The sequence below is a fragment of the Zootoca vivipara genome, chromosome Z1, assembly GCF_965207765.1.
Source record: "Zootoca vivipara chromosome Z1, rZooViv2.hap1.1, whole genome shotgun sequence".
Classification (NCBI taxonomy): domain Eukaryota; kingdom Metazoa; phylum Chordata; class Lepidosauria; order Squamata; family Lacertidae; genus Zootoca; species Zootoca vivipara.
The window spans coordinates 58,529,944-59,683,376 of record NC_142583.1 but is presented as its reverse complement, the minus strand read 5'-3'; the positions used below and the strand labels follow the sequence as shown (position 1 = coordinate 59,683,376).

Sequence of the window (1,153,433 nt, the reverse complement as noted above, 5' to 3'; positions counted from 1 at the left end):
GCTTTGTCATGCTTGTCACATGACCTGGAAGCTGTATGCCGGCTCCCTCGGCCAATAACGCGAGATGAGCGCCGCAACCCCAGAGTCGGTCATGACTGGACCTAATGGTCAGGGGTCCCTTTACCTTTACCTTTACCTTTACTAACACCCAGAGCTTTCCCCCCCAGATGGAACTCGCCAGAACTTCTGGCACCTCTCAGGTGGGTGCCATTATAAGAGAACAAAGCTGAGTTCATGGTGAGTTCTAGCACCTCTTTTTCTAGAAAAATAGCACCACTAACACCCTGAGTTGGGCCTAACGAGAAAAGACCCAAAGCCAGTGCAGATCTTTGAGGGGAGGGAAATACCACTTAGCAACCTGGCTGCTACTTTCTGCCCTAGCTGCAGTCTCCAGGCTGCTGTGAAGGGTAGCCCCATGTAGAGTCCATTACTGAAGCAGAAATGTAAAGGAACTAAGGATAATAATATTAAAAAGTGTGGTTGAAAAACCGGGGTGGGGTTCTTTGTGGAAATTGTGTCATTATGCAGTTTATTCACTAGGTGGCACTGGACTTGCTTGTATTCTAGTTGAAGTTAGGAGTTCCCTTTTACTGTCCTATCCTTGTTCAAGTGACAATAAAGTTATTGTCTAGATTCTTGATAGGTGTGTCCTCATTTCAGGGTCTACAATGCAACCCAAATCCCCACCTTAACCTCCCTGCCACTATTCAGATTTAGCCAAATCATGCCTCACCCCCACCCTTCTAATAATAATGGAGCATCACCAATGGTAGACAGCCCCTTCTTCTGTCCTGTGGGCCCTGGGATTGTACATGTCTGTGGAATTACGTCCATAATTCGTACAGCTTGCTACTGATGGCTATACCTCATGAACGAAATCCCGACAAACAATAGGGAAATTTCACATGGATGATGGACGAATCACAGATAATATAGCCGCTGCTTTGATAGATGGAGTGAATCAATATGTCCTCTATTGATATAGACTAACATTGTATCCTCAAAACGGACTCCTAAGTCTCCCCCCCCCACGGAAAAAACCCCAATCCTACAAATCATTTGGAACAAGGTTATAACTTGCAGCAGCTTTGGCACATCCCTGCTCATTACATCTCTGCTCTATTTAGCCCTGTCTCATCCCAGGGTTACTTTACAGAGCTGGGATGGCTCAGTTGGTAGAGCATGAGACTCTTAATCTCAAGGTTGTGGGCTCGAGCCCCACGTTAGGGAAAAGATTCCTACATGGCAGGGGTTTGGACTAGATGACCCTCATGGTCCCTCACAACTCTGTGATTCATGCGTAGAAACCCTGGAATTCACTGCCACAAGGTGATGTGAGGGCCACCAATTTGGATGGCTCTCAAAGAGGATTTAGACAAATTAACAGCAGGGCAGGCTATCGGTGGCTGCTAACCCTGATGCATACCGTACTTTTCCATGTATAAGACTATTCCCCCCCCCAAAAAAATAATGTTCAGAGTCGGGGCTTGTCTTATACACGGATAGTGCAGAGGGGGGACGAGTGATTGGTTGCAGCCATGACCAGGAGGTTGTCAGCGGTGATTGGGTGGGTGATTTGTGGCTGCGGCAAGGACTGCTTTGGATTGGCTGATGCTGCAGCAATTGTGTTGTTGATTTTTGGATGCATCACCCCCCCCCCAAAAAAAACTGAAGCTTTTCTATTGGGATTAATGGGACAGGAAATAGTAAAAGGAGATCAGAGATTATTTATGTATGCTACAACCATGGCCCCCTTCATGGATCAATGCCTTGTCGTGGCGAAGGGGCTTGAATAACTCAGAGAAGCTATGAGCTATGCCATGCAGGGCTACCCAAGATGGACAGGTCATAGTGGAGAGTTTTGACTAAACGTGATCCACCTGGAGAAGGAACTGGCAAGCCACTCCAGTATCCCTGCCAAGAAAACTCTATGGACAAAGACAACAGGCATATAAAAGTTATGACGCTGGAAGATGAGCCCCTCAGGTTGGAAGGCGTCCAACATGCTACTGAGGAAGAGCGGAGGACAAGTACAAGTAGATTCAGAGCTGATGAAGCGGCTGGGCCAAAGCCGAAAGGTCGCTCAGTTGCGGATATGCCTGGAAGCGAAAGGAAAGTCTGATGCTGTAAAGAAAAATATTGCATAGGAACCTGGAATGTAAGAACCATGGATGGAGGTAAGCTGGATGTGGTCAAAAATGAGATGACAAGAATAAATATTGACATCCTGGGCATCAGTGAACTATAATGGAAGGGAATGGGCGAATTCAGTTCGGATGACTATCATTTCTACTACTGTGGGCAAGAATCCCGTAGAAGAAATGGAGTGGCCCTCATAGTCAACAAAAGAGTGGCAAAAGCTGTAATGGGATGCAATCTCAAAAATTACAGAATGATCTCGATACGAATCCAAGGTAGACCTTTTAACATCACAGTAATCCAAGTTTATGCACCAACTACCGGTGCTGAAGAAAGTGAAATTGACCAGTTCTATGAAGACTTACAACACCTTCTAGAAATGACACCAGAGAAGGATGTTCTTCTCATTACAGGGGATTGGAATGCTAAAGTAGGGAATCAAGAGATAAAAGGAACAACTGGCAAGTTTGGCCTTGGAGTTCAAAATGAAGCAGGGCAAAGGCTAATAGAGTTCTGTCAAGAGAACAAGCTGGTCATCACAAACACTCTTTTCCAACAACACAAGAGACGACTCTACACATGGATATCACCAAATGGGCAGCATCGAAATCAGATTGATTATATTCTCTGCAGCCAAAGATGGAGAAGCTCTATACAGTCAGCAAAAACAAGACCTGGAGCTGACTGTAACTCAGATCATCAGCTTCTTATAGCAAAATTCCAGCTTAAACTGAAGAAAGTAGGAAAAACCACTGGGCCAGTAAGATACAATCTAAATCAAATCCCTTATGAATACACAGTAGAAGTGAGGAACAGGTTTAAGGATTTAGATTTGGTGGACAGAGTGCCTGAAGAACTATGGATGGAGGCTCGTAACATTATACAGGAGGCAGCAACGAAAACCATCCCAAGGAAAAGGAAATGCAAGAAAGCAAAATGGCTGTCCAACGAGGCCTTACAAATAGCGGGGGAGAGGAGGCAAGCAAAACGCAAGGGAGATAGGGAAAGATAAAGAAGAAGAAGAAGAAGAAGAAGAAGAAGAAGAAGAAGAAGAAGAAGAAGAAGAAGAAGAGGAAGAGTTTGGATTTGATATCCCGCTTTATCACTACCCGAAGGAGTCTCAAAGTGGCTAACATTCTCCTTTCCCTTCCTCCCCCACAACAGACACCCTGTGAGGTAGGTGGGGGTGAGAGACTTCAGAGAAGTATGACTGGCCCAAGGTCACCCAGCAGCTGCATGTGGAGGAGCGGAGACGCGAACCCGGCTCCCCAGATTACAAGTCTACCACTCTTAACCACTACACCACACTGGCTCACAGAGTTGCGTCAAAGGCTGCAGTGTATTGGCTTCCACTGCGGGAATTGCCAGCTTCTGTTGGCGACCAAGCAGATGCTTTGTTGCTTTTGTGACACATGCTTTTCTCAGCCTGATGAGTGATTCCCCCCCCGCCCCCAAAAGCTCAACAACTCTGGGCCATCTCCCCCCATTTTCTTACATCAGCGTCCTCCAAAATAGGGGGCGTCTCATACATGGGGGCGTCTTATATATGGAAAAGTACGGTATGTCCTAACTCCACTGATGGAAGCAGTATGCTTCTGAATACCGGTACCAGTTGCTGAGAACTACAGTAGGGGACAGGGCTGTTGCATTCAGGTGCTGCTCGTGGGCTTCCCATGGGCCACTGTGAGAGCAGGATGCTGCACCAGATGGGCCACCGGCCTGATCCAGCAGAGGTCTGAGGGTTATATGATTCTCTGCACCTTTGTGACTTCGAGATAATTTGGGGGAGGCGAGGGAGAATAGGGAGAGGATGCGAGTGGCGTTTGGTTTGGCCGCAATACTGTGTACGCACAGCAGTGCTGCAGGCAGCCTAATCCGGAAAAGCCAATGAATTTCATTAGACTGACCTTGAGGGTAGGAAATAAATTCCATGGCTTTCTGGCGGAAGGTCCTCAGGATTTAATTATACTTGTTCAGCTCCGCTGGCCAAAAGAGGCATTTATTCCTCAGCTATGACTGTTTGTTCACGTGAGACATTGTTGATAGTCTCTGGATGCAAAGGAAAGAGGCAGCAAGTGTTTTTGGCACCTTTAAATAATGATTGCTAAAGAAGAGCAACCGAGAGGCAGAGATATCTCTCACCGTGTTTCTATCATGAGTCACTATTGGGGCGGGGGAGGGGGAGCGGGATATGTTGTTGTTGTTTAGTTGTTTAGTCGTGTCCGACTCTTCGTGACCCCATGGACCATAGCACGCCAGGCACTCCTGTCTTGCACTGCCTCCCGCAGTTTGGTCAAACTCATGTTCGTAGCTTCGAGAACACTGTCCAACCATCTCGTCCTCTGTCGTCCCCTTCTCCTAGTGCCCTCCATCTTTCCCAACATCAGGGTCTTTGCCAGAGAGTCTTCTCTTCTCATGAGGTGGCCAAAGTATTGGAGCCTCAGCTTCACGATCTGTCCTTCCAGGGAGCACTCAGGGCTGATTTCCTTAAGAATGGATAGGTTTGATCTTCTTGCAGTCCATGGGACTCTCAAGAGTCTCCTCCAGCACCATAAGTCAAAAGCATCAATTCTTCGGCGATCAGCCTTCTTTATGGTCCAGCTCTCACTTCCATACATCACTACTGGGAAAACCATAGCTTTAACTATACGGACCTATAGCGGGATATAAATAAATATAATAATAATAACCCTTAATATTAGCAATTAATATAGGATGTGATCCAGCCAAAATATAAGCGCTCTGAATTCCCATGGGTTTTAGTAGAAGAGTTATATCCAACAAGTGTGAGTTCCCAGGATGCATTTGGCCCTGGACGCATTTTCAGGAATGAGCTCGTCAAAAGGCTAACCATTAAAGGACCATTAAAGAAGCAAAGCATTTTTTTTTTTAAAAAAAGCACTTGCTTTTCTCATTGTTCCTTTGCCGAATGGTAAGGAACATGAAGCCCAGCATTACAGTAACAGAAAACAAAGCAAAAAAGAGGTCACCTTAGGGTAGAGATGGAATTTCCCATTGTTTTCAATTGAAGGAAGGAAAGGGGAAGGTGGAAATGGAGAACAGCAAAACATGTGCTTGACCTTCAATATAAGCCACAGGTGTAAATGGGGACGGGGTTGTTTCTTTTCCATGACTATGTACTGTAATTAAAGTAGCTAAACAGATATTGGGGGTATCCTTTGCACCGATGTCCCTCCCATGTTGAGCTAAAAGTCCCAGCATTCCCAACCACTGACTGGACTGACGGCGGCTGTTGGGAGTTGGATTCAAGCAACAACTGGAAGGCCACAGAGTCGCGACCCCTGCCTTAAGGTGAATGACACTAAACAAGGACTAGTGCTGAGATTCTTGCTTTAGGTGTGAGTTCCTTCCATTTCAAGAAAGGTGCAGATCTACCAAGAAAACAAAAGAAAAGAAAAGAGTCAAGGGGTGTATTCAACTAAGCCCTACTCAGAGTAGACTCATTGAAATGAATAATAATAGACTGGGTTGCTCCAGCCACTCTGGGCGGCTCTCAACAAAAAATAGTAAAAACACAATACAACATCAAACACTAAAAACTTCCCCGAACAGGGCTGCCTTCAGATGTCTTTTAAAAATATCACATAGCTGTTTATCTGTTTGACATACGCTGGGAGGGTGTTCTGCAGGACAAGCGCGATGATTGAGAAGGCCCTCTGCCTGGTTCCCTGTAACCTTATTCTCTCAGTGAGGGAACCGCCAGAAGGCCCTCGGCACTGGATCTCAGTGTCCGGGTTGAACGATGGGGGTGGAGACTCTCCTTCAGGTATACAGTGGTACCTCTACTTACGGACGGGATCCCGTTTCGGGGTGCCGTTTCCTTTCCATGGTACATCTATCGTGAATGATAAAAAGCCAGGTCAACAGGATGCAGATTGCACTGAGCTCACATGGAAGCTTCTTTGATTGGTGCAGCTTAATATTGAGACCTGAGAAATCCAAAGAAATGCTCCCTCGAACTATTATATATCTGTCAAACTTGCTTCCTTGCAGCCGGAAAACCAATAATGATAACACAAACACACAAAAGGTGTTTATGAAGCATTCTTGGTTTGTTGTTCCCACCCACCCTCGATTGTCTGGTGATTCTATCATTGCAAAGGGCAATGACTAGTGTGTATTCCAGAGAGAAAGAGCTTTAAAATGCCACACTTGACAGAGCAGCCACTCGGGCCGTGTAGCTGACACACAAATCATCATTAGGGTCAAGAAGATCAAGGGAGTGACATTTTAATTGCTCGTTATTTCTATCTTTTGACTCATACGTCTCGTTCCCATATGACTGTATACCAAATGTGATTCTGGGCTATTTGAAAAATATCTCTGAACTTGATTGGTCTTCATGTGGATATGAGCCAGACGAGGAAAGACATGGGCGCAGGTTGGTCAAGTCCTAACAACTTAGACCCCCCAAACCTTAAATACAGCCTTCCATCTCTACAGAGCCTCTCAGGTGTTAAGAACCTCTTGGTAGTTCTAGCACCCTCAGACATTCCAGAACATGGTGGTCCAGGAAATGCCTTTCTCTTCTGCAGTTCCTAAATTGTGGAATTACCTATTGTAATGTTCGGAATTGTTTTATTGTACATTATAATTATGTGTGTGCTTGGTTTTTTAAAACTTGCTTTATATTTGTAAATCACTTAGAAGCCACTTGGGGGGGGGGAACAATAATAACAATAGGAATATGTATTATACCCTCTTATACCCCATTCCCATATGCACCAACATTTATCTGATGAAAATGGGGACATCCTATTTAATAATAATAATAATAATAATAATAATAATAATAATGCTCCACCCATCTGACTGGGTTGCCCCAGCAACTCTGGGTGGCTTCCAACATATATAGAAACACAATAAAACATTAAGCACAAAAAATGTCCCTATGCAGAGATGCCTTCAGATGTCTAATAAAGGTTGTATAGTTACTTATCTCCTTGGCTCAGGGATCGCATAACTCCATAGCCCCCAACATTTCTCCGATGAAAATAGGGATGTCCTATTGGAAACTGGAAACAGGCAAAATTCCAATATGGAAACAGCATTGGGAACAGTGAAACCCCTTTGGTGCTAAACGAGCAATTAGGAAAAGGTAAAAACAAAAACAAACTTGACCTTTGGAAAACCAAGCTTCTGAAGTTTGGTAAAGGACTTTTTGAATGTCACCTATCAATCACAATTATACTTTAAATTTTCTATTATCCACCATGTGTAACAACCAATAGGGAAAGCCTACCCCCCCCTTCCCTGGCTTGGTGACCTTCACAGAATAAATATGTATAATCAAAACCTTTCTTTGTAATGACTACAGTACTTTGCAATTTGAAATTCTATCTATCCAATTACTGAAGCTTGCAGCGCCTGAATTTTTTTTATATAAGAAAACAACAACCCAAATCTCTCTCAAATGGTTCCCATTTTAATTATAATCTGCATTTTGAACAGCTTAGCCATAATCCTGCCAGGAATATTATGCTCTGCAAAAAACAACAACTACACACAGTACCTGGAACTCATCATTTGGCCAAATTATAGCTTTGTTGAACAAGAATCTGGCCTGTTCTTAAATGGAAGCCATTTTTCTGATTTGCATTGCTGAAAACACACAGCAGCAACAAATGAACTGTCAGGAGGGGTTGGGGAATGACATTGTGTTGAACTCACTTTGGCTGGGTAAGTGTGACACATAGCAACACATTTGCATGTGTAGACCTTTTAACCACCCCCAAATAAATTCAGACAAGAAAGACTCAAATTTTTGGTTTGGTTTTTGGCAGAATTTAGGCCACAACTTTATTGATTACAATCAAGTGAGTGGTTGCATAGGCTCTGGTTCGACTAGCTCCCTACACCCTTGCAGGTAGCGCTGACCCAGGGCACACCATGGTATGCCTTGGGTGAACACCCGGCACAGTGGAAGGCGGGGTCAAGCCAGTCCACCAGCCTGATGCCCCCTGGACTCAGGCTCAGGGCACAACCCCTATCAGGGTTGACCAACCAAAGAGTCCCTGGACACCAGCCAATCAGCCAAGTGGGAAAAATTCCTGCCGTGCCCCTGTCCCAACGACAGACGACACATGACGGCATAGCAATGTCATGTGTGGAAACCCAAAATATAGGGAGAGGTGGGCGGGTGTTCCGATGCACTGGCCCAAAAGAGGAAGCTCAGGGACATGTGCATGGGCTTATATAGAGGTCCCTCAATAGAATTTAGCTGGCATCCCATTGGTCTAATTGCACCCAGCATCGAGGGACCTCCAATAGGGTGTTGTGGCCATCCAAACATTCCCACCCACAACACAGGGTTTGGTTGTCAGGTCACACCTCAACACGTGTCCTCTTGTTAGGGAGGACCCGATATTCACCACAAAGCCATTTTTTCCTAAAGGGATTCTTTGCATAATTGGATCTTAAGCACGCATGCAGCTGTGCCCATTGTTAGTAAGCAAAAATCATATTTAAAAGACTAATGTTTGCACAGGTGAATACAGTCGTACACAAAGGAGGTACATGCTAGTCCATATCGTGCCAAGGAGTCCAAAGGACTGTTTATTTGCAGGTGGCGGCTGCTCTGGAGCAAGTGAGTTGCAGATTTCAGGTTCTCTTAATGGAGTCCCCAGCTGACAATGCATGGCCTGCTGGACTCCAACTTCTGCCATCCCTCACCATTGGCCACTCTGGCTTGGTCTGGCCATAGAATCATAGAATTGTAGATTTGGAGAGGAACCCAGGGGTCATCTAGTCCAACCCCGTGCAATGCAGGAATCTCAACCAAAGCATCCTTGATAGATGATGGGAGTTAAGAGTTCAGAACATCTGGAGGGGGACTGGGTTGCCCACCACAGCACTTAGGAAACTTATCACTAAAAACTCTCTATTATTTTGGCGCTTGCACAATATGGTGGTGAGACAAATTATTCCCATTTCACAGATGGGAAAGCTGACGCTAAGCGCAGAAATGATTTCCGCGAAGGTGTTCTCTGAACTTACAGCAGAACTGAAGCCCAGACCTGCTTTCCATGCACACCTGTGCTAGGCAAATGGCACAGAGATGGATGATGAAGCTGGTACATGCATCAATTGTGTGATGCCTTCAGTTTTTCCAGTACTGTGCCTAGGGTTGCCGTGCATTCTGAATTTCCCAGACATACCCAGAATACTGCAGTTGGAAGCAGTGTCTGGGTGGAAACCATCAAAAAAAAGCTCAACAACTTTCGTCCACGTGATGACGGCCGCGCTTGCAAAAAGGCCCATTTTCCCTCCACACTGAGAAAGTGTCCACGACATTGAATGAGTCCACAGAACTGCTACTAGGTTCAATAGCTGCCTCAGTTCTGAGCACGTTCTATTGCTCCAGAAACTCTTGTTTAAAACCCTAGTGGGTCTTAAGCTTAGTCACAGCATCTCTCCACCACTAGGTGTCCTCGGGGGATAATGCTCTTTATAGAATCTTGCCTCGTTCTCCTTTCTGATCCTAGTTCTTTATTTTGGCACGGTTGCTCAATTACTGTACTGTATTTCAATTCAAGCTTTTGAGGGGGGTGGGGGAAGGAGAAGGAGATTCTAAATTACCAGTAGTAAATGATCTAACGATAATAATGTAGCAGCAGGGACCACTGCTCTATAAATAGTCAGAATGCGCAACACAGTTTGCTATTCTATTAACATTCTGGTAATGTTTCCCAACATTGTGAACCTCTGATTGCTTCTTAGGCAGGGGGCTAGGCCTTGCATTGCTGTCAAGCTTGGCCCAAGGCATTTTCCTGTCTATACCGGGGTCCTCCAGATGCCCTTTTTCGTTGTGTGCTCACAGTGGTACTGGAGCAGATGTATGTGCTCCTCCTTTCACTACTACCAGCATCTGCAAAAGTTTCATGGGGTGTGTGTTGCTTTGTTTCCAGCCTGTGCATGTCCCATAAGTTCCTGCTGAAACCTTGAAACTTGTTATATCACAAATGTTTTGTGTGTGTGTGTGTGAGCGACCTGCTTTTGTTGGCCTATGAGGTAAAGGTAAAGGGGCCCCTGACCATCAGGTCCAGTCATGTCCGACTCTGGCGTTGCGGCGCTCATCTCGCTCTATAGGCCGAGGGAGCCGGCGTTTGTCCGCAGACAGCTTCCGGGTCATGTGGCCAGCATGACAAAGCTGCTTCTTGCAAACCAGCTCAGCGCACGGAAACGCTGTTTACCTTCCCACCGGAGTGGTCCCTATTTATCTACTTGCACTTTGATGTGCTTTTGAACTGCTAGGTGGGCAGGAGCTGGGACCGAGCAACGGGAGCTCACCCCGCTGCAGGGATTCGACCCTATAGCATAATAATAATAATAATAATAATAATAATAATAATAATAATAATAGTTACAGGTAGGTAGCCGTGTTGGTCTGCCGTAGTCGAAACAAAATAAAAAAATTGCTTCCAGTAGCACCTTAGAGACCAACTAAGTTTGTCATTGGTATGAGCTTCCGTGTGTATCTGAAGAAGTGTGCATGCACACGAAAGCACATACCAATGACAAACTTAGTTGGTCTCTAAGGTGCTACTGGAAGCAATTTTTTATTTTGTAATAATAATAATAATAATAATAATAATAATAATAATAATAATAATACCCTGACCATCTGTCTGGGTTTCCCCAGCTACTCTGGGCAGCTTCCAGCAAAATATTAAAATACAATAGTCCATCAAACATTAAAAGCTTCCTTAAACAGGGCTGCCTTCAGATGTCTTCTAAAAGTCTGGTAGTTGCTGTTCTCTTTGACATCTGCTGGGAGGGCGTTCCACAGGGTGGGTGCCACTACCGAGAAGGCCCTTTGCCTGGTTCCCTGTAACTTTGTTTCTCTCAGTGAGGGAACCATCAGAAGGCCCTCGGTACTGGACCTTAGTGTCCGGGCAGAACGATGGGGGTGGAGACGCTCCTTCAGGTATACTGGGCTGAGGCCATTTAGGGTTTTAAAGGTCAGCACCAACACTTTAAATTGTGCTTGGAAATGTACTGGGAGCCAATGTGGGTCTTTCAGGACCAGTGTGGTGACAAGAGTGACCCTCCAGACATCCATACTACACAGTAACCCAGGGGAGGCATTGCAGGACAGCTAATACAGTGGCACCTCAGTTCTCGAACGTAATCTGTTCCGGAAGACTGTTCGACTTCCAAAATGTTCAAAAAACTGAGGCGCAAAGGACTTGCTGCAAGTTCAGTTGGAGAAATTGAAAAACACACAGCGGAAGCCATTCAAAATTTGGCATTCGAAAACCGAAACGTTCGGCTTCCAAGACACTAAAAAACCAAGGTACCATTGTATAGCAGAATGATACAGTATAGATCCAACAATGATTACTGTGTCAGTTACATGTTGCAGAATACGTCTGCCCAAGAAACCACTTGCTTGGAGTGTTTATTTTTAAAGAAACTAGTGCAATTTTGTGCTTTTACAAAATCATGGGATCATAGAATTGTAGAGTTTGAAGGGACCACAAGGATATTGTATTGTATTGTATTGTATGGTATAGTATTATATTGTATTGTACTGTATTTATTTAAATTTGTTTACTGCCCTATACCCACAGGTTTCAGGGTCTCTAGTCCAACCCCCTACAATGTAGGAATTGTTTTGCCCCAAGTGGGGCTCAAACCCACATTCCTAAGATTCAGAGTCTTATGCTCTACCGATGGAGCCATATTGTTCAGTTCAAGTTCATCCAGATGAATGTTTTAGTTCGTCATAACTGCATCCTTGGCCATTTCCCCCAGCATTCAGAGCATTGTGCTGAAATAGCGGTTCCAAAAGTAAATAATCAACCACACATGATGATGATATATTTATTTACACACCGCCTTTTCCTCTGATGAGACTCAAGGCCACTTATAGATAAACTGCTAAAAACATAGAAGAATCGACCATTAAAATACATTTAAACATGGAAACATGCTCCACTGCTAGATCCAGATTTGGTACTCACCAGCTGGTGGGTACATCTAGCAAGGAAATAGGTACAGGATCTGTTAAGTAGAATATAGCAACCAAGGAATTTGCAAGGTTTTACCTGGCCTTGTTTCTCTTCTCCAGCATGGTCTGCGTTGCAGTCTAGAATTAGCCAGCTCTGGGATGCTTTTCTTCGCATTGTGTCTTTACAATAGACCATTTCCCGCCTCTCCTGGGATGCTGCTTAGACAAATAGGTTAAGTTTGGGGTTCTTTTTCTTGCGATTTCCCTAAGGTCATGTGAGACATTGTTCAGCATTGTGTTTCGGCTCAAGACGGTGACATATTAAGATAAACACTGGACCGCGCTGACAAAGGATGTTTAGAGCTGTAGCATGCCCCCGAGAACAGCTATAGGCAAAACACTGCGAGCCAAATTTAGCACTAGATCTCCAGAGAGGCAAATGTTTCCTGATTCTTACCACTCTGTAAGCAACTGTATTTTGCAATGTAATGTACAACACGCCAGCAGGCACTATGGCTCCCTGCTCCACCGGCTGTTATCACAGGGGACAGATGACAGTGGAACACAGAGTGATTGTAATACATAATAAAAGATCCTTTTCCTAGCTGTTAAGATCAGCAGCTAAAGTGGAGTACGGCTTCTCTCCGCAATGCACAGTGGCTTCTCTGTCATCTATTATTGGTCTTTGGTCAACGGGCTAGATTAGGATTCTTTCCCCCTTTTTCTTATTATAAATGTTGAAATATACATTTCCAAAAAACCCAGCTCTTCCACTTGGTATGGTAGGTACAGTAATTCATAAAAACGATTTTAAAAATTGTTTCTGTATGCGACTACTGCAGCAAGAATACTGTTAGCCCAATGATGGAAGCAGGAAGAAATGCCAACAAAGGAAGAATGGCAAACGAAAGTGATGGACTATGCCAAGCTGGCAAGATTAACAGAGAAGATTCGGAACCAGCAGCACCAGATTTTCCCGAAGGACTGGAAGAAATTCATGTTGTATTTGAAAGACAATCTTAATTATTAAACATCGCTTGTAGGGTTACAGAAAGTTTTGTAGGGAGGATTTTACAAATTATTGTGAATAGGACTAAGAATTGTGGAGGTAAGATTGGAATCATAGCAATAAGCATAGTAACAAAATGCTGAATTAGAAAGGAATTTAGAAAACCATTAGAAGGGGCTGAAGGAAGTCTTAGGCTGTGATAGCCAAAGATTTGTTATGCTGTTTTTGAGTTGTTATGTTGGAAAATATGTGCAAACACACACACACACACAGAGAGAGAGGGGGGGAGGGAGAGGGAGAGGGGGGGAGAGAAACATTCCCCTCACACCATTTTCCTGTCCTAAATCCAAAGTTGCTATTTAGCCTCACTGGGGGGAATCATACGAATGCCTCACAGGAAATGACAACTACAGCTGCCACCACCCCTGACTGTTGGTTGTCCTGGTTGGCACTGATGGAAGTTGGAGTCTAACTATAGTCCAGCTATAGAAGAGACTGCTTCTCTTGATTTCTGGAACTTTATTGGCCTTGTAAGGAAAAGCTTAATTGTCGCTTTCAAGACAGGAGTGTTGATTACACGTATGCTCAAGGCTTCGTTTCTAAATGGAGAGCTAACAGGTTTTGGAGAGGAACACATGTTATACATAAATAAAACTCCTACACACATTACTGGCAGGCTAACAAAACAGGCTGTTTGTGGCTGGTATAATACCAGGCAGGAACAGAAAGGAACTAGAAAAGAAGGTCTAAGGCCCCCTCCAGACATCCTTTCTATTGCACATCCACAATGATTTATGCACATGACGGTATCAAGGTGGCCATGCACAATCCTGCTTTCAATACTGTTCAAGCCCATAAAAGTTGGATGCGTGTGTGGATATACCGCTTTCAGCCAGTGAACACCTCATAATTTCCTGCTGAAATCCTGTAACTTTTTATGCCACAATTATGCCAGGTTTTGTTGTCCCACTTTTGTTGCGCTATAGTGCCTTGGAAAAGACCCTGATGTTGGGAAAGATGGAGGGCACTAGGAGAAGGGGACGACAGAGGACGAGATGGTTGGACAGTGTTCTCGAAGCTACGAACATGAGTTTGACCAAACTGTGGGAGGCAGCGGAAGACAGGAGTGCCTGGCGTGCTATGGTCCATGGGGTCACGAAGAGTCGGACACGACTAAATGACTAAACAACAACAGTGCCAGAGTGCCCCTCCAGATGGCAATAATGCAACAAACTTGCACTAACATCATATTATTGTGTTAATAGCACGTTGGAAAATACACCTGCAAAAAAAACCCCACTAGTCTGGGACCTTAAGGTTGGGATCCTGCTCCATTCCATAATAAGAAGAGGTTCTTCAATTGCTGCACCAGAGATCAAGGCTCTCTGGAAATTCCCACACAGAAGTACTTCTTCTAATCTTAAATAGAAAGGCGGATTGATAGTGGTCACTCAGCAGTGTAGGTCTTGCTCTTTACTGCACACTTTAAGAGGCTGAACTCTGAAATCAGGGGCTCATCCTTTGTGGTGACCCCTCTCACAAAATAAGGCCCTGGTGTGACTAACAGCCTTTCAAATGCCACATAGTTCTTTCCAATCCAGCCCAAAAGGAACAAACTCACAGATGGCAAAGCAGAGAAGAAGAAGAAGAAGAAGAAGAAGAAGAAGAAGAAGAAGAAGAAGAAGAAGAAGAAGAAGAAGAAGAAGAAGAAGAAGAAGAAGAAGAAGGGACTGTCAAAGAAGGATGGTTAGAATATGTCATTGGGCATATTCTTTGCATGAGACAGAATTTCTTTTGATTTCTTTTCCAAAGGCTTTCTCCACTTTTTCACTGGAAGATTCGGGAGAGACAAAAGAAAGTGCTTCTTCACACAGCACATAGCTAAACTATGGAGGTAATAAGGGCCACCAATGTGGATGGCTTTAAAAGTGCATTAGATGAATTCATGGAGGATATGATGATCAATCTCCTGCCAGCCTAGCAGTTCGAAAGCACGTCAAAGTGCAAGTAGATAAATAGGTACCACTCCGGCAGGAAGGTAAACGGCGTTTCCGTGCGCTGCTCTGGTTTCGGCAGAAGCGGCTTAGTCATGCTGGCCACATGACCTGGAAGCTGTACGCCGGCTCCCTCGGCCAATAGAGTGAGATGAGTGCCGCAACCCCAGAGTCGGTCACGACTGGACTTAACTGTCGGGAGTCACCTTTATGATGATCAATGGCTCCTAGCTAGGATGGCTATTTTCGACATGTTGAAGTCAGTAATGCCTCTGAATACCATTTTCTGGGAATTGCAGGTGGGAAGCGGCCACTGTGAGGACAGGATGCCAGGCTAGGTGAACCTTGGGTCAGATCAGGGCCGGCTCTAGGGGAAGGCTGGGTGGTGCGGGGTGCCAGGCCGCCGGGCCGCCAGGGGGGCCGCCGCCCGCCGCGCCCGCCCACCAGCCGCGGCAAGAAACGGGGCGGGGGCGCCAGAGCGATCTCCGAACCACGGCGCCCGGGCGCCCGACATGCTTAAGATGGCCCTGGGTCAGATCCAGCTGAGATCTTCTCATGCTTTTATGCCCTTGTGGTTGTCTAGTCTTTTGGGCTTTGCATTTATACAGGGGAGAACTGCTACGCTGTGCCAAAATGGCAGCCCCCATGTTCTGCTGGTTGGTGTAAGCTACTTCATTCAAGCCATTGGCGTGGGGTTTGCTTATCTATCGGTTACAAGGGCCACCACATTTTTATCATCATCATCATCATCATCATCATCATCATCATCATCATTTTGTATGAGTTTCACAGAAAATGCAGTAAAGAATAAGGAAGGGACCACCCCCGTGTAGCCACCAGGTGGAGACGAAGTGCAGTTATTTAATATTGAAGTTAACTGCCTTTTAATGTAAAAGTTTCCCAATATTTTTAAATACAGTCATACCTCGGTTTACGTCTGCTGCAGTTTGAGTACTCCACGGACCCGGAAGTGTTTACTTCTGGGTTCCGCGGCGCACACATGCGTAGAATCGCTCTATTGGCGCTTGGCGCACGTGCGGAAGCTCCGCTCCATTTAAGTACATTTTGGGGAGTAAACGGCTCCCCGGAACCAATTGTGTACTTAAACCGAGGTACCACTGTAATATTATTGTGTGAAACTGGTACCGTGTGACTGACATGGGGCTGTCACAGAAAATGTTGTGTTCCTCCTTCATAACATGTAGCTGTGCCATATTTACCCTGATGCAAAAAGTGCAAAGCCCTAAAATGTGGTGGGTATGAAAATGAAACCATGGAAACCTTGAATTGTAGTTTTTCGTGATACAGACAACACCCCTCCCCGCAAGCCCAGCTAGCTCCAGTGCCCACCCTCAACCCCCATAACCTCCTTGCCCTCCACACACCCCTCAAACTCCAGCCCCGACAGGTAGGGTTGCCAGACTCAATAGAGGACAGGACCTCTGTGCCTTTAATTGCCCTGCTCTCTTTTGAGTCTGGAAACCTTAAAGAGAAACAGGCAGACCCTTTGCTTGGAAATTAAACAAAGGGTCTGCTGGTTTCTCTTTAAGGTTTCCAGACTCAAAAGAGAGCAGAGCAATTAAAGGCACAGAAGTCCTGTCCTCTATTGAGTCTGGCAACCCTACCCACAGGCCTGCCTGCACCCTGCCAGCTACACCCTTCCCTACCATTCCAGCACCCCAGGGCCTTCTCCTCCCCCAGGGTCTCCTTCAGCTGCCATTTTCTCTTCAGGCTCACTTTCTCCTCCTTGTTTTTATTTGGCATGGTCAGGCTGGAGAGTTGCAGCCTCCCATGGCTGGGACTCTTGTCTCGTTCCCCTTCTTCCTTCTCCTCTTCCTGCTATAGCTACTGCTGCTACTCCACTGGCTGGCTCCCTCCCTTGAACCTGGTGCAAGACTCTTCCTCCAGCACACCTTCTCTGACTCCTGGGAACGGTGGCAGAGGAGGAGGAGGAGGAGGAGGAGGAGGAGGAAGAAGAAGAAGAAGAAGAAGAAGAAGAAGAAGAAGAAGAAGAAGAAGAAGAAGAAGAGGAAGAGGAAGAGGAAGAAGAAGAAGAAGAAGAAGAAGAAGAAGAGGCAGCGACAGTGACGTCAGTAGGCAATTCTTGCTTCATCCTACTTTCCCCAACGGGAAGCCATTTCTGGCTCAACAAAGATGGGAATTCAGGACTCTGTGTGACAAGTTGGAGGCCGTGATGGCTTAAGGTTTTTCAGGATGCCTGATCTGTAAATGAAAGCCCTGGGTGTGCTTCCCTCCACAGCTCAGTGGGAACTAGATGGAACCTTAGCATTTCCTGGGCAGCAAGTCCTAGCGGCTATGTTGAGTTGCTGTTCTTTTGTTCATAAATAAATGAAGTTCTCCTGACTCTTGCTGCTTCCTGGGCAGACCTACCACAATGTTTCCTCATTCAGTGAGTACCCTCTGCACTTCAATCAGGAGAAAGCTGCACTCACAGAGCTCAGGCGATGCTGGTTTTGGGCATCAATGTCGGCCCTTGTGGAAAGATAGCTGCCCAGGTGAGAGAAGTGATCAATATTTTCCAACGTACACTGTTAAGTTGGATTTGTGGCACTGCAGAGGGATTTCTGGTGTTTCTTGGTCTGGTATCCAATAGTTTGTTCACAGACTGCAATAATGGATGTCTTTAGCTTGGTCTAGTATTCCTTGATGTTATCAGGGAACTCCGAAAGCAGATGGTCCTTAAGAGTCGTTTGGAAGCAATCCCGCTTAATAGGATCTTGAAGTGCTTGAGTGTTCATTTTGCACTTTGGTTTCCTTCCTTGAAGCCTGCATTGAGTTATAATCTTGATAGCCATCGTGGAATGCATTAATTGGTGATCTGTCCAGCAGTTGTTGGCACTCGTTATAGCTCTGATAAGGAGCACATTGTAGCGATCTTCAGCTCGGACAATTGCATAGTCTAAGAGGTGCCAGTAGTTCAACCGAGGGTGCCTCCACGATGTTTTAAATTTATTTATTTTGTTGAAAGTCAACAACAGCAGCAATATCACCATCTGAAATGAGGAACAAGTGGATTTTGACAAATTGAATCACCACTTGGGTTGTGGTTTTGCGGATGTTCTGCAAATGCTTCCTTGACAATGCATTTTGTTTTAAAAATCAGTAGCAACAGCATTCTGCTCCGTAGCAAAGAGGCAGGGGGAATTCACAGCATTTACACTCCACAGCTGTTTCCTTTTCCCTCAGGAGAAAGTAGGCTTGGGGAATTTCTACAGGAAACATAAACAGACACACTGCTCTTCCTTTCTATTTCAATACTGTGCTGCATCCCAGAAGAATGTCGCTTTGCCTCTCACTGGCAACCAAACAAAATATTTGCAACACACATAAGGCTTGCTTGGGAATTGGATAAAAACCGCTGACCAAGTGGCCGCACTCTCCTCCTGTTGCTAATTCCATTCATTGATTTTCATGGGTTCATCCAGGGACATTTTACTTAGCTTTCTACAGAGGCAACCCAAGCTTCATGCTTTAGGCCCAAACGAAATGATAGGCTGAATGTGTGGTTGCATTTGTGGCTCATTTTATGCTCCTCTTTTAAATAACAGCTGCAGGGTGGAGTTGGGGGAAAGGGGTCAGGATGCCAGCTTCCTTCATGGAGCAAATATGAGCAGTGCCGGATTTATGTATAAGCTAAACAAGCTATGGCTTAGGGCCCCAGTCTCTTGCCCCCCCCCCAAAAAAAAATTAAAGAAAAAAACTGGATGTACATTTCCAAAATATAAGATAAAAAACAAATAAAATAAAACCCACACAACAGTGTTTTGTGTTGTGTAGACTCCTATGATGTAAAGTAATGGCCCCCGCCTGCTAGCCTGCTCCCTAAAATATCACTGGTTTGCTCATTTCTATATATAGGGTGTCTACATTCTGCTTGTGCAAATGGCTTTAGATACCTATTAGGTCAATAAATTTCCATATAGCATATATTCAACACAAAAAACAGTGACAATTTGTTGTTGACAAAGGACAGCTGGACATATAAAGGGCCCCATTACCTTCAGTAGCTTAGGGCCTCATCAAACCTAAATCCGGCCCTGAATATGAACATGGCCACAGTGGGGAAGGAAAGGGTTAAAATACTTGTCACATGGTCCTGGTTGGCATGCACACCCATCAACCAGTTTTTAGACCCCCACACCTGGTCTTTATTCTGATCAAGCCCTGGAGAGGGCCCAAGAGTCAGATTTCTGTTTTTCAGGTTTATGAAAGTTTATGAAAGGAAGTCTATTATGTCACAAATGTCTTATGACGTTAAGGACTCAGTCTCATTGACTTCAGCAAGAAAGCCATTTATATTGTTCTGAGCACCATTCTTCCTAGATCCCCTTGGCTAGGGGAGCTTGTCAGGCCCAAACTTAATAGCATCTGATCATGAGAAATGAAACCCTGACCTCTTCTTTATTTACTCAGTGAAAGTAGAACAATGCTGAAATTTTGGCATTGATAAAAAAATATTGTTTATAAATTTATAATCTTTAATTACCACATTTTTCGGACCATAACACACACTTTCCCCCTCCTAAAACGGAAGGGGAAAAGTCGCTGTGTGTTATGGAGCGAATGCGAGAGCCAGAGCCTGCGCAAGAGCCAGAGCCAGAGCCACGTGCAGCGGGAAACTGGCCCTCGGGCTGCTTCCATCCTTCCTTCCATCCTTTCTCCCCCCCTCTTTCCTTCTTTCTTTCTCTCTCTCTCCTCCCTCCCTCCCTCCCTCCCTCCCTCCCTCCCTCCCTCTTTCTTTCACTCTTTCTCCCTCCCTCCCTCCCTCCCTCCCTCCCTCCCTCCCTCCCTCCCTCCCTCCCTTCCTTCCTTCTCTCTCTCTTCCCTCCCTCCCTCCCTTTCTTCCTCCCTCCCTTTCTTCTCTCTCTCTCTCCTCCCTCCCTCCCTCCCTCCCTCCCTCCCTCCCTCTCTCTCACCCCTTCCTTCCCTCCCTCCCTCTTCCAACTTAAATAAAATATTGGGGGGGGCAGGTAAGCCCCACCTCACATACCGTATCAGCCTCCTCTGCCTCCGCCGCGTTCAGCGAGCAGCGGAGGGGGGGCGGCAGCGGAGGGATGCTGCTCGTTCTTCCCCGCCAACCCCTGCTGCCTCCTTCGCTCCCCCTCCAGTGCCCCCCTCCCAGCCTTTTAGAGGAGGAAAACCGGGGGGGGGAATTCTTTTGTTTTCCTCCTCAAAAAACTAGGTGTGTGTTATGGTTCGGTGCATGTTATAGTCCGAAAAATACGGTAATTTACAAAAGTATCTAACCAATGAAGAGATTCATACAGAACATTCATAGGGGAATCATAGTTATGTTATAACATTACACTAAATACAAAGTCAGAACAGTTTCTTTGGAGCTCTTTGGATGCAAACTTATGAATTATACAATCAAAACCAGTAAGTCACAGTTTATTGTTTTCTATGCAGAGAATCGTTAGATCAGAGAATCTTTGGACATTGTTGACTATAGATCATTCATTATCCTCTCACCAGTAGTTTCTAACCATTAAACACAGAAGCAATCTGAAAATTGTTTCCACATTTGGAAAAGCTGTCCGATTTTTCTCCTGGAATATTATTTGATGCATATCTTGGTGGCTGAAAATTTCTTTTTCAGGGTGAGCTTGTTTGACATACAGGTGGAAGTGCAAGAGTTCATCGACTAGATTAAGGTCAGCATCCTTTGGATACTTTTGCATCGACATCTCGATGCCATTGTGAATCTGTTCCTTGGTTGCTTGCAGGTTCACCAAAGACAAAAAATTGCCAGCTACACTCCTATACACTGTTGCTCTTCTGTCTAGGTTGGCGTCAAAAGCATCCATAACAGGGATAAATGAATTTACCCTAAACTTGTCTCTTGGAGAAAGTTTCTCTAAGGCTTTGGGTGCTATCCCATCATTGTTTTCTTTTCTTTTTTCATACTCTCTGACTTCTTTCAACAGTTTTGTACTCTACATCTAGTTGAGTAAATTTTGCTTGCTGTTCAATTTCATCAAAATTACCCTGAGTGTTTGATACGATCAGCAATAGTGAGCTGGAATAGTAATCAAAAGCAACATCAGGAACAGCCTGAGCCCTGCCCTGCCCTCAGCCTGAAGTTTGCCTATTGCCCATTCTGGTCTTGCCTCACCTCAGAGCAGGACACCCACAATAAAATAATAATAATAATAATAATAATAATAATAATAATAATAATAATAATCCTTCATAATAAAGTCCCTGTGTCTCTGCGCCCAGAATTCCCTGTGTCCCTGGGTTTGCGCTAATGCGCATGTGCCCCACGGACACAGGGACTGGACGAAGAGGCGGGACGTACACACGCGCGCACGCTCTCTCCCCTCAACCCCCTGCCTCCCGTTCCCCTGCGGCGGAGGACCAAGATGGCGGCATCTTGGTCCGCCTCCTCCTCCTGACAACCCTACCTGGCCCGCCCGTGGGAGGAGCGGCGGGGCCGCGGCCTTCCTTCCCTCTCTGCGCTCGGCTGCGGGACACGACGGGAGAGCGCTTTGTTTAATTGCATTCCTGGCGCGCCCCATGGCCAAGCGCAGAAAGGGAGGGAAGGCCGCGGCCCCGTCGCACCTCTGCCGCCCGTTTTCTTAATGGGCTGAATGAGACTAGTAATAATAATAATGTATTTATTTATTTATCCCCGCCCATCTGGCTGGGCTTCCCCAGCCACTTTGGGCGGCTTCCAACAAAATATTAAAATACAGTAATCCATCAAACATTAAAAGCTTCCCTAAACAGAGCTGTTCTCTGTACATAAATAAAATAAAAGAACAATAATAATGTTATCTATTAATGAACAACAACAGCAGCAGCAGCAATGTAAACTAACAACAACAACAACAACATCAACAATTTATTATTTATACCCCGCCCATCTGGCTAAGTTTCCCCAGCCACTCTGGGCAGCTTCCAACAGAACAGAACATTAAAATGCAATAATCTATTAAACATTAAAAGCTTCCCTAAACAGAGCTGCCTTCAGATGTCTTCTAAAAGTCTGGTAGTTGTTTTTCTCTTTGACATCTGGTGGGAGGGCGCTCCACAGAGCAGGTGCCACTACTGAGAAGGCCCTCTGCCTGGTTCCCTGTAACTTGGCTTCTCACAGGGAGGGAACCACCAGAAGGCCCTCGCCACTGGACCTCAGTGTCCGGGCAGAACAATGGGGGTGGAGACGCTCCTTCAGATATACTGGGCTGAGGCCGTTTACTTCACTATGGCTGTTATATAAAAAAAGAAAACTAGACATTTCAAATGGAATCATGCATTTTAATGTATTGTCGAGTTTGGTCTGGAGTGTATGCTCAACGGAGAGCTACAGCTAATTTCTGCCACCACACTTGCTTGCAAACAGATGTGGTCTCCACATCCAGACACACTATGCACCATCTGCTGCAAGAGAATGTAGACAGAATGTGTATATATCAATTATATATAAAGAGGAATGATAGATACTTTATTATGTTGCTATTTCCTCTTTAAAAAGTTTGCAAAGTAGTGCACAATGGGATCTATTCAAAAGCAAACAGGAGCTCTACCAGAACCAACATCAGGTCGACACGGAGGCTCTCAAAGCAGCATCAAGCACTACAAGTAAGAACAGAAAAAGCAGCAAAAACAGATAAAAGAGCAAATCCAACAGCACATAAAACAACCAAATAGCAGAAAATACCCATAAAAGAAAAAAAAAGAACTGCAGAAGAGCCATCAGACAAAGCCTGAGATAAAACAACTGATCCCATTTGCCTCAGATGAGAACAAAGTTAAATAAAGCGTTTTGCAAAACAACAAAGGGCTCATCCTGGCACCTAAAAATCCTGGTGATATTGAACATGTTTCTCAGCTACAACATTGCTGTTTGGGTAGAGAGCAGCCTCACAGTTGGATGTGCCCTCATTTGGCTTTAATTCACACACGTGATATAACAACTGGCCTTTTTGCTAAAGCTTGCTTTTGTGTCCAGATCTGCCAGTGTGGTGTAGTGGTTACAGTGTGGTGTAGTGGTTAAGAGCGGTAGACTCCTAATCTGGGGGACCGGGTTCGTGTCTCCGCTCCTCCACATGCAGCTGCTGGGTGACCTTGGGCCAGTCACACTTCTCTGAAGTCTCTCAGCCCCACTCACCTCACAGAGTGTTTGTCGTGGGGGAGGAAGGAAAAGGAGAATGTGAGCCGTTTTAAGACTCCTTTGGGTAGTGATAAAGCGGGATATCAAATCCAAACTCTTCTTCTTCTTTTTCTTCTTAGCTTCTTCCCTTGTGAACTGCAGCCTTGCAGTGCTAAAACTCCGAAGCCCCTCTCTATTCTCCACCCAGGCAAACAAGAGTATTATCAAACTTGAATGATGCATCCCAGCTGGGCACAAACACTCCAGGAGGATGTGAAGCCAGGCTGGCGAGGAGTGGGGAAAGAGGGTGCCTAGACTCGAGCCCCCCCCCCTGAATGATGGCCCTGTTCCTAGAAGGTTGGTGTTCACAAGGTCACAAGGAAAGAAGCAGAAAGGAGCCATCAATGGCTTTATCTTCATATGATAATACAGTGGCTCATATGAGAGTGTCCTCATCCTTGTATTTTCTGGGCTTTCACTGATAAATACACTGATTTATGAACATGATATAATTATAGTTGACTGGTCCATCTTGTTCATGGCCATTGGTAGCTGCCACACCTGGTTTAGAAATCCAGTGGGTATAAAAATAGATTCACTTGGTTTTTTTTCTTATCTGTTGGCACACCATTTTGTTATGATTCATGAGCATGATTCTCAGGTTAGATTGAGTTTTAGCTCCGAGGCACATTTATGTTAAACAAATGCTTTCTGGTACCGTTGTGGAAAAGATGAACCCCATCAGTTGAAAGGAAAGCCGGTTCTTTTAAATGACTGATGTTTTCATCTCGCCTGATACAAGGCCAAATTAGAAGTGATGTTAAATATGGGTTTGCATTCAACAAGCAGTCCTTCCCCCCACCCCCACCCCCCACAAAAAATCTGCGTCTGCTGCAGTTCTGAGGAAAATCTTTTCTTTGAAGCTGTTATCTGTACTGAGGGGAAATCCTACTCATTGAGAGGGATTTCTCTAAAGGCAAACTGCACTTTCAAAGGAGGGTTTTTCCTCAGAACCTCAAAACAAGGGAGGGGAGGGTTAAGCACCCCTTTACCCTGGCCTTTTACCCCTGAGATGTGTGCTTTGGGGGGCCAACCCTATGCCCGTGGTTGTAATCTGTTTAAACTGTTTTCTGTGAGAGAACTGAGGTACCACTCTACAGTGGAACCTCAGTTTTCGAACGTAATCTGTTCCAGAAGACCATTTGACTTCTGAAACATTTGAAAATCGAAGATCAATGGTCGGTTTGGCAAAATCCATTGAAAAAAAGGAAAAAAACATGTAGAGGAGGCAGTTCGACTTCTGAGGCGCATTTGAAAATGGAAGCAATTACTTCCAGGTTTTCAGCATTCGCGTTCCGAATCGTTCAGCTTCCAAGACGCTTGAAAACTGAGGTTCCACTGTATATATTTTTTTAGGGGAAATTGCTAATAAAGATGCATACATTAGTCAAAACTGTATACAGTTTCGGGGGAAAGCACACCAAAGCACTTACAAAATCCCATGAAAACTTCTTCTTTTTTAATTAAATGTGAATTGAAGTGGAAATTAGGTGAACTGAAGTTTCGGTTGGTAAAATGAGAAATGAAAAGAAGCAGAAATTGATGTATTCATCCATCCCTAGAATGGAGACATTGGAAGCAGGACTGGTGTACATATCCCTGATCCTTTGTCTACAGACATTTGCCCTTCTGTTCCCAGGCTGAAATGTCTAAAGAGGGCTCTTGACAGTGTCAAAGTAACTCTGTCTCCTTAAGTCTGCCTTCACCCTCTAAACATGACCTCAGACGACTGGCTGAGTTGGTAACAGCAGTAGATAGGTGAGAAACAAAAAAAGGAGAGGACATAGTCCTTAAACAAGAATGAATGGGTCAACGTAGATATGGGAGCAATTGGACAGGGCTTGTTGCAGAGATATAAAGCAGAAGCCAGGGCTATTGATCTTTTTTTTTTTTTTAGAAAGAAGGGGGGGGATCTGTCCCACCATCTTAGGACATCTCTGCCCCCTGTTGTTAAATAGCCTTCTGCTTTGTCACACATGCAGTAAATTAGATCATGTAGCCGGGATGTCTACACCAATATCAGTCGTATTTGGGGGACAGATGGAGCTTTGCCGGAGACATTTGCTGCCACACATATCAAGCTACATTGGAACCACATTCCAAATTCCCTCAAGCTGGATTCTGTTAGTATTTGCTCAGGCTGAAGGCCTCCTTTGGCATAACATTCTGTGCTGACATTTTGTCCTCCTTTTCCAAAGTGAGCTTATGAAGATGGGTCTGGAAGCACGGGGCCGGATTCAATTAATTACTTGCGCTAGTGGGAACCAGCACAATGATTCCCCCGACTCCCACCTGCTAGTGCAATGGGGCTTTCTTTCCTCTCCTCCCCCCCCCACCACACCAAATTGACTCTGGGGGGTTGGGAGAACCCCTAGAATGGCATGTGAGGGGAAAGAGAGGGGACATGGTTCTGTCTCACAAGGAGAAAGGTTTGCACCGACAGAATGATGCCATACCCCTCAACTGCCCCAATTAAATTGGGACATCCAAATCGTGTGAGATCATGACCTCATGCAACAAAACACACGAGATCATGACCTCATGCAAGAGCACAGAGCCCAAAAAGTTATGTATTTTGGCTCTGTGCTCCCGTGGCAGAAGCATGGACAGGAAGATGCACGTCCCGGTTTTCGGCCTTAATGTGTTGGAGGGTATGCATTACACAATGCTGAATTCCATCCATGATTCTGAAAAGGGTTATCAAAATAGTTGATCCAGGGCAGATCCAGGTCATAGAATCATAGAGTTGGAAGAGACCACAAGGGCCATCCAGTCCAACCCCCTGCCAAGCAGGAAACACCATCAAAGCATTCCTGGCATATGGCCATCAAGCCTCTGCTTAAAGACCTCCAAAGAAGGAGACTCCGCCACACTTCTTGGCAGCAAATCCCACTGCCGAGCAGCTCTTACTGTCAGGAAGTTCTCCCTAATGTTTAGGTGGAATCTTCTTTCTTGTAGTTTGAATCCATTGCTCTGTGTCCACTTCTCTGGAGCAGCAGAAAACAACCTTTCTCCCTCCTCTATATGACATCCTTTTATATATTTGAACATGGCTATCATATCACCCCTTAACCTTCTCTTCTCCAGGCTAAACATACCCAGCTCCCTAAGCCGTTCCTCATAAGGCATCGTTTCCAGGCCTTTGACCATTTTGGTTGCCCTCCTCTGGACACGTTCCAGCTTTTCAGTATCCTTCTTGAACTGTGGTGCCCAGAACTGGACACAGTACTCCAGGTGAGGTCTGACCAGAGCAGAATACAGTGGTACTATTACTTCCCTAGATCTATGATTGCCTTTAGTCCTCTTCAGGCATTCAGGGCAAATACATGTGGACCATAAATCCAAATGAAACAAGATCCAGAGGGATAAAAACCAAGCTTCTCTCAGAACTATACATGTCTGTAAGGGTGCTGAAATATAAGAAAGAACAAGGTGATATATGGACTTCTCCAGCTGGCATGGAAAGTCTTTAAATTACACTATGGCTCTTGTGTACCTGAACACTCTGTTGATTGATGGTAAGGAAGAATCTGCTGGGTACCAAATATTTATGAAAAGGGGTTAGTTTCATAGCAGTATGTCAGGCAATTAATCCTGAGATCATTGAGATCAATTCACCTCTGGAGTTTTGTGGGCTTTGGTGCTACAACTTTTATATTAAATTGTTCTTCTGCCAGAAAAAAATAAGTGTTTGAAAATGGTTGAGATATTTTTTTTTTGTAATAAAAATTTCCACAATACAGCAACAGAAATACAAGCATCAGATACAATGCAGAAGTTCAGATATGTCAGTTAATTGATAGTAACAGATGTTAATCCTGTGTGTATTTCTACAAAATAAAGATGGAAACAAACTTTCCTTGCCAACTGGAATCTTTCTTTCTACCTCTAATAAAATTAAGAAAGGGAGCGTGGCCAAGTTTCTAAGAAAGGAGCCACATACTAGGGGTACAACTTTCCCTTAATATCTATCTATCATCTATCTATCTATCAATCTATCTATCATCTATCTATATCATCTATCTATCATCTATAATTTTTTATTGTTTTTACATAATGTAACATATTTTAACTTCAAACATTTCAAACATTGAAATAAAATGTTCATTCAAACCTTCGGACTTCCTTCCCTCCCTCCATGGGTTTTGTATTTAAAATAAAGTATTCTGCATCTTTTACCCTTATCCATCTATTATATATCCATAGTTACCATAGTTGATTCCACATTACAAGTTTCATTATATCCCTGCCAATGATTTTAACTGTTTACAGTGGTCTATTAAATATATTGAAAATTTACTCCAGTCTTTTAGGAATACTTGATCTTCCTGGTTTCTGATCTTCCCCGTCAGTTTCGCTATCTCTGCATATTCCATCAGTTTAGTCTGCCATTCTTTTCTGGTCGCTACAAATTTCCCTTAATCTATGCCAAAAATTTTATGCATCACAAATACGCCCTATGCATCAAACCATTTTGCTATAGATGAGGCTTTGATAGAATCCAACTTCTTGAGTCCCAAATCTGAGGTGCATGTCTTCCCTCCTGTGCTCCCACACAAGTCAAGTGACTCTCGCAAGATCACAGACCCAAAAGATGCGGTTTTTTTCAGGGCCATGCTTGCATGGCATCCCCAAAACTCACATTTTGGGGCACCACATGGGATCTTCGGGATGAGATCTCAGTGAAAAACTGGCACCCGAAATGGCTGCTGTGTTTGTGTGAGAAAAAACAGGGTGTCCTGTTGTTGTTTTTCTGGGACATTTGTGGGGTATGAGATCCCCATTTTAAGACCAGAAGCATTTTGACAGCTGGATAATAGGGGCAGATTCAAATCATTCTGAATAGGGGAGATATAAATTATCATTGTTAGTGTGACATAGCGGTAGGGTCATCTTTAGAATATGTGCCGCCGGGGTGCAAAGATCCACCCAGCGCCCCCAAATTTAGTTTAGCCCCCAAATTAACTTTTATTATGTCTTATGTCACTATTATCATTTGATAAATAGCGCTCATGCCTGGGCGGTTCCAAAAGGATGTGTGTTTTTTTTTGGTGTGTTTTTTTGTTTTGTTTAAAACCAGCTTTTCTAAAGCAAGACAAAGAGCACATTGGGAATTGGTGTAAAGCAACCTTATTTCTAGAGGAGCTGGGAGGGCCCTTGCAAGCACGCATATATGAGTTCTTCTTCTGGAGCCTGTGTGTGCTCCCGTTGCTAGATAGGCACGTTCTCTTTCTGTCTGTCTCTCCCTCTTTCCTGTCACTCCCCCTCCTCCTGGATTTGGTGAGTGAGGCTTTCCAGACAGCTCTCCCTGCAGCAGCATTAGCAAGCAGGCAGCGTGAGATCAGTCGTGTCAAAGGTGCCGCTGCCCCCGCTGCCACATAGCAGCTCAATTCGGCGCCTGGGTGCCCCGCACCCCTTGCACCCCGGGTAAAGACGGCCCTGCACAGCTAAGTTGGGGAGCAGAACCTTCTGTATTACCAGTTCTGTAACATTCAGAGGGGAAGTTGCGTTGATCATTTCCATGCTATTGAATAATTTGTCCAGTTGATTTCTCTCCCTCAGTTCTTTGCCCATTTAGCTCTTGTAAGAAGCCAGTTCCAATGGGCAGGTGGTTGGACGCTGTAAGAACAGAGTCTTTGTTTTTTCAGTCCAATATGGTATGTTAGTTTGGCCATTGCAGCAAACTCCCACACTTTATCAATCCACTTTTTAACACCTAGGGTTGAATCTGGAGATAATGGAGCACAGTTGCCCTTGGCTTTCAGGTGCCTGGTAATAAATGCAGCCGTCTTGAACCATATCACCTGAAAGCCATATCACCTTCCTGGTATGATAAGATGGATTTGCACCGTAAGACTTCTCAGATGGAAAGGAAGGTCTCTGAAAGATGTTCAGTCCCTTGTGGGACATTGGTGTCAGAACAAAGCATCCGCATCCTATATAATAATGTGCAAGTTGTCCCTGCGTCCAAGCTGTCCCGTGTGTCCCTGGGGTACTGCGCATGTGCCCCAGGGATACAGGGATTGGACAGCAGAGACTGCGCGCGCGCACTCTCCCCCCCTCTACCTCCTCCAACCGCCGCTCCCGCCGGACACCGCCTCACTGCAGGGCACGTCAGCAAGGGTGGAGGCCGGCGAAGGCCTCCTCACAACCCTTCCTGGCTGTGAGGAGCGGCGGTTGGAGGAGGCAGGGGGGAGAGTGCGCGCGTCCTTCCTGTCGGCGGCTGGGGGAGAGGAACGGAGGAGGAGAACGCAGCGCTTTCTCCTCCTCCGTTCCTGTCCTCCTGCCGCCGACAGCAAGGACAGGTCCCAGGGTTCGGAGAAGCGCTGCGCAAGCGCTTCTCTGAACCCTGGGAGGTCTGCTTCCTGTCGGCGACTGCGGGAGAGGAACGGAGGAGGAGAACGCAGCGCTTTCTCCTCCTCCGTTCCTGTCCTCCTGCCGCCGACAGCAAGGACAGGTCCCAGGGTTCGGAGAAGCGCTGCACAAGCGCTTCTCCGAACCCCAGGATGTTCTAGCGCCCGTTATTAAACGGGCTGAAATACACTAGTTTAATAAATAAAGTAAAAAGTAACCATTCTCTGCAGTCAGAAGCGAAATGTACAGATTTTCATTTGACTTTGCTTCGTCAAATCTGTATGCAGTGTCCATTTAATGGAATATAAATTGTTTGCCATGTTTAACCATCTGTTCCTGTTCTTCCACAGAACATTCCCAGCTCTTCATTCGCTTTTTATATTTTTTCTGTAGAAATATTTTTTTGAAAATCCAATAGTAGCATCGTGATAATTCAATGAAACTGAAACAGAATAAATGGGTGGTTGCAACCATGCTAAGGAAAAAAAGGGGGGGCATTCACAGCTGGTTTATTGAGTTTAGTGAGCGCAATAACTCTCCCCGTATGCTTAGAAAGATCAAGTTTCGAGGAACATATTGCCTTATACCAGATCAGGCTCTGTCTCCTAACAGAGATGAGCAACCTGTGGCCCTCCAAATGTTGATAAATTCCCATTATTCCTGGTGGTCTTGTAGTTAGGTTAAGGCTTACTGGGAAATTATATATAATGAAATGAAAAGGATGTTTAAAATAATGTTTGTAAAAACACAACCCAGAAGCCTTTCTTTTGGGAGTTATAGGGATAAGACTACCTAAACTGCATAGAAATTTATTTATGTACACGACTACAGCAGCAAGATCGTTACTCGCCCAAAAATGGAAAGAAGAAGAAGTCCCAGCAAAGGAAGAATGGATACAAAAACTTACGGAATATGCAGAAATGGCGAAACTTACTGGAAGAATAAGAAATCATAGAATCATAGAAGAGTTGGAAGAGAACCACAAGGGCCATCCAGTCCAACCCCCTGCCAAGCAGGAAACACCATCAAAGCATTCCTGACAGATGGCTGTCAAGCCTCTGCTTAAAGACCTCCAAAGAAGGAGACTCCACCACACTCCTTGGCAGCAAATTCCACTGTCGAACAGCTCTTACTGTCAGGAAGTTCTTCCTAATGTTTAGGTGGCCATTCCTGGCCATTGACTATGCTGTCCTGGAAGATGGGAGTTGGTTTCCACCACCACCCAGCTTCTTTAGATGTCTGCGAGTTCTAGTTTTATGAGAGAGGAACCCTTTCTCCCTCCGCTTTCTCCATTATGATGGGTCTCTGAATTAAAAACAAAATTACTCCTTATTTTTTAGTTGCCTTCTCATCTGTGTATCGGTATATATGCAAATAAAAATCTTTACTATTTCTATTTTCATTGTCCTTTTGTTATAATAACACACATTTTCGGGGGTCATGCTATGTGACCACTTGAACTTGACTTAGCTCCAGGTCCTCCTCCTGTCATAATCTGGCCGGGCCTCAAGGGAGCCGTCCACTAAAACCGAAGATCTCAGCCATCTCCTAGTTCAGGCCAGGCTATAACCAATGCTCCCAAAATGAAAGGCAATATCAGTTATGTTCATTCCCCGAGCAACCCGGTTCTCCACCAATGAATCTTTAATTACCTTTTATATTAAAAGCCAGGGTTTTTATTATATCTCCCAACTCCCCTCCTCCTCAAACAATCAACAAACTCATTAACTGAATGGGCAAGGCAACAATAAATGTAGCGGGAGAGCTACCGTCAGTAGAGAAATGGTATTATGAAATGGTGTTATTATTATTAGTTTGCAAAAGAGTTCCGTAAAGCAAACAACCCAGTAGCAGGCACACCTACTAGTGACACAGATTTGGAAAGGATGAGAATAACTGTGTATTTCTTGTTGGAAACAGAGTATATGATCAGTTGCTGCATCAGAAAAAAAAACACAAAATATTACATGCATTAAATCAGGCACCCCCAAACTTGGCCCTCCAGATGTTTTGGGACTACAGCTCCCATCATCCCTGACCACTGGTCCTGTTAGCTAGGGATGATGGGAGTTGTAGTCCCCAAACACCTGGAGGGCCGAGTTTGCCTATGCCTGCATTAAATGATGCGGAGGATTTTGTTGTAATATGGCATCCTTTTTAAAAATACTTCACTGATAACCCTGAAGAATGGCGACCACTGAAATCAAAGGTGTAATTCATAGAACTGTAGAATTGTAGAGTTGGAATGGATCCTGAGGATCAACTGGTCCTACCTCCTGCAATGCTGGCTTAAACGCTGCTCACGTTGCATACCAAAAAGGGTTTCAATATGTAACTGACCCTGTTATCCCATGAGTAAACAGTATTCCTATGGAGACTTCCCCTTCCAATATGAACCGAACTGGACCCTGTGATCATCATATGAGGCCGTTCTTCATGTGCCTCCTCCACGAGAGGTCTGGAAGGTGGGAACATGAGAAAGGATCTTTTCTGTGGTTTGACCCTGTTTGTGGGTTGTTCTCCCCAGGGAGGCTCGCTTCGTACCTTCATTGCATATCTTTAGGCACCGAGCAGAAACATTCCTCTTCTCCTGGGCCTTTAGCTAATTAAACAATTTATGGCCTTTTAAACTGTGTGTGTGTGTATGTTCCTACGTTATGTGTTTTTGTGTTGTTATATGGCAAAAGCTTCAAGGCTCCTAATCCTGGAGGGGCCCCAGAAGCGACTTTAGCCTACATGGCTTTAAAATTTTGTCTCTAGTAGACACGAATTGAATTGCACAACTCAATTCGGTTTGTTGCACATATTTCAACAATCCCAGAGTTTGAATGTCAGTAGCACAGATGTTGCAAAGGTGTGGTGATCTGTCGTGGAACAACTCAATTGAAGAAGATAACAGTGGTTACCCAGACCTTGTTGTTGGTTGCAAAGGCGCCCCCATAGCAGTTCAAGCTTCAAGACCCCCCAAATGTAGGTCCACCACTGAGGAATGGAGTGGTTGGAATCCTGAATGACAGCACTCAGCACTGCAACAATGTGTCATAGGTCCCATTTGTATTGAAAGCAGTCATTTCAGCAAAAATGATTGCCAATGTTCCGAATAAACATTTCCTCCGCTTGCAATGAGTTGCAGAAGGCTGCTCAGCGAGTTCCATCTACGGTGCTCAGGACCCTTGGTAATATCTGCTGCTGAGCACCTTCCAACTACCCACATAAATAAAAGTGGTTATTACTGCAAGAATGTGTGTGTGATCAACATCACTGCCAAGGACTGCGGCCTGTGGACTGTGTGAATAATTCAATCTCTGTGCCTGTATATAGCAGCAGCAACACGCAGACACCACTTTCTTCTTCTGTTCATTGCCTTGAGGCTTGTTCTCTGGCCTGTTTAATATTCTAGATTTAGGTTTTAATAAACTACAGCAAAAATCTCCTGTTACGTTTTGGAACTCAATGGAGCTTTAGCATTTTTTAATATGGCAGCTGCAAGGGTTGCTCAGAAATGTTTAGTTGTCCCCAGCACTGGCTTCATGCCACCAGTTCACTGACCCTAGCATGAGACCCTACGTGATCTGGGTAACTCTTATGATGGTCAGTTTCATCAGAGTGGCAGGTCTCATGAGGTCTCAAGCATCACTCGGAGAGCTACAGATCCAGGGCCGTCTTAAGCATACCCGGCGCCTTGGCACAAAGATCCCTCCTGTGCCCCTCCCCACCCTGGTTTCCCAGAGTTGTTGACCTTTTCCCAAGCCTCTGCGGGGATCACTCTCCTCCCGTGGAGGTTTGGTAAGGAAGCTGCCCACCAGCCAGCCATATAGTTGGTGGGGCGCAGCTTCCATCCTAAGCCTCTGCAGGGATCATTCTCCTCCTGCGGAGGCTTGGGAAGCAAGCAGCACGCCTGCCAGCCATATCGTTGACGGGGTGCAGCTGGCAGGCATGCAGGAGGGAAAGGGGAGGCCACCGGCAAAGCTGCACAGCTCCCCCACTTGCTGGGGTGCCCCTGAGAGGCCGGTGCCCTGGCGCAACGTGCCAGTAAGCCCAATGGGAAAGATGGCTCTGTACAGATCTACAACTGGCTACATCCATGTACCACCCAGGTTGCTGGTAAGAGGAGGGGAGTGCAGATAATTTATAGCAAGGGTGGCCAACTCCCAAGAGACTGCAATCTACTCACAGAGTTAAAAACGGGCAGTGATCTACCCTCCTTTTAGGGGTTCAGATCAAAGTTGTTGAACGTTTTTTAGGGAGGGGGAAAGCCACAGTTTTAAGGGGTGCAGGGCAAAAATGATAAGCTTCTTTTAGGGGAGCCAAACTTGTTGAGCTTCTTTGGGGGGAGCCAGTGATCTACCTGTAGATCACGATCTACCTGTTGGATGTGCCTAATTTATAAGAAGGTGAATCTGAATACAGGTTTGTCCTATTTAAACAGGACACTTGGCCAGTCCAGGCCCAGCTCATCTCAATCCTGCTTGTGAGCATTCCTTCAAAGGTGCTAGCTTTTTAAAAGCATCCCTATTTCGAATACTCGCAGCATCTCTGCTAGGCTTCTACTCTGTGCCTGGGTTAACTAAGCTCCAGATTTCTTGCAGGTTTCTTACTGGAGTTAGAAAAACACCCCCAAAATAGCTAACTCTAGTTTTAGCTAAAACATGGGTTATTTGTTCTACAGTTTACAATATTTTACAATGTTTCCATATAATTTTTAATTTAAAAAGTAGTTTTGTTGCTTGTAATTGAAATTGAAAGGCATAACTTATTAAAGGAACTGAATTTTACTCAGTATGCAGGGGCAGAGGTCAACATTTACTGTCTAGGGCAGGGGTCCCCAGACTTACCGCGCGGCGGGCCGGTGCCCGTTGCGCCGACCGCGCGGCGGGCCGGAGGGCAGGGGAGTGTGCGCGCAGCGGGCCGGAGGGCGGGGGAGTGCGCGCCCGTGCGCATGCGCACACGCACACGGTTGGGGAAAAATCGCCGAAAACCGCTTGTGCGCATGCGTATGGGCCTCCCCCGACCCGGAAGTGCATCGGAAATGACCTCTTCTGGGTCGGGAGAGGCCCATACGCATGCGCACAAAGGATTTTTGGCGATTTTTGGCCGACTTTTAAGATCGTCGCCGCGCCGCGCGCCGTAAGAGCGGGCGGCGGCAGCGGGCGGCGGGGGTCATTGCGGGCCGGATTGGGAGGCCGATTGGGCCGCATCCGGCCCAGGGGCCATAGTTTGGGGGGCCCCTGGTCTAGGGGGGAAAAAACTTCTCTGGTCTGGTTCTGGATATTTAGGTATTGTCAGGCACCACATTATCAGGCACCACAGACACAAATATAATCCGGGGTCTAGATTCTAAACCCTTTTCCCTCATATTGAAAATCTCATTGGGGGGGAGTCCTCCCTCCCCTGGCCATTGGGTGAAGGTTAAAGCAATTTAAGGTTAAAGCAATTTAAACAGTTGTGGCTTCCCCCAAAGAATCCTGGGAGCTGCAGTTTGTTAAGGGTGCTAGGAGTGGTTCGGAGACCCCTGAACAGTCCACCTCTCTTCGCAGGGAACTCTGGGAATGGCAGCTCTGTGTGGGGAAAACCACTTCCGCATCACACGGAGGTGGTGTTGTGGGCATGGCCTGACCGAATTCTCGTGATGGGGGCTGAGAGCTCAGCCCCCTCGCGGGATGGGAGTTCCCGCCTCTGTCATACCCGGGCCGACCAATAGGGTCGGCCGGGAGGCGGGGCTTCCCCTCTTTTAAATTAAGCCGGAGGCGGGAACACAGCCTCTTTTTGCCCGGCAACACACGGGTTACAGTCGGATATAGCCAGTTAGGTTCCAATGCCTAAGCCAATACCACTCAACATCCGAAACAAATAAAGTTGTGGCCTTTTTGCCCACTTAAAATTTAATTCACTGTGTCTTGCGTCTTATTTCCTGGGGAGGGAGGGACATTGCCACACAACAGGGGTCTCCCCTCAGCACTCTTAAAAAACTATAGCCCCACCTTTCATGGTAAAAAATAAAGGTGCCATGAATGTACATACATTCCAAAGAGAATAAAAGAAGATATATCCTTTGAAGCAAACATTCTTCTTCATTCATCCTATTTATATGTTTTAATTCCTCTTAAGACATGGCTGCTTCTTCCCTCTGCCTTGCATTCTGCTAAAAAGAATGAATTCCTTTTCTTCTGCTTGCCTTGGCTCTTTTATTGTAACAGGCAGACTTTGGGTCCTCACACAACCCGATTCTCCCCTTTTCATAACTCCCGAGAGGTGTGCAGAGATTTCCTTTTGAGCGGCTCTTTTCTGAATGCTGGCATTGTCAATGCAATGGTATCCTGTCATTTATTGTGAATTCCCTACCTCCAGAAATGTCTAGCACTTGCTCGAGAATCATTTTCAGGCCATACTGAGATCTGGAAAATTTCGGCTCACCAGGGGTGCTAATTAATGTCCATCTGGTTATCACAATAAAGAAGGATGTGACCGATTAGAAAAGATTAAAAAGAACACCCATATCAATAGTAATAACAACAGTAGTAGTAGTAGTAGTAATAATAATAACAATAATAAATTTATGATACATCTTCCACACCTATGTCCCAAGGCGATTGATAGACATATCCCTAGAAACAGGTAAAATAATTTTTAAAACACAACAACAACAACAACAACAACAGTAATAATTTATTACGGTTTCCCCAGCCACTCTGGGCGGCTTCCAGCAGAATATTAAAAATACAATGATTCATCAAATATTAAAATCTTCCCTAAACAGAGCTGCTTTCAGATGTCTTCTAAAAGTCTGATCGTTGTTTATTTCTTTGACATCTGATGGGATGTGAGCACAAGAACAAGTGAATATAGGTTTAAAAACAACATGAAACAAATGCCTGAGGCAGAGACCTTTGCATCCAGCTGGGAAATGAAAATACTTGCACCATGTATTTCAGTTTAATTTACTAAACTGAATTTAGGATGTGATAAGCCTGCTCAGTGTGAAAATGAACTGGGGGCTCATTAAGTGTTCCAAGTCAATGTAACTGAACATCTTGCTATCCTTCTCACACATTCAATTAGTGTGTGTGTGTGTGTGTGTGTGTGTGTGTGATTATACTGAACTGAGAACTCTGACACATGATAAGGCCAGTATGAACCAAAGCAACCAGAGGTTAAAAAAATTACTTGGCATCATTTGTGGGCACACACATCACTGAGCATTTGGTCAGGCCTGGAGGGGGACACTGTCCTCCCCAACTGCAGTTCAGAAGAAGATCATCCCTCTGGTCATTTTTTTTGCTTTGGGGTGAAGGGAATCTCCCTTTGGCAGCAGTGAAAAAGAGGTGGATCTAAACACAGGGGGGGGGGGGGAATGCTACAAATAAGTCAGAAATTAGATCGCTTTAACAAAAGAAAAAAACCCCTACAGAAAATTGCGTTTTTTAAATTTCCTGCTCTCTGGTGCCATCTGGTGATGCTTGTTTATAGTGCATTCAAATTACTGTTTCTTTACTAATGTAGCTGAGTCCAGAGCCAGTTTCAAAAACTGGGCTGATTTTGAACAGTAGTAGCTGGCGGATGATTTCTAGTATGCCAAGCTATTTGTCTGCCTCGCCCAGCCCTGCCCATAGCAGGGATGCCAAAGAGGTGACCACTCTCTCCAGGAGAGACACTTTCCCTGCTGCAATCGGGTTTCTTCTTCTTCTGCCTGTCCCTGAAATTAGGCTTGAAAGACACATTCGGTTGCAGCCAATAGAATATGACACAGGGCTTGGTTGCGGGGTATTTGTGCAGTGTTCATGACTGTTTCTCCAGTTTGTAAACGTGTCCACAGCTCAGCACCTTACCCCAAGTTGGCGACTCCTGATCCACTGACTTGCATTAGGTGGTCTCAGACAGAGGTCTTTTGTCTCAAGGGCCAGCTGACTCTTTCAGCTAAAGAGACCATGGAATTAATCTTGGACTGTTGGCATGAAAAACCTGTTCTCTGCCACAAAGGTATGGTAGAGATGCATTGAAGATACGGTATGCATTGCAGGGTTTTGCCCTAGATGCAGGGGCAGAGGATGAGGCGGGGGACGGGGAGCGTTCTGCCCCGGGTGTCACCACTGAGGGGTGTGTGACAAAATGCCGGGCGGCATTCACCACAGGGCTGCAGCGTGCCTGAGCCATGCTTATCTTCTGAGAGTTACAGGTAAGTAGCTGTGTTGGTTTGCTGTAGTCAAAACAAAATTTTAAAAATTCCTTTTGAATTTGAGAGACTTGATTTGATTTGAGAGCCAACAATGATACACACAGGGCAAGAAATGTGTGATACGTGAAATACACAATAAAAAAATTCCTTCCAGTAGCACCTGAGACCAACTAAGTTTGTCATGAGCTCTTGTGTGCATGCACACTTCTTCAGATACACTGAAACAGAAGTCACCAGACCCTTATATATAGTGAGAGGGTAAATATAAATATAAGACGGTGTCTTATTTTCAGAGAAACACGGTAGAGTTGTGTCTATCTCTCTGCGTGTTCTCTGTGTGTGCAGGGGTCCGGGTTGGCCTCGTAAAGCAATCTCCTCCATCCTAATTATCTAATCTGCCCATGTCATAGGGGACATGAATAGCGATTCTGTGGTCGCTAAAGGATCAGACTCTGCTACAATCTGCCGGCGATTCAGCATGCTCTTTCAATTGGTAACTCATTTCTTATATAACAAGTAAGCAATGATTGGCTTGCCGTGCTGAATTCTGATCTATTGCGCTTTGCCAAGCATCACTGGACAAAAATAGATTAAGACTGTGATCCTCCCAGCCTCTGCTTTGGTGCCTAATGCATCATTTAATTTGGGATTCAGCTACAATGTTTTGAATGCATTATATAAATGGGACACTAGAGGGCGCTGATGAGCTAATGGCAAATTCCATAATACTGTATATATTACAACTTTTTTTAAAAAAGCATTTTCACAGTGTTTTTTATTTCTATTTCTGTAGATCCACTCTTGGTTTAAATCAAGGAAGGGAGAAGCATGACTTCTCCCCCATGAGACAAACAAGTGCTTTAAAAAAAAGAAGGTAGCTCCTTAGATTCCAGGTGAGCCTTTGCGCTAGTGGAATATTTTTGTTGGATGTTGCATAATGCCTTATATGGTACAGCGTGGAAAGTGGAATGAGAACTGAAGGACTGATGCAGCAGGTGGTTAGGAGAAGATCCTGGCCTGTGAGCCAGCACAAGTCAGAAGCAATACTTGCCTAGATGGACAAGTGGTGTGACCAAAAATAAGGCAGTGTTATATGTCCGTGTAGCAAAACCAGTCCTTTACAGTTGATCCACCAGTCCTTTATGTAGCTATATCTTCCTATGGAAATCATTCTCTGAGAGCAGGAGGTCTTTGGGCGGAAGAAGAAGAAGAAGAAGAAGAAGAAGAAGAAGAAGAAGAAGAAGAAGAAGAAGAAGAAGAAGAAGAAGAAGGAGGAGGAGGAGGAGGAGGAGGAGGAGGAGGAGGAGGAGGAGGAGACGAAGAAGAAGATGAAGAAGACGAAGAAGACGAAGACGAAGAAGAAGAAGACGAAGACGAAGAAGACGAAGAAGAAGAAGAAGAAGAAGAAGAAGAAGAAGAAGAAGAAGAAGAAGAAGAAGAAGAAGAAGAAGAAGAAGAAGAAGAAGAATTTATTATTCATACCCCGCCTATCTGGCTGGGTTTCCCCAGCCACTCTGGGTGGCTTCCAACCAAATATTAAAAACAATGCAGCATCAAACATTAAAAACCTCCCTAAACAGGGCCGCCTTCAGATGTCTTTTAAAAGTAAAATAGTTGCTTATTGCCTTGACATCTGCTGGGAGGGCATTCCACAGGGCGGGCACCACTACCGAGAAGGCCCTCTGCCTGGTTCCCATAACTCAGAACCATAACTCAGGGTTAAAACGCATAGCTGCCAAGTTTTCCCTTTTCTCGCGAGGAAGCCTATTCAGCATAAGGGAAAATCCCTTAAAAAAAGGGCAGCTATGTTAAAACGTCCCAGGTTCCATCTTTGTCATCTCCAGGCAGGGCTAAGACTCCTGTCTGAAACTCTGGAAATTTGCTTCCAGTAATTGTAGACTAGGGTTTCCCAAACTTGGGTCTCCAGCTGTTCTTGGACTACAACTCCCATCATCCCTAGCTAGCAAGACTAGTGGTCATGGATGATGGGAATTGTAGTCCAAAACAAGCTTGACACCCAAGTTTGGGGAACCCTGTTGTAGACAATACTGAGTTAGATGCAAGTCAATTATCTTACTTGGCGCAAAGCAGTTTTCCATATAATAAGGTTTGAAGTTTGAAGCCCCTGTTGTGCAAAGACGAGCTAGCTGAAAGACAACGGTTTTGAAATATCATTAATTCTCCAGCTGCACGTTTCCAAATAAAGCTCTGACAGACTTCCAACAGGTACAGTTAGCAGTAAACATGCAAGTCAGGTGTCTGCTGCAAAGGATGCCCATCTGGTCACAAAACATGTGAACATGTTGTTATGAGTTTGTGGGTGCTGGACTCCCCTAAATTCCTGGGTCCAGTAGAATTTAATTAAGGCTCGGGGTGCCAAAAGCTAGGCTAGTCTCCTGCGGGAGGTGATCGCTGTGTATTAGGCTGTGTGCTGGGCGCTTCTGAATCCTCTGGAATCAGCATGTGATAAAGCAAATTTTGCTGTGTGAGACAGCAAAAGCGCGGGGCCCCTTTCACTCTAGAGATAAAGCCAAAGGTTAGAGAAGTAGGGAGGGGAAGCAGTGTGAGCTAGAAGCTTAGAGAGTTAGGAGTGGTGTAACACGGAAGTAAAGTAGTGAGCTGGAGATACAATCAGAGAGCACCATGGCTATGCCTATGAGAGAAGCAAGACCCTTTTGGAGTGTAATGCTGGGAAACCATCCACTGAAGGCCCAGGTTGTATATGTATGTAAATAAACCATCCACCATAAGGACATCACGGTCTCTGCTGTCCTCACTTCCAAAAGGCAACACAGACCCTGGGTAAGTGTGCCTGGCACCTCTGGCATCTTGCACCGCTCAGAGGTCAGGGTAGCATGAAACAATATTTTCTTTATGTTTTCAGCAATATAATTGGATGTAACAAGCAAGGTGTTGTCATGGTTGACTTTGCAGGAAAGAGAAAGATGGAGGGTCGTTCAGGTCTATTTCATTATAATTATCCTAATGAAACGCATTGCTCTTATTTACTTTAAATCATTATTCTAATGAAACAAGTTGCTTTTTTTCCTCCACGGACTGCCAACGTTTGATCTGGACCTTTTAACAGAAGTGTGAGCTGCAGCAATTAGCGGCGATCACGTTTCTTTCAATGCTCTTGGAAAGGCAGAGGAGAGGCCAGGCTATTGGCAACTATAGCGTTCAGTTGCCGCTGTTGGTTTGAGGGGCAAAACAGGTGGCAGGATAGCTTTAATGGGGCCTATTTCTGCTTCTGAAATCACCCGCACAGCTAAACGTTTGAACATTACAGAGTGTTTCAGCTAATGAAGAGCTCTGTATGACTCAGAGGTGGGAAACCTCAGGCCAGGGTGGGGGGTGGGGGGTAAATGCAGCCCTCCAAGCTCCTCAGGACCCTTTCCAGCTACAGCTCCTCCCCACTCGCATCTTCTCTCCCTAGCTTACACCCTTCACCAGCATTACTTTAAACCCTCTTTGAGAGCTTTTGCCTGAATGGAATGTATGTATGTATGTATGTATGTATGTATGTATGTATGTATGTATGTATGTATGTTGCATTTATATCCAACATTTTTCTTCAAGGAGCTCAAGGTGGCCAACATGGTTTCCCCCCTCCTCATTTAACCCCCACAACAACCCTGTGACATAGGCTAGGCTAAGAGGCAGCGACTGGGTCAAGTTCACCCAGTGAGTTCCCTGGCCAAGTGGAGATTTGAACCCTGGTCTACCAGGTCCCAGCGGGGGAGCTTCATGCTCCGGCACCGGGGGGCGGAGAGCAGGCGGGGCGGGGCGCGCCACCTGTGGGGGCATGGCACCCAGCACAGGCGGGTGGGCAGCTGCGATGGCACCCCACTGGGATCGCACGGCTGGGGATGGTGCGCTCCCCCCGCACTCCTCTTCCTCCGCCAGTGCCAGGTCCTAGTCCAACACTCTAACCAATATGCCACACTGGCTGTGTCCTTGAAGCCTGACATTGCCTCTGGCTTGCCTGGATGGGGGAGCTTCTACCTTTTTTACATGTGGCCCCTGAATGGCTTTCCTGAAGGGAATCTGGCTGCTAGCCTGAAAAAGTCCCCCTGCCTCTTGTATATCTCACACACACTTCCATACCAACAGAAGTGTCCCAACATCAATTGCTACCTACCTGTTTTCTATCCCATTCCTAGATACTAGAATGAGTACTGTCTGCACTGAGCAGTTAGGCTTGAGATTTTAGCTTTTTGGCTATGTCTTGATCTTTTATATTAAAAACTTAAGCAGGTTTACTTGGGAATAAATCCTACCTGTTCCAGCGTGCTTAGATAAAAGGCTTAGGAAAACAATTTAATTGCAGTCTTAAGACGGAGAGCAGCAATAAATTGCAGACTTACGGCACAATCCTGTACATGTCTGCTCAGATGTCCCACTGAGGCTTCCTTCCAGCTAAATGGGTTTAGGATTGCAGGTGTTATGCAGGTTTCAGGATTGCCGAGGCAAATAAACACCCCTAGTGGTTGCACTTTCCCCTGTGTTAAAACCCAGCAGCCAACAGGATCTGTCTCCAACTTAAGTGAACCATGCAGGCCCCTTGTTAAGCAGAGAACAGAAGCAAAGAGAAACGTGACAGTTTTTATGTTCGGTGAAGGTGGGTATTTATTTTTGTGTCAAACTAACACCGTATCTCCTCCTCCTTCCCCCGTGGAATTCTATCAGAATGATAGGTCTCACGTCTGACCTACTTTCCTGTCTTTTTGGCTATTTCATCTGTTCATCCCACCTACCGCTTCCCCATCTGCTAGGCATTTTTAGATCACAGGAGCTTCCTTGAATTCTGCTAAATGCCAGGTGCGCCACACAAAGGGGCTATGCCCACTTTTAAGTTCATGTTATTTTCATTTCTTAAAGGGAAGGCGTGCTCGAGTAAGGACTCTATTCTGTTCTTTATGCTGGGATCGAACGCAAAGCTCCAGATTAGACACTTTAAATTGTGCATGTGACTTTGACATGCCAATGGATTATGGAATGTGGCAGCTAGCGTGGAACTTTGCAGCTTGTATGGAAGATCAGGAATCTCAGCCCTTGTTGCAAACAATGGAGGCTGGTCCATTAGAAGACAAATAGGCGGATTATTATTATTATTATTATTATTATTATTATTATTAATATTATTATTACAAGTGGGGCACTGCCTTGCCAAGCTCTCAGCCTATTCTCAGCCAACGCCCACTTGGCTACTTACAACCAGTCCAGGGGGTGACATTGGCTGTGAACTTCCTTCTCCTCCATAGTCTCAGGGTTGCCCCTTGCAGAACTTAGCAGCAGGGAGGAGAAGGATGGATACAAAACAAGAATTAGTTGGCTCCACCTGGCTCTGGTGCCACCTGCTCCATGGCTTCCGCTCCACCGGCGATAAAGGGCACCAGCCACCACCCCTGGTTACAAATAATATTAGGGCCCTAGTACATGCACCCTTGCTGCATGATTACCAAGATAAAATATTCAGGTTGGATGGTCACGGGAACTGGTTGGATGCATCAGAATGGTGGGAGGAACCAGCTGGGGAACCCTAAAGGGGAAAAGTCTCAGAGCCCAGGGATTGGTGGTGGGATAACAATGAGTGGTCAGAAGGAGGAGAGAGAGAAGATTGGGAAGAGGTAACAGGACTTAGTGAGCTGGGAGAGTCAGTGGCAGAGAGAAGTCCAGAATCAGAAGCTAAAGCAGGAGAGTGGGATGGAGGAGGCCAAGAGGAGTCAGGCTGGTGAAGAAGCCAGGGTGTCTCTCCCTCCTGCTGTGACAAGCTCTCCTCCCCTCCCCTCTGATCCCCCAGAACCAGGAGAGGCATGAAGAGGGCGGAGGAGCAATTAGTGTCCCACAGGCACAGTCTCAGATTGCTTGGGGAAAACCCTGAAGAGGAGGGGACTTAGGCAGCTGTGGGGAGGCAGGGATGATCAGTCGCCACAACTGATTCATGGGGACAAGACCTGTAAAGAGCTACTGTGCTAATTAGTCCCGACACTCCTGTGCAGATCCTGTTTTTTCCTAATAAAGAATTAACTCCACTTACTTACAGCTGGTTCGCTCCTGTCACGTACTTATTTCAGGAGAAACGTCCTGATGGAAATGGAAAACAAGAGCTAACTCACATCGAGTCAGACTGACAGTCCATCTAACACAATACTGCCAACTCTAGTTATTCCCTGAGTGTGCACATGTGTACACATGCATTGTCTGTCTGCGGAGGGCAGGCCCGGTATCAGAGCCAGGTAGCATTTTGTAATGCGCTTCATGTCTCCTTCTGTGTTTGACTCCAGGGCAGAATAATCAGGCCTCCCTCCCCCACTTAAGAAAGGACTTAGATTGAATTCAATCTGATAAGAGCCTCTCCTGCCACAGAAATCATTATACCATCACACTTTCCGTGCCTGGAATTAATGAGTTGATTGTAAAAGAGGGTATTAATCTACATCCCTTGGTTGTGTTACTAAGGTTATCCAGGAAGACATACAAGAATTATGAGCATTTGGCTGCTGGGGAGTTAATGGCAGACTTTACTCCATCAAGTGATGCATTCCTTCAGGTATAATCTGTCAGGGGGCATATGCCAGCTATAGATAGGGCTAGAGCCCAAAGTGGCCAGAACAGCCTTTCTATCTCTTTCTGTGATTCCCCCTCTCCTTCCCTCTCACTAGCACACCTCCTCTCTCTATTTTCCACTCCCTTTGCCCCTTCCTTGTCACCAGTATGAAATTAGGCCGCACCCTGCGTGCGACCCTAAGGGTACAGATTGCTCATCACTGCTGTATGGTACTGATTAAAATCATTTGGTGAGGTAGTAGTGGGTGTATTCCAAGAAAATTCACAAAGTATAGAGTACCGCTAATGCAGCATCTACTTCTTCAGGTGGCTCTCAAGCTGCGCAGATTGTCACCGATGGTTGTGGGGTGGTCGGCAACTGGTTTAATGGCTAGGTGTGAAAGTCAACCCCAGGGGAACTCTGAGAATGAGGAAGCTGGGACCTAGGGGAGCCTGAGTTGATTTCAGTACATTTGGCTGGAGATGGGTGCAGGGCCGGCTCATCATAGACCCCCGGTGGCACAGGGCACCATGGCGCCGGCCTGCCAGGAGGGTGCCGCGAGCTGCGCCTGCCCGCTGGCCGGCCGGTCCGCCGGTCCGCTGCGCAGCTGCGCGCGGCGCCCACCTGCCCACCGCGCTGGGAAACGGGGCGGGAGGGCGCCGGAGAGATCGCGCTGTGTCTGCCCGCCCGCCCGCCGCGCAGCAGCGCCGTGCCCACCCGCCCACCGCGCTGGGAAACGGGGCGGAAGGGAGCCGGAGAGATCCGGCACACCATGGCGACAGGGGCGCTTAAGACGGCGCTGGATGGGTGCTACTGTAAGAGCAGGGAAGAACAGCAATTGTGGTAGTAAAAGAAGAGCACAGTTTGCCGAGATCTTGTTCTTCCATGCATAGATCACTGGAAGACAGAAAGGGTGGGAAAGGGATGCCAGAATGGACATCAATTGTGAGAGGCCTACTGTAGCAGGAGGACTGGAAAAAAGACATAGTTTACCACTCTCACAGCCTCTTCACATCCAGTAATCCACACCTCCAAATTGAAGTAGATTTAGGGACTACACTTCAATTTAATGTGGATTGTGAACCTCTTGTAAGAACATAAGAAGAGGCTGCTGGATTATGCCAATGGCCCATCAAGTACAACATCCAGTTCTCGAAGTGGCCAGCCAGATGCCTGTGGGAAACCAGTAAGTCAGATTCAAGCACAGCAAGCAGGATTGTGAACCCCTTGTGCCTTCTTTAACTCTCCTTTGTCCACGTGGCATTCTCCTTCAGTTCCTGCTGTCCCACACTTTCTGCTCCCTAAACCTGAAGATTTCCTGTGCAGTCGATCTAGCTCTCCTGCTTGGATTCTCAAAGCATAGGGTAAAGTATAGGTGGGTTCCCACAAGGCAAGACACAGTGATAATAGCAAGAGCCTTTATTGAAGTAACAGAACTAGACAACAGGGGGAAAGCAACTGCTTATGTACATTTCTAAAAAACTGGGCCACTCCCACTCCCAACATGATTGGCCTTCCAAAGTTCCAAGCTGCGAATCATAACTCAGAGTTTGAGGGTCAATGGCCGAGACCCAAATCCTGAAATGTCCTGTGATTGGATATCATGTAGTGAATCAGAACACAGGAGCTCAGAATCCTTAGTCCAGCCTCAAGCTCAGGCAAACACAGACTCCTGAATACATAACATAGGGAATCTCTGGATTTAGGCAGGAGAAAGTGTGAGGCAGCAGTAGCTGGAGGAAAAACGTCACATGGGGCATAATCCACATTAAGTTGAGGTATGAAGGGGCCTTTAGAAAGAAGAGGCAAAGTGAGACAAGGGGAATGTGGATGGCTTCTCTTGTTATGGGGGGGTTGAGTAGAAGCTGGAAATGAGCTCCAAACACAGCAACTTGCAACGCAGTCTTAAGACGATGGAGCAGCTGCTGTTCCCCTCATTCTTCATGGATGTGCCAAGGGCCACCAGTTTTGGAACCCCAGATCTAGAGGGAAAGTTATGGTACAGAAATCTTACCTCAGGGAAATGCCTGTGTTTCCTCTCTGCAAAGCACTTAAATCCCATGATGGTGTACCACATCGAAACCCTTCAGCTGTGAATATTAAATGACATCCCAGTCTATGAGAAGAAAAGCCTGATTTCAACACATGTAATTAGGAGTCACTAGAACACCAATTAAAGCTGTTGAAAAAGTGGGGGGGGGTGCAACATGTAGGAAGAATAGTGGGATAATTTATTATTAGCTCTTGCTGATTTGAGGAAAGTTTGCTGGCTTTCACTTCTGTGGGAGCTGTTTATAACTTTGGATGAATCCCACTCCCATTCCATTGAAATATTTCACATCATTCGGGAGAGGGCTGGGGGGGTGGAAGAAAAGTGGGGGGGGGAGGTGCAGCCAACCATTTAACCCCCATTTGTCTGCACTCGTGGTGCGATAAAATTCCCATTACCACTTGGTACGATAATAGCAGGCAGATACAGACGGGCACCTGGCAATTGGTAAATAATCACTGTGTGCATGCAACCATTTCATAAACCAATTGACAGAGCACATATTCTCTGATCAATGATTCCAGTCACCAGTGTTGTAAGGCTGATCTGTAAGTGGAATCAGAAAGGTGTGAGGGTAATCAGCAGGTAGATAGGCAACAGAGCAAGCGAGGGCAGGCAGGCAGGCAGGCATAGTCAAGGAAGCTTTTAGCCCAAACACATGAGGGAAAAGCCAGAAGTCACTCTTTAGCCTGGGGGAGGGGGGCATCCTTGCAAGGAGATCTTTTCATTCTGCAATGGGGACCCTGAGGTGGGTGACCGGAGCAAAAGGCATTATGTGGGTTCAAGGACACAGTCCAGGCAGGCAAAAGCACAGAAGGAGGGTGTGATGCAGGGTCAATGAAGGCTGAGAAGAGAGGGTGTGGCTGGGGAGGGTATGTCCTGAGGGCTAGAGAGAGCCACGGAGGGCCACCACATTCAGGCCACAGGACTCAGATCCTGCCCCCCCCAACAAAGATGGGGTAGTACAAGGCAGGACTGAACATTACAGGTTCCAGCTCTAATAGCTCTGGACATACAAGGTACTGGGCCAACTATATTGTCTGCCAAGTGATTAGGAGAATTTCACTAGGTGTTGGCTGCAGACATGTGGTTAAAAGGAGGCTTTTTGTCCCACTAGATTTCCAAGCGGTTGAATGCTAATTTTGGAAAAAAATTACTGGTTGGTAAGTGGCTGTTCATGTCCAAGCAGAGAGAGAGAGAGAGAGAGAGAGAGAGAGAGAGAGAGAGAGAGAGAGAGAGAGAGAGAGAGAGAGACTGGGAACGAGCATTTCTGCTTCTTGCTTCCTTACTTAAGCTCAGTTATTCTTCTCCAACCAGCTTTGCTTATTGCACAGAGCTTCTGGTTGCTTTCAAAACAAAAATGCAGACACTCTGGTCGGCCCTTTGACTTTTGTTCATTCGATCGTTGGAGGATTCAGTTTGGCCAGGGTCAGCTTCAGCTCCGATACCTGAAGTCTTCTGTAGTTCCACAAGCAATAAAGTCCCCCTTTCCCCAAGTGTTTTGTCTACTTGTGTGTGTGTGGGGGGAAGGGCTGTGCAGGATCTAGAGGAATTTCATTGAAATGCAGCATATTACTCGTTCACAGCATCTCTCTCTTTCTCGCATGGTTGCCATGGAAACCATGGCAGCCTATGGGCAGCCGCCTTTCCGGCCATCTGAGGGCAGGTTTTTCGGCAGGCGTGTGAACTGGAGGCTACTCCCACAGTGTTATTGCAGCTGGCCTTGAACTGTGAGTGGTTTGGCTCCTGTGAACCTAGATGAGGAGGAAAATATAACTGGAAGAGACCAACGCAACTGACTCACCTTTCTCAGGTGAATTTATGCGCTTAATATAAGGACAGTGGTTCAGAAGCACAATATGATGGCAACTTGACACAATGCGATAAATAATTAAGACATCTTCATGCACATCTATGAAAAATACATTAATTGTGTGTGTGTGGTGCATGCCTAAGGAGAGGTCTCCTGTTACCAAGCGTGGAAACCAAGATCCTACTTTATAAAGTCCTCTGTTTTGAAGGCACCCTCCTGTAGTTGAAGTCCAAGTCCAGTTTAAAGCTAAACAAAACTAAGGAGAGAAAGCAGGAGGTGCCTGAAAATGGTTCATCCACATTGAACAGCTGGACAGCAGACAAGGCATGCACACAAGTCACCTGGTCATGGAAGGTGGCTGTTGCACATGCTGTAGTGAGGGGCATCAACTGGGAAGGTAGACCATGGAGGAAGAGGAAAACTGATCCTAAACCTCTGCTGCCTTGCGGGATATCTCTGGGAGATGAAAATCCAGAATGGAGTCCCTAAGATGGTTGGACGGCACCTTCTACGCCTCCTTCCTGTAACCAAGCTGGTGCCAAACGCATTGCTCTGTTTTCCTTTGGACCACATCATCCTGTCATCTGGGCAGCCCAGGATCTCCATACAGGCTTGTGCCCCAGGGAGGTAAGTTTGGTGCCGTTGATGCAGCAGTTTGACTTCACCCTTGGAGGTGCACTCTATTGCTTTTGAGACAGACAGATGCCAACAATACTCTAGACACCTGAAATGGCCCCTGTTTTCCTGCCCTTTTGCAGGCAGTGAAATCAGAGGAATTTAGCAAAGTTTCCCTATTGGGCAGTGGCACTCCCTTGACCTCCCGAAATTTGAGTCGCTGTTTACTGAGCTGGAGAGGGGAAGAGGCAAGGGGGGCTCAGAGGCTTTCCTGATGTCAAGGTAAATCCTTAAGGGCCCAATTGCACACTGGCAACCCTAGCTTTTGCATAGCCTCAGGATTTATTTCCTACACCCAGCTTTGTCACAAGGATCAGTTTGCTTGGAAGAAGAGGGACTGATGGGGATTCCAGCAATCTCCCTGAGTTTTGATTCCCCCCCCCCGCAAGGCAAGACAGGGGACAGTGTCCATCGCTGGTTCTTTTCAGGGAGCTGAAAACATGTACTGTATTTGCTGTCATTTAGTATGTGACAGCCGGTCACGACTGGACCTAATGGTCAGGGGTCCCTTTACCTTTACCTTTAGTATGTGACACAACCAAGGGACCCAGGTGGCGCTGTGGTTAAACCACTGAGCCTAGGGCTTGCTGATCAGAAGGTCGGCGGTTCGAATCCCTGTGACGGGGTGAGCTCCCGTTGCTTGGTCCCAGCTCCTGCCAACCTAGCAGTTCGAAAGCACGTCAAAATGCAAGTAGATAAATAGGAACCGCTCTGGCGGGAAGGTAAACGGCGTTTCCGTGTGCTGCTCTGGTTTGCCAGAAGCGGCTTTGTCATGCTGGCCACATGACCTGGAAGCTATACGCCGGCTCCCTCGGCCAATAACGCGAGATGAGCGCGCAACCCCAGAGTCGGTCACGACTGGACCTAATGGTCAGGGGTCCCTTTACCTTTACCTTTAGTATGTGACACAACCCCAACGTGAGAATTTATTGTGAAAAAGGGGGAGCTAATTATTTAACACCAATTTTGAACAGATAACATTTTATTTATTCCAGTTGGACACCGTTATTTACAATTGCAAATTAGTAAAACATTTCACAAAACAAGTAAGATCCCACAGTAAATATTTATAGGTGCATAGTTCATGCTCAATTACTTTATATATATGTATATATGTATAGAAATATATTAACAACTTTCACAATAATGTTATCCTTTGACAGAAAAAGAAAGATCATAGGTAACAGTTTAAAAAAACCTTGTGTTTAACAATACCAAATTACCGACAATCTCTCAACAAAACATGTACAGCATTAGAAAGAAGGAGTAGTAGACACTTAGGTGTTTTTTATTTTATTTTTTTAAAAAAACTGCTTTCGGACTTTTTAGAACTTGAAGCCACAATATCCAGACAACAACAATGGCTCTGAGACCCAGACCTTCGTTTCAGAGGGAGGTCGGTCGCTGAAACGAAAACTGGACGCAGTTACAGATGCTCCGATCATTGCTGATGGAAGACTTCAAAAGACACTGTACAAACTATAAAAAGTAGTTCACGACTGGGCACATTGGAACTCAGCACTTGTACAGGACAGGATGTCTTTGCCAGAAGCTAACAGAAGGAAGAGAGTTGAATTCAAGCCTCGGGTTCATAATCCTGGTATTCTTCCTGTTGGGAACAGCAACATCAGCATTGAAGAAGGAAGAGGAGGAGGAGGAGGAGGAGGAGGAGGAGGAGGAGGAGAAGAAGAAGAAGAAGAAGAAGAAGAAGAAGAAGAAGAAGAAGAAGAAGAAGAAGAGGAGGAGGAGGAGGAGGAGGAAGAAGAAGATGAAGAAGAAGAAGAAGAAGAAGAAGAAGAAGAAGAAGAAGAAGAAGAAGAAGAAGAAGAAGAGGAGGAGGAGGAGGAAGAAGAAGAAGAAGAAGAAGAAGAAGAAGAAGAAGAAGAAGAAGAAGAAGAAGAAGAAGAAGAAGAAGAAGAGGAGGAGGAGGAGGAGGAGGAGGAGGAGGAGGAGGAGGAGGAGGAGGAGGAGGAGGAAGAAGAAGAAGAAGAAGAAGAAGAAGAAGAAGAAGAAGAAGAAGAAGAAGAAGAAGAAGAAGAAGAAGAGAGAAAACATCTCAATATATAATGTGCTAGTTCACACTAAAGTGGTACTTAGTTTCAGGTGGTTGCTCACTAGGGATGTAGGAGAAGCATCATGTCACATTCTTCTGCATCGCTTTAATGCACAGAGTGGGAAAATCTTATGGGAACTACTTTGCACGATGGCAAATACACCATCTTAATGGAGACAGTTCTTCAGAAAATTCTGTAATGCAGTGACATTCACAGTCCATTAAAGGCTAGAATTTTGTATTTAATTTTAAGCAGGTATACATTCGTAGGAACTTGACTGAAGAACGCAAGCTATTAGAGGGGGAAGTGTTTTGCAGGGAGAACAAAAACCTACAATTCTAAAACAGCTTTTGAGAAATGGCGTGGCCAAGGAAGCAGCCTGTGCATGTCTTTTCACACTGAATAATAATATGAATCATGTTTGTGTTTTCGTTGGTACTGGTTTAGGATCTGAAATTAAAGTCCCTTACACTGAATTTACCGGTATTATAAGATAAATCACAAAGAAGGTGGCTCCCCCCCTTGTTTAAATATGAATGCAAATTAAAAAAACACACGTGCTTTTGAGTGAAGAATTTATCTTTGGCAGGCTTCCCCCCTCTCTTTTCTTTATTGTTCTGGTATTGCTTTTGGGCTCTGTCGGCATGAGGGGCATAAAAATGGTTTTCATCCTAAGTAAGTGTTTTCATACCACCCAGGAGTACTGAGGAGGCATTGTTTGTTTGTTTGTTTTAAAAAAAGTTTTAATCATTAATGCATGTTATTTTCCTTCTATCGTGGGGGTTTGCAGTTTGACAGCATAACCTTAGGTGCATTTACTTTGAACTAAGTATCTCTTTGTTCAGTGGGGTTTCCACCTAGATAAATGTGCATGGGATTATGTATGTATGTATGCATGTTTGCTTTTATTGCATGCTGGAGCAGTAAGTAGTGTGGTCTTGTGGAAAGGTGCAGGGCAGTGGGGGCAGGGCCTGCCCACCCATGAGGTGCGATGAACCCACTGCCTCAGGTGGTGGAAACTGAAGAAGGAGCATGCCTGTGGTCACCCAACTGTCAGGGACTAGGCAGAGGAGGTGTAGACCACCTCCCCATCCTGACCCTTCCAGGGAGGAGGAAGAGAGACAGTATAGATTTACAACAGGGGTCTGAGGGAGGTCACAGCTGAGAGGCAGATGAAGGAGAAAGTCGGGAAATCATGGGAGAGCCAGAGCAACACCTGGCCGACATGTTGTCATTAGAAAGCATTCTAGACCCTCCATCTCCCAGAACCCGGCGAGCTTTAAAAGTAGGAGAGCAAAGAGCTCAAAGACAGAGGGCATATAGCAGCACCTGTGGAGGAGGTGATGAGAATGACGAATGAGGAAGTGGGAGAGACGGAGTGTGTGGAGATTCCCTTGGGACAATGCCATTATCCAAGAGACGGGGTTCTATAGCCTCTCTCTGTAAAGAGTGAAATAAAAAAGGACTGTAATAAACTTTTCCTTGTCTTTCTACTTTCCTGGGCAACCAGATGGGAGCTGCTGACAGCATCCTATGGAGACGCAGCACTGGTTTCTGGCGAGATCTCACAAAGAAATTCACGAGAATGTGTGAGATTTCAGTGAGATCTGCCAAGATGTTGCCAGAAACTGGTGCCACTGCCAGCACCACTTCTCCATGGGTGGCAGCATGTGGTGTGCCCACAGGTTTCTTCCGTGAGTGCAGTACATGTTTATTGACAAACTGGTTTCTAAATTTCTCCCAACACTTCAAGCATAAATTACCAGGACGTCTATCATGAGGTGCCCATTAATAGTATACTCTGTGAGAACCCATCAAAGAAAGATTTTACCTCAGGAGGCATTTCGTAGGCCTCATTTTCTGGGTCCGCTGGCATGTCTGTGTTATCCATCATTCCTTCCTGCGGGAGGCCTTCTTCATTCTGCGATTGTAAACCAGAGGAGGAAACAATAGCATGGCAGATTTCTTCTTAGTTTAATTTGAAATACAACCCACCACTTCCCACTTCCAATAAAGCTATTTGTTGCACAGTTGGGTCAATGGAGTATTGAACACAAAATGTTCCATCAGCGCCACAGAGAAAGTGGAAGACAGAAATTTCCCTTAAACGGAGACCTGCTCCTCATTCCCCCCCCATTTTAAATTTTGGTAAACATTTCAAAAATATTTAATGAAACCCGGAAGGCTAATGACAATGTGGGTGCAGCTGTTGTTTCTCACAGGCTTCCATATAAATTATAAATCCATCATGAAAATTAGCACAGTACTTCTTACTCACAATGCTTGTAAAGGTATATTTGTGCCAGCGGAAGTAATTCTGTCCTCTCCCCTCCCCAACAGCCAGAAGGCCCTCATCTTGGTGGTAGGGCTTTGCATGCAGAAGGTGCCAGATTCACTACAGCATCTCCAGTAAAAAGATTCCTTGTCTGAAGCCCTGGAAAGCTGCTTCCACTGAGCTAGGAAGACCCATAATTCTGCATTGCAGGGGATTAGACTGATCCCCCATAGTCCCTTCCAACTGTACAATTCTATGATTCTATGACTCAGTATAAGACAGCTTCCTAACACAATTAATGGCTCTCCCTGCCCCAGCATGCACACTTAGTGCGTGTACCCCATGGACATGTATGTGCTTCAAAAGCAGTTATTCTACCAGGGCCGTCTCTAGGCCTGGGCTGGGTGGCGCAACGCACCAGGGCGCCTGGCCACCAGGGGTGCTGAAGGGGTGCCGAACGGCTGGTGTCCGGCTGAGTGCGGCAGCCTCTCAATACGTCTTTTTACGGTACATTTCTGATGATTTGTGCCCATGATCTTATAGGGACAGTTCTACACAAACCCTCACCGTGATCAACTCCTACCTGGAAACATGTATTCCCCACTGTGGAAGGATGTGTGGATCCAGAATTGGCCTCCACAGTCACTTACGGACTCATTGTTAAAACTGTGCTTATGGAAGACAATCTTACTCGGCTACAAGTGATAGAAGGAAGAAGAAAGAAGAAAGAAGAAAGAAGAAAGAAGAAAGAAGAAAGAAGAAAGAAGAAAGAAGAAAGAAGAAGAAGAAGAAGAAGAAGAAGAAGAAGAAGAAGAAGAAGAAGAAGAAGAAGAAGCCTATAAGCAACTGGTGTTTGGAAGCTTGACTGCCTCCACAGCTGGAGTACAGCCATATGTGATTTTCTGTATGTTGTAAGCCACCTTGAGCATGGTTTTAATTTTGGAAAGGTGACCTACAAATAAAATGATTGACTTACTGATTGATCTTGGCTAGTAGCCATCTCATCTATTAAGTTGTCTGATCCTCCTCTAAAGCCATCTAAAATGGTGGCCATCACTGCCTCTTGTAGGAGTGAGTCCCATAATTTAAATATGTGCTAATTAAAGAAGTGCTTTATGTTACCTGCGCCTTTCTTCCAACAATTGGTTTTATTGGATGTCCATGAGTTTGAGTGTTATGAGACAGGGAGAAATAACATTTTCTCACCAAACAAGCTAAGTCAGGGTTCGACAACTTTTTTTGGCCTGTGGGCACGTGGATTTTTGAGCAGGTGCTGTGGGTGCCCTCAGCAGCAAAAGCGACGGCACTAGCAGCGAGTTGCAGAACCAGCGAGACCATGCGCCTGCTGCCACTCAGGGCCGGAGTCTCGCTGGTTCTGCAACTCTAAAGCTGTCACTTTTGCTGCCTCGCATGGAGCTCCTGGCTGTCGTGCTCACTGCTGCCTGCGCCCTGGACCATGAAGGCTCCGCGGAGAGCGTGGCCAGAGCCCACCCACCCGGCAGGTGAGCCAAAGAGGAGGAGAGCCATTCGCCCTCCAGAGTACAGGGCTCCCCCTTCGATGTTGACCTCGGCTTGCTGCCAGGCTCTAAAGACTTGGGAGCGGGAAGTTCGCTTGTCTTTGGGCCAAATCGTGTGCCCCACGTGACTGCCCGCCCCCTGTAGGGAATATGGGGCAAGCTCCCCTCTGGACTCCCCCTTCCTAAAAAAAGGTCAACAACTCTGGGTCTGGGAAATGGGGGGCATCGGAGGGATCTTCGCACCACGGCGCCGGATATGCTTAAGACAGCCCTGTCTTCTACTGCAAATGTGGTCTGTTGGTGGTACATTGTTGTTTGCCTTGGCATAGATTGATTGATATTGGTGTGCCCGTGCAGCATGTAGATGTTCTTAACCATGGACTAGATCACCTTTCCTGTACGTTGCAACCCTATGATTCCCTGCTTAACAGCTTTAACAAGCGCCAGGTTTGCGAGATGCACGAAGCCATAGATCATTCAAAAGCAGCAATTACTGGTAGGCCAAGACATATTTGACAGTCAAGATGGAGTAAATGGAGCTAACAGGGAAATCATGGGAAAGTGGCCCCTTCGTCCTGGGCTGAGATACCTAATGAGCTACTAGATGCAACATCTGTCACTGACATATAAAACAGGCAGCAGACAAGCAAGTCCTCAGTCATACTTTGTTGATTAACCTGTCTCACAATGTCTTCTGATGGCGATCTTCATTCCAATTTAGATCAAGAACCTTGGCAGCAACATCTGTTTCAGTTTTATGTTCTAAATTCTGCCAATTGGCTGGCTTGGTTTCTCCTATAAGTATTTGAAGCTGCTGCTCTTAAAACTGTTGCCTTAAGCCAATTGAAATGAGATGAGACGACTTTAAACCAGTGCTTTTTTCTGGGGGGACGCAGGGGCACGCATACCCCTAAACATTTTGTGAATCTAAGTTTGGCCTCATTGAGGGGCAGCATTTCAATATGAGTAGGAAAATGAGAGTACCCCTAAACATTTTTTTAAGGAAAAAAGCACTGCTTTAAACTATCACCAGCAATGGTCTTACAAGGGGCCCTGCAACCCAAATATTTCCAAGTAGCCCAGAGATGGGCAGAGGAGATGCGAACAAACATCATTTGAGTACTTTTGAAAGTACAGCATAAAAAATGCAATCACATGTTCATGTAGGTGGGCAAAGCAATAGCTGCAAATAAAAGATCATGCATGTTATAGTTCACTTTATTTTCTTATATAATTAAGGACATGAACCAAAGGAATACATCACTACTTCACTACTTCACCTTTGGAGAATTCAGTCAAACTAGAAAGTTTTGGAATTATAATCATGTTACAGTGGTACCTCTACTTACGAATAACTCTACTTATGAATGTTTCTACTTACGAATGGAGCTCCATCCGCCATCTTGGATGTGGTTTAGATAGGATTTTTTCTACTTATGAATTTTTAGATAGGGTTGCTTCTACTTACGAATTTTTTCTCCCAATGCATTCCTATGGGATTCGACTTACAATTTTTTTCGACTTACAAATGTGCATTCGGAACGCATTAAATTCGTAAGTAGAGGTACCACTGTACGTCTATATAGAGCAGTCCATAGCACATTATCTGTGACAAGCGAGTGATAGAGCCTTCTTTCCTTCCTTCCTATTTGAAATGCTTCCAAAGCAATACAAATTCTACCAAACCTGTTTATTGGAGGTGACTGCGGCAAAGGTGTGTGTCTAAGACATGACCACTCTTTGAAAGTGTCCATCTTTTGACTTTTTTTATGACCACTGCATACCCTGTTCCTTAAAAAAAATAACACCAGATGAATTAACTTTCATTTTCACACACTATCCACTTTAACATCTACTTTATTGATTTTTTAAAAAGTTTTCCTTAAAAAAAAAAGATGTTGGGTTGGATGTAAAGTAAGTTAATTACACTTCAAGCCTCACTGATTTCAAAGGCAACTAAGCGCTACTAATCTGTTCTGTATTGAACCCATAATAATTAAACATTTGTGAATTCCTGATGTTTCCCCCACAAACTGCACAATCCTATGCCCGTTTATTCAGAGACAAGTCTCACAGAGGTTCCTGGGGATGTAGACAAAGAGTTGTGGTCACAAGCGATTTTTGCACTAGTCATGTTGCATCCCTTCGAAACCCCTGGCAAAAATTATCCCGAAGGTGGGTGAATTTGAAGAATTTGGTCTCCAAGGTTACAGATACCAATAACTTAAAATAAGACATGAAACAGCCCCCCTTTTAAGGTATTTTACCCCCCCATCAGAATGCTTATTGACGTTGAGGTTTGTGCTGATCACGAGCTTAACGTTTTGTGTCTGCCTTCCCTTTTCTTTTTAAAAGCAAACTTTCCTTTTGGGAATGAAATGTGTGTCAAGCGAAACCCACTTATAAATGGCTCTTGAGGTTCCACAAGAAAGAACATGTCTGCCTTCTAATGCCGTCTGTAGAAGGAAAGCAGAAAGCATCTGACTTTAGTAAAAACCATTTTTTTCTGGCTGAGTTGAGGGCAGAAAATCATAAACTGCTGGGCCCCACTAGATTTTCTAAACATATGCCTCAGCTACCTGACAGGTTATTCTGGACTGGTCTGCACTGAGCAAATCAAAACGACCAGGGTAGTAGCATTCTGGGGCAGTAAAATGTGTCACTTCAAAGAAGAGGTACTCACATTACTGAATGCTCTCTTACAGGAAAAAGCTCCCTGCAATTATAAAACAAGCAGAGATGTGAATAGGCTGGGCTTGAACCTCTGTCTGTTTTGCTGATTTATTTTTTAAAAAAACTTGTAACAGGCAGTTTGTTGCATGGGGGAACATTCAAAAATGGAATCCACCACATGCAGCCTGAAATAGTACACTCCATGCTACCAGCTCTGTATTACAGTACTGTACCTGTAGACCAGGCCATATTCTGATGCACCTTGTAGACCAGACTTAAGAAAATAAACATATATGTCTTAAATTAGGTAGAAACGTGTGCATAAAAAATGAATATATTCAGGAAAATAACTTGCAAAATTCATATTAGGAGAAATTGCTTGCAAAAGTGCGTACATTAGGCAAATCTGCAAACTAAAATGTTTTTATCAGGAGATATTCATATTGAAATGCTGAAGAATTTTCATGGTTTTTTTTTTAAAAAAAACAACAACACCAAAAATTGTGCTGAAATGTGGAGAACTGAATTTTAGGTTTGAAATATTGAGGAACTGAGATAATTGAAATGGAGAGGTTTTTCCACCCCTACTTTCACGCAGTTTGATCTTATGTTGTGTTCCTGTCTAGCAATACTGACCTTCATGATTGCTTGCTCCTTAAACTAGCAATTACTGAATTAACCCAGATCTTGACTTTTTGGATCCATGCCTAAATGCACTCTCCAACCTGTTAGCTAAGCTCCTCACACTGTTTAAAGAATTAAACCCAATAGCTGCATCATCCTTTATTCTTCTGCAATTATTTATCTGTGCTAATAGAGCCTCTCCAAGAAAGCTTTCCTCCTGCCAATTAACTTTAATGAGAAAAGCTGGGTGTTTTTCTGGCCATCAGTGCAAGCAAATACAGTACACCTGTTGTTGAACATGTTTATCTAGTAAACAATCATTTTAGCGTATTATATTTTAGATTATATTTTTATATTGTATCATTTGAGCAGTGTTATGTTTCTTGATGGCAGAAAGTGAAGAGGAATTAAAGTACCTCTTAATGAGGGTGAAAGAGGAGAACACAAAATACGTCTGAAGCTCAACATCAAAAAAACTAAGATCATGGCAAACTATGGCAAGTTCTTAAAGAAATGGGAGTGCCTGATCACCTCATCTGTCTCCTGAGAAATCTCTATGTGGGACAAGAAGCTACAGTTAGAACTGGATATGGAACAACTGAGTGGTTCAAAATTGGGAAAGGAGTACGACAAGGTTGTATATTGTCTCCCTGCTTATTTAACTTATATGCAGAATTCATCATGCGAAAGGCTGGACTAGATGAATCCCAAGCCGGAATTAAGATTGCCGGAAGAAATATCAACAACCTCAGATATGCAGATGACACAACTTTGATGGCAGAAAGCGAGGAAGAATTAAAGAACCTTTTAATGAGGGTGAAAGAGCAGAGCGCAAAATATGGTCTGAAGCTCAACATCAAAAAAACCAAGATCATGGCCACTGGTCCCATCACCTCCTGGCAAATAGAAGGGGAAGAAATGGAGGCAGTGAGAGATTTTACTTTCTTGGGCTCCTTGATCACTGCAGATGGTGACAGCAGTCACGAAATTAAAAGACGCCTGCTTCTTGGGAGAAAAGCAATGACAAACCTAGACAGCATCTTAAAAAGCAGAGACATCACCTTGCCTACAAAGGTCCGTATAGTTAAAGCTATGGTTTTCCCAGTAGTGATGTATGGAAGTGAGAGCTGGACCATAAAGAAGGCTGATCACCGAAGAATTGATGCTTTTGAATTATGGTGCTGGAGGAGACTGTTGAGAGTCCCATGGACTGCAAGAAGATCAAACCTATCCATTCTGAAGGAAATCCTGAGTGCTCACTGGAAGGACAGACCCTGAAGCTGAGGCTTCAATACTTTGGCCACCTCATGAGAAGAGAAGACTCTCTGGAAAAGACCCTGATGTTGGGAAAGATTGAGGGCACAAGGAGAAGGGGACGACAGAGGACGAGATGGTTGGACAGTGTTCTTGAAGCTACTAGCATGAGTTTGACCAAACTGCGGAAGGCAGTGCAAGACAGGAGTGCCTGGCGTGCTCTGGTCCATGGGGTCACGAAGAGTCGGACACGACTAAGCAACAGTAACAACAACAATGTTTCTTAAAGTATCTTCAACAAAAGGTATTAGTGAATTGGGATGATTATTTCCACTAAGAAGCTGTGCTGAACAGGCAGATAGATGCCTGTTCTCTTCAGTTAAGACCCCAGAATTAGCATAATTATTCCTGATAAGCTTACAGAAATCTACCTCTTTTAATCAGCAGAGTTTATAATAATTTCCTGTCTCCGGTTACTACTGTCTGGTATGCAATGAAATATTTAGCAGCTTTATTCGGTTACAAGTTCAGCATTTTCTTAATGAGACCATCCTGTTAAAAAAGACCAACAGAATTTTCGAATATGGACACATAATGTTCTCAATTGTGTTTCTCTTTCTTATGTCCAGATGCCTGAGCGAGGGACCCTGATGCAGAGGACACCTTTATGAAAGTGAACCAGCTGGGGAGAGAGGGGGAGAGAGAGAGAGAGAGAGAGAGAATGTGGGCGAAGGGGAAGGAAGGAAACTAGAAAATCTGACTGCTCCCCTAAGGCCAGAGATTCATAGATTCGTGGAATTGTAGAGTTGGAAGCAGTGGTGTAGCATGGGTTGCCAGTGCCCAGGGCCATGAAAAGTGTGGGTGGGAGGGAGGAAAATGGATGGAATATGCATGTGCATTCAACTGCCTAACAGTGTCTGTGTCACCCAGGAGATTGCAGCCACAGAGATAAGAAAAGAAGAGTTGTTCTGCTGTCTGGAGAGGTCACTTCCTGGTCAGCATCCTGTTCTCATGGTGGCCACCCAAATGACTGCAGAAAACCCTCAAGCAGGAACTGAGCACAACAGCCCTCCAGTGGTTTACAGCAAGCAGCAATTGGATGTTAACATCAGACCATGGTTTAGTGCTATAGGGATGAGCCTGAGTGAGCCACAAAGAGACCAGAAGCTTTCACTTTCATTTTTGGCTAACTGCAGTTCCTCATTTTGTCCAAATGTGCAATCTGTGTTAGTCTTAACTGGTATAGTGAAACAACCCAGGGTCATTTAAAAATGTTGAGTTATTTTCTAAGCCAGTTAAGACTAACCACAGTTTGTTTGGGAGTAACAAGTGATTGTGGTTAGCTGAAGATGGAAGCGATAGCTTCCAGTCTCCTCATCATGGCCATGCTGAAGGAGGTGGAGGGAACATGAGTCCTGAGGCTTATGCGTATTATGCTAACTAGATCATTGTTTGCGCACATATGCAGGCACAGTAATGACTTCAGTGTTTACAAATAAGCAAGTGAGTTGTATTTTCTAACATGCAAGACTTACTCCATGTATAATCTCAGACCAATGGAATTTCCAGATGAAACATGAATAAATATGTACTAAGGGGTGGCTAGGATTGACAAACTCTCATGCTCTCTGGGTGCATTTTTTGTCTTCTCAAAATGAGGTAAGAGAACTGTAATTGTGCTTACCTATGATTAATGGAGGGAAGTCCTTTGTAGCAGAAAATTCTGTAACCTCAGCTAAATTAGGCTACGGCAGGGAGGATTGTATTCTTGATTACGTGCTTATTAATGTCACTAGAAACACCCACATTTTATGCTGTCTGGCATGATTAACTATTCAGAACATGAGATGTGTATTGCACAGAAATGGATTTATTTTTCTTAAAAAAATAGTAGTATTTAAATAATATTTACAACTTCTCGAACTGTTCACAGTCTCTGTTTTCTGGTACCTCTAGGGATAAAATCAGTGTTCCAATTTTATCCCCATCTTTGTTTTTACAGATGCTGTCTTTAAATGTTATGTGAGTTGCTAGCCTAAGGCTATATTTCTTCAGGGATCAGCCCTGTCCTCTAGGATCTAGATGGGTTTGCTACCAGACTGCTGTGAATAAGGCTGGCGCTATGGGGCTCCATACATACAACATTCTCTTCTAGGACCAGAGGAGACTGAGCACAGCAACCCCCGCCCCCTATCTTGCATGCAGGCAATTTCAACCATACGCAGTTGAAGATGGGCTGGTGAGGGGAAGGAACAGAGGTGGGAGGAACCTGGAAGCCCCAAGCAGACCTGGTACAAAAGGAGCTATTAATTACTCAGTCTTCCTTCCAGGGCAGGTCCCTCTCAGGGTGCCTTTGGCTGGTGGCATGGCAGTTCTGGGACAATCTGGGTGCCACAATTTTAGAAGGATATTGACAAGCTGGAACGTGTGCTGAGGAGGGCCAGGCCCGGCTTTAGGGGTAGTGTCGGTGGCGCAGGGCGCCGGGCCAGCAGGAGGGCGCTGCGTCCGCCCACCAGGACGGGGGCGCTGGAGCGATCTCCGCGCCACGGCGCCCAACCGGCTTGAGACGGCCCTGAGGAGGGCAACCAAGATGATCAAGGGTCTGGAAACCAAGCCTTATGAGGAACGGTTGAAGAAGCTAGATATGTTTGGCCTGGAAAAGAGGAGATTGAGAGGATATATGATAGCCAACTTCAGATAGCTGAATGGCTGTCACATGGAGGAGGTAGCAAGCTTGTTTTCTCTTGCTCCTAAGGGTAGGCCCCAAACCAATGGCTTCAAGGTACAAGAAAGGAGATTCCGACTAAACATCAGGAAGAACTTTCAGACAGTAATAGCTGTTCAACAGTGGAATGTGGTGGTGGAGGACTCTCCTTCCTTGGAGGTTTTTAAGCAGAGGATGGGTGGCCATCTGTCTTGGATGCTTTTAGTTGAGATTTCTGCATCGCAGAGATTTGGATTAGATGACCCTTGGGATCCCTTCCAACTCTATGATTCTATTATTTTAATCTTGGTTTTGGCATGGTTACTGAAGAGAGAGCTTAACCACAAGTCCTGGTTCACTGTGCCAAACCTTGACTTAGCACAACAGCAAAGTGGCTTCAAGCTCCTCTCTGGGAGACCACATAGTAAGCCAAGGTTTGGCTTGCTGTGTTGTGTGAACAAGGACAGTGTATAATAAATGGAGGGGAGCCTTAAAAAACGAGCAGTGATGATGGAGGGAAGCTTAGTGCAGTAATCCTTGGGCATTTCACCTATGTGAAATGTCACACTCCTGACCACCACCCATGCCATTTCACCTAGCATTACTCATTACAGAGAGAAGGGCAGTGATAAGCACAAAAGAATAGCCCTGCCAGATCAGGCCAGTGGCCCATCTGCATCCTGTGTCTCCAATGGCCAACCAGATGTCTGTGGGAAGCGCACAAGCAGGACCTGAGCACAAGAGCCCTCTCCCCTCCTGTTCCAACTGGCATTCAGAAGCATTGCTACCTCTGACCACGGAGGCAGAGCAAGGCCATTATGGCAAAAGATACACGAGGGAGGGGAGCCAACAAGCACTTTGAGCGCTATTCCCTGCTGAACTGTAACATTATGCTGTATAAGGAGAGAGTAACAGCCACAAACTGTGTTTGAAAATCTGCAGTACACCTAAGAAAAGGCTCTTGCTGTTGTTGAAGTGGTTGCCCTGCAGTTATTGACATTGTGAGTTTCTCTCTCAAGAGGTCCCTTAGGTATAATGCATACACTAACGTCTGTCTACCAGGATGGTGTTTAACATTTCTTCCAGTTGAAAGAAAAGGCATCACTCGGTTAGAGAAAGTACCTGCAGTACTTTTGGATTCTCCCCAGCATTGGTAAACTACTAGGGTAAAGTGTGAATATTCAAGGAGATGGAGCATGCAAGCTAACAAGCATTTTGCTTAGCTGATTACCCTCCGGAAGCAGGCAAAACCTTATTATTGGCTTTAAGGGTGCAGGTTACATCTGCTACTAACTTGAAGGATGCGCATGATTGGTGTCAGAGGTTATTACGGCTACTCCTGAGTAACGACTCTCCACATACTTGTCTTCCAGAGTCTTTATTGGTGCACGTTATTTACAGTGTGATGAGCTGTCGGTTTCATGTCCGCTTATTCCGTGTCAGAATCCGACACTGCCCCTTTTCGCCCCTTTGACCAACATAAGAGCCTGGGGACAGCGAATCTCCTCCCTTTTCTCCTCCTCCTTAATTCCGGTGCCGGGGAAAAGGGTCTACCCTCCGTCTTTTCCCTCTCCCCCCTTTCCGTCTCTCTCTCTCTTCCCGCCTGTGGAGCAGGGGCTCTTCCATCCTGCCGGAGCCCTGGCTCTCCCTCTCTGCTTCCTGACTAGCTCCTTCAGACCCTGCGCTTCCATGGCTGCTTGGGGAGGAGCTGCTCCTGATGATAGGGGGAGGTTCTCTATACTCTCTCCCCCTTGCAATTGGCTTTGCCAGTCTTCTTGCTCCAGAGACACTGGGCTTTTTTATTTTGTCATAAAACCATTCCATTCCTCTTCTTGGCATAGAGACAGTGTGGTGTACTGGTTCGAGAGTTGAAATAGGACCTGGGAGACCAGGGTTCAAATCCCCACTCAGCTATGGGGTTCATTGGGTTATCCTGGGCTAGTCACTGCCTCTCAGCCCAACCTACTGCATATGGAGAGGTGGAGAGCCATGAACATCACCTTGAGCTTCTTGGAGGAAAAAGTATACATTAATATACTTCCGCACGTAGTTAGATTAAAGATGCAATGTGACAACCATAAACTTAAGATAGCTTTAAAAGGAAATAAGACAATTCATAGAATCATAGAACCCTTCCCAACTCTACAATATCTTTTTTGAGGTGAGGTGACAAGGGCTATACACAGTACTCCAACTGTGGTTTGTATAACTGCATTATGATCTTGGCAGTTTTTTATTTTCAATTCAAAGGAATTTGCCTTTTCCACAGCCACTACCCCCTACTGTCCATTGCACATTATTGCTCTTCACTCCCAACCAGGATTTTTTGAACACGTGCTGTGGGCAGCAGCGAGAGCAAGAAGGCATTTTCCTAAGTTCACCATAATTATTTGATGGCATTACATAATCTGAAAGATGATCACTGGGTTCCATCAACTGAGGTTATGACTGAAAACCAAATAGGAAGTTAGGCTACACAGACCACAAGTACAGTAGGAGCAGCCTGAGGATAATAATCACAACCCTCCCTCCCACAAGTAACATTTGCGGTTGAGCTAATGAATACTGACAAGCTGTCTAGAATTATGTAGCAATACCAGCTTTTAAGATCATGCTGGCACTGATACAGGACTCCACTTGTGTGCGTTCTCTCACATTTGCATAGATGGAAGAGAGATATAATTGAAAGAACGGGTGGCTTTACACATAATTCCGAAGCAATGCCAGTGACTGACTGTGCTTGGAACACAACATACAGAAACAGGCTCCCTTTTCTCGCTACTATTTGTTACGGACCGGTTGGGCGCAGAGGAATGGTAGGAGGAACCAGCTGGGGAACCCCAAGCGAAGAAGGCTCAGAGCCCGGAAATTGGTAGGTCAACAAAGAGTGGTCAGAGAGAGAAGATTGGGAGGAGAAGGTGTCAGAAGCTGAAGAGGTAACAGGGCTTAGTGATCAGGGAGAGTCTGTGGCAGAGAGAAGCCTGGAATCAGAATCAGAATCTGCAGCAGGAGAGTAGGATGGGGGGGAGGGCGGCAAGAGGCAGAGATGAGTCAGGCTGGTGACGAGACATGGGTGTTTCACACTCCTGCTGCAACCAACTCCTCTCCCCCACTGGTCTCCCATAACCTGAAGAGGTATGACAGGTAAGAGGATGGAGCCTCAGATTACTCGGAAAGGAACCAGGGGAGGAGGAGACTTGGGGAGCTGTGGGAAGGCAGGGACCTTCAGTGGTAAAAACTGGGAGTAATATCTGCTACTCCCTGTTCACTCACTGGCTCTGCTGGGCACAGCAGAAGGTGGACATGACAATGCATCCGAGCAGCAGCAACTACCAACAGCTGCCCCTGTCAGTGAGGAGACTAGGCTCACTGAAGGAGGAGAACCAATCTTGCCCAAGTCCTCCCCCACTCTCCAAAAACTGCCACCCTCTGGGAAGTGAATGCCAATCTCAAGCAAGATACAGTATTCACCGCCACCTTTCCTCCACAGTTCTTTTATTGCTTATAGGAGCGCCTTCTCACTTTTCCAGGCAATTCTGAGCAAAGGGATCAGCGCAGGTCAGCCTGCTGGGTTTCAACCAAGTGGAATTTCCCCTTCCCAGGTACTACAAAGGCATCCAGCAGAGGACTCAAAGGTCAAGAGCTGTCACATGGGCTTCTTCGTGCTGTTGCAATTCTGCCTCTGGTGCATATGCATATTTCCTGAATAATAATGATCTCTCCCAAATATCTCCATTTTTAAGTGATGGAATGTGTATTCTGAGTCAATACCTTGCTGTAGGGAGTCTTCAAACAAGATGGTGAGATGTACACCAATATTCTGGAGGGTATTGTAACAAAAAACAAAAACAAAAGCTTGCATTTTTCTGAAAAACCTCCTTGTCTTAGAAATGCCCTTTGGAGAAGCAATCATTGGCTTCACTGAACAGTTTGACATTAATCCATAGCCTAGTCTTCACTAACTTAATGACCTCTAGCCACTTGGACTACATTCCCATCAGTCCCAGCTGATGTGGTTGTGCTCTGTGAACAGGATCTAGATTGGAACATACAGTTGTGAGGGCCCTTTCTGCTTTCTGTTTTCCCAATGAAAGCTTCTTCCTTCCATGTGCTGTTGACCTCCAACACTGCTATTTCCTACAAACAGTTTTGTGGGGGAAGTCAACAGGGAAATGACACAGAGGCAAAGTGTTAAACACTCCATCTGTGCCCTAGTCCTGACCTAAATCATCACACTTCTGGCATTGCTGTTAAGAGAGACAGAGAGATGAGAGGATCCCAGGACCAGGGTTCTAGCCGGAGCTGATCCTACCATTGGGCAAAGGGAGGAGGCCACATCAGGCAGCTGATTCTGGGTGTCACATAAGGGCAGCAGATGTTCAGCTGTGCATTGCAGGAAGTATCTGTGTTAGAATCATCCTACTCGCGTGTAGGACACTGGCAGAGACACATGCCCAACTGGCATGTTCTCTCCCTCCTGGTTGGTCGTTTGGGAACTTCCAAAGCTTTCTCCATCCAAAACATCACGGCGGCTAATACCAAAAGGCATTAGCACGCTTAGGGATCCTGCAGAGTATTTGCAGTTCGTGTAACAGACTCAATAGCACAGCATTTTGGCTAATCTACTTTTATTTACATTTAATACACTTGGAGCGTTCTGCCTTAGCTCCTTCCTCTTTCTCATCAGACAGCAAAGAGAAGGAACAAAGGGCAATAGTCCCACTTCACAGAACACAGCAACATAAACATCCTGTCTCCATCACTTCCCACACTGTGGAATGAAGACATACACCGTCATGTGATAGACAACAATCTCATGACTGCAAACACGGAGCAAGAATCCTAACAATCTCGTGGATATCATAAGTGTAAAAGAGAATAATAATAAATGTAGGTATCAGAAGGAGAGATTTTGGCTTCAGGGCTCCTGCTGCATAAAAGCAAGAGGAACAAGTACAAAGTTTCCCAAAACTATCATTACTAATCCAATTTATACCCTGCAATGACATGAAGCATCTGAATAATGGCTTGTGGGAAGCTAGATTTATTGCTTTTGATTGCCATACTTATCTCTTCCTACATGGGGGAAAACCAGTGAGGAATCGGGAAAACATTTGGCATTTAAGAGCAATTTCTGAAAGACAGAAGAATGGATTTAGGGAAGCAAAAGACAGGATCGTTTTCATAACTGAGCCACACAGCGGTTGGATCTCCTGTCTCTGTGATTACCTATTACCTATAATTCATTTGTGACATTTCCTCCCCCTTGATGGTGAAAAAGCAGCCGGGTCCTCAACAGGTACTTCATCAAGAGTGTGAAGTAGTATAACAGTGTTCTGATGATGCCGGCAGGATCTCTGGCTATAGTATGCCTTGAAGTGAAGCTCATCCTAAAAAAGTATGGATCACATACAGTGGTACCTCGGTTTATGAACACAATTGGTTCCGGAAGTCTGTTCATAAACTGAAGCGTTCATAAACTGAAGCGAACTTTCCCATTGAAAGTAATGGAAAGTGGATTACTCTGTTCCAGATGGTCCGCAGAGTACTTAAACTGAAGCGTTCATAAACTGAAGCGAACTTTCCCATTGAAAGTAATGGAAAGTGGATTAATCCGTTCCAGACGGGTCCGCAGAGTACTCGACCTGAAGCGTACTTAATCCGAAGCATGGGTGTAATTGGTTCCGGAAGTCTGTTCATAAACTGAAGCGTTCATAAACGGAAGTGAACTTTCCCATTGAAAGTAATGGAAAGTGAATTAATCCGTTCCAGATGGGTCCGCGGCGTTCGTAAACTGAAAATTCGTAAACTGAGGTGTTCATAAACCGAGGTTCCACTGTATACCCTTTGGATGTCTCAGGCTGGCTTATAAATGAAATTAGCTCCTGTTGCCTGCTGCTAATCAGCGTCATTGGCTGTGCCACAGAGTTCAAACATTAGAGGCAGAGACAAAACTGTTTTAGAACATAAGAAGAGCCTGCTGGATCAGGCCAGTGGCCCACCTAGTCCAGCATCCTGTTCTCACAGAGGCCAAGCAGGTGCCTCTCTTTTGGCACCCAAGAAAGAAAATGAAGATAGCAGTTTAGTGGCATGAGAAACTTGTCACAGATTTCAATATTGTGCTGTTTGAAGTGACTGGAAGCACCGACTCCTTTTGGAAGAAATCTTTGTCCATACCCACAAAAATATTATTCAATTTCTTTACTGGCAGAACTCTTCAAAACAAAACATAAGCATCAAAGATACAACCAAGGCCTTTCAAAGACTTGTGCTGCCCAGCACAGGCTCAGCAGACCTATAAGCAAAGTTTCCTCTCTCTTTAACAACATCCATTTCCCTGGAGCTGTTTTTCTGGAGAGCTTCATTTACATCTTCTGTTCCTTGCGGCATTCAGACAAAGAACTAACAGCCACCACCCTTTCAAGATGGTGAATTTGCAACACAGTACCTTTGTCACCTGATCTAAGGTGACAACAGTCTAGGGTAACAGAAAACAATCAGTAGGTAATCACTAACCCATTTAGGAGCTTAGAGCCCCTTGGACAAACTACTGTGGAAAACCCCCAACGTTAGCAATACACAGTTAGCCATTTTCTATTTTAAACCTTCATTAATACACATATATCTCAATTAAATCTATTATACTTAACAAATCTTGCTTAGAGAATGAGCTAGTTGCCCACCTAGGATGTCCTATCCATTCTTAGAGGCTGACCTTTTGCTAATTTGTTGCTTGCTGGTGCAGCAAAGTGGGTACAATCCCAGAAGTGGAACCAGACCTGAATGATCATCAAAGCCAGCTCCCTACACTGGACGAAATCCACCACTGTGCCAACCCTGATCAGTTGCCATGCAGCATCTGCTTAAAAACAATATGCAAGATTTATTTTTATTTAGTACAGTCGTACCTTGGATCCTGAACATAACTGTCAAGTTTTCCCCTTTCTCGCGAGGAAGCCTTTTCAGCTTCCTGAAAAGGAATAAGAGAATTTCCCTTTAAAAAAGGGAGAACTTGACAGCTATGATCCTGGACATTTTGGCTCCCGAACGCTGCACACCTGGAAGTGAGTGTTTTGGTTTGTGAACGTTCTTTGGAACCCGGATGTCCAGCGCAACTTTCTTTGGAACCCGGATGTCCAGTGCAACTTTCACAGCTTCCGATTGGCTGCAGGAGCTTCCTGCAGCCAATCGGAAGCCGCACCTTAGTTTCCGAACGTTTTTGGAAGTCAAACGGACTTCCGGAATAGATTCCGTTTTACTTCCGAGTTACGACTGTATTTATTAGTTGCTTTTTTAAAAAAAAGAAACAAAAGCTACTCAAAGCAACTAACAGCAATAAATTAATATCATATACTTTAAAACCAGCATAAAAAAAGAAAACGGGGGGGGGGATCAAAAACTCATTCATATATTTTTTTTAAGTTCCCTGGGAAGAAGGACTGTTAAGCTACTGTGGGGATTGCAGCTTCTCATCACCCTTAAGAAATAACAGCTCCAGGGATTATTTGGGGGAAGCCCAAAGTGATATAACAGTGCTTTAAATGTATGGATCAGATATGGCCTATCTCTCCCACGTCACACAAGATGTGGCCCTTAGTCATGGGCTGCAGCTGTCCTGGTCTTACTCCTCAGTACAGTACTGGATCTCTTGTGCTCACCCCTTCCCTCCTCTCATTCTCTCAACAGGCCTTTCAAAGATAGGTCTTTATAGCACACAAAGCCCAATAATTACTTATGTGGGTTAGTCACTAAGTAGGAAGAGCATATCAAGCTGTTTAGGTCTCTGTGCAACCTTGCTATTATCTCTTTCAGTGGGACGCCTGGATAAAAAAGAAGGTTGTGTGTCTCCCTCTCTCTGTGTCTGTGTGAAATTAACTTGTGTGGTGTTTAAGAAAAGTGAATTGTGTTTCCTGCTTTACTTGACAACCTTTTTCTTAAAACCAGTTTTCTGATAGTGAACCAAATGAAAACCTAAGAAATGCTTTGGTTCCAATTCCTCAGTGTTTCCACTGATCTGGCAGCAACACTTTCCCCTCCCAGATACTGAAGGGCCAGCGCTCAGTTCGTTGGCCAAGATGCTATGCCTTAATATACCAGATATGAAATAAAGTCTTGATAATAAACTGTACAATGCAGCATTCAGAACTCTGGGCATTCCTTTGCAACAGGAACACAGCAACAGACCCTGAATGGACAAAGATGGCATTTGAAATGAACCCTCCAGTGGCCTTTTGTTACTCTTTCGCTGTGTAATTTTGTAAGGGGAAAATATTGGCTTTTTGCAGCATTCAGCTGCGTAGGGTGTAGGGCTTTATTTCTTCACTGATGTCTTGTTTCATTCTGGCGTTGTCTGGTAAATTAGTGGTTTAATAACCCAATGGCGGGGGAGACCTTATTTTTCAGAAAACATGGTGCTTTTTGAGAATACAAGAAGAGCTTTGCTGGGTCACACCAATGGCCCATCTAGTCCAATCAACTGTTCTGACCCTTAGGAGGTCCTGAACGCAAGAGCACGCTCCCTTCCTGCAGTTTCCAGCAACTTTCGAAACAGAAAGTGCTTCCTTATGCAGAGTCGATTTGGTTTACTTCATACTCCAAATGGAGATTGATCACCAAGGTCTTTCCCATAACTTCTCCATGAGATCCTTTTAAATGCAGACACTAGAAATTAAAGGTAGGGGCTTCCTTCATGAGGGTAAAGGTAAAGATAAAGGACCCCTGGATGGTTAAGTCCAGTCAAACACAACTATGGGGTTGCTGCACTCATCTAGATTTCAGGCCGAGGGAGCTAGCGTTTGTCCACAGATAGCTTTCCGGGTCATGACTAAACTGCTTCTGGCACAACAGAACACTGTGTTGGAAACCAGAGCGCACAGCCATTTACCTTCCCACTGGAGCGGTAACTATTTATCTACTTGCACTGGCATGCTTTTGAACTGCTAGGTTTTGCAGGAGCTGGGATAGAGCAACGGGAGCTCACTCCATCATGGGGATTCAAACTGCCAACCTTCTGATCGGCAAGCCCAAGAGGCTCAGTGGTTTAGACCACAGCGCCACCCGTGTCCCATTTACTTCCAGCAGAGCATCACTTCTACTATTATTTAATGCCCGCCACCTGCAAGCTGGAAAACTAGATGCTTTTGTTTATTTATAACATTTATATCCTGCCCCCCCCAAGCTCTAGGTGACATATATTAGTTCTTCCCCTTCTCATGTTATCTTCACAACAAGCTTGTGATGAAGTTTAGGCTGAGAGAGAGTGACAGGTCCAAGATCATCCAATGAGTTCCATGACCAAGTGAGGATTAGAACCTGAATCTCCTTAGTCACAGCCAGACACGCCAATCATTATACTGCAACTACTCCTAGTGGAAAGGGGCGTGGGTGGCGCTGTGATTACCTACTGATTGTTTTCTGTTACCCTAAACTGTTGTCAGGATGCGGGTGGTGCTGTGGTCTAAACCACAGAGCCTAGGGCTTGCTGATCAGAAGGTCGGTGGTTTGAATCCCTGCAACTGGGTGAGGTCCCGTTGTTCAGTCCCAGCTCCTCCTTACCTAGAAGTTTGAAAGCATGTCAAAGTGCAAGTAGATAAATAGGTACCGCTCTGGCGGGAAGGTAAATGGCATTTCTGTGCACTGCTCTGGTTCGCCAGAAGCGGCTTAGTCATGCTGGCCACATGATCTGGAAGCTGTCTGTGGACAAACGCCAGCTCCCTCGGCCTATAGAGCGAGATGAGCGCTGCAACCCCAGAGTCGTCCACGACTGGACCTAATGGTCAGGGGTACCTTTACCTTTACTCCTAGTGGAGTGTATTCCTCAGTTACACAGAAAGCTGCCTTATACCATTGTCAGACCACTGGACCACCTACCTCAGAATTGTCTAGCAAGGGTAGTCAGTGCAGTGTCCTCCAGAGGTTGTACAACTCACATCACCTCACATTTATATACCAAAACAACCCAAAACTTCCAAGCAGGTTATAGGATGCTAGGTAATCACTGTCTGCTGCAGGGATGCAGATCCTGTGTCTCTCTAGATTGTACTGCACTCCAGTTCCTGTCATCCTGTCCATAGTGGCTGGGAAGGATGGGAACTGAAGTCAAACAACATCTGGAAGGACACAGGTTCCCCAAATCTGAACCACTCCAAATCCCTCTTGGATGTGTGAAAACCCATATCTGGTTCTTTTAATCCTGGCCCACATACTGTGCACTTTTTCACTTTATATTGAGACATTTTCATTCATCGACCAACCTTTGCGCCACAGAGAAGCACAAAAATTTCTCACGAGGAAGGAACATCTTTCCCATGCTACAAAATTGTCGGCATAACTTTTAAAATAAAATTAAAACCTCATCATTTGAACATGAAGTCCATGTGAAATCATTGTGGAAAATACTGGAAAACACAGCACAGCACATTTCCACAGAAAGTGACCTTAGATTCCTATAAATCTGTGTCTTCTTTCCTCTGTGGAAACTAAAAAAAGAGGAAGATTCGGTGATTCTTGATTCTTCTTTTCCCTTTTCTTTGTAACAGCATTGAATCAGCTCTGACTCAGAGTCAAACTACACATTACATTAAATGCATAGTGTGCAGGACCACATCAGGATCGAAGCATATAGGGAGGGGGGAGCTTTGATTCCAACATGCAACAGTTAGCATTTGAAAAATGCCCCTGTAACTTGACCCTCAGGAGTGACTATTAGAAAGACACACTTGGCCACTTAACTATGGTCCTCCAGATTTTCTGGGACTCCTGCTCCCATCAGCCACAGCGTGGCCAGGAATGATGGGAGGTGTAGTCCAACAATATATAAGTGGGGGACAAGTTCCCTGTCACTGCTCTAGCCATATATATTTAACATTACTAATAGTAGGTAGCTTATAATCGGACATGAATAAGGCTTTTTACGTGAATTTTAAACACACACATACTGGTTCCTGAGCAACCTAGCTAATCGTACAATAAGATGCACATTTTAATGGCATTTGACGCCAAGATAAAAATACTTCCAAAATGACACTACAAATCCTCACATTATGAAAATTGACTTCCTGACTTTGCCTTGTTTTGGTAATCCCATCCTCCTGAGTCTACCTCATGGGCTCTGTTTCTATGATGGATCCAGCTCAACCATTTAACAAAACAGTAGCCAAGATCAAAGAAAAGAGGAAGGAAGAAAAGAGACAACCCAGAGATGAGAGACATCTTTTCAAAATGTCTTTTCAAAATTTCCAAGACCTACACCTAAAGACACGTCTGGCACAGTGTTTAAGAAACTAGAAAGCCTAAGGCGACCCGAAACAGCTTAATACAATTTGCCTCTCCTTGTTTGAATTATGTTTGGAGTCTGAAGGAGGAGGGATAGTTGATAGCAAACAAGATATTGCAAGGCAGCAACTGCTAATGGTCTGAACATGGAAAATTGGAAGTCAGCCATGGACAACACAGTTACGTCAACTATTCTTCTGTGCAGGAAATAAAACACTCTCCGAAGAGACTCCAGAATATCGTTGCCAGGCTGCTTTTGCCATCTCCCAATGACTTTAAGCCTCAAAGAGCCCCACTGAAATGAAAATACAAGCTAAAAACACATGGGCCCTGCAAGGTGTGTGTTTACAGGTCCTCTTGTAACACAAGGCACACAATTCCCCATGGAAGCAGACTGGGAAATGACAAAACGGGAACCTACAGAACATAGCTGTGGAAAACTTCTCAGTCTTAATATACTAGATATCAAATTGCAAAAAAATGACAATTGTTTTAAGGAGCATGTGCTGCATATGGTTTTAAAATAAATAAATAAATAAACACATAATAGTTTCCCCAAGTAATAATGTGTGATCTGAAAACGAGAGGGTGCTATTCTTTTGACTCCCCTGCTGCCCTCTCCCGTGATCCAACTTTCGTGGTCTTTACTTCAGTGTAAAGGTCATCCTCCCCTCGTTTAGAATTATCTCTGCAGTTCACCATCAGTTATCACTCAATCTCAGAGAGCAAGTCACGTGCCTGAAAAATTAAGCACCCCCCATCTTCGCAGAGAACTCCAGCAACTCAGAAAGCTCGTCTCATAGCTTGTGTAGGAGGTGGAAAGAAAAAGTGCTAAATATGCATTCAATCCTGTGAATGCTCTTCACACAACATGCCCTAAAAATATATGCTAATTTACTGAATAACATGCTGTACGCAGCTTAAAGAAAGGGTGTCTATCCAGGCCTTGGTTTATGTGCAGCCCAGCTCTTTAGGGTTACTGTACTCTGGTCACATCCTCACTATACATACAAAACACCTAGTTCCCCCCAAAGTATCCTGGGAGCTGTAGTTTGTTAAACGTGTTGGGAGTTGTACCCCAGTAAGGGCTAAACTGAGGGACGCGGGTGGCACTGTGGTCTAAACCACAGAGCCTAGCCTAGGGCTTGCCGATTAGAAGGTCGACGAATCCCTGCGATGGGGTGAGCTCCCGTTGCTCGGTCCCAGCTCCTGCCTACCTAGCAGTTCGAAAGCACGTCAAAGCGCAAGTAGATAAATAGGTACTGCTCCGGCGGGAAGGTAAACGGCGTTTCCATGCACTGCTCTGGTTTGCCAGAAGCGGCTTAGTCATGCTGGACACATGACCCGGAAGGTGTACGCTGGCTTTACCTTTACCTTTAAGGGCTAAACTACAGTTCCCAGGATTCTTTGGTGGGGGGGGAGCCATCCACTTTAGTGTAGATAAGTGGTACCTCGACTTACGAATTTAATCCGTTCTGAAGGCACTTTCGTAGGTCGAAAAATTCGTAAGACGAAAAGCGCCATTGGAAACATGATTTCCCATAGGAATGCATTGGAAACGGAAAAATTTGTAAGTCGAAGCAACCCCATCTAAAAATTTGTAAGTCAAAAAAACCCTATCTAAACCCCCCGCGGTTTCTGTTCGGATGTCGAGAAATTCATAAGCGTGTGGCCATTTGCCCCACTCGTAAGTCGAAAAATTTGGTTGTCGAGTTGTTCATAAGTCGAGGTACCACTGTATGACCTCTCTACTTCTCCATGCTTCAGCTTGACTGCTCTTTCACTTGTGGGTCGCCATTTTGAAAAATGCTAATAGCTTGAGGGCTGAGCCCAATGTGGTTCTGAATCAGGAACCAGGTTCTTCCTTTCTCCAGCAGAGCCCAACCTCCATCAAAGCATGCAGTGTGAAAGGGTGCATGAGCAGATTAGCTAGATGCAGGGTCGCAATCCTTTGGTGGGAGTCTCTAGAGAGTGAGTCAAGCCCTGCGCTTTTTGAATTCAGGCAGTCAGCTTTTCTTCTTTTTTCTTTTGTGGTTTCCCCCCAACACATGGGACTTCAGGATTAATTGGTATTCCCCAGCTATTTCCCCAGAGACACTTGCAAAGGAGCCAAGTTTGCAAGTGTTGGTGGTTGAGAAATGCTGAATTGCAATGGGCAAAGGAAGACAGGACACAAGACAGAATGATGCCAAGCGTCTGCCAGGTGAGTGACCATGCCTACCTGTCAGGCCTGACAAGGGTGGAATCTGGCCTGTCGGTCAGATCTACTTCCCGACCTGTGGATAATACAACACTGAAAGGCTGTTCCTGCTTGTAGGATGAGCGTGGGGCTTATTTTTCTTTGCCAGCCTTCTATGGAAACAGGAATAATGCATGAAAGGATCCAGGATCCTCTTGCAGCCTAACGTGCCACCAGCTATGCCTGGGGACTAAATAGACTCTAAGAGAGACTGAATCAAGCTGAAGAACACACTTGAGTCTCCACAACTGTAAACCTAGCACTTTGAAGTGTTACTGGATGTGGCGATGATGATGATGATGATCCTTCTACTTCCATCTATTGAACGTCAGGACAAGTGTCTCATGGCTGAATCGCCTTTTCAGGGACTGCCCTTTTAAAGCTGTTTGGAGTGGGGTGTGGGAGACGAACAAAATATTCTCAAAGTCTGAAAATAATCCTCCTCTAACTCTGTAATAAATCCTTCTGGTGCTTTTTCAACTCCCTTCACCTCTTCCCCCTAAGGCAGACGTTCCAGTGTATATATTAGAAGCTGATCTGATCTCTTTTAAAAATTATGCCTTGAGAGCTCTGGACGTGGGTTGAACAAGTATTTAATGGAAGATTGGTATAATCCTTAAATAAGTTGTGCTTTAAATGATAACGAATCAATGTTTAAGGGGGGAATCAGTTGCATTTCAGATTCATTTTATCAGTGTTGGGACTAAAGCAACATACCTTCTCTACCTTTCCTGACTCCCCAGTTTGTACTTTTCTTGTCCACATATAGATGTTGGAGGTAATATATGGATACATTGTATCTAAGCACATAATTATTCAAACACCTCTGCAAGGCTGAGCAGTATTACAATTCTCATATTGCTGACGAGGGGGTGGGAGGAATAAGAGACAATAATGATTTGAAGCCATCTTGCAATTTCAGAACAGGAGCAAGCCCTGAGTGGGAACTTCCCAGACTACAGCTCTGTCTCTCAAACATTGTGTGTTTCTACAAAGTGCCCTCACGGCTACTGTATTAACCTAATTCTTTGCATTTTTTATTTTTTCTTCCACTTGCACATTCCCCACTTTATGTTAATATCTTGCTCGATGAAGATCTCTGGAGAACTCAATAGTTTGCCATACTTTTATGACATTTTGGTTGGTAGCAGTAAAAGTATTGCCTGACTACGGCTTGTGGGTTGTTGTTGTTGTTTGTTTGTGTGTGTGTGTGTGTGTGTGTGTGTGTGTGTGTGTGTGTGTGTGTAGGAATTGAAAATGTTACCAATCTTCTTTAGTTCACAACCAATCTGACAAAACATTGAGAATCTTAAACTGAGATGAGCTAAGTACAAATGCAGCTTTAGAATTACGATTCTTAAGATCCTGTTGTAAATTTCCCGCCGCCCCCCCCCCCAAGGATCATGGTCAGCAGAAACAATTTGAGCCAGTGGACAGATATGAGTGAGGCGGTAATGTTTATGCTTATGCCTAGGACACACTTTTGCCCTGGATTCACACAATGAGCAATGTTGGAAACATCCCTGCAAAAGACAGCTAACATGCTAAAAATGAGAGTTAGCCTGGTATAGTGGTTAGAGCAAACTTTTTTCTCAGGGGGCTAGTCCACTGTTCCTCAGACCTTGTGGGGGGCCAGACTATATTTTTGAGGGAAAAATCCCCCCACGACTTTTCCCTCCCTTCTCCACAGCACCAGATGAGCCCCAGTGGCTGCTTACCTGTGCCTTGTGGGTGACAGGGGCTGGTGGCAGTGGCAGCAGAGGGATGATGAGTAGTGCAAAAGGGCTAGCTGCGGAGAGGGGCTGCTTTTTCACAATTTTCAACCCAGTTTTCTTTATTATCATGTCAGCTTGTTTAAGGATTTGGCTTAAGCCCAACAACCTTGAAATGGTCACAATAGCAGAATCTAAACACAATAAATCACTGCCAAAAACAACAACAATAAAATAGCCAGGAGAAGATCAAAACTGATATAGTAGCACAATTAATTTAGCTGTCCCAAAATCTGACTTAAAAGGGCTAATTTTGATCAATAGTCATGCAAACTTCTTTACTGAAGACATACTGGAAAGTTGGGGAGAAACCCACGTTTTCTAGGTAGAGGGAATTTTTAAAAAATGTTCCCTTTCAATTGGGGGAGCCCACCCTACAGGGGAGAGCCCCAGTGAAGGTTGACCACGAAAATGAGGGAGCAATTCACAAACACACACTGTTGTCTTCCTATTTCTTTGCTATACCAACATGAGTATGTTTTCTGAGAGCCATGCAGATAGAATGAATAAAAACAGCCTTCCTGTTTCCAACATAATCTAAAGTATTACTTGTGTGAAAGATGCGCAAGTACAGTAGTGCCTTGGGTTACAGATGCTTCAGGTTACAGACGCTTCAGGTTACAGACTCCGCTAACCTAGAAATAGTACCTCGGGTTAAGAACTTTGCTTCAGGACGAGAACAGAAATCGCGCAGCGGTGACACGGCAGCGGCAGGAGGCCCCATTAGCTAAAGTGGTACCTCAGGTTAAGAACAGTTTCAGGTTAAGAACGGACCTCCAGAACAAATTAAGTTCTTAACCTGAGGTAACACTGTAATAAAAAAAATACAGAGAGAGGCTTTCTTCTTAACCGCGATCCACCAGATTCCCTAGTGGTTTGTAGCTTGTTCATTGTAAATGTTGGAAAATGGCATTAGAAAAGAGCTTAAACCAAATGCACAGTAAAACACAGTTTCCTTTATCAATAATAATAATAATAAAGTGGAGAAGAATTGCAAAAAAGCTCCACACACACCAGAGTTTCCAACTGCACTGTACATTGAAAGAATAACCAAGCCACTTTAAATAATCATGGCTTCCCCCAAAGAGCCCTGCAAAGGTTAGAGCTGAGAGGTCTTGGGAGACTCCTTTCCCCTCACAGAGCTGCAATTCTCAGAGCAGCTTAACAATCCATCTCTCTTCTCAGTGAACTCTGTGCCCTGATGGCTCTGTGAAAGGAACAGGGAGTCTCCTAAATACTTTCAGCACCCTTAACAACTAGGATTCTTTGGCAAAAAGCCATGGTTGTTTACAGTGGTACAATCCTGCTTTAAATGCCCCGTGGGACATCTTCAGGAGAAGAAAAAGCTAAGGAGTAAACCAGGGGTCCCCAAACTTACCCGGCTTCGGGCCGGTTCCTCCGGTGCCAATCATGCAGCGGGCCAGAGGGCAAGGGAACATGCTCCCATATGCGTGCGCACTCACTTTTTCTGGTGCAGGGTGCCACCGAAAATGGCTTCTGCGCATGCGCAGGCATCATTTTTGGTGCTGCACCGACCTGGAGATGGACAACTGCACCGCGGTGTGCCGGTAAGAGCAGGCAGCGGGGGTCGGCCGGGGCCACACAATTGGCTCGCGAGGGCCGCATCCGGCCCCCGGGCCTCAGTTTGGGAACCCCTGGAGTAAACCCTACACAAATCCAGAGCGATGTCGCTAAGACCGTTGGAAAGCGCCTTGTACACCTCACTCTGGCAACTCCTGCAGCCAACCTGTTGTCAAAAGTATTGCTCTGCTTTCCTTTGAACCACATCAGCAAGGATGAGGAAAGGGTCTTGTGGTCTGGGCAGTCCAGGACCTCCATACACACTGCCACGGCTTGCACCCCTGGGGTGGCCACTTTGGTGCTGTTAACTCAGCAAAAACAATGCAAGAGGCAGCTGTCACAAGTCACCGGTCTCTGCAGCCACAGCAGGCACTGCAAATCCCCAGCAGTTTGACTTCGACCCCAGAGGCCCACTCCATTGCCTCTCGAAACAGACAGATGCCAACAACAACAACAAATGTATAGTGCTTATGGGGCCTAAGACTGGGGACACTTTGTTTTAAATCCACACTCAGAAACGACACTCACCTCTGAGTGTGGGTGAGCCAATCGCTATATTGGTCTCACAGAGATCAATGTGAACATAAAACTAGGGCAGAGGGGCAGAGAAGAATCGTGTGTGTTGCCCTGATATGCTTTAAGGGTGAGATATAAAAGTGTGATATATTAAACAAACACATGGTCGGCTATCATAGCGCTGTGCATTGTGTTGCCTCAGACAGAGCATCTTGCGGGGTGAGGTAATGCTTAACACAGTTCTTTGAAGTGAGGGGCAGGGCAACACATAATAGAATGGCATCCATTTGCCAGTGGTCAAGTATTATGGGATTGGTAGCCCAATGCCACAGATTCCCTCGCCTCTGCATTTAAAAGGCATAAAAATACCACAGAAAAATATCAGCATTAAATCCATCCTCAAATTTATAGTAGGTAAACTAACCTGTTTGGCCAACTGGTCCTTCCTGCCAAAGCCAGTGGCAGCAGCAATATTTCCGGCACCTTCCACCGTCTTTTGTGCCACGGCTGTGACGCCAGTCACTACAGCTCCTCCCACGTTTGACACTCCCTCTTTAGTTTTCTCTGCCACTGTGGAAAAGGCAAAAGGCAAATCCCCTCAGGTTTTGGTTTTGAGGTTAAACTTGGTCTGCTCGCAGCTCTCGACATCATATGAAAGCAAGTTGGCTCTGCATGAGTCTCCCTTCAGGAAGGTTTCTCCACAAGACTTCATGGCATGTGGTATTCTCCCCCAGCATCACACGCTGTGGCAGACGCTAGTCCAGACCTGCTAGCCTGAACACAACCCCACCTTTCCTTGGGTTGCAGAATCAGTGACAGAGCTCTTAATTTTGCATGTGGAACCTCTAGGGATAGGACAGCCCATCAATTTTGGTTTCTCTTGGTTTCTCATTTTTTCCAGGTTTGCGCTTCATCGCATTTCCAAACAGGTTTGGGATTTATGTTAGACTTAGCTGATGTGGGGGTGGGGTGGGGTGGAGAAAGGAGGAAAACGTTCCTTTGCAGAGGGAGAAATCCTTGCAGTGAAGGAGCATTTCGCTTAGTGCTCCATTGAATACAACCGTATTTCTTTTAAACAACTGCTTTTGGGAGTGGGGAAATACATGAGCAAATATGTTATGCATGTTATATTTTAGCCTTCTCTAGATGGAAAAGATTTGCAATCCTCCTATCATTGTCCCAGGACTTTGTGCTTTGTGGGACAGGAGAAGTGAGAGTATACAAGATCAGCTACCAGCCCGCTTAACATTTCCCCATGCATGGAGCTGGGAACTAAAAAAAAAAAAGGGGGGGGAACAGGGAAGAATGCAGGATTATTATTTTTTATGCCCACCTGAAAATTCATCAGCATTTTAGTGCAAATTTCTCCTATGAAACGCATATGCAACTTTGCCTAATATACACAATTTTGCAAAGCAATTTTCCTCTACATGCTTTGCATCTTTTTTTCTCTAAAATGTGCATTCTTAGATACGCTTTATCCTAGCATGTGCATTTTTAATATACATTACTGAGCACTGCAAAATGCAGAGAAGTTTGAATTGTTGTGTTTCAGTTCATGTATTGTTTTGGGAAGTGCCCATTAGGTAGGCTCGCCTTTAAATATGAACTGAATTGAATTTCTTCCTCATCCCGATAGGCCAGGAAGATTGTTCCAGGGGAAATGCAGCCATTGACAGAGAAAAGGTTCCCTGCCTGTGCTAAAGTTATAGCTGCAGGCACATTCGTTCCCCAGCAAGACTGAGTTGTGTGCTTTCCAGCATGCTTGATTTTCTCCCACACCTACTTGCCTCCATGAATCAGAGCCTACTCAGAAATAAAGGGTTCTTGAAGGGATAGGTGGGAGGTTTAGCATGGATTTAGAAACAGAGATGCAGTGATGGGCTTACCTGTTGTCACCCCATGAACAACTCCGTCCCTGGTCTTCGAACCTGTTTTTAAAAATAAATATTAAAAAGGAGAATTAATAAGCAGTGGGGCTCAGTAAAACAGTTTTTAGTAAACATGCAGGCAGAGAGTCACACTATTTCATATGCACCCCACTTCCCCAAGGAATAGCAAGCTCGGAGGGCAACTTTTATACAGAGCCAGTTTTCTTATGAAAACTTGTAATAGTTTTCTGTATTTGTTGAGCCAAAGATAATAGAATCATAGAGTTGGAAGGTACAGTGAGGGTCATTTAGTCCAACCCCCTGCAAAGCAGGAATCTTTTTGCCTAATGGGGGGCTCGGACCCCCGACCCTGAGATTTAAGAGTCTCATGCTCTTGTTTCTTGTTGTGAGTGCAAGAGCATGAGACTCTTGTCTGGAAACAAGAGTTAATTCCATCAGTAGAAGACTGGAGAAGGAAAATGGTGGAATATATGGAAACTGCAAAACTAACATCAAGAATAAGACAGCAAGGCAGTGGGGTGTACATGAAAGAATGGGGAAAATTTATAGCATATATAGATAAGATAGTTGAAACAAAATAACACCTTGAATAAGAAATTACTCACAGAAGGAAACAAACCCACAACAACAAATTAGAAATCTTTATTGGTCATACAGATAGAAAATACAAGTACAATGTATAGTAAAAATAAATAAATAAATAAATACGCACACACACACACACACACACACACACACACACACACATATATATATACACACACACACAAAAAGAGGATTAAACAAGAAAATATAAGTACAAAAAGAAAGAGGATGAAGGTTTAAAAACGATATGAAGAATGTTGAAAATAGACTGAAATGATAAGGAATGTTATACCGCGCAACCAAACACATGAATATAAAAATAGCAGAAGAAAGTAGTGTGGAAGTCGATCATCAGAAATTTTGGTAACTTTAGGTTTGAACTTTAAGAGTTGTTGTTATTATTACTATACTAAGTTGAATTTTTATTTGAGAATTATAGAGAATTTGTAAAGATAATGAATGTAATGAGCCCAAATGTTTGATAATGGAATATGTGGTATGCGAAAACTAATAAAAAATATTTTTTTAAAAAAAGAATCTCATGCTCTACTGACTGAGCTAGGTAGATGCGTGGTGGTTTGTATCCACATTTACTTGGGAGCAAGTCCTATTTGACTCAATGAGACTGACTTCTAAGTTGAAATGTATTGGACTGCATTGTCGCTCCCCCAAAGCCCAACAGCAACCCCCCACAATCCACCCACAGAGACTGCTTCTTCTGTTTGCATGTAAACAAAGCAAGTCCCTCAAAACCAATTTCAACAAAACTGGGAAAGTGTTTTCTTTGGTTCTCACTCAGACAAGAAGGGTGTGGCCTGCACTCCATGCTGACATTAACGGACCAATGAACAACAGCCATAGTAACTGGTGGCCAATCACTAAACAGGAAGACATATGTGCTGTGCCCTGGCCCAAGTGGTGAGAAGTTCCAGCTCATGCCATCCTTTGAAGGAAAGAGAGTACTTCACACACATCAGCTTCTCCCCTTACTGTTTGCTTTGGAGATCACCCTCTCAAAACTCTGATGGCCAACACTCAAGATAAATCTCTATATATGTATGAAGCATTCAGCTCTCATTGAGAAAACACCAACCACTCACAACTGAGCCATTAAACAAGCAATCTTCCTAGAAAAGGATGGCCAGATATAACAGTTTCATGCAAGTGTAATGATAAGATAAAGTTAGGGGGGCTTAATACAGTATTGCAAATAGGTCTTTCAGATATCAGAAAGAGGTTGGCAACAGGATGGTGGTGGTTGTTTTTAACTGACTTGATTTGCAACAGAAAGAGTAATTGGGTTAAAATGGGGAAGGAGGGAATGGAAGCTGGCATTTTGATGCCAACAGCATCATGCGCATGCTGTGAAAAACCTGTATGCATGAGCTCCACTGCCCCCACAACACCTGTCTGGAAGCATCCTTAGAACTTAGTTTCATACTCAGGATGCTATCAATACCTGAAGACAGCTTATAGTGCTACAAAGGAGGGCTGTTCTGTGATCTGGAAAAGACTGGGAGAGTGTGGGCTAACAAGAAAGAAGGGAACGTGGTGTTTCATGCCCTGAGCTATCATTTTCCACAAAGAGGATAACTTCTGTTTTGCATATTCAAGACTTACTCTACCTTGGCAGGTGGGAGGGGAAGGACTATACAACACCATTAACATACAAAGCTGCCTTATACCAGATCTGACCATTGAGCCCATTCAGCCCAGTCTAGTCTACTCTGACTGGCAGCAGCTCTCCAAGTCTCAAACTGATATATTTCTTATCACCTGTCTGTTTCAACCAGAGATGCCAGGGATTGAAACTGGGATTTCGTTTATGTGAAACACATATGTCACCTGCTAGCCTGGATAGTTCAGTTGGTTTGCTACCTACAAAGTCAAGGCATCCTGAGGCAAAGTGATGGGGAACTTCTTGAGTCAGTGGGCCAAGGTGGGCTTACCTGGGTGAAGTGGGCTAGAGTGGCCAGTTCTGCATCACGAAGAAGAAAAGAAAGAGGACACAGGCCAGAACACCATGTGCAAATGCTAAATTTATATAGATGCAAATTTAGCAGCGATTGCTGTTATTTAAACTGGATCTCAGCACCTCTCACATTGTCACCACCTGCTATTCAGGTGCTAGCTGTTGATGGGCAGCTTCCAGGGTCCTGCTCTTCCTTCTCAAGGTTCTAAGTCTTTAACCCAGATTTGGACCAGACAGCCTTTCAAACAGAGGTCTCCTTCAAATGGAGGGCTGCTTTCTGAGAACACTTCCAAACAGGGGGTTGTTTGGGGTACACAGCTATCCTAGTGGTGGCTCTGCTCTCTAGACAGCAGCCTGCAGCCAGGTCTAGTCTGTCTTTCAATTTCCCACATTTGCCAGAGAAAATCTAGATAAGGAGCTTTGCAGGGAATTGAATGATTGCCTAGACCCAGCCATCTGGTGCTAGTCCAAGTTCTGGGCCTGGAAACATAAAAGAAGGGGAGGGCAGCAGGTGGGTAACAGCACTGGGCCCTGGCAAGACACTGGGACGCCAACATCTGCCCCAGGGTGATGATACCAGTCCCATCCAAAGAATAGGAGTACTCATTCTTTCTTTCCCGCACACTCCCATTGATTTGCTTGACATATTTTCCTCTCTCTTACAAATCAGTCAAAGAAGAAATAAAGGGATTTCTTTATCCTTTGCTCTGATGGTTGGCCATTTCCCTGATTTGCAAGCAGGGGGTCGATCTCCTACAGAGTCTGGCATCTTCACTAAGCCGGCTTCCTTACGGTTCCGTAGCAGGCATGAAGTCATCTCACATGACAAAGGCAGAGCAGCCGTGACTTTATTAAGTAATCCGGTTTTTTATTTCCATATTTCCCTCCTGGTTACCAAGGGATATTTGTTCAGAGATGATCCTAGAACTGTAAGATGATCCTAGGTATACTGTTACAGATTGAGGAGGGGGGACTGCCTTAAGCCTTAGAAATTGATAAATGGTAGGATTTTAATTTATTTGGGGGCATTGAGGGGAAGATTGGAGGCCAGTGGAAAAGTATAAGCTAAGCCAGGGCCTCACCTGGGATGAAGGCATTAATATGGCAAAAGGTATGGATGGCCCATATAGAAGGAATCTTGGGATCTATAGGAGAGTCTTTAGAGCAAGGTGTACTGGGAAGGAGAAGAAGGGGGAGAACAAAGGGGGAGATAGATCTTGGCAGGCTGGCTAAAGGCTGGGAGAGATGCCTTGCACCCCAGTGCCACACTGCTGTGGGGATCAAGCCTCTCTTGAAGGGGTAAATAGGTGAATAAAACCTAGTTCTTAAAGCTACAACAATATTTGCTGTGTCTTCAATTCTCCAAACCCTAGGTGAGAGCCCGGAACTCCTGGCATCTTGCCAGCGCTCGGCAGAGAGTGGGGGGTGGCACCCAACTTCTGGAACAATACAATATAGAAGGTCTCATGGTTTCAGGCTGAGAGACCAGCAGGACCCGCTGGCAAGCCTGTGTGGGACACAGGTCATGAACCCCTGATGTTGCTGGACTACAGATCCCATCATCCCTGACCATTGACTATGCTAGTGCGGGACGATAGAGTAGGCAGAGTACAAAAACATCAGGAGGGTACCACACTGGATACCCTAGTTGGAGATGCTGTTATTTTCCTTTGTGCGGTTTCATATAGTCAGCTTGGAGTGTGACTCCTCACAGTTGTGCTGCTCCTAGAGAAACATAGGTTGTAGAGTTGGAAAGGACCCAAAGGGTCATCTCGTTCGATACCCCTCTTCCCCCGCAATGCAGGACCCACAACTGTTGTGAGGTTTCAAAACACATGCATATGAAGAAAGTGCCAATCTGGAACACCCAATACAAAAGAAGATCAGCACAAATAAAATAAAATCACCTTCAAAAATAGGTGCTAAAACCCAATATACATATCAGGGGTTAAAAACAAGACCCTTAAGATGGGCACCTGAAAAAGTGGGACTACAAAGTCTACTCAGATCAACATCAACACATTCCTCCCTCAGACCCAAGAACCCCCTGTGTGAATCATTCCTGATTTGATTCTGAAACTTTTTGTATAATGACATGTACATGTGTACATCATCATGCTCTACTTCTGCAATCATATACCTGTCCATTCATATGTAAGCCCCACTGTAGTTGATAGGACTTAATCCTGGTAAGCGCAAATATAGAATTGCAACCTTTGTCACTACTAATCCCTCCCACCTTTCTATTAAATGGCTTGCAATGAATTGGAATAATAATTAAAATTAATGGGAAAACACCAATTACCGAAAAGTGATTATTAATGAATGTTAAGAAAATTAATCAAATAAATAAAAACAAGACCCTGCTGGGTACTTTGAAGTCAGTTGGATGATTAATGTGTTTAAAAATTACGCCATGTGGTTAAATGATCTGCTCTACACTCTGCTTCACTGATTCCAACAAAACCTCCAAGCTTATCTATATGAAAGAGCCAACAAAATGATAAGTTCTATAGAAATGGAACCCAGGAAGGGAAAAAACACAGAAAGCTCCCTTCGCTTTTCTAAAAACATTGTATGCAATAAAGAGTAGATCAGTTGAAATTAATGAACATGACTAAGGTCCATTAATTTCAAAACATCTAGACTGAGTAGCAGTACCACCATAGTTATTGAGTCTCTGGCCACATTCACACCATAGATTTAAATCACTATAATACCATAGCTGCCAAGTATCCTGTTTTTGCCGGGTAAACCCCTTTTTTCCTACCGTTTCCCGGCGGTCTCCCGTTTAGGTTTTTATCCCGATATTCTCCCTTAAATCTGCTTCTGCTGGCGGCCATTTTCTGGTGCCGCTTTGCCCTTCTATGGGCACCAGAAAATGGCAGCGCCGGAAGTCGCTTCTACGCGTGTCCGGAAACGCGTAGACGCAACTTCCGGTGGTGCTTTGCTCTTCTATGGGCACCAGAAAATGGCGGTGGCTGTGCCGGAAGTCGCTTTTACGCACTTCCGGTCATGCGTAGAAGTGACTTCCGGCGCTGGCGCCGCCATTTTCTGGTGCCCATAGAAGGGCAAAGCGCCACCGGAAGTTGCGTCTACGCAACTTCCGGTGTCGTGGGCTGCCGATCCCAGATTTTTCCGTCCAGGACTTGGCAGGTATGTATAATACCACTTCAAACAGTCATGGCTTCCGCCAAATAATTCTGGGAGCTGTAGTTTGTTAAAGGTGTTGAGGGTTGCTAGGAGGCAAGGCACCCTATTCCTCTCACAGAGCTACAATTCCTAGAGTTTCTTGTAAAAAGGGAATGCCATTTGTTAAACCATTCTTGTATTTGTACAAATGGCTAGCATTGTCATTCTCCAGGATTCAACTGCCCTCTCAGAGACTCTTAAGTAAAGTTACATCTCTGAAGGAGGAATGGGTGCACCCTTGATCTTTTGCACATATATCCATGTAAATCAGGGGTGGGGAACCCCAGGCCCGGGGGGTGAAATGTAGCTTGACCCTTGCAACTATTCCCAGGCCGCCCCCTCCACACCTTGAGCGTTTTTTGGCTGGAACATGTCCTTGAATTCTGATCATGTTTCTTCCTTGTCTGGATGGAGGGTAGAGAGGTGCGAGAGTGTGTCCAGAAACTAGCTTTGATTTGCTATCATCTGTCTAAATCAATAATCTCTTGAGTAAAAAGCTGGAATGCTGCTTATTCAAAGAAAGAAAACAGATTATACCAAGACAAAAAAGACAATATACTATTATAATAATCTGTGGGAGAAACACCCATGTCGCTTTTTTTTTTAACAGTGAAAGCATGCATTGCTCTTTAACTGGCAACTGGAGGGACGCTCTATGACGGCCCTCAACTACGAACTCCTACTTTGTAGTAGGGAGGACCAAGCACTTCCCCTCAAGGCAAATCAATTATGAAGCTCTCCAGTTCTTTTCAGCTGCTTGCACACCAGATGGCGAGGGGAGGTTGGGGGAGATGGCATAATAAAACTCAGAGAAAATGCATGTTCTAAACCAAATCTTCTGTGGAAAAGCTGCTTCATGCTAGCTATGAATCATGCAATCACACACGGGTTTTGTTTTTTTGGGGGAGGGGGGAAATCAACTGGCCCTGCACTGATCACGAACCAATCTAGATCGTTTCTAAACTGTATTGCCAAGGAGGAATCTGACATGCATCCAGTTCTGCCGTGCTCTTGCATCCCAAGCAAGCATGATGCAGAAAATGAAGGAACCCAGGGTGCAGCAATGCAGAGAGTGGCTGGGTTGCTTCTGGGCGCCTCCTGCTGAGTTCAATGAGCTCTAAGCAAGAGATGTGGTCTAGGAGGAGAGATGGTTGCATGGGACCAAGCTTCCCTATCAATAGAGGCAGGAACAAGGTGCCACCAACTCTCCACCTTTACTTTTTATATATTGTTATGGTCTGAAGACATGAGACCATCACCTTACGAATACTAAGCAAGTCTGGGTCTGACCAGGGCCTGGGTGTGTGACTGCCTGGGAGAAGCATATGTACACCACCATATGTACTTTCTTCATGATGGAAGAAATTTTAGGAAAGGCAAGATACACAGTTTAAAATGAGTATTCCTGGGGGAGGGGCGGCGAATGAAGAACAGGAGCAAAATCCAGCTACTGAGTTGTTTTTGGAGGCCAACACTATTTGTGAGGATTCAGAAGCGAAGTGGACTGGTAGTTGAATCTGTTAGCAAAGTCAGCTCAATAATGCAGATGGAGAAGTAAGCAGGGATTTTGTCTTTCTTCCTTCAGACCTTATGCATAGCAAGGAGACATTTGACCAAACGTACAGAAGAAAAACTTCCTCAGAACTACACAGCCAATCAGGGCATGTGGTACTTCATCAAACATCATAAGACTCTGACAGGTTGCTAAGCAACATCTTTCCCCTCCCCAGCATGGTTAGTTGACTTCCTGATTAAAGAATTAACCCACTGCAAACTGAATGATCCCTGCTCTTGCATTTTCAGCAGTATGACTACCCCAGTAGTGATGAACAGAATCCTCTGTTGTCTTCTGCACGCCACTGAATGATGGTCCCTCTTTAATAAAACTGCAATATTTTACTTGCAGGATTTTACCTACTCTTACTTTTCACAGTACTCAGAATTTAATGCTTAGAAGGCAAGGCCTAGGTCTGTCTCTTTCACCTTTACGAATCACCCACATGTTCAAACTAGGACATCGAAACAAGTGTGGTGCTGCCACTATCAATGAGTAAAAACACCAAGTCGCTCAGGTGCAGGAGAGGCAGAAATTGGGGAGCCTGTTCCTAAATTGTCACCTTTCCCCCCTCTTAGTCCTTCTCATTTTCTCCCTGCAAGTTCCTCCACTTTTAAGATATGGGATGCTCAGGGAGGCCAAGCAGTGTAGAATGTTTGCTGTTCTGTATTTTAGTATTAGCAAACAAACAAACAATTTTTCCTAAACATTTTTTTTAAAAAAAGGTAGGAAGCACTTTATCTAGCACTAGTGAAGCCAAATTCACATGAAATACTATACAATGGTCTCGAAAAAACGATGGAAGGGATTTGGATAAGCATATAGTAGTGAGTTCATGAGTCATTATCTGCTAAGTGTCCATGACAATGAATGCAGACACCTTCTCCAGAGGAGCATGTGTGTAATAGTCATGCCTGCAGGAGTGAAAAATGGCTGGTGCTCAGTAGCAACAGCTGCCAGTTTCATTGCTGCGAAACACAGCCATTTCACAGAAAAAGGAACCGTTTCCTCCTGCTGCTGCTTGGCTGCTTTAGTAACCTGCAGTGGCTCCACGAAAGGCACCAATTCTGAAAAGGTTGTATGAAGCAACTAATAATAATGTTTGGGCATATACTTGAGGGCACTTCCAGACTCCTCACTGTTCTTAGGTGGGATTCAATCACATACCAGCAAATTCAAGTTGCCCAATAGTGCTGATAATGCCAAGGTTGAAGGTTCAATCCCTGTAAGGGACAGCTGCATATTCCTGCATTGCAGGAGGTTGGACCCTATAATTCTCCAAAAGATTAGGCTTTTTGCAGCATGGAAAGTGATGGTGAAATACACTGGACAGTGTGCAATAACACTCGGTATTATGCAATGTCACCCAACCTTTTCACAAACAAATGAGGATGTATGCTCATTGAACAGATCACCCAGAAGCGCCTCTACATTTAGTTTAACGTTAATTCTGTCCTCCAAAGGAACCCTAGGAATGGCTGCTATTTGAAGCAAGCTGGGCGTCTCTATCAGGCAAAAAATCACCTCAGCCAAGCTAAATTCCCAGGATTCTTTGGGAGAGGCTATGATGGTTGAGATGGTGTGGATCCAATAACTGTGTAGTGTAAACATGCCCTTGGTTTGTTTGCATCTGCAGATGAACACAACAATTCTCATTCTTGCTGAATATACTTATATCTTCAGTGCCCAACTCTCAACTTTCTTTCAAACTTGTAGTAGCTTTACCTCAGGGATAGGGACCTGTACCCTCCAGATGTTGTTTGCACTCCGACTCCCATCCCTGTTTTACACAATTGTTCACAGCTTATGCCTGGATAGCTCTTCCCCTCCTACCTCCCTCCATTCCCATCAGCCTTTGAGACAGTGCAGACAACCAAAACGTCCATGAGTTCTCCTTTCTGGAGAACCTTGGTCATCTTGTTAGATGACTTGCCAAATGGCAATGTGAATCTTACCACACACATCAAGTACAGAAGCCTACTTTGAAATTAAGCAGTACATAAATTAAATAAAAGAACAATAATAATGTTATCTATTAATGAACAGCAGCAGCAGCAATGTAAACTAACAAACAAACAACAACAACAACAACAATTTATTATTTATTATTTATACCCCGCCCATCTGGCTGAGTTTCCCCAGCCACTCTGGGCGGCTTCCAACAGAACAGAACATTAAAATGCAATAATCTTTTAAACATTAAAAGCTTCCCTAGACAGGGAATGTCTAAACAGATGTCTTCTAAAAGTCTGGTAGTTGTTTTTCTCTTTGACATCTGGTGGGAGGGCGTTCCACAGGGCGGGTGCCACTATTGAGAAGGCCCTCTGCCTGGTTCCCTGTAACTTGGCTTCTCGTAGTGAGGGAACCGCCAGAAGACCCTCAGCACTGGACCTCAGTGTCTGGGCAGAAAGATGGGGGTGGAGATGCTCCTTCAGGTATACTGGACCGAGGCCATTTAGGGCTTTAAAGGTCAGCACCAACACTTTGAATTGTGCTCGGAAACGTACTGGGAGCCAATGTAGGTCTTTCACTGAGGTCCAGCTCCGAGGGCCTTCTGGCGGTTCCCTCATTACGAGAAGCCAAGTTACAGGGAACCAGGCAGAGGGCCTTCTCGGTAGTGGCACACACCCTGTGGAATGCCCTCCCACTAGAGGTCAAAGAGAACAATTACCAGACCTTTAGAAGGCATCTCAAGGCAGCCCTGTTTAGGGAAGCTTTTAATGTCTGATGGATTTTTGTATTTTAGAATTTCTGTTTTTTTGGAAGCCGCCCAGAGTGGCTGGGGGAACCCGGCCAGATGGGCGGGGTATAAATAATAAATTATTATTATTATTATTATTATTTCAAGACCAGTGTTATGTGGTCTCGGTGGCCGCTTCCAGTCACCAGTCTAGCTGCCACATTCTGGATTAGTTGTAGTTTCCGGGTCACCTTCAAAGGTAGCCCCACGTAGAGCGCATTGCAGTAGTCCAAGCGAGAGATAACTATAGCACAGTTACCCCATTCAGGACCAGGGAGTCCTCCACACCTGCCCGCCTCCTGTCCCGCACAAACAGTACTTCTGTCTTGTCAGGATTCAACCTCAATCAGTTAACTGCCATCCATTCTCCAACCGCCTCCAGGCACTCACACAGGACCTTCACCGCGTTCACTGGTTCTGATTTGAAAGAGAGGTAGAGCTGGGTATCATCCACATACTGATGAACACCCAGCCCAAACCCCCTGATGATCTCTCCCAGCGGCTGCATATAGATGTTAAAAAGCATGGGGGAGAGGATATCCATCTATTGTTGTTGGCATCCACCTGTCCTCAAAACTTGCATACAGCTTTATATTTCAACAGGAATATCTAAACCAGGGGTGAGAGCAATGGGTCCTCTAGATATTGCTGAACTCCAACTCCCATCAACCCCTGCAAGCATGGTCAATGGGCAGAGATTATGGGAGCTGCAGTTCAGCAACATCTGGAGGGCCAGATTTCCCCCACCCCTGCTCTAAGCAGGTACACCCACACGTGCGAAAACATACAACCCCACTTTTTAGCTTGTATTCTTGTTCAGATGTCAAGGAGATAAAGATAAAGATACAACTTTTAGAAGACGTTTTATTATGTTTCTATGTGTTGGAAGCCACCCAGAGTGGCTGGGGCAACCTGGCCAGGTGGGAGGGATATAATACTACTACTACTATTAATAATAATAATACTACTAATGGTGGTAATAATAATGTATGGCAATATGTATAACAAAATGGTTGTGGGCACCCAATTTATAAACATCACAATGTAAAGCAGTGAAAGAAGAAAACAATGACTGGCTCCGTTTAGATCTTGTTGCCCACCTACCTACATAGAGAACTCCTTCTTTCGTTTTCCCTGCTGCTTCTGCCATGCCCTGCTTGGTCTTCTCTGCTGCCGCCACAACTCCTTCCTTGGCTCTGTTAAATCCTTTCATGAATACATCCATGGCTAAAGACTGTCAATATCCAGCCCTGGAAAGAATGACAAAGAAATGAATGCAGAGAGAGAGAGAGAGAGAGAGAGAGAGAGAGAGAGAGAGAGAATGCCTACCTGTTCATACAGTGCAATATGAATCCATGGAGACAAAAAGATATGGAGCTAATCAAGGCACAATAAGGGAAACAGGATCATGGCCATTGAAACCAATACAGGAAGGGTTGAAGCTCAGTGGTAAATTTGCCTGATCAATAATGGGCCTATCCCCATGGAACGCCCTCCCATGAAAAGTATGTTTGGCTTATCTGTTAACTGATTTTAATGCTGTTTTTAAAAAAGACCTGTCTGAATACATCCACTTTTAGTCGAATGATGTTGCTGGTCTTCGTTCTTTAAACTGTCATTTTAATGTTGCTGCTAAATATTGCCGGTTTGGAGTGAAATGTATAGTTGTGTGTTTTTGTCACAATGAGTCATGCTTTATCTTTAAAACTGTGCAATGATCTGCTTTGAGAATCACCTTCAGGTGGTGGTGGCTGGGTGAGAGGCAGACAGGCTGACAGTAAATGGAGCCAAAAACAATCTCAGGCGGAATCAACTGATTCTGGTTCTGACTTTGTGCTGGCCACCAGGGGATAGCTTTTTCCACCTGCCTTGCCCTACCCTCCAGTCCTAGGAGCCTTCAGAAAGAAGATGCTGACACGAGCAGAGCATCGTGTGGATGTGTCTTTTAATGAACTGAATAGAGTGAAAGATTATGAGTCAAGGAGGTGGAGAGAATCTGTGTATGAATTCAACAGTACTTAGTTTATTATTTAATTGCTATCTTGTTAATGTTGTTAAAATGGTTTTATCGATTATGAATGCTGTAGTACCTGTACTCTGTAAATCCTATATTATTTATTTATTTATTAAATTTATACACCACTACCAGCCCATCTGTAGATCCCTGGGCAGTTCACAACATACAAATACAAGATAAAAGACGCAAAATACATGATATAAAAATAAGAACATATAAGAATAAAACAATTTTTGTTGTTATTGTGCTATTTAGCTTTTCTTTTAGCAGTTTTGTTAATAGTGTTTTATAGATTTTAGTTGTTTTTTATGGTTTGTAATTGTTTTACTGATGATTGGTTAATTGTTCTATATGATCTATATTGTACTTGTGATGTTCTATTATGTTATTGTCTGTTTGTAAGCCGCTTTGCGATACATGTGAATGGAAAGCAGTGTATAAATATAATAAATAGACCAATCACATGAGACTAAGGAGGAGGAAGCTGACAGTCAGGACCACCCACTGGACTGGGTTAAGAAAGAAGTCTGGCAGGCAAAAGCTGACTCAGGGCACGACTGAGTTTGGGTAGGCAATGTGCCATTTGCCCTAACAGATCAGTCTCTGTTGCCTTGAAAGGTCTATTTGCCCAGGAAGCTAGTATAAAAATAAGTGAGTTACCTTGCTGGGGGAGAACAAGGTCTATCAGTGAACACAAAATACCCAATTGTCTTTTTAAAGCTGTTAGTACCTTGTAGCCAACTTGCCTTTTTAAACCAGATTTTAAACCAATTTCAACCTTATTGCTGCCACACTCAAACATCAGAGAGAATGGAACCCCATAGCCACAGCTGAGCACTGCAACAAGTCCTTCCAAACTGTGAACAAATGAGTAATTATTTAAAAATAGGAGTGTGAATCTTCATTACCAAGTCCTGGGAAATATACTATATCCAGCAAACCTAGGAGAGGGAGGTGACGGGGGGGGGGGAGCATTAAGCTGTCTTTATCTGAAGATGCTAACATTAGCCCCTGAGATCATGTTCATTTACATACCAGCCCTGCAAAGGATTTTCTTTAAAAACACCCACATATTGCAAGTGTTCAGGAAAATGCCAATCAATCATGGAATTGCACCAGGATAAGTTTGCAGAGAAGTGGTGTGTTCATCACTGTGACGTGTTGGCTGACCTTGATTCACTTTTGTTCACAGCTGTATGGTTTATAAAACACCACTGCCAAGTTCTTCACTTTAATTTGATTTCAATTTCTCCTTCTCTTACACACACAGGTTTGACTTTCCCCTTTAATCATTGGGTAAACAACAACCTCAGTGCTGTTAGTCTGGTCTATCTATATATTTATAGTCTAGATGATGTAGTAAACAAATCTTGAGAACCATTGCGATCTTAGCTAATCCCTGGACAAGAGCCAAAACTTCACCGGACTTGTCAAGAAAGGCATCCAATTCCCCGGTAATGAAAGGAAGGCAGATCCCTGGAAACAATGGCACATGGTGTGTGTTCTTGCTTGTTCTCTCTCTCTCTCATGCACGCACACACACACACACACACACACACAGAGTCTCTTACACAAGGGAAGATAAACCATTATTCTGTGGGAGGAGGAGTACTAAGACAGTAGACACCATGTTTAATGGTTTGGAAACAGAAAGGAGATGGTCTGCATATGGGAGATTTAGCAGGCAGCAAATTCTTCTAGAATGGATGTTGTTCCATTTCTGTTCTATCAGAGGCAGGCTCTGGATATGGTCTCTCATTTTAGGGTCAGTCCCCTTCTCAACTGAGCACTTTCCACTTTTTTGTGTCTACCCCCCCCCCCAAAAAAAAAACCCTGAGGACAGTCACACACTTCACCGTCTTCTGAAGTGATAGTACTTGTATATATATGGAGACTGAATGTCACAACAAACATGGCCAGGCTGTCTTAGGATTCCCGAGAAAGCTGGCAAATTAAACTGGATGCCTATATAGCTCTGATCTCATGGTGGAACAGGGCAGGGTCCTTGAGTTAAATCAAGGGTGGTGGAGGACAACCTGTAGTTCTCCAACATCCATCAGCCCAAGTCAATCAACATGGCCAATGGTCAGGGACAAGGGAATTTGTAGTCCAGCACCATGCCTATAAGTGCATATCTCTTTAAATTGGGGTAGCTAAACTATATCCTATCATCCCTGTCCTTTGGACAATGCTGACTTGTGCTGACAGGAAATAGAGTCCAACAACATCTAAAGAGCCACACAATTCAACAGTCATTGCTTAGAGAGGAAGGCTTCTGTGCTAGACACCTGCTCTCTTTTGTCCATAAGAAACACAACAAGACAGCTCCCATTGCTGCCTTCCTGTCCCACCTTTTCTAATACAGGAGTTTTTCTTGCTTAGCTAATGATAGACACCTAAATATATTCATTATTGAAATTATAATTTTCCCTTTCCCCCAAAGCCAAGCTTCTGGGTTTGGGGAGTGTGTGTGTGTATATCTGTGTATGTGCATAGACATGATATATTTTGTAGCATGGTGTAATGTATGTTTACTCAGAAGTGAGTCCTGTTCATTTCCACGGGGCTTACTCCAAAGTAAGCAAGCACAGGCTGCAAGCTTAGGCATAGGAGTCTGAGGCTACAAGCTTCTGAACATTTGCAGAGAAGTAAGCCCCCCATTGAGCACACAAGGGAACTTACTTCCGAGTTGAAAACCTACATATGACATCAGTTCTTATCATTCTGCCCATGCCTTCGCAGAAGTAAACCTCGTCGGGTCCAGTGTGATTTACTAAGCGTGCAACAGGACCACCTCCTCCATCACGCACCATCTCCCTCCACCGCCTCACCACCATAGGAAAGCCAAGATAGAGAAATTTCATCCAGGTTACTTACCCTCTTTCTCCTTGCCTCGGTACTTCTCTAGAACTGTTGAGTTTAAAGCGTAAAGGGACGACAAGAAAGAGCGAGAGCGACCAAAAAAAGGGAGAGTTCCGAAGGATTCTCTGTTCAGTACATGGCTGCTGAAGGATACAGGGAGAGAAGAGTGCAGCCGCGTCTAGTGGTACCCAGGTGGTTCCAGTTCCGCAAAGCTGGAAGGAGTTGGAGGGAAAGGACCGGGGGGCGAGATATCCTGTCCTCCAGTTCCAAGCCGCCTGGTGTGTGTGTGTGTGTGTGTGTGTGTGTGTGTGTGTGTGTGTGTGTGTGTGTGTGTCTTGGGTGGGGAAGCAAAGCTTCACTCTCTCGCTCCTTTTCGCTGCCTCTTCTCTCCGCCTGATTTGTCAGGTAAGAAGATAGGCAGCGCCCACGAGCTCAGCCCAGGGAGAGAACACCGCCCTCCCCGCCCTCCCTCTTTCCCTCTGTCTCTCCATCTTCTCGTGGCTCCGCCCGTGAACGAACAGCCTCCTCCAGAGAGAGAGAGCGAGAGCGAGAGCGAGCGAGCGAGCGAGAGACAGCGCTTGCATGATGAGGGAGGGATAGTAGCATCTCCGCGGCTGGAGGGAACGAGATTGCAATGGCAACAAGTGGAGCGCCTTGAGAGTAGGAAGGGGATATTCTTGGTGGAATGGGGGTGGGGTGGGAGTACAGTATTATGCAGGTCTTGATGGTGTTTTAGCCCCACCCCTCTTCCCTTCCCCACGCCCCCTTGCTCCCTGCTCCTTCCCATCTCAGGCCAGGCTCCCTCTTGAATGAAGGTGGTCCAGGAACATTTGGAGCAGGGGCACGCTAACTTGTACCTCCGCATCCTGTTGTTGGTCTTCCTTATAAAAACAAATGCATGCATAAGTAAGTCACCACGGACAGAAAATCTAACAAAGCAAATGGATGTGGTAACCTTTTAATGGCATGTGTGCACCCCATATTAAAAGCTTCCTTGCAGAGAACAGTTTCCCAGCCCGTGCTAGCATCACATAGTCAGGGGTGTGTTTTGTATGGAGATCATTCAAAGATGCCGCCTGTAGTCTGAACTGGTGGAGCCCTGCAAGAGCTGTACCACATGGCAGTTTTGATTTGTGCGTTTTTGCTCATTTATGCCACCCAAATCACCCCATTCCTCTAAAGTGTGCCCTGATTTCCAAAGCTGTGAATGGAAATACACAAAGGCATGGGCTTGTTTGTTCGTTCAATGAACCAAGGGTCATCTATTCCAACCCGCTACAATGCAGGAATGAAGTGGTTGATTAATGGGCTGCACACTTGTTTACCTCTTGCCTCAGCTATGAACTCATGGCTGAATTACTTTAGGTAAGCTGCTTTCTCCCAGCCTCAGTTTTAACTCTCCAATCTGCAGAATGGGGATAAAGTTGACTTATTTTAAGACAGGGGTGAATTGCAGCTCCCATCATCCCTGACCAAGCATTGGTAATGCTGGCATGGAACTGAAATTCAAGAACAGGTGGAAGGTTCCAGGTTTACCAAGGAACTGTTGTACAGGTCACTGAGATAATTGATGGGAAATGCTTTGAGCACATAGCAACATTTATACCACAATTTTCCTAAGTATAACTCATAGTTTTGTGCTTTGCATTTCCATGAACAAAACAAAGTTTGAAGTGCAACCTTTTACAGCAGGCGTGTCCAACAGGTAGATCGTGAACTACCAGTAGATCACTGGACGTCTGTGGTAGATCACTGGTAGATCGGTGGCTCCCCCCAAAGAAGCTAAAAAACTTTGGCTCCCCTAAAAAAAACCATCAACATCTTTGCCCTGCACCCCTAAAATGACCTGAACCACCAAAATCAGGACTTAACTTCCTAAAAAAAGCTCAATGTTGCTTTCCTTCTTCCATAAAGAAGCTCAACAACTTTTACATGAACCCCCCCAAAACAGGACTTTCCTTCCTAAAACAGCTCAACAACTTTGACCTGAACCCCCCAAAAGGGGGTAGATCACTGCCAGTTTTTAATTCTGTGAGTAGATTGCAGTCTCTTGGAAGTTGGCCACCCCTGTTTTACAGGATCCATTTCCACAAGAGTAGAGAGCACTGGTGGGATTTGTTATTTTTACTGTTTATTTAAAAAGATACAGGTTGAGTATGGGAGGACAGATCCTCAGTAGTATTTTACCCCCTTGCCAGGTACTTAGAGATATCAATCTGTTTCCTTCATTGGCAACACGCTGAACTAAACGGTCTCCTTCTGCACTACCAAACCAGGTCAGATGTATTGGTAGCCATCAAAGGCCATCAGTGCTCAATGTCATTTAGATATTTTCAGCGAAGATACTGCATGTCACTTCAGGGCTAAATCACCTTCTGTCTAGATTAGTAGTAAACAAATAATATTCATTTTGGACTCACAGCTGTCCATGGAGGCGCAGGTCAATTCAGTGTCCAGGGCAGCTGTCTATCAGCTCCATCTGGTACGCAGGCTGAGACCCTACCTGCCTGCGGACTGCCTTGCCAGAGTGGTGCATGCTCTGGTTATCTCCTGCTTAGATTACTGCTATGTGCTCTATGCATAGCTGCCAAGTTATCCCTTTTTTAAAGGGATTTTCCCTTATGCTGAATAGGCTTCCTCACAAGAAAAGGGAAAACTTGGCAGCTATGGCTCTATGTGGGGCTACCTTTGAAGGTGACCCAGAAACAACAACTAATCCAGAATGCGGCAGCTAGACTGGTGACTGGGAGCGGCCGCCGAGACCACATAACACTGGTCTTGAAAGACCTACATTGGCTCCCAGTACGTTTCCGAGCACAATTCAAAGTGTTGGTGCTGACCTTTAAAGCCCTAAACGGCCTCGGTCCAGTATACCTGAAGGAGCGTCTCCACTCCCATCATTCTGCCCGGACACTGAGGTCCAGTGCCGAGGGCCTTCTGGTGGTTCCCTCACTGCGAGAAGCAAAGCTACAGGGAACCAGGCAGAGGGCCTTCTCAGTAGTGGCACCTGCCCTGTGGAACGCCCTCCCATCAGAGGTCAGAGAGATAAACAACTACCTGACATTTAGAAAATACCTAAAGGCAGCCCTGTTTAGGGAAGTTTTTAATCTGTGATATTTGATGTATTTTAATGTTTGTTGGAAGCCGCCCAGAGTGGCAGGGGAAGCCCAGCCAGATGGGCGGGGTATAAATAATAAATTATTATTATTATAACGGAATAATTGCAAAAACAGATCTGTTCCCCCTTCTCCTCCCTTGCCCCCCCAAAAAAATCTGTTCTATTTTTTCTTGACCTTCTGGAGCAGGTTGTGGGATAGCATGGGGTGTCTGGAGAGAAAGGGAAGTCCCATAGTGTAAGTGGAATTTGTTCTGCTTGTGCAAAATACCACTCACATTCTTTAACTTCCTCTGTTGTTTGATTATAATTCTTCACATTGCAAGCAAGCAGTCATGCTCTTTTCTACATCACACAAAGTTTAACTCTTTTTCCAAAGAACTCAGCAAAGTTTTCTATGGTTCCTTCTCTATGTTCCTTCTGTCTTCCGTTTTTTAAGCAAAGCAAGTTCTCTTCCCGATAACAAAGTCATCCGGTAGAGCACAGCAACTAATCTTTCAAGCTTTATATAACCACCTCCTGTAGCCCTCTGTGTGTGTTTTTAAAGCAATTGTCTTACATAAATGTGTTTCATCTGGCTCTCAGGCAGGGAAGATTTATGTCTCTCTAACATTCTGGGAAGAGAAAGAATAAGAACTGTAATTTTTGTTGGTAGTTATTAGACAAAAGGGTAGGAATTGGTGAATTTGTTACTTTTAGTTTTTATTGGTTTCTCATTTTTCCAATGTTTAAGTTCAGTTCTTGACATTTCCACATCAGTTTGTGATTTACTTTTTTTTTAAAAAAAGAGTCCTAATGGTAATTCATCAATATTTTGGTATGAATTTCGCCTTACACATCTTGCTCTGCAATTTTGCCCAGTGTACACATTTTGCAGAGTAATTTCCCCTGACTTCTAGGTTAGATTACTGCAGTGCGTTATATGTGGGGCTGCCTCTGAAGATGGTTTGGAAACTATACACACTGACCTGGGAGTAAGTCACACCACTGAACTCTGTGGTACCTATTTCTGATTAGATGTTCCTAGGATCACACTGTTATTGGTAAAGCATACTTGCTTTTCTTGAACAGTTTTAAACTGCAATTTCCATTCTGGAGTATGAGATGTGGGAAAGGGAGAAGAACATATCTCCACAATTCAGCTTAATTTACATTTTATTTAAAGTTCAGTGCTCACAAAACCTCATGTCTTCAGAAAGGTTGAATGCCTAGACTTTAATTATAGCTAGTCTGCCCAGTGCCTGGTACTTCCAGATAGCATCCTTAACTCGTGGGAGATGGTTCTCTTTTATAAAAAAAACCATACAAGATTCGGGCCATGGAAATTTATTTAAATGCAACTAAAATAGGCAGTCCTCCCACCTGGTTTGACATAGGAAGCTGCCTTACTACAAATCATGATTTTGTCCATCAAATTCAGCATCATCTCCAATAGGTATGGAGAACCAGCAGCTCTCTAGAGGTTGCTGGACTACACCCCCAAATGACCATTGACTGTGCTGGCTGGGGCTAATCAGGGTTGGAATCCAATAACATCCAAAGGGGCCACTGGCTGTAAGAAGAGCCTGCTGGATCAGGCCAGTGGCCTACAGCAGCCAACCAGATGCAAATGGAAAGCCCACAAGCAGCACCTGAAATTTCAAGAAGCACAAAGAGGCTATCAGTGGCCTCTCCACCGGAGGGGAGAGTGCTCTAGTGTTCAACCCTCTACTTGAGGGCTCCCATAGATGTCTGGGTGACCACTGGGTGACCACAGGATGACCACAGGATGCTGTTCTTAACAAGTATTCAGAAGCATGTTGTCTCTCACTGTGGAGGCAGAACATAACCATCAAGTTAAGTAGCCACTGATAGTCTTATCTTCCATGAATTTGTTCCATACCCCTGATCTACAATGATCTCCAGGTTTTAGTCAAGGGTTTTCCCCAGCCTAACTTGGAAATGCCAGTAATTGGACCGGGGACCTTTTCTACATAAAGGATGTGCCTGAGGTCTACCCTTCTCCAGTGTCATTGCTGCATGTGGCATCTGCTTACAGGTTACAGCATGCAGGTTCTAGCTGCCACTTACCTTTCTGTCTAGTGCTATTGTTCTCCATGAACATAAAAAGAGGTCCAAATGTCCATTTTTTCCAACATCCCGCTTCCTTCTGCAGCCCTGCAGGTGCCCCCAAAGAGACCAGAAGCAAGTCCTGATGACAACAGCCAAGCCTCTGCTAACCCAGCGCCCAGTTCATAAGAGGTGTGCTGCCTTTGAACACCTGATTCCTTATCACGGCCAGTAGCTGTTGAAATGCCCATCCATCCTCTGTGAATGTGTCCCTTTTGTAAAGTCTCAGTAGCCATCACCATACGTGGTATGACCACACTTGGAATCCTGTGTACAGTTCTGGTTGCCACATCTCAAAGAGGATGCCGTAGAGCTGGAAAAGTTTCAGGAAGTGATCGTTGGGCTGGAAGAACTCTCTGGCGCAGGAGGGTTGAAACATCAGAGGCTTTTTAGTTGAGGGGTGGAGATAAGGGGGAATGGGATAGAAATGTGTAAGGTGGTGTAGAGAAAGCCAACAATGTTCCCCCCCTCCCTTTCTTGTAATACCAAAAGTCATGCAAAGAAGCTGAATAGTGAGAGATTCAGGGCAGGCAGAAAGGAGCATTTCTTCACACAGCACATAGTGAAGACCTTGCAACTCACTGTCACAAGGGGTACTGATGGTCACCCCTGTGGATGTCTTTAAAAGGGGTTTAGGCAAATCCAGGGAGGGAAAGCCTATCCTTGGCTGCTAGACAAGATGACTATGTTCTACCTCCACTGTTGGAGACAAGGTGTCTCTGAATGTCAGTGGCTGTGGAGCTTAAGTGTGTAGAGTGTTTGCTGAAGCTGACAGGAATTATATCTCAAGGCACCAGGCTGTGCAGCAGTGGCTGGCCAGCACAAGGGCAAGAAAAGAGACCTACAAAAAGTTAGAACTCTTTCTGAAATCAGTGACCCTTAATTCCCAGTAACTCTTTAAGAATCCGTGTGACTGAGGCATAAGGGATGGATAATCCAAGCCTCTGCATGTCTATTCAGAAGTTGGTTCTATTAAGATCAATGGGGTTTACACCCAAGCAAGTATGCACAGGATTGCAACCTTACTTCGACCAACTCTGCCATACCACTCCCTCCTTTTTTAAACAATTACCTAACTGAAAACCCTAAATGCCACCAGAAAGCCGATTTGCTTCTTCTTTTTTTGCTGAATTCTATTCTCAACTAACAAGATCTCTAGGGAACTGAGAGAACAATTTACTTTACTGGTTTTTCGGCGTTCTTCCCCCAGGGGAGGAGAAGCATACTCCTTAGCATAGTACAATAGAGAAATCCAGATTGCGCATATAGATTATAGGATTTAGATGTAGATAAGTGCTTGCAGTACCCCTTGTCCAAGCTAAGCTTGTAACTTCTGCATAAAACAGTAGATGAAATATTCAAACATATGAAACAATGTGAAGTGCTGTTAAAGCCATTCAAAACTATGTACATGGCAAATGTGCTGGGCGAGCCCTGCAAATATGTGCATGAATGGATGTACACACTATTAATATTTCCTGCACACCAGGAGCATATCTACACAACAGCATGCAGTAAAGTGGCATAGCACATAGATAAGGTCCCCAGTTCAATCCCTAGCATCTCCAAGAAAGATTCTAATATGAAATCAAGCTTGCAACCAGTGTAGACCAGCGGTAGCCAACATAGCTGTTGCTGCACTCCAGTTCCCATCATCCTTGGCCATTGGCTATGTTGGCTGGGGTTGATGGGAGTTGTAGTCAAACAACAGCTAGGAAGCCCCGTGTTGGTTATCTCAAGAACTCAGTATAGATGACCCTGAACTAGACGGACCAATAGTCTGACTTTCCACAGTGCCAGCTTCCTAGGGATGCCAACTTTCCATTTCAAAAATTCTGGTCCATGAGAAGAGCTATGGGGGGGGGGGAACCTGAAGCTGGTTGGGGGGGGGGGAGAATCCTAGTGGACTCCATAGCAGCAGTGTGAATACCAAAAACTTTCTGATAGATGCAGAGCTCATAGGAAGAGCTTTGTCTTTGCTCCTGAAGCTGGCACTCAACAATAGGATGTGCTGAGTTCTGCTGTAAAATAAGAAGCGTCACAGGCAAGTGGGTTGGAGAGCAACCTCCAGCTGCCATTCTGAGGTGGCCACGTTCTTCCGTCAGCACCACACTTCTCTCACAGCTGTGAGGGTGGGTGGCTGCTGGCTGAGGGAGGTCATGCATGTGCTCTGTTGTCTCATCTCGCAGCAGCGAGCAAAATGCTAAGCTGGGGCTAAACTCAACAACCTTGCTTTTGAGTGCACAAGGGCCCTAGCTCAATGGCAGAGCAGCAGCTTTGCATGCAGAAGGTCTGTGGTTCGATCCCTGATTCTGCCTGGTTCAATCTGCCTGGTTCAATCTCCAGGCAGGATTGGAGACCCTTGTCTGATATCCCGTAGAACTGCTGCCACAGACAATACTGAACCAAATGGACCGTGGATCAGACTTATTAGGTTTTTATGTGAATATGTGAATACTGTATACTGTTGATTATGACCAAAAGAAAATCCAACTTCTTTCAAAAATTGTTGGCAACCGGGCTCAACATATGACCTTTCTTTAAAAAATCCAGGCTATTGTTCCAAAGTTAAAAGCAAAGCAGATCACAAACGACAAACAACCCAGCCAGTCTGCTTCCCTTTCTTCGAGTTTGATGAGAACTTTAAGAAAAGTCCTTTTCCTTGAGATCCACAGGAATGGTCATTCTCAGAGCTGGGGATAAGACTGGGCTTCCAATACTGGCAATAGCTTTCCCCCATAACAGAAACAAAAATGGAATATGGACCCAAAGTGTGATCATAGTGGAGAGACTTTAGTATCGACACAGACAGAAGAATTTAGTCTTATTCAGTGCGGAGTAATGGTGGGTGGGAATTAATAGAAGTAAAAGAAAAAAGAAAAAATATGGTTAAAGTTTATTATTAATAATAACAATTATCTTGGAATTTTAATAGGAAAAAGAAATGAATGATTCTGAGGCACCCTGACTTAAATATTGTCTAACAGAAAGTGGAGAAGATGGATGTTCACATGGACAGAAGGTTTTAAATAACCCTATTTTCTTTTTTTATGTAATTGGCAGATGAAAAACCAGGAGTTCTTTTTTTGAATCTTTTTGGTAACGTTCCTTTTTCTGTTGTTTTCTTTATTTTATTCTTCTCTCTTCCTCTTTTCCCTTTATTTCTATTGTTGCTTCCGTTCCCTTTGCTGTTTCTCTCCTTTGTTTTTTTTATTTATTTCACAGCTGAAGATGCTGCTGAACTCAAACTCCCATCAGTCCCAGGCAGCATGGCCAATGAGCAGGGATGGTGGGAATTGTAGTCCAATGGTTTCAGAGGGCGCCTCAGTGGCTATCATGGGCTTAAGGCATTAGTTGGCCCCGATTCTTACCTTCCACTTGAAAATAGTGACGTTTTGGTCCTTGTGGTTCTCTTGCCTGAATGGACCCACTCCTTTTTTGCTCTCCTGCACATCATGCCCACACGCTGCACATACAGTCTGACAACAGAGTTATTGCAGCTTCTTGTGATGCCAGAGGGAGCCTTCATGATTTCCACATAGCCTGCTCTGTTCCAGACCAGTAGACTATGGACAGACAGAACAGAAAGCTGGCTCTACGTTTAAAGCTGTCCGGGGAAATTGATAGTTTTGAAGAAATGAAAGTGATGCTTCTCAGCCTGATTTTATTCACACGCCAGGAGTTGTGGGAGGTCCCACTTGGGCTTCTAAATTGGTTTTCAGAAACCTGGTTTGAATTTCAAATATCCCTAATGTGAAAGAGTTCGGTGTTTTTGGTGGATAGATGAATGGGATTAGGAGTATAAAGTATGAAGAGTGTGACTATCTGTGATTCTGTGTGCAGGCACAGAAAAATGAACATTGGTACTCAGCAGAGTTTCTAGCCTCAGCTCAGCTCAGCTTTCATTTTGCAAAAACACAAGTTTCCAGCGCCTCTGATTCTAGGCTTAAAGGTATGCATTAAATAAAGATTTGCAAGAAAAACCCCAGAAGGGAAGGCAGAAAAGACCAAGGGAGCAGGCCCACTTGTTTATTTGAAATTAATTTGATAGGTGCAAGGAGGGACATTTCAGCATGTTGCACAACATGCATGACTGACATCAGCATGGCGTGCAATGTGCCTGCACAGCATGTAATGTGTGTACATGACATCAGCACATCGTGTGGTGTACTACAGCCCTGTTCAGGGAGGCTTTTAATGTTTAATAGATTATTGTGTTTTATTTTTCTGTTGGAAGCCGCCCAGAGTGGCTGGGGAGACCCGGCCAGATGGGCGGGGTATAAATAATAAATTATTATCATTATTATCATTATTATTATTACTACTACTACTACTACTACTACCCCTACCCCTAACCCCCCTCAAGGATATTACAGGAGAGGTGACTTATAGCATTCTGCATTATTTGTGTTTATACTCTCCCCACTTCCAGAAGGAGTCTCCAGTTATTTTCTCATCATAGTTTCCAAGGAAGATGGTCACATTAGCCAACAAGCCCTCCAAGAGAAGCATGAAAAGGCAGATAATTCAGGTCCAGCTTATGATGGTTGCATTTTTACTATCAGGGAAGGGGGAGAGGCACATGTGGGGTTTTTTTGTTTTTTTTTGCTTCAGGTGCCAAAATAAAGTTGCAGGCCTTGTCTCTTTTCCGGGGTGGTGGGCAGCAACAATTCTTTGGCCAGCCCTTTTTATGCAACCAAACACCCCTCTTTGCAAATCCCCACCACCACACAAAGAATCCCTGAAAGAGGACCCTTGTTGCCCTCCCACAAATAGGACTGAAGAGTTTAGAGCTATTTTGCTTTAGCTTCGGATTTAAGCTCTGTGTGAGGCACCTCCAGACAGCAGATTTCAAGTTAGATAGAAACTGGAGTATATCCATCCCTATGTATTATGCTTACCTTCCAAGTCCCGGACTGCAGAATCCGGGACCGGCAGCCGTGTGACACCGGAAGTTGTGTCGACATAACTTCCGGTATCGCTTTGCCCTTCTATGGGCACCAAAAATGGCCGCCGCCGGCTTCAAAAGTCGCTTCGACACATGTCAGGAAGTGCGTCGGCGCAACTTCTGGTGTCGCTCCGCCCATCTATGGGCACCAAAAATGGCCGCCGCCGACACCGGAAGTCGCGTCTATGCACTTCCAGACATGCGTAGATGTGACTTTTGAAGCTGGCAGCAGCCATTTTTGGTGCCCATAGAAGGGCAAATAAGAAAAAAATGGCCGCCGGCAGGTGAAAATAACAGAGAAAAACGGGAGCCGAAGTGATACGGGGGACCACCGGGAAAAGGTAAGTAAAAACGGGGGTTTCCCAGGGAAAACGGGGTACTTGGCAGCTATGGTATTATGTAAGGTATTGACCTCCAAGTGTGCGAGACCCATGGGCTGTTGACAGCAGTAGCCCACCTTGGATAGACTTGCCCATGTTTCCAGGACGCTGATGGCATGCCTACTATTTTTATGCTGCTTTCTGATTTTCAATATATTTCCCTTCACCTCCTGGAGGACCTCCCTGGCATTCTGGGATAATTGGAGCGTAGGACTGCTCTGCCCATTATTGATTCCCAAGCCAACTTGCTTGATGATATAAATCAAGTCACCCCCACCTTGATCCTGCATTGTAAAATATTGAATCGGTTCCCCCATGATGCACTAGATAAAATTAGATCGTTGATGTCATTGAAGCTCACCCTGCTCACCCCAGCCGGGATGTTGCTCTGTGATTTACGTTAATCATTTTCATGGAGTCAGTCCAGCCCTTTCGAAATAATGACAGCCTTGCAAGTACATAAGGAAAGCATGTCAGGGAGACAGACTTTATACTGTGAGTGATGTGCTAAGGATAAAGCACCAGACAAACCTCTTGTCGTTTTGCTGGTTAATACTCACCTCCCCCCATATACCCATCCAAATGAAGAGAATAGTCATGTAGCAGAACATAACAGTTCCTGGTTTCTAAAATGAGTGCTGCTGGTGCTCAGAATGACAGTGACATAGGAAGCCCCTTAGCATCACCAGAAAGGGCTCAGAGAGTCCAATTTTAAACCCTTGGGAGCTGCTGCCAGTTACTGCAGCAGAGACTTTGTGCTGGCCACTAGGCAATGGCTTTTTCCACCTGACTTGCCTCACCATCCAGCCCTAGGAGTCTTCATAAGAGAGCTGTTTTCAGAGGAAGAAGTGCGAAGGGAGAGAGGCTTTGTGCTGGCCATCAGGCAATGGCTTTTTTTCCAGCCTTAGGAGTCTTTCCCAGACCATGACAGCAGAAGCAGCTGGGAAGAGAGAAGAGAAGTTCAGGGAGACTTTAAGGGTGTTTACACATTGTGTTCAATGGGTGTGTGAACTTATGTACACCAATAGCTGAAATGGATGCTCATACAGTTATTCTCATGTAACGAATGTACAGTTTGTGCACAATAGCTGAGATGTACACATCAACAAGTGTACACTCTTTCACACAAACATATGAAGAGAATGATTGTGCCTGCATTCAGTATAACACATGAACAAGCCATCTGTTTTAGCTGAAATAGGCTGAAATAGAGACAACCTATAATTCCACCCTGGAGATATTCCAATAGTCTTATGAGAGGGTGTTTTTTTTGTTTTGTTTTTTTGTTTCCTCTTAAAGTTCATCAGATCTAGGGTGGCTTCTTTGCATCACTAAAAGCGGAGGATAAAATAAGATACGGATTTGTATAAAATGTGCATCTGCTAATTTATATGTCTAGATGCAGATTTTGAAACTGTGGACCATGAGAACATTTGCTCATCTTATCGTCAAGCTTGTAGCTTCCTTTTAAATTCCTCAGGTGTTTCACCTGAGAAGAAACCTTCAAATTTGCTTGATGTTTGACTTTTGGTGAAATATGGTGGCAGCAGAAGTGTTATATGGAACACCCCTTATTTTGGATTCCCTTGAAATCCCCATAATGTTTTAACAAAATTAAAATACCCCAAATAGTTCCATTTTCAGTTTATGCAACAATAATAAAGGTCAGTTTATTTCAGTTTATGCAAACAATAATAAAGGTCAATCTGACTAGTCAGGTTGTTCATCTTATTTTTCCCACAGGAAATTCTCAAAGCAACACCCCCTCTCACACACAACAGGTCTGAAAATACAGACAGGGAAATTTCATAAATAGATCTTTTCATTTTGGAGACTATGATTGAGAGATACACCCTAGAGTTTCTTGGAACAACAGTGAAGATACTTCAAGTGAATGGAAAGGTTCTCCAGGGACACTTTAAAATTGACTCCTTTAAAGTGAGTATTGATTCTTTTAAAGCTGTGATGTAGTAAACTACCTTAATGGATTTTAAGGACCAGCAAAATACCAGAGAAATAAAGGTCAAAGGCTGAAATCCTAACCTTGATTACATAGGATTGTAGCTAAAATATGTTAACTCTCCCCACCCGACCTTACAGTCCCTCCATAAATAAGCCTTCTTGGGCCGCCAGGATGATGTGATTAAGGACCAGAACAAATCTGGTATAGCAGATCCGTGATTGGGCTCTCAACCCCTTTTAACTCAAAAGCAGCTGCAACGAGTTCCAATTTTGAACAGAACATTGTTGCTTGAGAAGGTGGTGCTTCCTTCCTGCCGGCACTGTTTTTCCAACCCAGATTTCTTACTGAAACTGCTATTAGCCCAGTTTTTTTTTGTTTTTTTTTTGAGGAGGGTAGAAGGGGTAGGAATAATAGATACTTGTATTATCATACAAGTTCCCCACCCCAGCAGAGCTAATAGAAGCTTTGGATGGGTGGGGTATTTAAATTAGGAAAATGACACACGGGAAAGTGATTAACCAACTATTCTGTCCCCAGTACTGCTACACTAGTCAACATCAAAACCACCACGTCTTCTTTTTCTTCTTCTTTTAAAAAACCACACCCGTGTCTTAGACATAAGACACCATGGGAAATCAAATGTTCTTATTGTGGGGATGATTAAGGAGGCAGGAGAGGATATATTATTTAATGATATCCTTCCTAACTTGTGCTAGTAAGTTCCATATTCTAGCAGAGTTCCAAACATCCCCCTTTTTAAATTATGCTGCGATCAGCTTGTTGCTGACTCACCAGAGTCTTACTATTAAAGATTCCTCCCCAGTAAATTCCCTTCTAATTCCTCTTAAAAAGAATAAACACAAGAATCTGATTAATTTTAATATAAAAGTAATTTACTCACAGATTCATTCAGGTTCACAGACATATCCCTGAAGGCAGGCTTAGCTTACATAACAACTGGAACTATTCCATAAAGAAGTTAGTCCCAAGTGACTGCGACTAAGTAGTCACTTCTCCAAACACACAGCAACATACAAAATGGAGAACACACACTGATCGGAACATGGAGGCCGTGTGCTCCCCCATGCTAGTACTGTTGGGAATTCCATTCCACCCTTGCTGCAGATATGTGGGATTGTTACATGTCACATGTCTGTTTACATTCCAGCACAGATTGCTGGAGTCCCGTGAGCGGAACATCCACTCTGTATTGCTTTTGTTTTTCTCTCCCTCCGAGAAGAACGACAAGGAGAGAAGTCATGTTTTCTTTGTCTTGATTTATGTACAATAAACGTTGTTTGGTATCCCCGCCTCGAGCCTGATCTGTTGTGTGTTTACTCTGCTGAGTAATGTGTGCTCATGCACACACAGCAGCGTGAGTTGCGGATGCATGTCAGAGGTGGATGACCGATGGATCTCCGCAGCAGCAAGGCTGAGAAGGGAGACACTCCGGCTGGGGCCAAGCCAGCTGGCTTTCCATCCCATTGTTCCAACAAATACAACAGACCAGACCCTCTTCAAGTCACATGTAGTGGAAGTCTGTCCCAGCTCAGGAGGAAACAGGAAGTCTTCTCCTGAGTAGCACAAAACATCCCCTAACATGTCCACTGTAGGAATGTTGTACTTGACTGCAGTTTTACATCCCGCACCTATGGCACCTGCAATTTTCCTATGGCACACGAGATCTTTGTATGGATCCTCAGTTTTTGCTTCTGTCAGTCAAGTAAATGGAAAGAAGGCTGGGAGAAACTTTTCTCTGACTCATATTGGAATGCAAGATGCTGAGATTTATAGGAAACTATGAACTTCCGTGACACCAGTAGTACCCAGGTCATCTAGTACAACTCTACTCTTGGCACCTTTGCTTTCTGAATATTGGATTTTTTCTGGCATGGTGCCCACATTGTGGATTTTTCTCCATAGTGGGCACATTCTCTTTTTGCTTCCATTAAACTTCGGGGAATTGAATCCCTTCCCCTGTGGCAGTAATTAAGTCAATCAAATGAAAAGAGCATTCTTACCAGATAGTTTCTTTAATAATCACAGCAAGGGACAAAGGAATGCATATCTCTCTAAAAACGGTGTTGCTCCCAGTAAAGGTTAACCCTCTTTGTCCCCATTAATTGACGTCACTGCTACGTCGGGTAATCTGAGCTTGTTGCCTCTGCGCTGTCTGTTCTATCACTCTCAGAGCCCGTCTAGTCCTAGGTGAAGGGTGGGGGTCAAGAATGCTATCCAAGGACACTGAATCTGCCAGCTGTCTCTCTCCTGGTGTTTCCTTTTCTAGCTGTTCCTCACCCAGTATTTCCCAGCTTTCCCCCCTCCAAACTATGCCCCTCTGCAAACCACTGTTCTAATTCAATACTGTCCTCCTGCCCTTCAGAAGGTTCAGGAGAAGGGGGGACGGCTCCCACCTTTCCTCCTTAGTCCATAGAATCATAGAATCATAGAGTTGGAAGAGACCACAAGGGCCATCCAGTCCAACCCCCTGCCAAGCAGGAAACACCATCAAAGCATTATTGACATATGGCTGTCAAGCCTCTGCTTAAAGACCTCCAAAGAAGGAGACTCCACCACACTCCTTGGTAGCAAATTCCACTGTCAAACAGCTCTTACTGTCAGGAAGTTCTTCCTAATGTTTAAATGGAATCTTCTTTCTTGTAGTTTGAATCCATTGCTCCGTGTCCGCTTTTCTGGAGCAGCAGAAAACAACCTTTCTCCCTCCTCTATATGACATCCTTTTATATATTTGAATATGGCTATCATATCACCCCTTAACCTTCTCTTCTCCAGGCTAAACATACCCAGCTCCCTAAGCCGTTCCTCATAAGGTATTGTTTCCAGGCCTTTGACCATTTGGGTTGCCCTCTTCTGGACACGTTCCAGCTTGTCAGTATCCTTCTTGAACTGTGGTGCCCAGAACTGGACACAGTACTCCAAGTGAGGTCTGACCAGAGCAGAATACAGTGGTACTATTACTTCCCTTGATCTAGATGCTATACTCCTATTGATGCTATTGACTCCTATTGAGTCAGGTCCAGCCCCTGACTCATGCACATTTTAAAAATTGTTCACTACCTGTGGGGGTGGTGTATGAACATGGCAAACGAAATTGATTCTTCGGCTGCTATGCTATGCTGAGATTTTGGTGGTCGTGTTTCATTATTGTATTTTTATTTTTAATTATTTTAATCTGACTTTAATCTTACCATGGCTACACATCACCTTCAGAGATCATGAATTGATTAAACATAAAAGCAATTTAATACAAAAAACCTGCACACCCCTTTTTTTATACAGCAGCTTCTGTGTTTTGTGACAAGTAGAGATTCAGCTGGTGAAGCTCCCCCCATTACTCCTGATCTTATGGTGTGCGGTTTTCAACGACAGAGGCATTTTGGGCTTGTTGGTAGCGTGGAGGTGACAATCCCATTGCCTTGTGGTGTAGATCAGCTCCCTTGCATTTAGAAGCTGTAGGTACAGAAGTGAGCATTGTGTTGTGCAGGGAACAGAGCTTGATGCCAGCACTTGTTGTGGAGTAGCATGACCTGCACCCTTCTAGCAAAATTATCTCCCCTCCAGCCACTTTCTGTTTCATTGTGCCTTCTCCGTGGCAGAATGTGAGCTGGTGGGTCAGAGGAAACATCACAGAGCTGGATGACAGCCAGCGTGGCAGAAGAGCAGATGTTTTGGGAGTACAACTCCCATCATCCCTAGCTAACAGGACCAGTGGTCAGAGATGATGGGAGCTGTAGTCCCAAAATGTCTGGAGGGCCGAGTTTGCCTATGCCTACAGAAGAGGGAAACTATTAAGAAGGCAAAGAGGTTAATTTCATGTTGGATATTAAAAACCGTGATGACCATCATAGAGTTACCCTCTACTCAGTGGCCACACAATCTTTTCTTTGAGTTTGGATTGTCTAGTAGCCGAAATGACATCATCAAAGCAGAAGAGAGAAGTGTCAGCAGTCTTGGAGGAACACAAAGTTTTGTAGAAATATATATTTTTAAAAAAGAAAAACAGGTGAGGGGAGGAAATCCTAATCTAGGGGAGGAAGGAGAAAACCTCAAGCACCCCAGAGATGTGAATATGCACTTTCTGAAACAATATGTGAAGTGGAAGCACAGCTCTCCTTCAAATTTGCACTGGTCTGAATTTTGCAATGCAGTTCTCAAACCAAGTAATGTGTACAAAAATGCATGAACTGGGGCAAAGTGTGCATAAAACTGCATATTATATTAGTGCTATATTAGGAGGAAAGGCTTGCAAAAATGTGTCTATTGTGAATACAAAAATGTGTTTATTGGGAGAAGCTTGAACTAAAATGCTGGTGGATTTTCAAGAGGATTAAAAAAAAAGAATTCACAAATTGCTGCAGAAATGTGGAGAACTGAATCTAAAAAAATGAGAAAATGAGAAAAACTGAAACAGGCCGATTCGGCTATTCCTATGAGGTGCAGTCGACAGTGCAGCATAACCACGCTGTTCTCCATAGGAGCTCCAGCATTGCAAGGCTAGGCAGGATGTCATGGGAAAGAGACAAACAAGCCACTCTGTGAATGTATTAGCGCCAAGTTTGGCTCAATGAGAACTTACCACCACCACCCCTCAAGAGTTCAGACAACTGCAGAAAATTATGATTCCCTCCTATTGAACCTGAACCATATTCTCTATATTCACTCCACTTGCTGTATCTTTTCAGCCTGAACATTGCCCAACGGTCCTTTTTACCCAGACAAACTAAGCCTTATGTTTCACTTCCACTATGTGGTGAGGAGACAGATAGCAGAAGCAGCTATGAATTCAAAAGATGGCAGATCTTTGAAGGCCACAGTCTTTTACCTAGGAGCATGTCCCACCGAATTCTGTGTGATTGACTTCTAAGCAGAAACGCACAGGGTTTCATAGTACTGTACAATATGTTCTGAGCACATATCAGTAGAGTCTGCTTGCAAATGCACTGATCCAAGGCAGCTTCACATTTCCTAATATGGTTGCTGCAATGAGTAATTCATAGAACCATAGAATCATAAAACTGTAGAGTTGGAAAGGACCACAAGGGTCTTCTAGTCCAACCCCCTGCAAAGCAGGAATCTTTTGCACAATGTGGGGCTCGAACCCACAGCCCTGACAAGAGCCTCATGCTCTACCAAACTGAGCTGTCCCTGGTGATCCATTGCTTCGATTTATTATTATGTTAATATTCCACTTTTACCCCCACTATGGTACAATCCTGTGAGACACATTAGGCTTTGAGATGGCAACTGGTCCAGATTTTCCACTGCCTTTTCCTTCCACCTCCTTCCTTTGGCTTTGGACCTTCTGCCTGTCCAAAACTGCCTTCCATTCTAGTTCCAACAGACAACCTTCCTTTCCTATTCTAATGCATGGCAGAAACTCCCCCTGCCCTGGACCAACACAAACTTACTTTCATGTATTTCATTTTTTCCCAGTTAACAAAGCATCCACTCCCTTCTTGCTACTTTCCTTAGCCAGCCACTAATCTCTGCCCTCACTCTTGCCTTCTTCCAAGCATCCGTTACACTAATTGCATGGCTCCCAGCCATGTCAGGGGATTTTAAAGGATTTGATTCTAGGGGTGTGCATGTGGGGCATTGACCGTTGGGGCAGAATTCACTCATTAAATCTGAGGTAGTACATGATGAGTGCAGTGCAGAATGCCTAATGGAGTCCCTATAGTTGAAAGGGGTGCGGAAGCGCTGTGTGAGGGGTTCTCTGTCTGCTCCAAACCAGTACGATTAAAAATAATGGGCTGGCAGAGATGGAGAAAAAGACCCCCTGACAAATGAGTTGCTCTGGAGAAGAGGATGTAGGCCAATGGGATCGAATTAAAGAAAGGGGATGGTAATCAAAATTTGGAGGAAGATCTGGGTGGTGTGAGATGTTTTACATTGGAACCGAACAGAGGGGAGTTTGGGGGAGTGTGACCAGTTTGCTCACATTGGCCATTGAGCTGAGAGGGCACTGCAGGGGGTGCCGCAACAATGATGTAAAATGGAAGCTAAAAGGTGGGGTGGGGCATCGATTTTTGGGGTTGCATAGGATGACGCTGAAATTTGAAAACCCAAAGTCCACCACCAAACAGACTGCCTTGAAAGGTGGTTGGATGGATTCATTAGAATTTGTTTAGCACAGGATGGGTGGTCACCCATCTGGGATGCTAGAACAGCAGATTGCTATATCATATTTTACAGCCTTTTTAAACAAACAATTCCATTTCTTTTAGGTAAGTCTAAAAAGGTAAAGGTAAAGGACCCCTGACAGTTAAGTCCAGTCGCAAACGACTCCGGGGTTGCTGCGCTCATCTCACTTTACGGGCTGAGAGAGCCAACGTTTGTCCACAGACAGTTTTTTCTGGGTCATATGGCCAGCATGACTAAGCCACTTCTGGCGAAACCAGAACAGCGCACAGAAATGCTGTTTACTGTCCCACCGGAGCGGTACCTATTAATCTACCTGCACTTTGACGTGCTTTCGAACTGCTAGGTTGGCAGGAGCAGGGACTGAGCAACGGGAACTCACCCCGTAGCGGGGATTCGAACCGCTGACCTTCCAATCGGCAAGCCCTAGGCTCAGTGGTTTAGACCACAGCGCCACCGTTAGGTTGTTTAAATTGCAGCACACACACACACACACACACACACTTCAGATTTTAAAACAAAACACTTCTGGGACATATCTAGGACATCAAATAATCTGAGCCAACATGCAGAGGATTTTACAACTCAGACATTACAACTCTGCATGGACATCAGGTGGCAAAATACATTAGGCGGTGTTTTGTGAGGGACGGTATCAGAAAAAGGAAATGATACCTGTTTCAAAGGGTGCAATAGACTTCATGTGAAATTAGAGGAGGTGAGCACTTATCCATTCTTCTGTCTACCATTTCCCCCAACTGACATGTCCATCTGGGGAAAGCTTAAGCACACACACCATTTGCTGTGACCTTTGTGCAAATTATTCATAAAAACCTTGCCAACTTTGAAGCGTAGAAGGGGCAGCCTGTTTTTCCTGTTCCTTTCTTGCCACCAAATCAGAGGTGTCATCAGGGCACAAGTTGTGGGGGGCAGAAGTCTGGGGGCCTACTCCGCAGAATGGGGGCCCTCCCCAAAATGCAGTTTGCCATACTTGCCAAATTTATTTTAAATTTACAATCTATACATTGCCATCTCAAGAGTCCCCTTTGCAAGACCAGGAAGTCCAGACGTTATAACTGACCACTGGATCAAACATCTGGTTTCAGCAATAAATATCCGTTTTGGTGGCTACAGATGAGTGGGTTGAAATATGGATTTCAAGGTTAATTTAGACAAACAAACCAAAGCTTCATTCTAAGCTATTTATGGTTAAATTTCACTAAATCTCTTGGGGAGGTGGGGGTAATGAATTAAAACATATACATGCATAACAATTTTTACCCATTTCTGTTGCCAATCTGTGTTTTTGAAGAGAGAGAATTGTGATTGATTTGTTTATCAATCCTGTTGGTTCTGCTCTGTTGTTCTAATACCGATCTAATAAATTAGCTGATGGCTAAATTAAAAATAAAACTATAAATCATTCTGGCAATGAGCACAAGCTGCTTAATGTGCGACCTGTGTTACAGTTTCCATGCCTAATATGTATTGTAACTGTTACTTTCATTTATGAAAAAAATGCCATGGAATGAGCTGCTTTAGCAATATTTTATTACTTCCAAAAAGGAAAGCTTAAAGATGTGTTCTACAATGAAATTGCAGCCTGGAGCAAGAATTTATTTTGATATTTCATTCATTTTTTAAAAATTTCATTTAATAAAATGTATATCATTAATATGCCTGTTGTCTTTGTCCATGGAGTTCACCTATGGCAAGTTCTTAAAGAAATGGGAGTGCCTGATCACCTCATCTGTCTCCTGAGAAATCTCTATGTGGGACAAGAAGCTACAGTTAGAACTGGATATGGAACAACTGATTGGTTCAAAATTGGGAGAGTACGACAAGGTTGGATATTGTCTCCCTGCTTATTTAACTTATATGCAAAATTCATCATGTGAAAGGCTGGATTAGATGAATCCCAAACCGGAATTAAGATTGCCAGAAGAAATATCAACAACCTCAGATATGCAGATGACACACCCTTGATGGCAGAAAGTAAGGAGGAATTAAAGAACCTTTTAATGAGGGTGAAAGATGAGAGCGCAAAATATGGTCTGAAGCTCAACATCAAAAAAACTGGTCCCATCACCTCCTGGCAAATAGAAGGGGAAGAAATGGAGGCAGTGAGAGATTTTACTTTCTTGGGCTCCTTGATCACTGCAGATGGTGACAGCAGTCACGAAATTAAAAGACGCCTGCTTCTTGGGAGAAAAGCAATGACAAACCTAGACAGCATCTTAAAAAGCAGAGACATCACCTTGCCAACAAAGATCCGTATAGTTAAAGCTATGGTTTTCCCAGTAGTGATGTATGGAAGTGAGAGCTGGACCATAAAGAAGGCTGATCGCCGAAGAATTGATGCTTTTGAATTATGGTGCTGGAGGAGACTCTTGAGAGTCCCATGGACTGCAAGAAGATCAAACCTATCCATTCTGAAGGAAATCAGCCCTGAGTGCTCACTGGAAGGACAGGTCCTGAAATTGAGGCTCCAATACTTTGGCCACCTCATGAGAAGAGAAGACTCCCTGGAAAAGACCCTGATGTTGGGAAAGATGGAGGGCACTAGGAGAAGGGGACGACAGAGGATGAGATGGTTGGACAGTGTTCTCAAAGCTACGAATATGAGTTTGACCAAACTGCGGGAGGCAGTGGAAGACAGGAGTGCCTGGCGTGCTATGGTCCATGGGGTCACAAAGAGTCAGACACGACTAAACGACTAAACAACAACATATCATTAATAACATAAATATTATATTTATTAAATCTCTACACCACCCTTCATCCAAAGATCACTGGGTGGTTTACAACATAAAACCACAGAGTTATTACCCCCCCCCCGCCGCCGCCAACAACAATTTAAAAGGCCATAGATTTAAAGAATAAAGCATTACATTTTAAGGTGTGCATTGAAGATGTATTGTATCTGAATGCATGAAGTGTGGTTGCAACAAATTCACATTTGCAAAATCCGTAGAAGTGCATTGAACAGAAAATGGAATTTGGTATGGTCAGCACACCAGTCAAATCTATAGTCGGTAGCAAATCTGGGTTTACAACCATCTACTGTTGGGGTTGTTTTTATTTATTTATTTAATGTTGAGAGTCACACTCAGATGCTACCTGTAAGGACCCACATACTGACCACTGATGTGGCAAAAGCCAGCAGGAATGTTTTCTCTCTATGGTGTTTCCTGCTTGGCAGGGGGTTGGACTGGATGGCCCTTGTGGTCTCTTCCAACTCTATGATTCTATGACTCATCTACATTATACATTTAAAGCAGTATCATACTACTGAAAGGCCATTCTTGGGAACCGTTGTTTTTAAAGTTGTGTTGTAGAAGTTGGCCCTTCAGTTACCCGAGTCCCAAGACATTGAGATAAAAAAAGTGTGCTATAATATTATTATATATCATACTGCAAGGTCTTGAGATACACTACCATATCCACCATCCCTCTTCCTGGATCTTGTCCCCAAAGACAAGACCAACACAAAGCCAGAGACATACTTAAATGGGGGACACCTGATTGCAGAGGCTCCCTAGGTATTCCAAATGAGATGGTGCAAATCTTCTGTGGTGTCTGCCTTTTCCCCCTGGGTAACTTCATCACACTGTGAACTTAGCATTTCCCAGAGCCTTCTCTCTTTAAGGCTCTTTAAGGCTCCATCTCCATGCACACCCCCAGTTACCATAACAACCTAATGCAGCACATTTCCACTCCTTGATCTCAATTATAGTCTCTTTTCAAATCTGATTACCCAGTTTAACTAATAAACTGCTACATCCAAGCTGCTGGCTACTTTTATGTCTACAGTTTTATTCAGTTTGATGGTAGAAGGCCGTCTTTTCATGTCCTCCTGAGCAAATTGGGAGGTGATGCTCAAAGGAGGCAATTCAAATTAAATTTCCATGCTGGCACACACATACACTGGCAACCTAGAGCATAAAAAAAGCTTGCTGAAAATCAGAACTGAAAACAAGCCATGTATACTAGCTTATTTCACATATTGGCTCCTGTGTTGGTTGGTTGGATTTTAACTATTAAATTAAAGGTCTGAACCATAGTGGCCAATTAATTGGTTTAATAAAAGGGTTTTGTACAGCTCCCTTCACTGCTCTCAATTCTTTGCAGTATTTCCATTTCCATTTCTTGTTCTGCTGCACTTTATTTTTTGTTGGTATTGGTCTGTGTAGAACAACCCCACTTCTGACACCATGTGTTGGCTGTTGAAACTTGTCTAATGATTGAGGCTCCACACAGGTGATAGTAATATATTTGGCACCAGCTTGGCTGCAGGAGTTGCAGGAAGGAGGCGTACGAGGTGCCATCCAACTGTCATGGGGCTGCCCTCTGGATTTGTGTAGCGTTTAGTCCTTCGCCTTTACTCCTGAATATATTTTCTCTTGAATAAGTATGGCCACAAGGAAGTGGAGATTTAGGATCAGAGTTTTCCTTCACTAGATGGGTCACATTCCCAGGTTGGTGAGCCTCATCTGCCCACATTTCCCTCAACAGAAAATGCAGAAACTGCCTTCTTGACTATTTAAAGGTAAAAAGGACCCCTAACTGTTAAGTCCAGTCGTGGACGACTCTGGGGTTGCGGCGCTCATCTCGCTTTACTGGCCAAGGGAGCCAGCGTTTGTCCGCAGACAGCTTTTTGGGTCATGTGGCCAGCATGACTAATCTGCTTCTGGCGAACCAGAGCAGTGCACGGAAACACCTTCCTGCTGGAGCGGTACCTATTTATCTACTTGCACTTTGACGTGCTTTCGAACCGCTATGTGGGAAGGCGCTAGGACTGAGCAACGGGAGCTCACCCCGTCGTAGGGATTCGAACCCCCGACCTTCTGATCGGCAAGCCCTAGGCCCTGTGGTTTAGACCACAGCGCCACCCACATCCCTCTTGACTACTTACACTAAAGATAATTAAAAACTTGGTTCGTTAGTCCCAGCTGTATTGTGGCTGCTTCTCGGCTTCCGCAATGTCTCCATCCCATTCACCTGCACTTCACCCTAAGTCTTTTGGAGAAAGACCATGAGGACGCTGGGAAAAGGTTTCTTCCTGAATCAGAATGTGGCATGGCACTTTTAAATGAATAGTGCAGATGGGGCCTAAATCTGCACCATCTTTTGTATCAAAGTCCTTCTCCCATTAACATTCTCTTCAGTGTTTGAGAGGCACCTTCCACTTGCAAACGAAATCATTGTTATCAATTTTGCAATGTTTAAGAATCCCTTGTTCAGAAACTCTCTGCCTGTGTGTGTCAAGATGGAACCCAATATGTGAGGGATCAGGGCAACCGATCTCCTTTGTTCATCCTAGCTCCTAGCAGAAAAAAACAGAATGTGAACCATTGAAATAAGATGGAGGACTTTCATCATTTTCTTACGAGTAGGAGTACAGTACAAACCAATGTATGCTGTGCTTTGCCTTTGTCCTCAGCTTTTACTGCAAGAGGTTTAAAAATACCAAGGAGCAGGTTCATTTAATAAGCTCGCTTTCGTCATTTTATCACACCCCTGAACTTAACTAAGCACACATTTTGCTTGAGGTCTCAAAGAGGAGCTTTTCTGGAAATGGAAAGTAATTTATTGGGGAGGGGAGGATATTTTGCTTGCATATTGCATTTGACATTTCATTGTTAAATTATTTTATTGCAGCAGCTCACTCAGTTTTATTGGGACCTTTCAGTTAATCCTTTGCACTATAGCTATAGACAGCTAGGTGATAGATTTAGGTCATTCAATGGTGACCTCATTATTTTCCTAAAATGGGATCCCCTCAGAACATAATTATGGGCAACGTCTTGTGATCCAGTTGCCACGAAGAGGCCAACATGATTCCCTTCTTGCTGGACTACAACTCCCAGTTGCTGGTCACTGACCATGCTGGCTGTGGCGGATGGGAGTTGTAGCCCAACAATGTCTGGAAGGCAGCACTCCCCCTGAACTCTACGGGTCATCCCCAATCAACATGGAAGGCTTTCTTCCCACCCACCTATCCCGGTCGTCTTCATACTCTGTTGATCAAGAGTGTCTTAACCTGCAAAGTTAGTCCATCCGACAGCTTCCTATATCTCACCATTATGAGAAAAAGCATTAGATCGGTCCAATGTTTCTTCCAATATTCACCCTTAGATGGAGGGTGCTTAGTTAAGAAAAAAAGACATCCTCAACTCTTTGATGTAAAGGCTTAATATGTACTCATCCTCTTGAGTGTGTACCGTTCAACACAGCTACTGGTAGTAAATAAAAAACAACTAAGGTTTCCTGCTAGACCAAAAATATTGATTTTTATAGGCTCTTTGCCTTCCTCGCGGTGATACTGAGAAGCGGGAGGCAGTGATATATGGAACCTGGGAGAGCCAGAATCTCTATAATATGGTTCCTGATTTATGTGTCTGGTAACAAGTGCCGTAACCATGCCAGCGCAACAACCCCATCTTTTATGAAACCTCCCATGCTTCCAGCCACAATCCCACCAGCCCTTAGTGAGATGTGTGTTTTCTTCTACTGTCTCCCCACAGTCAGAAGATGGACAGTGGTAAATCATATGAAGAGAGGCCATCAGTAAATCCAGATGCAGAGCAAATAGGATCCGCTTCACAATGGCGCTTGATTGTATCAAGAAATCACGTGCTCTTTGCTCAGGAGGAATGTGCTTTCACCTGCTTGAAAGAAGAACGGCCAGTTCATGAATAATGAAAAGGAGGAGTCACAGATCCATGCCTTTGTACTCTGCTTTCCATGGGAGAATCTGGGGTTTCTGTTTTATAGCTCCTCCCTCCAATCTTTTCCTTTATGATCTCAAGAGAATTATTTTGCCTCAAGCTTAAAGATGAAGAGTGAGTATTCTGAGTATGGCAGCATCTCTTGTGACACAAAGCAGAAGGCATCACTGCCTCTCATGGGGGGGAAGTACATTAGGCACCATAAACAGACATGAGTGTGAGCTTTTTCTTAATAAAAAACCTAATTTCCCCCCATCAACTTGATTTAGGAATGGGCGAGAAAATTAATTTGGTTCACATTTAAAACCAAATCTATCGAATTTGCCTTTTCCAAAAACAATATGGGAACCGAAACAAAGCTATCCTTCAAAAATGTGCACATACCTGAAATTTCGTGATGCGGTTCTTCCACCAATGTTTACAAAAATGGATATAATAGTGGAAAGGGTGCCTAAAAATGAATGTGTTCACAAAGATAAAAATACAGTATATTAGGGGGAATTGCTTGCAAAAATGTGTACATTAGTCAAAATTGCATACAAAATTGTGCTTGGGAGAAAATCACACTAAAATGCCGGTGAATTTTCATGGAAACTGCAGTGCTTTAGCGCTAACAGTTCTCAGCATTCCTAAGAAAACCCCACAGCTTCCAGGATTCTTTGGGGGAAGTCACAACAGTTTAAAGTGGTATGATACTGCTTTAACTCGATAATGCAGGTGAGGCCTGACTTTACATAGTCTTCTTGAACAATATTAGAAACAAGAGAATGAGCGTGTCTATTATGCAGTCGAATGGCAGCCAAATACTTGGTATCCACTGCACTTTCCCACATTCTGTGCTTCTGAGGCTGATCATATTCAAAGCCAGCATTTGTTACTCCATTAAATATGATTGAGGAAGGTGATGAATGAAGAATAGTCCAGAAGAAAGACTTACAGCATATTTTATCATAGAAGTAACAAATCAGAGGAGGGCAGTGGCAGCGGAGGGGAGGGGAGAGGATCAATTACTCTTGTTATCCTTCCACTTCCAACCATAGGCAACAGTACCTTATTTCTTATAAAGTTTGATGGACTATTCCATTTTATTAGTACTATTCATCTTTCTGATGTTGTTTGATGTCAGCATCCTCACTCCTCTCCTTTGGAAAGTTAGCACTGATTGCAGGATTGTGTGTACATATTGTTGTTACATTTGTGGGGTGTCTTCTAATTCTGGGCCACGCTTCTAATTCCAGGGTGCCAGACATGTTGAATTTAGCATGTTAAATTATGACCAAGGCTGGCTTTCTGATGAAATCATTGCCTGGAGAGATGGACCATTAAAAGAGCACAAAGAAATGGCTGATGACCCATTAAGAGACTCTCTGGTTGAGAAAGCAAATGGGGGAAACCCCTCCCTGAGTTACCAGAGACAAAAGGACAGAGTTTCAGGAGGGAGGGGCAGAATTGCAGTGTGGGATGAGGTAGGCGGAAGGCGGAACAGTTGCATTTTGCAAGCTGGAACGGGGGGGGGGAGAGCATCATTGTGTTGCAGAGAGGGTCAGACCTGATGTTTGGGCTCTCCTGGAATCTGAGGCTACAGCAATGGAAGGAACAGGGCCCTCGTGGGGATGTGAATGCTCTGCACTCTCTCCATTGTAGACTCAGGTTGTGTAAATAAACCATATATCATAAAGACACCACAGTCTCCACTGTGTCTCATTGTCCAAAAGGAAACTCAGCCCCTGGTAACCATGCCTGGTACCCTTGGAATCTCACACTGCTCAGAGATTAGGGTGGCTTGCAACAATATGAAAGCTAAACGATGGACCTTTTTCAATAACTTCAGCTAGTTTGGAGAATCGTATCTCATCTTTTGCTGGCTCATAGAGTTGCTTTACCCCTTTCTTTGCAGAAGCCACAATTAAACCAGGAAGCCTCTAATTAACCATAGTTTCCTGTTCCGGTGGAACCAGGAAATTATAGTTGCCAGCTTCAGAAAAAGCCAGCGTGTTTAAACCAGCTTCACACTGTGCTTTGATATCCTGGCTTGTTTGAAGGCTGGCAACCGTAGCATGCCTCTGAATACCAGTTGCTATTGCTCTCACTTCCTGCTTCCGGGCTTCCCAAAGGCATCTGGTTCACCAGTGTGAGAGACAGGATGGTGGCTTAGATAGCTCTTTGGTCTGATCCAGACGGACTCTTCTTAGATTCTTGTGAACTGTGGCCCATACATTACCATCTTCTAAACAACCTTTGAACCCAGCTACAATACACAACTTTGTTTGTACTCCTTCCTTTCTCCAAACATATGGTTTCATTTTTCGTCATCGGTACTAAGAAATGACGTTGGCGCTTTTCACAATTCCCTTCCATGATGAGTGTGGAAGGACAGGGGAACCCCAAAAACCCTTCCCAGAAACATATTGCACCAGCTTGCATTCACTTCTCTTTTGTAAGCAGTAACTCCATCGTCTTAAGAAATCCTGTGATTTATCTTTTGAGTGTTGCAATGGTGTCCAGCTATAAACTATCTATTTTCTAAACCTCCTGTGAAGACCAAAATGTTCTCACTTCTCTTTTCATAAGAAGGGGGGTGGGTATTACATTACCAAAACATATTACAACAAAACCAAGCCCTGGCACTTTCCCCCAACTCTTTGTGCATATTAAAGAGGATTAGACCAATTCATGGAGGAGAAGGTTATCAATGCCTATGAACCATGATGGCTGTGCTCTGCCTCCACAGTTCGAGGCAGCAATGCAATGTTGTGTACCAAAAATGCAAATAAATGACTATACGCTGGTGAAAATAACATCAAAATGTTAGAAGGAAATGCTTTGCAAAAAATGTTCATGTAAACATAGATATCAAGAAAAGTTTCATGATGACTTCTTTTTTTTCATTAAAAAAAATGCCAATTGATGTGGAAATGTGAACTAAATTTAAAATTGAAAAAATGCAAAGCGGAGAGATCCTAGTACCAAAAGGAACCGAAGCTGTGCTCCCCCTCGTGACTACCCTAATATGTGATACCTACACCTTGAGGTGAGTAAAGAAGGCGTGACCTGCTCTGAAATTGTGTTTTCAATGAAGAGCGGCTAAGAAAATGAAATAAAATCAAAACTGCTCCACAGATTCCCTTGTTGTTCCTCATCTCTTTCAAAACCCACAGTTTCTCTGCAGGAACTCTGAAAGGTCGACACCAACCCTGCGGGGTGGGATCCTAGAGCGTTGAGCTCAGTAATCAAGCTGGCCATCGTCTCCATGTCAAGTCCATGTCTAGGAGACATATGCTGGCTCCACAACACACCAAGCACCCCTTTCCCCTTCTTTTTTGGGGTCTCTAGTCCAATTGTGGGCTCAATTTCCATCCATTCCCTTCTAAAATTGGGGGGAAGCTCTGTCCCCTGCACATAAATTCAGATTGCTATGGCATCTACTTTGAGGTGTGCTTGTAATGAAGGGTAATTGATTGTAGCCTCGACTGCTGATCGGCCACCCTGAAATGCTGGCGCCTGGGCTTTTGCTCCCCTGTCCTATTAAATCCTGCTTCCTATTACTTTTACCTACATAGCAATTACCCTTTTGTGGAGGTGTCTCCCAGGCTCAAAAACCTGAGTGTCTGGCTTCTGAAAGCACAAGGCCACATACGCAGGAGGAATCTGGGGCATCTGGCTCCGTTGTCACTGTCCTGGCTTCCTTCCCACTTTGCCCAGCACATTATCAACCATTACAGCTTTAACTTAGCGCAGCAGCTCTGCCTAGCTAATCGGCGTTGTTTATGTCTTCAGCAGCCTTTGCCCATTCCTGAGAAGTGTCGCTAATGAGATGCTGTCAGCTGCAGTGATGTGAGGAACCTTTTCCACTCGCGGCAGATAATTCAGGAGGCCACTTCAGCAGCTGCCCAGACTTGCTCTGAGAGAAGATGACCGCCTTTCAGTTACAATTAGTTTGTGCACTCCACAATCTTTGGCAGGCTGCAACAAAAAGGCCCGCTTTTTTTTGCAATGACTGCGCCAGATTCTTCACTTCAATACCAGGCTGTATGCAGCTTGGCGAACCTCCATAGTTCAGTGCTAGAGTCCCTGATTTGCATTCAAATGACCTCAGGTTCAATCCCTGGCATCTCCAGGAAGACCCTTGATTAAAAGCCCCAGAGAGCTGCCGCCAGTTAGTGTTAACAAGGCTAGGCTAGATGGACCAATGGTCTGATTCGCTATAAGGCGGCTTCCTAAGTCCTTACCTGCCCTCTCAACACCAGAGGTACTGCAGCATCCCTGGATGGTGATGGAGTGGGGTGAGGAAGGGCAGTGGTGAGGTCAGGGCTGCATGGGTGCACAGAATCATATAATCGTAGAGTTGGAAGGGGCCCCAAGTGCCATCTAGTCCAACCCCCTGCAATCCAGGAATCTCAACTAAAGCATCCATGACATATGGCCATCCAACCTCTGCTTAAAAACCTCCAATGAAGGAGATTCCAGTGGGAGTCCATTCCACAATCGAGTGGACTCCATCAGGAGGTTGTGGACCAGGGCCAGATTTAGAAGCCCTAAACACTTAAAAGATTTTGGTCTCCTCATATATATCTAATTCAAAATATAAATGATAATAAACCGTAAAATAATCCCCCCCCCCGAAATGAAAGGAAACCTACGGTATGATGGAAAATAATTGTTATTTGTGTACACTTCCACTTTATTTATATTTATCTATTTACTTGTTGTTGTAGTATTTTAATTCCATTTATTGTGGGAGCCTGTTTTTGTTCAGCTGCACCATGTGGTCTATGGGGAATTCGGCTATGGAAATTTTCTGTTGTGCCCCCTTTCCCTTGATGCATATTTTGCTTAATGGTTACTCCAGGCCTGTTGTGGACTCTCCTTCACTGGAGGTTTTTAAGCATATCCACTCTGGCCTCAAAAGAGTGCAAAAATAGCTACAGTGGGAGCAGGGCTGCATCTGGGCCATTGTGGCAGAAAAAACAGTTGAGTAGTGACATGTGTTGCTTGGAAGCTGTTTGGCATGTGCTCAGCGTGTGCTCAGTAGGACTTTAGGATTCCATCATATTGGGCAGGTCTCTCATGTTCTTTGCTACTAACCAATGTCAAAAGGAAGTTACTCAGCACTTCTTATTCCCCACCCATCCCCCTTGAAGCAGTTTCATGGACAGTATATTTCCACGTTCGCATTGTGCCATTATTCCTCATCCTGTAGCTCCAACAAAGGCACCCCTCTTTGCTTTCCCCTACAACTTACTGGCTCCAGAGCTCCAAGAGGTCGCAGGTCACAGAGGAATCCATCGAAACAGGAAAGAGAGCTTCCTCGGTCTGGCTTCAAACACTCAAAAACCTGTTTCCTCTCTCCGCCACAAATAAAATCCCCAACCGGGGATTCACTGCAGGTTTATTGTGAAAGCAGCGGCTTTGAGACAGGGAAGCGTCCAGAGTCTTCTATATGAGAGAGTCGCTGTGAAGTTCTCACAAGCCAAGAGAATGAGGGAGGTATTCTTGCTGCTGAGCTTGCTGGCCTTGGGATGCAGCAGTTCAGAAGCCGATGCAACCAGCACACCTGCGGTGGAGAGTGAAGTGGAGAGCAGCCACCTGGGCTTGACTTCAACTGAAACGCAGGACCTCAGAAACATATTGGCAACCTCCCTGCCTCCTACTTTGGAGAAGCCGGCTGCTTTGCTGAATGCAAGCCAAGAGGAAGGTGTAAAGCACAGTTCTCCTCTAGCCACGAAGGAGGCACAGGGATTGCAAACTCCAGCAGAGCAGAAGACACCCTTGGCCCTTACGATAACTCCTAGCCCAGGGAATAACAGTGACAGCGGCTCTCCCAATGGGAAGCGATTCATCCTGCCTAGCAATGCAGCGGTTCCTCCACAATACCATCCTTGGAATCGCCTTCCTCCAAAGGACGTTTCTGGGGGAAACCAAGGGACTATGGTGAGCAGGTCTTCCAGGCACTCAGACGATAGCAGCAAGCAGAATGCAGATCTCAAAAAGCCCAGCTTCGAGACCACCAGAGGAAAGTAAGCTGAACCATTTGACTCTTTTTCCCCTTTCCTCTTTGCTCATTGCACCTAGAGACCCCGACTCAACTCGTGGCATCCTGTGCAAGGCTCCTTCTGATGCTCAATTTGGCCTGAATTCCTGGGATGAAGGCCTGGAAGTGTACTGTAAGGTCATAGCTAAAGAGGGTTGGCTGCTCCAAATTGGCAGAGTACACTGATGGGAGGAGTGGCTGTAATCCTGCAAGTAGTTACACTGTTTAAATCCTGTTGACTTCATTGGGAGACAAAGCTAATCCACCTATGTGCAGGATTTCAGTGAGAGCATGTAGTGCAAGGTATTGCAGTATTAAAATAAATTTTAAAAACCCAGAAATTTAGTGAAGGGGAAGAGGGGTTTAGGAATGTCCTGTCCTGTGGAGCAGCTGGTAAGTGACAAATGCTTTAATGTTGCATTGGCAACATGCAGAGAGAACACAGCAAGTCATTGTTTCGAGGACAAACCATTGTTTAGAACCCTAGATCCAAGTTACTGTGACCGAGTTCACACATTGACCACACCCCTCACAAGCCCTGCTTGGCACTCTTGACTGTATTTGCCTGACTTAAATGCATATTCTTGCTTGCCTGAGTGGAGGACCTCTCCTCCTGGGATGCATGGGGTGTTCGGGGAGGGGTGGTAGGGGTTGGGCATGCGTTGTGCTCCTTCTGGATAATATGTCAACCTTTGGTCCCCACCCAACACTCAGCTCTTGCCTGTGGCTCCCGGAAGCTGTCTGCATGCGACAACAGCCACACCCCGGGAATGGCTTCATTTGGCCGGCTAAACCAGGTGAAGATAGGCAATGGGTTTCAAATCCTCAGTGAGTTAGGGACTTCCCCTGCATGAGGAAACAGGCTCCAGGAGTGGACGAGACCAATAGTGGGTCTAATGGCCAACGGTTTTTGTATGTGCTGTAGAGGGAATTGAGGGGTAGATGGGGCTTGTCACCCTGGGAAGGTGGCAGTCTAGGAGAAGGAAAACTCTGATTCTAAACCTCTGCTGCCTTGAGGGACATCTTTGGGAGAAGTAAAGGCAGATCTGGAGTTGTGTCTCTTAGACGGTTACAGATCTGGAGTAGTGTCTCTTAGACGGTTGTGCACTTCCTTCTGGAAACTCCTGTAGCCAAGTTGGTGCCAAACATATTGCTGTGCTTTCCTTTCATCCACATTAGTGAGGCTAAGAGGGAGGTCTTGTTGTCTGAACAGCCCAGGACCTCCATACACACGGCCCAGGCTTGCACCCCAGAGAGGTCACTTCTCCTAACATTGCGGTTTGACTTCACTCTCAGAGGCACACTCCATTGTTTCTCAAGAGAGATGGATGCCAGCAACCACTCTCTCCTCCAAGAAACTTAAGATATGATACACATGACTGTCCATTTCTTCCTCCGACCTTTATCCTCACATCAACCCTGAGAGGTAGATTATGTTGCGAGGTGGCGATTGGCCCAAAATCATGCAGTGAGCTTCATAGCTGAGTGGGGTGCTTGAACTGGTGAGCAGTCCTAAACAGATGCTCTTATCTAGAATTAGATGGATGACATCATAAGATTACAACTCCCATCCTCCCCTCGCAGCACCGACAATGGTCAGGGATTCATGGGAGTTGGAGTCCAACAACAGCTGGAGGGCACCACATTGAATACCCCTGCTCTAACCACTACACCACACTCCTGGGTGCTAATTCTAAGTTGTTTAAAAATCTGAGTCATTTAGCTGCTCTCAGCCCAGGGTTGCAATCCAACGAATGCTTCCTGGAGAGTTCATTCCATTTGACCTAGTGGGATCTACTTCAGACATGCATGGAACAGCTCCAAAGGAAGATGGATGCAACCCATTCTAATCACCCACTTTTTTATTTTTGGAATGCATTTGCCCAAATTACATGAATAATGACTATGTGGTGAAATTAAGCTATTTGTTCAGATGGTATGTGCAGGGACAATGTGTACAAATTATAGGAGCATTGAAATGCTTAGTGTTTCCCCCATGTGCATTTTTTGTTGTTTTTGCCTGCTGAAATAATAGCATTATATTACAGAAATAAATTTAACACTATGAACCAGACCGGATATTAAAGGACTGTAAGCCTGGAGATGAATCCAGCTTTGGAAAACATATTAAATTGCTCCAATAAGCAGCAGAAGCCCATGGCTTGCACATTCCCAAGTTTTGTAGAGTCGTGGTAGGCTCCACAGGGAAACAGGGCAGGGTGTTAAGCAGGGGTATACAGGACAAAAGATTTTGGTCACTGCAACTTCTTTAGCCCCTGATTGGGGAAAGTGTGATTAATTTAGAAAGTGAGTAGAGAAGAGTTCTTCTCCCTCTCTCATAGCGCTAGAACTTGTGGACATCCAATGGAGATGATTGTTAGGTGTGCAGGACAGATCAAAGAAAGAATTTATTTGCAGAGTTAAACTATGGAACTAAACTACCTGCCACAGGAGGCTGTGACGGCCATCAACTTGGATGGCTCTAAAAGAGGACTAGACAAAGTCTTAGAGGCCAAGGCTATTAAGAGCTAGTAAAAGGTAAACGTAAAGGGACCCCTGACCATTAGGTCCAGTTGTGACCGACTCTGGGGTTGCGGCACTCATCTTGTGTTATTGGACAAGGGAGCCGGCATACAGCTTCCACATCATGTGGCCAGCATGACAAAGCCGCTTCTGGCAAACCAGAGGAGCACACGGAAACGCCGTTTACCTTCCTGCTGTAGCGGTACCTATTTATCTACTTGCACTTTGACGTGCTTTCGAACTGCTAGGTTGGCAGGAGCTGGAACCGAGCAACGGGAGCTCACCCCATCGCAGGGATTCGAACTGCCGACCTTCCGATCAGCAAGCCCTAGGCTCTGTGGTTTAACCCACAGCGTCACCTGCATCCCATTAAGAGCTAGTAGCCAAGATCTATTATCATTTTCGACTGCAAACTGCCACAGTCACAGTGAGCATGATCATGTTGGCTTGGGCTGATGAAGTTGTAGTCAAAACCTCTGGGAAGCACCAGGCTGGGGCAGGCTGCAATAAGGCCCCTTGGACCTCTCAGGTGCAATTACATTACAAACATTCCAGGTAATCTGACAGCCTTTCCTTCCGCCAGCTTTTCATGCACAGGGAGGAGGTGCGATATAACCTGCCGCAGATAAATCAGAGCTTTTTTTTTTTTAAAGGATGTTAATTGCGGAAAACACACACCCGGCGGCTTACAAAACACACACAACCAAATCTAAGTACATGTTTTCCAAGCTTCCCTCATGCGGGGAAGATTACTGGGTATCATCGTGACATCGTGTGCTTGTTGAACAGTGTGGGAAACGTAGAGCCAAGAATCTAATTTGTCTCTCAAGACTCCTTTGACTGTGGAGGTGATGCTTAGCTAAGAGATTATAATCACAGGGGGAGAAATATTTCTTTCTAATCTGGACCATCAATAGAAACCTGGCAGTTTCTTTTTTTCTTTTTACCGTCTTCCTATGTGCTGCTGTTTTAATATGAAAGCAGAGAACTCTTCTCCCTGAAAGCTGCCAGAAGTGTTCCTACTTTTCTTCTTGCTTCACTTCTGGCACCAAATTGCAAACTTTAAGAACTTTTCTGCACACACGCTTCCATTCACACAAGGTACCCTAATGTTAGTGAACGCAAGGCCTTTTGTTCCAAACGCCTCAACTCTAGCAATGCTGCACGCCTCTCCTTGCTGTGCTTTGCAGAAGGCGCACCTGCCTCATCAGATGAGAAATTTAATGAACACTTAAAAAAAAATCAATGCACAGAAAGGCCTGTGATAAAGGCAGTTAGGTTTTTAGAAAAGGAAATGCGACAAGGTGCATCCTTATCTTCTGAGAAGTAGCTTCTTATGTTGCCACCTGTTGGAAGATGAGAGCAATTTTTCATGCTAAGGAGCTCAAATTGAGCAGGTTCTCCTGGTTACGAGTCGCACATCTTAGAGCTAAAAGTTCCATCATCCTCTTTAATAATAATAATTTTATTACCTGTCCTTCACCAACAGGTCCCAGAACCAAGTTACAAGAAGTTAAAGTTCAGTATGAAAAACAGTTAAAACAAATTGCAGTTACAAGGGGCTAGGGAGGGTCCTGAAAACATACTTTTAGAACTTTATTGTCTCGAAAATTGAGGATGCAAGAGGGGAGGGTCAAAGTTTCAGGAAGCCCCCTCCTTATCTGCCTCCATACATCATTGCCTGTTTTGTGGTCCTGTCACTAGGTAAAGGTAAAGGGACCCCTGACCATTAGGTCCAGTCGTGACCGACTCTGGGGTTGCGCGCTCATCTCGCATTATTGGCCGAGGAAGCCGGCGTATAGCTTCCAGGTCATGTGGCCAGCATGACAAAGCCGCTTCTGGCAAACCAGAGCAGCACATGGAACGCCGTTTACCTTCCCGCTGTAGCGGTTCCTATTTATCTACTTGCATTTTGACGTGCTTTCGAACTGCTAGGTTGGCAGGAGCTGGGACCAAGCAACGGGAGCTCACCCCGTCACAGGGATTCGAACCGCCGACCTTCTGATCAGCAAGCCCTAGGCTCTGTGATTTAACCACAGCGCCACCTGGGTCCTGTCACTAGGGATGGGCAAATAGTCAACTTTGGTTTCTCCTAGCTTCACATTTAAGACCAGTGTATCCTATTTCTCCATCCGTTTGTGATTTTTTAAAAAAATAACAAACTCATTAAAATTTGTTAGGATCTGTACATTTCCCCTCTAATGCACACATTTTTGGTAGGCATTTTTGTTTACAAGCAATTCCCCCTAATATGGAACATTTGGGGATGTTATTTTCACTTAACATATGCATTTTAATGCAAGATTTCCCCAAATATACAGATTTGTGTATACTTCTTTTTGTTTGGGAACCACCCAAATTTTGCATTTCTCATAAATTTTGCATTTCTGTCCACATATTGTAATGGGAAGTGCAAACCGGGTAGGTCTGCATTAGAGTGCAAGCTGAACTGAATTTCTCCCCTTTCCTTACTTGACGCAGGAACAAAGGACGCTGCCTTCTATTAAGTCTGACAATTGATCTATCCAGCTCAGTTTTGCCTACACTGACTGGCAGCTGCTCCCTTGGATTTCAGACTGAGGTCTCTCCCAGCCCTACCCTGAGATGCCAGGGATTGAAACTGGGACTTTCTGCATGCAAAGCAGAAGCTGTGCCACAGAGCTATGGCTCTGCCTCTAATAATAACTCCAGAGTGCCAAGGTGAATAACCCATTCTCTTGCTTGGCTTCAAGGCAGCATCATGCCTTGAAAGCTGTAGCCAAATCAGAGTGACGGTAATGCATCCTACTCTGGCTCTGGAATCTTGAACAGGTGAAGAAGTCTTCTAAGTTAATAACTGGCTCCAAGCTGATTTTAGCCCCTCTGCTAATTGCCAAATTAATTCCCCTTGATCTTGCAGCCCAAGAATAGGCTGGAAAAGAGGAGTGGGTGCTCTTATGACCCACTCTTTCTGTAATTTGTGGCCCTTATGGTTTCTGTGGGACGCGGGTAGCGCTGTGGGTTAAACCACAGAGCCTAGGGCTTGCCGATCATGAAGGTCGGCAGTTCGAATCCCTGCAATGGGGTGAGCTCCCATTGCTCGGTCCCAGCTCCTGCCAACCTAGCAGTTCGAAAGCACGTCAAAGTGCAAGTAGATAAATAGGTACCACTACAGCGGGAAGGTAAACGGCGTTTCCGTGTGCTACTCTGGTTCGCCAGAAGCGGCTTTGTCATGCTGGCCACATGACCTGGAAGCTGTACGCCGGCTCCCTCGGCCAATAATGCGAGATGAGCACCGCAACCCCAGAGTCGGTCACGACTGGATATAATGGTTGTAAATTGTTGTAAACTGCTCTGTGATCCTTGAATGAAGAACCGTATGTATATTTAGCCAACAAATACAATCGTATAAAGTAAATCACTAACTAGACATTGTACCCTATCCTAAGATCATTATGATGAAGGGTATTTCAAAAATAAATATCAAGTAAATAAACACATTTATTAACTCAAAACCTGCATGCCAATTCACTGTTTCAAAGCTTCAGCCTTAAACGCCCTTCATGTGTGCGTACTTGTCTCGAAAACAGCAGTGGTTGACTCCCACATTAAATTTAGCAGTAAAGTAATTCCCTGTTGCACTGTTTACATAGTGGGTTCAGTTTGGCTCAAACCACTGCTGTTCCTCTATATTTACGAGCCTGTCAATGCTGAAACCTACAATCACTCCCTCCCACCCAGCGTCACAGTTGCCCTGTAAATGGCTCCTTGGCAGTGCCAGGTGGCTGCTATATTAAATTTCCTGGGGAGGGAAGAGGGAGGAGAGGTTTCATTGCACAAGTGGAAATCCTTGCACTATCAGATCTGATTCGTTGCCTACCACCCTATGTCTGTCACATCAACAGCAAAGTACTCAGAGTCCCACTGTTGAGGCTGGGTCCTGCAATGGGATCTGCTGCCTCCAGAGGTGATGGAAACAGGAAGAGCCTCTTCACACAAACCTTGGCAAAAGAGGTACCCCTAAGAATCTTGTTCTTTGGGGCTAGACCGAGTCCAATACAGAACTCCAGAAATGGCTTGAAAGCAGTAAAGAGATTTGATAGCTGACCACCGATACTTCCGGTATCAAGAGCAATACTGATTGCTTAGAGATCAAGCTTGAGAGTCCTGTTGAACTCATGCTCTGCTCGCAGGCTGCCAATAGGCATCTGGTTGGCCTGTGTGAAAACCTGATGCTTGGCTAGACAAATCTTTGTCTAGCAGGGCTCTTCTGGAACCAAATGGCAATTATAGCAATCAAGGGGATGGAGCAACTACCCTCTGATGAAAGGCAACAGCATTTGGGGGCTTTTCAATCTTGAAAGCAGATGGGTTATGGGAGATTTGATAGAAAGTATATAAAATTATGTATGGCATGGACAGAGAGAAGCTCATAATACTAGAACCTTATGTCACCCAATGAAGCTGTATTTTAGAACATTCAAGACAGGTGAAAGGAGTTTCTTCTTGCAAAGGCAGGTCTAGGGGAGCACAACCAGTGTGGTCACACAGGGTGCAGAGCTTCTTGGGCGCTACAGGGGGGTGGATTTTGGTGCCACACAGAGTGCCACTGAAATTTGAGACCCCGAGGTCTCCATGGTCACCACTGCTTGAGCAAAAGATGGCTACTGTGCTCATGTCCAGCTTGAAGGCTTCCAAGAGGTCTCTGGTTGGTCACTGTAAGAGCAAAATGCAGGATTAGATGGGCCTTTGGTCTGATGCAGCAGGACTCTTGTGTTTTTGCCATGAGGTGGAAAATGTCGCCCTGGGTGGTAAAGTAACCACAATTATTATTTTAAAAATGACAGTATCCTGGACACAGGAACCAGATGATTCACCGTCCAAACATTATAGCTGCTGCGTGGACAGAGGGAAGAGGTGATGAGAGGAAAGAAGCATTTGCCACAATGTAGTACAAAGTGTCAAGGCCTCAAATCCTGCAGAAAACACATGTTATTTCCTTTCCATGTTATTAGTTATGTAGTACAACCTGTTCTGGAGCAGAAAAGCACATTCTTGGCAGGGGACCCTGTGAGGCGACTGATACCTGAAACCTCTAACCACTGCTTATGGTATTCCTAATCTGCCTCATACTGGGTCTGTCAGATATGAGGGATAGATGGGTTTGGTTCTCAAAGCAACATTTAAAGAAATAAAGGCCATTTAAGTTATAGTAGGTTTTTGCTGGATGCTGCAGAGGTCCCGTTGCGAATTGTTGTGCCTGTTCCACACCACATTGAGGTGTTCTCAATGTGAGATCTTCCAGAGGAGACCTGCTAGTTGTTTCTTGTGTTAATAAAGTCCAACTGACCCCAACCAGAAACAAGGCATTTAATGACACTGGTCCTATGCTGGCACCCTCGCTTTCACTTTCTGTTGATGACTTTTCATTCATTTTTTTAAAGCCAGGAGGCCTAAAAAGAATTCTTGAGTAGCTGGTCATTTCGTAGTGTTGCTTTTAAAGGGTATTGTCTATGCCGCTGTACCCCCATCCTAATGTTTTGTGATAGGGCAGTGTTTAAATACTTCTACAAAGAAATATGGAGCAGAACTGCACCCCTTATCCATGTGGTGTGGAAATGCCCAGTTGAAAGCCCCTTTTGATTTAGTTTTGGAAACCACACTACATTTCAAAAGCATGTGTGTTTTTGTTATAAAGATAGGTTAAGATAAAGGACCCCTGGACGGTTAAGACCAGTCAAAGGCAACTATGAGGTTGCAGCACTCATCTCGCTTTCAGGCCAAGGGAGCCGGCATTTGTTCGCAGACTGCTTTCTGGGTAATGTTGCCAGCATGACTAAACTGCTTCTGGCACAACAGGGCACCGTAACAGAAGCCAGAACGCCATTTACCTTCCCACCGCAGCGGTACCTATTTATCTACTTGCACTGGCGTGCTAGGTTGGGAGGAGCTGTAACCGAGCAACGGGAGCTCACCCCATCGTGGGGATTCGAACCGCCAACCTTCTGTGTTTTAGACCAAACCACACCCGCGTCAACAACAACAACAAACATATTATTATTATTATGCCGCCCATCTGAATGGGTTGCCCCAGCCACCTGGGCAGCTTCCAGCAAATTAAAACATCAAACACTGTTTATTTATATCGCCCACTATTTGGAATTAACCTCTGAATCATGGGCTATGGGCATAAGGAAGAGATGCTCTCAGTCGTGTTGTATTTTCCATAGGTTCATCTTATGCTCAGTATCATCAGCATGGTGACCCTTTGGCATGTGCTTTGAATGAACATCAGGCAGGCATATACCACACTGGCATTTAGGCACCTGACTGAAACTCAGGCTTTCCCTGAGAAGTGATCTGTTTATCTTTGGTGTTCTCAGTTGATCTGCTGCTTTGTGATGTATTCTTGATGTTTTCTCTGAATGCAATGTTATTGTTCATCTTACATTTTCATGACTGTGATTTTTTTTGATAGTACAGGGGTTTTTTAAAATTATTTTGCAAATAACTAAATAAATAACAGGGATTCCCCAGAAAGGCTTGCCTGGCTTTTACCGGTATCATGATGCACTGTTGAAAAAGCCATCTCAATTCAGAATTGCTTCAAAGAAAAGAAGCTTCAGTTTTAAGGGGGGGGGGAGGCGGGAATCTTCCTAAGTAGCAAGTGCAATTCTTCCTCATGATCACTTCGCAAATGAGTCCTTGCCTGACACAGTTGCTTTGGCATAGAACAAACACCAAAGACTGCTCCAAATTTTGCTACTGTTGGAAGATCTCTTTTCCATGGCAACCTTCCACATGGAAGCAGAAACTTCTATACACACTTCTTAACCCATGATTCCTAAGGAAGGGGCGCCAGGACTCCACAGACAGTGTGATGCTCCTGAGTGAAGCGCTGTGATTTGCCAGAGAAGCCCACAGCAAGAAGCTTTTATACATTGCTGCTTCTGTGTAATGCGCTGGCAGGGTGACAAGCTTTCCCTCTGTTTGAAACAGAGCTGAGCCAAAGTAGGAATGGATGCATATCATTATTAGTTTTCATATTATTACATTTTATCCCACCTTTCCTCCAAGGAGCTTGAAGCGGCGTACATGGTTCTCTTCTCCACTCTCCAATTTATCCTCACACCAACCCTGTGAGGTAGGTCACACTGAGAGATGGTAACTGGTCTAAGGTCAGCTTCACGGCTGAGCAAGGATTTGAACTCTAGTCTCCAGTGTCCTAGTCTGACACTCTAACCACTACACCACGCTGCCATCTATCCTTTTTCAATTTGTGGACCCACACAAAGTCAGATGTGGGTGCAATAACTGACAGGTGATGGCTTAAACATGGCCACATTATTAGGTTGCAGAACAGTCAGTTGTGGTGTCGCTCTGACGATTGATGTTGCTTTTGCGCTGAGGGCTGGCACCTGCCCCAGACACAATGAGATAACATGATGCATCAAACAGTGGCAAAGCATGGCTACATTTTCTAATGGATCGAGGGTAAGGAGCCTGCAGCCTGGGGGGCAAATCCAGCCCCCCCCCCGTGCTTTGCAGCCTGAATGTTTTTGGGTGATGGGAGCTGTCTTTGAGAGATGTTTGAGAGCATTTGCGTAGAAAGTAGCCTACCTTATGTGCAAAGGTAAAAGTTTCATAATCAGCTCCAACCACTTTTGCCTCCAACCCTGTCCACCACTGCCTTGTGGCCCTTGGGATGTTGCACAGAAGGGAATGTAGCCTTGGATCGAAAAAAGTTTCCCTCCCCCTGTGATAGGCAATGCCCCCCCCCAAGTGCAGCCCTCCCCACAGCCACTTTCATCCAGTGATGTTTGTTCACCGCTTAGAATTCTCTCTGAGCGGTGTGAACAATAAAATTGCATAAGACAGTATAAAAAACAAGAAAAACCCCAGTGCATTAAAACAGCTCAGCAATTAAATTCATGGCAAACACACATCCAGAGCCCAGCAGGGGACAAACGGCGCATGCATTGCGTATCCATTAAAAACTGTGCTTTCCTCCCACATCTCTGCTGCTGTTCAGACAGCAAGTTCAGCCGCCCCATCACACACTATTAATTTATTACTGTGCTTAGCATGGCATTAGGTCTTCTGCAGCTGCAGAGATTACAGGACCTGGTTTGTTTGTCACTTGTTTGTTTTTTGCAAATTCGCCTGTGTTTACATGACATGCAATATCAACTTGCATGCAGGCAAGGTATCTGGGTTATTGAATCGCACCACCGTAAACATGACTTTGGTGTTTCTCCTGCTAAGAACATAAGAAGAGTCTGCAGGATCAGGCCAGTGGCCTATCTAGTCCAGCATCCTATTCTCACCCCTCCTGCGGTTTCCAGCCACTGGCATTCAGAAGCATAGTGGAGGTACTATTAATTGCATTCCAATGCTGTGGGAGTGGAGAACTCAAAAGGAGAAATAGCTCTATAAGACACTACTATGACACCATAGTTCAACTTCCTATTATTATTATTATTATTATTATTATTATTATTATTATTATTAAAACTACAGAATTATAGAATTAAATATAGCATTAAAATATAAGAATTTTTTTAAGAGAGAGAGCATAATATAAGAATATTGAAAGACTGATATGCTTGTGTGTTAGGGAAGGTTGCCATCTGGTGGGTAATTTTAGGAACACATGATCCATGAGTTATAGAATCACAGAATTGTAGAATCGGAAGGAACCCCGAGGATCATCTAGTCCAGCTCCCTACGCAGGAATATGCAGCTGTCCCTTGTGGGGATCGAACCTGAAACCTTGGCATTATCAGCACCACACTCTAAGCAACTGAGCTACTGCGAAGCTTTCCCCACCACTCACCTCACCTGCATGCTAGAAAAAGACCAGCTTGCAAACTTGTAAAAGATGCTCTGAAAGTGCTCAGAGCCTTTGACACCTGAGCTGTGTAATTTCAGAACCCATCCCGTTTTTCTGTGGCTGCATTCTCTGTAATTTGGAAACTTTAAAAGCTGTTTTAATGTTGTGTTTTAAGTTGCTGTGACTCACTCTCTGGCCTTAGGGTGGGTAATAAATTAAAAAGAGGAGGAGGAGAAAGAATAACAAGAATAATATCAGCAACTAGTGCAAATTCATAAAGAGAGCTTTAAAAGGTAAAGGTACCCCTGATTATTAGTAAGTGGGAAGTCATAAGGAATTGCTGGGAGAAAGTAGGGGGAAGTGCTGTTTCTGCTTCTGCCTCCCTTCATTTCCCATACAATGAATTGATTGTTGGGGGTGGGAGCAGGGAAAACTTTATCTGAAGTAAAACTAGGCGAGAACAACCCCGTTTTTGCAGGGTCACTTGTCTCCTGCAAAAATGAGGGGGGTTTCAGAGACCCTCGTGGGGGTTAGCATTAAAATGTTATATGGCTGTGGGTGTTTTACCATGATAGATATGAGTCAATAGAGGGTAGGACTGGGCAAATACATCACTCTTGGGCCAGAACTACAGAGATATAAAAAACGCTATGGAAATGCTATGGGGGGAAAACCCGATATAAATATATATGTACTGTATACAGTATATATACAGTGGAACCTCGGTTTATGAATTTTCGGTTTATGAACGCCGCGGACCCATCTGGAATGGATTAATTCTCTTTCCATTACTTTCCATGGGAAAGTTCGCTTCAGTTTATGAATGCTTCAGTTTATGAACAGACTTCCGGAACCAATTACACCCATGTTTCGGGTTAAGTACGCTTCAGGTTGAGTACTCTGCGGAACCGTCAGGAACAGATTAATCCACTTTCCATTACTTTCAATGAGAAAGTTCGCTTCAATTTATGAACGCTTCAGTTTATGAATAGACTTCCGGAACCAATTGTGTTCATAAACCGAGGTACCACTGTATACAATTAGCCATTGAGCTTTACACCGCCATCTGGTGTCACATTTTTGTCATGCACTTATAATGTTATAATTGCAGCTGTGTAGCTGACTCCCTATTTTTTCTCTTTCTCATTTTCCAAGTCTTAAGTACAGTTCTTCTTTGCGTTTTGTTTTGTTAATTTTAAAAGTCCTCGTGAAAAGCAATCGGCATCTCAATGCATCAATGTGCATCTTTTCTTAAGGTGCACATTTTCCTATGCAATTTTTGTGTCTATATGCAATTTTGTTTTGCACACTTACCACATTGTATGGCTCCTGGCCAACCCAATCTCTGCCGAGCAGTGCACGAGATTCTAAGGTGTCTTGGAACTCAGCCAGGGTCTGTGTTCTGTTGGGGGAAATGAGGCGCGGTGGAGTCTGTGGTGTCTTTGAAATACGATTTATTTACACATATTTAGACTGGAAGCTTTCAATGAAAGTACACAGCATTCACATCTCAGGAGCAGCCCATCCTTCACAGCAGCACAGCACTGGATTCTCAGACATCTCCATGCTTCTTTCCCAGCCTGCCAAGATGGTTCTGGCCTTCACAGCAGCTCAGCCCTTCTTCCCCAACCTCTAAATTTCACATCACACACCAGCCTCCTTGGCAACCTCCTCCCCTCACCAGCAGAGCCTCCTGCCTGGTTGATGGTTTCCATTGATGAATTAATGACTTGTTCCCCCCACCTTTTGTCAGTTTTGAAGACTTCTATCCTTGACCTGGAAGAGAAGCTTAGCCTGTAACTTTCATTGGCCTGGCATCGTCCCTCCCATACTCCAAATATTACCTGAATCCTACCCTTCCTTAATTTCTAACCTTGCCCAACATTCTAACCCTTGCACCCCCAAACTCTGTTACACCAGACCTGTAACAACAGGCATTTTTGGTACACCTTGTTTGCTTGGAGAATTGCATCCCAAAATTGGAAGAAGTGTGGATTTTGAAGGAAGGTTGTGTTTCTTCAGTTCGCAACTTGTTTTTGGAAAGTTTGGATTAGGTAGGCTCACCTTCAGACCTGCAAGCTGGAAAGAGCTAGGCTTTCTTACCTCACAGATGCAGGCAGGAATTCAAGGCATTTGCTCTTGGCAAGAATAATGCTACTATTACTAATAAATCTGGTGAAAGATGTTCTCATGTCACATGAATAAAACTTCGCATGACTGGCGCAGTGGTGGGGAGATGGAGAGAATGGAGGTACCCAGCCAGACTCAGCCAGGGTGGTCTAGGGACGCTGCAGGGATGCAGGCTGAGATCGATGGCTCCAAAACACACCAGCTTGTACCCAGTTAGGGCCTGTGCTGCCAACTGCACCATATGTGCAGAAGGTAGAAAAGTCTAGCCAACCCCTTAAGCCAACAGACGACACTCCCTTTGGATTATAGCACCACAGCCCGCCCTCCTAATATTCTCTTGCTAATGAGCATTTAGATTATCTCATTTCCCCCCTATCCTTGCAAGCTTGCTTTTAAAAAGAAAAGTTATGGGTTGTTGGTTTTTTTCCCTCCCTCCTTCATCGCCTTGCTTTCCCAAATGATCATTGAATGATCAAGGCTGGCTCCACGGGGCAATTTGGTCAAGACATTTGCCAAGGCCCCAAGGCAGCTGCTCCAAAACGCATCAGTGTCATCATGTAATTGATGAGTTATGCCTGCCTTGCCAACTCTGGCATATGCATGGAAGTCTGGCCAATGCAAAGGACCCATCATCAGGACACCATCATCCATTTTTATTGTGTACCCAGGAAGATCAGAGGCAGCCAGAGAGAATTCTCAGGCAGCAATGCTCTGCTTCTTCCAGCCATGTGGGGTTCGTAGGCAGAGCGTTAGGCTTGAACTGGGGAGAACCTGGGTTCAAATCTCCACTTGGCCATGAGGACAAAGTTGAGGTAGTGGTGAAACAATGTTTAATGCCCAAAACTCCTTAGAGGAAGAGTTATGGTTAAAACAGGCATGTGGAAACCTCAGAGTAAAACAAAAGGTTTCAAAGTTCATTCAAAAATGTGCTTTCCTGAGAGAGAAGACATTTGGAAATGTTATTTTGTAAGAAAATATGTTTGAAAATACACATTTAAATATGCATTTAATTGCATGTTCTTGTACAAAGTTTTTTTAAAAAAAGAATTCAGATCAATGTGGAAACAGGATGAAATAGTGAACAGAGTTAAAAGTGTTAGGCACTAGAGATAGATGATTCACGTATTCCAAGCCTGATCCAGCAAAATAAGTATTTTTAATTATTCTAAAATTGCCATACGCTTTTTTCCTTTTCCTTTTCTAACTCCAAGGGAGAGATATTTACCTACCTCCCTTCCCAGCTAAACACATGGAAAGTGTGTGTGTGTGTGTGTGTGTGTGTGCATCTTATCCGCTGCAATGTTAGAACTTTCTCTGAAATGCAACCCCAGTGGTGTGATATTCATAATATTGATGATAATGGTGATGAAGATGATGATAATAACAACAATGGTAAATTATTATAGCGCATTTTTATTTCACTTAAACTGCTTCTTCCTGACAACGCCAGAAGGAAAAAAAGGAGCGAAAGGGACAGGGGAAAAGAAAATTACCGTCAAATCACATCTATAGGTTTACTGCAGGGAAAAGAGCCAAACAAAGCTTCATACAGAAATATTGATTTTTATGTACATGCATACCAATTAAAAAGAATTATTGCCCTGCTGCAGATCCCCTGGAGCCCCCACAAAGAATGGGGGAAAAAAACATTAAAGGGACTAAAGGGGAAATGCCTTGGCTCTGAAAACCATTACTCAATAGCTGAAGAGCGACCTTGTCAGAAAGTGAAAGCACAGCAGTATCCTTGCATTCCAGGGACAAACCCAGGTCAGGGTGGACTTTAGTCTTTCAAATTTAGGGACGTCCTATGCAAGGCTGAAGTTGAGCTCCCACCCACCTCTCACCTTTTGTTCTGCTCAATTTATTCTGTCCTTGTTGAGAGGCCCTGCAGCGCCCCCTAGGCTCAGCACCCAGGTCGCGCTGCCCTAAACCTGCCTTTGCTCTGGGTGGCAACTTTGAATGGGGACTTGGAAGCACCTCCAACTCCTTCCATCTGCATATTGTCAGCAGAGTCATCACAGGCTGTTCCAAGAGAAGGCCAAGCTCTCCAGGCACCTTCCTATGCCTGCCCCATCACTGCAGTGCAATGTATTGCATTAAAAGGAAGGGAGATGCCTCACCAACAAGGAGACAGATTTGCATAAAATTATGCAAACTGCTTATCTAGATAGCCAGATGCAAATTGGGGATAGGGATCATATAATTTAACTAGAAATGCAATACATCTTCCCACACAGAGACCAGGTATCCTCATGCCCACCTAGTTAGTTTGCCCAGGTGATAACTGTTGATGGGCAACTTCAAGTCTTCTTTGACTTTCTCTTCATTTGGTCCTTTTATCTTTTATCCAAACCTTCAAATAGAGAACTGCCCTCTGTAAACGAGGACACACATCTTCTCTCGGCAAACAGCTGCATCCACTGGAAGGCTTGTTGACCTCTCTTGTTTAATCAGACAGTTATCCCTATTTTGTAGGTGGAATTAAGAGCACAGTTTGGACTAGCAACTTGCCCAAGACACTCACAGCATATGTAGCAACAGACATCAAAAAATGCTACAGTCACAGCATGGAGTTCCCCCAATTCCCATTTATCTTTTTTTTTTTTATGATATCAATTGTGTATAATTTTGCTTTCCCTCCTTCCTATTTATGCAGGAACTGGTGCGCCTACGTTCACACAAGACTCCAGCCCACCATCGTGGTTGACAACATAGAAACGTATGCATCGGGCAGAGCCAAGCCATGCACCTGGATTGCAGGACCCTGCGGATCAAGGTATACCTGTCTTCCACCCTACCCGTCCCAATGGACTCTGGTTTTTATAAGCTTGCAAAGTGGTGAATTGGAGGACTGGTCCATTGCAGCACACAGTCCTTTTATCCTCATAAAAGGACTCAGAAATAGCTGAGGCTCAGAAAGTGATTGGCCCAAGGTCATCCAGCTGAACTTCATGGCTCATGATGGACGAGAACCGAGGTATCCCTCACCAACATTCAATGTACGAACCTCCACACAATCCTTTGCCAGCTAATTGTTGTGTAACTTTCAGCTGATCCTAATAAGATGGGTATTTTGTAGCAACTTACTGGTAAGAAGGGGCCTGCTGGATCATAGAATTGTAAAGTTGGAAGGGACCCTGAGCATCATCTAGTCCAGTCCCCTGCAATGCAGTTATCTCACATGGGGATCGAACCTGCAACCTTGGTGTTATCAGCACCACGCTCTAACCAGCTGAGCTATCCAGTCAAAGGCCAAAGGCCATTGAGTCCAACATAGTATTTTCACGATGGCCAACCAGATGCTTATAGGAAGCCCACAAGCAGGACTTGAGTGGGAAAGCCCTCTCCCCTCTTGTAATTCCAGCAACTGGAATTCAGATGTTCTCTCTCTCTCTCTCTCTCTCTCTCTCTCTCTCTCTCTCTCTCCACACACACACACACACACACACACACACACAGAGAGAGAGAGAGAGAGAGAGAGAGAGAGAGAGAGAGAGAGAGAGAGAGAGAGAGAGAGAGAGATCAGCACAGCTGCCTACAGGCTCTCTGTGTGAGCATGACTCCATGATGAATTCCTTGTGCATTTCAAAACTTACTACTGCACCACTGGTGAACTCCCCCCCCCACTTCCAAACCTGTTCCAAACACTCACCATTTCCCACTAGGTGGCAGGTTTGCATATACCTAAGAAACAGCAGAGACATTGAAGCAATTTAAAATCCAGACCATCTCCTCTCATAAAACTCATGCCCTTTTTCCCCCTTCAATTTTCAAGTCTCTCTTGCTCAATTTGAGATATTCTCTGACCAAGATTGAGGAGGGAGGGAGGGAGGGAGGGAGGGAGGGAGGGAGGGAGGAGAGAGAGAGAGAGAGAGAGAGAGAGAGAGAGAGAGAGAGAGAGAGAGAGAGAGAGAGAGAGAGAGAGATTCCAGAGCCATTCTGTATTTCAACTGGGCGTGGATTTGTGTCTCAGAATCTTTTCTTTTTTGAGTCAAGTCAGGCTACAGCAGGCATCCCCAAACTTTGGCCCTCCAGATGTTTTGGACTACAATTCCCATCATCCCTGACCACTGGTCCTGTTAGCTAGGGATCATGGGAGTTGTAGGCCAAAACATCTGGAGGGCCGCAGTTTGGGGATGCCTGGGCTACAGTATTAGTTTTAGCTCAGATTTTAACTTAAAGAGCTGAGTATAACAGATTTACAACCCAAGGCAATCTGAACAGTTTATTTATCCTCACAGAGCAATATATATGTGAAAGGGACTTTAAGGGAAAACCTCTGAAATACTGAGCTGGCAAACGACTTCTCTTAACAATGGCATAGTAAAGGTAAAGGGACCCCTGACCATTAGGTCGAATCGTGACCGACTCTGAGGTTGCGGTGCTCATCTCGCGTTATTCGCCGAGGGAGCCGGCGTACAGCTTCCAGGTCATGTGGCCAGCATGACTAAGCCGCTTCTGGCAAACCAGAGCAGCACACAGAAATGCCGTTTACCTTCCCGCTTGGAGCGATATCTATTTATCTACTTGCACTTTTGACGTGCTTTCGAACCGCTAGGTTGGCAGGAGCTGGGACCAAGCAACAGGAGCTCACGCCATCACAGGGATTCAAACCGCCGACCTTCTGATCAGCAGGTCCTAGGCTCAGTGGTTTAACCCACAGCGCCACCTGTGTCCCAATGGCATAGTACATTCACATAATTTTGCTTACTCATTAGCACATGGTAGTCAGGAGCTTTTCAACAGGAGTTTCAGCATCAAAACCAACACTCAGTTCAAGCATGGTGGTGGGGTTATTTCTTACATCCGAATGCAGGAACAACAACATCTAAGAAGGACCCTCTTTGCACATTATGCTTTGTTCTGCTTATGTTTTTAGGTAACGTGTGAATTAGACTCGACTCTCCTTCACTGGAGGCTTTAAAACAGGCATCCCCAAACCAGCCCTCTAGATGTTTTGGACTACAATTCCCATCATGCCTGACCACTGGTCCTGTTAGCTAGGGATCATGAGAGTTGTAGGCCAAAACATCAGGAGGGCCGCAGTTTGGGGATGCCTGCTTTAAAACAGATGGCCACCTGTCAGGCATTCTTTAGCTGCGATTCCTTTCAACTCTACCATTCCATGATTCTATGAGATGTACATGTGTTTATATCATAAAGATCAGGGCGTTTTTCCAGGCAAGTGTTTCATCAATAAGGGAAAGGGAAGCCCCCTTCCAGCAGGGCTTACGTGGGAGAGCAGGAAGTGAGTCTCCCAGGTCCTGTTACTCTGCCCATGTGAAGATTTCCTGCCAGCCCCAGTGACCTCCCTGTCATCACCATGAAACCCCACCTTCTGCCACAGAAGCCACATTGTAAGAAAACGTCTGTGACTCACCTTCCACACCTATGTCCCTATTATAGGCATATCCTTTAAAACAGCCCCAATAACTTTAAAAACAGTACAAGCACAACCGAACAGAGGTTTTAAAAACAACAACACAAAACAAATGCCTGAGGCAGAGATCTTTTCATTCAGCTGGAAAACCTACTGACAGCATATAATTGCTGTGAGGTTACTGCTGTGGTTTTAGCATGGATTCTAAAGCTACGTTTGGTGTATTTCAGTTTTTAATCAGGCTCAGCATAAATGGATAAAATGGATTATAATGTATAACAGGCATTGACTGGCAGAGTTTCTCGGTGGACAGCAGATGCCCTTCCACTGACGTACAGTGCCTTCCCCAAACAAACATGGCTGCTGTACTACTTGAGCGCAAAGCCATAACTCACACACTGAGATGTGTGGATACCAGGTGCCCACAACTTGTGTTTTGCATTTTGAGATTCACTTGGGGAACTATAGCCTTTCAATATTGACCAGGGATAACTCACTAAGTGCCCTCCAGCCTAACTAACAAGACCCATAGCTGGGGCTGATAGCAGCTGGAGTTTGACAACATCTGGAGGGCGCAATGATGACTACTGCTGGCATGGGCACTATAAGGCAGTTTCACAGGTTCAGATTGATGTCCTGCAACTTCCTTGCCATGCATTCCAGATGTCAACGCCACAAGTGTGTGTGCTTCTGCAGCGAAGGCCATCTTCAGCAGACCCCTTTGGTAAGAAATAAGTATGAAGAAACCTGGGGAGCAGTTTGGTTTCAGGAATCTCCACGTTAATTATGTGTTCCTCTAGAAAACCAAGAAGGTTCCCGGGGACTCACTTGAGCGGAAGCGTTGAGTGGACATGAATATTTTGGAACTGAATTCCATGCTCTTAATGACACGTATTTGCTGGGCTGCTTATTCATAGTCATGCTGAAGCGCAAGGCATAATTTTAGCTACTTAAAAATGAATATTTACCCAGTTTGCCCTTAGCCCACTGCACTCCCAAGCACTCATTTTTGCCCCTGCGACGGGAATGAAAATTCAAACAGAAACCTCTATGGCAAGGATTACAAATAGGATGGCTTTTTATGTAATTTGCTTTTTAATTTAAGTTGTTGTTTCCCTCCTTTCGTTTCTAATGAGATTTTCCTTCAAGTAAGGAATGAGCACAGTCCTTTCCTATGGCATTTGTCACGGTCTTCTGGTTTCTCAAGGAAGAACCTGCACCCTCCTTTCTCTGCTTCATAAAGCAACTGGAGCAAGGAAGAGTCAGACCAACAGAACATGATCCATGCCAGGGATGGGGAACCTCTGCCCTGGGCTCCACAGATGGCCCTCTAAGCTCTCTCTGTGGCCCCTGGGACTCTCCCCAAGCCACACACCCTTATTGGCCCTGCTTCCCACCTGCTTCTTGCCTTCCCAGATTCAAAATCACTGAACATCAATGAGCACATTAACAAGAGGGGTTGATGGCTATGAAACTGGATTTTGGGCAGTGCACATTGGGCTATTACGTTTTGCAGTGTTTAGATTTTATTGTGTAAAAGCAACCAGTGCGGGAAGACTTGGGTTCATGTGGGAAGGTGTCATGGACTGGCAGGAGGCAGAGGAGCAGTGGGAGGCACCAGCTGGGGAACCCCCAAGGTGAGAAGGCTCAGAGCCAGGGGGCTGGTGCTGGGATGACAGTGAGTGGCCAGAGAGAGAGAAGGGAGCAGCCTGGGAGGAGGAGGTGTCAGAAGCTGAAAAGGGAACAGGATTTAGTGAGCAGGAAGAGTCTGTGGCAGAGAGCAGGCCAGAACCAGAGGCAGAAGCTGAAGAGGAAGGGGGCCCAAAAAGCAGTGATGGAAGTCACAGATGGGCAGGGTATAAATAATAAATTGTTGTTGTTGTTGTTGTTGTTACTATTACTATTACTATTATTACTATTATTATTATTATATCCTGCTGCAACAAGCTTGAAGTGGGAGGAGAAAAGACAGGCACACAGGTGCAGTCTCTGATTGCTTGGGGAAAACCCTGGAGAGGAGGTAAAAGGTAAAGGATCCCTGGGCCAGACTATGGGGTTGCGGCGCTCATCTCACTTTCAGGCCAAGGGAGCCGGCATTGTCCACAGCTTTCTGGGTCATTTGGCCAACGTGACCACTGGTGGAGGAAGAGGAGTGCGGGGGTAGTGCACCGCCCCTGGCAGCGCGATCGCGGCAGGGTGCCATCGTGGCTGCCGCCATGCCCATGCTGGGCGCCATGCCCCCACAGGCGGTGCACCACAGCCCTGGGACGTGCGCCAGCCCTGCCCCCACCTGCTCTCCACCCCCCAGTGCCAGAGCATGACGCTCCGCCAATGAGCGTGACTTAACAACTTCTGGCACAACGGAACATCGTGACGGAAACCAGAGCACACAGAAATGCTGTTTACCTTCCTGTCGCAGTAGTACCTATTTATCTACTTGCACTTTGATGTGCTTTCGAACTGCTAGGTTGGCAGGAGCTAGGACAGAGCAACGGGAGCTCACCCTGTTGTGGGGATTCAAACCACCAACCTTCTGATCGGCAAGCCCAAGAGGCTCAGTGGTTTAGACCACAGCGCCACCCACTCTCCTTTGAAGAGAAGGAAGCATAGCTAGCTATTGGGAGGCAGGAACCTTTAGTCTTGGCAACTGTCTCAAAGGGGAAAGCTCTACTGGGAAGAGTGCCTGTGCTCTCTAGGCTTGACGTCCTGAGCTGTCTTGTTTCTTTGAATAAAGAGTTAACTTCACTGAAACTGTTATTGCTGACTGGCTCCTGACACCCCCTTTATTTTATTTTTGTCAGATAAAACCTATATAAGCTGCCCAGGCCTTCTAATAGCTTGATATCTTTTTAGTGGGTTTATATTGCTGTGTTATTGCTCTGTTGTATCTTGTTATCTTTGTGGGATCTTTTTATTATAAAAAATATGGTTTTAATCTTCCATTGCCCAACTTTGGAAGCCGCTCCAAGATCTTTCGCTGAAGAGTGGCTAAGATGTATTTTAAATCAATGCCTACATAAATAAATAAAACCACCACCACCCTCCTGCCTCCTCAACTCTTAATTTCAACTGTGCTCCTGAGGTCTTTATTTTCACTAGGTTTGACGTGAGGCTGTTCTGTAAAAGCGTTTGCTTGTGGTCTTGTACAGGACACGATCAATAGACTTCAAAAATAATCCCTCAGTGGCCTATTACTGATGTATCATCCTGTATCATGTCCATTCATCTGAGACAGAGCCCCGCTAACGTTTGCTTTCCAAATCACCTTGCAGCTCCCAGTCAAGGACTCGCCAAGCTTACAGGGTCAAACATATGATAGTGACATCACTGGACTGGAAGTGCTGCCCCGGATACAGCGGAGCAACATGCCAGCCCAAAGGTATGGGAAGCGACGGAAATGTTAACCCTTCCTGGCGAGCAATCTGACCTGGCTACAAAATGGCTGGAAGCGGGAGGGAATCTGCTTGAAGCAGATAGAAATGGAAGCCCTTCCAGATCAGGTGTGGGGAAGCTCTGGCCCACCAGATGTTGCTGAACTACGACTCCCATCATCCCATGCTTCTCACGCACAGTGGAGGATGCTGTCCCGTTAGCAATGTTGTTGGTCAGTTTGGGTCCTGGATGTTTAATGGGGGTTGCCTTTGCAACAGGCAGCGGAATGCCTTGGACTGGTTCTGTGGGAGTCTTGGACAAACCAGGAAGCATAGCTGCCAAGTACCCCGTTTTCCCCGGGAACCCCCCGTTTTTACTTACCTTTTCCCAGTGGTCCCCCGTATCACTTCGTCTCCCGTTTTTCTCAGTTATTTTCTCCTGCCGGCGGCCATTTTTTTCCTGATTTGCCCTTCTAGGGGCACAAAAAATGGCTGCCGTTGGCTTCAAAAGTAGCTTCTACGCATGACCGGAAGTGCGTCGATGCAACTTCCGGTGTCACCCCGCCCATCTATGGGCACAAAAACTGGCCGCCGCCGACACCGGAAGTCGCATCGACGCACTTCCGGTCATGCGTAGAAGCTACTTTTGAAGCCGGCGGCGGCCATTTTTTGTGCCCATAGAAGGGCAAAGCGACACCGGAAGTTACATCGACGCAACTTCCGGTGTCACACGGCTGCCGGTCCCAGATTCTGCAGTCCGGGACTTGGAAGGTAAGCCAGGAAGAGACTGGTCTTAATCCCAACTGATCCTAAGAAATCAGGCACAGCAAAGGAATAAATCTTCAGCATAGTTAGCATCATAGGCGCCAACTCCTAGGGGTTGAGACACTTTTGCCCCATCCCAGTTTATTTTTTGAGAGAGCTGATCCCCCTCAATGTTCAGAGGGTTTTTGGCTCCACCCCCTGACTCCTCAGGACATCATGCACATGACATCAGGACAGCATGTGATGTCGGCCACATGACGCCAGTACATTGCATTGGACCCCCTCAATCATCCAGAGAAGATAGTGCCTCTGGTTAGTACAGTGGTTAATTTGGCCCTGGCGGAGGAAGCCCGCCTGGTTCAAGGAACAATTTCATAAAGTAATTACTCAGCAAATGCCTCTTGTTTAAAAATTAATAAACCTAGAGTAGCTTGACCCTCCTGACTTTCTAAGGTACGCTGTCTCTGAATGTATTTCAGCCAGAGGGCATACATTTAGACACTCAATCCCATTCCCATTGAAGTCAAAGCAAATTTATAGCCTGGGCTTCATTTGGATTAAGATTGAGGCAGATGGCAAAATGCCATGCAGACTATTGCACCGACCTTGTGTGAAACATTGCCTGCTTGAGACAGGGAGTCCTGTATTTTACGATTGCCCCCATGATCAAACATATGGCAAGTGTGTCGTGGTTTAACAGGCTTGCGACTGCTATTACTTGTTCGTGGCCTTATACGAGCTCCCCTTGAAAAATAAGATATGGCACCCACATACATATTTTAAATGGATGAATATTACAAGAAATGCCATTAGCTGCGGTAGGGAACTCAATCATCGGCGGTAGAGAAGAGGCTGTGATTAAAAATTTATGGGCAAAAATGTAGAGAAGTCACTGCTGTTCTCATCTAAGAGAAGGAAATCTTAATACTGGCGGCGGCACGGGAATCCCCTGTGGAAACAAGAGTCTCTCTTATACATGGCTGAAAGAAGGTAGATGTTTTGGGTTAACTCTAATGGGGACTGTTTGTTCGTCATGCTTTTACATCTAGGATCCCAGGCAACATGGATCTAAAATGTTTTCAAGGCTTCATAGAATCAAAGAATTGTAGAGTTGGAAGGGACCCCCAAGGGTCATCAAGTCCAACCCCCTGCAATGCAGGAATCTCAGCTAAAGTATCCATAAAAGATGGCCATCCAACCTCTGCTTAAAAGCCTCCAAGGAAGGAGGCGTGTTGCTCTTGTTATTATTGGACAATAGTGACAGTTCCATGAGCATGAGTTTGATTGTGGGCCTCAGTTTTCCCTCCCCCCAACCCAAAAGAAAGCCTACTCTGAAGGGTTGGGAGATACTCCAGAAGAAAATAGGAGCATAGGCAACCACCTTACCATTGGTCCATCCATCTCAGTATTGTTTGCACTAACTGGCAGCAGCTCTCTAGGGCTTTAGGACAGGGGCGTACCCAGGATCAAAACTAGGGGGGGCAAGGGGCAGGGCCAAGGCACGGGAGGGAAGGGAAGGGAGGAAGTGCACACGGCGGGGCGGGGGCGGGGGAGGAGCCAGAGCGCGGTGGCTGCCGGGCAAGGGGGTTGCCGGCAGCAGCAGCAGGATCAGCGGCAGCGGGGGAGTTTCCAGAGGCAGGCGGCAGAGGAGGAGCACAGCCCAGCAGAGTGTGAGTTCGGCGTTCCCACCCACCGCGCCCTCCAGCTTCCCGTCACGCTCTCTGGTTCCCCGCCGCGCTTGGCCTTGCCGGAGGGTGCGACGGGGAGCTGGAGGGAGGGTGCGGTGCCGCGGGCGGGAACGCTGAACTTGCGCTTGGCCGGGCTGTGCTCCGCTTCCGCCTCTGCCCACCAGCCCCACCGGCAGCACCGCTCTCGTGCACCGGCCCTGCTTCTAGGGGGGCAGCTGCCCCCCTACCCTGTGCTGGGTACGCCCATGCTTTAGGAAGGTATATTTAGTAACCCTACCTAGAGATACTGGTGGTTGAACCCATGAGCTTCTGCATGCAAATCAGATGCTCTGCTACTGAGCAATGGCCCTTCCCCGTGGGAAGTGGCAGGGGCCAGTCCAAAGGGAAGGGGTAACCAGAGAAAATGGCATTTCCTTGCTTCACTTCCATGTGTTCTGTAGGATGGAAGGTCTGCTTACCTTAACAGAAGGGATGTGCTGTATCCAAGCTATAGAAACCACTGTGATACCCACAGTGGGTAAGCAGTGCCTTGCTGGCAAATTTTATTGGGATCGATGAATCTGAGGTTGTCCTTCAGAGGTTCAGATTGGCTAAGACAGGGATGCAGAACCTGTGGTCCTGCGGATGTGGTAGGACTACAACTCCTTCCAGCCCCAGCCAGTGTGAGGAATAGTCAGCGGGGGTAATGGGAGTTGTAATCCAACAACATCGGGAGGACCACAAGTCTAAGGTCACAGTGCTCCTGAGTAGGCCCACTGAAATGAATGAGGGCTCCACAAGGGTATGGAAGAGCACTCATTTCAATGTGGTTGCTTGGGACATCTTCCTAGTCAACCATTTTTCTGGCCCACAATCCACCTATTAACAAACTGGAACACTAATGTGAAATTCCCTGCATCTGAATGAACCCTGAGGAGGTGCACACAGGCCAGCTAATCAGAGTCTTCCTCACTAAAATAAGATGCATTGGATTTCTATTTAAATTATATAGTGTCTAAAGTTGCATTTATGCATATAAATCAGGTATGAAAATTTTAGGAAAGCCCTCTTCTTTGATGAAGCATTCCTTCTTCTTTTTTGGCAAGGCACTGTGCCCCAATTTTGAAATTTGCTTCCCACCCACCATGTTGGCATCTCTCTCTCTCTCATCCGCATGCAAATCCCAAATGGCAACGGGCCATCAGATTCTGAAAGCCAGCAAAGTTTATTTAAGTGAAATCTCAAGGCAGGCTTGGAAGTTTCTGCTCAAGTGAAAATTTCAAGTGAAACTAGAAAAGAGAAAAGTTGTAGTAAGACAAGTGAAATTTCTTGGGAAGGTTCTGCATGTTGCTAGCCCAAATGTGCTATGGATGTTTCCTGCCTCTTACAGTATTGGGAGTTGGAGTCCAAAATCTGGGCTCCAATACAGCAGACTTTCTCCTTTGGCTCCCTAAAATTTCAGAGGTCTGCTCCATAGTAACTCAGAGAGGGGCTTTCTGTGTGACTATCCCACTTCTGTGGAAAATAATTCCTCTACTTACCGGGTGCAGTTGAATACATGTTTGTTTTGACAAGTTTTTTCAGCTCGATGAAAAAGTCTCTGCCTTAGGGGTTCATGTTGTGTTGTTTTTAAACCAAATCTTCAGTTGTTTGCACTGTTTTTAAAAACTGTTTTTTATTTGTCTTTGTGGTATTTTTGCAAATTGCCTAGAGACCCATATAAAAGGCAAATAATTAACTAATTAAATAGAAATGTTTCTGAAAACCCATGTGGGATTCCTTTCAACAGAACCTGTCTTTGTCAGGTGCAAAGAATTTTCAGTCCTGCGACTAATTCTAAACAGAAGAGGAAAAGCTCAACATTTATAGACTTTTCCCAGTAGATGGCTGTATAATGTTCACAATAACAGGAGGCCAACTGCAGTATAGAACAGCAGACAAAGGAGAAGAATTAAGAGTTAAACCCGTCTACAAAATTCACTGGGGATTTATTAAACCAGTGTAAGCGGTCAATGAAACAACTCCTAAGAGGAATCCCATTACTTTTAGGTGTGCTCCCCATTAGCACTTGCTGTTGCAGAATGAGAGTTCCCAGAGTTCTCCAGGAAGAGGGATGGATTGTTAAACCACCCTGGGAACTATAGCACCCTGAACAAAATACCACTTTCCAGCATTCTTTGGGGGAAGCCATGACTGTTTAAAGTGGAATCCTAGTGCTTAAATGTATCAGAAAGAATAATCATAGAATTGTAGAGTTGGAAGGGACCATGAGGGTCATCGGACTAGATGACCCCCCGCAAGGCAGGAATCTTTTGCCCAACATGGGGCTCGAACCCATGACCTGGAGATTAAGAGGCTCATGCTCTACCAACTGTGCTAACCCAGGTGGTATAGCCTAATATATTTTAAGTGGGACATAGGAAAGTGCCGTAGAACATATCTAGCCACATATCGTCTCCTCTGACCAGCAGCATCTCTCCATGGTCTCGGGCAGGGATATTTCCTGCTACCTAGTCATTAGAATTGGAAATGCCAGGGTTTAAAACTGGAGCTACAGAGGGACGTGGGTGGCACTGTGGGTTAAACCACTTAGCCTAGGGCTTGCCAATCAGAAGGTCGGCAGTTCGAATCCCTGCAACAGGATGAGCTCCTTTTGCTCGGTCCCAGCTCCTGCCAACCTAGCAGTTCGAAAGCACGTCAAAGTGCAAGTAGATAAATAGGTACTGCTCCGGCGGGAAGGTAAACGGCGTTTCTGTGCGCTGCTCTGGTTTGCCAGAAGCAGCTTTGTTATGCTGGCCACATGATGTGGAAGCTCCCTTGGCCAATAACGCGAGATGAGTGCTGCAACCCCAGAGTCAGTCACGACTGGACCTAACTGTCAGGGGTCCCTTTGCCTTTTTAGAGAATGCAAAGCAGGCACTCTTTCTGTGAGCTTTGGCACCTCCTTGAAGAGCGGACCTGAAAAATACGAAGTGCAAGAGGTACAAAGAGGAACTTATCAGATGCATGCCCACCCCAGAGTCACGATTGGCTGCAGCTATTAACTATACACTCTGTGGCAAACCCATGCTTACCTCTGGGTATTATGTGAAATAGTCCACCTTTAAAGGGTACAAGCAAAGCTGAAAGGAAGAGAGGGGATTGTGAAATCTGCATCATATCTCAAAGCAGCCACCTAGCTGATTTAATTAGGAGGGTGCTGCAAGGATTGACTGGGGGGAGGGGAAAACACCATCACATTGGCAGCTGTATATTTGGGAACAAAAGAATGGTAAGCAGAAGAATAAAAGGACATCCATCAGGTGGCCCTTTATCACCGGAGAGTAACTGATTCCCCCGTCAAAGATTGTATCGTCACGCTGCCACCTGATAAATCCTATGTAATTAATTGGGATGAATGCAAGTATTTAACTCCTGTTGACAGCTACGGCCTTATGAAGATAACAGCGGCCACTGAGAATGTGAACCGAGCTTCCAGCTTACATTGCAGCCTTGACTGTTGCTATGATAGGCTTTGAGGACAGCTAGATCTCACACGCCCCTGTGGAGCACCTAATTGTTGCTTTCTGCAGTTACAACAGATAGAATGTCTTTGTGTCATCTGGAAGGCTTATTCATCCCGGGGCTCCTGCATTTTGGATAGCGTCATCATCCTATCTGTCAGTCAGGAAGGACACAAGCCTGGGAAGTACCCGAGAGTCAGCTAGGAGACACCTGCCAAAATCTTGTCTGACCCAGACCCTGAAAACGCCTCTTCTGCCCCATTTCAACAGAGACTTGGAGAAATCCACAGTGGTTCAAAGGCAGTCTGAAGAGCCTCATTGCCACAGGATTGCATCCTCCTGGCCCCTCATCCCACCTGGCTGCCTTAGTAATCAGGGGTCTCCTAAGGAGGAAAGGTCCACATGGGATGAAAAATCTAGGGGCATAGGAAGACAGGAAGCTTCCTTATCCTGAGCCAGACCACTGGGCCACCTAGCCCAGTATTATCTACAATGACTAGCAGCAGCTCTCCAGAATTTCAGACAGGATTCTCTGCTATCCACCCTACCTGGGGATTCAACATGGGACATCAAAACTCATGGACATCCAATGAAGCTGAATGTTGGAAGATTCAGGACAGATACAAGGATGTACTTCTTCATGCAGTGCATAATTAAACTATGACACTCGCTCCTTCAGGAGGCAATGATGCCCACCAACTTGGATGGCTTTAAAAGAGGATTAGACAAAGTTGTGCAGGCCAAGGCTATTAACATCTACTAGCTGTGATGGCTATGCTCTGTCTCCACAGTTGGAGTTGCTGGAAACTAGAGGAGAGAGAAGTGCTCTTGTGACTGGCTCCTGTCTGAAGGTTCCCCACAAGCATCTGATTGGCCATTGTGAGAACAGGATGCTTGACCATTGTGAGAACAGGATGCCCCTTCGGCCTGATCCAGCTGGCTCTTCTTCTGTTCTTAAGCACTGCCAATCAGAGTGGCTAACAGCAGGCAAGATGGATCAGCGGTAAAAGGCATTGCCTCATATATTCAAAGTACTAGAGGAGAAAGCGACAGAGGCAGAGAAAGTGCAAATGTGGGATGCCTTCAGGCAACTTAAAACACACAAATGCTGATTGAATCAGAGCTTTTAAAATATCCTCTTTGGAACTGCTTGATCCTTCAGGTGACAGAGATACTAGATTTTTGAACTGGGTCCCAATATTAAACTGCCTTTCCTATAATAAACAGCAGTCGGAGTTAGAAATCGTATCAACTGAGCGACAAACCTCAGCTCTCTCGTCTCTTTCTTCCTGGCAACCCTGTGACCCCCCTGAGGCATTTATCTGCAAATAGCAGCAAGCCCAGTGGATCTGTTGAAACTAAGATAAGAGGGCTGGGATGGAGAGTCAAACTATTTCCCTTAATCCTTTTGTACCTAGAGAAAGGTCCCCCTCTTTATTTAAATTCAGTTTAAGGTCATAGCTGAGATCCATGGTGACTTTTCTCTTTCTTCTTCCTCCCGTGCCCCCAACAAACTGTTTCTCTAGGCTCTGATATTTAGCAATCTTCTGTGTAAATATGTTGCTGTATGCTTTGCGAAGCACTGTTCACTCACCATGAATGGTGGTTCTCCAGGGGCTCAAACCTTCTGCCTTTGCTTGGGACTGTAAGAAGAGAAGGCTTCTCAGGCACCGGGCAAATGGCAATTTATATCGGGGTGTGTGTGTGTGTGCAAATGCCTTGGATTTGGGGGGTCAGAGGTTGGGCAGGATGGTGTACACTGTAACTTTTTTGAGAGAGAAGAGGCATGGTAACATGGAAAGAGACACAGTGGTATAGCATTTGCCTTGCATGCATAAATTCACAGGATCATTTCCTGGCATCTCCAGGCAGGGCTGAAAAAGACTCATTTTCTGAAAGCCCAGAGAGTCTCTGCCATTCAGTGTAGGCAATACAGAGATAGGACTGAAAAGGCAGCTAACAACAACAACAACAACAACAACAACAACAACAACAACAACAACAACAACAACAACAAATTATTTATACCCCATCCATCTGGGCACTTCCCAACAGAATTAAAAGCACAATAAACCATCAAACGTTAAAAACTTCCCTAAACAGGGCTGCCTTCAGATGTCTTCTAAACGTTAGATAGTTGTTTATCTCTTTGACATCTGACGGGAGGGCATTCCACAGGATGGGTGCCACTACCGAGAAGGCCCTCTGCCCGGTTCCCTGTAACCTCACTTTTCCAGTGAGGGAACTGCCAGAAGGCCCCCGGAGCCGGACCTCAGTGTCTGGGCTGAACGATGGGGGTGGACGTATATTGCAGGTATGCTGCTTCAGGTATACTGGGCCGAGGCCATTTATGGCTTTAAAGGTCAGCACCAACACTTTGACTTGTGGTCAGAAACGTACTGGGAGCCAATGTTCAGGACTGGTGTAATGTTCCTACCTGCTGCTTCCAGCAAGAGAACTGCTGCTTTGATCATTCCATGGAGATCTGCCAATTCCACTTTCTTTCAGCTTCTCAGCTTTCCAAGGTTAGGTTTCATTTGGTCCATTTTCACACCCGTTTGCATTTCTTAAAAACAAAAAAACAAAAGATGTCTGCATGAAAATCTGTACACTTTTTGTGTGCATTTCCAAATTAGACATGCTTATTTCTTAGGATAGCTGCATTGCATCCTGGTTCAGAAGGTGCAAATTAGACAGATCCACATTAGTATCTGCACTGGATGACTTTCCCTCCACCCTCTAGGCTAGTGCACTATATAATTTTTCTCACAGTGACCGCTTTTTCTCCCCTGACCCACCTATGAGGACTGCTTTCTGCCTGTGACAAATGAGTGATCTGACTCTTCTACCATGAGCATAACATAGCATTTTAAATAACAGCACAAGCTAGTGAGATGGTCGAGGTTCAAAACTACAGGACTTCTGATACTGATTTTGCCAGCATGTAATGCTCGTTTTTAGTACGAGGCGAGCCCCCTTCCCTTGAAATCCTTCCTCTTTTCATAATTACAGCTGGGATATATTTCAAGGATACATGGAGGTTTTGCTAGGGTGCAACCTGCTCCGCATTCATCCTGCTCGGTGCTCAGAGCCAGCAGCCGCTGCTGGTGCCTGCTCAAAAGCCGGCTACTCTCAACTGAAATGTGTGTGACTTTGATTGATGGAATTACAAATGGGGATATATTTACAGAAGGATATCTTGCCCCCCGCCCCCGGACAACAAATGTGCTCAGAAATGTCCCGTGTGTGTGGCTGAGGTGGCCCACAGCTCACTGTTAGAGTGCTTTCTTTACAAGCAAAAGGTCGGAAGGTCAATCTCTGATATGTCTTTATATGGTTGGTAAACATTTCTGTCTGAAGCCATAGAGAACTGCTTCCAGTCGGCTTAGAATGAGCTAGTTAATGAGCTAGAACCTGCCCGTCACTGGCATATGGCCCTTGAAAGGTTGTCCCAAAAGGAATGAGGCCCTCAGACTGCGAAATATTCCCTACCCCTGCTCCAGGGCATTGTGGGAAATATATGGTGTTTCCAAGCTGCTTGCCCAGTGCTCATTGGAGCATTGCTATTGCCTATTACCAGATAAGTCCTTCAGGGTCCGTGGGAACCTACCAAAGCGCATTATGTCAACAGATCCCTCAAACTGAGTCTGGCCTCACCCTCCTCTCAGTATCCTGAAACAGCTATAACAGCTGAGTTCTGATTTGCTTGATACAACATGCACCTTGACTTCTCAACTGGCAATACAGAAATCCCAAGTATTGCAGCTTGGTGTCATCCTTACCATTGTAGTGTGATGTGCTGTGTAAACAGTGCAATAGTATATGCACAAATAAATGATAACCCATCTCCATAAAACAGAAAACGCATTGCCAACATTGTGGCAATTTACTGTAGAATCCCTGCTGCTCACACTCACTGGAAAGGGCCTCTCTGACGAGATCAGTTCAGAGTATTCTCAAGTATCTGGAGTGCAATTTTGTTCCTTCGTTATTAAAAATGATATGGTTCTCTTGAATGCCCCTTGGGTAACTGCTGAATACAGATTTAATTATTCTTCATTCTTATCTAGAGCACAGAGAGTGATATTATTAGTGATGATGGGCAAACTCCCCCTGTCTCGATTCAGAATGCGCTTGAGTAAAATGCTATATATATTTTCAAGATTGCTGGATAAATTATAGGAAATGCATCACTTTAGCTTGATTCTGTTCCGAGCTGGGCTCCATCGCACACTTGACAATGTCACCGGAAGCTTTACTAGTCCCACGATGAGAGATTATAATGTATCTCCCTATAGAAGGGAAGACAGGGACAGGGACCAGGTGACCTGTGTGTGCCTATTTGGTCTGCTGTCCAGGTACTGACTGTTGATGGACATCTTCAAGGTCCCTGATGCTCTCCTTTCTTAGGGCCCTTCAAGTTTAAACTGGACGTGGACTGGACTGCCAATCAAGTCAATAGCAACTTGACTTAATCAAACTAAATTTGACATTATTTTTCCTGCCTTAGCCAGGACAGTTGGGTGGATAGTGCCATTTTGTAGTTTAGTCACTAGGTGGCACTGGACTTAGATGCATCTGAGCAGAGTCAGAAATTCTGTTCTCGCTTAAGAAGAGAGATAATAGAGTTCTTATCCATCTTTCAGAGGTGTGTCCTCTGAGACAATGAGAACTGGAGTTTTCAGAATTAACTGTACACTGTCCTCTTAAATATAGACTCCCTTTTCATGTCTTCTCTTAGAATAAACCGCTCAGTTTTCCATATTTGTGTCTGGAACCTGAATCCCACTGTGAACGTTTCACAGACAATACAAAGGTCGGCTAGGTTAGTCCAAGCCTCAGTGAGATTCTGTCTCTCTGTCCCCCAAAATTCCAGCAAATATCCACCCCACCCCCAAGTGTGCTGCCGATTTACATCTAGTGGCTCAGAAATCCTTTGAGTATTGCGAAAGGGCATAGTTGAATTCCAGATCTGAACCTCGCACACTTCCATGGCATTCTTAATACGGGCCCATTACCTGGATTACCCTTCCCCATGATCACTGGAGCTGAGCAATGGGCACGATGTAATTACTATGTGGGGCTTGCTCTATGCCCATCTTTAAGCCTCCACTTCAACATTAATCTCGCCGCTCTCCAAGTGTTCCTAATGATAAGGGAGGGCGAACCTTGCATTAGCACGAGCTCCTGCAAATCACAATCAATTGCAACCTGAAGGAGACACTTATAATCCTCTCTGGTAAGAATTAAAGCCATTCACTATCCCCCGCCAATATGGTGGCATAGCATGTGGTCCAGATGGGCAAAGCAGCTAACTCGGGAATCAGCACAAGCGATTAGGATTTAGCTGACTAAGAGCTGGGGGGGCACTGGAGTGCACCGGCGATGATATTGCCGCGTACTGGGTGAATTAGTCACGCCGAATGTTTCATTCACCCTGATTCTTCTTCCCCGTTTTAGCCCAACAGGATCAATTGCTTCTACACAGCAACCAAGCAGAGAGCAACGCAGCTGTCGGCGGGGGGACACCAGGGAGCCCAGAGCAGCAGCAGCAGCAGGATCCCAGCGACCCAGGTCAGCGGTTGTAATTACTGCAGTCCCTAACACAATCATTGTCAACACTATTTATTAAAACCAGAACAAAAGAAATCCCCTCGGCCACTGAAAGCGATGTGATGAAGCATTGGAGTCTCTTGCAATCTTGTTTTCCTTTGTGGGGTCTGCTCAGAAAGGTGAGGGGGCAAAACAGAATATTGATAGAGAATGGGCTTACACAGGCACCATGGCACTTGGTGGGAAATTCATTTTCTGGGACAACATTATTGGATACAACAGCCCGATAAGGAACAACAAAAGCAATCTAAAGTCAGGGGCTCCGGTGACATATGTTAAATTATTGCTAATGGCCAATCTTTTCTGCTGCTGGTGCCAGGGCCAGGGGCAAGGGCTCACATCGTCAGGCTAGGGAATAGGGCACTGCCCGCTCTCTTCCTCCTTGAGGTCTCTGTCTGTTATCTCCAGGTGTATGAAGGTTGCAGGCAGGGCTACAGATGCAAATCCATGAGCAGAGCAATGAATGGGCATTCATAACGGAAAGGAGCAAGGGCCTCGGCTTGCCTTGTCCTCTCCTTCTGGGTCCTGGTGCAGATTGAGGGAGAATGCAATGGGTAGTGGTGACAGTGGCAAGGTGAGGCCATCTTGACCAAGGGCCCTGCAAACCTTGGAGTGGGCACTGGCTGCTGGTTAACGTTACCATTATTTATTAAATTTGTATGCTACAGATCACAGGGCAGTTCACAACATAAAAACACAAGCCAAAAAAACCCCAATGAAATACATAAGAAAAACAAGAACAAAACAAATCAATAACCCCGCTTGCCCCTACCAAGAAACACATTTGAAAGGGTACGGGATGTTAATCGGCTGAACACCTGATTGAAGAGGAACATTTTTACCTGGTGCCTAAATGAAGGCGCCATCTGAACCTCCCTGGGGAGATCATTGTACAAGTGGGGAGCCACTGCAGAAAAGGCCCTTTCTCGTGTTGCCACCCTCTGGAACTCTTGCGGAGGAGTCAGATGATGATGATAGTCTGGAATGGTGTGCATGGGAGAGGCACTCCTTGAGGTATATACTGCAGTCCTTTACCATTTAAGGCTTTATAGGTCGAAATCAGCACTTTGAATTGGTCCCGGAAACTAATCAGCAGCCAGTGCAGTCAAGCCAGGATTAGTACAATCTGCTCGATCTGTCTTGCCCTGGTAAACAACTTGGCTGTCGAATTCTACACCAGGTGAAGTTTCCAAACCACCTTCAGAGGCAGCCCTGTGCAGAACATGTTGCAGAAATCTAACCTAGAGGTTACCAGAGCATAGACAACAGAAGTTAGGCTCTGGTAGCCTAGGGGAGCAGCTGCGACACCAGCTGAAGCTGGTGGAAGGCACCTCGTGCCACTGAGGCCACCTGAGTCTCAGCAACAGCAAAGGACCCAGAAGGACCCCCAAGCTGATTCCATTCAATGGTCCAGAGATAACAAGCTATGCTTCTTTTTTTGTGGTGCAATGTACTATTTGCAGAAAGACAGCTAGATCATTTGGGGGGGGATGCAGTAGTATAATGTATTTATTTAAACCAGAGTTGAGATAACTCATGCCCAGGGGCCAAATATGGCCCTCATAACTCTTCCTAGGCCATGTCCCTTTCCCAAACCCCTGGCTATGCTCCTCAATAGCCTAACTCTGCCCTCTCCACAAGTGCTTTTGCACAGTGGATATGTCCTTGATTTGTGATGATGCATTTTGCTTGCCTAGATAGAGGATAGGGAGCTGTATGTTGGGTTGGTGTATGCTAAAGTCTCTGGTTTTTACTGTACAGAGGAAAGAGTCTTAGCTGCTGCTTCACCCATTTTTTCCTCAGGTCCCGACCACCATGGGCTTGTGGCCCCCAGAAGATTACCCATGAGGGAATGCAGGCAAAAAGCGGGGGGAGGCTCCCCATCCCTAATTTAAAAAGTAAAACTGAATCCTCCGTAGAAAACTAACTAGGTGGAAGAAAGCGCCACTTAGGCTCATTAAATTTCTCTTAACTATTCCACATACTCTCCTGGAATTATAACTACTCTATAATGAATATGGATTATTCAGCAATTATTTGCTGCTGTGCTTGTATGAATGTCACTCATAGCTGAAGATTCATGACAAAAATCAGAATGGCCCATTCTTATTAATGACTGCAGAAACTTTTCGTTTCTGGCAATTGCTCGTGGAATTTGTTTCTGTGCTTTCTTTCTTTTTGCGATTTAATTTAGTGACTTTCTTCCCTCTCCTTTTATTCCATTCTCCCTCCCACTACCCCTGACCTAGCAGTTGCGCAAAAAATGAATGAGCAGATTAGCAGCCAGGAGATGAGACTGACTTTGCTACAGAAGAAGGTTGACAACATTTCTGCCGTCGTGAGTGATGTGAGCGAGACACTCTCCTCTCTGGAAGGCAAAATCAATGAAGATAAGGGCAGAGACTTCCAGGCTTTTCTAAAAGGTAAAAGAAAGAAATTAATGCAATCACTCACCCAGTTAAAAGTGCCGGGGAAAGAGAAAGAGGAGGGAAAAGAGAGAAAGAAACTATTAGAAATGGACTTAGGCTGTCCTGTTCCATTATTCCACATCCTGCCAGGGAAGTACGTTTCCCTTTGTTCTGTTACTTAAAAAGAAAGAAGAGGAAGAAAAACGTCAGGTGACTGGGCGTACCCCCCAACCCAAAGTGTTGAAGGTGGAACGATAAAGCCTTTAGCGCTCCTGTCATGGATGCTCATCCCATCCCTGGACGAACAGGTTGCGCAGAGTTTCTGTAGTTGTGTGTGCAAGTGCCCCCTCTCATCTTAAAACAGTAAGTAAAGGGACATGACTAGGCATATTTGGGTCAAATCAGGCCACAACTTTACTGACTACAGATGTAAAGAGGTTTGGTATAGGCGCTGGGTAAAGCCACTACTTCAGAATGACCTTAACAGATTAGACACCTGGGCCAAAGCAAACAAGATGAATTTTAACAAGGAGAAATGTAAAGTACTACACTTGGGCAAAAAAATTGAAAGGACAAATACAGGATGGGAGACACCTAGCTTGAGAGCAGTACATGTGAAAAGGATCTAGGAGTCCTGGTAGACCACAAACTTGACATGAGTCAACAGTGTGATGCAGCAGCTAAAAAAGCCAATGCAATTCTGGGCTGCATCAATAGGAGTATAGCATCTAGATCAAGGGAAGTAATAGTACCACTGTATTCTGCTCTGGTCAGACCTCACCTGGAGTACTGTGTCCAGTTCTGGGCACCACAGTTCAAGAAGGATACTGACAAGCTGGAACGTGCCCAGAGGAGGGCAACCAAAATGGTCAAAGGCTTGGAAACAATGCCTTATGAGGAACGGCTTAGGAAGCTGGGTATGTTTAGCCTGGAGAAGAGAAGGTTAAGGGGTGATATGATAGCCATGTTCAAATATATAAAAGGATGTCATATAGAGGAGGGTGAAAGGTTGTTTTCTGCTGCTCCAGAGAAGCGGACACGGAGCAATGGATTCAAACTACCAGAAAGAAAATTCCACCTAAACATTAGGAAGAACTTCCTGACAATTTGCTGCCAAGAATTGTGGTGGAGTCTCCTTCTTTGGAGGTCTTTAAGCAGAGGCTTGACAGCCATCTGTCAGGAATGCTTTGATGGTGTTTCCTGCTTGGCAGGGGGTTGGACTGGATGGCCCTTGTGGTCTCTTCCAACTCTATGATTGTATGAGGGTGTCCTATGATTTACATCAAATAGCATCTCCCTCACTGGATTGTCACCTGGGGAGAGCTGTGGCCCTAGCCCCTATCTGGGTATCTGGACAGAAGCAGCTTCCTTGGACCCCTTTAATGGGGGGTCCAATGATACCCTTTCTTTCAGAGTTGTGATGATTGGTATGAAGATGGGGAAAACCACTAGGTTGGTGCCAATTTGCTGAGTGGTAAAATTCCTACCTGGCCCCAAATCTGGTGGCCAACAAAATCCATAGCAAGATCTTCATCATGAAACACAGCAGCAGAACAGAGGAGGAGGAGGATGGGGGATCCGACGATAAAGTGGCTGTTGAGGTAGGAGGTGGGGCCCTTTTTATTCACAGGGGGCGGATCCAAGAGAAGCCTATGGGCCCAGTTGGGTCAGCCCCCTGGGAATGTCCCACTTTCTTGCCCACCCGCTATTGGCCAATTTTGTGAGTGGGCAGAATCCACAGTCCAGATGGCAAGCTCAGCTTAGAAGAACGTCCTGCCATGCATGTGATTACAAGCGGGCACATAGCATCTGCAAAGGCCCCAAGTAACACACTGGATCTTCATTCTATCCATTCAGCAGTTCGCTTTGTTTGTCGTCAATTGAAATTTGTCCCTGGGTCTTGGTTGTGTTGCATATTGTGTTCGAATGTCTATTGCCTCTGAGTAGTAATGTTTTGCAGAAATAGCATACCTTTTAGCCTCTAAAAGCCCCTTGGAGACGTCTTCATGCATTGCAGGTCCATTCCTTACTTGCCTTGGCAGTTTTTGAGCTCTGGATACTGCTCTCAAATAGCCCTGCTTTTCCCAGTTATATTTAGACCTTCTCTCCCATCCATCCTGTTCCTCCCCCCACCCCCCCATCCTGGTGCATTTTATTGCTATGTGGCATTCTTGACCCTTGGGTATAAGTCCAATATGGCTTCGAACATTTTCCATTTCCTGTCAGCTTCCTTCCCATCCATTTTTTGTGTTCCCTGCGGGTTAATCTATTACTTGCACATATACCTCTGGAAGAACCACTGTGAGATCTTATCCTACTTCCTTGCTGCATTTGGATTCACTTAAATTGTCAATTGCACAGTAAGGTTCTATGCTCACACACAAAAGAAAATTAGTATGATCATATGAAACCCAATCCATTTGACCCTTTGAAGACAGCAATCCATGATCTACTTGCGCAAATTCACAACCCTCTGTGAACCGCTGCTATGCTCTCTCTCTCTCTCTCTCTCTCTCTCTCTCTCTCTCTCTCTCTCTCTCTCTCTGTCAATTATTGGAACCCCATCAAAGAAACATAGAATCATAGTCAGAAAAGACCACAAGGGTCATCTAGTCCAACCCCCTGCAATGTGGGAATAATTTGCCCAACGTGGGGCTCAAACCCACAAGCCTGAGATTAAGAGTTTCAAGCTCTACTGACTGAGCCACTGCTTTATCGTCCTTCCCCTGCACTGCAGGAGGTTGTACTAGCTTATCCTCTGGGTCCTTTCCAACTCTATGATTCTATGACATATTTCCAGCCTTTCCTTGGAAGGTTTAGCACAGTTTATATGCTTCTCTCATGCAAAGATCAGTTCCACACTCGCTTGGTTCAGCAGTGCCCCAGCATCCTGTGTTCCTAAATCATTCACTGATACCAAGCTTCCTTACAGATGGGCTGATAGGTGCTAGATTTGTATCATTGGCCCCATAGAGGCAGCATTTTGCTTTAGATGCTTTTAAAATGGAATTTCCTTCCCATGCTACATCAGCCTTGTCCCAGGCTAACCTCAGATCCACTCCCTGTCTGCTGGCTTTCTCTTTGATTTATGTGAGTTATTTACAAATTGCATTATCCTTCTGACCACTTTGTTTTATGAAAGTGCTACTATTAGCTTCTTTTATTAGCTTTTCATTATAAGCCTGGGGACTTGACGGGACTCGATCCTTCTAGTAGTGCAAACTGTGTGTGTGTGTGTGTGTGTGTGTGTGTGTGTGTGGAGACTGTGCTAGTGAAATAGCATTGTGATTTTTCCTTTGAAAGGGCTTCCTTTTTCTGTAGCATATTTGGGTACTGCTCTCTGCATTGTTCTGCCAGCCTTGCAGAGCAACTCTTCTACCAACAGAAGATTGATTCCCAACCTCAGCATCTCTTTCTCTCCAGCTCCTTATCCCCCAAAGGAAGATTTATTTCCACTTCTCTATATTCTTCTTTCTCCATCTTTATGCCTGCCCCTACAGTCCAGTGATTACTTTCAATTTTCATGCAGTCCTAGCATGATTGCAAAATAGAATCCTGCAATCCTGCAACAACAGAGATGGATAAGTTATGGCTCTTCAGATATTGCTGGATTCCTGTTCCCATCATTCCTTGACCATTGGCCATCCTGGCAGGGGCTGATGGGAGTTGTAGTCCAAAAGAATTGTGGGTATTCCATTGTGGGAATGCCCACTTCTCTGGGCATATGTCCCAAGGTTTAGATATGTGCTTCACTCTTTCCTCGTTGAAACCATTCACACTTCTCCATCCTTCATTTTGGCCTGAGTGTGCCTCTAGTCTAGAATGTAGCCTATTTCATTTACATTTTTGTCTTTGTCTTTTTTCTTCTTCTTCATTCCTGCTCATCTATGAGTTCTAAATTCATTCATTCATTCATTCATTCATTGAACATGATTGATAGAGTGCTCAATCTAAAAATGAATAAATAAACCTCTAAGTGGTTTACATAAAATTGCATAAAATAGTTATACGAAGATGCCAATAAAATCAATAAATAAAATGATCAAAATATAGGTAAAACCAACAGTTTAACAGCAGATATACATAATGAAATAACATGTCTGGAGAAGCTTGCCTGAATGAGAGTGTTTTAGCAGGCATCAGAAACGATATAAAAGCAAAGTCTGCCTGATATTAATGAGCTGGAGTCCAGAACATGGGTGTTTGGTCATTCCCAGAATTGGTGAAGCTCATTTGACAACAGTGAGAAATCAAGCCTTGGGTGTCATCGGCCCAGTCCTGTGGAACACCCTGACAACAGAGATTCAGCAGAGATTAAATCATGATTTATTGTTAAATTGCTTTTGGATTTTTCGTGGGAAGAAACAAACAAACTAATAGTAAAAAAATAAAATTAAAAAAATGGCCCAGTAAATTGTCATTCTGGGCACTCTCTCCCTTTCTTCAAATCACACTACTGTATCTATAAAGTTTAATAATTGGTGTAGCATGATTCTGAGATTCCTGGGTTGCAGAAAGTTGGACTAGATGACTATCCGTATCCCTTCCAACTTTACCCTACCATTCTAAGATTCTATGAGAGCTTGGAAATGTAGCCCAAGCCAAGCTTGGAGGCCTCAATGCCTTTCTTTACTTAAGAGTGCCCTTCTACTTCCTGCCTTCCTGCTTTCCGCCTGTATTAGATTTATGCTGGATCTGTCCCACCTTCTGCATTTGTTTTTTGCAACCTTCCACCGTATTTTCAGAGATGACCTTTGCATAACCTAAAAGGACCTCTGAACCGTCCTCATTCCTCTCCACCCTTCCATTAAAAGTCAAATTGAGGAGAGCTGGGAGAGAGGGGGGGTGATGACTTCTGCGAGCCTTGGTGGGTGGCAGGAGGATGAATGTCTAGCTGTGACATGCCACCATTAAACTCAATGAAGATACATAGCTACCGGTAGGCAGAAAGAACAATGAGATTGCTGCTGAATGAAAGAGCCATGTAAGCTTGACCTTAGTCATAGAATCTCTCACTTGTTTTCTTGCAAAAAAGAAAGAAAGAAGGGAATGCCCTGGCAGTTTAAGAGAATATTCAATATGTGATTTCTTTTCATATGGAAATTAAGAGAGAAGTGGCAACTGTTTTGATTTTCTTCTTTGCATTTTTTTTTAAATACGAAAACACCTTTAATCCACCTTGTTTTAAATGAATGAGTACATGGCCAAGTGATGCTCATGCCACCTTATGGAATCACATCTTTAACAAAATCACCCTCCTCCACCACCTACTTCCCATTATATTACTCAGCTGGAAAAACCCTCTGGCAACCTCTTCATCTAAGCAGCAGAAGAGTTTGCTGGGCTATTTCACAAGATGCAGTATGCATGTCAAGACTTACTTCTCTCCCACCCCCTTTCCCTAAAACTCTGCTGTTATTCTTTGGCTTTGCTAACACATACAAGTGCTCAAAACTCAACTGCATTTCAATAACTAATATTGCTTCCAATGCAGCAGCCCCTTATATAGATAAATTTATTAGAAGAAGATCACTGTGCTGTTGTTGTTTCAAAAAAAAACAAACAAAACCTCAGCAACCTCAGGACTTTCCAAAAGATGCCATCTAGGAGCACATCTGCCACCTGCAAGAAACAGACAAAAGAGGACTTTAGCTGGCTTTGTTCCTTGCCATTCCATGGCTGCTTGCTCCATTGCCACATGCTTCCGGATGACATGCTCTCAGCCCCCTTAACACACTGCAGCTCCCAGAATTCATTGAGGGAGGCCATGACTCTTTGAAGCAGTATCACAGTGCTTTAAATGTATGGTGTAGAAGGGGCCCTGGTCACATGCTGAGTTGTCGGTGTGTTAGAGAAAGGGAGAGGGCAGAGAAGACAAATTCATTTCGGCACAGAAATAAGTCTAGGTATTTCCTGATACGGGTGGTAGTGGTGGAGGGGGTGTCTTATTTCCAAGCTGCTCTGCCTCTCTGAGTCTAAAGATGGGGGAAACTCCCGGGTGTACAGATAGGTGTACAAAGCCCTATGCAACTTGGGTCCAGGATACCTTAAGCATCATCTCAGTCCCAACATATCCAACTGATGTCTGGGGAGTTCTGACTCAGGTGCTACAAACTCAGTAGGTGGCCTCAGGCAAACCCCTTTATCTCAGCCTATATGGGTGAAGAACAGCAGCTGCTGTAAGAATTACTGAGGTGAGGTGCTTAGAGCCCTTGGAAGACCATGAAGCTTCCCTTTCAGACACTGAGCTCGAAGTTTCATGCCTTCCTTTGTGCGCTTTGTTGCACTTGTCAGCTGAAATATTTTGCTGTAGTTGCATTCGGGTTAATGTTTCGGAATAAGGAGAATTGGGCCAAGGGTCTTATAAATCTAGACTGTCTGAACACTGAACACTTTGTTAGAGGAGAGCAGGATAAGTAAACAAGTACAAAGTTATGGGTTTTAATGTAATTCTTCTCATCTTCCAGAGCTTTTCTGCTCGTAGAGCCCCACAGAAACATAATCTTCTGAGGAGATTATTTCATTTTGGTTCAGGGTGGCTTTTACTCTGTTAAACAATTAGTGATTGTTTAAGTTTCTTTAGCCAATTAGCACTGATTTAGGATTTGGCAAGAGATGAGGGAATTCTTTAATTGACCCCCACAAGACAAGTCTTTGTTTCGACATCATGTGGCCACATGCAATTCCTGTCACAAATCCCTCCTTGTATTCTGTTTAGTTAAACCTTCTCTTTCTTCCCCTTTTCTTTTTCTGCCTCAGGTTAGGTGAAAGTTTGCGATTTTTTTGCTCATGTTCTTATACTAATGATTACACCAGCTTAAAACCTCAATTTCTACTTAGTGTACTGTAGAATATTTCCCACGAAGCATCCCAAAGTGATTTACAGTATAATTAAAACATATATTAAACAATTACATCTATAACATTTTTTAAAAAAAAACAGCCCAAAGCAACAGCACCTACATAAAAATCAAATTTAGATATCAGCTGGGATAGACCTCCGTTGAGAAGATGAACATCTTTAGCAGATGCCAAAATGCAATAGAAAAGGCTTCTGTCTGATATAAAGTGGAAGGGAGTTCCAAAAGTTCCAATTTTGATATTGTGCAGAATTATGATTGTATCTGAAGGATGCTTTGTACTGCAGAATGCAGCCATCAGTTGAGTATGTTGGGAGTGGGAGGATATTTAAATTATTCTGGTTCTAAGATGTATATGGCTTTGTACACCAATGCCTAGATAGACAGATAGGTAGATCATAGATGAAAGATATAGATGGATATACAATGTTTTGCATTTTCTTTTCTATGTGATAGAGCATTATTATTATTATTTTAAAAAAAAACCTGCTATTCAACCATATTGTCACTTTAACCCATAATCATTGATATTAAAGATGCAGCTGAATAGATTGAACTCAGACGCCTTTCTAAATCAAAGCTAATTCATCTAAATTATACTTGTTTGTTGTGTACTCTGTATGCTAACTGAAGAGGGTTTTCTCACACAGGGTGGATAAAAGTGTATATAAATACATACATCTGCCACTGCTTTGTTGCATTTAACTAAATATGAGCGGTGCAGGTGCTTGCCACTCATACTCAGAAACTAAATATTCAAGATGGCTACAGTCATGCTGCCTGTTTCAGCCCACACTGAAGGGAATAGTGAAATGTGCCGGGTGCTCATCCCTTATTCCTTCTTATATGGCTTTCTAATTCTTCAGTATGGAGTAGTTGTTGACCTTGGGAGGTGTGGGGGATAATATTGCTCCTGCCACTGCTGCTGCTTCATTGCCACTTTCCTGCGGAGAGTCATTGTGGTTGTTGGATTTTTTGAATACTTTAGAGCCGGTCTAATGTAAATACTGTCTGTTTCTGTTAATTGCTCACAGGCGTGGGCTCTGCTTCTTGTATATAAGGCTCTGCCAGAAAGCCTTCCGTATCTCTTAGTTAGATCTTTCAGTTTGATTCATCTCTTAGTAGAGCACTCTCTCAGTTGTTCTCAGGTTAAGAGATTCCAAGTTGAATCTTAGTAAGAGAGACTCTCGGTTTAAGAGATTCCTTAGTTGAATCTTAGTATGAGAGTTGCTTAGTTATAATGCTAGTTTGCTGTTAATTCTCGGGTAGTTTAATGGGAGTTTTGTGGGAGGTTTGGAAAGTGGGTAGATAACATTGCTAAGAGAGAAAGCATTTATCTTTAGTTTAAAGTCTCTTTAGAGTCAGTTTGTTTTTCAGTTAAAGAAACCCAACCGTTTGTATTTTCATCTGCATACTTTTACAAGTGTGCAGCTAGTAAGGGGTTTCATATAAGGGAGATAATTCCCTATGCTCTTGGTGGTGTTTTCTTAGCCAGGTCAACTTCTGACTGCGTATACTCTGCGTGAAGCGTACTTTAAAGGGCCGCTGTAAAACTGGGATATATTATTTAGATTAAGCAAGTTTCAATACCCAGGTTTCTCCAATGTAGTGCCCACCAGATCTTGCTGGGCTACAATTCATTTTACCTTGCCCATTACCTGTGCTTGCGAGCTGTAGCATCTTAAGAAAATTATTGGATCACAGCCTTTTGTAGTCTGGAACATGCTTCATCAGAACCGTAATAAAACAGGGGTTGGCAACCTTTTTGGAATGGTGGGCACATTTTGGATTTTGAGAGAGTGCTGGGGTAGTGGTGGCATCACAGGACATTAAAGAGACAGCCGGCCCCAGACAACCTTATGCTCACCATGAGAAGTCACCTGTGACCTGCTGGTCCTCTTTGTGGAGATCACAAAAATATTCATTTTACACATGTGTGCATGCACACTGATGCTGTTACTGTCCAACAGCAGCAGGGAGCATTCCCCAGTATTTAGTTCCAGTATCACTGCTTAGAAAGTGCCTGCACATTTTGACCCATAACTTTCTTTCTAGGAGAGCTAGAGACTTGATTTTTTTAAAAATGAAAGTTCATAGTCTGGGCTACCTGCCCAGGGGCACAGTGGAAGACTTTGGCAACACCACGGGGTCCTCAAGCACTGGGTTGGTGACAGCTGATCTAATAAGTAGATTCCAGCCTATTCAATCTTGGGCCACAAAAAATGTGTCTGCCTTTAAGGCATTACAGGATGCTATTGCATCCCCCCCCCCCAAAAAAAGTTCACTTGCACCCTCTTGAAAAGGCAGGGCAGACTAGTTCTGTTTCCTTTTTCACTTTGAAATAACAAAATTCAGGAGGTGCTTTCAGTGCTAATTAGGTGGCTGACAATTAAAATATATTGAGAGCCTCTGCTGTCTTCCTGACAGTCTACCGTTTTCCTGGAAAGTGTATCTGTCTGAGTGATAGGTCTTTTAAATCTATGGTCTACTAAGCTAGAAGCCATGGTTACATTTCACCTTGTCATAGTAGTCTATAATTGCAGGGAACAGCATATTATGGCTTCTCCCTCAGGACAGCAAAACTGATTAAAAGGATGAGAGCAACTAGCACAAGCACTATTCAAACACAGAACCCTCTTGAGATTTAGCAACAGAAATAATCCACCGCATAAGAGGTGGGGAGAGTGTGATTGCTATACAAACATAGATACATACATAATGCTTAAGTATTGAATTTTTGCTTCCCTTTCCCCCCAACCTGCTCTTTATTTATTAAGGCACTGTGTCTTTCCCCCCTCTAGATCTCAAGTCCAAAAGCATTGCTGAGCTAGTGAAAGAAATTGTAAGAGAGCAGGTAAAAGCATCCCAGAGTGAAACACAAGAGACAGTGGCCCAGATTTTCAAGATTACGTCTGGTCTGTCTGCAGATCTTGAGAACATCAAACAAATGATCAAAAGCTTGAATGCTTCTCACCACAAAGTGGCTGCGGAGATAGAAAGCAGGCCCACGAGGGTAGAAATCCTAGATATAAGGACCCAGATCCTCCATATTGAAGAGGATATAAGCATTACATGTGAGAAGCCAATCGAAGACCTGCAGGAACATCAGAGGTCTATAGAGGCAGCCTTGGAGCACCAAAGTTCAAAAAGCAACATATACTATGAATCTCTGAACAAGACTCTGACTCAAATGAAAGAAGTGCATGAGCAGCTGTTGACAGCTGAACGGATCTCAGACCAGAACATCCCAACAACAGGTAACTCAATAACCGATAATCTTACAGATTACATGGTTGGTCTTCACGAGAAAGTGAAAACACAGAGTCTGATGGTTCTGCAGCTCTATGATGACCTCAGAGTCCAAGACAGCAAGATCAGTAATCTCACCGTAGCGTTGGAGATCCAGAGAGATAACTTACATGGAGAGTGCAGCAGCATATTGTCCAAATGCCGCCGGGACTTCCAAACACGACTGAAGGGCATGGAAGAGAATATGCACTCCTTAAATAAAAGCATGGAGAACCTTGTGTTTCCCTTGGATGATAAGATGGACAAGATGAACGAGCAAATTAACGACCTCTGTTATGATATGGAGATCCTCCAGCCCTTGATTGAGCAAGGGGTTCCCTTCAGCCTTACATCAGAATATGAGCAACAGATTGCAACGGAAGCTATAAGCAAAAAGCTGGAAAATTTAACCAGTGTTGTGGCAGGACTAAGTTCGACCACTGAAGAACTCATCAAAAGCAAGAAGGAGCTTAAAGATGAGGCTCAGGCTTACAATGAAATCTCTGAGAGGCGTATTAATGAATGTTTCATTTTAATGGAGGATGGCTTAAACAAGACCATGATGGTTATCAACAGTGCCATTGATACGATCCAGGATAACTATGTGCTCAAAGAAACATTGAGTACCATGAAGAATGAAACGAAGGCCTGCTGTAGTAGCACTGAGAAGATGGAAAGCATATTGACATTAATACCTCGGTTTCAAGAGATGAATGAATCCTTTCAGGTGCTAGTCAATGAGAACAGGAAAGGGGGCTTTACTTCAAACGCCATCCATTCTTCTTCTTCATCTGGTGATCTCAGCACAGTTCACCATAATCTAAATGCAACATTAAACCTTCAAGAGCAACATCATGACATTGGCCACCTGGATGGAAAGGGGTCACGCTCCACTCAGAAAAATGAAGATTATGAAGGTCGCCTGGCAGCAGTGGAAACAAAAATAACCAAGTTTTTAGCAAACAACTGCGTCACAGTAAGAAACATCAAAGCTGCTTCCACGGAAAAGGATAAAGTGGTCTCTCTTCAGGTTCAGGCCTTGAGTTCCAGAATCAGGGCGCTAGAAGCCAAATCCATACGCTTCTCTGTGACCATCCCTGTGTTAAACAAGACTGCCTATGAAGCACGGAGCTTGTGTGAGGTTGTCTCCGGGAGCCTGAAGGGAATGAATGCCAGCATCCCCAGGTTAGTGAAAGCTGCTCATCCAGACAACTTGCTATTTCAGAAAGGCTTGCAAGAGCTCACCGAATCCATGCTGGAGGTCAAAGCAGGAACAATCCTATCCAATCTAACCTGGTATGTAGACAAGTCCCTAGATGGGGCAGTGGATGCTATTACCAAACGTCTGAAGGCAACTCCTCCCATTTCTAAAAAGCCACCGCCAGTGAAAAAGATCCCAGTGGGCACAACCGCAAACCAGGCTGGACGAATGCAGAGAAACACAGACACTGCTTCAGAAGCAGGTAAGGCTTTTTAATATTACTACTAGCGACGTTGCCCAAACTTGCAACTTATCCACACGGATTTCTTTAGGGACATAGGAAGATGCCTTATGGGAAGTCCATCTAGGCCAGTATTGTTGACACGGGTTGACACTGACTGTCCAAGGTTTCAAGCCCTTCTCAATCCCATGTGGAGGTGTCAAGGGTTGAACCTGGGACCTTTTGCATTCAGCGCCTGTGCTCTGCCTGTGAGCCATGGCCCTTCCCAGCTGCATGGCTTGGATGCTATAAGAATGAAATATTATGTTCTTCAAATGCTCTCGTTGTGGAGAATGAGATTCTGCACGTGAGCAGAGAGCCCTGGAAGTCAAAGCTGTAATTTTGCACTGGGAGCCCTGGTCCACTTGGAACTAGCTGGAAGAGGCCATAACTAGTACACATCACACCGCCACCAACATTTTGAGTCCAGTTAAGTCCCAAGTTCAAATCCCCAGCAAATCTAGGTGGCCCCACAGAGCTGCCCTCACTGTCACTTACGGGAATGGTGAAAAGGTCACAATCCCTGCATGTGACATTGGCATCGCTGTCAGGAGGGCAACTCTGTGGGGTCCCGTGGAATCTCTGTTCCTGTGTTGTCGAATGGTGACGGCAGAAATTAGGCTTCACACAGGGGTTGGTAAATTAACTGCTGTTTACGGGGCTTTATTCAGCTCCCTGGTAGGACTCTTGATGTAAGCCTGCAGAAGGGTCTCGCCAAGGGAACAGAGGAAGTGGAGGCTGTGCAAGGTGGGTTGTGCTTAAGGAACAGCCTACAGCTAATTCACTGTGGCTGAACAGTGCATTGTTCCAAGATGCTCTGGGGAAATCTAGTCAAATGGTTATGGAGTGTAAGGATGGAATTTGCATCCAGGTCCCTAATTTAGTAGGAAAGGGTTGAGTGCGCTTTGCAAGAGGACTGTGGAATCATGGAATCCAGGTCAATCCAGACCAAATTAGCACTAGTTTTTATAGCGACTAAATAATCTGAGATCAAATATAAAACGATATTTCAGGAGAGACGCCTTTGACAAAATGACATTGTTTTGTGCACAATAAGGTAAATTGGTGAATGGCAAAGGCATTTTTATTCTTTTATGTCCCCCGTCATCTTTTTCTTTATTTCCATTCCTTCCACCTCGGTGCACACGCTCAAGACATGCCTCGAGTCAAGTGCTTGCAGTTCATCTGATAATCAAGCACGCAGGAAGTTTAAAGTGGATTGGGGCTTCAATAATGTTTCCACTTTATTTCATATCTCGCTGCTTACTCATTCTGCCTTAAACCGCTGGAAGCATTTTCTGCGCAGCAGTGAAACAGCAGAAGTCAGCAGCTGTGTGGATGAAGTGCCTCGGCCTTTTTTGCAGGCTGAACAGCATCTTTCCATGCGAAACTTTGCCATGTTCCAGCCAAAGCTGCTCCTTCACAACAGGCAGTTTTGCATTCAACGCATATATGTGACAAAGATTATTTCCAGGACGGTGGGAAGTGGGAATAGAAATATGTAGCTACCTCTGTCCGCTGGTCCATCTAGCTCAGTATTCCTTATTGGCTTTCAAGGATCTCATGTAGGAGTCTTTTTTCACAACTGATACCTGACATTCTTTAACTGGAGATGGCAAGGGTGGAATCCGTGCTTTTCTATTTGAAAGCCATGTACTTCATCAATGATCCATGGCCCAAGGAATTGTTACGGTGTTTATAGAATATGCTATTCTGTTCATAGATTCATAGAATTGTGGAGTTGGAAGGGACCTTGAGGGTCATCTAGCCCAACCCCTTGCAATTCAGGAATATGCAGTCGTCATATGTGGGTATCGAACCTGCAACCTTGGCTTTATCACCGCCACGCTCTAATCAACTGAGCTATCCAAGTGAAAATAATGTATTCTTTTCTCTAGGTCAGGGGAGCCAACACAGTGCCTTCGAGATGTTGTTGGACTATAACTCTCATCATTCCTGACCATTGATCGTGCTGGCTCAGACTGATGGGAATTGGAGTTCAATAATATCTTCATTGCTTACCCCCATGCCCCATGTTCTTGTATAGCCTGCTGGGTTATGGTTATCCATTGTTGTTGTTGTTTAGTCGTGTCCGACTCTTCGTGACCCCATGGACCAGAGGACGCCAGGCACTCCTGTATTCCACTGCCTCCCGCAAATTGGTCAAACTCATGTTGGTAGCTTCGAGAACACTGTCCAATCATCTCGTCCTCTGTCGTCCCCTTCTCCTTGTGCCCTCAATCTTTCCCAACATCAGGGTCTTTTCCTGAGAGTCTTCTCTTCTCATGAAGTGGCCAAAGTATGTGGAAGGACAGATCCTCAGCTTCAGGATCTGTCCTTCCAGTGAGCATGCAGGGCTGATTTCCTCCAGAATGGATAGGTTTGATCTTCTCGCAGTCCATGGGACTCTCAAGAGTCTCCTCCAGCCCATAATTCAAAAGCATCAATTCTTCGGCGATCAGCCTTCTTTATGGTCCAGCTCTCACTTCCATAGATCACTACTGGGAAAACCATCGGGTTACCCATTGGTGCTTCCTTAATCAACGCTCATGGCCCATTGGGGAAGAAAGTTGTAGTAGCTAGCAAGGTGAAGGTTGAAAGGAGCAGGTTGCACGTTTTAAAATACGGGCAGAGAAGGAAAAAGGGCCATGAGCTTTTGGAGCTGGCTAGCAATAGGCAGTCATGGTGGAGCTCAAGAATGCTATATGCTTTTGAGCAGTCTGCTGCTACTATGTCTCTAACTCTGTGAGTGAGTGCACGCACCTAAGATGGTTGGAGGGCACCTTGTACACCTCCTTCCAGCAACTCCTGCAGCTAAACTAGTGCCAAACATATTGCTCTGCTTTCCTTTGAAACACATCCGTGAGTCATCTGGGAAGCCCAGAACCTCCATACACACTATCCAGGCTTGCGCCCCAGGGTGGTCATTTCAGTGCTGCTAATGCAGCTGTTTGACTTTACCCCTGAAGACACACTCCATGGTCCCTTGAGACAGACAGGTGCCAACAAGTCATACCAGAATTGCCAAATTATCAATCTGGAATCCTTATACCAGAGTTCCAGCTTTCTCTGGGCTTTAGTCAGAACTCTCAGACAGAGGGGGAGAGTGGGGGGCAGCCCTCCAATCTTAGTATTCTCCTGCCACCCCCTCTCCTTTGTCTCTTGCAGCAGGGCTATACCTGAAGAAACTGTCACAGGAGGGGCACACCTCCTGAGCAATTTCTCCCCTGCTTCAACAGACACCTGCTGTCTATCGAACCACCTAGCCTAGTTTAAACAGGTGGAGATTCCCTTTTCTCTGCTCTCTCTCCCAACCCCTTCCCCTCAGCCTTTTCCACTCTAATTCCCCAGCCACACTGCCAGCAGAGAGCAGCCCGAGATTTACATATTCATTCATTCATTCATTAATAGTATTTATGTGCCACCCATTAACCAAGTACCCCCGAGCAGCTTACGGTAACAATAAAAAACCATAAAGGTACCATTGTAAACCGCAAAGTAGAATGCATAATGCAGCATTTAAAATTTCCGGCAGCATAGAATAAAAAGAACCCTCTCCAATGACAATTCTGAGCTTTACCTTGGCAAGCTGATAGGGAAGGATCTCCTCCAACACTCTGCTGCTGTTGCTATAGGTGGTGTTGCTGTGGGGACGGTGGGGGCTGGGAGGTGAGGGGACTGGCCCTCAATGGGTCAACAAAAGCTTTAAGGCAGAGAAAACCTCCTCTTAGCCCGTCTGACACTCTCCCACTCTTACTACATGCTAGGAACTGCTACCAGGCTCCCCACCAGCATGAAGGAGAAAGCAGCCAGTTGGCATTATAAGCAGTGCACTGCCCTGATAGAGATTTCAGAGGATTCCATCAGAAATGAAAATGGGAGCAGAAATTCCATGGGGGTTTGGGGGAACACTACATGAGATGGTTTGGAGGGCTGAAGCAGGAGGCAGGGGCAACAACTATAGGGGGCGGAAGGGGCTTTGCCCCCCCTCAATATTTGCTGGCGGGGGGCCAAGCCCCCCAGTATCAAGGCCCCCCAAACACATCAGCCTCCCGCCTGCAAACACACACTCTACTTCTACTGATGCAACATCGCACATGCATCAAGCGTCATGTGCATGATGTCACATTCACACAACATGTGTCCCCCCCCCCCAATATTGGATGCAAGACGGTGCCTCTGGTACCACACCACTTAAAACAGTCTTGCCTTTCCCCCAAAAAAATCCTGGGAGCTGTAGTGTATTACAAATTCTGAGAGTTATTAGAAGACTCCATTCTCCTTACAGAGCCACACTTTCCTGTGAAGGGGGATTTTTTCTTAAACCACTCTGTGAAGTCTAACTCTGTGAGTACTCTTAACCAACTACAGCACCCAGAATTCTTTGGGGGAAGCTGTTTAAAGTGGCATCACAGTGATTTAAATGTATGGTTTGAATGTGACCCTAAAGTTTCCCATGAACAGCTTGCAGCTGGGCAGCAGACTGAGCAGGTGTATACAGGTCCACACTATGCTGAGGTGTATTTCTATTTAAATTCTAGTAATTCTGTCTAATGTTTGGATGGATAGATATAAATTAACACATGCACATTTTATGTAAATTGGTGTCTTCTCTTTTGGTGATGCCAAAATGGGCACTCTAGTTACCTATTTTCACTCTCTCCCTTCTCTAAAGTAGCCCATTTTCACAGATGTTCTTCCAGCGCTAGTCTTTTTCTCTTTGAGAGAATAAGAGATGGACATATAGGGAGAAAGATAGCAATTGTATGGGAATGTTAGGGATGTGGATTAGGATATATTATTAGATAGATCCTATCCAAGCTTGTGTTAGCAAGCTTCCAATATCAGCAGAGTGACATTCCCCTTTTGTGCGCAGCAAAGCATGTGCGTTAGATTCGCTAGAATCTCTATAACAATATTACACTTTATAGTTCAATATTACACTTCCTGGCAAAGGTCCCCTTTGTCCCTCTTAAAAGAAATACACAACACAGTGTTTATAAAATAAGATAGAGTTTACTTACAGTTTCATCCTGAGTTACAGCATAATCTCAGAAAGGCAGGCTTGCTTAGAAAAGTTACAAGTACATATATATCTAGAGACTACTTAGTAAAGTAAGACTCCATTTGGTCTCACTCTTGGCTGCAGGCCTAGAGTGAGAACCATGCTAACTGGAGATTCTCTGGAGATGTGTCCTCATCGAGGGAGGAAGTAGCTAAGAGAGAGCGAGTGATTGCAGGCTAGGGCTTTTGTCTAATCCAACTCATTTGCATGTCTGAGGGAACAGGAACTGACCTGTAGTCAGGTGTCCCTCCAGGTGAGTTCCTGTTAGTGGACACTCTAGGAACTGTTGTGACTTGTCTGCCCCAGTGTTCCATCCCACAAACCCCTTCTCAGGCAATTCACAACATTCATTACATACAAAACAAAACATAAGCAACTTTATTCAACCACCCAAGAGTCCCAGCTTGACACGCAGGTTCTGGAAACTCTGTCTTGGCAGGGGTTTTGTTAGGATGTCTGCTGTCATCTCTGAAGTGCAGCAGTATGACAGTTCGACAAGTCCATCTTGTATCATCTGGCGAACGTAGTGGTACCTGACCCCAATGTGTTTTGAGCGTGCTAGGAACTTCTCATTCTGCGCCAGCTTTAGACAGCTTTGGTTGTCCTCCAGCAGGCTTATAGGTTCCTTTCTCTCCACGCCAAAGTCTGTTAGGAGTTGGTCCAGCCAGGAAATCTCTCTGCACGCTTCTGTAGCCGCAACATATTCCGATTCTGTAGACGATAAAGCTATACATTTCTGTTTATAACTGCCCCATGTGATAGCTCCGCCCCCATACATAAAGACATGCCCGCTTGTGGATTTATAATCAGAATTATCACCCGCCCAGTCAGCATCAGTGTACCCAATGAGCTTAGGGTCACTGACAGCTGGTAACTTTAATTTACAATCCATTGTACCCTTAAGATATCGAACCACCCTCTTCACACCAACCCAATCATGCTCAGTGGGACTACTCACTTTCCTGCTGAGAATCCCTACTGCATTGGCTAAATCAGGTCTGCATGTGGTAACTAAATACAAAAGTTTACCAATTGCTGAACGATACTCGGTGTTGTTTGGCAGCAGCTTCGAATCCTCTTGGTTCTTTAAGAAGTCTGTAGCCATCGGGGTGTCGACGGGTTTTGCATCCTGCAATTGCATACTCTCCAACAGTTCAATTATCTTTTGCTTCTGATTGAGTAGAAATGAACCATCCTGTTCTCTTTCCACTTGAATCCCAAGGTAATACTCAACTGGTTCTAATTCCTTCACTTGCACTTCCTTGTTGAGGTGCTGGACTACATTTTTATAATCCCTGTCATTTGACGTTGCGATTAAAAGGTCGTCAACGAAGGCAAGAATATAAGAAAATTGTCCATTACTCTGCTTAGTGTACAAACACTTGTCAGCTTCACCTTGCTTGTACCCAAGTTTCACCAGCATTCCATGCAATTTCAAGTTCCAGGCTCTGGCTGCTTGTTTTAAACCATACAGTCCCTTTTGAAGCTTGCAAACCAAATGTGCCTCATTTGGCTTTATAAAACCTTTAGGCTGCTTCATGTAAATTTCTTCAGAAATTTCCCCATGCAAAAACGCAGTAGCTATATCGATGTGTTTCACCTCCATCCCTTTAGATGCTGCGATGCTTAAAAGTAATCTTACGCTACTGTATCTCACTGTCGGTGCAAAGACTTGGTCATAGTCGTGGCCATATTGCTGTGAAAAACCTTGTGCCACTAGTCTTGCTTTGTAACGTTGCACCTCCCCTTCTGAACCCCTTTTAACCTTGAACACCCATTTGCTCCCAATTGCTTTCTTACCAGCAGGTAATTTTGTGAGTGTCCAGGTCTTGTTCTTGTGCAGTGCGTCAATCTCTTCCTGCGCGGCTTTCCTCCAGAGACTGGCTTCGGTGGCTGGCATCTGCTCTACCTCTTCCCAAGTGGAAGGTTCTGGTGGAGACGCCGACCCTGCAAAGTAGGACAGTCGTAGTGGCGGAACGCCCTTGTTGGTTCTGGATGAGCATCTGACCTCTGGTTGTGCAACCGCATCAGCATCCTCATCCTCCTCCAACGCTGGCATGTCCACGTACAGCTCCTCCTCTTCGTCTCTGGTGCCGCCAGGGGTCTGGACCTCTGCATCTTCTGGGGTGTCGCCTGTAGGGGGTGTTGTGACACTAGAAGGTATATTAGTTCCTTGTGCTAAAGGAAAACTTATAAACTCTTCATCTGGTGACTCTCTAGAACAGTCAATAACAGTGTTCTTTGTATCAAACTTTCCCTGTTCATCAAAATGAACCACATGGTATGGGTCTACTCTGCCACTCTTTGGATCTAGAACTCTATATCCCTTTCCTCCAGGAGCATATCCAACCAGGATACCTGCTTTTGCTCTGGAGCCAAGCTTGTGTCTGCGCTCTTTGGGCACGTGGTAATAACAGACACTTCCAAACACACGTATGTGCTGCAGACTTGGGACTCTCCCGTGCCAAAGTTCAAATGGTGTGCGTTCTGCACCCTTTGTAGGCAATCTGTTTTGCAAATAAATCGCCGTATTCGCCGCTTCACCCCATAGCTTCTGTGACAAGTTGGCCTCTTTTAACATGCACCTTGTCATCTCCATAATAGACCTAAACTTTCTCTCAGCAATGGAGTTCTGTTGAGGCGTGTAAGCAACTGTAGTTACATGTGCTATGCCTTCTTGTGCCATGATGGCCTTCATCTGCCGTGAGCAAAACTCTCCACCATTATCCGAAATTAAGGTGGAAGGAGCTCTCTGGAATTTGTTCTTCACCATGTTTAAGTACAGTTTGAACAATTCCGGTGTCTGACTCTTTTCCTCTAGAAAATATCCAACACAATATCTTGAGAAGTCATCTATAAATATCAGAATGTACTTATTGTTTCCTAGGGAAGGTACATTCAGCGGACCACATAGGTCAGTATGAACAGTGTCCATGACTTTTGTGCTTCTCTTCTCTGTACAACGTGGGAAGGAAGGCTTGACTGCCTTTTCAGTTATGCAAGTTGTACAGTTTGGCATTGGTGTACTGCAATTCTTTACCTGTAGACCTTTTACCAGATTTTCCTTCTGCATTTTCAGGATAAGGTTGGTATCCCTGTGTCCAAGCCTTTTGTGCCAGAGTTCCAGATCTGGTTGATCCTTTCTGCTGGGTTGTGCAACCCTTGCAGACTCATTCTCTGAAATATCAATCTCATACACATCATTGATTAGTTTGGCTTGAATAAACACTTCACCATCTTTTATCACATTGCATTGTCCATTTTTAAATATAATTTCAAAACCTTTCTTGTCCAAGCTAGACACACTTATTAGATTACAGTTCAGCTTTGGTGCATACTTAACATTACTCACTGTAGTATCAAAAGACTCATTGTTCACTTTGAAATTCAAGTTCAAAGATCCTGCACCTATTGACTTTATAACATTTCCATCAGCAATTTCAATCTCAGACTGTTTATTATTGTCTATTTCATTGAAATATTCCCTTTTATAACAGAAGTGGCTGCTTGCTGCACTGTCCAGAAGCCACTTATTGCGCTTTCCTTCACAGCTCTGGAAAGCTACATTTCTTTCTTGCAATATCATTGCACGCCCACGACCCCCCTTCTTTTCGCCTTTTGGTGGAAAGGGGCGGGATTCATTCTTTGTAGATGCTCCATACTTGCGCTCAATATCCTTTAAGATTTGCGCTGCATCATCTCTGCTATTAATTGACGTTAGATGCTTATTGCGAAGTCCACTCAAAATTATGTGTCTGGCCTCTCTGTTCATGCGTTTCCAAGTTGCTATCTTTGCTAAATCCTCTTCTGTTTCACCAGTAGGCATAGGATTTTCAATGGCATCCAAAACATTCCTTGCATCTAAAAATGCTATCAGGCGTTGTTTCCAAAATACGTAATTGTGGTCATCTAAAGCCATTAATCCTAGGTTAACTCCACTATCAAAATCTGCAAAAGCCATCTTGGAATCTCAAAATTCTAAAAATTTCTCAAAATTCAAAAATTTGCCAAAAAATCCAAAATCAAAATCTCTAAAAATATCTCAAAATGCAAAATAATCTTCACTGCCTCTGAGTTCTCAGTGCTGTAAACTCTGAGGGAGGGGAGGGGTAGCTAATCCCCTAGGCACACTGGATAACAATAGACCATGTGCTCACCAGGAAGTTCTAACTGAAAAAATCCTACTCAGTTCAAAATCACAATCCAAAGCAATCCTTCAAAAATACACAAAAATACGCAGTCCTGGGCCGTAATAACCCTTTATGGGAATGTTAGGGATGTGGATTAGGATATATTATTAGATAGATCCTATCCAAGCTTGTGTTAGCAAGCTTCCAATATCAGCAGAGTGACATTCCCCTTTTGTGCGCAGCAAAGCATGTGCGTTAGATTCGCTAGAATCTCTATAACAATATTACACTTTATAGTTCAATATTACACTTCCTGGCAAAGGTCCCCTTTGTCCCTCTTAAAAGAAATACACAACACAGTGTTTATAAAATAAGATAGAGTTTACTTACAGTTTCATCCTGAGTTACAGCATAATCTCAGAAAGGCAGGCTTGCTTAGAAAAGTTACAAGTACATATATATCTAGAGACTACTTAGTAAAGTAAGACTCCATTTGGTCTCACTCTTGGCTGCAGGCCTAGAGTGAGAACCATGCTAACTGGAGATTCTCTGGAGATGTGTCCTCATCGAGGGAGGAAGTAGCTAAGAGAGAGCGAGTGATTGCAGGCTAGGGCTTTTGTCTAATCCAACTCATTTGCATGTCTGAGGGAACAGGAACTGACCTGTAGTCAGGTGTCCCTCCAGGTGAGTTCCTGTTAGTGGACACTCTAGGAACTGTTGTGACTTGTCTGCCCCAGTGTTCCATCCCACAAATTGGAGGTCAGTGTGAGAGAGAGGCTTGAGTTTTCTTTTTCCTTTTCTTTTTTCTCCAGGCTTTCTAAACCACCTGCCGCTCTGACCCCTAAACTCCCCCCCCCTATTCCCTTAGTCTGAGCCTCTAGAAACCAAACAACCCTTCTGGGAGAAATGGAGGCCACAGAATATTTATTCATTCTTACATTTGTGTCTCATTATTCCTCCAAAGAGTCTACATGGTTCTCCTCTCCATTTTATCCTCTCTACAACACCCCTGCGAGGTAGTTTAGGCTGGCCAGGCCGAGTGAGCTTCGTGGTTGAGTTGGGATACAAACCCTCATCTCCCACCATCCTAGGCTACCCAATATGCCACACCGGCTCTCAAAAATGTTCAGCTGTAAATGCCAACTGCGTTCGGTGGCGTCCCAAACACCGAGGCGTCCAATGTTGCTTTGTTGTTGTTCGGTGCCCAAGCGCCTTTGTGAACGTCTTCTGCACTCTGAGTTTTAATTGCGAGAGATTGATCGTTACCCTAATTCAGTTTGACTCTTCATGCTTCAACTTTGCATATTCAGTGCAATAGGGCAGGAGACAGATGAAAGGGGTTTTTGTTGTTGCTTGCAATTTAGCGCAGAGGGAAAGCACTGACTCTCTGTCTCGGAGAAAATGGAGTAGCTACAAGAGCAGCAACTTCTTATTGCTGCAGTACCAGCGGCCCTCCCCAAACCGAACTCTTGTCAGCAGGAGAGAGGGCAGTACATGCCATCGCTGCTCATTCAGTCCTTAGGTCCCCTTAGGTGATGGACAAAAATAAGCTGTTCGCCCATCCTGAAACAAATTGAAATAGCTTCCCATCCTTATTAAATTGGTTCACAGACTATTGAGACAGAGGCAATGTGGATCTCTTATTTACACAGAGCTGATATGTGGCACACTGATGGCCTCAAGGCATCGTCACACGATGCACATAGCATACCCTGCAACCTCCCCCCAAAAAGCTCAACTTTTGTGTCTGAATTTTTTACTTGAAACCCTACTCCACCCCCAAAAACCAGACAACATTCCACATTGCCTGAGCTCCTTTCGGATTACTTTTGTCCTCTCTCGCACATCCCTTTTCGTTTCCCGCCACACACACCGCTAAAGAGGATGGCACCATTTTGGCTGTATAAAGATCCACATGAGTCTGGATAGCTCAGTTGGCTAGAGCGTGGTACTGATAATGCCAAGGATGTAGGTTCGATCCCTGTATGGAACAGCTGCATACTGTATTCCTACATTGCAGGAGGTTGGACTAGATGACCCTCAGGGTCTCTACAATTCTATGCAGAGGATAAACTCCTTATTAGTAAGTAGAACGAGTCGGCCCTGCAACAAAATGTTGCAGTATGAAGTCCTCCTGTTCAGTGTTCCAGTCAATCCGCCATGACCACTCCCAGGATAATTTGGTTCATTCCTGCTCCAACCCATTCTCTCTCTCTCTCTCTCTCTCTCTCTCTCTCTCTCTCTCTCTCTCTCTCTCTCTCTCTCTCTCTCTCTCTCTCTCCCCATAGAATGCTTACTGGCAGTATCTCCCCCCCCCCCAGAGTGCCAGTAAGCATTCTAAGGCTACTGAGCATGCCCAGTCTTCATTGGGCTGTCTTGAGATATGGTTCCCCACCTGCTTTTTGGTTTCTCATTCCCCCTGAAAAGGACACATGACCACACTAGAGAGGATAGGCCAAAGAGGGCTTAGAATGATGCAAAGGGGATGTATTCCAGCTTACCATCTCACCTTAGCATGGTATAGTGGTTAGAGTGTCAGACTAGGACCTGGGAGATCAGGGTTCAATTTCCCACTGAGCTAGAAGCTCACATGGGGCGCACATTGTTGTTGTTGTTTAGTCGTTTAGTCGTGTCCGACTCTTCGTGACCCCATGGACCATAGCACGCCAGGCACTCCTGTCTTGCACTGCCTCCCGCAGTTTGGTCAAACTCATGTTCGTAGCTTCGAGAACACTGTCGGGGGCGCACATTATTGTATACAATAAATCTCCGTCCACAGAGACAACTAGACCACTGTTTTGGGTTCCTCTTTATCTTCATCTCTTTATCATATAGAGGTTGCAAGTGCCAGGGGTGTGGCTTTAGGGCGCTGCCTAGGGTGGCAGTTGACACACCGCCCAAAAAAGAGGATATGCACCACTGTAAAAGAGGACCACCAATCTCCATGGAATTTACATGTGCTAATTTATATGCATCTAAATGCAAATTTGAAAATAATTAGTAGAATTTAAATTTCACAGAAGGGAAGCCAATTACTTACCCATGCAAATCACTCCCCTCAAATCTTTAAATTGATTTGCACCCCAATAAGATCACCCAAATAAGTTCTTACTCAATTAATTTATCACCGAGATCATCCAGAAATCAATCTGAAATCATTTCCTCTTTATAAACTACCCCCATTCAATTCAATCATCACATCATTACCCCACTAATAAAATTCAAAATAAATAGGGCACACATTGTGATTCCCTTCAGGTGGTAGGGGGGGATTTTATTGCTAGTCAAGGTGGCCAGTGGGTGGTCTATCTTTTCCTTTTCTGTCCCCACCCACGTTAAAATGGAAGGCAAATTAACTTTGTGTGGGGGCAACCATCTCTCTCTCTCTCTCTCTCTCTCTCTCTCTCTCTCTCTCTCTCTGTGTGTGTGTGTGTGTGTGTGTGTAACAAATTCCCTGGAAAGGAAATGGAAATAACTTGATTGCCCTTCTGAGAGGCAGGCATTGAGATTTCAACTCACAGAGCATCAGCAGTGAGTCTTTCCTCTGGCACTGGACACAGGAAAAATCGATTCCTGGATATCCATTTAAATACAGCCTCGCTAGACGAATGCCCTGTAAGACTAATTTTTCGCTTAACGGAGATATTTTTCAAGCGGAGGTTGCCTCACAAGATGAATTCGTTTTGTGAAAAATTTGTCTAGCGAATCACGGTTTCCCATAGGAATGCATTGAAATTCAATTAATGCGTTCCTATGGGGGGGGAATCAATGCATTCCTATGGGATTCGCTAGACGAATTTTTCACAAAATGAATTGACTCACAGAACGAATTAAATTCATCTAGTGAGGCATCACTGTACTGGGCTATTCGGTAGGAAAGAGGGCACCTTCCCATACAGTGGTACCTTGGTTTAAGAACAGTCCGGTTTAAGAACAATTTGGTTTACAAACTCCGCAAAATAGGAAATTATGTCTTGGTTTGAGAACTTTACCGCAGTCTAAGAACGGTATCCAAATGGAGGAAGGGCACCAGTGGCAGGAGGCCTCATTAGGGAACGCACACCTCAGTTTAAGAACAGTTTCGGTTTAAGAACGGACTTCCAGAAGAGATTAAGTTCATAAACCGAGGTACCACTGAATTGACCCTGGCCCACTCTTCCATCCATACACTTGCAGGAGACTAGAATGCACACTTATGTATCACAATAAAATAGGAAATGCATCGCTGGTGAAGAGGGTGGATATTTACATAAAATTTGTGTATGCTAATCTATGTGCGTAGGAGCAAATTTAGAAAGTTATTTCTGAATAGGCATAGCTGCAAACTTAGAAATGATGCCTGTCATTTAAAGAGAAATATGACAAATCTCCATAGTGGGGAAGATGGTGACTAGGGGGCCCATGCACCTGCTCAGTTCAGTTCTAAAGTCCTTGCACTTCCTTCTTTTGGTGCTTCTTCTTTAAACCAGACTTGGGCTGGACAGCCCTTCAAAGGGACGACTGTCCTACAGGTCACAGTAATGGAGATAAGCTGAAGAAGGGACTCAGAATGATGTCAAGGAGATATAATTTAGCTTACACTTTCCCCATAATGTTGTGTAGTGGTTAGAGTGCCAGACTAGGGCCTGTGAGACCACGGTTTCAGCCAGTGGGGTGAGGACAGTCCAACCCAGCCACTGCCCCTCAGCCTAACCTACTTAATAGGGTCATTGTGAGGATAAAACAAGGCTGGGGGGGGGGAGAACCATGCACAACATCTTGAACTCCTTGGAGGAAAAAGCAGTATATGCATGTCATAAATACATAGATGTGCTGAGATTTTTGTTGTTGCTGTTGTTGTTATCAGGTAGCCTTGACCAAGCATTTTCCTTCCAGATGTTTTGGGCCACAACCCCAGCTGGCTGGAGTTGATGGGAGTTGTAATCTGAAACATCTGGAAGGAAAAGCTTGGTCAAGGCTGGCATGAGGCATCTCTTACCTGCGGCCTGAAGCCATGCTGCCCAAACCTAGGTTTGCCCCCAGAGTGAGAACATGCGGTAGCACCTGGTGTGTATGCTGATTCCCTCCAATCTCTGGGCAGACCCTAAATATGAAGCTAAGTGAGGCAGCTTTTCCTCTTCTGCTCTTGGCACTCGAACTGCACTCCTACATTGCTTTATCCTGAGCCTTATTGTTGTGATAGATGAGATGCAATGTGTTCGCAGGGGGAAAGCGGTGAGAGAAAATAATTACTTAAGTCGGACAGAAACTCCTTGGCGTGTTGCAGTCCATAAACATCATCCGTCTACCCCCAGGAGCAGTGTGTTGTGGGGAGGGGAGGTCCCCCCACTTTGCACAAAGCGCACAAAGCTTTGCATTCAGCCTGGCAAGCTCAAATCCATCACCGTCGAAGTGCTGCGACCAAGGAGCGCCATGGCATCTGAAATGACTGGGCTGGAAATTAAAGATAGCTCAGAGTGCCGATGAAGTGGCTGTGAAAAGAGGCAATTCCACACATCTGCCGGCAATCAGCACTTATTCTGAAACACCCTTTTCATCACCCCACACCTAGCCTGCTTCTTGAGCGTTCCTGGGCTTGCTTGCTTTCAAGTTTCAGAGGCCGGCCCACTTGGTAATCTCATCGCAAGAATGTGCATACCCCTATTGTCACTGCGTAGGACTCTTAAGAGCTGGAATTGTTGAACAGTCTCCGGCAATTCAATTTATCTAATTCCCAGATGACAGAGAGCTGTGATTTACAGTGGACAGTTCAAGGGGAAAGGGGACTCGTCCCTCACTCTTCAGCCTGGTTTAACCATGCCATAGAATCAAGCGATAATCAAGTTTTACTGTGATTGTACCTCTTCAGTCTACGGCAGATGGGGAAAACCTTTGGCCCTGCAGATCTTGATGAACTGCAACCCCCATCAGACCCAGCAAGCATGACCAATGTCCAAGGATGATGGGAGTTGTGGTTCACCAACATATGGAAGGTTCCCCGCACCTGGCCTACAGGTAGAAGCAGAGCCGGCCAGTCTTTGAAGTAGGGTGAGGTAGCTGCCTCAGGTGGCAGAAGTGGCAGAGATGGTGGTCCACCTGCTCCACCGCTTCTGCCATCAGCAGAATTCCCCCTCTCACTGGAAGCATTCCAATGTGTGGGGTTGTCTTCCCCACCCCTCAGTGATGGGGAGGGGGCATTCCAACGCACCATGTTGCCACTCATCTTCCCCACTCCTGGGGCAGAGAAGGTGAGCATCAAAGCCTTGTAGAAATCGCACCGAGTTTGGCAAGCATGTGTATGCTCTGGAATGCAGAGGAAGTGGGGGGCAGCGCATAGCAGCAGTGTGGGGGCAGGAAGCGGTACATTCCTTTCTTCATCTCTACACCAGTGGTGGCCAAACTTGGCCGTCCAGCTGTTTTTGGACTAAAACTCCCATGATCCCTAGCTAACAGGACCAGTGGTCAGGGATGACGGGAACTGTAGTCCCAAAACAGCTGAAGGGCCAAGTTTGGCCACCACTGCTCTACACAGACACCTGCATGTGTTGAGATCCTCCTTCTGCTGAAGTACACAAATGGGGTGATTCAGGTCTCTGTATGTACAGATGCCCACCTCACGCGGCATATTATGACTGGGAAAGCCTTTGCCCGATCTTTAATTTCAAGATGCTTCCAGCTCTTCTCTAGGATAATTGCATGGCCTGGGGCAAGCAACTCAAAGGGAGGTCCCCGTCTGTAAAATGGGAGCAGGATTGTAAAGTGCTAAGTAGCATATAAATGAGGGATAAAAAACTATTTGTCAGTATGTCTGGACATGTAGGCTGGGACTGAGCACTTCCCTCATGCCTTGGATTGGCAGAAATGAGGAGCAATTAGCCAGTCGAGGCCCAGTCAGTGGCAGCAAAACAGTCTCTGACTAAATTCCCCAGTGGCAAATAATATTAAGCAAAAACACCACTACCACACAATCCTGGGAAATAGTGTAATTTATATGCAAATAAACAATGGTGGTTGTCTTTCTCCCCATATCACCTTTAACTTGAGATTCAAATGCAGCTAGGGAGGAGTTGGGGTAGAAGCTGCATTTTGGAAGTCTTTGCAAAGGCTTACCCGAAGGCTCCTTGCTTCTGTGCATTCATGTCACTCTCTCCCATTCAATGCAGGTGATTATCTGAGCTGCAGCAGCTCCCCGTGCCAAAATGGGGGGACCTGTGTCAATGAGAGGAAGAGCTTTGTCTGCGCTTGCCGTTATCCTTTCGGAGGAGCCAACTGCAGCACGAAGATGGTGGCGGAAAATGCTCCTGCAAGTATAGGTGAGTATAAGTACGGCCTAAGACATCCCTTTGCCTGTGCCTCTTCTGCTATAGATCAGAGATTACGAGACCCAAGTTTCTCTCTCCTAGTTCCTCTTGACAAAGGCTCCCCAGTGGCGGAGTCGTGGCTTTCTCTCTCTCCTTTAAAGCACTCGGTTCATGATAAGAGTCCGCAATTCCCTGTTTTGATGCGTCCCACATCACAAAGTATAAAATTTGATTTCTCTCACAAGCCTGTCCATAAAAAATAATAATAATAGCAAGCAGCTCTAAGGCGGGATTGAACAAGGTGGTTGTCAGCCGAGCAGCGCTATCATAAATAGGCCAGAGCAAGCTGGCAATTTTTTTGTTACAGAGGCTGTGAAATTGCATTATTGGGAAATTACGCGTTTGACTAAGGCTGTGCGTTCCATTTCAAAATAGAAATAAATAAATAAATGAAGGCAACGGACATTCGAGCCTGAGGTCTCTGTGTTCGGCAGCAGTTCCTTTCTCACATGGAATTGAGAAAAATGGAATTGTTGCCTCTTGCCTGTGGTTCTTCATGAGTTCAGGAAAAGGTGTGAATTGCACTAGTTTATGTACGGTGAGATGCATGTTGGCTCCATCTGCATAAAAGGGATCTCTGAAAAAGACTCATCCCTTCTTCATGCGGCACAAACTAAATTGTGGAACCCGCTCCTACAGGAGGCAGTGATGACCAGCAGCATCTTGGATGGCTTTAAAAGAGGATTAGACCAATGTAATCATTCCACCATGTTGCTTGTTACATGTTCTCAGCGCCATTGGTGCCGGCTGCCTGGGGCCCTGGGTGCCCAAGCACCCACAAAATTCCCCACGGAGGGGCCAGGCACCCACAAATTTCGGTGCCAGAGCCATGCACGCTGCATGGCACACACAGCCCCGGACACCCACAGTCGTGGGGGCCAATCTGGCACTCCTGCTCAGATCCTTTGGACCATTTTGCACACAAGCAACAACTCGGAGCAGACACTCAATAGGGAGCCACAGGCAGTCTCATGAGGACAGGGTCAGTTCCAAGGTGAAAGCGTCCACTGGTGGATCCCTCCTTCATCACTTGCCAATCCTGGCAAACGTCCCTGAATGCAGAAGCAGCAGTCAGTGGCAGCAGCCCTCCAATGGATCCACCATTTTTCATTTCCCACAGTGACTCCAATGAAGCATTCTGGGAAATTAGAAGAGGAAATTAGACTCAGCTGCTCAGGGCAGTCATTGGGGATGGGGGTAGAATCATAGAACTGTAGAGTTGGAAGGGACCATGGCGGTCATCTATTCCAACCTGTTGCAATGCAGGAATCTTTTGCCCAGTGATATACCTTATACAGGGACCCAGGTGGCTCTGTGGGTTAAACCGCTGAGCCTAGGGCTTGCTGATCAGAAGGTCAGCGGTTCGAATCCCTGTGACGGGGTGAGCTCCCATTGCTTGGTCCCAGCTCCTGCCAACCTAGCAGTTCGAAAGCACGTCAAAAATGCAAGTAGATAAATAGGAACCGCTACAGCGGGAAGGTAAACGGCGTTTCCATGTGCTGCTCTGGTTTGCCAGAAGCGGCTTTGTCATGCTGGCCACATGACCTGGAAGCTATACGCCGGCTCCCTCGGCCAATAATGCGAGATGAGCGCGCAACCCCAGAGTCGGTCACGACTGGACCTAATGGTCAGGGGTCCCTTTACCTTTACCTTTATACCTTATACAGTGGTGCCTCGCAAGACGAATTTAATTCATTCCGCGAATCAATTCGTTTTGTGAAAAATTCGTCTTGCGAATTGCGGTTTCCCATAGGAATGCATTGAAATTTCATTTTTTGCCCATAGGAACGCATTAATTAAATTTCAATGCATTCCTATGAGAAACCGCGATTTGCAAGATGAATTTTTCGCAAAACGAATTTGTCTTGCGAGTCACCATCAGATCACAAGATACATTCGTCTTGCGAAAAATTCATCTTGCAGGGCATTCGTCTTGCGAGGTACCACTGTACCTTGTGTATGATCACAGTCACATCTTCCATTTTTAGGCATTCACCTCAAATTTATTAGACGTCTCCCTCCCAAAGTGATTTGTGAAATGTCCCTTAAGTGAGTTACAACATTTGTAACAAAAATAATAATGTGGGAGGAACTTGTGTCTGGGTTTGAACTCTCGCACCAACAGCCTCGAATGTTCAGTTGAGCCATCACAGTGATGCTTGCCATAAAAATGAGCAAGCTGAGATTTGCATTCGGAATACATGAAATTTGTGTTTTATGCCTCTCTCTCAGCCACAATTTTGTCATTTCTCAATCATTTTTTTACAGTGGTGCAGGCATTGGTTTATATGCTACGGGTGAAGGAAATGAAACAAAGGACATTTTTATTTCCCCATTTTTTTTATTATTATTATTATTATTATTATTATTATTATTATTAAGCTTCCAAATCTCCCCAATCTTTGCTTGCGAGGAAAATTTTGGGCATATGCAAGCATGTTACATTTGCAAAAATCTGTGACACAGCCATGGGGGGGGGGGAGAGAATGGCATGAAAGCTTTTCTTCTTAATAATGCAGCACAGTCAAGACTGAAATTTCCGTGCTGTTTCCGAAAAAAAGAAGCATTTTTTTTCCTATTGGTGCGTTTGACGCTAATTGTGGAGAAAATTGCTTTCTATACAGTACTTAAGAATTCATTCCGCTTTTCTTCTTTAGCTTCTTGAGAACTTGACAGGAGGCCTGGGGGGAAAGTTTACAACCACCCCTGTGTCTGCAATACAGAGTTGATCCCATTTAAATAGGCAATTCCGCTTGAGGAGAAAACAACAAAAGGCAGATCTGGATGTTATGGCAGACGTGGGGTGAACGTCGAAAATAGCAGCCCTACGTGTAGATCTTCCTGCTCGCCTGTACTTACACTCGCTCCATAACATGGCAGCATTGTGCTGGTTTCCTCACCTTTTTGCTTTGTACTATTGGCTGCTGTGGGGCAGGCAGGAGGACGGGGTTGACAGTGAGGTAACAAGGAGGAGAAGGGGAAAAGAGGAGGGAGAAGGTGTCTTATCAGCCCAACGTATTTCAAGTCTTATGACTCTTCCTCGGGCGTAAAACATCTAAACCGTGGATGAGGAACTTGTGCTCTCCTAATGTTGCCCCCCTCACCCCTACGTTGACTCCCAGTACATTTCTGAGCACAATTCAAAGTGCTGGTGCTGACCTTTAAACCCCTAAATGGCTTCGGCCCTGTATACCGGAAGGACCGTCTCCACCCCTATTGCTCAGCCCAGACACTGAGGTCCAGTACCAAGGGCCTTCTGGCGGTTCCCTCACTGCGAGAAGTGAGGTAGCAGGGAACCAGGCAGTGGGCCTTCTCGGTGGTGGCACCTGCCCTGTGGAACGCCCTCCCATCAGGTGTCAAGGAAATAAACAACTATCTGACTTTTAGAAGACATCTGAAGGCAGCCCTGTTTGGGGAAGTTGATAATGTTTGATGTTTTATTTTGTTATTATCATTTCTTGGAAGCTGCCCAGAGTGGCTAGGTCAACCCAACAAGGCATATAAATAATAAATTAATATAATTATTAACCTATAGCTATGCTGGCTGGGGTCAGAGGAGATTTTAGGATATTTCCACTTTGAGGTCTCCTCGACCTTCATTTCTGAGTTTCATTGGATGTTATAGGGGAGAAGGAAAGAAATACACATTTGTCTGGCAATTTCAATACCAGACTCATGATTGCCATAACATCTAGCTTCACCCAATGTGCTTATCTTTGCATTATGCTTGTCTCCCCCCCCCCCCCCCCATTGCAGATTTTGCAAAAGGATCTTACAGATATGCACCAATGGTGGCCTTTTTTGCTTCGCACACCTACGGAATGAATACTCCTGGCCCTATTCGATTTAACAATCTGGATGTCAACTATGGGTCTTCCTATGTCCCAGCAAATGGAAGGTTCCGTGTGCCTTACCTTGGCATTTATGTCTTTGAATACACCATTGAATCAAACAGCCCGCTCCTCTCAGGCTACCTAGTGGTCGACGGAATAGACAAGCTGGGCTTTCGGTCTGAAAACACAAAGGAGAACAAATACCTGGAGAGAGTGGTTACTGGAGATGCCCTACTGGAACTGAACTATGGGCAAGAAGTCTGGCTCAGGCTGGCAACAGGCTCTATCCCAGCCAAGTACCCACCTGTAACTACATTTACTGGCTACATATTGTACCGCACATAAATTCAATTCTATAGAAAAGCGGTCACCCACAATGGAAACTCTTCTCCTTTGCTTCTAAGCTCATTCCACACAATAAAAATAACTTTTGTTTGAGGTTGCCATCTTTTCTTTTAACAGCTGCATGATAGGCAGAAACGAGACATGGAACCTCTTTCCCGAATCAGCATCTTTGTGCTGTAGAAAGCAACATTCTGCCTGCCACACAGATGTTAAAAGCAGGGGAGGCCTCGTGGAAAATAGGTGGTGACGCCCACCTCGTCAGATAGTTACCTGAATGTCGAATTTTGAAAACAGCCAGCTGTCCCATTGCACCTTTGATTGGCAAAATGGAGTTATTTGTAAATAGGTATCCCATATTTCTAGGCACCCCATCAGCTGAATGTCCATTATTTTTATGCAGCTATTTTGCACCAGTATAAAAGAAACGTACAAGAAGTTATGCATGTTATCACCATTGTTTAAGTGAATTTGATTTCAGTCACTTTTAGGATTCGTGTGACGCAGTGTACAATAGTGGCTGGGGGGGGGCAGACATACACTAAGTTTTTAGGGACCAGGTGCCTCTGAATGCATGCTTAACTCTGGAACTGAGCTTTACTGCCCTGTCACACAAGGATCCACTCCTGGATTCCCTCCCATTTTTCTTCAATTTAGCCTTGTGCACTTCAGGGTCTGGAAAGCTTTTTTGTTGCTGCTCTTGTCAAGCTACTGAGATTCCAAAACACATGTAGTGTCTACTGCAAATCACTCAGTAGATTCCTTCTGCCCACCCTGTCCTGGCATAGCCATTTGCTCATGTACTAGAAAGATCATGATGACACCATTTTCCCTTTGGGGAGGAAGCTGCTGGGATGGCGGGTGCTATCGAGCTGGGAAGGGCACCACCTTTGGGATCGGAATGGTCACATAAACAGACCAGCAGAATGGGACTGCATCACTGGGAGCCTTTCCCAACCCAATGGGTCTACTTCTGTGAAAGGGGCCTGCACAGGAAGCTCCTAAGCATTTGAATCCCGGATCCAAAATGGCCAGGTTTCATTAGGTTTCACTCTTCAGTTGGTTACATAGAATACTTAGTTGAAGAAGCAATGTGCACATAGGCCGAATAAAACAATGCCTGCATATATACTCAATTGGCTTCCATTTAGTCTCACATATTTACCACCACCACCCTTTCATTTTTGTTTGTTCATACCAAAATTTGTAGCTGGTCAGACATGTAAGGTATTCACATTTTACCTCAAAAAGATTCCATTTAAACAGCAGAATTCCAGGAAGTGTAACTTCTCTGTAATTGCGAACTTCCTATAATAAATTGTGCGGCACACACTGAACAGATTAAGCCAGAATCAATCAGAGCACTAAAAGAAGTGTGATGCTATGAGGCAACTGAATGAAAGTAGTCAGGGCCTGGCCAAGACATTTTGCTGCCTGAGGCGAAGAACAAGAGAGTGCCCGCTCCCTGGTCCATGTGCAAAAGCCAGCCGGGCTGCCACTTGAACCTTAACACTGGTGATGGAATAGTGTCATCCCATGCCGCCTGCCCAGCACCTCTTTCTTAAGGGGTACACTTTCTTCTGCCTAACAGTAGGGCCGGCCCTGAGGGTAGTTTCTAATGCTTTAAAAATAGCAGCAATAACTGTTGAGGTGGGAATATATATATAGCGCCTATTTCAAGGGAGTTATATGGTTTACGCAGTACACCACTCACAGGGGAGAGCTTTGATGAAAACCTGATCAACAATCCATATATTTAATCTGCGGCTAGTAAATTAGACAATTAATAGCACCAGTTAAGGGGTTAACACATTCATCCCCCTCACTTCCTGCTGGGTCATATTCACTGATAATGAATCCATGATGCCTAAAATGTTAGGCAAAAAAAAAAAAAGTGGGTGGGAGACTGCGGCAAGAGAACTGTATATTATTTACAACTGCTGTTGAGAATAACACCGGCTCAGCTCATGCTTTGCTTTTTTAATCCTGTCTTCTGTTTATAAAAGTAATCTCCAACACACCATGAACTCTGAATATATATATATATACCAACCATTTCTTTCATCAGATGCACCTTATCTTTCTGTAAATACTTAAAATCCCCCATTTGTCACTAACCTATCCTAGCGTATCATTGAATTTTATCAAATGTCGTGCCCACATGGCTAAATCCCTCCCCACCCCTTGTATGACTTTGTCAGTTTAATAACCTGTTTAGCCCTCTTTATTCCTGCCATGGATAGGGCTAAATAGCGTGGAAATTACTCTGCGGATGAAATTCAAATGACCCACCAGAGACTGCGTCTCTCTCTTTAAATATGACTTTCACTGCCCTTCCTGCCCTCCCTGCTTAATCCTTCAAGCCAGGTCTCCATCTTCAGAGTTGCTAATTGTTTTCTTCTAAAGTCCATTTCTTGATAAGGCTCTCTTGTTGTATATTTTCCTCCCTGATACCAACAAATTTCATTTCCCCAGAGCAGGCCTCTGACCTACAGCCCTTTCAAATAAATGCATTTACTGAGAGTACACCTATAATGAAAACCACACCCAATTTGCTTATTGAAAAAATAACACATATGCACACTTTTCCATAGTTGTCCTCTTGAAGCTTGTTGGTTACGAGTAATAATTTAACAGATGGATAGTAAGACAACATAATGTTTCTAAGAGCGATGCAAGTCTTTTGAGAGTTCTGTTGCTGCCGTCAAAAAAAACTATGGACGCATCTTCTTCTTTTATTCTTTTGGAATAAACAAGAATTAACAAAACCAAAAAACAACATGTCTGCAGTCTTTGTCATGTCTGTTTGCGTACAGAACACACACAGAGCAAGCACATTTTTGGACACCTCGAGGACCCCAGCATTAATTAATGGCCCCTTCAAATTAAGGCATCCCCCCAAAAATGAATATTAAGCAAATTGGCTTCTGGCTCCTCCACCACCACCACCTATTAGTAACAAATGTTACGTCTTCAACTCCTCCCAGTCTGCTCCATCTTCCCCCTCTGACTGCTCATCACCTTCTTACCTTGGGGTTCCCCAGCTGGTGCTTCCCACCAGTCCTCTGCATCCAGCCAGTCCATGACAACAACATCCCCTTTGCAGATGTCTCTGCTAACATGCAGTTAGATATAGGTAAGAGGTCCTAAAGCCCCTGGCAAATAGAAGGGGAAGAAATGGAGGCAGTGAGAGATTTTACTTTCTTAGGCTCCATGATCACTGCAGATGGTGACAGCAGACACGAATTTAAAAGACACCTGCTTCTTGGGAGAAAAGCTATGACAAACCTAGACGGCATCTTAAAAAGCAGAGATATCACCTTGCCGACAAAGGTCCGTATAGTTAAAGCTATGGTTTTCCCAGTAGTGATGTATGGAAGTGAGAGCTGGAACATAAAGAAGGCTGATTGCCGAAGAATTGATGCTTTTGAATTATGGTGCTGGAGGAGACTCTTGAGAGTCCCATGGACCGCAAGAAGATCAAACCTATCCATTCTGAAGGAAATCAGCCCTGAGTGCTCACTGGAAGGACAGATCCTGAACCTGAGGCTCCAAGACTGTGGCCACCTCATGAGAAGAGAAGACTCCCTGGAAAAGACCCTGATGTTGGGAAAGATGGAGGGCAGAAGGAGAAGGGGGTGACAGAGGATGAGATGGTTGGACAGTGTTCTCGAAGCCACCAACATGAGTTTGACCAAACTGCGGGAGGCAGTGGAAGACAGGAGTGCCTGGCGTGCTCTGGTCCATGGGGTCACGAAGAGTCGGACACGACTAAACAACAACAACAACAAAGAGGGGTCAGCAAGAGATGTTATGTTATTTCCTGTTCCCTGCACATGAATACTGCATACTTCTTCTTCTCTTCTTTGGCGATCACTCGTAGCCAAATAAGATTATCTTCCATGAACACGGTCTTAACAGTGGGAGAAAATCATAAGCACAGCCTGAATAAGTCTATAGTTTAATATGGTCCCTGCCATCTACTGGTGATTCTGCAACAATACATAACTCCATTAATAAAATAGAGATAGACAATAACTGGGATGGTGTCTGTTACTCTTAAGCAAATTATAGCTGCTTTTGGCATTGCTGTATCCCAAATGGATCTTGACTTGAATTCTGTGCTGATATTCAGCTGGCAGTGCAGAGACACTGGAAGGAGAAACTTCTTTTGTCTGCTGATGTTCCCTTATCTGAAGGAACTAATTGGAGATCGTAAATCGCTAACAGTAAGCTAAGCCCGGCTTGCTGTGTCACCCATCAATTGCAATCCCATTAAAACAGCCCTATTGCAGCACACATCATCAGGTGCATAGAGATGCATTAGTAATGCTGTCTCTGTGGCAGCTGGATAAACCTTAGCATAATGCAAAGGTGATCGTCCCCAGCCCTGTTCCCATCATGATTAAGGGTGGAGAGGAATTTGGTTCACATTTCAATGTGAATCCATCTATTGGCACTTCCCAAGAGCCAAAATGCAGCTGTCCTTCCAAGTTCACACCTCTGAATTTTGCAATTCAGTTCTAAAAGGAGAAGAAGAAGTCTATATTAGAGCGAAGTGTGCAAGGAAATGCAGACATTCATGTGGAAATACAGCACGCCAAAAATGCATTAAATCAGCTTGCAAAAATGTGTACGGTACATTATGACAAAGTTGCATACCCCCAAAAATGTACCTATTAATGAAAGGCACATTGAAATGCTGGTGAATTTTCAGGAGGATTTAAAAAATAATCCACAAACCGATGCAGAAATGAATTGAACTGAATTTAAAATGGGGTAAATGCCTGGACATGCACATTGCTACCAAGCCACACCCAACTGCAGACGTGGCTCCCTTAACACTGTACCATCAATCTACACTGTTGTGCTAGCGAACCATCCTAGATTGTCTCCCAAAATGGCACCACAGCCATATCCTTCATGAATCCGGCTCAATTCTATTACCATTACAGCAAGTCTAGGAATAGGGGAGTGGGGCTACTAGGCCTATCGACACCTTGGTCTAAGGAAGCATTTGTCATTGACCATAGCTGCAGATCAATAAAATCCGTCAGGCTAACCATTATGCAGAAGAGAGTGAAATCAATCACCCCAGCTTCCTGCCGATCTTTCTCTCCACCCTCCCATCTCCCCCATTGCTACTCTCTTGAAGCGTCAGTGCAAATAGCATCTCCTGCAGCACATTCATTTTATGCTTTCCCCGATAATCCAAGTGTGAGCGCTTATCTCTACCCGAAGCTCAAAAAATGGTAGCCAAGTCCAGCATCCGGCACATAGCAAGCTGCCTCCTCTGTATATTTGGATAGTCCAATTACCATGGCAACATTTTTATCTGCTTTGGCTTTGACAAGCCCATCCAATTTATCGTGGCGCTTTGCACGATTCTTTCCTCACTTATGCCAAGTGAGCCATCCTTGAAAGTGTTTGTCAGCACGTCACTTTTCCAAACACTTTGTTGCAAGCTGCAGGTTTTACAAGAAGCCAGATATCCTCTTTCCCTGGCTTAACAGTACCAGTTTCACACTTTATTTACAAGTAGTAAAAAATAATAATAATGAAAGAGAATGGGTGACTTTGAACATCTGGACAGATGGTTACCTTCATGAAATAGAGATGTGCAAATCTGTCCATTTCAGTTTCTCTTTATCTCTCCTTTTTCAACTCTTCGGTTCTCCACATTTCTTGATCAGTTTGTGATGTAAAAAAAAAAAGTCCTCCTGAAAATTAACCAGCGTTTTATTTCAGATTTCTCCTCATACACACATACGCAATTTTCCTAATATACGTGTTTTGCAAAGCAATGCTATTATTATTTGTCGCTTCCCCGCCAAAAAAAAGTGAATTCAAAGTGACTTTAAAAAGAACAACCCTTAAAATCAAGTATGAAAATCAGAGTAGAAACATCCTAAAATGCTCACCAAAAATGTCTATAGAATCATAGAAATGTAGAGTTGGAAGGGAGCCTGAGGATCATCTAGACCAGTGTTTCCCAACCTTGTGCCTCCAGCTGTTTTCGGACTACAATTCCCATCATTCCTGACCACTGGTCTTGCTAGCTAGGGATGATGGGAGTTGTAGTCCCAAAACATCTGGAGGCACAAGGTTGGGAAACACTGATCTAGACCAACCGCCTGCAATGCAAGAATCTCAACTAAAGCATACATGACAAATAAATAAATGATGCTCCATACATGTATGTTAGCTGCACTAGTATGTACATTAGTTAGCACACTTTAACTTGATATATCCATTCTGGTATGCACTGCTTGACTGGCTACTGCACCTCAGAATTCAGAGAAGTACAAATTTTGTAGGATGGCTGTGTTGTGGTTCACCTACTGTTTTGGAAAGCATGAATCAGGTTTACCTTTAAATGTAAACTGCACTGAATTTATCCCTTACCCCTACTATGGAAAGAGTGGAGCCAATTGCAATAAGTGGAGCCCCTCTCAATAACAAAGCTAACCCCCTGAGAAAGAAAAATCTGGAGGCTGCGATTCTGACAAGTAAATAGATGACAATGTGAGACACTAATTTTTGTAGTGAAAGTCGAAATGAACTTGGTGGGGGTGTTTGTTACATTTTGTTAAGAACAGTGTGAAGAGTATGCCAGCAGGGAAACAAATCCCGGTGTTACGCATTCTTACCATTGCAAGAATTCCACTTACTTTCAGCGGTAACGTGGGGTTGCAGCACAGCGATGCCCCCCAATTCTCTGCTGGCCCTTACAGCTGGGTCCCTCAGCTGGCGGAAGATGCAACAGCCTCTCCTGCCAGTTGGGGGGCTTTGAATTTGGCCTGACGGTAGATTAACCAATAGCAGGCGGGTTTTGGGACGGGTATGTTCTGGCGGGGGCAGAGCTGACTTGAGGATTTCACTCAGGTCTGCTCCCCACGGATAAAAAGAGTGCAGCCCCTCAGCTGGCACTCAGTCTGGAGACCGTGGAAATGTAATCAAAGACTCTTTAAGACAGAACTGATTATTAAATGGACTTCCACTTAACAAAGGATTCTGAAAACTACAAAATCTAAATAGCCAGGCAGTTTGGTATATTAGACAAATGATTGGTTTAAAGGTTTAGAAATAGATTCATGGTATTATGGAATGTTAGAGGAAAAGATAAAAATTGTAAGGTAATGCAAGGCGTAGATCAGGCATAGGCAAACTCGGCCCTCCAGATGTTTTGGGACTGCAATTCCCATCATCCCTGACCACTGCTCCTGTTAGCTAGGGATGATAGGAGTTGTAGTCCCAAAATATCTGGAGGGCTGAGTTTGCCTGTGCCTGGCATAGATGACCATGTTCACTTCCTAGTTATCTCCCGCTTGGACTACTGCAATGCGCTCTACGTGGGGCTACCTTTGAAGGTGACTCGGAAACTACAACTAATCCAGAATGCGGCAGCTAGACTGGTGACTGGGAGCGGCCGCCGAGACCACATAACACCGGTCTTGAAAGATCTACATTGGCTCCCAGTACGATTCCGAGCACAATTCAAAGTGTTGGTGCTGACCTTTAAAGCCCTAAATGGCCTCGGTCCAGTATACCTGAAGGAGCGTCTCCACCTCCATCATTCTGCCCGGACACTGAGGTCCAGCACTGAAGGCCTTCTGGCAGTTCCCTCGTTGCGAGAAGCCAAGTTGCAGGGAACTAGGCAGAGGGCCTTCTTGGTGGTGGCACCTGCCCTGTGGAACGCCCTCCCAACAGATGTCAAAAAGGAAAACAACTACCAGACTTTTAGAAGACATCTGAAGGCAGCCCTGTTCAGGGAGGCTTTTAATGTTTAATAGATTATTGTGTTTTATTCTTCTGTTGGAAGCCGCCCAGAGTGGCTGGGGAGATCCAGCCAGATGGGCGGGGTATAAATAAGTTGTTGTTGTTGTTGTTGTTGTTGTTGTTGTTGTTGTTGTTGTTGTTGTTGTTGTTATTCCTTCTTCCCTTACAGGGAAGGGCTGTTGCTCAGTGGCAGAGCATCTGCTGTAGAAGAAGTCAGTCCCAGGTTCACTCCCCAATGCCATCTCCTAGATAGGTCTGGGAGAGACCCCGGCCTGAAAGCCTGGAAGCCACTGCCCGTCCATGTAGACCAGGTTTTCCCAAACTTGGGTCTCCAACTGTCTTTGGACTACGGTTCCCATCATCCCTGACCACTGATCCTGCTAACTATGGATGATGGGTGTTGTAGTAAAAAAAAAAAAAACAGCTGGAGACCCAAGTTTGGGAAAGCCTGATGTAGACACCATTGAGCTGGGAGGACAAATGGTCTGACTCAGTAGAAGGCAGCTTCCTAAGTTGCTATGAGTAATTGACTAATATTGTGTGGATGTGGCTTCAAAAACTAATGGTTGGGGTACGTTGGATGTCGAGTAAGTGGCCATGTGAAAATGCCCATTGATCCATCTAAGATCAGTATTGTCTACACTGAACGTAAGAGGAGGAGAAGATGTTAGGATTCTTGCTCTGATTCTAACAGAAGCTGCATGGTACAGTGGTGATTGTCTCTTTCTTATGTTTTAAACATTTCAGATCTGTCCAATGAGTTGCTAAAACCTCAAGGACTGCCCCTCCCCATATGAGCTGACCGAGACCCTGCACTCATCATCCAAGACCCTCCTTTGTGTGCCTCCTCCACATGAGGGTGGTAACACGAGAATGGGTCTTTTCTGCTGTGGCTCCTTATTTGTGGAACACTCTCCCAAGGAGGCTTGCCTGGTGCCTTCATTACATAGCTCTTAATCTCTCATTTTTCTTCTCTTCAGTTCTCCTGAGACCTCCGCATATAGGGCAGTATATAAATTCAACAAATAGTAATAAATAATATATTTCGGTGCATTTTTCTTCTCCCAAGCCTTTGGCTAATTAAATCTATGACCTTTAAAACTGTGCATGAGGGGGCATTTTTGTGTTTTTACATTGCGTGAATTGCAGCACAGCTAAGGGACCAGTGCCTAAAAATGATTCCTTCAGCCCATTTTACAGCCCAGTCCTGCGAGGGTCAATTAATTAAGTAGTGCCACCAGCACTGCATGATTTGACTGACTCGGCTGGCATAAGCAACAGGAGGAAGACATGACATCCCTCAGCCCTTTTGAGTTCATAATCTGAATTTTGACAGGCAGCCAACAGAGGGAGGGTAGCTGTCTGGCTATAAAGACTGATAACTTTCTGGGGCCACCAAGCTGAGCCCCACAGCCCCAAGACACTGCGGGAGCACAATGGTAATAGCACCTGACTTCCCTCCTCAGGCACAAGACTCCACATTCTCCATGGATAGTTTCCTCTCTCATTCTCCTATCCAGGCCTGCATAATTTGCAGGGTTCACCAAGATAAAGACAGCTGACCAGCGACTTGATCATATATATTTATGCTGCTTTTCTACCTTAGTAAAACCAGGGCGTTCTTCACACCCAGGATATGACACACTACAGCTGAGGAGGCTTCAAGGACAGGATGGCCCACTGACAGAAAACATCCAAAGGAATGATGGCCCACTGATAGAAAACCTCCAACCATGGCTATAGGAAACCACTGCTGGTTGTGTATGTACAGTGCAGGTCCATCTATTCATGTGTGCTTCAGGAAGATGGTAGGAAATGTCGAGCGTGTGAATAGTCCCCATTTGATTCCTGAGTCACCAGTAGAAACTTGGTTCTATGTGCTTTCAAGGAAACGTTTCGAAGGCAAACACTATTTAAACACACACACACACACACGTCTAGGAAAGGCGCCATTTCTCCGAGCCTTGGATCTCTTCTTCATACACAACAAAGCTCTAACAGGGAGAAGGGGAAAGTAGCAAGTATTATATTAGCATTGTTAATTACGTGCTGACAGGGTACTTTGCATTTTACAAGACAAAGATAAAGACGCAGGTTCCTGGCCTGATGAGCTTGTAATGTAAAAATCAAACTCTCATCGACTGATCTGTACTATGAATGTATCACCCAGTTACCTAGCAACTTCCAAGACCTGATTAACCCTTTTTTTAAAGGGTGTGAAACGTACAACACTTCAGAAAGTGAATTCCCAAGTGATTTTTACCTAATCTCACGCATGTCGGCTTTGTGCTTTAACTGTCCTCAACCAACGGTTAACGGGAACTAGCCCTGACTATTATTCGGGATAGAATATTAACACCCGTATGAGCACACACACACCCTCCAATTTTCATTTTCTTCTCTTTTACAAAAAGACCTTGAGATTATTAATTGTTCTACAGATAAGTTTTGTCGTAGTTTTCAGTCCACGCAACTCGCTTGAGTTGGTTCACTCATTCATTTTGCAGCTCTCTCCCCACCTAGTTGCTTCAGGACTGCTTGAATTTCTCCATCTCATGTTGGCCCACAGATTATGTAGATACCAGCATCAGCCGGCAGGTAAAAGCGGCAGAGCTTACCTGTCAGCAGCATCACTGGAAATTACCGGGGAAGAGAAAGGATGAGATGAGGCAGTGGCAAGGTCAACGCAGCATAGAGGCCCTAGTGGTAAGTGGCCTTCACCCCCTGCTGCGAACCGCCTATTTGCATTTTGGGGGAGCTCCCATTGATGGGAGTCAGAAATAGCTTCTGTTGAAATCTCCTCTTTAGATCAGGATCGAAGAGTCATGACTGCTAGGGGCCAAGGTCCCTTCAGCCCCACAAATAAAATATTTGAAGGGGCTGGATGCTTCCCAAAGTTGATGGGCATTGCCATTTAAATTGTGCATGTGCACCGTGTCTCAGGCACCGTGTCATTTTATCCAAGTTGGCACCTCTGACAAGAAGCATTTTCTGGAGAGCACAGGTCTGCATCAAATTCAACACTGAAACACTTACAACCCCACAGGGGCCAGGTGGCGCTGTGGTTAAACCACCGAGCCGAGGGCTTGCTGATCAGAAGGTCGGCGGTTCGAATCCCTGTGACGGGGTGAGCTCCCGTTGCTTGGCCCCAGCTCCTGCCAACCTAGCAGTTCGAAAGCACGTCAAAATGCAAGTAGATAAATAGGAACCACTACAGCGGGAAGGTAAACGGTGTTTCCATGTGCTGCTCTGGTTTGCCAGAAGCGGCTTTGTCATGCTGGCCACATGACCTGGAAGCTATACGCCAGCTCCCTCGGCCAATAATGCGAGATGAGCGCACAGCCCCAGAGTCGGTCATGACTGGACCTAATGGTCAGGGGTCCCTTTACCTTTAAAGGACCCCTGGACGGTTAAGTTCAGTCAAAGGCAACTATGGGGTTGCCGCTCTCATCTTGCTTTCAGGCCGAGGGATCTGGCGTTTGTCCACAGACAGCTTTCTAGGTCATGTGGCCAGCATGACTAAACCGCTTCTGGTGCAACGGGACACCGTGATGAAAACCAGAGTGCATGGAAACACCATTTACCTTCCTGCCGCTGCAGTACCTATTTATCTACTTGCATTGGTGTGCTTTTGAACTTCTAGGTTGGCAGTAGGTACCATAGAACGGAATGGTCCATCCTAAGATGCCCAAGCATGTTGGCCTGGGATACCAGCCCTGCTGGTTCAGGAAGGAGCCTAAGGAGCCTGGCAGACAGACAGACAGACAGACAGACAGACACACACCACTTTTCCTTTCAAGAAAAGTTAGCTGAAGGGAAGGCAGCAGTTGTCTCCAGAAGGAAAACTCCTACAGAATGGGGAAGAAATCTCTATTGAGCTACAGCCTTCCACCTTGTTATGTGGAAGCAAAGGCAGGAAGAATAGCAATTAAAAACTCACATGACAAAATTGATAGACGCAGAGAGAGAGAGAGAGAGAGAGAGAGAGAGAGAGAGAGAGAGAGAGAGAGAGAGAGAGAGAGAGAGAGAGAGAATCACTCTCCGCACTATCTAAGCAATCTGACCTCTGCAAATTGCCTTGCAGAGGTGGGGAGGAAGAGTTCTGTAACTCATTACTGTAGTTCTTATCTATTTTTCAGATCATGTAAGAGCATGTGAGGTAAGGTTGTTTATGATTATAGCCATGCTTTCTGCTTATATACTACCCAAAGGCAACAACACCTATTAAGTCTCAAGATATAGCACTAAATTCTTTATTCAATATGGGAAGCAACTTGTGTATTTCATTGGCATCGAGGAGGGACGGACAAATTTGCCAAGTTTGATTTCTCTCAGCTTCTCATTTTCAGGCTTAAGATCAGCTCGCCTCACTTCCACATAGGTTTGTAAATTCTTTTTAAATGCACATGAAAATCCATACACTTTACTCCTAACATACAGATTTTTGCATGCAATTTTGCCTTATACTGTATATAATCTTTGCAAGCATAGAAGGCTTTTTTTCTTGCATTTGTGCATGTTATTTTCACAAATATATGCATTTTTCTGTTCCCTCTTCCACTAATACATGCAAGTTTGTGTGTCTTCTTTGGTTGGAAAACTGCATTGTAAAATTCAGAGAAGTGGAAATTTTGAAGAAGAGCTGCGTTTTGGTTAGCATATGGGCTCAGGAAGTGTAATTTTTGTAGGTTCGGATTAAAATGCAAACTGAAAGAGCTCCCCCACCTCTAGAATTGACAGCATTCAGCATGTGTGATGTCCCAGGGTCTTATACTAAAACCATTGGTCCACCCAGTTCCATATGGGTAGGTGCTAGCAAGAGGTGGCTGAAAAGGCTGGATGTGCTGCCTGAGGCAACTGCCCCACCTTGCCTCATGGGTGGGCCAGAACTGCTACCACTGACACTCTACCACACCACCTTCCCTTTAAAATATGTTAAGACTATATGGCAAGCACAGATTACCTCCTATTAATAGGATGATGGCATGTGTTAGATACCCACTGCAGCTACTTGATTGGCATCCATTTCTTCAGTATCAGATCACCTTACACATTGCAAATTCTATTTTAGCACTCCGGACCCCGCCAAAACTGCCTGTCGTGGAGAATCTCAATATGGAGCTGTCGCACGAGAGATTAGCCATGGCACAGACTCCTTGGCAAGTGGATGGGTCTTAGAAATGACGGCATCCCTGCCAAGGCACTTAAGAACATCCAGATGGTGATTAGCCAAGGAGTACTTCCATAAGACAGGGCAATTGTGATGCCAACCTTATTACCCTGTGCAAGAACAAAAGGGGCCAGGGAGGCTGAAACACCTCCTGAGAGATCTCCCTTCACAAAACTGCAGAGGATCCATTATGCAGAGGATCCATTATGCAGTGTCACTGGAAGAAAAAATCAACCGCAATCCAGGCAAGGTCTACAAATGCAGAAGAATGAGATGGTAGGATCCTGAAGCAAGATGGAGGATGGTACTACATGAGTGGGAAATGCCACTCGTCAATGCTTCCGCATGGGGGGAAGAAACTCTGCAAGTAGAAAGCGAGGGCACCAGGGAGACGTGTTCTGGTCTTTTCCATGCTGTGCTAATTTTCTACTTGCAGAGAATTATTGCAATGTAGGGGAAGCTACCAACATGAGTCTGACCAAACTGCGGGAGGCAGTGCAAGACAGGAGTGCCTGGCGTGCTCTGGTCCATGGGGTCACGAAGAGTTGGACATGACTAAATGAAGCTCCTTCTTCCATCGTGGCGTTCTACAAGCTCTTTCTATTTCAGGCTTTGGGTTTTTTCTTCAAAATGGCTATGCCTTGTCCAGCCAGGGTCAGCTATGGCAGCAGCCCCACAGACAACCCCACCTGCCCCACGGCCTCTGTTGCTGGTGCAGAAGTTGGCTCCACTTCTCTGTCAGCGGCGGAGGGCGGAGAGTGGCCAGAGAAGTAGCACCGGTGGCAGCTGGTATGGCAATACCGGCAGCAGGACAGGACAAGGTGGTATTTCTTGTTTTGCCACAAGTAACAAAATGGGACACAGCACCCCTGTGTTCAGCTGAAGAACAAGTTGCTCCAGCTGGTGCAAAAGGCTGCAGCTAGATTGTTGATAGCTGCCCATATGCTCCCCTACCGGGATGAAATTTATTGTATTAATTTACAGGGGCCCTTAACAACTTAGGTTTAGGACCGGCTTCCTCAACCTCGGCCCTCCAGATGTTTTGAGACTACAATTTCCATCATCCCTGACCACTGGTCCTGCTAGCTAGGGATCATAGGAGTTGTAGGCCAAAAACATCTGGAGGGCCGAGGAAGCCTGGTTTAGGAGACCTCAAAAACCACCTGATTTATTATATCCCTGCCTGATAATTGAGGTATTTGAGGGAATCACTATTAATGGTACCCCATGGTTGGGATGGACAGCTTATAACAACTAGGAGTCATGTGTGAAGTATTGTAGGTCCAATTTTATGGTACTTCCTTCCAGTCAAAGTCAGACAGACCCTCTCCCTGTTGAACTTCCAATGACTCCTGAAGACCTTTTCTTATTATTATTTCAGCAGGCATTTTAATCAGCAGGCAATCTGATTTTATAGTTTTAACTTATTTATATCCTTATTGTATAAATTTACTGGGATATTCCTTTTAAGAAGCTTTACATTACCAAAATAAAGGGGGAGGACAAAAGAAATAAATGCAAACATGTAATTAATGGATTTCTTGTTGAAAACCAGAGGCACAATTGCTTTTCTCTCTTATTGGCTGGTTTATCCACAAAACAGAATGAAGCTCATGTTAATCCAAGTACTGTAATTCAAAGGGATGGTGCAAGTTGTTTTTTTATCCTGTAGAAAGAATACATTTATCCTATTCATCATGTATATATCCTTCCCAAAGCCACAGTAAATGTAGAAAAAGAATACAAAACATGCCATTAAAATCCAATTAAACCACTTAGGTTTAGAGGTTTAGAACCCAACCTACTAGCAAAATCCAATATAAACACTTCCAAACTGTGTGGGGTTTGGTAGTGGTGCCAGTGTGGTGTAGTGGTCAGAATGTTGGACTAGGAGCTGGGAGACTAGAGTTCAAATCTCCACTCAGTCATGAGAGCCATACCCTCCAACCTATCTCCAAGGAAAATAGGGATGTCCTAAGGAAAAGTGGGACATTTCAGGATCAAATTAAAAACCGGGACGGCTTCTGTAAATCCGGGGCTATCCCTGGAAAACAGGGTCTGGAAACCCAGTAAGATGAACTGGTTCCAGCTCACTCTCTCAGATAACCTGCATTGCAGGGGGTTGGACTAGATGACCGTCAGGGTCCCTTCCAACTCTGTGATTCTGTAAATACCTCGCAAGGTTGTTGTGGGGATAAAATGGGGAGAACCATGTATGCATTTCTTCCTCACTAAGAACTGCAAGCATTAAATGCATATTCCTCATTCATTCACACAACTACTCACACCCCACAGCTTTCTCAAAAGCTATACTTCATTGGGCCATGGCCACTCTTTTGTGCAACTGCATTTTAAAGCTTAAAAGTCAGTTTATTATCCTCTGCCTAGTTGCACTAATAACATAATAGAGGTGGCATGAATAAAGCAAAAGGTGGCATTAGGACGTCAACAGGAGAAGCTAAGGGGAAGTGAAAGAAAATAATAGATCAACAGGCATAAAGAACTTTTATTGAGCACTAAAGAAAAAATGTTGAAGCGGTAAAAAAAATTGCCATTCAATGCATCACTTCCTTTAAAAAAATCTGAATCTCTCTCTCCCCCCCCCCTTCCAATGACAAGACGTGGATGGCTGAGGAGACGTGCAATCCTTTTATCGGGGGGGGGGGGGAGAAGATAAAAAGAGAAAAGTGTTAACTTCTTTTGTAGAAAAAGAAACACACATTTTTGACAGCGGATGTCTTAGCACAGGCAAGGAAAACATTGTTTTTGGTTGCTGGATATAAATCTGTAGAGGTAAAAGCCCATTGCATTGTGAGTAGAGTTACAGCATATCTCTTCTTCTGCTCATTGAACAAAGATAATTGGCATGGCAATTAATTGGTTGGGCAATGTGTGTCTCTGGAGTGTGTGCGTTTGTATACTCTGTGTGTGTGTGTGTGTGCGCGCGCACACACACACACACACACACACACACGTGAAAACACATTCTATTTGTTTTAAAATTAGGGGTGCCACCTTTTCTCCTGGCAGCCCCCCCCCCAATTGATTGATGTAGCATTTTCTTGCATATATATGCACTGATAGGAAGGGGGACTCCACCTGTTGAATTTCCACCAGGTTATTGTATAATCATGCAGCTATTGCATGCAAATGTCAACGGCAGAAGAGCTCTGCTACTTAAATAAAGCTCTTGAAATGGGAGCAGCATCCGTTGCCAGAATAAGAGGGAAACTGCAGGATTTATAGTCCAATCCTAACACAAGAAGTCAATGGGGGGATTAGGAGCTGGCACACAGCCCATTTCATTGGCCTCTGTTGTTGGAGAGGACTCTGTCATGGCAGAGGCCCCAGCTTTGCCCAGGCAGGTGGTAAACTCGTCCTGATGGTCCCCCCTCCCACTGGTGGCAGGCAGCAGCAGCAAACTCTGAAATGGGATGTGGGGTGGAGGCTTGGTATCTGCTGGATTCCACTTCAGTGCTGCAAATCGGGCCTTGCACCCCAAATCTGAAGCAATATTTGAAAAACCGAAGCATTTGTTTCCCCATCACTTTCCTTACTGCATATAGCTCAGCTTTTGATTTCGGAAATCCGTTTGTTGGGGCAAAGAGCCAAACCCATTTTAACGGCGCAACCTGAATGCGCTGGTACGTGGCTGAATCCCACTACAGACAGCCTGGAAGCGTTCAAGGTAATAAAAAATAATAGATTCTAAATATGCAAACGGCACTACATTAATGTTTAATAGCATTCCCATTTGTACAAACTTATTCTCTCCTTTTTTTGGTCTTAATGTTGCCTGGCCCATTTAGAAATATATGAAATGGAATTGCATTATTTTCTAACCGGAGAGGATGCAATGAAATATGGGTCTGCACACATAAAGTACAAAGCTACCAGGGTTGGAGATGCTGATGATTTGGAGCTGGGTGGTGTGTCGTCCCCCCTTCTCTCCCCCTCCCCCCCAAAAAAGAAAAAAAGAAGACATCTAATTTGCTGCTCTTCTAGTTAAAATCATTGGGAAAAAGTGCTGACAATGACAGGCCAGAAACAAAGCTGCTTCTCAACTAACAACCTTAATGAGAAATTTTCTGTCTGGGTTTTGATCTCCCCGCAGCGTGAAGGCTGCCCTTTTGCAGACTTGCATTCCGATCATGAGCTCATGTATGCTGATAACAGCGTGCAGCCAGCCTCGACGTTGCTGGGCTTGTCTATTGTCAGTGATGGTATTGATTGTAGGCACGGTGTCATCCACGAACCTTGATATCTCCTAGAAGTAACGAAGGAAATCTTATTTTGTGCAGCACATCTAGACTTCTGCTCGTAAGTCCCTTTGCAGCTGAGAAAGCGTCACAGAGATCCTTTGGTAACTGTGGGTTATAGCTTGATTGGTGGTTATTCTGGGGGCTGCAAGGCTGGGTTGGAGCACATGGGGGTCCTAAATTGTGCGATCGTGTACGCACTTACCTGGGTACCAGTCCCATTGAATTCAATGGGACTTTCTTCTGATAATATATGCATAGACTTGCACTGTAAGTGGTTAAACGTGGCCCTCTATTAATCAAGCCATGGATTGTATGTAATATATTATTTTACACAATACCATGCCATACCATACCATACCATATATCCTATTTGATTATATTATATGATATTACTATAAGAACTGGCAGGGAGGAGTGGATACCAGGAAGGAAGGGACCTCAAGGGTCATCTAGTCCAACCCCCTACAATGCCGGAATCTCAACTAAAGCAGTGGTGACAGGTGGCCATGCAACCTCTGCTTAAAGAACTGCAGTGAAGGTCTCTATTGGGAGTCTATTCCACTGTCAAACAGCGCTTACTGTCAGAGAGTTCTTCCTGGTGTTTTGTCGGAATCTCCTTTCTTGTCAAAACAGATGTGGTAGCACTAAATGTGGTTATGCATATAAAAGGTCTGTTTTCATATGCTTCTGGACTCCAACTCCCATTATTCCTGACCATTGGCCATGCTAGCTGATGGGAGTTGGAGTCCAGCAACATCTCAAGGGCCACAGGTTACCCACGATAGCAGCTTCAGGGAGACCAAACAGGAACCAGGGGTGCAGCACGTGGAAAGGGGAGAGGTTAATTCTCATCACCTTTACAGAAATGTCTGAAAATATTTCCACTTCAAAAGTTTCTAGGAAGCTTCCAGGAAATGATGCCATTGTGAATTTCCATCCTGGGGTTTACTAGCAGCATGTAGGGAGGGGTTTTGTTGGACCACCTGGAGTGGATGAGGGGAAATAAGTTCGTGATGTGATGTGAATGGATGTTTTGAAGAAAGATCTCCTTAAGACTCACGGAAATCTACGGTGTCCTACTCAGAGCAGACCTATTAAAGTTAATGGACATGGGAAACAAGTTCATTCGTGTAAGTAGGTCTACTCTGAGTAGAGCACAGCCCTGGTTCTCATGCTGCCCTAGTCGCAGGTGGCAAAATGAAAGGGTCATTTTGGCCGTCATCCTCCCCAGTCCATTTTGACCTCACGACAACCCTGTGAGGTAGGTTAAGCAGATGGTGAGAGAGGGGAGGAGAGAGAGAGAGAGAGACTTGCCAAAGTTCACCCAGTAAGCGTGTGGCAGGGGTTGGGAGTCGTGGACTGGAACACCACGCCGCTGGAGTTTTGCCTGTGGCTATTGAATGAACTCAGGGTTGGGGCGAAATTTGAACCCAAGGCTTTCTGGTTCCCGCTCGGAGCGGCTGTGCTACACCCCATCACACTGGCTCTCAACTTTCCGTTTGCTCTGTGATCAGTTACATGCTGCCTGCCAACAATTGTAAATGATCACCAACCAGACGAATCTGACAGACTCTTCCCCGGAGATTCATGAACTGTGCTTTCTAGCAGGCGGATGCACCACACCAGCAAACTCAAAGAATGTAAACTTGGGCGGCGGTGGCAGGGGGGGGGGATGATTGCAGCTAGAGCAGTGTGGAGAGGGAAAGGGGGGGGAAGAACAGAAAGAAACTGGAATAGAATGCATATTCGATTGGCAGCAGCACGGCCAGAGCCAAGGGTTGATGTGGTTGGGTGCCTGCTGAGGGGCGATACCTCAGCTGAGGCACAGTGGCAAAAGTCCCCTCCAACCTGCTTGTTCACCCACCTCTGCCTCTCTCTCTATTCCAGACAATGTTGGTGGTTCTTATGGGGGGAGCAGACACCCCTGCCTGCTTGCTCATTTCATCTCTGTCTGTCAAGCAAGCAGATAGGAACAAGAAGCAAGGAGGAGGTGAAGAGGAGCAACTGGTAATAAGGGTAGTGAATTGGTAGTGAAGGAGGGTCACCCATCTTACCCAAGGACTCTGGAACCCATGTTCATTTACTTAATTCTTGCATTTCCATCCCACTGTTTCTTCAAGCAGCCCAGGGCGGTATACAGCCCATGGTTCTTGCCCTCTCCATTTTATCCTCACAGCAAGGTAGAGGTAGAAAGAGTGACTGGTGCCAGGGCATCCGGTGAGTTTGAGTGGGGATTTCACCCCTGATCTCCCAGGCCCTTGTCCAATACCCTAGCCCCTTCCAATGATGTTGGAGGATTTTCCCTCACAGATATCTGCAAAACTATCCCACAAAACTCCATGTGCACCTGGAAGAGACCTTAAATTAGTTTAATGCAGCAGTGCAGAATTGGATCCGGCTGGCGGACCAGATCCTTATCTCCCCAGGCTCCATGAGCCAGTTTTGACAAGCCCGTGTAACCACCTACCTGTCATTCTGCTGATGTCATGATGATAGCAGGTGAATGGCACCTGTCAGTTCAAAGGAGTTTGCTGTAAGTATCCATCAGCTGATGGATTCATTTGAATCAATTTGAAAATGTACTTTCAGTGCTTATCAGCTGATTTTCGCTGGGAGTGCATCTTCAAAGAGACCCCCTGATCACTGGTTATAGGAGGCCTAATTGAAGTATCTATAGAAACAGGTGGTGCAGGTGGCGCTGTGGGTTAAACCACAGAGCCTAGGGCTTGCTGATCAGAAGGCCGGCGGTTCGAATCCCTGCAATGGGGTGAGCTCCCGTTGCTCGGTCCCTGCTCCTGCCAACCTAGCAGTTCAAAAGCACATCAAAGTGCAAATAGATAAATAGGTACCGCTACAGCAGGAAAGTAAACGGCGTTTCTGTGCGCTGCTCTGGTTCTCCAGAAGCGGCTTTGTCATGCTGGCCACATGACCTGAACTTCCTCCAGTTCTTTGTTGGGGGTTTCAGCTGGGCAGGGCTCTCTTCAAGCACTGACAATCAGCCAATCATTGGTGCTTTCAGAAAGTCCTTTGCTGCATGTTGAAGCCACAACAATAATCTGATAACGGAATTTCAAATACATTGCAATGGGCTTTGCAGGTGCCACCGATCAGTTGATCAATGGTGCCTAAAGCCCCCTTTTGGCAAACCTGTGACTTTATCTGGCACATATCTACCATCATCTAGTAAAGAGACCAACTATTAAAGGCTCAGAGCCCTGACCTCTTTTGTATCTTGCCACTCCGCTGGGCGCTGCATAAAATGAGGCTGAGAGCCACAGGTTGCCTATTCCAATATATAAGAGAGAGGGGGGGGGAGAGAGATCATTGCACGTGACCCAAAGCTTTCCTTCTCCAAAAAAGGGCAGGTATTAATAGTTGAGGCGAAGGAAAGAGAGAGAGAGAAGGCAAGTCCTTTTATTGGAAATTGACTTGCTAAAAAGCTATCTCCTTACTTGCTTACTTGTTTCCCATTTTGTAGGACCTAGCACAATAATAACAACAAATCTGCACCAGAAGAAGAGCGGAAAACAGATGTCGGAGGAGAGAGCCAACAAATGGAATGAAAGCCACTGTGCTATGCTGAGCATTGCAAAGTTCATGGGTTTGCACATGCAAAACAGGAAGTGACAGAGGAAAAACATTGTTTGGCAGCTCTCCTCAAATCAGATGAAGAATGGGGAAAGACTATGGGATTCAGGAGGGGTGGGCAAGGACGACAGGAAACAAACCTAGTTTGCTGCTTAACCGGCAAGAATTTACACCATTTAAAAACTTCCGCAAAGTTCACAGCTTATCATGAGATGTATTGTATGCCTTACTGGGTGAGACCAATGGGCCTTTCCCCCAGTATCCTGTCTCTGTCCAAAACCAGGTGTTTCAGATGAAATGTACAACATTACATACTATTGACAACTTCCTATACATTTCCATCTCTCCTACAGTCATGGGCTTATGTAATTCTTAAGTATGAAGGGGCTGGCAGATTTATTCTATAATGCACTTAATCAGTTTTCATTGACTGACCTCCAATCTTCCCCACCCCTTTCAAAGTATTATAATAAAAATAGTTTCTATTTGTTTATTATTATCATAACTGCATGCATAATTATATCACAGAATGAATAAGAACAAACAACAAAACCTGATCCCTTAATAATCTTTTAAACATGATGTTACTAATCAAGAACTTGACCAAATAGAATGCTTTAATATTTCCTACCTGCTATGATTACATGTTCAATAAATATAAAGCACCCTTTCTACAATTTCCTTGATCTATATTATGATAAATAAAACATATCTATTTTTGTATATTCATGTCTTATTTGATTCAAAACCATAGTTTTCTGCCATTTTGCCAAGAAATTGTCTTGTCTCTGTCCTTTTTTATCTCTTAGGAAATATGTTAATTTGGGCATTACTACACATAATAATAATAATAATAATAATAATAATAATAATAATAATAAATATGAAAAATTATTCAATTCAACATTCTCTAAATACAGAAATATCTACTCTCTAGTCCAAAATGGTTACTCCAACCCAAAATAAAGCAATGTCTTTAAGAAGAAAAATAATTAGTCCATATCTATTATTATTATTATTGTTATTATTTGTACCCAGCCCATCTGGCTGAGTCTCCCCAGCCACTCTGGGAGGCTCCCAATCGAATATTTAAACAATACAGCATTAAATATTAAAAACAGGGCTGCCTTCAGATGTCTTTTAAAAATAGGATAACTGCTTATTTCCTTGACATCTGTTGGAAGGGCGTTCCACAGGGTGGGTGCCACTACCAACAAGGCCCTCTGTCTGGTTCCCTGTAACCTCACTTCTCGCAATGAGGGAACCGCCAGAAGGCCCTCGGCGCTGGATCTCAGTGTCCGGGCTGAATGATGGGGGTGGAGACCGTTACCTAAATCACTTAGTTTATTCATACATGGAACTTCTAATGCTTTCTGCAGCCATTCTCTAACAGATGGAATTGTTGAATTTTTTCCAATATCATGCCAAGGTAATCCTTGGTGCAATTAAAAGGTTGACAATCAAATTTTCACACTCTTCGAAACATTTGCATATTCTGTATTTTCTCTTACATTTTACTTGAATTTTCAAGATGATTTCAACAAATAGACCACATGCATTCTTCCAACAATCTTCCTGTTTATGTGAAATTATTGATCATTGGTTGGCACATTTGCTAGAGAAACACGGGGAGTCTAGGTCTTTGCTTCCAACCTGGCATTCAGCAGATGAGAAAGTAGGAGGATGCTATCTTTAAAAGTCTCCGAACACAATCATTTGAACATGCTTGATAATGGAAGGCCAGTGTGATGCCATCAGGCCCATTTGGTTAAATAAAAAAAAGCAACAGTATTTAAGAGCCCCTGGTGAAGGCTGCCTCAGTAGTCTAAAATGTGCTGATGTTTTTTACGTTCAGATTTCTAATATGACCCAACCTTAGCCCAAGTTAAAACAAGCTAAACCACTGAGCCTAGGGCTTGCCAATCAGAAGGTCGGCGGTTCGAATCCCCACGACGGGGTGAGCTCCCGTTGCTTGGTCCCAGCTCCTGCCAACCTAGCAGTTGCACATCAAAGTGCAAGTAGATAAATAGGTACCGCTACAGTGGGAAAGTAAACGGCGTTTCTGTGTGCTGCTCTGGTTCCCCAGAAGTGGCTTTGTCATGCTGGCCACATGACCTGAAAGCTGTACGCCAGCTCCCTCGGCCAATAATACGAGATGAGTGCCGCAACCCCAGAGTCAGTCACGACTGGACCTAAAGGTCAGGCGTCCCTTTGCCTTTACCTAGCCCAAGGCAGATAACAACATTAAATTCAGACATAAAACTAAGAGAATTAAATACTCACTACAGTGGTACCTTGGTTGTCGAATGGCTTGGCTCATGAACAAATCGGCTCCCAAACACAGCAAACCCGGAAGTAAGTGTTCCGGTTTGCGGGGGGGGAAATGGAAGCCAAATGTCTGACGTGGCTTCCGCGGCTTCCGATTAAGTGCAGAAAGCTCCTGCAGTCAATCAGAAGCTGCACCTTGGTTTTTGAATGGTTCCGGGAGTCAAACAGATTCCCGGAATGGATAAAGTTCGACAACCAAGGTACCACTGTAAATAGAAAATACTATATCAAATTAAAGTGATCCCATGTATGCTTAAAGCATGCCATGGGAAATGTGGGTTTGTCCACCTCCCCCTGAAAACAGCAACTCCACAACGTCTCTCCTGGCAGCAAAAACAAAACACAGGACTGACCCAGGTTATTTTATTTACTGAACAAGATGGTCCCCAGTCATTTCACATACTGAAGCTGTTCGTACTAGCAGCTGAATCTTATTTCAAGACTGGAGATGAAACCACGTTTTCTACCACACCAGAGATCAGAAGGCTGGTTTATGATTAAATCACTTGGAATATATGGCTCTGTACTCCAACATCTCATTGCCACTCCCCAGCATCTGCTGCCTCACCCTGCCTAACGTTAGAGCCGGTCTGGACAAAATATTTGCCATCATAGCATTGTGGCCTGAGTTCCCCCGGTTCCTCAAGCTCCAGCCAATGAAGTGAAGGAGGACAAAGAACTTGGAGCATGACAACATCAAGTTGGACTTTTTTTTGGTAGACTTTTATGGGGAGTAGGAAGCGGAAGGAGAGAAACGGAGAATACTTGGACCTTAGCTGCATCCTTGAACTTGGTTAGCAAACTCCAGCCCCGAGAACAAGACTTCCATGGCTCCTGGGAAATAAAGGACCACAGCTGCACATGATCTCTCTGAAAAAGTGTCCCTCTCTGTGCTCTTTCATGTGGACTTGAAGCATGAAGGGAATAATTAGAGGGCTTCCGCTAGCAGATCTGGGAAGTTGCAGCAGGACATATAGAAGGAGGAGGCAGCCAGGAGGTGTTTGTTTATCAGGAAATTTATATGCCGCTGCTTGCCAGCAGACTAAAGGGCAATTTACAATGCAAGAAAACGGAGGGGTTGAGACTCCTGATATCTACAAGCCATTTGGGGAATGGAGATCCTACTTGAAATGGTCAGTTCAGCGACTGCAGTCCCACAAGAATAGTAGAGATACATTTTCCTCACTTTTGATTTAGTGCTGCAATAAGTGGGAAAAGATGCCATCTGGACATAGCTTAAGGCCAGCAGGACGGAAGCTGTTCAGGACGTTCTAGGCCGAAGCCAGTAGCTTGAAATGTGCCAGGAGGCTAATGGTGATGCTGAAGCATGGGTTCAATGTGATTCCCATATTGTCAACACTTCTCCTTCAAAAGTGAACCGCAGCAAGGGACAGGTGCTAAAATAAAACAGAGGAAAAATTAAAACGTACAAACTATATACAGTCATTCATCTTCTGGCAGCCTGAGCGAAGCACAAGCCAGTGTCAATTTAACGAACTGAAGCTTTAACAGTGCCTTTTGAACTGCTTGAATTAACAAAATCAATCCTCATAAATTAAAGTATCATTGATCTATGATACAATTAAGTCCTATAATCCCCCCACCCACGCAAAAAAGCTATCAGCATATGCCGTGTCACCAAGCTACATCCAACACTGAATTTTAACCACTCTTGGCTACCTCTCCTGCCGCTCTGTGTAAAATTCCCATCTGGCACATGAAATGCTCACATTAGGATACAGTATTCCACTCCCCCTCACTCTCCCCCTCCCATACACACCACCTCCATTTTTCAATTTAGGCTGACATCTGCTGGCCTAAGCTAATGGTTAGGGCAAACAATGCTGAATGCAACCCGGTTTCAGGAGGTATTTCTGCCTTTTGTCATTTCTGCTTTGAAACCACAACCAAACCTCTTAATTACGTAGGAAATTCACATGGAATAATAATTTGGGAAGCAGCAAGGGATGAACAATACCAGCCAATGAAAATGACGTTGACATAAAGAATTATATGCATTGCAAATACAGCGCACTGTGTCCTTAATACAAAGAGTCAATGGGAATCATCATATATTGGCCAATTAAGCCTATACAGAGAGGGGCGATTTAATGGTACCATACTGGGGGTCATAATGGGGAAGTCAGCACACACGCCCCCTCTTTTAACCTTTGCAGTCGGACTAAGGGAAGGGGGAGTGGCCTTTGTGGCTGGCAATGGCCTAGAGAGGTTTGATCCAACAGAGGGTAATTTAGGACAAAATGCTTGCCTTTCAGCAGAGTGCATAGGACATTTCCTGCAGTAATTAGTGGCAGTCTAAATGTAGAGGAACTAACTAGAGAGAGAGGCCTATGGCAGAATGACTGACAGGATGCATTTTTTAAAAAAAGCACAATTTCATGACAAGAAGATTGAGTCCAACACAGCCAATGCTGCTTAGATGCCCAGTGCTAAAAAGCCAAATAAGAAGTTCTTTGAAAAAAACCCAAGTATCATCAGGTCAAGCTGGGATACGTCTATAGGGAACCTACTGTAAGAAGCATTTGCCAGATCAAACCAAGCACATTTCTAGCCCGGCATCCTCTGGGCAACCCTGATGTCAATAAGAAGGCCACAAGTAGAGAGTCGCCCAATGAGAGAAATAAGGGAGAGTCAGTTCCACAGTTCTTGCTTTGACATGAGAACATAGCCCAAGAATAGTAGAACATTGTATTCATGCTGGATCTGGACCTTGTGCACCTTGTCTTGGGGCTCCTTGCCCTCCCTCTGCTGAACCCTCTTGGCAGATGGCCAGTCTCAAGACTTTTTTAAGTCCATGTGGGCACCCCCATCCAGGGGGAAGGTCATGTTGAAACACGCATTGTCAGAGAGGTGAGAGTAACAAGGCCAGAACGCCTTTTTGTAAGAGGTGGGACTGTCCTCTGGCTAAGTGGCTCGTACACTTTTAATAAAGGGAGTTTCATCAGGTGTAGCTCACACTGTTTGTGCAATGCTGAGATAAGAATAAGAAAAATGTATAACGATCACACCCAACTGTATGCTCTCTTTATTTAACTGTTATACATGGAAGCTCTGTTGTTTTAGTTCAGTGGAGGGAGGAGTGGTTGCTCTCAGCCATGCGACTATTCTGCCCAGGAGTCAGCATTTGGTATGCTTTGGAGGCATGTGGCCAATGAAAGACGTCTGCAGCAGTGGGGCCAAAGCTGCATCTTGAGTTCAGTTGGCCACAGATTTACAGAACAATCTTATGAGGACTTTAAAAAAAAATGCAAACTGAAACATGTGGAGAACTGAACATAAGACTGGAAAAATGAGAAATTGAAAGAAACAGAAAAGGACATTCACCCATACTCAGAAGTAAACCTGATTGTGTTCACCGAGGCTTACTCACAGATAAGTATCTATAGAATTGCAGTTTTAGAAGTCAGAATACTAAGACTTCACGGTGGGTCCATAAGCTGAAGTGATCATTTGAGAAAGCCATCAAATATGTCATAAGCCAAGCCAAATGCAAGTGATCAATGTGATTTCTTTTTAATAATAATAATAATAATAATAAATAAGCTTTGAAGCAGCAATACCAGGGATTGATCTGAGGACCTTCTGTATGCAAGACATGTGCTCTTGCACTGAACTGTAGTCTCCATCACAATAGCCAGTCACGAAAAATAAATGCAATACCTCTATTAATGCCTTCTGACTTCATATCATTCCTTGCTTGGTTAGCTATGAATGGGCCACTGAGCAAGCACTTTGAATGCCTCTCGAATGCAACAACACACAAAATGAGCAGGATCTGTTTCAATAGCGTTATTGTCTCTAGGAACGGCAGGAAACAAACGTCTCAGAACAGAAGATCTACGTGGCCCTCTGCTTTGCGGCTCGCTTCTTCCAAAGTGATGCAGGAAACAGAGTGCTTGCCCAGTTACTTTTATGCCGCTTTGCAGACACACATATGTGCTCCCAAAACGGCTCACATCAATAAAAAATAAAAGGAGATACAAGCCCTTCCCTCAGAGTCACAAATGAAAAAGACAAGGCTTCTAAGGGAAGGGGAGTGTGGTCGAAAATGTAGAAGAGGGAGATCAGCTGGACAAGGTCAGAATAAAGTCATTTATGCAGAAGTGGATATTAGAATTGCTGCGAGCGAAATCCCTGATCTGGACCTTGTGCAGAGTAGGAAATGAATTTGCTTTCCACCACAAGAATGAATTACAAAGCTGTACTGGAAACAGTCTTAAAATAGTTACAAATAAACATTACAAAGATATACAATAACACATTGTGCTTAAACAAGTAAGCAATGCTGCCCCATCTTCTTTTAAGGCCTTAAAACAGTTCAGTAACTTTCCTCTCTCTGATCCCAGAGATATATCCTATGCAATCATCTTGTTTGATCATCATCACTGAATTTTGCATCTACTGCTATTGGCATAGCTGCCAAGTTATCCCTTTTTTACAGGGATTTTCCCTTATGCTGAATAGGCTTCCTCGCGAGAAAAGGGAAAACTTGGCAGCTATGTGCTATTGGTTCTGTCGACTAACAAAGGCTTGGTTCACAAGTTTCATTTCCTGCTGTGAGAGATCTGCAGCTTAGAGCGCTCGACAATATAAAAACGCAGAAATAAATAACATAGTAACAAACATAAACAATACCCCCACCCCAACAGTTTAAAGGGTAATAGATTGGGAGGAGAGGAATTTTTTTTGCCTGGCATCTAAAAATATGTAGCGAAGGCAGCAGGTGAGCCTCCCTAGGGAGAGCATTCCAAAAGTGGGGGGCCACTGCAGAAAAGTCCCATTTTCATGTTGCCACCCTCCAGGGCTCTTGTGGAGGGGACACACAAACCAGGGCATCATGTGATGATCTCAGGAGGCAGGGTGGTTCATGGAGGAGAGGCTGTTCTTGATGTATTATGATCGTGAGCCACAATTAGTGAGAAATAATTTTGAAATGCGATTAAGGAATCAAAGAATGGTAAATCTTCAGAACCAGATTGGTTCAGTGTGGAGTATTATAAAAAAAACTTCTCAGAAAATCCTTTCCCACACTTATTGGACTTATTTAGCAATATTCTTTCATGAGGACAGATTCCAGAATCCACAGAATACTACTCATTGCTAAACTAAAGATATTAAGCAATAAAATTCCCATAGGTCAACCACATTGCTTAATGGAGATTATAAGTTATTTTTTACTACAATTCTAGCAAATAGACTCAACATATTTATACCATATCTCTTGCCCAAGGCCAGTCTGGCTTTCTGTTGTGTGTGTTTATAGCAGGCCCTATCTGACAATTACTGAATTTTATTCATAATTGCATAAAAATATATATCTGCCAGGAATTATATCGAGGGGAGGAGCCAGTGGGCCAAATTTGTGGCTCTTGTTGCCCTGCCAAAAATGGATCAATTTCATTCCTTTGGAAGATTTATTCAGTGGTGAGCATATGGGGCCTGTTCAAAGGGAACGTTTTAGAAGATTTTGTAGGGAAGTTAAAATAATTTGACTATGTTTGGTAGTGTGTTTAAGGAAGGTCTCACATGACTCTATTTCTCAGTTGCAAAGCCTGTTACCTAAAGACCTATCCGAGGCAGTCTGTCTGCTGTAGCTGGTATATGATTCATGGGTATATTTCTACAGGTTAAAGACTTCCCTATTATCTATGAATTAAAGCCCAATCAATCTCTACTGTTGCTTTATTCAAATGAGCACTCATCATTCCCCATTGGTTTTTGTCCCTCTCTCCCTGGATATCACACCTGCCACTGGCTCAATATTATCCTAAATGTACTGGTTTACATTAAGCTACTTGGGATGGACAATGATCAGTACGTGTGTGTGTGTGTGTGTGTGTGTGTGTGTGTGTGTGTGATGCATGGCTCCCTCACATTGCTAGTACTTTACCACTCATGTGGACACTTATGTGTTCAGTCCTGCTGTGCCTTCAACGTCCTCCCATCTTCTGGCATTATTACCCAGTATGAAATGAAATATGTCCTCACCCTGCCACCCCAGACACCCAGGACCTATGAATGTCTTCACAGTCAACATGAGTCAACACACTAACAAGAGTACTCATTGATGGTTTCTCATCATCCTAGGGAAAAGTGACAAGTGGGGTACCACAGGCAGGGCCGGTGCTAGGGCTTTTTGCGCCCTAGGCAAAACACCTTTTGGCACCCTGGCACATGCGTCATGACGCATGCGTCGTGCATCATGACGCATTGCTGACGGCCCTGTGTAGGCATTGAGCGAGCGCCGCCGCCACCGCTCGCTCGCTGCAGCCACTGAGGAGCTCACAGCGTCCTCTCCATAGGCGGGAGGGCGCTGAGCTCTCCTTTTGGCTTGCGCTCCTCCCGCCTATAGAGGGCATGCTGTGAACTCCTCAGCGGCGGCTGTAGCAAGTGAGGGGCGGCGGCTGCAGCAGCAGTGCCCATAGCTGAAGGCTTCACTATGGGCGCTGCCACTGCCACCACCACCACTCGCTCGTTGCAGCCGCTGAGGAGCTCATAGCGTGCCCTCCATAGGCGGGAGGAGCGTGAGCACACGCTGTGGGAGGGCGGCGGTGGTGCGGGGGTTTTGCGGGGCAGGCTGCCCAGCGCCTCCTCCATTTACGCGCTCTAGGCAGTTGCCTAGTTTGCCTAAATGGATGCACCGGCCCTGACCACAGGCTTCTGTCCTGGGTCCGTTGTTGTTCAATGTATTTATAAATTACTTGGGTGAAGGAATTGAGGTGGTGCTCATCAAATCTGCAGATGACACCAAACTGGGAGGGGTAACTCATGCCACAGAAGACAGAATCCGAATTCAAGATGACTTTAACAGATTGGAGAACTGAGCCCAAATTTCCAATGCAGACAGTAGTATTCCAAATAAAAATACCACAAGGCGATCATGTGATAACTGAAAATATTATTTCTGTCTGTATGCAGGAGACACCATGGTGAACCATGGAAAGGAGATGTTGTTAAGTCCCTAATTGAACTGTGTGTGCAAAATGACTACAGAGGCACATTAACATTTCTGAAGTTGCCATGGGAATGAAATTAGAAGTTAAGCAGTAAGGTATGTGTAAACACATCCATAGATTTTCTTGGACTTCCTTTGCAGCAGAAAGCAGGATGGTGGGGGGGAGTATTGCTAGCCCATCCATCAGGTTGTATTGACACACTCAGTTGGAGAGAGGTTTGTCTGGCAAGGCCATAAAAGGCAGAGGCTCAAAGGGGTGGAATGTCACGTCTAGGGCATTCCACATTACCCTAGAATCACAGAATTGCAGAGATGGAAGGGACAACACAGGTCGTCTAGTCCAACCCCCTGCAATGCAGGAATTGTTCGCCCAATGTGGGGCTCGAACCCACAACCCATGAGATTAAGAGTCTGAGCTATCTGAGCTACCAGCTGAGCTATCTGAGCTGCTAGTGTCCCATTTACATGAATGTTCTGACATCAATGCAGGAGTCAGTCCAAATTACCAGCTTTTTGCATGGCTCTTTTGGGTATGGCAGTGTTTCCCAACCAGTGTGCCTCCAGATGTTTTGGGACTACAACTCCCATCATCCCTAGCTAGCAAGACCAGTGGTCAGGAATGATGGGAGTTGTAGTCCCAAAACATCTGGAGGCACACTGGTTGGGAAACACTGGGGTGTGGCACGTTGTGTGGGGATCTCATTCTGCTCTCACCAGTTTCCAATGCTCATAAGCTTTCCCCTGCAACTCCTATAATGAGAGACTGTCACCCTCGGCTCCAATCTTTTCTAGACATTGTTACTGTGGATTCTGGTGTTGTCTGTTTGTCAAACATTTGAAATTTCGATATTTGATATTTGACACCTGACACCCAATATTTGACATGGACAATGTGTGACATTTGACAGCCTGCCTTTGCTACATTATAAGTTGACATTTGATATCCAGTGTTGACATTCAACATATGATAATATCGAGGAAGAATATTAGAGAATGGATCAATTCCAAAGAGCACTAGAATGTTCTGCGGGGCAAATATGGAAGAATGAAGAATTCACTTATTCTGGGAAGTGTGACTTCAAAATTAAAATGTGTAAGACTGCATCATGCACCACTGACTGGGTAAATATTAATACCGTAAGTTTCTATGTAGATATTTTTTCTTTAATTGCAACAGCGGGCTTGAGAATTAATATTCAATGCTGGTTACATACCAAGAGGTCACAGTGCTGTAACCATTTTTTTCACTTAGTATAAATCAGTCAGGGGGTATTTATGGATACCTTTATGGATTGCCACAAATTTCCATGGTCAATCCAACTGCCCGGTCGAATTTCAACAAGTCCTGTTTGTATTTCCACACTTCCTTTTATTTGCAATTCTTTGCTTCAGCCTCAGATCTCAGGTGGTTTTTGTACATTCGCATTAAACTCAACACTGCATTGCATCATGGGTCTTGTAGTCAACAGGTGCTCAACAACAGGTCTATTTAGCTTGTAGTTACATAGCATCAACAGTTTTGTGTATATAGCTTTAAGATGACAAAGCAATTTTGCAACTGTGACCCTAAGAAAAATGTGTGTAAAAATTATTCCCTGGGAATAAGCAGCCAGCAAGGATTTCTTCTGAGTAAATGTGCATAGAGTTATGCTATAAATCTTTTGTGCAACCTCCATTTGCTCAGCTGGTGTATTGTAGAAATTTAAAGGAAGCAGCTTGGGCTTCAGTAAGTCAGCCTGGCATTTCAGAAGACAATTCTCTGCTAGCAAAATCCTAATTCCTATCCTGAATCATGCCTTACACAGACTTCGGGGGGGGGGGAATCTCCATCGAATGTCGTGACAGGCACTGCAGTTCAGCGAACAGCTTGTTGTCTAGCAGGGTTCGGATTGCATCTCAGATACGGACTTACATTGCCCTTGAATAAGTCACTCAGCAGCAGTTCACTGTTGTTAAATTGGGGATCACTGGGTCCCATTATTTTGTGATTATGGTATCTCCCCTGCCAGTTTAATACTTATCTGGTCTCATTATTTCGGGGCAAGCCTGTCATCCCACTACCACTTTGCCTCTCTGCCCCAACAGTCGCTTACCAGCACCTTCCCCATAACACATGCACATGCATGCACACGAGGACTGTAGTGACTCCTACCCCCCCCCCAGCCAAAGTTCCAAGTGGTGGGACTCAGGACATCCAGAAGCAGGTGCCATTTTGACCATATGATGCAGAGGAGGGGGCATGGGTGCAAGGTGAGAGTGCAGCACCAAAAACTGTGTGTTTTTTGATCCTCTATTCTGGGATGTCCCGGTCAAATCAGGATGGTTGAAGGGTATGCAGCAAGGCCCCAACCCTGCCTCAGCCAAAGACACACCGGTGTAATTTGCTCATCCCAGTTCACCTGAAACTGGCCAAGCCAATGCCAGAAAGAGACATTGTGTGAATGTGGCAGGGGTAATACCAGAGAGGCAGGATTTAGGCTGAACCCTAACTAACTGTTCATGGAGTTGCTCCCTAAGTGACTTTCTTATAGGGTTGCCAGACTCAATGAGTCTGGTAACCCTACTTTCTTAACACGGTCATTGCAAGGATGAAGCAGATAAGGACTGCAAAACATGTCGAACACAGAAAAAGGAAATTAAGAATAACAGCAGCCATTCCATTAACTTCAGTGATATTGTGGTGAATTATGCATTCACAGGACTGCTGTAGAAGTTTCCTTTATTTTTGGAAAATATGAGTTATAGTCAATTCACTCAGTTGGACTTAAAACCCAAGCCGAATTTGGACCACACTCATGGCCCAAGGCAGCTGAGGTGCTCACAGAATGAAGCCATTTTCTTGGCAGGCATGCTCTGACCTGTGAATTAAGCCCTCTGTTTGCAATGCTGGGTCAACTGGGTGTTTGTGTGCTGTTTGGCAGCTGCAGCAAGCCCACAGGAGGAAAATAGCCTGAGCCAAGGAAGAAAGGAGTGAAATTCCCAATTAAAAGCTCCAACCTGCAACAGCTGCCCTCCCTTCCAAGGCTTTGCAACTTCACAGAAGTGAGAGTAACAGTGGGGTTTTCCTCTCGCAGTTACCGAGATCACGCAGCTCTCTTGACATTGACGCATTCACGGCCCTCGCTGTCTTTTACAAATGACACCTCCTGCAATTATAAAAGCCTTAAGCACAGGTAGATCTTTTCTTCTATAAATATCAATGCAATTTTCTCTCCGGCACGTGGAATGGGGTGGTATTTTCACTCTCCTCTGCCTCGCTGAGCTCCCGTGTTCTGTTTAATTGTTAGTCAAAAGTGAACCGTGCTGGCTTTCTTTAGACTTTATGGCTCTCAAGCTTAAAGGGTTCTTCTCAAAGCCTCCCCTCCGCTGCCCCCACCCCACCCCCACCCTAGAAGGACCCCCCCTCCCCGGATCCACACAAACATTTAATTTACAAAACTGACACATTAGCTCCAATGGCCTGCGAGAATAAATGAATAACGCTGTATGTTCGTTTGCCATACAACAGCAACATTTTCTCAAAGATTGTTTTTAATTGAAACCATTCATCATGTTGAATGTGGAACGTATTCATTAGAAAGCGGTGCCTTTGGAAAGGATGGGAGGCTTAGGAGATCACCAGTAATAGGAAATGAAGGGCCGCCTCACATCGTTACTTCCTCCAACATGGAGATTAATACACATGGTGGGGATGTGTGTAAAACGCAATGCGTTGGCGCTACTCAACTATATCTATTTCACTCTGGGCTGGCGCATCAGGAAGCCCGTTAGGAGCAAACAGTGCAGATTAACGCACTTGGGACAAGGACACCACAGAGCAATGTGAGGTCTCTGGCACATTGCTTTTGCAGGGGTTGGGTGATTGCTTGTGTTTTAAATAATACCCTAGTGTAACAGTAGCTCTGCAACTTTAGGAAGAAATCCCAATTGTACAGCAAATAAGACGAAAATTCTTCCTAGGTTTCTACACAGGTATTAATCTTCATGCAGTAGGCCAAAGCCAGTTGTTACCCACTCCCAAAATCTCATCTGGTGGTCTAAATGACACCCTGGGTAGTAGACCACTAAACCTGTGCTAGTTAAATGCAGTTAAACAATGCATGTAGGCTGGGGCTCGCTAATGCCATCCAGTTCTTTCTCCCTCCTGAAATGTTTGCTCAGAGTACCCAGACAAGCCAGGTGAAAAGGACTGTGATTCAGGAATGGGATAAAACACATAATGAGACAAAGAGATACATATACAGTAGTACCTCTACTTACGAATTTAATGCGTTCCAAACGCACATTTGTAAGTAGAAAAAAATTGTAAATCAAATCCCATAGGAATGCATTGGGAGAAAAAAATCGTAAGTAGAAAAAATCCTATTGAAATATTTGTAAGTAGAAAAAATCCTATCTAAACCGCATCCAAGATGGCGGACGGAGCTACATTCGTAAGTAGAAATATTCATAAGTAGAGTTATTCGTAAGTAGAGGTACCACTGTACAATATGGGATCGTGTGTTCCCAACAGAAATGTTGAGTCAGATATGATTTGTTCCATATCATCTACGCTGAGTGGTAGCGGCTCTCCAGAGTTATTTCCTAACCCCACCTGGAGATGGTAGGGATTGAACGTGAGACCTTCTGTGTGCAAAGCTATCACTGAACTATGGCCCTGTAGCAGTCAGGAATCTTATGCAGCTGGAAGAATATGGTGATAGCTCCACCACTTTGCACATACATGGAAGTGTTCAGATCAGCCTGGACTGACTTTTGAGAAAATGGCCCTTAACCCAGATTCTGAACATCAACTTTTTCCTCCTCCAGTTGGAAGTCCTCATGATTCCTTGATGTCATCCATCTCATGAAGCTCAGGTTAGCTCCTGATCCCTTGCCTGATCCTATTTAGAGATTTTTTTTAATTTATGAATGTTAAACAACCCAGTGTTTAACACTCATCTTCCCTTGACATTCATACCAATCTGCAGTTTGAGCAGGATCCTTCATATCCCCCTCGCATCTCACTTTTGCTGAAGTATGGTTGGTTACCACCTTTCATGTTTCTGAACAGGAAGAGTTTTTGTGAAACCCTAGATGTGCAAAGGGGGGGAAAGTGCTTCTGAGAAATGTCGTCAATTCTATCAAAAGTCTCAATTCTCCTCAACATTCCTTGTAGATGTTTGGCTTGAATGAGGCAGTCCAGATTCTCCTCAAGCAAAAGTTTGATGGCAACTGTAACAGCAGGAATGCTTATGCCAAAAAGAAGAGGGAAAGAGTAATGAGAGATGAAATGGCCCACCGAAAAGAAGAAAATACTAATTCCAACTGAATATAATGACTAATGCTGAAGACAATATGATCCAGAGACCTAGCTAGCATTCGCCCAAGTGATGAATGTGAAGCCTGACTTCAAGGTTACTAAATAAGTGCACTGTGTGAAATGCCTATATGCAATTCATCATGTCAATGAACAGCAAAGAGCCACTTACATCCTAGCCTGTCATGCAATATATTAGACACAAGACACTGATGAACCTAAGCAAAACATAGTTTGTTGAGGATCCCTCGTTGCAAATAACTTTGTCTTACAAAGGTGCAATCGGAAGTAAGGAGGATTTAAGAAATAAATAAAAATCATTGAATTGTTTACACGGTAAGCTCTCCTGAAACAAAGAAAACAGTAATTAGACTTAAATATGGCAGATGTGAAACATGCAGTTTGGGAAGGGGCCATAGTTGCATGCTTTGCATGCAAAAGGTCACAGGTTTGACCTGTGGCATCTCCAGGTGGGGCTAAGACGATGCCCCTCTCTTAAATCCTGGAGAGCTGCAGCCGGTCAGTGTAGACAAGACTAAACTAGATGGGAGCTGGAGTTGAGAGTTGGCAATGTCTAGAGACAATGGAGTACCCTTCTAGGGGCGAAGTCAAACCGCTGTGTTAGCAGCACCGAAGTGACTTCCTCAGGGCTCAAGCCTGGGCAGTGTGTATGGAAGTCCTGAGCTGTCCAGATGACAAGACCCTCAGTCTCAGTGATGTGGTCCAATGGAAAGCACAGCAATATGTTTGGCACCAGCTTGGCTGCAGGAGATGCCGGAAAGAGGTGTACAAGGTGCCATCCAACCACCTTAGGGACTCCACTCTGGATTTGTGTAGGGCTTACTCCTTAGCCTTTTCTTCTCCCAAACATATCCCGCAAGGCAGTGGAGGTTTAGGATCAGAGTTTTCTTTCTCCTAGATGAGCTACCTTCCCAGGTTGATGAGTCCCATCTGTCCCTCACTTCCCTTTACACCACGTGCAGGAACCACCTTCTTGACCATTGGAGCCACTATTGGTCTCATCTGCTCAATCTGCTGGAGCTTGTCTTTGCATGCAGCGGCAAGTCTCTAAGTCACCAAGGGTTTGAAACCCACCAGCTACCCTCACCTGGTCAAAGCCATTTCCCAGGATGTGGCTCAGTATATGGCAGCTTCCTATGTCCCTAAATTTCCAAACTAGCCCAAGGCATCCAAAGCCAAGCCAAGCTAAAAATGTCTTGCAAGATACGATGGGAGGCCAAGAGGTTGAGTCCAGACGGTAGAATTCATACCATGTTTAAGAGACAACTGAAGAAGAAGACAGACAGACATAAGGGTTAGAAGGAAGGGCATGGAAGATCAGTCAGCAATAGATCATGTTTTGATGGCTCTGCTCTGCTTTGAAAGAGGACTGAACAAATGCAAGGGGGAAAAGGCTAGGTGTGGATACTAGGTGGTGCTCTGCCTCCAAGGTCAGAGGCAATAATGCTTCTGAATACCATTTGCTGGGAACCACAGGTGGAGAGAGTGTTCCTGTGCCCAGTGTTGTAAACAAAATCTGCCCTTATTCCCTTATGGGTTACACAAGAGCCCTTATAGAGTCCTTTGTAGGTTCTCCATCGGTAGGAGAAAATAACAGAAGCCAACCAGAGAATATTGAGAAGCAAAGCAGATAGTAAGCCTGATCTTTATTAAAGCTTTTGCAACATGGTGCTCCCCCCACATGCAGGAGAGAGGAGAAGGACCACAAACAATGGCACACAAGGTCTTATATATCCGTTTTGAAATTCCCTGCCCTGGAGCTCTAGACCACCCCTCCATACATCATACATACATCACAGAATGGTGGTCTGGCCATTCCTTTGAGATGGTAATTACTTAATTCTTAAGACAATGGGAAGGTTTTTTTTTTCATTTCCTCCTTCCTTGCAGAGAAACATTTAGTCAGTTTGGGAGTTAAAATGGTTTCAGGACTGTCTTCCTGCGCTGCTTCGGACATGTGGTTTATATATTTATGTACGTGTTTGCATTTATTATATATCTAAGACCTTAAAATTCTTATACCAGGTCCTGCCTGAGAGTTTTCCACACGCATCTGGGTGACCCCTGCAAAAACAGGATGTTGGACAAAGTACACCATTGACCTGATCCAACAGGCTCTTCCAATGTTCTCATGAGATGAATAACATTGTTTTTGGCAGAAGATGAACCGTGGTGGAAAAGAAACAGTGCTGCATGCAACAAATATAGAGTGGAAACGGAATCCCACGGTATATCCCATTCGTCTCACAAACATTTTACATTTCTGTAGCCTGACCAAAGGCCTGTTACATTTGTGTAGCCCATGGCCCATATGAATATTGCTGACTATCTGCTGATTAGGCAGGAAGGTGGCCTCGCTGCCCTGCATTTAGCTGATTAGATGGCCATTGCATGGCCAATTGAATGCAAATGAAAGATAAATCTATAGGACCGTGAAGGCTTTCCTGAGACTAGCTTAGGGGGAAATTACTTTTTGTTTCCTCTGAATCAGAGATGCACCAATGGCTCAAAGACTCAACATAACAGCCCCTGACATTTTTACCAGCTATACCCACTGAGCATAATAATAACACCTAGCATTTATACAAATGTTCAGAGCACCTCACATCCTTTAAAGGATGATCCCCAAACTCTTCTCATCCAAATCTCTCCCCAGATTTTGGAGTTCTGAATTACCCTGTCTTGTTCCCAAAGTGGAAATAATGCATTTAAGAATTTTCCATTGTTCTGTCTCCACACGCTCTAATTTTGTATATGGCATTATGTGTGCACAGTTTGCTCTAATCTTATATTGCTTCAGTTCATTTGATCGTTTTGTGCCTTCAGCATTTCCAGTGTACCTGTGCATATTGGGAAAAACACTCCTCCAAAGCAATCTTAATGGGATCATATACAGTAACTGATTATGTGATTTATTATGTTTTGTTTTTGTATTCCTGTATTTAGACTTTGATTTTTGTGTGAACCGCTTTGAGCACAGATTTACTTGAGGAAAAATGCAGTATATATAAGTAAATGAACAATGACAATGATTGCATCAATATCCTTTTGGTGTGATGGTTTATTTTATTAGATTTTACTGTTTTTAATATATCTGTATTGCTTTATATATTGTGAGCTACTTTGTGAAGGCCTAAGGGCTTGTCACCAGATCTTTTCATGTGTCAATGCACACGTGACCGTGAATTTGTATCTTGCATGTATATAAACAAAACAACAACAAGACGAATTTGAGAAACTACCAATACAACACTTGGGATCTTTATTTCATTTACAGTATATATTTTTTAATTTCACAAGATTTACGGTATATAACCGACTGATTGTAATAAAACTTCAAAGCAGTATACAAAGAGATTAAAACAATAAAATTAGCAGTAAAAAAGGAGTTTAAAGCAACTAAACATTTTAATAAATTAAAACCAAAGGTGAGCCTAAAAACTAGGTTAAAACACATGCCAACATTCTACAGTACAGGTCTGGATAGACCTGCCTAAACAAAAATATTTTGTCAATAGGCAGGGAGTTGAAACACCAAAAGATTGATTTCTTACCAATGTGGAACTAGTATTAAGGGGCTTCTGTAACATTGCCAGTTCAGTAGATAAAACTGCCTGAGTGGGCATATCTGGGGTAAGGTGCCAACTTTGTGTGCTATGGACAGGTTTGCATTAGCTGTGATTGCCTTGTTTACTTTAGAGGCTTTAGTAATGAACAATGAAAATCAATATGTGGAGAGTCTGCAATAACCGGCACTGTTGTTGTAATTGCAATCTTTATTAAAGAGTAAAATGGTCACAGATTTTTTTTAAATGGATTTGTGGCTTTCACTGCTCCTTCAAAAAGATAACAAATTGGAAATGGGTTGATAAATACACAGGCTGCTCCCCAAGTTGCGTGGGTCACAATCGTAGATGTTATTGTGCAGATGAGAAAGAGAGAGAGAGAGAGAGAGACTAGAGGTGGAAAGTTCTTAAAGGCTCAACCTTGTATTGGCAAGACTGACCAAACAAAAAACCCAAGAAGAGGCTTTGCCCCTCTCCCTCCTGGTAAATCAGGTCCTCCCTGCAAGAGAGGGCACGCGTTGCAGTGGGGCCTGGCAATCAGGCCTAGGTGTTGGGGCGAGGACAACTGGAGCAGCCACAACCCCCTATTGGTGGTCCCTCTGACAGGGAGCGATTGGGCTAAGGGCATGCCAGTCAAGGGTCAGAGGGACCACTATTTAACTGCTGCACATGACCTTAGAGATCTTCTTTTCAGGTCACAGTGCATCAGAACACCTGCCCACCTCTCCCTAATTCAGGGCTTGCACTTGACCTTGCTATGCCGTCATGTGTCGTTGGGATAGGGGCACGGCAGTAATTTTCCCCATTTGGCTGATTGGCTGGTGCCACCTGGGTTTCGCCTGCCACATAGCAAACTGTCACAACTTGTAAGGGTGGCAGAAAGGCTCTGGTTCATGCTGATAGGGGTAACAGAATTCGTAGCCAACCCTATCCATGGGTATTGCTGTAAAAGGAATCCTAGAACTCATTGGTTGGTCTTACCCAAGCGGGGTTGTGCCCTGAGCCAGAGTTCAGGGCACATCTGGGGGAACCAGGGCCAGGCACTGGTCTGTCTCCTGTCCCAGGTGTTGACGACCTGGTTGACTCATGGTGCCGCCCAGAGTCAGCGCTACCCTGGGTAGCTTTTGGAACCAGAGCCTATGCAACCACTCACTTGATTTGTAATCAATAAAGTTGTGGCCTAAATTCTGCCAAAAACCAAACCTAAAATTTGAGTCCTGTCTGAATTTATTTCTAGGCCAGGTTAAAGGGTCTCCACACGCAAAACACAGCAACGCCAGTGGAGGGAGGTCAGTTATGGGCCACCAAGCCTCCATGCCAACCATTTCTGGTCCCACCACAATCTGTGAATTGGGTGCATCTGAAAAAGAGCAGTGTGGAGCATGGAACAGGCTAGCTTTTGAGATTGACCAATTTGGAGATGCCAATATACCCAGTTAAAGGAAAATCTTATGAGTGAACTTCAATAGGGATTTGAAAAGAGGTGTTCACAGAGGTCTAAGATAGAACATGAGTTTTGTGACATACCAAAAGGCATTTATTTATTTCATTTATATGCCACCTTTCCTCCACAAAGAACCATGGGACACATATGGGTCCCCACTCCCCATTTTATTCTCACAACAAGCCTAAGAGGTAAGTTAGGCTAAGAGACCATGAGTGGCTCAGAGTCACCCAATGAGCTTCATGCCTGAGTGGGAATTTGAACCCTGGTCTCCTGCGTCCTATTCCAACACTCTAACCACTCTTCTTCTTCTTCTTTGACGATCACTCATAGCTGAGTAAGATTGTCTTCCATAAACATGGTTTTAACAATGAGTCCGTAAGTGACTGTGGAGGCCAATTCTGGACCCACACGTCCTTCCATGGTGGAGACATAGGTATCTGGAAGGGAGTTGATCATGGTGTGAATTTGCCAAGCGTGCCTTCCTCTTAGCACATTTCTCCCTTGCGTTCTGAGTTTGAGTGTCTTCCAAGTCCATGCCACCTTTGGTAAAGGCTGTTCTCCAAATGGAGCGCTCGCAGGCCAGTGTTTCCCAGTTGTCGGTGTTTATACTCCTTTTTTAAAGATTTGCCTTGAGACAATCTTTAAACCGCTTTTGTTGACCACCAGCATTACGCTTTCCATTTTTAAGTTCGGACTAGAGTAGTTGCTTTGGAAGATGATCATCAGGCATCCGCACAACATGACCAGTCCAACGAAGATGTTGAAGAATCATTGCTTCAACACTGGTGATCTTTGCTTCTTCCAGTACACAGATATTAGTTTGCCTGTCTTCCCAAGTGATGTGAAAGATTTTTCGGAGACACCATTGATGGAATCTTTCGAGACGTTGGAGGTGGCATTTGTAAGTGGTCCATGTTTCACAAGCATACAGTAAGGTTGGCAGTACAGTTGGCAATACAATAGCTTTGTAAATAAGCATTTTGGTTTCCCTGCGAATGACCCTAACCACTACGCCACACTGGCTGTCCAAAATGACATGGGTTTTTTCAAGTGGTCATTTGTCTGTGTGGAAGCTTAAACCAAAGAGCCTGCAGGATAGTTCAGTCGGTAGAGACTCTCAATCTCAAGGTCGTGGGTTTGAGCCCCATGTGGGTTTGAGCCCATGCAGATTCCTGCATTGTAGCGGGTTGAGCTAGATGACTCTTGTGGTCTCTTCCAAGTGTACAATTTTATGAATTTATTATTACCAGGCAAGTAATTATGCTTGCTTTTTCTGCGCTCTAGAACTGAACAACTGGTGCAACTCGGAAATTATGGATGTCAGACCTCTCTCTCTCAAAGAGGAAAAAGGGGAAAGCTAGTGTTTCCACACACTTTGATCATAAATGCATCCTCAACAAGCAGCACTAAATTACACTCATCCTTCCCGGAATAAATTTGACGCTGAAGCATTTGTGGGCCTTTTTTGGCACCCTCCAACAACAACTGGATTGCTGCTATGGCATGAGAGGAGCTGTTGATCTCGACAACCTCAGCTAATTGGCCATTCACGCCGGTAGAAAGTCAGCCACGGCCGTCCTCGTTAAAACAGAAAGCCATTCGAGCACCAGGCGCTCCAAACATCTAAACACGGCTTTGGCGGATGGCCCTTGATGAGGGGAAGGAATAAAAACTCAGGCGGGGAGGAGGGTGCGTGCGTCTTGCGCCTGTCTGTGGGAAGTGTTTACGAGAGCGCACTCTGAGAGACACGCATGGCAGGCATCTTTAAGCCAATCCGACTGAACTGATCAAAGTCCTCAGGCAGCCGACAAAAGCAGTCAAAGGGGCAAACGCAGAAACAAAAGCTGCAGAGTACAGCGGCGAACGAAAGGGAGTGGAACAACAGCAATACAATACAACCTTATTAGAGTTTTGAGTTTTCTCTTACATGGGGTGGGGGTGAGGACTAACGCTGCATCCACACGGTAGTTTATCCCATTTTCCCGACATTTCCGCGTTATTTTTTGAGATTTCACATGACATAAAAGCCACATCTATATTCCACTATAATGGAATAAACTGCATGCTGCTATTATTATTATTATTATTATTATTATTATTATTATTATTATTATTAATATACTGCCCTATACCCGGGGGTTTCAGGGCGGCTCACAGAATAAAATCAAGATATAAAACCATGACATACCTAATAAAAACAAAAACAAAAACCCAAAAGCCCCTCCCAAACACAAAAAACCACATTTTTAAAGGGCATAGGATGTAAATCGGATTAACTAAGGGCCTGGTTAAAAAGGAACAGTTTTTGCCTGGTGCCTAAAGGTGTACAATGAAGGTGCCAGGCAAACTTTGCCAGTGCTCATTTTCACGTTATTTGATTCCCCCCCCCTGCACAAATCCATTTGCAGCCTTTTTAAACTGGAAGATTGCGGGAGTAAGGTGGTGAAATTTGGGGTGGTATACCGGCTCTGCCTCGACAGTGGGAGGCAGCAATGCTTTTGAATACCAGTTGCTAGAAATCCCAGGTGAGGAGAGTGCTCTTGTGTTTGGGTCCTGCTTGAAGCTTTCTCCACAGTCATCTGGCTGGCCACTGGCCTGATCCAGCAGATTCTTCTTATGTTCTTAAAGTACAAGTTAATTTCCAAAACCATAATCAATACAGAATGGCTCAACAGATGAGTTAGCAGTCAATCAAAATCCCTAATCAAAATCCCTAAAAGCTTGTGTAAGAAGGCATGCCTCCTAAGCATATACAGAGCTGGCACCAGACACACACCTAAAGATAGGGAGTTTTGGGGTCTGGGTGCCACAGCAGAAAAGGCCCTGTCATATGCCAGCACCTCTGAGGGCAATGTGATTGCTAGCAAAGTCTCCCCTGCTGATCAGAGTGATGCATGCTCTTGTTATCTCCCGCTTGGAATACTGCAATGCATTCTACATCCTTTGAAGGTGACCCAGAAACTACAACTACTGTAATCCAGAATGCTGCAGCTAGCCTGGAGGCTGGGAGTGGCTGCCGAGACCATATAACACTGGTCCTGAAAGACCTATATTGGCTCCCAGTACATTTCCGAGCACAATTCAAAGTGTTGGTGCTGACCTTTAAAGCCCTAAACGGCCTTGGCCCAGTATACCTGAAGAAGCGTCTCCACCCCCAACATTCCAGCTCCGGGGGCCTTCTGGCAGTTCTGGGCCTTCTTGGTGGTGGTGCCCGCCCTGTGAAACACCCTCCCATCAGATGTCAAGGAAATAAACAACTATCCGACTTATAGAAGACATCTGAAGGCAGCCCTGTTTGGGGAGGTTTTTAATGTTTGGTGTTTTATCGTGTTTTAAATATTCTGTTGGGAGCCGCTCAGAGTGACTGGGGAAACCCAGCCAGATGGGCGGGGTATAAATACATTATTATGATTATGATTATGATTATGATTATTATTACTACTACTCCTGGGTTGGCCAGTATAGGAGGAGGAAGTTTTCCGAATTGTGACTGGAAGCAGATAGGCAGCCAGTACACCAGGGCCGGCTCGCCCATTGACTCCAGTGGCGCAGGGCACCAGGGCACCTGGGCGTTCAGGGGGGCACTCAGGGGGGCGCTGGGGGCACTGAGGGGTGCCCCAGCAAGTGGAGGAGCTGTGCAGCGGCCTCCCTTTTCCCTCCGCCAGCTGCGCCGCTCAAGATCTCCGCTCAGGGAGGTAAGCGAGCGGAGCAGCTCTGCAGCGCCAGGGTCATCCCTCACCCCGGTGCTGCGCTTCATTGGCATTCCTGTTGGTGGGAAGGCTCGGATGCCTTCCCACAGTCTAGGACTCTCCCCGCTGCCCGCTGGCTCCATGGCGCCCATCTGGCCTCCGCTGCCGGCAAAAGGGCTCCGGACTGCAGGAGCGGGGCTCTCCCTGCTGGCTCCGCAGGGCTGGGACGCCGGGCCTCTCTGCAGGCTGCACTCTCCCTTCCTGGCCCTGTGGCTCTCGGCTCAGCCAAGGCGTCGCCCCGAGGCCTTCTGGCTCGGGGGAGACGGCGCGCTCCTCCAGGGAAGGTGAGAGCTTTCCTCTTTTTTAAAAAAATGGAGAGTGGGGGCGGGGGGCGCCCGAGGGATCTCTGCACCAGGGCGCCCGATGTGCTTAAGGCGGCCCTGCAGTACACCATCCTTGTCCTTCCTCCTTTAAACAAAATTAGTTTGTCCAAAAAAATGTGCACATTTAAAGCATATTCTTTCCTTCAAATAATTCTGGCCACCTAGAAAGCATGGGTCCAAGCAGTTTTCTACTTAGCACATACTTTGGCACATCGCACGTGACCCTCTCCCTGGAAAGTAGATGCAACCCCCTCCCTAGGGATCTATAGCCTTCCCATTCCTCTAATCTTTGAAATCAGCTGAATGGAAAGAGTGAAGGTCTATGTGCAAAAGCCATAATTAAAATGTCACCTGTTTGGTGATGGTTTGTGTCTGCTTTCTGCGCATATGCTTGACAATGACATGCTATCTTTAGAAAGGAGACTATTCTGCAAATCAAATCAAAACAAAGCATAAACACCAACGCTAGGAGGAGGGAGGGCTCCCTCATGGACGGAATGAAGGATTGATAGAAAAGCTGCTTAAAAAGCAAAGTTATTAAAGCCCAAGATAATTCATGAGACAATTATAGCCAGAAGCCCCCTGCTGCATGGTGACAGCAAGCTGGAAAAAGTAAAACCAAGTACTGGTGACCCAATGGCCTCCCTTCCCCTAGAAATGCCTTGCACTATTATGCTTTGGGTGGCTCTATTTGCATTTTTCATTTGCTTCCCATCAGGATTCCTGTAGAGATCAATAAATACATTACGTGCCGGGAGGGAAAGCACTGGATTCTAGCTTGGGTGGTGTGTTTTGTGTGAGTGTATGTCCCCCCCCCCTTGCCCCGCCACCCAGCTTTTGAAAACCTGTTCAGAAAGAGAAGTAGGAAAAGCTTGTAAGGCAAGAGCATTGTGACTGAAAGAAAGAATAACCAGGACTTGGCTATGTTTGAATTCTTTGTGAAAAGAGGATTTGGTAAGGGTGAAAGAAGTGAAGGAGATCACCACTTTGCCATATAGTGGAAACAAAAGTTCTTAGCTTCTGGCAATTTCGCTATCTTTTCAGGAAGCTAAAGCAACAAATAAGGAGAAAACACAGTGGTCGGATCTGTGCTTTGTATACAGAAGGTCCTAGAATCAGTCCCCGCAATCTCTAAGCTTGAGGATCCAGGTAGCAAGACCAGAAAGATGTGTGACTGGAGATCTCTCACTGGACTGATCGAACAGTCCTAAACTAAATGCACCATTGGTTTGACTTGGTAAATATGAGGCGGTATCATGCCTTTACACTGTTCCCGACATGGCTGTCTGCCTGTCTTTGGCAACATAGCCCCAGATTCAGAATTTGATGCAAGGAGTAGATGGACCAAACAAAGCTGGGTCATTGAACTGTGGCAGAGCATCAGCTTTACATGCAGAAAGTTACAGGTTCAATCCCTGGAAGGGCTGAGAATGTTCCCGGCCTGAAACCTTGGGAAGCCACTGTCAGTCGGTGTAGACAAGACTGAGCTTCTTATCAGAAGATTGGGAGTGAAGGGTCATCGATTTGCAGATGATACCCCATTCTCTCTCTGAATTGGGACAGGTGGTTGAAGTGTTCAGCTGGTGCTTGGAAATGGTGATGGGCTGGATGTGGGCCAATAAACAACTCGGGTTCCAAATATGTGAAAGACATCACCCTTCCTAAAGAACCCGTCAGGTGTTAAGACTGGCAGAGGAGTTTCACCACTCTTAGAATCCCTGGGCATCCCCTGTGGCAATTCCCAAGTTATGGAACTCCCACCCCACAGAGGTGTATCTGACATCTTCACTATACGGCTTTTATACCCTGGCCTTTGACTGTTGAAATGTGCGTGCTTTAGGTCCATCCTAGTCCTGCGACTGATTTGTGGGAGAGAGAGGGGTATTGGTTTGTGAACCACCTTGAGATCTGTAGATGATGATGAAGAAGAGTTTGGATTTGATATCCTGCTTTATCACTACCCTAAGGACTCTCAAAGCAGCTCACAATCTCCTTTCCCTTCCTCCCCCACAACAAACACTCTGTGAGGTGAGTGAGGCTGAGAGACTTCAGAGAAGTGTGACTAGCCCAAGGTCACCCAGCAGCTGCATGTAGAGAAGCGGGGATGCGAACCCGGCTCACCAGATTACGAGTCCGCTGTTCTTAACCAATACACCACACTGGCCGGTATACAAATTTAATAAATAAAATAAATAAAACTGGTTTTAATATGGACTTTTAAATTGTTGTAGCAATACCCTGAGACCTTTTACATTGTATGTCCCATGCCGCAAAAATTCACCGCCCACCGATAAATAAAATAAATCTGGGATGAAAGGTGCAGGAGAGAATGTTGATGTGATTCTGAAGTGGTTTCATTGCATTCTGCTGCCGCAGCTATTTTCTTTAAGTGGGTGTGTGCACTCCTTTGCAAGGCTCACGATGATCAGGGGGAGATGACAACATTGAAAATAAATTCTGATAGAATAATCTCTTTTGTTTATCCAGTTGCCTTTAAAGGGGTGTGTGGGGAAATGCCTCTGTACAGGTAGGAAATGCAAAACAGAGACCTGCAGGTCAGCTATTCTTCACATCTTAGAATCGCGACATTTTCTCCAAAGAGCATCTTCTGACACAATGCTTTCAGGTCAGATAAGAATGGCAACCTGTGTCAGTCAAAATCTTGCAAGGCTTAGAAAATCCCAACTGTTTATCTCCCCCCCCCCACCCTCCACTTCTCTTTTGTTCCTGCACTCATAGCGTGAAAGAAGCAGTAACTTTTTATTTTCTTTGCAGAGAAGAACAATTGCAACACTCCAAAGTGAGATATCCATTTGAAAACACTTCTTACTTAAACAATAGCCAGTGCTTTTGCTGAATTTAATTTTTCTTTAGGTTTCAACATCACCATATAAAAATATCCTCCTAGCACTTCCTTTGCTTTCAAACGGCTTCTTTTAATGTGAATTCTTGTGACTGAAAGGTGGGATCAAGACACTTTGAAATTCAAGCATGTTTTCTAAAGTCGCCACCTCAAGCTCCACGGAGTTGCTATTAGAGACTTTTAGAAAAGGCATGTAGGAGCATTGTAAAAATGACAAGCCGCCTCTTTTTAAAGACTGTGGTTGCAATCTTGTAGCATAGCCACTTACCTGGGAATAAGCCCTGTTGATTTCACAATGGAGTTAAACATGCATAAGGTTCTGTTGTGAAGCAACAACTGCAGAAACAGATGTTACCTTCATTGTCCCTCTTGAATGGGTGGATAGTGTGTCGTTGTGTAGCCCTCAGCTTTGGCCCCTCACACACCCTTGAACCCAATTCACCTCTTAGCTATATACTGTGGCAGCTGCAAAAACTGCCACACTTTCAGGCTCCACCTCCCAGTGTTAGGATAGTCAAAGGCTTATCCCACAGCCCTTCCACTCCCAATTGCCGTGTTTCTCCCAGAGCCAATGGCAATGGTGCAGGATGTAACCACACAATCCTGACAATCTTTGTGCATTCAAAAGAACATGCATGGGCATAAACCCTACAGGGGGAAATGGGTGCCCTGGCTCCCAATCATGTCTTTGCATGCCCCGCAGGCCTCTATGCCATCCTTCTCACACTGAGTTGGAGTGTCTGAAAGAGGCTTCTAACCATGTTCAGCTGGATGTACTTAGAAGCATCTTTGTAAACAAGAGCCCTGACAAACCAGGTTTCCTGATCCAGAGGATGTTCTAAGCCAAATGTGGACAGAAGCCTCTTCAGAAGAAGCTCAATGGAGGGAAGTTGGGGTGAAGTGCATGGAGATGTTGAGGACAGGACTGTCATGCACATTCTTTTGGGTTCATGAATTGGGCTGGAGTTATCAGCCATTGCATATGGTGCAATGGCAAGCTAAGGAGCTCCTCAATGTGGAAGCTACCATGTCACCTAGACATGTCACCTAGATAGAATATGAATTGTGCACCTTTCCTTCATTATCTGAGCTATTGTAAAATAGATGTTAAAGAGGGAGTTCACTCCCTACCATCTCCAGCTCAAGACTCCAGCTGATAATCGACTTGCAAAACCAAAATTTGCTTCGACCTTGTATACCAACAAATGGAAAAGAGCGGGAAGGTAGAGAAGGGCCTCCCACAAAGGACTTGAAAGTCAAGGCAGGACAACAGAAGAGCACTGCGGTGGCCAATGCAAGTTCCATTGAACTCAATGGGGGTTGCTTCTGAGTCAACATCCACAGGAACGCATCACAAACTGATTCATTTGCTGGTTTCAGCTGATTAATGACTGCAGCCTGAAAATAAATACAAAAGATATGGTTTGCATTAAATCATCTGTCGTGAACGTACACAGTACAGTGATGTTTCATTTTTATTTGCAAAACTGATTTTAAAATCATACTGATTTTAAATTATATGATTGGGAGAGGAACTCTGATTTATGCCCCTGCCAAACTCATGAACTCTGGGCTGATACCTACCCAGTTTTCCAAGAAAACCATTCAAGAAAAGGGGTTCTGAAGCCTTAATAATCCCCTCTCCATCCCTGCAAGCTACTAAATTCCAGCTACTGAAGCTATTTGTATTCAGCTACTGATTTGTTTATACATAAGTATGTCTTACGCTGAACATGTTTTAGAAAAAGATTAATGGCTTGACATTTCACATGTTTCTGTGAGCTAATGTGTCTTAAACTGCGTAATTGTCCTTTTCCATAATTATATCACAACTCTGACCATCAATTTTTCAGGGTAAAATGTCTTTGCAGATCTAGCTTTTTCTGAATAGCCATGCTGATCTTTCTCCTTTCTCCTTTTTCTGCTGTTTCCTGCATCTATTATTTAAAACAGTGCCACTTTTGCATGTCTCTCTGTGTTGTGGTGTGTGTGTGTGTGTGTGTGTGTGTGTGTGTGTGTGTGTGTGTGCTGGGGGATGTTAAAAAGAGCATCCACGTATTCCATATCTTAATTCAGAGCCTTTTCAAAAATAAAACCTGTGTCTACTGAAGAAGGAATTGTTGTGTTCAGTTTTAATAAGTGTCAAGCACCACAGCAACCCTACAGTATATTACTAAAAGAACCAATTACATGCCATTGACTCCTTTCATGCTACAGTTTACCTTGATCAGAAACTGATGACTTGCCTACTGCAGACAGGAGAAGAAAGGAAAAGCAAAAACTCCTTTTGAAATAATCCTCATTGATTTCTTCTCTAATAACCATCCATTTATTGCTCAACTCGATTCCTCCATCCTGCTTCCCTGTGCATATAGGGAATGAGAATATATTCATATCCTAGTTTGAGCCTTCTATGTTGTGAACCTACATGCCCTCCCCCTCCACCCTGAATGCTTTCATGCTGACCTTGGAGCAGGGCTGAGTTAATGATACAGCACAGTCTTGAAATTAGCCACTTGCCCAAGGCAAGTAGCAATTCCTTCCAGGTGAGTAGCTTGTCAAACTCATTTGGCACACAGGTATGTGCAAGCTGGTCTTGATACATGTATGTGTTGCTGTTCTCTCTCTCTCTCTCTCTCTCTCTCTCTCTCTCTCTCTCTCTCTCTCTCTCTCTCTCTCTCTCTCTCCATGCTGCCCTTGGGTGACCTCATCAAATTCCATAGTTTCCAGTAGCCCCACCCCCGCCCTGCTCCCATTCATATGAGCCGAGTTTTCACAAGAGAAGTGGCCCAGGGACTTCATCACTCAAATCACTTCCTTCATTTATTAACATGTATTAATTATATTATATCTCACCTTTCCTCCAAGGAGCAGAAGCTGGTGCACATGGTTCTCCCAACCCACACACCGCATTTTTATCCTGGCAACTATCCTGTGATCATGCAGGCTGGTCTATTAGGGCCAATGGAGCACTGATCTGCTAGCCCGCCACCCAACAGTGAGCTGACAGAAAAGTGCCCCATTGGCCCTAATGGACCAGCTTGCACAATTTCTCCACTTCATTGGGTGATAACAGATGACTCCCATGTCTTGACAGGTAACATATTGTTAATGGCCACTCCAATCTCTGCCAAGCAGTGCATGAGATTCCATGGGGTCTTGGTACTCGACCATGGTCTGTGTTCTTTTGGGGAAAGTGAGGCACAGTGGTGTCTTTGAAATATGATCTATTTACACTTATTTACACCAGAAGCCCCTTCATGGATCACTGCCTTGTTGTGGCGAAGGGGCTTAAATAACTTAGATAAGTTATGTTTTCACCAAACGTGATCCACCTGGAGAAGGAACCGGCAAGCCACTCCAGTATCCCTGCCAAGAAAACTCCATGGACAAAGACAACAGGCATATAAAAGTTATGACGCTGGAAGATGAGCCCCTCAGGTCAGAAGGTATCCAACATGGTACTGAGGAAGAGCAGAGGACAAGTACAAGTAGGCAGTGAGAGATATTACTTTGCTGGGCTCCTTGATCACTGCAGATGGTGACAGCAGTCACGAAATTAAAAGACGCCTGCTTCTTGGAAGAAAAGCAATGACAAACCTAGACAACATCTTAAAAAGCAGAGACATCACCTTGCCGACAAAGGTCCGTATAGTTAAAGCTATGGTTTTCCCAGTAGTGATGTATGGAAGTGAGAGCTGGACCATAAAGAAGGCTGATCGCCAAAGAATTGATGCTTTTGAATTATGGTGCTGGAGGAGACTCTTGAGAGTCCCATGGACTGCAAGAAGATCAAACGTCTCCATTCTGAAGGAAATCAGCCCCGAGTGCTCACTGGAAGGACAGATTCTGAAGCTGAGGCTCCAATACTTTGGCCACCTCATGAGAAGAGAAGACTCCCTGGAAAAGACCCTGATATTGGGAAAGATGGAGGGCACAAGGAGAAGGGGACGACAGAGGATGAGATGGTTGGACATTGTTCTTGAAGCTACCAACATGAGTTTGACCAAACTGCGGGAGGCAGTGGAAGACAGGAGTGCCTGGCGTGCTATGGTCCATGGGGTCACGAAGAGATGGACACGACTAAACGACTAAACAACAACAACAACAGAAGCTTTCAATGAAGAGAGAGGTCACAGCATCCACATCTCAGGAGGAGCCTATCCTACGCAGCAGTCCAACATTGGATTCCCATCAATCTCCATCCCTCTCTCCCAGCCTGCCTTCAGCCTGCCTGCCAAGATGGTTCTGGCCTTCAAAGCAGCTCATTGAATTCTCTCTCCCTTCCCCCCAACCTCTAAATTTCAAAAGGAAACTTTTCCTGTGTGACATCACATTGGCAACCTCAGCAGAGCCTCCTGCCTGGTTGATGGTTTCCATTGATGGCTTAATGACTTGCTTTCTGCACCTTTTATCATTCTTAAGGACTTCTATCCCAGGGGAGGCCCTGGCCTGGAGAAGAAGCTTAGCCTGTATTGTTCACTGGCCTGGCATCTTCCCTGCAATGCTCCAAATATTATCTAAATCCTACCATTTATTGATTTCTAACATGCCAAATTCTAACAGTTATGAGTGCCTTTGCACCCTCAAACTCCAGATCTGTCACAATGTGATCTATACTAGTAAAATAAAAAAACTCCTTCAGTAGCACCTTAAAGACCAACTAAGTTTATACCAAAATATAAACTTAGTTGGTCTTTAAGGTGCTACTGAAGGAGTTTTTTTATTTTGCTTCGACTCAGACCAACACGGCTACCTACCTATAACTTGATCTATACTAGGACACTGCCATATTCTAAGCCAGACCTCCAGTCTCTCTAGCTCAGTATTGCTATACATTGGCTAGCAGAAGCTGTGTGGGGTTTCAGGCAGGAGTCTCTCCCAGCCCTGCCTGGAGATGTCAGGGATTGAACTCTGCATCCAATGCAAAAACTACATGGTGTGTCTCCTCACTCCTCTCACCTAAGGGTACAGAGTGGGGATGGGTAAGCAGCACACAGTGTTTATCAGGACACAGGTAAATTTTACTAGATGTAATGCAGAGCTCAATATTTGAAATGCTGTTTTGGGCACGAGACCCGTTTCTTGCAGCAATTAGTTCTGCCTTAATTACCTTTTTTCCTCTCTCTCTCCAAGGTGGCTGATAACAGCATTTATTTGGCTCTGGTAATATGAAATACTTACTAATTCAATTGCCCACTTCATTTATTAATGTATCTGTATTCCTCAGTTATCTCTCTTCTGCTTTTCTGTTATTGCTGTTACCCTTATTAGCTGGCAGTAAGTCATTAGGCTTCTCCTCCTCCTCCTCTCTCTACCCCTCCTCTTGCAAGCTGTTACCCATTTGCTATGTTTATTTTCATTCCCTTCAATTTGCTCCACTTTTCGAATAGTTTTTTTTAATTCTTTCAAATTTTGGTATAATACAAGATGGCAGGGTTGCCTTTAGGTGTGTGGGTGTTTTGTTGATTTTTGTTTATAATCTCCCTTTCCCAACATAGCAATGCATTCTTTTATTTTTATTTATTTGGACACCGCTTAAGATATCGTAACCAAATTTTGCATGATGGTTCCGAGATCAAGGAGCAGGCTTCAGACTATGTTCAGATACAATTAGGGACCTTTTTGAATGATGGGCTGAACCTTCCCAAACTGCACTGATTTTAACCAAATTCTGCATGATGGTTTCTGGCACCAAGGAGCAGGTTTCGGTCTATGTTCAGATGCAGTTGGGCTCCATTTTGAATCAAGATGGTGGACCGAACCTTTCAAAACTGCTCTAATTTTAAATAATAATAATAATAATTTATTATTTCTACCCCGCCCATCTGGCTGGGTTTCACCAACACTCTGGGTGGCTTCCAACAAAAGATTAAAAAATACATCAGTCATTAAAAATTTCCCTAAGCAGGGCTGCCTTCAGATGTCTTCTAAAAGTCAGACAGTTGTTTATTTCTTTGAGATCTGGTGGGAGGGCGTTCCACAGGGCGGGCGCCACTACCAAGAAGGCCCTCTGCCTGGTTCCCTGTAACTTTACTTCTTGCAGTGAGGGAACTGCCAGAAGGCCCTTGGAGCTGGACCTCAGTGTCCGGTTTGAATGATGGGGGTGGAGACGCTCCTTCAGGTTCAAAAGTTCACTCATTTTTTGTTTTGTTTGTTTCTTGGGATCCCTGAAGAAAAGTGGGCATGAGACTGCTAGTTCTCTCAAATATCAACTGGTTGAACCAGAGGAAGAAAGTGATGCAACCCCGTCACTATACTATCAGACTGGAACAATTAAGCAACCCAGATTGAGTCTCCTGGGTGGTGGTTGTTTTTACCGAGGCATTCCTTGTGGCCCCGTCAGTAAATGCGTGGCTGATTGTCTCCCACCGCCACCCCCAAACACTGAATCCTGATTGATGGTAGGTGTCAGGCAGACACAATATACAGGAATACTGCTGGTAAACCTCTAGGGAGTCTTCTCTCCACTGTTGCTAATTCCTTTCTACGACTGTGAGTGATCAGATTGAAACCCAGAAGGAAGACCTCCCTCAAAGGAAATCAGCTTTACCTTCTCTCTTATCTCAAGCCCGAGTGCCTACATTTGACTACAAGTCTGTCTTCTTTTCACTCTGCCTTCTGCAGCCAAGTATAAGTATGTATCGTTGTTATTATTATTATAATAAGTCCTTTCAATCATTTATCCAAATCACAAGGTAATTTCATTTATCCTCCTTTCCAATCCCTTTTCCTTTGGCCTCATGCCTTTCAGATCGTAAGCTTGAGCCAGGGACTGCCTTATCAATATTTGCAAGGTATGTACTCTGAAAGCCTTTTTTGGCTGAAGAGTGGGAAGCAATTGGTACATAATAATAAAAGGCAGACTGCAATCCTAAAGCTGCTCACCTAGGGCGAGTCCCATTGAAATCAATGATATATAGGATCAGGCTGCATTATACTGAGACAAGCTGCTGGTTCATCTACCTCTTTAATGCCTACATTGACTGGCAGCAGCTTTCCAATATTTCAAGCTGGGGTCGCTCCCAGCCCTACCTGCAAATGCTACAGAATAAATCTGGGACCTTTTGCATGCAAAGCATGCACTCTGCTCCTGAGCTATGACCTTTCCCCAAAATGTCACCTAATGGTTGCTGGAGAAATACAGTTCTACCCACAGCCAGGATCCCTACTGCTGTGTAAAAGTCTCATAAATGTATAAGTCTTGCTGTGTATAAGTGTTTGTGCCACTACCATGGGCGTAACTGGGACGTGGGTGGCGCTGTGGGTTAAACCACAGAGCCTAGGGCTTGCCGATCAGAAGGTCGGCGGTTCGAATCCCTGTGACGGGGTGAGCTCCTGTTGCTCAGTTCCAGCTCCTGCCAACCTAGCAGTTCGAAAGCATGTCAAAGTGCAAGTAGATAAATAGGTACCGCTCCGGCGGGAAGGTAAACAGCGTTTCTTTGTGCTGCTCTGGTTCACCAGAAGCAGCTTTGTCATGCTGGCCACATGACCTGGAAGCTCAGATTTTTTTCAATGAATCCGGGAGACACACACCCCCTCCGGCTTTTTTCTTTTTCTTTTCTTTTCTTTTCTTTTCTTTTTTTTTTTGAAGCTAAGTAGCAACAGGGAATCAGTAGTAGGGATGGTGAGGCAAAAGCCCCTGGGCCCAAGCACACATGCATATTGTATAAAGGTACAAAGCTATTCTTTTGCACCCTGTGAAAAAACTGGGCAATGGCCGGCCGCCCACAACTCCCGAGCCTCCCCCGATCAGTCAAAACAAAGGTGGAAGGGGGCAGGAGATCTGTACCACTGGACGTCCTCAGTTCCCCTTCAGCAGTGGCGGTGGCAGCGGCAGTCAGCAGCCCGGAGCCAGCCTAGTAGTGCAGTTTGCTCTGGCTGGCTTCAGGAGCTGCTTGCTGCTTGCTGCCATGGCGCCCACCAGTTTGCCTCCTGGAAGTCCCCATATGATGTGTCTTGTGGGCAACACATCATATGGGGACTTCTGGCGAGGAAAAATGGCGGGCGCCACAGCAGCAAGCAGCTCCTGAAGCCAGCCAGAGCCAACTGTGCTACCAGGCTGGCTCCGGGCTGCTGACTGCCACTGCCACGTTTCCCAGTGACAGATTTGCAAATCTGGAGACATTCTGGGGACAAAATTTGTCCAGGGACAGATTTGCAAATTCGGGGACTGTCCCCAGAAACCGGGGACGTCTGGTAACCTTAACACAAGCAGCTGCAAGATTTGCCTTCTTTCCACTTTTTGGTTGGATGTGTATCACTCAAAAGCAGACAGTTACCAGAATTACTGGTTATAAAGGAACAAATTGCAAAAAAGCAAGCACAAAGTCACCCCCCCTTAAAAAAACAAACAAAAAAGCTCCTGCAAGTCAAAGAAAGGAAAATGGCACGGGAGAAATTGCAGCCATTTAAGCTTTGCATCCCCTGGAACTGTGTCAACCTCTTCAGAGTTGTATAATTACATGCCTTGCCTTTTTGCTGGCACCAGATTTGGGAGCACGATGCTTTAGAGCAGAGCTACATTCAGGAAGTTGTTGTCTCTAATGCCAGAGAGCAGAAGCCAAACAGGTGAGCTGCTGTCTTGCTGTTTTAATGCAGCTTCCTTGCCAGGAATGACCTTTTCTATTCTAAACAGCTTTCGTTTCTTTCCCCTCTCCCTTTTTACAAATGCTTCCACGCACTCCATGACTTATTACAATGGTCTGCACTGCCGATGCTTTGTGGAAGGTATAAATTAGGAATGAGCCAATTTCCCCGAGTCGCCTTGCGTCCTTGTTCCATGCATTCGCTCTGCTCCAGGTTCCAATCCACCTGCCTTCTCATTTAATTTGGATAGTTTATTTGGGAGCTGATGCAGGTGCAATTTGCTACTGTTTTGTATTTGTCTATCTCTCTCCCACCGCCCCATTTTCTGGTTACTACGTAGTATGCTCCAAAGCATATGCACACAGACTGACTCACACAGCACAAAAAAAGGGATTTCGATGCTACAATTGTATGATCACACTGAGATTCTTTTCTTTCGCACTGTGATTAAAACAATGTGCATTATGTCCTAGTGTTCACAGTTCCTTAAAGCACAGCAACACATGCCCTAGTGACATCTAGGTTAGACTGGATTACTGCAATGACCTCTATATGGAACAAGCTCTAAATAGAGTCTACAGAAACTACAGTTTGGCCCAGAATGTGATGGCAGGGATGATAGTGGACGGTCACCATCACCCATGGGATCATATCATAGTTGACCAGCAACACATCTTTGTCTGCCTGCTCCATGAGACGTCCAGAGGGTGGCAACACAAGAACGGGCCTTTTCTGTGGTTGTTCCCCATTTGTGGAATACTCTCCCCAGGGAAGCTCGCCTGGAGCCCTCGCTTTATATGTGTCAGGCAAAAATGTTCCTCTGTAACCAGGCTTTGGGCTGATTAAACAATGTGTTTGTGGGAAGGGGGTTATTGGCTTGCTTTTGTGTTTTCGTTCTGTATTTCAGATTCTCATTTTGTATTTTTATGCTGTCAACCACCCTGTGATCTTCAGATGAAGGGCAGCGTTATATAAATTTAATAAATAATCATAATCATAATAGCAGCTGTGCTGCTTGCTAACTTCTTGTCAGGCAGTGGTTGTTTTTTCCCCTGGGGGTGTTCAAGGGTATTCAGTACATGCACCTATTTTTCTAGAAGAAAAGCACTGTTGCCAGGCACTAGTCAAAGGGTTGGTTCTTGGGGTTTAAAGCCCTAACTTGATTATTTATTTATTTATTTATTTATACCCCGCCCATCTGGCTGGGTTTCCCCCACCACTCTGGGCGGCTTCCAACAAATAGCAAAATACATTAAAATATCACAGATTAAAAACTTCCCTAAACAGGGCTGCCTTTAGGTGTTTTCTAAATGTCAGGTAGTTGTTTATCTCCTTGACCTCCGATGGGAGGGCATTACACAGGGCGGGCGCCACTACCGAAAAGGCCCTCTGCCTGGTTCCCTGTAGCTTTGCTTCTCGCAGTGAGGGAACCGCCAGAAGGCCTTCGGCGCTGGACCTCAGTGTCCGGGCTAAATGATGGGGGTGGAGATGCTCCTTCAGGTGTACAGGACCGAGGCCGTTTAGGGCTTTAAAGGTCAGCATCAACATTTTGAATTGTGCTCGGAAACGTACTGGGAGCCAATGTAGGTCTCTTAGGACCGGTGTTATGTGGTCTCGGCGGCCACTCCCAGTCACCAGTCTAGCTGCCGCATTCTGGATTAATTGCAGTTTCCGGGTCACCTTCAAAGGTAGCCCCACATAGGGCGCATTGCAGTAGTCCAAGCGGGAGATAACTAGAGCATGCACCACTCTGGTGATTGCTTGCGTCCTTCCATTCTGACCAGCTTGCTCAGCAAGATCTATTTGGGAAGAAGCCTTTCCCTCTGCCCCACCTAAAGTGTGGAAGTGGTTGGGATGGGAAATAGGGAATTCTCAGTGGCTACACCATAGAACACTTTGCCCCATGGAATTCAGGTGCCTCCATCCGCGATTGACTTTTGGTGGCTCGCAAAAAACTCAGGCTGAGATGGTTTTAAGGACAAAAGAAGAGCCCTTGCTGGATGAGGCCAAAAGCCTATCTACTCCAGCAGCCTATTCTCACAGTGGTAAATTGGGCCTCTATAGGGAGCCTGCATTCAGGACAAATAACACAAGACCTCTCCCCTCTTGAAATTCCCCAAAGCTGGTATTCAAAGACATACTACCTCTGTAGGCAGAACATAACCATTTGCATACCCTCCAACATTTCTCTGATGAAAATAGGGATGTTCCATTCCATAATGATTAATTGTACTATTCATACCCCACACATCTTACTGAGTTGCCCTAGCCACTCTGCGCAGCTTCCAACACATATAAAACATAATAAAACCTGAAACTTTTTTTTTAAAAAAAAAAAAACCTTCCCTATACAGGATTTCCTTCAGACGGCTCAGGGTCAGATAACTCCACACCCTCTAATATTTCTCCAATGAAAATAGGGATGTCCTAAGGAAAAGTGGGCCATTCCAGAATAAAATCAGAAACCGGAATGGCTTCTCTAAATCAGGGGTGTCCCTGGAAAATAGGGAAACTTGGAGGGTCTGACATTGTGGCTAGTAGTCATTGATACGTTTTAGTGGAAATCTGTGTTTTTCTGATGTGCTTGTCCATGTTTGCCAATGTTGCTGTCACACTTTTAATTTGTGGTTCTTATATTGTTGCTATTGTGGTTGGATTTTGGTACTGCAGTTTTAATGGATGTAAGCAATATTGTGCAATACAAGGGTGGGTGTTTTTGTTTTTGTTTAAGTTATATAAGTCATAAAGAAAGAAGGCATTGAGAGTCATGAAAAGAAAACTGCAACAAACCATGCATACCCAGGGATTTCAACCAAGTCCAGAAAACAAAAGCAGAAGGCTGACAGGTTGTTGCATTGGTGCTGCTACAGAAACAAGGTCAGACAAGTCAGAAACAAACCCCAAACTCCAGAGAGAAATTCAGACGGGGATAATTTCATAAGAAACTTGTGTCAACAGCTCTGTGTTAACATATGAGGTTAATTGGCTCGGTGTTCCTGAATGATAGGTAGGGACCCAGCACTCAGCCTTGGGAGCCTTACAGGATGGGCAATTGCAACCAAGATCAAGGCTCCTGTGTCATTCACTGTTGCATGGAATTCTCATAGCCCCACCTTGTCTCACACTCGTTGGAAAAGCTGCATTTGCAGAAATCGCCCCTTCTACAATATTCAGGAGACTTGATTGTGTATCACTGTGAGGTCTGTGTGAACTGTAGGTGGGTTCCCACGAGGCAAGACATAGTGAAAGCAGCAACAACCTTTATTGAACTAACAGAGGCAAAGCAACTACTTATATACATTTCTGAATGGGCCACTCCCACTCCCAACCTGATTGGCTGTCTAAACTTCCAAGCTGCAAATCATGACTCAGAGTTTAAGGGCCAATGGCGGAGGCCCAAATCCTGAAATGTTCTGCGACTGGCTATCATGTATCAAATCAGAACACAAGGGCTCAGAATCCTTAGACCAGACTCAAGCTCAGAGTCACGGTCCGGGTTACAGGCAGTCGGAGTCCCGGCTTGGTACATCAGGACCGGGATAGAGGTTGGGAAGCAGAATTCAGCAGTCCAGGGTCAGCAGTCCAGGGGTCAGGAAGCCAAGGGTCCTCGAATCAGGAAACCAAGAGTCAGGAAGCCAAGAGTCCGAGGGTCAGGAAACCAGAGTCAGGAAGCCAAGGGTCCAAGAGTCAGGATACCATGAGTCAGGAAGTCAAAGCACAGCTAGGTGGGTAGCATGTTGCTGTGGCAAAGAGCCAGAGGAAAATGCTGGTCTTATATACCCCTCCCGGCCCTTGCCACCAGGTGCTACAAGTCTTCTGTCAAGCCTCACCTGTGTGGCCGCACCTTGCCCTTCCAGGTCAAACTCAGGAAGGCCCCAGTCCTGCGAGGCCCTACCAGTCACAGGGCCCGGGTCCTGCACGCACTCCTGACACTCAGGCAAACACAGACCACTGAATACATCACACTGTGGTTCTTAGCTTACCTTGGCCTGCTTCTTTTTTGCAAATAAGAAAAACCTGCAGGATCAGGCCAGTGACACATCTAGTCCAGCATCCTGTTCTCACAGTGGCCAACCAGATGCCCGTGGGAACCCAACAAGCAAGACCTAAGAGGAACAGCAGTTTCCCTGAGCTTTCCAGCAGCTGATGTTCATGCACACTGCCTTCCACACTGGAGGAAGAACATACCCTAATGAATTAGTAGTCATTGATGGCCTTATCCTCTGTGCACCTTTGTCTCTGATTTCCCCTCAGCCTTTGGGGGATTTTTCCTTTGACCTTCCTACCTGGCCTGAACCTCTACCCTTCTTTCTATCATAGCTGCCAAGTTTTCCCTTTTCTCACGAGGAAGCCTATTCAGCATAAGGGAAAATCCCTTTAAAATAGGGATAACTTGGCAGCTATGCTTTCTATCCATTCACCAGTTTCCTGCCTGTGCTTCTGTTGCACCCGAGCCCAGTCCTGAGGCATCATGCCTCTGAATACCAGTTTCTCAGGAATACACAAGCGGGTATTTGCACCCCTGTCCTGCTTGCAGGCTTTCCATGGGCATTTGGTTGGCCTCTGTGAGAACAGGATGCTGGACTAGATGGTCCTTTGGCCAGATCCAGCGGGGCTCCTCTTGTGTTCTGCATCTGAGCCTTTTTGAGGCTTACGCCCCTGAACTTGCACATGCCATTCACATCACAGCAGCTGGCTGTGAGAACCACAGAGGTACCAAAATGTTTGCCGCCATGGGAGGTCTCGTTTCAGCTGAGCTCCGAAGCTACAGCATACTCATCACAGTGGTAAATCCAGCCTGCTTCCTACAAATATATGTTTTACCCTGTGTTTTTAGCTCGCTTGCCACACTGCATAACCGAGCATATCTTTATGAGAGGCTCCTTATTTGCTTAATCCTCTCCCTTTGATACTCCTTTTTTTCTCTTGCTCTCCTTCTGTTCTATTAACCCACTTGCGCTACCAGCTGTGTCTCAGCATTTGACAACGAGAAACGGGTGTTTGCAAATACAAATTTTTCCCTCAGCCCCAATCATCATAAAATTCCTCCACTGCCTTTTCCGCTTTGACATGCATTTTCACCTTAGAGAAGTCACCATATATGTATGTTTAGCTGGTATGGATGGATAATAAACTATTCTGACCTAGATTCTCCTCCTCCCCCAGTTTTTATAACGGAGCCCGTAAATGGATGTGACAAGATAATATTCTATGACTACAGCTTCCTTGACATCCGCTGTGCAAAATGCCTAAAATACCCACACTTGGACTGAACACTGATGCTGGTGGATTGCAGATGGGAAGTAAATCTACCTTCCTTTTGTTTTTCTTTAATGTTATTGAGATGATGGTGCGTGCATAGTAAGGCACCTGCTTCTTGCCATAGCTCAATTGAAAGGGCGAACAGTTGCAAAAGATATAAAATAGAACTAAATGACAGGGACTGTGCATCTTGAATTGCTGTGTGGAAGGAGGAATTTTAGCAGGTATAGCTTTTCTCCCATTTCTGGGAGGGAGGTCACACACATACAGGCACACACAAACACACAAACGCACAGAGGCATGTTTCCAATCATATAACTAGGGAGTAGGGATGGTGAGAAATTCAGCTCAGTTCCCTAGTCCATATTTTCCAAAACAATATGAATGAATGAATGAATGAATGTTTATTATTACAGCCAAACAGCCAGGGCTTTTTTTTCAGATGGAACTCACTGGAACTGAGTTCCGGCAGCTCTTTGTTGTGTTCCGGCAGCTCTGCATCCCCCTGCATGGTGCTCAGTGCTGTATGACAAGAGGCATCGGGCGGTGTGGCGCTCAGGGCCGCACTGCGGAGGCGGCAGGGCGATTGTGGCAGTATGGTGGCGGTGGGCGGCAAAAGTTTTTATTTCTTCCCTGCAGCAGTGGGGTGAGCGGGCGAAGTCCTCCCCCTAAAAGAAGCTCAACAACTTGGGGGGAGGTTGCTCCTCCCTAAAAAGAGGTCAACAAGTTCAGGCACCTCTTTTTCTAGAAAAAAAGAAAGCTCTGTCCAGAATAATATGAGAACCAGAACGTAGCCATCCTCCAAAATCTGTAGTTCTCTAAATTTTGCTGTGCAGCTCTCCAACTGAGATACATCCACAAAAATGCATAAAAATATGTCAGTGAAAATAACATGCAAGGAGGCATTATATTAGGGCAAACTGCTCTGCAAAAAAATGTGTATATTGGGTAACATTGCATACAAAAATAGGTATATTAGAAGAAATTCACATGAAAATGATTAATTTCCACAAGGCCTTCCCCCTCACTCAACTTCAAAACTTGGAAATTCTTTCACATGACAGACACCTCCCCCCCCATTTGTATACATGTAGTCACAACAGGACAATATGTCTCTCTACACACCAGGATGGGACACCAGACGGACAGGGATGAGCTGCTTACACTTCTTCCCACTCTGCATTGGGCCTGTGTAGACAGACAAGACATCTTTTCTAGCAGCTTCCTGTCTATGGAATGCTCTCCCCAGAGGAGCCCACCTGGCCCCAACTTTGTCATTTCAGCAACATGCAAAGAGGGTTTTTTGTTTTCATGGGCATTTGTGTTGCGCAAACAATTGAGCAAACAATTAGAATTTTTTACTCTTGATTATAGCAGGTTCTGGGACATGGGTGGTGCTGTGGTCTAAACCACAGAGCCTAGGGCTTGCCAATCAGGAGTTGGCAGTTCGAATCCCCGCGACGGGGTGAGCTCCCGTTGTTCGGTCCCAGCTCCTGCCCACCTAGCAGTTCAAAAGCACGCCAAGTACAAGTACAAGTAGATAAATAGGTACTGCTCTGGCGGGAAGGTAAATGGTGTTTCCGTGCACTGCTCTGGTTCGCCAGAAGCGGCTTAGTCATGCTGGCCACATGATCTGTCTACAGACAAACGCCAGCTCCCTCGGCCTGTAGAGCAAGATGAGCGCACAACCCTAGAGTCGTCTGCAACTGGACCTAACGGTCAGGGGTACCTTTACCTTTACCTACAGCAGGTTCACATATTTTCTGTTACAAGCTGCTAACCCTGATGGGTGCTTTGTACATTCACTCACAGAAACAGTATGCCACACACAGCCAGACCTTTTATGCATTCTTGGCTCACCGGTCATTGCTGTGGCCAATGCCCAGCCAGCCAGCAAAGGAACTCCCCAAGACTTGGGCCCTGATTGGCCCATTTGAACCCTCCTTACTGGCTGGGGGATAACACCCCCATGGTCGCAACAGCCGAGGGAAATTCCCCATTGGTCAGCAACTATGCTGGTCTGGCTGGCTGGGAAGGAGGCAGAGGGCGAAGGTCTGCAACAGACGCCCACCAGGAAAGTGGTGGGCGCCTATTGTTGGAAACTGCAGGCGTGGAGAAGTTCTTCCTTCAGGCTGGTTAGCCACGGTGAGAACAGGATGCTTGCCTATATGTGCCACTGGCTTGATTCAGCAGGCTCAATCTTACTGAATTATTATATTTTATTCCTGCAAATTGCTTTGGTTTGTCTGTTGTGGAAAGCAATGGGCAATGGTGATTCTGGATGACAAGGTAAAGGTAAAGGTACCCCTGACCGTTAGGTCCAGTCGTGGACATCTCTGGTGTTGCGTGCTCATCTTGCTCTATAGGCCGAGGGAGCTGCCGTTTGTCTGCAGACAGCTTCCGGGCCACGTGGCCAGCATGACTAAGCCGCTTCTGGCGAACCAGAACAGTGCGCGGAAATGCCATTGACCTTCCCGCCAGAGCAGTACCTATTTATCTACTTGCACTTTGACATGCTTTCAAACTGCTAAGTGGGCAGGAGCTGGGACTGAGCAAAGGGAGCTCACCCCGTCGTGGGGATTCGAACTGCCAACCTTCTGATCGGCAAGCCCTAGGCTCTGTGGTATAGACCACAGCACCACCCGTGTCCCTTCTGAATGAAAAGGTACCATTTCCCAAATTCCTTTTGCTCAGCAACTATCCAAGGTGTGGAAACCTTGCCCTTCTGGTCCCCCTCTCAACTGGAGAGAGATTGGAGTACCCATCACTTGGCAAAATAAGAAGCATGATACATGATAATAAGGCCTTTGTGTAATTAAGATCATTTGTTTGGAACCAGGGAATTTATCCTTCCCTTCATCTGAGCCGCACTTGCTTCCCCACCACTCAAAATGAGGTTACAATTCCTCAATCAGAGTAAACTAGCAAATGAAGCCAGTTGAGGCTTATTATATCCCTCCTTCCGTATTTTTCTTTTTCATCCTCCGTCTGGCAACACTGACATAATGCCTGCCTTCCAAGCTGCAGAAGCTGTCACCGGGAAGGAACGGACAGGGAAGAGGAATTAACTTTTTCAACCCATGCCTATGAAACCATATCTAGAGTTGTAGGACGAGGACAATAAATCCCATCTTATTATCTCACGCATGAAATGTAACTAGGCTAATGACCATATGGATCAGACTAATGCGAGCAGAGTTTAATTTAGTAAAGGCATGAATAAAATTGAAAATTCTTACTTAATTATCCAGCAAAGGAGCACATAATAGCACCGGGTGCAACAGGAGTCATCTTTTAAGCGGACTTCCTAACGAAATGAAGCCTAGGGGAGATGAAAGATATATTTCGCTGCGTGTCTGTCTGCGCCTTTATAAATAAAATGCCTTTGAATTTGAAAAAGCTTTGGCACAGAGGTGTCCAGGAGGACATTTTGAAACTGGCCTAGCCCGGTTGTTTACCACCTGTCTCTTCTCTTTTTCTGCTTGTCCTCAAATTTAGGCAACAGGCCATTTTACATCTGCATATATTTCAATTCATTTACATGTAAATGAAGAATGACAGCCTCTTCTCCCAGCCTTCAGGGGGATGACCATATTAACCTGGCTAAAGGTTCCTGACCACCATCAAAGTAACTTATTTTATATGACAGTAGAGTTGACACTTGATTTGACTCAAGCATTATTTGGAGTTGGGTTTGGAGGTTCTTGCTTGGGTGACCTAGAGAGGACACTTAGAACTCTCATGACACTTAGAAATCATGGTCATTCAATGAAGCTGAATATTGGGAGATTCAGGACAGAAAAAAAGAAAACACTTCTTCATGCAGCTAATTTTGTATTTTTATGTTATGAACCACCCTGTGATCTTTGGACGAAGGGCAGTATACAAATAGAAAACATAATAAAATAAATAACAGCTCATAGTTAAACTATGGAACTCCGTCCCACAAGAGGCAGTGATAGCCACCAACCTAGATGGTTTTGAAAAAGGATTAGATAACTTCATGGAGGAGAGGACCATGATGGTGGTGCTCTGCTTTCACAGTTGGAGTGCTTCTGAATATTCAGTGCTTCTGAATACCTGTTTCTGGGTAACCACAGGAAGGAAGAGGGCTCTTGAACTAGAATCCTGTTTGAGGGCTTCCCACGGGCATCTGTTGGATCAGATGGGCCATTGGCAGTGAAATATTTGGATGTAAGATTTGAAGCCAATTGCCCCAAGAAATACCCTGTTTGTCTTATATGTTTATTAATATAAAATGGCACAAAACCTGTTCAGATTTGCTTCTCCTACTGTGTAAATCATGAGTCGGGAACATTTAAGCCCAAATGCAGCCCTTCAGGCTTTTGTATTCGGTCCCTAAGTGTCTCACTAGCCACACCCAATTCAGACAGTGTGATGAATAACAGTGTTTGGTGGAAGATGAACTGCAGCAGAACAGAAACACTGTTGCATGCAGTGCATATGGGAAGGCAGGGATGGAAAGCAATGCCTCTTTGCATCCCTAGAAAGCATACAGGCCACTTAGTCACAGTCTTCCCCACTACGGTGAGATGTATCACATTTATATTTAAGCAGTTGTAATAATTCCTAGATTTGCACCTATATAAATTAGCATCTGTGTCCTCTTGTGTCCTCTCTCTCTCTCTCCCCCCGAATGATGTATGGACACCCTACTCCACACCTGAATTTTAGAGTAACCATGTCACCCACATGCTAACATTTATTTATAGAACCTTGAGGGCTGGCAGGGAAGGAAGTGCAGCCAGGCTGAAGTTCATTGAAACCCTACGTTTTGTCTTCTCTGCTATGCATGCATAAGTAATTACTGTGTGAATACAGATTAAGGCCTTTGCAAATTCAAGGATTATCAAAGCACTGGATCTTTTGTCGAGAAGAAAAGAGCAATTCCTCCTAAGCCCTATGATAAACTTTCTACGGGGGTTAAATAAGCAGGATCCTAAAACAAGGTCAGGGTCACAGGGAAGGTGGTCTCTGGTCAGGAAATACCATATTTTGGCTTCAAGGAAGGAATTCACATAATTGTTTTTTTACAAAATGTTTGTGCAAACAGGCCTTCAGGCAGCACCCAGTACAAAATTTGTTGGGTATCTCTCACTTCTGCAGGAATGGGGACATTGGTCAAGTCTGGACATAAGGAACAGCAAAGTGTCACATTGTCTAAATTGAATTGCTTGGTGACAAGTGATCGTAGCATTCAGATGCTCCTTGCAGACTTCACCTGAGCCACTCTTGCCTCCCCGTCACTCAAAATGAGGTTACCATTCCTTAATCAGAGTAAACTATGCCATATGTCCTGAATTTCCTGGACATAGCTGGGATTTGGCCATCAGAAACAGTGTCCGACAGAAATCACTGAAATGTCCGGGAAAATCCAGATGTACAGCAACATCCTCCCCCCCCCTTAAAAGTAGCTCAACAACTTTGGGCAAAACTAAAGCGCAACCCTAGCAAATGAAGCCAGTTGAAGTTTATTATATCCATTCCTGCCCTCACTCTACCTGGTCCACAGTACAGCACCACAAATCCAGTTCAGAGTGAGAGCATGAGCGCTGCCCTCACTCTGAATGAGTGGACACTTTCCCCTCTGCTCATGCCTCTCCGAACTGATGAAAGTGGGTGCTTATCACTGTTTGGGAAAGCCATCATAGAAGGTGGCTAAACCCAAATGTGAATTGACCGTTACACATCTAACACCATAGGCAGCTACTTCTTAGCTGTCTCACATCACCTCTCAAGCAACATATTTCAGTCATGCCATTTTACACATTCAGCTGCCAGTCATCAGGTGTCGAGCGAACATGAAATGTGCAAGCACGGGCGAATCAAGCTTTGGGGTGTTTGCAAAGGGTTACATCTCTGAATGTGTTTAGAAACCTCTGTTCTCTAATACAGAGGGGGTTTTTTCTTTCTCTGTACTGCCCAATGTCCTGGAGATCTTGATAGTGCATGAGATCTTTACTTCAAACACTTCAGAATAATTACGCTTATCAATGACCTTGACTAAGAAGGTTAGATCCTTTTCACTCATCTCCTGGTTGAGTGTTATCTTTTTCATGCAGCTTACATTAGCACTCAAGTAATCCATACAGTGTAATTAGCACGGAGTGGCCATAGGTTTTATATCCAGAAGGGGGAGGGGGGAAAATAGAGGTGTGATTTCTCTAGTGTGTTTTGTTTGACTATCGGCTAATTGACTCCGGTTCCATCATGAACACCACATATAGATTACAACAAAGGTAGGACAGATGCATAATACATGCAAAACACCCAGGGTAGTACTCTATTGTTCGGCACTATCAATACTAATACGAACTAATTTGCTCGCCAAACCTTAACTTCAGGGCTTTGCTTTCCTCTGCTACAAAGGCTCCATAAATGAAGGGTATTAAGGAGATCAGACCTCAGGGAGGACTAGATTGGAGAGCCTGTAAAATCTGTAAAGATGCCAGTTAAGCCATCTGTTAATAATGCTACTGCAATTTATTATATTCCAGGCCTGGAAATGCAAGAAACTTGGAGTTGAAATAGCTTTGCCATCTAAACTAGCAGGTGTGGCATTTCAGATCCCATTTGTCAATTGACAGCCAGGAGTGAGGAGAGAGAGAGAGATTGTAGGAAGGGGGGTAAGACGCAGCAATGTCCCTCTCTTGGATTAATTCCATTATATTGCAAATAGTGCAGCAAACACACACACCCAAACATACACACATCAACATATTTAAGAGCCTGAGCTGTGTTTATTTTCTTTATTATACATACCTACAACTACAGTCAATGTTATCAATGGGAAAAGCAGCCACCCTTTTTAAAGTAAAAAGTACATGGATTGTTCCAGTCATTTTTGCATCTGGCCCCGCCTTCCACCAGCATGTGGCCCCCAGAAAGTTGACCAGAAGGAAATGCGACCCATGGAAACTGAAAAATGCTTATTAGCCTTTTTGAAGGATTTGCTGTACTTTCAGCATGCGCATCAAGCACACAACAAAGCTCACCAAAGTGTGCATAACATGAGTTAAATACTCAGTGAATGAGCAGACTACAAAGATAGACGATCTAGAGAAACACACACACACACACACACACACACACCCTCCCTAAGGAGTGTCCTTGCTGCAAGAAAACTGCATGCAGTAAGCAAAGGAGATTGAAATGGAGGGGATGAGTAGCAAACACTCCCTGCCTTTACTTTCCTATTGCCTCCTGAAACTAGACCTAGGCAGAGGCGGAGCTAGGTGCTCCGGCACCCGGAGTGGCATGCACCCGGAGGGCAGGGTGAGCGTCCCCCCCAGGGGGGTGCCACATGCGGCAAACAGCGGCCCACATGGGGTGCCACGCGCGGTGAGCAGCAGCCTGGGGGGCAGCCCAGCAATGTCACCCCCTCTCAGGGATGGCACCAGGAGAGGACTGCACCCACCGCACCCACCTTCTTCCGCCACTGGACCTAACAGAGGCAGGTTCTTTGCACATGAAGTTCTGCCTGCATTAAAAAGAGCATGTGGTCCCACCTCAGTCATTTGGCTGTGCCTGCTGTTACAGTGAACACATTTTGGCTCTTCTTCTGCTTGAGAAAAGGTTAGGGCAGAAGCCCTTGCCTTTGAAGGTGTTCTGGCTACAGCCGAGACCAATATTCACAGCTTCGGTGTTCAGTGGATCAAGTGAGTGAAAACTTTCCGTCTTTTTAAAAAGTTTATCCAATTCTTCAAAATGTTAAGAAAGCAAACAACAAAAACATGCCATGGCAACTAATCTTAACAGGACTTTCAGCTTGGACATAAATAGAAATTGCAGAGTATCCAGATCTCATATCAATCTGATGATTAGCTAGCCAAGAGATACCCACTCCATTGCATGGTATGGGTCCTTGGGTGCTGATAGGAGGTATTATTTCCATTAATAAAGCTGATAAATGGCTACCACTCAGTGTCAAGCTTATCATGAGTGGTCCCTGAGTTAGCCCACCCATGGAAGGCAGCTGAAGGACTCTCCTCAGCCTTAAAAGCTGCTCCATCACCAAACTTGCCTGAACCAGCTAAAGTCAGCTTCCTGACCAGATGGAAGGCCAGTGGTTGTGAGATATTTAAAGTGCAGTCAAACAAGTGATTCATATATTGCTAGATAGGCACATGATGGGAGCTGAAGCTCAGAGCTTTCCTGTATGTTTGCAAGAGAGAACTCTGTGATAAACACTTCCACATTGCATTGACATTCTCCTACCTGCCTGGGCATACCCTCTCTTTCTCCTTTTCCATCTTCATTACCAAGCCAGAAATGTGAAAACATTTGCTACGTCTGAGCTTCAATGCTCAGACACCATTTTAAGCCTGCCTGAACAAAGCTGCTGTGTCTGTTACTCTTCGACAAGTATTCTGAGTGAGTAAAGACCTGGTGGCTTATGGGAGGCCACTGTGAGAACAGGATGCTGGACTCGATGTGCCTTTAGCTGGATCCAACGGGAATCTTATGTTCACAGAACTCACAGTATGATGCCTGGTTTGGACCCTTTCCAGTAAAATAAAAGCAGCCACTTGTGACTTAAAGCAGTATCTTGTGACTTAAAGCAGTATCTTGTGACTTAAAGCAGTACCTTGTGACTGAAGTCCCAAGTTAGAAGCCGAAGAAAACATGGGGCACTTTAAACAGATTTGCCTGAATGAAAAGATTCCCTGTGTATTAAAGATGATGGCATCAATCTTATTTAACTCTTAAAGACAGTGGAGGAGTTGTCTCCTTCCGTGGCCCTTTCCTCAGATCCCAGAGGCTGCTGATTCATCATGAAATGTTCACTATTTATGGGCTAACGCTATGCTCCATCCTGAAGGCTAAACATGAATCTGCATCCCACTGAAGTCCTTTTAATTACATTAAAATGTATGTGCATAAAACCAAACGGGCCAGCATAATTCCCAGAGGCCGAGTTGCATAACATTGAGGCAGTGTGGGGATTTATGCACATCAGAAGGAAGAATGAGATGAAAGACCATTTCCCCTCCTAGTCACCTACAGTTAATGAAGAATAGCCACTGGAAAGTGAAAATTCTATACCCAAGTATAGAAGCAACCATATATGGACTGTGTCTGTGTTCCTTCAGAATTGGGAACAGCAGCCTGAGAGTCTGTTTACATACATCACATGGATGGAATGCAGACTCAGAAACCCAGATTGGATTAACATAAAGAAGAAAGGAGGTTGTTGCATTTAGCTGAAAGCCAACTGAGAATTGGAGGAGAACGGGATCATATCAATATCTTACCCATTGCATCAAATTACCAGTTTTGATACTGGGAACACAATAATTGTGCTGCTACACAAATTGCTATCCTTTACTTATCTCCATAGATCATTCTCGTTGTTGTTTAGTCGTGTCCGACTCTTCGTGACCCCATGGACCAGAGCATGCCAGGCACTCCTGTCTTCCACTGCCTCCCGCAGTTTGGTCAGACTCATGTTGGTAGCTTCGAGAACACTGTCCAACCATCTCGTCCTCTGTCGCCCCCTTCTCCTTGTGCCTTCCATCTTTCCCAACATCACGGTCTTTTCCAGGGAGTCTTCTCTTCTCATAAGGTGGCCAAAGTATTGAGCCTCAGCTTCAGGATCTGTCCTTCCAGTGAGCACTCAGGACTGATTTCCTTCAGATCATAGGAACATGCAATTCACTATTGTCTACACTGGCAGTGGCTCCCCAGAATATCAGACAGGGGTTCCTCCCAGGCCAACTTGGAGATGCCATGGATAGGACCCGGAGCCTTCTGCATGCAAAGCAGGTTGCTCCACCACTAGGCTACATCCCTTACCCACCAAGCCTATGATTAGTTTCTCCCTTGGCTATTCAAAGCTGCAGAAATAGTGGATGGAGCTAGGAATTGTCCAAGCAACATGTCTACTAGGCTTACTTGCTACTTAATCATGGCATCCTAATCTTCCTCTGGTCTCAATTTGGCATGTCCTCCCCACAGCCAGCACTCACCTTGCTAGAATCAGGTGGTTACTGTTTTCTGATGGTTGTTCCCCACCCTTCTCCATTAGCATCAAAACAATGAGACTTGCTGCAGGGCTTGGCCATGTGGTTACTTCCTGCACCCAATCTTCTGTGGCTACCCAATTGGAGATATTTAATTTAACGAGCTGCAAAACAGCACAAAGCTACATTTTATATATGCCTTGCATAGTTCAGCCTGGTGTGTTATGCCCTCTTCTAGGATTCACTATGGCTTTGATCACTGTCATCAGCTCTGTATCAGATGAACCAAGACCAAATCTCTGGGTTTGGGGTCAGCACACAGAGGTTCCAAAATGACAGCTAAGAGATGTCAGATTTAGTGCAAGAAAACGCTCCCACACCTTCATTTATCGTGGAAATGGAGATATTTTGACAGTCAGTTCTTTGGATCACTGAAACACAGTGCTTAAAGAAATTGCATCTGCCAAGTTCTCCATCTTCACAAATGCAAGAGACAGAGAGACCTCTGTCCTCTTGTTAGATGTACTTATATTTATTTTTATTTGTGTATTTATTACATTTATGTCCTCTCTTGTCACTAAAATTATGGACTAGGTGGCAATGAAATATGAAATAAAATGCCAAACCATCAAATACATAAAAACAAGGCAGGGAAACATATAAATAAAATCAATGAAACTGATAAAACAAACAGTTAAAGTAATTGCGGCGTATTTGCAACAGCCATCAGAAGTTGCTTATGGCCAAAGGCCTGTTAGGATAAGACAACAACAATATATGGAGAGCCACAAGTTCCCTCTCCCTGTTCTAAGAGATGCAGGATGAAATACTTTGGGTCCCTCATCTTGGAGAGATCTGCAAGGATGTCATTGATTCTTGATTGGGAAGAAATGCAAGACATACCAATGGATTTCATAGAATCACAGTCACAGAATCTTAGATTTGGAAGGAACCCAAGGGCCATCTAGTCCACCCCCTGCAACGCAGGAATCTCAGCTAAAGCATCCATGACAGATGACCATCCAACCTCTGCTTAAAAACCTCCAAGGAAGGAGAGTCCACTACCTCCCAAGGTTCCACTGTCAAACAGCTCTCACTGTCATAAAGTTTTTCCAGATGTTTAGTCGGAATCTCCTTTCTTGTAACTTGAAGGCATTACCTTGAGTCCTAACCTCCAGAGCAGGAGAAAACAAGCATGCTCCATCTTCCATGTGAAAACCTTTAAGATATTTGAAGATGGCTGTCATATCTCCTCTCAGTCTCCTCTTTTTCAGGCCAAATATATCCAGCTCCTTCAAGCTCTCCTCGTAAGGCTAAGTTTCCAGGCCCCTGATCGTCTTGGTTGTCCTTTTCGTCAAACTGTCCTTCAAAATCAAGGCAACGTGTGTAAAGTAAGCATGAACTCATGTGAAATAAGAGCCAGGATAAGAAGACACTCAATCCTTCTCCCTGAGTCATCTGTCACTTTGTAAGAGCACAACAGTGTGTCACTACAACCCTCCTTGTGTGTGTGTCAGGGACTGGACATCGGAGGAGGAATGGTGGAGACCGACTCCCCCTTCTCCCGAACCTTCCTGAGAAGGGGAGGACAGTATAGATTTACAACGGCGGTTTGCAGAGGGTCTCAGCTCAGGGATAGAAGAGGGGCAAAGCTAGGAAATAATGGGAGAAGCATAGTAGGAAGAGCTGGCAAACACATTATCACTAGAGAGCATTCCAGACCCCCCCTTCTCCCAGAACCTGGCAAGCAATGAAAGTAGGAGAGCAGAGTGCTAAGAGACAATAGGCCCTAGGCAGCCACTGTAAGGGGGGTGGAGCTGTTGACAACTCAGAAGGGAGGGGGGGGAGAGATTACTCAGAGCAACGCCATTGCCAAAGAGGCTGAATTTCTACACCTCTCTCTGTGACTACTGAATAAAACACATTGGTAAGGGCATCTTGTCTTTCCATTACTGGCAGCCTGCCATAAGGGAGGGGGATCGGATCCCCTGATGCCTAACAGTGTGTGTGGCAGTGAGCGGCCACCAGCTGCACACAGATGAGCGCCAGTGCACAGTGGCGCGCAGTGGCAGGCAGGCATGAGCCAGTAAGGTGGCAGGCAAGCAAATGGCATCGGTGACAGAAGAGGGGGGGTTGTGAGGAGGCAAGCAGTGGCGGCGGCAGCAGTGGGATGGAGGTGGGAGGATGTTCCGATTTCTTCTTGGGAAATGTTGGGGCATATGCAAAGGGGATCGGGGATGGACAGCAGCCTTGCCCTCTCTGCTGTCGCTTGATGGAATGGCTGTTGTCATGTTACAGGTGATGTAGGTGGAAGCCTGCCCTCTCAACCTAGGTGATGATGGAGGCTTTACAACTCTTTCCTTGACAGGTACACACACACACACACACACACACACACACACACACACACACACACACCATTGTGATCACTGCACTCTTTGCTTGTCTCTTTTTTCTCTAACATGCTAAAAAAAAGTGTGGGATTAGGGAGATGAAGAAATCAGGCCACACATTCATGTGCAAATCCCAATGTGTCGACATTTCCTTCCAATAGGAGTTTGGGCCTCTGAGATGGGTAAAATCAGCATATGCAACTGCTGATCCACATTTCAAGTTGTCATTCAGGCAGACAGAGGATTAGGGCAGTGGATTCCCCACCAGGCCATAAACGTAGCTGGATTTGCCCACATGGGAAGATGCAAACGAAGGATATATCCAGAAGGCAAAGATTTTGCTCCTCCACATGTGACTAAAGAATAACATTAAACATGAAGTGTGCAATGATTTCTTCCAGGATTTGCAAACGGCCTCAGCGGCATTTTTCTCGAGAATTTCTGCAGCTTTGTGGAGCACTCCCGAGTCAGTGTTGTAGGCCTTACAGCCATTGGGGGGGGGGAGGCTCTCCTTTTTGCTTTTCAATTATTCCCCCCCCCCCCCGTGTACATAGCTAGTTGGATTCTGTTCATCACTTTGGTACCTACAACTAATCCCCATAGGCAGAGTAAGTGGGATCTTATCTTTCAGTGTTTTATTAGACTCAGCTTTTGGTCTCCTCAAGGAATATATAATGAAATGACACCCTGCTCTGCCTATATAGATTGCTGAATTACAGGAAGACCTGCCACTGTTATGTCAATTTGACTCCGAGCTCACTTGTCCCAAAGGCACAGAGGGACAAAAAGAAAAGAAAAAAACAGGTGTAATGGATCAGAAGGGAAACAGAACATACTATGGCTAAACCGCTATTCCCCTCCAAAAAGACTTCTGTGTGTTTTATACCTCTTTTTTTGAGTAGGGATGAAGCAGAGAGTTGATTTTGTTAACATTTAAGGATGAACCTACCTAATTCACACTTTTACAAAGCCACACGAGAACAGAAACACAACCGTCACAATTCCTCCGACTTTTTGCAATGTAGTTCTCTAGTCAAGTAATGTGTACAAAAATGTATATACCGGTACTAGAGGTATGTATGTGTAAAAGTGTACAGTATATATTTAGTGAAAATAATGCACAAAATTGCATTACATTGGGGAAAATCCCTTGCAAGAAATATATGTCTTAGGCAAAACCGCATACAAAAAATGTGAATTTTAGGAGAACTTTGCACTAAAATGCTGGTGAATTTTTTTGATCACTCGAATGGATGAATCTGATTAACCATGGTCTTTGAAACCATTTGGTTCTGTGGCTTGGGAGCTGGAGATACCATAGTGCTTCCATTCTCCATTGTGACATGTCTGCTTATCTTCAGGCCTGGTTGAAAGTGTCAAGGCGTGGAGCTTTCCTGATCTCCCATGTACCCCAAAGTGAGCTTCATGGAAGAAAACCAGGATATAAATATAACAAACACTTACATTCCTGCAAGCACTGCATGATATAGTAGCTAGAAAACGGGACAGCTGAATAGGCTTCCTCGCGAGAAAAGGGAAAACTTGGCAGCTATGACTTTGAATGACAGTAGCCATTTTTTAGTAGTAGCACACCTTGTGGTTTTGGTCACAAGTTCACAGCCACTCTTTTTGAGGGAACTTAGCAACCAGAGCAGTGTTCATCCATATTAATCTGACTTTGTCCATTTCTCTCAAGAAGTTGGTTCTCCTCTTCCACCACTGCTGCCTCAAGGAAAAGAAGATTCCTTAGAAAAACATGTTGGAAGCCCAGACCTTTCATCTCGGGAAAGAATTAGAGCCTGGACCAAACAGTAAAGCAGCAATTAAATATAAAACCTCAGCATTTTTAAGAACAAAGTTAAGGATAACTCACATTGACTCAGGCGCCACAAAGATGGGGAATTGAAAGCTAAGGCCTTAACAGATGTGGCCCATGATCGGTAATGATAATAGGAAACATCACAAATTGTTGCTTCTTTACAATTTACATACAACAATTTTCTTTACACCGCCGTGCTCCAACATTTCAGGCCCAAATCCAGATGGGAAGCAAGATAGGTGACTGAGAGCAGCAAAGATGTCCCACGTTGTCCAGGTCCTGTATTGCTTTTTGAAGCACCTGAGTCTTACTGTACTACTATAGCAGGCATGTCCAACCGGTCGACTGTGATCTACCGGTCGATCACGGGGTGTCCCTGCTCGATCCTTGTCGATCAATCACGCAACAACTTTTGCCCCCCAAAAGCTCAACAACTTGCAACTTTGCTCAATCCAATGGTAGATCACCGCCATTTTTTTTAAATAAAAAAAATAGTGGGAGTAGATCTTGGGAATTGGACATGCCTGTACTAGAGGAATTATCCTATGATTTTGCCCAAGCCCATTTGTTGCTTACATCATGACCTTGACATTGTTTAGCCTTGCTTTTCGACCTCTGACTCTGCTTCTGTCGAAAGATGTCCCGTCCTACCCCTTCCTTGAAAAAGCGAAGCGTTCCATCTGTGGCTACTGCAGCCCATTTTCTTATTCCAAGATCAGACCTGCCAAATGAACTCGTCTCAACAAGGCAGGAGTGGGTGAGCACAAGCAAGAGATATATTCTTCAGAAGGCATTTGCTCACTGAACCAGGAATGGCTGCTGAAGTTTGGGAGTGAAATACATCTTCCACTTGCCAGTGATTATAGTGAAAGCCCCCTACAGTCCCGGGTATGAAACAATAAAGCGGTTTCCCCCTTCAGCAGCCCCCCGCCCGCTTCCTCTGCTACAAAGGTAAGTATTATATTAAGTCTCCAGACACTTACAGCCCTCTGATTCCGGACTGACATATGGCTTAATTATATACTGTTTTGCACTCCCTGTGTCCCTGAGTGGAAGGAAGTTCCAAAGAAGCATTGAATGGAAAGACTCCTGTAGGATTTGTAGCGTTTTGTTATATCTATTTGTTCAGGGTTGTATATGGCGTGGTACACAACAGCGTGTTTTATAACAAACAAACAGGGTGGGAAATGCAGTAGGTGCACAAACTAGCTGTGTTAGGGCCAATCCACATTAGGTTTTTGTAAATAAATACATAAATGGTCAACTTTGGACCCTATCAAACAACCCCAAGGCTAGAGGATTATAGGCTTCAGACATATGGCTCTAGCCACACCCAGAAAGAAGGTACACCAAATGAGGTGCTGAGCTGTGAAGTATCTTACCAATAGGGGTGGGGAGAAATTTGATTCATTTTGCAATTAAAGGTGAACTTTCTGAAACAACAGGCAAACTGAAGCACGGAGATTCTTCGAAATTCACACTGTTCTGAATTTGGCTATGCCAACTAATGTGTACGAAGCTGCATATACAAAGTTAAAGTACACATACAAATGCATGCGTTAGAGAAATCTACAAAAATGCAAACGCAACATACTGGCTAATAACTGTTAGGAGTGTCTCTACCCCCATTGTTCTGCCCGGACACTGAGGTCCAGTACCGAGGGCCTTCTGGAGGTTCCCTCGTTGCGAGAAGCCAAGTTGCAGGGAACCAGGCAGAGGGCCTTCTCGGTGGTGGCACCCGCCCTGTGGAACATCCTCCCATCAGATGTCAAAGAGAAAAACAGCTACCAGGTTTTTAGAAGACATCTGAAGGCAGCCCTGTTTAGGGAGGCTTTTAATGTTTATTTTATTTCATTTTTCTGTTGGAAGCCGCCCAGAGTGGCTGGGGAAACCCATTCAGATGGGCAGGGTATAAATAATAAATTATTATTATTAGTGAATATGTAATCGGTTATGATGTCATAACCGATTATATATTAACTAACAGTTATTAGCCAGCGTGTTGCGTTTGCATTTTTGTAGATTGTTACATTTTGCAACAGGGGCGCGGGTGGCGCTGTGGGTTAAACCACAGAGCCTAGTGCTTGCCAATCAGAAGGTCGGCGGTTCGAATCCCCGTGACGAGGTGAGCTCCCATTGCTCGGTCCCAGCTCTTGCCAACCTAGCAGTTCGAAAGCACGTCAAAGTGTAAGTAGATAAATAGGTACTGCTACAGCGGGAAGGTAAACGGCATTTCCATGCACTGCTCTGGTTCGCCAGAAGTGGCTTTGTCATGCTGGCCACATGACCTGGAAGCTGTACGCCGGCTCCCTTGGCCAATAACGTGAGATGAGCGCTGCAACTCCAGTCGGTCACGACTGGACCTAATGGTCAGGGGTCCCTTTACCTTTTGCAACACAGGGGTTTGTGTTTGCATTAGAGAAATAGCATACAAACATGCATGGTGTTAGTGGGAACTGCTTTGCAAAAATGTGCACATTAAGCAAAATTGTACACGAGAAAGGCTGTATTCGGAGGAATTGGCACTAAAATGCTGATGGGTCTTCATAAGGATATTTATATGTTACCGATGCAGAAATGTGGAGAAGCAAATGTAATACTGGGAGAAAAAAGAAACTGAGAGAAACCAAAATTGATGTATTTACTCATCCTGATTGGAAAGTGGACAGATTTCTACATACACACTATGAGTGGGAACCTACAATAAAATGCCGCAGCATAAATTGCTCCTTGTCAAGGATAGGAGCAATTCCCCAACAGTCAGTATTCCATGGCTACTGACCACAACTCACCTGCATGGAGTCCCTCTTAACTAGACCTGCCGTACATCTGGGAATTGGGCTTGGAAACGGCGTCCAGGCAGATTTTCGGCAAATTGGCAAAAATGCCCTGGAAAAGTCAGGTGTATGGCGGGTGTGGGTGTGTGTGCTAATATATACAGTATACATATTTAAATCATTTAAAAATTCAAAAAAGGCCAAAAGCTCAACAACTTTGACCCGCTCACCCCCTTTGTCCGGATTTTCACTTTGGGGAATATGGCAACCCTCCCTTAATGATTTGTTGTAGTTCCCCCGGCCAGATGATACTGCTCTTGTCTTGTGAGTACTTCTCATTGGCTATATGAGCAATACTTACATCCTGAACATTGGGAACAGAATGGTAAACCTACCTTTGAAAAATTCTGCTAAAATTAGAGATAACCAGCTTTTAAAACAGGAGCTACAGTCACTGGTCCCCCCCCCCTGCGTTTTCTTTTAATGGTATCAGAATGACATCTCAGGGTACCCACACAGACACGATTACCAATAAATATCTGCTTTGTTGTATCTTGCAAGCACTTGAGTTTTCTGGGTGTTTATGATAAAGCAGTTGACATGTTTTTAAGGCATTTTATCACCAGGAAACATTTCTGTATACTTTTCTCCCTTAAAAGCACTGCAGTGCTTCTTAAAGCATTATACCTAAGCACAACATATGTTCAAGATTCTTCTGTTCTGCCTCATTTATTTATTAGTTCTCTCTGTCTGGCCTGCTAGAATTTGGGCCTGGAGTCCTGGAGAAGTCGCAGAATGTGAACCCTTGGTACAAGAGAGGATGGAGCGTTGACCTTATTGAAAAGTTGAACCACAAACTGGGACTAGGAAGAGAAACGAAGCACAAACACACATTTGCTGGAGAAGGGTGGTGCTTTTTTTCTCCATTCACAAAACCAGGCAGAGGGCCTTCTCGGTGCTGGTGCCCACCCTGTGGAATGCCCTCCCATCAGATGTCAAGGAAATAAACAACTATCTGACTTTTAGAAGACATCTGAAGGCAGCCCTGTTTAGGGAAGTTTTTAATGTTAGATTTTTTTTCTTTCTTTCAATTTTTAATATTATGTTGGGTGCCGCCCAGAATGGCTGGGGAAATACAGCCAGATGGGCGGAGTATAAATAATAAATCATTATTATTATTATTATTATTCTAATAAAACCAAGTACCAGTTCCAAAGTTTTATATATTAACTTGTGGATCACTTAGTAGGAACAGGTATAACAAACATATATTGTTATAAGAAGAGATGTAATTTCAGCAATCCTGTATGTGTATGTACAAGAATACAGGTTTTCATAATGTGTTTTTTTTGGGGGGGGGTGTCTCTGAAGAAATTTATTAGCTTTGTTGGGTATGGTTTGCCTTTGTTTCAAGAATATATATGTGATGGTTCTGAAAATAATACTAACACATTAAAAAAGAGAGAAACTAGCAATATAAACTCCTCTATAAGTCTTTCTGCTTTTATTTTTGTTAATAAGAATTTATTCATATAAACACATACAAAATACAGTCGTACCTCGGGTTGCGAACACCTCGGGTTACGGGGGGAGGAACTGAGAATACAATACACTGACAGCATTCAGCTATCACATATTTAAAAGGGAGTTAGTCTTCAGACATGATGAAAGCAGGGTTGAAATCCTGAATAGTGAACTAGCACCCGTTTCTGGGTACTGTATGGCTGAGGGAGTACTGTGTATACACAATGCCCTCAAACTCATTTGGATGTTGAGTTGTAATCCTGTTCTTTCAGTTCTTTGGAAGGAATAGCAAATCATTCTGATGACTGTAGTGGCCATCTGTATTTCCGAGCTTTGGCGGGGGCAGAGACACCCTTGTTCATGATATGAAACACCAGCTGAGCTGTAAAACTGGATTTCCTCTTCTCCTAACCTGATGGGAGCCCTGCTGTGCTGTTGTCATTAGCCTGCGTTGCAAGGACAGGCTTTCAGGCAGTGCGGTTTTTAAACAGGCAGCACCACTCTGCTGCTTTAACTAGTGCAAAATTGATCCATCCCTTTAGCCCCTGAAAGGCAGCACGTGGAAAAATCAGCCAGAATTACTTTCCAGAGCCTCGACGTGAACCTTTTACCCACATGCTGCAATTGAGATCTTTTGCTAATGGTTGCAAATCCGGCTCTAAATAGCTTCTCTTTTCCCCACCAGCAATGGTGTGCGGTGAAATTTTTTGTAGGGGAAAAGTTGGGGCCAGCTTGCAAGGGTGATATGGGGGAGTGGGTGGGCAATGTTGTGCATATGAGCATCACGCCTCCCTAAGCTGGGCAGAAGCTTCCTGAGCTTTGGGAAGGAGACACAAGGGGAACATTTAGGGCAATGGCTTTCAATCCTTTGAGTCCATGGTACCCTTGACCAACCACATTCTTTCTGCAGCTCCCCTGTGGGGCGTAACAAGGGGGTGTGGTAGGCACGATCCACCTGGGTGTCCCCACTGAGGGACATGACAAAATGGCAGGTGGCACTCACCTCAGGGCCTGCAGCACGCCAGAGTCACGCATCTCCGGCGCCTGCAGGCTCCACACTGTCTGCCCACTGCCTCCCTTCCCAGCTGTAGGGTGACTGAGGCCCTGTGGCGTGCCCCACCCCTATGGGCACGCATGCCCCACCCCTATGGGTGGTTCACCCCGCCCCTGGGCGCGCCACCCCAGGTGCCCAAGAGGCTTCCTCCACCGCTGGAGCCACTTACACTGGGATTCCATTGCAGGACATGTTAGTGGGGACTCCCCTGTTCTGCCCCAGCCATATTCTGCCCCTACCCTTTTTGGCACAGCTTTTGGCATGTATGTAAGCGGGAGGCACATGTGTCAACAGCACACAAGAAGGGAGGTTGGCAGGCAGGAGGGGAGGGGGAGAACCACATACTCCACCTTGAGCGCCCTGCAGAACAGATGGGATATTTTTAGAATGATGGACACGAAGTAGTCCTACATGCACAAGACACAACCAAGCAGGAAGTTCTCCTGCACAAGCCCCTTTCAAATCAATGGGAAGCCAAGCAATCACTGCTCTGCAGGGCCAAGCTGACACATTCAACATGACATCCCCTCTATTTAATCCCTCCTTATAGAAGACCCACACACCACGCGGCTGCTTGCATGCACTGTTGGGATTTACTTGTGAGTAGAAAGCAGGAATCAGAGCAGCCCTGCCTGCTGGGCGGGAGGATGCTGTGGTCCAAACCACTGAGCCTCTTGGGCTTGCTGAGCAGAAGGTCGGTGGTTGGAATCCCCACGACGGGGGTGAGCTCCCATTGCTCTGTCCCAGATCCTGCCAACCTAGCAGTTCAAAAGCACACCAGTGCAAGTAGATAAATAGGTACCACTGCGGCGGGAAGGTAAATGGCGTTTCTGTGCGCTCTGGTTTCCATCATGGTGTTCTGTTGCACCAGAAGCAGTTCAGTCATGCTGGCAACATGACCTGGAAAGCTGTCTGTGGACAAACACCGGCTCCCTCGGCCTGAAAGCAAAATGAGCGCCACAACCCCATTGTCGCCTTTGCCTGGACTTAACCATCCAGGGGTGCTTTACCTTTTTTTATTGTTACTAGTTCTGGGCCTTATGGCCACTGGGAAGATGTGCGGTCGCCATCCTCCATCCTGCTCCCTCCCTGCACACCACAGCTCAGTGGTTGCTTTAAAACAGAGCGCAGTGCCCACTTGTTCCTGCCCACGCTCTTCCTTCCACACCACAACCCAGCTGTCACGAGTGGCGCTTTAAAACAAGGCTGGAAAGGCGCCTTTCCAAACTGAGAGCGGATGGGGAAGAGGGAGAGATGGAATCTCTAATATGATTGGAAGACAGCAAATAGCACCAGATTAGGAGGAGGACTCAGGTTGAGCTGGGGAGAGGGAGAGAGCGAGAGATTTGCAGATATCCTGGAAGGACCTGACTGGAAGAGGGAGAGAGGGCCTCCATGGCACCCCTGACCAATCATTAGGGCACCCAAGGGTGCTGGGCCACACAGGTTGAAAACCTCTGATTTAGAGGACTAGCCTAGTGCCCCTGGTCTATTGGCCGCACACCACTGCCTACCAGTACTAATGATACGCCAGTTTCATGGATCACAGCAAACATGCTAAGTTTATTATCAAATGCTGGGTCCCATTGAGTCAGAACGGCATCCCCAGTAAAAGGCACAGGGCAATTTTAAGGGTCAGGCCATAAAGGTAGCAGAGGCAGAAATGAAGAGCAGGAAGGGAAGATATTGTAAAGTGCTCTCTCTCTCTCTCTCTCTCTCTCTCTCTCTCTCTCTCTCTCTCTCTCTGTGTGTGTGTGTGTGTTACTTCCTGGGCACTGCTTTCCTGCCATGAATCTGACATCAGGTTAGGGAAGCTGCAGATGCAGACCCACAAGGTGTCCCTATTTTCCAGGGCCAGTCCTGGATTTACAGAAGCCATCCCAGTTTCTGAATTGATTCTGGAATGTCCCGCTTTTCCTTAGGATGTCCCTATTTTCATTGGAGGAATGTTGGCTGGAATTGGAGTTATGCGACCCCATTGCCAAGGAGATAAGTAACTAAACAACCTTTGGTGATGCAGGAATAAAATTTAGAATTGGAACCCATGGAGGGAAGGAAGGAGGTCTCAAGGTTCGAAAGAACCCTTTTCTTTTTTTTAATGTGCAAAAATGTTATGTTTAAGGTGTATAACCTTTATGTAAAACTAATAAAAATTATATAAAAAACCCCAAAACTATACCACCTTTGGAAGGCATCTGAAGGCATTCTGTACAGTTGTACCTTGGTTGACAAATGCCTTAGCAGTCGAACGTTTTGGCTCCCAAATGCAGCAAACTTGGAAGTGAGTGTTCCGGTTTGCAAACTATTTCTGGAAGCCGACTGCGGCGGGTTTTCTGCGGCTTCTGATTGGCTGCAGGAAGCCACGCCTTGAAAGTCGAATGGACTTCCGGAGCAGATTCTGTTCGTCTTCTAAGGTACAACTGTATAGGAAAGTTCTTTTAAAATAATGTTTAATTTTTATTATTATTACTATATAATGGAAGCTGTCGAGAGTGGCTGGGGCAACCCAGCCAGATGAGTGGGGTATAAATAATAAAATTATTATTATGATGGAATAGGACATCCCTATTTTCATTGGAGAAATGTTGGAGGGTACGACATCCTGTTCTCACATCAGTCAAACGGATGCCTACATGAGGCTCGCAAAAAGGACCTAGCGGCAACAGCTCTCTCTCCTCACCTGTATTTCCCAGAAACTGGTATTCAAAAGCATGCTGCCTCCAAATTTAATTTAATTTACTGCAATCTGATCTGATGCTTCCAATGGCCCCTGGGAGATCTGTGGCATCTTATGGCTCCCCAGGGCCATAGGACTGCAGGGTAAACAATTTCTAAATGTATTTTTATATTTGCTGTGTGCGCACAAAGGAAGGTTGGGGGTTAAAAGTATCCGTTAAATAAGACCAGACCCTTTAATTACAAGTTAGTTTTTGGCCTTGATATTTAGACACGGGTGCTTCCCCCTCCCCCCGACCTTTCTTGGCTGATTTCCTCAAGGAAGTAAATAAAATAATGCTGTCAAATATTGTGCCCATGCAGGGTTTTTGTTTTGGGTTGTTGTTGTTTTTTTGCTTTAGGGTGTAGAGAAGTTAGGGTCCAGGCTCTTTCACCACCCCAACGGTAATTCTGAGCTGAGCATATTAAACCGGGCTTCCGCTACATTTCCTGAAAAGGAATAGTCTGCAATTTTCCGTTTTTCATTAACTGACTATAGTTCTCTGCCGGTATCTTCTTGAGCAGATACGATGAAATAGACAAACAGAGATGAGCAGTGCTGAGTCAAGCGCCTTTCCATTTATACAGCCCATGAATGAAGATAAGTTGCGTCTTAAGGAATTCACGGCACCAGATCCATCACATCCCAGGGATATGCATATACTTGCCTCCTGGATGCAGTGTTTAAATTATAAATGAACTATAACAATTTAAGTATCCCCTATGAATTAATCTGCTATTGCATCCAAACAGCCCTGATTATTACAGTCCCATTTTGTGCATATATGGACACTGCCCATTTGTGTAACATAATCAAGGGGCAACATTCATCACCAGACACTTTAAAATAGTTTATTCTGGATTCACGTACAAGGGTGGCAGACGAGCTAATAAATAAGTGGGCTTCGAAAAAAATTGCTATGCTATGCACCGCCATAAGAAATTGTTCATTCTGCCTGTTTAAATTCAGAATGCTATTGCGCCCTTATCCATACCACCGTTAATTAAAGCTCAATCATTAATTTTAATTATAAACCACCCCGTTTTTAGGAGTCAATGTTCAGCCGCATTTTTTCCCCCAGATGGCCCCTGGCTAAAATCTACAGCTCAGGTTTTCACCTGAATATGTTAGCAAGACGTATTTCTTCTGGGGCACAGCAGTAATGTGTGCAAGACTATAAGATGCCAAGGGTGTGCACATAAGCAAAAGAGAAGATTGTGTTTCTGGTCCTAGGAGCTAAATGCTGCTGTTTTGTTTAGAAGACAATGAGAGCTGGAAAGTGGAGAGAACGGATAAGCAGAGAGACGAGAGAAACCCAAGTCATAAGAGGAGAGGAGGCAAGCAGGCAGTGGAGCATACAGGGCTCTGAAACAGATAGGATTTTATGAGCGGCTGGAGGGAGGGCAAACATTCACAATTGTTGTTGATGGAAGGAAAAATACAGACCTAGCACACCCTTCATTTAACTTCAATGCCTCAGATGGAGGCTGTAGTGTGCAGCAGCATTTAAAGAATTATGCTTGGTGTAGAGTCGGTTGAAGGAATCAAGGGAAGAGGAGAGCAACCTTCAGCACATTGAGCACAAAAGTAAAGAGTAAAGACACAAGTCACATTCACACCATACATTTGAAGCATGATGATACTACCTGATGCAGTCATTTAAGGGTGCTGAAAGGGGTTAGGAGACCCAGATGTTCCCTGGAAAGAAGGACTGGTTGTTAAATATACATTCTAGGCACACTTTGCCTAGTCTATGCATTTTGGTTTAGAGAACTGCACTGCAAAGTTTGGAGACGTGATGTTTGAAGGAACGACTGTGTTTCGGGCCATGTATTCTTTGAAGAATTAGATAGATTTGCCTTTAAATGAGAACTGAATTGACCTCTGCCCCCATCCCTGCCCAGAACCACTAAGAATTGTGACAAGTGCAAGGTTCCATCTCCCTGGCCCATTCCCATGCCACAAACACTGCCAGCAACCGGTAGAAAATAGCATAATTCTAACTTTCTTTGTGTATCAATAATAAGCCACTGTCTCTCCTCATCATGATTCATTTTATACACATGGCTTGATTTAATGATGTATAGAGAACAAGAAGGCTCTAGCATTTTTATGTGATTATATACTCTCTTGTCTGTCTTGGAGTTATTTTTTGCCTTACATATTTTTAACTCGTCCTAAGATTAATCATTGTAATGGTGATTGACATCATAAAGATGTCCAGCACGGCAAATGATGGATTGTTGGTTCAGTTGGGTATGTTCCTATATTTATTTATTTCAAAATCCTGCCCTGTTTTCCTTTCCTTTCTAAATGAATTCGAAGTGGCTTATGAAATTGCAAAAAACAACAAATCGAACACTAAACACAGTGATAAAAGCAAACATTTCGATTGACCAGCCTTCCTATTCCTATGCTGAAAACCCTACCAATGAGGAAGAATGTCCCTTTCAGACTCAGCCAATCACTTGTCAGACTGGGAGCGCTATCAGTCCATATGATGTTAAGGAAGTAGGTCTCTAGCCCTGCACATTTCTGCAAGTTCCTTTGCCTGTTCGGAAATGAACACCTTGCGATCCCATCTTACATACAACAAAAGTAACTTCCTTATACAAATTCTGATCATTGGTCCTTCTAGGCAAGTACTTCCCACAACTGATTGGCAGTAGCTCTCCAAGATTTCAGAAAGGATTCTCTCCCAGACCTACCTAGAGGTTTCAAGAACTGAACCTGGGACCTTCTGCAGACAAAACAGATGCTCTCCTGCTGAACAGGCCCTTCCCCACCCTTTCAGGTTACCTGAAAATAATTATGGTATGTCTGGTGACCTGGCAAAGACCTTTTCAAGGTACAGCTGAGAAATTGTACCAAGGCCCTTTCTTCCTCCCCATCCACAGACATGGTTTCTGATTTATCTTATGTGTAATTAGAATGAAACTGCCTGTGAAAAGATTCATTATCTTTCTCTTTAAGGAGTGCACATGCTAAAGATTATGTGAGTGTATTTTTCCTAGTAGGAGGTCTCATCTTTACACAAACTTGAAGGCAGAGAAGACAACTGTGGTTCTTATCTTAGAAACAAGCCTGGGAATTGCCTTTGGAAGCTGAGATTCTACTCCTTTCTTCTATTCTGGGAGATGAAGTGAGCCATGCTAAAAAGAAAGTTTAACAGGTTTTCTCAGCAACCACCAAGGAACCACCTCTGCATTGCTGACAATTTAAACTCCTGAGTTAAAAAGGTGAGGGGGAAACATTACACTGGAATATTTTTACACCTCAGAGCTGCACATACACATTGTAAATAATGACTACACTACACAGATTTGCTAGGGAGATGCTTGCTCCTGCATAATAAATATCTAAAATGAGATCATTTTTATCCAATTATTTTTGTTCATTATATTCAAGCCGCAGTCGTAAGCACATTTTCTAGGGGCTAAATCTTATTATACTCAGTGGGATTTACTCCTGAGTAAACATGTTGAGGGTTGGCATCCATCTGTCTCTAGAGACAATGGAGCGTACCTCCAGGAGTGATGTCAAACCACTGTGTTAGCAGTACCAAAATGACCCCCCCAGGAAGGAAGCCTGGACAGTATGTATGGAGGTCTTGGGCTGCTCAGACGACAAGACCCCCTCTCAGCCTCCCTGATGTGGTCCAAATAAAGAGCAGTGCATTACGTTTGGCATCAGCTTGGCTGCAGGAGTTACCAGAAGGAGATGTACAGGCTGCTAGGTAGGAGAACAATAGCCAGAGTAGTGTGGGTGAGCTGAGCTGGGACCAAGCTGGAAGATGGAGACACGGAGGCATGCTTGCTCTGTGCTGGAACCAAAGCTGCGATTAACGGAGAAACAAGATCTGTTGGTGTGTTAATGCTATGAGCCCATCCCATCCCACCATATACCCCTGAAGTCTTCGCTGCCCCTCATTCCAGGGAAACCAAACTCTGGGTAAGTGCTGGAACCCCCAGGATCTCACACCATTCTGAGATTTGGGTAGTGCATAACAATAATTTGTTGGTCTTTTAGTTACCACGGGGCTTTCTCTTGTTTTATATATTGTTTATGGATTTGATCAGATTGTTTTATGCTGTATTTGAAGGTTGTTTGCTGTTATCCATCTTGAGCACCATTGTGTGGGAAAGGCAGGCTGTCCATTTAAATAAAACCCACAATAATAAATAAACCTTGCATCTGTCTCCAAGCACAGCCACTGCGGTGGCAGATGTCTATGAGGGAGAGTGCAACAGCCTCCCTTATTTCCATCAACTCCCAACTCCAGAGGCAACTTGACTTGAAGCCATCATTTTTAGTATGTCTTGTTAAAACGATCAATTCAGCTTTATCATTAAACAACTTGGATCTTTTCCCATTGTGAAGTATCAATGGCAGAAACTTCCTCACCATGAAAAGAACCCACATGGTCCTTTCAGATAAGTCTCTCCCAACCCCCCACCCCACTAATTAAAGTGAGGGAGAAATGGGTGGTAATTGCACTCACTCATTACTGGCAAGATGCCATGCGTGGATCATGAAATGACATATCTCCTCCTGTCTATTCTGTGGAGCTTGTTTTTACAAACTCCAGTTAAACTCTCTCTCTCTCATACACACACAACACAACAACCCCACATAATATATGTAAGAATACTATCTGTGTCAGAAAAATGAAAACCAGTGTTGTTATCTTTAGGGAGAGTTATAATTATTTTTCCACTAAAGGAGAATAAGGCCAAGAAGCTTGCTTTTATGCCTTTCTACATCGTTGCACTTCAGCTCGTATTTCCATTCTCATATCCACACTTCAAACAAAATGCATTAGCACTTCTGCCACCATTCCCCCCCTCCCCTTTTCACACCATTTAGGGTGCAAAAGTAAGTCTGAGGCTGACAGTAGAGCCTAACCTCCAGTTTTAGTCAAACACAACCTAGGTTATCAGAGCTAATTCAAAAATCTTCACATGTGTGAGCCCTGTTGGGAAGTTTAGCAATTTCCCTCCCCCAACACACACACTTTTGGTTTCTCATGGAAGGAAAACACAGCCTGTTGGTGAAATGATATGAGATCATGTTTCTGTCTGCAGCAAGGCAGCACAGAGGAAAATGGAGCTATTTCTACTATTCACAGGAAAATGACTTTCTATTGTATGTGATTCTACATTGTGGTCCCATGTGCAATTTTTTTTCTTAAAAAAAATAAATCTCAAGACTTTTTATTCATAAAAGGTCCTGTTAACGAAATTCAGTTTAGCATTTTGTCTGCTATTGTTGTTTCTAATTCTCCGGAAGCAAACAAAATGGGATGTAGGAACAGTGGCTGTAGATATTGGCTTTTCACTCATTTCATTTCAAGCAGTATTTAAGGCAAATGTAAAATAGGCTAATGGCATTTCCACCTGAAAATAAGGTTGCTGTCAAACTTTATAAATAAATGAAATGTGGCAACTTGCAAGGACTCCTGTGGGGATATAACAGCATGCACAGGAAGTGTTGAGAGAAATTGCACCCCACTCTGAGGCCTGGAATGCTCTGAAGTTCTCCTCATCTAAATTGTCCCACAAATTCTTAATTTTATATGAAGCATTGTGCATGTACAGTTTGCTCTTTCAGATTCTATGAATTTGCACATGCACACACTATGGTTGTGTGCATGTGCATTAATAAAACAAAGCACAAATTCTGGGTACAGTTGCACCAAGATTCTTTGAGTGTAGTGTCCCCCCCCCCCAATGCACAGGAATGTACATGCACACCAGGAAAACACTGCAGAATGGGTGGACCTGCAAACACTGGAGTCTGTTTCACCTCCCCTGAGACCAGAGTCCGATGGCTGGTCCTCAGGGAATAAGAGACTCCTGAGAAGAGATCCCCATAAGAGAAACTGAAAGGTACAAGGTTACCAAGGTAAGAAGGTAGCTATTTCTCTAAAATGGGCACATTTCTATATCCCTTTCCTAGGAAGGGATGTGAGGTCAGGTTGCACAACTACATTTAGAACAGGGGTGAGGAAATTGAGGGTTGCATTTCCTTGGGAAAGCGTGAGTAGGGTGGACCACATTCATGATGGGTGGGGCTGGATTTGGTGGTGGGTGGGGCCAAGCCCAAAGTGGGTGGGACCATCTCTCTCTGTGCTAATCTCAGCAGTATAAGAAGGACCTGCACTGCAGGGACTTCTCCCATGCCTTAAATGTCACAGGGGAAAGACGCCCTCAAGAAATCCAAGACCTTTTGTAGCACCATGGAGGCTTTAAACAAACTAAGCTTAAAAAGTTGCATTGCTGGGATTGACTTATATACTCAGCTTTCCTCCTTTTTGAAACAAAGGCATGGCGGCAGTAGCAGCAGTAGCAGCAGCAGCAGACGCTATGTTAATTAGATTAGAAACAGTCAGGTCTTGTTGATAGTATTCAAGTTACAGAAGGCTCTCTAGAGACAAAGCAGTAAATAAGAAATATCTGCTATCTCTTGGCATACAAAACAACCCAAAGGAAAGCATCTCTGCATCTTTGGCTGGGTACCGAAAACTGCAGCAGCCTGCAATCCTGCACATAGTTAGGTGCTTAAATGCCATTGAAACCAGTGGCTGTTAAGCAGATTGAATGTATGCAGGATTGCAGCCAGTTGCTTCTCAGAAGCCAGACATTGGCATAATGCGCTCACAATGGGCATACTGTAGTTCACTTGCGTTTGTTTGTTTGTGGGCACTGTCATATTTGGTCAAACAGATTTTGTACATTTTGAAGCACTAAAAAAACTTGCAGTACCTGTTGAATTGGAGACAAATTGAGGTGGGAGAAATTCCCTGGGATTTTAAAGAATAAATCTTACGTTTTGTTCCCCTCCCCCGTTTTTTTAAGGCATTGAAAACTAGATAGAGCAGCTCAACAGCAGTCTTAATATTGAATATGCTCGATGTGGGGGACCTCAGAGGAAGGCACAAAGACTGATGCTCTAGTGTGTGCTCTCTCGCTCCCCCTCCCTCACCTAGATCACAGCTGGTGACCAGTTTATGTATACTGAAGCGGGGAGCCTGATAGGCTTTGTAATGTCATCCTAGATAGCTTCACCATTGATGTTTCCCCTATGCATAGACATGCAGAGACATCAAACACTGGCTTTCCCTGTGCCGTTATTTTCAAAAGGACAGAAAGTCTTGATGGTTGCATGCTGCGGTGGTAACCTATAGTCTGGCTTCTGGGTTCAAGGGCATTCGCAGGTTTTCAAAGTTCGTCTTGCATGTTACATCCGCCGCATCCAGCAACTCAGAATGCACAAATGCCCTGCAAAATCTGCAGAGCTGCCGGTAATTTATGGCAATAGGGTTGCTTGACATTTATTGCCCCATATTTGCCGTGGCCTAGAATAAGATTTTCATAGTTATCATGACAACCTTGAAATTGCATAAAGATAATAAAACAGCCTTCTTCCATGCTACCTTGCGCCAAACTACGCAGGCGTGTGTCAACAGTCCTGTTTTAACATTTGCATGCCTTCGTTTTTATGCATATATGCCTGGAAGCTTAGTCAAATAACTCCTAAGCATAGTTATTAAACAAAAAAATGGGGACGTGAAAATAAGCATTGCCACTTGTAAGCTGCACCAGCATATTAAATGTGTGTTCATTAACAAAAAAATAAATTAAAAAGCGTGAGTGTTTGTGTCCCTCGGGCAATGGTAAGCTGCATGGATTTGTGCTCCTAAATGCTCTCTTAACTTGGTAAACGTTTCTGTACATGATAGCCATCTTCAAATATCTAAAGGGCTGTCACATGGAAGATGGAACAAGCTTGTTTTCTTCGGCTCCAGAAGGTACAATCTGAACCAATGGCTTCCAGTTAAAAGAAAGGAGATTCCGACTAAACAGCAGGAGGAACTTTCTGATGTTAAGACTGTTTCACAGTGGAACGGACTCTCTTGAAAGGTAGTGGACTCTCCTTCCTTGGAGGTCTTTAAACAAGGGTTCAGTGGCCCTCTGTCAGGGATGCTTTAGTTGAAATCCCTTCATTGCAGGGCTCCTTCCCAACTCTATGATTCTGCCTTAAAACCAAGGTACGTTTCTTTGAGTATTGCAGATGGGATCACCCAGAATTCCAGAGCAAGGAACATAAATATCATATTTGCATGGCTCTAATTTATGTGCTCTTTGTTTATTTACTTGCTTATGAGTCAAATTACAGCAGTACATGGGGAAAGGACCTACGGTAGGTGTTTCAGCTGATCACAAGCTGAACGTGAGCCAGCAGTGCAATGCAGGTGATGATTGCGGGGAGGCGGACAGGTTACACAGAGCAAAAGAAAATTTGGTTTTGGAAACCTGGTTTCCTTTCACTACATCCAGCAGTAGCGAGTCTGACAGAAGTGAATTTTTCACTTGCAGAACGATGATCTGAAAACATTCATTTCCCTGGAACAAAAGGCTTTGCATTTCCTGTTGCAAACATAGAGTTTCAACTGCCATACCGCATTTCACTTGCTCAGTGTATATGTCCTATTTACATGATGGAATGTTCTGTAGCAGGTAGATTTTGCTTCCAGTATGTATTACCAAGCAAAAACCATGATAGTTGTATGATATAGAGGAGTTATGCCTTGTTTGATGGCAAGAGAATACACCTTTCTGTGGGTTTCTTTCTTTAAAAAAATGCTTCTATGAGAGTTGTCATGCCAGCAGATCTACCTGCTAAAGCAGTGGTTCTGACCTCAGCAGGTGCACAAAAAAGTATAGGTAATTACGTTTGAAACAGTTTTTCAAGGCACCTCTTACACACAGCTCACTCCTTCTTGTTGAACAGTGTAATCTAGATAACTTAGGCTGGGCATCAGGATGCTGAGTCTCATAGTTGGATGCAGGGCTGATGCTTACATTCAGGGGGGAAACCCACACAGTACAACCATCTTTGGTATGTACCGTGTCAGAATGCAGATATTTGAACGCTTCCCTGCATTGAAAGCTCTCTGACCATGCTAGGGATCTAATCGGTGCTGCGTTCAGGCATGCTGAATATATTGTCCACTTTTCCCTTAAGGGCAGTTGCTGGACTCTCCCCCCACCCACTTCCTCTTCTCCTATGGTCTAGGACAGAAGTAGGTAACCTACTTGCATTTGGGCTACATTTGACTCTTGTCCTAGTTTCAAAGCCCCTGGAATGCAAGTAGAATCCTCTGCACAGGGGACCCTGATTAGCTCCCGGATCATAGAATGGTAGAGTTGGAAAGGACCCAAAAGGCCATCCAGTTCTGCCCCCTGCAATGCAGGAAGGCATTGCACTCTAGGAAAACTGCTAGGTTGGCAGGAGCAGGGACCGAGCAACGGGAGCTCACCCCATCGTGGGGATTTGAACCTTCTGATTGGCAAGCCCTAGACTGTGGTTTATGGGTAGATGAGTCTAAAAACCCAGGGACACAAGTAATGTTTTTCCCCAATGATACCCCTGAACAGTCTTGTAGAAGTTGGTCTGGATGTGATGTCAATGCCTGGATGAAGGAATCTCCTGGGAATTCTATATATTCTGCCCCAAATTTCATCATGGAAAAAAGGGAGGATTCAATAATGTGATAACTGCAAGGGTGATGCACTTCTATTTTTCACAGAACCATTTCCCTTCCCTGTGTTACTTCCCCTTGCATCCTAACCTTAACCCTTAACTCCACCCCACGACATCTAGAAACAAGCTGTTCATGCTCCTGATTGGATGCAGGAGTAGTCACAAGTGCAGAAAGTCTACCTGGAAGAGGCAATAACCTTCCCCCACATCAAAAAATGGGAGCCTACCTGGGCAGCCCATTGCTGGTTCAGCAGGAATCTCTGCAAATTGTGCAGCTGGGTGGGAGACTAGCATGTGCTGAATTTCCAATACACATAGCCACTGGCAGTCAGATGGGCTGCCTGGTTGCATTAGAACTGCAAAAGAGACCACTTGGAAATAAACGTTTCCCAAAACTTATCTTCATCCGGAACACCAAGCAGTTAAGACTGAAACAGACGCCATTGTTCGACTCAAGAGAGATGCAAGTACGCAACATAAAACCGGATTTTAAACATTCTTTTGCTTGCAATGGGATGTGGGTGGCGCTGTAGCTTAAACCACAGAGCCTAGGACTTGCCAATCAGAAGGCCGGCTGCAGAAGCCACAGTGATCTAAAGTGCGGTTGGGAATGTGCTTCCATGACTGCGACAACCCACTTCTGTTTGCACTTTGAATGCTGAGTAAATGATTGCTGCTGCTGAGTGATATGTATAGTTTTTCTCAGCTGCAGAGTCCATTGCAATCTGGAGCACTGTTTGGAGTATGGCTGCATGGATATCACACGAGAGACACCTTTTACACACTGCTAGCGACAACACTGAGGATGAGCGACACACCACACTGCCATTGCAGTTGCACAAACTGTGTGACTCAAAAAAATCAGTAAACATAGATGGACTGCCGCAGTCTCTGGAAATGGCTAATCTTCCTCCTTTGTCAGTTTCAAATGCAACTCTGCAGCTCATGGAGGAAACTTCAGACTTTGCCTAGAGACTTTAGCTTGAATGGTCGCAGAGCTCTGTGGCTGATAAACAGGGCTGTAGAAAGCAAAATTAAAGCTCTGCAGCCAGGGGAATCAAAGTTCTGAGGCAGGATAAGCTGAATTCAGTGAACATTATAAACCACGCAGCTCGGTACAATTTCCCTGTGCTCTCCTGCACTGAACTTCTACCACTTATTCCCCCCCCCCCGGCCACCAGATGCATCTCACTGGCTGAAGGGGCAAAAATTTTATAGGCATCACCACAAGTGCCACAGAAGCAAAGGGTTATGCAGAGGGAGTACTTGAAAGGACTGGTCTTTTCTGGGCTGGGGATAGGTGGGCAGGGATATTTATGTTAACAACAAAGAGGATTAAGATATATAGTGTGATGTGAGATGATAGGGATGGGTACAGGATCGTGGCAAGAAATGGAGGATGGCCATGAAATGCTGCGGTGGAGTACAAGGTTATTTGCAGAATACCCAGAAACAGAAATACCATATGACATTGAAGCAGCTATTTGAAAGCTTTTCTAATAGCCTGGCTTATAGCTTTGGGGCTTTCTCTTGGAGTTTTCAGGCTTAGGTGTCACCTTCTTATGAATGACAGCATTTCAGGGTCACTGGATTTGAAACATCGTCATTACAAGACAACTGAAATGTACTTCAAAGATTCGCCCGCCAGCAAAGAGGTGAGGCTGAACAGGATTCAATGGCCTAAGTCATTGGGAACTGCAAAGAGAGATGTGGAGAAACTGGGATTTTCTGGTGGCGAGAGGGTGTTTTTTTGTTTTTGTTTTGTGCAAAACATTGAAAAGCACATTTTACATACAAAGTTCACACAAACAGCATACAATGGGGTGGAACAGAATGCAACAAGACAGGATAGAGATCTATGACTGAGTACCAGAGAGACTAAAATGGGGCAGAATAGATGCCCATCCCATTCCTGTATGGGTCTGGTTTGATTTTGTTGCGGGTTGATTTTGTTATTATGCCCTCTGCTTGCTTCCCCATTACTGAAGCGACCTCTCACTTGACCTTGCAAAAAACACAGGGAGAGATGTTCTTGCTTCCTCTTTCCTTCCTCTTGTGTTTTATCTGCCAAGACATACTATCATGTTATTTATAGATATACTACTATGGGATATGTAAGCAAAACATCTGATGCATCTGTTTGATGAATCAGACTTCGCGGTTTCTGGAACTAGGAGGAGGTGTGAAGCAAGATTGTATTTGCCAGACCTGATGGTATGGAGGCCAGAAAGGAGGGAGGCAAGCTGGAAGCAATGAAGTTAGGAGCAAAGTCAAGAGGGACAGTGGAGATCACCTCAGCCTGTTTCCAATCAGCAGGTTCCTCAGGGTTAAGAGCTAGGTTAGAATATTTATAGGACTAGGTGGAACCCTGTTGGCCCTTGGTGTCAGCTGACCACCACTGAGTTTATATCAGCTATCCAGCCTTCTGCTCACGAACAGTTGTGGGGCTGAAGCACTGTGAAAAGCAACCCAACAGGAAGCCTATCACTGTGGCACAGACAATGAGGTTAAGAATGGAGGATTACCCCCGTGGTTGTCCCAAAAAAGTAGTAAGAGCTTTTGAAGTACTCCAATCAAACCAAACTGTTTTTTTATTAAATCATTTGGGATGCTTTATGGGAAGTACTTAATTAGTTACCAATAACTGCCTCTCCTCATATGAACCAATCTAGACCCTTAGATCATCATCTGTAGTCCTTCTTCGTGTACCTCCTCCACAAGACATCCAGAGAATGGCAACACAAGAAGGGGCCTTTTCTGTGGTGGCTCCTCATTTGTGGAATGCTCTCCCTAGGGAGGCTCACCTGGCACCTTCATTACATATCTTTAGGCACCAGGCAAAATCTGTGAGGGTTATAATACGGGTCCTGAAAGACCTACATTGGCTCCCGGTATGTTTCCAAGCACAATTCAAAGTGTTGGCACTGACCTTCAAAGCCCTAAATGGCTTCAGTACTATATACCTGTATAAGTGTCTCCATCCTCATCATTCAGCCTGGACACTGAGATCCAGATGCTTTTATGTATGCAATTATAATTTTATTCCAACAAGACTCCCACCTTAGGCCTCAGACAAGCTCCACATGGGTCTGTCCCCATTCCGTTAGAGCAGGGGTCCCCAGACTACGGCCCCCGGGCCGGATGCGGCCCAATTGGCCTCCCAATCCGGCCCGCGATGACCCCCGCCGCCCGCTCTCACAGCGCACAGCGGCGATCTTCCAAATCGGAAAAAAATCGCCGAAAATCCTTTGTGCGCATGCGTATGGGCCTCTCCCGACCCAGAAGAGGTCATTTCCGGTGCACTTCCGGGTCAGGGGAGGCCCATACGCATGCGCACAAGCGATTTTCGGCGATTTTTTCCGACCGGGAAGCGCGGCAGTGTGTGTGCGCATGCGCACGGGCGCGCACTCCCCCGCCCTCCGGCCCGCTGCGCACGCACTCCCCTGCCCTCCGGCCTGCCGCGCGGTTGGCGCGGCGGGCACCGGCCCAAAGCCCGGTAAGTCTGGGGACCCCTGCGTTAGAGTGTCTCCACCAAACTCAGTTAGTACTAAACCTTTAATATACAGTGGTACCTTGGTTCTGAAACGCCTTGGTTCCCAAACACCAAAAACTGAGAAGTGTTCCAGTTTTCAAACGTTTTTCAGAAGCCGAATGTCCGATGCGGCTGTCCGTTATTGTTTCTGGGGCACCTGCACCAATCAGAAGCTGCGTCTTGGTTTTCAAACATTTTCAAATGGATTTCCAGAATGGATTAAGTTTGGCGCTTTTGTTTTTTGCTATCTATTTTGCTTTTAAAAAAAAAAAGGCTTTTTCGGTTAATTTGTTTTTGTGACTGTGTGGAACCCAGTTCAGGTACTGATTGATTGTGTGACTGCAGAAATGGATTAAAGATCTCAAAGTATCTGTGTTATTACAAAAGAATTTCAGAAATAGACTGGAAAGAGAAGTTGCTGAATTGCAACTTATTACCAAACTTAAAACCATGGAGAGACCTGGCATGAATAGAAACATTGGATTCTTATCTCATTATACATGATAAAGCTATTTTTAGCCATCTCACCCCTTGCTTTTTCTTGTAAGACCAATTGCAGTTGTTAACAGTCGTCAACAGGTTTACCACACCTATCAGCCAATCACCCATTCCCACCATCCTTCTGAGTAATACCCCTCCCCACCCTCTCACTATATATAAGGGTCTGGTGACTTCTGTTTCAGTGTATCTGAATTGTGCATGCACACGAAAGCTCATACCAATGACAAACTTAGTTGGTCTCTAAGGTGCTAATGGAAGGAATATTTTTATTTTGTTTCGACTACAGCAGACCAACATGGCTACCTGTCTGTAACTAGAACTGAAGTGCTTCTCATTCATGGATTGTTTCAAATCTGAAAATAATTAACCTTTGATTCGACTATTGTGAAGTAAGTAGTGACTTTGGTTTTGATATTATGTAGTGGATCAAGTAAGAAGGCCTTTGGAAGGAGGATGCAGGGTGGTGAACCTAATGGTTCACCAAGAAGCTGACCAAGCTTCTTGCGGTCAGTAGATAAAAGGCTCTGGGAACTTCTAATTTAAGAAATGTAATTTCATGTGTGCAAGTTCATTTTTAGAAACTGTTCTCTGTGCAAGTTTCTAAAGTTGTAAGCACCCGGGAAAGGCTTTTTAAAACACTTGTCTCTCAACCTCCTCTTTCATGTTCCTCACATCTTGCATTATGCTGTGCTCCAGCCTCCCACAGTCTGATATGATTCAGTGGATGTTACATAATCTATGTCAGATTTATTATTCAGTAATACAAGGGAGAGTGGAACTGAGCAGCAAAATGAAGATAGGAGAAAGACGGGAGGGTTACTGCAGGTTAAGTACCTCTTAGAAAAGAACAACAGGAACCATTTCAATGGAATCAGTCTCTTTAGAGAGAATTATATGTGTGGAACCTGATTGCCTGGAGAGTGGAGAAGTGAGACCCCGACCCCACCAAAGTCAATGGGACTTTCATGAGCTTCAGTTTCAGTGGGGTCAGAATTTCACTCCACCTTTTAAAACACAATGCATTTTTAAAACCCACACCTCACCTATATTTCACAGTAATTGCAGCTGTTTTTACTCAAGGTTGCTTCTCTTTGTACTTTATAAATGCTGCATTATTAGGATGAGTGACACTTCAGAGTCTACATGTAAACAAAAACCTATTCTATGAAGGGTTTAGTTTTAGAAGCATAAACACAATGGACTCCTTTGGAGACCTGTGAATAGCTGTCGTGTTTCCTTCAGCTCATGAGTATGCCAGGGAGTCACTTGGGTGCACAAATCATTCATACAAGAAATATTTACATATATGCAGATCAAACGGCCTGCATATATGTAATGTATCAAACTTAATGCTTAAACTATGGTTTAGGTCTGTCTTCCACACACTGGTATCCTCCAGATGTTTAGGGCTACAACTTCTGTAAGCTCAACATCAAAAAAACTAAGATCATGGCCACTGGTCCCATCACCACCTGACAAATAGAAGGGGACGAAATGGAGGCAGTGAGAGATTTTATTTTCTTGGGCTCCATGATCACTGCAGATGGTGACAGCAGTCACAAAATTAAAAGACGCCTGCTTCTTGGGAGAAAAGCAATGACAAACCTAGACAGCATCTTAAAAAGCGGAGACATCACCTTGCCAACAAAGGTCTGTATAGTTAAAGCTATGGTTTTCCCAGTAGTGATGTATGGAAGTGAAAGCTGGACCATAAAGAAGGCTGATTGCTGAATAATTGTTTTGAATTACGGTGCTGGAGGAGACTCTTGAGAGTCCCATGGACTGCAAGAAGATCAAACCTATCCATTCTGAAGGACATCAGCCCTGAGTGCTCACTGGAAGGACAGATCCTGAAGCTGAGGCTCCAATCCTTTGGCCACCTCATGAGAAAAGAAGACTCCCTGGAAAAGACCCTGATGTTGGGAAAGATTGAGGGCACAAGGAGAAGGGGACAATAGGGGATGAGATGGTTGGACAGTGTTCTCGAAGCTACTAACGTGAGTTTGACCAAACTGCAGGAGGCAGTGGAAGACAGGAGTGCCTAGCATGCTCTAGTCCATGGGGTCACGAAAAGTCAGACATGACTAAACAACAACAACAACAACAACAACTTCCGTACAGCTGATGAGAGCTCTAGCCCAAACTATATAGGGAGGGGAATCAGCTTGCAAAAGGCTGGTTTAGAGTTACGTGCTCGAACCTCAGACTTTTGACTTCCTCCTTCATCATCAGGTGTGGGCAGGATGCAGATGGGGACAGGCAAATCAGTCAATTTCCATTACTCTTTTTTTTTTTAGTCTTAAGTTCAATTCTCCACATTTCCACACCGGTTTGCATTTTTTCCTGTGATATTGACAACCCAACCATTCTCTTCATGCCAGTTTGTAGTGTTCTGCAAATACTGTTTGCATACCTCCAAAATATCCACAAGTCTTAACAATTCACTCTATTTCATTTATATATGGGCTTGCAGTCCCACTAAATGATTCTCAGCATAACAACACAACATAAACTATATTACAACTCCTTTAAAACCTTGGCACCATTAAGAAACACACACACACACACACACACACACACACACACACACACACACTGAGAGAGAGTCTTTATATCATGTTGAAATTACTGTGGCCAAATGACTACATTCTTTAAAATTGTAGTTTTGAGTGCCATGTTGAAAAGCTACATTTTTAAGGACACTTAACTGCAGATAGAGCCCTGATCCCTTGGACTGGAATAGTCAAAAGGAGCTAGATTGGCTCAGTTAAGTCACATAACTGCATACCTTAGCTATGCATTGTGTAAATCCCTGGTCAGAAGCAATGCATGTGGGCATTTTAGAACAGGCATCCCCAAACTGCGGCCCTCCAGATTTTTTGGCCTACAACTCCCATGATCCCTAGCTAACAGGACCAGTGGTCAGGGATGATGGGAATTGTAGTCCAAAACATCTGGAGGGCCGAAGTTTGGGGATGCCTGTTTTAGAAGAACCAGAAGCTAAGTGAGCAGTGACTTCTGCAATTGGCTTTCAAGACCTTCTTGTAACATTAGAAGAAGATGCAGTATCGAGCATATTTTGGAAGTGGGAAGAATTCTCAGCAATATTTTAAAGACCTTTCTTGGGCGCAATAAATATTAAAATGCAAAACAAAAACAAACAGAAAGGTAGCAGATAAAGGAAAATAGTTCTGGCCTAGCCTTTCCCCTGACACGATACTTTTCTGTGTACAGAGATGCTGTATTTACAAGTAGGTAGCCGTGTTGGTCTGAGTCGAAGCAAAATAAAAAAATTCCTTCAGTAGCACCTTAAAGACCAACTAAGTTTTTATTTTGGTATGAGCTTTCGTGTGCATGCACACTTATTCAGATACACTTGAAACAGAAGAGTCAGACCCTTATGTATATACCGTGTTTCCCCCTTTTTAAGGCGTAGTCATAAAATAAGCCATAGCAGCATTTCTAAGCATTTGAGAAATATAAACCGTACCCCGAAAATAAGCCATAGTGATAGGCGCTGTGCAGAAGAGAGCACTGAGCTCCCTGAGTCAGCAGCAGCAACGCCGGCCGCAGCAGTGTTTGCTGAGTCCTTTCTTGCTTTTGGGACTTGGTTACTGTGCTGGCTTGGGATGGTGTGTGTGCAATTGCTGTTGCTGCTTCGTGTTTTTCAGCTGGATTCTCTGGGTTCTAAGCACTTTCCCCCGTTTGTTTGCGAAGCAGCACTCGGCTGCAGCCCCTGCCTCTCCCGGCGGCGGCTGCAGGAGGCTGGAGTTGATCGCTATCTCCTTTTCCATTTCTTTTGTCTTTGAGCACCCGGCCCCGCCCCCTCTCCCCTTCGTGGAATGAAGAACGGAGTTTTAGCAGCATTTCCTCATTATAAAAAAAAGGTCAGGAACTTTTACTTTAACCTCAAAAATGGGATATTTCCTCTCTCTAAAAACAACTCTGACCAGAACACCAATAAAACAGGGGTAGATCACCTCCAGTTTATAAATCCGCAAGTAGATCACAGTCTCCTGGAAGTTGGGCTCTATACTTTGGCTGATTGCAAGCCTTTGCATCTTTAAAAAACAAAAACCATGCGCCTCTCAGTCTTAATTTTCCTTTAATTCATCCCCCTATACCCTCCTCCAACCATTGCCTCCTTCCATTCCTTACCCCCCTCCCTCTCTCCCCACTTCCCTCACTCCTGTGCGATCTCATTTAGTCATATACTTGCTTTTTCTGTTGTGTTGTCTATTTTATATTTAATATTATTACCCTTTATGATGTTATTTTTTCCCTTGTGATAATTATTTATTTTTTATCTTTAACTAACTTTCCTTTCCATATTTTTCCATATATAACTCAACACTTTCCCATTCCTTCTTAACTCTTTGGATAGAGTGCCCCCCATTATTGTTGTTAATTTTACAATTCCTGGATTTTTTATGGAACCGAACAGCTCGGGTGCTTCAGAATGTGCCTTCTGTTGCTACAGGGCTATGGGGCTTCACTATTTGAACCCCCCCCCCCAGGTTGGGATTTTTAAAGTAGTTCTGTGGGTCCCAGGGCGCAGAATCACCCCCGATCCTTTCCTTTGTCTAAACAGACCTCTTCCCCCCTGACTTTGGAAGGCTGTGCTTCAAGGGTGATACCAGGGGTTTTTTAAGACCTGCGCCTCTTAAGGATTGTTACGGTCCATAACTTCCATTGCTTTCTAAAGGGTTGGGGGTTTAAAGCACTGCCACCCCCACCCCACCCTGCAGGCGCTCGGAACTGGCAGCGCCAACAACGCGCCCAGCAGCGCGCAGAAGAGAGCACTGAGCGTCCTGAGCCAGTGGGTCCCAGTTGTACCAGCACTTTTTTTTAAAAAAAGACACCTCCTGAAAATAAGCCACTGTGTGTTTTTTTGAGGGAAAAAAGTTATAAGACGGTGTCTTAAAAAAGGGGAAACACGGTACAGAGGGTGGTGGTGGTGGTGGGGGAATGGGTGATGGGCTGATGGGAGTGGTAAACCTGCAGATGGCTGTTAACGAGATGCTGTATGTATTTGAGTAATATTCTGCCATAAGGACACAGGGAAAATCCTACTGAATCACATCAACGGTTCATCTGATTCAGCTACCCGTTTTGTAAGTGGCCAACCAGATACCTATTGGAATCCCATAAGTGGAACTTGAGGGCACCGGTGTTTCTCCCTAAGAGTTGGCATTTAATGACATAATTGTCTTCGAACCTGGAGGGCGGCTATATTCATCTTGACTAGTATCATGGGGGCTCCAGCTCACAGCAGACTGACCACCTGGGTGAGAATTTAGCCAATGTCTTCAATAATCACATAATAAATACCTATAAATGTGTGGGTGAATATTGCGGAAAATGATGAAATAGCCAGCAGCGTTGCCACAGGGATTCCATTACTGCTACTTTGCCATGAGGTGAGCATGAAGGTTCATTTTAATTGCCTCTGTTTCTGCACAATAAAGTTGCATGCAATTTTAAATATGCGTCACTGTTGCCAATTTTAAACATCTCTCTTACATTTATTAAACAGATCAAAAGAATATACAAACATAACACCCCCTCCTTCCAGTTGAAAATTCTAGTACAAATATAAAGTTAATGAAGTCACTGGGGTATACTGAGATGCATAAAAGTTAGACATACAATCTCAGAATGATCAGGGCCTTGAGAAATCATACACAGTCATTTGTGGTAAGCAATTGACCCGAGTAGGTGTGATTTTCCTGTGCCAGGAATGATTCATTTCATTCAGGGTTGCAAAATGAGACTCACTCAGCAACTAGCAAAAACAGAGAACAAACAAATATCACTCTTCCTTTTCTTGAAAAAAGAGAAAAAAACTTCCTCCCCTTACCCCCACTCCTGAGTGCAAGAGCTTGAATTGCAAACAGACTGTGTGGAATCTGGAATAATGAAAGATAACATTAATTTATGAATAGTTTTGGATTTGCATCACAATTAAATGAGACTCTGAGTTCATTGTCTTTGCCATCTGCATTCACAATGGTAAAAATATCCAAACTTTGTTTTATTTAAAAACCTTAAATACTTTTCACTACTGCCCTGGTTTAATTATTGCAGTATATGCAACATTTGAGTAGCCTATATGAAACAGAGAAGGCCAAGTTTGCTGAGCATTCCAGGAATCTTCTGCACTATATCAGTTTGGTATAAGGCACTGCTATTAAGTTGTTTTAAGTAGAGGGAAGTGAGGGGCTGATGAAGTTCATCAACCTGGAAAGGTAGCCCCTCTAGGAGAAGGAAAACTCTAATCCTAAAACTCCATTGCCTTGCCAGATATCTTCAGGAGAAGTAAAAGCTAAGGAGTAAACCCTACACAAAAAGACATTTGAATGGCACCTTGTATGCCTCCTTCCAGCAGGCAAGCTGCTGCCAAATGTATTGCTGTGCTTTCTTTTGGACCACATCAGTGGGGCCAAGATGGAGGCCTTGTCATCTAGGCAGCCCAGGACCTCCATAAATACTGCCCAGGCCTGTGCCCCACTGAGATGCTTTAGAAGACATCTGAAGGCAGCCCTGTTTAGGGAAGCTTTTAATGTTCAATAGAAAATGAAAAAAATCCTTCCAGTAGCACCTTAGAGACCAACTAAGTTTGTCATAGGTATGAGCTTTCATGTGCATGCACACTTCTTCCGATACACTGAAACAGAAGTCACCAGACCCTTATGAGGTCTGTTATGAGGTGACTTCTGTTTCAGTGTATCGAAAGAAGTGTGCATGCACACGAAAGCTCATACCTCTGACAAACTTAGTTGGTCTCTAAGGTGCTACTGGACGGATTTTTTTATTTTATTTTGACTACCTCAGACCAACACGGCTACCTTCCTGTAACGAATGTTTAATAGATTATTGTATTTAAATATTCTGTTGGAAGCCGCCCAGAGTGGCTGGGGAAACTCAGCCAGATGGGCGGGGTATAAATAATAATAATAATAATAATAATAATAATAATAATAATGCAGTGGTTTGACTGCACCCTCAGAGGCATACTCCATTCTCTCTCTCGAGACAGACAGACACCAACAACAAGGAAAAGAAAACTGTTCAAGGGTTAAAAGGAAGATTTGCCAAATTTAGCATCTTTACATGAACGCCCCACCCCTGGGGAAAAAAGCTTTTACCTTGGCCATACCTGGGTGCACGTTTTATCGTTGTGAAACTTTTACTGTTAAGCAGCACCCATTTTATTATACACTAGTGGTTTTCAGCCCGTTTAATAACGGGCGCTAGAATCCTGGGGTTCGGAGAAGCGCTTGCGCAGCGCTTCTCCGAACCCTGGGACCTGTCCTTGCTGTCGGTGGCAGGGGGACAGGAACAGAGGAGGAGAAAGCGCTGCTTTCTCCTCCTCCGTTCCTCTCCCGCAGCCGCCGACAGGAAGCAGACATCCCAGGGTTCGGAGAAGCGCTTGCGCAGCGCTTATCCGAACCCTGGGACCTGTCCTTGCTGTCGGCGGCAGGGGGACAGGAACGGAGGAGGAGAAAGCGCTGCTTTCTCTTCCTCCGTTCCTCTCCCGCAGCCGCCGACAGGAAGCAGACATCCCAGAGTTCGGAGAAGCGCTTGTACAGCGCTTCTCTGAACCCTGGGACCTGTCCTTGCTGTCGGCGGCAGGGGGACAGGAACGAAGGAGGAGAAAGCGCTGCTTTCTCCTCCTCCGTTCCTCTCCCGCAGCCGCCGACAGGAAGCAGACATCCCAGGGTTCGGAGAAGCGCTTGCGCAGCGCTTCTCCGAACCCTGGGACCTGTCCTTGCTGTCAGCGGCAGGGGGACAGGAACGAAGGAGGAGAAAGCGCTGCTTTCTCCTCCTCCGTTCCTCTCCCGCAGCCGCCGACAGGAAGCAGACATCCCAGGGTTCGGAGAAGCGCTTGTGCAGCGCTTCTCCGAACCCTGGGACCCGTCCTTGCTGTCGGCGGCAGGGGGACAGGAACGGAGGAGCACTTTCTCCTTCCTTCCTCTCCCCCAGCCGCCGACAGGAAGGACGCGCGCACTCTCCCCCCCGCCTCCTCCAACCGCCGCTCCTCACGGGCCAGGGAGGGTTGTGAGGAGGCCTTCGCCGGCCTCCACCCTCGCTTCCCTGACGTGCCCTGCAGTGAGGCGGTGTCCGGCGGGAGCGGCGGTTGGAGGAGGCAGAGGGGGGGGGAGAGTGCGCGCGGGCAGTCTCTGCTGTCCAATCCCTGTGTCTCTGGGGTACATGCGCAGTACCTCAGGGACACACGGGACAACTGGACGCAGGGACATCTTGGACATTATTATATAGGATTCTAAGCACCCATGAAAGGATTGGAGTGAGCTGGAAAGTACATTAGATTGGTGCCCCCCCCCCCGACCAATCTCTGGAGAACAGAATGGCTCCTGGGGCCGGGGGTCAAATTACATGCAATTTATTTAGCTCAAAATGGCCTGAGATGGTGGCCAAGTCAGGGGGGGTGGAGGGGAAGTTTCTTTTTATTTCTTTTTTAAACAAACAAACATTCATACCCACACTGTTTCTGTGGCTTCTTTCTCCCTCTGATAACCAGTGTGGTAGAAAAGTTAAGCATGCAGGATGAGGGCCTGGTAGACCAGGTTTTTAATCCCAACTCAGCCGTGACCTTGGGCCAACCTCTCAGGCTAACCTACCTCGCAGGGTTGCTGTGGGGATAAAACAGGGAGGGGTGGAGAACCATGTACAGGACACACCGGAGGAAAAAGCGATATACAAATGTTATAGATAAATAGCCTTGTTGGGGGTTAGGAAGTGTCAAGTACAATACAGTTGCCTGCATTCCTCTCAGAGGTGAACAGCAGCTACTGGAGGAAGGAGGATTTTGGCTTGGGGGGTGTGATGCTAAGGGAAGGGTTTTTTTTTAGCCATTTCTTTTCTCTGTCTGGGCTATTTCCCTGACATTAAAGAGCCCAATCCTCTACATGTCTACTCAAAAGTAATCCCTCCTGAGTTTCATGAGGCTAACACTCAGGAAACTAGGAACATGGACTGCAATCACAGTCTTCTCAAGCCGCTAATAGGCTTGAGGTAAAATCAAGTACCGGTAAGTACCTGTTAGAACTGTGCTCTTAAAGGCCTCTTGAAATTCTCTGCCCTATTAGTGAGCAGAGAAGTTGGGTGGGTGATTTTACCACCTTTCTCCAGAGTGAAGAGAAATTCTTCAACCATTTATTTTGTGTGTGTGTGTGTGGGCTCACCATTAGCAGTGGGTGTAGCACACTTTTTATCTTTTTACTTAATTTTTTTTTTGCTGCTGCTGCCAATGGCAAAACAAGCAAAATGGCCGCCATTTTGAATCCTCCACAATGTCCTTGACCTGGAGTCCTTCCAAGGCACTGTGAGGGAAATATGGTGGCCATCACACACACAAAAAAGATGGTGAGGAATGAATACTTGGGGGATTTTTTTATAAAAGAAACAGCTTTTCATGGCTTTCATTTTCTGAGGGGAGGTGGATGAGGAAAAAAAAATTCTCAAAAAAAATTCTCAAAAATCCCCCCAAATATTTTGGGGGAATGGACAGGGAAATGTGTGGGGAAAGGATGAACTGGTCTGCCAACGTCAACCCTATTCCTCCTGACCCCATTCTTCCCTTCCCCCTAGATTTTTAGGCCAAGGAAAATACAGTATATCTGAAGAACTGATCATGGATCCCTCATATCATATTTTGTTTGGCCTGTGAAATGCAGAAATTGCCCATGCCTGCTTTGAAATAAGGGGCAATATTGGTAAGCAACATATACCAATACATTCGTGCCGGGAGCATACGCGGTGATAATTATTGAATGCGCTGAACTAGTGCACTTTTCCTCAGCTGGCGTTTGATTAGCTTTTCTTGCGGCTGCTTCCTGGTTAAGGAGGCTTTAAAAAAAAAAGCACACAACCACAGCAAACCCTTTAACCACCTCACCCCCTCACTTATGTACACACACATATAAAACCCCAAGAGAGAGAGAGAAGACAAGGATAGTAAACATCCAAAGGTCATGCAGAGGCTGTTGTCTAGAAAATTTCTCTTCCCCTTGCATGGCCTACAAAACACACACACACACACACACACACACTTCATTCAACGGTTTTGGAGAGAAGGAGTGGGAAATCTGGTGCATTCAACTCACCCCACCCCCGGCTGCATATTTTGAGACTTTTTGTCCATGCAAAATATGGAAGGGTAAAAAGACCACAGCTTTTCACTCCGTTTCCACACCATAAGCACATTTAACCACCACCACCCTGCCAAAGAATCTTAGTTTAAAGGTACTGGGAACTGTACCTTTGGGTAAACTTAAGCTCCCAAGATTGTTTGAGAGTATGTGTGTGCTTTAAGTGTATGGTGCGTATGCAGTCTGGATGAATTGATTCTTAAAACTCCATTACCCTTCTCCTCCGAGTTTTGAGGCTGTCGTTCATGCAAAAAATGGAACAGGGTGGGGGGTAGAGGGGAAGAATGTAGTTTTTCACTCATTTGATCCCAAACAACTGCTGTGGTTGCTGCACTGGGCTTCATGGTCACAACAGATCAATGCCGGAGAGAATTGCCCCTCACTGCATAAAGCAGTACAATCCTGTGCATGTAAAGCTAGCTCTAGGTATTGCAACCCAGTGTGTGAGCCTCAGCTCCTTCCAGGTGACATTGACTATGAAATGGCAAGGACACAAGAAGGTCATACCATTTTATGGCACAGCTAATTTGCAACAACCAGCACCTTTCAGGTTTACTGGACCAGAACCAATCTGGAATAGCCAGCATCCTCAGGTTTCCCTGGCCACACACAAAATGACCATCTTTTATTCTGGAGGAGCTCACTTACCCCTGCCTAGTCCTCAACTCGCAATCTATAATGTGGATTATTAAGAGTATTTCGTCCAGCATGAACACACCTAAACCCTTTTTATAACCACCCTGACTGGAGCAAGCCTATTAAGGAGCAACTAATCTGCACTAAGTATATTTCAGAGTGCACTCCTCAAGTGAAGCTGCCCAAAAGGTGTTAACCCCCCCCCCACCCCTTCTCTTTTAAGGATTTGCAAAGCTCCTGATTTTATCACGGTAAAAGGAAAATGCAAAGCATGGCAGACAGAGAAAAAACAAACACGCAAACACACACACACACACACACACACACACACACACACACACACACACACACACACACGGGTTACACTGATTTGCTGGTCTTGGTTTCTTCTGCAGCTGTTGAAGCTTCTGCTGTGGCTTCATGAAAAGGGAAGGAGGAGGCTGGCCTGGAAGCAGGAAGAAGAGAGCAAAATAAAAAAAAATAAAAAATGAACCTGTTCCACTCTCTGCTGACTCAGAGCTCAGAAAGGTGAGGCTTTCTTAAATCCTTCCTGTCAATCCCCTTCTTAAGAGGCTGATCCTGCGCTGGCGGCTGCTCTCCCCTCCCAAGCTGGCTCCGCAATGCACTCCCAGCGAGGAGGTGGCACCACGCAACCCCGCATGCAACGCGGCGCGCACAGCCCCACACTCTCTCTCCAGACACACACCACGCACCGCAAGCGCCTCCCCTTTCGTCCCTCCCCGCCGCCTTCTCCTCTCCCCGTCTTTCCTTGCCACAAGCAGCGCCGGCTGCCAATCCGCCTGCTGCTGCTGCTGCTGCGTATCCTCTTCTGCACTCTCAACAGCAACAACATGAGTGCATGGAAAGCTCCGTTGGTTTCTTCTGCTGCAGAGCTTTTGCGCTGCTCTGGCTGGCGCTTGCTGGATTAATTGCTGCTGCTGCTAGCCCTGGACCAAGGCTGGGGTGTGTGTACGTGTTTTTTTTTTTGGCTTCCACCCACCTCTTTTCTTCGTGGGCGCATATGGGAAAATTAAAAGGACCGCACCAACCACCACTTTGGTGGTAGGGAGCGGGGCGGCCAGGACGAGACTTCGCGCCCCCCTCCCCAGCACTCCGTGGCAGGAGCGCCCCCAAGACAACCACCAGCTGCCCAACCAGGTAGTAAATAACCTCCATGCGCCCCTGACTCGTGGCGCCTCTAGGTTTGGGAAGCAGAAGGCACCCTCGCATAGGGCGGTGGGGAAGGGCGGCTAGGAGATGGAAGGTCATGATTTTAGGAAGGGAGAAGGAGGGAGACTGAGCTCCTCTGGGTCTATCAGGCATGCCCGCACAGCCAAGGAGGGCTGGGTTATTTTGGGAAGAAGCTTCCCGTGCTTGCGATGTGGTGGTCGCGATTTTGCCTTGGGTGGGCGGATCGCGGAACTGGGGGAACAAGTGCACACGGGTTCGAGGACTGGAAAGTGGTGCAAAGGCTTGGTTTGTGTACTGTGGTTTTTCTGTTTTTTTAAAAAAGCTCGCTTCGAGTCTTGCAGGTAGATCCGGGGCTGGGCAGGCGGTAGCGGCAGCTGATTGGGAGGAAAGGAGCTGGAGGAGGAGAAGGCGAGAGCTAGAAGCCGGGATGTTTATTGCACGCAGGGCAGCCGCGGCTACTAGGAAGGGCTCGCCGAGAGCCGCATTGCCTTCTTCCTGTGCGCACGAGGCGTGTTCGCTGGGATTGGACCGAGCTGGGCTCTCCTGCAAGTCGGCAGTGGCCGCAGCGGCGGCTGGGATTTGGGCGAGGGCAGGGCGCTTTGTGGCTGTGCAGTTTTGGGGAAGGGGCGAGGAGGGTGTGCGCGCGTGGAAGGCTCTAAGGCTTCATCGTGGACTTATGCAGGGGAAGAAGACGCCTGTTTTCTGGGCAGAGGGTTCCCTATTTTCCGCAGCGGCTGTGCAGCAGTAATATACCGTACAAGCATACATACATACAGTATATATATATAGAGAGAGAGAGAGGGAGGGAGAGAGATTGGCAGCTGGGAGAGCCATGTGGATTCTCCAGCGTTGCCACATGGCACCTTCCCCGCCCCCACTAGACACTGTCACCTCTTGCCCCTGCCATCGCTGCGCCAGCCACACTCATCACAGCTATGGAGCTATTTGCCAGAGAACCGTTCACTGCCCATGCAATAGCACATGCTTGGGGTACATGTGTCATATTGCGGTGGGCATGGGGATGGTGGTGGAAGAGGCAGAACCAATCATGATTTGTTGTGGGTGGCCAGCTAGATGTGGCACCTGGAAGAATGGTCAGTGGAGACTTTGTCACCAGAAGGGCATTGTGACCCCTAGGAAGTAGGGCAGAAGGCAGCATGAAAGAGAGAGAGAGTGTGTGCTTTGTCTGTGGGGCTCACACCTGTTTTGCCCAGGTGTCATTTGGGGCTGAGTCTCAACTCAGTGTCGTGTGTCAAATAAAAGTCCTCACTGCCCAGTTCCAGTTTTTCGTTCTATTTCATTCAACATAACATACAGTAAAGCAAATTCAGGCTGATGAAGTGAGTTCCTGGAATAATATTTGAATGGGGAGACGGTGTCGACGGGTGATGACGCACTTGTTCCTGGATGGTTTCTTTTCGTACTCTGAACTATGATGCTCTACCTGCGTCTTTTCCCATGGAGTATGGGAGCAGCTAGACATTGCAGCAGGCAGGGTAATTGCACGTGCAGTTTCAAGGGGGAAGGGAGACTTAGCGTTACCCAGTGGTGTCTCGTAATGCATCATCTTAACACGAGCCACGAGGGTGTTGCTCTTTGGCGACTGTACTTTCCCAACACCATTAAGGAGAGACATCTTGCCAAGTAGTGGAGAGGATCGGTTTTCTTTTCCCATGGCGGAGCAGAGTTCCACTGAACATTCTTGTGGAACGGATTTCACTCTGCTGGAACCTTGGGAGATATATGAAGCCTGGAGATTCAAAATGACTTATCTATCAAATTTCTCCGTCGCAGTATTGCTCACCCTGCTCAGTATGCAGTAACTGTTGCCAGCCCCTTTGTGAATCAGGCGGCGTGGGGGTGTTTTTCAGGAGGTCAGAAAGCACGTTGGATAAAATGGAGGGGGAGGGACCATTGCTCTGTGGTATAGAAGAGAACATGCTCTGAATGCAGAAGGTTTCAGATTCAATCTCCAGGTTTGCTTGTTTTTAAAGATCACGTACCAGGTGGCAGGAAAGACTTCTGTCTGAGACCTTGATGAGCTACTTCCAAGTGACAGTTCTGACCCAGATGGACAAATGGCTTGCCCAGGTATAAGGCAGCTTCCAGTGCCCTTAATAATGAGATGAAGCAGAGAAGGGACGGGCCTGTAGCTCACTGGTAGTGCATCTGCTTTGCCTGCTGAAGGTCCCAGGTTCAATCCCCAGCAGCTCAGGTAGGGCTAGCAAAGGTCCCTGGTGTAAATTATGGAGAGCTGCTTCCAGTCAGTACTGAGCTTGATGGACCCATAGTCTGATTATGTATAAGGCAGCTGAAATCTTGGGGGGGGGGGGCTTGTGCATGTGCCTTTGAACTAAGAAAGCTTGATTGTAATTTTCTTTCATGATCAAATCAATATTATTTTGGTTCCTTTTTGTGGGGCCCCTGAAAGGTGTGGGGCCCTACTCGGCCTATTTGGTAATCCGGCACTGCTTCCCATCTTCATAGAGAGCTGGGAAAGCGCCCCCCCCCAAAAAAAAACTGGGGAGGAGGGGTTCCAGGTAGATGAGGAAAGCGAGCGCTGGCAATGACCAGGTGACATTCTAAACGGGAGGATGTGGAGATGCAAGTTAATAGGGCTGGGGATTTTGGAACTGCCAGGGCACGAGGCTTACAAACTGCTTCCATTCACAAAGTGTTTTGTAAATTTGAGGCTCTGCTGTATTTGCTACGCTCCCCTTTCAGCCTGACAGCATGTAGTAATCGCGCTTATTTTCGCCGATTTCCTTTTTCGTCATTTTCACAGCTGAATGTGACTACAAAACAATTGAAAAAAGCCGTCTCTCTCGATTCAAAGCTAGACACATTCGTCTCTGTTCCCCCCCCCTTTTTCCTGGTATATGTTGTACTTGAGGTGTTAAAATCCTCAAGAGACTGAGGTGGAGAAAGCAAGTGTGTGGGGGGGGGAGGGGGATGAGGGGGTGGGAAGAGAGACAGACTAGGGGAGGTTTTTTATCAGCACTTACTTCAAACACTTCCTCTTGCTTATATATAAAAAGGGGATAAAAAGGAAGCATGTTCCAAAACCAGTCCAGGGCTATATGAAAGTGAAATATTAATGGGCTGGGAAAGCTTAGACAGCAGATAACTTCGCACAAAACCGTTTTGGAGGGATTCCACCCTCCTTACAACTCCTTGTGGCATATGAAATTGTGTCTCTGTAGTACCAACGCAATTAAAAACTTCAGGGCTGCAGGATTTGTAATTATGGGGGTAGAATGATGTTGGCCAGTGGGTCATGATAGCAGATCTATTAATCTTTCCATTGGAGAACATCTGTGATTTGAATTGTTTTTCTATTCTTGGAGGAAGCTGAAGGCCAGATTGGCATGGAAGCATTCTGAAGTGCCTTACCATGGGATTCCATTGAATTCCTTTGCAGGAAGCGTTTGGCATAGGACTTAGTTGCAACAGAACCCCTTTTTCTAACCTCCCAATTTCCTCAAGAGAGTGAGATGCAGTAGTAACTACAGGAAGCATGAGACTGTCATTCTGGTGAGACTCCAAAAGATTTCTCCCCCTGGATAAATTCCAGCACTACATTTTATGTATTAAAATCCTCCTACGTGCTACTAGATTTATTCACTAACTCTGCCAATTTCAAGATTGCTGCACTCCGTACTTTGTGGAACTGACTCTGGGTTGTATGCAGCTGAGCCCTATTCAGAGCAGACCTCTTAGTCAATGAACCTAAGTTAGTTAGGTACTTCAGTGTGTCTATTCAGTGTAGGACAAGCATTGAATGTCACCTGTTTTGATGGTCATGACCCTGGGGTCGTATTCTCCTTCTTTAGAGGATGAGCGTTTGGAATCAGAAGGGAAATTGCACCCAAGACCAACCCCGGAAGTACTTCCAGAAGATGAGTCCACAGTGCCAGTGCTCTTCTAGTCCAAGGATGTCATAGAGTCATAGAACTGTATAGAGTAGGAAGGGACCACAAGGGCCATCTAGTCCAACCTGCTGCAATGCAGGAATCTTTTGCCCAATGTGGGGCTCAAACCCATGACCCTGAGGTTAAGAGTCTCAAGCTCTACCAGCTGTCACATGGCCACCCTTTGACTCTCTCCCGGAAGCCCCAGTACAGCCAAAGTTTCCCCTGCTCTGTCAGAGTAAAGGACTCCTGGAGCAAGGCTGGGCCTCTTAAACCAAAGAGGCATCTTTCAGTGAAGGTGGGACTTGCAACTGGGACAGAGCTACTGTGCTCTGTCTAAGGCTACTGCAACATCAGTGTGGTGCTTGCCTTGAGGGGTGAGCTGCACTCGCATCAGAACACTGACATCACTTTCACCTGCAGATGTCACATATGAAAATATTATAATGGGAAGTGATCATTACCCCCCCCCCCAATAGAGAATATAGCAACTTAGTGTTCTGGCGAAGCCAATTAAGGAATGGGTGCATTTTTGTCTTAGTGAAATTATTGGATTGGTCTGGCACTGGAGGATCTTGGGGCTATTTCAGAATGCATGGCATCTGTAAATATAGTTCAAAGTGGTAATTGGCTGGAAGGCTGCCACTGAGGTTAATTTGGGTAAGGGTTTGACAGAAACAATAGTCTGGCAGATATAAAATATTGGATTTGAAGTGATGCAGCAATAAAACTGTTGGCACTTTTTCAAAGCTAAGCAGGCTCTGATATGGTTTCACATTGGATGGGGGACTGAATATTGCGATTTCTGCATTGCAGGTGGGTTGGACTAGATGATCATCAGGGGTCCTTTCAGCTCCATGATTCTAGGGTATGGATTCAAAGCTTTTCTATTCAGCTCCACTGTGTCTTTACTCAAAGTTCTTCCATCTGTAAAATGGGAATAATGCCTAGTTACATTCATAGAGTAGTGAAGGTAGGTGAATAAGATAATGATGGAGCAGTTTTGCAACTGAGGTTATCAGAAACGGAGACTACAAGACAACCCCCAGTGGACATTCAAACACAAGGTCTAAAGAGACTAGTGGTCTACATCAGGGGTGGGGCTCTTGATCTGACTGGTGTGCCAGAGACAGACCCTTAACCTCACTCAACTGGCAGTCCACATTTGACAAGTGGGCAGGGCCACACACCTGTCAATCACCTGACATTGTAATGAAGTCAGGTGACCTGCTTCTGCCTACATGTTTTGTAATCGATAGTGGTGTCTGCCCTGTGGAATGCCCTCCCTTCAGATGTCAAGGGAATAAACAACTATCTGACTTTTAGAAGACATCTGAAGGTCCAACAGCCAGCTGGGACTTGCAAAAGCCAGTGGACATAACTTTGCAAGCTTTGATGATCATCGGTGCCTGCAAACTCTCTTTTTGCCCAGCTGCATGCATCTTTACCTGCCCCACACCAGGTGTGACAGCTGTATGCCAGGTGGGCATGACTTGCATGAAACATCTTGTGGGCCAAATGGGGAGGCCAGGTAGGAGTTTATCCCCACTGCTGGTCTCCACTGATGGGCAGTGTCTTTCCAGGGTTTCCAGTGTGAGTCTTCCCCAGCCCTACTTGGAGATTCCAAGGGTTGAACCACTGAGCTGTTCCTGATATGCACTACTAAGTTTGTCTAAAAACCGTCGCTTGTAGACCACAGTTAGGATAGCATCCAGGCTACCTTCATGACCCCTCAGCCTTGCTTGCCAACCCCCAGAACTATCATTGAAGTACCTGGCTACTTTATGGTATTCTGGAGTTCAGGGTCGGCTGCTTACTCGATGGCTTTTCCATTTTCCACAGCAGCAATAACTCAAGCTCCCTTTCGTGCGCCATTGTCATTGAGATGTGCTCAATTCTGTTTCCTTTGGCTTCCCTGACTTCATGACATGACGTGTGAAATGCAGCATGCATAAGCAGCTAGAAGTCGCATGCACAGTGCTGGGTTTGCAGTCGGCCGGTTTCATCCATATACATCAGCAAGGGCCTGTAACGCTGGGGTAATGGAAGCTATAGATGTATATTATACACACAATTGAATAAATAACAGCTTAGCTATTCACTAGTTAAATTTGGGGCCATGCATATGTATTGCTTCTCGCCTGCCTGTCGTACTACATGTCAGAGTGTATCGCTCAGATACGGCAAGCCCGCATGCTCCGTATGAGTGGCAAGCCTAGCAAGATTTCCCTTTTGGATTGTAACAAAATACTTGTGCTTTATGTAGGAGGCTATTGCTTTTATCAGAGCCGTCATCTGTCCTACACATGATAGTCAGTTCATAATAAAGCCTGAGGATTGGGTATGAGAAAGAAAGACTTGTAGGCTGAGATAGAGGAAGCACCACAGCATGCGCAAAGAGGACATCCTGGGGGGAAACGCAAGGGAGAAATTGCAAAAATATCTACATTAAAATCTCCCTGTCTGCATTGTGCGGGTTTTTTTTCCATAGCAAAAATTAATTTAGATGGAGGAAAACTGAATAAGCTGCTGTGTAAGAATTGCAAGAATAAATGGAGTTCAACACACACAATCACCTATCAATGATTTGTCTGTAAATATCTGTACTTCTTTATTTTTTAACCTTGCTCTAGACGTTGGAGCATCTTAAGATGGAGACAATGACCAAATGCAGTTGAATTAAAATCCCAGAGTCCTTCACCAAGCGCACATTAGCAATGTCATTCAGGGAAGAAGTTAAGGACATAGGAACTTAGGAAACTGTATTGTATCAGGATGTTGGTTTATCTAGCTCAGTATTGCCTGAACTGACTGGCAGCAACTCTCCAGGGTTTTAGGCAGGGCACATCCCAAGCTCTACCTGGAGATGCAAGGGGTTGAACCTGGGAACTTTTGCGTGCAAAGCAGGCGCTCTGCCAGTGAGCTACACCCTTTCTAAGTCTGGTTGAAGCTTCTTGTCTTGGTGAGACAAATTCATGAGTACGAACGCACAGCACTAGTTTTGATGTGCTTTGAAAACCTGTGAAACCTGTAAATCACATACAAGAGTGGGCCCCCCAAAAATGATGGTGCACATTGTGGGTCAGTGATGCCTCATAACGAACCATTTTTGTTCTCTTGCCTGTCTCCAGATCTTGAGCCTAGGTAGGGTGGGGATGTCTCTTTCCTGAAACCTTGGAGAGATGTTGCTATGATAATGAGCTCCGAAGACGGACCAATGGTCTGACAGGAATGTGCTGGCTGTGACACTTGTTCAGTTGCTTCCAGTCAATGGGAATGCTTCTGTTGTCTTCAGCAAAGGAGAGGTTTCAGCCTTGGAATCTCCCCTCTATTAATCATTCTGCATTATGCAGCCACCTGTTAAAAGCAGAATCAATCGTCGTCCCTTTGCAAGCCATTTGTTACTGACTCCACCATAGGTTAATGATTGCCAAAAGAAAAAGAGGAAAATCGTTTCTTTCTCCTTTTTTTTGGGGGGGGGGAATGAGGCAGTAAAAGAGTCTGGGATGATGAACAGACTGTTGTGTCTCGGGGAAACAATGGAAGCAGCCTGCCAGTCCGGTTCAGAGTCCAGAATTGTGTTATTTCTAATCGCTGTCATACCATTTGCGTGTGTGTGTGTGTGCGCGCGCGCGCTCAGTGTTCCACGCGATAAGAACATCGATTGAGGTAATTCATCTTCGAGTCATGGGAGACAATATGAAGGCTTTAGATAAGGGTGTGCTGTGCACATACAAGAATGCATGCTGGTCCAGAAGCATAAGATGTTCAAAGATTTTTGGTGCATTGGCACAGAGAGAACCTTTTCAATGGCACATTGTGTCTGCCCTGCTGCAGGAGCTGGAGGCAATATTTGCCTGGCATCAACTTGAAATGTCAAGCAGCTACTTTATCAGTGTGTGTACAAGTTTCTGAAATGTAGTGAATTTGTATCTAATACTGCAGCGTGCCTGCCAGCAGTACCTGTGCAGCTGGCTTGCTGTATAATCCAACTGAAGCAGACCTCAAATGATAACTAATGTGTACTGAATTTTGGCAGTGCGATGCTATTATGTTTCCATAGACATGCAAGCCTGGTTCGGATGTGGCACTGTACCATAGTTTAGTGTTACATGAACGAGCCTGCAAAAGCATTGGGCTTGTATACTGCTCTCTTCTTTCTCCTCCTTCACTATTGTCCCAAGGAGGAGATAGGAAGTTTGCTTTTGGGGATGGTGGTGTGGGGTTGAACATTAAACATAGCTTATTGTCACATCCAAGAAAGACAAAACTGTCTGGCTTAGGAGTGGAAAACATTTTTTTTCAGCCCAAAGGCTGCATTTCCTACTGGGAACCACTTGCCAGAGGTGAGTGGGGCCATTCATGTAAATTGTGTGTTTGTACAGTAGGCTAGTTTCTACACACTCGCACATCTGTCTTCATCCAGGGAAGCAAGAGGCAAGAGTTCAGGGATACTTTTCAGCCAGTCAAAACACTCAAGGAGGGTGCAAAAGAGAATCAGTAGGTTGCATGTGGCTTTTGGAGTGTCCTGACCAGTGCTGTAAGACAGAGGTGTGGACCCTTAGGCCTCTGGGGCAATTGTGGCCCACCAAACAACTCCTTTTGGTCTGCCAGGCCATTTTGGGAAGCCCAGGCCAACCCAACCTACACCTGAAATCATGTGCAAAGGAATGGTTTAAAAGAAACAATTGAGAGCTTAAAGTAGGCTCCCAATGGTTCCGTTGCCAGAGCAAGGTGCACTCCCACCTGCCCATTGAAAATGTTCCTTGATTGACGAGGGGGAAGCAGCAGCCATTCAGTGGAGGCTGCTTCTCCCTGCCAGTGCTGCTCCTTAAACCTCTGGTCTCCAAAGGGCTTTCAGAAAGCCCTGCACAGCATTTTGAACCTCTGGTTTTCAGAGGTTTAAAGCAGGGGTCAGCAAACTTCTTCAGCAGGGGGCCGGTCCACTGTCCCTCAGACCTTGTGGGGGCCGAACTATATTTTTTTGGGGGGGGAATGAATCAAATTCCTATGCCCCACAAATAACCCAGAAATGCATTTTAAATAAAAGGACACATTCTACTCATGTAAAAACACCAGGCAGGCCCCCACAAATAATCCAGAGATGTATTTTAAATAAAAGGACACATTCTACTCATGTAGAAGGCGATTGGGCCGCATCTGGCCCCCGGGCCTTAGTTTGGGGACCCTGGTTTAAAGCAACAGCACAGAAATCCCTTTGTAAGTGGCCTTGTGCTACTCTTTTATTCCTCCTAGGGTCTACATGAACCAAGAAATAGCGCTGAAACAAGCCCCAGGATCTTCTGTTACATGCAAGTGTTCTGTTGCAGATGCCTGGGAATTTGCCGGCGAACCACCTGATGTGGAAAGAGTTCCCTGAACATAAGTCTGGAAAAAGTAACCACCCTGTTAAAGCATTTGGCATCCTGACAAGCAAATCAGTACATAGCTTTTCTTGCCAGCATAGCACTTAAGCATGCAGATATAATTTTGCAGGATTGAGTTTTGCATCCCCTATGATCTTATATTTTGCTGTTTTATGATTGGAGAGTTGGAGGGAACTAAGGAAGAAACTCACCCCACCCCCATGCGCAGGAGCAAGATTAATTAAACCTACATTCTTTCTGACAGATAGGTATCCAAACTAATTTTAAAAACTTGCTGTGTCTGAGGTCCCAGAATCTTTCCCAATAGTATTTTTCAATTTGCAGCCTGTTCTTATGGGTAGAACTTTTCTCCCTGATATTATTTAATCTGAATCTTTCCCCCCCTGCCGTTTAAGCTCATTACTGCCTTTCCTATCCTCAGTAGCGATACTGAGCAACTGGTTACCTTCCTACTTATCACAGCCTGATACATATTTGAAAACATCTGTCATGCCTCCCTAATGCAATCTCTCCTTAAGACGGAACTCTAAACAGATCTTTAAATATGGTAGTTTTCTCTCTGCCATTTGGGCCTGCTCGGAGATGTGTGCTGCTCTTGGCTTCAGACAAACAAACTCAGTTCTGTGTCAAGAAAAAGCAGGATTCTGTGGTTTCTTACTGAGGATGAAAGAGGAGAGTGCAAAATATGGTCTGAAGCTCAACATAAAAAAAAAACTAAGATCATGGCCACTGGTCCCATCACCTCCTGGCAAATAGAAGGGGAAGAAATGGAGGCACTGAGAGAGTCTACTTTCTTGGGTTTGACAGTAGTCATGAAATTTAAAGACGTCTGCTTCTTGGGAGAAAGGCAATGACAAACCTAGACAGCATCTTAAAAAGCAGAGACATCACCTTGGCGACAAAGGTCTGTATAGTTTTCCCAGTATTGATGTATGGAAGTGAGAGCTGGACCATAAAGAAGGCTGATCACCAAAGAATTGATGCTTTTGAATTAGGGGCCTGGAGGAGACTCATGAGAGTCCCATGGACTGCAAGAAGATCAAACCTATCCATTCTTAAGGAAATCAGCCCTGAGTGCTCACTGGAAGGACAGATCCTGAAGCTAAGGCTCCAGTATTTTGGCCACTTCATGAGAAGATAATACTCCCTGGAAAAGACCCTGATGTTGGGAAAGATGGAGGGCACAAGGAAAAGGGGACGACAGAGGACGAGATGGTTGGACAGTGTTCTCGAAGCCACCCACATGAGTCTGACCAAACTTCGGGAGGCAGTGGAAGACATGAGTGTCTGGCGTGCTCTGGTCCATGTGGGTCACAAAGAGTCGGACACGACTAAACGACTAAACAACAAGTGTCCTGCATAATATAATGTGGATTTAACAAATATAGGTGAAATTATTCAACCAGAATAATTTAGGTTTGTTGCTGTTACTCAGAAGTGAGGAATATGGAGCAATTCAGCAGCCTTCTGAAATGTTTGGGTCTGGTCAGCACTTGGATAGGAGACTACCTTGGAATACTCTGTGTGGTGCCTTTAACTCCATACCAGGAGAATGGTGGCATCGATAAAGAATGCAGGCCTGCCAAGTTCCACCTCCAATGATTGGAAATCCTTCTCACTTCCCTCCACCGGACATTGCATGTTCATATACAAGTGGCGACCATTTTGCATGAGGATTGTGTTATTGGCCCCTGTATGCATGCATAAACCCACCCCACCCTGTTGCACCCCATTCCACCCCTGTTCTGCCCTCTTCCGGGTCCAAAAGGACCTGCACATCGGCGGCTGTGCTGCCTGTACCATAAAGTTTATTTTTTGTATCCATATGGGCTAGAAACCTACTTGTAAAAAAGCCACTGAACTATGGCAGATATGAGTATCTGCATTGCTTGGGTGCAATATACACAGCTATTTTCATAATAACATCCAGCTGTGGATGTAGCCTATCTTGATTTCAGCAAGGCCTTTGACAAGGTGCCCCATGATATTCTTGTAAAGAAGCTGGTAAAATGTGGGCTAGACAATGCTACCATTCAGTGGATTTGTAACTGGCTTACTGACCGAACCCAAAGGGTGCTCATCAGTGGCTCCTCCTCATCCTGGAGAGTAGTGACTAGTGGGGTGCCACAGGGTTCTGTCTTGGGCCCAGTCTTGTTCAACATCTTTATCAATGACTTGGATGATGGGCTTGAGGGCATCCTGAGCAAGTTTGCAGATGACACCAAATTGGGAGGGGTGGCTAACACCCCAGAGGACAGGATCACACTTCAGAATGACCTTAACAGATTAGACAACTGGGCCAAAGCAAACAAGATGAATTTTAACAAGGAGAAATGTAAAGTACTACACTTGGGCAAAAAAAATGAAAGGCACAAATACAGGATGGGAGACACCTGGCTTGAGAGCAGTACATGTGAAAAGGATCTAGGAGTCTTGGTAGACCACAAACTTGACATGAGTCAGCAGTGTGATGCAGCAGCTAAAAAAGCCAATGCAATTCTGGGCTGCATCAATAGGAGTATAGCATCTAGATCAAGGGAAGTAATAGTACCACTGTATTCTGCTCTGGTCAGACCTCACCTGGAGTACTGTGTCCAGTTCTGGGCACCACAGTTCAAGAAGGATACTGATAAGCTGGAACGTGTCCAGAAGAGGGCAACCAAAATGGTCAAAGGCCTGGAAATGATGCCTTATGAGGAACGGCTTAGGGAGCTGGGTATGTTTAGCCTGGAGAAGAGAAGGTTAAGGGGTGATATGATAACCATGTTCAAATATATAAAAGGATGTCATATAGAGGAGGGAGAAAGGTTGTTTTCTGCTGCTCCAGAGAAGCGGACACGGAGCAATGGATTCAAACTACAAGAAAGAAAATTCCACCTAAACATTAGGAAGAACTTCCTGACAGTAAGAGCTGTTCGGCAGTGGAATTTGCTGCCAAGGAGTGTGGTGGAGTCTCCTTCTTTGGAGGTCTTTAAGCAGAGGCTTGACAGCCATCTGTCAGGAATGCTTTGATGGTGTTTCCTGCTTGGCAGGGGGTTGGACTGGATGGCCCTTGTGGTCTCTTCCAACTCTATGATTCTATGATCACCAGTATGCATTGGCCTGGGGAATTCTCAGGTTCTTTACCTACATGTTTGATTCCCCGTCAGCTCTTTGCTTTCAGTTAAGTCTTCAGTGCTCTCCCACTTTCCTTCATTTGCTATTTTGAAAATGGAAAATTTGCAAGAGGGAACAGAGGGTTCTATCCAGTGGTGGTTTTGCACTAGTAGAAGCACTTTCCCGAGGTAAGGCAGGCTATTAAAGATCCACTCACTGTGTCATAACTCTCCTCCCACTCCCAGATGAGCAGTCAGAAAAAATGTTTTGTAAACTGGAAGAGAGTTTGTCTTCTCCTTCCCTCTCGCAGGGCACCAGAGTGCCACACAGCAAGTGAGCATTAATGCATTTTTGTGAAGTTGCTAGCTTTTATGGATTTGTTTGCAAGGCTAGTAAATTGTGTATGGAGGCATATGCAGTTCTCTGAATAATGTGAGAAGCAGCTGGCCTAGTCAAACTCTTGTACAAAAGACAGAGAAAGGAAGCTCTGAATCGGGGGACTTTAGAGTGCAGGTTGCTTGTTTAGCTGGAGGAAGGAAAGGTTTTAAGTTTGCTCCTGCATTTTTCTGGAAGGGCTGGTATGTGTCCCAGCACAGCTCCGCTTGCAGCCAGGCCTGTTTTGCTTCCAGAATTTCAATGGCTGGCTTCCAAGTCTACTCAACGCACACACACACACACACCCGTCTCAATACAGCAAGTGGCAGATGGGCAGCATGGAAGATAGGAGTTGACACTACTGTACTGCAGGCTCGTGTCTGCAACCATCCTGCACCAATTAAGAACTCTCTGAAACCCAGAACAGTTTTCTTTTCTTTTTGCAGTGTATTTTCTGACTGAGAGTATGGAAAGAGATTCAGCATTCATGCCCTGGAGAAAACAGGGATAATAAGTAAATAAAAATTTATTTATTTTTTTAAGATGCAGTTGTAATTGTAAATGCAGGTGTTTTTATACGTATTGAGCTGCATCACTGGTAAGGTACCAATGTCACATTCACACCATACATTTAAAGTGATTTAAAGTGCTAAGTGATACCACTTAAAACAGCCATGGCTTCCCCTAATTAATTCTGAGCACTGTAGTTTGCTAAGGACACTGAGAGTTGTTAGGACACTCCTATTCCTCTTCCAGAGTTACAATTCCTAGAGTGGTTTAGCAATCAAACCCTCTTCCCACAGAGCTCTGAGAAGGGAATAGGGGTCTCCTAACATCTCTCAGCACCCTTAACAAACTACATCTCCCAGGTTTCTTTGTGGGGAATCCAGGATTATTTAAAGTGGTATCACTTATCACTTTAAATCACAGAACTGTCAAGTGGGAAGGCACCACTAGGGCTGTCTAGCCCAGGCATAGGCAACCTTGGCTCTCCAGATGTGTTGGAACTACAACTCCCATGATCCCTGACCACTGGCCCTGTTAGCTAGGGATCATGGGAGTTGTAGTTCCAAAACACCTGGAGAGCCAATGTTGCCTTTGCCTAGTCTAGCCGAACCGTGTGCAATGCAGGAATTATCTCTTGCCCAGTATGGGTATCCAACCAATGACCCTGAGATTAAGAGTCTACTGACTGTTATGCATGGTGTGGCTGCTGACCAGCAAAGAATTGTACTGCCTGCCTATTAGCTACCAGGCCATGTGTAAGGTGCCAATGCTGGTGTACAGTACAAAGCTGTATGCAGCTCAGGACCAGTATCAGCTCACCCTGTATATATCCAGTTGATCATTGTGCAGTGCAGGAATGTGCCTCCTTCACATCCCATTTCACAGGGGAGTCCATTCTGTACAGTGTAGGAATCAGACTGTGAGAGAATTGAACCTTTAATGAGTATTCCCATTATATATTGTTCAGTCGCTGTCTTGATTGTCTTTTTAGTACCTATTGAAAACCTTCCTCTTTCAACAAACCTTTAAAGTGGAGATCTTTATCTGAATTGGATTAGAAACTGTATTTACATGTGTTTTACTGACTATGATTTTATTGCTAAATTGCTTCAGGACTTACTGAAGTTTTCAGAAACAGCCCAAAGTGCAAAATATTGCAGGAATCCAAGGGAGAAGTTAGTTTCCTCTGCTTTAGCGCAAACCACAGTTTGCTGTTGCACCAAAAGCGGCAAACTGTGGTTTATATTGTCTAAGCCGGGATTGTCCTCTAGCTTCAAAATGTTTGGAGGCAAAAATATAGCAACCTGTGATTAACTGGTTTGTATGTAATGGCAAGCCGTGGCTTGCACTACAATGGAAGTACCGGTAACAAACTGAAGTGGTGTGTGGCATGAGGTAGGTGGAATAAAGAGCATATGAGGACAAGTCTTATTCTATTAGCTCAAGCTATGGTATGATGCTATATCTGAACTGAGCTGCTAAGTGACTATGCTCTTCAGGACCAGACAATCCCCAAAATGAACAATATCATTGCAAAATAGCATTTTCTTCCAAACAGCTTTTGTTTTGCATCTTGCACAACTTGGCAAACCGAAAGGATACAGCTTTTCCAAGAAGTTCTAAGTCATCAGAAAAAGATATGAGGAAATTAAAGGATAATCATATAATGGTGTGTGTGTGTGTGTGTGTGTGTGTGTTCTAATGAAACAGAAAACTTTATAACCACAAGACTACATCCAAAACTGGAAATGTTGACTGTTAGGGTAGCAAGTTTGGTAATGAGGCCAAGGAAAAATGTTTAATTATAAATAAGAGAAGTGCCTTAATCCTTTTAACCACTTTTAAGTGTGGAGCAATTAAGATGATAGTCAAATATCTCCAAACAAATAATGATGGTCATTTTTTTGAACGTACGACCAATTCAGAAGCCAGTGAAGCTTGAGCAATTAAGTCAATTGGCACATTGCACCGCAGCTCACTCATTTAGAAATAAGCTCCATAGAAATCAGCAAAATTTACTTCCACCTAGATGTGCTTGGGACTCTAGTCTGATTGATTTTGTGCCTGTGAAGTTTAAGGACAAAATTTGGATTTTAAGGTGGCATATCCTGCATGTAGGGTTTCGCAAATAACCCACTATTTTACTACAGCTGGCCTGACTGCCAATAAACGCTTCATCTCCTTCTGTTCTCGCATCACTGGTCCTGTTTTAAATGACCGAGCAGAATTTTCAGCTGTCTTCCCAGGACTGCTTGGTACAAACTGGTTGCTCTCCAACCCTTGCTTTGCAGATTTCTTGAGACACTTTCCACTTTTAATTCATGTGAGGTGCTGGCTAGAGAGGTAAAATTTCTTGAAATTAAGAAGCTCTAGGATGTTGCTGTTGTTATTTAAAGGGACTTTTTTTTAAGGTAGATATATATGCAGTGCTTATTTACGTTATTAAACCTAAACTTGTTTTGTTGCTTTTAACAACATAAAATCCTGGGTCCTCAACCTTTTCATGTTATGGGGTACATATGAAAAAATCTGTTGATGCATCACAAAATAGAACCATTTCACAAAAGAAAAAATGACAATGTTCAGTATCCTCCCTACTGGCATCTCTAGGTAGGACTGGGAGAGACCTCTGTCTGGAACTCTGTAGAGCCTCTCCCAACCTTTAGACTGTGCAGTAGGCCTACTGAGCTATATGAACAAATGGTCTGAGACAACACTCCTTGTTCGTAAGAGGAGCAAAGATCCATCTATTGGCTGCTACCTCCCGCCAATCTTGTGGTAGTGAAGAAATCCATTGTATGAAGAATTCATGTTGTTTTTCCTGGCCTGAATCAAGTGTAATGCCAAGTTCTGATGCTGAGTGTTCTCCTGTGTTCTCCTGCAGTAGAGGATTGGTAATACAGTAGTAGACAATTTAATTTTCCCAAGGTCATTTGCCTGATCTTCTCTTTTAAGAATGTCTGATGAGCTGCTGAGGAGTCCTAAGAACTGTATTGGAAGATTATTTGCTGTAGCGTATTCTAATTACTAAGTTAAATTTTTAGCCTTCTGTTTCAGATTTATAGGACCCCCCACATGCCTGACATTTAATGAAAGAAAATGAGCACACTTGTGTTCAGCAACATATCTAAGACTCTGCCTTGTTCCTGTGTCCTGTTATTAATTTCGACCACCAGCGTGAAATATTTGCACATCTCTCTTAGCCATTGGGTAGCTGCAGAAAAATGGTTCCTGCATAGATAAGCTTTGCACTGTTGCAGTCATCACATTATTTCTTCCTGTTCTACCAGCGCTGCAACTCATATGTTGTCATTGGTACTGGCAATGGGATTGGTCCTTGCATTTGTTAGAACTCTGCTGTGGAGTCCAAAAGTGGCTTGTCAGTTCTTCTCACATCTCTTATGATGCATTAGTCAGACCTGAGATATCCTCAGTCTTGTCCATCGACCTACGTGCCTAGTGGAAGGTGCCTAGTGGTGCAGTTTGGGTGCCTGTCCTTCAGTTTGTAGAACTGTTCATGGGGAAACTCTCTGAAGTCAAAGTCTAATTTATTTTGGAGGAAGCACCCGAGTTTAAAATTTTGTGATCGCTTGATGCCTGGAAAGAAGCAGGTGAGGTTTGTTGAAGGATTTGATTTGATTTCTTTAGCATTTTGGGTGGGGTGAGATGTAAATTGCTTTCATTTGCCACTCCCTGCCATGTTTAATTGGGACATAATACAGATAGGTAGTAATTTCTGCAGGTGTTTTTTGTCTGTTTAACTTGCTGCCAAATGAATTGTCATTTCGGAACAGATCCAACCAGAAATCACTCTAAATTCTTCTAGAAGTGATTCCACATTCTTAGGTCTGAGTTAAGCCCTGGAGACTTAGTCATTTGGCATATATTTACACAAACTAGGCTTGGTTCTTCTTGCTTCTATGAGAAGGTGTAACACCACATTCCTGAAAGATCAGGGTTCTGCAGTTGTCTCCAGTTATGACTTTTAAATGCACATAAATATTGGAATGCAAAGAGGACAGAAACATCACCTTAGGGCAATCTTTGTCAACCAGCATTGGCTGGATCTGACAGGAGTTGTAGTCGTAATCTAGAGTCAGGGGTGGCCCTAGCCTAGAGTTTTCGGGGGCTCTGGGCAAGAGAGTCATTGGGGGCCCCTAAAGGTATGGAAGCAAGCCAGATATTTCACTTAATTCTATACATGAATCTACAATGAAAGTATGTATAAATGTATATATAACATGTACATAATATGTCATGTGTACATAATATGTCATATATACATAATATACATAGCATGTCATGTATACATAACAGATTCTTTGTGTTCAATTTTTATTACAACTGGAGCCGAGAATATGATGTAAACACATGAATAGAAGTCATAAAGGTACCCCAACATGTAATGCTCTTATGTAAACAGAAAGATCCCAAACAAAACAAAAACCCTTAAGAAAGCATATTATATGATATCCTGGCAAGAGGGACAAATAGTGAATTGATGATAGTCAGCTTGCTGATAAAAAGTGATAAAGGAATTCATTTAAGAGTTAATCCTTTGGTACAGAGTTTTCCAAACTTAATGTTGGTGACACACTTTTTTTAGACATGTATCATTTCACAACACAATAAAAAAATTCCTTCCAGTAGCACCTTAGAGACCAACTAAGTTTGTCATTGGTATGAGCTTTCGTGTGCATGCACGCTTCTTCAGATACACTGAAACAGAAGTCACTAGACCCTTATATATAGTGAGAGGGTGGGGAGGGGTATTACTCAGAAGGGTGGTGGGAATGGGTGATTGGCTGATAGGTGTGGTAAACCTGTTGACTGTTAACGAATGCAATTGGTCTTACAGGGGGAAAAGCAAGGGGTGAGATGGCTAATAATAATAATAATAATAATTAATAAGGGGTGAGATGTATAATGAGATAATAATCTAATGTCTCTGTTCGGACCAGATCTCTCCATGGTTTTAAGTTTGGTAATAAGTTGCAATTCAGCAACTTCTCTTTCCAGTCTATTTCTGAAATTCTTTTGTAATAAGACAACTACTTTGAGATCTTGTATAGAATGTCCTGGGAGATTGAAGTGTTCTCCTGCTGGTTTCTCTGTCTTGTGATTCCTGATGTCAAATTTATGTCCATTTATCCTTTGGTGTAGGTTTTGGCCTGTTTGTCCAATATAGAGAGCTGAAGGGCACTGTTGGCATTTGATGTCAACACAGTAATTCAGTTTTCCTAGCAAACTGGAGGTTAAACTAACCTCTTTCCAGCCCCGGGAGGAGCACTTGCTTGACACATCTACACACTGCAGCCAGCACACTAATGTGTCGCGATGCACAGTTTGGATAGCTCTGCTCTAGTAGATCTAGTAGAAGGTAAGAGTCAGTTATCTAGCAAAGGGTGATGATGATGATGATCAAGGAGATGGAGCAACACCTCTTTGAGGAAATTCTGTAATATTTGAGGCTTTTATAGTTTAGGGAAAAGGCAAGGAAGAGAAGACAAGACAGAGGTGTATAAAATTAGGCGTGGTATGGAGAAAGTGGATAGAAAATTTTCTCCCTCTCTCACGACACTCAAACTCATGGACCTCCAAGGAAGATAAATGTTGAAATATTCTTCATGTAGTTGCTCCGAATTTTGCATCAGTAATGGCCACCAAGTGGGTGGCTTTGAAGCAGGAGACAGGTATGGGCAGGCCCTGGTTCGCTGAGGTAAGATTGCACTGGCACACCAGGTTGGTCTGACTCTTCTTTTGATCTTGAGCAAGGTGTGGGCCCCACCTCCCACCTGGTCATTGTAAAAGTCTTTTGTGTAGGCAGTGGTGCGGTTAGGCCATGTTGGACTTAATAATGTTTTGGGGCCTCTGCCTCTTTAGATGGTTATGTGCATCATCTTTCTTGCTCCTAGCCATGATGACTATGTTCTACCTCCACTTTCAGAATTATGCCCCCAAATGCCAATTGCTAGGAATCACAGGTGGGAATAGAGCTGCTGTGCTCAGGTCCTGCTTGTGCAAGTCCCATATGCACCTGATTGGCCACTTCAGAATGTGTTAAATCTGCCCTTCTGCATTGGGGTGGTGCTCCTGGTCGTTCTCCCAAGTGCGGCCCCCGGATCTTGCCCTGAATGACAGCCTGGTGCATAGCTCACCCAAACCACAGCAGATGGGCTTGGGTTGGGTCTCAGACCAAGAGGGTGGGTGGTACCCTTATGCTGATTAGTGCTGGGAGATATGTCGATATATCGTCCAAAGCTGGTTTGAAGTCCATATTGCGATATCGGTTTCATAATTTTGGACCTGGCAATATTTCATGAATCATGATATGTGTGTGTGTGTGTGTGTGTGTGTGTGCTATGCAAAAATCGCAATGTGAAGCCAGTCAATGCTTCTCTTGATTCCTGCAGCCCCTGTTAACTCTGTTGTTGGAGCTCTCTCCCCCTTGCAGGGGGGCAGCAAATCACAAGAGCAGGCACTGGCAAAAATCACGATGCAGGAAAAACCGTGAAGCGAGCCAATGCCTCGCCTCCACATAGCTCCATCTTTAATTCAGACAGCACGATTTATTGGTATATCGTGATGTTCAGCTTGTGATATATCACAGTGTTGAAAACCAAATATCTCCCAGCCCTAATGCTGATGGCTTAGACCATTACATCTCATTCAAGGGCATTTCTCAGCACAATAGCATACAGCATCAAGTTTTATGCCCTTCAATCTATTTACACTGCAGAGCAAAATGTGTGCATTGTGCATTTGTTTTCTCCATCTCTTTCTTCTAATAATAAGAAAAAAAATTCTCTTAATTGCTTAGTTTATTGTAGCTGGCATTTCATTTTGTATCACACAAAAGACAAACAAACCCTACAGTTTATCTCCCCCCCCATCCCCTTTTATTCTTTTTACCATGGGAATTTTAATAAATCAATGACAATAAGAACACTTACTGGAAAGTAGTAGATGCTTGAAAATTACTATTTTTATTTCCCATGGGTTAACACCTGCGCATCAGAATAGAATCAAGGAACATATTATGTACAGTAAAAGGTTTCTGGCTACTGAAATGAAGAAGCCAATCCATTATAAAACAACATTAACTCTTTGTGCGCTGCACTTGCTCTGCTTTCTGTGGGAAGCTGCCCAATGTAGTCAGTGGGTTTTCAGGATTAGGGCTGGTTTCGATTCAAGTCCATTACCCCCCTCACTTGTGGAGGAAGAAAGGAACAAAGAAATCTTAAGTAGAATTTTGAGTCTATAACACTAGTGACTGGATCTCTTCCAGACATTGATAGGTTCCATTTTTTATTTTGCATTTCTTTTAATGGGGGCCAGGTGACCATCTGCCATATCATCTGGGGGTAAGCTATGGCCAAAAGGTGCAGTTTTTATCCTGGACATATGCAGAATTGGGCTATTAAGAAGGTTCCTGGCAGCAGAACCCCTTATGCATAATTTTCCTGGCTTCCAGAGAAACAAAGCTTGGATGTCTTGTTGCTCCTGGCAGCTCAAGTGGTGCACACTTACAAAAGTATCAGTTGGAAAGGGCTCCGTACCTTTTCTAAAATATCTTTCCAGCACTTTAAAGCTGTTGCCAATGGATTTACATAAGAGTGGGGTCTGTCCCATAGGACTAAGGCAGGGGTTCCCAACAAAATTTTCTCGAGGACCCCTCATTGAGCCGCTATTGTGACAAGGACCCCCATTAATTCCTAATCCTAAAATTAAAAAGTGAGAGCCAAATTAAGAGTCTTTTTATATTTTATATTAATACGTTTTTTACAGTTACAACAGAGTACTCCATCAGTATACAGTTAGTTTTAATTTTCAGTTCTTAATGAGATGAACCACTTTTTAACCAACGGTCCATTTTTAACTACGCGAACTGTAGCTTCCGCGAAAAACAACGCTTTGTTTACAAACACTACTGTTTTGCAAAGAGGCAGCGCGTGCCAGGGAGGAGGGAGGGGAATGGAGAAGACAGGGTACCTGTGCAGTAGCACACAAATGAAGCCGACACGCAAAGCATCTTGGGGAGGTGAGCGTTAGTAGAATGTGCGCGCTGCCTCTTTGCAAAACAGTAGTGTTTGTAAAGCGCCACCTAACGGCATACAGCAGAACTACTGCCTCTATCTAATTCTAGTTTTGCGCTAGACTCTGCTCATGCAGGAAGCGGCCAAAACAAAAAAATCTGTTATCATACGAAATATATTTAATATATTTTTTATTCTAATAGCATCTTGAGGACCCCTCTGGCATAGCTCGCGGACCCCTGGGGGTCCCCGGACCACCTGTTGGGAACCACTGGACTAAGGAATGAGCTGCATACCTCAGTGGGTAGAGTGTGAGACTCTTAACCTCATGGACGTGGGTTCGAGCCCCACGTTGGACAAAAAGATTCCTCATTACAGGGGGTTGAACTAAATGACCTTCGGGGGTCCCTTCCAACTTTACCATTCTGTGATTCTTAGAAAGAGCATGAACATACTATAAGAATGTGGGGCTGCCATCAAAGACAATAGGACTGTGGCAGGCTCCACCACCCACTGCATCGGTGTCTTAATGTTTAGTTGCCCCATATCCTAGCACGACAGTATTTTGTGTTTTCCTTGCCCATTGGCTGAGGTGAACAAATAGACCTCATAATAATGTCAGGACACAGAGTATGCTGAACTTTTCATTTTATTATTAGAATTTATGCAGTGCCAACAATGTACATGGCACTGTGCACAATCAAAATAAGAATTCTACCCTGAAGGGCATATAAGAAATACAAACAATAAAATAAAAATTAATAGAATCATAGAATCATAGAATCATAGAATCATAGAGTTGGAAGAGACCACAAGGGCCATCCAGTCCAACCCCCTGCCAAGCAGGAAACACCATCAAAGCATTCCTGACAGATGGCTGTCAAGCCTCTGCTTAAAGACCTCCAAAGAAGGAGACTCCACCACACTCCTTGGCAGCAAATTCCACTGCCGAACAGCTCTTACTGTCAGGAAGTTCTTCCTAATGTTTAGGTGGAATTTTCTTTCTTGTAGTTTGAATCCGTTGCTCCGTGTCCGCTTCTCTGGAGCAGCAGAAAACAACCGTTCTCCCTCCTCTATATGACATCCTTTTATATATTTGAACATGGTTATCATATCACCCCTTAACCTTCTCTTCTCCAGGCTAAACATACCCAGCTCCCTAAGCCGTTCCTCATAAGGCATCGTTTCCAGGCCTTTGACCATTTTGGTTGCCCTCTTCTGGACACGTTCCAGCTTATCAGTATCCTTCTTGAACTGTGGTGCCCAGAACTGGACACAATACTCCAGGTGAGGTCTGACCAGAGCAGAATACAGTGGTACTATTACTTCCCTTGATCTAGATGCTATACTCCTATTGATGCAGCCCAGAATTGCATTGGCTTTAAAATGCACAATTCACAAGGCATTACATCAGCTGTGCTAAAACAGGCACACCAATCTGAACTCTTCCCAGTATAGGGTCAACAATGCTTCATCGGCTGATGGTTGATCCACTGCTGAGAGCTACAGTCAAGAGCCCTTGAGCATGTGCCTCTGGGCGGTGGTACCCATAAATACCTGAGGGGTAGGAGGAACAAACACAAACTCAGAATACAGGCTGAAGTGTTTCCCTTCTCTCACCACTGCCTTCTCCTCCAACAATATCTTATGGAGGGAGAAGGAAAAACTTGATTCTGGGAGTCATAGCTCCGTGGATGGAGGAGTGATTATTCCCAGAGTGGTGTAAAAACCAATCTTCCTTTTTGGGGAACTGGGAATCATAGCTCTGTGAGGTGAACAGAGATCTCAACACCCTCAACAAACTACAGTTCTCAGGAATCTTTGGGGTAAGCTTTGGAATATCATGATGCTTTGAATACATGGCACAGATGTGGCCCTAATCACATGCAAGTAGGCCTGACTAGTGTAACTGGAAAGGATATTTTTTGCTTCTGAAAAGCATTCAAGAGCTTAATAATGCCAGGTTGTTGTTGTTGTTTTTTTGAAGCAGTAGGTTTTGGACCCATTGGAAGGCTGCTTTCATCAAAATCTTGCTCTGTCGGTGTCCTAAAAGTAATAAACAATATGTCATTAAAACCAATAACGGCCTTGCTGGGCTTTTCAGAAACTACTACTGTTACTGGAAAGCTGGGTTAATCTCTTACTAAATCCATGAGTAATTTGGGCTTTTACTGTGCTTTCAGCATTTTTCCCTAGAAAGCATGCCACAGACAAGGGAGGAGAAATGTTAAAATGGGCAGCTTTAGCAGCAATCTCTGGGTTTTAAGTTCTTAGAAGAACATTGCATCTGGTTTCCAGGCACGGTATCTAACACCCTTTCTTGTTATTACTAGATTATAATGATTTATAAAATGGATTTGTTGCACAAAGAGAGGGAGGGAGAGAAAACGAGTTCTGCCACAGAATAGTCTCTTAAAATAGGAGTTGTTTGTTTAGAATATTGAATCCTTCGTGGGACCAGCACATTTTGCTCCAGGTTTATTTTTTCCTAATTCACACTGTGACCGGGGTCTGAAGCATTAGTCTGCATAAGTGAGAACTGTGCCACTGGTTCTTATCTTTGGCCTGGTGGGCTATGATAAATGGCTCACAGATGGTTTATGGACAGATGTTGAAAAGAAGAGGGTGAACAGTTCACTCGCATCCTATCCAGCAAAGGTCAAGCGGGGAAAAAAGAAGTTTAAGCACCAGGCGCGTGCTGTAGAGTATTTGCAGCGAGATTCTCCGTCTGAGCATCTGTCTGTGGGAAACCCAGGTTATGTAGGAAATGGTCAGTGATTGCCAGGTTGCACATCAGAGTATCTTCCCCTCTTGGCTGTACTGTGTCCTTGCTGCCAGCACTCAGCATGCTCAGGCAGGTACAGGGGTGCCAGAACCCCAGCAGCCGCCACCATCACTGTCAACAGGCTGCTGCATCTACCATAGCTCCTCCTGCTGAGGTTGGCCAGGTGCTAGCCAGGTACCTGCCCACAAGAGCATCTTTCACGGATGGTAGGGGGTGGCTTGGTTGCCATGTTGAACAGAGCGAAGCAGGTCTACCTCTGAACTCATCTGTGTGTTAATGCTGCTGGCCACCAAAAGTCGCCTGCTGATTCTAAGGATGCTCAAATCAAGATATTATCCTGCTTTGAGGATAGCACAAGGCTGCCCATGAACATGGGATAGTTCTGATAAGGGGAAGAGGGTCACATTTCCTGCTGGGTATCCTTCTTTTTTAATTTAATTTTATATTTTGTCAAAGTAATATCCATAAATAAATAAATGAGAATAAAAATGTGCACCCCACAACCGAGACCATTCCATTCCGTTGTAACTATCCACTGGGTAACTCTGAGGCCCATATGCCAGTGGTGGGTGGGGCGGTGGGAAAAGGGGTGGAGCAACAGGTGCAAATTTGACCTTTCATTTAATTTTGCTTTTAGTTTGTATTCTGCCTTTCTGTATTACCATGCACAAAGCGGTTTATGAGCTGAATAACAAAATGGACAGCAAAGATCACACACCTAATAATGATCTGATCCAATACAAAAAAGTCATAATAAGAACATAACTTTAAAATAAATTTATATCAAATAAAGCAATATCCAACAATCCATTAGAATAATAGTAACGAGTAAAATTAAATATCAGCAAATAATTATTCAGCTTAGATTTAACAATTACAATGAACTATAATAAATAAAAATAATGGCAAGTTACAATTCATAAAATACTACAAAACTTAGAAATCCATGCAAAAGGATCAAAATGAGAAACAAGGGCATATAACCTCTCTCTCTCTCTCTCTCTCTCTCTCTCTCTCTCTCTCTCTCTCTCTCTCTCTCTCTCTCTCTCTCTCGTACACACACACACACACTCACTCATTCTTTCTTTTGTTCAGCAGGCTAGTTTATTTACACAGAGGTCAAGATAGCATGCATTTTTCTTCCTATTTTATCCTCACAATGACTCAGTGAGGCATGTTAAGCTGAAAGACAGTGAGCGGCCCAAGATGGCTGGTCTAGCGAGCTTCATGGCTGAGTGGGGACTTGAACCCTGGTCTCCCGGGTCTTAGTCCAAACTTCTAACCACTACACCACCCATGCAGGCACTGATTACACCCAGACCTGCTCAGCTTCAGCAAGGTGGTAGTTTCAGGTGCCTTCAGACTGTACCTCCCTTGCACATCCACTTCTTGTATCTATCCTAATTGCTGCCAATTATTGAAATGGACAATAAAGTAGGTCAGCTGCTAGTGTAGAGAATTGGCATCTGTGTCAAAAGAACATGGCAGCAAGACGATCATAGGAACATAGGAAGACATACTGAGTCAGACCACTGGACCAGCTAGCTCAATATTGTCAACCTGACTGGTAGTAGTTCTCCAGGGTCTCAGGCAGAGAACCTTTCTCCTGACCTATCTGGAGATGCTGGGGATCGAATCTGGGACATTCTGCATGAAAAACAGATGCTATGGCTGTTCCCACCAATTGGCTTGCCACTCCTTCATTCCTGCTCAGAGCTGCGCTCTGGAAAAGCCAGCTGCTGACTAAGGACTAAGATGTCTAAGTAAATTAATGTTTTGTAAGTCTATGTAAGTTTTTCCTGAAAAGCTAGTGTGAGAGGATGCTTTTAATTGCTATTTTAAAAATAGATGTGTCAAGCCACTATTTTTGGCAGAAAAACGTTCCCACGCACATGGATTCTAGAAGTAACACCTTCAGGTTAATTAATGATGGCATTAGTGGGGCTTGATGATCCTGAATCTGAGAGGGTTGAACAGGGCCGGCTCTAGGGGTAGTCTGGGTGGTGCGGGGTGCCAGGGCGCCGGCCTGGTAGGGGGGTGCCGTGCGGTGCGCCCGCCCACCAGCCGCGCCAAGAAACGGAGCAGGACGGGGCGCTGGAGCGATCTCCGCACCACGGCCCCAGGGCGCCCAACGTGCTTGAGACGGCCCTGGGGTTGAATTCCTGTCCTGAACACTTGGCTGTGAGCAAATTCAGGACTTTGTTGGCCTCAGTTCCTTACTTGCAAATTAGATCTTTGCTGTTCACTTGGTGCTCCTGTCATGGACTGTGAGGTACATTTTTGTGACTATCGAAAGCAGGAGACCTTCAGCTGAACTACAACTCCCATCAACCACATCTAGCATGCCCAATGGGCGATGTGATGGGAGTTGTAGTTCAGTATCATCTTGAGGGCCAAAAATTACTGACATTTGATCAACAGGAAGATGGAGACAGTGTGCAGTCAAGCAGCCAATTATATGCAGATTGGAAGGTGTTTTTCTGTGTTTTGCACAGCATGTTTGCATGTCTTACCTGAGTGAAGTGTGGTGTAGTGGTTAGAGCACTCAGCCTGGTGCCTTCCAGATGTTTTGGACTCCAGCTCCTAACAACCCCAACAAGCATAGCCAACGGTCGGGGATGGGCAGGAGTTGTAGTCCAAAACTTTTGGAGGGCACTAGGTCAGGGAAGAGTAGATTAGTGTATCAGATGAGACCTGGGAAAACCCAAGTTCAAATCCCTATTTAGAAATGAATCTCACATGGGTCAATCATAAGAATATAATGAGAGCCTGTGGGATCAAGCCAGCAGCCCATCCAATCTAGCATCCTGTTCTCACAGTGGCCAACCAGATGCCTGTGGGGACCAGCAGGCAGGACCTGAGTAAAAGAGCACTCTTCCCTTCTATGACTTCCAGCAACTGGTGTTCAGAAGCATTATGGACCCCGACCATGGACACAAAGCCTAGCCGTCATGGCTAGTAGCCATTGATAGCCTTATTCTCCATGAATTTGTCCAGTCCTCTTTTAAAGTCAAACAAGTTGGTGGCTGTCACTGCCTCCTATGGGAGTGAGTTTCCATTGTTCAATGATGCACTGCATGAAGAAGTGCTTTCTTTTATCTGTCATGAATCTTCCAACGTTTGGCTTTATTGTATGTCCATGAGTTCTAGTGTTATGAGAGAAAAACTTTTTTCTAATCACTTTCTCCAGGTCATGCATAATGTTACTGTATAAACTTCTGTCATATCTTACTTGCCTTTTCTAAAAGCTAAAAAGTCTCTCTCTCTCTCTCTCTCTCTCTCTCTCTCTCTCTCTCTCTGGTCTCTCTAACCTTTCTTGTGGGTTTGCTACACTAGCTCGAACCCCTTACGTTCTTATGAAATGGACATTTTGCCAAAAGGCAGGCAGAGAAACAAGCTGGCAGTCTGACTGGCTGGGACTCTATGCTCAGCAATATCGGGGAGGGAAGAGATTAAACTGGTGAGCAAGGTTGGGAAATGAGCAGTTTCTGCAGACAAAATGCAAGGAAGATGCAACCCATGCAAGGTTACTCATCCAATGAACTGGAATGCAAAATGATTGGATCTGAAGGAAGTGGCTGAAATCAGAACAGGTGTTTAAACTGTGTTTGCTTTTTCTGGCCTCAGAGGTTGGTGGCACATTTGCACGTCAGCAGACTATGTCTGGGATGGAGAATTGGCAGTTTCCTGTTCAGATCTACACCTACATTTGTGTTAAACTGGAATGAAGCATCTGTGTCTGGTGCATAAATGCCAACATGCATTGGCACTACTGGGGCGATTATGAAGGTGCATGCATTGTTAATCCGTCCTCTTTAATAATACTGTAACAATAAATTACTTTTGCTGCTGTTGTTACTACATTCTTTTTCTGGTTGCCAGTACTTGTGTACTTTAAAGGGATAAGTAGGGTTTCCAACAAAGGATGCAGCTATATCATGATTCACATTCAGAGAATGAATTCACTATCAGTGCACAGGATATAAGTGAGATAAAGTAGGGCTTTGCAAAACTGGTGGTAGCACAAACGCTGGAGAAGGAAACAGAAGGGAGAAGTAGCTGTGGAAAGGCTGTTGGACCAGCTTTGTGGTCTGTACTTGCTTCAGCTTTTCAGCACGTGGGTCTTTGACAAAGGAAATTTGTTAAACTGTTGTCATTGTATCACATCAGGTGCGGGGAACCTTTGGCCCTCCAGAGGTTGCTGAACCACAACTCCCACCATCCCTGGCGATTGGCTCTGCTTGCAGGGACTGGTGGGAATTGAAGTTCGACATCTGGAGAGCCTGAAAAACAGACACTCTCTTGCCTTTGCGGAGGTCTTCAACAATACAGTAAAGTAAAAAGCCCATTCCTCTGCACTGCAGCAGGTAAAACACACACAATAAAAACAACACTCAGTTACTATAAAATAGCACAGACATACTGCCTCAGTTTAAACTGACTGATATAGTCCCAGCCTGTCAGGTTGCTATCTTTGTGTATTGTTTTACCTATGGGTTGGGTTGTGACTCATGTGCTTGTTTCATGCTTTGGTTATGTGTCTGTTTAGGTATGGGAGGGACATGCCAGTAAGGCTTATTCTCTAACACAGTTTAAGGGGGAGCATGCCTGCAGTATAAATCTCAGGAATGCAAATGGTTGTTTAGCTCTCCTATGCCTATATTTTGAGTGGGGAAACTCAGAAAAGCATAAATAATGCTTACTCGCCACAAAAAGAAAAGAAATAACTTGTGAAGGGCCACAGGTGGGCTTGTGTAATTTTGGTTAAAAAGCTGTAGAAAATAATGAAGTTAATGCTCTGTGCTACCAGCTGAGAATTGGATTGGATATGTGTAGCTTTCAGAATGTGTCTGATGTAAAGATCTGTGGGAGAGTTAAAGAAATATCATTGATGCTTCAAAAAGTAGTCCCTGGCCTCCCCTCTTTGTGCTCTCCCACCTCCTCTTGTAGCATGAAAACGTAAATCTCTTTGGTTGGGTTCAGACATCACACCAAACCGTAGTTTAGTGTGATGAGAACGAGCCACAGTAATCTTTGGGCTTATGTGCGCCTCCTCCTGTGTATCTGTGAGATCTGAAGCTTCTGCTTCCAGTTCAGTTCAGTGTTGCCTACTGCAGCTTCTGAACCCTAAGTGGTGGCTAATATTGTCAAACAATGGTTTGCTTAAACAAACCAACTTTGCAGCCCATCATTTTTGGCTCACTTGTTTCAAACAAATCATCATTTGTTGTTTTGAATGACTCAACAAGCTATGGTTAATTTAAACTGGAAGCAAAAGCTTCTGAACCTTTCCTTCCTTGCAGCCACAACACGGGGGCAGAAGGCGGGAGCCTGTGACTTACTCTCATCACATTAAACTGTAGTTTAAACACAGCATCGAAGCCAAGCCATTGAATGATGATTTAGCAAAAGCCTTGCTGAATCTTTTGGTATCCAAATCTGGGAGGGAAAAACACCATTTTGAATTGTAACAAGACTGCAGAGGAAGGTTGGTTGCCTCTACATACTAGAGTCCGTATGCTAATTGAGAGACAGGCATACAAGCCTTTTCAATAGGATTTTAACTCCATCCTTCTTTCATCCTGTTGTGCTTCCTTCCTTTCCTTTTTTTTTACCAGAAGCATTATGGGTACCTAAGGACAGCTGATGGGTGTTTGCAGCCCCAGATTTATGGAGCTGTAGTGGTTAACCTTTATTGTATCTGTACCCCGTTTCCCCGAAAATAAGACATACCCATAAAATAAGCCGTAGCCAGGATTTCTAAGCATTTGCACAATAAGCCATACCCCGAAAATAAGACATAGTGATAGGCACAGTTCTGGAGGGCGCCAAGGAAGAGGCGAGGCTGGACGCATAATAAAAAAATAAGACATCCCCTGAAAATAAGCCATAGTGCGTCTTCTTGAGGAAAAATAAATATTAGATAGTGTCTTATTTTTGGGGAAACACTGTATATATTGCCCCATGGCATACAGTAACTTAGTGGTTGCAGTTGGGGTTTTAACTAAGAAAATTGTGCAGGTGAAAGGGTTCAGCCTTCCCTTCCCTCTGCCCACACTGCAGTCTTTTTCAAAACTGGGCCTATTTCCAGGTATATTTATCATTTGATGGTCCAATCACAGGTTGCCCATATAGTTTGTCCTTTTACAGTGAATCTAAAAAAGGTCTAATAATTACAAGGTACCTAGTTTTCACCACTTGATCTGTTTCTGCTGCTCCAGAAGGTAGGATCTGAACCGATGGATTCAAATTACAAGAAAGGTGATTCAGACTAAGCATTAGAACTTGGCTGGTGGCAAGAGAGCTATTTGAAAGTGGAATGGATACCTTCATTGTAGGTTTGGGTTTTTTTAGCTGTGATTCCTGCAGATCAGGGGGTTGGACTAGGTGACTTTTGGGATATCTTCCAACTAAAATAATTCTCTGATTCTATTAGGGTACTACAGTTATTTAAATCAAATGATGGGAACGCTGTATGGAGGAAGCCATAGTGATTCCCACCCCACCCTTTAATCCAAAGGTTGTTTAGAGATAAGAGGGGACTTCATATTTTTGAATGTCCTTTCCTTTCAGAATGTTGGGAAGCAGACAAGACCACTATGTGCCAAAACTGCTTGAGAGTGACATCTTTTTTGGTGGGGGGGAAGCATCGTTCCTAGACAACAGACAACCCATATGTTGTTCAATGCCTTGGTGCAATGGGATGCATTGTCTAGGACCTAGGTGTTGGTCCACTTTGCCAAAAGGAATGGAGGACATATGGCATGCTTAAAACAAGCTGTCAATGAGCTCCCATTTATATTATGCTTAATTTTACAGGGATTTATTTTTATATAGCATAGGTAGGTGTTTTGTTTGCTGTTTGATTTCCTACTATAACAGCGCAGAGTAGCACCATAAAAGTATAATTATGTAAGCTGCAATTAAATTAATATTTGGTTATATCGTCAAGGGTGATGCCTGATATCCTTTTGGACTGAGGCCATGTCTTTCATGTGGTTTCCATATCAGTTCTCTTTTGCTCTTTAGCCGTATGATTAAAAAAGAAGGAAGATAGCGGGTGGGGGGGGGCAGAGCGAAAAAACGCTCGGTTGAAATACACTTCTAATGACACAGCTGAAAAGCTGGATATTTTAATGACTTTGAGACTTAAAAAAACATTACTCCACTTCTCCAAATATTGATTTTAGAAAATGTGGTTTTAAATACTTAATCAAATGAGAATCCGTGCTAATAACAAAAACCCCGAAACTAATGTTAATGGAAACAGCCTTTGCTGTATTCCCATGGAAACTAACTGTTTTTGAGGTGATGGGGAGGGCGTTATGTGAGGGCATGTTGTAGGTGTCAGCTAAGGTGTGTGGCTGGGGTGAGGAGGGGGCGTAGATCCTGCCCTCGTCTTGGTACATTCCCAGAGCTTGTCCTATTTAGATCTGATAACTGAATTGCTTTTATGAAGACACAAAATAACTCCCCCAAGTAACTCTTATCACTAGGGAGTGGGGGAAGAAAGGATGAATAAGCATCCCTTACATGAAGTATCACCAACTTGGTGTCCTCTTGATTCCCTTGAACACCAAGGCAGCACTGGCTGGGGATGATGGAAGTTGTAGTCCTAAGCAACTGGTGCCCGCTAGGCTGGTGAAGTTGTCTTATGTGAATAAGTGTTGGGAGTAGGTATGTTGGAGAATTCCATCAGAAATGGAAATGGGAGCTAAAATAGCCACAATTTGCATGCCTGTTCAAGGCCAGGAATGGAAACTAGGCAAGCCAATGTGAGCAGTATTTGCTATCATTTTTATTTTTATTTTAGTCCTCAGGCATTACATAAATGTAATTTTATGTATCGTTTTTGATGTTTCCCTTCATTGAAATACACTGGGATTTATTATATAATTATGTTAGTTTCGGCCTCTGTAGACAGTGAGACAAATTGTGTAGGTTTTAGCAGAACCCGAACTGCAGCGGAAGAGATACAGCACTGACTGTGGCAAACACAGGAGGGGGCTGAAATTGATGTCTCCTTAAATTCCTAGTGGAGATGTTTTGGGCTTAGAACTGCTTCCTCACTAGGGATGCAGGAAGGCATTGTTCTCTGTTCTGCCCTCAGTGGGTCACATACAGCAATGCTTCCATTCTGCTGCAGTTCACCTTCCGCAAAAAACCCCCAATGTTATTCATCTCACAGTCTTCTATGGCGAAATTATGTAATTTAACTGTGTAAGTTACGTTGTCATTCTGTTACGGTATTTCACATAATTCATTTTAGTCCAAAGGAAACACAGTCCAAATTGGGGGAAGTGTAATCAATTACATATAACTTGTGGACTGAAATCGGCAACAGTGAATTCTGATCGCAGTGAATACTGACTCACCTGTGCTACCTTAATCTGTAGTTTGTAAACGAGGAAGGCAACTTGAGAGAAAATTGTTGTCCTTTCTTTGACTGTACCTAAATGTCAAATTGGAAATTAGTGGGATTACGGTCTTTAATGTCCCCCTTGCACCCTTTTCTGTTGTTACAGTATTTTTAATCACAGTTGTGTTTTGAACTTTGCGTTGCTTGTCTGTTTATTTTATTGTGCTGTTTGCCTCCTTGAACTTAATGCAGTAAGGTGCTATGTAAACCTTATAAATAAAAATTAATTTATTCTTCCAGGGTTTAGAAAAGATGGAAGCCCTATTCAGGTATTAAACCCCATTAGTGCATAGGTAGGGGAGGGGACATTATCCCTATCATCACCCCACTTCTTGCTTCACCTCCCTGCTGTCTACACATTGTGGAAATATATTGGTTGGGAAACTTTCTGGATGAATGTCCATAGGATCTCCCTGTGTTCTGCAGTCAAGGTTTCAGATGATGGGGAGAGGCTATGCTGTATTTCAGAGCACTGATGTAACACAAGGACTAAGAGATTGAGCTTTAAATCAGGAAATTCCTGCTTAAAATTGTGTATTGGATTCAGTGGGTGACTTCCAGCTTATTAGCACCACCCCACCTTTGCAATATGGGGGTGATTTTCCAGGCCTACCTTACAGGGTTGCAAAGGTTACCAAGCTAATGCACATGAAGTGCTTGAACTTGGAAAAGGGGCTCTATCAGTTTCAAAGGGACTCCATTTACTGGGATACAGTTTTCTCTGTACAGCAAGATGCTGCTTAGTAAACAATGAGGCAGGTTTTTATGTTTTTGTTTTTAGAAAGGTGTTGCTCAGTCCTTTTGTTTAAAGCCAGTTTTTTTTTCATTTTTACGGAAGCAAGAGCCTGATTAGCTGATGATGATGATAAATGGTGATCTCCTGGGAAGTCAGTTCTAATGATAATTATTTTCTATCAAATTTGCAAGCTGAGAAAAATTAGTCCTGTGTGTTTATTTCATTCCTGTTCGCAATCATTTCCTGTGCACCTGAGTTAAGTTGGGGAAGGGTTTTTCCTTTGCACACCAGTGTGTTAGTATTATAACTTATTTAGGGTTGCCTAAATGCAAAGTTGTTGAGCTTTTCAGGCAGACATATGGCAACCCTAACTTATTGCAAAGTGCGGCGTGTAACAATCCTGGAAGGCATGACTTGTTTTTGAGAATCCTATGCTGAGTCTTAGTAATCACAGAATCCTTTCTAAGTGTTCATGGACCAACCATTTAATTATTAACTATTTACTGAGACCTTTCGTGGATACCATAGCAGGTACTGTGGCATATGGTATTGTGGATACCATAGCAGGTACCATAGCAGGCACAATGGTGCCCCTGGGTGCCATGTTGGCAACCCCTGCCATCATTCCTTCCTGTGATTTATAGCCTGCTATCCCTCCCAAAGGAGCTGAGGGTGGCACAAAGAAATGCATGAATAGTGCTGATTGTGGTTCTGACTTGGGAAAGTGTGGAAGTGGTATTTATGCTCTCAGGACTCTGCAGCTTAGTGCAAAAGTATTTTAATGGGAAGTTGTTTCACAGCAGCAACTACCATCTGCGGCCAATGGATTGCCTCTGAAACTGCTGAAAACGGCGGGTTTTCTCCAGACGCTTTGTAACACTTACATATAACACATGTCTGGACTTCCAGCTAGTGTCCCTTTTTTATTTTTTTGCTTTCTTTTTGTCTAATGCTTATTTCAATCCAGTTCTACAGCTGCAAGCTCAAGAGATCCTAATTGCTTTTTTTATATAAAAAAAATCATAGCTATTTGTTAGGAGCAAGTGTTTATTTAGCTGTCAATCAGTGTAATGGAGCAATCAATAGGTTTGGCAGCCTTTCATAGATAAAGATAAGCTGTGGGTGGCACTGGCAGTTTTTAGTTCCCATTCTTTTCCCCCTTTTTCTCTTTTAAAATAACCCTCATGAACATAGAGCCTTTCACAAATACATATGGGTTTCCATCCTCATTGTCTGAATAACTGTAGATCAATAGTAATGTCAGGAATTACTGGTTCATGGCACTTCGCCTTGCAGTATTGCACATTGCTAAATGAGTCCTCCACCTTGACTTTCAGGGTGTTCCTACACTATAGACCTAAGCTGGTTTATTACCAGTCATCGTCTCACTACAGGGAACCTTAAGGAAGTATTGTTCTGCAAGAGAGTGAGGGATCTCTGCAATTAAAAAGTGTCAGGAGCAGAGCTTCTTAGAAGGAGACTAGAGCTGAGCTGAGCCAACATTTCTTATTTTTTCCTGGATTCTCCTCCACTTAGATTTCCCCCCCTTCAGATAAAGGAGAGCACTCACTTGGCACAATTTTCTTGCAATATGTTCTACCATCCTGCTTGTGAGGACCACCATTTCCACTCCATAATCAAATGGAGTTAATTTGAGGACAGAGACAGTTCACCTCAGGCCTCAGAGCTGATCCAGCCCTCCAGCCCTCTCTATCTGGGCCTCAGGACTCTCCTAAATCCACACCCCTCATTGGCCCTGCTCTGTAGCATCCTTGAGTGTTTTTGCCTGGCTGAAATCATAGAATCATAGAGGTAGAAGGGATCCAGAGGGCCATCTATTCCAGCCCCCTGTAAGGCAGGAATCTCAACACCCTGTTACCCATCCAATTTGAAACCATACCGGACCCTGCTTAGCTTTGAAAATGTGCTGGCAGTTTTATTGCTGCTCCACAATGCTTCTTGCCTGCCCAGTGGCTCCCAAACTTTTTCGACTCACTGCCCCTTTGGTTCCTTCAACTCAGGAACTACTCAATTAAAAAGCATGATTCACAATAGCAGTTTGCATCACCCTCTAAGGAAGATCCTAACGCAATGATTCGATTCAAGATAGTAATAAGTAATGGCACAGTTACTCAAAATACTATTATTATTATTTTCATAGAATCATATAACTGTAGCAGGAAGGAACCCCGAAGATCATGCAGTCCAACCCCCTGCAGTGCAGGAATCTCAACTAAAGCATCCATGAGAAATGGCCATTCAACCGAGATTCAGTATGCTCTGATCCACACTTTAGTCCAGGAGGTGCTGATGAGGCCAGTTCATGAAAACTGAATTCCTCAAGCATCCTTACCATGCTCATCCCTGACAGGTGCATGGCCAATGTGCTTTGATGACCTCCCAAGCAGCTGATATTCAGCAGCTGATTTATTGCTGTAGATGTAAATTTTACCCTTGTGGTTATATCTGCCTATGTATATTTTGCTTGCCATTTCTTCTCCAGTCTTCTGCAGGCTTGGATGAACAGCTTTTATTTTTCTTGGGATGCTTTTAAATATTTGATGGATGTTTGCATCTTTCTGCTGTATTTTCCTTTTCCCTTAACTAATTTATTTCGTGTTTAGCTACATCGTTTGCTTGATGGACCTTTTAGAGGGGGCAAATGGAAGCAAGGCTTAATTGTGACCTGTGAAGGCTGCACCGGTTGAAGGGACCAGAGCTCAGTGGTAGAGCAGATGTTTTGCAGCAGCGTGGATCAAAATCAATGATTATTTTTATTAAAAAAACATGGATTTTTTTTATTTAAATCAGATTTTTTAAAAATAAAATGCTTTTGGAGGAAAAATCTTTCTAAGGATAGTTTTCTATTTAAAACCCCATCTGGCTCCATCTGGTATGCAGGCTGAGACCCTACCTGCCCACGGACTGTCTCGCCAGAGTGGTGCATGCTCTGGTTATCTCCCGCTTGGATCACAGCAATGTGCTCTACGTGGGGCTACCTTCGAAGGTGACCCGGAAACTGCAACTAATCCAGATTGCGGCAGCTAGACTGGTGACTGGGAGCATCGCCGGGACCACATAACACCGGTCCTGAGAGATCTACACTGGCTCCCAGTACGTTTCCGAGCACAATTCAAAGCGTTGGTGTTGACCTTTAAAGCCCTAAACGGCCTCGGTCTGTATACCTGAAGGAACGTCTCCACTCCCACCGTTCAGCCCGGACACTGAGATCCAGCGCCGAGGGCCTTCTTGCGGTTCCCTCATTGCGAGAAGTGAGGTTACAGGGAACCAGACAGAGGGCCTTGTCGGTAGCAGCACCCGCCCTGTGGAACGCCCTTCCATCAGATGTCAAGGAAATAAGCAGCTATTCTAATTTTAAAAGACATCTGAAGGCAGCCCTGTTTAGGGAAGCTTTTAATATTTAATGCTGTATTGTTTTAATATTCGATTGGGAACCGCCCAGAGTGGCTGGGGAGACTCAGCCAGATGGGCGGGGTATAAATAATAAATTATTATTATTTAAGTTTACAGGAACTAAGGATTTGTTTTTAAGTTTTTCATGTTTGCTAAAACTCCGTCTAAGTTTTTTAAAAACAACAACACATGTTTAACCACATCAGTTAACAAACATGGATACATATGCTATAATGTTATTGCTTTAGATAAATAGTTTAAATAAATTTAGATAAATTGTTTAAATTGTTATTAAGGGAATGATTATTTTTTCTCCCTCCAATAAAGTACAGGTACAGCAGAAAAGTTGTCCAAATATAAACAGTTAACTTATTAAACCTCACAATAATTTCATAATGATCTGTCTATGTATTTCTAATAGTATAACCAAATCAATGATTTTTGATATAACTGTAAAAACTACTCTGAAAATTTATTATTCCAAAAATGAAACCTTCCTCTGGTTGTAAATATTAAGATTATACCACCAAAAATTAGTCTTTCTGTAAAAAAAGAAGAAGATTTGAAAGAGGTCTTACTGACTAGTGATTTACCGTAAATCAAGTCTTACTGAGTAGTGATTTAAATCAATTTGATTTAAATCAAATCCACCCTGCTTTGCAGGCAAAAGGTCCAAATTTCATTCTCCTGCATTTGCAGTTAGGGCTGCAGAACCATTGCCAGTCAGTGTAGCCAGTACTGAGCTTAGATGGACCAATGGTCTGACACTGGTTGGCCATCTCTCATGGATGCTTCAGTTGAGATTCTTTCTTTGCAGGGGGTTGGACTAGATGACCTTTGCAGTACCTCCCAACTCTACAATTCTACAATCCTATGACTTTGTATAAGGCAGCTTCCTATGTTTCCTATTTCAGTGTTCTTGCACTGAGATTGCCTCTAGTGAAGTCCAGTGCACTGTTCCTGCCACAAACATTCTGTTTGCCCCCCCCCTTTTTTAAGAAAAAGATTTTATTGCACTTTGTTGCTGCCTTTCATTGATATTGTTGTAAATCACTCTGCAAATATTATTAGAAATATTTTAAACAAATGGAAAACTACAAACCAGCTTGCATTTCATATTAACCCTTTTCTGCCAGTCAGACTGTGGTGTCTACCTGCAAAGAAGAAGAAAACACTGAGGCAGACTGAAGCAGGGGTTAAACAGGGTAGGGGGATTATTTAAAAGGCTGGATAATTTAATAAGTAGCAACAGCCTGAATAGCGGTGCAAGCAGAAGATCAAGGTTATCGTGCTGCACCATGTCAACCAATAACTGCCTGGAGCCAACAGCTCTCCTCCCTCTCTCCCTCCCTACACCCCCCTTCCATCTTCCTCAGTGTAGAATTTCACAGCACATATCCGGCTATTGCAGGATTGTTTGGACTCTGAGTGAGGCAACACTTTTAGCGGAGAAATATTGAGACCGTAGGACCTACAGTCTAACAGCAATGGGGCCCTGCCCTGCTCTGAACGCATTACACTATCCACCTGTAATCACGGATGGAGATACTTGTTTCGAAAGGATGCAGCTGAAGATTAATGTTTACAAAGCACGCCTGAGATGCAAAGTGCTAAATACTGTTATGCTCATCCCACATCATTGCTGGAAACATCACTTTGGCATGCCCACTGGTGCCGGGGGGGGGGGGAGCCACCGTCTGTTTTTGAAGGCGGCGAGGGGTTTGCAAGTGGATTAAGCACTCTTAATCTCTGTGACAGTGCAGATGGGTACCTGCCTGAAGTTGAGGCAGTGGCCTTTTGGCAGCAGGCTAACTGACTGTCTGGCAGAGGCTATTAGAAGGAGACTTAATCGCACAGCTGAGCAGACTTTCAAGGTAAAAGGAAAGCTGTTTATTCTCCAGCGTGTGAAAGGCCTTTGGATTAGGAAGCCTTGTAGCAGGCGGTCTCTTCTGCCGCCGCCGCCTTGACATGGAGGGAAGCCACCCGTTTTGTAGCATGACAGGGAAGATCTGGGGTGGAAGGAGCCCGAGGCAAAATAGCAGCAGACAGCATTCCAGTTCTTAGTACTCGCCTTGTTGTTTGTGTGGACTGCCGTGAGCGGAGAGGTGCTTTCGCTTGATCTGAAATTTATGAAGACAAACTGGATGGCAGCCCACCCCCCTCTCCATCCTCTGAAGGAATTGCTAGTCGATTATACGGGGCGCAGAGTGAGTCAGCTTTAAAGAGTTTCCCCACGCAATGCAGATGAAACGTGTCACGACTATGTCTAAACCTCTTTTCTTTTCTTTTTGCAATGCTCCCCTCCAAGGCAATAATCGTCAATACTATGATTTTCCACTTCGACTTTATGCATTGGAAGTGAAAGGTAGCTTTGTGGTAGGGGTTATACATGCAGTGTGGTTTATTCCCTATATTTAAAGGGGAGGAACCTAAGCTAAATGTACTGTATACAGTTGACTCACAATTTACACGGATTTAACTTGTGAAACTTTACTAAAAAATTAAAAAGGGCAGGCATCCCAGGACTTGGGAGTCTGCAATTTCACTCACATTGGGAGAGCATTTGGAGGTACAGGGAAAGTGTGTTTATATGTGATTTTTGGCTTTACATGCTATTCCCGGAACATAATCCCTGTGTAAGTTGAATTGACCATATATGTCCCAGTGCAGGGGGAATGGGGGAGGAGGAGAACAATAGGTTAGAGAAAACAAACTGAGATGGAACCAGGTGTCGTAAGGCAGGCATATTGCATATGGTATCTGTTGCAATAGATTCTTCTCTCCCCTTGCAAGAAGGTGAGGAGCCCAAAATAAAAGTGTGTTGCCATTTTTAAACCCTCAGATAGTAACTGCCCTGTCACAGAAAGACCAACCCAAAAGAATCAGATACATCACAAAATGGATTGTACATGTAAATCAGATCATGCTCAGAGTTCATGTTTCTCCCAACATTTTTACATGTCTGTCAAACAAGATGCCTTTCATAGAATCATAGAGTTGGAAGAGACCACAAGGGCCATCCAGTCCAACCCCCTGCCAAGCAGGAAACACCATCAAAGCATTCCTGACAGATGGCTGTCAAGCCTCTGCTTAAAGACCTCCAAAGAAGGAGACTCCACCACACTCCTTGGCAGCAAATTCCACTGCCGAACAGCTCTTACTGTCAGGAAGTTCTTCCTAATGTTTAGGTGGAATTTTCTTTCTTGTAGTTTGAATCCGTTGCTCCGTGTCCGCTTCTCTGGAGCAGCAGAAAACAACCTTTCTCCCTCCTCTATATGACATCCTTTTATATATTTGAACATGGCTATCATATCACCCCTTAACCTTCTCTTCTCCAGGCTAAACATACCCAGCTCCCTAAGCCGTTCCTCATAAGGCATCGTTTCCAGGCCTTTGACCATTTTGGTTGCCCTCTTCTGGACACGTTCCATCTTGTCAGTATCCTTCTTGAACTGTGGTGCCCAGAACTGGACACAGTACTCCAGGTGAGGTCTGACCAGAGCAGAATACAGTGGTATTTCAATGCATGATAATTGCCTTTCCTGGCCTGTCTGAGACACCCTTGAGTGGGTACCTTGATTCCAGAATCTATTGTCACAGACCTGTCCCCATTCATATACTGTACATAAGATACCCTTTGGGCACCTCTGAGCTTGATCATTGAACAGATACTTGTCAAACCAGTTTGTGAAAAGGCTACCTATCAGGAATTTCCTGCTGTGTGATCTGAGTATTTGATATTTTATCGAGAAATTGGTGTGCTTCATTTACTGTATTTAAAAAAGCATTTGCAGGGTGTACATATGTATGAGTGAACATATGTATAATACCAACAGCATTGTAAATAACACAAAACAGTGAAATGGTATTGTGTGGGCAGGTGTGGGGCTTTGCAGGAAGATGTTGCACAGCAAGAGAACCCCAAAGCTAAGGATGATAAAGCAATGGAACAGGTTGGGGGGGGGTGTTGATGCAATTAGTGAATGGAGATTCTGCGGCTGCCTATGATATGTCTGCAACCACATTCCATGTGGCAATTGCTGTCGTCTTGCTTTCTTATGTTTTGCTTTCTTATAGTAACACTTGCATGCCTAGGAAACGGCATGCCAGCTCTACATTTGCTGCGTGTTGTTGTAACAATTATACAGCAGAACAAAAACCAAGACAGAATCCATTGATCTGTGAGGAAATGTACTAGGCAGAAACACAGCTGTTCCTGATTCTCATCTTCTCTGCTTCCTGTGTGTATGTCTTGCCTGCCTTTGTAGAGATTCCTGTTCTCAGACCATCACAAGGGAATGGGTGACTGGTATATTGGTCCCTAGCTGATGCTAACTGCACACTCCCAACTGCTTGGAGACACATACCATCAAACAGGGCTGGCCCACCCGTGTGGCTGCCTCAGGTGACAGGACCCACAGGGGCAGCAGATTGTGATATAAATCTCTCCTCCCCTTGTTCCTGGTGTAGGGCAGGAGGGGGCACCCATTTTGGGGTCTGCCTCAGGTGCTAAAATGTCTTGGGCCAGCCCTGCCATCAAATGTTGTTTGTACACAATAAGCATGCTTGCTCAAAAAAGCACAGGGAAGGGAGATGTGGCCTATGCTTTGCATGGAAGCAGTTCCTAAGAGTGGGGGTGGCGGAGGCTGGCCAGAGCGATAACCCATTCAGTAGCCATTGTTTCTTTGCTTGAGTTAATTTGAGGAAATGCATTTAAGGGCCTGTTTGCTAAGCTTGAAAAGGAAAACAAGAATGACCACACATCAAAACCAAATGAATACAATCTTCACCCCAAGCGCTGGTCCGCACCCAGCTTTTAAACTGCTTGTATTGGCAATCTGGCTAAGTTGTTCTAGTGTGAAAAGTCGCTTTCATCAGCTGGAGACTCCAAAGTCCCTGGCACTTAAATTCCATGCGTAAATTGAAAGTGTGTTCAGACAAACCCATTGAGGTGGGTCTGTGTCAGCTGGTCTTGACCCCTCTCTCAATGCATTAAGGGTTCTGCTTGCATTAGGGGTCTTATCTGTACTTTCCGATTTTTCAGGGTTTCGATAGTGCAACTAGAATAAATGCACATTATGAAGTATGTGTATAGATCCCCCGCCTCTGCAGACAGCACCTTGCATGTATGCAAGATGACGTTCGGGGTCCTTTCATGGGAACAACAGACATAATCTCTCTCACACACACCAATACACACTCCACACATTCATCTGTCCATGCATACAGTCCATGCAAACAGGGTGTGAGCTGCACTGCAAGTAAATGCTTCCTTCTCTCTATGTCTTTTTCCAGAGGTGGCTTTTCCTTAATCTTCATGCTTTCAGCGCCATCCTCCCCAATGTATGAAGCAAATGCTGAGGATAAAAATATATGTGCCTCCCTTGTCACTCTCAAGTAATTTGCTGCTGAACTTTATCCCTCATTAGCTATTTCACAGGAAAAGTCAGCATCAGCTTGAAATGTTCTAATGAGCACGGAAGTCTGATTTCTGCAGGACGGCTGTATTGGATAGATTGGTGCATGCTGGGAGACTTGTTGAGGCATTGCTCTGCTTTGTTGCCCCCATTTTGCTGTTGTAAAGGAAGGCTCCTACCACGGGGCCAGTGCTATATGCAGCTCAATTTAGGAGGGAAAAGTAGGTTTGATGTGATCTATAGCAGCCTTGTATTTAGCAATTCAACCGGTAGCTGTAGGAAACGAGGAATTCCATACAAGTGAGGTAGGTCACACCCACACCAAACATTTAAAGCACATTTAACATACATTAAAAGCATATAGCTTCTCCCAAAGATTCATGGGAACTGTAGTTTATACCTCACAGAGCTAGAATTCCCAGCAGTCTTAATGAACTACAAGTTCCTGGAATTCTTTGGGAAAAGCCATGAGTGCTAAAGGTGGTTTAAATATTGCATGTTTGAGCCTCATAGCTACACCTACATTGCAGTGGGTTGGACTAGATGACACTCGGGGTCCTTTCAAAGGGTACAATTCTATGACTTGTCTGAGTGGGCTGAAGAAGGAGGGAGAGTTTCCCTGCTTCCATGGCCACAGACCCCTATCCTTGCTTTGCAACCAGCATGGAAATGGGCAGCCCAGCAGAAAAGCTTCCCCTCCTCTGCAGTCACCATGCGGAAGCAAGCTACGAGCATAATAGCAGGCTACCAAAATGTGTTGCAAGCTGGTAATTGTTGTGGGCTTATTTGCATGGCTGATCAATTGCTTATCAGGTCCCAGGCCCTGAACCAGTTTTGGTGGGAATGTTGTGCAACTTGTCTTTCAAACATGTGAAATACTAAAAGCAGAAAAGCTGGTGTGGCATTGTGGTAAAGGGCTGAGCCCTCCATCCACACATGCCTATAACATGATTTTCTGTCCTCATGATGTCTCAGTACTTGAGAAGTACTTGAGCAGCTGGAAGTGTGATCTGCTGCAGGTGAAAAGCATTGAGTTTGGAGTGTATGATGTTATTCTGAAATTGGGTTAAGACGTCTAATGATTACTGGTGGCAAGCGTGCCTCCAGACATGTGCAGAGCACACCCCATCATTGAACAAATTCATTTACGGACCATCATTTTCAGGTCAGAAGCAGGACTTCAAAGCAAGCTTGAGCCCCCACACCCCCAACTGCCCCTGTTTCTCACCCTGAGTGTTTTTGCGTAGCTGGCAAATGTCGTTCAACTTAGCAATGCTTCTTGTCCGGATGGTAGATAGAGACAGGTGTGTGAGTCTGTGCAGGAACCAGTCTACTGTACAAAGGTAAAATTTGCACTTCTCACAACACCCAGTTTTGCCTTTGGGAAGTTTTCAAGAAGGCAGTGCAGTCAAAGTTCCTACCCCTACAGTGTATTGGGATTATTGCTCCCTTGGGGTTGACAACATTCTTCTACAGAGGAAATGAGTGCCCAGAGATCATAAGCCAAGGAGTGAGGCTTGAAACATTGGGTTTACTTTCTTTGTGTGGACTGGGGTTATTTTAGAATAACAAAATGGAGATTTTAAAAGACCCCTCTGTATTCAGATTATGCAAACAAACCGTAAGTGTGATCGTGAAAGGAAGCTAAGATTCCTCCTCCTAATTTGCATGCTTTATGTAATTGCTGGCGGTGAGGGCATTAATTGATTTATTGGTGTGATTAATCAATTAATTCATTATTCACCATTTTAAATTGTAGATTTTTAATTGGAGCTGTCCCTTGTGAAAATGACGTTGAGTGCTGATGGCACTGGTCTATATAATTTATGTGCACCAGGCAGTGATTTTTCCAAACAATAAATGCCTTGTCTGGATCATTTAGTCTGAATAAATTGTTATCTTCATTAAATACACCTGTATGGACAGAAAGGCAGCAGCCACATTTTTATTGACAAATTAATCTGTTTATAAGTGAGGCAGTTAATTGAATAACAAAGACTTGGGTGGATGGGTTTCCTTCACTTGCAGTGCCTGTCTGGCTGTGCGCCATATTTTTGGGATCAGAAAGGAATTCCCCCCAGGTCACATTTGATCTTGGATTGTTTATTCTGTTGTGATTTCACCTCTAGCATCTTTTCTTGACAATTTTCACTTGAATTACATGGAATGATGCACTCTCTAGGCAGCTGGTCTTCAGCACACTTTCCTTCTATATACGGCATGCTCAGCTTCTTCTTATGTCATAGTAAACCATGGCTAGTTCCTTACCATGATTACACCTTTCTGGTCTGTTTTTGTTCTTCCTTATGTGTGTAGGAAACAACACATAATTCCTGAATTAGCATTACATCTGAGCCAGGGATCATGGTTTCGTTTTACACAAATGAGCAAATTAAGAACAAAACTTTGGACAAAAGGCTAAGCCAGGGATTGTATTTTGTTTCCTCTAGGCACAAGTGGGGAGGAGCAAGATAAACCTATTAGGAGTACTCACAGTAAACCATGACCTATGGTTTACTGTGACTTGCAAACTGGGCTCATGAGACTGCATATGTAAAAGGTAGGGATAATAATAATAATAATAATAATAATAATAATAATAATAATAATAATAATAATTTATACCCCGCCCATCTGGCTGAGTTTCCCCAGCCACTCTGGGCGGCTTCCAACAAAACAGAACATTAAAATGCAATAATCTATTAAACATTAAAAGCTTCCCCTACAGGATGGGTACCGTAAATGTGTCCGTTTCTGTTTCTTTCAGTTTCCATTTTCAGCTTCAGTTCAGTTCTCCACATTTCCACCTCAGTTTGCCATTAAAAAACAACACAAAAAACTCCTGGTGAAAAATTATCAGTGAATTTCTCTTACACATTTTTGCAAAGCAGTTCCCCTAATTTTTTGCACGCCATTTTCAGTAATATATGCACATTTTATTACATTCATTTTTGTACACGTTACGTGGCTGGAGAACCTCATTGCAAAATTCACAGAAGTGCAAATTTAGAATGGTATCTGTTTTTCAGTTCTTGTATTATGCCAGAAAGTGCAGGTTAGGTTTGACATTAAATGAACTGAATCTAATTTACCCTCCCTCCCTTACACACTAATGGTTTTGGGTCCCATGAATTTTGAGAGAATACTGGGAGCACCATACCCACTGGTTACTCCTCTCTCCTCTGGCCCTAGACAGAAAGATGAAAAGCATGTGGATACACATGCACATTCTTTGCTTTTTCCAGTAGAATTGAAGCGGATTCTCCAGTGTCCGCATTATTTTAAGCAGAGTCCGCTCCAGAAAACCCCACATCATGCGTAGACTGTATAGTAAAACATCATAGAACTGGTGTGTGCCAGCATCAGGAAAGCATTAAGCAATTGCTTTTCTTTCATGGTTTTTACACAGGATGACAACAAAAGCACCAACAAGTCACAGAACACACCCGTGCAATCACCCTCACCCATTTCGCATACATTTTCTGTCTCTCCTGACCCATCTGACTCTCCACCCCACTTCATCCCCCTGGCCACTTAGTCTTCTTCCCTCCAGTCTCCCCTTTCTCTCCTACCTTCTGAGTTGCTCCTCTTTCTGCTCAGCTGCTGATCTGAGCCTCAAAAAAGCACATGGAACTGAAAGAGGAAGAGAGACAGACTAATGCCATTCCCTCTTCCTTTTCCTTTTCAAAGGGGGGTGGGTGCATTGAGCAAGGAGTGGCTAGGAGATCAGAGGCCTCACTGGTTGCGAGGGGAAGTCTTCAAAGGCAGCACACTGGTGACCCCAGGCACACATCAAGTCTCGAATTAAGCGTTTGGGCAAAAAATACTTGGTCCATTAGGCAGTGAAATACCATTTAAAAAAACGACCAAGGGTTTTTAATTGACCTTATTTGAACAACCACAATAAAAGAAGATACATACTTTGAACATCAACAGGTTTGAAGCACATGCTAATTCACAAAAGCAAATTACAAAGCTGTTACTGAGAAACACTGGTTTGTATCCTAACTTGCCCTCTGCAAAACAGAAGAGCTCTGTAACTGGGGATAGGTACATTTTGCTTGGTCTCTCAGTTCCTTGTTTCTTTCCAGTCCTGAGTTTAGTTCTCCACATTTCCACATCAGTTTGTAAATTATTATTTTTTAAAGGCTCCCACAAACATCCCTCAACTTTTTTGTGCAGTTTCCCCGTATTATACACGATTTTATATGCAACGAATTTTTGCATGACATTTCCACTAATAAATGCATTTTTAATGCACACTTTACTGTTGTATATGCAATTTTGAGCACTGGAGAACTGCACTGCAGAATTTGGAAAAATGTGAATTTCAAAAGAGGAGAGGGCTATCTTTTGGTTTGTGTACCATTTCAGAAAGTGAAAATTGGGTAGGATTGCCTTTAAAGGCTGCCTGAACCAAATTTTTCTCTCTCCCCACAACTCCCAGGAACCTATTTGTAAGAGTTCAAAGGGGCTAGAGAGGAAAGGTGAGATTGTTGCCCCTCCTGCTACTGCTGGTGGTGGAAGGATTCTCTTGATGGGACTCCTTTGTTGGGATGCTCCCTCTGCCAGAGTTTGACTTATGGTCTATATACCAATGAAATCAACTTCCTTTAAAAAATCTTTTTGTAAGGAATTATCATAACCTTTGCCATGTTAGTTAAGTTTTCTAAAATGTGAACAATTCACTGAACGGTTCTTCTCTTTCGCTTTTATCCTGGAACACCAGGGTCAGTGGCCTACAATTGCAAAACTGAAAGAGAAAAGTAATTAAAGCAGAAAGCACCAGGATCTCATGTTTTATGCATCAACCAGCATCTCCAGCTTTTCAGCAGCTACTGTTTTTATCTTAGACCAGAATCCCAGCCTCCTACAAAAGTTTGCAGCCAGAAGACATGGTGGTGTAGCGAAAGGGCTGGTTTAGCATAGTGGCTGAAAGGCAGAACTTCAAATCGGCAAGTCCCTGGTTTGAATCTTGCCTCTGCCATTATCTTGTAAGGCAGCCTTAGGCTGGTGAGTCAGTCAAATTTGCCATCATAAAACTGCTAATAATATTATTATTATTTGTTGGAAGCTGGGCAGCTTCCAACAAATTAAAAACATTAAGCACAGTAAAACTTCAAACATTAAAAACTTCCCTTTACAGTGCTGCCTTCAGGTGTCTTCTAATAAACTGAGAGATACATAGATAATCCCACCCCACACACATTGGATCCTCTAAAGCAAACCTAGAAAACTTATATGTAACATATTTGTCCAGTAAATAACAGGTTCTCTCCTGACCATTATATCTCAGCCTGCATCTTTCCATGGTGCAGTAAGGAAGGTAATAATACTGATTTACTTCACAGGGCTGTTATAAAAATTACAACTAGGTCCTGGGTGAGGAATCTTGTTCAGTGCGAGGGCCACAATCCCTTCTAGGCAACGTCTCTAGGACCACATGCTGGGGTGGGCGGGGCCAGAAGCAAAAGTGGGTGGAGCAACCAGGTTTATTTTACCTTTGTACAGTAGGGTTCTTTCTACACCCACTTGCACATCCATCTCTGTTGTCCAGCTGGGCAAGCAAGCATTATCAGAATTCAGTGACACATTCCAGCCAGGCAAAAGCACTCCAGGAGGACCTCGAGGAAGGCTGGCAAAGAATGTGACTTGGAGAGAAGGGGTGTGGGCTGAACTCCTCATCCTTGAGCTAGATAATGCACAATCGGAACAACTGAAAATGCTATACAAATGTTAAGCATTATTTTTTTAATGTTGATACTGGTACTTCCTGGCAGGGAATATAGTAACTGGCAGGTCCTTTGCCACAGGTCAGAATAGCTCATGTTCCTCTTTGGAGATGCTGGCAGTTCTGGAGAGGCTTTGCTTTCCCCCTGTGTGCTGCAGTGTACTGGACCTGCACAGCAGTATATGACAGCAGTGCTGAAAGCTTTGTGTTTGTTGCCAGTATATTACCTAGCTAAGTTCAAGGTATTAGTATATACAGCCCTAAATAGCCTATAACCAGGTTACTTTGCTCTTTATACACCACCCTGATCAGATCATCCAGAGAAGAAGCCCTCTGGAAGAAGCCCAACAGTTATATTTGTTCAGTTTTTACCCAAGCGAAGTCTTTTAGCATAGTGTAGCACCATTGATTTGGAACACTCTTCCTGTTGAAATCAGTCAGGCACCTGGAGTTTATTGTTTCGCCAAGCATTTTTAGAGAATTAATTTGATTCAGTGTCAGCCGTTTGTTCTGCATGTTACAATTCCATTGTACACTGCCGCAATATTTTTTTAATGAGTTGGTGGTTTCTAAATATCCAAATAAAGAAAGAAAAAGGGAGGGAAGGTAACCAGCCACCTACACAACAGCAGTTTTGGCCTCACTGAATATTTAAGAAGATATGACCGTTAATAGGAGGAGGTAGGGTTAAGGTATCTAGCTGGTTGGCAATATTTGATTGCTCAATGGACAAGCATCTCTACTCTTGTCTGGTCCACACACAACAAAGTTGAACGCAGGCAGCAACATCTAACCATGTATAGTTTTGGCCCACCAAATGCTTTACATGCACATTTATGCAGACGTAACCAATTAGTTGGTACAATTCACACACCCCTCTCCTTCTCATTAGGCAACATCCCTACTCAAACTGCTTTCGTTTGTTTTCTCTGGGCCAGACCCATCAGATTCACATCAAATTTCACTTTCAATGAAATGATTCTCTAAGGAAACAGCCAGTGGTCCCTTTCCACCCCAAGGGAACTCTGGAAGTAGTTAGGTAAGGTGCCTCCTTGTCAAGCGCAGGTAACAATAGGCAGGAATAAAGGCTCTTTCGTAGATTCCTTTCACCTTAATCTGTAAGATTGCAGTGACCCCTTCAATCTGCTTGTTTAGATTAGGAGTCTTAAAAGGCAGAAACGAATGTGATTGAGGTCATGCAGCGCAAAACCAGTTCTGCTGTAATAAACCTTTTGTGTTCAAACATTTTTCTTGGTTCAGGTGTGTGTGTGTGTGTGTGTGTGTGTGTGAGTGAGTGAAATGATCTTCTAGTTTTTCCAGTTGGCGATGACTGTTTGAAAATGCTCAGAGAGAACATGATAACTGAAAGCATGAGATGAGGCGTTCAGGCTGGAGATTCCAGTTACCTCACTGGTTTGCCTGTTGCAAATACATCCAGCGGACTTGAGGGGTAGGAGGGAAAGAGTTGTAAAGGGGTTCAAAAGCTGTCAATTCCTTGTGTTGCTGCCAGGGAGGCCTTCCATTGTAAAAAAAATGAGATACTGTAGCTGGATGCAGTCTTTTGAACTGAGAGTGGCAAACGGGTTTTGAAGCAAGAGGACAGCTGCAGGGAAACTTGTGGGATGACAGTTCATTCAATCTGGAAAAGATCAGGTGTTGTACTTTGCCACTCTTGTCAGATATCCTTGGAGCAGCCACCTTAACATGCTATACCAATACTAGAGTCCTTTCATTGCTCCTTCACTATCAAGTTCGAATTACAGGACAGTGTTGTGCAATTGGCTTATCATGCAATCCTGTTTGCATTATAATGCAATCCTGTTTTGCTATTTTATTTTATTAGCTTTTTATATACAGCAAAAATTAAAACAAATACCATTTGCTTTCCTTCTTCTCTGCAACCCCTTGACCAAAGTGTACCAAAATTATCTTTCTATTGTATGCTTCATTAATCCTGAGCTAATCACAATGGAGAGGCATGATTCCTATCCCCTTCCATTTTTTCCAGATGTCACCCTAACTCAGGCATCCCCAAACTGCGGCCCTCCAGATGTTTTGGCCTACAACTCCGATAATCCCTAGCTAACAGGACCAGTGGTCAGGGATGATGGGAATTGTAGTCCAAAACATCTGGAGGGCTGGCGTTTGGGGATGCCTGCCCTAACTCATGGGAAAGGAACCTGTGGTCTTCCGGAAGTTGTTAGCCTCCAGCTCCCATCATCCCTAGCCACCTGGACCTTCTCAGGGCCTCTTGCTACCAATCAGATTGGACCGTGCTGGTCTGGGTGGACCAATGACATGACTCGGTACAAGGATATGTACCGTAGTTGCTTTTGTGCATTCTTGCCTTTAGGTGTTTGAATTACCCTTGATTCCTCACCTTAAGCCATAGGACTGATTTGTGTTCGCTGTTCTTCTTCGTTTATGTGCTGGGATATGCAGTCATATTTAAGGGGCAGTGCACGCCTCCCAAACAGTAAAACCATGCGTCATATGTGGTTGAACCGTGCCTCATTCTCTTTAAAAACAGATCTGTCAAAATCAAGGCTGCTGCTCAACGCTGGCAAAGGAACACAACACCGGCTGTTCATGGTTGCCTGCCTTCGCTTCCCTCTCTCTCCCCCGCCTCAATATTGATCTGAAGCCCAGCTATAAATCATTCTATATTTAAACTAAATCATAGAGCAAATAATTAACATTGAATCTGCCTCTACTGATACAATCTAATGTCTATAAATGAAGCAATTGGTGAAAACCAGAGAAGGCTAGATTTGAACAATAAGTACCGAGACGTCAGGCTGGGAAGCTGTAAAACTTGCTGTAAGGAGAAGCCGCATTGTTTGAAGGCAGGCGTTTATGGGCTTGTCGCGTACGTCTCATTATGACATTTTTAAGCACCTGGGTTGTCTTCAAGGATACTAATTAAACATCTGGTGCATATGTAAGAATTGGCACATTTATGCATAACATATGATAGATGTATTCCCCCCTTCCTTGCATGTCTGAAATATTTTCATCATGATCAAAGTTCTGCATCTCAAAATTGCAAAGCAGCAACAGTAAGGTCACCTACTAGGACAGGGTTATTCACTGTGGTGCCCTCCAGGACTGCAACCCCAATTGTCCCAGCCTACATTTTTAATTTCTAAAATTTATTTAGAGCATTTGTAAAACAAACAAACAAACAAACAAACAAACAAAAAACAAATTTGAACCCAAAAGGCTCCCCCCAGAGTGGCTTACATACAGTCAAACAAGATGGTCCCTGCCCCACAGGCTTGCAATCTAAAAAAATACCATGACACACAAGGGGAAAGGGACAGGGAGGGAGGAGGAAAAAATAAAACTGAGACACCAGTTGTTCTTATAATGACTGATTCGTGAGCAGGAGGTGACTATAAAGCAGGTCTTTCAGCAAAGCTGCTGGAATAAGCCCTGCTTGAATAAGCTGCTTCTTAATTTTTAATTGTATTGTTTTAACATGGACATGTTTGCTGCCCTGGCCTCCTTTAGGAGGCCCAAAGTGGCTAGGGCTGATGGAGAATCGCAGTCCAACAACATTGCGACGGCGCCAGATTGGTTGATCCTGTACTAGGAGGGCGTGCCATTTCAGGGGGTGAAACTTAATGACCTTCGTAGAATGATAGAATTTTTTTATGCAGTCAGGCTGGAGTGGGTTTCTAATACAATTTCATGCACATTTCTAATGAATTCTAATTTCTAATTAATTCTAACTTCTAATAAAAGCTTCATGCACATTTTAACTTTTAAAAATGCCATTATTTACTCTAGCAGCTTCTTGCAGTCCCCTTGATTTCATTTCACGCAACCCAGCACAGAGGAGGGCATGTAAATACTGAGAACAAGCAAGGGCTAAAATGATATTCTAGTATAGCTAATGAAGACACCGCTTAGCAACTCCTGTGACCTATCGGATGGCAGGGCTTACATATATGATCTTTTATCTAAAGTGACATGTGGACATCTACCTCAGAGAGTGGCATGATTGGTTGACAGGAGTGTTATTTGTCAAAGCAGAGTCCCTCTCCCAGTAAAACATACTTCGAGCAAAACAGATCAATTCCTCAACTCTAACAGATGTGCTTGCTCCCTAGCATGCGAATAATTTTCTCTATCACAAAGGAAGGTGGTATCCAATAGCTCTCACTCTTTCAAATATTCACGTAGTAGGTTTGTGTTACTCAACATGAGTGATGTTAACATTTGCAGTAACTCCAGGTCTACAGATATAAATCCCATTCCACATGTATTCCAACCTCCCGCTCCACAACAACAGTCTTACCGGCTGCATTTTGATCCCTTGAACTGCTTGGATTTAAGATAGATATCAATCAACACCTGGATAGTTCAGTCGGTAGAGCATGAGATGCTTAAACTCAGGGTTGTGTGTTAAAGCCCCACATTGGGCAAAGGATTCCTGCAATGGAGGCGTTGACTAGAATTGATGACTCTCATAGAATTCTAGAGTTGGAAGGGACACCAAGAGTAATTTAATCCACCCCCCCCAGCAATGCAGGAATCTCAACTGAAGCATCCATGACAGATTTTAAGCACCCAACCTCTACTTAAAAACCTCCAAGGAAGGAGAGTCAATCACCTTTTGAGGGAGTCCATTCCATTGTCGAACAGCTCTTACTGTCAGAAAGGTCTTCCTGATGTTTTGTCAGAATCTCCTTTCTTGTAACATGAAGTCATTGGTTTGAGTCCTGTCCTCCAGAGCAGGAGAAAATAAGCATACAGTGGTACCTCGGGTTGCAGACATTTTAAGTTACAGACACTTCAGGTTACAGACTCCGCTAACCCAGAAATAGTACCTTGGGTTAAGAACTTTGCTTCAGGATGAGAACAGAAATTGCACAGTGGTGACGCGGTGGCAGCGGGAGGGCCCATTAGCTAAAGTGGTACCTCAGGTTAAGAACAGTTTCAGGTTAAGAACGGACCTCCAGAACAAATTAAATTCTTAACGCGAGGTACCACTGTATTCCATTTTCCATGTGACAACCCTTGACATTTTTGAAGATTGCTATCATATAGTCTGGGAGTGCCTGATCATCTCACCTGTCTCCTGAGAAATCTCTATGTGGGAAAAGAAGCTACAGTTAGAACTGGATATTGAATAACTGATTGGTTCAAAATTGGGAAAGGAGTACGACAAGGCTGTATATTGTCTCCCTGCTTATTTAACTTATATGCAGAATTCATCATGTGAAAGGCTGGACTGGATGAATCCCAAACTGGAATTAAGATTGCCGGAAGTGAGGCAGTGGGAGATTCTACTTTCTTGAGTTCCATGATCACTGCAGATGGTGACAGCAGTCATGAAATTAAAAGACGCCTGCTTCTTGGGAGAAAAGCAATGACAAACCTAGACAGCATCTTAAAAAGCAGACACATCACCTTGTCGACAAAGGTCCGTATAGTTAAAGCTATGGTTTCCACAGTAGTGATGTATGGAAGTGAGAGCTGGACCATAAAGAAGGCTGATCACCAAAGAATTGATGCTTTTGAATTATGGTGCTGAAGGAGACTCATGAGAGTCCCAATGGACTGCAAGAAGATCAAATCTATCCATTCTGAAGGAAATCAGCCCTGATTGCTCACTGGAAGGACAGATCCTGAAGCTGAGGCTCCAATACTTTGGCCACCTCATAAGAAGAGAAGACTCTCTGGCAAAGACCCTGATGTTGGGAAAGATTGAGGGCACAAGGAGAAGGGTATGACAGAGGACGAGATGGTTGGACAGTCTTCTCGAAGCTACCAACATGAGTCTGACCAAACTGTGGGAGGCAGTGGAAGACAGGAGTGCCTGGCGTGCTCTGGTCTATGGGGTCACAAAGAGTCAGACACGACTAAACGACTAAACAGCAACAACAAATCATATAGTCTCCCTGTCTCCTCTTAACCAGGCTAAACATACCCAGCTCCTTCAAACGTTCCTCATAAAGCTTGGTTTCCAGGCCCTTGATCATCTTGGTCATCCTCCTCTGCACACATTCCAGCTTGTCCACATCATTCTTAAATTGTGGTGCTCAGAACTGGACACAGTAGTCCAAGTGGGGTCTAACCAAGGCAAAATAGAGTGGTACTATTACTACCCTTGAGCTGGACACTATACAAGTGCAATTTGCATCTGGATCAAAGGATGGAACAAGTCCAAAATAAATAAACTTGCATTCATCTGGATGTTGTTGGACTCCCAACTCCCATCTGACCTGCTAGCATGGCCAATGGTCAGGAATGATTTGGAGTCTCGGACTAACTGGAGGACCAGAAGATCGCTCTCCCTTATAGTATGATCCTTTGCTGGTCCCATATGTTGTAGTGGTTGCAGCCTGATCGGCTACTGGAAATATTTAGCAAGCATCCTGAGAAATCCAAGCACATCCTGGGAAATCCAGGCTTGCAGGCTCTTCTTGTTGACTTCTGTCCATTCCTCCTTGATTCCTAGAAGAATCCCATTTGTTTGCCTTAACTGCTGAATCTTCTTTATCTGTTTCCCTCTCTGTCACCTTGCTCTACAGAAGCGGTGTATCTGATTCTTGCCCAAAGCGCCCTGACATTGTCTTTGCTGCCTGGATAACCTCGGGCTTCATTATGCAAAGACTATTGGACCTTTCCTGGGTTTTCTTTCCAAGACTGTCTCCAATTCCTGGCTATGGATAGTGTGACCAAAGTATTGCAGAGGCTGTCTCTGTCGGAGTCCTGTTTAAACTATCATGGGGCTTTGAACCTGGATAGGAGATTGAGCAGGTATATAGTGCAATGTGCTATATTCCTATTTGAATTACAGTAATTATTCCTTAATAAATTAGCTTATGCACACTTTATGCAAGTCTGTTCTGCTTATTCCCCTCTTCTGGCTATGCATTTCTTCTTCTTTTTTGTGTTCTGGCCTGATTCCTTCCAGTGTGTTCTCCTGGCAAATACATCTCAGCTGGGATCTGAATTTGTTGTTGCCTTGGTCCACTCTCAGTCTGATCTACTGAACCACAAGGCACATCCTGGCTGCCCCATATATTTTAAATTGCTGTGGGGGTGGGGAGGGTTGGGGGATGTGGTTGGAGAGCTGCAGAGAGCTTTTGCATTTACCGTTCTGGCAGGATATTAATATTGCATTTGCATTAATATTGTAGTACTGAAGCTTTGCCTTCTCCTTTTTGAGGCAAATCTTAATAACCTTTTTCCTAGCCTAGCCTCTGAAAACAGTGGTTGAGCCGCTAAGAAGGTTTTATTTTCAGTTCCAACTCTTGATAGGTTTCTGGGTAATTTTCTCATGTTTGCTTAATTTAAGCCCAATGGCGTCGGCTAAATTAAGTTGCCTTCTCAGCAAATTACTTGCCTCAGCTTCTTTTCCCCTACAGATGCAACTTGGTGACAAGTGAGTGTCATGGGATGACCTTCCAGCTTTGTGTGGACTGATCCGAATCAATCAGAGAGATTTTTTCATAGCAATATGGAAACAGAAATGCAGAAGTCTATTCATTCTGCTGAAATGCTACAGAATCAATACATACCTTTCCCAGTCCTGTTCATTTCCCTCCACATCCATTGTATCCTGCCATTTAAATGACAAAAGGATTCCCAGGGACAGTTTTCCATTGGGGAGGAAACTGCTAGCATTTACAAAATAAAAAACTGTTAAGCTTTCTTCTTGGCAAATCTCAGTCTGTGTTAAATATTGTCAGTTTCTTGGCCTATAACTCTGAACACATTTATTTATAGTAGGCATGTCCAACAGGTAGATCATGATCTACTGGTAGATCACTGGATGTCTGTGGTAGATCACTGGTAGATCAGTGGCTCCCCCCAAAGAAGCTGAACAACTTTGGCTTCCCTAAAAAAAGCTCAACATTTTGGCCCCTCATGCTTCACCCCCCCAAAACAGGCCTTCCCTCCTCCCTAAAAGAAGCTCAGCAAGTTTGACCTGAACTCCCAAAAAGGGGGTAGATCACTGCCAGTCTTTAACTGTGAGTAGATCGCAGTTGGCCACCCCTGATTTATAGGATTCCACCCTGCCTGCCTGCCTCTCTCTCTCTCCTCCCCCAGCAAATAAACATCAAGGAATGACAGTTTTGTTTGGCACATTACTTGGAGCTGTGGAGATTGACCAATTGTGGCGGACTATCCTTTACCTTTACCTTTTATGCAAATTAGATTTTCACTTTGTGGAAGCTCAGTACTTCCCAGGTGACTCTAGAATTATATCACCACAAAAGCACTTTTTCTTTTTTAAATAAGTAAATAAATAAATAAATATGGCAAAAATGATAAATCAAGATGTTGGTTGAAAACAGCAACACATAACTATAACTGCTTCTTATAAAATTCATTTCATGGAACAGGCTTTCTTTTTTCTTCCTTTAAGTTATTTTTTAAAGCTTCTGTGCATTCAGTTAAAAATGTGAACCTGTATGTATATATGCATGTAATGTGATGATGACGAGGAGTAGTTCCTCTGCTGGAGGACACACCATGCTCCTTCTGGGGTAGTTTGTCCACCTTTGGTCTCCTGACTCAGCTGATAACTTGCTCAGGCAGGCACTGACCAAGATGCCAGAGATGGTTCAAGAATGTTAGGTGTTGTCCTACACACGAGTAGGACCCTGGCAGAGACACATGCCCGACTGGCATGTTCTCTCCGTCCTGCTCGATCGTTCAGGAGCTCCAAAAGCTTTCTTCTGCCCGAACATCACAGTGACTGATGTCAACAGATATCAGCACACTCAGGGACACGCAGAGTGTTCACAGTTTGCGTAACAGACCTCTGCAACTCAGCATTTGGCTAATTTACTTTATTTACATATAAACACACAAAGCACTGCAACACAACATGGCTCCCCCTCTCTCTAGCATGAGACAGCAAAAAGAACAAATGACTATAGTCCCATTTCACGGAACACAGTAACACAAACATCCTGTCTCTGTCACTTCCCACTCTGTGGAATGAAAAACATACACCGTCATGTGATAGACAACAATCCCATGACTGCAGACACAGGGAATTAATCTTCAACAGGTAGCCCCCCCATGACAGCGGGGGTTAATGGAAATGATTAATTATGTAGCTGTTGACTAAGGGATTATTATTATAACTGAAATGTAACTGATATTAATTAAGATTATTGAACGCAGTGATATAAAACCGGAAATGCACCCAGTCCACCATGCGGGGAGCCACTTTAACTAAAATGTATTAAGTGGGAGTTGATGGGCATTCTGATAAATGTACAATCTGGGAATGAGTTGTTGTTTTATTTTGGCTATTATTGCGGGTATGATTGAAAACTAATAAAAAAAAATCAAAAACTATATAGTGAGGTCCAACAGTTATTGAAATTGAGACTGCAGTCTTACCCCCCATTTACCTGGGATCAAGCACCATTGAATTCAATAGGATTTACGTCTGTAAATCTGGCTGATGGTGGCTAAGATGGAACTAGCCAGTGTTAGAAACTGGACGTTTGGGGGTTCTTAAGAAAGTTGCTCCCAGTGAGTCCCCTGCTTTCCAGTATTACCAGTGTTTATCTTGCACCTCTCTTTCTGAGCCCAATTTGCACCACCTCTCAAACGGAGAGGATGATGCCCTCGGAAGCTACTGCTCCTTGTCCTTTACTTCTCTCATGGTAACTCAGATAGGGCAGCTGAATGGGCAGCAATAGCAAGGAAGGGGGAGCGGCTGCAGCAGGGTATTGGGTTCCTCCTGTAGCATGGCCATGCCGGCGGATGCCAACCCCTAATGCCAGTTTTATTTAATCTGAAATAAATGACAATATCTTGTCCTGTTGTTCTCAACACTGCAAATGCTCTTCTTCTTCTTCTTTGGCAATCACTCATAGCTGAGTAAGATTGTCTTCCATAAACACGGTTTTAACAATGAGTCCGTAGGTGACTGTGGAGGCCAATTCTGGATCCACACGTCCTTCCACTGTGGGGACATTGGTTTCTGGGCGGGAGTTGATCACGGTGTGGATTTGCCAAGCGTGCCTTCCTCTTAGCACGTTTCTCCCTTGCGTCTTGAGTTCGAGTGTCTTCAAAGCCCATGACACCTTTTCTCCAACTGGAGCGCTCGCAGGCCAGTGTTTCCCAGTTGTCATTGTTTATACTACATTTTTTTAGATTTGCACATGCTCATTATATGCTGAATGATCCTTTGCTTGTTCTTTGGGAAACCTGGTGCTTCATCTTTCGATAAAATGTGATACTCACACAACATCACAACCCAATACATTGTGCAGTGCATTGTGCAATGCTTGCAAGGAGGCATTCACAATTTTGTGTGTGTGTATAAAAGATTTCACATTCACATTTCCTGCTACTGTGACTTTATATTTAGATCACACTGTGCTTGTACCTCCTTGTTCCTCAGCTTTTTTCTGTTAAAGTAGCCTTCCCCAAGCTGGTACCCACCAGATGTTTTGGGGGACCACTCCTGTGCTGGCTGCCTGGGGCTTATGGGAGTTGTAGTCCAAACTGTGTGGAGGGCACCAGGTTGGGGAAGGCTACTTGGAAATGCATTCAAACTGGAATATATTCAGTTGTGATAAAAGAAAAAAAAATCAAATTTTGGTTTTATGTACGGTAGTTAATAAATATATTGGTTAGCTTATTGCTGCCACAAATCTATGACAGAGCCCGAAACCACGTTTATAAAATATTTATTTGAAATCAAACTTTATATATATATATTGCCTGCAAAATGCTAAAACATTTATCGGGCTATTAGGTTTTCCCTCTTGCTTTTAACTGCCAACATAAAGTAATCCTTTTCTAATAGGTGACAGATTCTGACTTTTCAACTACATCTGATATAAAAGGAAGACAATGTTCATTTCTCAGTGTTGATGCTGCTGCATCAGAGGTGTGTCAGGAACTGTAGTATAGCAGACGGATTAAAATGATTTCTCAATCTGCCAAAATTAAGCACAAAATGCACAATAATTACACAATACCTTGGGGTTTTTGTTGGACTCCAAAACCCATCAGATCCAGCCAGCATGGCCAATGGTCAGGGATGACCAGGGCTGTAGTCCAAAGCACTGGGTGTGGTTATATCAAATATGTGTAAAATAATAACAGGTTTGTTGTACCTGGCTTGTGTTCTATTCAGAAGAGAGCACTGAAAACAGTGGAGCTAAGTCATGCCCATTGGTTTCAATGGGTCTACTCTGAATATGACTAATGTTGGATGCAACCCTGAATGTATTTTGCAGTCACTTCCCCTAATATACCGGTATGTCTTTTTGTACCTTTTAAAAAACAAAACTCAGGAGCTTCACTGCAAACTTTGGAGAAATGCTCAGTCTCCTTGATAACTGGTTCTGGTGTAAAAGTCTGGGAGACGTGAAACAAGCAAGTTCCATTCCAAACAAAGACTGAACGAACTTCTTCATCCTTATTAAGATTACTGGTTGTAGAGTGCTTTGTTGAAGTGGGAATTGGCTGGGGGGAATCTGATGCGGGTAAGATGGGTATGATTGTTGAATGATTGGGTATGTGAGGGTTTTGTGTTTAAATTAGTTCTCTACAGTGAAAATGTAAATGATTTTGGTCATGGCGTTATTTACATTTGAGGTTTTTTGTGGGGTATGGATATTGTTTGATTCTGTGTTTTTTATTTGTTGTTCTTATTTTGAGATATTTATCATTGCTTAATAATGTTACATTACTACCGGTACTACTATTACTACTACTACTTTGGTATCTGAAGAAGTGTGCATGCACACAAAAGCTTATACCCAGAACAAACTTAGTTGTTCTCTAAGGTGCTACAGGACAATATTTATTTATTTATTTATTTATTTATTCATTTATTATTCCTCCTCCTCCTCCTCCTCCTCCTCCTCCTCCTCCTCCTCCTCCTCCTCCTCCTCCTCCTCCTCCTCCTCCTCTGTCACTGCCACTCAGTATAATTTTGCCACTCTTATTGCTTTGTGTTTTACTCTTTTTATAAGCCACCTTGAACTATATGATACTATTAAACTCTGCTTGCATAGTACAGTCTTGAACATGTCTACTCAGAACTATGGCCAATTGAGTTTGGTGGGAATTACTCGTAATTGATCGCAGCGGTGTTGGTGGTGTCGCCAGAGGTCCCAAGGATAGGTGCCCTTAAAAGTAAAATGAAACTCTAATTGATTTTAACTGTAAATAAGGGAGAAAAGAAGATCAAACCTATCCATTCTTAAGGAAATTAGCCCTGAGTGCTCCCTGGAAGGACAGATCGTGAAGCTGAGGCTCCAATACTTTGGCCACCTCATGAGAAGAGAAGAATCCTTGGTAAAGACCCTGATGTTGGGAAAGATTGAGGGCACTAGGAGAAGGGGACGACAGAGGACGAGATGGTTGGACAGTGTTCTCGAAGCTACGAACATGAGTTTGACCAAACTGCGGGAGGCAGTGCAAGACAGGAGTGCCTGGCGTGCTATGGTCCATGGGGTCACGAAGAGTCGGACACGACTAAACGACTAAACAACAACAAGGGAGATAAAAGAGGCCAGGAATGTTTTTGATTGCCCATTGTATTCATTGCCAAGCTGGTGCCCCCACCACGAGAAGTTTTGAACTGTGGCTGATGAGAATTGTAGGCACTGAACATCTGGAGGGCCACAGGTTAGCTTGCTTTGTTAAAGTTTCTTTTAACACCCCTGGTGACTGGATCACCTGATTTCAGTAGCTGTGGGGTGAGGTGGATAATGGTTTAGCAGTCAATCCTACTTCACATGGAACTCTGGGAATAATAGCTCTGTGAGGAGTGTGGATGTCTCCTAACAACTCTAAGCACCCATAACAAACTACAGCTGCCAGGATTATTTAAACATGACTGTTTATAGTGCGTTAAACATATGGTCTGAACTTGGTCCAAGTTAGAACATGTTTAACTTGCAACTAAGGTGTGTGTGTGTGTGTGTGTGTGTGTGTGTGTGTGTGTGTTGTTGATAGAATTTATATAGTACAGTTTTCAATGCCTTAACATATTTTCATTTAGGAAAGCCCTTCCGGGCCTTTAATTTGATTATGTATGTTTACTTTTAATTTTACTATGTTTACCTTTTTGAAGTCGGTTTTTATTGCTATTTTTTATTGCTATTTTATACCCCTTTATGTAAGCTGCTTAGAGAGTTTGATTATTGTTAAGTGGGCATATGAATATTGTTAAATAAAAAAAAGCACATTTCAGGCTTAAGTTGATGTGTGTGTATGTTTGCATGAATTGGAACGGACAATTGCACGCTGCAGTGGTTCCTGAGAAACTTGGGGTTGCATTTAAATTGCAGTTGTAAACTTGCAGGTTGTTAATTCTCAGGGGACTTTAACCATAAATGCCCATCTCTTTGTCTTCAGTCACGGCATCTTTGATGTGTATGATTTATAGAACAGGCAGGAGCAAGTCAGATTATTAGAGCAGAGGACAAAGGCTGGGTGATAGCTCAATTGCCTTTCAGAATGACATTGGAAAAGTGATAAAATATTAAAACAGTCAATCCAAAGGGACTGACATCTGGAAGACGTGTTGATGTAGGGGAGAAGTGGCATGTTAAATTCTCATCTGGTGAAACCTTTGCCTACCTTTCTCAACTTGAAAGTATTCCTGGGTTCTTTCTTTCTTTCTTTCTTTCTTTCTTTCTTTCTTTCTTTCTTTCTTTCTTTCTTTCTTTCTTTCTTTCTTTCTTTCTTTTTGATTTAAGGAATGACTGTTTCTGGTTCAGCTCTCAAAAACAGCAAATTAGGTGTCTTAACTGCAGCCTGAGTTGGTACAGTCCTGTGTGTGGACTGTACCAATTCAGATGGCAGGCAGGGAGTTAAATGATTGATTCTAGCTTGGTAATGTCTACACCAGGGGTCCCCAAACTAAGGGGACCCTTGGTGTAGACATTAGTTAATACTGAGCTAGATTGACCAATGGTCTGGCTTGGTATACAGCAGCTTCCTATTGTCCTAACACATCTAATAATATTTTTGAGTCAGCCCCACTTTCGAAAGATGTCTAAACACGCGGTCTTAATAGAAACCTTATGCAGCTCACTCCTGAGCAGCCGAATCGCATTCAGAGTCCTGCCGTTTACTGATCTGCGTTGGATCTATCGACTCTATATTTGCATATCTTTTCAGACCATGGGAATGGTGTTTAGGATTCATTCCATGCTTTTAGAATGCAACATTAGTGATTATTCAGGTGTGAAATTTGGTAGCTGGCACACAAATTGCCATGTTGAGATTCTCACCTTTAATTGAAAAAAAGGAAGTAGTTTCTGATAAGTTTTGAAAAAGCGTGAGAATTTTTAGAATCTGAGAAGGCAGAGGGGCCTTCAAGTTGTCTTTGGTGAAAGGACCTCAATGTTCTGCATAGCTCCTTTTCCTTTTCCTATTCTTCATTTCATTTTCATTTTCTCATTGCATTGAGCATTCTCTAAAACCTTGCTAAAAGTTCAAATTACTTTCAAATCTGGGGTTGGAAGATAGAAGAGGTATGGATGTAATGAGCTTGCGATCAGAGCTGTCTTTCCCATAGGGCTTAGTGGTGCGTCGTGCCAGGGCGCCAGCCTCTCAGGGGCACCCCAGCGAGTGGGGGAGCTGTGCGACTTTGCTGGCGGCCTCCCCTTTCCCTGCACGCCTGCCAGCTGTGCCCCGCCAACCATAAGGCTGGTGGGCATGCAGCTTCACTCCCAAGCCTCCACAGGGATTGCTGTCTTCCCAAGGAGGCTTGGGAGGGAAGTTGCACTCTCCTCCCACGGAGGCTTGAGAGAGGCACAACCTCACTCCCAAGCCTCTGCGGGGATCACTCTCCAGCAGCGGCATGGGGGAGAGTCCCCCCCCCCGGGACGGCTGGCAGCGCGCAGCTACAGCCACCCCAATACTGTCAGTTGTAATTTGGGGGCACTGGGCAGATATCTGCACCCCTGCACTGCATCTGCTAAATACAGCCTTGCCTGTAATTTTCTCCACACAGACCACGTGCTGTATCACTGAATTACAGCTCTTTCTCAACACGATGAACCCTCCATTGTTGCCCATCCAAGTGCACACATTTGCCTCACTGTTGTCTTTGCTTTAGCAGATGTTGGAAGCACTAATGGTCTCGGTCGGGACATGTGCAAGTTATTCTGCAAGTTTATTAGGACTCCCTCATCTTTTTCCCCCTGTCTGCACTTACTGCACTTTATTAGAAGTCAGTATAGAAAGTCCCCCTGAGTTCTTCTTCAAGGACACTGTTGCATTCCTGAACCTGTGTAAAATATTTTCAAGGGGGGGGGGAAACATCTCTTGAGTTAGGAAGGAAGCTTTGGCACCCCCTTTTCAAAAGCAGAGGTTAGCCCTTTGCTTGTGCTCAGATGGATAAGGCAGGTATCTCCCTGCCCAGTGCTCTTCTGAAAAGTGGTGTCCAAAGTTTTGCTGGACAACCTGTGTCTTCCACCATACATCTGATGAGATCCTTATTCCATGCCAGGGATGGGAACCTATGGCCCTCCAGATGTTGTTAGACTAAAACTCCCATCAACTCTATCTGGCAGAGCAAGTGGTCAGGAGCAATGGGAGTTGTAGTCCATCGAAAACTGGAGGACATCCCTGCTTTATGCTTTTTGAGCCCTAGTGACATGGCTATCACACCTTCAAAATAGCTTGAGCAACCCCGTCACATCATTGATAGCAGGTTGTGGCATGATGAGACTCTGCACATTTGTTGTACATGTTGCCGCTTCATTAGACGATCGCTAGAATTAAGCAATACTTTTCCAGTTCATCTCTTCCCAGACCTAGGCTGGCACTGAAAAACAAAACAAAAACCAAGCACACTCTCTCTGCCCACCTAGCCATTGAAGAACGGTTCCATTAATTAGTGGCAGAGTTCAGATTCGTTGTATGTGGAGATCCTTCTAATTGCATACTCAGACCTGCCCACTTTCCTGGATGGTGACATTTATGAATTTATTCATTGAAATTGCCACGTATCATCTCATCCATGGAAATGCTTTGTGTCGGAAACACAGCTGCATTATGATTTCTAATAATACATGTTAATTGATAAATGATAGGCGTGATCTCTTGTTTGTACCTTATTACACTTCTGTATTGAGAACTAGAGGAATATATTTTCCTGGGGCTTAGGAGGTATGGCGTGGAAGAAAAGGTGCTTTTGCGTGGCATTTCAAAGGCTGCGGGGATAAGCCCGTTCACTTCAGAGAGTGGCAGTGAAGTCACCTCCAAGTTAATATGCTTAGTGCTGGGTAACAAGACCCTCAACACTTTATTAAAATATTTAATAGGTGGTTTTGCTCTTGGGTTGCCCAATAGTTTATTTGTTTGGAAAACAAACAAACCGGTTTGATTGTAATGGTACTACTGGGAAGAAGGGAGGGTAAAGTTGGAGTACTTGGGGAAATTTGTCAACCCAACCTGGCATTACATCTGAATGTGGCCCTTGTATTGTTACAAAAGCCCAGTGCCTGACCCTTTCTCTGCCAGAGCGCATGGGGCGACAGGCACACACACAGGGTCTGTGTCCCTTTGGAGAATAGAAGACACGGCGGAGACTGTCGTGCTTTTAGAAATAGGGTTATTTGCCTATTTACACTTTCAGTCTGCATAGAGGGAGTCCAGATCTTACAGCATGGACCACACCAGTGCAGGAGACTCATCTGTCTCCATCTTCAAGATGGATCTCTGCCTTACTTCCTCCTCCTTCTCCCCAGGAATCCCTGCTTCAAAACCCCTGTTCCCTGCCCCCTCAAACACACAGTTACCCTGGCAACCTTTGTGACATCTGACTCCCCAGGCCAAAGGATCCTTCTATGGCCCATCAACACCTTTTTATAATGCTAACAGGTCTGCTCTTCCCCTGCCAGCCAGGATGGTTTGCATAAGCCAGCCCAGGAATTCGCTGAATTCCCTGTCTGGCACAGTTCTGTACTTTAATCCATACCCCATTTAATCAAAATACTGTACTGGTATTTATTCATTGCTAGTGTTTAGGGGGAAATCCACACTCCCACCCCAGTTCTGAATCCCATGGAGATGTCTTCGCGGGGCTGGTCAGAGGATGGCTGGGGATGAATTAGTTTCTAGGGAGGGGCCCAGCGGTTTAGGAGGCATACCCCCCAACGAGAGCCGTCCCTGGCTTATTAGGTGGGTTCTTGCTAGATCAGAAAATTAATACGTAGTTTATTAGCAAGGTACAGAGACCCAGGAGAATATGATGTATCATATAAAATAAAAAGAGGATATGTCTGTACAACATTCTAGCCAAAGCAGAGTGGTGGGCTCTGCACGGTCCATCACAGAAACGCTCCTGGTATGTGTGGGGGTCTCTCATTGATTTCTCTCTTGCAAGGTTAATAATTTATTGGAAATAACTGCCCTGCTACATCCACAGTAAGTGGTTCTTGTTGCTGAAAGGCGATAGGGAAAGAAAAAGAGGCAGGTGCATTGTTCTGCCGCCTGAACATGCAGCACCTATTTCGGATCATTTGAGTATTACCCTATTTACATATGAATCCACCTTCTGATTAATTTTCTGTTAATTTAACACCTATCGCTTCACTCAGCCGAGCCTATTTGACTTCATACCTTATAATCGCACTGTGTGCTGGATGGACCTTTCTATTCAGTTTCATTTTAGCTTTTCCGTTCCCTGGTGGAAACCAGACCTATAATGAAGAGGATATAATTCCCGCCTTTGTTCGGCAGAGATTTTCACCCAGTATTGAACGCTCCTATCCTATGCGTGCGTTTTATTCAGTATAGGTGCACACGCTACTGTACAAAGCAATTAAGTGAAATGCTTTTAATTAAAATGCTCTAGGTTCTGTAGTTAAGGTTTCTATGGAGTTACATATTTTCCCTAAGGCAAATGTCACTTCCATTGATTCTTTGGCTGCAATCCACTGTCTACTCACATTTATAGCACTTAGGCCACGGGTGTCAAACACAAGGCCCGGGGGCCTAATCCGGCCCGCCAGACCTCGTCATGTGGCCCGCGTAGCCGCCGCTGACAGTAGCCGCTGACAGTAGTTCTGGAGCCTGCGATTGGCCGAGGGTCAAAACCGGGGGCGGGGCTGCAGGCGGAGGCCGGGGCGCTGGAGCCGCGCTGACGGCCTTGGCCAGGGAATTTCAATTTTGAATGAGGCTGAGGGAGGCGGTGGCACAGCGGCCAGACGGGGAAGTGAGATGCAGGAGGAGGAAGAGGAAGCCCGCCGAGGAGGTAGGAAAGCCCTATAGGCACCGCCGGCAAAGTTGGTGCCGGGACGGAGCAGCGCTGGATTTTTTTTTGGCGGGCTTTGCTGTTGTCTCCGAGAGCGAGTGAGGGGGCACTGGGGAGCCGCCGCCCGCCGCTTCCCTTCCTCTCCTCGGCTGCATCCGGGAGGTGGGCGAGTGAGCGGGCGAAAGGGACACGGAGTGAGCCTGAGGGGGGAAGTAGGCGAAGTGCAACAGTCGCTCTCTTGATGGAGCCGGGTTTCTCTTCCCGCTTCCCCCGTTTTCTCCTCATAGACACTCGGGAGGGTGTCTGGCTTTTGCTCTGCCCCCCACCCCCGAGCTGCCCTTTGGCTTCTCAGTTCCGGCGGAGCTGCTCCCCGGGGGGCGGCCGGGAGGGAGGCGGCGGCGACGGCACGGGTTCCTGCTCTTCCCGCTCTGCCGCCGCCTCCTCTCAGCCCCTCGTGATGTAGGGCTCCAGATGGAGTCGCCTTGCGGTTTGAGTAGGTGGGAGGGGGATTTTTTTTGGGGGGGGGGTTTCAAGCCTCCTCTGCCTGCAGTCCCGGTAGGGAGAGGTGGCGGCGAAGACGACAACAGCGCGGGTGGGGGGAAGAGCAGCTCTGAGGCGAAGATGCACGTCCGCTGGGGCTGCCGCCGCCTTCCTCCTCGGGAAATCCGCTGCCCCTCCTCGGGAAATCCGCTGCCCTCCCTCAGCGCGAGGGGAAGGGACTCTGGCGCTGAGGAGGGAGGATGCAAAAGCAAAGCAGGGAGTTGGCGCTGCACCGCATGTTCCTGCCCCTCTCCAAAGCATGGGGTGGGTTGCAGCGTGTGGCATCCTGCCTAGCGGGGTTTGGGTGTGCGCAGGGAGGGAGAGGGAAGCCCTCTTTCCATCTGCAGGTTTTTAATCCCAGCAGTGGCTTTCTCCTTCCTGCCGAAGGTTTAGTTGAGGCCCCCCCTGGAAGCCGTTGATCCCCACCTTTTGTTCAAATTTCCCTCGTTTACATCCCCTCCCACACACACGCCACGACGCAGGAATGTGATCCACGTGGGGGCGGGAATGAGCTTACATTATTACAAAAAACAGTAATAATTGAATGCAGTGACAATAATTTATGATAATAAAGAGTGGACACATAGTCCTACAGACACAACTGGCCCTTTGAGGGTGACCTAACTGCTGATGCGGCTCCCGATGAATTTGAGTTTGACACCCCTGACTTAGGCTTATGTTGATTTACACCAGCCTTCCTCAGCTTCCCCAGATGTTTTGCACTCCTACTCCCATCAGCCCCAGCCAGTATGGCTAATGGTCAAAGATTATGGAAGCTGTAGCCCCACGCATCTGGAGGGCACTAGGTTGTGGAAGCCTGCTCTAACCAGTCAGAACCCGCCCCCTCTCCTAGGGATTTTAAAGCCACAACCTCGGAGTAAGCATCTTATTCTGAGCAACTTGCCTTTGAATAGGGGAGCCATGTGTCTTTACAGATGACTGTGTCCTCTATTTAAATGGCTGCCATAAGTGTCAATAGCACATGGACAAATTGGCTTCTAACTTTTGAGAAGGCATTGCACAGGGGGCTGTAAACTCACCAGAGCCTGCCTGGTCTTGTGCAGGGTTTGGTTGTTTCCCTTTAAATCAGTGGCTCCCAACCTTTTTTTTTTTTGCCATGCCCCACCTAAAGGTAAAGGTAAAGGGACCCCTGACCATTAGGTCCAGTTGTGACTGACTCTGGGGTTGCGGCGTTCATCTCACATTATTGGCCAAGGGAGCCGGTGTACAGCTTCCAGGTCATGTGGCCAGCATGACAAAGCCGCTTCTGGCGAACCAGAGCAGCACATGGAAACGCCGTTTACCTTCCCACTGTAGCTTGCCGATCAGAAGGTAGGTGGTTCGAATCCCCGCAACGCAGTGAGCTCCTGTTCTCGGTCCCACCTCCTGCCAACCTAGCAGTTCGAAAGCACCTAAAAGTGCAAGTAGATAAATAGGTACCGCTACAGCGGGAAGGTAGATGCCATTTCCATGCACTGCTTTGGTTCGCCAGAAGTGACTTAGTCATGCTGGCCACATGACCCGGAAGCTCCCTTGGCCAGTAAAGCGAGATGAGTGCCGCAACCCCAGAGTCGTCCGCGACTGGACCTAATGGTCAGGGGTCCCTTTACCTTTACCTTTTAAGGTGCTACTGGAAGGATTTTTTAAATTTTGTTTCGACTACAGCAGTCCAACACGGCTACTTGCCTGTAACTAGAACTAGCTACACCATGTCATCTCAGTGCTCTGCTTCCACTGTTTTATTGTGTCTTTATTGTAAACATTTTGCTGGACCCATTTTTAATAGACAAATATAGCCAAGACCTCGTGATTTCAAAAGTTCATTAGCCAGTTTAAAAGACCGTATGCCTTTGCAGTAAATGAGCTGCACATGTTCTGTTTATCCAACCCCCTTTTTTGTCTTCCTTTATTTTATACGGAAGCAAATAAGATTTTCTTGTAAAATAAATTGGCTATTGTTACAGGAATTGATTTGCTATAAATCCAATCTTTGGAAGCAAGCTATTTAAGCACCTGAGTTTGTGTTGCTAGACAATACAGTTCCAGTAATGCGTGGATTGTTCTTGGGTATTAGCAACAGATTAGTAATTACTTATGCCACAAAACTAATGAGAGAAATGATTGTGCTTGAAGGGTTTCCCCCCTCTCCTTTTGCTAAAGAATTGAGATACAGTAATTTTTCACTTGAGTAAATCCACAATAGTTTAGCCTTTCTGACCACTGTGAATTTAGTTTATCGTCATTGATTCTGTAAACATAGTCCTTATTTACTAAAATTCAATAGAAACGAGAAAGCAAGTCACAAATTGCTGGATGTAAAAAAGAAAATGTTTCTGCTCCGGATAAATTACAGCAGTGTAGATTCTTTCGAGGCACTCAGCCCACTGAGGCTAATAACACTACTCCAGGGTAAGTAGTTTGTGATAGCATTCTGTGGGAGGGATGGGGAAATTGTGATGTTGATGAACTCCCAGTTCTTATGGATGTTGATGATGGAAGATGTAGCTTATCAATGTCTGGAGAAACATGGGTTTGGCACCCTGGGTTATTAAGAGTGCTACAGTGTTGTGGCATTGGCAAAGCTTGTAGCCAGGTGTGTATTTTAAGCAGTGTTTGAAATTAGCCAGGTGCCAGGAGCATTTTGCACCTGGCTTTCGAACACTTGCAACCAAGTGAAGATGCATGGGTACCAGGAAGGCGCCATCTAGAGGTTTGCTTTTTTTGCTTAGCCTGAGCAGGAGCAGTCACCATTAAGAAAAAGAGATTGGAATATATGTGGACTGTCACTGAATCAAGTGACTTTTCTTCTTTTAAGTTCTCAAGGGTTGTCATCTGAACTAGCCAGGTGTTAAACTGAGAATCAATCAGAATTAGTCGATCATTTGAAAAATAAGACTTTAGATCAGTCTTGCCCCCAAATAGCAACTAGCCATTCCATTTTAGCAACTGTAACCTTGGTTCAAGGAGCTATTTGACACTTAGCTTATACTGTATGTATCTGAGTTTCTGGCACTGATTTTAAGAGCCCTCTAACTGTTTTCTTCCTCCAGAAGTAGCACAGTACAGTTTGGCAAAATTGGCCATGTGGTATTGCTTTAAATGCATGAAATGAATCTTCATAAGGAAAAAAAAGTATGATGTGAGGGACCCAGCTTTCACATTTGATTTTATTTTCCTTCATTCATTCTCACTTATAACTCATGCACAAATTGGCAGGCTTTTATATTTAAAATGCACACCTTCCTTCTTTAGTGCAAAATATACCTCCACACCCCAATACACCGTAACATAAAAATGGAGGGGTGGGAGGGAATCTGTGGCCCTCCAGATATTCATAGCTGCCAAGTTTTCCCTTTTCTCGCGAGGAAGCCTATTCAGCATAAGGGAATTTCCCTTAAAAAAAGGGATAACTTGGCAGCTATGCAGATATTGCTGCACTACAACTCCTATACAGTGGTACCTCTGGTTACGAACGTAATTCATTCCAGAGGCCTGTTCTTAAGCTGAAACCGTTCTTACCCTGAGGCGCGCTTTTGCTAATGGCGCCTCCCGCTGCGCGCACGCCTCCGACACGTGACTTCTGCTTGCATCCTTGGGCAAAGTTCGCAACCATGAGCAACTACTTCCGGGTTAGCGGAGCTCGTAACCTGAAGCGTGCATAACCAGAAGCGTTCGTTACCAGAGGTACCACTGTAACCCCGGACTTTTGACCAGGTAGGCTTGGACCAATGGGAGGTGCAGTCCAACAACATCTGAAGGGCCACAGGTTCCCCATCCCTGGCCATTCCTTTATATTCAAGCCCTGCTTGTGGGTTATTTCCAACACGGAAGTTTTTGCTGCATAGGATTTTGCCACATGTGAAAATTAGCACTTCCCAGCTTCAAGTTAGTTACAGGCATTGGTCTCAAGTTACTTCCAGCCTTGCTGATCTTGAAGCCATGGCTCAGAGAGAGAGAGAGAGAGAAAATATGGTTTAGATGCAGGAGGTCCATCTCCAACTCTTAGGATCTCAGAAAGAAACAGCGCTATGGAAGATTGTCAAAGAACTAAGAGCTGCCAGCAGAGTAGACAAAACAGATTGACCAATAGCCTGAGAATATACAACAGTATACAACAGGTGTTGGCAATGTTTTCTGCCCGTGGGCCAAAGGATTCCCACGGACTATCGTCTGTGGGCCGGACATGGGCTGCACAGGCACAGAAGCAATTTCCGATGCCGCATTGCCCATGTCCCAAACACCGGAAACGGCTTCTGTGCATGTCTGCAACTGCGCAGAAGCTATTTCTGGTGCTGTGGACATTTTGGAAATGGGCAGCGCAGCACCAGAAATTGCTTATGCGCATGTCCGCGGCTACGCAGAGGCAATTTCCGGTGCTGGCTGCCCATTCCAAAATGTTTGCAGTGCCAGAAATTGCTTCTGCGGCTGCGTAGACATGATTTCCAGCGCCAATCGGCGAGTCCCCGCCCCGCGCTGTGCTGCGCTGCGCTGCGCTGGTTTACCGCAGCACACAGGGGACTTGCCGAGCAGGCGGCTAGGTTCACGGGTGGCCCGTGGGCCGGATAAATGGCCTCCATGGGCCGGAGGTTGCCAATGCCTGGTATACAACAACTTCATATTCCACAACTTATTTGAAATAATAAAGATTATGTATTTTAAAACACACAACACACATTATGTATGTATGTATGTATGTATGTATGTATGTATGTACCGTATGTATGTAATCTATGCACGTGCACACCACACAAATACATAAAATCTTTGCCTACTAAACTAGCTGAAATATTGTGCATTTACCCAAATGGAGAAAAAATTATCTTTCTGAATATTTTAGCAAACAAAATGAAAATCCTTCAAGCACAAACATTTTTATAATTAGTTTCTAGCATGGTCAATTACTAACTGGCTGCTAATGCTGCTTAACAATCCATGTGCTATTAAAATTCATTTCCAGTTGCAATGTGTTTATCACTGTCCCCAATTCACCAAAGCACTTAACCTCAAGCAGGCAAGTTTTCCAGTTGAAGTAAATGGGACTACTCAAGTGTTCACAGCTGGAACAGTTTTAATTATCTTGCTAAGGGCAGGCAAGTTTGCTATCTTGCATGACTGATCCATTAACAACTGCTAGATTTGCACAGATAACAGTACAAAATTAGGCAGTGGGCATCTCTTTCGACTTGGCATTTATGTATGTAACCTTGATTTGTATGTATATGTGCATGTGTGCCCTCATGCCAGATGACTTAATCTGGGGTCCAAAGATCATCTAATGGCTTTCATAAGCCTGGTGGGATTTTAAACTCTTTTTTTTTACACACAACAAAACGCTCCCACTGTGGAGCTTCCTCACTTTCAAAAGCAGTTTATCATGCTGTTATGTTAAACATACAATAGCTTCAATATACATGGCACTGTACAGAGTTTCACAGATGGTAAGCCACTAAAGAGCTTACAGTCTAAATTTTGACTGTGGGCAAGTCAACAAAGGAAGAGGAAGGAGATACAAGAGAAAATGCAATCACATCGACATAGAAGGGAGGTTTAAAAGGTTAAGTCAGAGTTCCCCATTGCTGTTCTAAGCTGACAAAAAAATGGCATTGCAACTTTTGGAGGAGTGTGCATTGGTAAATGGGTAGCCACATTCCAACTCGCACATTAGTCCAAAAGTTGCAGTAGTCCCAAAGACTTCCTTCCAGCAACTTCTGCAGCCAAGCTGGTGCCAAACATATTGCTCTGCTTTCCTTTGGACCACTTCAGTGAGGTCGAGGGGAGCTTCTTACCGTTTGTGTAGCTCAGGACCTCCATACACACTGCCCAGGCTTGCACCCTGGGGAGGTCACTTCTGAGCTAATAATTTAGAGATGCATTTATTTTTAAAAATCACAGATTCATATGGAAGTAGAATGGCAATATTGGTTTTTTTAAAAAACTCAACAACATGCAAAAGTTACATGGACTGGAGGTAGATTTACCCATTCTGAGCTGCAGATGGTTTGTCTCTTGGTTATTTTATGGCTAATGGAAGCATTGGGCTGTCACAGCATTAGAGCATTAGAGCTTCTCCCTAGCTCTCTGATAAGCCACAGGAGGCCTGGTTGGCCACTGTGAGAACAGGATGCTGGACTTCACAGGCCATTGGCCTGATGCAGCAGGCTTTTCTCAATGTCTCATTAATTTCCTTACAGTGTCTGTGGCAAGGCCTGGGAAAATACCCCTGAAAATGTGCTGCCAAGCACCACCCTATGTAACTCCTGCTTTGGTTTTAGCGAGATCTAATAAGCCAAGGTATGTTCTGGATTGCAGCTTCTGGCTGCAGTCCTAAATGCAATTACTAAGGAGCAAATCCCATTACGCTCAGTGGGGCCTACCTCTCCCTAGTTAAACTTAAATCCTTATGTCTGTGCAACTGTGTGTGCACATATGCAGACTGTGTTTCCAAGGGCATTTCGGGAAGTATGGGCTGCATTTTAAAAATAGATTTCTGTCAAAAGCCCAATTTTGTGCTGGATAAAATGTCAGGTGATGCTATGAATATATTTGATATTAATTATGTCAGATTGTTTGGCGGTATGAATAAAAAAGAGAGCAGTGTGTGAATGCCTCAGCTTTCCCCTCCTGAAAGTCTGGCTGTGACATGTTTTGATTTGCTCACTGACATGATTCATTTTAGGATTCCTGCATTTGCAATGGAAATGAAACCTACACTGAAGTGGGTGCCCACGTAATCTTGTCTTGAGCAGTTTCTTTAATAACCTTCTCTGGACAGATGCCTCTGTTTGTAAATTACTTATGGCAGGATACTGTATAGTGCAAATGTAAATAATGTAGAATTCATAAGGGAGCCTGTTTTGTTTCCTAACAGCATGGCATCGCCATTGCTAGGATTGCGTAGGAACCTTATGAAGACCTATCCCTTCCTCTGCCCAGCATGTTTTAAAAGCTAATTTATGCAAAATGTTGCCATATAATGTCAGACATGTTTGACCCACAGTTTCCTTCTCTTTTCCTCTTCTTGTCTCTTGCCGTGAAGTTCAGTAGTAGTCAATTTACAGGATTCTGTCCTCAGGAACACAGCCTGTATGCTTCATAGCTGATTTGTGGGACAGGATAGTTTATGGTGTAGCATTATAATTAAAGAGGCAGACAAGGGTGGAGCTGTCGTCATCATGAACAAAACTGATTACATCCAAGAGGCCCACAGACAACTTTCCAATAATGCCTTTTACATGAAATTGGACTCAGACCCCACACAAGCATACAAAAAAGAACTGAACAAGATTGTCAAGGAGCTACCCCTACACATCCAAGAACAGATCCTCACAAACACACCAGCGGAACCTCGACCAGGAACTTTCTACCTTCTACCCAAAATACACAAACCAGGAAATCCAGGACGCCCCATCATCTCAGGTATTGGCACCATTACAGTGGGTGTTTCCGGCTATATGGACTCTGTTCTGAAACCATATGCTATCAGTGCTCCCAGCTACGTACGTGACACCACAGATTTTCTGAGGAAAATACAATCTTTGAACAATCTTCCTAACAATACTATACTAGCCACTATGGATGTGGAATCTCTATACACCAACATCCCACACAATGATGGTTTACAAGCCATAAGGAACACCATTTCAGATAAAACCACAGCGGACTTTGCTACCAAACTCTGCCACTTTGTCCTTACCCAGGTGATGACCTGTTCCTCCAGATCAGCGGCACAGCTATGGGCACCCGCATGGCCCCACAGTATGCCAACATCTTCATGGCAGACTTAGAACATCGTTTCCTAGACTCCTACCCACTCAAACCTCTCTTGTACCTACGATACATTGACGATATCTTTATTATCTGGACACATGGACAACAGACCCTGGAAACCTTCCACCAGACATTCAATGACTTTCACCCCACCATCAACCTAACAATGAACCAATCTATGCAAGAAATACATTTTTTGGACACTACTATAAAAATACAGGATGGACGTATAGACACCACCTTATACAGAAAACCAACTGACCGACAAACATATCTACATGCTTCTAGCTACCATCCCAAACATACCAAACAATCCATCGTATACAGCCAGGCCCTACATTACAACCGTATCTGTTCCAACTCTACAGACAGAGAATCTCACCTAAGAGATCTACAGCAAACCTTTTTGGAAGTAAAATATCCACCTGATGAAGTTAAACAACAGATCAACAGAGCCAGACTGATACCTAGGGAGAACCTGCTGCAAGACAGACCCAAAAAAGAAAATAACAGAACACCACTAGTCATCACATACAGCTCCCAAGTTAAAACAGTACAACGCATCATCAGAGATCTACAGCCTCTCCTGGACAATGACAGCTCCCTTTCTCAAGCTCTGGGAGGAAGACCTTTCATTGCCTACAGACAGCCACCCAATCTTAAACAACTACTCACCCACAATAATACAACCACCAGACTTAACATGGACACTGGTACCAGAGCCTGCAATAGACCCAGATGCCAACTTTGCTGCCACATACACCCAGACAACACCATTACTGGCCCCAACAACATCCAACATACCATCTCAGGACTATTTAATTGCTCATCCTCTAACATTGTGTATGCCATCAAATGCCAACAGTGCCCTTCAGCTCTCTATATTGGACAAACAGGCCAAACCCTACGCCAAAGGATAAATGGACATAAATCTGACATCAGGAACCAGAAGACAGAAAAACCAGTAGGAGAACACTTCAATCTCCCAGGACATTCTATACAAGATCTCAAAGCAGCTGTTTTATTACAGAGAAATTTCAGGAACAGACTGGAAAGGGAAGTTGCTGAATTGGAAATCATTACCAAGCTTAAAACCATGGAAGCACCTGGGATGAATAGAGATATCGGATTCTTATCTCATTATGCATGATCAAGCTTTCTTTAGCACCTCAGCCCAGGACTAATTGCAGCCATCAGCAGCCATTAACACCCATCTACAGGTTTACCACTCCCATCAGCCCATCTCCCATTCCCACCCACCCCCACCACCCTCTGTATATATATAGGGTCTGACACTTCTGTTTCTAGTGTATCTGAAGAAGTGTGCATGCACACGAAAGCTCATACCAAAATATAAACTTAGTTGGTCTTTAAGGTGCTACTGAAGGAATTTTTTTATTTTGCTTCGACTCAGACCAACACGGCTACCTACCTGTAACATAGTACTTAAGCAATTGAGCTGTAAACGAGGATGCCCTTTATTCAAATCTTGCCTCTGCCATAAACAGGTTAGGATACCTTCTGCATGCCACTGCCTCTTAGCCTCTGTCCTCTGTCTGCAAAATGGAGACATGAATACTGACCTACCCTACAGTGTTGCTTGTAAGAATTACCGGTACACAGTAATGTATGTGAATTGCTTCAGACACTCAGAAGAACCACGTCAACGCTCAGTATAATTTCTAAGGAAATAAACAGAAGTGGGGGGGGGGAAGGAACCTCCAGAATAGCACAATAAGGATTAAGAAGGCTTAGTGGTCACAGATTGCTAACTGACATTGGGAGGTGGGCATGGCGAATCAGGTCGGAGAGGGGAATGGAATGGCGTATCCTGAAGAAGAGCATTGTAGGCTGACTCGGACAGTAAGCACACTGCAACATTTTGTTGCAGGTCTCACTTGTAATTTCTTATTGGGCAATAATCTTGGCACATGCTCAGTAGAGTTCCCTGTTTGGACATCATTTCATATGTCCCAGGGCTGCTTCCCTGTCCCTGGAAGCAGGTTTCAGGCATGCCTGGCCTGGATATAGAAGGAACAAGTGCACCGGAAACTGATGGGCAGCTGATACAAGACAGAGACAGGCAGGCAGGCAGGCAGGCAGGCAGGCAGACAGACGGACGGGCAGACAGACAGACAGACAGACAGACAGACAGAGAGAGTACCTTATATTCATGGAACTCCAAATCAACGTGGGAGCGACATAGGTCAGAGATAGAAATTATACAAAGAGGTCATTGTGCAAATTGCTTACCAAGTGTCACAAGTTCAAACTCTTGACAGCTCCAGTTATAAAGAATCTCGGAGAACATGGACTAATGCTGCAGGGTGAAATGGACCATTACTTTGACACTGGACTGGTTTGCATCTGGTTATTAAACCAGAGTTAAGCTTAGCTGCAAATGTAGGTGGTTCTCCCATCATCCTGCTTCTACAACTTTCTAGTGACATTTGAGTGTCTTGGTGGACAGAATGCAGAATGCAGAACCCAGCTAGGGAATCTTTTGTTCTCATGTAAATTTCTGCATGATTTAGTAAATTCATGAAGCAGCCCTCAAAGTAAACACATTAGTAAACACCAGGCAACATCAGTGCCTTTCCTGTCCTTTGCGTGTTTGTGTGTTTCTAGTGCTGAAAGGAAAACATAAAGCTCCCTGTAGCTTTATAATCAAAATCAACTTGTACTGTACACCTATGATTTATAGTCCACTGAAGTTGAGAGCTTTACAAAGGGCTGAGCTGAGAACAATTAAAGTCTGAGAAATCCTTGCGTCAACAAAATACTTAATGGAAGTGCATTCTGTAGAGGAGAGGTCAGGAAACTTCCACAGACTTCCTTAAGTTACCGGTAACTTGTCTTATGATCCAAGGCTTTGCCTAAGCTTAGCTTTCCTCCTAAGGAAGGTTGGGATTATAAGTATACGGTCATCGTTTTTCAAAGAATTGGGGGCAGCTGATGGAATATTTAGCTGGGTGGTGGGGCAGATGCAGCTGCATCACACCATAAATGGGGGTTTGGTTCCCGGCAGAGTGAGTATATGCATATAGCCACAATTACCTTTGATAATTACCTTTTGACATCAGTGGAAGAGGGAGAAGGGCTTCCCCACTGGTGGCTGGCAAGTGCAGGGAGTCCTGTGGTGAGTTATAAACTTCTTTCCCAGTTCTCTTGCAGAGAAGTGGCAGGGACGCCATTTTTAATGTGAAACTTTCCCCCTTGGCTCCCAGCAGGAAGACCTGCTCTGCCCTCTCACCTTCTACCTGTTCCTTCCTGCTCACCTCCTTGAGACCCTCTTCCCAGACTTTCGGGCTCTTTCCCCCGATAAACCCATTGGCTGAAACCAAGCACGTAAATTTGTGTAAGTAAGATGCACGACTGTACTGTAACCCACGATGGAAGTTTACTATTTGAGGCTTGAGGTAGATGCGCAGGGTGCTAATCAGTTGAGGGATCTGGTTTGAGAATCTTCTTGCGCCCTTTGCAGAAGCGAAGGAGAACAGGGAGAGCGTTCAGTTGCGTGAAAATTATGGTGTGCATCTGTTAACCTCAAGGCGAAGGTCATGCCCTTGACATCACCTTCAGTTCTGCATGCGAGGGGCTAGGTCAGAGCAGTGCAGGCACGCGTTCCCTCCTACTCCACTAATTGCACATTAGTAATTGCAATATTCCAGAGGTTTATTAATCATCTCTTTCACTGCACTGCTGAATAAGCCCCCCCCCCACTTGTTTCCTTTAGCTTACAGAAAGTTGTTAAAGAGGCAGCACTTGTGATCAGCCCCGGCTTCTGCTCATCGTGTCTCGCATGGGAGCAGAGGCAGCATGCAGCCAGCAACTGAGCACTGTGTCTTTGGGTTACTACACACAAATTTTGATGCCATGGTTGGATTGAATAATCGTATGATTTCCTTTACTAGGCAGAGCTTGCATCTCCAGAGCCCCTGGTATTATCCTTCATAATGGCCTTACATGCCCATATCCCTTCTTGTTGCTAGGTCTTGTGTTTTGCGGATTTAACTTTTACCTAAATTTCATTTAAGCCTGCTTTATCAATTTAACCGGAAACAAACCGATTTCGTTTTCAGTTCCATTATTTATCATGTGTACTGTGTTATTGTCAGAACAATGTGCACTCTGCGCTTAGAATGTAAAAATGCATGCCGTGGTAACTCATTTCTATGGTAAGAAAGGCTACGTTTTGCAAACAACATTAATTAGGAAAATACTGCTTAGCTCCCCTCTCAATACCTGCTATACATGGATCTTAGGGTGTTGGTTTTTGTTCTAGCACTATTGTTTTTATAGACGGGACCTCATGGGTCATGCAGTCAAACCCCATGCGATGCAGGAATCTCATCCATGACAAATGGCCATCCAACCTCTGCTTAAAAACCTCCAAGGAAGGAGAGCCCACTGTTGTGTAGTGGGTATTCAGTGATTTCAGCCCAGTGCAGATAAGAAGCTGGAGGTGGGGATCTGGTACAACATCTCTTTACTTCAAAGAACAGGTAAGAGCCAGAACACAGGAATGGGGAAAACTGGGGCTTATATAATAACAGAGGACTAGCAGGGAAAAGATACTTTTTGGCGGGAACCAATGGCACGGATTCCCTCCCGCGGAAGCCAATCCGGCAGAGGATCCAAATCCTGCACCCTGAACCAGCAAATGATAGACGTTCCTGCTGGAACTTGTACATTCAAATAAACTCTGTAATACAATACAATAAACTCTATATTACAATACATACTTGGCTGTGCTATTGCTTTAATACACAACACCCACCACCTCTAGTGGGAGTCTGTTCTACTGTCAAAAAGCTTTTACCGTCGGAACGTTCTTCCTGATGTTTAGTCGGAATCTCCTTTTTTGTAACTTGAAGCCATTGGTTCTGGTCCTACCATCCAGAGAAGAAGAAAACAAGCTTGCTCCATCTTCCATGTGGTAGTCCTTTAGATATCTGAAGATGGCTATCATATCTCCTCCCAGTCTCCTCTTTTCCAGGCTAAACATACACAGCTCCTTCAACCATTCCTAATAAGGCTTGGTTACCAAGACCTTGGTCGTCGTCCTCTGCACACGTTCCAGCTTGTCAATATCCTTCTTAAATTGTGGTTTCCAAAACTGGACACAGTACTCCTGGTGTGGTCTATATTGAATGAAATATACACAATACTCTTGGTGTGGTCTGTATTGAATGAAAGCTATTTGTGAGCCTCTTAAATTTAACAAAATAAAATGGAAGTTGAGTTACACATCTTTCTTTGTACTCTGTAGTAGGCTCCATTTTAGAATATCATGACAAACTGACTGTCTTACATATTAGAAGCTACATCCATTGAGGAGGCCCTACTTTTTCAGAGCTTGGGCCACATTCCCATGCGGGGGCCAGATGGCAGTGGTGGGCAGGGCCAGGGGGAGAGTGGGTGGGGCAACTAATGCAAATTTTACATTTTGCACATAGTCTCACACTCCTCACTATCTTCCATGCAAGCCGACAAGAGGTTTTATAAGAGTTCAAGAACACATTTCAGCAAACATAAATGCTCAAAGGGGGTGCAACGTATAGCTAATTAAAAGTGCAACCTAGGAGAGTGGATGTAGCTGAGCCACATAACCTGAGAGGCCTAGAGGGCTGCATTTGCCCCCAAGCCTGAGGTTCCCCACCCTTGACATAATGATCCATAGAAGCTGTATTCAGACAGGGCAGGGTTTGCTAGACTTCTGCACATCTGCACTTTGTCTGGGCTCAACCCTGACTCTTGTAAAACAGATATCATAGGAAAATGCTGTGTGGACATGCAGAGTAAAAGAAATGGGGAGGGAAGTAACTTGATTTTTTTTAAAATAAAAAAACCTTGTTGGTTTTCCCTTTGTGCTTGGAATCCCCCTCCTTTTGCTGTCTTACAACAATGCCTCTCACTCAACAAGAAAGTGAGCAATGAGATTTTAGATGTCAGTATCATCAGAGATATTTCTTTTTTACAGTACAAAGTCCAGATGATCTGAATAACTACATTGCTTAGAGGCAAAATATTTCTATCCCTGTCAAGAGTGATGTAGATGCCAATTGACACTTTGTGTGTAGGATTTTTTTTTAAAGAGTTAATATTATAGGGCAGTACAAAAATGAGAGAATCATATTGTGCGGATGCAAGAAACAAAGGCTCTAGAAATTTTAATCAAGATATGTCTCTCTGTCTCCCACTCTGAGGAGTTAATCTTCCTAAAATAGCCCTTTTGATGCTCATTCAGCCCATTATATTGATCACTTCATTGCTTCTGAGACATGGTCTGCACCTCAACCATTGATCTTTGACATTGTAAGACTTCTGTGGAAAGATACACTAGAGTATAACATTGATTTCAGTTTTATTGTTCTGTACCTTTGGATTTTAAAGCACACCCGTAAGTATAAATACTTACAAAAAATAAAATGTTTTGACAGAATTGAAGATTTCTTTTTCTCTTCTTTTTTCCTGTCTCAGAATCTCTAATTGCCAGGAATAAATTTTGGAATAATAAATGAAGTAACATTTTATATCTCAAAACAATATCCCTTCCTTTCACCCCCACCAGCTCCAGGTATTAGTTGGTGCAGAAAGGTACACATTCTCTTTGATTCAGGAGCATTTTTACTGACACATAATAAAAAAGCAAGATGGTAACAGTTATTACTATATTATAGGTTGTTGTTGTTTTTTTAAAAAAACTATATTGCAATATAATCAGGGCTTTTATTCAGTTGGAACTCACTGGAACGCAGTTCCGGCACCTCTCAGGTGAGTGCCATTGCCATTTTGAGTTCTGGCACCTCTTTATATTTTTTAGCTCCTTGATCACTGCAGATGGTGACAGCAGTCACGAAATTAAAAGACGCCTGCTTCTTGGGAGAAAAGCAATGACAAACCTAGACAGCATCTTAAAAAGCAGAGACATCACCTTGCCGACAAAGGTCCGTATAGTTAAAGCTATGGTTTTCCCAGTAAAGATGTATGGAAATGAGAGCTGGACCACAAAGATGGCTGATCGCCGAAGAATTGATGCTTTTGAATTATGGTGCTGGAGGAGACTCTTGAGAGTCCCATGGACTGCAAGAAGATCAAACTTATCCATTCTGAAGGAAATCAGCCCCGAGTGCTCACTGGAAGGACAGATCGTGAAGCTGAGGCGCCAATACTTTGGCCACCTCATGAGAAGAGAAGACTCCCTGGAAAAGACCCTGATGCTGGGAAAGATGGAAGGCACTAGGAGAAGGGGACGACAGAGAACGAGATGGTTGGACAGTGTTCTCGAAGCTACGAACATGAGTTTGACCAAACTGCGGGAGGCAGTGGAAGACAGGAGTGCCTGGCATGCTCTGGTCCATGGGGTCACGAAGAGTCGGACACGACTAAACGACTAAACGACAACATATTTTTTAAAATGATGAAGTGACCCTGTGTTAGATTGCAAAGAGGTAGCTAGCTCACTTTTCAGAAGTGCTATCCAAGCATTTGCTGTATTAGAATATTAGTTTATTTTTTATGCGATCATGCACGGCAATGTTCTCAGTACATTAGAACCTTCATGATCCAGAGCTGCTGTTATTTGAATGTCATTCTGCAACTTTCAGCATTGGCCCTTTTAAGTGCCAAATTGCATATTGCTCCTTAATTGTTTATGGGTCAGAGGCCTTTCTCTATGCTTGTGATCCAGATGGTAGGAGTAACATTTAAGTGACTGCCATTGAGACTACAGCATCTATTAGTCTAAATGAGAGGGACTGCTGCTACGTAAGGAGTGGCACTATGTACTGTGCTCTGGGTGTATTGCCAGGTTCCCACATCATGAAACCTGGTTCCCACATCACATTAGGACATTCCCAACCCCACCTTGCACTCACTGTGGGGTTTCTATTAACAGCAAGCATCCTAACAGGTGAACCGTTAGATCATTGATATGAGGTACAGCTCAAATTCCTCGGGTCAGTTTTTGGGGTTGTAAAAGTTTCTGCTTGAAACATCTTAGCTCAGTGGAAGAGCATCTGTCTTACATGCAGATGGTCTCAGGTTCAATGCCTGGCATCTCCAGGTAGGGCTGGGAGAGAGTCCTGCCTGATACTCTGATGAGTATCAGCCAATGTGCGTTGACAATACTGAGCTAGATGGACCAATGGGCTGACTCAATGTAAGGCAGCTCCTTGTGTTCCTAAGTTCTGTATGCTCACACCTTAAGGTGTTTAGAAGAATGAAGTACCGTAATGTGGGGAAAGCAGTCTAAGGTAAAACCTCAGCATCAGAAAACCAGAGTGAAATCTAGCCCCAAACAAGCTCTTTAAATCAGTTCACTTGTGGTAATGGTTTTATTGTTTTTAGAATCTGTATATTTTGTATACAGATTCTAAATTTTACCGTCTTGTGCATTACTTTCATAGCTTTAGCTCTTAAGCGATTTCTAAATCTGCAAGTAAATAAGGTACTATGATTTCAGACACCTAGGCTGCTTCAGTTTGATTGAATTGTTCTTGTTTCTGGTGGGGGATGTTCCTTCAACTTCTGCCAGCTTTTATCCATAATGCCATTCCAGTTCTGCATTCATCTACATATTTTTTTAAAAAATGGCATCCTTCTAAAATACATATTTAAATATGTATTTAATTGTATATATTTTAATATTTTAAATTTTTATCTTTTATTTAGTTTTAAAATATAAAACTAATATTTTGTTGTGTACATTGATACTTTCAAAACGACAGTAACGTGCAGAATCTTTTGGAAAGGTCCAACTAAGGATGTGGATCAGGTTGTTTTATATAGGAACTCCAGCACACCCCTAAATTTCCAGTGGAAGTTTCAGAATTGTATCAATAACTACTTTTTCAGCTCAAATCTCTTGAGGTATCTCTAGGGCAAGGTATTAAAATATCAAAAATCTGCACCTTAATCGCAGCCCATTTCTTAGCATACACTGTACCCAGCAGTAAGAAAACTGGATTTGACCCATTAATGCTTAACAGTGAGCACCACATCCAGTTCATTGTTGCTAAACTAAATAGCCTTATTGATTTTTTTGTTTGTGTGTCAGGTGCTAGGGGATGTTGTAAACAGTTCAATTTGAAGCCAGCCACTCATTTCAAACATTGATGTTAATACTGGCACTACTCCACTTCAGGTGGAAAAGTGAAGGTGAACTAGCCAAATAGTGACTTACTGTCAGCTGCTGTTACTATTTCTCTGCAAAAATCCCACTCTCTTTGGAATGAACCACTGCAATGACTTGCTGTTTTGAAACTTGATGCAGTCAGAGAATTCTGAATGATGTTGCATTCCCTGCAAAGCTAAAACACTGGCCGCTGAGACTGATCTGTCAGAAATAGGACTCAATCCACCAGGAAGATTAGTTTGCAAAGTCTTGTTGAAAGTAATGGGGACTCTCTTGAGAGCATAGGGGACTACCATACTCAGTACAGGAGAGTACTGTAGAACCATGAAAGTTAATGGCTGTCACTGTGCATTTAAAGCAGTGTGATACCACTTTAAACAATCCTGGCTTCCTCCAGATAATCCTGGGAATCTTGTATTTTGTTAAGGGTGCTGAGAATTGTTAGGAGACCACTATTATCCTCAGAGAGCTACAGATCCCAGAGTGGTTTATCCGTCAAACCCTCTTCCCAAGGAGGAATTGTAGCTCTCTGGGAAAATAGGACAGCAAGGATCAGGATTGCCATTCTATTAAATCTTTGATGTGGCCACTTTTAGACAATGATGTATAATCTCAGGCAAAGAGCTTGAAAAGGCACAGAAAAGGGGGACGGAAAATTTCAGGTATGAGTTGGATCAAATTGCACAAGACAAGGGTGGGACAAACCAGTACTTCTCCCCAACCCTTCCCGTTGCTTGAAGAAAAGACATTTTTAAATATGATTCCTCCCCCCTCCCCCAATAATCGACTTTGCCTCTTCTGTGCCCTTCAGAAAATATATGTATATATTTAAAATTCGCATTCTCATTGGGAGGAAAGGCAAAATCATTTGGGAGGTTTTTGTTTAGGAAAATGAAGTAGGGGCAATTGTGTGGGTGTTTCTTTCTCGGCATACTAGGATGTGTGTTTGTGCATGCTATGAACCAATGAACCTGATTAGCAGAAGGTGCAAGAGAGGGGAAAGGAACACACATTACTTCAAACAACAACACATACATTATAATGCCTTGAATTTACTGCCACATTAAGTGCTGAAGGTCAGTAGTTGAAATGGCTTTTTAAGAGCCTAATACAGTGGAACCTCGGTTTATGAACACCTCAGTTTACGAATTTTCAGTTTACGAACGCCGCAGACCCATCTGGAACGGATTAATTCACTTTCCATTACTTTCAATGGGAAAGTTCGCTTCAGTTTATGAATGCTTCAGTTTAAGTACTCTGCGGACCATCTGGAACAGATTAATCCACTTTCCATTACTCGGCGGCTGCTCCCAGTCACCAGTCTAGCTGCTGCATTCTGGATTAATTGTAGTTTCCGGGTCACCTTCAAAGGTAGCCCCATGTAGAGCGCATTGCAGTAGTCCAAGCGAGAGATAACTAGAGCATGCACCACTCTGGGGAGACAGTCTGCAGGCAGGTAGGGTCTCAGCCTGCGTACCAGATGGAGCTGATAAACAGCTGCCCTGAACACAGAATTAACCTGCACTTCCATGGACAGCTGTGAGTCCGAGGCTGTGCACCTGCTCTTTCAGGGTTACAGTTGCTCTCCATTCAGGATCAGGGCGTCCCCCACACCTGCCTGCCCCCTGTCCCCACAAAAGAGTCTTTCTGTCTTGCCAGGATTCAACCTCAATCCGTTAGCTGCCATCCATCCTCCAACCGCCTCCAGGCTCTCTGAAGTTGCTGCCCTCTGGAAGTTGCAACAGAGTTTTGCTTCATCTTGTTGTTTGTCTGGAGGGGACAAACCATGAGCCAGGGTTCAGATTACATGCTAAGCCAAACCATGGCTTAGTTTACGGCAGCAGAGCAGCAGCAGCATGACTGAAGGAGGAGCAAAGTGGCCATGATCTCCTCCCTGGGAGCCTGGATGCTTGCCGATTGGTGCTAAGCCATGTAACCTGCAAATTGATTCACAGAGTATTTGTTAGAAAATAGAACTGTTACCTAATGAACCCAGCTCTCTCTGCTGAGTTCCACCTACAAGCATTTGCTCGTACAAATACTTCACAGTAGGCAGGGTCAGCTGCCCTAATACATTCTCTTCTCTGCTGCTGTCATATGAGGGTAGGAAGGAAGGAGTATTTTGACTAATGTTTTGAGTGGACCGCATATCCAAGGATGCATTTGTCATTCAGCCCTTGTTAACAATACTTATTAAATACACGTTTTCAATTTGAAAATAGGGATGAGAGTGAGGTGGATCTGTGTGGGGAGAGCTTCTGAACTTCTTAGATGTTCCTTCTGGTGTGCTATCAAGTTTACTCTGTGTGTTCTCAATGAAAATAATCATAAATGCCGCAAACAAGGGGTTCCGTGATTCCTGTGGATTTTGCATTAGGAGAACTAAAATTGATATTCCTTGACAATAGTCTTTTTTGGAGTGCTTCTAAATTTAGCCTAACAAAGGACAGAGAAACCTACGATAATAGTGTGGCTGGTGATTTTACAGCGAGGTTTCTGGGAAGAATTAGGTCTGAACTGACTCAGCCAAACATCCTGATTTGTCCTTGACACTCCAGCCTGGAAACTCTCTTGCCAAAAGACCCACTGCACTGCAACCTTAATCGCATCTTTAGTACCTAGCCAGAATGTAAAGGAATTAGCATATCACAATTGGCCAGAGTCCTAAATGCTAAGCTAATTACCCTTGAGCTCTGGTGAGTGCAGATTAAAGCAGACAATTGAAGCCACAAACACGGTGGCTCTGAGTTCCTCTGTTCTACAAATAGCTTTTGACTGAATGCCTGCCTCTTCTATTGTAGGATACAGAACTTGACCCTGACTTTTTCCTGCCACCCCTTGTTGTGCTAATAGTTGATTTTACACCAATAGAGGGAGGGAAGCTCCACTTGGGAGGTTGTAGTGTGTTGTGGGGTCTATAAAGCTACCGTACCCAAACAAGCCTGCTCAAATCCACAGAAGTCCTACATTTATTTTAAGCTGTGATTTTCATTATTTCCTAAATGTTTCAAACAGCTTTTAAAAACTCTTAGTACCGATAATCTTACCGTTTTGCTCTTTTTGTAAACTGCTTCAGAGGGTGTTTAGTTTTTTGTTTTTGTTTTAACAATTGAGTGGTAAATAAATTGTATTTTTTTTAAAAAAATAAGGCTGTTTCCTCCATTCCTGTTGACATTGCTTTTACAATTGGCATTGGGCACTTGTTGAATAATACTGGCAACATCAAAGCAAGGGGTGTCCACACTAATGTTTGCTACCCAATGTTTGGTGTCTGCTTATTTGCACATTTATAAGCTGCTTCACAATAGCAGTGGCAACAAAAAAGTTATTGAGTGGGCAATCCTAACCCTGGTTGATGTCCTGTTCAGTGGGTGGAAGGAGGAGTGACGAGATTCTGCTGGCAGGGCTGAATGGAGAAACTTATCTATGTATTTATCAAATGAAATATAGCCTTCCCACCATCCCCTTCAGGGTGAGGTGCAGATAAACATATCACACAACAGTCAACTATAAAACAATAAAATACATCATCAGGGACAAATGAAGGCAGCTCAGAATGGAGAATCATTGAGTTGGAGTGTACCCTAGAAGCCATCTATTTCAACCCCATGCCCAATGCAGGGTGCAACTGCCGCATTCCTGATGGATGGCCATCCAATCTCTGCTTAAACATCCCCAGTGAAAGAGAGCCTCCGGTCTGCTGGCCAACTGCAAATCTTAGCTTGTCAGTTTAGGCATAACACCAGATTATACCTAGGAGAAACAATGGTTTAAATACCCGCTTCAGGCCATGGCTTCTAATTCTGTTTGCTGACCGATTGCAAACCACAGCTTGCCACAGTGCCTGAAACACAGCTGTTGACAACTGGTAGACATTCCTGCAAATGCTGCTATACTGTGTCAGTGGCTACGGTATTAGACCAAAAAGCTACAGTATGTGAGACTTCCATATGCAAAGGCAGTGTAGCTTCAAATACTATTTGCTGGGGAGTAACAGCAGGAGAAGGCTGTTGCCTTCACACTCTGCTTGTGCACTTCCCAGGTGCATCTGGGTGGCTACTGCAAAAAAAACAGGTGGTAGGACTGGTTGCTCATTTGCTCTGATCCTATCTTATGTTTATAGCTGTGTCTTATGTTTATAACCTATTTTATGGTTACTGCTGTGACTCTCTGCCTGTGTATGGTCTGGCTAAGTCTTCATTTTCCGTAGTCCATAGGGGAAATCATGTGTAGAAAGGAGCCTGCTTGCAAAAGGGGGTGGTAGTGTAGGGTCACTTGTGCAAGTTAACAGATTATGACATCTGTTGATACTAATCTTCTGCAGAACCAGTCAGTTATATGTTCATGGATAGCCGTTCCATGCATAGAGGGTAGGGTGGCCACTTTCCCTATGTTACAGAAGACATCCTTCTTATTTGAAGAGCTGTCAGAGGGGAGTCCTCTGTCTATTTGAAGAACTAACTGGTCCAAATCTAGTTTAAAGACAGCACACCCTAAGAAGGGAGAACAACAGTCTGAATAGGCCCAGAAGTCATTTGGTCCCAGTCTTCTCCACTAAGGTGAGATGTATTGCATGCCCCTCCCTTTATAGAAACTATTTCTAAAATTGCACCAAAACACACAAATTAGATTATTATTATTATTATTAATTGAATTTGTTAGTCGCTTTATCTTGCCCAGGGTAATGCGACTTACAACCAAACAGACAGAAAACCCACATACTGTTTACAGAGGAATGGTTTTGTTTGGTGCCTAAAGATTGCATTTTTAATGCAAATCCGGGTTTATTTGGTGATGCCTAAGTAGTTACCCTAATAGAAGGCAACCAAGGAGAATGGGGTGGTGGGGTGGGAGTCTATGGAAGTTCTGTTTATTCTTTTTATTGCTGGTCTGTTGACTTTCAGAAGGCTTATTTTTTGCCACTCATCATTGCAGCCATGAATATTATTTGGCCAAAGTTTAATACTGTAATATTTTCCTTTTGGGTGTGGAGGGTGTGTCTTTCTGTCTTTTTTATACTGAGCAAAAGGAGGTGCCACCGGGTGGAGAGTCCACACTGATTAAGCTGGTTTTTTAATTATTGCCTTTTCCTAACCAAATAAGGCTGCAGTCCTGAGCATATGCTTTCCTGGAACTATGTCTCATTGAATTTAGTGGGATTTACTTTCAAGTCTACTTTCCTTGGGGGATCAAGCTATAAATCTGTTAACAAGCATGTTGGCTTGTTTTTAAGACGAAACAAAATAAAGGAAATGTGTGATGATACAGTCCTGACTATCATTTTGAACCATCCATTGGATTGGAGCTGCAACCCATTTATGGCTTCCTCAGTGAGAAACTGTGGAACTGTGAGTCATTACACTTGGCAGAAGCAAACTGTTAACCCTGTCAAGGTGGCATTGGTTATAAATACATGGTGTAATAATGGTAAAGAGAATGTGGCAGTGAAGAGAGTGGTGGATGGGCCTTTTTTGAGTGGAAACATATGCCCTGTTCAAGTGTTTTAGTATCTTGAAAGCTCTGCACTGGAAAAAAGTACACTAGCTCTATTCTCCATCTCCCTCCATGAATCTATCTTGAGCCGTCTTCTAGTTAGTTTTATTGGCTCTGCTGTTGTGAAGGAAAGTAAATAAAAATAAAAATTCTCTGCCCACCACCTCCTCACTGTTCCTCATTAGTACATATAAACCTCTCTCTTTCCCCCTCAAGGACCACCTGGATGCTGAGATCATCCTCTGAGGCCCTTCTTTATGTGCCTCCTTTGCAAGAAGTCTGGAGGGCAGCAACACGAGAACCTTTCTGTGGTGGCTCCCCATTTGCTGAACCCTTTCCCTAGGGATGCCCACCTGGTACCTTCATCACATCTCTTTAGGCACCAGGCAAAAATGTTCTTCTTCAACAAGACTTTTAGCTGATTGATACCCAATGCCCTTTTAAAAGTGTTGTGGGAGGGGGGAATTATTGGTTTGTTGTTTTTCTTATTTCTACTATGTATTTTGTGGTTTTTATATTATAATTTTATGTTGTGAACTGCCCTGAGATCTATGGATGAAAGGTGGTATACAAATTTAATATATAATGCTAGTAATAACAATAATAATATCTGGCTGGCCACTGTGATAACAGGATGTTGGGCAAGATGGGCAATTGGCCTGATTCAATAGTGTTCTTCTTACTTTCTTACCTGTTCTGTATAGGGGAGATGCTCCAACCCGTCAATCACTTTGGTTGCCCCATTTCTGTGCCTTTTCTAGCTCTGAAGAGGAAGAGACTAGATTGGCAGTGCATGCTGTTGAGCAGCAATTTAAATCCACGAGTGCTTGCATGCAACATTGCTGTATCGGAAGCTGGCTGCGAGTTATCAAAGGAATCCAAGCAGGATAAGGAAGGTGGGGTAGTGCCTCCTTATTTCTGTTAAATGTACCCTTCCTTGTGTCTTCAAGCCATTGAATGTTGTTTTCTTCTTCTTCAGGCAGGCAGGTGAGCTTGAGTAACTTACATCCTACCAAGCTCCTCTGTTGTCCGCATCCCCCGACTGTGAAATAGCAGCCACTGTGATGTTCTGTGTGCAGTGCATTAAGAATTAAATAATAGGAGCTTGTGGCAGGGTTCAGTTCTTAGATAAGAAGGTAATTTGAAAAAAGGGGGTGTCCTTTTATTGTATGGGGCAGGAGGATGGAAATGAAAAGCATACCGGGTGCCTGGGTGGTATGGAATCACTCTGCCCGGAGTCGGTGGAGATCAGATAGTCCATGGGGAGCATTTGTTTAATTAACTGTAGCCAGAAGTTGTGGAAAGGGTCAGACGCCATCCGGTGGGGCACGATTACCTTTCCTAGTTTGAAAGAGTTATCTTCATTTATGCGCTTTTAGGCTTTGCATCGCTCCTATGAGGCTCTTGTTTGATGTAATATTTATAGGCGATTATGTTACCCAGGTTATTCATTCTTTTACCACCTCCTGTGCCCTTTTATGATGAAGGCACAAATATACTCTGTAAAGGAAGAGGAATCTCTCCATTCTCAAAGCTGCATCAGTCTGGGCCAAGTTCAAGATGTGAATGTTAGCGTATAAAGTCCTTAACAGCGTGGGGCTGGTTAACTCACAGTATTGCTTTACCCCATATGTGCCCACTTCACTACTTGGATCAGCAGAAATGGCACTCTTATAGGTGCCACATAATACTCTTTCCACATTTGCAAGAAATTGTCTTTTAGCCTGGCACACCTACAATTTGGAACTCATTGCCTATTTACACCAGGCAGGTGCCTTGCCTGTACAGTCATACCTTGAGTTACGGCCGCTTCAGGTTGCACGTTTTGGGTTGTGCACCGTGCCGAATCCGGAAGTCCCGGAATGGGTTACTTCCACGTTTCAGCACTCGCGCATGTGCAGAAGTACTAAATTGCACTTTGCACATGCGCAGAACACCAAATAGTGACCCGCACGTGCACAGATGTGGTGCTGTGGGTTGCGAACGCTGCGGGTATTCTTTCCAGCTCCTGCTGAAAACATAGTTGCTTAGCCAAGCCTATCCAGACTAATGGAGGCTACAGGTATTTTAATCTGTTTCAAGTGTTTTTAAATACCAGTGTATTTAAGTGTATTTTACTGTTAATTTTAATTATGTGGGGCTACCATTGAGGGTGACTCTGAAACTACAACAAATCCAGAATGCGGCAGCTAGACCAGTCACTAGGAGTGGCTCCTGGGACCATATAACACCAGTCCTAAAGGATTGATATTGGCTCCCAGTACATTTCTGAGCACAATTCAAAGTGTTAGGGCTGACCTTTAAAACCCTAAACAGCCTCAGCCCAGTATATCTGAAGGAGCGTCTCCACCCCCATAATTTGGCCTGAATGCTGAGATCGAGCTCCGAGGGCCTTCTGGTGGTTCCCTCACTGCAAAAAGTGAGGTTACAGGGAACCAGGCAGAGGGCCTTCTTAGTAGTGGTGCCTGCTCTGTGGAATGCCCTCCTGTCAAGCAGAGAAAGAACTACATGTATATGACTTTTAGAAGACATCTGAAGGTAGCCCTGGATAGGCAACACAGTCAGAGGGATGGCATATTATTATTATTATTATTATTATTATTATTAGTTTTATTATTAGTTTTATTGTGTTTTTAATATTCTGTTGGGAGCTGCCCAGAGTGGCTGGGGAAACCCAGCCAGATGGGCGGGGTATAAATAAATTATTATTATTATTATTATTATTATTATTATTATTATTATGTAACTGAAATGAGGTTTTATTGCAAACAAGCAGCCCTCTCATATGTTCCAGATGTGCTGCTACTTCTGCAGGAGAACTAAGGTCATCTAAGATCATCTCTTTGCCCCACTGACAGGCAGCAGCTTGCTAGTTTTTGATAACTTTGCCAGCCCCAACACCTGAGATCCCTTTTAAGTAAAGATGTCAGAACTTGAATCAGGAGGTGATAGTTCACGCATGCAGAATGTGTGCACTTGCATCAAGGAACAAACTAGATTTTTGCCTGGGCCACTTAATGTCCTTTTCTTTAGTTTAGGCAATTTAAACTAGGGCTGTGGGACTGAAGTAGTGGTATGGAAAGCAGCGTGCATCTAAATACCAGCTGTTGGTAGCTGCAGGAGGGGAGGGTGCTGTTTTACCTGTCCTGCTTTCGGGCTTCCCATAAGCACCTTGGTGGCCAATGAGATCAGGATGCTAGACTAGATGGGCCACAAGTCTTATCCAGGAGGCCATTCTTGTGGTTAGCCCTTTGCTCTTGGGCCATTTCCCCCCAACTTGAATTGACTGCCCAGAAGTATGGAGTGGGAGGGAAGGAAAGAAGCTAGGTATGTTCCTGTCTAGAGAAAGCTAGATCTGGCTTTAGAGAAAGCTAGATCTGGCTTTTTTTTAGTTCTGGTTCAGCACAAATAGATACAAAATCAATTTGAGTCCACACAACCTGCTCTGTAGCAATTGAATAGGTGCCTCAACCTGATCTGCATCTGGCACAAATTGATACAAATCAGCCTGATTTGGACCGTTTGCATGACCCTACCATTTTCTACCACATGACCTGGCAGCTCACTGTCTTCATTATCAATAAGTCTTGGGATGGTTTCCTGAAATTCCCCTATTCTGTGAGCATCAGGAGACAGGAACAATTGTTTTCTTTCAAATACTTTTGGACAGCTCCTCTGGGCGTATGCCCATCCAAAGCAGCAATAATATCCTCCTAAGGGTGGGGCCTTCCTCCTCCTCTAAAACAGTCTGTTTCCAGTGGAAAAAAGAAATCTTAAATTGGTCTTGGTGATGCTCTGCACCATGTCTGCAAGAAAGGAGCTAGAGCGGTGACCAAGATGTTGTCCCCCCCCTCCTGCATATAACTGTACTGCATTGTAGGATCACTGTGTTTTTTCTAGTACCAAAAGAGAATATACCCTCTTGGTGTTTGCACTGTTGGAGGACTGAGCATTGGAGAGCTTAATGAATGCAGCTGCCAAAGCAGAGCACCCAGCAATATCTTTAGGGTGGAGTGGGTCTGCTCAGCCAATAATCCTTGCTATGGAAATTGGAGAGGTGAAGATACAAGCACACTGCTGTCCCACCCTCCTTTCCGTTGTAAAATGTACAGTAGCCATGCGTTGATGAACACATCCTGTCCTCCTTTTAAAAATTTGTTTGCTCCCCCCGCTCCGAGATCCCACTGCTCTGCTTTCCCTTACTCAGCAATTGCTGATCCATTTCTCCACCATATGTTCAGGCAAAATGGCAGATGTGCCGTGTAACAATTAACAGAGCCTTCTGATTTGGGAGTAACATTAGGATCATTCATAATTAATTTTTATCATCTCGTTCTTTAAGGTGCATTTTGTCTTTGGCTTGCGTGTGCTCAGGCTTGCCGCTTTGGGCATGCAGGTACCGGCACCCTCTAGCCGACATTGGCAAGTGAGCTGCTGTCCCATACTGACAGCTTCTAGGAGCCAGAGGTGAGAGCTGAGTGCAGGGTGGGGACCAACGGTGGACAGACTACTCTAGAAGCAGGGTCTACCCTTCCCCTAACACCCCATACACTCCTGTTTTGGGAGTGGGTGGTGTTTAAAACTAGCACCTGCCAATTCTAGGCCCTTTATAGATAATAAAGAAAAAGTTTCAGTTTAGCAAAAACACAAATCTCTGGAATTGTTTTATGTTTCCCTATGTCTGTGATTAAAAAACAAAACAAAACACAGGAGGGTGGTTCAAATGATCACCCTGGCATGTTGAAGAAGTGCATCATGGGAGCTAGAAGGCCATATGGGATACCCCTACCCCAGTACTGTCACACACAGTGACTGTGCCTTCTCCCTAGCTCTGCATTTAGCGGGTGTGTGAAGTGACAGTTGTATGTATACAGGGAGTTCCCTTTTCCCTTTCACATTGTGGAAGCTTGCTCTGGCCAGTCAGGATCCTGCAGGCCCTTTAAAGGCATAACATTTGACTCTGCTTCTCAGTCTGAGCAGCTTGCCATAGGAACATTGGAAGCTGCCTTGTATTGAGCCAGGCCATTGGTCTATCTAGTTCAGTACTGTCAACACTGACTGGCAGCAGCTCTCCGAGTATTTCAGGAACTAATATTCCTAGCTCTACTTGGAGATGCAGGGGATTGAACCAGGAACCATTGCGTGTGGAGGTCCCCAAACCACCCCTAAATAAATCACAACGTAGACAGGATTAAGTTTAATGGTTTTTGGCATGAATTTGGCCACAACTTTATTAAATCCAAAACAATGTGAGTGGTTGCGTAGGCATTGGTTCCCAACTGTCACCTAAGGACAGAAATGGTAATAAAATAATAACTTGCCTTGTCAACACGGGGAAATCCAAACAAGGAGAGACGGGGACCGGGTGTACAGAACTCTCCCCTCTCCCTTCAGGCTCCCAGAGGCATCAATATGCCGTCCTGGCCCCTACCTAGGGGTTACGGGCACAGCATAGAGCCCCTGTATTCCTGACCAGGATTTCCCCACCACTCAGGCATAAACTTGGGGCCAACTAATCAATAAGACCCTTAATACAACCAAAATAACCAATGCCTAACCGCCAACCTTACAAGTTGTGACTATTTGCTATGCAGTAGGCGAAAACCCAAATGGCACCAGCCAATCAGCCAGATGGGAAAAATTCCTACCGGCCCCTGAATACAGGCGACCAAGAAAAGTCATAGCAATGTCAACACAGAGGCCTAAAAACAGGGAGGGAGGGGGGGGGATCAGAAACGCAGCCAAAGAGAAGGAAAAAACCAAGCATTAAGTTTATATACCCTAGGGGCTTGACTTACAAATTGCTACATACAATTATACCCAACAACAGCCCATAACCAATCAAACGGTGGCCACTCATGCCCCCACCTTTGCCACAGGCATGGTTTGCTAGCCCCCACCGCAAATCGTGCTCTCTTTAATGGAGAACCCGCATTGACACTCAAAGCATATGCTCTGCCACTGAGATGTGACGTTTTGGTATTGAGAATTCCATGTGTATGGAAAGCTAGGATGCCAAGAGGTGCAGGGCAAACTCCCCCAAACTTGACTTGTATTTGGTGTGTGTGCATTGGCCCATTCAGTTATTTTAGTAAGTTGAGTAGTGAATGATGAGTGAATTGTGATGTTGTTGGATGTCTTTGCATATTTGGATCTAAGACCAGGTTGTGTTGTTGTTGTTTAGTCGTTTAGTCGTGTCCGACTCTTCGTGACCCCATGGACCATAGCACGCCAGGCACTTCTGTCTTCCACTGCCTCCCGCAGTTTGTCCAACCATCTCATCCTCTATCGTCCCCTTCTCCTTGTACCCTCCATCTTTCCCAACATCAGGGTCTTTTCCAGGGAGTCTTCTCTTCTCATGAGGTGGCCAAAGTATTGGAGCCTCAGCTTCAGGATCTGTCCTTCCAGTGAGCACTCAGGGCTGATTTCCTTCAGAATGGATAGGTTTGATCTTCTTGCAGTCCATGGGACCACAAACTATTCTACCAAGACCAGGTACTTGGTAGAATAGTTTGTGATGCACCAGCAACTCTTAACATTGTGGACATAGCTTCTTTGAATTGCCTTGTGTCTTGGTGCAATAAACACTTTACACTGAATTATGTGAGAAAGGAGTTTTCATCACTGTAAACTCTGGAAAAGGCTGGTAATGCAAGGAGAAGAAGGTGCTTTGCAGCCGTGCTGATCAAATTGGGGTAGGTGTGCTATCCAAACAAATAATTCCAGTTTTTCACAGTGCCCCCTGCTGTAGCAGCATCTCTCTGGGGCATTATGGGAAACTGAAATGGTACCCCAACCTACCTGTCTTGTACTGGTGGGCCCTCTGGGCAGGCATCTGCACAGTGGTTTGCCCTGCCAAGGTTTGCCCCAACTGCCCAAGGATGCCTGCTGTGTGTTGGCGCTGAGCCTGACACCAGTCTCCTAGTCATCCCTCTGCACCTCAACAGCAAGATGGCACTGGATGCTCCTAAACCGTACACAGCCCCCATCACTCCCCATAAAGCAACTGGGGAGCTGTCTTTTGAAAGACGCTTTGACCTTTGTCTTGCATTTAGAATGGGCAACTCCATGGAAGGTATGTGTCGGGGATTAGAGCAAGTGAAAGCTGGGTTGCTTTTGTGGAAATAAATTAGCTGCCTTATTATTTTTGAATGCAGCTCCTGTAATTCTGAATTTATTCCTGCGGTAAGCAAAGGCGCAGCTAGGCAGTAGAAGGGGGTTAAAGGTACCGCGACTCATTCTCTTTCATTAGGGCTTTTTGTCAGCAGTTGAGCAGCTGTGAGTTTTTGCTGTCCGTCTCTCCTGCCCCCTCCCCGCCCTCAGCTTCAGATTTCCTAATATGCTTCTTTTACGGAAGGCCAGAGGACCGCAGAGTCTGCACACTTTATTTTCTTTGTCATATTTGGCAATGTGGCATGGAGACAAGCTCACAAATATTTCCTTTTATTAAGTGGAAAAGTGGATTTGCTTTCTTTGTCTCTTTCACTCAATTGTTTCTCCCTTTTCATTATCTGCGTCTCCTCTTAAGGCAACTCATTCAGAATGCATAAAACATTGGGGGCAAACGAAATATTTGCTCTCATATTATAGACCTGAGCCGAGCTTACCCCACTTACACATTTGGTCCAAGGCTTCTGAAGAGAAGTGTCCCTCGCTTTCCCCCTGCTCCACTCCACTTTTCATTTGCACTCTTAAAAATGCAAATTTCCTCATCATTGGCATATTCCAAATTCTTCCATACCAGTGTGATTGAATTGCTGCATCCATTGTTTTCCATTAGGCTAAAATTGGACATGGCAACGACATGAGGAAGAGTGGAAGTATTGCAGCTGAGAGTTTTGCTGCGCGGGGGGGGGGGGGGGAGTAGGGAAAGGGTATTTTTTAAATTATTCCTTTTAATGGCCTGTGAAAATTTGCAAATTTAGGAAAGTCACATTATTAGCAGTGTCAGTTTCTTCCACCTCCTTTTCTGCAGCTATTCCTTTAAGTTTCAGATGATTGGTTCACACATTCAGCTAATTCATGATGGAATCAGTGGGGCACAGTGGAACACAGAAACACAGACCACTGACTCATCTAACTCATTTTTGCCTGCACTGTCTGGCAGCAGCTCTCTGGAGTTTTGTGCAGGAGCTTTTCCAATCCTTGTCAGGAGATAAAAAAATGAAGCCTGGGAGCCTTTACAACCCTTCCATTATGAGAATCCCATGGGTAGGGTCTATTCTTCCATAGATCTGATGAATGGGAAGGAGGAAAACACATGAGTTACACCTGCTCATGTATGTCCTTATACAGAGAGCATAAGAAGCTGCCTTATACGTTGCCAGACTCTTTATCCATCTAGCACACTATCATCTAACCTTGACTGGTGCTGGAAGCAACTTTCCAGAGTCTCTTTCACTTGCTGTTTCCTATCACTTGCCGTTTAGCCTTTTAAGTCAAGATTCTGGTGATCAGAAATGCTACCTCCTGAGCTGTGGCCTCTTCCTCTGCATCACACTACTGTGTTAGTTAATATACCACTTTAATTACGGTAAATCTCATAGATTACTCCTCATTTTCTCTCTCTTCAGTTTGTCACAGGATGTAGCTAAGCTGGGATAGTAACTTACCTTGTTGGGTGTTAGCAATGCCCAATTACCTGAATGCAATGGCCACAGCTGTTCATTCCTAGGATGCCTCAGAAGCAGTAATATGAGAATAGATTTTGTCATTGTTCTTTGCCATTGTTGTTAGCTACCTTAGAAGGGTGGGGTAAAGGTAAAGGTAAAGGGACCCCTGACCATTAGGTCCAGTCGTGACCGACTCTGGGGTTGCGCGCTCATCTCGCATTATTGGCCGAGGGAGCCGGCGGATAGCTTCCAGGTCATGTGGCCAGCATGACAAAGCCGCTTCTGGCACACCAGAGCAGCACATGGAAACGCCGTTTACCTTCCCGCTGTAGCGGTACCTATTTATCTACTTGCATTTTGACGTGCTTTCGAACTGCTAGGTTGGCAGGAGCTGGGACCAAGCAACGGGAGCTCACCCCGTCACAGGGATTCGAACCGCCGACCTTCTGATCAGCAAGCCCTAGGCTCAGTGGTTTAACCACAGCGCCACCTGGGTCCCTAGAAGGGCGGGGTATCAATTCGAAATAAACAACACCACATCAACCCCTGATTTTGGGGCACACCTAAGGGGGACCATGAAATCCACCTGATTTTTGAAAGCTGGGAAAGACATTGTGGCAACTTAGGGCTTGCCCTTACTCTTCCTAGCACTTTGTCCCAGGAAAACCCACTGTTTATCTCTGAATCAGAACAAAGGTCTGTTGGGTTTTCTGCAGGTTAACATTTGTTCCGATTCAGTGGCGAGTGGGGGAAGCAGCGGGACAAACTGAAAACCGTTTGCCTCTGTGTCTAGAAAAACAGTGGATAAGCCCCAGGTGGAGAGTGGTGCAGCAGTAAAACTGCTATATATTTGCAAAGCTAAGCAGGGTCCGGTGTGGTTTCAAATTGGATGGGAAACCATGTGTTGATATTCGTGCATTTCAAAGGGTTGGATTAGATCAGGGGAACTTCCAACTCTACAATTCTATGACTCCTAGAAAACATTTCACACCTGTGTTTTCTAGGCACGGGACAAGCAGAAGTGTGGAGGAATCCTTTAATATCCAAAGGGGTGTGTGGGTGTGTAATGGTAGGAATATATTATTATCATTGTTAAAAATGTGCTTCTTCTTGACCAACCACTTTTCTGTGTTGCTCTGGACTGTGTGCCAAGGTGGCTTTAAATGAAACTTGCTTTTTGGGAAGAGCATGCAATAGGAAGGTGAAACAATATCTCTCTATATTTCTGTAAAGGAAAAAAAAAGCAAGAGAGCAGAGAGGGGAAAATTGGTTTTGCAAGGGCTCTTACTACAAAGCACTCAACCTGAAGAACCAAGTCAAGGCAGATGATTGTCAGACCATGCAGCTCATCAGACCATGTAAAAGGTCGATCCTATTCTCGAAGCGATAGAAGGATGAAGTAGATGCTCTGTCTTCACTCTGCTAGTTCACAGTCGAAGAAACAATGCAGGGGCGGGAGGATGATTGTAGAGTACAGTGCTGCTGCTTTAAAGTTAGGGCGTCTTCTCACTTGAGCTATAAATATCGGAGCACAAAATGCATGCTCAAACCCATCAATTGTGAAGGGCTCACGTGGGCATAAAGAGCTGTTCATGTCTTTAAAATACACAGAAGCAGTGACCTGGATGGGATTGGCCCCCCCGCTTCAATCCCTTCTCACCTCTTATGAAATCCTTTATTCACCTTAACCGACTGTTGTTTCTTAAACTCTTCCAACCTGGTGCCCCTTGCTCAACATAGCCTACTTTTTGGGGCGCAGGACTCATGGACAGCTGTCTCAGCCAAAAACACCTGTCTCCCGAGCCTGTTAAATTTCAGGAGTAGCCGCAGTTGTTGCTTCAGCTTGGGAAGTGTTCAGACCTGTGATTCCAAGTGTAATAATCCATTGTGTAATAATCCATTGTAGGTGTGCGAGTGCTGCATTTTATCTTCTTTCTTCATTTCCGTGTAAGGCTGTACATTGTGGTGGCGCTCTGGCGGTGGCGACGGGGAACAGTGTTCAGCCTAAGTGTCCTATGCCCTTCTGGAACATATCTGTAGCGGGTGTGGCCAGAGTAAAAAGTGGGTGGAGCAATATATACAAGGCTTTTTTCCCCCTCTAGCTGGAACTCCCCAGAGCTCAGTTCTAGCACCGCTCAGTTGGGTGGCATTGTCGTTATAAGACAACAAGGTGTTCATGGTGAGTTCTGACACCTATTTTTCTAAACAAAATAGCACTGAATACACACATAAACAGTACAATGGGATAATGTCTACACACTCCCTCCTCAATCCAGGAAGCCTAGAGCAGGCATCCCCAAACTCAGCCCTCCAGATGTTTTGGGACTACAACTCTCATCATCCCTAGCTAACAGGACCAGAGGTCAGGGGTGATGGGAATTGTAGTCCCAAAACATCTGGAGGGCTGAGTTTGGGGATGTCTAGCCTAGAGTCAAGCTGGAGCCAGGCAAAACCACTGAAGGAAGATGTGAAATAAGACCAGTGAGGGATGTGGCTTGTGGAAATAGGGTGTGGTTGGAGGGGGTGTGTGATCTCAGGAGATTCCTAAGGGCCACATAGAAAGCCTGGAAAGCTGCATTTGACCTCCTGGGCTGAGATTATCCACCCCTTCTCTACAGCATTTGAAATTCCCATTGTTCTAGGCGCATTCAACAGGAAATTTCATTAAGGCGAGCAGTTTCTGAGCTCTGGGAGCCGTACTGCGCCTAAGATTTCAGATTAAAACTGCCACTGCTGGAACGAAAGGAGGACCTTTCTCTGCTTCCCCACTTCCAGTCACTCTCTGAGGACTGGAGAAGGGGTCCTTATAAGAGTATCAGCGTACGGTTACCAGACGTCCCCGTTTCCCAGGGACAGTCCCCAGATTTACAAATCAGTCCTTTGAGAAAATCCATTGAAGTTGAAAAGTGTCCCAGGATTCATTGATAAAAATCTGGTAACCTTATATTACTGTAGTGGGGTGGGCAGGGGAAGTATGGCTTAGTTTTTTGCAGTCTTCAGATGAGGATTAGACAATGTGAAAAACGAATATAAGATTTTAGCTGCAGTTCGTTCATTTTCAGCTTTGTTTTCTTCTTATTAAAAAAGTGCACCTAGACATTCCGTTGCAGAACCCATAACCTAGGTTTAAGGTGCCATTTAGCTCCTAGCTTTCATATCTGTTTCTAACACTGCCTCTCTACATGGTCTCTCTTCAAACACAAAGTTGGCTGCATTCACACAGCAGTTTATTCTGCTTCCCAGGCATTACCGGTAAGTTCCACATTATATTTGAACTTTCACACAGTGTCAAAGCTGCTTCCAGAAAATAGCCCAGGCTTGGCGCTCATTCTGTGTTCTTTGCAAATGGATGTTTACAGAAATGAGCTCTTAAGTTGGCGTTCATCTTTATTTCTGGAAATGGCTTCTACGTCGTTTGAAAGCTCAAATCAATAAGTGGAAATTAACAGCTAGGGAAATGTCAGGAAAATGAAGCAAACTGTTGTGTGAATGCAGCCTGTGTTTTGCGTGTGGAGACCCTCTATCCCAGGCCTAGAAATAAAATCAGACATGACTCATATTTTTGGTTTGGTTTTTGGCAGAATTTAGGCCACAACTTTATTGATTACAAATCAAATGAGTGGTTGCATAGGCTCTGGTTCGACTGGCTACCTAGGGTAGCACTGACTCAGGGCACACCTTGAGTCAGCAGCCAGGTACACACCTGGGATGGGGTTACCCGACATGGCATGCGCTAGCCGGGCCCTGATTCCCCCACATGTGCCCAGAACACTGGATTAGGGCAACCCCGCTTGGGGGGAATACCAAACATCGGTCCATGGATTCCCTTAAGAGGAATACCCGAATATATAAATATAGGGTGGTAAGGGATCATACCCCCCTAGCAGCATGAACCAGAACCTAACCTTACAAGTTGTGACAATTTGCTACGCGGCAGGCAAAACCCAAATGGCAACAGCCAATCAGCCAAGTGGGGAAAATTCCTGCCATGCCCCTGCAACATCGGCAGACGACACACAACGGCATAGCAAGGTCAAGTGAAAGCCCTAAAATTAGGGAGCGGTGGGCGGGTGTTCCGATGCAGCTCAACCGGAGAAGGAGCATCTCTACGGTGAGTGCAGCATTTAAATACTGGTCCACCTGACTCTTTGATTGGCAAGTCCTCAGTCCAATTGCACCCCGTCGATGGACCACCAATAGGGTGTTGTGGCTGCTCCAATTGTCCCGCCCCAACACCTAGACCTGGTCTGCTGGAACCCACCGCAACACGTGCCCTCTCTTGCAAGGAGGACCCGATTTGTAGGTCGACTCCTTAGGTTAGAAAGAAGCCAAAATGTGAATGCAAAATATAATTCCCAGACTCTAAGATCACAAAGCTAAGAACCTGTGAAAATTTCATAACCTCTCACCTTGTGTGTTTCAATTTGATTTCACCCTCAATTACCACTAGATTAATTAGCACAACTTCATTTGATGTTTACGGTCACACCCTCTTTCAAAAGTGTTTTCAATAACTTGCCCCTTTCTAACTTTCAATAACTTGCCCCTTTCTGCAAGCATGCCAGCCAATGAGGACCTTCCTTGGGTTGTACCTCTTCCATGCAACACCCCAATCCTCCACTTCCCAGATTGCATAGGTGCTACCTTCTTGTCTCTTTATCAAGGAGGGAATGGATGAATTTGAGTGGCGCTCCTATCTTTATAATGATTGCATTTGAATATAATTAGTGCCTGCAGAAGGTTTCCCAGTAGGACTTGGAAAATCCTTTTTAACTTATCAAGAGCTAGATGGGTCTCCCTTACCTATGTCTTTCACAACAACACATTTTAGGTGAATATAAAAATACAGTACTTAAAAGACATGGGAAATTACTTTCTTTAGCAACCTTTTAATCAGGATTCCATGTTCACAGCCCAAAGTGTGAAATCCTCTTTTATGCCTCTGATTTTGGGAACTGAGAACCATATGGTATCTTGGTTTTGCATTTCTTAGATCTCTTTAATTGCATCTGCATAGCAATTAGGCTGGTGCATAAATTTGAAAAAAAATGCATTCATTTGTTCTTGCTGTGTAAGAGTTTTTGTTTGGAAGCACTTAAAGTAGTATAGTTAGAGTATGACTAGAATTTCAGTGTTTAAATATCTGACTTTTTAATATTTAGGTTTCCATTTGTCTTTCTTCTCTACATTGTGTGCTTGAATGACTGCAACAAATCCTGGATCTCAACACCCACACCCTTTTGAGTTACTTTTAAATTACTGCTTAAGAGGATACTCTGCAAAGTTGTACTAACGTTAGCTGAAGGACTGTGACCCCCACCCCCACCCCCAAACATCCAGTGGATGTGATGCTTTGCCAGAACTCCAATGGTTAATTCCAACACTGCATTTGTGCTTCCTCTGGGCTATGTTTGCTTAGGAGGCGGATGGATTTTTGCCTCAGTGTTGGTTTCAGGTAGATGCTGTATTTCAGAGCAACGCGAACTTGTTGCATGTACATGAATGCAAAATAAGAATTGGCTTTTAGTCGTGCGTTAGTCCATGGATCATAGCAAAATTAATAGAATGTGTGGCATTCAACAAAAGTAATTGGCTAAGTAATTGAAAGTAATGGACTAAGATTAATTGATTTCAGTGGGTCTGCTCTGAGTATGATTCAGTTGAACGTCACCCAGTTTCTTTTCCAACACATGCCAGAGTCATAGAGGTGGTATTCAACTAAGTTTTAATCAGAGTAGACCCATTAAAAGTGATAGTAGTAGTAGTAGTAATATATTATTATTATTATTATTATTATTATTATTATTATTATTATTATTATTATTATTTATTAATACCTCGCTCATCTGGCTGGGTTTCCCCAGCCACTCTGGGCGGCTTCCAACAGAAGTATTAAAATACAATAATTTATTAAACATTAAAAGCTTCCCTAAACAAGCTGGCTGAAGGACTGTACCCCCACCCCCAAACATCCAGTGGATGTGATGCTTTGCCAGAACTCCAATGGTTAATTCCAACACTGCATTTGTGCTTCCTGATAGACCTAGCTTAGTGATGTTCATTCATTTTAATGGGTCAACTCTGATTAAAAGTTTGTTGAATACACTCCTTGGCATTGGCCTACAGGGATGTAAGAATAAAAGATATGCATATTTTGTTTTTTAATGTTTCCAATAACTTGGTCAAATCAAAGCTAATGATCATGAACTACACTCAGTAAATTTTAAAAGCCAAACAAACAAAAAACACCTCACAGCAATCCCAATCCAGCATTTTTTTAAAAACGTTGGGTTATCCTAATAATATTTGAGAATGCAGATGCAAATTTCTGCAAATGCTCATCTGGAGTGCTGTTCGCTCCTGTTGGCTTTTTATTAGGGAGGAGAGGGAATGAAATGGACCTAATGAATCTAGTTTAGACTTAATTCTATTTTGAATAAACCACAAGTGGGAATTGGCTTTTATTCTGTGTTTGAGCTTCTGTGAGCTCCCTTATTTTAGATGTAGTGTGCCAGAGGCGCAATTCCTCCTGATAAATGTTTTTTCTAGGTGAAACTGATGTCCAGTACACTAGATTCATAAGAACATAATTCACCTGCAATCTTTTTACCCATTCCCCCCCTAATCACATTATTAAATGGAATTAAGGTTTTAGATTACTGCTAACCTAGTTAAAAGGTAATCTCAGGAGAGGTGGACCTTGCATTTGGAATACATTGTTGGGTAACGGGGAATTGGAGTTGGTATCACAATCCATTTCACAACAAACAGCCCGAGTTTGAGAAATGGCAGATATATCATAGTATCCAACACCCTGAGAATAATGTATTAAGCCTTGACGAGGCTTGATGTAAATGGTGATATAATGATTCCCCCCCTTTATAGCACCAGATGGATGGAGGCCCTTGTATTTTTCTCTTCAGCTGTAGACATGTGCTGCTACAGCTTGAATATTTATGCTAGCCTCGGCATTATTTTACAGCAATGTGGTTAGAAGCGTCTGCAGTGATATTCTACATGAACCCTACTGTTCTAATCAAAGACTGATCCATATTTTAATTTGCTTAATATAACTAAAGTATGAAGGAAAGATGTGCCTGTCATTACACTACTGAAGACGTTGGACTGCATATTGGCTGTGTTCTTTCTCCGCTTCCAGAAGCCATATGCCTCTGAATGCCATTTGCTGGGAATCACAAGTGGAGAAAGTGCTGTTGGGCTCAGGTCCTGCTTGCCTGGTGGGTCATTGTGATGAGAGGATGCTGGGTGGGCCTTCAGCCTGATGCAGGAGGGCTCCTCTTGTGTTCCTGACAAAGGGCTGGCACAGAGATAATTCCATAACCAAACAATTCCTCCCAGTGTTGGTGCCCAGTTAGGTTGACCGTGAAAGGAACAACTTTTAGAAAGGGTCAAACTTCTTTCCTCTCACCATCAATCTAATTGCACCAGCATTGAATAGAATTGTTTGGTTATGAAATGATCGCTTTGCCAGGAGTTTCAGCCAGAAGAGCAATACAACAGACCCAGGAAAGCACATCTGGGCCCTTTCTTCTCTACAAACAGCCTGTCCTTGCTGCACTGCCAGGTATTTCCGAAACTCCCCCGTGAAGCTCCATAATTGCTTTGGAACTCAGTCAGGGTTTTAGGGTTATTATGTTCATTTATTTACATGTGGGGACCTGAAACAAAAGGAGCACAGTGTGCTCCTTTTTAAGGTGCCAGCCCTACCCCTTTCCAACAAACTCCATTCCAAACATCTTTTTGGTTTCCCACTTCCCTATCCCTCCAACAGACAGCTTGCTTTCCAGGGCCAGCATGCTCAGTATGCAATGAATTGTTTTTGAGGTCCATCCCAGCAGAATCCTATGTTTGTTCAGGTGCAGTTGGAACTCCATCAGCCCCAACCAGCAGGAATGATGGAAGTCATGCTCAAACAACACCTAGAGCAGGCATCCCCAAACTGCGGCCCTCCAGAGGTTTTGGCCTACAACTCCCATGATCCCTAGCTAACAGGAACAGTGGTCAGGGATGATGGGAATTGTAGTCCAAAACATCTGGAGGCCCGAAGTTTGGGATGCCTGACCTAGAGCCACAGGTTCTTTGTCTTGAACCTAAAAGAAGATGACCCAGAAAAAAGCCAAAGTGCTTCTTAAAGATATTCTTTAAGGTTGCTTGATTGGAAACCACTCTTTTGGATCATTTTTGCACCAAGCCACTCTGATCTATTCCCCTTACAGTGTACAGATTCACCTGTCACATCAGTTCTGCAGTGGGGGGGAGAATCATTTGAGCTTCTCAAAGGGTGTCATGTGGGGACCACAGACAGTTCTTTTTACTAGTTGTACCTCATACCTGTCTGACAGTTCATTTCCACGCCCAATTTAGTGTGCTCATGTGAATGTTTAAAGCCCAAAATGACTCAGGTCCCAAATACCGGAAAGACTCCCTTGTTCTCTACACTCTTGCATGTGTTTAGATCAGCAGAAGGGGCCCTCTTGTTGTTCCACTGCCCTTATAAGTTTCTTTTTTCGGGGGGATGGCGGCTTGGGAAAGGGCATTCTCTGTGGCAGCCCCTACGTTGTGGAATTCCCTCCTCACAGTGGTGCGCCTGGCACCTTCACTATATAGTTTTACCTTCACATACGTGTCTTCACGACTACCCTATCCCTGTGACTGTAATTTGTTGTAACTTTTTTAAACATTGAATTTTTAATTGTTGTAATCTGTCTTAAGACCTGATCAGGAAGGGCAGATAATAATGAAATAATAGTAATAACTATTTCTACTACAACAAAAACACTTGCTACCATCTCCTTAAAATTTCTGGCTGTATTGTCTTTCCAAAAACTTGGGGATATTTCTGACTTTCTCTTTTGTGTTCGTCACTACCTATCTATGACTCAGTTCCTTAAATTCCTACAAGATTCCTAGAATATTAAAGTCATTATTAATAGAGGAGGTTTTAGAAGTAATTTATAAGCTTTAGCCTGTAGGTTTTGAGGGTAACCTTTTGATTGCTGCCTTTCTCTCTCCTTTTGAAAACTGGAAGAATTTGCAGATCCATTCATGAGGAAGAATAAATTATCCATGTTACACTTTCTATTCATTATTTTCATCACAGACAATTTTTTATATAAAAGAAGAGGTTTATGGTTTAAGTTAAAAATTTCCTTCCTTTGAATCTTTTTCAATATTTTTAATTTGATTTGAGTCCCGCAGTTAATGCTTGGAGCATTTAGAACAGGTCAGCTAAATCTAACATCACCACTTAGTCAAAGGATTTGTGTCTATTTTTAATTCAAACGCAATCAGTGTGCTTTATCTCTCTCTCCCCCCCTTTTAAAACAGATATTTCTAGCATTGATAGGATATGACATACATCTGGCATTTGCTCATGCCAGGGAAATATGAAGATGACATGCTGTAATGGCCTGGCCCAGCCCCAGCAGGGGAGCTGCCATTAAAATTTCCCAAGTGACGCAATTCAACTAGGACAAACCATAGTTTAGTGGGAACAAACAAATGTATGGGCTGTCAGAAGGTGGTTGCTTTGCTCTTCCCTGGTTGCTTTGCCGATGTGCAGAGCTAAGTCATACAGGGAGGGTCTTTTAAAAGAGGCTCTGTGCAACATGTAATCTGTATCCACAGGGCCTCTTTTAAAGGACTCACCCTGTATAGTTAAACCCCAAACCCGGCACAGCTAAAGCATGAGCCCAGTGTTGGACAACATGCTAAGCCAAATCACAGCTTCATGCAGCAACAAATACAGCCAGGGAAGAGCAAAGGGGCTGCAGTTTTCTCTCCAGGAGCATGTACGTTTGCTTTGGGGTGTGTGTGGCTTAGTGTGTGCAAACTAGTCCTATGTCAGGGACACTGCGATAAAATAGTGGCCCCATCATTACATGGTTTGATTGCAATTGTGCTACCACCATGAGGAAAGCTCATTGGGACCCACTGGCATGGATGAGGGACTACAAGAGGACCCTCTGCTGTGGACCACCACAAATCTGGAGCCAGCAGAAACCTCCCTCCTACCTTTTCTACTCTACTTGTCCTCCATGATAAGACACAGACTTAGGTCATGTTGGCAATAATGGTGGGATGTTGAATAATAATAATAATAATAATAATAATAATAATAATAATAATAATAATAATGGTTTAATTATAATGGTAATAAATTGGATCCTGTACTTGCTTGAGTTCACTGTAGTGTGAGTTGGTCATCAGGAGAAAGGATACGTACATGTACCGTAGAATGGGAAGAAGGGGAAAGAAGGGGAGGGCATTAGAGGTGCAAACGAAAGCTGAACTCAAAGAGGTTGCAATTCTTATGCAGTTGCAGTGGGAGCTAAGATAATGAGGAACGTAATAGCTGTAAGTCTTGGTGCTGGGAATGGTGACCGTACAATACATCCACTTGCATTCTGATGTATACACTTCAGTACTCCGATGTTTTGGAATTCATATTTTCATATTTGTGTGTTCATCAGAATCCTATTACACCCTATTCTACTGTCGAGAAGAATGTGCCTATTGCCACGTGAACTGAAATCAATGAAATTGCAAGTGTGGTTCACAAACCCCAAAGGAGGCTATTACACTGAAGGAACGAGGAGAAGGGGAATGGGGGTCAAGGAGGTGGTGGTGGTGGTGGGGAGAGAATTACACTTCTTTAATCTGAAAAGCCAGGTTGTTTCAGGTATACCATTTCAGCTTTGTGGATGGTGAATTGAATTCATCAAGTGCACATCAATGAATTTACTATCAGGGGCATTGCCAGTGAAATATAGCAAGGAAGCATATTACAGTAAAGGCCACTTTGGATATTTCTGGTGCAAATTGATGCATTAGTTTTCCTTTAACCAAACTAGAGATGGTAGCCGACAAGTAACTTGTGAGCTGTAATGGGACAAGCGGCCAATTTTAGTTGGTTCTCAATAGCCCAACTAAGATGTGGTCGAACATTGCCTTAGATTTCATGCGCAACATGGGAGAAATGCTTTAATGTTCCATATTTCTCTAGTTTTTGTATGTGTCTTCCCATCCAACAACCACATAGTTTGGTTGCACTCACTACAAACCATGGTCTGTTACAAAAATGCACCAAGGTTATGCCCAGGCTCACTCATTCTCCTTTTTCTTGCACGCTGAAGGTCCCAGGTAGGAATGGGAAGGACCCTTACCTGAAATCCTGGAGAGCTGCTTCCAGTTAGTGTATGCAACACTGGGCTAGATGAACCAATGGCTTGGCTTAGTATAAAGTGGCTTTCTATGTTCTTGCTTTCTTCAAAAGTTAAAGGAGAGACTGGGAGCTTTCTTTCACAGATCACAATGTAGTGTACAATCTCATCTGGGTCATGGGCAAGTGCGGTTTGTGCAAACCATGGTTTGTGCACACATTGAAAAGGGGGAAAGATCACTACCAATCTGCCAAAGGGTATAAATCAGAGATATCCAGTGGGTGGGGCTTGGGGATTCCTTGCTTCTCACTTGCCCTTCAGTCATGGTGATTGCTTTTTGCTTTCCTCCTCATATCGAGCTGCAACACCTCTCTGACAATGATGTCATCAGGTAATTTAATAATCAGGAATGCAATCTAGGCTGCAGCCTGACTGTAAAATTTGGCACACCAGCCATTGGGTGCCTAATATGGACCATGCACAATAAAATGTATAATGAGTTGAGTTCACATTGCACAGCTTATTCCAGGGCTGAGTTAATGACATTACAGTTGTGCTGCAGGCAGATTTTTGGGATCTGTGTCTTATTGCTCATTGACCCATGTGCAAGAAGAATGCATGAAGGGCAATGAAGGAGCTTCTAGCAGCATGTGTGAAAGTGCTTTGCAGCTTCTGTATGACCAGAGTTACATTTGAAGATGTAATTGAAGCAGCATGAAAGTAGCTCTTGCACATCAAGGGTGAAATTTAGTTTGTCCCAGTATTACCTAGCAGACGCTAAATAATTTGAGTTGTGGACAATTGAGTGCTGGCTTGTTTTAGCACTTGTCCCGTATATTATACAGTGTTTTAGCAAACTTTAAAAAACAAGCAAACAACAATGTTGGTTCTAAGGCAATACTTAAAAGTGTTTGTGTTCAGGAATGAAATCATTTTTGTATTGTCTGCTGGTGCAAGCCCAAGCGGATGCAGTCTGTTGGCTATATCCTAAATATTCTATAGACCCAAATACTAAAAATTGCTTTGTAATATTAAAAGTGCTAAGAAAGGGATACCACATGTTTGATTATTATTTTTTAAGAAATGGGGAGAAACTGGAGCCACTGCTCCACCTGGTGGTGCAGAAAAGCACAAGCAAGTCTTTAAAGTTAACCTGAAAACAGTCCATAATAGCTTATGCTGTCAGAAATGTTTTAATCTTTAAGGTGTCAGAATACATTCTGGGTTGGTTTGTTTTTGGCAAGACTTGAATGTGATCCGATTATGCTGCTTCACCTGTGGTGGCACTTTCTCACAGCTATCTATCTATCTGAAGGGAAATAGTCCCTCTGGCTGATTGGACACAGAGGAATGGTGGGAGGAACCAGCTGGTGAACCACCAAGGGAAGAAGGCTCAGAACCAGTGGAGTGGCAGTGGGACAACGATGAGTGGTCCGAGGGAGAAGAGGGAGAAGACTGGGAAGAGGAGGTGTCGGAAGCTGAAGAGGCAACAGGGCTAAGTGAGCAGGGAGAGTCTGGGGCAGAGAGAAGACCAGAATCAGAAGCTGCAGCTGAAGCAGGAGAGTGGGGCGAGGGAGGTCAAGAGGCAGAGGCGAGTTAGGCTAGTGAAGAGTCACAGGTATCTCCCGCTCCTGCTGCAACAAACTCACCTCCCCCTCTGACTCCTAGACCCAGGAGAGGTATGAAGCAGGAGGAGCAAAGACAGGCTACATGTGGGCTTCGTCTTTGGTTGCTTGGGGAAAGCCCTGGAGAGGAGGGGACTTAGATGGCTGTGAAGAGGTGGGGACTTTCAGCCTCAGCAGCTGATTTTCATGGAGGAAGACACACTAGAAATGAGCTGCTCTGCTCATTGGCCTGACATTCATCCAAGCCTGTGGAAATCGTGTTTTTTTGCTAATAAATAGTTAACTCCATCTTTGAATGGCGTGATTACTGACTGGCTGTCACATACCAGGCTCTGGGGAGCCCCTTGCATATGTGGGGCTTGGAGTTGTGGATGTGGCAATGTCTCCCGATGGCATAAAGCTCTGATTTTGCTAGTTCTGGGCCAATCTGTCCATTTATGTCTTGGCAAGAGGAGGCTTCCTTCTCATCTTCTTTGTTAGCAACTCTGTGACATGCTCTGGCACCCGGAGGCAGCTACGCTCAGCAGTATGCATGGAGTAATAGTGGATTGATTTGTTTGACAATGTACAAACAAGCATGCACTTTCCCCAGCCAGGAAACAAAACCAGAGAACTCATTGCAAAGTGGGCAAGGGATGTTGCATGCCCTTGAAACGTTTCTCCTGCTTTAATACACATTTGTCCAAATTATGTATTTATTATTTCATTTTTAAGCAATAATGTTTTAAAGGTATGGAATTCATCAGGAATATCGAAGCACTGAGATTGGTGGAGAGGGGATTTACACCGACTGATAAATGGATTTGAATAATCAGATTTCTTATACAGGGGAGATTCTGCAGCAGCATAATGTAAATTGGTTTCTTGAACTATCACTATTTTCCCATGCGAGTGTACATGTTTGCAGATTCAGGGAAAATAAATAGGGAGAACTTGGGGGGGGGAATAGAAAACAAAAAAATAAAGACATTATGAATGGGTCTTCCCACTTCTGTGATTCACTGCCCAAGTAGGAGACTTAGCATTGGTTCTGATCTGGCCTGTAGGAAGGGGGAACTGTGTCAGAAAGGCCTTTTACATGCTCACCCTAAGGCCCTCCCCCCAATCACCTCTTCCTTCCTGTTTTGTTTATGTTACACTGTGAAGCAGCCTGCATCAACTCAGTGCTTCCCAGAACTCCTTGAGGGTGGCTGATTAGCAACCCCTGTTGTGAAATGACATGTACGTCATGTCACTGCGTCATGTCACTGGTTGGCCATATCTCAGTGGCAGAGTATCTGCTTTGCCTTGCATCTAAAATGATGTGGGTGTGCAGACTGCATTTGTGGCACACCAGCACAAGGATCTTCAGCCAGACTTCGACAACTTTGAAGGGCCGCAGCTCAGTGGTAGAGGAAATGCCTTGCGTACAGGAGGTCCCAAGCTCAGTCCCCAGTATCTTGGGGAAAAGCCTCGCCTGAAGCCCTGGAGAAACTCTGCCAGTCAGTGTGTTCAGTATTGAGCTTAGATAGACCAATGGCCTGACTTGATATAAGGTACAGTAGCTTCTTAGTCCAGCATCCTGTCCTCACATCCTATCTAACCAGGTGCTCGTGGGAAGCCTGGAAGCAGCTCTCTGCACTCCTGCTGTTCTGAGCAACTGGAATTCAGAAACATGCAACCTCTGACCATGTAGGCAGAGCACAGCCATCATGGATGGCCTTTACCTCCATTAAGAAGAAGAAGAAGAGTTTGGATTTGATATCTCGCTTTATCACTTCCCTAAGGGGTCTCAAAGTGGCTAACATTCTCCTTTCCCTTCCTCTCCCACAACAAACACTCTGTGAGGTGAGTGGGGATGAGAGACTTCAGAGAAGTGTGACTAGCCCAAGTGGAGGAGCGGAGACATGAACCCGGTTCCCCAGATTACCACTACACCACACTGGCTAATGCTCTGTTAAAGCCATCCCGGTAGGAGGGCATCACTCTCTCCTGTGGCAGCAAATTCCATAGCCTAACAATGCAATGTACTTTCCTTTTTCTGTCAAATACTCATGAGTTCTAGTGTTGTGAGACAGGGAGAAGAGCTTTTCTCTTTCCACTTCCTCTATGCCAGGGGTCAGCAAACTTTTTCAGCAGGGGGCCGGTCCACTGTCTCTCAGACCTTGTGGGGGACTGGACTATATTTTTTTGAGGGGAAAGAACGAATTCCTATGCCCCACAAATAACCCAGAGATGCATTTTAAATCAAAGGACACATTCTACTCATGTAAAAACACACTGATTCCCGGACCATCTGTGGGCCGGATTTAGAAGGCGATTGGGCCGGATCCGGGCCCCGGGCCTTAGTTTGCCTAGCCATTCTCTATGCCATGCTGAATTTTACAAACTTCTGCCATGCCTCCTCTTACCTTTTCTTCAAACTTAAGGTACCCCAAATACTGCCCGAGGGTGATAGAACTACCCTTCTTAAGCAGAAAATATATTGGCCACTCTAATAATAAATAAAGCACTTTAATTTATTTCCCTATAGCAATTGCATTTGGTTTCTTCTTGTATAGAAACTGAAAAGGGAATGATTTTTGTGTGAATAACACCTGAAATTGCTAACCAGGTGGAGAAACTATATATTGTTCATTTGTTTCGCACCCATTTACATTAATTTAACATTGTATTGTGCTCAGACTGAGCGCTAAGACATCAGCAGCGTATAATCCTTCATTAATCATACTCAGCAATTAAATGCTCTTTTAAAAATACTGTGTTTTGCTCATTATTTGTCTTTCTGTAGATGCTTCCAGTATCATCATCACAATGGCCTGATCAAAATCAGCCTCTTCTCCCCCGCCCCTTAGCCGCAAACACAGACAATTAAGGGCACTTCTGAAATGCTGCCTGCCAGAGAAATTAATGAATTAAACAATGCACTTTAGCTGCTTTTGTCCCTTTATCCAATAAAAAACCCGGAGTGACTAGGGAATCAGATCCATTGCTTAAATAATTTGTGGGCAGTATTGAAACCTGTAAGAACAATGGACGTAATGAGATTAGAGGTGGTGCCGTGGTCCATTGCCTTCTATCTGCTGCAGTAAAAAAAGCAAAGTCTTTGCCACTTTGAGAAAAGGGCATCGCAGTTCTGTAAAGACAAAGGAATGAAATAAAAAGACGGCTTGTCTCTCAACCCTTAGGAGTCCTTGATTCCCAGAAGTGGCTCTCTGCAAACAGCTTCACAGTCTTAAAACTTAAATATCACATTCAGAACAGAGCAGAAGCCTTCCCACTTAACTTGAACTAACCGTACTCAGGTTGGGTGACCGGAGGGAGGAGGGCATGTCCACCCTCTGAGGCTTATGGTAATGAGGATGCTGTTGAGATTGGCCACCAGCCCTCTGAGTGATGCGGGAAGACCCAGAAGTGGGAAAGCAGCCAGACATTGGTATTACAGTGGTACCTCTACTTGCGAATTTAATGCGTTCCGAACGCACATTCGTAAGTCGAAAAAAATTGTAAGTCGAATCCCATAGGAATGCATTGGGAGAAAAAATTCGTAAGTAGAAGCAACCCTATCTAAAAATTCGTAAGTAGAAAAAATCCTATCTAAACCGCATCCAAGATGGCAGACGGAGCTCCATTTGTAAGTAGAAACATTCGTAAGTAGAGTTATTCGTAAGTAGAGGTACCACTGTATTGACCATAAGAGGCTGCCAGGTATAAGATGGAAGGAAAGAGGAGAATGTAGGGTAAACAATGGTGAATAAGGAACCAAAGATTGGAGGGGAACCACCCTAGGATCTTCAGGTGAAAGGCAGTATACAAATTTAATATATTTTTTTTAAAAAATAGACATTCCTTTGGGTATACCATGTGTTGGCACGAGGATTTAAAGTGCTGTTACTTTCAGGATCCATGACAAGAGGCGACTCAGAAAACCTTTTAATTTTTTTAAAAAATATATTGGTTCAATGTTAGCATTGCAATTTCAATTTTATTGCAACTTCAATTTCAGTTTCTTTGTTCTTTATTCTAGAAGAAGCAAATTCAAGACAGAAATCAATTTTCATGCCTACTCTCTTTGTAGGTTCTGGTGTGCTGAAATAATTTTGATGGAGATATTAATGAACTGAGACACCACACCATGGTCACCATGCAAACACTCTGTGACTCTAACTGTGGTAATTTAAATAAAAAAAGTTGGAGAACTACCGTTAACACAGAATCCTTTGGCCCCATACATAGTTAACATATGATTGCACAGGAGCTGCTTCTCTCCTGGTGTGATTCCCTTGCTGCTCAGAAGTAGGTATGTTTGAGACAACCATGTAGGTTGCAAGGGCCAGTCATCTGTGACTTTCCCACCTGATGGCTGCCTTCCATCCTTACTGCTTTCTTTGTTCAAAGGATGTCAAGAAAGTAGGAAAGTGTTCACATCCTGTTTTCAGATTGTTTCTTATGCACCAATTGGTGCATCTGTTTTTAGAGCTCTGGGAGCAAGGGAAACCAATCCTTCTCGCCGCTGCTTCATCCTCATATTTCTTCCCAGCGGCAAATAGAGCAAGCAGGGTTCAGCTTTCTGCTCATTCAGCCAAGTCATTTTTCCAGTTTTCGTGTGAAACATTGAAGGTCTTCCCAGAGAGATTCTGTCGGGATTGCTTGTATGATGATAAAAGCAGAGCCGGTGGCATTATCTGCTGTATTATGCACGTTCCTTTGCTTCCTACTGGAATGGAGAGAGATTTCCATTCTGCCTTGGATTGCTGAAGGATAGCTGGGATGGGCAATATAGAGAATACAAATGGGTGAAGAATGAACTGTCCAATGCATCTACATGGCAACTGAGGATGAAAAATAAATGGATATTCAGTTCCCTCCCTGAGCTGCTCCTTTTGCTCGATTTTCTTTACCATTTTGGAGACAGCTGAATAATGTGGTGAAGGTCAGGGAGGGGGAGAAATTGTTGAAGATTCATTCCCCGTGTCTGCTGTCATGGGATTGCTGTTTATCACATGATGGTGTATGTTTTCATTCCACAGTGGGAAGTGACGAAGACAGGATGCTTGTGTTACTTTCTTTCCTGAAGTGGAACTATTGTCCTTTGTTCTTTCTCTTGGCTGTCTGATGCGAGAGAGAGAGGGAGCCATGTTGCAGTGCTCCCGAGTTTATTATATGTAAATAAAAGTAGGTTAGCTAAAATGCTGAGTTGCTGAGTTCTGTTACGCAACTGCGCAAAGTTTCTTGGCATCAGTCCCTGTGATGTTCGGGCAGAAGAATGCTTTTGAAGCTCCCAAACAATTGACCAGGAGGGAGAGAACATGCCAGTTGGACATGTGTCTCTGCCAGGGTCCTACTCGAGAGTAGGAGATCCTAACAGAAATATGTAATATTCTATTTGGAGTTTGGGAAATGTTATTATCTCATAATTCTGAAGGTATATCTATTTCGCATGTCTCTGTGTTCGCATGTCTCCAGGGCTGTTCGATGTGGTGACCTGAAGAAGTTGCTGACTTCAGCTTCTGTGGGAGCCTTTTCTGCTGCACATCAGTTCTCTGTAGCAAACATCTGGATTTCATGGGGTTGAGTAAGGGTAACCTGGCGGGTTGATCAGCCATCAGCTGGGAATGATGGGAGTTGTAGTCCAACAACATCTGGCGAGCACCTGCATTGACTGCCTTTGGCTTACTTTCTCAAACAATGAAACTTTGCTTTGTAACCTGTTCTTAAGTGATCAAACAGCATTACAGTGGTACCTCGGTTTAAGTACACAATTGGTTCCGGAAGTCTGTACTTAACCTGAAGCGTACTTAACCTGAAGTGAACTTTCCCATTGAAAGTAATGGAAAGTGGATTAATCCATTCCAGATGGTCCACGGAGTACTCAACCTGAAGCGTACTTAACCCGAAGTATGAGTGTAATTGGTTCTGGAAGTCTGTACTTAACCTGAAGCGAAATTTCCCATTGAAAGTAATGGAAAGTGGATTCATCTGTTCCAGACGGGTCCGCGGAGTACTTAAACTGAAAGTACTCAAACCGAAGTGTACTTAAACCGAGGTATGACTGTATAATCAAATGCTTGTTTGCTTTTGATAACTTTTGAAAGCTTGTTTTCTTTAAAGTTCTATAAAAGCCGGAGGGGGGGGGGGGGAGAGAATCAACTTTGTGTTTTGCTGCCAATGAAGCTGAAACCTCAATAGAATCCACCTCAGGCTTTATTCAAACATCACCAGTGGGGTTTTTTAAAGATTAGCCGCCATTTCCAGCCTTTGCCTTTCATCCGAAGCTTCAAAATTGCTTTACCCATTCTTGAGCTTTGTAAATCCTGACACTGTCTGCTTATTAGAAGGAAGCACATAGATTGGGATTTACAGACATTTAACTCAGGATCAAGGAAACACACATCTCTGTGTGATTCAAAAATGGTCTGCTTTATCCTTGTGACTAGCATTTTGAGGTGAGATCCCGCAAAATTAATTCAATGGTCACAGCCCAGAATTTGAGATTTCCCCCCAAAACAGCATACAGCCTGTTATGTGTGACTATACATTCCAAGTAGGGATGCAAGAATTTCCTTTATGTGCCCCCAAAGGAATTCAAACTTTTGCATATGCTTCAAGGAAATGCACATGCAGGATCAGTGCTTTCTATGGCCTCCAAGTGAGCTCATGCAAAATCGTTGGGGGGTGTTGGAGTACCTGTTCCTTCTTCTGCCACCACCATTGCCAGGGACCTCCCAACCTGACCTAGGGCAGAGGAAGCGGGAAATCATGATGGCGGCTCCAGCTGTTCAGCAAATCCTTTCTCCCCACTGCGGACTGGGTTGGGATATGTCCTAGTATCTTGCTAAAGGGGGTTACAGTTTTAGATTTGTAAGCTCTCACAAGCAAAGTCACCAGTTTCTAATGCACCATGGTGATTAACAGAATAATAACGATGGTTAGCTGAAAAAGACGCTTCTCATTGTGAAGATATGCTTGTTCTGACTGAGGTTTGTGCTGTGCAACTATATGTCCATGTGTGCGGAAACTTCCCTGTCTATTTCAGTGTCGGGAAAATTGCCCTTTGTCAATACAAATATCAGGAGGGAGCAAAGTTTTGACTCCTACAAGCCTTACCTTTCATTACCTCCCTAGTGCATAGCCTTCAACTATACCTATTTTAACAGGTACGCTGCTTATTTTCTCACTATGTGCAATGCTTGCTGGTGTGCACTGAATTCTCACCTTACACTGCAGCTGACCTGCAGTGTGACCTGACCAAGTGTGGCTACACTGCTTGTCACAAAAGATAATTTTGAATGAGTTGTACTGGGGTTGTGTGTGTGTTTTGCAAGTGTGATCTCCTCGAATGTTTAAAAAAACTTTCCATTTGTCAGAGACACATTACATCACACACAAATTAGCTATTTGTAATGTGTACATGAAAACATGCTTTCTGAATTCCAAAGCAATGGAACAGTATTTCAAAAATGTTCTGTAGGAGCAACAATGTCTCAAGCATTGGCCTGTGTATTGTGTGGTCTTGTTCTCTCTGGATTGTACTACCTCAAAATACAAGTGAAGGAATCACATACTGGAACGTTTCCCACATAAAAATCTATCTGGATGTAGAAAAGTAGTGTGTCAGGGAAGATGCTGCATTAGAGGTTTTTCTCCCCCTGACACTCTAGCATTCTACTGGCAGAGACATTTTGATGCTGTGTTGCATCTGCATTTCCTGTGGTACAGGCAGTGCTAAGAGGTGGCATATGATATTTCTGAACACGTTGCTTGGCCCTCACTCTAAGAAACTTAGTGGAAAAGTTTGGAACACGTTATCTGAGATCACTTGTGTGCATGTTTGAAATATACAAGGAGAGAACATGTTCTCCCTCTCCTGGCTCTTCTTTTGTCTGCATTCCTGATAGATGGTGTTTATCCTCCATAAAATCTGTGCAGCTCTGTCTCAACATATGGACAATTCATTAGAAGAGTAAAATCTTCTGTGTAAAGTGCTTTGCCAGCACAGGCAGCATCTATTTTATGAGTGGAATAGAGACCTCTGAGGATCAGCCTTCCCAGTGTTATGTTCCTGTAGGATGTAACATGACACGGTGCGCTCATAAGTCCTGACAAAGGTTGGAGCTGCAGTTTTCTTTCCCCTTGGGGCTGCGATTCCAACTTCTGGTTCTGTATGCATAAAAATAATTATGTTCTTTTTTAAAAAAGCACACCAGAGGGATTCCACAGTGTCTTGCGTATGCTGAATTAAATCCTGCAGTGTCAGCAGTTAAAATAAAGAAATAAAATCTTTTGTGGCCTTTTTTGTGTGTGCTGAAAAAACAGCATTTGGGGGTGCTTTTTTTCAACCAGGATTGTAGCATAAGCTGGAGAGCTGATGCAGTATATCATAAGAGTTAGCAAGCCCCTGGTTCAGGTTATCCCTCAGGCAGGTCTTTATTTTAGGTGGTCTCATGTGAGCGCATGTCTATGAAGCTCGATATCCCATCTTTATTTCACGCATTAAGGCTGACTCCAGGTTGCAGTGAGAGTGTAGCAAAATCCTAGAGTACCTAAATGTTACATCACTTAGGGCATTAGAAATTAAAACTGCAGCTTGCACTGGGCTATGTCGAGAGCCAATGTGGTGTAGTGGTTAAGAGCGGTAGACTCGTAATCTGGGGAACCGGGTTCGTGTCTCCGCTCCTCCACATGCAGCTGCTGGGTGACCTTGGGCTAGTCACACTTCTCTGAAGTCTCTCAGCCCCACCTACCTCACAGGGTGTCTGTTGTGGGGGAGGAAGGGAAAGGAGAATGTTAGCCGCTTTGAGACTCCTTCGGGTAGTGATAAAGCGGGATATCAAATCCAAACTCTTCTTCTTCTTCGTCTTCTACCCCAGGGCAGGCAGCAGTGCCTGTATGTCCTGCCAGGACCATTGGAGGACCCAGTATTTGCCCCTGCGTCCTGGGTTCCCCACCAGTTTTGATAGGGATAAACACAGGTTAATGTTTTGGCTGTTTAACCCAGAACTCTTACCAAGCTATTGATCAGCATCCTTCCGTTTCTCCATCTCTCTTTCCCTTCCCCTTCTCTGATGCAATGTCTCTGCTGTTATGCTCACACCATAAAGCAGTATGATACCAATTTTTAAACAGTCGTAGCTTAATCTAAATAATTCTGGGAACTGTAGCTTGCTATGGGTGCTGAGAGTTGTTAGTAGCTCACAGAGTTACTTTTCCCTGCGAAGAGGGATTGTTTGTTAAACCACTCTGGGGAACAGGGGTCACCTAATAACTCTCAACTTCCTTAATTCATCATAGAAACAGAAAGCTGCCTTGAAATGCTTACTGAAACAGGAAAGTGTTTGTCAAGTGGCTGGAGTCCAGCAGGGAGGGAGCCTGTCAATTCTCGGTCAGGAGTGTACAGAGTTCTGTCTCAGTTTTATGCTTACTGAAGCACCATCAGAGCTCTACTCTCCTGTAGCCCGACCTGCCCTTGCCTGAGATCAGTGCTTTTGTAAGGTCCACAGAAATCACCTATGAAGTGCATGGAAGGCTTGAAACAGCTACATGAATGCTGATTATCTGATGCACGCAGCAAACACCCATCTCTTTCGAAGCTGAAATGCTGCAGATTTATTTCAGCAAAAGTTACAAGATGAAATTCCTGGAATGAAAAAGGCTGTGGAAAAACGATTATGTTCGAATTAGCAATTATTCAACGGAGGGGAGTGCACTCTTGCAGTAGATAAATGAGTCACGTTTGAGGTGTTGGTTGGTGTCTGGTGCTCATTCAAATCCTTACTTGGCTGGGAAGCTCCCTAGGTGATCATTGGGATACCAGGGCCTCTCTGGTTCTAGCCTCCTCTTAGGATCATTTTCAAATAAGAATATTTAAGATGAGAATTGCAAAGCACTGTGCACAGTGAAAGCCACCATAAAAATGACAAATAACAATGGAAAATTGGAATATGAAAAGACCTAACATAAAGTTAATTTCTTCAGTGGGAAATAAACAGACTCCAAAGCTTATGTGTGATTATCGAGGCAATTTCGTTTTTTTAGCTGTGGCGGTTTGGGTAGGATATTATTGTTATGTGTTTTTGGTTGCAGAGTTTGTGGGTGCCTGGATTTTGCAACTGCTGAAATTTAATCAATGCTTGGAGAAATAAACTGGAAGTCAGACCCTTAATAGCCAGCCTGATAATGGCCAGAGTTGTTAAGCAAAAAAAAAAAGGGGGGGGGGACAAGGAGATGGGTGATTAAGAAAGCAGAGAATCTGTGTCAGCTGGGAATTGGGTGAGCTCAGAGTCAGGTAGAAGAGCAAAGGCGAGTAGCAGAGTTTGAGGACTGCAGTTTGTCTCGTGTGCTCTAGGAAAAGGTTTTCAGTCAGTAAGCAGTGATGTAACTGAGAAGAAGAAATCTATCCGGTTGCCTAGTGCAAAGTTAGGCGTTATGTGACTGGGAAAACAAGGCAAGCTGCAGGGCAACAGGCAGGAGGTTGGATGTCTGCTTGAACCCAGAACTGAGCCTATGGGAGAAGTAGGACCCTCTTGGAGTGCAGTGCTCAGGTTGTATTCATGTGTAAGCAAACCATATATCATAAAGGCACCACAGTCTCCTGTGTCTCATCTCCAAAGGAAAAATGAACCCTGGGTGTCCTGAAATGTCTCACTGCCGTGGAGATTGGGGTGGCATGCAGCATAAATTATGTTTTTAAAGCTGGCCTTCACAGCTTGTATTCAGCCAGTCGAAACAGCCCACCAGACATGTACTGTGGCCCATCATCCACTTGACAATGTCTCTAGTTTTGCAATCCTAGGGAGGTATCAAAAACAGGAGGTTTATTGAGCCCTGGTATGGCCTCCATACAGTACATGACTGGTGGGGTAACATCTTGTCTACCAAGGTTATACAGCTTGTTTCTGGCTTTAGTTCTCAGATTTAGAATTGACTGGGGTTCCTAAGCCATTTTTCTTTGAAGATCATTGGGTTTGTTTACATGGGCATTTATTCCGAGGTAATAGTTTTGTCATTTTCTTTGACCTGTGGTTTCGCTCTGTCATCCTTGTCAACCTGTGGTTTGTTTAGACAATTGAAGAGAGTAAATAGATAGCTTAATCATGTAAAGAAATAATGTTCATTTAAATGTACGCTGCAAAAGCCCTGTTGTACAAGGGATAAACCAAGCCTTATCTAAAGGTGGATTTCATATCATGACAAATTGTGGTAGTATGTTTGGAATAAGTAGTTGAAAAACAGATTTTTATTTTTTTTATTTTTTAAAACCCTTGTAAAATAAATTGCTTTATTAGAAAGATTGGGAAGATTTCCTAGTTGCATATTTTGTTTTCTTTTTCAAAACATCAGTTTGATTAATCTGTATTCAGATGTACCTGTCAGAATTTAATGCTGGCTGGGGAGCAGCTCTCAGGGGCGAGATGAAAAATGAACTTACAGTACTTAGGTAGAGACGCACACCATTTAACTTTATAGAGCCTAGTTTGCCTGGTTTCCTCAATAACTCCCTTATGGGTTCTCTCTTCTATAGGCCCGTTGAAAAAGTACAAATGGCTCTAAACAGCCTTTGCAAACTGCCTGCTGAAGTTTTAGACTACAACTCCCATCAGCAACACCCAACACAACTGGGCAAACAGAACAGAGCATCTGGAGGGGAGCCTGGTTGGCAAAAGCCGCTCAAGAGAACCAGAGAGCTGGAGTCTCTCCATTGCTTATTTGGTTCTCCATGGATAGCTGCTCATTTTTTGTTTGTTTTGGCTGATATGTTAAGTTAACTCAGTGTTTCTAAAACTTGGGTTGCCTGCTGTTGTTGGAATACAACTCCCATTGTCCCTGATGACTGGTCCAGTTGGCTAGGAATGATATAGTCCAACAACAGCTGGTGACCAAAGTTTGAGAAACACTAAGTTAACTGTAGACATACTTTTGGGGGGTAATATCTGAATACAATTGTACCTCGGTTCTTGAATTTAATCTGTTCTGGGAGTCTGTTCGACTCCCGGAACAGTTCGAGAACCAAGGCATGGCTTCCGATTGGCTGCAGGAGCTTCCTGCACACAATTGGAACCTGCTCCGGACATTTGGCTTCCAAAAACCGTTTGAAAACCGGAACACTCACTTCCGGTTTTTGATCGTTCGGGAGCCAAAACGTACGACTTTCAAGGTGTTCGGCTTCCGAGGTTCCACTGTATCTGAATTTCGCTGTTTTCTCCTGAGTCTGAAAGCAGTAGTAACACGTGTCTCCTCTTCTCTACTCATACAGATTTTGACATAGGCTGGCCAAGAAATTGAAGTCCTGATGGGGGACTCAGGATCGAGGCGTTCGATCATTGTGTCCCGGCTGCCAATATTCAGGAGAAGTATTAGCCGGCGGCACGATTCCCTCCCGTCCTCGCCAACTTCTAGCAATACCGTTGGTGTCCACAGCTCTTCTCCCTCCAGCACCAACTCCAGCTCAGGTAGCACCGGCAAGCGCAGGAGCCTCTTCCGCACACCTTCCATCAGCTTCCACCACCACAAGAAGGGGAGCGAACCCAAAGCCGATTCTCCAGGGCAGAACGTGAGCATTTCGAACGGTGCTCAGCCTGGCCACAGCACTTTGCAGAAGCTCGGTTTGGAGGAGCACGTGAAGCACAGAGGGAGGCATTCGGTCGGCTTTGGGAGTTCTCGGAGCAAGAAGATCACCAGGTCTTTGACGGAGGACTTTGAGAAGGGGAGGGAGCCTTCAACCCATAAAAACGTCTTCATAAATTGCATAAGGTCTGGGAAGAATGAAGGGGATGACTCTGGCTTTGCAGAGGACCAAAGCAGGGCCTCCGTTAAACATTCCTCAAGGAAACTTCTCCCCAAATCCTTCTCGACACACTACAGGTTTTCAAAGCCAGTCCCTCAAAGCCAGTCCATTTCCTGCGTGCAGCCATCTTCTTGCTTGTTGGACATTAAGCCCAGTGTTGAAAGTGAGCCTGTGTCGGCGAAGTCTTCCTCCCTGTGTTCTGCTGACATAATAGAATGTGCAGGCAGCTCTTTGCAGTCACCACTGCTCTCTGCTGACCTGACCACAGTCCAGACGCCTTCCGAGTTTCTAGCACTGACAGAAGATTCCGTCTCGGAGGTCGACGGAATGCCCAACTGCGGGAATTTGCACGGGGAAGCCTTTGCCCACAATGTTTCTACCTCTCAAATCTTCCTCAATCCCATTGCTGCTGCTGCCACTGCTCCTCCTCTTCCTCCTCCTGTTCTTTTAAGGAAGATGGATCATGCAGAAAGTGTTTCTCATTGTGCCGTTCTATCGCCCAGAAGTCACAGGGCCAGAAATGGACTGCTCAATGAAACTAGTGCCATATCTGAAACCCTCGATTCTAATCGAAACCATGCAAAAGTATTATTGCAAGAGCTTCCTGCTAAACAGACCCCCCATCCCGAAGAAGCAAACTCAGGAGCTGAAGCACAATTAAAACCCTTTGTCTTAAACCAGGGGGAAGTAACTGAACGTTCCCCCAAAGCACAGGGACTACCTAGAGACCAACAAGAAGTTAAAGCACCGGAACATATTAGAGAAACCATCCCAGTAATTGAGTCGAAGATTATTCCTTTGTCTTCAGAACCGCAGCCTTTTCAAGCCCAGCAAGCATATGAAATAAAAGGTATAAATAGTAACTTTTCTGTTGTCTCCTATATAAGCGGGTGGAAGTTTTGAAGTATATTTGAATGGCATTCAGCTAGGGGCTGTCGTCTAGGCCTTTGGCGTCTGTGGGCTAAAGTTCCTGGAGAAATGTCAAATGAAGGAATTATGGTAACTTCCACCTAATATGGCCCTGGAAGAGTTGGCATGCTGCACTTTTGAAATGGCACAGAGTAGTGGATCAATATTATAGAAAGGCTGATTTGCAGCCCAGGGCCCAGATGGACAAAATTATTGTGCAGTGCTGGGGTGGAGAACCTGTAGCCTTCCAGGTGCTGTTGGACTCCAGCTCTTGCCAGCCCAAGCCAGCATGGCAAAGGGTTGGGGAGGCTGCTGGGAGTTGTTGACCAGCACCATCTGGAAGGTCGCCGGTTCCCCACCTCGGATCTCGTGTGAAAGGGTACACATTCAAAATAAGGCAAAATACTTAGGGGGAGCATGGGAGGGGAAGTAAATTACTATTCCTATGGCTTTCACCAGAGTGGACATTCTCTGCACAGCACACTTCTTCTTCCTCTCCTTCCTCTCTCTCTGTCTCTAAGACGCTCTGAGTTTGCATTACCCCTTTCTCCTGATTATCACTGGAGTCCATTTTGTCACCAGTTCCTGTCAAGATACAGGCATATTTTATGAATATTAATGTGTAGAATTTAAAGAAGCATTTACTTGATTTACTAGCATTTTACAAAAATCACTGCGGGGAGGGAAAGGGTTTTGCAATACTTTATTTTCTTACATTTATACATTGCTTAGGGAAGAACAGAGGAAGTTGCCTTATCCACCAGCTGAATGGCAGTAGCTATTCAGGGTTAGAGACAGGGGTGTTTCCTAGCTGTACCTAGGGAAGCTGGGGATTGAACCTGGGTTCCTTCTGCACAAGAAGTAGATGCTTTACCACTGAGCTACAGCTGTTCCCACTGAACCAAGGAGGCATACATGGATGTTTCTTGGGGGTCACCATCCAGGAACTGGCCAGACCCGGACCTGCTTAGCTTCAACAAGATGGCAGCCTCATGTGCCTTCAGACCATACCCTGGGACCAGTACAACTCCTCTTGCTTCTTGTTGCCTTCTCAGGAAGTGAATTATGTAATTGGCCAATTCACCCAATCCTTCAGCATGTATTGGTGTCCTTCCTGTGCATTTCTTGTCTGAATGCAGTGCTGTGGGCCTCAGTCAAGGTTCAACCTGCCGCAGCTAATTTACTTTAGAGAAACATGGCTTTGAGTTAAAGAAATGTTCAGTAGCTTTTGTGGCATGTGTGCTGACTGGATCTCTCTCTCCCCGCCCCCCTCATCCCACAGTGAATCTTGCTAGTAGTTTTAGTCCATACCGAGAAGGAAGATTCATAGAAAAACGCCTGAGATCCTCCTCAGAAGGCACTGCTGGGAGCAGTCGGATGATCTTGAAACCAAAGGATGGCAACCCAGAAGAAATGAACAGCTTGAGAAAGCAGAGAACGGGCTCCTCCTCATCTAAAATGAACAGCATGGTAGGTTTGCAGTACTTTAGCATTTGGGGGCATTTTCTTCAGGTGATCATTGCTTCTTTGCCTCTTGTTCTTAGTGACAAATGGGAAGTGGGGAAAGTGACAGCTAACATGGTATTGACGTATACAAAGGAATGGCAAGATCAGGTAGTGCCCAATGAAATTTTCACAAGACGTAAAATACAAGTGGAAATCTGTAACGAGGTTGTGAACTCCCTTTGTCTTTGTTTGGTATGCATGTTTTAAGCTACCATCCATTCAGGTTATAATGCTGCCAGCTCCAAAGTTGATTTTGCCACTGTAACTGGCTCTGCTCCAGCTCTGAGGCTGACTCTGTCTGTGGACCACCTGCCCAATTTCCTGAATAGGAGTGTGAGGCTGGGGAACACACCACATGAGATCAGATTCTTCTGCTTTATTCCTTTAACAGGTACATGTGCCACACAGAAAGGTGCCACATTTGTCAAGGTTCAAAGGCCAGTAAGGGACCTATCTATCCAATAGTGCAACCATGCTTAGTTCAAACACACAGAGGTATTACATGCTCCGAATTCTCACATATGGGAGGTGGGAAGGTGGCCGACCTTGGAAAGGGGTTGTGCTCCCCTGGAAGGAGCAGGATCAGAACTTGGGGATGCTCCTGGATTCAACACTGCTGGCTAGGAGCGTGTTTTTTCAGCTCTGCCTAATTTGCTAAGAGACAACTCTGTCAGGCAGAGACAACACGACCAATCTGGTAACTTCCAGATTGCATTACTGCACTGTGCTCTACGCTTTACCTTGAAGCAACACAGAAACATTAATGGGTTCAAAATGCAGCAGTCAGATTACTAGCTGGGGTTCCTTCACTGCACTGGCTCCCAGTTAATTTCCAGGCCCAATTCAAGGCATCAAACGACTCAGACCCCAAATACCTGAAAGACTGCCACTTTCCCTACAGACCCTCTTGGGTGCTAAGATTGGCAGAGGGGACCCTGTTGGTAGATCCTCTGCACTCAGAGTCTCTCTCTCTCTCCCTGTGTGTGTGTGGGGGGGGGGGGCTCAGGATAGGGCCTTCCTTGTGGCAGCCCCTAAGTTGTGGCACACCCTCTCCACAGTGGTGTGTCCGGCACCATCACTGTACAGCTTCTGGTGAATGCTGAAGATGGATTTTACACTTGAGGAGTGTATATTTTTAGGTCCCGCCTTATTTCTGTGGTTGTAAGTTGTTTTAATAAATGTGTTTTAATGTTCCAACTCTCCCAGGGCCCTCAGGGTGAATGGTGGGCAGTGTAGCAATAGTGGTTTATTAATGCTTGGGCCATGGGCCGTTCACATATCAGATAAATAGGTACAATACAAGAACCAACAGTATAAAATACTACATAAAATCACACTGCCACCTAGAACCGTATAAAAACCTACATCATAACGATACTACGTAAATCACATGTAACATATATAAGCCTAACATATTGTAATATATATATATATATATTGTATATACACATATTGTAAGGGTGAAGTTTAATACTGTACAGATAAAAACATTAGTTATTTAAAAATACTATGGTTAAATAAGAGTACCCCGAAAGCAGCCAACTGCAATCTCATTAATAGCTCTATCCTGGATTTTCATTGCTGCTAGGGCAAAAAGTTTGTGAGTTACCCTAAGATCAGTGCCTGACAAGAGGTACAAAATCTTTTCTGGAATGGTACTGGAATATAAGTGGGTAATGCAGTGGTACCTCGGGTTACAAACACTTCAGGTTACAAACACTTCAGGTTACAAACACTTCAGGTTACAAACACTTCAGGTTACAGACTCCGCTAACCCAGAAATAGTACCTCAGGTTAAGAACTTTGCTTCAGGATGAGAACAGAAATCGTGCAGTGGTGGCACGGCGGCAGCAGGAGGCCCCATTAGCTAAAGTGGTGCCTCAGAACAGTTTCAGGTTAAGAACGGACCTCCGGAACGAATTAAGTTCTTAACCAGAGGCACCACAGTATAATAATAACAACAGAATACAATAACATAAATAAGGCTGGATAAGACCAGTGATCCATCTAGTACAGCATCCTGTTTTTCATACTGCCCGATGTCTCTGGGAAGCACCCAAGCAGGGAATTAACACAATAACCTCTCATTATTGCTCCCCGACAACAGGATGATTTGGAGGCATGCTTGTACTCTGCCTGCAGGTTGCCTGTAGCTATCATTAGTACCGTGTTTCCCCTTTTTTAATACGTACTCATAAAGTAAGCCATGGCAGGATTTTTAAGTATCTGCGAAATACAAGACATACCCCGAAAATAAGACATACCTTGTTGCTTTCCTTTAGAGCCTCAGAGAGGCTTGAGACCAGGTGGGAGGGGGTGCATGAATTGAGCGCGTTGCCAGGCGAGCCGCGCTAGGAGGACTCCCCCCCCCCGCTCTTCCCAGGACTTTTTTCCACTCCGGCCGAGCGCCTGAACGGGGAAACCCCTTGGCGTCGGGAGGCCTGCCGGCCTCTTCTGTGCCGCCAGAGCGTCATGGGCTGCATGGCCCAAGGCTGAGCGGCGGCGGGAGGCCCGTGGGCCCTTCCGCGCTGCCGGGGCGGCGGATGGCGGCGGGAGCGCTGCTGGCCCCTTCCGCGCCGCTGGAGTGTCGTGGGCTGCATGGCCCAAGGCTGAGCGGCGGCGGGAGGCCCACGAGCCCTTCCGTGCTGCCGGGGCGACAGGAGCGCTGCTGGCCCCTTCCGAGCCGCTGGAGCGTCGTAGGCTGCATGGCCTGAGGCAGAGCGGCGGCGGAAGGCCTGCAGGCCCTTCCATGCTACCGGGGCGACAGATGGTGGCGGGAGCGCTTCTGGCCCCTTCTGCACCACCAGAACATCGTGGGCTGCATGGCCGCCGGGGCGATGAACGGCAGCGGGAGCGCTGCTGGCCCCTTCCGCGCCGGGGGCGAGTTGGCAGCTGATTGACAGGCGGCCTCGCCAATGCCTGGAGGGAGAGGGGCGGCGAGGAGCACGTGAGGGAGACCCCACCCCACCCCCTAATGGAAACGGCTCGGGGTGGGGAGGCAGGAGCACTTCAGGGAGCGCTGCCGTGGCGCTGCCGCCGCCGCTTTGCCCAAGAAACCCGGGGGGGGGTGCTTGTCGGGCGGGCCATGACGAACTCTCCCCGTTCCCTCTGGAGACAGGGTGCCACCGCCACCGCCTCCTCCTGGGGCAATTCTGCGGGACTTCAGCATAAAAGCACATTTCCTCAGAGATGTCGCGTGTGTGGCTGGCTGGCTGGCTGGCTACTTGAGTTTAAAGGCGCAGAGGATTCCCGAAGGGGTTCCCCTCGCGTACCCTCGCCCGCCTCCGCACGCGTTCAAGCGGGAAAGGAAGTTTGGCTCCTTGAGCTGCCGCCCCTTATGAATGCGTGTTTCGGTGTTGTGGACAAGGGTCTCGTTTCCCCCTCATGGGACCGGGATTACGCAGGCATCTTTCCGACGACCTACTTGCCATTCACCCCGGAGCCTTTCGCGTCTCTCTCATCTCCCCCCCCCGCTCTCCCGCCTCCATTTCGCGCCCGTCGGCTCCCATGTTAGCGATGGGATGGATGGCAGCACCCCGAGCCAGTAAGGTACCGTACCGTAATAAAAACCTAATAAAAAATTAAGACATCCCCTGAAAATAAGACACCTTGTGTTTTTTTGAGGAAAAAAAGTTATAAGACGGTGTCTTAAAAAGGGGGAAACACGGTAGTAGTCGTGGATAGACTTTCCCTCCATGAGTTTTATTAATATGTCGTTTGTTTGAACCATTTAAACTCGTGGCCATCCCCCACATCTCGTGGAAGCAAATTCCATCACTTCGTTTTGTGTGCACCATGAGCACCTTCCTACATTGAAGCATTTGTTCAAGCCAGGAGGGAAATGTTGAATACAAAATGGACTTGAAGACCGTTGGAAAGTTGGGAGAAACAGGAGGATTAAACTAGCCCGCAGTGGAGTTTGATGTTTTTCCTGAAGAGGGCAGCATTACCTTTATTTTATTTTATGTTTACTTTTTATTTTATTTAATAAAGCTATTTTTGTAAAGATAAATACAGTAGCTGGAGTTATCCGGTTCTCGGTATCTCTGAAGAAGGTGTTTTGTGCTACAGAAGCTTTGCAGCAAGTGCCCTTCAGGCACAAAAGAAAGAGAGCCCTTTAAGGTCCTTTTTGTTTTGTTTTGTTTTGTTTCGTTTTCTCCTTGTCACTGGCAGTAAGGGGTGGCTTCTCTTTGCCTTGAGCGGTGAGGGAATAGCTGGATCCAGAAGGACTGATAAGATAGCAGGTTTTGTCAGAATGTTAATCCAGAGAGCAAAATGGGACCAGTGTTGGATTGGAGAAGACATGAAACAGTGTCTTATGTGTTCTTTCTCAAAACGTCTAACCGATTGAAGTATTCCTTCAGGAGTGCCAGCCTTTTTGTATATAGCCTCGGAACTCGAGCTTGGATGCACAATCATCGAATGAGAGTGTGTGTTTGCAATAGAGCCCTCTGTGCTTGTTGTCCATCGTAACCTAAGCTTATTGCTAGGCGATCAAGAGATGGATTTAGTCAATTTCTATGCCGCCTTTCCACAATGATCCATGCCCAAAGCAGTTTACAACAAGCACTAAGGAGTTTAGGTTGGAGGGGAGCCAGCAGGAGAAAGCAGTTCACAAAAAAATCAATAAATTAAAAGAAGACAAGAACCAACATTTTAGCAAACATAAATTCAGTGTTACTGATGAAACAAACCTGACTTACATATATAAAAAGAAAGTTAAAGTTGATTGATGTGGGTCTTATTACATTTCAGGGAGCCTTGGCAGCTTGGCTTAGATATGGTTCAGAGGTGGGAGAGATCCCTGTAGCAATAAATTTACGACTCCTGTGCAAGAAAAGACCTTAGGTACCATGAGATACTGCCCAATTCCCTTCACTCCCACTCCCCAATTATTCAGTCTATTTATTGGAGCCTTTTACTTCCTGCTTGCTTTTGGTCATTATATCACGTGGATGGTGGCAACACCTGTTTTCAAAAGTTTCCTCCCTGCTTCTCTCCAAATGGTCATCCCTGCAGTAATTTACCTATTCCACAAGATGTCAGTGTTACTCTTATTTTCTAATGCACATCTCTCTCAGACATCCTCAGCATCAGAGAGAAATGTGTATGAATTAGTTAGTCCAGGCAAGCACAAATGTTATCAGTATGAGCTTCTCCACACACATGGATTTGAGCTTTATTCCAGTTATTTCCTCTATCTGTTTATTTATCTGAAGGTATGAGTCAAGTTTGCTTCCACAAACTGAGGAGAGAAGGATTGCTACTTATTTGAGCTCAGGCTTTGCAGATCCAGCAGGGAAGTAGCTAATGGGGTCCTCCCAGCATGGATATTTTTCAAAATAAAGGCAGCATACAGGCCCGGCATCAGCAGGTTTGCAGGTTTAAAAAGGAAATAAAAACACACAACTGGCTCCATCCGGCCGCCATATTTGTTTTGGCCAAATAAGTTAGCTTAATGTAATTGAGGAATGTAATGTAATCAAGGAAATGGCCGCCACCTACAGCAATCCGAGGACAATCTGAGGGCCACATGCTCTCCAGGAGCAACAAGTCAGAGGTGGGCAGGGCCAGCGGTGAAAAGCAGGCAGAACAAAGGATATAACTCTCACCTCTTGTACATTCCCGCAGATGTGAACAAGTCAGAGGTCCCCCCCCCATCCTTCCCTCCACCCAGTCAAGCAAGTGACATTATTACAATTCAAGGACACATTCCAGTCAAGCTAAAGCACTTGGTAGAGGGTACAAAGTAGGATTGATGAGGAGTGTGGCCTGGTGAAGATGTGTGGTGGGGGAGAGCACTGAGGGCTAGACAGAGAAGCTTACAGAGCCACATTTAGCCTGAGATGCCCCACCTTTGACACTGAGTCACTGTTGCCACCAAGACACTGGGCAGCCTGTCAACACAGGAACATAGGAAGCAGCCTTATACTGAGCCAGGGTATTGGTTCCTCTAGCTCAGTATTGCTTACACCAGGCATCCCCAAACTGCGGCCCTCCAGATGTTTTGGCCTACAACTCCCATGATCTCTAGCTAAGAGGACCAGTGGCCAGAGATGATGGGAATCGTAGTCCAAAAATGGCTGGAAACTCAAGTTTGGGAAACCCTGGCCTACTCTGACAGACAGTGGCTCTCAAGGGTTTCAGGCAGGAGTTTTTCCTGCCCCTGTTGGAGATGTCAGGGATTGAACTTGAGACCTTCTGTGTGCAAGGCAGATGCTCTACGTTGCAGCCCTTCAAATGAAGAGCACATTAAAATAGAGGACTGTCCCTCTGCTCCTTCCATCAGAGGATGCTCTTCTGTAAAGGAGGGCACATGGCCACCCCAACATAATTTAATTTCCCTGCCTGCAGCCAGTCTACTTTCTTTCAGAGAGGGTGCTGTGGTTCCTGGTTAGGATGCAAGCTGTCACAGCTGCTTTGCTATGACAGCTGTATATTATCTGATTGAGAACAATGCAGAGCTTGTAGGTAAGCAGCACTCTGGACCTCATTTATTTAATTCAGCACAGGGAGCACTAACTTTCAGGTGTTATTAGCATAAAAACACTGCAAAACAGCGGCCTGGGACTTGAGTGTTCTATGCACTTCTAATTTTAAGGTCAACTCAGCCAGCAGCATTAACGCTGAAATGCACTCTCAGGAAAACAAGAGCCTCTAGCCGAGTAGTGTTGTTGTCAAAAGTCAGATCTGAAACACTTTGAACATTACAAAATTCAAGGTGGTTGGAGGCATTATTTGATGCGGGGTTTGTACTCTGCGTGTTTTGAAACGGCAACAGGAAGGCTGTGGTGGAGAAGGGCTGGAGTGGAGTGGGAGAACGCATGCTTTGAATGCGGATGGACTCAGGTTAAATCTCTGGCATCTTTAGGTAAGGCTGGGAAATACTCCTGTCTGGAAACGTAGAGAGACATTGCCAGTCAGGGTGAAGAATCCTGGCCGAGAGGGACATATGTTCTGACTGGGTAGAAGACAGCTCCTTAGGTTGAGGATTTCGGCACAATTCCATCTCTAATTCAGATTAAATGTAGTGTTTTATGTTTCGTTAGCTGTGTAGTCATAGAATTATAGAAGGGATCGAACCTGCAACCATGGCGTTATCAGCACCGCGCTCTAATCAACTGAGCTATCCAGTCCTGTTTTCAGCTTCTGCCAAGTCCTCAATGAGGGCTGCACACACTGGTGGTTTTGTTCCTGAAAGGAATCGCAATCCAACCCATCCCTGAGAATAATCAGGAGAATTCATTTCGGCATGGCCAGTGGTACTTTCAACACATATGCTTTGCTCATAATTGGTTGGCATCTGGAGCATTTTAACCCAGAAGAGGTGTATAAGCTGTTAGTACGCTTTTGTTAGGAGCGTCCTACTCTCATGTAGGGCCCTGGCAGAGACACATGCCTGGCTGGCATGTTCTCTCCCTCTTGGTCAATTGTTTGGAATCTTCAAAAGCTTTCCTCTGCCTGAACATCACAGCAACTAATGCCAAAAGGCATTAGCACACTTAGGGATCTGCAGAGTATTCACAGTTTGTGTAACAGAACTCAGTAGCTCAGCATTTTGGCTAATCTACTTTATTTACATATAATACATTTGGAGCATTCTGATTTAGCACCTGCCTCTTTCTCATCAGATAGCAAAGAGAGAAAGAAACAAAAGACTATAGTCCCACTTCACGGAACACAGTAATACAAACATCCTGTCTCTGTCACTTTCCACACTGTGGAATGAAAACATACACCGTCATGTGATGGACAACAATCCCATGACTGCAGACACGGAATGAATCTCCAACAAATTTATGCAGCTGTAGTGGATTTCCTCAATAAGCATACCACTGTGATGTTTGTAGTGATTTTACTTGATCAAACAGTGGCCGCTGTGTTGTTGTTGTTGTTTAGTCGTTTAGTCGTGTCCGACTCTTCGTGACCCCATGGACCATAGCACGCCAGGCACTCCTGTCTTGCACTGCCTCCCGCAGTTTGGTCAAACTCATGTTCGTAGCTTCGAGAACACTGTCCAACCATCTTGTCCTCTGACGTCCCCTTCTCCTAGTGCCCTCAATCTTTCCCAACATCAGGGTCTTTTCCAAGGATTCTTCTCTTCTCATGAGGTGGCCAAAGTATTGGAGCCTCAGCTTCACGATCTGTCCTTCCAGGGAGCACTCAGGGCTGATTTCCTTAAGAATGGATAGGTTTGATCTTCTTGCAGTCCATGGGACTCTCAAGAGTCTCCTCCAGCACCACAATTCAAAAGCATCAATTCTTCGGCGCTCAGCCTTCTTTATGGTCCAGCTCTCACTTCCATACATCACTACTGGGAAAACCATAGCTTTAACTATACAGACCTTTGTCGGCAAGGTGATGTCTCTGCTTTTCAAGATGCTGTCTAGGTTTGTCATTGCTTTTCTCCCAAGAAGCAGGCGTCTTTTAATTTTGTGACTGCTGTCACCATCTGCAGTGATCAAGGAGCCCAAGAAGGTGAAATCTCTCACTGCCTCCATTTCCTCCCCTTCTATTTGCCAGGAGGTGATGGGACCAGTGGCCCTGATCTTGGTTTTTTTGATGTTGAGCTTCAGACCATATTTTGCGCTCTCCTCTTTCACCCTCATTAAAAGGTTCTTTAATTCCTCCTCGCTTTCTGCCATCAAGGTTGTGTCATCTGCATATCTGAGGTTGTTGATATTTCTACAGTGGCCGCTGTAGAACTCACAAAAGTGGAGTTGGGTGGGTTTGGCTTAGCAAGTCAGTTTCCCCCTGTCAAAAACAAACAAAAAAGTAGTAGGCAATTGGAGTTGAAGAGAGGCAGTGTTAAGAAAGAATAACATCCAGAAGGGAAGTTACATAAATATAGTTTGTCATGTATTGCTGGCTACCTGCCTGTATTCTTTACAGGTTTGTTATTTGGATGGACACAGCAGACCAAAAGAGCTAGAGAAAACAGTTTGTAGAAGGGCCACTGAGGCAGACCAGATTTCTAGAACTGAGAGGCAAAAAAAAAAATATCTACCAATTGCTCAGCAGATTTTGTAAGTGCAACAAGCTAACACTGAGCAGGTTAATATTTCATCCAACAGGGAAGTCTGAGGCCCATTTTCCCACCAGCTGGTAATATATGCACTGTTTGCAATAAAACTTGACAGTGGCTCCTGCAGGAAGCAATCTGATTTTGCTATGGTGTGCATATATACCTTCTATGTTTTCATTATTCACATCTGAAATGCTTTCTCTTGGAATGGAATAGAGATGTGCTGTTTCTGTCACCCCTTCGCAGGAGAGATCTGACAGGTGAGGCAAATAGATCTCATTACCAGAGACAGATTTTAAAGAATCATTCAAAAGGGAAAAAGGGTGAGGTGGGGATAGAGATGGTAATGTAATTTCAGAGAAAATTTTGTACCACCTCACCATGGTCTTCCTCTATGTCTAGTAAATGTAGAACCCAGCTCCCCCAGAGGGCTTCACACAACACATAAACAACTCATGGAATTTAGTAAAAAAAACTTCTCAGAATTTTTTTTTCCAGAAGATTTATGAGCTTATTTGGGGTGTGTGTGTGTGTGTGTGTGTGTGTGTGTGTGTGTGTGTGTTTATCTATATCTATATGTATGTATGTCTTGGGAGAAAAGCAATGACAAACCTAGACAGCATCTTAAAAAGCAGAGACATCAGCTTGCGGACAAAGGTCTGTATAGATAAAGCTATGGTTTTCCCAGTAGTGATGTATGGAAGTGAGAGCTGGAGCATAAAGAAGGCTGCTTTTGAATGGACTGCGAGAAGATCAAACCTATCCATTCTGAAGGAAATAAGCCCTGAGTGCTCACTGGAAGGACAGATCGTGAAGCTGAGGCTCCAATACTTTGGCCACCTCATGAGAAGAGAAGACTCCCTGGAAAAGACCCTGATGTTGGGAAAGATGGAGGGCACAAGGAGAAGGGGACGACAGAGGATGAGATGGTTGGACAGTGTTCTCGAAGCTACCAACATGAGTCTGACCAAACTGCGGGAGGCAGTGGAAGACAGGGGTGCCTGGCGTGTTCTGGTCCATGGGATCATGAAGAGTCGGAAACGACTAAACGACTAAACAACAACAACAATGTATATATGTACGGGGGTGAGCTCCCGTTGCTTGGTCCCAGCTCCTGCCCACCTAGCAGTTCGAAAGCACATCAAAGTGCAAGTAGATAAATGGGGACCGCTCTGGCGGGAAGGTAAACGGCATTTCCGTGTGCTGCTCTGGTTCGCCAGAAGCAGCTTTGTCATGTTGGCCACATGACCCGGAAGCTGTCTGCGGACAAACGCTGGCTCCCTCGGCCTATAGAGTGAGATGAGCGCCGCAACCCCAGAGTCGGACACGACTGGACCTGATGGTCAGGGGCACCTTTATATATATGTATATCCTGTCATAAAAAATAAAGTCAGAAACCACAATATAAAGCAATCCACAATTCAGCTAAATCAAAATATTTGCAAAATGCCAAGACTGGCACAATAACAATTACAAAACAGCCATCAGAATTAAAACATCAAAATACCAGAAAGAGGAAATATTCAGCCTAAGGCCTCTTTAAGTAGTCATCTAAAACAGTGAGGGAGATTTACAGCTTAGTGGCAAAGCATCCCACAAAGTGAGCACCAGTACAGAAAAGACCCTAGATATGGTCACTATCAAGCAGGCCTCACAGAGTTGAGGGATGTTTGATCCAGACCTCAGATGGCATGTGGGGAGCCTTATGTTGAAGGTGGAACCAAAGATATGCTGTTCCCAGCCATTAAGTGCTTAACACATTAAGTGTGTTAACATCATTAAGTGGTTAACATCAGCACCTTGAACTGGGTCTGGAAGCAAAGTGGCAGAAGACTGTTGATGGCTGCTAACCATGATGGCTGTGGCCTCTGCAGTTGGAGGCAGCAATGCTTCTGAATACCAGTTGCTGGAAACCACAAGAGTGCTCTTGTGCTTGAATTTTGCTTGTGGGTTCTCCCCAGTCATCTGGTTGGCTGCTGTGAGAACAGGATGTTGGACCAAATGAACAATTGGCCTGATTCAGTAGGCTCTCCTTATGTCATTATGTTGAATGTTAGACTAGGTGAACCAACTAGTAGGTGAGCCAACTAAATTGAGGTGTGTGTCCCCACCACACTAGCTACCTGCACATCTGATAAGAGCACCACGTCAAGGAGTACCCCCAAGCTATGAACCTGAACTTTCAGGAGGGGTGAAACCCAGAACATTTTGTACAACAAACCAAAATCAGTTAGTCCACCTAATAGCTTGTTCTGCCCCATCCTGTCCTTCACAGCCACCAAGCAGCAGTTCACTGCTTTGGCTGCCTTCCTAGGATCAGATGAAAATGTGAGGTAAGAGTTGGGTGTTTTCTCGTGCCAAACTAATTGGCACTGAATTTGGTGGCTCAATAGTCTGAGATACTATGATACCATCTTTAGAATGAAAGAAAGGTTACTTCAAGGACCAGGTTGAGAGGTTCTGAACAGCAAGTAGTTTCACGTGCAATGCTCTTCCTTGCCTACAAGGGAGAAGCGACCTCAAAACCAAATTGGTTCCAACTGACTCTCCAACCAGACAGATTTGAGATGGGGGGATGCTGGCTGTCAGATGCTGCCAGTACCAATAAGCTGTGACAGCACTGCTTAGCATGCTGGTCCCTTTGCTATGCTTATTTTTCAGAGAAGCAGAGATACATGAATACAGATCTAGAATAAAAAAATTCCTTCAGTAGCACCTTAAAGACCAACTAAGTTTATATTTTGGTATGAGCTTTCGTGTGCATGCACACTTCTTCATGGTATCTGAAGAAGTGTGCATGCACACGAAAGCTCATACCAAAATATAAACTTAGTTGGTCTTTAAGGTGCTACTGAAGGAATTTTTTTATTTTGCTTCGACTCAGACCAACACGGCTACCTACCTGTAAACAGATCTAGAATGTACATGAAATGAAGATCCACCCATCCAGCTATGGTTCATTAATCTTCATAAGCTCTTTTCTTCTTTTTCCTTTTTAAATAAGAAGGGGCATGGCATGAAGCTAGGATGTTGAGTGTCTGGGCTGTGCTGAATATGATGCTTTTGACTTGGACTCCTTGCCATTTCTACAGGTGACAAAAAAGAACCAAAGCAGGGGTGCTGTGCTTACATATATTGGGGTGGGGGTGGGGGTGGAGAAGCTCCATTAATGCACGATGTCTTGCATAGTGTTCAGCGTTCTCAAGGGCTTTGCATAACAAAAAGTGATTGTGGCATTATAAAATTTTGTCAAGTGTTACGCTGGTTTCTTGAAGCATCTTTATTACAGCACTGTAGGAGGCCTGTAAGGTCTGTTGACTAAAAAAGTTCAAAGACATGCAGTTTTTCAATGTTATTTATTTTTATATCCCTTCCAGCAGTGTGTTGGATAAAAGGGCTTTGAGATACTCTGTTCTCTGGTTTTGTGTTTGTGTTCCGTTTATGTATAGAGCTAAGCCAAGGTTCTACTTCCTTGTCTTTATCACTTCTCTGCAAGCTAACAGAAGGAGCTGCCAGTCCCAAGTACTGCACTGGGCTACCTGGTGTGCCAAAACGGAGACATGAATCCATGACAAAATGCACCGCAGATGCTTTGAGAGGAATGGTGGTGCGTGTTTTGAAGTGTGGTGAACCAGTTCATTGATTCGCACTATATTGAAATGGAAATGTGTCTTCTGTTTCAGTAGATCATTGGCTACTCACGTATTGAGCAGTGGCTTAAATTGCTTTATGCTCGGTTCATTGTTTAGGGGATATGAATACATAGCTGGGCTCCTGTTAGCCCTTCAGATTGTGTGGCGAACTTTTGGAAGAGTCTTAAGGACCCTGTTAGTGGAGGCAGACTACAACTTATTTCTGCATCAGGAGAACAGATTTTCAGGAGGAAACCTTTGAAATTTTGTCCTGTTCTACTGCCTTAGAAGAATGCAGCTCTCAGTCACTAAACCCTGCAAGTGTTTATAAAGATGAAGTACTCTTAAAGTACACAACTAGTCAATTCAATATATATGTGCGGAAGTCTTGAGACATAAATGTCCTTACTTATTTCAATTTAGTTAGAATATTATATTTATATATCCCATCTCAATGCAATTTAGCGTAATGAAGTACAAAATGTGAAATGCATAAGGAATTCAATAAAACATTAAACATATAAAACACTAAAAGTTTTTCAGACCTGGGAGCGGATTATAATATAGCACCAACATAAAAGAAAACTGGTCAACAACAGTTGTGTTAACTAGTATCATAAAAATACTTCGATTGGTATTCAAGTAAGCTGTACTCAGAGTAACACCATTGAAATTGATGAGCATGACTAAGATCCATTTATTTCACCATGTCTACTCAGAGTAAAACTTCATTACATGCCACCCTTTATACCTAAAGCAGTTTGGAGCAGTGGCAAATTTTGAATTTTGAGATAATGTTCTGGGCACCCATCATAATATGGCTACCATGGGAGACATGGTGCAACACAAAAATAGAGAGGCTATAGTCTTCTTCCCTTGCACCCAGACACCCTCACACTGTGTGAAGTCACCGTTGTCCTGCTAATCCTGATTGTGGAGATCCCACAATAATGATGTGCACACTCAATAATAACAGCAGGGAGCCTTTCCCAGTTCTAGGAAAAATAAACAAGGTGGACACACTACACTCTCTCACACAGACAACACATACCTAGAGATCACAGACACACTTGCATCTCTCTTACTTCTCACTTCACATGTACATCTCTCCCCCTTCCTCTGCCAAAGGGCATCTCCCACTCCCTTACACAGATCAAACATACACAAACCATGTGCCTCCATCTCTCCCTCTCGCACAGACTACACATGCATCCATGCCTCCCCCTACCACAGGTGGCAATGAAGGCATTTGCTGGCAGCAGGCTGACAATCCCTGAACTAAACAGAGCTTTTAAAAACAGTTTACGATTTATAATACAGCAGGTGATGCACCATAATAGCACTGGGAAAACCACAGCTTTGAAATGCCTGAGAAGGAAGCTGCGTTTTTCACTGGTGCCGAAAACTAAGTAAAGTTGGCACCAAATGCATCTCCAAGGGGAGGTCATTTTAGAGGTTGGGTGACACCATAGAGAAAGCCCTTTCTTGGGCCACCACACTATAGACTTCCCCTGGTGGTGGAACAACAAGAAAGGCTTCCCTGGCCAATCTTAAAGCATGGCAGAGCTGGCCCACCCACGAGGCAGAGTGAAACAGCTGTCTCAGGCGGCAGAAACAGAAGAGGTGACACCCCACCATTTATGTCGCTGGAGAAGCAACTCAAGTAAGGGAGGCTTCAGCAGTGGCAGAGCGGTGCAGCACTGCTGCTGTGCCATGTTGCTGCTGGTCTCTCCCTGCCCCTAGGGGTGGAGGGAAGCCAGTGTCAAAGCACTCTGGAACAACTCAGGAGCCAAAACATCTCAGGCTGCCACTGAAGCATGGGGAGGTTGGCAGAGAGAGCTGTGTTCCACAAGGCTTTGAATTGGGCTCAGAAGCATAAATTATAGGCTTTTGAATCATATAGTTGGAAGGGACCCTGAGCGCCATCTAATCCAACCACCTGCAATGCAAGGATCTCTGTTAAGCATGCATGACAAATGGTCATCCAACCTCTGCTTTAAAACCTCCAATGAAGGAGGGTCCACAACCTTCGAAGGGAGTCCATAATTAATTTCCATAATTAGCATTTCTGGAGTTACTTTACTTTTTAATGTTTTTTGAAATGGTAGAAAATGGCTGAACATTGTTTTTTATGGTTCCAGGTTAAAGCTAGTCAATGCCTTGTGTGCATGGCAATGTTAGTGGCTAGCCAGGTTTTCCCTAGTATCTCTTGTTCTTTCCCAAGCTTAATATTGTTATTTCCTAACTTTGCTTATAGGGCAGGAACTTCAAACCACCCTGTTGAACACCATCCAACCGATACCATCTATGTCAGAGCCATATAAATCAGCACTTGCCAGCTGTATGCAAAATTTATGACATGGGTCTGTTCTACGGCCTTGTTTATGTGTTTGGTTTGGTTTCCATTTTTGATATTGCCACTTTCTGGCCTTAACCTAAGGCCAGTTTAGATACACCACCCGTGATTAATAATAGAATGGGTAGCAGATGCACTGCTTAGCTTCATTATTGCATGCAGACAATGAAAAGGAGCACAGGGCATCCATACTGAAATTGAGCTCTTAAATATCACTTGCCAATTTTGTGACATCTTAACCGCGTCGTGAAAGCAATCCAAGTTCTTTTGGCCTCTCTTTCCAGTTTGATGACATTTAAGGCTAGCTTTTTGAAGGGAACACAGATCTAAAGCTCTGATCAGGACATCTTGGGCCTTTTGAGAAGGGTCAGGACAATGAAAGGCTTGTGTATACCAGTAATTTCATTTCTTTTTTTACCACCTGGGGGCATTTGTACCTGTTGTTTTCTCACGATCTCTTAACACTATTCCTACAGATCAGAATAAACATAGGTATTGCATGGTTGTTCACATGCTATATTCAACGGGTGTACAATTTGTGTAGCTGTGACATGAATACTTGAGCTGTGCACTTGAACAGGTATCAACATGAAATGTTCAACAAATGTGCACTGTGATACTTGCATACTCAATACCTAAGCCATACGAATCTGCAGGTGTATACTCTCACACAAACACTTTTGTAGAGAAAGTGGGTGCCTGTTTTCAGTGTCATGTGTGAACCTGCCTATAGTTGAAGCAAAATGCAACTGATTTGTTGTGTTTTTAGTTATCTATTCACTTGTCGCAATGTCATGAATATCGTGTCCTCCCTAAAAGAGGGCACGTGTAGTGGTGAGACCTGGAGACTGACCTCCTGGTTGTGGGTGGGTATATTGGATAGCCACAACAACTGATTGGTAGGTCCCTCGTTGCTGGGTGTAATCTGGCCAATGGGGTGCAGTCTAAATCGATCAAGGGACCTATATATACCTATGCATGTGACCCAGAGCTTCCTCTTTCGGATCGTGCATCGGAACACCTGCCCAGCTCTCCCTACTTTTAGGGCATTTTGTGATTGACCTTGCTATGCCATCGTGTGTCATCTGTCATTGGGACAGGGGCACAGCAGGAATTTCCCCCACTTGGCTGTTTGGGTTTCCCCTGCCGCATAGCAAATCGTCACAACTTGTAAGGTTGGGGATAGGCACTGGTTCAGGTGATAAGGATGGGAGAATGGTCTCACCATTCCTATGTGAAGGGTACTCCATTAAAGGAATCCAGGGACTCAACTTGGTTTGGTCAACCCCCAAGAGGGGGTTGTGCCCATGCCTGAGTCCAGGGGAGCATCTGGGGAGTGAACAGAGTCTGTTCCCAGGCTTTTCACCTACCTCAGGTGTTTACTCTTGGCTGACCTATGATTGAGCTCTGGGTCAGCGCTACCTGCAAGGGTGCAGGGAGCTTGTCGAACCAGAGCCTATGCAACCATTAACTTTTCTGTAATCAATAAATTCTGCCAAAAACCAAAACTAAAATTTGAGTCAAATGTGTGTTTATTTAGGGGGGAGGTCTCTGGGTCTGAGCACACAAAATTTAGGGACAATCCACAGTGCTGCTCCCTGTGTTTCATGAATATTTCTGACAACGTTTAACAACATTCACCCCCCTCATTCAGTTGTTTAGCAATCCCTTCAAAAGTGTTATGTTTCTAGCGTTTTGCATCAATCTCTGAAGTGGGGCCCCTAGGCCTGTCCAAGGAAAGGGCTACAGACTTCCTTTGGAACCAAATACAACCCCAGGTAATGGGCAGAAGGGTGAGCCATTTGGGGGTGGGGTGGGACTGATCCTTCACTCTGGGAACATTGAGCAGGTTAGGAGGCAGTGAGCTTCCTAAACAGCCAGTGACCATAGCAGGGCAGAGTGAAACAAACTTTGGAACACCAGCTTGTGAAGCAAAATAAAATAGTTTCTTACTATTACTCAGCTGAAATCTGTCTTCCAGCTTCTCAAGTTTACTTCCCCTAAGAAAGAGGCTTATATTTTTCTGCCTCATTCCAGTGCACCTTAGGTGTAAGGTGTAGACTTTTGAACTTACCTGGCTGTCAAAAGGTTCCTAAGGGTGGTGTATATATTTTTCATTCCAGCAAACATTTATTCAACACTCTGCAGCCTTCCTGGCTGCCCATGCTTCCCGATCTGAAAAAGCCCTATGGAAGGAGGTACTCCATGATGCAGACACCCAGGAAGGCTGTAGAGTGTAGACAACCAGAGAGACGATTTGCAGAATGATGCTTACAAATAAACCCTGGACATCTTCTAAATACAACAAAAACCCTACACTCCATATAAATCTCCTCTCCTCTTTGATAAATGCAATTTCTTTTCTAGTTATTGGATGGAGAATGGTTGTGGGGCCAGGGGGTGGGAATTCAAGAGAAATTTCCAACGCATAACTACTTACCGTAACACAATGGGGATTCAAGGGATTCCTTTGATGGACAATTGCTCCCTGAGGCTACTGTTCAGGTAGTGGCTATAGCTCAAATGCAGATCATCATATTTGCATGCAGAGGTCCCAGGTTCAGTTCCCACTAGTGGTAGGGAGTAGCAGGTAGAGCTGGGAGATAACCATGTCTGAAATCCTGGAAAGCTGCTGCCAGGCACCGTAGACAGTTCAGAGCTGAATAACCCAACAGTCCAGCTCAGTCAATCAATCAGTCAGTCAGTCAGTCAGTAACTTCCTGTTATTCCAGTGCTACATCCCTGGCTCCTTTTTCTTAAACCTCATAAGGTTTTTATACAGTAATTGGTTTTGCTAACAAATCTTCAATCTGTTTATTTGAAGCAGCTGCCCAACCCTGGGGCAGAACTGCAGACACATGACTTTCTCTGCCCCCTGCAGTAGTCCTTGTTAACATATAAGCTCTCTGTCCACACACACCCTTATATTATTGGGTGTTTTGCTAGCAAGTTAACTGCAGAATTCAAAAACACATTCTCACCTGATTTAGGGCAGCACCAAAATATATCAGCACTCCAACTCAAACTATTGATCAGGCCATGAATACAAAGGAAAGCTTAGTCCATAAAGGTCAAGTATGATTTCTTCTTGCGAGGTTGCAGTAAAATATTTATTTGGTGTCAGACAGATAATGTACTCTAGCTGCTTCGATAAACACAGGGAATTCAGAAGGTTGTTTTATAAGCATGCTGCAAATGAATGACACTTTTCAATTCCTGTTCTGTGGCGAAGGGCCAACTTTTATTAATCCAAAATGAACAACTCCTACAGATATGGAACGAATACAAAGAGAAATGAAGCACAGATTTCTCTTTGTTACCTTTGAGGGATGCTCACATGTTATATTCAGCAAGTATATGGTCTGCGTACCTTGTTTACGCAAGTAGTGTACTCATACTGTTATTCACACATAAAGGTCAAAGAATGTGCAGTGTGTGTACCTGTGTGCATGACTAATTGCAAATGGGCACCTGTGAACATAGAAATTAATCTCTCTAAAGCTGGGAGGTTGGATATCTCTATGGTTCCAATTCTTCCAGACAAGGAATTTTGATTTAGAGGAGTTAGATCCTAGTACTGTGTTAAGAGGGACGCGGGTGGCACTGTGGTCTAAACCACAGAGCCTAGGGCTTGCCGATCGGAAGGTCAGCGGTTCAAATCCCCATGATGGGGTGAGCTTCCGTTGCTCAGTCCCTGCTCCTGCCAACCTAGCAGTTCGAAAGCACGTCAAAGTGCAAGTAGATAAATAGGTACCGCTCCGGCGGTAAGGTAAACGGCATTTCCGTGTGCTGCTCTGGTTTCACTGTGCTGCTGGCCACATGACCCAGAAAAACTGTCTGTGGACAAACGTTGGCTCCCTCGGCCAGTAAAGCGAGATGAGCACTGCAACCCCAGAGTCATCCGCGACTGAACTTAACGGTCAGGGGTCCCTTTACCTTTACCGTGTTAAGAAGGGCAACACTTTGGAAAACAGCAACCGCAAATAAACAGGTTAAATATTTGTTAGCAAAACCAATTATAAAATCCATACAGGATTTAGGAAGAAGGAGGCAGGGATGTGGTATTGGAATCAATAGCACAGAACAAAGATTGCATGTGATTTGGTGCTTGGTAAAGAAATCATTAGCAAGCTTATTGCTACAAAAAACCCAATATAAATTGTTGTTAGGTGGTTAATTTCTACTAGACTTAATACATTTATTCAGGGCCTTTTTTCCCCAGCCGGAACTCCGTTCCGGCACCTCTCAGGTGGGTGCCCTTAGCATTCTAAGAGAACGAGGGAGGCGTTCATGGTGAGTTCTGGCACCTCCCCCCCCCCAAGAAAAATAGCACTGCATTTTTTTTTCCATTTAAAAAAGCAAGTTTATTAATCAATTTAAAACATAACATAGAACAGAGGCATAGACGGCAACAGTGTAAGACAAAAACATCCAATCTTATAAATCATGACCATAGCCTATATCTATGCATATCTATGCGAATAAAAAAATACCCCTTCCCCCCTCCCCCCTCCCCTCTTTCTTTCTAAACCTTCCCTTACCATCATCCCTCCCTCCCCTCTGTTACCCTCTTTCCATATCGTACAATATGTATGTTATATATATATACAACAATTTCAGAACAAGAAGAGAGAGAGAAAAATCAATAAGAATCATCGAAACTATAAATGTTAACTCCTTCCTGCCATTTTCTAATGTATTCTTAAACTTATGCGAACGTACTACACCCAGTATATTTCTCTATTATACATGTCTAATACGTTCATTTTTCTTCATGCATCAAAAACCATATATATAAATTCAATTTTTCTTTCCCCCTTCTTTCTGTTTAATCAGTTATTACCAAATTCAGTGCACCTTTAGTATAGTTTTGAACGTATAATTTATATTTTATCCAATTTTCTGAGAAGTTTTTTTGCGATTTGCCTTTCAGGTTGTTTGTTAATAGGGCCATTTCTGCCAATTCTTGTAATTTACTCTGCCAATCCGTCAAAGTGGGGGCTTCAGTCTCCTTCCAGCTTTTTGCTATCAATAACCTAGCGGCTGCGGTTGCATATAAAAATAATTCTTTCATTGCCGTTGGAATTTCGTTTCCAATTATACTTAAAATAAACGCTTCCGGCTTCTTAACAAAGGTTGTTCCTAGCATTTTCTTAATTTCCTCATAGATTTGGTTCCAAAATGTTTTGATCTTTTGGCAGGCCCACCACATGTGAAAAAGGTCACCCTTGTTTGCCCCACACCTCCAACAGGTGCTTGATGCATTTTTATATATTTTTGATAGTCTATAAGGGGTCAAGTACCACCGATGCTGGACTTTGAGCATGTTTTCTTTAATAGTATAACTCGCTGTAAAATTCATGTTAACCCTCCATAGTTGTTCCCAGTCTGCCAACATAATGGGTCGCCCAATATCTTGCGCCCACTTTATCATATTGCTTTTTACAGCCTCCTCCATTACGTGGTAATCCAGTAATAATTTGTACATTTTTGATATATTTTTGTTATTATTATTTATTAAGTTGACTTCTAATTTTGATGGTTTTTTCTCGAATCCTAATTTCTTATCCTTTATGAATAAATTATAAATTTGATGGTACTCCAACCATGTTGTGAAATATTTTTTAACTTCTTCATATTTTTTAATTGTTATTTGCTCATCCTTTTCTATTAATATGTTGTTATATGTTGTCCAGCATCCGTTCATGTTTCTTTTCTTGACCGCTGTTGCTTCCGTTGGGGATATCCATTTTGGGGTTTTTGGTTCTAAGTATTTTTTATATTTCCCCCATGTTTTTAGTAAAGGATATCTTATTATATGATTATTAAATCCTGTGTGGGACTTGCATTTCTCATAATTTAGGTAGGCATGCCACCCGAATCGGGTGTCATGCCCCTCCAAATCTAAAAGTTCTGTATTTTTCAAAATGAACCATTCCTTTAACCATACGAAGCACACCGCCTCAAAATAAATTTTTAGATCCGGGAGCCCGAACCCCCCCCTTTCCTTAGTATCGATTAATACTTTATGCTTTAGTCTGGGTCTTTTCCCGGACCATATAAATCTTGATAATTCTTTTTGCCAATTATCTAAAAATTCTAATTTTCGTATGATTGGAATTGTTTGAAATAAGAAGAGTAATTTTGGTAACACATTTAATTTAATTGCAGATATGCGCCCCAGAAAGGAGAGGTGAAGTCTATTCCACAGTTCTAAATCCTTTTTTATTTCCCCCCAAGTTTTCCGATAATTATCTTCAAATAGGTTTAAGTTTTTTGGAGTGATCCAGATCCCCAGATATTTTATTTTCGAATATATCTTTAAATTTGTTGCTTTTTCTATATTCAATTGTTCTTCCTTTGATAAATTTTTAACTAATAGCTTTGTTTTTCCTAAATTTAATTTAAATCCCGAGACTTTCCCATACTCTTTCATTACTTCTAATACTTTATTCAAGCTTTCTTTAGGCTGTTCCGTAGTAATTATAATGTCATCTGCGAATGATTTAATCTTATATTTATTTTTCCCTAAAATTATCCCTTTAATCTCTTCTTCATTTCTTATTTTTTGACATAATACTTCCAGTATTATAGCACTGCATTTATTATTGATTTATATATATATATACTAGCAGTACCCAGCGATTTGTTGCTGTGGCTCATCCATGTGACTCCCCCCACCCCGTCCTGACCCATGACCTATCCCGATCCCATCCTTCCCCCACACCCCACCCAGGCGAGCCTGTACCTCCACTCAGCCCAGTCTGCAAACCTGAGCTGAGCTGCTTTGGAGAGGGAAGCAGTACCTAGCTGCAGTACCAGTGGTGTCACCGCTAGAGGGTGATGTTTTGCAACCTCTCCTGTTCCTGTTTTTCTGGTTTTTCCAAAAAAATTCCAACAAAGCATGTTTTTACCTGTGATAGGTATGACATCTGTACAATCTAAGTTTATACAAACACTCCCATATTGGACTGCAACATTGTGTCAAAATTTCAACTAATTCAGTCAAGCAGTTTCGGAGCAAGCTGAGCACACACAACCTGGCATTTTACATTTATAGATGATAGATAGATAGATAGGTAGGTAGGTAGGTAGATAGATGATAGATAGATAGATGATAGATAGATAGATAGATTAGATAGATAGATAGATAGATAGATAGATAGATAGATAGATAGATAGATGAGGAACTGGTTAAATGACAGGAACACCAGGGTTGGTGCCACTTGCTAGGGTGGTGGTGGTGGGGCAGGGTAGCAGCAAGATTGCATATACAGTGTAAGAGCCAATCCAGCCTTCTTGGCAGTGTGCCTACACAGTCCTGAATTTGCTGCCTCACCCTTTCACCTTCCTCGTGAGCAGCAGCCATGCAGGTGGCAGAAGAGTGGTTCTGCAGCAGCACTCCACCATGTCAACTGCTTCTGTGTGCAGAAAGGTGAGGTGGGCAGTAGAGACTGCTGCTGTTTACATTTCTCTTGGTCTCCCATTCACGTACCTAGAACTCTTTGGAAATTTAAGGATCTCGGGAGCAACCTAATCAAGAGAAAAATTGTATGTGCTAAGGCTTCAGACTTTTCCTGAGACACATGAAAGCAGCCTTGTGCAATCTGGTGCTCCCCAGATGCTGTTGGACTAGAACTCCCATCATCCCCGACCAATGGCCGCACTGACTGCAGCTTATGGGAACTGGAGTCCAAAATACTTGGAGGTGAAAGACTTCACTGAAGGCATATGCCACTTCATACCCCTGAACTGGCCAGGTTATACGTAACATGAGGCCCCTAGCTTTTTGCCTGTGTCTGGTCTGAAGACCAGAGCAGTGGTTGCCGGCTGCTGCAATGCCAAGCAAGGCCCAGGGTTAATTTTCCAGGTTCAGCAAGTGCCTGCATGGATTCTAGGTGACTGGAGGGCCCCCACAGTTTGGTCTTGCCCTGGATGACATGGGGAAAAATGGTTGGAGGCACTCCCAGAACTAACCACTTTGCTTGTTGTCTTCAGCAGTGGAATCAGCCATTAAGGATTACAGAACTGTGTGGGAGAACTTCGCAGGCAAAGACTTCAATTTTGTAGCCTCTGAACTAGCAATCAGAAGCCTGTCCAATGAAACAAGGAATTCACAATGGGTAACTGATACTATCAGATGCAGAAATCTTCCTAGCCTGGAGTGTTCCGTTGAAACCCCTTTGCTTGTTTCCAGGCTTAAGATTATAGGTTTCTCTCCCCCCCCCCAGTCCCTTCTATAGTATTTATCTTGATGGAAATCAGTTGCAAAATTAATTAATTCTTCCAATCTTCCTAATTTAGAACCAAAAGAACACATGTGTGTGTGTGTGTGTGTGTGTGTGTTGTGTGTATTTCTGTGTTACCTTCCTTTTTCTGTTTTTAATGGGTTTGCATCCATTGTGTTTCTTCGAATGAGTAAGAAGGCTGAGGCTTGATTCTTAATCATGACTGATGCCTTCATGATTAGCAAAGAAGCCTGCAATCAACCCAGGGAGATTGGCCGGCTGCTCTTTTGTTCATTTCTGTCCAGCCTTTTTAGTCGAAAGCAACCTGCCAAACGTGCTTGGCCGAGGAGGTAGCTGTCTCTGCAGCGATCACACTGAGAAAATACAAAAGCGTTGCTAATTACAATACAATCAAAGCACAAGTCCCCAGGCTCACCATGTTCACGACGTACAAATGAGATTTTCTTTTACCATGAACTCTTTCTATTAGCGTATGCCACCTCTCAAAGTGAACCCTGTACACCGACGGTTGCGAGAGCACTTTTGGGTTGACAGTTTGCATTAGCAAGCATGGAAAGAGGATCGGGTGGTGGCTGTGTCGTGAGTGTGAGCTTGGAGCCTAATAAAACCTGGCAGCTTTGTACCTAAGGAAAAAAATTCAAATGACCTGGAGAAAGCAGGTTCTCCCCTTAAGGAGAGCATGGGTTGCGGAAGGGTTAACAAGACCTTCCCTGGTCAGTAGGGGCGGGTCAGTTTGGATGGCCACTGAGGGATTGTTGCTGGGGAGAATGTTATGTTGCTAATTTTGATTGACAGCCACAGCCTTTAAAAGGGTGTAAGCAGGTTGCGCTTTCACTTTTGGGTGCTTTCAAACGGATCTCCCGCCCGCCCGCCCTATATTAAGGTTTGTTTTTTTTTGCTGTGCTTGACATTGCTGTGCCTCTCACAGGGCCGTCCGTATTCGGGGGCCTAGTAGGAATTTTGCCATCTGCCTGGTGCCAAGTGGTTTTTGCCTACTACATAGCAAACTGTCACAGCTTGTAAGGTTGGCGGTTAGGCATTGGTTCGAATTGGATGGTGGAGGGGTAAGGATTTGGCTGGGCCTGCCCCTAAATTGCTGCTGCCTTTAGGAGTATTCTGTTAAAGGAATCCTGGGGCTCAACATGTTTGTCCGTACCCCCGCAAGGGGCTAGGACCGCGCATGAGCTTCAGGGAGCACCTGGGGAAGAGGTCATAGGGCACGGTGCCCAGCCCCAGCCTCTCTCAGAGGGTGCTTACCTATCCTGACATCCCCAGTATGCTGGGGAGTCAGATCTGTCTCAGGCGGGGGACAGATGGCATGGGAACCAATGCCTAAGCAACCACTCACATTCAGTTGTATTTAAATAAAGTTGTGGCCAAAATTAATGCCAAAACCCAAAACTTAATTTCCGTGTGATGTGTGAAATTATTTGGTGGGAAGTCTTGGTACCTCGGCACGCAAGTACTAAAAGGTCAGGCTGAGAGAGCCTGGCCATCTATGAAACCAGTTCAAGAAGCTATTTGAAATCTGGTGGGGGAGCTGGCGACTCCTGGGCTGAGTCGGGCATGCACAGCTTGGAATCTACCATGCTTAATGGTGTCCATCAGTCAGACAGTGTGCTCTGGCAATCCCATTTTCCCATCTTTGAAAGACAGGCAGCAAAACCAGGGAGACGATCAAGCTGTACATGGCTGGTAAGCTGCGTTCAACTTGGTTGGGGTGCCCAGCACCAGTTATAGGAATCTGGTGGCTCCTTCTGGCTCCATCAGTACCAATCCTCTTACATAAAAAGAACATGGAAGCTAGAAATTCAGTGGTAGCCGGGTCAAAGTGAATGTATGGGAGAGGCCTACTAGATTTATTCTAGGTGCGATTCCATAAGGAAGTGAGAGATTGCCCAGGTCACCCTTGCATCATTGACCTTCCTCCAGTGCCCCACTGTTATACACCTCTTATCAATGAGATGGACAAGGATGTCAAACTCACATGATCTTGGAGTGTTCTTCCTCTTCCTGATCAGGGATGGTACAGATTGACAGTAGGGAAGCAATAATGTTGCTCTGTTGTGCATTCTTTGGACTGGGCATCTCTCCCATTGCAAAACAGGAAATTATGCCAGACCCTTCCATTAGCAATGGCTTCCCTATGACCACAGCAGGTCCCTGGCTGTTGATGCTGGGCTTGGTTTGCAAATGTTATTTATGCATACATCATTTTATTTGTATGCCTCCTTTCAATAGTTCAAAAATACAAAAGCAGTCATAAAGAATTTATAAAACATCCAAAAGTACACAACCAAATTGAATAATTTCCCCATAAATCAGAGTAAGATGTAAAATAAAGGTACAAAATAAACAAATAACAACAGCCTCCTCCCAACAAAACCCCCTAAATAATACCACAGCCCAAGAATCTGTCCAGCAGCCTCAGCTTTTGTAGCTGGAGTCAGTCAGCTCCCAGGCCGGGTTGAAGAAGCATTCAAGGCAGTGAGCAGGTCTTCCAGGACTCACAGCCAAGATGTTCTTGATTGGCGTTTCAGTGGTGAGGCATTTGTGTGTATAGTGGTACCTCAGTTTACAAACACAATTGGTTCTGGAAGTCTGTACTTAACCTGAAGCGTACTTAACCTGAAGCGAACTTTTCCATTGAAAGTAATGGAAAGTGGATTAATCCGTTCCAGACAGGTCCGCGGAGTACTTAAACTGAAAATACTCAAACCGAGGCATACTTAAACCGAGGTATGACTGTATGTGGGTGGGTGGGTGAAACTATATGAGCCCATTCTAAAATACAGAATAAGAGTATTCTAGTTTGCTCTGCAGTCCCCAGGCAGCACTCCTCTCCTAGGATGCTAGCCTACCAAGCTGTTAAGCTGGCCAGCTGTGCAGAGCGGGACAGGCGATCCCAAATGCAGCTCTGACCATGTGGATGGTGTCATTGTACTAAGTGCAAGTGAAATGAATACACTGTGAGTATACCTGCGTGTGTATGTGTGTGTTTTGTCTGCCGTGGCAAGAAATGAATATGCATATACTTGCCTCACTCGTGTCAAACGATTGTGGCTCCTGAATTTTTAACCAATCCAGGTATTGCGAAGTGCTATGATTGGTGACCAAGCATGTCAAATATATCATTAGCGTTCCCCTCTCCCTCCCCCAAGTGATTCCCTGAAAGATTTGAAAGTATTAAAGTATGTTGTCAGTGATGAATTGCAGAGCAAAGTGCAGATGAGATGGTCAAAGGGCAATCGTAAGCTCTGCTTCTGACATGGAAATTGCTGCCCCACCAGACCATCCATGAGAAATGCGTTTACATTAATTAGTTTTTAAGCAGGTGGCTCACATTTCTTTTTGTAACAGAGCAATTCTCTGAAGTGTATTTTCTCCAGTGATGAAGAGCAGAAAGGGATGTTTCCTTAAAGCATTTTTTATTTCAACTGAGCTTTCTTAACAAGCAAAGGGTATGTCCCCAATAGCACCCCAGAAAGGACTATATCTCCCTAACCTCCTTTCAAGGCATTATCAAAATGGCTGCTGGATCCAGTTGGTGTCTCTCTGTTGATAAGAGGTGTCTAACAGTGGGGCGCTGGAGGGAGGTCATTTCGGTGATTCCCCCTTTCCACTTCAGCCCCCTGCTCTCTCCAAATCCCAGAACTCTTGCTTCTTCCCTCTAGTGAATGCCTTCAGTCAATGGAGAAATACCAACTGGATATCACCTAATACAATTACTGTTATTTTACTTTTAAAGCCCTAGGTAGCTGGATCCCTGACCACTTGAGGAACATTGTCTTTCATACATATCTGCTTATTTGCTTTTTGGAGCTAGCCCAAACTTTTGCTGCTGCTTTAGCGAAATTAAAAACCCCATGGAATTTTGTGTTATTTCAGGTCAAGTAGTATAACAATACAGTGGAACCTCGGTTTATGAACACCTCGGTTTATGAATTTTCGGTTTAGGAATGCCACGGACCTGTCTGGAACGGATTAATTCACTTTCCATTACTTTCAATGGGAAAGTTCGCTTCAGTTTAAGAACGCTTCAGTTTATGAACAGACTTCCGGAACCAATTACACCCATGCTTTGGGTTAAGTACACTTCAGGTTGAGTACTCCGTGGACCCGTCTGGAACGGATTAATCCACTTTCCATTACTTTCAATGGGAAAGTTCACTTCAGTTTATGAACGCTTCAGTTTATGGACTTCCGGAACCAATTGTGTTCATAAACTGAGGTACCACTGTAATACTTTAGATTATCAAGTGATTTCCAGGATAGTACTTCCTTGTTTTCATTTTTAATATTAGTAATTTCAACTGCTATTGGTTGTTAGTAAACCACATATATTAATAGTTCTCTCAGTTCTGAGTGCTGCTCCTTCGGAAGGCAAAATGTTACGGATCAGAAATAAGAAGGAAGTATTGCCAGGCTTGGAGTAGAAGTACCAAAAATGAAAAATAAAAAACTTTAGGAAAAAAGCCCTTAGTGGACAACTGCCCCCCAAATGCAGCTTGGTGAGGACTGAGCATGCTTTAATGGACAGAAAATACTCACTGCCTATAGAGAGGAGATAAAACGGAAACACAATAGGATGATTAGAATGGAGTATCATAGAAGAATACATGGCTGAGTGGATGAGACCCTGAACAGCAGCACTTCACACGGCAACATTTTGTTGCACACTCATCTTGACTGGACTAAATCTTATCCTCAGATTCCTGGCCACCATTATGGACATGAATTTGTGTGATTTAATCACACAGTGAATGAGGTGATGAAACTAAAAGTGTCCCAAAGACATTCTTTTGCTGAGGTAACTGCCCCTCAATATTTTGTCACCTCAGAGGATTAGCTACTTTGCTTTAATGGTTGAGCCAATCTTGCGCCTTGGAGCTTTTAGAAAGGCCCTGTGCTGTCCATATCAGAGATGAAGTGAACTATATCTTGGAGCACCAACTCCATAGCAGCACCATTTCCATGGGATTCCCTTTCCCAAGAAAGTCCCACATACCCAATGAATTCAAAGGTTTCTGGAGATTAGTGAAGCTTCTCCTGGTCTTCTTATTACAAAAGGCAAATCAGGCAAATCTGCCCCCCCAGCTTGCTGAAATCTATGGTTTGGGCATGTTTTTTTGTTTTTTGTTTGCTGTCATCTTGTTGCTTTTTGTTATATTTTGAAATTTGTCCTCTGTCTACCCAAATTGGACAAAGAGGAGATATAAATTTGAATGAATAAATAAAACCGATGTAAACTGTTCACAGTTTTAAAGGCAAAAAACCATAAAACACTGGCTGCATAGAAAACTTTTTTATTATAGAAATGCTCAAAACTCCTGGAGCTTGTGAATTTATCGAGTAGCTGGCAGTGAAGTTAACTGAAAGAACGCATTATTCTTCACTGAATACTTTCGCTGTGGTGTGTGTGTGTGTGTGTGTGTGTGTGTGGAGATCTTTACTTCTTCTTTTTCCAGCAGAGGATAGCTCCGTTAAGATTTCTCCCCTCTCTTTTCACACATTTGCCACTTCATTTTATATTCTCTTTATCTTTCTACAATGATTAAATACTGTGTTGTGGCACTCATGAGAATAATTTGGATGAGCAAAAGCATTACTAATAGGGAAAAATTGCTGCCTCCAGCAAATACTTTCCCTTATTATTCAAAGTGCCACCTTATGAGAACACAATTAATTTCAGATCAGAACCTTCCTTTAACGATGCACTCATGTAATGGTGGGCATGGGTCATTTGCTCTCCCAGCCCAAAATATCTGATGGGCAATGAGGTGGGTTTTCTCTGTTGCAGTTGCTTTGCAAATCCCATTAATTATACTGTATGCTGTTTGTTCCAACCTTGTGGTGGTGTGTGCTTTGAGGGCATTTCAACGAGATGGACAAGGATGTCAATCTCACATGAGTTGGAAACCCAAACTCCCTACTTGGCAGATTCCCTCCTCCTTCCCCATTGCTAGGGAATCCCACTGATCTGTGGACTTTTAAGGGCAAAGGAACGTGTGGTCCATTCTGCCTCTTGGGCTGCATCCTGTTGATGGTGCCCTCCACATCCTCTTCCCCATCAACTGACAGCAACCCCAGTCCTGAGCCAGTCGGGATTGTGGGGCTCACAGCAGGTGTGCCCCTATGACCCCTGATCGTCTTTTGGTCCTGACAAACTATTTTTGCTCTGGCTACCAGCTTCCCAAAGCCTCCTAGCTCAGCTGTCACAGGAGCACTGACATTTTACACAGATCAGAGAAAGACAAGGTCACAACAGCTCGCTTACAGTTAGTAGATTTTTATTAAGGAATAATATTACAGGAAACATAGGAGACTCATGAAATATGATAAAAAAATTCCTTCAGTAGCACCTTAAAGACCAACTAAGTTTTTATTTTGGTATGAGCTTTCGTGTGCATGCACACTTCTTCAGATATGAAATATGCACCCTTATAGCGAGCCATTGCCCAGACTGTCTTGCACCTCCCTCTTCGCTGTATTTCCTCCGAGTCAGGCTCATCCCTCTGTGGCGAGTCCCAAGGGACCCTCTCTGTCCCTGTTTCACTTTCTGCTTTGTTATGTGAAGCACATGTCTAGTTCTGGGAGTGGAGGCTGTCAGGGGTGGCTTGTGGTGAAGCTACTAAGTCTGACTCCTGTCTTTGCTCTGTGCTGGGGCACCAGCTTGTTTACCCGTTTGCCTCACCCCCCAAATTCCCAGTCTCCAGTACCTTCCAGCTCTTCCCCTCCTCTGGGGTATGACCAGTTGTCCATCACCAGGATCCTAGATCTAAATCATCTTCCCCTGTGCTTTTTCCCTGAGGGGCTCTTGGTCAGGCAGTTTCCACCACTCCTCCTCATCCAGCCGGTCCCTGACATCAGCCCAGACAGCTGCCCACAGGCCAGCCCTGACCACTGAGCAGCCCTGACCACTGAACAGATAACCTGCTGTCCTTTTCCAGTTATACTTTCCTGCCCCGACCAGACCCCTATCAAAATGCAGGGTGACATCTTTGCTCATCAATCACAGTTTGGAACATATGTGCACCCATATGGGCACATGTTGTGTTGACATTGTATTTATTTTTTGTAGCAGGTACCAAAGATATGAAGACAGTTTCCCATTAAAAACATGAAGATAACATAAAAATTAATGTCATTGTGTCTTGTACAACTACCAATGTATTGCCAGGGAGCAGGCACGAATTGTTTCTCTGAAGTGCTGCTGCTAACAGTGGCGGTGATTTGCAGCTTTTAATTGTGAGTGCCAATATTTAAATTTTTACACCTTTGCATTGCAAAACAATTTTATGATGCAGAACCCTAAGGCTTAAATTGGAGGCAATTATCTTTAAGATACAATCACACTACCCTATTTGTCCATGCACAGATCTGTGAAAATTGTCCTTCACTTGTCGTGGTGCTTTGAGATGAATTTTTGATTAGAGTCCCCCTCCCCCCCTTTAATACAAACAGACCACTGACTGAAAATCAAAATAACTCTTTGTTGGGAAATGCATCAAGGTCAGGACAAAACAGGATTTCTGCAAATTGACATGGGATATTATTTATTTCCTCCGGGAGGTTAATGCACCTTTTCAATCACTGGATGGCAGCAAAACCCTTTTGTGAGACTGGAAACTTTAGCAGGGAAAATGTATCTGTATAACAGAAAGACAGCTTGATTCTTTTTAAGAAACATCATAGTGTAACTACATCTTTCAATTAAAGCATAAATTATGAGTTCCTTTATTCTCTACTAATAACTGAGAGATAATGCTTTAGGAGCATTTTAGCCAGAGGAATATACGGTAGCAAACTGGTTCTGTGTGTAAATATTCCTTTGCAGTGGATGGGGTGAGGGGAGAAGGTATGGAATTCAAATATTATTAATAAGAGTAAGAATAGTTCATTTGCTTCCTATGAAATATATTCAGGCAATTTAACAATGGAATAAAAACATTTACAAAACGATTGCACATATTAAAACAATTGCATATATTAAAAACAATTTCGAATCACGTACAGAAATGGACTGAAATTAAAAAACCTGACTCCACTTAGAAGGCTTGTGAAAAGAGGAAAGTCTTCAACAGGAACCAGAATGGCAATAGAGGTTGTGCAATAGAGATACAGTATTGAGAAAAAGAGAAAGGGCAGGTGCTGCCACAGTGAAGACCTGATTCGTACAGAAGAGACGTTTTGATAAGATAGTACCTGCAAATTAGCCTCTCCTGTGGAACACAGTGATCACTTTGGTGTATAAGGGACAATATGATATTTTAGTTATTAATATTAATATTAATATACCACCCTATACCCTCAGGTCTCGGGGCCATTCTGGGCTCAGGTATCCTGGTCCCGATGTATAGGGTTTTATACACCAATATTGGCACCTTTAACTTAGCCTGGCAGCCAGTTGGCAGCCAGTCCTCCAGTGCTAGCAAAATAAGATGGCAATATTTTGACCCTGTGAAAAGTTCAGCTGACACATGTTGTATTAGCTGCAGCTTTTGGGTCATCCTTAAGTGCAGCCCCATGTAGACAGCATTGCAGTATTCCAATTTAGAGGTTGCCAGTGCATGCAATATAATGGTTAGGCTAGCCCAGTTCAGAAATGGATGTAGCTGTCTTACCAACTACAGCTGCTAAAAAGCATTCCTAGCCACTGTGGAAACTTGGGCCTATAGTGACAGAGATGGATACAGGAGCACCCTCCATCTATGAACCTCCATCTAAAGCAGGCAATTAACCAGTTACCTGCACTTCAGAACCACTCACACACAGTGCCACTCACCCACATGATCCAGGGTTGGCTTGTTGGCCCTCATCCAGCCCACAACTGAGTCTTCTCCTGGACCCTAAATTACAGAGAAGTAGAGCACATAGCTGCCAAGTTTTCCCTTTTCTCACGAGGAAGCCTATTCAGCATAAGGGAAAATCCCTTAAAAAAAGGGATAACTTGGCAGCTATGGTAGAGCAGGATATCACCAACGTACTGATGACATCTTGGCCCAAAACTCCTATTGCTCACACTCCGCTGGCTTTATGTAGGTGTTAGAGATGATACCCTGTGGCAGTCCCCCTGCTCAACTGCCAGGGGGCTGAGGGATAGCCACCCCACATCAGTTCTGAGGATGCCATGGCCAAAAGCTGCTGAAAGAGCAAATAAGAATAACAGAGTCACAATGTCCATGTCCTTTTCCCTATAAAGGTCATTCGACAGGGTTACCAAGGCTGATTCAGTCCCATAACCAGGCCTGAAGTTGGATTGGAATGGATCAGTTGGGGCTTCCTTATTGCATGAAGTCCAGGAAAAGAATTAGTGTGTGTGTGTGTGTGTGTGTGTGTGAGAGAGAGAGAGAGAGAGAGAGAGAGAGAGAGAGAGAGAGAGAACACTTTTATTTCTGCTGATAATAATATTGTCATAGCAAGGATGCAACAAACCTGTGGTATTATGAAAGTGCCACTATCTCATCCCAGGGATTGGAAATGTCTAAGATTGCTCAGCGGTAAAGAACCCTGACAGGTAAATTACCATGACAAGTGCAATCTGTATGTTTAAAAAAAAGATGTGGCAAAATGCTTAAAGAGCTGGTAGTGTGGAAACAGAAGGAAGTAAGACTTGCAGTTGTTAATGTTTTTTTTTTCCGGATAAAGACACACACACAGGAACATGAAGTCAAGAGAAATGAATGGCAAGCAACTGAGACCCATCCCAGTTCACATTGATAAACATCTGGAGCACGGTAGAACGTTACACACCCACACCCACACCCGTACCCTTCTCTTTCAGATTAGCAGCCATCATTCCTGATTTTTCAATAAACCAAACTATTGAAGGAAGGGTAGATACGCAAGTCACTCACTTTGTGGCTGGCTAGTGTGGTAACCAATGAAAAAGCTTTCAGTTTGTGTTTTCATTTGATTTTTTAAAAAATTTGACCTGCCTCCTGGACAATTGGTATGCTGCATATAAATAAATCTGAGCCATATCAAAACCTCAGTTTAGTTCTTGTGCAATGCTCATCATTAGAAGGGAAATTTAACTTCAGCATTTAATTTTTAATTCCCTATTAAAAATAACCCATAAAATAAAATAAAGCATGTCCCTAACTCACAGTTCCATGGATTTCGAATTTTCTTCTTGCTGATTAATTAGGTTAAACTAATTAATTTAATTATCTCCGAGGTTCAACTGACTGACCTACTAACCAAAGTTTATAGCTCTTTATATGTTAAAAGGCATGATCCAGTCATAGTTAAATAACTTTCCACCCCATAGATTTCAGTTATACCAGGGGAGGGGGACTTCTGGCCTGTGGGCCAAATTTGGCCTGATAGTGTTCCCAGTTTGATTCGTGAAACCATTCCTTGCAAGCCAATCCCCTTTCCCAAACCTAACATCATATGTGACATCTGGTACGGGGCAGGTACCTGAGTGGCTACAAATGAACAATTGGGAGCTTAAAGTAAGCTTGTTGTGCTGCTTCTGCCCATCAGATTATGGGCAGTGGAATACGTCTTGTTCCAATAGCCCAAAGCAGTTTGCATTGCAATGCATAGCAGCCGTTCCAATGAACATTTTGACAGGTGGAGGAGACAACCCTTCTCTTTGCATGCAGAAGATCCCATGTTCTGCCTCTGACATCTCCAGGTGGCGCTGGTGAAAACCCGTACCTCTGCCAGTAATTGTTGACAACGCTAAGATAGATGGACCAATAGTGTTAGGACTCAGTATAAGGTGTCTTCCTGTGTGTTCCATTGTGCTCACTTTATAGACTTTTGGAGGAAAGACGTTTCAGAGGCTCCCAGAGCACATTCGTTTGCCACCACCAGGACATAAAACATGGTAGTGACAGTGAGGTGCATTCTTTCTGCTGGGTGTGTCTCCATTTTTGACAAAAGTTCTTCAGCCATATTTAAAACTACTTAGCTTCAGCTAGGCATATCATTTTCAAAGGAAAAGAAATGTTTACTTTCAGTCTTGATCCTATCCAGTTTGACTGCTCTTGATGATAATGATGATTAAAATCCTACTGTGCCCATCATTTGCAACATGGGCATCATTTTCTGTGGCTTGGGTTTGTTTATTTATTTCAGGCATTTTTATCCCTACTTGTCAGCCAGGGGCTTATAGGATTGGGGCTAGGGACGGGTCAGATGCAGTGATTTATGCTCATTTGGAAGCTGAAATTAAATCTTTCTGCAATTAATTGTCTTGATCCAAGTTGATAAAGGCTGGTCTGTGCTTCCTGAAAAAACAGCAACACAGAAATGCAATCAGCTGTTAAATATTTGAAACTGGAAAATAAGCAGGCTTCATGTTGACTTATAAACATTACATGGACAACATTCAAATGAATATCCTTTTTTAAAAGTGGTTTGCATAGGAGTTTCTATTAGTTTTCCTGTATCTTGGAAGCCACTCTTAACAGCTATGAAGATGAAGTAGAGTGTTTAGTGGCTCTCTTTTCTAGAAATGCTTATGAATTATTTTTGAGAGTATGGGACAGTAAATAACTTTCAGAGATGCAAAAAGCTACTGAGCTTATCATTTAGCCCAAGCATTTCAAGTAAAGGGCAGTAAACATTCCAGTTAATAAGACGATGTTCCCCATCTACATTTAATCTTCAACCAGACATGGAGTTTTTATGCTTGTGGTTGTACAGAGGATGACTCAATTGGAGTAAAGATGTGATATGTTATTCAGTGGCAGTCTACAGACCCCCTGGCAAGGACTGCAATTCACTTGGATGTATATTTTCATCTGCCTTCTTGTAATGGAAAAAGATTATGAGTTCCTCCCCTCACATTTTTTTTTTTTAGCTTTATGCAGTTTTGCTAGGTGGCAAAGATTGTGTCACTCACAATAAAAGGTGCTCCTTAGTTTTGAGCAACTGAATTAAAATGGCTTTAGTTTAGTGCAGGCATCCCCAAACTGCGACCCTCCAGATGTTTTAGCCTACAACTCCCATGATCCCTAGCTAATAGGACCAGTGGTCAGGGATGATGGGAATTGTAGTCCAAAACATCTGGAGGGCTGAAGTTTGGGGATGTCTGGTCTAGTGCATGGGTTTCTAAAGTGTGGTCTGTAGATCACTAGTGGTTCACAAACTTCATCCAGGTGGTTTTTTGGTGGTGACTTTGCAGCCCAGTGTAGTCATGTTGTATGTGAAGAATGCTGCGTGCTTTTGTGTGTGTGTGAAGAATGGCAGACACAGGAGCTTCTCTGCCCTTCTTACAACCCAGCAGTCCACAAGGAATATGAATAGACTGGAACATAAGGGACAGGGGGAGGTGGCTCTGCCTTAATCAGAGGAATAAAACCATTGCTGGTGTCAAAACACAGAAAGATACCAAGCAGGGAAAAGAGACAACCTTGGGTTCCCAGATGCTGTTGGAGTACAACTCCCATCATCCCTGACCCCTGGCCCTGGTAGCTTGGAATGATGGGAGTTGTACTCCAACAACATCTGGGAACCCAAGGATGAAAAAGGCTGCTATAGACTGTACTGAGCTAGATGGACCAATGGTCTGAACCAGGCACATGCAGCCTTGGCTTTCCAGATGTTTTGGAACTACAACTCCCACGATCCCTAGCCAACAGGGCCAGTGGTCTGGGATCATGCGAGTTGTAGTTCCAAAACATCTGGAGAGCCAAGATTGCCTATGCCTGTCTGAACTGTTATAATGGGACATCCCTATATTCCCAGTATTCTCTAGCCAGACTGGCAGCAGCTCTTCCTGGTCTTTCCCGTCAACTGCTACCTGCTGGCAATGCAAGGCAATGAAAGTGGTCTCAGCCAAATTTTCACGGACTTACCGTAGACCCCCTCCCCCCAAAAAACCCAACAACAACAAACCTGCATATAAAAAGGGGGAAGTTGTTGTCAAACCACTATTTTGTGGGCATGGAACCTTTTACAGTTTGAGGGGCACATTTCCAACCAAGCAATCTTTCGGGGAGCACAGGCCTGTAGTGTGTGGTGTCAGATTCAAAAGTGGGCAAAGCAACAAATGTATATTTTATCTTGGTACAGTAGGCTTCTCTCTACACCCACACAGAAACACCTCTGTATCCTCTATCTAGGTAACCTTGAGACATGAGATTTCAAGAACACATTCTAGCCTGCTTGCGAGCTTCCCACAGGCATGTGGCTGGCCACAGTGAGATCCTGATGCTGGACTACATGGACCATTGGCCTAATCCAGCAGATTTGGGGCGCCATGATCTTGTGCAATTTTGTACTGCGATCTCCCCTTGGAAAAAGTGCGTTTTGGAGCTCTACGCAGGATTGCTGCCTGGAAAAAGTTGTTTTTCTGGGGGAAATTGCGGTGCAAAACCGCACGAGAACACGGGGCCCAATATGGTCTCCAAGCTCTCAAAAGAAAAAAAGGGACACATTAAGGGTATGTAACTTACCTGTGTAGGCCTTTTTTGAAGTCTGGTTGAGCTCTTAGTTTTCAGGTCTGTGGTCCATTGGAGTAGACCCTTTTGCACATTTGGTAAACTAGCTTGAAGGGGAAATAACAAAATTTTCCCTGGGCAAAAACTGGATCCATCCCACGCCCTTCCCACCGCTGCTTTTAGACATAAGTGGGAGGAAGCATGTCCATAAGATGATGTGGCATGCAGCATATAGATAGAAGGCACAGAAATGAATAATCTGTGTAAGAGCATAAATTCACAATACAGCTTTCAAATGCTGAAAAGAATATCCAGAATGTTAGCAAACACACAGCCTTTGAATAGTTTGGGGTATGTGCCTCTGGGTATGTGTGCACCCACATGATCCATTATTTCCAACAGTTGAACAAAAATGTTATGTATGTTTGCAAACAGACAGTAATAACTGATTTAAGGCTGACATTCATTTGTAACGATAATTTCCTGTCCTTTACATTGTTTGCTTTGCTAGTTAAAAACGGAGCTCTGTAAATGAAATTTCAAGTGACCCTTTCGCTAGAGAATTATTAATGCAATGTTATAATAGATACACTATTACTTAATATTATTGGGATTCTGTCTGTTTCCATAGCAACCATGGGCCTATGTCTGCTCCACTGGTAAACATGGTATTAAATCATTCCTTGATAAAGGCTTCTTTTCCTGAAATGTCAGACTTTCATCCTTTACCACACTCCCCTCTCTCAAATGGCCTTTTGTGTGTGTGAATGTGATGTTTGTAAAGAATGAGATAACAAAATTAGTGTGGAAAGGACTCTTGTTACTGGCCTTGTCTATGTATATATATGGTAATAGGAGTTGGGGGAACAGACTGTACCACTGCAAGTGGGTGGGTGTGTCATATTTTTGAATTCTCTATGTGAGAAACAAAAACAAAGCAAAAAACAACAACAACTTTACAAATATATATATAAAAAACAGGATGACAGACAAATGTCTGGGATAGAACTTTTCTCCCTGTCATGTCAGTTTCCTGTCATGATTTTAAATATTTTTTTTATTTTTTAAAAAATACATACATAAAATTACATGGAACATTCCAAGCTGAGGCAACTGCCTCAGACAACAGATATTATTTGGGTGTCATAACAAGGCAGTAAACCACTAGCTATTTACAGCGCAACATATATTTGCCTAAGTAAGTCTAATTGCAATCTTACTGTTCAACAGGATTGTACCCTTACTGTTGTACCCTTACCCCTGCTTTGGTTTGTTTGTTTCTTTGATTTGTTTGTTTGTTTATGCATGCTTATGTTTATTACTGTTTTTGAGCAGTTCCCTAGACCGCATGGTTGGGAGGCTGCCTGCTCTTGGTGGGGCTACACTCCCTCTAAAGGAGCAGATGGATACACAGTGTGGGGGTCCTTCGGGGTCCATTGCTGTTGCTTGAGGCTCAGGCGGCCTCAGTGTCCCGTGCCTCCCATCCTCTTTGGCTGATAGCCCAGCTGCACCCCTATCTGGAAAAGGATAGCATAACCTCCGTTGTCTATGCCCTGGTAACCTCTAGGCTAGGTTACTGCAACATGTTATACATAGGGCTTCCCCTGAAGACGGTTTGGAAGCTTCAGCTGGTGCAGAATTCAGCGGCCAGGATGTTCGCCGGGGCAAGGCGGTTTATGCATATCACACCAAACCGGCACTGGTTTCTGGGCCCAATTAAAAGCGCTGCCTCTGACCTATAAAACAGCACCTCAAGGACCACCTCTCACCCATATGAACTGACCCGAAACTGGCGATCGTCATCTGAGGTGCTTATTCGTGTGCCTCTTCCACAAGAGGTCCAGAGAATGGCAACATGGGAACAGGCCTTTTCTGTGGTGGCTCCCTATTTGTGGAATGTTCTCCCCAGAGAGGCTTTCCTAGTACCTTCATTACATATCTGTAGGTGCCAGGCGGAAACATTTCTCTATAACCAATCTTGTGGCTAATTCATCAATCTATAGCCTTTTAAACTGTGTGTGTTTGAGGGGGGGGTGTTATTGTATCCTTTGTTGTTATGTTACTATTTTGATGTTTTTATAGTGTAAACTGCCCAATCCTCAGAGTGAAGAGTGGTACTTAAATTTAATAATTAAAATAAATAATAAATAAATACTAGACGTCTAATGATGTTCACCTGCTTGAATAATTTATATTCTGGTTTCCCCCTACACACACGGTCGAGATCCCCATGTGCCCCCTGAAACTGCCCCAGAGGATTCCCAAACTCTCCAGGTCATATTTTGAGGGTGCACTGGAGAAGGAAGAGGAAGACGTTCTGCTCATTCTATGTTGGATCGTTAATGTTGTTGTTGTTGTTGGATCGTTAATGTTGTTGTTGTTGTCAGGAAAGGAAAGAAGTGTTCCTGCCTCTCGGGTGTCAGAATAATTTGTCTGCCAACAGCAGTAGTACAAAGCAGGTTGTAATAAAAAAAAGTGACCCAAATATATATTTTAGAGGGCCTTGTCACAGATCAAGTAGCTGCAAAACTGGGTTTCTGGCTGAATGTGTTGTTGGTTTATAAATTACATTTTGTTATGAAAAGAATAATAGCACTGAAAAGTGTATGTGTTTCATACATATGCTGTGAAATAAAATAAATATGCTCAACAGGGACTTGCTACCAATACTGGCTCTCTGATGACTATATCTGCATAATACATGTACTTGCCTCATTTGCATGTCACATTCTTAGATGGGCATATTTTATATTTAATTTTCAGTAAGTATTATGATTAAAGGCATACGAGAATACAGAGAGAAGCTGCTGCCAGATCTCTTGGGTAATGATAACGTTTATGACAATCGCTTGACATGAAGTGGATGAGGTACAATGGCAAGTTCATGAAATGGATTGCTATGGACAGTTCACCAAGCTCCCCATTTGTCACAGTCAAAAAGCAGGTTTGTGACATGCTTGTCACTTCTGATATGTACTGAGAGACAATAAAAAGCTGTCATGGGTGGTTGACAGTATGAATGGATGGAGAATTTAGAAGAGGGCAGACAGGAGCTGAGACCGAATGGAGATTAATTTTCTTAAACAATGTTACTTGACCTAATCTATCCCCTGAACAATATTTTGGCTCAACAGTTGTTGGTTTTCTTTCTTTCAATATAGAAAGAAAACCAATATTTTCCTCAAATGAAAATAATATTTCCAATAGGCGGCTTTGCAGGAAACTCCTTGTTCTGTTTAGCTTTGAATTTCTAAATTCTTTATAGTGATGGTGGTTATGATGATATCTGTAATCTTTTAGACTAGCACAATCTATTTACAGTAAAATAGCAGCTTCTGCATGCCTCCAGGCAGACAGATACCTCTTTAAATTAATGTTTCAAATCGGTGAAATAGGGCTAAGAAATAGCCAGCTGTTGAGGTGTGATGCTAGAAGCATTTATTTAATGCTGTCCCATCTGTTTTAGGGCACTGGATTAGTGCAAGGTGTGCAGTTTAGTTTCCGTGTGTTTATAAAAAGGGTTTGAATTGATATAATTATTGTGCAGTATATCTACTGTCAGCATCTTCCAAATGTAGGCATAGAGAAAACAAGCCAGCCAATGCATAGTAGTTGTCAGCCTCATTGATTTCATGAGGGTTTTATACCCACTTACTTGGGAGTAGCTCTATTGAACTAAGTGAGAAAGAAGATTTAATGGAAGCTCTATGTGCATGCATGAAGTGGAGGCTGGTCCATTAGGGTCAATGGGGCATTGCCCTACCAACCCTACCCTGCCAGTTGCTACGAGCAGTTCAGGGGGTGCTCAGCAGGGAGGAAGATGCAAACAAAACTAGAATGAATTGGCTATATTGATCTTTCCCTCCAGGTATGCCTGTCATTGACTCTATCTATTATTTGGGCTCCCAGCTCGCCCACCTCCCCAGTCCCAATAGGTAGCAGCAGCAGCTTGTTGTTGTTGTTGTTGTTTAGTCATTTAGTCATGTCCGACTCTTCGTGACCCCATAGACCAGAGCACGCCAGGCACTCCTGTCTTCCAGTGCCTCCCGCAGCTTGGTCAAACTCATGTTCGTAGTTTCGAGAACACTGTCCAATACCCTCCAACGCCTGGTAAGAAAAAATCTGGGATCAGCAGCAGCGCTGCACCGGAAGTCGCTTCTACACATGCCTGGACATGCGTAGAAGCAACTTCCGGTGCTGGCGTTGCCCGATTTCTGGTGCCCAGACATGGGCAGAGCGGCACTGCGTAGAAGCGACTTCCAGTGCCGCTCTGCTCGATTTCCGGTGCCCAGAGATGGGCAGAGCGGCACCCGAAATCAGTTATGTGCATGTCCAGTCATGCACAGAAGGAGCCTCCCTGGCAGGTAGGAAATCCGGGGGATTTACGGGATTTTTCTCTATTTGGGATAACAGCGGGGAATGAGTTTAAATACGGGGGTTTCCCATGAAAAACGGGATACTTGGCAGCACAACCATCTCGTCCTCTGTCGTCCCCTTCTCCTTGTGCCCTCAATCTTTCCCAACATCAGGGTCTTTTCCAGGGAGTCTTCTTTTCTCATGAAGTGGCCAGAGTACTGGAGCCTCAGCTTCAGGATATGTCCTTCCAGTGAGCACTCAGGGCTGATTTCCTTCAGAATGGATAGGTTTGATCTTCTTGCAGTCCATGGGACTCTCAAGAGTCTCCTCCAGCACCATGATTCAAAAGCATCAATTCTTCGGTGATCAGCCTTCTTTATGGTCCAACTCTCACTTCCATACATCATTACTGGGAAAACCATAGCTTTAACTATATGGACCTTCGTCGGCAAAGTGATGTCTCTGCTTTTTAAGATCTTGTATACGTTTGTCATTGCTACTGCTGAATAAATGGGTCTTCCACTTTGAATGGTGTCCCTTATCTGTGTTAGGAAGAAAGCAACACTGCCTCTTTGTAGTTATTTAAAGAACAATGTTAAGACTTTGCCAATTAAATTTCTCTCCTAGCAGTGCTGCAATGACAATTTGGATAGTGGGGTTAAACAAAACAAGAAAATGCATACTGTATTGGAATAATAATAATAATAATAATAATAATAATAATAATAATAATATATTCTGAGATTAAACACAGTTTGGAAAAGCTTTTCGGAGCTCTTCAGAGTTTTCTGCAGCTCACTGAACAAACACATTATTTTAAAAATCAACAAGCAGGAAATAAAGTAGCATGCTTCTATACAGCCACAGCTAATAGCTGGGAATGGCTGGCTGGAACCCTGAATAGAAGCACTCCTTTCAATAGAAAGGATACAGGCAGATCCCTCTTTCCAAACATAATGCATTCCCAGGAAATTGTTCATTAGGCAAGTGTTCACATAACGAGCTGACAATTTTTTATCATTTCCTATGGGAACATTTCTAATGCATGATTTGTCCAATCCCCCCCCCCCCCGTTTCTTCCTGAACCACGAAAACAGAGACAAAGGGGCGTGCAGGATGACTTGGACCAGTCTAATATCTACCATGGTGTGTAAGAAGAAATGCCATTGAGGTGGCTCTGATGACTTCTTTGCTCCTGCAATGAAGCAAAGTACAGGCGACTACCAAATCACACGAGGTTTCCGTTCCTGGCACCCCCACACGTGTCGGCAGAGTGCACAGAAGCGCCCCCTGCCTTGTTACATCTTGCCTCTGTTACGTTCTTGTTCCATCCCTCTTCTTCCCTCTTCTGGGTCCAAAAGGACCCGTGTTTCAGTGATCACACATCATATGGACATGCCTAAAATGGTCGCTTTTGCATGGGAGCTTTTGAATGGAAGCTTTTGCATCATCCAATATGCTCCACCTCATGATAATCAGATCCTTTTACCTAATCTGTATTTTTGGCTAAATTCTGGTGCTATTTTATATTGTTCTGATCAATTTATTGCCTGCACTGCACTTTTATTTTATTAATAAATATTAAAGTTGGGGGGACATTGCACCAATACTTACGGTGCTTACTTAAGCCACATCATACCATACTACCATAGCATATTTCTCTTTCTTCTGGGCCTTTGCACTACTGGAATGAATTTTATTTTATTTTATTTTTACTCTTAAACTGTTTGTCTACAGAAACAGCAATGTTGAGTAACCAAGTACTGCAGGATTTATATTTTTCTTCTGACAACCTCTCATACATTTCACTAGAAAACATGATTATTTGATGGCTGCATTCAGGAGCCGAATACATTTAATCTGGTTACAGGTAGGTAGCCGTGTTGGTCTGGATCGAAGTAAAATAAAAAAATTCCTTCAGTAGCACCTTAAAGACCAACTAAGTTTTTATTTTGGTATGAGCTTTCGTGTGCATGCACACTTCTTCAGATACAGTGAAATGGAAGTTTCCAGGCACTTATGTAGAGAAGGGGTGGGGAGGGGTGGGGATGGGAAGGGGGGATCACTCAGAAGGGTGGTGGAAATGGGTGATTGACTGACTGATAGCTGTTGATGACCGCAAACGACTGCAAATGGTTTTGCATGAAAAAGCAAGGGTTGAGATGGCTGAAGATCGCTTATCATGTATAATGAGATAAGAACCCGATATCTCTGTTCAAACCAGGTCCCTCCATGGTTTTGAGCTTGGTGATAAGTTGCAATTCAGCAACTTCTCTTTCCAGTCTATTTCTGAAATTCTTTTGTAGTAAGACAGCTACTTTGAGATCTTGTATAGAATGTCCTGGGAGATTGAAGTGTTCTCCTACTGGTTTTTCTGTCTTCTGGTTCCTGATGTCAGATTTATGTCCATTTATCCTTTGGCGTAGGGTTTGGCCTGTTTGTCCAATATAGAGAGCTGAAGGGCACTGTTGGCATTTGATGGCATACACAATGTTAGAGGATGAGCAATTAAATAGTCCTGAGATGGTATGTTGGATGTTGTTGGGGCCAGTAATGGTGTTGTCTGGGTGTATGTGGCAGCAAAGTTGGCATCTGGGTTTATTGCAGGCTCTGGTACCAGTGTCCATGTTAAGTCTGGTGGTTGTATTATTGTGGGTGAGGAGTTGTTTAAGATTGGGTGGCTGTCTGTAGGCAATGAAAGGTCTTCCTCCCAGAGCTTGAGAAAGGGAGCGGTCATTGTCCAGGAGAGGCTGTAGATCTCTGATGATGCGTTGTACTGTTTTAGCTTGGGAGCTGTATGTGATGACTAGTGGTGTTCTGTTATTTTCTTTTTTGGGTCTGTCTTGCAGCAGGTTCTCTCTAGGTATCTGTCTGGCTCTGTTGATCTGTTGTTTAACTTCATCAGGTGGATATTTTAGTTCTAAAAAGGTTTGCTGTAGATCTCTTAGGTGAGATTCTCTGTCTGTAGAGTTGGAACAGATGCGGTTGTAACGTAAGGCCTGGCTGTATACGATGGATTGTTTGGTATGTTTGGGATGGTAGCTAGAAGCATGTAGATATGTTTGTCGGTCAGTTGGTTTTCTGTATAAGGTGGTGTCTATACGTCCATCCTGTATTTTTATAGTAGTGTCCAAAAAATGTATTTCTTGCATAGATTGGTTCATTGTTAGGTTGATGGTGGGGTGAAAGTCATTGAATGTCTGGTGGAAGGTTTCCAGGGTCTGTTGTCCATGTGTCCAGATAATAAAAATATCGTCAATGTATCGCAGGTACAGGAGAGGTTTGAGTGGGTAGGAGTTAAGGAAACGTTGTTCTAAATCTGCCATGAAGATGTTGGCATACTGTGGGGCCATGCGGGTGCCCATGGCTGTGCCGCTGATCTGGAGGAACAGGTCATCACCAAATTTGAAGTGGTTGTGGGTAAGGACAAAGTGGCAGAGTTTGGTAGCAAAGTCCGCTGTGGTTTTATCTGAAATGGTGTTCCTTATGGCTTGTAAACCATCATTGTGTGGGATGTTGGTATATAGAGATTCCACATCCATAGTGGCTAGTATAGTATTGTTAGGAAGATTGTTCAAATATTGTATTTTCCTCAGAAAATCTGTGGTGTCACGTACGTAGCTGGGAGCACTGATAGCATATGGTTTCAGAACAGAGTCCATATAGCCGGAAACACCCACTGTAATGGTGCCAATACCTGAGATGATGGGGCGTCCTGGGTTTCCTGGTTTGTGTATTTTGGGTAGAAGATAGAAAGTTCCTGGCCGAGGTTCCGCTGGTGTGTTTGTGAGGATCTGTTCTTGGATGTGTAGGGGTAGCTCCTTAATAATCTTGTTCAGTTCTTTTTTGTATGCTTGTGTGGGGTCTGAGTCCAATTTCATGTAAAAGGCAGTATTGGAAAGTTGTCTGTGGGCCTCTTGGATGTAATCAGTTTTGTTCATGATGACGACAGCTCCACCCTTGTCTGCCTCTTTAATTATAATGTCTGGGTTGTTCCTGAGATTTTCTATGGCTCTCCTTTCAGCATGGTTTAGATTTTGTTGTAAGCGATGGTGTTTTCTGGTCACATCCGTTTGGATTCTGTGGCGGAAGCATTCGATGTACAGATCTAGTGTGGTATTGCGTCCATCAGGAGGGGTCCATGTGGAGTCCCTTTTTGTGTAACTTCTTTTCGGTGGTAGTTGGTGGTCAATGTTCTGTTCATTGATGCGTCATTGATGCGTCAATTGATGCGTCAAACGCATCAATGAACAGAACATTGACCACCAACTACCACCGAAAAGAAGTTACACAAAAAGGGACTCCACATGGACCCCTCCTGATGGACGCAATACCACACTAGATCTGTACATCGAATGCTTCCGCCACAGAATCCAAACGGATGTGACCAGAAAACACCATCGCTTACAACAAAATCTAAACCATGCTGAAAGGAGAGCCATAGAAAATCTCAGGAACAACCCAGACATTATAATTAAAGAGGCAGACAAGGGTGGAGCTGTCGTCATCATGAACAAAACTGATTACATCCAAGAGGCCCACAGACAACTTTCCAATACTGCCTTTTACATGAAATTGGACTCAGACCCCACACAAGCATACAAAAAAGAACTGAACAAGATTATTAAGGAGCTACCCCTACACATCCAAGAACAGATCCTCACAAACACACCAGCGGAACCTCGGCCAGGAACTTTCTATCTTCTACCCAAAATACACAAACCAGGAAACCCAGGACGCCCCATCATCTCAGGTATTGGCACCATTACAGTGGGTGTTTCCGGCTATATGGACTCTGTTCTGAAACCATATGCTATCAGTGCTCCCAGCTACGTACGTGACACCACAGATTTTCTGAGGAAAATACAATATTTGAACAATCTTCCTAACAATACTATACTAGCCACTATGGATGTGGAATCTCTATATACCAACATCCCACACAATGATGGTTTACAAGCCATAAGGAACACCATTTCAGATAAAACCACAGCGGACTTTGCTACCAAACTCTGCCACTTTGTCCTTACCCACAACCACTTCAAATTTGGTGATGACCTGTTCCTCCAGATCAGCGGCACAGCCATGGGCACCCGCATGGCCCCACAGTATGCCAACATCTTCATGGCAGATTTAGAACAACGTTTCCTTAACTCCTACCCACTCAAACCTCTCCTGTACCTGCGATACATTGACGATATTTTTATTATCTGGACACATGGACAACAGACCCTGGAAACCTTCCACCAGACATTCAATGACTTTCACCCCACCATCAACCTAACAATGAACCAATCTATGCAAGAAATACATTTTTTGGACACTACTATAAAAATACAGGATGGACGTATAGACACCACCTTATACAGAAAACCAACTGACCGACAAACATATCTACATGCTTCTAGCTACCATCCCAAACATACCAAACAATCCATCGTATACAGCCAGGCCTTACGTTACAACCGCATCTGTTCCAACTCTACAGACAGAGAATCTCACCTAAGGGATCTACAGCAAACCTTTTTAGAACTAAAATATCCACCTGATGAAGTTAAACAACAGATCAACAGAGCCAGACAGATACCTAGAGAGAACCTGCTGCAAGACAGACCCAAAAAAGAAAATAACAGAACACCACTAGTCATCACATACAGCTCCCAAGCTAAAACAGTACAACGCATCATCAGAGATCTACAGCCTCTCCTGGACAATGACCGCTCCCTTTCTCAAGCTCTGGGAGGAAGACCTTTCATTGCCTACAGACAGCCACCCAATCTTAAACAACTCCTCACCCACAATAATACAACCACCAGACTTAACATGGACACTGGTACCAGAGCCTGCAATAAACCCAGATGCCAACTTTGCTGCCACATACACCCAGACAACACCATTACTGGCCCCAACAACATCCAACATACCATCTCAGGACTATTTAATTGCTCATCCTCTAACATTGTGTATGCCATCAAATGCCAACAGTGCCCTTCAGCTCTCTATATTGGACAAACAGGCCAAACCCTACGCCAAAGGATAAATGGACATAAATCTGACATCAGGAACCAGAAGACAGAAAAACCAGTAGGAGAACACTTCAATCTCCCAGGACATTCTATACAAGATCTCAAAGTAGCTGTCTTACTACAAAAGAATTTCAGAAATAGACTGGAAAGAGAAGTTGCTGAATTGCAACTTATCACCAAGCTCAAAACCATGGAGGGACCTGGTTTGAACAGAGATATCGGGTTCTTATCTCATTATACATGATAAGCGATCTTCAGCCATCTCAACCCTTGCTTTTTCATGCAAAACCATTTGCAGTCGTTTGCGGTCATCAACAGCTATCAGTCAGTCAATCACCCATTTCCACCACCCTTCTGAGTGATCCCCCCTTCCCATCCCCACCCCTCCCCACCCCTTCTCTACATAAGTGCCTGGAAACTTCCATTTCACTGTATCTGAAGAAGTGTGCATGCACACGAAAGCTCATACCAAAATAAAAACTTAGTTGGTCTTTAAGGTGCTACTGAAGGAATTTTTTTATTTTACATTTAATCTGCTCACAGCATATGAAAGGCATCCAGAAAGCTTTACATTAGATACACAGAGGTTCTTGGTATGTCAGCAGTGAAATCAGCATTTTGTAAGTCTTCTTCCTATTTCCTGGTTTCCATGTAATTTTATTTTCTCTTTGAAGTCTGTGGAAGAGTCCAGAAGGGGAAGCCTTTCATTATGCCCATGAATTATTCAGTTATGGTTCTTAGAGTTAACATTGCCTTAAATGGCTTAAAGGTTTTGCTTTTTATGACTGTGTGCCATGCTTCTCAGTTAAAATCTTTGAATTAGTTGTTGCTAGAAACACTTTCAGTCTTTAATTTGTATGATTCTGTTCTTAAAAAATATGTTCAAAACATTTCTGTTATCTGCGGATAATTTTTAGGCATATACTGTAATATAGCAAGTCATGTGTTTGTTCTCATGGGCTTGGCCTGTAGGTAAAATAGTTGAAGGGAAGGTACATCTGTTTTCTCTTTAAATTCTGCAATCTTCTTTATCTTCTTCTTTTTGAAACATATAGCACCGTGTGTCACTGCTCTCTGGTGAAAGACTAGATGGAGTTAGAGAGATCATGAGAGGCTCTGCGAATCTCCCACTGTGCAAGATCATGACATATATCAGGGATGGGGAACCTAATGCTTAAGGGTCAAAATTCATCTCTCTAGACCTCTCTATCTGACCCTCAGGGCACTTCCATTATCCCCAGGCCACCCTTCCCCCTCACTGGCCCTTTCTTCACTCCAAGTGTTTTTGCCTGGCTGGAATGTGTCCTTGAACTGTAATAATGCCACTTGCTTGTCTGAACGAGTATAGAGAAGGATGTCTGAGTGTGTCTAGCATAGTGTAGAAAGCTAAAATTTACAGTACAGTCATACCTCGACATCCGAACGCTTCGACTTCCAAAGGTTTCGACTTCTGAAGTCGACAACCCCGGAAGTCTTTTCACCCCACGCGCCCGGCACGCGCGGTCTGCGCATGCGCTGAATGCGTGAAACCGCTCTTCGCGCATGCGCGCAAGCAGCACTTCGACATCCAAAAACCTCGACTTATGAAGACGGCTGCAGAACGGATCGTCTTCGTAAGTCGAGGTACCACTGTAGTTTATCTTCAAGTGGGGATAGCTCAGTTGGTAGAGCATGAGACTCTTAATCTCAGGGTTGTGGGTTCGAGCCCCACATTGGGCAAAAGATTCCTGCATTGCAGGGGTTTGGACTAGATGACCCTTGTGATCCCTGCCAACTCTACAATTCTAGGATTATTTGAAATATACTTAATTTAAATAATTACCCTGGCTCCTGCTGGGTTCCAGGCCCAATTCAAAATGCTAGCTTTGTCACCGAGAGCCTTTGTTAGAATACAATTCTCATCATCCCTCACAACACTTAGAGGACCAGGAATTCCCCCATCCCTGCCCTAAACTGATTGGGATCAGGGTATCTCTGAAAAACTGCCAGTTTCCCTTCAAACTTGCCATTGCCCATGTTGTCATCGGAAGTCCTGTTCCAGATACCCACATCTTGAGAGTAGAGGTTTGTACAGCTTCTCATTGGTGTTACTGTGTCTGGAACTTCTTTCCCCAGGAGGTCTGATCTGAATGACATCTTTTCTCCTTTCATAGGCAAGTACCTGTAAAGACATTCAGTTTGGGGAAAGCCTTGAGGGGAAATGCGTCACAATGAAAAAAATTTTTCTCCTTGCTACTAAACTTGTTGATATTGATAGAAGAAACGTTGGTCTAATACCGGTACTTGTCATAGTTCCGATCTTATGTCTGGCCTTTTAAGATTTTACAGTGTTTATTTTATTTTTATTTTTATTCTGCTCGTAAGCCTCTCTGGACACCTATTGCCAGCAGAAAGGTGACATTTTAAACAAACATACAAATATATTGATGTCTCCACAGATTTTTACCAAATTCCTAATTGTGGCATTAAGATGAACATAAACTGAAATCTCCTTGCCTGTGGTTTTAAAAGGAAGCTCAAGTTTGACAAGAATTATGATATAATGATACAGATTATTTATCCTTGAGGATAGCAAATTTGAATATGAATATAGCCAAAATTTGCTGCCAAACAAGGATCCAGTTAAAAGCCGAATAACTTGTTAATAAACATCTAGTATTAATGGGATGTAGATTCATTATAATGTTTGCAATCAGAGCACAGAATGTCACAAGCATTAGTCAAGACTTTGTAACAATATTGCTGTAATTGGATGGTAATTTGCATCATTTGAATAAGGGAACATTGAATCATAGGAAGGGACAAGAAATATTTTGTCTGTTGACAATAGTAAACAAGAAGCAGCTGACAAAAATGGCAGAATAAGTTCGAGACCGTATCAATCACTGAACAAATGAACAAGATCTGGATCAAAATTTGTAAACAAAGTTGTTGGAAGACCTACAGCATGTAAGTTAAATAAATGTGGCTCCATGCTGTGGCATGTACTGTTTATAGAAACAACAACTTTAGTCTCCAACATATCTAACGATTGCACAGCACTGTCAGTGTCCATGACCAGCACCTACCGGTAGTAAGCAGGGACTACCAATATGGAGCAAGTGAGGTGCTCAGTGCAAAATCAACAGCATTGGATATTTGTGTTCAGTTGGTGTGTCCTGGGACCAACTATCAGATGGGTTGTAACAGCAGCACTACCACAATACGAATGTATGCTTGGGTTAAAGGTGGGTCCCAGCCCTAAAAATGTTGAATCTGCTGTTTTAGAGGATATTGAAAGACCTCATCACTCATCACCCCCAGCTTCTCCTCTCTCTGATCATCTGCTGGGTCCAAGTCTTCTCTTTTACCCTGAGTAGACTATTCTTCCTGAAAACACCTCTGGTGATAGAGCCCCTCCTGACAGCCAAATAAGCAATCCTATAGTGACTCTATAGTGACCAAAGGGCCCCATGTAAATGAAATTGTACGTGTGTGTGTGTGACATGCAAAATATTCATTCTTTCCTTTTCATTTAGCTGTTTTACCTTGATATTTGGGCACATGCATGGTAAAGAGAAGAGCAAAGCGCATGCACATACACTGTCCTGGAAAACGATATTTCTGGCTTCAAAAAGTGCTTTGCTTGCTTATGTTGTATTAAGCCTTGCTCATACCATTGTTTAGCCCTGGTTGTGCTACTTGTTGATGGGGATTCATATTGGAATCTTTGTTAGGATGTGTATCCCATTGAAAGCAATGATGTGCTGAAAAGTACTCATATTCAGACCACTTTCAGCCTCTGTTTCAACCCCTCTCCACTTAGCTTGGGCAAAAAATTTGGTCTTGTTTTTGACAACATGTTCTATTCTAACATGGGCTAGCTAACCTTTTTGGACCTGCGGCCACATCTGCAAGCCAGTAGGTGTCACCTACTACCATAGGTGATGGGGCACTACCTTATATGGGAAGCTGCCTTATATGAGTCAGGCGACTGGTCCATCTAGCTCAGTATTGTTTACTCCTGAGCTTCATATAGGGGTCTCTCCCAGCCCTACATGGCGATCTGGGGGGCTGAATCAGGGATCTTTTGAACACAGAGCATGTGCTCTACCACTGAACCACAGCCCTTCCTGAAGCAGTGGTGGGTTTTCTTAAAGCTAGATAGCTCAGTTGGTTAGAGTGTGGTGCTGATAACGCCAAGGTTGCAGGTTCGATCCCCGTAAGGGACAGCTGCATATTCCTGCATTGCAGGGGGTTGGACTAGATGATGCTCAGGGTCCCTTCCAACTCCATGATTCTATGATTCAAGAAGGGCATGGCTGACTGGCTGGAACCTTGAACAGGAACCCGGAGAGTTAAAAATGTGGCTAATAATTGTAGAACCCTTGTAATCTGAACCCAGAATTGGGGAGGGGGGATTTCACATCAGAATTGGACAGTTACCAAGCTTTTTTCCAACTGCCTTGCACTCTGTAGGTGTAGCACTATGAGGCAGAAATGAATGGCAGCCTTCCTTTCTGCAACAATGAACTGAGATACACACACACACACACACACACACACACACACACACACACTTTGTATACACATTCTTTGTTTGACAATTGTTTTTGTTTGAAGATCACACTTTAATAAAAGGGAACTGTCCCAAGATAAGTTGTTGAGAAGAAGGGGCAAAGCAAAATTTGGTTTCATTCTCTTGCACCACAGGGGTTAAATGCAGTTTTATGTGCCAAAGGAAGACACTGGGAGGAAGAAAGCTGTGTTTTTAAAAGTTTCTAAGGGGCTATTCCAAAGTCAATGGAGAGTTTTATTAAAGCTTTTGCTGAAGCATTTGTCTGCAAGCAGTGATTAAGTCTTCCAAGGGAAAAAGAAGAAGAAGAAAAAAGGAAAGAAAGGACATGTCAGCATTCATCTGTCAGCGTTTCTTTGGAACACAGAGAAATTTTGTTTCCTTTTCTTCCTCCTTAACTAACAAAGCATTTTAATGGGAATACTTTGAATTAAGGCATTGTATGGGCTTCTTCCATATGTGCTTTTTTTAAAAAAGGAGGAAAATAGAAATTGTCTTGTAATTCTCTCTGAATGTGTTTGACAGCAATAGTTTGTGTGTGGGGGGGGTTGTTTTTTTTTTAAATAAATAAAGCAAGTATAACAGTTTTTGGAGTTCAGAACAAATTATTTTGTTAACTGTGATGAATGGAGGTGGCAGCATTGAGTGGGTCGAGAAGGCAGACCTCAATAGCCTGATGGAAATTTTGCCAACCATGGCCTTGGGGGGGGGGTCAATGTGGCCGCAGAGGTGCTGATAAAGGGGTGTGAGCCCTCCCCCCCCAGCTGAAACTGCACAGAGAAGGTTGAGTAATGTGCTGGCACACTTTTTGACGGCCAAAGGTGGCTTTGTTATTAGCTACTCCTCAATCCGCTCACAATGCATGGTCCTCTTTTGCCCAGACAGGGTTCCCTTGTCTGAGGCGGGCATTAGTTGTTGGTTAGAAGGCCTGTTCTCCAGTATATTAGACTGGCTGCAAAGATAGGTGGAGTTTTGTGGTGAGTGCTTTGCTGCATGCCCCTCATGTAGCAGAAATGGCATTGGGTAGGATATAGGTATAAAGAAGCATAAATACGAAAGAAGCATTACTCCATGTCCCACAGTGTGTGACAAAATTCTGGACTGGAAACCATAGCCTGCAGTGCCCTTTCCAAGCGCAATGTGACCAGGCTACTGGGTCATGCTTTTCAGTGCCTGAATGTGAATTCATCCAAGATGTTTCCTGGTATAGTTGTGCTAGGTCCCACTGAAGAAAGAATGCAAAATTAGAAAGACCCTTTGCCTGATCTAGTAAGATTTTTCTGAAATCATTATTTTTAGCTTCCCTATCAATGCATCTAAATGCATTTATAAGTTGCCTGGTTCATGCACAAGTTCAGAATGCAGTTTATGCATATTGAAGGGGCAATTCTGAAAACACCATGTTAATGCTATCTATCTGTTTCAGATTGGTACTTATTCTCCTTATTCACCATAGATGTTTGGTGTATGATGTATCTTTTTATTGAAAAAACATTTCTAAAAAGCAACTTTTAATGCATTTGTGTTTTAATCCATTTTAAGGTTATTGCTATTTTAACTTTTTGAAAGTCTGAAATTATTGTTGCTAATTTATCTTATTTTTTTATCATCGAATATATATATAATATTTCAGTTTTTTAAGTTTTAAGACAGAAAACTAATGGCACACAAAGATCACATATACACATTGTTTTATCATTTTTATAAACCACTGCAGAGTTGTTGCTTTCTTCATAATCAGTTAGGGATAGAGATGGAATCTGTTCTAAATAGATTTAAATAAATTTGATGATTCTGACCCAATCAAGCTTTGCCTGCATCAAACAATTCCTGCATCAGGCACCTTTTATGCTTGTGCAAGTTTCATTTTTTCTTTAGAAATAAACTAATTATATGAAAAAAATGTGCATATATTATACACATAATACTTATAAAAGAGTGAAGCCCAATGTAGCACTATATTTTCGTAGCTTAATTGTATAGGTATTAATACCTAAGTATTCTTATGCAGTTATATGCATTGTTGTCTGTATCTAGTTAACTTCAGGAAACCTGGAGTTCATATGTGTATAACATGCATATAATACTTTTCAAGTAACAATGTGTAGAATAATAATGAATATAATATGATATTATTGTTCACATTACATAGTTCTTATCGAGATCAGGAAGCGAGATGGCAATTAGATAAAAAGGATGTGGATAAGCTTATCACTGAGATTTTCAGAAAATTCCACCCACACATTCAGTCATCTTCCTAAACTATTATTTTGTTGGCATACTACAGGATGTTTTGAATAACTTGGGCTCCTGTGACCTGGATGAGGATGACCTCATGCTCGACTTGGAATTCCTGGAAGAACAGCATCACAGGCGTTCTGGTAAGCCAGCCTGATGGGCCACATTTACAACTTAACTGTTCTTTTTGAATGAGATTTTGCTGAGTGCACTTTTCAGGAAGTGTGTAGTAAAATACATTATTTATTTATTTTTTAAAAAAAGAAGGGAGTGTGGATTATATATTTAACCATTTTATGGTCTGAATAACCTCTAGCATTTGCTATATAGGATATCATTCTCTTCACTTGAGATGCTAATTTCTTGCTTAACCCTATTTATAATGATGCAATTACTGGAGATCAAGCTGTTTTTCTATGGATCACTTCCATAGGCCAGTTTTCAAATGGTGGACTTACTTACCTTATTGAAGAAACCCAATTGCTTGGTAATTGGAGGCACATTAGTATTCCATATGTTTTTAATGCCCAATGTCTAAAGGTCAGACCTTGAAAAGCCATCTTTCTTTGGTCAACATTGTTATGTTGCTGAAACTTTTTTCTAACCTTTTCTAACCTTTTTTCTAATTAGGGGTCGTAATATTTGAATTTCTGCCTCCCATTTAATTCTTGTTTTGTAACATTCGTTAAATTTTACCTGCTGTCTGTCGCTTGGGCCATCTCATTGAATGAATAATTCACTGACACACAAGCTCCCAAAATAACATTCACACCCAAGCATGCCAGGAAGCATCTATTCTTATTTGAATGTTGCATTGAGCAATAATCTCCGATAGATATATTAGAATCTTTTCCCAGTGGGCTGGTGACTGTAGAGCTACCAGCTACCCCTGACAAATCCTCAACAAAATTGGCTCAGGTGGTGTTTGCTGGGCATGCACAACCACACAGTTTGTGTCTGTTTTCTTTCTTTAATGGGTTCTAACTATATTACACCCAGGGTCACATAAACATGTCCAGCAAAAGGTAACATTCCTTTGAACCTGTAAGAGGGAGAACGGCAAACACAACCCTACCCATTTGTTCTGTGCAACTCTCTTAGCATCCTTCTTGTCTGGAAGGAGTTGTACTATGATAATACATGGAGCCTCTTTTGATAGTAGATGATTGTTCTTCATCTCAGCACCATGAGTGATTGAATGCTCCAATCACACACCTGTCACAGAGATGCAGCAGAGGAATCTACTTCAGCAGAGGCAGAACCAGAGTAACAATACAGCTTGCATTCCATGTCTCTACAGGACCACCTGCTTCCACCTTTATTTATTTTTGAGATTGAATACCCCAGGGTGGTTTTTACATTCTGGCCATAAAAACAACGTAAAGCACAAAACAACGTAAAGCACAACTAGGCCATAAAAACAACGTAAAGTACACCTAGGCTGCACAGAACACAAAGAAAAGCATAGCACAGACTCGACAAGGTCTAGGAAAATAACAATGTTAACTTGATGCCGAAAGGTTAAACTAGACTCCAGGTAGGCCCCCTTGATGTTGCATTTCCCCATCACTTTCCTTACTGGAAATAGGGTGATCTTTTGGGGAAGTGCATTGTACAAAGCCACCCAATCAACTTTATTTGTGCAACCTGAATTTGCCCATATGTGATTGATGCCCACCTGAAACTCGTGACAATCTGGAAGTACCCTAACTTTTGAAGTGCACAGTAAAGATATAAATGTCAAAAAGTAGAATTCCTTATGTATTAAACTTAAATAGCTATCTCTCTTGCTTTACACCTCACTGAAACTTTCAGCTCAAACAACAGCAAAAACATTTGGCTTGCATTTTGACTGGGTGGAGACTTTGGAACTCCCTCCAACTCCAATAGGGATATTTCAAGGGGGAATTAATTTAAAACTTTGGGGGTGGGGCATGCCATCTGCTGGGGCAGCAACATACCGTATCTTTTCCCCCAGCTCTGCCTCCTGTGGTTGTGAAGCTTCTCTTGGCACAGGCTACTTTTGAGACTTCCTGCAAACAGGGCATTGATTTGGTGGGAGGCAAGGATTTTTATTCAATGATAGGCTGGTCTTGTCCTAAAGAGAAAGCCTGTTAGGTGGCTTGTGTGTGCTTTCCCCCCAACAACTTTTAAATGAATAGCCTGCATTTTGCGGTCACCTACCTTGCATGACTACTGTGGAAATTTAACAGTCTATTTTTTGTAAAGTTCTCTGCATGTGGCGTGGGGGGAAATGCTGCTATGAAGTGCTAAATATTTACTTGGAATCCTTTGGCGCTTCCCACATTCTGTCAATACCGAAATGCTTAAAATTGAGCCTAATATAACAGACATGATCTGCCTTAGGGAGTGCCTGTTTATTACACCACATAAATTAGAAGCTTACATGTTTCAAATGCACGAAAGGAATTGTTGTGACAGCTTCGTACACAGGTTACTGCTTTTATAGGGTGGAAACCCATCAAGTGTTTATGCAAAGAAGCCTAGCATTAGTTTAACCTTGTTTGTTCTAGTCCCCCTTCCTATTTAAATGTGTCTTATATAATGCAAAACATTGATTTCTGAACTGTGCCTATATAAATGAAGAGCACATACCTCAGTGCTGAAAGGAAGGGACCATTGAAACAATTGTGTAAGGGTGGATATCATTTGTGCATGGCCACAACTCAATTACTATGCCCTCAAGCTTCAAAGCAAAAAGCTCCGGGTTCTCCTTATATGGATTAAAGTAAAATAAAGTTAGCTGAAGTGCAGGTCCAACCTGCAGTTCAGGGTCTATGTGCCAGGAAAGGTAGGGATCAAAAAAGGGTTCTGGGATATGTGGACTCAGGTATTGTTGGACTACAGCTCCCATCATCCTTGACTTTTGGCCATGCTAGATGGGGCTGATGGGAACTGGAGTTACTTGGAGAGCCATGGATTCCTCACTCCTGAAACAGATCTACGTGAGGCATGATCACGGTAGATATTGCCTCTTAATGCACTTAACAAAAAGTAAAAAGAAGTCGTTGAACAAATCTGCCCTGCTCACTGTTTTGTGTTTCAAACTGGTGGTTAGTTCAAAATTAAAGCAAAAGCTTTTGATTTCCAAAAAGGCATGAGAAAGGGGGAAGAGGGGAAGGAGAGTTTGCTAGCTGAGGCTCACCACAGCCTCTTCTCATAGCAGAAAATAATTATTTCCCACTGTAGCTCAACCTGGCCAGAACCTCTTAAGATGAAAGGGATATGTTCAAAAGGGAAGCTTCTGGGATTCTAAAAATCCCAGGGGGACTCTAAAAATCTCTACTGAATTGCCCAAGGGTTAAATTAAGCTTCAAGTAAAGGGGAATCAGTCTTTTTATAGTGGATTGTGTATCCAGCTAAATAAACCCTATTATCTTCTGATCCAGCTCTACCTTTATGCTATCAGATATCAGGGAGGGGGGAATAATATGAAGCTGTGCATGCAGTCTAATTGATTAAACGTATGTTTTCTAGTCTTGGGCAGCACAACTGAACCCAGTACATGAACAAAGAATTGCAGGGCATGCTCACAAGCACTGGAATTGCAGTCAGGTTTGCCTGTGGAACTTGTGTATAAACTTTTTAGCGCTCTTTGTGGCATTTTTAGAAATGACAATTAAAAATAAAATAAATTAATTGGGGGTGGGGTGTTACTTGCTTTAAAGTTTAGTGTTGTGCCACTGTGTCCATTTAGTAATACAATATAATGAGTTGGCAGTGTAAAATGCCAGTGAAATAATTAAGGTCTCTGGGTTATTCTTCTGCCAGGTGTTCATATAATAGGTTTCTCCCACTCCTTTAGGCACATGGAAGGACAGAAATGCTGGTTTTTTAAAAAAGGTTTCTGTTGTCCAGCGCAACGAATTCCAGCAATTTCTTATTAACATATTACTGAGAGATTCATCAAATAAAGGATAATAATAATAATAATAATAATAATAATAATAATAATAATTTATTATTTATACCCCGCCCATCTGGCCGGGTCTCCCCAGCCACTCTGGGCGGCTTCCAACAAAAGAATAAAACACAACAATCTATTAAACAGTAAAAGCCTCCCTGAACAGGGCTGCCTTCAGATGTCTTCTAAAAGTCTGGTAGTTGTTTTCCTTTTTGACATCTGTTGGGAGGGCGTTCCACAGGGTAGGCACCACCACCGAGAAGGCCCTCTGCCTAGTTCCCTGCAACTTGGCTTCTCGCAACGAGGGAACCGCCAGAAGGCCCTCGGTGCTGGACCTCAGTGTCTGGGCAGAATGATGGAGGTGGAGACGCTCCTTCAGGTATACTGGACCGAGGCCATTTAGGGCTTTAAAGGTCAGCACCAACACTTTGAATTGTGCTCGGAAACGTACTGGGAGCCAATATAGATCTTTCAAGACCCGTGTTATGTGGCCTGTTTGGTGGCTTTGAGGACATTATGAAGCACTAAAATTGCATTGCAATCAACTATTCCTTTCACCTTGCTTTGGACCATATTTTTCTGCGGCTTGTTTCGAAGGGCTCTCAGTGGGCCCAACTGCTCCTCACTGCGGCCAGCTCTCCTTCTGAGAGAGCCAGTGACTATCAGGGGCAGCTGATCATTCTCCTTAGCTGTGGGTGCTTTATTTCCTGCAAGAGCAGGTGGATGAACAAGAGGCCGGACTGGGCCTAATCTTCATTGCCACCAATAAGGGAAACTGAGCGGTTGTGGACTTTGCTGCTGTTTTCTTCAATGCTGCTCGCTCTCTTTCTCCAGGCCAGGAACCCCCAAACTCGGCCCTCCAGATGTTCTGGGACTACAACTCCCATCATCCCTAGCTAACAGGACCAGTGGTCAGGGATGATGGGAGTTGTAGTCCCAAAACATCTAGAGGGCAAAGTTTGGGGATGCCTGCCATAGAATGTGTATCATCAGGCAACTGCTGGGTCCCAGTATACCAGCAGGGTCCACTGCTAATATCTGCTCAGGGCCCACCCTTAAAGCAACATTTTTTCAGTGGTCAAGCTAAGTCTGGGGTCCCTTCTTAAAGTTTAGCAGAATGCCGCAGAATGGTTCTTCATTGGAGTCACTGTGAGAAATTATAATGGCGGCTACATTGGAGGGCTGCTATTGCCACCTGCTGCTCCCGTCTCCAGGTAAGCCTGTTGGATTTGCCAGCTGATGAAGAAGGGACTCACCAGAGAACACTTTGCTGAGGGTCCCCTCAACTTTGAACTGGCTCTGCACTCATCAGAGAGCTGACCCTGTCTGCAGCCCTACAAGGAGTGCCCCACTTAGCTTTCTTGCTCTGTGCTGTATGAAATAGTTGGATGTTGTTGGAAACATGTAAAAAATAATAATAGTTGATTGACTAAACAGCAAAATACAGTAACTCTCCCATAAACTGCAACTGTAGTTTGCACTACTGCAGAGAGCCACATTAATCACCAGGCAATAACTATCTTTGATCTTTTAGAAGTGGGTGAGATATTTTAAATGTCACACACACACACACACACACACACACACACACACACACACACAGTTTTAATGCATCTATGTGGGGTTGCTTGTAAGTTGCTTTGAAAGAGCACACCTATATGTTTCAGCCCAGTGACACAAATAGCAGCTGCAGTGAGATGATTTTATGTTACACTGTTATGTTAAACATAATCTGATCCTGCATTTAAAAATGAAACAGTGGGAGGTCCACAGTTATGAACCCCTCCCCCAAATCCCCTTTTTCGATCAGTGGAGATTTTTAAAAGTAAATTTGTTTAGGATTTGGATGTTATTCAGTTAAATAACTGGCAGCAACAATAGCAATAAATTTTACTTTTGAAAGGAAAAGTTTTATTGGACATCCTGGGAGATATCTTATAAGCCAAATATCCCCTAGGCCGCTGTCTGTTGGTATACAGCCAAATGAAAGTGTTGGCGTAATGACCCAAGGATGTCAATTAGGAATTAATTAAGGAGTTGCTAAATTATTTTTGAGTCTGATTAACAAGGCTGGGTGGAGAATGCTGCAGTGATTTAGGGGTTCCTTCTGCATCTATAAATTAAACCTGGCAGTATTTGTTAATGTTTCTAGTGAGGAAGAGCGCAACTGAACTGCAACGGAACCCCAGTGGCTTTGACTATGAAATGTGTCTTCAGAAGAAAACATTCCAGTACTTAATAGATTGCTTAAAATGACAATTGAGTTATGTTGTTGAATAAACAGCAGAATGGGATATGTGGAGAGAGAGTAGAGTTATGAACAGTTGAACAAGATTTCATCAAACTAGTGTGAAAAAAGACAAATTTGGAATGCATTTAATAGGTTATGGGGCAGGACCATATAGACAGAAGAAGGCTTTGGTAAGCCCCATTATCCCTTGGCCTAAACAACCCTCTCCCATGTGCAGCTTGGGGAATAATATGAATAGGGTTGGCTGGCAGTGTATATTATGGACTTTAAATGCTATAAAGTGGTAGGGACCATTAAGACTCACCTTGTTATGCAGGACTTTGGGAAGGTTTGCTGTATGGAGCTGCTCAGATAATTTTTATTGCCTGCTTTTACATCTTCTTGAGGTTCTGTTTTATTATTAAAATCACACGGTGCTTTTTAAAAAATGATTTTTATGTAATATATTTCTGTTCTGGGACCATATGCTGGAGGGCAGACTGTAAACAAGGTAATGCCTGAATGAATTGATCTCATTTATGTCAAGCATTTCTTCTTGTCATGTCAAGCCAAAATAGCCACCTGTCAGAGGGCCTGGTATGGCTACTCTAGAGTAACGACTCCAGCATGGTCTTTTAAGGCTTTTATTAAGTGCTGATTATTTACAGTGTTCAGAGCAATGAAAAATGCATCCTTAAGGTGAGGTGTCAGAACTCCCGAATGGCGATTGGCGCGTTTTCTTCCAGCACCACAACTTTGGCAGACCCAACCTCTTCCCCCTACGTTTGCATCGCAATTCGGGAGTTGGGGGGATTGGCCTCCCCCCCGTGCGTCCAACTTCCTGTCCCACCTGAGGCATGGGCTCCACAACCCTGCCTGAGCCTCGGACACCACTTCCTGACTCTCCGCTGGAGGCAGAGCTCTCCTTACTCTCTCCAGCGCTTGGTGATGGGCTGGAACTTAAGATGGGAGGGACTTCCCTGTATCCCTTGTCCCTCACATCCACCCCCCTCCCAGGCTCCTCTCTCCCCCTCCCTAGTGGCTCTCTGCTTGCTGGGGACGAGTGAAATCCCAAGAAGTCCGTGGCATCCGAGCCTGTGGGTGTGAAAATTTCCCCCCAATCCTGCGATCTCTCTCCTTCCCCCTGAGAAGACGGAAACCCCAAGAAGTCCGTGGCATCAGAGCTGGTGGGAGTAAAAATGTTCTGCCAGTCCTCTCCTGCCTCTGACGTCGTCGACCTCGGTGAAACCCACACCTCTTCTTCCGTGTCCTCAAATTCCGCTTCCCATCTCCATGGGGAGCTGCTACGTGCTATCCCTTCCTCCTGCTCCTCCCCCTCTCCCTCCCTTTCCATGTGCCAGGGCTTGGGCCTGTGGGGGAACAGGGCGTGGAACTCTTCCACTAAAAATTCCTCAGGTACTTCCGTGGCTGGTATCCACTCATTGTGGGATGGCGGAGTGTCCTCCCATGCTATCAGGTACTCCAGCCCTCTCACCCCTCTCCTTGAGTCTAAAATCTCAGTTGCCTCATTGAGCTGTCGGGCGTTTCCCGTCTCCCCCCCTCCCTCTGGAGGTTGATCGCTGTCCCTGAACCTGGTACTTTCCCTGTACGGCGACAGCAGTGATCTATGAAACACTGGGTGCACTCTCATGTCCTCCGGCAGTGCTAGCCTGAAGGCTACCGGGTTGACCTGTTGCGTGACCGTGAAGGGGCCCAGCCTCCTGGGTGCTAACTTTTTGCATCGCCCCCTGGTGGGAAGACCTTCCGAGGATAACCAAACCTTGTCCCCCACCCTGATGACCTCTCCCGGCCGCCTGTGGCGATCTGCCCCCTTCTTGTACGCTTCCTTGGCCCTCTCCAAGTGTTCTCTGAGCTGCTGGTGCACCGTCTCCAGGTCCTCTGCCCAATCCTCTGCCTGTGGGCCCTCTTCCTCCTCCTCCCCCTCCCTCTCCGGGAAAGATCTGAGGTCGCGCCCGTAGTTGGCCTTAAAGGGCGACACCCCTGTGGAGACGTGCACCGCATTGTTGTAGGCAAATTCTGCTAGTGGCAGGCGATCCACCCAGTCCGTTTGCCTCTGGCTGACGTAACATCTCAGGTACTGCTGCAGAATGGCGTTGACCCGCTCCGCCTGTCCATTGGTCTGCGGGTGCCGAGCCGTCGACAAGCTGACCTCCACCTGCAGGAGGTTCATTAGCCGTCGCCAGAACCTGGAAACAAATTGGCGGCCACGATCCGAAATAACTCTTAAAGGCAATCCATGCAGTCGGAATACGTGGTCCACAAACAGTTTGGCCGTCTCTTCTGCCGAGACCGCCCTGGCACACGGTATGAAGTGGCACATTTTGGACATGAGGTCCACCACCACCAACACTGCGGTCTTGCCCCTGGACGACGGCAGGTCTGTGATGAAGTCCATGGACACTACTTCCCACGGCCTGTGCGGTGTGGCTAATGGCTCCAGCAAACCTGCTGGTGGCGCTCTGACCACCTTTGCTCGCTGGCAGGTGTCACATCCCCTGACATAATCCCGAACATCCTCCCGCACCCCTGGCCACCAGAAGTGTCTCATGACTAGGTGAGTGGTTTTGTCCCTTCCGAAATGACCCGCCGTTGGGTTGTCGTGCATCTGCTTGAGAACCTTACCTCTCAGCTGTTTGGTTGGGAGGTACAGGGCTCCCCTGTAAAAAAGCAAACCCCTCCTTTCCTCAAAGTCTTTGGCCTGCTCCCTCCCCCCTCTCAGGTCTCTGAAGATGCGGGTGGCAAATTCATCCGCTGCCGTCAGTGCTGTGAGTTCTGCCTCGCTCACCACTGCTGCACCGCATGACCATGCAGATGGGGGGAAAACGTGCCTGGGTGCTGGTGGCAACTCCTCCTCCATGTACTCTGGCTTGCGGGAGAGGGCATCCGCCCTGACGTTCTGCTCCCCCGGGATGTAGTGGATGGAGAAGTTGAAGTTCGAGAAGAACTCTGCCCACCGTATCTGCCGCTGGTTGAGCACCCTGGCCGTTCTCCAGAACTCCAGGTTCTTGTGGTCTGTGCACACCTGGATGGGGTGCTTGGCGCCCACCAGGAAGTGTCGCCAGTGCTGGAACGCAGCGTGGATCGCGAGAAGTTCCCTATCAAACACTGTGTAGTTGCGTTCAGGCTGGGTCAGCTTCCTGGAGAAGAAGGCACAGGGTCTCCACTCTCTGTTGGTGTCCAGTTGCAACAGAATCGCTCCCACAGCTTTATCAGAAGCATCTGTCTCCAGGCGTAGGGGCGCATCCTGCACCACGTGGAACAGGTGCTGGTCTGAAGCGAATACCCTCTTGAGGCTTTCGAACGCTGCTTGTGCCTCTGGTGTCCACCTGAACTTCTGCTTGCCTCTCAGGCAGTCGGTGATGGGAGCCGTGACACGAGAGAAGTTCTTGATGAACTTCCTGTAGAAGTTAGCGAAGCCTAGTAGGCGTTGGGCATCTTTGCGCGTCCTGGGGCTGTGCCAGTCCAGGATGGTCTGCACCTTGTCCTTGTCCATCGCCAGCCCCTTGTCTGACAGCTTGTAGCCCAGGAAGTCCACCTCCTTGGTGTGAAACTTGCACTTCTCCAGCTTCACATACAGGTGGTTGTCCTTCAGGCGCTGCAACACCTCCCTGACATCCTTCACATGCTGCACTGGGTCATTGGAATAGATAAGGATGTCATCCAGAAAGACCAAGCAGTTCTTGAAGAGGAGGGACCCCAGGACGTGGTGCATGAAGGCCTGGAAGCAGGCTGAGCCCCCTTGCAACCCGAAGGGCATCACCAGATATTCAAAAGAGCCCAGAGGCGTGAACATCGTGGTTTTCCATTCATCGCCCTCCCGGATCCTGATCAAGTTGTACGCCCCTCTTAGGTCTAGCTTGGTGAAAATCTTGCCCCTGCGTGCCGCTGTCAGAAGATCATCCACTCTGGGCATGGGGAAAGCCACTGGCTCTGTCACTGAATTCAGCCGTCTAAAATCCACCACCAGACGGCGCTGTTGCGTGTCTTTCTTGTCCGCCCAGAAGACCGGGCTGCCCCCTGCTGCCTTGCTTTCTCTGATGAACCCCCGCTTGAGGTTCTTGTCGATGAAAGCGCGCAGATCCTCCAGTTCCTGGTCTGACATGGCGTACAGCTTGGCTGGGGGTATCGTTGCCCCAGGCACCAGGTTGATCTGGCAGTCAAAAGGCCTGTGTGGAGGTAGGTGGTCGGACTCCGCTTCGCTGAAGACCTCCTGCAGGTCCCAGTACGGCTTGGGTATCGCCTCACCCCCTTTGACGTGCATGGTGGCCACCGTGGCTATCGGAGGCCCCTCCCCTGGTTGGTGCTGCATGCAATGTTCCAGACAAAAGTCCGACCCAAACGTGATGCATCTCTGGTGCCAACTTATGGAGGGGTCGTGGCGCGCCAGCCAGCTCATTCCCAAAACGATGGGGGGGTCTGAGATGGTCGTGACGTTGAAAGCCAGTGTCTCTGAGTGCCTTCCCACTGTCATTCTCATGGGGGGGGGTTTGATGAGTGATGGCCCCTCCCAGCAACTCTCTGCCATCAATGGTGGCCACATGCAGGGGAAAATTCAGCTGCAGAAGTTGGATCTGGTGCTCTTCTGCAAAGTTTCTCGAGAAGAAGTTGGCTGAGGCACCACTGTCAATTAAGGCGAGGACTGTCAGGGGATAGCCATTTGGGAGCGTCAGCGTGACTTCTAGAACCACTCCTGCTCTGGGAGGGGTGGGCTGGCTCTGCTCCTCTCTGTGCGGGTGGGCGGGCTGGGGCTGTTCACTGCTGACTGTGCCTGGCTGCTGCCCCTTGTCTCCTGCAGCCAGGCTGTCTCGTTTCCCTGCTGTGGTGCTACGTCAGTGGGGGAAGGTACAACCGTTCCCGCCTTTCCTTGCCACTCTCTGCGATGAGGGCAGTCTCTGACGCGATGCCGGGGGGAGTTGCAGAGAAAGCAATTCCCGCCTCTTCCCTCCTTGCGTCTTGGCGCCGCCGGGGTTTGAAAAGCCCGCGCGCGCGCTCCCCCGATCTCCATCGGTTCCGGCTCTGGGCTTGGTCTGGGCGGGTCTGGGGGCGGTCCCTGGGGTGGGGTTTGGTGATGTGGTCTGTCCTGAGAGCGTGGGAACCAAGGTTTTGCTGCGCGCGTCGCTTGTTTGTCATACCATCTGGATTCCTGTCTCACCCCCACCGCTAGCGCCGCTTTGCTGAGCTGATCCATAGTCTGCGGTCTAGGACCTCTTGCCAGCTCATCCTTAACGTCTGCATGCAAACCCAGGTAGAAGGCTGATTTCACTGGCTCACTGTTCAGATCCCACCCCAGTTTGTGCACCAGCATGGTGAATTTCGCCCAGTAGTCCCTAACTGTCGATTTTCCTTGTGTTAAGTCATGAAGCTCCTGTTTAGTGGCCTCCATTTCACTGTCGCTAGCGTACATTAATTTTAAAGCTTCTAGAAATAAAGTTGCGTTCTTCATGCAAGGATTTTTTTGCGCGATGAGCGGTCTTACCCATTCCCGGGCGGCCCCCGTCAAATGCTCTATGATAAAGTAGACTCTGTGCGCGTCATCTGGGAATTCTGCTGCATGCAATTCCAGCGCATAATTTATTTCTGTCTCGAATCCGAGGTACTCCCTCGGGTCTCCGCTGAACTTGGTGACTAGGCTCTGTCCCCTTCTCACTTGGACTAGCTGCGGCTGGGGTGCCCCCCCACCTCTAGCGGCTTTCTCCTCTTCCAACTTTTTCTGCAGGTCCAATACCATCACCCTTAGCTGTTTCTCAGTCTCCTCTTTTGTCCTCACCTGGTCCACCAGCTTGTTCAGCTCCTCCTGCGCCCCTCGCGCCTCCTCCTGAGCGGCATGCAATTGCTGCTGTGCGTGCGCTGTGAGGTTCTGTAGCTCCTGCTTCGCTGCTTCGGCCTCCAGCCTCCAATGCTCAGCCTCTTGAGCGCTCATCGCTGCACTCCAAAGTAGCCAAAAAAAGATTCGGGAGTTGCTGTCAGAGGGCCTGGTATGGCTACTCTAGAGTAACGACTCCAGCATGGTCTTTTAAGGCTTTTATTAAGTGCTGATTATTTACAGTGTTCAGAGCAATGAAAAATGCATCCTTAAGGTGAGGTGTCTGAACTCCCGAATGGCGATTGGCGCGTTTTCTTCCAGCACCACAACTTTGGCAGACCCAACCTCTTCCCCCTACGTTTGCGTCGCAATTCGGGAGTTGGGGGGATTGGCCTCCCCCCCGTGCGTCCAACTTCCTGTCCCACCTGAGGCATGGGCTCCACAACCCTGCCTGAGCCTCGGACACCACTTCCTGACTCTCCGCTGGAGGCAGAGCTCTCCTTACTCTCTCCAGCGCTTGGTGATGGGCTGGAACTTAAGATGGGAGGGACTTCCCTGTATCCCTTGTCCCTCACACCACCCTTGGGCTAGAGGGTATCCTGTGGCCATCTAGACCAGGGTAGGCAACCTAAGGCCCATGGGCCGGATGCAGCCCAATCGCCTTCTCAATCCGGCCCGCAGATGGTCTGGGAATCAGCGTATTTTTACATGAGTAGAATGTGTCCTTTTATTCAAGATGCATCTCTGGGTTATTTGTGGGGCCTGCCTGGTGCTTTTACATGAGTAGAATGTGTGCTTTTATTTAAAATGCATCTCTGGGTTATTTGTGGGGCATAGGAATTCGTTCATTTCCCCCCCCCCAAATATATATATTCCGGCCCACCACATGGTCTGAGGGACAGTGGACCGGCCCACGGCTGAAAAAGGTTGCTGACCCATGATCTAGACGTTGGACTACGGATCCCATCAGCCCCAGCCAGTACGGCCAATGGTCAAGAATGGTAGGAGTTGTAGCTCAGCAACACCTCTGCTCTGTATCCTAGCATATCTTGACCGTGACCTATGCAACACAAGCAAGAAAATTTAATTAGGGCCACTCAGATTTAACCCATTTTTTAGTAATCAAGGTTGTACTGCCTCTGAATCTGGAAGATCTATTCTAGCAATAAAAGCTAATTGCTATTGACAATATTTGGCATAGGAGTAGATGCGATTGTAACTTCTTTTCACAGTTTAAAAACAGTGATATTCTAGATGGAGACAGTTACTTGGCTGATGATGAGTCTAGTTGCATTCCAATACTAGATACATGAGCCTCAGTCTATGACATCACTTTCCCAGTCATTTTTTGAATTATAGGGTTGCCATATTTCAAAATGTAAAAACCAGGACACCCCCAGATCCAGGACAAAGCAGACATTTTCCTTTTGGATATTCCAGATGTTTGGCAGCCCTAGGATACAAGGTCCAGCAAAATTGACCAAAGTAATAATTTCATGCATAATTCATCTGGATGCTCTTCTAAGAGAGCATCATTCGTAGTGCAGCCATTAACATTGCAGTGAATGGTGATATACGGTAATAATTCCACTATTCACACAGAAGTACTTTAAGCAAGCTATAAGGATAGAAGGAGTAAAGACATATCACAGGTCAGAAAGCAATACAGCAGAAGGAAATAATCTGCCCTGGTTATTGTGGTGCAATTAGATATGAAATATGCATCTCAATATAAAAGTTTCATGGGCTTTTCCAATTATAATTTGACTTCATGATGCAGTATCTTGATTAACACCAGTATTATCACCTGTCAATTATGAAAAAGCAATGCAGTAATTAAGTCAAGCAAATGCTCTTGCATCCTTCTGGAGGTATAGTATGCCTGGGTATTTTAAGGAGTTCAGCAAAAGCAAAGACCCATTGAGATGAAAAAATATAATCTTCACAGGTGCCCTGGGGCAGAGAAGAGAGACACTATAATGAGCATCTCCCTCATTACGACAAATTAAGATACAACCACATTTGCTTAAAACAATTGCAAAGAGTTTTCAATTTTTTGGACAATAAACTTTTAAGAGCGTACCAGGTGCTAATACTCTTTGTATCTTTCCCAGCTTGGGGATTTATAAAGAGCTAAGACAGACTTTCTCATCTAAATGGAAATGCCCAGAAGCTGATTTGGTACTAAAAAGTCGGGTATCGGTTCTCAATAGTATGTATAACTAGAGAAGTTAAAATATGAACTTCATAGTTGCTAGAATTAATTTGCTTTTTACTTTCCAACACAGTCATTCTTAATTTATGGCAAAACATTCTGTTATCCCCTTTCTGCTTCATACTCTTCCACTCGTTTGGGAATATCCAAAACTCTGCTGTGCTAGGGGAAACATTTTGTGATAATGGATTAATAATAATGTTGTTATTTCATCCTGAAGACACCTTGCAATATATATTACATATTCTGAAGAAGGGTTTTTTAAAGTTCTAGTAAGAAAGTCCTGGGGTAAGAAACCATGGTCTGTCTGGATACAAAGCAGCTTTGTGTGCTCATATGTTCAGCATTAAAATAAATAAATTATTATTTTTCTATGAATAGGCTTTCCCAGATGTCATTGGGCTACAGTTACTATCATGTCTGGCCATTGGTCCAACAATATCTACTGATCATAGGTTCGAGAAGTCTGCTCAAAATGCACAAGCTCATGAGTGATAATTAGGAAGCACTTTTTACACAACTCACTACATTACAAAAAGGTGTATTGCTTACCTGCTGGATTTTTTTTGGGGGGGAGAGACAAATTCATAGATGATAGATCTTTTTTGGAGCAATCTTATCCATGTGTTCACAGAAGTGAGTTGTAAGTGTGTAGGAGTGCAGCCTTAATTAATTTTAGCTGTAACCACTAGACACCAGAAACAGGTACAGGAGATGGCTGTCCCTGTCACAAGCCACTTGTGAGCTTCCCAAGGGCATTCATCATCGTCAACCCTTATAAGACTTAAAGAGGAATGGGATAAAAGCTAATAGTTAAAAGTGATTATAACTCACATAAAATTAAAACAGATAGAAACAAAAGACAAGCCGTTAAAAGCGACTATAAGGAAGGGGCATTTGATTGGCTACCTGCTTTAAGGCAGGTGTGGGGAACTTTTGGTCCTCCAGATTTTGCTGAACTACAACTCCCATCAGTCCTAGCAAGAATGGGCAATGGCCAGGGAAGATGGGAGTTGTAGTGCAGCAACATCTGATGGGCCAAAGCCTTCTGAGAGGTAGTATGGTGTAGTGGTTAAGAGCGGTAGACTCGTAATCTGGGGGACGGGGTTCGTGTCACCGCTCCTCCACATGCAGCTGCTGGGTGACCTTGGGCTAGTCACACTTCTTTGAAGTCTCTCAGCCCCACTCACCTCATAGAGGTTTGTTGTGGGGCAGGAAGGGAAAGGAGAATGTTAGCCGCTTTGAGACTCCTTAGGGTAGTGATAAAGCGGGATATCATATCCAAACTCCTCCTCCTCCTCTTCTTCAACACACCTATTTAAAAGGCTTATGTTACTTTATGAATGTATGCATTTTTATCTATGTGTATGTGCCTGTTGTAAACCACCCATGACATTTGCAAAGTGCTGTACCACATATAAATGAAGTAAACAAATAAATCTGTCTACTGGTCTTAGATTTTAGAGGTTCTGTCTATAATAATTGGTCTTAATTAGGCTTGATTCATTAACTGTTTTGCTGAATTATTTGGATGGCAGTTTCTCATTTGTTACTTATTAACTCATTTAGCTATCAAGATCATTGTGTCTTTGTGCAGTTATTCCTACAATCACAAAGTGTCTGACGGAAGACTTAGGGTTGCATCCAACAAATTCATATTCACAGTATGAATTAGTCAAATGCTATCCCTATAGTCTGATGAAATGTGCAAACATATGGATTAGTTTTTTTGAAGGAATGAATTTCATTCTCTTGCCTTATAATGGCAGGTGTTTTTTTTCCTGAAACATTTCTTTTTCAAAAGAAGAAGCCTGATTTAATAGTCAGTAGAATGCCTGCTGTCTGCACCTTAACTACCCACATGAATGCATGTACTTCTGGCAAATAATAATTTCTACATCGAAAGTCAACTCATTCTCATCCAGTAAATATTTGAGGGGGAGAAATATAGTCAAGCAACTCGCTTCACATAGACTAGGCAATGGCTCATTAAATATCAACATGGTACAGAGTTTGTTTCAGGAAAGAGAAAGGGAAATATTCTTGTCTCCATTAGAAAGAACATAATGGAAATCTGTATAAAGACATGTTAAAGCACCGTAACTGAATACTGCCAACACCGTCAAAGTGAAATAAGCTGGAAAAACATCTCAGTAGTAAAGATTTAATATTTTATTTACACAGATACCCACACACTTATATAGATATAGATTATATATACACACATGGGAGCTAGCTAGATGCAGAGTGTCACTGGTGCAGCAAGGGACTCCGGAACTATTTTGGTGTGAAGCAGCCAGCAATCGACCAGAGAAAAGACTCCCCCTGCCTCAGGAAGTTTATGTGGGTAAAAAGAGGTTTTACATGACATTCATATCCCAGGATGACTCACCTGAGCCTCAAAATGTTGAGTTTCTAATATGTGAATGGAGTTTCTAGGATGTGAATTTCATGTACCGGTAAGATCTCTTCCTACCAATATATAACCTGTAGGGGGAGTCTTGGGTGTTGATTGGGTGCCTGGTCAATTGCTGACTGATTTGCAATAAATTGGTTCCCAATACTCTTGTCATACCACTGACACTCTGCATCTAGCTGGCTCTCTTGTTTGTATACTGTATATATCAGGCATGTCCAACAGGTAGATCGTGATCTACCAGTAGATCACTGGACGTTTATGGTAGATCACTGGTAAATCATTGGCTCCCCCCAAAGAAGCTGAACTGTGGCTCCCCTAAAAAAAAGCTCAACATTTTACTTTCTCCCTGAAAAAAACTCAACAACTTTGACCCAACCCCCCCCCCCCAAAAAGGGGGTAGATCACTGCCAGTTTTAACTCTGTGAGTAGATCGCAATCTCTTGGGAGTTGGCCACCCCTGGTATATACCTATACCTAATCTAGGTGTGTGCATAGGTCTCTGTGTAAATAGAATATTAATCTCATAAGCATGCTGGAGGTAACACCTAGTACTACAGGTAGTGCTTTTTTCCCTAGAAAAATAAGCCCCACTACTCAGCATGAAGTTGTTACAGTAAGTGCCACACTTTTAACAACAAAAAAGAGAGGGGCCGGTACTGCGTACCCTTGAGCAGCCCCTAAAAAACCCACTGACTACAGGTATGATTTGTTATGATACAATGTGTAGTTTTTTGCCTATTGTATCAAAACAAATGATTTTTTGTTATGATTTTGTTATTATTTCTTCCACTTATATTTATGTTAGATTAATGATGCTTCAATGATTTTTTTTTTGTGCAGGGTCAAACTTAAATGCATGAACTTCTATCCCTAAATTTAACTTGATAAGAATCCAAGGTGCAGATTGTGCATGAAGGCAAAGCTTGGGAAGGTGGCTGTCCTCAATTTGTCTGAGGAAGAACAGGGGGAAGCAGATTCCCTTGGCCAGTTGCAACAAGCTAAACATCATGTGCTCCCTGGGTGATTTCCTCTGCTCTTGCTTATACTAGGATAGCCCCAGTGGTTTCCCTGGGTACACTGGGTCATGGCTAGTGGAACTATGGCTTGTACTGGGTGTACACCCAGGACACTGGGTGACATCCGATGGAAATTGTCCACCAGATCAAAAGCAGGTGGTATGTACATATATGCATGGCCTAGATTTTGAACTTTTCCCATGGAGATGTTTTCAACAGTAACAGAAGCATTCTATGTAATGAAAATATATTTATTTTGAAATAAAGAAAGACATGCATCTTTTATGTAGAAAAATGGCATTATTTTAGATCCATAAAAGAGCGTACCTTGTAATTTTAGAGGGGATATTGAACATATTAACCCCAAACACTAATATTCAATTCCTTTCTTATATATCATCTCCTAGTAGCTTGATATTATATTATATTAGAACTATAATAATGCTTGCAAGCTATTGCAGTTTATATTTGGATTATGTTTGCTTTGACTGTAAAGGGTTTGGTATAGACTGCTTGTAATACTAGTGGGTTATGGACCAGACACAATAATGACTCATTTCCTGGGATTCCTGCTTTTGAGACTTCACTGCTTGTCTTGTACTCTAAGTCTCAAAGTGTAATATCCACTTGTATGCAAGGGTTGGCAAATACCTGGAATAGATAGGTAAGGGAAGTCAGCAACAGATTAGAGTCTGGTTAGCTAATCTGACAGTGAAGGAAAAGGGGGAGGCAGAGGGAGGGAGTTTCTCACATTGAAAGTGCATGTGTGCACAATCACATAACTGATCTAGAAGCTCTGTAGCAGACAATAGCATATAATTGTTTGTCTGCTATTACCTAATTTTTTTGGTTAGACACCTTCCCACTTTGAATTGCATCTGAAGCTCCACATGGATGACATAGACATCAGGAAACCAATTCTGGGCCTCCAGGGCTCCTTGTCTCCTACATAGCACATAACACCAAGTACCTGAGATGAATAAGACAACACCTCCACTATTGCTAGCCCATCACCTAGCTTTTCTCGACTTGAGTAACTTGATGTTAAGAGCAGCACATTTTCAAGTTTGTCTTCATGTGTGTGCTGCTTCAAGCCCATTGATCCTACTTGGAATGGAATTCCATTCAGTTTTTCTGGTAAGATTCTAGAAGTCATTGGCCCTTCTCCGTGTTCTAAGTCTCTCACCACCCACTTCTACAGCTGTGGATGTGGCCAATAATGCCTGCTGTTTCCCATGTGATCGTGATTCTTTATTCTCCGTTGGGAACCTCAACCTCGTAAGTAGCCGTTTCGTCATAAGTACTGGCTGCACTTTTAGACTCCATATTGATGATGTAGTTCTGTGCATACAAACTGAACTGGCAGAGAAAGACCTGTATTAGGGAAACAACATCTGCTTTGATGGTGGAAATCTGTGAGTACTTGGACTGGAGGTATTCACAATCTAGGATTTGGTCTGCTGACACCAGCTAATGACAGCCAGTCATTACCTGCACACTTGCTACCTCAGTCATCATAATTGTACAAGTGTGTAGTTCAGGCATAGGCAAACTCGGCCCTCCAGCTGTTTTGGGACTACAACTCCCACCATCCCTAGCTAACAGGACCAGTGGTCAGGGATGATGGGAATTGTAGTCTCAAAACATCAGAGAGCGAGTTTGCCTACGTCTGGTGTAGTTACTAACTGGTGAACTGCCCTTTGCTGATAATCAGTTACTCACATCTGTCTGCTTGCACAGTGCTGCCTCAATAATTGTTTTCTGTTGGTTTCTGGTGTGGACAGGAATTCCATTCCCTTTATGACTTCTCTGTAGCGAAAGCAAATGGTTTAATGGCTGCTGTTGGAGAAAATTGTCTTTCCCCAATTGCCAAGTCTTATATGTGTCTTAATTGTATGTGTTGTAAATATTGCCCATAGTTGAAAGCATTAAAAAAAAAATCCTGCCTTTTGAAGTTCATGGGAAATCGCTATAGCAGATGAAATGTCTCTGTGCAGTTATGAAATAGATGAATGTAAGTGGGAGGCTCATATCTACATTGAGGAAATGTTGTGAGCAAGTAAGCATAAATGATGAAGCAAAAACTGCTCTTTTTGTACAGTAGATTTATGCTCTGGTAGTGATGGTGAAACTGTCTTGCTTTGAATGGCTGTTGGACATAATCTGTGAATGTTCAAAAAATAGTTGTTGTTGTTTTAAAAATTGGCTCTCTTGTACTTTTGGAAGGACAATGTATTTTATCATGTTGTTGGAAACAGATACCTCCCAGCCCTGATGAGGAACAATTGAGGGAGTTAGGCATGTTTAGCCTGGAGAAGTGGAGACTGAGAGGAGATATGATAGGCATCTTCCAATATCTAAAGGGCTGTCACATGGAAGATGGTGCAAGCTTCTTTTCTCTGACTCTGGAGGACAGGACCTAAACCAATGGATTCAAGTTACAAGAAAGGAGATTCTGACTAAACATCAGGAAGAACTTTCTGACAATAAGCTGTTTGACAGTGGAACAGATTCTCTCGAAAGGTGGTGGACTCTCATTGGCAGTTTTAATACAGAGTTTGGATGGTCATCTTTTATATATGCCTGAGTTGAGATTCCTGCATTGCAGGGGCTTGGACTAGATGACCTGGGGAGTCTCTTCCAACTCTACAGTTCTCTGATTCTTTAATCCACTCCACCAATCACTCATCATAATACCTGGGAGCTGCTGTAGATGGTGTTCCAATGCAATCAAGGCTTATTCACTGCAGTTAGATTTTGATGGGTGGGGTGAGGGGCAGAGATCACATGCAGGGTCTGAGAGACGAATAGACCACAGCATTCAAGAGAGCACATTTCTTTCATATTTTGAATTATCTGCAAAAGTCTGTTCATAATCCTGAAGTCCCAAAGTGATGGTTCAACAGCATTCTATGCACATCTGGTTTTCTAAATACAGGTATACTATATCTATAGCCATTTGGCTTCTTAAATGATGGGATACTTGCATTAATGCTGGAAGATGCCAACACACTGCCTGGTATAGGTAAAGGTAAAGGTAAAGGTAAAGGGAGCCCTGACCATTAGGTCCAGTCGTGACCGACTCTGGGGTTGCACGCTCATCTCGCATTATTGGCCGAGGGAGCCGGCGTATAGCTTCCGGTCATGTGGCCAGCATGACAAAGCCGCTTCTGGCAAACCAGAGCAGCACATGGAAACACCGTTTACCTTCCCGCTGTAGCGGTTCCTATTTATCTACTTGCATTTTGACGTGCTTTCGAACTGCTAGGTTGGCAGGAGCTGGTATAGGTATGTTAGTACAATTGTCTATGTGGTAGTTCCAAGCTTAGGCTGGTTGTTATCAGGTTGCTGTTCCTGTTGCCTGCCATGCTAGCTCCTATGGCAGTGCACTGTAGTGCTTGTCAGATAATGAGCTAAATGTTAAAAGGCCAAGAGTCCTCCTCTCTGTCCAGAGGAAAATGGCTCTATTATCAAACCCTAGTAGTGACCTTATCATGATTTTCTCATAAATATTTATTGGTGTCCTAGTGGTATTCTGAAAGGATTATCTCCTGTCACATTTTTAATGCTGTCTGCTGGTGAACACCTTTTAATTGCAGATATTAATTTGCATTCAAATGGGAGGCATCTGGTTCAGCTTTGAAGTAAAAGACAATTTACAAGCTTTCCAAATTGATAATCTGGCACGATTTCATGAAACTTTATTTATTATTTCAGATAGGTGGAGGCAAGATGAATACAATTGTCATATTATATCCTCCTTGATTTCTAATTAACTAAGTTATGTTTTTATTTATTATTATTATTATTAGAGTTGCACTGAATGTTCTCCTTGAGCCTGAACTTGAGTTTTGGAGGGAATGTTCCCCATTCCCAGGTTTAATCCTTCTGTTGGCAAGTGTTTGTGGTCAAATGGTTTTTCATTCTGCTGCTGATTTTCAGCCAATTTTTTCCTGCTTGATTTCTCTCTTTACTGGGATTGCTGTTTAGGAATCATGTACTGAATGTGATGGTGTTACTGCGCAACTTGGCCAATCAAATCCGACTGTGTTCTGATGACAGTATGGGCAAATGAAACCAACGAAGACTGAGGGCAGCTGCTTTTGAAGGCCCCCTCAGGGATCACACACCTTCACAGCCCGGTACCGATCACATGGGTGAATTTTCTGCACAAGCAAATTTTCACAAAATAGGCCCTCCTTTGGACTCAGTCCCATAATCTCCAACATGATGCAGTGGGAAACCAGGACACCCATCTTTTGGAGCACACTCCCGTGCAAGAGTATTGCCCCCCCCAAAAAACCCCCAAGATGTTCCAATTTAATTTACGTAGTTGAGGGGTATGCAGTCCTGACCCATTACACTGCGAAATTAAAATGTATCCATTCTCTGTTCTTTATAAGCTTCATGGCTTGTAATCCTGAGTAATTGATTCATTTGATGCAACTGCAAAGTTTGACATGCATGTAATTGTATATGCATGTATAATTGCAAATTTTTTTGGGGGGGGGGATAACTCACGGTATCAGTTCATGAGATTTCCCTTCTCACACTTCAGGCTAAGTGCATCTAAATTATCGCAATTTACCATATGCATCATTCCACCCCTCTGCGTAACAGCCACAGATAACATTTGTAAGTAGAAATAGGCAGCAACTATCAAATATACAAATACGTGCTTTGCCAAGGAGCATGCAGATGCTTATGGTAATTTAGTTGCTTAATATGCATTGCAGGGATTTCAAAGGAAATATAGCCAGTGATGAATTTTGCAACTTTAACTAAGGGTAGCAGGAGACAAAGTTATCTGGAAAAATCAAACCACTTTGCAAATGATGAGTTTACCAGTATCAAATTATACCTCACAGATCACCTATACTGAGGCCTCATCAGATGGTTCATATACGTACCCATCATGTATATTCTAAATCTATCATACTAATTTTCCAAACCAATGACCAAATGCAGACATTACATTAAATCAGACATAGGGAAACTCAGCCCTCCAGATGTTTTGGGACTACAACTACCATCATTCCTAGCTAACAGGACCAGTGGTCAGGAATGATGAGAATTGTAGTCCCAAAACATTTGGAGGGCCGGGTTTTCCTACCCCTGCACTAAATCATGGTTTATTGTTACAGGAACAAGTCTGCCGAAGCCTCAACCTCACATGCTTTCCCTTCCCCTCTGTGCACTTGATAAGGAGTCAGAGAGCTTCCTTACTAATCAAAGTTCCCTGTGACATCCAAACTTAGATAATTGAGGTTTGTTCTAATTATGATTACTTCAGTTCCCAGAATCTCCAGACAGGGCTGGGAAAAACCCTTCCTGAAACTCTGGAGAGCCACTGCCACAGCATAGACAATATCCAGCTAGGTAGATTAATGGGATAACTCACTATCAGGCAGTTTGCAGTGCTTCTGTTCTATGCTGTTTTAGTATATCTCTGTTGACTGTGGTTTTTGTCATGAAAATAATTGTGGCTTTATTTTGTTTGTAACATGCTTTTGGAAATGTTGATTAAGGAGCATGAAAAACATTTTGAAAATGCATCAGTCAATATAAATGGATGACTTTGATGCATGCTGCGGTTTGAAAAACGAGACCTCTGAAGATATGTGAAGGGTTTCAGCTCAACTTCAGGAACAGTTGTTGAGCAAGCTGTAGATAGCAAGTTTGATTCAGTGTGTGAGATATATATATATATATATATATATATATATATATATATATATGTGTGTGTGTGTGTGTGTGTGTGTGTGTGTGTGTGTGTGTGTTTATTTATTTTTAACATATGCTACATTATTGTGTCAGGGATTGTATAAAAAAATGTGAAATGCACAAAACATATGCCTAATTGGGCATATATATATTTAGATCAGACCACACTTTCATAACAATGGCTGTCAGGAAGCATGAAAAAGTATTACTCTGTTGCTTAATTAAGCCTTGAGCTTTAGTAGTCAAACAATTAATTAATGATTAAAAATTAACTGTGTGTTCTTTCTATTGATTTATGTGGATAATTAATATAGCAGCATTATAAGGTGTACACTGTCCTTTGCATAACTGTTGTAACAGATGAATGTTTTGCATGAAATTAGTTAAAATCGGCATTAATATTTCTGGTACAGAATCATGGAAATGACAGCATGTAAGTGCAAGGTGCCATATGCTTCATTTTATGTCTCTGTGTGCATCAAATATGCCTTAATATTGTGTGTTGAAGAATTTGAAAGAGGAAACTGCTTTCATTTCTTTAAAGACCTGTCATACTTTTTCATGAGGATAAATTATTCGGGTTTGAAATGCTACTTAAAATTCCCCAGATGATGAGAATATTTCTAAGAGGCTAGGGTCAGGTGTTTGCTGCATCACACCAGTTAATATCATCCAGAGGTTACAATTCTGTGGAGCTGAAGACTATGTAAGTTGATGGTAGATAATACTGTTTAAAAATAGATGTAGAAAGCTGAGGAGAAGTTATTGCAAAGGGGGGGGGGCAAATCAATAGACAGGAAGGTTGGTTTGAAAATCTCTTCTATTTTAAACTTTAGTGACTTCCCAGATTCGATCTAATACACCACAAAGTATCTAATAACAGCAAAAATTGTCACAATGGTATTGCTCAGCACCTGAAATGTAATTGCACTGCAATGTTCAGCTATGTGGGCATAGAAAAACACCACACACACCACACGGACACAGCTCTGCTTAGGGCAGAGCTTCCTCAACTTTTCATGTTGGTGACACTTTTTAGACATGCATCATTTTGCGACACACTAACTCAGTTTTACTAGGAAGCCGGAGGTTAAACTAACCCAGGCTTCCTCAAACTCGGCCCTCCAGATGTTTTTGGCCTATAACTCCCATGATCCCTAGCTAGCAGGACCAGTGGTCAGGGATGATGGGAATTGTGGTCTCAAAACATCTGGAGGGCCGAGTTAGAGGAAGCCTGGTAAACTTTTTCTAGCCCCGGAAAGCGCACGGGGAGCGTTCGTGCAACACACCTACACACTGCAGCCAACATACTAATGTGTCACGACACACAGTTTGGAAAGTTCTGGCTTAGGGCCTAATTAAGGAAATTTCTTTTCTCTTACGCAGGTGCTTAAATTTGATATTTTCAAGGCAGGATGAGCCCATGAGTGGCCTGTCTTTGAGTACATTGGCTGCTTTCTCACATTAGTACTAAGTCATTGTTTAAGTATGGTTTCTTCAACAAACTATGTGTCATCTCATGGATGGAGCAAGCAAGCCATGACTTGTTTCTCCAAAGGTTGTTATCCCACCATTCTTCTTTCTTTATGCCTTTGCAGATTGGTGAGCATCCGGGTTCACTTCAGTCTGTTTACCCCACAATACACATTGCATAGAATTACATCTAATGGGAAGCTTAGCTTTTACTTAGATGGCCTTTACCCTACATTATGAATGATAGTCCTCTGTTCGGAGCTGTCTTCTATTTGAAGGGCTGTGCAGTCTTGTTGGGCCAGATCATTCTGTTTCCTTTTTATATCAGTTCTACATGTGCTCCATCATAGCTGTCCTGTAATGGATTTCTTTTTATAAAAAAATGCATGAACAATTTGCAATTAGATTGAACACCTTGTGTACACATTCTTCCCCTAAAACACACATTTCATATGGTTTTCCATGCATTTCCCCTTAAATACACATTTTTATCAGCATACTGTATTAAAATACCAAAACTGAATCACAGAATTCAGAGAACTTCATAAGCCTATTAATAGTTGGGTTCCTATCTGCATATAAGTCTGTTTTATTTAAAATGTAAACTGAACAAATTTATCTTCTCTACACAGCCCAACCCAACTCCATTTTAAAGGTAAATTATAAGGATTGCCCCTTATTTCTGAATATTCTAGCCTATTATAAATGAGCACCCAACTTCTTTCAGAAGAAATCAACTCCATAGAACCTGCCAGATTGCTGCTTAGGATCAGTTTGAGTACACAATGACAGTGAATTATTATTACCAGTATTATTTACTTATACCCTGCCCATCTGACTGGGTTGCCCCAGCCACTTTGTGAAAGTGAATCTTCACACGGTTAATAGGTTTGTCACTAAATATTTCCGAGCCCACACGCCCACAAGCACTGTTTCCAGCCAGGAAATTGGGAAGTATTCAGTGCAACTCTAGCTGTAATAAGATGTGTACCATTTCTAGAATTTGGAATTTTTGCAATCACCTTTGAATATTTTCTGTTAAGCTGCTGCTCCTTGGACAAATGTCAAGTATCAGTTTTAGACATGTTCCTAAATTCCAATCATCTAAAATGGTAATTGCACACTAGAGATTAAATCATGTTCTTATAAGTAGAGGTTTAGTTAACTAATTAGTAGTACGTTACTAAATAAGTTCAAATAATGTGTGTGATCATGCGCTCCAAAATACAGCTAAATGTGTTTCAATGAGGTCCAGTTTAATCTGGGCAATTAAATTGTTAGTAAATTCAGCTTGTGCATTATAAGCAAAGAATGTTTCTGGTTGCCCACTGGAAATCTTCTCTCCTTGAGACTGGGGAAGTATGTGAAGTCACATGTATTTATGGCTTGGCTCATTTTCAGATTCATAAAGGTTTGAAAAGTGGTACAACATGTAAAAAATAATGTGTCTGTGGTTTCTTTTTCTCTTTCTGATGATAGGCAAATGGGCTTGAGCAATAAAAAAGAATGATTTCTAGTAACCATTAGGCACAGTTGCAGGAAAGTCCTGAGAAACAGGCCAAAATGGGGCAAGGGGAGACATTTCCCAAGGCTAAAAAATACATAGTTGCACCACAGAATCATGATGTCCACAGCAATTTGGCAGAATTCCTTCTTATTTGGGCTCAGAGCTTTAATATACCATAGGCACATATAGCTCACTGGCGGGGAATATCCCCCCCCCCCCCGATTTTTATAATGAGCAGGCCACAAAACATCTCATAGAAAATGATGCTGGAAACATTAAACTGTGACATCTTCCCGCATAATAATAGCTTGATGAAACGTAATCAGGGTTGTCTTTTTCCTATGCTGCCAAACCAGAAGCACCAGCATCACATTATCTCAAGACCTACCAACCCTTTAATGATATGTCTGCGCTAAGCTCCATTACATAATGATGTGACATTTTGATAGTTTAATGCTAAGTTGTTCTTCTGTACAAGCTGAGTATTGAAGGGGGGAAAAGCCCTTTTGGTTGTGTGCAATCAACTCTCAATGTGCATAATGTGGGTGTGCTTCACACCATAGAAATGTTTTTAATGAATTCTTGTGCAATTGTATATTACCCCTTGTAAACCTGCTGGCAAAGAGCTGAGCTGCACTGAACTGGGGCAGCTCCTAATGCTTTCTGTCATGGCTGCAGTGTGGCCAGGTGTGTCACAACCTCATGTGTGGTTGACTGCACAAGTTTCCTCTACCTGATTGGCAGACTTTCTCCTGATGGGGTTTTGATGAAAGGGGAGAAACCAAAGCAATTGCTCCACGTCACTGTATAGTTGAGGTACTGAACTGTATATGTGTGTGTGAGTGAGTGAGAGAGAGAGAGAGAAAGGGAAAGAGAGGTACTACTATTTCAGTAAGTAGAAAATGACTGCATCCTTGCACCCACTTCTTTCCTTCATATCAAATTTCTTTCGCAAATTAGTGTTGGGAATCTGAGATTAGATACCCATGCAGTGGAAGTCACCCCCAGTTCCAGGCACCACACTGAGGCAGCTTAAGGTCCAAAATAGCAGAATATTTTTGCAAAATATAATGTTTAAGTAATACAGTTCTGGACATTGATATATACATACAACTTGTAGGCTTTGCAGATATACGCATACAAGTATAAAGTATTTCTGTTGCTCCAGCAAATCAAGACTTCGTACAGACAGACTCATTCACTTCACAAGACTGACTCCGACACACAGACAGACTCACTCACCGATGAGCTGACATGCCCCAATCACGTACATAGTTGGCAGTGGGCCATTACCATAGCAACTGGCTTGGCTGACCATGCACCTGTTGGCTTTTCTCCTGCATGGGGTGCTCATGAAGGAAATTAACCTCCACATTTAGTTCCTTCAACAATTAGCACATCATGTCGAAATAGTGGGGGGAGGGGTAAAAGAGGAGGTTATTTTTTATACTGAAAAAAGTTGAATTAAAATAAAATCTAAAACCCACTAAACAAACAAAAAAACAGACATCCACAACTATAGGGAACTGCACTGTATACACAGTGTGTTTGTTTTCTTTTGTAAAGTAGAACCTCTTAACATCCCTAGAGGTGTTTGGATTCCTTTGATCCTTGTAGTTTTCAAAAGGGTCTGGCCAAAACGGTAGCTTTATGAACATTTGCTTGCATTGCTCAGTTGTGACAGAAATGTCAGCAAAACCTAAGTGTCAATGTTAAAATAAATAATTTGCATGTATATTTAAGCTTTCCAGGATAAAGGTCATAGAAATATGCAGAGCAGGATATTAAAAATTGCATTACTTACACATTCAGGGGCAAGTATTTTTCTATATCAAGTATAGCATTGAGCAGCTCTGATTTCTTTATGGATTCCACCATGATGATGGCAGCACAAATCAGTTGTCCTTGGTATCATTAAATCCAACTATCAGGATGATGTAAGTCAGCATTTTCTCCATTGGGATCCTTTCTTGACAATACAAAGTAGATATAACTGTATTCTTTTGTGACTATTGTGAAAGAAGGCGGGAAAACAGATAAAGCTTCATGGGATGTAATTCATTTGGTAGTAATGGTCCTATTACAGTAATTACAATTTTGTCATTGTGACTGCAGTGTTTAAAGAACCTGGCCTGTGGCTTAATTGCAGATTTATAGCAACTAACCCTTTGGGGATCATTGTCGCCTGTAATCGCATTCTCGTAACTAATGTTTTAAAAAACAGAAGTTCTGTAGCAATTGCGCTGCTGCTAACCACCATCAGTTTCATTTGCCTCTATAATGTTGAAATGTAAGATAAAATATGGGCCTGTTAAGGGTACTATGTATGTTTGTATGTATTATATTTTTACCTTGCAATGCTCAGCCCACATAGGGGACTGGCCTCCAGCTGCTTAAAGCAGCAGAAGAAAAACAATAATATTAAATGGCATCTCTCTCTCTCTCTCTCACACACACACACACACACACACACACACACACACACACACACACCACCACCACCACTGAAATATCAGTGTTTTTAATTAAAGTGCTTTGGTACCCAGTAATTGGAAAACCAAAGGTCCTCCTCAAGGGCCATTTCCCCTGTCTGTCTCTGAGGGGGAGATGGGTCAGCAAGGCTCCCTCCATCAGTTCAGCTGGGGCGGCTGTCATTTGACATATTTGCTTTCCCTTTTCCCTTTCATATAATGTATTTTAGATTGTAAACTGTGGTTTTAAACTAGAAACAGCTTTGAGTGCTTTGGCTGAAAAACAGCACTAAAAAGTAGGAACTCAATAAATTGCAGCTCTTTATTAGTCTGGAAAAATTCTTTCATTTGGCATGGGTGCTGGGAGAGAGCCTCAGAGAATGACCTTAGAACCCAGGCAGATGTACATCAGACAAGACCCTCCTTCATATGTGGACTAAGGTTGGCATACAAACCTGAATGGTGAGGGTAACCTCACTGAATGAGGTGAGGCAGGTGGCTCCTAAAGAGAGAGCCAAATCACAAGTGGAGTTTGATATGCTGGGAATCAGAAGTGGAGAGGGGCCTATTGCACTCATATCCTGCTTGTGGGCATCTGATAGGCATCTGGTTGGCCAACATGAAAATAGGAGGCTGGACTAGATGGGCTTTTGGCCTGATCTAGCAGCCAGGCACTTTGTAAGTTTTAATTATTTTATAACTTTTTCAGTGGTGCAGTGCCCTCTCCATAGAGGCTCCCGTGGCACCCACACTGTGGTCTATTCAGTGCCAGTTGAAAATCTCATTTCCCAAAAAAATTAATTTTTATATTTGGACCTTTTATTCCCCAGCCTTCATCATATGATCCCATTGTGTGTTATAATACAATAAAAAACAATATTGTTTTAAACAATAAAGCAACAAACCAATAGAGGGCATTCTTTTTGACAGCCTCTAAATTGTCCTCCTCTTCACAGAGGTCTGTCTGACACTTTCATTATATACGTTAGCTTTCACCGTTTGCTGATAGCGCACATTACCCTGACCTTTGACTCTATCCAGCTATTCATTCTGATTGAAAATAGTTTTAGCTGATTTTAATCTTGAATTTTTATATGACTCTTCCATGCAACTCTTTCATCCCTGCTTGTTGTTATTTATTACATTCATATCTCACCTTTCCTCTAATGAGGAAGCAGTTTTTCTTTTCGACAACACCCCGAGAAGTAGATTAGGCTGGGAGTCAGTGACTGGCCCAAGATCACCAAGTGAGCTTAATGGCTGAGTGGGGATTTCAAACCTGGTCTTCCATGTCCTAATTCAAGACACAGCTGCACCTCACTGTTGTGAGGGTAAACATCTGCAGCAGGGAGCCTTTTATATCAGTGGAGGCTGTACTGTATATGCAGTTGAGAACTACAGTGACTGGCAGAGGCTTCCCAGGGCTTCCCAACCCTACTTAGAAATGCCAGGGTCCTTCTGGGCTGTATTCAACTCATTATCTTCAATGAAACTACTCTTAAGTAGAACTACTGCTGAATACCACCGTCTGTATGCAAGGCAGATGCTCTGCTGCTGAGTTATGGCCTTTCCCCACCAGTGTAATGCTGGTGTATTAGTGGTGTCAGTATTTGGTACATAAACTGTGGAGCCATGAATTTTGAGGATGAAGAAAGGCTGGCTGAGTTGCTATTTGCGATTGAACCTGATGCTGGAGAACAGTGATAGCTAGAACATAAAGGTCAAGGTTTCCTGTATGTTTGCAGGGAGATCATGTTTAACAAATAGCAGAGCACTGTGAATGTTGCTCGTAAACCATCTTTGCCCCGGGGAGGTGACTCAGTAGGCAAAAGCTATAGTTAAGTACATGATAAGTAAGCAATGATATAGTTATCCCAGCAGGGTTGCTAATTAGTATAGGTTGCAATGGTTTTTATTATGCTACGTACCTGACTACTGGGAACTGTGTGGAATCTCCCATCTACTTTCAGATACATCTAACAGCTGTCAGGTAGTTATGATTCCCATATGTCTTTGAAAGAAAGAAAGAAAGAAAGAAAGAAAGAAAGAAAGAAAGAAAGAAAGAAAGAAATGGTGTTAATAATGCTAACCCCTTCAATCACAAGTTCACCTTAGGGGAAATTTTCATGTTTGTGCTTCATGTTTATGTTTTTAAAAATAGGTTTTCCTTGTTCACAGTTGATTATCCGAGATGCTTTCATAGTTTGGGCCTTACTGGAAAAGACTGAAAAGAAGGCTATATACTTCATAAATGAAAACAAAAATAAGCATGGCATTAGTGCTGACCTGGAGAGCTTTTGACCCTGTTGTTGCCATACAGCTCCCATCAGAGCAAGTCAACATACCCAACAACATCTGCAGAACCACAAGTTAGCCACCCCTGCTTTAGTGTCTTAGATATACTTTCACACACAAGATTTATAATACTGTACACAAGTTCCTTATAACTGCAAGGATAACAACCTTTTAAAACCCAATGTCTTCCATGATTTTTGGTATCTTGCATGCTGAAATGGCATCTGAGCTCTGAAATGTAGCATTAAAGGGTAGCTGAGGCGTTAATGTGGACATCAGGCACTAAGAAGCTACATATGTCAGGACTGCTTAAACCTCCCATTCTCCCACTAATTCAGAGATGAAGCATGCAATCAGCAGACTTGTGCAGTGAACCTTTTACACTAACTTCAGACAGTTAGTGGAGAAGCCCATATTCAAAATAATGTCAGGAAGGAAAAGCCAGAAATGCATTGGTGGTAACCAAATTACTGTTATTTTGCAGTTTGCCGGGAAGATTCACACCAGTCTATAGTCTCGTGTGCTGCTCTGCTGCTTACTCCCATTGAACCAACTGCTGAAGGAAAGAAGAAGGAACAGCCAAAAATGCCTGAAGTGACCAAACAGTGAGTGAGATGTTACAATATACTTCTGGTTTGCTTAGCAAAAAGTGAGAATACGTTCTGCCTATCAGGATTTGTGTGCTGCATCTTCCTCCACTTACTTCTCAGATAACTGACTTAACAAGCACTTCTGACTGTTGCTACTGGACAGTAACAGAGTGTCTTAAGCCTCAATCTCTGGATGCTTGCCTTTTCTGGTTTATAATACTATGTGCCAGGAGAAGCTTGACAGAAGATGGCAATAAACACCCTGATTTCTTGAAGGGATGTTTCAACAAGGAAGGGGGTGGCTTCCCAAAGCTGGTGCTCCAGCTTTTAAACAGCCTCCCCACCAAGATTTGGCAGAGCATATGAACTGTGGCGTTTTCCTCCCCCTGGCAAGCTAAATAATTTTCCTTTAGACATCTCTATAAAGTTGTTTTATGGGTGCATTGTTGTCAAAAACTTTTGCAGAAGAAATGGTTTTTATATGCCTATGGTATATTTAGTTGTGAGCAAACGTAGGGCATAAATTAATAAATATAATAAAATATTAATATTCCCTGCTAACATCTTTCCCTTTGTGTTAAGCTTTTTTTCTCCAACATTACTATTCCTTTGATTATTTTACTTGCCCCTTTTTGGTGAAGACATTTTTTGATGGACACTGTTTTAGATGGAGAAACCAAAAATACACACAGTGTTCTGAATTACTTAATATAATTACAAAATGACATCTAGAATACACCCCTATTCACGTCTACTCAGGAGAAAACCCTCCTGTGCATCTTAATGACGTGTGAGTGTGTGAGTGTGTTTATGTGTGTGTACACACACACACACACACACACACACACACACACACACTACAAAAGCACACTGAGCTGACAGTTTCAATGAACACCTACCTATAACCCACAAGATCTCTTTCCTAAATAAATACAGTCAGATTGGATTTTACCAGTGCATCCATGGAGATAGGAATTTGGTATTTGGCCACTTAGAGCTCCCTTTAGACTGGTGTAATACTCAAAATGTATAGCCTCTAATCGAAATGTGTAGCCGCCTGATCTTGTATTCATGCAACAGATCGAACTACTGGGTAGATAATCTGGGAATAAGCACAATGAACCACTGGAAGACGAAAGCCCAATGAATGATGTGAGAACCATGAATATCTTGTTTTGTGTAGGATCAAGTACCTTGGCAATGCAGAACAAGTCATACTTGTCTCTCTGATCTCCCATAGCACTTACTTCCCCCTAGTGTAAATTTGTATTATATTTCTCCAATAGCATTTACAAGTGAGTTCAGAGGAAGATGAAGCGGAAAGCTAATAAGCTTGAGACTTTGAACACTTCAAGCCTAGATTATTATTTTTTTCACACACACTACCCTGCTGTATGACATTTGTTCAGAGCTGATTTGTTGTTTGAATTCATAGAAATAAAACAATTTTAAAAAGCGCACTGACATTTGGGGCAAACATTCCAAGCCTCCTTGGTGTTGCTATGGTGACAGTTCAGCAAGCCTCTGTTGAAGGAATGCGGATGCTAAAACTTATTGTGAACTTTATTTTAGTTCGGTAGGAAGCGGCAAACATATTAATAAAAAAAAAAACACAAAAGCCCTGAGACATGTTGAGATGGCTACATAATGGAAGGGATGTGTCCTAGCTGAGAACACCAGAAAAGGAAGCTAGTTTGTGTTCTGGAAAAGAAAGCACTTCTAAGTGTGGCTGATCACAGGCTGCCAGATGAAAGCTCATGCTGCCTTGCAAGGAACAATATAAGGAATCTGGAGATACGTAATAAAGGCCTCTTGTATGCTGAGGATTTCAGTTAGTCTATGCTTTGTTGCTTGATGCCAGCAGTGTTGACAAACCACAATAATAAAATGTCAGTGTAACAGAGTACAACTCCACTGAGAACTGATTCACACAATCTATTTTTGTCTCCGCCGTTTCCATGTTTATTTTGAGTGAGCTGTTGTTGTTATGCTGCTGCTTCTCCCTGTACCAGCCTGCCCCTCTCAATATCTCTGAGAGAGGGGCATTGCATGCGGATGCAGGAAAGGGCCTTCTCTTTGGTAGCGCCCTGCTTTTGGAATGCCCTTCTATCTCAGATACGGCACCTACTTTACTTTCTATTTGGTGCCAATTTAAAATGTATTCATTTGCCCAAGCAAATTTGTGACGGAGCTGGGCATTTTGTTTAGACTCAGGATAGAGCAGCCTATAGTATTAAAGGAAATACAGTAATAGAAAACGTTCCAGCGTTCACATATGAAGGGATGAGGTAAAAAATCATAGTTCTGCTGCTGTAGGAAATTAGGGGTGAGAGACTGGATTCCTGGACATTAATCAGGAAAGGTCTTTTTAAATTTGAAACTTTATGTCTTGGCACTTCCGTAGCACCACAGCACTACTTTTGGTACGTTACAGTAACTTTCATTTGCAGTTCTGCAAGTAACAGTGATCAAGCATATATGATGCAATGGTAAATGGTGCAGAGGTTTAAAAAGACTGGCAAAATTAAATATCCTGGGAAGAATTAAATGACATATTATATTCACCATAAAACTGGCGACAAGGCTGAAAAGCAATTCCAGAAAGTTTAGATTTTGTTTCTCTTAATTGGTGCAAATAACATAACTTAACTAGTTGAGTTGAAACAAAATAGAAAAATTCCTTCCAGTAGCACCTTAGAGACCAACTAAGTTTGTCATTGGTATGAGCTTTCGTGTGCATGCACACTTCTTCAGATACTTATTTAGATACTTAACTAGTTGAGTTGAGTTCTTCAGATGCCCAGTTTGGGAGGATCGTGTAGAGGGCCCTAATGTTGTACATTGCAAATCCCATCAAAATGGAGTTACACCCAATTCAGCTTTTCTTCCTGCGGCTGCTGTTGTCATTAAGTTTTTGTCATTTTGGTTGTCACTGGTGAGGAATCATACACCATAATGATGTCAGGACATAGGGCAGGTTGGGGAGAGGGCGACGCTTGATACAGAGCTGCCATTTTTTAATAGAAAACTTGAGAGATTTGCACCTCCTTGAAAACTTTATCCCCATTCTCCAGGGGATATGGTGCATGCTGTTTCTGTTTGTAATCTAAATTGGTTGTATTAAGTCTTCAAGTGTGTGATTGATAGGTCCTGGGTTGCAAGGTGAGATGGAAGGAAGTAGATAATTAAGCTGCTTGTGCATTATCTGGGCAGATACATCGAAAGAGCTGCCTTACTGAACAGGAGAGCACCTTATCAGATTTGTTATTGTAATGAACTGGTGATGCTTTTTATTATGCTGTGTGGCAGCTGTTAACACTCTCATAAAACATATTGCCAACCAGAATAATGCTAAATTGCTGTTCAAACACAACTATCTGGGAAGCCAAGGTTACCTTGATGGCACAACAGAAATAGTCCACTCATTTACTCGGGTAGCACATTTCCTTCTGCATGGTATTGACTTTGCTACATCTAATCTAGCTCTATACCCAAGAACTTTAGAACATTTTCACAGCCTTCTGGTTTTTGTGTGTGATTGTCCACTGCCAGATGAACAGCTGACTGCAAATTTACCCGCCACACCCTTAAAGTCCTGTATTAATTTTCAGCATGCTCTTGACCTTGGCATGGTGAGCAGCAAGTCTAGGTAATGCTAAGCCAATTTTACACAGATATTTTTAAACAATGTTTTTTTTTGACAAAATGCAGTATACAGCATAAAGCAGCATGGGAGAACACACTGCAGAATTTTGTGCACAAAATAAATTTCATTTCCCCTGTTAGTGTGGTCACTAAAGCCTAATCTCCTTGGAAATTAATCTCAATGTGCATGATTTATTATTAAACACAGAATTTGGGTTAAGAGAATACATGCAGTTTTGTTCTTTATTTGGCAAAGGCAATCCTTTGATTAAATCAAGAACCTATAATTGTATTTTTTTGATTTGCTGAGTGACAGACTCAGCTTTACTAAGGATGCTGATAAAGTTGGTTTGGCTGAGGTCCTGGTATGAGTTTTGAGGGCTCATGAAGCTGACCTCATAGAAGAGGTGAACATTACAGGGTCCCTGAATTATTTTCCAGCTTGGATTAAAAAAAGCTGCCTTACAGAAGAAAGATGTGGAATGCTATGGTTTACGACTCCATATCAGGTTTTCTGGGAAATTGACCAGTGGACTTGGCATTTATGGATATTTTGACAATTTGTCATCAAGTTGATTTAATAACATTTCCCCTCTGCCTCTCTTTCAAAATACAGAATACCTAGGTTGTGCCCACTGGCCCAGCCACACTATTCATCCAGCCAATCTACCCAATTCCCTTTAAGCAGAACTCACCTGACTGGGCTGCATGATGGTTATCTAGTCCCAACAGAGAAGTAAGAAAGTGAGGAAGGTGTCTCTCTTATTTTTCCTCTAGTGTGCTTGGATTGAAGGCTTGACAGGGGCATGGCAAATTCATTTGGAAAAATAGACCAAACTATTTCAGATTTTTTCACCAATTAGTTCCCTATGAGTCAATCCAGTGGAAGTCTGTGTATAAGTTTTGAATGCTTATTTGTCTTGCTAAGAGAAAAAAGTGAATTCCTCGAATATTTTTTATTTTTATATGTATTACAACATAGGTATAGAACACAATATTCATTTAATAATAAAGTACCTAATCTTGCAATAAAGACTAAATTATTACAATTTAGGAGGGAAATCTCAATATTTATTGTATCAGTTCCAATAATTAATGAATAACTCAAAAGTATGGATATGTAACACTTTTGCTATATTTATGTTTCAAACTTTGCACCGTAAGGCTACAGTCCTTATGCATACCTGCCTAGAATTAAATCCAATTGAACTCAGCAGGGCTTATACTTTTAAGTAGATAAGTAAAGGATTGCTATGTATATCTATATTTTGTTTTGGAATTCAAAGTGATTGGTATTAATGCTTTTGATCATATGCTCATAATTAGTCACAAATTTATTGTTAAATTTCTTAAGAGAACAAGGGAATTCCAACACAAAGACCTAATAATTTCCCTGCAAAATGTAAAGCCTCTGAGAAGCCAACTAAAAAATGATGTTCAATACAAACTGAGCCCACCCTTTGTAAACCACGTAGGAATATCTGGATAAATTTAATGGACTACAGGAAAGAGCAGAAACACTTAAGCACTAATGCTATCTGTGAAAGTAGACAAAATTAATGTAGCAATTTGGAACATTGCAGCATTTGAATTAAAGTTCCCTCTCAATAATTACAAATTAGGTTGCAGAAACAGATTTGCAACTCAGCTGTGAGGATTAATCAAGTATGTACATTATTACAAGAGACTGTTTGTGAGTAATAAAACATCATAAAATTGAAATAAATGCAATATGTGCACGTGCGCACAAATAAAACTAAGACAGCTCTTTCATGAGATGGATGTGTAGTGGATTAACAACACAAACTTGTGACCCATTGAGTTCAACAGGACCTACTTTGTCAAGTAAGGGGGCTTGTACCATGAGGCTAATTATCTTGCCATGTTGGATAAAAGGTAAGTTCCCCAGGCAGCCACAGCAGCACTGGAGCTGCTTGTGGTTTTACATTTTATTTATTTGTAAATGAAAAGATTTCTACACCGCTTCTTACGAATCTGATTTACTAAATAATAGAACAAAATCGAATAAAAAACAATAATTTTCATTAAAAGCAATAAAATTCCAGTTCTTTACTGGACAAAGTTCAAGGAAGGACAAAAATGACATGCTTCTTTATGTAATACATAGTTAGACTTATGCTAGTAATGGTCACCTGCCTGGATGGCTTAAAATCATGAAGATTAAAGGAATCAATGGCTCCTAGTTATGACTGATATTATGCCACTGCCAGGACCAGGCTCTGAACAACAGTTGTTCTCCCAGACCATACACGTTCTCTGTTGACTTCTCATGATAAGTTGTAAAATATAAATGCAGAACACATTTCCAAATTGTCTGTGAAAGTAACAAGATGCTGAGTTTAAGGATGTTTAGAAAATATATTTTTGTTACTGAACGTTTAAAAGACTATGCAAATGATATTAGATACCATTCAAATAAGAAACAATTAGCAAAGGACACAAAAGGTCAGCATCTGTTATTAAGATAATATGTTATGCCAAATGGTTTACATTCCATGGAGATATTCTAGCTAATCGAATTCTGCTGTGTTAGTTCAGCTTTTGATCCCTTGAAAATAACAAATAATAATCAGCATTGTAATATTAGGACTAATCTCAACTAATCATTCTTTCAGAAAGTTTCTTTTTTAAGTTATTCCAGTTGCTACAAAATGGCCAATATTCTTTTGTTTTACATTACTGGTTAATTGTTTGGACTTTTCATATCAAGTATTCTGTAAAAGTCTGCTGTGAACATGCATATATTTGCACAGTGGAAAAAAATAGTTTTCCTATAATTTACAGTCATGGGAATAATAAAGTATGCTCTTCGAAGTCTGTGGTTTTGCATATGAGGACATAATAACAATAGTCTGTTCCTTAGCGGATCTTAAAATAGGTGTATACACCCTCCCATGAACATATTGCACTGTGTCATGATTTATTTAACCGCCATGTGTTGTTATCCCTTAATACAGCTTAAGGTTTGGCCTTTTTACTGATACTACATACTGACTAACCATTTTTTTTAAGGAATTGGGTACTGTATATGGTGCAGAAATGGCTGCACCATTATAAAATGCCAACATTACAATCTTGGCATTCCATCTTGCTTCACTGTGGTTTAAAGTATTCTCTTCCGATAATGTAGCCTTTTGCCAGGTGCCACAGCAAATGGATGAAGGGTCCACTTTAAACTCTGTACGTAAGTGAGGACTGGTTTGGCACACTATTGTACTGCAAATCCCCTAATTAGTGACAGCAAGCAAGGGTTTTACTTATATTTTTGATATCCTCTTCAAAAATGAAATGCCCAAAAGTACTAAAAGGAAATAATTTTGCTTCATGTGCATATTATCCAGTAAGAGACAGTGTACAGTGGTACCTCAGGATAAGTACTTAATTGGTTCCGGAAGTTCCGTACTTAAACTGAAGCAAACTTTCCCATTGAAAGTAATGGAAAGTGGATTAATCTGTTCGAGACGATGAAAAACACCCCTTAAAACAGCAATTTAACACAAATTTTACTTTGTAATGAGACCATTGATCCATAAAATGAAGGCAATAATCAATGTACAGTGGTACCTCAGGTTAAGTACTTAATTGGTTCTGGAAGTCCGTACTTAACCTGAAGCGTACTTAACCTGAAGTGAACTTTCCCATTGAAAGTAATGGAAAGTGAATTAATCTGTTGCAGACGGGTCCGTGGAGTACTTAACTTGAAAGTACTGTACTCGACCTGAAGCGTACTTAACCCGAGGGATGACTGTACTCCTAACTTCTTCCTTTCACTTTCATAAATGAAAAGCAACATGCTCTGCTGTCATTGACTACTGTTAAACCAATCACTTCCATGCCTGTAAAACTAAGCAATGTAATAGTAGGGTGTAGGTGTTTCTTTTAAGGTGCTTAAAGTGTTTGGCATCTAGTTACTTTTTGTTTCCTTAAATCCTGTTAAACATATTATGTTAATAGTAGATGTATTTCTGTATGGCAGGTGGAAGACCCAAGACTGTAAACATAGTATCTTGCATAAGGCCATTTAGCGAGTGAGGTAGGATTTGAACCAGGGACTCCTGATTTCTAGCTCAGCCTCTTTGCCACATGTGGTCCACTTGTTTACCTCTATATCTGTGCACTAATTTCTAAGTTAAAAAGGTAAAGGACCCCTGGATGGTTAAGTCCAGTAAAAGGCGACTATGGGGCACAGTGCTCATCTTGCTTCAGGCTGAGGGAGCTGGTGTTTGTCCACAGACAGCTTTCCGGGTCATGTGGCCAGCATGACTAAACTGCTTCTGACACAACGGAACACTGTGATGGAAGCCAGGGCACACGGAAACACCGTTTACCTTCCCGTCACAGCAGTACCTATTTATCTACTTGCACTGGTATGCTTTTGAACTGCTAGATTGGCAGAGCAATGGGAGCGCACCCTGTTGGGCGGATTTGAACCGCTGACCTTCTGATCGGCAAGGCCAAGAGCCTCAGTGGTTTAGATCACAGCGCCACCCGTGTCTTTTTCTTCCATAGACAAACACAAAAGTTGTTATTGCAAATGAACCAAGAACCATATTGGTTGTAAAGCTTCAATAATTCATGTAACATGGAGAGATAATAAATCCTTCGTTTTCCCCATGCTCACTGTAAATATGAAGGTATGATCTATGATCAGTTATGTATGTATCACTATGTAGTATCTATGTAACAGTGTAAATATGTAAACAGTCAGGGTCAGCAAACTTTTTCAGCAGGGGGCCGGTCCACTGTCCCTCAGACCTTGTGGGGGGCCGGACTATATTTTGGGGGAAATAAATATATGAAGGAATTCCTATGCCCCACAAATAACCCAGAGATGCATTTTAAATAAAAGGACACCTTCTACTCATGTAAAAACATGCTGATTCCCGGACCGTCCGCGGGCCGGATTTAGAAGGCGATTGGGCCGCATCCGGCCCCCGGGCCTTAGTTTGGGAACCCTGGTGTAAATACTTAGTATAGCACAATGCTTCACAAAATATAAGAGTGCAGATCCATTGTAGTAGCCATCGGGAAAATTAAATTTCATTCTAGTGCACTGCCAATGCCAGAATCTCTGCTGCAGCCATAATATTTGTAAGGGGCACACTGAAGAGAAGACAGTGTCACCAGGGACACTTTGGTCAGGGCCTTTGCCCTTTCCTCCACCCCCATTTTACCATCTTGCCTGAACACTACTATATTCTTTTCCACTTTTGTATTTAAAACATAAAGAAAGCAAAAGTCACAAGGTGTTTGGTTCGAGTGCTCACAACTCTTTCAGAAGCAGCATTTACCTCCTCGCGTGGGCTTAAGCCACTGATCATTTCACTTTTAAACAAAATAGTTGATCAATGGGAGCTGAAATCAATTGAGGTTGCTCAGGCATGTCTGAAGGCAGAATATGATCTATCTATATTTAATTAAGCAAATTGGAATGGAACCAAAGTAGATATAAATTGTTGGTTGCACTGTCCAGGCAAGAGCAATAGTACTTCAGAAGTCATTTAGCTACAGCACTGTAGAAATCTAAGATAATAGAGCTATTGTTGGGGTTTCAACATTTATACTGCTCATTGAAGTCCAAATTGAAAACCAATTTTTCATGGGCAAGTTGAATGGGGACAGGAGCATGGACATTGATTCCAGTCAAAAACTATTGCAGGGGCACTGCCTTTAAATACAAACCATCTACTTTTGTGACACAGCACCTCTTTGATTAAAATTTCATTACCGGTATGTTTGAAAGATAATTATCCTGCACTCAGTAAAGAGGAGAGTTAATTTGCATTTTACAGGGAGTTCATTTGTATTTTTTGCCATTAAGCATATCATCCTGACACTTAAAAAATGTAGGGCTAAAATTAATGCACCTTAAAACTTTTTGATTCGTAACAACAGCAGAAAGTACTGAGTTGTGCACGCAGATTTTCCACGTGGGAATTCTGAATTTTGCCTCCAGTCTATGTAGCTGAATAAGAGCTATTTGAAGATAAAAACTTTCCTTGTGACTGCAGATGTTGCTGGAAGTCCGCCTTCCTTGACTTGGAATAGAAATTTTTGGTAAATTGTAATGGTAAGCTCCTAACAGTTTATAGCAAGTAGTGCATTCCATGTGTAAGGATTAGGGTCAGCAAGGCTGCATTCTGCAAGGCTGGGAGCATCCCATCCCCTTGCTATAAGAGGAGATTTCAGGAGGATGGGGGAGAAGGGACATGTTTCTTAGCTGTACTTAGCTCTACTTTATAACTCAGATTAAGGGCTGGCTGCCCTTGTGGGGAGTATTATTAATGTGAGCTCCTAAAATCACTCCAAGGCTAGCTGCTTGGAGCACTCCTCTTAGTGACTGGGGATACACAGCAAGAATTTGTTGTGTTTCAACTTACATAGAGTAATATTCAAATAGTGCCAGGCACTAGAGTTCATTAAAGAAAAAAAACACACACCTGAAATGTATAGTGTACCATCATTTCAGTGCGGTGAAGTGGTTAAGGGTGTTGGACTTGGGCCAAGAAGATATGGGTTCAAATTCCTACTCGGTCATGAGGCTCACTAGGTAACTTTGCCCTATGACTCTCTCAGCCTGGTTGTTTTGAGGATAAAATGAAGAGGAAGGAACCCCGTACACTGCCTTGAGCTCTTTGGCAGGAAGGAGAGACATAAATTTGTCCCTATTCCCTTCCCCCATGTTTACGTAACTGTAAAAGTAACATCTGAAAAGTGCTTAGGTTAGTTAGCTGTTAGAGAGAATGACAAATGTGATATGGATCCATTAGATCAAATCAAGTAATGTTTACATCCTTTTTTGTAATTTGTACAATTTCAAATCATATTTTTCTCTGTGAAGAATTTGGCTGCATAAATCAGAGTTTTGTTTTTATTTTGTTTTTGCTTTCGGGCTTGCATTAAAAAATATCCCTGGTAACAATGTTGCTGCCATTGTTACTATAACAAGAATCTATAATTAAATTTATCTAAATGTTCTGTGCCCATGACAGTAAGTGAAGGACGAGAATAACAATTATTTTCTACAATATCTCTTGAGATTCAGTCAGCTAAATGTATGCTTCAATTTTGCCTGCATTTGTCTTTGTAAAGCTGAACATAACGTGGCAGGACAGCATTTTATTGGGGGATGAGGGGGGAGAATTCCCTTGATGAGTTTTCTGGATGATAGGCCTATCATTACACACTATTTTCTCCTTTGTTTCGTTTCATTATGACAAGTAATCAACAGTCCTCCATTTGGCATCTTATGTGCTTAGGGATGACTTGCACAATAGAAATACCTTAAAATGTCACTTACATAAAGGAGCACAAGGATATAATTCCAGTTAAGGAAGTGAAATGGAATTTGTAGCAGAAAAGATGCTGAATCAAATTACATGGTATCTAATTTCCAAAGATAGTTGTTGCAGCATACTGAGTAGCTGCACTGTGTTAGCTGAAGCAGAATCCGGACAAGTCCATCTTCCTCCTCCTCTTCCATCTTCTTTTGGTACCAGTAATTACAGCTGACTGTATGTACTTAAAACCATAGTCCTTGTCACAGTTTGCAAAAGGGCAGCATGGATACAAAGGAACTGGGGGGTTTTGTGCTTAACCCTGCTTTTGATGCTTCCCCAAATGCTGGGTTCTTATATATTAAACAGAATCCCTTCTCTAAGTGCCTCATCTGAAGGAGGCTTTGGGGGTGATAGCAAGGAAGAGTCCAAGGACACATTGCAGCCTGACAAAAGCACTTGGGGAGAGTACAGAGTAGGGCAAAAGAGGGTTTTTTCTTGCAGAGTGGACATGGCATTGGAGAATCCTAAAGGATGGGTAGAGGGCTACGTTTGGCCCCTGGACCTTTGGTGCATCAACCCTGCCTTACAATTTACAATGCAATTTAATCCTGATGCCAGGCACCATCCTGGTTTGTACCAAATGCTGCTTAGAATGTTAACTGTACTAGCTCCTTGTTACATTTTTGAGAATAGCACTACTGGGTTTTGCATTATAACAGTGCTCTGATTCACATAATAATTGATGCTACTTAAATGTTTCCATACAATAGTTGCTAGATAATATTATTTATTTATTTATTTATTTATTTTTAATACCCCACCCATCTGGCTGGGTTTCCCCAGCCACTCTGGGTGGCTCACAGCATATATTGAAACATACTAAAACATCAAACATTTAAAACGTCCCGATACAGGGCTGCCTTCAGATTTCTTCTAAAAGTCAGCTAGTTGTTTATTTCCTTGACATCTGAAGGGAGGATGTTCCACAGGGAGGGTGCTACTACTGAGAAGGCCCTCTGCCTGGTTCCCTGTAGCTTCACTTCTCACAGTGAGGGAACCGCCAGAAGGCCCTTGGAGGAGGAGCTCAGTGCCTGGGCTGAATGATGAGGGTGGAAACGCTCCTTCAGGTATACTGGGCCAAAGCTGTTTAAGGCTTTAAAGGCCAGCACCAACACTTTGAATTGTGTTTGGAAACACCCTGGGAGCCAATGAAGATCCTTTAGGACCGATGTTATATGTTCATGCTCCCTCTCTCTCTCTCTCTCTCTCTCTCTCTCTCTCTCTCTCTCTCTCTCTCTCTGTGTGTGTGTGTGTGTGGTCTGTCTGTCTGTCTGTCTGTCTGTCTGTCTGTCTGTCAATTCTTGAACTATGGATAAGCAGATATATTTTGCAGAGCTTTTCAACAATAGAATTTCATGCCTAGCATTATGGAATAAAGTTCATAGTTCCCCAGACATAACTGTGGAGGGAGTACTGTATGTGTAAAACAATCAGATAGGCAGCAGTGGAGAAAATAAAGAGAGAAAAGGATTCTATGTACATCTTTTATTTTGGTCAGGAACTGGGCCAGAAGGATTGAATTTTTCACCTTTTTACATTATTCATGTCATTGCTCATATAGGCAAACCTGCATAGCACATAGATTATGGATACCCATAATCTGTCGGGGGGGGGGGAAACCCCTGCTTTTCCAGCATCTCTTTACTGGGGTCACTTTTACACATTTCAGCATACTGTTTTCTTTGGAACATTTCAACCATGTGTATAATTCTACATCCATTGCGACAGCATTCTTATTCTCTTTATTATTTTGTTATGCTGATGATGTTGCCTTTTAATATTGGCATCATCCAAGAACTCCCATGAATGTCATTGAGAGTTCTGCAGAAAGTGGTACGGAGTCAAAATTGTCATCCATTTTAGTTCATTTTCGCTGCTCAACAATAGGCTTTGATGTACAGCAGAGCACAGTTTGCTCTAGCCCATGGTTCTGCAAACCTAGCAGGGTCCAGTTAAACAGAGTGATTTCCTGAAATCAACCCCCCCCCCCAAAAAAGAAAAAAAACCCCTCACCATAAGCACCACCCATGTTGTGGTATTGGCTTCAACAATGGCGAACAGCATTCTCTCCCCTCCCCCCCAAAGTAAGGGCAGAACTGAATTGACTTCCCTCATTCACTTATGCTTCCTCCCTCACTTTAGAGTCTTGTGGGGGCAAATGGTATTCACTAGCAACTGGGAGCATAGTTGCCGTTTCTGGTAAGTTTGATCAATACTTTCCATCCGTTCATAACCCTGCCCTCCAGTTTGCCAAAATGCCCCCTTCTAACTTTGCATCCTGTGAACAGCTGGATAAGTTTGGGAACATTTTGGATCAGAAGTACTACTACTATTCCTGCTTTTTTTAAAAAAAAAAAAGAATTCAATGTATAAAGCAGAAAGTAATTAAATGAACATCCAGAAATACAAGTGTCTAAAATGACTCTGAATATATAAGACTAGATTTATCAAATGCAGAAAGCTAAGCACTTGTAAAATTCCCACTTGGCAAAGTGTGATTTTACACATAATGAACTGTTGCGTTTATTGTACTTTTTATTCATGTACAATAAATGAAAGCTGTTGCTTCCATTTGCCATGATTTCCTTTGGAAGCAACAACTCCCAAAACAGCAGAACACCAAAGAAATTGACGTTTATAATTGATTTTGACACTGTCTCTTTTACAATATTGTAATGTTTTCAATTTCTGTCTATGTAAATTTGAAATGCATGAATGTGTTTAGCATATTGATTATGAAATTCTTTGTAATCTTTCCCCCCATAGTCTGAAAATTAGGCAGCAGTATAATAAATTGATATTTGTGTTTTTAGGATGATTGTGTATTATCTTCAAATAATCTTTGCACAGCGAAGTCTGGAAAGGTAGTGTCTACTGCTATTCGAGTTTTAAGTACTGTATTACTTTTTGGTAGAAAACAAGTAATAGCCCCACTGATTTTACTTCAATGTAAGTATTTCTGCCCACACTTTGACAAGTGGCAGCTACTAGGTTGATGGTTTTTCACTTGTAGTACAATCTTAGGTATATCTACACAAAAGAAATTCTATTTGTTTTCATTGGTACTCACATTATAAAAGCAGCAGCATTGAACTATTCATAAATTCCTATACTGTAGTCACATTTCCCTTCACCCAAATGCTTGCCAGAAGAAATGTGTCTTCATTTGTTTCTTAAAATAAAATAATAAAAGGTGGCTGCTACCGGTAGGTGCACCTCTGTGGGGAGAACAGTCCACAGGTGTGGGGATACCACAGAGAAGGCACTTCCAATTTCACCGGGGCTGCACATTTTATCCTGTGCTGAGACCACTGGTTGGGTCTTCTCCACTGACCTTAAGGTGCAGGCAGCTTGGTTCCAAATATTGGGAGGCTTCCAAAGTTTTCAGGCAGCAATGCTTCCAAAGACCAGTTGCTGGAAACCACAGGAGGGGAGAGTGTTCTTGTGCTCATGTGGTGCCCCATATGCATCTGGATGGCCACTGCGAGAACAAGATGGTGGACTAGAATGGGCCATTGGCCTGATCCAGCAGCTATTCTTATGTTCTTACCTGGAATATCCTTATGGTGTGTATAGTGAGGTGAAGTAAGAATATTCTCCAGAGAATATTCTTGAGAATATTCTTACTTCACCTCTGCTAGAAAATTCTCCGGAGAATATTATCCACAAACTGTAAATTCTAATGTAAGAACCAGTTTTGCAACCTACATTTAAAAAATCTAGTGAATAATAAGTCAAGCTGTGATATTGCCAGTGTAAGTAATGAATAATGATTATTATTATTTTGATCCAGTTACATTACTGGCCATTGTGTCACTCACCATTGGCAGTTCTGAAATGTGAACTACAGAAAACATTTTCTTTTCTTTTTTAGTTTTAAAAATGCTATTCATTTAATTCGATGAACATTTGAATTTGTATGTATTTCAACTACAGTATATGTAATAGCCTTTTTCTATTTTGGTGTGACCTTATTCTTAGCAATTCTATATACAGTGTGATCTGCCCCCCACCCCCCACCCCCGGAAAGTAGTTAAAATGCTTTATACACTTAAAGTACCTATGCCTGCCTATACAATTATGTGTAACAGCATGTGAGGTGGCCTTGATTTAAACAGTTGATGTTTCTATATTTTTATATAGTGCCAGGAACTGGTTTTTGCAGTGCCATTCAATGGTACAAGGTGCCATTTACCAGAGATTGACATACTGAAATATGTCATATAATAATAATATATTTAATGTTAATGGGTTCTTTTTTATATGTATGCATATAGTTTTGTTTATCAAGCTGTGTTTTAGTCACCAAAACAGTTATTAAGGGTTAGAGCTATTAGAAGAACAAGATAGCCTATGCATTAAAATTATATCATTTACAATGCATTAAAATGAATATTCTCCTATTTTAAATGAAAATTCTCTAATATTATCATTAATCAAGAATATTCTCCAAAAGATTATTCTCGGGAATTTAACACCACTAGGTGTGTATATATCTGTTTCTGAACTTCAAAAGTTAGCATAGTCAAAACTCTGCTGCTTTAAACAAGAATGAAGTTTGAATCTTTGACTTCTTTTTAAATAGCGTACACCTAGTGTCAAATTTCAGATACTACAAACTGTGTTTCAAAGTCCCCTCAGTCTGAGAAGTGGTTTGGTATGTGCCACAGGTGTGGGGTAGAATCACAGAGTTGTAGAGTTGCAAAGAACCCCAAGGGTCATGTAGCCCAACCCCTGCAATGCCAGAATAGATATTCTCAGAGGGTTGTCGTGGCTACTCTAGAGTAACTCCGCTTAGAGTCTAGTTTGTCTTTAAAGACTTTTATTGTGCAAAGTATTTACAGTGCAGAGACAGCTTAAAACATGACCTCAGTCCGAACCAGAATCCGGCAATGGCGTATGTCTGTTCCTACGCCAGCAAAGTAGTCAGGGCACCCCAAAATGCCTCCCCCTTGACCTGCGTTGCGGTGCTCTCCTTAACTCTTGCGCCGGAAGGAGCGATGCCCTCTCAGCCTCCTCCCGGTCAGGGCAGTGGAAGGGCTCTCCAGCATCCTTGAGCCCTTGCCTATATCTCTCCTCCCCTAAGCTTTCCCATCGTTCTGCACGCCGGCTTCTCTCTCCCTCCGAGTCTCTCCTCTCTCCCCTGGCTGCTTCAGACCCACTGCTGTTCCCTGTGCTTGGCGAGGTGGATGTTAGGATGATGGGGGCTGGCTCCCTGTAGGGAGTCACCCTTACAGATGTTGATTGAGAACTTCAAGCCCTAAGCCTTCTTGGGCATATTGAATTGATTGCACAGTTCTTTGGACCTGGTCAAATTGTGAATTTCTGAGGGGAATGTAAGAGCAACGTAATCAGAATTTCATCAAAATAGTTTCCTGACTTCTATAAATGATCATTGAAAGTCTCACATATCAGATATGTGGTGGGTATTTTTCTTTTATTTTTGGTCAAATCCTTTCCTTTCCTGTGTCTTTGACCTTTAACCTGTGATTTAAAGAAAAACCATTACGGGCCTTCTGAAATTTTGCATAAATACCATTCTTTCTATTCTGCTTTGCCAAATCTGGATTTTGAGACATAGCTGAAGGTGCTGACTGAAGTGTTTTTGTCAAACAGTGGCAGCTGTTCAGCAGTTCCTATTGCTTGGCTAATGCTTCGGGACCAGCAGATTATTTAGATTTCATTAACATTTAATTAGCCCACAGCACCTATGTCTTACCAAGTGACAGATGGAGGAAGAGAACATAATGGCCATCTTACCGTTGTTTGGTTTTTTAATTTACTATTTACAAACTGTTCTCCTGAGTGTTGCCCCCGTATCATAATTTGCAATGAAGCTATTTTATACCTTAATTTAATTGGCTAATGGACAGCAAAGCTTATGCTAAAAAATAACACATCTTTGTAACACTTTTTTTTAGAAAAATGCTTGATAATCAGTTGGGTGTCCTTCAACATGTCAGTTCCTTGCTAGGAAGATATAAATGATAACCAACCAACCCCCCTTCAAATTACATCTAAACATACAAATTATTGTAAGTTTCAGAGCCAGTGTGGTGCAGTGGTTAAGAGCGGTAGACTCATAATCTGGGGAACCGGGTTCGCGTCTCCGCTCCTCCACATGCAGCTGCTGGGTGACCTTGGGCTAGTCACACTTCTCTGAAGTCTCTCAGACCCACCCACCTTACAGGGTGTTTGTTGTGGGGGAGGAGGGGAAAGGAGATTGTTAGCCGCTTTGAGACTCCTTCGGGTAGTGATAAAGCGGGATATCAAATCCAAACTCTTCTTCTTCTTCCAAACTCAGTGTGTGGATTGAAATAATATTGGTTACCTATGTGATCTGATCAGCTGCATAGTTAATATAGATAAGAGTAATGAGTTTCGGGTTTCAGAGAGAAATGCTTCCTGGTGTAAATTTGAAAATTGCTAACATTACTTAGGAGTAGTTAATTTCCAAAGCAATACATAATTTGTCTGTTATGTAGAACAGCAGGAAATTAATTCCCATGAACAATTCTGCCGACCCTGTAGTAATTAGAGGGTGGTGGAGGAATGTAATTGTATTCCTACTTGGGTTGCCTGAATTCCAGGGATAATAATCTCCAGTTTCTGTTTTTTTAGACTGTACATTGGTGGGGTAGAAATATTTCTTGCAAAACACATTGTGCAGGTAGTCATCAGGTTTTGTTGTTGTTTCCTCAAGACTCACAGAAGCTTCCAGAAATATCCTCTGCTGTCCTAGGGGGAACTCTGAGGTATCTGATCATTCATCATATATTCAAAGAATGTAATAAATACAAAGTACTGGTCCCTTTTAACTGGCACTGTCCCTTGATCTGTTTGCCATCTCCCCAACAAGAGCAATCAACCAGTCAATCATATCTGGAAACAAAGAGTGCATAATCATTCTGATAGGTTTGGAAATAAGACATTTCTAGAAGCTTGTGGAACTTGCTGAAAGTAGCCTTCCCAAACTTGATTTTATCAGTTAATTGGAGTCATTTCTGCTGTAAGTTACACTCATTTCCATCCCATTATTTTTGGCAATTAGTTGCAACAGCAGGTAAAATCTGTGTGTAGGGGAAAATGATTTTTTTAAAATGAAATAGCTATTATTTTCTTTGACTGAAAATGGGTGACATGAAGGTTCAGGTCCCTGCAGGTAAACAGATAAAAGGTAACAAGACTCCAAACTCTGTCAGCACTTTTGGACATCTATCAATCTATTATTATTATTATTATTATTATTATTATTATTATTATTATTATTATTAATAATATTATATGTTTTTTGTAAATGTGGCAGGCAACTTGGGGGGTTGTGGAGGAGGGAGCCTGTTAAGACAGGTGCTGCCACTATTCAGCGAAGTCCAGCGAAGTGAATTTGACACTCTTCTCTCATAACACAAATGGCTACCCGATAAATCAGTGACAGAAACAACAGTCTCCTTGCCACCTGAACTCAGGAGTGAGCTTCACTGTGGTTAATTTTCAAAGCCAACTTCATGCCATAGTTTATGAAGCTGATTTGCTTCAACTAAATTTAGTTAAAGTTAAGTTCAAAAGCTTCAGAAAACACTGGAAGAGGGGGAACATGTGAGTCTCGGACTTGCTGCGGCATAGTACCATATTGAACCATGGTTTAGCAATTACATCCAAACACAGGCACACTCTGCAGTCTGAAAGGCAAATGCTTGTAAGTACTATCAAAAATAGGGTCCACTAAATCAGTGAAGGATTTATTCCATCTGCTGTTGTGGGGGACAGGAATCAATCCACCAACTTAAATGGTAGCTCTGGCGCCTTCATGGGACTGTGACACTTCCATTCAGTAATTTGGGAACAGGATAGCAGTCGATGCAAATTTAGGCCATAAAAACACACACACACACACACACACACACACACACCTCTTCAGTTCCTTCCAAGGATTTTTGTGCATTTGAATGGTATATTCAGTGGGCCTGATTCATTTTCAGGGCAAGCAGTATGGCATTTCTATTTCCATAGTTTAAAATTATTTGTTTTGTTTTTTACACAGTAATCATATGCAGTATGCCAGGGTAGCAACATGCCATTATCAGTTTTTCTACTTAGAAAAACAAAGCAAAAATAAGAATCACAGTTGTTCCAATTCAAGCGAGGGGTGGGGGTGAAAAAAGCAGTAGCATGATGTGTGCATAGTGGCATGGAATTCCTTCCATCATGAAAGAAACAGAAGTCACTGAGATTTCTGTATAAAAGAATGTGACCACAAATAGAAGAAGACGCCTTCACCCCGGTATGGCTCCCCTTTATCACATACACAGCCCAATAAGATGACAAGAATCCACCAACAGCATACAAATCAATATGGCTAACCTGATCCAAAACACCCACCTACCCCACTCACACATGAAAACAAAGCTCACCACAGCCAATCACAAACAAACATCCACACCCTAGGACACCTGCAACCTCCCTCACCACCAAAGGAACACAAGAGAATAGCAGAGAACCTGCACAAGCGACACTTACACAAACCCCCCCACATATATTAAGTAAAATAGAAACATCGCCACCCGACCCCATCCCCACTCGCCTTTCCCCCCTCCATCTCTCTCCCCCTTTTCTTCCTAATGTAACACTAATGTCTCAACAAATGAAACTGATCCGTAAAAAATGTTACTTGGAATAAAAAATTACAAAATAAAAAATAAAATAAAATAAAATAAGAGAATGTGACCAGCCCAAAATTGCTGTCATTTCTCTAATATGAGAAAATAGGATAACAGTATCCCAACTGAGTCCTCATCCTTTTTCATTATTTTACCTTTCCCAGTTATTTTCCTTCATCCATTGCTAGGCTTGGTCTAAAGAGATTATTCTATCACTGAAAATATTATTATGACAACTCATAGCTGTGTCCCCTGGAGCATATTTGCACATAGAAATTCTCTGTTTTTCTGAAATTAATCTCTGTAAAATTGGATAGTAAACAGAAGCGGGAACGCTCCTGGAGAAAAAGCTGTTGACTCTAGCAATTACATGTGCCATTTTAGTACTGCCAAAAGGATGATCATGTCTCAAAGCTACAGTCTATAATATGTATTATTTCTCTTTCGGAAATCCTTAAACACAATAAAACTCTTTGCTTTTTCCTTTGTTCAGCAGCTGGATTTTTTTGTTTTATAGAAATGCTCATCCACTACCACTTTATGCTTTTATTTGACAAGCTGATTCGTAAAGCAGAAGCATTTCCGTTGGGCAGGAAATAAATGACTTTTGTTCTCAGTGACTCCCATGAAGTTCACACGAAGGCAGAGGACCTGGGAATGCATGGGTGTAACTTGTGTGGCAATGCCCCGACCCCCACCCCAATAAATAAAGACACAGAACACATTGCATAAGGTTAATGGGCGTATAATGCCACAATTTCATTGATTACGGATGTAGAGAGGTATTGGCTTAGGCACTGCATCTAACCGTCTATATCCGACTCCAGCCCGCTCTGCTGGCAGTCAGTGAAGGATTAACCACCGTTGGGTGAGTCCTGTGATGCAGATCAACTGGGAACTCACCCTGGGGCCACCGCTAGGGGTCGTGCCTTAGGCCCTCACCTACCACAGCTACGGACATGACCACGCCCCGGACTCCTTAAGGGAGTACCCTTCAGCGTTTTGGGGGGAGGTGATGGCAGGAACCTCTCCCCTCCCACCTGTACCCTTTCCGAGATAATCCAATGCCTACCACCAAAACCAAAGTTGTGACGAGTTGCTATGAGGTAGGCAAAAACCATCAGGCCAGAGCCAATTTGCCAAGTGGGAAAATTCCTACCAGGCCCCTCAACGGCGACCAACTGATGTCCATAGCAATGTCAAGAGAGCCTTGCCTACGTGGAGGGAGGGCGGGAAAAAAAAAAACATTGCAGCTGGTGGTCAAATAAGAGAGGCTGTTTCCCGGACGCGGGCTTGCTTAAATCCACAAGCCACACGCCCCTGGAATGTCCTGATTGGACGCGCCAAGGGTGTGCCGTGTCCAGGGGCCTGCCAATGGGCTGGGAGGGAATGGCATCCATTCCCCCAGCACAAGGAGTGCACGTGGCCACCCACAACCTCCCCTCCTCCTACGGCGGAAGGGACTTTAGTTGAATTTTTGGCATGATATATTTGATCACACACACACACACACACACACACACACACACATTAATATAACTATAAAAACAATCAAAATTACAATCACATGTTTAGCCATTTTCTAATTATTTAATTTAAATCTTCTCCCTACTCATATTAAAAACAGTCAGTGACAAATGACTGATAATTGGTTGTCCACATCCTCTTACTGGCCCTCCAGATTGTATCCAAATGGTTCTAAGTGATACAATATATAGTCACACACATAACCTTTTGCTTTTAATTTTACAGTACAATTTTTAACTTACTGGTAGGTTTTGATTACACCAACAACCCCCCAATGCCTCACCAAATAAGAATCCACCCATCTGTAGTCTTGCTTGACAATATGTAAGGTTATGAAGAGCCTAGTTGGCTTTGTTACCTGCCTAGTTTAATGTAAAATGCCCGTTGTCTCTGTGAATTGTACAGACCTATTAAAGCCAAACCATGACTAGGTGTGAATGCACAAACGTGGACTCCTGGAGAGGAGATTGTGACCATTTTGCAACTTAGGTCAAGAGATCAAGGAAATGCCCATGTAAACAAGTGTGGCTTCTAAAGGTAACAAACCAATACAGTTAGGGACTCTCATATTTCTGCAGAATGCAGCCTCTGCATTACCACAAGCTGATAATCATTAGACCACGACAACACTTACCAAGTTCTGTTTGTTGATCTTAATGTCCTTAGTATTTCAGATGATCTGAACCAGAGTTATTTGTAAGTAAGACATTAAAACTGGCTCAGAGGCTAACAGGCAGCCGGGGCAGATCCCTTGTGCTTAAAATAAATCCATCGGTCTGTTTTGAGTTGGCTGGCATCCTTCTCTCTCAGGAGACAGTGGAGCAGTGCACTGTTGGGGGTGAAGTCAGACTGTTGAAAAGTTGTAGTGCCTGCTGTGACTGTAGAGACTGATAAAGGAGAGACATGTTTTCTTGCAGCTGGGGCAAATGAAGGCATCCAGTTGTGCTGCTGCAGATGCACTACAGCTTTTTTCTCTCTGCACTTTTCTCAGCAGTCATTCTTCTGTTCTGAGTACTACTGTAGGATCTTGAATGCTATAGAAATGTTCTGTTATTAGCCATAGTGACTTATGTTTAACAACAAGCTACAAATAACTACTTGTTTGAAGTGCTAATTTAAAAAAAAAAACCAAAATTGGCAGTATTGAGATACATTTGCAGGTGTCGGACAGCATGCTGACATTTTATTGTGTAAAGTTAAATTCCCCTGTCAAGATTGAAGAACAGAGGTTTCATTAAAATGTCACAAATGGCTATCATCTGTTTGACCAAATTAATGGCATTGTGCAAGTATAAACTTTTCAAACCCACTTTGGAATAAGTGCATAAAATTATACCAGTCTCTTAAAAAGCAAAACATACTATTTTTTTCATCAATTTTCTTTATCACCATATTAAATCTCCCTCCTGACAGCTAAAAGGAAATTACAGTGATTTACAGAGTGAATCTTTATCAGTGGTCGACAGGCAGGAGGGAAAAAACCGTGATAAGACCATACAAACAGTTATTTATAATAGCATTTAGCTGGAAAGTGGCAGTCGCTCAGTATTTGATTTATGTAATTTTTCAAGGCAGTGGCAATACCTTCTGCAGTCCATCAGGCACCTTTTTATGAGTCTGTTGCTGAACTCTTAAAAGTGCATTGGCTCACTCCAGAAAAAGCAAACATGGAGTACTTTGGTTGTACTGCAGTCTTACATCTGGTGTACTATAGACACTCTAAGTCAGCAAGAGTGATCAACATGTGGAATAGGGTTTCCTTGAATGGATACATGGGGCTCAAAGGTTTATGGCACGGGGAACAACTTCTGCCTTGCATAGTCTTCCAGCACCTGCCTATTTTTCCAGGTATGAACTGCTTGCCTTTTTGCTGCAACCCAGCAACTGGAGGAATACAAACCCGTGAAGAAGCCTTCTCCAATTGGTGCTTTGGCTCCCAGCCATTCCTTTTTTCTGGGGTAACACCATAATCTGCCACTTCCAACTTTTACTGCCATTCAAAGCCAGGCAAAGATTTTGCTGCCTGAAGCAAAGGGCAAGATGGTGTTCCTTTTGTTTCACGTGCAGAAGTTAAGTGGGCTGGTGGTTGAATCTTAATAAAATACAGTTAGTAGCATAACACACACTGCTGCATCCAGGGGCAGCAGGCTACAGTAGCTTAGGGGTCAAAATACATTTGTAAACATACTAGATCTTCCTGTTATTCCCTTCATCTTTTGGGGGTTTACCTACCTAGAATGGGACCGTCAAATGTGGTTTGGAGGACATGTCATTTGGGGAAATTGACTCAATAAGCTGCAAAGGAGACTACAGGTTGCCACCCAACCCTGAAAAAAGCTTTTAAAAAATACATAGGCTAGAGCAGAAGGTTGTGTGACCATGCCTGACCACCATTGACTGAACAAGTGGTTTGATTTAACTACCAAGGGGATTTTTATTTCTGTTCTTCCATGGCAGTGTCCCATCCTTGCCCTTGACTAGCCTTGCCTGATGCACATCCCCAACCTGTTTCCTGTCAACATGGCTGAGGCATTTTAAGGTAGTTTTCTGTTTTGTGATAATAATAATAATAATAATAATAATAATAATAATAATAATAATAATAATAATAATAATTTATTATTTATACCCCACCCATCTGGCTGGGTTTCCCCAGCCACTCTGGGTGGCTTCCAACAGAAAAATAAAACACAGTGATCTATTAAACATTAAAAGCCTCCCTAAACAGGGCTGATAAATATTTATTGTTGGATTGTCACATTTTCTGTGCATTGTCTTTATGAACACGACTTAGAAATGTGACTAATTAAGCATAATAGAAATGTCTTAAATGTCTGGTTCTGCATTATCTTCTCCACACGACACACCAGGGACACTTCCAGACTGTCACTATTTTCAGGTGGGATTCAATCAAATCCTGGAAAATTCAGATTGCACAATTAAAGTTGATTTGGTGCTCTGCAAAATAAGACTGTCCCCCCACACCAATTAGGATGGTTGAGATAAGGAAAACCATGGAAAAATTCACTGGAAAGTTCTAGGTAACACTTGCTTTACACAACACTGGATAACCTCCCTACAATGCTCAGAATGAGTGCTCAGTAAATAGTTGAAAGCGTCTAACTTGCCTGCAAAGTTTGTGCAAACAAATCAGGATAAATGCTTAATAAGGAGGTCATCTAGCATCAACCTGGGTCTTTCTTTCCTGCCTGTAAGATGTTATGCTGCTTTAAACAAACCTATTAGTTTGCATTTCTTTCGACACCTCAAAAAGGACATACTGCATATCCTTTGTGTATATTCATGTACCAGGTCAAGTAAACAATAATAATAACTTGACCCAAAGTTTATTGAAGTATTATTGTTGTTTTTTAGCGAAAGAAGGTTTAAATGTTGGTGGATTTATAGCTAGAATATTTTAACATTCTGATCATGAGATGACTTTCTTACAATGTCAGTTCATGCAGATTTCTTTTCAGATGTATCTCCTTGTCTTTCCCTGGGAGGCCAAAATAAAAAGAACCTGATCAAATTCAGAATAACACCCTTAGTAACATGGCTTCTTTCAGACACAATTTGAAAGGTGGAGGTAGCAAATATTGGCCGTCAAGGAGTATAGCGGGATTAAAGAAAGACTGTTGTTTCTTTCTCATTTTCTTCTGCTCACTTGGGACCATTTAAGCTGGATGAATGCAAATCACTGATGGTGTTTTCTGTTTCTTGAACTTAGACCAGCAGAATACATTAAGGGATAAAGAAGCAGATGGGCTAAAATAACTTCAATGTATTTGTACCTTCGATTTCCCGAGGGAAGTAGGAATTGTAAGCATTGAACAGGCAATCATATACAGTAACTTATTTTGTGATTGCTTCTTATGCTGGATCACTGTATTGAATTAATTTGGTTGTTGCTGATTAGGTTACAGTAGGATTAGACAGAATTAAATTTCTTGCCTAATGCCAGTAACGACCAGTGCTTCATAACCAGTCAGTGAAGTGTAACTTGTTGTCCGCAAGCCCCTCTAATGAAGTTTAAAGCGATCGATCTGTACAGGTCTTGCAAAAAACCTGCCAAATCGTTAACAGGTTATTTTGGTGGATTATATTTTCAGATCATGGAATCATAGGGCCACGACCTTCAACAGGAAGTAGTGATGAAAAGGCTACCTGTGCCCCAAGTCTCTTCAGCTCCCTGCCCAGTGTCTCATAGTCCCTTGCTATGTGTTGCAGGCTATGTGTGGCAGTATTATTTGTACCCACATGAATCAGAAAGACTTTGCAACTTCTCTGCCATATCGTGAATCTTTGCATCCGGAAGATAGCACACCTCTTGTGACTTCTTGTTTCCTCCATACACTACTGCCTCTGATCCCCTCAGTAGGGAGTCACCTATCACCACCACTCGCCTCCTCCTCCTCTGGGGAGTAGCAGGAATCATTCTATGGGCTATGCCTTCTAAAGGCTGCTTGGAATGTTCTGAGGTCTGCTTCTGTTGTTCTCGAGTCTTCCCCTCTTGTTTATTGGAGCTTATTTTGATATTGTTGGGATAAAGGCCAATATATAAAATATATGGGAATTTGCTTCTGTCTGGAGAGATAGGAGAACGTATCTGAAATTTTAGAGGTTTAGGCCTCTAACAGATGTACATACCAGGAGGGGTGAGCATATTGTGAGTACTCACAGCCACCCCTTTCAGACAGATGCTTAAATCGGAGGTGAGCCAAAATGTCTCCCAAAACATGGTTGTTGTTTTTCTGAGAAATAGTCTGAGATTTTTCTAGTGCAGGATCTACAAATTTGCTATGGGGGGCAGTGGTCTGCACTGCTGCCCCCCCCCCCGATTGTGAACTACAAGCAATGGTTTTTATACACTACACCACTCACATTGCAAAACACACATTACTGTCACAAATGCACATTACACATGCATTCCCTCCACCATGGCACATAATCCTCTTCAGCTGAGAAACTAGCCACCCCAGACATGATTATAGTGCAGCACGTAGACCCAGTTAAACATTACTTCCATCTTGAGAAACACAAACACTCCCATTGCAGCTCTACCCCAGGAGACAAACATGGGTGACATACAGTCGGTTCTGATACAATCTATGCAGAAACAAATCCCACTTTGATCAATGGGACTTACTTTTGAGTATATGATTGCAGCCTCTCTTGCATACTTTCCTGCATGAATTCCAGAAGGACAGCCTGCTTGTTTTTTGTTTGTGCTACCCTAAAGCTCAGCAGATTTAAGAACATAAGAGGAGCTCTGAGGGGTTAGATTAAGGATCAGACCTTTCATTAAGGTAAAGGTAAAGGGACCCCTGACCATTAGGTCCAGTTGTGACCGACTCTGGGGTTACGGCACTCATCTTGCGTTATTGGCCGAGGGAGCAGGCGTACAGCTTCCAGGTCATGTGGCCAGCATGACAAAGCTACCAGAGCAGCACACGGAAATGCCATTTACCTTCCCGCCAGAGCGGTACCTATTTATCTACTTGCACTTTGACGTGTTTTCGAACTACTAGGTTGGCAGGAGCTGGGACCGAGCAACGGGAGCTCACCCCATCGTGGGGATTCGAACCACCAACCTTCTGATCAGCAAGCTTTAGGCTCTGTGGTTTAACCCACAGCACCACCCACCTTTCATTAGGCACGGCTAAAACAGTGTCCGTTTATTCCATATTTGGTTCAGAAGCAGGGTGCATTAGTAAACTGAAGATAAATGAAACCTCAGTACTATAAGAATATTTAATTGAATGGATGCTTGGAGATGAAGGTGAGCTAAAAGTTCTCTTTGGAGAATGCTTGTGTCAAAATGTGGTGACAAAGGTGCACAGCTACTGTTGGTTCCACCATCTCCTTTGGGCCAGGTTGTAAAAGGTTCCATGGTAACTTAGAAAAGCTCTGCTGGGTGGCACAATGCAGATGGAATGGAAACAGTAAAACAGGTCTTTTTTGTCACCTACCTTCACTGTCACTGAGTAGGCTGGATAATGAGCAATGTTCAACCACATTCATCTGGATTCAATCTGTCTCCCAGCTTGTTTCATTGCCCTAAGCTCTGGTGTATACTGAGGAAGGAAGCAGGCTCCTCGGAGTGGGAGACCAATCATGCTCCAGGCCATCCACATATTCCACAAATCCACCAGGGCTTTGATATGAGCACCAGTTATATCAACCCAGAAAACACCACAGAGCCTGGTGGGAACCAATTGGATCCATCAGCCTCTGAGTCCAAGGGCAGGTCATCTTCATAGGTCCCCTGCCTCTGCATAGTGGTAAAGGTGTTGAAAGCCCTATTCCCCCCCCCATTGTCTTATTTAGCCTCATGATGCCAGAGTCGGCAGGTACCGCCTGAAAAATAGTTTGCTCCCTTCATTTCCCTATTGTTGGGGTTAATTGAAGGTAATGTATTTTTTACCTCCAAGTTATAATCACAAAATGAAAGCTGCAATCCTAAATATATTTTCTTTTAGAGTTATTTCAGTGGAAACCCATAGCACTTCCTTCAGAGGAAACATGTTTAGGAGGGTTGTGTTAATGTGAAATATACTCTTATTTCTCTTTCGTACAAAGCTTGTCCCCCCCCCTTGCCACTTTTCTCTTCTATTCCTTCCCCAGAATTTCAATAATCTTTTCACACAACTTCATTATTTATCTTTACTAATAATGAACTAATGCATTATATAAAGTCGTAACATCATTTCTATATATCTTACATTAGCTTACGTTATCACAGTCCATTTCTTATCTGGCGCTGCCATTTGTTTGGCCTCCAGACACCACGTTATATCGACTCTGAACAAATATGGACAATTACAGGCACGAGTCAGCTCTGTAAACAACAATTGTAATTTAACTGCAAAATTGAGCACAACCTTATGCTTAAAAGCACTAGGCTCCTTTCCTCCCCCTCCACCCGCCCCAGTTTTTGTAATAACACTATTTAAGATTGTCTGTCAGATCACATTAACATCACTGGAATATTATCCTGTACAGACGAGAAATGGGCAGTGGGAAGGAAGTGAGAAATTCATTCATTCCAGTTAAGTGGAGGAATGCTTGTTCTTTTTTCTTTGCCCCCACCCCCAGATAAGTTATAACAATTGTATCAATAACTGTGAAGCCGTCAAGCTTCATGCTGCATAATCAAGTTGTTTTGATGCAAATTAGAGCGCTGCTACTTTGGATGTACAGTTGTTGCCAACTGAGAGAGCGCTTGGGTGTAGCGATCAACGGTGTGGCGTGCGCACACACAGCGAAAGCCAAAAGCATCCTTTTAAAGAAATGAAATAAAACAACATCTGTAACAGCAAAGGCAATTATAATTTGGATAGGTTTTTATATTTATAATAAAATCAGAAATACTGGAATATGGCAGTTGAGAACTTTTGTGGGAATGTTACAAATTAATTGTGGACATTAATACAAACCCAGAGTCCTTTACTGTGCCTGGTTTATGGTCTACATGTCGGCAGTGGGGTCAGTCATCTTTCCCCAAAGAAATGCTCATGGGACCAATGCAACAAATGCAGTTGATTACAGAAATTGCTGTCCAAAGCAAGCAATACACTAAACAAATAAAAAAGGCACATGAGCTTTGTTTGTAGCATCATTCCCAAGGGCTTTCTGTCCAAGGAATGCACTCTGGCAGCTGAGAGCAGTGGCAAGAGTGTTGTGTATGTGTGGGTAGAGCATTTACGGTAAAATAAAGGTATCCTTAGCTATCTCATATCAAGGTTAAGACCAACCCCCCCCAATGCAAAACAAAACAAAAACAAAATATGATTTTTTTTTTGCATTTGGGGGGTGAGTGGTCCACACAACAACAACACCTGTCCCCAAAGACTGGGGCAGGATCTGCACTCACTTTTTAAACGTTATTAGAACAATATTAAAAACATAGTTCTAAAATGTCAAGAGGGGAAAAGTCCTATTTGGTTTCTCTTTCGCTACAGTATATCTCTTTCTCGTTCTATCCAAATGCAGTCTTCCTAAGACATCCTTTGCACAGTGTTTTGCATGTCAACAGTGTTTTGCACTTTCACACCACTAAATGAGTTTGCTTATTGAGCATACAAATGGAATGTTTACCTGCTTTGGTAAGGGTAAAGGAGCATTGTAAGATTTGATAGTACAAATACTTTTGATGAATGGATAAATTAATGATAGAACATTAAATATAAAAACAAAATCAAGTAATCCTTCTTAGTACAGTGGTATCTCTGGTTACGAACTTAATTCATTCTGGTGATCTGTTCTTAACCTGAAACCGTTCTTAACCTGAGGTACCACTTTAGCTAATGGGGCTTCTTACTGCCGCCGCCACGCGATTTCTGTTCTCATCCTGAAGCAAAGTTCTTAACCCGAGGTACTATTTCTGGGTTAGCGGAGTCTGTAACCTGAGCCGTCTGTATCCTGAACCGTCTGTAACCCGAGGTACCTCTGTACCTTGCTGCTGTTTGTCATAGTGAAATTTTAATTAACATTGAAAATTGTGCAACTGTAGTTTTTCTGCTTAAACTTCAACCCTTTTTATGAGTAAACCGAATACCAGGCAAAGGAAAAAAGAAAGGCAAAGGGTAGTGGTTAGAAAAAAAAATCATCTGTATATATTACTGTAGTGATGTTGAAACCCTTATTTACTTGTTGTGGAATACAAATTTACCCAGTTTATGATGCTCACTATGATGAATCACTATTGTCTACAAAAATTTTCTATAGCTTAGAATGAAAACCGGGAATCTACAAGTGAGCAGGGAATGACATTTGAATTAGTCTATTTTCAGTCCAAGTCCTAAACACCAATTGTTGCTTGCAAAGAACACAACATCTTTTCTTGCTCAAGGCTGGAAGGTATTATTGCACTGGCACCAAAGGGACTGAGCACCTGCACCATTATGCATCTTTGCTTAGCTCTGCTTGTACTAAAATTGGTGCTCAGAACTTGAACAAAACATAAAAGAGATTTTAAATCAATTTAATATATTACTACTGGCATTACAAGTCAATTTAGATCTCTCGGGGTGGGGTGGGGGCATACTTCTTAAAAAATACTAGTAACTGGTGAAACATTTCTGAATGGAGACCAGATGGAGTTTGCTGGGCATAGATAATAATTTGTAGTTGAAGCGTGTTTCAATTTGATAGATCCACAGGTTTGGGACAAATAAGAACATTACTAAAACTCAATTTACAGTGATTAAAAATGGTGTGTGTGTGTGTGCACGCGCGCAGCAGATTTCAACAAATACCATATCCTGACCCAAAGTGGGATGTTTAGAGATATGATAACTACTCTGAGGCATCCCAAACCAAAACAGTATGTTTGTGATGCCTTGATGATTTGGATGTTTTTTAAAACAAGAACAACAAAAAACTGCAGACAAGTGCCTTCTAAAAGGGGGTGGGGCAACAGACTTACCATCTAAGTAAAATACCAAGGTGGGGTGAAGGTTGGGAGGTTGGGGAGGGGAGGGAAACACTCTATTGTGACTGATAGGTCAAGCTTGTAATCCGAGAGATTGGTTTACCCAGACTATCCAGTCCCAATGCTTTGAAGGAGGGATATTTCAATTAAATATTTAGCCTTGCTCTCCCATGTTTCTTGTCCAAGTTTTGTCACAGGCACACCATCTAGAACAATAGGATTGTAGAGTCAGAAGGTTACCCAGAGGTCCTCTAGGCCAACTCCCTGCAGCTTGCTGGACAGGGGAGAAGGTTCCAGGGCACTACAGCACCAGCAGCAGCAGCATCATGCAGCTGCACAGACAGCCCCAGTCTCTCTTGGAGAGTGAAGGGACAAAGAGGTCAGGCAGGAAGAGCAAGGGGCAGATGTGGCAGAGTGAAAGCAAGAGGTTCCCCCCCACCTAAACCTTTCCCCTCTCCCCAAGCAGGAGCTGCTTTTAAGTAGGTGACTTTGGGGAAGGGAAAGCATGAGTCAACAGGATAGAAGTTTAACACCCATGCCAGCCTTTTCCTCAAATTGAAACACTTTGTTCTGTGCTCAATACATGAGCATAGCCAAGGGGGGCAGCTGCTCCCTTTAGATCAGGCATCCCCAAACTTCGGCCCTCCAGATGTTTTGGACTACAATTCCCATCTTCCCCAACCACTGGTCCTGTTAGCTAGGGATCATGGGAGTTGTAGGCCAAAACATCTGGAGGGCCGCAGTTTGGGGATGCCTGCTTTAGATCAAGTGAAACAATAGAAATACTTAACTGACAAATCACGTTCGGATCTGCCCCCCTAAATCCTGGCTACACCCATTGTACCATATAATGCCACTGAATCGGTGCTTATGAACAAAACCACCAGAAGGAAAGATAAAAAGCTTTTTCTCTCACCCCTTGAAACATCAACTTTCAAAGTGCTTAGCACAAGAATCCCTGGACTTACTTTTCTGAAATCTGTCAGGTTTCTTTTCTAGGGGCACTGATAGAAGCACATTGGTATTGCTTTTGTGAGTGCTGCCCACTCTGTTTTATCTCTTGCAAGATGTTTTATAGAACTATGGAAATGCATAAGGAACATTATTAACGTTTTCAGAAGTAACATTTTTTCATTCCTAGAATAAAAGGTGATGACAGTAGACTGCTTTTTAATGTCTAACATACCGGGTTTGTGTGGGCTGGTTCTAGTTACTCATTAATGAGGCAAAAGCACGCTGAATATGCAAGTGTATTTAAAAAAATATTACTCCACAAGACCCAGGCTGAACCGTACCACCGAAGGCAAGTATCCGAGATAATGAGCTGTGACTCCAATTAAGCCTTGGAAGTGGTTCTCTCTAAAACTACACTTTGGAGTGTCTGTAGTTTTTACTTTCAACATCCAAATATTTAAGAGAAGATAATGGAGCAATTTTTAGGAAATATATCCAATAGTTGGATGATAAATTGAAAATAGTGTCAATTTAAATTAATTTCCCATTGTGTCATGTTAACTTTAAAATACACTATTATTTCGTTTCTAGTTTACATTATTTTTAAAAATGCAATGCATGAAGTAAAGACTCTATTAAGATATAATTTTAGAATAATTTCCTCACTTGCTCATTGTCTTATCTGCATTAGTGCTCATTAATTGGTTTCATGTTGGCTAATTATAATATTTCCGTCTCTTAAGACCCATTAAACACATTCTTGTAGTCTCTCTGCATCTCACATATACAAATGCATCCCCCCCCCAAAAAAATCACTTGCATAAGTTTAATTTATACTAAACAAATCCCATGGCTGTGAACCAAATTACATTTTTCTCATCCAAATTACAGGAAAAAAAGACAATTTATCTATGAGATCTTGTCTCAACATGCCAGTCACTTCTGCCCCCTTACAAGTGCTTAAAACATCCAGTAGAAGTAGACATACATGAACGCTTCTGCATGCAGCACTGGTAGGAAGCAGTACCTGCACAAATCGTCCTGTTTGTAACATCAATAAAAATTGTTACCCCTGGGTTTGGAGCATTGTTGGAATGGTGGAAGTGGAGGAACTATGTATTGTTCCTCCTTCAGGCCTTCAGTCTTTGTGAAAAGGAGAAGAAACAAATATATTTTGAAGTCTTGCATCAGCCTCTGTTGCTGGTTGGTTGTGAGCTGTTGCCGGACCCCTTGAATAATCAGTAGCTGGAACGCTAACATGAGTTACATTAAACATGGTAAAGTTTTGCATCCTTTTAGATGAGTTCAATCCAGCAATCAACTTTATCTGGATTGACGAGACTACATGAATATTGTATTTAACAATACTGCACTCCCTTTTACAGCAGTTTTGACAGTCTGCCACGCTGAGCTTTTTCTAGTGTGATTTTAAAGTTGGCATTTTGTTTATACACTGTATAAAAATGGCATTGTTTCATTACCCTCTCCTTTATAAATTTTATGTGACTTGCCAGTGACTTTACCAGATGGGCTGAGAGAGTGGCTGACGTAAAATGACTGAGAGCGTTTGTTAGACAGATGAAAGGTGCCAGGTCCTTGCAGATCCCAACTTGGTCCTCAGCAGGACAGCTGATGCTTGTAGGACAACACTGCAGCATAGAGGCCTCAACTGCTTGTATGAAGCCTTCCTCCTGCCTCTTGAAGAGAACCCAGAAACTGGATAGCTGATATTACCTGTGGTGCCTTTCCATGAGCAACCTAATGGTTTTTGCAAATTGCTTCTGATTTAATCATGCCTTTGATTCTAAGTATATTTCTTAATACCACTTCTTGAAAGGTTTTCAAAAACTATTTCTTTCCAAAGATTTCCCACAACAGAATTATTACTCAAAATAAAAATAAAAATGAGTGAGCAGCAGTGCATTCATTGCAAGGGGTAGAGATGTTAAGAAAGGCCCCAATAAATAAAGGTAATAAAATTGCTGTAAATGAGTTGATTTGTCTCCCAGTTCAGTAAATCTGACTCTCTTCCGTTGATAGCTAGTTCACACAGAAATATTGGGTTTCCTGCCTGTATGTGGAAAACAAGCTAGGGGTACTGAGCATCTTTAGATCATTTGTAAATAGGTCGTGTCTGTGAACTTTAATTATATGGAAAGATTTATTAAGAACATAAGCACACAAACACACATGAGAATTCCATGTACAACCTGCATTGAGCAAATGATTTAGTTTCCATTGGTACTTTCTCAGATACAGTATAGTTCTTTTTAAATGGCTTATATGTGTGTAGCAGTTTTGCCCAACACAAGGAAAACAAATGATAGAGGCAGAAAAGGCAACAAATGAGGACACAAGGGTTGCACTCCAGATTGTTAAATCAATAACAATATGGCCATTGCTTTCAAACCTGTTTAGCTGATGGTCATATCTGTTTCCTAATGGGGTCAGGTATCTAATGGAGCAAAATGAAACACTTATCCTTTGCTTTTATCTGGCTTTTATCTGCTTCTTGCTTTATGAGCCTTTAAAAGTCACAGGTCCCTACTTATTTACCTTTATGACTGCCATTCTTAGGTTCCTATCCTTTGAATGGCTGCTTTACCTTGAATAGTTATATGGCAGTCCAAAGGCAAAGTGGACTACTACATGGATAGCCAATAAGAGACTCCAGGAGGACAGATTTTCCCAAGCCAATAGGTCTGAGGCTGATTCAGCTTCCTCGCTATGGCATCATTTGCCATCATTGTCAGCACCTTGTAGGAAATACCTCACCATCCTCCACAAGGCTCCAGGAATTGTCAGAAAGGGGTGCTTGCAAAGTCAGAAGTAGGAACAGAATACAGTCACACTGCTGCTTACCTTGCAAGCCTGGCTCACATCAGGAAATTAGAAACTGATTTGGCCTCAATTTCATTGCAGAAGGTTCGGGAAGTGACCACCCATTTTCAGCCTGCCACCATTCCTTGAACGGGATTGTGCTTCATCACATGGTGGTTCTTCTGACTTACTTTGTTAGTGCTACTCCCCACAAAAAGGAAGGGTGCTTGCTCACATGGGAACTTCATGCAGATTCCACTTTACCCCAGACAAGTTCAGAATCCCCCCAGAGCACCCAAATTCAGATTGGGATTTAGTATGAAGAAATTGTTTGTTGCATACAAAATGAGTGTGCTATTATTATGGTCATTGTACATCAGAAACAGGGTGCACGGCTTCTTTTGTATTAAGAAAGGACTGGGCTACTGGTAGTAACATTTTCTTAGCACAGATAATTAAATTATTGGCCAGTATATGTCCTGAATACTACTTGCACCCAGTGCATGAAGCAGTCCAGTTCTTCAACATATCAATAAATAAAATATGAGCTTTTGGATATGCAGTCTTTTAAAATCATATGCAATCTCATAAGGAAACATAGGAAGTCAAGCAAGTACTGAACATGCTCTGGGGAGAGAGTGGGTTGTGTTTATGTAGAAAGGAATTTGGATTTTTGCAGTTCATTCCACCATGTATGAATACCCCCCCTCCGAATATTAGCATTGCCCTCATATAGGATGAGAAAGCGTTCCCAAAATGTAGTAGAAGCTAGTTTGTTAAGAAGCTTAAAGCTTGCTGCACAGCTAGTAAATCATTATTGTACACTAATTGTCTAGTGCTGTATGCCCCATAAAACCATTTCCCTTCTTTGGGAGAAAAGTTAGCCCATTATTGGAGTACCACCATGCATAAGGAATTGAGCTGGTGTTAGTGGCAATTACTCTGTGAAGAGCTTAATTATCACTAAAGACACATTGTGCAGTTTGGCCAATTGCAAATTTTAACTGCTGTCAGTAAGAGTGGGAAATCTGTAACATTAACAAAAATAAGTGTTGCTCTTTGCTCCAAAGAAGTCCAGCTGAATGTTAAAAATCTAACAATACTTGCCACTAGTTTTCCTGGGACAAATATTAAACCAACCAGCCTGTCATTCCCCAGATCCCCTCCGGATTCCTTTTTCAAAATATCTGCAAGTGTGGCTGGTAGAGACCCTTGCCTGAAACCCTGGAGAGCTGTTGCCAGTTAGTGCAGACAAAACTGAGCTAGATGGACCAATGGTCAAGTTTATTATAAGGCACCTTCCTCTATTCCCTGAAGTGGAAGTGAAGAGGCAGAATATTCTTGGATGTGTAGGCAAACTTGGGAAGTTGTGGTATTCTGTAAATCTAACCAACATGGATTACCCATATAATCCTTTGGTCTAGAACAGGGGTCCCCAGACTTACCGAGCGGCGGGCCGGTGCCCGCCGCGCCGACCGCGCGGTGGGCCGGACTGCAGGGGAGTGCGCGCGCAGCGGGCCGGAGGGCGGGGGAGTGCGCGCCCGTGCGCATGCGCACGCGCACACGGGCGGAAAAAAATCGGCGAAAATCGCTTGTGCGCATGCGTATGGGCCTCCCCCGACCCGGAAGTGCACCAGAAATGACCTCTTCCGGGTCGGGAGAGGCCCGTACGCATGCGCACAAAGGATTGTCGGCGATTTTTTGCCGATTTTTCAGATCGCCGCTGCGCCGCGCGCCGTGAGAGCGGGCGGCGGCAGCGGGCGGCGGGGGTCGTCGCGGGCCGGATTGGAAGGCCGATTGGGCCGCATCCGGCCCGGGGGCCGTAGTTTGGGGTCCCCTGGTCTAGAACATAACATAACTGCCCAGCTTGTGACTACCAGCGGTGGTAGAACTTGTACTGTCAAATTTCAGGGGCACCCTGTGTAATGCTAAAATTCAGCACCCCCGCCTCTTGCCTTCCATTCTGCACCATAGTTGCAGCGTCCCTGAGGCTCCACGCCCAGTGCAACCGAACTGATTGTGCTCCCCTAAATTCACCTCTGCCACCTTGTGCAGTGACAAACAATGGGGTCTGCATACACCCTGTTTCTGCAGCCTGTTTTGGAACTTCTCAAGAACTGAGCTGGCTTGTGTTTTGTGTTCACCATTGTGCAGGTTTCTCAGTACAGTATGATATACTTTTGGTACAGACCCTTTGTACAGCTCCGTAAATACGTGTATATGCCTAAAAATCAAGAATACTACCCTTACCTTGCCCTTGCCCCCTTAAAAAGGATAGAGTTACACCACCAATTGCTTGTCATCTAAGGAAAACATATTGGCTTGCCAGTTACCATTTTTTTTTTTTTTTTTTTTTGTGAATCATCGGTGCTTATGGAGAGTAGTGATGTGAGAAATGTCAAGGCACCAATCACTTGGTCTTGCTGAAAGGTTTTGCTCACAGTGGGAAATCATTTTCCTCTGTAAAGCATTTTTTTTACTGCATAGTCCTGTGCTGCTGTCAGCATGCTGGCTGCTGGTTCTCCCAAGTTCAAGGCTTGCCTACATTATCCTGTAAAAATCATCATCTTAACATAATTTTAAAGGCAGACACAATGGCTCCTTAACACTGCCCTAATGCATGAGTTGTACTTTGGAAGCAAGACATTGGATACATTCAGACATAGGCATTAATGCATTGGCTTTCCTAATTATAATGCTAGTGCTTCTGTCCCGATTTCTAACATTTCTTGTTGCATTATTAAACTGACTTTTTGATAAATACACTGCCATGTCACACTAAATTTCATTCATACCAGTAGGTGTAATGTACACAACAGCAAACAACATTAGACCTCTTGCTACCCTTTATGCACATGCATGTTTCTGTTGCCCCATGATTCATCCATGAAAACAGCGGGGGGACAGGGGCGGGACTGCTGGAATACTGCCCAATAGTGTGACCTATGAAAATTGTGGGGAAAGTACAGTGCAAAACTCCTACGATTTTCCAACTTAACGGGATTGCAAACAGGTTTTTTTTTTTTCTGTAAGCAATTAACATTGAAAAATCCCTGCTAAACCTCTGCAAGATTCTACTACCAGTGGATCCTGTAAGCAATTAACATTGAAAAATCCTTGCTAAACCTCTGCTAGATTTCCAGAAGTGGTTTTTACAATATGTGAAAGTTATCAAGGTAGGAAATGGGAAACTGGAATAAAGTGCTGTCTGAAGGCAGCCTGTGTGATTCTGAGCTCTGAAATTCAGGGTGAAATTCTTATGAGGATATTTTTGGAAGCATGCTAGCAATCGCTCATTGGCAACCCATCCTTCAGGATGTACAGGAGGAGCAGAAATATTTTCCTCCATTCCTCTTCAACCAATCTGGCTTTTGGGAAAAGGTTCTTTAAACTAAAGTTAAAGACAGATTAGCTTTGTGGACAACTGCCAATTGCATGTGCCAGACTTATCTTTGGTAATTCTGATTTCAAAGAATTGGTGTTTAGCCATTTTCTCCTGGCTTCTTTACTAGCATTTTGAGGGAGAAGTTGTGCCTTCTGAATCAGTCTTAGCACAGCTACTTTCCTGGAATTTGCCTCTGTGGAAAGAAGCAAAGACCCATATATTCAAGTTGTTGCCCAGGGCACAATAGGGATGGATATGCTGCCACAGATCACGTTGCAGTTAATTAAGTAGGCCCTCTGAGGCTGGAGTTATTTAGCCAATTAATAAGTGTGAAGCACAGTGTGAGTCTGCCTAGAATCATTTTAATACATACAGAGCCAGGAACCATCACCAGAACATGCTTCTTTGAATGAATATGATACAGAATGCATTTTTCATTTAGACTTAAACCTCCTGAGTCCTTCACTGTTCCTTGTCACCATTGGCCTAAAGCAGTGCCTGAGGATCTGTGAAAACTGTACAAAATTTAACATGAGTGTTTGAGATACTTGCAATATGCAGGGAATTTGTTTCGTGAATGGCCTGTTGTGAGAGGCATATGGAGATAAAGATAATCAGACAAGTCCACTACAGGAATCCTCCCACTTATGCGGAGCTTACATTATGGGGCCCCATGCACACAAGTGAAATTGCGTGAAGTGGGGAGTACCCTCAAAAAAGCCAACTTTCCCCTGCTCTCCAGCGCTCTCTCCAGCTCTCTCTCTCTCTTCCAGACCTTACTGCAGAATTCAGGTCTTTGAACTGGAGCACTGATGTCCTACTTCTTATGTTCCTCTCAGAAAAGAATAGCATCATCCAGGCTGAGGAAATTAGGTGACACCAGAGTGTCAATCTTATTTCACTATCTGTTATAAAGTTCCCAGATCTACTGCGTCCTCTAATTCTGTGCAGTTTGTGCTGCCAGGATACTGGGTGCCTGCCACAATGTACATGAGACTCTGCAATGTGCATAAGACTCAGACTATTTGTCTGTTTGGCCTAGTACCAGTATTTTCTATATTAACTGGCCATGGCCAGAAAGAAGTCTTCTCTGTCACTTGCTGCCACCTGATCCTTGCAACTACAGATGCCAGAGTTCAAACCTGGAAACATTTTGCATGCAAAGCATATGTTCTTTCATTGAGCTATGGTACTTGCTTGTCCTTGGACCCGCACATCTCATCCTTGACTTCCAGGGTCAAGCCACTGTTCTCTTAGCCTCACACCCTCCTCCCATGTGCAGTATTGGGCTAACCCACCCCTCTCTTATGAAGTTATTGTTAATGATTGCTAATGTACATGGAGTGCTTTGAAGGCATGAAGTGTTGCAGTAATAGTTGCTGTTTACTGAAATGAGAAGGGAAAGGAGGAAGAGAAAAGGACACTGAAGAGTGATCATTAAGAGTTAGTTTGACTCAGCTTTGAGTCGGGAGGATTCAAGGACAATACTTGATATCAGCCTTGCATGCTCCTTGCAACAGTGTGGTATCGTCACATTTATATATAATTTGCTTACTTGTGTATACTCACTGGAATCAGTTGCATGTGGTCATGGAGAAGATAAGAAAGGAGGCTAAGTTGTTGTAAACAAGTATGTAATGTCCTACGTTAGGTACAGCTGTTTAGAGAGTAGGCATGGACCATGCATGCAGAAATGACAGATCTCAGTTGTCAAGTAGGCAGTTCAGCTCTACTGGCCTTGGATTGATGAGTATTTGGTAAGGCTCCACTATATGCACACTGTCTTTATTCTACTTAGTGACATGAAATCCTTTATGGGAGAAAGACTGAGTGATTAAGCTAGAGAGATTCAGCATGGATAAACCTGTGCAACTATGTTGCTTACTGAGATAATGGTCTATCTCCACTGTCTACTTGTGGTGGCTTTTGTGTTTCAAGGATGAATAGTGAGGGCACATAGAAAGGCATTTTGCAGCTTGCTGTCCAGCTTTAGCGATTCACTGTCTCCACTGGTTCTTCTAAACTGATACCTCTATTGATGTAGCATTTGAGATAGAAGTAATTTGGGTGATAAATATTTTATTTCCCTCCCATAATTAGATTGGGAATTATTGTTAACTGCAGATTAAGAAGCTCAGTAGATCATAAATATAAAAAAGTGCAAAGAAGGAATAAAATTGCATGCTAATATTCTGGGATGGATGTTACACTAAATTTGCAACACATTAAATGTGCAACACAGGAAACTGGATTCTGCAGTAAGGGTAGTTCATGCAGATTATTTTATAATAGATTGCTTAGCATTCAGGGTAGAACGACTTCTTCCAGAAACTGCAGTATTTTGCCACAAAAATCAGGGGAGGAGGGAAGCCATGAATTTTGAGGAAAGTGGTAGGATACAATTACCAACTTTCTTCTTCAAAAGTAGTGTCTCCTGTAGATGGGGCTAGAGCCAGGTGGAACAAAGGCAGAATATGAAACGTCAAGGAGAGAGCAATGGCATACCATAATGGTCTCTGCTACTGCATGCTCTCCCCTTTTTCTGAGAAGACCTGGAAATACAGAGCCAATTACCAAGCAAGCTGGGAGGAGCTCTCACATCACTAAATATAAGCCACACTCTGCAGTGAGTGGCACATACCATGCTGAAAATTTGGCTTCCATTTCTCTTCATACTGTGAAAAGCTTCATCCTCACATACTGTGATTTCTGACCTCGGCCTCTAAGTAATTTCAGTGAGAAAAAGCTTATAGCTTTCTCAGACAGAGAGAAAAGAATATACATTTATGGGTCACTTGAAAAGCCCAAAATCTATTGAGTGCGCCACAAATCTCCCTGATGCCCCTTCATCCTAAATTTTACATTGGATTTCTGAATTGGCTGAAGGGTGTTGTTACACTCTATAGATTCCAACAGGCTTTCCTTGCCACATGCAGAAGTAGCTTGGGAACAGAAGTGGTTGCTGCTTGGGTCAATTGCAATTTATGCTTCTTGATTTTCTGTCACATCAGGCTCTCACAGAATGTAGAGCAGGCATGTCAAACCTGCGGCCCTCCAGATGTTTTGGACTACAATTCCCATCTTCCCCAACCACTGGTCCTGCTAGCTAGGGATCATGGGAGTTGTAGGCCAAAACATCTGGAGGGCCGCATGTTTGACATGCCTGATGTAGAGGATGAAGAATGTTGTTTATTGCTCCCTCCCTCCCCCTTCAAACTTTCTGAAGAAAATAATTTCACTACCTGAGTGGTGAAAGATGACCAATTTAAAAATAAAAATGACAGACTGGGCAGCCCTCATTTCTCTTGCTACAGAAAACTTGCAGAGCAAAATGGGAATACACCTCAGGAATACACCTAGCGTAAAGAAAAGTGGCCTGTTATTCATGAACACCTTTGGAAAATTGAGGACAGTTGCAAGGCATGGCTATTAGGCTATTATTTTATTTATTTTTATATTGATGCACATTGGTGCACAGTTCGTAGCATAATATAACAAATGGGATGAATGTGAGTTTATACCTTGGTAAATGCTAGCATCTGGCATCAGCACTAGTCAGCAGAAAATGCTGCAAAGTCTCTGTGAAGACACATTGCATAGCTTATACTTAATGAATTTAAGATGTTTTTTTATCATGGGCCAGAAAATCCAAATGGTGCCCTATGGAACTAAACATATACGTGGAAGCCTAGTTATTATGTTGGATTTAGATGGAAGCCTAGAAACAATGAGTATGATCGAGTCAAATTTAAGCACTTTTGGGCATCATGAACTGAAAATACACCCCTTCACCATGATGTCATGTGGAGGCTGCAATGTTGGAAGGCATCTGGGCAAATTTGGTGGAGTAATGAGCATGAATGGCGTGTGGGTGGCAATCAAACTTCTGGTTGTGGTTGATGCCATTCATTATTAGTTTAACCAAAAACATAGCCGAAAGCATGTATTCTGGAATCTTATCGACAGCCGAGAACACAAACAGCCATGGAACCACAAAATGATATTCTCTTCAAACCTAAAAAGTTGTGAAAGCAACTTTCATCTCAGGTCTACTTTTATGCCCTGTTAACTTTAATCAGAAGTTCAGTCTGTGCTTCAGTGTGTCCTTTTGAAATAATTGTGGGTAAAGTGTTTTCCTTTAGCTGGCTGTACTTCACATTTACTTACATAGCATTGATGTAATTCCAGTTTAATTTACTATGGATAGGCTGTACCTTAAGATTTTTTTTCCAGAATGCTACTTGGTATTACCTTGCCAAGTTGCTGCTTGGATAAACGTTTAAATTGGAAAGCACAAATATATCTACAAGTAATGGGAAAAGCTAAACAGGGGCTGGTGGCTTTCTGATAATAATAATTTGTCTGAAGCAAATATGTTATCCCCAAAGTGTCTGGAACTTAGGTATGCTTTTTATCTAAGTTGTGGAGCAGTCAGAAGTCAGCAAAAGGCATAATTCCTTTTTAATTTTGTGTTGCACTTTTGATTTCCCCCCATTTGTGTACTGTATAGCACTGCATCAAGGACGCGGGTGGCGCTGTGGTCTAAACCACAAAGCCTAGGGCTTGCCGATCAGAGGGTTGGCGGTTTGAATCCCCGCAACGGGGTGAGCTCCCATTGTTCGGTCCCAGCTCCTGTCCACCTAGCAGTTCGAAAGCATGTCAAAGTGCATGCTCAGGCAGGAAGGTAAACAACATATCTGTGCGCTGCTCTGGTTTGCCAAAAGCGGCTTAGTCATGCTGGCCACATGACCCAGAAGCTGTCTGCAGACAAATGCCGGCTCCCTCGGCCTATAGAGCGAGATGAGTGTGCAACCCCAGAGTCCGCGACTGGACCTAACGTTCAGGGGTACCTTTACCGTTACCTTTATAGCACTGCATTAGTTCATCACTTTTGTGACATAACCAAATAAGGCACATGTAGTGTGCTGCTCATTATAGGCTTTGAATCAGAACCAAACCTGGTTTACTAGAGCACCTGGTAAAGGTAAAGGGACCCCTGACCATTAGGTCCAGTCGTGACCGACTCTGGGGTTGCGCGCTCATCTCACATTATTGGCCGAGGGAGCCGGCGTATAGCTTCCAGGTCATGTGGCCAGCATGACAAAGCCGCTTCTGGCAAACCAGAGCAGCACATGGAAACACCGTTTACCTTCCTGCTATAGCGGTTCCTATTTATCTACTTGCATTTTGATGTGCTTTCGAACTGCTAGGTTGGCAGGAACTGGGACCAAGCAATGGGAGCACACCCCGTAACAGGGATTCGAACCGCTGACCTTCTGATCAGCAAGCCCTAGGCTCAGTGGTTTAGCCCACAGCGCCACCTGTTAGATACCTGTTAACAGAGCACCTGTTAGATATTTATATTTATATTCTGTTATTAAAATATTAGTTTATCACTAACTCACATATAATAATACCAGGGCACGTTTATTATTAATATAGAACAATACCCATAAAGCAACAATATCTTTCTGAGCTCTGATTTCTAACCCATCCATTCAATCAACTATTATATTCTGTTTGCATACCAAGATTCCCCAAGTCTCCACAGCTCTCTCAGCCAAGGGAGACTTAATTATTGAAGTGTTTTCCCCAACTTCTCACTGCTCAGGTAGAGATGGACAAATCGGACAATTGTAGTTTCTCTCAGCCTCACATTTTCCCAAAGTTTAGTTTACCCCATTTCCTCAGACATTTGTAATTTTTAGAAAGTCAGAAGGAAAACTCACATGCATTTTTATGTTCAATTCTCCTAATGCATAAACTTTTGCAAAGCATTTCCCCATGAAAACTTAATTTTTCATTAAAATGCACACAGGGCAATTTTACCCACCAGCCCTACTCAGAAGTCAGAGTGCTCAACAGCAGAATTCAGCTGCTCAGCTCAGTAGCATCTTGTAGTAGGTAGTTTGTGTCATGGAATCCAATGCAAGCATTTTTGTTTGATTAAAAAAGAAAACTTTGTTAACATGTGGCAGACTGAAACCCCTTAACCCAATTCCAGCTAAAACTCAATGAGGAAAATAAACCTTTGGTTTTTTTTTTTTTAAAAAAATGCAATTATTTATAAAATCCTATGCATGTTTACTCAAAAGTAAGCCCCATTTAGGTCAGAGGGGTTTGCTCCCAGTTAAGTGTGCATAAGATTGGAGCTGTAGGTGTCAAATGGAATGCAAAGCTGCTTTCACAATCTCCTCCCAAATTTTACCCTATTTTGTCCACACATACTTGCCATTTTACTACAAAATGTCAGTGCTTCTTTATAAATATTCATAAGTTGTTTGCTCTGAGCACAGAACTTCGCCATTTTCAGTTTTCAAAAGCTACCTGTCATTTTCAATGGGAGAAATCAAAATTTCACAAACACTTCCAAAATATCACATTTTACATATGAATATAAAATGTTTGGGAGGCACACTTCATAATGGATTTATTTAGAGATATGGTACCTTAAGAAATGTGAGATCTGGCTTGTCTTAATGTATAAGAATTGGAGAGGGAGAGTCTATCTTGCAATAATAATTTGTTATTGATTTCCCTCTGCTTCTGACATTTTAGCCTGATGTAAAAGATAGGATGTTATGGTCTGATTAGCTTTTTCATGAACCAGACTTCATATCTAAAGAAACCACAGAAAGTTTGTCTGAATGCCATCAAACATTGTTCATTCAGGAGCTAGAACAAAAAAGTCTATTTGACTTCTCAATTTTCCTGTTGCTAAAAAAGCAATGCACTAACAAAAAGCATGCTTTCCTCTCTAAACCAAGAAACATGTCTAAACAATAAAAAGTACCGTCTGCCCACCCATGTTTTAAATGGGTACCGTGTGGAGCCCCCACCCCACTATCCCCAGCAGGGATGGACAGAGGGAAGAGCTGTCCTGTTCTATCTCCCTCAGGGATTTAAGATGGCTAAACCCATTTTGGTTATACTTTCTAAACACTTCTGAAAGAGATGTGCAAACCTCAGGGTACCTCAGACTGATTTGAAGGGCATGTGCCTGTTGCATCCTCCTCACGCTGGCCCCCCAGCCCCCCCAATGTACATGGGGCTATCACCCTGGTACCCCCCACAATGATATGCCCCTACACAGGGACTGCAAATGTGAGCAATGGATAAAACTAGTTACTGGTTGTCTTGGATCTTAGAAGTAGGGACTTGGCAGAGATGTCAATCATGCTTTGAGCTGTTGGGACTTTGGGGTGCACAGATTCTTCCTTGTGATTGCTATTCTTCTTTTGCTCCAGCATAATTATTTTATTGAAAACTGCCTTGAAACTGCCTTAAATTTCTTAACACTCTTGGAAGAGGAAGCAAAACAGGGTTAGTGTTCTAGGCCAATGCAGCCCCTGAACAGCCACTGGATCTTTCATGAAGAAAATGCCTTTAGGATTACCTTACTCTGTATTCAAGCAGATAATATGGAAATATTGTACCTGTTGCTCTGTGGATATTTGAAACATTCTTGAGCTAAATCATAGGGATTTGGGCAGAAGTACTTACTCCTTCAGATTCAGTGCAAATATCCAAAGGAACCAAGTCTACACCAGCCCACACAGGGCTCACCCACACTTCCACTTGTCTTGTGCCTAGAAAGCATTGGTCTGAGGGGGTTTTCTGCTTGTAATGTGGTTTCTAGGCATGGGTCAAAGAGGTTTTGCATTTGCTCCAACGTTTTCCCATGGAAAACATGCTCCTTACCACCGAATCAGAGCAAACAGCACTCTGTGGAATACCCAACTGCTGTTTGGTCTGGTTCAGCAGTAAACCATGGGTTTTCCCAGGGAAGAGTGGTGGGGCAAATGGAGGTGTGGGACAAGCCCTATGTTCAACTGCTACAATTGTAAAATAGTGGAGAACATTCTCTTGGTCCATGCACCCTGTGAGCTAGACCTCTAGCTTGCTTTCATGGCTTTCCCTCTGCCTGCTTTTGTTAACAGTGTCTCATTTTGTTTTGCACATTCTTTCCATGTGAAGCATTTCTGTATTCCCCACACAGACACACCTCCACCATATAACCAGCCTCTGCCTATAGCAGACCACTTTGGCTCCCCGAGCTGTTCCTCAAACTTCACATCACTAATGGCATAATTGGACTTGGTCCTTCCTTCCTTTTGTGTGCAGGTAAGCCCGCCACTTCAGAGGGAATAGGCCAGAAGCACGTGCCATTAGAAACGGAGTGGTGGCTTCACCTGCCACCATACTGCCTATATCTCCCTTTAATTACATGGTTTGTAGAACATATTGCTGAAATGCAAGCTTAGTACGTGCATGACAAAAGATCACCCATTGGAAATCCTGGCGGACTTCCGTCTTCCAACTGGGTGGGCAAATCTGCTGTTAATTGTTTGCTGCTATCCTGCATTTGTGTTACTTGATATTTTCCCAGTTGTGCTACTTGATATTTTCCCAGTTGTTTTCCCCTGCTTTTGAGCTAGAGAGTTCCCACTGCCAGCCTGCTAGGAAACCCTTTTTTATTGCTAAATTGATGACTGCATTTTAAAAGAGTGCAGCGTTTAAATATTTAAGCATGAAAGAAATGTACTCAAAAGTTTCCCGTGACAAGGGAATCCTTTAAAGTAGATTACAGAGGGAGGCAGCCTAGCAGGGCTTTCTTTCTTAGAATCTCAGGAACAAAAAGAAATGAAAAATTGGCTTTTTTTAAAAAATGGACTGAACTGTGGTTTATAGCCACCCGACAAACTCAGGCCCCTTTCTCTCTCTTCTGGATGACCCTAGAGAATGCCAGAGTGACATATCTGACACAACCCTTAACATTTAGAAGAATAAATGCATTTAGAAGTGCTTCACAAAATGGCTTTACATGAAACAAACATCTCAATATTTTATTTAGACTGTCTACCAAATCGTGAGCTGCATCCTATGCAAGGCTTCTTATTTTCTGTTTGCTTCCAAAATTATCTGTGAATGACAAGCACTTTAGAAAAAGAGAGAATTTTTTTTCTTGGTTCTGTTTCTTAATAAGTTGCATCTAGTCACTTTATATTGTAACACCTTCTGGCTGACATCCTGTTGTTATAAATCTTATTCAAGAGTATTTTCTATTAATAGCACAAATTGGTTGGACACTAATGGTTTAGGAGATAGTTGGACTTGTGTGTTGTTGAGTGGGAAAGCATCTGAGCTTGAGAAGGGTGAGATACCACACCTCTTCCAGCTAAAAAGGAGGAGCTATTACTTCCCTTGATCTGGACACTAGACTCCTGTTGATGCCTAGAAGAGCAAGTTTTGCCTAAGAAGTCAAAAGCAGCAGTAAAACAAACAAAAAAACCCCATAAAGCTACTGCTAATTTAGTATTACATCTATGCCTAGCTGGTACATTTGCTTCTTAGCATCAGTCTGGAGGTGGTTTACAATCTCATGGTGACATGTGTGAGTACACACAGGAAACAAATGTCCACATTACCCTTACAGTACATACAAACGGGAGGTGCATGATAAATCACTTTGCTGTTTCCTCTCACTGACCTTTGCAACATCACTAATTCCTTCTCTCTTGCTTGATATAATCAATATTGTGGGTGTTTGGAGGAGGGGAAGAGAAATGAAACCCCTATGGATGTTATCCACAAGTATAATCCACTTTGTCTCTTTCTTTGCTTTCCACTCCACCAAATGCAGGAGGATTTTTTTTTTAAAAAAAACCCACTTGGATGAGCAAGTACTCCACTTTAGTTTTATGTATTAATGGGACAGATTTGTTAGATTCTAAAAAAAAAGTTTGTGGGACTTGAAGGTGACATTTATTAAATGATACCAGGTGTTCATAGGGTGAGCTCCTTTTTTCTTCTTCTAAGCCATTGGCTGGAAGCACGGGAGATGAATGACCTTGCCAAGGTTAGAGTTATTGATTCAGGCAGGTAATAAGGGTTTCAGCCACAGTCTCACTAACATTTGTTTCCATAGAAACAGGTCAGGCTTACTCTGCAAGTCAGATGAGATGATACTGACACTTTCAGGAAAGGAAAAGAGATAAAAGCTACACAAATCAGGATTTTTTTGGGGGGGAGGGGAGGGGTGTAAATAATTCTTGGCATGGGGATGACTTTTGGAGTTTACATGGGACATGAAGGTCATGTAGGCAGACCTTGGCTTTTTATGCATTAGCATCCACCCAAACCACAATATATGCACTGTAAGAGATGTCTGCACACCACTGCAAGCAGCAGAGACTAGGAAATAACCTGATGTAGGCTAGAATTTCCCGTGCAGAGCAACAAGTGACTTAGTTAAGCAGAAGACGGTCTGGAGGGGGGCAACATGAGAGCAGGCCTTTTCTGTGGTGGCTCCCCGTTTGTGGAATGCTCCCCCAGGGAGGCTCACCTTCAATATATCTCTTTAGGTGCAAGGCAAAAACATTCCTCTCCTCCCAGGCCTTTGGCTAATTATATGGCCTTTACTGTGTGTGATGATGGGTACTGTTTTTATTTGTTACTATGTTTTATATCTTTGTGTTTTTATATTGAAAACTGTTCTGTGATCTTTTGATGAAAGGTGTTATAGAAATTTAAAATAAATGAATGAATAAATAAATAGCTAAATAAATATGAAGAGGCGGCTGGATCAGGCCATTGACCCATCTAGTGTCTTGTTCTCACAGGACAGATTCACAATATACATGTAAAGCACATTTGACATACATGGCTTCTTCCAAAGACTCTTGGGAATCACAGTTCAAGAGTGTTCTTTGATTGGCAAGCTGCAGTGCCTGAGAGTCTTTGGGAGTAATCATGTGCTTTAAATGTGCATTGAATGCTCTTTAAGTGAATGGTCTGTTTCTGCCCACAGTGGCCATCCAGATGCCTATTGGAAGCTCGAACGCAGTACCTGAGTAGAAGACAAACCAAATGCCTTAAGCAAGTGGTCCAAGCAATAGGCATTGGGCAAGTGGCGACACAGAAAACTAGACTATGGGAAGGATATAGTGTAAAGTAAGAGAAAAGGAATTCTTTGGGCTTAGCGTGTCAAAATTTAGAAATATTGGCAGTAGCTATTTACCGAAGGTGGGCCACTGATTATTACTTATAGGCAAATCAGAATTTTTTGCCCTCATAAGTATTGCAGTTGACGTTGCAAACCATGACTTAACATGAACAAGCAAACACACAGGTTCCTGGAGTGACGATTGTGGATGCAGCACTTTTCCTCTGGTTGTGTCACAGTTAAGCCCCAGTCTATTTAAGTGTTATGTTAGACCCTCCAAGTGTCCCTATTTTCCAGAGACGTCCCTAGTTTAGAGAAGCTGTCCCGGTTTCTGATTGATACTGGAATGTCCCACTTTTCCTTAGGATGTCCCTAATTTCATTGGAGAAATGTTGGAGGGTATGAAGTTATTCAACCCCCGAGCTGTCTGAAGGCAATCCTATAGAGGAAAGATTTGTTCATGTTTAATGTTTTATTATGTTTTTATATATGTTGGTAGCTGCCCAGAGTGGCTGGGGCAACCCAGTAAGATGTCTGGTATATAAATAGTGAAATTATCATTATGAAATGGGACGTCCATATTTTCATTGGAGAAATGTTGGAGGGTATGTTATGTTTGAAATTGGGTTCATGATTTGCCTTGCTCCAAAGAAACCATCAGCAGTAAACCAAGACCAAAACCTTGATTGTCTGGAGTGAAAAACTATAGTTCTAGGTTCAGATGTAACACCGAACCAGACCCTAGCTTAACTCTGGGTAGAGTGGCCGCAGCAGAAAGGTGCATCGTGGCCACTATTTTCACGCTGCACACCTGTATGTTTGCTGATTTGCACTAAGCCATTGTTTGGAGCTGCAAAAACACATTCAGATTTCAAGGCCTGAGTTTGGGTTGTTTCACGTTGGGTAATTCAGAATCTTCAAGTGCTGTAATAGCTTCACATAATAAGATGCCTCAGATTGCTGGCAAATGACAAACTGGGAAGAACGGGCAAGAAGGATTGCATTTATCTGAAGAATTCCTTGGGGGTGATCTCAAACAGAACTCTGATTTTATTCGGCTTGATTTTTTCCCCTGAATGTTCTTTTGAACCACATTGAGAGGGGATCTCTAAACAGACATTTCTTATGTGCTAATGAGTTTGCTTAAAGTGAACTGCTCATAAGGCAATAGTTGGCTCATTTCAGCACAGCTTCTTGTGGGGAAGGAAAGTCCAAGAACAATTTTATTTTGCTCACATAGTTCTTGTTTTTCAAAGAGAGAAAAGTAGATGGTAAGCTCTTGTATGCTATTAATTCTCCTCCTTTGTATTCAGTGATGCAGGAACCTCAAGGAAAGGCATTTCAGCCAAAGCATTAAAAGTTACAGGAAAACAGGTGTCTTCAGTACACCAGTTATATCTTCTGATCGTTATCACTTTCCTTGGCCATCTCATTTTCGGATTTAGTTGAACACTTGTGTAGCTCTAACTCAGTCAGTGATCTGGGACTTGAAACCACTGCTCTTTAATTTGCTCACACCATCCTATTCAGCCATCTCCCTTGCAATCATTTAGGACTTTGTTGCTTTCCAGTGCTGCGTTGCCCAGAAAGCAACTGTGATATCTTTTGTTGAATGCTGGACATTTTCTGAGGAGAACAGCAGAAAAAAATGTCTGTCAACAATTGCTGTCCTTTATGGGAATACTGATTTATTAGTCTTTTAATACTTGGATGTGAGCTGCAATTTCTTTGTGGGTATACTCTGTCTAGCAGTCAGGAGGACCATGATCTTAAATTAGACTTAGCACTACTGTGGAAATATTGAGAAGAGTTGAGTTTAATGGATATCATACAATTACAGATGTGTTCATATCATCAGCACACCTGTCTTTGGTGATGTGTGTGTGTGTGTGTGTTTGCTTGCTTGCTTGCTTGCTTGCATGTGTGGGTGTTACAGGCAGCAGAGGTCTGGAGGAAATTATAGGGTCACAAACTGTTTTAGGTTCTAAAACTAAATAAATTTAGTCTATATTTCTTCAGTTGCCCACACCACCATAGAATTGTGGTGTTTTAATTTTTGGTAGTAGCAAATTAGTAATCCATTCTATTTTTTAGAATAGGTGTACCACTTAAGCTAGTGAACTATTACAAGTATATATCTCTGGCCTCTGCATACCTCTCTTCTTCCAGCTGCTTTGATGGTGGGAGTTGTAGTCCAATAGGGTCTGCAAAGCCACAGATTCTCCACCTGTGGAGTAGACAATACATGGAGAAATAGTCTAACTGCACAGCTTTATTAATTTATTAATTGCATTATTTGCATTTGTCTGCCACTTCTCAGCAACATCCAACAATTAGGTTTAAATCAGTAAATTAAGGCAGCAAATATAAAACCAATGCAGTCTAAAAATCCCAGGAGAAACATGTGAATGAAAGCTCCACAACCACTCACATAAAACACACCCACACCCTAAGATGAACTAAAAATGGACTGGCTGCCATGAAAACACAGATTAGTAGTGATATAACAAATATTCAGACGCTAAGTGGCCTGCATAAAATTTGATGAGATACAAGATGTCAAAAGACCCGAGATGATAACAACAAGAACAACAGCAAACTTTCTTGACTTGGTGCTGAAAGCAGATTTATGTAGGCACTATCACCATAAAGAGAATCCCCTCCAAAACCCATATTGCAGGGGAGGGCAACCTGTGATCTCCCACATGTCCAGGAGTCAGAGATGATTGAATTGTTGAGGAACATCTGGAGGCCCTTGAGAGGGTTGCTGATGTACTACCCATGGCCCTACGGCAGGCATCCCCAAACATCGGCCCTCTAGATGTTTTGGACTACAATTCCCATCACCCCTGACCACTGGTCCTGTTACCTAGGGATCATGGGAGTTGTAGGCCAAAACATCTGGAGGGCCGCAGTTTGGGGATGCCTGCCCTACGGTGTCCATAATCTGTTGACAAGGTTGGGCTGTTTGTAGCCTGTATGTGTCAAAGGTTACTCATCTGGCACAGATGGTTTTAAGCTGTGTGCTCATTCCCTGTAGTTATTCTAGAGTTGGGCACACCGTTTATGCATTCCTTTCATCAACTGAATTTTACTGCATAAAGGTTGTGGAATTAAAATGTATAACATGCTTCCATTTTAAATGCATTGCTTTCAGAGAAGAATAGTTAGAACTGATCTACAGCATTACTAAGTCATCTTTATCCATTCTCTTTTGGATTTATATTGTTATGCAGCTGACGGTATGTCTGTGTTGAGTAAATGTTCTTACTTTTTCATTGTTATGAATTTGAGAAAATTATACTTCCTGATATGTAGCATAAATGATTTCTTATTACTTTTATTCTTGGAGCACTGTGCCTCATTTCCCATCAAACCAACTGCGTGGATATGCTGCAAAGGTGGCGGGGAGGGAGGGGAACACATTGCGGAGTTAAAAAAAAGAATTCTAATTTGATGGTTCATTTCCTGAAATTATTATGTGTCTCGGAGGTAATAATGATCAGTGGTGTATGCATTGCTTGTTCAGGAGCGAGACAGGGGGCATCTTAAGATGCGTGGGTTAATATGCTGCTCAAACAGATAAACTCAGTCATAATGCAAAAAGTATCATGACTGACATTCTTTATACCAGGCAAGGTAGAGAACCTGATCACCCAGCATAGTTTCAGAACAGACATTTTGGCAGATAGAAAAGCCCTGGCCACACAGGCATAGCTGTCTCACGCTGCAATCCTAACTTACGTTTACTCAGAAGAACATCCTATTGAATTTAATTGTTTTTGATGCAAACGGAGAGCAATATTCCTGAATTTCCGTAGCAAACTCATTCCGTCCACCAGTTGTTCTTTCCCTGGCAGGTTTCATTTTCTGGTATCTGTATTCTGTATTCTCTGGATCCAATCAATCTTGAAATGACATTGGATTATATGAACCTTGCCGAGTGCTTATGGACACGATCCTTAAAGTAAACTGAAAAGCTTGCTCAAACCAGAGAAGTAGATGCTCTTCATACTGATCAGCAGAATTCAGAATTTTGGAAGTAATGCATGTGTGGATTTCACCATGCCATGTTCAGTTCACTGAGGCTTGGGGTGGGACAGGGGCAGTGTTAAAAAAATACCTATGTGCCTGGTGAAGCTGCCACGTTAGGGCATGTGCCCAAACTCAGCATACGTGTGCTGCTGGTGTAGCAAAATGTTTGAAAGACTGAGCCATGAATGCAAGAAATCCCCAGTTCAAATCTTGCCCATAGCACTGGTGCCTGCAATCCCCTTCTTTGGTGGAACCAGGTTTCTACCTGCCCCACACCCGATGATATCTACGATATCAGGTATAAGACAGGTCAGCATGGCTTGGCCAAAATGACCTATTGGGCCAAATGGGGAGGCCTAGCAAGCCTAACTAGGCAAGGCAGAGAGCCCCCATCCCTGTGCTAGAAGATGCAAAGCACTCTGTTAAAGCCAAAATTGCCTCTTGTAGTAAATGAAGCTGGCCTTAGTCTTCACATAATTTCATTTTACACCCAAATGCAGTCTTAGTATGAAAACAAATCTCTAGTCAGCCCCCCACTGTTTCCTCTTCCTTTGTGAAGAATTGTGCTCTCTTTTTAGCCTTGTGAGGCCCTCTAGCATACAATGTCGAACAGACAATTTTCATGCTGCAGGAGGTGGAGAGAATAGGGTCCCTCAATTTGAATTTCGAACTTGCATCCTTTATTCAGGGGAGTGTGTTTGGCATATTTTTCCACAGGGAGCAAACTGAACCACATTGGCTTTATATTAATCCATTAAGAAACACACCTTGATGGGCTCTTTGATATTTATTGTATAGAGTGGAATGAATGAAGTTGAACATTTTATTGCTGCTATTTTTATTATAGTTACGCTGAACTCTGCTTTAAAAAATGCAGAGGGATAGAAGTAGGCTGTGGGAATTGCTCTAACAAGCCTAGGAACCCTTTCTATTGAGCAGTAGGAAATGACGTTTGCAACACTGGTTTGGAAGATGTTTATAAAACCGAAGGCTCGTGGAGTTCCAAACACAGAGGCTATATTGTATGTTAAAACATTAGCCTAAAGGTAATTCAAAGCATTTATTGGATTTTTCACATTCATCAATACTCCTTTGGATACTTAACAAGTCGAGAATCACATAATTGTTCACGTTGGCAGCAGTTCTCCTTATAAGCCTTGCCTACCCACCCCCACCCCCTGGGTGAGGCAAGCATAAATGAGGCAGGCAAGAGTGAGAATGAGGCAAGCATAAATGACAGAAAAGTACAGTGTGCTTAGTTTCTAAAAGTGGTTAAATCTTGAAATAGTTGAGCTCAGATGGCCATCACAGTGAAATATAGAAGGTTCCTGAGGCTGCTGTTTGTTTGTTTGTTTGTTTGTTCATTCATATGAGATAAAGTCTACTTCATATTTCTACTTCCCATGTACCACTCAAGGTGGCTTACAACAATTTAAAAGCATGTTGCAATTAACATTTATTTAAATACAGAAATTACGCAAAAAAATACATAAATAATATAAAGCAACACTGAAAGAGAGAAACTAAAAGACTGATGGAATAAAAATGTAATTGTCAGTTAGCGAAAGACATCCAGAGAGGGAGCCATAATGCTTCATGGGGGCAGGGTGTTTTATAGTATTGGCGTAGTCATTCAAAAGACCTGTGTCTTGTCATCAAAAACTGTATCTTCATTAGTGGGGGGGTCTCACCTTCTGATATTCATTCCTCATGCATCTTAGACCTAAGCCATTTAGAGTTTTAATATGGCCCCATGATTCCTGTGCTAAAACAAAAACAACCATCACCCACCCATAATTGTGGGAAAATTAAATGATGCAACTTATCTACATTGTGCAGATTTATGTCACCTTTTATTCATTCTTCTGTCTGTAGTGCTGGAATGGGATAATATCTGCTCACCTGGGGCTGCGGGTGGGTGGCATTTACTGCATAACGTGGCCACAGCTGGTCGGGGGAGCCCACTATCTTCCTGTGGGAGGAGATGGTCACCTGGGGCATTAAAGGCCACAGTGCAGCAGCTGCATGGCCAATCAGGCAAGGACATATGGGCTGCACCCAGCCCACCTCTGGCCTATTTAAGGGCATGGCCAGGTGTAGGACTTTTTAGAGGTAAGGCCTCTTCATCCATATATCCTGGATGTTATTCATTCTATTGTCCATAGTCATGGAAACAGATAAAGTCCTGGACTTATGTGCCAAAGTCCTTCCCTGACAGCACCACTGAGTAGAGAGATTTCTGTATATTCATGTTTTGTGGAGTTTTTTTAAAAAAATAAAATAAAAATAATCTTATAATAATGAAGCAAGGAACAAGTAGGTTCTGTATTCCCCTCTTCCCTCATTTGGCACTTAATATACTGCACATGGGAAGAATCTGAGTGTTCAGTGGCTTCTCCCAGTTGTTCCTTTTTTAAAAGCTGTCATGGTCTGTGTTAGATGCAGTTAAGTTGCTTGTACTGTAAATTTCATTTCTGTTCCTCTTATCGATTGTCTTTTCCTTGAGTGCTTTGTCTTTTCCCCTTTCCCTTTTTTAATGGCACTGTGAGGGGTTTCTTTTTTTTATTTATTTCAACTTCCACGCTCCAGTTCATTTTGAGAAGCCTGTTTTCCTGTTTATTTGTCTTTGCTTTCCAGTGATTAATTTTAGAAGGAAGCAGCTGTGAATAGTAAATTGGCAATACAGAGTGGCTCTGGGGCTTTGGCAGTTGGTAGGATTTTCAAAGTGTGGAAATAACAGGTGTCTCATGTCATCACAGGTTTGGAAAGAAGTTCTAAAGCAAAACAAAACAAAAGCACCTACCCTGCATTATTTCTCATTTTTTTCATACTCAGAGGCAACAGTTAATGAGTTATAGTGCTGTGGACATCTGCATATAGATGACCTCCAGCTCCAAATGTAATGCATTGATTACATTTCCCTCTCAGGAACACATGGTGTTTCTTCCCATTTTGTTCTCACAGCAAGCATATGTGGTAGATTAGGCTGAGCTATTGTAACCAAGGTTAAGCAATGAACTTCAGGGGTGTGTGGATATCTGAATCTAGGTCTCTCTACAGTCCAAACTCACCACTCTACCCATCACATAATAAATGAAAACTAGCCTTTGGACTACAGATTCCCTAGTAGTGTTCATTCTGCATGAGGAAGGACTGTAGCTCAGTAGAGCACCTGCTTTGCCTGCAGAAGGTCCCAGGTTCAAACTCTGGCATTTCCAGGTAGAGCTGCCTAACACCCTGGAGAGCCACTGCCAATCAGTGTGTAGACAATTAAGCTGGGTGAACCAATGGTCTGATTCAGGGCTTATCCATACTTCTTTTGTCCTGTTGTTTTCCCCCAGGAAAAACCGCCCTTTAGTGCTCATCGGAGCAGTCGGCAATTCAGGTTTCTCCTGGATGCCATTTGTTCCGATCTATCACTAAAGAATGGGCTTTCCCTTGGAAAGGAGCAGGGCAAGGAGAAAACCGCTCAGACCTATGCTTTCTAGGAATGCCACAAGCAGGGACCCTCAGTATAACGTGGTTTCCTATGCTCCTGTGTACAAATATATAATTAATAATGCAATAACAAAGGTTTGTGTGGCACATGAATTGCAGTAACTGCCCTCACTTTAAATAATAATAATTGGCATCATCTATCATGGTATATACCATAGACTGTCAAATGTAGATCCATGCGTTTTCTGTGGTCTGTGCCCTTAGGGGTGATAGTGTGACGACTTATCCTTCTGCTACTCCCGGTAGGATCAAGGGAGCTTATATAAATCTCTGCTCTTGGAGATTTACGAGCTAAGCAATCTTCATCTTTGATAAATGATTCAACCCTTCTGTTTTGAGCTGAAAGAACAACTGGAGTGAAAGGCAGTTCTTTCTTTCTTTCTTTCTTTCTTTTAAAAATCACAGTTGCGCTAAATGTTATCAAAGCTCAGTACTTTCCCATAAATAGACTGTCAATTTCTAAATTTCAGAAATATTGAGATATATTTCCATAATCAGTGATGAACCTGAATGCTGTTCGTGTCTCCAGATGGCAAGGTGGAATGCTGCATACCCAATGGCATATATTTTGCAGGGAAGCAGATTTCTCAGAGAGTACTAGTGTATCCTATATAATAAAGTGCAAATGTCTTTGCGTCCAGTCCCTGTGTCCGTGGGATTGCGCTACTGCGCATGTGCCCCATGGACAGCCATTGGGACTTGGAGCGCAGAGACTTCGGACGGGATAAACCAGGACTGTGAGAGAGATTAGCTTGCATATACACAACCGTACCCCCCCCCCAAAAAAGTGTGCGGCTTCCCCTTGCCTCTGCTGCACTATGGAAGGATCTTTCTCTTTCCTCCTGGTTTCTTCTCTGTTAGAGGGGAAGGAGCGGAGGCAGGCGTGTGCCAGCGAAAGGGAAAGGGAGGGTAGGCGGGTGTGAATAGAGAGTGTGCGCAAGCCGCGAGTGATGCAGCTGCTGGGCTGAAGGATCGTTTAGCCGTTACTGAGGGGCGAAAGCAGGGGGGCGGGCGCACCCGCGGGGGAAGGGGGAATTAGTCCCTGGAAGTGTGTGTGTAATTTTTTTTGGGGGGGGGGGTTGGAAGGCCTTCTGCAACTGGGACCAGCGAGGAGAGAGAGAGAGAGAGAGAGAGAGGAGTAGAAAAAAAGAGGGTGGAAAATGGGGAGGGAGAGAGGAAGCTGAGGAGGCAGCTGGCTGGGGTGGGGGGCAGGGAAGGGACTGAGTGAGGGGCTGAGGTGGTGGCGGTGGGTGAGTCACTGGGGGGAACCCCACTAATTAATTCTAGCACCCGTTAATTTAACGGGCTTCATGATACAAGTTAGTATGATATTATATGATAAACACAGTACAATATGATGTGGGAGTACACTAGCCACTGCAGTTGGTTTTTATTGTAATTGAGATAATTGGAATTCAAACAATTTAACGGCAGGAATTCTGCCTCGCTTACTCCATGGATTGTGCCCCCATCGGAAGATAAAATAACTTCTTTTGGTCAGAGTATTTGAGGAGATTGTGTAAGCTTCATAGAATGGTTGAGGCAGCCCCCCCCCCTCTTTACTGGAAGAATGTTCCAAGAAGTTCAAAATCTTACGCAAGCTCTTAAGTAGTAATGGATGGGAGAAAAGTATCCTCCCTCACCCTGGGCACTTTTTATCTCTAATTGGATATTACCTGTTCATAATCTCAGATCTCAAATTCTGCCTCTCACCTTTGGAAGTTAATAGATGGATCTTTGTTTTATAGATTTCTTTTATATAAATAAGATGATTTACACTCATAAGCACTTCAGAACTGTGGAGGTCATTGCCTTTTCATAAATTAGATATACTGTAGGTTTAAGAGCTGAACTAAAAAGTATAACATCATAAGAACAATGTTTATTATTCAAGCAATGCAACTAGTTGATACCTTTTAATCCCATTAGCAACTTCCCTCATAGGAAAGAACCACAAGGCTTGAAGCTCTTATTTTTACGTCATTTTTGGACTGATCAATTGAGATGATGCTTCCTTCTCTCCTAATCAGATCATTTAAAATCTGTCAATGTCTTCAGTGGAGTATCTTGGGGTGGCAGGATTGGTGTTTTTAGGATTTTAAATAAAACATCAATACTTTCCTTCCAGACTATGTGGCATCAAGATAATAAAAAAGGTTGAATTAATTTGCTATTTGCAATATCACTTTCATCATCTATCCACAAAGCAGGTGCAAAACAGTATACTGTATTTAATATATTTGACAGCCTTATCTTAAGATTTGAACTTTCTCCCTTAGTGGCAAGTGTCTCTCACAGAATTTGTCATTCGTTGGGGGCTGACCTCCTCTTGGGGAACTGATAGCAGAATAGGATTTTTATCATTTCCCCCCTCTTTGTGTATCGCCAGACTTTGGCATCCTTGGTTTTTGTTTCAGAGACAATTGAATACAGATTGGGATCAGTGTTTATGGCAACAAGTATGAGGGAAAACCTTCCCCTTTGCTTCTAGGCAGCTTCTGTTATCTGGTTTGAAATGTCGAGTATTCTTCAGTGAGCTAAAAGTGAGAGCAAGAGATAACATTTATGGTGACATAAAGATGGAGCCAGATATTTGCACCAAGGACATTCTTTCCTCCATATTCTGTTTGGTGATTTTAATGAAATATCTCCTAAAACGATCGTGGAAATATATCTCTAAATATAGTATTGTTATGCATTGCATATTAATATTGCAGTTTCAAGGGCAAGATTCAGGCTGTTTTTACACAGCGGTTCTTGTACCTATTGTGTTTTTAATGAGAGTATGAAAGTTACATTGGTCAGAATGTACATTTGCATTATTCAGCCTGCTGCCTCTTCACAGTCTCTTTTGCATTAGCAACATGGCAGGTTAAAGCAGAGTAAGAAGAAAACAGTGCTTCGCAGGCTGGTGTGCTCCAGAAAGAAATAATAAAAATATGATTTCTAAACCAGGCAGAAAAATCATTAAGTCGTCCACCAAGACCCTCAGCAATTTTCAAGTGGTTCATGGGGAAAGGAAAGTTTGGGTACTACCAATTTAGAATATTCTTCTTCACAGTAATCTTCTATAAATTAGAAGAGTCTGAAAACATTCAAAAAGCCTAAACACCACCAGCGCTACCCCTCCCCCCTCCCCCACTCCAGCTTGTTTTTTCTAGGTATTGTAAAATATCATCATTATGCTCTGGCCCTGGGTAATTGTGTAATATGAGAACAAAGCAATTAGGTTAATTTACACACTTAATTAGTTTATTGCTTTTTTTTTGTCCCCTAACATCTTTGCTGAAAATTAAGCTTTGATTTCATTAATTAATAAGCATGTGCACATTTTGCAACACCTGTCTGAAAGAAATGCTCAGAAACAAATAGGACAGGGTTTCATTTCCCACTCTAAAATCATTCCATACAAAGAATGATACCATACTACTTTTTTTTCAAAACCACTTGGACCAGGTTGGTGCAACCTTCAATGAGCAGCTCACTTTATTTCCAAGTTGTGCAGTGAGAAATGGGTTATCTTTTTCATTGCACAGCATGGAAATGTAGTGATCCACTCATGGAGGAAAAGAGCAGGCTGCCTCATGGACAGCTTGGCAGCAGGATTGAGCAGGACTCAGGCGTACTCTGTCTTCCTCTCTCCTGAGCCATAATCTCTTATCAGAATCACAATCTCCCGATTTCAAATTTATCAAAAAGTTCACAGCTGTTGCTGAAGGAAATCAAGTGGGGCAGGCTGTGAAAAGGGCTGGAGGTTCCCAATCCCTGAGTTAGATGTTTCTCCTCATTGCTTGTTTTTTATTGATTAGTGGTACTTATGATTTAGAAATTCTGCAAGAAAACAGAAGAGGCCATTGTATTTTAGCTACCCATTTGTAAGAACTCGATTGCATAGTGTGACTGCACCTACACTTTGGAACTCCTTCACAGTATTCTTTTCGACACATACTAAAAACATTATTGTTTTAACAAAGCTTCCCAGATGCTTTGAAATGCTGGTGCAAATTTTAATCAGTTTTAGTCTTTTAACTCCTGGTATGTTTTAATGTACTGTATTTTTTCTGATTTTATGGTTTAATCTTTTTGTAAAATGCTTTGAGGCTTTGTTTTTTAAAGAACCACCACCACAACAAAGTGGTGTACCCTGTTTCTCATATTTTAAGACATACCCATAAAATAAGCATAGCAGGATTTTTAAGCATTCAAGGAATATAAGCCATACCCCGAAAATAAGACATAGTGATAGGCGCAGCAGCAATGCCGGCCGCGGCAGGAGGAGGAGGAAAAAAATAAGACACCCCTTGAAAATAAGCCATAGTGTGTTTTTTTGAGGAAAAAATAAATATAAGACGTGTCTTATAATATGAGAAACACGGTATACATTTTATGAAACAATAAATAAAGTTATTATTTATATGCCACCCATCTGACAGGGTTGCCCCAGCTACTCTGTACGTCTTCCAGCAAAAGATAAAAACACAATAAAGCATCAAACACTAAAGGCTGCAGATTTTGGAGGGTCCTTGAGCAAAAACTCTCCACTGGCCTCCTTTCTTCAGTGAGCCTTCCTCTTCATTGCAGCATGTCCAGGGAGCTCTTATTTATGGTCCTCTTGCTGAGCTGGAGACCCTCAAGAAGTGCCTGACCATGCTAGTTCTGTGCATCATCTGAAGCTATCACATCTGCAATGGATGAGACACAGAACTAGCTGTCTGTCTGTTCATCATACATTTAAGTGGGGTAATGCCTATTGACTGGTAAGAAATCCAGGTCTAATCTTTATGATTTATTACAAATTTTGCTTTTAATTGCTACCAAAAAGTAGCTCTTTGTGAGTTCTCTAACCCCCCCCCCTCCAAAATTATAATCCAGGTGTATGCAAGCATTACTTCAAAGCAAGGGGACTTTAAAGAGAGCTGTTCAATGTGCCATTGCATGTGGATCAGCTCACAGAATGAGACAGCGGAAATGGTTGCAATATTATTTGAAGTAAAAAAAAAAAAGTGGGGTTGAGCAGCAGATAATCGGAGTAATGGGTGACTGCAAATGGTTATGAAAGAAGCTGCAAAATAGTAGAAGGCAAGTTTTTTTGTGGACCTTTTTGCATCTTTGAAATGGTAGTTTTTGCATTTAAACATTGAACATCATAATAATTTGATGCACCACTACAGAGAACACCCTGCAAGACAGTTTGTCTGTAATGTCAGCATTGTTGACACTTCAGACAGGAACATTCCTGTTGTCATTCATGCTGCTTCCTCTGCTCTTTAAACTTTCTGAATCCCTAGTTGTTCATTCATCATTTTGTCAGCTGCTTGCTCCAGAATGTGCCCTCTGACCCTTTGTGGGTGGGCGGGCACATCTCCTCTGGACTAACTTGGGCTACACTCCGCAACAGCCCTGCAAGGGCAATGATGGTGATGTTTTGGCAGAAGGTTTAATGATTTGACATTACAGACAACCTTTCTTTCGTGGTGTTCTGAAGGGTTGCGCCACATTTTAGTGATGCTTGATCTTTCTTTCTTTCTTTCTTTCTTTCTTTCTTTCTTTCTTTCTTTCTTTCTTTCTTTCTTTCTTTCTTATGTGGAGGTGACCATTTCCAAAGGATGAGGAAAGATCCTTAGCAAAATTCTATTAGCAGAAAGCTTTTCTTGTCATTCTGTTCTGAAATACGTATTCTGAAATACGGTAAATTCACAATTCTTATGGATTTTCAGATATCCGAGATGCTGTTAGATTTGTGAACAGCAGTTTGTATTTGTGTATTTTTTAAATAAATGTAAAGTGGGAAGTTTTGGGAAAGTATAATAGCTTAGTGGTGGAGCACACACTCTGCAAATATGATGTTTGATTTTCATTTTTTAAACCTGCGGTGTGTAACCTCTGACCCTCTAGAAGTGTTAAAAACTGAGATATGAAAGCTAGGAGCTAAATGACACCTTAAATTTAGCTTATGGGCACAACAACAGAATATCTAGGGACAAGTTTTTATAACAAGAATACAAAGCTGAAAATGAATGAACTTTAGCTAAAATATTATGTTCATTTTTCACATGGTCTAGTCCTTCCCCTGCCCATATTCTTAAGACGGTGTCTTCTGCAGTCTGCAGAGAGTAGCTGGAAGTGGGGAGGCAGAAAAAGGTCCTCCTCTCCTTCCACTCTGTAGTTTTAATCTGAAATCTTAAGTGCAGTACTGTGACCAGAGGTCAGAAACTGCTCACACTAATGAAATTCTGTCGCAAAATGTGCCTAGAACAATGAGAGTTTCAAACACCGCCCTCTAGATGCTGCTGGACTACAACTCCCATTATCCCTGGCCATTGACCATGTTGAATAGGATTGATGGGAGGGCTACAGATTTTCCATCACTGTTGAAGTATTTTAGATTGCAGGGCGGGGAAAGATCTGTGCTTGAGACCTTGTAGAGGCTGCTGACAGTCAGGGTGAACAGCATTGAGCTAGGTGGACCAACGGCCTTTACTGGATACATACAGTTACCTATGTCCAAAGCCTCAGCTACACTGTAGGAAAATAGGAAATGCATATATTCCATTTTTGATACTGTATCAATGTTAGGAGAGTTTACTTTATAAAAAAGGATATACTGTACATAACTTGTGCTTCTCCATATAACATTTATTTCCATCTTCCCTCTCCCAAAGCTAGAAAAGATCAACTAAACAATGTCTTTTAAAAAATCAGTTTATCTGAATTAGATTTTGGTCTGTCTCTTGGTCCCTTCCAGCTCCACAATTATATGATTCTATGATTCTTGGGAGTGACACACAGTCCTAGGTTCTGTCCTCCCCCCCCCAAAAAAAAAAGCCTTACTGAGATATTCTCAAGCAGGCCTCCTTCATTTTTCCAGGTCTTTCAAACTCAAAGGCTACCTTTTTAGTCTATATTGCATTTGTGCCTGTCTGAAGTCCTTTGTGTGATATTTATTATCTATCCACAGGTGCCCTGTAAATATTGCTTCCTTCAAAGTATATCTGGGTGGCAATTAATAGTTATACTACAGGAGCCAGTTTGAAGGGACATGTAGCAATATAGGCAGCAAAACCTGTTGGGTTTTATTAATAGTGTCAAAACCCCATGTTTTGCTAGCTGTTTTATTTAGCAAAATATGGCATACATTATGCAAATTCAGATGCTTATTGATAGGACTGCATGTTTCCTGCATGCTTTGTTAAATAATAATCAAAGACTAATGCAAACTATGAAGTTGCTCCATTGGGGGAGAGAGCCAGGTTTCAATCTTTTGAAAAAGAATTGACAAGTTAGCTGTATTTTATGTCTTCAAATCCATTAATGCTCCTCTTTAACTGACCATAAAACAGGACTTCACATAAAAGCTCTTTTAACAATAATATTATCTTCTTACTTTTTTATACGATCATGAAATAGGATGGTTTTTATAGATGCAGTTTTCTTCCTCACTGATTAATCAAATTATGGATGTGAGGAATCTTCAGCTATTAGACACAACTCTTCTACAGTGAAACCTGTCCCTTTTATTTTTACCGACTTTTCCATTCCATAGTCTCAGTTATTCATAAAAAAACTTCACATGATGTCTTGGATATTTTTGAGGGTGTGAACAGGAATTTCCACCCAAGTGCAGATTCTACTACCCTTCACTTTAAATGGGTTGCACATTTGGGCTGTAATCTTGCACTCGCAAGTAAGTAAATCTCATTGAACTCATTGGAACTTACTTCTGAATAAATAAAATATCATTGCAGTACCTATTGGGTTAGGCTAGGCTAGGTTAATTAAATTTATATATTGCATCCTACTACAAAACATCCTGAAGCTTTTTTATACCAGAGTAAAGGTACAATAATAATAATACATAAGCATGTTCACAATCTTGTCAGAATGCAAAGCATTTGGTTGCTAGTGCTGCTCAAATGCCTTGGAAAACAACAAGAGAAACCAATCTGTGGATTAGATTTTTGTTGTCAGTGGAATGTACATTGAATGAGCACCCTCATTTTTTACTTCCACTCATAGAAGTGTTTGTGCATCCAGTTGTTAACAATCCCTCCGTAATAGAAAGTAAATTGGATAGAAATGGATAAAAAGTGGATTTAGGATAGGGAGACATGAGTCAGTCAATTTTGGTCAGTTTCACTTTTACCCGTTTTCAATCATGTTTGTTCCATCCCATTTTGTGTAATAATACAAGCACAATTAGAATTGTATTCATTTATATTACAAGCATTTCTTCCCTAAATATGGATGTTATATGCATTTCTTTGTTTCTATTCATATCTCTCTAAATATTCATGTGGTACACATGATAAATATACAGTTTTGTATGCAGGGGTGTGTGTGTGTGTGTGTGTGTGTGTGTGTGTGTGTGTGTGTGTGTATTTCAAATGATAACTGCATTTGGATACATGCATTAGTCTGGGAACTGTGAATTAGGTCAGTTCTGCTTTGAAATGCAGACTCAATTTGGGATAACCAGTGGAAATACAATATCTATGGTGGAAAATGAACCATGCTGGAAATAGTTTATTTTACCTCTTGAGTGAAGTACGGTAAAGGGCTGAAATAACTTGGGCCTATTTACACAGAAATATGTGCCACTGAAGTCACTGCCAATTCAGATTACTTTACCTGTTGATGAAAAGCAAACTGAATTGAAAGAGAATCATCTCTGGCAAGACCAAGAGTTCCTGACATTACCTCTTTTCTGACCCTGAGTAAGCAACCCAGTTTTTATTGTTTTGATGGTTAGAATTCATTGCCATCAGAGGTAAGGCAAGTGGTGTCCATTTCTCCAGTTTAGGAAGGGTTTTTTTGGAGCTTCAGCAGTGAAGCAGTTCAGACCAAGAACTTCTATAATTGCTGGAGGCTCCACCTGTTATTGGCTCACAGACAGGCCTTGATTCAGGTGGGTGCCTACATGTACTTCCCCTGCCTCCCAAAAAGCCATGTGCAGTTGGCTGAGTATTTTGCTAGTGACCAAAACACCTTCTTCTGGATTACCATCAGCCCTGATCTTCTTGCCCTAGGGAGAGAAATTAATTATTTCTATACAATTTTACACACGCATTTTACTTACCAAGCAAAACCAAATTATATTAATTTAACCAAAATAGCTTTTGAATTCCCAAGTCATATCACAATTTTAGCATCCCTCATTTTTGAAGTTTGAAAGTTGAAAAATTCAACACACACTAACAATTCAACAGTTCCTCAAAGTTGTTGGCAGTCCAGCAATGTTTTTGAGGGCCCTGTTCCCCCTGTTTCTCCTCCAAAGAGAACCCAGGTTTCAGGCTGGCTCAGGACTGATCTCTGGCAGCCTCTTTGGATGTGGTGCCCATTTATGGAATTCCCTCTGCAGTGAAATAAGTTTGTGGCACCAAAATTAATGTTTTGGCATCAAGCTATTTAATGGATTGTTATTTTATTATGTTTGTCCTGTAACCATATAAACGAAATAAATAAATAAATAATGTGTAGAAAGAGAAGCATGAGAGCTTCCAAATAACCAAGATAGTCAGCAAGAATGGATGGGTGAAACAGTGAAATTTATTCTAAAAAGGAGCAGTTATTTCAGAACAAACATGTTAGCGTGAAAACCAGAAACCCCAAACTCTGAATCGGACAAACCAGAGCATGGTTTACTTTCTGCCATGGGAGACTCAAAGGTGGATTTGGATGCTGATAAATGGGAAGGAATAGAAAGTGGACGACTTGCATTGCTTGTTGTTTGTGTTTCTTGGTAACGATTACAGAATTGGAAAACGCAACACACACACATGCCTCTTTTCGTGAGATGCATGTTCCTACTTTTGGAATCATTCGTCTTGATGTGTCCTTGCTGTTCATTCCTGTTCTTTGGTTTTATGGATTTTTCTACTCCATCCATTCAATTGCTAAGCAAGCCTAGGCATTTATTTCAGCCTGTATATTCCTTCGGACAAATGTTTTCCCAGGTTTTTCTCTCTAGCAATGGATCCACTTAATTAATTTCTGGTCTGTGTTTTAAATCGGACCACGAAAAGGTCATTGCAGCACTTAGAGTCTAGAAATAGAGTCTAGACTTAGAGTGTAGAAAATGTGTGTGGACATTTTAATTAATGCAGTGGACACCGTTAAAACAATAGACTTTAGTTCCATGGATGTATTGAAAGAATACTTAAACAGATTAGGACCAAGTAGAAGGTTTTTTTTAAAAAAAAGAACAAAATGTTCCATATCACAATCTGATTAGAGCAAGAATGGCCAACAAGTTGCCCCACTGAATACAAGTTGCTGGGATTCAGAAGTGGGGAAAGTGCTGTTGCGCTCAGTTCTTGCTAATGAGCAACTGGGTGGCCACTGTGAGAACAGGATGCTGGACTAGATGGGCCTGATCCAGCAGGTCTCTTCTTATTTACCCAGCCTTCTTGTCTGCAACCAGTATTCTGGGCTGAGTTCTTTGTCATCTGGGCTTCCTCTGATGGGTGAGGAAATAGGACTCTTCCAACTCACACATGCTGGAACAATTTTCTGCTTCTACTTCAATACGATGAAAGTCAGATCAACCAGTATAGTGTTTGATATTCAAGATGATTGGAAATGGAAAGAATTGAAGTACTGGAAAGCTGGAACTGTGGAGTGCAGAAAGTTTTCTGTTATGCTCAATTTAAAGTTGTTTCATCAAGGCCTTTAAGAATGTATGATGTGGAAATTCTTCCAACTGTTTGGACATTTCTTTCCTCATGCAAAGTATTTGATTGCAAACTTCAAAGTATTTGATTGCAGGAGGATTTCATTATTGGGTGGAAAACTGCACAACAATTTATAAGCAACCCTTGCTTGGGCCATTATAGAGTGTATGTTTGTGTGCAGTGTGTGTACATGCATGCAGGCATATTCTTCTTTTTTTAACCTGATTTTCCTCTCAGAGGTGACTTTGAAAAGTCACAGCATGAAAATTGGCAATAAATGATGCTCAGTGCTAAAAGCTGTAAAATGTCAAATAACATGCACCTTACCCCATACTATGCATTTTAATCATCCAGCCTGTCTGTCATACACATTTTCAAAGTATTAGCCCTTAACAAAAAGGGAAGTGTGGAGAGCTGGGAAAGCTGATACACAAGCTAGTTAGACTTGGTTATTTGGACTTGGCTTGATTTAACTCCATTGACTTCAGTCAGTGGGATGAAATCACCATAATTGAACTTGAATTGGTTTCTGGATCAGAATGTAAATTGGCTTAAATAAAATTTAGTATTATGGAAATCCAAAGACCTGCAAGGGAGAATGAGGGAAGAGGATTCCACAGTAAAAGATGTGAGGTTTGTTGATAGTGTAATATCCATTAAAAAAAAATCACATAACTGGACCCATTCTAGCAACATTTGTTTTGTGGGGTTGTAGTGGTGGCTTGGTGAATGTGAAGTCCTTGTAGGGTGGGGGAGATTTGTGCCATGGTGTAAAATCAGTATAATAATTATAAGTGTAATATAATTATAAGTGTAATCCTATACAGACTTGCTAGGAAATAAACCCCACTAAACACAGTGACCCTTTCTTCTGACTAAACATGAAGATGTTTGCACTGGATAGTTAGGGAGTTGTGTCTGTCTAGAGAACGAGACTGCAAACTACTGCCCTTCCTCATTGCAAACATGGAAGACTCTGACTTCAGACAGCCCTTGCCCACAGAGAACACTGTACTTGTATGAATCACTTGGAGTCACACCATGCTCATATAAAGAACCAGTAGAAGTGTGGGAAAGAGAACTTTTCTCGTTGGAACAATCAGAACTGACTGAAATAAATTACTCATGGATGATTAAAAACCTGGACCCAGACACTGGCATACTGCAATTAAAGTGTTGCAAATTGAAATTCTTCATTCAACCCATGACAGCCATCCTGTATGCAACTTGTTGATTTGCACTGCCACTTTAGAATGCTGTAGAGTCTCCTAATTGGCTATTTGCAGCCATTCTTAACCCCACAGATGTCTTACTTAGGCATCTTTTTTGTGGCTCAGTCACAGAGTTAATCTGCAGACATATGCCACTCAAATTCAAGAATCGCAAGGTTTAGAACAGTGCAGTATTTTCTGTGAAGATTGGTTTTGTGGATCACCTTGCTGTGGTGCATAATTTTAGAAAAGAAAAGTAGACTGCCATTATGAGGGCAGGGCCTCTGTCTGATTTTACCTTGTGCAGCCCTTTGATTTGAAAGCTCTTTGGAAATAATAAATATGCTTCTTATTAAGTTGTTGGTTCGGGATTTTATCATCAGGTTACTGTTTAGGATTCACTGCAGTATTCCGAATCTAACTAAGATTTTGTCTAAAGTTCTGTTTGAGAATGAACATCTCTGACATAATGCCCACTGTGGCCTTTTGATCTGCTGGTAGAGGTTTTCTGAGGCAGACTGTTTTGCTTGTCTCTTACTTGCTAAGCTGGTGTCAAGAAGTGAAGGCACTAGGAGCCCATTGTTTGTACTCCTGCTAATTCTCCTGTGGCTTTGTTGCAAGCCCTGTTGATGGGAACTAAGAAGATTAAACTAAGTAATCTTTGAATCTTGGTGTCAATGAAGTTTAAATTCTCATAAACTGTCAAACCTCATACATATGAGGATCAGTAAGAAGGAAATAAAAATCTAGAAAGAGTGGCTTACTTATTTACCTATACACACACATACACCAAAAAATAAATCTGTAAAAAATTCAGCAATATGATCTGATGCTCAGGTTCATGGCTGACACAGGAAAGCCACTGCAATGTAATTGTCATCTCATATATATCCATTTTCCACCCCCATTTACTCTACCTTTGATTATCCAGTTTTCCACTCCTTCAAAAAAGCACCTACAAACTTGTGTCAGCTATCTTTTTGCATGTTGAGTATGTGGCAATGTGCAACCGCATGCATCTGGTTAGGATGCATGAGAATATGTGCTTGGCAAGAGGTCATGGGTGATTGTGCTATGAATTAACCTAAAGAGCAGAAACAGATAATCTACTTCATGCAGCTCTTGGTGGGATGAGGGGTGTAGGGAGAGGAAGAGAATGGATCAGAAATACAATATAGGGTGGCCGTCTGTCTTACTTTACAGAAGAGAGTCCTCTAGTTGAACTGCTGTCCAAAGAACCTCAAGAAGGGAAAACAGGGTCCTTGAACTTGCCTATCAGTAGTCACCCCCATGGAAAGCAGTGAGCAAGAACACAGGTCACCTTACTGAGAATCATATAATCACATAATTGCAATGCAGGGATAAGCAGTTGTTCCATACCGGGATCAAACCTGCAAGTTATCAGCACCACACTCTACCTTGTCTTAGTCTTCCCTGCTATGGTGAGATGTCTGGTTTGTTTTTTAAAAAACAAAACAAAAAACCAAAACAAAACAAAACACTATTAGTATATATGCATGTAACTTGGCATGTGCAAATATGTGCCCACTTTTGTTCTATAGTTATTAGATATTTCATTTGCTTATGGAACCAGTGGTAGGCATTGCCCCACCCCTGCTTAAAACATAAAATGTGGAACCACAGTAGTAAGGAAATACTGTACAACTGATGACATACAATTAAGCTTCACCGACACAAAGATTTTCAGATTATTTTGTGTTTAATCTTCTTAGTTCATATCAACTGTACTTGCAACACTACCTCAGTATAATAAGAGTTTCATAGTGTGATTAATATCCATGCTCTTGAGGATCATGCTGGGGTGGGGTGGGGAATGTGCAGCTAAAGATTGAATGAGGGACATTTCAATAAATCCTTGTACACACTTTACCTCTAAACTTCTGATAGAAAACCAGCACTTATTTAACATTATTATTACATTTATATCCCACCTTTCCTCCTTAGTGTTCAAGGTGCCATACATAGCTGTCCTTCTCCCATTCTTCTCTCACACAATAACTTAAACTCTTGTCATGCTTTTTGTCCTTAAAACTCAACACCACTCAAGTATTCCTCTCTTCTTGTCCATGGCTTAAATGTTTACTTTTAAGGACTCAAAGTATAGAGATATCTTTTAGAGTGCATAAATGAATTATGTTGTGCTCTTTGAAGACAGATCCAAGTTCAAGCAAATTGAACTGGTATCTTCTCTGGGTCTTTCACATCTCCTTGAACAAAACTTTTCACTGCACTGATGTTTCATCTTACCAGGTAATAGAGCTTGCTTTACTTTAAATAATTGGTCTTAAAATAGGGTCACAGGCAACCTACATTTGGTCACACCAGGGGACACCACCTAATATTTTATTTTGTACTTTATGAGGAAGGATGTTATAAGGTAGGATGATAGAGGGCTTAGGTAGAGATTGGGAGGGCAAAGAAAGACATATATAATAAAAGAAGAAAAGAAAAGTGGCTGTTATATTCTGTTTTATCTTGACTTGAACATATTCCCCTTTGTTGGCCTTCCATTAGGCAATGTTTTACTGTAACTGGGAGCCGGCCCACCCTTGTGGTGGGCTGAAGCAGCCTCCTCAGGCAATGGAAGCACAAGAGGTGGTGCCCCACCTGCCCCTGCTGCCAGAAAGCCCCAAGAGGAAGGTGTTCTGGCATGTGGCCTTGCCACTTATCTTCCTTGCCCCTTGCAGGACACCCCCTGCCTCTTTCCAGCTTTGGCAAAAGGGTGGTGTTCCAGTGTTCAGCATTGCTTGCTCACCTTTCCTACTCCTAAGGTAGGGGAGATGAGCAACAAGACCTTGCAGAATGTCCCCTCTCACTGTGTTTTGGTGAGAGGGGGCTGTTCTGCTGGCAAGGGAAGTGGTGGGTTGGGTCTAGTGTTGTGGGAGGGGAGATGGGGCTGATGGTGTAGTGGTTAAGAGCGGTGGACACGTAATTTGGTGAACCGGGTTCATGTCTCCGCTCCTCCACATGCAGCTGCTGGGTGACCTTGGGCTAGTCACACTTCTCTGAAGTCTCTCAGCCCCACTCACCTCACAGAGTTGCTTTTTTTTTTTTGCAAGCCTGCTAGCAGAGTTTTTTGTGGTTAATCTTGTTACATACTGACAGCCCCTTAGTTTTTTATTTAGATGCTTAAGACATTAAGATGGTGTAGCAGGTTGGGTAACCGGTGATCTCAGATATGAAAAATTGAAGCTAACTGATTTAAATTATGACATTCTCTCCTGAAAACATTACTATTACAGCTAATGATCTTAAATTATATCTTGACAGGAATCTTTCTCTGAAGTTGTCAAAGGAAGTGGATCGAGGAGAATCGAGGTGCCCTCGTGTCAGCCAACTGGCTAGCAGCCCATCTGTGGAGTGGCCTTTTGCAGCCATCGAAGATGGTGGAGGGATGGAGTCTTTGCCCTTCCGACTGATGATGCAAGACTGTACATCTGTCAAAACATTACTTCTGAAAATGAAGAGGGTTCTCCAAGAGGTAAGAGTTTAAATGACTGAAGGAAAGGGAAAGGAAATTGGGAGAGGGGTTAAGATTGGATAGGAATTTAAGGAGAGATTAACTGGTAAATAAAGTCTAATGGAAGCAGGCTGACTTGACTGACAATGTTCCCTGGCCACATGGAACATTCATTGTACATTGCTGTTCGTCACAAGGCAAAGCAGTCATCTGATCACTGAGCCATGCCACTAGATTGATATCCATCTGGCTCTGATGTGGCATTGTTTTTAAACAGTCTATCAAAGAGCTTGAAATAGATCTAGCCACTCATAAGAGCAATTGGTGAGCTTTGTTGCAACAATTGGAAACTATTGTGCGAAAGAGATGGTGTCTTGTTTCAGCCATATGGTTAATGTTATTTGTATGAACCTACTTGTGCCTCTTCTCTCCATGTGGCCAAAAGATCTGCTTCTGTTTTGTACTACGCACAGTTTCTTGTTTCTTCTCAATCAAGGATGACAGTCACCCATGGTTTATCCAAACTAGCCAGAATCAGAAACCACAGATGAATCTTGAGTTGTTCAGTCATACCATAGTTCAAATTCACTGCATTTTTGTTTCAGTTTGGACAAAACAACAAACTGTTATGAAAGTGGATGTTTCCAAACCCTTCCTTATGTCATGCCAGAGGAAGACAGAGAAGGTTGGGGGGAGTAAACAAGCTTAGTTTCGTTCATGCAGAACTAAGCTTTCATTTAATATACAGCCGATAGGAAATCTCTTTCTACAGAGGTAGATAGCTGTGTCACAAATTAAAGTCAACACTTGATATTGCAGTTATTGTCAGTACACCCTGTTCAGCCTACGTCTTAAGCATGTGCATGGGCTAGGCGACTGGAGCACCTTCACCGACATTCCGATCATAGGAATGTAGACACAGCATTCCCGGAGAACAGGTCCTGGTGCAATGGACTCACATCTGCTCGTTGTGAGCACCGAAACTCAGCAGGGTAACAGAAGCGAAGCTGTGGAGGTTTTGAAGTATACCCTATTTATTTCTAACAGTCACTACAAAACACTACAGACGTACATGAGAAGAGCAGTTCCCATGCAGCCATCTTATCTCTACATAGATAAGAACGAAAAACTTTCCAGGCAAGAGACGGAAGAACCAAAGAGCGGCTTCCGCCCCTCCTTTCTCATAACATGAGAGCAAAACATAAGATCAGGCGATTCTTGCAATGGGAGGGGTGAAATGCCAACAGTTATTACATGATGAACATACAGATATTGAAACAGTTTATATTGTGGATTTCCCCTCCATTATTCATATTTTACAGCACATGGAGAAATTACTTTTATAAAGTTTCCTAAGATGATGTGAAGTGGGTGTCTAAATTCTGCTTTGGAGCATTTAATCTTATTCTGACTATATGAGTTCAGAAACAACTCAGTTTTTCAAAATTAAAACAAAAGTAGAACCAATATCTAATACTTTGTGTGGATGTTATCAAAAGAGTCTCAATACTTGCATGGTTGTATCAGGATAGTAGCAGAAGGAGAGTTAAAGGAGGACACAGACATTATGCTGCCATAAAGCTATGAGAAAGGACACTAGTGCTCCAGTTCTACAACACAGCAGGTGGTTTGTTTTTGTTTTTTGCCACCATAGCTTACTCATGATCAAGAGTATATTCATAAACATGAGGGCTAGTATTATAAAAAGAGAGGCTCTCTAGATTCTGAACATGATCATAGATTCAACAAGATCAAGGGAGCTTCCCAATAGCTAGACAGGTGTTTATTGTGGGACTGGTGTTCCTCATTTATGCAAGTTTTTCACAGCATCCATTTGACGTCATTATCATTAGAATGCCAGCCTGTATTTTGCCTCCATTTAATATTGATTTACCCTTTCCTGAGGAAAATCCTATATATATAAAGAATCAAAACCACCTCTTGCCACCTACCCGTTTGCAATATCAAAACCGCCTGTTTACCGTATTGAACTCCTGTCCAGAAGCACCTCAACAGCTCTTTATTTTGGTGATAAGATTTGGCATTTTCTATGAAAGGAGCTTTAAGAGATTGGTACATCTCTCTGTCAGCTCAACAAATATCACAAATGACTGGCAAATTAAGAGGCAGTTATCAATTTATTAAATCTCTCCAGGTTTCTTTAGCTAACCAAGTTTGTAATTAACCAGTATAGTGTTACTGATTTATTCAACGCCTGCATTTAAAGTAGTCGCTTCTTTTTTTAATCAAGTAATTCATACTGGAAATGGGTAATTCCTTCGTTACATGCTGCTTTAACATGCATTGAGTGTGAATTTTACATAAATATAATAATAATAATAATAATAATAATAATAATAATAATAATAATAAGGCATCAGATTCTGATACCGGTAGTAGTGTAGAAACATACCTTTGGCAGTCAGTTTATTTCTTTTTAATGTTTGTCTCCCATTTACAAACCAAACAATTTGCCAATATATAGTTCACTATTGTGGCTGATGAATGATGATTGTGAAGATTTTGGGGTGGGCTGCAGTATCAACCTTTTTGATACTGCAGACATTCCTTGTGGAAGTTAAAGATCTTCCAGCAGAATTCAAACTATTGTAATGGTTTGTGCTACTTGTTTTTCTGCCAGGCAAAACTGTCTGAACAAAATATCTATTAAAAGAGACTTAGCTGTGGGTGCATTACAGTGCCTGCACCAGCAATTACTTCTTCATGAACTGCCCCAGGCAAGTGAATATGACCACAGAATCGATCCACAGGGGTAAAAATAAACCCAAATATGAAACTCTGTTTTAAATCTGCTGCCCATCTCCTTGTAGTCTACTGGAACTTTGTTGGTAAGAAGTGAGGATGAACTAGATGAAGTGATGTCTTGCACAATCCTTTGCATGCTTACTCAGGAGTAAGTTCCACTGTGTTTAAGGAGGCTTCGGCCCTGAAAAGTGTGCATAGCATTGTAGTTTTAACTGAGTATGTGAGCTATAAGATAAAGGAGAAGCAGTTGTGTGTTTGAAGGAGTGAGAAACAAGAACATCCTTGTCATCACCCCATCCTGAAGATACCAAGACTTTCATGGGTGCAGTGCAGGGTTTTTGTCGTGCTCACCTTCCTTTTGAGGTAGCCCTGGGGTCCACCAAAATGTCCTTTGTCCATACAACAGTCAGAAAAGATGCATAGGCAGTAAAACATTGCTTAGTTACAAAAAGTAAAAGTCTCTAAATTATTGGTATAGAAAAATACTAGTTTCAGACTCTGTTCTGGTCTGAAATGAAAAGGGCTGGTTAAAGCCATGTCTTGGAACAACCAGCTGAGAGCTCTTTACATACTGAAATACACATGGAGAGAGAGAGAGAGAGAAATAACAAAGTGGTGGCCCATTTCCTCACAAAGTTTGAAGTCATGACATTGGCTAAGCCTGGCAGGACAACTTAGTCTATGGTTTATTCTCTCCATGCACTAATTAGATTCAAGCATGCTGCAGTTGTATGATGCTGGAACCCACACCTTTAAGCATGGTTAAACCTAATAGGGGACATGCATGGAGAATTAAAGCTTGAGAGTAGCAGGTTGAAAGAGAACGATACAGCAACATCTGCCTGCTAAATGCCAGGCTCACACCTGGGTCTTAACTTCTGCTCCAGCCCCTTTGACATATATCTAAAGGTAGAAAGCATAATGATGTAGTTTTTGCCTACTTAAATGCTTAAGTGGCTAGAACAGCACTAAAAAATAAAATAAGATCAGCCCAATTAATTCCAACCATCATTATCTCAATTGTCCATTATTAATTTGCTATTGTTGGCCATAATAAAGCAAACAAAATGAGCCAATTCTCCAACTGAGTTTGCTGTGCATCTATTGTTGCCTCGGGCTCGTCATTTCAAATACACCTGAGCTTTCTTGCCAAAAAGAGCTGATTGTCCCAATAAATTGGCATATGTTGGAGACTGCATTGCAAATAATCCGCAAGCAACTGAAGGATGTTCTACACACACAAAAGTCCAGGAAAGTGTGGATTACACTCTGTCCTTTCCATAGCCTGTGAGTAATTTTGAGCTAAATGATGTGCTGCTTAATGACAGCAGAGATAAAAATGTTCCTGATAATGAGGAAGACAAAGTTTAATAATGTTAATGATAACAAGGCTCCTAATGAGTTCTCCAACTCTGTTAATAAAAAGCAATAGAAAATAGAAGTGGGATAAGAAAGGAGGGCACCACAGACAGAGGAGTTCCCGACCCATGTTATGCAGTAATTGAATCTCCTAACAGCTTAATGGGATTGAAGGAATTAAAATGTCAAGTTGTCAAACATAATTTTCTAATGTGCAAAGCAACACTATGCAAGAACTTAAAAGTAACTCTGTCCCCTTTTTGGACTTCAGCCATATCTGCTGTACATTTCAAATGGGATTGTGCCACATGTTAATATGTTTCACTTGTTCTCTTGTTTTGCGCTTCCCTTGTTTTTGGTCCAGAAGCTGCTGTGTATGCAGAATGCAGCCTCCTGGCTGCTACTGGGAGATTCCCATCAACACCTGTTTAAGGATCTAAATTTGCTGTTGGATTTCATTCCCTATTACCATTTAGCTAGTATCACTGGTGCTTTGTTCAGATGCCTGCTCAAGATACTTAACTCTTCATTACCTTAAGGCCTTTCTGCTTACACAGGACTTTTCTAATGTGTAGCTCGACCATCAATTATTGTGTACCACTGTCCAGATGTTGACTTAAATATTTATATTCTGTTTTATGGTTGTGCTATGTTCATCACCTAAATCCTTTGTTTAATGTACGGTATATAACTCTATAAATAAACAGGCTTACTTTAAAGTAGGCATGGGGACCCTGTGGTTCACCAGATGTTGTTGGGCTCCATTTCCCATCAACCCCAGCTAGCATGGCAAATGGTTAGGGGTGATGGGAGTTGTAGTCCAACAACATCTGGAAGGCACCAAGTTCTCCTTCCTGGCTTTATGGGGCAATGTTGGAAAGTGACATAAAAGGGAAAGAGAGAAAATCTGAAGTAGAATAATCTGCCTTTCTCCCCTGCAGATGAAATAGGGTCAAATAAAATAAATCACAACTTTTAATGTACAGGAAAATCTCAGGCAAGGCTGGAAAGAAAAAGAGCAGGAGACACAGTAGAGTCAGAAATCCAAGGATCCTCTGGAGCAGCATTAGGAGAAGCTATGATGTAGGGGTTAATGTAAGGTTACCAGATTTTTTTTCAATGAATCCAGGGACACACTTCAACTTCAATGGATTTTCTATGGGGACTGATTTGTAAATCCAGGGACTGTCCCCGGGAAACGGGGACGTTTGGTAACCTTAGGTTAATGTGTTGTCCTAGTTCTATAGAGAGAGCCAGATGAAAATCCCTTTCTCTATCAAGAAGCACATTGCATGACCTTGGCTATTCATTATCTTTCACCCAAACTTACAGTACTACAAAATGTTGTTGTGAGGCTAAATTGGGACTGGGTTGGAATGGCTAGCTAGTAGCTAAAATAACTCCACTTTGCTATGTTACATTTAAAAAACTGTGCTTGAGCAAGTTATTGTAGTATGCAGATAAGCTTACTGGTCAATAAAGCAGTCCTTATTTATTACCAGTAGATAATCTAGCTCCTAATAAGTAGACACTCATTAGCGGTGTCTGCTGTCTAGTACCACTCATTAATTCTCTGTGCATCAATGCCAGTTACCGAACAACAAATGAGAACTGGGGGGGGGGGGACAGAGTTAATCTTTGTTTAATTTCATAATATGAACACTTCTTCATCCAGTGTCTAAATTCCTGTTTCATTTATGGCAGATTGCCAAGCAAAAGTATTCTTCTTCAGCGTTCATATCTGAAAGACAAGATTCTTCCCCCCACCCACCCATGTCTTATTTCAAATCTGAAGGCAGATAACCCACATGGATACAAAGATACTCTGAAGTATTGCTCCTGTTACCTTGACAGAGTCTGAACACCACAAAGCAAGTTACCAATGATACAGCTAGATGACTACCAGTTCGCTTATCTCTGCAGAGCAGGACTGAGATAGCTAAAATAACTATCTTCCCATGAATCTCTCATATCCTTGAATTCTTTCTTCTTTGCTCTTTTGCTATGAAGAGCACTGTTATTTTTTATGCTAGAGAAAAGAAGAAAACGGTGCTGGTTCTGTCTTTAAAATATATACAAAGCATATTTTTATGCCAGATAGAGAGAGAAAGGCCTAAAGTGGCGATTTTGTTCTTAAATATATAAAGTGTGGCTGTCTGGCAATAAGGAGTCCATTACCTTTTCCTCTCAGACCCCATTACTCATAATTCTTTTAATCTTCCCAGGTTGTTTTTGCATACTAATTTGGTTCCTTATTGAGATTAGCATTTCATCACCCTGGGACGAATATTTGTCCTAATTACTGCACCATACTAAATCAAAACAGCTAAACTTTCTCATTTCATGTGTGTGTGTGTGTGTGTGTGTGTGTGTGTGTGTGTGTGTGTGTTTAGGGTGCTCCACACAAAACTGCATGCCACTGGTGGTAGCATAAATGTAACTGGTAGCATTTGTTTCCTTCACTGTTTGTGATTACAATCAGGGCCGGCTCTACATAGACCCCCGGTGGCGCAGTGTACCATGGCGGGGGGCTGGTAAGCTGGGCGCCGCCCTGGCAAGGAGGGCGCCGCACGGCAATTGCGCCCTGCGAGGGCAGGGCGGGCGGCGGAGCGATCTGCTCAAGACGGCCCTGATTACAATTTCAAAGGCATAATTGGGGGGAATGACTATTGTACAAACAGTTTGCCCTTAGTATCCCATCAGTGACAATCTGCTGCCAGATGACTATTGGCAAAAATAAAATGTCTTTATCTCCTTACAGAATTGGGTTAGATGGATAAATATTTGTGAGGCAATTTCCCATTTCAAATCTAATTCTTGTACATAGGAAAACACAGGTTCCCCCTTCTTGAAGTCTGAAGAAATAATGCCCATTTTACCACCTCATTCATCTGCAGCTATAGATGAAGTTTACTGATACAAGTACCATGATCCAAAGGAACTTCTTACATAAGGGTAACAGGATTTCACATTGCACTGTAATGTTTTTGTAGTTTTCACTGCTTTAGCTTCCACAACCTGTGAGGCAATGAGTATTATAAATTATTAGCTTTTGGACTGTGGAAACTGAGCAGCACAAATAATGATGAAATACCTGGTTGAATCATAGAATTGTTAAGTTGGAAGGGACCCCAAGGGTCATCTAGTCCAACACCTGTGATGCAGGAATCTCAACGAAACCATCCCTGACAGACGGCCATCAAACTTCTGCTTAAAAACCCCTGGGGAGAAGAGCCTACCACCTCTTGTGGGAGTCTCTTCCACTGTTGAACAGCTCTTACTGTCAGAAAGTTCTTCCTGATATTTAGTCAGAATCTCCTTTCTTGTAACTTGAAGAAATTGGTTCAGGTACTATCCTCTGGATCAAAAGAAAATAGTAGATGTACTGCAGATATTTGAAGATGGCTGTCATATCTTCTCTCTGTCTCGTCTTTTCCCGGTTAAACATTCACAGCTCCTTCAACTGTTGGTTTCCAGTCCCTTGATCATCTTGCTCACCCTCCTCTGCACATGTTCCAGCTTGTCGATATCCTTCTTAAATTGTGGTACATAGAACTGGACACAGTATTCCAGGTGTGGTTTGACCAAGGCAGAGTGGAGTGGTGCTGTCAATTCCCTTGATTGGGACACTATACTTCTGTCAATGCAGCCTAGAAAGCTTGTTTTCTTTTGCTCTGGAGGATAGTACCAGAGCTGGTGGGGGCAAAGAAGCATTTATCCAATGTTACCTTCTTGAATGTGAGATTGGAGTGCTCCTGATACCCATTTTCTATAGGTGAAGTATGAGGAAACTATGGTCGATGGTATCAAAAGCTGGTGAGAATTCTACTAACAACAACAGGGTCCCTCCCCTAGTAAAGGTCATCCATCAGGCTAACCAAGGCCTATTCAGGGTCGGGTTGAATTTCCTTGATCAGATTTAGCCCACATGTTTTTATTTTTTTAAAGCCATCCCAGATCAAGACCACAAGCAAAGAAGGTCCATGAACTACAGTATTTTTGGTCCATGGCAGGAGTACTAAAATCTAATTTGCCAATAGATACTCCATATGATCCATTGTTAATGTGTGGGCACATATAGTGTTAGAGGCTTTTATGTGCCAATATAAATTTTGGCAGCTGTTCAGATGCAACTTTAAAAGTGTTTTTTGCTGGTGGCTGTATCAAAATGTTCTAAACAATTATACTGTGGGATGATAAGGAAGCCCATTATAATGCAAATTGTGCTGCCGTTTTGTGACAAACTACTCTGTGTTCTTGTAAGAAAACGATTTGCACATTATCTGCTATTAAATTAGCCTTTCTAATTTAAAGCAAATATGATTACATTTCAGTTTGTGTTTCAAATAATTATTTCTGAAACTAGCTGCACTCCTTTCAAAAGTGCATTGCTTTAGAAGGTGGTGTTTCTTTATGACAAGTGTAAATGGAAAATAAATAATAATAATAATAATAATAAACCCAAATGGTAGATAAAATTAGTTGCACTAATAGGGTGAAGAATCAGTGATGACAGGGACTCAGTGCTTCTGAGGCCTCAATTACATGTAAATGTCTCTTTAATGCTAGCAAGGGGAAATATATCCAATATGCTTATTTCAGTAGGTTACATATACATGTTATTAAAATTCCCTGAAAAAGGCTATAGTTACATGATGCTAGAAAGAAACAACAAAGCCAGGGTTACATAAAACTTGCAGCTTCCTAATTCACACACAAATATTTATCCTTCCCTACACCACACTAAACCACATGGGGGCATTGAAATAAAGGGGGCTGGCACACATTTGATCACTTCTCTTTCTCTTTCCAGAGGTCTGTTTTATTAGCACCCACCTATCATAGGAAAGTGGGGAGGGTACTGTTGTGCTCATGTCCTGTTCGTGGCCATCTGGGGTTGACTACGGTGAAAACAGGATTCTGGACTAGATGTTGCTGAAATATGTGAAATTGTTCACGAGGTTGCTGAAATTTGCATCCTGCCCTCTGCACCACCATATTTGTTTCTTGTGCTTATGCAAGAATGGGAACACCCAATTCACTGTATATGGGCCCTCCTACTGCACCCGTTATTCATAGAGCTCTCATTGGTGCCAGTGGGAGCCTTCCTCCCATCAGGAAAAGCTGACATGGGGATGTTTGATTCTGACTGGGACCAAAACAAAGTGTTAAAGGCCCTTCCCCGTTGAGCATTTCCTTTCCCTCTCCACCATTTCATCTGCTTTAAGAAAAATAAGGTATGCAAGGGCACACCACATGATAAACCTCATGACTGGTTTGGCCCTTAGGGGTTGTGGAACTGCAATAGTCTCCTGATATTCCTTGGATGTTTTGCTTGTAAAGCCATGATGTGGCCCTCCAGATGTTGGTGGGCTGTGACTCCCTGGCTATTGGCCATAGCGGCCCTGAGCTGATTAGCCACAGCTTCTCTACCCCTGCTGTCAAGGAGCCTCCAGTTTCATTAAGGGCAAAGCGTTGTGGCATACCCAGTTCCACCTGAGGTGCTTCATCTGTGAATAATCTCCAAGTGAGGGAATTATTATTTTTACCCATAATGGGAAAGCTGTCTGTAAAGGCGCAGTGTGCAGGTAATGTCACTCCTTGACAAACCTACTTGTGCCTTTGGCATTTGCTGCAGCAGGTAATTCATCCAGACACTGACCTTGCCAACACGTCAAGGATTCCATTTCCTCTAAGGTTAACTTCTTCTTATATTCATTTAGCACAAATATGCTTTCTGCCTTATAGCGGCTTTGTATGTTGTTAGGAAGCACAAGTGACATTGGGCACACTCCTTTCACAGTCCTGATGCAATGTGTGGAAAGACCATTCACACACTTCCCCCACAGTGACGCGCATGAATCATAGAATCATAAAATCATAGAGTTGGAAGAGACCACAAGGGCCAAAATTAAATGACAAAATGGAATGCGGAGAGCATCCAGCTTTTGTGCATTGGTGGAGCAGTGATACAACATCAGTCTTGTCTGAGGCATATATTACAAAGTGGCTGGCAATGTTTGTCACTGCAGAATTATACTCATAGAATCATAGAATCATAGAGTTGGAAGAGACCACAGGGGCCATCCAGTCCAACCCCCTGCCAAGCAGGAAACACCATCAAAGCATTCTTGACATATGCCTGTCAAGCCTCTGCTTAAAGACCTCCAAAGAAGGAGACTCCACCACACTTCTTGGCAGCAAATTCCACTGTCGAACAGCTCTTACTGTCAGGAAGTTCTTTCTAATGTTTAGGTGGAATCTTCTTTCTTGTAGTTTGAATCCATTGCTCCGTGTCCGCTTCTCTGGAGCAGCAGAAAACAATCTTTCACTCTCCTCTATATGATATCCTTTTATATATTTGAACATGGCTATCATATCACCCCTTAACCTTCTCTTCTCCAGGCTAAACATACCCAGCTCCCTAAGCCGTTCCTCATAAGGCATTGTTTCCAAGCCTTTGACCATTTTGGTTGCCCTCTTCTGGGCACGTTCCAGCTTGTCAGTATCCTTCTTGAACTGTGGTGCCCAGAACTGGACACATTACTCCAGGTGAGGTCTGACCAGAGCAGAATACAGTGGTACTATTACTTCCCTTGATCTAGATGCTATACTCCTATTGATCTAGATGCTATACTCCTATTGATGCAGCCCACAATTGCATTGGCTTTTTTAGCTGCTGCATCACACTGTTGACCCATGTCAAGTTTGTGGTCTACCAGGACTCCCAGATCCTTTTCCCATGTACTGCTCTCAAGCCAGGTGTCTCCCATCCTGTATTTGAGCCTTTCATTTTTTATTTTATTTTTTGCCCAAGTGTAGTACTTTACATTTCTCCTTGTTAAAATTCATCTTGTTTGCTTTGGCCCAGTTGTCTAATCTGTTAAGGTCATTCTGAAGTGTGATCCTGTCCTCTGGGGTATTAGCCACCCCTCCCAATTTGGTGTCATCTGCATACTTGCTCAGGATGCCCTCAAGCCCATCATCCAAGTCATTGATGAAGATGTTGAATACGACTGGGCCCAAGACAGAACCCTGTGGCACCCCACTAGTCACTTCTCTCCAGGATGTAGAGGAGCCATTGATGAGCACCCTTTGGGTTTGGTCAGTCAGCCAGTTACAAATCCACTGAATGGTAGCATTGTCTAGCCCACATTTTACCAGCTTTTTTACAAGAATATCATGGGACATCTTGTCAGAGGCCTTGCTGAAATCAAGATAGGCTACATCCACAGTATTCCCTTCATCTACCAGGCTTGTAATTCTGTCAAAAAATGAGATCAGAGTGGTCTGACATGACTTATTTTTCAGAAATCCATGCTGACTTTTAGTGATCACAGAGTTTCTTTCTAGGCGCTCACAGACCGTTTGCTTAATGATCTGCTCTAGAATCTTTCCTGGTATTGATGTCAGGCTGACTGGGTGGTAATTGTTTGGGTCCTCCCTTTCCCCCTTTTTGAAATTAGGGACAACATTTGCCCTCCTCCAGTCATGAGTTTGATGCGCATCTGGAAAGACTATCAAAGTTGTGTAGTTGTGATGACTGTGCACCACCTCCAATAGTGGAGCTGGCACGCCTTTGGATACCAGCTGCTGCAGAGACGAAGTTGTGTTCATGTCTTGTTTGTGAGCTTTCCATGGGCATCTAGTTGACCAGGATGCTGAGCTAGATAGGCTTTTGACCTGATCAAGCAAGGCTCTTCTTAGCACTCAGATCTCACATAGGGGTTTGAATGAGGAAATTCAGATGTGTGCATGTGCACACGGACATTCTTGTGCCCTTAGCTGTCCAGGACTGTGCATCTGGAGAGGATTTTAAGCCTGCCCTGCTGTTTTTTGTTTGTTTAAATTGTGCCTCTCCCAACCTGGTATTTTCTCGGGGGGGGGGCATTATGCATTTAGGCGTGACCCTCTTTCTCAAGGAGAAACAATTAACCTCTCCTTCCCCGGTACTACGACTGATCCAATTGAGCAGCGGTGGTATATATAATATATACCCACGCTGCATCACTGAGACTTATCATGCAAGCAGGACAACCAGAGGTGTGGTCTATGAGATGTCCCAGTCCCAGGTTGTGAATGGCTTTGAGGGGGGAGGGGTAGACAAATGAATAATTTGCATTTGGACCTGGTATTTGGCACACTGGTACTAAAGTAAACATGTCATAAGTCATAAAGGGGAGGGGGGAGAGAAAGATAGTAGCATATTATTTATCTGCATGCAACATTATTTCATTTCAACCGTGTCACCTGTGTGGACATCACTGTTTCTTTGGCCTGACATATTGGCCTGGGCACTTCTCCAGGGGCTGGCTATTGGGGCTTTGCATCTTCTGGATCATGGGTGCAGAGGCTTTTTCCCTTCAGATGTTGCTTGATGATGACTCCCATCACCCCTTACTTCTGTCTGTGCTGGCTGGGGCTGATGGGTCCAACAAATCTGAAGGGCCACAGGTTCTCCAATGCTATTGTGGATGCTGTCAGGCAAAGATGAATTGTGAATGAAACATGGCTAATGTAGCCAACCTGTTTTTATTATTAAATGTGATTCTCAATTTTGCTGCCGCTGATGTGTGTCATTTTCAATTGTTAATTTAGAGGGAAAACACATGCAGAGAGAGAGAGAGCCAGGTTACTTGATTGCATGCTACAATCAGCTATTTTTGTCCTGATTATTTTCAGTAATTAATCAAATAACCACTGCAATACAGTGCTTATCAAGCATGTCCAACTTTCAATTTCCTCTATGAATCCAAGATTGCGAACTCCCTTGTAGTACAACTTTGTGCTCTTTCATCCAATCAAGAGCACTGCATAGAGAGGCTGACAGGTTGAAGTGTGAGTTGCAGTATAGCAGATGGCCAGCAGGTGGCACTCTTCATGCTTAGACAGTTTCTTAACTATTGCAGCATTTAGCTTCCTGGCTTGAAGACATAACTGCAGAAGACATTGCACAGAAAGCCATAAATTGCTTTTGCCAGGGATAGTCACTTACACTGACAAAATGCCTGGTTTTTTTATTATTATTTAAACTTGCAACAGAAACACAGCTCAGACACTTAAAACTAGGAAAGTGTTTTGTCACATAACACAAAAGCTCCTTACATTTCTGTAACACAAGTAGCATTTTGCTGGCTAACGTGCAGAGATAAAACTCTCGTGAACCTAATTTCTAATTTGTTTATCTTTAAGGGGGGGGGGATAGCATTAAGTGGACTACACAAGCAGGGAACTATTAATCCCGACCAGCAGTGTGAAGTGGTTTTGGATAGCAAGTCCCCTGTGATCAGGCACAGCTTATTAAGAGAATATGTTGTGTTTTGAAAACACAATGCCAGATTCCTAGGAAAGCAGCATAGGACCAGAAGCTGATGAATCAAAATGTGTTTTTTGGGGGGGTCAGTGGGTGATATCAACCAAAGTCAGGCCCAGAACATTTTAACAGTTCTCTCTTTTAATACATTAAGTGTGATGTAATTAAGCAAGTTGTGATTCAGAAATGGTATACCTTTCAACACTAGGTGCTGAGCATAGGGATGTAGTCAAGGCATTGGTTGATCTAGCTGTGGGGCTCCACTTCAGGTTGAGACAGAAGCAGCAGCCAGTACACAATGCTCTATAGGGCAGAATATTGCCATCACATTACACCGCTGTTGAAAGAATTCTACTAGCTGCCTATTAGCAACTTGGCTAAATTCAAGGGGCTACTACTGGCATACAAAGCCCCATATAGCTTGAGACTGGGATACCCAAAAGATTGCCTCATTCCTTATACGCCCTGGTGATCACTGTGTTCTACAGAAGAGGAAATCCTACAGATACCAATCAGGAGGTCCATTCTGCACAAAGTCAGGATTAGGCCTTTATTGTGTGGCACCTACTATTTGGAACGCCCTCCAGGCAAATAATACATTGTCTTTTCAGCATCTGTTAAAAAGACTTTCCTCTTTCAACAAACCTCCCAAGGGGAGATTTTGTATGTATCTCAGTTGGTATCTGTATTGGATTTGAAATTGTTTTTATATTTGTCTTTTATTTTATTTTTATTTTTATTTTTTTAAAAAACCTGTTAATATATATTTTATCACATTATGAAAGCCTATTGAAATACAGTGGTACCTCGGGTTACAAACGCTTCAGGTTACAGACTCCGCTAACCTAGAAATAGTACCTCAGGTTAAGAACTTTGCTTCAGGATGAGAACATAAATCGTGCTCTTGCGGCGCGGCGGCAGCAGGAGGCCCCATTAGCTAAAGTGGTGCTTCAGGTTAAGAACAGTTTCAGGTTAAGAACGGACCTCCGGAACGAATTAAGTTCTTAAACAGAGGTATCACTTTACTTCATAGAAAGTGATTAAAAATGAAATTAATAATATTAATTTACCTGGAGATGCTGAGGATTGAACCTGGGACTTCCTGCATGCAGAACAGATGCTCTACCACTACGCCACAACACTCCCACAAAACTATAGGGATGGCCTGTTGTCTCCATGCCTTTTTCACAAACCTCCCGAAGCATCCAGCTGCCCACTGCTGAAAACATTGCTGGAGCCAATGGAATTTTGAGTTTATCTGGAAGGGATGTTCATACATTTAGATTTAGATTTTTACTGCAAGGTTTAGACAATGGCTAGGGTAGCACATCAGAGAGTCCTTTTTTGCATGCAGCTGATGAAATAAAAATGGAGAAAGAGGTTCTTCATAGAATAATTATTTTATTTTATTTATTTATTTCACAAGAATTACATACCGCTTGATTGTAATGAAGCCTCAAAGTGGTTTACAAAAAGAATGAAACAATAAAATTATCAGTAAAAAAACAAAAACAAAACAGTTAAAAGCAACCATTTAAAACATTCAAAAAATGATTTAAAAAAACAACAACGATGAGGTAAAAGCCTGATTAAAACACATCAGCATTCTATTTCTGGACAGGCTTGCCTAAACAATAACAAAATTTTAGCCACACTAAAAGATTGATTTCTTACAAATGCGGAAATAATATTATGTGGCACTTGTAACAGTGCCAGTTCCGCAGATCAAAGTGATTGAGTGGGCAAATATGGCGTAAGACGATCTCGCAAATAATCATATAGCTGGAAGACTCTCAAAGGTCTTCTGATTCAACCCTCCCGCTGAATCATTCATCCACAAGCTCACTTCAGTTCAAAGAGAGCAGAGGTGAGCTGGAGGGAATTTCTTGCAGTCCAAAGAGCTCAATATGACTCTTGTGTGAGTGTCTCTTGTGTCTGTGGATTGTGCCATTTTTACTACGTAAGAATTCCCACTCGGGGAATGCTTTTGCTCTAATACAAACAATGCAGAATTACCCTCACCCCTAAAACACGAAGTTCTTCATAACTCAAAGTGCCTGTGTCTAAAACTTGCAATGAATTGTCAAGTGATAAAATATAGTGCTGTTTCCCCCCCCCCAATGCTTAAATCGGAGGTTAAATGCTGCTAAAACTGGATTTATGGTACTTTTATACCTCCCCTTTCCCATGCCTTCAAGGTGCCATTGCCAATCCAGATAAATTTTTGGGACAGTTGCTCCATTAGTGTCTGCTGTTAAAAAATATAGATGATCTTACCCTTGATCTAATTCTGTCACTTATTCTAGCCACATTCTCCCCTTCCCCATTTTAAAAACATTGCTGGGACCCATCACTGATACACAGAATGGCATCCATTAAGTTATAGTCTCTGTCACAGTGGCCTGGGTGGGCTACTTCAGAGTAACGACTCCACACAGCTCTGCATTTTATCCTTTTATTGGTGCTGTGTATTTACAGTGCTGAAAACAGTGCTATTTACAGATAGTGGTACATGTTGTCAGTCTTCCGCAGAACCTCCGAATGGCGGTTCGCGCGTTTTCCTCCAGCAAAGTAATCTAGGCATACTGAATCTCCGCCCCCTGCGCTTTTTACGCAATTCCGGAGTAGCTGGGATCGACCTCTTTCCCACCGTCTCCCTGCTTCCCTGTTCCTTTCCCCGGCGGTGCCTGTGCTCCGCTAAGGTACTCGAGCTCCTGTTTCCACTTCCTGAATCACCACTCGAAGTCTCCCCCTCCCCGCTGGGGGAGGAGCTGGTATTCAGGATGGGAGGGGGCTGCCGGTACCTCTTATCCCTCACAGTCTTGGTGTGGAATTGTGTAACCATTTCATCCAATGCACCTTCTTGCAGCTAATGCTGCCCAGATCCTGCCACACACATGCATACAGCACATATGACTTTTAAACTTTTTTGTCTCCCATTACTTTTTTTTTTGTTGCTAGAGATTAGCAGCTATTAAATTTTGTCAAACACATTAATTGCACAACTGACTGCATCTTTAAGACATTTTCTTAAATAGCAATTCCTTTTTCCTCGTGGCACAAATCAGGCACCTTCTTGATTATTTATACACACTTGCTTAGTGATGAGTAAGTGCTTTAAGGTGAGCTTCTCACCCAGGGCCAAGTTATCTGCGCTGTCATTGAGGAAATGCTCAGGCTTTCTCTGGTGGCCATGAGGCCAGCAGCATCATGCCCAATTCAAAAGAGTGAATCCAGAGAGAGCAAGGAGGCAAGGCTGCAGTGGCAGAACTGGCATGGGCAGTTCTTGACCGTGTCTGCCCCAAAGGCTTAAATTGGACCTGCAACTTGCCTCAGCCTGCTCAGATCGTCACTGAATTCCCCACACTCCCCCCTGAGTTGGTTGTTCCAGCCCAAAGGTAAGCAAGTCAGTGCCGGTCATAGGAATTGTTACAATTTACAGTGGGATTAGGGGACGCGGGTGGCGCTGTGGTCTAAACTACTGAGCCTAGGCTAGGGCTTGCTGATTGGAAGGTCGGCAGTTCAAATCCCCATGACGGGGTGAGCTCCCGTTGCTCAGTCCCAGCTCCTGCCAACCTAGCAGTTCAAAAAGCACATCAAAGTGCAAGTAGATAAATAGGTACTGCTCTGGCGGGAAGGTAAACAGTGTTTCCATGCGCTGCTCTGATTCACCAGAAGCAGCTTAGTCATGCTAGCCACATGACCCAGAAGCTGTCTGCGGACAAACGCCGGCTCCCTCAGCCTATAGAGCGAAATGAGTGCGCAACCCCAGAGCCATCCGCGACTGGACCCAACGGTCAGCGGTACCTTTACCTTTACAGTGGATTATGCATTGGGTTGGAATTTTAGCTCAATGGGGGTACCCTGCTAAAGGAGGGTGTTTCTGTCTGGGAGCCCACATGGGTCCTATGAGCCATAGCACCCTTCCCATTGGTGGTCTTGAGGACGGGCAACCTCAGCTCACTCATCAGCCAGCAGAAGAGCTGTCTGAAGCAGAATTCATACCCAGTGCCTTTGCCCAAGCTTGCATACACCTGCAATTGATAAAGTTGTGGCCTATTTCAGCCCAAGTACTGATTTCCTGAGTCTTATTCCTTCCCTGGGCTTCCCTGACTAGGCTGGGCAGTTCTGTACCTGGGCACACAAATACAGCTCAGTGTGAGCAAATGTAAAGCAATGCATCTTGAGGGGAAAGTCCCCCCCCCCCCCGGACTTAACTCGTATTCTTCTGGGGTCTGAACTGCCAGTGACTGTCTAGAGAAGAACTCTTGGGCGTCATGGCACCCAATGAAAATATAAATCCACTGTGCAGCAGCTGTGAATTCCATGTTAGGTATCATTATATAGGGATTTGAAAATAAAACAGGCAATATCATGTCATTACCGTATACAAATCTGTTGTGTGACTGTATTTGTGATGTTCCATTATGCTATATCATGTTGTTGTTATTTATTGTTTGGAAGCCTCTTTAGGATTCGTTTGATTATATTCCTAAGCCGCTTTTCATTCAATCAATGAATCATTTAATCAATCAGTCAATGAATTCTGTTCCTCCACGGTGAGAGACAGTATACCAACTGCTAGGTAATTGCATGTAGAGACCCTTTAACCTGGCCTATAAATAAATTCACACTGGACTCAAATTTTTGTTTGGTCTTTGGCAGAATTTAGGCCACAACTTTATTGATTACAAATCAAGTGGGTGGTTGCATAGGCTCTGGTTCGGCTAGCTTCCTGCAGCACTGACTCTGGGCACCAAACATAAGTCAGCCTTGTGTGAACACCTGGGACAGAGGCAGGCAGGGATGCCTGCCACGCCTCCACCCAGATGAGCCCTGAACTCAGGCTCAGGGCACAACCCTGCATGGGGAAGACCAACCATGAGTCTTGGATTCCTTTTAAAGGAATACCCAACACATAGGGATGGCTAGGCATCCTGCCACCCCTATCAACAAGAACCAGAGCCTATCCGCAACATTACAAGTTGTGACGGTTTGCTACGCAGCAGGCAAAACCCAAATGGCACCAGCCAATCAGCCAAGTGGGGGAAATTCCTGCTGTGCCCCTGTCCCAACGACAGGCGACACACGATGGCATAGCAAGGTCAAGCACAAGTCCTAAATATAGGGGGAGGTGGGTGGGTGTTCCGGTGCACTGAAACCTGAAAGAGAAGCTCAGGGCCATGTGCAACGGTTAAGTAGTAGTCCCTCTAACTACTTCGATTGGCACCCCAATAGCCCAATTGCTCCCTTGTTAGAGGGACTGCCAATAGGGTGTTGTGGCTGCTCCAATGATCCCGCCCCAACACCAGGCCTGATTGCCGGGTCTCACCGCAATGTGTGCCCTCTGTTTGGGAAGGAGCTGATTTACAAGAGGGGAGAGCACTGTTGCATTCAGGTCCTGCTTGCAAGCTTCCCATTGGCATCAGGTTGGCCCTGTGAGAACAGGATGCCAGTCCAGATGGGCCTTTGGTCTGATTCAGCAGGGCTGTTTCCTACAGAATAGACTCCTGAAATAAACAAAATCTGTGCTGGAAAGTGCCGTGAAACAAGTCACGCTCTTCATAGATGTTGCAGCTTTTACACGTTCTAATGAGAGAGATAACCAGGGATAAAAATCCATCACCTTCAATCTGGCGAAAGATTGATACTTTGAAAAATGTGTCTCATCTTGCCAAGGATCATCTTCATGCTAATAAGAATAGCTTATAAACATTGCCTATACGTAATTAGAAATTATAGACCGGGGGGGGGGGGGGAGGCACAACCTTCAGTTCACATTAATACAGTAGTACTGAAAGCTGTGTGTTGCTTCAGAGAAACAGTAAGAGAGACAATTTACTGAAAGGGTATTTAATAATGCTGAATTCTTAATTGGCACAGTGGGTGGGAGGGAACTGAGTGCTTCCTTTATAGAAACATAGAATTGTAGAGTTGGAAGGGACATGGTGGAAATCTAGTCCAACCTTCTGCAGTGCAGGAATCTTTTGCCCAACATAGGGCACAACCCCACGACTGAGATTCGGAGTCTCATAGCAGTAAAATGGGTATCATGTTAGGACAGGTGTATCTCATGTGGTGCCCTCCCATCATCCCCAGCCAGCATGTGCATTCCAGCCATGTGCAAATTTCTTGTATCAGCTATATACCATGGTACTACAAAGATTACTGGGTCTGATTTCACCACACTCCCTTTAGAGAGAGACATAATTTTCAGATATATTATCAAACATGGTTATTTGGAATCAAGGGGATACAAGTCATAGTGAAACATTGCAACTCTCATTGTTAGAACAGTCGTCCCAACCTGGTTTCCTCCAGATGTTGTTGTGCTACACCATCATTCAATTCTCTAATGGAAATTGTAGCCCAAACACTTCTGCAGGTACCAAGTTGTGGAGCACTGAATGAGAAGGAAGGAAGCTAATTCAGTTGTGGTCTCCAAAATCAAGAGATGTTATGTTCTTAATAGGTTTCAAGAGTTAAGAAATTCTGGAAACAGGCTCATTTTATTCAGTTAGTTTAGCAGGCCCTTGTTGACTGTTTGCTTTACAGGAGCTTTAGAATGAACAAACCTTCTGCAGGAACAGTGTCAGGTATAGCACGATGTGAGTTAGCTTGACCTTGGGAATCATAAACTGGTCATTTAGTCCAATTGGTAGAGTGTTTGAAAGTACTTCCAAAAGGTTGTTCCTGGCAGCTGTTTGAATCACGGCCTAGACAGTTATCAAATGTATTTTTTGGAGATCTGAAGATCAGGGTAGTAAACATTGGCCGATTACTGCCTGTCTGGAGATATATCCAAAGATCTACCAGTATTATTTAGAGATTACCCAAATACCCAAAGGATATATCCAGATATCTAAATGAGTGTGTTATAAAGATAAGGGGCTGTATCCACTCTCATCATGCTGAAAAATAATACAACAGTGCATCTTAAGTATTTTACTTGATATCTCTCCCAACCTATGGAGAAATGACCATAGCTCAGTGGCAGACCATCAGCTTCACCTTGGTTCAATCTCTGGCATCTCCAGGCAGGGCTGGGGATATTTTATGTCTGAAATCCTTGGAGAGCCACTGTCAGTCAGTGTGGACAGTACAGAGCTAAAAGGACAGCTTCCTGTTGCTCATTAATCACTGTTTTCACAGATGTTTTGAACCTTCTAAACCAGCCAAATGTTATTAGACTACATCTCCCCACAGCACCAAGCAGCCAGTGTTCAGGGACAATGTGAGTTGTAGTGGGGAAGTCTGTTCTAAACTTAACCCATCTGCTAGACCATTTCTCCTCCTTCCCAGCGCTGGAAGATCTTCAACAACTCATGCCCTTCCCGGCCCTACATTCCTCCCATCACCACTTGCTGTGTGACAGGCCTGGAACATAGTTCAATTACAGCAGTTTGGGGAGGGAATAAGCAGAATGAGTGCTCACATTTTCTCCTACTTCACTGGGAGTTTTGGGTTGTAATTGTGTGCTGTAGTTGGCTGCGGCTGAAAATGCCAATGGTTCTGCATAACACTGATGTGGAATGTGTAACTTTTAACACTTTTGTTGTTGTTTTTAATCAACAACAAAATGAGCTGCATGTTATACCCTCTACCCCTACTATAATGAGGGCTCCTGGAATTCCTTCTTCCACACAACTGTTCGAGATGCAGGAGTCCTGTCCTCTTTTCCATCTGGCCGCCCCGCTTGTGACTTAGCAGAAGCAACTTACATTTACAGACAGAGGGTTCTGTCTGCTGCCATGTTCTTTGTCCCTTTTAATTATAGTTAAATCTTCACTCAAGAGATAGACATAACATGATTTGACAGAGCAAATATTTCAAGTAAGCATCCAAAGAAGTTCAAGCAGCCTATTTTACACAAACACAGCTGATGATGTAGCACTGCAGATTAAAAGCAGAATATAAAGGCACTGTAATATTTGATCTGAATGTGTTCAGTGCTGTCAAACTACTCATCTGGAAGCATTTGTTGTTCTTCTTTTTTTTGCAAACATGGAATAGAAAAGGATAATAGGATTTCTTAATGTTTCCATCTTTGATGTATTCTTTCTGTTTGGAGAAAACCTAAATAGACATTGAAGACATAGTGCAAAATTAATTTTTATTCTTTTTTTGAAAACAACAACAACAACGTTGTAGCAAACAAGCTCCCTTCTACCTTTCTCAGATAATATAGTTTACAACTCCCTTCTGCGAGACGGCTAAGGATGCCATGAATAATACAAGTACAAGAGTTAATGTATCCGGTATTAAGGCCTCACAGCTGTCTCTCTTAAAAGAAAGGGTTTCGTGTGATGCAAGAGTGATGCTGAAATGAAATGCCCCCATCAGTGCTTGCCTGGAAAGTCTAATCTTTGAAGTTGTCAACCATAACTTCTGTCGCTCAGATTTTAGCTGGAGCGAACTGTATGGTTTAATATAAAAGGGGTGGATCTGCAGTGTATTTTAAGATGTTACTAGGGACAGAGAACCACCCCCTGCTCTGTTTCTCTGTATTACCTCTTGCCTGCAATGACCAATGCAAACATCTTATGACATGATGGAAGCACACAGTGTGCAATGTATGCATTCTCAACTCTGTATATGGCAAGTGTGCCATTTATTTATTTTAATTAAATTTGTATAGCACCCATCATCTGTAGATCTCAGGGAGGTTCACAACATAAAATTGCAATATAAAAACCACAAAATACACAGTAAAAATAAGAGCAACAGCAAACCAATAATTGGCCCTCCATCAACACATTTGAAAGGGCATCGGATGTCAGTACAGTCATACATCGGTTTAAGTACGCTTCAGTTTGAGTACTTTCATTTTAAGTACTCCGCGGACCCGTCTGGAACGGATTAATCCACTTTCCATTACTTTCGCTTCAGGTTAAGTACGCTTGAGGTTAAGTACGGACTTCCGGAACCAATTACACTCATACTTTGGGTTAAGTACACTTCAGGTTGAGTACTCTGCGGACCCGTCTGGAACGGATTAATCCACTTTCCATTACTTTCAATGAGAAAGTTCACTTCAGGTTAAGTACAGACTTCCAGAACCAATTGTGTACTTAAACCGAGGTACCACTGTATTGTGACAAGACAGTAGAAAAACCATGACATCAAAACCACAGACTATGATCTTATTACCGTAGAGTAGGCCAGGGAGAGTAATATGTCCAGCAAGAAAGTGCCTTGAACATTTTACATGCAGCCGATGGCTTGGCAAAACAGCAAGCCACCCTTCCTTGTCAAAACAGCTTGCTTATTCAGCCGGGTGATTGGCTACAGTAAAACCTTTAAAAACAACTCTGGCTGCTTGCGGTCTTCTCTAGTGCATGTGCTAGGGCTTCCTTGGAGATTATGCAGGAGACAACTTCATTTTGGATTGTATGGAAAGGTTTGGGGAAAATGTGGGTTTAAAATGCAGAATAACTTGCAACCCAAACCTGCAGGTACAGGCAACGAAGCTTGTGAGTTTTTGCAGCACAATATTTATAGATGCAGGAATTTATTCCCAATATTTGTTCAATGCACTGACAGATAGATGTTAGTTTATATTCTCAATTGAAACCATTTTACCTTCTCCCAGAGTCCAAATAGGAGAGTTGCTTGTGTTGAGCTGTGTGTGTGTGTGAACCTGTTTCAGGGAAACATGCCTGCTCACTCTGGTTCTGTGTGTCAATTTAAAAATCAAGATAAAAAAACAGGCTGAAACCTACTGCTCCTGACTGGCACATGCATCAAAGTTTATCCAGTTGTTTCTCATTCAGCAGGTTCTCCTGGCAGCTCCTCAATATGATCAATGGCAAGATCAATGGGAAATATTCCTTTATTGAGAGTAGAAAAGCGTTGGCATATATCCATTAGGCATTGGCGGAAGATTGAACTTTCTATTTCTGACACCAATTCTGTGACTTCCTTTCCACAAATAAATTGCTATAGTCCTTTATTAGTTATACAGGGGGCTGTATCAGTGCTTTCAGAGGCACAAATTTATTCATTGTTATTAATGCAGTTGTCATTCACGTACAACCAAAGATATGTCATTCTGTTGACAGGTATTAAAAAAGGAAATGTTCTATTTTTTTCCCCTTTACAGTGCTATGCAGTTTTTCCAATTTAATTTATTGTCTTTTCTATTTCTGGAAAAAACAACAACACACTGACACACTCTGACCAATTTTAGAATTATGCTTTTAGCAAACTCCATTAAGTTATTTTGTGTATCTGTTTTGTATGCGAGTGCAGTTTAGTGTGTGGATAAACAGAACCAGTACATAAAAGTATCAAGACTTCACTTGCCTTCTCCATTCAGTGATGCTAGAATCCATTGCTTGCAGCTTTGGAACTTGGAGGAAGAAAATGATCAAGAGAAGTTACAGGAGTCCAAATGCATGGTATATAATTATGCATGGTCTGACCATGATAGTTAAGCATTCAAATTCAAAAGGGAACTCTAGCTCACAATAAATATATTCAAATTTTCAAAGACATATTGTCTTGTAGATGCACTGTGTTCGGCAATATTTTCCTTCCATGACTCCTGGTTCTCAAATAATTGGATCGCTAGTAGCTGATGGGTTGTTGACAATCTAGTGTGGGGTGGTATTATTTGGACCCAATAATAGATTTATGTGTGGCAGAGCCAGCCCAAGGCTCTCTGCTGCCTGAGGCAGAGCAGCAAATACTCCTCCCCACAAGCACCTAAGTCTAGCCAAGTTATTTTGGCACCTAAGGCAGAAATCCTTACAAACATATCTCCTTGGCATTAAAAGTACAATAATAAATTAAATATTTATTTGCTGCCCTTTCGTGAAACTTCAGATTAGCTCCCTAAAGCAGTATGCCTAATGGTAGAGCTGGACATATCAGTGTAGCTATGCTACAACGATTGTACTTTGCTTCTGTGGTTGGAGGTACTATGCTTCTGAATACCAATTTCTAGAAACTGCAGGAGGGAAAAGTGCTCTTGCACTCAGGTCCTGTATGAGGGTTTCTCACAGGCATCTGGTTGACCACTGTGATAACAGGATGATGAACTAGATAGGCCAATGGCATGATTGAGGAGTGTCCTTTTGTGTTCCGATGTTCTCTAGTCATTGGAGATAACTAGAATTGCCCTGAGTCAAGGGATGTACAGAAGTACACCCCATCAAGTCAAAAAGAGCCCATCTTCACCTCACTCCCCTGAACTAGAATGGAGAAGGAATTAATTTGGTCCACTTTTCACAACAGGCCAGCCCAATTCAGTACAGTCATACCTCGAGTTGAGCACACTGTGGGTTGCGTACTTTCAGATTGCGTACTCGGCGGACCCGAAAGTGTTTACTTTCGGGTTCCGCTGCACATATGCGCAGAAGCGTTCTGTGCACGCATGCACATGCACTAAAGCGCCACTTGGGTTAAGTACTTTTCAGGGTGTGAACGGCACCCCGGAACGGATTGGGTACTTAACCCGAGGTACCACTGTAATCTAGAACTTGATTGCAGATTGGAACACAACTCCCAATCAGATTATACACTTTCCCAATTTTTCTGATGATTTTGTATTGGTTTTTTGTTTTGTTTTTGTAAATGCAACAACAACAATAAGCTGTATGAAACAAAATCTGTCAAGGGCAGGAGAATTTCTATTTTATTCTCCCTAGACTCCTACCCTGCCTCATTTTCTCTCGTTGAAGCTTTGCTGGATTTGCAGTGAATGGTGGTGGCCGTGCTTTTTTCCTACAACAATAAGTGCTGGTACTAACCATGAACAACCAAAAGAGGTGCCAGTACTGCATACCATTGAGTACCCCCTGAAAAAAAGCAGTGGGGGTGGTGTATTGGCAACATTGTATATGTCATTTCACTATAAATGGAGTGTACTCCAAAATGCATAGCTCCCCACCACCACCTGCTTTGGATTTATGTCTACAGCTGTATTTGAAATCAACTAGAGATGTCTATTGAATATTTTTAATGGGTCCCTAAGGGGATTGTTTACCAGCATTAGGCCACAGTAGTAGGGACAGATGCTTCAAACAGGTGCTCATCAAGAAGGCTCTGTTGATAATGGATGAAAAAGCAACTTCACTCACATATTATTTAGAAAGAAGCAAGGAATTAGCAAAGGATTCCCCATACGATTGAGGATTGCAGAATGGTTTATTGCAGGCATCCCCAAACTTCGGCCCTCCAGATGTTTTGGACTACAATTCCCATCTTCCCCGACCACTGGTCCTGTTAGCTAGGGATCATGGGAGGTTTTTGGTGGGCTGCTATTGAATACGACTCAGAGACTTCAATGGGTTCAAAATGCAGGGGCCATATGATTGGCTGGGGTTCAATTAGATCACACATAAGCCTGTTTTAAAACAACTGTATTGGCTACCACTTCATTTCTGCTCACAATAGTGTTTAAGGCCCTAAATAACTAAGGGCCTGAGTTTGAAGGGCCACCTTCTTCACTACAGACCCTTAAGATTAGCAGAGTAGGGCCTTCTTGGTAGTTCCACTGCCCTCAGAAGCTTGGGGTGGTGGCAGCCTGGAAGAGAACATTCTCGATGGCAGCCTCTAAGTTATGGAACTCCCCACAAAAATGTGTCTGGTAAATTCATTACAGTATACAGTTTCCAGCAAATGCAATAGGTACACCTCTTAGCCCTGGCCTTTGAAAACAGAAATATATATTTTCTGGACCCACCCTATTTTTTGTGATTGATTTTTTAAATTATTATTTGTAACTGTAAGTTTTTAAACTGTTTTAATGTTGCATTTGAGACTGTTGTAACCCAGCCTGGAACCTTAGGATGAAAGTGATCATCATCATCAACTGACTTTAAAAAGACATCAAGAGATTTGGCAAGTAGATTGTTCCACCCACCTGTCAAAGTTGGCCCATGCAGATGAAGTCAGATAAGTGATCTGGCCCACTGGGCCAAAAAAGATTCCTAACCCCTGGACTGAATCACTTTGTACACCAATTGGCAAAATGTTTAATATGAAAATGTGAAATTTGTCTCCCACCACAGTTTTGTTAGTGGTAGGGACCCAACCCTTTCCATTATGAGTGAAATTGTAGGTCATTTTTACCACATTTGGCAGTTTCCAAGGCATGGGATGAATAAAATTACTCCATGTGATATACAGAGTATCCTGGGGAGTGCTGGCCAGCTGCCCCATTATTGTTCTAGTTTGCATTTTTATGCAGAATACTATATAAAACACTGGATATTGTGCAGGGGTGCAGTTATCCCTCCCCTGAGGTCTTCCATTCTACATTACTGATTAATTGTTACTACTTTTATCTTTTGAAGTTTCAGCATGATATAGAAGAGTAGGTGAAGTTTTTCTCAACTGAAATGTAACATTGTTTATCTCTTCTTTACAAATAAATGAAAGCAATTTCAAGGTCAGTCATCAAATGAGCTAGTGTGAAAAGGGAAACTATGTGTTTGTGGCTTCAATCAAAATAATAGTAATAATAATAATGAAAATTCCAAGCAAGCATTTGTATTTCTAGTAGGAATGAAAACAATGGCAAATATTTATGATGGATGAGTTGCTCATATTAGGAATGTAGTAACTAAGACAATATATCATTTTTGAGGTTTGCTCCAATTTAAACAGTAGTGCTGTTTAGATTTTTAGAAAGCACACATATTAATTTCATTCTGAACTACTCTATACTGAAGATGAGAAAAATAAGCCTTGCAAAAATTGACAATTCTGCCAGAGATTGCAAGAGCATCTGTTCTTGCCCTCTTTACCTTGTTTTAGTAGTTCACTAAAGAAAGTGCTAAGTATATTTTCACTAAATTGTCTTTCATGTTTCTTTTTATTTGGGGGACAACAGATCCAATTTCTGTGTTCCCAATCTCCACTTACATTCTCAGTCCATTTGACTAGTGTACAATTGACCATCTGTCTAGGTACTATTACTTGGAATGTGACTCAGCACCACATTAGATGTGGGCACGGATAGTTTTGCAAATATTATTTTGTGGTTTTCCAAATCATAGCTAGTAATGAAAGCAATCCACCTGCCATATGGACCTTCGTCAAATGTACTTTATAATGAGCTACCGCACAAGAACGTCCATTCCAGCTAATTCCAGAACACTGGGAGAATAACAAGTACCATCCTTTCTAAAATGAAACAATACAAAAACTCCTCTGCTGCAGTTTTCATCCCCAGAATTGAAAGAAACATAAGCAGGAAATAAATAACAATTAAACTTCACAGATAGGGCAGAGCAAAGTGATTCAGCTAAAATGTGTGTGCACAAAGCTGATTCTGCTGAATTAAATCTTTAATCTGTTACGTGAAATCCCAGCTCCTATTGCTGTCTTGTGCAGGCAAAGAGCTATTGCACAGAGAAGTTCATTAGTTTATGTGGTGTACTGGTTAGAGTAGGACCGGCGAGACTTCCTGTTCCAATCTCCACTCCACCAAAAAGCTCACTGGGTGAACTTGAGCTAGCCACTATTGCTGCGTACGTACCATAGATTTAAGCAATGTGCTTTAAATGTATATGGTGTGTGTGTATGTCCCTCAGCCTAATCCACATTGCAGGGCTGTTTTGAATATAAAATGTTGGAAGATCATTGATCAGAGAAAAATGCGAACACTTCTTTTACATTACATGGATATTAACTATTTATAATGGTAGATATCCAGGTGATATGCCGTGGATCAGCAAAGATTTCCAGTTCCCAGTGATTAACAATTACCACCACCACCCCACCAAAAACTAAAGCATTTCTCCCTCCTAAATTAGGCTAAGCGGGGTTTTTTTGGCAGTAGGCAGGGGGTGTCATCGTTGGGAAACAGGAATGGGTGTGTATGTATGTGTAGCTTCAATTCTGCAATTAGATAAAAAGAAATCCTGAGTGGAGCAAGGTGAAGCCTATGCTCCATTCTATGTCTACATTCATGAGCTTCTATTTTGCAACTGCTTCCAGTTGGTGTATCTCAGGGTTGTAGGGGAAAACCAATGTAGATCCTGCACACCTGCCCTAGGTTCCTAGTCCAGACAACACCCAACATTGTTGTATAGTCCATTTGTGGTTCTAGCAATATGAGTTTATATCTGAGCCTTGGACAAGGGCATTCTTTCACTTTGTGTTGGGGCCAGGCAAATTGGAAGCAACATGTCCTGATTCTGGACCATGTGGCATACTGGACAAAGTGAAACTGATCTAGGTTCCTCTGGAACAGTGCATGGGATTCTGGTTCAGGTTATCATTTCAGGCAAGGCTCTAGACAGGTAAGATCTGAAACAGCAAACTTCCCTTTGAACTGGAGATAGTGTTGCCTAAGGGCAAAGGCAGCACGTGAATAATCTCAAAATGTTGTGCTTCAGCAAGTTAATCCATAGTAAAAAAAAACAAAACCTCAGCTGTAATTTTTTCCATAATAATTTGCTTTTGTAAGACTCTAAGCTTTAAGAAACTAAAGAACATGGCTTCAGACTCAAAGCCTCCAATTCATTTTAAGCAAGGACCCAGTTGGCACTATCAGAGATTTACTATAGTAGCAGATATTTACTCTCATTAATATGGTAAATGTTTCCAAGATTTTACTACCAAATGTCTTCATGCTGCATAGGAAGCCACTTTGCCCAGCTGGGAAATTGGTGGGATTATGTTACTATGACAATTGAACAATTACTGGGTACTGATACAAGTACTGTATATATGTCTTATTCTCTCCTATCCTCTTGCCTTAATAAGCTTTTACTGTTGTTTTAGTGCTGTACCCCCCAGTGTAAAAAATAACTTTTGTAGCTGGTGCAGTTAGTTGTCAATAGCTACCAGAAAGAAAGTTAGCAAGTTGACATGTGTTTTAAAGAAAATTGCATGATGCTTCACAGGACGCCACTGGCCCTGATCAAACATTTATGCTAATCATATACAGAGAGAAGAGGAGAGAATTACCGTAGGTAGCCAGATGTGCCCACCCATCCACCCCAACCAGATGACTGCAGGTGTTAAAGCTAATCATGTGAATAATCACCCTGATGTGAACATACACCACTGGTTGATCAATGTGTGTTTTTCTTCTCCCACACAATGGTATTTCCCATTTATGGGACTACATCCAGGAGAAACACTAAGAGGCCTCTTTCCCCACATTGGTTACTTTGTTGGTTTAAGGCAGGCATGTTGAATAAGTATGTCCAAAAAGCTCAACAACTCTGGTTCCCCCCCCCCCAAAAAAAACCTCAACATCATTCACTCCCTACAAAAAGTTCAACAATTCTGGGTAGATCACTGCCAATTGTTTTATACTGTGAGTAGATCGCAATCTCTTGGGAGTTGGACGTGCCTGGTTTAGGGCAATGCTTAGGGGACATAACTGCAAAAGTAGATTGCTAAGATAATCAAGCAGTTACTGAATATTTGTCTGTCTGTATGTTCATCTATCCATCCAAGCAGTGCTTTTGTTTCAGGGGGTACTCAAGGGTATGAAGTAGCGGCACCTGTCTTCTTTTGGGTTGCTGTTAAAAAGTGTGACACTCCAGACTTTTTTCAGCTGGAACTCACTGGAACTGAGTTCCAGCACCTCTCTGGTGTGTTGTGGGACCTCCGTAGCGTTGCAGCATGGCAGCTCGTCGCTCGGTGCTGTGCGACGGAGGCTACAGGTGGTACGGGAAGCAGGTGTAGAGGAGAAGCTTTTTTAGGGGCAATCTATGTAGATAGGAATGTTTGAAGTTTATGTAGATATGAATGTACCGTATGAAGTGGGTGGATCTCTTTAGTTGCTGACTGACTTAGTTCTTGGTGCTTGATGGGAGAACCCTACTGGGTCATAATTTTGAACACAGATGGGGCAGGACAAAATCTGCTTCTGATACGGAGGCTATTGAGGACACTACTGAGATTATTGACATTCTCCCATATAATTGAATGCCATTCTGTCATGGGGGAAAACTAATCTGCTGCACTCAAGGGCAACACAATGATCAAGAAGCCATTTGGAAAGTGGCTGTAATGTACATTCCAGGGGGTGCACACATTTTGTAATATTTTTTTAATAATTAGAGAGGACCTGACCCAGATAAAATAAGTTAAATTTAAATCCAACTAATTTGATTTACGTACCCTATCATTTTCTTTGGACTGAGTAGGGGGGCATAATGTTTACGGGCAAATTAAAATTTCTAATTATGCATTATGATAATAAAAAATATATGTAAAAATAGTGTCTCACACCATGTTTAAATCATATGTGGTATTAATGAATGCAATGCAGCATTGCAAGGTTGATTCTGCAGCCGTGAAATTGTCCCTCCCAACTCTATTATTCTGTAAGCAGCTAATTAGATCAGTTACAAACAGAATTTGGCCAAATTTTCATGGGGATAAACTCTCTGTTTACTTTAATGTATTTGCATGTCTTTGTGCCAGCAGTGGTTTGTGTTTTTCCACAGAATTTACTCTCTCTACAAACTGGCATCTGTACATTATTAGTAGATGTTAGTCATGTGTGCCAGTCTGGAACATGCAAAATGCTAATTGCACTTTCCATGGCTACTAGGTTAAAGGAAGGAAATTCTCTCTTTAAATGAACCTGTGGCCCCGCAGATGTTGTTGGGACTCCAACTTCTATCAGCCGCAGCCAAAACATTCAAGTTCAGGAATGGTGATAATTTTTAGTTCAACAAGTTTTGGAGAGCAGCACGTAGGCTATCCCTGTTGTAGCACAAACTGGATGTGATTATAATCACACAACTGAGAATGGGGATTCAACCCTTTGCCCTCACTGCTATTACAGTATGAATCCCCTCCCTGTGGTGGATATTTCCATTGGAAGGAAAGTGGCACCAGTAAAAAATTATTCCTGATCCAGATATCAACCATGAGGCTCTAGAGTTTAAATCCCCTTTTCTCCCTTATTATGGCCTTAATCTAGAGTAACTTCCCCTCCACAGCTGGTATTTGTTTGGGGTCTATCATACAACTGCTGTTTGTGTGATTAAAGTGGTACCTCCGGTTGCAAATGGGATCTGTTCCGGAGGTCCGCTTGCATCCTGAGGAATTCACAACCGGAGGTGCCGCTTCTGCAAATGCGTGGGGTGTGGTTTAGCACTTCTGTGCATGTGCGTGTGGCAAAACTCAGACAAATACTTCCAGGTTTGCCGCGTTTGCATCCCAAAGTCTACATAAGTGGAGGTACAACTGTACTGCCATGTTGTTTTTATTTGTTTTTCTTCCATTGCAAGCTACTTTGAACACTTGTTGAAATTCTGATATATAAAGGTTTAAAGCAGAAAATACCTTCCTCTTCACCCTCTGATTTTGCAGAACTGTAGGTAGTTCACTGAATGTCCCAGGACTTACAAAATTCCATCATCAGACCACTGAATCTTCACAGAGCATCACATTCATGTCCTCTAACAGCCTTCCCTTGTGGCAGAGAAGGGTATTACCATCCAGGCTCCAACTCCCATCGGTCCCAGCTAGCTTGGTCAGGGTTGATGAGAGTTGTGTTGCAGCTACATCTGGAAAGCCACAGGTTTCCTATCCTTGCTTTATACTTACTTGGGTTAGATTCCGATTCTGTGTGCAGTTGGGATACTTAATTTTCACTGACTTCCTGGCTTAGATCACAAAGTCTTCCAACCATAGCTGCCAATTTTTCCCTTTTCTCGCGAGGAAGCCTATTCAGCATAATGGAATTTCCCTTAAAAAAAGGGATAACTTTGCAGCTATGCTTCCAACTAGTACTGTAGAACCCTGAGGGGGTTGTACTTTCAGTTGTACCATCTGCTTAAACTTGGGAAAAGGAGACCTCAAAATACCTGCTTGTATTTTGAAAAACATACCATAGCCAATCTGTTTTGTGTATTGGAAGAGTACTTGTGAGGCAGGCAAAATGAGTCTGTTAATGATTGAGCTGGATCATATTAAAGCTTAATAGCAGAGCTTTATGATTATTCTTATGCTTTTTTATTTTTACTGCATTTATTTATCTCTGGTGAGCACTCCCTCACATCCAGCCTAGTTTATTTACCCCAGTACTACTGGGGACCAGTACTACTTGTAAACACTTTAATATATGTCCATGTTTAATAGTGAGACAAGTTTAAGATTTGGCATATCCAACAGGAATTCAGCATGATCTCTATGAGCATTTTGTTGGTCCCAATTCTCATAATGCTGCAAAAGGTTACTGTGGAAAGCCTGTATGTTGAATAGCGTAAAATAATATATATCCATTCTCTTAGTTCCATTTGTTTTTGCTTATAGAATATCACAGGCATTTCCTTGCAAACAACCCATTTCATCATTTTTTATTCATGTAAATATTTTCTTTAACTACTTGAACAACTTAAAGTTACTCTGTCTGTTTGGTGGGATTAGTTGATTTCTTCCATCTTTGATGGCCTTGCCATCGGTTAACATAAGTACAAGGAATCACACACCTGTGTCCATGAGCTGAATCTGACTGGCCCTCAACCCGATTAGGTATAGACCCTTCTATGTTTCCCAGCAGTGAAATGTTCCTTAGTCCTTATACACTGGCTATGGCCCAATTTTTACTGGGACCAGGTGGCATTTGCCACAACCATTGCATATAATTTTTGCTTCCCATAGTTTATGTGCAGAGCCAAGGGATTTAGGTTAAGCAATTCCACTTAACTTCCCAGCTCTCTCACACAAAAATCTGCAAGAGGCAATGCACACACGATACCTCCCTTGTTTCAAATAGCATGATATTTCTCTCCCCACTGCCTGCAGCAGATACCATTTTGGTGGTCTCTGAAATATTATTCCTTTCCTCCGAACCTTTCATTATGACTAACATTTTACTAGTCTTTCATCAAGCCCAGTGCCCGCATTGCACACTATTCTCTTTGATTTTATTCTCTTTGATTCTCCTCTCCCTCTGTATTATTTGATATCTGTGTTCTGTGGCAAGGACTGTGTTAATTTGCATAGTGCATCAATATCTGGACAAATAATAATTAGGGTCTGAAGTTTCAATATAAACTAGAGCTTCAAGGCACTTGCTTTTCTCTCTGAGCTGCTCTTAATCAGCTATCTAGCCTCTGAGATTATGTGGCTTTCCAGTTTTCAGTTTTTTTTTTTTTTTTTATGAACACATTTACTTGTAAGTCACGAATCAGTGGTCCATGGTGAGAAAGAAATCTTTGTATAATTATCTAGTTAATTGTGGTCATGTACATGCCTATATTGGGTTCTCCAGTGTCTCATAAGTCATAACAATAGAGATGCACGTCTTTTTAAAATTCCCCATTCAGTGGTGTAAAAACATTTGTTTTACTTTGGTCAGACATCAATGAGCAACGAAGCAGATCTGCTTCATAGAGCACTCTTTAGTAGGCAAGAGCTTTGGGCGACAACGCTGTGCATATGTTTTCAATGCATGCTGTTTACCTTTCTATTATTAGAACTTTCCACTTCCTCTCTGCTGCTCCAGGCCAGGAAAGAGGTTTCTGCACTACCACCACTGCTGAGCCAGAATCTTCCACCCCATTTACCACTGAAATATTGAAAGAAGAAAGGAAATGGTCTGAGACTGTTTAAGACTGCCAAAGCAGATCTCTTTCTCCACCATTGACTATTGCTCTGGCCCAATCTTCTAACTATCATCCCTCTGTAGAGGATGCATCAGGCAATATTTTCCCCTGGTCTGGTTCACATGCCTAAAGGGGAGTGAAAGTAAGCATGCCCCCTTACCCTGTCTCTGACATCTTGGGACATCGATACATGTGTAGACCCAGATCACGTATATAGACCCACATTACACAGTCAGTGACTAGACCTTATCTGAGAAATTGAGCGTTTGAATGCAAAAGCCTTGCACTGAAAGTGTCATAACTCATGACCTGGGGATCTTGTAGTGCACTACATAGGATGCTGATGAGGACATGTTTCCTCAAGGGAGGACCATCAGTATCATTAGAAACCCTCCTCACTGAAAGACACAGCTGACATAGAGGATGGGTTCCCACATTACCTATATCTCTCTAGTAGAGATGTAAAATTTCCAAAAAATTTGAAGCTCAGGGGAAAAACCCCTGGAAAAAAGCGAAAATTTTCAGGAAAATTGAAAAAAAAAAGCTACATTAGCACTTCTATTTTCTTTTCCAGATTGAAAGTCATTCTGTTACTTTAGAAAATTATCACAACTAGCATATTAAAAAAATATAGTGTATCCAAACAAGAACTGAAATTTATCTGTCATTCATCACTGTTTGCTATGCAACATGCTTACTCCACCTCACATGTTTTGCCCATGAGACATTATGTATTTCCTCACACTGATGTGTGTGGTCTGTTAACCACTTTAGCTACTACTATATGCTTAAATTAGTTTATTTCACTTTTTTAAAAAAGACTGTTTTACAGCATTTAATGTTTAAAATATTTTCATTTCTTTTTTTCTTTCATGAACACATATACTTTCAGGCCCTTTTTGTTGCTCTATATTTCTTCCAGTGCTTTGAAGCCTAGTGAAGAGGAACAGAACCAATGCGTACCACACGTATGCAAAAACAAAACTGAAAACTTTTCTTTTCTGGTGACAACAGCACCTCCTAAAGGAAGAAATGTATCTTGTTCTTGCATTGGAGAGTTCAGTTTGTAACCTAGGACTTGCTTGTCCTCACAGAAATTAGAATAAACTGATACCATACATATTTTTTTAAAAAAAAATATTCATAAAATATTTGAACCCTTATCTTAAAATATTTTATTCATGTTAAAATAAAACATTCCACAATCTATTCCCCCCCCCCTATTTTTCCAATTTTTCAAAAAAAAAACAAAAAAGGCTTCAGGAAAAAAACGGGGGGGACGTCGTCCCCCCTAATTTTTCTGGTTTTTTTCCCCCCCGGGGCTTCACATCTCTACTCTCTAGACTCACAAGAGAACTAAAAAATATTTTTAGGGTATTTCATCCAGTCAACTCCAGGGAGGGTGGAGCTAATTCAACCAAGAAGACCCACTTGGAGCTGTCCAAGGCCCTCTTTTTGTCTCCTCTGCTTGACTTTGACCAGACACAACCCACTTCCATGTGAACCTCAAGCTCCCAAGGAATTGGCAGACTTCCCAGAATGTTGGAGGCAGGGCAGGCATAAACAGCATTGCTTTCCTCCACACCTATGGGCTCAAATGGGAGAGGTATTGTTGCATGTGGCTCAGCTCAATCCATACTGGAACAGGGCATTGTTGTTTATTTATTGCACTCTCAGAGACCAAAAAAGAACAAATTGAGAAGGTGATCGGGGCATACGCCTACTAGATGCAACCGATGCATTAGTTGCTGACATCTTTCAAAACTGTGATAGTTTGAAATACTGATCAGAAATAAACCACAACAAAGACCGCTGAACTAGTCATACTCGGGAGAAGTGGAAAGGCTTGAAGCAAATGGTCATTAATTCACAGACACAGGGCTCTGAAGGAAGACAGGAACAGGTTATTGTTGTGTGTCACTGCAGTAGAACCAGTGGAGCGGAGCAAGTGCTGAGCCCAGGCCTGCAGCAGCAAACAGGTTTTGTTCTGCTAGGCAAGAGTAGGTAACCAGACCAGTGCTGAAATTCCACACAGTTTGCCGATTAGGGAGTCTGATGTTGTACATGCCTCTTTCCTTCTCTGTTTGAAGTGTGTGCTGTGTAGCCAGAGCTTACACCAGAGGTCAGAAACCTTTTTCAGCCATGGGCTCAGACCATGTGTGTGTGTGTGGGGACTATCTTTCTTTTTTTAAAAAAAGAAACGAATTCCTATGCCCCACAAATAACCCAGAGATGCATTTTAAATAAAAGGACACATTCTACTCATGTAAAAACATGCTGGTTTCCACACAGTCTGCGGGCAGGATTGAGAAGGCGATTGGGCCACATCCGGCCCCCGGGCCTTAGGTTGCCTATCCTTGGTTTACACTGTCCTAGGCAGCTCTCATGAAATGGGTTTCATAGCTCAGGTCCCAGATGCCCTGTCACAAGGAAGTCTGTAAATAAGGCACAGGAGCAGTAGCCTTGTTTTCTGCAAATGAATATATGTGGGTCTAATATGTTAGAAGACCTCACATACTGGCAAATTATTTTCAATGTGTCTCAGTGCTTTTAAATTCAGAGGAAATAATTTGGGGGGCGGAACCCTCACGTGCCATTTCATAGAATAAATTTTAGGGAAGCTGCAACATTTGTTTGTTCGTTGTAGGTATTTATTATTTGCTCTACAGACTTAAGCCCTCATAAAGCAGTATACAGAGAAAAATAAAAACAATATAACTGCAGGTAGAACATGAAGCACTGGTTAGATACAGATAGAGATGCATGAGAGTAGGGATGGAGGAGGAAACCATTTAAAGCAGATTTATACATGGATTTTGGCAGTTCCAGCTGAATCCATCTTAGTTTGCATTGGATTGCCTCTTGCAGCAAACACCTGCTCAAGTCTGAGCCACTTATGCGTTGCTGTTTTAAAAAGCAAACCAACTACCTGAAAAATACAGAAATATTTTATCGTATACATATAACATATAAAAGAATTGAGCCTCACTATATTTCTGCAGTATGATTTTCTATTAATGTAAATTGATTAATTTAATTATATAAGTATATAAATTTAATTAATTTATATACCACTACATGCCAAACTAGACCTGTAAGCAGTTTAGTCGGTTATATGTCCTGTTGTCTGTCTCTGTTTATGTGCTAGACACTATAGAAACCAATTGCATATAATCATAGAATTGTAGAGTGGGAAGCTTTTCTGCAAGAATACCATGACAGACTCTGTCAAAAGCCTTGCTGAACGCAAGATACACTACGTCCAGGGCATTCCCCTGACCCACCCATCTTGTAACTTGGATGGCAGAGCAGCACTTAACATTGCTTCCAACCCCCTCAGCCATAGCTGCCAAGTTATCCCTTATTTTAAGGGATTTTCCCTTATGCTGAATAGGCTTCCTCGCGAGAAAAGGGAAAACTTGGCAGCTATGCCCTCAGCCAACTTTAAGGTTGCTCAATTAATTTAAAATTATAGTTCCAGTGACAAGCGGTAAACACTATACAGAAACTTCTACGTTATTAATGGATTTTTAAAGAGCCTCAAAAACACATTCCTCTTCAATACATTTGAGAAAAGTTTCTTAATGAAGGTCTTTTTGGTATGACTTACCAGGGGGGAAGCTGGTTTTTAATCCCTTAGATTAACATAATGAGTTTGTTTATTTTTAGGCGTGGGATGGGGAGTGTTTTCCGAGAAATCACTGACAGAGACTGCAAGCTGTACAATTTTAAACTAAGTGATAATTATGCTTTTCAGGGATTTATTTTGAAGTTTGAAACATTCTTTATTATAGCGTAGCTTCAGAGTTAATTGCGGGAGGAGAATAGTTAATAGCTCTCTCCTAATTTTATCCACACCAATAGAACACTGTTGTGATAAATTTAGCTTAATGCCAAATATTTGATTTTTTTTACATGCCACAACACTTGCAGAAAACCATAATAATATATATAAAGTGTAAAAATGTGATCATGTTGGGTATCTGCAGTTGAGGGGGGTAGTATAATGTAAAATCTCATGAAAAATGGTCAAACGTGCAATTTTTATTAATATATTTCCTCTACTACTGTTTGGCTAACTGGTACCACCCACTTGCATGTACTTTCAGTGTCTCAGAGGAGTTGTGTGAACCCTCCTGCTGTCACTTGTAGTTGTGAAATGCCCAGCCACCAATGCAATGATTCACTCAATCCTAGAAACGAGGCCTTTCTGAATCATACCAGTACTAAATGTTGAGGGGAAATTTAAACTAAATGAATGTTTTCAATCCTGTTCATTTGTATGCTCGGGGTTTATCCCTGTCTTATTGGACTGGTCATCATCATCATCATCATCATCACTTTTAATTTGTATACCGCCTTTCTATCATACAATACTCAAGGCGGTTTACAAGCTGAAGAAACAGAATCTAATGAAATACAAAACAACCTTATAACAATCTAATGCAATACAAAAATGTGATAATAAAACATAGCTTTAAAATAAGCAATCAAATAATGTAACATTCAACAATCATTACAATAGTATAGAATAATATCAGCATATGAAAATTAAACAGAAACCCACTCTTAACATTTACAATAAATAATTTCAAAACAATAATCAATAAAACAACAGCAAGCCACAGTGCATAAAACAATACAATGCAAATTGAAAAATAGAGACTGGAGGGGGTGAGGCAAGGCAGGTGGAAAGAGGCCTTGCCTGATGGAGTCTCTCCCCTCACAGTTCTTCCTCCAGGCACAGCTTCCTTATGAGGAGTCCCAGGGCCGGAGGGGGCGAGGCAAGGCAGGTGGAAAAAGGCCTTGCCTGATGGAGTCTCTCCCCTCACAGGACTGATGGTTTTCTTTTTTCTTCTCCTCCCCTTTTTTCTGTAGTCTACACATAAGTGATTTATGTTTATATTGTGATGACCATTGGCTGTAGATGATAAAACTTGAAATGTTTCTACACAGTTCTGGAAGCCTAGAACCACTTTTGTTTATTCTTTTTTAATTCTGATTGTGTAGAATTAAAGTTATTAATTGAGAGAGAGATCTTTCCTTCAACTTCATAAGTGGTATGAGTGGTTCTGCCAAATTTTGAATAAGACTTTAACTAGCAGTAATGGATTCTGTGGCAATTACATGTTCAGAGGAATAATGTGAGAGTTTCTGAAACAGTGGTAATTCAATTTCCTTTCTATGTAGACAGCTTTGAGAAGGTGAGATATTAGGGACAGTGTCGGAAATTGGAGACTCAAGCTGTGAACGTCAAATGCAACTGCTGGAATCCTTCATTTACTTGCATGAGTTCTCATATCAGTACAATATCTTGAAAACTTAGCTGCTGACATGGTGATTACCTTTGAGTCTCTTGAAGAATTCATACAATGCATGAACGAAAAAAAAATGCATGGAATGGTGTTAATCAAGTTGATATATCACAGGCAAGAAATCTCCAGCTCACAGACTCCATTTCTAGGCCTCTTCTGCCTCAGGGTAATTTTTATGCGAGTGGCATGGTTGCTACTTCCTACAGCTCCATTTCACACTGCTCTGCTAACAGCACAACGGGGGAAAGGTTTATAATCTGGTTACTTCTCACAGGAACTTGCCCCACCAATTTAGGGGCCAGTAGAAGATGATGCTGTGGTGCAACTGTGCCACCTTCACCTTCAGTAGTTGCTTTGCTGATGTTTAGCATCTGGTGGCAAGGCAGTAGCAAGGTTGGTACTGTGCAAATGCCCCAGCGGAGGCAATATGATGCTCCTTCCAGTGCTTCTGCCTCAGCAACCTCCCTGCCCCCTCACCTCTCTGCCTCCTTGAAGCAGCAGTGATGCAATTGACAAGAGATCAGGTGAGCGCTATGACCCCACCTCACTGTCCAGTGCACATCACTTGGGAAGACAGGCAAACTAATGTCAGTGTACTGGAAGAAGTAAAGATCACCAGTGTTGAAGCAATGATTCTTCAACATCAACTTCTTTGGACTGGTCATGTTGTTTGAATGCCTGATTATCGTCTTCCAAAGCAACTACTCTATTCCCAACTTAAGAATGGAAAGTGAAATACCAGTGGACAACAAAAGAGATTTAAAGATAAAGGTAAAGGGACCCCTGACCATTAGGTCCAGTCCTGACCGACTCTGGGCTTGCACGCTCATCTCACATTATTGGCCGAGGGAGCCGGCGTACAGCTTCCAAGTCATGTGGCCAGCATGACAAAGCCGCTTCTGGCGAACCAGAGCAGCATCTACTTGGACTTTTTGGTGTGCTTTCGAACTGCTAGGTTGGCAGGAGCTGGGACCGAGCAACAGGAGCTCGCCCCGTCGCAGGGATTCAAACCGCCGACCTTCTGATCAGCAAGCCCTAGGCAAGCACTGATAACTGGGAAACATTGGCCTATGAGCACTCCAATTGGAGAACAGCCTTTACTGAAGATGTTGTGGACTTTGAATAAGCACGAATTCAGGGCAAAAAGGAGAAAAGAGCTAAGAGGAATATACGTTTTGCAAACCCTCACTGTGATCAATTCCTACGGTAGCTGGAAACCTATGTCCTCACTGTGGAAGGACGTGTGGATCCAGAATTGGCCTCCACAGTCACTTACGGACTCACTGTTAAAACCGTTTTCATGGAAGACAATCTTACTCGGCCACGAGTGATCGCAAAAGAAGAAGAAGGAACTATCTGGCGACACTGCATCATTGATTTCTCCCATGACATTTCCTGCCTTCAGACATTGCCAGAACGGGGTAAGAATAAATCACAAGAAGATGGAGTTTGTCTTGGGAAGCAGCTTCTTTCACCTAGGACAGGACTTTGGGGGCAGACATCCTGGCCCCGTTCAACATGATAAACAGCAGGAACCCTAAATGCATCAGGGCTACCTTACCATGTTTAAGAGTAAATGACGTGAAGTAATATGCATTTCCAGCTAAGAAGATGTGCCTCCAAAAGTCCAGTGCCTTAAAATTACCAAACATCACCACTGTTTTGCTTTGTAGTCACTTTCTTACATCCTCAGTAAGTCTGGTTCTGTGTTTCCTATAAACATATGGCAGTTTTGGCTAGTAAAAAACTAATTGATTCTAGCATGAGAGCTTATATAAATAGCTCAATTGAATTTATGATTTGTTCTTTATGATTTTGTAATTTATTTAATTTTTTGTCCTATTTTTCCTTGGATTTGTACATTTTATAAAATTGAATAAAGATTTATTTATAAAAATATAAATAGCTCAATTGATTATGCATTATGGTATTTTTGAGTGGAAATACATGGGTTTCCTGAGCATGTGGCAATAAGTGACATCTATGCCTTTTCATATTAATCCTATCTGTCACTGTTGGCTTCTAAATGTAACAGTGTTTTACAGCAATCCAATAGTGTCTCTGACTAACTGATTATGTTTATTAAAAACACATCAGTCACTTTTTCTCCAAATGGTAAATCCTACACCGAGTTATCAATAATAATTTATAAGCAATGCAAATTAGAGCCTGGTTAGCTTCCTACTGATCTTTACTTTATTATTTTCAATTCAACATAGCTGAAAGCACATTTGCTTCCAGAAGAAATGTTTGATACACATTATCTCAACATACACCTGTTGTTTAGTGTTAATTTCTCCTGTGCTCTACATTAGGTCATTAGCTCATGTCAGGAATTTTAAGTATAATTATCATTTAAAATGATTGTCCCACTCTAGTTGGCTTACTTAAATCAGTTATGATGCCAAGATAGGTCTTGATTCTGTTTTCACCAAAGAAGCTTGATTGGTGTCTGCTTTAAAAGAGATCCAAAGCACTAGTCTGTGGTGCTTGGAGCCACCCCCAATTCCCTATAATAATTAGAGTTGCCTCTGAGCAGTTCACATTTATGCCATCAGTGGAAGGTCTGTAATGGAGCCTACCGCTCCTTTGTAAGGCACAAGAAGTACACATTAGTCATTTTGTGTGTGTGTTGCATTAGCCACCAGCCATCACCCCAAACCACCATCACATAAATCAAAACTATAAGCATGGCAATTTAAATGAAGGAAGATGTTTCACACCTGCACAGCTCCTGGGTCTTGGAGACCAGTGAGATCTCCTGCTTCTGTTATGATCTTGGAGCTGCCGGGGAGGGGGGGGGGGAGTCTGAAGCTGCCACCTCCATACCAGCAAGAACTACATAGTGAAGGAATAATATTGATTAATTGCCTATACATGGAAGCTTTGAGTTTATTATTCATTTTGATGAACTGCTCCCCCCCCCCCCGGAGAAATGCCCAAAAAGTGAACTCTGTAATAGATGCTCTCCCCATTCTTTCCACCTTGCCCTCCCTCCAAGCTCCTCCCTCCACCTGCATGGAATTAGGCAAAAGGGTGCATATTTTCCATCCCTGTTGTATGGTGCCAATGAGTCTTAAGGAGGGATTCCCAGAATCTGGGCTTTGACAGCTCCCCTCTTGTATCAACAACAATCTTTTCCCACTGCAACCATGGCAAACTGAGGCTGGGCCAGCATACCTGAGAACTCGGCTACCCCCAAAAGACCAAGCCCCATCTGTTGGGCCCTATCACTGTTTTATATATACATGTATCCTGCTCTTCTAGTGTCTATATACTTACTTAGAGTGGCTTGCAATAATTTTAAATTGCTTATTCAATTACCTTGAATAAGCCACCTTAGGACTACCTTTAAATAAAGATTTGCATTATTTTAGGGCCTTCCTGAAGCTATTCAGGCTTGCAGTTGTGAAGATGTATGTCAATACATATCTCTCAATAGATAGCTATTACTATTTCCCCAACATTTTTATTTGTCTCTGTACTGGTAATTGTTTCTTTATACATATGCATGTGTGGGCAACAACCTGCCGAGACCAGTATTCAGCCTGGGTGGGCTGCAGGTGGGTGGGAAAATGGTGCAAGATGCCAGACACTACCTGATGGCTCTTAAGTCTCAAAGCAAGTCAAGCGAAGAAGAAGAAGAAAAGACTTGGAAGAAGGTGTCAGTGGCATACTGAGGGAGGATAAAGGAACTGGTAGGTTATCTCCTTCCTCCATGGTAAGCAGGCCTTCTCTGTTTACGTGGGAAGTGGAAAAGTGACTGCAATCTGTGTGCCTGGTGGTTTTCATTTCATTGGCGAGGAGCAGCTGCCCTAAACTTTGAGGTGTCTGGGCCCCTGGGACTACAAAAACGTTGCAAGTTTCATGCTGCATTGTGAAAAGGTATATACTGGTATATGGGAAAGAATCCTATTGAAATAAGTGCAATATACTTTTGAGTAAGAATCAGTACTGAAAATCTTGCATTCGGATAGAAATTTCATAGCACATTCCAGAATACCTGGTGTGTGTATTTCTGTGCTCTTGTACTCTGTCTCTCTGTATATCTATAATTATATATCTCTATATATTACTCTGTGTTTACCTTTCTACCACACTGCTGTACTGCAAATTTATGTGTAGGCATGCACTCATGTATATAATACATACATTTTCTCCTGTTTTCATTTTTGAAGTTCGGGAATGAACTTCTTACATATTTCTGTTTCCAGGAGTAATGTCCCTGCCTTTTAAGACAAGAAAGAAATGTAGAGTAGAGGTTATTCAAAACAGAATTAACTTGCTGAGGTTGCCATGTATTTCACTAAAGCTTTTAATAAGCCATTTTGCACGTTTTAAATGTTGTGACTGCAATTATTCTCACTGCTTCATCTACTCTCCAAAGGACTTTTGTAATTTCAGTATGGAACCACTTTTGACAGGTCATTTTAACTTATTTAGCTATGGAGGTTTCAAGTCTGAATTTTGTATTACTTAAATATGTTCTCAATGAATGTCAGCATGTTAGACATTTGCACGTGATATTTAGCTCCTGCACAGAATGAAAGGTTCTTGCACCAGGCTATGGATAGCACCCTTCTCTGTGAATATTGGGCAACTTACAATTTTATTGGCCATTGCCCAGATCCTTCTGTAGCATATTGTGCATATAAAATGAATAGATATCACAAATCATTTTCTGTGTAGTGTTTTATTAACAAGTGCATCACTTTGCAAACCTTAAGGTATTTACTGTGGAGTTGTCCCATAAGCTTTCATAAAGAAATTCTTATCAAGATCAGTATGGTTATAAGTTACCATTGATCAGATCCTAGTACTCAACAGATGTTCTATTTTCACTGATACATTTAAACACGACCCCACTTCCTAACTACCCCAAAAAGCCCATGCAAAACTTGGTATACAAATGAGAGGATTTCTGCCTGCACTAAAATAAATATGTGCCACAAGAATACAAGAGAATTGTGACTGGCTCTTTTACTGTTCTTTAAATAGTCTAAAATTCAGAAATATTTATTCAGTCATATCCCATCTGCTTGCTGTACTCAACTTCCAGGCTGTGAACTTACATTGAACTAAATGACCAACAATATAGTTGAAGCAATCACCCTGAAAATAAGTTGAAAATGCACTTCCTCTCTTTAAATAGCTATAAAATACACAGATTGTCTTCTCCTTTCTTTAGTTATCAGGATTTATTTGTTCTCTTGGTTCTAATATCCACTGAAGATATTTTCTGCCAGTATTAACTTCTTGGATCAATAATTTTTGATGGCAATCTTGAGGGAAGTTGGTGTCTGGCAGCTATCATAGCACTGTAGTCTCTTTGTTGGAAAGCAGTTACCACAAACAAAATTGGCTCTATCTTTGGGAGTGATGTTCACAAGACTGCACATATTTTATAGTACAATTATCTAGGGTGGCTGTCGTGCCCTCTCTGTTTAGAAAAATAGGGTCACAGCTTGAACATTCCAGTTTTATGAGTTGGATCGAGAGGCAATCAGTTTTCACGTACAGTTTACATCAGGGATGCCGAACCTGTGACCCTCCAGTTGTTACTGGACTACATAAGGTAAAGGTAAAGGGACCCCTGACCATTAGGTCCAGTCGTGACCGACTCTGGGGTTGCGCGCTCATCTCGCGTTATTGGCCGAGGGAGCTGGCGTACAGCTTCCAGGTCATGTGGCCAGCATGACAAAGCCGCTTCTAGTGAACCAGAGCAGCACACAGAAACGTCGTTTACCTTCCCGCTGTAGCGGTACCTATTTATCTACTTGCACTTTGACGTGCTTTCAAACTGCTAGGTTGGCAGGAGCTGGGACCGAGCAATGGGAGCTCACCCTGTTGCGGGGATTCGAACCACCGACCTTCTGATCAGCAAGCCCTAGGCTCTGTGGTTTAACCCACAGCGCCACCCGCGTCCCTACATACAACTCCCATAATTCCTGACCTTTGACTATGCTGGCTGGGCATAGTGGGAGCTGGAGTCCAGCAACCACTGCAGGGGCACAGGCTTCCCATCCTTGGTTTATATTTTCTGAAAGAGGGGGGAACTGCTGATACACTCAAATAGATTGTCCAGTGTGTGTGATCTACCATCCACATCTTGTGCTTGACACTGCCAGCTAGGGTATAAATTAAACATAAGGCCTGATGCTTATCAGTCATCCGCCTTATACCCCCACAAGTAATAAGCAGGATCCTGAAGTTTGCCCTCATTCCATATATTACATTTATTTTTTTATGTTATATTGTTATGAGGTGGGGTGGGGGTGGAGTAAACTGTTTGTCAAGACCCTTCCAACCCTTGGATCCAGCAAGTGTTAAAATACATTTATAAGCCAGGCTAGCTTCCTGATGAGGTGATTGCCTGGGGCAGGGACCATTAAGGGAAACAAACTGTTTCTATTGTGTTTGCTAAAGGTGCTTATTAGCTTGTGCTTTGAAGATCTTAGCCTGCAGTCATAACCCTACTTAAGTGGGAGCGAGACCCATTGAATTCAATATAGGACTTACTTCTGAGTTGATATGGTTAGGATTGTGTTGCTCATTGTTTGCTACTCCAGATGGTGTTAAAATGCACAAGAAAAATGCTCAAAGTAGAATGCTTGCTTCAGTTACAGTTTTTTGTATCATTATTTGTTTTCTCTTCATTGTAATAGATGGGGTGCTCTCCTGGTCAAAGTACCACAGCTACACCAAGCACTTAAACAGTGGATTTGTCACAGGCTAATCTAGATTTTATTTTTATTTTCTTGTAGAGTGCAGATATGAGTCCTGCAAGCAGTACCAACTCGCTTCCTGTCAGCCCACTTACTGAAGAACCGTTGCCATTCAAGGTAAATATGTTTCATCACAGAGTCAATGATACTTGCGGTATTTGACTTAAACAGGTGCATGCTTCTAAGTACCCTGGCTATAATTGCATGTTTGCAAAAATCATGAGGAGTTGACTGATATACAGAACAGCAAGGGATATGCTGAAAGCAGACTTGCACTCTTGGTGAGACATTAATGTTAGGCAAAACTTTAAGCCCTGTTTTGCCAAGACTCCAGGAAATACCCTTTTGTTTCCTTGATAAATAAACAACAACAACTATCTCAATTTCCTTATGTTTGCTTTTAATCAGTATGTATCGGCATCTTTTGAAACTCCTGTTTGCCTGCTCAGCAAGCAGATGGGTGTGTGTATAGCTGTTGTGATGGGGCATGTATCCTTCTCTACATCCAGAGAGGAAGCTGCTTCTCTTATCTACAGGAATAGCTGCACCTTGTAAAACTACTGTGTGAGCAGAGACATCCTAATCAAAAACCTTTATTCTTCCTGACCAGCCAAACAGCCCTGGGTTATGTCTCCACTTTGTCAATAGGGCATGTTAGGCGAACATGGCATAATGCATGGCCCACAATTAATATTTTATGACATCTGCTGAAGCCATCATACTATCCAAAAGTACTTCTATCACCCTGGTGACATTTCTCTCTATTCTCTCTGGCACCAGGGTTGCTGCCTGCAGATGGGGATTGCAAGTGGTTCAAGTCAAGTACTAACCTTATAGACCACAGTCCTCTTTATTTATTATTATTTATTTAGTCCTTACATTTATATACCACCTTTATCCTCCCAAGGATTTCAAGGTGGTGTACACGGTTCTCCTCCTCCCCATTTCATTCTCACAACAACCTAAGAGATAATGACTTCATGACTGAGTAGGGATTTGAACCCTGCTCTCGTAGGTCCTAGCTCAACACTCTAATCATTATGCTACACTAGCTCTCTGTCACTCCAGGTTCTGGATAACTTATTGGTGGCAGACTAGACTAGAGAATCTGTGGTCCTCCAGATGGTGTTGGACTACAGCTTTCATCTTCCCTGACAATTGCTCATGTTGACTAGCACCAATAAGAGTTGAAGGACAACAACATCCAGGGAGCCACAGATTCCCCATCCCTGCTCTAAGTTGCCCCTTTGGGAATTTGACACTGATTCTTCTGGATGGCTGCTTTTTTATACTCTCAGTTTTATGGTACTTGTTGCCTTTCCAGCCATTGGGGCATGGACCTTACCACCTGAACCTAGATACTGTATCTGACAGGCACATAGTATGCATGTATGTACAACCTAGGTTTCCCTTATCCCTCCATTCTTCCATCATGGAACTCAAGGTGGCATGTCTTCTGTATGTTTGTTTGGCTTCATCTCAACTATGGTCCTCCAGTCAATGTCATGAATTTATTTAAAGAGTGACTTTATATAAAGAATAACTTGTGAGAAGGTGGTGATTTGTTGGCATCTGTTCATTTGAAGAAAACTGAGAAGACATATGACAACTGTGTGTAGGCATACAGAGACACATTGTTGTATGGCCGTTTTTTTTTTTTTTAAAAAAAAGGATATTACAAATAAAATCAGGGATACATTTGTTTTGGCTTTTGAAAGAAAGACTTCTAGCTTTCCTGTGGAACTCATGTTAACATTGAGGGTCAGGCTCAGGGGAGATTCATGTGCAACTTCCAGCCAGCATCATTGAAGGGAAATAAAAGTAATATAAAATGCAACCCTTTCTGTTATTGCTTGCTGACTTGCTCCAGGAGAGAGCAACATTGTTTCAGCAGTAACGTGAGTGAGTGATTTCATATGCAATAACCCTTTCCAAATACTGTCAGTCTATAATAGTGGTTTGTGATGACAGGGAATGTATTACTCTGGCCAATTTGATAATCATACTTCCCAACTTCCTATGAAGTGAGCAGTAATGTTTAGATGTTTAATTTGATTTGTTTTGGGCAGTTCTGAGAAAAGCAATTGTCACTTAACAATAGGTAGACAAATTGGGCCTCTGTGGGATAGTAAACTGTGGTTTACTTTTGAATTTGAAATAAGTTATAGTTGTCTCTTTGGAATATCAGTTCTGACTTAAAGAAATGGGGTGCCCTTTCAATGTGTTTGCTGTACAAATGTGGTGCTGTGGTCTAAACCACCAAGCCTTCTGGGCTTGCCAATCGTAAGGTCAGCAGTCTGAATCTGTGTGACAAGATGAGCTCCTGTTGCTCTGTTCCAGCTCCTGCCAACCTAGCAGTTCGAAAGCACACCAGCGTGAGTAGATAAATAGGTACTGCTGCTGTGGGAAGGTAGTGTTTCTGTGTGCTCTGGCTTCCATCACAGTGTCCTGTTGCATCAGAAGCAGTTAGTCATGCTGGCCACATGACCCAGAAAAGCTAACTGCAGACAAACACTGACTTCCTTGGTCTGAAAGCAGAGATGAGCGCCATAGTCGAATTCAACTAGACTTAACTAGACTGACCTTTACCTTTACCTGTACAAACTAACCTCATCACAGATGACCAGGCTTTCTAATAAAGCTTATATGGACAGGCAGTATTGGATTCATAGAACATGTGAATTCTGGGACATCATATCTGAAATCCAAGGAGAGAGAAGTGTGTGTGTGTGTGTGTGTGTGTGTGTGTGTGTGTGTGTTATTTACTCTTTCTTTCATACATTACTTGTTGTTGTTTTTTCCTTACAAGAAAACCTGTTCAAACTTTTTACAGCATATTGATTAAGATTTGGTAGGAACCTGATACATTGATTTTGGGGCTGGGTCTGTCCCACCTCAGCAGGTCCTGGGGTGAGTCTGTGAGCAGATAAATGGCCTTTCCCTCTCTAAAAGAAGAAAGGTACATATGGCATTAGGAGGTGGGTTAAATAGCTTGCTCCTGATATAAAATGTACAGAGCAAATGTGCGGCTGAGGCATAGAGGGACAAAGGTCAGCTTTCATATCTATGAATAGCACTAAAGCTGTTGCTCTTGCACATTAGGCCTGAGGACTCAATCACAGGAAATTTGGAATTAAAATCACCACTGTGCCTCCTACTGTGCCATTTCCTCAGCAGCTCATAACATCCTCAGTGTTGCTGCATACCCAGCTGCCATCTATAGGGGGTCCTTCAGGCTTTTTATGTGGCATTGTTTTTGACACTCAGTCTGAGAGATTTTAAAAAAAATGATATGAGAACAGTTTGGGGAGCAGTCAGAGGCGGCTCCATCCCTAGCTCAGTGCAAGAGGTGCCAGCTGGGCTAAAACTTTATTGAATGAATTAGCAGATCATTTTTTCTGTGACTTCAGGTGGTAGTAAAAATAAGAAAACAATGGTGGGGGGAATGTCACAGTGTACATAATTAGCAGCAGCAGCAAATAGAGACTGAAGACTCGGCCTCCCACTTACCGTTTTTGAGGCGAGTCAATCAGAACTGTACACAGTACTTCAAATGCAGTTGCACCATAGATTTGTGTAACATAAATGTGATATTGGAAGTTATATTGCCCATTCCTTTCTTAATGACCCTAGCATGGAATTTGCCTTTTTCACAGCCACCACACACTAGGTTGACATCTTCATCAAGCTATCAATGTCTCCTGGTCCATCAATATTGTATACACACATACACAATAAGTTAGTTGACAGAAGTCCTTTAACAACAAACAAAACACAAGCTACTATGGATCATGGCCTCAAGTTCAGAGTCACAGAAAGAGGAGCCAGTCAAGTCCTGGGCTGATGTACCACCAGATTCTGATGTTGGTTTTTCAGAGGTTACAGTGGCCAAGGCTGGTTTAGTACTTCAATGATTATTAGCTTTATTTACCAAATTGTTATTGAAATTGACAAAGCTTTTTCTGATTTATAATAATTTGGGGGAATTGGTCATTCTTTCCAGTTTTTGCTAAGTTTAGTTACTCTGTTCTCGCCTCAGTATTTAGCTGTGGTGATACTAATCCCCCAAATGAGAAACAGCACAATTAATAAAAGGAGATAATGCTTAGAAAAAGTGTGGAAGTCTGCTGATAAAGCTCTCTTTCATCAAGGAGATCCCCACTAGATTCTGTCTTTGTGGCTGTTGTAACCAGGTTACCAGCTTCAAATAGCAACTTCTGAAAAGAATAATCTAGCAGCCAGGATCACTTGTAGTAGTCTAGACCCTGGACTACACTATCCATTTGGAAAGAATCTTTCCCATCAAAAGGGAAACGATTCATAATATGTTTGTTGGTTTGAGAAATAGTTACAGGTAGGTAGCCGTGTTGGTCTGCCGTAGTCGAAACAAAAAAAAAAATTCCTTCCAATAGCAGCTTAGAGACCAACTAAGTTTGTCATTGGTATGTGCTTTCATGTGCGTGCACACTTCTTCAGATACATTTCAGAAACATTTCAGATGAGAAATGTTTACCCATGTTTCCACTAAAATAGACTCAACGAGGAATTCTAATCAAATAAAAAACTGTCTAGATAAGGAAACTGTAAACTGGGGTAAATATTATCTTACCCATTAGGTTTCAAAAAGAAAGAATACTTAACATTAATTAGCCGTATGTACCATTGAAATCAATGGATTTAAAGTGTATAGTTGAATGTTTACCAACATGGTGCCTTCCTGCTATTTTGGATGACAAATCCCATCAGCCCCAGTTAACACCTTGGAGTTGTAGTCCCAGATAGCAGGGAGGCACCAGGTTGGGGATGGCTAGCTTAAGAAAATGAAGTGATTTCAGTAGAATTTAGTTGTGGGAAATTTTTTTATTGCTTTCATCCTACATCAGCTGAAAGTCTGTCTTATCAGTGCATAATGCGAATGTACAAAAACAATGCAGTGCATTCTTGGTACATTAATTGCAGACAGAGAGCATAATATTAAACTTGTTTTTTTTCTGTATCAGGTGATTACAGTGTTACAACACCACACATACACACACATGATTTTTCCTGAACAAGGTATTACAATAAATGAAAGGCATACATAAAGTCAGAATAGTCTGACTTTCTCCAGTAATCAATAAAAGTAGACCAATTTTCTTTCTTTCTTTTTAAAAAAATACTTTTTGTTCTCTTTCTTTGCCTTGAATATAATTAGTAAGTTTTGACATCACTGTCAAGCAGTTTATTTTCCCATTCAGAAGCCGACAGAAAATTATTTCCTGCATCTAGCATAACAGACTGTGGCTGTAACAGCCATGTATGATATCATCTCCTGATATAGTATGCAGTGTTCCCGTGGTGGTGGTGTCTTAGTAGTGCCAAAGATCCACTTTCCCTACAGACCCTCTTGGGTGCTAAGATTGGCAGAGGGGACCCTGTTGGTAGATTCTCTGCACTCAGAGTCTCTCTCTCTCTCTCTCTCTCTCTCTCTCTCACACACACACACACACACACACACACACACACACACACCCCTTTCCAGTGCAGTATACAGGATGCATTCCTATAGTCCCCAGGAGTGTGTCACAGAAGCGATAGGATTTTTTTTAAAAAAAAATGAGGTGGGAACTCTCCTGCTGAAGGTGTGGGGTCTGACCTCACAAGTCTCCTACCTGCAGCTATGACAATGTCCACTGTTGGTGCTTCTCTGGCCCAGGAACTTTGGCACAACTTACAAACATAAAAACAAAATGGCTCCTAAAAATCTACATAGCATCATGTGGAGAAGGCTGAGCACTCTGAGGGAGTCGGCTGTTGAAGCTGTGATGTGTGATGCACACCAGGCCCCCCTCCCTGCCCATTTCCAACAAAGATGGAGGGGGCCGAAGGCACGTTGACCCACTTGCCTGCTATTGTGAGCTCAGCAGGGTTTTGATACTTGGTAGTTTGTCAGCATTTGATTCTCCATTTCCTGACTCAGTCGGATTGTTCTGCCCATGTTCTAGGCACCATACTAAGATATGTGGGTAGAATATACCACCTGTGCACAACTTTAGGACAGGTCTCCCTGAGGTTGGTATATAAAATGAAAAAGTCACCTTCCTTTTGTATGCATTCTCAGATGTCCTGAAATTTGGAGAAATGTGGTTTCTGTTGGTCTTGTTTTGGTTTCGTTGACTGTTCAAGACTTACTTCTTAAGAAGGATGTGGGAGAAAGGAGCAGAAATGTAATTCCACTTTATATCATAAACTCTGCATTACAACTTTTGTATTTTAGAACATAGAGGAATTAGTAAAATAAAGATCAGCATGCACATGGCAATAGGTGGGCAGGAAACCAAGGGCCCACAACAGAGGTGGCATAATAAGAGAGAAGAGCCAAATATTGTTTCTGCCTGCCTGCTTCTGATTTATGAACTTCAGCATATTATGGTTAATATACATTTGGCTTTCCTCAATCCCAGTTTCATCATCAATCATTATCCTGTGCTTGCCTTTCCAGTCTGGATTGGGAATCATCAGTAGCTTTATTGTTTTCTTTTGCCATCCCTGCCGTACGAGGATGAATGGAAAATTTGTTTGCAAAAAAATGAAAAAGGTAATTTGTTATCATGACAAGACAAACAGAATTATCTTTCCATAAATTAAAATGAAATTATTATTGGATTTTATCTCTTTATAAAGCAGTCTGTGCCTCTCATTCAGAGAGGTCCTTGGTGTAAATGGGAATTAATTGGGAAAAAATTACTGAATATTATGAAGCTGTCACTTCAGCTTTCTAGATAAGCACTGCAGATATTAGAGATGCTGGGTGCATACTAACCATGCAGATGATTTCAGCATATAAATTTTGAGGCGGGAAGTTGATCAGCATCCATATTTATTTACTCTGCAAGTGCCTGCCACTCTTTTGCCTTGAAGATCATGCTTTCTTGAGGTTTTTGCCGTGTCCTTGAATAAAAATGAAGCACTATTATCCGCCTTTAAAAATAAACAAACTAGTGCACTAACAGGTTGGTTATTCAACATGAATATTGATTATTTTTTAAAGTATAGATAGTTTAGATTTAGATGCTTTTAGATGTTTTAATTGTTTCCTCTCCTGTGTGTTTGCCGCCCTGGGCACCTAGTTCAGGATGAAGGGAGGGATATAAATTTAATAATAGATAAATAACAAATGAGATGCTTCTTAGAAAATTGGGAGTAAAAACAGCCATGAATAGTGGGCAGATGAGCCCTGGGGATGTGAAGAATGACATGGCAACATTGATTCTCGCTGGTTCCTGAGAATTCTGGGTGCTTGCTTTTCCAGGAACAGCAGTGAGAGAGGGAAAGGGGTGTGTGGCTGGAAAACAGGACCAAATGATGTCAGCTAGTAAGCTCTGGGATGCTGATCAGCCAGTCAGCTTCCTGTGATGGAGTGTGCCCCGTGCTGGTTCTGGCCCCATGAAGTGAAGCTTCCCTTGTGCAAAAGCAGCTGGGACTGGTGGGCAGAGGAACCCCAAGAACAGGGAAAAGAAAAATGGTAACATCTGCCCTGTGAGAGGGGACATGGTTTCCAAGACTAATTGACTTCAGCCAGTGAGCCATGGACACTCCATGGAGCAGTGACAGCAAGGCTTCCTTTCTTTTCTAACCCCCACAGACTATTGCTTCCTGATGTGAGAGTGCGGGAACTGGAGGACAGGTTTACATGTGCGGCAGGCTAGAAGTGGTATAATTGCCTTATTCACACAAGAGCTTGCCTGAGTGAGTGACAGGGAGTTGATGTGGAACGTAGTAAGATGAATGGGAGAGGTCACTTGGGCCTCTAGTGGCAGAGATGGATCAAGGCATAATGGGAGGTTCAACAGATTAATGCATTTTTCAGCTCTGGTACAAGGTAGGTCCTATTAGGTTGAATAAACCTCCTGAAGGCTAGAAGCAAGAACAGCTTGCTTTATGGTTATACAAGAGTGATGCAACTCTGCAATAAATAGCAAGCATGGGGCTGTGACCAAAATTAAGTTACCTGGTGTTTATATATGTTGTTGGACTACAACCTTCAACTTTCCTGACCTTTGGATATGCTTATTGGGGGCTGCTGTGAGTTCCAGTCCAACAATACCTGGAGGGCACCACATTGGCAACCCCTGGCTAGGAACAGGTGCATTGGCATACTGTTGGATTTTTACTTTTATAAAGGAGAGGTCTGATGTATCATCTCTATGCCAGCTCCATCTTATAATCAGTCTCCCTCAATCCTGAAGATAACGGAGCTTTCAGCAGACTGACAGCTTATATTATGGGTAACATGATGTTTTAGTTCTACTTAATTTCATGCATATGAGGAATCATGACTGGCTGACAGCTTCAATGAATCCAGAAAGCACTGCCTTAAGTGACGTTTTGCATAAGAAAAAAAAAAAGGAATAATAAAGTTGATTATAGGCAAGCAGAACTAATGAATGTAAAATGGAGACAAGAAGAACCAACCACCTCCTCTCTGATTCTGATATTGTGGCTGTTTCTTTTTTCTTTTTAAATTTTCCCTACCTAACCTACTCACATTTTGGAATAGTAATGTCTAAAGCAGGCATCCCCAAGCTGCGGCCCTCCAGATGTTTTGGCCTACAACTCCCATGATCCCTAGCTAACAGGACCAGTGGTCAGGGATGATGGGAATTGTAGTCCAAAACATCTGGAGGGCCGAAGTTTGGGGATGCCTGGTCTAAAGGGACCATAAGATAAAAATATAAACTATTGTTTTCCTGAGTATGCTGTTGGTAGTGTTAATGTTGGAAATTACTGACTTGATACAGAAATTTTGCCTAAACTTTTAAATAATTGGGGGGTCTCTTCTGACACAAAACTTTGGATGAATTTTGAAGGGAACTTAATTATGTTGTTGTTGTTGTTGTTGTTGTTGTTGTTGTTGTTGTTGTTGTTGTTGTTGTTGTTGTTGTTGTATTCAGCTAATTTTTACACCATTGAAATAATGGCCATGGCTAACTTAGGTCCATCAATTTCACTCAACCTACTCTGAGTAAATCTTAGTTGAATATAACTCTGTAATACAACTGTTTAATGAAAACTTACCCAAGCAGTGAACAATATAAGAATCTAAAAGCAAAAATTAAAATTAAGATTAGAACCCCCCCACCCTTTTTTTAAAGCTACCAAATGCAAAGCAAAACATTTTTATCTGCTTTTAGAATGAAAGCAGAGACATCAGTTCATCTTCCCTCTGGGAAACACTCAGCTATCATCTTTGAGTCTAGAGATTCCTAAAAACAGCAAAGTGTGTGCTGGTCTTGCTTTTCTAGTTTATGGGTGGAAAGGGGACAACACCATGCTATTGCGCTAATGATTGGAAAGAGCAAGCTGAGGCACTTGCTTCTGTTAGGAAAGGTGGCTTTTGTTCCACACCAAAACCCATTGGGAATATCACCATTGCCCATTTTCACCATGAGAGTACTCCACAAAAAGCTTTTGTCTGTGAATAAGGGAAGGAGTAAAGGAGTAAATTACTGCTATAGCAATTCTCTAAGGGTGCTATTATCTGGAACAAGGGAGCTCTGTGGCATTCTTTTGTACTGAGTTCTCAGGAGAGAGGAAACAGACTGTTCTAAGCTATCCACTGGCACCCTGGGAAACCTTTTTTTTCAGGTATCAAGGGAGATTTGTCATCAAGCCCCTAGAGCCTTCCCATTGCCCCAAGGGTTTGTATACTTCTGGCAGTTTTCCAGCAACTATTGTGAGGGCTTCTCTCTCTCTCTCTCTCTCTCTCTCTCTCTCTCTCTCTCTCTCTCTCTCTCTCTCTCGTGTGTGTGTGTGTGTGTGTGTGTGTGTGTGTGTGTGTGTGTGTGTTTCAACATGGTTCCTGTTCTTACTAATAGATACATAAATTGGCCTTTGAATAAAAATGTGCTGTATTCTGTACAATAAGATCCATGGCAGGTTTTTTTTTTTTAAGGTTAAAAATGCAAGAGAAGAAATTGGTTGTTAATATATATATTTGAGGTGTGGAAGGTTGCTTATAAGTTTCTACCTGTATGCATGTTAATGCAGGGACTTTATATTGGTAGCAGAGCAGTCCTACAGCAGGGGAAGGGGAGAGAGAATATGAGGTGCAGGAACTGCTAAATCTATAGCCCTGCCAATCTCAACCAGTTACAGCAGATTTGTGGTGTGTGGGTGTATGGAGGGGAAACAAGTATTCCATCTTAAGTATTGACATACTGCAACCCACCCACCCCCAACAGCAGGAGGGTTTGGGATCTGACATACCCAAGGAGTCCACCGATCCATTCTGGGATGCCCCCTTTTCACAATTACCACCTATGATAGAGTGACAAGGGCAATCAAAGTTTCCACACCTGCAAGGCAAAGCTTGTGAGAGTGGACTTCCCTCTTTGCAGGGAGAGAAGGAGATCCATTATATACTCTTGCCCCTGGTATACTGTTCTGTGGACCATGGGATTGCATCCTTTCTGTAAAAAAATGACATACTGTATTGGATAGACTTCAAAGTAGCACTAAGAAGATTGCTCTATCAGCACAAGCATTTACCTGATGGAATGATCTCTGTTCACCTCCCTCTGCACACTTAGCTGAGGATTTTCCTGATCTCGCAGAGATTTAAGGAGGGGTGCACAATGGGAGGAGCAGGGTCAGCCAAAAACATTTTGGCACCTGAGGAGAACCACAAAATGGTGCCCTCCTCCCCACCAGGAAGAAGGGGGGAGTAAAGAGTGACACCAAGAACAATGGGGAATAAAGACCAACATTGGGACCCCCTGCCTGTGTATATTCTGCCACCCGAGGCCATTGCCTCACCTTGCTACATGAGTGGAGTGGCCCTGGGGATGAAAGGCGGAGAAGCCCCATTGTGCTGATTCCTGCTAGCACAGCTACCCAGCCCCTTGAGTTTTGTGTAAATTAGTGTGTAATAAATGTCCTCTTGCAGGGCCAACATGTACAAAAGCTTTCCCAGTGATTATGGTGTTAGGAACGGTTCTGTGGTGGTTGTATTGCATAAGGATACCTGTGGGGTTTTCGATCATGCTATCTGGTTCAGAGAGTCTTGATTTCATATTTGATGCTACAAAAACTAAATCAATTTCCATCTAGCAATGTAATCACTCTGTTATGGGAATGGTGACGCCATACCCTCTGCCATTTAGTTGACCTAAGAAATAAGCTGCCCTTCAGGTTCTCCTCTAAAACATGAAAGCTGCTCCTCAATTAATGGGAGGTTAGTACAGATCTGGAATTGTTTTCATGAACTTCACACTGCCTTTAGATGTGCCGCCTTATGTAAATTAATAGGCTTATCATAAAACAGAAGAGACAAAAGCTGGTCAAACATGTGTGCGTGGATATGTTGCAGTTGTTCACATGAAACAAAGTTAAGTACTGTAGAACCCTACTTCGGGTCACTGTTCTGGCAAGAGCAAAACACACACACAGCCCAGCCCTCAGTGACCTAAATCTCACTTGAATGTATTCCCCAGGGTTTCCTGAAATACACATACCCTCCACAACACTTCATCTGTCACAGTTTAAAAAAATGTTACTACTGCCCTCATGTTTTAGATTCATTATTCCATTTTAAAAGAAGAGGATGGATAAGTCCCTCTTGATAAATGGTGTTGATTAGATAAACTTTGTGATCTTTGTGATACTTTCTGTGTTCATTGTTGTGTGATCCTGTGAAGTCATGGCATCTATCAGTCTTCTGAATCACTGCAACTGTTAGGCAGTTAATACATGAATGGAAGGTTCATTTCCTGCACTTATTATCTATGTCAAACAGGGAGTAGCAGTTGCAATAATCCTGTCATCTTCATCAGCCATTGATGATTTTATCTTAAGGATGGGAGTTTTGAGGAACATGCAAATGGGATTAAGAGCTTCCCTGCTGGTTTCAGGAAGATGTCTAGTCCAAGTTCATTAAAACAGCAGCAGAATTATTTAAACAGATTTTGACGTCATATTTAATAGTCTTCCCAAAGTAATTAGATGGTTATGACATTATGCATCTGTCAGGCCAATGCATGACAATGGCTGCCAAAAGAAGGAAGCTCCTATGGGACAAGATAAATATTTGATGAACAACATGACCACCTTTATTTTCACTAGTAAAATCAATCTGCTGCAATCTTCATATGCTTGCCACTGCAGGCAGTTTTGAAACATGCTAACATTTATTTTAATCGATATTTAAACTACTGTGTGAATGGGTCTTCAAAATGTAATAATGTGTGTGTGTGTGTAGCTGTTCTATCATATATTCTGCGCCATTATGGAGGGCAGTAACATTTATTTAAGTTATTTATATCCTGGCTTTTAGGGGACAAACATTCACAGGACAGGTTACAACAGCCAGAAGGGACTGTTGTTGTTGTTTAGTCATTTAGTCGTGTCCGACTCTTCGTGACCCCATGGACCATAGCACGCCAGGCACTCCTGTCTTGCACTGCCTCCCACAGTTTAGTCAAACTCATGTTCGTAGCTTCGAGAACACTGTCCAACCATCTTGTCCTCTGACGTCCCCTTCTCCTAGTGCCCTCAGTCTTTCCCAACATCAGGGTCTTTTCCAAGGATTCTTCTCTTCTCATGAGGTGGCCAAAGTATTGGAGCCTCAGCTTCACGATCTGTCCTTCCAGGGAGCACTCAGGGCTGATTTCCTTAAGAATGGATAGGTTTGATCTTCTTGCAGTCCATGGGACTCTCCAAGAGTCTCCTCCAGCACCACAATTCAAAAGCATCAATTCTTCGGCGATCAGCCTTCTTTATGGTCCAGCTCTCACTTCCATACATCACTACTGGGAAAACCATAGCTTTAACTATACGGACCTTTGTCGGCAAGGTGATGTCTCTGCTTTTTAAGATGCTGTCTAGGTTTGTCATTGCTTTTCTCCCAAGAAGCAGGCGTCTTTTAATTTCGGGACTCCTGTCACCATCTGCAGTGATCAAGGAGCCCAAGAAGGTGAAATCTCTCACTGCCTCCATTTCTTCCCCTTCTATTTGCCAGGAGGTGATGGGACCAGTGGCCATGATCTTGGTTTTTTTGATGTTGAGCTTCAGACCATATTTTGCGCTCTCCTCTTTCACCCTCATTAAAAGGTTCTTTAATTCCTCCTCGCTTTCTGCCATCAAGGTTGTGTCATCTGCATATCTGAGGTTGTTGATATTTCTTCCGGCAATCTTAATTCCGGCTTGGGATTCATCTAGTCCAGCCTTTCGCATGATGAATTCTGCATATAAGTTAAATAAGCAGGGAGACAATATACAACCTTGTCGTACTCCTTTCCCAATTTTGAACCACTCAGTTGTTCCATATCCAGTTCTAACTGTAGCTTCTTGTCCCACATAGAGATTTCTCAGGAGACAGATGAGGTGATCAGGCACTCCCATTTCTTTAAGAACTTGCCATAGTTTGCTGTGGTCAACACAGTCAAAGGCTTTTGCATAGTCAATGAAGCAGAAGTAGATGTTTTTCTGGAACTCTCTAGCTTTCTCCATAATCCAGCGCATGTTTGCTATTTGGTCTCTGGTTCCTCTGCCCTTTCGAAATCCAGCTTGCACTTCTGGGAGTTCTCGGTCCACATACTGCTTAAGCCTGCCTTGTAGAATTTTAAGCATAACCTTGCTAGCGTGTGAAATGAGCGCAATTGTGCGGTAGTTGGAGCATTCTTTGGCACTGCCCTTCTTTGGAATTGGGATGTAGACTGATCTTCTCCAATCCTCTGGCCATTGCTGAGTTTTCCAAACTTGCGGGCATATTGGGTGTAGCACCTTAACAGCATCATCTTTTAAAATTTTAAATAGTTCAGCTGGAATATCATCACTTCCACTGGCCTTGTTATTAGCAGTGCTTTCTAAGGCCCATTTGACTTCACTCTCCAAGATGTCTGGCTCAAGGTCAGCAACCACACTACCTGGGGTGTACGAAACCTCCATATCTTTCTGATATTATTCCTCTGTGTATTCTTGCCGCCTCTTCTTGATGTCTTCTGCTTCTGTTAGGTCCTTACCACTTTTGTCCTTGATTATGGTAATCTTTGTACGAAATGTTCCTTTCATGTCTCCAATTTTCTTGAACAGATCTCTGGTTTTCCCCATTCTATTGTTTTCCTCTATTTCTTTGCATTGCTCATTTAAGAAGACCCTCTTGTCTCTCCTTGCTGTTTTTTGGAAATCTGCATTCAGTTTCCTGTATCTTTCCCTTTCTCCCTTGCATTTTGCTTGCCTCCTCTCCTCCGCTATTTGTAAGGCCTCGTTGGACAGCCATTTTGCTTTCTTGCATTTCCTTTTCCTTGGGATGGTTTTCGTTGCTGCCTCCTGTATAATGTTACGAGCCTCCATCCATAGTTCTTCAGGCACTCTGTCCACCAAATCTAAATCCTTAAACCTGTTCCTCACTTCCACTGTGTATTCATAAGGGATTTGATTCAGATTGTATCTTACTGGCCCAGTGGTTTTTCCTACTTTCTTCAGTTTAAGCTGGAATTTTGCTATAAGAAGCTGATGATCTGAGTTACAGTCAGCTCCAGGTCTTGTTTTTGCTGATTGTATAGAGCTTCTCCATCTTTGGCTGCAGAGAATATAATCAATCTGATTTCGATGCTGCCCATTTGGTGATATCCATGTGTAGAGTCGTCTCTTGTGTTGTTGGAAGAGAGTGTTTGTGATGACCAGCTTGTTCTCTTGACAGAACTCTATTAGCCTTTGCCCTGCTTCATTTTGAACTCCCAGGCCAAACTTGCCAGTTGTTCCTTTTATCTCTTGATTCCCTACTTTAGCATTCCAATCCCCTGTAATGAGAAGAACATCCTTCTTTGGTGTCATTTCTAGAAGGTGTTGTAGGTCTTCATAGAATTGGTCAATTTCACTTTCTTCAGCTCCGGTAGTTGGTGCATAAACTTGGATTACTGTGATGTTAAAAGGTCTGCCTTGGATTCGTATCGAGATCATTCTGTCATTTTTGAGATTGCATCCCATTACAGCTTTTGCCACTCTTTTGTTGACTATGAGGGCCACTCCATTTCTACTACGGGATTCTTGCCCACAGTAGTAGATATGATAGTCACCCGAACTGAATTCGCCCATTCCCTTCCATTTTAGTTCACTGATGCCCAGGATGTCGATATTTATTCTTGTCATCTCATTTTTGACCACATCCAGCTTACCTCCATTCATGGTTCTTACATTCCAGGTTCCTATGCAATATTTTTCTTTACAGCATCGGACTTTCCTTTCGCTTCCAGGCATATCCGCAACTGAGCGTCCTTTCGGCTTTGGCCCAGCCACTTCATCAGCTCTGAATCTACTTGTACTTGTCCTCCGCTCTTCCTCAGTAGCATGTTGGACGCCTTCCGACCTGAGGGGCTCATCTTCCAGCGTCATAACTTTTATATGCCTGTTGTCTTTGTCCATGGAGTTTTCTTGGCAGGGATACTGGAGTGGCTTGCCAGTTCCTTCTCCAGGTGGATCACGTTTAGTCAAAACTCTCCACTATGACCTGTCCATCTTGGGTGGCCCTGCATGGCATAGCTCATAGCTTCTCTGAGTTATTCAAGCCCCTTCGCCACGACAAGGCATTGATCCATGAAGTATGTGTTAAAACCCCTATCATTGTTGTTGCGATGAGTAAGCTCAGCGGCTTAGCAGGTGACATAAGAGGCCAATGAGATTTCACCTGGCAGTATGAAACCTTGTTTCTGGTCAGGCTGCTCAGTCTCTACAACTATTCTCTTGAGTAAAGACCAAACTGCTATCATGAGTGTCCATACCTGCCCATACTTACATTATGGTTCACCGGCTCACCTGCTTGTCACCATGAAGGAACTGTGACTCATACTTTGCATACGGAAGTTCCCAGTTTCAATCTCTGCATCTCCAAGTAGGGCTGGCAGAGGTCCCTGTTGGGAATCCTGGAGAGCTGCTGCCAATCAGTGCAGACAGTACTAAGTTAGATGGACCAATGGTCTGACTCAGTATAAAGCAGCTTCTTGTAATTATTAAGCCTGCCCAGCTTAGCCTCCTCATGCCCATTTCTCTGGTGATGGCAGCACATGGCATTGCCCAGCTTCCACACAGAGGTCCCTCCAGACCACAAACATGGTCATATGAACTTTTCAGGGTACTGCTTAGGTTTTAATACAATATTTGTATACCTGCAACCGGCTGCCATTATCTTAATTTCTTCACACCTAGTATGAACTAGGTGATGTATCACAAAGTGGTGGCTGCTGCTCATTGGGCTTAGTAAGGAGGCCAGTGGAACCAATAATAGGCAGAGCCAACTAATTCAGATTTTTGTGCCCATCCTTTTCCCTGCTGAGTTCTACAAGGGCAGCAGTGAGACTGAGGAGGAGGAAGCTGACTGCCAGTGCCTCCCCCTCAATTGGTTGTAAGAAAGAAGGCAGGCAGGTGGAGGCCTCATTTGTCCTAATATACCAGCCTCCACTGTGAGCACAGATTTAAACAAAAGGGCACTCCAGCAGGTTTGCAATGTAATAAAGCATGGAATAAAAAGAAAACAAACATGGAGAAAAACATCAGGCTGCTAGTCCTCTTAATGAGAAAACTCAAGGCAATGGATTTTTAAGAAGAAAGGATAGAGCCATTCCCTTGCACCGCTTTATGAAGTAAGAGAACATATCAAATTCCCATTTATATCACACTCTTTTTGTATATTGGTCTAACACTATACCTAACACCTGCTTTTGCTTCAGGGGTTACTTAAAGGGTCAAAATAAATACAGATATTACATTGTAACTGTGAGATTCCTCTGGCTGATATTGATTCCTGCCACGAAAGCTACAATTTCAGGTTAAGGAGGATCAAATCTCTGGGTTTATCACATAATGATTGCCTGGCTATTGTGTTTATCTTGACAGAATCCTGGAATGCCCAGAGAACCACACTAAGAAAATCCATGTAGAATACACTATATTGTTTTTCGCATCTAGTTTTCTTGCTGCTAGTGTTTTATTTGTTCATTTCATAACATTTTTCTATATGAGCAAAAGTTAGGCATGCTTTTTAGACCAATTTCACTGAAATTTTTATTTATTTTGACTGGGATTGGTAAGATTTCAGTCTTTTCTATTTGAACAGAAGATCTCTGTGCCATATTACTAACTCAATTTTAAAGGCCTGACCCCAAAACTAAAAAACAAACATTATGGCTTTGCTATGCTATGCTAATCCCCATCTAGATTTAATGTTGAATCTCTCTGTTGTATCAAATCCAAGGAAAGTTTTGTTATACTTCATGCCATTTTCATCTCAATATGCACACATTCTTCCAGTAACTTATAGTGACTCATTTGCCATTCCATCGATACTGAAATAGGTACAATATAAAGTTATAAAACATTTATGAAGTCTAACTACTTGGAGCCAGTGCAGTGAAGCTCGTAAGAAATAGTAATTCATCTTCTTTGTCTTCGGAGGATGAGCTGTTTTAAGGATCATGTCGAATTCAATAGACGTTGCCTGCATAATAAGACTGCACTATGATGAGTTGGATGAGTGCCCTATCAGTTGACTGTAAGCTTCCCTGTTTTGCAAGTGTCTTACCTTCTCATCTGGACCTAAAGAAGATAACATAGCTGTGATTACAGCATTCTCCAGAGGAGCAGAAAGCCACACAAGGATCTGATGGCTAAAAATGAAACCTCATCACCATTGTCCATGGTCCTAACGTGGTTAACACAGTACAAAAATTAAAAGTAAAGCAGGCTGTGCCTGCAGGATTTCAATTTGAAAACAAAGACAAGATACCATAGTGAAGGAAGCAAAGGGGAAGGTGGTTCAACTGGGAAAAGGAAAGGAAAGGTTGAAAGATGTACCATAAAGGGGCACTCAAATGAAAATATAGGCGTCAGGTGTCATTTCAAAACAGGGGTCCAGATACAGCAAAAACAGAGATGACTGTGGAGTCATTTTTAGTAAAGAATCTTAAGATGGAGACGGGTGGAAACTATTGAAGTAATTGGTAGAAAGGCATAATATGTTGTGAACAAGTAAAATAAAAGATTTCAGACAAGCAGCAGCATTTCACAGGAACATAGGAATAAGTTAGACTATTGATCCATCAAGTTCAGTATTGTCAACACTCACTGACAGCAGACAGAGGAGTTTCACAACCCTACCTAGAGATACCCTCAGTTGAACCTGAGACCTTATGCATGCAGAACAATTTCTCTAACCACTAAATGGCAACCCTTCCCTTTAATATGGGACATAGAACAATTCTATTTCTTTTACTGAGCAGTATGTTACTCTGCTTATACAGTGTGCCTCTGATTACCAAATACTGAAGACAAATTACTATCACTACAAAGTCTCTTTCTTGTGAGGTACAGTTCAACCTGTTCTTCATGGGGTTGCACTCTCCCTAACTGAGTGGGCACACTGTTTGGGGGCACTGTTATCACTAGGCAGAAGTGGTCTTGGTGGCATGGGATGGCTTCCCTCCGCTTCAGCTGGTTACCCAGCTACAACTTTCTCTGGACAGGGATAGCCTAGCTTCTGTTTATGCTCTTAACCTCTAGACTAGATTACTGCAATGTGTTACATGTAGGACTGCCTTTGTAGAAAGTTCAAAAAAATGCAGCTAATGCAAAATTCATCACGTACGTTGCTAACTGGGACCAGGACATACTATACTGATGTTGGCCTGACTTCAATGGCTGTCAACTGGATTCTGAACTCAGTTCAATTCAGTATGCTGATTTTAACCTATAGTGTAGCGACTGCATCTCCCCACATGAATCTACCCAGACCCTGCATTCATCACCAGAGGCCTCCCAAAAGAGGTATAGAGGGTGGAAACATAATAACAGGTTTTTTGTTTTGTTTGTTTGTTTTGCAGTGGTGTTTCCATAACAGTAAAATGGTCTTTTTGGAGAGATGTGCCTGAATCCATCATTATAAACGTTTAGGCACCAAATGAAGATGTTCCTATTTACCAAGACATTTAGTTTTTAATTGGGGTCATATGGTATGGTGATGCCCTAGCCTGTTGTAGTGTTCATATTTAAGTAGGGCAGGGTAAGAGCCATTATTTTATTTTCATATTGCAGGATGAGCACATTTAGTAAATAGTGTTGCTTATTCTTTTGCTGTTGCTTTAAACTGTTGCATTTGTATGTTTCTGACAATTGTAAGTCACTTTGAGACATTTTATGTAGTTTGTGATAAATTTATATAAATCATGGTAATTACCTATAGCTTATTTTATTGCCAAAACAAAAACAAAAACACTTTTGTTACCAGGGGTTTTTCTTTAATGCCTCCTTTCCTTATTTTAGTTCATGGTTGCTAGGCTGTTGCCTCTTCAGCCCTCTGAAACTTTTTCATTGTGATATCTCTTTATCTGATTCTCCTTTTCAAGTACAGAATTCAATGATTCAGCATGCTCTAAAGAAGACCTTTGTATCTGTTTGTGTGGGCGACTGTTTGCAACTCTGAAGGAGGGGTATGGGAAGCGCCTTCACACATTTTTTGCAGAGCTTCCGGTTACTAATTAACATTTTCGTTAGAATATTTGAGTCATGGATGCTTTGCATTAGGATTTATTATCTGACCTGCTAAACCTTCAGAAGCTATTACTGTCAGCGTGTGCCATAATTACAGGAAGTGCCGTCTCTGTGCCATATCAACACCTCTGTTGTACTAAATCTTTTTCTTTAGAATCATTGCTGCCCATTTCATCGCAGAATTATTAGATGTGATAAATTATTTTATGTCAGATGCTGCCATGTCCATCTTTTTAAATACTATCCTTGCTCCGTAATATGTGCCTTTAGCCATACAGACTAATGAACGGTTCCTCGTATCGTCTGATTACTACTTTAATGTTTTCCAGGCATGCTTGTCGATGAGCTTGGCATATGAAGCAATTTCCTTCAGTAATAAAACTAATTAAAGTAGGCAGTCATCCACACAACACTCTTTAATGAATGATAATGAGCTCATTAATCCAGCTGCTCTTGCTCACCAAGTCCACTAGCTGGACCTCTTCAAAGGTCTGTCAATAGAGAACTCTATGCCTGAAGAAAGGGCAGTTACCTCAGGGTTGTTTAAAAAAGAAAGAAAGAAAGATCACATTTATTGTGGGTCTTATGAGTTAAAATTAGAAAGCATTGAGGCACACTGTATCTTAGATGATATATTAAAAAATTAAGTGTAAGGTGATGCATGCTGGCTCAAATAACTAAGAAAGAGAAGTAATAAGCTGATTTTTGTTGGTAGCAATAAAACATATTAACAGTGTGTGCCATTTTGTTGGCTGCACATATTGAGATGTGTAGAATAAGTAAAAATTATGTCTTTGTTTGCCCCAACTAGTAGTTTAAACTTGCCTTTTGTAAATTAACCTTCAATCTTACACTTTCAGCACACACAGACACAAAAATAAGATTTATGGAACAGGTTCCTGCTTTAGCTCTTGTTTATCAGGAGGACAGAGGCAAACTCTGAGCTTCAGTCTCTTGATTAAATTACAGTTTGGCACACATTATTGGAGAATGAATAAGCACCAAATCAACTCAGGAACTAAATATTGGGTGTCTGCATGTTTGAAATCTATTGTTCTGTTCACTGGTTCTATGCACCCTAATCAGCCCATCCTTGTTGGTTATGTAACACTCTCCTGACACAATCCAATGTATGATGTGCTTTTTCAGTTGCCACTTTGGAACAATTCTTCAACATTGTTTTTCAACATTGTCCAGTTGCACAATTCCTGGCTTGCTATAGATACTTTAGCAGTTAGAAACGAGTGAGAGTATCTCATTGTTCCTCCTTGCCTCTCATCTTACTCAAGAATCTGGTGGAGGTCCATTTGAGACCTTGGAGGAAGCAGTTGACAGGTCTGATTGTAAGTAAGGAATCAGTTGGGGGCTGGCTGGAGACAGACTGAAGTTGGTAGGGCAGTGGTCCACACACCCTAATCAGCCAGCTTCCATTGACTAGTGCACGTACCCAAAAATAAGTCCCATTGCATTTGATTACAGGTAGGTGAGTTTAGGTATGGTGGGTAGCGCTGTCGTCTAAACCACAGAACCTAGGGCTTGCTGATCAGAAGGTCAGCGGTTCGAATCCCCGTAATGGGGTGAGCTCCTGTTGCTCAGTCCCAGCTCTTGCCAACCTAGCAGTTCAAAAGCACTCCAAAAGTGCAAGTAGATAAATAGGTACTGCTCCGGAGGGAAGGTAAACAGTGTTTCCGTGTGCTGTCTGTTGCGCCAGAAGCGGCTTAGCCATGCTGGCCACATGGCCCGGAAAAACGATCTGTGGACACTCCCTCAGCCTGTAAAGCGAGATGAGCACCGCAACCCCAGAGTCGTCTGCAACTGGACTGGACTGTCAGGGGTCCTTTAACTTTACCTTTTTAGGTGAGTTTAGGATTGCAGCCTCAGTGTTAACAGAAACTGACACTGGACTTGTTTTACAGTTAAGATGGATTCAAAATTAAGGAACATAATCACATTTCTGTCTCAATAAATTATTACCTCTCCTTCCAACTGAAAGTTTTTAAAATATTGTATCATTGTAAAAGTCTTCATTCAGATTCTAGTGATATATAGATTAGATAGATAGATAGATAGATAGATAGATAGATAGATAGATAGAGACACACACACAAATGATTGTACATAGCAGCTTTTTAAATCCAAATATATTAATTTTCTCTTCTCCTTTTTAAATATAGCTTTTTAAATCCACATATTTTATGATGTAATCATCTTCTTAATGACTGTGTAGGAATTACATTGTCTACATTTATCCAAAGTCAGTGGTATTTAAAGATTGATAGAGCTGTACAAAATGTAACAGTGAAGTATTACATTAGCTTAACAAAAGTATACTTTCCAATGAAAAATACATTTGAATGTAAGGTCAGGATGTAATTGGAGTGCAGTTTGTGAAGTGTTGTGCACTGGAAAGTGTAGTCTCACCAGGTATTGTTATTATTCTCTAAGCCAATAGCTAGTGGAATTACAGTACATGGAAAGTTCGTAAATTGCATTTTATTTACAAAATCCAACCAGTACATTGCTTATTACTCAGTTATGTTAACTTTCCATGATAGATATTTTTTGGGGGGAGGGGGAATAGAAAGAAAGATGTTGTGTTGCTGTCATTTGCATAAAACAAACAAACAAAAAGCTGCAAATATTGCCCATCCACTTCTGCATACCTATCATAATATGTTCACATCTATATCTATATGAGTCCCGGTTCCAATTGCAGTTAAGAACCTAGGGTGGCAGTGGAAGCGCCTCATTGCACAGGAAATTGTGAGGTACCAAACTCTTTACTCTATTGGGCTGTCCCACGGGTGAAACCAATGAGAATTAGTGTAGTGTCCTAAATAGAAAATTGGACTGAGACCCTGATCACTCATACTAACATCAGTCATGATCACTCATACTAACTTCCTTCAAAGTTGTTGATTAGATTAAAAAATAATAATAAGATAACTCCATCTAGGACATAGGTTCTCAGAAGAAGGATGGGAAGGGATGAAGGGAAGGGAATGTAACAGATGGGAACAGCTAACTCAGCACATTCATGTGTGTTTCTTGGCAAAAATATAACTAGTATAAAGCAACAGCAAAACAATATGTAGAGGTTTTTTATGCACAACATTAAAACCAACATTTCTGGGTTTCCCCCCCTAAGTAATATTGTGTTTTTGCTTCAATTTTTGTCGTTCTAACATGATGCAAGTCTTCATTTGAGCAATAGCTTCAGAATCTGACATATGTTTAGATTTCAGAAGCTGCTATAGTCATAATGCATTGCCCCTGTGTATAGGGATGTGTTGGTTTTATAGCAATTTAAGTGGAAGCTTATTCTTTTTAGTGTGTATGATAGAATAGTTTTACCACTTCACATTACCATACATATGAAGGACCCTGGGAACATTTCCAAACAATATTTGTGTCGGCATTTTTGAATTTTAAAACATAGGCGTGCAATGTTCCCAGTCTTCTGGTTCCTATAATATGAAGGCAGGTTTTATTATTTCATGACAATGCATAGAGTGTGTAGAAATTGTACAGCCATTTGTGCCATATAACCACTGACTATCACATCTGAGCTAAGGACACAGTAATTAGATTAAGTATAAGATTGATGTTTGCCGGGCAAATGTTATCTCATTTCAGGCGGTGGTACTGTTAGCATTGGACTTCTGAGCAGAGGACTAAAGTACTTTTGCCCCGGGTCTAGGAGGGCTAGGCTAAACAAGGGGCCCCACCAAGGATTGACTGTTTTTTTTTGTTTAGTTTGAGTTTATAACTTTATTCTAACAAGACTCCTGCCCTGGGCCTCAGACAAGCTCTGCATGTGGCTGCCCACCCAGGCGAAACACCTAGGTACTAACTCTGTTCCTGTGCCTACTCTTGCATTATTATTATTATTATTATTATTATTATTATTATTATTATTATGTTTAGTCGTTTAGTCGTGTCCGACTCTTCGTGACCCCATGGACCATAGCATGCCAGGCACTCCTGTCTTCCACTGCCTCCCGCAGTTTGGTCAAACTCATGTTCGTAGCTTCGAGAACACTGTCCAACCATCTCGTCCTCTGTCGTCCCCTTCTCCTAGTGCCCTCAATCTTTCCCAACATCAGGGTATTTTCCAGGGAGTCTTCTCTTCTCATGAGGTAGCCAAAGTATTGGAGCCTCAGCTTCAGGATCTGTCCTTCCAGTGAGCACTCAGGGCTGATTTCCTTCAGAATGGATCGGTTTGATCTTCTTGCAGTCCATGGGACTCTCAAGAGTCTCCTCCAGCACCATTATTCAAAAGCATCAATTCTTCGGCTATCAGCCTTCTTTATGGTCCAGCTCTCACTTCCATACATCACTACTGGGAAAACCATAGCTTTAACTATACGGACCTTTGTCGGCAAGGTGATGTCTCTGCTTTTTAAGATGCTGTCTAGGTTTATCATTGTTTTTCTCCCAAGAAGCAGGCGTCTTTTAATTTCGTGACTGCTGTCACCATCTGCAGTGATCAAGGAGCCCAAGAAAATAAAATCTCTCACTGCCTCCATTTCTTCCCCTTCTATTTGCCAGGAGGTGATGGGACCAGCGTCCATGATCTTGGTTTTTTTGATGTTGAGCTTCAGACCATATTTTGCACTCTCCTCTTTCACCCTCATTAAAAGGTTCTTTAATTCCTCCTCAATACTATTCCTCCGCAATACTATTATAGGGCCTAATAATGCCATCCATAATAGTATCAGGGCTTCATTCGCCTTCTCATCTTCCAGTGTGTTTTATGTCATCATCGGCCCATCTGTGCCCATCTTCATGTTACATGAAGACCAGCCACTCTTCACACAAAAGGATGAATGGACATAGATCTGACATTAGAAATGACAGTATCCATAACCAGTGAGAGAGCATTTCAATCTCCCGGGACACACTCTGCAACTGACATTAAAGTGGCCATTGTGGAACAGGAACTTCAAAGGAAGAATACAGCATGAAACAGCTGTGTTACAGTTCATCAAGAAGTTCATTGAGGTTGTACCTCCTGGATATGCTACTGTCCCCTCTCTCTCCCACCTGTTGTATAGAATCATAGAATTGTAGAGTTGGAAGAGACCACAAGGGCCATCCAGCCCAACCCCCTGCTGAGCAGGAAACATGTTTGAATCCTTACAATGGGAACAGAACACTCCTGACACAGAAAAATAGCATGCTAAGAAGATTAAGGAGCATTAAGACCTGATGTTTCCTAACACTAGAGTGGTTCACTCTAGAAAGGTTTTAGCACTGTATCCAGCTGAATACACTCTAAACTACAAATAATCTTGTGGCACCTTCAAGACTAACACATTGATAATGGCATAAGCTTTTCTGAACTAAACTCACTTCGTTGGATGCCTGTAATTAAATCTTCGTAGGCAGGTGTATAAAGGAGAAATTTGTAAGGTTGGAGATGAATGGCTAGGAGATGCAAAAAAATGTAGACAAAAAAACTGGCTTCGCCAACTCGGGAATGTTCATGCCAAATTTGGCACCTTTCAAGAGGTACCTGAGGTGCACAAACCACTTTACACAATATATAGTAGATATAAATATATCTGTATACATACATATATTTGCCCCATTAGAGTTGGGTTGTTTTTTTAGTTGTTTTTTTTTTTTTTTGTACTTTGCAAACTTTGTAGCCCTCCTGAGCTTACTGAGCCTTCTCTCTTGTTTCTCAGTAGCCCTGTTTTAGCTACATCACTGTTGTAACTGAGCAACTACATAGAATGATGTTAAACAGGATGTAAGACAGACATTCCTTCTCTAGCATCTAAAAGAAGCATCCTGGTCTAATGATGTTCATGAAGCCTGTTACTTTCTATCAATGATAGATTTGGGGATAGATTTAAATAACAACTTTTCCCTCAGTTATTGAAGTTTGTTAGCATCTTGCAGCAATCATACGTTCGGAATTTGATATTTTCAAATTTTTATACAAAGTGACGTGATCAGTAACATACTGATTGGAACATAGTTACCCCCCAGTATACCCACCAACCAGAATGTTGTGGTGCAGTTCTTTGCAGTTTTCTTTTTGGAAGAAGGCACATAAGAATGTATTTTGAGGGAAAATCCACATTGAAATACTTGTTGTAAATACTGTACACAGAATTCCCAGCTCTACATTTCAGGGAGATGCACGTGACTCTTGAACTCATGAAAAGAACAGCATCCTTCCTTTCCTCAGCCTGCCATCAAATGAATTAGAAGCCTAGAATATTAGAAGCCTTAAAATATTTAGCCAATTCCATTATATATGTGTGTGTGTGTGTGTGTGTGTGTGTGTGTGTGTGTGTGTGTATATATATATTGGAATTGGCTAAATATTTTAATTTTCTTGGTAGCCGGGTATTAACATATGTGTTGAAGCATGCATTTCTTTTGCAGTGCCAAGCTTTCATAATGCACAGTAAGAGGTAGCAGCGGTGTGAATTCAGTGCAAAAATGAAAAATAAAAAGGTTACATTTGGCATTCTGGGCTTCTAGTTTTCAGTGGCAAAGGTTTCAGTGGGATTCTTTTCCATCCAGTGAATCTGTGCTATTTCTTCCCCCCCCTTCTAATAACACTTGTTTAGTAAAATCTGTTCTCAACAGCAGGGATTCCACAAGCCGGTAAACAGTCTGCTTAACAGTCTATATTTTAAGGAATGTTGTTCTAAATTTACTGTTCTACTTTGGCAACAGAATTGTAGTAAATTTGTTTCCTGTAGCACCAGGTTAAGTCTGCTTATGCTACTTTGTTGATTATGGTGTAAGCACAATATGTTTGCTTGTCCCCAAGTATACAGAAAACTTTAAAAAGAGCTTAGGAAATTAAAACGATTCCTCTTGGTGATGCATATATAGAATGTGCTGTCACCAGCCCCATTTCAATTTGATGTGAAACAACCATCACCACTCACAATTAGATGTGAAACATTCGAGCACACTTCTAGCTCGGCAGAATTAGACTGATGCAATAGAGCACTACTTGAAATCAGGTGCTATAATAAATGTGTGAATTTTTAAAAGGTACATGGAAATTGTCACTGTGCCTGCCTATTGAAGCCCCTCCTGGTCCTGAGGGATAGTGGGGGTGCGGATGGAAGGAATTCCGCCAGCCCCCTCCCTTCAGGCATTGCCTCTCCCTCAGTTCCTGCCCTTCTTCCATCTCCTGCCTTGCACCCTGCACCTTCACCCCCATCTCCGACTGCTCAGATCCCTCCCCATCCTCCAGCTCTGGCTCCTGCCTTGTGGCAGGCACAAAACCCCATAAATTGCTGCCCCCTTCCTCTGGATCAGCCTCTGGCCCACCTACCTCTTTCATCCACTCCTTGGAGCCCTGTCAGTCCCTGCCAGCTGGTTAGTTGCAGGAAATGTATCTGAACTTGTTGTTCTCACTAGTCTCTGTAGTAGAATCAGGGCCAGATTTAGGTTTGATGAGGCCCTAAGCTCCTGAAGGTAATGGGGCCCTTTATATGTCCAGCTGTCCTTTGTCAGCAACAAATTGTTACTGGTTTTTTGTGTTGAATATATGCTATATGGTAATTTATGGACCTAATAGGTACCCAAAGCCATTTGCACATAACAAATAGGAGCCTACACAACACAAAACACTTTTGCTGTATGTAGGTTTTATTTTATTTGTTTTTTATCTTATATTTAGGAAATGTACACCCAGTTGTTGTTGTTTTTCCTTTAATTTTTGTTGGGGCCCCCAAGAGAGTGGGGCTCTAAGCTATAGCTTGTTTAGCTTACATGTAAATCCGGCACTGAGAAGAATTGGTGGTGGCCAGCAGGTCCGTCACCCCCACTCTTAATATGAATCTATTTGCTTGTGTCTTTCTTTTCCCCTTCACCTTAAAAGCTTTTGTAACATATTGTGATGCATTTGACAGTAATGGTCCAGAACCAGCAAGCCTTGAAATGATGACCTGTTCTTCACCTCAGGTTTCCTGGCATTTGCTACTTTTAGGCCATTCAAAGTACATGACTAGCTCTCATGCGTCACTGTTGCCTTTTAACACTGATGTTGCTGCTTTGTACACTGTGCATATTATCATTTTGCACACTGTCGACGCTCATCTCATTATGCCCTTGCTCTACTGCTTTCCTGTTGATGGCATTTCATTGGTGAAATAAGTGCTTCTTAAAGTAATTGCATTCCTTGACAATGTTTTTCTTGGCTAATATCCAACTGTCATAGAGTAGACCCATGGAAGTAGAGAGAGAATGCAATCTGAATTTCAAAGGTTTCCATCAGAAGGTTTTTATTAATGAGAAAGGTCACTTAAACATGTGATGTCACTAGCATTAGGTACACTATACCACATAATGTTGCGGCTCTTAATAGATCTCTCTTGGAAAAAGAATATTCCTCTGATTTTCTAGGTTGAATAGCTAATATCAGTACACAGTCTGAAGGCACACAAGACCTCCACTTTGCTGAAGCTAAACTTGTCTTGGTCTGGTCAGTTGGGAATCACGAGCATGTCACCTTTGGTTCCATGATGGTAGATTAGGTGGAATACAGATACTGTATATGGAAATAAATAAAACAATGCACTTGTTTGTAGTAAACCATTGTAGTATTCTGATGGTATAGCTTCAGACTTATATAGATTTGATACCAGTTTAACTGTGATAACTTTTCCCACCCCCTAATAATCATTGAAAATGTATTTCATTTCATTATGTTTATTGAGGAAGGGCAATCACTCAGTAGAGCATTTGTTTTGTATGCAGAAGTATCCATGTTCATTCTCCAGTATCTCTAGCTAGGGCTGTGAATGATCCCTTCCCAGAAACAATGGAGATCTGCTGTCAGAGTAGACAATACTGATCTAGATCAGTATTTCCCAAACTTGGGTATCCAGCCATTTGTTGGACTACAACTCCCATCATCCCTAGCTAGCAGGATCAGTGCTCAGGGATTATGGGATTTGTAGTCCAAAAAACAGCCGGATACCCATGTTTGGGAAACACTGATCTAGATGGATCAGTGGTCTGACTCATTTAAGGCAGCTATGATTTATAACTCACTTTTCATTTCCAAGGGAAGGCCAAAGCTGCTAACCACCAGAAAACAACAAAATTAACACAAAATAGGGCATGTGTCAAAATATAAAACAAGTGCAATTTGTTGATGGTGTGGTGTATTCTTCCTTAGCAATATCCAGTCCCATCCCATACCCCTATAGAAGAGAGGGAGACAACAGAATATACAGGTTAAACTTGGAAAATTAAAATATCGCCGAAAAGTGCATTTATTTCAGTAACACAACTTAAAAGGTGAAACCAATATATGAGATACATGCATGACATGCAAAGCAAGATAAGTCAAGTCTTTATTTGTTGTAATTGTAATTATTTGTCGTTAGGCAGGTCAATTATAAATGGAATGTAATTAATGAAATGTAATAGTGATGTTTATTTTTGTATTATTGTAACTATTTGTTTTATTACTGTGGAATTTCCAAAAGAAAGCATTTGTAAAAATTAAAAGAAAAAAAATAAGTTGTATTACTGAAATAAATGCACTTTTTGACGATATTCTAATTTTCCGAGTTTCACCTGTACAGTGGTACCTTGGTTTACAAAGAGTCCCGTTTACGAACACCTCAGTTTATGAACGCCGCAGACCCGGAAGTGTTTACATCCAGGTTCCGCGGCATTGGATGCGCAGACGCGATCTGCACAGCTCGTGCATGCGCAGAAGCGATCTGTGCAGCGTGCACATGCACAGAAGTACTCTATTGGTGCTTCGCGCACGCACAGAAACATGTCTTCGGGGAACGAATGCCTCCGTTTACGAACGCCTCCGTGGAACAGATCACGTTCGTAAACCGAGGTTCCACTGTACAGTATAGCATACTGGTCTTGAGATGGGATAATGTTGGGTCTATATGTCCAATAAAATAAATCAATAGAACAATGTTTCCCAATGTTTCCTATGAAGAGGAAATTATTGCCGGGCCAGTTTAGGTCTGTAGTGCAGATATACCCTGATAGTTAAGAACCTTGCTTTCGTTTCTAGCCTTTGCACTTTCATGGATACCTTCTTTCAGTTTAATTTCATGCCTTTTGCCCAACCCAGCCCATGACATGTGTTGTTTGAATCTCATTTAGAAGAAAACTAAATCAGCCACTGCTCACAACATCTGACTTGCTAGCAATATTGTTGCCTGTCATGCTGGTTTATTTCCTTTCATGGAAGGGTTGCTTCCTTCCTGTTTGTTGAATGCCTACATGTGGATCTTCCTGCTTTTTTCCATCTGCAGTCTGGGTTTTTTGTTTTTTTTTAAGGAATTCCAATAATGCATCTGAAGTGAAACTTCTGTAGTGTTGTTTTGTGTGAACAGAACTATGAAATTTTATGGCCATCTGTTCCTTCACTAAAATAAAGAGACGCCTGACAGGAGCTTCAATAAAGGGCTTAAAAGAATCAGACACTAACAAAACGGGCTTAACACACAGGGAGCTGTTCATATTTCTGTGCGTATAATATCTTTGGATGCATTAGGTTGTTTACCCTGCAAACTTAGAATATGTTATTAAAAATATTGCACATGATAGAGGGGCATTGACTTTCATTACTTGGATGTAATTATCTTGCACTGTGTGAAGCTGCCTTTTCTTGTCAGGAGCAAAGGAAAAGCACAAAGTCTATTATAACATCTCTTTTGATGTTTTTTTATAGGATATAATGAAAGATGAATGTTCAGCACTGAAGCTGCAACTGAAGGAGAGAGATGAACTCATTTCCCAACTGCGCGAAGAGCTGGTAAGCGAGAGGCAATGCTTGTTTGACAAGGTCACTCGCTGGGACCAAGTAAATAAATAAATAAATAAATAAAGTTGGTGGTGTCTGTTACAAAGTGGATAGCTTGGAGCCCACTTAATCATTCACTTCTGAATCCTGCAGGTTTTATGACCCTAAATATCTGGGGACTTGCCAGCCTTTGAAAGGGCTACTTACTACCCGGCCACATAAATAGTGGTTGTCTGTTTTAGAAGATTGTGTTGACAGTTGTCTTGCAGTATCAAGATGCATTAATCAGTGGTGAGAATAAATCTGCAACTCTGTGTGGCTCCTGTATGGCAACAGTTCTGATGTGACTGTGCATGCTCAGTGGTGCTTCCTGGTGACAAAGTCATCCAGCAAAACGTATAAGCATGCTTTTATTTTCCCTGTTTCCACACATTATTAGCTTTATTTGGGCTTGGATTCAAACTTTGTCATGCTTAGAGCATACCCAGTGATATCAATGGCACTGGAATTAGTCATGATTCAATTGGTTTCAATAGGTCAGCGCTAAATCTGGATCCGTTGTATCATAAGCAGTGCATTTTAAGATGAATATAAATTGACTTCAGTTAGGGTTACCACACTGGACAAATGTGGAGGGTCTTGGACACTGGCAGCTGTTCACATCAGGGCAATTCCCCACTAAGCAGCCATGTGCTTGCATGGTGTTGCATGAGCTTCTAGGGCTTATGGCCAACTCTCAGTGGCTAAGGGCAATGGTAGGCAGGCTCCTACCGCTAGTGTCAACTCTTGGGGTTCCTTTTCTTTTTGTCTCAGCAGAGTTCCTCAGAAAGTCTTCATCTTTGCAGCATCAGCAGCCGCAGCAGCAGTCCAGCCCTCTCTTGGTGAATTCCCTTGACAGGAATAAACACCTCACCCATTCACTTATAAAGTCTTCATTATTTACAAGCTGCATTACAATACTGGTCTACATATAGAATAACTATATACGGATCTCTGCTTTCTTCAGCCATCCAGCCAGAGAGACAGGCTTTCAAACTTTCACATATTATTTCAGCCACTCTGACCATCATTGACACACACACATACACACACACACACACAGAGAGAGAGAGAGAGAGAGAGATAGATGGTCTCACCCTGCCACATGCCCCAACTCTTCAAGGTCGTGCTTCAAGGCTCCTTACAAGTTTCTTTTGGCAATACACCAACACCTAGCACCATGGTTGGTTACCACATTGTGGAGATCAGAGAGTTTTTCTTAACAGGCAAGCTTACCAGGCATGGACCAATTATTATTTTTTTCCATTTGTGTTCTCTGAGTAGCTGGTGTGGGCTGTTGGAGGACTCCTTAGGCAAGTGTATGATGTGGTGTGAGGGTCTGCAGCTACAGGGGGGAGTAAACAGCAAAATAAATTGCTAGCAGACGTGTGGTTTTCACAGAGGATATTTAAGTGTTACCTCTAATTTGTGACCATACATAAACTTAACTGGCTATTTGGTTTCATCCTACATCTACAAAATATACATATACAGGATCTATACATTGTTTTAATACAGGGGTGTATGTGCACACACGTAAACATTTTTCTATGCAAATTAATTTGAACTTAATATTATGCGCACACACAGAAAAAAATTCTTTGCGAGGATAAAAAGAGACTTCCCTCTACAATAAATACTAGTTATCTGTGTTCTGTTTTCAAATGTGGATACATTAAGGAATGATATATGGTGTTATTAGTATATAAAATTAAATGACAAAATGGAATACGGAGAGCATCCAGCTTTTGTGCATTGGTGGAGCAGCGATATAACATCAGTCTTGTCTGAGGCATATATTACAAAGTGGCTGGCAATGTTTGTCACTGCAGAATTATATTCTGTTGTTACAGTGAGCTTCGGCTTCCTTGGCATTGGTATCTGCTCATTGGGTAGAGAATCTGTTGTTTGTCACAGGCATGAGAGCAATGTGCCAGAGTTTCATATTAGGCAAAAACCACATAGCTGAGGCCTGAAGGCGCATGAGCTCACCACTTTGCTGATGCTAAGCAGGTTTGAGTCTGGTCAGTGCCTGGATGCTGACTGTCTGGGAGCCACTGGACTTATCGATTGTGCCCCCCCCCAAAAAAAGTGACCCAGAGTGATTTATAAAGTGAAACAAAACTTATAACTAAGTAGGTTTTGATACCTTAGGAAAGCTTTTTTCAACCATGGGTCCCCGTATGTTGTTGGACTACAACTCCCATCATCCCTGACCACTGGCCCTGCTAGCTGGGGATGATGGGAGTTGTAGCCCTGCAACATCTGGGGACCCAAGGTTGAGAAAGGCAGCCTTAGGATCCATGAAGGATGAAAGGTGGGATAGAAATGTAAGAATTTGTTTATAAAATATGTAAAAAAAATCATTGCTTGTTATTTTAAAGTTGCTTTTTATCCATAAGCCTCCCTAAGCAGGTTATAGCCAAACAAGAGAGGGTGACAATGTATTTAATCAATAGCATGTAAAAGTAAAAGGGAAATGATGCAGAACATATCAGATGCTACAAAGCATTTGTTTGTTTAATTGCTGTATTTATTATTGTTTTTCTGTTTTTATATAAGAAGCTTTGAGAGGTGTATGAATAAAGAAAAGTCAGATTTAAATATATAAAAGAACAAACTCTCACACAGTGTGTGTGTGGGTGTGTGCGCGCATTAACCAGTTGGCATAGAGAAAATGAGTTTTTAAAAATAAAAGCCATCACTAAGAAGGCATTCTTATTATTTTATGTCAGTTTAGCCTCCTAACTTGGTGGAACCTGACAGTATGTGTTCAATCAGGGGAAAGAGGAAGGTGTCAAGTGCAGAGCATTTATGGCTTTAAGGTCAGAATGGGCACCCTGAAGCTGAAAAAAATGCTGAAAGTCATTGGTGTATTGACCTGAAAGTCAAGAGGTAGTTGCAATGTATTTCTTCTAAGCAATGCCAGAAAACAAACAGACCTATGTATTCTGGACAAGGTAAAGCTGTATAAAAGAAAACTTAGTGCTATGCAGTGGCCTTTCAATAAAATTCTGATGGCAATATTTTTCAGCCACGGGTCGGTCCACCGTCCCTCAGACCATGTGGTAGGCCGGACTATATTTTGAAAAAGAAGAAGAATGAATTCCTATGCCCCACAAATAACCCAGAGATGCATATTAAATAAAAGCACACACTCTACTCATGTAAAAACACGACGATTCCCGGACCGTCCACTGGCCGGATTTAGGAGGCGATTGGGCCGCATCCGCCCCCCGGGCCGTAGGTTGCCTACCCCTGCCCTAGATTCCTTGAAAAAGGGGCTCGCTTTGCATCACAAAATAAAATTATGGGAGGAAATGTATGCTGCAGCCAATTAGATTCTGAACATTTAATAGATTCTACCGGAACCACCGTAGCAGCTGGGGATATATTGTGGGTGTCGCTGTCTTACAAAATAATAAAATAATATTGAGAAGTTGCACATTACGAAGGCTATTTGGGAATAGGCATCACTGGGTACCTGCCTAGACCTACACCCCTGTAGGGGACCTACGCTCATCCTCCAGAGACTTATGATCCTGCCCTTCATCCTCTTTGCTGTGGCTGCCTGTGCTCACCTGCAGTCTCTGGGCATGCAGTTAATAACTAGAGTGAGATACTGCAGCACTGTCTACTTGCAGCACCATCTACATTCCCTCTGTGTGGCTGTATGGCTTGGGTCCAGGGAGGGAGGATAAACAAGTAGGCAGGGGTAACTTGGAGAGGAAGAGGAAGGACACAACTGGAGGAACCACCAAAACATGGAGCCAGTATTGATTGCTACGGCAGTATATTGGCTGAATAGTAAAAAGCCACCAGGCATTGCTGGAATCGAGCTGGATACACTCCATCTCCTTTTGCAGAACATGAAAACCAGGTCCCTCACACTGACAGGAGGAGGTAAATGAGACCTTTCTGCCTGAAACCTGGTCTACAGAGAATAGGCATCCACTGCAGCTGCTTCTTTTGAGAAGCTTAATAAGTCAAGACAAGCTGTTGGAACATATGCAGTAGGCTGGGAGGTCCTAGGATTAATCTTAGGTGATTAAAAAGATGGCAGGCATTAACATCTTTTAACTTGGCAATTTATCAGAGATCATGGGTATTAAAAATATTGGATAAGTTTCTCTTGAGAGTATATACGATAATCTCAGGTTACCTTTGCCCCCCAACCTTACAGTATGCTGAGGGTAAAAAATTAGTTTAAAACAGTTGGTCAATTGGTCTTTGTACTACTGGTATTTTGAGCTATTTAGTATCGGAGTTGCACATGGCTGAGTGTCATAAAATTCAAAATATACTACGTTGGACGATTAACTTGTACTTTTCCAAACTAATCAGGTCTTTGTGTGTGATATTTAGGACCAAATTCTCACTGGTGCTAGCAAATCTACAGTAGTTTGCATTAACTGTACCTCTACTTCTCTGTAGCTTTATTAGTTTTAATATTTGTTAGAAGTGAAGATTGTAAAAACATAGAAAATATGTAGGTACATGCTCTTTGAAGCAAAGTAGATAGAAATAGAAAAGTAGTTTTAATTCACCTCCAAATACATCTTACAAATTTAAATTCCACGCCCTTGAAACTTTAATGGCATGATAATATATGTTTGATAAGAGTAACTGTTGTATCCAATAAAATCATATTGTGCATTCATCTTTTTGATAATTCCTTACTAGTTCTGCATTCTATTATAATTTTTGATCTTATTTCACGTTGGCTATTTTATGATCGGATATTAGAGGTCCATGGATGATTTACATAAGAAGAGACAGCTGTAAGTACTTTCAAATCTTCTTTCTTCCTCATATTTAGGAAACATCTGAGCAGAAAAGAAATAGATTAGGTGTACTTAAACATTATTAAAGTGTCAGATTCCTTTCCCTCTTTTTACAGGGAGAATTAATTGCACGTATTCCAGAAAAAGGCTTATCTCAGCAGTAATTACTCTTCAAGTCAACTCAGCAAGGCAGCCGTAGAGTGTGAAAATGACAGTATCCAATGATACACAATGTGGATTAGCCTCCCAATATCTCGCATTCTCTGAAGCCTTGATGAAAAGCTGTCAGCAAGATAGAATCTTTAATATTCCCTTGCACTTGTGGAGGTGATTCTGCATATTAGTTTAAGTCTCTATCACAAAGTGGCGTCATTTTGCACCACTCGGTGCCGGATGCAGATAAATGATTGTTGTGGCACCGCTGCAGGAAGAGGTTTCTGGTCTGATGCTGATTCCCTCAGACATGATTTGCATGGGAATAATATGGCAGGAGTGGAATGTGTCGGCAATAAAACTCTATCCTTAAGTGTCTCCACCTAGAGATCTTACAATGTGACTTAAAACCCCTTTAATAATAATGCACCACATATGCTTGTCTTATGTCAAGGTGTCACTGGTAGACGGCTAGCTTCAGGAGATATGCACGATTTTACTGACAGGTCTCCTTGCAGATTTAGATAAATATGACCTGGCTTTACTTTGAAAGTGCCTTCATCTTTCTGTCACAATGAGGAAATGGTAAGCGAGCTGCGTGCAGATGAATGGGGTGGAGAGGTTTGACACGTCTCTCTTTATTTCCTGATGGTTCAAACCCTATTATTAGATTCTGTTCAGAAATTGCTCACTGTATTACTTTTTCACGTTAGAACAAATAAATCATTTCTGACTTCCTTTTTATCCCACCTTTCTTTATTTGTACCCCCTCATTTTACCCTCTTATTTTACCCAACCTTTTGAGGTTGTTTAGGGTGAAAGAGAGTGATTCACTCAAGATTGCCCACTGAGCTTAGTGGCTGAATGGGGATTTGAACCCGGCCCTATGAAGCCCTAGTACACCAGCACACCATTCTGGTGTTTCAGTTTTCTTCTTCTTCCTCACTACTACCTTACAATCTGCATTTACCCAGTTTTATATATGAGAAAGTGAGGCTGTGATCTAATGACCTGCCCATGGCTATTCATTCTGCCCATGGGTTAGATCTCAGCCACATTCTCTTGTGTCTGAGGAGTTCTACATCCTGGCATGTTGGATCCGCATATTGTAGGAATTGGAAGCAGGGTACAGAGAGATAGTGGTGGTTTGCAGGATTAGTGTGAATGCATCCCTGCTTGTTTCAAATGAAGTTTAATCTACAGTTCCCCAAGTTTTAGAATACAAAAATCCATGTTACAGGTAGGTAGCCGTGTTGGTCTGACGCAGTCAAAACAAAATTAAAAAATCATTCCAGTAGCACCTTAGAGACCAACTAAGTTTGTCATAGGTATGAGCTTTCATGTGCTTGCACATTGAAGAAGTGTATCTGAAGAATCTGAAGAAGTATCTGAAGAAGTGTGCATGCACACGAAAGCTCATACCTATGACAAACTTAGTTGGTCTCAAAGGTGCTACTGGAAGGAATTTTTTATTTTGTTTTAAACATCCATGTGACACTGATTATTATTATAATAATGCTGATTGCTTCCAAATAACACTAACATGTCTGCATCCGAGCTCTTGTGCACTTCCATTAGCCTTTGTGACACACACAACACATCCTGGGGCTTTATTTGTGGTGCTTGTGGAGGAGTCAAAAAAGTTCTGTGAATTCATATACAATGTCAGACCCAGAGATTATTTATCTCTGCTTCTTATCTGAACACCTTTTTGCAATTTTGGATGGATGCAATTTACTCCTAATTTCAAACTGCTGCATTAAGCACCACAGGATCTATTCCAAAGATAGGTGCTTTGACACAGGAAGCAGGCTTGGTTAGATCTGAACCTTATTTCCATACAAATGTAAATATATATATTTTTTTATCAGTGTTAAAATATGAGGGTATTCTGTGCAAAGATAAACCATCCCTGAGGAGATGTAATATTATGGGCCAATCAGTCTGCAATGCTGTTGGCCTTAGGGATGGGAGAAAATATGATAAAGCTGTAGAGAAAATTAGAAAGTGATTTTGGCCTCCCTCTAAATGGGTTTCCTGACAAGCACTGGAATATTCATTAGAAACTGATGATACCATTTCACAAGGAATTCTTCCTCCCTAATAGTCTCTTTTTCATAATGTATTATTTCCAAACTTGGTTGCTATTTTGTTTCTGTTTCTACATAGTATATAAATAATCTCCATGACAAATGGAGCTGCTTGAACAATAAGGATACTAAGGGAGCAACACCAAGTGTTTGTATTTCTCTATAAATTTGACTATGGGCTGCATTGTGTAAATCTGTAATTTTCTTCAACCTGAAAAGCCCTGGCTGGGGCACACATTCTACTACGTACTTTCAGGCTATGGTCTGGTGGTAAAGAATCAGAGGTTGTTGTTGGCCTCCTTCTGTCACGGAAGACAAAGGAGGAGTGCACTTTTGGGGGTAAAGTCAACCTGTTGGAAGGTTGCATCGTCTGCTTTGGCTGTAGAGACCAATACAGGATCCAGGGTGTTTTTTGACTCTGACTCTGGGAAAGGAAATCTTACAATATCATATATTCTGTGTGCAGTGATGGGACCCTGTTGTGGTATTCTAAAGCATGAGCAAGTGTGCACACGAGGCAGTGTGCTTCACTCCTTCCCTGGTCTTGCTGCTACCTCACTACACCCTGAACTAAAATTCCTTTGGTTTAACATTTTGAGAGGTTGTAGTGCTGCAAACGTATGTACATTTGACTCGGCAGTAAGTCTCATTGAACTTGGGGTGTGTGTGTTTCTACTTAAAATCATACAACACAATGGATAACATGGGATACATGTTAATCTTTTGTTCTGTTAAAGCTCCTTCGAACATGGTTGCTCATTAAGGTCTGTGAGCTGAATGGATCATTAACTACTGCATTACATGTCCTTTCAAAATCATTAACTCAGTAGTCATTTCATCTATTGAACAGGGTGAGCAGGGATTGTTTTGGAGTTCCTTAATAACCAGATGAATATGTCTCTCTCTAAGGCAGTTTAGAAACAATCATTTGGACCTATATATGTATTGGGTATTCTTTGTGGGTCCTTCAGATTTATGTAAAATAAAAAAAATTCCTTCAGTAGCACCTTAAAGACCAACTAAGTTTTTATTTTGGTATGAGCTTTCGTGTGCATGCACACTTCTTCAGATACAGTGAAATGGAAGTTTCCAGGCACTTATGTAGAGAAGGGGTGGGGAGGGGTGGGGATGGGGAGGGGGGATCACTCAGAAGGGTGGTGGAAATGGGTGATTGACTGACTGATAGCTGTTGATGACCGCAAACGACTGCAAATGGTTTTGCATGAAAAAGCAAGGGTTGAGATGGCTGAAGATCGCTTATCATGTATAATGAGATAAAAATCCGATATCTCTGTTCAAACCAGGTCCCTCCATGGTTTTGAGCTTGGTGATAAGTTGCAATTCAGCAACTTCTCTTTCCAGTCTATTTCTGAAATTCTTTTGTAGTAAGACAGCTACTTTGAGGTCTTGTATAGAATGTCCTGGGAGATTGAAGTGTTCTCCTACTGGTTTTTCTGTCTTCTGGTTCCTGATGTCAGATTTATGTCCATTTATCCTTTGGCGTAGGGTTTGGCCTGTTTGTCCAATATAGAGAGCTGAAGGGCACTGTTGGCATTTGATGGCATACACAATGTTAGAAGATGAGCAATTAAATAGTCCTGAGATGGTATGTTGGATGTTGTTGGGGCCAGTAATGGTGTTGTCTGGGTGTATGTGGCAGCAAAGTTGGCATCTGGGTTTATTGCAGGCTCTGGTACCAGTGTCCATGTTAAGTCTGGTGGTTGTATTATTGTGGGTGAGGAGTTGTTTAAGATTGGGTGGCTGTCTGTAGGCAATGAAAGGTCTTCCTCCCAGAGCTTGAGAAAGGGAGCTGTCATTGTCCAGGAGAGGCTGTAGATCTCTGATGATGCGTTGTACTGTTTTAGCTTGGGAGCTGTATGTGATGACTAGTGGTGTTCTGTTATTTTCTTTTTTGGGTCTGTCTTGCAGCAGGTTCTCTCTAGGTTGATCTGTTGATCTGTTGTTTAACTTCATCAGGTGGATATTTTAGTTCTAAAAAGGTTTGCTGTAGATCTCTTAGGTGAGATTCTCTGTCTGTAGAGTTGGAACAGATGCGGTTGTAACGTAAGGCCTGGCTGTATACGATGGATTGTTTGGTATGTTTGGGATGGTAGCTAGAAGCATGTAGATATGTTTGTCGGTCAGTTGGTTTTCTGTATAAGGTGGTGTCTATATGTCCATCCTGTATTTTTATAGTAGTGTCCAAAAAATGTATTTCTTGCATAGATTGGTTCATTGTTAGGTTGATGGTGGGGTGAAAGTCATTGAATGTCTGGTGGAAGGTTTCCAGGGTCTGTTGTCCATGTGTCCAGATAATAAAAATATCGTCAATGTATCGCAGGTACAGGAGAGGTTTGAGTGGGTAGGAGTTAAGGAAACGTTGTTCTAAATCTGCCATGAAGATGTTGGCATACTGTGGGGCCATGCGGGTGCCCATGGCTGTGCCGCTGATCTGGAGGAACAGGTCATCACCAAATTTGCAGTGGTTGTGGGTAAGGACAAAGTGGCAGAGTTTGGTAGCAAAGTCCGCTGTGGTTTTATCTGAAATGGTGTTCCTTATGGCTTGATTTATGCTTCAGATTTATGGTTCGTCTTATAAATGACATGGCAGGGGACACAGTCAGTATTACATTCGAAATCATGAAACTGATTGATGAATTTATTTTTTTAAAAAAAACAAAACTTCAGTGATTTGCTAGCTGCATATATAGCCTATCAACCTTCTAAGCTACAATCCTAAATACACTAGGCCATGTTGAATACTTCTGCATAGGCTTCACTGGTCTGTATATTAAACTGATTTTGAGGTTTCCCCTCCTTGGATAATTGGACTTCATGCAATTTTGATATTCTAGTGTACATCAGTTTGTAATAACCTAATAACAATCTATGATCATTTTCTGAAAATCTGATTAAAGAACATCAGATCCTGCTTGCTAATTTTTAATTGGGCACTACGTTGACTTTATAAAGCAGGACAAAGCCTGAACCACTGGCTAATGGCAAATTATGAGATCATCTTGCTAATTTATTGGCTTTATGCATTTGGTTGGATTTGTCTGGGGCATTAGCCTTTGATGTTGCATTAATTCTGTTCTCCAGGGCTGCGGAAAAGCAGCATCCAATGGATATGCCGCTCCAAGAAAGACCTCTCTGAGCAAGGAGATGGAGTGAGACCACATTGTTTTGCATTAAATTTTGCTGTATCATTTTAATAACTCTACATTTGGGGGGTGGGACTTAGAATGGTCACAATTTGCTAGCAAAATGCCCATAATAATGACAGGTGGGTTGCCATTACAACTGAATGGTTATATGTTATCTTGGGGTGGGGGAAATGGGGGAGCAATCTGTAGTAGTCCTGTTGGTGCCATTGAGAGCTTTCCTTCCAGTGCAAAGAGCAGAAGTATTGTGTATCTAGAGGGAAACCCAGATTGGACCATAGTGGGAATGAAGGACTCCTCTCCCTATAATGAGGTCTTGACAAATATCACCCCAAGTTCTGTATACTTCTTTATACATATTATAAATCATATAACTGCTAACTGAGCAATTATTATCATGTCCTGTGAGCAAGCCCCATTGAACACAGTTACTTACTTCTAAGTAAACATGCTTAGGATGCTGTTGTCATTTATAGATACTTATTTTATTTATTTTTGTTGCATTGCAACCTATCCCAGCATAGAACCGGATCTGCCATGACTAGCAAGCATCATTGGGCAGCTGCTGAAGCAGTAGCAAAGCTTGTGCTGTTGTGCAAAGAATGTGGGGCAGAGAACTTACATGCTGTCCCATGTAAAGCTCCCAACCCTCAGTAATTAGAATTGTTGAAAATAAGTGCTATTATTCTGCAGCCTTTCAGAGTCGTAACTAAAAGTGCAGACAGAATGGATCAACCTAGCACCTGTTTTGCCAGGTTACCTAGGGCAGATTCATAGGACCAGCCAGTAAGAACAACATAACATTCCTTTATCTCTTCTTTTCATCCAGACAAGTGTTGCTAATGCATACACTTAATGGGAGGGCTGTTAATAAATCATTGGACCTGCTTCAGGTCTGGGTCTTATCTATCAAACATGGAATCTAATTCTCTGGAGCAGAGTTTGCCCCATCTTGTTTTATTTATGAAAATAGTATTCTTCCCTTAAGGGACAAAGATATTTGCTTTCTTTCTCCCTGTGGTTTTTGAAACAGTGGGAGGACGTGGCTCATCAACACTCTTCTGCCAAATTTCTTAATAAATTGTGTTTTTTCTATCTCTACCGCTATTTGATCTTTATTTGCCCTAGGAAGTGTTAATAACACTGCAACTTTCTTTATTGCCCTCAGTCATAACACCAGTTGCTATACAATCTTTAACCAAGTTAGTGTGATTAAACTTAGGGCTCCATAGGAAATGTTGATGTGAAAAGGGACTTGGGGGTTGACTCTAAGCACTCTCCCAAAGCCCCCTAACCTGTTTGGTTTGGTTGCAGTTCACTCTTCTGCTCTGCCCCTCTTGATAGCTGCTGCTTCTCAGCTATGTAATCCAGGCAATCAGGGGCCACACAGCCTATATATTGACACCATACACTATTTGCAAATCAAATTTAGCTGTGTGAAAATGTTACAAAACTACACCAGAATGAGGACAGCACTTCTTCCCTTCATTCTTTAAGAGCACCAATTGCTGAAGCAGGGAGGACATGTTTCATATCTTTGTGTGTAATGTGTGCCTCCCTATTTTAGTTCAGTGCTTAAAAAATGAAAATCCTGTACATAAGGACAGTTGTGGAGAAACAGGTTAATTGTCCATTAGCTAAAAAGCCCATTAGCTTGCAAAATGATATCCTTCACTGTACAAATGAGGGAAAGACAGAGAGTTTTGACCCTGTTGGACTTAGGCTGCCCATTCTGTGCCCATAGCAGTGATGGGGCTGAATATAGAATTGAGAAGTTTGGAAGGTCTCACCTCATTATGAAGCAGCACCAAGGCTCTCAGGATTCAGGTCCAGTTCATGCTGGGATTGTCCCATCACTAGCCTGTTTCCCCTGCTTGTCCGCATCCTTTCAAGTTAGATGCAAATAAAACAAAACACCTTGTATTCATGAAAAGGAAGAGGAAACTGGTGGTGTAGAGAGAGTTTGGATTTGATATCCCGCTTTATCACTACCCGACGGAGTCTCAAAGCGGCTAACAATCTCCTTTCCCCTCCTCCCCCACAACAAACACCCTGTGAGGTGGGTGGGGCTGAGAGACTTCAGAGAAGTGTGACTAGCCCAAGGTCACCCAGCAGCTGCATGTGGAAGAGCAGAGACGCGAACCCGGTTCCCTAGATTACGAGTCTACCGCTCTTAACCACTACACCACACTGGCTCTCGAGGACAGGCTAGAGATAGCAGAGGGCTTCTTAATTACACATGCTTCATTATTATCCTAAAATGATAACCTTAAGCATGCTTAGAAACATAATTTCCAGTTAAGAGACACTTCACCACCACCAGTTATGCTGCCTTGATGTTCCTTTGCTTAAAAACAGGAGGGGGAGGGAGTTGACATAGAAGAGCACATTTCACCCAATTTGCCCTTGTGTGCTTTCTTGGAAAAGCCTAAGAGCTACAAAGGTGTTACAAAGGTGTCTTGTGGGCATTCTCTAAGAAAGCTGAGAGAAACATTAACAAACACAATGAACAGTTTCTAAGGCCAGCCGGTGGGAGTGTGCCCATCGCTATTTCAGAGGAAATATATATAGTGTCATATATATATATATATATAGAGAGAGAGAGAGAGAGAGAGAGAGAGAGAGAGAGAGAGAGAGAGAGAGAAGCATCAAGGAAGTGTAGAATGCTGAAAGTTGTTTGGCTGGTTTTAGTCCTGGTTGAAGAATGCATGCAGGCCACAAAAGTAGGTGGTCTTCCTTTCAGTGACCAGTGGGAGCTACCAGTACCATTCCCCATCCCCACACAACACATCTGGACCAATGCTACATCACAACATACTTAAATTTCAACTAGCACATTGCGGGAAGAAGAAACCATCCTGTCTGGTCCCTGATTGCTGCAGTAAAAAGAAATGCACTATTGTAAAAAAAGAAAAGAAAAAGGCAGTGCTGCCTCACTTTTACTGGAACGCCCCCAAGCTTCTGAATATCTTAAAACTTTCACTAGGACCCTGGAAAAAGTCTGTTTCACCCCACTTGTATCCACTATCTTTCCCTCCAAATACCTCCACCCCAGGCATGTGGTTTGTGTCTGTGTCTAATCTGATATATATGTCATCCTATCACCCTCATGAATCATAGAATTGTAGAGTTTGGAAGGGACACCAAGGCTCATCTATTCTAACCTGCTGCAATGCAACAATCTCAGCTAATGTGTCTGTGACAAATGACCACCAAACCATAGCTGCCAAGTTATCCCTTTTTTACAGGGATTTTCCCTTATGCTGAATAGGCTTCCTCGCGAGAAAAGCGAAAACTTGGCAGCTATGCACCAAACCTCTGCTTAGAATCCTCCAGTGAAGAAGAGTATACAATCTCCCAAGAGAGTCTATTCCACTGTCAAACAGATCTTACTGTTAGAAAGTTCTTCCTGATATTTTGTCAGAATCTGCTGTTTTTTGAAACTTGGAAGCATTGGTTTGGGTCTTACCCTCTGAAGCAGGAGAGAACAAGTTTGTTGCATCTTCCATGGGACAGGCCTTGAGATATTTGAAGATGGCTATAATATCTCCTCTCAGGCTCTTCTTTACCAGACTAAACATACCAAACTCACTCTACCATTCCTCATAAGGAATGGCTAGCTTCCAGACCCTGGATCATCTTGGTTGCCCTCCTCTGCATACATTTCAGCTTGTCAGTATTCTTAAATTGTGGTGCCCAGAACTGGACAAAGTGCTTCAGGTCTGGTCTGACCAAGGCAGAATACAGCAATACTATTACTCCCCTTGACCTGGACACTATACTTATGTTGTTTCAACCTAGAGAAGCATTAGATTTTTATGCTGCTGTTGCATCACACTGTTGACTCATGTGAAGCTTGTGGTCTACTAAGACCCCTAGATTCTTTTCACATGTATTACTGACTTCATGTTTTGGAAACATACAATACAGAAAACAATCACTTGGTGATTGATGGTTCAGCATTGGAAAGGAAATTTTGGACTAGATGACCTTGGTCTAACCTCCAAAACCGTGTTTGTATTCCTTAGTACCACTGGGTTCTCTGTTTCCTTCAACTCTAAAGTACATTTTATGCATCCTAGACAAAGTGGAGACCAAGGGATTGTCACCCATGTTCATTTAGAAATATGCAGCATTTCCCAGTCATATGTATCAGGTCTTTTGAAACTTGTGGCAAAATATTTATTAACAGGAACTTAAAACCATTATCAGATTTTGCCTTTTCATGGGAATTTATGTGGCTGATTTCAGAGGTATGAATCAGCTGATTGCCTTTGTCTCGGGTGATTGATTAGTTTTGAAGTATTAATGTACTATGCTGTTAGCATTAGCACAAGGGCTGCTGCTATTTTTCATCCTTGTACATCTTTTTAATAGGACCGTGAAATTACAGTACCTATGTTATGTATCGTCTGCCGGACAAGCTTCTTTTCAGTTCCTAATGTACTCATTCTTGATGAAAGAATCTGCCATTAGAGAGAAGAATGAGCTCTCACAGAAGGCTATTAAGGCCAAATGATGTGTTTTTAAATTCAGAAGGCATTCTAAAATATCCAATTTATTTGGACACTGCTTTAGAATGTGTTTATTAAACGTTGCACTTATTAAGTGCAAAATCTCTCCCTCTGCTGTTGTATTGGCATCAATCTGAAGCCTGCTTGCTTATTTAATTTCAATCATTTTCTGTTTTTGGATCTGCATCTGGGCTACACTCTGCTAAAAATCAGAATACAAATAAATCCTAGAAGCTCAGTCTGTATTCCTTTGAGCAAACAAGCTCAGTATTAATATCCAATTTTAAAGAGCTCATAAAATGATTGATAGCACATTGGAGCAAATTTGACTAAGGCGATTAAATAATGGGAAAGAGGCTTCGCTTGAAGCTCCAGTGTTTCATTTATTACATTGATTTGGTAGCTGGGTAAAAAGTTGTTTTTATTATTTCTTTGGCTCAATTAAAGTTGCACTTTTAAAGTCGTTCTTTCTTCACTGCCCAGACCTAGTTGCAAATAGGTAGAGCCACAAATTGAATAATAATAATCACTACATTACACATCAAGCATTCTTCATGTTAAGAGCTATTTCCCAGATGGGTTAGATTCCTTGTTTTTGAAAATGTGCCCTGTGCTGTCATAATGTCTTTTACTGTGACTTTCCAGAAAGAGAGAGTTCGCTGTGTGTGCTAGAAAAACAAGAACACTGTTTAGCAAGAGAAACGACCTAACTGTAGTTAAACACAATGAAATCCCATGGTTTTCAGTGGAAGAAAGCTGAACATACCTATGTTTCTTAACTCAGAGAAACTTGCAACCTATCCAATGCATGTTTGCTGAATCTCATGCTCTGTTGGAGCTTGCTCAATGGGACTTGCTTCAAAGTAAGTGTCCATAGGGTTAGATCCCAGGTCTTTGGCTGAAAGTGTCTGTCACAACAAAAATGCCTATTAATATTATTATTAGTTAAACTTTGTGATATTTTGAAATGCACAATGTATATAAGGGTCTCAAGACTTACTAGATAATTATTTGGTATAATTCTGCTTTTGGAAAATTCTGTTTAAACCAAGAGTTTTCAGGAAAATTTCTTCTTTATACCTTACCTTACTATTATCCTTTACATCCTCCCACTTGACATTTGATGGAGCAGACTACCTTCAGAAATGTTCTATAAATAGCACAGTTCTTCTCAAGGAGCTTGGAAGTGAAGTTTTTACTCTTATGACTAATTAAGCATTTGAAAATGATCACATATAAAGACGATGTCTTTCACACCTCATCTGTTTTATGTGAAAATAAGTATGATCCTCCCTGCCTCAGTCAGGTGTCTAGATATTAAGCTAGTACTGGCAAGTCCATCATATAGTCTTTGCAATTTCACTCCCCCGCCCTAGATTTATTTATTTATTTCATTGATATACATCACACCTTTCATCCATGGAGCTTGTAGTGGTATACCTGGTTATTTCCCCCCTGGCAGATTTATCCTCCCAACACCCTTGTGAGGTAGGTTAGGCTGAGTAACTGATCTTCCAATGTGTATACTGAAATAAACTGTGTGATTGATCCTTCCTTCTATAGGAGCAGTACAGTGATTAAGTATTTATTTATTTATTTGCATTCAGTGTGGCCTACTCCCAGGTAAGTGTGTGTAGCACTGCAGTCTTACTTCGGGAATAACATGGGAATTGGGAATAAGCCCAATTGAACGAAGCCATATTTTCTTCCAAGGAGGAATGGGGGATAAATTTGGTTTGGTTTGCATTTTAATTCATTTTAATTTGTTCTTTCTAAAACAGTGCACAAGCCAAAGTGCAGCTACCCTTCAATATGCACACTTCTTCAAATTTTGATATCATTTTGCAAAAAGTATGTATTTGAGAAAATTATGCAAATAATTTCAAATACATGATATTGAACATACATTAAATCAGGCAAAGTTGCTTGCAGAAATGAAACTTCATGAGCATTTTTTAAAAATAATAATAATAGTAAATTGACAAATGGATGGAGATTGATGACTGGAGTAAATGACAAACTAAGAGAGAGAGCAGAATTGACAGATTCACCCATCCCTACTTCCAAGTAAACATGCACAGGTTTGTGTTGCTAGCCAGTCAGGAGCTAATGAACTTCATTAGCACTTCACTGTTTTCAGCTAGAGTTCAAATGATGACGTAAGAGTTTCCCAACCATTTTAAAAGATGCTAAAATTACTTTATTCTGTTCCATAGCTATGTATGTTGTTCAAACCATAAGAAATGGTTCTTCAGTTAAAATGAATTCAGTTACCTGAGCAGCTTCCTCTCTCTCTCTCTCTCTCCTGCCATGGACTGTAGACCAGAACTGAAGGCTTTGTACTGTAAGAAAGCATTTCTTTATATCGACAAACAATGAATAGTGAGTGGGATGAATTATACTCTCTGCTTAATGCCTCCTGCTTTGTGCCAGCTACTTTTAGGAGAAACTGATTCAGCAGACTTTTAAGATGCTGCTTTATGGAACCAGAAGTTTATGATGAGTAATTATCTAAATCAGCAATATCTGTCATTGCCATTACCCTTCTGAGCTTATTCCAGAGGGAAAGGACTGTATCTCAGTGGCACAGTATATTATTTTCATGCAAAAGTCGCTTGGTGGAACCCCTGGCAGCTCCACTTATGAAAACTCAAATAACAGTACTATTTATTTATTTATTTATTGGGGGGGGGAGACCACAAGAGATTAAAAAGTGTGCAAGTGAGATCTGTAACCAAATGTTGCAGTATGGAGTGTTCCCATTCAGAGTTTCAGCCAGCCAGGCTCTCTTCTAAGATGCTATATTCCACCCCACCACTCATTTTCCATTCCTCACACTCCAACAGAGCATGCTGGGTCTCCATTAGACTGTTTCTAGCTCTCCCTTCCGTATTAGATTTCTAGTCCCCAAAATAGGTTTTACTTCTGCAAATCTAGTGATCTCCCCAAGCCTGCCACTGTCTTCCTCTTGTGCACAGACAGCATCTATTAGGCTACCAGGACCGGTGCAGCGAATTGGTGCCTCATGGGGATTCCTTACACTGGCAGACATGGATTGGGGGTTTAATTCTTCCAAGGCAAATATCAGTCCCTCTCACAGCACAGTTGGGAATCAGTAAGATAAACATATAGACTCAGTCTGCTCATTCCCTGCCCCTTTTGCACCATAGATGGATGGGCAGGTGGGAAGTATTGCCTGGCCAGTAAGATACAGACTCTGGCAATGTATTTAAGCTGAAAACACACCTCCCTGGCCCACATCTCCACACCTGGGTCCACTTCCTCAATGGTGTGTGGGACTGACCGATTTGTTTTACTTTAAGGAAGCTGTGGACAGATTTTAAAGCTCTGTCTGTTGTTGGAGGATGTGTGTTTAACTTTAGCCCTTCTCCATGCACTCCTTCTTGCTGTAAAATCCTTCCTCTTGGCTGATCTTTGCCACAGTTGATCAGGGGAGCTAATCACAGGTTGTTGGGGTTGTGTGTGTGTGTGTGTGTGTGTGTGTGTTTTTTGGGGGGGGGTAATTTTAATCAGGGCAGTGGTACAGGGAAAGGGTTAAAGGCCTCCTCCTCTTGCAGCGCCACCTAACTGATCAAGAACGATCTTTGTTTTTCTACTGCTGCAATAGTTAATATACATACATGTGAGCTGATTGTTTTCAGAGAGTCTTGAAAGCAGAGGAGAGGGCTTGGTTTCTGGCTGATATATGTATTTTTTAATGAAAGAAGAGCACAGCTTTGTTTGAAATCTGATAGTGGAACATTTCATTATGGGAAACTACCAGCGTAAATATTACTTGTGTTCAGTTCCAGCAGCATGTTGTTGACCTTTCTTGCTGAGTCGGTCAGCTCTGCTGTGCTGCTGTTTCAGGGCTGGTCCCCCCCTCCCAACCTTCAAACCATTCCATGACAGTGGGCTGCAACGCATTGTTAATGAAGATTATTTGTCTTTGTGTATGTTGGAGGTAATATAATCAGTGTAATTGAGAAGTAAGGAAATCTACGCTCTGTGTTCTGGTTTCTCCTCAGGGTTTCTTTGTAGCTTGCTGTTCCTGTAAAACAGATTGTAATTCGACCTTCTGTATACAGATTATTTCAACTGGCAGGCAAAAAAGGAAAAAAAAAATCTGTCATTATAAGCGGAGACCCGTAAGACAGCCATATTGTAGCACAGTAATTGGAAATGTTCAGCACTGCTCAGAGTCCGAACTACTGGAGCAGAGAAAATGAAATTGTACTATGAAGGTGGCTAAGTGACCTGCAAGTGTCCAGCCCAGTGGTAGCGTTTAATCAAAACTTCTTGTTCTACCTTTCACCTCTATTCCTTGGCCTTCCTGCAGACATGGATGGGAGAGAAAGCATATGCAAAGGGGATCTTCCTGGGGGATCTTCCTACAGGCATGGCAGAGAGATCAGATGACAGACAACACTGTGTCTAGGACCTGCAGTTTCCTGAGCCCTATCCAGATATTGCGCACCTGAAGAAGAGATCCAAGTACAAAGGAGCTGTGGGACCCTGCCTTTAGTGCCCATTGTCATACAGTTCCCTCTGGCTTAGCTCATGCTCAGGTGAAACACCTGTAGCAGGGAACTTGCTGCATAGAATATTGATATGTTATATGACCCCCAACCCCCTTTTCTATGGTATTATGTATTTATGTGCCCCCCATGTACTGTAAGTTGCTTGGAGACACTTTGGATGACAAGCAACTAATAAGTAAAATAACAAAGACCAGATGGGGATACGGATTCAGCCTGTTTTAGGACTGGGTTGTCTTTCACATGAAATCATCCTTCCCAATCCATAATATCAGAAGGAGAAGCCTTTCACCTATGTGGAAGCACAGTTGATGACAACAAAAGATACTGTAGGTCATTCTTAATGGCTGCACCATAACTCTGAATACTCTCTCTCATGAAGTGCAAATAGCCCCCTCTCTAGCCACCTTTTGCCGACTGACAATTTTATTTTATTTTTAATTCCAGCAGCTTTTTGTGTTTCCTGCCAGTTTTGCTTTTTAAAAGTATGTTGATGTTGTATATTTTGTGTATTTCTATATATTGTGTTTTTAAATTGAGGTAAACCACCCTGAGTGATGTGTGGGACATATTTATATAAATAAAATAAAACCATTTGTTGCTTGGTTTTTTTTTTTTGTAGCAGTGTATTTTTAGGGAAGAGGGACAATTCACCCCCACCTCCAAGGAGTCTAGTGATACCTACTTCTTGGCGGTGGATAGTAATGGCACTTTTAGTATATATACACTAATAACATTTCAGGAACTTTATGTTCAACAGGAATCAGAATTGTTGAAATAGTACCTTTTATAGGATCAGCTATGAAGATATCATTTTCAAATTGCCAGGAACTCTACTTCAACCCACATAATCAATGCAGCTACTACACATTTTCTTTTTCTTAGACAGAATGTGCATTTTTGCTGTGCATAGATACTTGTCAAAGGTAGAGTGAAGTTTTAGCTACTGCTAGATAGAACAAAGAAGATTGGGTTAATGAAAGTTCTTAGAAAAGTGATTTTGATGAATTGTACATGCATTCCACACAGCTAATTGTGTGGAAGTAACAAATGTCAAGTAATTCAATGAACTGAAACTTCTTCATTATGGCATAATTGTATATACATGAAAATTAAAACATTATAAAATACTTCTTTATTTCAAGCAGTTAATGTGAATTAATTATAATCTTTTTGAATCATTTCTGAAAATCTGTAGCCACGTCTATCTTCACCAGACATCATCTGATATATTCAGGCATAGATGCAAGGCTCCATGTTTGGGTTATTTCAGCTGGAAAATAATGTGTAATTCATTAGTATTTTATTTATTGGTGTGACTAATTTTAAGTAAAATACAAAAAAAAATACATGTGAGATCCTCTGATAATTGAGGCTAAAGAGGGGTATGTGAGTGTGCATGGAAAGCAGCCTACTGTACAACAGTTAAATTTACATGCATTGTTCCAGTCACATTTGCCTCACCCACCACTAGTAGCCCCAGATGGGAATGTAGCGCTCAAGGTGAAAAGGTTTTCTACCTGAGTAGTAGCTTAGGAGGTACTGCTGCATTTTCCATGGTTGGATTGTGATCTTCAGTTTGATGGAACATTGAAAATCATGACCCAGAAGCTTGTGTGGCTTTATATATACTTTTCAGTGTAATTAGCATATTTTGCATACAATTTGCATCGGTGTGGAAGATATTGGTTCAGCTGTTAGGGAAACTGCCGTTTTTATGCCGCCTGCTAATTTGCATGATTTTCTATTAAGAAAACGTTGTTGAAAAAGTTTGCATAATGTTAGCAAGAGCGTAGCAGGACTTAGCTGGTGGATTAACTTGCTTTTCTTTTGTGATGCTATTTGTGCAATTTCCAGAGCGAGATTAAAAGTGGCAGTTTTCAGGATGTTTTGGAGATGATCATCTGTCATATGAGATCTCATTTTACACTTGTTAAGCTTCTGCAGTGAAAATATTTGCTGACAAATGTGCACACGTCCACAAAGAAGCATATGTTGCCGAAAGTGTGTGTATTTGAATGTGGCTGAAGGCCAGTAGGATAGAATTGCAAGAGTGGACCAAGCAGCAAACTGTCAGATAGAATGCAACACCGTAACTTCCTATGAGAACTTTGCCATTGATTTCAGTGATATGTGTATTGTACCTCCAATGCCTGCTATATGAGTTGATCAGCTTTCCAGCATCCTTTTCAACTTCAAACAGGGGTGGAAAACCTCTGGCCTGGGCACAGATGTGGCCATCTACACCTCTCAGTCTGGTCCTTAGGACTCCCTAGTATCTTCTTCCCAGGCCACATGCTGACTAGCCCCGATCTGCACCCTCCTTCAGTGGTTTGGCCTGGTTGGAATGTGTCCTTGAATTCTGATAATGCCAATTTAAAGGGGTGTGTGGGTGCCTGTAAAAACTAACCTATTGCATAAAGGTAACACACACACACACACACACACACACACACACACACACACTCATTGTTCTGTCCAGTTTTGCCTCAAGTCACCCCCACGACTGGCAGGAAACCTACAAAAGGTTGCTCAAAAGTGCATGTGATCCTCAGGCTGAAAAGGGTCGCCTTCTTCGATTTGAAATGTTTACCTGTTGCCCTGGTGTATTTATGCTCCCAGGCTGGATTTCACCCCCCTCAATTTAATTAATTTATTATATAATGTAGATTAGAAAAATTGGAAGGCCACTATAGCCAGTTAGATTTGTTTTCTGGCACATTGGACAATGATCTTAAACTGATTTTCTGTCTGGATTCTATTCCATTTGCTTTGTTTTGCACATACACAAAAATGTTCAAAGTAGCTGGCATTTTAGAATGGACCATTATATATAAAACACACCTAAGCATTCACATTCCTATGTGCTGTTTTGGGTAAAGATCTTTCTGGGAAAGAGGTATATAAATTTCAAATAACGATAAGAAGAAGAAAAGGAACCTCAATGGGGAATTCTTTAAACATTAAAACTTAAATCAATAAGGTTTAAAAGCAGCCAAAAACATAAAATCAGAATAAAGCACAAGCTCTTAGCTGAGTGACTATGCCTGGGGCTACCAGGATGCAAAGAGCTTTTGTCCCTCTAATGATGTTGTAATGTAAACAAACATACAAACAAAAACCAAAATCATGGCTACCTTCATGTGACATTTGTAGCCACAATTTGAACTGGGGTGTATTAATCTGTCTATTTCAGATCTCTAGCTTTCTAATGCTTTCCAATATTAAATTCAGGTCTCCACATTTCTGCAAAAAGTTGTGTTGTTGTTCAGATCTGCATAGAAATTTTTCAGCATTTTGACCAATGTGCAGATTTTTGCAAGATATTTCCCCTAACATTTGCAATTTTTGTACATGTTGCCTGGTTGCAGAACAGTATTGCAAAATTCAAAGAAGTGTGAATTTAAAAGCATGCCTCTTTTTAAGTTCACATAGTGGTTTGAGAAGTGCAAAGTAGGTAATTTCTCATTTTAAGTGCAAGCAAAATTTTGTTTCTCTGCCATTCTTATGTGGCAGGCAGGCTTTGTAGCTACTTGGCTACAAACTTGTTGAATTGTTTGTTTGTTTGTTTGCTTGCTTGCTTGCTTGTTTATGCAACTCTCAGACCTCATCATAATATAACTTGGAAAATCTTAAGACTAACTACATTCCAATTCGCACATGCATTTAGAGATATGGGTCAGGGTTGTTCAATTCGAAATGTGGATCAATTAAAATATTCAAGCATCTTTTCCTATTACAGAACTATAGGCAGCTATAACTCATTCCATTTGTATGTATTTTTTCAAGGAAAAAGAAATGTTTTAAATGACATTAACAAACTATGGGTGTTAGCAAGTAGACAATCTGAAATCAATTGAGCTAAATAACTTAACCCAGTCAATTTCAAAGGGTCTACTCTTAACTGAATATCTTCCTGTGAGTTTAATGATAGAGGCTGTTTACCTCTTCCTAAACCATTAGAAAATAGAAGTTTGGTATATTTGTATTTAATCTCTATGAAAATGTTCGTAAATTTTATTCGGTGATTAAGTACTTTGTACCTTCCTGAAGCATCCTTATCTTTAGTTACCAAGACCATATGTTTTTTGCTTCCAGGAAAAAAAAATGAAATCTATAATCTGAATTGTTGAAATTTAATAAGCATCCTAATAAGGGTGATAAGAAAATTGATGTTTTCTGTATAATCTTCTACAGAAGAGCAGAGATAGGTCCCTTTAAATAGATTTATATTTTTAAAAGAATATATTTTTCATTTGTTAAAATGCAGTTATGAAAGAAATCCTAAAGTTGTGATTGAATTATCCAGATTTTGGACCAAAATACACAAACTTGCTTCATTATTGAAGTGCTTGATGGTTGAAGACTTTACTATATTGCTTCTGCTGTAGATAGCAAGTAGGCAGTTGATGTATGTAGGGTGTGGACAAGCCCCATGATTTCATAAACTCGGAAAATGTAGAGTTGTATGGGAAAAGAAACAGAGTTTTTTGGGAGGCACTCATCTGACTCAGGGTTAGGGTTGTTGACACCACACTTCCACACTTCAAGTTGGGGAGGGCTGCAATCCACATCTGGAAGGCATCCAGTTGGGGTAGGGGTAGGCTGGTTTATCATTAGAATTGTAAAACTGTGGGATCCAAGAGATGAGTGGAATAATAATAATAATAATAATAATAATAATAATAATAATAATAATAATAATAATTGTTGTTGTTGTTGTTGTTGTTGTTGTTGTTGTTGTTGTTGTTGAAATAGATACAAAATGATTCAATACAAAATCCAAGACTGTTTCCAAGTACTCTTCCCTGATTTGTATAGTTAAAGCTATGAAATATCTTTGCAATTTGAACAAGTGATGTTAGTGGGAAATTTGCCCTTCAGCATTCGTTTCTGTTGGTTTGTTGAACCATTTTTTTTCCTTCACCACATGCACAGTCAGAATAAAATATCTGTCTCCATTGACCAATCAAGTGGGGAACAGATCAAAAATATCTCCAGGGCAAAGTCTTTATTTACTTGGCTCATTAATAAGAAAAGATTTCACAAATGGGGGGGGGAGTGTCAGGAAAAGGTAATTTATAATGTGGATAATTTCTTATAAGTTATTTTATATCAACAACTACTTGACTATGAGCAGTGTTATTTATTTATATGATTATTTATTGTTTCTGGTTCTCAGCTACTAGAGAACTTACTTCTTTCTTGATTCTTATGTAGCTCAAGGCCACTGATCTATGAAACTGGCAGTTCATTAGCCAGACAGGAAGCAATGTGTTTCAAGAAATTCTTAGGTGATCTCTCAAGACTCAGGCTGTGTTTATGCCTATTCCCCTTCAACATTAGTTTCTGATTTGTTCCTGATGTCAGAGATTATACTGCTCCTCTTCCATCACAATAGACTTCTCTTTTTCCTTTGGATTTTGTTGATGCAAGCAAAGTAAGACGTTAAATCCTGGTACAGGCTACATCCTTCAAAGGAATAACATTTTCATCTGCCAACTGGAGTGTCATTGAACTGTTCATCAGAACTCCTCAGAAAGGTGATACAAATCTGTGAAAAGGATTAGATCCATATACACTCCTGAATACATCAATCTCTCTACATGCACTCACTTCTCTCCTTTAATCTACCACAAGCAACCTAGTTATTCTGAAATAGCACATAGCAGGCTGTATCACAGTGTTTCTCCAGGTCTGCGAGAAGCTTGGACAGGGTGTTAGAAGCTGCACGTCACAATTTCAGCGGTCACAACTCCCTCCGAGAGGGAATTCTTAAGGAGATTGTCACAGGTAGTTCTGCCTTTTTACTGCTGGGTGTAATAGTTGGGACCCTCGTACTTACGGGACCGCCTCTCCTGGTATGCCCCGCGGAGGACCTTAAGGTCCACAAACAACAATATTTTGGAGATCCCGAGCCATAAGATGGCTAGATTGGCCTCTACTAGAGCCAGGGCCTTTTCAGTACTGGCCCCAACTTGGTGGAACGCTCTTTCCCAGGAGACCAGGGCCCTGCGGGATTTGTCATCTTTCCGCAGGGCCTGCAAGACAGAGCTGTTCCGCCTGGCCTTTGGGTTAGACTCAGCTTGACCCCTGTGTTTTTCCTCCCTCATGGCTTGGATTTATGGAATACTTGAAATGAGGCTGCACCTTAAATTTTAATACTGTATTTTAATCTGTATTTTAATTAATTGTTTTTATGTTTTATTGTAATTCTGTTGGTGTCAGCCGCCCTGAGCCCGGTTTTTGACTGGGGAGGGCGGGGTATAAATAAAAATTTATTATTATTATTATTATTATTATTATTAGGAAAGAGGTTGCATGTTTGAATGCGTTCCAATTTGGCCACCTGACCCAACACTCAAAAGGACTTACTCTCTAAGACTAAGTTGTTTACAGCTCAGTCAGTAGAGCATGAGATTCAATCTCAAGGTCATGGGTTCAAACCCCATGTGAAAGATTCCTGCATTTCAGGTTAGGCTAGATGATCCTGGTGGTTCCTTCCAACTCTTCTATAATATTGATTGATTGATTGATTGATTGATTTGATTTATATACCACCATTTCATGCAAATCTCTATCTTATTTAGTCCCCTGTTCAGGATAATTTGAAGAGAGACTGGTTCCAGGGAAGTTTTACTAGTGGTACTAATTCATTACTTTGCCACACCTCAACATATTTTGAGGAAAAAGCATTTACAGGAGTCTAGCATATTGGGGGGAAGGTAGGATGCAAATTATCCCCCTTGTTGCCTTGTTTGCTTTGTGAATGTCTGGAGAGAATAATGCAGTCTTCCATATGTAGTCTGAAGTGGGACATCCCAGAAACAGTTTTACACCCTCATCTGCTGCATGTGTGAAGTAGAGTGAATTTGCTGTATATTTCATCCTTAGAACCCCTCTAAGTTAGAATCATAGAATTGTAGAGTTGGAAGGGATCCTGAGGGTCATCTAGTCCAATCCTAATATGCGGTCACCCATCCAATTTGAAACTATTCCAGACCCTGCTTAGCTTTGCAAATGTGGTAGCAATACAGGTCCTTCTCACATTGGCAGAATAATATGGAAGCTCTGGACAATGTGGGAGGAGCCGCAGAATTAGAGACCCTCCAGGTTATGAAAGGGACAAAGCAGGAATTAGGGAACCCAAAATTTAGATCTTCCCCATGGACCAAGGCTTCTTACTGTGGTTGTGGGGGGAAGGAGCCAAACTGTTCTGGTTCCTCCTTCAACATCTTCATTATTATATACCTAGGAGTGGGGGGATAATGTTGATGTGGAGAAGAGAGGCAGTGTATACTTCTCCTCCTTTGCCCCAGCAAAATAGTGGAAAGGAACTTATGCAATAAGGATAATGTAAGAGAGGGCTTTGGTAATAAGTAAAACTCCGTGGCTGTAACTCATTGGTAGGAAATGTGGAAAGATCCCAGGTGACATTTCCAGTTAGAGCTGACAGGGGGACCCTGTATAAAACCAAAGGACAGAAGCAGTCAGTGATGCCCTCCAGATGTTGTAGACTGTAAAATCCCATCAGCCCCAGCCAGCACACCAAGCAGTCAAAGATGATGGGAGTTGGATTCCATAACATCTGGAGGGCACCACACTGGCTACCCCTGTCCTAGGGGGTCAGTGCAGACCAGGCTAGAGGGACTGGTGGTGTGACATGTTATAAGGGAACTTCCTATCTTATTTGGGAAATTGTTTTCTTGGTTGAGGAAGCTCAGCTACAATTATTGTTCGGAAGGCCCTTCAGTACACCCAGAGACAAAAACAGGTGGAAACGTGATATTGTTCCCTGATCGTGCTGTGTAGGCTTTGAGCAACTCCAAGGTATGATAAAGTAAGACATGGTCTGTCGGGTTTATTGAACAGAAGTTAAAGCATGTGGAGCATGTGAGAAATTAATAGATGGAGCTAACAACAAAATAACTCTTTGCCCATCAGCAAAAAAAACAAAAACTATGCTTTATGTGCAGCATTATCTAAACTCTCAGCATGGAAAAAATAAATAGATTGTTTTCTCAGCATGGAAGAAATTATATTTCTGTCCATTTTGTTTTCTTCCACAGAAACCCATGTTTCTTTTGGTGGTGGTTGTTTTAAAGAATCTCTTGCATTCTTTGGGGCCAAGCAACACTAAATAAAGTTGGCAAGCTACAGGGGGTTGTTGGTACTAATGGTCTTTTATTAAAAAGTTGTGCTAACTTCTACATCCATTTTGATCTTTCCTTCTGATGCATTTCTGGCCCTCAGAGAAAAGACTGATTATATCATAAAACCATATTGTTCTTAAATGTATCTGTGTTAGCACTGGAGAAGGGTAGTGGTATAGCTAATAGTGCCACAATCATAAGTCAACTCAGAATCTAACCCTACTGGGTTCAGTGGGTCTTACTTCAAGGAAAGAGGGCAGAGGATTTCAGCCTGAGCTTTAATGGGCTTTTGTTAGCACTTACCATTTCCACATTTTCCTTATTGTGCCAGTTCTAGGTTTTGAGAGACCCTTGGGTAAGATATTTTCAGTGGAACCTGAGTAAGTCCACCTTGTCCTTTCTGCTTTTGTCAGATTTACTTGCCTCTCCAATTGGTGCCATATCCCAGAGAGCGGCAGAGGACAAGGCCTGTTGAGGTTCGCTTACTCCCTCCTTGCTCTGTGCACTACTGACTGAGGCAGCAACAAGAGGAGGAGAAGTCTCCAGGGATGGCTAGCGGCAGAGACAGTTTTGGGGCAGTGCAACTGGTTCCACCACATGTGGCACCGACAGAGGGTGCCACAGGGCTTTGCAACTATAATGTAATGAATTGAGCAGAATGGAAAACAAAAGGCAGTGGGGGCACCAGATTTTGGTCTCGCAGAGGGTGCCGCTGAAATTTTAAAGGCCACAGGTAGTGGTCCCTAATATTGCAGTATGGGCGTTGGCAGATAGCAAATGATGTGGACCCCTGATGTCATCCCTGTTCCTGTGTTTACTCCTTCTCCAGGGATGGAGGCTTTGATCCAGATCTCTGAGATGAGGTGAGGTATTTGTTGTTAAGCAGCAGAACTGGGGCTATGGTAGCGATGGGTAGATTGGTCCATTTCAGTTTCTTTCCTTAACACATTTTCCCATTATTAAGTTTGGTGTTCCACATTTCCACATTAGTTTGCAATTTTAAAAAAATGTCATGAAAACTAATCAATGTTTTGGAGGATTTCTTATTTGTGAATTTCAACCTTGCTTAATACACACATTTTTTAATAAGCAACTTTCTGTTGTGCCTTCTTCACTGTGGAATGCCCTGCTTGACCAGTTCTACAGGGACAAAGGTTTTATACTGTGAGATTGCTGCTGCTGCAACATTATTACTATTTATTATCATTATTTTTGTGGGTCTTTACAACTCTGCCCTGCAATTAGATTGTTGTTTGTTTGCACAGTTTTAATTTCAGGGCCTTGCCTGGGGGGGGGAACCTAAGGGTTGCATAGTCTGATATGTGATTTTTGTCCCGTCCCCCCAGGGTTGTGCCCCTAGGTATGCCTCTGCAGCTATGAGCAGACTTATTTCTTAATTCTTAATGACAGGGACCAATCACAGACAGGGAACAAGCTCAGAAACCCTGCTTGCAGTGGTGTCCTGAAATGAACCTTTTCATTTCTCTTTCTTCCATAGGAGTCTTCTATGGGTTGAGGCCCTTTCACCCCTCCCCCCCATAAAATTATTGAAGGGGCAAGCCCCTGCAAAATTGATGGGAATTGCCATTCAAATTGTAAAAGGTAAAGGTAAAGGACCCCATGGACAGTTGAGTCCAGTCAAAGGTTGGGGTTGCGGCGCTCATCTCGCTTTCAGGCCAAGGGAGCCAGCGTTTGTCCACAGACAGCTTTCCAGGTCATGTGGCCAGCATGACTAAACCACTTCTAGTGCAACGGGACACCGTGACAAAGCCAGAGCACATGGAAATGTCGTGCAGTACCTATTTATCTACTGGCATGCTTTCGAACTGCTAGGTTGGCAGGAGCTGGGACTGAGCAATGGGTGTTCACCCCGTCACAGGGATTTGAACCACCAACCTTCCGATCAGCAAGCCCAAGAGGCTCAGTGGTTTAGACCCCTCTCATTCAAATGGTATATGCATGTTCCATGTCTTGTGATCAATTATGCCCTGCCCCCCCCATTTTACTCAAGTTGGCATCCCTGCTTTCTTCCATCCAAGTATATGGATGTCATTCACTCCTATTGGGAAAAGTTAAAAGTGCTACATCTGGGGGGACTTTTGCAGTGAAGGAAAAAACTTGCTCACCAACTCAGATACTGAAAAGAACCCTGCAGGGAGCTGCAATCCTCCCCAGAATCCTTGCAATATTTCCTCCTTCCTTTTATATATGCTCACTTTCTATCATAATGAAGGACATTTTGCTAGAAGTTTATCTATTTTGTATTTAAACTTCATAGCTTTCAAAAATGATTGTGATATTGTATTAGTACTACCAAAGGAAAAATTGCCAGGCAGCAGCCTTTATCATATATTTATACATTTTCCCTCGACTGGTATCTTTTCCCGCTTCCATTGTGTTGACCTAACATGGGGAATACAATTTCACATAATTCTCAAAGTGATAGGCAGCCTTTCCATCAATTATACTTTATCCAAAGACAATACTATGAAAGAGATTGGAATTTTGCTTCAGTCCACTATGTAATATGAATTTAAAATGTTTAGATTCTGCATCAGATTATAATAATGAAGTCAAATATGTGGTACTTACTTAAGAAAGAAATGGGAGTTCAGAATGCTGCACATCTATTTTTAGACAAGCACTGAAACAGACACTTTTCCACAGCACACATTTTGTTATACGTAATAGCCAGTAATGACTAAGGACCATTCACATGAAGCAGGATAAAGTTTTCTGAGCACTTAGTTCCACATTTGGGTACTGCTGTAACATACAGAACAAGTAATTCCCAAAGATATTATGTAGTTGTAGATCATAAACTTTTAGCTTAAATTAAACATCACAGCTGGTTGCTTTAATGTGATGCATTATAGCACAAATGTTTCAGCAGCTTGAATAAAATGAACCATGCCGCCAATTCAAAAAGAAGAAAAGAGCGAAGGTCAGTTTGCATGATGTCCAATGACTTGCATCATTTGTTTGCTTGCTTGTTTAGCAACATTGATGTATCCCACTGAGGGATGTTTAATGGAAAACAGAAAGTTGCAGTTCAACAGAGAATGTTCAGGTAGAGGTTTCACATACCAAAATGATTCCTCCAGCTGGTTGTTGTTGTTGTTGTTGTTGTTGTTGTTGTTTTACTTTATCAACCCAACTTATGTAGAAATGGCAAAAATGCCACAGTCAAAACTTTTATTGTAACTTTACATGCTCCATTTCTGACTGTTAATAGGCACTGTAAGTATCATTACAAAATGCAAAACAGCCCTTTGCATCTCTCTTCCTTTGCAAATTGAGCTTGCATTATAGGATAAACCGTTTGATTCTCTGGGCCTGGGATGGAGAGCCATTTTCAGTCCAAGGGCCCCTTTTCCTTCTGAGGTCCACAAACCAATGGTGGGTGGAGCCAGAGGCAAATGTGGATAGAACAACAAATTTCACCTTTGGACAATAAGAACATAACAAGAGACTGCAGGATCGGGGCCCATCTAGTCCAACATCCTGTTCTTGCTATCGCCAGCCAGGTGGCTGCGGGAATCCCCAAAACAGGATTTGACCATAATACCACTCTTCCTTCCAGTGGTGGGCAGCAGTGGAGGAGGAAGCCGTGGCAGCAAGTGACTGCAGAGAAGGCTACCACCTGAGGCAACTAATGGGTGGGCCAGCTCTGCTAGCAGGCCATGCCTGCATCAGGTTTTTCCAGGAATCTTTTGCGAACATCAGAGTGGGTCCCAGGAAGTGGTTTTTGCAGGTTGCTCCTAGATGTGACTTTCCAGATGATCTACGAAACAATATTTCGCAGAAGGATTTTGTGTGCTGAAACTTATTTTCATTGTTAACTCATTGAATTGCCATAGATAGGATGTGGAGCTCTTCTCTTTCTGCCGTCCAACACCCCTCCTCACATCATGATAGTTTACCCTAGTTGGAGAATTTGTGCTCCTGATACTTACTACTCCATCAAAGGAGTGTCATTTCTTGGAGTCAGACTTAATCTGCTAAATGAAATGAGAAGTACTGGACACAGTCCCTGGACATGTAACTATCATGCAGGCAAAACAGTTGTGGGGCAGAGCAGGGGAGTTACTCCAATGTGACTCATTTTCCATAGAAAGAAACTGTAAGTCATAAAAGGGATAAATTAACAGGAGACTCCACTTACAAATGTTCAGTGAAGCTACAGCTAAACTTAGAATTGTCCAGTAACATCTGTGAGCTTAGTTGAAACAATTTCCCTGCCTCCAAACATGACAAATGGCTTAAGAGGTCAATGCAATATGAAAAATAATAAAATTTGCTTTTGGGCCTCTGGAACTGTATTGTAATGCAAATTGCATACCAATCACCACAGATTGTTAAAAGTGTAGGTGGCTTCAAAAATTACAGCACTGAACTACAGATTTTTGGGCTTGTGGCAATTAAACCACAAAAGGAAGAATGATACAGTTCTCCACAATTGAGAATGACGAGAAAAGGACACTTGGGATGCAATTCCTCTGGGAAAACCTCAAATATAAATATCAACCATTATCACAGGGCTCTTTTTTTCCTTAGCCAATAATTTTTAATACAGGGGTAGACCATTTGCAGAAATTCATGGCTTTGAAACTGCATATATATGTCAGTTGCCCATTTAAACAAGTCATCTGAATCGAGCAAGGGGCAGGGGAAATCAGAACCAGACATTAAAGGTTATGCACTTAGTATCAACACATTCATTAATAATCATGCGGGATCACTTTTGTCCTTAAACAATAAATGGAACAAAGGTATTGCTCATAGCTGACATTATGAAAGGCAAGAGAATTTAAAATATGTGTATAACAGACCTTAAACTATGCCTAAAGTGGTTCACACCATGTCAAAGGAACCATACATTTAACGATCCAAAAACATATCATGAAGAATTACAAATAATTATTAGGGAGATCAAGGTTCAGATCCCCATGGGGCTATGAGGTTAACTGGTGACCCAGTCACTGCCGCTCACGGGCCTGTTGTGGGAAGTCAATTAGGAAGAGGAGAACCATGTATGCAATACACAAAGCTTTAGAAAAATGCCTTTGGGGTTTGTTTGTTTTAACAATATCTAAAACATACCATAGTTGTTGTAAAATAAAATAAAATTTGTGACTTTATGCCAAACCATGAGCATGCCTGCATGCTCCTTGACTTTGGACCAGACCCTTTAGGAGTTTCTGTAAGAAGCATTGGCTTGAATACTTTATATGCAAATCTAATGTGAAATAGAGCAAAAGGTCCTTGGAATGAACATTTGATTGCTGGGGCCCCAGGGACACACAGCATCTGCCAGTGCTTTTTAAAAATGTGAAAATGTAAACAAAAATTGTGCATATGTTTAAAATCGGTTATTTTGTCCTTGCAACTTTCATGCTTACAGAAATGTTCTAATTAGAGGGGTTGGGGGTGATCTCAAAGGGTTCACCACTTTGGTTGAAGAACTGGGCAAAGTTTAATTCAGGATCCATTTTTACTAAGCTTGTTTTCTCATCTGTATTATGCACAGCTGGACATAACACCGCTGTCTGTTCCTCCCCTCTTCTGAAACCGGGCATGCTAAGCCTGCCAAATGAGTTTCTGTATTTCAGCTCCCCAGATAGTTTTTGTTTTTATCTCCATCACTGCAAAAGTTTGCTCTTTACCAAACATAATTAAACCTCTCAGTGAGTTGCTCTTGTAGAGAGAGAACCCAATCCTCTTATGCTGAAAGGGGATTGCACTTCCAGGATGCACACAAACATTACAGACTTGGAGCTGAAATGACTTTTTTTGCACATAGGCAAGAGCTCTTTTCTCTCATTGGAAGAGCCATTGTGATGCCAGTTGCAGCCCCACCCTCCCCCAGCAGTGACCAAAGTAAGGTGTGACGGAAAAAACTCAAGCAGACAACAATATGCATTCAAAATGGCCACAGCTTTATTCCTTACAGATGCAGGTGGATTTTTAGTTCAGGCATTGGGTGTATATCCATTTTAGCCTCCTGCCAGAGGGCTGAAACTTTTCAGGGTTGTGCCAAGGATTATGGCCTCCACAAGATGCAGATCTACGGAGGTGACCATCCTAAGGCCACTGCTGGAAGCTCAATGTTAAAACAGCAGCCTGGAAATGAGGTGTGTTTAAAATACACAATAAATAATTGACCAGGAATGTAATAAACAGTTAATGTTAAAGGAGAGAGGGAGGGTTTGCTCTTCTGCTGACTCTGCTGCAGGAGTCACATGCAGCCGGCTTTTATGCATCACAATATGCAACTAATGCCTGGTCAGCCAGCAAGGCCCTGTCTACCAGGTGATTCTGATTCACCAATTTAACACACACACACACACACACACACACACACACACACACACACACACCCTGGGCAGGCAGATTCGCTCAGCTGAAAATTCCCAAATAGCCAGCCTGACATCTGGGATGTGGCTGCCTGGGATGGTGGCCGAACATAAAGGGGTTGCAAATGCTGCCCACCCGGGGAAGAGGTAAGCGGCCATTTTTATATGGTCATTTCACATGTATGTAGAATGAATGTGTGAAGGGAGTAGCAGGACTGTAAATGCAAAATATGGGTGGAATTCAATGTCAAACATTCCATCTACACAAGAGTTTTACCTTGCTCAATAAAACAGTCCCCCTCGCTCTTCCCCCAGTGTGCTGTTCTTGGGATTCCCCCAACCACCCCAAACCAATTTGGGGTGTATTAAAGAGGGGGAGAATGACCTGTTTTGCACAAGGTTGTGTTTGTGTGTGAGTCTTCTAATCAAAAGATTTTTGCTTCCGGGCATGGGGCAGGGTATCTAAGCAAGCCATGAGATCTTGCAAGAGTGAAACAGACTGCCACTCATGCAAAAGAATCTCACTTTCCTCTCTTCCCTCCTCTAGTTTCCTGCACACCTTCAGCATCTTCTCTGGGGTGTTGTCATACCCTCTGGAGCAAATTTTGGGAGCATCCACTCATACATCATAATGTAATCTTGTAGCATTAATACAGCCATGTTCTTAAAATGGGCTGGTAGCCAAAGGAAGCTTTTGGTGTGGGTGAGACAGATGGTTCTGTCCCTATTCTACCAGCCTAGTTGGTTTCCATGCTAGGTGCATAGAAAAGAAAGTTTATTTCCCTACAACCATCACAGAAATGCAGCAGGCCTGCAGAGGAGATGGATCATTCCATCTTTCCAACACCCATCTGCTTTGTAGAAGGCATTTCTCCCCACTAGCCTGCCGAAAGGTCATATGTTGCATTAATAATACTTCCATTTAATATATTTGTTACTGAATCATAGGAAAATCACTAATGTTTGAGGGAGAGCACATGACTAAATTCAGCAGAATTTCTGTGTGTCCTAGGAACACATGCATTTTTCATGCGTGTTCCATCCATCCATCATTATAATTACAGTACCCCGTTTTGGTATCAATTGTACTTGTGTCCTTCCTGGTAGACTTTCATAGAAATCTGTCATTAGTTTTGCATGAACAACACTCTTTGGTACCATCAAGTTAATAATATGCTGGACATTCATAGGCATGAAACTCAATGCCAATTTGCCTCTGATAATGAAAAAGATACACCAGTCTCTACTATATCCCCCCCCCCCACACACACACCTATTTCAAAGCTAATGATTGAATCCTGTGGCCTGTGGTCCATTGTTAGTTAGCTCTCAAGCAGTGCTGCTTGTTTCAACCAAGGCTACTCCAAAATAATGGGGTATGGATAGCCATCTGTGTTTCTGCCTTTTCCACTTTGCCTTTGAGAATAAATATGCTGACTCTATGACCTTAGCAAAGGATTTAAGTACAAAATCACATTTTGTTCAGAAACTCTTATATCTGATCCTACACTGAATCAGTCCACTGGCAATAAGTGTTACCTCTTTCATTAGTAGTTGTAAAAACATGAGTGAATAATATCTTAATATATTAACTATATTTAGCCCAAGCAGAAAATGAAAGTGAACATGTAATTAACTACTATAATCTAATGCAAATAAAGAGGGAACAAAATTAAGATTGCCTGGATAATTTCAGGTTATATTAATTTTAGCAGCATTGTGTCAGAATAATCTAATCCAATAAATGTTTATTATCAGCCTCATTACATATTTGTTAAAATGAAAATATGGACACATGTTTTTATGTTAAATGAGAGATGCACCCAAAAGATCCAGTTGCTGGGATCTCAAGAACCATGACACTCAACTAATTAAATAATGCTTAAGTTATTAATTGCCTGCCTCTTAATTAGTCAATTGATTAAATTTAAGCCATTTTGGAAATTGCTGCCTCTTCAGTATAGGTATTTTTGGTATACTGAATATGAACATCCTCTCTATGCAATTTTCATCATGGGATGGGGGAGAGTGGAGTTGTGCCTCCTTATAAGTTTTCTGCTGACCCCACCACACCTTGTCTCTCCATCTTGGGGGGAATGTCAATAAAGGGGAACCTGCTGTCTGAATGTAGGCTCTCCCTGTGATTGAGAACCATTTGGGATCAGCCATTGCCAATTATGGAGAGAAACTGTAGACCATGTGTATTGTAGGCTTCACTTTCCAGACATCCTTCCAATCTTATTCATGGGTGGCAGGTGCAATGCTCTTACCTGTGAGGGTGGGGCACAGCTCAGCTATTAGAGTTTCATGGAGGAGAACACCTACCGGTAAGAAGGATTTAAAAGGTAACAGGATGCTGGACCAGATAGGCCTTGGTTCTGATCCAGCAGGATTCTTTTCTAATAAGAAAGAGTAAGGAATAGATTGGGAAACAAGCCAAGTGCTTGAAAGGTGCTGTTAAAGGAGCTGAGGACTCTGCTTAGTAATAGATAAGGGTACAAAGGGAAAGGAGACAGGATTATCTGGTTAGAGGAGTAATTGACTGTTTATGATAGGTTGCAGGTTGATTGTGTTTTAGACATGGCAATCATTCAGTATTTTGCTGGCTTGGGTTTAACGAACTGATGTTGGGGCAAACCACTGTTTCCCAAGTTCAGATGCAACAACAAAGTGCCAGGAATGGTAGCTTCATATCTCCCCACATCATGTGTGAAGGGGAGGGGTGGAATGTGCCAGCCCAAGCTCATCCCTCCTTGTTCATGCAACAATGAACCATACACTGATAGAAAGCTAGATCTGTCTTTTGAGGACTATTTTTTACACACAGGCCAATGTTTCCCTGTTGAATGTTGTTAAAATTAACAGCGTTTTGCTTGCCATACATTTAGTGCTCCCATGTCCTAGTGCTTAGAAAGACAGAATGGATGGACGTAAATTTTAATGGAAACTTTCATTTTCTTTCGCTCTCCTTCATAATTGAGCTTACCGCGTCTTGATACCCTCCCGTCTCTGAGCTAGGTAAGCAGTAAAATATTGGAAGCACAGAACAGTGAGATTTAATTAATGTCAAGAGTCATCAATAAACATTAGTTGCAATTGGAATAAGCTTAGTGTAATGATTTCTACAATCTAACTGACTAATGCACCTGCCACTAAAATCTATCTGGAAAGTGACTGGCATTGGCCTCACTAACATTGCAGTCAGAGATTTGTACCAAATGGCCAAAAAGGCTTATGGACCCAGCATGCCACTTTGGCTAATGTCATTACCAACATTACCTCTGCTAGTAATGCATTTATTTATGTAGCTGGGAACATTGATGTTCCACCTTTTTCATTGAGTTTATTAAGCAACGAAGGCTTCAGTTACTATCTATCTTTCTATCCTTAGGCCTGATAAACACCCCCCAGGGGGAAATTATTTGAAAAGTCTGGGGTGGAACTTAGCATTATTGGTGCAGTTTTCTTTCACCCCTTTTAACCATATTTCTGCTGAAGATTCATTCTCTGTGTCTGCTGTCATGGGATTGTTGTTTATCACATGATAGTGTATGTTTAAATTCCACAGTGGGAAGTTATGAAGACAGGTTTGTGTTACTGTGTTTCCTGAAGTGGGACTGTTGTCCTTTGTTCTTTCTCTTTGCTGTCTGATGCTAGAGAGAGGGGGAGCCATGTTGCACTGCTCTGTGTGTGTTTACATGTAAATAAAATAGATTAGCCAAATGCTGAGTTACTGAGGTCTGTTATGCAACTGTGCAAACTCTGCGGATCCCTGAGTGTGCTGGTGTTTCTTGGCATCAGTCGCTGTGATGTTCGGGCTGAAGAAAGCTTTTGAAGCTCCCGAACGATCGACCAGGAGGGAGGGAACATGCCAGTTGGGCATGTGTCTCTGCCAGGGTCCTACTCGTGTGTAAGAGATCCTAACAATTTTTGCCGTCTGTTATTGATGGTTGTGACCTCTTCATCAACCACTTTATTATGATTTGAACTTCTTCAGTAAGCATCCAGGCAGAAAAGGGATTATAACTATATATGTACTCTTGTAACATATGCCTTGTATATGGCTTTTTGCCTCTTTTTAGCCTGCCCTTTCTAATCTTCACTTTATTTCCACTATGATGATGTTTCGTATTGCCTTTTTGAGTTCCAGTTATCCAACACTATTTATTAAAAATTGCTTCTGCTTTCCATCTCTTCAGAGCTATGATTCAGTAATTACAAAACTCTGCAAGTCATATTCAGTATTCGGTCAACTCCTGGCATGCTCTCCCTTCCCCTCTCCCACACCTCTTCTACTAAATATCTGTCCTTCAATTACCTGGAACAAGTATAGCAACGTCCATTCAATCATCCTGAAGTATGGTTGTGTGAAGGTGCAATCATCAACAAAACAAAACTCTGCTTTAATGGAATGCATAATGTTGATACCTAACCCAGAGCAGACCCATGGAAATTGACAGACTTAAGTAATTTGTGTCCATGGATTTCAATTGGTGTACAGTACTCTGACTGTGACTTAATTAGTTATCGTCCAATAATATGTGCTAGTTTCTATCAATGTGATCTGCTCAATATTCTGAATGAAACAATAGAGAATTAAGAGCATTGTTTCAGATAAGCTCCTGTAACTAAAAGTGCAACTCATCAAGCAGATTAAAACTAATTTGTCTGACTGAAAATATTACCACAATTAATTGATCAGTAGTTAAATGTATTTACAAAAAACAGTTGGATGTCTCTGTTAGAAACCACACCACATTCCCAAGGCCCATAAGTCAATGGTAAAGTGCATAGTTTGTATGCAAAGGGTTCCAAGTTCAGTCTCTGGAATCTCCAGATAGGGCTGGGGAAGGGTTTCCTGTATGAAACCCAGGAGAGCTATTCTGAGCTCAGTGGGCCAACTATTACACAGTTAGGAAAAGCAGCACAGTCCCCAGGAGGATCTGATGCTATGGCTTTCTCTCGTTTACTCTGTGCCCTACCCATATTTGGACTGGGCACATAAACAACAGGTATAGGAAGATCCTTATGTGTATAATGATTTAGAGCAGGCATCCCTAAACTTTCGGCCCTCCAGATGTTTTGGACTACAATTCCCATCTTCCCCAACCACTGGTTCTGTTAGCTAGGGATCATGGGGGTTGTAGGCCAAAACATCTGTAGGGCCGCAGTTTGGGGATGCCTGATTTAGAGGTTTAAGCAGCTCTTTAAGTGCACCCTTGTTTTCTTATGTTCCTGGTGTATTTTGTTTCTTGTGTTATCTTCTTGCTTGGTACACCTAAACTTAGGGAGTAATTTCAAAATAGATTCCTCATCAGAAATGTGTGTGTGTGTGTGTGTGTGTGTGTGTGTGTGTGTGTGTGTGTGTTTAGGAAACGTTGAATAAAATCATGTTCAGGTAGAAGCCATTACCCATGAATATAAATAGTAAAGGAAGTATTCCATGTATAATTCATCATAGAGAGCAGCTGCTGCTATTCATAATGGTCATAATGAGAGACAGGCATTCCCTTCCAATGGTCATCTGATGCCAATAGCCACTCTGCCAAAGCTACACCAGCATTACTTGATATACATATATGTACTGTAATCCTGTGTTCTGCCAGGAGCAAAGCAGAAAGCAAATTAATATAAGCAGGCCCAAGGGTTACTACAGCAATAGCAACACCAATGACTGCTCTCATATATAACATGTTTGAGATCACACACTGTTGTGTTCCTATTGTGCCTGTTCAGGGAACACTCCAGCTATCAAATGGCAATGGCAAGGAAGCCATGATGATGATTGATCATTGAACCCCTTTTGTGTACTCTTCCTCTTACAATGTACATGTGTATTCCCAGGAAGAGCCCAAGACAGGGACAGAGAAGAGAGAATTACCATCCTCAGTTGCCAGCCATCTCTATAAATCTATTTGGAGGAGGCCAGCATGTAAGACTCGAAGGACACAGGCCCAGCATGAGAAGGGTTCAGGTTTTGTTGAAATACCAAGGATTCAACAGAGATACTATAATGTTCTCTACAGCAGGTGCTGGGAAATACTTCTGCCTGATACCTTGTAGCATCACTTCCAGTTATAATAGATCAGGTATGGGGAACCTGTTCCTCTCCAGATATTGTTGGATCTCAGCATCCTCCATGACCGACCAACATGGTCAGTGGTCAGAGATGACAGACACTCCCTCTCTTGGGGATTTTTCATGTTGGTACAGTGTGTTTGGTGTTTTCTGTCTTTCTGGCACACATACATGAATGTGAGTTTCTCTGTTGTTTGTGCTACAAACCACTTTCGTGAAATCTGGTTATGATGAACTGGATATTAGCTAGTCTCATCACTCCCTACAGCCCACCTCTGTCCATGTGTTGTCATTATACTGTCCAACTAGTGTTGACGATTGGCCTTTTGGTTGTACTGGAGATGGGTAGATATTAGTGATTTGCCTTCCTAGCCAACTCAAATATTTGCTGCAAGTAAATAGGATTAAATTATCATGCTCCCTTCTAAAGATGATTCTGGTGTGAGACTCTAGCACAGCACAGAGCTTTCCAAACTGTGTGTTACAACACATTAGTTTGTCGGCTGCAGTGTATAGGTGTGTCATGTGACCACTCCCTGCACTTCTCCCAGGGATGGAAAGGGGTTAGTTCAGGGGTCAGCAAACTTTTTCAGCAGGGGGCCGGTCCACTGTCACTCAGATCTTGTGGAGGGCCGGACTATATTTTTTTGGGGGGAATGAACAAATTCCTATGCCCCACAAATAACCCAGAGATGCATTTCAAATAAAAGCACACATTCTACTCATGTAAAAACACGCTGATTCCCGGACTGTCCGCGGGCCAGATTTAGGAGGCGATTGGGCCAAATCTGGCCCCCGGGCCTCAGTTTGCCTACCTTAGTTTAACCTTTGGTTTGCTAGTAAAACTGAATTGCTGTGCTGTGAAATGATGCAGGTATAAAAAGTGTGTCACCAACATGAAAAGTTTGGAAAGCACACTCCTAAACATGTTGACTTGGATGCACATCTAACGAGCACTGAATTGTAATTGTACAAGCTGCAAAATACAAACTTCTTGGCATTTAGAATAGTGATTCCCAAAATCTGAGCCACAATAAAAGCTGAAGTGTGCCTTGAAAAATCAAGACACTTTGTAGACACATCTGTCATTCAGCGCTTTGGAGAGCAGAAATGTTGCTATTTTAAGAGAGGATTGAGGAATATTTTTTTGAGTAAAGTGTGAAACTTTTGGTTTTAATTTATGCACCCACAAAACATGTGCCTCAAGATGCTGGTTCACAACATGTGCTCTAATTTGTGGGGTAGGGGGGACCTGTTTTAGTATGTTATGAAGCTTAGCATTTTATTAGCCCTTGATTGATACAGGGCCTGTTACAGAAAATTATACTTGCAGGCCTAATTGTCACTTTTATGAAGTTCATTTACGCCAGGGAAATGTTTTATGACTTTGTTTAGAACCCATGATACTACTCAATGTTTCAAATAACCAACACATGCCCTGTAAACTTGTTGCTGCAAGTTTGTATTCAGTAGTTAATAATTTAAGAAGCCAAAGCTACAAAAGTGACAAGGCTTAACACATAAGAAGAGGTTCGTGTGTGTGTGTGTGTGTGTGTGTGTGTGTGTGTGTGTGTGTGTGTGTGTTTTTAACAAAAATAATAGCCTGTAGTTGAAAATTTCACAATAGTGCTAATAAACCAATTATCTGATATTAGAGACGAAGGTGTTCCCTGTTCTTGGTGAACAAATCTACTTCCCTTATTGTGACCTCGAGATTTACAGCAGCCACACAGTCCTTCCTCCTCCTGTGGACAGAGCTGTAAACCCAGCACTCATCATGGTTCACCAAGAGCAGAGAGGTTGTGGGGGCTGGGGAGAGTTCTGAGGGCCAGATAGGAGAGGTATGGAGGGCCTCAGACCTGAGTTTCTCCATCCCTGGTGTAGAAGTACTTTCTTCTGTCTTTCACTATTTTCCTGCCATTCAGTATCCTTTGGATGACAGAAGTTGAGGGTTGATCGAAGGGAAGGAATCTGATGAACTGGATTTGGAACAAGCAGACAGAAAAGATAGCTCCAAAAACAAGAGTCATGAGTATGACAAGAACTGGAAAATGGTCTGGAAGCATTTATAGGTAGTGCTGACTAAGCAGAAGTCAAAATAAAAATAAAAAATCCTTCCAGTAGCACCTTAGAGACCAACCAAGTTTGTCATAGGTATGAGCTTGGTTGGTCTCTAAGGTGCTACTGGAAGGATTTTTTATTTTTATTTTGACTGCGTCAGACCAACACGGCTACCTACCTAAGCAGAAGTCAGTAAGGAAAGCAGGAGTTTAGGGTAAAACAGAGCTCAGGGTACCAAGGACATCTCAGAGTTATCTGCATTTTCCATTTTTTTTAAATGCATCAAAATATGTTTGCATTGTATATTTTTGAGAGAAAATGTGTTCGCAAATGTGTATTTTGAAAGAATGTACTAAAAATAGAGAGTTTGTGTTCAAATGGAACTATTTGACATTAGCAGACTAGCATAGAGGCAGGATAGGAAAAAATTATTTATTAGCGAATGCATACAAAAGTGACAGACAGAAAGCAGGCTGATTCATTTGCCCTTAGATGAGATGTCAATGGAACTGAGGTTGATTAGAGTCCGAAATGGATAATGCATTTCCTAATCAAAACAGCTGAGAAAAACTAAGGAATCCATATAGGGGTTAGATAAAGGGGGAGAAATAAAACCTAGGAATAATAATAATAATAATAATAATAATAATAATAATAATAATAATGTGCTTTCCCCCTTATGTACCATGGAAACATATATTTCTCCCGCAGTTTTCATCTCTGCAATTTTGTTGTGTTTTTGTATTCCCTTGTCTGAACAAATGGAAACCAAGAGTCCATACATCTTTGCATTATGTAACAGATGGTTTAGTGTATAAAATTCCTGTAACTTCTCCAGAGAATAAGATTGCAGTTTTTTATTTTTATTTTTAAAAAATGTTTCTAAGTCTTAAATCAGTTTACTGTGAAATGGTCCTTTGCAAATCATGCCAGTGGTGGTCTCCCTTTAACATTGCATCTAATATATGATCTCAGCAGCTGACTAATAAATGGACCAGCAAAATCATCAGGGGAACAATTTTTACCTTGAGAATAGTACTATAATATCTCCTGTTTCCCAGCAACTGTTACTGTATGATATTTGGACCTCTTGTTTTTGGATGTTGGTAGCTGAAGAACCAAGGAGGAAAAATATGACTAACCTGGAGTGTTTTGTCTTGTCTTGTTTTGTTTCACAGGAAAAAGCCCAATATTTACAGAGGACTCTTGCCTCTCAAGTAGATAAATCCACACAGACTGAACTTGTAGGCCACGATGTAAGTAGCTGTTTTAAACAGTTTTTCTTTTATCTTCTGTATTGATATTTAAATCTCTACCAGCTTATTTTCCTTTGCTACTGCTGTGTCTGCGTATTGATGTAAAAGTGCAACACCATTCATCTTTCACTCTTAAATGATGCTCAAATGCCTTCTGCAACAGAAAAAAAAGAAGATAATTACAGCTACCTGCCAGCATACCAATGTCCTATTAATTGCTTGTTTTACCAACAATTCCCTTATACTCTCTAGAATTTGTGCAGGAATGTTTGTGGAGAATATGTATTAGTAGAATTTGAAGTCTTTCCCTATTTTCAAATATTTTAAAAAGCATTTACCTACTTATTAACAACTTAATGAACGTATTATGCACATAATCACCAAAGACTAAGCCAGTCTTTTCTTTTCTTTTAAAAAATTGTATTACAAATGAAAGCTGAAGAAGTTTGCAGAGAAGTTTGCATTAATATTTTAATCACTGGGTATCAGCAGGGGATGTTGCTAGTAATTTAATTGAAAATTACAATTTTTATCCTGGTGTGATTATGAACTGTGACTATCAAGAAAGTACTCCAATGTATTGGAATGATTAATAGAGCTGGCTTGTATGTTATATCATTCCCATTACAACCTCCCTTGAAAAGTATATTGGTAATCAAGGTTTGAAAGACAGAAGCACAATTATTATCTACCGGAATGAACATGGTACTGTTACCTTTTTCAAACAGCATCCTCTAAAGTAGTTTCCGATTTTTGATGTAGGCTCATATGTGCTTTTGGTCAGTTCCATTGGTATTGAAGTTGTTGTGCAATTTCTGTTTCTCAAAGCAGAATTAATGAATAAGATAGCCGTATTCTGGTAGGTGTGCTGGACATTAACCTTAAAGGAAGTCATCTTTTTGTTTTGTTGTCTTTCAAAGAAGTGGGAATCCTTGTTGTGACCATATGTGAATGGATGGCTCTGTGGACTAGCTCCCTGGCTTGCCCACTTTCCATTTGGAGTGGGATTCTGATTTGTGGCTGCCTACAAACAAGCCAGAAACCTAGTGTTCTTGGGTGAAATGGCCAAATGAGAGATCTGTAGAACCTGCATTTCCATCTCTGCATTCTGTGATGGTACTGTTGTCTGTCAGGACCGTAGGCCAAAACATCAGGACATTGAAACTGATTCTTATGCTTATTTATTTATCACATCATTTGTGTGTTTATTACATCTATATCCTGTCTGCTGATCTACCCGAAGGCATCAAGGAGACTAAATTAAAATTACCAAAAGCAAGAATAAAGCAGTTATTAGAAACAGTATAATGATTCACCAAGGGAAACCTCTCATAAGGGCATATATTCTAAGAAAGTTATTACTGGTGAACTCCCATTGAAATCATCCTTTGGGTCAGCAACAATGGCAGGTGGGAACAGAGAGTTCTTCACCACAGAGAAGAAAGCCCATTGTTCTTCATGACCTTGCCTGTTTCACCCAAAGGATGCACAAGTTTCAATAGGAGAACTAATTTGCGCAATTTTCAGTACTTGTTTAATACTTCCTGGGTGTCAAGCTTGGTATTTGTGACAAGCCTTCCTATGAGAAAAAATAGCTGAAAGGTTATTGGGGTGGGGTATTTTTTACCTGCATAGAAGAGACAACTTTCCAGGTTAATTAAATTAACCTAAAAGTTTCAAAGTAAAAAAAAAATCATTATTTTGAGGGTTTTACTTTGATTTGTGGCTAGCAATGTTTCCAACTATTTGTACCAGCCAAGTTTCAAGATTTTCCAGTGCCATTTCCCTAGGGTTTCACAGTGAGGAGCTGCAACTGGATTGCCATATGTTTTACTCACACAAGTTAACAAATATCTGGAGATGCATGCACCCTGATGTCACCAAGCTTAGCCAGTTTATATTATAAAGACACCTTGGAGAAAAGAAAGTGAACAGATAATGGGGAGAAATAAAAAAGCACATTTCTAGCATAAGCAAGGGAAGTAAGCATTGATAACAGATTGACAACGCAAATGTCATGCAGCTAAGATTTAGGTTTTTTGGTAAATATATCTCCAATACACTCCACCAATTCAGGGCTTTAATTTTAGCAGGGGAACTTAAAGGATGATATTCAACTAAATTTTACTCAGGGTAGACACATTGAAATTAACAAACATGACTAAGTTATGTCTATTAATTCTAATAGGTCCACTCTGATTCAGAGGCGTAGGAAGGTCAGGTGGTACCCGATGTGGAAAATTTCTTGTCACCCCCCCCACACACACATTGATATATAATTATTTTTGCCTGCAAAAAATGGTTTTACATTATTTCATATTTTCTTACAAAGGAATGTGGATTCTGAGCCTCTGATAACAATTAGGTGACCATGGACAGATACTTAAATCTACAGGATGGATTGTGTTTTGGGTTGTGTTCTTTTATTTATATTTATTATTTATTTAATAACATTTATTTTTTTAAAAAAACTGCATAGTGGTTTACCAAAACAAAAACACACCGCAGCAGTAAAATCAAGAAAAATTAACAATCCTACTTTAAAACATACAAAAGCTAAAATATTAAGATTAAAATTACTTCAACTTCCTAAGCATCAAGGTATGCTTGCCTAAAGAAGAATGCTTTTAGCAGGTGCCCGAAAAAAGTCTAGCACAGGCACGTGCTTTGTTGAAATTTCAGCCTTCACAACATAGGGAAACGGCCAAATAAACAGCTATTTTTTGTGGAGGAGGGACAAGATATTAACTGATATGCATGAAATTTCATATGTTGCTATATAATCCCTAGTGTAGTAAGATAAGATATTTGGAGCAGGCATTAAAAAAAAAGTTTTTTTATGAACTGCCCTAGTAGGGCAGTAATTGTTCCTTGATAATTTGTCACCCCCCTCCATGATGGTACCTGGAGTGCCCCCCCCTTTCCTATGCCCCTACTCTGATTTAAACTTAATTGAGTACCACCCTAAGTAAGGAATTATGTTGCTATAATTACTGTAGGAACACAGCATTTCTTCCTGCATTATAAATTGCTGTTCTGTTAAATTGTGGTTCCTTGAATATTTGACTACTATGGAATGCAGTACAGTGCAGTTTTGATTTTCCAGAAAGCTCTGAAAACATTTGTAAAGTGGCTTCATAAAATTGGTTTTGCCTATCACTTGTTCACCTCTTGTTAAGACTTCACTTTGGAATTATGGAGAACTTTGATGTCTTATTCTCAACAGGTTTCCTTGAACTACAATTTTGGTCACCTCTGTATTTACTAAGCTCATTTGTGCCCCAGGATTTAGATATTTGGCCTGCACATAGCATACTGATAAAGAGGGGGATTAATTAAAATAGGTTCAAATGAATGTGTTCAAAGGTTGCAAAGGTTGTCAAGAGACCTCGGCCAGAAAATGAGGTAAAACAACATATTGTAAAAAAACAACAACAACATGTGCCGAGTTTGGTGGTGATATCTCAAGAGGTGGCCTAACCTATAGAGAACAAATGGACAGAAACGTGACTTTTGATGTGGAGCTTTAATTAACATGCATTAGCATGCCTTCTGTTGAATTGTTCATCACTTATCCCAGTACAGTGAACACCAGAGTGTAGGGTTTCTTCTGCTGTACCTCATCGCTGAACACCAGCTTTGTGCAATTTGCATTGGTCCCCAACTTTCCTACAGTACAGATAGACACAGCTCCATCTTATGCGGCCTCCACAACTGCAACTGTTGGTTGCAATATTCTTTCTTGATGTATCTTTGTCTGTCCAGTTATCGTGCTATAGCTGAGTGGTAGAAATCTGTCTATGATGACACATTTTGCTCCAGATGAATACGGACTCTTGGGTGCTGGCATTACTTTCAATCCAGAATGGTCACCTTAATAATTATTAGAAATGCCATCATTAATTCTTTCACTTCTTTCAAAATCTGATCATCTTGTATAATTACTTTTTCCATTCCAGATAGTTGTATTCTTCCTCTTATTCTCTCTTCCTTTGGTGATCTGGAGGACTATATTTGTATTACGTCTCATTCTTTTATGCTGTAACATGCAGCATATTATGCACCATCTTCAGCCTTTATCCATTTCAGCAATTTACAAAACAATGCTGAGATGTGGGTACTGAGAAGCAGACTTTAAAGCATGACCATCATGTGCCAAGATGGGAGTTGCACCCAGTCAAAACATTATAAGCTGCACATGGTGGTATGAGGAGGGGTCACTCGTTTGACATGGCAGCTATAATCATCACCATGTTGTTGCAGTGGGGTAGATGCAAAGGCAAGAAGGAAACCAGCTGGCTACTAACTGTGAAAGCTTGCACTCATGAGCAGCTCTCATGGCTATGCTTGGGCAAGATGAACTACATTGTTGGTTTCATTTGCGACATTTCAACGAGGTGTAAAGCAGCCATTCCAAAAGTGGAAGACACCTGCATTTGGAAAGCCTGAATGGATCCAACTCACTATTTGAAAATAACTGCTCTTCATGGTGTGATGGAAACCACTTTATGATCTCTTCTCAAATGGTTTATTGCATGCTTACAGCCACTGACTTTTCCCCAGACTCAAGGCGACTTACAACTAAAATAGAAACAACTATTGGGGGGTGGGCGGAATCAGTAAAAATATTTTGAAGACTGCTCAGTATATTCCACTTTTTGTATTTACCCTCCTCCACACCCATTTTTCACCCATTTTCTACAACCCTCTTGTTTATTTGTTTGTTTTAGTTTTTTAGCTAGCAGACATAGTGGCAAAATAAATATATTTATATGGATAGATATTGCTTTGGACATTGAAGCATAAATCACTTTAAGCTAGTGAATTATTTTACACAATGCACTGGGCAGTTCTGTCTTCCACTTATGGATATTGCTACAGCACATTCGTGGTAAACTCTTTGTTGACAGCATTTAGGGCTAAATGCATTGATGCACAACACTCCCTTGTGGCTTCCTGGAAAGGAATGGAGTGTCTTGTCCTTGCCACCTGACAGAAATTCTGGCTCTGGCAGTTTGTTGCCAAAAATACCATTATGTTTACATAGGAGAACATCTGTTCCTGCCATTGTTCATCTCTTCTGCTGTTGTGGGTGCTTTCTCCTTCTGTGTCTTCCATATTTATTATGATAGTATTTGCAACATCTAAAATATGGTCCATATCTCAAAACGTATTAGCAATGCATGAACAATTTGCACTTACTGATTGGGTTCATAATTGCATGCCCATGTATTCATCTGCATTATTTCTGGATTTTATGTGTAATATATGATTGCAGGTGAGCAAGGGAGCATGTGCACATTTTTAATTCTTCTTCCTTGTTTTCCTTTTTGCATTCACCATATTACAAAATATTTTCCCCAAAAAAACTTAAAGGTATTTTAAAGCTATTGCTTTACAGAGGTAGCTCTCTCTGTTGACCTTTGAAGCAGAGCTGCATTCGGATGAAATGCAGTCATTCCAAGTGGATTATTTATCAGAATCTCACAGTGCTTCTACTCAGTGTCTAATGCTAGTCAACAGTGGTTTTATTTTTTAAAGAATAGTTAAAAAACGCGGTTAAGGTACAAGATGTGGCTTTCAGTGAAAACATGAGTTATCTTTAGTGGAAAAAAAGCCCAGTGATGTCTTATCTGTATTATTGGAAAACCAATAAAATCTTAACTGCACAATAAAACAACAATAGTCATATCTTAAATCAATGTCAAAACATTTTTGACATCCTTACAACAATCCTGTAAGATAGGCCACTCTTCTTATTTACATATTGAAGAATGGGAATTGTACCTGGAGGGTTGCAGGTTCCCCACTCTGGTTAAAGCTAATATAATTTTGTTAATTCTCCTCAGTTCATCTTGTTTGTCTTTGGTACTCAATTCCCCCCTAATCTGATTCTTCGTATAGATGCTGGATCCTTCTTCATTGAGATTCTTTCTCTAAATGTGCAGTGTTTTAGTTAAAATATATGTATTGGAGTATTTCACTGATTATAACAGTAAGCATGGTTATATTTGTTTTAATCATTATTATGCTTTGGCTTAAATATTTTAATACAACTTTTTAGGGCACAAGGCACCTGTAACACAAATACCAGTGATGCATGCAACTTAATCTTTGAGACTTCATTTATCATATTTTCTTCTTCTTCTTTTTTTAAAGGCCCTGTGGAATTCTTCATGTACTGAACGTTCAGTTTACAAACCAATCAGCATCTCATTGGTACCAACATTATTTAATTAAAATAACATATCATTGGACACACGCACCACATAGACAATTAGTTTCACTTTGTTGCCTGTATAAAGATGATTCTGCCTTTGCCTTTGGGTGTTTGCTGGGACAAAATGCCTTGCTCATTATAAAAACAAGCATTTTTCACTATTCTCATTTGCATTAACAAATATTTGATTAAGTTATTACCAATAAATTATTACAGGCATTTGAAAAATCAAAATAAAGTATAATTTTATCTTCCATAACTTGTGTACAGTTGTATTGTCCTTTGGGGTCAGCGGTAGTACACCTTGGTGGTTACCAAGAGCAACATTCAAGGCCAATGTTCCTGTTTTAGGTAGGAAACGGTTTTGGGGCACACTGAGTCTATTGTGACTTCTCATGCCAAAATAGGCTACTAAGCAGTTTACAAAATATAAAAAGCCAGTTAGGTTATTGTACACATTTCCTGTAAAGTTCACATTTTGTGCACTTTTTTGTTTGTTTTTTACTGAGACAGTCACAAAATTTGGAGAAATGTAATCCAATGGATAAGTTTGGGACTAGCAAATTAGGATGGTTTGGTTTACATGGACCAATACATGGATCTCTGTTGAGAAGCACTCTCCCCAGAATTTACTATAACCAGGCAATATTAAGTAACTACAGGAGACATCACATCATCTAGTTTTATATTTACAGTTTAGCATAGGTGCAATAAAACACCAACCAGTCTTTTCTTCTATCTTTTTATTCTTACTTCTACATCTTTTGTTGCTCTGCTAGCTGTTGATTCTCATCTTGAGTCTATTATTTTGTAAAGAATTTATTTGCATATGGAACACAATTTTGAACTCTCTCACCCCCCCCATTTCTCCTTCTTTGCATAGCCAAACCTAATCCAATTTACAAATATTTTACCTCTTTCTCTTGTACTACTATATCAGGAGTAAGGTAGCTGTGGCCCCTCCTGATGTGGTACAACCCCCATTATCCCTGATCATTGGGGATGCTGGCTGAGGTCAATTGATAGGAGTTGCAATTGAATAATATTTGGAGGACCACAAATTTTCCATTCTTATACTATATATTGCAAATTTATTCTCTTCCTCTGTTCTCATTTTCTTCCCTGAAATTCTTTTCTGGTATCTGCTTCTGATTGCATCTGTTATCGTAGCTGATAATACACCCTCCAATGAGCTAAGGCAGGCTTTCAATGAACTCAATGGGGCTTGCTTTCAAGCAGACATGCATACGATTGCATATGTAGAATCCAAGGCAATGCAGATTTCTCGGAAGTGATATAAAACATGACATGACTGCATCACATCATACTACAGGTAAGAACATCAGGAATACTCCGTTGGCTGAGTCCAGGATCAGGAAAGAAAGGAATTATACTGCAAGTGCACCTTGTTGACTATTCCTGATCTAGAAGAATGACTTTATGGAGGAGAATTAAGTTTGTACAATCCCACACCAGCAGTCTGCAGTGGTACATTCCAGGAAAGGTTTTATAGTTTGATGAATTATTATTTGCCTAGAAAGGCTGCACTCTTGTGGTCCCTGGGAGGGCCATAGAATTTTGCAGAACTCCCACTCCTCAGGCAGAGAGGAAGAACATTCTGTCTAGCCAAAGAAGTATTCCCACTATAGCCAAGGAAACATCCACAGTGGCCCCTCCTCTGCTGTTGGTGCTCTGACAGGAGGTGAAAGGGGACCTGTTGGGGGGGGGGGTTATATCTGTTTAATCTAAAGCCCTCCTGTTCTCCTTGTCTGCTCCAGAGAAGCGGACACAGAGCAATTGATTCAAACTACAAGAAAGAAGATTCCACCTAAACATTAGGAAGAACTTCCTGATAGTAAGAGCTGTTCGGCAGTGGAATTTGCCGAACTCCTTCTTTGGAGCAGAGGTTTGACAGCCATATGTCAAGAATGCTTTGGTGGTGTTTCCTGCTTGGCAGGGGGTTGGACTGGATCAGGGCCGGCCCTACGTATAGGCTGGGTGGCGCAGGGCACCATGGCTCCGGCCTGCCAGGAGGGCGCCATGAGCTGCGCCTGCCCGCTGGCCGGCCGGTCTGCCGCGCAGCTGCGCGGCGCACCCACCCACCCACCGCGCTGGGAAACGGGGCGGGAGGGCGCCGGAGAGATCGCGCTGTGCCTGCCCGCCCATCCACCGCGCTGGGAAACGGGGCGGGAGGGCGTCGGAGAGATCTGGCGCACCATGGCGAGAGGGGCGCTTAAGACGGCGCTGGACTGGATGGCCCTTGTGGTCTCTTCCAACTCTATGATTCTATGGTTCTATGATTCCTTAAGTGCCCCTGAGAAAAGGGGAATACATCAGATTGCATATTTTTGTGTGTCCTCTCCAGCCACTCCCCCACAAGTCAGAACCCCCCACACCTGCTCTGGCTGGCAAGAGACTGGCAGGGCTCAGAATGGGGTTGCTTCTGCCAGCACATGTTATTTCCACACATACCCTCCTGGGAGTGCTCTTCTAGCTCCAAATATGCATTTATTTTTACTCAATGTAAAGGGCCTTGTAGCACCACTTCATTCTCCTTTGTTATGGTTGACAGTATCATTGTCATCATTGCCATCTTTGCATGCCTCTACTAGATGTGGGCAGAAAAGAGTCTGGAAGAAGAGTCACCCCCCCCCACACACACCCTTTTATTGATGTGGGAAAGGAAAGCAGTTTGCTGGTATAAGTGGAAAAAAGTCATTGACTTCTGCTTTTACTAGTGCACCCATTGATCATGAGAAGAAAAGCTTGCATCCAGATATTACATACTGTAGATGTAATACAATGGGGGCGAGGAGACTGAAATGATAGACTATGGTGCAATTCATGCATTGCTCCACATCAGTGATGCATGCAATATGTGAGCAGCTGACCTTGCAAACAGTAGTCAGCAGAGAGGCCCTCTGCAACAGTAGCTTATCACACAGGTGCTGATTATTTGGAGTAACTACATGTGTTCACCTGCTGGAGCCGCTAGGGGTTGCACTGTTCAGGGGAGCAAGGACAGCTGATTTCTCTTACTGCTCCATGTGATAGCCGCACATGTAACATAAATAATGTGTGAATAGGGAGGATGAATAGACTATAATAGCCATCATTGTGTCATATGGACAGTACCTGTGTAAATCTTGCTGCATCTGCCAGTTACCAGTACAGGATGTTTTCAAGTAAGTACATCAGTTTCAAGTACTGAAATACTGTGGGTTAAAAAAAAAAAACCTACCCTACTCTAAAGATATTAACATTGTGGATGTCATTACAATGCAAAGCTGGATATAATATTGCAGCTTTACTGTGATAATGAGCTTACATGGTATATTTTCTACACTAACCAGAAATCCCATAACAATTCTGATATACAGTATTTAATTCCATACTTATACACATTAAACCTTTTCAGATTCACACAAATGCATAGGGTATAACTCAGATTTTTCCATTCCATTTTTTTCATTAAATTCAGGAGATAGTCTATTTTATGGTCTAAATACCTTGATGGATGCTAGTGATATTCCAGCTTCAGTGGTATTCTCATAATGGTGCATTTGAGAAATACTGACATAACAAGACACCTTAATATTTTTTTTAAAATAAAAAATACATATTTTTTTTTTCAAACTCAGATGTACAAAATGTAAAAAAGTGCCTTGGGATATAACATTCCTTAGAACAAAAGAACTCTTTTTTTTCCCTTTATTGCTTGTAATGATTCTATATGGAACACTATTGAAATAATGTTTTAAGCATTAATTAAAACAGAGAATAAGCAGAAAGAAAAATGAGTAAGTTAAAAAAAAACAGAAAAGAAAGTAGGGAAGGTGTATGGGTGGGTTTATTGGCCATTTAAAAGTGCAGGTCTCTTCAATTCATGGCTGAAAAACCACAGATAGTAAGAAATCACTGGGCTAATGCTTACACTTATGTAAGTATTTTATTTATTTTATTGATTCTTTAAAATGTATTATTTTAACATATCAGCCAGAGGCTTCAAGCAAAATTGTAAACCTAAGTCGCCAGCAACAATAAAAATCAAGGGTTCATTCACTGCATTGCAACGAAGCCAATAGGTTGTCTTCAGCTCCAAATCCCAGAAGAGAATCCCATCACCTAAGCATCACTACCATAAAGGCCCTGTGTTTCAGAAGGTCACAGACTCTCCTGCATTGGAGGTTTTTAAACAGAAGTTGAATGACCATCTGTCAGTGATTCTTTGTGTGATATGTGCATTACAGGGGGTTGGATGAGATGACCTTTGGAATAACTTCCTACTCCACAATTCTATCATTCTGGTGATTCAAGGCCACCAGCCGCATAACAGGCAGGGAGAAGACCCCAAGTCGACCCTCAGGGGAAGGCCAAAGTGAATTGGTAGACACATACGGGAAGAAGATGTCCTAACATACCCTAGATATGATCCCAGATCATTAGAGCTTAAAAGAGCAAAACCAACTGTGAATTAAGCTAGGAAATAACAACTGATAAAATTAAATATTGATTAACTTTCCCCTCTCTGTTCTATTTGAGTGTTTAAGTGGAGGTTGTGGTTTGTTAATTTTGAAGCAAAGGGTTGTATAGCAGACTTTTAAATGACCATGCACTGATGACATATTCCATTCAGTTTGGGACTGTTAAAATAATATGATGTAATAGGATTTGACTGGGGCAAGATCCTACTCAATGTCCTTTAAATGTACATATGTGGTTATCTCCAGAACACCCCAAACAAAAGTGGGACAAAAGTGAAGGGGGGGAGCCTTTTAAGGTGAGAGCCAGTGTTGGGAACAATTTGTCTTCATAAAATGATATGTTTAAAAGTGCCTCTGGGTGACTTGGATTACATCAGAATACATTTCGTTTGGTGGCCGGAAAGGCTGTAGAGGTGAAGGTGAGAAGTATACTTTAAGATTTATGGATGCAGAAGTTTCTGAAGACATAAGCAGAAGCAGAAAATTATTCAAGGTTGGCAATTTGTCCCATATGCACATACACATCAGACTCTAAACTTCAGAAAAAGTCTGAGGGATGAAGTAAGGTCTGGGAGCTGGGTTCACTTACAGAATAAGAAATTCATTGAGCTGTTTCTATTTGTTTCAATAATGTGTTTTATTGTTTCATAGCTCTTTTCTTTTTGTGCACTTGTTTTATGTTTTGTACCCTACTCTGGTACCCGCAGATGAATGGTGGGTTATACAGTAAATTTTTAAATAAATAATAAATAAAAATTCTAGCAACTGTAGTCCAAACCAATTAATAGGTTTCAAAATACAAGTATCAGTTTATTGTTTATTTTTCCTTGCATCTGGAAACAAGCAAACAAGCTCTTGGTGACAATTCATGCCTTTTAGTAGATGAGAACTCTTATCCTCTTTGTTTATGTTGAAAAGGGAATAGTATGAGTGAAACAGAAATTTCCTTCCTTCCTTCCTTCCTTCCTTCCTTCCTTCCTTCCTTCTTCCCTTCCTCCCCATATTTTCCTCAAATTGTGGCTGAAGGGAGGAGAGAGATGTTTCCTCTCCAGCGATGGAGTTTGGGCTCTCATATTTCACTGGCACCCTGTGTGACGCTAAAAATAAGGGCCCCCCCTGCCCCCATTTGTGCTCCTTTCTACAGCATTGTTTGTGGCACCCACTACAAAGTTGTGTCCACCGTGGTCACACATTGGTCACGCTACCCTAAAACCACCTCTACTTTATTTGCTGTTCTAGATTGTTGCTATTCACTCTTGGAGATCTAAGGGGTTTTTAGTAGGGTAGGAGCTAAAAAGAATTTCACATCTAGCAACCAATGTGCCCCTTTGGTTTCAGATAGACCAGGGGTAGACAAGTATAAAAAGCCCAGGACACAAATTTCAACAGCCCTCTGGTGGCTATGGTGGCTCATTTACCAGAAGTAAATTCAGCATTAACTCTGGAAGTGTATACTCAGTCCTGATCAAACTTAGCCTCTTGGTGCATATTTTGCTCTGAATCGAGTGTGAACTCATCTGGTAACAATACAGAGGTATTGTATTTTGATTTAAATTATAGTCATTATTTCTAAGTTTGCATCTGTACATATAAATTAGCTTCTTCTTCTTCTTCTTCTTCTTCTTCTTCTTCTTCTTCTTCTTCTTCTTCTTCTTCTTCTTCTTCTTCTTCTTCTTCTTCTATTCCATGTCCTCTTCTATCCTCTTTTTATTTCCTCTTTTTTGGCAAAGGAAGCCTGGAACTTGATTTGATGGCTCAGATGCACTCAGCTCCTGCTGTCTGCAGTGAGAACAGTATTATGGACCTGATGGGCTTTTGGCTTATCCAGCAGGGTTCTATGTCTCTTGAGAAGTGCAGTGCGTTTTTTGTTAGCTTTTATTTAACTCTAATATTCCAGACAGTTCCAAGGAAGGCTAAATAACTACACGTTCCATAATTTCTGTTTAAAGTGAATGGCCTTAGAAGAGAGTTGGAATCTCAGCAAGAGCTTTAGACAGATGTCTCTTTTTTTACAGATTATTAAGTTTGGGAAAGACACAATTCAAAGTGATTGTGTTTCCTTTTAAAACCCTACATGTCTTAGGACCAAAGTACTGAAGGAATGCCTGCTCCCATATCAACCTGCCATTGAAATAATCCTAAAAGTCTCCTCCTTTATGGAATTTCCTCCCCAGAGAAGTCCATCTGTTACCAACATTGGTTGGTGATGACATTTTTAAAAAAAATATTATTACTTTCCCAGGCCTTGTATTAATGATTTTTGTGGTTTTATTCTTATAGCTGGATCTTTTAAATTAAATAAAAGAGCTTGGAATGAACTCCACTTTGGAAACCCTGCAGTTTGATTCAAACTCTTAAACCAGGTTATGATTTTGGGCAGAGCAGTTTAAAAATCTACATTCTGGAACTGTAAAGATAGTTTGCTGTTCAAATTACATTTTTGATTTTAAAGTGTTTCTCTTAATCTGAAATCTGAGGACACTGCAAATCTAGTCAATAACATTGTATTATATGAATGTTAGAGTCAAATCTAAAGAAATAATGGAAGAAAAATGAAATTGGAACTACAGAGAGAACATACAGAAAAGGTGAGTACCCAGAAAAAGACAACAAGATGAATGAAAGGCTTTGAAGAGATCTATTATGGTAGTACAAGTCTAAAATAAATTATTTTGGTCTTCACTATTATTACCTTTTCATTTATGAACTGTCATTCCCTGTGTTTTTTTAAATAAAAAAAATCTCTAAGATTAACTTCGCTGAGAACTTCATCGGGTGAGTGAAACATTATTTTTTGTATTGCTGCTTTTGGTTTCTGAGAGTAAGGATAAATAACGATACCACCAAATTATAATGCAGTTGGTTAATATTATCTTTCTCCAAATCTAATCTAAGCACCAGAATGAAAATGTATGACTTTAATTAATGCTACTCTGCCTATCTAGGCTTGAAGGCTGTGAAGAGTTTATGATGCATCATAGCATATTTAAAGCTCCATAAAATAGATTCTTACTGTTTATTTGAAAACAGCAAAGAGCGCCATGAGCACAAATTGTACTCCACATGTGAAGAAATCATTGCACTGACAACAAGAAAAGGCATTTATAATGCCATTCAAAAAATATTTTCATAGTTAATGAGTTATGTTTTTTGTGGTTTATTTAAAAGGGGAAAACATAGCTGGATATACATTACTGTGGCCTTCACAAAAACTATGTAAACCGAAACAAGACCAGGGAAATGTAATACTTCTAATACGTATCAACATCATTAGAGCCTGCTGGATCAGACCAATGGCCCATCTAGTCCAGCATACTATTCTTACACTGATTAGCCTATGGAAACCCACAAGGGAAATCTCTAGAGCTATTGTGTCAGGTTTACTTGAAGAACACAGAAATGGCATGGTCCGTACTCAGAGTCGAATAGACAATTGCTGTAATAAACTGCAAGCCCAAGGGACCTAAAATATATGATAAGGCAGGAAAGTTCAAAGCCATGATAAATTTTAAGTGTGGACGGGTTGCATGAAGCATGGTGGTACACAATGGAGAAGGTAACAGAAGGTCAGTTTGTTTTAGAAAATGTTTGGGTTATTATTGTTGTTAGTGAAATTGAGGATAGTGAAGGGACAATTTCACTGAATATTCTCCAGGGTAGATCAGACGTTCTGCCCAACCATTTAGGAGAGCATGAAAAAACATAATAATAAACGGTCAGATGTTTTGCAGTTGAAAATTTGGATGTGACCTAGCTGAAGAATCTATGCATGAAAGATGGAACAGTTGTCATCACTGACCATTGTCCATGCTTGCTGAGTCTGATGGGAGTTGGAGTCCATCTCTGCTATAGATGGAAGGATATGTCATCCTCTAGGATGGGTTAGAGGTTTGTCTTTTCCTACTTGACCTGAATTGTTGGAAGTCAAATCCAGCATATTTATTTATTTATTTACTTTCCACTCTGCAATCTTCCGATATGGCTTAGGAGGACCAGTCTAGTGTTACTTCAACTGAAATTGACCAACACAAGTTACCATATTGCAGTCATCTTTGATTTCCCAACCTGAGGAAGTGTTAATAAAATATTTTATTCTCTGATGTATTGCCTTTTATGCATAGCTGCCAAGTTTTCCATTTTCTCGCGAGGAAGCCTATTCAGCATAAGGGAATTTCCCTTAAAAAAAGGGATAACTTGGCAGCTATGCTTTTATGATGCAAAGTAGGTTGAGCCAGAACTTAAAACAGGATTTGTATTGGGGATATGATAGGGATTTTTTGTAAATTAGGCAGTACTTTATGCTTCTCAATGCACCTTAGATTATAAGCATATTTAAACTGTAAGAGCTTAGAAGGGTGTTATGCCATTAGCATACATCATACACTCTGTGACATACATAATGCAAATAATGGAAGCTAGATAGATTATCTTGATTTTTATCCTTGACCTGCTGCTATCTATCTAGTTATCTTAATAGAAATATATATGAGGACTGAATGCTGACTGTGTTCTGTATATACATTTTTAATATAGTGCGGTTTTAGAATTCATTTATTCATTTTGGGGGTAATGGAAGTTCCTGCTTGTTAAGAACAAAACAGAACATTAACATTAATGATACAACAGGAAGATGAAGCATGAAGGTAACTGATTATAAAAGGGATTTGGGGACAATAATGCATTGTTTTGGAGGAAGGAAAATATATTGCACTCAAATATCTGCAAAAACATTGCATGGAAATGCCACATCATACAGAAGATAAAATCCAAAAAAGGAAGATGGCAGTTTAAAGCTTTATTATGCAGTGCCCGGTTTGTAACTTGTGGGACAAATCTGTAAAGTCATTGAACAAAGACTTAAGGCTGATTCACAGATGTTTACTCAGCAATGACCGGAATTGTCAAGTTTAGAAAGAATTATGTTTAAGCTGATGTCAGATATTTTCAGAAAGTTCTCTCAGTGGTATTTAATTAGTGGCAGCTATTTACATCCTTCATGGATCACTGCCTTGTTGTGGTGAAGGGACTTGAACAACTCAGAGAAGCTATGAGCTATGCTGTGCAGGGCCACCCAAGATGGACAGGTCATAGATGGAGCAGGAACCGGCAAGCCATTCCAGTATCCCTGCCAAAAAAATTCCATGGACAAAGACAAGAGGCATATAAAAGTTATGATACTGGAAGATGAGCCCCTCAGGTCGGAAGGCGTCCAACATGCTACTGAGGAAGAGCAGAAGAAAAGTACAAGTAGATTCAGAGCTGCTGAAGCGGCTGGGTCAAAGCCGAAAGGTCGCTCAGTTGTTGATATGCCTGTAAGTGAAAGGAAAGTCCAATGCTGTAAAGAAAACCATATTGAAATATGAGGAGGATGTGGAACAGGATCAGCAAGGGGTGTGCTTGGAAGGAGTCTCTAAAGTCAACAGAGTGACTTGGAGGACAGCAGTTAAACCCCAGGCCTCAGGTTCCCCATCCCTTTTGTGGAAGATCCCAAGCTAAATGGGTCAATATAAGGCAGTTTCATATGGGTTCAAAGCTGCACCAACTTGTGTTTGATCGGAGTACCCCCAGGTAAAAGCTCATATATAACCTGGCTTGAGATGAGGATTTAGGGTACTATTTGGAGATTGTGCAATGGTACAAATCTGGAGTTCCAGTTTTAGGCTAAAAAATCAGCAGAATTTTCAGAAGCCAAACACACAAATCTGAGGTAAAATCTGAATACATGACCTCCAAACTACTGCAGAGAAATGAAGAGGCAAATACAGTATTAAATGTTGCGTGCAATGTGGGAAAACTGATATGTGTCTTCATTGCTGTGGTGGGAGCATCTTGTAACCAAAAGATGTTGAGATTAAATATGGCTACATGCAGTAATAACACTGTCCTGTTTGCAAGAATACCAAACGACTGCTATTGACAGTGTAGCCCTGGAGCATCCCTTCTATAGACAGAAAAGGACGTTTGCCTGCCACTATCAGACAGGTATGAGCTAAAGCATGTGACCTCATAGATGAAAGAAATTAGATTCCAAAATAAGACTCTCTCTTGTTATTTAGTGGTCTCCTTTTATTTTCACATGTTCAATCCCCTGAAGAAAGGAAACATGCTCTTAATATTAATGCTAGGTGCATAGCCTTATGTTGGTGCTAGCTAAAACCTTCTCACACTTTATCATTTTTATGATGTATGTGTACATTTCTTCTGAGGAATAAAACCTTTGAACATTAATGTTTTGTCTTCGTAACTGTTTGTATGTGATACATAGACTGCAAATTCTATTGATTTTTTTAAGCTGAGTGATTTTATTTATTTTCTATTAATTAATCATTTATCTTTTGCTTGCTATGATTCATTTGATATTTGTTTTCTGGGTACACTGTGCACCAATGATATGCAAGACTTTTGTATTTGCGTAAAAATGAATAAACAATGTGGTGGGTTTGGGTTGTGGAGTTGTCCTGCAGTCTGTCAGGATAATTAGCCTAGGCAAGTGATTCAAAGTTTTTCAGAAAGGTTACTATGAACTTTAAATATAAACCCAGGCAAAATATGATATCAGGAGTATCTCTCTTTCCACAAGGAACAGTGTTGCTATACTGGTGCCAAATAAAGTTATGATGCTGCTACATGTACCAAGTCAGTCAACCAGCATCTATTCTGACTGGTGGAAGTTTTCCCTAGTTGTACTGCCTAAGTTCTGAATTCCAGTTGGTAAAGAATGCTGTGCTCATGTCCGGCCTGGGGTTTCCCATACACAGAGACAGGACATTGTGTATCACCCCTTGAGGCAAAACAGGAAAGTGCACACACACACACACACATACCACTGCTTCCATGCCAAAGGCTCTCTTACTGGGGTCACACGGCTGTGGCGGTTTCTGCCAATATCTTGTGGAGTTCTTATGAGATCTCACGAGAGTTCCCTGAGATCCTGTGAGATCTCGCCAGAAGCCAATGCAGCACAACCCCTGCAGTAGCAGAGACAGGCCTGTGGGGGGCACTGTTCTGTACAATTCCATTGAACAAGGTGGCTGGTTTAATCCATCTATTTTAAGGTGTGCAGGTGGACCTTTGGCTAAATCCAGCAAGGCTCTCCTGACATTCTTATTCCATGCTGCTTTAAGGTGGATGAAACCAGGGAATGAACACATATAAATCATGGACTGTACCTAAAAGCTCCAGCCTCTCTCCTATAAATTCACCAGTGTTTGGCAGTCGCAATCTCAAATAGCCATCTGAAACAGCTTTGGACAAGTATCTTATATAGATGTGCATAGAAGTTCTTGCATGACAGAATCCAACCAATACATTTTTGTAAAAACAAAAAACAAAAAAACTAACTTCTGCAATTGGTAGGCCTTGAAAGTTACCCAGAGCAGTAAAGAGTTCTAAAACTCTGTGTTAGCTTTCTGTTCATTCCTCATCCCTTGCCAGAACAAGCATGCTGACCTCTCTCAGATCTCCTTAGCCATCAGAATAAAAGAGTGTCATTCCAATGCACTCAAAGCCAGCAAGTCAATAGTTATTGCAAGAGAAAGATATAGTTTATATCCCACCATGGCACAGTTGTCTTGTTCAGTTATGGACTCCAACATTGCACATTGATTGGTTTTGCCTCTATGCTTTGAAGTCGCAGAAGCAGCAGAAAAGAAAGTCTTCCATGAAGTTCTGGTTTGTACCCGACTTCCACATTCTAGCAAACAGTTGTGTGTCTGTGTGTGTTTTACTGTTGCTATAAAAATCCCAGCAGTGCAATGACACAGTTCAAGCACAATATTGATTTTGGGTTTATTCTAAACAAAGCTAAATGTTACATCTGATTAACAGTGCATTGGTCAATTTTAATTTGTAGGTGTAGTTTTAAACTCCATGTTTAAGAAGTTTCTCAATCCAGAGAAGTTGATGGAAGTTGGGAGTATAATAATCATAGGGCTATTTTTCCACCAAAAGTTATATAACTTACTCCAGACATAGGTCAGTAATCAGGATTCTTGTTCCCATCCTGCAGTGTTTCCTCATTTTACTAGTAGTTCTTGGGGTTATCTGGTGTGAGACAAAAGATCACCAGAGAGCCACAGGTTAGGATGTGTGTGCCACTCTACTGTATAGTTTTAATAGCATCACTCCTTCTATTAGCAAACTCAGGTGGGGAATGCCAGCATGACTGAAGCCAGAACAAGAAATAAGAGGGAGGCATCAGCAAGGGAGCTCTGTGGTTTGCAAAAGCGTGTGTGTGTGCGCGCGCCCTCTTAGGGGGCATTCCCCCTCAAAAACAAAAAGCAGCCCAAGGAGAACTGAAAATGCTTGGTTGTCACAGAATGCTAAGTATTAATTGGTGAAGAATATTGGAAAACTGGAGAGGGACAAGATGAAAGTATGTAGAGGAGAACATGGCTGGCTTGCTGGAACATTGAATAACTGTTAGGTCATGACAATATACTGCAACGTTTTGTTGCAGGCCCCACTCGTTTCCAGATAATTCTTATTGTGTGGCTACGGAGTAAGCACACTGGCTTTCTTTAAAGGTAAAGGGACCCCTGACCATTAGGTCCATTCGTGACCGACTCTGGGGTTGCGGCGCTCATAGCCGGTGTACAGCTTCCAGGTCATGTGGCGAACCAGAGCAGCACACGGAAACGCCATTTACCTTCCTGCTGTAATGGTACCTATTTATCTACTTGCACTTTCGAACTGCTAGGTTAGCAGGAGCTGGGACCGAGCAACGGGAGCTCACCCCGTTGCGGGGATTCGAACTGCCGACCTTCTGGCTTTCTTTACTGAGTTTTTAATACTGTACTCTGTAAGTAATTAGGACCAGACGCATAAGTACATAATAATGTGTAAGTGTCTCTGCGTCCAGATTCCCTGTGTCTCTGTGTCCGTGCTACTGCGCATGTGCCCCACGGACACGGACTGGACGAAGAGACTGCACGCGCGTGCGCTCCCCCCCTCTGCTTCCTCCAACCACCGCTTGCGCAGCGCTTGAGTAAACGGGCGCTAGAACATCCTGGGGTTTGGAGAAGCGCTTGCGCAGCGCTTCTCCGAACCCCGGGATGTCTCCTTCCTGTCGGCGGCTGGGGGAGAGGAAGGAAGGAGGAGAAAGGGCTGCTTTCTCCTCCTTCGTACCTGTCCCCCTGCCGCCGACAGGAAGGACAGGTCCCGGGGTTCGGAGAAGTGCTGCGCAAGCGCTTCTCCAAACCCCGGGATGTTCTAGCGCCTGTTTACTCAACGGGTTGAATTACACTAGTAAGTACATAAAACAGTGGTTGCTGAATGTAAATAGAACAATATTTATAGTGTAGCTAATAAATAAATAAACACATTGGTTCATGCAAAGTCATTGCAGAAGTGTTTACATTCTGTGTTTTTACTCCAAAAACATGTAGAAGAAAACTGCATTGGCATTTGTTTCTGTCATATTCCAATAAACACAGAGTACCTGTCCTTCTGTGTTGATGGCAGATTTCATGCACACACATAGTGAGCCAGCGAAACTGCGTTACCAGCACAGCAGGCCCTGGCACATGCATAAGCAATTAGACACAGAAATGATCATAATTGAATATCTCAACACTTTCTCCTACTATAGCTGACATGTCCCTCGCTAATTTATCTTCTTCTTTCCTTCCTAGAGAAATAGTCAACAGCTGTGGCATCAGACAGAACTTAATTTGGCAGCTGGAAAGCCCAGATGCCAGGCTCTGGAATTTACCTATAAACTTTTGGAAATATATATTTCTGGAAACCTTGTTGGGATCTGATGCCAATGGCCCTACTTGGCTTTATAAAACAAGCCTTTGCTAGTTAAATGCCTGGCTTCCCTTCTGGAAGCCAGGCAGTTGTCCAAGATGGTAAATGCTGGTGTGTGCATGTAGGTTTTAAAACAAGAGAGAGAGGTGCAAGTGAGAAAGACTAAAACTGCAATCCTCTGATCAGTTGGGAATACATATTCAATGTGGTGGGACTTCTTACTTTTGAGTAAATACAGATGAGACTGGGTTGTATCTGCAATAGCAGCTTACACAGGTATGGAGTGTGATGAAACATATCACTGCATAATAAAAATGTGCATATTTGATGGGAAAATGTTTGATCTAATAAATATTCCCCTTGCCCTGCTTTTGGGTTTTCCAGCAGCTCAGTTAAGCAGTGATTTCTGTCCTGGACTTCGATGGAAAAAAGGTGAAACTTTACCAGGCTGAAACACACCTAAATGGAAATGCTTTACAATAATGAACTGGTGAAAATGAACTAATGGAGAATCATGGCTCAGTCACAGACAATTTTGTACTGGGTTTGCAAGTTGAATATGAAAAATAAAGTGTGTGTTGACTTTCTGTTCAATTATAACTGGAGCAATTCATGGCACTGAATTGCTCCAGTTTGTAGAAACCTCCAAATGCACATGTGTCACTGGATTATAAAAATATAGGAGGAGACCCCAACCTCTTTTTATATGACCCCTGCCCTCCCCAACATCTCCTGACGTTGCTTAGATCTAAGACAGAGGATTCTGCATTGCTTGTTACAGGATCAGCTTTTTGAAACAATGTTCTAGTCCATGTTTTTCATTTATTTTATGGGAAACTGTAATGAAAGAGGTGACATTGACTTCATCCTGCCTATTACTGGAGCAAGCAGGATTCGCAGTTTATCTGTGCTTGCATATGTTATTACTTGCGCTAATTAATCCCATTTGCAAAGGCAAATTATGATTGGCATTTATCCTTAAAAATTAAGAGCTAATTACACAGAATATAATCTTCAAATTTGTATAAGGGGGAGCTCTGATTTTGTATGCGGAAGAGAGAATGTTTAAGTAAATTGGCTCAATGTATACAATATTTGCATATGCTAATTAGTCACTGCTTCATTGTATTTGCCCCAGCAGGCGGGTTAAGTTCTCATTACTCAAGTTGCTGCCTTGTGAGTAAAGGCTGACAGCAGATCTGCTCTGAGGCTGGTCTAGAACACTAAGCAAGCTGTGAATCTGTTTAATCCCACTGGTTGGCACTCAGATGAAAGAGCACCACTTTTATGATTAATGACCTTGATAGATTTTAGTGCAAACACTGTTTCTTTCAAAGGACTCAGATGTTTCTGAGTATGACTTTCAAAGAAGCAGGAGCTGCAAACTATTTTTAGGGAACCAATGTACCAGTCGCTGAGATGGAGTACCTTAGGTTAAGCAAAAGTTTCTCAAGATTTTAAAGTTCACCCCAGCTCCTCATCGATTGTACCTTCTGTGTAATCAATCCAGTGTTGAAAACTAGCGCTATATATTCATGAGTGGAACATGTAGAATTTCTTGTAAGAGTGACAGCTTCATAAAAGGAGCAATAGGTTGTGGCCTTAAGTGGAGTAGGGTACAACAACTCTGACTCCTCTTGAAACAATACAGAGAGAAACAACATTGAAACAAAGCCGGTTTTATTAAACTAGGTTGGATCCAATGTGGGTCTGTGGGGAACTTTTGAGGTGGTCAATACACCTTTGTCTTATCTGGTGGGGAAGCAAATGTCTTCTCTTTCCCTCATATGCTGTGTTTCCCCCTTCAGTGAAGGAGCACATCACCTCATAGTTTGAAAACCACTGAATTAAGCCACTGAGGATGAGTTTCTATGTGCCCATCGTTGAATGACTGTGGCCTCAAGTGTTGCTTTGCATGACTGAAACAGCCATCACAAGTCTGGTTCTAGGCAGAATTCTCAAGCCCTCATGTGTCACCTCAGTGCTGTAGCCTTTTAAATGGGGGTGGGGAAATTCTCTGTGTTTGTTTTGTCATTGCTTTATGCATTTTTGTGTCTTCATATTGTAAAACTCTGATCTTTGAAGGAAGAGTGGTATAGAAATATAATAAGTAATAAAAATAACAACACTTCTCTTTCCCACAGATACTGGATTGGATCCAGACTTAATAATGCTGAAAGTAAAGCCATTAGAATCAGTGGGACTCATGACTATTAAGTCCCAGTGATTTCAATAGGTCTATTTGGAGCATCCAAACCACTTTCAGTGCTTTTAGGTTATGTTTTTCCATGATTGTGCTGTTGTAGCCTGGTTTATAATTTCAAAAGGGTGAGAATTTATTTAAATGCCTTGGTACAATGTAACTTGCTCAACATTTCTTGGTGATTTCCCCTTTATTTAACAAGTCATTGGTCCATCAAGCCCAGTATTTTCTTTTCTAATAACAGTTCTTCAGCGCCTCTGGTGAACATTTTCCCAGACCTTTTACTGAGATGCTGAATCCTAGACCTAATGAATGCAAAACTCATGTTCTCTGCCTAAACTATGGGCTCTCTTGCTATAATCTCCCTTTCCATCCACCTATTTTGGTAGCCTCCCAAATAATATGTTTAAGTCAGATCTGGTTTTGGTGCAACTTTATGTTTTTTTTTGCACTTCCTAAAATCATTGAGTATAGCTCTAATAAGAAAGGTGAGCATACTGATTTTTTTTTAAAAAAAAAAACGTCAGCTGGCTTTTCCAGCCTCCCTACATAAAAGGACCTGAAAATAATTTTAGTTCAGAAGTCTGCATCTGTGGAGTTCTCATTGACATCATAATGACTTTGAATTTCACCTGCATGCATTCTTTTAAAAGGGACTTATAAAAATTTCTCTCCAAAGGCTTCTTACTGAGTAGGTTATTATTTGCATAATATTTTGCTGCCAAGCCTTCGGGGTTACACAAATTTAATCACGATGGGAAAAGACTAAGACTTCAATAGGTATTGGCAAAAATCTAACACTCCTGCACTTACTGAAGCTTATCTAAGAGTCCCAGGACAGATTCTTAATATTTTGGATCTGCTCATGAATATTGACACCTGGTCCTGCACATTTTTATCTATTCTGAGTTTCTTCTTCTTTTTTAGAAAAAATATCTCCCCAGTAAACTCATTTAGTCTGAATTAGAATTTAAGGTCAAATGAATTCTTTCCAAACTTTCATTAAAAAAAGGCCTTTTGTTGTGGTTTAATTAAACAGACAACCACACAAACAAACAACATTGACTGTTCTGCAGAGAGACGTTTAGGTCACTAGATGTAAAGATGGCAACCCAAAGTCACTTTTACATTTCTAAAGTTGCAGGTACCTGTAGGTAGCCGTGGTGGTCTGCCGTAGTCAAAACAAAATTTTAAAATTCCTTCCAGTAGCCCCTTTGTTTAGTCGTTTAGTTGTGTCCGACTCTTCGTGACCCCATGGACCAGAGCACGCCAGGCACTCCTGTCTTCCACTGCCTCCCGCAGTTTGGTCAAACTCATGTTTGTAGCTTCGAGAACACTGTCCAACCATCTCGTCCTCTGTCGTCCCCTTCTCCTTGTGCCCTCAGTCTTTCCCAACATCAGGGTCTTTCCCAAGGATTCTTCTCTTCTCATGAGGTGGCCAAAGTATTGGAGCCTCAGCTTCACGATCTGTCCTTCCAGGGAGCACTCAGGGCTGATTTCCTTAAGAATGGGTAGGTTTGATCTTCTTGCAGTCCATGGGACTCTCAAGAGTCTCCTCCAGCACCATAATTCAAAAGCATCAATTCTTCGGCGATCAGCCTTCTTTATGGTCCAGCTCTCACTTCCATACATCGCTACTGGGAAAACCATAGCTTTAACTATACGGACCTTTGTCGGCAAGGTGATGTCTCTGCTTTTTAGGATGCTGTCTAGGTTTGTCATTGCTTTTCTCCCAAGAAGCAGCTTAGAGACCAACTAAGTTTGTCATCGGTGTGAGCTTTCATGTGCATGCACACTAAAGAAGTGTATTTGAAGAATCTGAAGAAGTGTGCATGCACACGAAAGTTCATACCAATGACAAACTTAGTTGGTCTCTAAGGTGCTACTGGAAGGATTTTTTTTTATTTTGTTTCTAACGTTGTTTGCATTTCTGAAACATTCTCCAGTATCACAGTTCATGAATGTTATTAGAACATGAAGACACTTTAACAGGCACCAATGAAAGCCAGGAAAGCAATTTGCTTATGACAACTCACCACTTTTTCTTTTCTTTTTTTACCATTGTTCACAAGCAGACTGAAACTATACCATTGTGAGTTTCCATGCTGGGTCCTTCCAGAGGCAGATTTAGGGCATGACTGGTTCTGCCACAGTGGGTGCTGAGCCTAAAGGACACTGCAGGTGGGGAGGGCACCAAATTTTGACCTCACACAGTGCGCTGCTGAAATTGAAATACGAAAGTCCACCATTGGTACTTCAGTTGCTGGAATGTGGAGTAGAGATGTGAACACTCACAGTGTGATGACACCTTAGGAAGGACCTAAGTGAAAGCCAGGAGTTACAATATAGCTGTGTAGCAGATTCAGTTGTTGTGCAGGCAATGGTCAAATGCAGGCAGCCCCAAACTTCGGCCCTCCAGATGTTTTGGACTACAATCCCCATCTTCCCCGACCACCGGTCCTGTTAGCTAGGGATCATGGGAGTTGTAGGCCAAAACATCTGGAGGGCCGCAGTTTGGGAATGCCTGGTCAAGCGTGACACAAAATGAGGGACCTTTTTCAGCCTGAGGGCTGCAATGCCTTATGAACAACCTTCTGGGACCACATTGGTGTGTAGGGCTAGGGGCAAAAGGTTTCACCTCAAAATATTCTTGTGGGAAATATTACACTGCAAAATATGTAGGATAGCATTCCCTTTCCAAAAAAAGATCATGGACCTGAGCAGTTATATGAGTTCCTCCACACTGCTCTATTAAAAGGGAATATTCTTGAGAGTTCCATAAAGTCTAAGACCAACTTTTCCTTCCCGGAGGATGGGTGTTTTGTAGCCAATATTTAAACATATGGAAGGAAGAAAGGAAGGGGTTATCATGGAGACTGCTTACAACATACTATTGTGATACATCTATCACCATTTTACAAGGCCCCAGTTTATTATTTAAAAAGCAATATAATCTGCACAATCTGTCCCAATCTGACTTTCATGAAATGAACCTAGCCGATCTAAATTCATTTTTCTATTCTTTGAGTTTTTCCTGGAATTTTCATTTTGTGGTAATGCTCCAAAAGTACAGCTGGTGTTTAGATTTGCTTTTCAATAGAAAGAAAGAAGAGCCATGTTTCATTCAGAGAGTTTGTTTTCACTTGGGTCATTGAGATCCTACATACAGTATTTTGGGTTCCGGTTTCCGCCGGCAGGAATGGTGGACCTGTTTTCCATCCCTCTGACCTTCGTAAGGAATTTGGCGGTTGCTAGGGGAGTAAATGGCAACCCCCTACCCTCTCCGGGGGTTACGGAGAGGGGCCGCTGGCCCGCGATGCCCCCAGACCCACTCCGACTGTTTATGGAGTGGGGGGAGCTTGGGCTGAAAAGCACTTACGAGGGCCAGGACTCCCGGACGCTAATCTGCATGGCGGGGATTTCCATGGTTAAAGAAGATAATTAGGCTTAAATCTATGGACATACTTCAGAAGGAGGGGAAGAAGCGCTGTTTACTGCTGAGAAATTTATGCTGCTGAGGGAGAGGAGTCAAAGGCTGTATTTCATCTGGAAGAAGGATTGATGGGGACGGAGCGATAAGGGAAGTGAGTTTTTTTTTTATTTTTCTTCATATGAGTTACTTCGTACCTCCCCAGACGCGATGTCCTGGCTTGTTTGGAGTGAAAGAGAAGCAAAAGACTGTGTGAGTTGAACTTTATAAACTGTTGTTACTGAGCATTTTTTTAAAGATGTGGAGTTGCCGATGAGAAAAGCCCCCCCCCCCCTAGTCGGACGGAAGGAGTGCCTAGACGCGTTCGGAGGATTTATGAGCTGTGACGCACTTTGAATTGGAGCAGCGACCTGAAGCTAAGTTCAGCTATAGGGCAAGGAGATCCATTAATTTACCAAGAGTTTATGGTTTGATGTTTGGGTCTTCTGCCTGGAAAAGCTGTAAATTTTATAAAGATCGTTAATCTACATGGCTATGAGAGAAAACGAAAGTGATTTGAGCTTTTTAAGATGGCGCTGCTTCGACGCAACAGGGAGCTCCAGACTAAGAAGATTTATGGGGAGGCTGGACTGATTAACCCACACAGGAGAAAGAATATCTGTGAAACCTTGTTTGATATTTATCTCAGCAGCTGGGAAACAATCGGTTGAAAGTGGAAAACATCTATGTGACTGTAAGGGGAAGATCTGGATTATTATGAACTTGGAGAGACGATTTGAACTTTAGAAAAAAGACGGCAGTGGACGGTTGCGAGGAATCCCCAATTTCTTGAAGCATGGGAACCCCCCCAAAAAAATTCTCTAGATGATTTGGCATAACATTCGGTTTGATTGATATATATATGTGTATAATTTGAAATAATGAATGTGATATAATTGGTTTTAATTGGAAAATTAATAAAAATATATTTTTTTTTTAAAAAAAGAGATCCTACATACAGTATTTTAAGCTTTGCAGCTCCTGAAATGGAAATATTGAGGCTGTTGTATAATATCTGCTAGCAAGCAAGATGGCTGATCCCCACTTTATGGTTTATACTTGCCAAATTGCAAAATATACTGAAGAGCATGTGAACATAATGTTCTGTGCATTCCCTATGAGAAATTAAGTGCTGGGGTCACCACTTCTGAGTATTTAAAGGACACACAGGTTTGCTTTCAGTTGAGTTTCTCATTCTTGAGAAGGTTCTATGTTGTTAAGAATAAGTGTTAATTTTCTTAGGTATCTTCAGGAAAGCAAGCAACATAAAAATATACAAAGCAGTAGAAAGGCAAGCAATATAAAATATGCAAAGAATAAAAACAAAACTAGCTTCTTTTTTTTTTTAAAAAAATATTTTTATTAATTTTCCAATTAAAACCAATTATATCACATTCAATATTTCAAATTATACACATATATATATCAATCAGACCGAATGTTATGCCAAATCATCTAAAGAATTTTTTATTTGGGTTCCCATGCTTCAAGAAATTGGGAATTCCTCGCAACTGTCCACTGCCGTCTTTTTTCTAAAGTTCAAATCGTCCTTCAAGTTCATAATAATCCAGATCTTCCCCTTACAGTCACATAGATGTTTTCTACTTTCACGATTGTTTCCCAGCTGCTGATATAAATATCAAACAAAGTCTCACAGATGTTCTTTCTCCTGTGTGAGTTAATCAGTCCAGCCTCCCCATAAATCTTCTTAATGGAGCTCCTGTTGCGTTGAAGCAATTCGAAGTAGCGCCATCTTAAAAAGCTCAAATCACTTTCGCTTTCCTCTCATGGCCATGAAAATTTACGATCATTATAGAATTTACAGCTTTTCCAGGCAGGAGACCCAAACATCAAACCATAGACTCTTGGTAAATTAATGGATCTCCTTGCCCTATAGCTGAACTTAGCTTCAGGTCGCTGCTCCAATTTAAAGTGCGTCACAGCTCATAAATCCTCCGAACGCATTCAGAACTCCTTCCGTCCGACTAGGGGGGGGCTTTTCTCATCGGCAACTCCACATCTTTAAAAAAATATGCTCAGTAACAACAGTTATAAGGTTCAAAAACAAAACTAGCTTCAAGCAATAGTTTAACAATACAAGTGTACAAACAGTACAACACAACACAACACAATAGAACATATGAACCACTTCTTACATCCATCCAGAACTGGTTGAACATCACTCCTCTGATCAGAATATTCTCTCACTAGGAGTATTTCTGCCTTGTCTCGATTGAGTTTCAGTTTGTTGGCCCTCATTCAATTCATTACCACGATGAAGTACTAGTTCATCACATTTACCACCTCACCTGAAGAGGGTGGAACAGAATAATAGAATTCATTGAAAAATAAAAAGATGTGTGTCCCCAGCATACTGATGACAGTGCTCTCCAAAACTCCAGATGACCCCACTTGAAAATTTCATATAAATACATGGGGAAACAAGCCCAAACCCTGCAAAACCCCACATTGGAGAGTCCATGGGATAAAACAATGCCCCTCCCCCATGGGGAGTCATCCCAACAAGTAGAAGCAATACCTCCCACTCCCAACTCAAAAAGTATCTCCAGAAGTTTGTCCTAGTCAATAGTATTAATAGCCACTTAGAGATCCAGGAGAATCTACCAGTCACAATATTGTCTCTCCTGACAAAGGTAATCAAACAGGACAACCAAGCTGGTTTCTGTGCCAAAGCTGGAACACGACCATGACTGAAATCAACCCAGAAAATCAGTTTCATTCCAGAGTACCGGAGTCTGGTTAGCAACCACCCACTCAAGGAACTTGTGCAGGAAGGGGATATTTGTCACCAGCATATAATTATTAAGGTCTTCCAGGTCCACGGTGGTGTCCCCCACCCTCAAAGAGCACTCTTACCACCACCCTTTAGTATTGATAATCTCTGGGCAACCAGATGTCTGTGTCCTGCCAATTGTTAAAAGATATGAAGAGCAAGTATCTAGTACACAAGTAGTCACCCAGGCACCCTGTCTATGTCCTTGAACTGTATCAGCTCAACTGAAACTTGTCTAACCATACTGAGCAAGCCAATGTTCTGGATACCTCTGTGGTTTACCTGCTGTGGTGATAAAGCCCAGGTTCCAGTAAACGAAATATATTTTATCCACAAAAAGGTTCACAAATGTATCACAGTGGGCCTTTGATGGCTCCAATGCTTCATATGAGCCAGCATGTAATAGGTCCAGAACAATCCCCCCAAAAATCACTACTGTGTGGCATAAAGAGGATGGAGGGAGAGGGGAACTTTTCTCTACCTCCTTCACTGCCACCAAATAGGCTCGAGAATGAGCATATAAAAGTGTTCACTTGCATTTAGTAGGAGTTTTCCTTCAGTTGTGTTCCAGCCATCTCCTAGTATGGCTTACTGTTCCACCCTAAATGACCAAACCATGGAATGGGTTTGGGTTATAAGACCCTGAAAAATACCTAAAGATTCTCCTGGTTGGCTCCTGCTCATATTATTAGGTCATATAAGCATTCTTATTAGACATATGCACATTTGTGTGCATTTCAGATTTAATGAGATGCATGTAAATATTGATGTAAAGTGTGTGTGTGTGTGTGTGTGTGTGTGTGTGTATAAAGAAATTAAGTAAGACTCAGTTGCATCCCCAAAGGCACTTCCTTGAAGGAGATTTGCTTCCAATAAAATGCTTTTCAGATTGCTCTGTTGAACTGGTAGGGATAAGATACATACAGATGTACATCTCTTAATCAATATTTCATTGAGGTAGATAAATCTCAATTTATCTAAAGGGATTCCTCATTAGATTGATTCCCAATACTCAGAAAACATAACCTGCCTCATTGCTAATTCATCAAATTGTGATCTCTTGGGGCTTGAGGGTAAGAGGAGCTTGATATAGTGCATCTTTGCTAGCTATCCTCTCTTTTTTATGCCAAATGAAATAAACTATTCTTTGTGAGGTGATCATTTCTGGAATCACTTGCTGTTTAAAAATTGAAGGCTTCATCTTATAAACTGTTCTTGTCCAAGAACCTATCAGCAAAGTTACATTTTGCCAGGAAGTCTAATGATGCCGTGTTTTCTGCCCATTTTTCCTGTCAGAAATTGGCTCGACTTAGCAGATGCATCCTGTGTTCAGATGCAGAAAGTGTTGTGTTGTTAGATTGTTAAGAACATGTACCTTATGCTGCCCTTTGACTCCTGCTATGGTCAAATCTGTACATCTGACAAACTTAGTACATCATGTCAGCTGGTTGTCTGGAGGCAGACTGTCCAAGGTGTGTCAGCCAGCAGTCAGGCCAGAATCAGCAGCTTTGTAGAACCAGGTGGAATCCTATTTGTCCCTTGTATCACCACATCCCTTCTGTACTGGTAGCTGCATCATACAACCTTTACCACTGTATTGGTGGTACTGCAGAGAGCTGGGCAGCTTCCACATTGTATGGCTCTGGTGTGGCAAAGAGTAAGTGAAAGGGCTGTAGCCCACTGGCAGAGCATAACATGCAAAAGTGTCCATGTTCAATCCCCAGCCTTTTCAATGTCTGGCTGGGAAAACCTGGAAAGTTGCTTTGAGTCAGTAGACCATACTGAGGTAGATGGACCATTGGTCTAACTCAGCCCAAGGCAGTTTCCTATGTAGATAAGGTACTTGGGTTTTCCTGCCATAGTCCTTAGCTGCCAAGTATCCCATTTTTTCGTGGGAAACCCCCGGATTTTAATGGAGAAAAATCCCGGAAACCCCCCCCCCCGGATTTCCTACCTGCCACATAGCCTCCATTTTGGGTACTGCTCTGACCATGTGTGGGCACCGGAAATTGGGCAGAGTGGCACCGTAAGTTGCTTCTATGCATGCCCGTGCAACTTCCAGTGCCGCACTGCTGCTGATTCCACATTTTGCAGTGGGAGACTTGGCAGGTATGCCATAGTCCCTAGTTTGAGACTCCCACTGTCTTTACACAGTGGGCCAAAGTACTCTGTTTTTGCTCCACTAGAACACAGTAAGAGCTGAGGGCAGCAGTTGATTTAAGGATACAGAAGGAATGCTGCCAAGATTAAACCAGCCATCTACAATCTTGGGTCTCCAGATGTTTTTCGACCAAGGCCACGCATCCCTGAACATTGGCAACGCTGACCAGGGGTGATGGAAGTCTAACTACATCCTGAAGAACTCTGCATTAAACAAGTGTATTATGCCCATATTTCATGTTTAGGTTTGCCAGTCAACAAGAAAGAAAACAGTCAGGATAGTTTATTTTACCAGATTTTTTCTTTTTTTAAGTGTGGTAAAGCTTTGAGTAAAACGCAGCGGCATAATTTTCACATAATCTTTGTGCTTGAATTGTGTGCAATCCATACATATGTAGCAGGGAGTAAGGTGTTGCTGTAGGCTGCAAAATGTTTGCTTTTATATTCAGGTTGGGCCATGGCATATCGGACACAGTTGGGAAAAGCAACTTCGCGGATTGCTCTTCTGCCCATTTCCGTATGTAGCTTCTTCATTTCACATGAGTGCAAACCTGGGTACCTCTGGTACCGCTGCCAGGGCCAACCACAGTTGAAAACAGAAGTTGATTTAATGTCAGCATGGTAGTCTCCAGAGGTTGCTGACCTACAATTTCCACCATACCTGTCCATTGGCCATTATTGGCTGGGGCTGCTGGGCGTTTCAGTCCATAATTTCCAGCTGGCACCTTATTTGCTACCCCTCCTTTATGGTTCATTGCTGTCTTTCTCTAGCCCTGCCCTGCGTTCCCAACCCACCCCCCAATCAGAATTTGTGAATTTAAGCAAATTGTGAATCCATTCCTCTTGATTCTATTAACTATCTATTTATTTCATGTGCCAGGCCAAAAGAAGATCCCTCTTTCTGCTAGTAAACCAGTCTGATGAATAAGGCTTGTAGCTTGCTCCAAAGAGGCATATTACAGGACCCCTCTGAGAAAATTACACGCCAGCTCTGACTGAAATGTCATATGAGTCATTGATGAATGGGGCCTTTAGTGTGCAGTTGATGGCAATCAGACTGCCTTTCTGACAGCCCATAAGTAAATCATAAGTCAGCTTGGAAACTTTTTTTTTTTTAATGTGCCCTTCAGTTATGGGCAGCTGTAAAGAGTAAAGGGCAACAGCATAATTATGGGCTTTCAAGGAATATAGAGTGGGACAGGGAAGGGGAATTGTCATCTCCAGATTTAGAAGCTTAACATCAAACCTCTACCTCCAAAATGGCATGAAAATTATCATTTCCTGTAGGAGATCATTGTAAATAATGATAAGTGGTCAGCAGGAAGAGGAAGGGAGGGGTTTTTTTTTCTTTTAAGGGGGGAGCTAGAGCTTTGATTGAAGCTGAACTCGAACTCAAGAGGCTATCTTTCCATCTCAAAGAGATGCTGAAGTGCTGATCAGCATATCACAACTGTAAAGGAGACAATGCTTGAGCTATAAGTGCAGTTAGAAGTGCTTTGCACAAACACACGAAGGCTGTTTCCTTCCTCTCTGCATTTCCTCCCCTGAGCTTTGTGACTGAATGGATTAATACGAGGTGTCTTGTATGTGTGTGTAAAATAATTAAGATCGAGGTGTTTGCAATAATGAGACACATGGGGTGAACCATTTTCATAGCTGCCAAGTCTCCCGTTTTTCGTGGGAAACCCCCGTATTTTAAACCGTTTCCCGCTGGCAGCTCGGATTTGAAAAAATCCCGTAAATCCCCCAGATTTCCTACCTGCCAAGGAGGCTCCATTTTGGGTCCTGGCACCGCCCGATTTCCGGTGCCCAGACATGGGTAGCGCAGCACCGGAAGTCGCTTCTACGCATGTCCGGACATGCATAGAGGTGACTTCCGGTGCTGCACCGCTGCTGATCCCGCATTTTTCAGCGAAAGACTTGGCAGCTATGCATTTTTTTTCTGGCTGGTATTCAAAATGCTGCTTAAGGTTAGGTAAAGGGACTTGCACTCTCCATTGTGTTTCCATAGCATATAGCAGGGATGGAGTACTCTTCCTTGAAGCCCAAGGACTATGTTCCCTGGTGATAAACTTTCTATGGGGTGCATTCCAGGGGAGGAGAGGACCATAGGCAAAAATGGATAAAGCAACAGATGTAATACTCATCTATGAACAATAGGCTACATTTCAGCCACTTAAAAGGTCAGAGGTTTGTAGACACACATTTCGGTTCCAGGGCACAGTGCAGCCAGGAAAAGGCACCCAAGGAGGCCAAGGAACAAGACTGTGGTGGGGCCCGAAGATCATTGCACTCCCTGACCATTGTGTGCAACTTTACACTTGCTTACTTTGAAGCTTATTTGGCATTTTAATATTTCCCAAATTTGAAGAAATTCCTTTGGAGCTCTTTGTTGCCTGTTTTTTTCTGTCATACACAAACATGACCACTTCACTACTCACCCACTTCGCTAGGGCACCCATTGACAGTCCTCCATTACGAGAACTATCAATTTTTTCTTACTCTTTCTGCTTCTTGTTCTTTCTCCATAATACCACTCCACTCAACCCATGACTACTGAGTATACTCAGGAATTTTGGTGAGGACGTGTGTCAGAATCGAAGATCGTTTAGGTAAGGGAAATAAAAGAAATGTCAAAACCTGCAAGATGGGGTGGGGGGGGGGAATCCCTACTTAGTCTTGCTGATAGTGAAATCTGAGGAAAATCTGGAGACTCCTACTCTGTCGAAACATTCAAGAAGAATTTATCAGAGGAAATATTCCTCCTTTCCTACATGCCTACCTAATGCATGTAAGGAATATGTAAGGAAGTAGTCCAGTATTATTATCCATAAATCTTCCTTTATCAACATTTGTGTCACCTGATCTGGGCCAAATATTTGATAAAGATAGGTTGGTATATATATATTGGGTATGATTCTATGTATATAATTTTTATCTTACTTCCATACTATTGATGGGAGAGCATCATCTGCTGCTTCAGAGCTACAGGAGAGGCTTTGTGAGCATCCACTGCCCATCACTGCTCCCCTTCACACAACCATAATCCTCTGCCTGAGTCAGCCACCTCACTCTGACTAATGCAAGAGCTGGCCCTGTGTGCATGTGCACGTTATATTCTAGAGGACAGTTTAGATAGTTAAAGGGACTATGAAGATCTCTCTTCCTTTCCCCTGCTTTGTGCATGTTCTGTTTCCTTCCAGTGCCTTTCAACTCTTCCAAAGTAATGTGGGCTGGAGGCCATTAAGTTTGTTGTGGATGGAGCAACTACAAACAAACAGTGTGCTGAGGCAGCAAAGTGTTCAGTTTCATTTGAGGTGCACAGTGATAAATAGCAAGAATTAGCTTACTAAGTGTCGCCTACTGACAGCATTCAGAATGGCAGGGCCTGGAAAAACACCTGAGGCCTTCTTGTGCATCTCCCGCTGTGCTCAGTGCAAGAAGGCTGATAAGAACGAATTTAGTAATTACTGCTGCAGGTATCTTATTAAAGCGAGAGACTCACTTCCAGCCTAATTGCTCAGACTGTAGGGTTTTTTACATGCAGAATGTGGGTCTTTCAGAGCAAACACCACTGTGATGTAGCTTAGTTCTCACTTAAAAGGCTACTTATGCTTGCTATAATTGGCTGGGATTAGCTACATCACCCATTCCAAATGATTTTTTAAAAAAACTGTTTTGCTTAATCATTAAGTGCAAGTCACTTTAAACAGTTGCAATAGCGCTCCCTCTAATAGCAACCTCAGGAGGTGTGTGCCAACAAGTAAAGCTCAAATGGGTCTCTTCGGAAAGCTGCGACAGGGTGGGACCCTGAGGCTTGGAGAAGTATAATTTAAAAACAAAAGTGAAGAAGCAACAGTCCCCAATCAATTTAATGAGGACTGAGCATGCTCAGTGGCTGCCGGAAGAAGGAAAACAAAGCTGTCGGTGGGGGAGGCATGCAATGCCCTGATCCAACCCCTTACAGTTTGTAAATTCTGATGGAGAGCAGAGCTGGCTGGAAACCTGAGCAAGATCTCTCCTATTTGGAGGTGACTTTTAGGCCACATTCACAGCCCACATTTAAAACACCACTCCAGTCATGGCTTCTCTCAAAGAATTCTGGGAGTTGTCATTTGTTAAGGGTGCTAAGAGTTGTTTGGTGACCCATTCCAGAGTGACTATTCCCAGAGTTCCCCGTGAAGAGGGATTGACTACTAAACGGCTCTGGGAATTGTAGCCCTGTGAGGGGCTATGCTCAGCACCCTTAACAAATGACAGCTCCCGTAATTCTTTGGGGATTTTAAAGTGGTACCATAGTGTTTTAAATGTACGGTGTGGATGTGACCTTAGAATGCAATGTTTTGCTGCAGGCTCCATGGCATTTATAACCTCTATTCAAAAGGTTTGTGGGTGGGAATTATAAACAGATCTACCACAGTCAGCTAAAGTTATTTAAAGCTAGACTGGGGAAAGCGGCCTTAGCTATTGCTTTTCTCTCTCTGCATTTAGCCAAACTAAGATCAGGTTGATATGGGTTAATGTATCGGCAATGTTTTCATATAGACATCCTGCCTCTGTGCTGTGAAATGGCCTGGGTGACCTTCTGGCTCTCCGTCTACACCTATCTATCTGCAGGAGCATTGATCTTCTTAAAAAGAATGCTAGATTTCTTAATGGGAAAAAGAACTGGAATAAATTGGGCTGTTTATTCTCCATGAATATAGTGCCCATGCTCACTTAATTGGCATATGGGCAGGTAGACTATTGTCATACCACATGCAGCAACCTCCTACATCATTCTTAACAGAGACTTCAAACTGATAAACCAAATCATTAAACAGGAGGATTCAGGGGTGGAAACATCTCTTTCCAGTTCTTTTTATTCTCTCTTCCACAATCCCCTGCTGTGATACGATTCTTTTTTAGATGAGGCTCACGGGTTTTTGGAAGTTTCACTAATGTATTTTCTCCCCCCCCACACACACTTTTTTTATCTCTGAACATTGATATTGCAGTAGCAAACCTCTTTTTCTTAGCAAACCACATTACCTCTCATTCAGAGCTAAAACATAAGCAAGATTCTGTGCTCAGTTTCCTCAAAAAGCATCAATAGAAGTTCTTTGTGCTTTTCAAACTGTGAATACACCAGCCCTAACAAATTTGCCACACACTTTGATTTATGGTAAATGTCAGAAATAATCCACAGAAAGGTTAAGATCAAATGAGTGTATTCATTAACTCAGTTTTATATAGACATCTCTGGGTACAGGAAATAGACAATCTTTAGCACTCTATAACATAGAAAATGAATTTTTGGAGTTTGTGGATGGTCTTGTTTTCTTGCAGAAAGTGGTACTTGGTGTATTTTCATGTCTACAAGGGGAGAAAATAAAATGAAGCTTACATACACATTGGGGCACATACATGCATAATACTCATAATCCATAACATGCTTGCTTTATTCATGTTATAATTTTTGCAGTGTCTACTGTCTTCCAAGGGACCCAGGTGGCGCTGTGGTTAAACCACTGAGCCGAGGGCTTGCTGATCAGAAGGTCGGCGGTTCGAATCCCTGTGACGGGGTGAGCTTCCGTTGCTCGGTCCCAGCTCCTGCCAACCTAGCAGTTTGAAAGCACACCAAAGTGCAAGTAGATAAATAGGAACCGCTACAGCGGGAAGGTAAACGGCGTTTCCGTGTGCTGCTCTGGTTTGCCAGAAGAGGCTTTGTCATGCTGGCCACATGACCTGGAAGCTATACGCCGGCTCCCTCAGCCAATAATGCGAGATGAGCGCGCAACCCCAGAGTCGGTCACGACTGGACCTTATGGTCAGGGGTCCCTTTACCTTTACCTTTTACTGTCTTCCCATGGAGAAACATTTGCTTTAGTCCCATATTGATCCCATTCCAAGTGACAATTCCCTCAAGCAACCTTGAATGCACATATTGGATAACTGCAGGATACTGTTATTTGAGTTACAAGCTCCTAGTCCTAATTTGCACTGTTGTTTCTAATAGCCTTTATGATTCTATTGCCCCGCATGTTATGATGTATGATGGGGGAACTTATACCAAGTTTCTCATAGAACTGTATTTAGATTTTCATCAAATGAAATTTGATGCAGCCCTTGAAGAGGGAGTAGTGTGAATGTGTTTACGAAAAAATGCTATTTTTCCTCACTCCAACCCAAATTTTGAAATGTACATAAAAGATCTATTTTGGTGGGCTTAGAGAAAATTCTTAATGTGCCTCAATTACACCTCTCTGTAGCATTTTAATGTTAGTTCTGTAAGTACTTTCAGAGTGAATAGCTCAGCATAAAGTTTAAGGGGCTATTAAGTTGATTGAAATTCTATTGTTTGCACCTGGAAGCCGTGTTGTTGCACATTGTTAGTTATAAAGTATTAATAAAAAGGACACTTTATTAGGTAATAATGAGGAAAATAGGAAGCATTTTAAGGGTAGCTTTAGTTTTGCTGGCAAATGCTCTGAAGAAGAGGACCAGGGCAAATAATTCTTGAAGATCCTATCTGCTTTCAGTCGGCTAGCAGGATGTGCTTTCACGCACCATCTTTGACTGCTATCCATTGATCATAAAGGCAAGTGTGGTGTAGTGGTTAGAGTGTTGATCTAGGACCTGGGAGATCAGGGTTCAAATCCCCACTCCCTGGGTGAATTTGGGCCTGTCACTATTCCTCAGCCTAATCTACCTTGCAGGGTTGGGGAGAATCTTCAACGTATTGTATGAAAGATGAGATATGAATGTAATATTAAATAGAATAGTTTATAATATGGAAGTATTCATTAATGATGGGAGTAAGTCAGAATTTGTGTGTCATGAACTGGCAGGACAAAAGGGAGGAGGAAAAGGATCTTGGTGAGGGGTGTAGCCAGGACTGGGACACACTGGGGCAAGCGGAGGATGGGGAAAGAGAGGTTGGTGTACCCACGGTGTGACAGAGGATGGCAAAGAGATGGAGGTCAGTGCACAGGAACCTGAGCGGCAGGACCCAGCACCAGAGCCAGAGGGGGGCTTGTCTACATGAACAGGAGGCTGAGGCAGGCAAGGGCCCAGAGCTCAGCTCCTTAGTTGGCCAGGTGGGGCTCGCTAGCTCTGGGAGAAGGCTTGGAGCAGGTGAGGATCGCATGCCTCATCAAGCCCAGATGCTGCAATCAGCATTCAAAGCAGAGGTGGTCTGTCTGCTCAGCTGCCCATGTTGAGGGATCTCAGCTTGGATGCTGCAGGATCTCTGCAGGACTGTGCTTCGGTTTGGACTTTGGACACATGGCTTGACTCTGGACTGGGACCTTGACATGCTGACTTGCTGCCAGGTAGGCCAGGGGTTCATGATATCGTGTAGTGGTTTGTGTAAAAGATGGGAACTTTTTTATGTAAATAGTTTCATTAATCCCTGGATTTTTACTTTGCAATATCAGCTTTGAAACATCCAGTCAGGTTTCTTGTATTTGTCATGAAACAAAGAAAGGCAAACTAAAAAATGGCCAAGGTTGTTGTGGCTGCCAGATAGTATCAGATAAACACCTACACTTCCTATAGCTCAGGCTATAGTTCAGGCAGCTCAAGTTGGCCTGAGGTGCAATTCAATTAGGATAGTTGACTTGTTGCAGATATTAGGGATTAGTAGATTTTCCTCATTCTGTTTCTTGTTCATTTTGTGAGTTCCCTCTGCTATGTATTTTGGATCTCCCAAATTCTGTATAATGATGGAATAAGAGCAACCTTCACCACAACATTCAGGTCCTTCATTTCCTTTCTATCTCCTCTTCATGTTAATGATTTCCATTGATAAAGCACTGCAAAACTACATCCTTGATTTGATTGTATGCACAAGGTTCCTTTTGTGTTGTGTTTTACTGATGGATGTATGCATTAGTAAAACACCATACAAAGAGAACCTTGATTTACCAGACATGTAATAATTCCCCAGTGTTTTGTCAGTGTATACCTGCAAGCCCATAATTTGCAGAGAGGAGGACGATATGGATAAAGAAACAGAAGGCTATAGAAACACGTGAATACCTAGTGTTATCTGCAGAAACAAAAAAAGACAGTTGAGGACACCTGTTGCATTTTGGAAACAAAACCGGGTGATTCAGAACTCCAAAAACCAAGGAGTAGTTTAAAGAGCAGAATTTTGGGAGCATCTCTTAATTCATCGCAGTTGGGCTTGGTGAATGATACCCACAAATGTGCTGCCAAGGTTGGCAGAGATTGGGTTTCTTAGATTTGCTGTACATTTCTTTGAATAATAGTTAAAATTACTCAGGAATAATCAGTAAGGTGTAGAGAGGAAAGAGAACTTCCAGGTACCGCATCACATGAAAAAGCAGTGTCCCTAATGAATTATGCATATTCTGAGCATTGTTCTACATGCCTATGGCTATTTCTGTCAGATTACAGGTACTTCATTTTTAGTCTGTACATCATCTGTTGGTTTGGGTGTGTTTTTAGGAATTGGTTAATCATATAGTGGCCTGTTATTTTGCAGAAGTCCAGTGCTCCTTCCTGTCTAATGGGAAGGGATTTGACAAATTCTGCTGTGGCATATTAGGTAGTATGCTAATTCATGCATATAAAATCTGTAATTACAGTGCACTTTTGGAAACTGATGATTTTAAAAATAGATACACCTTCTTTCACAGTACACCTTTACAATAGCAACATCTGGGGACTATAATAACACAATCTCACATCCTTTATGCTTTTAATCAAATTCTGCCTTTTGACAAATGGCCAAAGTATATGAGAGGCACTTGGTTCTCCCAACTCATGAAATGTTCCAATATGTACCTCTGATGCTTCAGTGATGCATGATGGTGCACATCATTGCTCGGACACAATTTTGTATATTCTCTCATCGAGCTTGTTCTAAGCAGGCTTGGCTCTTCTGCACCAGCAATGTGAACATCAATGCAGATGGATATTTTTATTTTTATTTATTTCTATACCACCTTTCATCTGAGGTATGCAGGGTGGTTTACAATATAAAAACACAAAAATACATACCACAGGAGCAAACAAAAACAATACCCCCCCCCTGCACACACAGTTTAAAATGCCATAGATTGGTTAATTAGCAAAAGGCCTGGGTGTTTTTGCCTGGTGTCTGAAACTGAAGTTACTGATCTTCTGTGGGTACTTGTTGTCAGGGTTCACCAAACTCGGAGGCCAGCGTTGTGTCATTTTATTGTGTGGCATTATCCATGAATATAGCAAAAGAAGTGCCTTAGCCAAGTTTCTGATACATAGGTCTATGATCATAAGTCAAAAGGACTTGGACACCCAGGATCAATGCTAGCTGTAAGATAGCTGGCAAGAGCCTGAGCATCAAAGAAGGAATGAAGGCAAAGTAAGGAATCAATAGTTCATGGCATGCTCCCTACATTTGCTTGATGAGTCACTGTTTTTCAAGAGCTACTGGGGCTAGACCTGGAAGCCAACATCTCTCTATGCAGAACTATCCGGTGTGATGAGTTCCCAAGGCTATGGATTGAAGCATTTTCCAAGGGTAGTAAAGGGTTTCCAAGTGAATGACTCTGCCCACCAAGATTAGCTCACCTTACTAGAACAGCTTCCTGTTCAGGCTGGGACTTTCCTTGGGCTTTTTCTTTGGTTCTGAGTACTAGCCGACTTGACTTCCTCAGATAAGTCCCATCTCTTACCCCAGTGCTTTGGTTCTGAGTACTAGCCGACTTGACTTCCTCAGATAAGTCCCATCTCTTACCCCAGATTTCAAGCGAATGGAGGGGTGGGGAGAGGCATGGTTTTGCTACAGTGGGGAAAGTTGGGACTTTTGGGTTTCATTGAGGACCCTTTAATTTTTTCCATTAATTTGAGCCTTGTGCTACTCTTGACTCCCACTCAACAGCTGAACTCAGCCTGGACACTTCTTATTTTAAGATGCTTATGAGTTTGGAAAAAGTGTAATTCTGACAAGTCTTTACTGGTGAGGGAATTGGCTGCAATGTGAGTAAAGCATGTAAGGGTCTTCTGAAGACCGGAAGTTGATAAATAAAAACCTTGGCATGCACATCACTCCAGATCAAGGATTCTGGGATGCTCAAAAGAACCCAGTTGTTGTGGAATATAACAAAGGCTGTCTCTTATTTTGATGCTTTCAAAAAATTGCCAAGTATGATAATGTTGAGCTTCCAGATGGAGACATTTTCCAGGTCAGTGATTTGAACTATCACTTCCGATGGACTAAGCACACCTACAGAACAAAATTGTGATTGATGGGAGGCTATCATTTTTATATATATGGTTAACTTACTTTTTTACCCTTCCCTCTAAAGCGACTGATTTTCTTTTCACAAATTCACATCTATCTTGAACATTTTCCCCTAGTGCCTCCGCTTGTGCTACTTGCCAGTGATTCCTTTTCTTCCAACATACTGATTATAGCAAATCATGAGTACTCAAGATTGCCATTATGGTAGCTGTTGGCTGAGAAGCAAAAAGCCCATCGTTAAAGCGCAAACCCACAGTTCATAAACTTAGCCATATTCTGCCTCGGGGAAAGAGGAACCTAGCCCGAGCCTTTCAGTCTTAAATACCTTTAAGTGTGCCTTCAGAACTGGTGCATCTCTTTAACTATGTACCAGATACACTTTCAGAATTAAAGTCATCTTTTGACATTTTTACCTGATATCACTTTCCATTTGAAAATGGGAAATCCTTCCACTTTGCAATCAGAAGTTCTGCCAAGATTAATGCTTTCAGAAATATCTACAGCCCAGTTGGCTCATCCATCTTTGTGGAATGAGAGAGGAAGCTGGCCCCTCGATTTCCCAAAGGTGAATAGAGCAAGGCTGGCTCTACCATGTAGCAGAGTGAGGGAGCGGCTTCAGGCAACATATGCTGATGGAGGGGGGGGGAGAGTTGTGACAAGATGTTTGAAGACAGAGCTGTGTAGCATACACCAACGCTAGACAGCTGCTCTCAGGGGTAGTGGAAAACACTGTCCCAGCATGGAAGTAAGATTCAACTTCTGTACATGGAATGGAGCCATACTAAGGCTGAGCTAGAATGTGTGAAGTTTGAATTAGGGGAAGCCACCCCTCTATCTACATAATGTTTGCTGCCACTGCCAAATTACCCCTTAAAAGTCTCCAAAATGCACTACACATGAATGTGACTGGGGCAGCGCGAAAGGGGAGATTTCATCATCCTTAGCCTTCTTAGCCAGTTCTCAGGGATTCTGGGAATTGCAGCCCAGTGACACTGGGGACCCTGGGCTTGAAGAACCCTGATTTGTGCCATATTCTTGTAGACTTTGTTGAGATTTGGGCAAAAACATGTATTTGCAGGACAAGGCCACTGGCTATCTTGCTTCCCCTTTCATTAAGAACTTATTTTTCAGTTATTTCAGCCCCCAAGGCTGAAATAATAAAAAAGTACATAATAAATTTGTGTCATTGATAATTATAACACCTGATGTTATAATCTGGAGCAAAAACAAATTAATCCATAGCAGCAGGGTTTTGATCCAATGTGTGGTCAAATAGACTGGCATTTGCTAGTTGCCCAATGAGAGAGACAGGTGGGGAGAGGGAGAGGCATCTAGGCATCCCAAATGAAGATGTTCCAATTTTTGGTGTCCCCAGGAGGAAAACATTGCCCCATGTCCTACTCAGCTCAACCTCTGAAGGTAAAGGGCAAAACTTTATAAGCCATGCCAAATGCACATTTGATTTGTGAATGCTAAAACGTCTGTTATGGACTCAGTTGATTATGAAGCCAAGCATGTACAGGGACCTGTGCAAGTGAGGATCCCTGTTCTGTAAAATGATCCTAAAGGGATCCTGGATCCCATATGCTATGCCAGTTCACCATCGTAAAACATGAAGGGCACTTCAGGCAGTTAGACCATCAAGGAGAGGGTTATGACTGGAGATTAATTCACAGAGCTTGCAAATATCATCATTTGCTGTAGTTAAGAGATGTTTCTTTAAAATTGTATATTTTAAGTTACAGCTGAGGGAGTTGGGAAGAAATTGTGTAGGCCTGATGTTCTAGAATCCTGTGAATATGAAGGAATAAAGAGTCTTTGGAGAGCCATCGGGCATGGGGTGGGTTGCCTGTCCTTGACTGTTAGAAGCACTGTGCTCCTTCAGTTTCTGGTGTCTGAAAAGTTTATCAGACACTACTATTAAAGCATAAGACATAAAATACGCCAATTCTCCTGTGAGGAAAAAAAACCTAGGATCAGAACACTCTGTTTGTCATTATACCCTACATCTCTTGGTATAGATTATGCCGTAGCCTGAAATGCATCACTGGGACATGACAGTTGCCAGGTGTTCCTTCCCCGTTTGTTTTCATACAAAGAAGGCCTATGAGGGACTATCTTAAATGAAGCAAAACTGATTCTGCCAGGATAAAAATTCCTGTTTAGAAAAGTAAATCCCAGCTGTTGTGTAGCTGAGGGTAAGGTAAACTGGCTCAGTGCAGATTTAATGTGAAGCTGCAAAAATGACTAAAAGAAGCAACCACCAAAGCAGGTGTGTGTGTGTGGCCTTTAATACTACAGAGAATCTTGGAAAGTTCTAAAAATGAAGTCAATTTCTGATTATAATAAGCAGTAAGTGGAGATATCAGGAAATAATTGGAGGGGCTACAACCGGGGCCGGATTTAGGTTTGATGAGGCCCTAAGCTACTGAAGGTAATGGGACCCTTTATATGTCCAGCTGTCCTTTGTCAACAACAAATTGTCGCTGTTGTTGTTGTTGTTGTTGGATATATGCTCATAGCCTTGGTCTGTGCTGCCTGATCATCAGTCTACAAGCACTCTTTAATATTAGATAACAGGTACAACAGCTTGATATACATTCAACTGTGCTGCACTGCATTCTGCAGCTGCATGCCACATGTTGCCATGCGGCCAGTCCATGCAGAATGTAGGCACCCTATATAGAGAAATGAGCAAACCAGTGATATTTTAGGGAGCAGGCCGGCCCCATTATTTACTTCATAGGAGCCTACACAACACAAAACACTTTTGCTGTATGTAGGTTTTATTTTATTTGTTTTTTTATCTTCTTTTTTGGAAATGTACATCCAGGGTTTTTTTTCTTTAAACTTTTTTGGGGCCCCCAAGAGAGTGCAGCCCTAAGCTATAGCTTGCTTAGCTTATATGTGAATCCGGCAATGGCCACAACTCAATGAATAGCGAGATGCATGTTCCAGCTTCTATCCACATCATCCTCACTGCAAGGGGCCTTGGGAAAGAGCCCTGCCTGATAGCCTGGAGACCTGTTGTCAGTCAAAGTAGAAAAGAGTTTAAGGGACTCTCTAGATACCATTCTTATTGTGCATTCATGATGATTTGTGCACATGATTGTATTGGTATGTGTATTTCAGCTTGTTGCTAAAATGTTCTGGGAGCACTTTTGTCGCGCTTTAACACAAGAGTCCACCCTGCCCTCTGTTTTTCTCATTCTATTTCACTTATATCTATCGTTGTGATTTGATGGTTTTATTGTCTGAGCATTGATGTTACTGGCTATTCTTATTTATCAATTCTATTGTTATGGCATTGTTCTGGTTTTAATATTATTACTGATTAAGTATTGTGGCATGCTGATGCAAGTTATCTTGGAAGAGTTTGAGCCTGAAAGATGATCCATGCATTGTTTAAATAAATAAATGTGTGAAATATAAAAAAGAGCAAGAAAAATAGCATGGCAGAATCAATACCGGTTTCCAGTGAAAATATAGTTTCTTCATTTTTTGGAAAAAGCAAGCCCTGTTAAAGTGGATGATATCTCTCCCAGTGGGTGTGTTTCAGGGACAGATATACTAACTGAGCTTTGATATATATATAAGATCCAGTAACACAATCTGAGCTGGTTAAATATTGGAGTCCATGTTTTTTTCTCCATTGCTGCCCACGGGCAAAATTCAGTTCCTGACCTCTCCTGAACTGCTCTCGTATGTCTCGTGCTTTTCCTGTGTTTGAAAGCAAACTTGTCCTAAGGCCAGAAGCATTTCAGGTTTTAGCATTCTTCATACTTCTATGTTTATTGCTACTTACTTTGAGAAAGATATTTCTAAGAATTCTTTTTTGAACGAAACTGTGCTAAGCTTCATATAAAGGCAACTGATGTAACAATTTCTAAGCAAATTTCTTTTCATTATTAAACAAAAAGGTGCTATTTATTCATAGATTCTTAGGAAACCTCTGTTTTGAGAGAAGTCAGTTTGGGATGAGAAAGTGTGAATAAATATTTGTGTCACTGAGTATGGATGGATTTATGCATCTGTAGCAATATCAACCAATTCCAAAATATTTGAAGGTGATGCCATTTTCCCACCACTGACTTGATTGGCCTTACCTTCCTATTATTATTATTATTATTATTATTATTATTATTATTATTACTATTATTATTATTATTAATACCCCGCCCATCTGGCTGGGTTTCCCCCGCCACTCTGGGCGGCTTCCAACAAATACCAAAATACATTAAAATATCACAGATTAAAAACTTCCCTAAACAGGGCTGCCTTTAGGTGTTTTCTAAATGTCAGATAGTTGTTTATCTCCTTGACCTCCGATGGGAGGGCGTTCCACAGGGCGGGCGCCACTACCGAGAAGGCCCTCTGCCTGGTTCCCTGTAGCTTTGCTTCTCGCAGTGAGGGAACCGCCAGAAGGCCCTCGGCGCTGGACCTCAGTGTCCGGGCTGAGCAATGGGGGGGGGAAGGAGACGCTCCTTCAGGTATATAGGAACGAGGCCGTTTAGGGCTTTAAAGGTCAGCACCAACACTTTGAATTGTGCAAAGGACAGAGGGTAGGTGTCCAGGTATGCAAGAACTCATTAGGAAGGCAGAGGACTCAGCTATACAGCTGCAAATAATACATTTTAAGTGTGTTTTTAGTGCAATATACAATGTGACAAGTAGATAAATAGGTACTGCTGTGGTGGGAAGGTAAACAGTGTTTCCCTGCGCTCTGGTTTCTGTAACTGTATCCTGTTGCGGCAGAAGCGGTTTAGTCATGATGGCCACATGACCCGGAAAGCAGTCTGTAGACAAACGCCGGCTCCCTTGGCCTGAAAGCAAGATGAGTGTTGCAACCCCATAGTCGCCTTTGACTGGACTTAACTGCCCAGGGGTCCTTTACCTTTACTTTTTTACAATGTGACACTAGATGGCAATGGTGTGCCTTGTGGAAAATTCAATGTATTTTAAAAAACGCTACCAGGTTCAGTACGAACTTAGGCCATGCTGAGAAAGTAGATTCTGGGACAGAAGAGCATGATCAAGCAATGGGTTTTAAGTTATGCTACCATTCAGTGGATTTGTAACTGGCTTACTGACCGAACCCAAAGGGTGCTCATCAATGGCTCCTCCTCATCCTGGAGAGTGGTGACTAGTGGGGTGCCACAGGGTTCTGTCTTGGGCCCAGTCTTATTCAACATATTTATCAATGACTTGGATGATGGGCTTAAGGGCATCCTGAGCAAGTTTTCAGACGACACCAAATTGGGAGGGGTGGCTAATATCCCAGAGGACAGGATCACACTTCAAAATGAACTTAACAGATTAGACAACTGGGCCCAAGCAAACATGATGAATTTTAACAAGGAGAAATGTAAAGTACTACACTTGGGCAAAAAAATGAAAGGCACAAATACAGGATGGGAGATACCTGGCTTGAGAGCAGTACATGTGAAAAGGATCTAGGAGTCTTGGTAGACCACAAACTTGACATGAGTAAACAGTGTGATGCAGCAACTAAAAAAGCCAATGCAATTTTGGGCTGCATCAATAGGAGTATAGCATCTAGATCAAGGGAAGTAATAGTACCACTGTATTCTGCTCTGGTCAGACCTCACCTGGAGTACTGTGTCCAGTTCTGGGCACCACAGTTAAAGAAGGATACTGACAAGCTTGAACGTGTCCAGAAGAGGGCAACCAAAATGGTCAAAGGCCTGGAAACGATGCCTTATGAGGAACAGCTTAGAGAGCTGGGTATGTTTAGCCTGGAGAAGAGAAGGTTAAAGGGTGATATGATAGCCATGTTCAAATATATAAAAGGATGTCATATAGAGGAGGGAGAAAGATAGTTTTCTGCTGCTCCAGAGAAGCGGACACGGAGCAATTTATTCAAACTACAAGAAAGAAGATTCCACCTAAACATTAGGAAGAACTTCCTGACAGTAAGAGCTGTTCGGCAGTGGAATTTGCTACCAAGGAGTGTGGTGGAGTCTCCTTCTTTGGAGGTCTTTAAGCAGAGGCTTGACAGCCATATGTCAAGAATGTGTTGATGGTGTTTCCTGCTTGGCAGGGGGTTGGACTGGATGGCCCTTGTGATCTCTTCCAACTCTATGATTCTAAGTTCATACCATTGGTTTCTGAGTCTCATGACCAACTAAGTCAGCTTGACCATGGCCAAATGGAAAAATATTAATTGTCTTACTTGGTAATGCTCCAGAAATTGAAGAATTGGCATGCTGTATCTGCAGCTCCATCTTTCGGCCAGTTGTCACAGCGGCATAAGTAGCTAGGACCTGGCTGCTGGGGCCATTGGTTTTAATCCCAGGATGTGTAACATTCAAGGATAACAACTGAGTTAGGCAACATCAACAAAAATTCAATGAATACCGTAGCATCCTGAATACAGTACCAGCTAGTTTATTGATGCATATGCGATATGTTGCTAAGTTTTAGGGGGAAATGATTTCATGCATAGTGCAATGTGATGATAGTCTCTAGTTATATATGCCCACATGGAATTACAGGGCTTTTCTGAACCTAAGTGTTGCCTTTTCTTATAAAGACATGGGGCTACGGTAGTGACTAGTCAATGCATATATATATATATATAAGTTTTGCTGTTCATATTCATGTCTTAAGGCAGGGTCCCCAAACTACGGCCCCCGGGCCGGATGCGGCCCAATTGGCCTCCCAATCCGGCCCGCGACGACCCCCGACCCCCGCCGCCCGCCGCTGCCCGCTCTTACGGCGCGCAGCGCGGCGACGATCTTAAAAATCGGCAAAAAATCGTCGAAAATCCTTTGTGCGCATGCGTATGGGCCTCTCCCGACCCAGAAGAGGTCATTTCCGATGCACTTCCGGGGCGGGGGAGGCCCATACGCTTGCGCACAAGCGATTTTTGGCGATTTTTTCCCGACCGTGCGCGTGTGCGCATGCGCACGGGCGCGCACTCCCCCGCCCTCCGGCCCGCTGCGCGCGCACTCCCCTGCCCTCCGGTCCGCCGCGCGGGCAGCGGCCCGCTGCGCGGTACGTCTTGGGACCCCTGTCTTAAGGGGAGGTGTCTCCTTTCGAATGGTTGCTTTTATTGCTCTCTTTACAGTAGAATAACATTTTGTGAATTTCAGCTGGGTGGTGAAAGGAAAGGAATGGGTGGTGGTGCAGAAGTAGGGTTGGGTGGACTGTGCCCTGTGTTGTTGTTTTTTTGAAACAGACCACCAGTATTGAGCATGTTCTTGATTGCTTAAGATTGGCTGCCCTTAACAAGGTCTTAAATAAAATGCACTGGTGAGATTTATAATTTCCCAATACCATCCCTCTTTAAATTTATTAGGACTATTACCATGAGATTATTAAAATACATTAGTGCATTCATTGAAATTGCAATCCTTTGTGGTAGTTTAAATACAATAAATGTTTCTAATTAACTAATGCTCAAATAGCATGTAAATTTTTCTTATATCTTCTATTTTTTTATTAAATGAATTGGTTGTCTTGTTAACTATCATTATAAAATATATATTAAGGGTTAACAGCTATATTCTGGCTGCCCATTTATTAGCTAATTTCACAGTCTGTGTGAGTAATTTAATTTATACCACAGAAGGAAACTCCAATTTAGAAAACTCCACCGGTTCCCATGTTGCACAGTGCTGTCTAACGGAATGTATAGACGGCAGCTCAGAGGAGCCCAGTTCATTTACACTCAAGTAGGTTTACATGCACAGACTTTGCTGCATAAAAGTATGTGTGTCCCCCCCAACCTGGGCTGCATTGGGTGTGCTATAGTGGGAGATTGTGTACCCTGCCCTTAACAGGATTGTAAGCAGAAAGCATGGTCCACTTGTAAATGCAAAGGGTTCCCAATGAATTTTAGTGGGGAGAAGGAAGACCAGGCTGAAATCCCCACTCAGCCATGAAACTCGGTGTCTCTCAGTCTGATCCACTTCACATTTTCCACGTGGGAATAAAACTGGTATAAAAGTAAAAGGGAAGGGTACCATGCATCCAATCCTGAGAAACGTGGAGAAAAGTCGGATAGGAATATAAAATTTTTTTATGGTGACGATGATGATAAAGAACAGTAATGTTTGGCCCCTTCTCTTAAGCTGTCATGATTCCATAATAAAATGTCTGACTTGCAATAGCCCTCTTCTGGAATCGCGGCTGCACAAAGGGACAAGTGGGGTGAGCCCTGCCCCCTTGACAACATACTACTCCTTGTAGTGATTGGTGTTAGTCTGAAGGGAGCTGCCTTCCTTATACATAGCACAGGAACCCTGGTCAGTCAGACGATGTACAAAATGGAATAAAAAAAGCCAAAAGACCCAGTAGCAAACCGGGGGGGGGGGAATAAGAGAATCATATAATTGTAGAGTTAGCAGGGACCACAAGGATCCATTAAGAGTCTCATGCTTTACTTACTGAGATATCCCTCCATTTTAAAAACAAAAACACCTTCCTTACAGCCAGTGCACAGGACCACAGCGCCTGCCAGCTTTCTCGTCCTTGATCTCAGTGTTGCTGCTTGTGGAATTCAGTAGGGAAAAGGATAGGGATGACATTAGAACTGGTTGACTCTGCCTGCCATTGGCTCTGGCTCCACCTTTTGTCAGTCTTCCTGCCTCCCCACTCCCTATATTCCTGCTTGTACCTGAAGAGGGTTAATGTGGAAAATGTAACCCTGAACACATCTTTGTTCTTTGTTGGCCCAATGTTTTGCCATTAATTGTTCGCAGCTGAGAAGGAGCCACAGCTTAGGTATGGAACACCAGCATTGCATTCGCAAGAGTTCCAGGTTCAAATCTTGTCATCTTTGTAAGTTGTTGGTTCCTGCCTAGCATTGCCTACACCAAGCTTACACTTTGGCCAGTGTTGACCCATCACCTTTAGACTGCCGTGTTCTTGCAAGTTCCTCAGCACAACACAATAATTTTGCAAATAAATAAATAAAACATTTTCTAGGTCAGCACTCCTTCCAGAAGCTTTATTCATTTATTTATTGCAGAATTCTTATATAAGCTCATTTCGCAGTGAAGACTTGAGCTGAGTCCGTGGTTTGACTGTTTTACTGCTAAATACTAAAAAAAATTGCCACGTCCAGCTTGCTTAATATAATATTAAAAATTACAGATGAATGTTATCAAGTTTCTGACATTTTTTGCAATGTATTTATTAAGGATGGTTGAAGAATAAAACCTGTGAGTTCTAATATGAACCGATTGGAACTGCAGTTTCAGGACTAATGTTTAAATCAAAAAGTAGTTACCCACAAGCTTTCATGCTTTATGGATGTTCTGACACTATTCTCAACTGCAAAATACATGAAAGTATATTTCAAAACATTTGTTCTGAAAGAAAACACATATAGATGTGGATTTTAAAAGAAAATAGTTCACAGCCGCATATTTTGGGAGAGAATATATTTAAATACATATTTTAATGCAAGTGTGAATGCAGCATTTTAAAATCCTTACATTAATGCAGAAATGGGACCAAATGGACTTGTGAATGACAATCTCGAAAAAGTCACATAGAATAAAATGTGCTTCAGCAGGTCAATTGCTCCTTTGCCCTCTTAGGCTGCTCCCCCCCATATTAGAATGCACATTCATGCCTTTGGTAAAATGCTCCCCACCTAAACTGGCTTCCCAAGGTTTATGTAGTGAGAAGACTGACCTGCCCATCACAGAGGATTTATACAGTCAAACAATTCTCATTGACTATTTTTCCTGCCTTTCTTTCCTAATGTCACTTATGGTTAGTACTGTAAGCATTAATCAGTTTGATCAGTAAATGAATCAACTAAAGCGTCATTTGATTATCCGAGGAAGCCAATTTTAATTATCGGACCTGTGAGATAACAGCATCCTTGCTTATTTCAGAAGCCTTTGTGCTTCGGGTAAGTAAACTGCTGCTGCAGATGAAGAACAAACCACAAAAGATGGGCTTTCTTTTTTAACAAGCAGTCACATTTCATTATAAAACTACAAATGTCCTTGCTCTTTCTTCAGTATCTCACAAATGAACTTGTGTTGAGGATTTTGTAATGTGCACATCTCTTTAAACCTGGCTTAAATCAGTCAAAATATCTGTCAAGATACTCAACTAAATAAAAATAATTTAGTTAATAATAAACTGGTTAACAGTTCTGCTTTTGTTAACCATAGTGTAAATGATTAAATCTCACTGTGTGTTTTTCCTCTCAAGATTCTTACCACTTATAATAAATAGTTAATTAGCAAAATCTCTTCCATAACATAATGAGCCTATGCATCATAAAGAAAAACTTTAATTAGGGCAGGTTGGACACAAATATTACCATTTTTAAAGCCAAATTCATTTCTGGACTTGTCCACCTGCTGCAGATTCTGCAGTCAAAGATTAGAGGATTTTCTTTTACAGATCCATTATATCCCTCCCAAGATGCATGCAAGGGCCTAAGGTTACGTGCATAGTGTTAAAGGGAAATTATTATATCAGTGTTATGAAACCTTAATAGGATAAGGATGACAGGTTCACATTCAGGGATCAAAGGAGCTCCATCTCTCAGCAAGTCAGTCTCCAAACCTGGGAGGCAAAGAGAGGGGGGGGAGAGAGAGATCAGACACACTTTTGTTAAACAAAAGTTAATTCGCTTAGATCTTGGATAAATTTAGGTCAGAAAGATGTGTTCACTTTGGTGTTACTATTTGCTTACCCATTGCCAAGAGGTGCGCAATGGAAAGCTATCAATCACCCAGGCATAGAACAAGCAAAGCTTTTTAAAAAAACAAACATTGAATATAATCCTTACCTCTTGGGATACAAGCTGGAAGTCTTACGTTTCTTTTTCTTTTTCTCAAACATCCCACCCCCCACATGCTTTTCAAACTACTAATATTGAGCTAGGATTGAGAATACACTCAGTGTTGTGCACACAGAATGGCAGGGCTGTTCTGATTTAAACAGGTGTGGGGATACTTTGACCCTCCAGATGTTGTTGAACTGCAGCTTCCACCATCCCTGGCCATTGGCCATGCTGTGGGAGTTACAGGCCAGCAAAGTTTGGAAGGCCAACAATTCCCCACATCTGGTTTAAATTGTGAGAAGGCTTTATTTTATTTTATTTTATGGTGTGTTGTCTATCTACAGTGGTACCTCAACTTACGAACGACTCGACAACTGAATTTTTTGACTTTCGAATGGGGCAAATGGCCGCACACTTATTATTTTCTCGACATCTGAATTGAAACCACGGCGGTTTTAGACAGGGTTTTTTCGACTTACAAATTTATAGATCGGGTTGCTGCGACTTACGAATTTTTCTGTTTCCAATGGCACTTTTTGACCTATGATTTTTTTGACCTACGAAGGTGCCTTTGGAACGGATTAAATTCGTAAGTCGAGGCACCACTGTATACTGATGCCCTGTTTAGAGTATTTAAGCAGATCAGGGGGAGCACTTTGTGTGACAGGCAAAGTTGCCAGCATCTTCTGTGTTGTGCAGACTTTTCAATATAATACAACTCCCAAGGAGGGATCCTCCAGCATGTGTGACAGTTGCATAATGTGATGACTCTCCTTTCTGTCTCCCTAAAATTCTCACATATCTTAGCAAGAAACTAATTATTTGAAAGTCTGAGTAGATTGCAACAGCCAAATGGTCTCACAGTTAGCGACCCAGTATATAAATTAAAAAGAGAGCACGCAGGGCCTGCAGGGGTTTGCCTGCCCTCTTTTTGCCAGCCAGGTTTATTCCCTGAATGTCAGATAACAACTAAAGGAACTAAAGTTGGTGAAGTGTGGAGGGTAAACTAAAGAGAATAACTTGCCTAACTGTGTCACTCTTTATCATGTCAAGGCAGAGGGGAAAAGGGAAAAGCTTTCCTCTCGGATATCCTGAACGGCCTAGACACATATTTCATGTTTAGGGTGCATCTACACTATAGATTTAAAGCAAGATCATACTACGTTAAACAGCCATGACTTTCCCCAAAGAATTCTGGGAAGTGTAGTCTGTGATAGGGGGTGCTCACCTGTGTTCTTTGAGTCTTGCTTGATTCAAGTAGAAGGCAGATATCAGTAAATCTAGGTATATTATTAACTCTCTTTAAATTACATAGTTCCTTCCTTTCTAGAAGATGTTTAATGAGAGAATGAATTTTTGTCATCTTAATTTACCAGGTCCATGTTCTCATTACAGTGGTACCTCGGTTTAAGTACACAATTGGTTCCGGAAGTCTGTACTTAAAGTGAAGCGTACTTAACCTGAAGCAAACTTTCCCATTGAAAGTAATGGAAAGTGGATTAATCCGTTCCAGACAGTCCACAGAGTACCTAAACTGAAGCGTACTTAACCTGAAGCGAACTTTCCCATTGAAAGTAATGGAAAGTGGATTGATCCGTTCCATACGGGTCCATGGAGTACTCAACCTGAAGCGTACTTAACCCAAAGTATGAGTGTAATTGGATCTGGAAGTCCGTACTTAACCTGAAGTGTACTTAACCTAAAGTGAACTTTCCCATTGAAAGTAATGGGATTAATCCGTTCCTGACGGGTCCGTGGAGTTCTTAAACTGAAAGTACTCAAACCGAAGCGTACTTAAACTGAGGTATGACTGTACTTCCTACTGCTCTACATTGGCTGGTGGGTAGGGGTGGGGGAGAAATTTGAATCAGTTCCCATCTAAAAGTGAAACTCCCAAGTCCACACTATGAAAACCAAAACATAGCCATCTTTTGAAATTTGTACTTCTCTGAATGTTGCAGTGTAGTTCTCCAGCCAAGTAGCATGTACAAAAAATGCATACAGTAGACTGGAGTGTGCTTAAAAATGCACAAGTTCATGAAAGAAACATGCAAAATGCACCATATTAGAGGGAATTGCTTTGCAAAAAGCGCCTTGGGCAAAATTGCATATGAAAAACTGCAAATTAGGAGAAAATCACACTGAAATGTTGATGAATTTTAATGAGGACTTTTTTAAAAAAATAAATCACAAACTGGTGTGAAAACGTGGAAGGCTGAACTTAAGATTGGAAAAAGGGGAAACTGAGAGACAGTGAAATTGACACATTCGTTCTCCACTAGAGGTATAAATGGTAGGATGTTTGGGTTGTTTTTTTTTTCTGGCACATCTAGATGCTAATGGAGCAGAAACAGCATGGTAGTAATTGTGGGCCTTAACAGAGCGCTTTCCTTCCTGAAAGGTATCTTTCTTTGATTCTGTGTAGGGTGTTTTACCTCCACGGCTGTGGTAATTGCTGCATATGCCTCAGACAGCTCAGCTGTGCTCCTTTTGAACACAGGTTGCCACAGCAACAGCTAGCAGCAGAGAAAGGTCTATTTGGCAAGCATTTAACAGCAGTGTTTGCTGTATAAAGCTGTTTACCAAGGAATTAGCAAGCTCTTAACACTGCAAATAGAAAGCAATCACCTGGCCTTTCCCTGCTCTTCTGCCCCCTGTGCTAACCTCTGCTACTGGATATGGTCTTCTATAGGTGCACATGGGTTAGAATCTCCTAAGGAAACGCTTAGTTGTTTCCAGAGGAAACCTGTGAAAATTGTGAAGACTTCATTGTCATTTGCACTCATTGCCCTAGGCAACATGTCCACTTTTCTTCATAGGAGGGAGGCTTTGTCATTCCTACGTAAAAAGAGTCCTGCTGGATCAGATCAGATGTCCATCTAGTTCAGGGGTGGAGAACCTCAGGCCGGGGAGCCCACTGTAGCCCTCCAGGCCTTTGAAAGTGGCTTTGCAGGCACCAACAAAAACTATTTTGGCTGGGACAGGTTTTAGGGCAGGTGGGGTGTGACTTGCTTAAAATGGCCTTGGGGAGCCCTGGCAGAACTAATTCCCTGAGATGGGCTGGAGGTTCCTCACTCCCCTTACGTTTCATCTCTGTTGAACTACTACAACCAAAGGATGTTAAAGTTGACCAAAGGATGTGAAAGTTTTTCTGTATACAGTATAGCTCTTCGTGATATATGCATTACTACAATGGTTTTAAGATACTAGTCAGTGCTCAGTAAGCATGGAGACATTGAAGGATATCCAAAATATAATAATCCTTTCCCTGTTAAAATAGGAAAGAGTTCCCATTAATGACTTTCCCCCTTCCTTCCTTATATACACACATAGCCATTATTAAATGAAATGCACTTGTGTTACATTAACGTGCAGCTCTAATGGAACCCTAAATGTATATTCTTCCATAGTCTGATCAGGTTCTTTACCTCGGCTCATTTTTACCTTTTAAAAAAGCTTTTACTGTAATTTTTTATTTGCCGTTGTTTCTCAACCCTCCTCCAGCTCTATAGCTGTTACAAACTCTCCATATTTCCTTGCTGAGTTCATCCATTAGCCACATAGATGCTTGCACTGGAAGTCAGTCTCCCCTCTCTCTCTCTCTCTCTCTCTCTCTCTCTCTCTCTCTCTCTCTCTCTCTCTCTCTCTCTCTCTCTCTCCCTCTCTCTCCCCCTCTCTCTCTCCCTCTCTCTCTCCCTCTCTCTCTCTCCCTCTCTCTCTCTCTCTCTCTCTCTCTCTCTCTCTCTCACACACACACACACACACACACAGAGAGAGAGAGAGAGAGAGAGAGAGAGAGAGAGAGAGATATTTTCAAGTAGCAAAATCTGTTCATGGCTGACATGTTGAATTTTTCATATTACTTGTAGAATTAAAAGTGGTTAGGAGACTTACACAAAGAGAAGGCTGTTAACGTTCATGCTATGGTTCAGCAGGTGGCAAGGCTTCTGTTTTGTTTTTTTAAAAATCAAAAACCAAACGTTACAAAGGTAGCATAGGAAGGGCTCTATGTTCTTTCCAATCAGTTACATCTACATTAGCTTGCCTTTGCTCAGTAATAGTCAAAGTTAGAGCTTCTCAGAGGTAGTGATTTTGACTCATTGCCTGTTATAGATATATGGAATAAAAGCAAATGGGAATCTTTTTGTGATTCATCTCCCAAGCCATGAGGGCCATGGGCAGCAGGTTTTACAGCTGATGCAGTTCCAACAGCCATTTGCACCTTGCATTATTAGATTCCCCCCCCCCCAATAGTGACATGAGTTTCTGAAGTGAGAGGAAGCGATTCAGCTTACATTAAAATTCGGCGTTTGTCAGTGCGTCCTCATAAACAGAAGTCAATTCACACATTGCAAGTCTTTGGCAGGTTATTTATGCACTTGCTCTGGATTACAGATACAGCAGGACTCCCTGTACTTCCATATTTTAACACCCTTGGTTCCTTATAGAATCTACTGAAAGGGTATTCCATTTAGGGAGTAGCTGTAGTTCAGTGAAAGAGCTCATGTTTTTCAAACTGAAACAGCAGTGACCAATTCAGTGGGGTGGGGGGCGCAGCATCATTGCTGCATACACATCCAGAGCAGCATGGTGGCAGGATCAGGGCTGTGTGGGCACAGCAGCTGGAGTTGTGCATTGGCTGGCATCTCACAGTAGGGGCCAGAAAGACCCCCGCGTGAACACTCTGAAGAGCTGCTGATTATGCTGGCATTTAGATAATAAGACACCCAATGATTTGAAATTATTTAAAAGCAAAAACATCCTACTACAAGAACTTGTCGTTCCACCACAGCTACTTGTGTGACTTAACAAAAGGCTTCGCACCTAAAGTGAAAAATTCCCATCTCTGCTTTCACTTGTTGGCAGAGGGCCTTGGTTCTGGATTTTCCATAGTGGTTGCATGCAGGACATAAGGGACAGAGGCGATCAGGTGGGGCGGCTCCAGAGAGGCAATCTCCCAACAGCAGTGCTTATCAGGTCACGGCTGGAGAGGTAGGTGGCCAGGGCAGGGCAGGGCAGGCACACCAGCAGAGTCAATCGTGTGCTCTTTCCAGTGCACCTGTGCTACCCTGACCTTGCACCCACCTTACCTTTCAGAAAGCAACAGTGAAATAGCTGTTGGGAGGCTGGCTCCATGGCTCTCCCACTGATCACTCTTTGAAACTATTCTTCCATTTCATAGTGCACGGCCAATCAAGAAGTGCCACCAGGTGAAAAAAATCCAATGGGCCTTAAACCAGGTTCTACTGGATCAAGTCCCTTCTACAGAGGATCTGCTAAGCTTATTTTCATACTGCCTGCATGTGAATCTAAAGCTCCTGAACACTCAGCATGGTGAAATTCTATTGATCACCATGGGACTTCATGATGACTAAGCATGCTTAAGACTATGTGTTTAATTGGAATATACCAAGTAAGTTTAAGGTAGTGGAAGTAATAACCTTTGATTACCGAGGAAAGCTTTTATGGTAAAGGGAAGACAGATCCTATAACGAGCAGGTATGCTATGGTAACAAAGCTGACATGAAAGAAAAGAATATGTTTTGTTACTGTGTTATAGAATCTCTTTTCTATTTCTATACCTTAGAGAACTTGAGCCTTTTATTTTATGTCGGTAGGTAATTTAAATGAGATTAAAGGATTATTCCAGATAGGCTTCAGTGGGGAGTTGATAAAATTAGACCTGCTAAGTGCTTCTGAGATATTGCTGAGTTCCCCCAATTTGCACTAAAGATTGAGCTGTTTCTCAAAGGTGTAGATATTAGTTTTTCAGGTGTAAAAAAAATTATACACCCGAGAAATCTGCTAAATCAGTCTATTAAGCAATAAAAGAATAACAGTCAAAACTGTGTGGATGTAAAGTGTGTAATCGTAGTATCGATAAACAGAAAAGAGAGAGAATTCATTGAATTCAGACCACTGAATTAGATATTCTGAATTCTTCAATATATAATGCTGTTTTATATTCAGTGAGCAATTCTTCAATATATAAGGCTGGTTTATATTCAGTGTGCAATTACATTGTATCTATGGGCCATTGCACATGCTTTGCTATCCTGTTAATCTCCCATTTCTGCTTCCTGAAATCATTCAACTCGGGGATGGACAACTTGCAGCCCTCCAAATGTCGCTGGACTACAACTCTCCATCATCCTTGACCATTGGGCATGCTGGACATGGCTCTAGTCCAGCAATAGATGGAGGGCCACAAACTCCCTATCTCTGCTTTAACTTGATATGCTTAGCAAGCAGGCGCTTACAGTCATAACATGTGCTCTATTGTCAAGCTGTAACCCTTTTCCAAAATGTGCTAAAGGAAAAGCTGCTTAAAACTGCTTCATGTGGCAGCTATCATCACGTGAATGAAATTGTTTTAATCAATACTTTTGCAGAGATTGTTTTAATTATTACATTTAGAGGAGTGTGGTTGGTTCGGTCACACTTGGCACGGAGCCTCAGGGACGCCACAGGGGGTGCTACAACTATGATTTAGAATAGAGCACAAGAGTGGGGGGTGGGACCGAATGTTGGTATCACATAGGGTGCCACTGGAATTTGAGGGCTCCACTGACATTTATAATGTTACACACACCCAACCTCTAAGCACTCCAGGGCTCCCAGTTGTTGCTCATGGCTCAGTTTCCTTGGAACGAAGGTCAATGGAGACTGTGGAGTCTTTGGGATTTATGGATTTATTTCCACATATGTATACAATGCGGGTGGCGCTATAGGTTAGACCACAGAGCCTAGGGCTTGCCGATCAGAAGGTCGGCAGTTCGAATCCCTGCGACGGGGTGAGCTCCTGTTGCTCGGTCCCAGCTCCTGCCAACCTAGCAGTTCGAAAGCACGTCAAAGTGCAAGTAGATAAATAGGTACCGCTCTGGCGGGAAGGTAAACGGCGTTTCCGTGTGCTGCTCTGGTTCGCCAGAAGCGGCTTAGTCATGCTGGCTACATGACCTGGAAGCTAATTATGGATGTAACCCCCCCCCCCAAAAAAATGGGAATGATGCCCTGATCAGTTGGCTGATCAGTAGTGTGGTCAATTAGATAGACCTTTGGTCTGAACTGTCACACCCTATAGATGGGGGGGGGGGCAACTAGCATCCATTTACAGACACAACAGGGCTTTTCTTGTTATTAAATACCTGGGTACTCCACATGCTTGGAGGCATGTGTTTGTTGAATGAGATAGAGGCACCACCTGGCTGTGTTGGGCTCCACTAGTGGGGAGACTCTACTATTGCAGAGGTCTCTGCTCCAGCCATTGGAAGTATGGGCATGTGGAAGTTGTTACCAGCTGTATCTGCTGGCAGAAGGGACAGAGCTGTGAGATAAGCCAGCCAAGGATCTACCGTGTTTCTCATATTATAAGACACGTCTTATATTTATTTTTTCCTCAAAAAAACACACTATGGCTTATTTTCAAGGGATGTCTTATTTTTTTCCTCCTCCTCCTGCCGCGGCCGGCATTGCTGCTGCTCCTATCACTATGTCTTATTTTCGGGGTATGGCTTATATTCCTTGAATGCTTAAAAATCCTGCTATGGCTTATTTTATGGGGATGCCTTAAAATATGAGAAACAGGGTACTGGATCCTAAATATCAAGTTGCCCAATCCAGACCAGTATGTTGTGTTATCCTGAGCTGCAGCAGCAAACAACCAGCCTTTTCCAGCCCTCCTAATTTTGCCCTGGTCGAATGTGACAACTGGGACTTTAGGTGCAATAATGATTCTGCTGCTCTGTTAAACCCATCAGTGGTTAGGACTACACTCTTCCATTGAATTTAATCCACTCCTGTCTTATAAACAATTGTCTGTTAACAAAGCAGTGACATTGAGCATGTGTGGTCCATTGCAGCATCACATTGTTAACTTTTGGATGTCTTGACACTGATTTTGATTGATTTTGCATGGATTCAAAGGAAGTTCTTTCCATCTTCACGTTTTGCTCATACTTGAACTGGCAAATTAAAAACCTGTTTTCATGAACTTTCCTTGTATTTTTCTTTACAATTATTTCATTTCTTACGGAGGCTGCTGGTAATGAGGAGAGCATGTCTTTCCAATTGACGCACTTCAAGAGGTGTTTTTCTCCTAATTTGTACAGCAGGAGTGACAGTGTTCCATATCTATCCATCAGGTGTAGAGCAGAAGGACTGAAAGTGATAGGCATCTTCACAGAAATGACTTTGTTGACAGCCTACTTGCATAACTAGAATATTCTTTACCAGCACAAATGCTTGGTTGGTGGCTAATTAGCATACCAGGTGTGATTCCACTGGAAAATGGAAAAAGAGGCAAAATATAGGCCCTTTTCCAGGTTGGGGTCAAAACAAGCAAGTCAGCCAACCAACCTATTGGCTGCTAATATTTTGAGATACTGTTTGGAACTGATAGAGTAAGCCCTACCTCATTCAGTTAGTTTTATGACTGAACATAGAAAAAATGAACTCTTCCCCCCCACACTTAGTCCAGTCCAGCATCCTGTTTCTCACCATGTCCAATTAGAATCCATTGCCCGAGTCAGCCATCTTGTTCCAGCCATGATGGCTATGTTCTACTGGCAGTGACAATATGCTACTGAATACAGTGGCTGGGAATCATAAGCAGGTAGAATCCTATTGCACTCAAGTCCTGCTTGTGACTTTCCCATAAGTATCTGGCCACTGTGAGAACAGGCTGCTGCATTACATGTGTCTTCGTCCTGATCCGCCAGGCTCTTACTTATTATTCTTTATTTAATTTATTCTGCCTAATGGTGAGGCTGTCCTTTATAACTATAGTATCCAATTTAAAAGTTGGTCCTTTTTGTACTTTTAAAATGCTCATGTAGGCTACTACCCAAACTACTTTATTCTCAAAATTATTTCCAGTCCTCAAACCAAGGCTAATGTTTTAGAATGTGATGAAGTCTGAATACGCAGAGTTTAGTTGTAGTGATTGCTTGTTATAATGGACTCATTTGCTGCACTTCAAACAGGGGATATTTCCCATTGGGCATCTCTATGGATGTTCTTTAGTGTTTATTATTGAATGTTGATAATAAAGCAGTGCCCTGTGTCAAGGGGAAAAACCACACATATATGCCATTTAATTACTGGAGGTAATGACAATGTCTGGAGTTGGTTGGCAGCTATATGGCATTTAACAAACTAGTAAATTCTATCAGGGGGGAAAATGCTTGGGTTGGGTGACAAACTTTGAGTATTTGATTTCTTTAAAAAGGACCAGAGGTTGGATCCTTAATATTATTATTATTTTTTTAAAAAAATCAAATTACATTTGTTTAATGCCAAATACAGAATAATCGTAAGTTTGTCATTGCATAAGGTGTCACTGAATTTCAGGAACTGTTATGAAAATGCTTATCATAGTATTGAGTGCCTTAAAATACTGTATAGGGTGCTTACTGAATCAAGTTTACTTTAATTTTGTGGATAGGCTTGTTAATACCTTGAGGTCTTCATTGTTTTCTTTTAAAAAGCAAACCTACCCATGACAAATCACAGCTTGCTATTTATTGCATTCATGTTATTCTTCACTTTTTTCTCTTCCTCAGCTTTTATATTGGTGACTGAACCACCCTGTGTACTGCCCTGAGACCTCTGGGTATAGGGTGGAAAATGCCATTTCTGTGCGTTCTGGTTTCCATCACGGTGTTCTATTGTGCCAGAAGTTTAGTCATGCTAGCCACATGACCTGGAAAGTTGTCTGTGGACAAACGCCAGCTCCCTTGGCCTGAAAGCGAGATGAGTGCCGCAACACAATAGTCGCCTTTGACTGGATGTAACTGTCCAGGGGTCATTTACCTATAAATTCAATCAACAACAACAACAACAACAACAACAACAACAACAACAACAACAACAAAGAGTTGTATATCTCAGTGGGGAAGCATGGTCCATAGAAGGTCCCAGGTTTAATCCCTGGAGAATGGCTGCCAGACATTATGGGTAGTCCTTAGTCTGATGGGTCAACATAAGGCAGCTTTGCATGTTCCTGAAATTTAAGGCATACTACTACGTGTGTGTGTGTGTGTGTGTGTGTGTGTGTGTGTGTGTGTGTGTACACCCTTCACCATAAGGTTCTAGGGCAGGTTCTATAATATACAGTTCTTAAAATGAATAAAACTGTGTTGTTGCCCAACAGGGCTGCCTTTCTTAGAAACAGTTCAGGCAAACTCGGGCACGAACACCTTAGCCTCTGGGTACACACTAGCTTCCTTTTGCTGCTTACTTCTACAGGAAGTTCCCTCTCCAAGTGCTTACACTTTCATTCTCTCTCAGATGCAAGAGTTCTGTTCTTACTGATCACCAGTTGGTGATGTGTACAGAATTTGTGCTTGCTAATGAGGCATCTCTTCCAAATGCAGAAACAATATAGTACAATTCCTTCTGTCTTGGATGGCCCAGTTTCCAGTCTGTGTGGGTGGGACCAATTGTTCTGCACATTCATCTGAGAGGTGTGGGTCAGGTCAGTTAAAAGTATCTGAAATTCTTCAAACATCCCAAGCTGATAGTGCCATGCTAGCAAGTATTGCTCTTTAATCTGCCCTGCATGCCTATCTTCTTCTGCCAAAAGCTGGAAGGTACACAACAGGGAAATATTTTTGCTTAATATTTCAATATTGGTACAATGTTTTTTTTTTTTATTAAAAAAAGGAAGATTTGGGGTAGAAACTGTTAGCAATTTTCAGTGCTTGCAATCCCGGCACTTTGGAGTTAACTTCTAGGAAATGTTCAGTGTGCCAGATTGTGTGTGAGATGGGCATGCTGCTGCTGTACAATTTAAAACTGGAATCCTCCTGGGGCCTTGTCCTTCCCATACCTCTGCCAGGTGAACAAGAGCAAAGTTTGCCTTTAGCGAAATCAGTGGGGGATTCTGCATGGCCAGTTCTGGAAGTTACTTTGCATATCTGACTGTAATCACAGGAGGATAATTTTAAAGGGAAATGTTCTTTTGGACATTTAGAAAAAGGGTAAGAGAGGATCTTGGATATTTTGAAATACTTGATCTTTGGCACTTTAGTTGCTAAATAGACCGTACTGTGTAATGGATTGCTCTGGTGTCCCAGTTTAAAATGAGACCAGGAAGTCTCTCCCATCCATTCCCAATATGGTCCCATACTTTCTGAAGCCCTATTCTGAAGATTTAGTCATGTGTTGGACTAATGTGTGAGCAGGGCTGAACTAAGTAGTCATGCCCCTGATGTTATGCATGCTGACTAGCCATATATTGCATGATACACCCAAGAACATCTGTGGAGAGGGAGCCTTCATGAGGACAAAGACTTCCACGTGTTCAGGAGTCCCGATTGTACAGAGCTCCAGATTTCCTGCACAATCTGTGTGAAGGCTCCATCCCTGCAGACATTCGTGACATTCATGCTGTATTCTTGGGCACAAAGAGTTAGGGCCAGGCAGTGCATGTGTGTGACACAGGGATGTGTAGCTACATAGCACAACCCCACTATTGTGTCGGTCAAGTGCAAGGAGACGGCAGTAACCATGAACAGATTTTTGTGTGGCAGGACTGTGAATTGCCATCCTGGGCTGCTTGGACGAAAGTCTGGGGTATAAAGCCAATGAATAATAATAGCTTCATCTGCTTTTTTGAAACTAATTCTTGCACTCAGCAGCTGCTCAAAGGCACTATATTCCTTATTGACCTGGTTCCATTTGCTCTATACTGAGGTTCTAGGAAAACATAATAGATTCTGCAAGCCTAAAGTCTGTTTTCCCCTGAACCTCACACTATTTTTGACATTCCCCACTATGTGTCATCTGTTCTGAAGCACTCAGTGCTCTTTGACCTTCTAAGTGTGTCATTTTGGTTTAAATATTCTATTTATATATTTTAGAAGTTTGACCAGTTTTAGGCACTGATTCCTGAAGAACTGACCTCAAAAGGTGTTTCATAAAAATGTGAATAAGTACACCAAGGACTTTTTAAAGTTCAAATATCTGATTCATTGAAAACCCTCTGAGGAAATTCAGACCTCAATAGCCACTTAGGAAATTAGAAGTATTTCTGATGAATGCCAGAGGGATAGAGAGAATGAGTGAGTTGTGGAGGAGTTGGGGATGTCATAAAAATAGTTATTAAACCAATTACCCTGCTCTCCAAGTGTTACCATGTGGGAGTTGAATTTTAGTAGCAATCTCAGGCTAGGTAGAAAGACACAAGCTGCCATTGAATTAGATAGTGTTCTATATCCTGCCATTCTATTTCTGACTTTTTGAGCTGGAAACATTGAGTGGGCAGATACTACCCATCTAAATGTTTTGGACTCCATTTCTCATCAGAGCCAGCCAACATCCCCAGTGCTCAGGGATGATGGCAATTGCAGGTCAACAACATCTAGAAAGGTTGGGAAGGCCAGTCTATTGGATGAGAGAGCCAAGAACAATACAGTTCTTGCCACACTCTACCTGGGAGTAAGCCCTATTAAATTCAGTGAGGCTTATTTCTGATTAGAGATGCTTAGGATTACTTTATGCATGCAGAAATCAAACTTTTGAGTAAAACTTTTCCTTAGCTTTAAATGAAAAGGAAAAACAACCCAAACCTAATCAAAAGGTGATATTTTTTTCAAGACAAAGGGGAGAAGCAATTGCCAGATTCTATAAGCCACTTTGCATATTCCCCAGAAGTTATCCATGTGTCTTTCCCCCTTCATTTCTGGGTCCCATAGAAAGCAGAAGATGCATATTTTTCCCCCAATGCAGGGACAAAATACTTTTCTCCCCGGAAGGGACCACTGAAAAATGGGGGAGAGGAGGTGCAAGTTGCTCATACTTACTCCTTGTTTCTTCTATGGATTCTACAAGGAAGCTGCATGTTTATTCGATCAAGCACATGCTGAAGAAAAGGATTTGAGTTACAAAGGGCCCTCCAGAGTCAATGCTATAAATGAGATATATATGTTTCCTTTAGGAATATAACCACCAAAAGCCAACTCATTTGTAAGTACCTGGAGGGAAATGGAGTGATTGATAGCAGTCAGTATAGCTTTATAAAGACAAATCATGCCAGACCAACCTAGTTTCCTTTTTTCTTGATACTGTTAACATGCATGCTTAACCAGAGGAATGCAATTGGATTCTGGCAAATTGTTTGACTAGTCTCACAGTTCAGTATAAAAACTCAGTGATTACGGAATAGAAGAAGGCTCCCTAAGGTTGTTTAAGCCATTGCTTGGGCAATCTTATGTGTTTTTTTTAAAGGTATTGTAGAGTTTTAAATCAGATTCTTTTTCTTCCCTTGAAGATTTTCAATCAAAAGTTGAGTAAAGTGTGTTTGATACTTTGTGAGGCTAGACATAGTATTATTATTATTATTATTATTATTATTATTATTATTATTTTATTAAAAATTGGCATTAGGAGGACCAAAAGAAACTGCTTTATACTGAGTCAAACCAGTATTGTCCCAGTACCATCTAGAAACCGGGCATCCCCAAACTGCGCCCCTCCAGATGTTTTGGCCTACAACTCCCATGATCCCTAGCTAAAAGGACCAGTGGTCAGGGATTATGGGAATTGTAGTTTAAAATATCTGGAGGGCTGCAGTTTGGGGATGCCTGATCTATACCAATATTGTCCACACTGACTGACAGCAGCTCTCCAGGGTGTCAGCAGGATGCCGTTCCCCAGCCCAGAATTTAAATCTGGTACCTTCTGCACGCAATGCAGAGGCTCTACCACTGAGCTGTGGTAATGGAAGAGTGAAATTGCTTTCAATTATTGCAAGGTGGCCATTCAGATGTCCCAAATAGGACACTAGCAACAAGTTTACTTTGTTATTGGATTTTCTATAAAAAGGGTACGTTCAAATGAAATGTGGTAAAATACAGGCTGGCATGTATGAGAAGCATCGATCCCACAACATGCAGTTGCTTGGAATCACCCTCTGTTATATACACTTGACTAGGCACACAAATAAAGAGCCTCGGATGAGGATTGCAAAGTTTGGGTCTGTTTATACAGAGAGTTAGGAATGTTTATCAGTGTAATTTCCACTCATTGGCTCTAGTTATGCCCATTGGAGTGGCAGAGAATCAGTCTGCTCCATCTTCTGCCCTTCAGGTATTTGAAGACTGCTAACATGTCTCTCCACCCCACCCCACCCCGCCTTAATGCTCTCTTCTCCTTGCTAAATTTACCCCATTCTTCCAGCAGTTCACCATAAGACTTGGTTTCCAAACTCCATCCTTTTTCCTCTCTTCTATACTGTATATGCTCCAGTTGGGCAATGTTATTCTTAACATGTGGTGCCTAGAAATAGACATGGTGATCCGTGTGTAGTCTGACTACAGCAGAAGAGAGTGGAACTATTGCCTCTCATGATCTGGAAGCCATGCTTCTGTTTATGCAGGCTAAAGCTGCATTTTTATTTTTATTGTAACTGCTCTTTTACATTGTTGGCTCAATTTTAACTTTTAATCAATGAAGACACCTTTGTACCCCTGGTTTCCTCCACCAATGGCGAATTGCCAGAAATAACCTGTATTTAGGAAAATGATTGTTGGTTCGATTGCTGAGAGATATGTAGGCCAACCCTCAAAACCACAGGTTAGTATTCAAAGCAATGCTTTCTTCTTCTTGGCATCCTGCTGTTAAAACAACAACAAATGCATTGCATTACTAAGGTGGTGGGTTTTTTTTATATACAGTTATAATATTATAAATCAATGTGTGTGTGTAGATAGTTATCAACCCTGAGCCTTTGGGAATAGGATGGGTTTTTTAAAAAATCTCAAGAACTCGTACAGAAATGCAAAACAGGGTGCTCTACCAGAGAGTTTTTGTTTGTTTGTTTGTTTTTTACATGATGAATCCCTAGGTATAAGAAACAAAGGCCAAATTCATTTAATTGATTTTTAGTGGTTCTATCCAGACTTAGGGCTTGTCAATACTTCTGCTTGTCCCATACCAAGAAAGCATGGGTCCAAGTCATTTTCTGTTTGTCACATGTTTCCTAGGCATGGATCTGAACCCTGCCACTTTCCCCTGGGAAACCCTCTCTTTAGCACTAAATCTGAACAAATTGTGGCAAACTTAATTTCTGTTGGTTCTAATTCAGTGCTAAACCATGATGAATGATGGTTTAGCAGGGAGCGAATGGAATGGTTTTCCCAGGGAGCAAATGGAAATGTGAAAGAGCTTAGTTTTGTTTAGAGTGGGTGACCTGAAATCAGTGGATCTGAAGTTAGACATTAACTTATCTTGTTGATATCAGTGGGTCTACTTTAAGCATGACAGTGTCTAACCCTAATTATTCTAGAGGCAACTTAACCTCGGTTTAAAACTTGTGTTTCCAAACTACTCCATTTTTTGTCCATAAAGAACCCCATTTCTCATTAAATTTTCCAGAGATCTCTTTCCTTTTCATCTTACATATCATTAAGAAGAATCGACTCTGCTTAGTGGATTAGCCAAGGGAACATGTATTCCATCTTCTTCATCTCCTCTCATTAGCCTAGTGAGAAACTCAGGATGTTTTAGTCTCCCTCCACTATAAATGCAGACTGAGGAAATTTCACTTACAACTTCTCATATCTCATAATCAATCAAATGATTGTGTGTTACTTTACTTCCCCACCCCCACCCCTGATATTAAAGCATGGCAAGGGAGACACTTCGCTCATGTTAGCATAAGAAAAAGTTTATGTGTAAACAGATTTCCTATTGGTGTGTTTTGAAGAATTAAAAACCAATATTCTATTTCTGATAGCATTGAAAGGTATGGGCATGTCACTCTGCATCACACATAGTGGTTCCAAGCTTAAAGGAAATCACATTCTCTGTAAATGAACAAACAGCAAAGAATGACCATATGGACAAATAATGTCTTCTGAAGTCCACAAACGGCTAATAGTTCTTCTTTAAGGAGACATAGCTATTGTCAATAGCATAAGTGTGATGTCTGGAGGAAAGCATCATGTTTTCAGATTTAGGTCCCATAAATTAGTCCTAAATCTTCATGCACTTGAGTAAAAATATACTAATAATGGAAATGATGCACATCCAAGATGAGGCAAAATGCACACATAATAGGTTTTATGTGTTTGACCAGAAACACAAAAAGTATAGATCTTTCCAATTCAGGTTACTGGGTAATGAAGAAATATGTGTATACCAGCATTTTTCAGTAATCTAATGAATTTAGCATTCTTTTTGGAAAATATTATATGTGTCACATTAAGGCAGGGTTGGCCAACCTGGAGCCTCTCAGATGTTGCTGAATTACAAATCCTGTCACCCTTAACTGGTGGCCAGGCTAACTGGGTCTGATGGGAGGTGTAGTCCAACAACATTTGGATGACACCACACTGGCCACCCCTGATGTAGGTGGCTCCCAGAGGCCATCCATCCACATTCTTATCAGGTCCATACCTCCTTAGGTTCAGCCATTCCATAGAATCAGATGTTCCCAAACCATCTAGAGGGCCCCATAAAGCATGGATCTAGATAGCTCAGTTGGTTTGGGCGTGGTGCTGATAATGCCAAGGTTTCAGGCTCGATGCCTGTATGGGACAGCTGCATATTCCTGCATTGGAGGGGGTTGGACTAGATCAGACATCCCCAAACTTCGGCCCTCCAGATGTTTTGGACTACAATTCCCATCTTCTCAGACCACTGGTCTGTTAGCTAGGTATCATGGGAGTTGTAGGCCAAAACATCTGGAGGGCCGCAGTTTGGGGATGCCTGGACTAGATGATCCTCAGGGTCCCTTCCAACTCTACAATTCTGTGATTCTACTTCTCTGGTTTTTGTTTTTTAAAGCAAGAAGGACTGAAAAAAAGTTGAAGCTGGGAATTATCGATGTTCTTTAATGAAAAGGAGGAAGAAATTCTTTAATCTGACTGGCACTAGTATCTTTTCAGTAATTAATGTTCAACATCACTGCTGGGACATATGTCATGCTGCCCATGGCCATGATATTTAGTGATTTGATAAAAGCTCTTCTCTGACCCTGCCTCAGATATTGATGCCATGGTAATGCCCTGACATCTTTAATAAAAGAGGGAAGTGTCAGAAATAGGTTAGTGCTTGAAATTGAGTCAACTGAAGCTTTCAACGCAAGGCAGCGATTCTCCCTTTCATCAGTACTGTGGGAGGCCTGAGAGTGTGGGCCCTGCCTGCTGAAAAACCTGAATCATACACTTTTCAGCCGTGTCCCCAAAGAGCTGCGGTCAAAGGAAGTCAAGGAGCATTTTGGCGAAGTGCTGTGAGGGTCAGTGGAGGGGCAGATCTTCATGCAGAAGCTACCTCTCAAAGGGGGTGAAAGTCCAGGTGAAAAAAATGCTCATTACCCTTGTGAATTCCAATAGGGCATTTTGATTCATCGTGCTTCTGCAGATAAGGCAATAAACGGGCCTTGGCAACTGCTGCCACTTTTTCCGCTGGATTGTTTCACTCTGCACCGGGACCTCCAGAAATGCGAGCCCCGAAAGAGAGTAGTCATTCATCATGCATGAAAGAATGATATATTGCCTGGTTTTAAAAGCTTATTGAAGACAATGGGAGGCTTTTTATTGCCTTCAACTCTTTCTAGTTTCCTAGGCTTAGGTTACTCTCTAATTGTCAAATGCCTGGAGGGCCAATTTCTTTTGTTAGAGTGATTTAAAATAAAAATCCAGTACTGCTTGGCTGTAAAAGGGTGAATGGGATCCCCATTAACTGGCAGCACTGGGTTGTGCGTGGAAACCATATGCAGAGGGGCATTTCTGGATGGACCACAGCCCAGCAGATTCAGCAACAGGTATGGCAGGAGAGCTCTGGGTGCATCACTCTCCTTTCCCACTTTATTATAGCAGGTGAATAATTTCACTAGTGCGGTGGGGGGGCATGTGGAGTACATTTTAACAAGATCCCTTTGAGCAACTCTTTCCTACTCATATTTCTTCAGACAAGAAATTTCTTGGAGCAAATCGTTCTTCTGGTATTGTCAGCCTGTGACTAATTGCTCTGACTTTTGGCTTTTTCGGTTGGTTTCTTCCAGGGAATACTGGTGAGCTGGGGCCAGCGGCAGCTGTTAAATAGGACCAGGCGAGGAAGTGTTGTTGTTTATCTTGCGAGAAACAGTTTACAAACCGTTTACATTGGCTTTTAATATACACCTTTATTCTTCCAGTTGCCCAGAAATCATAAAACCAATAAAAACAAGGAAGAAACAAGCAAAAAACAAAAGCAAACCAAACCACTAGGAATAAAAGGTGATAGGATGGAACAGAAAGGGTGGCGGCGATGAGATGGAAAGCTGTATCGTGTATATGTATTGATGTGTGAAATGATATTGTAAGGAGAAAGAGATTAAATTTAAGCATTTATTTAGTTCCTAATGGAACATAGGCCACATCTGCACCATACACTGGAAGCCGTATTATTCCACTTCAAATAGTCATGGTTTCTTCCAAAGAATTCTGGGAACTGTAGTTTGTTCAGGGTGCTGAGTTAGGACACCCCTATTCCTCTCACAGAGCTGCAGTTTCCAGAGTGGTATATCTGTCAGTCCTGGGTTCTTCCCAGGAACCTGTATCTGAGGTGTCAAAGGCGTACAACGAAGGAACCAGATGCATTTCTGTGGGGAGGAAATTCCATATCCTTAGGGGTTTGCCACAGAGGAATACCCTCTCCTGGACTAATACCCTCCCAAACTTCTGAGGGTGGTGGAACTACCAAGCGAGTCCCCTCTGTGGATCTCCAGGGGAAGAAAGTGCTCTTTCATTTGGGGGCATACATTGATAGAGGAACATCACAGAGGAGGTGTGGCTTCACTTTTCCTCTCGCAGAACTCGGATCGCATAAGAGTGAGTCCCCACGCAGGTCTTTTCGGTATTCAGAAACTACGTTGCCTTATTGCATCCTCATACCAGCCCCTTATGCTATTCTTAGTTATACAGATTTCTCTTGTTGACTGAGGAGAGTGTGTCAACATGTTAGGTGCATAATCTATCTCACCTGTCACTTGGTAAAGTGGCAATAATCACTTCGGTGTTTGTTCTCTTCTGGTGTTCGCACTCACTTGGTCATTAACCATTCATGCCATTTTGTTAGGGTGCCTAAGTGATGAGAAAGCTTAACTACCAAAAATGTAGGCTGGGGTGAAGGCAAGGGGTGTGCAGGTGCTTGGAAAGCGCAGGATGGGTCAACATCTAGACCAACCATCCTTGAAAATATATTAATTAGCCATTAGCAGTCTTCATTGGGAAGTTTGCAACACCCATTATGTAAATAGGGTTTTAATAGCATTCTTACGTGATAAAAATGGAAACCAAGTCAACAGTGTCAATTTCAGCTAAGCCATGTGTGACAGTTTATTAAAATGTTTGATTGAATTTCTATGCCACTTTTCATTCTAATGAATCTCAAAGCAGCTTACAAACAATACATAGCAAAAACATAATAAAGTGTAATAGAACATTTACAATAATTTAAAATATTTGATAAATCATCAATAAAACTATTGTAATCTATAAAACCCTTAGGAAAACAACAACTAAAAATAAACTAAATATCACAATTACAGCAAAACTCATATTATTTGATTAACAAACCATTACTGCATGTATAATATATAAAGGAATATTATACAATACATTACAAATACCTTTATTGGCATTACAAGTTAAGACATTTCAAATCACTGGGATAAGTTTAAAAGGGACAGGAGTGAGGCTGTCGAGGGTCACAAGGTACTCGATTGTTCTGCTTCACCCTATCTATTCCCTAGAGGGATGATTCATTAAGAACCCTTTCGGGTAAGATGGAGATTAAAAAGGAAGCCACCAAGGCAGTAACGTCCTTGTCCCTATCCGCTAGGGGGAACCGCATTTGGCTTTCTCTCGGCGCCGTGGGTCACAGGTGGGTCATCTTGCTCAGCATCTGTTTGCGGAGTCTGCTGTGCAAAGGGCTGTCCAAGAGAATATGGTCCAGTGAGTCTGGTACTCCTGATTGCAGGCACACAGGCGGGCTTGATAAGGAATTTGTGAGTAACTACCTGTGGTCACTACGGAGCGGAAAGCATTTAGTCTTGCAAGCATAAAAGCTCTTCATTGGGAAGGAAGTAGTAGGTCTTTTAGGTAATTGGTGCAAAATCTGCAAGAAGTAGTTTTGCCTAAGGCCTCCGGAGAACAGGGTCTCGGAGTGTGAGGAGAAAACACTGTTTTCCGTGGTCATAAAGCTGCTGCTTATAAAGCAATATTACCATTAACAGAATAGCAACTAAGGTGTGCCCCGTTTTGGCACGGATCCTCCCCCATGTGATACAATCACTCATTTTGGTTGAGATGACAAGACTGCTTTCAGCTCTTTTCTGAAACTTTCCCCTAAATACCAACAAATCAGTACACTGTCCACAATGCTATGCACATTTACTCAGAAGTGAGCCATATTCTGTCCAAAGGGACTTAACTCACTGATAGCTCTCTAAGTATTCAGAATTGCACACTTATATTAGTTTGAGGATTAAAATTGCATAAATAGAAGTTTTTAAAAATAATACCGTAGCAGATTTGAATTCCTCACACCCAAAAACATATTTGAAGACTCCTCACTGAAGAAATTTGCCAAAATTAAAATTCACCCCCTAAAATGACACACCCTGGCAGGATATACATTTCATAAAAGCTCAATTAAATATGCAGATGCAGCATTCCAGCAGTGAAACCAAGGAGCAAAAAAAATGCAGAAAAGAAAATGTGTCTTGGATTATAATGAATCATTGAGGACTACAGAAAGATTTGAATAGCAAATAGGAACTGGTTGAAATCTGAATATGAAAATTGACTTTTTTTTAAAAAAAAATGCTTTGGACATGTGGAAATAGAACTGGAAAACATCCAGCTGGTCCTGCATGTGAAGGCAGCTGTGTCATATCAGATCAAAAAGCCCAGGTGTTGTGCCACCTTCACTCCTGGTCCTTCATTACTAATTTCCCTTTCATTTAATGACTGTTACAACCTGGGTTATGGACATCAGGCTCACACTGGCCTTCCAGTAGCTCTCTTTCCTGCCAGGTGATCTCTCTCCAAGGGCCACTAGATCCTTCACCCATGCTGCCCCAACCATCTGCGGAACATTGTGCCTAATTAATTCATTGACTTTTTCAGGAGCTCATCTTATGAGACCCTGCCTAAACTCTGACACCAGACTTTGAAGAAATCAAAGCCTTTTCCCCAAAGGCTGCTGACCTGCAAAGTTTAGCAACTGACCACAGAATTCAGTACACTGCCCTGGCATCGCTCTCTGCAAAATAACATCTGAGCAGGATGCAAATCTTGACCTGGTTGCCACTCACTTGAGTTTTGCAATTAAATGCTGCAGGTTACAGACCTGCACACCATTTAGAAAAGGTACTCTACACATTAAGTACTTATTTGATTCACAGCTGAAGGCTGAATTGACCACATAACAATCAATTGCCCCATTTATAAGGAATGAAGTTTCCATTTGGTCGGCCAGAGATTTTAGTTTGTTTAGAGAAAATAATTTTATTTTATTTTTAAAATGAAAAATGTCACATTACTGTTACTTAAGACTTGGGTCTTAAGTTAACTTAAGGAAGTTTACAGAACTTCTCCCCCTGCAGTCACCTCCATTCCCCCAAGAGTCTCTCTCAAGGGTTCATGGGTCCCTCTAAACAATGTAAAAGCAAGAGCCAGGTGGCTGGAAGGCAGGAGAAAGGAAGTGAGAGGAAAGCATATAAAACAAAGGTCCAGGTGTGACAAATGTGCGAGTGAAAGATAAGAAAGTTAAGAAAGAACAGTCCAAGATGAGAAAGAAAATGGAAAGAAATGGACAGAGAAGAGCTCATGTAGCTAGGAATGAATTGATCTGAAATGACCAACACAATGTTAGGCTGTGACGTGCAAAGGATAAACAAAGAACAAAAAAACTTGTTTTTGCAAATATTGCTATTTCTGTGCCACCTTTCGGCCAAAAGGGCCCACAAAGTTCTCACACAATTACAAAATTCAAGGGAGAAAATAGAACTTATAAAAATGTTAGGCAACAAGTCCCTACATTTTTTTAAAGGCTAAAAGCTAAATAGATGCATGGTCCTGCCAAAACGCATAAGGGTGTTTCCAAACAAACAAGCAAAAAAAGGCAGAGAGAGCAGGAGCAAATCCTTAGGCAGCAGCTTCTCTGTATAATAGTCATGGGTGGGTAACAGGGCAGGTGGACAACCTTGCTGCTTGATGGTCCAGTACAGCCTATCCTCTTCCTTTGTGTGTGTGTGTTGATATTTGTGTGTGTGTGTGTGTGTGCGTGCGTGCGTGCGTGCGCACATGTCTGTGCACCAGGGAGCTAGACTTGACGGCAGTTCTCTGTCCAGTGTTTTGATTCTGTGTACTTTGGCTCCTTTGGCAGGAAGAAGGACAGGATATCATTTTATTAATAATTTTAAAATGCATTTGGATTGATGCCAAGTGTGAAACACCCATTTCTGAGGGTGGGGTCATTAGATTTAGATGCTAAGATGTTTCAACATGCATGGCTGGGATCTCTGTTTCAATTTTTACAGGTTACAATACAACATTGTCTACTAAAGGCTGCCTGAGGAGGGGGGTGTCAGGGAGCATATAATATCTGTACTAAATAAATAAATAGAATTGTTCAAGTCCTATTTTGTGCCCCTGGATCTCCGTTTCCCATTTCATCTGGAACTATCTCTCTCTCGCTTTCTCCTGTATTATATCTGAGAGAGGTGTGTGTGTTTTGCATCTAAATTAAACCCAATGTACATGAAATGACATCAAAATCCTACTATTGTAAATGAATTCAGGGCAGTAAGTATGTGCAAGAGCCAATGTGTGTGACACCTACCCATCCTGAGGTTACTGGTTGTTGTTTTTCTGGGTGGGGTGGGGGATATCAGTTTTATGTGCACCAAAACTGAACACACTTTAATTTATTTTTAAATTGCAGCCCCTCCATAAGACATCACATTTTCATTTTTGAGTAAGGAAAGCATAGAATGTAAAATGGGGAGCTGGTGCCATTCTCAAATTGCAGCAGTCCCTTGCGTTTGAGAGGGGAAGGAAACCTAATTCATTTCCACAGACTATGAACGAAAGTGTGGCCAGTGAGATTTCGGCACCCCAGCGCCTGCAAGCTGTAGAAGGCATAACCATGTCTTATCATCGGCATCAACTTCCCAGTCCAATAAGCCCTTAAAAAATGTAGGTCATCCAATTTGTGCACAATAGGCACAATGTGTTTAGAATGCTTATTACAGAGTGGAAATGCAAAAGACCGTAGTCTTTGGGAAGGATTTGTGCCTGTGGATTTTGACACTCGGGTAACCCTTTCATGGCTAATTGGTTTGCTGATGAAATCCTACACATTGACATAAACCTGGGGTACTCAACGTGGTGCCCTCCAGACTGCATCCTAAGTGGCTCTCTCAAATGAACAATAAGCATAACCATTAATATTAGAATCATAGAATCGTAGAGTTGGAAGAGACCACAAGGGCCATCCAGTCCAACCCCCTGCCAAGCAGGAAACACCATCAAAGCATTCTTAACATATGCCTGTCAAGCCTCTGCTTAAACACCTCCAAAGAAGGAGACTCCACCACACTCCTTGATAGCAAATTCCACTGCCGAACAGCTCTTACTGTCAGGAAGTTCTTCCTAATGTTTAGGTGGAATCTTCTTTCTTGTAGTTTGAATCCATTGCTCCGTGTCCGCTTCTCTGGAGCAGCAAAAAACAATCTTTCTCCCTCCTCCATATGACATCCTTTCATATATTTGAACATGGCTATCATATCACCCCTTAACCTTCTCTTCTCCAGGCTAAACATACCCAGCTCCCTAAGTCGTTCCTCATAAGGCATCTTTTAGATAGAAACAAATCTAAATCTAGTTTCAATAAGTACAAAAAATATAAAAATCCATGCAATTTTGTGTAAAACAGTTATGAGGAAGCTAACCTAATTTAACGGCATAAACTAAAAAAACATTTTATTTAACAATACAAATAAAGGGAAAGGTCCCCTGAAGTCCACTCATGAACAACTCTGGGGTTGCGGCACTCATCTTGCTTTACTGGTCAAGGGAGCCAACGTTTCTCCGCAGACAGTTTTTCTGGGTCATGTGGCCAGCATACCTAAGCCGCTTCTGGTGAAACCAGAGCAGTGCATGGAAACGCCGTTTATCTTCCCGCCAGAGCGGTACCTATTTATCTACTTGCACTTTGATGTGCTTTCGAACTGCTAGGTTGGCAGGAGCTCGCCCCGTCACAGGGATTTGAACTGCTGATCTTTCGATCGGCAAGCCCAAGGCTCAATGATTTACACCACAGTGCCACCCGCCTCCCAACATTACAAATAAGCAACCACAATTATCTATCTGAAGCTAAGCAAAAGAGGAAACGATACCAGTACAAAACCGAAGAGTAGCGCACAGAACATCATTGCCTTATGCCACCGTTATCATTGCCTCTTACCCCACACAGCAGCCAATACTTTTCCTTCCACACTCTCCCAGTAAACATACATCAAACCAGACTGGGGACCATCAGCAGGGTCTCAAAGTAGTGCCTCACCCTTGTGGTGATCCCTGAAAATGCAACCTCCAAATGGATTTTCAGTGTTGGGATACTGCCACGATGCCAACACTTCTCTACTTCCATGAACTAGTTCTGTTTGTAAACAAACATGTACTAAGTAATGTATGTAAATCCTTTTTTAAAAAAGAAGAAGGCCTGTATGGAGACAGAAACTTTTTTTTGGGGGGGGGAAGGAAAATGAGGATGTTTATGCTGATAATGTATCAAGATCTAAATCTGGAGCCCTGTTCAGACAAGATTTCTCTTTAGAAACAATGGATGCAAATGGAAATTTGATTAAAATACCGAACAAAGTGAGATATAACTGCAGTAGAACCATCCAGTATAGTGTATCTTGAATAACTCATGTATGTTCATGGTTACTGTTGATGAGAATTTTGCTTTTGCCAAGAAGAGCAGATTTCCCCAGTGGCTTTTGATATTTATTTTTGACACATCTCTACATCACCCCTTTTGTGTTGCAACAGTTCTAAGGGGTAGTGTGACGATAGGTAAAATCCTGTACTGGTGGGACGAAAAAGACCTGGCCACTAACTTAAGTAATGATTCCCAAGAGATCAGGCAATGGTCTTAATGTCCATTTAATAAAAAAATTGTAGCAGAAACAACTAAAAATTCCAATTAAACTTTTAGAAAAAGCTGTATTTTAAAATATATATTTATGAAATAATAGATCAGAAGTGATTTTTTAAAAAATAAATGATAATCATATAATAATAATAATAATAATAATAATAATAATAATAATAATAATATATTTATACTCCACCCATCTTGCTGGGTTTCCCCAGCCACTCTGGGCAGCTCCCAACAGAATATTAAAAACACAATAAAACATTAAACATTATAAACTTCCCTAAACTGGGTTGCCTTCAAATGTCTTCTAAAAGTTAGATAGTTGTTTATTTCCTTGACTTCTGATGGGAAGGTGTTCCACAAGGTGGGTGCCAGTACCGAGAAGGCCCTCTGCCTGCTGGTTCCCTCTAACCTCACTTCTTGCAGTGAGGGAACCTCCAGAAGGCTCGGAGCTGGACCTCAGTGTTTGGGCTGAAAGATGTGCAAGAAAGAAGTGCAACCCTGAAACCATCCCTGCTCATTGTTTCTGTCTCTAACATTGATATGAGCCAGATGTCTCATTGTCTCAGACAGATTTTCCTCCTTGGAGTGGCCTTTCACGTACTAATTTATGTGCTTCCAGAAATAAGTAACGTATGGTAGTTCACAAAGATGAACGTAATGTACCAGCAAACCATAAGAGAAAAGTCAGGAGAGAAAATTACAAAGCATTCTTTTCCCATTTATTTCCTCTGTGTACTTGTAGGATTACATCAGAACAGCTTTAAAAGGGAAGGGGATCAATTCCCCTTCAGTATTTAAAGAACTAAGAATATGTTCCTCTTCATTTGTTATTCCTGTCACCTGTACTGTGTTTAGGATTCTGTTCTTTGTTGTTTGAATAGAAAGGGGGTGGGGGGGAGAATCAAATACCACCTGGAAGGTGGAGGCAGAGGTACACTGGAATGCTAAAATACATTGGATTTATTATAAGGCTTTTAAAATACATTGGATTTATTATAAGGCTTTTTTAAAACAGTGATTCAGGTCTCATTTAAAGCCAAACCTTTCAAATTTGCTCTTTTCTAAACAAATTGCCAGCCAAAACAGAGTGATTCTTTGAAATTCTCACATCCAAATTTTGCTATGCAGTTCGCCAACTAAAACATGCATATTTGGGGGGAGGGGGTTTGATGTCATCAGGGAAGTTGGTGGGTATTGCTCTGACCCCAACTACCCCTTTTAGCTTCTAAAAGCAATGGAAATTCAAGGTAACATCCATTCCCTGTTGTATTTGGTGCAGAATAATCACCGCTTTGTCTGGCGCGAAAAAAAGATGCTGGAAAGCGATTTCATCATACAAAAGAACCCCAAAGGGACCATGGGCAATGGATATACAGGGCCAACTATGATCCAGAAATCCATGGTCCTCTCCAAGCAGAACACAGGCATTTAGTTAAAGGCGCTAAGAGTTGATACTGGCAAGCTGGAACATGTACAGAGAGTGACCAAGATGACAAAGGGTCTTATGAAGTTGGGTATGTTTAGACTGGAGAAGAGAAGGTTGAGAGGTGATATGATAGACGTCTTCAAATATCTGAAGGGCTGTCACATGAAAGATGGAGCAAGCTTCTTCTGCTCCAGAGGGTAGGACCTGAAGCAATGGATTCAAGTTACAAGAAAGGAGATTCTGAATAAACATTAGGAAGAACATTCTGATCAACAGTGGAACGGACTACCTCAGAAGGTGATGGACTCTCCTTCATTGGAGGCTTTTAAACAGAGCTTGGATGGCCATCTGTCAGGGATGCTTGGGATCCCTTCAAACTCTATAGTGCTATCATTCTAGAAGTCCCCTCCCGGAGCTACAATTCTCAGAGCGGTAAAAATAAACCCCTCTTCCCAGAAAACTCTGTGAAGGGAATATGGGTCTCCTAACCGATTAGGCATGCAAAGAAATACATTCCTAGCACACCTACCTCTGGATCACTGGGCGATGATACCCCCAAACTATTCAATCTGTGTGTAGATTTCTTTTTCAATCCTGGTGAAATCTCTTTCACGTACTAAAACTTTTTGTAGACTTTAATTGTGAATGGTTGCTGATTTTCAGTCTTTTGCTGTTTTGCCTCAGTACCCACACTGTGTTTTACATTGGCTTTATTCTTAGTTAAGCTGCCTTGAACTACCATTTAAGGGAAAGGCAGGGTAAAAAAGAGAGAACTACAAAACTTAAGTAAACCCAAGTTTCTTTGTATAGGGTTGCCAGTGCCTCTTAAATGCAAACTGGAGTGACTTTGTGTGGCTATGTCCCTCCTTCCCACATAATCAAGACTCGTGACACAGAGATTAAGATTTAATTGGGTGGTTAAGGCCACAACTTTATTGATAAGCATGTTGAGCGGAATTGGCTTAGGCGTTGGAACCTAACAGACTATATCCGACTCCAACCCGTGTGTTGGAGTCCTTGAGAAGTTAACCACCAGCAAGGAGCCCCGCGATGTAGATCTACTAGAGCTCCTCCTGTGGCCACCGAAGGGGCGTGCCCTACGGCCCAGGCAACTCCAGGCTCAGGACCAAGCGACGCCCCCGGAATCCTTTAACGGAATTACTTCTCCCAATTTGGGCAGCCGTTGACGTAATCTGCCCCTCCTCCTTCTATTGTTATGCAAATTTCCAACGCCTAACCGCCTAACCTAAGTTGTGACGACATGCTACGGGGTAGGCGAAAAACCCATCATGGCTAGCCCAGTATGGGAAAAGTCCTACCCGGCCCGCTGACTAACCAGGCAACCGACTCCCGTCCATAGCAGCGTCCCCTTACCTCTTTTTAAGGGGTGGGTGGGCGGGTGAACTGTTCGCTCCGGCGAACAAGGGAGAAAGAGGTCGGCTTCCCGCCTGCGGGGAGCTTTAAAACTGCCGGCTCCGCCCCGACCATTCTCATTGGCTGGTCGGGGATGACGCAGGCGGGAAGCCACCAACGCGTAGGGGCTGAACTTGCAGCCCCTACGCGGTGGTGCAGTCGGTCGGCCCACAACACCGCTTCCGTCGCAGGCGCGGAAGCGGCTTTGTGTGGCTATGTCCCTCCTTCCCACATAATCAAGACTCGTGACACAGAGATTAAGATTTAATTGGGTGGTTAAGGCCACAACTTTATTGATAAGCATGTTGAGCGGAATTGGCTTAGGCGTTGGAACCTAACAGACTATATCCGACTCCAACCCGTGTGTTGGAGTCCTTGAGAAGTTAACCACCAGCAAGGAGCCCCGCGATGTAGATCTACTAGAGCTCCTCCTGTGGCCACCGAAGGGGCGTGCCCTACGGCCCAGGCAACTCCAGGCTCAGGACCAAGCGACGCCCCCGGAATCCTTTAACGGAATTACTTCTCCCAATTTGGGCAGCCGTTGACGTAATCTGCCCCTCCTCCTTCTATTGTTATGCAAATTTCCAACGCCTAACCGCCACTCGAGCCCCCCCCTGGGCTCGCCGCCAATCCGCTCTCATGCCTTAACCAATAATTTGAGATTAATTGGATTATTTAGGGACTTCATATACTGTTTAAGGGGCCGTGATCCTCCTCTCTTATTCACCTAATTAAATTCTCTAACACGTAACCAATCTTTGATCCCCATTATTACGTTCTCAAGCCAGACATCATTCCCTCTGGGCGACAGATGAACACCATCATGACGATAAAGGGCTGCTTCGCTCTGTTTTAAAGTTGGATGCGAAATGGCACGTCCATTCAAAGACAGGACTCTACGGATCACGAAGGAATTCAGGAGCCGTCTGGCTCTGTTCAGGGCGATAGGGCAACGTCCATCGCGCCAACTGCGTCTCTCAAGCAAGGAGGACCAAAGCAGCGTCATCCTCGGGCAAGTGTCCAAAAGGGTATCGAAGTCTCTGAATATTTGTAATTTTAAGTCCACGGCATTGCGATAGGCAAGATCATTCTCTCCAAGCTGGACCACCAGTAGGTCAGGGTAGCCGAGTGAAGCAGCCCGATCTTGTATTGCCGGCAGCAACTCGTCCCACAGCATGCCTCTCCTCGCAATCCAAGACACCTGGACGAATTCTGGAAGGCCCAGCCTGTTCCCTAGACCCAACTCGATGGCCCTTTCACGAGCCCAATGGACTATGCTATGACCGGCTATCCAGACCCGCACGATCCGAGAACCTGAAATTCAAGAATGACAACCAGGGATCAGCCAGGCCACCGTGTCGACACTACGTACGAATATACCTTTTGTACGCATTCGATTTCCACCTCCCCAAGTCCTGAATTCTTTCGGAGGAGAGGCCCAGATGCATGGCTGACGTAGCCGCGCCAATCCTAAAGGAGTGTGCAGAGAATTCATTGGGATTATAACCGCAGGAGGCAATGGCCTTGCGCAGAACCCTAGTAAATTGGTGGCGGGTGAGCCTAGCGCCATCCTGGTGGATCAGCAATGGACCTGGGCCGGGGGGCCGGAGATAAAGAAACCGTCTGGTATCTTTAACCGGACATGGACCCGGGGAACCAGTGGCGGGGAGCTTAATAGTCGCGCCCCTTCCCCTCTGGTCCGTTTTGGAACACCGTATGAGCACCTGCATTTGGGAGTCAACCAGTGACACGTCCTGCATGAGAATGCCGTGTGTGATGCCCTGGGGGGAGTCCTCACATACCACCTCGCCCACTCTTAGCGCTCCAAAGTATGCTATAGAAAAGGCTGCGGAGAAAAGGCGCGCCTCAAATTTGGACCAACAGAGGGACCTCAACTGCCTGTGTACCTGAGCCAACATGTCAAAGGTAATGGGACGCCTGGGGTCGCTGGCAGGCGGCTGGAGCCTGCGCCAGCCCTCCATAGCTCTACGCAAATGGAAATTGTCACACGGGTCTGTAAAATAGAGTGCTTTTGAAAAGAATGTGATGGCTGCTGTGTGAATGTTAAGAGTCTTAGGTGCGCGCCCCAGGTTCCTCAAGTGCACTACATACTGCATGACCTCCTCCGGGGAAGGTGGGGCCCGAAGGGAAGCAGAGGTCTGTCTCTGCCTGAACTTAGTGAAGTCTGACCAAGCCCGTTTATACGAGCTCAGTGTAGACGGGGCAACGGAAGCTAATACTCCCTTTAGGATCTCTCGCTCCCAAGGTTCCATAGATGTTCCGGGAACGGCTCCGGCGACTGGCTTGCCTCCGGTGCCAACGATCGGAAGCGATCCATCTGGAAGCGAGACAGAGCATCTGCGATATTATTATTGACCCCTGGCACAAATTTGGCAGAAAAATGCATATTCAACTGCAAACTGAGTAACACGAAGTGGCGTAGGAGGGAGGACACCCTCGTCGACCGCGTGGATTGCCGAGATAGAACGCTGACCACAGCCTGGTTGTCGGTTCTGAAGCAGACCCGCCGGTTCCTGAAATCCTCGGACCATAGGTGTACGGCTACTACTATAGGAAAAAATTCTAAGAATGTTAAGTCGCGTGTGATGTCTGTACCCTGCCACCTGGCCGGCCAACGCTGCGAGCACCATTTACCTCTGAAGTAGACCCCGAAACCTAAAGCACCTGCCGCATCGGATTGCACTTGGAAATCAGCCCGCAGCAACATGGTGTCCTGCCATAGTGACACCCCGTTGTAGCTCTCCAGAAACATCAGCCAGGATTCAAGGTCGGCCCTGACCCCGCAGGGGAGGCGCTTCCTATGATAAGGTTTGGTTAGGCCTACCGTGAGCCTAGCTAAGCGCCGGCAGAATGGGCGACCCGGTGAAATAACCCTGCAAGCAAAGTTGAGGTGCCCTAGCAGTGATTGCATTTGTCTAAGGGTAAGCTTTTTAAGGGGAATGAGTTGCCTAATGGTCTCTTTGAGGGCGAGTAGTTTATCAGACGGCAGGCGTGAGGTTTGTGCGACCGTGTCCAGTTCTATGCCTAAGTACGTAAGGCGTGAGACGGGCCCTTCGGTTTTTTCGGCGGCCAATGGAACCCCTAACTCGTCTGCGAGAGCTGAGAAGGCCCGCATAAGGCCTGCACACTCGGAACTGCGAGCCCCAGCCACGAAGAGAAAGTCATCCAGATAATGCGAGACCCCTGGAAGGCCTGTCCTGAAGCGCAGGGCCCAGTCCAGGAATGTGCTAAAGGTCTCAAACGCGGCACATGCCACGGAGCAACCCATCGGCATGGCCTTGTCGATGAAATATGCCTCATTGAATCTGAAACCCAACCATTTATAGTCCTGCGGGTGAACTGGGAGTAGGCGAAATGCTGATTCAATGTCACATTTCGCCATTAACGCCCCCTTGCCAAATTGCCTCACTAACTTCACCGCCTGATCGAATGAGGCATATTTCACCGTGCACAGCTCCTGGGGTATTCCATCATTGACTGACCTGCCCATCGGGTGGGAAAGATTGTGTATGAGCCTGAATTCCCCGGGCGCCTTCTTGGGGACTATTCCCAATGGGGAGATGTGGAGATCAGGTATCGGTGGTGACGCGAACGGGCCAGCCACACGTCCTGCTGAGATTTCCTTGTTAATTTTCTTAATGGCTATATCGGGCCTTTCCCTAATGGATTTTTGATTGGGGGGTTCACCCGTGCTAGGTGGGGTACACACGGGAATACGGAAACCTGTTGAAAACCCTTCCCAAAGGTATTTTGCTGCATCTCTATTGGGGTAACAGTCAAGCAGTAGTTTCAGAGGGTGAAGCTTTACAGGAGAGTGGGCCAGAGCGAGTGATCTATTAATATTTATTAGTCCCCGAGATTGATCCCTGGGGGGCACCTGAGGTATTTCTGGGGCCCTGGTGCGAGCTGCCCCTGGCGCCCCGAAAGGACTGCCTCCCCTTAAAACACGAAACTCCAGGGTGCTGACCCAAACACTTTTCGCATTCGTGGGAGTACTTACAGTTGGGTCGCTGACAAAGGCCCTTGTTATATTCCCAGCAAACCCTGCGTCGCGGGTCCCTCTTGGGCTCAAACCTGGTGGACCTAGGTGGATCCGTATGTTTCCTTTCTACATATGGGACTACGTGATTGCTCCAAAAATGCTGGTGGCGCTGATCCCACCTGGTTTTGGGGTTTTGCGAAGCATTCCGACGGAAGTCTTCATCGTAATTCAGCGCTGCCGCCTCCCCGGCCATCCTGTAGGCCATCCTAACATCAGCTATGTAGGCCATAAGGTGCATGGCCCTTTTTGGATAAGCAGCTGTTATCACTGCAATCCAAATATGCATTCCATCCAGCCAATTTTCGAATGTGCGGTCAGCCCGCGGCGCCCTATGCCTGCGCCTACCATACTCCTTTCTCTTTTCGCCCTTTCCCAGCGTATGGGACAATGGTAAGAGGGTGAAAATGTCTATAAAATCGCCATTCAAGATTTTTTCCCTTGTTTTATTTGATAAATGGGATCCTAGAATGATATCCGTGTCTGAGTTGGTAGAATACTTTGAGTCCGGTATCAAAGCACCATCCCTCCACTCTAACGTCCCCTTGAAACCCTTACGGTGGGTGCTGGCTCTCCTCTTATGCACCCACAAAGGAAGACCCATCTGATCCTCTGCGATCCCCCAATAATCCTCCATTGGGATCTCCTCATCCGAATCGGACGTACCTGAGTCATAGGAGTCGTCATCCCTAGCTCTCTTACGCTTGTTGGTTTTCTTCTTCGCCTTTCCGCTCCGCTGACGCTCTTCTCCGTCCCGCGACGCCGCTTCGCCACTTCCTGCCGGCCTGGAGTTGTCATCGTCCCCTGATGTATCGGAACCCCCAGCTTCCCTTTGTGCCACTGGTTGCGCAGGCTGGGCCCCTGGGAGACCTGCAATAGACTGTGAGGACTGCCCGGGCGAACCTGCTGCTTGAGCCCCGGCTCCCAGGCTATGGGCATTGGGAGCATTAGATCGCGCCTTCTGCCCCCGTGTCCGTGGGGCCTGGCTCGCAAAGCTTCCAGGCTCGGAGCTAGAGCTGGCGAATAAGGAAGCCGAGGTGCCCGGCGATCCGCCCTCTGAAAAATAAGTATCTAAGATACAATCCTGAGACTCGGCAGGCTCGACCTGGGACTCACGAGGATCATCCTGTGTGGCCTCAGCCGCGGGGGCCAAAGATTTTGCAATGGCCGCCAGCTGTTTGCAAACATCCAGCTGGGTCTTCTGAAGCGTGGAGACCACACGTACCAAGGCCTCAGTCTTGTCCTGTGCTGCAGGACTCTTGGAGGGGGCCGAACCTCGCACACGCTTGGGTGCCATTATCAGATTGCAGCTAAACAGTATTCAGTATTATTATTATAATTATTTATAATTTGCTTATTTATTTATTATTATTACCCTGTTTACCTCTATATATTATTATTTATAATTATTTAATTATTTTATTTATATCTTTGTTTACTTTAGATATATAAATATACGGGCTTATAATTGTCAGGTTACCGATTTAATGCTATTATAATGTATTATTGCTAAGCCTCACCACAGAGGGATGAATGAGCTATTTATATAAGCGAAAGACAAGTACCAAGTCACTAAGCTTGCCCCGGCAGCGGGTTGGACCGGATGACCCTTGTGGTCTCTTCCAACTCTATGATTCTATGACCCTAATTAGTTGCTCCTAGATACGCCACTGGCCCGCACACAGCTAAATGCTTAGCAGAGGGTTGTTCTGGAAGGCCCCCTTGGACTCTTCCAACTCTTATGATTCTAAGATTCTATTATTATAATTAGTTGTTCCAAAATTCCACTGGCCAGCGCTCAGCTAATGCTTGGCGAGGGGGTTGGACTGGATGGCCCCTGTGGCCTCCTCCAACTCTATGTTTCTATGGCTCTAATTAGTTGTTCGCAGATATACCACTGGCCACAGGCGCTGGCCGCAAGCTGCAACGGGTCACCAATCAACTTTAATTGCTCCCTATTAATCGTTAACTAGCTTATTATCTATTGAAAATTTAAGTTCCCTATGAAAAACTCGATTGTGTACTGTGAATATTAACCAGTAAAACCCGGCCAGCCAATAGGGTGCACTAGTTCACCATATAGCACAGAAATAAATAGCAGTAAATGTAGCCAGGCAGCACAAGCGGCCACTCTCAAGATGGCCGCTGAAGAAGGGACAGTGTTTGCCCACACCTAAAATGGCTGCCGGGACAGGGTTTGCCCACACCTAAAATGGCTGCCGGGACTGGGTTTGCCCACACCTAAAATGGCTGCTGGTACTGAGTTTGCCCACACCTAAAATGGCTGCTGGGACTGAGTTTGCCCACACCTAAAATGGCTGCCGGGACAGGGGTTTGCCCACACCTAAAATGGCTGCCAGCAGGAGTACTACGCGTGGCCACTCGCAAGTGCCCCTCTCAAAATGGCGGCTGAAGAAAGGACAGGGGCTTGCCCTCAACCAAAATGGCTGCCGGACAGGATCACAACAAACACAGATAAGTAACCAGAGCCCAAGCAAAGCAACCTAAACAGGGTACACGTGGCAAAGCAACAAGTATGGATAACTAACCACAGCCCTAGCAAAATAATATCCACCTTAAGCAGGACACCCTCCACCCGATTCAAGGAGATAAGGCAAGGAACCACCAAGATCTATGACGGGGGGGGGGCCCACGTTCACTCACCCAGCTGTAACGCGATGAAAACAGAAGCAGGACTCCGCGGTGGACGGGATACTCCTCTCGGCTGTAGGGGGAGAGGGTGGCAGCCGCCTCCGCTCTCAGCCACCCAGCGAGCTTGCCAGCAGGAAAAACAAAAGGGGAACAGGACTCCGCGGTGGACGGGGTGCTCCTCTCGGCTGCGATAGCCCCAGCGCTCCCTCGGTGGCTAACTGCCTTCAGGCTGCAGCTGGATGTCGTATATTCCTGGCGCTGCACCTCCGTGAACAGCTGGTGAGCGGACAAGGAACGATCCGCTGATCAGCGGGGAGAAGCTTGAGCCCACGGCACGGCTCCGCGACGTGCCCCCCGAGCCTGCGAGGTCGTTGGCCGCTTCTCCGTTGAACAGCTGATGGGCGGCTTCGATCCTAGATGTGGAGGAAAACAGCGAGGCCCCAGAAGGAAAACTAAGAACAAGCTAACTGGAACAGGGCTATGCTGAACTGTTCGCTCCGGCGAACAAGGGAGAAAGAGGTCGGCTTCCCGCCTGCGGGGAGCTTTAAAACTGCCGGCTCCGCCCCGACCATTCTCATTGGCTGGTCGGGGATGACGCAGGCGGGAAGCCACCAACGCGTAGGGGCTGAACTTGCAGCCCCTACGCGGTGGTGCAGTCGGTCGGCCCACAACGCCGCTTCCGTCGCAGGCGCGGAAGCGGCTTTCTCTTCCATCCCTACTCAACCCCACCCTGCCCAGTCCCATCCAGGGATAACAGTGTCAGAAGCACATCTGCACAGGCTGAGTACTAAGCAGTGTGGAAGCCAATGTCCTTGCAACTACCTATCACACTTCAAGGACCCTGACGTCAGTATACCTGAAGGAGCGTCCCCACCTCTATTGTTCTGCCCAGACACAAAGATCCAGCTCCAAGGGCTTTCTGGCAGTTCCCTCACTGCAAGAAGTGAGGTTACAGGGAACCAGGCAGAGGGCCTTCTTGGTAGTGGCACCCGCCATGTGGATTGCCCTCCCATCAGATGTCAAGTAAATAAACAACTATCTGACTTTTAGAAGACACCTGAAGGGAGCCATGTTTAGGGAAGTTTTTAATGTTTGATGTTTATCATGTTTTTAATATTCTGTCGGGAGCCGCCCAGAGTGGCTGGGGAAACCCAGCCAGATGGGCAGGGTATAAATTATTATTATTATTAACACATGACTTATTTTTAGTGGATTTTTTTTTAAAAAAAACACACACCTGTGCATTAGGCATGAGATATGAGAGGCTGGAAAAGATTATGACCAAAGTGCTGGCATCAACTGATGCTGCATTCATTGTTGTTGTTTAGTCGTTTAGTCATGTCCGACTCTTCGTGACCCCATGGACCAGAGCACGCCAGGCACTCCTGTCTTGCACTGCCTCCCGCAGTTTGGTCAAACTCATGTTCGTAGCTTCGAGAACACTGTCCAACCATCTCGTCCTCTGTCGTCCCCTTCTCCTAGTGCCCTCAATCTTTCCCAACATCAGGGTCTTTTCCAAAGATTCCTCTGCATTCATAATCTCTTGCAAATGTGTGTTATTTAAAACATCCGGGTGAAACATGCCAAGTTTCTTTCCTTTTCTTAAGGGAAACCCATTGGGCTTTTAGTGCACTGAAATATGGGGAAGCATCAAGTAAACACAGGAAGATGCTAAGTAGCTCTTGAGAGACAGGGAGAACAGTTCTTGTTGACTACATCTAGGTGTTGAGAAGTGATCAGCTGCTCACCAGAAACATTCAGTGCTTTATGCAGGATGAGAGTTTAAATGCCCTTTAAAATAATCCCAGTGGAAACATTTAAATGCAGAGGTAGCCTTGAGTTGTGGCAAGGAGAGAAAGAAAGAAAAAAACATCTCCCTTCCAAACGCTCTGGCATCCTAAAATAGACACACTTGAAAGACAAGATTTTAAAATGGAAGAATGTGGCTCTTACATTGTTATTGATTGTGGGTATTTGAGTTAGCATAAAATCCAATAACCAGCTTTTGTACAAAGCAATTTGTGTGCAGCGATAGGGGGGAAATGCTTTAAAAATTGTACCAGTGCAGGTAAAATTCAGTGCACTTCCATATGCCTTCTTTTATATGGTAAAGAGGGAATCTGCATTGCCCAGCAACAATCCTCAGTCCATTTTCCACTTCTTTTTCTGCAACAGGAAATCTGTAAGCACTTTGAAATGAATAAATTTGGAACTCACTCAGGAATTAGGGGGGGGGGATGAAGATGGGTGATGAATGCTAATGCATTTAGTACACTTAGATATAAGTTCCAGGAAATCAGACAGAAAATGTTCTGTAATAGAAATGGAGTGTGTGTGTGTGTGTGTGTGTGTGTGACAGAGAGAGAGAGAGAGAGAGAGAGAGAGAGAGAGAGAGAGAGAGAGAGAGAGAGAGAACTCTTAACCAGGTCAAGGTAGTCTCTGTAGCATTTTTCCAAGTTAGAGAAGTGCTTTCCCATCCCATCCTTAAATAAAAATAATTCTGCCAAAGTCTGGAACAAAAAGGAAGCTGTAGGGTTTTTCTCTCTCTCCAAATGATGAAGTTAAGGTCTGAAAATAAGATAGAAGTTGGTCTAAGTACAGTCTTCAATGGCTAAGCTATCTGATGCAATAGCCAAGGAGTCCTTTAAATAAGTATTTCCCAAACTGTTCCAGCTTCTCTGATGCCACGAAATTCCTCTGAGCCATACATATTTATCTTGGGGCAATGGGGATGATTGAAGAATTTGATCTTTGTGGATTCTGATACTTAACTCCTGGACTAATGCCAGGAGATTTCAGAAGATAGGTGTCAATCCGATTTTGCACTTCTCCACATATTGCAACACATTTTTTTTTTTTTTAAAATGCATTTTCTATTAGAAAATACACCACAGAAGCAATAAGAAGCATTGGAGAGTTAAGAGAGAGCCCCAACCTTGGAGATAGAGATCCAGTGTCAGCTGTCCCAATCCTACATGCCTACAAAGGTCAGAGCTTCAGCATTGCTATGGCTGAGAAGGGGTCATGCTGGGCTAGGTTGGGGGTGTGGTATGGCTTGGATCTGAAGGATCCTTCCCAGCCCCCTGACATGCCCCCAAACAAATGGGGAAACTACAATAAATTGTGAGGTGGCCCAGTTTCCTCCCCTACCATTGTTCTCAGGGGTGTGAAATTGTAAAACAAAATAAAGGGAAAGGATGGGGAAATAAAACTGTGGGTCCTTTGCCTTCATTTCTGCCCTGCCAGCAAGAATGTGACATGGTGGTTCAGCTGCTTTCAGTCCATTCGTCTCCACCTTGGGTTTTCCCTGTTAGAAATGTACATTTTAAAAATGTTCAAATTAATACAGAAGCAGGGTGGACTGCACTAATGAACAGATGCATGCAAAAGTGTCCTGGACCAGAAATAGATTGATTCATCCTTAAAGGGCAAATTCATGCTCAAAATGATGAGCTCGCCACTCAATGATTACAGCATCAACTGATGATTTTTTTCTGTGTGAACATCTCACATCAACCACCTTAGACTGTGTCTCCATATCACCTCAGATATAGTAGTTTTTCAGTGGAAGAAGTTCATACATTCAGCTGCAAGTCACTGAGTGATAAGACACTAATTGATGTACCTATATGCATGATTCAGGCCTTAAGCAGATCTTTGAACATTTCCTAGTCATAAAGTCATAAAAAAGTGTTTGAGAAAGCCTGTCTCTAAATGATTTAGTAGTCCAGAAAATACATCGACTTCTGAATCACATCTTGTCTGCTTACTTTGGGTAAATAAGACTAACACAAAGCTTAGAGAAAGTCACAGAACTTGTCATTACAGGGTACAAATTCTGCACTGAAGATGCTTTGAGTGACATTTCTATTCTAATTTCCAGTGCATCAGAAGCGAAGCACGGATCCTGCTAATGCAAATCCTTTAAGAGAGAGAGAGAGAGAGAGAGAGAGAGAGAGAGAGAGAGAGAGAGAGAGAGTTTGGAATGTCCATATATTAAGTTTGATTTGCCATTAGGAAAATTCATACAATATTTCATTGTTGCAATATTTCAAACTGTGGCTTCTTTTCTCTCTGCCAGTAGTTTTCCCTGACTCAGAACTGCCTGTCTCATAATGAACTTGACAATGTGTAAACTGACAAATGCAGACTTAAATCTTTTCACAAATTAAGTTCCTGCCATCTGAATTCTCTTGGTTGTTTTCTTGCAGACTCAGCTTCACTGTGAAAGTCGGGTTATTAGAGGAAAAGTAAATCATAAAGGAAGAAAATGTGGACTTTGGGGCTTGAGAGTTCTCCTTCATTATAAATCTGACTACACTAACAATGTTGGTTTTAAAACCAACCTTACCCAACTTGGTGCCCCCCAATGGGGAAAGGCTGTAGTCCAGTGGTTGAGCCCTGCTTGGCATGCAGAAGGTCCCAGGTTCAATCAACAGCATCTCCAGGTAGGACTGGGAAGGATTCCCTACCTGAAACCCTGGAAAGCTACCACCAGTCATTGTGGACAGCACTGAGCAGGCTGGACCAATGGTCTGAATACAGCAACTTCCTATAATCCTCTCCACCATTGGCCATGTTGGCTAAAGCTAATGAGTATTGTAGTCTAAACATATCAAGGACATCAGATTGGGGAAGGCTGGCATTCAGATCTTTCCCCCTTTGAAATACACATTTCTGTGTACATTTTTCTTAAAAAAAAACAACAACAACCCTGAAGCTGCCTAGTAAAATTCAGAAAAGTCCAAATTGGGTGCATATAAATATGAGAGAGACCAGAAAATTAGGTTGGTTTGCTGACTGACAGATTGCAAAATGAATGAAATTCTCTTCCATCCTTATATGCATGGCAGCAACTCAGTGGGCAAGAGCTATACTCAGTTTGTGGGGCATTTGCAGCCACTGCTCGATAAACATGAGCCAAGTAGGAGAGCTCCCCATGTTCCAAAGAAAGCAAATGCTGTCCTTTCAAAGATCGCCCAGAGTTTACTTTGTAAAAGGAAATCTGTTCTGATTCTGACAGTTTTCCTCTCCCGTTCCCACCAACTCCACCTTGGCATTTAGCACTTCCATGTTCAGGTCCAAAGCCATCTAGCAAACTAAAATATATTTCACATTGCCTGCAAGCATTTATTTACTTATTTATCACAAATCTGTATCCGTGTCACTTTCCGCTTGTTTGAGTGTTCCCTGAAGCATTGCCCAATAAAGTGGTTCAAATTATTAAAAATAAACAAAGGAAAACCAACACAAACAATAACACAAACCAGTCGGCGAAAACCACATTGCATAGCAAGCTCACTATCAAAGGGAATAGGAAGAAAACATTGTCAAGCAGGGTAACTGAACAAGATGGAATTGAAATACACTGGCAAATCCCCTAAGGGTGCACAAAGAGGCAGTTTACTAAACTTCCACAACTTTGGTGCCAAAGTTCACAGCACCATGCTGTGGAAGCTCACCAAATGGGCCCACCTAGCAAGGAAGCTGTCTCCTATCAGGTGCCCAAATGCCAATTATCAAGGTGATAGAGTGACTACTAGCCATGATGGATGTGGTCTGCCTCCACAGTTGGAGGCAGTAATGCTTCTGAATACCAGTTGCTGCAGATCAGAGGATGGGAGACGGCTCTTGTGTTCAATTCCTGCTTGCAGGTTTCCTAAAGGCACTGTGAGAAGAGGATGCTGGTCTAGATGGGCCATTGTCCTGATCTAGCAGGCTCTTATGATGTTCTTAATTGCTGAGTAGACAGTGTTTCCCAACCTTGTGCCTCCAGATGTTTTTGGGACTACAACTCCCATCATCCCTAGCTAGCAAGACCAGTGGTCAGGAATGATGGGAATTGTAGTCCCAAAACAGCTGGAGGCACATGGGAAACACTGGAGTAGAAGAGATAATTTCAGTAGAAAGAGTAAGAAGGAAGAGAGTTGTACTTGCTGAAATTTGTCCATCTGCACAACTGTTAAATGTGCCACGAGCTCTGATCTCTTTTGTATCAAGCTATGCTGATCTTCAACAAGGATCCTCAGTCTCTTCTTTGTTGCGTGTGAATCTCCATTTGATTTATCCTCAAAAACCACTGAGAGAGTATATAAGTTCTACATTACTAATTTTACAGAGCCGTATTGTTATATACCCTCTACAACTAAAGGTATTTGAGTTTGATTCCCCCCTCCCAAAAAAGGATGGCTTGTATTTAATAGCTCACTTCAGTCTGCGATTAGAATTTGATATACAAGTTAACTTTGTAACGAGCATTTCTGAAACAGAAATGTATTTAAAATGAAATAATAGGTTGGGTAAAATAGTGGGGTGGGTGTGATCAAAGTTTCACTTGCATTGTGCTCATGCATGAGTCTTTGGTATAGTTCACCCTTCTTTTGAAAAGTCAGACTGTTAAAACACAAGGGCAAGATAATAGCTGTGACAAAAAGTGGGGGGAGGATACACCATTTATGCCTAGCAGGTCAGTGGTGAATATTAGCATACATTCCCCTTGAAAGCTTGATGATAACTGCTTGGGTGGCGGGAATACCAAGGTAGAGGGAAGGTTATGCCACTGAAAATTACTCGAGACAGCTTTTCATCAATTATCTGGTGAGAATTTCAGGCAATTGTGCTAAGGCACTTCATGGGTCAAGTAGCAGGAGAAGTAAGAAATTAAGAAAGAAGGAAAGGAGCAGAAAGAACGCAGTGGGATGTTGGGTCACCTATTGTAGACAGGATGAGTGGAAAGAAGTTATCGCTTTGCTCACAGGGGTGAAGAAAAAGGCATTAGAAAAACTGTAGGCCATATTTCCCCAATCCAGGAAGATCCAGCCTAGAAATCTGGTATCCCTAAACAAATATATCTATATCTATATCTGGAATTTATAAGTTGAAGAGGAGAACATTAGGCTTGGATGTACCTTTTCATTAGCTCACCTGTGTTTATGTACACACATGCAACATACGCCACAAGCATCAGGGTACCAGGTGTCCTTCTGTCCTCATTATTGCTCACTACTTAGGCATGTGAGCTAGATCAAAGGTAGCCAATGTCATGCTCTCCAGATATTGTGGGCTACTGCTCCCATCAGCCTCAGCCATCATGGTCAATAGCAAGGGATGATGGGAATAGTAGTCCACAATATCTGGAACGCCCTCCCATCAGATGTCAATGAGATAATAACTATAAACTTTTAGAAGACATATGAAGGCAGCCCTGTAATGGGAAGTTTTTAATGTTTGATGTTTTATTATGTTTTTATATGTTTTGGAAGCTGCCTAGCATGGCTGAGGCAGCCCAGCCCTATGGCAGGGTATAAATAATAAAATTACTACTACTGCTACATTATTACTACCATTACCACTATTACCTCTGAGATAGAGGGTATAATATCTTTAATAGTGAACTCAGGTAGTGAGTCCTGAAAGGACTGGGGCCAAGACACTTAGAGACAGGAGCGTGTGAAGCATGCTCAGAAGGACCCTAAGATTTGAAGTTATACACAAAAGTTTAGAAACAAGAAAGGGGGCAATCCCATCAACCAAGGGTTGGTCAGGTTGGCCACCGTAAAGGGTGTAGCCCCAGGAAGTCCCCCAGGTGTCTCTTCTTCTGCTCTGGGCAGCTGGGCAAGGTGACCAGGCTTCTCTAGGTGCCTCAGCGGAGGAATCTGATGAAGCATGAAAGGCAATGACAAGATGTGCCCACTGATACAGTCCCTTGCCAGGGGCACAAGGGAGCCTAGGTATGCCTCAGCCATCAACCCAGTGAGGGATGAGCATGTGCTGTAGCCTCAGAATGTCTAGCCCAGGCATCCCCAAACTTTGGCCCTCCAGATGTTTTGGACTACATTTCCCATCTTCCCCGACCTCTGGTCCTGTTAGCTAGGGATCATGGGAGTTGTGGGCCAAAACATCTGGAGGGCCGGAGTTTGGGGGTGCCTTGTCTAGCCTGAGGTGAAAAGGGAAAAGGAAACTGGGTTGGGGGAAAATAATGGAGCTCCTTGCTTGAAGAGAATGGCTGGAATTCTGAATACGTGCAGTTCCACCCTGTTAGGAGTGAAAACACCCTGTAACATTTTGTTGTAGGTCCCACTTATGTATGTGTGTAGATCTAGCTGTGATGATCCAAATTGAAAAAAAAATGTTATTCAAGCATGTATACTGTGGGTCAGTGTTGATATCACTGTCAACCGCCCAAAAGAAGACTGCACCTGAAATAATTTAATATGCATCGTTAAGATTGTGCTACATAACTAACAGTGACTGCCATTATTTATATTGTGCCATCAATGATGGCATTTTGTTGCCTAACATAAGAGGGGGGGGAAAGAAGGCGACAAAGGGGCTTGTCTCCAGGAGCTTACAAAAGTTGACAGTAAGGAAGCAACTAGAAGGAAGGATAAGATGACTTGAGAAGAAACTGTGTCCTTCTGTGATGGGTGCATTGGTGGGCAGGTACGGTTAACCCCATCCCATGAAGCTGGTAACAGGAATAAATCATGATATAGTTCTGAAGGAACATTGTCTCCAAAACTAACCTATAGTTAGCTGAACTGGTGTTTGCACTGGGGAATGTCACTTTTAAGAGTTGACATGATGAAGCACAAAATTCAGATGTTTCCCTTCCCCTGGGTTTACGACATCAGCACTAACAGTCGGAAGTAACTCAGCAGAATAAACAAAAATGTACTTGCGGTTCTCTTTGCATGCCTCTATTCCTAGCCTGTAATACGCTCGCACTAAATAATACAGGATGAACACTTGGCATCTGATTGTTCAAGTGCCCCTGTTCTTCTTTTAGCAAACATTTGAATCAAAACATCTTTATCTTCCCACTCTTAGCATTACATAAACCACTAGACTGAAATGTCTTTCATGGAGGTCAAAGCCGAACATTGCACTCTGGTACAACATGCCATAATATTTTCTTTAACCTGTAATAACTGTCTTGAGCTGATCCAGCTTATCGTGATGAAATGGGCTCAGACAGCCCCATTACACCTCCATATTGCTGTGCATTAGTAAAATGCTTGCAAGGATGGCCTCGTAAATAAACCACAACGGTAGTTACAAGTGAAAAGTTCAGGGAGCGTCTTCTAGGAAAACGTATGCTGGGATTCTGCTGTAAAAAAAAGTCTCTGTACTTGGAAATTTAGTCTGGCGTGGATGAGGGAACAGAAGCAGGAGGCAGATGTGACTATAATGTCACAAGACTTGGAAGGAATCCAAGGCATCCAACATTTTCTGGGTGTGACATTTTCAAATTGCAGTTCTCCAATAAGTCCTTTAAGTGCAGTGCATATATTTATGTCCCCAGTTAAAACTTCCGTGTGTGACAGAAGGCCTGAATGGTTGTATGTGTGCATTCCAGATTATCATATTTGTAAGTTCCCTCTCGGAGCATGATAGGTGTTGACATTGGTAAATTTGTGCAAGTCATTAAGGAGCGGTGCTAATGAAAGGCAAATCCTGGTTCTGGTTTTGCTTTCCAGTACTGTCAGCCAAAGGCTGAGGTGAGGCCGAAGCGTTTATTTTTCCAGCTGCTTCAAATTGTTGCTGGAGTGAAAGCTCACATTCTATTAACGTTATCACGCTGCCAGCAGATGGTAAGGTTTCAAAGCAGCTAGGCAGGATCCCTCCCTCCTTCCCTTGGAAGTTCCCACATGTATCTGAACATCTCCAGTTTGCTATTCATAATTTTTAATGTTTGTAATTTTATTTTTAAAATGTGGCATGTAGCAAGGAGAGTGACTATGGTAGCGGAGAGGAGAATAATGGTAGCACAGAGAAGAATAAAATCTGGTACTCAGTTATAGAGCATTGCTAAATATTCCTCAGATTCTGGGGGTTACTCTGCTATTACGTGGAGTGAGGCATCTGCCTCAGACGGCTGATGTTGGGGAGCAGGCAGTGGCAGAGACAGAAGGGCAGAACCGTGGGTTTCACATGACCTGCCCTGAGTGCCCTAAGCTAACCTGCTGGTGGTTGGTGAGGAGAGGACATTGTCCCATTGGCAGGATTGATCTCATTGTAATTTTGGATTTTGTATACCACCTTGCTATATTTTTATGAAAGTGGAGTGTATACATAGAGAAATAGTAACATTTAACTGCCAGACTGGTTAAAATTGAGAGGAGGACCTGCATGATGTCTTCAGAGACCCGTCCCACTACAGTGGTACCTCGGGTTACGAACGCTTCAGGTTACAAACTCTGCTAACCCAGAAATAGTACCTCAAGTTAAGAACTTTGCTTCAGGATGAGAACAGAAATCGTGCTCTGGCAGCATGGTGGCAGCAGGAGGCCCCATTAGCTAAAGTGTGCTTCAGGTTAAGAACGGACCTCCGGAATGAATTAAGTTCTTAACCAGAGGTAGCACTGTATATGAAAGTTTAGGAAGCCACACAAAAAAGAATCCAAGTTTTTTTAAAATACATGTTTATGTTTTCATGAAGTCCACAAACACCATGTACCAGTATGTGAGGCCGCAGATACCAATAAACACTGTTTTCTGGATATTTCCCCCCACTAGGAATGTTGGAAGAATTGGATATTTACATAATCTTGTCCAAAGTGACCAGATCTTGCTTGATCAATGAGTGGGTCAGGACATGGTTATCCACCAACTCTCACACTTCCTAAACATTCCCACACAGTTGTACGTATTAGTGAAACTGATGTGCCATTTTATTAGGTGAAATTCGCGCAGAAATGCAGACAAATTTTCATGGGGATATTACACACACACACACACACACACACACACACACACACACACTGCTGTGGAAATGTGGAGAAATGAATTTAAGATGGAAAAGAATGAGAAATAATTAGTTCAGCCCTACTACTGAGCAGGGACGCAAGTGGCACTGTGGGTTAAACCACAGAGCCTAGGGCTTGCCGATCAGAAGGTCGGCGATTCGAATCCCCCCCGACGGGGTGAGCTCCCGTTGCTCGGTCCCAGCTCCTGCCAACCTAGCAGTTCGAAAGCACATCAAAGTGCAAGTAGATAAATAGATACTGCTCCAGCGGGAAGGTAAACAGTGTTTCCGTGTGCTGCTCTGGTTCGCCAGAAGCGACTTTGTCATGCTGGCCACATGACCTGGAAGCTGTACGCTGGCTCCCTTGGCCAATAATGCGAGATGAGCGCCGCAACCCCAGAGTCGGTCACGACTGGACCTAATGGTCAGGGGTCCCTTTACCTTTACACTACTGAGCAAGGCAGTCACAGATTTTCTGTGTAAACTGATTAATACCCGCAGCCTGTTTCAATCGTTCACAAAACAGGCTGAAGAAAAAATAGAGGTGTGTGGTTTGAGAGCTTTAATGCACTCATTTGTAAAATGCCACATTTGTTAAGAGGTTACAAAACTAGGTTTTTAAGTGAAGAGGCAGTTCAATGTTTCCTAGCTGCACCACATCATAGGAAAAAGTTAACAAGCAGCAATACTGTGCCCCCTTCCCAAAAAGGCTTTGTGTTGTAGACTTGAACCTGGCAGTAAGGGTGGCTTCCTTCAAGCAGAGTGAAATTTGTTGTTATACTTCGTAAAATGAATGCTTTTTGGTGAAATAAAAAAAATTCCTTCAGTAGCACCTTAAAGACCAACTAAGTTTTTATTTTGGTATGAGCTTTCGTGTGCATGCACACTTCTTCAGATACAGTGAAATGGAAGTTTCCAGGCACTTATGTAGAGAAGGGGTGGGGAGGGGTGGGGATGGGGAGGGGGGATCACTCAGAAGGGTGGTGGAAATGGGTGATTGACTGACTGATAGCTGTTGATGACCGCAAACGACTGCAAATGGTTTTGCATGAAAAAGCAAGGGTTGAGATGGCTGAAGATCGCTTATCATGTATAATGAGATAAGAATCCGATATCTCTGTTCAAACCAGGTCCCTCCATGGTTTTGAGCTTAGTGATAAGTTGCAATTCAGCAACTTCTCTTTCCAGTCTATTTCTGAAATTCTTTTGTAGTAAGACAGCTACTTTGAGATCTTGTATAGAATGTCCTGGGAGATTGAAGTGTTCTCCTACTGGTTTTTCTGTCTTCTGGTTCCTGATGTCAGATTTATGTCCATTTATCCTTTGGCGTAGGGTTTGGCCTGTTTGTCCAATATAGAGAGCTGAAGGGCACTGTTGGCATTTGATGGCATACACAATGTTAGAGGATGAGCAATTAAATAGTCCTGAGATGGTATGTTGGATGTTGTTGGGGCCAGTAATGGTGTTGTCTGGGTGTATGTGGCAGCAAAGGTGGCATCTGGGTTTATTGCAGGCTCTGGTACCAGTGTCCATGTTAAGTCTGGTGGTTGTATTATTGTGGGTGAGGAGTTGTTTAAGATTGGGTGGCTGTCTGTAGGCAATGAAAGGTCTTCCTCCCAGAGCTTGAGAAAGGGAGCGGTCATTGTCCAGGAGAGGCTGTAGATCTCTGATGATGCGTTGTACTGTTTTAGCTTGGGAGCTGTATGTGATGACTAGTGGTGTTCTGTTATTTTCTTTTTTGGGTCTGTCTTGCAGCAGGTTCTCTCTAGGTATCTGTCTGGCTCTGTTGATCTGTTGTTTAACTTCATCAGGTGGATATTTTAGTTCTAAAAAGGTTTGCTGTAGATCTCTTAGGTGAGATTCTCTGTCTGTAGAGTTGGAACAGATGCGGTTGTAACGTAAGGCCTGGCTGTATACGATGGATTGTTTGGTATGTTTGGGATGGTAGCTAGAAGCATGTAGATATGTTTGTCGGTCAGTTGGTTTTCTGTATAAGGTGGTGTCTATATGTCCATCCTGTATTTTTATAGTAGTGTCCAAAAAATGTATTTCTTGCATAGATTGGTTCATTGTTAGGTTGATGGTGGGGTGAAAGTCATTGAATGTCTGGTGGAAGGTTTCCAGGGTCTGTTGTCCATGTGTCCAGATAATAAAAATATCGTCAATGTATCGCAGGTACAGGAGAGGTTTGAGTGGGTAGGAGTTAAGGAAACGTTGTTCTAAATCTGCCATGAAGATGTTGGCATACTGTGGGGCCATGCGGGTGTCCATGGCTGTGCCGCTGATCTGGAGGAACAGGTCATCACCAAATTTGAAGTGGTTGTGGGTAAGGACAAAGTGGCAGAGTTTGGTAGCAAAGTCCGCTGTGGTTTTATCTGAAATGGTGTTCCTTATGGCTTGTAAACAATCATTGTGTGGGATGTTGGTATATAGAGATTCCACATCCATAGTGGCTAGTATAGTATTGTTAGGAAGATTGTTCAAATATTGTATTTTCCTCAGAAAATCTGTGGTGTCACGTACGTAGCTGGGAGCACTGATAGCATATGGTTTCAGAACAGAGTCCATATAGCCGGAAACACCCACTGTAATGGTGCCAATACCTGAGATGATGGGGCGTCCTGGGTTTCCTGGTTTGTGTATTTTGGGTAGAAGATAGAAAGTTCCTGGCCGAGGTTCCGCTGGTGTGTTTGTGAGGATCTGTTCTTGGATGTGTAGGGGTAGCTCCTTAATAATCTTGTTCAGTTCTTTTTTGTATGCTTGTGTGGGGTCTGAGTCCAATTTCATGTAAAAGGCAGTATTGGAAAGTTGTCTGTGGGCCTCCTGGATGTAATCAGTTTTGTTCATGATGACGACAGCTCCACCCTTGTCTGCCTCTTTAATTATAATGTCTGGGTTGTTCCTGAGATTTTCTATGGCTCTCCTTTCAGCATGGTTTAGATTTTGTAGTAAGCGATGGTGTTTTCTGGTCACATCCGTTTGGATTCTGTGGCGGAAGCATTCGATGTACAGATCTAGTGTGGTATTGCGTCCATCAGGAGGGGTCCATGTGGAGTCCCTTTTTGTGTAACTTCTTTTCGGTGGTAGTTGGTGGTCAATGTTCTGTTCATTGATGCGTTTGGAGGGTGATGGTTGTTCCCCAGTAAGTTGAGAGGTGTTGTGTTGTGGGGATGTAGTTTGTTCTACTTTGTCTTGTTCTTGTGTGTGATGAAAATACTCCTTCAGGCGTAAAGTCACAAGAACTCAGGCTTTTTGGTGAGTTCTTTTGAAACCATGTGTGTTGGTGAGTCACCCACTGCATTTGGCTGTATTGGCATTGCATTGCTGTTTTGACATGCTTTGTTCTTTAGGGATACCTGGTGTTGCCAAAGAAATATCAAATATTTCCCCAGAAGGTAGAAGATGACACACACAGAGAGAGAGAACAGTATTAGTAGTTGCAATGGTGGCAGAACAGAACAGAGAATCAGTGCAGCATATGACCTGGGTTCAAACTTCAATTCTGCCATGAATGTCACTTAAGTGAACTTGGGCCAGTTGTTCTCTCCCTGCATAACCTACCTGTTAGGGTTCTTGTGACTTTATTCTTATTTTGCCATCCTTAGTTCCTTGGAGGAAGTTGCTTTATCTACAAATAGGCTAGATAAAGATATATGAATAAATAATATTGGAAGAGTGGAAGTATCTTTTACTCACATTTTCCATTCCTTCATGGCAATGACAGAATCATAAAATCATAGAATTGTAAAGTTGGATCATCTAGTCCAAACTAGTTCAATTCAGGAATCACAGCTAATGAATCTCTGACAGATGGCCATCCAACCTCAGTTTAAAAAACCTCCAGTTTAAAAACTTTCAACAGCTCATACCATCAGAAAGTTCCTCCAAATGTTAACATTAGGAACATGTTAACATTATCTATTAAAGATTTTTCTTCTGTGCTCTGGATAATCCCTTGTCTGTAACCTGCTGCTGTCATGTTTGTATTTCTTCCGCTGTGGCCTGATGAGGCACATGAGGAAAACCACCGTACTGAAGTTAAGCACATCTGGGGGTGGTCAGGTCTGGATTGGTCCCTTCCTGAGGATGACATGGACACTGCTTTTGATTCTGTGATGGAAGAAGGGCATTATATAGAAATCCAGATGATGTCTCCTCTAGATACAATTTCTAGGTGTACCTTATGTTGTGGTGGTAATTGGTTCACCCCAGTATATGACATCAGTTATGAATTTCTACAACCCAGGACACAAGACCAAACCCAGAGCTCTTCTTGCTATTCTTTAGTTACAGTGGAATTTTCCAGTTAGACTCTTTCACCAATATATATAGCCATTTCCATTTCAGTGTGAATTAAATTAATTATACTTAACACCTAACACCAGGACTGGAATGTTTTCTAGCTTAAAATAATGTTTGGCCATCTTTTTGCCTAAGCATGACCATGGTTCAGCATTTTATTCAATGATATGAAATGTATAAAGGAGAGATATATCCACCCCCTGGACATCCTGATACCATTGATTTTGATGGTTCAGGTGTTCTTGAGACATTCAAAAGGAAAGTCTCCTAAGATTAATCATATTTTGTTACATTTTATAATATTTCTATTGCTAGGGTTGCGGCGCTTAGTGGAACAGTGGCATACAGATATAACAAAAAAAATTAATTTTCACTTTCTTGTAGGAATAGGCATTATAAGATGAAAGGCAGCCTCCACTGTTGGAAATGGAAGAAGAAATTTGTGGCATAATATTAAGTGTATTTTCTTGAAACTTAATCCAAATTTAACAGGTTTGACTTACTTAAATCCATAACTGCTTAAATTTCAAACACTTAGATCCTGAACACAGTTCACTTAAATTTTGATGCAACGCTCTTTTTAAATAAATTTTAATGTTGCTCCAGCATGATTTGTGCCTCTATAGCTTTACTTGTCATACCCACCATGTAGCACAGGAAACTGAAAAATCTAAATGATTATAGCATTTGTTCTTAAATTAAATATTGGGTAAAAAGATATTTAACTGCTTTGGTCGATACCTCTGCTCTTTGAAGAAACCTGAAGTATTTTGATTTAATTATCTCTCACTTTTGCACATGTAAAAGAGAGACACATTTTCAGAGCCAAACGTCTATTTGTTGTGATGATTACCTCCATCATGTCATATTTCAGCCAATACTTTAATATCCAAAAGGTCATCTAGCAAGCACGGATTTCCAAATAGACTTGCTGTACTTTGAAATGCAATCTACTTAAGCTCCCAAATTGTCTAAACATCAAATAGGATTTCATTCAACAGGTGTGTGGTGGTTCATTTATATTTATATCTCAATTTATATGGTAATGTCACAAGCCATACTTAGCACCTTATGAGAGCCAAGTCCCCTTTGAATTAGGCTGGTCTTTTTCAGCATATGTAACATTTAGTGCAAATGAAATGTCAAGTCAGATGGGGCATGGTACGGATCCTAGCCTTGGGTCATTGTTCCACTCAGGTGATTTTTTGCTCTTTGAGATGAGTATCCCTTTCACTCTAAGATTAAAACCTGCTTGTAATTTTCTTAAAAGGTAAGCCTAACTTTTCCATTATTCCTGTACCTTATTTCAGGAAGATAATATAGTAAGCTTGCTGAATAGAGGAAAATAATCTTCAGCGTGACTTAGATAAGGAATTGGAGTTCCATAAAGAATGAATTTGGCTCTCCCTAGTTCAATATTCTGTAACACTGCATGGGGAACACAGTGGAATGGAAACAATCCATTTCTTCCTCCAGACACTCAAAACTGTGTAGCTGAAGGTCTGTTTATTCTTGATTCAGAGAATCTGAAAAATGCACAGACTTCACAGGAGGAATGCTAAAACATTTATATGCCTTTGCTACATGCAACCGTTTTCAGTGCCCTCTAATCCTCTTCTGTGGAAACTGTCCTGTTTGTCTGGTATAAACAAAAAATGATATTGTTGACAGTTGATATTGAAGGGATGATATTGGAAGATGCTCAGGTGAAAAAGCTCTTGATGGCTGGCTGATGCAATGGGCTCCATTAATAGCGTTGCTAGAGTAGATTTAAAGTATGGTTGACACTTAAGTCTATTATAGGGCTTGACACCCTAGGTCACTGGTTGCACAGAGCCATTGAGCAGCACACAGGTGCTGCTGAATAGCTTTAAGGTTGTGGACAAAGGAAAACGACAACTCCCATCACCCTTGACCCTTTGCCCTACTGGTTGGGACTGATCGCATTTGGACTCCCAACAATCTATGGGGCTCTCTGTCTTGGCACAGAAGGACAAACCTCCTCTGAAGACCTGCATGACAGGATTGCAATTTGCCAGTGATGCCAAGCTTAGTGTGCATATATCAAACACCACAGACAGCTTAGTGGTAGAGAGTATGATCTGCATGCAGAAGATCCCAAATTCAATATTCAGCAGTTCCAGATCGACAATGCTGAGCAAGATGGCCTCACTCGGTGTAAGGCTGTTTCCTGCATCATATGGCAGAGCTTTCATATCACCTTCTTTTGGGTCAGCCCCCCTGTACAGTACATTTCACACATCACAGGTGGAATGGTCAAGAGGTAAGGGTGAGTTGATGTTCACATGTGTGTGAATCAGCCTTAAGTCATCATTTCTACGTCTTATTAAACGGAAATATTCTACTTGCAAAGTATCGTTGCGCAATGATAAAGAGTGCGGCAAAATTACAAATTAGCATTGGATCTTTCCCAGAGTCTGATTCAGTGGAGAGTGATAGGAAATGATTTGTTTAGTCTCTGTGGAGAAGCATGCCAGATGTCTCACTGTTTCAGCTGTCCCAGGCAATTAGAATGTGCAATGGTACTATTTCCAGCATTTGTTTAAAAAGCTGTACTTCTGCCCCCACTTGCCATAATGCACACAGGTACTTATGTCCTAAAAGTGTCATTGTGATAAAAATGTAGGTGGTAGCAAAGTGTAAATATGCTCTTAAAACTAAAGATTCCGTTTCTCATTTTCCCAACAGCCTGTGACATTTATGCATCAATATATCATGGAATAATAATAATAATAATAATAATAATAATAATAATAATAATAATAATAATTAATACCCTGCCCATCTGGCTGGGCAGCTTCCAACCGAATATTAAAAACAATATAGCATCAAACATTAAAAACTTGCCTAAACAGGGCCTCCTTCAGTTGTCTTTTAAAAGTAAAATAGTTGCTTATTGCCTTGACATCTGCTGGGAGGGCGTTGCACAGGGCAGGCTCCACTACCGAGAAGGTCCTCATCCTGGTTCTCTGTAACCTCACTTCTCGCAGCGAGGGAACTGCCAGAAAGCTCTCGGTGCTGGACCTCAGTGTCCGGGCTGGACGATGGAGGTGGAGATGCTCCTTCAGGTATACAGGACCGAGGCTGTTTAGGGCTTCAAAGGTCAGCACCAATATTTTGAATTGTGCTTGGAAACATATTGGGAGCCAATGAAGATCTTTCAGGACCAGTGTTATATGGTCTCGCTGGCCACTCCCAGTCACCAGTCTAGCTGCCGCATTCTGGATTAATTGCAGTTTCCGAGTCACCTTCAAAGGTAGGCCCACGTAGAGCGCATTTCAGTAGTCCAAGCGGGAGATAACTAGAGCATGCACCACTCTGGCAAGACAGTCTGTGGGCAGGTAGGGTATCAGCCTGCGTACCAGATGGAGCTGATAAACAGCTGCCTTGGACACAGAATTAACCTGCGCCTCCATGGATAGCTGTGAGTCCAAAATGACTCCCAGGCTGAGCACCTGGTCCTTCAGGGGCACAGTTACCCCATTCAGGATCAGGGAGTCCTCCATACCAGGCTGCCCCCTGTCCCCCAACAAAATTACTTCTGTCTTGTCAGGATTCAGGCTCAATCCGTTAGCTGCCATCCATCCTCCAACCGCCTCCAGACACTCACACAGGACCTTCACTGATTCTGATTTAAAAGAGAGGTAGAGCTGGGTATCATCTGCATATTGATGAACACCCAACCCAAACACCCTGATGATCTCTCCCAGCAGCTTCATGTAGATGTTAAAAACATGGGGGAGAGGACTGAACCCTGAGGCACCCCACAAGTGAGAGCTCAGGGGTCTGAACACTCATCCCCACCACAACTTTCTGAACATGGCCCAGGAGAAAGGAGCGGAACCACTGTATAACAGTGTCCCCGGCTCCCAGCCCCTCAAGACGATCCAGAAGGATGTTATGGTTGATGGTATCAAAAGCCGCTGAGAGATCCAGCAGAACTAGGAGACAGCTCTCACCTTTTGTCCCTAGTCCGCCAGAGATCATCGACCAGCGCTACTAAGGCAGTTTCAGCCCCGTGATGAGCCCTGAATCCCATTGGAAGAGATCCAAATGGTCCGCATCCTCTAGGCATGCTTGGAGTTGTTCAGCAACCACCCGCTCAATCACCTTGCCCAAGAATGGAAGATTTGAGACTCGGCGATAGTTGGCCATATTGGCCGGGTCTAAAGATGTTTTGTTTTTTTAGGAAGCTGTTTAATGACTGCCTCTTTCAGTGGGCCTTGGAAGGCTCCCTCACAGAGGGAAGCATTCACCACCCCACAGAGCCCATCGCTCAGCCCTTCCCGGCTTGTTTTTATCAGCCAGGATGGACAAGGATCAAGAAGACAAGTGGCTGGTTTCACTCGTCCAAGCAGCCTGTCCACATACCAGGAGGTTACAGACTGAAATATGCATTTTTATGCACACCTTTCTCTGATATTCTCATTTCTGTACACATTTTCAGCACAGAATCCCCAGAGTGGTTTAACAATCACTCTCTGCCCCTGCCCCCTACAGGGAACACTGGGAATTGTACTTCTGTGAGGGGCAGTAGGGGTCTCCTAACAACTCTACACAGCCTTAACAAATTACATTTCCCAGAATTCTTTGGGGGAAGCCATGGTTGTTTTAAGAGGGGTGATACTGCTTTAAGTGTGCAGTGCAGATGGAGCCCAAATATTAGCTTTCTTTTCCAAGGGTTCTGTTTGTGCAGCCCAGCTGCTCTGTGCACACCTCATTGGATCACGTTGTCACTTGTTTAATATTAAGTGGTGTTGGGTGTCACGTAGCAATTAAAAACATGAGCTATAAACTGTGAAGTTCTAGTTCATTAAGTATGCGTAGCAGCATTTGCTCATATTATTCCCCTTACTGCCCCTCCTTCTGTTTTCTCTCTCTCTCCACTATTCATTTTTATGTTAATCAGTTTTTTTTTAATATGGTGGGTCATTTAGTCATGCAATCTTCCTGTCTGATGTCTGCAGAGGTATGACCCCGAAACAATTTTGGTTGACCAGGCCTATAAGATGGTAGCGATCCATGACAAGTCACCACATGGTGGCTCAGGTTTTCAGGGCCGCAGGTGTTAATTATCATGTTACTGCAATGTTCCCTAAAAGGGTGAGCAATGCCAGGGCCAGAATTACCCAGGTTTGGCTTCCTGGGAAATGAAAGGACTAGAGACTTAAGGCATTTTTGTATTGTTTGATTTTCTTATAAATACACACGTGTAGTATAGCTGGAAGGAGGAAGCATTTGTGGGCAGCAGATCTGCCACCCCAGTTGCATCAAATCTGAGGAAGAAACATTCGCAAGCTGCCTTCAGCCAAGTCTCAGCTCATGTGATAGGAATGGATCTAAATTTCTATCACTATATATTGTTCATTGAACATGAAAATGAAATGCATGTTAAGTACTGAGCTGCAGGTTCTACATAAGCAGTCTAGTTCTGCCCTTTCTTCTGACCTTTAGTTCTGCCCCAACTCAAAATGGGCAGCCGTATCCTTTTCTATCAAGCCTTCCAGGTCCTCGCCTTCACCATGAAATTCATTGTCTTCCTCTAATGTAATCTAATCTAGGTTAGATTATTGCAACACATTACAGTAGGGCTGCCTCTGAAGATGGTTCAGAAATTTCAGCTGGTGCAGAATTTGGCAGCCAGGTTGCTCAGCGGGACAAGATGGTTTGCGTGCCGAGGTACCAAGACATCCCCCCAACACATACAACTGAATGTGAGTGGTTGCTTAGGCATTGGTTCTTGCCGTCTGTCCCCCGCCTGGGACAGATCTGACTCCCACTAGCCTAGTAGGGGAGCCAGTAGGTGAGCACCCTCTGGGAGAGATAGGGGCAGGGGCCCACGCCCTTGACCTCATCCCTCCGATGCTCCCCGAGGCTCATGTGCGGCCCTGGCCCCTAATGGGGATAAACGGACAAACATGTAGAGCCCCAGGATTAGAGGAATACCCCTAAAGGCAGCAGCAACCATGAGGGGCAGGCCCAACCAAAATCCGTACCCCTCCACCATCCAATTTGAACCAATGCCTAACCACCAACCTTACAAGTTGTGACTTATTGCAGCGTAGTAGGCAATAACCACCTGGCACCAGCCAATCAACCAAGTGGCAAAATTCCTACCAGGCCCCTGATCCAAAACAGGCGACCCCATGAGAGGCGCAGCAAGGTCAATGCAAAGACACCTAAAATTAGAGGAGGGCGGGCGGGAGATTTGTTGCGAGCAGCAAAAGTGGAACTGAAGCTGCTCTCTAGGCATATATAGGGTAAGGCTGTCAATCAATCACTTGCTACAAGCAAATTTCCCCAGCAACAGCACACCCATCAATCACGCATGTGGCCATCCAAACTGACCCGCCTCTCCCACCCCTGGGATGCCTTGTTAACCCTTCCACAACCCATGCTCTCCTTTATGGGAGAACCTGCTTTGTGTATATGATACAGATCCTGGCCCAACGGCAGCGGATGCCAATCCAAAGTACTGTTTTTGACCTATAAAGTCTTAAATGGCTCTGGACCTCAAGGGCTGCCTCCCCCCCCCCCCCAATATGAATTTATCCGGACCCTGCAATCATCATGTGAGGCCCTTCTTCTTGTACCCCCTCCATGTGAGGTCTGGGGAGTGCATACCCTCCAACATTTCTCAGATGAAAATAGGGATGTTCTATTTAATAATAATAATAATAATAATAATAATAATAATAATATACTTCCAACATATATAAAACATAATAAAACATTAAACATTAAAAAAATATATACAGGGCTGCCTTCAGAGGTCTTCTAAGCGTTGTATAGTTACTCATCTTCTTTGCTCGGGGGTTGCATAACTCCATACCTTCCAACATTTATTTGATGAAAATAAGGATGTCCTAAGATTTTTGAGATCAAACCAGAAACCAGGATGGCGTCTGTAAATCCAGAACTGTCCCTGGAAAACAGGGGCACTTGGAGGGTCTGAGAGTGACAATATGAGAACGGGTCTTTTCTGTGGTGGTTCCCCTCTTGTGGAATGCTCTCCACATGAAGGCTTACTAGGTGCCTTCATTAGATATCTTTAGGCACCAGGTGAAAACATTTCTCTTCAGCCAGGCCTTTGACTAATTAGAATTCTATGGCTTTTTAAGGGAGACTAAAAATTGGGAAAGGAGTACGACAAGGTTGTATATTGTCTCCCTGCTTATTTAACTTATATGCAGAATTCATCATGCGAAAGGCTGGACTAGATGAATCCCAAGCCGGAATTAAGATTGCCGGAAGAAATATCAACAACCTCAGATATGCAGATGACACAACCTTGATGGCAGAAAGCGAGGAGGAATTAAAGAACCTTTTAATGAGGGTGAAAGAGGAGAGCGCAAAATATGGTCTGAAGCTCAACATCAAAAAAACCAAGATCATGGCCACTGGTCCCATCACCTCCTGGCAAATAGAAGGGGAAGAAATGGAGGCAGTGAGAGATTTTACTTTCTTGGGCTCCTTGATCACTGCAGATGGTGACAGCAGTCACGAAATTAAAAGACGCCTGCTTCTTGGGAGAAAAGCAATGACAAACCTAGACAGCATCTTAAAAAGCAGAGACATCACTTTGCCGACAAAGGTCCGTATAGTTAAAGCTATGGTTTTCCCAGTAGTGATGTATGGAAGTGAGAGCTGGACCATAAAGAAGGCTGATCGCCGAAGAATTGATGCTTTTGAATTATGGTGCTGGAGGAGACTCTTGAGAGTCCCATGGACTGCTAGAAGATCAAACCTATCCATTCTTAAGGAAATCAGCCCTGAGTGCTCCCTGGAAGGACAGATCGTGAAGCTGAGGCTCCAATACTTTGGCCACCTCATGAGAAGAGAAGAATCCTTGGAAAAGACCCTGATGTTGGGAAAGATTGAGGGCACTAGGAGAAGGGGACGACAGAGGACAAGATGGTTGGACACTGTTCTCGAAGCTACGAACATGAGTTTGACCAAACTGCGGGAGGCAGTGCAAGACAGGAGTGCCTGGCGTGCTATGGTCCATGGGGTCACGAAGAGTCGGACACGACTAAACGACTAAACAACAACAACAACAAATGGCTTTTTAAATGTCTTTGTGAAAAGGGGCTATTGTCTTGTTTTTGTTTTATTATGTATTTTGTATTCTCATTTTGTATTTTTATGTTGTGAGCTGCCTTGTGAGGTTTGGCTGAGGGACACTATACAAATTTAATAAATAAATAAATAAAAATTCTGCATGGAGTTGGTGATTTGGAGGAGTTAACTTGCCACATTACTCTGGGCAATGGGTAATTAGAGCATTGTGCCTGGTCTTCTCTCTGTTATGTTCTGTTATAGTTCAGCATCTCTCTCTCTCTCTCTCTCTCTCTCTCTCTCTCTCTCTCTCTCTCTCTCTCTCTCTCTCTCCCTCCCTCCCTCTCTCCCTCCCTCTCCCTCTCCCTCCCCCCCCCCCGCTTCATTCTGTTTAAGAAGTTAGAAGTGTGAAATATTGTTTACACAATCAGTGCTAATTGTGTAGTGTAAATAATTGCTCTGCAGACACTCCCTGCAGCCAGCTGTTGGCTGAATCTTAGAAAGCTTCTCATGTGTAGTCAGTGCAGATTAACAAGGAAATGCCCAGTGAGCAAACCTATTTTACTTTTGTTTTGTTTTTAATTCGTGGGAGGAAATTGCTGAAGTATTAAGCCTCACTAGTTGGAGGATTGTCAGATAAATTTTAAGCCCCACTATTCAGATTATTGTCAGATAAACTAATAAAGCATATATGAGAGGAAGAAAACAGACACAACTTGAATAACTTTGTCAAGAGCTGTCTGTCTTTTATTACTGTTTGCAATGACAATTGTATTTCAAGTGCAAAATGTTTTTTAAAAAAAATAAGTTAAGAGACTAATATATTTTAGATGGTTTTAAAACCAAACAATTCACCCAGCTCTGATTCTGCATAAACCTTCATTTATTTACTAGGAGGTCAACACTGGATGCATTGAACTCAAAGCTAATGTACCAGTATTCATATTTAGTTTCCTCTTGAGAAACATCCTGCTTAAGTTTCCTCTAAAGTTTGAGACTTGCTTTCCTCGATTTTTTATATTTCCTTTTATGCATGTTTGTTTGAAACTTTAGTGGGAGAGACTGTGTGCCTTGTGCCTTCTCTCTATTTTTATTAAATTTTTATTAATTTTTCTTTTTCTATCATTACATACATCTCATATACATAACATTTATATTGCATTCCCTCTTCCCTCCCCTCCTGGGCTTCCCCCAACTTCCACTTCTGGTTTGTTTCTCCCTTATTACACACTGCTGTTTCTTTAAAAATACACTATATTGTGTAAATATATATTGTGGTGGAGTCTCCTTCTTTGGAGGCCTTTAAGCAGAGGCTTGACAGGCATATGTCAAGAATGCTTTGATGGTGTTTCCTGCTTGGCAGGGGGTTAGACTGGATGGCCCTTGTGGTCTCTTCCAACCCTATGATTCTATGATTCTATTGTTTCTTTATCTTCTACATATTCTTTGTTAGTAAAGGTGTGAATGTTTATTTAAAACCTGCCATCAAGTCAATACTCTTCCTTTGTTTCTGCAAATATACTATAAATTGTTCCCATTATCTTTCGAAGTCACTGTTGTCTTTTTCCTGAAGTCTGTCTGTCAATTTTGCCAATTCTACATAGTTAATCAGTTTTTCTTGCCATTGTTCTTTGGTTGGCATTTCTCCAGTCTTCCAATTTTGTGCTATCAGAATTCTCGCCGCTGTGGCACTGGCGGAGCTTCATTCTCTGGCGCCGGGGGGCGGAGAGCAGGCGGGGGCAAGGCTGGCGCGCATTCTGGGGGCATGGGGCGCCACCTGTAGGGCCGGGGTGTGCATTCTGGGGGCGGGGCGCCCAGTGCGGGCTGGGGGGGCAGCCGCCATGGCGCCTTCGGGATCACGCTGCCTGGGGCCCCTGCGCTGTGGTAGCATACATGAATAGCATCCTCTTCTCTTTCGGTATATCTTGGCCTAAAATACCTTGCAAAAAGGCTTCTGGTTGATAAGCAAATGTTATTTTCAATGTTTTCTTCATTTTATATATATATCATTTCCCAGTACATTTTTACCTTCTTGCAATCCCACCACATATGATAAAACGTACCTTCTGCCTCACATCTCCAATGCTCCTTCTTTTCATTTTTATACATTTTTTGCCAATTTAACTGGTGATATATACCATCTATACATCATCTTCATATAATTCTCCGTAAATTTCAAGTTTACTTTCCACAATTTTAACTAGTCTTCAAATTGTATATTGTGACCTATGTCTAGTGCCTATTTAATCATTACCCATTTTACTTCTTCATCTTTAGTTTCCCATTCCAAAAAGATCTTATATGCCTTTTTTAGTAGTTTCAAATTTTCTTCTATCACTTCCTTTTGGAATTTGGAAACTGAATATGAAAAGCCTTTCTTATTGTCCTCTTTAAAAATATCCTTTAGCTGTTAATGGTGTTCTTTTATTTCTTCATATTCCTTCAGTTTTAGTTTCTCCTCTTGTTCAACCAGTAGTTCTCTATATGTGGGTCATTCCCCCCCCCCCATGTTTTAAGTGACAATGCTTCAATAATTGATAACCACCAGGGTGTGTTAGGTTCTAGTAAGTCTTTGTATTTTTCCCACACTTTGAACAATGATCTCCTTATTATATGACTATGGAAACCTTTTGTGTATTTTTGCTTTTCCATACCATAGAAAAGCATGCCATCCAAACCTGTTTTCATGTCCTTCCAGTTCTGTTATTTCCTCCCTTTCTGACTTGATCCAATCAGGTATCCATATTAGGGATGCAGCTTCATAGTACAATTTTAAGTCTGGAAGTGAAAAGCTGCCTCTTTTTTCACATCTGTTAGTATCTTATTTTTTTAATCCTTGGCTTTTCCCCATTCCAGACAAATCTTGAGATCTCTCTTTGCCATTCTTTGAAGCAGGCATTCCCTGTTATTACTGGAATAGTTTGGAAGAGAAATAATATCCTTGGAAGTAAATTCATTTTTATAGTTGCAATTCTTCCCATTAGAGAGAGATTCATCCTATTCCATATTTCCAAATTTCTTTCAATTTCATGCCAATTTTTTTTCATAATTGTCTTCAAAAATGTTTATATTTTTTGTTATCCATACTCCTAGATACTTTACTTTCTATATGCTTCTATCTCTACCATCTCTATTATTTCTTTCCTTTCAGGTTCTTTAAAAAATTTTAATGCTTTTATTTAATTTAAAGCCTGCCACTTGACCAATCTCTTGTATTATATTCATTACTTTTGGAAGAGAATTTTTTGGGTCTTCCACAGTTATTACCAAATCATCCGCAAATGCTTTCAATTTATGCTCATTTTTCTTTACTTTTATTCCTACTACTTCTCTATCTCCTCTTATCCTTCTTGTCAGAACTTCCAGTACCAGAACGAACAACAGCGGTGACAATGGACATCCTTGTCTTGTTCCTTTTTGTATATTGCATTTATCTGTTATCACCCAATTTACAATTATTTTTGCATTTTATTCTGAGTAAACAGCTTTTAAAATTTTAAAATTTATTCCAAACCCCATTTCCTCCATCACCTTCCTCATGAAGCTCCAAGAAACATTACCAAATGCTTTTTTTGCGTCTATAAACATCAATGCTGCTTTTTTCTCATTTCTCACTTCCAGGTATTCTATAATATTCACTACATTGTATATTGTCTTTAATTTGTCTGCCTGGAAGGAATCCAGATTGATCATGACAAATAAAATCTTTTTAAGATTTTTTTTCAATCTGTTTGCCAAGACAAATGCAAACAATTTGTAATCATTGTTTAATAATGAAATTGGCCTATAATTTTTTACCAATGTCACATCTGAATCCTGTTTTGGTATCAAAGTTATATAGGCCTCTTTCCATGTTTCCAGAACTTCCCCTGTTTTCAAGGCCTCATTCATAGTATCTTTCAAAGGATTCACAAGCTGCTCACTCATTTTTTATTTTTATTTTGTAATATTTGGCTGTTATTCCATCTGGCCCTGGGGACTTCCCTACCTTTGTTTGGCTTATTGCTTCAATTACTTCTTGGGATAAAATTTCTATATTTAAAATCCTCATTTGTTCCTCTGTTATCTTTGGTAGCTTACTATTTTTAATATAATCTTCGATCATCGTCAAATTTTCTGGTCTTTTTTTTTATAAAGATCAGTAAAATATTTTACAAAGGCTTCCCTTAGTTCTTTTGCTTTCTCAGTTGTTCTGCCGAAAAAGCTTTATCCGATTCACATAGTTGTTATGCTCACTTTTTCTCAATTGCCATGCCAAAAGTTTCCCTGGTTTATTGGCATTAAAAAAAAACACCTGGGATGCCACATTGCCATCTGGTGGCACAATGTTATATCGCGTATACAATGCATGTAAATCGCTTTTTCTTTACCAGTCTAGCTGAGTCCCTTACGTGTGTGGAATGGGTTGCATGGTTGAGTGGCCCTAAGCCACTCTTTTTTAGACTACTCTCCCTCCAAAGTGTTCAGAATAGTTTGCATTGAGGGTTTTTTTCCCCAGAGCAACCTTGTTGTGCAGGTTTAGGTGAGCTATAATGAATTCTCTCCAGGGCCCCCTAAATTTGACTTCAAAGTAAGCATCTCTTCCCTCCACCAACCCCAGCACTTGGGGGAAGTTCTCTCCAATAGCAATGAATAAGTATGACAGTTCTGCAGGGATTTGGAAAGGGCTTCCTGGTCCATATCCAGCCCAATGCACCACACTGAATCTTACCATAGCTTCCTTGAGTGGCCTTGGTTTTGTATCTGTCTTTAAACTCCATTTCCCCATCTGCCGAATATTAATATAGTACTAGTACGACTCACTGGGATATGGAGATCCCTCATCTATGGTGAAAATTCCTTCTAGTGAAGAATCCAATTCCATATGAAGTCCCCTTCCTACAAATGAATAGCCTCTTCTGTTCTATAGAAGAAGAAAGTCACTAACTTAAAAAGAAAGATTTTGATGAGTATTGGATACCCTGTATTTTTTTTTTTAAGCTTTCTGATACATCTAATTATTTTCAACCTAAGCCTCATAAAGTTTTCATGAAAGGAGAAGGAACGGGATTGCAACTAGAAATTGTATTTTAATAGAACATTGTTATTTAAATCTGTCTTTTTGATAATTGAAACACTAGTTATTTTCCTCTTTCTTCCGGTACCTCGGTAGCATTTGTATTATGATTCTTAGCTTCAGTTCCTTCATTTTCCTTAAAAAGAGAAAGAAAAAAGTCTGTATTGGTGGGGGTGGATAATTTAGGCTAAATTAAGAAAACTTATTTATTTTGCATATAAGCTTGATTTGCGTATTATGTTTCGATTGCAGGATTTTGATTTGCACAGAGCTTACTGGGGTTTTCGGTAGGATCTTGGGAGGTTGTGTGAACTGTAAGTTCATCCAGCTCAAAGCATATTTCAAACAGTTCTGTTCTGGGAGTACTTTGCAAACATCACTGAAGCAGCAAGCGGGTTGATGGATTTATTATGATGATGATTATTTAGGGCTGCCATACATCCTGGATTTCAAAGGCAGAATTGAAGTCCTGGGAAAATTTCAGAAAGGCGGTGCTTTGTCCTGGATCTTAGGAAGTCAGTCAAAAAATCATGGTTGTTTGGGGGTTGTTTGGCGTTTTTGGAAGAAAAAAAAGCTCACCAACTTTGGGGTGCCCTGGTTTTTACTTTTTGAAATATGGAAGATTATTGTTGCTTTTACTTAGGAGACACAAAGCTTCCATTTTGGGGATGAGGGTACTGTCCCCAGATTCCATCTTTAGCAATATTATTCCCTGCTTTCATTCCCATGTAGATTTCTTTCCAAATCACTCTACTCCAGAACCTCGGACATGCTCCTTTGCATCCATGAAGCTCCCTGATCCACAAAGGACCTTGTGTTGATTTCAATGGAAGGTACATCTCTGTGCATGCACCTCTTTATGTGGTGCTCTGGGTGGGTCAGGGAGCCCCTATGCATTCTAGGAAGTCCTGGGTCAGGGTGAGAATGGCAGTCAATCTGCCCATGATTCAGTCATTCCTTTTAGACCGTCCTTCATCCTGAAGGATCCCAAAAGGTTGCCTCCAAACAGGGCTGGTCCGTCCATATAAGCGAGCTAGGCAACCGCCTAGAGCGCTGTTGTGGAGGGGGCGCTGGTAGCCTGCCCGCCGCCCTCTGCTCGCCGCTTCCCCTCCTGCTGCTGCTGGCTGCAGAGGCGCTTCCCTGCAATGCCCTGCAGGGGGCGCAGGGCCACGCCACACGACGTGGAGGCAGGGCAAACTGAGCGCGCGCACACCCAGCACAGCAGCGACAGTGCCGTCCATCTGTCAGAGCGCCATGAGCCAGCCAGCCAGCCAGGTGGCCACCGCCAGCGCGCCTCATAGCCTGCATGCCCCAAGGCTGAGCGGCGGCGGGAGGCCTGCAGGCCCTTCCGCACCACCGGGGCGACATACAGCGGTGGGAACGCTGCTGCCCCCTTCTGCGTGACCGGAGCATCGTGGGCTGCATGGCCCAAGGATGAGCAGTGGCGGGAGGCCCGCGGGCCCTTCTGCGCCGCCGGGGCGATGGACAGCGGCGGGAGCGCTGCTGGCCCCTTTTGCGCCGCGAGCGAGTTGGCGGCTGATTGACAGGTGGCCTCGGAGAGCTGCCTGAAACCACTGAGTTTGGCGCCCCTTCTGCGCCCCTGATGGCCAGGTAAAGAGACTGCTTTTTACCCCTTTCCCTCACCAGCAACCAAGGAACTCTCTTTTTATTTTATTTTTATTTTTTCATTTTATTTTTTATTCCACTTTTATTTTTTTCTTTAAAAAGTCAACAACCCTGGGAAAAGGGGGGGGGTGGCAGAAGGTGATCTCGCCTAGGGTGCAAAACACCCTAGCACCGGCCCTGCCTCCAAACCAATAAAACCACTCACAAATTCAGCAGCAGACACAAAAGGAGCTATACCAGGTTTCATAGGTACAGTTGGCAAGTAAACCAAACTAGGATTCCCAGTATTAAATGCATTTTTTCCCCTATCACACAGAGCCGTGCATTGCATCTCTCACAAGCACTGAGCGTCAGTGCACTTCATATAAATGTTTTACAAAGCATAAGATCGAAAGCTAACACATTTTGTGGGGTTTGATTTTGTATTGATTACAGTACACTAGCATTTACGTTTCTGCTCCTTTGAGCACTCAGCATGGGCTCTTATTGACAGTTTTGGCAGAGGAAGTCCTCTGCTCAGATAGAGAGAGACTCTTGCTTTTTTTTTATTTAGCTAGCACCAATTAGGAAAAAACCTAATGAATTTTCCCATCTGCAAAACAGGACAATTCAAATGACTCGCACTCCAGGATAGAAAGTGCATAGCACTTGCCCCATGGAAATAACCACTCATTTTAAGGATCGTTCAGTACTGTTTAAATGATAATAATAATCAATGCTGCTGTACAGTAGCCTGTTGTTTTTTGCAAAAGAGTGGTATATGAATATATTTTTAAAAAATATATAGTTAAAATAAATAATGGAAATTGCAGAAATTATTTTGACAAGCACTATTAATATCGGTAAAAAGATAAAGGTAAAGGACCCCTGGACAGTTAAGTCCAGTCAAAGGCGATTATGGGGTGCGGTGCTCATCTCGCTTCAGGACGAGGGAGCCAGCGTTTCTCCACAGACAAACTATGCTATATAAATACTATTAATATTATTTATATAGCATAGGGAGCACCAACCTTTTTAGGTTGGGGGCATAGACGGGTTCTTGAGCAACTGCAATGAGTGCCATGTGCTCTGGTCACTTCTGTCTCATCCCAGATCAGACCCACCCCAGAGACAGAGAAAGAGAAGGCAGACAAACACAAGTCACTTTTCCAAGTGATCCAGTTAAAAGTCAGATCCAGTAGAATAAATCGGAGCCTTGAAAAGCACATACAGTATTGCTGAAATCGGAAAGTGGGAAGAGGGCCACTCTTCCAACCTCCTCCTCTAGCTTTATGTACCTCACAAGTGACAAGTTAAGCACCCTCATCACTTCAAGGCCAAGCCGGGGGGGGGGGCGGTGCTCAGAGACTTCAGGGACACCGGGGGAGGGGAGGGACCTCAAAGTTGCTGACTTTTGATAATACCATCAGTGTACATGACAGTTTGTAGAGAAGCATAAACAGAAGAACATAGATTCCCTGCCTTGATTTTAAGAGATCTTAAAATCTAATCTTGATGTCATCAGAGGAAATGAGAGAAGAGGAAGTGAGAGGGAGAAGTTTAAATATAAGCCACTTGACTGTGTGTTATGTACTGAGCTGAATTCTAGAACAATAGGATCCAGAATGCAGCAGTGTGATTGGGCTGCAGGAGCCACCCAATCCAGCTCCAGGTGGAAGTGAATCAGCGGCCTGATTGGCCTGCAGGAGCAGCCAATCAGGCTCCTGGAGGAAGTGAATCCGCAACCTGATTGGCCTACAGGAGCAGCCCGGAATTAGCCAATCACGTGGGGGCCATTGTGTAAATAATGTATATATATAGCAGAGGTTTTGGGGAAAGATTCATTCACCGTTTTACAAGCTGCAATAAAGAGCATGAAATCACTACAGGACTCTGAGTATATTTCACTATGCTACATTTCCATTGTGAGTAAAGCCCAGGAGGCCAAACCAAAGGCTTCAAGGAAGGAGAGGCTTTTAATGAAGGATTTTGAAAGAATTCATAGATATGGTGCTTGACACTCTTCTCGGTTATCCCATGTTTAAACAAAAGTCTCTGGGGTGAAATTGAGTGTCCTCAGTGTTGCTGCATCTATTCTAATGACTTCTCAATATCAGAACTATTAGGGCTCTATTGAAATTGCACATATACAGCACATAACCACTCATTCTCCCTTCTAACAAATATTACTTATGTGGTTGAAGCCGGCAACAAATGAAACAGAAAGGACATGGGAATGCCCACTTTTAGGAAGTTAAAGTCACAACACTTTCATTGTATGCTTAATTCGTTTCATTTTATTTTTTGAAATAGTATTAAATTTTTCAAGATAGAGTAAAATGTGAAATTCTTGTTACATATAATATTGCAGGGCATTATTTGCCCTGTTGACCTCATTGTACAGCTTTTTGACTTCCAAGTGAGTGTATTAGTTAATTTCTAAACTTGCTTGCATTAAAATTCTTTCCATTTTCAGCATACCTATCAGGTACACGAGTACACCCTTGACCTCTCTCTCCAATTTGGCTACTGGTTTTATTGCTCGAATCAATGAACACAAGCACCATTTGCCAGCTTGTGCTCGGTTATTTCTTGCAGAGACAGCAACCCTGTACAGCTACACGATATTAGAAGTAATTGCACATTTCATAAACAAGTTTAGTTTGTGCTTTAGTGGATGTACCAATAAAGGTAAACTCAATGGGTGCCTCTTATATCAATAAATCTTGATGACTCCACTTGGGAAGTCAATATCTGCTGAGAGATGCAATTCTGTTTGCACATTGCAGTTTAGAAATCCACTTTTTAAATACAAAGAAGGGCAATAGGGCTAAGTGTAAAAAAATTAAAAAATGGTGGGGTTGGGGGCAAATCAAAAGCTATTTGTTGCATTTTCAAATGTATTTTGGGACCTTAGCAAAATCACCAACAAAAACAATGAAGCGGAAGGATCTCATTTTTGATCCATGGGCTCTAATGTTCACATGTGGAGTCCTATCTGAGTGATAGCCTTCCCTGTTCACTCTCCAAATTGGATTTCAATTGCAATCAGCCCCAGCCCACAGGGCCAATGGTCAAGGGATAATGGATCTTGTAGCTGAACAACATCTGGAGAGTCCCACATTGCTTACTCCTGAAATGAGGCCTGTGCAGAGCTTGACTGAGGACCGGGGCAGGAGTCTTGTTAGAATAAAGTTATAAACTCAACTAAAAATCAGCCTGTCCCTGGCAGGGGCCCCCAACCAACTTACCCTCCTAGGCCCGAGGCAAGTGTACCCGGCTACCCATCTGCATGGGCCTGCCGGCAACAGAGAATTACCATAAGCACGTGCAGGAGAATAGGATGTGTCTCATCACACAAGGCTATACTGATGTCCAAAGATAAGGAACAACTCAATGGAATGTGAGAGCATATGGGCTACCTATGAAACAGCCAATATGGAATATGCATGCAGAAGGTCCTAAATTCAATTCTTGGAATCTCCAGTTTAAAATACCATGAAGTGAATGGTGGGGAGATATCTGTCTAAGACCATGGATAACTATTGCCTATCAGACCATATTGGATAAATAGTCTGATCTGGTATAAGGCAGCTCCTTTAGCCTTCCTATGTGTATGATCCAAGTCATAGTGACCAAGGACAATCTTACTTGGCTATGAGTGATCGCCAAAGAAGAAGAAGCCCACAACAGTCACCAAAGAACAGCTGAATCTCTCTGGAATCCCTTGTTTTCCCAGACTTGACTATGCAAAGGACATCTACAGCCCATAAATCAGTTGCAGAATTTGTAGATTTTGCACCAGATCTTTCATTCCCAAGCTGATAGTATCAACAGTTCCATCTTACTTAATTTATTTGCAAAACTTTCTATACCGCCACTGTTAAGTGAACACACACACACACACACACGGTGCTGAATGGCATAAAATCAGCAATAGAGTAGGGAGCACATTCCAGTCTTCACCTCTGTAAGCAGGTGGATTATTGGATTTAAAACACATGCCTTGCAAATTGTATTACACTGCATTATTGTGTTATTTGCCCATTCTTTCAAAGCACTATTCAGAGGCACAGATCAATTGAGGAACTGTTTACTCTTGGTATATTGTAGAAAGATTAATGGTATTATTATTTTTTTACATTTATCTTCAGCGAGGAATAAGGTGCATAATAACTTCCACCTTAGGCAAGGAAAATCCAATGTGCCAAGTAATTGTAAGGCAGGTGTGCAAACTGTGCTGTGCCATACTTTTATCATACATTAGTCCATATTTTACATCATGTACAGGGTCCAAAGCATTCCAGCACTTTAAAATGTTATTCTTTGTCATCATCATCAGAAAGGAATGCCAGGCTTGCTGTGTGTGTTCATCAGCAACTGTCCACAAAGTATTCCTTGTTTTATCTCAGTTGTTTAGAGTTGAGCCAAAATCACAGCCAGCCCCTTTTTGACCTTTTGTTGGTGGGGTATGAGCAAAAGGAAGATTCCACCCCCTAACCAAAAACAGATCACCTGGGGTGAGTAGAAAGAAATTTACCCCCAAATTACTGATGTGCGTGCAGCTTACCTTTCAATAATCTTATGTGGTGGCCAAGCATTTCCCATTTTTTCCTTCTGTTTTATAATTTTTATTAAATTTTATAAAAAGTATTTTGACAAAACATTCATCTTACATATAATATATAAAAACCACTTGGCCATCTTGGCCTGAGACTTCCCTCCTCCTCAGCTAATGGTTTTCCTAATTATACTTCCTAATTATACTCTGATATTGCATTTTGTTGTTGTTATTATTATTACCCTTGAATCCAAATCTTAAATACACCATTTAAACATCATATTGATAATAATTGATATCTCTAACCTTACAAAACTTCTTGTAGCCCTACTAATGATGTCATTTTCCCTTTCCTATGAAAGGGAATATAAAGTGATGTAGTGTCACTTGGGAGTGACACTACATCACTTTATATTACACTGAGGATGAGTGACGCTGTCAATTTTGGTTTCTTCTCGCTTTCTCATTTTCCCGCTGTTTAGTTCAGTTCTCCACATTTCCACATAAGTTTGTGGGTGTGTTTTTCTTCTTCTTTAAAGACCTCATGAAAATTTATTTCCATTTTGGTGTGAATCTCCCTCTCTCTCTCTCTCTCTCTCTCTCTCTCTCCTGCATTGGTTGTAATATGATATTGTAAGATGATACATTCAGCTGCATAGATCAGTGTTCCCCTCCCAGGACCACTTAAAATTGCTGAGGGTCTTGGCAGATCACTAAATGATTTTCCTGCCTGTTATTTAGCAATAGTAAGATGATGCATTCACTATCCACTCCTTTCAAGTACAAAGTCAGCCTCTTTTCTTCACTTGGGAACATCCCCTGTCTCGCTGCCAGCTGTGATTATATTCCTCTGAGGAAGGCAGTGTCTTCCCCGCCCCCATCACTTCCGGTCTGTTCCACTGAACTTCCAGATGGATTGTTGGTTTCTAAGAATGATGGAGTATCTGCTGTGCCCACTCTTGTTCTCTCAAATGTAGCTGTTTTCCACACAGTCACTGCTGTAGACTTGAATGAAGCTCATGGGTCACTGGTCCATCCTCAGACCACACTTTGGAAACCCCTGGCATAGGCTCCATGTACCTAAACAGAGTTGGTGTGCCTAAGCCCACTGAAATCAACAGGCTTGGCCATGCGTGTCACTTTGTACTAAGGCGAGTTGACCATAGATATTGTTCCTCATCATAAATTGTATTGCTTTATTAATAAATAATGAAATAGTCACTGTTGGTAATAATAATAATAATAATAGTTTTATTATTTATACCCTACCCATCCGGCTGGGTTTCCCGAGCCACTCTGGGTAGCTCCCAACAGATTAAAAACAGAATGAAACATCAAATATTAAAAAAAAGTCCCTAAACAGGGCTGCCTTCATCATCCCATAGACTATAATGGGTATATTATTCTTCCCATGTTCAAAATGGAACCCAATGCAGCAAATAGAGTCAGAACTCACTGTTGTTATTCTCGCTTTCGGTCTGCAAATTGATGCTTTCGGTAATTGATGACACACCACCCTCCATTAGCATTCAGTTTCAGTTCCTTTGCGTTGAATTAATGGGCTGTGACAATATAAAGACAAAATAACGTACATAATTAATTGCATAAGTTGGATAAATTTGCAGCGGTGGCGACAAGATGAATGACATAGTTTTTGGCTGAAGTCTAATTGCAAGGGAAGAGAAACAGTGCTGCGTGTGGCAAAACCAGGGTGGAATAGAAAACAAAGCCATCTTGCATCTCTAGGGTATATAGAGAACAGAACAATTTCAAGGTGGGTATTATTCTGCTCATCTTCACCAGTGTCCACTACTGACACCTTTCCAACTGTAAAATTATCAGAGCTGCTCCCCTTATCTTTCCCACCTGGTTTTTATTTAGGGATATCCGGAGTTTTGCTTCATTCTTCTACCCCTCATGGGATCTGTAGGTTTCTGTGAGGGACAGGGGATATCGCGAAGTCCCTCCCCTCCTGAGTTCAAGCCCGTCCCCGAGCAAAGGGGAAAGCAGGGAGAGTTCCGATTCCAGTGGGGAAGCAGGAAGTCGTGTCCGAGGCTCAGGCAAGGTAGAGGAGCCAGGGTCCCAGGTGGGACAGGAAGGGGCAAGTAAGGGGGGAAGACCCATCCCCCCAACTCCAGAATTACGCAGGAAGAGGAGGGGCAAGAGGATGGGTCTGCCAAAGCTTTTGTGTTGGAGAAAGACGCGCCAAAAGCCATTAGGAGGTTCTGAAACCGACTGACAACATCGCTCCGTGTAAATAGCAATGACTTGAGCACTGTAAATACGCAGCACCAATAAAAGAATAAAATGCAGAGCTGCGTAGCGTCGTTACTCTGAAGTAGTCCACTCCGGCCACTGTGACAGCAACCTCCTAATCCTTTTTGGGCTACTTTGGAGTTGCCGGGATGAGCGTGTCAGAGGCGGAGAAGTGGCGGCAGATCGCTGAGCAAGCCCAGCTAGAACTGCAACAGCTGTCGCTGCAGGCGCAGGGAGAATTGAAGGCAGCTAAAGAGGAGACTAAGAAGGTCCAGGACGACCGGCTACAACTTGCGGAACAGGTGAGAGAGCTCCAGGAAAAAGAGCAGCATTTAAGGGCGGTGGCGGTAGACCTCCAAAACAAGCTGGATGCAGAGAAAAACAAGGCGGGAGGGGCACCCCAAGTCCAAGTGCTGCCAGGAAGGAGAGCCGGGACCCTAGTAAGCAAGTTCAATGGAGACCCGAAGGAGTTTCAGGGCTTTGAGACTGAGATTGTGTATGCTCTTGAGCTGCACCACGATGAGTTCCCTGATGATGAGCACAGAGTAGCGTTTATTGTGGAGCACCTTACAGGGGCGGCCAGGGAGTGGCTAAGACCGTTAATTGCAACAAGGAATCCTTGCATGAAGAATGTCAAACTATTTCTAGAAGGTTTGAAAACGATGTATTCGTCCGATAGTCATATGGACCAGACTAAGGAGGAACTTCATAATTTACGCCAAGGAAATATGACAGTTCGCGCGTATTGGGCGAAATTCACCATGCTGGTGCACAGATTGGGGTGGGATCTGGAGTCTGCCCCAATGCAAGCGGCGTTTTACTTGGGGTTGCATGAGGAGGTGAAGGATGAGCTCTCGAGAGGTCCAAAGCCCAGTAATATGGATCAACTGAGCAAAGCGGCTCTGGCGGTGGGGGTGAGGCAGGAATCCAGATGGAGCGACAAGCAAGCAACGCGCGCAAAGCGGGCTTGGTTCCCACGGTCGCAGGAGAAGCCACTCCCTCAACAACCCTTTCAAGCCACGCCTGGGGCCAGTCAGGACCAGGAACCCATGCAGATTGATAGCGCGCGCGCGCGGGCTTTTCAAACCCCAGCGGCGCCAAGACGCAAGGAGGGAAGGGGTGGGAATTGCTTTCTCTGCAACTCCCCCCAGCATCTCGTCAGAGACTGCCCACATCGCAGGGAGTGGCAAGGAAAGGCGGGAACGGTTGTGCCCTCCCCCACTGACGCAGCACCACAGCAGGGAAACGGGAAAGCCTGGCTGCAGGAGACAAGGGGCGGCAGCCAGGCACAGTCAGCAGACAACAGCCCCAGCCCACCCACCCGCACAGAGAGGAGCAGAGCCAGCCCACCCCTCCCAGAGCAGGAGTGGTTCTAGAAGTGACGCTCACGCTCCCAAATGGCTATCCATTGACGGTCCTCGCCCTAATTGACAGTGGTGCCTCAGCCAACTTCTTCTCGAGAAACTTTGCAGAAGAGCACCAGATCCAGCTTCTGCAGCTGGATTTTCCTCTGCACGTGGCAACCATTGACGGCAGAGAGCTGCTGGGAGGGGCCATCACTCATCAAACCCCCCCCATGAGAATGACGGTTGGAAGGCACTCAGAGACACTGGCATTCAACGTCACCACCATCTCAGACCCCCCAATCGTTTTGGGCATGAGCTGGCTGGCGCGCCACGACCCCTCCATAAGTTGGCATCAGAGATGCATCACTTTTGGATCGGACTTTTGCCTGGAACATTGCATGCAGCACCAACCAGGGGAGGGGCCTCCGATAGCCACGGTGGCCACCATGCACGTCAAAGGGGGTGAGGCGATACCCAAACCATACTGGGACCTGCAGGAGGTCTTCAGTGAAGCGGAGTCCGACCACCTGCCCCCACACAGGCCTTTTGACTGCCAGATCAACCTGGTGCCTGGGGCAACTATACCCCCAGCCAAGCTGTACGCCATGTCAGACCAGGAACTGGAGGATCTGCGCGCTTTTATCGACAAGAACCTCAAGCGGGGGTTCATCAGAGAAAGCAAGGCAGCAGGGGGCAGCCCGGTCTTCTGGGTGGACAAGAAAGACACGCAACAGCGCCGTCTTGTGGTGGATTTTAGACGGCTGAATTCGGTGACAGAGCCAGTGGCTTTCCCCATGCCCAGAGTGGATGATCTCCTGACAGAGGCACGCAGAGGCAAGATTTTCACCAAGCTAGACCTGAGGGGGGCGTACAACTTGATCAGGATCCGGGAAGGCGATGAGTGGAAAACCACGATGTTCACGCCTCTGGGCTCTTTTGAATATCTGGTGATGCCCTTCGGGTTGCAAGGGGGCTCAGCATGCTTCCAGGCCTTCATGCACCACGTCCTGGGGTCCCTACTCTTCAGGAAATGCTTGGTCTTTCTGGATGACATCCTTATTTACTCCGACGACCCAGTGCAGCACGTGAAGGACGTCAGGGAGGTGTTACAGCGCCTGAAGGAGAACCACCTGTATGTGAAGCTGGAGAAGTGCAAGTTTCACACCAAGGAGGTGGACTTCCTGGGCTACAAGCTGTCAGACAAGGGGCTGGCAATGGACAAGGACAAGGTGCAGACCATCCTGGACTGGCACAGCCCCAGGACGCGCAAAGATGCCCAACGCCTACTAGGCTTTGCCAACTTCTACAGGAAGTTCATCAAGAACTTCTCTCGAGTTACGGCTCCCATCACTGACTGCCTGAGAGGCAAGCAGAAGTTCAGGTGGACACCAGAGGCGCAAGCAGCGTTCGAAAGCCTCAAGAGGGTGTTCGCCTCAGACCAGAACCTGTTCCACGTGGTTCAGGACGCGCCCCTACGCATTGAAACAGATGCTTCTGATAAGGCTGTGGGCGCCATTTTGTTGCAACTGGACGCCAACAGAGAGTGGAGACCCTGTGCCTTCTTCTCCAGGAAGTTGACCCAGCCCGAGCGAAACTACACAGTTTTTGATCGGGAACTTCTTGCGATCCACGCGGCGTTCCAGCACTGGAGACACTTCCTGGTGGGCGCCAAGCACCCCATCCAGGTGTGCACAGACCACAAGAACCTGGAGTTCTGGAGAACTGCCAGGGTGCTCAACCAGCGGCAGATACGGTGGGCGGAGTTCTTCTCGAACTTCAACTTCTCCATACACTACATCCCAGGAGAGCAGAATGTCAGGGCGGATGCCCTCTCCCGCAAGCCAGAGTACATGGAGGAGGAGGCGCCACCAGCCCCAAGGCACATTTTCCCCCCGTCGGCATGGTCCTGCGGAGCAGCAGTGGTGAGCGAGGCAGAACTCACAGCACTGACGGCAGCGGATGAATTTGCCAACCGCATCTTCAGAGAACTGAGAGGGGGGAGGGAGCAGGCAAAAGACTTTGCAGAACGCAGAGGGCTGCTTTTCTACAAGGGTGCGCTGTACCTACCCACCACCCAGCTTCGACGTACGGTCCTCAAGCAGATGCACGACAACCCTACAGCGGGGCATTTTGGAAGGGACAAGACCACTCACCTAGTCATGAGACACTTCTGGTGGCCAGGGGTGAGGGAAGATGTTCGAGACTATGTAAGGGGCTGTACCACCTGCCAGCGGGCGAAGGTGGTCAGAGCAGCGCCACCAGGGTTGCTGGAGCCCTTAGCCACACCACACAGGCCGTGGGAAGTGGTGTCCATGGACTTCATCACAGATCTGCCTTCGTCCAGGGGTAAGACTGCAGTGTTGGTGGTGGTGGACCTCATGTCCAAAATGTGTCACTTTATACCGTGTGCCAGGGCAGTCTCGGCAGAAGAGACAGCCAAACTGTTTGTTGATCACATTTTCAGACTGCATGGATTACCTTTAAGGGTTATTTCGGATCGTGGCCGCCAATTTGTTTCCAGGTTCTGGCGGCGGCTCATGAACCTCCTGCAGGTGGAGGTCAGCTTGTCGACGGCTAGACACCCGCAGACCAACGGACAAGCGGAGAGGGTCAACGCCATTCTGCAGCAGTACCTGAGATGCTACGTCAGCCAGCGGCAAACGGACTGGGTGGATCGCTTGCCACTAGCAGAATTTGCCTACAACAATGCAGTGCACGTCTCCACAGGGGTGTCGCCCTTTAAGGCCAATTACGGGCGCGACCTCAGATCTTTCCCAGAGAGGGAGAGGGAGGAGGAGGAGGAGGGCCCACAGGCTGAGGATTGGGCAGAGGAACTGGAGACGGTGCACCAGCAGCTCAGAGAACACTTGGAGAGGGCCAAGGAAGCGTACAAAAAGGGGGCAGATCGCCACAGGCGACAAGGGGAGGTCATCAGGGTGGGGGACAAGGTGTGGTTGTCCTCGGAGGGCCTTCCCACCAGAGGGAGGTGCAAAAAGCTGGCACCCAAATGGCTGGGCCCCTTCACGGTCACGCAACAGGTCAACCCGGTGGCATACAGGCTGGCACTGCCAGAGGACATGAGGGTGCATCCAGTGTTTCATAGATCGCTGCTGTCGCCGTACAGGGAAAGCAGCAGGCTCAGAGACAGCGAACAAACCCCCGAGGGAGGGGGGGAGAGGGAAAGCAGGGAGCAACTCAATGAGGCCACGGCCATCCTGGATTCAAGGTGGGGGGTGGGGGGCCTGGAGTACCTCATGGCATGGGAGGATGCTCCACCGTCCCAGAATGAATGGGTTCCCGCCACTCAGATACAGGAGGAATTCTTGGTGGAAGAATTTCACGCCCTCTTTCCACACAGACCCAAGCCCTGGCACATGGAAAGGGAGGGGGAGGAGGAGGAGGCACGGGAGAACAGCTCACCATGGCGCTGGGAAGCGGAGTTTGAGGAACCAGAGGATGAGGTATGGGTGTCGCCAAGATCCACCCAGTCAGAGGAAGGAGCAGATTGGCAAAACATTTTTACCCCCACCAGCTCTGACGCCACGGACTTTTTGGGATTCCCGTCCTCCCAGGCGGAAGGGGGGGGCTCGCAGGACTGGGGGGAGGTGTTCACACCAACGGGCTCGGAGAGCACCGAGTTTTTAGGCTTCCAGTCGTCACCGACACATGGGGGGGGCCTGGGGAGGGGTGAAGGAGAGCTTGGGAGGGGGGTGGATGTGAGGGACAGGGGATATCGCGAAGTCCCTCCCCTCCTGAGTTCAAGCCCGTCCCCGAGCAAAGGGGAAAGCAGGGAGAGTTCCGATTCCAGTGGGGAAGCAGGAAGTCGTGTCCGAGGCTCAGGCAAGGTAGAGGAGCCAGGGTCCCAGGTGGGACAGGAAGGGGCAAGTAAGGGGGGAAGACCCATCCCCCCAACTCCAGAATTACGCAGGAAGAGGAGGGGCAAGAGGATGGGTCTGCCAAAGCTTTTGTGTTGGAGAAAGACGCGCCAAAAGCCATTAGGAGGTTCTGAAACCGACTGACAACATCGCTCCGTGTAAATAGCAATGACTTGAGCACTGTAAATACGCAGCACCAATAAAAGAATAAAATGCAGAGCTGCGTAGCGTCGTTACTCTGAAGTAGTCCACTCCGGCCACTGTGACAGTTTCTGTGTTTTCTCCCCTGGGATCAAGTTAGTTTCTTTCCTGAACCAGCTGGTCTCCTGTTGCCTCAGGTGATTGTCTGTGTGGCTTTCTGGATGAATGCTAAAAATGCAAATGACCATGGGTTTGTTTAATTTACAATAGGAACACTTTATCCAGTTTCCCCTCTCCCTTTCTCTGTTTTATTCTTTGGACTTCACTGCCTTTTTGTGTGAAGGATTGCTTCGTTTTGAAAATGCACTTTAGGAGATATAAGGTGATTTGACACACTGTAGCAAGAAATATGAATTATGAAGAAATATTCATTTACCAAGCATGAATGTGATATAACACACGAGTGCTGAATTCCACAGCTGTATTTTATTAAAGCTGAAAGATAAAGTATGTCATATATACATAAATCCATAGAGCAAATGAATGTAAAATGTGTATTAAGAAAATATGCTTAGAAATGAGTATTTTGACAGAAAATATGATTAAATATAAACATTTACATAAGTCTGTAAATACCAATTTTTGTACTTTTAAATGTACGGGTGAATGTGAAAATGGGATAGACATGAGCAGATGTAGCACAGACTGGAAATGGATTGATTTACCTATTCCTTGTCTTGTGGCATCCATTACATTGTGCAAATATAATGTCAGAACAAATATCCCAGGCGTTCCAGGAAGAAAACCAAAGTGCTATATTCTGTGCTTACAGAATTTTGCACATTCTTTTGTAATAGATGCATATGTAAATTTTCATATTCAATGCCTTCAAAGATGCTGTGAGGGTACGATCCCAAGTCTTTCCAAAGTGACAGGCAAGCAGACCTAAGCATTACATGAAATAAACCAAACATCTCAATCCTATGAATTTTAACTTTTTTAACTGCACAAATGAATAGCCAGAGGGGTGGGGGGAACTTATTGATATAGGCATACTGGAATAGGCTTAAGAAAATGACTTGCTTGGAATTGTCTATCAGGTGTGGGAATCTCAAACAATTTCTGTTTGCAATGGCTTGGGTTAACCATGAGCCTTGCAGTGACAAAGATAATTTACATTGGTGATACCGGGTTATCTCATGACGGCTTAGTTATTGATGTGTAATGCAGCTGCAAGGGACAAGAAGTTCAGCTCTGGCAATGTAATGAGATGAGCGATAAGAGACAACATGATTAAAAAGAAGCAGTGGGCTGTGCAAATGTACGGGAAACTTGCAGGTAATCTCACCTATCTCCAAGGCCTGCACTGACCTAGATGTCTGTGTGCATGCACAGCCAGACAGATTATGGAAGGGTGACTGTTCTAGTCAGTAGACCAGACAGGCTAAAATCCTCTTCTCTTTCCTTTCCTCTGCATCCTCCACCACAATGAGGAAAGGTTACAGCATCACAACTTTTTAGTTTAGAAGAAAAGCCCATAATTAAAAGTGTGTAGGAATCTTCATGGTGTGGAGAAAGTGGACAGAGAGATGTTTTCTCTCTCTCATAATACTGCAGCCCAATGAAGTTGAATTCAGGACAGAGGAAAGATTGTTTGCCCCACACAGTGCCTAGTTAAATTGCAGTTTGCCCTGACATGATACCATGGAGGCCACCAACTTAGGTTGCATCACAAGGGGATTAGACAATTTCAGGCACGCTAAGGCTATGTGCTGCTTCCACTGCCAATGCAGTATGCCTACGAATATCAGTTGCTGAGAATAAATAATTGCAGAGAGTGCTGTTGTCCTCAGGTTCTGCTTGTTGGCTTCACACAGGCATCTGGCTGGCCATTGTGAGAGAGCAGGGCTCGTCTCATGTCCTCCCCTCTGTCTTCTGGACCTAGACACGCCATCTTTCTCTACTCGGAGCCAATTCTTGTACTTTCTGCATCCCTTGCCTTCCTTATTGTGAGCTGCGTCCCTCTTATTCCCCCTCCTCCATGAGAAGCAGGCTTTTTGGGTGTGCTGCCAGCAAAAATAGTTCAGGGCAGCTGCCAATTTAATTTCCCAGAGTGAAGCTACACCAGGGGATTATGTGCCACCTGATGCCAATTAGAGTGTCCCTGCTGCTGCTGCCGCCGCCACAGATAAGCTTGCCAGGGATCACTGATACAGGATGTGGGAGGAGGTCCTCCAGAGGGCACGTTGTGGAGGAGCTAGTCCTGAGCATTGTATCCACTGTTGCCCGTCAGCTTTCTACGGCAGTGGTATAGAAACCACAATGTGATTACATTCCAAAGTAGCACAAAGCTGTATTTTGGGCATGAACACCAGTATGAAAGTGAGAATTAAAACTTCTGAAAGGGGGGGAGGGACTTTTGTGTGTACAGGAATCTAGAACCCTGATGCATGGTGAAAATTGTATTAATACAAAAGAAGATACAATAAATGTCCAATCAATAAATCAAAACTATATTTATTTATTTATTTATTTATTTCATAAAATTTATATACTGCTTGGTTGTAAAAGGAAATTCCCCAAACAATAGCAAGATCACAAAAAGCATTTCGGATTGAAATGCTTGAGTGAATGGAAGGAATACAATTAAAGGCACAATGCTAAAAATCCTTTAGAGTTGGAAATGTTGTGCAAGATATGCTGATAAAAGTTGGGCAAGATTTTCTGTGTTGCTCAAACCAGTGAAGTTGGTGCTTGTCCCCTAGTTTATTTGAGACTGCTTTACAGACAAACCGTAATCCTCCCCCTTTCTGCCGTTACTCTTTCTGACAGCATCTCCTGTGTGTGATGAGCTTGTCACTACACATTCCTTGGCTCTCTGGAGTGTTCGTGTTGCTCATGTTGCAGTCTGTGCGGTAGGTTTCCTGACACTTGTCCCCACTGGAAAAGTGAGAGAATTAAAAACATAAAATATTAAGCCAAGCACTGAACAAACAAATCTGTATCAGGTGGCCAGCATTGTCTTTTTTTTCCCCTATCGCAATTTCCTTGTGTGTTAGCTTAAGAATGAACACGTTCCTCTCAATGGGATGACCGTATAGAGAGAGTGTTGAAGTTATTGGCAATACAAGAACTTGAGAAATAGCTGGTAGGATCCTCCCTGTCTGTGTGTCTCATAGTGCTGAGTGAAAAGTTCATATCTGAGAACTTTCAGCATGAATTTGGGCGGTACAGTTGAATGGTGCTGGCTGCAGCAGCAAGAAGGCCACTCAAAATCTCCTGACAATTTCTAGCATCTATGAATGTGTCAGAAATTCATGGGAGTGCATCCTTCTTGGAGCTCCTCCTTGAAATGCTTCTCCCTATGTGAATGATTGGCTCTCCACCAGCCAGAGTGAGCAGTGCACCTTGATTTTGTTGCCACCAGGGGCAGTATGTCCTGCTTCGCCACTTGAGGCAAAACAGGAAGTAGTGCCTTTCCATTCCCCGCTGCTCCCACCATCCATGCCATACCTGTTGCTTCTCTTCCCGCCCTGCTGCTTCCGCAATTTTGGGCGAATTTCTCATGAGATCTTGTGTGCTTGTGTATTATTTTGACTGAAATCAGTGTCAATACCAGTGGCATGCCAGTGCCAGAGGCAGCAGGGCACTCGCCAGGTTGCCACCTTGGGGGCTTCTGCTGCCTGAGCTAGTTGCCTTAGTTTGTCTAATGGCAGAGCTGGCTCTGTTTGCCACCATGATAGCATTCCAGAGGAGAGAACTGTTGTCCAGCTCTCTGCTGCCCTCCTGCTCCTCTGCTGCAAGTGGACAGAGGGTGATTTTGCAGCTACCTGCTCAGCAAGGGTCAGGTGGCACAACAAGGGACCATCAGGCTCCACCTTGTACCATGAAGTGGCTGGTCATCTCTTGGTTAGTGCCCATGACCTGCTTTGCAGGCTTCCTATGGGGTATCTGGTTGCCCTATGTGAGAACTAGATGCTAGATTAGATGGGCCGTTGGTCTGATCCATCTTATCCATCAATTTGTCACTCAGACACAGCCTCTTGGATTGTCCACTGTAGGACAGTCTGTTGGCCTGTTGATTTGTATTCAACCTGCAGCCCTGTCATTCACACAGGGCATTATGTGGCCCTCCCTGCCATCAAGTTTGCCACCTCATGTAACCACTACAATGGCTAGGGATGCAGATTCCCTGTATACAGCTAACAGACCTCACATACATAGTAGACAGTCCCACTACTGTGACAGCTTTTATGTTTCCTGTCACAGAATAGCACTCATTAGTGATGTTTAGTTTGGGTATGCTGGGTATTTTATTCCTTTTAGTTGCAGATTTTGTAAGTTTAAGTTTAAGAGTGAGGTGTGTGTGTGTGTGTGTGTGTGTGTGTGTGTGTGAGAGAGAGAGAGAGAGAGAGAGAGAGAGAGAGAAATAGGTCGTCCTTCTGTTTCTTCTCTTTTATGGAGAATCTACCATGATGATATGACACAGTGTGACCTGTAGAGTGTATCAGAGAGTTTTTAAAGGAAAGCAAGAGGCCAGCATGTGACTCCCCCCAAAGCAGATGCCAATATATTGTTAATACGAGAGAACAGTGACTGATCTGGGAATTCGCAAATCAGAACAGAAAATGATTCTACTTCCATGGAAAGATGATGAATTGTGAATGCAGGTTTTGTTTTGTTTTTAATAGTCTTGCAATACACCAGCCACTTTTATGGAAGTGCCAATGCTCAGATTAACTCATTCTGATTTTCTTGAGTGAATGAAGAGGATATTTCTGTCAAATTGTATTGTGGGGGAGAAACAGAGGATTTTTTTTTTTTACTAGATATGAAACATCTGCAGTCATAATTGCTGATGCTTGCTTCCAGTAGCAGAACTTTGTAGAATGCTACTTGTGGAAAACAATAGAATGAAAGCAGAAGTTACTTCTTTTCATTGATGCTTTAGTTGAGATCCCTGCATTCCAGGGGGTTGGGCTAGATGACCCTCGTGGTCCCTTCCAACTCTACAGTTCTAGGATTCTATGGTTCATCTGGGTATAGTAACACGATCTTTAGCAAGTTTTAGACACTATCTGTTTCATATAGTGATTTTGCCACAACCCACTGTTGGGGTTGGTGGATGCTTTACTGCAAACTGCTTGAAAAATTCACTTCCACCTGGCAGAGACTCCACATGAACATGTGTGCAATGCAGAGAGGTATTTATCATGAAGATGTTATGATAAGCACAAAGTCTGAATTGCATGGAGAATCTGCATGCAGCTGCCCACTTCTGTTGGGAATGTATTGCAGTGAAATCTCACTCACAGTGTTGCCTTTAGCCATTTGAGGGGAAAGGCAGGGGTAGGGTATCTGCTTTGCATGCAGAAAGTTCCAGATTGAATCCCTGGCATCTCCAGGTAGGGCTTGGAATGTCTCCTGCCTGAAACCTTGGAGAGCTGATGCCAACTAGCTTGGACAATACTGAGCTTAGATGGACCAAAGTTCTGACTCAGTATAAGGTAGTTTCTTTGTTCCATCTGCAGCTTGCCTTTGAGGATGTTCCCTTTCTCTCTGGGAGGCTCCCCCCTTCTCATGAAGCCTATGACTAATTCCCACTCTCTGCAACTTCTTTAGGAAGAAAGATGACTGCAGGGTGACAGGGTGTAGGAGAAAGCATCTATCGCTCTCATCCCACTCCAACCCAGAAGTTCCAAAATGGGAGAACAGAAAACAGAGAACAGAGAACCAAATATGTAACTGTGGGGAGAAGAGTCATAAGACTAATACCATCTACTGCCACTGGTGATGGCCCTGATACCACAGCGAGGGGTGAGGCCAAAGGCAAGCTCTTGCTAATTCTTGGGCTGGATTTGGACAATAAGGCAAAACCCCGGTATTAAGCCTGGTATCAGGCCACCAGTGTGTTGGCAGCTTATTAGACCATGGAACCACCACTTTTAAGGTGAACTACAAAACTGAGCAGAGTTTAAATTGTTTTCGTCCCAAAAGATTCTGAGTTGAACTCTTAGAGGATACATGCCTAGTCATCTGTTCATAACAGCCTTTGCATATACGAGCATCTGCAACTAAACCATGACCAGAGCCAGATGTTAAGTAGCAGGGAAGTATTGGTGGTTTTTGTTTTCTGCTATAAGCTCTTTTTCTTTTCTTTTTACCCCTCAAAGCACATGTTCTGCATATTAATCAACATACTGCAGCCAGCCACAAGAGAAAACTGGAATCCCTCTTTGCTTTTTGCACATCAGTATCTTCCTGTAAATCAGTATCTACCATCGAATGTGATTCTGAAATTTAATAAATATTCATCCAGTTTAAACATGGTAGACTAATGGGTTGTCGGGCTAAAATATGTCTCTGTTCTGTCATCTCCTAGTTCAGCATCCACCAACTTCTTTGGCTTGCTGGGAGGCAGGAGGTCAACATCTCCCTGGTCAAACAGTCTTCAGACATCTGGGCTATGCTAAATTGGAAGTGGAACTGCCAGCAGAATTAGTGGTGGGGAGTTCCATAGACTCTGGCTGCCCTTGAGTATGTGGGTTAACTGTTGGTCACCATGTCTCTTGCCAATCTTGCAGAGACCACAAGAACACTATTCCACTTCGCCTAATTTCTAATATATGATCCACCTAGTTTTGCGCTTGATTCTATGATTTAAAACCAAATCATACTCACCTCTTTGATAATGAAATTTCAAAGACTCTGGATGAGTGTTTGTGTTTTGCCTAGTGGTTTACCTGTGTTAGTATTCAATACAGCTTGCAAGTAGACTTTGAAGAATGATAGAGAATGGAAATTGATAGCATTATGATGTAGTAGGAATGGGAGACTCTTGGATCTCCCATCATTCATTTGTTTTATTTGTATGCTGTTTTTACACACACACAAACACACATCATAGTTGATGGGAGGTTAAATTCTCTGGTGGGGAATTCATGAGGGCTAGAGCAGGAATTTCCCCTTTATTTATTATTATTATTAATAATTTTCCCCAAACAGGGACAATGTACCTCAAACATTTTAAATTTGGGCCATGTGACCTTCTTTACACCTTTGACTGTGTGTGTGCTTAAAAAAACAAGATTCATACTATCTGTTACTACTATCAAAGAATTTTTTTTAATCATACACATCGTGTTCCTTTATCTCACTAATATTATGTTTAATGCCTTGCATTTCTCTGACTATTATTACCCCACATTTATGCTGCCATCTGGCACTGTTCTTCATGTATAATAGGGAATTAATGTATATCATTACAGATTTTTGAACAGCTAGTTATAGGCAATGGCTTAATGCACGAAATAAACTAATCTCTAAAGGTCTCTCTCTCTCTCTTTTCTCCTTTCCCCCCCAAAATAGCTCTAAGTCCTTCTGCCAAAATGTCTTTTGAAAAAAAGAGTATTCTACTCTTCAGATAATAGTCTGTGAAACCTGTTTCCTAGTTATTTTTTTACAGTCAACAAAACTGCATTCAAAACAATAATTAAGGAGACTTTTTGGCATGCAAGCACTTTCCTTTGAGTATCTAACTATGGTAAGCAGATGTTGATTTTATGTCATTTGATTCCCCTCTCCGGATTAACAATGATAGAACTTCTTTGTTTTCCATTTTTAAAAAACACTTATAATATCATGTATGTATAAAATAGGATTACAGATATGTTTCTTAGATGTGCAAAATGGCAAGCTCTTAAATATTCCAAAGGTAGTAGGCACTTTTCATGGTAATGCAAACTGAGACACAATCTAATTACTGGTGGAAGAGGTTCTGGACTGCCCAGACAACACAACTCAGTGGTGTGGTCCAAAGGCAAGCAGAGCAATACATTTGGCACCAGATTGGCTTCAGGAGTTCATGGAAAGAGGTGTACAAGGTGCCAACCAACCATTTTAGGGACTCCACTCCGGATTTGTGTAGGGTTTACACCTTAGCCTTTTCTTCTGAAGATATCCTGCAAGGCAGTGGAGGTTTATGATCAGAGTTTTCCTTCTCCTAAATGGGCCACCTTCCCAGGTTGATGAGCCCCATCTGCCCCTCATTTTCCTCCACAGCTCACAGGGGGAAACCACCTTTTTGACCGCTGCACCCGCTATTAGTCCTGTCTGTCTGCTCAGTCCACCAGAGCAGGGAAAGTCACTAGCTCACTAAGGGATTGAGACCCATTAGCTACCTTCACCTGGTTTAGCCAGCCAGTTGAAGCTTTACTGGGGTGTGGCCACTGTTACCTGCCAACAGCTTCTAGGAGCCACAGGTGAGAGCTGAGTGCAGGATGGGGACCAACGGAGGACAAACTACCCCAGAAGGAGCACAATGTGTCCCCCACCAGAGGTATTACCCCTTGCTGGACACCCTAAAGAAATACATAAATACTATTAGTAAGGTTTGAAGGAACATGGGATGGTAGTTTTATTTTGGCTCCAGGACTGCCTTGCCCCCCCCAACTCCCTGCTGTCTGAGTTTGCTGTACAGTGGTGCCTCGCTAGACGAATTTAATTTGTTCCACGGGTCTATTCTTATAACGAAAAATTCGTATAGCGAATAGGAATACATTGCATTTTTTGAATATATATATTTTTTTGCCCATAGAAATGCATTAATTGAATTTTAATGCATTCCTATGGGAAACCGCGATTCGCTAGACGAATTTTCCATAAAACGAATTTGTCTAGCGAGGCAACCTCCGCTTGAAAAATCCTTTCTTTAAGTGAAAATTTCGTCTTACAGGGCGTTTGTTAAGCGAGGCACCACTAAGCTTGCAGGCTTGCTCTATGTCTTGTACAGGACCAAACACACAATTAATCTGCTACCAGGAATTCATATACTTCCAATGCCACTTACTTGCAGTTCAAAGTGGAACTGAGGAAACCAATTCCCTCTTAACCTTACTTTGGAGGGAGAGGTGAAACACCAATAGTTAGAATTCTAATCTCTGCTTTTTGTCTTTCTGCCATTCTGTTATATTGAAGCCCAGTCATTTGCGTTTGAGAATTCTTCCTGCTGGTGTGCCCATCTGGCCCCTCCAAAATGTCAGCATCCTGCATTGCCCCAGTTCTATCCATGCCAGTGACAGAAGGGTGGCTTCATAGCTCTGCCCCACTCCACTGGCTGCTGCTGGAAACTACCCCACGTAGTTGCCCTCTGGAACCAGCCCTGACTGATCATCCTCCAGGGCAGGTTGTTGTTGTTTAGTCGTGTCCGACTCTTCGTGACCCCATGGACCAGAGCACGCCAGGCACTCCTGTCTTGCACTGCCTCCCGCAGTTTGGTCAAACTCATGTTCGTAGCTTCGAGAACACTGTCCAACCATCTCGTCCTCTGCCGTCCCCTTCTCCTGGTGCCCTCAATCTTTCCCAACATCAGGGTCTTTTCCAAGGATTCTTCTCTTCTCATGAGGTGGCCAAAGTATTGGAGCCTCAGCTTCACGATCTGTCCTTCCAGTGAGCACTCAGGGTTGATTTCCTTAAGAATGGATAGGTTTGATCTTCTTGCAGTCCCAGGGCAGGTAGAACCCTCCAACTACATGTAGGTTATGATCTGAGCAGTCAGTCAGTATGGTAAGGTTCAGGGATAAGGCCTCCAAATACTTTTTTCAAAACCCAACATATTCTAGTTCTGACATTTTAGTGCCAATTTCCTTCATCTTTCACTGAATGAAAAGTTAAATAAGAAAGAAATCTGACATGTCATGGATGCAAAGAAGTGTAAAGAGGAAGAAAGAGTGTGTGGCAAGGGGTGTGTGCAAGGCATCATCCAAAAGGCTTCAAGCATCTGACAGTGCAATTGCCTTTTGTTTCAATTTGAAGTCATGTCAGGATATCATTATGACTTGTCTTGGTGATGCTAAGACTCAGAGTTGCACTCACGATGATTTTTCAAAACAACATTCATGAAGACATCTGCATTGTTACAAATTGTCAAGACTACCAAGGAACTATGTTCAGGGCACCTCGTCACAAACCACACAGGAAAGGCCTTACTTCAGACAGTCTCTCTGCCATGTGGAGGAAAATCCATTTAAAAAACAACAACTATGTTACACTTATATTATTGAATTTCTCCTCCTCCCTTATCTTCAGCTGCTGCTTGGCATGACAACCAGGAAGTGTTTTATCCCACGCAAGCTGAGACTGATACAGAATCACATAATTCGGGGGGGGGGATTCTATAACTGGAGTGTCTTCAAAATGAAATTCCCAGTTTAGGGGGGAAATTATTATTATCAATTTTCTTTACAATCATCATCATGTTGGTGAGAGCAAGATGTGCTACTTTCCATGGTAACCGGTCAAACCCGTCTTTTTCAATAGCCACTTCATTGTTTAAACAATGACCTAGAATGATCAATCAACATATGCTATTTGCCATCCTGGGAAATAGTTTAATGTTCTAGTGAAACACTCCCCCCAATAAACCCCCACAAATCATTTACTAAACTTGCTCTATAGCCCCCCATGCCTCCTGGAAAGCCTTTCCTAAACTTCTCTTGCAGAAAGCAAACACAAAACCTGTTACAGTATATCTGCCTGCACTTATAAAGGTAAAGGTAAATAACCAACCCCTGGACGGGACAAAGTCAAAGGTGACTATGGGGTGCAGTGCTCATCTCACTTCAGGCCGAGGGAGCCAGAGTTTGTTCACAGACAGCTTTCTGATTCATGTGACTAGCATGACTAAACCGCTTCTGGCGCAACGGAACATCGGTACCTATTTATCTACTTGCACTGGTGTGCTTTCGAACTGCTAGGCTGGCAGAAGCTGGGACAGAGCAACTGGAGTTCACCCTGTTGTGCAGATTCGAACTGCTGACCTTCCAATCCACAAGCTCAAGAGGCTCAGTGGTTTAGACCACAGTGCCACCTGCGTCCCTTTGCTTGCACTTATACCATTTCAGCGAACAGCACAGGCTTATGCAGTCTGAGGTCTATTTTACTTTTAACTCTCAAGCATGTTGCTGAAGTGAGATCATTCTGTAATTTCACCCCTTATCAAACTCTTTTAATAATGGCTTGATGAAAGGGGGGTAAAAGATATAGAGGAAGAGAGGAAAGTAGGACAATTATTCAGACAATTATTTTGAGCAACATGCTAGAGAGTGAAAAGTGAAATAAATTTCAAACTGAACAGCCTTGAACAGTTAGCTGAAATGGACAAAGGTAAGCTATACCAGGTTTAGCGTCTTTTTTCATAGAAAGATCAAAACCTAACATCTTCTAGGATAATGCGGGGGGGGGGGAATCAAGGCTATTGATTTTCATTAGGTGATTACCTAATGATATTCTTCTAAAATAGGATTGCTATTCCGTTCCTTGCAGGAGTGTAGCAGTACAGAAATTGATTAGAAAATGATGATACAGGTTCACTGGATTAATTCAGTTTTCCACCAACAGTTTCACAAGAAGGCAATTTATGTACCAGTTGTTTCATAAATTGTTTGTATTGCACTGAATAACATTAGTGTATAGTATAGACCCTTGCAGTAGAGAACCTTATACTACAGAAAATAGGAACATTTCTCATTCTTCTGCAAGTGACCCTCCGCAACCCTCCTTTTTTCAGGACTGCCCCTGGAAAATCAGGACACTTGGAGGCGTATGTGCCTATGAGCTGATTCATGCGACATACAAAGGCAAACTGCTTTAGGGAGACCACACATAGGTGTGGGTTCCTGGGAAGGAGCTTGCAACTAATTTGCTCCTTCCTAGTCCTCTTTACTGCCAAACTGCACTAAGCTAAGTCAAGATTTGGTTTAGCATGTTGTCAAAACTGGGACTTGTGGTGGTTACGCTCTCTCCTCACCAAACATGAGCTGTAGGTGAGATAGAACCTTGGTGACCGCTTGAGAGAGCTCAACCAGGAGTCCCAGTTCTACCTAAACCTTGACTTAGCCTTAGCATAGCATGGTACAGCTACAAAAAGGACCAAGAGGAGCAAAGCAGCTGTAAGCTCCTCTCCCGAAGTTCATACGTTCACATGGTCTCTCTAAACCAGGGTTTGGTTTACTGTGTTGTGCAAACTAGGCCTACATCAAACTGAAGTCTTTACTGGCCTGTAATGTTTTTAACCCATGCAGAAAAGGTGTTCATACATCTTCATGCCACTTTCCAAGTGCCCTACTTGACTGCTGGCAGTCTTAGCCATTAGCAACACACTGTGTTTCTGTTTTCACCCCAGATATGTCAGATAAACGCCACCTTCCAAAGGTGAAGTGAAAGTGAAATTCTTAATGAATTTTTAATTTTTAAACCAGTTCCCTTGTACAAAGGAGTCCCCTTGGATTTCACAAGCAATATCTTGGCAAGGTTTGTTATTTGTAAAAATTATCCAAGGGAACACATTACTGAGTCTCTTGAGCACAAAACACTAATATCTAATTTTAAAGCACATTTTTGCAAAATGTTAATTAGGCCATTTACAAAAATACACTATTAAATTTCCATTAAGGTTTTTTTTTTTTTTTTTAGGGTGGGAGAGTTGCTCAGCCTTGAATGTTTTATATTGGCCAATATTTCCTTCCTGGGAAAGTGATTTGTAAGGTGAATGACTCCTTTTTCCTCACCGGTAAAGATCACTGGATCCCTTTTCAGATCTAAAAAGGAAGAAATAAATGTTCCTCTTGCTCCCCAAAGATGGCTTAATTAGTTTATACCTCCAATTTAATGACCAGTGTACATAATTTAAAGTGCAAATTGGGTTTATCTTCATCTACTGCTCTTTGACATTTAATGTACTACATATTAGATTATAAACTGGGTGGTGACTCAGTTGTTGCACCCCATACTATGTGGACTCCAGTGGAGAATAAATAATTCTGAATGGTGTGAAATGTTGGGGGGGGGGTGAATTATGAAACATTCCCCATCCCTACCTCCAAAGAAACTCAACTGTGCCTTTCAAATCACTTCCTCCATGGCTTCTTCGTAGACATCACAGTCATAGAAGAAATGGGGTGTAGTACAGAATCCTTGGGCAATGTGACAGCTTTTCCCATGCTGTGCCAATTTTGTTGTTTTTAGTTTTCTGCCATTTTGGAGAGGAGGAGTGAAGACTGTAGCTAAGAGATGTTGCTCTTGACTTCTAGGACTTGCTGTTCCGTCCTCCCTCCCTGTTGTTAAGAAGGGTTGCAAAGGGTGCTCTGGGCTTCTGGACTCATTGGTCCTTCCTTCTTCTTTTTCCTTCCTTCTCCATTATTGGAGACACCAGGTCCATTTATTTTTTAAAGGGCAGAATTTGTGACTATGCAGAGACAGGCATCCCCAAACTGCGACCCTCCAGATGTTTTGGCATACAACTCCCATGATCCCTAGCTAAGAGGACCAGTGGTCAGGGATGATGGGAATTGTAGTCCAAAACATCTGGAGGGCCGAAGTTTGGGGATGCCTGTGCAGAGATGTAATGAAATCAGAACAGAGGTATGATGGGTGATGGCTGTTTTTTGGTGGGCTTTTTTCTTTTTCTAATAATAACAGGGTCATTTTGGCAATAAATGGAAGTGTGCAGCTCAGCAATTGAAAACTCTAATGAAAAACTGGCCATGGAAGTATCATGGAAAGAAGGGGAGGAGGTGTGAGGAGACTACCTCTGCCTGCAGATTCATGGAAACTTTGAAGAATGCTGTTCACGAGCCCTTCCAAAATCAGTTCATCAACCAGGCCAAATGTCCCTTTGGATTTTCCATGCATCTGGCAAGACCCGATTTTCGCAAAAAATAAAAATAAAAGCCATGGAACTACATAAATACAAGGAGAATCAAAAGGTGTCGAAAGTGAAAGTATGGCTGGGTCCTTACATTGACTCATAGGTTTAGGCTGTGAGAGATGACTGTTGGTATGAGAAATGATTAATTTATCTATAAGTCAGTGGAACATGGGAGTTTGCAGGTGTGTGTTTGCATGCATGTTGAAAGTCAATTGCAACAATCTGGAATGACTTTCTCATTTGGAACAGCCCCATTTGCCTTTTTGACACCAATGATTCAATCAACTTACCTTTTTAATTATACCAGCACCTGTTTGTTTCTCCTTAAGGGCAGGACATTTTCCATTCTCTGGCACAGACGAGGTGCTGACTACGTTTAAAATTAGCTTCCGTCCTCTGTCCTCTGTGTTTTCTCCATAATGAAATGATAGCAGCCCTCTTCAAGAGCCATAACTTGTATGGTAAAGGAGCACAAATTGCTGTGCACAGATTGAAGCTACCAGTATGCTTTTTACTTTCCTTCTGTTCCTTTCCTATCTCCTACTTTCTCTCTGTCTCTGCCTCTTTCTCACACATATACACACCAGTTACAATGGGGTATTTCAATATCCTCCCAGTTTCAGAAACTGAGAGAATATTATTTGGTTCCCTTTAAAAGTATTTTTCTCTATTTGTCGTATATCACCTTCTTTAGCTTTACTCAATCAAATAATTTGTAAAGATGAGTTTAAATTATGTATATTTTTATGACAGTAATTTCTGATGCAAAGATAAATACCTGTTGCTATAGCATCATCTCTCTTTTTTATCCACTTCATTGATTGTGGTATTTTTCAGCTGCTGCTTATGTAGATAAAAATGAAATCATTCAAATAAAGCTTATGTAGAGAGCAATCCTATTTGTTCTCTTTTAATTTTTATTTAGCAAAATGTATATGCCACTTGATTGTGAGAAAAACTATAAGAGACTTACATTTTTTGATTAAAAAACAGTTAAAGCAGGTATGCAGAAACATTCAAAAGATGATTAAAACCAGCAGTAGCTAAGAAGAGATAAAACACATGTTGATAATATCGATAAGATATTATCTGTTGTGTTTTGAGTCAAAGGATTTTATATCTGTATTACTGTTGTCTGCATTTGCATTAGGGTAAAGTAACTGCCTTTTGGTTCCAGAAGGTACAGCTACTATTGGTTCATTTAAGCTGCTGTATTTGGATCCTCTGTCTTTTTGGTTTCCTCCAAAAGGCAGCACTGTGATTGCCTGATATTGTTCCCTCCAAAACGTATCCCTTTCTAGCTAGTCCCTATAAATGTAGCTTTGCTCTCCTCAGAGCTCAGTCTTGTTTGCTTTAATAAAGAAGTGTTACTAGAGAACTGTCTCCAGCATATTATGTCAAGAGAGCTGAAATCATGAACCCCACGTCACAACATTATCAAGGTCGCTTCACTGATGGAAACGGCAGTGGTGGAAACATTATGGAAAGTCCAGCAGAGGAGGCACAAATAGGGTGGTTTGTGGGAGGGGTGTCAGGGTGGGCCAAAGATGTGCAGGTTCTTAGGACATATCCCCAGAGTTAGAAACTACACCAGCCCAAGGACTGGTAAATTCCATCTCTTTGGAAGCAGGGACGGGGCAGGGGGTTTCTGCCTCCCTCCATCTTGCACTGGCTGGCATGAACCAGCAGAGCTTAGGCAATGATAGTAATTTTGCCCTGTATCTCGCCTTGCCCCCCATGCACATATGTGCTTACACACTGGTAGGATTGCTCTGGAAATATTTGCACAAAATGCAGTGTCCAGGGGTGAGTTGGCACACTGTTGTAGATCCATTAAGGTGATGTGCACACTCTGCCCTTATCTCCAGCCAACAAACGGCTACAAATGGATGGATGGCAGCTAACAGATTGAGGTTGAATCCTGACAAGACAGAAGTACTGTTTGTGGGGGACAGGAGGCGGGCAGGTGTGGAGGACTCCCTGGTCCTGAATGGGGTAACTGTGCCCCTGAAGGACCAGGTGCGCAGCCTGGGAGTCATTCTGGATTCACAGCTGTCCATGGAGGCACAGGTCAACTCGGTGTCCAGGGCAGCTGTCTATCAGCTCCACCTGGTACGCAGGCTGAGACCCTACCTGCCTGCAGATTGTCTCGCCAGAGTAGTGCATGCTCTAGTTATCTCCCGCTTGGACTACTGCAATGCGCTCTACGTGGGGCTACCTTTGAAGGTGACCCGGAAACTACAACTAATCCAGAATGCGGCAGCTAGAGTGGTGATTGGGAGCGGCCGCCGAGACCACATAACACTGGTCTTGAAAGATCTACATTGGCTCCCAGTACGTTTCCGAGCACAGTTCAAAGTGTTGGTGCTGACCTTTAAAGCCCTAAACGGCCTCGGTCCAGTATACCTAAAGGAGCGTCTCCACCCCCATCGTTCTGCCCGGACACTGAGGTCCAGCTCCGAGGGCCTTCTTGTGATTACCTCATTGCGAGAAGCCAAGTTGCAGGGAACCAGGCAGAGGGCCTTTTGGGTGGTGGTGTCTGCCCTGTGGAACGCCCTCCCATCAGATGTCAAAAAGGAAAACAGCTACCAGATTTTTAGAAGACATCTGAAGGCAGCCCTGTTTAGGGAGGCTTTTAATGTTTAAGAAATTAGTGTATTTTAATGTTTCTGTTGTAAGCCGCCCAGAGTGGCTGGGGAAACCCAGCCAGATGGGTGGGGTATAAATAATAAAGTATTATTATTATTGTTGTTGTTATTATTATTATTACAAATGCAGCATGGCTCAGTTTCAGGACCACATTGCTAACCTTTGGAGCCACTTCCACTCTGCAGTGTCACCTAGTCCTCATCGCATCTTCCTTTCCCTTTATAACCTCTCAAGGGTCAGATCTCTCTCTAAATGACAATAGCTGATGTCCAACCTGAACTTCTCTTTTAACACAACAGTTTTTTTGTTTTTGTTTTTTGCTGAGAGGCACTTTTATTTTTGTGGACTATTCATTTATCACTCTGATTCTCTCCATTCCACAACACTTCTCAGAAACCATAATTGATTAGTTCCACCATTTCCTTAAGAAAAGATTATTTGCAGCCACTCATCTTCATTGATGTCACCTTAGTATAAAGCACTAATTAATCTGTGTCTGCCCTGCTAAGTTTTTAACCTAAACCCATAAATAAAGACAATGGTGATTAAAATCATTTGCAGTTTAAGTCTCTGATCCTATAAATACAGATAGTTGCAGTGGAACAGGGGAAAAAATCTATCTCTCTGTCTCTTTCTTGCCAGTGTGAGCCAGTGTATAGTACAATACATGCTTTATCTTCGTAACATAGTAGGTTTGATCCATGAGATCTCCAGTTCAAAGGATCAGATAGTTGGACAATGCAAAAGCTCTCTCTGCTTGTGTTCCCCAACAACTGGTATTTCATGGTAGTACACAGACATCTTGACAAGTGACCATTGAAACCCTGACCCTCCATGAATTTATCTCACCCTATTTTTAGAAAGTTGTCAGATTCTTTAAAGGTCAGCAGCAAGACAACTGGTGACAAAAAAAAGCAAATCTAAGGAGCATTCCCATTGTACTTGTCTCCCGTTCAGCAGTGGGGAGCATGAGATGGAATGGGGCAAGAAATCCCTGTGGTTTTTGGTTGAATTCTAGGAAACGGAGGGCAGGAATAGTATGCCCTGAAGCAAAATGAAAGCTTCATCAGTGAGATAGCACAGAATAAAATGCCAGGAGAAGTACTTGGGCAGCAGCACTCAATATCTTACTTTATGGAAGAACACCCCTCACCACCATATAGGAGTATTATTCTCGTGCGGGTGTGATTTCTGGTTTGTTTTGCTTTTCGTTCTGTGTTTTGCGGTGACCTCTTGCCACAGAAAATGTGTGACTTAAACTGTTTGCTGAAGGGCATTTCTGTAGGAGAGTGGGCAGCCTGTTGTCTGAAAGATCATATTCAAAACACTAGAGGAAAGATAAGGATTCTGAGAGAGAAATCAGTCTTCAATAATCAAGCAAGGGCTGAAAGGAATGTATTAAGAGCAGATTCAGACAACTGCTAATGACGTGGTAAATCCTTAAAAGCTGTCGGTTGTAGGTGCCATCTGTGGATATCAATCAAGAAGTAGGCCTTGTATTGCCAAGGGAACACACAAGAAGCTGGGTATGTTTAGCCTGGAGAAGAGAAGGTTAAGGGGTGATATGATAGCCATGTTCAAATATATGAAAGGATGCCATATGGAGGAGGGAGAAAGATTGTTTTCCGCTGCTCCAGAGAAGTGGACACGGAGCAATGGATTCAAACTTCAAGAAAGAAGATTCCACCTAAACATTAGGAAGAACTTCCTGACAGTAAGAGCTGTTCGGCAGTGGAATTTGCTACCAAGGAGTGTGGTGGAGTCTCCTTCTTTGGAGGTCTTTAAGCAGAGGCTTGACAGGCATATGTCAAGAATGCTTTGATGGTGTTTCCTGCTTGGCAGGGGCTTGGACTGGATGGCCCTTGTGGTCTCTTCCAACTCTATGATTCTATGATTCTAAGCTACTTTATGCCAAGTCAACCCATTGGTCCATCTAGTTCAGTATTGTCAACACTGACTGGTAACAGCTGTCACGATATTTAGCTGGTGATACATTGTGATGTTGAAAACCACATACTGTATTGCCCAGCCCTAACCCCCATTCATGCAAATGAAACCCCAGCAAATGTTAAAATCCTAACCCCTGTGGCTCAGGCCCACATAAGCAGTCGCTGTATGGGCATTGTGGAAGATTCTTAAACTCAGGCGTGCGATCAAAGTATATTTTTAGGATCTTTCACCTCAACTTTGCTAGCAGATTGCTGAAAACCGATGCATTTTTTTTCTGAAAACATGCCAAGAGACTGCTAGTAAAATATTTACAACTAACTTTAAGATGGAAATATGTCTTCCTTATTGAGCTGTAACTTTGCTTTGAAATAGATTTGTAGAAGGAACAGATTTATTTTAGTACAAATGTCAAGCTGTTTTTGCTGTACATTCTCCAGGGGCTATTTTGTATTAATTTTTATTCAAAAGTGTAATTCTTTTTTATAAAAAATGAGGGGAAGAAGAGCAGCTATCTGTCATTTCTCCTATATTGTGCCCTTTTATTATGTGCTGTGACATATGGACGTTATTTATTTTGAGTTATTTATTACAAACTCTGCAATTCAAATATATAGGGTGCAGTTTTTCAGGCACTATATATGGGCTGCAGTTTAATGTTTTTCTAAAGATATGTCACTTTGGAAGATATCTATATCTATATGGCAGTTATTGAAAGTGTTTCGGTAGCATCTGCAGGGGAGAAATTATGGGAGAAATATTTAAACACTCCTGTGCAATCTGGCTCGCAGAATCCACCCCCAACCCCCCAGCCTTACTTCCAGTCTTAGGACCACAAGGGGGAAAGAAGTGGGATTTGACTTTGAGGAGAGGTTGCGGAGGAGAATCGGGGCCCTCCAGATGTGCTTTTTTATTCTGCAATCACGATCATTTGTGCACCTAATGTTAGCCATATCTGCACTATATATTTGAAGTAGTATCATACCACTTTAAACAATTCAGCCAAAGAATCCTGGGAACTGTAGTTTGTTCAAATCCCCGCGATGGGGTGAGCTCCTGTTGTTTGGTCTCTGCTGCTGCCAACCTAGCAGTTCGAAAGCACACAGTGCAAGTAGATAAATAGGTACCTTCCGGCAGGAAAGTAAATGGCGTTTCCGTGCACTGCTCTGGTTTCACCAGAAGCAGCTGGCCACATGACCTGGAAAAACTGTCTGTGGACAAACGCCAGCTCCCTCGGCTAGTAAAACGAGATGAGCGCGCAACCCAGAGTCGTTTGCGACTGGACTTAACTTAACCTTTACCTTTACTTTACCTTTAGGTAGTGCTGGATTTTTACTCCTATCATTCCTGACCATTGGCCATGGTTTCTGGGAGTTGATGTCCAACAATATCTAGAGTACTACAGGCCCTGATATTATTGTCTTCCTCTAGGTCTCAGTTGTATTACATTATCATTTATGCCTCATAACATTAATTTCCTCAGAGAGCCATTTTCTGACCAGTATAGGTGATCAGTCCTCTGAAGCCAAGCTTCATTGCTCCTGATCTTGGAGCATTTCCAGTTAATCATCTCCTTCCTGTTTTCAAATCTATGTTTTACAAAACATTCCTTGTAATGAATGTTCATTTCAATAATATTTTAAGAAAGCAATCTGTTGCCTTTGATTCCCCCCCTCCTTTACTGGATATCCCTCTCATTGTGTGGGAAGAAGCTTCTTGTTATATAAAGATATGCGGACATTTATTCATGTATCTTTTGTTATAAGCAAAAGGGTTAAGAGTGAGGCCTTTGTCTTTTCCTCAAAGGCCTGTTTTATCTCATGTCAATAAATGTATTTTTGCCAACCCACCAACATTTGTATCAATACTATTCCATTGGAGTGTGTCGATTTAGAACCATTGGTTTGATGGCTTTTTATATTGCTGCGCTAATTGTTTGAAGAGTCCCAAGGATACAGATATATTGTATGCATGGTGTAGAGTAGCCATTGCTAACCTGGTGCAGTCCGGATGTTTTGAACTGCAACTCCATTAGCCTCAGCCAGCAGTTTCCTAGAATTCCACATTTAAAATTTGGGCTATGTGGAATATCACATTGTGGCTTTGTATTTTTAGTAATGCTCCAATCACTGCCCTTTCATTGCAGGGGTATTCTCCCTACCTCCCCAAACTGACCCTCCTTGACACCCCATTTTTGCCCCATTCCCACCACCGCTACACCAGTGGGACACAGCACACATGCCCTTCATGGTCATGAAAAAACCCCTTGTTCCCAATTTAATTTAATCTAATTCTTTGGTAGATTTACAAAAAGAAAAGCAGACACCAATAAATAGTAGAGGGGGGCAAGATTAGACATGGATGCACAAAACATTTTTTTTAAAAATAAAATAATTCAAGATTCTCTCTGCTCTGCTCTGCTCCGCTTCCCCTTTCTTCCCACCTGGCCGGGGGGGGGGGGCGACTCTGATTCCTCTCCCCTTCCTTTTTTGCCTCAAGCCTAAAAAAACCCTGAATCAAAACAACTAGCTTTGATGTGGGTGAAATGGATGAGAATGGGTCCTTCTCAATTTGGTACAGAGTCTCTCTCTCTCTCTCTCTCTCTCTCTCTCTCTCTCTCTCTCTCTCTCTCTCTCTCTCTCTCACACACACACACACACACACACACACACGTTTATAAGCTATAGAATTGTAATTTTTGGAAATATAGAAGAGCTTACACACATGCCACAATATTTTGCTGACAGTCACCAAAAAGCAATATACTACGATCCATCTTTAAAACACAAAACAGGGTCATTTTTATATTGTTTCCTCCCCCAGAAGAGCAAGAATCTCCATAGCCTAAGATAGACGGCTTATTAAATCACTTGTGCAAAAAAGCAACCTATTTGGATGAAAGAATAAAGCTTGAAATAACTTGGTGAAATAGTGGTGGCCCTCTTGGCGGTTTGTCTGAAGCATTAAGCATTCTATCTTCAGATATGTGAATATAAAATAATGCCATGCTTTAGCTTGACATGGATTAAAAATTGATACTGTTTTCAAGAAGATGATCTGAAGTTTGTCTTATGCCAACTGCTTTATTTTATTTTTTTTAAGTAACAAATGACTGACTGGATGAATGAAGCTGGAGAGAGAAACAACATAACCTGCTGCTTTGGTGTATAAAATCCTCATTCAGTCTGGCATGTCTTGGGCAATCAAACATACTTGCTTTAATATCAAGTGTCTGCTACATGGAGAGGAAGTACAGTTGGTTCAGCATAATTAAGCTCAGAGTGAAGGAGAGTGAGCATGCAGACAGACACTTGTAATGCTTAGAGGGCCTTTAACAAACACAGCCATTTAGTTCCTGTTGGAGAGGAAATGTTAACGGACATTCCTTCAATCCCGTGCATGGTTATTGGAGATTGAGTTCCATTATCATCATCATCATCATCATCACAAACAAATCCGGAAAAGTAGAAAACTGAACATAAGGTTGCAAAAATTAGAAACCCAGAGAAACTGAAATTGACATGTTCCCTCATCTCTCTAGATTCAGAACATACTGTACAATGAATTCACGCCTTTGTTATACCTATATATGTGACTTACATTTACTTATTCACAAATGGTTAGTTCATACTTAATGTACTCAGAGTCACTAATTAATCTGTTCTGTACTGATTTTGTACAAAATAAATGGTCAGGGCCGTCTTAAGCACCTCTGGCGCCCTTGGCGCCGTGGTGCGATGGATCCCTCTGGCGCCCCCGTCCCATTTCCCAGCGCGTTGGGCGGGCGGGCGCAGCGTGCAGCGCAGCTGCAACAGGCACTGCTGCACGTCAGGTGGGTGGGCTCAGCGCGCAGCGCAGCTGCCGAGGACGCTGCTGCGTGGCGGAGCGGCGGGCGCAGCTGCATGACGCCCCCCCCCCGGCGGGCTGGCGCCATGGCGCCCTGCGCCACCCAGCCTGGCCGTAGGGCCGGCCCTGTAAATGGTGTCCAATCACACCTTTGTTGTGACAAAGAAGAATTCAAGGTTGCAGAGAGCACAGGAGAGGGACAAGCATGGGGTGCAACATTGGTGAAAGAACCAGGCAGCGCTGGTTAACCATATGCACTGAATCCCCAAATAGGACTAAAATTAGGAACCAGGCATTCACAATTTCAGAAAATGCCATGACAGATGATCTAAGATGGGGGCACTCCCTTGTTCATTTCAACAAATATTTTCAAGGAGAAACGTTTGTGTCCTGAGTCCTGACTCAACAGATCTTGCAAGCTAACCATTTCTAAAAAACGAAGAAATTTTGAGCTATGGTAATTCAAATGTGGGGAAAACACAAAATACGTACAGGCCCTCTGCTGCCTTCCAGCAGCATATCCACAACTGTTTGTTGAACTTCAAGTTTAAACAGCTGTTAATTAAGTTCAAAGCTTAAATCAGGGTTTCATGAAGGACTGTGCAATATGTGTTTCCCCTGTGGCAAAATGCATAGACAACTGTGGCAAAGCAAGTGAGTTTGAGTGAGATTGTACAATGGTTGTCAGCAGCCAAAGCCCAGCAGACAGAGATTTTAATAGCAGATCTGCCACTATCTTAGACTGTTGCTCCATAGCAGTCTTTATCGAAAAGGACAATTGATCAGCTAACGAAGAGCACCAGCTCAGGTTCTGGCACTTCAGTACATATTACTGCATCAATAAATCTTCGGCTGTGTGCAAATAGACTAAAGTTGTTGATTTCACTTGCTTAATGCTTGTACTCCACAGAAGGCGAACACCGGCACACACTGTAGAAAAACTAGCATAGTATTACAAGTCACTTTTGCTGTCTCCATCTGTCACAATGGAGCGTATTGAGTTTAAGAGGCTGAGTCATGTGACACCATATCTAGGCAAGGACTCTGGACTCACTCATTTGGAGGGGAGAGTCTCCTCTAAACTTTCAGAGTATAAACGATTCTGAAAGACATCTCTTTTGTATTTTTAAATCTCCTTTGTATAATTAAATTGTAGCCTAATCCATCCATGTTACTTTTATCATTCAGGTTTCAAGTTGGAATTGTTTAATTTTCATGCCTTCCAGTTCCCAGCCCACCAAGATCCTTAATTTCCCCCAAGATCTTTCATATATATGATTTTATTAAGACTTTTCATAATACATTGCAATAAAAAACAAACTAATCTAAACCCAAAAAGGAGAATACAAAGTCCTCTTTCACAAGGTAGATCTTAATTGGTCAGACACAGAGAAAGGCGAACCCTCTCAGCTCTCACCTGGGAGCTTCCATTTCTCCTCCCACCCTGGGCCAGGAAGCAGCAGGTTATATGGAGATGAGTAGGGATTGGTACAAAAAGGGAGCTTGAGAAAATGTAAAAAAAATATTGTGGGAGAATAGGAGAGCTGGGGCATTAAGGGAACTCGTGGTGGCATCTCAACAACCAGAAATCATTCTGTCCATTATCTCTATCTAGGCTAGTTCTTTAAACTCCAGCAGCTTCTTCCAGTCACAAAGAGGATAAGAGACAGGACCAGCTCGTGAGTTTAAATAATATCCACTACAATTCCTTGAAAAACAATGTGGGGCACTGACCATTGGGATATTCCTCTGGGCAAGCCAGAAATGTGAATTGGTGATGCATAGATGCAGACAGCAGTGAGTTTTGTGCCTGAAAAATCTGCTGCTATAATTGCAGAAATGGCTGCTGGTGGTTATATTCTTGTAACACCAAATCACACAATATATTGCTCTGCATGAGTGGTCCTCGATAGGTTAGGGTTACTTGCCCTCCCTGTAAAGCTTGTTTCGGTTTCAAATCCCTTGCAACAAGACAAATCGATTTGTGATGATGCAAAGTTCAACGTGGTCAATGCAGCCTTTCTGCAATGAAAGAAAAAAGAAAAAAAACTTTCTCTAAACTTTAGCCTAAAGCATTTGCTGTACTTTGTTAAACCAGCCTGGTGGTTACACATCCAAGTTTTGTTGGTCACTGAAGAGACATCCTACTGTATGCTTATTACAAGTCAATTACTGTAGCTTCAAGACACTGAATAAAAATAACTTTTAGATGGTATCAATTCCATAATTCTTTGCATCAGTGTTTATAGCTTGACTAGTTTTCAGCTGTGACCAGGCAATGTATGGGGCACAGATGAAGGTAGAGTTGGAAGAAATCCAGGTTTCTGACTTTTTGCAGAATTTGCATCTTCTGAACTTGTGAACATGTTATCTTTCTTTTGGAAAATTTACCCCAGGGTACTTTTATTTCCTCCAGGATTCATCTCTATATTCTTCTAAGCGTTCTCCTCCTAGTACTTTTCTATTATCTGAAGCATATTAAGTTTTAACCATATGCAGTCTTTCTGTAGCAAACTTGCTATGTCTCTTGCTGTGTTACCCCAGCCTGAGGACTATCCGGTATGTGCACAAGTCACTGCGATACCAAGCCATGCACCTGTGATAAAAATGAGTCACACAACTAACTGAGATAGTTAGCTAACCCAGGTTTAGATATCATAAGATCATAGAGTTAGATGGGGCCCAGTGAATCATCTTTTGCAGCAGTTTTCAAACTTTATGCCTTCGGGAAATACTCTTGGTATCAGCTGGGCAGTCTGCAATGAATGCCCAGATGCTGAAGTAGATACAGAGTATATTGTAAGGCATCTTCCATTCTTCATGCTTAGGGACTTCAATTATGTTTAACAGTAGTTTAAAACCATAGTCTTCATTTGAGTGGTTAGGACAAGGGTAGCCAATGTGGTGCCCTCCATATGTTGTGGACGCCAATGCCCATCTTGCATGACCATTGGTCATGCTGGCTGGGACTGAGGGAAATTGTAGTCTTCCACATATGGTGGGCACCACTTCGATGTTTTATTGTGTTTTTAATATTGTGTTGGGAGTTGCCCAGAGTAGCTGGGTCAACCCAGTAAGATGGGTGGCATATAAATGTTGTTGTTGTTGTTGTTGTTGTTGTTGTTGTTGTTGTTGTTGTTGTTGTTGTTATACTCTTGGGTTAGGATAATGAACACTGCCTATTCTTTCTGTATCTTTTCAACATTTCTTACATGCTAGGATTCTTCTTCTCCACTGTACCAACCCGTCTCTTTTCTCTGGGCAAATCACAAGCAGTCCCTTTATCTTTCCTATCTTATTGCAACAACAAAAATTCACCTTCTAGACATTTTCTGATCTTTTGTATCTCCTCTGGCATTATTCTTGTCAACCTCCTTCTTGCACTGTGGTGTACTCTCCTCAACTGGCCTGGACTGAAAAAGTCATGACCCTTCCTGTGATCAGAGCAAGCTCTGAACTGAACTGGACAGGATTCAGATATGTGTGGTTTTTTGCCACAAGATAGGGGGGAAGAAACAAGGTGGAATTTGGCTTGGCGACTCATTCTTTCGTGAATGTTCAAAATATGGTCACTGTCAATGTTAACATGTGACTACTGAAAACCACACGTGAATTGTATGATTGCCTATTTGTGGCTGCATTCACACAGCAGTTTATTCCATTTTTCCCAATGTTCCCTTAACTGCTCATTTCCTCATTATACATGAGCTGTCACATGGCATGAAATAAAGCAGAATATAGTGCAAGTTTAGCATTCATTTCCATGTTATTTGCCAGTGTGCCCCCCCCCCCCCCGGGAAGCATGTAACAGGAAATGGGCACCAAAGATGGACTATATTCTGCTATATTTCTGGAAGTAGCTTTTATATTGTGTGAAAGATGGAATATAATGCAGGAATTAATGGTTAGGTAGACGCCAGGGAAACAGAACAAGCTGGCATGTGAATGCAGCCTGAGTCTATGCTAACTCTACATGTCCTGGTTTTCATACATGCACAAATGACTACTTAGATAGCTGTCAACATCCACTCAGCCATCCCTGACATTTCAAACATTCACAGAAACTGAATTCTTGTGAAATGGTTGATGGTCACAAAATTTAAGGCATTCATATAACACATTCCCCGAAAACTCTGGAAGACTGTGGGAACCTGATTCTTGTTTTACATAAGCACTTGTGGACTATTAGAGAACCTGGAAACAAACAGCGCTCAACAACTTCAGTTAAGCATCTTGGGTAAAGGAACTTGTTCTCTTAAGGAGGCCACATTAATATGTAATCCATGCACTCTCCTTTTCACTCAGCCTGATTTCTGACAAGTTTGAAAGTGCCTGTCATATGCTGTAATTTCTTTCCCTCTCTGGTAAACAAGATGCGTTATTTGTCGGAAGTCTCTCTTTCTCTTCCTCTCTTTTAGTGCCATCATTTCCTTGCCATTTTTAATTTGCTGTGACTATTAAATGCTGACACCCCTTGCTCCAAAAAAAATGTGTTTTATTTACAGGGCACAGCTTATGGAAGTGCTCCTGTTCCTTCTCGCAGGCAATTATGTGAGTCTCTTAAATTCTGCTCTGTGTTGTAAAGATGACTATATGTGTTCATGTGCTGTATAGCATGGCATGCTGATAGAGATGACACACCCCAAGGTCTATATGCAACCAGCAGTGTTGCATATTGCCTGTAACGTGTTTGCAGCTAACAACACACCCTTCTTTCCTTATTCGGTCTGTCCTTCGTCCAGTGCAGCTGTCAATGAGGGCAACCCCTGTGCTCCATAGAGCTATGATGAAAGTTGGAAAAACTCCACGATGACTCAAAGTCTGAAGAAAGATGCTTGTTTGGCTTGAGCCATCATGCATTCTGTTGAAGCTGGTGCCATACGAAATTGAGGCTAGTTAAGGACCTTGTTTCTAGCTTCTTGTTAAAATTTCCTGTCCAATTACCCTCAGTCAGGCAAGCAAAATCTAAAACAACTTGTTAGGTCTTTTTTTACTATTATTTTAAAATGCAGTTTTAAGCAGCTTCCAGTCAAGGCTACGCCACCTTGGCTGCTGTGCGGCCATTGCTTCTGATTAACCTGCAGAGAGCACCTGAGACATCTAGGAAGTTGCAATAATAAGCTACCTACTCCGTACGAAAAGGTAGAATTTTGCAAGATCATAGAATTAGTTTTTCAGTTCTAATGACAGTGCAGAGTGAGTTACCTGCCAACCAACCTGCTTGTCTTAAGATCAGTGTGTTACAAATGAGATCGGTGTAGGTTAAACATGCAGAACCTCCAAAGGTAGTCTGACTTTTAGAACTTTTTCTTTTTCCGAATCCCACTTCTGCCTCTTTCTTCCTCCCACCCTCCCCTCTCTTTGCCTTTCCCCATTAGCGTGTCCATTTGCGGGGCATCCATTCTGTTCCACATGCACATAATATGCTACAGCAGTGCACTGCATCAATTATGGTTATCGCACAATGCATCACGGCGATGAATGCCAATTTGCCAATTCATCATCACATGACATTGCTGGCTTCTTCACCAAGTGCAGTCCAGTTGAAACAATGCTTCTATTTCATTGTTGCCAGTCTTGTTGCTTGCATCACATTCACCGAGGCTGATAATATGGATCAATTGGGGTAAAAAAAGGTGCTTAATAACATTTGTCTGCTGATACGGGTCTTGTGAAAACAGAAGTAATGTAATCTGTGTGATGACGGTCTCTCCCTTGTGACACAATGGGAAGAGTTTGACTTTGCTAGATGGAATTACGGCTCCTGAGAAAGGATGGAAGGATTAACTGTGCTATTATTAATGAAGGTAGAAGGAGATGAGGAATTACTCCTCGTTAATACTCTTGCTTTCTGAATGCCTGGATTAATTAAAGGAGAGCAGCTTTCTGTGAGGTGGTTGATGGGAACAAGATGTCCTCACGGTGGTGGAGGAGGAATTTAATAAGAGCTGGATTTTGAGATGTCGACACGCTTTTCATCCAAAGCAAACATGCCTGTCTAGATCTTGACACAGGATTTCATGGTCCTCAAAATTATTGGTAGATGCATCCATGAGATTTCCCTTCACCTGATATTTCCTCTAATGGAATGATGCCGCTATTGTATCTTTACTTCTGGTAAACATGCAACCTCCTTGGTCCTGAGAAGATTATACAGTGAATGACAGTAGCTCAGAGCAAAGCTCTTGAGAGACACTGCAAGTCGGCTCCAGCCAGCCTTCCCCAGCCTGTTTTAGACTACTATTATTGATAGGAGTTTTGTGGCTTTTAGCCGGGTTCTGTCAATAATTTTATCACATACACTGCTTAAAGAGTCCAGTGATTAAATGGTCAATATTTCTAAATGAACAAATATGTTTTCCATCAGCCCTGTCTACTGGCCATGCTGGGTGGGGCTGATGAGAGTTACAGTCCAAGACATCTGGAGGGCACCTGGTCTAGGTAGTACTGAACTAGAAGGAGCAGTGATCTGACTCATCCTGCTTCCTATGATCTTGTGGATCCTATGATCATTAGTGAACACAATGAAAGAGCCAGTACTTGTAGGTAAGCAGAAATTGCAGGCTGGGGGGCAGTGACTCAAACTTCTAGGTCACTTACACATGCAAAAGAAAGTTGAGAATTGTGGCCCAAAAAGCTGTTATAATGGAGGCTATGAACAAATTGGCATTGAACTGATACTCAAGGTAGATCCTAGAAGGGTAGATTCACCCTACTGTGTAGCAGAAGATTGCACACTCCTGGTATAGAGTGGCTGTGGGGTTTTTTTTTTTCCCCGAGAAGAGGTGAAAGGAGGGGGGAAGTGTCCAAAAGGAAACTGCATGGTTCATTCCAGCCAGAGGAGGCTTGATTGCAGAAGGGGATGAGGTGATGAGAATTTGCAGAGGGGGTCAGAGAACAAGATCTCTTGACTCGTATAGGCAGTTTGACACTTCCACAAGTTGTATTCTCTCTCAGCCCTAGCCCACCGAAACACCGCCTAGCTGCTATGATCTTTAGAAGAAGTCCTGCACTGCTGCCACTGAACGAGTGTGAGGAAATCTCTTGTGTTGTTTATTTACTGGTGCTTGCCTCCTATGTGCTTTGAGTAAAAAAAAAGCAGGCGTGTACATGCTCAGTTACACAAAAGGAGCATTTGCGTGTGGAGACCTTTTAACCACCCCCAGAAATAAATTCAGACAAAACTCAAATTTTTGGTTTGGTTTTTGGCAGAATTTAGGCCATGACTTTATTGATTACAATCAAGTGAGTGGTTGCATAGGCTCTGGTTCGACTAGCTCCCTGCACCCCTGCAGGCAGTGCTGACCCTGGGCACCAACCATAGGTCAGCCTTGGGTGAACACCTGGGACAGACGGCAAGCCCTGCTAGGCCTCCACCCAGATGTATACTGGACTCAGGCTCCGGGCACAACCCCTCACAGGGAAGACCAACCATGAGTCTGTGTATTCCTTCTTAAAGGATGGCTAGGGATGGCTAGGCATCCTGCCACCCCTATCCACCTGAACCAGAGCCTATCTGCAACCTTACAAGTTGTGATGATTTGCTATGCGGCAGGCAAAACCCAAGTGGCACCAGCCAATCAGCCAAGTGGGGGAAATTCCTGCTGTGCCCCTGTCCCAATGACAGGCGACACAGGATGGCATAGCAAGGTCAAGCGCAAGCCCTAAATATAGGGAGAGGTGGGTGGGTGTTCCGATGCACTGAGCCCAAAAGAGGAAGCTCAGGGACACGTGCATCGGCTTAAATAGTGGTCCCTCGGTCACTTTGACTGGCATCCCGCTTGCCCAATTGCACCCAAGATCGAGGGACCATCAATAGGGTGTTGTGGCCGCTCCAATGTTCCCACCCACAACAGGGCCTGGTTGCCAGGTCTCACCGCAATATGTGCCCTCTTGTTAGGGAGGACCCAATTTGGCAAAGTTTTACTGAGCTTGTTGTTTGTCACTGGGACAGATATCTTTGGAAATGTCAGAAGGAGTGCGCCTGGAATTATGAGTACTTGCTGGTGGTTTTAATTACCTGAACTTGTTTGTAAATGGTATAGTGAAAATAGTTTCTGTAGTTCACTGGCCTAATGATTTTTCCAGGGGACAAATGATGATGTCTTTCTTTATATTGCCTCATTTTATTGTGGGTCTTATCCTTGCACTTCCCAAGCTCTTTGCTCTGATCCTCAAAATATGGAGGCTCTTCATGTTTGAAGCCTGCTGGTGGATACAGAGCATACTACTCATGCTCTGAGGTTATATTCCTTTGACTGAGATACGGCATTCAAAATAGGTTCTGTTACCAAGACCTGTTGAGCTCTGGTCCTTGAGTCAAATTTTGTCCTTCAGAACTGATGCCATACAGAATTTAGTAACTGCTCTAGAAAACACTTAACCTGGGAATAAACTAAAATTAATGAGATTTACTTTTGACTAGATGTGCATAAGAATGTGCACGATATCATGCTTCTGACCTGTTCCTTTAGTGCACCATACTTGATATTTTATGTAAACCACTTTAGAGAACGGTCACGACAAAAAACCCTGTGCAGAAATGAGGCACACTTTTAAATTTTGGTCTGCAGGAACTTTTTCTGCTGTCACCTTAAGACTGAACAGACTGCAGGCAGAGCTAAACTCTGCCCTCTCCCAGCCAGAAACATCTATTTCCCTGTTTTTAATTACATTCAGCCAGAGGAAAGACTTCTGTTTAACACAAAAGCTCACATGACACATTGTAAACTTTCACCCCTATAAGTGCAGATGTCTAGATCAGAATTTATTAACGAAACAGAGTACAGTGGAACCTCAGTTTATGAACACCTCGGTTTATGAATTTTCGGTTTATGAATGCCGCGGACCCATCTGGAACGGATTAATTCATTTTCCATTACTTTCAATGGGAAAGTTTGCTTCAGTTTATGGACGCTTCAGTTTATGAACAGACTTCCGGAACCAATTACACCCATGCTTCAGTTTATGAACGCTTCAGTTTAAGTACTCCGCGGACCCGTCTGGAACGGATTAATCCACTTTCCATTACTTTCAATGGGAAAGTTTGCTTCAGTTTATGAACGTTTCAGTTTAAGTACTCCGCGGACTGTCTGGAACGGATTAATCCACTTTCCATTATTTTCAATGGGAAAGTTCACTTCAGTTTATGAACGCTTCAGTTTATGAACAGACTTCCGGAACCAATTGTGTTCATAAACCGAGGTACCATCGTAGTCTTTCAGTCTCTTATTCAGCCTTAAAAGGATGGTTGTATGAGGTGTCTTACAGGACTTCTTTTTAACTTACATTTGGAGACAGATAGATCTGAGCAAATGTTTTCTGTAGGCATGAAGTAATCAAGGACTGAGGATCTGAGGGTGAGGGGAAAGCGCCTCCATCTTATTCCTTTTTAAAGTTGGTTGGTGCATAATGCATGTGTGTGTGACTAAGAAAATACTTCTTCATAGAGTGCACAGTTAAACTATGGAATTTGCTCCTACAAGAAATACTAATGGCCACCAACTTGGGCGGCTTAAAAGGAGGATTAGACAGATTTGTGGAGAACGAGGCTAACTGTAGATGCTAACCTTGATGGCTGTGTTCCATCTCAACTGCCAGAAATAAGATGTTTTGGAATATCAGTTCCTGGAAACTGCAGGTGGAGAGAGTGCTTTTGTATTCAGGTCCTCCTCCCATGGTTCCCATCTGCACCTGGCTGCCCTCACTGATGTCCTCTTCAGGCTCCAGGGAGAATCTCCTTGTGAGCCACAAGGACTCTCCAGTTCTTTCCCACCATTTCCAGGTTTGAATGGAATTATTTTTATATATTTCCCTGCATATAAGAGGTTGTGCGTGAGTCAATCACATGCAACTGGGGGTGAGATTCCTGTATAGGATTGCAACCTCAATGGAGTTTTTAATTGTCCATTCCTAAACTTGGGACCCAGGTGGCACTGTGGTTAAACCACTGAGCCTAGGGCTTGCTGATCAGAAGGTCAGCGGTTCGAATCCCTGTGACGGGGTGAGCTCCCGTTGCTTGGTCCCAGCTCCTGCCAACCTAGCAGTTCAAAAGCACGTCAAAATGCAAGTAGATAAATAGGAACTGCTACAGCGGGAAGGTAAACGGCGTTTCCATGTGCTGCTCTGGTTTGTCAGAAGTGGCTTTGTCATGCTGGCCACATGGCCTGGAAGCTATACGCCGGCTCCCTCGGCCAATAATGCGAGATGAGCGCGCAACCCCAGAGTCGGTCACGACTGGACCTAATGGTCAGGGGTCCCTTTACATTTACCTAAACTTGGAATGTGTGGGAAGCTTTTAATTGGGATAAGGAGTGGCTATGTCTCCAAGCTGAAAAATTAAATTTCCAAGTGTTTTTGTTCTTCCATGCTCCCACATAAATCAAAGGATATTTTGCCATTAATTTGGAGCATGGCCTCTTATCTTCCTTATAGTGGGCTAAATATATAGATGCCTCTAATTCTTCTCCCAGTGGTTGTGGTGTTCTTTCTTGTTTCCATGGAAACTGCTATTAGCAGAATGAAAGTTTTAAAAAACAGCATTCATTCTAAAACACTGGAAACATACATGAGAGAGTACCTGAAACTGACTTAGAGCCCATTTGTAAAAAGTCATGCCATGTACCTTCCGTCTGATCTTTGGCGTGTATATTTGGTTTTGTTCATTATCTTATTGCTTTGGTTTTTAAATCCCTCTCATTAGTCCTAGAGGCAGGCTAATTTAAAAATACAATTGTGTTGTATTCATCAAACAGATTTTCATTTAGCACTTCATGCTTCTTAAAATTAAATTTCCCCAGAAAAATCAATGATTCGTATGAAGGGAAGAGACAATATTTGTTAACCCATGCAGTATCAGATTCTTCTTCCCTGCCCCTTCCTGGTAATTGTTGAACAAGTTTCTCTGTCAGTCAAAACAGAAGTAGGAATAGGGTTTAGAATCTGCCAGCCGAGTTCTGCATTCTCACTGCTCTTTCTGTTTCCATGGAGACAGATATTGCCTGGGTGAAAACGAAGTAACCCTCAAGAAGGAGTCCTAAACAATTTAGGGGGGTGAAACATATGTCTCCTAGACTTTGATAGAAGAGCACAAACCAATCACTTCAACCCAGTCATTACATCCACTTCCTTCTAAAACTTCTGAACCATCATGTTTAGTATTATGAAGAACGTAGACCAGAATCCAAAGCGCCATGTGCAGTGTTCCATAAACAAACCACATCTTTTCAGCCTCCCTCTCTCTGTGGCAGCTTTCCTTTACCCAATGAAAAGCCTCCTCAGTGTCCGGAGGAATTCTGTTGCAGAGGTACAAGCCACCGGTGTCAGAAATAACAATAACAGACCACCTCATCTGTATGCCAAACTGATTTGTGCATGGGCCTGCATGGGCCTCCATGGATCTTAGCTTGCAAAGATTTGTCCCTTTCCAGTGGGAATTCACTTGTTAGTTGAAACTGTGAAGTTTATTAAAATGCAAATATGTGTTTCATTACGTCTCATGAATAAATCAGTGTTTCCCAGGCTTGTCCACCTTCAGGAAACACTAGCTATATTGATTCAAATTTATGGCCAGCCCGGTCTCTGCCAAGGGGTAGCAAGAGATTCCATGGGTCTCTGCATTTAACCAGGGTTGGGTTTCCATTTGGAAATCAAGGCGCCAAGAAGCATGGTTTATTTTACACGTATTTATACTTGAAGCCTTCAGTGAAGAGGGTGAAGAAGATTATGTCCCAGGAGGGTCTCTCATTGCTCCTCTCATAGCTTCAGCAAGTTTGGGCCCAAAGTGGCAGCCAGTCTTCGTGCTGTCTCTCCCAGCCACAGCCGCATGGAGTTCTGCCTACTTCCTTTTCCTTTTCCCCAGCAGCCTTTGAAGAAAACAACTGCTCCCTTTCTGCTTCCAGCATCCCCACTTTGTCTTTGTATCCTCCGTTTCAAAAGCGTCCCTCAAAAGGCATTTTTTTAAGTGCTTTTGCAGGACACAAATATTTTCACCCAATATTTTCCAATTGAATTACATCATTATTGTGTAAACACAAGCTAATGCAGTTCCTTTAACAACATGCTCCACTGCAGTCATCACAAGTCTGTAGCCTCCAGTTGTTTGGACTACAGCTTGCATCAGTCTTAGCTAGCATGGCTGATGGGATTTGCAGCCCAAAACACCTGGAAGGAACAAGGTTGGCAAAGGCTGTTGTACTGTATTGGCAGGTCTGCAGAAAATTAAATCCACACTTCCATGAAACTAGCTAAGGAATTCCGTGTGTGTGTGTGTGTGTGTGTGTGTCCATCAGTCAAGTTTTTTCTAGGCAAGTAAAATTGTTAACTACAGTGCAGAAACAGATGAGGTACTTTCTAGTCAATTTCTGGGATTCCTTAATATTATGCACAAAGATATGTCAGCTAGGAAGTAATCTAAAAGCAGCTGTTTTTTAATAACACGGGAGGTGTACCTAAGTGGCACAAAATCAATATGACTTAATACCCAGCTTTGCCTGGATTGTGCCCCTAATGTTCATTGCCTGCCTTCTTTGGAAATCTTAATATCTCATCATGCAAAATTGTGCACATTTACTGCAAGTCTAATAATACATGGCTTGATCTAAATCTTCATTTTGAAAATGTTTCTGGATGTCAGGCAAAATAGAGAGAAGTGACTGGAATTATCCTTGGAGCTTCTGCATTCCTGGAGCTTGTGTATATGGGAGCATGAAGGAATATGTGAAAGTGTCTACTTCGTGGGGAGTATTTTTTATGTTGCTTTCACATAGATTCACAAGACAGCAACTTCACTGACTCCTCTCCAAAGCAACCTTGAAGTGCTTGCAGTCCTTGTAAGTAGGGTCTGTGGACAAACATATTGACTTGCTAAAACTCAAACCGAAATTTAACCAGTAGATCAAATGCCCAGTGGTTATTCCAAAATAACCTCATGCATAATAGTGTGATGTTCTGATAGTGTGATATTTGGAACAAGCGAAGGGCCATCTTATTTATTCTTCAGGTGGATAATTTAAAATGTTTTCATTTCCTTGGCCATGTGGCATAGGAACCTTCCCCAACCAGCCCTTGCCAATCTGGTACCTTGCAATATCTGCTTAAGATTGCAATTTCCAACAGCCCCAGTGTAATGTCTGGAACTGTTGGGAGTTGTGATCTAAAACATCTGGAAGGTGTCAGATTGGCAAAGGCAATTTTAAATAGCTATGATAGCTGCTGATTTATTTATTTTTAACTGTGATTCTCCAATATTATCTTGTTTTCCCTTTTTGTTTCATAAGTCATCTTGGGGCTCCATTGAAAACAAAAGGTGAGATGTGTTGGATAAAGCAAAAGATGCCATGTTGGGACACCGTAGAAATGATGTTTAATCATGTAAATAGCTGGTGCTTTGCAGCCATCTTTCCTTTGATTCAGGCAGGGGTACATATAGTTTGTGTAACAATCAGCCTATATAAGCAGCAAAGTATGTGAATTTCAATGTAGCCCTTTTAATAAAGTAGCCCTTTTAGAACAAGGATGGAAGTCGTGTTTAGAACACCAGAAGGCACCTGGAACCCTGTGTACTGTCATTGGGAAAAAGCTGCTGGTGCTCTTCCGTCATTGAGAAAAAATTATAGGGGAAAATCCTAACACAGATACAAGGAGAAACCTCCAGTTGTGAAACTTTATGAAATTCAATCAGGGAAAATGAAGCATTAGCTTGTTCCCGCTGTGATAACGTTTCTATGAGACTAGAGGGACTGTGTGGATTGTGATTGAAGTTATCTATACTTTCAGTGAAAAATACTTCAGAGCTGAGCCCAGAATCTCTTCCAGTGCAAGTCTGCAGCTTTATTCAAGGGCTATGAAAGGGTCCCCCCAGAAGGGTCTCCCTTATTTGTAGAGAAAACTGAGAACAGGGCCCTATTCAATGTTATAGGCATAGCTGCCAAGTTCTCCCTTTTTTAAAGGGAAATTCCATTATGCTGAATAGGCTTCCTCGCGAGAAAAGGGAAAACTTGGCAGCTATGGTTATAGGCGGTGTGGAAAATGTTGTGATGATGATGACCCCCCCCCCTCCCAGCTGCACCATGCCATAGGGAGTGCAGCAAGCAATGTGTAGCTGCTCTCTAATTCTGCTTCGTAACAGTGCCAAGAGGCCAATCAGATATGGCCATGTGGCAGAGTGACAAAGCCAGTTCAGAGCAACAAAAGAAAACATTGCCTCACTCTTATTTGGAGTTACGTCACCATCACATAGTCAATCAAGATTGCATCTGAAGGCCAAATGAGAGCTGTGATTCCTGCCCTTGTTCAGCATCTTGCAGTAAGCCGCTCAGGAAATTAAAGCTAATGTTAGGTACAGTAGTGGTGGGGATAATATTTGTGAAATGCAGCAGCCATGAGCAAAGAAGGGGAAAACAAGATAAGAAGAGTGTGTGTGTCCCTGTGTATGTGTCTTCATGTGTGCGCATATTTTTCTTAGGTTTTTGAAGCCCTTGGGTGCCCGCCATGCATAAGTTGTATTTTACTTCATATATCTCAGGTTTGGGGCCCTATTCTAACATGATCAAGAAATGCAACCCCAGAGCTGGGTTGTTCAAATGAAGCAGTGAAGCTGTGTATATAGACATTGAATTTGAATCACACCATATGCCATAAAATTCTATGGCACAGGATGCAGGCGAGAGGCAAAACCTCTTTCTCAACCAAAGAACTCCCAACAAAAACACCCCCTGACATAGGAACCTGCCATTGGCCCCTCTACTTCAGTACTGTCCATACTGGCTCACCAGGGTTTTACAGGGGTCTGCCATGGATTGAACATGGGACCTTCTGATACAAATCAGTTGTTCTACCACTGAGCCATGGCCCTTCCTCCTGGACTCAGCTCACCCCACGGACACCAATGTTTGCTGAACATGTTGTTCTTTCCCCTGTGAGATAATGAATGGCACCCACTTCACTCCAGCAGCTGAATAGTAAAACTTGCATTGTGAACTGGCAGCAGGTAGTTACCGACAAGTATTCCCCGTGAGTTAGGCAGCTGGTATTCATCTCAACCTATATGACATTTAGATTTTAGGGTGACAGATGTGTATATTTTTGGTTGCAATGCATGAGCTTCTTCTCATTTTTTTTCACAGATCAGGAAAATATATATGATACACAATTTTGCAGTCAATTTCTTGTTTCCCTTTGCAATGTCTTAAACACAGTGAGGAAAATAGAGCAGAAACCGCCGTCTCAAGCGAGCTGGGTTGAAGTTCATAGGCTGTTAAATGGGTCCTGAACCTTCTTGAACCTTACCTTTTTCTAAGCAAGGCAAGCAAATGCAAACATTAGAACTCAGTTTGATCCAATCTGGGAGTATTATATATTACATCAGTTTTCCTGTTTTATAAATATTACTATCTCTAGTAGGCACAATTGCATAAAGATGTAAGATAGATATATTTAAATATGCATGTACTACAGAGATAGATAAATGTTTATGACCAGTACCAGATATCACAGAGCATTCAAAAGTGCATTACTATGCAATCAAATGTGCAACAGTCTTTGACGTGAGGGAATAGCAAATCTGTATAAAGTGAATGTCCTGTCAATATAAGAGAGTGAAATTCCAATGCTATTTCTGCCCTTCATGCTGGTTCAGCTGCCTCTTATTGTCTACAATAAAACAGCAATAAAATAAGCAATAAACTAGCTGTGTGTCTTTGACATGAACAGCAATGGTGTATAAAGTGAGCCCATGCTGTCAGTGGTAATATAAAGAAAGCCCAATTGCAAATCTGTTCCCCCCATTTTTATTTATTTTTTAAATTTGCCCTTCATGCTCCTGAACTGCATCATATTGTGAAGGATATCCTTTTCTCAGCATGTAATGAGATGCATACAGAACCCTGTGAGGCATGATGTTTATTTTCTTCTTTTTCTGGACTTGAGACAAAGGAGTTTAGATCAGGACAGCCGTGTGTATTGTAAGACAGTGGTTGTCTGGGCATTTTAATAAAGAGCCAGCCAATGGCCTTTTGCTTCTGTTCCATCCTTTATCGGTAGGTCTTGACCCTTGGCCTGGAAATGAAACCACAGTTGTTGCCACCAGCACTGTTTTGAATTCTAGTAGTTAAGATTAATGGAACTCTGTATTTTAGATAATGGTACTGGGTCTAGCTCCAGTCGTTATTTTTAAGGGTGCTTCTGTGAAAAAAGTCACACACAAATGTAGATGGAGACTAGGGATGGAAGTATCTGAGAAGTCAAGCTTTTCTCATTTAAGTTCAGTTTGCCAACATTTTCATATTGCATTTAAAAAGAGTTTTCATGAAAATCTGTCAGACTTTTTGTATGCATTTATCCCAATACACCACATTTCTAATTCAATTTTTCTTAAACTACATTTCTCAAGGGATGCGGGTGGTGCTGTGGTCTAAACCACAGAGCCTAGGGCTTGCTGATCAGAAGGTCAGTGGTTCGAATCGCCGCGACAGGGTGAGCTCCCGTTGCTTGGTCCCTGCTCCTGCCAACCTAGCAGTTCGAAAGCACGTCAAGTGCAAGTAGATAAATAGGTACCGCTCTGGCGGGAAGGTAAACAGCATTTCCATGTGCTGTTCTGGTTCGCCAGAAGCAGCTTAGTCATGCTGGCCACATGACCCGGAAACTGTACGCTGTACGAGATGAGCGCCGCAACCCCAGAGTCGGTCACGATTGGACCTAATGGCCAGAGGTCCCTTTACATTTACCTTACATTTCTCAAAGCAACTTTCTTTAACATAATGTATTTCTAATGTTTCACTCATATAGTAACATTTTGATACACACATTTAAGGCAATTTTATATGTTTTTGTGGAGGGGGCAAGTTGTAAAACTGCATCACAGAATTCAGGAAAGTATGAATTTTGAAAGCTAGCTGTGTTTTGGTTTGAATGATCCTTCAGGAACTGCAAACTAAGTATCTTCCTTATTCCCAATGGAGATAAATTTCGGAATTGTCCTTGACATGTTTATCCAGTCCTGCACAATGCAGTGCAGATATACCTGGGATGGCCAACCTTTTAGGGACCATGGGGACATTTCCAAACTGGAGAAACTCTGCCGGGCTTCCTGTGCATGCTGCAGCTATGCCTACACCTCAACCTTGCACACACGTATGCTCAAACTTCCCCCCTCACCAGCAATTCGGTTTGGAAAAAGCCTTGTGTTGTTTGTAATACAAGACTTGTTTCACGTGAATTTCAGCAGATAAACTTGTTGGGTACCAAGGAAGATATCTGCAAATGGGTGCCAGAAATCACACTCAGGCCCAGGATGGCCATACTGTATGTCCATGGTCAGAGGCAGTACCCTTCTGAATACCAGTTGCTGGAAACTGCAAGAGAAGCAAATGCTCTTGTGCTTGGATACCATTTGTGGGCTTTCCACAGGTTGGCCACTGTGAGAGCAGGATGCTGTACTACCTGTATATTCATACCCTCCAACATGTTCTGACCCAAAACCTGAAAGCACATCTTCCAGGCTGCACTCCTGGATGAGTCATGTGACCTGTGCGAGATTATGGCTCTGAAAAAAAGTCCATAAGATCCACTCTCTAACAATGTGCTTTGTGACTTTTTGCAGCCATTATTCCTAAAATCATCTACTCCCTTGGCACTTCCCCTCCCCTTTCTCAAACTTGAAAGGACGTTGCTCATGCCTTATACATCTTTTTCTAAGTCGTTGCTGTGTGCTGACACACATGCTAGAACACATTAAAATAAATTTTAATACCTTTTGCTGTGAATTAATGTGCATGCTAATGCGCATTAAGACACTCTTTTAAAGCTGGGCACTGCTGCACATTAAAAGAATTTTAAATCCCTGCTGATGTGCACTGATGAAATTCCCTGCTAGCCTTTTTGTATCTTTCAAGTGCACTCACCCCATGTTTGTCCAGCTGGCCCCAACCAGTTCAGGTCTGCACACTTAAAACAATTATAATTTGTTTTTAAAATGATGGTGAAAGGGAAGTAAAGGGGGTCGGTTGTGCAACTCTTGAAAGCATTTGGGAAACGAATAAGTTGTTTGGTGCTTTTAAGGAATTTAGTAGGAAAGTGGGGGGGAAAGATGGAAATCTAGAAGGAGAAATGTTTTCCATACTGAGAGGTGTGCCAATGCCATAGCAATAAAGATTAGCAGTGCAATCCTAACCCCCTGATATTTACTGATGGAGGGAGTTAGGCTATGGCAGAAATGACTGGCTGCTGATTTTTGCTAGCCTTTGCTGGTGTGTGTGTGTGGGGGGGGTTACCACTGCAGAAACCCCATGGCGCATGCAGAAAATGGAGTAATTAGAATGATACAGCTGGTGCTATTAATGGCAGCAGTCGGAAGCATGGGGCCATGGAATGGTGCTTAATGACAGGTGGGAGGGGGCAGGGCAGAACTGGCTATTGTCATTAGATCCGCAAGTGTTACATCCCCATGGGAGCACTGGCGTAGCAAGGGGGGCGATGGGAGCGGTCTGCCCCAGGTGCCACCCTGGAGGGGGTGACACTCGGCGCAGCCCCGACTTCCAGGCCGAGCGGCAGCGCTCCAGCGCTAAGTGGGGGTGGCGCCAGGACCCTCCACTTGCAGCTGCAGCCGCGGGCGGAGGGTCCTGGCGCCATCCCCACACGGCGCTAGAGCGGTTTGCCGATGCAGCAAGCCGTTCCAGCGCCATGTGGGGACAGCACCATGGTCCTCTGCTCGGAGAGAGAGAGAGAGAGATATTATGGGACAGGATAGCCATAATTACTTTAATTGGAGTTTATGCAGGAGCAAAAAATTTTCCTCTTATGGCAAAATGCATGGCAAAAATATAATGTGTATTTTCATAATTCCACCTGATGCTTGTGGACTGTTAGCATCTGGTCGAGAGCAAAAGTTCTAGGTCTACCTCTGCTTCTCATACTCATTTGCTTTTCTGAAATACTGTCTGGTCATCTCTTCCTGTAACACTTCACAGATTTTGGATGTACGATTTCACATTAGTAGGCAGTAGTTGGGGGGAAAGGGGAAATTAGGCTAATGATATTGTTGCCTAATGGACTGGAAGGTCATGGAAGAATAATAGATGGTTTTTCATCAAAAAAATGGGTGGAGGAAAGAGAAAGCTTAATTGCAAATTTATTGAGTAAAAACAGAATGGACTCCTCAGAGCTGTTACACTCTATCAAGTATGGGATATATGGTTTAACAACCTGCCTCATTAAGGAATTGTGCAGTAGGTAGAAATGATGGCTCTGGAGCCCTTGCTGACAATGGATATTTGTTTTATGACTGGAATGCTAAGGCTAGGAGACAAAAGAAGCTTAAATTTCTTAATTTATCTTGGACACATATTGTCTTTTCATTGCATTCAGAAATTACAGTGCCATATGGAATCCATGTTAGGAGAGACCTCTTCTTAACTGAACACAGCTCCTGGTCAGTGCTATTTTTCTAGAAAAAGAGGTGCCAGAATTCACCATGAACGCCTCACTTGTTCTGTTATAATGGCAATGGTGTCGGAATTGAGTTCCAGTGAGTTCTGGCTTCTGTACCCTGAAGAGCAGGATGGTGAATCTTTGGCCTGGCTGACAATCACAGTCCTCCAGATCTTTCTAACTGGTCCTCATGATTCTCTGAAGGCCACATCCTCACTCCCAGGCCACACTCTTCATGAGCTCAGAACCACATCCTCCTTGAGTGTTTTTGCCTGGCTGAGGTGTGTATTTGAATTGTGATAATGCTCCTTGTTTGCCTGAATGGAGAGGTGTGTATGGAAGTGGGTAGGCAGAATCCTCTGACTCTTGCATGGCTAGAATATAGCTTACATCTAAGTGACATCTCCATTGTACTGGTCAGTATTTTTCTCTGGTCAAATCAACTTTTCCCCCTTGCCCTGCTAAGCACTGGCACATGGCTGCAGAAAGTTTTCTATCAAGAATGTGCCCTTGGGCTGAAAATGACCCTCTTCCCGTTTAAGGTCATTGTCCTTCATTTGTTTCACTTCTGTGGCTGCAGAATTACATGTCTAATATGCCAACTTCTCTAAACCACTCTGTTGTCCGGCCAGTTACTTAATTGTGTTTTTAAGGTCTAGGGTTGCTGAAGGATAAACTTGAATGATTTGTTCATCAACTTGCAATTTGGTATGATATGTTTCTTAATGTTCTTTCCTATCCTAGAGCTGTATAAACCCCTTTCTCATAATAATTCAGTGGGCTGCCGACAGAGTCGGCAAATCCAGTTTACTTGCCAAAGCTTCTCACTTGTTGAAGCACGCTTACAAACTGCCTTAAAGTGGAACTTTGGATCATATCATGAAAAAAAAACATGTCTTTTTGGTGTGTGCATATACCAAAGCCTTTATCTTGCATTGTGTGCATATACCAAAGCTAGTATTGCCATCTCTTTTTGAGAATTGACAGGATGCTTGGTACCTCAGCCTTGGGAAAGATCTTTGCCTTAATGATCTTATCCTGCTAGGAAATAACAAGGAAGTGGCATAAAGTGAGTAGGTGAAAACTGCTGGATTTCTTCTTTTGTCAGCTGGAAATGGCTCATATCTTAGGCAGGATATTGAAAAGGAGATCTATCAGATCAGCATTTTCATTTCTGCAGTTGATTTGACTTTACTCTGGGCATCCTGCACAAACCTGCCAAAGTGGGGTGGTTGTTCTCTCAATATAAAAGGCAGACTCTTCAGTTACTATGGATTAGAGAGAGCAGAATGGATTAAGAACCTAGAAAGAGACGATTATTATAGGCTTGCACCATGATTATAAAAAAATTCCTTCAGTAGCACCTTAAAGACCAACTAAGTTTATATTTTGGTATGAGCTTTCGTGTGCATGCACGAAACTTAGTTGGTCTTTAAGGTGCTACTGAAGGAATTTTTTTATTTTGCTTCGACTCAGACCAACACGGCTACCTACCTGTAACTAGAACCATGATTATAGTTTTGTTAAGTGCTGATCCTGCAAATGAACATCGAGCATACAGTGAAAAATACTCAATTCATTCTTTAAAAAAAATCTTTTTGCTAACTTTGTCAATTTATAGAGCACTTAATTACAATAGTCTCTAACTGGTGATTGTTGTCTCAATACAGTGAAACTAAAAATGAGTTAGAACTATAAAAACAGAGTTCAATTCCAGAAGCCTGCTGGGATAAAAGTCTTCAGTAAGTGCTGGACATTCTGCAGCAAGAGGGCCAGTCTGATCTCAACTGGAAGGGAGTCCCATATAATTGGGCACACAATACTGAACATGTGACTCATGGTAGATATTAATCATGCATCTGAACTGTGGGGGAACCACTCACAGTGATTCCCCTGAAACTCTCAGTGAGTAGGGATATAAGGGATCAGGCGGTCCATGGCATATTCTGGCCCTGTAAATTATGTATTTCTACTTACTAAATGTATAAATCACTTTATCTTGCCCAGGACAACCTAAAATAACTTACACCCATGTTTGTCATATTTCATGAAGTGAAAATCTGGACGATCGGCGGCACAACAAAAGTTAGAATCATAGAATCATAGAGTTGGAAGAGACCACAAGGGCCATCCAGTCCAACCCCCTGCCAAGCAGGAAACACCATCAAAGCATTCTTGACATATGCCTGTCAAGCCTCTGCTTAAAGACCTCCAAAGAAGGAGACTCCACTACACTCCTTGGTAGCAAATTCCACTGCCGAACAGCTCTTACTGTCAGGAAGTTCTTCTTAATTTTTAGGTGGAATCTTCTTTCTTGAAGTTTGAATCCATTGCTCCGTGTCCGCTTCTCTGGAGCAGCAGAAAACAATCTTTCTCCCTCCTCCATATGACATCCTTTCATATATTTGAACATGGCTATCATATCACCCCTTAACCTTCTCTTCTCCAGGCTAAACATACCCAGCTCCCTAAGTCGTTCCTCATAAGGCATCGTTTCCAGGCCTTTGACCATTTTGGTTGCCCTCTTCTGGACATGTTCCAGCTTGTCAGTATCCTTCTTGAACTGTGGTGCCCAGAACTGGACACAGTACTCCAAGTGAGGTCTGACCAGAGCAGAATACAGTGGTACTATTACTTCCCTAGATCTAGATGCTATACTCCTATTGATGCAGCCCAGAATTGCATTGGCTTTTTTAGCTGCTGCATCACACTGCTGACTCATGTCAAGTTTGTGGTCTACCAAGACTCCTAGATCCTTTTCACATGTACTGCTCTCAAGCCAGTTGTTGAGCTTTTTTGGGGGGCGATTGCCATGAGTTGTTGATCTTTTGGGGGGAAATCACCTGCTCACCTCTCCCCCCTCCCCCTGCTGGGCACAACCACTGATCACACTGATCCCCCCATCGTCACGCTGATCGCACAACAGGGAAGAGGCAGCGGAAGCTCCTGAGAAGTGGGCTCTGGCAGCTCCAGTCTGGCACAGCTCCCGAATGCTGTCTGGGTCTCTCATCAGGAGGCCCTGCCACCACCTCCTCTAGCGCTCCCAGCCCCACCCCTACTCACAGACTTCAGGCTCTGGAACCATGGAATAGAGCAGGAACAGGAAGCGGCGGTAGCAGTGGCTTCCTTAGTGTCCGCTGCCAGCCTGAGCTAGGAAAGACATGCTTGGGTCTGGTAGCAACGCTGGTAGCGTGCGGGCCTCACCTCCAGCTAAAGCGACTGCTTCCGCTTCTGGGGCATAGTTAACCCCCCCCCAACCCCCCCTCCAGGTATTTACTATAAACTGCAAAAATCCCCAACCTGGATGGGAATATAGGCCCCCCCAAAAAAGGACATGCCCAGGATTTCCCAGACATATGGCGAATCTATTTCTACCAAACAGACAGACACACAATTCAGCCCCACAATAGATACATTAACACCAAGAGGAAAAATCAATACTTTGTTTGCCTATTTGTTATATACCGCCCTTTATCAAGAGATCCCAGGGTTGTGGACGACATTTAGAACATATTTTATGGAGCGCAATAAAAAGAAACATAATACAGAGCATAATAATAGACAGCATACCAATAAAACGTTAAAACATCCCACCCCCTTCTGAAAGGCCGTGGATAGTTAAAGGCCTTTTCAAAAATTGCAAACTGATGCAGGAATGTATAATGTAAGCTGTCCTATGATCCTCAGGGGAAGGGCAGCAGATAAATTAATTAAATAAAGGGGGTGGGACTGAGGGCTGGAAAATGAGAAACTGAAATTTACAGATCCACTTATGCCTGTCTCTGAGTGATAGATATGGTGTCCTCTGCAGATATCAGTTCTTTAATAAAGATGTGGTGCAATTTAGTTTTTAAAGTGTGTGTGTTTTAATGAGTTTGTCATCATAGAATTTTATGGATAATCCATAAAGTTTTGTAGCTGCCTGGATCTCGTCATGGGCAACAAGTACCAAATCATTCACAAAAGCAGTTCCATAACTGCTCCATGTTCCTTGACTTCTGTTGAGCAAGATGACGTATCTTTGGGTTGTAGAAATGGGAGGTTATTGCTGTATGATGGTCATTGTAATTGCTACTCTGGCATGATGTTTTAACTGAGCTGGTTCCCTAAAGATGAATAATCCTACCCCTCCCAAAAATGGGTAAAGAAGATCAGAAATATGAAATGCATAGGGAGCTTTGTTTTGTTTGTTTTTTTAGAAAGCAATATTTGTCCATTACTGGTATAAATGCAACTCATATTTCCACATATATTGAAAAGAGCTTTCCATAAAATGTAAAATGAAATGGAGCTGCTCCATGTTTTATTGAGTGCTTACTGAATTTTAACCGTGGCACTAAAACATTTCATTTCAAATTTCTAACTCTAAATTCCCTCAGCTAAAATGCAATAGTTCTCAGCTATTGCAAAACAGCCATTCCCCATCTCAGCCACTTCTTTAAAAATAAAAAATAAAAATAAAATAGAGAGAGAGAATACTGGGATCAAGTCTATATTAAAATTCATCCCAGTCCTATTACTGAAGCAGTTTAACAGAAAATCAGGCAAGGAAATTTCTATCTCCTTCTAAATGGGAAAGAGAAAGGAAAGCGGAAAGAAAGCGGCTGTGCTGATGCAAAAAGGCCTTCATGGTGCTCTCAGTTACTTTCCATCACCCCTCACTCAATTCATTTTAGAGAAGCCAAGAGGGCAAAATCTCTTTAGAAAAAAGATGGCCTTCTAGGTGTTATTGTGGTTAATTTATATTTATCATTTTTTATCATTAATCTATTAATTTATGTTGAAAGATTCAGGACACAGAAAAGCATGTACCTTGCCTGTCAAACTTAATCCGTTCCGAGAGTGTGTTTGACTCCCGGAACCATTCAAAAACAAAGGCGTGACTTTTGATTGGCTGCAGGAGCTTCCTGCACTCAATCGGAAGCCGCAGAAGCCGCATTGGACATTTGGCTCCCAAAGAACGTTCAAAAGCAGGAACACTTACTTCCGGGTGTTCAGTGTTCAGGAGCCAAAACCTACGCGTACCAAGATGTTTGAGAACCAAGCTACGACTGAACTTCTTCATGCAGCATAGAGTTAAACTCCCAGAGAAAGCAGTAACAGACCCTATTTGCCAGGGACGTCCCTGATTTCGAGAAGCTGTCCCGGTTTCTGATTTGATCCCAGAATGTCCCACTCTTCCTTAGGATGTCCCTATTTTCATTGGAGAAATGTTGGAGGGTATGGAGTTATCCAACCCCCGAGCCATCTGAAGGCAATCCTGCATAGGGAAGGTTTTTCTTATAATGTTTAAAGTTCTGTTGTGTTTTTATGTATGTTGGAACCTGCCCAGAGAACTAGGGCAACCAAATAAGGTGTGGAGGGTACAAATAGTTAAATTATCATTACGGAATGGGACGTCCCTATTTTCATCAGAGGAATGTTGGAGGGTATTCTTTAAAAGAGGATTGGAGCTATTTGTGGAGGATAAGGCTATCTATGGCTATGCTCTGCAGTCTGAGGCAGTAATACTTCTGGGTACCAGTTGCTGGAAAACACAGGACAGGAGAGGGCTCTTGCGCTCAGGTTGCAAACTTTCCATGGGCATCTGTGAGAACAGGATGCTGGACTAGATGGGCCATTGGCCTAATCCAGCAGCCTCCTAACGTTTGTTTACAAAACAGCTTCTAAAGAGTTTACAAGTATGAAATCAATAATTTCCATTCCATTCCACAAATCAATAATTTCCATTCCATTCCACAAGAGTTGACATAAAAGGGTTAGCTTGTGGAGTTCATCAGGACTCTTCCATGGGTTGAATGCAAGAGGGATATTGTGGCAGATGAGAACATTGGTGTGCAATGTGAGAAAGCTCCACCCTGCAGCTCTCAGGCCAACTACAGTCCTCCAGGTCTCTAAGTCTGGCCCTCAGGACAGTGCGCAGAGCACATCCCATTTTCCAAGGCCGCAGCCTCAACAGCCCTACTCTGCCCTATTTCCCTCACAGAGCTTCAATTGCCAGAGTTCCATGTGAAGAGGGATTGTTTGTTAAACCACACTGAACTGCAGCTCTGTGTGCGAAATAAGGATCTCCTAACAACTCTGGTTTGGTGTGAATGTGGCCCTACTGCAAGTGAGTCTCCGTGTTAGATTTGTTTGTTTGGCAGAGTCATATGCAAAATGCAGTGCAAAGGTTTATTTTGCCAAGAGCAAATGGATTGGGCAGTAAATGCTTGCACCAGCTGCCCAATCCATGTACTTGCACCCTTCAATAAGTGCCATTGTCCATCTCTCCCCCGCCCCACCTGCCAGCATGGAGATGATCTCAGTATGCCACATGCAAAGTTTCTCCCTGCTAAGCTTCACACCTGCTGGCTTGAAGTCTTCAATGAAAAATGATGACTCCTGCACACTGAATGGTATTGGGAATGACAGAGTCATCATTTTTCAGACTTATCGTAAATTCTCACATTATTTTACTGTCAGAGATTGCAGTTGTGAGCTTTTTCCCTGCTCTGTGCCTCCAGGGTTTTCCTAGGTGAGTTTCTGTAAAGAAATGTAAAAGCATAAAAAAGAAAACAGCAGCAGTGTACTTTTCAGTGGCATTGGTTAGCTTCTAAGATACTTTTTTTCATATATAGGGCCAGACAGAGGTGAAACAGGGGAGAATGTGTAGGTCAAGATTAGGGACAGGTGAAACTGTCAATTCTTTTACCTCATTTGTTGTTGTTTTTCACGCTTAAGTTCAGTTCTCCACTTTTTTTTAAGGGGGAGGCTCATGAAAATTCAGCAGTATTTCAGTGAATGTCTCCCAATATACAGATTTTGGTATGTAACTTTCCTCAATAAAATGCATGCTGTGTGTTATTTTCACTGATGTATACATTTTATGCACACTTTACCAACTAAATGCATTTGGATAATTGATTGGAGAACTGCACTACAAAATTTGGAAGGGTGTGAATTTCAAAGGATGAGTAAAGCTATATGGCATCAGGTCAAGCTATTGTTTCACACTTTCCAGTGAATTTTCTAGTCAGAAGTTTGATTCTGGGGGAAAGCAGTGGTGACTAGTGTCCATTGGGACTGGTAGGGCAGAAGGCAGGGAGACCAACAGCAGGTGGCGCCAAAGCCAATGGCAGGAGGAGCCAACTAATTCTAGCCTTGTCTCCATCCTCCCTGCTGAGTTCTACCAGAGCAACACTGAGACTGAGGAGGAAGCTGACAGTCAGTGCCACCCCTTGGACTGGTTGTGCTGAAGACAGGAGTGCAGGAGGCTGTTGGGGCGATGCCCCATTCATCCTAATGGACCAACCTCCAGTGGTAAGAGGGCCAATTCATTGTAATTATGCAACCTGTATTTTTGGCATGTGATTGAATCCCACCCTCAGAATAATGACAGCCAGCACACTGCACATTCTAATGACAACAGTACTTGCCCTACCCTGATCTACCCAACTCACCTTGGGTTGGCATTGGACCCAAGTGGGGCCCTGAGGTAGTACTTGGCTGGTATATAGATAAACTCAACATGAGGTTCAGGACATTTCAGACCTGGACTTGCGTGGTGGTGGATTTAAGCTTCTAATGAAGGTAATCTTTGTAGGCATTACTGAAAGTTTTGTTGTCTTAAGGACAAAAGCTTTAAAACAGATACAGTGTAGCAGGCATTGATTGATGTCTGCAGTAAGTCAGTATCAAGACTGCATAACCCTCAAGGTAGATATTGATTTTCCTTTTTTTCTCCACAGACAATATTTCCTTCTTGAAATTGACTCAAAACACAAGTCAATAGCTGCTTAATATACAGTATTACCAAGTATGTGCCGTTAAGGTGTATATCCCTGAAAGTGTTTGCTATAATTATGCCATATAGGGGGAAATCCCCTTTATACCATACAGAAGTAAAATTAATGAAAGGGGAAAAAAAGATAGCTCTTTACTAAAAGTAAATTATTTTGGTGGCCTTGCTAATTAAAAAGAGGCTAATTTTTCTGTCGCTTTGGAAGACTCTATAGGTTATGCATTTCAGAAGAAACTCAAGGCATCTGCTGCTTGACATTTCTGCTGCCTTAGTTCTGATATGTAAATGATAATCTATGAACTTCAAGCCTTCTTTATAATAAGCCAAAGCATCTTATGGTTGGGATAATAACCAGGACTAGTCAAACTGGAACCATGCCTGCAATTAAGTTCCCTGATCTTTTTCTCCAGAATGAATCCCTTTTAAATTGCCTGCAGCAATTCCTGATCGCAGCATGGGTGGGGCTCACCTTACATTTGCTTATGTAAGCTTCTAAAGTATGGACCATAGAAAGTTGCCTTATCTTGCCTGACTCTTTGGTCCGTACAGCATCACTCCAGGACTGTAGCTCAGTAGCAGAGCTTCTGCTTTGCGACAGAGGCATAGCTAGGGAGGCAGGGGCACTAGGCGCCACACTGCGGGGGTAGCACTTAGCGTGGGTCCTGCAACACACCTGAGCCAAACGTCTCTTCTGGGAGTGACGTGGTGGTTCGAGCACCTGCAGGCTCTGCGCTGCCCGAAACAGCAGCGTGGGACTTGCGTCTGCCCACCGCCTTGCCCTCAGTCGCCCTACAGCTGAGAGGGAGGCGGCGGCGAGGCTGTCCCGGGCGCAGGGCAGCTAGCTGCGCCACTGCTTTGCATGCAGAAGGCCCCAGCTTCAATCCCCATCATCTCCAATTAGGACTGCGAGACAACTCTGCCTGAAATTCTGGAGAACCACTATAGAAAATACAGAGCTAAGTGGACCAGTGGTCTGACTTAGTATAATAAATATTCCCATGCTCCTAAGCCTTTCCTGCTACATGATTCTTTCAACCGGAGATACCAAGCAATGAGGGCACCCAGTGAGTTTCACAGCTGGGTGGGGATTCGAACCCTGCTCTCCCAGGGCCTAGTCCAACAATCTAACCAGTATACCACACTAGCTTCTGCTTTAACACTGAACTCTGGTTCTTCTCCAAATATGGACAATAAGGAAACAATGGAAGCAGCATAGCAATAATATCTCTACTGTGGCAGATCTCTGGGGCTGGTGTACAAATTCCGTCATCAACCTGTATGTCCCCAGTTTCTGCTGGAAGGATTTTTGCCCTTCTTTCCAGATCATGTATTCCAACTCCTCCATTTCCTTAGTCTGCACAATTTCCTTAGTCTATGAAACATGGGAAGTCAAAGGAGGGACACTCACCCAACCCCAACTTCTTCTTTTTTTAAAAAAAAAATAGTTTTTATTAAGGGTTTTCTTGGTTTACAAAGATAACCCACCAACAGCATACGAATCAATATGGTTAACCTGACCCACAACACTCACCCCCCCTGCTTACAAACAAAACAAAGACCACCACAGCTAACCACAAAGGAACAACCATATCCTAGGCCAACCCCAGCATCTCTCACCATCAAAGGAAAACAAGCGAACAACAGAGAATCTATGCAAGCGTTGCCAACCCCAACTTCTGGCTTGGTTTGGCTCATGCAATGCATATGGCCGTTTACCAGAAGCGTAACTCTGGTCTTGTGGTGGGACGTCTATCAATGGTGTTAACTGCAGCAGCTGAAAAGAGCTACTCCAGATGACCTGTTTATTGATCCTTCATCTTGATTTGCTTACATAAAGTTTATGCAGTGTTTAGATGCTGCTGCTGAATATTTATATACTGCTCCTATTTAAACAAAACTCTCAGTTTTTCAATCTAAGTTAGAATAAACAGCAAGAAAAAAAACAAATAATTTTTTTACATTCTGTAAAACACAATAAACAACTAAATAGAGCATCCTTTTTAGTATCCAAATTAACATTACACATAAAAATCAGCTCCAAAAAATCAGTGAAATGTACCCAGTCTTAACTGAGCATTCAACCCCGATTTCTTTGCAGGGAGGCTATAAAACAAGCATTCACCCTGGTTTTTCTTCTGTGGTGTTTGTTTATACATCTTCCCATACTTTTCTGTGCGTTTCCTCCATACTTTCTTAACCACAACATTGTTGTTGTTGTTTTCAGTTTTTCTTTTAATTAAAAATGGGTTTGTTATGCTAGGGCGCCATGGCAATTTAATCCACTTTAATTATACAAACCTAAATTTCTGGCAAGCATTTGATTCCTTCCCACAAAAATAGTGGCGGTCAAGAGGTGCTCATTGTCACTTCTTTAACTTCCAGCCACAGCATTTATTCAAGGACCTTCAAACCTTACAAATTAGGGGAGTTTGCATCCCATGTCCTATTTCAGCCTCTAGGTCGCAGGGCCTGTTCTGTCGCTATCCATAATTGAGCCCTGACCACAATTAACTTCCTCCTCTCCGGTTCCCAACTGTAGCCAGCCAGCAACAATACTGCTGGACCCAGTTTGGATAGAAAGTAGAATGAAAGAGTACTGAAATAAATGTAAGGTTTGATTTTAAAAATGTGGAACAAAGAGTGACCTAAGCTTCAGGACTTTCTAAACAAGGACTCTTGCAGATTTTCTGGCTGTTGCGTGTCTAGGACATTTCTGACCCTGCTTGAATATTAAACTGCCATAATAGTAACTTCCCTTCTGCACCCATGGCATGGCTTCTGCAAATGAGGTGTTCCTTAATATGAACCTGCTCTTGCAAATAAATTGCACATTAAATGCAGTCTGAAGTTTGTGCTATAAGCGTGGTAAATGCAGCAGGCAAAAGGAGAGCTTAAAATAATACACATTATTACTTTCACAGTAGCTATGTCGGCTTTTTAAAAATGCCATTCAGACTTGAGAAATGATTTGATTTTACTGGTGTATATAAACACATCAGTGGCTTACTTAGGCTCATCCATAAATAAGATGCGATGTGGTTAGCACAAGAAAGTACTAGCTTCTGAGAACATGCAGCCCTTAGCTATTAACAGTGTGATATTCCGAAAGAACTGCTGAACTTCTTTGATTATGCATTGCCAAAAAGCCACTGGGCACTTCATTGTTTGAGGGGAAATAGCAATTACTGGTCATTGGCATGCTGCTGAGAAGTAGTGCCCCCTTAAATCAAACATGCATAATATAGGGTAGCTGCTGGTAGCACCTACATTTTTAAAATTAGCTCCATGTTCATAGAGCAGGAAAAAAGAGGAAGGTGTATATATTTGCACAGTGAGTCTCTGTAGGCTTCAGGCATAGAATATGCAGCGAACCTATTGTAGTATTCTAGTCAAACACTTGAGTACCTTAATTGGCAATTATTGCACTTCAGAACATTACTGGCTTTTCCCTCATGAAGCCGCTGAAGTGTTATGGCATTCTAGCCTCACTTCCTCCAGATGAAACAACCTTCCTTTGGCTCATTGAGGCATCCCATCGTGTCACCTACCTATTCTGCTGCTATTCTCACTTCCACATGGATTCCCAGAGTTTTGTGTAACCAAACTGCTGGCGACATCTGTCTTTTGTGAGCCAAAGTCCCATATGCAAATGTACCCGTTCTAAAGAGGTTCTACAATAGAAATGATGGATTTAGGAGGAAGACTTCAATAATGACTAAGCAACAATGTTATCAGTTCAGAAACAGACACGTTGTGCGTTGCGTGGGCACTGCTGTGGTTGCATGATGGCCAGAACTAGCAATGGTTGACACTCATCTTCCTTTGGGTGGGGTATAAGGGCTGGATTCACTGCCACACTTTCACATCCATCTCAAGCAAGTTGATTCAGTGACTGTCTCTTGGGCCCCACAACCAGTTTTTGAGCAATGTTTGCAGCTGGGTGCACAGATCCAGTGCTGGAAATGATGTTCATATCACATTTTTTGTATGCTAATCAATCTTACGGGAGCGGGATAATGGTTTCAGCATTTCTGTATCAAGCCTAACAGTTTCAGAATTAAGAGTATTGTGGAATTAATGCAGCACACTCATTATGTGATAATTCGGATGAGCTATAATTTAAAAAAAAAACCAAATTATTTTAATTGCATGCACTTAAAATATGTGGCCTTCAGGGCCAGGATTATTTCTGGCATGGGCCTCCATGGTGAAAATTATAATGGCCCAACCCTGCTTGGAAAGCAATCAACCTGATCTACTTTCAGAAAAAGAGGATAGGTAGTCCAGCTCTCTTATCGCCTCAAGCTGTATCTCTCTCTCTGTGGGTATATTAGAGGCAGTCTGGCGCAGTACAGCCTTTATGATTTTATATCTGGTGCCATCCAGATGTTTTTGACTAAAGCACCCATCAGACCCAGGCGGCTCGACTGTTAGCCAAGAACCAAGAGCCAAGAATGATGGGACCTGCAGTCCAGAAACATTTAAAGAGAATTAGGTTTGAATACAGCCTTGAATTCATGACTGGTGTAGTCAATTTGGGATACCTGTATTCAAGTTCCTCCTTTGCCATTGACTCATAGTATTCTTGTCACCAGTTTTCAGTTTTGGGCCCCCATCTTTCAAACTGAAATGTAAGGGTATTGGCGCGTTATGATACATAGCAGTAAGTTATGGTAGTAAACATCACTAAGTGTCACAGAGATACAGGGATATCTGTAGAACCTTATACTCTACTGACGGAGCTATCCATACCTTTCTCTGTGTGCTGCTGCACACCTCATAAATCTGTTTTGGAGGATTAGGTTCCAACCCAGAACAGATTTAGGGGGAGAGGTGAGTGGGGAAGTTTGATTGCGCAGCTAAGGTTCCTTGCAAAACTGTTAGGTTGGATGCAATTTACGGTTTTGCTCATCCCTACTGAATGAGGAAAATACATAAGTTGCACGTGAATTTCTCTTAGGGTATATGCAATTGAATTTAAGTGGTAAATAATGTCTTAAACTAGAGCATAATTACATAAAATAAGCTTGTGGAGCATGAAAATGCAGTACACATACTTTTGTCCTGATGACCTTTCCTTTGTGTTCTGTTTTATGCAGACATTACAAAGGAAAGAGTCAAGGAAGGGGGGCAGGAGAGATGAAAAGGGGATTTTCAGAATGAAATGAACAGAGTTTATTCCTTGTCAGCATTTTTTTTTTAAAGTCTAAAATAATGTGTCAATGGAAGTTAGTTGCAATTTTAAGACACAATCTTCTGGGAAGTCCTCTCTGCTGCAATGAAAGGAAAATCATTCATTTCAGTGAAAGTTGCATTGCAGAACTTCCCAGAGGAATGGGCCTTACCATTTTAAATATATCGCCAGGAATTATTTGTGCATATTAAATCTCACTTTGGCTTAAATAAAAAGTTCATAAAAGTTTCCCTAGCATGGTTCAAATGATATGAACTTGGTCAATAAATAATTGCGTGTTCAGACCCAGAGACCTCCCTCCTAAATAAATTCACACTTGACTCAAATTTTAGTTTTGGTTTTTGGCAGAATTTTGGCCACAACTTTATTGATTACAGAAAGTGAGTGGTTGCATAGGCTCTGGTTCGGCTAACTCCCTACACCCTTGCAGGTAGCGCTGACCCAGAGCTCCATCATAGGTCAGCCAAGGATAAACACCCGAGGCAGGTGAAAAGCCCAACAACATCAAACATTAAAAACATCTCTAAACAGGGCTGCCTTCAGATGCTTTCTAAAAGTCAAGTAGTTGTTTATTTCCTTGACATCTGATGGGAGGGCTTTCCGAAAATGAATGTATTTACTAAACAGTTATAAATGTTATGTCTGAGGTGGCTACGAAAGGAAAAACCCTTAGTGTGTGCACTTTTTCTCTTAAGAAAGGAATTTAACATTCTGCTCCAGTTGATGGCCTGGAAAAATATTTCTTCACTGTAACATAATGTTTTCTTCAGCTGTCACCGCTGATCAGACAAATGCTTGTTCTTCATAATAGCATCGAAATTAAAATATGGTTTGTTGTTATAGTTGCATCTTGGGATATATTTCTCTCTCTCTTTCAAATCAACCCAGCTAGTGGAAACAGCTTAGAGTATATTGAGTGTACTCAGACATTTAATAAGAAATGCGCTTTGGAAACCATTTCTGCAGCAAGGGTGATGTTGCTCAGGGATGCTTGAGACAGATTCGGGTTTTTTTGCGAATTCCAAGTGGAAGTGAGTTGACCTGCACCTCTTTTAGACTAATGGGTGGATTGGATTTTAGTTATTGCCTGGCTTTTGCAGTTCTTAGTGCAGAAAACGTATCAACATGTTACCAAATGCACATCTTGGGAGAAAATATGCTTTTAAAAGTTGCATTTAATTGCATTTTATGGGGATTTTAATATTAATAATCATTGTGATTATTATTTCACTGCTTGATTGTAATAAAACTTCTAGGCAGTTTATTTACCCCCAAAAAATCCACAAAGGAAACTTACAAACAGGTATTTAAAAAGATTCAAAAGATAATCAACAGTAAGCAAAAAGAGACTGAAACACATGTAAGGTCTGCATGTCTGGATGGGCTTGCCAAAAGAAAAGTGTTATAAGCAGGCACTGAAAACAGTACCGTGAAGGCATCTTTCTGATGTCTCTAGGCAGAGTTGCAAAGTGTGTTGGTACTGCCACATTAACGATCCATTTCTTACATGTATTGACCGATTATTATGTGGCAACTGTAACAATTGCAGTTCTGCAAGTCCAACTAGTTAAGTGGACATATATAGTAAGCCATAATAATAATAATAATAATAATAATAATAATAATAATAATAATAATAATTAAAGCAACACTTCATGGAATAAAAATTAAAAGTAAAAATTGTGAAAAAAGAAAAGAAAGGTATACTATATCCCTATAAGCATGAACCATTACAATTCCACAGAATCATAGAATTGTAGAGCTGGAAGGGACCACAAGGGCCATCTGGTCCAACCCCCTGCAACGCAGGAATATGCAGCTGTTCCATACGGGGATTGAACCTGCAACCTTGGTGTTATCAGCACCTCTAACCAACCGAGCTATCAGTGTACTTATCTAATATATAGTTGCTGTTATTATCCAAACACACACACACACACACACACACACACACACACTTTTGTCCATGTAAAATCTACGTTTATAAGCAATCTGCTCATAAGTGGCAAGTGCAGTCATGTCTTCAATCCATAGATTAAATGGAGCTGCACATTTATCTTTCCAGTGCAGCAATATCAGTTTTTGGGTCATAGTAAGGGCATAAAGAATCCATTTACCTTGTCCTATTGTCAAATTCCATATTGTAGGCATGTAATTCAAAATATTATTATCCTCTGAAAATTGTAATTTTGTGAAGTCATACTTATATAATGCAGATGAATGTAGGAACAGACTTATGGGTTACAAAAGCGTCAGGGGCTGGACTACTTTCTTTATTCTTAATGTCATTTGGTTCTTCACTAGCCTTTTTATTGTCCCCTATTGAAGCAGAAATGTAACATGTAATTGCATTTTTATTCATAATTTATTTCTTAGCAGTTGTTAATATAGTTATCCACAAGGCCTATTAAAAACCTTGGGTATAGTTTACTTTTCAAGGCAAATGAAATGCACAACCTCTCTCTTTAGTCTTCTCGGTTTTAGAGATAAAATGTTTTCCTCCTTAAAGGATAGGAGATTAATCTAATCTTATTTTCTTTTAAAGTGGAGGCTGCTAACATGATACCTGGAGAGTCATTCGAGATGATAAAAGTGCTTTTATTAGCACTACATTCCTGCATGCTCACATCCAGCACCAGTAGTGCATTGGAAAGTTTTCTTCCTTCTCTCATAATACTAGAACCCAGGGACATACCGGTAGAAATGAATCCAAGTCCTGGAAGCTTCAGAACGGATGAAAGAAAGCAAATCTTCACACAGTACATGGTTAAACTATGGAATTTGCTCTAACTTGATATTGGTGGCTACCTACCTAGGTAGCTTTAAAAAAGGATGGGAAGGGAGAACCATGGGGGATAGTTATCAATGGCTAGAAGCCTTGTGCTGTAGGCAATATGCTTCTGGATCCTGACTGACTGGAATTAATAATTGCTGTTGTGCTCAGGTCCATACGCATCTGGTTGACCACTGTGAGAACAGCTGGACTAGATGCTAAACTGTCAGACAGGTTACTTTGTAAGACAGTGACCTTAGCTGGCTACTTTAGTACCCTCATGGCTAGGTTTCAAGACTAAGTGACGGTGCCCTCCACCCAGGCTAATGGATGCGCCTTTCCTCCACCCGTTCCACCCAGCTACTACGGTATGTAGGTCGGAGAACAATAGCCAGCGTAGTGTGTGAGAGCTGAGCTAGAAACAGTCTGGAAGCTGGAGACACAGAGTCATGTTTGCACTCTACTGGGTCCAAAGCTGAGACTGGTGGGAAAGCAAGACCTTTTGGGGGTGTTAATGCTGTGATCCCCGCCATCATATACTCAGGTTATATACTCTATGTGTAAATAAAACTTTATACCCTAAAGGCTCCACAGTCTCCACTGACCTTCCATTCCAAGGAAACGTGGCAAGCACTGGAACCTCTGGAGTCTCTCACCACTTGGAGAATGGGGTAGCATGTAACTGTATGAATCATTTAAAATATTACACCATATTGTAAGTTCCTGCTAGGTTAATATTGCCAGTCGACCTCTGCACACAGGCACAGACACATGTAATGGAAGGCTGCATGATAGCCCTGGTGCAGTGGGGAGATTATCTTGCCATTGTAAAGCTAGCCTATTCCTCTCCTTTAATAAAAGGATGAGCTGCACCATCACTGCAGATAAAACAAGTAGCAAATTGTTGGAATTTAAAAGGGGCTTCCTTGGAAGTGGCAGTGTTGGCTGGAGCTGATGGGAATTGTAGTCCAAAATAGCTGGAGGATAGCAGGTTGATGAAGGCTGCCATGTATTGTCTCATTTTCGACCTTATGAAAACCTTTATACCTTACATAAATTGCTCTATGAAAATAAATATATGATAGCTATAAGATAGCTGCTTAGGCTCCCTCAAGATTCACTTGGAATTCAAGTGTGTGTGTCTCATTAACTGCTGAGGATTCTGAACTGAGCAGTTTAAAGATTTCATTAAGCCACTTCTAACCCTGCAAATCTTTCTTCAAATAACAGATAGATCTGTAGCTGAAGCCCACTGACAGTCAAACACTGAGTATTGCTCCCATATTTAGATCGTCACTTCTTTAGTATGACCTACACTCAATATGTCCCCATGTGGACACATTTATATTTAAATAAATAGTTTGAATAAGGTTACCTGTGGATTGTTCTTCCTGACATGCTGGAATATGTAAAAACACAAACCCCTGTGTTGTGAAATATGACTCAGCAATATCAAAAGCAACACAATGGCCAGAAACAATTACAATATGAAATACTTTCTGGAATAATGCAAAACATGAAGATTAACAAACTAAAATCTTTGAAAGTCCTGAATGAATCGCTATGTCGGACTTTACCCGACAGAGAACAAAGCTGTGAAGCTTTGTAATCGACAATGTCCAATATTGATGCCCAACTCTGAACTCTTCTGAACAGTGTTTCTGGATAGCAACTACTGTTTTGTTGAATTCATTGAATTCTTCATCAGCCAATTAGTTCAACAAACACTCATAAGTAGAACGAGATGCAAGAGATTTTAGTGTTTAAAATGTATGTTGTTATATGCTCCAAGGACTATAGCATGGCATTCAGAAAAGGCAAAAGTGGTTGGATAGCTAAGTTTGGATTCACACATTAGTCCGAGAGCATTAGTTCAAGCCAGCATTTCATGTAAGAATTGCCAAAGATCAAATTCCTCAGACACCCCTTCATTTGAATATGTGGTGCTTTAAGTCGACTAATAAAAGGGATGCGGGTGGTGCTGTGGGTTAAACCACAGAGCCTAGGACTTGCCGATCAGAAGGTTGGCGGTTCAAATCCCCCCAACGGGGTGAGCTCCTGTGCTCGGTCCCAGCTCCTGCCAACCTAGCAGTTCGAAAGCACGTCAAAGTGCAAGTAGATAAATAGGTACCACTACAGCGGGAAATGTAAACGGTGTTTCCGTGTGCTGCTCTGGTTCGCCAGAAGCGGCTTTGCCATGCAGGCCACATGACCTGGAAGCTGTACGCCGGCTCCCTCGGCCAATAACGCGAGATGAGCGCCGCAACCCCAGAGTCGGTCACAACTGGACCTAATGGTCAGGGGTCCCTTTACCTTTAAGTCTACTAATAATCCACAGAACTTCTTATTCCAAAAACATATATTTGATTCTACAGCATGAGGGGAGAAAAACGTGAAAGCGCAGGACAAACCACTAACAAGAAGGAAAGCTCACAAACATAGTTTATTTCCCCCCCCAATAAACTTTATTAAGATTCGAATTAAAACATACATCAAATTTAAATCATACTAAATAAATATAACACAATACTGTTAATATATACAACTTTCCACTATAAATTCCAAATCACATATCACGCCTAGCATATCCATCTCTTCAATTTGTGACTCCCCCTTGTCTGTACCTTGGTTACCTCAGTTTCTTTCTAGAAACTGCTTCCCTTTACATGCTATGTCTACCTTTCTTTTTACTTCCTATCCATCTTGTTTCGGTGCCGATCATTAGAAATGGATCCAGGATTTTATTGTGGGGCATTGTGATTTCATGTAATTTCCAAATTTTTCCCAATTTTGCTCTAATTTTTGCTTATTACCTCCTCTTATTACATTTGTCAATCTTGCTAGATCCATAAATCCAAATAATTTTTCCTGCCATTCATTTATTTCTGGTACATTTTGTTTTTTCCAATATGATGCAATTAGTAATCTTGCTACTGCTGTGGCGTACCATATTATTCTTTGATCTTGTTTATTGACTCCTTTGTCCGCCATCCCCAATAGAAAATTTCCTGGATTTTTCTTAATATTAAATTTTATTATTTTTTTAATTTCCTCTATGACTGAACTCCAAAAAGGTTTTATTTTATCACAATGCCACCACATATGTAAAAATGTTCCTATTTCCGTTTGGCACCTCCAACATAGATTACTTTTAGTTTTGTACATTCTCTTGATCTTAACCGGCGTCATGTACCATCTGTGAAACATTTTGATCATGTTTTCTTTGATATTTTCTGCTGCCGTGAACTTCCAGGCATTTTCCCACAACTCCTCCCATTGTTCAACTTGTATTGTCTTCCCTAGGTCCGTAGCCCATTTTATCATAGTTTCCTTGGTTAGTTCGTCCTTTACTTCCCACTCCAATAAAACATTGTACATTTTTGAAATAAGTTTGTTGTTATCTTTAAGTAAATTTCCTTCTGATAATGAGGGTTCTTCCAGAAAGCCTTTTCTGCCTTTTATCTTTGTTAAACTTGCTATTTATTTGGTGGAATTGTATCCACCCTTTTAATAGGTGTTTCTCTTCCTCATACTCTTTCATCTTTAAGTCCCCTTCTCTTACTTCTATCAGATCTTTGTATTTTACCCATTTTCCTTCTGAATTTCTTTTTTTGACTGTTAAAGTTTCAGCTGGTGACAGCCATCTGGGGGTCTTTGGCTCCAATAGGTCTTTATACTTTTCCCAAATTTTAATTAACGATCTCTTTATAACATGGTTGTTAAATTCCTTGTTCACTTTCGCTTTATCCTCCCCCAGGTAGGCATGCCATCCAAACCTATTCAGATAGCCTTCAAGATCCAATAATTTATGATCTTCTAATATAATCCATTCCTTTAACCACAGGAATCCCACCACATCATGATATAAACTCAACTCAGGCAGCGCCAATCCCCCCCCCCTTTTAATGTCGATCATTATCTTGTATTTAATTCTTGCGGGTTTATTATTCCAAATGAACTTTAGGATATCCTTTTTCCATTGCTTAAATATCTCTCTTTTGGTTCCCAAGATTGGTATCATTTGAAACATAAATATTAATTTTGGCAGGACATTCATTTTAACACAAGCTATTCTTCCCAGGATTGATAGTTGTAATCTACTCCACAAACATAGTTTAAAGGTTCAAACACAATCAGAACAAAATTAAAAACCAGTACCCCTTAGCAATCATGCAAAAGCTGCTAATGCCTCTTTACAGCTTGGAATTCAAGCTTTGCAACTGATTCAGTTACACGAGCTTGTATAGGCATATCAATGTCCACTCTAAGACCTCCCTGGGAAGGTGTCTTCTTGTTAAGGGGCAAATAAATCTGGGTACAAGTAGCAATTTAAGACTGAAAAAAAAAGAAATATTTGAACTCTAGCAGACATGAATGGATGTGCTTTTAAGGAACAACCATTCATTTTATTAATGCAATCAATACAATTTGAGACACATGAGAAAGGAGTTGTATAGGTGAGTAATAGCTTTGTATTTACATTTATACACTCAATTAGCACACAGATTTAAAAATGACATTCTTCTCTTTTATAGGTGATTAAATAAATGCTACAAGTTTTATGTTCAGACCCCCTTTGCACAAAATCAGCCTATGGGGTTCTCCAGTTAGCCAATGTTGTACCTCTCTAATACTATTTAATCTTGCTTAAACTGGACATTTTGAACAGCAAAAGAGAAAGAGAGAGCATGCAATCTCTCCAGTACCAGGTCTGCCAAGTCAATGAGAACTCCTGAAGTTAAATTACAGTGACAGCTAAAACACAATATATTGAGGAAAAAACACAAATAAGTACAGAATCATTCAGGTATTCACATGGACTATGAATCAGTAGGGACAAAATAGAGGATTCCATATCCTAAATCCTAAACCTCTGATCATCATGAAGTTAACACTCTATAATCCACAGCAATCATTTATGACTATAAGCCTATAATCTTCTGAGAACGTACTTACACACAAAGATATGGCTTTTCAGAGCCTAATGTACACACATATACACAATGCAGTAGATCCAGAAGCTTAGTCAGGATACTGTTGAAGAAGTAAGCCTAGTTCTCATAAACAGCTCAAGGGAAACCTGTGTCTGGAGGGGACGGTACTATTTCAGGTGAATAACAGGTGAAGGGCCATGTTATGGAATGCTTCATCACAAAAAATAAATTAAAATGTTCCTACATGCAAATGTTCCTTCATGGATCAATGCCTTGTCGTGGCGAAGGGGCTTGAATAACTCAGAGAAGCTATGAGCTATGCCATGCAGGGCCACCCAAGTTGGACAGGTCATAGTGGAGAGTTTTGACTAAACGTGATCCACCTGGAGAAGGAACTGGCAAGCCACTCCAGTATCCCTGCCAAGAAAACTCCATGGACAAAGACAACAGGCATATAAAAGTTATGACGCTGGAAGATGAGCCCCTCAGGTCGGAAGGCGTCCAACATGCTACTGAGGAAGAGCGGAGGACAAGTACAAGTAGATTCAGAGCTGATGAAGCGGCTGGGCCAAAGCCGAAAGGACACTCAGTTGCGGATATGCCTGGAAGCGAAAGGAAAGTCCGATGCTGTAAAGAAAAATATTGCATAGGAACCTGGAATGTAAGAACCATGAGTGGAGGTAAGCTGGATGTGGTCAAAAATGAGATGACAAGAATAAATATCGACATCCTGGGCATCAGTGAACTAAAATGGAAGGGAATGGGCGAATTCAGTTCGGGTGACTATCATATCTACTACTGTGGGCAAGAATCCTGTAGCAGAAATGGAGTGGCCCTCATAGTCAACAAAAGAGTGGCAAAAGCTGTAATGGGATGCAATCTCAAAAATGACAGAATGATCTCGATACGAATCCAAGGCAGACCTTTTAACATCACAGTAATCCAAGTTTATGCACCAACTACCGGTGCTGAAGAAAGTGAAATTGACCAATTCTATGAAGACCTACAACAACTTCTAGAAATGACACCAAAGAAGGATGTTCTTCTCATTACAGGGGATTGGAATGCTAAAGTAGGGAATCAAGAGATAAAAGGAACAACTGGCAAGTTTGGCCTTGGAGTTCAAAATGAAGCAGGGCAAAGGCTAATAGAGTTCTGTCAAGAGAACAAGCTGGTCATCACAAACACTCTCTTCCAACAACACAAGAGACGACTCTACACATGGATATCACCAAATGGGCAGCATCGAAATCAGATTGATTATATTCTCTGCAGCCAAAGATGGAGAAGCTCTATACAGTCAGCAAAAACAAGACCTGGAGCTGACTGTAACTCAGATCATCAGCTTCTTATAGCAAAATTCCAGCTTAAACTGAAGAAAGTAGGAAAAACCACTGGGCCAGTAAGATACAATCTGAATCAAATCCCTTATGAATACACAGTGGAAGTGAGGAACAGGTTTAAGGATTTAGATTTGGTGGACAGAGTGCCTGAAGAACTATGGATGGAGGCTCGTAACATTATACAGGAGGCAGCAACGAAAACCATCCCAAGGAAAAGGAAATGCAAGAAAGCAAAATGGCTATCCAACGAGGCCTTACAAATAGCGGAGGAGAGGAGGCAAGCAAAATGCAAGGGAGATAGGGAAAGATACAGGAAACTGAATGCAGATTTCCAAAAAACAGCAAGGAGAGACAAGAGGGTCTTCTTAAATGAGCAATGCAAAGAAATAGAGGAAAACAATAGAATGGGGAAAACCAGAGATCTGTTCAAGAAAATTGGAGATATGAAAGGAACATTTCGTACAAAGATTACCATAATCAAGGACAAAAGTGGTAAGGACCTAACAGAAGCAGAAGACATCAAGAAGAGGTGGCAAGAATACACAGAGGAATTATACCAGAAAGATATGGAGGTCTCATACACCCCAGGTAGTGTGGTTGCTGACCTTGAGCCAGACATCTTGGAGAGTGAAGTCAAATGGGCCTTAGAAAGCATTGCTAATAACAAGGCCAGTGGAAGTGATGATATTCCAGCTGAACTATTTAAAATTTTAAAAGATGATGCTGTTAAGGTGCTACACCCAATATGCCAGCAAGTTTGGAAAACTCAGCAATGGCCAGAGGATTGGAGAAGATCAGTCTACATCCCAATTCCAAAGAAGGGCAGTGCCAAAGAATGCTCCAACTACCGCACAATTGCGCTCATTTCACACGCTAGCAAGGTTATGCTTAAAATTCTACAAGGCAGGCTTAGGCAGTATGTGGACCGAGAACTCCCAGAAGTGCAAGCTGGATTTCGAAAGGGCAGAGGAACCAGAGACCAAATAGCAAACATGCGCTGGATTATGGAGAAAGCTAGAGAGTTCCAGAAAAACGTCTACTTCTGCTTCATTGACTATGCAAAAGCCTTTGACTGTGTCGACCACAGCAAACTATGGCAAGTTCTTAAAGAAATGGGAGTGCCTGATCACCTCATCTGTCTCCTGAGAAATCTCTATGTGGGACAAGAAGCTACAGTTAGAACTGGATATGGAACAACTGATTGGTTCAAAATTGGGAAAGGAGTACGACAAGGTTGTATATTGTCTCCCTGCTTATTTAACTTATATGCAGAATTCATCATGCGAAAGGCTGGACTAGATGAATCCCAAGCCGGAATTAAGATTGCCGGAAGAAATATCAACAACCTCAGATATGCAGATGACACAACCTTGATAGCAGAAAGCGAGGAGGAATTAAAGAACCTTTTAATGAGGGTGAAAGAGGAGAGCGCAAAATATGGTCTGAAGCTCAACATCAAAAAAACCAAGATCATGGCCACTGGTCCCATCACCTCCTGGCAAATAGAAGGGGAAGAAATGGAGGCAGTGAGAGATTTTACTTTCTTGGGCTCCTTGATCACTGCAGATGGTGACAGCAGTCACGAAATTAAAAGACGCCTGCTTCTTGGGAGAAAAGCAATGACAAACCTAGACAGCATCTTAAAAAGCAGAGACATCACTTTGCCGACAAAGGTCCGTATAGTTAAAGCTATGGTTTTCCCAGTAGTGATGTATGGAAGTGAGAGCTGGACCATAAAGAAGGCTGATCGCCGAAGAATTGATGCTTTTGAATTATGGTGCTGGAGGAGACTCTTGAGAGTCCCATGGACTGCAAGAAGATCAAACCTATCCATTCTTAAGGAAATCAGCCCTGAGTGCTCCCTAGAAGGACAGATCGTGAAGCTGAGGCTCCAATACTTTGGCCACCTCATGAGAAGAGAAGAATCCTTGGAAAAGACCCTGATGTTGGGAAAGATTGAGGGCACTAGGAGAAGGGGACGACAGAGGACAAGATGGTTGGACAGTGTTCTCGAAGCTACGAACATGAGTTTGACCAAACTGCGGGAGGCAGTGCAAGACAGGAGTGCCTGGCGTGCTATGGTCCATGGGGTCACGAAGAGTCGGACACGACTAAACGACTAAACAACAACAACACATGCAGAAAACTAACATGCTACTTTTCCAAGTGGTGAGAAGATTATTTGTATGGAGCAGCATTCATTCATGTGGACTCCCATCTGTAGACTGGAGTGGTACTGTCCAGGGAATGTTTATTCTTTCTGATGCCATTTAAGACAACTAGACCTAAGTTAGAGCAACATTTAGATGATGATGATGAAGATAGATAGATAGATAGATAGATAGATGATACTGTAGATGATAGATTGATAGATGATAAATAGACAGACAGACAGACAGACAGATTGATAGATAGATAGATGATATATATAGATAGATGATATATGATAGATAGATCTGCTTCATCTTAACAGAAGAGGTAAATCACTTACAAACTCACTCATGCATTAAAAGAAAAGAAAAAATGGGAGTTGCAAGTTAAAGCACTTCGGCTTCTTTTCCATGTCATGTGAGCAGCAATTTTATTCTTTAGGTGAGGAACCTTGGGCAGTCAAACTCCAGCTCCCATCATCCTGACCGTTGGCCATGCTAGATGGGTCTGAAGGGAGTCTAACAACATCTGAAGACCACAGACTCCCCAATCTTGTTCTAAAGTCTCACATACTGTGATTGCTTCCAACTTAGCTTCCGTTCACCACACTTGTCCTTGGTCTTTCACCCTCAATCCTCTCCTCCTGCAGGAGGGGCAAGACTTTTCCAGTTTCCTTAAATTTTATGATACAGTGATAAGTCAAGAAAGACACACACATAATGCTAGTATGTTATGCCTGGCAAATAATAACTACAAAGGGAGCAGAATGCAGAAATAAAAAAAAATGATTATTTATCTAGGCCATTTCTCAATAGATCTGTGTGAAGTTTGGCCAGCTTACATCACTTAGCATATGCATGCCAATGGGCAAATCATTTGGATTTTACTAGTATTTAAGAACATTCAGATTTTTAACATGATTGAGTGGAGTTTCATCTGTCTGGCTTAACTGTACAGCTTGCTACATTTCTGCATCTGTTTGTAATTTCTTTTTTTAAAAAAACAACACAAAACCCTCTCAAAAGGTCTCAGCATGTTAGCGCACAGTTCTGTTATACACATTTCTGTATGCAGCATTGTGTGATATACATATTTTGGCAAGCAAATTTTCCTAATATAACATTCATTGCTGCTATTGTTTTCACTGACATACGCATTTCTTTGCACTTTTTTTTGTTGGAGAACTGCATTATAAGATAAAATCTAAGGGTAGATTTTGAAGGATAGCATTAAAATGCAAACTGAACCAAATTTCTCCTTCACCTCTAGTCATGACCAGAGGGAATACAAATTTATAATATCTATTACCTGCTCTTCACCCTAAGGTCCCAAGTTGAGCTGCAAGAATTAAAACACAATATTAAAAATCATTTCAAACAACTTCCTATCTTATATAAAGATTGTGGTCATGCCTTCAAAGGAAGTTCTCCGCAGTGTATCTCTTACTCCTGATGTACACAAATGTATTGTTATCACTTGATGGCTGTACAGTGATGTACAGTGACTGAAAAAGTGACTAACCACTTGCATGTGTGAATGAGGAACTGCAGATGTAATACCACAGGTAGAACTTTAATGTCATCTAGTACCACAAGGCTTTTCAGTGGAACCTCTTCACACGTTCAGCTTCAAGTCATCAAATGTACAATAACTAAGGGCAGCATAATCCATCGATGTACAAGCATGTGTGAACCATTCCGTAGATTGCACTTTTTCTTTCGACTTTAATTCTCCTCCCTTATCTGAGGCACCACCAATTCCCTTGTGCAAGACCTTAATCTATCTGTTTTGTCTAATGAGCTGGTGAAGCTGCGAAAGAAATGGTACTAACCTTTCTTTTATATGCAATTATTGATCTGAAATAAAGCAAATACCTGCAATTGCAGAGGGAGAAGAACGGGACTGAATTAATAGCAGAATTAGAACGGGAAAACTCATAATTTGGAAGACTGGAGAATAAAAACGATTTATTTGCTCTATGCCACCATAGGAACAGATGTGTGTGGAGAGGGGCTGGGTTAACTATTGGAAGTACTCGTTTGTATGGGTGTGTGCGCGCGTGCGTGCATGCGCACCAGCCATATACACACTGGAAGGAAATAAAAGTATATATTTTGGGGTACCATTGGGGTACCTTCTACCAGATGACAATGTACAACCTGTTTTTCAGCACAATCTCACCCTCAGTTCAGAATTGTGATGGAATGTTGACAACCAGCTTTTTATAGATAGATGGATAGAAACTCTAGCACTATCATTTCCTTAGATTGCTTTGAATTGAGTGCACTTTTCAGGTGTGTGTATGAAACTTTCCATCTGTGCCTAATGGGAGATGGTTGATTCTCTCTCTCTCTCTCTCTCTCTCTCTCTCTCTCTCTCTCTCTCTCTCTCTCTCTCTCTCTCTCTCTCTCTCTCTCTCTCTCTCTCTCTCAACCTTCAATACATATTCTCATTTTAAAGACCAAATTTAGATTTGCAATTCCATTATTATTTCCTTTTGACTCTGCTATATCAATCACATCCCATAATGAATTTTGAACAAGCTTTCACTTTCCTTACATTTGGACTTGGCAATTGATTCTAGGCTCAGCTGGAGCAATACATTTTCCTTGCTGTGTACTTAGTGAGATCATATCAAGAATACTCTGAAAATAACCTGTGGTACATCTTGGTAAATCACAGCATTAGTCCTGTGTACTGTAGCTACAGTGAGCAAACACTAAATAACAAGGGAAGAATTCACTACAGACCTGTAATAAATGCAGAGTGCCGACAATTGTCACATAGAAGCCACAGGCTTGAAATGAATATCAGAGCAAGATAAATGTCATATGGAAATTTCGCAGGAAGCCTGCCTGAGGTTGACACAGTCGAAGAGAGGAAAATACCCAAGATGCCCCCATGTATAAGACTACCTTTATATTTTTGAACTCAAAATTAAGAAAACAAAACCCTAAAATAGAAGTGAAAATCTGGATGATCTGCGGTTGCAAGTTTATCTTTTTTGGGGCAATCACCTTCAAAGTTTCCAGCATGAGCCGATGGTGGTGCAGAAGCAAAGGCAGTGGTTGGGGCACCACATGCTCCCCCTCAGTGGCAGCTGCTGCTGCTGCTGCTGCTGCTGCGGGGAAGCGAGGGGAAGGAGGCATCCAAGCAGGTTACCAAGGAAGAGCCGGGGGGAAGGCAGCGGCCACTCTGTGCTGGGCCATGCAGAGCAAGCTGAGCTGAGGAAGGTGGTGAGCGGGCTGGGGGCAGGGTGGGAGTTTGAGAGGGGAAGAAGGGGGAAGAAGGGCAAGGAGAGGTACTGTAGCTAAGGCAGCTCTCAGCAGCAGCGGTGGCAGCTGCTTTTGCTCCCATGGTCGAGCCAGCGGGGGCTTTGGGAGGCAAGCCAGTTGCCAGCATGCAGCCCAGAGGGGGAGGAGGAAGGGGGATGGCAACAGGAGGGACTGCCTCACCCTGCCCAAGCCAAAATCCCGGACATTTGCTTAAATATTTTTTTTAAAAAACCCTGGGTGCCCATGTTCCGTGTACAAGATGACCCCCAATTTTTTACTTATTTTTTAAGCAAAAAACCTCATCTTATACATGGAAAAATATGGCATGTTTGTTTAAAAAAGACATATAATGCCATTCTATTTACTTTAGAACTCATAAATGTATTGTCATAATGACGAGTGAATAATTTAATAGCAGATGACAAAAGTGTAAATTGTTACATATTACTGAAAAAAGGTGGTTTTTGAGCTTACCCTTGATCAGCCCCCAAGATTATCCCTTCATGGCATAGGTTGGAACTCTGACATCAGTTGGACCAAGGGCGGACTTTGGTAATATGGCATCTTGAGCGAGGATAAAATCCCCCCCTCCCAATATTTCTTATTTTTGTCCCCTCCTCTCTCTTGCCTTGTGTGAGGGAACTGGCCGTACTGCCCTAAATCTGGTGGTGAGTTAGAACAGAGCACCTGAGATTTCCATGGCTTGGAGGAGGAGTGATTCAACATCCTCCAGTGTTGGATACGGAGATCCAATACATCCAATACTCCCTGGGATGCCCTCCCAGGGAATGTAGGTTTGTAGCCGTAAGAGGTTTATTGACAGAATGCTTAGAATTTTAAGCATTCTTCAGAACGGTGTTAAGAACTGGTACATATGAAATGCAAACCAAAGTTGCCACAAATAATTTGTTTATGTGACGACAACATGGTGCCTCCACGGTGAAGCTGTGATGCAAGCAACATGTTTATTTTTAAAAAGTTGGAAAATAATTTCATCACCTAGGGTGATTCCACAACACAAAGAACTAATTGGTGGTCATTTGTAATGGGGAAAGGTAAACAGAGAAATTTCCTGTCAGATTCTCGTATGTCAAAGCTTTGCAGTATATTAACTAGAAATTATGTGTTTGAGTATTATTTGACTTCTGTTCTAATCTTCAATTAATATGGTAAGATGCAGCACCATTTGAATTAAATGATCTCAGAAACTTATTTCTGTGAGCATTCCTATCCTAACATTATAAATCACCATCTGAGTGCCCTACCCCAGATGTGGAGAATATTTGGCCCTCCAGATGTTGGTGAACTGCAAGCCATTGGCCATGTTTGCTGGGGCTGATGGGAATTGTAGTCCAGCATCAGCTGGAGTGCCAAAGGTTCCTCGCACCTGCTCTACCCTATAGTTATATATTATACAAGTGTCTTATCCACCTTCTGCCTTTTCCTTGCTTGTGCAGGGTGGTGGTGGTGGTGCTTGTGTCCCCTGGCACTATCCATGCGCAACGGGTTAACATGGGAAAGAAACCAGACAGTGGGGTTGCTCCTGGTAAATTGTTGGAGCAGATGCAACTATCCTTATTTCTCTCTGTCTGCCTGATATGACACAATGGGGAAATTTTGAAGCCACATGGCAGCATACGATTCATGGCTGCTGGGCTGTGCTCAGGTTTATTTATTTTATTCATTTCATAAATTTTATATACGGCTTGATCATTAAAAAACCCCTCAAAGCAGTTTACAAAAAAAAACACCAAACGATAAAATTATTAGTAAAAGCAATTAAAACATTCAATTCATTAAAACAGGCAGGTTGGTAGCTCACAGATTTGAAGGCCTGACCTTCGTTTCCATGTGCAACAAAATATTAACAATGGGGAAAAGAATAAATGGAAAGAACTGGTATCTACAGCCTTTTTCAAAAAATGCACTTAATCCTCCTGGAGCTGACTAATAAGACATTTTTCTATATAGCTAATTCCACTCTATCTGTACTGTTTCTATTTGAAATTTTGTTGCCATTTTGTTCATTTGAATTTCCAGTGCAATTTATACTATTTTCCAATTCCTCTCCCTTTGTTTCTCATTCCCTCATCTATTATGTCTTGTTATGCAATCGTGGCTACAGTTTGTGTAATCGTTTCTACCGTCTAAATCGTGGAGCTCAGGTATGAAATGGATGAATGCTTATTTGGGCCAATCATGAATGGCTTCTCAAACTGCTTCATGGTTTAGCCTATATCAATTTGCCTGTTAGGTATTGCACTAGAACAGGGGTTGGCAACGTGCGATTTCTAGCACTGCGTGAATTCCAGTATTGCGCTGCGTCGGCCCGGCCCATGGATGATCTCCGCAGGAGTGATCTGGCTCATAGCTGGTAAGCCTTGCCGTCCCCTGCACTAGAATTTGCAAAGCAAACCTTGGAAAAATTCCCTTCCATATTGCTGGTTTATGTGTGCATGAATTGGTGCAGCAGAAAGGGTGGAGGAAATTTTCCCCTCCCTCTCCCAAAATAGTTCTGAGGAAGGGAATTTAGATGGCAGAACCCATAACTTTTTTTTTTTACTGATACCATCTCAAATCCAAATTTCAGGCAAGGCTTGAGTGGAATTTCCAAGCATGGTTTGCATAACTACGATAGACTAAGCCTACTAAGTGATGATGATTATTATTTCATTTTTCTCAACCCATTCTGACTAAAAATGGCTATCCAGCCATGAATATTGCCTGCTGCAACAGAACTGGCCCTCCTGTTAGGCAAAGTGAGGCAGCTGCCTCAGACTGCTGATTTTGGGTGTTATGAAAGGGTAGTAGATGGGTTGTTTATGTAATTGATCATGGTTGCATTTTTTACCCCCATGGGGAGATGTTTGTAGATTTATATGCTTCAGGTGTCAAAATAACTCAGCCAGTCTTAGGTATAATGCACCTTCACTTAGGGTGTCAGTGGGGTGTCCAATTTACTACCCATGTAATAATGGGCGTATTAAGCAAACAAAGCTTTAATGCAGGAATAGCCAATATGGGGCTCTCCAGATATTTTGAACTACAAACCCCATAATCTCTGACTGTTGAGAAAGCTGGCTGGGCCTGATGGGAGCTGTGGCTCAAAACATCTGGTGGACATTGTGCTTCAACTGTTGACTAAAGTTCTGCCCTCAATATATTGGTTAAATGAAACTGGGTGGTTTATGACTTTGGAGGTCACATTGACATATCAGCTGTCTTCTCATCTGTCTTTGATTTTTAAAATGATATTTAAAGGTAGTTTGTTTACAAAGCTAACAGATAGTTTGCTTTTCAGGCTGAAATTAATATGCCTTTCCTCCTAGCAATATGAACCACAGATAAACTGAAGCTGACAGTTCTTAGTAGAAATCAATGTCAATGCATCCTTTAAATCTGGATCTTCCAAGGTACTGATGCGATTTGTTCATTTCTAAAGAGTTTTCTTTAGGTTGCATCCAGTACCAGTTAAATTGTATATACTCTTGGCACTAGTTCATTTCTGAAGCAATTTCGGCATAGGTGTTAATAGGGTATATTTTGCATTGCTGGAAAGACTATTAAATGTGGCTTTTACTTCTTGCAGTGAGCTAAAGCTTTTGCTTAATAAACTGAAGGTAAAGGTAAAGGACCCCTGACAATTAAGTCCAGTCGCGAATGACTCTGGGGTTGCGGCGCTCATCTTGCTTTATTGGCCGAGGGAGCTGGTGTTTGTCTGCTTCCGCAGACAGTCATGTGGCCAGCATGACTAAGCTGCTTCTGGCAAACCAAATCAGCACACGGAAACGCCGTTTACCTTCCCGCCAGAGCAGTACCTATTTATCTACTTGTACTTTGACATGCTTTCGAACTGCTAGGTTGGCAGGAGCAGGGACCGAGCAATGAGAGCTCACCCCGTCACGGGGATTCGAACTGCCGATCGGCAAGCCCAAGGCTCATAATTGAAGTTGCCTCAAATTTATGAGGAACTGTGCACTCCATTCAGTATCCATATAGACAGGGTTAAGTAACCTGATTCAGGTGGCACCATTCAGCTGAGGTGGACCTCTGGCCTCATCCAGCCAGGCACTTCTTAGTTCAGAATCCTACCACCATAAATGTCCAACATCTTTACTTAAACTCATCATGAGTTTTGTTTATTACATTTCCTGGAGATCTTAACATTATGTTTCTAGTTGTGCTTCAATGTTTTTTTTGTTCCTCAAAATGTATTTTTAGCTATTTTTCCCTGTAGGGAAATAAGCATTATTATTGATTGCTTAAAGGACAAAGAAGAATCATTATTATTATATTGTTGTTCTGTCCCTACATCTTTCTGAACTATCTGCAGCAACTGAAATGCCACTTATGAGTATTATCTCTGTATCATTGTTCTTTCAGAATTTTGTCATACCAGTGATGGGCATAGAGCTAATTAGTTATGCCTTTTTTCCACGATATAATTATACTGTCTGAAAATAACTGGAGCTGTGGGGGTGGAGAAACAGAGATTATTAACTTGATAGTTTTGAGAAACCTTTTATTTAATATTAAAAGTTTGGGTGTTAGTGACCATAGGTTGTGTCCAGAACAGATCCATTAAATTAATGGACCCATTAAATTAAAAAGTGAGCTGAAGTTATTATGTAGCATTCATGCACATATTTTTTTCTTTGCTGGAATTGGGCTCATAATTATTTGTCTCTGCATTATTGGAGTTAAGTCAAAGCTATTGCTTTTGCCTGCCTTCGTGCTTTTTCAAAGCTAATTTTTAAGCAGTTTATTAAATCAAAGTGAGTTTCTCCCAGATCAATGTATTCCTATGAGCCTTTGATAATTGGAACAAACACTTTCCCCCATTTCTGCTTGCTTGTGCTATTTAAGAGGATTATGCTATGCATAGAGGGATTAAAAATGGAACTCACTGAAGCTTCATTTTTCTCCTTGCAATACAATATCAAATTTCCCACTATTCATTAGTTATTAAACAACACTTCCCCAATCCTGGATGTGATTGATTGATCTTGTCAATGCAAAACCAAAACTGACCAGTGAAAAACAGAAATACTGACAGAGGTGTTGCGTGTTCAGACCTTTAAACCTCCACTTTAAATAAATTCACACAAGACTCAAATTTTTGGTTTGGTTTTTGCCAGAATTTAGGCCACAACTTTATTGATTACAGCAAGTGAGTGGTTACATAGGCTCTGGTTCGACTAGCTCCCTGCACTGTTGCAGGTAGCGCTGACCCAGGGCTCTACCCTAGGTCAGCCTAGGGTGAACACCTGAAATGGCGGAAAGCCAGGGACATGCTATGTCCACCACCCAGATGTCCCCCTGGACTCAGGCACGGGCACAACCCTTTGCAGGGTTGACCAAACCATTGAGTCCCTGGATTCCTTTAACGGAATACCCCTTCACATAGATATGGCAAGACCATTCCCCCATCCCTATCACCTGAACTAGAGCCTATCCACAACCTTACAAGTTGTGTGACGATTTGCTACGCGGCAAGCGAAACCCAAATGGCACCAGACAATCAGCCAAGTGGGGGAAATTCCTGCTGTGCCCCTGTCCCAATGACAGATGACACACGACGGCATAGGAAAGTCAAGTGTGCAAGCCCGAAATACAGGGAGAGGTGGGCGGGTGATCTGATGCACTGGCCAAAAGAGGAAGCTCAGGGACACGTGCATTGGCATATATAGGTCCCTTGATCCATTTGGCTAGTGTCCCAATGGTCAGATTAAAGCCAGCATCAAGAGACCTACCAATTGGGTTTTGTGGCTATCCAGTCGTACCCACCCACAACACAAGGCTTTGGTTGCCAGGTCGCACCGCAACATGTGCCCTCTATCATATCTGACTGTGGACATGTTTATGCTGCATATTTAGAGTGGTTTAATAATAATTCCTTCTTCCCAATGAACCATGGGAACTGAGGTTCCAGAGGTGGGGCTGTGGATCTCTCTCAGCATCTTACCAAACTACAATTTCCAGGATTCTTTGGGTGGAAACTTTGTTACATAAAACTTGACAAATGTTTATAATGCAGATACTCTGGTTGTCTCACTTTCCTGAATTGTTTGGGCTCAGCTGCTTGTATCACATCTTGGTGGTTGCACAGATGTTGCTGAACTACAATGAACACCCATCAATCATCCTTGACTATTGCCCATGATGGCTGGGTCTAAGACAACTTGGAGTCCAACAACATGCAAAGGGTTACAGGTTCCCCACTAACTTGTCACAAACTGCTAGAGGAGGAGTCACATTAACTGAGGCACAAGACTTTTCTGAACCAGGAAGTATTAATTCACACAGCACAACTACATGATGCAGTGACAGCCACCATTTTGGCTGGTTTTACAGAGGGAATGGGACACGAGTGGCACTGTGGGTTAAACCACAGAGCCTAGGGCTTGCTGATCAGAAGGTCAGCGGTTTGAATCCCCGCGACGGGGTGAGCTCCCGTTGCTCTGTCCCAGCTCCTGCCAACCTAGCAGTTCAAAAGCACGTCAAAGTGCAAGTAAATAAATAGGTACTGATACAGTGGGAAGGTAAACAGTGTTTCTGTGTGCTGCTCTGGTTTGCCAGAAGTGGCTTTGCCATGCTGGCCACATGACCTGGAACCTGTATGCTAGCTCCCTCGGCCAATAACGCGAGATGAGTCCCGCAACCCCAGAGTCGGTCACGACTGGACCTAATGGTCCTTTACCTTTACAGAGGGATTAGACAAATGTATGCTGGCTGCATGCTACTTTCAGGTTCAGAGACAACATTCCAGGGACATTCCCAGCCATCCTGGTTTCTGATTTGATCCTGGAATGTTCTGCTTTTTCTTTGGACGTCCCTATTTTCATCAGAGATATGTGGAGTTATGTGACCCTTGTGCCAAGGAGATATGTAGCTGTACAAACTTTCGAAGGCAGGCAGTATTGGGAAGTTTTAAAAAATATTTTATTATGTTTTTATATATGTTGGAAGTTTCCCAGAGTGGCTGGAGCAACCCAGTCAGATGGGCAGAGTATAATAGTAATAATAATAATAATAATAATAATAATAATAATAATAATAATATACGGTAGGTCATTCTTATTTTCATTGGAGAAATATTGGAGGATGTGTAGCTGGGATTCACAAAGGAAAGAGAGCTACTGCCATGGGTTTCCAATTAGTACCTGGTTGGCCAATGGGAACTAGATGAACCTTTGGTCTGAGAAAAGCAAGGCTGTTGTATGTCTGGGACCCGTCAATAACATTTCCTAATAAATCTGTACATGACAGGTTTGCCAAGTTTAATTGATTCAGCTCTATTTCCTCAAAAAACCTCTTGCATTAGAGCTGCATTCTTGTCATGGGGATTAGGACATAGTAGGCATTGTAAATGAAATCCCTACAGAAGCTATGAATAGCAATTCTCCAGAGAGAAATGCCTTGGTAACCAGAAAGCGGTGGGGTAATGAGGATAAAGGTGTAGGCAGTTTTGATACAATTAGGTCTTAAAATGTAAAAGATGTGTGCCGTGTGGGACCATAATGGGAGGAAAGTATTCAATACTTCCAGAAATTCCAGAAATAGCAATATTCTATACACAAGTGGGGAAAATATAAGCAATTTTCTTATGCAGGGGTACATAATAGAAATGAAACAACTAGACAGTCAAATAGTAGCAGCAAAAAGTGAAGAGGTCCCTTTCAATCACACACATTCAAAGTCTGGCAAGCCACATAAAAGTTCACCATAATTTATCATTAGGTGAGGGTCATCACAATGCATTAATTCAGCTAATGGGTTTGTCTTCAGCTGCAGAAGATTACTGTTATTTTCTCCATTTTCCTGAGGCTGGGATTCCTTCCCTTTCATCAAGGTCCGGGAGTCTGTCAAGGAACCTAATTTTGGTCCATAATTCCCCCAATGACATGAGCAGAGCAATCCAAACTATAGGAAGCCAACATGATTCACAGTGGGATAAAATTATGCTGGTGTAACCTGCCCCTATTCCAAACTCTGTTTTCGAACTAGGCTTCCAACAGGTGAGAAGCCCAGAGCCTGATAGAGGGAAACAAATTTTTTTATTTACACAACCCTTTTTGCCAGCTGGGTTGCTCAGTCTCAGGCCAGTGTATCTCTGGCTGAGCCAGGACAAGAGACTTCAGCACTGCAGGCATGCAGAATGAACAACAACAGCAACAACATTTAAATATGCCTCCCATCTGACTGCGTTGCCGCAGCCACACTGGCTTTTAAAACCACAGCAAAACATAAAACATTAAAAACTTCCCTAAACAGGGCTGCCTTGACATCTGATGGGAGGGCATTTATATTCCCTTCCCAAGTTATACAATGGAACAAGAACACTGACTTACCTAAGCCATCACAGGCACAAATACTTGAGCCTAATTTTCTGCAGTTGCTGCTGTTTGAGCACAATTCAGAGAAACTAAAGTGTAATTAAGCTCCACTAAAATCAATGTGATTTAAGAACTTAACAGGATGCTAATGTCCCATTGATCCAAACGCACCTAACTTTTTCTGGTTTGTTCCTGTAGTCTCCGCAAAAAGGCATCCAAGTCTAAGAACCTCTAACTTCAGCCAAGAACCCAAGATCAGATGTTTCAAATAACATTGAGATAGGGATGGAATGCCAACACATCAAAATGGCTAAGCCACAGCAGCGTGAGATCCTAGCTCTGTGGTTCTCAACCTGTCACAGCAGTGGGATCTTTTGTGAGCAAGCTTTTGCAGAAAGTCTGCAAAAGGATATTGGTTCAATTCATAAGGCTTACTGAACTGTGTAAATGTAAAGTGAAAAGTGGAGGTTTATGGAAAAGTCTCAGAACAACTCAGCAGTATTGATGGCCGTTAGCTAGTTATTTCAGATACTCAGCAGCCTTTTTAACTGTGCAGTCAACCAGAATCTTAAGAAACTGTGTGCAGTTCTTTAAAGGACGGCGAGAGGTCTGGAAACTAAAAGCCAGATTTACATTTTATTGCAGCTGGAGGCAAAATTTGCTGAGCCACCAAAGGAAGTTTAAAGACAATCAATAGAATAGATTCTGTCATTAAGTCAATGTAACAAGACATTTGTGGCACTGAATTTTAGAAGGCCACAGTCATCCCAGAGACCCTTTGTGACTTAATGTGAACTGTATACACTGTACAGTGGTACCTCGGGTTAAGAACTTAATTTGTTCCAGAGGTCCGTTCTTAACCTGAAACTGTTCTTAACCTGAGCTAATGGAGCCTCCCGCTGCCGCCACGCTGCCACACAATTTCTGTTGTCATCCTGAAGCAAAGTTCTTAACCTGAGGTACTATTTCTGGGTTAGCGGAGTCTGTAACCTGAAGCATCTGTAACCCGAGGTACCACTATACAAACCTATTTTCTTCTGGATGTAATATAAGACTATTTGTATATTGGGCTATAATGTCAGACTTGAACAAGTAGGGGTGGGTGGATCAGTCTAATTTTAGTTTGTGGAATAACTTTTCAATTTTGAGTCTGTTCCATCACATTTCTGCAGTAATGTGTGAATGTTACAAAAAGAGAAATACACAGGAAACTGTGGCCTACTCAAAACAAAAGGAAATATTCACTGTTATGAGGTGACCCAAAGGCTGCCTTAAATTTTTCAACCACACAAGAGGGACAAGAGTCCAGAGCACAAGTGGTCACCTTGACAGATCTAAGCACCTTGTCCACATCCTTGAGCCTTACTAACTGAAACACATCCAACATAACAGGACTAGACAGTGCGCTGAACACCTCTTTATATTAATCAGCTCTAACAGTGGAGTCAAGGTCCTGGCAGATGCAGCAATGTTATCCTCTAAATGCTTTGCAAAGAAGTCACAGCAAGCTGTTGTTGGTTCTGTCACTGCCTTCAGGCCAGCCTGTAAAAAGCCCCACTCCAGGTGACATAGTGAGGATGCAATGGAGGCAGCAGCGTACGCCCTCTTTCTTGCCTTTACTTACTCTAGGTAGGTTCAGTGATGAGCCTTCACCAGTGTTCAATTGCATTCGACTGGAGTTTCCCTACACTCACATTCAAGTTTTCTCCCAGCTTGTATCCTCGCCCTAAGGATTGCAGTAGGGAGCCAAATGGGCTTTGTGAGCAGGAGACTGTGCCCAGGAGTGATTGTTTCAAAGGAATGAGCCATTCAGATGTTCCAGAAGTCAACCAGGGTTTCACTATGTTCCCTTTCTGCCTTGAAACGGGTGACTTATAGTGCTGCAAAATTATGAAACCAGGAATCCAAAGCTAGAATATATGAAATGTGTTAACAGTTTTAAGGCAGGCTCCATCTCTCTGGCTGGCTGTGGACATGGCCTCTTTATCTTGTTCCCTTTTGAGGCACCCAGGCTTACATTACTGAAGCCAAGGGCTTTGTGGCATTGCCTCCTTGATGAAATCAGAGCTTCATTGCTTAAAAATGATAGCAAGCTGCAGTTCATCAGACTAATTGGAGATACTGTACAAGAGGTGAATACTGGAGGCATAGAAGAAAAGTGCTAATAACTCTCTGAAGTGCCCTTACCGAAGTCCCCAACCTCTGACAACCCCTGGCAATGGATTATAGCCTTGCTGCAATTTGGTACTCAGGCTGAGAAAGTGGGTGGCAATTCACAACTATGGGACATGCCACTAGCACCTGCTGGCCTCTTTATCACTCAACCTCATCTAGTCCTGATATTCCCACTTACCATTTATACATCAGTTTTTGTCCATTTAAAGAACAGACAGTGCATACGTTGTCGGTAATCATTGTAATGGTCCCATTAGGTTATTCAGTATTATCTCCTTAGGCGGATAGGGCTTGAGGCTCAAGGGGGGACAGAAAACTAATTCAGCTTGTGACGGGACAACATTTGAACAGGAGACTCCTGGTTTACACTCCACACTGCTAGCCAACACATGCCAAGCTCGCTATATAACATTCAGTGATTAATTTGCATATAGAGTATGTTATTTCTTATTTTGAAGATGTATATCCTGACTTTTAATTGAATGACCCTCCAGATGAACATAATGGCATCATCACATAAGAAGAGTCTGCTGGAACAGGCCAGGGTCTCCAACTGCAGTTTCCGGCAACTGCCATTCAGAAGATAGAACATGTTGCAGATATTAATACTGCACAATTAGAAGAGACTGGAAGCATAAGAACTGACTCATTTTGGAAATAAATCATTGTCTAGGCCCATAAAAATATTAGTCAAACATAACCATCAATGATACATCCAAAAATATCCATACAATATATTGTGCTGTCCAGCACAGGTTCAGCATCTTAGGAAATGTTAAATAATCCAAACAGACCTATAAGCAAAGATTTCTCTCTCTCCCTCTCCACAGCCGGCATTCCAGCCCCTGTTTGCCATCTTAGGTGTTTACTCTCCCTTCAAGACAGCTTCATTTACATCCTTACTCCATGGAGTTTGGGAAACAAAGACTCAAAGGCAATGCTCTTCAAAATGGAGATTTGCAACCTCCATTTCATCACATGATCTAAGGTTACAGCACTTACATTTAGCTGCCAGGAAAAAAAGAATCAGTTAGTTAATCATTAACTCAGCAAGAGCTTAGAGTTCTTTAGAAACAACATGGGAAAAACCCCAATGTTAGCAACTGTTCAGCAATACAGATTTAGCCCTTTCCCATTTTAAGCCTTCATTAATAGCTATACATTTTTCATTTCTGTGTGAATTAAATAAATTATACTTAACAGAACATAGCTATTGTGGATCATATAAAAACAAAACAAGCAAACCACTTCCTACACACATACACACTCCACATTGGGCTTAGCTTTCTGGCTAATAGATATGACCAGGTGTGCTTCTGCAATGCGAGGGCAATTAGCAATTAGGGCAGTTTTTTCTTTCTGGCATAGAGATGGAAAAGTAGCCTCCTGCATCTGCTCCTTCTCTGGCTACTGGCTGGGTCCAGGCTGGTCCTCCTGTTGCTGTGATGATCTTCCTAGGAGGCACGGGGGAAGTGCAACATCACAGTGACCTTTAGTCCTCTGACTGATGAACATGGCCGATGTGTCCTTCTACTCATTAATCCTAGGTCAACGGGCAAATTCTATTTAGGCCATGAATATGAAACCTAAGCACGACCACATAGTGTTTCTTGAATGCAGCTTTAGACAATAAAGTGGCACAGAGGTTGTCATTGATGAACGTTTCTCATGGGGCTGCTTGAACATCTCTTTGCCTCCCACGCAGAACTTGACTGTGGCCAAATGAAAAACAACTGAACTATACTCTCTAGTGACTTTCAAGGCTCAGCAATCTACAAATCTCTATTTTCAGTTTGTTTTAAGGCAACAAAGTCTTCCTGTCAGATGGTATTGGGCTCACTCCTGGCAAGTATTTTCTCATCCTGATACGCCATGCTCTTTCAAGTTTGAATACTCCTGTCTTATTTTTTTCTGATGTGTGTTGGGTGGGGGAGAAGAGCTTTGATCTGATGTCTTTAATGGTTACAAAGGCAGTGTGGTTTTGGGTGAACTTTGGAAATGCTTTTCATTGGGGGCAGATTAAGGTTAAACATGACTTGGAACTACTGAAACAAGGAAGACACTTAACATCTTGTGTTTTTTGAAGATTAGTCTCATGGACATGTCCTACTTGAAAGGACATCCTAACCCCCTTTCTAGATATTATGTGCCATTACTAGAAATACGAAGTTGTATACCAGCTAATTACGATTGGAATGTGTTTTTTGATCATGTAAAGGACTGTGCTTTAAGGGTGAATTCACACCTTCAATTTGTTTTCTCCCATTATTAGATAATTGTCTGTCTTAATAAGAGACAAAATGAACCATGCGAACTGATGTGTGACTATAGACTCAGGCAATCAAGTTGATGATGATGGGCTAATTGGAAGGATCCGTTCAGTGTGCTTTTTGAGATTTTTGAGGGCTTTGGGTGTGACTATACATTTTTGAAGATGCCAGCCAGCAACAAAAAATAGAAATCCTGCATTGAGTTCTCCCTCTGGGTGTCAGGGACTGGCTGGATAATGAGGAATGTTGGCAGGCTCCAGCCAGGGAACCTCCTAGAGAAGACCCACAGGAGGAAGGCTCAGAGCCTGGGGAATAGTGGTGGGAGACTGAGGACAGGTCAGAGTAGGAGGAGTGGTTGGAGGCTGAAGAGGCAACAAGTGTTGGTGAGCAAGAAGAGCAAGGGGCATAAGAGCAAGAAGAGACAGAGGCTGCAGAAGCATCCATGGAGCTTGTCATTTCTACTGTAGGAAGCGCCCCTTCACCCTTGTCTCCAAGGACACACAGAGCTTTACGAGTAGCAGAACAAAGAGCACAGGTGGCCACTCCCTAAAATAGTTTAAGGCTGCTTGGGAAACATCCGGCTGAGGAGGAAGAGACTTAGGGGGAAATAGGAGGTGTGGATCGTAAGCCTTGGCAACTGTTTCATAGAGACCAGTCCGATTCAGAGGCATTGCTGCCTTGTATGCTGCTTCCTGGAATAAAGAGCTAACTTTTCTGCTCGTCTCAGCCTCTTGAGTTCCGACCTGCATCTGAACCAGCCCTGACACTGGCTAACCTAAAGAATCATACTATGCTGCGATACCATAATATTCTGCAGCAACTTGGTCAGTAACCTGGATGACTTTAAAAACGATCAGACAAATTATCATTGGCTACTAGTAGCCATAGTAGCTATGCTTCACCTTCACTGTTGGAGGCAATATGCCTCTGAATACCAATTGCTGGGAATTGCAGGTGGGGAGGGTGATTTTGCTCTCGGGTCCACCTTGCAGGTTTCCCATAGGCATCTGGTTGGCCACTGTGAGAATAGGATGCTGGACGAGACCAGCTACCGACCTGATCCAGCAAAGCTATTTTATTCATTTATTCATTTATTGGAATATTTATAGGCTACACTTCCATAAAAATACAGCAAGGCAGTATACAGCATACAGTAAAACATCAGTAGAAGCATCACTGCATGCTGGTTGGTAAAAAGAAATTCACATCACAAAGACCTGCCTCTTATTCAGACAGGCCTTTGCAATGCGAATTTCTTTGCTTGGGAGATAATAAAAGAAGGCAGGAGTGACTCCTGATGATGCTTAAATGGCAGGGAGTTCTACTGGGAAGAGCCTGTTCTGCCAAAGGCTTGGTCCCCAGCAAAGGCTGACAGAACCTCAGGCTGTCAAGAACCCCAAGAAGTTCCCCATCAAAGGATTGCCGGGTTTGAGGCAGAACACAAGGAGTTACGCTCTTGTGAGAAGTGAGAACACAGCACATGGATGCTCTTCCCTGTTGCAGCCAGGTGTCTCCTCTGCCATGTACTTCTAGCATTAGATGGTGCCAACAAAGCATCCTCTTGAATCTGGATTCTCATTGAACGATGCCTTTGGGTTGCATGTTTGCTTGTTTAAATCTGCTAAGATCTCAATTTGCCAGTGTAGAAGTGATTTGCCAATGGAAAAGTGAAACTTGCTTTGAATGTTTAGCCCCATAATCCTTTCTTTTCCCTACTGCCACAGTGACCTGCTTTTTTTGACAGGCAGCAACACAATAGTTTTTGTGGAGAAAGTCCTAGGTGCTGGATATGAATTTTTAAACCGTTTGCTGCTTTCCCTCTTCAAGCTCCTTTGTCAAAAGGCTGCTCTCAGCCTTGCTACAGCCTTGAAAAATGGAGATAGCCCAGCCCAGCCTGAAAACAGTGTCATTCCTTTTCACACTTCTCAGAGGGATGCCTTTTGTGGGCATTATTATTGCAGGCTGCTGTTCCTCCCCGACTAAATAATGCTGGGTTTTGTATTGATCTAAAGCTACAGTTCATGAGTTGCAGGTGCAGCAGAGAGATGGCTTTGTAGAGAGTAAAGTGTTTTTAATGCAGTTAGCTGTGAACTGCTTTTTCATTTGGCAGTAGATTAAAACGGAAGTCTTGATTTATCACGCTGCCCAAATGGGTGGCCCCGTTAGGGAGTCCTCCTGCGTAAGCATGGAAAAGGACAGCGGAAGAAGACGGCTCTCTGGCAAACTTGCGTTCACCCACAGAGACACATGTGTTAAGTGCTAGGAAGTGTTCCAGCAAAAGCTTTCCCCAAAGAAGGCAGCAGTTAAGATAATTGTTAGCCTTGTGAGATTTCTCAGGGGGAAGTCATTCTTCACCATCCCCATGCATTCCGTAGGGAAAACGAGTTGTCTTTATTTAAGCAAAACAAAACACACCCTCCATATTTCTGATGATATTTGGTTGCAGCTATATTCCACCCTGAATAATTCATACTTGCTTAATTTCCTTTCTCACACGCTTTGGATCACATTAGATCCATGTGCACTATCTTCTTGCTAAACAATTTTGGACTGAACAATTTAGGGGAGGCAACATTTCACGATCGGCACGGCAGGATAAATCTACAAATTTGTGCGAAAAATGGGCTCAGGTGCAATTTATGCTGATTTGGATGCATCCTTTGCCAGAGTGTTTATGAGAACTTGTTTAAAGGGTGTATGCATGGGGCATGTGTGTGTGTTCACGTGCACACAATACCAGTTAACCTGGCCTGAGGGTTAATGCACTATAATTCAGTTTGAAATCTGTGGTTGGGCCTTGCATGCAGGAGGATTGCTGCCAATATTCATTCTACCGATATTTATTATTTATGCCTGTGGAAGGTAAACGGCGTTTCCATGCGCTGCTGTGGTTTCACCAGAAGCGGCTTAGTCATTCTGGCCACATGACCCAGAAAAACTGCCTGCAGAAGCGGACAAACACTGGCTCCCTTGGCCAATAAAGCGAGATGAGCTCCGCAACCCCAGAGTCGTTCATGACTGGACTTAACTGTCAGGGGTCCTTTATCTTTACCTTTTAAGTGAGGACCACAGAAGCTCTTGACTCCTTGTGTCTTTGCCTTGTGTAACTGCAGCTCTGTCTTTTAAAAATGCACCATGGTTTATTGTTATGTCTGAACTTTGGCATAGTTCTTGTTGGCATCTGTCTGTACTGAGAGACAATGGAAGAGTGCACCACTAGGGGTAAAGTCACATCATTGGAGAGTTAACAGCGCTGCCTGTAGAGACCAATACGGGAGAAACACATTTTATTGCAGCTAGGGCAGATGATGTCTGCTTTCAGTGTTGCAGATGCACCATGGCATTTTGTCTCTCTGCACTCTCCCCAGCAGTCATTTCTCCTCTGGTCACTGCTGTGGATACATGACCATACTACCTGTCTCCAGGATCTCCTGTCATCTGCAAGGGGTTACCACACAGTGGAGTTAATATTGTAAAGCACACCCTTGGGGATCCTGCCATCTTCCCTACTGTTGACATCAGCAAGCCAATGTAGATATCACAGGGACAGAATTGTGAACATGCTGGGAATGTGGGCTTGGGAGAGCACAGCTTTGTTTGAGACTCTATTCTGCCATGTGATGCCCAAATCTTCCTGACACGGCGCATATGGAAGACATTGAGGCATCGCTCTTGGTGGGTTTAAGTTGCCCATGGCTCATTTCCATAAAGCGGTGCACGCAACATGCCATGCCTTCATCTTGGTATTGGTCCTTAGTATCACATTCCCCCATACCCTTTTGGAGAGGCAAGCCTATGTGGTTGTCCAGCTCAGCATCAATGGAAAAGTTGCTGGTTATGGTGGAGCCCAGGTGAACAACATTGTCTACCACCTCAATTGTGTGCTCACAAATGCTGATGTGTAGAGTGCTGGCACATCCTGACCCAAGATGTTGCTATTCGTCAGGCTAATGGCGAGGCCAAACTCCATGCAGGCTTGGGCAAAATGGTTGACGAGTCTCTGTAGAGCTTTCTTGGAGTGCCCTGCCAAGGCTACATCATTTGCAAACACATATCCTGGATAAGCACCAACAATACAGAAGCATTCACAGGGATAGTAGTTACAGCTCACATGTATAACAAAATACATTGTGAAAAATTGGCCTTTGAGTGTTTTATTTGCTCCTTTTAAGCTGATTTTTTTTTGTTTTCTGCTCTGCAAGAGCTTGTTGGGATATGCTATCATCTATCTCTCTTTAGTTCTTCAATATTTATATAGCCCAATGTTTGCGTCTGTTAAAAATTATGCTTACAACAAATTCTCAATGGCCCATGTGCATTTTCCCCATCTAACATCTACCAACGCTCATATTGTTTTCAGTCATGCTGTCAAGATTTGATAAATCAGGAGAGAGAGCAGAAAACTACTTAAGTGAGAGAATTTACTTTTGTTCATGGAGGGTGTATTGGCTCCACATAATGTTCAGAGATAAATTCATTAGGTTAATATGCTACCATGAAGGGAGTAGGGAGGAAGAGATCAATGAGCAACAAAATTAATCCCATTCTTTCTTGCATTTTAAACCATCTACTCCTCCCTGTGTAAAAGCTTTCTTTGAAAAAGCTATCCATTAGCAGTAAACAGATAATGGCTTCAGAAAGCAAACCTTAGAACCCCTTCGATTTCTATCTGCAGCAATGACTGAATCACCGCAGGATGCAAATAAACAGAGCCTTGCATCAGCCCCCAAGGCTTCATGTGTAACAATTTTATATCAAAAGTTAACAGTAGGACAATATCTTTCTTAGGCTCAACAAGAGTCACAAAGACGTGAGCAAGCTTTCAAGTTAACAAAGACTCTTCATTAGGGAAGAGTAAATCTGTCACTTGTGCTTTTTCTCAGTTTTTCAGTCTTAAGCAAAGTTCTGCACATTTCCACATCACAGTTTTTGATTAAGATAAAAACTTCCTCATGAAAAGTCATCAACATTTTAGGGTGGGTTTCTTATAACAAACACATATTTTAATTTTGCCTAATACACACATTTCCCCGAGCAATTTCCCTAAAAATAATGCATTTGTGTATGGAATTTTCACTAATATATGCCTTTTTATGGACACTTTGTCATAATACAGTCATATCTTGGAAGTCGAACGGAATCTGTTCTGGAAGTCCATTCAACTTCCAAAACGTTTGAAAATCAAATTGCAGCTTCTGATTGGCTGCAGGAAGCTCCTATAGCCAATCAGAAGCCACGGAAGCCCCGTTGGATTGCGGGAGCCGGACCGGGCCCAGGATTTACCTCACGCTGGGTTAGGGGAGGGGTTGGAATGCGGCGATGGGGTGGGGGTGGGGAACGGCGACGGCAGGGATGCGAACGCATGTGCTCCATCGCACGCTCACATCACAATCCCTCGCGGTCCCTTTCCCTCTTCCCCTTGCGCCGTTAGTCGGGAGGCGAGGCGCGGAACAGCGGTTTGGAGGGGAAGCTGTTGAGGGAGAGAGAACCACATTCCGCCGCCCCCCCGCTCGAGGGCGCTAGTGAGTGCGCGGGGACGGGGAGTGCGCGGAGGCAGAGGGTTGGGGGGAGCGTGCGCGTGTGTGTGCGCATCCAGTCTCTGCATCCAATCCCTGTGTCCGTGGGGCACATGCGCAGTAGCGCAGACACAGGGACACAGGGACTAGACGCAGAGACACTTGCACTTTATTATATAGGATTGGGTGGTGATTTATATAGATGTTTCTTAATGGTTTTAATGAGTCTAGATATTTAAAGGCTTGTTAATATCACCACAATTCTAATACATTAGTTTATAAATTGTTTAATGCTGTTGTGAGCCACTCTGGATGGATTATTTTTATTTGCAAATATATCACTAATATTAAGAGGGAAAATATAATGGCAGTAAACAGCAGTAATATTATGTTCATTAAACAAGTATATCACAAATACATCAACACAAAGGAATCAGGTGAAATTTAAGGTGGGGCCTAGATGTCAATAAAATAGGCATGCAGTACTATGCCCAAATGATGACTTATATTTTATATTCTTAAATAAATAAAATAGTAGCCATTGCATAGCAGAAAAGCATGTGTGTTAGAAAATAAAAATAGAAAACCAGGTAGAAGGTAAATGGGATGAAGTAGCCTGGAATAAGTCATGGCTGTATTTGAAACCAGATTTTTCTTACCACACCTCAATTTTTAGAAATTTTACTTATCTTTTTGTCAGGCACAAGGCACCATTCAGATGGCCTTTTAGAGAAGTTCTCTTTAGCATTGACACATGTGGAGAGTCACTGGTGATGATAAATAGTACTTTGCCTTTTCCCCTCTGATAGTTGATTCCCCCAAACTTACTTTCATCTCTGCTTACAATTATTCCTCCATATTAAAACACATCTGTAGATCTTTCAGAAAGTTGCATTGCTGAAGAGTGAGAATGACAGCAGGGCAGAAATGGGGGGGGGGAACTGTTCTCAACAATTCCCTTTGGAATTTAGTCACATGTTTTTCAAAGCTTAGTTCCACGTTTGTCAAAGTTTAGTCCCAAAGGGGATCATTTTTCCTCCTACCCAAGCTTGGAAGGAAACTCAATGAGCTGATAGGGAAGACAATTAATTTACTTATTCCAGCAGCAGCACCTATGACCCAACATACGTACAAATTGTATCCTTCCCTCTATTCACTGTACCACTGAGCCAAACATTTCTCAGAGACGTTTTCCTGAGAACACTTTGAGCTTTTTCTTCTCACTCACCTATCAGAAAAAGGCCACTTTACGGAATTTTCTCATAACATTCTGCATTTTAAAAAAATGTGGCTGCAATTTGACACACACAATGCCCAAGAACAGGCATCCCCAACCTGCGGCCCTCCAGATGTTTTGGCCTACAACTCCCATGATCCCTAGCTAACAGGACCAGTGGTCGGGGAAGATGGGAATTGTAGTCCAAAACATTTGGAGGGCCAAAGTTTGGGGATGCCTGCCCTAGAATGATGCTTTGTGCCCATGTGTTGTGGAGGATGAAAAATATTGACCAGGCTCCCCAAGGAGTTGCTGCTTCTGGAGCAGCAGCAACAATGAAATCGTGGTTGGGTTTGGAGTGGGAGAACCTGTGCTATTGCCACTGCTAATGGCTCTGCTATCTGGAACTGGCGGCACATGGAATCTAATAGCATCGAGACAGTCACAGGTTCCTCATCCCTGGAGTAGGGTTTTGCATCTGAATGTCCACTTCTTACTAGATTACAGTGGCCTGGGAAGCACCTGTGCATGTTTGGTATAAGTGGGCAATAACATAGCCCTGGCAGATTCTGATGAATCTTCTGTGCTGTTCGTGATTTTTGCAATCTACACTGGAATAAATTTGGTAATCGTAGTCTTACTGCAGATCTACTTTGCTAAATTTTTAAAATGTGGGTTTTATAAAAGAGCTGTCAGAAAAAGAGAGTGTGAGAGAAAAGCAGGTTTTACCATCCAGTGCTTTTTCAGATACCTTAATTTATGCATGTAAATTCCAGCTCTCCAATTCTACGATTCTGCCCTGCATTCTGCACAATACATGCCTGGAACCTGTTCTGTTTAATTAGGCTCTCACTTGTGTTGGTTGTCCGCCACCCCCACCCCCCAAATGACTGGATCTAAATTCTTTCTTTTATACAGTTACATTGTTTAGTCTGTATATTCAAAAGTGTGTGTGTGTGGGGGGGGGGAGAGAATCCTCTCTTTTTTTAAAAAGCCCTAAAGGGAACTGTACTTTTGTTAGTCATTCCTGTGAACAGATGTGCACTGGTGAGCTTAATTGGGCTACAGCTGGTGTTGATGATGTGTGGCGAGAATAGACTGGCTGGAAATCTTGACATTGTGTATGTCATTGGCTTTTCCGTGTGTGTGTGTGTAAGTGAAAGGCATATCCAATGTAATATGGGCTATATTTCAATTTGGGAAAGGACTGTGGCTCTAGCTGCCTTCAGGTGTTAATCCATACCTGAGTGGGGACAGTGGCGCAAGCATGCTAGCTCTGCCCTCCTCTGATGCTGTTTCAGTTGCCTTGCAGCTTTTGGATGATGGCTGTCCATCACAGGGAATCTTTTGTAACCCCGTGTGACAGGGGATGGGGCAGAGCTTGTGTGCTTGTCCCTGCAGCCCACCCTACTTCTTCAATTGACACCTGGAAACACATCCTAAAGAGGGCTATGACCAGTTGAGAAGGATCCTTCTTGTGGAGGTGCTACAAGTTAGATTATTATTCAGGCTTCAGTTATACATTTTATTCCAGTAGAAAGCTGCTCCCTATGTTGTACACTTGGATGAAGGTTTTGGATCCTCATGGTGGATCCATGGTAGATGAGTGGCAAACTCCTGCTGAGATGAGTGACTGGGGTCCCCCCACCAATCTAAGACATCAGTGCAAAATTTGGTGCCTGGTCTCTGACCATTCCAAATTATGGGTGAACCTTTCTTGATAGTTATGTGAGTTAAAAGGGCAAACAAGTATGTAGATGCAATTAGTTTCCTTGGAATTTCAGCTTTAATTCTTTTTTTAAAAAAAGAAAAGAAAGAAAGATATTAAATAGTGTGTAGACGGCACAGCGATTCTTCAAAAAGCTCTTTATTCGGAAGCCAGAACAGAACTGAACTGCATTGCCGAGCTGGCCTGCTTTTATAGAGGCTGGCTCAAACAATGTATCAAACATAATTCAAAGTTCCCTCCTAAAGTTCCCTCCTAAAACAACTGTCAAGGACCTGAGGGAAAACTATATACAGTACACTAATACATAACAAAGGAAAAGCTTGTAGCCCTTGTGGTTGCAAAGACAGACCACAGAAGCAGAAATACAGGGGGTGGTTAAATAACATTTCCAGAATCCAAAGCTGTCACTTCCCAAAGCCGCTAGCAACAGAATAAATTATGCAAATATTATATCAGGCTTTTCTTGGTGTTGAGTGCCAACTACCTTGCCAAATTTTTTTCTCTTTTAGCACAAGTTACACACAATTATTTGGATCGGTAAAAAATGTTGCTGTGTGGATTGCTCCCTGTTCAGGACTCTAAACATTCTATTCCACCGCCTGTTCCCCTGTTTTATGTTTCCCTCAAAAAGCATCAGCCAGTATTTTGAGCCCACTGAGCATGCTGTTTTTGGAAGAAAGCTTCTTTCTCAAGGGTTCCTCTATGTTTACTGATAGTCCTTATTGTGCAAGGATGCCTACATGGCTTAGACATACAACTAAAACCAGCTAAACTCCTGACTTTTCAATATTCAGCATCAACTTATACAATTTTTTTCTGTACAATTCTGTCAAAAAACCACCTTTCTGTGGTCTTTTTTTTGATCATCTCTCTTACTTGACACCTAGATGAGAACTATACTGTTACATTCCTTGAAGAAACACAGTAAAAGAAAGTTTCAATGACTCATTAAAGGAAGGTACAGGTGGTGTCTGAGCAGGAAAGCTTGCCCCAAGTTAAGTCTCAAAGAAAAACTGCAGTTAATCTGAGAGAATAAGTGTTGAAGTTTTGAGGTTTGTAGGAGTTATGCAGAAGTATCCAAAATGCAAAGTAATTTTAAATGCTTCAGATTCAATACATTGTTTTGAGTAACACCCTTGTTGGCATTCAAATACACACAGTGGAAAGAGGACATTAAACTTAGGGTGTGAGCTTAACTAATAATGGGATTTGAGTAGGTGTATCTAAAATAGTTGATGCTTTTGATGCTTTTGAATTGTGGTGCTGGAGGAGACTCTTGAGAGTCCCATGGACTGCAAGAAGATCACACCTATCCATTCTTAAGGAAATCAGCCCTGAGTGCTCCCTGGAAGGACAGATTGTGAAGCTGAGGCTCCAATACTTTGGCCACCTCATGAGAAGAGAAGAATCCTTGGAAAAGACCCTGATGTTGGGAAAGATTGAGGGCACTAGGAGAAGGGGACGTCAGAGGACAAGATGGTTGGACAGTGTTCTCGAAGCTACGAACATGAGTTTGACCAAACTGCGGGAGGCAGTGCAAGACAGGAGTGCCTGGCGTGCTGTGGTCCATGGGGTCACGAAGAGTCGGACACGACTAAACAACAACAACATCTAAAATAGTGGAGCCAGAATGAACTCCAGACACTTCTTTTCTGTCCTCACTACATTGTGTTAGGTAATGTGAAATTGACAGAGCTTCCTCCAAGTCAAAAGTTCAAGCTGTTGCTATCAGAATAAAAAGCACTAAGGTTCGCCTCTCCACACACAACCCAGCCGAAGATCTTTTTTTGAAACATGTCAGGCATTCTTCGAAAATTCATTGTTCCTTTCTTAGTCAGGGACTTTGCCACTACTTTTTAATGCTCTCCTTCCAAGTAACATTTCTACAGGGAAATCTGTGCCCATTCAGAAGCTGGTAGTTCATTCAGGGAGAACCTAACACAAGAATTCTATTCCTGCTTGCTATCTATTTTATGTACAAAGATCTACCCGCCGCTTAATAATAATAAACCCCTAAAGTAACCCGCTATATATTTTGTATGCTTTTCATTATCTGTGCATTTGGACACCTCTTAAGATATCATAATCAAATTTTGGACATTTGTTCCTGAGTTCAAGGAGCAGATATTCTTATGATCGGATAGAACGGGACACAATTTTGAATCAAGATGCCACACTAAACCGTTCAAACCTGCTCTGATCCCCCCCCCCTAACATTCCCAGCTCCTCATGAGACATGTGTAAAATAAAATACTTTTAAAGTATATTTTTATCACACTTTTAGAACAACTCAGTAAGAAGTGTACCAATTTCACTTAAACTTCACATATTGCTTTACAAAACACCTTTTAAGATGAGCAGAAAGCATGTCAAATTTCTGCCCCAAAGGAGTTTGCTTTTGAAATTTAGCATCTGTGCTCTGAAGGGAGATTGACTCTCTGCTGTGTTCTCCAGCTACAATACACATCAGCTTGCAAGATTGTGCAACCAAATATAAATTCCTATTAATATTACTACTGCCTTACTGCAGCTATTTGATTTCGCAGGCTCTCCCCTTCCTCTTTTTTATCACATTATTTTTTCATCAGGCTTGCAAGTTCCCTTTAGATTTTCCCATGTTAGATCTGCAGCTTTGGAGACAGAATACGAAATGCTAAATAAAAATGAAATCCCCATTCCTTTCGGTAAATAACTTGTGTATTGTGTTTTCCTTCAAGAATTACCAGAAAACCACCCGGGCCATGTTTATTGTAATGTTCTCCTCTAACATGTCCATGAAACATCGATTCTCTTTTATGTGCACACTTCACATCTACTGTTGTGAAGTAGGTATTCCTCACTGAAAGTGGTATTTGTTGATGCTTAAAGGTGCAATGAATTATTCAGCCCCTTTACCCTTCCTGCTTTGCTGCACACCTATTGAGCCCTCAGCCGCAGATTCATATCAATAAATTCTGACTCGCTTTGCGGCTCCAATTTCATGCTTGGCCTTTCCTAACTACATAATAGGAAAAAATAAATAAATGAAAGAAATAGAATGGGTACACAAATTGTGTTAAGTAACCACTTGCCTCACTCTTTGCAGCCCTCCTTCACCAAAGTGGCAGGAATAAACCCGTGAGGGAAGGGGAAAGAAATCAGCAGAACATCGTTGGCTAAAACCTCTTTTTCACTTAACTCACATGTGTATTTAGGCTGGAATCCAGTCAAAACTTGCTTGGGAGTAGGTGCTACTGAACTCCATAGGATTCTGTTCCCATACCATCCAAGTATCTCTATTTTCCAGGGACGGTCCCTTAATTACAGAAGCTGTCCCAGTTTCTGATTTGATCCCGGAAATGTCCCGCTTTTCCTTTTTCTTCCCCTCCATGTCTTGGAGAACAATTAAAAGTGGTGTGTGTGTGTGTGTGTGTGTGTGCAAAAATGGAGTCTTGTTTAACCTGAAAATAAAATGCATGCACCAAGCACCACAAGAAGCAAATGGTGGCACTGGCATTACGAAGCCCTCCCTATAATTTTGTAGGAAAAGGTCACCAATCCACTTTAAATTATTTAATTGCAATGCTTCAGCAGCCAACCATTTCTTAGGGAATGCAGGGCGTGTTGATTCCTTTGTTGTAAATGGAGACTTACACTGCCTACTCAGAAGTAAGTCCCACTGTGGAGGTTACTCCCAGGTAACTAGGTAAAGACTGGGCAGCCTTACACTGCAGTTCAAAGCATTTTTACTCAGAAGCATTCTCACAGTTTCTATTAGTATTAGTATTATTAGTATTTATTAGTATATCCCACCTTTTTCCCTGACAGGGACTCAAGGCAGCTTACAGCTAACATTATATTTCATTAAAAAAAATTCCTTCCAGCAGCACCTTAAAGACCAACTAAGTTTTTTACTTTGGTATGAGCTTTTGTGTGCATGCACACTACAAAAAAAAAAACTTAGTTGGTCTTTAAGGTGCTGCTGGAAGGAATTTTTTAAATTTGTTTCGACTACGTCAGACCAACACAGCTACCTACCTGTAACTATTATATTTCATTCTATTTATCTGTGGAAGGTGTTGTACACAAGGAGGAGAGGCTTCCGCTACCAAGGCCCAGCGCTAGCTCTGAGGGGCAGGCAGAGGGCAGGGCTGTCCTGGGCAGAAAGAAAGGGGGAACAGAGCGGAGAGCAACGAGTCTTAAATATTATTGTTGTTGTTGTTGTTGTTATTTTGTTTTTTAAAAAAATGTTTTGTGCATCTGTGTCTAATTTTGCCCCTTTCTAACATTTATTTATTGGATTGTGTTTTTCCTTCTGTAAATCTGTTGTTGTTGTTTAGTTGTTTAGTCGTGTCCGACTCTTCATGACCCCATGGACCAGAGCACGCCAGGCACTCCTGTCTTCCACTGCCTCCCGCAGTTTGGTCAAACTCATGTTTGTAGCTTCGAGAACACTGTCCAACCATCTCGTCCTCTGTTGTCCCCTTCTCCTAGTGCCCTCCATCTTTCCCAACATCAGGGTCTTTTCCAGGGAGTCTGTAAATCTACCAAAGACTAAAATAAAATAAAATTGGGATTAAGGGGTTTTCTCTGGACGGTGTGTGTGTGGCGGGGGGACATGTGTGCTGTGTCCCATTGGTGTGGTAGTGGCAGCATCCACCCTCCTTCTGATAGGAAATGCTCAGCAGGAGGAAGGGGGTCAAGGAGGGTCAGTCGTGGGGAGTGAGAAATATCCCTATTCTCATCTGAATATTGAGGGTGGGGTTAAGGCAGTTAAAACAATTTGTAGCAGCAGCTGTCTCTGCTTTGTAGCTGGCGCTTCTTGTTGTTTCTTGCCACTTGTCTCTTGATTTGTGGACCAAATTTTGAAATGCACCTGTGTTTTCATTTGCACCTTAGGTTGAGAAGTGTGAATCTGATAGTTTCTCATTAAAATGGAAACAAAATCACATTTCTTCCTTATCCTTAGTGATATCATATGCCTTATCAGATCTTGATTACAGATTGGTCTGCAATCAGGTCCATTTCATAAATATCTCTGTGGAATTTGCTTTACTCTGTGGAATTTACTTTTGACATAGCACTCTTAATGAGAAACCATATGGCGCTATGATTTTTGGCACAATGGACGAGCAATAACTCTGCCACTTCATCATTTAAATCAAAGTTCTTGCCTATCTTCAGTAAGGCCTAACAAGTCTGCTTGGCAGGGGGTTGGACTGGATGGCCCTTGTGGTCTCTTCCAACTCTATGATTCTATGATTCTATGATTCTATGATTCTAAGTCTTAACAAGTTAATATACTAGGGAATAAAATTGACCCATCATAACTCTAGATTACTTTTCCTCCCTTTATTAATTTTTATTTCATTGGAGTAATAAATGAACAGCGGGGTGTGTCCTTTGCAGAAGTCTCAGATCTGCGGGAGTTTTACACAGAAACATTCATTCCCTCCCAAAGCACTAACAGACTTGTCAGGCAAATCTTTTAAAACTGGAGTTACTCAAGGGGAAAGACAGTAAGCCCTTTCAAAAAATGCCAGTGTTTTGGAGGAATGGGAATTGATATTTTTTAAAAAATGGAAAATAAACAGGAAGTACTCAGAACTTGCTTTGATAAAGTACCTCTCTTACATATTAATCTTTGGAAAGAAGAAGGAGTCCTGTCCCCCTCTAAATAACTTCAATGATTCTTTCCCAATGAAGAAAGACTTCAAATTAGGTCATTCTACAAAAAGCAGCTTAACTAGGAATGCTATTTTAGTGAGGGATGAGAACAAAATTCCCAAGTTCTAAAACCAGTATAGTTTAAGAGCCAGGGGTGCCAACTTGAATAAAATAGGGGGGGGCACACAAACCATGAGGGGGCAGCCTCCTCAAATATTTTATTGTGGGGGGCCAAAGCCCCCATTGCCCTTAGGAGTTGGCTCCTATGTTAAGAGCTATTGGGTGTTAGTATTTATTTTTTTATTTATTAGATTTCTATACAGCCATTCATCAAAAGATCTCAGGGCATTTCACAGAATCAAATACAGGATAAAAACAAGTAAATAAGTAAAACAAAACAACAAAGCAATAACCCCTTCCCTTCCCACAGACACATATTAAAAGGAATATCAATCAGTCAACGGTCTATATAATAGATATATAATGAAGCTGCCAGAGCATTCCACAAATGGGGAGCCACTACAGAGAAGGTCCGTTCTCATCTTGCCACCCTCCAGACCTCACGTGGAGGAGGCACACAAAGAAGGGTCAAAGTCCCTGGTTGATCCATTCTTTATCCTCCATCTCTCCCCTCTTTTCCCCTCCTCCTTACCAAATATTGGCTGTCACCACTGCAGCATCATTCTTAAAATAAAAATGCATCAAGCAATGGTCCAAACAGTTGTGCCTATCTCTTTAGTTCTCAAAGTGCCTCTGGAACCATGTGGGTATGACTGTTCCAAGTGCAGCAACACTTTCTTACAAAGAAAATCAGATGTATCGCCTGCCCCTTATGATGCTGTCATTTAGTATTATTGGGCCTTGTGCCTGGTATTCTTGCCCAAGCAGATCCACTGGATATTATAAATGCTTTTCTAAGATTTATTTATTATTTCTATTATACCCCCTTTTTTCTTTTCAAAAAAAGGATTTGTGACTTCTGCTTAAATTATTATGCATACAAACAGGACTCGTAGCATTCCAGAAGTTTGAAAAACTCAAACATAACATTGGAATGATATGAGCAATCCATTTTTATTTTATTTCCCATGGGAAGCTTCTGTTCAACCTATTGTTTTCTCCATAAGGTGGAAGAACCTCCCCCTCCCTTCCAATAATGCTGACTATCCTCAGTGTTGTTGGCCAGAACAAATATATCTGTCACAGAAAGCTAAGGAAAGGTACTTAGAAAAAATCATGTTCTGTGCTACACTGGGTCTAGTGAAATAAACAGCATTCTGAAGCTAATGATACAAAACAGCATGTTTCAGAATTAGTATCATTACTGCTAACATTGTTCCTGTGGACAATATAGATTGCCGAGTCACCATAATAGCTTCTTTTGTAGTGATAGCTCTGCCATGGCAGGTCATTGTAGTCTCACACACTTGAAGAAATGCGCTACTTAACACACTGGAGCTGTTCATGCTATTATGATAACTTTTCCTTCATCTTCCAGATCAATCTCTTACTGGATTTCATTGTTATTAAGTAAATAAAGGCTTAGATAGAGTCGCTGTCTATTTAATCCATGACAAAATCCCAGCTCTGAAACAATAGCCCATCAATACGGCAGGAAACTACTTGCCAACCCTCTCTTGTACTAGAAAGCTTTGCTGGTGTGAAGTTGTTGTTCCTAAAGAGCTTGGCAGTGCAGGAACCAGAGATGTGTACACCAGGACACATGCACATATCCAAATGTACCGGTCCCTACACCAGGGGGTAGAGACATTGTGGACTTCCAGATGTTGCTGGATGCCAACTCTCATGAGCCAATCCAGCATGGCCAGTGGACAGGGATCGTGGTATCTGTAGCCCAACAACATCTGGAGGACTACTGGCTCCCCACCCCTGTCCTGTACCAACAACATTGATGCTTGATACATATAACCCAAGGGAGAGGAAAGAAGGAGAGGGGGAAAGTAACACTGCTAAATTGTTCACCTATTTAATCAAACCAGAGCAGCACAAGGGTCTAGAGGCAGGGGCCATGATTGCTCTTGACCAGTGCTACCACCTTTAAGCATTTCCATTTTCATGAACCTATCAAGTGTTGTATAACATCTCCCTTCCTTATTTGATGCATGTCATAGAGCAGGGATGTCCAACCAGTCTATCACGATCTACCGGTAGATACCTGGCTGATCCTGGTAGATCGCGGGATCCTTATCATGTACAAAAGGTTATTGGGGGGGAAGCTAAAAAAACCTCTGTGCAATCCTCCCCCCAAAAGCTAAACAACTCTGGGCAATCCACCCACCCCACGCACGCTCCTCCTCCCTCCAGTGACAATGGGTAGATCACTACCAGTTTTTTTTATATACTGGGGGTAGATCACAGTCTCTTGGGAGTTGGACATACATGTCATAGAGGAGACCTGACTGCTTATGTAGCTTCATATCACCAAATGCATTGAATGCACAAAGACCACCTTTAAGCACTGTAACAAATTTTTAAAAGTGTTGGGTTTAGAGCCTGTAAATTAAGGTTTAGAAATGGCTCTCCATTCTTTTTCACACTATTTGTATCAGTTGGTATTACATTCAAATTTCATATTATATACTGGAAATGCTATATAACTATATTCACTGGGATGGCAGACAATCAGCATCTCTGATCTTGTGCTTAAGCAATGGCCTGGTTCATACATAACCCTAAAACATGGTTTATTAAACTATGGTTATGTGTGAACCCAGCACAGCAGTTTAACTATAATTTATTAATTAGAATTAAAGGTTGCTTGTTAATAAACATTTTTAGATAGTTTATAAACCTTAATGTTAATTATAGCTTAGCATTTGGTGCAAACTGAGTCTCCTCCTTAAGGAGTCTTCACTACCCAAATGCTACAGACATAAGTGAAGAGCAGTTCTTCCTGGCTTGTGTCTCCTTTAATGGGAGATGTAATATACCAAGATATGACGTGATCTATTTCCAGATTCTTCATATTTAACCATGGTTAATCTTAATTAACTATGACCAAGGTTAACCATGGCTTAAGCTTATATGCAAACCAGGTCAATGTGGTGAGATTTGACATTCTGAAATGTATTTTAGAAAAAAAATAGACTGAAAAATGTACATAGATGGAAAATCAATATCTGAATGTATCCAGGATGCAAGGAAATGTGATGTTTGCAGATAAGGTTTCCAAATCTCTTCAGTTTACTCTGCTTTCAAGTTAGGGAAGGACAAATTAGTCTATTTCTAGTTTATTTCCAGTCTGTGTCACTTTTCCATGTGTCCATCCCATCCTGTTTCTGCATTAATTAGGATCTTTTCAAAAACAAAATCTGCATGAAAATTTATAATTAAATTTGCATTTTAAACTTGACATCTTAAATTGCATTGGCTGTCAAAGTATACATTTTAAATTAGGATCACTTTGAATGGTTAAGTTAGCCATCACCAGGCTGTTGACCTGCAGATGTTGTTGTTGTTGTTAATTTAATTTGTATACGGCTCTATACCTATAGATCTCAGGGTGGCACACAGACTACAAATCCCACCATCCCTGTCCATTGGATATTCTTATGGAAGTTGTAATCCACAACCTTTGGAGGGCACCCAGTTGGGAAAGCCTGCCTTAAGCTACACCCCCCAAGGATTTTGCAGTTCCTCCCCGGTGCATAGCATATACACATCTGAAGGCATCCTGTTAGCTGGTTCATAAATGAAGATGCTGAGTAGCATCAATCACAGGAATTACCTCTTTTAAACCTTCTATTGATACAGGGCAAAGCCAGAGAACCTTAGACAGAGCTTTCTTCCATTCTCCGAGGCACCTCTATTTACAGCTTCCTAGGCCTAGTTCTCATGCATGTGTTAAACCTTTGTCTGGGCTGGACTACCTCAAACTACAGGCAGAGGCTACTCCAAACCTGATTCTCTGTAGAGATGGTGAACTCTCCTTCTTTGGAGGTTTTTAAGCAGAACATAGGATAGCCATACGTCATGTATGCATTAATTGAGACTCCTGCATTGCAGGGGGTTGAACTAGATGACCTTTGGTTACCCCTTCCAACTCTACAATTCTATGAAATCCATTCACACAGAAAACTATCTTGTCAGGCAGGTTTCTACTCTAGCATTGTCCTTTGATAGCCCAGACTTCAATGAGAAATTGGCTATAGATTCATGAAGAATTCTTACCCTTGTGGTTTGTGTAGATGCTTACCAGTATTTCTCTTCAAACCACATTTCTGAAGGTGTGTTTAATCAAGACATATTGCAAGGTTTAAAAAATTGCTTCAGAAGTGAGTCCTTGCCGCTTCCAACTTTCTTTGCACATTATGCTTCCTAGAACATGAAGATGGCATTAAATTCTACTTTTGGAACATTAGTAGAAAGGATTGATTGGAGTCACATTCAATGAAGCATCCCAGTTGTAATCCTATAACCCCGAAACAGAAAATGCAAAAGAAAATAACATGCCATGCTTCCGTAGGTCGTAAGTATCTTAATTGCCTGCATTCATGGCTTAATGGTGCTTTGGAGAAATTATACAAGTACCTTTCTTTAGTCCAGTAAAATTAAAATACATCTGACTGTCACAAGATGGTATTGTGCGTAGCCGAAAATAATCTCAGTGAGAATTCTACATTGCTTGCCTTGAAAATGCTTAGAGCCTCACTAACCTTTGAAAGTCCCTAAGGGTTCAGAATATGCTACTTGCTTGATGCAAATGTATAACTGTTGTTAACATCACTAAGAGATGTGCATCAAAGGAGAATTACTATAGGCCCCTAGTAAAGCTGAATCTTTCCTCCTGTCAAACTCTACAAGTGCAGGGCATTAGGCTGCAGCAGTTAAAAGCTCCCCACAGAGCTTATTAATAGCTTCTCCTTAACCCCATCAATCACTATCCTTTTGGGAATATATATTATAGTGGTAGCCTAAACTCAAAGTCTCTTACAATATGCAACACAACTGTCATGCTGTCCGGCCACAATCCCCCATCCAGTTCAGAGGGGGAAAGGTGGCATCACCTGGGAAGCCACCCCCCCCCCGAAAAAAATCCAGTTCCTGGACAATTGAGACAAGACTCTCCCAGTTCAGAGGACACCTTTCCAATTCATCCCTTCCTGCATACAGGCCAGCAATTGCAGAATAGTGTAATTGCCCTTTAAAAGAAGATCACTCATTTGATGGGGCTACTAGGAGGTTGAGGATAGCCAGCCTTCAGAAGCTACCAACACACTGCTGAAGCAACTACTCTCTCTAAATAGCATTGCCTGCTGTGAGCTCTCCAGGGTGCTGATAAGGTGCCTTGTCTTGCATTAAACAACCAAGCCCTCTTCCTAGGGAAATCTGGAAATTGCAGCTCTGTGAGGGGAATAGGTGTCGCCAGCACCCTTACCAAACTATAGTTCCCATGATTCCTTGGAGGAAGCCACAACTGTTTAAAATTATATGATACTGCTTTAAATGTACAGTGCAGATGGAGCCCATCATTATGTTCCAGCCAGATTCCTATGGAAGCCCAGAAGCAGAGCATGAATGCAACAGTGCTCTTCCCTTTTGCAATTTCAAGCAACTGGTATTCAGAGGCAATATACAATTTGTAGGCATGTAGACTGTGTGCATGATGAGCACCCTGGGATTAGGAGAAGGCAAAGCCAGTGTGATTTTTCCTTCCTCATCTATGTGCTCAGCCTACCTGTTTTCTGACCATGTGTGAAAAGGTTTGCATGTGGGGTGGTGGGAACAAAAAGCACAAATGAGATGAGGGAAGGCAAATGAGAAATGGTCAGATTGCAAGGCAGCACCAATTACATTAATAATATCCTCCTCCCTATGTTATTAGCCATATTAGTACACAGTAATTGCACATTCCTTCTCACAGCTTGGCATAATGTGGTTGTTTGCAGCCAGATTCTCCAAATATTTGAGCAGCTGCATGTTGTCTCAGTGTCTCTGCTATGGCAGCTATGCATGCAAATTTCGAGTACGCACCAAGCCACAAAAGAGCCTCTGATATAGTTTTACCATAGGCAACGGCAAAGTTCTATTTGTACTTATCCCACAAAGAAAATTCCAATGCAACAATTGGTCAAAAACCCAATTAAACATGTTTCCAACAACACTACACAGTACTGGAAACTGAAAAATTCTTTGCTAGCTATTGGGCATGGGCATGTGTTATAGGTTACATGCTGCTTTGATCAGTGTTCAGTTCAAGAATAAAAAGCAGGGGCAGTACAAGGTGCAAAAGTGAGTCATAAGCTCAGATATTGGCTGTTTGACAACGCACATCTTTTAAAGAGTTCCAGCTTGCGTTGTCAACCGACTGTGTTTTGCTTGTGTGTTTCTATGTGCACTTCTGTTCAAAGGTAAGTTTTGACAGTGCATTTGAAGGGTGAGAAATGCTCCCTATTTACATTTTTAAAATATTCATTATGTAAATGCCTGAAGCCTGTGGTTTTCAATTGCCTTTCTAGCAGTGGTCAAATGATGAAGGCAATCTGTTTAAACAAACTGGCATATAAGATAGCTTTTGCCGTATGTCGCACATTTGCCACTCCATCTGCTAGGTAATAAAGCAAGCAAAAAAAAAACCCCAGCCTGACCAGTCCCTTGGGTGTTCTTGTTGACTTTTAGAAACCAAACACCTTCTTTAACCCAATTTATTTATTTAGGGCTTTTTATAGCTATTGCTACTTTGCAATCCAAAGCAGGTATGTGAAAATAAACCAAGGCCTTTGGAAAAAATTGCCACACCAACTTGCTTCTCTTGGTTCTTTGTCCTTTCCCTCATTTGTTTCTTCCATTCATGCACAGTTTCACAAATGATTACCAATTTGTGCAGTTAGCAGGTGATTTTTTTAATGCAGAAATGTTGATACTATTAAGGCCTGGTATAAATGACCATATGTATCATTAGGAAGGGCGTATAGAAAGCCATTTCTCTCCACGCTGCAATTATTTTATTCTTCCGGTGAGTGAAATAACTACTGTCTGGTTGTGGGTGCAAGTTGTCAGGCATTGAAGTGGGAATAATGTGATTATTCCCATTGATGAGTGTTTTAGGAGATCCATTGCTTTAAAGGGGGAAATTTCCCCATCAAGAGTGTTGTTGTGAGTTCTTCAACCCCTACCCCATAGACATAGCTGCCAAGTTTTCCCTTTTCTCGCGAGGAAGCCAATTCAGCATAAGGGAATTTTCCTTTAAAAAAGGGATAACTTGGCAGCTATGCCCATAGAGGTTGGTGTTTTCATGCTTTAGACACAGATTTATAACATTTTCATTATCATTTAAAACAATTTTCCATGTTTCTAAACTTGATTGTAAGTCGTCTGGAGACTGCCTTGTGTGAGGTGACTGACAACATCAATAAATGAACAAATCATGTTAAAACCCTAGCTCTCAAATTATAGCTAGATACGATATATTCTGGTGCTGATAAAGAGTATTCAGATGGCAGGAAAAAGCGCTTCTGAAAATGGCTGAACTTCTCTGGCTCCACCCAAACAGCTGGCCTGTGTTCAGTGATTATCTGGCCACACACAGTTCCGGCTGCTGCGCAGTCAGATTAGATTAGCAATGGAAGTTAGAGAGGAGCTGTTGTGTTTTACACTTGTGCTGACATGATTTCCATTGTCTTTCTATGTCTGTTTAATGTAACACATTCCATGTTCAAACCTGGAATCGTAAACCTTTGTTTTGTCTGCAGCTTTGCTTTGGAGCAGAAGCTCACAAAAGAGGAAGCCACTAACTGCGATCCATCACAATGTATTTCCCCCACCCTTTTTTATATTACCTCTATTGTACTTGAGATTGTATATTGTTGCTTCATGCTGATCTGTGTTAGGTTTAAATGTGCTGCATTTTATTTTGTCATGCTGCTCTGCAGTGAAAGGGAGCCAGCCAAATAGAGCTTTGTTCTATATTTTTGTTTGTTTATATACTACATTTATGTTCCAATTATGAAAATGGACTAGTAAAGAAAAACCCCAAATCTCCGTTCCCCTCTAGTACAGATGCTTTCTGCCCTCTGGCACCAAGTAAAAAAGGATCTTAAATGAGTATACTCCTCAACTTATTAGTTATCACCTAATTACAAAGCTGTGCAGACATATCAATAAAACCAAGGTTCAGTTCATAGCATTTTTCTAGGCATCAACACAGAAGTTCATATTCTCATTAAATGACTGTGCAGTTGGGCATTCTAGCTGGGCAAAATTTCTATTGAAGAATAGTTGTGTATGTTATCTTTTGTAATGAACCTGAAGAGCCTCAGATGAAAGCTGATGGATAGTAATATAGTAGTGGATCATCGTCGTCGTCATCGTCATTTATTAGAATTTTAGCCAGCAGTGTGTTCCCATCTCAAACTTATGTGGCACTAACTGCACAATTAATTCTGCCATCACTTTCCAGCACCTTGCTGTGTGAATGATACATAGGTAGTATTAGTCCTTTTCAGACGTTCTAATGAGCAAAACTAAAGCTCTCTCCATGACTGGGAATTCTGATAGAGCACAGTTCACAGATTCATAGAATTGTAGAGTTGGAAGGGACCCCAAGTGTCATCTAGTCCAGCCTCCTGTAATGCAGGAACCACAGTTAAACAATGTCTGACAGATTGGCCATCCAATCTCTATATAAAAACCTCCAGGGAAGGACATTTCACCATCTTCCGACATAGTTCGTCAAATAGCTCTTACCACCAGAAAGTTCTTCCTAGTGTTTATTCAGAATCTCCTTTCTTGTACTTTGAATTCATTGGTTAGGGTCCTACTCTCTGCAGCTGCTACATTCCATAGGACAGCCCTTCAAATAGTTGAAAATGGCTATCAATCATCTCTCAGTCTTCACTTCTCCAGGCTAAGCATACCCAACTCCCTTAAACATTCTTTCTCAGAACACACTTTCTATACTTCCCTCATCAGAGCACACTATGTCATGAGCATTGTGAGAAATGCAAATGGTTGCTGGACTGAGCCACGTGATGGCCAAGAGCAACATATATATATATATATATATATATATATATATATATATATATATATATATATATATGTAAAGGTAAAGGGACCCCTGACCATTAGGTCCAGTCGTGACCGACTCTGGGGTTGCGCGCTCATCTCGCATTATTGGCTGAGGGAGCCGGCGTACAGCTTCCAGGTCATGTGGCCAGCATGACAAAGCCGCTTCTGGCAAACCAGAGCAGCACATGGAAACACCGTTTACCTTCCCGCTGTAGCGGTTCCTATTTATCTACTTGCATTTTGACGTGCTTTCGAACTGCTAGGTTGGCAAGAGCTGGGACCGAACAAAGGGAGCTCACCCCATCACAGGGATTCGAACACCGACCTTCTGATCAGCAAGCCCTAGGCTCAGTGGTTTAACCACAGTGCCACCTGGGTCCCATATATATATATATATATATATATATATATATATATATATATATATATATATACATACACACACACACACACACACACACACACACACACACACATACAAATCTTGGTAGGGATTTCTTTTTGATTAATGCAGAAGCAGGAGGCCTTGGACTTAATCGTGGACATGTGCGAAATCGACAGGGACTGGAAATGGTCTGCTCCATCCATCCCTACCTTGCATTGATCTAGCTGGGCTTTTCTTCTGTTCTTACTCTCCACTTAGAACATAAAAAAGATAAAAGTGTCTCAGTTCAAATGCAGCGCTGAGGTAATACTTGTTCACACAGTTGTTATCAAGGCATAAGGCCAAAATACTGTCCCTTCTCATCTGTTCATCAAATAAGTCTTTCATTTAGTAGGATTCAGAGCTGTCTTTGAAACTACACAAACAATGTTGTTGTTTTTTTTTTTGCCATCTCCCCTCATTTCTGTGCCTCAACGCTTCACTGCCATGGAAACAGTGTCCACAGTTCTGGAGCTTGTGCAGAAATTTGTGTCCCCCTGTCACCCAATGGGATTCTCTTGCACTGCATTTCAAACTCTCCCACAACTCAGTATGTGGTAAATTGGTTTGCAGCCAAGTACTCAGTCTCAACAAGACCATGGACTGCAATGTCAGGTGGTTTGTTTTTAATATACTTAGTTCACCATTTAGAAACAGATGGAATTGTGGTGAAGTATTTAAGCGTAAAGTATTGTCTTTGAGCAAAATACTTCAGTCTGACACTCTCTAACTATGGCTCAGTATCTTTCTGAAGGATTAGATGATGATACCAAGACAAGATATCATAATCTAAGAGGTCTGCTGCCACAGGGAGGAATGTATATAAATACTTAGAGAATGTCACCAAGGTGCTACTTCAAAAATAATAGCAGAATGCACAGATCATGGAATGGTCACATGCCGATAAAGTGTTAGAAAGAAGTTACTAGGAAACAGATGGGAAGAAAATTCCAACAGCACAACCCCATTATATAAAACTATAATATGTGTAAGGCTGAAATACTATATCCAGTCCTTCAAAAAGTGATTTCACACACACACACACACACACACACACACACACACACACACACACAGAGAGAGAGAGAGAGAGAGAGAGAGAGAGAGAGAGAGAGAGAGAGAGAAGCCCATTTTTCTACATGATGTTTTACAAAAGTAAGGTGGGTTGTTGCCCCAAACACCTTACAACAGAGGAAAGGGGAAAGGAAATGAAAGCATAGGTCAACATGGGGAGAATATGTGACAATTACATGTACTTTGACTTAGTTACGGCATGGAAGGGGTCGCCAGTTTTTTGTACCGGTGGACACATTAAGAATGTTGAGAAAGTGTCACAGGCACCACTCACAAGATGGCTGTTATAAGCTGTATGGCATAATACAAAATGGCTGCCACAACTAAAAAAAGAGCAAGAAAAGAGACACAAATTCAAAATACCATGGGCATGCCCCCATCAGTAGGAGGGGGGAGAGGAGGAAGAGGCAACAGTTGCTTATGTATTATGGATTTTTGAGGGGATATTTACTGAGACTTTATAAAAGCACCATGGGCCACCCATGGGCACCCATTTGGCTACAACTAAGCCATGTTCTTTGGCTTACTTATAATTAGGGTGACAATATAAAGGCTTCCCATAAAAGGTGAGATTTGACAATGGAGTTTTTAAAAAAATCAGTGAGGTGGTTGTACAATTCGCTTCCAGGAGGCTGCTCCAGGCATAAATGAGAAAGGGTAGAATCATTTCAGAGGAGACATTTGGATGCCTGATGGAAGGCGAACTGCAGTGGACGGGAAACGCTGCTGCATGCAAGTGAATTTGGGGGGAAAGGAAACAGTCTTTTAACAGCCCAATGGTCATGGAATGTTGAGGAATGAAACAGCCAGGGAGTAAAGGAAAGAGAATGGCTGGAATCCTGAACAGCAGCACACCACACTTTGTTGCGAGCCCCACTTGTATTCTTTAAGTAAAATCTCGCTTATCGCTTGATGCCATGTACTTTATTAGTTGCTTGAAATAATACCATGGATCCTGCAGCCTAATCACATTTTAGTACCATATTCATTCCAGAAACAATTAACACTTTCTTGGTTTTGTATAAGCCCCATAGTGATTGCAAATTAGATGCCAATTGAGTAGTGACGGTGCAGTATGAACTTAGCGCAACCTTAATGCTTTTCCTCCACTGCAGTCATATTTCATACTTAGTGTTTGAATTATTAAGCTTAATTGTAGTCTTGCTAAAGCCACCAAAGTCATATTTATGGGATTTATATGTGTCATGGGCTGCTGACAGCTTTATGAGTGGAATTGATCAGAGCATCTTGATACATTTTGGTACTTTCTTTCCCCTTTATAATGAAATGATGGCTTTTGCAGTAGGCCTTCAAAATTTTAATGGCCGTTCTTCTGTGAAAACTTATATTTTATAAATCTGCATAGCTTTAGATTTTATTCCACTGCTCATTTCCTAATGGGGTGATAATCCAGAAAATATTTCTCCCCCCCCCTAAGGTTGTTGAGGCAAAGGAGGAGACGAAGTTTATGTCTTAAGTTTACTGTGTCTTCCTGTGGAATCCAATCATTAATAATACTGGGCTTGCATTGAAGCTAACAACAATGTTCAAGTTTGTTACCTATATACATAATATATATATGGAGGTGTTCACAGCATTAACACCCTAAAAGGGTCTTGCTTCTCCCACAGCTGAAGCCTCAAGTAGAAGCCAACCGTGGCTCCCCCTTTGCCTTTCCAGCCCACCACTTTTTTCCTCTAGGTCACATCACAGCAAGCTCTGCCCTCTCACTCAGGCTTTGTTCTTTTAACTATCCAAGAGTTGGAGGAGGGGCCTAACACATTTTGTGTCTGGCAATATTCCCCTTTCCTTTATTCTCTTAATGGCCCATCACTCAGGTGATGACCTCAACACAGGAAGTTAGCTTGGCTTGTATTTTAAAACTTGCTGGATCCAGGGATCAAACAGCTTGATTAGATTTTAACACCCACAAACTCATGGCAATATATATATATATATATTATTATACTCTAAATCGCTTCATGATGAAAGGTGAATGCAGGGGAGGATGGCTCCAGGATTTTATTTTATTTTATTTATTATTTATTTTGGAGCAGGAGTGATTATAACATCTGCCAGAGCACCAGGGACATTCCTTGCAAGTGAATGAGGCTTTCTGATTTCTTTGTGGCATAGGGGAATTCAGAGAACAAACAGAGACTGGGAACATCTTCCCTTTTCTTTGATGGCTTTCCTAGGTCCTAGTTGCAGTTTAAATGGTAACACTGTTTTACAGTATTGTTTCCAGTCACTATGCCACTTATCATAAACCATTATTTAGCACAGCAGCGTGGAACAAGCTTCCCCGTGAAATTAGGCAGGCATAGATGACTTTCCATGGTATACTAAAATTACTCGTAATATTGAGCATTTATTGTATTTTTTGCTTTGAAAAGCAGGGTATAAGTTCCTTAATTAATTAATTAATTAATTAATGAAATAATAAATCAGTTGTGGATTTTTGTGCACGAATAGCCTGATTTCCACCACCCCTCTAGTTCCCCACCACCACCTTCATTGTGAGCGTCAATATTTCTTGCTCCATTTCCCAGCTTTGCTCTTCTAATCCTTTACATATTTGTAATTTTTCAGCTAGCTGTACTCCCCGCACCCCCTCCAAACGGATTCCAATGTACTGCACATTATGACAGTCAAGGAGAACCTTTGTATCCATCTGTTAACTCTGCCGGCTGAGGAAAATTACCGTGTTCATTTCAAGAAGTGATTTCTTTGCTCCACTGTATCTGGAAATTACACCTTTTTTCCAGGTCATTTGTATGTGGAGGAATACAGAGTTAGCCTAAAAGCGAAGCAAGGCGGCATTAGCCAACTCAGCTTGTTATCTCTCTTGGATACTGCTAATAATGGAGGCTTCCCTTTTCTCTCTCTGCATAAGGCCCCTGATTCATAATTCGCTCATCTCACATTGCATGACATTTGCAATTAAAAGAATGCAATGTGCCAGCTCCCAGGAGTAAGCCTTTGTGTGTGTGTATTTCTACCCTTTCCCCCTTTGGTCAGAGTGTATCCACTACTTCACCTCTTTCCTCCAGTTCAGTAATGCCCTGAAATGAATTCAGATTTGTCAGACAAGCCTGTTTCTCCTTTCATGAAGCTGTACTGACTCACTCACCCTTCCGGCACTGTGAACTTATTAATATTTTATACTCCTAATCCCTCCACCCCAAAGAGAGAGAGAGAGAGAGCCATAGAGCACAAAGCTTGGTAATGTGTGGGCAGCATGAAATCCTCCATCTTTTCAGACTTTCCTTCAGAAACAGGAGTGGGGAGAAATTTGGGAATGTTTGGAAAGCTGCTCCAATTTTGTGTGTGCATGTTGTTGTTGTTATTGTTGTTTAGTCGTTTAGTCATGTCCGACTCTTCGTGACCCCATGGAGCAGAGCACACCAGGCACTCCTGTCTTCCACTGCCTCCCACAGTTTGGTCAGACTCATGTTCGTAGCTTCAAGAACACTGTCCAACCATCTCGTCCTCTGTCGTCCCCTTCTCCTAGTGCCCTCAATCTTTCCCAACATCAGGGTCTTTTCCAAGGATTCTTCTCTTCTCATGAGGTGGCCAAAGTATTGGAGCCTCAGCTTCACGATCTGTCCCTCCAGTGAGCACTCAGGACTGATTTCCTTAAGAATGGATAGGTTTGATCTTCTTGCAGTCCATGGGAGTCTCAAGAGTCTCTTCCAGCACCATAATTCAAAAGCATCAATTCTTTGGAGATCAGCCTTCTTTATGGACCAGCTCTCACTTCCATACATCACTACTGGGAAAACCATAGCTTTAACTATACGGACCTTTGTTGGCAAGGTGATGTCTCTGATTTTTAAGATGCTGTCTAGGTTTGTCATTGCTTTTCTCCCAAGAAGCAGGCGTCTTTTAATTTCGTGACTGCTGTCACCATCTGCAGTGATCGTGGAACCCAAAATAGTAAAATCTCTCACTGCCTCCATTTCTTCCCCTTCTATTTGCCAGGAGGTGTATGTGCATAGGACTGGGTTATATTGCTTACTGTTTTATGGGGTGGTCTGAGACCTGGATACTTTACTTTAGGGAAGGGGATAAATTCAATTCAGTTCACATTCCAAGGTGAGCCTACCTAGTTCATACTTTGAGAACCAAAACACACACGTCCTTCAATATGTACAATTTTTGGCATTTTGCAATGCAGTTTGCCAGCCAAATATGCTAACACATATTCAAGGGTAAAGCATCCACATAAATGCATAGATTCCTGAAAGTAACACACAATAATACACTTTTTTAGGGGACAATGCTTTGCAGAAAGCTGCATATTGTGCAAAATTGCATACAAATATTAAGAGAAATTAACAATAAAATGCAGTAAATTTTCATGAGGATTTTTTAAATAAACATGTAAACTGACGTGCGAAACTGAATAACTGAATTTAAGATTAGAGAAATGAGAAAATCACATCTTCCCCCTTTATAAGCCTCAGCCTAGTCACAGCATACCCAGCAGAGCTGCTGCCGTGCCCATATGGAATGGGATCACTAACACTCCTGGGAATGTTATCACATGATGATGTGACATTGTTACCTAAGGGGATAGGTGGCTGGCCATCTTTTTCCATACAGAGCCCCTGGTAATGATAATGTTTCATCAAATAGCTATGTTCCTGGAGAATTAGTTGCCTCATTTCCCAAGTGTGTGACATTTGTGCTGCTAAGACCTCTGCCTCCATGCCACAAATGTATACAAAAATTAATGGAAAAAGGACCCTATCTTCAGACTGCTATAAGTACTACAACACTCCCTCCTTTGCAAATGTTCATCGTTCCCCCCATTTAAAAAAAGGCCTTACAAGTACATGCAAAAACATTTGCACATGTGTATTTTGCACAGCTGGAGTGTGGAGTCTGAAGACCCAATCCAAATGCCTACTTAACCATGTAGTTCATTGCCTGTTTTTCATTCAGACTTGAGCCTGCAGCAGATCTTGGACTGGCACCCCATGAGTACTCAGGAAAGGGATTTGGCTTGTATACTACCACTGGCCAATTTGGCAATTGAAAGGAGACCAGCAACATAGGCCAAGGAAGCTTCCCTGCACAAATTGACTAGAGCAGATAGCATAATATCCCCTATTTACTATAAAGGCTTCCGAACAAGGCTTGCTTGCTGAGGCGAACTTCTGTTGAGGCTTCAGTCTCCATTGTTCTCTGCTTTCAACTCTTTGACTTTGCAACTCTAGCCCTAACTCTGGCTTTACTTTCAACTTAACAAGACACAGTCTTGATGCTTCCTAACCTACTTCAAGGATAAAAATGAGATAATACCAAAATGTCATCCTGAAACATGGGTTGCAAAAAATACCTAAAGCCCGTAAGCAAATTATGGTTTATCTCAAAATGTATGGAGAGAAGTCTGCAGAAACCATCAGCTTTGTGGCAGTTATGTAAAGGGTTAACTAGATTCTGGAAGGCTCAATGTGGTGCCTTCCCTAGTTCTAGTTACAGGTAGGTAGCCGTGTTGGTCTGAGTCGAAACAAAATAAAAAAATTCCTTCAGTAGCACCTTAAAGACCAACTAAGTTTTTATTTTGGTATGAGCTTTCGTGTGCATGCACACTTCTTCAGATACACTGAAACAGAATCTGAAGAAGTGTATCTGAAGAAGTGTGCATGCACACGGAAGCTCATACCAAAATTAAAACTTAGTTGGTATTTAAGGTGCTACTGAAGGAATTTTTTTATTTAGATTCTGGAAGAATATTATTCATGAGATTTTCAGGCATCTGCTGGGTTTTGGGAAACACTCAATGTACTGTTTGTATGCACTGTTTTTGTTTTGAGTAGGAGGCTGTTTAAAGTATTGAAAATAGATCATTGGAATGGCAAACATATCAATAAGGAGTAACATTCCCTGTACCTTCTAAAATGGAGGAGGTAGTGTAAATGGTTGTGTAGATTGCAGGAAACAAGACTTTCAAAGACCCTCTACAGCAGACATTCCCAAACTGCGGCCCTCCATATGTTTTGGCCTACAGCTCCCATGATCCCTAGCTAACAGGACCAGTGATCAGGGATGATGGGAATTGTAGTCCAAAACATCTGGAGGGCCGAAGTTTGGGGATGCCTGCTCTACAGGCATTTGTCTGAACATGCAAGGGTTAAATGGAGGGCAGGGTATGTATTCAAGCCAGTGCCCCTATGAGCATGGCTCCTCTCAGATCTTCACACGTGGAGCATGAAGTTCTGAAATGGACTTCCACGTGCATCGAATTGAACACTCTTAGAAGCCTCCAAAACAATCAGGAACCCGTCTTTACTAGGATTCCTGACTGCGTAAACCAAGGATAGAGCATCTCAGCCTCGGGGGCTAAATATGAACTTCAAGGCTCCTTGGACCTGCTTTGCACCTGTGTATTTTAGAGGGGTTTCCTGGCTGGAATGCATCCTTGAAATCTGATGGTGTGTCTTGCTTCTCTGGATGGGGGGGGGGGGAGAGAGAGAGAGAGAGAGAGAGGGAACTAGACTACTGTATAAAGGCAAAACGTGCATTGGTTTCTCACATCCTTTTGTCTCTGGCCCTGTCCATTTAGCTCTTGGAAGGGAATATAGCCCTTAGGATGGAAAAGCTTCCCCTCCTTTGCCATGGAGGTTTCCAAGCTCATACAGCTGAGAAACTCCTTTCCAATGTTTGCATTTAAGATGTTGAGAGTTCAGAGGAGTTCCCCACCCCCAAATGGGGATTTTGCTTGTCTACACTTTTATCCCTTGTAAAAAAGGTAAAGGGACTGCTGACCATTAGGTCTAGTTGTGACTGACTCTGGGGTTGCGGTGCTCATCTCACATTATTGGCCAAGGGAGCCGGCGTACAGCTTCCAGGTCATGTGGCCAGCATGACAAAGCCACTTCTGGTGAACCAGAGCAGCACACGGAAACGCCGTTTACCTTCCCGCTGTAGTGGTACCTATTTATCTACTTGCACTTTGACGTGCTTTCAAACTGCTAGGTTGGCAGGAGCTGGGACCGAGCAACGGGAGCTCACCCCATCGCGGGGATTTGAACCGCCAACCTTCTGATCAGCAAGCCCTAGGCTCTGTGGTTTAACCCACAGTGCCACCCGCATCCCTTGAATGTACCTTAAAAGTCTTTGTGATGTATTTTTGAAGGTTTGCATTTACCCAATTTGATCTGCTTGCAAAGCATTGTAGCCACTAAAGTGTTCCTCAGGCACAGATTATAGGCTGAGTTGGAGAAGTTCTGTTCCATCCTACAAAGGGTGCACCTGTCCCGCACCTACAAAGCCCCTCACCCTGTTTTCCCACCTGTTCACTAACTAACTTCCTTGTACTTTCAACTCTGGTTAAAGGAGGAGGGAAGAGGGTCTCTTTCTCCCCTGTCAGTGGCAGACCTTGGGGGTCTCAAATTTCAGTGGCACCCTCTGTGATGCCAAAATTCAGTCCCCCTCCCCACCTCTTGCCTTCCTTTCTACCTCATAGTTGCAGAGCCCCCTGCAGCAGCCCCGATGCTCCCCTAAATTTCCCTCTGCCTCTTTGCAGCTTGGCATGCCTGCTGGTAGAGCAACGTAAGCAGGTGGCTGAAAGAGAGGATGGCAGGTGGGAAAGGGTTGTTTCATGAGGATTTCTGGAGAAAGTTGGGGGAGTAAGCAGACATTGTCATGCCCCGTGTGGCATCATTCGGGACATTGAAGAATTAGGCTCTGAAATCTGTATCTCACCTTGAATTCTCTAATATCAGTTCTGAGCCTGAACAGGGCAAATGGCTCCATCGCTATATCCATTTACTACTTCCTTCTAAAGAAATAGGCTGCACATTGCCACATTGCTCAGTTTTGTGACTCTCTCTGTGCCTCTGTGCCATCTCTGTTTCCAGATAGCAATTCTCATATTGTTTCCTTTCTTGTTATTTGATCGTTATTCTGAATTGGGTCACGTATCAGTTGCTGGCACATTGTACCCCCTGGTCTTATTGCTTCCAATCGAGGTAATCTAGCTTTTATCTATCTGGATAATTTAAATCGTACATTACTCACACTCTAGCCTTTTAAAAGGCTGCTTTATTAGCAAAACCATTTCATAGTCCAGTTGTTCTTTCCGCAGTAGAAGAATCCTGCAATCTGTCCCGATACCTAACTTCTTATCCAGAGCATATTGAGTTTCTCTACATGATGATTTTATTCTGTTTTACTTTTATTTTATTTTTTTACCCTGTGTCCCTTTTTCAAGGACTTCTAAATTCTCCTTAACAAAGACAGGGACTTCCTTAGCAGTGTGGCCTCTCATCTGCTCCTGTGCGGTGGCTTAATTCCAGTTACCTATGTGCAGCTCATGACAAATGTTTCATTTTCAAGTCAGGCCTCCAAATCAAGTCACATTCCAAGGGGAAGGACAGACTTATTTCCCAGAAGCTCACAACTAAAGCTCAGTATGTATACCGAGGACAAATCTTGGAGAAAAGAGAAATAAAGGGTGGGGAGGAGGGAGTGTTTTCTCCAATCAATGCAATATTTTCTGACCATTGGTTTCTGCTGGGAATCAGAGTCTCTGTATATGTATGCTTCTCATCTCCTTAGAAGCCAAGTGCAAGTCTGTACTATCAAATACAGTGGTATATCGGTTTAAGTACACAATTGGTTTCGGACATCTGTACTTAACCTGAAGCGAACTTTCCCATTGAAAGTAATGGAAAGTGGATTAATCCATTCCAGACGGGTCCGCGGAGTACTCAACCTGAAGCATACTTAACCCGAAGTATGAGTGTAATTGGTTCTGGAAGTCTGTACTTAACCTGAAGCGTACTTAACCTGAAGCGAACTTTCCCATTGAAAGTAATGGAAAGTGGATTAATCCGTTCCAGACAGGTCTGCGGTGTACTTAAACTGAAAGTACACCAACCAAAGCGTACTTAAACCGAGGTATGTCTGTACCTTAATACAGGAGTGGGGAATGGATGGTCTCTCCAGTGTGGTTGTATTCCATCTCCCAGACAGCATGGCCAGTGATTGGGGATTATGAGAGTTGTAGTCCACCAACATCAGGATGATCACAAGTTCTGCACTTCTGCCAGTGGAAATGTCTACCTGTCTGAACTTCCAGTGGATACAAATATATTTATTATTTAATCTGGTAAGAACAGATAGCCCAAGGCATTTTGGGTCCTAATGCAAAAAAAATCCAAACAAGGCCCATCGCAATGATAAACCAGAATAAGATTAAACATTTTTTTTCCTGGTGTTCATCCAAAGAACCATTGCCTGCTCATCTATTTCTTTATACATACTGTTTGACCATCCTGTAACAGAGGTTCACTGGGCATGCTTATCATATAAAACCAGAAACCATTTAAAATAATCAGCTACAATTTGGGATAAAAATGCAACCCAGTGGAGCAAAGAAAACACAACTTTAAAAGGACCACTTTAAAAACAGAGAGAAGCAGCACACACACACACACACAGAGAGAGAGAGAGAGAGAGAGAGAGAGAGAGAGAGAGAGAGAGAGAGAGAGAGAGCGCACATTAAGTAAATTAAAAATGGAAAGCAGAGGAATAAAAAGAGCAAAAACATTAAATCAGGCATCCCCAAACTCAGCCCTCCAGCTGTTTTGGGACTACAACTCCCATCAACCCTAGCTAACAGGACCAGTGGTCAGGGATGATGGGAATTGTAGTCCCAAAACAGCTGGAGGGCTGAGGTTGGGGGGGTCATACCTGCCAAGTCTCCCATTTTTCGTGGGAACCCCCCGGATTTTAATCCGTTTCCCGCTTTTGTCCCAAATAGAAAAAAAAATCCCGGAAATCCCCCGGATTTCCTACCTGCCAGGAAGGCTCCATTTCGGGTGCCGCTCTGCCCATGCGTGGGCAGCGCCGGCACCGGAAGTTGCTTCTATGCATGTCCAGTGCTGCGCCACTGCTGATCCCGCCTTTTTCAGCGGGAGACTTGGCAGCTATGTTGGGGGTGCCTGCATTAAATGGGGAAGTTTGAATCTTTGCCTAGTGCTGGAAAGACCTTAAAGGATTTGCCAGGCTCTTTAAAGAGGGAATCCCACAGGTGAGGTGGGGGCAGTGCTGAAAAGGCCCTTGCATGTAGGACCATGTGCCCAGTAGCAGTGGGCAGGGTGAAGCTGGTCACTTGACTTCCTGTCACCAGCATCACTGCTGCTCTAGAAGGCAGAGGAGAAGAGGTGGTGGTAAGGTGGAGCCATTGATGCTTTTGCATTATGCCCTGCCTGTCTGTATCTCTATCTCTCAGTAGGCATATGCAGTGCAAATGATGGGAGGTCAGGTAAGCTCCTGAACCCCATCCCTCCAAGCACTACTGCAATGTGCCATGCAAGGGCACTCAGAGAAGCGTTTGAGATGATGACCTCAAGGCACCAAGAGGGGCATGTGCAGCCCCTCACCTGTGGAATTCCCTCCCTAAAGAAGTGTGTATAGCATGTTCATTGTATCAGTGTAGCTTTCGTCATATGCTGAAGGCACACCCCTTCACCCTGGCCTTTGGCACCCAACTCATATACAACTACCCAATCGTTTTGATTATAAATTGTTTTAACTGATTTTAAAGTTAAAACAAAGCCTCTTCCCCATGGGGTTTTATGGGGAAATGCAGGAAAGAATCACAGTAATACAAATTATAATAACAATGATGATTCTATGGTACGGAAAGGAGTGATTCCAATAGTGGTGTGAAATAGGGTCCTATTTCACCTTCCTAACTTGACCTGCACAAGATATATCAATCAATTAGTAATAATGAAACATAGGTTTTTTCACTCTATTGGGTTTTGTTATTTACAAGGTTTTTTTTAAATAATACGCTGAATAAGATATAGTGTTATATATATGCACACACTATTTGTGAGGGTGAGATAAAACTTCTTCATGTTGAAATAGCACTGGATAGACTTTGAGGTATAATACAAGTCTGTAGGGGGCATAGACTAGACTCCAAAAGAGTTATAGATTACAAACTTAGATTGCCTTGTCAAGTGTAGCCTAGAGCAAGAGATCATCTTAGACTCACCCTTGCCTGTGGCCATGAGATCATAGAGGAAAATGGGGAAGAAAGACGTCTGTTTAACATGGGAGTATTTTTCTTATTCCTAGCTGTGAGTCCGGAATGACTGTTTTCACCAGCATCACTCAGACTACAGGAATAGCAAGAAAGCAAATATAAAAGCAGCCTTACTTTTTATAGGACAATATTGTAGCCACCATTTCCTAATGTACCATTTTTCCATTACAGATTTTTCAGGTACAGAAGTGTTATTCATCTTACCATCACATTAAATTCTGAGGTACCTGAGTGAGAAGTCCATGACCTGCAAAGGACAAAGAAAAATAGTAATTAAATTCTGGTATTTGCTGAAACACCTACTAAGAGCTGCTTGAACATTTAGCTGCTCACAGAGTGATGGGGGTCAGCTTTTTGAAATGGCATTTCTGCTTGCCTTTTCCATAGCACTGTGTTTTGCTGAGTTCATTCATGCAGACACGGTTCTTTAAAAACCTCATCAGCCTTTATAATTTATCACATAAAATTTGCACTAATAAAGTGGAAGGTTCCCTGTGCTCATATCTTACTTCCTGGGTATTTCTGGGATGGCAGTGAGAGGAGGGGCTGCAGCTCACCCACTTTTCACGCAGAAGGTTCCAAGGCTAACAGTCTCCACTCATCAGTAAAATGATGCTGCCATAATGCTTCCTCTTGGGCTGACTTTATTCTTCCCCTTAGATAAATGATTTGGAAGGAAGTGTATCTTTTCAGCTTTCATTACAGTTGAAGAAACACCCCATAGATAAGAGGTGAGGAACCTGTGCCCCTCCAGATGTTTCTCAACTTTCACCAGCCCTAGCCAGCATGGTCCATGATCACTCATAATAGGAGCTGTAGTCCATCAACATCTGGCTGGCATCAAGTTCCTCATTTCTGTGATTATTCCACGCATATGACCTTTCCAGCATAACACAGTGATGCAGGTGTATTTTGTCCTTGGGTATAAGAACCAAGCCGAAAGAGTGGCCCTGAGCACATCAACTATGGTTTTTGTTGTAGATGGGGCAGAGTTGAAGCAAAAGTTCAAGATGAGTGAGCTTTCAAATTCAATATGGGTTTGAAGAATCTGAGGATAAAGAACCCCCCTCAAGACTTCACCTGTAACCTGGGATCTATTTCAACCTGCCACATTGTATGGCTTAAAACAACAACAAAAACCCACCATGGAAGAGGCAGTATGCCTCTGAAAACCAGTTTCTAGGAATTATATAAACCTGGAGAGCACTGTTTTAGTCATATCCTATGTATCCTGTGGGCTTCCCTGAGGATACCTTTTATTCCAACCCCCTGTTATGCAGGACTATCAATTAAAGCACCCATGGAAGTTCTTCCTGATAGTAAAGGCTGTTCAACAGCAGCACAGACTCCCTCAGAATGTGGTGGGCTCTCCTTCACTGGAGGCTTTTAAGCAGAGGTTGGATGGTCATCTGTCATGGTTGCTTTAGCTGAGAATCATGGGCTTTTGTTGTTTAGTCATTTAGTCGTGTCCGACTCTTCATGACCCCATGGACCATAGCACGCCAGGCACTCCTGTCTTCCACTGCCTCCTGCAGTTTGGTCAAACTCATGTTCGTAGCTTCGAGAACACTGTCCAACCATCTCGTCCTCTGTCGTCCCCTTCTCCTTGTGCCCTCCATCTTTCCCAACACCAGGGTCTTTTCCAGGGAGTCTTCTCTTCTCATGAGGTGGCCAAAGTATTGGAGCCTCAGCTTCACGATCTGTCCTTCCAGATCATGGGCTAGATGGGTCTTTGACCTGAATCAGAAGAATGTAAATTATTCTGTTAATCTCTGGGTCTGAGGTTGTAGCCTTACACTTATCTTTTTCTGAAAAACCAAAGAGCATCTCAAGAGAATAGGGGGGAAATACACGCATCAGGTCTGTGTGGCTAACTATTCAATGATGTTTGATGTAGGTTTGCTTGGCAAAAACCCACTGTTTAAAAGCTCATGCCACATTTCTAAATATAAAATAAATTTTCCCCCAACCAAAAAAGGGTAGAACAATTAGTAAATGAGAGGTTTCTTTAAAAAATAAAATTCAAAGAGGTTATTATAGTCAACAGTGGGTGGGAACCCATTTGTATAAGTCAGTGTGCCATGTGATTCAAGCGCAAGTTTTCAGTCTGTGAATAGTATGAATTTTAATATAATTATACCCTTGATAACCTCTCTCATTTTTTAAAACACCTAAACCCTTGGAAATAAGTCCCTATTGATTTCAAGGTAGCTTACGTCTAAATAGATGTGTTTAAGATTATTATCCTCCTTCCTTTCATTCCTGAGCTTTAGCTATCCTTGAACAACTTTGACTAAACATATTAGCTTACATCTCAATAACTCACCTTATAACTGAAGGGGGGGAGCATTCTGAATTTAGCAAACGGCATTAACTCAGCGCATTACAGAATTAACATTGTGAAAACTGTCTATGTCATTGTGTGCGGATGAAGTTCTTTATCGTAGTGCCGTTAATTGCAAACCTGGCATTCCAGTTCAGGTTTCCTGGTGATCTGACACCAAGTAAAGTTAAAATAGTGTGTTGCTTGTAGAAGTTAATCACAGAAACACTCTATTCCAAAAAGAAATGGAACGCATTGAAATTCCAAGTGTGTTTTGGAACAAATGATGGTATGTGCGTACAAGACAGTGAGCTGGTGCCAGGAGAGAAGAAAGATATCACCTAAATGAGTTAAGGGAAGAAAAATTATCGGGCTGCAGTAAGCCATCATTTAAAGGGAATGGATTTGGCGTGTATGTCTTACACAATTGTAAGGGAATGGTAAAAGGAAATTATATTTCATTTGCAGTAACTCAAAGTCAGCTTACCCTGCTCAGCTTTTGCAAAGACTATAATACATATGCCAGATCACAATTAATCTAGCTTTCAGTGGTAAAGGATTGCTCATTTGGACTATTCTTTGTACTTAGCATCTACAACACAGTCTTGTTGCTATATCCAAAGAAGCTGATGATTGACAAGAAACTTGGCAAGAGGTTCTGGGTGCCTGGGTGTTAAATTGAGGTGGACTTCAAGTCAGCACCTGAAATGAAAGGCCAACTCATTGTTTGTCATTACACTGATATCCCACCTTTCACCCTTGGAGTTCAAGCTTATGTGTGTGCATGGTTCCCCACCCCCACCCCACCCCCCATATTATCCTTAAAACAACCCTGTGTGGTAGGTTAGGCTAAGAGACAGTGACTGACCAAGGACACCCACTAAACCAGAGCCGGTCCAGCCATTAGGCAGGGTGAGGATGCTGCCTCAGGTGGCAGAAGCTCCCCAGGTGGTATGGTCATGAGTGCCCTGCCTGCCGTGCTGCCTCCATCAGAAGAAGTGCTGGTGCCAGCCGCACTGATTTGGGACAAGATCATGTTCATTTTGAGCAAGGCATTACCCACAACCTGCACAATCTCGCGTGAAATTAGTGGCGACACATAGATCCATGCAAAAAATGAACCTGAGACTGCACTCCTTTTCCAGGCATTCAAAATATAAGAATGGACATGTCAGGGAGAGGTGGCATTGCAGTGAAAGGCGTGTCTCCTGAGCTATGCATGAAACCATGCGCAGAAAGTCCCCGAGAACACCTCTTCCCTGCACACCTGTAAGAATGGATGCATACCCTCCAACATGCTGCAGAGGAAAAAAAGGGACATGTGTATTTGGGGGTTGTGCTCTCGTGGAAGCCAGGTGGCTCACACAAGAACATGACTCCCCAAATCATGTGTCTTTTGGGGCCACAGTTCTGCAGAAGCCAAAACAGGACAGCCCAGGTCCAATCAGAAGCCAGGATGGCTTCTGTAATTCTGAGGTGTCCAGCTCAAAGCAGGGCAGTTGAGGAGAATGAGTGTGTCTCTTTCTCAGTGCAGTACAGTGGCCAAACACTGGCTGGGGTTATCTTCAGATCTCATATAGCCTCTGTTTTAAAACAGTTGCGGGCCTAATTCAAGGTGTTCACATTGGTGTTTAAAGCCCTAAATGACTCGTGCTTCGAATACCATCCCCTTCCTACAGACACTCTCAAGTGCTAAATTATTTTAATTTTTATGACCTACCCTGAGACCTTGGGGTAATAATAATAACAATAAAATAATTGAAAAAGGCAGGAGCTGTCAACCATTTTGGGTCAGTGAGGTGATTTGAAATTTTAAGGAAGTGTCATGGATAGCGTTGCCATCATAGCTGCCAAGTTATCCCTTTTTTAAGGGAAATTCCCTTATGCTGAATAGGCTTCCTCGCGAGAAAAGGGAAAACTTGGCAGCTATGGTTGCCATACGTCTGGAATTTCCTGGACATAGCTGGAATACTACAGTCAGAAGCAGTGTCCTGGCAAAATTCGCTAAAATGTATGGGAAAATCCATGTCAGCAGTGTCATTTTTGTTGATTTCCCTTAAAAATATCTCAAAAACTTAAAAAAAAACTTTTGCATTTTTGCAAAAAAAAAAAAAAAAAAAAAAAGCCCAACAGGGCAAAACTAAAAGAAAGCTCTACAACCTTTGTGTCCGGATTTTCACTTTTAGAAAAATTCACCCTGGCCATGGACAGCAGTCACTAATTGACTGCCATGGGAATGTGGCATAACACAAAATGGCCGCTGCAGGGGCATGTGAAAGCATTATCCATGTAGGAAGGGTGGAACTGAACTGAAGGAGCCAATGGTCTCTTGTTACTGTGTGTCTTTGGAGTGGATATTTACTGAAGCTTTTCGCGGGCACCATAGGAGGTACTGTTGGGCATGCTGGCATCCACTGGCGTTGCACTGGCACCTCTTGCAGCAATATTGTCTCTACCTGAAAGGGGCTTTTATAAATAGGTCAGTGTAGCCCTACATCCTAGTGATGTATTCTGCAGTAAATCTTGGCTAAAATATAGTTGCTCTGGCTTGGAGGCATTTAGTGATGGATAAGAGCTCTCTGCAATCAGGGGTTGCTGTCGGAGAGTAGCTGTCCCCTTGCTGTGATGCTGAAAACATATCACACAATCATGTGAGCTGCTATCAGCTGTGTCAGGTTGAAATGGCAATGTGTTTTGGTTACAGGTGTAGTCAGGGTTTTTATTTTTTAAAAGGGAACTCGCCAGAACTCAGTTCCTGCACTACTCAGGTGGGCGCCATTGCCGTTATAGGAGAACAAGGGAGACATTCATGGTGAGTTCCAGCACCTCTTTTTCTAGAAAAATAGCACTGGGCATAGTGAATACTGTTACCTAAATTTGTGGGTGTTTACATCTACTGTGAAATCAAGAGGGTTCCTTAAGCTTTCAGGATAGTTTTGGTTTTTATTTTATTTTTGCACTTATTAACTGTGTGAGGTTGTTGATGTGTTCTTATTGCCCTTAACACAGTTTTTTAAGCCCTGCATTACTGGGGGCTCTTTGCAAACAGGCTTCCAACACACTTCTTCTTTGAACACCCTGGAGACTCTGCAACAATGGCACTATGAGCATGTACAGAGTTTTAAGAAAACAATTAAGGACAATAAAACCCCTTAACCACCTTGTTGAGTTAATGTGGTACGTGCAACCCCTCCCCGCTCCATGACATTTATCTGAAAAAGCTATTGAGGGGGGGGGAGCTTTTTCTTCACTCCCACCCTCTTTTGAAAAGGTTGGTGAAAAGGTTCAGCCCAGAAGCAGTTATAACTGACTATCATTTTTGCAGTTGGGGCGGGGGGGGGGGGAGATCTTTTCTAAAACAATTCAAGCGTATTTCTGTTATATTTGTGATTTGAATTGGCACTGTCCCAAGAACAAGATGCCTTTCCAAACCTGTCATTTATCTTCCTAGTAATCTTAGGCATTTACAGGGAGCCAATTACCTTGATACCAGTGATAAAAATTTCCATTTGCTTTGAAGATATATCCTTAGGCTCACAAAAGTATGTGTATGCTGCAGGAAAGCTCCAACTTAATTTAATGGCATGTGTGTGTTTGCAGGAGGAGGATTGTAGTAAAATCAGTGGCTGCCAGTTTCCCAATGCAATATGACATTTTAACTATGCCTGACTCATATGGCAACAGCCCCTGCTAAACTGATATGTGACTCTCCAATACAGCTTTCAGATTTTTCAAATAGTATCATTAGGCTAAGGAGAATGGTATATAGAATGGGTTGATGAAACTAGTTTCCAAAATAGGTAAGGCTGGGCCACCAAAAAAAATGTTAAATTAAAACGGTCTTATTGTGCTTTTTACATTGTGCCCTATGCTGCCTTGTGGTGTATAAGTGAAAAGTTGTGTGTGTGTGTGTGTGTGTGTGTGTGTGTGTGTGTGTGTGTGTGTGTGTAAAAGGTAAGGGGACCCCTGACCATTAGGTTCAGTCGTGACCGACTCTGGGGTTGCGGCGCTCATCTTATGTTATTGGCCGAGGGAGCCGGTGTACAGCTTCCAGGTCATGTGGCCAGCATGACAAAGCCGCTTCTGGCGAACTAGAGCAGCACACGGAAACGGCATTTACCTTTCTGCCAGAGCGGTACCTATTTATCTACTTGACTTTGACGTGCTTTCAAACTGCTAGGTTGGCAGGAGCTGGGACTGAGCAACGGGAGCTCACCCCATCGCAGGGATTCAAACCGCCAACCTTCTGATCAGCAAGCCCTAGGCTCAGTGGTTTAACCCACAGCGTCACCCACGTCTCGTGTGTGTACATCAGCTTAAAAAAAAAACATTCAAAGAACGATATGAACGTGTTGTTGCTGTTGTTGTTTTCAAAAAAGAAATGCTCTTAGAGGTGGAAGAAAATGTTAGTAGGCATCTGGGGAATCAATTCATGCAACAGCATCAAATCACTGTCTGATAAAGCAGAAGAGGCATGAACAGCAGGAATATTGAACATAAAATAATGTGTAATTCTTTTTTCACAAAATGGCAGTATTCAGTTGATAAGTTTCTCTGCACACTAGTAATTCATTGCTTATAAGACTTTGAAACTGCAGGCCAACATACATTCCCACTGAACTGAATGGTATTTACTTCTGAGTAGACTTTTATGAATTATGGTGCTGGAGGAGACTCTTGAGAGTCCCATGGACTGCAAGAAGATCAAACCTATCCATTCTTAAGGAAATCAGCCCTGAGTGCTCCCTGGAAGGACAGATCGTGAAGCTGAGGCTCCAATACTTTGGCCACCTCATGAGAAGAGAAGAATCCTTGGAAAAGACCCTGATGTTGGGAAAGATTGAGGGCACTAGGAGAAGGGGACGACAGAGGACAAGACGGTTGGACAGTGTTCTCGAAGCTACGAACATGAGTTTGACCAAACTACGGGAGGCAGTGCAAGACAGGAGTGCCTGGCGTGCTATGGTCCATGGGGTCACGAAGAGTCGGACACGACTAAACGACTAAACAACAACAACAGACTTTTATAGGATTGTGTTGTAAGGTGTGTTGTTTGTGTAGGAGTACCGTACTTATTTTTTATTTCCCAGAAGAAGAAAATAAGTGGCTCCAAGACTACTAAATGCTTAAAAAAAAACTTATAAGATAAGAACTGCATCCAATGTCCCAGATCAGAGGTCAGCAACCTAAGGCCCGTGGGCCGTTTCCGACCCATGAGCTTCCTGGAACCTGCCCATGGCCATTCCATGGATTGGCCGTGGGGGTTCCGTGCTTTTATTTTTCGTGGCACCATTTTTTTCTCTCGTCATGGGGACTGACTTCTGGGTTGGAAGAGGGCCGGAAATAGCTTGCGCGCACGCTCCAGCCCACCAAGAGGTGTGCTGGGGAGTTGACTGGACTGGCCTCAAAAAACGTTGCTGGCCCCTGTCCCAGTTCCATCCGAAATGAATAAATCTGCTCAACAAAATGGTCTAGCTTTGGAATCAGACTGCCATGATAAATGTACTTACAGGCCCTTTTGACAAGAGTCTCCATCTCTCTCTTGCTCACTCCTAGCCATCCAGATCACATTATCAAGCTTAAGAAGATAACTTTTGTGTTTCCGCACACCTTTGTTGGTGGAAATGGCAAACATAACAAGCAGAGATGAGTCCATGAATGAACCAGACTTCTGGCTTTTAAATGTAGCTTTCCCATTATAAACATCTTGTAATTTTTGTTCAGTCCCAAAGTTTACATGTACATTGTTAGACATTTAAACAACTGTAGCCAATGTGGTGCCCTCTAGATCAGGCATCCCCAAACTTTGGCCCTCCAGATGTTTTGGCCTACAACTCCCATGATCCCTAGCTAACAGGACCAGTGGTCGGGGGAGATGGAAATTGTAGTCCAAAACATCTGGAGGGCCAAAGTTTGGGGCTGCCTGCTCTAGATGTTGCTGAACTACAGCTTCCATCTTTCCTGGACACTGGCCATTCTAGCTGGGGCTGATGGGAATTTGAGTCCAGTAACATTTTTCTCCACTGAAATATGTGGGTGGATACTCTTTGCCATGAGTATCTATTTTTTATTGTTTTGTTCTGTTTTAAATGCACTGGCTGTTTCTTTGTGTTTTTAGCTGCTTTTTTGTGCTGACTTTTTTTACTGCCCATCTCTTTGAGGCAATTGTGTAGCTGGTGATTACTCAATTAAGAACAACAATGGAAGAAGAATTAAAGATACAGGAGTGTTGCTTCCTTTTGAAGTTGTGCAGCCAGCATAAATTATTATAATGAGAGGGGGGGGAGCTATGTATCCCTTAGTGCAGGGATAAGGCAACTTTTCAGCCCAAGGATCACATTTGATGCTAGTAGTAGGATGCCTTTCTATCCTCCAAGCAAAAAGCATTGTCAGAGTTCAAGGTCACATAACCAAACAAAAACACTCAAGGAGTGTACAAAGTGAGGAGGTGAGGGGTGTGGCTTGAGAGGGAATGTGACCTGGGGAGAGGCCTGCTGGACCACATACTACTCCTTGAGCTAATGCCCCCCTCCCCCACTTTGGTGTGTGTTTACTATTGCTTGTGATGATTTTGAATCTTTTCGATAGTGTGCCTACAGCTGGGCATCACAGCAATGGGCAGTTGCTTCAAAAGATGTACAGTTGTGGCCCCAAATCAATACTTCCAGAGCTTTGTCATATGAAGGGGACCATGTTTGTTTTCCCCTACTGTACACAAGTCTTCACCCAATGGGGGAAAAATGCAAAATGGAACTGCACCTAGATATGGTGCCTTGTCCCTTTAAAGCAGCTGTGGGGAACATTTGGCCTTCCAGAGGTCGCTGGTCTACAACTCTCATAATCTCTGGCCATTGACCATGCTTGCTAGAGCTGATGGGATTTATGGTTCAGCAACATCTGAAAAACCAAAGGTTACCCACACCTGCTTCAGTAGCAGACTTTGGGGTCTCAAATTTCAGTGGCACCCTGTGCAACACCAAAATGCAGGAAATCCACCTCTGCCTCCATTAAAGAATGCCTAGTACCCTCCGTAATTGCAACCCAGCCTTCTGAAATTTCATATGCAAAACGCTCGCTTGCCATTGAAGAGAAGGCCAATTCCTGCTCTCATGCCCTTACAGATTCATTGAGACCACTACCTCCGGTAAATAATATGTGATAAAAATATTACCTATAAACTTTTTGGGTCCTGTTGTTCTACCAGTTTGCATTACATGATTTTATTTTTTGAAAAACAATATTCCTCTAATGCAGTAGAGCTACACTGACTTGGGCTGCCGTCCACAGATCTAATTAATGTCACGGCACAGCTCCAGTTTATTTGAATGGCTGCAGACAGGCCCTTTAATCAACACTTTATTGTGTTGCTAAAGAGAGTATATAGTGGCTGAAAGGTCCCGCCCAACCCCGCTGAAGCTTGTGATCTCCCTTCCAATGCGTTCATTAGTTTTGGATAGAATTACAGTGAGAAAACATTGTTAACAAGTAAGCAGGACTGTTTTTAGCTGCCAGGTCCTGGCTGCGGCTTCCAAAATGCACCTCCCCAGTTATAATTATATATCTGTTTTAACCAATAAATTTGCCATCCAACGTAAGCTGCAACAGCAGTACAGTTCCAAAATATTGTCTGGCATGGCCTCTTGGCATCCCTAAGCTCTCCCCTGTTAGCTGTCATTAAAAACCCTTCTTCCCAAAAGGAAGAACTGAAACAACATTTAGACATTCCATCTGGAGCACCTTAGTTTGCATTTCTCATAGGCGTTTCCTACCTTTCTCAGCCGCCAAAGTTTGATGTATCATAGGACCATTGCCAGAGGCAGTCAGGACGGAGGGTTAATAAGCCTCTAACAAGAGTATGAGGAAGAGTCTTGGAAGTAGTGACTTCGAAAAAGAATCCCTCAAACCCAGGAGCATGGAGAAAAAAAAGCATGCCTTCCATTTTGCCTGAGATCTATTGGGCCCATGAATGCCCGTCCATGGGATAAATACAAGATTATGCAAAGGACCACCACCTTCTTGTACAATCACAAAGTCCTATGCCCTGTATCTACACCAACAATCCCTTTGTAGCTGCTGAAAAGGAAGAAAATGGGTTAGGACAACTAGGATCAGGTTGGAATGCAGACCAGAAAGGATCATAAAGACCTCACCCTTTCTTTGTGGCTGTCATTGAGATATGGTGTGTATGTGCAGAGTCGGCATGTCAGGTATGTAGGTGCAATGAGCTGCTACAATCATGCAGCTCATTAATTTAAATTGCTGCACCAAGGGAACATTATTACACTGGAAAAGGGCTGGAAATCAAAAACTGAATCTCAACAAGACCAAGGTCTTGTGGGTGGCTGGTCCCCAGGTCCGGAAATTAAGTAGGGTTCACTCTTTTGAGTGGGATCACATTTGTCTGGACCGAGATACCAAAAGTGGACCTGCACAAGGCATTGCTGAGGCTGTCACAATTATACGGATCAATTAACACCAGGGAAGAAAGGACATTGAAAGGAGGCTTTGAAAGACTATTTTCAGCAGCAAAGATTGAAGCCAATCAGTTATTTCAGTTTTGTTGTGGGCAATGAGAATTGCTATTAGGGAAGAAAAGGAGAATAGGAAATGATAGTAAACCAATAAGAATTTCTTGGGCTCTGTGTTATTCTCCTATTTCACTGCCACCAAGAGATATGATTCCGGAATACTTTTAGAGGACAAAATGATATTTTGGCAGGCTCAGGGAAATCTCTGAAATATTGGGAGAGAAATTGCATTCCAAAATTGTGGCATATTTATGCTTTGAATAAATGTTTGAGAATCATTTAATGTCTTTTTGGCCTCCTGCGTTTGTGTCTCCTGAATGTAATAAATACATTTACCCCTCCTTTTATTTTCTGGCCTTTTGAGACCCCCAGAAAGATATTTCCTTCCTTCCTGCTCTTTCAAATAATTTGCCATTGAGAAGTGAGGGGACAAGGACTGCTTATTTGCTTTTTTCAAATCTCCTTTATCTTATTGAAATGCCTTCATGCATCCCAGCTACCCTTTAAGTATACCTGAAACAGTGTTGCAATTACTACCCCTTTGCAAGCAGTCTGAGTTGTCAAAACATCCTTGCACAGTGGAATCCTATCCTCAAAATAGACAAAATTATATGCACAGTAAAGAACTTGTCTTTTGTTACAAATGCAAATGCTGCCTTAACCTGCAGGTAATTCATCTAGAGTTGATGTTCCCATTTCATATTAACTTGCCGGTGCTTCTTTAGTGTTTTGAAACGGACTTCTCCACAAAACAATTGAAGCAGATACCACGGGGTTGTTGGGTGTCTCAGCAATGCCCATCTTCCTGATTGTCCACACATGAGTCTGGAGCAGACTTCCTCAAACTCCATATGATGTTGGACTACAACTCACATCATTCCTGACCATCAGCCATGCTGGCTGGGGCTGGTAAAAGTTGTAGATCTTGTATTCATTTACAAAGCTCTGAACAACATAGCTACAAGGTACTTCAGGCACTACCTGTCTTAGCTCGATCACTGAGATAATCTGCAGGAGAGTCAATGGTTGATCCCCAAGTTGGTGAGGCTCATTAGACCACAAGAAGAAACTGAATCTTTAGTGCCATCAGGCCAATATTGTGGAATACTCTGCCAATAGATATTCAACTTTTAAATGCTTACTGAAAACTCATTGTAACGCATCAGGCTTATGTGGGCAATTAAGAACACAGAATTTCCATAACAGTTACCATAACTTTTTATATGGTTTTAGGCACATCGACCACTGGTAACTCTCCTTGACATCAACCACACAATTGTACATTTATGACATTTAATAATGTGTTTTGAGGACTTTCTTCACAAAAACTTGGCTCATGAAAAAGACTCATGTCATCATTCAAGGAAACACTATAGGGAGGCTAGGGAAGAAATAATGGCAGAGCCCTTGAGCTTTCATCACATTAAGACAGCCATAAACCTTTTCATTTGAGAAAATAGTAGTTGCTATTTCCATTCCGTGAATTGGAGTGCCAGGCAATGGTTTCATAAATATTTTGACACATTTGGCTCTTTCTTTTGTTCTTTCTTTTTGGCATAGAAATAAGTATTCATATTTCTCTCTGAAATTAAAAAAAAGAAGAAACTATAATGTGGAATGTTTTGTACCACTATGACATAAAAGCCAGTGTTCTGCAGAATTCATGATGTTGAAAGAAATTGATGATCCAGAGACTAAAAATAATGCTGAGCCAAACCTATTTTCCTTAATTTTGCATTCTTTTTCTGACATCTCTCATTTTATGTGGTTATCAGCGCTTACTGGGGCATTTTTCAATGCTACTCCTCTCTGGGCAAATCTTCATCCTCCTCTTGCATTTTGGTGGCAGGAACTCACATTATTTTGTCTCTGATGTCACAACAATGCTTGTCTGATGCAATAATGTCATGGGCTTATGTAAACAAAATTACAGTGGCCAATACTGTGCCCTCCAGCTGTTGTATGATGACACCATGTTCGCTATCCTTGCCCTATGTGATTTTGTTTGCACAAGTCCATAGCATCATTACATCAGACGGTCCCCATAAGCCCTGGTGGTTAGTGAATCAGAGTTGGCATCTAGCAACATCTGGAGTGCACCAAATTGATTACTCCTGACAAAGGTGACCCAACCAATAAATTTAAATCCCAGTGTGGGCAACACTGAGAGAGTTGGGCAGGGTTCCCAATCACATGATGGAGTCTACAGCTTACATGGTGGAGCCAATTACTGGTGAAGCCTGCACGTGAGTCCTCCTTTAGACCTTCCACTCAGTATGCAAAGATTTGGTGGTGGAGCATTGAGGGCAGGGCAAGTGTATGTATGTGTCTCCACTTCTCCTTCTACCTGTGCTTGAAATGCTCCAGATGGTAACTTCTGAAGGCATCTATAGATGGAACATTTTCATGCCTTCCTCAGAACTATGGAGAGAAACTGGTTCCCATGTGCAGTGGAGGCTCTGGATATTCTCAGAAGCCTTCATTGTATGGGGAAGCCATGGGAATATAGGGCGAGCCCCCTACTGTCACTGGTCTTTAGTGCTTCTGGTTTCTCTCCCCTCGCATTTGGACTTAATAAGTTTGGGAAAGTGTGGAAAAGACGGTATCTCTGGCAGCAGAGGATTGGTGTGGCCAAAAGGCTTGCCTTAGGCTGAGCATAGAAAACTTGAGGTAAAACTTGAGAATTCTCCAGGAAACCCTGAGAAGGCTATGCTGATTACAAATCAAGATGGAGTAATTTCACTCATTGCTAATGCTAAGGAATAAATTGAAACTGAAGCTTATTTGTGGTGGATAGGGCTCTCAGTGGCCATAAGCCTCAATTGCTGTGTGCTCCCTCCACTGTCAAAGGCAATAAAAACCCTGAATGCCAGTTGCTGGGGTTTGCTTGAGGGCATCTGGTTGGCCACTGTAAAATCAGGACATGGTCCAGGTGGGTCACTGGCCTGATCTAGCAAGGCTTGTGTTTTTCAATGCATTGCGGTAATTTGTCCTTTGCAGTAACGGATCAGAATTTTGTGCACAACTATTTCCCTGACTTAATTAGAAATGTTGAACAGCCATCCCCTTGAAGTCTGCAGTTCAGGTGTGCTTTTTGTAGCATCAGCAGCTCCCAAACACAACTCTGATGATGTACTAACAACATGATCCACAACGCACTGACCTAAATGGGACTAAGTGGGTTTAAAGCAAAGCATTTGGGCTGATGTTTGGGAGTTTAAGGTTGCAGTCCATCATGCACCACTGTTAGAAATCTCAACAGGAATATTGCCTTTAATGCACATCCCTCAACTTAAGAGGGTTATGGGTCATGTCTTTGGGCTATTAGTGTGTGTGTGTGAGAGAGAGGTCACATTTCCGCCCCTGCTTCACTTTCTTGGATCCTTTTTCACAGCTGTCTCTTTTCATGGCTGTAATGCAGAAGATGCTTACCAAGGATGAGATATTTTGAAATCTGCCAGAGGGAAATGGAAGGCATAATATTGTAGTGCCTTTGCTGCAATCATTACATTTTTAAATGTCTGCTAGTGAATAACAAATACCCTCCAGGAAAGCTGTAAATCAAGGATGGGAAACATGTGGTCCTCTAGATGTTGTTGGACTCTCATAAGCATCAGCTTGATTGGCCAATGGTCAGGGATTTATTTTATTCTCGATTGTTTTATTTGATGTTTTATTTGATGTTTTAATGTATTGTAAACTGCTTTGAAATTTGTTCTTTAAAATATAAAGCGGTATAGAAATGATGATGATGATGATGATAATCAGTCAATCAGCATTAGGAAGGCAACAGATTCCCTATCACTGCTGAGAGATGGAATGTGAAATGCTAAGGGTGAAGTCATGTAGAATGAAACATGAACCTGCTTTTTCTATAGATTTGCAAGGATCTGGCTGATTATTGTGGAGACCTTGGATGTAGCCACATCCACTCTGATCCTGTCCTCTAATCACGCTGCCTGCTTCCTTCCAACAGCCTGCTTATTGTCAATCTTTTTGATTCCTGGAAATTCCTCACAAGTTTCTCCTGAAGAAGAACCCCAAATTCAAACCAAAATTAGTTTTAGGAGATACAGTATATTATGGCAACTCTATTCCCAAGTATTATAAACTTTGCTTAGTTTTTCTGTCTCTTCGCATAGCTCAACTGCTCTTAGACCCACAGCTCTGAAGGAAAGATTTCCAGTCTAATTACTATTCAGGGAGGAGGGGATGCATATAATCCAGATGGGGAGGCCTCATGGGCCACATCTGGCTCACGTGCCAGTGCTTTCCTCTCTTTGATCTATGTCTTTAACAGGCAGAAACCAACAGCTGCAAAGCTTTCCTCACTTGTCAGTTTCTCTATGATCTGCATCTGTTAGATGTTCCATCCTTCAGAAAGGTGGCAAGCCCACCAACCTTTTCGAAAAGGGGTCCTGTGGTTAGGTTTATTAGGCTGAGAGCTGGATGACTGTTGTGTTTTCTTTTACACTGTCAGAAACTCCATGGAATGTGATCAGAGGGTAAGCTGTAAAACTCCACCATTCATCCACCCTCTCCAGGTGGTGTTCCCATATTTAATGGCTTAATGACCTATTTGTTTCTTCAAAGGAGACAAGCACCTCTATTTCATATTTCCCCATGTTCATTAACTTTGACAAACTAATCATTCTGCAAGGGTTGTAAGATGGGCCAGATCATTGTAAAGATGAAGATTTCAGTCAGGTACATAGATAATGCGATAAAATGAGTCAGGAATGCATTGGCTGTGTCTATGGGGTCGTAAATTGTGTTTACTTGGTTTCATTATTAAAAGAGGTGTTTGCTTGTACCTCTTCTGCACTGAAGTATGCTACCCGACAGCTTGTGTGCTCTTTCTAATGATACACAAAACAAAATTGTTCAAATGGGATAGGCCAGATTCAGCTTCTGTGTTCCACAGGTGGGTGATTAGTGTGAGCTAATTATCTTAACAAGTTGTCACCTGATAAGCAAGAGGATGGCAAGATGCCCATAGAGGTCGGCTTAACATATCACTAGCTCATTGCTAGACTTCTCATTCACCATTTACAGCTTTTTTTTACTACATGCTCCAGATACAGCATATTCCTCCTAGGTACACATTGAAACCTGCATTTGTGTTATATTTTACAACATGAAATACTTATTCTTCCCATAAACTTACGTAAGATACTCATAGAATATGATCAGACTTTAAATATATGTGTCCTTCTAGTAGTAGAAACAGATTATGGTTTTATTGTCCCATAATGGTACCTTCCCCCCTATCCAAAGTTCAAATTCTGTTTTGGAAAGCATTCTGTGCTGATATGGCTATGAGTAATTTATATGTACATCTGTCAAAGTGCATCTGGACCCTTTTCCAACTCATCAGGCTAATGCAGTTAAGGAAGCACACCCGTTCTCTTATGTACTACATTTTTTAGTTGAACACCCAACCATCCTCGCTTCCTGTCACACTCTTTAGTCATCAGCCTGAATGTCAATGGCTGGGTGTGGCAAGTATTTGGACATTTATCTGCACAACAACTGGCCTAAAGACCAAAGTGGTGTGCCAGGAACTGCATTTTGAATGGGCCACAGATCTCCTCAACAGCGGGGTAGGAGATACCTGAGCAGTCATAGATTAACAGTCACCACTGTAGTAAACAGAAAGATTAAAGCTGCATTTTCCGGCCTTGACATTAGAACGTTCTCCTAATAGTAGAAGGAGCAAGGAAGATACAGTGGTACCTCTGGTTAAGAACTTGATTCATTCCGGAGGTCCGTTCTTAACATGAAACTGTTCTTAACCTGAAGCACCACTTTAGCTAATGGCGCCTCTTGCTGCCGCCATGCCACCGGAGCACGATTTCTGTTCTCATCCTGAAGCAAAGTTCCTAACCTGAGGTACTCTTTCTGGGTTAGCGGAGTCTGTAACCTGAAGCGTTTGTAACCTGAAGCGTTTGTAACCCGAGGTACCACTGTACCTGGTAGCAACTGTCATAGGGAATAGTGGAAGGGCTGGGGCTCAGTGCATTGCAGAATGTCCCAGGGTCAATCTTTCACATCTCCAAGTAGGGACAGGAAATATCCATCTGAAACCTTGGAGAGCTTCTGCCACAATGAACTAGAGGGACCAATGGTCTCAACTGAGTATAGGGCACATTCCTATGTTCCTTAACCCTGCAGATCTGATTCCTGGTTCAAACTTGAGAGGACAAACCATCATTTACTGGTCCATGGCACTTTTGCACCTCTGTACCCATGAATCCATTCTATTTGCATAATAATGTGTGGATAAAGTCCTACTTTGTTGTTTAACATTATTTTTATTATTTTTATTATAGGCCACCCATCAGACTGGGTTGCCCCAGCCACTCTACATAAAACTGAAGCCCACAAACCTGTTCCATGTTATCAAGTGTCCTGACTCTGAGTATTGTGCAATATGAACCTGTATTCTTATAAAGGTGGTGTTTCTTATTTAGTTGTCACAAGTCTTGCACTTTCCATGATACGTTTACAACACACTGACCTTTTCTCTGGTCTTTTTTCTATACATGAGAAAGGTGGGTGGTCCAGTCAAGCAAGCTAGTGCATATGTTATTTGAAAGGTTACTGTGTTGCAGTAGATGATTTGACCTCATTGAGTATGGAAAGTGAGGAAGAATTTCTCCTGGAGCAGAAAATGCCACATTTCTCTGTCTTGAAAAAACTACTAATTTCTAGCTTAAATTGGAGATGGGTGATCTTGAGGTTCATTTCCAGGAGGCAATCCAGTTGATATTGTTTGCCACACTTGGAGCAGGTACATGCACTGATATGAGAGAGAGAGAGAGAGAGAGAGAGAGAGAGAGAGAGAGAGAGAGAGAGAATATTGCTGGGCAGAGAATTTACAAGTGTTTCCCTCAGCCCAACCACTCACAGGCACAATTTCAAGTGAAGGAGAATTTCTTTGGTAAATGTCTTGGGAGCACAGTGGTAAAAACTGTCCACTAGGTGCTATATGTTTCCTACATATTCCTGTGCTATCTGTGACCTGAAAGCATTTGCCTGTGGGATTCATCCTCCCCCCCCCCAAAAAGAGAGGTCTCTAATATTTTCTCAGGATGGGAGTTAGGATTCATGTATTATGAATCACACAGTTATCTAGCCTCTAAGGAACTCAGGGCTGTGTGCATGGTTCTGTTTCCCCCATTTAATCCTCACAATGGAAAGGTGATTGGTTCAAGGTCACCTAACAAGGTTTGTGACTCAGTGAGGATTTGAACTCAGGCCTCTTTGGTTTAACTTCCACACTACACTGCTGTTGGTTCTGGTACCACTTCAAATGGTAGTGAGGGTAGAATATTTTCTAATTTCTCTAATGTAAAAAACCCTCTCTGCGTGTAATAAAGCAACACATTTGATTATTACTAGTTTGTTTCTGGGCCCAACAAAGTTGCTCAAGGTAGTATTTAAAGCCCTTAAATGACATAGGCCCCAAATGTCTGAAAGGCCGACTCCTTCCATATAGACCAGGAATCCCCAAACTTCGGCCCTCCAGATGTTTGGGACTACAATTCCCATCTTCCCTGACCACTGGTCCTGTTAGCTAGGGATCATGGGAGTTGTAAGCCAAAACATCTGGAGGGCTGCAGTTTGGGGATGCCTGATATAGACCCTTCCAGGTGTTAAGATCATCACTGGGCAGCTCATGGTCGTTCCTCCATCTTTAGAAGCTTGGGGTGCTGTTGGCTGTTGAATTCCTTCCCCGCAGAGGTGTGTGTGGCACCATAATCATCGAACTTTCATCACATGCTGAAGATGTTCCCTGGCCTATGATACATATTTTTAGGAACCACTCTAGTTCTGATTGTAATTGGTTTGCAACTGGTTGAACAACTGGGAACTCTGGGAATTGTAGCTCTGTGGGAGGAACTAGCAGTCTTCGAACAACTCTCAGAACCTTTGAAAGAAATTACAGTTCCCAGTATGCTTTGTGGGAGCCTGTGGCTATTTAAAGTGGAATGATACTGTTCTAAGTGAAAATGTGACCTAAATATTGAACCAGGTTTATCCTGTGTGTTTCTTTTTAACGTTGTAATCATTATACACACTGTGTACTAGCACGCTTATTCCTCTCCTTGAACAATTCAGTACTCTAAATATCCCTTATTGCACAGTTAATTGTGTTTTAAAGTTTCAAATTATTATTTAGAAAAGAAAAGTCGGAAAAACCCACTCGTCCTCTTCCTTCAGGAATTCTCCTGAACCCATTACAGTTAATTCTTGGGGCAGTTTTATGTTTTCGTCTTCTCGTTTTTATGTTAGCACATATATAGTCTAACATAAAAATCTGCAGGGATAAACATAAAGTTGCAAAAGAATAAATACAAGGGGCAAACATACCCAAATTTAAAAATGACCTTTTTTTCTCCAAACTACTAAAACTGCCAAAGTGGTGAAATAATAGAAGCTTATCAGTGCTGGAGGAAAAGAAAATAAATAAATAAATAAATAAATAAATAAGGAAATCGATGCCCATAGTTTATATCAATTCTCTAAAATAACTAGGCTCCAGTTTGCAAATAGCTGCTCTTGCAAGAATCCCCATTCATTTCAATATGGACTGAGCTTCCCAACCATTTATAATGATATAACATTCCCTTGGTGGTATTGAGATGCTGATGGCAGATAGCATCCAGGAACTAATCAGGGGCTGAAGTGAGCATGAAAGTAAGTACCTTTCTATCTACCTATCTTATTTATAAAACAAAACAAAACACGTTCTTATCCTGCACTTTACATCTTAATGGGACCCTCAGGGCAACTAACTGTCAGATGTATCATAAAATGAAAAAAAATAAAATGAAAAATGCAATCAGTTTAAAATATCAGTAGCACAATATTAAAGCAGCAGGGAAAAGCTAAAGAATTTTCCCTAAAGAGGAGAATGCAATGATAAATGGGGATCTAGATAGAAACATTTTGACATGGTTCTCAATTTTGGACTTATCCGCACTTAGCTTTCCTCTGCGCTTTGGGAGGCAGCAAATATTTTATTGTGGAGGCCAAAGGGACCTCAACCCCTAGGAGTTGGCTCCTATGTTCTGCCACATGTCAGAGCATTTATATAATGATTAGCAACACCAGGGCCGTCTTAAGCACCTTAAAGCACCATTACAGATCATTCATATTTTGGAGAACTGTAGCAACTTTTCCTACGACAGATGCCTCACGTTCAAAGTCTATTGTAGCTCCATTCCTTGATCCAGACCAGGATTCCAGAATGCTCTGGGCTAGGGATAGTGAAGTCCACTCCAGGACTTACAAAGAATCCTGGAAGGAATAATCTTTGCAGCTGTACAGAAAGGAAAAACTTGAGAATGAGTCTTCTTTAGTTTAGCTTTTCCCCCATCTTTTGTGTGTTCATGCAATCCCCCTGCCTTTGCACAAACAGACTTGTATGAATTGTGCCATTCCTTGGTGTGCCATGTTTCTGTCAGCCTGAGATAAGAGTAGCTGGCGATTATCTCCCCTTAAGAAGCCCTGGGGTAACTTTAATGGCCTGCCTGTACCATCTTCGGTGCTCAACCAGAAAAATATATTGTCTCACAAAGAGCATCCTCCTTTCTTCATAGAACTCAAGAGTATGATGAATCTACTGATCTATGGCACTGATGGTGGAGGGAGAAGGAAAGCGCAGGAGAAAGTCTGGCTGGCATTCTGGGACAAAAAGATAGACGAGAGAAAGAGGATATTATAGAAAGAGAACAGGGAACCTTATGGTTTGAACCAGCTCTTATTTAATACTATGCAAATCACTGTATCTGTCAACTGAATATTACATTCGCTTGTAATGAAGGAATTGACATCTTGATAGAAGACAAGAAAGCACAAGGCATGTTTACAGTAATTTTAGCAGTTCACTAAATTAAACCAATTAAAACTTAATGTGTTGATCTACATAGCCAAATGCAACTGCTTCTTTTATGTCATTTGGCGTCTTAAGGGCTTCTTATATTCACGATTCAACAGCAGTTCAGCCAGGGGCCATGCTGTCTGAGGGTGGCCTTTTCTTATGCAGGGATGCTTTAGGGGTCGGATGCTCTACCTTGGTGCAGCGGGTTAAATCCTAAAACCTCAGTGGTGGTAGAAATCTTCCAGAGGCCTGAGCCAAAACAATTTACATTGCCTTGTCTCTGTTCAGAGGACCTTCTCCTTGTTCTCCTGTCTCTGGAGGAGAGGATGGTGGCTGGTGGCAACAGGACTAGCTTGGTGATAGCAACCCATACTCTGGGTGCCTTTCTTCTTGGTCCTCTTCCCAAGATTGATGAGCAACATCTCACTGCAGAACGTCTCATGCAGTAGGTCCCAGATTTGATCTTTAGAATCTCCAGCTCAAACCATTGAGTCATGGGAACTCATTCCTTACTCATCCTTTATGCCGGTGACCCTAGAGAGCCACTGCTGGACAGAGCAGACAATATTGATACGAGTTGGCTTTCTATGCTCACAACCGCACCATCCATTTAAAGCACTCTTCTTCTTCTTCTTCTTCTTCTTCTTCTTCTTCTTCTTCTTCTTCTTCTTCTTCCTCCTCCTCCTCCTCCTCCTCCTCCTCGGCGATCACTTGTAGCTGAGATTGTCTTCCATAAACCCAGTTTTAACAGTGAGTCCGTAAGTGACTGTGGAGGCCAATTCTGGAGCCACATGTCCTTCCACAGTGGGGACATTGGTTTCTGGGTGGGAGTCGATCATGGTGACAGTTTGCCAAACCTGCCTTCCTCTTAGCATGTTTCTCCCTTTCATCCTGAGTTCGGGTGTCTTCAAAGTCCATGACACCTTTGGTAAAAGCTGTTCTCCAGTTGAAGCTCTCAGGCCAGTGTTTCCCAGTTTTCAGTGTTTATACTACATTTTTTTATATTTGCCTTGAGACAGTCTTTAAACCTCTTTTGTTGACCACCAGCATTACGCTTTCCATTTTAAAGTTCGGAATAGAGTAGTTGCTTTGGAAGATGATCATCAGGCATCTGCACAACATGACCAGTCCAACGAAGTTGATGTTGAAGAATCATTGCTTCAACACTGGTGATCTTTGCCTCTTCCAGTACACTGGCATTAGTTCGCCTTGGGAAAAGTGATGTGTAATATTTTTCGGAGACACCGTTGATGGAATCTTTCAAGGAGTTGGAGATGGCGTTTATAAGTGGTCCATGTTTCACAAGCATATAGTAAGGTTGGCAGTACAATAGCTTTGTAAACAAGCATTTTGGTTTCCCTGCAAATGTTGCGTTCCTCTGCACTTCAATCGGGAGAAAGCTGCACTCGCAGAGCTCAGGCGATGCTGCATTTCGGCATCAGTGTCCGCCCTTGTGGAAAGATAACTGCCCAGGTAGGAAAAATGATTGACATTTTCCACAACCACACCATCCATTTAAAGCACTCTTATACCACTTTCACAGTCGTTACTTCCCCCAAAGAGTCCCGAGAATTGTAGTTTGCTAAAGGTACGTATCACAGAGCTACAGTTCCCAGCCTCCTTAACACACTACAGTCCCCTCGATTCTCCATGACTGTTAAAGGGGCATAGGAGTGCTTTAAACAAATGGGGTAGATGTGACCTGCGTTCAAAACATCCTTCAGGAAACTTGTTCAAGACCTATTGCAGAGTCAAGTCCTGACACCTCCCCTCCCTAATCCTAACAGCTTATTTTCAGATCCCAAACACATTACAGTTAGCACCTCCATTTATTTTATCTGCCATGCCATTAGTTAATGGTGGTGCGCTTGTTTGTCACAAAGTACAGCGGATTCAATTTCCTCCCTCCGCCCTCTGTCGAGACACAGCCAGGCAGCTTCTATCTCTCTTGCAGCTGGTGCTTCAGGTTTCTGAGCAGAACTTTATCTCCCTGTTGCAAGCGAGATCTGTGTTGACAAGAAAGACCACTGCCATTTGTTAGAGTCTCTGCTGTCAGCGCTGACTGAGTATTGCTTTCCCATTCTCCCCTTAAGCAAAAGGATGTGTGCGAGTGAGCATTTGTGTGTTTTAAGTAAACAGCAAAAGAGGTTTTTATAGATATATTTTGGGTAGATGATAGAATTTGTCATTCCCCCAACCCCTTAGTTTTGAAGCAGTCAATCAGCACATTTATCTGTAGACTTTGATATCATTCGCCTTCTGGTTGTTGTTACAGCAAGTATATTCATCAGATGAGTATACTTCCTTCGGAATATATGGGTTGTGGTTTTTAAAGCTGATCAATGATAGTTTACAAAACCTCCCCCCTCCCAACTCCCATATTTGAATGTTATTTATTATTATGCTTGTATCCTGTCCCTTAATCATCAAAACAACTTTGTGAGATAGGTTAGGCTAAGAGATTGTGACTGTCCCAAGGTCACTCAGTGAGCTACATGGGTGAGTGAGAATTTGAACCTGGGCCTTCTACATCCTAATCCAGCACTCTAACCACTACCCCACATGGACTCTCCTCACTGCTATTCTCTTATTTATGGGCTCATTTATCCATTGTTCCTGTTATATTTCATGATTAAATATTGTGACTAAATTCATTCCTTCTTTAGTATAAACAACTGACACACAAAGGGTATGTGTCAGGGGATCAGTATTGTGGGGCACCTGCCAATCCCCACACCCACACCCACATGTGGGTGGCGCTGTGGTCTAAACCACTGAGCCTCTTGGGCTTGCCGATCAGAAGGTCGGCGGTTTGAATTCCTGCGACGGGGTGAGCTCCCGTTGCCCTGTCCCAGCTCCTGCCAACCTAGCAGTTCAAAAGCATGCCAGTGCAAGTAGATAAATAGGTACTGCTGTGGCGGGAAGGTAAATGGCATTTCCGTGCTCTCTGGTTTCCATCACGGTGTTCCGTTGTGCCAGAAGTGTTTTAGTCATGCTGGCCACATGACCCGGAAAGCTTTCTGTGGGCAAATGCTGGCTCCCTTGGCCTGAAAGCAAGATGAGTGCTGCAACCCCATAGTCATAGAATCGTAGAGTTGGAAGAGACCACAAGGGCCATCCAGTCCAACCCCCTGCCAAGCAGGAAACACCATCAAAGCATTCTTGACATATGCCTGTCAAGCCTCTGCTTAAAGACCTCCAAAGAAGGAGACTCCACCACACTCCTTGGCAGCAAATTCCACTGGCGAACAGCTCTTACTGTCAGGAAGTTCTTCCTAATGTTTAGTCGCCTTTGACTGGACTTAACCATCCAGGGGTTCTTTACCTTACCTTTTTTTACACCCAAATAAGGGCCCATAGCCAATCCTTGGGGCCCTCTGGCCCTGCTCATCTGCCTCCTCACTGACAGGAGTGGAACTTGGTCATATACCACACTGTATGAGGTCATTTGACACCCTCCCATCAGACCTTGCAGCGCCAAAGATGGGCTTTGGGAAAGTGGCTTCAGGGCTCTGATAGGGTCCTAGAGCTCTCCTACCTCCTTCCTAATGCCTGATTGGCACTTGCCCAGCTTGGGGAAGGAGGAAGGAAGACTTTTTAAAAACACCACCACCACCACATTTATCAATATTTATCACAAACTCTCCTATCATTGCACTGAAATTGTCTCACCCACCTGCATATTTGCCAACACAACATTGCCATTTTGATGGGCAAACTAAGTTCAGTTTGGAAATAGGTTGAATAAACTTGACTATTTAATCCAAAGGATGTCAGACAGAGAAATCCAAACCCCCGACCAGCAGATCTGGGGTGGGTGGGTCATAGAATCATAAGAGTTGGAAGGGACCACAAGGATCATCTATTCTAGTCCAACCCCCTGCAATGCAGGAATATTGTGCCCAACATGGGACGTTTGTATGGGTGTAGGTGTCCCTCTGATCAGAATTGCTCAGTGGCACCAACAAAGAAGTGCCCCAATATTCCTGCCTGTGAACACAAGCTATGTTGAAAGTACTATTCCTGCCAACAAATCATTCTATGATTCTACCAGTGCAGAAATCTTTCAGTGTAGCTGCCCCTGTTCTGTGGAACAGGATCCCTGTTGAGATATGACATGTTCTCTGTTTGTACTTTCCAGAAATATTTCTGATTCAACAAGCTTTCCCAGCTGGGTTAAAAGGTCTCTCTGCCTTAGGTGCTTATTGTTTTCAAACCTATCTCTAGTTGTCCTTTTTTTTAAAAAAATGTTTCAGTAGCTTTTTTTTAGTTGTTATTATGTAAATCACATTTAGACTCGTGTGGATGGCGACTTACAAATTAGCATCACTGCCAGATGCTAAGGCTTAAAGTCTTCTGGACAGTTTAGTTAAGCTCGGTATCCCAAATGCTGAAGCTGTTCACAAGGCAAGTGGCATGATTTGTAAAGGCAAAAGTTATTAACGGCATCTATTCTGTTAAAAAGTTGATTAAATCAAGCTGATCTGTCTTGCTAAGTGAGGCTTGATGCTTTCTGAACTGAACCGGCAAATAATTTAGACTGCAGTCATATGAACATCTACTCAGGTCTAGGGATGGAAGAACCTGTCTATTTTGGCTCTTCCAGTTTTTTGTTTCTGCAGTCTTAAACTCAGTTCTTCACATTTTTGCAGCAATTTGCCATTAAAAATATCTTCTTGAAAACTCAACAGCATTCTAGTGCAGATCTATCCTAATAATCACATATTTGTATGCAATTTTGACAAATATATCCATTTTTGCAACCAGTTTCTCCTAATGTGATGAATTTGCATGTTATTTTCACGGACACCTTGCCCTAATACGTGGATTTTTGTGGAAAACTGTGTTGCAAGTTTGGAGAAATATTAATTTTTAAGGATGCTGGTGCTGTGGTTCGATTATTGTTTCAGAAAGTATATTGAATTCCATCTCCATCCCTAAGATGTGAGTGTCACTGAGTTCAGGGGGTAAGTGTATATGGGATTACAGCCTTAATCCTATGTGTATGGCTTTCGTTTCATTCAGGCCTATTTAGGGGGAAAGAATCACTATATGATTCTACACTGCAAGAACACTAGTATTAACTATAAACTTACCTCTTTAAAATAATAATAATCTGTATAAATATAGCCCAATTTCAGTCAAAATCAAGGAGGATCTCAGCATCCGAAAGCAGAGGATGTAATACATACATCAACTGACCAAGAATAAGGTTTGATATCAGTAGAAAAATAAGTTGCAAATCTTGTTTCCTGGAACATAAGTGAGGGCACACACTTCAAGGTGTAACTAATCTAAATCCCTTTTACAATAACAGAAAAATAACAGCTACAGAAGTTGTGCTCTGGGTGTTGCTAATGGCTATGAAAATTGCCTATTCTTTGAAGATATTTGTCTCGACTGAGAGTGAGATGTGAGCAGGGAAGAGCTATAGATGATTAAAAGAGGAAAATGCTGAAGAGAAGCATGTTAAAAAGAAAAGGGGGGGAACACATTATATTATAATGGGAGGATTTGATTCATTAGCGCATGAATCTCTTATGCTCTCTTGGTATTCAGACCAATCATACCTCACAGCTGGCATTTAACACAAGTCATAGCTCTATTTGGTGAACAAAATGTGAAAATAACTTTTCTGAGCTCTTCCCTAACATTTCAGTTTGTGTGGATCATTTATTATTGGCTCCCTTGGTACTCTTGGCTTGGTGGAGAAACAGGCAGTGGAAAGAGTAGATCATTACATTTTATTGTGTAGATTGCGGAGAGCTTCGCCAGCCACCATGAAACAACACATAACAATTATGCAAGCTGAATGGACCATAAATTAGGAACAATAGCATTCCCCTCGTGCATGTGCAGCCTTCTGAGTTAAGAAATCAGTTTCAGGTACCGGTAGAATCTTCTAATCAACGCTCAACACAAGGTGAGAAATTGATTCACCCAAGTGTCCTCCTATTGAAGTCAGTTGGATGGAATTGGGAGTAAGTGGGATATGCCTCTTTCAGTGGGTGGGATATATTACACTGCTTTTGCTTATTGATGTTTTTAGCTTTTATTTTGTTTTAGCTTTCAATTGGTCTTTAAGTTGCCTTAAGTTTACTTTTCGTAAAACAAGAAAGAGAGAGACTAATACATCCAATAAATAACAACAGCAACATGGACTGAAGCCCAAATAAACAAGCTGAAAGGACTCCAAGTGTTGCCTGATGGATGGATGGATGGAAGGAAGGAAGGAAGGAAGGAAGGAAGGAAGGAAGGAAGGAAATGTTTTGGGACTGGCATCTAACTTAGGAGTTTGATCAAAAAAGATGCTAGTTTCAGCAGTGTGTGTATTGCAGAGAATGTACAAAAGTTGATGAATGTAGACATTCACATGTAAGTGCTGCCAATCCGCAATAACTTTGAGGAATGTCATAAAATAGATATGTATTCCTCACATTCCAGGCATATGCCGTGGAATGCCAGCAACAATACTAAGGTAGGTGTCATCATCTCTGAGTTTTTGAACATTCATGAAAGTCGCCTGGTATTTTCAGTGCTGTCCAAATTTCTGACATCTACTGCACCATATGTGTGCATAACTATACTTGGTTAGGGAATGTGCAACCTGCTTTTAAACTTAAACATTATAAAAGCAATGAACAATAACACAAGCAAAATAAAAATAAAATGCAACAATAAAATAAATCTAGAACTACAGAAGCAGGTTGTTAAAAACAGCAGAAGATGCTAAAACAAAAATGTGAGCAGCCATTAATTTCAAATAAATACACCTCTTAAATAATATATAGAAACAACCAAAACTGCATATAACTAATGATTAAACAACATGTTTCATAGTCCAATACTTCAACAAATTATTCATGAAAATGCACTGAAAAATAAAAAACAGCCTTAATCCTAGTGGTCAAAACTCAGCAATGAAAGTGCCTGGTGACTCTCTCTTGGGTGTGCTTTCCATAAATGAGGATGTGGGGCCATTCAGAGAATGAGTTCTGATGCCTGGTATCCAGTTCATGCATACAAGGAGTGAGCAAAGTGACTTTGATTACACATGAACAAAGGATAAATTGGAGGAGTTGTCTTTCAGGAATTGCCAGTGGGTCCAGGTAAAGGTTTTGGCTATGAAGGAAACAGCTTCACTGAGGGCTCTCTGTGCCAGCTGTCTCTTGCCACCACTTAGCTCCCTAGAACACCAGCTTACAATGTGCCAGGTCAGAGGGCTAGGCACCCATTTAGTACTTTGAGGTCTGACTGATCTTCCTGGGAAATCATAGAGCGTGGGTAGGCAAACTAAGGTCCGGGGGCCAGAACTGACCCAATCGCCTTCTAAATCCATCCTGTGGACGGTCCGGGAATCAGCGTGTTTTTACATGAGTAGAATGCGTCCTATTATTTAAAATGCATCTCTGGGTTATTTGTGGGGCATAGGAATTCGTTGATTTTTTTTTCTTTCCAAAATATAGTCTGGCCCCCCAGAGGGTCTGAGGAACAGTGGACCGACCTCCTGCTGAATGAGTTTGCTGACCCCTGTCATAGAGCTTTGACAAAAATCAAGATCTCTTTGAGCATCATCAGGCCAAGCTTGGAGAAGATGAACAAGAACTGTTCAAATCCAACTGTTCCACTTGGAAATTGGAAGTTACTGGTTTGGCAAAGATCCAGAGCCCCAGCCATTTATCAGGACAGCCTATAGCCATGCCCAAAGTCTGTTTTGGGGGCTTAATCCGGCCCACTGGTTGGTTTAATCCAGCCCCTGTGGCAGTTCATTTCTTGGGCTAAAATCCTAAAAAAAAACCCTCAACAACTTCAACCCCTAAAAACAACTTCAATCCTAAAAAAGGTCAACAACTTTGGTTGGCCCTTTGCGTCGGCCCTCACAGCCTTTCACTTCATCAAATCTGGCCCTCTTTGAAAAAAGTTTGGACACCACTGCTGTAGAGTGTGTCCCTGCATTCAGCACTTGATTGCTGCTCAGATTTGAGCAATATAGTCATATCATCTCTAAGACCAAATAATATAATTGATGTTGCAGTATGTCTGTGTCTTAACGTAAGATGTTGTGGACTCTAAGCCAGGAAACCTCAGGTTTGGGTACAACTGTCACCTGATGGATCTCCCAGTTCATTAATGTAAAGCAATGAACAGGATATGACCCCACTTTGCACAGCTCCTATGCCCCAAACTGTATACGTCCACAAAAATTAAGGTACAGTAATATTTATCCATGATAAATACAAAATAGGAAGTACAAAGCACAAGGGGGCTCTTTAATAGTTACTTCTAAAAATAGATGGTCTCTATGGCAATATTCCACTATGCCCTTGAAGGTGAAAGCAGTTTTGCTTAACAGAAGCATTTCAACACAAATGATGGCTCTTTACTAGCTTGATGCAATTGTTATTGTCAAAGCTTTACGCTCTTAAACACACAGACTAGACAAATGGTGTTTAACACAACAACAACAATAACAACAACTTGCAGTAGACCATTTAAAATGCATTTAATTTATTCATTACATTAATGGTAGCATGTTTTCAGCCCATGTATTAGCAAGGTTTTGCTGAAGAGTTAAATCACAACTAACTGATTCTCAATTTCAGGAATGTTCTGCTATGAAAAGTGGTTTAGCTTTAGAAAAAGCAAATGTAGACGGACAGACAAAATGGAGAGGCTGCAAACAAGTGCTGCAAACTTCTTTCTAAACCTAAAGCACTGCTGTCCTCATAGAAATGGATTCTGCGCCAATTTCCGACTCAAACAATTTTGAAAAACGTGCAATGATAGAACCTAAAATGTGTCTCTATGCACACCATGACCTCCAATATATGTTTCAAAGAGCTGGCAAACTCTGTCACAAACCCCTGGAGATGCCACTCATTAGGGCTCCACATCCGGAATTTGTTGCTGAGAAGTACATCATTAAACCAGAATTCACTTCTTCCACAATGATGCTTCCAATGTTCTGGTAAACATTGTATGGAACATCTCCCATGCTATATCACAGAGAGTGGGAATCTGTAGCCTTCCAGTTGTTATTGAATTCCATCATCATAGCTGATGGTCAGAAATGAAGGGAGCTATAGCCCAACAACATTTAAGAACCATAGGTTCCCCATTCCTGCTTAAGAAGAGACTTACATCCACTTACTTAAGAAGGGGCAGGTAATAATTTTTGCCTGCATCTCCTTTTCACTCCTCCTTGTCACTTAGCAGATGTTTATTTAGAGTTTCAAGCCCAGATTAAACATATAGTTGTGTGACTACCACCTATGTTTGGCAGCCCTGGATCCATCAAAGTGGATTGGGGAAATCCTGGGCTGCATTACACAGCAACTCCACTTTGGTGGAAAGAAGAAGAAGAAGAAGAGGAGGAGGAAGAGGAGGAGGAGGAGGAGTTTGGATTTGATATCCCGCTTTATCACTACCCTAAGGAGTCTCAAAGCGGTTAACAATCTCCTTTCCTTTCCTCCCCCACAACAAACACTCTGTGAGATGAGTGGGGTTGAGAGACTTCAGAGAAGTGTGACTAGCCCAAGGTCCCCCAGCAGCTGCATGTGGAGGAGTGGAGACACGAACCCGGTTCCCCAGATTACGAGTCTACCGCTCTTAACCACTACACCACACTGGAAACATGGAATCAAATTAGGTGTGTGCAACAGAACTGTCCAGATAAATTTTTACTGGCCTTATTCAAATTCTTTAGGCTTCCTGCAAAATTCCCCAAGTGATTCACCTGATGGAGAACTCCTAAATTCACATCACATTTCAATTTTAGCAAAATGTCAGTGTTAAGCACCTTTTATAAAAGAAATGCTGGTGCTGAAAAGACTGGAAAAAGTAACAAGAGCCAGACAGTCAAGAGGTGTAGGAACACTAGACAGGTTTTATATGGAAAATTGAGAGATTGAAGAAGGCCACTCCACCCGCTACAGTCACTCTCATTGCCTAGGAAATACATTCCTTCATTAAACTGACAAATACCCCATCTACACTATGCATTTAAAGCAGTATCATACCGGGGAATTGTAGTTTGTTAAGGGTGCGGAGAATTGTTAAGAGATCACCATTCCCCTTAAAAAGTTTAGTTTCCAGAGTGGTTTAACAGTCAATGTCTCTTCCCAAGGAACTGTAGGAACTGTAGCTTTGTAAGGGGAATAGGGGTCTCCTAAGAACTCCCAGCACCCTTAACAAGCTACAGTCACAGGATTCTTTGGGGGAAGCCATGACTGTTTACAGTGGTATGATACTGCTTTAAATGTATGGTGCAGATAGTACCTTAAGGGTTAGAGATCAAGGGCACTGAACGTCTATCATCAGAACATCATCATGACTGTGGGAAAACTTTGTTATTGCTTCAGAATATTGATCCATTATCCGAAGTGAGGGGTAGCTTAGATTGCTGTGCCCAAGTACACATCAAACCAGCTATTTTGTCCATTAGAATAGTTTTCTCCCTGCATAACCTCCCTGCAATATGGAACAAGTTCAACCTTGTCCCCTTCCCCTTTCAATATATATTCTCAATATGTATTCCAAATTACATCACATCTTTAGATAAATGTTCTGAACATTAGTATTGACAGAGCAGGTTGCAGGTATTTACAAGAACTCATGATGGGGAGAGGGGGGGGAATTTATTTACCTTCTGCATTTCTGTGACATCTCTTCCCTGCAGCACTTTGATATCCCAAGAGCTCTTCCTCTCCATTATGAGACATTTTCATATCGGCTGAACACTGTTAAGTCTTTGACAGATTAGCTAAGGCAAAACAAAGTCTCTGAAGTATGTTATGTTTTGAAGGCGACGAACCTGCAGAACAAAGAGTGGCATCCGCTGCCAAGCCCGGCTGAATCATTACATGCCTCAGCCTTCGGTCCTCCTGAAAGTGTAAAAAGCAGCGACTGCAGACTTTATTATGCAAAATGCATGCTACACCACTATTCACTCTGAGAACAGAAATGCAGGTTTCCTGTTCTTGGTTATGTTAGCTGACAAAACTGTTAGTATTTCTCCACTTCTCTTTTGCCATTGGCTTCAGCGCTGGGAAAGTTGTACTCCTAATTGTGAGTGTAGGTGAGGTGCTTCACGAAGTCCAGAGCCTTGCGAAGATAAACCTGTATGCCTGCAGGTGTACTTGTGAGTGCATGTAGCAGGGGAGGAAGAATCGGGACTGTGCTTACTTGATCTACCTACACTGTCACTACACCGCAGCCTCTTCCAATGTGCTGCTCATTATATTACTTGGACTACAATTCCCATAATCCACAGCCATGTTTTTGACTATAACTCCCATCATCCATTACCATTGCCCATACTGGAATGGAACTAATGAGAGCTGTAGTCAGTCTATAATATCTGAAGGACACCAGATTGGGTATGGCTCCTGTACCCTCTAACTGTCACTCAAAATGTCTTATTAGCTTCTGGTCCATTAAAACCTACTTGGTGCCATGACTTAGAAGTAATATTTAACACTGCCATCACCAGTCATGTTCTGATTTTATAACTATTGAAGGGGTGATATTTTAGTGTTTCTGTGCCTATACTTCGGAGCTCTCTTCCTGTGGCCATTAGTCAGGCACCTCCACTATCTTGTTTTAGACACCTGTTTTTATTTCAGCAAGTCTATCCTGCATATAGTTTAGTTTTTAAACATTTTGCTAATTTTATCAGTGTTTCATTGATAATTATTTTAAGTATACTTTTTTTAAAAAACGGTTTGGAAGCTTTTAGCTGCATTTTACAGAAATTTTTGCTGTGTCTCATGATTAAATGGCCTATAAACCTTTCTAAATAAATACAAATAAAATAAATTGATCACATGGCCACCCTAAGTGTCCCAGTTCCCGGTATGATTCCATTTACAACTTTTTGACATGGGAAACTACAATTGCCAGCTCTTGAAATAAAAGCTTCTGACAACTGGGCAGGAAGGGGCAGAACCCGAAGCCTAGCTATTTTGGTGTGTCAAAGGATAGCACAGACACCACGGTGACACAAACCCTGTCAGTGGCAAGTCAAGCAAACAATTTGCCCCTGCATCACACCTCCAGAATTACTGAAATGGCCCCTGACTTCACAACCTGTAAGTTTTCAGGGACATTTTGATTCTCATTTTTATCAGCAGAATGCTGCAAAAACCTAGCAATAAACAAGCAACAACAGACTGATGCAGAAATGAAATGGGATTGGATTAGGGCTGGTGATACAGAAATGGGTGAGACTAAGTTATGGACACTGGCTTCATGAATGGCTTTATTGGGGGGGACGGACGGTTGGGTTGGTCTACTTCCATTTCATGTCAACTTTAAACAAACTGATCTACCCGCCCCTTTTTTCCCATTGGGATTCATGTCCTGATGAGCCAGGAGGTTTGGGTTGGCAAGCCGCTTTTAAATCTGGACCAGTTAATGGGAAGACAGAGCTCTGAAGTTGGACTCTGCCTGCCAAGTCTTGAGATAGAATTACTGAAGGCAGAGAATATCTGAAAAGGACCTGCTAACTCGAGAGGTGGTGGGCTTAATCACCACCAACTTCTATGCATTTAATTCTTTCTGCTGCTTGAAGGGGAAATGCTTTGTGGTTTTGTGGGAAAGAAGAGGCATGTAACAGCTCCCCAAGGCACCATGTTTCCTGGGAGGTGATTGGGTCAGCAGGCTCTCAGGTCCTCTTGAGGTCAACTTTAATATAGAGAGAACGAGTGTATGAAAACTGTAATCGAGAGAGCTTTTCATCACAGCTTGTATCATGGAAAATTGACCATTACACTGAATAAGGCAACAGGGGTATCTCCTTGCTGCAGGCTTTCCTGGAAAAACTTATTAGGAAATATTGATTAGAAGTAATAATTACAATATGTTGGTCATAATGGTTTGTCTATAGGGAAAATAACAAAACAATTCATCTTTGGATTCCCTTTAAATTATTGTCCAGAAGAAGCAGTGAGGGAATTGGGGGGGGGGGACACAACCAGATTCATTTTCTTGCAAATTTTACTTCAACCTAGTGCCACAGAGCTGCACCTAGTGTTTTCTACCTTCAGTTTTTTTTAGTAAAGGTAAAGGTAAAGGGACCCCTGACCGTTAGGTCCAGTCACGAACGAATCTGGGGTTGTGCTCATGTCACTTTACTGGCCGAGGGAGCCGGTGTACAGCTCCCAGGTTATGTGGCCAGCATGACAAAGCTGCTTCTGGCAAACCAGAGCAGCACACAAAAACGCCGTTTACCTTCCCACCAGAGCGGTACCTATTTATCTACTTGCACTTTGACGTGCTTTCGAACTGCTAGGTTGGCAGGAGCTGGGACCGAGCAACGGGAGCTCACCCCGTTGCGGGGATTCAAACCGCCGATCTTCTGATCGGCAAGCCGTAGGCTCAGTGGTTTAGACCACAGCCCCACCCGCATTTAGTAGAAATGAGCAATTTAAGTTGAGTAGGAATTCCCCTGGTCAGTACAATTCTATGCATGTTTACTCTAAAGCCAGTCTTATGGGGATCGAATAAGTATGCATGGAATTGCTTTCTTAAATTTTATAAATGTTCCCCTACAAATATATCTCATTGGGTGCTGTTCTTTATTTTTATTTCAACAATTTATGTACTGCTTAATTACAATAGTCTGTAAGGTAATTCAGAATAATGAAGGGGGGGGGGAGAAACCAGTTTAAACTATAAAATCAAACTTCAATAAAAATTCCCAGTGGCATTAAAAAAAGGTCTTCAGTAGGTGGCGGACATTCACTAGGGAGCTACTCTGTCCAACCTCAACTGGAAGAAAGTTCCATAAAATTGGGCCCACAATACTGAGCATACATTTTTGCTGGGCCATAAGGAACCACTAACAATAATTCCCCACAAGACCTCAGGGTTTGGGCAGGAATATAATGGATCATGCAGTCCTTGAGGTATCCTAGACCCAAGTCTTATGGAATTAATTAATACCTTGATACAAAAGCTACGTCAGTAATATTCTGCCCCTCTCAACAGTCTGATGCAGCATTTTTCACCAGCTAGAGCTTTAGTATCATTCTTTGGCTGCTGTTTCTCCCCGGGTTAGTGACATGGGTGTTCTCACCCAATTGGGGACTATGCCATGCTGTGAACAGGATGGTTGTTAAGCAGATTTCCTCACGTGTGTGATGGTCCAGTGAAGGACTATGAGGGCAATATCAGGAATGCTGTGTGGATAATAATGGGGTTGCCAACCTCTTTAAGTCCATGGGCACCTCTGAGGTTTCAAGCCAGTACTGTGGGCATCACCCGCTCCTCACATCTCTTCCTCCAGATGAGCTCTCCTCTCCAAGAGTTAGAGAGAGAAAGAACTCACACTCACATACACTTCATTTTCTAAGGGATCTGGGGAAACATCAGCTCCAGTAGAATTAATCTGAGTCTTGAGCAGCTCAAGGAAGTGGGAAAGAGTATCACTCTTCCACCTTCTTCCTGCAGCTCTATGGACTTTATAAAGCAGAAAATGTAACTCCCCTCATGACCGAGAGAGCAGTGAGTGGGGTCAGGGGATCAGGGCTGTGAGTGGGGCCATTTCAGGCACCAAGGGAAGACCTCAAATTGAAAAGAAAATTACAGATTGTAGCTGAGAGAGCATGGAGCGACTCAGAAAGAGACTGGCATTTTTTGAAAAGCAAAAAACAAAACACCCACAGAGAGAAGATGGATCTTGGACCCCAATCACACCCCTGGTATTTATATGCTGCCCAACAGCTAAAGTACAAATTTAAGAGCAATCTGCTAAAATGAGCTATGGAGTTCATACATCTAACTATGGTGGATATGTGCTTGCTACTAACAGTGCAAACCAATGCTCTACTCAGGAGTAAGCCCCACTGAGTTGAATGGAACTTGCAGGTAGCTGTCTAAGTAACTCCTCTCTCACACACACAAAGCTGCAGGTGTGTGTAATTCTGTCCTGCTCTCTAAACACAAAAGTGCCAAATGCCCTTAGTCTGCAAAGTTACAAATATATTTCAGAAAAGAAAATGCTTCTTTGTAACAAATTAATTGAGGTCTTTCATTAAACTTGAATACACCTTTTGAAAAAAACAACTGCATAGGCACTAATTGCTAAAATGAAGTGCATTACAATGTTGCCTTCCTTGCTTTTTTGAAATTAAAAAAACCCTCCCTTTTTTCACTTTTTGCCAAGGGATATGGTGACTGTACTCCCTTTATGAAAAAGTTAATTAGAATTAATTCAGAATCTGATTGAAATTATACCGAGGCATTTGTAATTCTTTCAGAATTTTTCATAAGGGTTGGCCCTGAACATTAAAACCACACTTTTCTTAATGCACAAACTAAACCTTTTCAGTAAGAATAATTGTTTTAGATAATCATTTCATATAATAATGTCAGTGGGAATCTCCCCTGCTGTCCTGCCTCATGAAATTGATAAATTCAACTAATAAAGAATCAAAAGACTTGGCTGTGAATTTTCAGTAAAGCTAAGGTGGGGGCTTTGTTGTGAAAGGAGGTTCACAGCTTTTCTCATAGAGTGCTTCTTTCTTTTCTTTTTCTTTTTTGCAGTGCAATGGTTCTAATCAGCCATGAAGCTCTGTACACGCAGGGGCTCCCTGGCGCTCTTCAACGTCAGAGGATGCTTTAGGTGCCAAAAAAAGGGTGGAGGGTAGATTACATGTGGCAATTCAGACTTCATTTAACATATATTCCACAGATCTTAATACTCAGTATAAATACCTAAAACATCATTTACCTCAAGTAAATATTGCAGAGCAGAGATTCCCAAACTTTGGTCTGTGGGCCATGAGTGGTCTGCGAGCTTCATTTAGGTGGGGCATGGCATATCTGTGGGTGTTGCACACCCATCACATTGGATATTCATAGTGATTTTAAGTTGTATTTCTATTGCTTCTTTTATTTCTTATATTGCATTATTATTTGAATTCTAGCTGCACCTACACTGCTGGCATCATCATCTACGTTGTGTGGCACTAGTGTGTGTAGGCAGTTGTGTGCCTTATTTTACAAAGTATTGGGTTGTCTCTATGAACGACTGCCAGAGAAAACTCCTCTAATTCAAAGGAAGATGGCCACGTGGCCCTACAGATGTGGTTTAACAGCCTCAGCCAGCGCGGCCAACAATCAGAGATGATGGAAGTTATAGTACAACAACATCTGGAAGGCCTCGGGCTTCCCACCCCTGATCTGATTAAAGTAGTCCTTTATTTATTACTTGGGTCAAGCTTGGTTTAAAGAAGAACCATCTCAATGGAGAGTAGAGTCCTTTGAAGCTGCCTATCAACAGTTAGTACCTGTCTAACAGAATGATAAAGACACCTGGTCACAGTCTTTCCCACTTTGGGGAGATGTAGTTATATTCCAATTTTAGTAATTATTTCTAAATTTGCATCTATACATATAAAGTAGCACATACAAATGTTACCCAGATCTCTGTCCTCTTTTTTGGGTGATGTATTCCCTCTTTTTTTGGCAATGTGTAGGCCATTGGGCACATGGAGTCAGCACGGGGCCTTCTGGGTATTTGTAGACTCCAACTCACAGCAGGCCTAGCCAACGTGGCCAATGATATGCTACTGATGAATGCTTGCCTGCTTCATTTAGATATTGTGAAGGTACTGACGGTTGTTGGTCATTTGATTACTGAGAGAAAAGGAGCTGGTAGAGAAGAAGAAATATTAAGCCAATTTCAAATAAAAGGCATTGGGGGGGAGAGACAGAAAAAGAGAAAAGTCTCAGGGCTGATTGAGCTACTGTGCTGCGTGTATATTAATGACATTATCCTTGCACAGTGACACATCCCATAGTACAAGAAGCATTTTGCATCAATCGTTGTCAGCCAGGTTTTCATTACAGTATTTACGAAAGCACTGCGTATCTTGAGCTGAATACAATTCATATTTTATGTATTCCTTTTTTTATGATCGTAGGCACTGGCAATTATTAACATGCAGTGTCTCAGCACAGGAAATAGAAGAGCTCAATGTTGATTTAAAAGAAAGGGCTACTGTGCCATGTTCTCTTATCTGCTTCTGAGCAGATAGAAGGAAGGCCCACGCAGTTTAATCTCAGAGCAAAACCAATCCTAGTTTCCCCCTCAGGTGCTGCAAGCACAAAAAGGCAATAAAACAGAATAAAATGCTCCCACCCACCGAAACACCCATCCAAATAAATTGATGTCAGTATGAAATGTTCATTACTAATGTGATGCTAAATGAACAGACTATTTCTTTTTACCAGACAGGTGAGGATACACCATGGAAATAAGAGCAATGCACACAAAAATACGAGGAAATTATGATCAACTCCTTTACCAGTCTTCCCACTCAATGAAGGAAGTCAGGTGTGGAGCCAGTAGGGGTTGTGGTTGGTGGAGAGGCTGGCACATGGCGCCCCATGTACCCTCCACACTCACCCACTCCCATTTCTTAACGCCTGGACAAAGCCTCCCTATCTTTCTCAAGATAAGGATTTTCTTCGCAGAGGAGGTGAAGTTGGATGGTGAAATGGAAGGAAAGATGTAGGATAAAAGAGAGGCTGTTGACTCACCTGGGAGAGGCTAATCCCGGCGAGTCTGGCACGATGAAGGGTTGGTTGGTTTTAGCATGTCAGTGGCTGGGGCCTAGGGATGTGGCATGTGGAGCCAACTGAAGTAAAATCCTAACTGTCTACTGTATAACTTCCTCTTCCCTGATATCTCATTATAATGTCTGGCAGAATGTGACTAACCTTTAACAATGGGGCCATGACTGTGACCTCATAATGTAGGTGTCTGTCAAATATAATTTCAGGGTTTGTTATTTTTTTCATCAGCTACATTCTACTCTCAGTGCTTTCTGGTGGAAATATATCCGGAGATTTAAATGCAGTTAGGTTTAAAGCTTAACGGATATTATAAGGTAAATTGAAAAGAATATTCTATCCAAGATTTGAGGACATTGACTTATTAATAAGACTTTGTAACGAGACAGCTTTGCACTACTTTCTGATTCTCCTGGCTGCCTGACTTGGGCGCCTGACATACATTTTGCTAAATCCAGTATTAAAGCTTCAAAACTGTGTTCTTTCATTTCCAAATGAAAGGTGTTAAATGGAGGTTATTTTTCAATTAAGCCATTTCTCTTTCGGAGAAATGTATGACTGGGAGACAGACCAGTATAATCTCCCTCTCTCTCTCTCTCTCTTAAGGGACAACTTTATAATGGCCAGAGCCTGCAGAAAGCAGAATCGAACTCTCTGCTCATCAGCTGATGAGCAATCTAAATTCAGTCTTCAATTTTGCAGAGATTGGCCGCACCAGTTATCTCCCCATGGGAAACTCACTGATGTGTGGGGAGTTCAAACCTGCTTTCTCTGGAGATTGGCTGCATAAGCAGCCACCCACCTTCATCTCTGCTTACCCACAGACACCCAATGATGTCAGGTATGCGGCAGATGGGCATTATCTGGGCAAGGGCAGATTTGGGGCAGCATGTCTGGTTCTACCACACTGAGTGCTGAGCCTAGGGGTTGCTGCAGGGAACTGCAACTATAACATAGTGAATTGAGCAGAACAGAAGGCAAGAGGTGGCGGGGGGGGGGATTTTCGCTTTGCACAGTGCACTGCTGAAATTTGAAAAACCAAAGTCTGCACCTGATTTGGGGGAAATGACCTTGTAGGCAAAATTGAAAGGCAGAGCAGGTTAAATGTGCCCCACAGGCAGAGGCTCCCCACCTCTGTCCTACAAGGTGGTGTCAACTGAGAATCTTTTGTATTGCTAGTGAATGGCCAGCTGGCATTTCCACAAATCACTGAAGATGCATGTCCAATGGATTTTGATGACTAGAAGTAGTAATGGGGTTGATTTTTGAATTGGGGGGGGGGTATGGAAATGAATGTTTCTGATTTGGAATCTTCAAGCCCTTGGGCCTTAGTTTTCACCTCTTCCCTTACCACTAAGATATACTCGGCACCAGCAGTGATGAGAGAGTTGGAAAGGGCCTTCCATTGCCCTAAATGCTACTGCAGAAGCATCTTATGCACCCCTGGGAATATTTGATGTTAGTCATACTCAAGAAAGACCCAAATGACTAACTTTGGTCCATTAATGTCAGTTGGTCTATTCCGAGTACAACTTTGTCTAGTACAACCGTTTATTTGTTTTGATAGGTGCAGTGTGTGTGTGTGTGTGTGTGTGTGTGTGTGTGTGTGTGTGTTTTGGCTGCTGATTAATCATTTATATCTGAAAGAAGGCAGGTCATAATGCCAGTATTATTATTTTGACAGCTGCCATTAGATGATTGTACATATTTTATGCCAATACGCAGGAGAGATGCCCATGCCTTATACCGATTCAGACCACTGGCTTCTGTCTCAGCATTCTCCACACTGACTTGTCAGTGGCTTTCCAGAGTTTCTAGACAGGAGCTTTTTCTAACCCTACATGGGGATTGACAACTATGCTTCCTTAAGAACATTTCCCCAAAAAATCTAAAGTACTTGCCAAAAAATCTAAAGTACTTGCATGCTAAAATAAGTTTTCACATTCAACATGTAAATCTGATTTTTTTAAAAAAATTAAAATATTGCATTCAAAATTTGGGTTGTGAATTGGGAAATTTCAGTAAATTTAATTTTTTTTAATATTTCTTCCAATTTTGGTTTCATTAGTGTCTAAATAGCCTAACTCTGTTATTCAGGGGAACATGCCTTGCATTTTTTTCCATTAAGGCTCATTGTACGTCCTTGCAAGATAGCTTTAGTCCAGTAATAGGAATTCTGAAACCTGAAGCCTTGTTTTAGCTTGGGAAATTCATGCTACTTGGTTAAACTTTGCTCATAAAGCATTTGCCAGAGGATGATTAAATGGTCAGATTGTTTTCATTCTTTCTTCAGGGATGTCTTGCTCTCAGTCATTTTGTCATAAAAATTAAGAGCCAAATCAATTAAAAGATAATTAGGGGGTATTATTTTCCCCTTTCTTGTCATAAGCACACAACTTGCCCTTTTTGTAGGTCTTCTGATTTCAGAGTTGTGGAATTGAACATTTGAGCTGAGGGATAGTTCCACTGATTAACATGACAGCTAATGAACAGGTCTTTGCCAGCATATTCCTTTATCTGGATCCCAACAGTTGTTCTCTGTCTGGGATGAGAAGCATGAATATCGGCAGTCCATCAAACCATGTTTAGAAGGACAAAGGGGGAGAAGGATGTTTTAATTACACACACACACACACACACACACACACACACACACTATACTAGGCAGGGGTGAGTATCATAGCTGCCAAGTTATCCCTTTTTTAAAGGGATTTTCCCTTATGCTGAATAGGCTTTCTCGCGAGAAAAGGGAAAACTTGGCAGCTATGGTGAGTATTTGGAACAAATCTGTTTCTTCTAACCCCACTTTTTCAATAATCGGTAGCTTTCTTTCCAAAGGTCATTCTTTGAACTGTTACAGGGATTTGATTTTGGGGATACAGTCCTTGAAAGTAGGTTAATATCATATGAATAAGTGCATTTGGCTATTATCATTTTCTTGAAGTGCTTTTAAATTATAATAGCAAAAACAAAGGGCATGATCCACTGTATTTTAAGGTCATTATTGATCTTGTTAATCTCACATAAAGGAGACTTACAACTGCCTTAACTTTGGGTGGGTTACACTAATACCCATACATATGGGGCTGAGTCAATTGTTTAAGAAGACCTACAAATGTCCAGCTGAGAGGCTTAATCCCTAGTGTCGCTCTTAAGCAGTTTGGTGAGGGGGAAACATCTGAAGATGCCGTCTACCAAGTCAGAACATTTGCACGTCCTTTGGATGTTCGTACCTCACCAAGGTCTCGGGCAAAATGTCTTTCCCAGGTAGTTGTTGATACCAGGGAGAAACCCAGGGGCTTTCTGCGTGGAGAAGCACTCACCCTACCACTTAAATGTGATGCAATGCAAGGAGGTCAAATTGATAAACAGGGCATTAGAGTTTGTGTCAGTGATGATGATATCAATGAGTTACGTTGGGCTATTTTTGAGAAAAGTGGCAGATCTGTTCCTCACTCTCACAACATTCTGATCATGCCTCTGACTGCTGGTGGATTTTGTAAAAAAATATTATTACTGCTTCTCTTTCTTGCCTCTTAAATTCTAGTGCAAGACATAAAAATATTCTAATCTTTCTTTGAATGCTGGGATCCGACAGAGTTTGGGGATTTGCAGTGTGACGAGTTACGAGAAAGTTAATTTGAAATGTGATGACAAATAGCAGCAATAACATCCCACAAAATTTCCCCATTTGCTTCAAACGGTGAAAATAGTAGGAAAGATCTCCAGGTGCCTCAAAGAAGTCAACGTATATTAGTGAAAATACAAATAGCAGTGCATTTTTAATAGGAAATATATTAGAGCTTTCAGCATTAATCCTTTAAAGTCCTTGCTGTTTCTCTTGGTATTTGTTAGAGTAGAAGCAGGGGACCTTTGAACCAGTTGCATGAGACCTACTTATCTAGGAGAGGTTCCTGTGCACCTGGGGCCATGTTTAGATGACCAGCTCCTACTGGTACGGTTGAATTTTCTGCATGGTTGCTTGGACAAAACTGGCTCCATGGCTCCATGTGCCAAAGAAATGGCTCTCCCAATGCATGCATGTGTTAAAAGTGGATCCTGGGGCTGAAATACTATTCCTGTAACCCACTTTGTGCCTGGTGAGTTTTGTTAGGTGGTGAATCTGCCATCTCCTGGCACACGTCCAGTGCTTCACCATATGTGATTTTGATGTACTGCATTTTCTTTACCAAGCATGGAGGATATTGCTGTAAGGCAGTGTTAGCTGATCAATAGGAGCAGAATTCAGGTTGTTGTAAAAAATGCAGTGACGGTATAGGTGCATCCTAAAATCAATAAAGAAGAGTGGTTCTTAATAAACTAAAATGAAGAACCATTACCTACTCCAGCTAAATTACATTCTGTATTGGATCGTTCGCAGCACTGGGAGCTGGTGAGCATGAAACCAAGATGGTGCAGAAATCAAGCAGTTGACATAGTAACAGATGGGATATAGACCAAGGAGCTGATTTTACTGACTGGTAAATGAGAACGGCAGTTACATAAACTGCCAGGGCCACAAAAGCTTCTTGAAATCATATATGTATGGGAAAGTGTTGAATGGTTTCAGTTTTCTCTCCTTTCTTGGAAACATGTTAGATACTTCGCTTAGCAGCATGCTTAGCGATTTTTTTGGATTCAAGAAGTAAGTCAAAATGCATGAACTTGGAAAGGTATGGTTGAATGTACTTTGGTGCTTCTTTGGGGGAACCCTATGAGGGTCACATGCCAGTGGTGGGCAGAGTTAGAGGCACCAATGGGTGGCACAATAAATGTAAGTTTTACCTTTGTATAGTAGACTAGTTTCTACAGACTCTCTGTATCCCCCCATCCAGACAAGCAAGAGGTATTATCAGAGCGCAAGGCTACATTCCAGCCAGGCAAAAGCACTCAGGGTGAGAGGCAGGGCCAGTGGTGTGTGTTTTTTTCCTGGGAGAGTAGGGGAGAACTCCATGGTCCAGACAGACTCACCTGGAAGACTTTGTTTGTCCCCTATGCTGACGTTTCCCCAGTCCTGTTCTACATATTAAGCATTAGGCTCTTTATAAGTCACTGCTCCACTAAAACATACCCAGCTCTGCAATGAGTGTGTGCCCTTCACTTGCCCAGTGCTTCCAAAATAAATAGCTGTTAATAAAAGCTAAGAAACTATAGAAGTAGAAAACCTACAAAGCATGCAGCTTAGGGGAACTCTGAACTGCAAGCACCGCAGATCAAAGAAGCTTTTGTGGCTTCCTTAGATTTAGTTTCAAGTGGCCGTATCTGAGTTCTTAAAAGAAGCAGAAATGAACATGTCAAAAGACATCCACTGTGCCGGTTTGCACTGAATCTAGGCTAATATTAGTTGGGTTTTTGAAGTATATGTAAATGCCAGATTGAAGTAGCAAACAAATTGGGAAAGGATAGAACAAACGTTTAATTATAGTCCCGAATAACTTAAAGGACGTAGTACAATGGACTCCTGTTACAGCTAGTTCTTACACATGAACTGGAGCTTTAAAATGGTAACGTTACTCTAGCTACTGAAAGGAGACACACCGAAATGTGCTAATTGTGGTGCGAGTTATGACATACCTTTTAAAGAACTCCCTTGAAAGTTTGCATGGTCTGCATCTGGGGAACGAAGCATATTTAGGCTTCTCTCTGTCACTTCTTTTTTCTCTCAGCCTTTCATGCATGCATAGTTTAAGAGATTAGCATGAATAGATTTTCGAGTTGCGTGTATGAGAACCTGACATTGTGCATTGTGCTGTGTCTTTACAACAGAAGAGAAGCTTTGCTGGTTGAATTTTACCTTTCAGCAGATGAGTTTTCCTCTCTAAAAGGAAGGTTTTTAATGTGTCTTCTCTTTGGGGGGGGGTAATAATTGCAGGGACGGGACAGAGATTGCATCCTGGTGCTTCTTTATAATTTAATATGGGTCAGCTTTGTGTGCAAGTGAGGGTTTTCCCTGGAGAACATGGTTGGTACTCTGATCTCAGCTTTGGACCTCTTTTATGTTACAAGAAGGAGGGTGGGCCCCCATTTCACTGTGGCTCAATTTTACTCCTCTTCAAGAATTTATCAGACTGATAATCATGTCATCATGAGGGTAGGATGACTGGTGAGAGTACTTTCTCTAATAATGTCACCGGTACCTGGGGGAAGAGCAACATTGGTGTGAGAAGTAGCCTGGCCTACCTAATTACTTTCCTTAGGAATTCCATATAGGAAGCTGCCTTATATCAAGTGAGATTTTTTTATTGTCACTGAGCCTGTATTATTTCTGTGACACAAACTTTGGGAAGAGGCATAGTTTAGTGGAAGAGCATCTGTTTTGCATGCAGAACGTACCAGGTTAAATCCTCTAGGAGAACTGGGAAAATGTTGCAGTGCCACTGCCAGTCAGTGTAGACAATGCTGAGCTAGATGGACCAACAGTCTTGTTCAGCATAAGCCAGTTCCCTGTGCTCCTAAGACTTACCAAAAGGTCCCCTGTGTCTGAGAGGGAGATATTTCACATGTTACCTGATCCTGGAGTTATAGCATGCTCTCTACCACTGAACTATCACAGTGACTGCAAAAGTCCTCCATCCTTTGCTTAGTATGCCTAAGGATTTCTGACAGCGTTTGATATTTGCCTCTGTCTAAATCAGCCATCGGTGAAAATGCCTAGTCTGTTGCAAAGCTGCAGACATTACAGGGAACATTTTGCACCCTCCAAGCTGCCTTGCTGTTAATACGTTCTGTTACTAATATTTCTCCTCCCTTTTTCTGTTTTCTTTGCCCCAGGCTACATATCTAAACAAAACGGTGAGCCAAACTCTCAACACAAAGGACAGAAAGTCAGCACATACACCCACCGAGGACCATTTTAGATATTTGCCGGGCAACCAAGCAACCTCCCACGAAAGCAAAAGCTGCCAGCTGTCAAGTGTGTGCCTCAGCAGCCTCCTGAAAGAAAAAGAAATCGTGGAGGTTCTTAAGCACACAAGAGAGACTTATGAAGCCCTGACTTCAGAGGTCAGCCAGAACGGCTTAGCAGGAGAAGCGCAAAGTGGGTTGAAGCCAACAGCCAAAGCCGAGAATCTCCCTGTTTTTCCTGGGGCTCCGAAAGATCAATCTCCTGTCCCTCGGCAACATTCAACTTTCATAGGGAGGCTGGGACAGCCTCCGAGAGGACCAATCTCCTTACACATGTACAGCAGGAAAAACGTTTTTCTTCACCACAACCTTCACACATCTGAGCTTCAGACTTTGGGCCAGCAAGATGGGTAAATGGAGTTGGCACGTATTTATTGAAGACAGAGCCCTACATCTGGCTTAAGGGGCCACGATGCTAATTTAAAACTGACTTTTTAAGTTCTCATCAGCTGCTACCTACATACAGTTTTGAAATTAACTATTGTTGTCTATGAAATCAAAGGCGATCCCTGTAAAGTAAGGACTGGGAGTGGGGAGGTGGGAGGCTGGGTGGGGGCGGGGAAGGCTAGCATGACTTAAATGAGTAGTTGAATGTCTTGCGGAATTCACCCGAGTGTGAAATCCTGGATTTAAGGAAGTTGGTAACAAAAGCTCTATTGGCTTCATAGTGAATGGATGGGACCATCTCGATGGAATGTCCAAAAGACGCCCAATGTTTGTATGTGTGTGTGTTTCTCTACCGTCAATCACTTGCATACCTAACATTTCTGAACGCTATGTCAAATATAACATTCTGTTCTTTTAATAATGTTACTGTGAAAGTAGATGTGAGGAATGAATAGAGAATTAGTAAAAGGGAAGGAAAAGAAATTCCCCCAATGGTACAAATTCAACCGAGGAGGTTTCAATGATCTGTTTGGTTGTATTTTGGTTTCATTTTGTACAGTGAAGCTTTTCTCATTCATCATCAGACACAGCCTGTTTGCCCTTTCCATTTTGGGCAAGAAGCATAACAGTTTATTGGGATACTTGAATGAGGTGATGAGCCTCCTCCCCACACTTAGAAACCTTTTGAAAAAACCTAATGTAATTGCCAGCAGTAGGCAGAAAGTGTGACAGAATGTCCCCATCCTTCACACAGCTTATTCCCTTACATGAGATGCAGCAGTGGCCACCTACTAGAATGGTTTTAAAAGAGGATTAGACAAAGAAAAGCAGGGTTATCAATGGCTGCTAGTCATGTTGGCCATGGTCTCTTTCCACTGTTGGAAAGAGTTGCTAGGAATCACAAGAAGGGAGAGTACTGTAGCACTCAGGTCTTGCTTGTAGAAATTACTTTACCAGGGTGAATGAGTGGATTTCCCACACTATTCTGAGTATGGCTTAGTTGGATTATTACTCATTATTCAGGGATTGATATAATATCTGTAGTGGGATACTACTTCGGTATTTGAGGCCAAGTTCTAGAGTTAGTTTGCCAGGCTTTTTCAGTATCCTTTTATTTACACTTGTTTTGCTAAATCAGTATGTCAGTAAATGGAAATGGAAGAACTGGATGCCATCAAATTTAAGAAAACAGTGGATTTCTAAATCTGCATTTGCCATTGATAAACCAAAATGCTGTAAGAGAAGAGTGCTTTGCAAGGAGCCACATAATTGTCTTTTTAGCATCTTATCATCCTAATGGCATACAGAACACTGATCTTAAAGAAACAGAAATGATTCCACAATAGCATACAAGGCCTTTGTCAATGTCTATCAGGCTATTTAAGCGATTAGCTTAGCTAATGTGGCCAAAGGTGGCAATAAGGAATGTTAAGCTTTGTTGAAAATATTGCATTAGATTCTCACCCCAGCTGCTCTACATTCTGTGTTGAGAAGCAGGTGTGCATATTCAGATCCCCTTACATATTCTGAACTGTGAGCAGAAAAGCAGTACGTGGAATTTAAAAACACATACACATCTAGAACCCAGTTTTCCGGCTGACATAACCTGTGCTGCATCGGATTGTTCTTTGTACCTTTTAAATGTGGGTCAGAATATTCAGTTTTGTCAACTCCAATCACCACTTGAGAATGGAAATGGGATCCAGTTCATCCTTTCACCAACACCACTCCTGGCTAGGTGATTGGTGCTAATAAACCTGCTCTGAGTATATTTCGTGTGGAGCTCCTTATACACCACAGTTCTATTCATGTGTTTGGGTGAATGGGGGGGGGGGCTTAAAGGGGCGTGAGAAAGCGCACACACATCTGCTCCCTCCATGGCTCTGCACATGCTGGCTCATCTTCTGAACTTTGCATATTGTGCATGAAGAGGCAAAGGGAGATTCTAACAGTGTTTAGCTAACTGTGCTTGGAGGTTTCCGTGCCACCGGGGACCCTTCATTGTTCCATATGCTTAGTATCAGAACACAGGAAGATCTGCAGTAGAGCCAGCAAGAGTTGGGCCACTGGGGGCAGACCTTATACTCATGCCTGCTTCCCACTTTAAGTGGTCATGCATTCACTCCAAATACATAGAGCATCATGTGCATATCCTCAGTCTGGGGATCTGGAAATTGGGATCAATGAGCTTTTATATACCTACACAACTCAAGAGCTCAAATTGGAAAAGTTTGCTGGAACCAAGAATCATATGAACAGATTGGCAAGATGTTTCTAATTCTAAAAAGCAAATTTCATGAAATGAAACAATATGAATAATGCTGAAATTAATGTTCCAAGGCTGCAAGGCTGTGCCTTGGAATGAGTCCCATACAAAAAAAAAGTGATGTGTCCTTTAGACTAAGTCTGTGTAGGGTCGGTGTGAGAATATGCTTTAAAATACCTGATGACAATTCAAGTTACATATTGTTTTATCAACTTAATGGGAGACATTCATTGTAGAAAACCTGGCAATTGCTGTGCAGCAGAATAATTTAAATATTGATAATTCTTTCTTACATAATGTATTTCTCTTGGTCACATTCTGGCTAGGATTGTTAAATACAACTCTATCATATTTACAAGGATGCAAGTCCCATTTTATTGAATGGAGGTTATTCCCCTAGTAACTATATCTGGGACTGTTGCTTTTGGACCACCAACTTACTAGGGAATGAATGCCACTGAACTACTTGAGAATAATTTCTGAGTTATATGCATTAAAATGGCGCTGTGAGAATATGTACGCCCTTTGGGTTTTCAGAGATGAGAGAGAATGGTTCAAATATTGGAAGAAAAATCACTCCTTCTTGATCAGATGGTATGTTACTGTGTGGTTACCACATGTTCACTTGATAGTATTTCTGGAGTCAGAGTGGCATAGTGCTTAGAGTGTTGAACTTGGACCAAGGAGGCCAGAATTAGGACCTCTACTTATACGAAACTCACTTACAAGCCTTGGGCCAGTCATGCATTCTCAGCCAATACAACCTTGCAGGGTTGCTGTGGGATAAATTGTGGCATTCGTTATAAACAAATAACACATTCTACAAAATAGAGTGCTGCAAAAATGCAAATGCGGTTTAAGCAGACAAAGTGATTATGATTTAGATTCACCCATCTAGTTCAGAAAGGCTGGCCTGGTCCATACCTGTCATCACGATGCCACTCTGCTCCACAAGGTAGCATAAAAAACAGTAAGTGTATTTTTCTATCAATAGCATGATTTCAGTGTTCAGTTTCATGTTTTCCTCTTCTGTTAATGAAACAAGTAGACTGAAAAATATATTGGCCTGCTGTTCATTACAGATTTCAATCTCGGTTGTGGTAAGAGTTGCCCTATTTCAATTCTGCCATTTTTTTTAAAAAAAAAATTAATTCCATAATCAAAGCAATTCTTTCCAGGATTCAAATGCACTATCCTACAATAAAAAATAAAGCTGCATCTTCCATTTTATACAAAAATGCTTGTTTATTTCTCGGCTAGGCACTGTTTGGATTACGTTTTGTAAGCCGGGGGTGGGGGGTAACCGTCTAAAGCTATGAAAATGAAATTTCAAAATGCTACTATTTTCTTGGCGGAATTTTTTTTAAGCTAAAAATTATTGGTGAACAATTAAAGCAAGGGATAGCTGCTAGGCTTTTATCCACTTGTAGCTGTTTTGTATCAATATTTTTAGCATTGTTATAGGACTTCTTGTAATACAAACAGGCTGTTTTCCCTCCCACAAGGGTGGCAGCTGTGTACAGTGTAACGGTACCTAAAAAGCAAAGGTGCTTTTGCAACATCCTCTTGTGTATATTGTAACTCATAAGACAAACTTGTGGAGGCATTCTTTCAATGAATGGATTCCTTTGTACTGAAATCTCTAGTTTTCTAAGACAGTTCTCTGTATAAAAATGATTTATACATCTTTCCAAGGCTGTACATATCCAACCTTCTGACATCACGCAAGGGAAAAGGACTTCTTATTTTTTGGCAGATATGTCTCTCTCTCTCTTTTTCTTTTTTTTGGAATATGTCTATAAAACAAAAGCTTAAGTCTTGTAAAACCTCTAAGGCAAATTGCTTCTTCCAGAGCTGCTATCAGTGAGTGTGACTTCCAGATCACAATGGCAATGTAATTGATATTTTAAGGAGAAGGGAATCCTTCAGGGAGAGAGAAATGGGTTTCACTTCAGTCAAACACCCTGCATTCCCCCCCTTTCTAAAAGCAAGAAAAGGTACTGTGCAGATTCTAAACAATCTTTATAAATTAGAAGAGCCGTTTTCACAGAAGTAAATAAATAAATTAATAATAATAATAATAATAATAATAATAATAATAATAGGAGTTATTCAGTAAACTCTATGGTGCTATCAGTAACACGCTGTTATAATGGCTTCTAGGGTGGCATACATCCTTACTGGAAAAGTAAGTTTATCCTGACCATATCCGATTGAAAAGACCTTAGTCATGACCTACTTATATCCCATTGAGTGACTTCTGTTAGAGCCTGCCCACTGAAGTATATATGTAAGCAGAGGGTCAAGAATAGTTCATTCATATTTAGCTTGCCAAGCAGTGCACTGGCATACAGGTGAATTTATTCTGGCTACTACAACTAGGGTATGCATAGCAATTGATAGATCAAGCTAGGTCCTTTTCATGTCATGTCAGCTTTGCTCAATCATCACTTCCTTCGGTCCCCATTTGCTATGCAAAAGAAAGCACACACAAAAACCCACGCACACAAACCCTGCATGCAAATTGTACAATTAGTATGCACTTTCCCTGATTCTTCACCTGGAGGAGAAACAATGGACAGATCATAATAGGCTGTGTATCTGCCAAAGGTAGGCCTCTTTTTTCAGCATTCACAATGAGCGACTATTTCCCAAGTTTCAAGCCCATTAAACATCACTTTCCAAGAATTCCAGATAATGTCTCCAAAGCAAAATAAAATAAAATAAGGCATGTTATTCTTAGGTGACGTACAGGCCTCATATGATCTCATGTTTATTTCAACCCATCTATCTTTCCCGAAAAGCCTTCTGCCTAATTCCCCAGTCCACATCCAGAAAACGAAACCAAGTTTCAGTATGCGATACTGCATATACTTGCATTCATTTCTTATTACCTTTAGGATTCCCTTTTCTCACCTGCTCTGTTGCCTTCCACTACTGTCAAAATAAAGAGATTGTAAGCTCCTTGAGGGCAGGGATTTTTTATTTTTATTTTTTGCTTATGTTACCCTGTGAAGTGCAATGTAGATTGATGGTTGTGCATAAATATTAAATGATGCTAATGTGGAGCCACTGAGGGGGACTGATTGTTTCAAAGTTTGTTCAAGCATTACCTGCATTTTCATACATATAGCAAGAAAATAGATTTATACCAGGGTCAGAGTATTTGTCCAGTATTGTCTTTCCTAGGGGTGCAGAGGCCCTTCCAATGTTGCTGGATTACAGCACCCATCATCACTGACCATTGACCCTGCTGGCACAGTTGGAGTCCCACAAACATCTGCGAGGACACAGGTATTCCCAGCCCCCGTTTATTCAGACTTGCCATGGCGCTCCAAAATCTCAAACACAGCTCTTTTTTGTTGCGTTACACCTACTCCTTTTAATTGCTAAGGACTTTCTCAGAGACAATCTGAATGCAAGGCATGTGCTTTACCACACACCAATGCTCCCAGCCCCCCCCCCCCCCGGGAAGGTTATAGATAAAAAAGAATCCTGTGCAATCTAATTGCATGAGCCATCTTGCAGATAAATTCTTAGACTGAAATATAATGGCTGCTCTGGCATCATGACCTGCCACCTCACACTGAGCTCTGCAGCTCATAATTGGACAGATGATTTCTTAATTATTACAAACATTGGTTGGATGAGTGTTTAACTATCACGGCTGGCACTTTAGAGGTCACGAATGCTCCCCGCCATCACTGTGCTTGCCTGTACCATGGAAGGTCTCCAGCCCTGCAAAGAGCCTAAGAGAAGAAGTGTGCATGCACACGAAAGCTCATACCTATGACAAACTTAGTTGGTCTCTAAGGTGCTACTGGAAGGATTTTGTTTGTTTGTTTGTTTCGACCACGTCAGACCAACACGGCTACCTACCTGTAACTAAGAGACATTTGTCATTCAGATTTAGACTTCCCTGATGAACATTTGCTTTCATGTAGGGTACCAGGCAACAGCAGAGACCCACCATACATTATAGCAGCATTTCCTATGGAGATTGTATTATACTAACTAAGCCTACTAATTGATTTGGACAGCTTACCCTATGAGGATTTAAAATGGTTTGGTCACCACCACCCTTCACAATCTTCCTTTCTAATAGTAATTAAAAAATGGCTTGGGTGATGTTTTGCTGCACAGGTGCAACACGTCTCTCCACCACAGTTTCTCCTCAGTAAAGGTAAAAGTAAAGGACCCCTGGATGGTTGAGTCCAGTCAAAGGCAACTATGGGGTTGCAGTGCTCATCTCACTTTCAGGCTGAGGGAGCCAGCGTTTGTCCACAGACAGCTTTCCAGGTCATGTGGCCAGCATGACTAAACCGCTTCTGATGAAACAGAACACTGTGAAAGAAGCCAGAGCACACGGAAATGCTGTTTACCTTCCCACAACCGTGGTACCTATTTATCTACTTGCACTTTCGAACTGCTGGGTTGGCAGGAGCTGGGACGGAGCAATGGGAGCTCACCCCCGTCGCGGGAATTCGAACCACCAACCTTCTGATTGGCAAGCCCAAGAGGCTCAGTGGTTTAGACCACAGCGCCCCCTGCATCCTCAGTACATTAACCTCAGCACTAGATGCTGTTTTGCTTTTGTCTTCTGCAGCTAACTATAAGATTGGGCCTTTCAGAGGGTCTTTTTAAGTAGTTCCCCCCCCAAAAAAATCTGTCATTATGTACAAAAAAGGAGGCAAAAAGAGCTGGTGGGCAATAAACACGCAGCCTTCTCTCTCCCCCCCCCTCTCTCTCTCTCACACACACACACACACATACTTACTCTTGTCCTGCTAAATTGTCAGGTTTTGTTTTCCACTCCATCAGTTTCCTTAAATAATTCCCTACACTTTCTTTTCATGCTTATTATCTTATTATAATAGCAGTGCTATACCTTGACACAGTTTTTCCCCATCCTCTTACCCATAATATTCTCCAGGTTGCAAAAAATAAAGAAAAAGAATCAGAATAAATACAAGTGGGTAACTACTGACATTTCCAGCGTCATTAAATCAAGAAACAAGACAAAACATTGAGCTTGAAATAAGTGAGCAACAGATGTTTTGCAGAAGCCTGATGGAAGGGATAAGAATGACAGATTGGTAGTTTGTTCTCCCTTCTGATGGTAGCAGCACAGCATTGTTCTCAGTCATATGCAATCAAGCGGAGCTTATGAGACATCATGTTCTAGTAAATTAAAAGAAGCAAAAGAATGCTATGACTTAAGGTGGGCAGTTATCTGTAATAGGGGTGCATGAGCAATTTGTTGTCACCCAACCTTACTCCTATCTGGGAGCAAGGAAAGAGATCTTCAAACGGACACTAATGATAGGTTAGCTTTAGGGTTGGAAGGGAGTTACTACAGCCAAAGCTGTAGTATTAATCTTCTTTCCCTACTGAATTTGGTGTTTTTGTGAAGTTTCCTTCAGGAACCAACTCACTGAGAACAGGATTACCTTTTCACTTTATTTGATACCAAAGCATCTGAGGATAGAGTACATTGGATAAAGGGAAGTTGCTTTGGGGGGGGGGGGGTTAGAATCCTCTCCACCAGCACCTTTTTTTTTACTTAATTTATTCGTACTAAATTTGTATCCTGCCCTTCCTTCTAAAGGAGCCCAGGATGGCAAACCTCAAAGTCAAAGGTATACAACAGAAAACAAACAAAAAACACATTTAACTCATTTTTGAAAACAATTTCAAACCATCTGAATTTAAACTATAGATTCTTAGAACGTCTCAAAACATGTAAAAACAATAACATACCCTCCCAGTTCCTAATTTCAAGGTTGCCATGGCCATCAAATGCCTGGGTAAAACAGAAATGTCTAAATCTCTCCTGGGAGTCAGTAGTGAGGAAAACAGACAGACTTCACCAGGGGCGGCATTTCACAAATGGAGAGCCATCACTGAGAAGGCCCTGTCACAGGTCAATGACAAACAGGCAGCAGCCAGAGGCAGCACCTCTGAGTGTGTTGATCTGTGAAACAAAAATTCATGTCTTGCATCATCTTTAGTTGAGACCTCAAGCCACATATTCTTCCCACCCTCCTGGTTGTGCAATGCAGGTTAGTAAAACGGTTAGCAAAAAGTTCTATCCTTTGCCATGCCTCTTACTTTTTCCTTTTCGCTTCTGCCTTACTCTGTAGAAATCTTACTGTGGAGTATCTCATGTGCAATTGTAGCACTGGTGGGCAATGTAAATAGCTGCTAAACCAAAAGCAACCTGAGAACAAGAATAGCCAAGATTGGATTAGGCAAAAGGTTTATCTAGTCCAGTCATGACATAGGCCAATCAGATGCCTAGGTGAAACTCAGAGGCAACAACATTCTCCCCTCCTGTGATTTCCTGAAACTTGCATTCAGAAACATACAGCCTCCAATTGTGCGTATAAAAGGTAAAGGTAAAGGACCCCTGGATGGTTAAGTCCAGTCAAAGGCGACTATGGGGTTGTGGCGCTCATCTCTCTTTCAGGCCAAGGGAGCCGGCATTGGCCACAGACAGCTTTCTGGGTCATGTGGCCAGTATGACTAAACCGCTTCTGGCACAACAGGACACTGTGACAGAAACCAGAGCGCATGAAAACACTGCTTACCTTTCTGCTGCAGCAGTACCTGTTTATCTACTTGCACTGGTGTGCTTTCAAACTGCTAGGTTGGCAGAAGCGGGGACTGAGCAACGGGAGCTCACCCCATTGCAGGGATTCGAACCGCCAAACTTCTGATTGGCAAGCCCAAGAGGCTCAGTGGTTTAGACCACAGTGCCACCAGCAAACGTAGCTATCTAAGGGCTCATCCACACCTCTTTGTCGCATGACTTTCTGTGGGAAAACCCACAATTGACTGCTGAAATGGAACATACATCAGTTGGGTTTTCTGTGGATTGATGTTTGTTCTGATTCAGCAGTAATCCATGGGTTTTCCCAGGAATAGTAGCAAGAGCAAAGAAAAACCTCCCAAACCTGTACCTAGAAATCACTAATGGAACTAATTGCGGGACAAAGGGAAGTGTCCTCTCGGTAGCTAATAGCCACTGATTCCTTACCTTCCATGAAACACACAGCACAATCCTATACATGTGTACCCAGAATACAGTCCCATTGAGTTCACTGAGCTTACTCCCAGGTAAATGGGTATAGGATTCCAGCCAATGGGACTTGTAACACCTTAAAGACTAATGGATTTATTATGGCAAAAAAATTGGCACAAACATTTAAGGACTGGACTTTGTCAGATAAATTATGTGTTAGCCTTGTTTTGTTAAAAGCATTTTCTGCCTGCCAAAGTTCTACCTCCTGCACTACCGAAGGTTGAAAAGCAGTGCCTTTCTTTGCATATGATCACTTTAAACTTTCACACAGGGTACATACTGTTGGGATATTTGTTCACACCGAGCTTCTCAAGCAGCGAGGCTAGTGTGATTTGTGTCTGTGTTCCCAGGAGAAAGGAAAGTATCTTATCTACCTTTCTCCCCATGTGATGTTTTTCACTGTACTGTACTTTACTTTCTGTTCTGGTTCCAGCAATGCCGGATGTTGTTACATGCAGCTCTGACTGTCTAAGCTGGGCAAGCAGAGACACAATCTGCATCTTGCCACAATAAAGTAATTTAGCTCTACTTTTTGGTTTTTTATGTGTTGTTCTTTCACGCTGGGAACAATCACAAATTTCCCGTGCCACCGGACTCATTTTGTAGCCAGGAATGAGCACACAGGTTTTGTCCTGGCCCCAGGCGGCAAATGCCAACACATATAACAGTGATATATGGGTGTTCTGTGTGGTCACTTGGGTATATTATAAGACATTTTAAAGGAGGGGAGCGGAAGGTCAAACAGATTTCTTAAGCCACATCACAGAATGGTGTGAACAGTAGAGGTTCTTTTGAACACTTTGATTTGACAATATTACTTCATATTTATTTTCTTTAGAGATTTTTAAAATAAAAGATCTAAGGGTTTTCCAACATGTTTCATTAGGAGCACTTCCACAGAAGTTATCTGTGGACTGCAGTGTTGCAAGCATCTACTGTAAAGTAAAGATAAATTGCTTAAAATTGGCTACCCGAAATGGTTTTTACTTTTTTTAAATGGTTTTGCTTTTCTTGATTAACATCACACTTGTCATACTAGTCATGTAAAACTCTGTCAGGATTCTCAGGGTAGTGTGCATAGGATTGCAGCCCTAACTTATCAGTGCTCCATGTCTTTGCTCTCTCATTCCATTTTAAAACATTATAGTTCTTAGCTGAATGCTATATAAAAATTAGGAGCAACTCATTCCATTGACTTTTAGATAGCATGTTCCTGCATGGTCTATTCAGTTCTGCAGTGAGCTAATACTCAGCCAGACTGTTTTCATTTTCAGCATGGCTGTTCTATTGATTTAACTGCGTTTGAGCACTACACACAGCAATGGACTCTCAACTTACTGCTCAGGGGTAGCCAGAAATCTAAGACCTTCAGGAAAATCCTCTACAAATACACAATGGAAATATATGACTTCTTGAGAACTCTGAACTACAGTACATTAAGGATTTGAACTGCTAGACAATGACCCACTTCAGATATATAATGCCAGATAATTCTAGTTGTGGTTATTCCACAGAGTGAGAAACAAGGATGTGAGAGAGGGGACAGGAAGTGCAGTCTTGTCCTTCAACCTTACATGATTGCAGTTCTATTAGGGGACAATGCCCAGATAGGACTATTCAGGGTTTTGTTTTTTGTAAACCTCTTTCAAGCTTTCCCCCTACAATCAAGTGGTATATAGATTTCACGGGATAAACAAATGACTATGGCACAGAAAGTGTAAATTGTCCAGAGATGGAAAGAAGATAAAGTCCCTTACAGTGAAGAATGATAGATTAAATTGATGGATTATGCCGAAATGGCAAAAATGACCGGAAGAATCAGAAATTTTAATAAGGAATGGGGATATTTCATAATTTATCTTAAAAACCATTGTAAACAGCTGAAAATTTTAGTAGGATTGGAATAACACTTATAGTTTAAAGGCGATTCTTTGACATAATGGAGATGTAAAAGAATTGGATTATCATAAAAGATGCAGGAGGAAATTATTAGCAATAGGACCCACAAGGGGGAGGAGGGAATTCCAGGAGATTCTTTGGAATCTTGTATTTATGTTGTATGTTGGATATGTGATTGTAAAACTTTAATCTGAAAACCAAATGAATAAATTTATAAAAAAGAAGAAGTGCAAATTGCTTAAGGACCCATGACAGAAGTGGGATTTTAATCAAATACCAAAGACCAACATTGCATTTTATAAGTTCTCGAGACCCAGGGAAATTTAAGAGATGCTCAAAAAGATGATAGCCTTGGTCTTATGCTCTAGTTACAGGTAGGTAGCCGTGTTGGTCTGAGTCGAAGCAAAATAAAAAAATTCCTTCAGTAGCACCTTAAAGACCAACTAAGTTTATATTTTGGTATGAGCTTTCGTGTGCATGCACACTAGAAGAAGTATCTGAAGAAGTGTGCATGCACACGAAAGCTCATACCAAAATATAAACTTAGTTGGTCTTTAAGGTGCTACTGAAGGAATTTTTTTATTGGTCTTATGCATCATTCATTCCACTTCTCTCCTTCCTGTTTGACACAAGCTGCTCTTCATTATGCAGTTGTGCATGGGTGCTTAAATAGGATGACCTGTCTTAAATGGATATCTTGTACCCATCTGCAGATAACTGTAGTAGGGATACACATATCCATCAACTTCAGTTTCACATTTTTTAAAATATTTAGTTCAGTTCTCCACATTAGTTTGTTGTTGTTTTTTAAGTCCGTACGTAAATTCATTTCCCCCTTTTTCCCCTTTAGAATGCTGCGTCATATTATTTTCCCAGTCACATGCATTTAATGCCCCTATCCCCCTAACACATCCATCTTGATACATATTAACTGCCTGGAGAACTGCATCAGAAAGTTCTGAGAAGTGCAGATTTCAAAGAATAGCTGTGTTTAGGTCTGTAATATTCCCTCAGAATTATGAATGGGTCAAATCTTGAACACAGTGGACTATTAATATATGAAGTGAAGCTAAAGTTGACTTTCAGATGTCTTCCTCTGAAATGTTGCATCCTAACATTATCAGTATGATAAGCTTTGCCCTTTTAAATCTGTTTTTGAACCAACATTTAAAAAATGAAAAAAAAACAGGGGTCTGGCCTGGCACAATGGTTCGTAAAAAAGACTGAGCAGCACCATATTGAATTCCTCTTCCGCATCTGAAGAAACAGAATTAAATGAGTTGTTTTAAACTTTTAGTAAAATGATAAAACTCTAATCATGGATTTCTTTCCCTGGCATTATTTTATGGATCATTTAGTTGTTATTATTAACAGTTGGCATGAACTTGTAAGTAAATGATTATCTGTCAATTATAGTCTATTCATGGTAGGTTTGAGGGGAGAAAACGAAGATGCTATTTCTGGATGTTCAAAAACAACGTTTCTGTTATGATAATACCTGATTGTCAAGCAGAACTCTGGCATTCATGTATTAAAGCGTGGTTGTTGTCATTTTTCTGTTTTAAATGGCTTTTATTTAGTTATTTTTCTTTTATCTCAGAATGAAAACTGTTTAATAAAAATTCTGTACTACTATTGTATTGCTCTCCTTTCTCCCTTTCAAATAATTGTGATTGCAGAAGCAAAGCTTCAATGAGTTGTGATCAGAGGCATTGTGTGAAGTTTGGTTTTAACTTTCAGCAATAATTAATGAAGGAAAATGAACAAGGGACACCATGGATGATCCCAAAGGGGGCCACTCTATAAATGAGGCTGTCCATTTATAGTATATATATACTCTGGTTTCACCTCAGATCAACAGCACAATATTATCCATGTCTACTCAGAAGTCCCACTGAGTTCAATGGGGCTCGGTTCTAGGCAAGCGGGTATAGGATTACATCTTAAATATAATCAAAGTGATACCTATCTCTCTTTGAAATGGACCTTAATTACTCACAACTGAAAGTGTTATCTGACTCCATTTGAAATACTTGTGCCTGCGATGATAACAGGCATATGAAAGTTCTATGCAAGAACTTTACACATGGAGAAGGAAAACTCTGATCCTAAACCTCCAGTGCCTTGTGGTTATACTCATCCATGAGAAAGGCTTTGGGAGTAAAAGCTGCAGAAAAAATTGTGCCCGCTGCCTTGCAGGACAACTTTGGAAGAAGAAAAGGCTAATAAGTGAACCCTACACAAATCTGGGGACGGTTGGATGGCACCTTGTACACCACCCTCTGGCAACTCCTGCAGCCAAGCTGGTGTTCCACGTATTGCTCTGCTTTCCTTCACATCACATCAGCAAGGCCAAGAGTGGGGTCTTGTCATATGGGCAGTGCCTCCACACACACTTGTGCTTCGGAGAAGTCACTTCAGTGCTGCTAATGCAGCAAAGAACAACGTGGGTGACAGCAGTTATGTGTTACTGGTCCCTGCAGCCACAGCATCTGGTGTGATTCTCCAGGAGTTTGACTTTACCCCAGGAGGTGCACTCCATTGTCATTAGAGACAGACGGGTGCCAGTGATGACAAGACCACATGTAAGCCACCATCTCATAAAGCAGTCATAAATTTGCAGGTGTCAACCCAACCTAATTCAATAGGCTCGCCACTCTTGAGATATAGTAGGGGTAGCCAATGTGGTGCCGTTCAGATGTTGCTGTGCCTCAACTCATATCAGCCCCAACTTGCATGATCAGTTGTTGGAAATGATGGGAACTGTCGTCCAACAACATCTGGAAGGCACCGTATTAATTACCCCTGAGAGACGATATATCCCAATGGTGCATGTATGGAGCCCTACCAAGCAAAGAGCTCCATTTGAGCAGAAGCTGCCCTAGGACTCAGCTACACAGCTGCAAATAAAACATTTTAGTGTGTTATAAGTGCAATATACAATGACACACTAGGTGGCGATGGTGAGCCTTATGGAAAATTCAATGTATTTTTTAAAACGCTTTTTTAAAAAAAGCCTTTTCAAAGCGATTTTTATATGTGTCTAGATTCCACCCTGGTCTTCCTCCTTCAGAACACTGAAGCATATAAAAATGGTTGTGATATTGATTTGTTTTTATGGTTCGAGGACAGCACCTTAAATAACCCACCAGTCCTTTTTTAATAAAGCAAATATCCAGGCTAGATATTAATCTTCACATTCTACAGCTAGTAGGCAGCTGTCTAGTAAAGTGACATTTCAATTAATTGCTATATTTATGGGAACTTTGGGGGGGCACACTTTTAATACAAAGGGATTTGGGTTGGCTTATTTTCCTCACTTGTTTGTGTTAATCTTCATAGTAAGGTTACGAAACATTGGCTAAGTTTATAAGACAATGTTAATTGGTCCCCCCCCCCAATTCTCTTTTATTCTCCACTATAAATAACTATGGGTTCATTTTACAAGCACTTTCCATGTCTAAGTACTCAATTGAGCGCTGCAAAATGAACCTGCAATTTAAGTGTGAAAATCAGAGCCCACTCAGAAAATAAGGCCTCTAACCTATTGTTATGGTTTCTGATTTAGTTCCCAGTTACATTGTGCTCATTTGAAATTGTTGTGTTGCTGGAGGCACATAAATCATTTGGTCTCACTTGTGAATATTGTTTAAACTAGAGGTGGGAAAACGTTTTTCACCCCAAGGGCTGAATTTCTACATGTCAGTGGGCATGGAGTGAGAAGCAAAAGCAATGAATAATAATAATAATAATAATAATAATAATAATAATAATAATAATAATTTATTTATACCCCGCCCATCTGGCTGGGTTTCCCCAGCCACTCTGGGCGGCTTACAACAGAAAAATGAAATAAAACAATTAAACATTAAAAGCCTCCCTAAACAGGGCTGCCTTCAGATGTCTTCTAAAAATCTGGTAGCTGTTTTTCTCTTTGACATCTGATGGGAGGGTGTTCCACAGGACAGGCGCCACCACCGAGAAGGCCCTCTGCCTGGTTCCCTGTAACTTGGCTTCTCACAATGAGGGAACCGTCAGAAGGCCCTTGTTACTGGACCTCAGTGTCCGGGCAGAATGATGGGGGTGGAGACGCTCCTTCAGGTATACTGGACCGAGGCCATTTAGGGCTTTAAAGATCAACACCAACACTTGGAACTGTGCTCGGAAACGTGTGGCTCGTATCTTTATATAGTAGATCACATCCAAGCAATGCAGAAATTAGAGGTGTGTCTCTACGTGTCTCCATTCCCCATCCAAGCAGCATTGTGTACAGTCATACCTCGATTTAAGTACGCTTCGGTTTGAGTACTTTCAGTTTAAGTACTCCGTGGACCCGTCTGGAACGGATTAATCCACTTTCCATTACTTTCAATGGGAAAGTTTGCTTCAGGATAAGTACGCTTCAGGTTAAGTACAGACTTCCAGAACCAATTGTGTACTTAAACCAAGGTACCACTATATATCAGTGTCCAGCTCCATCGAGCAGTACATAGGACCACCAGAAACCAGGATCAGTAAAAAGTATGGGGCTCTCTTTTAAAGGAGAGCCCCACCTTCCCTGGAAGTCTCATGATGCTCTGGAGATTTCCAGCGAAAACTGTGAGACCTACGAGCTCTGGATGTCCCCACCATCTGCCCAGGTCTCGTTCTGCAGTCCACACAAGATGTGTGAGTTATCACAGTTCCAAACTGGCAGAAGCACTTGAGTAGGCAGCTCAATTACTTCTAATGGACTTAGCTTACTCACTTCAAAATGTGGCATTCCAGCCCTGTGAGGTTTGGTGGCTGTTCTGCTGGATGGGGCAAAGTACCACTTGCCCTGAAGTCCTGGACTAAGGACACCACTGTTGGTGGAGGTAAAGTAGCCTTGGAGAAGAATCGGCAAAGGGAAATTGGTAAGCAGGGGAAGGGTCCTTTGCATCCTTGTGTCTCAAGAGACATAGGACTTCACTTCCATGGATGAAGTCAAACCACTATGTTAGCAGCACCAAAGTGATCTCCCCAGGGCAGTGTGTATGGAAGTCCTGGGCTGCCTGGATGACACAAGCCCCCTCATGGCCTCACTGATGAGATCCAAAGGAAAGGAAAGCAATACATTTGGCACCAACTGGACTGCAGGAGTTGCCGGAAGGAGGCATACCAGAGAGCACCCAACCATCTTAGGGTATCTGCTCCAGATTTGTGTAGGGTTTACTCCTTAGCCTTTTATTCTCCCGAAGATATCCTGCAGGGCAGCGAAGGTTTAGGATCAGAGTTTTCCTTCTCCTAGAAGGCTGACGAGTCCCATCTGCCCCTTCAAAGCAGTGAAGAGCATGTGAATGGAAGACAAAATAAAAATAAAACAAACACAATGTCAATCAACACAACACAAAATAGCAAAATCATGAAATACCTGCCAATCAGATTGGACGTAGGCTCGTGAGCTGCATTCGTAATCACAACACAGGTGCAGCTTCCTAGAATTCCACCTCTCACTTGGAAACCAGTTTAACTCACACACACTCTCTTTCTCTCTTGCTCCAGCCTCTCACCTAGGAGCCCATCACTCATGGAGGAGTTTTGGGGAAACCAGCGGGAAGAACTGTAGTACAGTGGTACCTCGGTTTAAGTATACAATTGGTTCCAGAAGTCTGTACTTAACCTGAAGCGTACTTAACCTGAAGCAAACTTTCCCATTGAAAGTAATGGAAAGTGGATTAATCCGTTCCAGACGGGTCCGCGGAGTACTTAAACTGAAAGTACTCAAACTGAAGCGTTCTTAAACCAAGGTATGAAGGTACTGAGACTCCTGCTTCAGTGGGAAAACTGCAGTATGGCACCAGTCTCCAGCATAGCTGCCAAGTCTCCCGTATTCCCCGGGAAACCATTTTTCCAGCTGTCCCCAGCCAAAAAAATGGATTTTTTTGTTTTTCCCCGGTTTATTCTGGTGCGGCGGCCATTTCGGAACTGGGCGGAGCATGCTCAGAAGCAACTTTTGATGCTGCTTTGCCCAGTTCCAAAATGGCTGCAGCGCGACTTCTGGTGCGGCGGCCATTTTGGAACAGGGCAGAGCAGCATCAAAAGTCGCTTCTGAGCATGCTCCGCCCAGTTCCAAAATGGCGGCAGCGCCACTTCCGGCCTGCTACTTCCGGTCCAGTCCCTTATTTCTCAGGCCGGAACTTGGCAGGTATGGTCTCCAGGTTACAACCTGACAACCAAAACTGCAGCTAAAGATTCAGCCATTCCCTCCAACCTGCCATCAGTGGAGCAAATGACCTCAGTGGGGAAGAGCTGTAGCTCCAAGTATTTGCTTTGCATGCAGGTCTCAGGTTCAATCCCTGGCATCTCCAGGTAGGTCTGGGAATCCTGGAGAGCTGCTTCCAAACCACACTGACCTAAGCTGGACAAATGGCCTGATGCTGTAAGTCAGAAGCTTCATCTGTTCTATAATGTTCACGCCACACAGTTTTCTCAGTACTGATAATTTTGTCAGTGCTGTTGATTTCATCTGCTTAGTCCAGCATCTTACTTCCTCGCATGAATTGCAAATTACAGCATCATCAGGAGAGAAAGTTAGCAAGCTGGGGAGACGGAGGAATATACCGTCTTTCCCCTTTTTAAGACACCGTCTTATAACTTTTTTTCCTCAAAAAAACACAGGGTGGCTTACTTTCGGTGGGATGTCTTATTTTTTTTATTACCGGTACAGTTTTTACAGCTCAGGGCGCTGGCTCAGGGCGCTGCTCGGTTCTCTTGAGTGCTCGGCGCTGCAGCAGCCACTGGTTCCGGGTGGCGGGGCAGCAGGCATCCTAGGCCGGGCCAGGCAGAGGCCGCTGGCTCAGGCGCTCCGCCTGCCGCTGCAGGGCGCTCCAAGCTCCTTGGCCAGGCCAGGCAAGGAAGAAGCAGTGAGCCCAGCGGTGGCGACAAGCACAGAAGCGGCAGGGCGGCGATGGACGAGAAGGCGGAGCGCGGGGATGCAGCCAGCAAGGCGGGAGCGCGATCAGCTGTTAAGCGGAGCTCTTGGAGCGCCACTTCAGAGCTGATCGCGCTCCTGCAGTGCCAGCTGCATGGAGTGACTCTGTGAGTGGAGGTGCCTGTGGGGGTTGGTTTCCGCGGAGCGGAAGTATGGCTTATTTTGGGGGTATGTCTTATATTTCTCAAATGCTTAAAAACCCTGCCATGGCTTACTTTCTGACTACGTATTAAAAAAGGGGAAACAGGGTATAACTCTTCCCAGCCCACCCCTCCTCCACACAGACACATCTGTTTTAAAGTTAGTTACCTCTTTTCCCAAGTCGTGCATCTTACAGTCACGCATGGTAATGTCATTTTAACAATAGATGTAAAATTTAATATTACTCTCCTCAAACTGCTTCAGCAAGTGGGCGTCTTTTCTAGAAGGCTCTATAATCACCTTCCTTTTCTGAAGACTTTTTTTAGCAACTGTTGGACAGTTTGTCTTCTTCCCCGTGAACTAGCTTTTTTATTTTTATTTTTGCAGTGACAGGTAACTTTCTAAAAAGGCTTTCTGCTGTCCATTGATCCTGTACCAGTTAACAAAGTAGAAGCATCAGCAGATCTACAAATCTCATGAGTGAGGAACCTGTGGCTCCCTCCCCAAGGCGATGGACTCCCAGCTCCCATCAGCCCTAGCCAGCAGGGCCAATGGTCAGGGATGATGGATGCTGCAGTTCTGCAACATCTAGAGCAGGCATCCCCAAACTGCGGCCCTCCAGATGTTTTGGCCTACAACTCCCATGATCCCTAGCTAAGAGGATCAGTGGTCAGGGATGATGGGAATCGTAGTCCCAAAACAGCTGGAGGGCCAAAGTTTGGGGATGCCTGATCTAGAGGGACACAGATGTTAACACAATTTGCATCTGTCTGGATGCTTTTCCATTGTCCTAAAACAAAACAAGAAGCGAGAACATTCTCAAAAAAGTATGCAGCCTTGACTGCTGTCCAAAGATCAAGGGGAAAAGGAAATGTATGGTTTCCTGAAATCATTTTCTCTAAAGGACCCCCCCCCCTAGAGTTTCATAGGATCAGTGAAAGCTCCAGGCAATATGATGCTCAGGACAGCAAATTGCAGTAAAAATAAAAATGAATTCAGGAGCTGTAACCTGAAACTTGGGTTTGTTTTGTTTTTCCTTGTTTTTATTATTTTTTATTTTTATGCTGTGAACCACCCTCAGATTAAAACTTACTTTACAAAAACCCCAAACGAAACACCTTTACTTGGAAGTAAGCTTTGTTTCCAGGCAAGGCTGCAATCCTATGCCTAATTACCTACCTACCTGAACTCAAAGGGACTTAACAGCACAATCTTGTACAAATGTTGTATTTAAAATCACTGTTTTTAAGACAAAGCCAAATGAAAATGAGAAAAAGCTCCTGCACCTTTAATAGCTGTGTAGCAGCAGAGAAGGAAATTTCTGCAGGTGTAGATTGCAAGACCTGCTAACCTACTGAAATACCTACATCTCCTGCTACACAATGATTAAATGTTCAGGAGCCTTGTCCTTGTTGCATCTGCCCACTTTACATACCTAGGCTTGCCTCCGATGTCCCTTTTTAAAATAAGTAAGGTGTTCTGCAAAGCTAGCTTTTCAACATGAAAACGACAAGCAAATGCATGATCAGCACCCATCTCCCAAACTAGAAACATGGCATTTCCAAGTGACATTCCACATATAAAACTCAACTATATGAAGTGTGATTATTCAGTTAGTAATGCCACTCAATATCCCTGCACTGTCGGCCTCAGGAATAATTCAAGTGCTTTTCACACAGTACAGTATCTGTGTAAAACTTCATCAATTTCATTCATTTATATTATATTTATTGGCTCAGCAAGTCAAGAGAAATCTTGCCAATGATACAGGTACTTCTTTGAAACTGAGGTTTTCCCTCCCCTCCAAATAAAATAAAATTGCAATCCCATGATGACCGAGTCAAGATTTGAACATGGGTCTCCCCAGTCCTAGTTTGACACTCAAATATCACTCTCATTCCACAGTAGGTAAAGGTAAAGGGACCCCTGGCCATTAGGTCCAGTCGTGACCGACTCTGGGGTTGCGGCGCTCATCTCGCATTTCCAGGTGGCCAGCATGACCAAACTGCTTCTGGCGAACCAGAGCAGCACATGGAAATGCCGTTTACCTTCCTGCTTGGAGCGGTACCTATTTATCTACTAGCACTTTGATGTGCTTTCGAACTGCTAGGTTGGCAGGAGCTGGGACTGAGCAACGGGAGCTCCCCCCGTCGCAGGGATTCAAACCGCCGACCTTCTGATCGGCAAGCCCTAGACTCTGTGGTTTAACCCACAACGCCACCTGGGTCCCTATTCCACAGTAGAGTTGCAGCTAAATACAATCAGGTGCTTCTATGAACTTACACAATCCTCAAGTTTTAGAAATGGAATCTTGGAGTGGCTCTTTTATTAACATGCATGCTTCAGAAGTCAGCTCTGGGTAGACTGCTGAATGCTAAATAACTACAGAACAATATAAGTGGGGATAGGTTCTTTTACAAGCACACACACTTGTCTGTAGACATTGGACAGTATGCAAATGTCAGTTTCCACATATGCTATTTATATTTCATTATTTAATAGAAGCAAAACAACAACAACCCACACACACTACAAAACCTATCAGGTTTTTTTCCCCAAATAGCCACCAGAAATCATGTTTTGATTCATAAAGGAGAATGACCTCTTCAAGTTGTGATTACAAAGACTACAGTTCCACTACAGTATAAATTCCAAACACGCCCCCATCCCTTTAGAATAAAGGACATTGGGACTAATACTTCTTATTGGGCAAAGGGGAAACAAAATGCATGTTATCCAAACTCAACTCTCCAATACTAGCATCATAATTTATTTATTTTTTATTTTAAAAAAAACTTCAGAAGTACTCCCTGTCAAACACTCTAAATCAGTGTCATCATTATTGCTGGTGAAAGATGGTTTGGGACAGATTAGAAAACTTCAGCAATTTCTCTAAGACATTAAAGCACTAACAGGATTCGGCAGTCCCAGGGAGAGATGGCCTGAGGGTCGCTATTAGACACATTTGTTTCAAGAAAGCCTGTGAACCGCAAACGTATTCTAAATGCGTAACTGAAGCCCCGGCAGACACGTATATCTCTGGGCTTAGTTTAGTTGTGTAATGGCTTTTCGTAATGGCATGAGGAGAAAGGGCTATCATCTTTCTGAGAATTACTACAGTTAGTTTCCAGAAGCACCAGCAATTCTTCCGAGCTTTCATCTTTCTCTTAACATAAGGCTTAGATTCCTTGGTGAATTAGTAGCGCCGTAATAGAGACTTGAACCTTGGCATAGCAGTCATGGACCCTCCTGTTAGGGCATACCCGGGAGAATACTGAATCTGTAGCCTCAAAGAAAGTCTGTTACTATTTCGGGCATCACAAAAATTAGGTGTGCGAGAGTGCAAAAATATTCTTGTATTAATTTTAGGAAATAGAAAAGGCTTAAGTCTTGTACTTGTACTTGAGGGAAAAGTTACAGATCTCAAACTCATCGTTTGGCAGGGAGGTGACCTGCTTTTGTTCCTACCAAGTCTCATTGCATGGAGACTTGGAATAGGTAAAAGGTAAAGGACCCCTGGACGGTTAAGTCCAGTCAAAAGCGACTATGGGGTTGCGGCACGCATTCCTCTTGCCTTCAGGCCGAGGGAGCCGGCGTTTGTCCACAGACAGCTTTCTGGGACATGTGGCCAGTATGACTAAACTGCTTCTGGTGCAACGGTACACAGTGATGGAAGCCAGAGAGCATGGAAACGCCATTTACATTCCTACCACAGCAGTACCTATTTATCTACTTGCACTGGCATGCTTTCGAACTGCCAGGTTGGCAGGAGCTGGGACAGAGCAACAGGAGCTCACCCCCTCACAGGGATCCGAACCGCTGACCTTCTGATCAGCAAACCCAAGAGACTCAGTGGTTTAGACCACAGCGCCACCCACGGCCATGGGGTGGCATGGATATCTACAAAAGTAATGAGTTTCCATCACACAGTGAACACCCCCTTGCTCTCCCAAGCTTTTGGAGATCACATTTAGATGATTTTCAGCCTGTAGTGTCCATTTGCATTTTTATTTACATCTCTATTCTTTTATTACTTACTTACTGATTTATTGCATCTATATCCCACTTTTTTGTTCAAGGAGCTCAAGGTGGAACACATGGTGCTCTTTTTCCTCATTTACTCCCCACAACAACCCTGAAAGGTAGGCTAGGCTGAGAGACAGTGATTCACCCAAGGCCAAGTTGGGATTTGAAATCACATCTCCCAGGTCAAAGTTTGGCCTAGTTGACCACTACAGCACACAGGCTTTTATTGCTGCTTTTAAATGTATTATACAGGTTTTGCAGCTGATATTGTCACTGTCACATGTATCTTTCTTTTGACAAAGCCTTGGATTGCTTGCACCCTGGCACAAAATTAAACCTTAACACTGCAATCGTGGCATGCTCTATTGCAGCAACCTCAGGGGTCTGCCTGTATATTACTTTGAGAGTACTTGTGATGGAAAGGGTAACAAGAGCATCACATTAATAAAGCTGCAAGTAGAATGCAGCTCTTGCTAAACGTGTTCCACCTTTTCAAGCTGATATCAAATGAGAAATAAGCTAACTCCAGCTACAAAAGCTGAGGCTGCTGAAGAAGCCAGAGACAATCTTGGCTGTGAGTTCAGGAAGACCTGAGACTCAGAGGAAGACCTGAGACTCAGCTACATTTGTAAAAACAAAAAACCCAATGTTTTGAATTCATTATAAACATGCAACACTAGATGGTGCGAGAGAGCAAAAAATATATATGTGATTTTTTACATAGCGCTTTTCTTTTCTCTTAGCGATTTAATTTCTGACTTATTTATAGGGTTCTTTCCTGCGTGCAAATCCACCATTGCTCTCTGCCTTGCAGGTCTCTCCCCCCCCCAATCAGGCCTGGGAGGGCGGGACCCTGATTGATTCCAGCTACAAAAACTGCTGAAGAAACTCTTAGGCTGGGTTATTGTTCATGGGTTTTTGTCAGGGTTTGTTGCTGCTGCTGCTGTCGATTATTCATTTTTGTATTGTTAATGTTAGATCTTATAATGATTATGTGGAAATTATGTCAATTTAGTTGTGTACACTTTCATGTGTTTTATTTATTGTTTATGACTTTTGTTATGTGCATAATTATGTAAATCTCATTATGGTGTAAGCTGCCTTGAGCATGGTTTTAACTATGGGAAGGCAACATACAAATAAAATGATGGCGATGGAGCTCCATACAATTTGTTTGAAGTGCCATTTGCATCTAAGAAACCAGCCTTTATAAGAACTTATAAACTTTGATTTGTGTTGTCATTAATTTTTTTTTAAAAATATTGGAATTATGGGAAACTGGGGGAGGGGGGGAGGACTAATTCCAGTATACCTAGAATTAGAAAATGACATCATTTCCTATTGCAGATTTTCTCTTTTTTATGCAAGGGAAATGAAAACTATATACAACAATTGGAAATTATTGGAAAATTTGATATTTGCAAATTCCAGTTTGAAATGACCGATTTGCACATGTCAGATGGATGGGGTATTATTATTGGATTGCAACTTATTGATCCAGTTTTGCTGTCCTTTAAATGGTGCATCACAGCTTAGAATATATATAACAATCCATTTAAATATACATTTTGGAAAAGGGCACATTTAAATACATATTGTGTGAGAGAAAGTAAACATCTGAATCCAACTGAGAAAATGCACATTTTAATGTGTACTTGCATACATATTTATGTGTGCACCTGTGTTAGTGCATGCATGATGTGTGCATGTTTATATATACTGTATCCCCAAATATTAATGCAATAGAATTATACAGGGAAATATGTGAAAGTGAAGCAAACCAGAAGCACATAGATTTGTCCATCTCTATTGACAAGACATATTTGCTTTGAAGCTGCAGTTTTATCTAGCAGGGCTCATACCTTTAGAGTGGCACAATATATACACCCATCTTTCCCTTCCTCTATCATGGCCAATTCCACACAAATTCAGACAGAATAGAACTGACACCTCATCTTCACTAACCCTTTGGGCAAGCCTGAGAAAACTTCGGCAGAACAGCACCCAAACTCGCCCTTTTCAACTTTTGTGTTTAAGTTGTGCTTTGTGGGGATTCCTGACTGAAAGCCTTTGATAGCCTAATTCTGACCATTTAATAAGAAAATGCTTTCCTTGGACCCAGCAGGCAAAGCTGGGAAACCCGGCCATCTATCATTCAGAAGTGCCCTCTGTCAGCAACCGCAGCCTACGGATTCTGCTGCAGTGTGTTCAGTCCTCTTATGACTTGCATGATAAACGGTCTATTGCACTTCCTAAACAATATATAGTTTATCTGAACAAATGTGTTAGCTCTTAACACTGCACTGCCTTTAATTCAGTTTCATGTCTTCAGTGAATGTAGGGAACTGAGTGTCACTCCATGCTAGAACACACACTTTAAGTTCTGTTCAGCAGTGCAATGGGTCAGAGCCCAAGGACGCATGTGGACAGGATTCCTGAATTGCAGGGGGTTGGACTAGATGACCCTTGAACATACCTGTCAACTCCCGGATTGAAAAATCCGGGATCAGCAGCGGCGCAGCACCGGAAGTCGCTTCTACACATGTCCAGACATGCATAGACGCGACTTCTGGTGCCGACGCTGCCCGTTTTCCGGTGCCCAGACATGGGCAAAGCGGCACCCGAAATCGGTTCTGCACATGTCCAGACATGCACAGAAGGAGCCTCCCTGGCCGGCACGAGCTGCTTTAAAAATCCAAATTTAAAGTGAATTTATAAGGTAAGCGATGTGAAATGACTGGGAAGGTAACCTTTTTTTCTCTTATTGGCAAGCATATATTTTATAACAAGATCTATACAAATGTTGTGATTTTTATGATTTTATGTTGTTATATTTTATGAAATTCAAATAAAGATGATTTTTAAATTTAAAAAAAATATCCAGGGGAATTATGGGATATTTCACCATTCAGGACAACAGTGGGAAACGGCTTTAAAAACAGGGATTTCCCGTGAAAAACGGGAGACTTGTCAGCCTTCCAACATCACAGGCTTCTGTTGAAGAAATGTGGATGATGCTGGGCAGGATGACATAGTTATGGAAACTAAGGTCCTTGAGTATATCTTGAGAAGGCATAGTAAACTCCAGGATGCAATGCCAGACCCTCCAAGTGTTCCTATTTTCCAGAGATAGACTGGATTTACAGAAGCCATTCCGGTTTCCAATTTGACCCTGGAATGTCTTGCTTTTTCCTATTTCTCCCTATTATCATCGGAGAAATGTTGGCAGGTATGGAGTTATCTGACTTGAGAGCAGTACATGTGAAAAGGATCTAGGAGTCTTCGTAGACCACAAACTTGACATGAGTCAGCAGTGTGATGCAGCAGCTAAAAAAGCCAATGTAATTCTGGGCTGCATCAATAGGAGTATAGCATCTAGATCTAGGGAAGTAATAGTACCACTGTATTCTGCTCTGGTCAGACCTCACCTGGAGTACTGTGTCCAGTTCTGGGCACCACAGTTCAAGAAGGATACTGATAAGCTGGAACGTGTCCAGAAGAGGGCAACCAAAATGGTCAAAGGCCTGGAAACAATGCCTTATGAGGAACGGCTTAGGGAGCTGGGTATGTTTAGCCTGGAGAAGAGAAGGTTAAGGGGTGATATGATAGCCATGTTTAAATATATAAAAGGATGTCATATAGAGGAGGGAGAAAAAGTTGTTTTCTGCTGCTCCAGAGAAGCGGACACGGAGCAATGGATTCAAACTACAAGAAAGAAGATTCCACCTAAACATTAGGAAGAACTTCCTGACAGTAAGAGCTGTTCGGCAGTGGAATTTGCTACCAAGGAGTGTGGTGGAGTCTCCTTCTTTGGAGGTCTTTAAGCAGAGGCTTGACAGGCATATGTCAAGAATGCTTTGATGGCGTTTCCTGCTTGGCAGGGGGTTGGACTGGATGGCCCTTGTGGTCTCTTCCAACTCTATGATTCTATGACTCCAAAGCCATCTAAAGGCAGCCCTGTATAGGGAAGGGTTTTTTATGTTTAATGTTTTTATGTTTATATGCATGTTGGAAACTGCTCAGATTGGCTGAGGCAACCCAGTGAGATGTGTGGGGTATAAATAGTAAAACAACAACAACAATAATTATTATTGAATAGGATGTCCCTATTTTCATCAGAGCTACCAGGATAGCAGACTGGCTACACAGAGGGTGCTTTTCTGTATTTATATGTGGGAGATGCTTGCTAATGGCTTCTGAAACCTAAAGCTGTGACTACACAACACTATTGTAAAGAAAAAGAACAGAAATCAAAACCTTTTTAGCCCTCTATTCTTTCTTCATTAAACTTACTGAGAAATGGCCTCTTTTAAAAAGAATTTCTTTAGAATCTACACTAAGGCAGTTTGGGATACATTTACCAGGTTCCCATTAGCAAAAAAACAAACAAACCACCCTGATTTCATTCCTCCTCATTAGAGACAGCGAGTTACATTGCAGAATACAGGGAAGGATTAAAGAGTGAAGAGAAGTGGAAAGAAATGGAAACTAAAGAAAATTAATGCACTGCTGCAACCAGAGTGATCTGAGAAAAGTTGCTTAAATTGAATTTTCCTTACCCATCCTGTCATTTGTTTTTAACTTCACATGACATTTTGAATGGCTAAAGAAAACAAGCAGTAAAATTGGAAAGAGCAGTACAGTACAAGGGTTTTTGTGGCAAGGACCAATTAATGGGTTTTAACCACCAATGTCAAACAGCGGTCTGTAGAAAATTGGCACAGTACAAACCCAGGGACTGACATCCAACTATGTCGTACTCAAAATAGATCAACAAACTTGAGTTACTTAAGTCCATTTATTTTGATGGGGCTACTCTGAGTACGACTAACATTATAATTTGATTTGATATAATTTAATGTAATTTAAATTTAATTAAATTTAATTAATATATTAATTAATTTAATTTAATTTAATTAATATAAATTTAATATAATTTGATTTGACTAACATTATAATTTGAACATTATAATTTTTTATTATAATTTGAGTTACAGGTAGGTAGCCATGTTGGTCTGCCGTAGTCGAAACAAAATTTAAAAAAATTCCTTCCAGTAGCACCTTAGAGACCAACTAAGTTTGTTATTGGTATGAGCTTTCGTGTGCATGCACAATTCCGATACACTGAAACAGAAGTCACCAGACCCTTATATATAGTGGCTGGGTGGGGAGGGGTATTACTCAGAAGGGTGGAGGGAATGGGTGATTGCCTGATAGGTGTGGTGAACCCGTTGGTGATTGTTAACAGCTGCAATTGGTTTTACAGGAAAAAGCAAAGGGGGAAATGGCTACACACACACACACACAGAGTGGTACCTCTACTTACGAATAACTCTGCTTACGAATGGAGCTCCATCCGCCATCTTGGATGTGGTTTAGATAGGGTTGCTTCTACTTACAATTTTTTTCTCCCAATGCATTCCTATGGGATTCGACTTACAATTTTTTTTTGACTTACGAATGTGAGTTCAGAACGCATTAAATTCGCAAGTAGAAGTACCACTGTATGTATATGTGTGTGTGTGCGCATATATATATATATATATATATATATATATATATATATATATATATATATATAGGCATTGCGCACGCGGATGAAACAGCCTTTCTCCGTAACTGCTGAACCGTAATGTAACAAATTTGGTCACAATGTTTCATGCCCATCAGGGAGAGATCTGGCATAATTTCCCCCCCAAAAAACCACACCTTTCACACCTAAAATAATGATTAAACACAAAAAGTGGCGCCCAAATTAGATGTCACCACCAGAAGTTCTGAAGACTCCAGCAGCTGCGCTGCCAGATGACATCACAAAATTCCAAAGCAACCAATTGAAAACAGTCCTTTTGCAGCAACAAGGCCAGCTTTTTTAATAGGCCGCAGCATTGGCAGGCAGGGAAATGGCAGGAATAGGGCCTTTCACAATGGGGGGGGCACAGGGATGAGGCACAACAAAGGGAGGGGAAAAACACATAGCCATGGGGGGGGGGGGAGGACCCTGAGTCAGCCAAAGCAGTGGGGGGTGGGTTGGGACAGGGAAAAATGAGTAGGCTGACCGCCAAAACGGCCATTCCACCTCCAAAGCCCAAGCCCAAAGCCTCTCCTGGCAGCTGCATTAACAAATGCCTGGCAGCATTAGGCAGTCGTTCATCATTTCCCCTAACACGCACCTGGGGGCATGGCGAGGGGTTTTTGCCTTTTAATTTAGTGGGTGTTGTGTCACATGCGAGGCTACGGCGGCCATTTTAAGTAAGGGCAGTCGTGCCCCTTTTAACGTAGGCTTTATACTATGACTGATTGCCAGCATCTGCATCTTTAAAAAAACAACCATGTACTTTCTCTCCCCAGTTTAAGTTCTCAAACCTACACCACATACTACATTCAAAACACCTACTCCAAAATTAGAAAATCCAAATAACCAAAACAAACAAACAAAACCACAAAACACACAACGCCCAAATCATACAATACCCACCAAAATAAATGACAACCCCAAAAATAAAATTAAGCAATAGTAACTTCTGCTTCTCATGTTCTTATTTTTTAAAAATTATATATATATATATTCACAATGCATGCGCAGTAGCCAATGTATGGAGTCACAGGGGGGGACAACACTCCCCGGGGACAACAGAGGGCTCAGACAAAAGTAAATACTGGGAAATAGAACCCAGAAACTGACAGTTCCTTCTCCAAGGGTGGGGGCCAATGTAGGAAGATACCATGGGGAGGAGACAACAACACTCCCCAGGGACAACAGAGGGCTCAGACAAAAGTGCATGCTGGGAAATAGAACACAAAAGCTGACAGTTCCTTCTCCAAGGGTGGGGGCCCAAGTATGGAAATACAGGGGGAGGGGCCAACACTCCCCGGAGACAACAGAGGGCTCAGACAGGGGGTGGGGGGAGGAGGGGGCTCGATAGCTCATGGGTCAGGACAGAGTGGGGCCAGTCACATGGATGTGCCGTGGGGGGGGGAAGGGGGCTCGATAGCTCATGGGTTGGGACAGGGTGGGGGCAGTCACAGGGATGAGCCAGGGGCTGGGGGAGGAGGGGGCAGGATAAGTCATGTGTCTGGACAGAGTGGGGGGAATCACAGGAAAGAACCACAGCAATGCGTGGCCGGGCCAGCTAGTCATGTATAATGAGATAACAATCCAATGTCTCTATTCAGACCAGGTCTCTCCGTGGTTTTAAGTTTATAATTTGAGTGTAAATACTCAAGTTATTTAATGGTGGTGGTTAGAGATTTGCAAATCTGTCAATCTGAGTTTCTCTCAGCTTCTTGTTTTTGCCAATCTTAAATTCAGATCTTCACATTTCCCCATCTGTTTGTGGAACTTTTTTTAAAGAAAAGGTACTCATGAAAACTCAACTGCATTTTAGTACAAATTTCTCATTAGATGCACATTTTTCAATGCCCAATATTAGGGTTACCATATACCTGGAATTTCCCAGAATACTGTAGTCAGAAGCAGTGTACAGACAGAAATAGCTAAAATGCTGTATGGCAACCCCTGTCAGAAGTCTAGATTTGGGTGAATTTCTTTAAAAATAGCTCAAGATTTTGCAAAAAATGCTCAACTTTTTTTTTTTAAAAAAAAGCTCAACAACTTTTGTGTCCAGGTTTTCACTTTTTGAAATATGGCAACCCTACCTAGTGTTCTTATTTTTCACAAATCTTTTTTCCTTATGTTATTTTCACAAATATATGTGTTGTAATGCAAATTTAATCTAACATCCATTGATCAGGATACTAAACTGCAGCCTAGAATAGCAGTAGCTTTTTTTGGCTGCTGCATCACACTGTTGACTCATGTGAAGCTATATGCCAATAAAGGTTTCAGAATGAGAGAGACTCATGTTAAGTTTGTGGTCTTAGATCCTTTTCACATGTACTACTGGCAAGCCAGGTGTCCCCCATTTTATACTGGTGCAGCTGGTTCTTCCTGCCTAAGTGCAGAACTTTGCATTTGTTCCTATTGAAATTCATTTCATTAGTTTTGGCTCACTTCTCCAATTTGTTAAAGTCATCTTGAATCCCGAGTCTGTCTTCTGCCGCATTAGCATATTGCACTGCATATTGAAATACAAAAGGGACTACAGTATACATTTTATAAGGAAAAGACTTGCTGTCAATTTAAGTTACAAATATTCTAGCAAGGGAGTTAAGCCACTAATCCAATTTAAAGTCAACTTGAGCCAATGCAACATATCTAAGAGTGACATTTATAGCATTAAATAACCATTCAATTCGTATCACAAGGTGCACATATGGGAGATTTAAGTGGGGGACTGTCATGACTAATCCCATTAAGGTGCTTTCAAATTATTGACAAAATATAGGTTGTGTTGTGTGCATAAGAATCTCATGTATCAAGTGTGTGAAAGGCAAAAACACAGATAGTATTTGCAGTCAGTTTGCGGGGAATAAACCTCAGGTTGCAAAACACAAGGGGTACTCTTGTTAAGTCGATTTTAATTGGTTATCAAAGACAGAAGGCAGAGTCCCTTTCAATTCTCCCTTCTCTGCTCGTAAGATGTGGCTTGCATGTTTAGATGCTTTGCATGTCCAGATTTTGCTGAGCATGTGTGAAGGATTCAAGTATATTCAAAGTGTACATTCTGAGGAGGTACAGTCCCACAGGAACTAGACAGATGTAGAGAGTTGCCCAAGGATTATTTCATGGTTAGAATTTACCACTTGGCCCACTCACTCTTGGGAGGCATGACAGCATTTTCAAAGCCCATGGAAATTACTGCTGTCATGTTCTCCTACGTCATTTATTTAAGTTATTTTTGAAACTCCCAATTGTATGTGGAATATGACTCAAAATGAAATCTGGCAGCCCTTAAAAATAAATCAAGATCCAATTCATACACAGTGGTGGCACCGTTTTATTAAGGCTTTCTTTTTTTAAGCTGGCCCATACTGAAATCCTTTTAACTACAATTTCTTTCTCTTACCAATATTGCTAGAAAAGAGAACGGAGGATGTAATTTAATACCAGAAAGATTTTGGGAAATGCCTCAACCTGAAGAGAGAAGAAAAAAAATCTTTCGTAGGGAGGTTAAAATGAGCAAATAGCTGTTGAAGGAGCATAAGGTCAGCTTTCAGTGTGAATCAGAAAAATGCCTCCAACATAAACCGAATATGTACCAAGCCAGCTGGGAAATCAGAGCTATCCACAATAATCAACCAGGATCGCACAGGGGCTCAGCAAACAAAATACTTTAGAGTTAAGCCTTGTAGATATATCTCCAGTGCAGCAATAGGCCGAAGCTGTGGTGGTCAATGCAACCACTTTCTTATTTATTTCTATTATTGGCTATTCTCATCTTCAGCGTCATGCATTTGGTAGATGTATGGTGGGGAAGCAAGATCATGTAGGCCAGAGATGGGGAAGATGTAGCCCTCCAGGTGTAACTGGACTGCAAGTTCCATCATTCTTTTTATTAGAGTTGCAACAAACAGGCGATGGGGTGATAGGTAAAGGTAAAGGACCCCTGGATGGTTAAGTCCATTCAAACTTGACTATTGGGTGTGGTGCTCATCTCACTTCAGGCCAAGGAAGCCGGTGTTTGTCCGCAGATAGCTTTCCAGGTCATGTGGCCAGCATAACTAAACCACTTCTGGCACAACAGGACATCGTGATGAGTGCCAGAGCACAGGGAAACCTCATTTACCTTCCCGCTGCAGCAGTACCTATTTATCTCCTCCCGCTGGTGTGCTTTCGAACTGCTAAGTTGGCAGGAGCTGGGACAGAGCAACAGGAGCTCATCCCATCACATAGTTTCTGCCAACCTTCTGACCAGCAAGTGCAAGAGTGGTTGAGAGTCGCACAGCACCACCCTCTCCCTACAGGGGTGATAGGCCACCTGGAAATTACACAAAGTCTGTAAATTAACAGAGGCCATCTATAAAATAGTAATTCAGCAACATCAATAGATCACCAAAATCTGGGCAGTAGTTCAAATGAATAAAATGTGTACCATGAAAAAATGAGAATATTGCCCAGTAGTATATTTGATCTAGGGGTGTTAGTAGTTTAACATAAGCTTAACATGAGTCAACAGTGTGATGCAGCAGCAAAAACTGCCCACTTACCAGCGGCAGAGGAAGCCGCTTGGGCACCTGGGGCGGCATGCCCAGGGGCGGGGCAAGCAACCTACACCGCTGGGCCTCTGGAGTCTGCCTGCCTTCTCCCACTCAGCTGCCCTAAAGCTGGGGGGAGGCAGCGGGAAGACCGTTTGGGCAGCACAGAGCCTGCATGCGCCCAAGGCACCGTGTCTCTCCCAGGAGAGATGTGTGGCTCGGGCATGCTGCAGACCCCACGGTGAGTGCCACCTGGCATTTTGTCCCCCCCCCTCTGCCCCTGCCACTCACCAGGTTCCAAGCAGTGGGAAGGGTTTGCTGCCTAGCATGCGGCACCGCCATCTCCCCAGGGCATGCTGCGTTGGTTTGCTGTTGCTCCGCCCCCTGGGATGACGCAGGGGTTCCTGGCTTCCCTCCAGAGGCCAGCTTTTGAACTGGCCAATTGGCATCGGGTCAGGGGGCGGAGCTACAGCAGACCATGCCTGCTAAGGCTTCACTCTGGTCCTCTCCCAGGCCTTAAAAGGGACCTGGGGCTGACGGATATTGACAAGCTGGATCATGTGCAGAGGAGGGTAACCAATATGATCAAGGGGGTTAGAAACCAAGCCATATGAGGAATGGTCAAGGGACTTGAATACTTTTAGCCTCACAGGAAATAGGATTGCCATCTTCAAATATCAAAAGGGCTGTAACATGGAAGACGGAGCAAGCTTGTTTTCTCCTTTGTAGGGTAGGGCCTGAGCCAATGGCTCCAAGTTACAAGAAAAGAGATTCCAACTAAACATCAGGAGGAACATTCTGATAAGAGCTGTTTGAAAATGGAATGGACTCCCTCAGGAGATGGTAGCCTATCTTTTACTGGAGGCTCATCTGTCATGGATGCCTTATTTGAGATTCCAGCATTGCAGGGGGTTGGACTAAATGACCCTTAGGGTCCATTCCAACCCTAAGATTCTGTAATTCCTCCAAAAGCATCATTTTTATGAGAGCAGGAAGCCTCTAATATTGTAATGAAAAGCATATGTTAGATTCTCAAATTGTATTTTAGTGTACTATGAAAATCTGTATTACTATTCCATTTTGTACTTCTGTGGACCTGCTTAGTATTTCTGAAACATATGAAAATAAAAGAAAATGAGGAAAGAAATGTGTGGTTTTTTTTAAAAAAAAGTAATAACCCCAGTTTTGCTAAAAATGTGCTATAATTTTCAGGTGCTAAATCCACTTTTCGCTTAGCACAAATTAAACATGTCTATCAAATGCGACAGGCCAGTGTGCTGACTCCTGATTAAACGCGACACTTTTTCAATCAGTGACAGTATTCCTTGGAGGGCTAGCATGTTAAGGTCAAGCTCTGAGTCACAGGCTAGTGGCCCAACATGAATTGTTACTGTTGCCTCATATAACTTTTGACAGTGAGAAAGTACCGGGAAATCTTGGCACCAAGAGCAGCAGCAGACTTGTCATTTTTGCTCCATCCACCAGAGTAGATATAGTCATGGTTGAGGAAGTGACTCTATTGAGTTTGACATTTGTAAAAGTCTGCTTGCCATCAAAACGAGCCTCCAGAAAAGACAGAGATTGCATTAATGCCACAAGGAAAAGTTTGCAAGTAGAAAATCTGTGCAAATATAAACAAAACTAAATCACCAGTAACTATGGGTGGTATCTGAGTGAATCATACTGAGTGGGTATGCTCCGACGTATTTGGAGACCACCCAATATTCTTTTTTTAAAAAAAATCCCAGTTCAGCTAGGAGATTCCAAGCAAGTGTGTCAGCAGGGCAACTTCTTCCTGCCAGGGCTACAGTCAGTGTAAATCCTACTTGGCAGGAGACCCATTGGAAGATAGTGGGGCAACCTTGACTCATTGACCCCAGTGGGTTATACCCTTGAGCAGGACTTTGCTGTGTGAAGCCCATCCTCATCATTATTGGGTTGTAGGCAGTGTTGAGTCCTGCTTGAGAAGAAACCCATTGAAATAGGTGGGTAATAGATGGACAATGAATGGTAATAGTAATAATAATAAAAGGTAAAGGTAAATGAATATCTAAGAGGAGACCTATTGAAATTGAGGGCTGTGACTGAGTTGGGGGGTCACTGGTCTCCAATGGGTCTTTCATGAATATGAAAAACCTGCTCATATTAGGTTGTAGCCAGTGTTAATCTTACTCAGTGTAGGCCCATTGAAACTGATAGTCATGACTGACCGTGCCACTGATTTCCAGTGAAGCCAGTCGGGGGTTAGAACAAAGCAAGACAGCAACCTTGAAGGGGGGGGGCATCCCGGTGATGCATGCAGTGCCCCGGAATGGAACTTCCGTTAAGTGGGGATTCCCCTGTTCCCTACAGGGGAGCTATAGAAAGAATGATTGATCAAGGGAGCCATTGGCTCTAAACGTTTGAAACCCTTTGCTCTAAGGACTCAAGAGTGACTTGTGAGAGCACTGTGATTGCCATGTTTGAAGAGCTATTTTTGTAAAAGTTGTTAAAAGCTTTTTTTAGTTTTGCTCAGTTGAGGGCTTTTTTGGTTGTTGTTGTTTTTTGCAAGATCTCAGAAGCTTTTGAAGCAATTTTTTAAAGAAATTCACCAAACTCTACGCTTCCAACATGGATTGTCCTATGCCCAGATTTTCCTGGACATTTCAGTGATCTTCACCCGGACACTGTTTCCAATGGTCGAATCTTAGCTATATCCAGACATATGGCAACCCTAAGCTCAAACTTCTTCACACATAGGTTCTCAGGTAGACTGGAAGAACCACAGGCCTGATTACCCATTTCCTCTCAAGGTAAGGGAAATGGACATAGCAAAGCATAGCTAAGTCTATGGTATTAACCATTCTGCAGGGATTATCCCACACTGCAGAGATTCTATGTCCCCGCATTGTGGGAGATTCATAATGGCTCGTAGGCAACTCCAGAAGCCTGCTACTCAGGGAAGGAATGTAGCTCAGCACACGCTGTATATACAAAAGGCCTAGGTTTGATCCCTGGGATCTCCCAGTAGGGCTGAGAAAGATTCCTGCCTGAAACCCTGGAGAGCAGCTGCCAGTCAGTTTAGGCAATACTGATGTTGTTGTGCCAATAGTATGAATTGTAAGTTCCTATGAGTGCTCTGTCCATGGAGTTTTCTTGGCAGGGATACTGGAGTGGCTTGCCGGTTCCTGCTCCAGGTGGATCACGTTTAGTCCAAACTCTCCACTATGACCTGTCCGTCTTGGGTAGCCCTGCACGGCATAGCTCATATAGCTTCTTTGAGTTATTCAAGCCCCTTCACCATGACAAGGCAGTAATCCATGAAGGAAATTAAAAGACACCTGCTTCTTGGGAGAAAAGCGATGACAAATCTAGATAGCATCTTAAAAAGCAGAGACACCACCTTGCCGACAAATGTCCGTATAGTTAAAGCTATGGTTTTCCCAGTAGTGGTGTATGGAAGTGAGAGCTGGGCCATAAAGAAGGCTGATCACCGACTAATTGATGTCTTTGAATTATGGTGCTGGTGGAGGCTCTTGAGAGTCCCATGGATTGCAAGAAGATCAAACCTATCCATTCTGAAGGAAATCAGCCCTGATTGCTCACTGGAAGGACAGATTGTGAAGCTGAGGCTCCAATACTTTGGCCACCTCATGAGAAAAGAAGACTCCCTGGAAAAGACCCTGATGTTGGGAAAGATTGAGGCCACAAGAAGGGGACGACAGAGGACGAGATGGTTGGACAGTGTTCTTGAAGCTACTAACATGAGTTTGACCAAACTGCGGGAGGCAGTGGAAGACAGGAGTGCCTGGTGTGCCCTGGTCCATGGGGTCATGAAGAGTGGGACACGACTAAACAACATCAACAACGAGCACTCTGAGAATAGCTACTGAATTAGTGGAAAGGGAACTGACTTGCTTCTGTCTTTTCCACTGCATGCTCTGATGATATAGAGGAGTAGGAAAATACCACTGGAGCATCAGAACTTCCCAAGAACACCCACAGATCTGGACCCAGTTCCCTACAGACTCTTCGAGCCGATTTCCATGGGAACCTCTTCATTGGCGCTGTATCGTTCTACATAATCAATAGATCACTGCATTCAGCTATTCTGAACACAGAGCACTGAACACTGAGAGAAAATGATTTTTCAAAAAGCATGCTTAATGATTATGCTTTTGTAGGAGTAACATAACAAATCATTCACACATTGGTTATTGTGCCGTAGGTAAAAGCGATAGTGGGTACAATACACACTTCAGTTGTTCACGCCTCAGTTGTTGTGTAGGTGTGTGTGATACCATATATTAAACCTACAACATTTGAAAGGTGGGAATGATTGCTGGAGTTTCTCCCATGCAAAATATTTAAATAAACCAGGCCATTCTGCTACCAGCATCATCAGACGCTGGAAGACTTTTCATCTTGCAAATAGATTTTCATCACCTTGGCAAACCTATTTGCTGTGTCCTGAACGGGCTGGTTTGCAATATGCTCCTTCCTCGGAGGAACCTTTGCACAGAACCTAGTTTTCCAGAAAGACAAGCAGAATGAAAACAAAAGCCTATACTGTAGGCAGTAATCTAACTGTGAATGTGTAAGACTTTGCGGACTGATGTTAGCAGATCTGTAGGAAGCCGAATAATCCTGACGGGTGAAGAAGCCATTTCAGTGGAGTGGAGAGTATTTTACCCCTGTTAAGATGTGATAGCAAAGGCGATAGATGCTGAATTCTAAACAGTTTAGCCTATAAACTATACATCTGGTTTACTAGGCCAGAATTCAACTTTGAAATAAACAGGGTAAAACAAAAACAAAGAATGTGTCTGACTCCTGCCCTTGCACCATATAGTGTACAAATAATACGCACCTCAGTGAACTGTGCCGAATTATTTAATAATGCCATCTTCAATATTTAGGGCCAGAGTGAGGCAGCCCTCCCAAGCAGCTGATGCTAGAGATGTGAGCCAGCAGCAAGGTGTGGAAGGAACTGTATGTGCTCCAAAGCCTGCCCTGTGCCATCTAAGCTAGCTTGCTGCCTTCAGGTGTGGTGAGGGATGCTGCCCAATTGCCAGTGTTGAACTAAGATTCAACTTCTAGTCCAGTTGAGTTCCATATGTGGTGTGGGGGGTGTTTCAAGTGGTGTTAATTATCTTTAAGGATCAGGTGGGAGTATTAGAAAACAATTATCTTTATTTAAACAAGCTTTCTTTAACCCCTAACTCCCACTGACCCTCCTGCTCTCTCTGTGCTCATGCAACCTGAGACTTCTGCATGGAAGTCGTCACAGCTCTTCTCTCTTCTAGTACCAGGAGGGGTTTGGAGACAGTGGGGCAGGAGATGGTGGGGATTTGACTGGCCTGCTCCTTGTCTGACTGTTCTGACTCTTCCTCTTCCCTTTGCCCTGGGTCATACCTTACGGGCAGCACCAAACCCCATAAATCCATGGCCCCCTCTCCTGGGTCAGTCTCTACCCCCCTTGTCTCCACCACATTGATACAGGGAGTGCCATCTTAACTTTCACCTATAGCAGCAAATATTTTGAACAGATATTTCACGATTTATTATTATACCTGAAGGAGCGTCTCCACCCCCAGCGTGCAGCCCAGACACTGAGGTCCACCGCTGAGGACCTTCCGGCGGTTCCCTCACTGCGAGAAGTGAGGTTACAGGGAACCAGGCAGAGGGCCTTCTTGGTGGTGGTGCCCACCCTATGGAACGCCCTCCCACCAGATGTCAAGGAAATAAACAACTACCTGGCTTTTAGAAGACATCTGAAGGCAGCCCTGTTTGGGAAAGTTTTTAAAGTTAGATGCTTTGTCATGTTTTTAATGTTCTGTTGGGAGCCACCCAGAGTGGCTAGGGAAATCCAGCCAGATGGGCAGGGTATAAATAAATAAATTATTATTATTATTATTATTATTATTATTATTATTATTATTATTATTAGGATGGTTCTAAAAGCCAGCAGTAAACCACACTGTTCTAAGTTGGAGTTAATTAGCAAAAACATGATCTCTACAGATTTGGTTGAGTGTCAAGCCTATTGAGCAGAGCAGCTCATTCCCAGTGGTCTTACTCCATAAAAATCAGCTGTCAAGACTGAAAGTCCCCACCTTCTCAAAGCAGTCTAAGTGCCTTCCTCTCCAGGGCTTTTCCTAAGCAATCAGACTGCGTCTGTGTGCAACCAACCACTCTTCTGCCCTTTTCATGCCTCTTCTGGTTCTGGGAGACAAGGTGGGAGGGGAGCTTGCCACAGCAGGAGGGGGAAAACCATCTCTTCACCAGACTGACCTATCTCTGCCACTTGGCCTCCCTCCTCCACTTCACCTGCTTCTGAACTTCCCAGCTCACTAAGCCCTGCTACCTTTTCAGCTTCCGACATCTCCACTTCCCAGTCTCCTCTCTCTTCTCCCGCTAACCCTTCATCATTGTCCCACTTCAGGCTCTGAGCCTTCTTCCCTTAGGGGTTCCCCAGCTGGTTGCTCCCACCATTCCTCTGTGCCCAACCAGTCCACGACAGGGGAGGAGCTCAGCAGTCTATGGGAAGTGGGTGGATTCCCAACAAAACAAGCATTATTTAGGTTTCTTAAAAACAGCATCAAACACCTTGCACTATTGTTGATCCATCTAGCTCAGCATTGTCTGCACTGACTGGCAGCTACTATCCAGGATTGGCAGCCATTTTCTTTAACACCCAGTGTGCCAAAACAGGAACTTCTGGCATGTCAGATTCCAGTAAAATAAAACAGTAACATCCAACCATGGCTTCTTTCTTGCCCAGGTGTCCACATAGGAGAGATCCCGTACCCCAACCTTCTAAGGGCCACCAAATCTTGAAGTGACCCTATGTGCAAGTTGGCGCCCTTACTGCGCACCCTAGCTCAGTGACCAGATTGAATTTGAAATACTTAAGGCTTCAAAACACCTAAATCTGGCCCTGTGTTTAGCATGAATATTTCCTGTGTTGGAATGACTGTTTCATTCCCCACCCGACCGACGCCCTTTGCAGTGTGCATCCTGCAGGGATTCTTTTATTCCCCCAGATAAATTAGTGGCATTGTTTATCATTGTCTTTTTCATCTGACAGTACATTTTTAAATTTAATAGTCGTTCTTTTATTTTTCCAAGACAATCTTTTAAGAGGATTTTCATGTTTGCAGGACTGACATGAGTTGATTCTCAGTAGAACTTTGATAAATGAGTTTAGTCATGCAGTATTTAGAAAGTAAGATGTTTTCCTACTATATCTTTTACCATTTGACCTGGCAGGGAAGAAAGCAGAGGCACAAGTTTACTTAAGTAATCAAAAGAAACTGGCAGTAAATGCCAAAGAGCTGATTAGCTGAAGAAAGGCTACCGCCAGTGGTGAAAAAAGAAAGCATGTTTCAAGCCGAAGGCAATAATCATTAGTATAGCTATGACAGTGAGGCAAAATTTACAACTCCCGACTGGCAAATGAGTTCGTACTTGGCGTTCTGTAATGTGCTAAGCCGAAATGCCCCCAGCGATTGTGCTACTGAATTCACAGGGAATAAAGTTTTTTGGGGGGGATTCTCTGTGTAGATGTATGCTGGGTGGGGGGAGGAGTGCAGTCTGTGGGCCACATTAGGCCTGTCTGGCACCCCGATTTGGCCTGTGAGGCTGTTTTGACCAAGCCATGCCCATTTAGCCTACATCTAATGTCACAACACACCGTTAAAGATTCACCCATACCCTCTAACGTTTTTGTCCCCCAAATCGGGATGTCCGGTGCTCTGGTGATCGTCAGCAGGGTCACTCCAGAGTGCTGGATCAGAAGACGCTTTGGCGCACCCCTACCAAGGAGCACCACCAGACTGGAAGGCACTCTGATGTTCATCTGCAGGATTGTGGCAGAGCACCTTCTGGTCTGGCACAAGGACTCATGCTAGAACACTGGAAGAAAAAAACGGGAGACCCCACAATCCAAAAAGAAGCCAGGATTCACTTCAGTGATCCAGGATGTCCCACATAAAATGTCCCCAAGATGTAGGCCAGGCATCCCCAAACTACGGTGCTCCAGATGTTTTGGCCTACAACTCCCATGATCCCTAGCTAACAGGACCAGTGGTCAGGGATGATGGGAATTGTAGTCCAAAAATATGGAGGGCCGAAGTTTGGGGATGCCTGATGTAGGCCATCAACTCAGATAGATTTAAGACAGGATGAGACAGATAAGGTTATCTGTAGCTACTATCCCTTTTGTCTATGTTCTAGCTCTACTGTCAGAGGAGTTATGCTGCTTAAAGGCTGGTTACTGGAAACCAGTCTACAAATTTATTGCTGGGAATGTTCTGCAGTGGCTCCCAGCTTATGGAATGTTCTCCCCAGGGAGGCTTGCCTGGCACCTTCATTACATACTGTCACAGTGGCCGGAGTGGACTACTTCAGAGTAACGACGCTACGCAGCTCTGCATTTTATTCTTTTATTGGTGCTGCGTATTTACAGTGCTGAAGTCATTGCTATTTACACGGAGTGATGTGATCAGTCGGTTTCAGAACCTCCTAATGGCTTTTGGCGCGTCTTTCTCCAACACAAAAGCTTTGGCAGACCCATCCTCTTTCCCCTCCTCTTTCTGCGTAGTTCTGGAGTTGGGGGGGATGGGTCTCCCCCCCTTATTCGCCCCTTCCTGTCCCACCTGGGACCCTGGCTCCTCTACCTTGCCTGAGCCTCGGACACGACTTCCTGCTTCCCCACTGGAATCGGAACTCTCTCTGCTTTCCCCTGTGCTCGGTGATTGGCTTGAACTCAGGAGGGGAGGGACTTCGCGATATCCCCTGTCCCTCACATCCACCCCCCTCCCAAGCTCTCCTTCACCCCTCCCCAGGTCCCCCCCAGGTGTCGGTGACGACTGGAAGCCTAAGAACTCAGTGCTTTCCGAGCCCGTTGGTGTGAACACCTCCCCCCAGTCCTGCAAGCCCCCCCCCTCCGCCTGGGAGGATGGGAATCCCAAAAAGTCCGTGGCGTCAGAGCTGGTGGGGGTAAAAATGTTCTGCCAATCTGCTCCTTCCTCTGACTGGGTGGATCTCGGTGACACCCATACCTCATCCTCTGGTTCCTCAAACTCCGCTTCCCAGCGCCATGGTGAACTGCTCTCCCGTGCTTCCTCCCCCTCCCCCTCCCTTTCCATGTGCCAGGGCTTGGGTCTATGGGGAAAGAGGGCGTGAAATTCTTCTACCAGGAATTCCTCCTGTATCTGAGTGGCTGGGACCCATTCATTCTGGGACGGTGGAGCATCCTCCCATGCCATGAGGTACTCCAGTCCCCCCACCCCCCACCTTGAATCCAGGATGGCCGTGGCCTCATTGAGTTGCTCCCTGCCTTCCCTCTCCCCCCCTCCCTCAGGGGTTTGTTCGCTGTCTCGGAGCCTGCTGCTTTCCCTGTACGGCGACAGCAGCGATCTATGAAACACAGGGTGCACCCTCATGTCCTCTGGCAGTGCCAGCCTGTATGCCACCGGGTTGACCTGTTGCGTGACCGTGAAGGGGCCCAACCTTCTGGGCGCCAGCTTTTTGCATCGCCCTCTGATGGGAAGGCCCTCCGAGGACAACCAAACTTTGTCCCCCACCCTAATGACCTCCCCCGGTCGCCTGTGGCGATCTGCCCCCTTCTTGTACGCTTCCTTGGCTCTCTCCAAGTGTTCTCTGAGCTGCTGGTGCACCGTCTCCAGTTCCTCTGCCCAATCCTCAGCCTGTGGGCCCTCCTCCTCCTCCTCCCCCTCCCTCTCTGGGAAAGATCTGAGGTCACGCCCGTAATTGGCCTTAAAGGGCGACACCCCTGTGGAGACGTGCACCGCATTGTTGTAGGCAAATTCTGCCAGTGGCAGGCGATCCACCCAGTCCGTTTGCCGCTGGCTGACGTAGCATCTCAGGTACTGCTGCAGAATGGCGTTGACCCTCTCCGCCTGTCCATTGGTCTGCGGGTGTCTAGCCGTCGACAAGCTGACCTCCACCTGCAGGAGGTTCATGAGCCGCCGCCAGAACCTGGAAACAAATTGGCGGCCACGATCCGAAATAACCCTTAAAGGTAATCCATGCAGTCTGAATACGTGATCCACAAACAGTTTGGCTGTCTCTTCTGCAGAGACCGCCCTGGCACACGGTATAAAGTGGCACATTTTGGACATGAGGTCCACCACCACCAACACTGCGGTCTTGCCCCTGGACGACGGCAGGTCTGTGATGAAGTCCATGGACACTACTTCCCACGGCCTGTGCGGTGTGGCTAAGGGCTCCAGCAAACCTGCTGGTGGCGCTCTGACCACCTTTGCCCGCTGGCAGGTGTCACAGCCCCTTACATAATCCCTCACATCCTCCCGCACCCCTGGCCACCAGAAGTGTCTCATGACTAGGTGAGCGGTTTTGTCCCTCCCAAAATGACCCGCCGTTGGGTTGTCGTGCATCTGCTTGAGGACCGTACGTCTAAGCTGGGTGGTGGGCAGGTACAGTGCACCCTTGTAGAAAAGCAGCCCCCTGCGTTCTGCAAAGTCTTTTGCCTGCTCCCCCCCCCTTCTCAGTTCTCTGAAGATGCGGTTGGCAAATTCATCCGCTGCCGTCAGTGCTGTGAGTTCCGCCTCGCTCACCACTGCTGCTCCGCAGGACCATGCTGACGGGGGGAAAATGTGCCTGGGTGCCGGTGGCGCCTCCTCCTCCATGTACTCTGGCTTGCGGGAGAGGGCATCCGCCCTGGCATTCTGCTCTCCCGGGATGTAGTGTATGGAGAAGTTGAAGTTCGAGAAGAACTCTGCCCACCGTATCTGCCGCTGGTTGAGCACCCTGGCAGTTCTCCAGAACTCCAGGTTCTTGTGGTCTGTGCACACCTGGATGGGGTGCTTGGCGCCCACCAGGAAGTGTCTCCAGTGCTGGAACGCAGCGTGGATCGCAAGAAGTTCCCGATCAAACACCGTGTAGTTTCGCTCTGGCTGGGTCAACTTCCTGGAGAAGAAGGCACAGGGTCTCCACTCTCTGTTGGCGTCCAGTTGCAACAAAATGGCGCCCACAGCTTTATCAGAAGCATCTGTCTCCACGCATAGGGGCGCATCCTGAACCACGTGGAACAGGTTCTGGTCTGAGGCGAACACCCTCTTGAGGCTCTCAAACGCTGCTTGCGCCTCTGGTGTCCACCTGAACTTCTGCTTGCCTCTCAGGCAGTCAGTGATGGGAGCCGTAACGCGAGAGAAGTTCTTGATGAACTTCCTGTAGAAGTTGGCGAAGCCTAGTAGGCGTTGGGCATCTTTGCGCGTCCTGGGGCTGTGCCAGTCCAGGATGGCCTGCACCTTGTCCTTGTCCATCGCCAGCCCCTTGTCTGACAGCTTGTAGCCCAGGAAGTCCACCTCCTTGGTGTGAAACTTGCACTTCTCCAGCTTCACATACAGGTGGTTCTCCTTCAGGCGCTGCAACACCTCCCTGACATCTTTCACATGCTGCACTGGGTCATCGGAATAGATAAGGATGTCATCTAGGAAGACTAAGCAGTTCTTGAAGAGGAGGGACCCCAGGACGTGGTGCATGAAGGCCTGGAAGCATGCTGAGCCCCCTTGCAACCCGAAGGGCATCACCAGATATTCAAAAGAGCCCAGAGGCGTGAACATCGTGGTTTTCCACTCATCGCCTTCCCGAATCCTGATCAAGTTGTACGCCCCCCTCAGGTCTAGCTTGGTGAAAATCTTGCCCCTGCGTGCCGCTGTCAGGAGATCATCCACTCTGGGCATGGGGAAAGCCACTGGCTCTGTTACTGAATTCAGCCGTCTAAAATCCACCACAAGACGGCGCTGTTGCGTGTCTTTCTTGTCCACCCAGAAGACTGGGCTGCCCCCTGCTGCCTTGCTTTCTCTGATGAACCCCCGCTTGAGGTTCTTGTCGATGAAAGCGCGCAGATCCTCCAGTTCCTGGTCTGACATGGCGTACAGCTTGGCTGGGGGTATAGTTGCCCCTGGCACCAGGTTGATCTGGCAGTCAAAAGGCCTGTGTGGGGGTAGGTGGTCGGACTCCGCTTCGCTGAAGACCTCCTGCAGGTCCCAGTATGGCTTGGGTATCGCCTCACCCCCTTTGACGTGCATGGTGGCCACCGTGGCTATCGGAGGCCCCTCCCCTGGTTGGTGCTGCATGCAATGTTCCAGGCAAAAGTCCGATCCAAAAGTGATGCATCTCTGGTGCCAACTGATGGAGGGGTCGTGGCGCGCCAGCCAGCTCATGCCCAAGACGATGGGGGGGTCTGAGATGGTTGTGACGTTGAATGCCAGTGTCTCTGAGTGCCTTCCCACCGTCATTCTCATGGGGGGGGGTTTGATGAGTGATGGCCCCTCCCAGCAGCTCTCTGCCGTCAATGGTTGCCACGTGCAGGGGAAAATCCAGCTGCAGAAGCTGGATCTGGTGCTCTTCTGCAAAGTTTCTCGAGAAGAAGTTGGCTGAGGCACCACTGTCAATTAGGGCGAGGACCGTCAGGGGATAGCCATTTGGGAGCGTGAGCGTCACTTCTAGAACCACTCCTGCTCTGGGAGGGGTGGGCTGGCTCTGCTCCTCTCTGTGCGGGTGGGTGGGCTGGGGCTGTTGTCTGCTGACTGTGCCTGGCTGCTGCCCCTTGTCTCCTGCAGCCAGGCTTTCCCGTTTCCCTGCTGTGGTGCTGCGTCAGTAGGGGAGGGCACAACCGTTCCCGCCTTTCCTTGCCACTCCCTGCGATGTGGGCAGTCTCTGACGAGATGCTGGGGGGAGTTGCAGAGAAAGCAATTCCCACCCCTTCCCTCCTTGCGTCTTGGCGCCGCTGGGGTTTGAAAAGCCCCCGCGCGCGCACGCACGCTATCAATCTGCATGGGTTCCTGGTCCTGACTGGCCCCAGGCGTGGCTTGAAAGGGTTGTTGGGGGAGTGGCTTCTCCTGCGACCGTGGGAACCAAGCCCGCTTTGCGCGCGTTGCTTGCTTGTCGCTCCACCGGGATTCCTGTCTCACCCCCACCGCCAGAGCCGCTTTGCTCAGCTGATCCATATTACTGGGCTTTGGACCTCTCGAGAGCTCATCCTTCACCTCCTCATGCAACCCCAAGTAGAACGCCGCTTGCATTGGGGGTGACTCTAGTTCCCACCCCAATCTGTGCACCAGCATGGTGAATTTCGCCCAATACGCGCGAACTGTCATATTTCCTTGGCGTAAATTATGAAGTTCCTCCTTAGTCTGGTCCATATGACTATCGGACGAATACATCGTTTTCAAACCTTCTAGAAATAGTTTGACATTCTTCATGCAAGGATTCTTTGTTGCGATTAACGGTCTTAGCCACTCCCTGGCTGCCCCGGTAAGGTGCTCCACAATAAACGCTACCCTGTGCTCATCATCAGGGAACTCAGCGTGGTGCAGCTCAAGAGCATACACAATCTCAGTCTCAAAGCCCTGATATTCCCTCGGGTCTCCATTGAACTTGCTTACTAGCGTCCCGGCTCTCCTTCCTGGCAGCACTTGGACTTGGGGTGCCCCTCCCGCCTTGTTTTTCTCTGCATCCAGCTTGTTTTGGAGGTCTACCGCCACCGCCCTTAATTCCTGCTCTCTTTCCTGTAGCGCTCTCACCTGTTCCGCAAGTTGTAGCCGGTCGTCCTGGACCTTCTTAGTCTCTTCTTTAGCTGCCTTCAATTCCCCCTGCGCCTGCAGCGACAGCTGCTGCAGTTCTTGCTGAGCTTGCTCCGCGATCTGCCGCCATCTCTCCGCCTCTGACACGCTCATCCCGGCAACTCCAAAGTAGCCCAAAAAGGATTAGGAGGTTGCTGTCACAGTGGCCGGAGTGGACTACTTCAGAGTAACGACGCTACGCAGCTCTGCATTTTATTCTTTTATTGGTGCTGCGTATTTACAGTGCTGAAGTCATTGCTCTTTACACGGAGTGATGTGATCAGTCGGTTTCAGAACCTCCTAATGGCTTTTGGCGCGTCTTTCTCCAACACAAAAGCTTTGGCAGACCCATCCTCTTTCCCCTCCTCTTTCTGCGTAGTTCTGGAGTTGGGGGGATGGGTCTCCCCCCCTTATTCGCCCCTTCCTGTCCCACCTGGGACCCTGGCTCCTCTACCTTGCCTGAGCCTCGGACACGACTTCCTGCTTCCCCACTGGAATCGGAACTCTCTCTGCTTTCCCCTGTGCTCGGTGATTGGCTTGAACTCAGGAGGGGAGGGACTTCGCGATATCCCCTGTCCCTCACACATACCTTTAGGGGCCAGGCAAGAACACTCCTCTCCTCCCAGACCTTTGTTTGACTAATTAAACAAGCTATGGGCTTTTAAACTTTTTTTGGCGGGGGGTGGGGTTTAACAAATACATGTTATGTATGTTGGCGTTTTTATATCCTTTAGCACCCCCCGTGATCCTCAAATGAAGGGCAGTATAGAAATTTAATGAATAAGTAACATCACAAAAGGGGAGAATGCTCAGGTTCTGTTTTCAGGCTTGTCATAGGCATGTGGGGCAGTAAAGGAAATGGCTGGGCTAAACAGGGTTTGCTCTCCAATCAGTGTCACTAGCAGAGTCCAGTGCAAAACATTTTGCAAGTGTGGACAATGTGCTGTGAAAGAACAGGTATAATGTAAAATAAAAAAATTCCTTCAGTAGCACCTTAAAGACCAACTAAGTTTTTATTTTGGAATGAGCTTTCGTGTATGGAATGTCCTGGGAGATTGAAGTGTTCTCCTACTGGTTTTTCTGTCTTCTGGTTCCTGATGTCAGATTTATGTCCATTTATCCTTTGGCGTAGGGTTTGGCCTGTTTGTCCAATATAGAGAGCTGAAGGGCACTGTTGGCATTTGATGGCATACACAATGTTAGAAGATGAGCAATTAAATAGTCCTGAGATGGTATGTTGGATGTTGTTGGGGCCAGTAATGATGTTGTCCGGGTGTATGTGGCAGCAAAGTTGGCATCTGGGTTTATTGCCATACCACTGGTACTCTGGGTTTATTGCATACTGGTACTCTGGGTTTATTGCATACCACTGGTACTCATCACAGCTTCCCACTCTTAGCCACTGCCTCTTCAAGTGTTATTTTGCAGGTGAATTTTATTCCGTAATTATAAAATAGAAGATTATAGCTTGCAACAATTTTTAAAACATACAATAAAAAAGTAAAAGAAGACAGAATATGGATATTAACAGTTGACAGGTGGGAACATCCTAGCCTACCTCTTGTTGGGAGAACATTGGAACACACTGGCAGCCATGAATGTGTTTAGGATTAAGTTACCCATTTCATGACAGCCAATCAACCAAAATCAGGAAAATTATGTGGTTTATGGACCAGGCTGGCTGCAATCAGCAGTACATATTTTCAACCTTCTGCAACTGCAGTGCAAAGGTGGAACACCCTATGATTCTAAAGCTCATATTTTAAAAGCAAGTTTCTAGCCCCCTGCATCTGAGAAAAACTGAGCAGTGTCATTAAAATCTCAAGACTGTGGGTTTTAGTGTCTTCCCACATATATGTCTAGCAAAAATTCTGCATATATAGCATGTTTTATTCAGGCTGTAGAACCAGTGCTTCAATAGTGGAGAGAATTTGGATATTTTCCCTCGTACACACAAACCAAAATATTATAAGGGAGCTATCATATGATCCACAGACTGCTTATTCTGAAGTGTCTCAATCACAGCTTAAGGGGTGCAGTACTGTAGCATTCATGCCTTTAGGATTGAAATGGAATGTTCTTGTAAAGCCTATTTACCACAATGGGATTTATTCATAAATAAATCATTTTTCAAGCATGCTTACAAGAAAATGTGTTTAGGATCACAGCCAAACATCATACTAGTGTAGAGGGCTTGAAATGTTGGCCTACTCTGCTTCCCAGAGCCAAGGGGTGATCTTTTATTTTTAATGTAACTAGCAAAGGGACAAGTCAATTTTCCAATATTCAAAAACTGTCATAGATCGTGCAAAATACTACTTCAACCTCCACTGTAGACTAACTACTATTACAGTTTCTCAGTGTCAAAGTAAACTGAAGTGATCAGTTAACTACCCTGGCTCCCACCCCAAACACTCAAGTAGGGTTTCTTACATGGATAAGAAAAGGAAGTTTATTCAGGAAAGTAATAGTGCAGGTAACATAGTTTATAAAAATGTTAAACAACAAGAGGCCCAGGACAGAACCCTGCAGCACCCCACTTGTCCCTTTTTTCCAGGCATATGAGGAAACAGTAAGTGAGCACTCTGTGCATTAGGTCAGTCCACCAGCTACAAAGCTACCTAACAGTTACCTTGTGTGGTCCACATTTTACCAACTTTTCTGCAAGAATTGCATAGGGGACTTTGTCAAAAAGCCTTACTGAAATCAAGATACATTACATCCTAAGCATTCCTCTGATCCACCAAACTTGTCGCTATCAAGAAATGAGATTTGGCTGGCATTACTTGTTTTTGAGAAGCCCATTGTCCTACCTGGCAGCAAAACAGTACATCAAGTCCCCAGTCCAGGGTCAATCCATACGTCCAAAGGAAAGCAGTCCTACAGAGATCCTGGTATATCCAGGCTGAGATCCATCAACACAGGCAGCTGAACAGACACAGCACCTCAGCTCTGCTGCCCTTTTATACTTTGCATGCTGATTGAGCACCTGGGCTTGATGAAGTATGTGACCCTCATCTGCTCCAAACATCCTCCTGCTGAGGAATCACACATCTCCACCCAGAGCTAGCGAGCCCCACCTGGCTAAGCTAGTAAGCTGAGCTGTGGGCCCTTGCCTGCCACAGCCTTCTAGAGCACCCTGCCTGCTGCTTCCTACACTTCAGAGCCCACTGTGTTTGTGGAGACAAGGGCTACTCTGGCAATGGATTGCCCCAGCAGTTTGTCCAAGCTTCAGTTAAGAACAAATGGAAGCAAGAGCTTCTGAAGCACTCCTTCTGGCTGAACTAGAAGAGGTTCTTAGCCTCCCGGGAGAGACTGGGCTGATTCTCAAAGCACTAAACTATGGTAGAACTCCTGTGGCTCTCCAAATATTGCTGAACTATGGACCATGCTGCCTGAGGCTGATGGGAGTTGAAAACCAACAGCATCTGGGCAGCCACCGGTTTTCTACCCCTGGTTTAGGCATTACATCCAAACCGGCCCCATGTCTGTCTATAGATGGAAGACAAAGAAAATATGTACATACCCAATGACAGCTTTATCAGTAAATCTGCATCCTTCACGAGGACATGTAGTATAAGATGGACTGTTCAGCACAGAAGCAGCAACATGTTCACCTCCATGTTCACCCTGCTCACTTATTTGCGTGTTCGGACCCAGAGACCTCCCCCCTAAATAAATACACACTTGGCTCAAATTTTAGTTTTGGTTTTTTGGCAGAATTTAGGCCATAACTTTAATGATTACAGAAAAGTGAGTGGCTGCATAGGCTCTGGTTCGGCTAGCTCCCTACACCCTTGCAGGTAGCGCTGACCCAGAGCTCTATCATAGGTCAGCCAAGGATAAACACCCGAGGCAGGTGAAAAGCCTGGGAACAGACTCTGTTCAATCCCCAGATGCTCCCCTGGACTCAGGCATGGGCAAAAACCCCTCTCGGGGGTTGACCAAACCAAGTTGAGTCCCTGGATTACTTTAACGGAATACCCTTCACATAGGGATGGCGAGACCGTTCTCCCATTCCTATCACCTGAACCAGTGCCTATCCACAACCTTACAAGTTGTGACGATTTGCTACGCGGCAGATGAAACCCGAATGGCAACAGCCAATCAGCCAAGTGGAGAAAATTCCTGCCGTGCCCCTGTCCCAATGACAGACGACACACAACGGCATAGCAAGGTCAATCGCAAAATACCCTAAATATAGGGAGAGGTGGGCTAGTGTTCCATTTGCACGAGCCGAAAGAGAATCTCTGGGTCACGTGCGAGGGATTAAATTGGTCTCTTGATCCATTTAGACTGCGCCCCATTGGCCAGATTATACCCAGCAACGAGGGACCCACCAATCAGGCATTGTGGCTATCCAATAGACCCACCCACAACCAGGAGGTCAGTGTCCAGGTCTCACCACAACACGTGCCCTCTTTTAGGGAGGACACGATAAACAGTAAGGATCGCCAACAGTTGACCAACATATTTATCAGAGCTAAGCAGAAGGTTACAAAATACAGGTAGTGGCAACATTTGGGACTGTCCAGGACTCCTTATCAGGCAAGATGTTGCCCACTGGGTGTGGGGAAGAAGAAATAAAGGACGTAAAAATTAGGCTAGGTCAGTTTTTAGATTCAGTTCCAAGATTGAGATTTCAGACCGAATTAGTTTCTGCTAGGTGCTACACATGCCAAGTTACACACCTAGGATGCTGGGATAATTACCTGAATGCTGATGCTAATGAGATCAGTTCATAAAACTATTCCAAAACACCTTAAAATGGTAATTTCTAGTCTAAGGCTTAAATATGAAGCAGCACATTATATGTTAACAGATTCAACTTTAAAATCTCACCGTTCATTTGAGGCAGTTTTATTGGAATTATTTGGTATATTACTGTCAGCCTATTCACCTAAAGATATACCTTTGACAATTACTCTATTGTAATAAAATGCTATGTGTGGGGAATAGCTACAACTTTAGAACTGCTTTATTGTACTGAGCTACATACCATTTTTATAAGAGAGAGAACTGCCTTTGTGAAAGTTCTATTACGCTTTCAAATGAATTCATGGAATAATTCAATGAATAATGTATTGCTAATGGTGACTTGTAAATGGGGAAACATCAGCATTTTTTTATGTTTTACTCATTGTCACTAAGGGGGGGGGGAACCATGGTATGCTTTATGGTATTGAATAAACTAAAATACCTAAAGCCATCCACTGTTAACCTGAATAAACCCACTTTGCACAATTGTTTCTGTGGGAATGAAACATGACGTAACCTTCAATATTCTATGTTACACATTAGATTATTACTTGAATATTTCATGAATCGGAAGTTTCAAGTAGAAAAATAAAATACTATTTCAGGTGTTGATTGGATTGCAATGTTTCTGGATTTGGAATCTTTCTTGGCATCAAGCAGCCATTTGGCTACATTAAGGCAACTCTTTAGATATGGGTATGGATTCCCATTGGGGCTGATGACTGACACACCCACTCGGGACCATGATTTAAACTTCCCGCAATGATCTGCAGCAACACTATGCAGTAATTTTTAAATCATGGCTCATAGGCTAGCTGCCCATCATTGGCACATGATAAACCTGTGGCCACTGTTTGGGTGAATTCTCCCATTTCAGTTTCTCTATGTTTCTCATTTTTCCAGTCTTAGCATCAGTTCCCCACATTCCCACATCAGTTTGTGTCTTTAAAAAAACACACCAAACCCCCACAAATTTATCAGCATTTCAGAGTGTGTATCTCTCCTAATATAAACATTTTTGCATGCAAATTTTATTTGCATATTCATCGTTTGTATTTATAAGCACACCCTTAACCAAATGGTCCCAGGGTGGGTTACAAAAATATCACAGTGAAAAGGAAATACAAATCACACTGAGGTCATAAACAGCAGCACAGAGCAGCAGTGCCTAATAGGCATACATTATGTTATTGTCACAAGTATCTGTACTGTTAGGAACACTTCCCCATAATACACACACACACACACACACACACACACACACACACACACACAGAAGATGAAGAGCTGCGTCTCAAAGTTTGGAAATGTGTGAATTTCAAAGGATAGCTGCATTTTGGGTCATGCATTTTAAGTGTGAAATAGATTCACATTAAAATGCAAACTGATGTGAATCTCACCTCCATCCCTGGGGGGCAACCAATATAGGATAAGCTGAAACCCATGGGCATTGCTAGAGAGTAGATCCACAGGCCAGGATCATCTATATTATTATTATTATTATTATTATTATTATTATTATTATTATTATTATTATTTTAAAAAACTTTGATCACCAGGCACATTACAAACCACAGTTTCCATGAGACCTTAAACATCCACTATCTTAATTTGTACAGAGGGATCTATACATGTAAATGAGCATATGCAAATCCAAAATCACTGGCCTCTGCAACTTAGAGTGTGCAGCATCCCTTGCTACATCCTCTGAGCAAACAGGAGTACTGTGTCCAGTTCTGGGCACCACAGTTCAAGAAGGATACTGACAAGCTGAAACGTGTCCAGAAGAGGGCAACCAAAATGGTCAAAGGCCTGGAAACTATGCCTTATGAGGAACGGCTTAGGGAGCTGGGTATGTTTAGCCTGGAGAAGAGAAGGTTAAGGGGTGATATGATAGCCATGTTCAAATATATGAAAGGATGTCATATGGAGGAGGGAGAAAGATTGTTTTCTGCTGCTCCAGAGAAGCGGACACGGAGCAATGGATTCAAACTTCAAGAAAGAAGATTCCACCTAAACATTAGGAAGAACTTCCTGACAGTAAGAGCTGTTTGGCAGTGGAATTTGCTACCAAGGAGTGTGGTGGAGTCTCCTTCTTTGGAGGTCTTTAAGCAGAGGCTTAGGCATATGTCAAGAATGCTTTGATGGTGTTTCCTGCTTGGCAGGGGGTTGGACTGGATGGCCCTTGTGGTCTCTTCCAACTCCATGATTCTATGATTCTAAGCCCAGTGTTTGAGGGGTACCAATTTTGGAAGAACAGGTTTGACGGGGAAAACAGGAACAGATTGGTAACTTTCAGAATGATACAATGGCTCTTTCACCAGGGTAAGTATCACTGAGCTGGGATTTACATGGGTGCAGGATTTACACAGGTGCAAGGTCTACAGATGCCAGTGGAGAAACTCTCACTGATACAGGGTGTAAGCCACAAATAAAGCATGCTTTGTGTTCATGTGGCTTTTTTTTCTTTCTTTTAGCGTGGGGTGTCTGGTAGGGAATTTATGCAACTGGAAAAAAATCTGTTTCTTTATTTCTATTTAAATTCCTATACTGCCCTTCATTCAAGGATCACAGGGCAGTTTAAAAATTAAAAAACACAAAAATGTGCAACATAGTAACCAACATAAGCAATAACACCCTTGATTATTCAGGTGGCGCTACATGCACATAGCTCAGACAATGGACCGAGCAAGAATCACATGCTTTTATTTTTCAAAGCCCTGTAATTTACAAAAAAAGGACTTTGCATTAACTACTGTATTCCATTTGCTCCCCCAAACAACTTTGTGAGTGGGTGATTACTACTGGGGTGTTACAGATGGCAAACCAAGATCAAGAGAACGTGCGTTGATGAGAGCCAACCAATGAGAGATTGTGATGCAAATATGTCAGTCGTGGAATACATAACTTCATTCAAACTCCACGATAAGGCAAGACAGGTTTGCATCCCCACAGCAGATGGATTCCTTAATCTGGCCTACATCTTGCAACTGCACTCTTAATGTTAACACATTCCATTTTGAGCGATTCACTTCATTTGTCAAGCTGAGGTTCCGATAGCTTTTAAAATCATTAACGCGTTCATCTCATTTTTTATCCCGTCTAAAGTGCATAAAATTCTGCTCAGCCTGTAGTGGAAGCATTTCTCCTGCCGCACTCATAATCAACGCCATCGTCACTGGAAGCACGGCATAAGAAATAGGTTCAGTCTCCTTTTTTGTCACTTAAAAAACACACTTATTAGGTGATCAGGCCCATAATAATCTCTCTTATCATTGTCTCCTGAAAAGAAAAGGAAGAGAGAGAAAAAACTCCTCTCAGGGGCCTGATTCATCCATCACCATGGCAACATCATTGCTGCTGAAAACTCATTTCCTTGTGGACGGGGCTTCCCACTGCAGCGCTCTTTAATGCAACCTGCAGCTATATGGGTCACCCCATAGAGTTTCCAGCCCAGGAGCTCCAAACAGAGGTTCAGCATTGGTGTAGGGCCTAACCACCCAAATTCAGGTGATCCATATGGCGGCTGTCAGCGTATATTACTGTTGCGACATGAGGAAGCGAGCTTTGGCTGACACCCTATCACCATGGTAACTTATGGACTAGGGCTTAGAAGCACAGTCACACATTACATTCATAGGAAGACTGTCATGATTTATTACATGAAGAACCTTGTTCTTTTCACATTGCATTGGTGGTAATTCGGAGGGAAACGCATGGCTCAGAGCTCTCGTCGATCTGCAGGGGGGAAGCCGCTGACGCTTCTGATGAGTTAATGTTGTGACTCACTGAGGAGAGAGGTTGGGGGGGGGCTTTTGCAGAGGAGTAGAAAGCACACTGGGATTGAAAGTCAGCACACCTTTGGGCCAGGATGAGCTTAAGAGCTATTATAAATGAGGGAAAGTGTAAATTATATCATGAGAAGAGAAAGATGGTAAGCCTGAGCCAAAATAGTCACCGACTGACCATTAGAGTTCGGTGAATTGGGCAAGGTGCTTCTGCATCCTGGTTTGGGGGCTGTGGTTGAACTCTGACCCTTCTTCTGGGAGATGACTTGCTATGGTGGTGGCAGGGAGCTCTCTCTCTCTGTTTTCAACAAGTTCAGCCAGTAGTTTCTGTGGTGTGGCAACAGGAATGAAGCTCTGCTTTTGAGTTTCACTGCCACATGCAAAACCAAAAATGAAACTGTGGCTTTGCTTTATTTATTTATTTATAGTGGTACCTCGGTTTTTGAACAGCTCAGTTCCCAAAGAACTTGGAACCCGAACGCTGCAAACCCAGAAGTAGGTGTTCCGGTTTTTGAACTTTGCCTCAGAAGCCGAATGTGCTCCTGAGCTTCTGTTTTTACTGTTGCGCAAGCAAATTTGAGTCCCCCGCATAGTAATTAAGGCTTTCTTCCTCCCATTTAACACTTAAGCAGCAAATGTAAGTGTCCCCCCCATCGTAATTAAGCCTTTTTTCCTCCTGTTTAACACTTAAGCAGCAAATTTAAGTCCCCCCCCATCATAATTAAAGACTTCCATTTCTGATTGCAGTGATCTGAGGTGATATTTCGTGCTTTTGTTTTTGCTATTTTTTGCGTTTTTGTTTGTGTGGCTTTTTCATTTTTGTGTCTGTGGTTGTTTTTCATTTTATGATTGATTGATTGATTGTGTGACTGTGGAAATGGACAGAAGCCCCCCATCCAAACAATGACTATCAACAGTGCAGGTAAGAATTTTTTTTATTATTATTTTTATCATCTACAATACTGTCTTATTTATTTTATAGTACAGAACATTGATTACTGCTTTCATGGATCAACGGCCTCGTTAGATAGTAAAATTCATGTTAAATTGCTGTTTCAGGGGTTGTTTTTAAAAGTCTGGAATGGATTGATCCGTTTTGCATTACTTTCTATGGGAAAATGTGTCTTGGTTTTGGAACGCTTTGGTTTTGGAACGGACTTCTGAAATGGATTAAGTTTGAGAACCAAGGTACCACTGTATTGCATTCCTAACTAAACATTAGGAAGAATGTTTTGATGGTAAGAGCTGCTCGACTCCCTTGGAAGTTGATGGGTGGATTCTCCATTGCAAAGATTTCTTTTAGTACAACAGACCAATACAGTCATAGAATCATAGAGTTGGAAGAGACCACAAGGGCCATCCAGTCCAACCCCCTGCCAAGCAGGAAACACCATCAAAGCATTCTTGACATATGGCTGTCAAGCCTCTGCTTAAAGACCTCCAAAGAAGGAGACTCCACCACACTCCTTGGTAGCAAATTCCACTGTCGAACAGCTCTTACTGTCTGGAAGTTCTCCCTAATGTTTAGGTGGAATCTTCTTTCTTGTAGTTTGAATCCATTGCTCCGTGTCCGCTTCTCTGGAGCAGCAGAAAACAATCTTTCTCCCTCCTCCATATGACATCATTTCATATATTTGAACATGGCTATCATATCACCCCTTAACCTTCTCTTCTCCAGGCTAAACATACCCAGCTCCCTAAGCCGTTCCTCATAAGGCATCGTTTCCAGGCCTTTGACCATTTTGGTTGCCCTCTTCTGGACACGTTCCAGCTTGTCAGTATCCTTCTTGAACTGTGGTGCCCAGAACTGGACACAGTACTCCAGGTGAGGTCTGACCAGAGCAGAATACAGTGGTACTATTACTTCCCTTGATCTAGATGCTACTGTTCCGGAAAACAAGTTAATGCAATACTTTTCTGACTGGGGGGGGGGCACGGGTTTAAGCAGTTTCCCTCTTGCTCTGCTCCTTTCCCAGGGAAATCCCACTCTTTCCTTTAAATCAGAACAAACAGCAACCATCTGAAAACCCAGCTGCTGTTTGAGTGCTAAATAGTGGGTTTCCCCAGGAGAAAGCAGCAGGACAATAGGAAATGTGAATAAGCCTTTAAGGATGGATGAAAAGTTCAGTTCAGTTCATTCACATTTCCCGAAACAATATGTGAACTGAAACACAGCCATTCTTTCAAAATTCACACTTCTTTGAATTTTGCGATGAAGATCACCAAAAAAGTAATGTGTACAAGAATGCATACACTAGGGTAAAGCATGTATAAATATGCATATATTAATGAATTTAATAACATAAAACATTATGTCAGACAAAGCTGCTTGCAAAATTTCTGAGAAATCTTCATGAGGATTTCTCATGGGGGAGAGTATCACAAAATGGAAATATAGCAAACTAAACGTAAGACAGGAAAAAAGAGAAACTGATAACAAAAACTGAAATTAACAGATTCACTCACCCCAACACACACAACTTATGGCAGAAGCCCGTCCGACAGTTGAAAGAAAACTGTTCCCCAAGCTATACAACCACAAAAAGGAAAAGAATAAATATTAAAAGGGTGGGTGGTGGTGGGGAATACTTTAAATGCCAGGAGAAATAAGGAGGAAATGAACAGGAAGAAAGACACTCTGATGATACTGAAGAATGGGGACATCTCAGGCACTGCCGGGAGCTATTTTAAATGAGGTTAGGGCCCTAGAGGTGTGGAACCTCAGGTCTGGGGGCCAAATGTGGCTGTTCCCTAACCACATCCCTCCTCCTCAGGTCACACTACTTACCAATGCTGCTCTGCAGCCTCATCAATTGCTTTTGCCTGGCTGAAATATGTCCTTAAACTTTTGTATGCTTAGATTGAGGGATGTGCGTACATGCATAAACCTCAGGCTTTGTGTGGCTGGAATGTGGCCTGCTGTACAGAGGTAAAATTTGCACCCATCCCTCTGCCCATTTTTGCCTCATGCACCACTGGCCTGCGACCCTCAGAAGGTTGCACACAAGGGAATGTGCCCCCCACCCATAGGAGTATAGAATTGCAGTCTAAGTTACCCTTTCTTCTTTCCTATAGAGAAATATCACAATGAAATGGAAGGAAGTGTGGCTTCTCCTGCTTCTTTTATTGTTGATTTTAATGAATCCAGGAGTTCACTAGCGGAAATGAAGCAGACTTTAAAACAGATGCACATAAATTTGAGAAGGGTAAATGTGATCTTGATTGCACAATGAGTAAGCTAACATGGCTTTAAGCCGAACAGTTTTATTAGACGACATGCTTGCTAACAAAAATATTTCCAAGTCTCATAAAATATCAATGTAATCAAATAATTATTCCTCTTTATTGGAAATGTTCACCTAACAATGTTGTTATCTCCAAGTCTATTTGTCATCCCAGCACAAACACGAGAGCAATAATTAAACGTCTTTATGAGTTTGGTTGAGTACAAAGTCACAGGATAATTCTGAATGATCTATTTATAATTAAGGTTTGTCCCAATTAAATCCTCAATAATATATGCCATTGTCATAATGGTTTATATGTTTGAATCCTGAATTTGAGGTTCTGATTAGAAGAACAAGTGAGGTTCCGATTAGAAGAACAAGTGGCTTCTAATAATAATGATAATGATGCAAATGTTAACAAAAGTTATTTCTTTAGCAATGGCTAGGTATTGTGCGTTTTTGAAATAAGTTGAAATTGTGTTCTTCAAGTACCGGTATGTTGCTTTTCAGAGCTGTTATGGAGCTGAATGGGTTTCTAAATTTGAAAATCAAAATGGAGCACTCATTTCATTTGTCACACATTGAGATTTGTACCGGGCAAGAGGGAAGAGTTGGAAGTACACCCTTGTGCAAATTAATTGAAACAAACATTGTAGTTTATTGTACAAAACTCACATATACATGTACAAAACTCACATATATGTACATTAGTAACAGATATGACCTTTGCTATTTTTAAGCAGCATTTGAACACGGTTTGGCATGGAGTCTACTAGTTTCGAACAGTCACTGTTGATTTTCGCATCCCTGTACCACACTTGAATCAGCGCCTGAATGAGCTTCTCCATAGTCGCACGGAGACGACTTTTGCATATAGCCCACAAATTCTCAATGGGATTTATGTCCGGGGAATTCCCTGGCCAACCAAGTTCCTGTATTTGCTGCTCTGTCATGAATTACTTCACCACTTTCGATGTGTGACAGAGGGCTAGGTCCTGCTGCAATATCCCAGTACCATCAGGATACCCTCTTTTCCAGCTCTCGAATAACTCTCATAGAATCATAGAATCATAGAGTTGGAAGAGACCACAAGAGCCATCCAGTCCAACCCCCTGCCAAGCAGGAAACACCATCAAAGCATTCTTGACATATGGCTGTCAAGCCTCTTAAACTCTCTTTCGTAGAACCTCAATATATTGTGGCAAGTGCATCATTCCTTCTATTGGCTGCAGGCTTCCGACACCATAATGATCAACTGACTTTTCGTTTTTGTTTTGAGTACAGAATGACGAGTAAGATATAAAACATGCTTTGTTTCAATTAATTTGCACAAGGGTGTAGGTGTTAAGATACCGTCCCAATGCATTTTCTCCTTTATATTTAATTCCTATTATAAACATAGGTGGCACAATATGCCACTCAGGAAGGCATTTCAAAGAGCAGAGGCCATGCTGCAAACCAGCTACTGAACAGCAATAAAGGGTTGCGAAAAAGATGGGGGACAAAGAATTGGTATCATATAGAACCATGCTATGCTGCTCTCTCCATCAGCCTTTGGGATGTTGTAATATCATTCAGGTTACTAATCCAGGGCTGGATAACCTCCTCCCTGTGGGCCTAATCAGGCTCACCAAGCCTCCAGATTTGGTGCATCAAGCCATTTTGGCCAAGCCATACCCAGCTGTCTCACAGCTAACACCATATATGTCATTTACAGCTAACATCGCATATATATCTCCAGCTCGGGGGTCCCACTGGTAGCTCCTCTGAATGGAGCCAGGAGGCCACCAACAGGTAGCATGTGACTGCCACATTAAACTTGACAGGATCCTCTGGAACAATGCAACTTGGGTTCTCCAAGGCACTGTGAGAATTTTAAAATGGTAGCTTGCTGTGCATGCCAAGGAGGCCCAGGGAAGGCAAGAGGGCTTATGGGTTCTGCTGGTACACATGGGCAATAAACTGATGACTATGATGATGTGTCTAAAGATGCCAGGTGCTAATGATAAGCCTGTTATTGTTAATTCATTCATCACAATTGTCTCAAGATGATGTTCAATAAAAACAGCAAAAAAAGTTAAAAGAGCACACACCCAAAACCCCAGATACATTTAAAACAATACTAAACAAATACTCATGGCAAAGACCAACTGGGAAAGCCTGTCAGAATAAAAAATATAATTTAATTGTTTCCAGAAAGTTCAGGTAGTGGGTTCCTGTCATATCTTGACAGGAAAACTAGTCCACAGAACAGGGGCAGACACATTAAAAAAAACAACCCTGTTATGAGTTGCTGCAGAGCAGGCTTCTGATATCTTGATCTCATCCTTGAGGACATATGAAATATTGGTCAAGGGAGAAAGTTCTGCCTGCTGAATCATTCAGAAGCCCAACTGATTTTCTAAATAGTCAGCTTGAGGTTTATTTATCATGTAATCATCAGTGTTTCTTTTCTTTTTTAAAAGGCTATGTGATTTGCCCTTGTCTTCAGTTCACACACAAATCTCCAAAACAATTAAAGACCTTTAAACATGAAAGTATTATTCATTAATGAGAAAAGCTCTGTTAATTTCAACCCTGCTTGTGTCATAATATCATGCTGAATTGTGGTTAATCTTGATTATTTACATGTAAATCACAGGAAATAAAGAAGCAATAAATCTTCTCTAAGGAATTATGGACTAGCAATTATGGAGCACAGGGGGGAGACTAATTAATGGAGTGGTACATCTTTAGAGAAATATAACTACCAGCAGCGTTCCCCCTACTAGTAATTGCATGTATAAATACCACAACCCTCGGCTTGTTAGTCAGTTGTAAAAGACCATGGGATCTCTCACTAAAAATCAGTTCTATTGCAGGCTATTTGAGATTAGAAGACTGGTGCAATGATTTGCAAAGCAAGAGAGAGTAGCTTCACAATATACTATAATAATAATAATAATAATAATAATAATAATAATAATAATAATAAATTTTTATTTATACCCCGCCCTCCCCAGTCAAAAACCGGGCTCAGGGCGGCTGACACCAACAGAACCACAATAAAACATAAAAACAATTAATTAAAATACAGATTAAAATACAGTATTAAAATTTAAAGTGCAGCCTCATTTCAAGTAGGCCATAAGTGGCTGACACCAACAGAACCACAATAAAACATAAAAACAATTAATTAAAATACAGATTAAAATACAGTATTAAAATTTAAAGTGCAGCCTCATTTCAAGTAGGCCATAAATCCAAGCCATGAGGGAGAAAAACACAGGGGTCAGGCTGAGTCTAACCCAAAGGCCAGGCGGAACAGCTCTGTCTTGCAGGCCCTGCGGAAAGATGACAAATCCCGCAGGGCCCTGGTCTCCTGGGAAAGAGCGTTCCACCAGGTTGGGGCCAGTACTGAAAAGGCCCTGGCTCTAGTAGAGGCCAATCTAGCCATCTTGAAAGAAAATACTGAAAGAAAAGCTGGCATATATATATAGAGAGAGGGAGAGGGACAGGGACAGGGACTGCCGTCTTATGCATCAAAGGTGGGAAATCCACCTTTTTCAGCTCGTTTCTGCTCCACCCAAAATGACCAATAGCTATGGATGATGGGAGCTGGAGTCTCACAACATGGGCCACAGGTTGCCTACCTTTGCTGTACATACTTATTTGGGAGTAAGATCCCCTGATCACAGTGAAGCTTAATTCTGAGTAAGCATGCACTGGGTTGCTCTTGCACTCAACATATGAGGTGGGGGATTTTAAAAACCCAAAGCCACAGTTTTCACTGCTCAAAAGCTGAATGTCAAATGTGATGGTTTTTACTCCGCATTTTGAAATTTAAGTACTCTCCCAAATTATGTTCTGTGCATTGTTTCCATCTGAGATGGTGGACCTTATGGTTCAGCTGCATCATCTCTGGAGGGAAAATATTTTTTTTGCTAGAGAAATATGAGGCTGTTTTCCTTGGGGAAAGACAGGAGATAGACTGGTCAGCACTGTGTTATTCAACTGCTACAGTAATAGGAAGTAACATATGACGCTGCCATACTGAACCAGACCATTGGTCGATCTGAGTCACTATTGTCTCCACTGACTAGCAGCACTTCTCCAAGGCACTAGACAGGGGTCTCTCCCATACCTACCTGGATGCCTTACCTAGAGGCAAATGCTTGGTGAACCCACTCTAGGGTTTCTTAACTTTCAGCTGTAATGCTTGATGGATGGAACAGATTTTTTTGGACCAGTATATTGGTGTTCCCCCTCCCCAAGTCATGTTGCTTACTGCCATTCTGAATAATGGCTTGTTGCATATTCAATCTGAAATAGATTTGATGTTGAGATAATGGTGTAGCCAATATGTCAAAATGTAGCTCATTCCTTCACAGAAGCGAAAGTAAGAAGCCATTTTTCTAATCCCAGCAAGCAGTTTCTTGAAAAATTGAGAAACATTTATCATTAATAAAAGGAAGAATTCATTGAGGTGTGCAGAAGGGGAAGACATAATTAAACAAAACATTCTGGAATCTATATCTTCAAAAGCAAATTACAATAACTCATTAGAGAGACGTCAGAATGCAGTGGTGGATCAAATAAATGCCAAAGTCTTAAAGGATTCTAAGCAGGAATCAATTTCTGACCATGATATGACTCCAGCTAATCAATATATGTAATAAAGAAAAATAAATTAATGCCAAAGAACCAATTAAATTTGTTTTTTATTCTCCTCCTAATAAATGAGGCCCTAAGTACATCCACTTTCATATTTACATACATGACACCCCACCCAAATATATTCATTTGTGAAAGCCTGCCAGCAACAAATAACATTGTTTAAGGCACCTCTGTTATAACTACAATTTGCTAATCAATCTTTATGTTATTACAGAGTTTTAAAGTCAGTGGTATCTTTGTTCCAGGTGTAAGGGAGGTTGTAGCTGTGCTAGAGGAGTGTTACAGAACTGTATTGTTCCTATGGACTGTATCTGTGGGGGATACACCAGTACCCTGCATATTGTGAAATGTATATGACAGATGGAGAACCTGTAGCCCTGCTCTATCCAGGATGGTCAATGCTAAAGGATGATGGGATCCAATGACATCTACAGGGCCACAGAATCCCCAACATCAGGTATATCACTCTCTGTGTACTGGTCCATACCTGTAGACTTAGAGCAATATAGACAATAATTGAGATTTTCCAGATTGCTTTGATCTGATCAAATATTTATTTAATAACCTTTTGGCTCACTTTGGAAGGGCAAACCAAGCTATTTTCTAAGAATAACTGGGTCTGACTTAATTTTTTGCATGTTAAATTCAGAACACATTGCACTCCTAGTATAGGCCCCAATGCATAGTCTGATTACATGAGACCACCACTTTGTGGAAGCTAAACCGGTCTGGTCAGTGTCTGCATGGAAGCTTGCCTGAGAACCACATTGCAATGCCTTGGGTTCCATGGTGGAACATGAGTGGTGCAGCAATAAAACCGCTAGCACATTTGTAAAGCTAAGCAGGGTCCTGTACAGTTTCAAACTGGATGGGGAACTGGGTGTTGAGATTCCTGCAGTGCAAGAAGTTGAACTAGACGACCGTCGGGGACACTTCCAACTCTACAATGGTATATGATAATATCATCACTAGGAATGTGATGAGATCCAAGTGCCTTCTCCATCCCACCGCCATGCATCCTTGAACAGACTGGTGGGCCATATATTACAGAATCCTGTTCTCTCAGTGTTTTCTCTCAGATGCTTCTGAGAAACCCACAAGCAGGACCTGTGTACAATAGCACGTTCCTGCAGTTTCCAGAAATGGGTACAGTATTCAGAAGCATTACTGCCTCCAGCTGTGGAGGCAGAGAATAGGCACTGTAGCTAGTAGCTTTTAATAGTCTTATTCTCCCATGGATTTGTCTAATCCTCTTTTAAAGCCACCTATCTCAGGTGGCGCTGTGGGTTAAACCACTGAGCCTAGGGCTTGCTGATCAGAAGGTCGGCGGTTCGAATCCCTGTGATGGGGTGAGCTCCCGTTGCCTGGTCCCAGCTCCTACCAACCTAGCAGTTCGAAAGCACGTCAAAATGCAAGTAGATAAATAGGAACCGCTACAGCGGGAAGGTAAACGGCGTTTCCATGTGCTGCTCTGGTTTGCCAGAAGCGGCTTTGTCATGCTGGCCACATGACCTGGAAGCTATACGGCGACTCCCTCGGCCAATAATGCGAGATGAGCGCGCAACCCCAGAGTCGGTCACGACTGGACCTAATGGTCAGGGGTCCCTATACCTTTACCTTTATCTCTGCCTTGTATCTTCCAATATTCAGCTTCATTAGATGTCGATGAGTTTTAGTAATATGAGAGAGGGAGAAAAGTGTTTCTCTATCCACTTTCTCCATGCCATGCATAAATTTATAAACTTCTATCTTGTCTCCTCTTGCTCACTTTTAATTGTACTACTTGCAATTAATTTAATTCATTTAGACTGCTGTTGCATTGCATGGTTTGGGCACAGTCTGTGGATTCATTCCAATGGGGCAATTAGTGATCACAGTAGATACTTTCCATTATTACCACCTCTTCTGATATTGGTTAGAATTCACAGCCATTTCATAGGGCAGACCACATATTGTCTCCAGTGAAAGGGTGCCTTACACTGCTGTAAACTGTGATCACTGACTTCACACAAATCTCAACATAGTGCCTGCATCTAAGGAATCATGTCTAGGGTCTTAGGAATTCCTCTTCCCCTCCTTTCAAATGCCCTCAACCTTGTGTCTCAGAGCTTCGGAGTTTTGCCCTTTAGAAACCTCTAGCAAATGGAGCATAAGGGCATTCAGAACTAAGTGCTCATCAGTGCTTGACATGAACATTCACTTCACTTCCGTGGCGTCACAGAGAGATCTGTCATAGTTCAGTGCTGATTTGAACAATGCAAGAGCCTTCTTGTAATTCCATGGATCCTGCTCTTCATTTTCTCTTTTTGTATGCTTTTATAAAAAGTGACATTTTACTGAGGCACTTCATAGTTCCTAGGAAACACAAACTTTTCAGCATTGAAAGAGGACAGAAATCAAAATACAACAGAACATTCCTGGGGTGGATACATCAGGTCAGCCAATATTTCAGTCTCGAGCATAGCAGAATCCCAGGGGGTACTGCACTGTTGCCTTGTGATATGCTAAGCTGCAGGAAAATAATAATTAGTGATGGTGCTGAAATTATTTCCTGTCTTAGAAATATGAATTTGGCCAGATCATAATGATCAGCTCAAATAAGAGGCTTGCATTACAATTCCAAAAGTAATCTTACCAGCTCTGATTGCGATCTGAGTCAGGGAAAACCTTCGGTCTACCTTGCTTTGTCCACCCTATCCCCAACACTCCTACCTCTCCACCCTCCCACCCGCCAGGCCTGAATTAAAGCAACTGGATGGCCTGGACTAGGAGACCTTATTGTGAGAAGGAAGACCCTCAAACTTCTGATCAAATTCCAACCAAGTGCAGGTGCATTTGTTTTCCTGACCATGTATGATTTGGCTACATAAAGTACACATGCAGACTGTCTCAAACTGTTTCACTCTAAATTTAGGCCTGATATAGGGATTGGGGAGAAATTCAGTTCATCTTGCATTTAATTTACTAAATTCTCATTTCCCAGAACAATGCATGAACCAAAATATGGCCATCCCTTGAAATCTGCACTTCTCTGAATTCTCCAGTCCAGTAATGCGTACAAAAATACATAAACTAGGATAAATTGTCCATAAAATCAATATATTCATTAAGTTAATGTACAAAAATGCATTACAGTAAGCCCACAACCGATGCACATTTAACTTGTGTGCATTCAGCTCTACAAGCTTGGCAAAAAAAATAAATCTAAAAAATTAAAAAGCAGTGGAAAGGGAACGGGCATCCAGGAAAAAAGATTTGTGGCAATCTCACCCACCATTGAACCCAATGGGTTTTGACTATATTCAATTTTGGTTTTAGGTGCTATCACCGGAATGTAATCCCCATGTAATCCTCACTATGACATATTAGTGAAAAGTGGAATAAATTAATTTATGGATTTTCATGAGAACTTTTGAAGAAATGAGTGACTCATACATTAATGTGGAAATGTGGAGAAGTGAATTTAAGATTATAAAAAAAAGAAACTGAAATTGATGGATTTGCCCATGGCTATCCTGACACATTAAGGACTATAGTCTGTGAGTCTCCTACTCTCCCCGCCCACGGCTCCAAATTAGTGGTCTTTCTGTTTATCTATGTTCTTACCTATTTTTCTAACTTTTCAAAACAAGGGTTCACATAAAAAAGCAAACTTGAATTACAATTAGCTTTCTCAACATTCCCCCATCAGAGTGGGGACATTGTTCTTTTTCCTGCATTGGGTTCCAAATTCATCATGCAGCAAATTCTTAATAACTTGGCTCAGTGAACTTTGGAGCAGGCTCTTCTATCTGTGAATTTTAGGCTCACAGTACATTGAAGAAGGCATAACGGACGGTTCAAGCTTGGGAATGAAGGCTGAACTCCTCTAAGCAGCCCCAGCGGAGGCGATGCTGCTCAGTGAATATAATCAAAGTCCTGTATTGTTATGACGATGTCAGTATCTTCTGACATATTTCACTTCAAAAGCCCTCCATCACCATTCATCCTGCACAAGCACTGACATCTACTCGTATACACTATTATTCTTCAAACAAAAGAACATAGACTGCAGATATCCAATTGCATAACAGAGTTCAAATAGAGAGACACATAGGAATACCTGTAGCTTTCAGTTCTAACAGAACAAAAAGTGGAATGCAGATCCATAGAGTTGGTGCCCCCAAACCATAGCCTGTAAGAAATTATAACAGTTCCTGAATGTTGTGGAGAAGTAGGAGGAAGCAGAACCCTAAAGAATGTCAGAGGCTCTGTTGATCAGGCAAGGACAAAAGCCCAGGCTCCTAGTACTTATATCAAACATGGCCAATCCACAGGCTTGATATTACCTGCAAAACACAGCAACTGATATTGTACAACACAGTTCATCCCTATGCAGAAAAGTTGTCTGAATTCATGGCTGGATTATCCCAGGAAGTTTAAAGCTAGGTTCCAACATCATACTACAGAGTTTCCACTTCAAGTCCTGACTCTTGGGATTAAGACTGTTTGAGCCATGGATGCAAGTATATCCCCCTCCCTTCTCCTCCCCCAGTGTGCCCACAAGGAGGAGATGAGAAGCATCTAGTTTTCTGGTTTAAACTAATCATTGTTTCTTGTTACATCCAAACTGGGAACTAGAGTTGGTTTAAACAATGGTTTATTGGAACAGGTCAAGATGAAAAAATCATGGTTTGATCTTGGCTTGCAATCGTAAACTGTAGTTAGTTTAAATCAGGAAGCAGGCACTTCCAGTCTTGACCTCACGGTCATGCTGGGGAGGGGGAGATAATGCTCACTCCTAATGTTCATAAAGGATCATTCCCACAGTGTCACTAGGTTTGAACCAGGCCAGAGTAACTGGATTCATTTTGCTGTTCCTACTCCATTATCTCCATTTCTTTCACTACAACCACTGATCTTAAAGAACAAGGTGTGTATGTTATGGAGTCCTGTAGATGGATGCACATATCTAACTTTGTGAAGTTCTAAAACGTTTGGTTTTCATTATGCCGAAGAGACTTCCATTACCTTAATCACCTTGCAGCAGCAAACCAAGACAAAAGGTGTTTCTGTTTTACTGGGAGGCAGAAATACAGGATGCATGAACTGATGCAGCAACTATGAAGAAGCCTCACATTGGCGATGTTTATCTCCATGCTGCAGGTGAGAGAATATTGGTTAATTGATCGTCATTGTCAGAAATATTCTGTATTCTTCAGTATTATATGCAAGCATACATGCTATGTGAGAAAATGCATTAAAATAAACAAGTAAGACCTTCAACAAAATGTTGCCATGTGATGTGCTCCTTTTCTGTGGCCTTCTCCAGGCTATGCCATTCCATTATTTCTCCCATCAATCAATCAATCAATTAGCATTTTATGGCTACTGAACACACTCAGCCCTCAGTGGGCTATTTTAGGTTTTTACCCTCTTTGGTTTTCATATAAAATACAAATACATACATACATACACCTCTCTCTCTCTGTGTGTGTGTGTGCGTGTGATGTGTGTGTGTGTGTGTGTGTGTGTGTGTGTGTGTATTTCTGAAAATCTTTGGGTTTCCTTACAACACCTCCCTCTCAATTGAGAGCAATGCCAGTGTAGTTACATAAGCAGCGACACTTGTGCATGAACGTTTGAAACAGAGGGAACTGTTTTAATCACCTCAAAAACTTTCCTTTCCAGGATGACACCAAATGTCTGCCTAGTGTTCAGCGTTCTGTCTCCAACTGCAAGCACCCCGATACCTCTTGGATGCTCACACACAGTGCATTATGGAGAAAACATGTTGCATGCTTAGCATCTGGGATACTGCTCTTGAATAGGAAGGCTTCATTTCAGTCTATTGTGGATAAAGCCATTGGTAGACCTAAGCTGTGTAAATTTGTTGAATCCTTTTCACAAACCTTTTCGCGGAGCCTCATGATAAGAGCAGCTAAGGGGAACTCATTGGTGGGAACTATAGAGAAAAGTATAGCTTTTCTCTATAATTGTCCATAGCTTTGGACAGTGTTCTCGAAGCTACGAACATGAGTTTGACCAAACTGCGGGAGGCAGTGCAAGACAGGAGTGCCTGGCGTTCTCTGGTCCATGGGGTCATGAAGAGTCGGACACGACTAAACGACTAAACAACAACAACATAGAGAAAAGTGCTTAAAAGAGGCTGTTTTTGTTTTGTTTTCAGCCTGTTGTTGTTTAGTCGTTTAGTCGTGTCCGACTCTTCGTGACCCCATGTACCAGAGAACGCCAGGCACTCCTGTCTTCCACTGCCTCCCACAGTTTGGTTAAACTGATGTTGGTAGCTTTGAGAACACTGTCCAACCATCTCGTCCTCTGTCGTCCCCTTCTCCTTGTGCTGTCAATCTTTCCCAACATCAGGGTCTTTTTCAGGGAGTCTTCTCTTCTCATGAGGTAGCCAAAGTATTGGAGCCTCAACTTCAGGATCTGTCCCTCCAGTGAGCACTCAGGGCTGATTTTCTTCAGAATGGATAGGTTTGATCTTCTTGCAGTCCATGGGACTCTCAAGAGTCTCCTCCCACACCATAATTCAAAAGCATCAATTCTTCGGCGATCAGCCTTCTTTATGGTCCAGCTCTCACTTCTATACATCACTACTGGGAAAACCATAGCTTTAACTATATGGACCTTTATTGGCAAGGTGATGTCTCTGCTTTTTAAGATGCTGTCTAGGTTTGTCATTGCTTTTCTCCCAAGAAGCAGGCATCTTTTAATTTCGTGACTGCTGTCACCATCTGCAGTGATCATGGAACCCATGGAACAGTCTAGTGCTGTTTAATTATTTCATTCATAAATGATTTGGAACTGGGGTGAAGCGTGAGATCCAAATTTGCAAATAATGACAAATAATTCATGCAGGATCTCTGGGACCCAGGTCACAGGATGGCAGATGTAATTCAGTGCAGAAATCAATCAAGGTACTGCTTTGTCCCAAATTGCAATCAAATCCTGACAGCGAGTGATGTCACTGGAGAAGGATGTCCTACAAATACTTAATCCTTCTTTGTAAATGGTGGGGTAATCTTTTCCTGGCTTTCAAACAGAGCAAAGGCATAGCAAGCCTCATTAGGCTAAAAGCCGCAAAACGTATTTCTACCCAAGCTCTTGGATTAGTGGCTCGATTCATTGTAATAGTGGTGCCCATTAACAGGTTTCCAATCCAACAGTCTGGCGCTCAGTTAATTCCGCTGCTGTACAACCTTTTGTACAATGTATGTTCCTTTCACAAAACACTTTGAATATAGAAGTGTGATGCATTTTGTTTCCTCGATTTTTTAAAAAAATGCAAGGCTTAGGCATATGATTCTATGGGTGCATGTTAGCAGACATTGTCTCCTGCATGTTGGTAATGCCTCCACTGGTTGGTACCTGTCACAAGCAAAATTTAAAGCAGTGTGATACTACTTTGATACCACTACCGAGAAGGTCCTCTGCCTGGTTCCCTGTAGCTTTGCTTCTCGCAGTGAGGGAACCACCAGAAGGCCCTCTGCGCTGGATCTCAGTGTCCGGGCTCAACAATGGGGGTGGAGACGCTCCTTCAGGTATATAGGACCGAGGCCGTTTAGGGCTTTAATCGCCTCCATGCTTGGATTGCCTCCATGCATTTCTTTGTCTAAACCAGGCATCCCCAAAGTGTGGCTCTCCAGATGTTTTGGCCTACAACTCCCATGATCCCTAGCTAACAGGACCAGTGGTCAGGGATGATGGGAATTGTAGTCCATCACATCTGGAGGGCCGAAGTTCGGGGATGCCTGGTCTAAACTCTATTGAAATCCATCCAAGTTGGTATCCATCACTATATCTTATGGGAGCAAAGTCCACAGCTAAACTGTGTGCTGTCCTGTATTTTCCAAAATTCAGCAATGTGGGCAAGACAGCAATACATTCAGTCTGCAGACTGACTATGAACAGAAGTGTTTGGGGTGACAGTGTAGGCAAGGCCTTCTCCATGGCTTCAGTGCATACAGAGGTTCATTTCATAAGACCCTAGTTCAGAAGCATTACTGCCTCTGACTGTGGAAGCAGAGCAGAGCCATCACGCCTAGTAGAATTTATAGCTTTATCTTCTATTAATTTGTCTAATCCTCTTTTAAAGCCATCCAAGTTGCTTGCGATTGCTGCCTTCTGTGTTGAGCGAGTTGCATAGTTAAACAACGAAGATATATTTATATATTTAGTTTGATGGATAGGAATTACAGCAATAATTCCAGCAGACCATTCTATTCCACAATGCAATATTAGCCAATTTTGATCCCAGTATCAAAATGCTCATGCTCTAGGGTGGCAGACTGGAATTTATCAGCCATCCTTAACTATTAGCTCCAAAATGATATAATATTTGGGTCAATCCCCTGCTATTATTTAATAGGGGAGGAATATCAGCTGTCTATTCATACTTCAGGAATTTTAATAAGTGCCACAGAACAGTTTATTTTATTAGTCTCAAAGTGAACAGAAGTGGCTGCTCTAATATCAGACCTTCAGATTAATAACAGGCTTTATAAATATGACAGGGTCATACGAATATGCCATCAGAACAAATGAAAGTAATTTATTCTTTGTGATACATTCTTTTTTTTTTTACAATTAAAAGGCTGCCAGAGGGCTATCCTTTAACTCATTTATTTTTTTTGCAAGGGGAGGAGATCGGATATTCACCACTTTGCATATTTGATGTATATAAAATAGTAGATGGGAATACTTATGTTTGAATTATTGTTATTATTTCAGTGATGGAACTGTATTACAAAGTGGAGATGATGACTGTCCCTTCTTCTGGCATCCTATAGTTGCAGCCAGAGCGGGGGTAGTCAAAATGGTGCCCTCCAGATGTTGTTGGACTACAGCTACTATCAGCCCCAACCAGTAGTGTCACTGGCCAGGGGTGATAGGAGTTGTAGTCCAACACCTAGAAGACACCAAGTTGTCTACCCCTGATCTAGAGACCCACCAGAACCTTTGTGTTTTATGTCATGTTCTATGATAGTATATGTCTCTCTCCATATAAGAGTCACAAGAGTGGGGGTGGTTTGCATCTTACTTTTACTTAGAGTACATCCACTCTAAGTACATCCACACATCCACAATAAGCATGACTAAGTTGGGTCCATTAATTTCAGTATGCCTACTGTGAGTAAAGCTTAGCTGAATAATAAATAAATAAATGCCACTCTATATAAACTTACCCACCCAAGCAAATATCCACCACTGATTTATCCTGTCAAGAAAGACCAAAAAATTAGTAGAGTGGAAGCAGAAGCTGTTGAGTTTCTCTTCATAGGCTGCCATACAACAGGGAACTGAGATCTCCAGCCTGCTGATCTGCATCTTTTTTTATTTAGTCTAGTGACAGCACTCACTATCAATGCATGCTTTGTAAGTCTGCCAAATGTAGTAGCTGCTATCTCGGTGTGAGCACTGAGTTCCTGTTTGAGTGAAAGATTAAGGGTCACTATGGATTTGAGGTACCAGAGAGTATTAACTACCTCTAGAGAAATATTGTTTGTGTAGCATTTTGTCCTATGCCTGTCATTTTCTTAATGCATTACTAATCATGAAGGAGAAGTATGCATGCTTCATGGTATAAACTGAAAATAGCGGTTCTTTAACTATGGACCAAAGTAGACAAGAGATGGGAGAATTGCGGTTACTTCTCTTTCTTTCTTTCTTTCTTTCTTTCTTTCTTTCTTTCTTTCTTTCTTTTTAAAGCAGCTGTGGTCACCCCAAAATTAGAGCAAGAACATAGAACTGGGGGTGTATGTGTGTTAATTATTTGTATTTCTTTAAAAAAAACAACCATATTCCCCACATTTTGTCAAAAGACCCCAGGCTAAGTTACACCAAACAAATAACACAATAATGGTGCAATGTAACGCAGTTTACTAAAACATCATCTACTTGCCCATAGATTACAATATTAGACAAACATTAAGATTTAAAAGCTGTTTAAAGATACAGATCTTTAGCTACTCAGGGTAGACCCACTGAAATTACTGGAAATGATTTGTGAGATCTATTGATTTTTAATGAGTATACTCTGAGTAAAGCTTACTAGAATATCACCCAACACTATTTTGTGGTAGGGCGATCCATATTCTCTGCCCTGAAAACCAAGACCTCAAAACACACAAACACAAAAATAACTACAGTATATGATTATATACCACTTGCTTTTAAGGTTGAAATAAATCATATGTATACCATGTGGTCTGCATGTAACACAGAGGAAGAATAGGATTTTCCTTTATTTCTACACTACACAAGAGATGTTGTTGTTGGGCATCTCTTGTACAGATATGGCAATCACTAAAGATGTCCATATTGATTTTGCAGGTGCACATCAAAAAAATTGCCTTCATTTTTCTCTTTGGACATTTTTGGGCTCCCATGCTTTACATTGGGAGGTTTGGGGCACACATAAACTTTCCATGTGACAGCTTTATATTCTTCCCCTGAAGGTAAGAAAAAATCTGATTACCAGAGAGCCTTAACCAAGAAAAACAGTAACACAGAATACTGTGGAAAGCAAATGATTCTGGGAGCCATTGAGGATTACTTATGAACACAAAGAACCCCAGAGACAGCTTCAAGCCTTGAATTTCCAGGTGGAGATTTCGATCCTCAGCCATCTCTTGCAAGCTTCTAAATTATTGTAGACTGAATTAGTCTACAGTGGTAGCAATATATTTCCTCAGTAAGGGACAGCTCAATGTTGAAGTCGATAGGAGTTCAGCCATTGACTTCAATTGAAACAAGCTCTGCCAAGCCTTGAGGCTTTAAAGCCAGATAACTAGGAGTTTAGGATGAGTGATTTTCAAGTAAACTAATGGATCAGAAGCAGGGCTTACACAAATTATTTGTTCTGTAACTTAGACAACCGCCCAAGTCCAGCACCTGTTCTGTATGTGAGTGTTGCTTGGCCTGATGAACATTAAAGGATTAATAGTTTGTGTGAAGTGACTGGTTGCTGGATGGAAAAGTTCTCACCCAAACAATATCCTATTCTGCTTTTAGATTATATCTGCAGGGCAAGGAAAACTCCTGATCAAATTAACAAATATGGTCAATGCAGCAGCTGGTAACATAATGTCATTGTGGCTAGGCTATAGATGCAGGACCTTGGATAGCTCCATGACTAGCAACTTGCAGTGTGGCAGGTCAAAGCCAGACTAAACTCACACTGAAGCAAATCCTGGTATGTTCTACCTCTCTTGTAATATGAGGATTGCCTCAGAGTTCTTAAAGGGCTTGTACTCAAAACCTTGAACTCCTGTGACACTTCAGGACCCCGGTGGGCTTCCAGGCAACTCTGGAGAATGTTGTTGAGTTATTTCAGTCTCTAGGGCAAATTGCCAGAGAACTCTATTTCACAGCTTGGGGTGAAGGACTGCCAGGCTTAGCAACTGAGTCAGAAGATCTTTTTAACCCCCTAAGATGAGCTGTTGATTCAACAAGGCAATGCACAGCATCTCATCTGCAGAAGGTCCCAGGGTCAATCCCCAGCATCAACTGAAGGAACAATGGTCTGACCCAGTATAACACAGTTTCCTATGTCCTTATGTTCCCCTGGTACCTGGGACATGGTGTCTGCTTTTCTTTGGAGTCCATTTCTGACTCACTGAGTGCAGAGATGATTGCAAAGTTCTCCCAAACCAAAGTCAGATATGAACTTCAGTATCTCATGAAAGGCTGCATCAAATGAGAGAGAACCTCCGTTGTTCTTCAGCATGGATCAACATATGTGCAGGGAATAATACCCAAGTTTCTCCCCACACATGTCCACCAGCCCTTGCCCGAGACACCAATAGCCTCTTCACCCTAAAGAACATCCCCTGCCAAGTGGCAGCGGTGTTCCTACCCTTTCCTTCCTTCTCTCTTCCCCTGATATGTTGGGTAGCAACCTGCAGGATGCAAAACCCAGGGGAACATGGGAGAATGTAATTTCCATACAGCCTCCTGCATTTCTATGTGACAGCTATTAGCAACGATAATTATGCAAAACTTCCATGCTCAAAGGCAGCAATCCTTTGAGTACCAGACATTAGGGATAAACAAGAGGACAAGGTTTTAATGCCATCATCCCCTGCTAGTATATGTCCGGAGGCATCCAGCTGTCCTACCTGGAAATAAAATGATGGATTCAATGAAACTTGGTCTGATCCAGGAAGATAGTTCTTAGGGTTTAAAGTTAACCTGTTGCTGCTTTTGTGCTGTGCCCATCAGCAGGAGGTGCAAATGCCTAGGAGGTGCTTAGGTGTTCCAGATTTTCAAAGGCTTCATGTAGTGTTGGCATAAAAGTTCCATGCATCTAAGAAGCTATTCTTGCTTGCAGCCTGCACTCTGCTATTGATTCACTAATGTAACTGAAAATCCATAATTCTCAGCATGCATCCTTTTTCTGTAAGCAGTGCAGAAAGGTGATTCAGTTAGCAGAATGGCATCAAGTCTTCCAGAATGAAATGGTCCGTCTGAATATTGGAACATCTCCACCCCCACCCCCACCCCCCACCCCGGTGAATTTCTTTCATTATAAAATGCTTCTGCTGTGTCCGCTGCAAAAGGGCACTCAAAGTGGCATTGTGCGTAAAACAATTACGAGAATAAAATAAAGGCAAACAAAACTCAATTATATTAATTAACACAGCTATTTAAAAAATCTAAATAAAGCCATTGGAGAAAATTAAACAAACTTCAGGTATGTAATTCTAAACACGTACCTATTGTTAATAAGTATAGGTGCTACCACACTGAAAACTCAACTCATCACTGATGCAGATTGTACATTTTATGGGACTTTTTGAAGCAGTCCAGTAGGCGTGTATGGGGTACGACAATGAAATTGGTCACAAGCTGTTAAGGGCTTTACATACTAATATTAAAACCTTGAACTTGGCCCAGTAGCACATCAACAGCCATGCCAATCTAGTATGGTAGGTCCCCTTACTGTCAGCAATAATGCTACAGCATTCTGCACAGCCTGCAGTTACTGGATCAGCTGTAAGGGAGCCCCACACAGAGTGCATTGCTATATAATGGTCTGCAATAATCCAGCCTTGAAGTCAGCAGTTATGCCTGGACTACTGCGGTCAAGCTATCCCAGTTCAGAAATGACCACAGCCACTGTACCACTGTGCCTCCAAAGACATTATTGATCCAGGAGCATACTGGCTCATTCAGAGAGGAACCACTCACCTCTGAGCCTCTGCCACCCCAGGATTCAAATTCCATTTATTCCCCGTCATCTAGCCCACCTCCACATCTAGCATCAGTCCAGGACTAGCACAACCTCTCACAATTCAGATTTATGCAGAAATAGAACCTTCAGCACACTGATGACATCTTGCCCTGAATTCTAGTAGCCACTCCCAATGGCAATTGATTACTATTGATTATTAAATAGCAATGGGGGGAAATTAGAGCCCACAGAACCCCAATATCGGGGGGGGAGGTACTCTCCCAATGCTATTCTTGGGAGTTGGCCACATAAGTAGGGCTACAGCCACTGTGACACAGTGCCACTGTTACCCACCCCATGGAGCAGGTCCCGTTACCATGGTCAACAGTATTCAAAGCCCCAAAGACATAAGGAAGAAAGAGCAATGCTGCCCTCTCTTTGTTGTGTTCTCAATAAAGGTGATCTGTCTAAGCCTGAATCCAGACTGGAGTGAGTCTCAGCATTATCTTGCAGTGCCTGCAGTTGAGCCACCATGCTCCTCTCCACCACATTCCCTAAGAGGGGGTATATGCAACTGGTCTGAATAATAGCCATCCAGCCTAGACCAGGGGTCAACAACCTTTTTCAACAGGGGGCCGGTCCACCGTCCCTCAGACCATGTGGGGGGCAGACTATATTTTGAAAGAAAGAAAAAAAGGAATGAATTCCTATGCTCCACAAATAATCCAGAGATGCATTTTAAATAAAAGCACACATTCTACTCATGTAAAAACACCAGGCAGGCCCCACAAATATCCCTGAGATGCATTTAAATAAAAGGACACATCCTATTTATGTTGATTCCCGGACCGTCCGCGTGCCGGGTTTAGAAGGCGATTGGGTCGCATCCGGCCCCCGGGCCTTAGGTTGCCTACCCCTGGCCTAGACTCTACAACTTCTCTAGAAAAGACTAGAGTGCAGTGCAGAAGTAATTTATGCTTTCTCTAATGTGTATGTGCTGCACTTAGAAACTTGAGGAACTGAGTGGTATGTAAGTAGCTAAAGTAAAAATAAATTAAGTGTACAGCTTTGTGTTCAAAGACATGTACACTAGTGTAATGAGTATAACAATCATATTCATTAGAGATTTATGGCATGAATGGAGGAATGAGTGTGGGCCTGTTTTTAGGCTGAAGAACACCACTATAAAATGGAGTCTCCTCAAGACTTGTGGGACTGATAAGGTTGGCAAGCAAAGTGAGGAAGAAGTGCTGAGCTCATGAGACCTGACTACAAACAGGCTGATAACAAAGGATGTACAAAAGAACGGGTGTTGAGAAAGATTGACTAATGAGGATGTGATGAACTACGTAATAAACAACTTTGACAAGGAGCAGATGGCGATGAATCACCAGAGCTGGAAGGTCTGACAAAGTATATAAAGAAGGGACTTTCCAGTGTGCCAGGTGTGCCAGGTGTGCCTGCCACCCGTCCTCTTGCCATGGCCTGATCAGCTACTGGTGTAGAGTTGGTATGATTGTGTGTGTGTGTGTGTGTGTGTCCGTGTGTGTGTGTTAGGGGCTGCAATTTTAATGTGTACAATAAAAATGTTTTGCTAAGTTGCAACTCCCTGGGTGTACTTGTGTTTCTTTCTCCTAAAGAACCAGCTAAAAATGGATCCAAAAAGAACCTCTTGTTTGTAACACTAATGCAGGGTCCCCTCCCCAATCACATGGGAGATGTTCCACGCACAGATTACGCCCAGTGGCTTCCCCTTGCAAACTTCCATGTTATTGGGCAGATGTGGGGCGAGGATGGCTGGTGGAATGCCCAATGGCAGGGACACGCTGGCAGGGGCAGCACAGATCTCTTCTGCACACTCTAGTTAGTGGCAGAAATTGGCATATCAAATTTCATTGTCTCCCTGCATAATGCCAATATCCAGCACCCCTACTGCCTTTGGCCTTCCATTGGACTTTAAAGTTGTGACTCCTGCTGCAGTATCCCAGAAGCTCTGCCCCTGTTGCAACCAAACCAGTCATTTCTCTAGTGCTTGAATGGCAGTGAACACCCAAGTGGGACTTGCATTACACTTTAATCCTGCCCTTTCTCCAGCACACACACACATACAACTCAGAGCATCATGCAGAGTTCCCTCCCCTGCCTCCATCATTTTATCCTTCTCACTGAGAGAGAGTTCAAAGCCACCTAGTGAGCTTCATAGCTGAATGAAACCTGGGTGCCTCACCACTCCTCATCTGGCACTCCAAGCCCTCCATCTGAACTCCAGAAACAAGCATGTAATAATGGAGAAAATATACAAACAAATATAACACAAATAAAAATCCACGATCTGTTTTGTATACAAATACTTCCTTCATACATGAATTCTCCTGCTCCAAAGGCATAGCTGCCAAGTTATCCCTTTTTTAAAGGGATTTTCCATTATGCTGAATAGGCTTCCTCGCGAGAAAAGGGAAAACTTGGCAGCTATGTCCAAAGGCCTTAGGATATTAGCACTGCTAAGCTGGAGCTCTTATGAACGCAGTGAATATGCATAGGTATTTTAACTTACACTTTACATATTTATTAAAATACATATTTCAATAAAACACATGATAAAAATAATTGGATACATTTGAGGAAGAGCACCACTATTTATGAAACCTCAAGAGGAAAAGATTAAGCATTTTAATTTCTGAACCGATGAGCAGAAATTCTAAGGGATGTAATGTGATAAATGTTCATGAGACTTTCAGAGCAGATTATTTAGCACATCTATTTATTCATTGATTGGGCTTTTTATAAGATAAAAATGAATCTGTTCTCTGGACCCATTTCGCAAATATGCTTTCATAAAATATGATGCACGTGTGTTCTTTTTAACTTTAAAATGAAGTTCTGCTGATGATTGATTCGCAGAGCATGGCTGAAAGTGGCAAACACTGGAAAACAAGAGCCTCTCTGGATCAGACAAAAGGGCTCACAAGTCAAGAATCAGGGGCCCAGGGGCCACATGCAGCCCTTTGGGATTTCTCCTGTGGCTTCCCATGTGTCCCCCTGCTGCCTCCCTTCCCTCTGTGGACTTTCCTGCACTGTGATGGACACATCACATATGGACACCATAAAGGTAAGGAACGTACCCTCCAGCATTCCTCAGAGTATTCACTCCCCGCAACGGCCCCTCCTCGACCCCTTCCCCACAGAGCATTACCATCACCACTACATCAAAAGGACATGGCACACACACCTTCCACTATCCTGAGAAAACCCCTTAATCCCAATTTTATTTTATTTTACTCTTCAGTAGATTAAAAGAAAATAAAAAGACACACCGATACAATAAAACCTATGTTTGTGAGCTCAGAATGAAATAGATGTGGCGGACCTCAAAATGGCTAATTTACACCTTTAATAGATCTACTTAAATATACTTTTGCCTCGCATAGCTGTACCTAAGCGAAGTAAGGTTTTTTCAGTGACATCCAATGGAAGGTGTGAGCATTTTCGTTAGCTTCCTGGGGAAATGTTGGGGGACCAAGTTTTTGACTCGCCTCCTCCTGCTGCTCCCGCTGCAGATATGCAGCCTAGCTTTGACTCACGCTTAATGTATCATAGGGAGAAAGTCACTTCTAGCTAGGGGACGTGCCCTGTGGACAGAACCAGATAAGGCTCCTTCATGGCCTGTATGTTTTGCACTTCCTCTGAAGTTGCTAATTTGCTCATCGCTTGCTGTTCCATTGCCATTAAAGCCAGGGTGTATGATCTCATGCCACACAATATTCAATGGAGACAAGAGGGTAAGTAAGAGCAAAGGGGTGGGGGAGGAAAAGGCAAATATGCCCCAGGGTGCCAGGCCCCAAGGTTCTGGCACCTAACGCTATCTTCACACCCTTCACATGATTGTAATTGCATAGGCAGCAGGGAGACTGAATGAAAGGGGATAAAATTCTGCAAGCATTTAAGAGGAGGTTTCGGCTCTGGTTCATTGCATTTGAGATTTACATTTGTGGACATTTGGCAGCAATTTGTAAACTATTGAAATAATCAGAATGTAATTGTAACTTGGAATTCTTTGTGCTATTTTATAAGCATAATGGGAGCCCATTACAGCTTAATTTGCTCTCTAATTCAATCTAAATTGTTATGCACATTTCCGCATCCCTCCCTCATTCCTGCCATTGATTTGCCAGGATTTGCGTCCCAGTCCTCAGACCCACCAGCTGTACCTACGTAGTTCCCGTGGCTGAAAATGGAAGGAGAGGGGACTAGACCAGCTTTGCCAACCTGGTATCCTCTAGATATTTGCGACTGTAGCTTCCAGCAGAGCCATGCTGTCTGGGTACAGTATTTGGAAGGCTGGACTGCACTGTGCACCCACCTCCAACAGGAGGAAGATGCTGGTGGATAGCCACATATACTCCGGATAGGGTCCTGTTCTGTATGCAGCTATGCTAGGGTTGCCATATTTCAAAAACTGAAAATCCAGACACAAAAGTTGCTGAGCTTTCTTTGGCAAAATTGTTGAGCTTTTTAAATTTTGCCCAAATTTGTTGAGCTATGTTTTGGGGGGAAATCGGCAAAAACAACACTGCCAGCATGAGTTGCCCTACGTCCAGATTTTTGCCGATTTTTGCTTCCGACTGCAGTATTCCGGTTAAGTCTGGGAAAACTTCAGGAAGCACTTCACTTATTTAAATGACCAGTTTGTGTAATTTGCTGGCCATTAGCATTAGTGGATTCAAAAGTGTATAAGGCATATTCATGGACAAAAAGTCCATCTCCACCTACCACTCATGGTGCTATTTGCAGCCTGTGATGTGCCTCACCATACCAGTTGCTATTGCCTTCATGTCCTGCTTGTGGTCTTCTCAGTAGCACTTGCTTGGTCACTGTAGGAAGCAGGATGTTGTATCCAACTAAATTTTACTCTGAGTTGACCTGCTGAAATTACTGAACCTAAGTTAGTCATACCCATCAATTACAGTGGGTGTAACATCAGAGGCAACCAATGATGTTCAACCTGATGGACCTCTGGGTCCTCTTATGGTAGTGGGATGTGGTTGTGCTGGTCTCACAAGCATCTATTGGATAATGCTTATGATGTAATTCAAGTCGTCCTTTAAGAAACACAATGTCAAATAAGCGAAAATGCATCATTAAAGAGGACAAAAGAATTTCAAACAGTGAAAATCTGGATGTATGGCAACCCTAGCTAATGTATTTGAATAGATGTCAATTTTAGACATAATTGCTGTGATTTAAAATTAATTTTAAAAGAAATACAATGCATCTCACCAGAGTGATGAAGTCTGTGACCAGGTGAGTTATGTGCTAGCTCAGCCTACTGTTCACAGGGTAACTTTGAAGCTTTCTCTTCTTATGCTTCCAGCTGGTATTGGACCAGACAGCTCTTCAAATAGCCTTTCAAAATAAAACAGAGAATTGCTTTCTGTAAAATATAACACATGGCCACCTTGTTTTCCTCCCACACCCCTGTTGATTTGCTGCATGTTACTTCCCAATTATTGCTAAGGAGTGCTCCCTTGCTATAATACTGAAGCGTGGGGGTGCCAATAGAGCCATTTTTAAAAGCTGCGAGTTTGAACAAGGTCATCCTCTCCATAGTTGTGCTATGACATTTTGGGGAACCTCCATACCAATGCCTATATCTTATCTAGCTAGCTATCCACCTATCTCTCTATATCTTTGTCTGCCTGCCTGTCTGTCTGTCCATTGTTCTTTATATCCTCGCACACCCACCTTCCATCCCACTCCTAAAACGGGCAGCCTGCAATTTTATTTGTAAAATATGAATGGCTGTGCAATCATATGCATGTTTGTATGAAAGTAAATCCTACTCTGTTCAAGGAAGCTTATATCTAAGCAGTGGCAGAGGAAGGGAGTGTCGCAAATTCCTTCACAGTGCTTTAGCAGAAATGCTCAGAGTTCCAGGTTCTTTAGTGCAGTATAATTAGTGTGAGCTATATACAAATATCTACAGGCTATGATACACGAGCAGTTCATACAAATAAGCAGGGTACCTGACTGCACCTTAAGGCATGTAGGAAGACTTCTCTCTCTAAACCTCTCACTGACCACACCCTTCTACACCACCCTCACTGCTGGAAAGGTTTCCCTTTTAAACCGATGACAGCCAATCATAGAATCATAGAGTTGGAAGAGACCACAAGGGCCATCCAGTCCGACCTCCTGCCAAGTCATTCTGACCCAGCGCTCCTATAGAAAGTATTGCATCAGCTAGTTTCACTTTACTAGTATCCTCAGGCCTGCAGACTCACATAGCATTCTGTGGATCCCGACAGGGGGCAGGGGGGCAGACCGCCCCGGTGCCATCTCTGAGGAGGGGTGACAAGAAGGCACCCCGCAGGGCTCGTGCCACTGCAGCCGCAAGCAGAGGACAGTGCTGCCGCTGCTGTAGCCATGAGCCAAGGATCCCCCTGCCATCCATACGGCGCACACGCAGCACCACTGTACATAGCGGTGCTGCGTATGCGCCACTGGGTGGTTTGCCCCACCCTGCTGCAGCCATGAGCAGAGGATCCAGCCGCTGCTGCAAGCGGAGGATCTCGCTGTCGCCTGTACACTACACGTGCAATGGCGCCATACGTAGCGGTGCCACACATGCGCCGTACATAATGGTGCTGCACATGCGGCACTGGGCAGTTTGCCCTGCCCCTGTGGGCGGTTCATCCTGCCCCAGGTGCCAGAGAGCCTTCCTTCACCCCTGTATCTAAGGTACATGACATGAAGGAGTGCTGCAGCATCTAAATCCCATGTGCTCCACAGCAAGCCTGCCCCATCTACTGAAGATGGCTCCCATCCCACAAGTGACTACACATGATGAACTAGTAAATATGTATACACGTCACAAGGCCATTCCAGAATGGTTGGGACATGCTTAGACTGATAAGGCTACATGGGGGCTACTTGTCTCTTTGCCAATTCCACTTGTGAAGGGTGTGCTAAGGGCTAATCTATTCGCACCCAGAAAGCCACATGTGTTTGCTTTCCTTCTCCCCTTTCAAGCAATTTTCAAGGGGGAGATGAACAGACCTGTGATATATTCCCCACCACCACTCACTCAAATAAAGCCTCTTTCCCACCCATTCTATCATAGTTTTTATCCCTGTCTTTCTGACCCCAGGAAAGAAGAACATAAAACACCTTTGTTGAAGTGTCTGCCTCTCCACTAGCCTGATCCTGCAGTGCTGGCTTCCTAAGGTTAGAAGCAAAAGCTGCTATCTTAACACAGGGTCTCATGTGCATAAGCACATGCACATGCACCTTTCACACACCCTCCAGATCCCTTCAGCTGGAAATGATTGGTTTCCTGTCAGAATACATGGGGAGGGTGCATTGTTTACTTTCCAAAGACGAGGGCCATTTGACCTTGGGCGATCAGTCCGCAGACAGTTCTGACTGCAAAGCTGACAAAATTAATGCCTCTGGGAGAGCTTAGCTCTAAAATCTAATTGACAGCTGCTTTCTTCTCCCTTCTCCTCCATAAAAAAGAGAAAATAACTCATTTTGAAAACAAACAAACAAATGCAACCCAAAGGATATCAGAGAAACAAGTTTTAATCTAGTCAGAAACTCTAAGTTTATTAATAAGCCATAAAAATGAAAAGACAATCCCCATTGTGTGGAAACACTAAAGAGAAATGTTGGTTTGGGGGGGGGGGTTGAGAAAGCAGGATCAATAAACAGCACTGCTAATAAAAAGAGATGAACTAAAACAAAGGGCGAAAAAATATTTATATGCGTTTCTACATAAGATATTAAAGGGTAGCTGCATCCTTTGCCTACAAAGTGGGATGGCAGTCTATATATTGATTCATCAAGTCATGAAGGAAAGGAGTGCCACAATCTTCTGTAGGCTACTTGCCTTTTTCAGTACATTTGTACATAGAATGATCATTAGTGTGCTTTGCTTCTCTGTCTTTAGATTTCCCTCTTAGGAGCTTGCTCTTGCACACAAAGTTTACCTACTACCAGATAAAGGTAGAAACAAATGGCAGGCAAAGGGGTAAGCTACAACTGGCACACAAACTTGTTTAATGAAGCCCCTCTGGCCCAAACTTTGGCAAAGAGAACAGTATTAGGAGAAGGGGGTGGATGCTTAACCCTTAACCAGCCATCTCCCCCATTCCAAAGGTCGGCAGAGGTCGGCAACGTCCAGCCCATGGGCCGGATGTGGCCCATGAAAGCCATTTATCCGGCACACGGGCTGCCCGTGAACCGAGCCACCCACTCAGCAAGTCCCCCGTGCACTGCGCTAAACCGGTGCAGCACAGCGTGGCACAGGGACTTGCCGAGCGGCACTGGAAATCACATCTGCACAGCCGCAGAAGCTGCGGACATGGGCAGCGCGGCACCAGAAATCGCTTCTGCACATGTGCGGCCCATGTCCAGCCCATGGATGAGAGTCCGTGCAAATGCTCCGGCCCACGGCCAGAAAACGTTGCTGATGCCTGGTCTTACAATATCCAAGGAGAGGAGATACATCGCAAGTATTTATTCTGAGCCCCTGTCCCCACCCAATCAAATTGGCTCCAGCAAAAAAGGCTGGGAGAGATCTCGGGTCATTTCTAGGTCAATTGGAGGCCAGCTTCAGAGAACTCATATATCGCTATTGAAAATATCAGGGAGGCCTGAACATTTGGGTTCTCTGGATTTCCTAGAGATCAGTCAGAACACATCTGAACATTTGGGTTCTCTGGATTTCTTGGAGATCAGTCAGAGCACATCTTCAGAACTTTCCCAGAGTTATCCCAAGGCTGCAATGCTGTTCAACTCAGATTAAATCCTATTTAATACACTGGGACTTACTTGCAAGTATATAATGCACAGAACTGGGGTGCAGGAATTGCAACCAATAGAGATTTATTTGGTTGTGTGTTGAATGTTATTTTACTTTCTGGACCCCAGTGTGGTTTTGATTTAACATATTCATTCATACACACAGGAAGATCACATCAGACAGGCATTGAAGGCTACAGAGTTGGATGCCCCAGAATTCTTTCTGTGTTGTAAAAGTCACAATCTGATTTTTTGAAAAAAAAAACCAACACCTGCATGTCAATGGTTACAACAGAATTTAAATTATAACACTATACTTTCATTCATATTTGGAGGTGAACTGGATTTCCTTTATCACAATGTGATGCACGGTAGGTTTAATCTGATGAAACGTCAGCAAAATGTCAGTTTCCTCTGAGATAGCAAGGATCATTCAATCACATGGGGGACAGAGAGAGGCAGATTGAGATTTTCATCTACAGCTTCTTGGAAGTTGATTTTAATAAGCTTTCTGTTGTCATCCAGAACCTAAATATTTAACTGCTCCTTCTAATATATAATTTAGCTTTGTTTTTAAAGTGTTTTAAGTAATGGGCTTTCTGGTTCCTCTCTTGATAGTAATTTTAGGTTAAGACCCACTTACACATGCATACATTATTTAGTGCATGTATACCCCACCTTTCTTCCTTCTTGGAACTCAAGGCAGCAAACAGAGTTGCTAGGTCTCCCATTCAGCCACTGACCAGACTCAGCTTTACTTAGCATCACCAAGGTACATGCTTGTGTGTCCTCAGATCATAACCTGGTGGGGACCCCCAACTTGGAGTAATGTAGTCAGTGGTACAGACATTGCAAGTGGTTCTCACATTGCTCTGAGAGCACTGAAAGGGTTCTTTCCATGTAGCTTCACTGATGATAGTTTACACTGGGCTCAGTCACAGTATGGTAGGGCACATGACAGTGCTGGACAATGCTGGAAGTTGCTACCACAGTTGATGTGGCTCATTGGGAGGGAGGCAACAAGCAGAGTGTGCATGTACTGGTCCCTGTCATTAACATGGCAGGGCTGGGACATCCCTCACTGCCTGGTACTGTTCAGACCAGCATGACAGAGGCCCTTTACACTCAGGCTAGGTGACAAGAAAGACAAGCCTAGCCAGGCTAGAGGCAGAGGTTCAAGTTTATGGAGTCCAAGTTTGGGGTAAAGAGTGCAGAAGCAGCGGACTGTGCAGATGCAATGGAGCTGTCCCAATAGGGTGACATGCCAACTCACCAAGCTTTTAAAGATGGGGCAAGGTGAGTTTGCTCATGAGACTTTCAGGCTTTGTGAGACTGTGGACCGAGCTCATGGTCTGTTCCCAGTGATGGGAACTGTGCCCTCCACCCCTAGGGGATTGGTTGATACCCTCTCTGGAATCTATTGCTGCACTCTTCTCCCTGCAAGGGAAAAGTGAAGGTGTGTGTCCTGCTTCCCCATCCTGAGCTTACCCCATCCTGCCTTTTTGGTGGGCAAGACTGCACTCCTCTTAAAGAAGCAGGTTCATAGTTTGGGGGGACTCCTAGAACCATGATTGTTGCCTAAGGCCCAGGTTTCCTTAATGGGAAGGAGTACCTATACCTGCCTTCAACTGGTGGATCAACTAAGGCATTAGGGGTGTGTCCCTCACCAACTCTGTATCCTTTCGGATGCCATTAGATAAGCCATATTTTCCACCCAGCTTTTAGCAGCTAATTGGTTTGGTTATTTTTATGGTGTTTTTAATTATGCTGGTTCTGTAATTTATTATAATTGCTTTGGTGCATTTATTATGTATTCTGTGTTAACTTATTCTTTGCAAAGCACCCCATAACCATTTTTTGGTGGAAAAAGCTGTAAGTAAGTAAGTAAGTAAGTAAGTAAGTAAATAACACCCCCCCATACACACAAAATACCTATTCATGGGCATGGGGTACAATCACTTTCAATGCCTTCCCTATTCAGTTAATAGATCCACAAACAGATTGATCTGCAGTGCTAGGATTAAAATGGATTGAGATTTAGACAATTAATTTAGAGAAAGCAGCTTTAATTAAAGGGATCAAGTTTATTTGTCCTTTCTTCTTTTACTCATTATCACAGTCCAAGTCATATTTGAAATACAGTGGTACCTCTGGTTAAGAACTTAATTCGTTCCCTTGGTCCGTTCTTAACCTGAAACTGTTCTTAACTTGAGGTACCACTTTAGCTAATGGGGCCTCCCGCTGCCACCGTTCTGCCGCCACACAATTTCTGTTCTCACCCTGAAGTAAAGTTCTTAACCCGAGGTACTACGGTACTACTTCCGGGTTAGCAGAGTCTGTAACCTGAAACGTTTGTAACCTGAAGCGTTTGTAACCTGAGGTACCACTGTATTGTGCTGCAGTAGCCTGATCCACAAAAACAGTTAAGTCAGAGCCAAACTACACAATAAATTTATGGTGCATTCCATGGTTGGGTGCCATGGAAGGCTTGAAGGACACACCACCCAGAAACCCCCGGTGAGAACTTTATTGCCTCTCTCCAGCAAGATCAGAATAGTAATAGAAAGCTCCTGACCTAATCCAGAGACAATTAAATCCAGTTTCAGCTAATGGCTAAACTGTATAATGGCATCCTACATACAAAGAGATAGCATCCTATGCTCATCAGAGCTCACCTGCAAGGCCTCACTGGGACAGGGAGAAACTATTTCTCTCTTATTGATTTATATTCTGCCTTTCTGCTCAACAAGAGTCCTCACATAAAAAGCAAAACAAACAATATAAAACCTTCTAAACAGTAACATTAAAGGCAACCAATCAACATTAGCAACCATAAAAGGCAGCATAAAACAACTAGTAAAACAACTTTAGAAGGAGAGGAGTAATCAATTTGTCAATGGTTGTGAAGAACCAATAAAACTGCAAACAGTGGCAGCAAACTTACCCTACAGTATGGAGTGTGGAAGTGGCTTTTGCCCTCCCCTCCCCCACCTTTTCCCACTTAAGACAACTTTTCCATTGACCTTTGGTTTTGGTGGACCTAGTCCCAGTCCCCACAAGCCTCCAACATGCCCTTTCATATACCCATGCCCACTGGCAGCCTATGCATGCCCACAGAGAATTACATGGCCATACCAGGGACTCTTCTGGAGATGTCGCCTTGCATCTATTCCTAAGACCCCCTTAAGGGTCCAAAGGTACTAGCTGGATGGAGGAATGTTTCTCTGGTTCAGGACTTGATTCCATATCTTTTATACTGCTTCTATTGTGTGAGCTGCTCTGAGAATATTTATATGGAAAGTACAGCATAGACAACAGGCAGCAAAACAAAAACAGGGTATGTATATATAGAAGTGTGTTTGGCTATGGTCAGTCAGAAAGCAAAATAACATGACCAAATTCTGCAATAATAAAACTGTTTCACTTTCCCAAATTTGAAACAAAACCTCACTCCTGTATCTCAATAAATTTCTACAAGATCGGCTCAATAAAAATATATCCAATTTCTGCTCTGCAGAGTCTCAGAAGGCCACAAGAGCTGTATATATTTTATTGAATTCTGCCTGAAGCATAGATTTGTAAATGAGAAATTATCTGTTCTTGAAACCCTCCAAGATGGTACCATTTTATCTAGCAAAATATGATGGTCTGGGATGCCCCCCTCCCCCCCTTTTAGCTGGAATCTGAAGACTAAAAATGGCAGAGATTTCCCTACATGGAGGATCTTAAAGGGTAACTAAATGCTGCAGCATACCAATGACAAGCAATGCAAATGGCTTTTAAGAATGTAGATTTGCAAGGTTGTGGGAGAATATTACTATTTACTATTTTTGCAGCATTAATAGACAAGGTTTGGGAACACACATACAAAGAAACTCATATACTACTGTACCATATTCTTGCTTTTCTGTGCTGTTTTCATATGGTAATAACAGAAAGGCTTGTAAGATGATATTGCCCTGTTCTGTTGTCAGAATAGCCAAACGGCTGTATTCAGGCTCCTGAAGCTATGCATGAATATCAATAGGAATAATGCTTCATCTATTCCTGGAACAAATAGGTGTTACATATACAAACAGGCATTACATATATTTGAAACATACATTGGCTGGAATAGGGATAGGAATACATTCAGCCTGATCTGATTTTAATGTGAATCCACCTAATTTGCACATCCTGAACCAATACGCAAACCAATACCCTTCATTGAAATGCGCACTTCTCGAAATTTTGCAATGCAGTTTGCCAATGGGGGTGCGTGGCTATATTAAGGGAAAGTGTGTACAAAAAAAATGTGTTTATGAGGAGAAATGTGAGTGAACACAAATACAAATTTTGTGTGGCTTTTAAAAACAAAAATGTGCAGACTGATGCAGCAATAAGTTGAACTGAATACTGTATTGGGAAACACATAGAAAAGGAAAAAAGTTGAAATTGACAGATTCCTCCATCCCAAGCTGAGGCAAAGATATGGTATTATCTCATGGCATGCACAATATACAAATAAACAAGTAAAAATAAAAATAAATACCGGTAGCATTGGAGCAGTAAGAACAATTGGGACAATGGCATTGCCTCTACCACATACTGTACCTCCTGTTTGCAGTGAGAGAAAAGGTCCCATTAGCACAAATGGGAATACAGCCAAATGCAAGCTCAAAGTTATTCAGAAGGAGGAAATTAAAAGTAACCCTGCAGTAACTGTGGTTTTGTGGGGAGCATTTGCGTTAGAGATACCTGACCTCTTTGCAAAACTGCAAATCTTGGCTCAGAGTCATCATGGCACAACAGGCCTGAAATTACTGTTCGTTGTTATGATTTGTTTAAAATATTTTAGGTGGGCACCATTGCTATTGGAATAGAAGAAGGGAGGTGTTCGTGGTAAGTTCGGGAACCCCTTTTTCTTAAAAAAAACAGCACTGCATATAATATAATGTATTCTGATTAAATATATAATATATCTATAAAATGCAATTAATTAATATAATATTGCATAACATTGTATAACAACATATTTATGGACCCTTGCTTCCTTGTTAAAGTGCTGTGTGGAAAAAGAGTACCTGTAATCTCTTTTTTCCCCAGCCTAAGCATCTCAGGTAGAGTAGACTACAAATCCAATAAATAAATAATACATCAAAAAGCAGATTTTTTTCATGTGACCTAATGCGATGCAACATTCCGGAGCACCCACACACTTGCTTCATAACTGGAAAAAGCTATAGATGGAACACAGCAGAATATAAGAGGAGTTATAGATTGCTACAGCCTATGCTTGCCCCTGTAGCTTTCTCCAACGGGCTGTGGAACTGAACCTGCAAGGAAGGGAGAGCATATCCAAGTCAGATGATCAGTGGCTCCCTGTGGAAATGTCACTACACCTCCCAGACCAAAACTGCCAGACAGCCGCTATCATCAAAGGCAGGCCTGTCGACTGATGTTTGTACACTGGAAAAAAGAAGGCCAAGCACACTTGCAAGCAGGCATACTGGAGAAAATCAAAGAAGTTCAAGGGGAAAGAGATACGCAAGGCTGGCTGTTTTGATATCTCTCTTGGAAAGCATGGAAACGGCCAGAGACAGGACAGTGCTAGCAGCAGCCTTCTAGAACCTGCTCATATTTTTTATATATTCCTAGTCGGCTGTACTATCCTGAAGGCTGGAGAGCGGGGAGTGAGAGTTGACAATACAAAGTGAGATGATGCAACATGTACATTGCACATCTGTTCACATGACAGAATGCGCATTTGGATGTGAGTCATCTAGTGAAAGCAATGCAGCGCAGATCAATAGTTGAGAGACTTTCCTGCCTGAAACCTCGAAGAGCTGCTAGACTAATGTTCTCAGCACAGGACAGCTTTCTATATTCCTATACTATATTGTAACTAAGTCAAACCCTGCATAATTGAAGTATTCACCTATTCTTCCCTTGTATTTCCTCCCTTCCTTTTTTGTTTCCCTATATCTAATCTAGATAAGCTCCCTGGGGTAGCTTCATGTCATGGCTAATTTTTGTAAGTTTCTGTTATGTACTGAGCTGAATCCTAGAACAATAGGATTCAGAATCAGCGGGAGCTACCCAATCCAACTCCAGGTGGAAGTGAATCCGCAACCTGATTGGTCTGCTGGAGCAGCCAATCAGGCGGCTGGCAGAAGTGAATCTGCTACCTGATTGGCCTGTAGGAGCAGCCAATCAGGCTGCAGGCAGAAGTCAATCCATAATATAATTGGCCCACAGGTGTAGCCCTGAAGTAGCCAATCACGCAAGGCCCATTGTGTAAATAATGTATATAAGCAGATGGTTTGGGGGAAAGAGCCATTCGTCTTCTCTTCTCCTCCTTGATGACTATGAGCTGAATAAAGAGCATGAAATTCACTCTTGACTCCGAGTATATTTCACTGGCGACGAGGATGGGATCCTGCTGAGCTGACCGTCACCACGCACTGCACCGCAGCACCGCCACCTGCTGCACCGCTGCATCGCACCGTGCATCCAGGCTTCAGCTCCAGGACCCAAGGAACCCAGAATGGCAACCGACAGCAGCTTCTCGCCATTCAAACCAGCATCAGGAGACTGGGAAGGGTACGCCGCCCGTTTCAACTTCCTCCTGCAAGCGAAAGAAGTCACCAACGATGCCATGAAGAGGGCGACATTCTTCAGCGTCTGTGGAGAGGAGACGTTTGAAATCGCCCGGGCTCTCCTTGCACCTAGAGATGTCGCTACCGTCTCTTACAAAACAATAATGGAACGGCTGAAGGAGCACTTCTCACCACAGCCCTCGGTGGTAGCTTGCCGAAATGCCTTCTACGCAAAGCGGCAAGCCCCGGGGGAAACAATAACGGGGTTTGTGACCTCCCTCCGCCAAGCCGCCCGGTTATGCAACTTCTCAGAATTGGAGAACATGCTTCGTGACCGCCTCGTCGGTGGCCTGAGGGACGAGATGTTGCAACGACGCCTCTACGCCAAAAAAGACCTCACGTTCCAGATTGCTCTGGAGGAAGCCCTGGCAACCGAAGCCGCCGAGAGGTCAACGCAAGAGGCACGACCGGCCCCGCCATCCCAACCGAGGGTCTACCACGAAGACCTCACCGACGAATCCGAATCTGACAGGGAGGAAGTACACCGAGTACAGCGGCGCACTCAAGCAGCACACACACCACAGCAGCCTCGACGAGAAGGAGGGAACTGTGCAAGCTGCGGGGAGAACCACGAGAGGAGGACCTGTCGTTTCCGCAACGCAGAGTGCAGGCAGTGCAGAAAATTGGGACACATCGCCCGGGTGTGTCGGGCTCGACTCACCCGTCGACAAGCATCAGATGACCGACCCAGGAGCCCCAGGTCACACGGCACCATGCACCAAGGCAACTCGACGGAGATCACGGACTACCAGGTATTCCAGTTGCCCCATCCCAGCACAGAGAAAATTTATATAGAGGTACAGATAGAGGGAGCCCCATGCCGCATGGAGCTGGACACGGGTTCAACTCTATCCATAATCTCGGCCCGAACATTAAGGGAACTGTGCCCTAATGGGGGTCCCAAACTAAGGCCGGCCCCATTCACCCTCCGGGACTTCCAGAAACGTAAGGTCCCTACTATGGGGGTGGGGACCTTCAGGGTGCAATATCGAGGGCGAAAGCAACAATTGGACTTGCTGGTAGTTAAGGGCCCCTACGTTAGCTTACTGGGACTGGCATGGTTTGGACCTCTGGGGCTAGCCGTTACCGGGGTGAACCGCACTAGCTTACAAGTGGACGTGGACGCCATATGCAAAGAGTTTCCAGGGGTTTTCGATGGGGCATTGGGACGATATACAGGACCCCCCATTGCCCTACAGCTGGACCCCGCTGTACGACCCATCAGGCACAAGGCCCGCCGGGTCCCGTTCGCCCTGAAACCCCGCATAGACGAGGAATTGGACCGGCTCGTGGAGCAAGGAGTGCTGGAGCCGGTGCCCAACGCCCCCTGGGAAACTCCAATTGTCACACCCGTCAAGCCTAACGGTTCGGTCCGCATCTGTGCAGACTACAAATGCACCATAAACAAGGCTCTCACGGCCCATGCATACCCAGTGCCAGTGGTCAGCCATGTCCTCGCCACCCTGGCTGGGTCAAAAATCTTTGGCAAACTGGACTTGGCCCAAGCGTATCAACAGTTGCCTGTGGACGAAGCCACAGCAGAGGCTCAGACGATTGTGACGCACAGAGGGGCATTCAGAGTTAAGCGGCTGCAATTTGGCGTTAGCGTGGCACCAGGCATATTCCAGAATCTAATGGACTCTCTCCTTAAAGGGATTCCTGGCGTCACCCCCTTCTTCGATGATGTACTGATCGCCGGGCCCACACCAGAGGAATTTGAGGACCGCCTCCGCTCCGTCCTGCACCGTTTCCAGACGGCGGGCCTCAAGGTGAAGCGGGAAAAGTGTTTACTGGGAGTGCCGCAGGTGGACTTTCTGGGATTTAAGGTGGACGCAGAAGGGGTCCATCCAACCGGTGACAAGGTACGGGCCATTTGTGAGGCCCCAGCGCCCAAGAGCAAGCCCGAACTTCAGTCATTCTTGGGACTATTGAACTTTTACCATGCCTTCCTTCCTCATAAGGCAGCGGTAGCGGAGCCCCTACACAGACTCCTAGATAAAAGGGCCCCTTGGGTGTGGGGCCAGCGACAAAGGGCCGCATTCCAGGCAGTCAAGGACTTGCTCGTCTCGAACTCGGTCTTAGCACACTTCGACGAGAGGCTGCCAGTGGTGCTGGCATGCGACGCCTCTCCCTATGGCATCGGCGCTGTCCTGGGACACCAACTCCCGGATGGAAGAGAGGTGCCGGTGGCATACTTCTCCCAGACGCTTGCTGCAGCCGAACGAAACTACTCACAGATTGACAAGGAGGGTCTGGCAATCGTGAAGGGCGTAAAAAAATTCCATGATTTCTTGTACGGGCGGCCCTTTACCATAGTGACTGACCACAAGCCGTTGCTTGGCCTGTTTGCCCCTGAGAAGCAGACCCCCCAAGTGTTGTCTCCACGTGTCCTCAGGTGGTCAATTTTCCTTGCCGGCTACCAGTATGCACTAATCCACCGCCCTGGGAAGGCGATGGGCCACGCAGACGCCCTCAGCAGGCTACCACTACCAGAAACAGGCCCCGACCCAGCGCCTGCGCAAGAGGTTATGACCCTGGAGCTGCTTCCCGACCGACCCATTCAGGCACAAGAAGTTGCGCACCATTCCACAAAAGATAGGGTCATCTCCCGGGTCCTGGACTGGGTGTGGCGAGGATGGCCCAGCAGCAGCCCCGGGCCAGAATTCGCTGGCTACACAAACCGCAAACATGAACTGTCGGCCCACAAGGGGTGCCTGTTATGGGGAAGCAGGGTTGTTGTTCCCCAGCCCCTCCGCAAAAGGGTCCTCACAGCCCTACACGAGACACACCCAGGGGTAGTGAGGATGAAGGCCCTTGCCAGGAGTTATGTGTGGTGGCCGGGGATTGACAGAGAGATAGAGGCCTGGGTCCAACACTGCCAGACCTGCCAAGAATCCCGCCCGGATCCCCCAAGGGCCCCAGTCCAGCCCTGGGAGTCCGCCCGACATCCATGGTCACGCTTGCACGTGGACTTCGCTGGCCCCTTCCAGGGAAAAACATTCTTCATAGTGGTGGATTCCTACACCAAATGGCTGGAGGTCGCACTGGTACCATCCACTTCTACGGCGGCAGCCATCCGGGTACTACGTAAGCTGTTTGCGACCCACGGGCTCCCTGACACCCTCGTCTCGGACAATGGAACCGCATTCACGTCAGAGGAGTTCCAGACCTTCACAGCGCAGAACGCCATCCGCCACATCCGCTCAGCACCATTCCACCCTGCCACCAATGGCCAAGCGGAGCGCATGGTGCGGACCACCAAGGACAGCCTCCGCCGCATGACACAAGGGGACTGGGAATACCGCCTTGCCGCATTTCTTCTAGCACAGCACAGCACCCCAAGCACAACGACGGGCCGGAGCCCAGCTGAATTACTAATGGGCCGGCGCCTTGCAACTAGACTGGACCGACTTCACCCCGACAGAGCTCAGGATGAGGTAGTGGTGGGGAAAGGCAGGAACCCCCGGACATTTGTGGCCCAGGACCCAGTGTATGCAAAGAATTTTGGGGCAGGCCCAGCATGGGTACCCACCACAGTCACCAAGGTGACCGGTCCCGTGTCGTACGAGGTACTAACGGAAGGGGGGCAATGTTGGCGCCGCCACTGCGACCAGCTACGACGACGATTCCCAGGAGGAACCCGGGAGGAGAGCGGGACAGAGGGGTCCCAAGGGGACAGCAGGGCAGTGAGGCCTGTAGAGCGAGAGGGGTGGGCAGGGGAAGCAGAAGCAGTAGGCACAGAGGGGCGCCCCGAGGCTGGAAGGACACCGGAACCAGAGCTACAACCTAGTGGTTCAGTGGCGCCAGACTAGACAGCCCTGGCACAGCCAGCAGCCTCGGAACACGAGCCAGAACCAGAACCCCTGACCAAGGAACACCCCAGGCCACAACGCACACGGAGGCGGCCAGCAGACCTTGGGGACTACGAATGCAACTTCCCGGGCAGGACTGGAACTTAGAGGGGAGGGGTGTTATGTACTGAGCTGAATCCTAGAACAATAGGATTCAGAATCAGCGGGAGCTACCCAATCCAACTCCAGGTGGAAGTGAATCCGCAACCTGATTGGTCTGCTGGAGCAGCCAATCAGGCGGCTGGCAGAAGTGAATCTGCTACCTGATTGGCCTGTAGGAGCAGCCAATCAGGCTGCAGGCAGAAGTCAATCCATAATATAATTGGCCCACAGGTGTAGCCCTGAAGTAGCCAATCACGCAAGGCCCATTGTGTAAATAATGTATATAAGCAGATGGTTTGGGGGAAAGAGCCATTCGTCTTCTCTTCTCCTCCTTGATGACTATGAGCTGAATAAAGAGCATGAAATTCACTCTTGACTCCGAGTATATTTCAGTTTCCATGTCCAATAAGTAACGAACAATAATATATGGTACCCAGAAAAGGCAAACGAACCATCATTTTCACTTCAGTGTTGCAAGACGCTGAGGCCAGAGTTGCTGTAATTGCATTTATATATCACTTCTCTATTTATCGTGGAACTCGAGGGAATGAACATAAGAAGAGCTGCGATCAACCATATGCCTGTAAGAAACCTGCAAGCATGACCTAAACACAAGAACACTCTCCCCTCCTGTGGTTTTCAGCAACTTGTATTCAGAAGCATTGCTAGAATGGCTAGCAGCCTTCAATCGCCTTCTCCATGAATTTGTCTAATCCTTTCTAAAAGCACTCAGATCGTTTCCAGGCCTTTGACCATTTTGGTTGCCCTCTTCTGGACACATTCCAGCTTGTCAGTATCCTTCTTGAACTGTGGTGCCCAGAACTGGACACAGTACTCCAGGTGAGGTCTGACCAGAGCAGAATGCAGTGGTACTATTACTTCCCTAGATCTAGATGCTATACTCCTATTGATGCAGCCCAGAATTGCATTGGCTTTTTAGCTGCTGCATCACACTGTTGACTCATGTCAAGTTTGTGGTCTACTAAGACTCCTAGATCCTTTTCACATGTACTGCTCTCAAGCCAGGTGTCACCCATCCTGTATTTGTGCCTTTCAATTTTTTTGCCCAAGTGTAGTACCACTTTCTTTAATCTGCCCTGAATTTTCCAGTATTCAGCTTCGTTGGCTCCTTTCTAAAAACCATCCAAGTCGGTGGCCATCACTGACTCTGTTCATGACATGGGAGAGGGAGAAAAACTTTTCTGTATCCACTTTCTTCACATTGTGCATAATTTTTGTAAACTTCTATCATGTCGCCACCCGATTTCCTTTTCTCTAAACTAAAAAGTTCCCTAACGCCGTAACCCGCACACACAGGTCCTGCAGTCTGTTTCTGAACCAGATCTGCTTAGTCTTAGCAAGGTAGCAGATGCCTACAGACCAGCCACACTTTGGGACCAGTTACCTTCACCCAAGCTCCTAAAGCACACTTACACCCCAAAATCCTACACAGAAAATTGTATCCTTACTGACACATCCACTGGGAAAATAGGGTGGTCACTGGAAACAGAACTGACCTGCCTGTTTTAAAACATTGCCTCACTGTAATATCATCGTGTACCCTTTTATAACTACAGTTATAAAATAAGAATGAATAATGGTTGCTGTGGGAACTGTAACCCTGATTAAGCATAATGCTGAAGGATAAGGTTCTTTAAGGTGGTCAGCTCTGAATACTCAACCCTGAATTTGCTTCATTTTTAGTTTCTCTTGGGCATCTAAATGCTGCTGTTCTTAGTCCTTGCACATGGTCTTCTATCATATGGTATATAACAAGAAGGCAATGCAGTCAATGAGGTCATTGTGATAGATCTTCCTGCTCTAAGATGTTATGGTTCTAGAAAGCATGAAAAGAACAAGCCTGCTGTGTCTGCGAGTTAGAATCATCAAATGCAGCCCCAGAAATGTGTAGATACGTTTGAGTGGAAAGAATGTATTGGGGGGGGGGACCAGTAGGATCCCTATTAGCAGAATATTGATCCTCAGGAACTCCTAGTCATCAGAGTTCACTGCAATTTCAGAATATTGTTCCATTGATGCAAAATTAAACAGTGTACATTGTGAGGAACCTTCAATTACGGAGAAAGGCAGGTCATGTGGCTTATTTCATATTACACTTGAACAGAAAGGTTGCAACTTCACCATGCTTGAATCCAAGCAACACGGCAATATTTGAAGACCAGAAAATTATTCACTCTCAGAAAAATGTTAATTTCTTTATGTATGCTACAACGGCGGCAAGAGTATTATTAGCTAAGAACTGGAAGACCCAAGAATTACCAACAGTGGATGATTGGCAAATGAAAATGATGGAGTATACGGAACTGGCTGAGATGACCGGGAGAATACGCGACCGGGGAGAAGAAGCGGCTGAAGAAGAGTGGAAAGATTTTAAAGTTTATTTTAAAAAAACATGGTAAAATTGTATATTAAGATTAAATTTAGAAGTTTATAGAAACTGCGGGTTTAAGTATTATGTTAAGTAAATTGATGTATGAGAGAATTGAAATTGCAAAGAGTTTTAAATAATGAATTGGAAATTGCTAAAGATGAATGAGAAATGAACTCGAATGAGAATGAATGAATGAATGAATGAATGAGAATGAATGAGAAATGAACTCGAGGAAGTCCCCTCTTACAATGTTAAGGGGAAAGGATTATGGTATTTGGACTTTTGTGTTTTTTCTTTGTTTTGTTATTCTTATAATGTTTTCTTTTGTTATTTTTGTTTGTATTTGTTGTGTTAAAGTGTTGTGTTTTTCTTTCTGTAAAATTAATAAAATTATTTTGTTGTTGTTTAGTCGTTTAGTCGTGTCCGACTCTTCGTGACCCCATGGACCAGAGCACGCCAGGCACTCCTGTTTTCCACTGCCTCCCGCAGTTTGGTCAAACTCATGTTCGTAGCTTCGAGAACACTGTCCAACACTGTCCAACCATCTCGTCCTCTGTCGTCCCCTTCTCCTAGTGCCCTCAATCTTTCCCAACATCAGGGTCTTTTAAAATTATTTTAAAAAGAAAAAAAGAAGAAGAAAGAAAATTATTCACTCTCCGTAGATCCAATGAGTGAAAAGGCTAGTGGGGTTGGCTACACCAAGAGAATGATGGGTCTCAGTCTCATCCATAGCTGCCAAGTTTTCCCTTTTCTCGTGAGGAAGCCTATTCAGCATAAGGGAATTTCCCTTAAAAAAAGGGAGAACTTGGCAGCTATGGTCTCATCCCATCCTACCTAGAGAGGAGTCAGGCAAATAATTTTCTCTTTATCTGAGCTTTTGGCACTTAATTTGAATGATAGTATTTTGGCCTCTTTTAGTGAGGTGGGATCAGTAAGTCGTGATCTGCTTTATCTGTTCATCTGCGATTTTATATTTTTTTAATACATATAAAAATTGGTTTTAATGTAGGTAACTTTGAGTAAGTTTGTAAGAAAAGCAACTATTAAGTATAATAAATAAATAAATCAGCCCATAATATGTTGAAGTTTCTTCCAAATCAAGTCTATTCTATTTGTCTCATTGTCAGAAAGCATCAGCTTCTCAGCACTGTTCTAAATTTATAACCTCAAGTATAGATTACCATCATTTTCAAAATTAAGCTCTGATACACATTACACTCCCTGTTTTTCCTTCTAGGACCAATTCAAAGTGATCCTTTTAACTCATAAAGTCTTAAACGATTTCCATGCCATAAAAGGGGGTGGGATAGAAAAGAAAAGGGGGGGCTGCTTTTCTCTTCTTCTTTTTTTTACATTTTCTTGTTTTGGCTGAAAAGTGATGCATTGGATTGATAGATCAAATGACACAATAAATTGCTTTCCTTCTCTTTGCCTGGCTTAATTAGTCTATTAAATATTTCAGTAAGAAAGTATCTCATATGCGGCTTTGTAACTAATTGACAGCAGACTAGAAATTCTCTTTGTAAAGCTTTCTTAAAGAGCAATAAGACTGCTGTGTTTCTTTCAATAAATGTAAGAGGCCGTTTTAAAGTTAGGAGGAGGTGGGACCTGAAATGTGGTGGGTGGCTCACGATACAAAGTTATCCCCACTGAGTTCAACAGGGCATACCATTTTGTTTGTGTGCATAGGATTTTAACCCTAATCATTAAGACGTCTTCTCTGATGCATGACAAGCCAGGTCATGTATTGGGATGTACAAGCTCCCTCTCCTCTCCTCTCTCATTTTATTTTATTCTCTCTGTAAGCTGTCATGAGACAGACTTTAAAAAGAAGAAGAAAGGAGTATAATTTTTTAAAAAATAAATAAACATGCGAGAAAACCATTTCAAAAGCTCAGCTTTCAAAGGTAAGAGAAAAGGGCTTTGGGAAACAGAGTGGCTGGGGAAACCCAGCCAGATGGGCAGGGTATAAATAATAAATTATTATTATTACCGTATTATTATTATTATTATTATTTAGAGGTCAATCTGGAATAACACACAAAAAAGGTCCATGCAACTTGTGAAAGGTACCCATTTAAATTTGGTAGGATTCACTGATGTGCCTCCAACTCATTTGCACTTGTTTTGTATAAGAGTTAGACCTCTTATCCCTCCTTTATATGTAAACAGAACAGATATTGGCTTACAATATATGTAAGAATCCCACGTGTCTTATTAGTTCCTTGGTATGAAATAGAACCTCCTTGCCCTCAAAGGAACAAACTCCATACATTTCTGAATAAATCACAGTGGAAACTATAGCTTGTGATTGTAAGGTGGCAATTCCTGAGCAACGACTCATGGAGAAATGCAACAGAAATCTTCCTTTAAGGCAGGATTATTTATTACTTATACCGTGCCCATCTAATTGGGTTGTCCAAGCCACTCTGGATGACTTCCAGCAGAATATACAAAATATACAAAAACGGAACAGAATATTGCACATTAAAAGCTTCCTGATAAAGGACCCAGGTGGCGTTGTGGGTTAAACCCACAGGGGGCTTGCTGATCAGAAGGTCGGCGGTTCGAATCCCTGCAACAGGGTGAGCTCCCATTGCTCGGTCCCAGCTCCTGCCCACCTAGCAGTTCAAAAGCACATCAAAGTGCAAGTAGATAAATAGGGACTGCTCCGGCGGGAAGGTAAACAACGTTTCCGTGTGCTGCTCTGGTTTGCCAGAAGCAGCTTTGTCATGCTGGCCACATGACCCGGAAGCTGTCTGCGGACAAACGCCGGCTCCCTCGGCCTATAGAGCGAGATGAGCGCCGCAACCCCAGAGTCGGACACGACTGGACCTGATGGTCAGGGGCCCCTTTACCTTTAAAGGGCTACCTTCAGATGTCTATGAAATGTCATAGAAATATCTACATCCTTGGCATCTGATAGGAGGGCATTCTACCGAGAAGGCCCTCTGCCTGGTTCCCTGTAACCTCACTTCTCGCAATGAGGGAACCACCAGAAGGCTTCAGAGTTTCACCTCAGTGTCTGGGCTGAACAATGGGGGTGGAGATGCTCTTTCATGTATACAGGGCAGAAGCTGTTAAGGGCTTTAAAGGTCAACAGCAACACTTTGAATTGTGCTTGGAAATGTACTAGGAGCCAATGTAGGTCTTTATCACTGCTGGCTGCTCCCAGTCACAAATCTAGCAGCTGCATTCTGGATTAACTGTAGTTTCCAAGTCACCTTCAACAGTAGCACCACGTAGAGCACATTGCAGTAGTCCAAGTGGGAAATAACCAAAGCATGTACTACTCTGGAGAGACAGTGAGCAGGCAGAAAGAGTAGCCAATGTACCAGATGGAGCTGGTAAACTGCCACCCTGGACATGGACTGTATAACACAATGCAGTAATGTAACCTAGAGGTTACTACAACTTAGATAACAAAAGTGATCAATCAAACCAAGGTAAAAGATGCACTAGAAACACCCTCATAGAAGATTTGCCTGCTCAGAGAGGGTTATTCAGTCTTACAGGGGGCTATCAAGGCTACACTAGCAGTTTTGTCACAGTGGCACACTGTTTTGGAGCCACCACTCTCTGACAAGTACCTCTCAGGTAATGCCTACTCTTGAAGGTATTCTTCAGTAATTTTAATTGCTGCTTTCAATGACTCACACAGAAACCCCCATTTAGCCGCAACAGAACCATCTCCTTACACATTAACGAGGGAAGGCAAGAATACAAACTTTAAAGGGTTTCTTGGAGGGAGGGAAAGAAAGAAAACACACACACACACACACACACACACACACACACACCACAATGAATATAAAGGGAAGGATAAAAACAAACAAGCCACAGCAAATTGAGAGCAAGTTGGCGGAAGAAGGAGAGCTAGCTGCCAACAATTAGAAGGAATATATCCAACCTCTCACCTCTACCTCACTGCTTTAAAAGCAAGACTGTTAATGAAACAGCAATAATAATGGATACTGGGAACATGAGACACAAGTCATTAACTGTATTGGGCTTTGGTGGCACCCAGTGCCAGATTTACGTATAAGCTAAACAAGCTATAGCTTAGGACCCCACTCTCTTGGGGCTCCAAAAAAATTCACTATAAAATATACTTCTTCTTAATTATATTTCAGTTCAATAATTACTTTGATAAAATACATATTTTGTCATGTGCAAATGGTTTTAAATACCTATTAGATCCATAAATTACCATATAGCATATACTGTATTCAACACAAAAACAGTGACAATTTGTTGTTGACAAAGTACAGCTGGACATATAAAGGGCCCCATTACCTTCAGTAGCTTAGGGCCCCATCAAACCTAAATCCTGCCTTGGTGGCATAGCTGCCAAGTTTTCCCTTTTCTCGCGAGGAAGCCTATTCAGCATAAGGGAAAATCCCTTAAAATAAGGGATAACTTGGCAGCTATGCTTGGTGGCACCATATGGAAACAAATATGCTGGGGGTGGGGAGCACCTGCATTAAACGTAAACAGCTTATTAGATTTGAAACAACAAAAGAGAAGGCAAATGCAAGGCAAACTTGCCTTCTAATGATAGTTATTTCAAAAGCATCCAGAGATGGGGTATGTCAAGGGAAAATGGGTTGACATGGTTCCGAGAAATGCCATTCTGGCCTCCCTAAGACTGCGAAACTCATGGTCAGGAAAGCATAAAGTACCTTTAAGTCATCCGTTGTGCTGATGATTCAACTTTGGTAGGACATAATGTGGAAGAAGCTCACTTAGGTGGTGCTGTGGGTTAAACCACAGAATCTAGGGCTTGCTGATCAGAAGGTCGGCGGTTCGAATCCCTGCAACGGGGTGAGCTCCCGTTGCTCGGTCCCAGCTCCTTCCCACCTAGCAGTTCGAAAGCACATCAAAGTACAAGTAGATAAATAGGTACCGCTCCGGCGGGAAGGTAAACAGCATTTTCGTGCACTGCTCTGGTTTGCCAGAAGCAGCTTTGTCATGCTGTCTGTGGACAAACGCCGGCTCCCTCAGCCTATAGAGCGAGATGAGCACTGCAACCCCAGAGTTGGACACAACTGGATCTGATGGTCAGGGGCCCCTTTACCTTTTATATGCAATTAATAATCCACTTGCTCAGTCAATGTCAATACATGTCTTTGTTTTTGTCTACTAAGTCTTGGGGAGTGCGATGACTCAGCATTCAGAACTCAAAGGAGCAAATGGGGAAGCAGAAAATTTCCAGCAGTTTTGACAGTATGCATTTCTGTTGCATAGATGAGAAGTGAAAAAGAACGGGAGGATTGAAGTGGTCAGAAGATGCTGCAATGTGAAGCATGGATCTCAAGAGTCCATCCAGTTTCTCCCATTCATATTATGGCTGCTTGCCTGAGCCTTCCTAGGGTATATGGGTTGCTTACTTTGCTCATATGACAGACATGTTCTCTGTTCAAATAAAGTTGAATTAACATCTATTGCATGGGGACACCCTGCAGAGAGAGATCCTAAGCTTGTTCATCATGGCAGATCTTCTCTCCTACAAACTGCTGCTACTTGCCATCTCCGACTTCTCAGATTTCCTCTCCTGCTATGAGAGCTGAAGGTCAGGTTTCCTGAGATGAGTCATCAGGTAGCTCAACTCACTGAAATGGAAGAACACCTGCCTTCCACTTTCTCCCAAAATGGAACCTCTTGCTTATGGCAAACTTTTCTTTACAGCATTCCAAATGCAACACCTTCAAACGCAGTATTTTACATACATTAAACTTATAACTTCAACACCCTGTGCTGGAGCATACAGATATATGAGCAGACCTGCTGGTTCAAGTCAAAGACCATTTAGTTCTGCATTCCTGTCTCACAGGGATCAGCCTATGGCAAACCTGCCAGCAGGGCCACCCACAGTGGAAACAAATCATATCCATCATGGTTAGCTGCCAGAAAGTCTTATCCTCCATGAAATGGTCTAATCCTCTTCTAAAGTCATCTAAATTGGTGGTCATCACTACATCTTGTGGGAAATGAGTGCTATTCTCTACTATGGGAGAGCTGACATTAAAGCTAGTGAACATTTTGTGTGGATGTGGGCAGTTCTTAAGAATGGCCTTTCAGCAGAAATAGATGGCTAGATTTCATTATCCAAAAGCTACTCATGCCCAACTTAAAAACATCCTTCAGCTTCTTTGCTCAAACAAATTATTAATTTGAAAAGGGGGGACGGGGACCCAACATTTAATGTAATTGGATCAGATGTTTTTAAAGGGGAGGGGAGCCACTTCACAAAACATTTCTTTAGCAGAGAAATGCAATAGGAATCAGCAGCAAAGACGTTGACAACAGTCTCAAATGTGTTTCCTTCCTGCTTTGGGAATGCTGGAACATGTGGAGGAATAAGGCTTGTGTCACTGGTGAAACATACACTGTTTTAAACCAATACACAATTCATCTGCTTCAGAAGTGACTGTATGTGTCTAAATTCACAGAAATTCCTTTACTGTACAGGGACCCATGCTGTATTCAAAAACAGCTGAGGATTTCCTTGCATAAAGCAAATAAGCTTTCCCCATTTTTCTTTTACCAGCTCCTAAGCCTTTAGGAGCAATTTGACACTAGTAGGTGAAGAAGTGGGGTCTCCCGGGAGTCTGCAGTGAAACTGGTGTTTTGTCACTTGTTCACAAACAATCTGGATTCAGGAGTGAGGATTCAGGTGGCAATGTTTGCAGATGACACCAACTTATTCAGAGTGGTGGAAACTCTTTAGTAAGAGCAAAGAGTGCCTCCCTTTTATAAAGGAAGAAGAAGAAGAAGAAGAAGAAGAAGAAGAAGAAGAAGAAGAAGAAGAAGAAGAAGAAGAAGAAGAAGAAGAAGAAGAGTCTAGTAGAGTCTTTCAAAGCCCCTCTCCACCACTTGCTTTTCTCCTTTTGACTTGCAGTCTAGATGTTTAGCAGGGTCCCATGCATGTGTACTGCTGAGTAATGCCTAAACTCAGATTTTACAGTCCAGTGTGTGCCTGTTCAATGATGCAACACTTTTTACCTTATGTTCAGTGCCTAAGGCTGTTGTACTAATCACAGAGTGTTAATCCAGATGAAGGTGACAGCTCACAGCTTTAAAAGTCTTAGGACAGAAAGGTGTAGAGAATGCTAGCAGCAGCAGCAGCTAATGCTTCCTCTCTAGAAATGGAATTTTACCATTTCCCCTCTCAGAGCTGTAAAACAATTTTCTGTTTAATGCACAAATTAAAATAAAATAAAATAAAATAAAATAAAAGTACGGCCCAGGCCCATAGAAGATTCAGAGAAAATTCTCAAATCAGGAGGCTGGGGTAAAGCAGTTCACAGGAAGAGGGAACACAGCAAGGTGAAAATTAGTTACTCAATGCAACCTAGGTAACCCTCCTAGATTGTGGCGGCAACAACAACAACAACAACTTAATATTTATACCCCATCCATCTGGCTGGGTTTCCCCAGCCACTCTGGGCAGCTCCCAATAGAATATTAAAAACACAATAAAACATCAAACATTAAAAACTTCCTGATACAGGGCTGCCTTCAGGTGTCTTCTAAAAGTCAGATAGTTGTTTATTTCCTTGACATCTGACAGGAGGGAATTCCACAGGGCAGGTGCCACTCTGCCTGATTCCCTGTAACCTCACTTCTTGCAGTTACAGAACTTCCAGAAGGCCCTCGGAGCTGGACCTCAGTGTCCTGGCTGAATGATGGGGGTGGAGATGCTCCTTCAGGTATACTGGTAATCAATTACAATTATGGATCTGTTCTAGGATTTGCCAAGATCTGACATAGATACAGAGTATCTGCCTACTTTGAAACAAAAAATAAAAAAATTCCTTCCAGTAGCACCTTAGAGACCAACTAAGTTTGTCATTGGTATGAGCTTTCGTGTGCATGCACACTTCTTCAGATGCCTACTTTGAGTCACTAGACTAGGAGTGGGGAACATCTGGCCCTCTGGATGCTGCTGAATTACAATTGCCATCAGCTCCAGCAAGCATGGCCCAAGGACAAGGATGAAAAGAGTTGCAGTTCTGCAACATTTGGAGGGCCAAAAGTCCCCCACATTTGCACTGGTACCCTGGCACATACTGATGATGGCCTTGACACAACAGAGCTTTTTGAATGAGCTGAGTACTAAATAGGGTCCTCTCTGCCACTGTTGTATCTCCCACATATTTGACTTGCCATGTTGCGGGCAGAGGGTGGAGAGAGAGAAAAGGTGCATGTGATTAAATTCCTACCTCTACATACCCTTCAAACTTACAGAAATCCAATTATGCATATTGCCAATATGCAGTGTTTCCCCCCCCCCAAAAAAAATGTTTAGGGGTACTGTGAGGGACAGGGGATATCGCGAAGTCCCTCCCCTCCTGAGTTCAAGCCCATCCCCGAGCACAGGGGAAAGCAGAGAGAGTTCCGATTCCAATGGGGAAGCAGGAAGTCGTGTCCGAGGCTCAGGCAAGGTAGAGGAGCCAGGGTCCCAGGTGGGACAGGAAGGGGCGAATAAGGGGGGGAGACCCATCCCCCCAACTCCGGAATTACGCAGAAAGAGGAGGGGAAAGAGGATGGGTCTGCCAAAGCTTTTGTGTTGGAGAAAGACGCGCCAAAAGCCATTCGGAGGTTCTGGAACCGACTGACCACATCACTCCGTGTAAATAGCAATGACTTCAGCACTGTAAATACGCAGCACCAATAAAAGAATAAAATGCAGAGCTGCGTAGCGTCGTTACTCTGAAGTAGCCCACTCCGGCCACTGTGACAGCAACCTCCGAATCCTTTTTTGGGCTACTTTGGAGTTGCCGGGATGAGCGTGTCAGAGGCGGAGAGATGGCGGCAGATCGCGGAGCAAGCCCAGCAAGAACTGCAGCAGCTGTCGCTGCAGGCGCAGGGGGAATTGAAGGCAGCTAAAGAAGAGACTAAGAAGGTCCAGGACGACCGGCTACAACTTGCGGAACAGGTGAGAGCGCTACAGGAAAGAGAGCAGGAATTAAGGGCGGTGGCGGTAGACCTCCAAAACAAGCTGGATGCAGAGAAAAACAAGGCGGGAGGGGCACCCCAAGTCCAAGTGCTGCCAGGAAGGAGAGCCGGGACCCTAGTAAGCAAGTTCAATGGAGACCCGAGGGAATATCAGGGCTTTGAGACTGAGATTGTGTATGCTCTTGAGCTGCACCACGATGAGTTCCCTGATGATGAGCACAGGGTAGCGTTTATTGTGGAGCACCTTACCGGGGCAGCCAGGGAGTGGCTAAGACCGTTAATCGCAACAAAGAATCCTTGCATGAAGAATGTCAAACTATTTCTAGAAGGTTTGAAAACGATGTATTCGTCCGATAGTCATATGGACCAGACTAAGGAGGAACTTCATAATTTACGCCAAGGAAATATGACAGTTCGCGCGTATTGGGCGAAATTCACCATGCTGGTGCACAGATTGGGGTGGGAACTGGAGTCACCCCCAATGCAAGCGGCGTTCTACTTGGGGTTGCATGAGGAGGTGAAGGATGAGCTCTCGAGAGGTCCAAAGCCCAGTAATATGGATCAGCTGAGCAAAGCGGCTCTGGCGGTGGGGGTGAGACAGGAATCCCGGTGGAGCGACAAGCAAGCAACGCGCGCAAAGCGGGCTTGGTTCCCACGGTCGCAGGAGAAGCCACTCCCCCAACAACCCTTTCAAGCCACGCCTGGGGCCAGCCAGGACCAGGAACCCATGCAGATTGATAGCGCGCGCGCGGGGGCTTTTCAAACCCCAGCGGCGCCAAGACGCAAGGAGGGAAGGGGTGGGAATTGCTTTCTCTGCAACTCCCCCCAGCATCTCGTCAGAGACTGCCCACATCGCAGGGAGTGGCAAGGAAAGGCGGGAACGGTTGTGCCCTCCCCCACTGACGCAGCACCACAGCAGGGAAACGGGAAAGCCTGGCTGCAGGAGACAAGGGGCAGCAGCCAGGCACAGTCAGCAAACAACAGCCCCAGCCCACCCACCCGCACAGAGAGGAGCAGAGCCAGCCCACCCCTCCCAGAGCAGGAGTGGTTCTAGAAGTGACGCTCACGCTCCCAAATGGCTATCCCCTGACGGTCCTCGCCCTAATTGACAGTGGGGCGTCAGCCAACTTCTTCTCGAGAAACTTTGCAGAAGAGCACCAGATCCAGCTTCTGCAGCTGGATTTTCCTCTGCACGTGGCGACCATTGACGGCAGAGAGCTGCTGGGAGGGGCCATCACTCATCAACCCCCCCCCCATGAAAATGACGGTGGGAAGGCACTCAGAGACACTGGCATTCAACGTCACCACCATCTCAGACCCCCCCATCGTCTTGGGCATGAGCTGGCTGGCGCGCCACGACCCCTCCATCAGTTGGCACCAGAGATGCATCACTTTTGGATCGGACTTTTGCCTGGAACATTGCATGCAGCACCAACCAGGGGAGGGGCCTCCGATAGCCACGGTGGCCACCATGCACGTCAAAGGGGGTGAGGCGATACCCAAGCCGTACTGGGACCTGCAGGAGGTCTTCAGCGAAGCGGAGTCCGACCACCTACCCCCACACAGGCCTTTTGACTGCCAGATCAACCTGGTGCCAGGGGCAACTATACCCCCAGCCAAGCTGTACGCCATGTCAGACCAGGAACTGGAGGATCTGCGCGCTTTCATCGACAAGAACCTCAAGCGGGGGTTCATCAGAGAAAGCAAGGCAGCAGGGGGCAGCCCAGTCTTCTGGGTGGACAAGAAAGACACGCAACAGCGCCGTCTTGTGGTGGATTTTAGACGGCTGAATTCAGTGACAGAGCCAGTGGCTTTCCCCATGCCCAGAGTGGACGATCTGTTGACAGCAGCGCGCAGGGGCAAGATCTTCACCAAGCTAGACCTGAGGGGGGCGTACAACTTAATCAGGATCCGGGAAGGCGATGAATGGAAAACCACGATGTTCACGCCTCTGGGCTCTTTTGAATATCTGGTGATGCCCTTCGGGTTGCAAGGGGGCTCAGCATGCTTCCAGGCCTTCATGCACCACGTCCTGGGGTCCCTCCTCTTCAGGAAATGCTTGGTCTTCCTGGATGACATCCTTATCTATTCCGATGACCCAGTGCAGCATGTGAAAGATGTCAGGGAGGTGTTGCAGCGCCTGAAGGAGAACCACCTGTATGTGAAGCTGGAGAAGTGCAAGTTTCACACCAAGGAGGTGGACTTCCTGGGCTACAAGCTGTCAGACAAGGGGCTGGCGATGGACAAGGACAAGGTGCAGGCCATCCTGGACTGGCACAGCCCCAGGACGCGCAAAGATGCCCAACGCCTACTAGGCTTCGCCAACTTCTACAGGAAGTTCATCAAGAACTTCTCTCGCGTTACGGCTCCCATCACTGACTGCCTGAGAGGCAAGCAGAAGTTCAGGTGGACACCAGGGGCGCAAGCAGCGTTCGAAAGCCTCAAGAGGGTGTTCGCCTCAGACCAGAACCTGTTCCACGTGGTTCAGGACGCGCCCCTACGCGTGGAGACAGATGCTTCTGATAAAGCTGTGGGCGCCATTTTGTTGCAACTGGATGCCAACAGAGAGTGGAGACCCTGTGCCTTCTTCTCCAGGAAGTTGACCCAGCCAGAGCGAAACTACACGGTGTTTGATCGGGAACTTCTTGCGATCCACGCTGCGTTCCAGCACTGGAGACACTTCCTGGTGGGCGCCAAGCACCCCATCCAGGTGTGCACAGACCACAAGAACCTGGAGTTCTGGAGAACTGCCAGGGTGCTCAACCAGCGGCAGATACGGTGGGCAGAGTTCTTCTCGAACTTCAACTTCTCCATACACTACATCCCGGGAGAGCAGAATGTCAGGGCGGATGCCCTCTCCCGCAAGCCAGAGTACATGGAGGAGGAGGCGCCACCGGCACCCAGACACATTTCCCCCCCGTCAGCATGGTCCTGCGGAGCAGCAGTGGTGAGCGAGGCGGAACTCACAGCACTGACGGCAGCGGATGAATTTGCCAACCGCATCTTCAGAGAACTGAGAGGGGGGGGGAGCAGGCAAAAGACTTTGCAGAACGCAGGGGGCTGCTTTTCTACAAGGGTGCACTGTACCTGCCCACCACCCAGCTTAGACGTACGGTCCTCAAGCAGATGCACGACAACCCAACGGCGGGTCATTTTGGGAGGGACAAAACCGCTCACCTAGTCATGAGACACTTCTGGTGGCCAGGGGTGCGGGAAGATGTTAGAGACTATGTACGGGGCTGTGACACCTGTCAGCGGGCAAAGGTGGTCAGAGCAGCGCCACCGGGATTGCTGGAGCCCTTAGCCACGCCACACAGGCCGTGGGAAGTGGTGTCTATGGACTTCATCACAGATCTGCCTTCTTCCAGGGGCAAGACCGCAGTGTTGGTGGTGGTGGACCTCATGTCCAAAATGTGCCACTTTATACCGTGTGCCAGGGCGGTCTCTGCAGAGGAGACAGCCAAACTGTTTGTGGATCACGTATTCAGACTGCATGGATTACCTTTAAGGGTTATTTCGGATCGTGGCCGCCAATTTGTTTCCAGGTTCTGGCGGCGGCTAATGAACCTCCTGCAGGTGGAGGTCAGCTTGTCGACGGCTAGACACCCGCAGACCAATGGACAGGCGGAGAGGGTCAACGCCATTCTGCAGCAGTACCTGAGATGCTACGTCAGCCAGCGGCAAACGGACTGGGTGGATCGCCTGCCACTGGCAGAATTTGCCTACAAGAATGCGGTGCACGTCTCCACAGGGGTGTCGCCCTTTAAGGCCAATTACGGGCGCGACCTCAGATCTTTCCCAGAGAGGGAGGGGGAGGAGGAGGAGGAGGGCCCACAGGCTGAGGATTGGGCAGAGGAACTGGAGACGGTGCACCAGCAGCTTAGAGAACACTTGGAGAGAGCCAAGGAAGCGTACAAGAAGGGGGCAGATCGCCACAGGCGACCGGGGGAGGTCATTAGGGTGGGGGACAAAGTTTGGTTGTCCTCGGAGGGCCTTCCCATCAGAGGGAGGTGCAAAAAGCTGGCGCCCAGAAGGTTGGGCCCCTTCACGGTCACGCAACAGGTCAACCCGGTGGCATACAGGCTGGCACTGCCGGAGGACATGAGGGTGCACCCAGTGTTTCATAGATCGCTGCTGTCGCCGTACAGGGAAAGCAGCAGGCTCCGAGGCAGCGAACAAACCCCTGAGGGAGGGGGGGAGAGAGAAGGCAGGGAGCAACTCAATGAGGCCACGGCCATCCTGGACTCAAGGAGGGGGGTGGGGGGCCTGGAGTACCTCATGGCATGGGAGGATGCTCCACCGTCCCAGAATGAATGGGTCCCAGCCACTCAGATACAGGAGGAATTCCTGGTAGAAGAATTTCACGCCCTCTTTCCCCATAGACCCAAGCCCTGGCACATGGAAAGGGAGGGGGAGGGGGAGGAAGCACGGGAGAGCAGTTCACCATGGCGCTGGGAAGCGGAGTTTGAGGAACCAGAGGATGAGGTATGGGTGTCACCGAGATCCACCCAGTCAGAGGAAGGAGCAGATTGGCAGAACATTTTTACCCCTACCAGCTCTGACGCCACGGACTTTTTGGGATTCCCGTCCTCCCAGGCGGAAGGGGGGGGGCTCGCAGGACTGGGGGGAGGTGTTCACACCAACGGGCTCGGAAAGCACTGAGTTCTTAGGCTTCCAGTCGTCACCGACACCTGGGGGGGACCTGGGGAGGGGTGAAGGAGAGCTTGGGGGGGTGGATGTGAGGGACAGGGGATATCGCGAAGTCCCTCCCCTCCTGAGTTCAAGCCCATCCCCGAGCACAGGGGAAAGCAGAGAGAGTTCCGATTCCAATGGGGAAGCAGGAAGTCGTGTCCGAGGCTCAGGCAAGGTAGAGGAGCCAGGGTCCCAGGTGGGACAGGAAGGGGCGAATAAGGGGGGGAGACCCATCCCCCCAACTCCGGAATTACGCAGAAAGAGGAGGGGAAAGAGGATGGGTCTGCCAAAGCTTTTGTGTTGGAGAAAGACGCGCCAAAAGCCATTCGGAGGTTCTGGAACCGACTGACCACATCACTCCGTGTAAATAGCAATGACTTCAGCACTGTAAATACGCAGCACCAATAAAAGAATAAAATGCAGAGCTGCGTAGCGTCGTTACTCTGAAGTAGCCCACTCCGGCCACTGTGACAGGTACTCTCATTTTCCTACTCATATTGAAATACTGCCCTTCAATGAGGCCAAACTTAGATTCACAAAATCTAAGGAGTATGCATACCGCTGCGTCCCGCCCCCCCCCAAAAAAAGTGCTGCCAAAATGAAGGCACAAAATAAATAATGGAATATTTTCCAGCAATGATAGTTTTGTTGGAAAATGGAGGCCCTTTTCAGACAATTTAAGGAAATATTATAGCATGAGAACTTGCAAACAGGATTTGAAATATAAGCAACAGAAGGAAATAGTATTGAAGTCATGCTGTGCAGCAGAGGGGGGGGGAGTTAAAACACCATGGAAAATGGGATGGGAAGTTGGAAAAAGATAAATTTATTTATTGAAGTATATATGTTAAACTTTTGAAAACTTAATAAAAATTTATTTCGAAAAAACCCAAACCAATAATGGATTTTCTTAGCTAATGCAGTCCTCACAGAGGCTTGATATCATTTTCTGTCACCATGTTGTTTCATTTTATTTTATTTAGGGCCCTGGAAGAGAGAATACTGGAGATCTAGATGAGAAGTTGATACCTACATATTGTTGAACAGGTTACAATGTCCTTCTCAACCCTCTCATGTACACTGACTAGTTCAACCAGAAGGTACAAAGGACCAAGTGAGCATCCTTCAGCAAACTTTTCATAGCAGAATGAAACATATATAAATATGCCAAAAGGAACAGATGTTTGGGCTTGCATGTTTCCTTCTTCCTTTGCATCTTTTATAGCTCTTCAGAATATGCAAATGTCTGAGAAACCAACCTGTAGGAGGGCAGTGATTATTCAGGCTTGTTAAACATCTCACTAAAAACATTTCTCATAGTAAAATAAATTGTGGAGCGTTAGGAGGAGAGTGGTTCATTTGCAGAAAGATGTGCTATATACACAAAGCACAACCTCCAATGTTGCCAGTCAATGCTTTAAGTATTAGCCATTTCCTCAATACAGTTGCCCTGATTCAGACTCCCGTGTGTCCTCAAATGTGCATACAGAGCTCCTGCACATGTGGAGAGAGCTGACTCTAAGACTGAAGTGGCCCTCTGCAAAAAGTCTTGAGGTAGACACACTGCGGGTGACTGCTGGTGGAAGTAGAAGTGGTGGAAAGTAGCAACAGTGGTCTGATCAGTGCTGTGGTTTAAATTTCTCATAATGCCCCTGATGTATGGAAGTGAGATCTGGACCATAAAGAAGGCTGATCACTGAAGAATTGATGCTGGAGGAGACTCTTGAGCAGGCATCCCCAAACTTCGGCCCTCCAGATGTTTTGGACTCCCCGACCACTGGTTCTGTTAGCTAGGGATCATGGGAGTTTTAGGCCAAAACATCTGGAGGGCCGCAGTTTGGGTATGCCTGCTCTTGAGAGTTCCATGGACTGCAAGAAGATCAAACCTATCCATTCTGAAGGAAATCAGCCCTGAGTGCTCACTGGAAAGACAGATCCTAAATCTGAAGCTCCAATACTTTGGCCACCTTATGAGAAGAGAAGACTCCCTGGAAAAGACCCTGATGTTGGGAAAGATGGAGGGCACAAGGAGAAGGGGGCGTCAGGGGACGAGATGGTTGGACAGTGTTCTCGAAGCTACGAACATGAGTTTGACCAAACGGCGGGAGGCAGTGGAAGACAGGAGTGCCTGGCGTGCTCTGGTCCATTTGGTCACGAAGAGTTGGAAATGACTAAATGACTAAACACCAAGAATGCCCCTGATATAACACAGGTCCAAGATACTGTGTGAAAATAAAATGACAGCTCTCAACCCCAGCTACCTGGCTCTGACCACAGTGCTGAAATGTTTTTTAAAGGTGGGAGAACAGTACAGGTGGTAGAAGGATTTTTCAGGAAGGGGTTCCAAGGAACTGAGGCAAATACAGTAGTAGGGATGAGAAATAAAGTTCTAGGCCTAACAGACAACACAAAAAAACACCCGACAAATTGCCATGTCTCAATGACACCCGCATGAGAATCCTAGAAATTGCAGGCTAGTTAGCTTAATATCTTTCCCAGGGGAACTGGTGGAAAGTATTGTTAAGATAAAACAACCTAGCAAATAGAAGAACAAGCCTTGCTTAAACCAAACGAACATTGCTTCTGCAAGGGTAAGCCCCGTGGCTATATGGAAAGACCTCTATCCACATGCTTCAGATTCCAGGCATGTTGACATATCAGAAAAGCTACCCTTCCCCAACATGGTACAACTCCCATCATCCCTGACCATTGGCCATTCCCATCAGGGTGGTAGTCCAAAATATCTGGAGGGCAACAGATTCTGTCTGAATCCAACAGCAAGAGTGAGCTAGTCACATTAGATTACATGTCTTCAGATGGGAGTAGGCAGCTGCACATGGAGACAAACCTCAGCTGCCCCTTGACAATACTTAAAAGAAATTTCAAAAACTTGCTCTTCTTTTTAACAGAACATATTATCCTTAATAAGACCATTCTGAAGAGTAGTGTCCCTTCCAGGAAACATCTACTATTGTTCTTTTGATCCAATCTGAGAACACTGTGTGCTCATGAATGTGGAGATACCAGCTCTTTGTGAGTATTTATAGGTTCTCAGAGTCCTCAGACAGGATTATGGGACTGGGAAGCTGAAGAACTGGGAAATGTGTATGTATGTCTTAAATCAAACCCATTAGCATTAGCAAGCGGCTTACAGTATTTTGTCATGCTAGAAATGTCTGCTAGTGCAAAGTAAGAAAGTTGTCTCAATGATATTACAAATTAGAATCTTGGGGTCTTGGTAGCAACAGAGGAGAGATTTGTTCAGTTCACACTTCAATGCGAATCTACTTGATTTACATTTTCCAAATCAATACAAAAATCCAATACACAAGCTGAAGTGCAGGTGACCCTTCAAAATCCACATGTCTCTGGATTTTGCAATACAGTTATCCAATGAAAACAAAAATGCAGATATTAGGGGGAAATGTTACTTCCAGTCTCCACCCTATTTTAGTCTAATCTCTCGTCTTGTTTCAGCCCTTGACACCTTATCCCATGCTTCCCAACCCTCCAGATAAGTTATTTATTGGGTAATAGGGACTGCAAAAGACAAGAGGAGATGGGCAAATCTGTGAGTTTTATTCAGTATAAAGCTAAGAATTTTTCCATCATTGCAAATATTTTTCCTTTCAGCATAACTATCTCCCCCCCCCCTTTGCGTGCTCCCTAAATCTGATCTGAGGTTTTCTCCAACCAATCCAGTGCAGATTTCAGGACATCATGTGATACACACAATGAGGATAAGTGGAGAAATCCTTTTGGCCTAGCACTAGTGCAAAAATGAGTTTCTGAGGATTCAAGTCTCTCTCTCTCTCTCTCTCTCAAATATGTAAAAAAAAATGGGTCCTAGGAACCATGCAGAAAAAGAAAATATATTGCTAGGGCTACACAGCGGTAAAAGAAGTCTGTTCCACAACAGTTCCTAAAGGACTTTGTGAAAGGGGTTGTGCATGCTCTCCTGAAAGCAGATGGATGTTTTCATTTGTTAGTAGACATCCACCTCCAGATCCAGCCCTGTGTATGGAAACCCCTTAGATAAATGGACCCCACCGTGTCCAATCAATAATATGAATTCCAACACATTTACAAGTATTCCATGCATTAAGATCAGTAATTATTATAAATGTGATGCTAATTAAACACATGTCTTAAGCAGCAAAAAACAACAACAACAGATTTGTCAAGATGCTTTGAGCAACCATCTGGTTTCTAATATTAAAACTCTGTCATCTTTGTTTAATTAATATTAATATTGTGTGATTATACTTAAGTCATATGTTTGGTAGTAATGTGAAGAAGCATTGACAAATGCACCAAAAAAACCCCAACCACAGATTTCTTTAAAACTGAAGAAATGATAGGAAGTATATCAAGAAAAGATTTCATTAAGAATATCACCTTTTGCTTTTTAGTCCTTTAATAATGGGTGGGAAAGGATATACGAACAAGGTTTAATAAAATAGACAGTAAATGAATTCAAAAGAGTATGCCAGTACCTGGATTGTTGTTGTTCTTTAGTCGTTTAGTCATGTCCGACTCTTCGTGACCCCATGGACCATAGCACGCCAGGCACTCCTGTCTTGCACTGCCTCCCGTAGTTTGGTCAAACTCATGTTCGTAGCTTCGAGAACACTGTCCAACCATCTCGTCCTCTGTCGTCTCCTTCTCCTTGTGCCCTCCATCTTTCCCAACATCAGGGTCTTTTCCAGGGAGTCTTCTCTTCTCATGAGGTGGCCAAAGTATTGGAGCCTCAGCTTCACGATCTGTCCTTCCAATGAGCACTCAGGGCTGATTTCCTTCAGAATGGATAGGTTTGATCTTCTTGCAGTCCATGGGACTCTCAAGAGTCTCCTCCAGCACCATAATTCAAAAGCATCAATTCTCCGGTGATCAGCCTTCTTTAAGGTCCATCTCTCACTTCCATACATCACTACTGGGAAAACCATAGCTTTAACTATACGGACCTTTGTCTAGGTTTGTCATTGCTTTTCTCCCAAGAAGCAGGCGTCTTTTAATTTTGTGACTGCTGTCACCATCTGCAGTGAGCAAGGAGCCCAAGAAAGTAAAATCTCTCACTGCCTCCTGGATTAGAATGGGTTAAGATAATAAGGTTTCTACAAAAGTACTTACAACTGTTGCAGAACAATACTCTTGATCACCTCCTTGACGAAGGAGCAAATTATTATTAGATGTTAGTTTTCATAACTAGTGGGGTCAGAGTGGGCTGTTCCAGGAGTGGTCAGTTCACTGCCACCAGCAGAACCAGCCACACTGTCCTAAATCCACCTCTAGGTGTGGATCAACACCTTAACATTATCACATTCACTTCAGAACCCCTGATTGGCTAGGATTGTGACATTTAAAAGCTCTTCTGGAAAAGCAGCAAGTGATCAGGAGTCCACTGACTGTGAACAGGCCTAAAAAATGCACAAGAGAGTGAAGATAGACTCTATTGTTGTTCTTTCTTTTTTCCCTCAAACAGGGGAGGGGCTAACTTACTTTGGCCCAAGGCCCACCTTCACCCATGGCCAACCCTGTGGGGGCCACAGTCCAGCAGCAGCATAGCCATCCCACATGCACCCTCACACCCCTACACAAACAAGACACACACAGAGAGAAATAGGGCACAACAAATACACACTGCACTGGTACACAGTCACCTTTACTCAGCTGATCTATGCCGTTCAGCTGGGCAGGGTAGCTACTGACACCTCCCAGCTCATCAAATGATTAACCTGACAAATGGGTAAGGGATGATCTGCACCCTCGCCACTGAACTCTACTCACCCCAACACAGTGTCTTCTTCAGCCCTTTTATTTCTGTTCAACACCAATGCCATAAATTAGTTAGGTTTTACAGCTAGAAGAAAATGCTTGAGGAGCTGGTTCAAGCCCCTCGTGTTGAGGATTAGAAACCCCTTTTCTGGAAGCCATGGGCAGCTAATAAATGTATCCCCTTTTGAGATTCATTATCTCTGCATATGGAGGATGGCTTTCGCAAGACTTTAAAAAAAATGAACTATGAAAGCTGTGCCCTTGTTTTGCTTTCCCATCCTATGCTCAACTATAGTCTGTAACTTCTCCCATCCCAAATATGCAATGGCTTCAGAGGGACTCAAACATCAGTCTCCTACATGACAGGCCAGCAGTCTAGCCACTGCGTCATTGGCTTGCTGATTTACGGTATTTATGGTGTTTTCATCTCTACCCTTCCCTTCAAGGAGCTCAGGGTAGTATAGAAGGTGATTATCCTATTTTGTGTATCAACTTCATTCTTGACTGATCTCAGCCCTGTATTATTAAAGAAGCATTCCATCTGTAGCAGCACAATGCTTTGAATAGAGATGAACTGAAGTTGTAAAGTTCAGGAGCAACAGGAGTGCTTAGGAAGCTGTTTTGACTCATGTCATTACAATGATAAATGCCATTCATATAAATCAAGTTTCAGTCTAAGAGCTGTTAAGATCTGGATTTCAGCTCAGTCCATTAAGTGTAAAAGAAGATGGGAGGATTCAGAAAGAGAGAATGAGAAGCAGGAGTGATCCTACCTGAGAAATAATGAGCCCAAAAACCTACACCCCCCCCAATGCCACTACTGTAAGATACAGTTGTTGTTTAGTTGTTTAGTCGTATCCGACTCTTCGTGACCCCATGGACCATAGCATGCCAGGCACTCCTGTCTTCCACTGCCTCCCGCAGTTTGGTCAAACTCATGTTCATAGCTTCGAGAACACTGTCCAACCATAACGTCCTCTGTCGTCCCCTTCTCCTAGTGCCCTCAATCTTTCCCAACATCAGGGTCTTTTCCAAGGATTCTTCTCTTCTCATGAGGTGGCCAAAATATTGGAGCCTCAGCTTCACGATCTGTCCTTCCGGTGAGCGCTCAGGGCTGATTTCCTTCAGAATGGATAGGTTTGATCTTCTTGCAGTCCATGGGACTCTCAAGAGTCTCATCCAGCACCATAATTCAAAAGCATCAATTCCTCGATATATGGACAAATTTAATCTGCTCAAGATCTAGCAAGCCTTCAATAAAAATCTAGGTAATTAAACTATGGCCATGGTGAATTTCTGCACCCTGGGATAACTTTGGCATCTGCATCATCCCACCAAGAGGACAAGAGAGTTTGGCCTTGTATCCATGGTCAATGTATGATAGAATTTACTTCTTTGTTCCATCTATTTATTAATTGCTAGTTCAAGGTGGAGCCATCACAAAGCAATGCACAGAGAGAAGCAAATTAATAGAAGCTCCTGCAGAAATAGGCAAATAGATACATGAAAGATTTGGAATTAGATCACAAAATTCTCTTAAGAAAAGGGAATAGTAATAAACTTAGGTTGTAGGTCTTTTCGGATGCCAGAACTGAAGGGGACAACTGAATATTAACTGGGAGGGGGTTCCACAGCTCTAGTTCCACTACCAAGAGGGCCCTGTCTCATGTGCTTGCCAGCTTGACAGATTTCACAGCTTAGCACACAAGCAGTACTTCAGATACAGACCTTAAATTACAGGCAGGATCGTTTGGGTGCAGATGGTTCTTTAGATAGTCTGGTCCCAAACTATTTAGGGTCTTAAATGTTAATACCAGCCCTGGAACTGTGCTTTTGATATAGGTTGCTTTCCGTATAGGCTCAGAAAAAGCTAAAGAACTGATCATGGTAGATCCACATATTTCTTTCATGGCCATATCAATATCCATGTAATAATCTAAGGGCTTGTCCACACTTCTGCTTGTCCCATGCCTTCTAGGCATGGGTTCAAGTGGTTTTTCATACATACATACATACATACATACATACATAATTTTATTTGTATGCTGTCTTTCCACAGTTCGAACCATGCTCAAGGAAGCTTACAACATGGGGGGAAATTACATAATTGCAACATAACAAAAGCAGTCATAAAGAATAAATAAAGCAGCAAAAAAACAAAAAAACCACAACCTTTGCTTTTGCCCTACCCCTTTCTTCTGTAAAATCCTTTGTTTAGCACTACATATCAGAACAAACAGCAAGAAAAGCCAATTGCCGTTTGTTCCAATTTAGCACTAAGCCACAGGGGAAAGCAGCAGGGCAAATGGAAGTGTGTCTGAGCCCTAAGGCTACCATTATAGTTTAGCTAATTCCTTTTCTCTTGTGATAGGTTTTTACCATATAAAAGCAAAAGATGTTCACTGTTCAGAGACATTACAGTAGCATATCATGTTCCCCAAAGAGTATGGATGTTGACTGGTCCATGGCTGAAGTGTGGGTGGAACCTGCAGGAGTTTGTTCTGATCATCCTCTAGTGTCTTCTGACTGAGTGTCTCAAGAACACAGAGGGCCTGTCTTAAGTTCCACACATGGCTGTATTGATTTCATCATCGGATTGTCCTTTAGCCTTGGCTATGAGCAAAGACTGAAGTGTACATAGGATGTTGGGTTTTTTCACATCGTGAAGCTCAGTGGGGATCTGGTATCCATTGAATAGACAGGCCAGTACCCCACTATTTGAGTGTATCTTTTGTCAATGCCAGGACTGCAGGATTGATCGGATGTCAGTGTACATAGCAAATGTCTCATTAGAACATAGGTTCCCAGCTGGATCACCCCGTGCCCTAATTCAGTGTTTTCTTTGTTATCCCATGAAAGAAAATGTTCTGTGTGATGTTCTATGACAAAACTAGTCCAAACATACCCCCCTGCTTGTATTTCTCTCTTTTAAAAAACAACAACCAAACCAACCACATGCAGGTATGTGAAGTTAATTGACTGGCTGTTTCCCCCCACTTTTTACTCTCTTTGGATTGTTTGAGCTCTCTGTGGGTTTGCTTTTCTGGAACAACCCATTCCATCTTTCTCTCTCTCTCTCACACACACCCTTTGTGTTCCCCCTTCTATTTCTCTCGTCTGTTCCTGAATTTACTCCTCTGACCCCTGAGTCAAAAGAAAAGCTGCTGGGGAAATAAGAAGAAAGAAGATTGCTGATTTATCTCTTCACCTAAATCCAAACAGGCAAGTCATTAGAGCAACGCAGTGTAGGGACAATAAAATAATAACCCGCTAGGACCATACAATGTATTGAAGGAACTTTTGAGTTAAACAAAATACACAGAACTTGTTCTCAAGCTGGTTTCCTTAGGAAAAATAAAAATAAAAATGAAGAAGTACAAGCAGAAGTATCAATGATATGGTATCAAGTCCTGTCTGCAGTCAGTTTCACTTTTAAGATGGAGGAATGGAAAGAAGCTATTGTAGATTAATCTGTTTGGGAATTCACGTGGTGCCATAACAGGTAGATTGTCTAGCTATTCCCCTTGTGCAGAAAGTTACACAAGCAGAGCAGCATGGGTAACAATACCAAGTTACTCTAACAGTTTGTAGGATGTTCTTCCTCCTTAGACAAAGTTTCATCTTCCAAGATGGTGGGTGGGTGGGTGGGGGGAATGGTTTTGTTACATTTATGGAATCTCAGATCAACCAGGTGCCGTTTTCTAATGCAATCTATGGCATTAATCCTGCAATCTGTGTCAAGGTTCAACTATAGAGAAGATGTCACAGACAAAAATCATATTTTGTCTGGGTGTTTAGGGATTACTTTTTATCCACAATAACCTTTAGAGTGGCAAAGCTGTAAATGATTACCAGTCACATTCGAAAATGAATGAGTCCCTAGTGAGGAAGCAAAGAGGCCAACGAAGAGGCTATTTCTCATGATCCATGCAGTTTTTTTCAAACAAAGAGGCTATTTCTCATGATCTATGTTATTATTATTGTTTCTATTTTGATCCATTTGAAATGAAAAAAAGGAGAAGAAAAGAAAACATCATATAAGACTGGGTTGGCAATGTTGTTCAGGAACTATTTGAGCTTGTTAATATTATGCCATATTGGTGCCAAAAGCCATTGTACCAATAAATATTAATTTAACAACTGATGGTGTTGAAAACCAGGGGGGTGAAACACACAAAGAAATGCTTAATTTCAGATGACACAGTAACTTCTGCAGAAATCCCAATCTTATTAGCAAATTCCCTCCAGCAAGAGAGATTCAACAGGGTTAGGGGCTGCTGTGATCTCCTTAGCCTTATTTGTCAAGGGTTGTTAGGAGGACACATAACTGTGAAAGTGCCTTGTGTCATCATCATCAGAAGCCCCTATGCCTGTCTACTCAGCAGTAAGTTCCACTGAAGCCCCTGAGCCTTCCGCTTGTCCTGCTATTTACCTCTGAATGAAGCAAACGTCAATTGGATTTTCTGTGCGTTGACTTTTAGCTCCAATTCAGTGGTAAAGAGAGGGTATTCCTGGGGAAAATGGCAGGGTAAACAGAAAACCACTTGGATCTGTGCCTAGAAAGCACAGGGCCAGCAGAAAACCTCATGGCCCCATGCTTTCTAGGCAAGGGACAAGCAGAAATGTGGACAGCCCCTTATTCTCAAGTAAGCATGCCATAAGATTGCAGCCTAAGCATGGCTTTGATTAAGGGGAAGGACTTTAGCTCAGTGATGGAGCATGCAGAAGTTCCCAGGTCTAATTCCTGTCAACTCCACTAGGCTGGGAGAGACTCCTGCCTGAAACTGTGGAGAGCACCTGCCAGTCAGTGCAGAAGATAATGAACTAGATTGACCAATGGTTTGGCTTGGTTTATGGAAGCTTCCTATGTTCAATATTATTTATAATGAACCAAAAGAACAATGTTTCTTTTGTTGGGATGTCCTCCTTCACCCTGCCATAGTCTGTTGCTTCTTATAACAAAGATGGAGCTCTTGACCCCGCCCCCCAGCACCCTTCTTAAAAAAAAACCTGAATCTGACCCACTTTACTGCTCGGAACTCTTGTTAGCTAGCACAAAGAGCCCAAATGAAGTTTCCTGCAGTGAGCATTTTTGTATTCACGGTTATGTATTTCTAAGACACCAAACTAACTGAGCAGGTTCTTGCAGTCAAGGAGAATGCCCAAGATTTGGCTGAGCAGCTGCCCACCTGTCCCATATTTGTTCTCTCTTACCAGCCTTGCCCATGCATGAGTTACTTCACAGAACTATGATTATATAATTATTCATTGTTTTGGAACAGACTTGATGATTGATTGTCCCAAGCATCTTCAAATGCAGGTCCTGAGGGAAACTGTAAAGAGACATGGAGCCTGCCAATGGCCCGTCTAGTCCAGCATCCTGTTTTCACAGTGCCCAAATAGATGCCCATGGGAAACCGGCAAGCAGGACCCAAGCACAAGAGCATTCTCTTCTCCTGTGGCTTCCAGAAGCTGGTATTCAGAAGGATATGTTTGTCCAACCATGGAGACACATCGTAGATATGGGATTGGCAGTGGAGATCTGTACAGCTCTGCTTCTGGGTGTACACTCGGCATCACTGCTGCTTACTTTGATGGGGCTGTGGCAGGGCAATGACAGGTAAGGGCTCTGTGGGTATGTGATGGGAGCATGGGATTGGCAGTGAAGGTCTCCACAGCTCTGGCATTGCCCAATCCCAGTGCCATCGAGGCAAGCAGCAGCGATGCCGAGAGCAGGAGGGCAGCTCTGCCCCACCAGACATGACACTCCTATCATTTGCTGAGAGTTGTTATGAATTCCCTGGGAAGTGGGGTTGTAACTCTGTGAGGGAAATAGAGGTCTCCTAACAACTCTCGGCATACTTAACAACCTGCAGTTCCCATGATTCTTTGGGGTAAGCCATGATTCTTAACAACTAGCATGATACCGCTTTAAATGTATAGTGCATGAGGCCTAGATTTTTGTGTGGAGTACACATAATTTTTGCATACAGAAGATTCAAGTTCCAGTTTAGGTATCCCTGATGAAGAAGATTTCCTATAGCAGGGCTTTGTGAAAGAGGAAGGCTCGTGACTTAGAGCAGGGGTACAGAACCCGTGGCCCGCTTGTTGTTGTTTAGTCGTTTAGTCGTGTCCGACTCTTCGTGACCCCATGGACCATAGCACGCCAGGCACTCCTGTCTTGCACTGCCTCCCGCAATTTGGTCAAACTCATGTTCGTAGCTTCGAGAACACTGTCCAACCATCTCGTCCTCTGTCGTCCCCTTCTCCTAGTGCCCTCAATCTTTCCCAACATCAGGGTCTTTTCCAAGGATTCTTCTCTTCTCATGAGGTGGCCAAAGTATTGGAGCCTCAGCTTCACGATCTGTCCTTCCAGGGAGCACTCAGGGCTGATTTCCTTAAGAATGGATAGGTTTGATCTTCTTGCAGTCCATGGGACTCTCAAGAGTCTCCTCCAGCACCATAATTCAAAAGCATCAATTCTTCGGCGATCAGCCTTCTTTATGGTCCAGCTCTCACTTCCATACATCACTACTGGGAAAACCATAGCTTTAACTAGACGGACCTTTGTCGGCAAGGTGATGTCTCTGCTTTTTAAGATGCTGTCTAGGTTTGTCATTGCTTTTCTCCCAAGAAGCAGGCGTCTTTTAATTTCGTGACTGCTGTCACCATCTGCAGTGATCAAGGAGCCCAAGAAAGTAAAATCTCTCACTGCCTCCATTTCTTCCCCTTCTATTTGCCAGGAGGTGATGGGACCAGTGGCCATGGTCTTGGTTTTTTTGATGTTGAGCTTCAGACCATATTTTGCGCTCTCCTCTTTCACCCTCATTAAAAGGTTCTTTAATTCCTCCTCGCTTTCTGCCATCAAGGTTGTGTCATCTGCATATCTGAGGTTGTTGATATTTCTTCCGGCAATCTTAATTCCGGCTTGGGATTCATCTAGTCCAGCCTTTCGCATGATGAATTCTGCATATAAGTTAAATAAGCAGGGAGACAATATACAACCTTGTCGTACTCCTTTCCCAATTTTGAACCAATCAGTTGTTCCATATCCAGTTCTAACTGTAGCTTCTTGTCCCACATAGAGATTTCTCAGGAGACAGATGAGGTGATCAGGCACTCCCATTTCTTTAAGAACTTGCCATAGTTTGCTGTGGTCGACACAGTCAAAGGCTTTTGCATAGTCAATGAAGCAGAAGTAGACGTTTTTCTGGAACTCTCTAGCTTTCTCCATAATCCAGCGCATGTTTGCTATTTGGTCTCTGGTTCCTCTGCCCTTTCGAAATCCAGCTTGCACTTCTGGGAGTTCTCGGTCCACATACTGCCTAAGCCTGCCTTGTAGAATTTTAAGCATAACCTTGCTAGCGTGTGAAATGAGCACAATTGTGCGGTAGTTGGAGCATTCTTTGGCACTGCCCTTCTTTGGAATTGGGATGTAGACTGATCTTCTCCAATCCTCTGGCCATTGCTGAGTTTTCCAAACTTGCTGGCATATTGGGTGTAGCACCTTAACAGCATCATCTTTTAAAATTTTAAATAGTTCAGCTGGAATATCATCACTTCCACTGGCCTTGTTATTAGCAGTGCTTTCTAAGGCCCATTTGACTTCACTCTCCAAGATGTCTGGCTCAAGGTCAGCAACCACACTACCTGGGGTGTACGAGACCTCCATATCTTTCTGGTATAATTCCTCTGTGTATTCTTGCCACCTCTTCTTGATGTCTTCTGCTTCTGTTAGGTCCTTACCACTTTTGTCCTTGATTATGGTAATCTTTGTACGAAATGTTCCTCTCATATCTCCAATTTTCTTGAACAGATCTCTGGTTTTCCCCATTCTATTGTTTTCCTCTATTTCTTTGCATTGCTCATTTAAGAAGACCCTCTTGTCTCTCCTTGCTGTTTTTTGGAAATCTGCATTCAGTTTCCTGTATCTTTCCCTATCTCCCTTGCATTTTGCTTGCCTCCTCTCCTCCGCTATTTGTAAGGCCTCGTTGGACAGCCATTTTGCTTTCTTGCATTTCCTTTTCCTTGGGATGGTTTTCGTTGCTGCCTCCTGTATAATGTTACGAGCCTCCATCCATAGTTCTTCAGGCACTCTGTCCACCAAATCTAAATCCTTAAACCTGTTCCTCACTTCCACTGTGTATTCATAAGGGATTTGATTCAGATTGTATCTTACTGGCCCAGTGGTTTTTCCTACTTTCTTCAGTTTAAGCTGGAATTTTGCTATAAGAAGCTGATGATCTGAGTTACAGTCAGCTCCAGGTCTTGTTTTTGCTGACTGTATAGAGCTTCTCCATCTTTGGCTGCAGAGAATATAATCAATCTGATTTCGATGCTGCCCATTTGGTGATATCCATGTGTAGAGTCGTCTCTTGTGTTGTTGGAAGAGAGTGTTTGTGATGACCAGCTTGTTCTCTTGACAGAACTCTATTAGCCTTTGCCCTGCTTCATTTTGAACTCCCAGGCCAAACTTGCCAGTTGTTCCTTTTATCTCTTGATTCCCTACTTTAGCATTCCAATCCCCTGTAATGAGAAGAACATCCTTCTTTGGTGTCATTTCTAGAAGGTGTTGTAGGTCTTCATAGAATTGGTCAATTTCACTTTCTTCAGCACCGGTAGTTGGTGCATAAACTTGGATTACTGTGATGTTAAAAGGTCTGCCTTGGATTCGTATCGAGATCATTCTGTCATTTTTGAGATTGCATCCCATTACAGCTTTTGCCACTCTTTTGTTGACTATGAGGGCCACTCCATTTCTGCTACAGGATTCTTGCCCACAGTAGTAGATATGATAGTCATCCGAACTGAATTCGCCCATTCCCTTCCATTTTAGTTCACTGATGCCCAGGATGTCGATATTTATTCTTGTCATCTCATTTTTGACCACATCCAGCTTACCTCCATTCATGGTTCTTACATTCCAGGTTCCTATGCAATATTTTTCTTTACAGCATCGGACTTTCCTTTCGCTTCCAGGCATATCCGCAACTGAGCGTCCTTTCGGCTTTGGCCCAGCCGCTTCATCAGCTCTGAATCTACTTGTACTTGTCCTCCGCTCTTCCTCAGTAGCATGTTGGACGCCTTCCGACCTGAGGGGCTCATCTTCCAGCGTCATAACTTTTATATGCCTGTTGTCTTTGTCCATGGAGTTTTCTTGGCAGGGTTACTGGAGTGGCTTGCCAGTTCCTTCTCCAGGTGGATCACGTTTAGTCAAAACTCTCCACTATGACCTGTCCATCTTGGGTGGCCCTGCATGGCATAGCTCATAGCTTCTCTGAGTTATTCAAACCCCTTCGCCACGACAAGGCATTGATCCATGAAGGGGCCGTGGCCCGCTAGATGTTGTCAACTTCCATCAGCTCCATTAATCTGGGGTGGTGGCAGCTGCAGTCCAGAAACATCTGGAAGGCCTCAGGATCTGCATCCTTGCCTCAGAACAGTGGTTCCCAATTAGCTAAGTACTAAAGACCCCCTGTTTTTCAAAAGCCAAGCCAGGGACCCCCTACTGTTGGAAAAAACCTGATATCTCTATGGTAGTTTTTGTTATGTGAATGGCCACACAGACCCCCTGCCTTGGTTACATGACACCCTGGGGGTCCATGGACCACCAATTAGGAACCTCTGCCTTAGAAAACTGCTGCCAGACAGAATAGACATCATGCGACTAGATGGACCAATAGCATTAGGCATCTTCATCAGGTCACATCTTGCCTCAGTTCCCTGTCAATCACTACAGAAACAAAGATTGATTTTAAAAGTTTTAATTAGAAAATAAACCTTGTGATATTAGTAGGGACTTTAAAAAAAACTGGCTTAAGACTAAAAGGGTCCTTTTATTACAGCACACTCATTAATAATCCTCTGTGTTAATTTAATTTAATTCTACAAGATGTGCCTGTTACAAGTTTTATTTATTTAGATTTATATTCTGGCCTTTCCTTCCTTCTAAGGTTCTTGACTTCTTTCATAAATATCTCAGTGTTCTGGATACACAAATATACAATGATTAATTAGAAGCCTCTCCGTCTTCAGTACACTGGCTTCTAAAAAAACACCCTGTGAATTAACACTTCAGCTTTCAGGCAGGCAAGAATAACTGTTCTGGGGGTTTATAGTAACAATTTATTTCAGCATGTGAATTTCATTTGACAAGAGCCAGCAGTATCCAGTGCAAAGAGCATCGGCTGTGATCTGGAGAGAACTCAGTCAAGTGGGGACAGTAGTTTCAAGATGCTATGGATGGACTTTGGGACCAGCTGACAGTAAAGATGCCACTATACACAAGAGTAGATCTCAGTAAAGGCATATGTATGCATCCTCCACAGCAGACTGCAAAGTGATTTCCATAAAAACTTACATTGGTAATAACTTCTTCCTCTTCAACAACAGCAACACCCTGCCCACCTGGGCAGCTTACAGCATTTATAAAAACACAGTAAAACAAAATAAATAAGACATCAAGAAGATATAATTTAAACATTATAATAATTCCTTAAAATGCATTATCAACAGTACAAAAAAGAGGCAAGTTGGGAGAACAAAAATCAGCCTTCAGAGGCTTTTGAGAACAAATGGGCTTTCACCAACCAGCAGACTGGCACTGACATCATGGTCATTCATGATTCCAAGAGAAAGGAGTTCCACAAAGAAGGTGGTGTTTGGGGTCGCAATAAGCAATACTCATTGGCTGAACCACCAGTAGGACCCTTCAGCCAATCTCTGGACACAGGGTGATTGGTGTGGAGAGAGACAGTCCATAGAGCCTCTTGTCTTGCCAGAATTAAAACTACCACTGCATCTAGACACTGACAAGGGCGGACTTGGGTCCTTCAGATTTCAGCAGTGCCCCATGTGATTCCAAAATCCGGCACCCTCCTTCGCCTTCAATTCTACACCACAGCTGTGATGCCCTGCGGCACCCCCTAGGCTCAGTGCCCAGTGTGGCGTAACCAGTAGCACTGTCCTAAATCCACTTTTGACATTGCTGCAGGTCCTCCACAGCCATTTTTGATTCAGTTGTTCCAGAGAAAGAGAGTTGGGCACCATCAGTGTACTGATGACACCTTCCTCCAAAACTCCTGATGTTCTCTCCAAATAGTGTTATGCAGGTGTTAATTACCACTGCACACTGCCCTGTGGCATCCCATTTCTCAAGAGCCAGGGGGATGAGAAGTACTCATCCAATGTTGCCTTCCATACTCATCACCCATAGACAGTCCAGTTTGATACCATGGTTGATGGTATCAAAAGCTGACTAGAGATCTAGTAAGAGCAACAGGATCTCCCTCCCCCACCTATTCCCTCTCTCAAAAGAGGTCATCCATCAGATGACCACCAAAGCAGATTTGCTTTCCAATCCTGGTCTGAACTCAGGTTGAAATGGGTATATCAGTGTTTCCCAAACTTGGGTCTCCAGCTGTTTTTGGACTACAGTTCCCATCATCCCTGATCACTGGTCCTGCTAACTAGGGATGATGGGAGTTGTAGTCCAACAACAGCTGGAGATCCAAGTTTGGAAAACACTGGTATAGATAATCAGTTACCTCCAGGAATGCCTGCAGCTTTGTCACCACAAGTACCTTGCCCAAAAAGGGGGCATTTGTGACAGGGAAGTACCATATTTTTCGCTCCATAAGATGCACTTTTTCCCTCCTAAAAAGAAAGGGGAAATGTCTGTGCGTCTTATGGAGCAAAGGCACTGGACGGCAGCGGGATCCCTCGGCTTGCAGTCGCAAGCAGAGGGATGCCTCTGCCGCCGGAGCCAGGGCTCCCAGCAGCAGCGGAGGAACGAGCAGCCCTTCACAGAGGGTCACTGGGGTGTCCCTAGCTCCATCCAATGATATAGGTTAACAGCCTATGAACCATCCTGAAGCAATCTCCTGGACACAATGGAAGCGGTGAATTAGGTCCTGGTTTCAGTTCTCGTATTGTTTTGGAAAATGTGAATTACTAAGTAGTTTTGCTGTTAAATGCGAAGTGAAACAAATTTATCTCCTATCCTTACTCCAGGCTAAACTCAGCAATCTACATGTGGGTATGTGTGTGAATATGGCTCAAGTGTCTACACCAGCATTAATGAAAACAAAAAGTAGTGTTGTTGCCTTCTTTGCTTCATATCCTATCTTGCAAAGTCCCTCCCCCAATGAAACCACGCTCGCTCCTTACTCTGTCTTCTTTACAGCTACAAGTCTGAGCTTGTGGTGCTTTGATTACTACTGCTCTCCAATACCCAAAAGCTGCATTTCCCTTTATTGAATTCTGTGCCATCAACTCCTGTTCTCTTTCCTTTAACTTCGCTAAATGATGCCTCTTCTTCCTCTGTCTACTTTAATGTTACACTAAAAGAAACTTACTTGGGTTTCAAATGGAAGTTTTTAGTACGCCTTAAGCTCTCTTTTTCCACACTTTTGAATTTGTACTCAAAATGTTTCCTGAACTCCAGCTTTGGAACTGCTTTCGGCACCCAGCAGGAAGGGAATTAATTCTCATCTCTTGACTCACACAAGAAGGCTGTATTTTACTTTCTTCTAAAACTGGTCTCTGTGAATGCATTCCTATATGTGTCTATGTGTGCATGAGGGAGAGAGCTCTCCCTCTCTCACTTCAAATTCTAATGCAGTCCAGAAGTTTTCTAAAGGTCGCATCCAATTTAAAGGTTCTAAAATTAACCAACTTTTAGAAACCTTGGGTCTGGCGCTCCTTAGCATTAGCCTTTTCTCCTTCAGTCCTTCCTCTTCATTTTGAGAACATTTCTTTCCTTCTTCCCTTTAAAGAAAGTGATGCATCCATTTGGCAGTCTAGCCTGCTCTATAGCTAAGGTTCTGCCTAGGAGGTTATGTTTTGACCAATGCATAATAAAATAGGCCATTAAAAATCAGACAAAATAAAAATGTGCATGTACAAAAAAGGTAAGTTTTAAACTTTAAATCAGGTCACAAAACACACAATGAAAACAATTTGAAGAGAAATGTCTCCATACATTTATCATGAATATCTGAGAAGCTTGGGCTTGGGGAAACCCAATGACAGTGCTATTCTCCATGAACACACTCAGTCTTTATAAACTTGGGGCATTTGAAACTATACAAAAAAGGCACTTGTGGCACTCATTTATCCAGCTTGGAAAGCCTATCAGAGAGAGAAAAGTATCTTCAGCTTTTTTTCCTGAAAGTGGAGATAGTGGGCACCTTGACAGGAATGCTTTCCCAAAGAATAGGGACCACCAGCCCACACTAAATAATGACTATAAATAGAAAGCAGACACATCTCATCACAATAGGGAAGACTACAACTAGATGGTCTGTGTGCCTGTTAAGTTTGCTATTCAGGTGACATCTGTTGATGGAAAATTCAAGACACTTCTAGCCTTTCCTTATCAGGGTTCTTTAACTTTAAACCAATGTTGAACCAGACAGCCCGTCAAATGGAAGATTCCTTCAAATAGAGGGCTCATGAAGTATGGCACATGGCCAGCCTATGAATGACCAAGGGGAGCTGAAATTTTACATGATGGAAATTCCTCCCCCTGTTTGTATCTTTAGACATGCTGAGCATCACTACCTAGGTTCTGTTTCAGCTGGCTCAACTCCACCTACTGTCAAAATCCAACCAATCATAAGTAAGCAATAAGGCTGCAAGGATCCCAGGATGAAACCTCACAGTGAATGAAATCATGATGTTTCTCTTTTGTTTTAACTGCCCACATCAAACACCACTTGAAAAGGGAGGCATAACAACACACCTTAAACAGTCTCCTTAAACAACACAGTCTTTTGTCTCTTTGGCCTCTATAATATGAAGAAGAAGAAGTTAAAATACAGAAGGCCAGGATAACCCATTTTTCACCTAAGAAGTTGGTTGCTTTATATCTGTTATGAAAGCTTGCACATGTATTTAGTGAGTCTAATGACTCAATATAGTCTTCACATTCTACAAAAACCCCAAGGGCAGAAATGCATGTGCTGTTTAGTTTCTTTTTCGCCTGAGTGTGTTTTTGGATTAGTAAAGGAGTGGCCAGGGCTTTCAAACTGAGGAGAGGTCACGTGATGGTAGTGGTGGAATTAGCCATTTAACTTTTTGCTTTCTATCTGTTCACTTGAAATGTGCAGGCACGAACACACAGAGAGACACTTTTCTTTCTGAAAAATAAAACAATACAGGTCTCCATAGCTTCATGTCTTGTACAGCCCATCAAACTTTAGGTCCTTTGCTTATTATGATTCAGAAACCACACAAAGCCACTTCACCCAATAAGAGAAAGCATTAGATATATGTTGTTCTGAAGCAAGAGAATAACATCCTAATTATCATAAATTACCAACCTCCTTCCTCCAATACTTCTTGGATTAGGAAGAATGGCTTTCACATATAGCAGAGGTTTTCAACCTTTTTGAGTTCACATCTCCATTGACCAACTACATTCTTTCTGTGGCACCCCTGTGGGTTTCAGGAGCCCAGTTATATCACCCCTTGCCTGCAGAGCTGGCAGCTTCTCATCCTTTTTCGGACACCCTTCCTTGTGAAGTGTTCCCTCAGCCTCCTCTCCTCTCCCCTCTCTTTGGGAGTCCTCTGGGCAGCCGCTCCTGCCGCTCCTGATCTCTGAGCTCCACACACACACACACCTCAAAAAGAGGTGCCTCCTCATACTGCCCCACAGGGGCCTGGGACTTGTCTGTCCATTCCCAACAGCAAGGGCTGGTGGACTGGCTGGCTAGGCCCCCTCACCCATTTGCTTGTTTACTCCAAGGCTGCCTCAGCTCCTGGCAACCAGCACCCCCTGGCCAGCCCCAGAGGCACCACTTGGCTGTGGAGCTTGTAGACAGGGCTGCTGCAACAAACAGCTGTACAAGCCTTCAGGAGGCTGAGATGCAAGAGAGCATTGAGGGGGGGCGGGCAAGCCAGTGTTGCCCACAACACCCTTAACCACCATTCAAGGCACTCCAGGGCGCCATGGCACACTGGTTGAAAACCACTGGCATATAGGGTTGCTAGCTGGCTAGGCTATCATTAGCCACAATGCCTTTCCCCTTTTTGCAATTAAACCACTATAGATCAGCCTTTGCAGATGTTTTGGAGCACAACTCCCACCAATCCAGTTACCATGTGCTGGGTAGGGCTGGTGGGCATTGTATTTACAAGGAAACCAAGATCCTTGAAATGTCTTGCTATCGCTCAGCAGAGATTGGGGTGGCCTGTAACAATATAGGCACATAACTGAAGTATGTGACACAAACACATTTTGCAATATTTGTATAATCGGCTTCCTCTATAGAAAAGACTTGCAGCTGCATCATCATCCAGATAGCACAGCTATGCCCTGCATCCCTACCCTCATTATAATTCCCATGTACTGAGAATATGGAAAGAGAGAGAAGGTTACTCGTTTTTATAGAGCACTGTATCTTTCTGGCAGCAACAAAACCATTTGCACATATTATTGAAATTAGGAAATTAGATCTTAACCTCTAATGTGTTTTTAAACATAGCTAGCATGCAAGTAACCAGCTGGACTTGCTGCAGATCCAAAACAGTGTGGAATAAAAAATGTTTTTAAATCCTTAATTATACCAAGTGTAAAGGCTGAGCTTTATGGAAAGGGCAGGCAATACGCAGCCTGTGGTCGCCCTAGGACACTTTTGTGCATATCATGAAGGTCAGTCTCATTCTGGGAAGTCATAGCTATCTTCTTTTTAAGTAAGAAATAAAGCAAAGCAAGGCTCTAGACCTTGTGAATGTAAGAAAATATTCAATTTAATGGTCATAACACTGAAGGCAATAAAACAATCAAGGGTGGGTGGGAGAGTGTCCAAACCAGCTTCGTTTGTCATCTTTCATAATTTGGGCAATCGGGATCTCTTAAAGACACAATCATGTTTTTCACATTATGAAAATTATATCACTAGTGCCACATGCTGGAGGAACTGGACATGGAGGAAGGGGGTAATTTCCTTGATGAGCACAGTATGTATGAGATAAGCCAACAGGTGCAAGGTCAGTCAAGCCAATTGCTATGGTCACAGCTCAGTGCTGACTATATAAGTGATAAAGGCACATCAGCTCAGTGCCAGGGTCTTGTGCTGTGTGTCAGGGTCACTCAGCGAGTCTTGCAAAGTGAGTCAAAATCTGTGTTACATTTAAATTGCTAAAGCAACAGAAATACTTTCTACTTGTATATACAGTATCAACATCTGTAGCTGCAAAGCCTACAAGCTGTATGTATACCACATTTTTCCGTGTATAAGACTAGGGTTTTTTACCAAAAAAAAAAAAAGGTTTAAAATTGGGGCTTGTCTTATACACGGGTAGTGCTGAGGGGTGTTTTTTTTAATTTGGAGTCCCCCAAAATACACGAGGGCGTCTTATACACAGAAAAATATGGTATATCAATGTCCAGAACTGTATTACTGAAGCCTAATCTTCTGCACCAGCAAACAATTTTAGACATGAAGCTGCGTCTGTGGGGGGGACTGGAACTGGAGGCAACTTCCATTGCATATTTACCTCACCTCACTTTCCCAGCACCGCATCCCTGCCAACTGCATTTTGGGGTCTGCAAACTCGTCCTCCACTTCTAAAATATTACCTGCGAATGTTATGCAAATCTTAAGTCATGCCGTAACCACCCCAACCCCAGAACTCCATAGCTCCTCTAACATGGCGTGACTCTCCTGTGGATATGCAGATGTTTGTGGACTCCCACAGCATGGCCAATGGTCAAGATGACGGGTGTTATAGCCACAGGTTAGCGAAGAGCTTGTATGGGAGACAGCATTGCCATTCACTGAAATGGAGGAGGCTGCTCTACACATCTCTCTCTTAAGATGAGCGGTGCCATTTAAAGGGAGGGAAGTTGGGGGGTTGGTTTCAAACCACATTTCAGAAGGGCCTGTCTACGTGGCTGTCTCTACATTCTATATACTTGGCATGTGAATGTTGTACCCCTACTTAATCTGAAACTCCTACCCCAATTTGGGGGGCATGTTTGCAGTGTGTTACAGGGATAAATTTCATAGAATCATAGAATTGGAAAGAGACCCTGAGGGTCATCTAGTCCAGGCATCCCCAAACTTCGGCCCTCCAGATGTTTTGGACTACAATTCCCATCATCCCTGACCACTGGTCCTCTTAGCTAGGGATCATGGGAGTTGTAGGCCAAAACATCTGTAGGGCCGCAGTTTGGGGATGCCTGATCTAGTCCAACCCTGCAATGCAGGAATCTTTTGCCCAACCTGGGGCTTGAACCCATGACCCTGAGATTAAGATTCTCATCATGCTCCACCAACTGAGCTATTTAGGTCCCACATCTCCAAAACTGCATCTCTTTCCAGCATCCTTGTATTTTTTTGTTTTTTGGGGGGCAGTGAATTAACTACCCAGACAGATTATAGTAGTTAATTTGCCACTTATTTTCTCCTTCTCTCCCCCACTCACTTTAAAATCACCTTCGAATGCTGCTGGTGTTACTTGCCTTAGGCTGTTGTGACCTCATTGGCTTTTATGCCTCTGAATACCAGTGGTTGGAAGCTGTAGGTTGGGCAGAGTGTTGTTTCATTCATGTGCGACTTGCTGGCTTTCCAAAGGAATCTGGTTGGCCACTGTGAGAACAGGATGCTGGACTAGATGGGCCACTGGCCTGATCTAAGAGGCTTGTCCCACCCCATCAGTCGTCCCTGTGATGTGTTTGATAGGATAAGGAAAACAGAGGATGGAAGAGAAACTCTTGCAATCTCTCTCTTAAAGGTACAAAACCATATATTGCACAACAGAGACCCCACAGCTGATTCCCACTTTCTCTAGTGATACATCAGGAAGCTTGTGGGAGAGCTTGCTCAACAGCTGTTAAATGAGGGGAGGCAGCTGCTCACTGATGCCTCCGACCCTCGCCTGGAATATGGACTTTTCAATTTAGAAGTCAAGTCCTAGTAGCAGGTCGGGGAGCAGCATTTTCACTTACGACTTCAATGCACACCACAAGTGAGCAACCTGCTTCTGAACATTTGTCCCTTAACGCTGTTCTTTTATTACTATGTCTCATCTGAGGAACTCCAAGCCCTTTATTAACAAACATCAATTTAGCCTTACAACTGCTCTGTGAGATCAGCAAATGTTGTTAACTCCATTTCTCTTGACGATACGAACACATAACTGATGTAAATATTAAAACAAAACAACGCCTACCAGGCACGCAAAACAGGCACATTGCATATCACATTTTCCTGGTGGATGGAACAAATAGGTTTGGAGGAAGTTTTGCTGCAAATCTTAGTGCAGTCCAGTGATGGAATGATAATCCATGGGAGAAATTGATAAAACTAGAGACATGCTGCATAAGCACATCACAGAATTCATTGAAAATAACCCTGGGTTATAATTCTAAAGGGGTATAATTAACACAAGCACCAGCTCCTTGTCCTTGTGTTTAAAATGGCTGTATGGCATTGTCTTGTTGTTTTCCTGTAAAAAAATATACCTATGAAGTTCACTCCTCTGCCTCTGTTGTTTAAGCAGTTCCCCACCTTTGAAACATCTCCAGTTTTGGTTTGCCGAAACCAAAACATACTATGCTCTCACTTCTGTTTATGACACTTCTGTTTATGACACTTCTGTGACATGGCTGCTTTTCTGTCACTGAATGTCAAAGTCTCCATCAGCAAAAAAAAAAGTGTTTTCAGGTCCAGCAGGAGAGACACAGAGACACATAGTGTCATCCATTTTGATCCACAATGGCTGCTCTATTCTGTGCATAAGACATGTCATAACTGCTGGGTGTGACATATGTAGGCCTAGCAGTGTCCAGATTAATATTGCTGCTGTGAAATTCCCTTTCAAAACTGGCTCAAGTTAACTTTGAACATTGATTTTTACCATTGCCAATCGCAAAGGAGGGAAGGGGGGGGGATGAAATCTCATGCTGGTTATATACCTCCAGTATCAAAGGTAGCATGCCTCTGGGTCCCAGTTATTGGACATCATGAGTGGGAGACAATGCTCATGTCCTCCTTGTCCACTAAGGGGTGATATGATAGCCATGTTCAAATATATAAAAGGATGTCATATAGAGGAGGGTGAAAGGTTGTTTTCTGCTGCTCCAGAGAAGCGGACACGGAGCAATGGATTCAAACTACAAGAAAGAAGATTCCACCTAAACATTAGGAAGAACTTCCTGATAGTAAGAGCTGTTCTGCAGTGGAATTTGCTACCAAGGAGTGTGGTGGAGTCTCCTTCTTTGGAGGTCTTTAAGCAGAGGCTTGACAGGCATATGTCAAGAATGCTTTGATGGTGTTTCCTGCTTGGCAGGGGGTTGGACTGGATGGCCCTTGTGGTCTCTTCCAACTCTAGGATTCTATGATTCTATGACTGCAGTGTTGGCTACCAGATGAGATGACTTTAAAAGGAAATAAGACCAATTTATGTAGGATAAGGCTATCAATGATTCCAAGCTATGCTGGCCTAATCCCGTTTTGTACCAGAGGCCAGGCACCTCTAAATAACCGTTACTGAGTGGGTGAGTGTTGTGCACTCATGTTGTGATTGTGGACTTCCCACAGGCATCTAGTTGGCCACTGTGGGAATAGGATGCTGGACATGACAAGCCTTTGGTCTGATCCAGCAGGGCCCTTCTTATGTTCTCAAGCGTGTACACAAATGGGAGACTTTATTGGCACAGCATGTTCAGAAATATATTTCTCTTTGGGGGCACTTAAAAAACACAGCATTGTACTCTACAGTACTGGGTAACCATTTGATTGCAGAGCATGGATACGTTTTTGTGCGCCCTTGTCATCTCCCCAACCCATGACCAAAGATGCTTGCATGCATGTTAGAATTGATGACTTCAATTCTTCTAGGTCTAAAAATTCTATGATTGACTAATTAATTGTTCCAGGTGGATCAAGAGGTGATTTCTTACCCTGGGAAAACAGAACACTAGACTAGACAGACCCCAGCAAAGCAATTTTTAGATGTCCCTTCCAGCAAGACTATCCTGTCTATACCTATAAATGTTAAATATGGGATATTGTGCTGCTGTTAGTGGAAAGACACTAGCTGGAGTATAACACCTCCGTATGGAAGTGAGAGCTGGACCATCAAGAAGGCTGATCGCCGAAGAATTGATGCTTTTGAATTATGGTGCTGGAGGAGACTCTTGAGAGTTCCATGGACTGCTAGAAGATCAAACCTATCCATTCTTAAGGAAATCAGCCCTGAGTGCTCCCTGGAAGGACAGATCGTGAAGCTGAGGCTCCAATACTTTGGCCACCTCATGAGAAGAGAAGAATCCTTGGAAAAGACCCTGATGTTGGGAAAGATTGAGGGCACTAGGAGAAGGGGACGACAGAGGACAAGATGGTTGGACAGTGTTCTCGAAGCTACGAACATGAGTTTGACCAAACTGCGGGAGGCAGTGGAAGACAGGAGTGCCTGGCGTGCTATGGTCCATGGGGTCACGAAGAGTCGGACACGACTAAACGACTAAACAACAACAACAACAAAAATGTGCTGGTGGCACTCTTGATGTGTTTGTACAGAAATGTCCTTAGGTGAAATTGTTTTCTTTCCCTAACCTCTGGTTGAAGAAGCGAATGAGTGATTCTCATTATATATACTTCCACACTTTGTGTCATCAGCCGCTGGAAAAAGTATTGAAGGTTAGCTACTTGTCTCTTGGCTTGTGTGCATGAAACATGTAAGCATGCTTTAAAGTGACATTGAGCCTTCAATGGAAAGAATTATTGGTGTGAGAAGTTCCATTTTCAACACTCCTCCCTGTTTCTTTATCTGTATACAGACAAGAGTGGTGTGTGTGTGTGTGTGTGTGTGTGAGAGAGAGAGAGAGAGAGAGAGAGAGAATTCCTATTCAGTTATATTATTTCTGATGTGGTGCCAATCCAGCAGTGGGTTTTAGTGTAGCAATTCCGGACTTGCATCCTGAAGTTGGGTCCCCACCTTCCACACATTAATGTGGATGCTTAAATTGGGGGCATGTGCAGACCTCTATAGGAACATAGGAGGTTGGCTTATACTGAATCAGACCCTTGGTCCATGTATCACAGTATTGTTTGCAGTAACTGCCAGTGTGCCTCCAGGGTTCCAGGCAGGTGTCTCTCCCAACCCTACCTGGAGATGATAGGGATTTGAACCCGGGACTTTCTGCATACAAGGCAGGTGCGCTACCACTGGGCTATGGCCCATTCTGATGGCAGAAGTACCCCTCCACCTACTGCAGTTTCCTGCAACTAGTATTCAGAAGCATGCTGCCTCCAAATTTATGCTTAGACACTACTGGGCATTTTTGGAACCAGGTATTCTATGTTCCTTCATCTTCTTTGGCAAAGCAATTTTTAAGCATGTAAATTAGACTGATTCCCATTCATCGCAGAGTACTGCTAGTCAGTTTGCAACTGTCTCCCCAGTCCTGTGACCTCAGCATCTTTTAAATGGATATGATGTGGGACAGAATGGGGGTGGGGGGCTTTGATATGCAAAGCATGAGCTCTAAATGTAGCACAGAGCTACAGTTCCTCCACCAGTGCCTCATTTTCATTTTCAACATGCAAGGCAGCCATCCTGGCACCGGCATAAAATTAGTTTTGCTCAATGGATTCCTTGTCATGCATGCGCACAAAGCTTCATTTGCGTCCAATTTGAATTTTTGTTTTCCTCTGGTGACTCATTTTGGTGCATCTGTGTTTATGCTATAACCTGTGGATAAGGCATGTTTTCCTAGCTGTGAGCTGGCTGAGCTTTTGCTGATAGCTGCCATGTGCTGGATTATTCTTGCATATAACTCTGCTTAGGCTTCCATATCATACTTAGTAAAAGAAATCCCACATTTCCCCCCTAAACTGCCCCTTCAGAAACACCCCCCAGGGCCAATCCTACTGTTAAACAGAGTGATGCAGCTGTCTTAGGTGGCAGTCGCTGGCAGGCAGGCAGAAATGGTGAGGTGTTGGAGACCAGAGCTCTGTGTACTGTGCAGCTAGCTCTACAACTCCTTACATTAGTCTCCTGACCTCAGGCGTGGTGGAGGATGCTGCCCAGTCATCAAGGCTGAAGTCAGATTCCATTACCAGTCTTGGTGAAAAACCATCTGGTTGGTAGAGTTCATTAGGACAAGGGAGGTACTGCTAAGCTCAGTCTGCCATCAGCCAGCTCCCTGCCTTCTTGCATGCAGTAGTCTAGGGGAGTGCATTGCCCATTAGCTTCTGAGTCTCAGAACTCAGCTGTGAGGATGATGGTTGGCCAATGTGCAAATAGGATGCTAGACTGGATGGACCACTGGTCTGAACCAGCAGGCTCTTCTTAGCTGGGTTGATGAAATGCTAACACAAGCAGCCCCAGAGCAAAATAAAAAAATTCCTTCAGTAGCACCTTAAAGACCAACTAAGTTTTTATTTTGGTATGAGCTTTCGTGTGCATGCACACTTCTTCAGATACACTGGAAACAGAAGTGTCAGACCCTTATATATATATACAGAGGGTGGTGGGGGTGGGTGGGAATGGGTGATGGGCTGATGGGAGTGGTAAACCTGTAGATGGCTGTTAACGGCTGCTGATGGCTGCAATTAGTCCTGGGGGGAAAAAGCAAGGGCTGAGGCGCTAAAGAAAGCTTGATCATGCATAATGAGATAAGAATCCGATGTCTCTATTCATCCCAGGTGGCTCCATGGTTTTAAGCTTGGTAATGAGTTCCAATTCAACAACCTCTCTTTCCAGTCTTGTTCCTGAAATTTCTCTGTAATAAAACAGCTGCTTTGAGATCTTGTATAGAATGTCCTGGGAGATTGAAGTGTTCTCCTACTGGTCTCTCTGTCTTATGGTTCCTGATGTCAGATTTATGTCCATTTATCCTTTGGCGTAGGGTTTGGCCTGTTTGTCCAATATAGAGAGCTGAAGGGCACTGTTGGCATTTGATGGCATACACAATGTTACAAGATGAGCAATTGAATAGTCCTGAGATTGTATGTTGGATGTTGTTGGGTGCTACTGAAGGAATTTTTTTATTTTGCTTCGACTCAGACCAACACGGCTACCTACCTGTAGCCACAGAGCAGTTTGCCTTGAATAATCTGAGTTTTGAGTGCTTTCCCCCCCTCACTAGAGAATCTTCCTATGTATTAACTTCCAATTACTTGTAATGCTGAAATGACATTTCACACACACATTTGAAATTGAGGGTGGAATGGGGAGAGATCACATCCAGTAATGAATGTTTCACTCTTGAAATTCAATTTGAAGGCTACAGTCACATATATCCATTTACCTGCCCACTGAACTCAATGTGGCTCACATCTGAATAGACATGTATGTGATTGTGTTGTGTTTTTTTTTATTAAAAAAAAACTTTATGGGGGTATAAAAAGAAGAGAGACGCTGAGGCTGTAATTCAATGTGCACTTAAGCGAGGTGATTCTACGTAATTGAATTCAAAAGAACCTATTTCAAGTAAATATTTCACTGGATCATGTTGAAGCATTATAAAGTATCAGACTACCAATTTCAATATTTTTACATCTTTTTCTAAAATGTCTAAATCCAGCAGCATCTATAATTTACCCTGGGGGAGGTGTAAATTGCTGGGCACTCTGTACAACATTAAGAAGTTTCAAAACAAAACATAACATCACACAGATCACTGTATGATTCCCCACCCATAGGCTTCACTTGAGCAACAAGACTTGGTAATTTGGAGAATTTGGAAGAATTCTGTGAGTGCCCTGAATCTTAAGCTTTCAAGAGCTGAAATGGATGGTAGGTAGCAGTCGTTAAGAACAGGATTGTCCTTTAATGTGTGAAATTCCACATAGCAGATGGGCTCTGCTAATGAATTTTAATTGCTCCACAGGAGTTTCTTCTTGTGCTGCTCTCGGGGTTCAGTCTTCTCTTTAGAGAACCATTTCTCTAATGGTTTCATGCAACTATTATTATGTCAGTAAGTCAACCCGTAGTATCTTTTCTGGGTTTGTTGTTTTGTTGTTTTCCTTTCTTGAATTGCTCTTACGAACGCTGCCAAGCTTTTGCCTTGCCATAACTAAAATAGTTGGTGCAATTCTTACTGTATGCAAGTAAAAATATTGTTACCTTACGCTACCCTGCATTTTTGCAGATACAAAAAGGAGCATTTTGGAAGATCTCTGTATTTTGGGGAGACCCATTAAGGCAACTCTTTTGCAATCATGAAAGGAAGTTCTAAGTAATCATGTAATTTCTTCAGTCTCAAAGTTGTTGCTGATCAATACCTATGAATTATCAGCTGGGTGGCCCATCTATATCAAGTGTGAGATTGTATGAGTTATTCCAATGATAATGAACATTTAGTACATCGTCAAAAAAAAAAAAAACCACCCCAAACTCTCCAAAGCTTTGTTTTGTTTACTGAATAAGAAAACCTTTTGAAAATAATCAATAACCCCCCATTGCTACCGCCTGCAGATTTGCCTCTGCTTGAATTATATTTGGGCAACTTATTATGAGTTTCCTTCACAGAAGGTTAAAGATAACATTTTTTGAGAATTCTAAATGAGTTCGTATTATTTTGGTACATGCACGTTCTCACAATGTGCAAACCATAGTGCAGGAGTGGGTCGATGTGTGCACAGCTGTGTGTTGCCTAAACAATTGTGTAAGATACCTGCTTGCCATGTCTTATGACATCCTGGCCCCTGATTGGTTGCTGGAACAAAAAAGAGGCGGAGGCCTCAGCAGCTCTGTTGGCACTGGAGGCAGCAGCAACCAGGATGTTGGCCACGGTCTCACTCGTCATGTGATAAGCATCTGCTGCCGTGGACCAGATACCTGTTGCTGTATAACTTTATTAACCTTATATTTAATCCTTTTTCTTTATCTTCTACAAGCATTCTTCTTTCGCATATACTTTCTTTTTAAACTATATTTTAAGTCACCCTGAAAGTATTGCTAAGTCTCCATGAGACTCTTTTATGCAAGATGATGAGGAAATGAGATTAACAACAACATTGCCATTTGCTCTTTATTTTCTTACCTCTCTATTCTGTTTTAATTCTAATACAGTCATACCTCGAGTTGCGAACGTGATCCGTGTGGGAGGCACGTTTGCAACCCGCAGCGTTTGCAACCTGCAGCGCCGCGTCTGTGCACACGCATAACGCATGCGTGTGACGTCATTTTGCGCTTCTGTGCATGTGCGAGCTTCTGTGCATGTGCGAGCACCAAAACCCGGATTCAGTACTTCCGGGTTCAGCGTGGAGCGCAACCCAAAAACGCGTAAGCCACAGTGTTTGCAAACCGAGGTATGACTGTATTGCTCAAAAGTTCAAAAATACTTGTTCCATGTCTGCACTGATGCTTCATGATGCTTTCCTCTCTCTCTGAACCTTCTCTTTCTTATTTTCCCTCTGTAATCCCCCTTTCTTATAATTTTAAAACTCCACTAAAAATTGTTTGTAAAAAAGAAAAGAAATAATTACATGATAAATAGTATCATGAAAGGTATGGGTCAGGAAAGCCATATGAGACTATATGGTACCCTAGAAGATAGTTAAGTACACATTTGAAGTCAACATGTTGTCAAAAATGTATATGTGAGCCAAGTTCTGGCAAAAACATAGACACTTTTTAAATTTATTTTCTCTCCTCTCCCTCTCCCTTCTTCTTCCCTCCCCCTTTTTTTTCTTTTTTGGCTTGGAGGAAAGAGCACATTAAAATATTATAATTTGTTAAATGTAATGAATGAGTAGCTAAAGTGAGTCCTGAGTGTTTTGAAAGAGGATCTTTTGTGCCCTTCTGAAATATGTTTGGAGCTATTTTAGTCTAATCCAAACTGACTTGGAAAGGTTGTGGGGCTTTTACTCATGTTCTCGCAAAGATCTCATTTCCATTTTCTCAAAACATGGCTACAGTGTATTTTTCATCAAAAACTCAGCACCTGTGCAGGCAATCCAAAGCCAACTTTGAATCTTTTGAGACTTCAGGTTATGCCTGACCCACCAGTCTATCAGATGGCTTCTTTTCAGGAGGCTTGCATCCCCTTTTTTGTGGAAGAAGCTGTATCAGCTTAACAGATGTTTTAGACACGCTAATGATAATAACACTTTATAATGATGATGCTTCTTCCACCCACCAAATGGCAATGCATCTTGCAGTTGGATATCATTTTATATCACACCAAAGAAGTTAAGAATGCTAACCTTTTGTATTCCGACTCTAGAATGGATTAATTTTTAATACGACACTTGAGACTCTTCCCAAGTATTGCATACATTCTTTGTGAGCTTTGCTTTCCGGAAAGTCACACTGGATTGCCCACCCAGCAAATACCCTAGTCAAAACCTGCTCATTTTCCAGGAAGCTAAGCAAGCAGGTTTTCAAAAGGTTTTGACCTAATACAGACCTTACTGACTGGCAGGGAGTTTTGTTTTCATTGCAGAAACTTTGCTCTGAGAGCAATTAATGGTGGACATATATTGTGTTTGTGGTATGAAATGATACCAACTGATATTTGGCTTAAACTGGCCCTCTGTGGTCACAGGTGAGAGGTTTTCACTTCTTGTTTGCTTTAGTATTTCTTATTAATTTTTAAAGTGGTTTTTTTCATCAGGTTAATTTGATGGCATGTCTGAACCAACTGGAGGCTGAATGACTCAGGAAGTCATACACTTGACCTCGCTGGTGTTGGTATGGTAACCCAGTGCATCTGCCACACTTATCTCAGAGCATCCAAGTGTAGGGAATATGCTCCTCAAGACATGAGACCAAGCACTGTGTAATTGAACCCATTGTTCACATGACACCAACAGTCTCTACCCAACTCAACTGAAAACTGGTTACTGCCAAATTGATTCAATTCAGTTCAAGATCTGGCCAAATCCAGAGCAGAGCCCTTGGATGACAAACTTCAACAGAAGTACTTATTTCACTGGCCAGCTGCCTGCAAGGTGGTGTGTGACTACAGTGGAAAGGGGCTACTTGGTGGTGGCGCCCCAAGCGTGGAATGTTCTCAGGAGTCTCACCTAACAGCTACATTGATTCAGTAGCACCTTAAAGACCAACTAAGTTAAACTTAACTTAGTTGGTTAACTTAGTTGGTCTTTAAGGTGCTACTGAAGGAATTTTTCTATTTTGCTTCGACTCAGACCAACACGGCTACCTACCTGTAACTAGCTACATTGATGTCGCATTAGCACCCTGCAAGGTCCTTTAAAAAATAATAAAAATCCCTGGCCTTTTCATGCTCCCTGTATTGCTTGTATGCCGCTGGTAAAGATAAAGGTAAAGGACCGCTGACAGTTAAATCCAGTTGCAGAAAACACTGGGGTTGTGGCGCTCATCTTGCTATACAGGCCGAGGGAGCCGGCATTTGTCCACAGACAGTTTTTCCGGGTCATATGGCCGGCATGACTAAGCTGCTTCTAGTACAACGGAACACGGAAACCAGAGCAGTGCACGGAAACGCCGTTTACCTTCCCGCCAGAGCAGTACCTATTTATTTACTTGCACTTTGGTGTGTTTTCGAACTACTAGTTTGGCAAGAGCTGGGACCAAGCAACGGGAGCTCACCCCATTGTGGGGATTCGAACCACTGACCTTCTGATCAGCAAGCCCAAGAGGCTCAGTGGTTTAGACCGCCTGTTTTTAATTCCACCAAGTGCTTTCATAGCATTCTTCCATTTTGTTGCATTTCAAGGTTCCTTTTAAAAATTTGTTTTACTGCCATGTTAACTTTTGGTAAGTCACTCTTGAATGGCAGGGTATACATCAAATGAATAAAAATTGTTTATTTGTTTATTTTTATTTTATGTATCCTGTGCTGCTTCAGCAGCTTCCGAGGTATGAATCATACCAGTGCCTTAAATCCATTAATATTGACTTGCTGTGAAATAGTGCGGAGAATTGTTTCCTTACCTCTCAGGATTTATGCTAGAACAGGTTGTTGGAGCATGGTGGGTTTTTCTTATTATTATTATTATTATTATTATTATTATTATTATTATTATTATTACGGCATTATTATTATTAGCCTCTTAATGTGGGAATTCTGTCCTACCCAGAATACAGGTACGTGTGTGACAAAGAGAATTAGGTAAAAGAAACACATGCTCCTTCTACTGATATGAGGACACGCCCTAAGTCAGGATGGTGTTACTGCCCCTTTAAAGAACAGAGCCCCTCCTGGTTTATCTTAGTGTTTTGGCACCTTCTACTGATATGGGCATGCCAATTTGCAGAGGGAGCACAGCAAACAAAGAGCTCATTGCCATGCTAAGGTTATTTGAACATCTTTGCTACAAGTGCAGTTGCCTCCACAATTTCACTGTGGTTGAAATTCAAATAATTTTTTATTTTATTTCATTCTTTTAAAAGGTCTCGTAGAAGCAGCAGGGCCATTTCTTCACAATTCTTACCCACTCCAAAAAAAGAGACTGGGAGGGAAATGTGGGAAGCCATGGCACTATCCATCAGCAAATGGGGGGGGGGGAATTGCTATTTACAGCAGGCAAATAATCAAGGGGCAAACCTCTCTGCTGACATTACAAGGTCCAGGGACAGCCCACCCAAAAGGCAAGGTGCGCTGACTGCCTCAGGTGGCAGAATTCACAGGGGTAGCAGATCCCAATGTAGATCTTTATGTTTCTGGCATCAGTCTTCACTACCCCCCATCTCCCCTGCCATTTTGTGGTTCAACACAGGTGACAAAATGTTTGAGGCTAGCCCTGCAAAGTCCATTAAAAAAATAATAATCCTGAAGGATGAGATCAAGGCTGGCATCTGCATGTGCTTTATATGTGTTTAATATATTTTTATTGTTTTTTATTTGGGATTGTAAATTGTAATTTGGGATGTTGTAACCCATCATGGGATATGCAGGTGAAGGTCCAGCAATTAATTTAATTAAATCTAATACGAATACTAATAATGTAGTTTTGACCTAGGACAGCTGCCCAATGGAAATATCTCAATCATAAAGTTGAACAAGACATATTCTACTTTAACTGTAGTGGCTTTCACCAAAGAATCCTAAGAATTGTAGTTTGGTGAAATGTTGAAATCCTTCCAAAAGAAATACATTTCCCCAGGTTTCCCCGAGAAGAGGAAATGATCGTTGATGGCATTTATGTCTGTAGCATAGATCTGCAATTGTTTCATTTGATCCCAATAAAATATTAGATTTATCTCAGGGTGGTTTTTATTTGCCAATTATTGATATCCTCATGAGAGTCTATCCAGCACCTTTTCTCTTAATGGTTTTTTGCTGCTTCACCCCAAGTTGTCATTTTCCCTTTAGGCCAGAGAGAGGAAAAGGTGTGGGACATTTTTCCAAGGCTTTTTATGTGCACAAATGAACATAAAATGGGTTAGTGTTTCAGGTTAAACTGTGGTATAAAAAAGAAAAGGCAGAGAAGTTATGAAGCCGGTGTCAAGTCTTATTTTATTCAACCTGGCTATTTAAATTGACAACCTAATGTTACACTCTCGCTGCATTAACAGCACCATGCAGGTGTAGGCACGAAAGGAAGGTGCTCATATCCTTTAGTTGTGACATTCACTGAAAATTAGGAGGTTTATTTGAGGAGCAATGAAGAAAGAAATTCACCATAAATGGAAGACTGGCAGATGAATGCATTTAGAAGTAGTCATCTCCACCTAAACCCATTCCCCTTTCATAAGAACATAAGATCAGGCCAGCAGTCCATCTGTTCCTGCATCCTGTTCTCACACTGGCCACCCAGATGCCTCTTGAAATCCTGCAAGCAGGCACTCCCCCTCCTGTGGTTAGGTCCAGTCGCGGACGACTCTGTGGTTGCGGTGCTCATCTCGCTTTATTGGCCGAGGGATCTGGCATACAGCTTCCAGGTCATGTGGCCAGCATGACAAAGCCGCTTCTGGCGAATCAGAGCAGCACACGGAAACGCCGTTTACCTTCCCGCTGTAGCAGTACCTATTTATCTACTTGCACTTTGACGTGCTTTCGAACTGCTAGGTTGGCAGGAGCTGGGACCAAGCAACGGGAGCTCACCCCATCATGGGGATTCGAACTGCCAACCTTCTGATCGGCAAGCCCTAGGTTCTGTGGTTTAACCCACAGCGCCACCCATGTCCCTAATAATAGTCTTACCCTCTTCTAAAGCCATCCAGGTTAGTGGCCATCATGGCCTCCTTTGGTAGGGGTAGGGTTTATTTATGTACTGCTTTGCAGCCCAAAGTCCCCCAAAGCAGTGAGCCTAAGGTCTGCTTTAAGGCTGAGTAGGCGATTTGAACCCAGGTTTCCCCAATCCTAGTTTGGCACTCCAACACAGCCTTTGCCAACCTGCCATCCAGGGCCGTCTTTACCTGGGGGTGCAAAGGGTATACCTACTGTATACCAGTCTCGCTCGATCGGCGGCAGTGAAAAGCAATGGAGCGGAAGTCCCCGCCCCGCCCCCTGCTCTGTTACTCTGTAGCATCAACTATTCCCGACGAGTCAGGAAACAAAAGCAGTTATTTCTGCTGTGTCGTTGTTAAAAAGCTCAACAACTTTGAGTTTGCCCTCCGCCCAAAAAATTTGGGGGCGGCTAAACTAAATTTGCGGGCACTGGGTGGATCTTTGCACCCTGGTTGTGCATTTGCATCCTCCAGAGATGCACCAGGTTGGCAAAAGCCAATCTAACACTAAACCACACAGCTTTTTTTAGTATTATTACACAGCAACTTAGTATGTAAATGCTGCCACTGCAATGCTCATTCTGCAGTTAGAAATGATGCTCTGGGATTCTCACAAAACATTGCTGGGGCTTTTTAACAGTATGTGAGGAAAACAGAGCTGAGAAAAAGAACAGAGAAAAAGAACAGCCCCGCCTCTCCCCAAATGTGGAAATGCCACCCCAAACCTCTCCTGGCTTCTTGCCCATGCTTTGGAGTGTTGCATGCAGGGGGAAGCCCTGCAGAGGCCATCTCTCCTGGCTACAAAGGTCTATCAGAATCAGCAGGGCCATTCCTTCATTCTTCTTACTGACCGCAGGAAAGGAGCTGGGAAACAGAGGCGGGTAGACATGGAGCCTCCCATCAGCTCATCGGGGGTTGCTATTTCCAGCAGGCAAAGAGTCAAGTGGCAAGCCTCTGTGCTGGCGTGACAATGGCCATTAAAAAATTGATTCCGCAGTTGCTAGACTTTCATTGCAAAGCTCTCTGCCCTCTTTGGCGTTGTAAAAGCCACCGTTGTGCAAATGGAATGTGCCTATTGAATGAAAAGTGCCTTCCGAACGACTAGCTAATCTGCTCTCAAGCGGCACTTTTCACCGATGCTTAAAAGAGTCATTTTGTGAGACAACCGTTTGTCTCAGGTGCTGCTTCAGTGGTGGATTCTTGCTGGTGGTCAGCTACAACTGAACATTGTAAGAACAAGACCTGGTTCACACATAACACTGAACTGTGGTTTAGTGTTATGTGTGCAAGCCTCAAGGCTTGCACATTTCCTTCCCCCCTCCCTCCTGCTTGGCGCAGCTGCAAGGGCATCCGAAGAGCTAGCTTCCGTTTTCAACTTCCTTGCTTTATCCAAAGCCAAAAGGAAACTCAGGGCTCATCCAGGGAAAGCAGAGGTGTGGGTAATGTGATTTGCAGATACTTGTAAAAAGTGTGGGCCAGATTCACCTAATGTGTCCCAATCAGTAGAACACCTAAATAAGGACTTCTACTTGTGCAACAGGGCTTTCCCACATCAGTCAAAACTGGTGGGGGCAGGCTGGTCGAAATAATCCCTAGAACACTGTGTGGGAGGAGGGGGGGGGACCAGCCTATCCAGCAAATAGCAATGCTTGTGCAGCCAGAACATGAAGGGTTCAAGGTCTAATTCCACTCTGTTTTATACAGTAGAAGCTGGCCTATTCACATGTTATATAACCTTACGTACTCTTCCACCCTCTTAATATGTTAAGATAAAAGAGGGGAAAATCCTGTTCCTCTTTCAAGTTCTGAGGGGCCATAAATTTTAGCTTCATGATCCACTTTATTTTTTTCAATTGCAAATCTATATAAAAATACCTTTAGAGATAATAGTAAATATGCTCAGAGATAACAGCAATATTTTCTTGACCGTAAAACATGTCAGTGAAACCCTAAAGGTACAGGTACCCCTGACTGTTAGGTCCAGTCGCAGACGACTCTGGGGTTGCACACTCATCTTGCTCTATAGGCCGAGGGAGTTTGTCCACAGACAGCTTCCAGGTGATGTGGCCAGCATGACTAATCCACTTCTGGTGAACCAGAGCAACACACGGAAACGCCGTTTACCTTCCCGCCAGAGTGGTACCTATTTATCTACTTGCACTTTGACTTGCTTTCAAACTGCTAGGTGGGCAGGAGCTGGGACCGAACAACGGGAGCTTACCCTGTCACGGGGATCAAATACATGATTGAAGTATATGTGCTTTGATCCAATGGTTAATGAAGAAACAACCATTTTCATTGTAACAATTACACCTTTGGACTCAGCTATCCAGCTGCAAATAAAACGTTTTGAAGGTGTTCTAAAGTGCAATATGCAACTGTGACACTAGATGGAGACTGTGAGCTATAGCAAATTTAGTGCATTTTTCAAAACAATTTTTTAAAAACCATTTTCACAACGTTTTTAACACATGTGTAGATTCCACCTTTGTCTTCCGTCTGAGTTTAGAAATAATGCGTTAATTTTGTCATAAATGCATATTTGGGTAAATGATTTTTCCATTCCTCAGCTGTGGAAATCTTTCTGTCCATTACTTAGCACAAAGAATTCTGGCTCTGCTTATACAACAATTAGTCTACTATTTCTTAGCAAAAGGCCATATCTACCACAAATGGATAGTTCCAATTGCATTTCCAGCAGAGAGGATTGCAAGTATCCATAATTCTGTCTCGTTTTGGGAGCAGTGTATTGCAACTGGGTATCACTTTATAGCACAAATGTAAAAAGAATGCAACATCTTCAGATATTATTTTCTGAATTTACTTAGTGAAATTTGGAGGTCACTAACAGCCAAGAATACACCCCTCAGGTGCTAAGTCAAGACCGCTAACCCAACTAATAAAAAAATGTACACAATGCCAACTGCAGATTCAGACATTCTTCATTCAAACATGGTAAAATTAATGCTGACACTATCTGTGATATCTATTTAACTTTATGAAGTCAAATAATGGTATTGATTAAGTCCAGAGTTTTTACAGGAAAGACTGAAGAAAGACTTCAGTGTAAATAACTTCGCAGGAATGCTGTAGAATACACATAAAGTTGATTACTTGTGCTTTCTTATATTATCACCCAGGAAAGAGGGAAAAATTGTTTTGGCATCCACCTAAAATTTGCAATGATATTACAGTGTGATAATCCTATGCATGTTTACTTGGAAGTGAGTCACTCTGTGTTGTGTTCAATGGGCCTTACCCCCTTGTAAATTGTTTGGGTTGTTGGGTGTATGTAGATACTCACTCAAGCAGTTAAGGTCACAAGAGAAAACAACTGTTTAGCAGAGTTGTCTTTACTAGACCAACACCAACCTACATTACTCTACATACACACACTGTTTACAGATGTTACAAGTAGTCTTCTCTCTCTGAGCCCAGAGAGGGTTCTTTCCTTCAAAGTCCTTGCTGTGTTAAAGTCCACAGCCAAGTCCTTAGTTCAGTTGCTTGCAAAGTCTTGCAACTGATAGAGTCCTCTGAGTTCTGAAGTCTGGCAATTTCCCAACTCCTTCCTCTGACAATCTTTTCAAAAAGACTTCAGTCAAAATCACAGTTCCAAAGATAGCCTTCAACAATTCATGCAATCTCCAAACACAACCCTCACAGTAAGCTGTAACCCAAGCCCTTTTATACACAAAGTTGCTTTCCAAATCTGCCCAGTAACACATAAAGAAAGTCACAAGATGCATAGTAGGGTTTGAGCCATCTCTGCTGACTCATGGAGAATTGATGCATTAACTGCATACCTTCAGGACTTGCTCCAGCTGGACTTTCCCCTACACTAAAAGGGCAATTCTACCATCATTTGCCCTGCGGGAAGAATCTTGATTTTTTTTTTATTAGGGGATGGGGTAGAAAGCTGAAGCTACCTAGTTTGCACATTACAAAACAATACAAGAATCCTTTGAAATTTTCACTTTTCCAAACTTCGCAAAGCAGATCTCTAGCCACGTTGTATGTATAAATTTGATAAAATGTGCATAAAAATGCATATATTACTGAAAACATGCATGGTATTAGGAAAGCTGATTTGCAAACGTGCATATTAGGCAAAATTGCATCCAAAATGTGTACAGTATATTAAGAGAAAGGTGCACTAAAATGCTGATGAATTTTTCATGAGTCTTTTCCTTTTTTAAAAAAATACAAAATTGCAATCTTTTATGGAAATATGGAGAACTGAAAAAGAGGAATTATGAGAACTCAAAACTGACAGATTCACCCATCAATACGTTTTATATACAGTATTGATATTGCCTATTGTTGTTTAACGGAATGGAAAAATGCATCCAAGTCACCTTGGAAGGACTTACATCCTGAAAGCTAGGATATAAATAATTGTAATAAATAAGGAAATAATACAAATTTTGCCAGAGTCTTCTGAAAAGAGGCTTGGTGTATCTTATTTTCCATTGTGATATGCAGAAGACAGATCAGCACAGGAAGAGATTATTCCTAATTTCAGAAGCACCTCTCTGAAATAACAGAACATTTGAGCGCTTGATCTGACGATAATCACTGATATCAGTGAAGAGCATGCCTCTACTGCACTGGAAGGCAAAGAAATGTTCTCTTACTACTTGCATAGATGTGTGTCTGAGTATGTCTTAGTCTAATTTTCCTTTCTGCCCACCTGCCATTGAGCAGTTTAGTTTATTTTGTACACACGATTGGGAGGAAGCAATCATTTCCTAGATCCTGAGATGTGCTGAAGGAAGACATCAAACATTCTGAAGTTTGAACCTTTGATTCCAGGTTGCTCAAAGGCATCAGGCAGCAACCGCAGATTTGCAACACATTAGAATAGCTTGGGTTAGGAAATGGGGGTGATTATAAGATAAAGTGCACGAAATTGAAGCCTTCAAGCCAGTTCTGTCTCTCAAACTGAATTCATAAGCACTCTGTGTCACCCTTTCAAGTAAAAGTATTTGGCTATGCTTTTAAAACCATACACATGGATTCAATTATCATTTATATGGGTGTGATTCCTTTCATTCCAAAGAAACAACATTCTCGTAATGATGCATTTAGGCAACAACGCTCCAAACACCTGCTTGGAGTAGGGTTGACTGGTCTGGAACATGAAACAGTCCCTGTGCCTACTGCCTTTAAAAGTTTCAGAGATGGAAGATGTTCACCTGGTATGAGGTTTCCCCATCACAGTGCTGCAGTAATGGAAGAAGTTACAGCTAATGAAAACTCTCCTTTTAAAACAAGCTTAGTATATTTACAGCACAAACTTACTGTAGTAGGTTTCACCCCAGTTTAACCCCCCAAGGCTCCAGGAAGTGGTTGTTTGTTGACAGTTGTGTGCAATCTCTGCTAAATATTTCTCCTTCTCCCCATAGATTTGGTTCTTTTGGGACAACCAATGACTTTTAAAGCAGTTTAAGTCTGTAATGTAGACACACTGTATTAAAGAGAGAGGAGCTCTTTCAGAACAGAATATCAATAGGATTTACCCTAGGGCAGGGGTGGTACCCAATGTGATGCTCTGCAGATGTTGTTTGATTACAACTCCCATCAGCCCCACCTAGCATAGCCATTGGTTACGGATGATAGGAATTGTAGTCCAAAACATATGGATGGCACCACATTGGCCACCTGTGACTTATAAGGGATATAACATTGTAAACCTGCAATTCTTTAGTACCATGAGTGCCCCACAGAACTACAAATTACATTTCTTTCTTTATCATTTCATCTTATATGCATATAATATGCATGTACGCACAGGCACACACAGAGCGAGACTGGTATATGCACACATACAAATGAGGTAATGATAAACAATTAGAAACTATAAAATATGTAACAATAATGTAGAGTGTAATGGAATTAGTGAAACAAAAAGGCTTGGGTGCTTTAATCTAATTGAGATTTTATCCCTGTAATTTTCCTGCTAAAGGAAGTTTTCAGCTTAAGGAAAATTAAAATGTGTGATTTACTTTAGAAGCTGATTAAGCTCTTGCATTTGTTCCAAGACAAAGAGAGAGGTTGAGAATGATAAGCTGGTCAGTATCTCATGTAATAGAAATTGAAGAATAGTCTTGGCAAGAAACAGGATGGTATTTATAAACACTCCAGGGTATTGGGAGCTGAAACAAGTACCCACAGTAGTATAGTTTGAAATTGCATCAGATATTTTGCAAGCATAGGAACAGAGGAAGCTGTCTTCTACTGAATTAGACATTTTGTCCACCCAGCTCAGCATTCTTGACACTGACAGGTAGCAGCTCCCCAGTGTTTCCCAGTCCTACTTGGGGATGTCAGGAATTGAACCTGGGACATTTTGCATGCAAAGCAGATGCTCTAGCACTGTGCTACAACTCTTCCTCAGTGGAAACGTAGAGTTGCAGAGCATAAACTATGGGTGATACTCCATTATGGTTGGCTGCAGGTGGTGCACAGATCTTTAAAGCTGTCGGGTTTTGCAGTGCAGTTCTCCAACCAAATTACAAATACGTGTGCATAAAAATGCATATGAAAATAAAACACCAAAATACATTATACTAGGCTAAATTGCATAGAAAATGTGTTTATTGGGACCTCAATTCATGTAAATGTACCAAAAAAACCTTTAGAAAAATCCTTAAGCTCCCCACAAAAAACAACCCATTGTTGGGATGCTGAATTACTACGTATTGTGGCAGTGGTAGGAGGAGGTAGAAAGTCCAGCTTCCATCATTTTATTGCTGGTCCTACTTGTCACGGTTAATAGTCATTGACAGACCTCCATGAATGTGTCCAATGCCCTCAGTCATTGGACAACATCCCACCATCATCCTGCAGATAACAGCTGATGACAGGAGAGAGCTTTCTGGCAGAAAAGGATGCTCTCCAAATGAGCAATTTCCTCTTCTCACTCCAAAGACAGTGCAGAAAACACCACAAAATTGCTTGAGTTCCTCCTTTCACCATAGGCTGCAGGGCCTCGGCAGTTGCTGATCTCCCCTGCTGTTACATTGGAAACAAAGTGATCACACCTTTCAGCGGCTAGGAATATGTGTGCCAAAGGCAAAGAAAGAGGAGTTCTCCTTTATGCTGCTGATGCCAGTGC

General features: G+C 43.1%; 3 protein-coding genes across 5 annotated transcripts; 2 read left to right on the top strand and 1 right to left on the bottom strand.

Moving 5' to 3' along the window:
• Positions 1 to 48,211: 48,211 nt before the first annotated feature.
• On the bottom strand, positions 48,212 to 96,840 carry SNCA (synuclein alpha). The gene is made up of 6 exons (XM_035112606.3): positions 96,220 to 96,840; positions 92,430 to 92,575; positions 81,279 to 81,320; positions 79,814 to 79,959; positions 52,792 to 52,881; positions 48,212 to 50,515 (listed from the first exon to the last, which is right to left on the bottom strand). The coding sequence occupies exons 2-6, from the start codon at positions 92,548 to 92,550 to the stop codon at positions 50,483 to 50,485; spliced, it is 432 nt and encodes a 143-aa protein (XP_034968497.2). The 5' UTR covers positions 92,551 to 92,575; positions 96,220 to 96,840; the 3' UTR covers positions 48,212 to 50,482.
• Positions 96,841 to 126,971: 30,131 nt separating this feature from the next.
• On the top strand, positions 126,972 to 198,933 carry MMRN1 (multimerin 1). Of its 2 annotated transcripts, none has more exons than XM_035113051.3 (8): positions 126,972 to 127,629; positions 143,765 to 143,884; positions 149,761 to 149,867; positions 161,255 to 161,368; positions 163,660 to 163,830; positions 173,477 to 175,426; positions 191,782 to 191,931; positions 195,736 to 198,933. In XM_035113051.3, exons 1-8 carry the CDS (start codon positions 127,091 to 127,093, stop codon positions 196,155 to 196,157), a joined length of 3,573 nt encoding a protein of 1,190 aa, XP_034968942.2. In that variant the 5' UTR covers positions 126,972 to 127,090; the 3' UTR covers positions 196,158 to 198,933. The 2 variants fall into 2 exon arrangements, with proteins under 2 accessions (XP_034968942.2, XP_034968941.2); XM_035113050.3 differs by having other exon boundaries at positions 163,657 to 163,830.
• Positions 198,934 to 301,698: 102,765 nt separating this feature from the next.
• On the top strand, positions 301,699 to 1,004,658 carry CCSER1 (coiled-coil serine rich protein 1). 2 transcript variants are annotated; one of them, XM_035113300.3, is made up of 10 exons: positions 301,699 to 305,187; positions 427,843 to 429,223; positions 430,565 to 430,752; positions 484,675 to 484,768; positions 516,209 to 516,329; positions 587,750 to 587,960; positions 633,991 to 634,068; positions 664,163 to 664,246; positions 707,343 to 707,420; positions 998,798 to 1,004,658. In XM_035113300.3, the coding sequence occupies exons 2-10, from the start codon at positions 427,879 to 427,881 to the stop codon at positions 999,281 to 999,283; spliced, it is 2,685 nt and encodes an 894-aa protein (XP_034969191.3). In that variant the 5' UTR covers positions 301,699 to 305,187; positions 427,843 to 427,878; the 3' UTR covers positions 999,284 to 1,004,658. The 2 variants fall into 2 exon arrangements, with proteins under 2 accessions (XP_034969191.3, XP_034969193.3); XM_035113302.3 differs by lacking the exon at positions 998,798 to 1,004,658 and adding an exon at positions 713,580 to 713,899.
• Positions 1,004,659 to 1,153,433: the final 148,775 nt, after the last annotated feature.

Excerpts from the sequence above, each read along its gene's own strand:
- CCSER1 (XM_035113300.3), top strand. The coding sequence starts at position 427,879 with ATGGGGGACTCAGGATCGAGGCGTTCGATCATTGTGTCCCGGCTGCCA. Across the intron at positions 430,753-484,674 it reads CATCTAAAATGAACAGCATG|GATGTTTTGAATAACTTGGG; the intron begins GTAGGTTTGCAG and ends GGCATACTACAG. Across the intron at positions 484,769-516,208 it reads ACAGCATCACAGGCGTTCTG|TTTGCCGGGAAGATTCACAC; the intron begins GTAAGCCAGCCT and ends GTTATTTTGCAG.
- MMRN1 (XM_035113050.3), top strand. The coding sequence starts at position 127,091 with ATGAGGGAGGTATTCTTGCTGCTGAGCTTGCTGGCCTTGGGATGCAGC. Across the intron at positions 127,630-143,764 it reads TTCGAGACCACCAGAGGAAA|GAACTGGTGCGCCTACGTTC; the intron begins GTAAGCTGAACC and ends CTATTTATGCAG. Across the intron at positions 161,369-163,656 it reads GCAGGATCCCAGCGACCCAG|CAGTTGCGCAAAAAATGAAT; the intron begins GTCAGCGGTTGT and ends CCCCTGACCTAG.
- SNCA (XM_035112606.3), bottom strand. The coding sequence starts at position 92,550 with ATGGATGTATTCATGAAAGGATTTAACAGAGCCAAGGAAGGAGTTGTG. Across the intron at positions 81,321-92,429 it reads AGAAGGAGTTCTCTATGTAG|GTTCGAAGACCAGGGACGGA; the intron begins GTAGGTGGGCAA and ends TTTTAAAAACAG. Across the intron at positions 79,960-81,278 it reads TGTTCATGGGGTGACAACAG|TGGCAGAGAAAACTAAAGAG; the intron begins GTAAGCCCATCA and ends CCTTTTCCACAG.